The following is a 1,084,111-nucleotide window of genomic DNA, read 5'->3' as shown; positions in this document are numbered from 1 at the left end:
CATTTGGATGGGATCATTGTTTGTGGGGTCTGTCCTGTGCCTTGTAGGATATTTGGCGGCATCCCTGGCTTCTACCCACTAGATGTCAGTAGCACGTATCATCCCTCCTGCCTCCCCATTGTGACAACCCAAAATGTATGCAGACATTGCCAAGTGTCCTCTGGGGGACAAAATCCCTCTCCCGTTGAGAACCACTGCTTTAAGAGAAGATTACCCAAAGTCTGTGCAAGGCTTTTGGAATACTCTTGGAAGGATTTTATCATACTCTTGGAAGAAGGAAGTAGTGCTATCATGCTCAAAGCATGGTCTGAGAGCCTATAAGACGTGCCAGCTAATGAAACTCTCCCCTGGGGTGTTTTCGTAACTCATCCTTAAGGCTCGTATATCTGTTGAGTTTCTTGGTTGCAAGTTACAGAAAACCCAATCCAAAATGGTCTAAGCCAGAAAATGAATTTTTTGGCTGTAGTAACTGAAGAGTCCAACACAGTGCTAACTTTAGGCACAGCTGGATCCAGGTGCTTAAGCAGTGTTATCAAGAAACAAGAATTTTTCCAAATCCTTGCTCTGATTTCCTCATTATTGATATCATTCTCAGACAGGCTCTTCCCAAGTGGCAGTGAGAAAGCTGCCAGCAGCTCCGGCCTACTCCTCACTAGAACAGATCTGGTGGAAAGGGAAAGCTTCTCTTCCCTCATGGTTTGAATGCAAGTCCTGGATCTGATTCCCATTGGCCCGGGATACTACGCTGTTCTCATTAGCTGTGCCGGGTTCACACGCCTGTCCCCGGAGCCTGGGGAGGAGCCAACACCAACGGAACCATTTGGTGGGGAACAGGAGAGGAATGGTTCTTTAGAGGCAAACGGGGCAGTTACTTGAAGAGAGGTCAGCGGATGCTGGTCAGACAAGCACCTCTATTGCCTCATTCAGCAAAATAACTAAACAACAGCCAATAACGGCAGCTCCCACTTGTCGAACATGAACTCTGTACCAGACCCTACCTATACTGCGTGATCGCTAATCACCACCAGCATCCTGAGAGGCAGCTATCGTCAACCTGTTTTACAGATGGGAAAGTGGAGTCTGAGAGGTAGAGGAAATGACTTGGCTGAAGTCACAGAGTGGGGCAGTGGCTGAGCCACAGACCGGAGGCATCCTTTTACCTCCTCTAGGACACCCTCTGTAACCGACTTTCTTCCTGCTGCAATCCAAAAGGTCTCCCAAGGTCGCCTGTTGCTATTTTGGAAAGAGGTGGACAGATACTGGAGGGCCACTCTTCAGGCCACTGCCCAATCTTTTCTTGTCAATTTGATGTCAGCTTGTGCCAATCATCCCTGAAGTACCATTCTGACACAGCAAGTAAGGGAAAGCTTGGCCGGCGTTTTCTGGTTTGGCTCTGTTCTGCCTGCTTGGTCCATTTTCCTCACCTCCGTTTTTGCCCATTGCCACTGTTTTTATCTTCCATTCCCCCAGGGAGCCTGCAGAGGGTGCATTAGTAATAAAGCTAACATTTCCAGAGAGAGAGAGAGAGAGAGAGAGAGAGAGATATCAAGGAATTTCCATGACATGATTTCATGAAGTTTTCTCAAATATCCTATCAAGTAGACACTACTATCATCCCCATTTTACAGATGGAGCAACTGAGGCCTGGAGAGGCTAGAGGACTTGCCCAAGGTTGCCCAGCCAGCAGATGGGAGAACTGGTGTTTGAATCCAGGCAGGACCCATTGCTTTTATTACGGTACCAAAACTTCAGAAAATTGCAAACCAGTGGCCTGTGAGTCAAATCTGGCTAACAGATATATTTTGCTTGGCCCACATAGTATTTCAAAACCCATTTGAACTCATTGCCAATGTTTAAAAATTGAGAACCTGCACATCAAAAAACAAAATTTGTTCTTTTCTGCTTCTCTTGAAAAGAAAAAAAAAATCAGAGAAGATTGGCACCGCTGGGCCTACATTCCTGCCTGGCAGAGACCGGCTGGAGCTGCAGCTCAGTCCCAGGTGCCTGCTTTGGGTGGGGTGTGTTCCTCCAGCTGGATGCAGTCCCCACCACTCCCTAATACCTTCCCAATGCTGAGGCCGGTGTCATTTGCTGTGGCTCACTGTGTGTGCTCTGCGGTGTCCCTTGTGCCCCTCCTGGCTTACCTGCCTGGCTCTGGAGGGCATATGGGCTTGCTGCTCCTCCCCCACATGCAGGAGCTCCCGCCAGCCTCTGACCACAGTGGTTTGGGGTTGCTGTAATCTCTCTCCACACATTCAGTGGAACGGTCTTCTGCTGGTGAAGGTCTGACTTAGGCACTAGAAGAGTTGGACAGAGCCCCAGATTTTCCTTTCCTCCAGTACCCCAATCCCACCCCGTCCCACACTTTGGTTTATTGATCAGCAAAGGCCACTTTCTTGGCAGTGTTTGTCTTGGGTACACAACCACTTTTTCCTGCTCCCCGCAGAGCTCCCCAACGTTTTCTTCCTAATCCTTCTCAGGAGAACCATCACTCGGATTATCATGAAACCCGAGCGTGTGCGCATGAGGTGCGACCCTTTACAACCGGCGGACCATCTCGTTTCTGCCCAGTTCTGTTTGTTTAAACTCTTTGCTGGCAGGACCCCAGCGCAGGGGCAGAGTTCCATGGCGTTCACAGGCAGATGTTCTGGCCTGTTGCAGGGACCAACGTTAAAAGCCGGGGCAGGAGAGCTGGTGGCCAGAATCCAGGCCCTGGGGGTGGAGGGCACTTCACGGGCGTGTTCAGGGAGGAGAGGGATTGGGGATGAAAACAACAGCTCACTATCCTTTTGCAAATGGAATTTACAGGCCCCATTTCATGCATGAGAACACTGAGGCTTAGAGAGGTGGGGTTACTTGAGCAAGGTCACAAGGCTAGTTAAAGTAGGGAAAATAAATGAAATATTTTACAGTTCATGGCATAAGAATATGCCAGTTTCAGGCCTGTAGATGATGATGGTGGTGGTGGTGGAGATAATGATAATGATGATGACAGGAACTGAAGGGCACAATTAAGGCCTTAAAGATCTCCTGGATGTGGTCACTGTAACCTGTCAAGGCATGACCTGGAGTCTTTTACAGCATGGCTTCTCTCCTAGAATCACAGAGTGGCCAAGAGTGAGGACGTTGACACTACACAGACCTGGGGCAGACCCGGCCCTGCTGCTGAGTGGCTGACTGGCCCCAGGTGAGTTCTGTAACTTCCATGAGCCTCAGGGTCCTCATCTGCAAGATGGGAGGAAAGAGGAGATCACAGGAATTTTGTGAGGAATAAATAACAGAATGTATAGAAAGCACAGAGCCTGTGTCCGGCATGCAAGACTTGTTGAACAAATGTTAACTTTTCCTGTTTTACTGTGAAGTGGCAACATGAGGTCCTGCACACAGCCAGGGTTCAGTGAATACGGCTAAGCCCAGAGTCCTTATTGGGAGAAAGTGGCCAGAAACCAGGCTCAAACTCCAGTGCCTCAACTTCCTAAGCATATGCAGCTTGAAAGAACATTACACCCCCTCAAAGGGGGTAAAGTCAGTGTGGGGGATGACACTTCCCTTCAGGTTTGTTGGGGGATGAGATGCTGCCTGTAAAGTGCTCAGCACATAGTAGGTGCACAACAAAGTTATTGTTCGTGTTGAGAACTAGTCTCATGCCCAGACTGGGCTCACCTCGGAGGGGTCACACACATTCCTTTTCTTCTGGGAAATCAAGGTGAACTGGATGAATGGCTCAGCACCTTCTCACATGCAGACCTGCCGGGAGTGGGAGGTGGACCTATGGGGTTCTGCACCATCTGGAGCTCATTTCATGGACAGAAAGGAAACAGAAAGGCAGGCACGCTCTCCTGAGGGCCTACTATGTCCAGATGCTTTGCTTAAATAGAGAATATTTATTTCTCAGTCACAAACTCAGGTGTGCAAAAATGCAACTTTGTATCCAGAATGCAGTTAACTCTGGTTTCCCACCCCCTCCATGTGCCTCACGAAAGGCTGCTTAATCCAGTTCTCTTCTGGCTGGAACTCAGGGATTTAAGCTCTGATTTGGGTTTGTAATTCAGGTTTCCTCCTCCCTCTCTGGGTGGTGGTGGTGGAGGTGCGATGTGGGGGATGGGGGGCTCTCTTCTGGCTCTGCCCCTTCTCTCCAGCCTGGCTCCCTGGGTCTGATGACTGCTCTACCAAACGGTGGCCTTGACCACTGTCTGGTGCTGGCCCTGGAGCCCCGTGAGATGTCAGCCTGGATGTAGTGGGAGGTCTGCGGGAGCCCCGCTCAGGAAATGCGGATCCCTTGAGGCCCTCTGCAGGTTTTCACAGGTGCTGACACCCAGCGCTTTCATCCTGTGTCCCAGGGTGGGAACATCTGCATCCCCATATTTCAGGAGTGCTGTTGCCTGTGCACCCACAAGAGGTCTCATCATATCCCGGCAACAGCCTGTAGGGTTGGGAGCAGCCGCGAGCCATTTGTGCAGGAGTGCCCGGGGAGATGGTTACGTGCTTCATCATTCAAGCTTGCCCTCCCTCTCCTAGGTAGCACTGCCTTGAAACTAGTCCTAGCAAGAAACACAGCTTCTGATCATGGGAGAACCTATTTGCATCACAGTTCACAAACATGCTTTTAGACACTCTCCACTTCAGTGGAGGAAACAGAGCCCCAGCGAGGGGAAGAGACTTACCCAAGTCACGTAGCTAAGAGGCAAAATCAGGATTCAGACTCAGCCTCCCAGCGCTCACTCTGCAGTGCCTTCTTGGCCCGGCCCTAGAAGGCCTCCTGGCTGGAGGCCATTGCCTGAGCCTGGGGATGACACATACGTCCACTGGATGTCATGATTTCTCTACTGAAGCTAGCTAGACCTTCTTGGCAGTGACAGGATTTTCCCCCTTCCTGGGGCAAAGCAGTCTCATATGGGACACTCAGGTGGTGGCTCTCCCTCCTTTTGGCTCAAAGACAGGAGGTAAGGCCTGCATCCTGTTTTCCTAGGGTGGGGAAAGTCTGCACACAGGCGGATCCCCTCTTTCCTGGGGATCTGGGATCATTGCAGCCTTCTCCACCCCACAGGCCCCTCCACAGCCTCTGCCCAAATCCCCTTTCCCGGACTCCAAGTTGTATCACCTTAGTTAACGCTTCATTCCCCAAGTCTCTAAGAAAAAAATGTTCTCCCCACGCAGTTTCTCCACCTGGGAAACAGGCGGCCTTCTCTCTCTCTACGTCATCAAGTCAGTGCAGAGCGCATGGAGCAGCAACGCCCTGCCCAGCTCTGGGCTGCCCGCTGCGTGCTGAGGATCCAGAGACAAACCAGCCATGCTCCCGGCTGAGCGGAAGGTCCTCCCGAGCCTGCACAGTCTGAACTTGCTGAGGTGAGGGCTCTCTGCATTGAGATGACAGGGAAGGAAGCACAGGCATTTCTGGGGGAGTCACGGGGTCGGCCTTCGAGGCCTCTCAAAGTGCTGAGGCTTAAATGATAGGGCATGTGGAGCTGGAGCAGGAAGTGAAAGGCAGGGGCGGGCCTCCTTAAAGAAGAGCCCTGCGGCACTGCCATCCATCACCCACACCACCTTCAGCACCTTCAGCATCACCTCCCCGCTAGGCCCCACCCCACCACCCCAAGGCAGTGGGGAGCCAGGCCAGGGCTCAGTACGAGAGAGCCTGGCCTCTTGTCCTTTGATTCTATTATCAGCAAATGACCTTGGGAAAGTCAGTTGACCTCTCTAAGCTTTCGTTTTCTCATATGCAAAGAGAGAACGACACTTAGGCAGTGCAATCATATATACAGAAAGTACTTTGGAACAAGCAAATAAATAAATAAATAAATAAAAACACTGATTTGGTGTTTGTCAATTGAATGTTTTGATAACATTTATCAAGATAATCTTCATTAAATATTCTAAGAGTGGGCCGGGTGTGGTGGCCGAGACAGGCAGATCACCTGAGGTCAGGAGTTTGAGACCAGCCTGGCCAACATGGTGAAACCCCGTCTCTTCTAAAAATACGAAAATGAGCCGGGCGTGGTGGTGGGCGCCTGTAGTCCCAGCTCTCTGGGAGGCTGAGGCAGGAGAATTGCTTGAACCCAGGGGGCGGAGGTTGCAGTGAGCCGAGATCACACCACTGCACTCCAGCTTGGGTGACAGACCAACACTCCGTCCCCACCACCCCATCCCCCCAAAAGAATATATATTCTAGGAATGAAGCCCAAATGGCCAATGGACATGCAAGGAATGGGGAAAGATCCAAATTAACCAACGGGGCACATTTGGCAATAACTACTGAGTCCTGATTTTATAAGCCGGAGGGAAAGAGCTTTATTCTTTACCAAATTTTAACTAGGGATGGCTCATGCCTGTAATCCCAGTGCTTTGAGAGGCTGAGATGGGAGGGATTGCTTGAAGCCAGGAGTTAGAGACCAGCTGGGGTAACATATCGAGATCTTGTCTCGACAAAAAATTTTAAAAAATAGCCTGGAGTGGTAGTGTGTCCCTGTAGTCTCAGCCACACAGGTGGCTGAGGCGAGAGGATCACTTAAGCCCAGGAATTTGAGGTTACAGTGAGCTGTGATTGTGCCACTGCACTCCAACCTTGGTGACATGGTGGGACCCTGTCTCTAAAAATAAAACAACAAAATAAAAAAAACTTTATCTAGTGCTGGGAAAGTGCAGTGAACAAGACAGGCAGCCAGCCAGACAGAAAGTATGTCCACCCTTTTCACATGCAGTCTCTCCTTCATCTTTCCACGAAGCCAGTGAGGAAATGGGCTTGGAGAGGTAAAAATGAATTTTCAAAAACATATAGCACCAATAGCAGACAGGTGCTTCACAAAGAAAAAAAAAACACGTAGCAAATAAATGTTAGCTACCATTTCATGACCACCATGAAAGGAAGAATTATTTAATTATTTTACCCCAGAGCCTACTTTTTCCCCCTTGCAGTCTCCCTAGGACTGAATTCTCTTACATTGCACGTATACCTGTTGTATTCATTGGGATGCATTCTGCTGTAAGCAAATAGGATTAACCAGCTAACAGAGGCCTATACAATCAAGACATCTTTTTTTTAAAACAGAGTCTTGCTCTGTTGCCAGGCTGGAGTGCAGTGCTGTGATCTCGGCTCACTGCAACCTCCGCCTCCTGGGTTCAAGCGATTCCTCTGCCTCAGCCTCCCGAGTAGCTGGGACTACAGGCCCACGTGACCATGCTTGGCTAATATTTTGTATTTTAGTAGAGACAGGGTTTCACCTTGTTGGCCAGGATGGTCTCAATCTCTTGACCTCGTAATCCACCCGCCTCGGTCTCCCAACCCAAAGTGCTGGGATTACAGGCATGGGCCATGGCACACAGCCAACATCTTATACTAGATATCTGCAGGCCGGCAGTCAATCCCAGGTTGATTCAATGATTTGAAGTTAGCATCAAACTCTCTCTTTCTCTTTATTCCGCTGTCCTCAATGTATTTCCTTGAAGAGTCCAGACATATCCCCTCACAGTCAAGAGGCTACCACAGCTTGGATCATCATGTCTTCGGACACTGTGTTCAAGGCAGAAAGTAGGGGCTCCCCATTTACTAAGAAGAACAGAGGTTCCGCAGAGGCCAGGCGTGTCTTTGACCAGAACTGGATTACGTGACCATCTCTAGCTATAAGGAATGGGAAAGGATCAGTCAATGAAGGGGAATGGGAGTGCCTAGCTTTCTTAGATCAAGCATGCATCCCCTAGGGCACCTGCTAAGGCTTGGGGTTCTGTTAGCAAAGAGGAAGTGGGAGGCTGGCTGCTGGGGGCAGGAGGGGACCTAGGCAGCTCCCGGCCCCCATCTCCTCTCCAGATGGTTACATTCCAGAAATGAGGGAGGAAGTCTAATCCAGCACTTGGGGTAACACTACTGTCATGGTTGCTCCTGATGGGAGGGTGGGTGTGATCAGCTGAGGAGTGGGGGTGTGGGGCTGAAGGGAGAGGGAGAGAATTGGAAACCTTGAGTAGCAGGGACTGTGTCAGGCATTCTCTGTGGCCCCAGGTGAGGCCAGACACAGCATGAGGGTTCAACAGGTGTTGGTTGCTTGAATGAATGAACGAACGAACGCAGGGACAGGGGCAGGACTCATCTGCTCTGTCACCTAGTGCTCTTAACCCCGCAGGGCCCCGATACATTCCTTCTAGAGCCTGGTTCCAGGAAAAATGTTGTCTCTGCCGAGGTCTGAACATGCTTTCTGTTGTTGGAAAATGAAAACTATGCAACCCCATGTGCTTCTCTTTCTGCCTTAGCTGCCAGAAGCCAGAGCCAAATGTGTCGCCCAAGTATGGGGGCTGCGCTGCCTGGTTTCTGAAGCACCACCTTGGCTTCCTTTGGGGAGCACTGTTCAGATTCACCTGCCTTGCGCCAGAATCTCTGGGCACCCCCATGCCTAGCCCAGGGCAGGAGCCAAGTCTGAAAGAAACTCAAGTGCTTGACAAGCTCATCCGGGAAAGCACAAAGCTGTCGGACCTGAGAAGGACGTCTTATCAAAGTCCACACTCTCCGATCTTAGAGGAGACGAAATAGGAGGGCAATGGCTTCCGTCAAGGCTGAAACCAAACATTTTGGCTATATCTGAACGACCACTGAATCACCGAGTCCACCGTATTTTTCCACTTTCAAGTTGTTTCTGGGCTGCTGTGGAGACACGCCCTTCCTGGGTTTAATGGCCCTCGTGTCAGGCTGTGGGGAGGAGGCGTGTTTACTTTTTGCAGGGAAAATAGTGGTTAATGGTGGACGGATGGACCTGATTAGTAATTGGGTGATTTATCCCATGAACGTTCTTTGGGTTTTCCCGGTGGTTTGCACTTGAATTTCGGCTGAATGAAGTAGGAGGAGGGACTAAGAGGAAAATGGTTTCGAGGAGAAAGGGGTGGGGTTGGCTCAGGGTTGAGGGCTGTTTCAGGGACAGGTGGAGGTTTGCGCAGATCAAGGGAGAAGGTTCTTCCATCTGTTGTCCAAGACTCTTCCTCTATGTTCATTCACTCACTCGCTTAATCGCTCACTCACTCATTCACTTATTCATAGCTATGAAACTCTGAGCACCTTCTCTGTGCTGGGGATACAGCACACCTCATACCTCCTAAGTACCATGAAGCCAGTGTGATGAATAAGCTCTCTTTCTGCCATGGACTGAGCCTTGTGTCCCCGGCCAAATTCCTGTGTTGAAATCTAATTCCCAAAGTGATGGTATTTGGAGGTGGGGTCTTTGGGAGGTAAGTAGGTCTTGAAGGTGGATCCCTTGTGAATGGGATTAGTGCCCTTAAAAAAGAGACTGAAAAGAGCTCCCTGGCTCTCTTTCCACCATGTGAGGACACAAGAAGAAGTCAGCCTTAACCCAGAAGAGGGCCCTCACCAGAACCTGATCATGCTGGCACCGTGATTTCAGACTTCCAGCCTCCAGAACTGTGAGAAATACATTTCTATTATTTATAAGCCACCCGGTTTCTGGTATTTTGTTACAGCAGCCTGAGCTGGCGAAGATGCCCTCCTTTAGAGGAGCGTGCAGACTTGATAAGGGAAACAGATGGGCCAACAGATAATTCCCAGCAGAGGTGTGTTCAAACATGAGGTAATAACAGCTAACGCTTACTAGGCATTTTCCATGTACCAGACACGGTTCTAAGTGCTTTTCATGTATTAATCATTTGTTTCTCTCAACAGCCCTGGGGACTAGGTACTAAGCAGATGGAGGAACAGAGATGTAAGTAACTTACCCAAGATCACACAGCCAGCAGATCTGCACCGAGGCAGTGTGTCCAGCTTTTTATCGTCATGGTATCCAGGTCTACTTTGGAAACGAGGCGGCTATGCCTCAAAAGGGAAGGGTTCCCAGAGAGAGTGATGTTGGACGTGGGCCTTGAGGAGGAAGTAGAGAAGTTTTAGAGGTAGAGGAGGCCACAGCAAGATGCCCCAACAGCTGAAAGTGCCTGTCACGTGCCAAGAGTGGCAAGGGGTGGAGGTTTCCTGAGAGGGGAAATGGAGGAGAGGCTGGCAGGGCCAGACTCTGATCCTTTCTTGAAGGAGTGGCTTGGGTAGTCCGATTTTAAATGAAGAAAGAGCTCTCAGCGGGGTGCAGTGGGTCACGCCTGTAATTTCAGCACTTTGGGAGGCCGAGGCTGGTGGATCACCTGAGGTCAGGAGTTCAAGACTAGCCTGGCCAACATGGCGAAACCCCATCTCTACAAAAATACAAGAATTAGTCAGGCATGATTGTGGGTGCCCGTAATGCCAGCTACTTGGGAGGCTAAGGAGGGAGAATCGCTTGATCCCAGGAGGCAGAGGTTGCAGAGAGCCGAGATGGCACCACTGCGCTCCAGCCTGGGTGACAGAGTGAGACTCCATCTCTAAAACAACAACAAAGAAAACGAAAACAAAACAAAAAAAGAAGGAAAAAAAAAGGAAGAGCTCCCAGGCAGCTCAGTAGAGAATGGCTTGAGAGGTGGGGGAAGATTAGAGGCAGGGGAAAGTGGACACCTGCTGTTTCAGCCCCCTAGCACCTGCTCTTCCCCAGGAGAAAACCTCCTTTGCTCTGAGGCCTGGTGTTTTCATTGATGCTGACTGCTTGAGGGGTGGCACATGACTCAGGTCTGGCCAATCAGCCTCTTCCATCCCCCTGGCTGCAGGGACTGGCTCAGGAGTGTGCATGTGACCAGAGGCCGACCAATGAGACTCAGTTCTGAGATTTTTGTTAGACTTGTTGCAGAAAAGAGACTGTCTCCTGAGGTTGCTGAGCTGGGTATCTCCACCAGGAGCTGCAGGGGCCATGCTGTCACCATGTGAAGACAGGTTGCTTGACAACAAAGTTGCATTAGTTTCCTTGGGCAGCCATAGCAAAGTATCACAGACTGGGGAGCTTAAACAACAGAAATTTATTTCCCAATTCTGGAGGCTAAGTCCAAGATCAAAGTGTCAGCAGGGTTGATTTCTTCTGAGGCTTCTCTTCGGCTTGTGGATGGGTGGCTGTCTTCTTCTGGTGTCTTTACATGGTCTTCCCTCTGTATGTGTGTGTGTCTGTGTCCCAATCGCCTCCTTTTCTTCTTCTCCTTTTTTTTTTTTTTTTTCTTTTGGGATGGAGTCTCTCACTCTGTCCCCAGGCTGGAGTGCAGTGACCTGATCTCGGCTCACTGCAACCTTCACCTCCTGGTTCAAGTGATACTCCTGCCTCAGCCCCCCGAGTAGCTGGGACTACAGGCACACGCCACCATGCCCAGCTAATTTTTGTATTTTTAGTAGAGACTGGCTTTCACCTTATTGGCCAGGCTGGTCTCGAACTCCTGACCTTGTGATCCGCCTGCCTTGGCCTCCCAAAGTGCTGGGATTACAGACGTGAGCCACTGTGCCCCGGCCATACACAACTCATAATGGATTAAGGTCCACCTAATGACCTCACTTAACCTTAATTACCTCTTTAAAGACCCTATCAGAAAATATAGTTACATCTGAAGTACCCGGGGTTAGGATTTCAATATACTGGAGGTGGGAGGAGCACAATTCAGCGCATAGCAGAAGCTAACACAGAAAAAAACACAGAGATGGGGTAAGAGACTGAGGCTTGACTTTGTTTGAGCTCCTGGATCCAGCTGTGCCTGAAGTTGAAACTAATACTATCCTGGACTCTTGAGTTTCATGATCCAATAAATAGCTAAATCCCGCCTCTCCTTTTTTTCCCCCTCTTGAACCTAGTTGAGTTGGATTTCTGTCACTTACAGTTAAAATTCCTGAGTAATACACAGGAGAACTAGTTAACAAACTATTAAAATAGCCCACCCCTAATTTAATCACCATGTGCAAGGACAGTGCTTGTATGTACACCCAGGTATGTTTAATTCTAATAGCTAGAGGTAGCAAATACGGTAAAAATTGAGCCAAGTTGGTACTAGCCTCTTCCATTAAGCAGGAATTCCCACCTTAGCTCTGAAGCCATGTAGGACAGGGCTGGAGAAACTACTATTCCTACCAATGTTTCTAATGTGTGCAGTAGGCTGGAGTGCTGGCAGGAGAAAACTAAAAATGTAGTTTGGGTTAAAAAAAAAAAGAAAAAGAGCTTTCTAGGCCAGGCGCAGTGGCTCACGCCTGTAATCCCAGCATGTTGGGAGGCTGGGGCGGGTGGATAGCTTGAATCCAGGAGTTTGAGACCAGCCTGCGCAACGTGGTGAAACCCCGTCTCTACAGAAAATACAAAAATTAGCCAGGAGAGTCGCTGTGTGTCTGCAATCCCAGCTACTTGGGAGGCTGAGGTGGGAGGATTGCTTGAACCCAGGAGGCGATGGTTGCAGTGAGCCGAGATGGCGCCACTGTACTCCAGCCTGGGTGACAGAGTGAGACCCTGTCTCAAAATCAATCAGTCAATCAAACAAACAAACAAACAAACAAACAAAAAACAGCTTTCCAGAAGGGAAAAATCATTTTGGGAAGCTTTGAATAGGGGCTGTGGAGAGTGGGCTCCAGACGTCACTTCATTGGTTGGCAGGTGCTGTTAGGGGGTGCCCAGAGGGGAGCTCGGGGGAGCGGCGGCTTTCTTCCAGCAGATATGGACTCGGGCAGGAGCCACTGAGCAAGTACTCCGATGGGTTGGGCTTCCTGAGGCTTCATGCCTGGGCTGAGCAGGGCGGGGCTGTGGTCCACGTGGTGCCCATCGGCCTCCCAAAAGGAAGGATCAGGGAGAACTAGAAATGTGGCTTGACAAAGTCAGCATCTCCCTCCTGGGCGGGCTCCCTGGTGGTCCCGGGAGCTGGCCATGTCTGGAGGAGGAGGCTCCTCTAAGGTGTGCAGCTGCCTTTCTCAATGCCGCTGAGTTGGATTGGGATCTCTTTCAATGAGAGTGCTTTTGAGGGACCCTCAGCTCCATGCTCTGCTGGCTTCCTCCAGGGATGCTGAGAGGTGGCCCTTCTAGTGGTAAGATGAGGGGCCCATGGCCTTGTGGAGTCAGACACACTGGCATTCACTGAAAGCTCTGTGCCTGACCTACCTGGTGACTTGGGGCAAGTGACTTCACCTGACTGAGCCTCTTTCCTTCATCACTGGTAAAATGGAACCAACTTCACAGCCTTCTCCTGAAGCTTAAGTGAAACCAAGCAGTGATAAAGGGATAGGCTTTGGAGTCCCTGGGTTTGCATCCCAGTTTACTAACTGAGCTGGGTGGCCTTGGGCAAGTCACTCACCCTCTCTGAGCCTCAGTGTCCTACTCTGTAAAATGAACCCACCAATAGTACTTATTTCCTAGGGCAAATGTGAGGATTGACAGATAAAACATGTAAACTTCATGAAAGCAAGGGGTTTTGTTATTGATTTATCCCCTCTGCAGTTCCTGGGACATAAAGACACTAAATAAATGGGATCAGCTTTTATTGTTATTATGATTCACTGTCACCCAGCACTGGTTGAGGCTGCTCTCTGTGGCATCCTGTAGACACACTTGTATGTGAGTTTCTGGTCAGGATGGGGAAGACAAGACCACTGTCTCTGGCACACTTAGCAAACTCTATCTTCAGGGATAGAGTAAGGCTCCTATGGTGCAGGAGGGGGCATGAGGGAAGGCTAGGAGTGCCCTCTGCACTGTTTAAGCACCTCACTTGTGTCATTTCACTACACCCATGCCCACGCCCCATGAACTAGATTCATTTATTACCCCATTTGACGATGAGGAGGCTGAGGTTCATCAAGGTATAGCCATTGAGATCTTACTGCCAGGGAGAGGTAGAGCCAGGGTTCAAACCTGAATTTGTACTGTTCCAAATCCCTTTTTTAAAAATTTTTATTTTTATTTTTTTTTATTTTCCCAGGCTGGAGTGCAGTGGGCAATTACGGCTGACTACAGCCCCCGACTCCTGGGCCCAGGCAATCCTCCCGCTTCAGCCTCCCAAGTAGCTGGGACCACGGACGTGTGCCACAGTGTAGGCCCCTTCTTTTTAAATAGCGTGGTATGCAGGAAACAGTGAAGGAGGGATGGAGGGTCAGAGTCACCGGGTAGAGGGTGCGTTCCTGGGCCGACTGGGGTGGGGCCTCTAGGAATGAGCCACAAGGGCAGGCCCCACCGCCTTCTCTCATATTTGGCAGGTGCTGTGTCCCCTGCTCCGTGCCCCTCAGAATGCTTTAGCAAGTGGCTCCATCGACCCACTCTCAGTTGAGCTGAAAGAGGACTCGAGGGACTCTTTACTGGGAAAAAATGGAGTGCAAAGCCTACTCCTGCCCCTGCCAGCACCAGCCTTCAGAGGCAAATAAAAAGCAGTGGGCACTGGGGCAGCAGCCCCAGAGGTGCACTAAAATCCACCTGACAAATGGCCCCTCTCCCATGAGCCCACGAACAGCAGAGAGGAAGGTGGCCAGGGCCAAGTAGAAAGATTTCTACAGCATGGCCGAGTTCTCCAAGGTCAAGAACAAGCAGAGCTGCCGCCTGTATTCCTGAGAAGTGGCCTCCTGGGGATGTGGCCAGCCCTTTTTAAGGGATTCGGGTCAAGGTGGGGATTCTGACCCTCACCGCTGTGCTGGGACTGGCCTGGGAACTGGGAAAGAGGATACACTTGGGAAAACTGCAGTGAAGAATGCATAATAATGGAAGGAATCTCATGGATGATTATCAGGTAGCTCTCAGGATCAAGAGGAAAGCTGGAGACGGCCTTTCGGCAGAAAGGGGAAACTGAGGCAGAAGGAAGACCCTGCCCAGTGATGGTCCCTTTCACATGTCACTACTGGCACCATCACCGTGGGACATATACTCCCACCATGGGCACTACAGGCTCTGGGTCTTGCTGTGTCCCCTGGACTGTTGACTGCCTGGAAGCCTCTGGGAGTCACCTCTCGCTCTGTAGCTTCAGGTCTCTCCTCCCAGAGTCAAACTCCCCATGGGCAGGGCTGCTGGATAAAATACAGGATGCCCAGTGACATTCTACTTTCAGATAATTGAAAAAAATTTTTTAGTAGAAAAAAGTTTTTTATCTGAAATTCAAATTTAACTGGATAGCCTGTATTTTTATTTGCTAACTTAGCCGCCCCACTCAGAGCGCTGGGCCCTGCTCTGGTGCCTGGTGGGGAGGAACTCTGTCTCTTCCACTTCTGGGGTAAGAATGTCAGTCTTGTTGGATTGGATTGATTACGTTGTTTGGATGGAAAATAGAGGAAAAACAGCACATACAACTGCGACTCCTTAAACCTGTCCCCCTATTTGTTTTTTTTTTTTTTTTTTTTTTTGAGACAGGGTCTCACTCTGTCACCCAGGCTGGAGTGCAGTGTCATGGTCAGGGTTTGCTGCAGCCTTGAAGTCCTGAGCTCAAGTGATCCTCCTGCCTCAGCCTCCAGAGTACCTGGGAGTACAGGTGTGCGCCACCACACCCAGCTAATTTTTGTAATTTTTTTTTTTTTTGTAGAGATGGGGTTTCGCCATGTTGGCCAGGCTGGTCTCAAACTCCTGGGCTCAGGTGATCTGCCCTCCTCGGCCTCCCGAAGTGCTGGGATTACAGGTGTGAGCCACCATGCCTGCCTGTCCCATTTCCCCATTTTAAAAAAGTCACCTGCCTGATTGGTTTTCAAAGCTGCCTTCACTCAAAGAGGGCCTGGAGGGTAGGAATGACTCATACAGTCATTCATTGTCTGTGCCCGCTTTTCATAACACAAAAGATAGGTCCTTCCCATCCCGCCCATCCTCTCCCTGCTGGTCATCTTGTATGCGGAGAATCCAAGGATCTTCTTACCAATGAGTTCTTGCCACTCATGAGCAGGTGAAGGAGTGGAGCTGAAGTGGAAATAATCTATGGGCTGGACTGTCTAGACAGCATTTGCTCCTCTGGATAGGGAGGAGAGCAGACAGAAGCGGGCTTTGGCCAAACTGAAACTCAAGCCATCACTGCCAGCCCTTCCTGAGCCATCTCAGATGAGCCTTGTCTCTGGGCCACAGCCAGAATTGGCCTGGGCTGTTTCTCACTCCTATTTCAAAGGATTTGTGCTCCTAGCAGAGGAAAAGCTTGAACATTTACAGTGAAAAATTTAGTAGAAGGGGGAAGAAACAGAGGGTCTTTCTTTCTTTCTTTCTTTCTTTTTCTTTCTTCTTTTCCTTCTTTTTTCTTATCTTTTTGGTTTTGGGGCAGTGAAAGAAAATTAATTTTTTAGCTATAAAACTTTGTCTTAAGATCAGTTTTGGAAAGAAAAGCATCTACTAATTGAAAACATCACTTTTCGGGCCCTTAAGTCAAGGGAAACAGGTGCAAGTTTGTGGTTTTAGACACAGTATTTCTTTTGGAAAAAAGTAGGAAAAGTACCCCAGATAAGTTCCCTCCAAAGCTGGATAGACTTTTATTTTTCAGCCCTTTATTACATAGAAGGTGACAGATTAGCTGAAAAGTTAAAAGAAAAATCAACTCTCACCCTTGTAGGTAACACTCCAATCTCTCTCTCTCTTTTTTCTTTCCAAGGCTGAAGAGAGGGCAAATGTTTACTGCAATTTTGATAAAATTCCCTTTCAATATGGCCTGTTCCTGGATAGAGTCCCACCTTTCATCTGCTTTTATTCCTAATCCTGTGGCAAAGCCTGGGCCTCCCTTTTCTTCTCATACAAGCTCGACAGAGCTGGCATTTTTCCTTCTCCATTTCAGTGACATGTTTTTCAGTGTTTTGTCTGTTTGTGAAGGGGCAGAAATGTCAAGGTCAAAAAAGTCTTGGAAAAAATGAGTAGTATTTCTGTACCTGCTGAGGGTTAGGTGCTTGGATGTTATATATCTCTGCATTCCCACAGTAAAACCATGTGTGGTTGGGGAGCTTTTCCTTTTTTAACCTCTCTGGGTGGTTGAGGAATTGGAGGCTCAGAGAGGAGAAGTGACACAGCCCAAGGTGACGCCACCAGGAGCTGAACTTGAAAGCCAAGCCAAGTCCGTCTGACCATCAAGCGTTGCTCCTATAGTCATACTACCTTGCCTTCTGCCTTTGTAAACATGAGGTGACACATCAAGCTAGGGCTATTAAAATACCCAGAAGCACTTTTCTTCCAAATAACTCACAATATCTTGTCTTTGGGAACTATTCAATAGGTTTATTTCAGTAAAAGATACACCATTGCCATGGTTTTAGGGAGTGATTCTGAATTTTATGTTACTGATTAAGAAAGATGGTTAATGGAACCTGTTTCCTTAAGAAATTTACATCATATATTAGTAAGCTGTTGCTGTGTAGCAAATCACACCAACACTTAGTGCCTTGAAGTAACAACATGTATTATCTCACAATTTCTGTAGGTGTGAAAACTGGACATCATTTAGCTGGGTCCTGTGCTTCAGGGTATCTCACAGGCAGCACACAAGGCGTCATCTGGGCTATACTCATCAGAAGGCTGGATTGGGGAAGATCTGCTTCCAAGTTTACTTACATGGTTGTTGGTGGGATTCAGTTCCTGGTAGGCTGCCAGCTTTAGCTCCTCATTTCCTGATGGCTGGAGGGTTCCCTCAGTTCCTCTCCATGTGGGCCTCTTCAGCATGGCTGCTTGCTTCATCAAAGTGTACAAGAAGGGAGACAGCAATAGGAACATGTCAGCAAGATGGAATCCACAGTCTTTTTAAAGCTAACCATGGAAGTGATATTCCATCACTTTTGGTGTATTCTGTTAGGAACAAGACACTAGGTCCAGCCCACCACTCAAGGTACGGGATTACACACGGCATGAATACTATGGGGTGGGGATCACTGGAAATTATGTCAGCAGCTATCTATCACACATGAGAGAAGTGGAGGTGGTAGTCATAATAATAGTCATCATCATAATAATAATAAGGCTGGTGAGGATAGCCAGCATTTATTGGGTGTTCTTGATGCATCAGGCACTGGGCTAAATCCCTTCTATGCATTGTCTCCTTTAATCTCCTCATCACTCTCATTAACTTCCCTGAGTTACTACAGCAAAGAGATTAGGACCAGACTCTGTTGTTTCCACTCCGAAGTCCATCCCTTTACATGATGCAGATCATTGATAAGAATCCACTGAGCTGCTGAGGCTCCAGGAAAGACCTGATTGAGAGAGGAGTCTGATAAACGAAGCTGAACTCACTGCTCCTCAGAAAACTGCAAATGAACACAACCAGAAGCCATTTCTTATCCATCAGATTGGAAAAGAAAATGTAAGTTGGTGAGAGTGTGGAGAATTCTCACGCCCTGCAGAGAGGCTATAAATTTGTACTGCCACCTTGTAGGGAAATTTGGCAGGATATATTAAAATTTTAAAAGGACATAAAAATTAAAAATGTGCATAGCCTATGACCTGGAAATTACATTTTTGAGTATCTGCCTTAGAGAAATACTTGCACATGTGCACAAAGAACTGTATACAAGAATTTTCATTGCAGCGCTGTTTCCAAGAGTAAATAATACATAGTAACACTGAGACAGAGTGTAAGTGCTCATCAGTTTTAAAAATGGCTAAATAAATTGTGCAAATTGTTCTACCAAAAAGACACATGCACTTGTATGTTCATCACAGCACTATTCACAATAGCAAAGACATGGAATCAACCTAGGTACCTATCAATGGTGGATTGCATAAAGAAAATGTAGTACATATGCACCATGGAATGCTATGCAGCCATAAAAAAGAACAAAATCATGTCCTTTGCAGCAACATGAATGCAGCTAGAGGCCATTATTCTAAGTGAATTATCTCAGCAACAGAAAACCAAATACTGCATGTTCTCACTTGTAAGTGGAGTTAAACAATGGGACTCATGGACATAAAGGTGTCAACAGTGGACACTAGGGACTACTACAGTGGGAGGAAAGAAGGGAAGGATTGAAAAACTAACTATTGGGTACTATGCTCAGTACCTGGGTGATGGGATCAATTGCACCCCAAACCTCAGCATCACACAATAAACCCAGGTAACAAACCTACTCATGTACCCTTTGAATCTAACATGAAAGTTAAAGTTATTTTTAAAAAAATACATTGTGGAGCATTCATGCTATGGGAAACTATGTAGCTGGTAAAGAGAATGAGGAAGATCTATGTATTAGGTCATTTTCACACTGCTGAAAAAGACATACCTGAGACTGGGCAATTTACAAAAGAAAAAGGTTTATTAAACTTACAGTTCCACATGGCTGGGGAGGCCTCACAATCATGGTGGAAGGCAAGGAGGAGCACGTCATATCTTACATAGACGGCAGCAGGCAAAGAGAGAGCTTGTGCAAAGAAACTGCAGTTGTTAAAACCAACAGATCTCATGAGACCCATTCGCTATCATGAGGACAGCACAGGAAAGACCCGCCCCCATGATTCAGTCATCTCTTACTGGGTCCCTCCCACAACATGTGGGAATTATGGGAGCTACAAGATGAGATTTGGGTGGGACACAGAGCCAAACCATATCAATCTACAAGTATGGTATGGAAATATCTCCAAAACATGTTACTGAGTAAGAAGAGCAAGTTGCAGAGTTATACCCTTAGCATGATACCATTTAGGTAACTCCCAACAATATTACATATCTTCTTTCTCTCTATCTCTCTCTCTCTGTGTGTGTATAGGTATGTATGTATTCAAATGCATGGGAAAAGGTCTGGAAAGGTGCACACTAAACTGATAACAGGAGATGAGGGGAGGGTAAAAGACTAGAGTTGAAGGGTGAAGGAGTCTTCAACTTTGTATGTAATATTTTTGTTATTTTTGAAAGAAAAATGTTAATTGCCTTACTTATGTCATCTGAAACTATTTCTTTTAAAAACCTTCCCTGGAAGCCTTGTCCAGCAATTTTCCTTAGATTGTATTGGCCAGAACTGGGTAATATGGCCACCCTTGGCAGCAGAGGTGTCTGGGAAGGTGAATATTTTAACTTTGCTGCCAAGAAAATTAAGGAAGAAGGTTATGAATGGCTTTTAGGTGGCCGATTAAAAATGTCTGCCATAGTTCACCCTTTTAGTTACCCAACATCCACTTGCCTTTATTTCTATACATATACTTTATGTACAGTCCAAAGTCCAAAGGCAGTTACTGCATCCATCTTGAAACTCAGGATCTCTGAGTAATAATGTTCAGTCCACTCATCAGGACCAGATGTGGGAGGATACTGCCTGCTTATTACCTTAGCTACAGCTGAAAGATATTGGGGTTGATGTCTTTTCTGGGGACTGCACATTTCTTCTTGGTAGAAGTTTGATCCCCAAGGATTATTTTTAGAGTGGAACAGTCACAGGCTATCATAGATTGTTTGGAAATATACATTCCTCAAAAATGTAATAGACATCCAGTCTTTGGTTTCAGAGACTTCCATATGTAAGTAACCACAAAAGATTTTATCTAGACAGAGTAGGTAAGCCTAAATGGTTTTTTTTTTTTTAACCCATTGCCTCTCTCTGTGCCGTATCCAGCCCTTTAGCCCTTGGTTTATTGGCTGATTCTTCAGGGCAATTTAAAATAGCAACCTTGGGTGGAGAAACATCTCCTTTAATTTGATCTTTGTGTGTTGGTGCTCCCTCTTTATTTGGCAGGAAACTCTTAAGGGAAGGTACTAGACAACAGCTTTGGCACTGATATAATTTCCTGCTAACACTGTGGCTTTATGGCTGTTGTTTGTGCTGTTACTTGAGCTTTTTCAACCCACCAGACTTCAAATTATGGGATTCTCAGTCAATTTAGATTAGAGGTTGTAGTCAGATAGTGCCTCCCTTAGCAAAGCTGTATCTTTTCCACTGGCTTGAAGAAGACTGGCTAGCTCTTGTTGGCAATCATCTCTCTTGTAGGACTCTGTTAAAATGGTAAGAAGTGGCCAGCATGGATTAATACTCTGGAATTTTCAATAATTTCTTTGTACTCCATATCCCTAATAGATATAATGTCTTAAGGCAGAGCAGGCAGCACTTTGACCAAATGTTTGCAACTGCATAAGAATGTTCATCAGCTTCTGTCAGTAATAATCAGATCCTTCTTCTGCCATATTTTAGGTTCTGTTACTTTCATTACCCTACTCCTTGTACCAATTAAAAAAATTTTTTTAATCAGAGAAGACTTTTAGTTGTGCATGATAGAAACTGACTCTGACTTAATAAGCAGAAAAAGAGCTTAATGAAAGAATAGCAATAATGTAGAATTGTTGCAAAGGCAGAAGAATCAGGCTCAAGGCTAAGTTTCCAGAAATAGTATTCCTAAAAATGCTGGAGAACTGATCTGGTGAGAAAACTGTGGCCATTGCTACTACCAAGCACTAAATTCTGTATCTCACAATGCTGTCAGGAACTCAACTTCAGTGCAATGAATACTGCTGCCAGCACTGATGTTATTTCTGTTCTAGTAATTTCACTTTTAAACTACTACCAACACCCTCACAACCAGATGTTTCTGGTGCTACCTTCTCTAGCAACTTGGATTTTGAGAATAGCCTCCTTTTCCATGTTCTTACATTATATTCAAAGTCTAAATGAATACATCTTGTTGGTGGCACCTAGAATACAGACTTGTGGCTAGGTGCAAAGGGGGCTAGAGAAATAAGTTTTCTGAATTCTACCTTAGAGAGAAAAGATTCATAAGGCTGAAAATTCCATAAACATATTAAGAATGTTCAGCAAAGAACACGACAAATCTACACATCAGCTTTATTCACAGGCTGTACGTGGTGTCTGCAAAAGTTTCAGGCTCTTCTTTTATGGTGACAAGAGGGCTGAGAAGCTCCAAACTCACATCAAGTTCAATCCCAATGGAAAAAAGTAAGAGTTTCCCCCTTACCTCCACAAAACTTTTGAGATTCACTTTAATTGGACTGGTGAGATCAAGCACTCATCCCTGAACTAGTTCAAATGGCCCAAAGCATGATGTGCCTTATGGGCCAGGATTGGGTTATGTGTTCTACTCCTGAAACAGGGATTTTTATCCAGAACTCATGGCCTGAGAAAGGAGGGGAGAACCACAAACAAATATTGGGAAATGGGGAATGGATTCTGATAAAGAAACAAATAAAGAAGAGTTAATGTCTTCCATTCTATATAGAGAGCAGGTCATTTTGCCCATGTCTTCTAAAACTTCCTCTGAACAATTTTTTCAGTACAAGAAATATCATTGATTGATTGGATTTGTGGGTTCCTATCTTATTCGACAGGTTACAATCAGTTGCTATCCTCATTTATTTGATAATAAAATTGTCCCAGATTTGGGCAGTGAGAGCCCCTTCACCTTGAATTCTGTATCTTTTTAGATGAGTCCCTATCTTTCTCTAAGCACTACTTTATGTTTTGGTAAAAGATAAATCTTAACTTTTTCTGGGCCAGCCCTGGAATCAGTCCTCATTGAGTCTGCGATTTTATTTTACCCTACCTACAAGCTAATGAGAGACTATTAGTATTTCATGGATGTTGGCAGAATACATGAGACTCCTGAGTCCAAGGCAAAGGACTTTATTACTTATGACACAGGAAGTAACATGAGCAATAGCATAATTCATTGGTTTTTCTGCACCCCAGTCTAGGGGAGCAATGTGATATGACCTGGATGGATGTCATGTGTGGAGTGTGTTTGCATGGCAACAAAAGAACACTGAGCTTGAGGAATCCACCACTTTTTTTTTTTTTTTTTTTTTTTGATAAAGGGTCTCACTCTGTTACCTAGGCTGGAGTGCAGTGGCACAATCATGGCTCACTGCAGCCTTGACCTCCAGGGCTCAGGTGATCCTCCCACCTCAGTCTCCTGAGCAGCTGGGGCTACAGAGGTGCACAACCACACCCAGCTAATTTTTGTTTTTTGTAGAGACAGGCTTTCACCGTGTTGTCCAGTCTAGTCTTGAACTCCTGGGCTCAAGCGATTTGCCTGCCTCGGCGTCCCAAAGTGCTGGGATTATAGGCATGAGCCACCACGCCCAGTCCGATCCAGCAATTTTTTTTTTTTGAGATGGAGTCTCACTTTGTCACCCAGGCTGGAGTGCAGTGGCGTGATATTGGCTAACTGCAACATCTGCCTCCCAGGTTCAAGCAATTCTCCTGCCTCAGCCTCCTGAGTAGCTGGGACTACAGGCACGTGCCACTACGCCTGGCTAATTTTTTTGTATTTTTAGGAGAGACAGGGTTTCACTGTGTTAGCCAGGATGGTCTCGATCTCCTGACCTCATGATCCACCCACCTCGGCCTCCCAAAGTGCTGGGATTACAGGCGTGAGCCACCACCCCCAGCCCAGATCCACCACTTTTATAGCAAACAATAAGCAAGCCTAATCTTTATTCTGGAAGGAGACATTACTTGCTCTGCAAAGTTGCTCACTGCAAACACAATCGTGATATGGGCCTGGGAAGGAGTAATCAGGTCTTCCATTCTTGGCACACCAAGCAAGAATGTGCAGGTGTTCTTGGGCCTATAGCAATTTGCCTCTTCAGGAGCCATTTCTCCATTTCTTGGTTTATTTTAGTGGAGGATGGTATTTAGAAACCAAGATCTACTTGCTAAGCTGCTCATTCTATTGAGTCATTGCTTCTAGATGCACTTGGTGGACAGAGCTAGGGAATACATGTATACACACACACGCACACACACGTGCACACGCACACACATGCACACACGCACGTTCTAATCTCTATGCATCTAATCATCTCTCTTTTTCTCTGTCTTCATGAATTCACACTGATTTCTTCAAGCCAATACAACAAGTTCATCCTAGTTTTCTGCCTTTTCGTATTTGTAACACTTCTTGGACAGTAAGAAACCCAGAACATATTTACTAATTTGCTTAATGCTCCTGCAAGTAACCAATCTATTATTACTGCCACTGCTACCTATTCTACGGTCGTGTGAATTACCTTCTGACCCACTCGTGCTCTGACCTGACGTGCTGGGATGCATCTCTCTTCCTCCTATATGGAAGGCCTCCTCCCCTGAGTGTGGCTCCAACACCTTGTGCTGGTCCACTGCAGCTGCCACTACTCATGGAGACACTCTCCTCACCCACTCAGACTCTGAATCCCCATTGCTAGGCTGTCACTAACACTGCCTCCCTTCATGAGTCCCCTTCTTACCCTACCTGGTGAGACACCTTGGACCAGGCTATCCTTGCCACAGCCACCACTCTGGGTAGACACGCTCCTTACCTGTCTCAGGTTCTAGAACTCCCATCTTCACCTTCTGCAGACTCCTACCTTGCTCAGCCACACATGATGGCTTTTAGACTCAATCAGGAAGGGAAAAAAAGGAGAAAGAACACAAATGATCCATTTTAACAGCTGTAAAACACCGCGTGATGTGGATGTAACCACCTAGTTACACCACCTCCATGTTTGCTTAACCGCTTCCCAGCTGTATTAGGTAGAGTTATTTATGTTTTTTCCTTTTCTAGTTACCATTCCAGGAATCAAACTATAAACATAAATCTTTGTGCATCTCTCTGTACACCTCCCTGATGATTTTATTAGGACAGATTCCTAGAAGGGGAATACTTTCTGGCTCAGAGGGTCTGGATGTTTTGAAAGCTCCTGGTCTTTGTAGCACAGCTTCAGTGTTCTTCTTACAATTCATGCAACCTTAAATAAATAAACAAGTGTGACTGTGTCCCAGAGGCTGCTTGGGATTTTCTACAGATGATACTTGTTTCACCGCTGAATGACATCACCTCCCTTTTTACACCAAGATTGATGTGGGAAATTCTGTATAAATACCCTGCATCAACAAGCCATTGTGTCCCCAGGCCTCTTAAAGATGGGCAGCCCACTGCAGTGCGTTGGCCCAGCCTGTGCGGGACAGGTGCCCATGATTTATAAGGTCCAAGCATGAAGTCTTCAGGAAAGTTGGTGAAGTACTTTATAGGTCACCTGTATTTTTCCTACCATAGATGTTTTGACTCACGGGTTTCCTTTATGTCACTCTGTCCATAGTCTAGGTATTATTAAAATGGAATAAAGAAGTTACTGTAGCAGAGGCTGAGTAGCTCGGGGGAGGGAGTTTAAGATTCTAAATAGGAGAAGAAAGAAGTAACAGGAGAGGGTATTAATTAATTAGGACAAATATTGGCACCCAAGCAACCTAGTATTTGCTGCATGAGGACCACTGGCCCAGCTTTGTGCTAGAAGCTGTGGGGGAGTTCACTTGTTCATTCATTGAACAGACTGACTGGTCACCTACTGTATGTCAGGCACTATCCTAGGTGCTGGGGACCCAAGAGAAAATAGACATTGTCCCTTAAGGAGCTCAGAGTCTAGAAGAGGAGAAACCAAGTCTATTGTGGAATATCTGCTGGAGCTCTTGATCCAGCTTACAGAAGTTTCTGGCAAGGTTCTAAGCAGGATGCTTGAAGTAGAAAAATGTGTCTATTAGGTGGCTGTGGTGGGGGAAGGTCTTTTGAGTGAGACAGAACAGCTTGAGCAAAGGCATACGTTTCCCTGAGTTCACCAGGAAGGATTTAGTGTGTCTGTTCCACATGTCCAACACTGTGCCAGGGACTGCAGAGGGGGTGAATTTCATTCCCCAGATTTTAGCTCGGAAGGTTGTGAGACGACTATCTGCAAAAAGTTATTAAATGATTTTCTTCCACTTCCAGGATAAATTCCAAATATCTTACCCAAGCACCCAAGGCTGACTCAGTCAGCATTTTCTGTGTGACAAACAACCACACAACATCAGTGGCATGTCCACCTTGATAAGCGTTCATTGCTCTTGCTCATGCATGCGTGGTTGGTGAGGATGTGGCTGATCTTGGCTGGGCTCGCCTGGGCTGGTCTCTGGGTGTGTGTTGAGTCCCAGGCCTACCCCATGTGTCTCTCAACCTTTCTAGGTCAGTGATGGCCTAAAGGATGTTCTTGTCATGGCAAAAGGCAAGAGTAGAAGAGGTCAGTTCTAACCTTAGAAGCACATTTCAAGCTTTTTGTTCCCCTCCTGTCTGCTAGTGTCCATAGGTCAAAGCAAGTCACACAGTTGTGCCCAAAGTCAAGGTGAAGAGAGTGCACTCTGAGGGTCATGGCAAGGGTCAAGGAGTTGTATAATAGGTCCCCTGCAATCTGGATGCTGCAGAGCTTACCTGCCTCTGAAGGTAAGCCTCACCTCTTTCTTCTTCTCTTTTGGTACTTCTGCTATAGCCATGCGTGTTCCCTGGACATGCTACATATTGTGCACATGCTATTCCACAGACCTAGGATGCTCCTCCCTGTCTCATACATTTGGTCAACCTTATCGCATCATTCCTGACTAAGCAGGGCCTGGCTCAAAAGATCAGGGAGGACATCCTTATTTGTCTTTCTTTTCCTCTCCATAGGTATGGGTGGATCATGGGGATTCAGGGCCCCTCTTGGTACTTGGTTCTCTCTTTGAGTATTCTCTCTTTCTCTCCTCCCATCTCTCTCTTTCTCTCTCTGTCTCTCTCTTGCTCTTATTCTCAGCCTGCATTGGCATGATCATTTAAAGATGAACATCCGGCATAGAGACAGTTGGCCTTACTTTGGCCCTGAACCCTCACTAAGATGCTCTGCAGTATAGAAGGCTCACCTGGGCAGCTGTTCATGGAGCAGCTCCTCTGGTTTCTCTTCCACCCTTGCTCTTCAGGTTCTCTGTGTGGGGAGGGTGGTGGTGACAGTAAAAGGCAGGATCCAGGCATTCCTGGGTCCTTGTGGTGACACCATCAAATAGTTCCCACTCTACCCATCCTCAAACTCAGGTACAGAGCAGGTTGTACAGAGTGGCTGTGAATGAATGAAAGGGTGAGTGAATTATGTATATATTTCCTCCATGCAGCTTTCCGCTCATCTTCAGGACTTTGGGTGAGCCTTGAAGTTGAGCTTCCAAAGGTAGAAGGAATGAAGGAGCAATGACAAGACCCAGACCTGCTCATCTTAATCAACTTTTAAGGTTGCCATCACTAGCAGCAGCAGAAAGCAACTCCGAGAAGCGGGCATGTTGCTTGCAAAGCAGACTTTGGGGTGGAGACTTAGCTTAAAGCATCCTATTTATAGAGGTTCTAGAAAGTTATGGAGCTCTGGGGAGCCAGCCTGGGGCCACTCATAGCCCACTTACTGCCAGTGTTGTCTTTAGGGGCCTCCAATTCCCTTTATAAAGAGCTTTTTTTATATTTTTTAAAAGGAGCCTGGATACTGTTAACGTGAATGTTGAACAGGTCAAGCAGTTCCAGCCATTATTGATAATAAAAAGAGAGATTCTGCAAATGTAACAGTCAACCCAGTGCCCCAGTAGGCAGCATTATTCTTGGTCTAAGTTGTGGGTTGTTCTTGCAATTTAATAAAGAAGAAAACTGAGGTTGGGAGAGGTGAAGTGATCTCTCATGGGTAGAAAGTTGCCACGGCAGGCTAGTTTCAGGTTGGCCTGGGGAGTGCTAATTGTCTTTTGCAGAGGTGTCGTGGTGTTGTAGAAGACCTAGGGGTCAGCTCAGGGCCATGAAGGAAGCAAATTTCAGGTCTGAGGACTGAGGAACCAGCTCTAGAAGGCAGAGGCTGTAAGGATTTGACATTTGCATAGGAGGTGGGGCGGGGTCAAAGTCCAGCATCAAGGCTGCAAAAAACGAGTAGGTATCAGAGACCAGTTTTAAGGTGGGGCCAGGGGCAGGTGTGTGAGCCTAAAGTGGAAAAGGGTGGCCAGTCCCTGACCTGTTTGGCCTCCTCTATCCCCAGGCACCCGCTTTTTGTTGCAATTACAATGCTCCCCTGAGGCTGCTCCACAGAAAAAAAGTGCTCCTTAGAGCAAAGTTTGGCAATCAATGAGTTCAAGGAGTGGGCAGCCCCTGGCCCCTCTCACTAAAACATTAGTTGTCAAGAAGCTGCATCTACCCTGGACTAACCAAAACTGGTCAGATTTACCTGTCTACCTGCACGAGAACAGACAGCGGTGGGCACTTGTGGAAGGATCAGAGCTGATACATGATTAGGGAGGATGCAGCATTGGATGGTGTCATGCACATTTGCTGCTGTAGGTCCAGCAGCTACTCCTTTATCTTGGTATCAGCACCCCAGTTTTCATGTGGGTGCTGTCCCCCATGTAGCCCTTGTGTTTCCAAGGGAAGCAGGCCCAAATCCCAGCTCCAGAAGGTGGCCCTGGTTGGCCTAAGCTTGTGCTTACAGCTCAATGCCCTGGCATCAGCGATTGGCAGGTGTCTCAGGGAAGCATTTGCTGGGAAGTTCTGAAAAGGAAGCTTTTTCGGTTGTTCTTTCACAGAAGCTATCTTCGCAGAGCTGCCCTCTTTTCCACTGGACTAGGAAGCCCTCATGGCTGCTGGCAGCCATCTTGTGGCCAAGAGGGAGGGCAGGCAGATGCAGGAGGCAGAGTGGAGAAATGGAAGGGAATGAAGTTCTTGGAGACTCTGCAGAGCTGCTAACAAAGTTTTGCTGCAGCCTATCCCTCCTCTGGACTTCTCAGTCACAGGAGTTAATACGTTAACACATTCATTTGGTGTGACTGAGGAATGCACTGTTCCTGAGTGATTTAGAGAGCTTCTACCTCCTCTATGTTCTCTTTGGAAGCATTTTCAGGCCATCTTGCAGATGCAGTCTCTGAGTTATGCCCCTGCCCTGGGCTCAGGGGACATATTGAGGAGGTCATGGATCCCTGCATGCCTGCCGAGGACCAGCCCCTCCCCTACACCATTCTTCTCCCCTGCTCTGGTCCATATATCAGACCAGCCTAGCAACCATGATGACAGCAAAATCTCAGAAACTGGGGTGGGGGACATGCTTTTTAATATTTTTCTTTTCAATAAAATATTGTCTTGATTTCCTTTCTTGAGACCTCTCTACCCATGTTGGATGAGGTCAGCCATAAGACGGAAGCCTCAGGGGCTGTAAGAATGGACTCCTCAACTGAAATTTGGACAGAATGCTCTCTCTGGTGCTTCCCAACTCTGACAAGCTCTGGTTCTGTGAAAGTTGATCCAATGATGGTAAAGGGACTCCAGGAGCGTCTGCTGGGTGCCAGGCACCTCCTAGCCACTCTGTCCTTTGCAGAAGTGGAAACTGAGGCTGTGGATAGCTCAAGGCTACAAGGAGGCAGAGTTAGGATTTGAATTTAGCTCCTTTTGACACTAAGACCATTACATGCCATGACTACACGTGCTGTGCCCTTGCTTTGGGACACGTTTTTTTTTTTTTTCTATAAAGATGGTTACTCCGCTTTGGAAAAGGTCAAATGGAGGGACACACTGCAGCCTGGGGAAATTTTCTTTGGAGCTGTTGTCTCACAGGATTTTTTTCTTTTCATGAACTTAGTTCAGCCAAGGGTGCTTTGAGAGGCCAATTTTCAGTCTCGCCCCCCATTGAAACTCAGAAGAACATGAACCAGCGCCAGCGAGCTTGCTGGGTGAACTTGGAAACAGCGACAATTGGTCAGAGTTGGCCTGTCTCTAGCTCCCTGTGTACTAGTGGAGGGATGTTTGTTGTTTCAGTGGCCACCGAGCAGAACTCAGGGAGAGGGCGTGGAGCCCTCAGAGGCCAGGCAGGCTGAGAGGATGGCATGTGTGCACACCACAAACCAGCTTCCAAACATAGCCACAGTTCAGGGGAAAAAACCCCAACCTGACTTCATAAGCTCTCCTGATGGATATATAAATCCTCTTGAGGAAACGCTGGGTTATTATTGAATGTTCACTGTGTTTCCTGGATGGAGTAGACAACTCAACTTTTGTTCGGCAGGAACTTGGAAGACAGGGGATGGGGCTCTGTAACCCACCTACACATACATCTTTCAGCTCTGTTCAATATGCCACCTAGAGCCCGGTCCTGCGTGAATATGCTCATGCACCGAGACCTCGGGCAAACCTGGGGGCTGAGGAGCCTTATCCAGATTGCACAGGTGAGGCCGTGGGTCCCATGCTGGTGAAGAGACTCACATCAGCTCGTACAATCTGATGGTGCTGGAGTCAGGATTTGGATCTCAAACTGGTTCTCTCCAAAAGTCATCTCTTAACCACTCAGTTTAATTGCCTCATCACATAAAATTACCTCACCTGGAAGAAATGCCCTGTTCAGGTATGTATTCAGATGGTGTGGGCCGGGGCCAGGAGGAGGGCAAGCATGCAAGTGAACTTTCGTATTGAGCTGACCTGTTCATGAGCCTTCTCTGCCATGAAGGGAACCACCCCCCTCCCCCACTCCTGGCCCGCCATGAAACTGACGGAGAGGTATGGGTATGACATTGCTGAGAGGGATGGTGGCTGGGCCACCTGTGCGTGGAGCTGCTGTTGTGCAGCAATTGTGCATTCTGGACCTGCTGTTGCTCAATCTGGAATGTGCCACTCCCATCATCTTACGACAGGCTATAGCTGGGCCTGTCCAACTTTGTGACTTGATGGATCATGACGGGCAGTTCTGGTTGCGTGTTCACTTGATATTTTATGGCCAAGTGCTTCGTAATGAGCAGACAAATAGTAAGCCAGGAGCTGTTTGTTGAAAGGTACATAGCTCTCCACCACAGATAGCATGGTCTTGTTCTGGAAGCCCAGGGAACTATGCTGTGATTCTTCTACTGGGGCCTTCAGTAAACTCCTCATGGTGCCTTCTTTCTCTTATGGAAAACTCTGATATCGGAGGCCCAGTGGAGTCATATGGCCCAAGTGGCAGGGCTGCTTGCTCACAGCCCGGACCTGCCGCCCAGCCCTTTCCTGCTCTGGGTCCCATTCGCACCTGGAGAATTCTGTGTCGCTCAGTAAACTGTTTCGGAGAAGTTTCCCCAAATGTGGAATGTGCTGCCTCCAGACCCTAAAAAGGCACACCAGGCTTTGTGCTTCCTTTTGAGTGGTGGGAGGTGGGAGATGCTTTAATTTGTCTTTTATTTTGGAGGGGATGGCTCCTTACATAGTAAGGCCCACTCTTCCGTGCTTAGGACTAAAAATGTCACCAATATAGGGGGTTGTTGATTTTTAATTTTTTAAGAGGCAGAGTCTCACTCTGTTGCCCAGGCTAGAGTGCAGTAGTGCGATCATAGCTCACTGCAGCTTTGAACTCCTAGGCTCAAATGATCCTCTTGCCTCAGCCTCCGGAGTAACTGGGATTATAGGCATGAGCCACCACACCTGGCTGAATTTTTTAAGGCTCATTTTCCAACTTCTAGAGCCCATGTGTCTTGTGAGAGCCTCTTGCCTACTTGGCACTTCTTGCTCATTTAGTTTGACTAATACAACGTCATCGAGATGGTGATATTTGCCATGGCTGTTATTGTTACATGTGATGTTCTGCAGAATGTGCAGATGGGGTCTAGATCCCTTTGGACTATATCACGAAAAAGAATGGGACAACTCATATAGCCCTAGAGTACGACTTCAGTTTACACTGTGGACTGCTCCATGGGAATGCAGACTGCTCTTGGTATTCTTTCTTAACAGGGACAGAAAATAATCCATTGATCACAGCTTGGGTTGCATGCCATGCACCTGAACTGTGTTAGTCTGCTCTTGCAAAGATGCCACATCTGGACCAGCTGCTGTAATTGTTGAGCTCGTGCAGTCTACTGTCATCCTCCAGAATCCATCTGGTTTTTGTAGGGAGCAGATGGGTGAGTTAAATGAGGATATTACGGGGACTACCACTGCTGCTCCTTTAGGTCTTTAAGGATGGCACTAATTACTGTCATTCTCCTTGGGCTGTGATTTTGTTTTGGATTTAACGTCATGGCTGGGGGATGAGGGCAATTTTGAAGGCTTCCACTTTGGCTTCCTTCACCAGAATGGCTCCATCTGCCAAGGAACCAATGTGGGGGTTCTCCTAACTACAGCAAGCATTCATTACACTCACGCATTTGAGAACCAGCGAAAGGACCACTGGTTGCATCCACTGTGAGCCAGACCTGGGCCAGATTTACTGGGGACTATGTTGATGTGGCAACTCAGATCTGGTGTCCAGCAGTCCTTGAAATGTCTGGGTATTTTCCCTGACATCTCACCTGGCACTAGACGCCCTTGGGGAGTGATTGAGGGCATCATGACTGCAAACACTCACTGTGGTGTTCCAGGGCCTTTCCTCATGAGGACCCCTCTACTCCTGCAGTTGGCAGTTTCTAGGTCTAAAATCTGAGCAAGGGACCATGATATTTAATTGAGGTAACCTCTCTTAGTCTCCTGAATCAATCATCCTTGATTTCCTTTAATTGTATACAGTGAGAAATGCCCTTTTGGGGAAGATACCTTTGCTTTGCCCCCAGGGGCACTGCATTCTCTTCACCCTTTCTGTAGGGCTCCGTGGGGTGGGCTCCCTGCTTCCACCCCATCCTACCACTCATCACTATGCCACCACCGACCTTGCCTCTGATGGTTAAGCGCTGCCGCCTGGCCTCTGTTATTCTGTGATCCAGTTGCTATCATGGAGCCTGTTCCAGTAACAGCATCTCCTACCAAGAGCACTGGCCATGAGAACAGCCACCCTGACCTTCAGTTATGCTGCTGTCCCTCCCAGTGCATTATTTATTGCATCAGTAGATGGGGCATCCTCTGGACTCACTTGCAGAGCAGAGTGGGAGGACACAGGAGGAGAACATATCTACTCCAGCACACTCACGTCTCCGAGTCCTCTGATTCCTTCTTTCAATCATCTATGATAACAGCGCTGACATTTCTGTTTGACTCAGTGCCAGCCATTCCAAAAGCCACCAAGGGACGTTTTTAGTGTTGGCGCCTGGGATCCTCGCTAGGGTGTAAGTCCTGTATGGTAAGACAGTGTGCCTGTATGGATAAACCTTCCTTTCAATGACCATATTCTGCCTCTTTATCCAGCATATGATCTCTTTTCCTGCTGGTTCACATGGCTAGGTCTCACAGCTCCTTCAGGGGACAGTGCCTTTCTACCCTTAGCAGGTGCAACTCTTCCCTGATTGGGTTATGTTGTCTTAAACCTAGTTATTGGTGTAGTGGCCAGAAGGGGCAAGGGGGCATATTCTCAGACAGTGTGCTTTCTGGCAAGGCACCTCTGCATCATTTTCAAGTAAGGGAAGAATTCTAGCCTTTAGCAGGGAGCAATGGGCCACTTCTGCAGGCCAGTGGTTTCAGGGATTCATGATTTTCAACTGTATCAACCCCGATGTCTCCATCTCGACTCAAAGTTATCCTCCTCCCCAATCGGGGCCCTGACTTTGGCATAGTAGCCTTGCTGGCACAGAGAATTCCACCTTCTCTGGAGTTCTGCTCTCCCTATGAAGTTCTGAGCCTAATCCACAACTTACTTCTTCTGAGCTCTCCTGCAGAAAATGAGAGTCTCTGTGTACTGCCAAAAAAGACCTTCTGGCTTTCACACTATGCTTTCCATTGGTGATTACTTATCATGCCCAGCCTTTCATTGCCTTCTTCCAGGCATCAATGGTGTGCAGCAACCACTATCCTGTTCCATTGTGCTGATAGTTGCTACTTCCCAAAACCTCTCAGAAGCCTAAGGCAGTGGACCCACTAGTGCCTCCCTTGCCCGGCCATCCCCTCTCACATGACTGGTAAAGGTTGTAACCATGACACTGCAACCTTCACGCCGGGGGCTAACTTTCCTCCATTCGCCATGGTGAGGAGGGTCCTGCCAGCTGGACAGCAGGTAATCCAACTCTAAAATCCCATTTTAGAGTCTACTTCCATCCCATCTATCTTAGGCTGGATTCCCCAGGAAAGAGACCCTGAGACAGATTTGCAAGCAGCTGGCTTACTGGGGTTCTCAGGAACAGAGCCTGTGTAGAGAGAAGCAAGACTGAGCCAATGGAAGGTTGAGCCATGATGCAGTTGCAGCAGGGGATCCAGCTGATCCCCCTGGGAACTCTGAAGCTGAGACGCCTTTCAAAGATGTCCTGATTTGAGGCAAGGAGGCTGGGCCTTGGTGTCCTAGCACTAACAGTCAAGTGATATGGGCTTCTGTGGGGAGGGGAATAGCTGCCGATGAGGCAGTTTCCTTTAGCTGAGGGTGATAAAGAAGAATATTATTCTGACACTTGTGAAAATGGTGAGAAAGGCTATTCAAGACTATTGTAATAGGGGAGAGAGATCTGACTCAACTCTGAATACAGCAAGGATGAGAGGGGATTTATAGGCAAGGAGCAGGGTGAGGGATCAGGGGATGAAAAACGATGAAGAGGAGACACCAAGTTTAGGAGGATTCTCACCAAACTTGCCTAATAGGATTCTTGCTAAAGGCAGGCCAAGAACCTTCACATCAAAGGTGGAGATAAGGAACTTGACCAGATATCATGGGTGGTCAGATATTAAGGGATGAGGGGATTCATACTAAACTGACTTAGCAAGATGCTGGCTAAGACTGGACTCAAAAAACGTGCAGGGATGGACCCAGAAGCCCAAAGTTGAAGCCTGGTCAAGAAGAGGGCTCAGAGGAGCCTAAATAAAGTTTGGTCAAAGAGAGAGTCTTTGTCAACGGCCATGCCTAGGATGTGAGCCATTGACCAGTGTGAGGAATGAGTTGTTCCTTCGTCTCACAAGTGGCCTCAGGTCTACCAGTGTCTGACGTTAAATTTCTCTTTGCCTGTTCACTGGTTGTATGGGTGATCACTTTCTGCCCTTCACATTTCCCTAGTAAACACAATCTGGGTAGAGTCAGACAAAGGACTATTAAGCTGAAGGGAGAAGAAATGGGGTTATTGGAATGATTGGAGCAAGACTAGAAACTTGATTACTGAAGCCAACATCCTTTTACACTGCTTGGGCTGTGAAGGTGTTGAATAAATTGAATTATTGGTGTCTGAGCCTCTCCCCTGCCTGGGAAGCAGAGATCAGTGATCACCTGGAATAGGCAGTGCAGGCTGAGGGGGTCTCTTACCCATTGCTCTCATGTAATGGGTATGTCTGGGAGAGGGCTGAGGGTCAGGTAAAGATACAGGTGGCTCTAAAAGGGTGATTAAAGCAAACGTAATTTGATTTTTCCCAGGAATCCCAGTCTTATGGTGCAAATGCATCAACTTTCACAGACTTTTACTACAATTCACACAATGTAGGAAATATAGGACATTGGGCTCTCTGAGGTCTCCCTGGTTATTTCTGGGAATCTCTAGGGGTGTCTCACGTGAACCCAGCCTTTTAGATGACTCTCCAGTTCCCTTAATAATGTCTGCTGCCCAAAAAACTACCTGAGGGCAGTGCAATGCCAATGTCAATGCCGATGGAGATGTTTGGATGAGGATGCTGCACCCTCGTCGCTCCCAGGGTTACAACCCTTCAGGGGGCAATTCAGTCAGTGTTCCTGGGCCCCATCTGTATAGGGGCCAGGAAGAGTTCCAAGCAGAGCATGACGGGGCCTTCTGGGAAAAGCAGCTTTCTCACTGTCTTGAGAGGGCCCCAGGCAGCCAGGCTCTCCTTCTCTCACACCAAACACATTGAGGACAGACAGTAGCCATACCTGCTGCTGAAAGCATCTCACAGACACAGATAAGCAGCCTCAGGATGAAGGTGACACTGTGGACAGTGGATGGAAGGGCAGAAAGGCCCCAAGTCCTTCTTGACGTTGTTGAGACACTAGATCAAGGACGTTTTGAGTTCCCCACCCCCCACAAAATTTAATCATATATGAACAGATAACTAGACTGTCCAAGCCAGTTTGAATTGGGTTTTCTTTTATTTGCTAGTTGAAGCCTTTTGACCCTATGCAGCTCTCTTTAACTTCTGTCTTTAGCTCCTCTCTTGAAAAGACTCAGATGCAAATCAGGAGACTTAGTTTTTTGCTGTTTGCAAATATCTCCTCTCTCCTCTAACCAAAACTCCCCACAAATCCACCCGTGGTGACCACCCTTGCACACTCAGCCTCAGCTCAATCATAGTTGAGGGTTCCACCTCGGGATACTTAAATAAGGAGAACCTGAGACAGTTAATGGGAGGCAGATTATGGCACCAATGACTAGAGAGTCTAGGAGGGTGAGGATGGGTACTTGGAATGAAACATGGAGTCTCAGTTCTAGAATCAGAATTCTGGTTCCAAATCCCAACTCCACCAGTGTTAAGACCAGGGTTGGGTGAATCATTTACTTCTCCATGCCTCTACTTTAAATTGGGCTTAATAAGAGCATCTAACACAGAGGTTTTTTTTTTGAGAATTAAGTGAGATAATGTAGATAAGATGCTTAAACAGGGCTGATATACAGTAAGTGCATAATAAATGTTTCCCACTCTTGGCTGCTCTGATGGGTTAGCTGGTGTGATCTGGATGTGTGGAAAAGCAGAGCAGGGGTCTGTTTCCCACCTTGGGGTTCTCAGCTCCTCCTGGGTGAGCTGGGCTAGGTATCTGGGCTGAGTCTGCCTAAAAGGCCAGAGAAGGAATGGAAACTGGGTTAGTCCTTGATGTGGAATTCTTTCGCTTTCTACATTGAATCCAAACAACTCAGTGGTGGTGATGGGTGGGGCAGTAGGACAGTAAGTGGCTGTTGTCATGTCTGAGCACACACCCCGTCCTCCTTCTGCAAGAGGAATTAGCCTGGATTTGAGTGTTCGGAAGGCATCGGAAGGTGGCTCACCACAGCTTTAAACTTCTTCTCATCTTGCTTGGGCCCTGTCACATCTTTATTGGGTTTATAAATTCTTTTTTCCCCTTTCTTTTAAAAATCTCTGTTTATTTGTAGAGCCGCTCATTTTAAAACTTGTGCAATATCTTAAATGTCATTTTTGCCCCAGTCTGCTCATAACGCATGAGCAAGTGCCTCTTACATAACTCTTACATGCAGCTCAGAGGGCCTTTGAAAGTCATGATTCCCAGCAAGCATTTAACATGGACAATGATTACATAACATGGAAAATGTGCAACTCTCATCATTAATTTGATCTAGTCTTTTGAAGTCGAGGAGATAGAGGCTACATATAGACCTAGCCAACAGAACTGGTTAATTCTACTAGTTCAGGCTGGTCTACTAAAGGCCTCAAGGAGACCTGATGCAATCAAGTTTACTGCCCAGTGTAGTGAAATAACCAGCCAGACACAGTCCTCAACTGGGTCATCTCTCTCAGACAACTGGCCTTCGTTTATTTTCTCTTTCCACTGTATTGGCCAGTGGAATTGGATTAATTGGCCTGTTGTTTTGGCATTGAGTACAGTCAAGTCATTGGCCAATTCGGTGGGGGAAAAACATCTGTCAAGCTTGTTGTTCCGCTAGCTGATCTGAAGCCCTGTGTAGACACAGCTGTAGTTAAGATCTGTTGAGAAATATAGATCCAATGAACATGGTGGTTGGATGCACTGGCTACCTTTGACACGGCTGCGTTGTGTTTGTGGTCCAACATTCTTCATGCAAGAGGCCTCAATTTGCTTATATATTCTGGATGACTGATTAATTGGAGGCTTTGCTGAGGTGCGTTAAGAGCTCTAGAATCATAGGGACATTGGTTTGTATCTTGGCCACTAATTACTTGTGCGACCTCTGGAAGTCACTTTCCCTTCTGATCCTCAGTTGCTTCACCTGTAAAATGGGAACAATTCCAATACTACCTGCCTCATGCCATTGTTGCCAGGTTTCGTGACCAATCATCTTGGTTTGCCCAGGACTGAAGGAGTTCCTGAGATGTGACTTTTGGTTTTAAAACTGGGACATTCCTGGGAAATGAGCTGGTCACCTGGTGAGTATTAAATGAGACAGAGCCTTCAGAGTATTTAAGACATGTGAAGGACATTTCATAAAGGTTGGGTACATTATTTACCATCTAGTTTTTGATCAAGCACCCATTGACTGGAGCCAGTAAAAAATGAGATGATCCCTCCTTCAAGATAGTGTGAGTTCCTCATAACATAGGACAGGCCACTCTCCTCTCTCATATATGGCATTTACCACCCAAATTCTTCCTCTGTGTCAGATGAGGTTGACAGGCTTCTGGAGTTTCAGGAACAGTTAATCTAAGAAGGGCCTAGCTTTTCATTACAATCTAGAACTTTCTGACCCCAAAGCCAGGAAGCCTGCATTTTGTGTCCTGCTCCGTCACCACCTAGTTATGTGACTGAGATGGTAGCACTTTACTTTGGTGAGACTCAGTTTCCTCAAAGGGAGAGAATGATATTGTTGCCTCATGGGGCTCTCGTGAGCCTAGAAAGAAATCATGCATGTAAAAGGGCTTGCTGAACTGCAAGGCATCATTCAGATGGGAAATATTTTAATAAAGGCCTAATCCAGCAGGTTTTCTTCACTTCAGCAAAGAATGGGAGACTTCCACCATCTTTAGACTTAGATCCCCAAATCCAACCGTTGACCACTCCGCCACCAGGCTCTTGCTACGTGATATTCAGGCTGGCTCCACCCTCAAGGCAGTCAGGGTCTATAGACAGATACATTCGATGTCATGAATTGAGATAAGAGAGGATCCTGGTCCGGGTGCAATGGCAGCTCTGAAGAGAGAGGCATATAGCCCAGCATGGGAGTCAGAGAAGGGCCAGGTATGGGTTAGGCTGAAGAGTGAAGGAAAAAAGTTCCAGGCAGAGGGGAGAGCTTGAGCAGCTGTGGAGGTGAGGAGTGCCTGCAGGAACTGTCAGTGTCCCCGGGCGACACTCATGAAGTGGGAACCTAATGAAGGTAAGATGGGTGGGGACCGGCTCATGAGCGGTCTCATATGCAGTGTTCGTATGGACTCTTTTAGTTAAGAGAGGCAACTAAACTAAGTTGAGTGAAAAGGGGGATTTGTGGGAAGATCCTGGCATAGCTCAGAGAATTGAGGGCAGAAATACAGAAAGCCCAGGCCTGACAGTCCCTCGTCCCTTCTCTCGCTCTCTCCCATCCTCAGTTACAACCTTTCCTACTAGAGGTGGCCAGCACGGCATGGAACATGGTCATCAGCAGCCCAGAGGGGCATCTTCTCCAGTTCATCCTCCAGATTCAAGAATCCTCCCTCCCAGTTCCAGTAGAAAAATCGAGGAAGAGGTTTCTGATTGACTGTGTTAGGGGCAAGTGCCCATCTCCGATGAATCGCTGCAGTGGGCAGGATGGGGCGTTAGGACTGGCTCTGTGGGTCACTCTGCTCCCAGGTGGGAAAAAGAGGTATCGGGTAGCAACGGTGATAAACACAGTTGATCCTCACTATTTGCAGATTTCTTTGTGAACTCACTTACGTGCTAAAATTTACTTGTAGTTCCCAAATTACTCACAGTGCTTTTGTGGTTATTCATGAACATGCAGAGAGCAGTGAGAAATTGGAGTTGCCTGGCTGAGTTGCACACATTCCCAGTGGAAGCCAGCAAGGTGACTCTCTATCTCCTTGTCTCAGCTGTCACACCACAAGCCAGTGTCCTTTTCAAGGTGCATTCAGTGCTGTGTTTCTTACATTTTGTGCTTTTGTTGATGATTTTGCTGTGTATAACACCAGTGCTGAAGTACTGTCTAGTTTTCCCAAGTAAATGCAAGAAGGATGTGATGGGGCTGGGCATGGTGGCTCACACCTGTAATCCCAGCACTTTGGGAGGCCAAGGTGGATGCATCATGAGGTCAGGAGTTCAACACCAGCCTGGCCAACATGGTGAAACCCCGTCTCTACTAAAAATACAAAAATTAACTGGGCATGGTGGCACATGCCTGTAATCCCAGCTACTCGGGAGGCTGAGGCAGGAGAATTGCTTGAAACCTGGAGGCATAGGTTACAGTGAGCCGAGATTGCACAATAGCACTCCAGCCTGAGCGACAAGAGTGAGACTATGTCTTGAAAAAAAAAAAAAGATATGATGTGCCTTACAGAGGAAATATGTGCATTGGAAAAGTTTCATTCGGGCATGAGCTATAGTCCTGTTGGCCGTTCTTAGTTTACTATTAATGGACCAGCAATATATGTGAAATACATGTTAAAATTAAACAGAAGCAGACACACGGGCAAGATTATATATTGATCTGTTAATGAAAATATTGTGACCAGAGGCTTGCAGGAACCTAACCCTGCATGTCCCCTAGGAACAATGGTTTGGTGTTCACTAAATCAGCATTTGTGGTGATTTTATAGAACATGACTGTGGTGAATAAGAAGAGCACACCAGACCATGCAAAAAGAGTTGAGACTTTATCCTGGAAGCAGTAGGGAGCCACTGAAGGGTTTTAAATGAGAGGGAGATGGATATGATTTGTGTTTGAAAAATTCCCTCTGGCTACTGGATGGAGGTTAGAAGGAAGGACCCAGGAATGAATGCAGAACAGTCAGAAGGCGGTTATAGAATCCTCATGAGAGATAATGACATCTGATCCAGGCAAGGGGGCTGGGGATGAGGAGAAGGGGATGCATTTGAGACAGGCATTTAATAGGTAAAGTTGGTAAGAATGGAAATTCACTAGATGATGGGGGTGGGGAAGGAGGACCCCAAATATCTCCGTGCTTTAAAAATGCCCACATCTGATTATTAAAGTAATGTCTCATTGGTCTGTGCCACGTGTTTCCTTCTGTGAGAGGTGGTAGGGACCCTCAGCCTTCGGTGGGGAGCTGAGCAGCTGTAAGAGCTGGTGTTTGGGGACAGGCGCACATTCTTCCAAAGCCCTCCATGTAAGTGGCACGCAGGACCAGCTGTGTTTTCTCTGCCTCCTTACATCATCACCAGTCATAAAAACCCGACCAAGGGGAATTGTGCTGACGATCTGGGCTGTGATGTATGAGACAAAGGAGTCCAGGGACTGGTTTCAGAGTTTGCACAGTTACAATCGCTGCCAGTTGGGAGGGAAGGCAGGCTAGACCTGGCACGTATTGCATTTGACCATCGTCTATGGTTGCTCTTCAGGTCAAGAGTTTCCTGGCTTTCAGCAGACTCTGGTTGTTTAGTTCAACCATGGCCTTTTAAAACAGCTGGCACTCTCTGGCAAGGTGCTGCAGCTGGGGTGGAACACCTCCCTACCTGCCCCCACTCTCCTCCCTGCAAACCTCGAGGTCCCCAGCTCCCTGATCACAGAGGCCCCCCTTTCCTAGGCTTTGGGGTCCTGGTTCAGCACCTTCCTCCAGCTTTGCTGTCTGCTTTTGGCCTCTGGGTGACCCATTGGAACACCTCACCTGAGGCCGACTGGAGGCTTCTCTGTGTCTGTGTATCTTGGATCTTTCCCTTCACAATAAAGAGTTTTCTGACGGTGCAGAGGAACCCAGTCCTGCCCCATTCCCACATGCGCTGTTAGTGTGGCCCTATTCTGCCAGTGGGCAAAATCCACATCTTTATTTTAGGGGCAAATGTTCATTTGCAAAATCCATTGAAATGGACCCTGCCACGTACTTTTTTAGAAGACATAAATGCAGAAAACCCTTATTATGCGTCGTATGTTGATGATAAGTCACATTTTAGAGTGTTCATCACATGCCAGGCACAGTGCTAAGTGCTTTTACTTAATTTACCTTCTTAGGTAGCTTTTTTTGTTTGTCTGTTTGTTTGGGATAGAGTCTCGTTCTGTCGCCCAGGCTGGAGTACAGTAGTGTAATCACAGCTCACTGTAGCCTCTGCCTCCCAGGATCAAGTGATTCTCCTGCCTCAGCCTCCCGAGTAGCTGGGATTACAGGCACCTGCCATCATGCCTGGCTAATTTTTGTATTTTTAGTAGAGATAGGGTCTCACCATGTTGGCCAGGCTTGTCTTGAACTCCTGACCTCTGGTGATCCGCCCGTCTTGGCCTCCCAAAGTGCTGGGATTACAGGCGTGAGCCACCACTCCTGGCCCTTCTTAGGTAGCTTTTACTGTAGGCAAACAGAGGTTAGGGAAGGTGTCTTAAGTCCTGTTTCTTGTGAGTGACCCAGCCAGGATTTGAGTCCAGGCTGGCTGGTTGACCCCAGAGCTTGTACTTGCCACTGCTCCATTAGCAACACCAGTATCATGGCAGGAGAACACTCTCATGGCCTGTGCTCTTGCCAATGGACATTGCTGGCCAGCACTGGATGAATCAGGGTGCATGAAAATCCAGTGACTCAGAGCCCAGTGAGGCCCTAGAGCCATCTATCCCCATCACATAATTGGGGTTGAGGATTCTTCAGTTTTCAGAATTTAGAAACTCAACAGGAATGTACCATCTCCCAACATACACACTTAAAAAAATATTATTTTTTATTTCTAAAAATAGTTTCAACTTTTGTTTTCAATTCGGGGGCACATGTGTAGTTTTTTTTACATGGGTATATCTTGTGATGCTGAGGTTTGGGACACAACTGATCCTGTCACCTAGGGGCTGAGCATGGTACCCAATAGTTTTTTAACTCTTGTCCTTCTTCTTCCCTCCCCTCTCTGGTAGACTCGTGTCTATTATTGCATCTTTATGAGTACCTGATGTTTAGCTTCCACTTATAAGTGAGAACGTGTGGTATTTGGTTTTCTGTTCCTGTGTTAATTCACTTAAAATAATGGCCTCCAGCTCCATCCACGTTCTGCAAAGGACATGATTTCCTTCTTTTTCATGGCTGTGTAGTATTCTATGGTGTATATGTCTCACATTTTCTTTATCCAATCCACCATTGATGGGCACCTAGTTTGATTCCATGTCTATGCTATTAACACACACTTTTAAATATTTTTATGGGTATTTTTCTTTACACAAATAATGCATGACTCCATTTGTATTGTAAATGTTTCGAGCATATTCAAAGGAGAATATAGAAGGCCCTCCTCCTCTCTCTTTCCCCTCATCCCTCTGCAGAGGTGGTCACTACTGAAAGTTGGCCATCGCTTCTCCCGGTCCACTTCCTATGCATTTTGTGACACTCGTATGTATATATGTGTACTCTTTTGCTTCCCACCCCCGTTTTTTATAAATGGGATCATCCTATCTGTATTACTTTGCAACTTGATTATTTTTCCGCTCACTACTTTAGAGGTGTTTCCAGGAGGATCGCTGTTGCTCTTCCTCATTCACTGGAATAGCTACATAGTATTCCGTATTATGGATTACCATGATTTACTTAACCCACTTGACCAGGCAGTTTCCCAGCAACACAGATCATTTGAAAAAGTAAATTATCCATGGTTACTGAATGGTAAGCAAATAAATAATAAAGTCTAAATGGGAGAAGGTTGTCAAGGGCGGAGTGTTAATTGGGTTATAGGAAAAGAAGCAAGGGGATAGGGTGTCTCCCCCAGCTCTAACCCAGCGTCTCCTGCCTACAGGTGTCTGCTCCATTTAGTGTGCTGGTGTCCTGCTCTCCCCACCCTGTGCCCGTCAACTCTGCCCTCTTCCCTATTTTAGCATTTCCATCCATGCCCTTCAAGCCCTCTGACCACATAACCACAACGTCTCTCTCCCCTGCTGTTCCAGGAAGGTTCAGATACAGGTTGCCTGAGTTCCTGGACCCTCGTGGCACCAGGGACAAGAGCTAGTTAAACCTTGCCAGCTAAAAGGTTCCAGAAAGTCAATCCGTAGCAACTCACATTCCACACAGGCATCTCACCGAGTCTTACTCAGTAAAACCCAAACATCCATTTTTGTTGAGACTTTGACGGGCCCCTGAAACCACTGAGGGCCGGGCTTGCCTCGGCACACGTCTGAAATATGTCAGGCAGGTGTTTCCAAAGAACTTATGCTACAGGAAAATATATCCTGATGTAATCTGACTAATTTGGCTTTTGCCTTACTTTCAAGAGAACTGGCTATTTGTAATGGAAACAGTGCTCGGGACACTTCAGACGGGGCTTTGTAATGTGAGCTGGTAAAACCCTGCAGGTGCTACGGGGGCCCCTGTTTTCATTTTACGTCTCACGTTTGTTTATTTAATGTGTTTCTCTGGGAGGAAAAAAAAAGAGACCCAGGAGGGGTTTAACAAGTCATTTTTCATTTCAAAAAAAAGAAAAAGAAATGGTTTTGTATTAAGAAAATTAGCATCGAGCGGGACCGCAGGAGCCCTGCGGGCGACAGGAAGCACACGTGGCCTGGGAGGATATGTTTCTTGAGACTAATTCCCCAAAGACGCGTGTTCAGGATCCGACATACCTGGGGCCCTTGGCAGAGGCATCAATTAGAGAGTGGGAAGCAGTGTTTTCCTTGCTAATTCTTGGCTACCGAATAGGGGTTACTGAAAGCTCCCTTTTCCCCCCTTGGAGTTAGGCAGTTTTGAAAAATTGTAAAATTATGAATTCGACTTTGTTTCCAATCAAGGGAGGGGGAAATGGTTTCCAGGGTGCAAAGCCCGTGTGCTGGGGGAGAGTGCTATGTTTCACCCTCCGATGACAGAGCACCCACGGCCGGCTCAGGGGCACTTGCCCTGCCAAGGTGGGGGCGCCCCCAAACAGGAGGTAGGTGGGGTGAGGGTGGGGGGTGAGGGGTTGTGGAGACGCTGCTGCAGCACCTGTGCTAGTGAGCGGATTCCAGTTAGAAAGGACAGGAGGGAAATGAGACCAGCCCTGACTGTCCCTCAAGATTCATTTCATGCAGGTTGAGGGCAGTGGGTAGCAGTCATCGGCAGAGAAAACATGATGTATTTGTCACCTATGGCTGTCCTGTGCCCTGGAGATTGGGTTCAATGAGATTCAAATCCCGGTTCTCTGCCCTCAATGGTGGTTCAGTGCTTGTACCACCCCGTGCCAGGTCCTGGGCAAGTGTTTTCACTCGTCCCTCTTTCTCTTGGTCCTTGTGTTTCCAAGAGCTGCCTTGGGACTGGCTCATGTCAGTCTGTGCAGGAAGCTCAGCCCGTTCACCACTTTCCACAGGAAAATCTGCCCCCAAGCACATCATGAGTTTAGGACCATTACTGATGATTGGTGAGGGCACAGGAAACTACTGCACCACAAACCATCGTCTTCTGCTACCTTGCAGGTCTATCTGGACCTCCCTGGCCTTCCTTCTCCTTTCTCTGGAAGTTGCTCCTTTTCTTCTATGAGAGCGTGCCATCCTTGCATATTCAGGTCCCCATGGGGACTCACTTCCCCCCAACAAATACATTTGCCTTCCCAAGGAGAGTTCTGGTGAATACAATGTTCTACATATACATAACTGTATCCATTTGTGTTTTGCAGAGCATTGAAATCATATAGCAGCATCATCCAGACCTGCAGAATCATACGTGATCATAGCCAGTTCACACTGAAAAAAGCCTTGTAGGAGATTCGCCAACCTAATCATTCAGCTTACAGGTCAGGAAACAGATGCCCGGACAAGGCAAGGGACTTGCCCAAGGTCACCTTGAAGTTGCGGTGGAGTTGGACTAAGACCAAACCCCCTGACTCCTGCCCCAGCACTCTGCTGCAGGACTCCTTCCCCAAATTCTTTCTTTCTTTCCTTTCTTTTCTTGATTTTCTTTTCTTTCCTTCCTTCCTTCCTTCCATCCTTCCTTCCTTCCTTCCTCCCTCCCTTCCTCCCTTCCTTACTTTCTTCCTTTCTTTTCCTTTTCTTTTCTTTTTTGAGACAGAGTTTTTTGCTCTTGTTGCCCAGGCTGCAGTGCAATGGCACAATCTTGGCTCACTGCAGCCTCCACCTCCCGGGTTCAAGCAATTCTCCTGCCTCAGCCTCCCGAGTAGCTGGAATTACAGGCACCTGACACCATGCCTGGCTAATTTTTTGTATTTTTAGTAGAGACGGGGTTTCACCATGTTGGCCAGTCTGGTCTTGAACTCCTGGCCTCAGGTGATCCGCCTGCCTCTGCCTCCCAAAGTGCTGGGATTACAGACATTAGCCACCGTGCCGGGACCCGAATTCTTTAAAGACTGCTTTCAGGAAGGGACCTGAGTGCTGTACAGGCACATCCATCCGATGCTATGTCCTGCGGGCTCTGCCAACTACATTTCTTCCTCTCCTTTTCCACTGCCTTGGTGCCGGGAGGCGTCCGGGAGAGGAGAGAGAGTGACATAGTTTAATCTGCAGTCATTGCAGCTGGCTTGTTAGAAAAAATTAAGATGAAGTGAAAGAATATCTTTGAAAATGATAACACTCAGTATTTGGGAGGGTTAGTAGGGACACACCTCTTATACACTGCGGGTGAGAATCAGTACAATTTTACTCCAAAGTAATTTGGCAATATGTATGATGAATTTGAATAATATTCATATGCTCTGTTTTGCCAAACTGTTTTTTTTTTTTTGAGATGGAGCTTCGCTATTGTTGTTCAGGCTGGAGTGCAATGGCACAATCTTGGCTCACTGCAACCTCCGTCTCCCAGGTTCAAGTGATTCTTCTACCTTAGCCTCCCGAGTATCTGGGATTACAGGTGCGCCCCACCACACCCAGCTAATTTTTTGTATTTAGTAGAGACAGAGTTTCACCATGTTGGTCAGGCTGGTCTCAAACTCCTGACCGCAGGTGATCCACCTGCCTCGGCCTCCCAAAGTGCTGGGATTTCAGATGTGAGCCACTGCGCCTCTGTTTTGCCAAACTTTTAAACTGAAGTTTAATATGATGCAGCTACATGCACGAGCTTTCACTGAAGTGCATGATGAAGTTTTACAAACTGAGCTATGCACCCATCATACAGATCAAGATATAGGATATTGCCAGCATCCCAAAGCCTCTCTTGCACTCTCTCCTGATCATTACTTCCAAACAGTATCCAACACCCCAGATTTTATGACTATAGATAGACGTTTTTCTGACTTTGAATTTCATATGAATGGAAGCACAGAGAAGGTACTCTTCAGCATCTGACTTCTTGCAGTGAACATCATGTCTGTGAGATTTCTCTGTTTTCACATGTATTTTTTCTTTTTCATCGCCAGATAGTATTCCATTACAGGAATGAATATAATACTATTTATTTATCTATTCTACTATTGAGGACATTTGAATGGTTTCTAGTTCTTAGGTAGTAGGAATAATGCTGCTATGATATTTTTGGTCATGACTTTTCGTACACACATATATATGCATTTCTTTTCTTTTAAATTTTATTTTACTCTAAGTTCTGGGATACATGTGCAGAACATGCAGGTTTGTTACACAGGTATACATGTGCCATGGTGGTTTGCTGCACCCATCAACCCATCATCTAGGTTTGAACCCCTGCATGGATTAGGTATTTGTCCTAATGCTCTACCTCCTTTAGCCCCCCATTCCCCGACAGGCCCCACTGTGTGATGTTCCCCTCCCTGTGTCCATGTGTTCTCATTGTTCAACTCTCACTTATGAGTGAGAACATGCGTGTACATGCATTTCTGGGAGGATACATTTGGAGTGAAATTATGGGTCATGAAGTGCCTGTGTTCAGCTTTAGTAGGTACTGCCAACAGCTTTTCAAAGCAATTGTAGCAATTTATGCTGCCACAGAAATATCTGAGAGTTCTAGTAACTCTGCATCCTTGCAAAATTTGATGTCAGGTTAAAATAGTTAAACATACTCACTGTAGTGCTGATACCTCATTGTGGCTTTAATTAGCCATTCATGGACAGCTAATTGGCCATTTGGATATGCCCTTTTGTGGAGTGCCTGTTCACATTTTGGCCTTTTTGAGAGATGTCTGTCCTTTTCTTAGTGGTTTGTAGGAGTTCTTTATATGGTCACTATTCAGGTTCTTAATTAGGTGCATGGATGGCACATACCTTCTCCCATCCTGTTTGCCTTTTCACTCTCTTAATGATGTCTTGATGAATAACAATTCTTAATTTTTAAATGGTTGAATTCATCAATCTTTTCCTTTATGATTAATGTTCTTTGTGTTTTGTTTAAGAAATCTTTGTCTATCCATGGTCATAACTATACTCCTATGTTTTATTCCAGAAGCTTTATTGTTTTACTTTTTACATTTAGATCTATCATTCACCTGGAATAGAATTTTAAGAGTCAGTGCCCATATTTTCCCTAAGGTTGTACAACTGATCTAGCAACATTTATTGACAAGACTGTTCTCTCCCCAACTGCTTTGTAGTGGTGCCTATGACATAAGGCAGGTGCCTGGATAGGTTTGGGTCTGATCGTATTTGTTATTCATGTCATTCAAATCTCACATCCTTATTATTTGTGTAAGTTTGTTATTCATGTCATTCAAATCTCACATCCTTATTATTTGTGTATTTATTTGTGTTATCAGTTAACTGTGACACATGTGTTGAAACATCCCACTATGGTTATGGAATCCATTATTTCTCCTTTTAGTTCTTACAGTGTTTGAGCCCGTATTATTAAGCTCATTGGCATTTAGGATCCTTATGTATTCCTGTTGAACTGACCCCTCTATAATTATGAATTGTTATTCTTTCTTTTTAAAAGATGGGGTCTTGCTGTGTTGCCCAGGCTGGGCTACAGTGGCATGATCATAGCTCCCTGCAGCCTCAAACTCCTGGGCTCATGTGACCCTCCTGTCTCAGCCTCCCTCAGCCTCCCAAGTAGCTAAGACAACAGGTGCATACCACCATGCCTGGCCTGAATTGTCATTCTTTATGTCTTATAATACTTTTGGTTTTAATGTCAATTTCATCTGATAGGAGAGCTATACCTGCTTTTAAAAGTTTCTACCTACTTATCTACTTTTTTAGTATTTTTCTGAATATATTTTTCCATCCTTTTACTTTCAACCTTTCTAGGTCTTTGTATCTCTTGTAAGCAACATACCTTTAAAAACGCAGATTAACGGCCGGGCACAGTGGCTCATGCCTGTAATCCCAGCACTTTGGGAGGCCGAGGTGGGCAGATCACAAGGTCAGGAGATCGAGACCATCCTGGCTAACACGGTGAAACCCCATCTCTACTAAAAATACAAAAATTAGCCAGGCATGGTGGCAAGCACCTGTAGTCCCAGCTACTTGGGAGGCTGAGGGTGGGAGAATGGCGTGAACCCTGGAGGCAGAGCTTGCAGTGAGCCGAGATCACGCCACTGCAATCCATCCAGCCTGGATGACAGAGCAAGACTCTGTCTCAAAAAAAAAAAAAAAAATGCACATTAACAATCTTTCTGTTTTAATTGGAGTACTTAGTCCATTTTCAGTTTTTGGCTTTTATGAGTATAGTTTCAATGAATAGTCTTATATAAGACTTTCTGTGGGTAAATGGTTTTTTTCTTGGGCAAATTTATGGAAGTGAAATATTTGAATCATAGGGTTGGTGTATTACTTTACTGTGTTAATTTTTTTTTTTGTTTTGAGACAGCATCTCACTCTGTTGCTCAGGCTGGAGTGCAGTGGTGTAATTGTGGTTCACTGCAGCCTCAACTTCCTGGGCTCAAACAATCCTCCTGCCTCAGCCTCTCGAGTAGCTGAGACTACAGGTGCATAGCACTACTCATAGCTAATTTATTTTTCGTAGACAGAGGGTCTACTATGTTGCCCAGGCTGGTCTCAAACTCCTGGGTTCAAGCAATCCTCCCACCTTAGCCCCTAAAGTGTTGGGATTACAGGCAAGAGCGGCTGTGCCTGGCCTATTTTATTGTTTTTAACTAATGTTATTCAGGTATGACTTGCATATAATAAAGAGGAGACTTAAGTTGTACAGTTTGATGAATTTCAATAAATGTATACACTGATGTAACCCACAACCTAAATCAAGAGCTAGAGTATTTCTATTATACCAAAAAGTTTCCTTGTATACCTCCCCCAAGACATTGACTTAATTTCTATCATCATAATTTAGCTTTGCCTGGAATCACACAGCAAATCCTTTTTTTTTTTGAGGCAGAGTCTCACTCTGTCGCCCAGGCTGGAGTGCAATGGTATGATCTCAGCTCACTGCAATTTCCGCTTCCTGGGTTCAAGCGAGTCTCCTGCCTAGGCCTCCCCAGTAGCTGAGATTACAGGCATGCACCACCACACCCAGTTAATTTTTGTATTGTTAGCACAGATGGGGTTTCACCATGTTGGCCAGGCTGGTGTCAAACTCCTGACCTCAGGTGATCTGTCTGCCTCAGCTTCCCAAAGTGTTGGGATTACAGGCCTGAGCCACTGTGCCTTGCCTAAGTACTCTTTAGTCTTGCTTATTTCATGCAACACAATGCTTTTGAGACTCATTCATGCTGTTGCATGTTTCAGTAGTTCATTTAAAAAACGTCTGCATACAGTATTCTATTGTAGGTATATACCACAATTTATTTATGGACATTTGAGTTGTTTCCAGTTATTGTCTTTTATGAATAAAGCTGTTATGACCATTTTTGTGCATTTTTGCTTTGGTGGCCACTAGTTTTCCTTTCTTTTGGGTAAATACTTGGAAGTGGAATCGCTAGGACATAGCATAGGTGTATATTTATAATAAACTGCCAAGCTGATTTCCAAAGTGAGTTGTACAGTTTTATTTTATTTATTTATTTATTTTTTATTTTTTGAGACAGAGTCTCACTTTGTCACCCAGGCTGGAGTGCAGTGGCGCAATCTCGGCTCACTGCAAGCTCTGCCTCCTGGGTTCAAGTGATTCTCCTGCCTCAGCTCCCGAGTAGCTGAGACCACAGGCAAGCACCACCACGCCCAGCTAATTTTTGTATTTTTAGTAGAGATGGGGTTTCACCATGTTGGCCAGGCTGGTCTCGAACTCTTAACCTCAAGTGATCTGCCCACCTTGGCCTCCCGAAGTGAAGTTGCACAATGTTAGGATCCCACCAGCGTGTATGACATTTTCAGTGCTCTGTCTTCCTTGCCAACATGTGATATTGCCATACCATCTCATTGTGATTTTAGCTTGCATGTCCCGGATGAGCAGTGATGTTGAGCACCTTTCTCGTGCTTATTGTCCATTCTTGTGTCTTCTTCTTAAGTGTCTTTTCCAACTTATGGCACATTTAAAAGAACTGAGTGGTCTGTTCTTTTCTTATTGATTTGTAGGAATTCCTTGTACATTCTGGATGTAAGTCTTCTGTCAGATACATGTATGATGAATAGTTTCTCCCAATCAACAGTGTGCCTTTCATGTTCTTAATGTGTTTGCTAATATTAGGGAAGAGTTGTTTAGAAGAAAAGGACCTCCTGAATGCCCAGCAGTGTGATGCAGGACGTGGAGAAAATACTTAGGACATACTGCTGGATTCAAAAAGGAGAAAATACAAAGTTGTACTTGCAATTATGACTTTAACTCTTGCAAAATATGCATTGAAAAAAACTGGAGGAAAATATGTAAAATATTGCTTTGACTGACCGTGGGTAGTGAGGTCATGGTCCCCTGCTACTTAAAAAAATTACAGTAAAATCCACGTAACATAAAATTCACAATTTTTGCCTATTTATTTATTTATTTATTTTTTCTGATGGAGTTTTGCTCTTTTTGCCCAGGCTAGAGTGCAATGGCGTGATCTCGACTCACTGCAACTTCCGCCTCCCTGGTTCAAGCGATTCTCCTGCCTCAGTCTCCTGAATAGCTGGGATTACAGGCACCCGCCACCACGCCCAGCTAATTTTTTGTATTTTCAGTAGAGATGGGGTTTCTCCATGTTGGCCAGGCTGATCTCGAACTCCTGACCTCTGGTGATCCACCTGCCTTGGCCTCCCAACGTGCTGGGATTACAGGCATGAGCCACTGCGCCATTTTAAAGTAGACAATTCGGTGGCATTATCTACATCTCCACCACTGAGCAGCCATCACCGCTATCTAATTACAGAACATTTTCTTCGCCCCAACCAGAAACCCTGTACCCATTAAGCAGTCTCTCCTTTCCCTCCTTCCAGCAGCCCCTGGCAACCACCAATATGATTTCTGTTTCTATTCTCTTGCTATTTGAAAAACATACACTTTTCTGCTTTATTTTTTTCCTGGATTTTTGTTAATAAGTATGTGTTTTGATATGTGAAATAAAGCAGAAACCAAGAGCCACAAAGAATGAACAAGGAAGTTACATGGCATTGAGTGCTGAGCTGTATGTCAGAGCGGGGAGGCGGCGGAACTCATTTTGTGACGACAGCTAACATGTGCTCGGCTCTGACACTGCCTGCACGATTCCTCTAGCGTGTATCTCACAACCACCCTAGCAGGCAGGTTCTGCTATTAGCACCATACTACACATGGTGCAGAATCTCTTCCCAGATCTCAGGGGGTCCTGTTTTGTCTGACTCCCCCACCACTCTGGGAACTCTCATGTGGGCAGAGACCATGTTGGTTCTTCTCTCCAAAATATTGCTACTGTCCAGTACAGCCCCAGTTCATCCTTGTGTTCATCAAGAGTTGCTGAATGGATGTATGCACGCGTGCAAGACAAACTCCCCTCACCAGAGTTCTTAGCCCGCAGCTCATCATCTCCTACTGATCGCTTTGCTGATCCCTCTCTACAGCATGACTGGCCACATCCAAGACACGACTTGGCTGGTGCGCTAGAGCAGAAAGAGCGAGAAGGGGTCTCTAGGTGCAGCCTTGAGTCACAGGCAGGCTGGGAGGAAGTGGGATCTCAAGGACCAGGGACCGTGTCTTGAGCTGTGAGAAAATATCTGAACGGTAGATTCATTAGGTCCCTCCTGGCTTTAATGACCAGGGCGGGAAGAGAGAAGTAATAACGAGTGACATTTATATAGTGTGTTACGGTTTACATAGCTCTTGCATGCACATTACCTCATTTAATCCGGAAGGAGCACAGGGCGGGGTTGAAGCTTGTGGCCCTGGAGTTTGCCTGTCTGGGTTTGCATCTTGGGTCCAGCACTTACTGTGTGACCCTGGACTATTTAGGCATCCTGCATCCCTGTTCCCTTATGTGTATGATGAAGGCACTGACAGTAACTGTCTCATCATCACACATCAAATCATCACAGACTTGCTGTGGTGATTAAATAAGGTAATGCCCCTAAAGCACTTAGAATAGCACCTGGAGCATAGTAAACACTAAATAAAAGTTGGTGCTTATTACACAATCCTCTCAATAGGCCCGGGAGATGTATAGACATATCCCGTTTTATGGGCGAGCAGAATGGGGCTCAGAAGGATAGAGTCCACCTGTCTGAGGTCACATGGTGGAGAAGCAGGGGTGAGGGGCAGGGCTAGCACCAGGTCTGTTTGACCCCCAAAGCCTGGTTCTTTCAACTTCTTCATGCCACCTCCACTGATGTGCACTTTGTCTAGGCTCAAAGGCAGGAGAAGTTGTAGCAGGCTCATGCACCAGGGTATTTAAAAAAAGATCACTTGTCTAGATGAACTAAGGTCTCAATGCACTTTCTACTCCACCAGCCTATGATGAAAATGTAAATAATTATCGTTGATATGTTAACAACGTATTTTAATTTTTTTCCTAGCATTTATTTGTCCCCTTTCCAGGACAGCACTCCAGTATCCCTAGGAAGGCCACAGCTCCTCCACTCTGTCAGTGCTTCCATAGAGCTGACTCTATCCTTGGCTGGAGGGATGGGCAGAGGACACAGGTCTGGCCAATCAGAGCAGCGCATCCCCTCAGCCACAAGGACTAGCTCAGGAATGGGCATGTGACGCAGTCTGACAGACAAGGCCCAATTGCAGAACTTTGGTCACAGCCATTGGGGAAGAGGCATTTCCTTCCTTCTGGCCAGGCTTGGCAGATATGATATCATAGCCTGGCACTTCTGAAGTCACCCTGCCTCACAGTGGGGTTGGCATGCCTGAGAATGGGGCCAGCCCAGAGGCAAGCCGAGTTGAGAGGTGGAGAGATAAAGTCCATGTCCCCGAATTTAACTGAGCCTGGGACTAGATCTATCTTTTTTTCTATTATGCTGTCTTGTCCTAAGCATCTGCTAGGTTTCCACACTTGGCTTTATGGTCAATACACCTTCTTAATATCCCAACAGCTGCTCAGAGGAGGTGGGAGTAGCTCTATAGGACAGAGGAGGAAACAAAGGCTTTGAGGTAGGAAGTGACTTGGCCCAAGCGCACAGGGACTCCAGACCCTTTCTGCAAAGGGCACAGCCCCTGTACTAAGAAGGCGAACTCAGCGTCTGGATGAAGCCCTTGCCTTCTCTCGTCCCCTGCCCTCAGGCAGGGATGCATTCTCTCATGGGAATGTCACAACAGAAAGAATTTGGGTGCCCCAGGAAACGTGTGTTCTTTGGCTCCATCCCTCATCTTCCTCAATTGTCCTCCTGACAGCCAGATTGGAGCCAAACTGGATTTATTGAATTTCACAACTTTGTTGAACCAATTTGTGGATTAAGAAAACAAAAATGAAATCCACATTTTTATTTGACACCATCAAAAATAGGACACACAGACAGGAAAGGGACATTCTGGCCTTGGAATAGATTGAGTGGAGCCCAAATCCTTGCTTCTCAAAGGTTTTTGTTTTTGTTGTTGTTGTTTCCCGTCACCCTGCTTCTCACAGGCCTTTGGGAAGCCTGTCCCCACATCTTCTCTGAGACCTGGAATCTGGACCTTATGTTGAGGCTGGGCACCCACATCTGGGATGTGATTCCTTTCTGCCCTCACCCCATCATTCTCTCTCTCCAGTTTCCCTGCGATTTCCACTTGGCCATAGCCTGGTGTAAGTTCCAGCATTTTTGTATCGCTGTTCTAGCAGATTTTCATTTTAGTGCCAATCCAAGCGCTCTATCCCTTCCTTGAACTCTTAGTTAGGCCAATAAATATTTATGTAGCTCATTGGCAATTAATTAGGTGCCTTTGGCACTGCATCCAATGGCTTGTAAATCGACATAGAGATTTCACTTCCCCCATCTTTGCTTCTTGGCTTTCCAACAGAAAGACAAGCTAAGAGCGGACAGGGAACGTGATTTCTACTTCTCTGTATATGCGTACCCTACACGTAGTAGCATGCAATGAATATTTATGGCCTTATAAATTTAATCGGCATATGATTACTTAACAATAAAGTGAGAACTTTTCCGGAGAGAAAAGACATCATCTTGGCTGGGCTCGATGGAGGGTAGGCTATGAGGAGCATTGATTACACTGATTTAAAGTGAGGGCTCTGAGGCCAGACAGGTTAGAATCCTGGCTTCCCACTTACTGAGCATGTGATGGTAACCATGATGCAATCTCTCTGTGCCTCAGTTTCTACCTCATAATCTAGAAAAAGCAACAGCACTTGACCAAACCCTAAAACAGCGATGAGGGAAGCATCCTCTAAACGTCAGCTATCACGATTTTATTATTTCTTCCAAATAAGCCTTATGTTCTTAAGAAATACACATGCTGACACACAGGTAGTCTTTACCACATCCAGTTTTTGTCTAGAGTATCAGATTCTTATCTTTAAAACGTGAATAACCTGAATGGTTGTGGCTTTTTTCTCCTCATTATACACCTTAAAGGAAGAAAAAAGGAGCTGATCAAAACCAATAAAAAAATACAAACAAAAGAAAAATCTGGAATAAACCAATGTAAGCAAAATAGGAGAACCTGAGGGAGTATGAGGAAGGTTGCCCAATATGCCCATGAAGTAAAAGAGAGATGGGGGAGATGGCCACCAATTAAAATTAATTAAACATTTTTAATGATCTCTGATGCTGACCTCATGCTCCAGGTGCCTGAAACAAAGAAAAGAAATGCAGATAATTGGATCTTCATGACATTTTCCCAACTGGCCACTTTCCCTGTAACAAGACCAAGCCTGTCTCTTCCATTGTACTCTCGTGAGCTACCTGGGTCAGAACCTGAAATCTTGGCGCAGAAGTCCTGAGGCCTGGTGAGTAGCTGTCTAGACCCAACTCCCTGGCTGGGTGGATTAAACTTACTGCACCCTGAGTCTCTGGGTTTCTTGCCAGCTCCAGCCTAGCAGTGTATGCCAAACCTCTGTTTCTCACCTGGAAAACTGCAGTGCTTGCTAAGTGGTCTTGTTTGTTATCCTCTGAAATCACCTTGTCTTGACTTTTCTACTTGTTTTTTATCTGTTTCCCCCATTAGCCTATAAACTTCTCATTCCCGGCAGCTGGCACATGCATGGCCCAATAAATATTTCTTGATTGAATGGAAGGAGCTGTGAATAGTGGCCTCCTCAAGCAAAGGACATTTTATCTCCCAAAGGGAAATCTACTTTGTTGATATGAAAGTGAGCTTCTTAATAGGTCTACGGGGCAACATTTTGCTAACCCCGTTCAAATTATAACAGACTTCAAAGTCATAAAGGCAGTAATATGCTTCCTTTTAAGTGTGTAATTTGTATTTTTTTACACCCAGGAATGGAAAACAGGGAGTGAAATATCCCCCAATTATTATTTTGTGCTTTTGAGGCAGGATGGCCCACTCACCTGTGGGGACTCTGGTGGCCAAGCACCTCCCACCTCATTCTTGGCAATTGTTTTCATCTGCCTCCCTTCACACTGGCCCTAGCTCAGGTCTGGAATCTTCCCAGGGTCTGACCTCTGAGTGTCTGTCTCATGCAATTCTGCTGCCCTGGTATTGACTCTCAGGACACAGAAGTATACTCTCTGCCACATTCATGACCACCCTGGGTGACGTGTCAAGGCATCTTAGTGCAGCCCTGAGTCCCTTGGAGGGAAATGGCCCCAGTCTGCTTCCTGTTTGAGGTAGCTCTGTTCTGGATCACTTGGTCCTCCCCTCTCCCTCCTGCCACTGCTGATTGCATTGTGGTGATCACCCCAAGGTCATCCCAAAGGCAGGCTGCCGTGGAGAGCCTGGCTTGGCACAGGAGGCCCCAGCCAATGATCTCTGATGCTGAACTCATGCTCCAGGTGCCTGAAACAAAGAAAAGAAATGCAGATAATTGGATCTTCATGACATTTTCCCAACTGGCCACTTTCCCTGTAACAAGACCAAGCCTGTCTCTTCCATATGGGTCAGCCATATCCCACCCACTCCTCCTGGGATTTGACTTGGGGAATGTGGACAGAATCACACAGCCAGTCGAAGTTGGAAAGTAGGCGGAAGTGGCCACATGGGGTAGGGACATATCAGAGTTATGATGAATCAGAAGCAGAAGCCCCAAGTTGAAGAAGAGATACAAAGCTTGGAAGCAGGAAGAGATGGAGCAGACACACAAAGGAATCCAACACTGGAGAACGGCAACGTAAAGGTGGCGTGCTAGGGGAAAGCTCCAGAATTCCTGCAGCTGGGCGCTGGAGCCACCCTGAACTTTCAAAGACCTCCCTATTCCAGTCTCCGCAATCCCAGGTCCTGGTATGTCCCTGGATTTGGGGGGAGATTCTGGCTCCTTTGTAGCACCACAATAAACCCTTATTGCCTGAGTTATCCCAAGTGACTCCCTGTTCTTTATGGGCTCACAAGCCAACACACCAAAAGTAGCCACCATCAATGGGCTGGGGGCCCACACCAGCACTGGGGGGGACAGGGGAGTTTCCAAATAGCTAGCTCCTCTCAAAGGTTCTAATACCCGCAGAGGTGGTTTAACTCCTCAAAGGTCTAAGCTCCATTTTCTTTTCTTTTCTTTTTTTTTTTTTTTTTTTTGAGGCAGAGTCTCACTCTGTCACCGAGGCTGGAGTGCAATGGCAAGATCTCAGCTCACTGCAACCTCTGCCTCCCAGGTTCAAGAGAGTCTCCTGCCTCAGCATCCCAAGTAGCTGGGACTATAGGCATGTGCTATGATGCCTGGCTATTTTTTGTATTTTTAGTAGAGATGGGGTTTCACCATGTTGGCCAGGCTGGTCTCAAACTTCTGACCTCAAGTCATCTGCCCACCTTGGCCTCCCAAAGTGTTGGGATTACAGGTGGGAGCCACTGCGCCTGGCCTCATTTTCTTTTTTTTTAAAAACGTATCCCCCAATTTTGTATACATATATAAAATATATATTTTATGAATATATTTATAAATGTATCATATACAATATAAACATATAAGTATATATAATATATAAATATAATATAAACATACATAACTACTCTATGGCAATATGTAACTATAAATGCAAGCAAATATCAATCAGACCTTTCCTGTAGAACTCTTGGTGAAATAGCTGGAAATGTGAAAAAATAGATTCTGGTCCCAACCTCCTGCCAAATATTCAAAGTGGAAAATTGGGATCATAATTTGCAAAGACTTTTTCCATCCCAAATGGCAATTGATTAATCCCTCCTGGCAAACAAATTGCTGTGCCATCCCCTGTAAGTCAGATGTCCTCTGAGATTAGTGTAATTGAAACCCTCATCACTATCCAAAGATTTGAGGTGGTTCTAATAATTGGTACATGTATAATAGCTCCATCAGAATAGAAAACAAAAAAGTCATAGAAAGGGGAAAATAAATAACCCAAAACAATGAGGCTGATAAAATTCCAGTAACAAACAACTATAAGTTTCCTGGAGGTAATAGGAAAAAGGGGAAGTCCTAGATAAAAAATGATCATTGTTTAATCAAAATAAAGTAATCAAAAGAGAAGGGTTTTCTTTTGGGACTATTTTTAAAAATTAATTCACTCATAATTTCATCATAATGATACTGTTATTTTTGCTTATATACATATATTCCAGTCCTTGTCTGCATGCAAAATAGAAATTTGTTTTTTAAAAATATTTGAATAAGCAAAACATTCACATAGTTTGAAAACAAGAAAGTATGAAAAATATATGCTGAAAAGTTTCCTCCCATCCTTGTTACACATCTCCCAGTTTCAAATCCCCTCACTCCCAGGCAGGCTTGTATCCTTCTAGAGTTTTTATGCATATTTAATAACGTCATTATCATCATCAATATCAACAACAAAATATATATTTTTATCTTCTGCTCCCTTTTTGCACCTTAATTTTTTTTTTTTTTATGAGACGGAGTCTCACTCTGTCACCTAGGCTGGAATGCAGTGGCACAATCTCAGCTCACTGCAGCCCCTGCCTCCTGGGTTCAAGCAATTCTCCTGCCTCAGCCTCCCTAGTAACTGGGATTACAGGTGCATGCCACCATGCTGGGCTAATTTTTTGTATTTTTGGTAGAGACGGGGTTTCACCATGTTGGCCAGGCTGGTCTCGAACTCCTGACCTCAAGTGATTCGCCTGTCTTGGACTCCCAAAGTGCTGGGATTACAGGTGTGAGCCACTGTGCCTGGCCTATACCTTAATTTTTTTCACTTAACTACATATCTTTCAGGCTTTCCCATTTTAGCAGAAGGAAAGTATCAGTCCATGTGGGCAGTTATAACAACAAAATACCTTAGACTGCATAATTTGTAAATACAGACATTTATTACTCACAGTTCTGGAGGCTTGGAAGTCCAAGATCAAGGCACCAGCAGATTCAGTGTCTGGTGAGCACTTATTCCTCATAAAAGGGAACTTCTAGCTGTGTCCTCACATGGTGGAAGGGGCAAACAGGCTCCTCAAGCCTCTATTATTAATATAATGGCACTAATCTCACTAATGAGGGGAGAATCCTTGTGACCTAATCACCTCCGAAAGGCTCCAGCTCTTAACACTGTCACATTGAGTATTAGGTTCCAATAGATGCATTTTGGGGGTCACCCATATTCACACCATAGTAGAAAGCTTCCTCATTCTCTTTTATAGCTACATGATTGTTCATTGTCTGGCTGTACCATAACTTATACAACCAGAGCCCTCCTGGTATCATTTGGGTTGCTTCCATTTTTTTGCTACTGCAAATAAAGCTGGGGTGAATAATCTTATACACATGTAATTTCATGTGTGGGCAAATGCAGCTGTGGGATAAATTCCTTGAAGCAGATTGTTGGGTCAAAGAGAAAATGCATTTGTAAATTTGATAGCTATCACCAAATAGAGATTTTAGGAACGTATACTTCCACCAGCAGAGTCAGAGGGTTGAATGCCGCATAATATCCACACACTTAGCCAGAGCTAGTATCCTCTTACCACACTCCAGGGAGGAAGGAAAAGGCATGTGAGAAAGGAAGAGCTATTTATCCGATACCTGCTCTGTGCCAGACGCACCCTGTATACACACCCTACATACATTGTCTTCCTATAAGGCAAAGTGTGTTTCCCCGATTTTTATATGTGAGGAAACTGAGTCTCAGGTTAAGGAAATTTACACAACGTCTCAAGAAAGTAGAAGAGTCCTGAACCTATGGCTGGCTCTGAAGCCCGTGTTTGTTCCAGGGGGCCACGTCATGGTGCCAGGGAGAATATCTCAGCCGGGCTCTGGTGTTCCGCCAACGCTGTTTCTGTCAGCATTCATGAATGTGAACAGCGGACTTCATTTCCCAACTACTTTATTTTCTTGCCTGACTGGAACTTCAAGAGTCAGAGCTCTGCCCTGCTTAGAGAAATCTCTGGCAACCCCTCCCCACCTTTGTGCTCTCTTCCCAGGCCCCAGGCCCACCCCCACAAGTGACTTTTATATGTGGAGCAGTGCTCCTCCTGGTGCGGCTCTCCCAGAAGAGCATCCAGCCACAGTTCCAGGTCCCACGCTAGCTGCTCCAGCTGCTGCACCTCTTCCTCTAACTTCTCCAAGAAGACATGCAACTTCTCCTTCAGCCAGTTCCTGATGGTCTTTATCGGTTCTTCTGAGGGCTCGTCGGTCTGATATTCAAGCCCCTGGAAGGCAGACACAGAAGTGGCATCCTGTGCTTTCTCAGATAGGACCCTCCTCCCCATCCCCACTGGTTTCAAAAAGATCCCTGGGCCTTTGCACATGCTACTCATTGTGCTCGTAGTACCTGTTCCCACCTTCTGCACTTGACAAGCGACTACTTATCTTTCGTAACCCATGTTGCCAATGACTCCTCCTCTGGAAAGCCTTCCCAGATTGCCTCACCTCAGTACCTTGCTGGACATATTACCTGGGGGACTGCAAGATTCTGGTAGTAGTTACATTCTCTGATCCTTTCTGACACCTCCCAACTGCTTCCTGAAACAGGCACAAACATCACCTCTGAAGAGCAAATGAGCACTAATTGAAATAAACATGGTTAGTTATCCCAGTATGATGAAGGGTCAGTGGGAGAAGGTGGGTTATGGAGGTCCCCTTAACATACAACCATCTTTGGAACACTCCACCAAGCTTCATGTGGATTTGGTTCCTTCTTTCTCAGATTCCAGAATGCTCACCCCATATCTCTGTGCTCAAGTACAGCACCAAGATCAGCAATGCCAACAGCGTCTAGGGTGCAAGAAGAGGAAGAGGAGGAAGAACATGAGGATGAATTCTCTCCAGGTCCCCCTGCTTCCATCACAAAGGGCCAGACATGGGAATGCTTATAAGACAGTTTTTTGAGTTTAGCTTTTGTTCTAGTTATCTAAGTCACACTTACTTACTACAAAACTCCCAAACTTTGAAGAAATAGATAACACTGCAACTTACTGATGTTCAATTTGCATTTTCTCTCATGTAAACATTTTTCATTTTAATTGATCTTGAAAAGGAATCAACTTCATTGTGGTATAATTTACATATAATAAAACGCACACATTTAAACTGTATAGTCTGATGAGTCTGATGAGTATTGATGAATGTCTATACCTGTAGACTATCACCCCAATCAAGATGTAGAGCATTTCCGTCATCTTAGAAAGTTTCCTTTTGCAGTCAATTCCATCCTCACTCCTGCCCTGCCTGGAGAGAACCATTAATCTGTTTTCTGTCACTGTGAGTAGTTTTGCCTGTTCCATAACCTTGTATAAGTGGAATTACACAGTGTGTGTGCTTTTGCATTTAGTTTCTTTTGCTTAAGACAATGTTTTCGAAATGCCTCTATTTTTTTGTGCTCAATTTTATTGATGAGTATATTGTGTATTTTATTGATGAGTATTTATTTTATATGAACATAGAATATTGCACAGTCTCTTTACCTGTTGATAGACTTTTGGGTTGTTTCCAGTTTGGGGCTATTATGAATAAAAGTGCTATGAACACTCATATACAATTCCTTATGTGAACATATGTTCACATTTCTCTTGGGTTAATATTCAGAAATGCAAATGCTGGGTTATATGGTAAATGTATGTTTAATTTTATAAGAAACCACCAATGACTTTTCTTTACCCACTGAGCAACTATATGTGTCCCCATTTTTGTGGTAAATTGCATTAATTGTGTTTTAAATATTGAGCCAAATGAGCTTCTTCAGTAAACTCTAGTTGTTCATGATGCATTAGCTAGCCTTTTTATATATCATGTGATTTGATAAGCTACTATTTTGTTGAGATTTCTTACATCTATATTCAGAAGAGATTGGTTTAAAATTTTTTCTAGGCCAGGCGCGGTGGCGCATGCCTGTAATCCTAACACTTTGGGAGGCCGTGGTGATCACCTGAGGTCAAGAGTTCGAAACCAGCCTGGCCAACATGGCGAAACCCCATCTCTACTAAAAATGCAAAAATTAGCTGGCCATGGTGGCCGGCGCCTGTAATTCCAGCTACTCGGGAGGCTGAGGCAGGAGCATCGCTTGAGCCTGGGAGGCGGAGGTTGCAGTGAGCCAAGATTGCGCCACTGCACTCCAGTCTGGGTGACAGAGCAAGAATCTGTCTCAAAAAAAATTTTTTTTTTCTACACGTTTGTCAAGTTTTGGTATCAAGATTTTGTTGCCCCCTTAAAATGAGTTGGTAAGAACTCCCTCCTCCTCTATTTTATGAAATAATTTGTGTAAGATTGGTATTATTTTCATCTCAAAGGATTGATAAAATTTATTGGTGAAAACTTTTGGGCCTGTAGTTATTAAGACTATTTCTTCTTGAGTCAATTTTGTAAGTTGTACTGCCAAGGAAGATTTGTCCATTTCGCCTAAGTTAAATGTATTGGCATCAAATTGTTCCTAATATTACCTTAATATTCTTTTAATGCCTGTAAGAGTCATGATAATAATCCTCTTTCATTCTTTTTAAAAAATATATATAAAGAAAAGAGGTCAAGAGAGGAAACAAGAGACCTCTTTCATTCTTGATATTGGTAACTTGTGTTTTCTTTCTATGTATGTTTTTTGTTGAGTCTATTTAGAAGTTTTCCAATTCTTAATTTAATTTTACCAATTAAAAATGGTTATTAATTTTATTGTTTGCTTTACATTTCATTAATTTCTGATTTTGTCTTTATTATTTATTTCTTTATACTATTGAGTTTAATTCTTCTTTTTCTGCTAATGTGGAAATTTTGACCATGGCTTTTAAAGTTTTCTTGTTTTTCAAATATGTGTGTGTGTGTGTGTGCATATTGACTGACATTGAATTTTCCCCAAACTCACTAGATGTTGGCTGAGTCAGATCTAGTTTGCCTTAAAGAAAGAATAAATTTCTTACACACCCAAGTATGTGAAGTAACATTTAGACCCAGTACTAAACAAGGAAGATGAAAGATTTGTCTAACTTGCCTCTTCCCCAGATAATTTTCTTTATAATACTAGCAACTACATTACTATTAACTTAAAAAAAAAACATGTTACATAGCAACAACTGGTTGAGTTTCACAGACACAATGATAAGAGAAAGAAAGGTATACATGGTATGATTCCATTTACATGAAATTCAAGAACATAGAAAACTCAGCTATGATGACACAAATCAGAATCACTGCTATGAAGGGTGGGATGCCAGGTGGGCGGAGCCCCAAAAGAGCCTCCCTCAGTGCTAGAAATGTTCCATAGTTTGATCTGTGTGTACACCCAATGCAAAATCATCACACTGTACATGTAATATTAGGGTCCTTTTTCTTTTCTTAACAATATTCTTTAGGAATCTTTTCATGGAAGACACACACTAATTGTCACAATCTTTAAAATGGCTGATGAGTTTTCGTGGCCTGGAAGCTCTTCTATGTGTCTAACCAGTCCTCTATCAATGTATTTTACAGGTTGATTTCTTCCCCGGCATTCTTGCTGCTGGTTTCTATACTGTGCTGCATGGAGGCAAAGGGAGGAACATGGACTAGGATTGAGTTTGAGTCCTTTTCCTTGTGTCGTCTTGGGGCCTGAGCCAAATAATTTCTCTGAGCCTCAGTTTCTTCATCTGTAAAATGGATTTTGAAATACACTGCAAAGTCTTTCAAAAAAGAAGAAGTGGCTCACACCTGTAATCCCAGCACTTTGGGAGGCGGAGGTGGGTGGATCATGAGGTCAGGAGTTCGAGACCAGCCTGGCCAATATGGCGAAACCCTGTCTCTACTAAAAATACAAAAATTAACTGGGTGTGGTGGCGGGCGCCTGTAGTCCCAGCTGCTCGGGAGGCTGAGGCAGTAGAATCACTTGAACCCAGGAGGTGGAGGTTGCAGTGAGCCAAGATCGCACTGTTGTACTCCAGCCTGGTGACAGAGCGAGGCTCCATCTCAGAAAAAAAAAAAAAAAAAAAAGAAACAATGGGATTCTGGTAGAATCAAGGTGGGAAATGCTGTGGTAAACAAAGCTATGCAGACTTCTTTGTTGCAGGACTTCTCAGAGCCTTCCTTACCTGAATGAGCAGCGTCAGTCTTCAGGAGGGGATGAGGGTATGCAGCCTTCCCCAAGCCACAGAATTCTGTAAAGAATGTTTCTAAAAGGAGCATTCCTGGGGTATGGTGTCTATGGAACACTTTTTAGGAAAAGCCGCAGCATGATGGGTGCCCATGAAGGCCCCTGTTATATGCTACAAGGTCCAGCATATAGAAGGCGCTCGGTGCATGTATAGTAAATTAATGAGTGAACAAGTCTTTTGAAAACAGAGACAGCAGAGCTCATTCATTCATTGCTCTGCTTAAAACCCGTCAACAGCTTCTTCTTATCCTCAGAATAAACCCTTGCTCAGGGTTCTCATAGCAGATGAACCTGGTTTCAGGGAGTTCTAAAATCAGATGGATGTGTTTTCAAATCCTGATATGTCCCAGTTGTACGGCCCTTTTGCCTTTCTGGGCCTCAGATTACCCTCTGTGAATGAGGTTGATAGCATCTAAGAGATGGGGTGTGGATGCACCAGGCTGTGTGTAGCAAGCATTAATGTTTTCCATTTTGACGAAATCCCACATGAGTTTTGAATTTCAGCCCTGAGAATGAATCCTCCAGGAGCGCTCCAATTCAGGAGTATTATCAGTTCATTCGTTCATTCAGCATCTACTTGGCACCAAGCACCATGCTAGGCACTAGGGATTCAGCAGGGAACTAAACAAAAAGCCCAGTCCTCCTGGAACATACCTTCTGCTGGCAGTGCTGAGAATTTAATAAGACAGTGTCAGTGATGGCCCCGGCAAGAAGTGCCTAGGCCCCTAAGCTGTGCTCCATCAGAGTGGGATCCAGGGACGGTTGGGTCCAAGATTCATTCCGGGCTTCGAGGGACTTCTAGTCTGTCTGGAGTGGCAAAAGGAGCCCAGATGGGAGGAAAGCAGCATGTACCTGGCCTGGCCTCACCTGCTTCTCGTCATCACGGTGGCTGCCCCTTCTCCGTTCAAGCAGCTGGGCTGCCACCTGCTCTGCGGCCCCCTGCCTTCTGCTGTCCACTTGCTGGGTTGCCATGGCCTCAGATCTGGCTGCCTGCGTGGACCACACTCAACAGACAGAAGGGCACCCTTCCCCTCCCCCACCTGTGGTCTCCAGGCATCCTGCAAACACTGAGTTCTGATGTCACAGAAGGTAGGGACAGCAAGGTTCCCACCTTTCCACCACCCTGATTTTTAGTCCCTTCCCTCATTTTTATTTTTCACATGAGTGTAGAAAACAAAGATCAGGAAGAAATGCATCAAAAGATTATGTTTCAGGATGATGATTTTTCTGATTATTTTCTTCTATATTTGCAAGTTTTTAATAAAAATGCTAATTCTAAAATATAAAAACAATAGTTTGGGTGCAGTGGCTCACACCTGTAATCCCTAGCACTTTGGGAGGCTGAGGCTGGAGGATTGCTTGAGTCCAGAAGTTTGAGACTAGCCTGGGCAACATGGTGAGACCATGTCTCTATTTTTAAAAAATTACAAAAAAAAAAAAAAAAAACAATAAAAGCTATTTTTAATTGAAAAATGTATGGACCTAATTGTGGATTCACATGCAGTTGTAAGAAACAATACAGAGAGATCCTGTGTACCCTCTGTGAATTTTCCCCCCAGTGGTACAGTAATATCCTGCCTCACTGCAGTAGGAGATCACAGCCTGGATGTGGACATTGATACACTCTACCAATCTTACGCTTTCCCCAGTGTTACTTGTTCTCATTTGTGTGTGTGTGTGTGTGTGTGTTTAATTCTAAACAATTTTGTGCAGGTTTGCTTACTTAGGACAATAGTCAAGACACAGAAGAGTTTCAAAACTACAAGGGGCTTTGTGCTGCTTCGTGATGGCTGCTGCCTCCCGACCCCACCCACACTGTCCTTAACTCCTGGAAATCACTCATCTGCTCTCTCTCTCTAAAATTTGTTTATTCCAAATGCTACATAAATGGAATGAAACAGTATTTAACCTTTGGGGATTGGCTTTAAAAAAAAACATAGTATAATTCCCTGGAAATTCATCCAATTTGTTGCATGTATCAGTAGTTCATTCTTTTTGACTGCTGAGTAGTATTTTGTGATATGTGTATGCTATACTGAAGGACACGTTCCAAACCTGTTCAAAACCCAGCTGCCTCCAGTTTTTGACTCTTGCGAGTAAAGGTGATATGAACATGCTTGTACATGTTTTTGGGTAAACGTAAGTTTCATTTGTCTGGGATAAATGCCTGAGAGTGCAGTTGCTGGGCCATAGCATCATGGCATGATAGTTTTATAAGAAATTGTCAAACTGTTTTCCAGAATGGCTGTGCCATTGTACATTCTCATTAACAGTGTATGAGTGATTTGGTTTCTCCTCATCCCCACCAATATCTGTTTACACTATTTGTTCTTTTTTTTTTGAGACAGAGTCTCGCTCTGTCGCCCAAGCTGGAGTGCAGTGGCACGATCTCGGCTCACTGCAAGCTCTGCCTCCCGGGTTCACGCCATTCTCCGGCCTCTGCCTCCCGAGTAGCTGGGACTACAGGCACCCGCCACCACACCCGGCTAATTTTTTGTATTTTTAGTAGAGATGGGATTTCACCGTGTTAGCCAGGATGGTCTTGATCTCCTGACCTTGTGATCCGCTTGCCTCGGCCTCCCAAAGTGCTGGGATTACGGGCGTGAGCCACTGCACCCGGCTGTTTTCACTATTTTTTAATTTAACCGTTTTGACAGGTGTTTAGTAACATCTCATTGTGGTTTTAATGTGTATTTCCCCGATAGCTAATGATGTTTAACATCTTTTCGTTTTTTTAAAATTTTATTAAGCAATTTTTTATTTTTTTGCTGGAGACAGTGTCTTGCTATGTTTCCCAGGCTGGTCTTGAACTTCTGGGCTCAAGCAATCCTCCCACCTCGGGCTCCCAAAGTGCCGCGATTACCGGTGTGAGCCACCATGCCCTGCCCGAACGTCTTTTCATATTAGCTTATTTGCCATCTGCACCCCTTCCTCTGTGGAACATTTGTTCCTGTCTTTTGCCCATTTACTAGTTGGATTGGTTTTGCTACAGTTGAGTTTTGAGACAGTTCTTTGCTCATTTTAGATACTAGTCCTTCTTAGGTTATACGGTTGGCAAATTATTTTCTCCCAGTCTGTGGCTTATCTTTTGAACTTCATCACATGGACTTTTGCAGATAAAATGTTTTACGTTTTGATCCAGTCTATCACTTTTTCTTTTATGAATTGTGCTCTTTCATGGCAAGTCTAAGAACTCTTCACCTAGCCCTAGGTTCCGAAGATTTTCCCCTATTTTTGTTTTTTTGGTTGTATAGCTTTACGCTTCACATTTCAGCCCATGATTCATTTGGAATCAATTTTTGTATAAAGTGTGAAGTTTAAGGTTAATTTTTTTGCTTATGGATGTCCAACTGGACATTTGTTCTGTATTCTGTTTCATTGATCTATGTATCCGTCCCTGCATCAATACCACACTGTCTTGACTGCTGTAGCTTTACGGTGAGCCTTAATAGCAAGTAGAGTGATTTTTCCCACTTTGTTTTTCTTTGTCAAGATTGTTTCAGCTCTCATAGGGCTTATGCCTTTCCATATAAACTTCATAACAAAATACTTTGCCAGCTGGGATTGTGATAGGAATTGCATCACACCTATGAATCACTTTGGGGAGAATTATCATATTTACTATGTGGTGTCTTCTATCCCATGGACACAGTATGCTTCTTCATTTATTTAGGTCTTCCGTTTCATTTGTTTTTTAACCAGCACTTTGTAATTTTTGGCATATAGCTTTTGTACATGTTTTGTTAGGTATATACCTAAATATTTCATATTCTTTGGTCTTTCCTTATACTTTAAAAGCCCCCATGTGCCAAACAAATTTCATGTGTTAAGAAATCATCAATGTTCCACATTTTGTGAATTAACTTTACCAAAGTTCCACATACAGAGCTTCTGACTGGCACCCAGATAACTTACACACGGAGGCCGGCTATACGCTAGGCATTTCACTAGATTACTACAGCTTCTCTAGGCTATAATTCTGTGGGTAGTGGGGAATTAAATCTGTCTTACTAAACATTGCATTTCTGATGCCCCTTACGCAGCCCGTTACATAGTAAATGTTCAGTAAAAATACCTGTTGAAAGGATGAATAATGAACGGTCTCAAACTGCAGGCTCTGAGAGGCCAGGAACTCTGTCTGCTGAATACATTTTTGTGTTCATAGTACTTGGCTCAGTAAATATTTGCCGAATGAGTAAAGCAGGTGGTATGATTTTTACGTTTTGAAGAAGCCGAGGTCCGGGGTGGCTAGGGAAGGGTATCGGAATTAGTTGGTGTCATGAACGAAGTACCTACCATGCGCCTGACCCAGGGTAAGTGCCTTCCACACGTTATTTCATCTCATTCTCCTAACTGCCCGGCAAGGCCGGCACTGTTAGTTTCTGTTGGGAACGTTACTCTCCTTACCCAGTGGCACATACCCTGCCTTAGTATGGGTCTATTTAACTCCAAAGTCTTCTTGTTTACCACAAGGAGTTAATGTAGTTTCAGCTAAAAACAAAGAAAGTGGCCATTCTTGTCTTTTGTGGCTTCACTGTCCGTAAGTAGATGTGAGATTTCCATTAGACTTTTTGAATATCCAACATAACCATCTTCCCTCCTGTCCTTCTGTGTCCAGAGTTTGTTCCTTCAGTGGCTTCATGGTCTCGCTGACTTCAAGAATGAAGCTGCGAACCCTCACGGTAAGTGTTACAGCTCTTAAAGGTGGTGGACCGAAAGAGTGAGCAGCAGCAAGATTTACTGTGAAGAGCGAAACAACAAAGCTTCCACAACGTAGAAGGGTACCCAAGCAGGTTGCCACTGCTGGCTGCAGAGGCCAGCTTTTATTCCCTTATTTGTCCCCGCCCACATCCTGCTGATTGGTCCATTTTACAGAGTGCTGATTGGTCCATTTTACAGAGTGCTGATTGGGCCATTTACATCTTTTAACTAGACACAGAGCACAGACTGTGCATTTTTACAGAGTGCTGATTGGTGCATTTACAATCCTTTAGCTAGACACAGAGCACTGATTGGTGCTTTTACAATCCTCTAGCTAGACAGAAAAGTTCTGGAAGTCCCCACTCGACCCAGGAAGTCCAGCTGGCTTCACCTCTCACTTCCAACTCCATGACTATCCCAGGTTGGTGCGCGTGGCATTTCATGCAATCTCCACTCCTTTTTGCCTTTTCTGCATATCTTTATTATTATTACCAAAGCGGCTACGTTGTCTGGGGTAAATATCCAGGGTTCGTGTCCTATACCAGGTAAGTTTAGGACACGGACACACAAAATAGGCAAAAAAGGAGAAAGAAAAACAGCTCTGTGGGTGGGGGGGCACTTCTCAGAGGAAAAGACTAGCCGGTGGTGGATGCACCAGAATTTTACAGTTAGGCTTGTGGAGGTGGTGTCTGATTTACATGGGGCTCACAGATTGGTTGCATGAGGTATGACAGTTACATAGCTGGGGAAGGCTAGCTGCCCCACCCTAATCTTATTATGCAAATGAACTTTCCCCTTAGCCGGGGCTGTCTTGTCTGCTCCTTAGTATACATGTGGCAGACAGAGAGAAGGGAAGACGGAGCCGCCATCTTGAACATGATTGGCACAACTGCAGCATCTATGTCTGCAGCTCGATTTTACAGACTGTTCTTTGTCAGAAAGGAAAATAATTGGGGGCTGCTTTTCATTAAAAGGAAAACCTTACCGAGGACTTCTGCACCCTCACTATCTGACTAATTAGTTTCTTCTTAACTCCTGTATCATTACCATGTGCAACTAAGATATTTTGAGAGTTTTCTAAGTACTGGGCATTGTGCAAAGTGCTTTACATGCATTGGTTCACCATATAAATATTACAACTCTAGGGAGTAAATCATATTTTTGTCTCCATTTTACAGATGGGGAGACTGAAGCTTAGACTGAACACTTTTCCAAAGTTACTCAGCTGGTAAGAGGCAGGGTTGAGATTTGGACTCTACCATTCTTGTGAAAGCACCCTGGCTCTTGGTGGCCGTTGGATACTGCTCCTTCCCTGGGAAGATTCAAGACCAGAGAAAGAAAGAGTCCAACCCAAGAGAGTCCAAGGAAAGGTACCGAACTCAAGTCTCTTGCCTCCCACTTGAGGGCCCTCCAAAGGCCATTTGCATCATCTTGATGGTCTTGCAGGCACCCATGCGGTTGCTGGCTCTTGGGCTTTATCTGGTGGACACATTTGAAATGTCAAATGCAGGTAGGTAAGGACTGCTCATTAAGCTAATTATGGCACATCAAAAGTAATGAATTACTGTCACAAAAAGTAATGAATTACAGTAAAAAAAATTACAGTCACACACAAAAAAAGTAATGAATTACAGTCACATTTTTCTAGGAAACATAATAAATTCTTCCAGGAAACTCCTTCGGAAGGCAGAGCTTCCAGGATTTGGTCTCAGGGCAGGGAGGAGAGGGAGGAAGAGCTTTCCCATCTGGCCCTCAGAGAACTGGCCCAGTAGCTGGTGTGGGCCGGGGACTGGCAGAGGGTCTAGTACAGCACTGGGTGCTTCACACTTCCTAGTAAAGGAAGAGGGAGAGGATGAGAAAGGAGAGAGAGGCCTTTGAAGGAGGGAATTAGGGAGCAAGTCAATGTGAGAATGAGTTGGCGGGGGCAGGGAATGAATGGAAATGTGTGAATGAATAAAGATTTCCAGGGGAATAACTAATCAGTCTTGAAAAATTACACTCTGCCAAGGGAGAAATCTGCCCCAAACCTAATAAGTGGAGACCAAGCAGTGCTTTGTGCTTGAGTCCTGTCTCCCAAACACACCTGGGTTCAAATCCTGGTATCATTGTAACATTCACTTGGGAAAGTGACATCATGTCTCTAAGTCTCAGTTATCTGAAAAGTGAGGCCAATAATAATAATATGTGTCTTACAGGGTTACTGGGAGCGCTAAACGGGATGAACTAACTGGATAGTGCCTGGCTCAAACTGGAACCTCAGGTAGTTTCTCTCTCTTCCCCCCTTCTCCCTCTCTCTCTCCTTCTTTTCCTCCCTCCCTCCCTCTCTCCTTCCTCTCCTCCCTCCCTCTCTCCCTGCCTTCCTCGCTTCATTCCCAGTCCCCCCTCCTTTTCTCCTCCTCACTTCTCCAAGTATTTGTTGGGCTGCCCCCATGCCAATTCAATTTAATTCTCCCAGTAATGTAAGATTGCAAAGAGTTTATATGAAAAGTCTATCCAGAAAACTGATAGAGATGACATAATTGGCAAGCCTGTACAGGAGTGGGTGGGGACTACGGAAGGAAGAGGACCGGATGGCTTCATAAAGGAGGAGGCGTTTTTGGCTAGCTGGAGGGGAGAAGAAAGGATGTCTGGGGAGACTGAGAATTATGGGAAAAGACCTCACAACCTGGGCCTGAAACCAGAACCCAGTCCTAGCCTGGGTCTGGTGCCTGCCTTTAGTCTACAGAATAAAGACTTGTATTTATAACAAACATTGCAAACTCAGATGCATACAGGTACTGAACAGTTAATAAAATGAGAGAAGTAGTCTGGGTGTGAAACGAAAGGGCATGGTGGGGACCATGGCAAAATCATAACACGTGTGTCCAGAAAGGCCAGCCAATTGTTGCATGAGAATGTGGGGTTCAGTGTGGTGAGAACTTCTGATTTATTTTCAAGAGAAGTAAGAAATTCAGTCTTTTGTATGAAACCTCCTGGCTTGTAAATGTTGGCAACAAATTCAACTTAGAAAAAAATTCACTTTGTGAGCCCAACGTACGCCATCAATTTGTGAACTCTCTTATTGTGTGTCTGCTGTGCTCAACCGAGGCTTTCCCTAATCCTCGAAACAGCCCTGCTCTGTGGAGCTTGCTACCTGCTATGGCGAGCCACAGAAGCCCCTATGGCTAACTAAAATTGGAAAAGGCCAGTCTTGGAGAGGAGAGAGGGACCTCCTGAATTTGATGGGAAGGCTGAAACTCCAGGGAGAAGAATAGCCGTTGGGACCACGGGCAGGGGCATACCACAGGCAGACACTGAACCAGAACGGAATACTGGGGTAAATGTATACCCTGCGTGGTGGGATTCCAATGCCATGAAAGAATTCTAAGTTCTCTTGGTGTCTGTGTTAGTTACTATGGCTTCTATAATGAATTATTACAAACTGGATGGTTTGAAACGACAGAAATTAATTTTTTGTAGTTCTGGAAACCATAAGTCCAAAGTCAGTAGCACTGGGCTGAACTCTCAAAGCATGCATCTGGCTGTGCTCCCTCAGGGGGAACCCATTCTTCAACTCTTCCAGCATCTGTGGCTGCCAGCATTCCTTAGCTTGTGGCTACAGCACTCCCATCTCTGCCTCCATGGTTACATTGCCTTGTCCTCTTCTCTCTGTCTCTATCTGTGTGTGTGTGTGTGTGTGTGTGTGTGTGTGTGTGTGTGAAATTTTCCCATCTCCCTTTTATAAGGATTCATAGGATCATGCTGGGGCCCTTTGGATAATCCAGGAAAATCTCCTCATCTTTTTTTTTTTTTTTTTTTGAGGTGGAGTCTCGCTCTGTCACCCAGGCTGGAGTGCAATGGCATGATCTCAGCTCACTTCAACCTCTGCCTCCCGGGTTCAAGCAGTTCTCCTGCCTCAGCCTCCCAAGTAGCTGGGATTACAGGCACTTGCCATCATGCTTGGCAAATTTTTGTATTTTTGTAGACAGGGTTTCACCATGTTGGCCAGGCTGGTCTTGAACTCCGGACCTTGGGTGATCCGCCCGCCTCGGCCTCCCGAAGTGCTAGGATTACAGGCGTGAGCCCCTGTGCCCAGCCAAATCTCCTCGTCTTAAAACCCTGCATTTGATGACATCTGCAAAGTCCTATTTTGCAATATGAGGTAATATTCACAGGTTCAAGGGATTAGGATGTGAGTATCTCTTGGGGGCTTTTCTCAGCCCACTACTGTGTCTTTGGGATGCTCCCTGCAGATTCAAAGCTCTGGGCAAGGACAGCTGCTAGGCTGAGGTAGGGAGGAGGCTGGAGGCTTCTGCTGCTCTTGAAGTGGGAGACAAGGCTGTGTCACCCCCAAGACTCATCTGATGGGTGATTACCTCCAGGAAAGGAGGGATGGGGCAGCTGAGTGTTGCCGCTCTCCCCTCCTCCATTCTGCACTGAGATGGAGACCTAGTTCTGAGAGGCTGGGGGATGTCCAAGCTCTCGGCCCCAGGAGGGCAGGTCTATCTCCCTCTCACAGTCCGTGGCACTCCAGAACTTAGCGCAGCACCTGCCACTGAGTAGAAGCTCAGTGTTTGTTCACAGCCTGCTGCCTCCAGGTTCTGTTCTCTCTCACTGTGGCAAGCAGAGGCTGGGAGGCCAGGCCAGCGGAGGGGCAAATGTACACATGGACACACAGCCTTGGCATAGGCTTGCCTGCTAGGGCCACAGGCCACACCAAAAATACCCTTCTGCATGCCCCATAACCAGAGGGCTAAAGAACTGTGAACAGTGGACCAAAAAGGAAAAAAAATACAGGATTAATTTATGAGGCGTTCTGCTGCCTGGATGGCTCATTGCATACCCGCTCTGGCGATGCTGCTCTGTAATGTGCTTCTAGACTTACTGTACTTCGACATCCAGGGGCCCTTTTGTAACATGCCAAGTATTCCGCTGTTATTGTTCTAGGCACCTCCTGTTGGTCATTGGGCTAATTTATTTCAGTCGGAATTTCAGGACCAGACACAACTCTTATTACTCACTGCTTCAGAGAGGGAATAAAAGAGCAATTGATATTTGGAAAAATGAAAAATATGTCCAGAATACTTTGGGCTCTGAGGCCAAGAAGAAAAAAAAAAAAAAGGAGGGGGAAGCTGGAGGGAAAAATAAGGCGGGCTCACCCTGTCATGCACTCTGTCGTGGCCTGTCTCGGAGACATGGAGTCTAGAATGTCTGCAGACAAATGAATCAACGGCAGGGCTCTGAGAATTCCTCAGGCACCTGGGCCCTTCCGCCCATGACTTCAGCCGCCACCTGCAGGAGCAGGACTGGAAAAGGTTGGAGTGTGAAGCGCCCCTCAATTAGTTGAGTGTGTTAAATTGGGTCTTGGGTTGGAGGGTGAGGGAGAAACCCCAGTGGGGTTGTTGAATTCCTCAGTTCGCTTGCTCCCGAATCCAAGACTCTTATGGAAAATTAACGTAGGAATAGAATTTTGAGACGTGACAGCCCAGATGCTTGATTTCAGGACTGATAGAAGGCTGAGGAGTAAGCATGCTCTGTACGTGGGCATAGAGATGATGATGATGTGCTCCCTGAGACCCTGTCAGTGGTCTTTTGGTGGCTTGAAGGCAAGCATCTCCCGTGCCATTCGAGACCCTTTGCCTGGTACATGTGGGTGTGAAATGTGTGACTTCGCTGTTCCTGGAAGTCCTGGTTGAACGAGGGGTTTTTAGCAGACAGAGTGGCTTCTGCAGATGCAGGAAAGTGGGGGATGGGTTTAGCTCTGCCCTGGCCAACAAAAACTGCCAAGAGTGACGATGTACGTGAAAGTGAAGGGGTGGCTACATGTGCCTCAGGCGCGTTGTGTTGTGGTCTGGGGCTTGGGCTGCAGAGCCTGGCATCCTGAGGACAAATCTCACCCCCTACCCCCCCGCTCACTGTGAGACCGTGGGCTGCACGCTGTACCTTGAGAGGTCTCTGTTCTTCCATCTGTAAGGTAGGGATAAAAATACCTGCCTTAGGCCAGTCGCGGTGGCTCACACCTGTAATCCCAGCACTTTGGGAGGCCAAGGCGGGTGGATCACCTGAGGTCAGGAGTTCAAGACCAGCCTGGCCAACATGGCGAAACCCCGTATCTACTAAAAATACAAAATTAGCCGGGCGTGGTGGCTCATGCCTATAATCCCAGCTACTTGGGAGGCTGAGGCAGGAGAATCGCTTGAACCCGGGAGGTGGAGGTTTCGGTGAGTTGAGATCACACATTGCACTCCAGCCTGGGCAACAAGAGTGAAACTTCGTCTCAAAAAACAAAACAAAACAAAATGAAATACGTGCCTTATAGGGTTGTCGTAAGGGAAAAAAAGATACTGTGTAAAATTCTGACGCATGGCGATGATAACGTGGGCTTCCTTTTCTTGCACATTCATTTACTGTTAAGCATTGAATTAAGCACTTTGCATTCATTCCCTTATGGAATCCTCGCAGCAACTCCATGAGATAGAAACTAAAACCATGTCTGCTTTACAGATAGAAAACTGAGGCTAAGGGACACTGGGGGCCTTACCCACAACTCCAGAGCCTGAGTTCTTAACATCTACTGCCTCCCCTGGAGATCAGGGTCTTCAGGGGAGGCACTTACGGTAAGTCAAACTGGAGGAGACAGACTCAGGCAAAGTCCACCACTGCCTCCTCTTCCCGTGGCGATGGGGAGGACCACTGTGTTTTCATCTGAGCACAAGCTAGAGTGGTTGCAGGACTAACAAGATCCTTTCACACGGTAGAGTTACCCTCAGAGGGGCAAGGTCCGCTCCAGGAGACACGTGACAGCAGGGCCCGAAGGAGGGGGAGGTGGGGGTTGGGGGGAATGCTCAGTTCTTGGTGCTGGAGTGTGAGGCAGCGCCCTCCTGGTCTATTCCAGATGTTTCTTTCTCTCTCCAATTGTGTACATTTGAATTTGAGGAAAGAAGGTGGCCAAGGGCCCACGGGATGGGAAGACCCTGTTAGAGGGGCGGCGGGCACATGGTGCTCCCAGCAGATCTAGTGAGGGCTCAGTGTCTATTTCTCAAATGAACGTGGTGGAGGGCGAGCATCTGGAGTTGGTAACTAGCGCTCTAAGGTTGAAATGGCTTCAAGACAGGATCAAAACATCCATGTCTGGGATGTTTCTGGGCTGAGAATCCTGCCTCAGTTCTGACTTGATTCTCTGACCACCAGAGGCCCGGCATCCCTTTCCCCAGGGGTCTGAAGACAGCTGGGGTCTCCTGAGGGGCCCCCTGGGTCTGCACTTGGGAGACCTGTGGGTCACAATTTCAGGCCACGTTAATAAAAACAGAGTGAGCCTGTAGACACGGCCCAAGACAAGGCTCCCACAGACCTTGAGCCAGTTGCTTTTTGTCTTAAGCTGTTTTGAGTTTCTGGCAGTTGGGAATAGAGGGATTCCTGACACAATAGCTGCATGTCAGGTTGTGCTTTTATAAGGAACACCATGAAACTCTTCTGCATCCAAGACACTTCCTGGGATTTGTGGGCGAGCCTTGAGACCAAGTTCAAAGGAGGCTGTGAAGGAATTGGAGGGTGGGGTGGGGTGGGGCAGGGCAGGGTAGGGACAGTGTGCCATGGGCCTACGCGAGATAAACCCGCAAGGAACTTCAAACCCACAAGGGGCGTGGGACTGCTGAAATCCAGGATCCCCTCGGCCATCCGAGGTGCAAGGCCCATGGGGATTGGGGGAGAGGTCGGACGGTGAGCTGTGCAGCCGAGCAGACCTGGGTTCCCATATTGTTTCTGCTAACTGCTTGTGTAACCCTGCGTGGGCTCCTTCCTGTCTCTCTGCTGGCTCAGTTTCCTCATCTGTAGAACAGGACCAACATTACTGTCTATTTCACAGGCCATTATGTCAAGGTGGAGCAAGCATGGGATCTCTGAATGGGATGGGCCGGGGTGGAGAGTGACAGAGCTGCATGCCATCGATCCCTGCTCTCCATGCCAACAGCAATCGCAACAACCAGGTGTTAGGACAGTAACAGCCAATGTCACCAAAATCTTGATTGTGTTGGATCTAACAAGTTTGATCTCACCCAATCCTTACAAATGCCTTCTGAATAGATGCCATTTTTTTTCTCTTTGTCAGACAAGAAATCAGACATAAAGCCCATAGCCACCAAACCAAACACTGCCTCCTGCGAAGTGCACACACAATAAATGCACAAATGGCGTATGTAAATTCTACTCACCATTCAAGGCCTGGCATGAGCCCCACCTCCTTGGTGTAGTCCTCCAACCACAGGGATGTGTCTTTATCCATCTGGACTGCAGACAGATGTTTAATTTTTTAAAATAAGTTGTCTTAAAAATTAGGAGCTTTCCCATACAATCTAGATTTCTGGCTTTTCTTGAAGAATGAGCAATCTGGCCACAATGACCTATGTTCCTGCATGCCAACACTTGCCTGAGGCTGCGCAGCCTAGCTTCCTTTAGATGGGGCCTGGGTGCTCTTGCTGGCTACTGGACACTATGCCTGCCTGGTCTTGAAGGCATCTGGCTTGAGTCTTACCCTCTATTTGGTTATCTCATCACAATGCCTTGAATCATTGGCAAACATTTTCTATGCATTTTTCAGTCTGCCCCGTGAGGGCACCAGCTCCCATGTGAGGGAAAAGCCTTCCACATCTTCAGAATCCCTCCTGTCTGGGGCTGTGTGGGCCCCAGGGCGCATGCCCTGTAATTATCTGTTAATTGGATTAACCAAAAGCAAGCAGCCCTAGACAGGGGGCTCAGAAGGGATTCAGTGACCTTAAAGGAAGGGATTCAGTGACCTCAGAGGAAGGGATTCAGTGACCTCAAAGAGGTCTTGCATCTCCAGTGCTCTACCATGGTGGACGTAAGACTGGTGTTTATCCAGCCCTTGCTGTGTACCAGTCATGGTGGAAGGAATCATGGGAGTATCATCTCATTGAGCCCCCACCACCTCCCTGAGACTGAGGTCAATGTCCGCATTCTACAGATGAGGAAAGTCGGACTCAAGAGAACCGAAGAGACCCGCCTAAGGTCAGAACCAGCTTGCTGGCAGGAGAGTCAGGATTCGAACCCAGGTCTGTTGACTCCCACATCTGACTCTTTCCACATACTCCCTGGGCCAGCTCTCCATGCCAGGCCCCTCTCTGCCAAAGAGAAGACCTTTGCGATGTTTTGTGTCCTTGAAGGCAAACCAAAAGAATTCCCTACAACTCGCTGCTGGCATTTCAAGTATTGGTTTATGGGTTTCTTGGTGAGAATGCATCCAGGGGCCTATCACCCTTAGTGAAATAGATACTTTTCCAATCAAAGAGTCAAACCAGAACTTGGCTTCTGAGAAAACCACTTGTCTGGAATGCTTGCCAGCGACCAGACGGTCCCACAGTTCAGATTTTTAAAACTGTCTCAAATGTATGGAGAGACCTTTAGGGTGGAGGGTGGGAAAGGCACATACCTTGCTGTGGAAATACATAGACGTTCAAGTCGTCAGGACTCCTTGGCTGGCCAAGGTCAAGTCAGCCCTTTTGTGGTGTTCTCAGGAGTCTCGCTGCCTCGCTGAACCCAAAACGAGCTTTTATTTTATGAGACTTTTCTTTCATGAAACAAAAACAGTAATTAAAGAGAAAAACCTTCTATAAACAAGTGTCTATAGTTCTAGTTTGCTTAACTTTTTCCAACCTTATGAAAAATTGGAACTGAAATCGCCTTCTGAAAGAAGGTTCGGGAAGTATTTTCTTTCAGGTTCATTCAAAATAGTCACACCTCCTTCTCCACCCCTTCCCGAATGCTGGTGTTTCCAATGGTCTTCACCATATCCTGAAACTAATAAAGTGGTGTGTTTTCATTATCTCTCACCACAATAATAAAAATATGCAAATGACTCTGAATATAGTTTGTGACCTAAACCCTCACCCCACATCTGGATGGAATCTGAGACCCTAAATGGTTCAACCATTTGGACTGAAGAGGTTGGTTAATTCCATCCAAGAAGCAGTCATAGGCTGGTTAGGGACTGGTTAATTCATTCCAAACAGTCAACTGAGGATGGTGAGCAGACATAACCTGTGGTTCAGAAAGGTTTCCCTTAACCCTTCCTGAATTTTGATCTGAGGTTTATACAAACAGAAATTATGTGTGGGGTGGAGTGCAGCCAGGAAGTCTCTGAGAAAACTCCATCTTACACATTTTCTTTGAGACGGCCAGACATAAATCTTTGAGGATATCCGTCTTCCTACCAGAGTGGCTGGATTTTTATGGTTACTACACCCTGGTTAGATTTTAATGGATAAAATACTTTTTTGAGTCCAAGGAAAGGGCTAGTATTCCCTGAGTAGCTAATACAGTCTTTCAAGCAGAAAGGAATGACTATTTTTTACAAGTCAGAGACTGTACACTACCAAGGGGTGAAAAGGGTGTGTGTGTGTGTGTGTGTGTGTGTGTGTGTGTGTGTATCTGTTTGAGTGGGTGAATGAAAGAATGGCACTTTTGGGATACATTTGCACTTCTTTTCAGGATAAGCAAGTTAATTTTCTGCCTCTAAAATAATAGATTAAGCTGGGAAATAGGCTGGCTGCCTCTAAGCTAAAGTAAGGTAAATACGTATTTGTCAATTCAAACTACCCTTCCCTGTACCCTTAAAAAATCACTAATAATAACAAAATGTCAGTTTTTTAACCCATGCATTCATTATTGGTCCACATACTCAATCTCACCCCCTGCGTTCTCCTTCACTTCCTTCTCTCAAATATTTTTATGAGTACCCACTGCGCGCCAGGCACTGCCTTAGGTTCTCCCGAAGTTCCATACAAAGACCACTCGGAGAATTTGTTGACCATACCAAGCCAGGTTTGTTGTTTATTGTTTATTTTTTTCTGAGACGGAGTCTCGCTCTTTTGCCCAGGCAGGAGTGAAGTGGCGCAATCTCGGCTCACTGCAACCTCTGCTCCCTGGGTTCAAGTAATTCTCCTGCGTCAGCCTTCCGAGTAGCTGGGATTACAGGCACCTGCCACCACCACGCCTGGCTAATTTTTTTTTTTTTTTTGTATTTTTAGTAGAGGTGGGGTTTCACCATGTTGGCCAGGCTGATCTCGAACTCCTGACCTCAGGCGATCCACCTGCCTCGGCATCCCAAAGTGCTAGGATTACAGGTGTGAGCCACTGCACCTGGCCTAAGCCAGATTTATCAAACTTGTTGGGCAAGGAAGAGCACCACTGTGAGAGAGTCTCATAGTATCTTAAAAGGGGATATTAGCAAAGGGCACTTATAGGGCCTTAGGGAATGGAGATTTGAGGGCGCACTGCTGGGCACTGTGGGCACAGACATAGATGACCCAATTTGACTTCAAGGAGCTCACAGTCTGCAGACTGTAGGCAGACTGTCACACTATAGTCTAAGTGTTATGGCAGATACCAGGGAACATGGAGGAGGGCCCCAGCCTGAGGTCTATGGAGGGGGCCCCCAAAGAGGGCCTCTGAAGGAGTTAAATCTTAATGAAATGCGCTAGTAAGAAAGGCATGGGGTGGGTGTTACAGGCCAGCCTGGGGAATAGCTTATGTGATGTCAGGGAGGCCTCACGGGGCATTTGAGGAACTGCAAATAGTTTAGACTGGCTGCAGGAGGGCAGTGGTGGAAGACAAAGTCACAGAGGGCAGGAGGGGTCTGATCATGCTGGAGCCTGGACGTCCAGTTAGGCAGCTGGGGTTTTATGCAGGAAGGCTGTGGGGATGGCTTTGGAGCTATATGAAAGCAAGCACAGAGGAGAGAGCTCCGGGTGCACTGGTTAATTAGGCAGCACCCTTGGGAAGGTGAGGTGGATGGATTTGGAGAGAAGGAAGGAAGACGTTTTGCATCATCATCGTGGTTAAGTTGTGGAGGGCAGAAAGCATGGGTGTTCAAGTGCGGATGATTTGCTGGGCACTGCTGGTGCTGGAGATGCAGCAATGCACAAAGACAGAGGAGGTCTCTGCTCCTGAGAAACTGACTTATTCATTCCAGTCATTGGATCAGAGTATCAGTCATCCATTGAACCAAGAGAAGTTAACTTTTGAGCCAGACGCAGTGGCTCACGCCTGTAATCCCAGCACTTTGGGAGGCCGAGGCGGGCAGATCACTTGAGGTCAGGAGTTCAAGACCAGACTGGCCAACATGGTGAAACCCCATCTTTACTAAAAAATACAAAAATTATCTGGGCATGGTGGCACATGCCTGTAATCCCAGCTACTCAGGAGGCTGAGGCAGGAGAATCCCTTGAACCTGGATGGTGGAGGTTGCAGTGTGCCGAGATTGTGGCACTGCACTCCATCCTGGGTAACAGAGCGAGACTCTGTCTCCAAAAAAAAAAAAAAAAAAAAAAAAAGAGACAGAAGTTAACTTTCGAGTGCCTACTGTGCAGCAGACACTTTCTTTTCCTTTTTAAAATGTTTTAATTGTAAACTAGAATAAAGATCAAGAAAAAAATCACACAAAACAAATGCATACCCTCTGAATCATTATTAAGTGGACACCCTTGTAACCATCACCCAGTTCAAGACATAGAACTTTGCCAGCCACCCAGAAGCCCCTCCATGTGCCCTGTCCTGAAATCAAACCTCTCCCTCCTCCCAAAGGGAACCAGTATCCTGACTTTTGGAGTAATCTCTTCCACACTTTTCTTCATGGTTTTATCACCCAAATGTGCAATCCTAGATGCTATACTTTAGTTTTATTCATTTGTTAAAAACATATCTCTTTGAAATATCTTTAATTTATAGGTTCCCCCTGTATCTTTTTATTTTTCCTATGATTTTATGTGTTCAAGAACCTGGATTGATTGACCTGTTTGTTTTTCCACACTTGGGATTTTGCTCTTTTTTGCATTCTCTTGGAGCAGTTGGACATGTTCACGTGTCCCTTATATTCCCTGCTAATTGACAGCTGGCAGAGGCTTGATCAGATTCAGTGTGTCAGCAGGACTAGAGGTGGTAGTGTGTACTTATCATCAGGAGGCTTAGAATCTAATTTTTGCTTTTTTTGTGATGTTGGCAGCCATTGCTGCCCAGGACTAGATCTGTTAATTGATTGGGGGTTGTGAAAATGGAGATAACCTAATGCTACCATTTTGTCTTTGTGTAGCGGCTAGAATATTTTTTTAAGAAGTTACTTTCCCTGACTTGCTGTTTGATTTCCTGTTTGAAAGTATATAAAGGGAAAGGCAGGATAAATGTTTGTTTCCTTCCTATGATCCACTAAAAGCAACAAATTAGTTTTAAAAATAGAATTAAAGGCTGGGTGCAGTGGCTCACGCCTGTAATCCCAGCACTTTGGGAGGCCGAGGCGGGTGGATCACAAGGTCAGGAGATCAAGTCCAGCCAGGCTAACGCAGTGAAACCCCGTCTCTACTAAAAATACAAAAAAATTAGCCGGGCGTGGTGGTGGGTGCCTGTAGTCCCAGCTACTCGGGAGGCTGAGAGAGGAGAATGGCGTGAACCCAGGAGGTGGAGCTTGCAGTGAGCCGAGATCGCGCCACTGCACTCCAGCCTGGGGGACAGAGCGAGACTCCGCCTCCAAAAAAAAAAAAATATATATATATATAATTAAAAACTCACAGATTTAAACATAGTTGATAGGTTTCCAATTCATTGCAACTTTCAACCTTACTGAAGCTCCAATTATTCTATATTTGGCAAGTGGAAGCCACTTCACATTGGCTTCTGGTTCCTTTTGATATAACTTAGTAGCCTTTGATAGCTTTGAAGCTGTCTGGTATGCAAGATATTCCATGCTCATCTTGTATATTTCCAGGTCCAGGCTTGGAATCAGCCATTTCTCCCAGGAGCCCTGTTTCTACTGATAGGATGTGGTGTTTAGAGACCACAATCTGAGTGTTCTTATTGTTCATTGTGACAGGGCTGCTCATTGTTCCTAGACCTCTTCCCTGAAACAATACGTGTGTACGTGTGTGCATGCAGACACAAATACCTTGTGAGTTTATACTGATATGTCCAATTCAAATTCAGCACTTCAGAGATATTACTTAGGCTTCTCTATGTTATATTTGTATTTGCTTCCACACTGAGAACCCTGGTTCTTAAGGACACAGCAGTTGGTAAAATCTGAATAAACCATAATTACTCATTTGCTTTGTTCCATTTCATACATACAACCATCGCAAAATAACAATATTAAAGTTACCACCATGGATTAAAATTGCTGAAACAGCTCATTTTCTTTCATATAGTAGCTTCACTCTTCTTCATTAAAAAAGGAAAAGAAAAAAAACTGTTGTACTATATCCACATAGTCAGATCAAAGAACCATTCTCTACTATCATCTTTCCCTTTTAACTCTCATTTAGCCTTAGTTCTATGCATAGTTGTCCCTTCTGTCATTTTTGTTGTCTGAAGATCATTCTCTAGTAGATTCCACAAAAGGCTCATGGGAATAATATTTCTTGAGTTGATAACAGTTTGTACCCTTTATATTTGAAGGTTAGTTTTGCTAGATATAAAATCCTTGGCTCACCTTTTCTTTCCTGTGTCTTCTGGTATAAAATGTTGGTGTCAAAAAGTCTGATGACTATCACATTTTCTTTATCTTATAAGTCACATGTTTTTTTATTTCCCCATATGCCTGAAGGGCTTTCTTTTTTCTTTAATGTTCAGTGATTTTACTAGAATATATCTAGTTTTTGTCACGTTGGGTCAATAAAGTCTCAGGTACATGGTGTCATCATTCAATACATAGTTTCAATTCTTTTTAGTTTAGGAAATTTTTGAATCATGGATTCTAGTATTTGTTCTGTTACTTTAGTTTTCTTCCTCTGGGAATTCTTTTATCCATATGTTGGATCTTCTTGGTCTATGTTCAGTGTTTGCAACTTCCCCTCAAATTATTTTTAGTCTCTTTTTTAACATCTTTATTTTAAAATTATTTCTCTTTTTCATATTGTATTTATCTTAAGGCATTATTTGCTGTGTTGTCTGCACTGTGCTTCTTCCAAGTTTAGTCTTCATTTATAAAATCATTCTTTTCCTTTATTTCTAATTCTGTCTTGAGTTCTGCCATCTCACTTCTGAGATTTTAAATTTTTGATATATGTGCTTCTATCATTGTCTTAAGGTCATTTATTTACTCAAAATAGCATATTAGAATTTTTATTTCTTTTTAAAGGATTTTTCTGGTGTGTTCTTATTAACTGTAGAATTATTTTTCAGTTCTTGAATCTCTTTTTTCTTGCACTAACACTGTACAGCATTTGTCCTTAATGTCTTTAATGTTTATCCTTTTTATGTTAATTTAATTTTCCTGAACTCCTAGAAAGTTAGTTCTTCTTTTATAACTTCTTAGGTTCCTCTTCTGTTATTTTCATGTAAAGTAAAAAATTATAGGATTTTGCTTTTTGAAACTTCTTGTCTATGTTCTCCTCTTTCACTTTACCTGTACTTTTTCAATCCTTTATCTGTTTCCCCTGTCCTATTTAATTTTGATTCTTTTCCCAGAAGTTTCTCCTCAGTGTTGGATCCTGTCCCAGAAAGGAGTTCTGGTGGGTCCATTCTGAGAGTGTGTAGGAATGAGACTGCACCAATCTCTCCCTTGCTTACTGGTTCTACTCATCCCTTTTGGAAGTCAGCAAAGGCCCTCCTAGGTTCAGCTGCTGTGGCCAAGTTGGTCTGTCACACTTTCTCATGAATGCCTCTTGGCTATTTTAGGGTCCTCTTGTTCTTGGGGCCATTAGATGCCTTGTTGCTTCCATTACTTTCTCTCTAATGGAAGCCAATAACATGTAGCTCTTATGGCTATTGGTGCTTTGGGGTTTGTGGGCATTCATTTTTACCTAGTTTGTTTTAAAGACTGTACGTGGGTTTGGGGTTTTCTACCTGGTTGCTCTGTTTTCATACGGGGTTTGGGTACATCCAAAGCTATATTTCCATCATCACTGCCCTCAACCTTTTAGAAACCATATCTACCTTATGTGATAAATGCATCATCATACAACAGTCCAATGAAATAGCTATTATTTTCTCTCTTTTGCAGAGGATGTAAACAAGTCTTCCAAAAGAGGGAAATAATGTATTCCTAAGTGGCAGAGCTATGATTTGAATCTGTGGAACCCTAAAATCGTCTATAGTGTAACGAATTCTTTGACCTTCATTATTCCTGTTTTAAGCCACCCAATAAATATTTAAATGCCTGCTTTGTTCTGGGCACTGTAGAATAAGCAGTGGACTTAAAATAGGAATAATAGTAATTATAACAAACATATATATGGAACAAAAATGTTCCAGGCTGTGTGCTGAGCACGTTACACACTTTATTCCATTCCATCCTCATTACCACCAGGGCTCTAGATAATTACAGTTGAGCAAACTGGGGTTCAAAGAGGTTAATTAATGTAAAGCAGATCGTGTCACATTATCTTGCTTAATAGTTCACAATGACTCCCTATCATACTAGAAGTCAGATTTAAAATCTTTAATCTACTTTAATCATACTAGAAGTCAGATTTAAAACCTACTTGACCTGGCCCCTGTCTACCTTTCTGACCCTATCCTAGACCACTCTCTTCCCCATCCCCATGCGCCAACCACCCCGACCTTCTTCAAGTTTTTTGGCTGTTCCAAGATCATTCTCATCCCGTTCCAAGATCATTCTCATCCTAGGGCTCTCGTCTCAGCTGTTCCAGCTGCCACATGAGCTGTCCCTGAATGTCAGAAGCATGGTGCCTTCCTGTGGCTTCAGAGAGACCTTTTCCGACCACTCAGCATAAAGTAGCCCTTTACTCATCCTCTTTCACCTCATCCGATATTAATTCTCTGTGTACCATTTAATATTATGTGATGACTTTGTTGTTTATTAAGTTACTTACTGTCTCTCTACACTCACCAAATTATAAGCATTATAAGAGCAGAGATTGCCTTATAAGCATTATAAGAGCAGAGATTGGCTTATAAGCATTATAAGAGCAGAGATTGCCTTCTGAAGGCAGAGCCTGAGTCAAGGGTTTAGGTGCAAGTAGATCTGGGAGGTGCTCCCAGAAAGGAGGGGGGAGAGAGCAGGGAGAGTGGAAGCGGGAAAGAGGAAAAGCCAATGCAAGGTGTGCTGCTGAGATTGTGGCTGGAGGCAGCAGGGCCTTGATTCCCCTAGGGTCTCAGAAAAGTGCACGAGATGTCTCCCAGACTTGCCTACATGAAGGATGGGAGGCTGGAGGGTTATCTGCCAGCTTTTGCCCCCATTGATTGAAGGCAGCCCCCAGGAGTGTTAGCCCTACACTTCTGTGCTGCATTTACAGAAGGTTCGAAGAGGCCCCTTTCATGCCAGAAAATTTCTTGGGGCGGGAAGCAGAATGTCCTGCAGTGCACCTGGTAGGTGGGAGGCTGCAAGCCCGAGGCGAGCTTGTACGGAAGTGTCTGCTGTGGCTGTGGCTGAAATAAGAGGGCAGAAGCGGGGATGTCACTGCAGGGCCCACACTTGCTGTGCTCTATGAGGACAGCCCAGGCTGGAAAGAGGAGCCGGTGCACTAAGACGCAGTGGAGGCAGACGCTGGGCCTCTGAAATCTGGTTTTTAACTGCCAGGCTACACAGTGTATGGTCCTTACCATTCTCAATTTCTCCAATTTGGGCAGAGTAGGGAGAGAGACATGAAAAAATGAAAGGGAGACTGCTGTCCTCAGCTGGAAGATGTGGGAAGAGGAGATGAACTCAGGCTGAATGGAGAAGGTGGGAATGGATCTTGGAATCATACGACCAGCTACTACTTTACGGAGCACCTACCATTTGTTCAACAAACACTTTCTCTAGTTTTTACAACTCTAGATTAGAAGTATTTCATTCCAATTTTACAGATACCTGTGGCAGAGGGCGTTAAAGAGGCTGGCCCCGGCCACATGGCTACCAGGGATTTCTGCTCAGGCCTCCCTGACTTCAGGGTTGAGTTGGCCTCCTTGGTACATGGAAGAGCCACAAAGAGGGTTGCGCACGGCCCCAACCTCTCCCCCTATCCTGCTTGGAAATCTGGCTCAAGGGCCATCAGTACTCAAGCTGGGTTGGGCTGGACTGGTTTTCTTGGGTATTCGTGTCTTGGGTATTTCACGATCCTTACTGGAATACCTGTGTTCCCACACCGAAGGGGAGGTCAGCAGTGACTTCCTAGCCACGAGAGGGGTCCAGACAACTCGTGACATTCGTTACCTGTGCAAGTGACATTCGTTACATGTGCAAAAGGCGGGGCCAGGGGCTCACACGATTGAGCCCCAGATTACTTAGTGAGGGAGGAATGGAAGGGTTTCCTTTCTCCTTGCTCTGCTCCCCTGGACCCTAGCAGCTGGTGCAGATTCAGATAAGCATCTGCACTTTAGGAAGCTGATTCCTACTGAATCCAGCCTCTGCACCGTCTGAGGTCCACCCATCCCTAATTTTCATATGAGTTATATTAAAGTGTCTGATGGGAAAGTATGTCTTGGTTTAAAAATAGAATAATACAACAATAAATCAAGAAGAAAAAGCAAACTGAAAGAATGCAGAAAACAGATGAAAAGGAAAGGGAAAAAGTGAACGGTATAAAAATACCCTCCATGCCAGGCACTTCAAATGTGATTTCCTGTGGCCTGCACTTTGAAAAAGCCTCCTGTTATGCCATGTGCCGCCTCTGAAGGCCAACGGGGCAGACCAGAGAGGCGTGTTGAGACTTGGAGGCCAGGGCGACATCTGACCTGCTTCTGCTCCAGACACATACACCGAGGACACGTCAGATGATTTTCCGCTCGGTGGAACTGAGCCCCGTGGGCCTGCCCCACCCACCCCGTGCCCACCCGGCTCTGACACACTTCCTGTTATGGGCGACAGGGCACACAGTGGGGCCGCTCGTTGAGGCCAGGGCGCTGGCTTCCCTGTGGGTTGGTGCAGACGACTTCAAAAGCCGTGTCTGGCACGCGGAGAAATGATTTAAAAGTGAACTTGGGTGTCTCCCAATCCAACCTACTCCAAGTAAGTAGAAAGAAAACATACATTATCTCATGTTAAAGAGCAGGCTTCTTTGAAGGCACTGCCAACTATTTATGAAATCCTAACTTATTGCTGAAAAAAGCCCCCCGACAGTCCTAGCAACCGCTGGCAAGGCCAAAAGGACATAAACATGATGCCGGGGTGCCAAATTCCAAATTGGCTAGGACTGCATGACAAATTTGTAATTCTAATCAACCAGAATCTCAAATGTATGCCCCAAGAATATACTGTCTGCATCAGGGATGCACTTGTCTGATATTAAATTATGCCAAAGAAAAGCAAAATAAACATCTTTTCCAACAGGCTGATTTGGGAGGGGCGAGAGGTGGTGGTATGTGAGTGGAAAAAATAACATTTCAATAACAGGAGAGAAAAAAGAACTAATCAAGACATGACTGATGCAGGCTGTGAAATTGTCCAATTCAGATGTTTGATGCTGAGGAGTTTGCTGTGTATCATGGGACGTGGAAGCCTGGTTGGGGTGGAGTGTGGGTGTGGACGGAAAGGGATTCATAGCCCTGGGGGCACCTGACACAGATGGCTTTGAACCTGAGAAGTGTCCCAAGATGGATTGGGCTCATATTTATAAACCACTAAAATGTTTCTGGTTTGCCAGGCAAGAAATTGGCAGCAGGCATCCTCTAAACATGTGTATGTGTGTGTGAATGCTCGCGTGTGTGTGTGCATGTGTGTGTGCACACGTGTGTCCTGGCTGTCAGCTTGAGGCCAGCTGCACTTGATTAGTAATCTCCAGCATGCCCACAAACACGCATGTGACTGAGGGGATGGGATGCCCTTAAGAAAATGCGATTTGTTAACGCCGTACTGTGGATCTCAGCTACTTTTGCCATCCTTCTGTGCCTGAGAATGGGATCTTGGGAGGGGTGCCACATGGGGCTGCCTATTGAGTGTGGGCAGAGGGAAGATATGTGCTTAGGACTCTGCCCCTTTGTCACTGCACTGATTCCACTCCAGGGATGAATAAAGGACCCACGTGGCCAGCAATTAGAAACTCCCAATTTCAAATCCTGGCTTTGCCTTTGAGGAAAGAAAAAGAAGGGACCAGGCGCTGACTGCTGAACCTAAACAATTTTTTTTAACCTCTTGGAATCATGCACTGGGGGAGGCATTACTTCTGTTCCTTTCTTAATGTCAGGATTAGTAGTGATTAAAAACAAACGAGATATATCAGTTGTAAGTGCTATAGGCATTATTATTATGAGTATTATTTTTATTGAAGGAAATGAAAACTTCCCATTTCAAGCTATCCTCTGAATTAGCTCCGCCCTGATAACGGAAATGTCTGACATTTGTCATTATCTTGGGTTATGCATTGAAAGTTCATGTTCAAATGCAAATCCTACCAGAGAAGGAGAAACATGTTAAGGCATGTCGTATGTCCCTGCTCATCTAGCAATGGCTCTAAGGCAGAATTCCTAAACTTTTGGGGTCATGGAACCCTTTGTGACTCTGATGTGCCCTCACAAAATGCACATCCCTATGTTCACATGAAATTTACCTGTAATTCCATGGTACTAATGGATCCATTGACATAGAAATCCAGAGATCTTATATTAAGATCTTCTTGGTGTAAAAGTTGGAAACAAACTGGATACATTTTGAAGAATGCCGGGAAGGTCAAGGGCAATAGGCACAGCCTTGGAGGGCAGATGAATATGCTCATGCATAGAGAGGTGAAGTGACCATCTCAAGGTTATAAAGCCATAAAATGCGGGAGCTAGGACCAGGATCAAGGGCTACTGGACTTATTGCCCTGTGGAGTCCTGGAAGGCACCAAGGAAGCCTGGGTTCAATACTCCACTCTGCCACTTCTGTGTGACCTTGTGCAAGTAATTTAACTTCCTTGGGCATGTCCTCTAATCTTCAGCTTCTTTATCTATAGCCATGACATAACCACATACTCAGGCTACTCATCTGTTAATGGAGATACTAATATCTACCTTAAGAATTCCATATGACTTTGACTATTGGTAATATATGTGAAGCATTTCATTAATGATAAAGCTCCATATAAATTCCTAGCATTATTGCTATTGATGCTGAAGGACAGGTGCTAGGGTCTAAATATTTGTGTCCCCCATACATTCATAGGTTGAAATCAAATCCCCAGTGTATTGGTGTTAAGAGGTGGGGCCTTTGGGAGATGACTAGGTCATAGGGGTGGAGGCCCTGTGGATGGGATTAGTGCCCTCCTGAAAAAGACCTGAGGAACCTTGTTTGCCCTTCTGCCACATGAGGATGCAGCAAGAAGGTGCTATCTATGAAGCAGAGAGCAGGCCCTCACCAGACGTCGAATCTGTCAATGCCTTAATTTTGGATTTCCCAGCCTCCAGAATCATGAGCAATGCATTTCTGTTGTTTATGTCATCCAGCCTAAGATAATTTGGCAACTTGAATATGGCAACTTGAATAGACTAAGGTAACAGGGAACCTAAATATATGGCAACTTTTGTTATGGAAATTTAATATTGAAAAATTAGGACACTGTCGTCTAAACTATTCTAGTTCAAATCTGGACAAAATATAAAGGAAAATTATGGTACAATTTCTGCCATGGGTGCTGTGATGGCTGATCTGAACAGTGAAGGACTGTGAGTATATTAGTTAGGAATCTTTCTATCATGATGAAAATCCACCTCGAAATGGCCTAAGCCAAAAAAGGGAATTTATTGGCTCACATGTTTGTTTCTTTAGTTTATTACTTCACTTTGTCTTCAATCATATGGTCTTGTTTCTTGGCATATCTAGTAATTTTTGATTAAACACTAGACATTGTATCAAAACATTGTAGAATCTCTAGATAATATTATCTTCTTCCAGAGAAAAACTCTTTCACTCTTTCCTATGTTAGGCAGATAGAGTGGGGGCTGATCACCTTAATCTAATGAAACTGAGGTGAGTCAAGGTTAGGTTGCAGTTTTAGTAAGGTTCCATCTAACTGTTTGTTTCTAGTCCTCCAGGACTGCCAGTTGAGAGACTGATGTGTTCACTGGAACTTCCTTCCCCTAGTAAGGCCTAAAATTCCAATCCTTGTCTCTCTAGCACTGTGAGATTGCTGAAAACTCTATCCTGCTTTTAAAGGGCTTTCTGTTTAGCTTCAGAATTCAAAAGCTCTGTTGGTTTCTCTGTCCCCAAACAGAGTAAACTGTGCCCAGGAAAAGTCTGGATTCTCATTCTCTCTCTCTCTCTTTTTTTTTGCATGCTAAATCAACAAACTTTTTCCCCAAGGAGAAAGTAGCTTCACAATGCCAAATCACTTTTTTACACTTCCTACTCTCTGACTCTTATCTCCTCTAGTTCTGGTTGTTTCAGCAGATTTCCAATACCTTTAAACAGGTTAAAAAGGAAAAAAGGGTTTTTGTCTGGCTTTTTCAGCTTTTCTCAGAGGGAGTATAGCAAAAGTCTCTGGATTATGTATCTCAAAAGCCTAAGGATAGATTTGGAACTACAGGAACAGCTGAATCCAGATGACCAGTGATATTATTAGGCATTTTTTTTTCTTTCTTTCAGCTCCATTTTACTCTGTATAGGCTTCTCAAACAGCATTTCTCCTGATGTTGCAGAGAAGGTCTCTAGAAACTCCAGACTTATAGTAGATTAACAATCCTGGTAGAAAGAGAAATCCTCTTTCTCAATAGTCTCAATAATTGGCCTAGTTTGGTTCATGTGTCCATCCTGATTCAATCACTATGGCAGGAGAATAAAATAAGATTTTTTTAAGGCCTTGTCACATACCTACTATGAAGTCCAGGTGTGATCTGCTTCAAATGATCCACCTAACTAAACATGAGGGCAGGGTGGCTCTCTTGGAAAAAAAAAAAAGGAGGTGTTATTTTTCCAGAGGGAAGGGGAATGGATGCTGGCCAGTCTACAGATATCCTCCACGGTGAATGTTGTGCAGATGAAGGCAAGACTGAGGTGTGGAAAGCATTCATCTGCCTCTTCACCCCAGCTCCCGTCATCATTCTCAGAGATCCCTTTTCCATTTAAACAACTCATCCAAACACCTCAAAATTCCTGGGCCTTTGTAACTCTCTTAACTCTCATAACATTACCTCCACTCCATTTCAACCTCACTCCCTGCACTTGGTCATAACCTGAAAATGCTCATGTCTCATCCTCTGGCCCCCTACACTTCATGCGTGCTCTGTGCCCCCTGAGACTTCTAGGTCCTTGACCTTTCCATTTGTTAGCTACACATCACCCACCTGGCAAGCCCCCAGCCCTGTGATGATGCCACTCTCTACCTTTTCAAGTCCTCAAGTGGCTTGAAGCTAGAACTCATGCAGCTGTGAAGACTGGTGCCATCATGAAAACACTGCAGTTTCTAAAGTAGCTTTGTCTTTTGTCTTGGTTTCTTTTTTGTCTTGTTTTTATTTAATCTTCCATACACTTCAAAGATGCATTCAAACCTTCACCATCTCCTTCACAGCAGCCCGTGGGGCCATTAGGGGAAATCTTTCACAACTTCCTATTTTTTAATCCATACACTTTTTGCATCTGCACTAGAGAGGGCCTCCATAGGTTTTGCTTGCTCAGTATACATGTCCCTTTCTTCCGGTAATAGTGTCTCAGTTTTCCTTTGGGAAAACACTTGCTCTACTCAATTTGTCTGTTTTGAATGGGAGTGATCATATCCTTTGAATTTGGGTGTTCAATAAAAAGAGTCAATCTCCCTGGCCAGGATGACTGTGTTTTGAATAGATACAGGGCCAAAGAGTGTTCAATGAGAAACCACCTCAGGAATGATTCAGAGTGAGAAGTTTACATTCTGCTGGGATGACTAAGCTAGGAAGGTAAAGTTTGTGCATTAATCATGAGTATGCTTATACCATGAGGATAGGTCCTACATGAGACTGGAGCCATCACAACTCTAAGAGATGAAAAAAAAAAGAAAGAGAGGGAGCCAATGACGTCATCTGAATCCCTAGATCAAGCTATTCCTGAAGGTGCTGCTTCTGTACTTTTTAGTTAAAGGGGCCAGGAAATTCCCTTTTTCTGCCTAAGTCAGTTTAAACTCGGTTTCTCTTACTACTAACCAAAAATGTCCTGATCAATGTGCACACATACCCTTATCTTCTTTATTCAGTACCAGGAAACAATACATCCAGGTTCTTTTTCAGATTAACCTCTCCATCAGTGCTGTTCATTTATTCAACAAATATTTCTTGAGAGCCTGCCTCCAGTCAGACATTGTTCCTGACACTGGGGAATACAGTAGGAAACTAGATGAGATCTTTCCTTCATGGAGTTTATTGTCCAGTGGGAAAGAAGAAGAAAATGAAAAAGATTAAAAATATAAAATTCGAGCTGTGATAAATGCTATGATTGGTGCTAAGAAGGAGAATGGCTGGGTGGTGGAGAAGGAGGAGTGGGAACACTTTAGTCATCTTTTTAAAAATTGCTGGTTTAATTTTTCTGTGGTCAGAGGACATACACTTATGATTATATTCCTCTCATATTTGTTGAGACTTTTAAAATGCTTGTTTTATATTCCGTGTGCACTTACGTGTATTCTGAAGTTGTTGTGTATAGTGTTCAAGAAATGTTAATTAGGTCAGTTTTGTTGACAGCATTTTAAAAAGTCTGTTGTATCCTAATTGATTCCACTTCTTATATCAGTTACCCGGCGATGTGTTAAAATCTTGGCTTATGGGTAGATTTGTCTATTTCTGCTTTTATTTGTTTATTTATTTTTAAAATAAGAAACAAGGTCTTTCTCTGTCACCCAGGCTGGAGTGCAGTGGTGCGATTATAAATCATCGTAGCCTCAAACTCTTGGGTTCGAGTGATCCGCCTGCCTCAGTCTCCTGAGTAGTTGGGACTATAGGCATGAGCCACCACGCTCGGCTACTGTTCTTTTAAATTTTTTTGTGTGTGTTTTTTGCAGACTACTTTTGCTATACATATATATTCTGAAACTGTATTATTAAGTGCACACAAATTTTTTTTTGTCTTCTTCTTGTTGAATGGATCCTTTCATCATCATGAAATGTTCCTCTGTATCTCTAAGTCCTACTTTCTGGTGGAAATTTGCTTTGGTGGTATATTACTACATTAGTATAGCCACACATTTTTAAATGTTAGTGTTTGTATAATGTGTATCTAATAGCTGCAAATAACTGGTTTTACAGTGATTACTGAGACCCAAAGTATTCCATGTAAACAAACCATGTCTTAAAAGTTTGTTAATTAGCCCTTTCTAATTAGCTGCACTCCAGTTGCCACAGGCTTGCCTTTACTATTCACTCCAAGGATCCAGGTACATTTCATTGTCCAGCAATAAATATTTATTAATTATGAGACAGAGATTTCAGAAATTATCAGATAATCTTAGAATTAAAAAGAGTTTGGAAAATAACAAAAAGATGAACTCCCAAGGAAGATATATAGTCAGATAAAGAGAATTAGTTCTAGAGGAGGAGAGCCTTGGGGAAACTTCTTGGAGGATATTTGTTTAGGGATGGGAGCTTGAGGATTCACTATGTCAATAGGTGAGGTTAACAGAGATAACGATTTTCATCGAGTAGAAGCTTGAATAAAGAAACAGAAGCAAGGACACAAATAAAAAGTCCATTTTAATGGAAGGTTGAGACAATCAAGATGAGGCTAGAAAGATAGGTCAGCCCTGTGGTGAAGAGGCAAGAATATAAACTTCAGGAAGCTCCATGATGTACGAATTCACTAAGACTCACTAGAGATACTTGAGCACAAAAGAGCCATTATTAAAACTGCTGGAGTTTCGTCTTATTGGTGTGTAATGTTTGGATTAAGAAAAGCCAGTTAGGAAGGTAAGAGGAGATGAGGGTCAGTACTCTGGGGACAGAAGTTCGATGGAGAGGGTAGAGGATAGCCCCAAATAAGAAAGAAAAGCAGCAGATATTAAGCTTTGATTGATAGGCCACATTAACTGAGAGATGTGGTGTGTGGGGATGAATAATACATATTTGTGTGTGAATAGGCATATTTCTGAAATATTTTTGTTGTAGTTAAAAATATATAACATAAAATTTTCCATTTTAATGGTTTTCAAGTGTACAGTTCAATGGTATTGATTACATTCACGATGTTGTGCAACCATCACCATGATTTATTTTCAAAACTTTCCATCACCCCAAACAGAAACTATGTAACCATTATGCAACAACTTCTCACTCCCTGGGGGCATAGAGTCCACTTGTTACAAGTGGACACAATTGCACTCAACAAAAAAGAGGGAAACGAAACTTCCCAGAAGCCCCCAGCTGCTCCTCCTCTGGTCTCATTGGCCAGGATTGGTCACACATCTGTGCTCCAGCTGCAAGGGAGGCTGGGAAAACAGGTGACTGGCATTTTCAGCCTCTTTATAGGGATATGTGCTCTGCCAGAAACGACAAAGGGAAGGGGAATGTGGTTGGGAAGAGGGCCCAGTATGAAGAGCATTGAGGCCTGGCAGGCATGAGTGCTCAGCCTGCTCTGGGCATCAGTTTCACGTTACCCAGAGGGAGAGACTAGAGAGAGTTTCTTAATCCAGGGAAGCTCCCTAAGTAAGAGGGTGGTTAGGTGAGTGCCTAACTGCAACGTGACAGAAACTATGAAAAAAAAGATGCACATAGCTTTATCTTCCTTTTTTCAGCATCAGGAGACAGTACATCTCTGTTCCTATTTAAAATTAGCCTCTTGGCTGGGTGTGGCTCACGCCTGTAATCCCAGTATTTTGGGAGGCTGGGGTGGGTGGATCACTTGAGGTCAGGAGTTTGAGACCAGCCTGGCCAACATGGTAAAACACCGTTTTTACTAAAAATACAGAAGTTATCTGGGCATGGTAGTGCATGCCTGTAATCCCAGCTACTAGTGAGGCTGAGGCAAGAGAATCACTTGAACCCGGGAGGTGGAGGTTGCAGTGAGCTAAGATCATACCACTGCCCTCCAGCCTGGGCAACAGAGCAAGACTCTGTCTCAAAAATAAATTTAAAAAAAATAAAATAAAATTAGCCCCTCTACCTGTGCTAGTGATTAATTAAGTCATTCTTTTATTCCACAACATCTCTTGAGGGCTCATCGTGTATCAAGAATCATTTATAATTAGTATCATCATTACAATCTGTCCTATTCATGGTCCAGCACAGTGCCTTGTACGTAGTAGGCCCTTAATAAATGTTTGTAGATTTGAACTGATTTACTGTAGGATGTACTAGTTACATTTATCAAGTTTTGGCTCTCTGTAAGATTAAAGCCAGACACATTTTAAAAAATCTTTTTATTTAGGTGTGTCTTACATACAGTAAAGCATATGGGTCTTAAGTGGCTCAGTGGTCTTTTAATGTATACCCTGGGTAACCAATACCCAGGTCAAGACATAGAATTTGTCCCATACCCTAGAAGACTTCCTCATGCCTTGACACATTTTTGAGCATATATACAAGAATAAAAAGATTTTACAATTTTATTATATGTTTCCTTTTATAAACAACCATTAATGTCCCAGAATAAAAAAGGGAGGTGCACAAGAAAGGTCAAGCACAAAGCTGAACTGAGGACATAAAAATCTTCAATGCTAGTTGACAGTTGGTATTAAATTGTTTGACTGTTCAGAATCAGGAATCTTCTACTTAACTGAAGAGATGTGACCCAGGAAATTCTGCCGTCAGGTGAATTGCTGTCAAAAATAATCTTTTCCCATCAATTCCTACCATAAAATTGGAAGCATTCTCTGGGGATCCAAATACTGGCCTCTGGCTGTAGACTTACATGCAAAAAAAAGAAAAGTGATTCTCTGATAAAACTTCACCAGTAACACTCAAAATGTTAATTAAACTCACAAAACCCAGAATTCTCTGCAGAATTCCAAAGGAATTTCAAAATCATAGCCCTGGGAGTGAAAATGCAGTAAGGAATCTTTGGTAATGTCATGGCCTCATGTCATAACCTTCTTGCAGCAGAATAATTCCATGAGCTAAGAATTCTGGGGGCTTGGCTTTACGGGTAGTGGGTAGTGGGTGGTGGGTTCTTGGTACTAGTAGTGTGACTGACGTCAGTTTGCTTTTCTGAACCACAACTAATTCCTCTCCAGTTTTAAGATACAAATATAAAACTCCTCTCTATTTGACAAGGTTTTTTAAATTATTATTATACTTTAAGTTCTAGGGTACATGTGCACAATGTGCAGGTTTGTTACATATGTATACATGCGCCATGTTGGTATGCTGCACCCGTTAACTCGTCATTTGCATTAGGTATATCTCCCAATGCTATCCCTCCCCCGTCCCTCTACCCCACGACAGGCCCCGGTGTGTGATGTTCCCCCTCCTGTGTCCAAGTGTTCTTATTGTTCAATTCCCACCTATGAGTGAGAACATGCGATGTTTGGTTTTTTGTCCTTGTGATAGTTTGCTGAGAATGATGGTTTCCAGCTTCATCCATGTCCCTACAAAGGACATGAACTCATCCTTTTTTATGGCTGCATAGTATCCCATGGTGTATATGTGCCACATTTTCTTTTTTTTTTGAAGTTATGCAATCAGATTCGTTTATTATTATTGACATATGTCTATCCTGCTGAATTTACCCTTTTACTATTATGAAATATTTCTCTAGTCTTTTATAATACATGTTTTTTAAAACCTGCTTTGTCTAATATTAATATACCTATTCCAACACTTTTTGCGGTGGGGATTGTATGCTTAATTTTGTGAGTTCTTTTACTTTCTTTTTTTTAATTATTATTATGCTTTCCAGTCTATCATTGGTGGACATTTGGGTTAGTTCCAAGTCTTTGCTATTGTGAATAGTGCCGCAATAAACATACGTGTGCATGTGTGTTTATAGCAGCATGATTTGTAATCCTTTGGGTATATACCCAGTAATGGGATGGCTGGGTCAAATGGTATTTCTAGTTCTAGATCCTTGAGGAATTGCCACACTTGACAAGGCTTTTTTGAGGGTAAAGTGAGGTCATACTTAATGGGTTTTCTTGTTCTTTAGTTAATTATACACTTGAATAATATCTATTAAGAATCTTCTATGTACCCAGTACTGTGCCAGAGTATAAAGTGATGAACAAGATGGTCATGTTTTCTGCTCTTGTGGAGTTTACAATCAATTGTAGAATAGAGACATCATACAATTGTACACAGAGCTCCATGTGAAATATGATATGGAAAGGTAGGCAGTCAATCAAAAAAAAAACTTTGTTACAATAAGAAATTATAAGAACAATACTATATGACTTACACAGTTTATTTTTACTGAAAATATTCACATATACATTCAGTCACCAATATTGTGATGTAGGAAAGAGTCTTTTGTGGCATCTGACTTTGCAGAATAAAGTTCTGTATCTTTTTTCTTTAAAGTGAAACAAAATATGTATGAATTAATACAAGTGCATAATCTTTCTAGAATTTTGTGGCTCTTGTTGCCAGTTGTTTGGAGTTTTCTCCTCACCTCCATCCAACAGATATGTTTTCTGAGACTTGCCTTTATTGATTCTTTCCAAAGTGGTCAACTTAGAAACAGCAATGTTTCTTTAATGCTCGTATTTCATTCGTTGGCATAATATTTAATTAAATTATGTAATGACAGTACTGAATACATCTGCCATAAATGATTTAGACAGCAAATGCAATGGTCTCTTGGTCAGTAAACAACTCACATGGTGAGAGTGGAAGTTTATGGGGTTGCTAAAGGATACCTCTATGGGACATAATGCATTTGTCTGCAAGGAACAGAATCTTTAACTGAAACAAGTTTTAAGCTTTGCTTTCAAAAAACTCTCAGTGCATAGTAAAGAAAACGCATTTTAAATTGTCCCTTAGCACATATGCAAGAGTATAAACTGAAGCAAATTTTCACAAGCAGCACTTACCTTTACTTTATGTGATGCTACCTAATATTTTTGTCTATTCTTTCCTATTTTAATTCTATTAAAAATGCTAATCATGACCCACTAATATAATCTCATGTCTCATTAATGGAGTGCAACCCACAGTGTGAAAAACACTGGCTTAACCCAATAGGACATTTATTATTTTATGTAGGAAGATGTCTAGAGACGGAGAAGCCCTTGAGATGCTGCAGTAGCTCAGCAGCCTCCTCAAGGTCACAGGTATTTTCCATAGACTTCTTTCTGCGATCTTCTGAGAATTAGGAGTGTCTCCGCTCATGGTGCAAAATGGCTTCCACATCTAGCAGTTGTTACAAGTGGACACAATTACACCCAACAAAAAAGAGGGAAAGGAAACTTTTCCCAGAAGCCCCCAGCTGCTCCTCCTCTGGTCTTATTGGCCAGGATTGGTCACACTTCTGTGCTCCAGCTGCAAGGGAGGCTGGGAAAGCAGGTGACTGGCATTTTCAGCCTCTTTATAGGGATATGTGCTCTGCCAGAAAAGACGAAGGGAAGGGGAATGTGGTTGGGAAGGGGGCCCAGTATGAAGAGCACTGAGGCTCAGCAGGCATGAGTGCTCAGCCTGCTCTGGGCATCAGTTTCACGTTACCCAGAGGGAGAGACTAGAGAGAGTTTCTTAATGCAGGGAAACTCCCTAAGTAGAAGGTGGTTAGGTGAGTGCCTAATTGCAATGTGTCAAAAGCTATGAAAAAAAAAAAGATTCACAGCTGTTATTGGTTCATATTGCAGGGCACTTACCTGGGCCAGGGAACTGGGGAGGCCTCTTCAGGGAAGCAACTCTGTTAAGCCAGTAAGGGGAGACGGACCATGGTGGTGGGTGGTGGGAATGGTGTTCCAGGCAGAGGGAAGAGCTTATGAGAAAGCTAAGAGGAAGGAGGGATCATGGCTGAGGTGGCATATTTATTCTACTAGTTGTCCATCTCCTGTGGGCCCAGCCCTGTACTAGGTAGGCATCAATGGCTAAGAGAGTAATGGGACATCTCCTGCCCTTGGGAATGTCATTGTCCATTAGGAAGGGTGATGTATGAACAGTCGTAACTAGAAACCAAGGGGAACGTATGCCTTCAAAATGCTATGATATCTCCTAGTGGAGGGGACTCAGGGGCCTTCCTTGGTGGCACCTAATAGGTAGGATCCGCATGTGTAGAATTAGCAGGGGTCACGCCTTCCAGTGGAAGGGCCTGCTGTGAGCAAAGGCCTGGAGACAGGAAGGCAGAACCAGGGGTCAGCCACTTGGCTGGAGGGCTGGGCGCCTGAAAGGGAACCAGAGCGGGTAGGGCAGGGAAGGTTAGGAGGTGGCTCCAGCCAGCATTGTCCCAGCTCCCTGCATTGAACCCCAGCCATCTGCAGCCCCAACCTTGGCTAACCCTCCTGGCAGTGAGTGTGACACTGGGCCCTAGGAGACAGAAGGAATGACTCAGGCTTTGTTGTTGTTTAGCGTATTTTTTTGCCCAAAGCAGAGTGACTCCCAGGGAGAGGCCCTTGCCTGGCCCTTCTTCTTGGCACCAGCGAAGGCGCCTGTCTCTCCAGTCTCTTTGGAGAAGGACCAGTCTCTGAATGGTCAGAGAGTCACTGGGTCTCGTGTCTCCCAGGATCTGCTGGGAGGGCTGCCAAGGTGGTACAGGCCCTGCTAGGAGGACCTCTAGCGGCAGTGAGGCTGGGGGCTGGGACATCCATGTTCCTGCCTGGAGGGGATGCCCAGGCCTGAAAGTCATGGGCGATGGCACAGGCGGAACACTCAGGGCCCGAGAGAGGGGATGATGGGAGTGCTGGTGGGCAAACCTCTGTGGCGGTCCCTGGGAGGCCTAGGAGGGGCCACCAGGAAGTGAGTTGAACAGTTTCACCTTTATGTGAGGTTTCTCAACTGCTGGCATTTGGGGTGGGATAATGCTTCACTGGCAGGGATTGTGGGATGTTTAACAGCATTCTTGCTCTCTACGCACTAGATGCCAGCAGCATGCTTCTCTAAGTTGTGACAACCAAAAAAACTCTCCAGACATTGCCAAATGTCTCCTGGGTTGGTAAAATTGCCTCAGTCTGGGAATTAAGACCTTAAGGTGAATAGAGAGAAATCTCAGCACTTTCCTGTACAGGAGCATTCTGCTAGGACCACAGGAAAAATTGCCCACCATTCTGGGACCATGGAGATGATCATTTAGAGATGGCAAAACTAGAGGCCACTGAGATCAGCTGCTTGGCCGGAGGTCTGGGCACCGGAAGGGGAGTCACAGGGACTAAGGCAGAGAAGGTTAGGAGGCAGCTCAGGCCAGAGCCTCGTGGGGTCTGTGGGGTTGGTCTGGGCTGGGGTGATGGCAGAGGCAAGGGAGGGCACTAATGGGTCTGAGAGGTGTTTGGGTATTAGGTTTGCGGAAGAGGGAGGAGCTGAGGGTGGCTTCTGGTTTCTGGTTCAGACCACTGTGCAGACTGCTGTTTCAAGAGCAAAGACAGGGCACTGGGACAAGGAGTAGCTGGGGTCAAGTGGCTGCGGGGACGAAAGCCAATACTCTGAACTCAGGCCTCCTTCTCTGGTCATCCCCACCCTCTCCAGCCCTGTCTGATATTTGTCCCTCAGCATCTCTGAGAACCAGCCCCCATGGCTGCTGCCCTCCAAGGCAGGGAGAATGAGCAGAGGCTTGATGGGTCACTGCCCTGGCTGGAGCAGCCTCACGTCTTTCCAGCAGAAAGCTGGGGCTCTGGCTATGCTGTTGCTACCGTCTGACATTAGTTCAATTTGGCTTCTTGTGGACCAGAGCCTGGGGGAGGGTTTCTAGTCAGGTTGTTAATGGCTGGGGGAGGAATGAGGAGCTAGAGAAGATGTCGCTACCCCTTCCCTGAGCATCACATGAGAGAAGGCCTTGGCCTGAGAGGACTGGACTGGAGGCAGCTGGCCCTTTAAGAAGAACTGTTCTCAGCAGGACTTCCGTGTCTTTTGGGAAAGAGTAGGTTTCATGAGCAAGGGTGACCTTCCATGAAGGCTGGGCTCCTTTGGTGAACTTGCTCTTCTTGGGAGTTGGGCCTTGGAAAAAGGGATCTGCATGGTGGCCACGAGCCAGGACTTTGGCTGGAGGAGAGTGATGGCTTTACACTTGAGCTTGCTCTCCGCTTCCTCCTCCTCGCTCCACTGCTGTCCTTCTACCACTCTTACCTCCTCCTTTTTCTCAGCAGCGTTTGACTCTTTCTGGAGCATTTGGCCCCCCTCCAGGCCTTCTGAGGTCTGTCAAGAACAGAGTCTGCCCTTGCAGACAGAAGACGTTGAAATGCAAAGGCAAGCTGTCCAAACGGCAATTCGGGAGGCAGAATTCAGCACTAAATATATACTCTAAGGAGCCCAGTGACCATCTCATCGCTCTGAGCCAAGGCAAGCATATGCTTTCTGTACCGTTGCACGATTTGTTCCCTTTGCCTTCAATGCCCCCTGTAGTAGATGCTTGACATTGTCTTTGGCCACCCAGCAGCTGAATGCCCTTCCTGTGAGTCTTGGTGAGTGCAGAGTCTATTCCCTGGAATAAGAGCTCAGAATTCCAACTCCTACTTTCTCATCCTGTCTTGCAGCTAGGGTGTGGCATGTCACCCAGACTCTGCTAATCAGATATACTTGGCATGGCCTTGACATCAGGAACTGTTGAAGCAGAATAGTAGGGACCCGGGGAACCCCCTGTGGTGATGGAAGCTGTGGTGTCCTGTGCTGGGGGTGAGGTGGCAGTGATATCCTCATTGGATCAGTTCTGTGACATGCTTTAGGGCAATGCTCTCAGCTGTGTTGCCTAGAACGTGGTTATCCATCCCTCCCAGCAGTTTTGAGAGCTCCTGCCATCCTTTTAATGAATTATTTTCCTGTTTAAAAAAGCCAGATTCAGCACCTATACTTGCAACTATGAACTCTGACTAGTATGCCCTTCTCTGTAGAAAATGTTTATGTTCCCTGCAGATTCATATGTTGAAATCTTAATGCCCAGTGTGATGGTATTTGGAGGTGAGGACTCTGGGAGATGATTAGGGCATGAGGGCGTGGCCCTCATGAATGAGGTTAGTGCCCTGTAAAAAAGGCCCCAGAGAGCTTCCTTGTCCCTTCTACCATGTGAAGACACAGTGAGATGTCTATTTATGAACCAGGAAGGGGGTCCTCACCAGACACCGAATCTGCCAGCACCTTGACCTTGGAATTCCCAGCCTCTAGAACTATGAGAATTGATTTCTGGTGTTTATAAGCCACCCAGTCTGTGATATTCTGTTATAGCAGTCCCACTTGACTAAGGCACTCTCTCTCTTTCTTCCAACGTTTGGCAAACTCCGACTCATCTTTACACAATCTACTCAAATAGCACCTCTTTCAGGAAGCCCTCTTGGATTCCTCAGGCAGTGAGTAGCTGCCAGGTGGAGCTATTATGAGGGCCATAGGAGGTCAGGAGATAGTTCAGATGCACTCATTGAAAACATGTAGATAATTTGTCAGTCTACAGGGCAGTACAGAGGGGAGGAGGAATTGGAAGGGGAGGTAGTAAAACAAAGTGGTGACAAGCTTGAGCTCTGGAGTTCAAATGCTGGCTCAGACACATGCTGGCTGTGTGGTTTTAGGCAATTTACTTAAAATCTCTGTGCCTTAGTTTCCTCCTCTGCAAAACGGGAGCTACTACAAGAGCTATTTCATAGGATTGTTGTGAGGATTAAAAATAACACATGAGACGTCCTTTAGAAGAGTTCGTGGTGCTTGGCAAATACTCAATAAATATGAGTTGTAGTTTTGGCAGGTAGCAGGGTGCAGCATCAAGTCAGGAGATGTAAGTTCCACCCTAGCCTGGCCATCAACTCCCTGGGGTCTTGGCAAAGCTGTTAGAGATAAAGAGAATCCTATTTCAAAGCAGCTTAAGCAAAGGAAATGGAAGTCTTTCATGGGACCTGAAAGTGGAAAGTAAACAGATGGAAAGTCGTGAAGGCCCGGAACCAGGAAATGGAAGGTCAAGGTCACCAGGCAACTATGTATGTACTCCATCTTGCTCTTCTTTTCTGAAGCCAATCAGTCTATCTTCTGTGCTGCTTCTTACATGTGCACACCTGAGCTTTCCATGTCTTTCTGTGTACATAGCTCCCAAAGTTATGTGCAGAAACCATCTAATGGTCTCTGAATCTCAATCCTCAATTCCCAGCAGAGAGTCTCAGATGAACTCAGCTTGGATGAGGAGTCCATTCCTGGTCCAATCAGCTGTGGCCGGGAGGTGGGGTCAATGTGGTACAAACCTGAGCTGGGCAGACTGGCCCTCTCTCTGTCTCAGCTCAGACATACATAGAAAGGTTTCATGAACATATTAGTTGGAATGGTTTCAGCTGCAAGTAAAAGAATACTCAACTAAAAGTAGTTTAATTATCAAATACCTTTATTCTCTTCAATAACAAGAAGTCTGGAGTAGGTGTGCTGGGATTGGTTTATGGCTCAACCTTGTCATCAAGAAGCCAGCATCTTTTTGTTCTTCAGCTCTGCCGTCCATAGCCTGTTGCTTTTTGTTTTTAGACTTGTCATGTCATGGCTGCAAAATAGTTGTGGTGGCTCTAGACATCACGCCTTCACTGGACAGTATCCAAACCAGGAAGTACAAGGCCTTTCCTCCTGCATCGATTTCTTTAATTGAGGAGTCTGTAAGGTTAGAGATTTCTTCTTATATTTCCATTGGTCAGTGCTGCATATGCAAAGGAACCTGAGAAAATATCTGCCGTTTCCAACTTCTACTATTGGAGAGAAAATTCACCAGGAAGGAAGAAAGTGTAGGGGAATAGCTGTTGAATAGGCAACTAACCATGTCTGCCGTAGTCAGAGTCATTCTAGTCTAGTCAACTGCCAAAGTAGGGTCATTCTAGAAAATACCATTCATTGCTTAAAATAAAAGCATTAAAAGTAATACTCAGTGTTGTTTTTGCTGATAGAAATTTAGAAATCATTCATGTACAAATACATCATATCCAAAAGGCTGTGTTTAAGTCTGTTTCTTTCTAAGTCTCTGCAGTATACATGTCTGTATAAAGTTGAGTTTCACAAAAGGACCGGTGATGTGCTGGCATTGATTCTGGCTCTACTTGGTGCTTTTCAGCTCTTCAGAAATGTATCCAAAGATGTTTTTACTTTGCCTTTCTTCTTTTCATGGTAAGAAGACACTTCCTTAAACAGCTCATGGGCCAACACTAATGACTAACGTGATGGCCAAGACTAAAATGGATGCGCATGACTGCTGCTCACCATCTGTGGGGAAGCAGGCGGAGCTGGCCTACTTTTCCTTTAGTGCATGGCTTTGTTCTTATCTGTGAATGTTTGTAAGTAGAGGAGTTTCAGTGCAGATGTGAAATTGTTTTTGAAATATTGGTGGCTCTTATAACTTGTGTTCTTTTTTTTTAAGAAGCTTTTCTTTGGTTTGATGCTCACTGAGGGTAGAAAGAAAGCCCAAAGGAAAAGAGGCAAGGGTCCTATAATGCAATGACTTCCTCCGCCAGTGCATGGGTGCAAAGTCACAAAGTCATAGATGGCTCGTTTGGAGACCCTGAGTTCTTCATTCTAGACTGTAGAAGTCATCAACATGCCTCGTGGCAGAAGGCTCTGGTAAAGGGAGCCCAGGCTTTGAAGCTAACTGTCTTGGGTTTCATGGCCATCTCTCCCACTTCTTTGGCTAAAAGACCAGCAATGGGCAAGCTCGTCCTCAGTTTCCTCAACTTGAGCAATGTCAAATCCTATTTTTTAGGGTCTTGGGGTGGATTGTGGAAGTTGGCTGGGTGACTACTTAAGGTCCTTTCCAACCCTGAGCTTCTGATTCTGAAGATTGGAGTCTACCTCCGACATCATGATTGTCTCCTCTTCTTCCTCCTCTATCTTCTTTTCCATTATCATCATCATCATCATCATCATCATCATTATCATCATCATCATCATCATCATCATTATAATCATCATCATCACCATCCCTGAGTGTAATGTTGTCCTAGGCACTGCCCCAAGTCCTCTACCTATTTAAATTAATTGAATCTCTGTGGCGAACATGCAAGGTAGGTACTATTACTGACATCTCACAGATTAGGAGGCTAAGGCTCAGAGAAGTGAGAGGATTTGCCCAAGGTCAACCCAGCTGGTAGGTGGCAGAGTAGAGATCAGAACTTCCAGGCTAGGATTTGTTTTATTTAGAAGCCATTCTGTCCCCTTGTTTCCAGTGCTTCTCAAGAAGCCCATGTTCCTCAAATAAACATGCCCTAGAATAAAGCTGTAGCCCCAAGGACCAGGCCTAGGAAAAGCTTTCGTGCAGACTCAGTGGTTACCAGCCTCCTCTCATAATCAGATAACCCTCCTGGAGAAGGAGCTTACGGGTCTTCTCCCCAAGTGGCCTATGCCTCAAGTGGATTTTACTCCCATAGGGGAACATTTGGGGTTTTTGCCTGCTCATTATCCATCCTCTCTTCTTTTGGTGACAGCACCCCAATTTTTCCTTTGGGGAAATCACCTCAACTCCACTCTTAAAGTGTTTGAGGAGACTGCCTCCTCTCTTCTCTCCCCACTTCCCACCCACATGTTAGGGGTGGTCACATAATCTAGCTTTGACGAATCAGAGTATTCTCATCAGACCAAAGTTCAAGTTGTCTAATGTTCTGCAATCCTAGGACTTTTGTGAATCTGTTGGGGAAGACAGCTTCTTTTCTGCTGGTGGCCTACTGGGTCCACTAAATGTGAAAGGCTTTCTGAGAAGCTGAGGCAGAGGGGTGACGGAAGACACACATGAGCACCTGGATCCATCAGTTCCTGAAGCCAGTGCTGTCTTCTGTAATGGGAAGAGTCATGACTGATATGCCTAAAATATACTGATTGCAGCACAAATTTGCTAGAAAAAAATTGTTTCATATTTTCATGTTCGTAGGAGATTGTCATCCCCAACCTCCCACCACAAGCTCAAACACTTTTTTGGTATGTAACTTTGGTTTGGAGACTGCTTCAGTTTGGCTCTTTTTGATGCAAGTAACTGTTAGTTACCTCCTGGAAAGGGAGACTCACTGAAGGAACTCCCTTGATGGGAACTGGAATTGGGGTTCAGGCAGGAACTGAGACAGCCCTGGAGCCGGAGGCTCTATGTGTCTCTGTGGCAGTTCTGTTTCTCTCTGCTCTTGTGCACTCTGTTCCAGTTTCATTCACCGGGGCCTCTGCCTTCTCATGAGTTCTGCTCCCTCAAATCTCCACGAGCAGATGGTCTACCACAGCCCTGACTCCAGCATGTGATATCCTTTCCATTTCGGTTCTCACTGGAAACTCCCCAAGGAGGAATAGGATTAGCCCAGCTCATCCCTTCCTGACACATCTCGGGTTGCTGGTTGGTCTGTGGATTCCTAGGTCTGCTGTCCATCTCAGGTCCCGACAGCTGTGCCTGGGGTCCTGGGTAGGTCTGATGCCATGCAGTATTGAATCAGCTGTGCTGTCACGTGGCTCACTTAAGGCTTCCCCTTCAGGAGGAGCTGTGAGGGGGCCGTGCTGGGGTTGACATCTCTGTGTGAAAGAAAGGCTCTATTTGGACCATACCTAATTGTCAGTGAGTCATAGTGAGGAACATTTCATGGGGGGCTCAAATTACTCTCATGGAGCTATAGCTGAAGTGGGAAGATGGACAATGGATGAGAGGACACTCCCATTTACACTAACCATGGTCAGTGATGAAAGATGGGTGACTGTCCTAGATAGCTGTGGGAAGGCCCATTGCAGAGTGTGCAGTCAAAGAAGGCTTGTTGGAGGAGACGTCATTTGAGCTAAAGTTTGACCAAAGGATCCAGATGGATCACTCTGGTAGGCAGAGAAACAGCATATCTAAAAGCCCCAAGTTGGAAATGAAACTGTATTTGAGGAACTAAAAATGATTTTGTGACTGGAACATTCTGGGTGAGAGAGAGAGAGTTTTAAGATGTAGACAGAGATGGCCAGGTGCAGTGGCTCACACCTGTAATCCCAGCACTTTGGGAGGCCGAGGCAGGCGAATCATCTGAGGTCGAGAGTTCAAGACCAGACTGGCCAACATGGGGAAACCCCGTCTCTACTAAGAATACAAAAAATTAGCCAGGTGTGGTGGTGGGTGCCTGTAATCCCAGCTACTTGGGAGGCTGAGGCAGGAGAATTGCTTGAACCCGGGAGATGGAGGTTGCAGTGAACCGAGATCACACCATTGCACTCCAACCTGGGCAACAGAGGGAGACTCTGTCTCAAAAAAAAAAAAAATGTCGTCAGAGATGTTAGCAGGACTCGTATCACACTTAGGTCCTGGTCCGACATCGATGTTTTATTCTGATTGCCACAGGAAGGTGTCGATAAGGATGATCCAGTTTGTACTTTCAAGGCCTGTGGCCTTGGGAAAGTCATGTTGTATCTCTGAGCCTTTTTTTTCTCCTCTGTAAAATGTAGATGACAATTGAGCCAATTTTTGAAAGACCCTGTAAAGATTAAATAAGAAAATGGCTAAATAAGATAAACCTGTTTGAAAACAGCTGCGTCTTGGCAGACATCTGTAAAGATTTCCTTTCTTCTTTTTTTTAGAAAAGAAACAGGAAATTGTCATCCATCAGCAAACTCTCTTCTCCCTTGACCAACCTAGGTACATTTTGGACTCATGATTTCACTTTTCTAATCTCTCAGCTTACACCCAGATTTGGCTATTGTATGCTCTCTTCTCATTCTTTTGTGTGTTTTATGTGTGTGTGTGTGTGTGTGTGTGTGTGTGTATGTGTGTGTGTGTGATGGAGTCTCGCTCTGTCGCCCAGGCTGGAGTGCAGTGGCACAATCTCAGCTCACTGTAGCCTCCACCTCCTGGGTTCAAGCAATTCTCCTGCCTCAGCCTCCCGGGTAGCTGGGATTACAGGTGCCTGCCACCATGCCTGACTAATTTTTGTATTCTTAATAGAGACGGGGTTTCACCATGTTGGCCAGGCTGATCTCGAACTCCTGACCTCAAGTGATCTACCCGCCTCAGCCTCCCAAAGTGCTGGGATTACAGGCATGAACCACCATGCCTGGCCCCTCCTCATTCTTTTGTTGAGGACTTTGCACATAGACTGTTTGGGAGTATTGCATCTCATAAATCTTTTGCATTGTTCATCATTCTGAATCCCATTTCCATTACTTCAGCCCTTCTCGGGCAGCGTTCCTTACCCTGTTTAGCATTTATGTCACTTGCCTTAAATAGACCTTCTCTTAATTTCATCTGAACTGTTATGCTTTATGGAGATTTTTAGCTGAATGGGGGAGGTTGTGATTTTATCGTTAACCCCGTAGGGAGACAGATCACACTTGTGAGGATATGTTGGAGAGAACCTTGGAGTCAGAGAGAACAGGGTCCAAGCTCTTGTGTTCCTTTTTTCTGGCTGTCAGGCCCTGGGCAAGGGACCTCACCAGTCTGACTCCCAGTTTCCTCATCTACAAACATGAGGATATAAATAGTGCTGACCTTGCTGGGTTATTGGGCCTGGTCTTCAATGATGTTAGTTCATGTCTCTGTCTACTGCTCCCTCCACCCCCTGCCTCATGCCTTGTTCTTTGACCTTTGCATGGATGATCTTTGGTCTGATTCTTGGCATGCACCTTTTCAGAATCCATGAGCCTCTATAAGCAGCTATTCATGTTCCATGCATTGCGGTCTTTGGGATTAGGCTGACTTGGGTTCCAATCCCAATTCTCCTGCTTAGCACTTGTGTCACTTGAACTCTTGGAGACTCACTTTCCTCATGGGCCAGTGGGAGATATTATGAGTATTGCTATGGCTGGAATGTGTGTCCCCTCCAAAACTCATATTGAAAGTTAATCCCCAATATGGCAGAATTGACAGGTGGGGCCTTTAAGAGGCCATTGGGTCATGAGGGCTGTGCCCTCATAAATGGATTAATGGGTTATCATGGGAGTGGGACTGTGGCTTTATAGGAGGAGGAGAGACCTAAGCTTCCAAGCTCAGCCCCCTTACCATGTGATGCCCTGAGCTGTCTTGGAACTCTGCAGAGAGTCCCCACCTGCAAGAAGGCCCTCACCAGATGTGGCCCCTCTACCTGGGACTTCGCAGCCTCCATAACTGTAAGAAATAGATTCCTTTTCTTTATAGATTGCCCAGTCTCAGATATTCTATTATAAGCAACAGAAAATGGACTAAGACAAGTACCAATCTCTGAAGTTATCACAAACAGTGGCTGAAATAATATTCTGGAAACACTTAGTGTAGAGCCTGGTATATTGTAAGTTGATCAATAACAGGTATTGCTATTACACGTTATAGGAACACTAGACTCTAAACCCCTAGAGGCAAGGACTGTGTTTCTTCATCTTTGTACACCTTTATCCTTGAAAAGGGCCTGAAACACCGTGGGCCCTCTGCTGGTTTCAGATCCTTCCATCTCCTATAACAAAAACAGAGCTGCTTTGCGGCCAACTTGGCCAGAACACTGGCATCTCCATAAAATCCTACCCGTTACACAAATGCCACTTTCTAAGATCCTAGAGACAGGGTGGGATCACGAAGTGAAATGCCTCAGGACTTCATTGAGTGACCCAACTGCCAGTTGCTGTTGGGAGGATGGGGAAGGTGGGCGGAAGCCATGACTCCAACGGGGGCTTCTCTAAAGGGAGGGGCCTTGCTCCAGAGCTGGATATCTTATTTATGTGTTCTCATCTCATTATTTTTCTGAGAACCTTCTTAGAATTTCACTGGGAGTCAAAAAACACATTTTGCCAAATTCAGAGGCCTTGTAACCACAGGGCCTCAGCCTAGTGACCAAACCGAGACCAAACAGTAACCTTCTGGTGCTGTTTACAGCTGGCAAAAGACCACTTTGGGCTTCACAGTAAAAAGAGTTAGAAAATTGTATGAAAAGGCTCAGAAGACTCACGGACATCAAATAGCTCTAACCAAACCAATGAATTAGTTAAGTATAAATGAATCAGAACCATATGGCTTAAACGCTAAAGGAAAAAGAGTTGGAGGAAAAAATGTCCTTTGGGATTTAATCAGACAAAAATTGCTGGAAAAATCATTGATGTCCACCAAGCTCAGACCCCAACTGGGTGCCCTCCAATCCTGCTTTAGCATTTCTCTCCTTCCCAAGGTACTCGCCATGAAGCAAGGGTGACTTCTGGGTCCTGCTCTCTTGATGCTGGGCGTCATAGGGATGGAGTAGGTGTGGAGTGGGCACTAAGGCTCAGGGAATCTGGGGAGCACTGAGAAGGGGTGCCCAAGTCAGCCCTTGGCAGACTGGGAATGGCTTCCCTGTGGAGATGAAACTGAGCCAGGATTACAAGTAGACGAGGGATTGTGGGGCTGGGGTGGAGTGGGCATTTTGGAGGAGGCAGTGGCGTATGCACGTGCACAGAGGTTAGATGAAACCTGGGATGATCATGGAACTGCAAGAAATTTGGAGTGGCTGGTTCTCAACTCATGCCTTCCTTCCCTGGCCACCCAATTAAAGGCACACGGCCTCTTCCATTCACTCTCAATCACATCGCCCTGTGGCATTCTCCTAGCAACACTTTTCACAGAAAGAAAGAAATGCTCTCATCTCTTTCTTTCTCTCATTGTTATTTACATTCCCTGGCATGTAAGCTTCTTAAGAGAAAGGCTCTTGTTTGTCTTGTCCCCCTACTGTGCACTGTGGTTCTAGCAGCTAACACAGCATCTGACTTGGAGTGGCTGCCCAATACGCATTTGAAGAATGAATGAATGGAAAGTGAATGAGTGAATGGCTGGAGAGTAGAAGACGTGAGGGATGGGGAAAGAAGAAAGACTGGAGAAGTGGGCAGGTGCCAGGCCTGGAAGACTGTACGTGGTGCTAAGAGGCCCCTGAAGGTAATGGAAAGCCAATCAAGGGTTTCTAGGAGGATGTGATGAGGATGCGATAAGGTAACACTGTGTTATGTTGTTGGGAATCAGTGAAGGTGGGAAACCTGGAACCCTGGAGAAAATGAGTGACAACCAAATCCTACGTTTGTTTGGTGTTTCCCCATCATCCCTCAAAGGGTGTGTAAGATAGTGAGCCATGTAAAATAAGTAATTAATTAATGCTGTGGGTTAATAAGGGGTAGATGACTCTCAATTGCTCCATGCAAACTGTTATTTTCTCATTTAGAAAAAGGATCTTGTGGCTCACTGTGGAAAATCATCTTCCAGAAAAAAGAAAGAGACGTGTATGTCGGCTCTGTCTAGAATGTTTTCTCTGAACCAGAATCTCTTTCCGTAGGGTGGCTGCCCTTGGCAACTCTCGGGTTACAAGAAGCTGGGCAGGAGATTCCTCCGACATTTCAGCAGAGTCACGAGTGGGTGGGATGGGGAAGCTCCGAGCTGCAAAATAGGTAAGTTGCTCAATGTCCCTGGTAAACCTCCGAGGACAGAACTGAGTGTGATTTGGGGGAGTATTTTAGGTTCAGAGACATCTTTATGTTAGGCGAGAAATTCATGCCCCAGGCTCGTGGAGTTGCTCATAACAGTGTGTTATTGCTGGAAGCCCCAGAGGAGCTTGGACTCAGCTCCCTTGACAGGGGGCTGAGCCTCTCTGAGAAAGCTGTTTACTTCCCCAGACACATCAGTCTCACTTACCCATGTTTATTGCTTCTGCTCCTCTGCTTTACCCCCCCAGGCCTCAGTTGCAGGAGAAGCCAGTCCTCTTCTCTAAACAGAAGACACTGCAATCACCGTAGCTAGTTTTTCCTTAGTGTTTGCCATGTACCTGCTCTCGTTCCAGGCGTGTTCTAGGTGTATCATCTAACTGGGCCTTCAGAGCTCGGAAGCTCAGAGAGCTGAAATCACTTGCTCAAGGTCACACAGTCAGTACAAGTGGAGGCTTGAGCACTGCGCCTCTTAGAGTCCCTCACCTCAGGTGATTTTAACCCTTACATATGGAGTTTGCCAGAAACTCAAGCCCACCCTTTTCCTCCACGCCATGTAACTCTGCCCTGGTTTTATCAAGAAGCATCTGCCTTCTCTTCTGGATTTAAATAGTAACGTTTGCAGTGAGCATTTGTGGGCTTGGGACTGTTCAGTGGCCAGCAGCACTTCCATTCCCTGTGGAGACCCACCCTCCATTGTATGCCATCACGGCACGGTGGGTGATGAACTTGCCCCTTACACAGAAGCACAAACACCCAGTTCTCCCCCTCTCTTCTCCAGCTGCAAACAAACGGTGTGCACATAATCCAGGCTAGGGTAGCCACATGTTCCCTCCAGGACTTGGACCCTTGAGTGAGTGATTTGGGGCCGGGAGGAGCGGCTGGAGGCTCTCCAGGCCAGCGGCAGCGGTGGCGTGCTGGCCACCCATTCTCATGACCTTGCTAAGGCCCCTGTTGCTTAACTGTCTGGCAAGCCCTTGGTTTCTGGCCATTTTCCAGACTTCATCACTCTTCTCTGCCAATTCTATGAGCCCCTGATAGCCTTCCAATAAATTCCACTTGATTACCACATGGCTTGCAATCAAGAACCCAGCATAACACACAACCACTTATTAAATACTAAGTAAGAGCCAGACACTTGACATGTGACATCTTGTCAGATCCTCAAACACCCCGGTGAGGAAAGCGTTATTATCCCTGTTTTCCAAATGAGGACACTGAGGCTCAGGGAGCTGGGTGATGTGTCAAAAGTTGCCCAGCTGCAGAGTGGCAATGCTGGAATTTGAAGCCAGGCTTTTCTGATTCTGAATTCCATGTTTTCTTACTTGCCTTTTTCATCTGCTCCAGCTTGCAGTGCCTCGGAGAGGTGGCGCTGGCTAGCCTGGGACTTCCAACATACAGCCTACATTGCTGGCCTGAGACTTGTGGCAAAAAAGACTTTCAAAATCTAATTTGCTCACATACATGAACACCTGCCAGGAAGGAATTTGAGGCCTTTGGTCTAAACATGGAAAAGCTGAGTTCATTTGCCCCAGAGGGGGCACCTGCAGGGAAAAGGAAAAATGGTTTTAACCCTTTCCTTGAGTCAGAAAATGAGGCCACCAGATTCTCCTTTCATCCTTCAAGTATCAGAAAGGTCTGTGCTGTGAATTCCACAGATGAGATTCATTGCAAGATGTGAGGGCAGAGGAAATCCATGGAAATGGTGAGTTCTTTCATATTTGTGCCTTTCTATTGTCAGTTTGGGGATATTTGAGAGAAGTTTGAGCTGCATATGAAGAACCCATTTACTTTTATGCAGCTTTCTGGGGGAAATTTTGGAATTCCTCAAATCCAAGAATTTTGAGATTTTAGAACCTCCAAGAGGCCTGACCTGTTGAACAATCCCCCAGCCTTCATGCCCCAACCGCCTCTCCAGTGACTCCTCATAGCTATACTTTATTTTTTTTTATTCTCTTTTTTCGAGACAGGGTCTCACTCTGTCATCCAGGCTGGAATGCAGTGGTGTGATCATAGCTCACCGGCCCTGATCTCCTGGGCTCAAGTGATCCTCCCGCCTCCGCCTCCCAAGTAGCTGTGACTATAGGCATGCCACCACGCCCAGCTAATTTTCTTTTTTTTATTTTGTAGAGTTGGGTTTTCACCGTGTTGCCCAGGCTGGCCTCGAACTCCTAGGCTCAAGCAATCCTCCCGCTTTGGCCTCTCAAAGTGCTGGCATTACAAGTGTGAGCCACCACGCCCAGCTTTGTACTTTCTTAATGATGTGAAAAGACATCTGAGTAAATCTGTAGTTGAGAGTGCAGGAAAAAGAAACCCTATCACACACTCTTTTGTCAACCGAATTGCAGAAATCCACATTCAAACTGGATGCATGCGTTCAGCAACTGGAAGCTGAGTTCATATTTCATTGCCCAACTACCCTGACCACTTGGGAATCGCAGGTTTGGAAGGACCCACAGCCATTCTGTGGAAATGGATCTGCTTTCAGGACCGAATCTCAGACTTCTTGGGGAAGGCTTCAGTGGCTGCCTTTGCTGTACAGACCTGGAGATGGGTCTGATGATCGGACACCTGAATTATCTGTGTGGCTGAGTTTCAAGAAGACCTGCTGGGGTGAAATGAAAATGGTGCCTACTGGAAGCCCCAGTGGCTTTGCTGGTGGAGGTGAGCATAGATCCTAGAACTATATCCTGATGTTTGGGCTCCCATGTATATGTGAAATTCATTCTTTTTTTTATAGGGTGGCAAACATTGAGCTCTATCTACCCCATAGTAATAAAGGATGGCTTTAAGGAACAGAAACCCATTTAAAATCACTCATATAAAAGGGTGACTAACTGAGGATTAAGAAGGGGATTCTCATCAGAAGAAAGCACAGAGAGTAAAGCTCAACCTGTGGGAACTAGAAAGCAGGCTGACAGCTCGTCTTCCCATTTCTCCCTTTGTGGTCCCATCTCTGCTCTCTCTGGGAGGCAGCGGGCCAGTCTCCCTGCCTCTTTGTGGTTTCTTTATCTTTTTCCTTTTTCTTTCTTTCTTGCTTTTTTTTTTTTTTTTTTTTTTTGAGATGGAGTTTCACTCTTGTTGCCCAGGCTGGAGTACAATGGTGTGACCTTGGCTCACTGCAACCTCCGCCTCCTGGGTTCAAACAATTCTCCTGCCTCAGCCTCCCGAGTAGCTGGGATTACGGGCGCCCACCACCATGCCCAGCTAATTTTTTGTATTTTTAGTAGAGATGGGGTTTCACCATGTTGGCCAGGTTGCTCTCAAACTCCTGACCTCAGGTGATCCACCTGTCTCAGCCTCCCACAGTGCTGGGATTACAGATGTGAACTACTGTGTCTGGCCTGTGGTTTCTGTGTCTCCACAAGTTTGGCCTCCACCAAGATTTTGGCACCACCTCCTGCCTCATCTCCGTATGACTCTACAAGTTCAGCACCATCCACCAAGGCTGCTGGCTCTGGGGCTCTCTGATGCTTTTGGTGGGGACAGTGTATCGGTTATCTGTTGCCACACTAATGCTGTGTAACAATCATTAACACTTCAGTGTCATACAACAATAAACATTGATTTTCGCACACTAGTCTAAGGGTTGCTAAGTGGTTCAGTTGTGTTGACCTGAGCTTGGTGGGACTCGTTCATGTATCTGTGGTCAGCTTTGGGTTAGCTGGGTGGCTTTGTAAGTCTTGGATAGGTGCTCTCATATGTCTGGACCTCACCTCAGACAAATGGGCTGACTTGGCGCTGCTCTATGTGGCTTATCCTCCAACAGGCTAGCTTGCTCATGTCCTCATACAGAAGCAGAGATGCAAGCAAGTGAGAAGGTGGAAGGACTCAGGTCTTGGGCCTTCCTCTGAGAACTATAACACCATTCCTTCTGCTGCATTCTCTTGTCTAAAGTAAGTTACAAGGCCAATCCAGATTCAAGGGTGGGGGAAACAGGCTTCACCTCTTGATGAGAGAAGCTACAAAGTCACATTACAAAGGGCATGGCTACTGGGAGGCATGAGGACTTGGGGTAATAATTACTTGTGTAATTGTTCTGTCACAGACAGGGAATCTGATTGGCTCTCAGCAGGCCTGTGGATTAGTTCCGTTTGGTTCAGGTGCTATCTGAGGTTTGGAGGTGTGTGTACATGCAGTTGGGGAAAGGTCAGAAGAGATAACAGCAGCCCCAAGAATAGAGTATTTAACTTTGGCACAAGACACCCACTGTGTGTTATATTCCTAATCAGATTAATTGGTTGAGGAGCGGGCTTCAAAGAAAACCGAACTGGGCCAATCACAGACTACCCTAAGGCTATTATTTAAGCCACTCTGGTAGGCATTTACCCTTTCCTTCTGAGTTGGGGCCTTAGATGAGGGAAGTTCATAGTTACAGCAGCCGTTTTGCCATCTTGTAAACTCAAGAGGCCAGAGTGGAACATAGAGACAGAGAAAGACCAGCTCCCAGGGTCTAAGGTGCTGAGTCAAGCCATGCATGAAACCATCTGAGCCTGGACTCTTTATTGACACACATTTTAGCTTAGCCCATTCTAGGTTATGTTTTCTGTCACTTTCTACCTAATGGGTCTTGACCAGGGTCCTGACCAGGGTCCTGACCGATTGCCACCATTTTGGGGACAAGGTCTTGCTCTGTTGCCCAGGCTGGAGTGCAGTTGCACAGTCACAGCTCACTGCAGCCTCAGTCAATATTTCCAGGAAAGTGGCAGACATGTTGATTACATGAGTGTAGACTCAACGTTTTAAGGATTCAACCATCACTAGTTCTGGGCCTATCACTGTATATCACTGCAGAAATAAAGCCGATATACTTGGATTTTTGCATTGCGTTATATAACTGCTAAAGCCTATTTAAAAATATCTCCTCATTATTATTAATGTAAATTATCATATAGCTCACATTTCCCTGGACACTGTGGATATTCCTGATATAGGGTAGAAAACAAACAAAAAACAGAACTTTGCCACTCATCAGGAGCTCCCCATCTCTTGGTCTCATCTATCTTATCCATAAGGAGAGAGCTGGGCAAAAAGCTAGCCGAGTTACCTTCTGTGTGAGTGGGTACACAGCTCCTTCCCATTTCTTCTACCTACAAGAACAATAGCTGCTATTAGGTGCTTACCCTGGGCTAAGTACCTTACATGCATTATCTCTTCATTGCATGTATCAAAATGTGTAATTGCATGCTTTTTGACTTTTAATTTTTTTTTTTCCTGGAGACAGTATCTTACTCTGTCACCCAGGCTGGAGTGCAGTAGTGTGATTTTGGCTCACTGCAGCCTTGACCTCCTGGGCTCAAGTGATGCTCCTGCCTCAGACACCCAAGTAGCTGGGACTACAGGCATGCACCACCATGCCCTGCTAGTGTTTTGTATTTTTTGTAGAGATGTGGCTTCACCGTGTTGCCCAGGCTGGTCTCAAACACCTGGGCTCAAGTGATCTGCCTGCCTCAGCCTCCCAAAGTGCTGGGATTACAGGTGTGAGCCACTGCACCTGACCGACTTTTAAGTCTGATGTAATTTCAAACTTATTGAGAAGTCACAAGAACGATGTAAAGAATCCTTAAATAGATGAGTTCATGTCCTTTGCAGTGACATGGATGAAGCTGGAAGCCATCATTCTCAGCAAACTAACACAAGGACAGAAAACCAAACACCGTGTGTTCTCACTCATAGGTGGGTATTGAACAATGTGAACACTTGGACACAGGGCAGGGGGTGTGGGGCTGAGGGAGGGATAGCATTAGGAGAAGTACCTAATGTCAATGACGAGTTGATGCGTGTAGGAAACCAACATGGCACATGTATACCTATGTATCAAACTTGCACGTTGTGCACATGTACCCTAGAACTTGAAGTATAATAAAATAAATAAATAAATAAAAAATAAAAAAAGAATCCTTGAATATTCTTTACCATGATTCAGCAATTGTTTACATATAGCCCCTTTGCTTTGTCATTCATTTATTTATTCATTCATTCTCCTCTCTCTCTGCATATATATGTATATTATGCCACTTTTTCCCTAAATACTTCAGTGTGTCTTGCTTGTCTAAGAAAAAAGGCGTGCTCTGATATAACAACAATGCAATGATCAAACTCAGGAAAATTAACATGAGTATAATTCTGTCATCTAATCCACAGACTACATTCAAATCTTGTCAGTTGACCCAACAATCTAGTTGTTAATAGCCGTTTTTTCCCAGTCAGGAGCCAATTCAGGACCAGGATTGCATTTATTGTCATGTCTTTCAGCCTTCTTTAATATAGAATAGGCCTTGTCTTCCATGCTTATCACCCTTTTGAAATACAAGGCCAGTTACTTTGCAGAAGGGCTCTAAATTTGAATTTATCTCCTGGTTCCTAACAATTATATTCACATTATGCATTTCTTGGCAAGAATACTACCAAAGTGATGTGTATTTTTCAAGGCCTCAAACTGGGAAGCACATGGGGTTCATTTGTCTCAATGTTGGTGTTGTTACTTCTGCTCACTTGGTTAAAGAGCTGCCTACCAAGTTTCTTCACTATAACATTCCTCGTGAGAGGAATTTATGTTGTTGCATGTGTCAGTAGTTTGTTCCTTTTTTGTGCTAAGCAGTACTCCATTTTATAAATATACCATACTTTGTTTATTTATTCTCCTGTTGAAGGATATTTGGGTTATTGCCAGTTTGGGGCTATAATGATGAAAGCTGCTATGAGGATTCATGTGTAAGTGTTGTTGTGAACATATATATTCATTTTCTTGGATAAATACCTAGAAGTGGAATTGCTGGATTATAGGGTGGATATATATTTAACTTTTTTCATGTTTTTTGTAGTAGCCTTACTGAAGTATAATTCACATATATTTGTTTATAAGAAACAGGCAAATCATTTTCTGAAGTAGTTGTACCATTCTGTATTCCTACCAACAATGTATGAGCATTCCTATTGCTTCACATCCTAGCTTACATTTAAGATTGTCAGTATTTTGAAGTTTAGCCATGCTAGTGGCCATGTAGAGGTATTAATATCTCATTGTTTTAATTTGCTTTTCTCTGGCTGACTAATAATATTGAGTAGTTTTTTCTATGTTCAAAGGTCATTTGTTTATCTTTCTTTGTGAAATGTCTTTTTGAGTCTTTTGGCAATAAAGTAATTAAATATTTTTGTTATGGAGTTGTAGAAGTTCTCTGTATATTCTGGATACTAATCAGTTGTCAGATTTGTTTTTGCAAATATTTTCTTAGTCTTGTGTGTGGTGGGAAATAGGGGTCATTTTTTTTCTAATATAGATAACTAGTTGTTGCAGCACTTGTTAAAAAAATACTTTCTTTTCTCCAGTCTTTAGAACCTTTGTTAAAAAACAAAAACACAACAACCTGTTGATTGTATACATGTAGTTCTATTTCTAAACTCTCAGTTCTTTTCCACGGAATTGTCTATCCTTTTGCCATTTGTTATGGTCAGAATGTTTATTCCTCCCACCCATTCATATGTTGAAATCCTAACCCTCAAGGTGATGCTATTAGGAGATGGGACCTTTGAGAGGTGATTAGGTCCCTCATAACTGGGACTAGTGCCCTTATAAAGGAGACCCCAGAGAGCTAATTTGTCCTCTCCACTATGTAAGGACACAGCAAGAAGACACCAGACACTGAATTAATGCAACCTGAACAAAATCTATTGAGATTATGATTGGGATCACGTTGACTCAGTAGATTTATTCAGGAAGAACTGAAAACTGATTATGAATCCCAAGTCTTCCATTTCATAAGCATGACATATCTATCCATTATTTAGTTAAAAATATTTCTCTTAGCAATATTTTGGTTTTTAGTGTAAGGGTCTTACACACCTTTTGTTAAATTTATCCCTAAGTATTTACTTTTTTGATACTGTTGGAAATGGGCTTTCTAAATTTCATTTTTCAATGTTTGCTGCTAATATATAGACATACAATTGATTTTCGAATGTTGACTTTGTATCCTATGACTTTGCTAAATTCACTCATAGTTCTCAGAGTCATTTTATGTATTTCTTAGGATCTTCTATATTAATAATGATGTCACATTTAAACAGAAGTAATTTTACTTGTTTCCTTCTTCTTATCTTTGTGTTCTTTTCTTGAATTATTACACTGGTGAAGATATTCACTGATACGTTGAATATAAGTGTTGAGAGAGACATTTTTGTCCTGTACCTGATCTTAAGAAAAATATTTAATATTTCACCATTTACTATAATCTTACTTTTATGCTTTCTATAGATAACCTTTATCAGATTGAAAAACTTCTTTTCTTTTCCTAGTTTGCTGAGAGATTTTACAATGAATGGGTGTTTAATTTTGCCAATGCTTTTTATTCATCAATTACCTTCTTTATTCTGTTAATAGAGTTAATTATGTTTATTGACTTTGGAATGTTAAACCAACCTTGCATTCTTGGGATAGACCCCAGTTGGTTATTATGTAATGTACTCTTTATGTATCACTGAATTCAATTTGCTAATATTTTATCCAAAGATTTTTGTGTCTATGTTTATGAGACAGATTGGTCTGTAATATTCTTTTCTTGTAATATTTTTGTCATATTTTGGTGTTAAGGTTATGTTGACTTCTTCAAAGTTTATAAAAGATTGATATTACTTTTCCTTAAATGATTTTTAATATTCACCAGTGAAACTATCTGTGCTTCAAGCTTTCCTTTTGGGAAGGGTTTTGATAATAATTAATTTTCTGTGTATATAGGGATATTTGAATATTCCATTTTATCCTGCAAAGTTATAATGACATTTTTAAAAGGAATTTGATAATTTCATCTCAGTTGTGGAATTTATTGCAATAAAATTTTTCAAAATATCCTTTTATCATTTTGATATATTTAGAGTTTGTACTTATATACTCTCTTTTATTCCTGATATTGGTAATTTGTATTTTCTTTTTTTCTTGGTGAGAATTGCTAAGGATTAATCAACTTATTTAGTCTGTTTAAAAAAGCAACTGTTGGTTTTGTTAATTTCTTCATTGTTTGTTTTCTATCTCACTGAACTCTGTACTTATTTTATCTTCTATGTGTTTTGTATTTAACTTGCCTGCCTTTCCATAACATTTTAAGGTGGAAACTTAATTGATTTTAAACTTTTCTCCTTTTCCATAGAAGCACTTAAATCTACACATTTCCCTATAAGTGATAATTTAGCTAAATGTAATAAATTTTGATATATTGTATTTCTGTTATTACTCAGTTCAAAATACAATTTGATTTGGTTTATTACTTCTTCTTTGAATATAATGTTATAAATGTGTTGCTTAATTTCCAAATATTTGAAGCTTTCTAAATACTGTTATTAATTTCTAATTTAATTCTAGTGTCATCATAAAACATACTGTTAGAGTACAATCTTTTGAAATCCTCTGACATGTGTTTTATGGGCCTGCATTTGGTTATTCAACAGTAGTTGGGTGTAGTGTTCTATAAATGTCAATTAGGTAAGTGTAGTCAATAGTCTTGTTTAGGTCTCCTATATTTTTATGATTTCTGTCTATCACTTACTAAGAAAAAGGTGTTAAAATGTCCAACATGATTTTTGAATTGGTCTGTTTCTCCCCCTAGTTCTGTTAGTTTTACTTCATGTATCTGGAAACACTGTTAATAGGCTCATTCACATTTATCATTGTTACGTCTTCCTGATGAATTGACTCTTTTATCATTTCTAAACACCCTTCTGTATTTCTGGTAATTGTCCTCTCCCTGAAGGCTAGGGTGTCTGAAATTAATATAGCAATCCAGTTTTTTTTGCTTGTGGTTTGCAGATATATCTTTTTCTGTTATTTTTCTTTCAAGCCATCTGTGTGGTTACAGTTAAGAATTCTTTTTTTGTAGACTGCATATAGCTGGGTCTTCATATATTCCACCTTTTAATGGAAGTAGTTTTTTAGTCTATTGAAATTTAATGCAAATATTGATATGGTTGGATTTTGGCCTATTACTTTTTTTACTTGTTCTACATATTTTTGTCTGATTTTGCTCCTCTATTTTTCTTCTCCTATATTATTTGGGTTAGTCAAATACTTCTTAGAATCTCATTTTAATTTTTCTGTTGTATTTTTAGCTATATCTCTTTGTATTTTGTAGAAATTGCTCTAGGGATTACACTATGCATCCTTAAGTTATCAGAGACTATTGAGTTAATATTGTATAAATTCCCATAAGAAACATTATTCCAAGATTATAATTTAATTAACCCTATCCTTTGTGCCATTATTATAATGTATATTGCATATACACATGTGTAAATCCCACAACATATGGGGTTTTTTTCTTTAGACTGCCATTAAAAAAATTAAGAGCAGAAAAAATAATCTTTTACACTCACATATTTATTATTTCTAGTGCTCTTCACTCATTCTTGTAGATCTGGGTTTCCACCTGATGTCCTTTCTTTTCATCCTGAAAAAGTTTAGTTTATCATTTCTTGTATTCTAAGCTGACTGGCAAAAAAAAAAAAAAAAAAAAACCTGTACATTTTTATTTACTTGTAAAATATTTATTTTACTTCCTTTTTGAAGGACATTTTTGCTTAAGATCCTGGGTTGACCATTTTTTTTTTCTTTCAGTATCATAAAGATGCCCTTCCATTGTCTCTGGTCTTTATTGCTTTTGTGAGAAGTTAGTAATCATTTTTATAGTTATTCTTTTGCATAGTGTTATTTTCCTCTGGCTGCTAAAAAGATTTTCTATTTATCACAGCAGTTTCACTGTGATGTGGCTGGGTATAATTGTATTTATCCTGCATGTGTTTTCTGAGCTTTTTGTTTCATTTTCCACAAAATTACTAGGTAAACGTGTTACACAGGTAGATATATTTTTACAGGCTATTGAAGCTCTGTTTATTTTATCTGCTTTTCCCTCTCTTTTCTACAGATTAGATAATGCCTATGATTTATTTTCAAGTTCACTGATTCTTTATATTTTCATCTCTAATCAGCTGTTAAACCCACTCAGTAAATTTTTCATTTATATATTATCGTTCTTAATTCTAGAATTTCTATTTGGTTTTTAAAAATAGTTTTAGTTTCTTGGCTGAGATTCCTCAACTATTCTATCATTATGACAGTGTTTTTCTTTAAATCCTTGAACTTATTTCTAATTCATGCTTTGAAATGCTCTTCTGCTCATTCAAACATTTGAATTGTCTTGGGGTTGGTTTCTATTGCCTGTTTTCTTCTCTTGATTACAACTCACACTTTTCCATTTCTTTGTATATCTAGTAATGCTTCATTTTATACTGGAGGGGTTTTTTTTGTTTTTGTTTTGTTTTGTTTTGTTTTGTTTTTGAGACAGAATCTTGCTCTGTCACCCAGGCTGGAGTACAGTGGCGCGATCTTGGCTCACTGCAAGCTCCGCCTCCTGGGTTCATGCCATTCTCCTGCCTCAGCCTCCCGAGTAGCTGGGACTACAGGCGCCCAAAACCATGCCTGGCTAACTTTTTCTATTTTTAGTAGAGATGGGGTTTCACTGTGTTAGCTCGGATGGTCTCGATCTCCTGACCTCATCATCTGCCTGCCTTGGCCTCCCAAAGTGCTGGGATTACAGGCATAAGCCACCACGCCCGGCCTATACTGGAGGTTTTGAACAATACCTTGTAGAGCCTCTGGATTCAGTTATCTTCCTTTGAAGATTGTTATTTTTGTTTCAGCAAGGCATTACCTTGGTTAAGTTCAAACTCCAAACTCAGTTTTTCTTGTGTTGAATAACAGCTGAACTGCTCAATTTCTCCAACTTCCCAGCTGTTGCTTTTTGCTAAGAACCTTGAAATCTTCCTTACACATGCACAGTGCGTGAGTCAACAAGAATTTGAAGTAGAGTTTTTAATTTAGGTTTTTAGGGGTTCACATTTCATTGCTCCCTCTTTTTCCGCATTTCTTCTTCACTTTCTACCTTTCTGGCAGCTCCAAACTGCATCCTCTGACTCCTCAAGCCAGCTGAGGCTTTTTGCTTGAGTTCTAGCCACTCTGGGATACATAAACTGGAAAGCATTTTAAGGCAAAAATGGGGTCAACCTCCTTCCAGTTTCTGTCTTCTTTTGGTAAAAAGGTAACAATTGCCTTCAAATTGTTGTTTTGTCCAGAGTGTGTATTGTGACTTGCAGGAAGGTTATTATACTACAGGTTACTCTCCTGGAAATGTAACTCCCTGTAATTGTATATCAATATGTTTATTTATTTAATGCCTGTCCTCCTCACTAGAGGAGGCTTCATAAGGGCAAGGACCATTTTAATTTTGTTCACTGTTACACTCCTGTTGCCTGATATTTAGTAGCCACTCAATAAATAACAGCAAGATGAATGAATGTTACTTAATTCTCACAACTCCCACATCATCAAGTATTCATGCTCTTTTTCTCTTTCCCTTATTTTCTCTATAGATTTGCTCCTCCACTGTCTCTTCTTGTAGACACACGACTGCTACAGTATCAAGGGTCTGATGCAGACATGACAATGTCAAGAGGAAGAGGAGAGCCTCGCTCTTCCCAGGCTTTTGCTTTTAAGAGCAGAAAAACTTTCCCCAGAGTTCCACCAGCTCACTTCTCATCTTACTTCTTTGGCCAGAACTGGCCCTTGTGCCCATATTGTCAGTCAAATGCCGACAAAGGAAAGGGGCCACTATGAGTGGTTTAGACTTGGATTGGGTTTGTCCTTATTGGATTGTCCTTAAGTCCTTTGAAAAAGAAGTATACAACAGAATGAAATCTTGACTCAGCTTTCAAGAATAAAGAGGGTGAGATGACTGATGGATGGCTAGCAAAATCAGATGTGGGCTCTGTCCTCATGGAGCATACAGTCAGAAGGGGAAGATTTACCTAATTACACTAACAAACTTATAACTGTGGTCAGTGTTCTGAAGGAAAGGAAATCCAGTTGTATGGTAACATATAACAAAGAAACTGAACTAGGATGGAGATGGGGGTGGTAAGTGTGGTTGGGGAAGCCAGGGACATGATCTGTAGGATGGCTGGCCTGGATTCAAATTCCACTCCACTTACTTGCTGTGTGATTTTAGATAAGTCGCTTCTCCTCTCTGAGCTCAACTTCATCTATAACAATCTTTCCTAGGGTTGTTAAAGGATTGAATGAGCCACTCTATGTAACCACTTGACACATAGTAGGCACTTCAGTGGCTCCTTTTCCAGATTAAAGAAGGAGAAAACGTGTATGTTTGGAGTTAGCACAAGACAGGATGATTCCTCATGTTTGTTTTGGAAAACAAGTCTTAAACTCACAGCCATGACAGAGTCTGACATCATCAGACATCAGGCGTGTTAAGAATTGCACTCTTAATTGAAAATGTCCAGAGTTTGTGATTAATTGCAATCCTTTTCAGATCCTTTCCCTAAGAATTTAATTTTTCTCCCCACCCACCCGGAGGTCAGGCTTTTAATGTAACAAGTACAATCAATCTTCCACTGAAGATGGCCTCTCTCTAGTGCAAGCTGGAGCAGGACTCATCTGGATTAGAAGCCTAGACGGTTTGGAGTCACCTGGTGAGATTTACGTGCACAGCTGGGGCCCAGCCTACCTAATTAGGACCAGAGAGTGGTCGAGAAGGGGACGGGCGCGTATTCTAGGTGCCCTCCTCCAGTGTCTGTTTCTAATAACGGCAGCAAGTAGCAGAGGCGGCGGGGTGAGCGTGGAGCGTGGTGACATCATCCCTCCAGCTGTTTTACACATCTGTGATATGGCTCATTAGGACTCTCTTAACACCTCATCCTTCCCTGCTCCACACAGCTCCAGTTGCATGAGAAAAGGTGCTCTTGCATGTGAGGGGCCCCAAGACTGGGGCTGACTTCAGGGTCAAAGATTCGCTTGGGCACTCTACCAGTCATCAGAATTTTCACAGAGACACCCCCCCACACACACACCCGCAGCATGCGCTCCTTGAAAGTGCTAATAGCTTCAATATGAGGCTGGCACTTCTGCATGACTGTTGGTGTTCAGGGCCAGCCTAGTCTTGGGGAGTAGGCCATCTGTAGCAGCTGCAGAAATGTTTTTGCTTATTTTGAGCATTCTAAGTTTTTCCTAGCCATGAATAACAACAATCGAATAAATCATCCCACAGTGTGTAGGATGGTCGTTTTTTTTTTTTTCAGCAAGAACAACAAAAAATGACATATCATGTACTATGGATAATACACATAAAAAATTCCGCCATATTTATAGGCAGTAGTTAACTATATTTAGATATTTGAAACTGTCTTAAATCAGATGAATGAGAAAAGCTTCCTGGATTTCAGTGGAAAGCCTAAATGACTAAACCAAAAAAAAAAAAAAAGTTTTATTACTATGAAGTATAGTGCATATTCTGAAATAAAAGATATGTGATATTTACAAAATAAAAAGAGAAACTTTGTCAATAGACAGCATCATTTAATAAAGCAGGGTCCCAGATTTAGAGACCTTGGTTTGAGTTCTAAAATTTACTAGGAAGGAGGGTGCAGGGGTGGAAGCCGTTCATTTTAGCTCTTTAAATTTCCTCACTTTTGAATGGGGATGATAAAATGCCCCTCACAGGGTTTTTGAGAGGACTAAAAATATAAAGTATGGAAAGTGTTTAGCATTGTGCCTATCACAAAGTTAGTGCTTGAATATATTAGCTATTATCATTAATACTATTGCTATTCTTATTTCTTCTACAACTGTTATTGTTGAAATGCAAAGTCAAAATGGTACATTTTTATCAACTATTAAGTGCTATCATGTTTCAATTAATACATAATGTTATTGATTAGAAGATGATTATTGTATTGTCTCTAAGGAAGAAAAAAGGCTGCCTGTTAAACCATGGTTTAACAAATTCTGGAGTACGGGCGCAGTGGCTCATGCCTGTAAGCCCAGAACTTTGGGAGGCCGAGGCTGGCGGATCACGAGGTCAGGGGTTGGAGACCAGCCTGACCAACATGGTGAAACCCCATCTCTACTAAAAATACAAAAATTAGCCTGGTGTGGTGGTGCATGTCTGTAATCCCAGGTACTCAGGAGGCTGAGGCAGGAGAATTGCTTAAACCCAGTAGGCGGAGGTTGCAGTGAGCCGAGATTGTGCCACTGCACTCCAGCCTGGGCTACAGAGCAAGACTCTGTCCGCACCTCCCCGCCTAAAAGAAGAATCAAATTCTGGAAAGCATGCTTTCTTATTCTATCAGCTGTGAGAGGCATTCTTTTCAGTTAGGATAGAGTAGGTGAAGCTGCAGTAACAAACAATTACAAAATTCCAGGGCTTAACGCAACTGAAGTTTATTTCTAGTTTGCATTACATATTAAACTTAGGGCTTGGCTCACTGTGGTCACTTAGGAACTGTGAGCTTGCTCGGGCTGCCACCACACAGGACCACAGCCTGGGTGGCTTATGTAAGAAGCATGCTGTCACATTTCTGGAGGCTGGAAGTCTGGCATCAAGGCTTCGGCAGCATTGGTGTCTTCTGAGGCCTCTCTCCCTGTATCTTCTGTCTGTGCCCTCCTGAGTCCTTGTCTTTTCTTCTCATAAGGACACCGTCATATTGGATTAGGACCCATTCCAGTGACCTCATTCGAACTTAACTACCTCTTTAAAGACCTGCTCTCCAAATACAGTCACATCCCAAGGTATAGGGGTTAGACCTTCAATACAGAAATTTCGAAGGACGTAACTCAGCCCATGACAGGAACTCAGACTAGTGGAGGCTCCAGTTCGTCGTAAGCTCCCAGGATCATTTCCAGGGGCACAAGGACATGGCAAACAGCACCGGCTTTCCATGGCTTCCACTCGGAAAGCACACTGTTGGCAAAGCAAGTCACAGGGCATGTTTCACTTCAAAAGGATACGTGACTGTGGAAGTGTAATGCTCCGTTGCGCCGCAAGCAAAGAGAATTGCCGTAGTTTTTGGACAACAACCCTTTTATGCCTAGTGTTCTATTAGTGGAACGCTAAGCTTGTGGGAGTTATTTATACCCTACTGCTCAAGGTCATTGCCAAGGTCTGATTTTTCACACAAAAAATTTTGCAACCTCCAGCATAAATGAGTTAATAACCATCGCACAGCCTAATTTCAGAAACACTAATGTGAAAAAATGTATATCTTAGAACCAATAAAATAGGAGATATGAGAGATCATCATTACTGTATGGTGAGGGTGACAGTTTAAATGAACAGGGCCTGCTTAGTCAAGGCACCCTCTCTCAGCCTCAATATTCTCATCTAGAAAATGGAGTAGGTGATTCTCTAATTATCAATAATTTAAGGATTATAAATTTGAATGGTCATTATAAGTACAAGAATCAAATTCTGGAGTACGGGTGCAGTGGCTCATGCCTGTAAGCCCAGAACTTTGGGAGGCCGAGGCTCACGAGGTCAGGAGTTGGAGACCAGCCTGACCAACATGGTGAAACCCCATCTCTACTAAAAATACAAAAATTAGCCTGGCGTGGTGGCGCACGCCTGTAATCCCAGGTACTCAGGAGGCTGAGGCAGGAGAATTGCTTAAACCCAGTAGGCGGAGGTTGCAGTGAGCCGAGATTGTGCCACTGCACTCCAGCCTGGGCGACAGCGACAGAGCAAGACTCTGTCCGCCCCCCCTCCCGCCCCTACCCCAAAAAAAGAATCAAATTCTGGAAAGCATCAATCATCTCTCAGGCCTTTGAAAATGATCTAATTTTGTAGATCAAACCCTCTGTGCTTGCAGGTAGACTCATGAATGCAGAAAGTGCATGCTGTGAGCCATGCTGTACACCTCCTCATTGTCCATTTCTCTTCTTCTGGTATCTCTCAAGGTGTGTGGTCAGGTTAAGAGATTGAGGCTTAAGCCAGGCAGGTGTTACTTCCTCTCACCATGACAAAACCTGAGACAATGAGAAGAGGATAGATTCTTTCCTCCCGAGGGTGCTGAGGCAGGATCAGAATCTCTCCCTCGGGTCTGAAGCAGATCATATAGAAGGTTCAAAGCTGCAAGAACCATTCTGAAACCATAAGAATCCTGAGAACGAAGCCCATCTCATGCTAATTGTCGAGACCAAGCTTATCTGAGTTTACTTGAGCCCTTGGATCCAGCCGTGCCTGAAGACTTTTTAATAACAGGAATAAAAAATTCTATTTTGGATAAAGCACTTTGAGTTGGGTTTTCTATTAATTGCAGCTTAAAAGCTGAAATGGTCCTATGTGATAAGGGAATGAGACGATGATTTTGAGCATTTAATCTAACAAGAACAACAATACTGTGCCTGAATACCGAAACAGGGAATTAGATGTTGCCTTCTGACAGTATATAGAAGAACTCATTTCTATCAGTTTCCTGTAATACCCATCAGAATTTCTGTCTCAGAATTTAATTTTCTGAGTTGGGCTTTAATGCCATACATGGACAGTCATATGGAATTCCAGAATGTATTTATTATAAAAATATCACTGAAGATATTGTTACATGTATCACTCAGTGGTGCTTTCATAAGTAAACTTCTTTCAGAATTCAGTATTAGGAGAAACCTGAGAGAAGGATATACTCTTCTCCTCTTCTGAAAATATGTGAATAACTAATCTTACATTCCTGAGGCTGGGTGTGGTGGCTTATGCCTGTAATCCCAGCACTTTGGGAGGCTGAGGCAGGTGGATGGCATGAGCTCAGGAGTTCAAGACCAGCCTAGGCAACATGGAGAAACCCTGTCTCTACCAAAAACAAACAAACAAACAAAAAAAAACACCAAAATTAGCCAGGCATGATGGTGCACACCTGTAGTCCCAGCTACTTGGGGGGCTGAGATGGGAGAATGGCTTGAATCCAGGAGGTAGAGGTTGCAGTGGGATGAGATGATGCTACTGCACTCCAGCCTGCGGAACAGAGAGAGTCTCTGTCTCAAAACACCAAACAAAACAAAAAAACAAATAAACACAAAGAACTAATCTTGTATTCCTGTTTGCTCTGGCTGTCTGGAAGCTCAGAACCAGATGAAAAGGTCAATCTCAAGTTATTCACACTACCTTGTGATTGGTTTATTTTCCTTTTCTTTGGTTCTTCTGTGTATCACACACATCACATGTTTTTGTTTTATACCACCCCAAATTCTTAATGGAAGCAGCATGTTATAAACAAACAAATAAAATGTATCCATAATTATTACCATTGTAAAAGTGATTATAGAAGAGAAAGAGCTGGTAACTACGTTAACATTTTTTCTAAGTTGAAATCTGAAAAAGTAGGCAGAGACTCTCAAATCCAGGTATTGCTATGAATTATAGGAGCTTTGCATTTTCATTCTTCTGATCCACACAGCTCTCTGTTTAATCTAACAGTTGGGGTCCCTGAGGAGATGAATGCTTTGCTCCGTGGCCCAGGGGTAAAAAAGTGATATGAATCTGACGGGCTTTGGCTGCTTACTTGCTAGCATGGGACTTTGGACAAGTCACTTAGCTTCTCTTGGTCTGTTTTCTTTGGTGTAAAAGAGGAAATGCTTGCTACAGGAAGCTGTCGTGGAGAGTGAAGGAGATTCTGGATGCATGGTGTCTAGCACAGTGTCTGGCAGATTGAGCCTCCAAAGGCCAGGCTTTGTCTTCCTTATGCAGAGTGCCACCTGCTTTTCTGTACCAGGGGCCTCTGTCTCTTTACAGAGCCACACAGAGTCGGATGTGACTGCTGCATCATATTGGATTGCACTCTGGCCTTGTGTTGGACGATCTTTACCCCTTAGCCTTCATTCAGAGGCAGCCCAAGAAATAGCTCCGCATATCCTGTATTCCGTTCTTGTAGGGCTATTGTGGAGACTTGGTCCTCTATGTGATTTAGGGTACCCAGATGAAGCTCTGCATGAATTTTTATTTCAGAAATAAGTGTTAAAGAGAAGCTTTGCTGGGAGTTATTTTCTCTTTACAATAAATATTAGGCAACTGATGCTCCCCCACCCCTACTTCGGCTGCTGGGAAACCCAAAAGAAAAAACCTTGAGGAGATAAATGACTTAAACTGAGCACCCAATCTCTGGAACCATCAAGGGACAAGTAAGCTTCACCTTCTGGCGTGGAGACACTCGCAGCCGTGGGGGAGGTGGAGGGCCAGCGAAGGGCGGTGTCAGGAGGAAGATCATGCCGTGGGAGAGCCCAGCAACCCTCAACATTATTTTCTTGAAGCCTTGACATCTCCCTGGAATGTAGGATTTTCCTCCTCTAGATTTTGGTGATTGCAGACCATCCTATAGCCAACTAACCCCCAAGTGTGTGAGCCACCCCAGCCAGGATCAGCAGAGCCACCTGGATGGCACACAGCTGACTGCAGAGGCGTGAATGAGCCAAGACCAGCAGAACTCAAGAGTAATAATATATACTTATTGTTTTAAGCCATTGAGTGTAAGGATGATTTGTTGTAAGAACAATAGCTGATATACTCTCCCAGTGTCTGCAGTTATGGGGTATGCAGTAAGTGCTAAATAAATGCCTGTTTGGTGGAATGAGATAGTCTTGTTAAGAACAATAGCTGATACATTCTCCCAGTATATAATGAGTGCTACATAAATGCCTGTTTTGTGGAATGAGATAGCCTCATGGAATGGAATTGAGGATCTCTATTATTATGTGGCTTTAGGGTATTTCCTAGCTGACTTCAAAGTTTAAGGAGGGAATTAGGTCAGAGAAGAGTGTATACATTTGACTGTGGCTCAGGAGACGTGGATGATAGTCCTAAACTGCTGCCTGTCTGTGGTATGTGGGTCACTTCTATTGTAGGCACCTCAGTTATCTGACCTACAAAATGAAGGAGAGAGCCAGGCTGGCATGAAAGTCTCCCAGAACCTTGGCCACCATCAAGCACGGAACCTGCCCTGCAAGGATGTGGCTACCGCCAGAGCCACCCCTCTATAGATGTCACAGTACCTTCCTACTGTCCCACACTGTGCTGGTTGCTCCTACCAAGGCAGTCTCTCCATTGTCCCTCTTCTTGGTGTCACCAGTTCCCCCCTGATAATATGGAGAGATGGCTGGTGGTGCCCTGGCTATGTACCCTGTGAGGGAGGTGGAGAAAGTGAGAGTCTGGCCTTTCTAGCTTCAGTAGAGGGAGGTGGACCCCCCTGTCTTTCACTAAGAATCATGAAATCGGAGTGCCCCAAACACAGGAAGGAGGCTCAGATGCTGGGCAGCTAAACATAGGAAGAAAAATATCCACTACACAAAATCCTTCGTAACATCTTGAGAGTCCGAGAAGGTGCTCTCAACGAGAGTCTGTGAGGCTTGACGTGGGCTCAGCCAACCAGGAGCTCAGCAAACATTGTAACTTTTCAGAAGTTGCATTGACCTTCTTCGGGAACTGAGCGAAGACAGGGGTTTAAGAAAATCCACTGGGCCTCTTATCCCCCAATCCCCGTGGCCACTGGACAGGGTTCCAAGCACATGCTCTGGAAATATGGGGGCTGTGCACCAATCCAGGGTAAACCGCCAATTGAACAGAGCAGCAATAAACCAGGCTGACGAGATGACTTCAAAAGCCAGAGCCTCTCAATTACTGAGAAATCAGCTGGAGACATTAGTCAAGCAGAACTGAAGGCAGGTAACATGCCAAAAAGAGTACCCTTGGTCTTCAAAGCCACACTAGCTGAGAGGCAGGACACCCAGCAGGCCTCAGAAAGCCCCAGCCCAGAGTGCAAATGCAGACCCTCTGCCCTGGCTTCAAACACGAGGAATAGTCCACTTCTTTCCTGGCACCTTTTTCTCCAGACTCATCCATTATTCCTTCTCCCTTCACTTCTCAAGAATCCAGGCCAGGCGCAGTGGCTCATGCCTGTAATCCCAGCACTTTGGGAGGCCGAGGCGGGTGGATCACGAGGTCAGGAGTTCAAGACCAGCCTAGCCAAGATGGTGAAACCCCGTCTCTGCTAAAAATACAAAAAATTAGCCAGGCGTGGTGGCAGGCACCTGTAATCCCGGTTACTCAGGAGGCTGAGGAAGAGAATTGCTTGAACCCGGGAGGCAGAGGTTACTGTGAGCCAAGATTGCGCCACTGTACTCCAGCCTCCATCTCAAAAAAGAAAGAAAGAAAGAAAGAATCCAGCATTTTACAAGGTGCTGAAGTGATCAGAATCTGTTTCCTCAAGTGTAAAAGGGGTCAATTAGGTCTACCAAGTGGCGTTGTCATGTAAGGTTGAAAAAACCTTGGGGAGAGGGCAACAGGTCCCTTTGGGAATCTGATGAAAACTGTTGGTCCTCTTTCTAGGGGAAAATGCACACATGCTCAAACAATTTTGCATCTGATTTCGTGAACCTACTGAAGTTCGTCCATAGAAACCCAGAGGACCAGGGCATGAAGAACTTGTAAGCCATGCCATGGAAGGCAAGACTTCATCCAGAGGACAGTGAGGATACTACAACAGGTAGGAATGACTTTCAGCTCAGTATAAAAGAGGTGCAGATAACTCTGGCTTAAGCAGGTAGAGATTCATTTTTCTCTCTTGTAAAAGAACCCAAAGTAGGCAACTGACAGTTAACTGATCTCCTCAATGTTGTTAACATCCCGGACTCTTTTTTTTTTTTTTTTAAATCTCTCAGCTGCAGCCATCCTTAGTACCTGTTTCTATCCTCAGCATCTCCTTATGGTCCCTTCCTGGTCACTGCTGCTCCAGCCATCACATTAGCATTCCAGTCAGGAAGAAAGAGGAATGGGGATGGAGAAGGGCCAAAAGACCGCACAGCTGAGTCAACCTCTTTGTAACTGTGCTTTTCTAGAAGCTCTTCTCCCCACCAGTGGCTCCCATCTCTATGCCTTTGGGCAAAATTTCAGACTTGGATCTGAAAGGGCTTGGAAATGTAATTTCTCAGTTGGGCCCATTGCCAATCCTATCAAAATCAGGTTATTTTCCTAAAGGAGAAGAGAAGAATGGGTAGGCACTAGAATATCGAAATGTCTCTTCTGACGAACGAGAAGCAGCTGTGGACTGTGAAGAGCAAGGCAAACAGGAGGTGGGGGAGGGGTGTGGAGGAGCCTGATTCCTGTCTGGGTGGGGCTGCGGAGAAGGCAATGTGAAGGGGGAACCAGGAGGACTTGGTGATGGACAGGACGTGAGGGGGGAAAAGAAGGAATTGTCGGGATACATCCGTGTTCCAGCATAGACACCGATTCCACGCCAGAGCCAACGAGGGCCAAGAAATGTTTAGGGGAGTGAGGAGAGGATGGCAACTTTAGGTAGAACTGGATTGGGACTGTGGGACCCTGGTCACTGGAAAGATGATGGGGCACTCTCAGAAAGTCGCTCTTACCAAAAAGTCCTACAGTATTCTTATTTTTCCTATGATAATGGCTTCAATGCTTTTATAAAAACAGGCTTTATTTAGCAATGACTTACATAAAATACATGCCTGTTTCAGGCACGTTTCAGTGAGTTTGAAAAATGTGTACACCTTTTGTGTAACCACCACCCCAGTCAAAATATAGAATATTTCTATCATTACAGAAATTTCCTTCCTGAGCCTTCCCACACAATACCTACATCCCCTACTGATCGGACTTCTATCACTATGCATTAGTTTTACCTGTTTTAGAACTTCAAATCAATGCAGTTACTCTGAAAATATCCTTTTGTGTCTGACTTCTTTTACTCAGCCTCCTACTTCTGGGATTCATCACGTTGCTGTGAATATCAGTAGTGTGTTTATTACTCTGTTGTATGACTATACCACCGTTGGTTTATCCCTTCATCTGTCGGTGGCTATTTGGGTTGTCTTCAGTTTTTGCCTTTTATGAAAAGACTTATGGATATTTGTGTGCAAGCCCTTTGAGAACATATATTTTCATTTCTCTCAGTAAATACCTAGGAATGGAATGGCTTGATCATAAAGTATATGCTTAGTTTTAAAAGAAACTGCCAAATTGCTTTCCAAGGTGATTGTACCATTCTCCTTTACTATCAGTGGCACATGAGCAATTCATTTGCTCTTTGTCCTTACCAACACTTAGTGTAGTCAGACCTTTAACAAAAGTTTTTTAGCCTTTTTCAGTGGATATGAAGTAGTATTTCACTGTGGTTTAAATTTGTATTTCCCTGATGACCAACAATGTCGAACATCTTTATATGTGCTTATTAGAGATTCATATAACCTTTTTTCAGAGGCAAAGTCTTTGCCCATTTAAAACAAATTCGATTATTTGTCTTCTTATTTCCGAGTTATAGAAGTTCTTTTAAATTCTGGATGCAAGTCCCTTGTCAGGTAATTGTTTTGAGAATAACTTCTCCGAGTCTGTGATTTACCTTTTAATTTTCTTAATGTTGTCTTTTGAAGAAGAAAAAATTGAAATTTTGATAAAGTCCATTTATAATTTTTTTCTTATGGCTCATGGTTTTTTTCTTCATCTAAGAGATCTTTGCTTATCCAAAATATATAAAAATTTTCTCCTATATTTTTTTCTAGAAATTAGAATCTTTTAACTTTTATAAGAGTTATATTTTATGCATGGCGTGAATTATATTTTATGCATGCAAAGTTTACTTTTTTCCTTATAGCTCTGTAGTCATTCTGTCACTAATGTACACACTTGCACACTTTAATACTTTTTTATGAAATAACAATATACTTAAGTACTTTTCATTCTTCTTCTTCTTGTTCCCCCTGCTTTGGTGGACACTTGCTTCATCTGCCTGTGTAGTAATCCAGCTCCGAGTTCTGATTTGCACCTGTTGTATTTGCATGTCCTGTGGGAAACCCAGATGGAGATAGTCATCAGACTTTGGAGGGGATGACGCTCTGGAGAAAAGGCTGAGCTTTAGACAGAACTGGGAGGTGCATCAATAATGGCCATAGTCACATGTGTGTAGATCCTCAGGAAAACCACAACTGGGTTCTTTCTGGGTTCTGCATCCTCTCCTTTCTTCCCTTGTCTCTTCTTTCTACCAGCAGTAGCAACTTCCCACTACTACTTTCTTGGGGGCTTCACAATTCCTCGTTGGCTTCCACACCCCTAAAATCAGTCCCTTTATTCAATTCTCTGCTGACACCCCTTTGGACTGTGCCATCTGTTTCCTCCTGAGACCCCAAATGATGCACCCAGTTGCAGGTATTTTTAAAAGTTCAGTTTATTAAAAAGTCAGGTTTCTTGTTATTTTCCCTCATGCCAAACACTCAAGCACACACCTGCTAGGCACCAAATCAGCCCATAACTAGCTAAAGCTGAAGACTTCCATTGCCAAGCCTGGATGCAAAAACACAGATCTAGGTCTGCTGCAGGATATAGTTTTCTACTGGTAATTCCTGAACTCCTTCATGAAGGGAAGTCTGGTGGTTTCCATGGGGCACTAGACTGTGAGCCCCTCGAGGGCAGACATGGTTTCTGCATTTGCTTACCCTTGGCTGTCTGGCACCTGGGAGAGCACCTGATGCATAGTAAACAGTAAGCCCTGAGACACCGGAAACTCTGCAGTGTTATCGAGCACCATCAGGAAACCTCCCGGCACTCCCAGCAGCTGAGGATGGCACCTCCAGCATTCCATGGGCGAATACATAAGGACAATGTGGTGAGGGCAGTCAGCAGTTCCAAAACAGTATAAGAGAGGTGATGTCTTTTTGTTCTTACTTTGCCTACTCTGAACATATAAAGGAATTTCTAGTCATTTGCTCAAGGCCCCATTGGCTGTACATGGATAAGCCTTGGGACTGCCTTGGGGATTCCAGGAGAGGATGAGAAAAGGTAAAACAGCAGGGTAGGTGGATGGCGAGCTGCAGGATAAAGCAGCATCCATCCCTTTCAGGCTGTAGTGTGGCTACTGTCTACCTTTCCTTCTGTCTGTGAACAGGTGCCCCAGACCTCCTTTAGATACCACCTTGGCCCTTTCCTAGATGTGCAGCTCTGGGCTCATGTCCCTGCATAGCCCAGGTAATTCCAGCTCAAGCAGGAGCTAAACAGGATCGGAGAATCCAAGATGTTCTCCCTGTCCCTTCCTAAGTCAATGCTCACTGCCTTCCTTCTTCAGGCCTCACAGATTGGTGGCCTGAGGCCCATCTTCACACACTCTCTTATTCAGTGTCACCTTCCAAGCCACAGCCCTCTTAGTTGGGCCACAAGCCAACTCCTGCACCCATTGGTGTGGCCAGGGGGTGTATTGCACTAACTAGATTAGGCCTGGGCCATGCTTTCCTGGGTTGGCATGGAGCCTCATCCAAACCACATGGGCTGGGGGTGGGAGAGTGCTGGATCCTCCCGTTGCACATACAAGAGGAAAAGGGGAGGGATGCTGGGGAAGACATGAATGAAACCTCCTATGAGTTGCTTCAGGCCCTCTGCTATTGATGTTTTAGGGAACAGGGATGGGTGGTATGAAAAACCTGGGTTCCAATCCTGCCTCTACCACTTACTTGCTATGTGGGCTTAGGCAAGTCCACTTATTGCAGCCTCAGCTGTCTCACTTCTAAAGTGGAGAACACACTTCCTCACTCTGAGTCTGTATGTGCAAATGAGCAAGCATGTGCACCCTCTTTGACACCCAAGCTGCTGGCAAACACTAAACAGTAGCGATTATGATTATAATTATTATCATTCCCCGGCTTGGGCCTCTGGGAGTCCAAGGATGCCCAAGGACCAGCTGCAGACCATTAGGCTTCATGTGGCTGACATCTGGGCTCAGAGAAACAAGTACTGAGGATGTGTCCAAGTCACCCAGACCAGTCCATAGGCTGAGCCCATCAAGCATCTGCATGAGGGGTGGGGCAGGTTTCTGTCCAGCTTGGTGTCTTGTGGCTTGTTGAATGAAAGCCTGTTAACAATCTTGTCTCGATGCACACTGGAGGGGTTACAGTGTCTGAGTGATTAGGGGTGAGAAGGAAGCAGAAGGTGGCCCAGAAAACTGAGGAGTCAGGGGAGTGGTTGGTGGGGTAATTATCAATGCCATCTATCTATCCAGCCATTTCTGCTGGTCAGGCCTTGTGCTAAAGGCTTTACATCTGTGCAGAGACTGCAAGATATTTTCCAGTATCCATTCTCCCTTCTTGGGTGTAGAACCCCTGATTTTAACCTCAGCACATTGTTGTCCAGAATAAAGGCAGAATATCTTACCCTCTTCCTTCTTCCCAGGTAGAACCATGTTCTGCTAATGAGATGTGAGGAGAAGAGATACATGCAATTTCAATATCATGCCTTTAAAAGGAAAGAGCATGCCCCTTTCCTTCTATATGCAGGCTGGAATGCAAACATGACAGCAAGCTACCTTGGGGCACATGGACAGAGCAATGCCTTAGAGATAGCAGAACAAACAAGAGGGAAGGAATCTAGGATCGTGGCACCATGGAGCCACCATAACAGCCCAGAATTGCTTATGCCTGAATTCTCATGTGAGACATAAATGGATCTCCACATTGTCTAACATGAGTTCCGTTGCTGTAAAAGAGACCCTAACCAATACATACGCATTTTTGTAAGAACATGCTTCTATCCTAGGTTAAGATGAGAAAAGCGAGGCTCAGAAAGATGTAGTAACTTGCTTAAGTGTATTAGTTAGTATAACACTAGCTGCTGTAACAAGTAGACCCAATACCAAAGATAATAGGGTCTTAAATACTATGATGTTTATTTCTTGCTCACTTTACAGTAACAAGTGAGTAGGGTAGCCTTTTCTTTTCCACCATCTGGGACTCAGGATAATGGAGGTGCTTCCATCTTCAACATGGAAATTCCAAATTTGCCCTGGGGTCATCTCCATTCAGCCAGACAGAAGGGGGAAAGAGCACAGGGAAGGGTAGGGAGGTTTCATGAACCAATCTGAAACTGGCACACCCCTTTCTCATGTGTCATTGGCTAGAACTCAGTTGCATGGCCAAATCTAACTGCAAGGGATGCTGGGAAAGGTAGCCTTGCTGTGTGCCCAGGAAGAAAAGGAGACAATTTTGCTGAAGAGCCAGCCAGTTTCTGCCACACTGGGCTCACTTAGCTAGAAGTTACAGAAGGTGAACGGTCACCCTGATTCTGAAGCTAAATGTAATTTGCATTCTCTCTGTTGCCTCCCAGTTTTGAAGCAAAGACTTTAGACTTTGTTTGATGTCTGTGATGGTGTTGGGATATGTCAATGTGGCTAGGCTACAGCCTCCAGTTATTCAATCAATGTGTTATCTAGGTGTTGCTGTGAAAGTATTTTATAGATGTGATTAATGTCCATATTCGACTTTAAGTAAGGGAGACTATCCTAGATAATCTGGGTGGGTCTGATTCAACTAGTTAAAAGGCCTTAAGAGGAAAACAGGTTTCCTTGAAGAAGAAATTCCGCCAGTGGGCGACAGCTTTGGCTTGTAGCCGAGAGTTCCAGGCTGCCCCTCTTGAGGGCTTGCTCTGTGAATTTCTGACTTCCCTGGCCAGCCCCCAAGCTGTGTAAGCCAATTCCTTGCCATATATTTCTTAATGTGTATCTGCTAGTGATTCTGCTTCGCTGCTTGAACAATATCATTTATCCTCTTCCTATTTTTTTGTCCCTAAGCTCCCCACCTGTGACAGTCCCTTATATTCCACTTCTGTTTACTAATGTATACTACACATTTTTACTGAGCACTTATTATATACCAGTTACTGTGCAGCAAACAAATAAAAATGGTCTCTGACCTTCTGGAACAAGTGGAAGAGACAGGCTTCAATCAAAGGATCAGAGAAGCAAATGTGGAGTGACATCCTATGATAAGTGCTATGACGGAAAAGCTCACAAGCCTATGAGGAGAGCTGATATCATCTGAAGGGTCAGGGACAGCTTCCCTGATGAGTGACATGGGAACTAAGCTCAGAAGGAAGGAGTGCACTCAACTAAGGAGTGTGGGCATGGCCTAAGAAGGCAGGCATTCCAGGTGGAACAGCATGAGCAAAGGGCTTGACATGGAGGCAGAATGGCAGGTTCGATGATGGAGATTAAGGTAGCAGGATGGGGGAGCTCAGAGCAGTAAGAGGTTGAAGGAAATGAGAGGCAGGCTGAGGGTGGGCCAGGCAGGGCCACACAGGCCATTTGGAAGATTTCAATCCTTATCTTAAAGCTCTGGGAAGCCATCGAAGACTTCTCAGGAGATAGGTGATATGACCAGGTTTCCCCTTGAAAGATGATCTGGGCTGCAGGTGGCAGAGAGGACTGGAGAGTCTCACAGTGGAGGCAGGGAGAGCAAGCAGGGTCTCACAGTGTCCCTGGGTCTTTCCTTTTACAAAGGAAGCAGCTGCTATAACAAGCCTAAGGACATGGACTTTTCCTCCCAAATACCTTTATGCTGTCCTCTCCGTCTCCCTTCTCTTTGCAAACTACCCATTCAGTTATCAAAGTCCTACTCCAAGGCCAGTGAGGTAGGAGGCGGGACTCGGCAACGAAGGTGTCCTCAGACAACAGACCAAATTGATGACCAGCTAGAACGGGGGCAGGGCAGAAACAGCTTTCCATAAGACATGCCCACCAGTGGGCCATGTCAGTTTACCATTGCCATGGCAACACTGGGAAGTTACCATCCCTTTCTATAGCAACCACCCCATGAATCGGAAATTAACACCCTTTTCCTAGAAATTTCTGCATAAACCACTCTTTAATTTGCATGTAAATAAAAGTGGGTATAACTATCACAAACTGCTTCTCAGCTGTGTTTCATTGTGGGTCTGCCCTGGTTAGGAGACCATGAAGGTGGTTTTTTATTTTTGTTTGTGGTGTGTGTGTGTGTGTGTGTGTGTACATGTGTGTGTATATGTTTTACTAATAATTATACAGTTAGATCAACTTTTCCTAAATGGTTTTCTACAGAATTTCAGTGCCAGGGAATTTTAATAGGTGCTGTAGACACACATGATTCCTTGATCAAATAATATATGAAGCAGCTTGATCAAATAATATATGAATAATATATGAAGCACAGATCAAATAATATATAATAAACAAAGTTAAGCAGGTTTTTTTCCTGCAAGGAAAGCTGTATGTGCCGCATTGGATTGTGAAGCTCTAATTGGGAGATATATGGTCTACAGCATTTCCAAACTTATTTATTCATTGAACCAAGAGCATTGGGTCATTGGTACAACATACTTTTTGAAAAACTGGAATTGAGTTATTTCCTTAGACTTGCATCTTTAACAGCAGCTTTCCCTTGTCTCAAGGGCAAACTCAGTGGAAACCCTTGAGTAGGGACCCAGTAAGGACCCTTATTCTTCTCTCTATTGTGCCTGCCTTCCACCCACAGTTCAGGGAGCAGGGCCTACATGCCAGGGTCCTGGGAGTCATGGCTGACTCCTCACTCACACTCGTCACCTACATCTAATCAATCCCAACCCTTGTGGATTGTATCTCTTGTCTCAAGGTCACTGTCCCTCTGAGTCACTGTCATTTCTTGCCTGGATGATAGCTACGGGCCTTATGTAATCTCTTGGCCTCTAACCTTGTCTGTACCAATGTACTCCTCACACGGCATCCAGTCTGGCAAAAGTGAGTCCAACCATGCCATTGCCCAGTTAGCCACTAGTTTCTTCTTGTTCTTAGGGCAAAGCCCAACCCCTTGACAAGGCCTGTGGGGCCAGACCCTGCAAACCCTTCCAGTCTCATCTCAGCCCTCTGCCCTCCCTCTGTGACAAAGCCACCATCTGAGCTCTTCTCAGTTCTTAGAGCATATTGAGCTCTTTCTGCCCTGGGAACTCAACTCGTGCAGTTCCCTCTGCCTGAAACCACCTTTCCACCAGCTCTTCGCCAATCCAACTTGCTTAACGCTTTCAGATTTTGCTCAAAACAAGGCCATTGGGGCCTTAGGTTAAATTAGGCATGCTCCTATTATTTTCCTCCATTACACCAGTCATAATTTACACTTATTTCTATCTCCATTTTTAATATATGTTTATTTCTTTCACCTCTGTTCCCCCCAGCAGCGTGTAAACTCCCAGAGGGAGAGCATGTCTGTTTTGCTCTCAGTCTTGTGACCAGTTCCTGCTGCCATGCAGCACACAGGAGTGCTTTGCATATCTGCTGAAAGAAAAGAAGGTGATTTGGGGTGAATGTCATGCTGCGGGTGTGCTGCTCTCTATTCCCTGCACTTCCAGGAATACTTGTAAAATGTTCGTCACAGGCTCCCAGGGTGCCTGGGCTACCCAGATGCCTGGCCGGTGCCTGAGAGCCTTGGGGATGACCTGGAGTATGATGTCATCCAAAGCGTTTGCTCTAGGCTGGCTGATTCTGGTGTTGCTCATGGGAAAGATATAATTGGGAAAAGAGTATAAATTGGAAAGAGTAAGGCAACACATGTAAAATGTTTTATTTAGATCAGATCCTGTCTTAGTCCACTTGCACTACTGTAACAAAGTATCTGAAACTGGGCAATTTATACATAATAGAAATTTATTTTTCACAATTCTGGAGGCTGGGAAGTCCAAGATCAAGGCTCTCACAGGTTTAGTGTATGATGAGGACCTGGAGTCCATTTCTGAGATGACACCTTGCTGCTGTGCCCTCTGGAGAGGACGAACGCCATGTCTTCACATGGTGGAAGGGACAGAAGGGCAAAAAGGGCCTAAGCAAGTTCCCTCCAGCCCATTTTTTAAGGCAGCAACCCACTCAAATCCATTCATGATGGTAGAAGCCTCATGACTTAATCACATTCCCAAAAGTGCCACCTCTTAATACCACCACAATAGAGATTAAATTTCAACATGAATTCTGGAGACCATATTCAGACCATAACAGATCCCTCGGCCCAGTGAGATGGAAGCTTTTTTACAGAAAGATATTAATTTCAGGGCTCTTTATAAAAGCAACTAATTGAGGGCCGGGAGCGGTGGCTCACACTTGTAATCCCAGCACTTTAGGAGGCCGAGGCAGGCAGATCACAACGTCAGGAGATCGAGACCATCCTTGCTAACATGGTGAAACCCCATCTCTACTAAAAATACAAAAAATTAGCTGGGCGTGGTGGCAGGCGCCTGTAGTCCCAGCTACCCGGGAGGCTGAGGCAGGAGAATGGTGTGAACCTAGGAGGCAGAGCTTGCAGTGAGCTGAGGTCATGCCACTGCACTCCAGCCTGGGTGATAGAGCAAGACTCTGTCTCAAAAAAAAAAAAAAAAAAGAGCAACTAATTGAGAACATCTAAAAATCTAGCAGTAGGGGAAGGATTAGGGAGAGCACAGTGCCTCCATTCTGTAGACTATTAGCATATATGACAGTCACTTCAAATAAGGTTTAAGGAGAGTTTAAGACAATCCAGGGAAATGCTTAGAAATAATAAGATTTTAAAAAGCAGGAAATAAGTAAATAAATAAATATGCATGTATCACACACAAATACATATATGAAGTTTTAAAATACATATAAATATATCAATATATAAATATATCAATATATAAAAGTAAGTATAACATATAATAATGTAAATATACAAATATAAGTATAAAATGTAAATTTATAAAATATAGATAAACATGTAATGATTATCAAAAATGTATCCATAGAAAAAATGCTGGAAAAATACATTGAAACATAAACAGATGTCTGAGTGGTAAGCACCATTTGTGGTATTTTCCCTGTTCTTATTTTTACACATTTTAGTTTGTATTTATTGTATTTTCTCTTAATAAGCATGTGTTATTTGAACGAGTCTGGCAAAATGATTTATGACCATCAGATTTGTATTCGGTGATACAGTCCTGGTACATGACTTAGATGTTGCAAAAAAAAATCAAGGTATATAGCGAAACATGGATTTTTGATGGACATATCCAAAATCTTTCCCTCACTGGCAAAACCATCGCACCTCACTCAGCTGGAAAGGAGACTGGCTGCTTTCCAATTTAAAAAATGACTCTACAAAAAAGAAGAGAGAAACTCACCAATTGAAGGCAGGAATATTTTTAATAAAGCATAAAGAGTATGAACAATATATAAATTTGAAAACGTATTTCATATTCACAGCCAGGTGCAGTGACATGCACCTGTAGTCCCTGTTCCTCAGGGGTCTGAGATGGGAGGATCTCTTGAGCCCAGTTTATATACATTTGAAAATGTATCATTCATATAGTCACTTGTTGGAAATAGAGATATGTTTTTAGACCATAGATTTCTTACTTGAGTCTGTACACCAGGAAGTCTGTGGTCGGTTTGTAGAGATTCTGTAAATAGAATCTTTTTTTGTTTGAGATAGAGTCTTGCTATGTTGCCCAGGCTGGTCTTGAATTCCTGGGTTCAAGGGATCCTCCCACCTCAGCCTCCTGAGTACCTGGGACTACAGGTGCATGTCATTGCACCTGGCTGTGAATATGAAATCTTATCCAATATTTTAAGTTTGGATATATTTTGCTAAGAGGAGTGTTTATCAGATTTGCAGCAGGGCCTGTCACCCCCGAAAAAGGTTAAGAATCACGACTTCAGACAAATATAACAACACAATAGCTAACATTTATTTATTTTACAAAATTCTTTTGGCACCTGTGTGCCAGGCCCTGCTGGATTAGGGGTGACCCCAGTGGATCCTCAGAGCAGCCTGCAAGGTGTGTGCCATCCCCTGATGAGAATCCTGGGGCTTAGCACGATTCATTGACTTCTTCAAGGGCCCCAAGTTATTAATTCACTGGGCACTCACATTGGGCTTGGCCTGCTCTTGCCACACCCAGCCTCTGGCCACATGAGTGAGCACATGAAATGTGGCTGTCCCCTTGCAGACAAATGGGTTGTATATAGAAAATACACAAGGGATTTTGAAGACTTAGCAGTTTAGAATATGTCTCAATTTTTAAAATGTTTGTTGAAATGATTTACTTTAGATCTGTTGGGTTAACTAAAATATGTTATTAAAATTAATTTCACTTGTTTCTTTTTGCTCTTTAAATGTGGCTACTAGAACATTTAGAATTTTGTATGTGGCTTGCATTTGTGGGTCACATTCTATTTCTATTGGGTAATGCTGTGGTAAAGGCTCTCAGGATCTGGTGGTGAGGAAGACAGATATGAAGAATGGCAGTTCTTAGCCTGGGCACAACTCTAAAAAAATTACTTAAAAGGCTAAATATAGACAAAGATAGAAAAATGCACTTAAAAGCATAGAGAATGTGAATCTCAGGTGGGCAAGAAATAACCATTTCCTATTATCTTTTTTGATCAGCTTTAAAATGATCTGAAGGTCCCATTCTGATGGCCTAGCAGGAAACTCAACTTCAGTCATCCCTGGGGCTCCCCTACTCCTGGGTTATGTCAGGGAGAGCCTTTGGTCATCCATCTCCCCCAGTGCACACTGGCTGCCAAGGAGACACTTGTTGCCCGGCCGGCATGATCTCTTCAGATCCACATGGGGATGGAGTCTTTGCTGAGACTGGAAACCCCAGTATGTAGGATAGCACCACATAGCCACTTCTGGGGTTCTGCCATCCCCTAGGATGCTACTGCTGTGGGTGGGGGGCCTGATTCCTTGCCCTCCCAGCAACCAGAGATACCACTTTCCTTACTCTCTGCCTCTTTTTGCATCCACCCTCAACACACATCTACACCTCCCAGACCCTGATCATCATCTCTTTAGCCAGCAGATCCTAGAAGTCTGTGATCTGCAGAATGAAAGCTGAATCTAGCCTAGTGATAGGTTTTATTTGGCAGACGAAGTGTTCGATTTTTAATTTGACTTTGATGACATTTTAAAGTCATGAGCTTCCTTTTTTGTGTGTTTTTTGGTTTATTTACTTATTTATTTTAATTGACATATAAAAGTCGTATATATTTATGGTGTACAGCATGTTTTGATATAGGTATACACTGTGGAATGGCTAAACCAAGCTAATGAACATACCTATTACCTCACATACTTACCATTTTTTTGTGGTGAGAACACTTGAAATCTATTCTGTTAGCAATTTCCAAAGTCATAAGCTTTCACATAAAAATTAACATTTCCAACTTCTCTTGAAACGTTAGAACCTCCAGTAACCCTAGGCCTCTGTTCCTATGGCAACGAGTGGCCAGAGGGAGTAGCTGCATAAAAGCTGTATGAAAGGATCCATTTCATTCCTTTTAGTGACCGCATGGTATCCTTTTTTGTATCCTTTTTGTATCCTTTTTGTGTTAGAAATAAACTAAACTTTGGATTATTTTGAGAAGCAGGGCTATGACTAGGGTAAGGCAAATAGGTGCCTTGGCTGCAGAATTTAAGGAGGCGCTCATTCTTGCACAACTCGGAGAGTGAGCGCCTCCTGAAACTTTGCACCTTGGGTGCCTCACTCACCACACCTTAGTCTCAGCCCTACTGGGGCTGTTTTCTTTCAACACATCCCTCAGTCTTCTGCCAGCTTCCTCTGTATTTGTGCTGCTAAGGTACATACAAGAATAGGCTTTCCCAGGCATCCTTGGTAAATCTGAGGAGAATCTCTGCTGGCCTTGAGTGGGCTTTGAGGTATGAACGGGAAAAAAAGGCGTAGACATTGTCAGGGAAGAAATACTCAAGAAATGTGATTGTAGAAAGGAAGAGGGAGACGGTGGTGGGAGTTGGATGTGGTGTGAGGAGAGGTTTTGGTTTTATTTTAATTTCAGAGCTGAGAAACTAGAATGGATTGATAGGTTGAGGAGGAGGAGTTAATGGGATGGAAGAGGCCACACATCCTGATGGGGTGGGTAGGGAATGAGATGAGCAACAGCAGGCACTGTTCCGTGTGTGCTGCCCGCACACCAGGAGCCTGTGGAGGGCTACATTCCATACCCTCCTCCACGCTTCCCACTGCCCTGGGAGGAGAGGGTCACGTCATTCTCATCCTGCAGATGAGGCAACGAAACTCAGAAAGGTGAAGCAGCTTGCTGGAGATCACACAGTGAAACCTTCTTTGAAATGCTGCATTTGAGGGTTGATGAACACTGGTGGCAGAGTGAGTACCTGGCACACTCACATCTGTGCAATGCTGTCCATGGCAGTGCGCCGAGGGGGCTGGTCGCAGTGAGGAACACCGGGTGATGTTAGGTCAGAGGATGCAGGTGGCATGCCTTCTCAGCTTCTCCCAACTCCCTTTCAAAGGATGCCTTTGGGCGATGGCAGGGGTGGTTTTCTGCCTGTCCAGTCTTGGGTCCTGCCAAGTGGTGGGAAGCTTTGTGTGAGTGCCTTTCAGGCTTTTTGTCTACTGCCCTATTCCCAGCCCCCTCCCCCAGGAACTCCAACACAAATATTTGTACAGTTATAAGAATTGGATTACAGCAATAATATGTTCCCATAACAACAGGACCATATTGCTGCATAATCATATAATAAGGATGTGACTTTTAAAATGAACAGTCACATTGTGATTATGTGACAATGCCCATTCTGGGAATAGGTGCTGTCCTCTGCAATGCCACAAAGCCCAGGAAAGCTTGATCACAGGGAGCCAAGTCATGGTGGCCATAAACCACGTGGCTAGTTTTGTGGCAGAGCTGGGGCTGAACTCAGGTCTGTCTTTTCCCAAAGCCAAAACAGAAGGGAGGAAGATTCAGCCTTGGACAACAGGCAGTCCACCTCTCCCTCCAAGGCAGGAGCCTAGAAGGAAAGGATAGCTGTACCTACAGGTAGAATTTTGTGGGGCTAGTGTGTGAACAGAAAGGGCAGAAGTTGAAGGTGGCCTTAAATGCTTCTTAAGGAAGCAAGAGGTAGGAACACTTGCTGAGAGCAGAAGAGAACTGATGAGTCTGGGGGTTTGAAAGAAGAATTTCATGTGCGGAGAGCTACATTGGGCTGGGGCCAGTGACCCGTAGTATTATAGGGCACCATCGAGGACCGGGTTGAATTTGGAGACCAGGTAGTTGAAATGCAGCCAGTACATCTGCTGTGGTTTTCCCTAGCAGCTCTCTGCAGCCTGGGAGCTGGAGCCAGGAAGGTTGATTGTTGGAGTCATCTAGGGCTGGGGTTTTTCTAGGTTGGGTAGTAGAAGAAGAATGGAACCAAGGAAGTTACATATATTGGCAAAGGACTGGTTCAAGTGAGCAACTGTAGGATTTAAGGCAGTGTACTCTTTCCATTGTAAGTGACAAAACCCCAATTTTACCTGGCTTAAGTAGATTTGCTTACATATTCAACAAGTCTAGGGATGTGATGGTTTCAGGCATGGCTGGATCCAGGGGTTTAAACAATGTCATCAAGACACTGTCTTTGTCTATGGACTCTACTTTCCTGTATTGGCTTCCTTTTCAGGCAGTTTGTCCCTCTGCAGTGTCCATCTTTGCCCCCTGCAGCTCCAGGTCTATAACCAACTAGTTTAGCAACTCCAGCTGAAAGAGTGCTTCATGCTCCAAGAGTTCCAGAAAATGTCATACAAGATCGACTTACTGCATCAACTTAGGTCATGTGCCTATTCCTGAGCCAATGAGCCTGTCCAGAGGGGTGCAGTTCTCCAACTGGCCATGTCTGGGTTGTGTGCTTACCCCTAGAGTCAGCTCTACTTGAGACCCAGAGGGTGTGGGTGTCCTCTACACATGGGGAGCAGAGGAAAAGAGGCCATGAGGGAGGAGGTGACGGACAAGTGTGGAGGTTGTGAGGGAGTGAGAGAGCAGGAAGAGCAGAGGCTGTGGCGAGCATTGAACAAGGATTATCACCAGGGTAGATGTTAGAATGAATGTGTGAGCTGGGCTTAGGGATATGGATTTGTCAGGGTTCTTGGCTGCAAGAAACAAAAGTTTTCTCCATCCTGAGCAATAAGGACTCCCATTGGCAGGACTTCGGAGACTCCCAGAGTTGACAGGAGGCTGGAGAGCTGGGACTGGACTGTGAATGGGACCAAGAATGTCTCGGGATGGAGGAGGCAGGAATACACAGCAGAAACACATTGGCTGCCCAGTGCCACTGCTGCTGCACTGAGTCTGACCCCTGCCGCCCTCATGTGCTGAGGTCACAAGCTCGAAACGCAAACTCACACATGCAGTCCTCCTCTGGCTGGGCCTAAGTCATGGGCCTGCCCTTGACTGGCCTCTTGGGTGAGGGAGAGAGCCCACACTCCCACCCGGAAAACATGTGAGAGAGAGCCACGAGCAGGAGAGAGCAGGCTGAGAGGCTGGAAAGCCAAACAGGTGACCACGTCCGTGTAGACGGAAGTGAGGAAGGCTTGGTGCCGCAGCTGATCCACCTCTGGGCGTGTTTTTCATAACAACTCTGCAGGCTGGCTTTTAGAGCTTGCAGAAAGGGAAACTGAGGCTCTAGTGGGTGAAGTCATGCACCCGAGGTGGTAGGTGGCAGAGCTGGGATCCCAAACCTAAGCCTGCCAGTGTCCAAAGCCCTGGCTGTCTCCTGCCTTTACCTGGTGGTCATGAGGCCCGTCTGGACCTTGTGAGGTATGCGCTGGTCCCTGACAAAAGAGTGATCATTGAGAGATCCTGCAGATGCCCTGGGGAATGGTGTCCGCTGCACCTGGGACTGGTCTATCCCCTGAACCAAGCCCAAGGCAGTCTCCACAGCAGTCCTGAACAAAGGAGGGCAAGTGACGTCCCTGCCCTTCTCTTCAGCCATGGTGCTTGGCTGTTTGTTTTTCTTGAGTGTTATTTTGATGTCCCTTAAAAAGCAGTAAACATGCCAAGGCACGCTGAGTCCACTCTGGAAGGCGGTTCTGAGTCGCAGGGTTGCCGGGCAGGGGACTAATGACCCAGGCGCCAGGGGCAGGCCCAATCCTGGCTCCAAGGCTCCTTACACAAGGCCCCTTCCCTCCCCACCCCGGGGCAGGGTCTGGGGGCCAGACAAGCACATCCTGGCGGCCGGGACTGCCTCCCACTCACTGTCACACATTCTGGGGGAGCCGGCCTCTTGCTTTGTGTACTCCTTGAGAAGGGAAAACTTCCTGTTTGTGAAGAAAAAAGTCCTGCAAATGGCAAGACAGCCCTTGGACATCAAAGTGTTCTTACAACAAAGCATCCTAATGGCTTAAGTATCAATGAATCAGGGACATATGGATCCCATTTGCCATAAAGTACACACGGGCTTAAAAATCCTGAGGAAAAACGCCAGGCAAAATATGTTTCAGGTTTTATTGAACCAAAAAACTCTAAGAAGATAGATTTTCGACGGTCACCAAACCCAGAATACAGGTCTGGCTGCCCAGCTGACAGCAGAGAAGGCTTGGTTCCCTGAAGCCACGGTAGCTTAAGTCATTGCCCCTGATAGGAGAGACAAATTAAGTGAGATTTTGATGTAATTGAGATATAAAAGGGTTTTATGGGATCTTTTCCTCTGTAGGAACATTTTAAGTGTGTCTGAGAAGAGCCTAGCTAATTTTCTAGTGGACCAATAGGTCTGAAATTTAGATGATGTGATCTGGGAGGACAGCAGTGCTTGGATGACCAGATTATCGGGGGTAACACCCAGAAAAGCACACCTCAATAACGCTGCCCAGGGAAGTCTCTTCTTTCCCACTCTGAAAACCTGCCCAACATGACAGGAAACGGGAGGAAAGATGGAAGGAAAGAAAGGCAGGAGCAAAAGGAAGAAAGGAAGACAAAGAAAGAAGGAAGAAAGGGAAGGAAGGAAGGAAAGGGAGAGAAGGAAAAGAATGTTTTAACATTTTCCTGGAACTGAAGTGTCCACATCGGGAAACACGGTGTCACGCGCTAACATGTCTTAGCACCTGGGCTGTTTTTGTGTTCTGCATTCCATTTTTCTAGTCGTATATTTCTCCCTGGTTTGCAACCTTGCTTTGTGAAAAGTGTCATAAAGAAATGCTTTACCGTTAACGCACTCTGACTAGATCATATTTCAGGTTGCTACTCTCCAAGACATTATCCCAACGAGAATCCGTGTACTGTGGAGTGATCTGTCGGAGCCCGTTAGAGGGACAGATGAGAGGATTGGAATGGGGCCCGGGCTTTGTAATGAAACCTTAGCCCAGACAAGGGCCAAAGTGGGGGCTGTGGTTTGTCGGGTGCGGGGAGGAGGGGTCTTGAGGAATTCACGTGGCTTCACTCTGGACGGGTTCGAAGCAGCTCAGTGCTGAAAGATGAACATTCCTGTCTATTGGCTCCTTGACCGTCCTTCACCCTTTGGTAGGTGAACCAGCTCTGACCACTGGTGCCTCATGCATGAGAACACCAGATTGCCACTTGACTTTATTTTTAGTGTTTTGATTGTGTGTGTATGTCTGTGTGTGTATGTGTGTGTGTGTGTGTTCTTGTCACTTTCAAGTGGAATATGGTATGTTATAAATAAAGCCCCACTTTCTCCTATTCTGATCACACACGATATGAGTGTTGGGGGGGTGGGGGTAGAGGAGGAGGGATCGGGGGTGCCTATTCAACACTGGTCCACATGCATCTGCGATTTCCTTTTGAAAATCCCAAGGCCTGGCCCACACTGACATGAAATTATTATGTACTTCTGTTGTACAACAAATTATCATCCTATACTGTTGCAGCAGGCATTTCTACAGCGAATGCAGGTTGTAGTAATTTTGTCATACAGAGTAATATGTCACACAGACCATTCTGGATTTAGACCAATATATACAGTTTCTGGCCTAAGCAGTAACACATGTTTGGAGGAGAGATCTTTTCATTTTACTGGAATGGACAGTAAGTAGAAACACATTCCACATTTCTCTTTTTTCCTTTTATTTCTCCCTGCCCTGAAATTTGGCAGCCAGAGTCCTCCTTGCACTTGATCTCAGGTTTTCAGCTGCTTACAAACCATGATGCCCAGAGTGCTATGATGCCCATGCATTTAGCAACTGGTGGCTAATGAAAAAAAAAAAAAATCACTGCTCAACAGGTTTCCCAGAAACCCTCCAAGAGCTGTTTGCAACAAATGCAAATGACACTCAAAATTTGCCCAATAACATGCTAGCTCAAGTTCAGAAGTTTTCTGCAGCTGATTTTATGCTTTTGAAGACTGGCTTGTGGAAACCTTTTTTTTTTTTCCTGTTTGTTTGATGAGTCTGAAAACTGCCCTGTGTGTGGAACAAAAGATAGGCAGTCGGGGGAGTGATGCCTTTGCTCCAGGCTCTACACATCCCCAACTCAGAGATACTCAGGTATCTATGTGCCTGGACTCCCAAGAGGACACTGTTTTACTCTGCCGTTTGTCCAGAGAGAAGGGGTGAGGCAGGACAGTGAAGTTGCTAGCTGGTGGCATTTGCTGCTGCTGATCCTGGGGTTAGGAAAAGTGGCATTGGAGTTGAAGAAAAAAGGAAGGTAATTCATGTTGATGGGATACCTACTTTGTGCTTTGTACAAATTGGATTTCACTCAAATTCTCACAATAATGCCATTTCCTGGTGAGGAAACAGGTATTCAAACCCCACAGTTCTTCCGTGGGATTGGATGATCCGGCCTTCAGGCCTAGCACCTAGGCCCTCTCCTCTCCAGCGGGCCGTGGCTCAGTGCTCAGCACACCATCCATGGTCATACTTTATCTTCCATGTGTTTAGTTAATGCAGGCACTATAGGATTAGAAGGTCCTCAGGTGCAGGGACCCTGGATTTACCATATGTATCTTATTCCTCACTTTGGACCTTGCCTTAGTGGAGAGAATCCTTTAGAACAGTTGTTCTCAACTGGGCATGGTTTTGTCCCCGAGGACATCTGGCAATACTTGGAGATGTTTCGATGGTCCCAACTTAGGGAGGGGGTGCTTCTAGCATCTAGAGGGTAGGGGTCAGGGATGCCATTAGCACAGGACAGCCCCCAAAACAAAGAATTCTATAGCCCCAAATGTCACTAGTGAGGAGATTAAGAAGTCCTGCTTTAGAAGAAAAGCAGTCAGATCAAGCCTCATGTTCACAAAAACAACCTAAGTCACTTGTCTTAAATACTTTTTTAAAAAACAGAATAATGAATACCAAATATGCAGTATACTTGCTTAGAATGCTAAAGCCATGGCCCACCAAACTTCATCCATGACTAAAACAAAATGAGAACCAGCGAGGGACGTAAGTGAGAGAGAGAGACTTAAGCTAGAACAGGGGCTTCTTGAAGGCATGGATTATGTTATACTAATTTTGCATCTCCTGTGTGCACAGCACGGTTCTCAGCACCCAGCAGGTGCTTAATAAATGCATGTTGTGTGTCTGATGGAATGAATAGAGCCTCTTGGTAGATAATGTCACACTAAATTGCATCAGCCACTGAATTGCTGAATGTTCTATACTGTGTTCAGCTCTACAACCATATCCCAGACTTGCCATTCATGGGAACCTCACTCTCTCACAAAGAAGTCCATTCTATTTTTGGGCCACTGTAAACGTTGGAAAGGGCAATGGCGTCTAATCGTGGTCTGGAGCCCCTTTTCATGGGAAGGGGCTAATAGCTGTTGAATGACCACTGGTCAGGGGAATGGTACGGCCAGGGTTTTACGGTGTTTTAAAGGGTCCCGGTCTGCGTCTTGGTCACCTCTCAACCCCCAGGGCATTTCCTGGGCCTCACAGATAGGAGCTTGCTCCCCGCTTACTCCAAAACAGAGTGTTCCTCATTGGAGGCCACTTCCTGTCTTGGTATCCAAAATATTCTCCCACCAGGGAAGCCCCTGCCCTGTGCTGGGCCTCTCCTTCCCACAGAATCTCAGAGGGCTTCACGGAAGGCTGAGCTCTGCCACCTCCAGGATTTCTGGAGGTCAGAGCCTCAGCAGAAAAGGTGAGGCGGTAGATTTTGAAGCTGGCTGGCCCTGAGGGCCAGCCCCAACTCTGTCACCATGTGGCTGTGAGGCCGTCGGGTTTCAGTTTTCTCATCCCTAAAATGGGGAAATGATGCCTTCCTCCCAGGTCACATCCGGGGAACGCGATTATAATAAGAATACCAGCTGCGACTTCTTGAATGCTTGGCCTACCGTTGATTTGCACACATTCTTTTCCATGTTTCCATGAATGCGATGTTTTCTTAGCCCTACTTTACTTGCAGAAACTGAGGCCTGGGAAAAAGTGACTTGCTCAAGATCTCACTGTCAGGAAGGGGTAGAGATGAGCCCACATTCAGGACTGACTGGTCTGAGTTTAGGTTTCTTTGCCATTCTATGCCAATGCTGTCTATGCCTAATCACTTCATTCCTCTTTCCCCTCTCCAGTACACCCTTCAAAATGGTCTCGGCTTGCTTTTCGATGATGTCCTTAACCTGGTCTCTGTCTCAAAATCTCCTCTAAGCTCTGAGAGGCCACGACCCCACCTTTCCTGAGATCAACACTCTCCCCAGCTCCTCCTCCTTCAGGCACAAGGGAGGTGCTCGGTGACATTTGCTTCCTTGGAAAAGGATGGAAGGGTTGCATCTTGCCCCTCTTTGTCTCTCTTCACACACACACAGCCATGCACACAGTCATACAAGCATGTGTGTATTGTGCACACATTGTACCCATTCACACACACGTACAGACACACTCACATTCCCCACACAGACACACATGCCCTCACACGTGGATACACACACACTCACAGACTAGACATGCAGTGAACACATACTTGCCACACACACACACTCTCACAGGCTGTACACATGCTTACACATATTCACCGTTTACACATTCACGCACAGACACACACACGCCACATGCACTCGCACTGCCATATGCTCATACACTTACACACTCTTATACACTCCCACACACTCTGCCCCGGGGACTGTCTCCTGAGTGAGAGGGGGTCCCAGGTGGGGCCCGACTGCTTGTTCTCAGCCCCTCATAAGCCTGCCTGGGGAGTGAGGCCTCACTTAGAGGCACCATTGTCAACAGGCACGCTTTCTACCAAGATTGTTTTTAAGCATGGACTTTCCAAATGCATTTAATTTCCATCCATGGGTTGAAAGCAAGCCGTTTTGTACACGTCACATATATTTTTGCTCCGGGAAGCCCTGTTTCTGAAGCTGAGGCCACTACATGTGTGTGCCAGGGGGTAGGGCGAGGGACTGGAGCTGCAGAATGGCTTTTCCATGTGGGTAATTGTGGTCATCAGGAAAGCGTCTCGCAGCAGTTTATGCTTTCTCAGTTTACCAAAGCCCCGGCATCTGTTCTGAGACAGAGCTGCTGAGTTTAGGGCAACCCACGGCTCAGCCCATTCGTGTCAGCAAGCTACCTTTACCGACAAGATCTGAATCTGCAGACAAGAAAGGAAGAGAAGAGAAAAGTAAAGAAAGAAAAGACAAGAAAAGGGGCAGAGGGAGAGGAGGGGAAAGAGATGTTGACACATGCTCTGAAGTGGCCAAGGAATTCTGTTTACTTCTTGGTGATATTTCTGCCTTTTGTTGTGGCAAAGACCTGCCTTTTACTGCATTGTTGAAACATCTTCAAAATCTGGAAATCTAAGGGGCATTCCAAAAAAAACCTTTGTTGGGCTGCAGTGGAGAGAACCCCAAATTCAAATCAGGTCTCAGCATTTGGCAGCAGCAGCGAGAACTGGGCAGCCTCAGCAAGAGAAGAGGGAGGAGGCCAGGAACTCCTGTCTCCGTGACAGAAGAGGGTACAGGACACTCGAGGTAGAGGTTCTTGCTAGCTGAAGGGTCCCTGAAAACACCGGGGGGCCACATGGAACCTGGATCAAACCCTAGCTCCACCACTAATTCAATGTGTTATCTTGGAACTGCCACTCTACCTCTCTCTGAGCCTCAGTTTTCACATCTGTAAAATCGGTGTGTGTCTGTGCATGTGTGTGTATGTAAGTAATCATCTATAAAGCTGGTGTATAGCTTAGAGACAAAGTGTGTAAAGTGCTTGGCACATGGGAGGTGTTAACAGATTTTAATTCCCCATCTCCTTGCTAACATAGAAAAATCTGGCTGTGCCTTAGGGCCCACCTTCTCCATTCCAAGCAGTGGTTGTCCCAATATTTCTAGGAATAGGTATCATCTGGCATCTCCTGTTCCCTCCACCTCCTAAGATGAAGGAAGGCAAGTCTGTGGGTCTCTCCGAGATAGGGGGCCAGTCCTGTGCCCATCTGTCTGGGCTAGAAGATGCCCACAGCAGGCTGATGTGGGCTGACACTGTATGGCCCACCCAGATGGGAATCAAGAATGGAAGCAACCAGTCTGCAGGAGCAAGGGATGCCCTAGAAGGGAGGGCATCTCATTTTTGTCAAGTGAGTCTCTGTCATCCATAGGCATTGCTCATCCTTGTCCTGATCAGAGGTAGAGATGGCTCTTATGTGGGCCCCTCCAGTCCATCCAAGCTGAGCAGGGCAGCCTCCATGTCCACAGTAAACCTTGGACATCATTCAGTTTGAGCTGTTCGTTATGATGGCCCATGCTTATTAGGCAACTCATCCATCCATCTATCCGTCCATCCATCCATCCATCCACCCAGACATCCACCCATCCATCCATCCACCATCCATCCATCCGCCCACTCATCCACCCATCCACCCATCATCCATCCATCCATCTACCCTTCCATCCATCCATCCATCCATCCATCCACACACTCATCCACTCATCCACCATCCATCCACCCACCCATCCATCTATCCAGCCACCCTCCCATCCATCCATTTATCCATCTGGCCATGTTCCAGGCTTCATCCATGTGCTGGGCTTCAGAAATGGGGCTCAATAGGACCAGCCTGGTGGGACAGACAGGCATGCAAACCCCAAGAGATGGCTCAGTGCTGGAGGAACCCAAGAAGGGACCTTGACCCAGTTTGACAGAGGCCGAACAGGGTGAGAGTAGGCCTGGCAGTCTTCTCAGAGTAGAACACCCTTAAACTGACCACTGTTGTCCAAGTCTCACGATGACATTATTAACTGCATGGGCCTCAGGATTAAAAATTTCCCTTAAAACTGTGGCCAGGGCCTGGCTCATGAGACAATGTCTGTATGACTGGGGAGTCACTGTCAATGAGGGCAGGAGTGGGCAGTCCAGTGTTTGAGGGAGGCACACAACACTGAATGTCATCTGAGGAAGCCTTGCCACCTCAGAGACCCCATTTAGCTGGATGTCCAGGAACTGCTCCCTGTGCTGGGCACTGAGGGGCCAGGGTGGGCGAGGGCAAGTGCCCTCTCTTTCTCAAAGGAGAAAACAATGAATGATGTTCCAGGGAAGAAGTAGGGTGACTGGGGTCACAGAACTCAGATATCAGGCCCTGTGGTCAAAGAAGGCTTCTGAAGGAAATGATCTTCAAGCTGGAACCTGGGGGTGGAGTGGACATTAGTCAGGTGAGCAGCAGCAGAGAGAAGGCTCGAGCAGAGGGAATAGCAGATTTGAAAAGATGACAGAAGCCCCACAGCAGAGGGGAGCTGAATAATTTTCACATGGCTGAAGCCGGGGAGTAAAGGAGCTGGAAAGAGAAGCAGGGGCCAGGTCGTTGGGGCTGAGGTCCTTGGGGCAGGGCTTGACACCAGGGCTGGTTCTCACTGGGCTCGCTTGATTTTCTGACCTACTCTACTCTGGATCCTTCTTGTCCATTCTCTGCTCTGCCCCAGGGTGAGGCTGCTAATTGCAAATGTGGCCGCATTTTCCTTCTGCTTAAATCCTCTCTAGATCTCCATTACTCTCAGGTAAAATCCAAGCTCCTTACCATGGCTTTTGAGGGTCCCAGGGTGTTAAGAGGTGATGGAGTAAGCAGTCAAGACCTTCAGCTTGGCCGGGAGTGGTGGCGCATGTCTCTAATCCCAGCACTTTGGGAGGCTAAGGTGGGAAGATCGCCTGAGGCTAGGAGTTCAAGACTGGCCAGTGTGGTGAAACCCCATCTCTACTAAAAAATACAAAAATTAGCTGGGCATGGTGGCATACACCGGTAGTCCCAACTACTCAGGAGGCTGAGGCAGGAGAATCGCTTGAACCCAGAAGGCGGTGGTTGCAGTGGGCCAAGATCGCGCCACTGCACACACAAAAAAGACCTTCAGCTGTAGGGCAGGTAGACTTGGGTTCCAGTCTCAGATGCCCTACTATTAGTTGACCTTGGAGAAAGAAACTGCTTTACCTTCCTGAGCCTCAGTTCCCTCGTCTGTAAAGAGGGCACAGGAAATGAGATGATGTCTGTGTTCCCCAAGAAGCTTCCAACAAGTGACAAATCTGTGGCCACTGACAACCTCACGAGCCTCATTGTCCTTCTCTTACCTACTCGTATGTTTCACAGCTAGCACCTGTAGATCCTGGAGTGCTTGGTACTATTTCCTGCCTCCCTGCCTTGGCTTATACAGTACCCTCTGCCTAGAACACCCTCTTTGTGACTGACTGCCTCGACAGCCTACTCACCCTTCAAGACCCAGCTTGGAGGTCATTTCCTCTGAGGAGCCCTCTCTGATTTTCCTCCCCTTTGTTGCCCCAATCATCATAAAGGGCACCACTGAACTTTCCAAAGCCTGTCTCACCTCCATGCCTGAACACCTGCTAGTTCAGGGTCAGGTTCTCTTGCCTCTTGAACCTTAAGGGCCAGGCATGGAGTCAGACACCTGGCCAGTCTGACAGAGGAGAAAGCCCAGACTCACTCCACACATTTATTCTGACTTGATTCTGTTTGTATCTCTCTTTTCCAGGCTAGGAATGGGGATGGGCCACTCCTGAGTCAGGCATTTGCTTATGGGGTCTCTTCAGTTGTTTGGGTCCAGCCCAGGTCCCCCAGCAGGAGGCTGGTTCACTGCAAGACTAATCTGCTGCCTGCTGGTCATCTCCTTTTAAGACACAAAGACAGTGTGCATGCTGCAGCTTCAGGCTTCCTCCTGCTGGAACCTGGGCTGGTCTGTGCCACTCTTGGCCGTGGGAAGCCCTGGTGCATTGTCACTCTTGTTTTGCCCTGCCCTAGTGATGATGGGCAGGCTCCAGCCTTCCATTACCTCATGCCCAGGAAACACCTCCTGGGTCATTGCCAGGCTCATGCACAGGGCAAGGCAGTTGCCTCTCCCACCAGTGCCCCCATACAGGGGCAATGAGGATGGGGGAGTATTCACCCCAGCTGGGCTTCTGCCCCAAGGCTGCAGGGAACAGGGGCCAGGGCTCAGGCCTGTGTTTAGGCTATACGAGGTCCTGGCTGGAAAAGATCTCAACCTGGCTGGAAAAGATCTCAAAACTTTCATTTTCATAAGAATATCCCAAATTCCCCACTGCCTACCATATGCCAGGCTCTGGGCTGAATGCTTTACATTGCTTTAATCTCACTTAACTTTGCAACCCTACGAAGTAGAGACAGTTACTATCCTCATTCCCATTTTACAGATGAGGAAACTGCAGCTCAGAGAGGTTAAGTAACATGCCCGAGGTAACACAGCCAGCAGTGCTGGAATTTGAATGAGACAACTGAACTTAATGGGTTTCATGCTCTGTGTTATACACGGAGAAGCTGAGGCCAGAGAGGGGAAAAGTTCAGGTCTTTTCCTGCTTTACTTCATTGTTGAAGAAAATCCACAAAAATCTTTGCCTTTTGTTTGTTTGACTGTGGGGTCACCCAGACCTGGGTTCAATCCCAGCTGAGTGACCTTAACCAGGCGACTCCAGCTGTCTGAGTGTCAGTTTCCTCCTGTGTGAAATGGGACTACCATGCCCTCCCCTGTGCAGCTGTGAGGGGTTCTAAGTGAAAAGGGGCTGGACACAGGGTCTGGCAGGGATGAGTGAGCAAAGCCTGTAGGGGATCAGTTCCCGTGATTACTATGGCTCCATCAGCTTCTGTAAGGTGTTTATGGCTCCAACAGTAAGAGCCTTAGAGTGACAGAGACTAAGACCCAGCAACGCAGGGCAAAAGATAAAAAAGAATGGGAGGAGAGGAGAGAAGTTACACCACGAGGCCTAGAGAAGATAGTCGCTCTCTCCTTCACCTGCTTCTCCTGCAGTGTGGTTAAGCAGGGGCCTCTGGAGCCAGAATGCTTAGGCTCCGATCTTAGCACTACCACTTACTATTAAGAGTTCTTGGACTTTGAGAACACTATTTGGTCTCTGTGTTCCCATCTGCAAAGTGGGACAAATAGCAGTGACTATCCCATAGGCTCATGGTTGTGAGGGTTAACTGGGCCAAGGCAAGTAGCACAGTGCCTGGCTTAGAATATGGGTATTATTACTGAATCAGCACACACTTGCTGAGCACCTGCTCTGGGTCAGGGCCTGGGGAATCATGTGCCACCTCTGTGATGACGTATGTCCTTAAACACTTCACATTATAGTGCGGAGACAGATAAGGGAGCACCCAGCTGTATGAGGAGTTGTGGAAACTATGAAAATTAAACCTGGAGTGTAGCTCTGAGCTTCCTAATGGCCAGGCCAGAGAGAAACAGATTATGTGGTTTTCATTGTCTAGAAGTACACGAGACAGACAATTATTTTTCTGGGCCCCCAATTCCCTTTGTACTTATGGAGAGAAAGGGGATGCAGATAGGTTAAGCCACTCAAGCAAGGTCACACAGCTAATAAGCTAGCAAACACTAGTTGGGTCTTGATGTGCCCCCTTCCCAAGCCTGAGGCCTCTCTGCTGTTTAAGACGGCTGATCACAGGATACCATGTCACCATGCATGGCTGGCCTACGTGCATCTGCATGGGAGCAACCTTCCATCCCCGGACCCATATGTTGGCAAGTGTGCGGTAGCCAGGGATGTTGGATCTGAACTTTCTGGTGAGCAGACCCTTTGCAGCCACATGAAGGTGAAAACAGACAGTCTGTGAACCATTTCTGCTACATTAGAGAGGAGGCAGTGCGATGAAACACGGAACTTCCCATAGGTTTGAGCCATAGAAAACTGCTGCTATTTGACCATTTTTGCCTACAAAAATGACAATATCACATGGTTCAACCTAATAATATTTACTTAATATCGTGTTTTAAAATCCTAAAATAGATTCACTTGTTCTCTTTGATCTCTTCCTATGAAATAACATCCAAAAATTCATGGGGTCGATGTGCTAGTTATATTGTTTTCCTGAGTGGATACATACCTACTACCATTTCATAGACAGTCCATCCATGTGCCTCTTGAAGTCATCTATTACAGGCAATGGTTTGAGAGGACACCAAGGAGGGCAGTAGGGCATGGGCCTAAGGCTGGACCTCCTGAGTTACAGCTGGGGCCACTGCCTGCTCGGTGTGCTCACCTCACCTGTTGGTTAATTCTATGTATCCACTTGGCTAGGCCATAGTGCCCAGATATTTGGTGAAACATTATTCTGGATGTCTCTGTGGGGGTGTTTTTGGGCAAGATTAACATTTACATGGAAGGACTTTAAGTAAAGTAGATTGACCTTCTTATAGTGGGTGGCCTCATCCACTCGGCTGAAGACCTGAATTGAACAGAAAGCCTGACCTCCCTCAGCAAGAACAAGTTCTGCAGCAGATGGCCTTCTGACTCAAACCGCAACATTCACTCCTCCCTGGGTCTCCAGCCTGCCAGGCCCACCCTGCAGATTTTACTTGCCACGCTCCGAAATTGCACAAGCCAGATCTTTAAAGTAAATCTCTATCTATCTATCTATCTATCTCTCCATCTATCATCACCTATCTATATCTATCTATCATTTCTATCATCTATCTATTGTATCTATCTATGTATCTATCATCTCTCTACTCTATCTATCTATCATCTCTCTCTATCTACTATCTATCTATCATCTATATCTATCATCACCTATATCTATCTATCTATCTATCATCTCTATCTATCATCTATGTCTATCATCTATCTACTGTATCTATCTATGTATCTATCATCTATCTACTATCTATCATCTATATTTATCTATCTGTCATCATCTATCTCTATCTATCTATCATCTCTATCATCTCTACCTATCATATCTATCTATCTATCATCTATCTACTGTATCTATCTATCATCACCTATCTATATCTATCTATCATCTCTATCTATCATCTACTGTATCTATGTATCTATCATCTCTCTATCATCTATATCTATCTATCTATCATCTATATCTATCATCTCTATCTATCATCACCTATCTATATCTATCATCTCTATCATCTATCTACTGTATCTATCTATGTATCTATCATCTATCTACTCTATCTATCATCTATCTACTATCTATCAATCATCTATATCTATCATCATCTCTATCTATCTATCTATCATCTATCTACTGTATCTATCTATCATCTATCTACTCTATCATATCTATCTATCATCACCTATCTATATCTATCATCTCTATCTATCATCTATCCACTGTATCTATGTATCTATCATCTCTATATCTATCATCTATCTCTATCTACTATCTATCATCTCTATCTATCTATCATCACCTATCTATATCTGTCTATCATCTATATCTATCATCTCTATCTATCATCTATCTACTGTTTCTATCTATGTACCTATCATCTATCTACTCTATCTATCATCTATCTACTATCTATCAATCATCTATATTTATCTATCATCATCTACCTCTATCTGTCATCTGTATCTGTCATTTCTATCTACCTATCATCTATCTATATCTATCTATCATCTATCTACTGTATCTATCTATCTGTCTATCATCTATCTACTCTATCATATCTATCTATCTATCTATCATATATAGTACATGTGTATCTATATGGACATTTAGATATATGTAAACATTCTATTGGTTCTGTTTCTCTGGAGAACCCAGACTAGTTCTCCTCTTCTGGGCCATGGCGTTGCTATTAACTTGGCTGTGCTGAGGAATAGATGAGATGACACGCCTAGTGAGTGCTGAGTAAATGTTGTCTATTGATGGTACCATCGTTATTAATGTTACTGATATTAGATGGGGGAGCATCTTCTGATCCCTGCCACGTGCCCTGACCTCCCTCATACACTCATCGTTTCCCCAGAAGGTGCCTGTCCTTAGGGGGCATTTCCTCCCAGGGGCCTGGGCTCTGCCTTCCAGCCCCACATCCCCTATGCACGCACCATATGCCCAGGCTCTGGCTGGTTGGTTTGAGAGTCTGGGAGGCTGAGAGCCTTCATGGAAACGAGTGCTGGCTTGGTGCCAGCAGGGCTGTTGTGGGGATTAAATGCAATGCGGCCTGAGAAGCCTTTGCCGCATGGTACTCGGACACAAGGCTTGTTTCTCCACTTTGTGTCATGTGAAATCTGACTCAGGATATTCAGTCTCAATGCTTTAGGGGTGGGGAGTGGGGAGGCTTCCTTTCCCTAAACTTGTAAAAGAATTCCAGGAACCTCATTCAGACTGAAAATGAGAGCCAGTCATCTGATCTTCTTGGGCCACGGTTTCTTGGAAGGCAAGGAGTCCTCTGCTTGTGGCATCCACTCCTCAGTGCCCATCTGGGCCACGAAGTCTTCACTGGGCTTCTGAGGCCCAAGGGAGGCAAGGCTGACTTCCCAAGTGCCCGGCCTGTGCCACTGCCCCAGGCGCCATGCTCAGAAGGGCCTCACTCTTGGTTTCATTCTCTCTGCCACCATCCTGAAATTCAGAACAACTTTTGAACAAAGGACCCACAGTTGCATTATACGCTGGGCTCTGGAAATTATGAGGCCAGTCCTTCTCCAGGAGTCCAACAATGTGTCATTATCCTCGGAGATTCCACCCTCCCAGGGCCTTCAGGGGGGTGGGAGGCCTGTTGGCTGCAAGTGGGGCCATCTCCCCCAACCACATGCTCATTCTTAGAAATCTCACCCCTTTTCATCCCTTGGAACCAGCTCCTTTTAGGCAAGCCAGTTATTTGTGTCTCTGAACCTAAGATTTTGAAAGTACAGCCCCTTACTCCCCCATGGGACAAGGAAACCTTGGTCCTCCAAGACATAAAGCCTTCCTTTCCTTCTCGAAAAAGAAAAGGGGGAAATCCTCTTACTCTTTCACGGCGAGACCTCTTGATCCTTCACACAGCTCATGCCTCCATCAGAGAATATCTCCCTCAGCGCTAGATAAATGGCAGGTCCCTTCCCTACCTAGCTCTACACCCTGAAGTTGGGCATTATTGCTTCCATTTCAAAGATGAGTAGACTAAGATCCAGAGAGATTCAGAGTCTTGCCAATGATCAGAGAACCTCCCATCTTCCTACTCTTCTCAGAGTTTCTGTAGACCTGGCCAGAGAAGTGAGGAAATGAGAGCATGCGTGGGTAAAGGTACTGTTTATATAATTTTCGCTCCTCTAAACAAAAAGTCCTGGACCAGTTTATAACTCAGAGAAATTGCAACTATTCCCCATTATGGCAGGCATGTCTTAAGAGTTAGCTCTTAAGATATGTCTTAAGAGAATGTTAACTCTCTGTGCTGGGATTACAGGCGTGAGCCACTGTGCCTGGCCGACATGTCTTAGGAGTTAACATTCGTATCTCTTTTATTCCTCACGGCAGCTCTATCAAGTATTGTCTTAAGGCTTCTTTTTACCAGATGGGAAAACTGAGGTTCGAAGAAGTTGAAAACCACGCCCAAGGTCACGGAGAGCTAGAGAATTTGGAGCTGGGCAGGTAGTGTGAGCTGCAGCCCAAGGTGAAAACCTAAACCTACTCTTGTTAGCTGGGAAACTCTGAAATGCTGCCCCATCCAAGCCACGTCATGCTCTGCAGTGGAGAAGGCCTACGTGGGAGACACAGAGGTGCTCAGAGGATGGTTTCAATTTTCAAGCCGTGGTCTGACCACTCATGTTTTTGAAAATTAAAAATTAAATCTTGGCCCTGAACTGAGAGCAAAGAAGCAGTATTCTGCTCTTGGAGCCCTGCCTGCTCACCCTCGTGAATTGGGGGTTCTATATCGTGAGGGAAATGGCTATTTCAGCTGCCAAAGAGTAGATCACACTCCCTGCAGCCCTCGAACCCAAGAGTTATTGCTGTGGGTAGAGAGCTGGGCGGCTTTGCCCCAGCGATGATGAATTGGGAAAGACCTTGACATTTCAGGGTCTTCCAGAAACACTATCCAGGCGCAGGAAGGAGCTGTGTGCTTGAGGAGGGTTTGCCAGGGGACAATGAGTTCAGGATTCTGAGGACAAAGCTTATTCAGATGAGAGCTGTGGGAGTGGTCAGGGTGCCACTGGGAAGTGTGGGTCCCTGAGATAGTCTCCCACGGGAACCTCTGGGTCTTCCTTGCCCTTTCTTCTTCCTCTCCCTGACTGCGTCATGGAAAGGCCAACATTTGTTTCTGAATAGCCCTTACCTCTGTTCTCCCATCAGCACGCTCAGTCCTCGTCCTGCCTGGATGACTGTCATTGCCCCTTTGTGGGACCCCCTGCCTCTGTCTTGCCCGCTCCACACTGGTCAACCCCACCACACTTGGAGGTGCAAACCCCTCAGGGGTCCCTACTGTGTAAGCCTGACACACTGAAGGACTTGACTGTCCTTCACACTGACACACTGAAGGACTCTCCAGCTTTGTTTTCTGCCACCTGTCCTCCTGATCCAGTCATGCCAAGCCACAGAGGCTCCCCAAATACGCCATGATCTTTCCCACCTCTAGGCCTTTGCATCTTCCACTCCTCTGCTGGGGACACCCTGCCTCCTTTTTCTGTCCCCCTCCCACCCTGCCCACTTCACCAAGTTGAAGCTCCCTGAGGGCAGGAACCAGTAGACCTGGATTCCATGTCCCAGCCTTCCATGTTTGTCAAATTAAAATGAAATGAAAATAAATTTGCATGTGCATCTCGGGACTCCAGTCCAGCTGTCATGGAGTTTGAAGCCCAGAAACAGAAGATGAAGAGGAGGAAAATTCTTTTATTAGAGCTCCTCTCTGAAACCAGAATCTGATTGATCTTTTTGTTGTTCAGTAAGTATTTCTTGAGCATGTACTGTGTTCCAGGTTCAGCGTGGGGCTCTGGGCTAGATACTGTGTTGTTGGATACTATTATATAGGTGCATAGAGACACAGCTTCCTGGAGGGCAAAAGCGAAAAGGGAGAATCACAAGTCAGTGAGCAATTAGATGTGCGAATGAATAAATGTTGCAAACTGCCTAGGGGCACCAGTCGGAAAAACCAGGAGCAACAAGTAGAGGGTTGGGGGGTGCCTCGGACGATGTGGTCAGAGGTTTCTGGGAAAGGGAGGCATTTGTTTTTTTTTTGAGATGGAGTCTCACTCTGTCGCCCAGGCTGGAGTGCAATGGCGTGATCTCTGCTCACTGCAACCTCCGCCTCCCAGGTTCAAGCAATTCTCCTGCCTCAGCCTCCTGAGTAGCCGGGATTACAGGCGCGTACCACCATGCCCGGCTAATTTTTGTATTTTTTATTAGAAATGGGGTTTCACCATGTTGTTCAGGCTGGTCTTAAACTCCTGACCTCGTGATCTGCCTGCCTCAGCCTCCCAAAGTGCTGTAAGTAGAAGTCTGGAGGCCTTAGGGAAGAGGTGTCCAGGCAGAGGGGAAAGCATGGGCAAAGGCAGGAGGTAGGAAAGTGCTTGGTGGTTTTGAAGGACAGAAAGGAGGCCAGTGTGGCTGGAGTAACATGAGGGAGGAGGAGTGGGGCCGGTGCAGGAGGCAACCTCAGGCCTGTTCTCTCAGCCTCCTCTGAGCTCAGGGCCCTTCTCACTATGGAAGACTTGGGACGTGGAACAAAAAATAAGGCTCTTTTCTGGAAGTATATACTGCCCACTCCCTCTCAATCTTCCTCCCCGTCTAAGAGGTTTCCACTCTGTCAGCGAAACAGATAGGGCCTGTGCAGGAGGAGGGGGAGGCCAAGCCCAGGGGAGAGCTCATTCTCCAGGGCCCAGAAAGACCAAGAGGGTCCCCAGACTTGGCCTTGGAGAAGCCAAGTTCATGAAATGACATCTTTGGGAGAAACCCAGGCAGACTGCAGTGCTGGGGAACAACTGCAAAGGAATGCCTTAACTCCCCCACGGGTGCTGGGCGGCAAGGAGAGGAGGCTCTCCTGACCTCCACTGTGCCTGGGGTGGCAGTCTAGCCCAGCGGTTAACAACCTGAACTCTGGAGCCCTGCTGCCTGGGTTTGAACATCATTTCAGCGTATAACAACTGGTGATCTTAGATAACATGACCATCTTTAACCTCCCCTTCCTGAACTACACATAGAGGGGAAAACAGTACATAGGGTCATCATCAGATTAAATGAGTTAATGAATGCCAAGCACCTGGAATAGTGCCTGACACTTAGTAACAATGTAGTAGGCTTCCGCTAATATTGCTGTGATTCTTCTTCTTCTTTTTTTTTTTTTTTTTTTTGAGATGGAGTCTCACTCTGTTGCCAAGGCTGGAGTGCAGTGGTGTGATCTCGGCTCACTGCAACTTCCGCCTCCTGGGTTCAAGTGATTCTCCTGTCTCAGCCTCCCGAGTAGCTGGGATTACAGGCGCCCATGACCACGCCTGGCTAATTTTTGTGTTTTTAGTAGATACGGGGTTTCACCATGTTGGCCAGGCTGGTCTTGATCTCCTGACCTCAGGTGTTCCTCTCGCCTCGACCTCCCAAAGTGCTGGGATTACAGGCATGAGCCACCGTGCCCGGCCTGTTATGATTCTTACTAACCACCAGGCCTCAGATGTCTGGAAACTGCCCATCAGCTGTCAGCAGAGAGTAATGTGTATAAAGGCCACCAGCCTCAAAGCCCTTTTTAGAGAAACGTCTACATCATTTTGACATGTGTCCCAGGTGAATCTGGTTTGGTCTACTCAGCAGCTGGTTCCCCAGGGAAAATTCTCCCTGAGACTTTATTGGGTACAGGGACAGGTAGGCATGCCTGTTTATCCCTTCCTTCCCTCGAGTGTTTCCACCCAGGGAAGCATAGGTGCCGTAATGGAAATCGGAGGTTTATATTCTCATTAAACGTGATGAGCAACCCGATCCTATTGGTGTACAACCTCGTTTCATCCAGCTATCAAGCTCCGGGCCTTCACAAAATCAAAACATTAAAATAAATAAATAAAAATCTGTTTAAAAGCACGTTTACTGTTTGTTTTCCAACAGCAGTTTCTCTCCGATTTAAAATCATATGATTTGAGTGAAATATGACCCGTATGTCTCTGATTCATTTGCTGATTAGCTAATTTACGACTGTAAAAATGGCTTTGAAATGACAAAGTTTCACACAAAATCTCAGCACCATGATTATTTACACTTGGACATCAAATAGCTCTTGTGAAATATTCTGTGAAGTGACTGAGGGGCTTTTTGGATTAAAATTTTGTTTTCTTTTGAATTCACCATGGCTGCTGCTGTTTCTTTTTCTTCTCTTCTTCCTACTTCTTTTCTCCCTCATTTCCTTTCTTTTCTTCTTTTATTTTTTTATTTTTATTTTTTTCATAATAAATACTGAATGTATTTTTATTTTGTAGAATTCAGTAGAACCTGGGTCTTGAAAACCTACTTGACGTTTAGACTCAGCATGGTGAATGAAATTGCTCGTAAACCCACCCAAACAAGCGCATGTTCCCATCGTACCGAACACTGGTTTCCTAGAAAACCGGGTACACTTACCCAGTAGGGCAAACAGGAGGAGGTGGGCTTCAGGGGCTGGCAAGGTGGGAAGGACATTCTGAGCATGTTCAGCTTGGCATGTTCAGGCTGAAATTTTTTTAAAAAAAGATACCTAAGATTTCAACACTGGGAATCGCACAGTCTAGGGATGTTTTTTGGGGGGGTATTTGAAGAGAAAAAAAAAAAGCCTAGGGAAATTGGTTGAATGCTTTTAAGAGAAAATGTGTTTGTTCAAAAGTTAAAAGTTAAGGGATCCAAGGTCAAGGGTAGATTTTTGTCTCCATGTTTATTTTTATCCTGGATTTTTCCCTCTCCCCACATTTGATTCTTTGCCAAGTGCCATGGAATTTTCTCTCCCTGAGCCCTCTCTCTGTGTTCTCCATCTCCCCCAAAGCAGTGTTTCTCTACATCTTCTAGGACCTGAACCATCAAACTCACCTCTTCCCACTGGTCTCCTGTCCCCACCCTCCACTGCACCCCCGGGGGAGCTTTCTAGAGTGGAGATTAGAGTATGTTCCTCTGATGCTTAAGATTGGTCCACAATAATGGTCTGTGTCTCTGAACACTTCCTCTATGTTGTCTCTGTGCTTATCATGGCTTTGCCTCAGTTTGCTCTCACCTCCATTCTGTGAAGTTGTCCTCCATCCTTCCTGTTTTGCAGATGGGGAAGCTGAGAATCAGATAGACTGAGTCACTCAGAGAGGCAGGGTCAGGCCAGGGGATCCAGTCCAGAGCCTCTGCCCTGAGCCTGAGGTGCTGCCTCCCTAGGGTACCCGCAGGAGCAAGTCCAAACGCCTGCATGGTCCACAGGTTTGAAGACCCTCACTGGGCCCCTCTCTGCCACACCTCACACTCCTCTCCCACACCCACCATAGCCTCCAGCTATGCCCAACTATGAGTTCACACGTCCACGCCCGGGCACAGGCTGTTCTCTCTGGTAGGAAACACCCTCTCCTCGCAGCCCCAGCTCTGCCCAGCATGCTCTGATCGTTCTCGGGACTAAGCTCCAGGGCTCCTCTTCCGGAAGCCTCCCTCACCTGTGGAATGCCACTGTCTTTGCCCACTTGGCATCCTGCTTCCCCTTCTCCTGGTGACAGTGTCCTGATTTGCATGGGGCTGGCTCCCTTCAATTTCAGGACTGAGCAGAGGAGCCAGACCTGGCCAATAGTCAATCAATGATTCCACCTTTATGGAGACTACAATGAGTGATTGGGAGAGTGGCATGTGACCTGAGCAAATTCACCAACACTCAAAGCTGGGAATTTGGCTGAAATTAAAAGTAAACAGGAGCTCTCCTTTCAGAGGGGTTGCTAACCATGTTGACCTTGGAGGGTGCCTCTGGGGGACAACTTGCCTGTCAGAGAGTGGCGTCATCTTCAAAATAATGTCAGTGTGGCTGAAAGCACAGCTGAAGCAGGGGAGAGACTCCTGTTGACGTTCTTGAGTTCCTGGATAAAGCCATGCTTGAAGCCAGTTGCCCTGAACTTTTCAGAAACATGAGCCAATCAATCTCTGCCCCACCCCTGCCTTTTTCCTTCCTTAAACCAAGTTGAGTTGGAGTCCTGTCACTTGCCATCAGCAGTCATGAAAAACACACCATCCAGGTTCACACCTCCCTGCTCTGTGCCACCTCGGGACCTAGTGTCACTGCTATCATTTCTGGTATTCCCACCTAATTGCAATTTGTTCACTCATGTAACTCTGTTACTGGATCCCAAGCTTCTTGAGAACAAGGACAGTGACTTCTGTATCTCTGTTGTCTCGGTCAGGCTAAGGAGCAGCAAGTTGGTGTTAAAGTCATGGACATTGAAGTCAATCAGACCTGGGTTCAAATCCTGTCTCTGCCTCTTGCTGACTGTGAAGCCTCAGCCAAGTTCCTCACCCTACCTCCTTGAGTCTCAATTTCCTGAACGCTCATTCTAAAGGGGCATTATTAAGAATGAATGAGGTCATTTCCTCTGCCTTAGCTCAGTGCCTGGCTTCTGTGAGGCATTTCATAAGGAGTAACTGTGGTTATTATTACACGTTGGTCCCGTGGAGTCAGTCCTATGAGAATCACAGATCATGGCATGGCAGACCAGGGGTGGGGACGGTTCACACACAAGCATAGCCACAGTTACCCGAAGTGGTAGCAGCGTTGTTCCCAGATACTTGGAGACTCAGGGCTGGGAGGAGTTTAGGAGTGTGGGAGGAAGTGGGCAGCTCCTCTCAGCCCTGCCCCTGAGGCCATGGCAGTTCTCAGGGAGGGAGTGGGCATGGGTGTGTGAGCAGAGAAGGAAAATCCACCCTCCCAAGTTTTCTCCCCATGACCAGCCCCCATGCCCTCACTCCAGACTCAGAGCTGGGGTTCTTTGCTCTGGGGAGAAGTGCATTGTTAGGAGCTCAGGCGTCGGAGTCAGGCAGTCCTGAGTTATGACCTTGGCTTCCCAACTTCCTAGCTGTGTGTCTCTAGGCAAGATACCTACCTTCCCTGAATCTCTCTTTCCTCATATTCAAAATGAGCTTTTTAGAAGAAAAATGAGATCATGTAATTTAAGCTTTTAGACCAGCGCCAACAAATGGGAACTATTATTTTTAAGGATTAAAATAAAATCCATGAGGGATTTCAACTCCCTGCTGCCCTGGCACTGAGCTGGTCATCTGGAGGCAGCAGGGCCTTGGAATCCAGGATGGACACACTCGGCCCTCCCTCCAGGACACTGTGGTGGCTGAGGGTGTGCCCGACGTGGTCTCACTGCCTGCCTTGGAACTCTCACTTACTCTGCAAGTTACACAAATTCCTCATGCCTCAGTTGCCTCACTTACAAAACGGAGATAAAAACAGCTTCTACCTCATTGGGAGTTTTCAGGATTAAATGACCTAATGCATGCAATATACTTAGAACTGTGCCTAACACACGGCAAGTGCTTAATAAACATTAGCTATTAGTCATTTCTAGAGTAATTTAGTGACTGCTCATTGCATTAAGAGACCTCCATCTCAAAAGAAATAGAGGAAAATGTGCTTGTCCTCAGTAAACGTAGAGTCCAAATTGGGGCCATAGTGATAAATAACAATAATGATAGTGATGATAGTTACTGAGTTTTAAAGTGGAAGTGATTGACTTACTTTGATTTGGGGAGGAACAAAAGTCAAGGGAAGGTACCACGAGCTCCTGGAGCGACGGACCATGTGGACCCAGCACTTGGGAGAGTGCCCCCAGTGGGCATGCAGAGGTGGGCCCTCAGGGTACCACCTTCCCAGCCAGCCACAGGGGCGGGGCTGGGCGGGGTGGGGCTGAGGCTCAGTAGTGATTGGTCCAGGGATGGGCACATGACCCACTCAGGTCCCTTTGCTGAGATTTTTTCTTACTGGAGTTGGCGGAAAGAGCTGTCTTTTCCTCTCTTGTCTCAGCACTGTGAGACCACACACAGGCTGGAGTTGCATGGGCCACGCATCCAGCTTCGTGGGGTGAGCTGACCCGATGGGATGAAGCCAAGATAACACACAGATAACACAGTGAGAGGGAAAGAGGGTGTAGAGAAGAGAGAAATGGGAAGTGGGCTAGGGAGGGTGAGAGGAGGAAGACAGAAGGAGACTGGGAGAAAAAACGGACTCCCAGTTCTTGGGTGCTGTGGCCCCTGCTCCTTTCTGTGGTTCCACGAGCTAATGAATTTGCTGAGCTGCTTGAGGTACCATGTTTCATAGCGTCTAACATGCCATCGATTGTAAGATGCACTATTATTGAAGGTGCCAATTAACTCTCAATGGATCGCAGAGCACAATGTTAAAATGTGGAACTCAGGGCAAAGGGGCTGTCCTTGAAGAGATGAATGTGATGGTTCAAACTGGGCATCTGTTTCTCAAAGAAGAAAACTTCCAGTCATTCATGTGCTCTTCCTCCCCACTCTGGAAACACGCCCTGACACAGAAGTCCTGCAGTGTTTTCATCTCTTACAGAAGAGGTCTTTGGAAGGAGACGGGGACAGCAAAGCCCATTCACCTGTGGAAACAGAGGAGTAAGGTACCGTAATGCTCCTTCTTTTAAGCAGCAAAGTTGCAAGCTCTGGGCTGGGGCAGATAGTAGAGAGTCCTCCAGAAGCACCTCCTATGCACCAGGGACACTTATTCTTCACATCAACCTTTGAGAGAGCTTCGGCTGCCACTGTTTTACAGCAGAGGAAAGCAAGGCCTGCTTCAATTAACCTACCTGACCAAGGTCAGGCAATAAAGGCATCACAGAGCCAGGATTCCAACCCTTCCCAACTGGCGACATCCTTCCCTCTGTGGAACTTGGCTGTCTCCTTGCGTTTGGTCCTAATTAGCCCTAAAATTGTCAAACAAGACACACTCCAGTGAGAAGTGAGAGCAAAAGTGTTACAGCTCAACGCTGTCTCTCAGTGACTAAAAATAATGTTCGCCTGCCGTTGTTCTTAGAAATTCAGGAGAAAAACAAAGGGCCACATTCCCAGCTGCTGATCTCGCCCTATGGCCATTCTATTTTCATCTGAACATCTCCAGGTATGAACAGAGGCTTCAATGTGTTGGGGGGCAGGCCTGGGATCCAGGCCTGGACTATCATTGGCTCAAGGTATAACTATGGGCAGGCCACTTCCCTCCTGTGGGCCTCAGTGCCGCCATCTGTAATATGCCAGGAGCCAGGGCTGGACTAGCTCACCTTTAAGGCTCTTCCAAGTCAAATATGAGCTTTAGTTGGTAATTTCGCTTAAGCATTTTATAGCTTGTAAAGATCTCACTTGGTCCTCTGATGAGGCAGTTCTCAACCTATTTTCTGTTGGTATATACATAATGAGGTTGTCGTACCTGGTATTCTCCACAATTCCACTGGCTAGCTGTAGTTTCACAATTTCCATGCCACTTAAGAGAACATATTAGAATGCAAATGAGGAGGGATGACATTGTCATGAGGCTAACCTTGGATATGCTCTAAGTTATATAAATTTAACCCAAATCATTTGAACTATCAGTGCTTTGTTGTAAGCCTATAATTACATTGCCAGGCTTTTCCCAACTGCTTCTGATCCACAAGTTTGTCTAGACACTGGATCAAAGCCACGGCTGTAATGAGCTCAAAAGGAGACAGCACAGGCTTCACATCTGTGTAAGGAGCTATAGTAAATGGCATTTTAATAGCTGGTGTCCAGATTCCTTCTAGGAAAGGAATCGTGTTTTACTGTGAACTGAATTGAGGTAGGGGAGGGTGGGGGGGCAGTGATCCTGAGGGCCCTGGGAGTCAGGGCTTCCAGGAGGAGAGCTAGGTTGCCCCCACACAATAGAGACAGAAGATGTGGAGTCCCCAGACATAACCCAGGAGGGAAGAGGTAAAGGGGAGAGGAGCCAGACAGTGAATGGAAGGCTGTGCTGTGTTGGATGTCTCCCTGCTCTATGATTCTCAAACATTTAGATACTCCCAAGTCCCTGGTGAGGTGCGTGTGTGTGTGTGTGTGTGTGTGTGTGTGTGTGTGTATCCAGTGAATGAGGCCATCAGCCCACATACATATACCCATAGTGCAGGAACCAAGAAGCATGGCTAATGATGGGGCCTCAAACCTCTGCAAATGTGCAGAAGTCTTGGAAGTTCTTGTCTGTTCCAGTCCATGGAATTGGGGGTTTCAGGCCACCCTAGTTAGACCTGAAGTGCTGTCAAAGCCCCATCCAACATCTGGGTTTTCACCCACTTTACAGATGAGGAGCCAAGAGAGTTTGCCAAATTGGACAAAACTGGCTCATTCCTTCCACTGGGCCCTGATTAGGCACTTGTTCTCTGTGGTTCCTGCTCCCAGTTTCTCCTGTTTTAAATTCTAACTTATTCATCAGCTTAGTAAATCCCCTTGATGACCCTAGCTTCTGCCCTTCCCTAACTCTGATTTACTTAGATTTTTTATTTTGAAATAATTTCAGATTTCCAAAAGCATTATTAAGATAGTACTAAGAGTTCCCATATACCCTTTACCCAATTTCCCTAACGTTAACATCTTCCATAACATTTGTCTAAACTAAGAAAACTGATATGATACCATTGACTAAACTACTCACAGACTTTGCCTGAATTTCATCAGCTTTTCCCTAATTTCCTCTGTTTCAGAATGCACTCCAGGGCACCATGTTGGATTTAGTTGTTAAACCTCCTTAGTCTCCTCCTATCTGTGCCAGTTCCTCAGTCATTCCTTGTTTTTCATGACTTTGCATACTATATATGTTGGCTCTCCATGTATGCATTTATCTACTAGTCAAATGGATCCATCAACTCATCCACGAGATGGCCGGCCATGTGTGGGCACTGGGAGCTCAGAAATGGCACTGAGAGCTCAGAAATGAATCAGGTGAGATCCCTGACTTCAAGGATTTAACAGTCAAAGAGACTAGCAAGAAACTAGCATGAAATCAGACTAATAAAAGCTATGACAGAGGAAAGCACAGGGCAGAAGAGCTGACCCCATGAGTACAAATGGAAGGGCTGGAGCCCAGGGCCAAAGCACAGAGCACCTTTTGTCAAACTTTGCACTGAGGTAGAGGAATGATCCTCCCTCAAGGAGCCCCTGCAGTGATATAGGGATCTTGATTCATAGGGCATCATTGCGGAGTGGGCAGACAAAATTGTCCCACGGCACAGCAGCCTGCTTCAACAGAGATGCACGTGCTCCATCTGTGACAGAAAAGATATTGTAGTTGAATTGTGCCTGCTCCCCAAAATATGTTGAAGGCTTAACCCCTGGTACCTGTGAATGTGATCTGATTTGGAAACAGGGTAATAAAATTAAGATGAAGTAATACTGAATTAGGATGGGCCCTGATTCAATGACAGGTGTCCTTATAAGATGAGAGAAATTTGGACCCAGACACGCAGGGAAAATGCCATGTGACCACGGGGGCAGAGATTGAAGTGATGCATCAACAAGCCAAGGAGCGTCAAGGATTGAGGGTAACCACCAGAAGCTGGAAGGAGTAAGAGGGGATCCTTCCCTGGAGTCTTCAGAGAGGGCATGGCCCTGCCGATCCTTTGACTGAAGACTTCCAGCTTCCAGAACTGTGAGAGAATAGATCTTTGTTGTTCCAGGCCACTCTGTTTACAGTAATTAGCTATGGTAGCACTAAGAAACTAATACAGTAGCTTCTAGAATGGCTTCCAGTGGCCCCCACATCTTGGTATCCATGCCCGTGTATAATCCCCTCCCACTGAGCACTGCTGGGGAAGAGAATGTAGTGAAAGTGATGAATGTCACTTTCAAGATTAGGCTGTAAAAGACAGTGACTTCTGGAGTTCTCATTCTCTCTTTGCCTCTCTCTCTTCTCTCTCTCTTTCAGAGGCCTCCTCTCTCTCTCTCTCTGTCTCTCTCTCTCTCTCTGTCTCTGGGTCTTCTTCCTGGCTTGCTCTGATGAAGCAAGTTGTCACACTGTGAACTGCCCTATGGAGAGAACCACGTGATAAAGAACTGCGGTGGCTGCAGTCACCAGCTAGTGATTTGCTGAGACTCTCCGTCCGGTGCCCATGAGGAACTGAATCCTGCCAACACCACATCAGTGAGCTTGGAAGCTGACTCTTCCCCAGCAAATCCTTTAGATGACTGAAGCCTTGGCCAACACCTTGATTACCACCTTGTAGAGACATTGAGCCAGAGAATCCTGCTAAGCAATACCCAGATTCTTGACCTGCAGTAACTGTGAGATAATAAACGTTGTTCTAAGCCACTCAGTTTTGGGGTAATTTGCTATGCAGCAATAGATAACCAATATAGCATATAACAGAAACAGATGGAATTAACAACAGCTGATTGTAGCCAGGTAGAAACATAGGTCCATTGTTTACAAGTCTGTAGATTTTTCAAGGAAGGCTGACTGGAAATCTAATTTTTAATGCAAAATTTCCAATTACAGCAATATTTCTCAATCAAGGGAGATTTTGCACCCCAAGGGACATGTGGCAATATCTAGATACTTTTTTATTGTCATGTCTGGAGGGCACTCCTGGCTTCCAGAGGCCAGAGATGCTGCTAAACATCCTGTATGAGAAAAACATGTGGCCCAAAATGTCAATATAATGTACAAGACAGCCCCCTCCTCCCAGTATCTGGCTCAAAATGTCAATAATGCGACTTTGAGAAACCTTGAATAGAAAAACACTGTTTGAACTAAACAAGTCTGTTGATTACATTTGGTGGGAGTTTCCAGGTTGCAATCCCTACTGTAATGCTTTTTTATCTTATTTCAGGTGTGACTGGTTTCTGATACAGTCAGACCTCACAGGGAAGGAAATGGCTTTATTCTTTGTCACTATTTCCATTTAAACCTGCTCTGTTCCATCTCCCTCCCCTGCCTCTAGGTGATATCTTGGGTTTCCCAATCTCTTTCAGGCATTAGAACATATCATTATCAGCTATTAAAAACTCAGCCACATCTAATATTAAAACTGATTTTCTCATCCAATTGAAAAGTTCTTTCCTCTCCTCAGTCTAGCCTCACCTGAAAATTCTTCAGATCAGCCCTTAAGAAGAGAGATGTATCAATCAGAGTTCAATGAGGAAGACAGAAATCATGCCAGGTATTTCCAACAAAGGGGGCTGAATACAGGAAATTGATTAAATGGGTGTTAGAAGATGGAGGAGCAAAAAGGAGGAAGGCACAGCAACAGAGATCAATAACTGCAGGAAGCAGCTGCCACCCCTAGGGCCATGGAGTCGGGAGAGAGAAGGTGTTGTTATTAAATTCTACAAGCTTGGAAGAATTTTTGTCATCTTCAGAGCTGGGACCACTGGGGAGGAGCTGGTGCTCAGAAGCTGGGGGCTTGGAAGAGATGCAACCACCTGCAGAGACACTGCCAGAAGAAGGAAAGAGAGAGATAGAGAGAGAACAAACAATGGTTTGTTCACTCCTCTGTCCCCTCCTCCTACCTTCTGATCTCGTACTAGGGCCTCTTATTGACAGAATCTGAAAGGAAGTCAACTCGGAAAGCATCTTTTAATGCTAAGAATTTTAGCTTATAGACTCCCAGACCCCATTTTGCAGGGCAAACGCTAGAAGGTAGGTATGGAGCCAAGAGACAATGGTAGATATCACGTGAGCATGGCTGTTCTTTCATGACCCCATGGCCCTTGCCCCTCCATACCTCCTCCACTCCCTATGTTTGTTGTGGCTCCTTCAGCACTGGGTTGCAAGGGGAGAAGCAGTAAAGAGCCCCACAGGCCGAATGCCCTGTAATGTCTGAAGTCCGCTAAGTACATGTTCCAGCCTACTTTGGTGTTGGGCAATAGAGGATTGGTTCTCCATACTCTGGTCAGTCATTGAGCAAATGCTGCATCCCTCTTTTATAGCTTCTTCAGGGACCTCCTGATGGGGACCTTGAAACTCCCATTTTTTCTCTTAAGAGACAGTCCCTGGCTGGCAACATACAATGTCCCCAGCTCCTACGCTTCTGTGATATGCACCCCACAGAGACCTCCTGCTGGGGTCCTTTTGCCCTGGAAGGCCTTTCTTTTAGGAGAGGTCCTTTCCAGAAGGCTCTAGCCTAGCTAGTCTCATGGCGTTCACTTAGCCCATGGGAAAAGTCAACGTTTCTTTGCCCCACAAAACTCTGGATGGGCAAGTTACTCCCACAGCAGCACCCACTCTTTAATTAGTCCTCACAGGCAAACTAACCAGGCTTTTGCCTTTAGACATCTCCAGATGAGAGTCAGGAACCATGTCTAGGTAACTCCAGGAAAATCAGTCAAGTTTCATCAAAGATTCTTCTATCAACTTAACCCTGACAGCACTACTGGATAAACCTACAGCAAAACCCCTGAAAAAAAGCAAATAGTACAGGCATAATTATTTCATATAACAAACTCCCAGGTTGGCTCAGAGGCTTAGTAAGTTTGGATTGGTGTCTCTATGAGTCTCTTTGGCCTTACCCTCATGGTGACAAGATGGTTGCAGCAGCTCCAGGAATCACATCTTCATCCACAAAGTCCAAAGTGAAAAGGAAAGGGGGTTGTGGGAGGAAAGGCCACTTTCCATCTCCCTCTGTCTTTTATCTCTCCCAAAAGGCCCTAGCAAATCTTCCCTAACATCTTGGTGGCCAGAAGTAGATCACACATTCAGTCCTAGACCAATCACTGACAAGGGGGAGTGGAAAGACAAAGACTAGCTGAGAACAATCACAAGTCAATCTTTGAGACCACAATGAAATTGGGATACGTTTTCTAAGGAAGAAGGGGAAATGGCTGTTGGGTAGAGAACCAGCAGTATCTGCCACAGACATTTCGTTTCTTCAGAAGTTTTGCACTGTGTAAATACTGCCCTAAATATTCCTTTGCATGGCCAGAGCAGTTATTTGCATCTCAGTACCCCTGTGAGCTGCAGCCTCCCTGCTCCTAGGCCAGTCATCACAGCCCTCTGTTTTGGCAGATCACCTGGAGTGTGTGAGTTGCTGGCCAGGGTTCAAATTTTCTGGCTGTGTGCCCAGGGACAGACTATTATCAGCTGATACAGACAACCTGATTACTTCCATATTTCCCCTTTCCTACTTTTGTTTTGGTTTATCCTTTGAAAATTTCTTGAGTGCTTGTCTAGTCTAGTCAAAGCATTCTAGTCAATCCCAATCTCAGAGTGTGCAAAACCCAACATTAACAATTTAGAAAGAAACCTGAAATCAACTAACAGAATCTATTTTTCTATTAGCCACTTCTCTGGAAATGTTGCAGTGTGCAGTTTTGATTAGTGACTGGATTAAGAAATCCCACTGCCACCCACCAAGGGCTTCATCAGAAATTACATTTAATGAACCCCAATGATTAGATTCCCAATACGGGAATTTGTTAGTCAAATTGCAGAATAATTACTGGGCACTGTTACTTAGGGTAGGTATTGTTAGCTGTTGTAATAGACAATCTCCAAATCAGTGGCTTCACCCAACAGAAGTTTGTATCTTATCACATAGTCTAATCAGGGTTTCTTGGCCAAGCAGACTTCCAAGTAGGGATTCAGTGACCCAGGCTCCTTCCATCTTGTTGTTCCTCCCTCTTCCATAGTCCTAAATCCTCTCTAATCAACCAATAGATGGAGAAGAGGATATGGAATTATGCATGGGAGGCCTTGCAGGGTGACCCCTGGAAGTGCACCCATCACTTGTCCCCACTCTCCAGTGGCCAGAGTACTCACTCACATCGCCATACCAACACAGGAGAGACCAGGAAGGCTGACCCAGCTGTGCACCCAGGAGGAAAGCCCTCTCTGTCAAAGCAGGTGCCAGGCGCTTTATAGACATTATCTTGTAAGGTAGGCGTTAAAATTCCCATTTTAAGATGAGAAAGCCGAGGCTCAGAGAGGTGAAACGTCCTGCCCAAGGTGACACAGCTCATATGTGTCAGAGGGAGAATATCTCCTATCATTTTCTGCAATGGACTTTTTACTTTTACCTTTCATGTTTAGATGTTTAGTCCCCTTGGAGTCCACCTTTGTACATACTTTAACATAGGGGTCTAGTTTTAGTTTTCTCTAGTTTTCCCCAAACCATATACTAGACAACTTTTTTTCATAACACTTGATGTTATGACTTTTTTTTCCAAAAGGGTCAAACCAATTTACCTTTCTACTACCATGTATGCATATGCCTGTTTCACTTCGCCTTCTTTAACAGCTAACATTATTATTTAAAAAGTCAGTGCTATTTGATGGTAGAAAAGTGGTAACTTATTTCTTTGGTTGCTAATGAGATTGCTTTCTCTCATTTTCTCCCCCAAATATATTCTTCCTTTGTGAATTATCTACTTGAATTCCTTATTCATTTATCTAGTAGGGTCTGAATAACTTTCTTATGGCTTCACATACATATATACATACAGATAGTAAAAGCTCTTTATCTAATAAAGATATGATGCCTTTGCCTGTCATTTTTGCTGCATGCATTTTCCTGTCTTTTCTATGTACAGATGTGCTGAATTTTCCTGCTGCCAATTCTGTCCATCTCTTCCTTTGTGATCTTTTCTGATGCTTGTAGATTTAACCAGACCTTCCCAGAGGTCTGATAAATATTCATGTCTTTTCCCCTCTGTGGTTTGATTTTTTAAAACATTCAATTCTTTAGTGCACCTGGAATGCATTTCAGTGCATAGTATGGCATGGAAGGGTCTAACTGCAGGTTTATAAGTTGCAAGAAGTCATTTACACCCCCGTCTACCCCATCCTGAGCTGCTTTTTCTTCTCCAGGCCCAAAAGAAGCAAAGATATTATAAGTGACAAAAAGTATAAGGCTGTGATCATTTTCCCCCAATTAAAGAGATTATTATTGTTGTTGTGCAGAATAGAACATTTACTATGTAGTAGAGTTCTCTTTGCTTTGCACAAATTGTGTCACTGAAATTAGCCATCAGACATCCTCATGGGATAGAAATCATTACCCCTGTTTTACAGAGAAGGAAAACTAAGGCTTAAGTGACTTGCTCAAGGTCACACACTGGGGTGATTATTATTTTTTTTCTTTGCGCACCTCACTTTCTTTGCTTATTCATGACCTTGCCTTCTAGCTATTAACTTAAACCATGCTTGTTTTCTTGAAATTAAGGTAGAATGACATTAGATGAATTCACTTTTTTTAAAGCAACTTTGAAATGTTCAAGAGCCCCCAAAGTAGAAAAAGATACTGAAGAGGGTCCAGAAACTCCCAAAAGAGGTTGACACCATCCCATTGTGATCTTTTCTGATGCTTCTAGATTTAACCAGATCTCGTCAGCAGTCGTATAAACATTCTAGTCTTTTCCCCTCGTCACCTTGGTAATTACCATTGTCACCTTGGTAAACAAGAAGCTTACACGAACTGACTTTTAGGGGAATTAGCTCCAGGTTCCAGAGTCAGGAGCTCATGTGAATCTAAATACATGGGTGATTGCTAGTGATTTGGGTCAGAAGGGGGATTCTCATTTATTCGCCTTCCTGTTTTAGGAAGATTTTCATTTCTGTGAACTTGGAAGACTACCCAGTGAAGGGAAAAAGAAAAGACTGAGCAGAAAGGAGGTGGGAAAATGTGAGTAAACACTGACTCCCCACCGAGAGACCTGCTGGCATGGTACAGTGCCTCTTTGCACCTCAGTGTCCTGTAAAATGGGACTACTGACTGACCCCTGCTTTGCAGAACCAGCCATGGTGAGGATCACCTAAAACCGAACCCAGGCACGCCAGGCACCTGACCCGGTTAAGAGCCATCTCTGCATTCTGTTAGGCACTTCCCACATTGGTCCTATGAGGAAAGTCCACCACGAGGATTTGGTGACGTGCCGAGATTGGCCAAGGTGCATATTTAGAAGCAGACTAGAAAAAGCTCCTAAATTAGGAAGGAAAGAGGATGCTAGAGAGGGAAGAAGGAAGACAATCTATTTTGTACCCAAAGGCCCATGTTGGTGTTCTACTCCCCTTCTATAGGTGAGGGAAGAATGAAGGCTGAGGGAAGTGCAGAAGTGAGCTCAGGTTCACAGAGGATTCAGTTCCCGGTCTCTGGGCTACAAAGGCTGGGAGGGAGGGGTCTCAGGAAATAAAGGCGGGGGTACATGTAACATGACGACTTGGTCAGGAGTGAAGCACCATCAGGTGGTAAACCCCACAAGGACCCAGGTATCTTGACTCTTAGTAAGGTCACTTGGAGACCTTATGGTTTTCCAAGCCAGAAGAGTGACCAGCTCCATGAAAGGTTGGGTATAGGAAGTGACCATGCGGCTGAGATCATAGCGCCATGTCCGGGAAATAAATGTGCCTTCTAGGCCAGCAAGGCCCTGATTACACGGCCTTGGCTCAATTAATAGGATAAGCAATAGGTACTTTTAGCTTGGCAAAGTGGTCAAAAACAGGTTGCAAGAACAGTCTGGGCCAAGCCATTTCTCCATAAACTACAAAAGAACCCTAATTTCACAGTTCCTTAGCTTTAAACTAATTTAAGTATGTTAAACCCTTCAGCATCTATCATCATGGTAGCTGAGTGGCGGGGGTGGGGGTGGGTACAAGTACAAAGACCAGAGTGAGGATAGAGCAATGTGTGAGAAAAACCTGGATTCTGGTATAGCTCTACTGCCAAGAATATCTCTCTGCCTGGAACAGTTGGAAATGCAAGAGAGTATTTTATGATTTGTCTGTTTGTTTGCCAATTTCAAAGAAATCTTGATGTAGAAAGTTTGAAAAACACATAGAAATATAAAGAAGTAGGAAAAAATCACCCATAATCCAATCATCCAGTAATAACCACTTTACACTGTGGTATTTTTCTCTCTAGAGTTTCTCTCTGGGCTTTTGTTTTTTAAATAAATGTGATACTTGGCTTGAGACCCATCCACTTCCCAAACTGGATGAGATGAGGCCTGTAACATCCTGAAAATATATATATTTCAGATTGTAAAATGTAATATGCTCATTAGAGAAAATCTAAAAAAATTTCAACAAGGATGAAGAAAATTAAATTAAAATTCCACCACGTAGAGAATTAACATTGGGGTGAATTTCCTTCCCATCTTCTTTCTTTACATTTCTTTGATTATCATACACACGTTTACCTAATTTTGCATTCTACTTTTTTTTCCTTAACATTATGTCATGAGCATTTCCTCCCGTTATTGCACATTCTTTCAAGGCTACATAATATTCCTGGGTATGGACATTACCTACCTTATTTAACTCTTCCTTTATAATGAATGTTCGATTTTCTGAGCATTGGTTTTTTTTACAAATCTTTGCCCACGGCTCTTTTATTTCTCTAGGATTGATTCCTTCAAGAGGAATTACTGGGAGAAAGTGGATGAATCTTCTAGAGAATATGAATCTTTTAACACATACTGCTACATCGTCCTTTGGAAGGGCTGTAACTGGAGCAGTGCAGGGGAGTACCTACTCCATTATACCCTTGATTTAACCTTGAGAGCTCTGCCTGTTTTACTTTGCAAAACGCTATTGCTAATTGAATCATTCCTGAGCTAGGACCCAAAATGGCTACTGCCTTCACTGGGCATGGCTTTGTGACATTAAGTCAGCCAGTTAACTCTTGACTCCATTTCCCCATTCTTACCACGATGTGTTCTTTAAATTCAGATGATTTCAGCTTAAAGTTGGAAATACTGGTTGACATTCCAGGTTCAGCTTTTTAAGATTGTATTTCTTAATCTGCAAAATGGGAATAATACCTAGATTACAGAATAATGATGATTAAAAAACAAAACATCACCACAACAAAATACGTAAATTGCTTAACACCACGCGTGGCGCATAGCAGATGCCCAATGAATATTACAATTATCTTCTTTCCTCTCTTTATCCTCAACATAGAAAGCATTTGAAAAGTCAGGAAAAGTAGCATCAATCTATCAGATTTCTAGTTGAAGAGACCAAAGCTCAGAGAAGCGAAGTAACTTGCCTAAAGTCCTGGTAGCTGGTAAAAGACAGCATGAGGTCCACTCCCAAGATCTAAAAGAAGGGACAGCTGCAGGGCTAAATACGGCCTAGGCATCTGTTTTATTTGGCCCACATAACCAAAAATAAGTAAGAAAATAGGATAAAATTAAATAAAGACAACGTTTAAAAAGAGGAGCTTTTACATCCATATATGATTTCTGGTTTTTCTTGAGAAACATTTAATCTGGTGACGGGGCTGGTGGGGTCCACTGGTGCCTGTCCCCTTTGCAGAGGCCATGCATTTCCAGTTCTCCAGGTCTACACTGGGTGTCCGTGAGTTTGAGATACTGCGTGGTTCCTGGGTGCACTGGAGTTTGCGACCCCTACTCTGACCCACTGTGATATTTCCATGTAGGGCTTCTGGCCACCTCCCAGGGTACGCGCTCCCGCTAACCTCAGACAGCGCAGGCCTGGACGCCCGCCCTGAGGCCGGAGAATTGCCCACCGAGCCAGGTCCTGCGGAGGCCCGTTGTAGTCAAAGAATGTGAACGTACATTGTTCTCCGCCCAGCCGCATTCATGCGGGGTGAGCTCACCCTGGCCCGCTGCCTCCTTCCCCCAATCTCTCCAATTAAAAACATATTACCTTCCCGCTCCGCCAGGAGCAGCCCTGGGCCGCAGCTTTATTTTATAAACACATTTAGACAAGTTCAAAAAGGAATGATTCATGCTGGACCTGAGCACTCCTAAAGGCGAGGGCTGCTGAGCATTTTCACAGGGCACGCATCCTGAGCCGGACCAGGCCCGGCCCTCGGGGGGTATCATCTCTCCCGCTCGAAGACCGGGATTACCTGGCCGCAGCTGGAAGGACTTACCCACAAGGCCACCTTTCGGCACCCCCAGCGCAGCCTCAGTCAGGGGTTGCGCCCAGACCAGATCTAGCCACCCGGGGCTCCCGGAGGGGAAGGGCGCAGGCCCTGCCCCTCCCCCGCTGGGAGGCTTCCTCTGATCCCCAATCCTGTCCCCCAACCCCAGTGACCCCTCCTCCTCTCTCCTGAGCGGCTCAGCTCAGAGGCTTCCAGGCCCACCCTACCACCCTGGGTGAATTCCCTCCTTCAACCTACTCCATGCAGCACTCCTGGAGGGTGCACCCTGGAGGGTCTTTTATGCTCTTTCCACAGGGCCAGGCTTAGTGTCTGGCACAAGGAAGGGCACGCGGCAGGTGTCAGATAGAATCACAGTAGCAAGAATGAGGAGCTTGTTGAACAGACAGCATTGAGAGGGTGCCAGGCACATACTTAGTAATTTACACCTATTCTTTCATTTAATCATTACAAGCACCCTGTGAAGTAGGTGCTGTTTGTGACAAGGCCATTTCACAGATGAGGAAATTAAAGAGTGGCGGGATTTGGTTTCAGCTGGACTCTACCCACAGGGTCAGCCTTAGCTGTCAGAAGTGAAAGAGCCCATTGGCCATTTGGTCTTGTCACTTGACTTGACAGGTCTACAAACGGAGGCCTGGACAGGGAAAGACGTCCCTGAGACTGTAAAGGATGGCGCAGCCTCAGCAGGAGACCCAGCTCCCTGCCTCTGTGGGGCACCACGTCGTGCCAGCCCCTGGCATCACGCCTGACACATAGTATGAATTCAGTGGATATTTCTGAAGGAGTGAATTTTTTGTGGCACTCCCCCTCAGACCTCAGTTACCCCGACTGTATCTTACTCATATCTGAATCCCCAGTGTCCAGCATCAGACCTAGAACAAAGTAGGTTCTCTAAGGATATCTGTTGAAGCAATGGATCAGCGTCTGATTGTGCCATTAGCCACTGCACTTTAATCCTTCATTATTAGTTTACAGTTACTGGGTTATTAATTTTCTCTCCTCAACTGAAGAGTAAACATGGGATCTTCTCCCTCCTTTATAGGCACGGCTATGCTTGGCACACAGAGGTGCTAATTCCATGGATGATCACTCACTGGTTCTTGCCCTCATTACTCTCTATTGAGCACCTACTATGTGCCAGGCACTGTGCCAGGTTCTGGCCAAGAGGTGTGATACAAAGGCAAGTCCAACCATGACCCACCCCCAGGAATGACCACGGTAGCATCCTGCAGCAGCTGTCTCTGCTGGTGCTCACTGTGACCATGATGGATGGGACTGTGGGGGCCTCGTCTAACTTCAGAGGAGTCTGGGATGAGGAAGTTGTCTGAAGTCCTTGGTCTTCTCTGCCCATTCTTCACCAGTCTTCCTAACCCCAGTCAGTCCAGTGGTGCCAATCACCAGGAGCAGGAAGTTGCCAACTGTATTCTGCTCATCGATCCAGTCACTCAACAAACCTTTATTAAGTGTCCACTGTGTGCCAAGTCCTGCAGTTGTAAGAAATAGACTGCACTTGGCTGGGCGCGGTGGCTCATGCCTATAATCCCAGCACTTTGGGAGGCTGAGGTGAACGGATTGCTTGAGCTCAGGAGTTCAAGACCAGCCTAGGCAACATGGTGAAACCCCGTCTAAAAATGCAAAAATTAGCTGGGCATGGTGGCGCATGCATGTAGTCCCAGCTACTTCACGGGGCTGAGGCTGGAGGATCTCCTGAGCCTTGGGAGGTGATTGTGCCACTGTACTCCAGCCTGGGAGACAGAGACCCTGTCTCAAAAAAAAAAAAAAAAAAGGAAAAGAAAAAAGAAAGGCAGAAATAGCCCGCAGTCAGGAGCAACCTTGCCAGAAGTGTCTGTATTCATTAGAAGGCTCATGGGGCCAAGTGACAAAACGTAGGTTCAGGCAAAAGGGGAACTGATGAGCACCTATCATCAAACACAGGGATGGCCTCAAGCACTGCAAAGAGTCTTTCTCTATATATCATATCTTTGCCTCTTCTTCTTAGGGCTGGCCTTTTTTCCCTTGTCACAATAAGATCATGGCCACTGTCAATATTAGGGCTCAGGATTCCCAACCTCACCCCGTTATCAGTCTAAATAGAAAATCCCCAGGGAAGCTGAAAACAGAAGAGAAGGTGCTGCTCCAATAACATAACAGAGTGGGTGACAATAAGCCTGTTTCTAGGTCATCCTTTTAGTGTCCTTGGCCTGTTTCATCTTGATTCCTATATCTAAGAGCCTGATTCATAGATGATTTGATGGTGAGGTGAATGAGTTACATGATTTTGGTTGTAAGTAGATTTTCTAAAAATAATTGTTGTTGGGAAGGGTATTCAAGAGCTCTCATAGAATTCAAAGACGCACAGAACAATGAGTCACAGAAAAGAAGGACCCCAGTGGCCACAGGTCTTCCATGCTTGGGGTTCACAGAACCTTTTCCTTATAGCATCACCCTTTATGGGATTCACCTCCAACAACAACCAGGCTCAGTAGTTCCAGCAACTACCAGTTCAGTTCCAAATGTCAGATCCATGGGGAACAATTGGAATTGGCCTGGTGTGGGTCACTTGCTCATTGTATGCCAAAGAGCAGGTTCAAGAGGTCGGGTCACATTGTACTAATATGACAAGTCTTATTGGAGCCCTGGGTGGAGGATGAAGCCCAGGTGATGGTTTCCAGAAGATGGTGATGAGCAACCAAGCCACAGAGCAGAAAGCACTGGCTGGCAGGGGGCACCCTGATTTTGGGTAAAAGCTCTTCCATTGGGAAAATCCAGGTTGTCTGCCTTCCAGGGAAACCACTTGGCTTAGAGGAATCAACAGGGGTTTGGGAGTCGGAATTGGATGTAAATCCTTGTTCCACCACTTCCTAGGTCTGTGACCTTGAAGATATGACTTCCCCTCTCTGAGCCTGTTTCCTCGGATATAGAATGGAAGTAATAATGCCTCCTTTGTGAAGGGCGATGTGGGAATTGAATATATCCAACATATTAGGTGCCTGGAGCCTGGTAAATGCTGAATAAGCAAGTTGACTTATTTTCCCTCTCAAGGATTTTGTGTTTGTGACAATGAATATACTTGACATCTGAAACAAGAAGACATAACACTCAAATTCAAATGCTTCCAGAAGCCTGACAGTGACATAAATGAATTAAGAGGGCCCAGTGTAAGGAAAGGCCAAGCAAGGGAAGTGACACTGAGCTCAATGACTTGAAACAGTAGGGAAAGAGGCACAGCAGAGAGCATGCACCTTATACAGGCTGTAGCCATGACCCTTCCAGCCAAGTGCTGCCATGCAGGAAGGTGCAGCCCGTGTTGTCAGATCTTTGAGGTTTTAAGGAAAAGTCAGAAATCAGATTTTCGTAGGAAATTTTCTAACTTTTAAATATTGGCAACGAATTCAAAACTTTAAAAATTAGTAACATCAAGAGAATGGAAAAACTACAGACTAGGAGGAAATATTTGCAAAAGATATATCTGATAAAGATATCAGATTATTAATCCAAACTATACAGAGAACTCATACAACTCAACAATAAGAAAATGAACAACCAATTAAAAAATGGGGAAAGATCCGAACAGATACCTCACCAGAGAAAATATACAGATGGCAAATAAGCATACGAAAAGATGTTCCACATCATATGTCATTAGGGAATTGCAAGTTAAACAACAATGAGATACCACTAACTGCCTATGCGAATGGCTAAAATCCAAAACACTGACAACAACAAATGTTGGCGAGGATGTGCGGCAGCAGGAAGTCTCATTCATGGCTGGTGGAAATGCAAAATGGTACAGCCCCTTTGGAAGACAGTTTGTCAGCTTCTTACAAACCAAACATACTCTTACCATATGATCCAACAATTGCACTCCTTGGTATTTACTCAAAGCAGATCCAAACTAACGTCCTCACAAAAGCCTGCATGTTTACAGCAGCTTTGTTCATAACTGCCAAAACGTAGAAGCAACCAGATGCCCTTCAATAGGTGAGTGGATACATAAACTGTGGTACATCCAGACAATGAAATATTATTCAGTGCTAAAAAAAAAAAAGAGCTATCAAGCCATGAAAAGATAGGGAGGAAACTTAAATGCATATTACTAAGTGAAAGAAGCCAATTTGAAAAGGCTACATACGGTATGATTCCAAGGGAGTGACATTCAGGAAAAGGCAAAACTCTGGAGACAGTAAAAAGATTACTGGCTGCCAGGGATTAAAGGGAGGGAAGGAGGGATGAATATGTGGAGCACAAAGGACCTTTAGGGAAGTGAAATGCCTCCACATGATAGTGTAATAGGGAATACATGTCACTGTATATCTGTCCAGACCCATACAATGTCCAACACCAAGAGTGAGCCTTAATGTAATCTATGGTCTCTGGGTGATACATCAGTGTCAGGGTAGATTCATCAGTTGTAACTAATGTACCCTCTAGTGGGGACATTGATAACGGGGGAGGATATGCGTGTGTTGGGGCAGCGGAATAAGGAAAATCTCTGTACCTGCCTCTCCATTTTGCAGTTTTAGTGAACCTAAAACTGCTCCAAAAAATCAAATCTATTAATTAAAAAAAAAAAAAAAAAAAGGATAGGCTGGGTGTGGTGGCTCCCACTTGTAATCCCAGCATCTTGGGATGCCAAGGTGGGTGGATCACCTGAGGTCAGGAGTTTGAGACCAGCCTGACCAATATGGTGAAACCCCGTCTCTACTAAAAATACAAAAATTAGCCAGGCATGGTGGTGTGCACCTGTGGTCCCAGCCACTTGGGAGGCTGAGACAGGAGAATCACTTGAACGCAGAAGGCGGAGGTTGCAGTGAGCCGAGATCCCGTCACTGCACTCCCACCTAGAGTACAAAGAGAGACGCTGTCTCAAAAAAAAAAAAAAAAAAGTAACAACCTACCTATGGGCTGAATTTGATCTGAGGACCCTTGGGCTGCCAGTGTATGATTCCTGAGAAACAGAGCCCACCTTCTCAAAGCCAAGCACCACCTGGTTTCAGGACTTCATCTTTCCAACCTGGTACGCATATTAGGTGAAAGTGTCTTCACATTTCTAGGTTGTAGTCACCATCAGAGATGCCTGTACCTGCCCATCAGATGTTTTAATTAGCACAAAATAATAAAAGTGGCCATATGGAGGTAAAGCAGTTCTAGGCCCCAGCCCAGGCAACCTGCCTGGAGTTCAGTGACAGTCCTTAGGTTCTGGAATAAAGAACAGCAGAAGACCTCATCACTGCCTTCTTAACCTGAATGTCTAGCCTGGAATGTCTGTGGTAATTAAGGGAAAAAAAGAGAATCATGAGAGGGGACTCGAGGGTCAGACAGGGAAGATCCTCCTTAATCCCAGTTATGGAGACAGTGGACCTGGTCCTGCTGCTTGGAGCCCTGTGGAGGGAGTGGTGTTGGTGGCCCATGGTGTAGGGGTGGATGCTGCTTAGGGAACCACCATGAAGCTGACTGGAAGGCTTTGTAGGATACTGAGCAAAGACCAACACGCTCTGTCCCCCACTAAGTTACTTCGGCCTGGGTCTCAAAATTACACCAAAGCACTGCTTCAGTCAGGTGACCAAGGTCAATATCAGCATCACCAATCACACTGACAGCATGTACTCTTAATAAGACGTGATGAAAGTGGCACTTTACCTCTGTGATCTTTTTCTCAAAAACCCCAGTCAAATTACCAGAAAAATATCAGGCAAATACCAATAGAGGGGCATCCTACAAAGTGCCTGACCAGAACTTACCAAACTGTCAAGGTCATCAGAAGTAAAGAAAGTCTGGGAAACTATTACAGCCAAGAGGAACCTGAGGAGACATAACGACGAAATGTTGATGATGAAATGCGATATGATGACCTGCATAGGGTCCTGGAACAGAAAAAGAACATTAGGTAAAAACTAAGGAAGTCTGAGTAAACTATGAGCTTTAGTTAATAATATAAACTATGAGCTTTAGTCAATCATATAGTGTCAACATTGGTTCACTAATTGTAACAAATGAACAGCATTAATGTGTGATGTTAAAAGGGGAGGCTGTGCAGGTGTTGGCGGGAGAAGAGGTGATAGACAAGAACTCTCTGTACTATGTACAATTTATCCATAAATCTAAAACTATTCTAAAAAGTAAACATTATTAATTGAAGTTCATTGGTTTAAAAAATCATGCACACAATGAAGACTTTGAAGTCAGATAACCAGATAACCTGGATTTGCATGTTGGCTTTAATACAACTTTTGGGCTGGGCAACCTTGGACAAATTATTTTAACCTCTTTACGCCTCTGTTTCATCATTTGCTGTGTAGGGCTAAGAATAGTTTTAAATTTTTTTTAACTCACTGGGTTGTTTGGAGAATAAAAGAATGTGTTGCCTGTGGAGTGCTTGGCTCAGTGCCTGCTACATATATAGCATTCGTTAAGTGATAAGAATTATTATAGGCATATATTCACATACACATGTACTGGGGTTATTACTGATGCAGGGTTTATTTTTATTGTTCTATTTTACTATTTTTTAAAAGCAAAAACTGTCATTTTTAAAAGTGTCATCCAGTTCTGTTCCTAGCATAAAAGGTCTTTTGTGTTTAAGCCAAAAGCACTTGAATTGTTTTTCTAATTATGTGGGCATCAGACAAGCAGACATTCACTGTCTGGGTTCGAATTTAGAAGCGGGTAGGTATTTGTCTTCATCAGAGCCGAGGGCTTCGGCCTTTTAGTGGACTCCATTTCCCCTGCTACTCCTTCCTACTTCATGGGGCTTGATGGTCACTGGGAGGAAGGTGAGGCTATCTGCATACAGGCCCAGAGGACTTCTGGAAGCAATGGGACTGAGACCCCAACACTCATCTTTGAGGTTCAAAGTTGTGAGAAGGCCTCTGATGACGGACAGCACTTGACCAAACGCTCCCTCACCCTGTCCAGCCGGAAAGGAGGTCTGGCTCAGGAACCCAAGCTCAACACTGTGGGTAGGTGAGGCCGCCAGTGTGCCAATGCTGAACACAGCCTTGTGGGTCCAGCACCTGGCATCGCCTCCTTTGGCACAGAGGCCTATTGAGCACACCACTAGAACCATGGGACTTCCTGTCCCATTCTACACTGAGAAATGCTGGCTCAAGGGGTCTGAGCTGCCGAAGTCACCACTGCGGCAGACAAAACCCCACACACCGCCGGTTTCTCTGCCGCACCCCACATGGGGTGAGAGAAACCTTGCTTCTGAGTGGTAAGCTCTCTGTTTTATCCAGAAACGTCATGTGGCTGCAGCCAAGGACACCATCAGACTTCCCAGTTTTCTCTTCCAGAAGATAGTAACCAGGCCTTATGTCCTGGTCCAAGTAGGCCCTGGACAACTTGATCATCACAGAAGGGCCACTGGGGAGACATGACTTTTTTACAGTAAGCAGGAGATGCTATAATTTGGCTCTTAGCAGAAATGTGACCTCATCTGATGCCTTGAGCTGGAGGACTGTGCACTGGTTACCTGCAGAAGTGTCCATACACACAGACACCTGTAAACACACTTACGCATGTGCGCCGTGCACACACATGTACGTGCAGACATATGCTGCCCGCACTGCTTATTGTCTTGGCAAGAAAAGTTCTTTTTTGCACTCAGCTTTTCTTCCCAAGTCTTGGATTCTTGGAAAGGGACTGCAGCTGGGGATGGGGGGTGGGGAAGGAACAGGGGAGCGGCAGACCATGTGGAGAGAAGCTAATTTGTTTCTGCAGTCGACAGATGGGGTGAGGACAAATTACACAGTGGGTACTAAAACTCCTTTTTAAATTCAACAGTATTTGCAAACTGATCTGAGCCCCCCAGAAGCAATAAGAGCAAGTGTACAATCTGAGAACCAGTTCCAATGTCTCTTAAGGGTGGGGCTGTTCAAAAACCTTTAAAGGATGCCTGGCCTGTAGTGTGTATATCGCCACGTAAATATTAGCCACAGCCTCATAGGGTCACTAGGAAAAAAAATGATACGTACATCTTGGATGTACAGAGAGTTTCCTGCTACAAATAGATGTGAGACCCTTTGGATATTCTAAAATGACTACATTTAAGGTATAAAAGAAAAAACTATTTTTTTTTTGGTCATTTTTTGGTCATTGTAAAACAATGTATGTTAGTTGTAGAAAGCTCAGAAAAGTATGAATAGTAAAATTTCCTCCACCCAGAGAGATTGGGTGTTATTTTAAATAAATATTTATGAATATTATTGACACTTGAGTATATATGCACCCAATCTAGGTAGAGCTATAGCTATAACTATAGCTGTATGACTTGCAAATATTGTTACATGAAACGGAGGTACTGAGCGTTTTCTCATGGTGACTTGAAATGATGTTAATGTTCATCTCTGCAAGTGTAAGCACACAGATCTTTTTAAGCCATGAGAATACTTAGGAAAGAGAACAGAAATGGCTGCCCCACCCCCAACCTCCTCCATCCCTCCTGATCCCCCCGCCCCACTCTCCCCACCCCCACTGCCTAGAAGAGTGGGCTGCTGCGGTGAGCTTGGATATTCAGCATCCTCGGAACATTTGTGCACATCTGGAGGAATGGTTACGAAGATTAATGTCATGCTCAGTGTCAGAACTCCCCCTGACATTTCCTCAGTTTATCCAAACAGTTTAGGGGAGCTCTCTGGGGATTAGGAACCACACTCAGCAGTGCAAGGCCGACACTTAACCTCTTGAATTCTCATCTCCCTGGAGACACGCGTGCAAGTTTTATTCTTTAATTGCTAAAACAATGAGGTCGTGTACAAAACCAATACAGCAAGAGCTTGAGATAGTTTCAGGCAAGTATGCAAAAAAGGAAAATCTGGACCCACTGGGTTTATGGAAATTATATTAATATCTTTAAGCAAGGTTTGAAAGCCAATAGAAATGGAAACTAAATGGTAAATAAATTCATGTTTTTGAAACCATTATGTGTATTAAACAGGATCTTGAAGCAAATGAAGTACTTTAAGTGTGATTCAGAGAATATTTTGTTATCTTTTTTTCCTACTATGGGAAGAGATTTAGCTTCATTTTAAACCAGTTAAAGGCTGTTTAAAAATTATTTCTCTTTATGAATAATGTATGTCATGTAACCAATATGTCTTCCGTATTGCTTTGGCTGCCAGGGGGCTCAGGAACTCATCGATTCAACTTAAATTACTGCATAGGTCTTGCATATCTATGTTGTAATATTCCCTCTGGTTTTGATTCTTTTGATTTTTTTCCCCTGATCCTGGTTTTTATCTAGTTAGAGTTTTGTTTTATTGCATGTAGTTTTTTGTAAGCCACCTCAAATCTTTTGTTAGATAGATTTGTAGATCAAAACAACTTGGATTTGTGGTTTAGTTTAAGAAGAAATGAACATTTTGGTTTGGTTTTGGAGTTCAGCAAATTAGTATGATTAGCTCTGATTTGAGGTTTACAGTTCTATTACGTTAAAGTCCTTGGTATTTAATACATCAAAGGGCCTGAGAGCTTGCACTTAACCTCCTGCGTGTTAACACTACACGGTGCATTGCATGTCTGTTTCCAATGATCACTGAGTAAGAAGCTCTTGGAGATTCTGTCCTGGAATCTTGCTCACCCTTTAGGCATGGTGGGATGGGTATATGAGGCCCAATTTTCAAACACAGAGTCAATGAAGAGTTGAGGAAGGAAAGTGACCATACTTGCTCCAACATTTCCCTGTATTTTTGCTTTTAAAGAGATGAAAGCCCAAATCTTCTGTATGCAAGAGGATACATGTCCTACTTTGTTCAATATTCTACTTCCTATTATAGCAATTCCAGAATCATCCACCAAGGTCACACGGAGAGGTTCTTACATCCTGCACCTGTCCACCTTTCCAGGAGTCAGGGACCTTCCCTTCAGGAAAAGGAGAAGCTCTGGCATGAGAGATAGCAGATAGCACAGTCTCCCCAGGGAGGAGGAAAGATCATAAACAAGGCTTGGGCTTGAATTCCAGAGCTTTGACTCTCCACATTGGCTCTGGTGGATCCCCCAGGGAAGCCCTTGGATTCCGTCAAAGACCACTAATTTATGTTAACACCTAGACAGAGGATGCTTGTTGGGGTGGAATCAGGCACACTGGGTTCTGGTTGCTGCAAGGACACTCGCTCTTAGTCAGACCTCATGCCAACTCCTTAATATCTCTTGTGTCTTTATTGCTCCAAGGCCCAACAGAGGGGTGAGGAGGCTGACAGAAGGGAATCCATTCATCTTGACCTCTGCTGTTTTTCAGAGACCATGTTTTCCACTTAACGGCCTCATCATTTATTAGCTGCATGGCCTTGAGCAAATGATTTCATCTCCCTCAGACTTTGTTTCCTCGTCTGAACGTGGAAATGATGTATTGATCATGAAGCTAACGAAGCTTAGGGCTCAGGGCCCCTCCCTTTGTGCAGGTTTCCTCCAAAGCCCGGGAAGAGGGCGGACAATGTGTTCACTTGGTCACATGTTTTGGCAAAATTTGTAAAAGCAAGATATTTTAGTCCCAATTGGTCAAGACTACTGTCCCTTTCCACATGATTTCCTCTTTAATACTTTGCCATAATCATTTTTGGAATCAGGCCAAGGTGAAGATGAGTTGGGCTACCTCTGATCCGAGTTTAGTTAAATATATCTGGGTAGTTGCCTTTTTCTTTTCTTTTCTTTTTTTTTTTTTTTTGACGATATCTCACTCTGTCACCAGGCTGGAGTGCAGTGGCGCGATCTCAGCTCACTGCAACCTCCACCTCCCAGGTTCAAGCGATCCTCCTGCCTCAGCCTCCCGAGTAGCTGGGACTACAGGTGCATGCCACCACGTCCGGCTAATTTTTGTATTTTTAGTAGAGACGTCGTTGGCCAGGCTGGTCTCAAACTCCTGACCTCAGGTGATCCGGCCACCTCAGTCTCCCAAAGTGCTGGGATTACAGGCGTGAGCCACCATGCCCGGCCTGTGTAGTTGACTTTCCAGGGTAGGAATGGCTTCCAGTAACACTCCCACTTCTGCTTAAATACTCCTGCTTTCCCTTCAATAATCCCACTGTCCAAGACAGGGTATTCCTAGAAGCCGTCTTGCAATATGAAATTTTTCTAGAATGTCTCACATCAGAAATATGTGGGTAGTGGAAGAGGAACAAAGTTTGAAATATATGGAGTCAGAGGCTAGTCTGTGGAAACAAACAAACAAACAAACAAAAACTTCCAATCATCAGACATGTAAAACTGTAAGCAGGCAATTTGGTTTCTGTAGATATATAATTAAAATAGAAGTTCTTTCTTCTCAGAAACATGCCCAGTAATTCAGCCTATGAAATTATAAAGTCGCCATTCTTTTTTTCTTCTTTCAATGGGAACCATGTAAAAAAATCATTTATTAACTTTTTGTTTGTAGAGCACAAACCAATAACAGAACTACAAACAGCTAGTATATTTTTGTGTGAATTTGCCTGTTTTTGCATCTCAACTCTCAATAAAAAAAAAATTCAACCATGCTAAAGAAAAGACTGAATTACCTTTCTATTCTTTCCATAGGAAATAATATCACATCTTTGTCATATGAAAAGATGATCAAAGAGTATGTGGCCAAAAATAGAGGGATAAAAGTATTATAGAGGAATGCTAGGCAATATTTTAATTAAAAATATTATGTAAATTTTATAGCTTTCATGATGTTTGTGGTACCTGTCAGCTTTTTAAAATATGAAATATGTGTGATTTCTTTTTGTACACTAAAATATTCACTTTTGATTTTTATTCGTAATTTTGTAAGCCTCAGGGTATAATCTGGCTACTCTTCTGAAAATGGGCATAGTTATACCTGCTTTGCAGACAGATGAGAGATGTTCTTGTGAGATATGTGTAAAGGCTTCCTGACCCAGGACTGGACTGCTTAGTAGATAGCAGTTATTATTATTATTATTATTATTTTATTATACTTTAAGTTTTAGGGTACATTTGCACAACGTGCAGGTTTGTTACATATATATGCATGTGCCATGTTGGTGTGCTGCACCCATTAACTCATCCTTCAACATTAGGTATATCTCCTAATGCTATCCCTCCCCCCTCCCCCCACCCCACAACAGGCCCCGGTGTGTGATGTTCCCCTTCCTGTGTTCATGTGTTCTTATTGTTCAATTCCCACCTATGAGTGAGAACATGTGGTGTTTGGTTTTTTGTCCTTGTGATAGTTTGCTGAGAATGATGGTTTCCAGTTTCATCCATGTCCCTACAAAGGACATGAACTCATCATTTTTTATGGCTGCATAGCTTTCCATGGTGTATATGTGCCACATTTTCTTAATCCAGTCTATCATTGTTGGACATTCGGGTTGGTTCCAAGTCTTTGCTATTATTATTATGATTATTATCACAGGAGATACAGCAGGAAGTTTCTGTCCGCTAGTAGCTTGGGGAAACCCTTCAGTACTCACAATGTGTTAACTAAAGGGAACACTTTCATTCATTTTAAGAGCAGCAGCACGTTTCTGGGGACTATCAAACCTCAGTGCCCTGCTGCACTAGATAGCTATAGTTTTGCACCCAACTCTATCTATCCTCCTCACTCTTTTGAGAAATGTTCCTTTCTCCACACCAGCCTTGTGGCTATGACTCAGTCATCTGTGTTCCCTGGGGTTCTTCCTACTTGGCTATAGTGATTGACACAAAGTGACCGGATCACTGCTCTGTCTTGAAATTTTTGACCTTGACACTAGAGGGATCAGGTCTTTGTCCTTCTGTGGTAGAGGATCTTAGAAATGTGCTCTTGGTAACTGCTGGTGACCATGTTCCGAGCCACAACTGTCTGAGAAGGTAAAGTCAGAAATCAGAGGAAAAGAGGCATTCCAAATGAGGAGAGAGAGTCCTGGGGTGCTCAGCTCCCTGGTTCTTATGGCTCCTAAGTTCCCAGATACACTCCTATATTCCCACAGTCATGCTGCTTCTCTAATACGTGCCTCTATTTTTTCCTGAAATAGTCGAATTGGCTTTCAGGTAAGACTCATGTCAGCCTACACCCTAGGAATAAAGGTGAGCTGGAAATGGGCCAGACATTACAAAGATTAAAACTCATTATTGAATCAGTTCAGCTCCTGTTTGAGCTGATTCTATGCACTTCTATTATAACAGCCTGTCAGAAGCTAAAGAAAATCCTATCTTTGGAGGAAAATAACATCATCTGGAGCTTCTAAAATTTTTTATACAAAAGTTTTCAATACTCAATAAAAAGTTATTGGCCAGGCACGGTGGCTCATGCCTGTAATCCCAGAACTTTGGGAGGCCAAGGCAGGTGGATCACTTGAGGCCAGGAGTTCAAGACCAGCTTGGACAACATGACAAAACCCCATCTCTACCAAAAATACAAAAATTAGCTGGGCATGGTGGCACATGCCTGTAATCCCAGCTACTTGGGAGGCTGAGGCACAAGAATCGCTTGAAACTGGGAAGAAGAGGTTGCAGTAAGCTGAGATTGCACCACTACACTCCAGCCTGAGTGACAGAGTGAGGCCCTGTCTTAAAAAAAAAAAAAAATTATCAGGCATACCAAGAGAAAAAATATATATAATAGAAACAGGCCCACAGGTGATCTGAGTATTAGAATAATCAGACATAGACTTTAAAAATTGAGATTAATATATTCAAGAAAATAGATGACAAGTTGAACATTTTCACTAGAGAACTCAATCTTTAAAAAAGAATCACATGAAAATATTAGACATTAAAAATATAATAATTGAAATTAAGAATACAGGCAGTGATTTTAATATCAAATTAGATACAGCTAAAGAAAAGTTTAATGACCTGAAAGATGGATTCATAGAAAATATACAAATTGAAGCATAAAGGTTAAAAGAATAGAAATTTAAAAAGCCATAAAATACATATGAAAATGGTGAAAAGATCTTTCTTACATGCAATTGGAGTCCAAGAAGGGTAGAAAAAAGACAACAAGACAGAAGTCACTTTTAAGAAGATAATAGCTAAACATTTTTTAAAAACCTGGTAAAAAGGTCAAACTACAGATTCATGAATCACTAGGAACTCCAAGCTGAATAAATACAGACGAAAAACACACCTTAGCACATGAGAGTAAAATTGCTGAAGGCCAAAGACAAAGAGAATTTTAAAAGTAGTTAGAATGAAAATGACACTTTATCATCAAAGAAACAAACTAAGACAGGAAACTGAAATGATGTAAACCAAAAGACAATGGAATAACATATTGAGAGTGCTGGGATAACATTATTGCCAGCATAGTTTATAGCCAGTGAAAATATCCTTTAAAAATGGGGCCTCAAAGACATTTCCAGACAAACAACAACAGAGAATTTGCTATCAGATGACTTGCACCAAAATTTAAAGGAACTTCCTCATAAACTTCATTTAGAAGTGCTAAAAGAAATACTATCTCAGAAAGATGCACAGAAATGCAGCAAGAATTGACAAGCAATGGAAGGGTAGATATGTAGATAACTCTAGATGAAGTTTGACTGCATAAAATCATGACAATATAGTTGATCTCTGAACATGAGTTTGAACTGCACAGGTCCACTTAAGCATGGATTTTTTTCAATAAAATTACACCAGCCGTGCGTGGTGGCTCACGCCTGTAATCCCAGCACTTTGGGAGACCGAGATGGGTGGACCACAAGGTCGGGAGATCAAGACCATCCTGGCTAACACGGTGAAACCCCGTCTCTACTAAAAATACAAAAAAAGTTAGCTGGGCGTGGTGGTGGGCACCTGTAGTCCCAGCTACTCGGGAGGCTGAGGCAGGAGAATGGCGTGAACCCGGGAGGCGGAGCTTGCAGTGAGTCGAGATTGCACCACTGTACTCCAGCCTGGGTGACAGAACAGAGTGAAAATCCGTCTCAAAAAAAAAAAAATTTACACTGAGTGTACCTGCCTCTCCTGCCTCTCCTTATGATGATTCACTTCTACTTAATAAATAGTAAATATATTTTCTCTTCCTTATGATTTTCTTAATGACATTTTCCTTTCTTTAGCTTACCTTATTGTAAGAATACAGTTATAATACATATAACAGACAAAGCAAGTATTAATTGACTGTTTATGTTATCGGTAAAACTTCCGGTCAACAGTTGGCCATTAATAGTTAAACTTCGGGGGACTCAAAAGTTAAATGCAGATTTTTCAGCTGCACAGGGGATTGGCATCCTGAACCCCTGCATCATTCAAGGGTCAACTGTGATAATATCTTGTGGCATTTTAAATACATGTAGAATAAAAAATATTTGACAGCAATAACATTTAAATTGAAAGAGAGTAAATTAAATTAAAATAACAAAATTAAAATGTCTTAATTTTACTGTTTATGAACGGTAATAGTACTGTCATCTAGTAGGCTTCAATAAGACAAGGATGCTTATTGTCATTGTTAAGAAAAGTCCTAAAAGAATAGTATGAGAATGTAAACTACCAACATAATAGAGGGTAAAATTTAAATAACAAATAAATGATTAATTGAAAAGAAGACAAGAAAATCAAGAGAGAAGAACATAAAACAAATGAGACAGATGGAAAACAGATAATGTGATTGTACATATACACCTATAATTCAATATACGGACACTTACATTAAAGGTGAATAAACTAAATATTCCTATTAAAAGGTAATGATTGCAAAGCTAGGATTAAAAACAAAAACAAAAATAGAATTATGTGCTGCTTGTCAGAGACACATCTTAAATATAACGACCCCGTGAGGTTGAGTGAGTGAAAGGATGAAAAAAAAAATTCCCTGCAAATGGAACTAGGCTACGTTATTGGCAAAGGCAACTTTAAAGCAGAAATAAAGAGGGACTATAATAAAAATGATAAATGATAATAAAAAGCATCACTCCGCTGGAGACACATAATTCTAAACGAGTATGTGTCTCACAACAAAACTTCAAAAATGAAGCAAAAACTGGCCCAGCGTGGTGGCTCATGCCTGTCATCGCAGCACTTTGGGAGGCAGAGGTGGGCAGATCACCTGAGGTCAGGAGTTCGAGACCAGCCTGGCCAACATGGTGAAACCCCCGTCTCTACCAAAAATACAAAAAAAATTAGCCAGGCATGGTGGTGTGTGCCTCTAATCCCAGCTACTTGGGAGGCTGAGGCAAGAGAATTGCTTGAACCCGGGAGGTGGAGGTTTCAGTGAACCGACATCGTGCCACTGCATTCCAGCTTGAGTGACAGAGAGGTACTCTGTCTCAAAAAAAAAAAAAAAAAAAAGAAAAAAAAAAAAAAAAAAAAAAAGCAAAAACTGACAGAACTAAAAGGAGAGAGAGAGAAATCCAAAACTACGGTGGGGCTTTTAACACACATTTCTCAGTGACTGACAGAAAATAGCAGATGGAATCAGTGAAGACAGAGAGGACCTGAATAACACAATTAACAAACTGGGCTGACCTGATATACAGAAAATACGGTACTCAACCGTTACAGAAAATACTGAACTTTCCTGTCTCAGAGTCTCTTGGCTCTGATAGCCTTGGTTGGTTTAATTTGTTTTTTCTTTTTCTGTTTGTATTTCCACCATTGCCTCAAATCTTTTTTGAAAGGAGTAAGAGTATCAATAAATAAATTTAAACAGACAGATAAATGGAAAGGCAAGGTGTGAGTTCAGGAGTCCAAGAACTACCGTTTTCTTTCTGACTTCTACCTGTATAACTTGGACTTAAGGTTCACATGGGAAAATAGAAAAAATAATAGCAACTTTACAGGGTCCTGGTGAAGCTTCTGTAAAATAGTGCAAGTAAAGTGGCGGTCCAGGGGTGCACTGAACAAGCGTGCCAGCCACCCATGGTAGCTGTTATTATGATTATCGTTACCATTACTTTTGAAGAGAGCAGGTCTTTTAAATGATGAGACTCTGAACTTGCCTTCCATCCAAAATCCTCCAGGCAGGCAATCTGCTGAGCCAGCTTTTTTGCCTGCACATGTCTGAAGAACAGGAAAGAAAAATGGATCAAGCTGGCATTTTCTCCCAGCTCAGCTCAGTAAAAAGCTGTAAAAACAGGCTGCACGTGCCTCTGAGCCAGGCAGGGAGGCATTGAGGACAATATCCCTAGGGCAGTGGGTGGAGGGGTTGGTGCTCACCACAGAACCAGTGAGGATGAGGCTTTTCTTCTAACAAGGTCCTTGCAGAATGCCCATAACGAAGATCATCTGGACTGGGGCAAGAGATCTGACTTTCTCTGAATCACACCAGGGAGGGCTCAAAGGCTGTCCCCAAAGATTGGGTGAGCATGGGATCCTACATACTTATAAAAAAACATAATACATCCAACTCTCCTTGGAAAATGTCTACTCATTTTCAAAACCCTAGGTCAATAGGAAGCCTCTGTGAATTCTCTCCTGGTGCTCCAATGCATCATCTCTCCCTGATGTGTCACTTCTGCCTCAGCACCTACTTTTTTTTTTTTTTTTGGTGGGGGAGATGGAGTCTCACTCTGTTACCCAGGTTGGAGTGCAGTGGTGCGATCTCAGCTCACTACAACCTCTGTCTCCCAGGTTCAAGCAATTCTGCCCCAGCCTCCCTAGCAGCTTGGATAACCCACCCCACCACCATGGCCAAGGCACCTACCACCATGGCCAGCTAATTTTTTTTTTTGTATCTTTAGTAGAGATGGGTTTCCCCCGTGTTGGCCAGGCTGGTCTCAAACTCCTGACCTCAAGTGATCTGCCCATCTCTGCCTCCCAAAGTGCTGGGATTACAGGCCTGAGCTACCATGCCTGGCCTCCCAGCACCTACTTTTATTGTGACCTTTTCATGCTGTCCTAGGATCACTAAATGACATATCTATCTCCCTCAGCAGGCTGGAGGTTTATTATATCTGAATTTTCAGACCCAGCCCTGGACTGAGCTCAGAGTAGTGAAGGTATCAGAAAGCACACGTATGAGGGAATGAACAAAAAAATGGAAAAAAAAGACTTTTATTCAGCAAAGATCAGTTTAGTCCATATAATGTGCCATACACTGCTAGCTAAATGTGGGGTACAAAGCAATGAACAGAAATAGACAAAGTCCCTGTCCTCATGAAGCTGATGTTCTAGGGAGGAAACAGGCAATAATCCAGTATACAAATAAACAAACAAACAAACAATAAATAAATAAATAAAATAAACAAAAGGTAAGTATTTGTGATAAGTGCCACCTCTGGGGCCCAGGCCTGTTCAGAGGATTGCCTGTTCAGAGGATTACCTGTTCTATCTTCAGGTAGAGGGCTGGGTTAGTGAGAGGCCTATTTAGTTATTATGTGGGCATTGCATTTAGAGGGTGAGTGAACCTCTTCAATATCCCTGATTTTTCTGTACCCTAAAATTTTCATTGCACTACATTCAAAATAAACAAAACACAGTCCTATTTAAAAAGCAGGTAGCTCAGGGTTTAGCAAATCCTAAAACACTTAGGACAGGGATGGCAATTATGTACCTCCACTGCCTACGACCAGTCCTAGGGCAGACATTGCTAATGGATCATAGCACTCTTTCTAGCTGAGCCTAGGTTCCTTCTCTGCCTAGCATTTCAGGCAGCCACAACCAATCAACCCCAACTTGCACGCAAGTTGAAACCTCTCTGCACCCCTAGCCTGGGGCATTATTATATCTCCTTTCTGGCTGAGAGAGTATAGTGCTGTGGCAACAACTTCAGGGGAAACCAAATCCCTGAACCGATCTTGGCAGTGACACTTAAAAAAAAATCTGAGAAGAAGAATTGCTTTTCAAATATTTGGTTTCCAAACATATTTATTTGCAACTCCAAGTCTACTGACCATATGCATTACATCTGTTCTGGATTGGGATTCAAACAAGGTTTCTGATTTATTAGCTTTAAAAAATACATCTCTAGGTACCTCTGCACAAAGATGCCCATGAAAGAAGTCTCAGTCTCACAAAGATACATTTCCCCCTCACCATAGGAGTCAAGAGTATTTAGGACCCTAAAGTCCGTGAGCAAATCCCATTGCTTAATTTAAAAGAAGGAGAAAAAGGCCTCTGTTAGACAGCTTCCTGTGCCTTAATGTGAATTACCCAGCCCGGCTGATTTCATATAGCCTCGCTGAGGCTTCACAGCTCAGCAGAAGTTGTGCCTCTCTCCTGGGGCTGCCTAGGCTCAGACGAGTTTGCCAGGCTTTCCTGGGTGGCCCCTCTCTGCAGTTTCCTGTGGGGAACATGGCCTTTCCCCTTCAGCCCTTGAATTTGCCCCAGGGGGTCCTCTGGGTCCTTGCCCATGGTTGCACACCGCTCCGCTTCTGCCGTGGCCTCCCTGCTTAGCCCTCTCTTCTCCTGGGGAGGGCAAGAGGAAGTGAACTGGCTCTTACTGTGTCCCAGCCAGTGGTGATCCATCTGGCTGAGACAAGTGTTTGGATCTCTCGCAGTCTCACTTTTCTCATCCATGAAATGGGAATGGGAGTAACTCCATCTCTCTGGTTGCCACGATGATTTGATGAACTGATTGAGATCAACAGTGCAGCTCATAGGGGCTGCCCATAAATGATGGGTCTGCAACCGGCCTACAGCTGTGTGGACGGGTTGATTTCATTTTCACAAGAAGTCAATAGACTGGTCTCTCATGCATTGGGGTGCATTCGAATCACCCCAGAACCTTGTCGGAAGACACATTTTCTGATCCCACCCACGGAGTCTGATTCAGACAATCTGAGACAGACTGAGAATTTGCTTTTTTAACCAGCACTCCAGGAGGTCTGGACTGGAAGTCTCTTGACCACCCCTGAGAAACACTGTACAAATAAAGAGAATCTCACCTCAGCTTTGCAGATAAGGAAGCTGAGGTTCTGAGAGGCATAATGACCTGAGCCAGACCACAGCAGTAAGTAGCTGAGCTGGGATTTGAACCAGGACTGTCTAATTCCCACTGGGGGCTATTTTTGTCTGAGAAAAATCCCTGCCCACGGCAAGCCCCTCCTTCAGCCCGCCTATCCTTTGGCACATCCTCCCATGTCAGCCTCTGCCCAGAGAGAACCTGGCCACTGGAGAACTTGCTGACCAAAGGTGGCTTAAAATCAAAGCACTGTCGCTCGCTAGCTGCATGACTTTGGGCGGCTGTTTAGACTCCCGCAGCTGTGGATCTGGGATTCTGTTTGCCCTCCACTTGCCAGTCCACCCTTCTCCACCTGCCTCAGTGGGCTCCCTTGCCCCCAGCCTCTGCTGGGTCCAGTCAAAGGGGGGCAATAGCAGGAGACTGGATAGCAGGAGGGAAAACAGGTCAGAGCGCTTCCCTCCCAGCCACTCTTGACAGGCTGTGACTCATTACCGAAGGCTACAGCTTCCGCTGGGTGGCCCTCCCTCTCTCCATGCAGCAGGTCTTGTGGGTTCTGATGATCACGCCTCCTGCTGTCCCTCCAATCCTAGGGTTTGCAACAGCTCCCCACTGTTGCTCTCCTGGGAGGACTTCAGCAGCCCTGTCAATTCCTCTTCACCTGCCACCCTTGTAAAAAGCCCTCCAGTGACCCCCTCCTCAATTCCCCACGTGAGTAGCCATCTGTTCCTGGACCCTGCCTGATGCACAGTTTCTACAGCACAAGTAGAATCCTGAGAACTCCATCAGGGTCTGGCAAAGTGTGGCCTGTGGACCAAATTTGGCCCACCACCTGTTTCTGTAAATAAAGTTTTATTGGAATGCAGCCACGTTAATTCATGTATGTTTTGTCTATGGCTGCTTTCACATTACAATGGTGGAATTGAGTAGTTGTAACAGAGACCGTATGGACCTCAAGCCTAAAGTTTTGACTCTCTGACCCTTTACAGGAAGTTTGCTGAACCCTGAACCCCATCCTAGAATAAGCTAGTCAGTGACAAGCCCCTGGGCACAGTGCCCAGCTCATGGTAAACTGTGGTAAGGTCTGGCTCTTCTTGCCTGGGTGCAGTGGCAGCAACTCGTATTCTCTCAGCCAGAGAACTCGGGAGCTGGAAAGGGGGTCGGGGAGGGCTACCATCTGCTTTATAGGATGCTGGGTCAGAAAATCCTTTTAAAAAGCAAGGTTTCTTGGTGGCTTGCCACTTGGTGTGCAGGAATCAGCTCTTCCTCATTCTTCCTCTCAGCACCTAGCTCAGGGCTCCCAGCAGAGTCAGCATCTATAAATGTTTGCTGTTAGATGAATGAATTCAATTAACCACCCATCAATTGGGGTGGAACTTTGCAGAGACCCAGCTTTTATGCAAATCAGCCTCCTTCAGGGATGCTGCAGCTGTCGCCAAGTCTTATCGGATTTTCCGCCAACACTGATTTCTGGAATCCACCGTTTTCACTGTATCCCATTGGCCACCTCCAGGCACCGCTTTCCTTGGTGGCCTTCCTACCTTCAGGCTCACCCCTGCAGGCTGCTTCCGCATAGCCTTCAAAATCATGTTTCTAACACATAAATCTGATCGTGCCATTCCTGTTCTAAAAACCTGTCCATGGCTCCCCACTGCCTGCAGATGATCTCATCTCTGCATGCCTCAGCACAGCAGGCAATGCCCTTCTCCATTGAACCCTGTTCACAGACCCTAGCTCATCTCTCACTTCCCCCTCCCCTCTCCTCCACATTATATTCCAGAACCCTGCAATCTTTCCAGGACCCCAAACATACCTGGATCTTTGTCACCTGCTCCCTGGAGCTCCCATCTGCACCTCTGCTCCATGCCAACTCCTACTCATTATTGGGGCCTGTCTGGGGCTTCATCTCTTCCAGGGAACTAAATTGCTTTCCTCCCAGCTGCACTAGGTGTTTCTCTGGGTCTCCCCAGTATCTTGTGCTGTTCTCTTTGGAAACTTGGAATGTGTCTACTTGTTGTCCTCCCATTCTGTACTATAAGCTCTGAGCAAGGGGGCTATACATGGTGGCCATGCCCCTGGCTGCAGGACACAATGGGTGCTCAACCAATGAGAGGCTCCTTCCTCCCTCAGCCCAGGCCCTTCCCATCTCTTTGTCCTGTTGTATCCTCCTGAGTACATATGCCCAAGTCTCCCAATCCTTGAGAAGCTACAGGATTCATCTTTTGGGGTGGAGGAGTACATGTTTATGCCTAGTTTCTGCCTACATGCTTGAAAATTCTTGCAAAGTCCAAAACAATGGCTGGAATGAAAGCTACATTATTTAAACACTAAATTGAAACATATTATTTCAAAGAGAAGCAGCCACTCATTTGAGTTTCAGAGTTTCTTGGGAAACCCACCTGCAGCCCCAGACAATCCGCATGTCTTTTGTGCGGGTCCAGCCCCTCGTTTTGATGGGCCTGATTGGGGTCTGAACTGGAAATCCAGCTTTGTTCTGAGAATGAGATGACAACTCACCCCTTAGCAATTTTTGCTTTCCTTTCTCCTTGAAAGACCATGTCAACCACAGAAGAAATATAAAAGGGCATAACTTGGGTGGCTGGTGGGGAAAAGGTGGTATTTAGCCACTAAATGAGGGTCAAGTGACTTCAGGGGCCAGGAAGGAAATGTAAATGAGGGCAACGAGATGTGGCGCCACAGGGAGGGGGAGCGCCTATGGCAGAGAGGGGGCCTGCGGCTCACTTCCAGCCTTCGGTACTAGGGTCTTTCACGAGAAACCAGAAATATGGACTTTTTATAAGAAATCTGGGTTTTTGGTGTCAGCAATTAATTCAAAAACCGAAGCCTAGAGGAGGTCGAACAAACCACTTCCGGTGAATTCAGCCTCCTAGGCTTGGGTTTGCAATCTATGGTCTTCTCTTTACCAAACCCTTGATGCTTCTTTCCTTAGGAATCTTCTCACCATCCATTTTCTTACTAGCCCCATCTCACAGATGGGGAAACCAAGGCTCAGAACCACATGCACAGAGCCACTGGGAAGGGATGGGCTGTGTATGATTCAAACCCAGCTCTGTCTGATTCCAAAACCCTGGTCCCTTCTTGGCGGCTGAAGCTGTGGCAGGGCCTGCCCTGGGTTTTCAGGCACGGAGGGTGGACTGGTGCTCTGCAAAGTCCTTCTCATCTCCCCGCCAGCAGCCAGGGCAGAGGACGCCTTTGTGGGAGCTCAGCATCTGGTTGTCACATGCAGGCTGGCTCGGCTCCATCGTCTGGCTCCATGTGAGAAATGGGCACTTTAAACATTGCAGATGCAGCTGGTTGGGTAGGCAGGCCCTGAGAGAGGCGTCAAGGTTGACATACACCAAGGCAGGTTCAAGATGGGAGGGGACAGTGGGTCCTGCTCTCCCAGTCCCGCCCCACCTCCCCATCTCTCGGCCCTTCTCTCGTCTGTCCTAGTGGGCTGTCTGTCTGTCTGCTTGTCTCTTCTGACTCCTCTTTCCTTCTCCTTCTTTGTCTTCTCCCCTGCCTGTCTCCCAGCTCTCAGCTCTGCCCTCTGGCCTCACTCCCTTTCCCTCCCCTTCTTTCTCTGTCTCTCCTCGCCTCCACCTCTTTCACTATTGCTCCTTTTCAAGCCCTCTCTGTACTTTCCTTTCCCCCTCACAGTTTTCTCTCCTTTTCCCACCCATTATTCTTTCTTCTTTGCCCCCTCTCCCTCCATCTCTCAGAATAACACGCAAAAACCTTTCACTCCTGACTTCCTTCCCACATTCTCACACAAAGAATAAATAAAGAGAATGTCACCAACAAGCATCAACCACTGCGTTTCAATAGACCCTTTGCTCTTAGGAGAGGGACAGACGAATTTCTAAAAAAAAATTTTCTCTCTCTCTCCGACATATTCATGACTTGGCATCCTATAGCAAGTTAAGTATTTTTCCAAACACAGCTAAACTGGTGTGCAGAAAGCTAATGAATTCTGCTAAAAGAAGCTTTCATCTGCAAGTCACTAAAATGTTCTGTTGTTTATTCCCCACCATTTCTTTATTTCTCCACAGTCCTCTCCCCCTACACACACACACATACACACACACAAACACACACACACACTCATATGCACCCTCCCTCTCACATGCTCACACACATTTCCTTATTGCCATTCCTTTGAAGGGAAAAAAACTCCGGATCCCAAATCTCTGGCAAGGTTCTCTTACAAGATCCTCGGGAAAAGGGCAACTAGTTTTTGCTTAGTGCCTTCTGAATTCCAGGGGACCCCTCAGCCTTGGCTCGGGCCCTCCCAGCACGCCTGCCAGGAGGATAGGCAACCCGTCATATAGATGGATAGCCTGCAGGTCAGAGAGGTGAAGTGACTTGCCTAAGGCCGCAAAGACAGGCTAGAGTTGAAAGTCGAGTGTCAAAGCACTCCACATGGCAGTCTGGAAATTCTGCGGGTAATTTCTGAGCGCCAGAAATAAGCTTTTGAAGATCTCCTTTGAGTAAAGCTCACGCATTACTGCACCCAAGAGTATTTCCTCACCTCTCGCAGACAATAGAAACATCAGGAATTTTATCCAAGCTTCATTTACCTCATACCTAGTGTTTCATCTCATCCTTAGCTAACTCTTGGAGATCAGGAGGATGGGGTAGTTTCTACCGCCATTTTGCAGGCAGGTAGACTGAGCCTTGGAAAGGTAAAGTGACTTTTCCAGGGTCCTCGGTTGATTGGCACGAGGGCAGAGGCTAGAACCCATGTTTCCGTGCCTTACTATGGATGTGGGTATCATCACCTGAGTGGGAGACTATAGAGAGGAGGGGTTTTCAGAGTGACACTGCAGGTAATTTTTAAAAAGTCTAATCTTGTTTTGTCAGTTGCAGACATCATTTATTTGACCTTTGACCCCAGTTTCCACATCCGTCAAATGGAGATAATAATTGCTGCAGGATTCAACGTCAGAAAAGGAAAGAAGTTGGATTTTAAACAATTCTGATTTTAAAAAACAGCAACCATTCCATAGACCCTGTAAGAGACATTACTAGTGCTCACGAATGGCTTGCTTGCCTCTCTGTCCAGGTGCGGGAAAGTCTGCATCTCCAGCCTGCTTGGCTCAGCAGGGCCAGGGGACTTGCTTTGACCAATGGGTGTGAGCAGAAGTTACAAATGTCACTTCAAAAGCATTTAATTGCTGGCTTGAGAACCCCCTCTTTCTCTCTCTTCGTCTTTGGCATTGACTGAGAAGACTTCCTGTTCCAGATGATGATGTAGAAGATGGTGGAATGTCCTTCCACCGGGATTGTGGAGCTGTTGCATAGAGAACAGTTGCCCTGTTCTCTGGCCTAGACCCAGAACACACTCTGCATGGTGAAAATGCAAGCTTTCTGTGACAGCCACTGAGATTTGGGCATAACCTAACTTACTGCAGTTAATAGTCACTATAATGTGGGCATGTAAGTTAAGGAAGAGCCTCTCAAAATGATTCAAATTAGTTTGCTTCCAGATTACCCATGGCGATGAGGGACACAGCCTACTTACCTGCTAAAAAACCCTTTGCCCCTCCTTTCCTGGCCTTGTTTTCTGGCCTGGTCTTCTCCTCCAAGCCTGGGGCAGACTTTTGCTGAGTCCTTTCTGATTCCTGCTCACAGAAGGGAGACCTTCTGGGGTCTGGGGAGTTTTCATGTCCTACCCATGACCTCCTACCCACCCCATGTACTCCTTCACCTGCTCAGGCCTCAGTACCCCTCACCTGGACCACAAAACTCCTCTCTGGCCCCCTTGTTCCAAGTCCTCCCCTTCCTGTCCATTCTCCACACTGCCCTTTGGTGGTTTGTCCAAAACACTACAGTAATTAGGTCACTCACTGACTAGAACCCTCCATGGCTCCCTTTTGCCCTCAGGATAAAGACCAAATTCCGTAACTGAGCTCTTCTGGATCTCATGCCTTCAAAACTTAGTTGAAATGTTCCCTCTTCCCTGACTGTTTGCACTCTCACACACAGTTTTGTAATTTCATTGTCTGCACATCAATATCCCCCACTAGACTGTAGGTAACTTCAAGGGCAACATGAGTGTTGAGTCCAGAATTTGATCATAGTAGGCAATGAAGGAATGTTTGTTGAGTAGATAAATAAATAAATGATCTAAATTGAGTTCTAGTTCTTCTGTCAACTGAGTGTATGATTCTGGGCAGTTTATGTCTCCCTCTGAGACTCGATTTCCTCATCTGTAGATTAGGGTGAATAAGGTTTTCCGTGCCTGTTACATTATCTATAGTTTTTAAACTCCAGGCCCTTTAGGAGGACAGAATATTTGCAATTCCAGGGGATGTGGGACCACAGCATACCATGTCTGAGGATTTTGGGGGAGAGTAATGAGATAATTGATGCAAAAATGCTTTGGAGCCTGTACAAAGTTAATGGATTATTGTTCAGACCCAGTCCCTGCCTTTGGAGCTTACATTCTAGAAGGGAGATAGAAACACATGGGGTGCCTTCTCTTATCACCCACCCTAGTCCATGGCAGGTATTACAAATCGTTCACTGCACTTTAAGCAGGCATCTCCAATTGATTCATATCGAACTGGGAGATACAATCTATTTGCCATTCTGGCTACAGAAGGAAAAACAATCTTTCCAATCCCAGACAACCATGTTAAGTGCCTCATTGACCCCAGAGAATCAAAACCTCAGCCTCTGTTTATTGAGCACCAGCTTCAAGCCTGGTCCTCTCCCCACATAATCTCTTCCAATCTTCATGATAACCCTGCAAGTCAGAGACTATTTACTCCCGTTCTCCCCTTTCACAGACCAATCTCTGAGACCAATACCTGGGGCTGCTGACCCCAGGCCACCCATTTGAACCTGGGTCTGTCTCCAAAGGACATGCTCTTGCCACCCCTCCACACTACCTCTCTCAAACAGGAGTGTAGCAGGTCAGGCAGGGGCCAAAGATATCAGCGGAGCCGTCCACAGGGCTGTAGAGAGAACTAACACCCAGCTACACCTTTTCCAACAGGAATTTTTTGTTCCTGCTGTATTCAGAGGGCCTGCCAGGACTGGAGTCTGTCTATTGGGAAAGGCGGCTCATGCTATTTTGATATTGAACCCATGTCCACGGGCCCAGTGATGGACAAGCCTTTTACACATCTCAAAAATAAAACTCACAGAGTCATTTTCAGCTTGGCCCGAGCTGTGGGCACAGCCCCAGAGGCCTTGGCTCTGCTAATTCTCTCATCAGCCTAATAGGAGAACAATTATCACAGTCAGGATACAAATTTAGCTCCAGACACTTCTCTGGGAACTCAGAGGGCTTGTGACTTATGGCTTCATTTTAAAGAGGAGCAGATTGTTGACATGAACTCTGGGTAGTTCTCATTTTTCTCGAGGAACTAAGCTGTACTTGCTGTTAATGGTAGAATCATTAGGTCATGGCTGAGGTCCACAATAGGATAGGAAACCCAGCAGCTTGGATGTAGGCTGAGCTCTCTATAATTAACCTAAGAGCCTGTTTATTTGACTATCTCAATTACAGACTCATTTAAATAGCATTAACAATAAAAGATGAGCCCCAGGAGCAGCAGAAGAAACATAAGGATGCTCTTTTGTCCAAGATTTCATAGGACACTATTTGAATGCATAAAAAGCCACTGATAGAGCAGCCACCAGGAAAACTTTCTTTAAAAAACTTTAAATTGAGGCAAAAAAAATGCAAACATGAGCAAGACTGAGCACCCGCAGGCATGTTTTATAGCGAAGTCAAATGATCAGGGTTTGGATGTCAGCTCTGCCATGGGTTGGATGAAACTTGTGCGAGTCATCTAATCTCTGGAAACCTCACTCTCCCCCTTGGAGGATCCATGGAAAGGGGTCAGCTGATTTGGATTACCATCATAGCTAACACGTCTTGAGCATTTATGTGCCAGGCATTGTTATACGCCCTTTATTTACAGTAACTCATTTAGCTCTTACAGTTCCACGATGAAATAAGTGGTATTATCATCTTCCATTTTACAGATGAGGAAGCCAAGGCACAGAATAGTTAAGTGACAAAGCAACACTCAAGGCACCAGTGTGTGGAGTGTGGAAGCTGGGATTTGAAAGCAGGCAACCTGGCCCCAAAGTCTATGTGCATAACCTCTAGTCTACCCTGCCCTGGGAAGAACCTGCACCACCAGAGGCCCTCAAAACATGATTAAGTCGAATCTATTTCTTTTTCTTTGTGTTGCAAGCGTGGCTTTCTGATGGTTGTGCACATTTTTCTATCTGATATAAATAGCTTTTTTATTTTTCTCCCTCTGTCCCCCCTCCAAATATCAGTCAATACTGGAGAGAAAATAACTGTTTCTGGTTCATGGTGACAAGGTCAAGGCTCCTTTGGAGAATGCTTGTCGGTGCTGTCTCCGTCCTGGGCTGAGAAATCACGGCATTTATTTTAAGCTGAAACATTCTTATATTTAAAGCTTGTCATCAGGCTGAAGTTTGTTTATTGCATTCCATAATTATGATGAATATATTTTAAATAGAAAAAGATTTGAAATGTAGGACAGCTGCAAAAAATATGGTGTCAATCACTGAGAATCAGCCCACATCTGGAGTTAGAACTTGGGTGGGAATGGCTTGTTTTGCATTTTTATGACCAGATGCATCCAGATTAGATGTACCTTATAAACTTCACCCAGACAACTGTCAGGGCCAATCAGCCTTAATTGAATGCGACATTTTCTCCACCAATCCGCCCTGAGCCCAGGCCAAGAATCCCCCCTGTATCACGCACAGGCCCTGTGTGAGCTCTGCTCGCTGTGCACATCGGATCTGTCAAACACAGGCCAAATTAAATACTGGACTTCATTCCACAATGACTTCCAATTAGGGCAGAATGAAGTCTGGAGGGCTTTGAATGCCCCCCTTGGCCCTGTTACTTGGAGACACAATCAGTGGAAAAAGGGGAGCCAAGAGGTCTGCTGCACCCCCATGCTGTGCCCTGTGCGTTGTGCACTTAATATGTGCCAGCCTCATGCATTGAGCACTTACTGTATGCCAGTGATCACGCCTGGCCCCTTACATACACCCTCCCTCTTAGTCCTTCCAACAGCCCTGCAAGGTGAACACGACGCTCCCACTTGACAGGCCAGGAAATGGAGGTTCAGAGAGATGAATGGAGGGTCTGGCCCAAGTTTGCAGGCCAGGAAAGCTTGAATATTCTCATCAGCCGCCTTCATTTGGCTAATGGTGGTTGTCAAACTCCCATGGGGACATCCGGACGCATGGGAGGGCATTTTGGTTTGTTCCAATGACTGGAAGGGCATTACTGGCTTCAGTGCCAGGGACCCGGGAATGCTAAACCTCTTGCGACAGGGAACAGAGCCAAGGAGTGAAGAACGGTCGCCTGATCCCCCCACCCTCGCTCATTTATTATCTCTTGATCTGATCCCACACAGGCTGGCACCTACAATTAGGGAGTATATCATTCAGTTTGCAAATCAGGAGGCTTTGAGAATATTTTCTTATTCCAGATTTCCCAAGACATCGTGTGTTGATGCATAACTAACCCTCAAGTGCCAAAGATTGTAACGGAGAAGGGGAAAGAGGACAAGAGGAGAGAAGGGGGAGGATTTCATCTGTTCCAAGGGAATATCCAGTAAATATCACCCCTCAAAATTATTATCAAGGTCATCATTATTACCTCTAAGGTTTGCAAATCAAGGCCGAATTCTACTACAGGTATGTGTGAACAATAAAATCTTCACAATCTAAGATTTCTACTTCCCAAACTAGAACTAGGGCAGTCTCTTAAAGGAGTAATCAATCATAATAAGAAAAATACTGCCTCATGCTCCAGCTCCTATTCCATGAGCTTAACTTATGTCATCTCCAATCCTTACGGGAATCCTGTGATGTGACAGCTATTATTCTGGCCTTTGCAGAGATGAAGAAACTGAGGCTCAGAGAGGTTAAGGGACAGCCCCAAATCACACAGCTAGCAGGAGGCAGAGCCATATTTTGAGTCTGATTCAATGAACTGGACTCATTTTCTGAACCTTGAACTCCAAGGAAATCATAGCTAGTTTTGGTGACAAAATGCAAACCAAAAGTGTTGTTTTTTCTTAAAATCACCTCTTGAACTGGTTTGAATGAAAATCCAAAATGAACATGTACTTAACTATTAAACCAGAGAAGGACTGGAACATCAAAATCTTGGCAAGACCAAGCATAAATGGAGGTCTCTCTCCACCAGCACGCCTGGTTTTAACAAGTACCATCATTTGTGTCTAGTTCTGGGTAACAAAGAGATTTCCACAAGTCAGCAGCCTACGATGAAAGGATGTTGCTGATCTGGTTACAACAAACTCTATTAAGTAAAAAAATTCCATCTGACAGAGGTTTTCATCAGTCCCTCTCCCTACTGGAGACACTCTCCTCAATAAGAATATGAGTTTGGGATTTGTCTTTTTGTGAAATGAAAATGAAATTAACCAAGAATTTACAAAAAGCTTTCACTCACCAAGGTTGCAAACTCAGAGGCCTCCAGGGGCCAGCCAGGTGAGTGGAATAAATGGAGTCTGAGCATGCTGTGCAGTAGGGAGTGGTGAGGACTGTGGCAAACTGAAAAGCCCATGCTGGGGCCAGCTGCAACTCAACTCCAGTCATTTATTTCATAGTGACACTAGATTGGCAGGTTTTTTGACTTTTCAAGGGAATATGGGATTTTGGTATAAAGTTTCCTGGTAGTGGAAGGTTGATAACAAATTTAAAAATAAATTATATAAGACAAACCAAAAATGCCTGTGTCCCAAAGTCACCTGTGGGCTGCCGATTTATGACCCCTGACACCTCACACCTCCTTGATCCTCACAACGGCTATGAGGGTGGGCACCATGAGCATCGTCATGTAACGGTGGAAGAAATGGGTTCAGAGAGAGCAGCCATCACGCCCAAAGCCACACAGTGGACTCTCTCATGGAATGCAGAGGCACTGGGTACCAACGACCTCACTTCAAATTGGTATGTGGGTACTAATGACCTCACTTCAAATTATCTAAAGATTTTGACAAATTAAACAAAACCCATGTTGGTATTTGTTCTTCCAAAAGCCATCCCTCTTCCCACTTCTCCTCTGTGTGTCTTGAGTCTCCCTCTGCCTTTTTCTTATAAGGACACCTGTCATTGGATTTAAGGCCTACCTGGATCACCCAGGATGAATTCATCTCCAGATCTTTAAGGTAGTAACAACTGCAAAGACCCTTTCCCTGATTACAGTCACATTAGCAGGTGCCAGGGGTTAGGACATGGACATATCTTTGGGGGGACAGCCACCATTCAACCTACTACATATTCCTTCTCCATTTATCTGCCTCTTAAATTTAAATTTGTGTTTAAATTCAGGACTCCCAACCTGCTATATGATGGTGGCACCCCAATATAAATAGCCTGCTGGGATGGTGGAGTCCTCAGGAGAGGGAAACCCCTCGCCCAGATGACTAGCTGATGCCCTTCCTGTACTGTTGATTGTCTTAAATGACTAATGGTGTGAAATGATAGTGTCCAGCCAGGCACGGTGGCTCACACCTGTAATCCCAGCACTTTAGGAGGCCAAGGCGGGTGGATTGCTTGAAGTCAGGAGTTTGAGACCAGCCTGGTCAACATGGTGAATCCCCGTCTCTACAAAAATACAAAAATTAGCCGGGTGCGGTGGTGCACGCCTGTAATCCTAGTTGCTCGGGAGGCTGAGGCATGAGAATTGCTTGAACCCGGGAGGCGGAGGTTGTAGTGAGTGGAGATCACGCCATTGCACTCTAGCCTGGATAACAGAGTGAGACTCTGTCTCAAGAAAATAAAAGAAAAAAGAAAAGAAAAGAAAAGAAAGGAAAGGAAAGGAAAAGAAAAGATAGTGTCCTATTTGCATTTTTCTAGGAAAACATCCTTCTAGACTCCCAGAAAGAAAAGCCATGACACTGTGGCACTGGGATGATGGGTCCAGTGCTGGCCAGTGAGCAGCACAGCCTGTCCAAATTAGACTACTTTGCAGAGGGAAGTGCTTCAGAAAGCTAAGGCTCTCTCGCTTGGGTCTACTGGTATCAAAAGTCACCGGCCCAAAGAACAGTATTTGAACAGCTCAAAAGTATTATCTTCAAAAATTGCACATATACAATACTGGACTGATAAGAAAGTTCCCTCCAGTTTCCTTCTGGGAAAAACGCCCTAGTAGCCATGTTTGTTACTGACAGGCAATGACGGGTTTTCCTTTCCCCTTTCTTGCTGCTCATGCACTCTTAACTAATTGAAGGAGCCCATCCAGCAATAGAAAACAGTACGTTACAAGCAACCAGCTGAAAAGAAAGGTTTTATCTTTCAATCAACAGGAGATTTTTTAATAGGGGGAGGACACACAGGAAGCAAGCATTCTGGGAAACAGCTTTGAGGGATTTGGGCTCTGAAAGGAAAGAAACTGGGGTGGAGGTGGGGGCTGAGGTCTGCTTGCTGGCCCCTGCTAAATTTAGGTTGAGGGTGAGGGCAGAGCCAGGTAACTGAGAAGTGAGCATCCTCACTGTCTACAAAGTACTTTCACAACTTTTGTTTAAGCCCAAGGCAGATGCCATGGGAGCCGGTTGGAATGAAGGTAAAAGCACTGGGGTCAGACCCAGGGCTGAAGGTCCGGCAGTTCTACCCACTGAGCTGTGTGACCTTGGGCAAGTGACTGGCCCTCTCTGAGCCTCAGTGTTCTCAGCTATGAAATAGGGACAATAGCAGTACATATGCTGCACCTTCAATAATTATTTCACTTCTAAACTAGAAAATGGACTGTCATTTTGTGGAAGGGTTTTTTACTTTATAAAGGAAATTGCCGCAGCACCCATGAACTTGACCTTCCATTTGTAATAATACCTGCAGTTTCTCAAGAGATTAGTTATTGCATGGACCCACAAAGAGACCTCCCACACCTAGAGAGGGCTTTCATCTGTATCCAACCCCCATCTGCAAATTCGGGATGTCAATAATAATTGCAAGCTCTCTGAGCTGTATGAAGACAAACTGAAAGGATACATGGGGTAGCAGTTAAGATGCTTTTGTTAGTAGAAAGACACAAGTAATGAAAACCTGGTCTCAAATTCAAGGGTGGCTTTAAATTTCCTTAAAATTTATGATCTCATGTAAGAGTTTCAGAGGCACAGTGGCGTCGGGGTCGGTTGGACCCATAGTTCAATGCTGTCATCAGAGTTTCTCCATCTCTCTGCTCTGTCATCTGCAATGATGGCTTCATTCCCAAAATCCAAACAAGATGGCACCAGAAGTCCCAGGCATCACATCCAACTATAGCAATGTCCAGAAGAGGACCAAATGCCTCTTCCAGTAGCTCAGTGGTAGAGGGGAGAAGACTATGTCTAGCAGCAGATATGCTCTTGCCTCTGCTTAGATAGACTTAAGTTATCTGATGATTCCTGACCTGATTATTGTCAAGGTACAGGGGATAGCCTGGAATTGGAGAAGGGTCAACCTCTTCCAAAGTATATGGCTCTGTAGTAGGGGGAATAACTTATGCCAAAAAGAAGAAAAAGAGTATCTTTGTTGGGTTCTTCTAGAAGCAGAACTTACACTTGAACTTCCTTATTTGGAAACACCAGCAGGAGAATGAGGAAGTGGGACAGAGGAGGAAAGACAGCTTTTATCAGGCCAGTTGCTACTGTGGGTAACTGCAGCTGAGGCCACTGAGAAACCTGGGAGATGATGTGGAACACACCTCGGAGGTAACCCGAACTAGGGCCAGGAAGCTAAGGTATTTCTCCACAGCACCCTGTTTATCCTGAGTTCAGGGATACCTCCTTCCAGGACATTTACCAGCACTTTAACGTTGCCCTGAGTTCAGACCTAGCAAGTTTCCACAGATAGAAAAAATCCCTGAGGCAGAGAACTGCAGGTGTTTGCAGATGGAGGTGAGGACCGAGGGGCAATGGGCGGGGCATTGACAGCATCTGAAACAGGAGGATGGAGCCTGGGTTGGCAGCCAGCAGCAGTAACCCTTTTCAGTTAGAGAAAACAGAGTCCATCTTCTTAGCATGACCAAGAGCAGGCGGCCCTTCTTGACACGAGCCACACGATGTCCAGGACATATTTGTCACTTGAACAATAGAATTTTTCATAAACTCCTCAAAGGCCCAAGGTCTCATCTCATCACATGCAGACTGACAAATCCTTCCAGATCTTTCCTCTATGTTCCTAGGTCATCTCTCCTGGGAGTGCCCTTGAAACCACTGGGATTCTAAAGCAAAGAAAATAACACTACTACTACTAATAACAATAATAGCAGAGGCTACCACTTTGAGCACCTACAAAAGTCCAGGAATTATGTTTCCATGTATCTTATTTAAACCTCACAGCAACCCTGTGAGGTGGGTCATGTTATCATCCCCATTCCATAGATGAGAAAATTGAGAAACAGAGAAGGGACTGGCTTAGCTAAAGTCATAAAGGAATGGCGGAGGTGAATCTCAGCACAGGCAGCCAGTGGGCTCATAAGAAGTGCTGAGCAGGGCCTGGTGCAGTGGCTCATGCCTGTAATCCTGGCACTTTGGGAGGCTGAGGTGGGCAGATCACTTGAGGTCAGGAGTTTGAGACCTGCCTGACCAACATGATGAAACCCCATCTCTACCAAAAATACAAAAATTAGTCAGGCATGATGGCAGGTGCCTGTAATCCCAGCTACTCAGGAGACTGAGGCAGGAGAATTGCTTGAACCCGGAGGCCGAGGTTGCAGTGAGCTGAGATTGCACCACTGCACTCCTGCCTGGGCGAGAGAGTGTCTCTGGAGGCAGCAAAGAGGGTCCAATGAGCGCTGGAGCGCCACGTGAGCCTCCTTCTAGGCTGCGAAAGCATGTAGTAGGTTCAGTAACAATTGGTTGAATAAAAAAAAGTCTCCATAAATGTTATGGGGTGAGTTCCCCCATTTTAGGAATAAGGAAATGGAAGGGGATAAAAGTTCAAATCCAAGAACACGCTAAAGGAGCTAGGATTGAAACCAAGGTCTCTCTGACCTCAAGCTCTTTTCCACCACACTGTGGGGTCTGTGGTTGTGTCCTGGCTGTTGAGACCAGAACCACAGGGACCAGCTGACTGTCTTGCGGTGGCTGAGAGCTGAGGCCTTGGCTCTGGCCACCACACTGTCCCTGCCCACCGTGGATCCTAAAGGGCTGTGGGAGGGAGGGTTTGGGCCCTTGCTGCCCAACTGAAACACAGTGTGAACCGCAAGTGCAAGCCACATACATAAGTTTTAATTTTCCAGTAGCTACATTAGAAAAGTAAAGAGAAACTGGTAAAAATAATTTTATTATATATTTTGCTTAACTTAATATATATCCACATATTATAAATTTAGTGTATAGTCGATACAAAACATGACAAATGAGTTTTCTTTCTTTCTAATTTTTTAAGGATTTCAAATCCAGTGTGCATTTTATACTTACAGCACATCTCCATTTGAAGTAGCCATACTTCAAGTGCTGAACAGCCACTAGGCTGGGCAAGTTTGGATGATTCAGAGAAAACTTTGCCCTTCCCACTCTCCTCTCGTTCACCTCCTACACACATGCCACGCACGAAAAATCAAATCAATATACATACATACATAACGTTTTATATATATATATATATATACACATATATATAATATATTTCTCAAAATGACAAGAGTATAGAGCTAGAGAACAGGCTGGCGATTGCCAGTGGTTAGGAAGAAGAGGAGAGATGAGCGGGTGTGATCCTCCAGGGTATCCCGAGGGAAATCATGATGATGATGGAATAGTTCTGTGTCTTGATTGTGGTGGTGGTTACACAGATCTATCAACATGGGATAAAATGACCTAGAACTATACACACAGACTGCACTCACGTCAATATCCTGACTTTGACATTGTACTAGAGTTATGTAAGATGCCACCATTGGGAAAAACCAGATGAAGGGTACATAGGAATTATCTGTATTATCTTTGCAGCTTCCTATGAATTTATATTTATTTCCAAACTAAAGGCTTAAAAAACAAAAAGAACAGAAAAGAAAAAGGAAACAACCTAAATGTCCAAAAATACGAGATTTTGGTTAAATGAACTATGCTGTCAGTCACTTTACATATACATTTTATTGTGTATACATTATATTTTATTTATTTATTTATTTTGAGATGGGGTCTCACTGTGTCATCCAGGCTAGAGTGTAGTGGCACAATCTCGGCTCGCTGCAACCTCTGCCTCTCCGGTTCAAGTGATTCTTGTGCCTCAGCCTCCCAAGTAGCTGGGACTACAGGTGCACACCACCATGTCCAGCTAAATATTGCATTTTTAGTAGAGCCAGGGTTTCACCATGTTGGTGTATATACATTTTATTGTACATTGCCATACAATGAAATGATTCTGAGCCATTTAGAATGATCGAGAAAACCACATAGGCAGACAAAGAAAATCGGAATACACGACAGCATATCCTGTAAGATTTCCTTGTTGTAACTAGGTTTGGGTGTGCACCAGACACACGAAAGTCTGATAGGATAAGACACAATGTTAGCGGTGGTTATCTCTGGGTGACTTTCGTCTTTTGAACTGCCCAATGTTTTATGATGCACGTGTATTACTTTAGTAATCAGGGAGAATATGCTATTTCTATGTTGGGGAAAAAAAGAAAAGTGTAAGAAAGTGGCCGAAGGGCAGCAGATTGTGTGGCCATGCCATCGTTCTATCCCGAACGCAGCTCCATGAAGGTGTGCAAAGGGAGGCCAGCAAAGAAGTTCTCCCAGGGGAAGGGACAGTGAAATATGTGCTTGCTTTCTGGCAGGAATCAAACAAAAGGAGATGGAGTGATTCAGACTAAAGGCCACAGCACGTCAGGAATAAAACAGCACCTGGTATATTACAGTCCCAAAACACGTGTGTGGACTAGGGGTGGGGATGGGTAAAAAAAAAGAAACTGGTTGCTGAATCTGGGTAGGAATTCAGCTATGAGCGCTCTCTGTCTCTCTCTCAAATAGTCTTTGGTACTTTTGCTCTGTCATCATTTCTGTTAAGAGAAGCACCTGGTGTTATATTTGCAACCACAAGCTCAAAATGCCTTTCTGCTGGGTTTGTCTACATCTGGGCCCAGGGAGGCCACAGCCCCTGAGTAAATTACCCTGAAGGCTCAGCCAGGGACCTGGATGAGCAGAAATTTCTGTGAAGGTTGGGGTGGCAATTAGGACTTGCATGAATAATCCAGACAACAATCACCAGGGTAATTAATATTTCTTTTATTTTAAAGAATTTACTGTGCCCCAGACACTGTCTGTCGCTGCTCTGCATTACTTTCTAAAATTGGTATTGCTCCGTTTTACAGATAAACTGAGGACTAGGGGAGGTAACCAGCTGAAGGTCATGCAGCTAGTCCTGGATGGAGCCAGGGGGGCCCCAGTCCCGTCTGTCCCCAAAGCTATGTTCTTTCTACACGGGGCCTTGGGTGGTCCCCTTCATTTTCCTTGGGGACACGAGGATAAACGGAGGAAGGCAGAGTTTGCACAGAACCTTGTGGCTCCCCTCGAGGGTAGACATCTGCTGGTGCCACCCGAATGGCCACTCCTGACGGAGCGGGTCCCAGGATGGCGAGGCTGCGCGGGCTGGGACGGGATCTCCTGCGCACAGGCTCCCCCTTATGGAAATGAGGGAGACGCCGCTGCAACTCCAACCTGCCGCTCCACCCAGACAGAGGCGCTGGGAAGGGCTGCCCACGCCCACCCAGCCCTGCGCCTGGATGACGGCCCGCCCCGGGCTTCGTGCTCGGAGCGCGCTCTGGCCCCTAGAGCAGGCATCTTCTTTGGCGTTCCACTCGAGGACGTGTTCTTGAATCCACACGCTACTGAATGTTGATAAATAAAATAACATAAGCTGACAGAGGCCTGAGAAGAAGCGATGATATTTACAATGGGCTTCTCAGGGAGCTTTTCCTGTTTAGACACCAGAAGGAAAACATCCTTGCTTTAAAATATATATAGCATGTGTAATGTTTTATTTCCTAGGCTGGCTGAGAACTGCTTTCTAACCATAGAGCTTTGGTTGAATTCTGTTCCCTCTGTGAGCCTCAGCGCCCTCATCTGTAAGATGGGTGTGATGACACTGATCTCATAGGATGGTTGTGACCTGTGCCCATAAAGGGCTTTAGGTCCTTCTGGGAATCTTACAATCCCAGTGCTCATTCACTTATTCAGTAATTAAGCCACTCAAAAAAAGCGTTTACCCAGCACCCACTATGTGCCAGGCACAATGAGGAAATCAGACAGGGGCCCTCTGTGTCTTTAAAAACAAGGGTGAGGCCTGGCTGCCAGGAGGCACGCAGGAAATGGAGGAAGCCCTCGGAGAAGGGAGGACAGAGAGAAGGAGCGACCACGTGATTTCCCTGACCTGCAGCCCACTGGGTCAGCTGGACCGGGAGCCAGGACACCTGACTCTAACTTGGTCCCTATTTCTCTGTGAACTTGTCCTCTGCTCCTCCCTCCCTCTCTCTGAGCCTCCATTCACCCACCTGCAAAATGGAGGAGCAGAAGGGAACGCCTGGTGGAGGTGCTGTGATTTGACCAGCCAAGCCTCCTTGGGATTAAAAGACAGCCCTGCTTCAGACTGTCCCCCATCCCTGTCCTCCATGGTCGTCCCCCCATCATGGTGCCCCCATGGGGTCCTCTTGCCTGTTCTCCCTGAGCCCTAGAACACTGTCCCTGCTCTTTAGACGTAGGCAGGGTTGGGCAGGGGGACCTGGCTCTGTAATCTGAACCTCAGTTTCCTCATCTATAAAAGGATTTGTAAAAGGGATCCTTGGTGGTTTGATTCTGAGGATTTAACTATAAGGACTCCAAAGTGTAAGGGTGTGAGAGTGCTTTGTAGCCATCCATGCCCTCCACGGATAGACAGTCCTGTTGATCTTATTATCTCGGGCATCCCTGTGGAAGCGTGTCCTGTGGGGTGGGCTTCGAGGGGATGGGAAATGAAGAGATTCAGCTGTAGGGCTTGCCAAGTAAATACCCCTAGGCTTCCTGAAGGAGGAGATTCCAGAGCAGGCTGTTGGGATGAGAATGAGTTTGCAAATTGAGTGGCAGGGCTGTCAGTGTGGGGAGGGGGATATTCCACGTGGAGGAAACTGAGTATACAGAAGTTCGTGTATTGAAATAGCCTGGAGGCTGGCTTTGATCCTAATAAGGGAAGATCTTCAAGCTAGTATTCTGCGCGGGAGGGCAGCCAACATGGGGGTTTGGGAAGAGGAGGCTGGTAAGGCAGGCAAGACACCCTGGGCATGAAGGGCTTTGGATGCCAAGACCCTTGGGACTTTGGATTTCAGACCAAGGGAAGCCATGCTCGTGTAACTTGGGCAGAGCAGAGAGGGGAATTGAAGCGGGAGAGACCAGGGTGGCAAGAATCCAGTGGGGAGAGAGAGTGAGAGCTGGCTGCGGTCAAGGCTGTGGGGATGTGGAAAAGGGAAAGTATTTGAGAGATGTTCCCAAGATGGCCCCAACGGGGCTGCATGATGGATTGACTGTGGGGCGTGAGGCAGAGGGAAGATCTTACCATCTAGCTGGAGGGCCCAGACAGGCACCCGGGAACAAGAGTGAAGTAGATGAGAGAGAGGATAATTAAGTGCTAAATTGTGCAGCTTAATTTATTGTCTGGATAGTTGCCTTGTACTATAAACCCCGTTGCTCTAATGAGCTCATGACATCAGTCAGCAAGGAAAGTATGCCTAACGCATTGCCCATCACACTGGGGCCATCTGTGGGCACTGCCCAGATGCCTATCTGGACAGACACTCTGGCTGCCAGGCTTCTGGACTCAGTTTGCAATTGAGGGTACCAACAAGTGCCAGGCCAGGGCACCTCTGGCAAAATCCCTTCCTTAGAAGCTTCAGAATCCAAAAGGCCAGGGACTCCCAGGGGTATTAGTTCCAAAGAGGAAGGAAGGAGGCACAGAGTTGGAACTTCACTGTAATGCAAGAGCATGGGTCCTGCCCCAGGGTCCAGGGGAGTTGGATTCATGTCTAGCCCCCTTCCTGCTTATGTGACCTTGGGCTGGCCTCCAACCTTTCTGAGCCATTCATTGTCTTATCTGTGAATTCAAGCAAGCACCCAGAAAGTGTTCTGTGAACCTCAGTTATCATGAAAAGATTCTCCCAGTTGAGGCCGGGCATGGTGGCTCACGCCTGTAATCCCAGCACTTTGGGAGGCCGAGGCGGGTAGATCACAAGGTCAAGAGATTGAGACCATCCTGGCCGACATGGTAAAACACTGTCTCTACTTAAAATACAACAAATTAGCTGGGTGGTGGCATGCGCCTCTTAGTCCCAGCTACTTGGGAGGCTGAGGCAGAAGAATCACTTGAACCTGGGAGGCGGAGTGTGCAGTGAGCCGAGATTGTGCCACTGCACTCCAGCCTGACAACAAAGTGAGACTCTGTCTCAAAAAAAAAAAGATTCTCCCAGTTGAAAAAGATGTTGAAAACAATAGGTATATAAGAGCACCCACCTTACTTACTTCTCATGGACCACATCCCAGGCCTGGAGCTCCTGGGGATGCAGAGAATTTATTCTGTCCACCTACACTGGAGGGGAGAAGACAATTCACCCTTGATTCTATTACTCCGTTTATTGAGTCTTTTAAAGAGATTTTCAGTGTGTGATAAAGAGAGAGGGGTTTGTCTTGGTGAAAACCAGAGGCTTTTTGAAGAAAATGCACCCCAAACAGGCCTTGGATAATAGTCTAGACTTTCTTGCCAGAGAAATAGCCCCTTGCACTTGCTCTTCTTAACAAGGTTGCTGGAAATATCTTTGTTGGAAGTGCTTAGAAGAATATCTGGTTAGAGGGGTAGGGGCGAGGGTGAAATGCAGCTGCATTTACAGAGAATTTTATATGACATTGAGAAGGGTCCATTTTCCATAGCAAGGAAAATCAAATCTGATAGAGATTGTGGAAGAGGCCAAAGCTCCCACTAGCCCATCTCCCCCAGGCCACCATTCCTCATAACACTGACTGCAATCGTAATGGAGAGATTGTTTGATTTTCTGCTTAAAATATGCACCACCACCCTTCCTGCAATAGAGGATGCCTGGCACAAGATAAGCACTCAATACATTTTTGTTGAATTAATGAATGAAGAAAGCAGAGGCAGTAGTCAAAGACATTCACGTGGAAACAAGATTTTCTTTTCACTTATCGGGTCACCGAAGATTAAAAAGTGATCACTCATATCCAGCTTTGAACACAGTGAGAAGGAACAGCACTCTGGATACTTTTTGGGGTGGTAGAGTGACAGATCTTCCCAGGGCACAGTTTGGCCACCAAAAACTTACAAAATGCTCATGCTCTTTAACACAGCAACGCCACTGCTCAGGAGGGAGTCTCAGGAGTAGAAAGACGTCTCACCGTGAGATACTGGAAACAACCTAAATGCTCAACACTAGGGCATTGGTTTAAAAAACTGTGATGATCCTTGGAATGTTATGGACGCATTTAAAATCACGGTAGAGGTGTGTATACACGGAAACGTGCTCACAGTGTGTTAAGCAGGGGAGAAGCAATCGCCGTTCCACAAGGTATATATACACCAAGTGAGCCTGAGGGACAGTGACCTTCTCTGGGCATTTTTATTGTCTCTTTTTCTGCCTACCTGTATTTTGACATTACAAAAAAAACAGGAGAACGTGTTACTGCTCTAAAACAATAAATCTGTCTCCACATTGACATTTTCTAAGAAGAGGAAAGGTGAAGGTAGTGGAAGCAGGAACTGTGCCACAGCTTCTTAGATTTTCCTCTGTCCCGATGGTGCCTCTGCTTCCTGAGGGGCTCTCCGCTCATCCAGGGACACCCCCAATTCTCTCCCCCAAGACAGGGAACAAGTAGGACAGCCACAGACCCTCCCTTCCCAGGGACAGTTGCGGTGTCTGTCTCATGACAGCCCTTTGGGGGCACCTCCTCTCAGCTGGGGTCCTCAGGACCACACTGTTGGCAATGACCACAAGCCCCATTGGAGGCTCATTCTCAGCCGCTTCCTCATTCCCAGGTCCTGGGCTTAGCCTCGTGTCCAAAGTCAGCCCGAGCTGGCTCTGGGTTCCTGCTATGCGGCTCATCCGTGGCACTGCCTCACCTCTCAGAGCCGTCTCGCGTGTAATTAAGGGTTGCCATATCCAGATTGTGGGGTGTTGCCCTCTCTGCTCCCGCTTCCTCTCCCACAGCCTTCCTCACTGGGCTCGCCACCGGCTCGTGTTTATGGAACATCAGGGTCCAGCTATTTCTCTTCTGCTGCTTACTGAGGGACAGCCAGAGAGACAGGTCCTTCTCTTTTCTCCATCCTGGAAGCTTCTCCTGGTGGTTTTTGACACTGGTAGGGGCCGGCAGGAGGGTCCCTATCCAGAGGCCAAAGGTCAGAATGGAACCACAAAGAAGGGGCACCACAGTCTGGAGGAACAACTTGATGGACATCACTACCCCCATTTCCCCAGCTCTCCCTTTCTCCAGGTTCCGGATAGTGGATGTGGTGGGGGAGGGGGTAGGGAATATCTGTGGGGGGTGGGGCGGGGGTGTTGTTGGGGGAAGCAGGTGATGAGGGTGGAAGGGAGGCAGCAGAAGTGTTCCAGGTCCCTGCCACGTCTACAGGGTTCCCCTCTGGGTACCTTTGCAGAGGCTCTGCCTCCCAGCAGGACATCCCATTATTATTCCTGGTGACCAGATGGGGAGATGAAGCTACCAGAAGCTTGTTCAGTTCATTCCTCTGGGGTGGGCTTGGGAGGACCTAGGCTCTGGAGCCAGGCCAGGCAGAAAGCTGCCTCCCCCATTTCCAGGTAGGATGTTCTTGGGCAAGTCATTTGTCTCTCTGAATCTTGGTTTCCCAATCTGTAAAATGAGTTACAAACTCTTTGAGAGTGTCACTGTGAAGTCCAGGAATAATGTAGTCAGATCACCCAGCCCTGTGCCTGATATCATGTATAAACACAATAATTGACTGTAACTTTTTCTTTCAATAATAATAATTGCTCTGACTCTAGAGTCCACAGAGATCTAGAGATCTAGAGAGGAGTATGGAGTGAGCACAGCCCAGGGAAAACAAGATCTTCTTCCTTTGAGATGGAATCCATGTGGGCACAAATATTAAAATTCAAAGGAAACCATCCTCTCCCTGCTCTTTGCCCAAATGAGAATGATCTGACGTTTCCTGACAGGTTTTCCTCTTGCCTGCACACCATGTGGAATGGCCAGTTCCACACACCTGTGTTTTTAGTGAACTGTTTCAAGCATGCAGTTGCCTCAGCAATAGAAGGTCGACAGACAAAAACAGAAGCACCTACTCCGGGTCAGGCATGAGCTCTTGCATCTGCAGAGCGTTCTGGTGCCTGGAAAGTCCAGTGACTTGCCCCAGCAAAGTGTGAGTGGCAAAGCTGAGTCTTGAACCCAAATCTGTCTGGCGCCAGCCTGTCAACGTCTGCTTTTTTTTCTCGTTGCCATTATTCCTCCCACCTCATTGACTCTTTGATTTAAAAAACGTATGCTTTCAAGCATAATACTGTTTACAAACTTGCAGTGGAGTAAGGTGTGTGTGTGTGTGTGTAGTGTGCAGTGTGTAGTGGGTTTCCCATTCTGTCTGTGGCTCTGTGCATGAAGGAAAAATAAAAACACAACAAATGCCCCTGAGTTGTCTCACATCAGGAGAGTGTCTGCCTTTTCCCCCACCCCAGGGTGGCTGTGGCATTGTGAGCAGGCTGCAGACCCCCCAAGCAACCAGAACATTCTGTACCTTGTGGCAATTAGTCCCCACTTGGCTTAAGGACTACGACATCAAAGGAGGTCTCCGCCTGCTGCCCAAGGGAGGCCAGGGGAATGCCTCCAAACGGAGCCCTTTCCCCCTCATTAGGGGGCTCCAGCCACCAGCAAAGCAGACTCCGGACAACAGACCCGGCCCCATCAAAGGCCCCCTTCCCCCGGGAAGGCCTCTGTAATCCGGGGCCTGAGTACGCCCTGCCCCCTCCCCTAGACCAGCTCAAAAGCCGCCGTCTGGGGACACCTGACTACTCTCCAGTTCAAAGCCAAGTGAATCATTAACAAGACAAAACACCATTTTCCTGTCTCAAAACTCCTAGGGTCCTGCTTTGAGCTGCCTGCAGTTCAGGCCTGAAGGATACACAATCCCTCCCCACTTAGCCGTGGGGCCTGAAGTCAGGCCCCCTCCTCTGTCTTCTCCCCAGCCTTTGAAAGCCCAGGAACACAAACAGGGGCTAACTTAAGCCACTCAGCAAGGCCTCTTCAGACCTAATCTCTCCTCAGTAAGGTAGGTGGCCAATCTGGAGCCAGCCCTCCTGAGAGCCAGGGCTGAGCGGGCAGAAAGCAGGCAGGCTCTGAGGTTGCAGCCTTCCTCTGCAAGCAAAGAGACTGTTTCTTCTGTACCAGAGCAAGTGATCCACGAGGAAGGGCTGCAAAGCCTCCCTTCAGAATCCAGGATTCTGGAAGAAAAGCACCAGATTTAGCCATTTACTCATCCATCTACTCGCTTGTTCACCCATCCATCTATCCACACATCTACCAACCAATCCATCTGTCCATCCATCCATCCATCCATCCATCCATCCATCCATCCAACCATCCATCCATCCATCTATCCATCCATCCTTCCTTCCATCTGTTTGTCCATCCATCTGTCATTCATCTATTTCTCCATTCACCCATCCAGCCCATTGTGTGCCAGATCCTGTTTCAATCCCTGGTTTTCCAGAAAGGAATTACATATAGATCCTGCCCTCAAGCAAATCCCAGTCTACAGGAAGAACAAAGAATACCTCATGGCTTAAGAGACGGCTGTCTGAGAGGGAGCAGGGAGCTCAGAGGATAGAGTCTGTGGTACCCAGGAAGATAGCACAGAGGGTATGAAACCTGGACCTGGAAGATGAACAAAAGCTTTACCAAGGAGAAAGGGAAAGTACGGTGTTCCAGGCGGCACAAGCAAAATCACGGAGGCCTGAAACAGCCTAGAGTGTTGGTGTAGCTACTAGTTGTTTGGCTCCTGCAGTTTGTGTGAAAGAGTGAGGTCGAGGGTGGAGGGTGGATCATAAAAGGTGAGGCTGGGTCTGGAGAATGTGAGTCCCATCATTCCATGAACTCCATCCCTCGACAAGCACTCAGATCCACCTGAACATGCACGTGTGCACACGCATACACACACATACACTTACACAAACAAGTTCCCACACATGCAAACAGTAAGTATATGCACCAATACACAGAAGCGAATACCTTTACACACAACATGCTAATGCAAATGCACATATGCTCATGCGTGTGCAAGCACGTGCACAGTAATGTGCTCACATACACATAAGCACATCTACCCACATTCAAACATGCTCTCATATACACACAAGCATGTGGTCACATACAAACTCACACGTATGAAATATCCTAGCGTATATACTCAAACCTTAACACATACACACAGGCAAACAACAGAAACCCACTATGACATCCATGTTCACCCATACAACATATGTGTGTGTGTGAGCATGCACAAGTGTGCAATGCGTACTCACACACAGCACCAGGAAAAGGCCAGGATTAGGAGGCCTGCCTCTAATTATTCCTCTGTCATAAAAATGTGCCCCAGGCAGTGAAACTTGGCAGAGCTGGGCCATCAGCTGTGCTTGGGCTGGAGCCGGGTGTTCCTGGGCTTCTCTTGGCTTTGCCAACATGGCAGGGCTTCCCGTCCTGATGTCAGCCTCCTTTCCTTTCCTAGCCCTCCTGAGCCAGTGCTGTTCCGACTGTGAGAGCTGCCTTCTACAGCCATTGCCTTGCTTGGGTGATGAGGCAAGCCTGAATATGTTCAGCATCCCACCACAGGGCAGAGTGGCCAGAGCCAGCCCTATGATGGTGTCTCCTGGACAAATGCCCAGCCAGCTCTGGGCAGGGCAGCAACATTCCAGGTGGAAGACCCAGTGGGCTTCATCCTACTCTTCCAGTTCCATCTCACAGGCTTCTCCAACAGATGCCCTCTGCTACAGCCACCCTGGATCTTCCCTGGACCCCATTTAATTCCTGATGGGATTGGTCATCAACATTAAGCCACAGCTGAGATGCCTCTGAGTCTTAGAGACTAGCGTTTTCCTGGAGCAGTAAGAGGTGAGGTATGGTGGGGGTGATATTAGCTGAGCTCTCTTCATTCAAGATCACTGTTGAGGCACTGTTTTACTTAGCCATGGCCCTTCTCTGATTCCAAACCTGATCATCCATCCTCCAACCCACTTCCTGCCCATCCTACTTCCTGTATACTTACCTCTCCTCTGTCTACTCATCTTTCTATCCAGCCATCCAGTCACAGATACAATTCTTAAACAATCTACCCATTTACCCATCCCCTAAAATTTTCAGCCATCCATCCATCCATCCTTCCACTGACTTACTCATTCTCCATCTATTTACTCATTCATTTTATATTTGTCCATCCACCTACCCACTCGGACATCCATCCATTCATCCACTGACTTACTCATTCTCCATCTATTTACTCATTCATTTTATATTTGTCCATCCACCTACCCACTCGGACATCCATCCATTCATCCACTGCTCATCCATCTAACCATCTATTTTTTGAACACCTACCTGTCCAATCATCTGCTCGTCCACCTTCCATCTGTTCATATATCTACCCATCTGCCTATCTGTTTGCTCATCCATTCAGCCAGCCAGCCATATGCTGATCTGTTCATAGACACTGAAATAAAAAAGACCAGGATTCAAATCCTTATGTCACCACATACTACCAGTAGCAGATACTTCATTTTTCTTCCCACATCCTCCCAGTCCTTACCATCTCCATGCACATAGGTCTGAGTTCCAACTATCAGAACCTAAATCTTTTTGCCTGAGGGCTTCCTCTGCAGCTGCCCTTGTCTGTCTCTATGTGTAGAAGGCTGGAGGTGATGGGGCATTAATACCCCTTGGAGGCAGCCCCCAAACAATGGCTAACCAGAGTTGGTGTATAAATACCCCAGCTTCGTTGTCCTTGGGTGGGATGACTCTGAGGTGGGTATTCTTTACTGGTGCCTGGAGTTCCCAGCAAGATTAAGCTCCATTTTTCCACAGTTGTCACTTGCTTGATATCATACCACTTTGTTATTTCATCTCCCAAATAAATTACTTGCATTTGCATCCTTGTTTCAAGGTTGCCTTCTGGAGAACCCAGACTAAGGCACTACATGTGTGACTTGGACAGATTTTTTTTTTTACTGAGATGGAGTCTTGCTCTGTTGCCCAGGCCGGAGTGCAATGGCGCAATACCTGCTCACTGCAACCTCCACCACCCAGGCTCAAGCAATTCTGCCTCAGCCTCCCAAGTAGCTGGGATTACAGGTGCCCACCGCCACGGCCAGCTAATTTGTTGTATTTTTAGTAGAGATGGGGTTTCACCATGTTGGCCAGGCTGGTTTTGAACTGACCTCAAATGATCTGCCCACCTCAGCCTCCCAAAATGCTGGGATTACATGCTTGAGCCACCGCGCCTGGCCGGACAGAGTATTTAAGTTAGTATGATGCATATCATTGGGTAAGCATTCAACAGAATTCGTTGTTGCTTTTATTATATACTACTATTGACAATAATAGTAATACATAGGAGATGGCGGAGGTAGTGGTGATAATGCTGGAGGTGGTGATAGTGGTGATGGACGAGATGGTGGCAGCGGTGGTGGTGAGACGTTTTTGTAGGAGCTTGGCCACTTTCTGGGGTCTTCCTATGGATCTTTGCCAACCTTCTCACTTTGATTCTCCCCTGTGCCCACATTTTGAAGCACACTTTCCTGAGCAGGAACTTGAAGAGGAAGATCGTGAGGGAAAGGGCTGGGGCTTGAGAAATGGCTCCCAAGTCACAGAGAGGGACGGAAGCAGAGCAGGAGCAGACGCTAAGCTAACAAGGCCTGGGCTTGTCAATAAGAGGTACTTCCATGCTTGCTTTATTTTCCTCTTTAAATCTCTTTCCATCGAGAGCCAGGAAGTGCTTCTCAAATGTTCCTTGCATGAAGAAAACAGTCAAACATTGTCTTCTGAGCTCTTCACTGCCCTGGGATGGCCTGGGCACCAGGGCCTAAGGGCCCTGAGGGGCTCTAAGCTGTGGCCCAGCAGCTGGAGGCCCAGACAGTGGGAAGAACACCCTAGGGTCACCCAGCATAAGTGAGGCTAAAATGGGATCTCTCGGCTTCCCATTCTTACTTTAGCCAACACATCACAAACTATGACCCCTGAGCCACCCAGAGACAGAGAGGAAAAGAGTGAAAGGACCAGCTGGGCACAAAGACAGAAAAAGACAATAGAATACCAGGCCTCTGAGGTCTTGCAGCGCACGTATCCCCCCCACCCACTGGGGCCCTCGAGGAGCTTCCCAGTCCTTTGAGCCAGTTCTGAGTATTCCCCAAGCCCCACCTACTCCGCCCAGGGATCCCAGAATGGGAAGGACTGCAGTTCTTGGGAGACAGACTCTGGGTCTCCAGGGTGGCGTCGTGGCAGGGCCCAGACTCGTGCAGGGCCCCCCCACCCCACCCCAGGGGGTATCAGCCACCATCACATGCTGGGGAGAGCAGACAGGCAGGGGCAGAGTGGCGCCAGGCCCTGGGCTGGCCACTGCAGGAAGACCTGCAGGCACCTGCGGGCACAGCTCCTCACCCCTGCCTCTCTCCTGTGCAGGCCTCATTAACACCCTCCCTGGAGCTGGGGGTGGAGGACAGAGAGAAATAGCTGAGGCAGTGGAAAGAGTCCCAGCTTAGGCTCTTAACTGGTCGTGTGACTTTCACAAACCATCACTTTTCTGTGTCTCCAATTTTTCATCTGTACAACTAGGGTCACAGCACATACAAAACAGAGCCCATTAAGGGGAGCCCACACGGAGCACCTATCAAGTGCCAAGCATGCAGTAGGTGCTCAATAATGGACAGCTGTAGTTATGTATCTCCAGGGCTTACAAAGGAGCCCCCTTCCTTCCCAAATTCATGGTGCTGCAGGAAACCTTGGTCGCACCTTCAGACTTCTCAATGGGAGTGTTTCCCTCCCCAGGTCACCAAAGCCCCTCCAGAGGAGCAGAGCCTGGTGAGGAGGGGGCCCAGGTCTACACCCTAGGCCATGCCACCTCTCTGAGATCTGGCAAGTGGGCAGTGCTTGTCAGGTGGTGCCCTGGCCCCAGGGGACATTCTTAGCTCTGCCGCGTGCAGAAAGCCTATGCAGCCTGCTGGTGAATCCCTCAGTTTTCTCATCTGCTCAGTGGGACAATAACAGTATCTATCCCCATAGGGCTGTTGTGAGGGTGGAAGGAGAGAAGGGGTATGATACTCAGAGAATGGGCACCTCCCTGTGCCCGCATACCAGCCAACCTTCACCAGGGACTGGCTCTGGGGGAGACCCTGAGCTGCTGCAGATAGGCCTGGGCAGCCCCAGGAAAGGGGAGGAGGAGGGAGGAGAGCAGAGAGCGGAGAGCAGGATGGGGTGGAGGGGGCAGTGGAACAATAGCCAGGCCTGCCTTGTGGTTTGCGCCCTGAGAGAGGTGAGTCGACGCTTTCTTGTCATCAGACTTTCCAGTCACCTGCCTGGGAACCTGAGGAAAAGATTAGGGAGCCAAATACATATTGTTTCTTTTGTTGGAGGTGCCAAGTTTGGTGGGATGAATTGGCCATCTGTTCTCCTAGCTACGATCTGGCAAGCCGGGAACCTCTGCTCTCCGAGTTGCCAGTTTCCATCGGTTGCTAACAAAAGCTGGGGGTCGGGGAGGGAACGCGGACTCCCCTACCTCTCCATGGCCCAGCTGGCTGACCCAATGTCAGCCAGGGCCCCTGCTCTAGGTCCACTGGGTGCTCTGGGCCTCAGACTCTAAAACCTGTGAGTGAGCTGGAAAAAGCCCCCATGACCCGGCCTTGGTTTCCCCACCTGTAGAGCGAGGGTGGACAGGAACCAGCACATCCTCTGGTTCGGAAGTGCAGAATCGATGGTGTCCTCTGAGGTCTGGGGAGGGAAAGGCCTTCTACGTGGGTAGCCCTGGGGAAGGACCAGGTGGTGCTTGCCCTTTTGAGGGGCTAAACATCAAAGTTCCTGAGCCCGCTTTGCCAAGGTCCAACCATGGGGCTGCAAGAGCCTTCCATCTCCCCTTGAGCAAGCTTCAGAGCAGGGATTCTCAGCCCGAGGGCTGGTTTTCTCTGGCAGGTGTGGTGAATGGAGTTTAAAACCCCAAGCAGGGATCTTCTTAATTTAGGAACTCCAAGGGGCCCGTGGCAGAATGTTAGGTGGAAATGCATTTTCCCTGGGACAGGGAGAGTCATGTTCTCCGGGGACCCTATGACCTTACAAAGGCTGAGAGTGGGTGGCTTGGGACCTGGAGTTATCTAGAGTGGCAGCCCCAGATGGAGGGACAAGGAGAATAATTAAGCCCCCACACCTCAAATGCAGGTGGTGTTAGAGGTCAAAGCAAGCAGCCCAGATGCCTCTGAGCAGCTGCTGAGCGACGGGTGGTCAGGAGAGGACAGGTCCAGTGTGGACTTGGCTTCGGGAACAGGGCGGTGGCTGTTGCCTCACATAGATGCCTACCGCCCTCTGTCAAAGAAAACCAGAGCTGGACGGTAAAGCCGTGCAGACAGATTTTATTCAGACTATCGCAATAAGGGAACAGAGACCTCAGCACAGAACTGGGCTCAACTCCGAATACAGCCCGGGCAGGTGGGAGTTTATAGCCGAGGAGCAGGGAGGGGGTCATGGGATGGAAATGGTCAAGAGGAAACATCAGGGGTGAAGGGGATTCTTGCTGAAGGCAGGCCAGGGTGACCAGACATCCCCTGGGGCATGGTAGAGAATGAGGAACCTGATCGGATATGAGGGTGATCCTATGTCAAGGTGCTAAAACTAGATTTTACAAGGAAGTGCACGCATGGGGTTAGGAGAAGGTTCTGGAGCCTGACTGAAGCCTGGCCAAGCAAAGACTCTTTGTCACCCCTCACGGATAGCTGCAGACTGGGACCCACGCAGGAAATGTGACTTGCTATTTAGGTCTCATTTATGCTGTGCTAATGGCCTCAGCAGTCCACGGGTTGACTTTGCAGCCTCCAGTCTCTGTGCAAGGGACCCTGCTTCATCCGTTCCTCCTATTTCTCCAGAGGGCAAAGGAGTCCCTGCCAGATCACCCATCTGTACTAAGCTTTCTGAAGGCTTATTTTATTTAACTTTTAGAGCCATGATAGACATTGAGGCCCCGTTTCACAGATGTGGCCACTGAGGCTCAGAAAAGTAGAACGACACAGCCAAGGCCGCTCAGCCTGCAAGGGCCAGAGCCAGGACAGGAGCCTGAGCTGTCAGATTCCAGTGCCTTCTACATACCTCCAGGACTGGTTCCTCTCCCCCTCAGATCCCCATCAACAGGCCACTGGCCAGCACTTGGGCCAGTCTGGGCATAGCCAGTGTCCAGGACTTCATGTCCCCTGCCTCAGATAGGCCTGCGAGCTGCTGGCAGGTATCAAAATCCTAAAATGATTCTCAGCCCCGACAGCTCCCCACACGCCCCTCCCCCACAGCGTGTCTGCTGTGCTCCATCCAAACTGATTACAGCCTCGGAGCCAGGGGGCGGGGGGGAGGGATGAGAGCAAGCCCGCCTCGAGAAGACTTGAAAGAAAATTTGAAACACACGTGTGCTGCCCTGGCTCTGGTAACCCTAAGCCCTCAGCCCGTGTGGCCCAGCGGTCTCCATCCCCCCACTGCCCCCCCCATCCCCCACCCCCGCCACCTCCTCCCCTGGCCCCACCTGTGTCTCTGAGGGGGCTGCTTTCCAGGCTCAGCCCCTGCCTGGGGCAGCTGGCTGGGTCTCCAAGACCTGAAGAACTTGCAGCTGGGAGAGACCCCCACCACCAGAGCCCCCCTGTCTCAGAAGAGGACACTGACAGCCACAGAGGGAAGAAAGTTTGCCTGGGATAAAGGGTTGAATGGAAGCAAGACCCCAGACTCCGCACTCAGCGGGAGGGAGGAGGGCGCAGGCTGCTTAGAACACAGCCCTTCCCTGAGCTCCGCTGGCCTGGCCAGAACTGCACCTCGTTTCTCTCTTCCCATGCACCCACCCTCATTCCCAGGAAAACTTGTCTCTTCTCTGCCCTTGCACCTGCTGCCTTCTGCTTTAACCCTTTCCCAGTGAGCCTGGGCTCGGGACCCTCAGGGTTCTGGGTCTAGAGTTTGAAGAGGGGGTGGAGTTGGCGGGAGCTGGCTTTAAGAGGTGTAGCCAGGGTTGGGAACCAAAGGTGAGTCCAAGTGACAGGCCCTGCCTCATGCTGTTTATATGAAACGTCCTTCTAGCAATCAGCTTATGGCCTCCAAACATGTGGCTTCAATCTTTCCTTTGAAATATTGGTGGTGGGGGGTGGAGGGCTGCTGCTGCCAACACCCGCTGGATGGCTCTCTGTGCAGCCCAGCTGAGCACTTGCTGTCAACGAATCGCTCCGAGGCCTGTGCCTCTCGCCAATGGCACTCACGCTTGGTTTGCAGGCCGGATTCCTGTGTGGGAGGGTGTGGCCTGGGAACAGGGCTGAGGGGTTGGAGGAGCCGCCGGGCAGCAAAGGGAAGGGTGTCGGGCTTCAGAGGCGAGCAGGGCTGGGTGTGCCTCCTAGCTCAGGCACGTGTGAGCTGGTGGTCACAGCCTGGGCAGCTGGCTTTACACCCCCTAAGGCTTTGTTTCCGCATCTGTCAAATGGACACACACGATCATCATATAATAAAGTGCGGCGATGACATGCGGCCTTTAGCGGTGCTGCACACGAAGCGCTCAGCTTGTGCAAGCCCTCCCCTCTCGTCCCTCCCCTTATCTGCCCACCCCTCCTGAGGCTCTTTGTCTGCTGCCTTTTGGCCTGACTTCTGTGCATGGCTGCTTTCTGCTGGCTTCACACGGTATGTTCTGGAAGTCAGGAGAAAAGGATCTGGAGCAAAGCTTTGTCAGGGGTTGGTCGGGGAGTTTCCGGACAAGACCCTTTCCCTCTAAGGGCCTCAGTTCTCTGAGCCATAAAGTGGCGGTGGTGGGTGGGAGTGGGGTGGGGTGGCTGGATGAGACACCCCATGAGCAATTTCCCCATCTAATATTCAGGGGCTCTAGGAGGCCCAGGAAGACAAACGTCCCAGGGCTTGAGGTCCCAGGATGGGGTAAGGGCAGGGCCGGGGTGGCTGGATGTGAGTTCCGTGAGATGTGGAACAGGTGCGCTGAGCTTCGCTGGGCAGATATGGAGGGTGTGTCCTCCCCACTTGGCCCCAGCCTCCCACCGCTGCCTCTGACTCACCTCTCCACCTCACCCCCACTTCTCCCTCTTTGTGACAAACCATCAAGTGACCTGACTCCTGGGCCCCAGCAGACACACTTCTTTGGGTGACAGGAGTGTGGTAAGAAGCATTTCCCTAACGGCTGCTTCAAAACCTCCAGGGGTGCTGTTAAAATGCAGAGTTCAGGGCCCCAGCCCAGACAAATGGCACGGGCATTTTCAGAGACACAGCCCTGGAATCAGTACCTTCCCTAACTCTCTGGGTAATGATGGAGTGCATCCAGGTTCGAGGATCCATTACTGGTAAGGGGTGCAGGTTTGGGGGTTTGCTGGACCCGGGTTTAAATTGTGGACCTGCTCTCAGCTGGCTGTGGGACCTTCAGCCACAAATTTCCCCCTTTCCAACCTCAGTTTTCTCATTTGTTAAGTAAAAAATAATTGTTCCCATTTCACAAGGTTGTAGCAGGGATTAAATATCATCTGTATTAGGTTCCTGGGGCTGCCATTACAAATTACCACAAAGAGGTGGCTTAAAGCAACAGTTCTGGAGGAGGTCAGAAGTTCAAAATCAAGGTCTCAGCAGGGTTCCCTCCAAAGGCCCTAGGGAAGAATTCTTCCTTGCTCTCCTAGCTTCCTGCGGCTGCTGGCAGTCCTTGGCATTCCTTGGCTTGTAGCTGCATCACTCCAGTTCCCACCTCTGCCTACATATGGCTTCTTCCCTCTGTGTTTGTCTGTCCAAATTTCCCTCTTATAAAGACAGCAGTCACTGGATTAGGGCCCACCCTGATCTCATATGACCTCATCTTAGTTTGATTATATCTGCAGAGACTCTATTTCCAAATGAGGCCACAGTCACAGGTATCAGGAGTTAGGACTCTTCTGGGGGGACACAATTCAACCCAGTGCATCATCCATGCAGTGCCTGGCCATGGAAGATGCTTATGGTGGGTGGATAGATAGATACAGAGTGAGAGCAAGAGAGGAGGAATGCTCTGTGTCCTTGAAGAGACACATGCCCTCTCTGTGCCTCATTCTTCCCATTTGTAACCTGGGGATAAGAGTACCTTCTGGCTGGGTGCGGTGGCTCATGCCTGTAATCCCAGCACTTTGGGAGGCCGACGTAGGTGGATCATTTGAGGTCAGGAGTTCGAGACCAGCCTGGCCAACATGGTGAAACTCTGTTTCTATTAAAAATACAAAAATTAGCCAGGCATGGTGGTGGGCGCCTGTCATCCCAGCCTCTTAGGAGGCTGACGCAGGAAAATTGCTTGAACCCTGGAGGTGGAGGTTGCAGTGAGCCGAGATCGCACCGCTGCACTCCAGCCTGGGCAACAGAGCAAGACTCTGTCTCCAAAAAAAAAAAAAAAAAAGAGTATCTTCTTCCCTAGGTGTTATGAGGAAATGTCCACAGAGGACCTGGTGCACAGAGATGCTCAAGAAATGGCAGTTCCTTCCCCATAAAGAAACAGTGACACCCTGAGGGGCATGTGGTGGCTAGTGTCCACAGTGGCTTTCCCTTGTGACTGGGAAAGGAGCAATGGGGGATACTGGTGGTCAGGAAACGTACAGTGCACAGGTTGGTGCTTTTCAAAAGCCCCGGGGTCATGGAGGGAGAGGGTTTGGTGAGCCATTGACCTTGGAGTCTGCGGTGCATCCACCCCCACAGGTCTGAGCTCACAACTAGGTGCTGGTGACCAAGGGCCAGGCAAGACTGTGTCGGCAGGCTGCATCTGGCAGAATGTTTTGTACTGGAGTGATTGGAAGTGACGGCTGAGCTGGGCGGGGAACGAGCAGGGCAGAGGAGCCAGCAGGCTGGCTGCAGGCTCAAGCTGCAATGCATTAGTCCAGGGTCTGGGCTAGGGGTGGGGGACGGGGAGAGGGAGGTGACACTTGGGGAAGGAGGGGGTGCTTCTAGATGGGAAGCAAGAAACTAGGGACCCCTAGGGAAGACCCTGGAAGCCAGAGGGTGGGCTGACAGAGAGGCAAGAGCCGTGGAGGTCGCTGGGCTGAGAGCCCCAACCATGCATTTCTGTAGAATCATCACAACCTCTGGAATCAGATGCTCGTCTAGCTCCGTTTCACGGAGAAGGAACCCGTTTCCTTTTTCATTTACCTGCCTGGCTCCTCCTTCTCCACCTCCTATTACTCTCCCTTCTTAGCCCTCACCACAAAACCGCACAGCTTTTTGAAATCTGTAAGTTGGGTGCAAATCCCAGCTCCACTGCTTGCTGGCTGTTTGACTGATAAGTCTCCATGTTCTCATCTGTCAGATAGTTCCAGCTTCGTGGGTGCTCTGGGGAATGGGAAGAAAGCGCATGGGCCATGGAAAATGGTACATGGTGGCTGCTCAATAGATGTGTGCTTCTCTGCACGTCTCCTGCTGCCCTGTAATCCAAGGCTCCAGCAGGCTCTGGCCAGTGACAGGGCCCCAACCTGGTGGGATGGGAACTCTACCCCAGACACCAAGAGAGCCAGATGCAGACCTCCCAGCGGCTGCCCAGGCTCTCTGCCGACCTGGGTTAAGTGAAGGGGGCCATCAGCAGCCATACAAAAAGCTGGCTCTGCCTCGCTCTGTCCCTTCTCTGGTTCTTCCTTCTGGGATCCTTTACAAGGCCAGGCAGAGTGTGAGTGGCAGTTTCCCAGGAGCACTTGCTAAAGATACCCTCGCACCTGGGAAAATGACAGTCGGCCTTGGAGCTGCCGGGGCTCTCAGCCCCCAGGTGGGCATGTCCACAGCAGCAATTTGCCCTAAGAGAAGATGAAACATAATTACCCTTTCTTCTCCAAGTCCAGGGGAGACCTCCCTCACCCGCTCGTCCTGGGAAATCAAGCCTTGTCTTCCTGTGGTTCCTATTTCCCAACAGCGTTCCAGTAAATTAGCCAGCAGAAGGCAGGTCTCCTGTGGGTTCATCAAAAGTTTGCCCATGTCTTGGACAAACTGCAAGGAAGAATACTCCTCCAGCTGCTCACCCTCCGAACACGGTCTGCGTGATAAAGATAATAATAATGTTTCTTTTGTCTTTCCGTGATGTGTGATGTGTCAATATGATTCAGGAAAAAATACCATGAATCTCCTCAGATGAGAAAGCTACCACTCAGAAAGGAGAAATGATCCACATAAGGTGAAAAAGCTGTGCGAGTAGCTATTGGAGTGGAGTCAGCTGCCGTGATTCATGGCGTCAGTGCGCTTGGTGTCCTGCCACGTTTCCAGGCTTTGTGGGAAACAATCTTATGGAACCAGTTGCTGAGTGGATGGAAGGGATATGGTGTAAAGGCATCATCCACTTCATCTTTCATTGGGTTTGTTACCTGCCCCAGGTGACAAATAAGAACTCTGTGATTCTCTTGGAAAAAGGGAATGGTTTGTCTTTGTGGACAATAGAGAGTTAGAGAAATACCTGCCAAGAAGCTCAGGAACAAGTTTACAGTAAAAGTGCAGTCATTGTGGCTCTTCAGACTTCATGTCCTGAATACCTTTCACTTTCTCCCACGTTGGCCTCCTGGGCAAATGGCCCTTTTTCTGGTCCTAAATGTCTGCTCATGGTGTTTCTTTAACTCGTGTGCACTGCTCTACCACAGCTCCTTTCCAGAACAAGATGAAGTACACAAACAAGCAGATATTCATTGACCATTGTTATTACTGCTTGGGGATTTTCATAGCTTCAATGAGCTGGGTGTAATCTGATCAGGGCAGGAATCAGTCTGATGACCAAGTGCCTTGGAGAAAAATACACCTGAGACTGTCCACGCAGCCAGACGCAGCACCTGTTAACAAGTATTTACCGAGCACCAACTATATGCCAAGCATTGTTCTAGGTACAGACATGGTAAACAAGATAGACAATGTCTACTTCCTCACAGAGAGACAAACAACAAATATTTAGATAATAGCTTTATTTTAGATGTGACAAGTGCCAAAGGGACAGAGGCAGCGTTTGGAATGAGTGCACTTAGGGCAGGCCAGAGGTTCCCTAGAAGAAGTGACACTGGACCAGGTGTGGTGGCTCATACCTGTAATCCCAGCACTTTGGGAGGCCGAGGAGGTGGATCACCTGAGGTCAGGAGTTCGAGACCAGCCTGGCCAACGTGGCGCAACCTCATCTCTACTAAAATTACAAAAATTAACCGAGCATGGTGGGACACACCTGTAATCTCAGCTATTCAGGAGGCTGAGACAGGGGAGTTGCTTGAACCCAGGAGGCGAAGGTTGTAGTGAGCCGAGATCACGCCACTATACTCCAGCCTGGGCAATAGAACAAGGCTCCATCTCAAAAAAAAAAAAAAAAAAAACGAAGAAGAAGAAGAAGAGACATTGGAGGTAAGAAGACCAAAATGCTAAGGAGCAGCTGTGCAAAGATCTGAAGGAGGAGCACTCTAGGCAGCAAGTGCAAAGGCCCTGGGGCCAGGAGGAGTGAGATGCATTAGAAGGAACTTGTGGCAGGAATGTAGATGAGTTCGGAGAAGCTGGCAGAGGCCATATCACCAAGGTTTAGAGGCCTGTGGCGAAGAGCTGGGCTTTTTACAAGTGTGATGTGAAGACACTGGAAGGTTTTAGCATGGGGTATGATATGACCTTTGCACTTGTCACTCACACAAATGAGCTTTACTTCCACCAAGTGGTAGGTTCATATTTGAGAAGCCAGCTGCTTTTTCAGAGTGATAATAGTGCTTCGAATTCTTCAATTTCCACATTTGCTTTGGAACTCTGCCAAGACCACTCGTGATCATATTTTTTCAAGTATAAGTTTTAGTGTTTCTTCAAAGTGAGGTGTCTAGAACATTACTGGAATATTAATTTTTCCAATTAGTAAAGCATCTATACTACTGGCCAGAGCCTGTGAACCTGTTAATATGGCTGTAACTCTGGATGTCTGATATGGGTTATTTTCTCAAAGAACCTTAATTTTATGCTTATAGTCTTTTAGTTACTTTCTCAAACTACATTTCAGAGATGGCCTTTGCAACAGAACGGGGCTCGTTGGTAATTCCTGAGTAGTAATGGTCATTGTTATCATTTATTGAGCACTAAGTGCTGAGCTTACTGGTAAGCATTTTGCAAATGTGGTTTTATGTAATTCTCACCATAACCCTTTCTCTATTTGTAGATATAGGAACTGAGGCTTAAATAATCAACTTGATTAATGTGAAATGCCTACATGTACTACATGTAGTACATGTAGGCTGAGCACCAGCCACAGTCCTAAATTTATCTTTCAAGGAATCTTTCTTCTGCCTTCGGCGTCAGGCACTGTGCTAAGATCTAGAGACCCAGCAGTGAACAAGAAAGACATGGTTCCCGCTCCAGAAAGCCCCTTTTCTAATGGAGGAAGTTGCCTGGGAGACAGGCAATGACCCTATAGGAGAATAAAAATGAAAATAAAGGATGATCCAGAACACAAAATAGACTCCTGGCTGAGACGTCAAGGGTCCAGGGAAGGCTTCCTGGCTGGCGTGACTTGTAGGATGAAGAATCCTGAAAGATGGGAAGGAGCCATTCTAGAATGGGGGGTGCAGGGGTGCTACTCCTCCCAGACAGTTAACACTCGCACACCTTGGAGGACCCCATGTTCCGCCACCATCACCGAGAAATGACAGCTGAGCAGGCTCTTGATGAATGAGTTGGAAATTGCTAGCTAAGACAAGGGATTGGGTTGAGGAAAGGGTTTTGTAAAGGGTTGAGGCAGGGAGGTTTGAGAGAGCCTGAGGTGATTAAAGAGCTTTGAATGCAGTGTGACAGGAGTGTGACAAGCTGGGGTTGGGAGGAGAGAGACGAGACGTGCTGTTGATGTTAATTACTCCCACTTCCCTTATAACTTTTAGGAGACGCACAGGGTATTTGATCATCCTGTCTGGATAAATCATTTCATAACATAAAGTGACTGTATCATACATGATACTCTATCACCACTCAGACACATCAACTGGATCATGAAAATTTATTAACATTTGTCCATATGAGAGCTGAGCACCAGCCACATTTTGTTATTTGAATAATTGATATCTTTCTATCTTGTAGAGTCAGGAAATTTGTAAATCATATTTATAAATGTGTTATGTGATTTATAAATAACAAAACCAAATAATTTTAAGAAAAGCTCTTGAAGGTAGCGTATAGCCTACAAACAAGGACTTTTGGTGACAAATCATTAACTGAGTTGCCTAATAATCCAGGAAAGAAATTATGAGGATCTAAATGAAGACAGTCGCAGGTAGAGTAGATTCAAGTAGTCTATGTGAATAACAGGGAAATATCCACTCTTCTTAATATGTTGCTTTTCCTTAACTGTCTCTTTTCAGACAATTACCCTTTACATCCACTAGAAACAGAAAGGGCCAACTCTGGCAGCACTGCCTATGAGTTAGCCCTGTTCTGCAAGGAGAAGTGCTATAAAAATAAAGAAAGAAACAAACAGGAATGATTTGCAACACATTTGACATAGGATCTCTATCCTTAATATGTAAAGAGCTCTTACAAACCAATTACAAAAAACAAGATAAACCATATGCTGGCCCATAAAACAAGTGTCAAAAACTCAAGTGGATTTAAACCACATAAAGACTATCCTTTAAGAAAAACAGCAAATTAACAAAATATGCATTGTCATAAATATTATGATACAGTTGAGATCAAACCTGTCAGTTATAACAATAAATGTGAATGGGCTTAGCTCACCTTTAAAAAAAGATTTAGAAGTTGGCTCACAAAACAAAATTAACTATGTGCTGTATAAAAGAGATAAATCTAAATTAAAGGGATTCAGAAAGGCTAAAAATAAAGGGATTTGGAAAGGCTAAAAATAAATTGTATGTGACAAGTGGAAAAAAAAAACCAAAATCAAATGAGTGGAGAAAGTGATCCTGATACTAGGCAAGGTAGAATTCAAGCCAAAGAGCATTAAACATGACAAAGAAGGATACTTCTTAATGCTAAAAGCCACAACCTAGAATAAAAATATAACTTATTAATATTTATGCACCAAATAACACTACAACCATCTCCATGAAGAAACAACTCAACAGATACCAGAAGATAGAAACACACCAATAATCTTTAACACACCAATAATAATAATTTTCACTACAGGACAGATGATGGGGCAGGGAGGGAGAGAAAATCTGAACGTAATAGGATAGCTCTTATAGACATAGATTGATAACAGAGAAGTCTTAAATGTCCACAGCAGATTCACAATAAAGGATCGTGAAGAAAACATCAGTAACTTTCATTAGAAATAAAAATGATTATACAAACAATACTCTCTGGTCACAATGAAATCTTAATAATATCAAAAAAATACAGGTCCTTCTACCTGGAAATTTTAAAGCCGATTAAACAACTCCTAGGTAAAAGGGAAATACAAACTGAAATAACAGAATTTTTAAAAATTAATGACATGGAAACAATCCATATCAGAATCTATGGGATGCATTTAAAACAGTGATCAGAGAAAAACTCATTACCTTAATACTTTACTCAATAAACATGAAAAACAAAATTCAGTTAATTAACTTGCTCACTCAAAAAACTAGAACAACAAAAGCAAAGCAAACCAAAATAAAGCAAAAGAATAGGAATAACATGATAAAAGCAGAGATTAATGAGGAAGACAATAAAGATCTAATTAATAAATTAAAATCTTGGTTTAAAAAATCAACAAATCAACAAAAGGACAAAATACTAGCTAATTTAATCAAGGATAAAAAGAAGAAAGCACAAATATACAAAATGTGAAATGACAAGGAGAAAGATAAACATAGAATCAAATACAAATTTTAAACATATACATGATTACTTTGCAAATTTTTGTGCAAATAAATTAGAGAATAACTGGTTATGAAAATATAAATGTATAAGATTATAAAAAGAACCAGATTTCTTGCCACTTGAGAAAGAAATTATAAATAAAGAATCCTATGGTGTTTAATTTTAATCTGAAACATCAGTATAAAGACATGGTTCTTAAGGCATGGATAGATGGAAGAGAAAGAGAGAAAGTCGTGTGTGTGTGTGTGTGTGTGTTTGGTGTGTACAGGTGTGTTAGTAGCTTTGTCCACTAGAGGGTCTAGAAGCAATAACACCCCAGCATTAATGAGCACAACTATCACCCAGATCTTGGCTTCTAAACATCATTCTCCAATAAAAGGAACCAGGGTTATTTGGATAAGTGGATGATTGAGTCCAGGACTAAGACAGAGAAAATATAAGATGAGCCTGGAACATCTTTTGTTGGCAAAAAATTTAAAAGATGTAGTCTTGTTGAAAGAAAAACAGGAGCCAAACTGAAGAGCTCCTGATGTCCAAAGCTGAGGCAATCTGAGCAATGAAACAATGAAATAATGAAAGTAGTGGATTATAACCTATACAATCAATATTCATTGAGTCCATATTGATATAAGTAAGTACTTGATTCAATAAATAACAGGAGAGAAGGCACAGCTCTTTCATATAGTAGAATTATAATGAATAAATGCAGAAGGTAAGAGGGAAGTAGAAAAGTACCATGAGACAAACACCACAGTAGTAATTGTCACAGACAAAAATCCACTGATGGGTTCTAAAATTAATGATGAAAGTGTAGGAAAAACAAATTTGCATAGTCTCAAACTATTTCGCCCATGACATTTATTATTTATAAAGAAAATATATTCTCTTTATGGTAAAAAACTAGGCAGAGGGGGGTGATCAAGATCATCAGTATGAAGACATGTCAACATCATAAACTCCGTAATATCATGCATGAAGTAGGATCCAACCTCTGTGTATTCCTGTCAAAAAGACAAAAACCTCCAATCAGAAAATATCAGACAAGCCCAGATTTGATAAATCTGGGGAATTTGATAAAATAACCAATCAATAATCTCTCAAAGTAGACAGGTCATGACAAATAAGGAAAGACCGAGGAATTATTAGAGATTAAAGGGAACTCAGAAAAAACAACTAAATGTAACATGGGACCCTGGACTGAGATCCTGAGGTGGAAAAATGATTTAACAAAAAAACTGGCAAAATTAAAATGTGGTATTTACTTAAAAGTATTGTACCAATGTTAGTTTCTTGGTTCTGACAATTGTACTGTAGTTATATAAAATGTTATCCTTAAGGAAAGCTGAATGAGGAATGTATAAAATTTCTCTGTACAAATTTTGCAACTTTTTTGTAAGCCTAAAATTAGTTCAAAATAAAAAGTAAAAATATATTTAAAAATAAAGTATGTTCCCTGGCCACAAAAGAATTAGAATACAAATGTATAACAGAAAAAGATCTAGAAAATTCTTCAATATTTCAAAATTAAACATATTTCTAAATAACCCAGGGGTCAAAGAAGTAATCACCAGAGAAAGAAAATCTTTTGAGCTGATTAAAAAGGAAAATATGACCAGGCACGGTGGCTCACACCTGTAATCCCAGCACTTTGGGAGGCCAAGGTGGGTGGATCACCTGAGGTTGGGAGTTCAAGATCAGCCTGACCAACATGGAGAAACCCCATCTCTACTAAAAATACAAAATTAGCCGGGCATGGTGGGGCATGCCTGTCATCCCAGCTACTCGGGAGGCTGAGGCAGAAGAATCACTGGAACCCGGGGGGCAGAGGTTGCAGTGAGCCGAGATCACACCATTGCACTTCAGCCTGGGCAACAAGAGTGAAACACTGTCTCAGAAAAAAAAAAAAAGGAAAATACAACATATCAAAATTTGTGGATACAGCTAAAGCAGCAATTAGAGGGAAATTTACAGCATTAGCATTATTAGAAAAGAGTAGCTGTTCCAAATCAAGAGTAGCAGTTCCAAATCATGACAGGAGTTTCACCTTAAGAAACGAGAAAAAGAAGAGCAGGAGGCCGGGTGTGGTGGCTCACACCTGCAATCCCAGTACTTTGGGAGACTGTCTCAGGCAGATCACTTGAGCCAAGAAGTTTGAGACCAGCATGGGCAACATGGTGAAATCCTGTCTCTAACAAAAACAAAAAACAAAAACAAAAACAACTGGGCATTGTGGCACACACCTGTAGTCCCAGCTACTTAGGAAGCTGAGGTGGAAGGATTACTTGAGCCCAGGAGGTTGAAGCTGCGCTGAGCTGTGATCATGTCACTGTATTCTAGCCTGGGCAACAGAGTGAGACTCTGTCTCAAAAACAAAACAAAACAAAACAACAAGCACATTAAGCACAAATTATACAGAAGGAATGAAATGAATAAAATGAAAGAAAAAATAAATAGAAAACAAGCAATAGAGAAAAATCAATAGAAGCAAACATAGTTCTTTGAAAAGATCAACAAAATCAATAAACTTCTAGCCAGACAGATGAGGAACAAAAGGGGAGAGGAGAAGACACAATTGTCAATATCATCATCAGAAGAAAGCAAATCACTAGACAAATGGGCAAAAGACAGGAAAAGGTATTTCAAAGAGGAGGAAATATATTTGGTTAATAAAATATGGAGAGATGTTCAATCTCATTAGTTACAGGAAAATGTACATCAAGGCTACCTGGATTTGCCAAACTGAAGAAACTTGACAATACCAGATTCTGTAGATAAGATGGTTCAACAGGATCTCTTACATATTGCTGGTGAGAGTAAGGATTGGTACAATGAATTTGGAAATCAATTTTGCTCCATTTTATAAACTGCACTTTGCATAACCTAAAACCCAGTAATTCCTATCCTAGGTATAGACCCAACAGAAGCTCGTTAGGAGAATCTAAATGCCTATCCATAGGAGAATGGGAAAATACATTGTGGTATATACACAGATGGTTATTTTACAACAGTTAAAATCAATACACTACAGCTACATGCAGCAACATGGATAAATTTTAGAAACATACGTTAAAGGAGAAAAAGCAAGTCTGAGATTTCTGGAACACACTTTTTGTAACAAGAAAAACTAAACAACATATTGTTAAGGCATACATATGGATATGAAAAACTATAAATATATGATTCAAAAGCAAGGAAACTACAAACACAGAAGTCAGGACAGTGCTTCCCTCTGGGGGAAAGCAGGAAGACAAGACAAGAGAGGTCCATATGGAGAAATGTGAGTTGTGATCATGTTCTAGGAGGGCTTGGGTGGGCACTGGCTTCATCATGTTCCTTGTACAATTAAAAATAAAATTGGCTGGGCTCAGTGGCTCATGCCTGTAGTCCTAGCACTTTGGGAGGCTGAGGGAGGTGGGCAGATCACCTGAGGTCAAGAGTTCAAGACCAGCCTGGCCAACATGGCAAAACCCCGTCTCTACTAAAAATACAAAACTTAGCCGGGTGTGGTGGTGCACACCTGTAATCCCAGCTACTTGGGAGGCTGAGGCAGGAGAATCACTTGAACCTGGGAGGCAGAGGTTACAGTGAGCCAAGATTGTGCCACTGCACTCCAGCCTGGGAGACAGAGAGAGACTCCGTCTCAAAAAAAATAAAATAAATGAGGACCATACATCAACCGATAATCATAGTACATGGTGAGCCAAGAAATTATGATGAATCTAATTACAGCTCACCTGTGAACAACACGGGTTTGAACTGTGAGGATCCACTTATACATGGATTTTCTTCCACCTCTGCCACCCCTGAAACAGCAAAGCCAACCCCTCCTCTTCCTCACCCTCCTCAGCCTACTCATTGTGAGGACAGTGAGGATGAAGACCTTTATGATGATCCATTTCCACTAAATGAATGGTAAATATATTTCATATTGTTCTTGCCGTAATTGAAGAGAACCAACAATTAATAGCAGAAACAATGGCCAACACCACAGACATCTCAATTGATTCAGCTTACACAATTCTGACTGTGAAATTAAAGTTGAGCCAACTTTCCACTCGATGGGTGCCAAAACTGTTGTGCCCAGATCAGCTGTAAACAAGAGCAGAACTTTCAATGGAAGCGTTAAACAAGTGGAATGAAGATACTGAAGCATTTCTTCAAAGAACTGTAACAAGAGATGGAACATGGCTTTACCAGTACTGCCCTGAAGATGAAGCACAATCAAAGCAATGGCTACCAAGATGTGGAACTGGGCCAGGCAGAGTAAAAGCAGACTGGCCAAGAGCAAAGGGCATGGCAACTGTTTTTTGGGGATGCTCAAGGCATTTTGCTAGTTGACTTTCTGGAGGGCCAAAGAACAATAACATCTGCTTATTAGAAGAATGATTTGAGAACATTAGCCAAAACTTTAGCATGAAAACACCTGGGAAATCTTCACCAGAGAAGCCTCCTCCACCACAATGACACTCCTGCTCATTTCTCTCATCAAACAAGAGCACCTTAAATCTTAAAAAATCTTGTAAAATCTTTAAAAACTTGTAAAAGGCACCCATTTTCTTCACTTAATCATGTAAAAAAAAATTGCCTTGACATGGTTAAATTCCCAAGACTGTTAGTTCTTTAGGGATGGACTAAATGGCTGGTCTTATTGCTTATAAAAGTGTCTGAACATAGCCAGGTGTGGTGATGCACACTTGTAATCCCAGCTACTTGGAAGACTGAGGCAGGAGGCTCACTTGAGCCCAGGAGTTTGAGGCTACAGTGAGCCATGATCTTGCCACTGCACTCCAGCCTGGGTGAACTTCAGCCTTTGAGACAGAGTGAGACCCCCTCTCAAAAAAAATAAAAAAAGAAAAGAAAAGAAAAAAGAAAAATGGTGTCTGAACTTGATGGAGCTTATGTTGAGAAATAAAGCTCATATTTTTATTTTGATCTTTTAATTCCATTTTTCCATGAACTTTTTGAAGTCCCCTCATAGAAACTGTCCCATCTGGCAGGAGTGACTTTGAGCCAGGTGACCTGCAAGGCCTTGAGGAGTGTGAGAGAAGGTCTGGGGAATGCTCGTTGAGAGACCAGGGAGTCACGGCAGCCCCAGAACCTGCTGCTGCTGGAGCCTGCTGGTGTCTCAGTAGCGACCCATCTCCCACCCACCCTGGAGTGTGGAGAGCCCTGGCTGGACCCCTGCCCTGCCGCTCACCCACTGCTGACTGTCACCAGCTCTGTGCCCCTCCCTGCTGCACCAACATTTTCCTCTTGTGATGGATGGAAATTTCCCTGCTTGGGTCAAGTCAAATTTCTCCTGATTTGTTGTTTTACACACACTGAGGCTGAAGGTGGATCCCGCGTGATTCATAAAAAGAAATGTGCTGTCTGTGAAGGAGAGTAATTTATAGGCAATGTTTCCCCTACTTTCAGAGATGAAAGTCACTGGGTAGGAAGAGGAGGAGAAGGGACCTTCATCCACTCTCGGTAGCCAGCATGGCTTCTAACGCTCCCCAACAGGTCCTCCAACTGTGGCATGAGTTTGTCAGCGTGTTTTGCAGAAGCTGTGGCTTTCTTTGGTAACTGGGCACAGAGCCAGACCTGGGCGAGCAGGAGACAAGAGGGGTTGAGGCCCCCAATATCCTTCCTGGCTCTCCTAGCCCTTCCCGCCCCCTCCTGCCCCCTCCGCCCTGGCTCTGTCTCTCCCTCTCTCTCTCATGTATGAAAATAAATGAAGTCAAGTTTCCCAGCCCTTCTCGTCTGGAGGGGGCGAGGGGAATGGGGCAAACAGCCAAATGACACCCTCCTGACCTAAGCCATACATCACGAAGGTCACAAGGCTGCCGGGGACAGGTCTAACCTGTGGCCACTAAGATTTCAGGGTTGGACAGATCTTTGCTGGGGGTGGTTGGGGAGGGGTGGACTTCACGATCAGAAGAGGAGAAGACCAAATAGAATCTGTGGAAAGAAGGAAGGAACTGAGTGCTTACTCTGTCCCAGGCACTGTGCCAGGTGCTTTGCACACAGAAGCTCAGTTGTGACCCAGTAAGGCAGTGATCACAACTTCCATTTCATAGATAAGAAAACTGAGGCTTAGGGGGTGGAGGGGGTGGCATCCAGAACTGTGGGTTTGACCACATACCCAGAAAGTGCCAGTGAGCAGAACATAGATCCCCTGGGTCCTGAGAAGAGAGAGAAAGGGGGCAGAGGCAGAAGGCTGGAGAGGTTTGGGGTGCATCTGAGGATGGGGGTAGGGCATGAATGGGGCACAAGGTGAGAGTGAGCTGAACCTGCAGGGGCTCATGGCCATATCTGTGGCCAGGTAAGCCTGGATATAGGTAAACTGAGTCGCCTCAGGGGAGTAATTGTCAGCTGTCCCCACGCCACCTCAGCCATGCCCCTTATCCCACCATTAAATCATACCTCCTGAACCCGGCCCCAGATTTTGTGCAAGCCCCACCCCCCAGCCCCAGCAGATTGCTCCTTCAGGCCACTGACCTGTAGAGCCTCAGAGACTCCACTGGGTTTGCTCTGCAACCCACACGCTCTCCCCACAGGCTTGCGCTCTCACTCATGCTCACTCGTTCACTCACTGTGGACCATGCCTGGGTTGGGCTTTCAGATGTCTGTCACCACGGCCCCTGCCCCTAGGTGCTCCTCATCTAGAGGGGGACATACCAGGTGGCGGGTCCCATGATGGATGGGCAGGGAGTCAGCAAGCTCCACGGAGAGGGGGCCAACTCTGCCCAGAACATTCAGGGAAGCCTGAACTGGGCTTTGGAGACTGAGTAGGAGTTTGGTTGCCAGACTGAAAAGCAAGGGAAGGATGTTCTAAGCCCCAGAACCACATGTGCATAGCAGAGATGCAGGCAGCCATCCTATTCACTATCCTTCATTTGCCCCCAAGCCTCCCTCCACTCCTGTGATCCTGATCCACCATCTTCTGTCTGTCACTCTCTAGCCCCCTTGCTGCTGCAGAACCTGAAGCCCCTGCCAAGACACACCAGGGCCACAGGCCCCTCTTGCCTTCCCCGCCATGTCCCCTGGTAAATATGCTCAGGGACACATGCGTGAACCATAAATTCAGCCTTCTGGGGATGGATTCTGCTGAATAAAAAGCACATTCAGTAGCGAGAATATTTGTTTTTGTTTTCCTTCTCCGAGTAAATGGAAACATGCGCTGACCTCACTTTTCTCACAAGTACAGTAGCTTTCCTGAGCGGCCGTCAGGCCTGGGGTGCCAGGAAAAAAGTGGTGGAACATTCAGCATTGGGAACAAGGGCCTCAGTGGCAGCTGTGGCCGGCCAGTGGAATACAGCTGTCAGGCCGCTGACATGAGTTTCCGAGGGGTGGGGAGGATCCAGCCTGGGCCTCCCAGGGGGCCCTGAGCATCGCCAGGATGGGACTTTGAGACCGCTGTCCTCCCAATTCATTTTCTGACACCGCAGACAGAGGGTCCCAGGCAGACTGCAGGCTGGGAGGAGAGCCTACACAAGGGCCTTGGCTCACACCTGCGTTTCCATCCCGGCTGCCATTTCCTGGCTCTGTGGCCCTGACTAGTCATTATACTTTTCTGAGCCTCAGTTTCCTCAACTTCATTCCAACCTCATGGAGTTGTGTGAGTTTTAAATATTTGAAAGTACCAAGAAAGACTAGTCCTCAGTCCCTTCCTGACCACCCCCAACATATCCAATTTAAGCCCCACCTCCTCTGTAGTACCCTCCAGACCCAGTGACCTCTTCCACCAGATTTTTTTCCCATGGCCTTGTGATGATGAGTACCTTTCTATGAGAGCAAGACATTCACCCACCCACCCATCCATCCACCCACCCATCCACTCATCCACCCACCCACCTACTGATCTACCCATCCATTCCCCTACCCATCCACCTATCCATCTACCCACTCACCCATTTATTACTCACTCATTCACCCATCCATCCATCTACCCATCCTCCTCTTATCCACTCACCCACTCACCCGTCCACCTATTCATCTACCCACTCACCCATTTATTACTCACTCATTCACCCATCCATCCATCTACCCATCCTCCTCTTATCCATCACCCACTCACCCGTCCACCTATTCATCTACCCACTCACCCATTTATCATGCACTCATCCACCCGTCCATCCATGTACCCATCCTCTTATCCATTCACCCACTCATCCACCTATCCGTCTCACACTCATCCATCTACCATCCACCTATCCACCTACCCATTTACCCATCCATCCATCCATTCGTCCATCCATCCATCTATCCATCCATCCATCCATCCACCCATCCATCCACCCATTAACCCATTTACTCACCTACCCATTCATCCACCCACTTATCCACCTACCCATCCATACACCTATCTACCCACCTATCCATCCATCCATCCATCCACTCACCTATCTGTCTGTTTATTCATCCACTTACTTATTTACTCAGTGAACATTTTGAGCAACTATGTGCTCTCCCACTGTTGGGAAGATGTGCTGTTCTGTCTGTGATCTGATCTTCATCAGTTATAGACACAGTGCATACTGCCCCCTAGAGACTAGGGGATTGTCCTCAGTTTCCTCTATAGCCATGGATGGCAGAGAACATTCATTTGGTTAAAACAAACAAATAAACAAAAAAAACTAGCTTAAGAAAACGGAAATCTAATGATTCATGTAACTGGAAAGCCCAGGTATAGGTCTGGTTTCAGATGCAGCTTGATTCAGGCCTCAGGTGCTATTTCCAAGACCTCGTGTCTGCATCTCTCAGCTCTTCCCTCCTCCAAGTAGCAGTAATGCTGGCAGCAGCCGCAGCCTCAGCCTCACATCCACCCAGGTTGCAGTCCAGCAAGAAAGATCAAAAATTTTCTCCAGAAACCCTACCCAGACCACATGGGCTGAGAATTAGAGAGAGATAGAACCCCAAGTTAAATGGGGAGGAAGGATTAGAAGATGGGAAGGCAAGCGCCAAATACCTGCTACACATCCTACATGCAGGCACTGGGGATCCCCAGCTGAACGGGAAAGCTCCGCGTAGCATCTAGGGGCTGACATCCAAGGGGAGGCAGCAAACACACAAACCAACAAATGTAGAAATAAAATCACCTTGGATGGTTTGGACGATAATAACTGCTGGAATGACAAACAGAGCAGTGTAGTTATAGCGACTGGGGTAAAGCTATTTTAAAGAAACAGTCAGGGAATCTGACATTGAAGTCAGATCTGAATAATAAGTCATCTGGGTCAAGAACTGAGAGGGAAACATTTCTGGCAGAAGGAACAGCAGGTGCAAAGGCCCTGTGGTGGGAATGTGTTATGCAAGTTCCAGGGACAGTAAAAGGCTGGAGAGGCACAGCGGGGAGCATAACCCAAGAAGAAGGTGAAGAGGTTGGAGGGGCTAGATCTTAGAGACTCTTGCAGGGCTTGGTGAGGAGTTTGAATTATCCTCACCAATGGGCACCCAGGGTACACTTTTAATTGAGTAAGGAGATAATCTCATATAATTCTTTTTAGGATCCTTTTCAAAAAAATTTTTCATCAGGATATAACCTATACATGGTAAAGTACAAAAGCACATTCTTCTTAGGTGTACAGCTCAAGGTCTTTTTCCTTATGCATACATTGGTGTACCCACCACCCTGATCAAAGTGGAGAACATTCCCAGCCCCCAGAAGCCTCCCTCTGCCCCTTCCTACTCAACCCTTCCTCCCACAAGAGGTAGCCTCTATTCTGACTTAGGTCATCATAGATTAATTTTGTCTGCTTTTGAACTGTATGTAAATGGAATCCTACAGTGTATGTTCTTTTGTGTCCCTCACCACTATGTGTAATTGACTGTCATGTTTCTGCATGTGGCAATGATTCTTCCTTTTTTACTGTTGCATAGTATTCCACTTTTTCCACTTTCCCTATGCTGGGAGGTGGGCCGTTTTTTGCTAGGATTGCCCTCAGTTTCTTCTTCAGCCAGCCTCGGGCTTGGGACAGGATGGATCAAACCCCATTTTGGGGATTGAGCTAAGAATTCAACCGGGATAGCACAAGACAGGCCATCTAGACTAGAAATTGCTAGATGCCCTCTCCTCCAGGCCTGACATCTCCCAGGCCCTGGCCGCCCCTCTCACCCACCTCCCTAACAACAAAGTTCAGGTGCTTGCACTTGGCCGGGCAGAAGTTCTAGTAAATGCCAAGCCCCAGAGTCCCTGGTGGCCAGTGTGAGGGACGTCGCGGGAAATGAGAGGAGCTGCGGCTAGCCGCCAGGCAGTGACTCTACCACCAAAGAATGTGCTCTTGGCCAGGGTCTCCTTCCTCTCTCTTCTTGGCTCCTTCAGGCGGCCAGGAGTTGGCAGGCCCGGGTGCAGATAACGTCGAGAGCCCCAGGCCCTCTTCTGTCATCGCCTCCCCAACGTGAAACTCAAGATCTTGTTTATTTATGAGGAAATTCTGTTCTGCTGCTCGACAAATGGTGTATGGGGGCCAGGGCACATGGAGCGTGGAGCCGGCCCAGCCAGGCCCCAGCATGGTGCGCCTCTCTGCTGATGCAAGCTCAGAAGGAGAGCTGGCAGCGACTGGAGGGCCGGCCCAGCACTCCCTGGATGACTCCCCCATCCCTGGATGGGGCCAGGGGGTGGGGGATGAGGGGTCCTTCCTTCTCTCAAGCAGCCAGAAACCCCTTGCCTTCCCTGAGAGGCCACAGGGAGTAACAGCCCGGTGGCTCGTCTGATGAACCTGCTGCAAGGCCAGCGCCAACCCTTCTCTGGGACTTGCTTCTCCCCCTACCTTCCTGGGAAGGAGGAATGAGATGGTGTATGTCAGTAACCAAGGGATGTGAGAGAGAAAATAAAATCTACCAATTTATTTTATGCTAATGTAAACGCACTACATTCCAGGGGTAAGCCTGGCAAGTAGTGGGTTTACATTAGCATAAAATGAATCAATTCAATTGATTCACCAACATTCAATTCAACTTACCAACAATGCTACCAGGTAGATATGAGTGTCCTCACTTTTGGTGAGGGGCTAAAGTTCAGAGTGATGAAATGACTCATCCAGGAACACAGAACTGGTAAGCATAAGAGATGTGACTCAAACCAGAGCTGGCCCACTCCACGTCTGCCATCTGGATGGGGTCGACTTGAGTGATCACTCAGAAACAGCCAGGGTCCAGCTGCAGCAAACCATAGATGAAATTGTTTTATGTCTCACTCTAAATCTCGCTCCATCATGCCTCCCTGCCTCTCAAAGTGACATGTCCTTTCATAATACATTCAACAGAGTCCCAAGTTGCAATGCAACATCCACTTCTGGATGAAGATTACCCGTTGTATTCCATCCCCATTTCAGATTAATCTGATTGAAAGACATGGCACTAGCTGAGCTCTCTTATCCAAACAAGGGTCATTTGCTGAGCCCAAATCTTCTGGTAACATTTCATGTGTGTGGGTGGAATTGGTGACTATTGAGTTGTGGTGCAAGCATGTGTTTGTGAAAGTTGCCCTTTCATCTGTGCTGCCAGAGCCATAGACCTAAAACAATAGGGAAACACTTTAAAATGACAGAAGACCAAATATGTCAGCTATGAAGTAAGTATAAATGGGTTAAATGCTTTTATTAAAAGTAAAGACTTTAGCTTCAAAACAACAAACAAGTCATTCTTTTTTTTTTCTCTCTACATTTTCAAAATATACCCACACTGAGTCTCAAATCTTCAAGGACTTACCTCTGTCCTTCCCAGGCTACATGGACTCTTTTTCTTTTTTTTTTTGAGACAGAGTCTTGCTCTGTCGCCCAGGCTGGAGTGCAGTGGCGCGATCTCGGCTCACTGCAAGCTCCGCCTCCTGGGTTCCCACCATTCTCCTGCCTCAGCCTCCCGAGTAGCTGGGACTACAGGCGCCCGCCACCACGCCTGGCTAATGTTTTTGTATTTTTTAGTAGAGATGGGGTTTCACCGTGGTCTCGATCTCCTGACCTCATGACCCGCCCGCCTTGGCCTCCCAAAGTGCTGGGATTACAGGCGTGAGCCACCACGCCCGGCCCAGCTACACGGACTCTTACATCTCTGATTTCTCCAAAGATTGCTTGCTTTATTTTTATTATAAAATATTTCAAACATACTTAAAAGTAAAGAAAATAGTGTGACATCCATTGATCTACCACTGAGATTTAATCAACGCTGATGTTTATCATCCTTTGTTTCAGTTTTTATAGTGATAAAAAGGTAAATCACTAACTTGAAGATGATTGTGTATAATTTCCCCACACATTTAATAACTTTTCTATGTGTAGATGTAATCACAAACTCTATGTCGAATCATTTTGTGTTTTTAGAACTTATCTAATAATACCATGTTACAGATATGGTATATCCTTCTGCAACTTGCTTTTTTGAGAATTAGATATATTGAGACACATCGATGTATTACATTGATGTGACTTGCCAAACAATGCTCACTGTATACATAAATTACAGATTTTTTGTCCATTTACCCATTGATGGACAACCATTTCTATTTTTTTGCTATCACAAACAGTGCTTTGATGAATGTCTTTATCCTAATCCCTTGCAAACTCAAGCTAGTATTTCTCTGTAATTCTCTGGAAGTGGAATTTCTTAGTTGGGCTGGTTTTAACACATCTGATGCCTATAATCTACTCTATGGATGCAGTTAAAGTGGGCTTCATAAGCAGGATTTGAGTTGAGTCTTGGAACAAGAGAAGTCACAATGCTAGAAAGAAAAGTGAGCAGGATGGCAGGAAGAGGGAGTCACCAAGAGTAAGGGTCACATGGCAATAGGCCCTGTCATGCTCTCTACTGTTAGTTAATCCTGTGGGCTGGAGTGTGTGGGCATCTGTCATTGCAGCTGAGGACATCATATCCTTGGGTTTGTTCTGTTGGCATTATACTCATTCTTGTACCAGCTCCCATTTCAGAGCTGAAAGCCAGTGGTTTCCAATCCCAGCTGTGCATCAGAATCACCTGGGGTTGGGGGAGGGCTTAAAAAATATACAGATTTCTGAGCCCGCACCTGGAGATCCAGGCTCAAGGGTCTGAGACAGGCCCAGAAATCTGTACTTTAAAAAAACCTCCCCAGGGATTCTGAGGCTTCCAGTCTGCGAACCCGGTTTTGGGGGAGGCATTTATCTAAACCACCACGATCCCCATTGGTAAAGCTGGCATTGCCAAGGACATAACCTCTGGTTATGTGCTTGGAGCTAGAACTGACTTTCTCCAATTATCCCACTGCCCATCACTGTGCACTTGTGAGCAATAGTTTGTGGTCATGGACTTCTCTGAGATGTCTCCACAAATCCCGCTGGTGCTCCTTGTATGAAGTCTTGTTTCCTGTATTGAAGAAACATGGCAGAGTCAGGGAGGGACCGGATTGTGACTCCCTGCCGAAATGAGGCAGAACCTTGCCTTGCCCTTCTTATTGTCTCCGCCAGATGCCTGGCTGGGCCACGGGAGAGCCGAAGACTGTACCCTTGCCCGTAAAATATTGGTAAAATGATAACAATGCAAACAGCACTTTCAATAAGGAGGAAACTGTTATGCTCCCCATTTCACAGCCAAGGAAACTGAGGCATAACTGGTAAGTGGAGGAGCTGGGATTTAACAAGGTGAGCTGGCATCAGTACCCATGATCAGAACCATTCTGCCGGACCCTGCCGTCTCCTCACTCTAGAAGGAGGAAGTCTCCCCAAGGCACTGTCTCAAAACGTACCCATGCCTGGTCCCTCCTGTCCTAGGGTAATGTGGGGGTCTCCGGTCTATATGACACCTTTTCTTATCTCAGTCCTTGCATCTAACATACATTGCAGATGTTCATGTGTGAGTCATAAAACTAATATCAACCACAGCTGCCATTGTCTGAGTCCTTACCTTGACTATGTGCCAGACCCGTGAAGAGACAGTTTATATGGGTTATCACGTGCAACACTGACCATCACCACCTGCCAAGCACACATTGCAAGGGGCATCCTAACAGGCCCCCTGTGAGAGGTGAGGTCACTTGGCCCAGGGTCACTTGGCCACTCGGCTGAACTTGGAGAGCCTCTCACTCAGGACCCTGTTCTTTGTTCTTTCCACACTTCTTGTGGCTTCTAGCTCCTTCTTCAGAGTGAGGTCAATGAATCACAATAGCAATAAAAATTCAGCAACAATACAGCTCCTCCCTTGAGAGAAAGGAGCCCTTCCCCAGAACTGGAATGATTACCAGTTCTCTGGACTTTTCTTCCAAGAGCAGAAGGAGCCAGAATGTCTTGACTGTGGCATTTTTTTTTTTTTTTTTTTTTTTTTGAGACGGAGTTTCACTCTTGTTGCCCAGGCTGGAGTGCAATGGCGCGATCTCAGCTCACCACAACCTCCACCTCCCAGGTTCAAGCAATTCTGCTGCCTGAGCCTCCCCAGTAGCTGGGATTACAGGCATGCGCCCCCACACCAGGCTAATTTTTGTATTTTAATAGAGAAGGGGTTTCACCATGTGATCCGCCCACCTCGGCCTCCCAAAGTGCTGGGATTACAGGCGTGAGCCACCATGCCCAGCCTTGACTGTGGCTTTAACCATCTTGTCTGACTCTGAGCTGGTAACTGCAGTGCTTCCTCCCTGCCCACTACCCACCCCAGGAACATACACCCCCTGGTCTGTTACCCAATACCAGAGCCATCTCTTTCTTGTGCAAATCCGCTGTTGTCTCCCCTCCTCAGAAAACTTCAGGGGCTCCGTAGCACCCTTTCCCTCTCTGTGTAAGACAGCTGAATGTGCCAGCTCTCAGTACACCGTAACTTGCTAAGACATCGATGCAGCGGATGCCTCATGCCTTCCTTCACAAATCGAGTGAGCCCTCCTGGGAGCTGGGGATAAAGAGGTAAATAAAACTAGGAATAGCAAATATCAGGCACAGGATAGCCGCTCCCCAATACTGTTGTCACTGGCCATGTGGGGCTATTGAGCACTTGAAATGTAGCTAGTGCTGCTAAGAAACTGTACTTTTAATGTTAAAAATTAATTTAAATGTAATAGCTGGGCCAGGCACAGCGGTTCATGCCTGTAATCCCAGCAGTTTGGAAGGATTGGGAGGTCAGTTGGATCACCTGAGGTCAGGAGTTCAAGACCAGCCTGGCCAACATGTTGAAACCCCATCTCTACTAAAAATACAAAAATTAGCTGGGTGTGGTGGTGAGCGCCTGTAGTCCCAGCTATTCTGGAGGCTGAAGCAGGAGAATCGCCTGAACTCGGGAGGCAGAGGTTGCAGTGAGCAGAGATTGTGCCACTGCACTCCAGCCTGGGCAACAGAGCAAGACTCCATCTCAAAAAATAATAAATAAATAAATAAATAAATAAATGTAACAGCTGATAATTTCATTATTGAAAAATTTTACATAAGTTTGGAATAACTTAGGTATGTGAATCTACTTTTCCAAATATACATTTTATAAAACCTTAATAGACATCAAGCATTTCTGATAAAAAGTTAGCACATGAATTGAGATGTAAGTATAATATACATGTGGAATTTCAAATGCTCTAGACTGAAGAAAATAACGGAAAATATCTCATTGATAACTATATATACATTGTAGGTTAAAATGATAACATTTGAATATATTGTGTTAAAATATATTATTAAAAGTAATTTATCTGTTTATCCATTTTTGAATGCAGCTACTAGAAACTTTTAAATTATATGTGTCTCCCATTAAAATTAGATTGGCCTGTGCTGCTTTAGAGAGATCACTCTGGGTGGCCACTACTAATTGATCAGAGGTGGCACATTGAGGTAAAATCTGTTTGCCATCCTTGTAGTGCCTGCTTAGTGGAACTCGCAGGGCAGTCGGAGAGCTGGCCACTATAACGTGGGAAGAGATGCAGAAGGTTTTGCCAGAGCAGAATGTTGGATCAATTCGCTCTGCCTAGCAGAAAGTTTGGGAAAATGTTTTAGGGGGTGGCATTTGAATGAGGAAGAGCATTCCACGCCAAGAGAACAGCACCAGCAAAGGCAAGAAGGTGAGCACACGCAGAGCAGGTGGCTAGATGGGCAGCTCTTTAATGGGGCTGCAGCCTAGAGCTACGTGGGAGGACGATTTGAAGATGCTTGAACTCTGCTCCTATGTGCTCGTGGCTGAGGGCCTCCACTTCATTTATTCCCCTCCTTGTTCCCCTTTCTAACTTCCCAGCCTTTGATGAAGCTGGATACAGAGACTCAAGTGCAGAGAGGAGCAGATACCAAAGCTCTGAAAAACAGAAAAGCCTTCAAATACTGAAAGCAGACCACCACAGACAGCTAGGGTGGGAACGAGTTCATTGGTAGGAGTCAAGCTGTAGTTGAGGCTCATATTTTGGCTCCATGGGTGGCTCATTATTTTTATTCATTGATCCATTTATTCATTCAATGTTTATTAAGCACCTAGTAGGGACAGTGAGTTATGGGGACTGCAAAGGCAAAGTCCTAATGCTCCGCTGGTTCACAAAGGTTGGGAAGTCAAGACATGCTTATTAAAAATTTAATTAATACTACAAAGGAACATAGGGCAAATCTGGTATAAAGTAGGTGCTCAATAAATACTTTCCAAGTCATGCACAGGGATGTTCATTGCACTATTGTTTATAAAAGCATAAACTAGAAATAACTTAAGCTTCCCTCAATAGGGAAGTGGTTAATAAACTATGACATATCACCACTAAGTGTTTCTCTTTTGCTGAGAGGGTGGATGGGTGGATGGATGGATGGATAGATGGATGAATGGATGGACAGATGAAGGATGGGTATAAATTCAGAAGAGGAGAAGAGAAAAAAGGGAAGTAGGAAGGTTAGAGAAAGTGTCACAGAAAAGGCAATGTGAGAGAAAACGTCTGGCACATTGTACACAGTCAGTAGAAAATGAGTCCCCCCAGGGCATCTAGTAAAATAAACCCTTCCCACCCAAAGATCCCCAGGACTGTCCCTCTGTGCCTGTGAACACGTCTCCTCCACAGCGCCCTGGCTGCACCCCTGTCTCCTATGGCAGCTGCACTGAAACCTTGCGGATGCCAAACTTTCATGGAGATTTGTGGCAACAATGGGGAGAATGGCCCTCTCCCTCTTTGAGTCCTACAGCAGGGCTTCCTGGGCCCAGTGTATTACAGAACTTCCCATTCTACCCACACAGCCTGCTGCTAGCTTGTTGCTGAACCCAGATATGAAGCCACGGACTTGGGCTGGGGACAAATCCAAGGAGTCATACCTGTGCCCTTCTTGGGACCTGCCAGGTCAGCCCTCTATGCCCAAGTCCTTCTTAAGTTCTTATTCTCTCCAGGAAACTCCTCATCGCTCCTGTACGTCATGTCTGGTGGGTCCATGCCCCTAGTTCAGCAGACCTGCTCAAAGGCATGTCTGATTTCCATGCATATTGAGTCAGTCCTACCCCTACATCCACCTTCTGCCCTGCCACATGCACACGTGTGTGTACACGCATGCTCGCTCGTGTGATTTAATCAGCAAACTGACGTTTGGGGATTGGTGAAAGGAATGGTCCTTAAGATGAAACTCTTCTTGCACTGAGAAGACACCCTAAGCAGCTCCCTCCTACCTCTGCTTCTCACAAAGAAAGGACCGTCTCTTCCCTGTGCAAGCACCCTAACCAGATTCCACAGGGAAGGGGGTTCCTCTGCCTTGTGACTGCCCCTACCCCCCTCTCCACTAACAAAGAGGACAAAGCCAGGCACACCTCCCCTTCCTGTCCACTAAGTACAGGCTTGCTGCCTCCTACATGAGCCTCATCCTACTCAACTATTTGCAGCCTCTGAGCTCAGGGGAGCCATGACAATTCTGAGCTTTGACCTGCCGAAAGATTCTCAACAGACATCAAATTGCTATATTCTCACCTTGACACTGAGAGGTGCCAAAGGGAAGATTTTCATGCCTGTTTCATAAGCGAAGACCCCCGAGGCCTTGGCTGTGAAGCTTGTGCCTAAAGACATAGTAGAGACCGTCAGAGTGTGTTCCTGGGGTTACCCGCACCTGCTTATCGCTGAGACTATGAAGACCCACTTCTTAAGGATCGGGGCAGGGCTGGTTTTCTGAAGGCTGAGGATTGTAGTGGAAAGAGCACTGGCTTTGGAGCCAGCTAAGCCTGGGTCCAAATCCTGCCTCTAGCACCAGTTCCTGGGTGGCCTTACCCAGGTCATACCTGGTCCTGTGGGGGTCATACCCTCACCACCACCACACCCGCAAATATAATACCTGAGAGGGGGCAAGGATGTCATCAGAAAATACCTTAGGGAGCAACTCAAACACCAGATTTAAAAAAAAGCCACACACCTAGATATGTGCAAAAAGCTGTTTTTTGTGTTAGCATCAGAGATCACATAGTATCCAGAATTCCAAAGGAGAACCATTGCCAGGAAGGCTGTGGAGCTCCTAGTTTGACCATTAGGACTTGAAAGTTGTAATGAACTATAGGTAACTTGGGGCTACCAAACATTTATTTATCCTCTGTATGAGTACCCTAAATCCCTCAGAGAATCACCACTCCCCCTTTGCATGGAGTCTTGGTGGAAACCCAGGGGCTGGCTAACCATTAAGAAAGCCAACGGACTATATCCTTTATTTTGTAGGCCTGGTATGGTAGGAGGCAAGTATATGACAGCCAGAGGGAACCTCCTTCTAAAACTTTGCATCTTCATACCACAGAAAAGGGAGAATGGCCAGAGGACACTCATCATTGCAGCAGTGGCTGACTTTATAGGACCTGCAGCAAGATGGTTGCTATGGTTCCCGGAGATGCCTGAGATGCCAGACAACCTTCTTTTCTAAGCGTGCTCCTCCTACATCCCACCAATTTTGTGGTTCTTCAGCATCCTCCCAATGGCTACCCAGCCAGCACTGTTATCCAGTCCTGGTTTCTGTTGCTTGCAGTCACCGAGCTCTGAGAGAGTGGCAGACATACAGTAGGCATCCCGTAAGTATTTGTTGAATGAATGCAGGAATGAATGAGAAAATTAATGCAAGTGTAATGCATGTGTGCATGAATGAATGAACATAACAATGAATGAACAAAGGAAGCTCCTGCCTGTCTGTCTATGTGCTTATCTTCCCACACTCTGTCAACAGCTGCAAGGAGCTTTCTTTGGCTGCCTTGATGTTCCAGGCTCCCTCCCTCTATAGGGACTTGGCATGTGCTGTACCCTCTCCTGAGATGATCATTCCTCCACTTACTTTTTTTTTTTGAGACAAGATCTTGCTCTGTTGCCCAGGCTGGAACACAGTGTCTCAATCATGGCTCACTGCAGCCTCGACCTGCTTGGTTCAAGTGATCCTCCCACTTCAGCCTCCTGTGTAGTGGAAACTACAGATGCATACCACCATGCCTGGCTAATTTTTTTATTTTTCATTTTTTGTAGAGACGGGGTCTTGCCATGTTACCCAGGCTGCTATCGAATTCTTGGGCTCAAGCGATCCTCCTGCCTCAGCCTCCTGAAGTGCTGGGATTACAGGCATGAGCCACTGTGCCTGGCTTTCCCTTTACCTTAATAACTGTTCATCTTCATACTCAGTCAATTACCTAGAGAAGCCCCTGACCTCCCAAAGTCCCACCAGATTAAGCCTTGTTACAGTCTTCCTCCTAGACCACTGGTGTTTTCCGTCAAATCATCTATCTCAGTAGATTCAACACCTTTTTGTGCCATTATTTCATTAATGCGTAAATCTGCCAAGACTCTAATCTCCAGGAAGGCAAGGAGAATGCCTGCTTTACTTAACGCTGTATCTTCAGACCTAGCCCAGTGCTTTGAGGCAGCAAGTATTCAATAAATATTTGGTACCTAAATAATGAAAGTGTGTGCCCCTTTGAAGGAGAGGACAGGAGATCCTGACCTGAATAAGCAGCGAGTAAATGCCTGTTAGTGAATTTAACTTGGCAGCTCAATCCCATGCACGGGGTCAGTTCTTGGAGATTAGTTGAGGAGCACTCAGACAGCCTGAGATGGAGATGAGGGAGGGAAGTGGTCATAAGAAACCTGGAAAGAGAGTGGCTCAGTGGGGAGGCAGGCGGTGGTCAAGAGCTAGCTTCTTCCTCTGCTCTTGGCCATGGGCTGGGCTGGAACCCAGGCGTCCTGGCACTCAGGATGCTGCCTGCTCTCTCAGTCATTAGGAAGTCTGCTCTGAAGATTAAACAGACTCTGCCTCCCCCCACCCCCAGAAAGCAAGGAGAGTCCACAGGAAAACAGCTCCTTAACCCTCTTTGCTGGATCCCTGGAGAATCATCTGTCCAGTTCTACTGTGTCTGAGAGGGGCCTCCAAGTGGAAAAGGGCCCCACGGTCTGGTCGACTGCCTTACTTTTGGGGTCACAAACACGTAAGCAGAACCCCAAGGCCCAGGGTCTGGGCACCTGCCTGGCTCCCCATAGCCTCCTCTCCCAGCTGGGTGACTCATCTCTTCATGGACCTTGGCACCTCTGGTTGGCATCAGCAGCAGTTGATGAAGTCACATGCTCCTGAAAACCAATCCCTCAAATGACAGAGGAGGAGGGGGCAGGCCCAGGGAGTGGGAGCGGAGACAAGGAGAAAAACCAGGGTTCTAAATATTTTAAAATTTTAAAAGAAAATGAGCGAATTCAAGTTGGCTGCTAGTAATTTACAATGACGAGGCTGTTTTTACTCTGGTACCTCATAAATAACTTTTGATTTAAAGTTTCCAAAGAATTGACAGAGCACTTCAAACGACCTCATCGGAGAGGAAATGAGCTTCTCCCTCCATGCCCTGCCCGCTCAGGTGAGGACTGAGATCACTAGCTGGAGGGGTTCATCAGGGGTGTAGCCCGACTGGCAACTGACAGGCTTACTGACTGACTGAGGAGCTAACCGGCCAGCAAGCTCATGGAGAGACTGACCCATGGGCTGACAGGTTGGTGAAATAACCAAGGGATGGTTGAGCCAATGGCATGGTTGATACACCAATGAAGGGACTGACTGTCCAATAGATGGACAGTTGGACTAATGGCCAGCCAGCAGACCAACGGATTGACCAATGGATCGGTTTGTCAGTGAGTCAGTGGATCGTAAGGCTAACCTGTCTGCCTCCCCCAAATCTGGTTAGCCAGCTGAGCTACAGACCAACAGGCTGATGAACCAACCTTCCCAGACACTAACAGGAGAATATGGAAAGGAGGGGGTCATCTAGCAGATGGACAGGGCAAGCAACCATTGACCTACACACGTATCAGAAAGAATTCAGGACTACACACAGCGAGGAATGCTCCCAAAAGAAGATTACATGCAGATGCAAAAAAAGATTAAAAACTAAACTAGACTAAAATGCTTACTATATGGTAGGGAATGGAGAGGACCCTGGTGATCATGTTGGAGGTAACCTGACATTGTTGACATCCAGAGTTGCATAAAGAGGCTGGCAGATTCCAACACAATGTCAAGATGTGGTTTTTGCTATTGAGGTCTCCCTTATGGGTTGAATCAAATAAGCAAATGAGCAAGTGAGCTCAGCAATGGCCTCTCTTTAACATTCTTCTGAGCCTTTCTCTATGTTCCCATCATGAACACAGCAGACTCATTCATTCTCCTAAGGTCATAGATTTGGGGTCATAAAATGAAGTCACAGTGGTGTTCTGGTTACAGGATTATGGGTGATTATTTTTTCTTTCATTTTCTAATTATATCTTATAGTGGAGCTATATTATTTTGTAATAAAAAAAATCATACATAATTTTAGAAGGAAAAATAAAAACTAATTTGGACCCTTCTTCTCATTTGCTCCATACCCAAAATGATTTCTTGATTTATGGATCCGAGGAGTCTTCAAGACTCGCCTCACCTTACTTTTCATGTCAAAATGGTTTATTGAATACCTACCAGTCCTTTCTCTCTTTTTCCTGGATTACTAGAACAGGCTTTGCAGCCTCTCCTTGCTCAAGTCTGTCCTTCATGCAGATGCTAAAAGAATTTCCACTATATTTTTCCTTCTTAAGAATTTCCAGGGGCTGCCAGGTATAACTTTTTAAATTCTGAACTAGAATCAGTGGACTTTGGATAACTGTGTCCTCTCCTTGCACACCTCTCCCCATATCCACATGCACACATACACACACAAGCACACGCACACAGACCCGACCGACCTCCCCATTCCAACTTCTTATGATGCCCAGGGCTTACCTGAATTCTTGGTTCAGTTACACATCTCACAGTTTTCTCTCAAGCCAGAATGGAAATCCCACACCCAACGTGTGGCCACCATCACTCTGATAAACTTATCCAACTATCCATCAAAAAGTATTCACTAAACACTCAGTATTTGACCACCATTGTAGGCATTATGGAATCTTCAAAAAGGGCAGAGAGAAGAGTGCTGATATTTATTGAGTGCTTAGTATATCAAACATTGAATTCACATAGGTGATCTTTTGGTGTCCTCAGTAAAGTATTTTCCCCATTTCAAGGATGAGAAAACTGAAACACAGAAAGGTCAAACTAAGGTCACATCGCTAGGAAGCAACAGATGAAGCTAACTCCGGCGCCTTTGCTTTCTCATCTGGTTGGGAAAGCCAGACCATGTTTTCCACACACTCATCCACTCGCATATTCATTCATTCACTCACTCATGAATGCATTCATTTAGCAAGGATTTATTGAGAATCTATTCTATACCAGGACAATACCATATGCTGAGAATATAATGGTGAGTAAGACAGTGATGATCCATATTTTCATGGAGCTTACTGTTTAGTAAAGGAGATAGACCAAAAATAAAAATCAATCAATCTATCTATCTATCTATCTATCTATCTATCTATCTATCATCTATACACCAATTTTCAATGAGGAAGGAACCAACAGGTAGAGAATAACATGGACAAATGATCTTAGATTTTATAACATCTATCATTTATATTGCTTTACAGTTTTAAAAGCCCCTTAGAAACTTTATGTGGAACCAGTTCTTGAAAGGCAAGATTCTATAGGTAAATTGAAGGGCAACATAAATTATGAGTGCAGACACCTGGAACCAAGTCTGGAGTATGCAAAGCTGTTCTTTCTGTAGCATCATAAACAGGGTCACAATTGAACAAAGGAAAAAGCACAGGTTTGAGACTAGCAGGGCAGCCTTCAAAGGCATGATGAGACTTAGAATTGAATGAGGGCTGGAGGTGGACCAACAGGGAAGGAAACAAATGCAGCATAGGTCTCTAGGACTGAATTGAGGCGTACTCATCCAAAACCTTCTTGGAAGATCCCAGGTGTGTGAAGATATAAAGGCTTCTCCAAATAAATAGAACCACCAAGGAGTCTGAAAAAAAAAGTTTGAAAATAGGATTCTCAATAATGCCAAGGTCAAATTATTTCTGACTTGAGACAATCAAAATAAAATTATAAATTGCTTATAAGATTTGCAAACATGACCAACAACATGCTCTGGGATTTTGGAAAGATGAAGAAAAGCAAGCACCTAGTTATGTTGAGACTTGTGCTACTCGGCACAGATGAGGGCAAGAACCACAAACAGTCCTGTATGGGCCCAGAAGCTTCCCCTTGTGGAGCTGGGATTCTGAGTCCATCTGTATCTTTCACGTATCTTCCAGCTGCTAGTTCATGACCTGCTGCGAGGCTCACTTCCTTCTGTAAAGTCCTGGCAAGAACACAGGCTTAGGGATTCCCAGCCTGAATCTGCCACTGACACACTATGTGGTCTTGGGCAGGGTCCCCAGACTCTCTGTGCTTCTGTTTTCTGCAAAATGAGAAGAATCATAACTACCTTTTGGGCTTGTCATGAGAATCAAGTTTGTTGTTTTCCGCTCTGTGGTAGATGTTGGCTGTTCTCATCTACTCAGCGTCTCTCTCCTCTTCTGTCAAGAACCTCCGCCTTGCCCTTGGAGAACTGCTCCTTCCCCGTTCTCAGACCATGTTGATTTAGGTGGGGTTGACTCCACCTCCAGGTTTCCAGGATGGATACATGATATGGCTTGGCATGTGACCCAAGTATTATATAATACGTTATATAATACATTCAATAAAATGCAGTCCTAGGGCTTGTATTTAAGCCGTTGGGCAGGAGTTCTCTTTTTGTTAAGGTGCTAAGCTGGTGAGAGGTAGTCCTGAAGCTGGGCCGCCATCCTACCATCACAAGGGCAGAGCCTGCCTGAAGGTGGATTCAAACTGAAAGAGAATAAATTTAAGAAATGTAAAGAGATTAGCTGGGCAGCTGGATTCAGCCATACCTGAAGCCATTTACTCCTATTAGTAAGTTCCTTTGTTCATTTATTAAGACAGATTGAGTTAGTGTCTGTCCTTGCCATCTAAAGAGTCCTGACTAACGTGCTATCCTAGGAAGAGATCTCCATGCACTGAGATACCGGTTAACATGTTGGGCAGTTTGTAGTCTCCAAGAATCCTGTCTACATGGGTTGGTAGGGACTGGGGAAGAGACGCAAGGACTCAGGATCTTGACACTGCCCAGGAAGGGAAGCTAACAATATGAAAGAAGAAAATGGGCTCCAAAGTCTAAAAGTGCCAGATTGAAATAATTTCTACCATCTAGTAAGACCTATGACATGCCAGATATACTAAAAACATACTCATTTATTCAACGTGTATTTCACAGGGTCTACTGGTGCACCAGGAACTGTTCTAGAGAGCTTCCATTCTACTGGGAGAGCTGAGCCTAACTCTGTCAGGTAAGTACAATGAATCCCATTTTACAGATGAGGAAAGTCACAGCTCTGGACAAGGGTGGATTCAAGATTCTAACTTGGGTCTGTCTGACTTCAAAGCCCATGCCTTTGTCATCACTCCAGGCCACACTTTTTGTAAACTCTGCTCTCTGGAAACATTGCCTGATTCACATCTTTGCCTGAGATGGAAATCGGGGAGTTGGGGCTCCCATACTCAGCCTCTGGTTCAAGAGTCAGGACCCACAGCGTCTCATGAGGCGCTTGGCCATGTTTATGTTGCTCATCAGACAGGCCTGAGTGTGTCTGCCCAAATGGACTGTGAGTTGCGTGATGGAGTTTGGCGGTTTTGTCTGAGGATCCTCCGACAGCCAGAGGAACTGGCAGAGGGCTAAATTTGGCTACCCCGCCCAGCCTGTGGCTTCTCAGTCCTCCCAGAACCCTATGTTTAAATGTACCCCATCTATTCCACCTCACCCCCATTTTGGGGAGACACCATTGCTAAGGTCACTGCAGTGGTAGCTTGAGAAAACAGCTTCACTCTTCTGTGCCTCATTTTCCCCACCTGAAAAGTGGGAAAAACAGGACTCCCCTCATAGGCTTGCTACAGGAACTAGACAGATAAATGGAATGTCTACATGTTCCTAGAACTACATCTAGCTACAGTAGGCTTTTTTTTTTTTTTTTTTTTTTTGAGATGGAATCTGGCTGTGTCGCCCAGGCTGGAGTGCAGTGGTGCAATCTCAGCTCGCTGCAGCCTCCACCTCCCAGGTTCAAGCCATTCTCCTGTCTCAGCCTCCCGAGTAGCTGGGATTACAGGTGCGTGCCACCACGCCCAGCTGATTTTTGTATTTTGAGTAGAAACGGGGTTTCACCATGTTGGCCAGGCTGGTCTCAAACTCCTGGTCTCAAGCCATTCACCCATCTCGGCCTCCCAAAAGGCTGGGATTACAGCTGTGAGCCACTGTGCCTGGCCATACTGTAGGTCTTTGATTAGCCTGAGTTATCTTTCTTGCCCACAGCAGCCCTCTCCCCTGTGGCTGCCTGGCTCACCTGGACATCCCCCTCCACCCACCAGCTCAGCCACCCACCCCCCAGTCTAGCCCTAATGACTTTTGCAGCCCATCCCTGGTGGCAGTAGCTGAGAGGCTGGAGACTCCCAGGGCCCCGGGGCTCTTTCATCAGCCTCTGTGAGGGCTGTAAGTGATTCAGCCTGCAAGTGATTCGGCACCGGGCACAACAACAAACAGGCCTGCGGGGAATCACTTCAGCAGAGAGATCTTGGCACATCTCTATAGCAACTCAGGGAAAATATTTCACGTAAAAGTCCATCTGCTGTAACATAAAGGGAGTCCCAGCCAATAATCCAATTATAACAAGTTATAAATTAATCCTAATTTGCAAGCTTTATTTTACCAAACCACAAAATACACACACACACACACACACACACACACCTCTATATATTTACACACACTGTATATATTCTTATACACGTGCACACACATGTGTGTGCAGTCAGGAGGCAATAGCAATGCAATTGTGGCTTGTTTGTCTCATCTCATGGTGCTGAGTAATCAGCAGGCAGAACATTCATCCGGAGGCTGAATGATTGACCCAAGCAAGTAGACAGCAGTGACCTCCAAGGCCACTGTGAAAAGGAGAGACAAACTCACTATGTTACCTAGAGCTATCCTGCAATCCAGGGCTGAAATCTTTTTGTTAGTTGTGTTGGTTTCTCTTAAGGGAAAAAAATATATATATCTTTTTGTTTCCAATGTCTTTATAAAGAGACATTTGTATTGATTCATCGGTATAAAATGCTTTGTAGAGGCTATCAAAGTGGAAAAAACAACGTGATAATTCGCATTGTGATGCTTTTAATTTTATGTGTTGTCAACACTTCAAAGCGCGCTGGAGTTCTGTGTGGGAGATCTGGGATGTCTCTCTTTGCACGTCGTATCTGGGCTGCAACTGTCTGCAACTCTAGAGCCTCTTGCATGACGCCCATTCTGGCTTCAGATCTCTCCTCTTTTTCTTTTTTTCATTCTCTGCTTTCTACGTCTGCTCTGCAAAACTCATGTGGCTTGGAAAAAGAAAAAGGGTGGTGGTGAGTGGGAGGGAGCAGGGTTAAGCGAGAGCAAGATGTATAGCATCTTCTCCCTCTTAGACAAAGAAACAGTTGGCTTCCCGGCCAAGAACCTCCCATGGCATCTCAGGGAGAGCGGCTGGAAACTGAGCCATCAAAGAAGAGTCATGACTATTTGTCACCATCCCTCGAGCTAAGCACTGTGCCAAGGGCTTGCATTATGCCACTTAATCCTGACCTCAACCCCTTGAGAAAGAGGGCATTCCCTTGAGGAAGAGGGCATTTTACCTGCATTTTCTTTTATATTTTATTCATAACCGGGGCCCAGAGAGGTGGATGAATTGCTCAAGGTTCCCCAGCTGGGAAGCTGTATAACCAGAATTCATAATCAGTTTTGGCTGATTGTACTGCCTGGACTGCTTCTGCATACCTAGAAAGACACAAAAAGGCTGTCCCCAAGAGAGCGATCTCCAACAGTTGACTTCCACCTCCGAAAGTTAAATCTGAAAGCTGCATCGGGTCCCCAGTATGAACCCAAATGTGCACTGGACTGCAAGCACATTCATTGTCCACTCTGAACCTCACAACATTCCAAGGGAGATAGGGTAACCCCCATTTCACAGATGAGCACGTAGAGACTCAGAGAGCTCAAGACACTTTCCCAGGATAACACAGTAGAGAAGCCAGACCTCAAAGCCTGTGACCCACTGAGCCCCCGGTGCCTGTTTCCCTCTGGATAGCTGTCCCCTAGGCTCGATGGTAAGCTTCTGCAGGCCGAGGGGGGCCGGTCACGCAAATCTGCGCCATCCGTGGGGCTGAGTGCAGATTTGGCCTGCTTTCTTAGAGCATGTCGACTTGATGAAACGCAGCAGGGGCGGGGCCCAGGCAGAAGGGTCAGCAAGGGGAAGAGGGCAGGAACACCCTGTTACCAGATCTGGAGAAGAAATGGAAAGTGAAATACTTGGAAAATAACTTCGGCCTGCCTGGAGGAAAGTGTGTCGGGATGTTTCCAAAGGCCTGGATGAGCAAGCCTTTTCCCCACCCACTCCCACACCTCACTAGAGGGGCAGGGGCGTGTGCAAAAGAGGCTGCTTCTGGCCTGAGTCCCTGGAGTTCAGGTCACTTCCAGGGACAGTCTCTGAAGAGCCAGGCGATGTTCCCCCTGAGGAAGGCCCTGAGGCTCCCTGACACTGCCCTGCCCTCCTGGAAGGGCAGGAGCTTCAGCTGCAGCATCTTAGGTCCCCACCGTCCAAATCTTTCCCTGGGGACCCAGAAAGGCCCTCCCAGCCAGGGTGACTCTATTTGGAATCAGCATCCAAGACCTTCCATCAGACCTGTTGAGTTGGGGCCTTGGAATAGGGAGCTTGCAGCTGCACAAGAGGCCACGATCCATCCACTAAGTACATTTGCAAGAACAGCCCCACGGTGGCCTCCATTTCAGGCATCATTAGGGATGAGCCCATCAGGAAATTTGACTCAACAGACCAGACCCCTAGTATGGTCAATTTTTCTCTCCTTTCTTCCTTTCCTTTCCTTTTCCTTTCCTTTTCTTTCTTTCTTTCCTTCCTTCCTTCCTTCCTTCCTTCCTTCCTTCCTTCCTTCCTCTATCTCTCTTTTTCTCACTTATTTTCTCCCCTAAGCACTTGAAGAAAGAGAACTCCCTTTCAAAGACCAGCCTGTGGCAGCCTTTCCCATGGCTGGGTTTCCAGTGCTAAGCTGCTCCCTCTAAGCTGCTCTGTGACACATGAGGGAGGGAGCTGTGTCCGGGGGAACAAATATCCCAGTACTCCCGCCTGTATGCCGAGAGACCATTCCAGGATCTCTCAGACTTGCTGGGAATCCACCCTCTGGGAGGGTGAGCCAAAGGCAGGGCCTCCGCTGACCTCTGCCCTCCCTTAGCCTGGCCAGAAAGAACAGTCCAGAGCACCGCAGGAAGCCCTTTGGTTGAGCAAAGCAAAAACTCGCATGCAAGCCCAGGAAAGCCCAAGCCAGGTCTTTCACATGGGGGATTTGGCTGCAGTTAACAGAGGCGTGGAGAAGCAGTGAAGCTGAACGCCCTTCACTCACCCACCCCCAGCTCCCCCCAGCCTTGGCCTCGGTCATCTCTGAATTCTCAGGCAGGTTCTGTCACCAAAAGTTGCCCTCAAGTGGCAGAAAGACATGCACCCTGGAGTCGGAGGGCACACTCCCGTGGGAGGCCCTGGAGTGTAGCGGCTAAGAGCTTGGAGTCCAGCAGATCTCGCTTTGAATCCCACATCTGCCACTGACCATCTGTGGGAGTATTTATTCCAACTCAGGAGCCTCCATTTCCCTAGCTGTAAAATGGGGAGAATAACATCCCCCGTTTTGTACAGTTTGGGTTGGTGGTAACAACATCACCCGTGTTGTGCAGTTTGAGTAAGAGGAAAATGAAGCAATACACGTGAAGCACTTAGACCTTTGCATCCTGTGCCTGGCACAGAACAAGTGTTCCCAAAATGATAATTATCATATTTTGTGCTTGTTCCTACATCCAGATCCTCCATGTGCTGCGTGTGTGCGCACACTCACATACACACGTGCACAGTCAGTCCAGGAGCACCCTGAGGGTCCAGGCTGCCTCTCTGCATCATCATAGAATGTGAGAGTTGGAGAGGATGCTGGAAAATATCTGAGGCCAGACAGGGGATGTGTCCTGGCCATAGTCACTGACCGGTATGTGGCAGAGTGGGGCTGAAATGCAGTTCTCATTTAGTTAGATTTCCTCTCCTCATTTATTATGTATCCAACAAATATTTATGCTGACCACCCCCTCTGTGTCAGACCCTGGCTGAGCTGGGCTTCAAGGTGAACAAGATGGCGCCTGCACTCCCAGATCCTGCAGCCAGCAGCTTCCGGCCCATTGGGCACCTCTGTGGCTCTCTAAACTCCCGTCCTGTGTATAGTCAGAATCCCAAATACCCCAAATGCTTGGGCAGCTTTGTCTTTGTCTCAGGTCTAAATCTCATTTCCCTTGGTGGTGGTAGGCTCTTTGAGGGCTCTCTCTGCTCGTTCTGGATAGGGGGCTCCCATGTGGCAGCCTGGACTGCACTGAGATGTACCCATCCGCACGGGGATCTGTCTCTCCCCACAGACCAGGAGATCCTGCAGGCAGAGGTCTCCACTTAGCCACGGCAGTGCCTGGCATGGAGCTGACTCTGTAAATGGTGGTTGAATGAATGATGAATGAATGACTGCTCAGGGAAAAGAAGGTCGGTAATTCACTTATTCACTGACAATGCATTTATCATGAATTTATCTGTGCCAGGCTCCTTGAGACCCTGGGATAGAGAAATGAATGGGCCATCATCCCTGCCCTCAAGGAGGCCCAGTAAACAAACATGAGCAGTGATAGCCATGCATGCAGGGACCAATGGGGTAGGAAAAGGTGAGGTCAGTTCTTCTGGGCAGTGGGGAATCAGCAGGAAAGACACGGAGTGACACTAGGACAGGGCTGAGCAGGCAAGGCTGCCAGGTAAGCAGGGAGAGAGCAGGCTTTCTGAGCAGAGGGACAGACATGGGCAAAGGCCCTGAGGGGTGATGTACTCTGGGAAACATCAGCCTTACCATTTGACTCCATTTACCACAACAGTAAGAACAACAATAAGAGCAAATATTTGTGGGATGCTTTGCTCCAAGCACTGTCTTAAAGCTTTGTAAGGGTTAACTCAGTAATACGCCCACCTTAGTGTGTCTCTAGTCTCATTTTTCGAAGAGAAAACTGAGGCACAAAGAAGGGAAGGAATTTGTCCAACGTCTCACAGATTTTTTAGTGGTAGAGCTTGTTGTCAAAGAGACATTAAGGCTAGAGGTGCCAGCACTGACCCGGCCACAGAGGGCCTTAAATATTGAGTAAAGATGCTGGACTCTACCCTCGTGCTGGAGGAGAGCCACTAAAGGATTTTGAGCAGGGGAATGTCGTGATGTGATTTTCATTTTTGATCATTTCTTCTGGGATAGTCAGGGGAATTGACTCAAGGTTTCCAGTAGCTGTGAGGTTAGAGAGGACCAGGAATCTCTTGCACACATTCGATAGAGGACAGGTATAAAAAAAGTTCATGGAGCAATTTTCACAATATCAAAAACACAAATGCCCATCAATAGCAAAGTGGACCAATAAACCATATGTACACTGTGGGATATTACACAGCCATGAAAATGAATGAGCCATAGCAGCATGCAACAAAAGACTGAATCTTGGTATAACAGCTGGTGATTGCTGTGTAACAAACCACTCCAAACTTAATAGCTTAAACAATTACTTATTTGATTCAGAATTCAGTGGGTAGGTATTCTAGGCTGGGCTCAGCTGGACAGTTCTGGTTTTGGCTGGGCTTCCTCATGAGTCCAGGGTCAGCAGAGAGTCAGCTAGGGGGCACTGCTGCTGAGAGTTGACTGGTTGTTGGCTGAGACAATGGTGGCAATTGGGCCACAAGTCAGTCCTCATCCAGCAAGCCAGCCCAGACTTGTTCAAAAGTTTCCAGGAAAATATGGAAGAGCACAGATCCTCCAAAGGCTTAAGCTCAGAACTGGCACAATTCCACTTCCACCGTATTATATTAGTCAAAACATACATCAGGCCAGCCCAGATTTGAGAGGTGGGGAAATAGACTCCACCTCTTGATGGAAGGAACTTTGAAGTCATGTTGCAAAAGGGATGTGGAGGCGGGAAGAGGAATAATTGCAGCCATATTTGGAAATGATCTACTACACTTGCAAAAAGCAAATTCCAAAAGATTACATACAGAATACCCATTTATAAAATTAGACTTTAGGAGTACGGATACATAAAGTAAGATTTTATCAACAGGAAGCAACAGAGCAATAGACACAAGACATAGGATGATGGCTCCCTCAGAAGGCGGGGGGCAAGGAGATGGGGTGGAGAATCATGCATGGTGAATGCAGGTTATTGTCATGGTTCTAGCTTTTGTTTTGTTATTAAAAAATAAGGAAATTTAAAAAGCAAGCCATTTGAAAACTGGATTATAATTAGTTGGATTGTATATACTTCAGGTCCAGAAAAGGAGAGGGAGATTGAGAGAGAGAAACAGCCCAATGGAAGTGCACAAAGAGTCAGGTTGTCAGGATATGGCACATGCCACATCTTAGATGTGGATGGAGAGGGAGAAAGAGGAACAAGGATCACTTCTGAAACACCCGCTTGGAGGACTAGGTGGTAGTACCATCCCTAAGCCAGGAACCCCACAGAGGAAGACAGTTTGGAAGAACAAAGAGTCGTGTTGGGGAATACTGTGTTTACAATGCCTGTGAAGACCCACAGATCAAGGTCCAGTGGCTGCTCTTCTTTCCAGAGCTTTGGGGAATGGTCAGGACTGGAGAAGCAGGAGCCCCAGCAGACCTGAAATGGAGACCATCCCAGAAAATCCTGTTTGATATCAGCATGGAAAGCCTCCCTTCCGCTGAGAGCCACCACCAGCCCCTTCCTGACAGCTCCTTGGGGCATGTCCACAGCCAGGTTTCCCTTCTAAGCAATCAGGCCTCCACCCTGGAGTCCCAGGCCAAGCGAGTAGGCTTGGGGTTGTGGCTGAGGGGGCCCCAATAGCAGCCTCCTCCCTCCAGCAGGGCCAATGGGACCCCAGAGGGGGCTGGATGTTTGTGCAGATGACATGTTTATGGCCCAACCTCTCCTTACTCATGCTTTTGGCTTTCCCTCGCTGATTTTGGTTGGGTGGATCCCAGTTCTGCTGCTGGGTTTGGGAGCCTTGGGGCTGGGGCTGAACAGAGGTTCCTTTAACTGTTCCAACCCACGATGATTCCAGCCCCTTCCCCCTCTCCCCCAAGACCTCATCTTTTCCCACACCCAACCTTATTACCAAATGCTGGCCTCTCAGAGCTGGAAGGGGCCTCCGGCATCCTCTTGTCCAATGCCTCCTCACGAAGATGAAGAAACTGAGGCCCGGAGACAAGAAGGGACTTGCCCAAGGTCATCCAAGCAGGTAGAGACAGAAGAGCCTGCATCCTGACTTCCAGCTTGGAGCCCTGAAGCCATCCTCCCACCACCAACTTCCTTGGTTGCTGTTTTGTTTGGGAAAGGACAGTTCAGCTTTTTCAAGCCTGCAGCAGTAACTCTCTCCCCTCCCAGGGAGGCAGCAGACAGTGACGGACTCTCTGCTTTTACACTTTAATTCCATAGGAAATTGGAAATTGCCTGTCAGAGGTGTCCGGGTGGCCCGGCTGCCGGCCGCCCCACACAGACCCAGGCTGCCCCGCCCCGACCTGGCCGCCAGCGCGCCCGCTTCTCCCTGCTCCCTGGCAAGGGGGCCCTTTTCGGAAGCTCTCCTGAGGGCTCCTGTGGAATCTCTCCCTGCTCTTCCTTCCAGGGCAGGAGGATAGAGCTCGGTATAGGGCAGCCAGGCCTGGCTGGGGCCCGAAACCCTGACATTTAGTCGCACTGTTTTCCATTCCGGGCTCTCGGGAGTCTCTGGCCCATAGTGGCAGCTTGGCTTCAGCATTGCTTCCTGCCCTGAGGTCACAGCGAAATTGGGGGACCCCTCTTCTGGGGGTCTGGGGTATCCAGGTTCCCTAAAAGCCTCTACATTGCCCTCCCAGTGCTTGTCACCATCTCAGGGTTTCTGAGACTGCAGTGGGTCACACTTCTTCCCTTCTCTGGGTATCCCCTGCATTTGGGATCCTATGGTGGCATCTCTATCTTGTCTCAAAAACCAGCCCGGAAGCTTCTGGAGGTCAGTGTTCCTGTTGCATAGTAGTTAGAGGTGAGAATCTCTGGCATCACAGTGCCTGGACTGAACCCCAGAGTCACCACTTTTGAACTTTGTGACTTTGGACAAATTGCCCACCCCTCCATGCCTTTGTTTTCTCATCTCCAAAATGGGAATGCTAATAATAGCACCAAATGTGCAGGGTTGTGTGAAGGTTACATGGGACAGCGCAAGTGAAGCACTTGATAAATGTGAGCACTGTTCATATTCTATTTCAGCAGCCTCTCATCTGACCCTGCATTTCGGCCCAGACCTAGGCTATGAGAGATAGTAAGTACTCATGAGCTGACCTCTTAAACAACTGGCAGAATATATAGCAGAACAAGCAGTCTGTAGCTTCCTGGGTCCTATTCAATGCAATGAGCATTGATGGAGTGCTTGTTATGTGTAGACACTGTGCTTGGTGCTAGAGGCCCAAGGGTGTGCAAGATGGACAATCTCTGCCCTCCCACAGCTTTCATTCTAGTAGGGAAGCAAATGCTGGAGCAATCCCAGCCCAGTGAGCAAGGTGATGAGCTGGAAGCAAGCTCGGGGCCTGCAGGTCCAGAGGAGGCATGGAAAAGAGGTCACTCTGCGGCTTTGACCTTATGGATGAGCAGACATGAGTGAGTGTGAGTGTGTGTGTGTGTGTGTGAACAATGTGGAAAAGCATATAGCAATGCGTATATGCTTGATGGAGCAAGATTCAGTGAAGGAATTGAAGAATGTTTAGTGCGGCTGAAGAAGAAAGTAGGGAGAAGCAGGAGGGGAAAAATGAGACTGGAGAAGTGGAAAGAGGCCAGATCTCAAGAGCTTTGTAGATTTGTTCTGAAGGCACTGGGGAGCCACTGAAGAGTACAGAGCAGGAGGGTTTGGCAAGGGGAAGTTTGCCTTTTAGATTATTCATTCAGTGTGGCGGATGGATGGAGGGGTCAGGCCTGGAGGCAGGGAGGCTTGCAATGAGACCGCTGCAGTGATCTGGATGAAAGGAGGCGAATGGCAGAATATGGACTAAAGTTCAAAGTCTCAAGGATGACATTCAAGACCACTCCCAAACTGGCCCACTGGACTTTCCCAGTCTTCCCTCATACTAAAACTGAGTTTTTGTGAGAATCAAAGGAGACCCATGGGCATGGACATGCCTTGTTAAACACAAAGCACCGTGTGAGTATAAGAAATTGTTATCTTTGGGATTGTTAGTGGTTGGTTTGCTGGACATACTCACATGAGCATCCTGCCAGGTCCAGGAGTAACACCGCCTCCTTGAGAGAGGAGGATTTATTTCAGTTTGCCTCCAGTGGTTCCTAATGGATACCCACAATTGGTGACACAAAACTGAACTTCACGGCACCCATTCCAACCAAATTTCTCTACTGCCTTGATGAACTGATTTCTAGACAGAAACAAACTCATAGCATCTTCCATGCTTGGGAGAAGGCACTTGGGCTAAATGTAAGCAAACCTGCCATAAATACAGAGACTTTTAGAGGACCAGGGAAATCAGCTGGGCCCTAGACAACAGTGTGAGCTGGCAGGAGTTTGGAAGAGCTCCAAATACAAGAACAGATTACTCATCTCAGATATTTTCCTGCCCCACATGCTCCCCTTTCTCACTGCTGAGTAAGCAATAGTGAAGAAAGAGTTAGTAAACAGATTGTAGTTTAATGCATTCTCGTGATGATAGGATTCAAGATCCTGACAGACTTGAATTTAAAAGTGAACCAAAACTATCTGAAACTGTAGGCCGGGTGTGGTGGCTCATGCATGTAATCCCAGCACTTTGGAAGGCTGAGGCGAGTGGATCACCAGAGGGCAGGAGTTCGAGACCAGCCTGACCAACATGGCAAAACCCCGTCTCTACTAAAAATACAAAAAATTAGCCAGGCATATTGGTGTGCACCTGTAATCCCAGCTACTTGGGAGGCTGAGGCAGAAGAATTGCTTGAACCCAGGAAGCAGAGGTTGCAGTGAGCCAAGATTGTGCCATTGCACTCCAGCCTGGGCAACAAGAGTGAAACTCCATCTCAAAAAGTAAGAAAGAGAGAAAGAAAGAGAGAGGGAGGGAGGGAGGGAGGGAGGGAGGGAGGGAGGAAGGAAGGAAGGAACTGTAGCCATTTTCCAGCTCAAATTCTGACACGATTAAAAACAAAACAAAACAAAACAAAAAACAACAGCTTTGGGGTTTGGACATTGAGACAATCACACAGATGAACTCAATCTAATTAAAGCTGTGGCCCAGCCCCATCTCAACTTGATCAAGGAGAAATGTGAATGATCAGACATTTACTTTAACCATCAGTCATAAGAAAGGGTTTTCAGTGTGGGAAATAAACAAAGAAAAGTATCCTTTAGTCTTCACTGCTATTTATATATAGTGTTTGGAATACAATTAAAAAAGTACAAGCCATCTGAAGAATCTCGTGGTGATGGGGGGAATAATGATTATAATCAAGAGAAAGCATAATCAACAGAAACAGACTCCCAAAGGAAATATAATTAGAATTGAAATTCTGTCATTGGAACTGGCAAATAAGAACTTTGGAACAACCATTTTAATATGTTTAGAATTTTAGAGGTAAAGAAAGATATAATCATTGAAGAGATTGATATTTCTGCAGAGAATTGTAAACTATAAAAAACGACAAATGCAAATTCTGGAACTAAAATATATGAAGCAGAAAATTAATAGAATGAGGTCCTCTGGAAAGATGGTAAAGTAGAAAGCACCAGAAATCTGTCTACCCACCTAACACTAGCAGACTCCATCTGATGTAACTATTTTGAAACTCTGGAGTTTATTGAAGGCTTGCAAATTCCAGGGGAAATTTCACTCTCAGCACAGTAGTAGCTATTCATCCCCCACCCCCAGGCCCATGGCAAGCAGCCGTGCACATGTTTCTGGAGCAACCTGCACATAGCTTGAGTGAGCCAGGGTAGACCAAAAGGACCCTATCCTCTACATATCAGGCATCTGTTGTCTGATCCCTGATTTCTGCTTCTGATCACAAAGGTGCAGACAAAGAAAAAGGCAGCCATTGTTGTTGCACCTCCCCCAACTGTTGCAAGCCCCTGCTTCTTGGCTGAAATGACTTCCAGGGGATTTAAAGGGCTAGCACTCTTTTTTATTTTTCCATTTGTCTCTGTTTTTTTCTCTTTTTCGCCTTTTGGGGGCCAAACATTAAAGACTAGAAGAGTCAAAAGCAATCCAGATACAGGGAAATTAGAAAATGACCACTCATGTCCCAGGAAAGATGAAGGCTCAGAAAAGACTTGAGAAGACCTTAAGTTTATACCACAGGCTGATCCTTGGCATGGAGACAGCCTACAACAACCAAAAACAAAACAATAAGAAAACAACAAATCCTGAGGAAGGGAGAGAATCTGACTTCCAGTCACCATATTATTAGATTCAAATGTCCAGTTTTCAACAACAACAACAGAAAAACCACAAGGCATATAAAGAAACAGGAAAGCATAGCCCATTCAAAGAACAAAAATAAACAGAAACTGTCCCTGAAAAAAACCTTATGGCATATCTGCTAGACAAAGACTTTAAAACAACTATTTTAAAGATGGTCAAAGAACTAAAGGAAGATATGGAGAAAGTCAAGGAAACAATTTATGAACATAATGAAAATATTAATAGATAGAAACCTAAAAAAAACCCAAAAAATATGAAGCTAAAAATACAATAACTGAAAAGAAAAATTCACTACAGAAGTCTGAATCAGAGGCAGATCTGGGCAGACAAAATAATGACTGAACTTGAAGGTAAAACAATGGAAATTATCAAGTCTGAGGAACAAAAAGAAAAAAGATTGAAGAAAAGTGAATAGAGCTTAAGAGACCTGTGGGACACCATCAAGCAGATCAACATATGCATTGTGGAAGTCCCAGAAAGAGAAGAGAGAATGTTTGAATAAATCACGGCCAAAAACTTCCCAAATCTGATGAAAAACATGAATATAAACATCCAAGGAGTTCTTCAACAAACTTCAAGGAAGATGAACTCAAGGAACTTACACTAAGATTAGGGTTAGGGTTATAACCTAACCATATAATCAAAACTTTACATTATAATATAAACTTTTGAAAAACAAAGAAAGAATCTTGAAAGCAGCAAGACAGAAGTGACTCATCACATACAAGTGATCCTCAATGAGATTATCAACACATTTCTCATCAGCAACTTTGGAGGCCAGAAGGCAGTGGGCCAATATATTCAGTGCTACCAACAACAACAACAACCTGTCAACCAAGAGTCAAAACTGGCTCAGAACTAACACAAATGTCAGAACTATCAGACAAGGATATTAAACTAGTTATTATAAGTATATTCCAGTTGTTCAACAGTTAAGTAAAGGCATTAAAGATCTAAAAAGGTCACAAGTCAAATCTAGAGAGATTAAATCTACAATGTCTGAGATGAAAAAAAAAAAAAAATACTAGTCTTTAATGTTTGGTTCCCAAAAGGTGGAAAAGAGAGAAAAAAGGGGTGAGGGAAAGGTGCTACCCCTTTAAATTCCCTGGAAATCATTCAGAGGAGAAGGACTTGCAACAATGGGGGAGGTAAAACAATGGCTGCCTTTCTCTGCACCTCTGTGATCAGAGGCAGCAATCAGAGATCAGACAACAGATGCCAATATGTAGAGGATAGGGTCCTTTTTAACTAGGAGATAGTGAAAAACGGCACACTAGTGTTTGAAGAAGCAATTAAAACTATTCAAAATGAGACAAGGGGAGAAAAAATTTTAAAAGTGAAAAGAGCCTCAGTGAGATTTTGGACAATGGTATAATACCCATAATCACATTAAATGTAAATGTGCTAAATATCCCCAATTAAAGAGCAGAGATTTTCAGATTGGATTAAAAAAACAACAAAAAAGAAAGAAAAAGACTCAATTATATCCTGTTTACAGGAAATGAATTATATATATAAAATAATTATATATAATGTTGCACCATTGTCTTTTTGCTTGCATTGCTTTTGCATTGCTTTAAAAAGAAATCTGATGTCATTCTTATATTTGTACCTCTGCATGTAACATGTCTTTTTTTCTCTGACTGCTTTTGAGATATTCTCTTTGTTACCAGTTTTGAACAATTTGATTAGGATATATCTTGGTATAGTTTTCTTCACGTTTGTTGAGCCAGAGATTTGTTGAACTTCTTGGACATTTGGCTTTATAGTTTTCAATAAATTTTAAAAGTTTCTGACCATTATATATGTGTGTGTGTGTGTGTGTATACATATATAAAATGAAAGTAGAAGGATGAGAAAAGATACCATGTTATCCCTAACCAAAAGAAAGCTGGAGCAGTTATATAAATATCACAGTAGATTTCAGAGCAAAGAATATGGCTAAAAATAAAAAAGATCTTTTATTATGATAAAGGGGTTAATTCATCAAATTATAATTTTAAATGTTTATGCATCTAATAACAGAACCTCAAAACACATGAAGCAAAATTAACGGAATTGAACTACAAGGAGGAACAGATAAATCATCATTACAGTCAAAGATTCCAACATCCTGTCAAGAGTTGATAAAATAAGTAGACAAAAAAATCAAAAAGGATATAAAAGATTTGAACACTATGAACCAACTTGACCTAATTGGCATTTATATAGCACTCCACCCAACAACAGCAGAATATACAATCTTTTCAAGAGCACAAGCAACATTTACCAAGATAGACCATATTTTGGGCCATAAAATAAGTTTCAGTAAACTTAAAAGGATTCTAGTCTTACAAAGTATGCTCTCTGACCAAAGTGAAATCAAATTATAAATTAATAACAGAAAGATCTCTGGAAAAATCCACAAGTATTTGAAACTAAATAACACACTTCTAAGTAATTGAAGGGTCAAAGAAAAAAAATCAAAAGGAGAGTTAAAAGTATTTCAAACTAAGTGAAAGTGAAAAAACATCAAAATTTGTAGGTCACCACTAAATCAGTACTTATAAGGAAATTTATAGTACTAAGTGCCCATATTATAAAAGAAAGGAGTTATCAAACTAATGATCTCAGCTTCTACCTTAAGAAACTAGAAAACAAAAGAGCAAATTAAACCCAAAGGAAGCAGAGGAAAGGAAATGATTAAAATTCCACCAGAAATGAATGAATTTTAAAACAGAAAAACAACAGAAAAATCAAATGAAACCAAAAGCTGGTTCCTTCAAAAGATCAATAAAATTTTAAAAACTTCTAGTTCAACTGATCGGGAAAAAATGAAAAGAATATAAAAATTACCAATATCAGAAACAAGAGAAGTTATATCAATACAGACAATATCCCTAAAACTATTAAAGAAAATGAATTTGCAGTTAAACATTGTCACAAAAACAAAGCTCCAGGACCAGAGAGCTTCGATGGTGAAGAATATGTAACATTTATGGGAGAAATAATGTCTGTTAGACAGAAACACAGGCATACCTTGTTTTGTTGTGCTTTGTTTTACAGATTGAAGGTTTGTGGCAATCCTGCGTCAAACATATCAGCACCTTGTCTCCAACAGCATATGCTCACTTCATGTCTCTGTGTCAGCAATTCTTAGCAATAAAGTTTTAAAAAAATTAAGGTATGTACATTGTTTTAAAGACATAAAGCTATTGCACACTTAATAGATTACAGCAGAGTGTAAACATAACTTTTTTTCTTTTATTATTAAACCTTAAGTTCTGGGATAAATGTGCAGAACATGCTTTTATATGCACTGGAAAACAAAAAAAAAATGTGTGATTTGCCTTATTGCAGTGGCCTGGAACTGAACTTGCAATATCTCTGAGGTATGCCTGCACTTCTAAAAAAACTGAACAGAAGGAAACACTTCCCAATTCATCCTATGAGGCCAGTTACCTAACATCAAAACCAGACTAAGAAATTACAAGATGAGAAAATTAAAGACCAATACTTCTCATGAAAACAGATGCAAACATTTTAAATAAGATTTTAATGTATTGAATCTAATGACATATAGAAATGAATAATACCTCATGATGAAATGGTGTTTTAAATCCTTAGGAATTCAAGGTAGGTTTAATATTCAAAAATCAATCATTGTCATTCATCATAGTAAAGACTAAAAAGAAAAACCATATGATCCACTCAATAGATACAGAAAAAACATTTGAAAAAAAAATCAAACATTTGGCTGGGCGTGGTGGCTCATACCTGTAATCCCAGCACTTTGGGAGGCTGAGATGGGTGGATCACTTGAGGTCAGGAGTTCAAGACCAGCCTAGCCAACATGGGGAAACCCTCTCTCTACTAAAATACAAAAATTAGCTGGGCATGGTGGCGGGCACCTGTAATCCTAGCTAGTAGGGAGGCTGAAACAGGAGAATTGCTTGAACCTAGGAGGCAGAGGTTGCAGTGAGCCAAGATCGCACCACAGCACTCCAGCCTGGGTGATAGAGCAAGACTCTGTCTCAAAAAAAAGAAAAAAAATCCAACATTTACTCCAGATAAAAAAAAAATCCAACTATCAGCAAACTACAAGTAGAAGGGAATTATTCAATCTCATAAAGAGTGTCTAGAGAGGCCAGGTGTGGTGGCTTTAATCTGTAATCCTAGCACTTTGGGAGGCCAAGATGGGGAGATCACTTGAACTCAGGAGTTTGAGACCAGTCTGTGTAACATTGCAAGACCTTGTCTCTACAAACACTCAAAAAATTAGCCCAGCATGGTGGCTACTTGATCCCAGCTACTTGGGAGGCTGGGGTGGGAGGACTGCTTGAGCCTAGGAGGCAGAGGTTGCAGTGGGTCAAGATTACACCACTGCACTCCAGTCTGAGTGACAGAGTGAAACCCTGTCTCAAAAAAAAAGAAAAGAAAAGAAAAGAAAAAAAAGTCTACAAAAAAACCCTAAAAACCTACAACTAATATCATATTCAATCGAGAAAGACTAAATGTTTTCTCCCTAAGACCAGGAGCAACAGGATGTTTATTTTCAATATTTCTATTTAGCTTTGTATACAAAGCTAAATAGCAAGTGCAAGAAGGTAATAAGAAGAAAAAAATACATCCAAACTGGAAAGGAAGAAGTAAGAATCTCCTTTTTTACAAACAACATGATGTTTTATGTAGAAAATCCAAATGAATCTCCAAAGAATCCACCTGAACAAATAAGTAAGTTTAGCAAGGCTTCAGGATACAAGATCAATATACAAAAGTAGATTGTGTTTCTGGCTGGGTGCGGTGGCTCATGCCTGTAATCCCAGCATGTTGGGAAGCCGAGGCAGGCCGATCACTTGAGGTCAGGAGTTTGAGACCAGCCTGGCCAACATGGTGAAACCCCCTCTCTACTAAAAATACAAAAAAAATTAGCCAGGGATGGTGGCGCATGCCTGTAGTCCCAGCTACTCAGGAGGCTGAGGCAGGAGAATCATTTAAACTCAGGAGATGGAGGTTGCAGTGAACCATGATCGCGCCACTGCACTCCAGTCTGTACAGTAGAGAGAGAGAGACTGTCTCAAAAAACAAAAAAAGTAAACTGTGTTTCTGTACACTAGTAATGAAAGAATTGGAATTACAACTTAAAGCCAATCCTATTCATAATAGCATAAAAAATATGAAATATTTAAGGATAAACCTGTCAAAAGATACATATGATCTATACACTGGAAACTATAAACATTACTGAGGAAATTAAAGAAAACTTTAATAAATGGAGATATGTGTTCATGAATCAGAGGACTTAATATTATTAAGATCTCAAGTTTCCCAAAACTGACCTTCAGATTCAACAGTTTCAATTGAAATCCCAGTAGGCTTATTGGAGAAATTGACAAGCCAATGCTTACACTCATACAGAAATTCAACCAACCTAGTATGGCCAAAATAAGAATAAAATTGGCAGACCACTATCATCTAACTTTAAGACTTACTATAAAGCTCCAGTGATCAAGATAGTGTGGTATTCATGTGTGTGAGGCCGTTCTTGCATTGCTATAAAGAAATACCTGAGACTGGGTAATTTATAAAGAAAAGAGATTTAATTGGCTCACAGTTCTGTAGGCTTTACAGGAGGCATGGTGCTGGCATCTTCTCTGCTTCTGGGGAGGCCTCGGGAAGCTTACAATCATGGCAGAAACTGAGTGGGGACCGTTATGTCACATAGACAGAGTGGGAGCAAGAGAGGGAGCGACAGTGAAGGTGCCACACACTTTTAAATGACCAGATCTCATAGAACTTACTATCATGAAGACAGCACCAAGCCATGAGGGATCTGCCCCTGTGATCCAAATGCCTCCCACCAGGCCCCACTTCTAGCACTGGGGATTATAATTCAACATGAGATTTGGGTAGGGACAAATATCTAAACTATATCATGATGGAAAAATAGAAAACAAATGAATCAATGAAACACAAGAGGGAGTCTAGAAATAGGCCCAAATATAAACAAACAACTGAGGATTTGGGGGTTTTTTTTGAGACAAGGTCTCACTCTGTCACCCAGGCTGGAGTGAAGTGGTCTGATCACAGATTACTGCAGCCTAAACCTTCCAGGCTCAAGTGATCCTCCCACCTCAGCCTCCCAAGTATCTGGGACTACAGGTGTTCACCACCACACCTTGCTATTTTTTTTTTTTTTAATTTTAGCTAAGACAAGTTCTCACTATGTTGCCCAGGCTTGTCTCAAACTCCTGAGCTCAAGCAATCCTCCCAGCTCAGCCTCCCAAAGTACTGAGATTACAGGCGTGAGCCACCACCCCTCCACCCCGTGCCATTAACAACAGATTTTTGATGAAGATGCAAAGCAATTTGGTGGAGAAAGGATGTTCTTTTTATACAATGGTGCTGGGAAAATTGGACTTCTTTAGGCAAAACAAAAGAACTTTGATTCATAAGTCACATGGCGTAAAAATTAATTCAAAGTGGATCACAAACCTAAAACTAGAAATTCTAGAAAAAAAATAAGAGAAAGAGCTTTGTGACTTTGGATTAGGCAAAAAAATTTTAGATATGATATCAAACAACAAACCATACAAGAGCAAACTCATAAATTGGACTTCATCGAAATCAAAGATTTTTACTCTTTAAATGATACTTCTAACATAATAAAAAGAGAAGGCATACAATAGGAGAAAATATTTGAAAATCATACATATGGTAAAAGGCTTGTGTCCAGAAGATAAAAAGAACTCTTAAAACTCAATAATAAAATAAATAGGCCAGGCACAGTGGCTCACGCCTGTAATCCCAGCACTTTGGGAAGCTGAGGCAGGAAGATCGCTTGAACCCACAATTTTGAGACTAGCCTGGGCAACATGGCTGATATGGTTGGGTTGTGTCCCCATGAAAATCTCATCTTGATTGTAGTTCTCATAATCCCCACAAGTGATGGAAGGGATCTGGTGGGAGGTGATTGAATCATGGAGGTGGTTTCCCCCATGCTATTCTCGTGACAGTGAATAAGCTCTCACAAGATCTGATGGTTTTACAAAGGGCTTCCCCTTTGACTCAGCTCTCATTCTTCTCTCTCCTGCTGCCATATGAAGAAGGATGTGTTTGCTTCCCCTTCCACCATGGTTGTAAGTTTCCTGAGGCCTCCCTAGCTCTGTGAAACTGTGAGTCAATTAAACCTCTTTTCTTTATAAATTACCCAGTTTCAGGTATGTCTTCATTAGCAGCATAAGAATGGACTAATACAATGGCAAAATCCCATTTCTACAAAAAATACAAAAAATAATAATAGCCAGATATGGTGGCAGTGAGTCATAATCACTCCACTGCACTTCAGCCTGGGCTATGAAGCCAGACCATGTCTCAAAAAAAAATATATATATATATATATATATTTATATATATATACTGCTCTTACCATGAGTTTACAAGAATTTAGAAAAACTAGAAGTCTCATAGACTGCTGATAGGAATGTAAAATGGATCAGCTGCTTTGTAAAACTGTTTGACAGTTTCTTAAAAAGTTAAACAAAGGGCTGGGCACAGTGGCTCACACCTGTAATCCCAGCACTTTGGGAGGCCGAGGCTGGCAGATCATGAGGTCAGAAGATCGAGACCATCCTGGCTAATACGGTGAAACCCCATCTCTACTAAAAATACAAAAAATTAGCCGGGCTTGGTGGTGGGCGCCTGTGGTCCCAGCTACTCGGGAGGCTGAGGCAGGAGAATGGCGTGAACCCAGGAGGCGGAGCTTGCAGTGAGCCGAGATCATGCCACTGTACTCCAGCCTGAGCAACAGAGCGAGACTCTGTCTCAAAAAAAAAAAAATGTTAAACAAACACATACCATATGAGCAAGACATCCTAATCCTAGGTATTCACCCAAAGAAAATTAAATATGACCATATAAAGACTTGAACAAAAAAGTTCATACCACCTTTATTTATACTATCCAAAAACTGGAAACAAATGTCCACCAATCAATAGACTGTGGTATATCCACATCGTGGAATACTACTCAGCAATAAAAACCTATGTATTAATACATGAAATAACATGGATGAATCTTAAAATAATTCCGCTACCTGAATAAAGTTGGACAAAAAAAGAGTATACATGCTATGATTTCATTTATACAAAATTCCAGAAAAAATGCAAACTAATCTAGAGTGACAGGAAGCAGAGCAGTGGTTGTCTGGGGAATGATGGGTGGCAGGGAGAGTTAGGAAGGTGAGATTGCAAAGGGCATGAGGAAACTTCTGGAGATAATGGATATGTTTATTATCTTGCTTTGGGTGGTGTCTTCACTTGTCAAATTATATGATTCCAACATGCACACTTCATTATGTGTTAATTATATCTCAATAAAATCATTTGGAAAAGCAGAGATTGTTGATTAGATTGTTAAAGTGGCCCCAGACTGTGCTGTAATAAAGCAACTCATTCTGAATATGAATACACAAACAGGGCAAAATAAATACACTTTCAGACACAAGAGCTGAGAGAGCTTGCCATCAAGACAGTTCCAAAGGAGAGGCTTCTGACAAAATGATAATTATCTCTGAGGAAATTTTTCAAATGTGAGTAGAAATGAAAAACAAAAAGGGAAAAGGTAAAAATAGAGTAACGTCTAGGTTAGGGAAGGAAATGAAATAGAACAAAGATGATCAAAATAACATATTTTAGGAGAAGGTGATTGGAATTACAGCATTGAAGATTATTTTATTACCAGTAGAAAGGCAGAGATATTAACTTTCTTATTTAGTTCAATTTGCATGTAAATTTTCTGGAGGAACCAATTGGAAAATTAAAAACAAATTTATAAATAACTCATTGATCTAAGAAGCACTGATATATTAAACCACTTAAATACATGAAGCTTGGGGCTGGGCACAGTGGCTCACTCCTGTAATTCCAGCACTTTGGGAGGCCGAGGCGGGTGGATCACTTGAGGTCAGGAGTTTGAGACCCGTCTGGCCAACATGGAGAAACCCTGTCTCTAATAAAAATACAAAAGTTAGCCGGGCATGGTGGCGGGTGCCTGTAATCCCAGCTACTTGGGAGGCTAAGGCAGGAGAATCACTTGAACCCAGGAGGCAGAGGTTGCAGTGAGCTGAGATCGCACCACTGCACTCCAGCCTGGGCGTCAGAGCAAGACTCCATCTCAAAAAATAATAATAAAAAAAAAATAAATAAATGCTTAAAGCTTGGGAGGCTGAGGCAGGAGAATCACTTGAACGTGGGAAGCAAATGTTGCAGTGAGCCGAGATCTTGCCACTGCATTCCAGCCTGGGTGACAGAGGGAGACTCCGTCTCAAAACAAAAGAAAAGCTTAAAGCTAAATAATAAAATTTTTATATGTCAAAACTTATACAATGCAGCTATCACTGAACTTTTGGGGAAATATGTAGCCTTAAGTGTTTATATTTAAAAAGAATAAAGCTCAACATTAACAACCTAAGCATTCTACAGCACAAACCCAAAGAAAATAAGAGGGACATAATAAGAGGAAAAATTATTGAAAAATAACACATATAATAAAAAGAATCAGCTGGGCATAGTGACTCATGCCTGTAATCCCAACACTTTGGAAGGCCGAGGCAGGAGGATCACTTGAGCTCAGGAGTTTGAGACCAACCTGGGCAACATAGGAAGACCCCATCTCTACAAAAAAAATTTTTTTAATTAGCCAGGCACCTGTCATGTGCCTGTAGTCCCAGCTACTTGGGAGGCTAAGGTGGGAGGATCACTTGAGCCCAGGAGGTTGAAGCTGCAATGAGCCATGATTGCACCACTGTGCTCCAGTCTGGGTGACAAAATGAGACTGTCTCTAAAAAAATAAAATAAATAAAAAGGATCATCAAGGCCACAAGTTTTCTCTTTGAAAAGCCTAATAAAATAGACAATACAGATGGATAAAGTAGACAAATATCTAGTCAGACTAATCAAAAAAGAAAAAAGACACAATAAACATTAAGGAAAAGGGACATAAAAACAGATGATAGTGATATTAAACAGACAATACAAAAATGTTGCAGAAAAATTTTGACAATTTATTGGAAAACTTAGACACAGGAGCAAACTCCTCAAATAATATAACTCATTAAACTTGATTCAAGAAAAAAAAAGAAATTTAAGAAACCCAATGAAATTGAATCAGTCATTGAAAAGCTCCCCATGAAGAAAACTCAGGTTCAAACATCCTTACATCTTCACAAGTATTCTACCAACCAGGTAACTCAATCTTAAACTTTTTCAAATAATAGAGGGGAAAAAAGAACATTTTATGAGCTTGACCCAGTCTTGATTAGAAAGTCAGGAAATAAAAGCATAATCAAGGAACCTACCTCGTTTTTGGAGATCAACGTAAAAACCCTAAACAAAATTTTATCAAACAGATTTCAACAATGGATATTTAAAAATCCAACTTCATGGCCAGGCACAGTTGCTCATGCCTGTACTCCCAGCACTTTGGGAGGCAGAGGTGGTCGGATCGCTTGAGGTCAGGAGTTTGAGACCAACCTGACCAACATGGTGAAACCTCGTCTCTACTAAAACATTACAAAAATTGGCTGGGCTTGGTAAAGCATGCCTGTAATCCCAGCAACTCGGGAGGCTGAGGCACGAGAATTGCTGGAATCCAGGAGGCAGAGATTGCAGTGAGCTGGGACTGCGCCACTGCACTCCAGCATGGGCAACAGAGCGAGACTCTGTCTCAAAACAAAACAAGACAAGACAAAACAAAACAAAACGAAAAACCCACAAAAATCCAACTTCACCAAATTGGCTTTACCTAGGAATGCAAGTTTGGTTCAATATTAGCAAATCTATTTATGTTGTTCATCACATAAACATAATTACAGAGAAAAACCATCTGATTGGTTCAACATTTATTCATAATAAAAACTCTTAGCAATTGGAACTAAATACTTTCTCCACCTCTTCAAGAGTATCTTCAAAAAATCTATAGCAAACTGCCATATTTAATGGTGAAAAGATTCTCTTTATTAGAAAAAGGAGCTAGGGGAGAATTTGCCTTACCAGATATAAAGGTTTATTATAAAGCTATGACAAGTAAGAAAGTGTGTACAGGTGCAAGAATAGGAAAATATACCAATGTGAAAGAATAGAGAGACCAGAAACAGACCCATGCAAACAAAGAGACTTGGTTTATGCCAAAGTGGAATTGAAGATGAGTGACAAAAGATATTGTCTGGACAATAGTCCATTCATATGGCTGAAGAATGAGACTGGATTCCTATGTCACAGCATAAAAAAAGTCCACTTCAGGTGGATTAAAGCCTTAAATACAAAAGGCAAAACTTTAAAAATTTTGGAAGGCAATGAAGGAAAATACTATTGCTGACTTCAGAAAAAGGAAGGATTCCTCAAACAAGATGCAAAAAGCAGAAATCATTAAAAATTATAATAAACTTAACTGCTTTAAATTTAAGAGCCTCTGTTCATGAAATAACACCATAAAGACAGTAAAAAGAAAAGCTACAAACTGAATGTACTTGCAGCACATATAACTGACTAAGGATTAATATCCAGAATATATAAAGAACACTGATGGATCAACAAGGAAAAGTCAAACCATACAATAGAAAATGGAGAAAAGTCATAACCTCTTCAGAGAAGAGGGAACATCAAGGGCTCATAAAGTAGGAAAATATGCTCAACCTCAATAATCATGGAAATGCCAATTATATTCATGAGATCTCATTATACTCCCATCCAAAATGCTGGTAAGAATGTCGAGTAATGGAAATTCTTATATACTGCTGTTGGGTTTTACTTTTCACATGTAAATGGCATAATCATGAAACACTCAATAGCATTGATCAGTAATGAACCACAGCTTCTACATATGTACATATGAACACAGATGCGTCTCAAAATCATAATGAGAATGATAGAAGAAAGTCATAGAAAAACACACACAGTATGATTCCTTTTATAGGAAGTTTAAACAAAGAAAAAAGAAATGATTAGCACAAACTTCAGGGTGATAATTTCCTGATTGATAGGTAGAGAAATGCAGTTTGAGAACATGCCACACGAAGCTTCAAAGGACCTGGAAATGCTATTTTTCCTAAGGGGAGTGGAGGGTCCCTGGGTATTCATTACATTATCATTTCTTTTTTTATTCTTTTTGTTTTCTTTTGAGACGGAGTCTCGCTCTGTCACCCAGTCTGGAGTGCAGTGGTACTATCTTGGCTCACTGCAACCTCTGCCTCCTGGGGTCAAGCAATTCTCCTGCCCCAGCCTCCCAAGTAAGTGGCTGGGATTACAGATGCCCGCCATCACGTCCAGCTAATTTTTTGTATTTTTGGTAGAGACGGGGTTTCACCATGTTGGTCAGGCTGGTTTCTAACCCCTGACCTCAGGTGATCCACCTGCCTTGGTCTTCCAAAGTGCTGGGATTACAGGCATGAGCCACCATGCCTGGCCCATTATATTATCATTCTTTATACTGGACATATGTGTTGTCTACAATCTTCTCTCTGTGTGACATATTTTATAAAACATTTTACCTAAAATAATTTAAAAGAAAGGATGTAGGTTATTAATACATTAAAAAGTTCTTAAAACTAACAAGAAAAAGATTAAGAGTCTAATAGGAAAGATGAGCAAAGGACTTTAATGGTTCAGGGAAAAATAAATAAAATGGCTTTAAATAGATAAAACGATGCTCGATTTCACTCATAATAAAAGGAATGCAAATTAAATCACAAGATACAAGTTTTCTCCTATCCTAGTGAATATATATGAGAAATATATAAGAAAAATAGGCACTTTTATACAAAGTTGATGAGACAATAAACTGCTACAGTGCCTTAGAAGGGCAATTTGGTAAAAGCTATGAAAATTTAAAATACACTTGTAAGAATTTATTCCATAGACATAATCACTCATGTGTGCAAAGAAGTGGATAGGGTATTTAATCTCTTCATGCCTTGGTTTCTTCATCTATAAAATGATAAGAGTACCTGCAATCTAGCTTTATTTTGAAGATTAAATGATTTAATACAGGGAAACATAAAATAGTTCCTAGTTAGGAGTCCAACAAATGTTAACCATTATCATTATTATCAATAAAATAGCATTTGCTGCATTATTTATAAGCATCAAAAGAGTAGAAATGTCTTAAGTGTCCATCAATTGCAGTCTGATTAAATAAATCATAAGACATCCATACAAGGCCAGGCGCGGTGGCTCACGCCTGTAATCCCAGCACTTTGGGAGGCAGAGGTGGGCGGATCACGAGGTCAGGAGATCAACACCATCCTGGCTAACACGGTGAAACCCCGTCTCTACTAAAAACACAAAAAAAATTAGCCGGGCGTAGTGGCGGGCACCTGTAGTCCCAGCTACTCGGGAGGCTGAGGCAGAAGAATGGCGTGAACCCGGGAGGCAGAGCTTGCAGTGAGCCAAGATTGCGCCACTGCGCTCCAGCCTGGGCGACAGAGCCAGACTCTGTCTCAAAATAAAAAAGACATCCGTACAATGGAACATTCTGCAGCCGTTAAAATGAATAAGGTAGATGTATGTGAAACCGTCTCAAAGATATAGTATTAGGTTAGAAAAGCACAGAAAAATGCATATGCTCTGCTAATATTTCTGTAAAACACATACCCACAAATCTATACCTTTATATACATAAGCTTCTAAATGGTGGCTCCAGACAGGTAAACTGGGGAACTGGGAGTCAGAGCTGAAGGTGAAATTCCTTTAGAGGATCTAGCCTTTGTGCTATTTGAATGCCTTGCTGTGCACATCGGATCTGTGTCTGAAATAGAGGAGGAAGTAAAGGGATGAGGGGATCCAGGAGGAGGGAGAAGGAAAGAGGAGGAGGGAGAGGAGGTAGAGAGGAAGGAAAATGGGAGAAGTAGGGAAAAGGAGATAAAAGAGGAAGGGAAAAAGGAAGGAATGGAGGTAGTCGAGGAGGGGGTGGCGGGAGAGGAGGGAGGGGTCCTCTCACCTGTGGCTCTGAGCCCATGCCCTAGTCTAAGCCACCTTCTGATTGTGCCTTGGCATCCTGTGAAATTCTATCTACCTAGGGTTCATGCTGCTCAGGCCCTGTGAGCATTAGGTGTGAGTGGCAGTGCTGATTCTCACCTTATCTACATGAATCTGTCTGTTCTCACTGAGGATGCAAAATCAAGATTTTGCCACTACAAGGTGGCACGAAGTACCCCGGGCAGTGAATTGACCCTGGACAGTGGCAATGAGCTCGAGGTGAGTGTACCCTGGTGGAGGTCGGGCTAGGCTGGGGGTGGGGGTTGCAAGTGGTCACATGCCGGCCCTTAGTGTCCACCCACAGACCCAAGGACTCTCCCCCACCACCATATCTTGCTTCTCTGACCTCTATCCCAGGGCTCCATGGCGCCAGGGCCCTGCAGGAATTGCCTGCTCTTCCTTCCCCTTGTGTCCACACCCTCTGCCATTCTCTCTCCAGCTCCTAGCCTCTCAGCCCACAGTCCCCACTGATCTTTTTCTAGAATAATCATAGAGACCTATCTTCTCTTTATCAAGGCAAAATAAGGATGGTATGCACCCCTTCCTGGGTACCTACCAAGTGCCAGACCCTGTACTCGGCCACCTCCTGTTCCAGCACTGTTCATCCCCTGGGCAAATTCAGGACACATCTGAGACCCAGAGGGGCCAAATGACTTACCCAAGATCACATTGCAAGGACGCAGTGGACTCGGATTTGAACACAGGTCTGTGTTTCTCCAGAGTTCATGCTCCTAAGTCCCAGGATGGAGTGCTTTCCCCGGCTGCTTCTCAAGAGGCTGGCAGTGGGACCATTCACGGTGGTCACTACTCGAGATGAGTAAGGTGGGGAGACTTTGTGAAATTATAGAGCTGGCTTCTCTTTCCTGCAAAAACAAAAAACCAAAGACTCAAAACCAAAGACTCAAAACCAAAAACCTTGGTCCTATGGTGTGCCTGGCATGCATTTGGCTTTCCGCCTCACTGGTGTTAAAGGGCAGCACAGTCTTCCCAGAGTGGTCTGGGATGGTGAAACACAGAGGGAAGCAACATCCTGTCATTCTAGAGCCAAATCTCCTCCCCACCCATCCCTTCAGCCACCTTTAGAGTAGCATCCCTCATTGTGATTCCTCCCCGGTGAAGTGGGAAGGAGACTGGACTACACGACAGTCATGTGCCTTCTTCAGTGTAATGAGCTTGCCCACCTTCTCCCTGTCACCAAATTTCACATGAATGAAATAGCTCAGTATCTGGGCACAGTCTTAGGCATGGCTCCCCAGTTGGACAAAGGGACACCTTCTGTAATGGAGTGGCAGGAAAAAGAACTGAGCCATGTGTTCAAAGGGAGGAGAGTCTGTATGCACAGTCAGCATCGAAAGTCTCCTCCATTAACCTCATCCCCTTCCTCCATGCCCTGGAGAGTGGAAAGCTCAGGCAGGGTGGGGAGGAGCTGGTTTGCTTGAACACCTTTGATGAGCCTCAAAACAGCTCTGGGTCCTCAGTCTGAAGCTGGGGAGTGACTGGCCAGTGCAGGGAGGTGGGAGGCCTCAAATCTTAATTTTTTTAACACATTCTCTCTCTCTCTCTCTCTCTCTCTCTCTCTCTCTCTCTCTCTATATATATATATATATATATATATATATACTGTACGTTCTGGGATACATATGCAGAACGTGCAGGTTTATTACATAGGTATACACGTGCCATGGTGGTTTGCTGCACCCATCAACCCGTCATCTACATTAGGTATTTCTCCTAATGCTATCTCTCCTAGCCTCCCACCCCCCAAGCAGGCCCCGGTGTGTGATGTTCCCCTCCCTGTGTCCATGTGTTCTCATTGCTCAACTCCTACTTATGAGTGAGAACATGCAGTGTTCGGTTTTCTGTTCCCGTGTTAGTTTGCTGAGAATGATGGTTTCCAGCTTCATCCATGTCCCTGCAAAGGACATGAACTCATCCTTTTTTGTGGCTGCATAGTATTCCACAGTGTGTATGTGCCACATTTTCTTTATCCAGTCTATCATTGATGGGCATTTGGGTTGGTTCCAAGTCTTTGCTATTGTGAATAGTGCTGCAATAAACATATGTGTGCATGTGCCTTTATAGTAGAATTATTTGTAATCCTTTGGGTATATACCCAGTAACAAAATTGCTGGGTCAAATGGTATTTTCGGTTCTAGATCCTTGAGGATTCGCCACACTGTCTTCCACAATGGTTGAACTAATTTACACTCCTACCAACAGTGTAACAGTGATCCTATTTCTCCACATTTTCTCCGGCATCTGTTGTTTCCTGACTCTTTAATGACTGCCATTCTAATTGGCGTGAGATGGTATCTCATTGTGGTTTTGATTTGCATTTCTCTAATGACCAGTGATGCCGAGCTTTTTTTCTTGTTTGTTGGCCACATAAATGTCTTCTTTTGAGAAGTGTCTGTTCATATCCTTCACCCACTTTTTGATAGGGTTGTTTGTTTTTTTCTTGTAAATTTGTTTAAGTTCCTTGTAGATTCTGGATATTAGCCGTTTGTCAGATGGATAGATTGCAAAAATTTTCTCCCATTCTATAGGTTGCCTGTTCACTCTGATTATAGTTTCTTTTGCTGTGCAGAAGCTCTTTAGTTTAACTAAATCCCATTTGTCAATTTTGGCTTTTGTTGCCATTGCTTCTGGTGTTTTAGTCATGAAGTCTTTGCCCATGCCTATGTCCTGAATGGTATTGCCTAAGTTTTCTTTTAGGGTTTTTATGATTTTAGGTTGTACATTTAAGTCTTTAATCCATCTTCAGTTAATTTTTGTATAAGGTGTAAGGGAGGGGTCCAGTTTCAGTTTTCTGCATATGGCTGGCCAGTTTTCCCAACACCATTTATTAAACAGGGAATCCTTTTCCCATTGCTTGTTTTTGTCAGGTTATTCAAAGATCAGATGGTTGTAGATATGTGGCATTATTTCTAAGGCTTCTGTTCTGTTCCATTGGTCTATATATCTGTTTTGGCACCAGTACCATCCTGTTTTGATTACAGTAGCCTTGTAGTATACTTTAAAGTCAGGTAGCATGATGCCTCTAGCTTTGTTCTTTTTGCTTAAGATTGTCTTGGCTATACGGGCTCTTTTTTTGTTCCATATGAAATTTAAAGTAGTTTTTTCTAATTCTGTGAAGAAAGTCAATGGTAGCTTGACGGGGATAGCATTGAATCTATAAATTACTTTGGGCAGTATGGCCATTTTTATGATATTGATTCTTCCTATCCATGAGCATGGAATGTTTTTCTATTTGTTTGTGTCCTCTCTTATTTGAGCAGTGGTTTGTAGTTCTCCTTGAAGAGGCCCTCCACATCCCTTGTAAGTTGTATTCCTAGGTATTTTATTCTCTTTGTAGCAATTGTGAATGGGAGTTCACTCATGATTTGGCTCTCTGTTTGTCTATTATTGGTGTATAGGAATGCTTGTGATTTTTGCACATTGATTTTGTATCCTGAGACTTTGCTGAAGTTGGGCAATCAAGCAAGAGAAAGAAATAAAGAGTATTCAAATAGGAAGAGAGGAAGTCAAATTGTCTCTCTGTTTGCAGATGACATGATTGTATATTTAGGAAACCCCATCATCTAAACACATTCTTAAAAAGCTGGTAAAAGAGACTCTTCTGAGAGCTGACACAGGCTAGACTCGCCTAGGTGACGGTGATGGTGACAGGGAGAAATATGGAACTCAGCCAGAGATTGAGCTAAAAGAATGAGAAGTGGAAAGACTTGTGGAGCCTGGTGGGTGCCAGTTCAGCCCCCACAAAAGCAGCCCTCCCAGCGTGGGCCCCTTCCCTGCTGGAGTGGATGGGAGAGCCTGAGGAATGACCTAGGGCTATCGTGGCTTCACCCCACTGCTCTCCACTGCCACATCCACTTCTGGGCAGACAGCACAGTCAGTTGCCAGATGCCTCTTCTGCACGGAGACCATTTACTTGTGAGCCTGACAGACAGGTAAGGAGACAGTGCTGGCATCCTTAGCTGTGCGACTTACATCCTCAGTCACCTCACCTCTCAGCTGGAAGCAAAGAGACCTTTCTGAGAGTTGCTGGAGGATTCAGTGAGACGGTGTGGTGTGGGCTTGGTGGGGGCCAGTAGCAGTAACCCCCTACCATATGAATTATCAAAACTTTGGATCTGGTAGGTCCTCTTGTTTATTTTGTCATTCTCATGATCTCCACGTGGCCTTCATTTTCTTTTCCTTTGTTCCTTTTTTTAAAAAATATAAGCTCTATTATTCACAGTAGCAAAGACATGGAATCAACTTAGGTGCCATCAGTGGTGGATTGAATAAAGAAAATGTGGTATATATACACCATGGAATACTATGAAGCCATAAAAAAGAACAAAATCACCTTCCAGCGATATGGATGCAGCTGGTGGCCATTATCTCAAGCAAATTAATGCAGAAACAGAAAACCAAATACTGCATGTTCTCACTTATAAATGGGAGCTAAATATTGGGTACACACAGACATAAAGTTGGGAACAATAGACATAGGGGACCTTACAGGGGGAGAGGGATGAAGGAGGACAAGGGTTGAAAACTCCCTATTGGGTACTATGGTCACCATTTGGGTGACAAGTCCAATCAAAGCCCAGACTTCAGCATCACACAGTATATCCATGTAACAAACCTGCACATGTACCCCTGAATCTAACATTTAAAAAGAAAAACTAAATTATATGCTCTATAATACATGCTAAAAGTATTTAAAACATTATGTACTGTATCATTTAAGGTAGGTAAACCTCAAAATTCCAATGGCTTCACTCAAGAGAACTTCTTTCTTTTTTTTTCTTTTTTTTGAAACAGGGTCTCACTTTGTCACCCAGGCTGGAGTGCAGTGGTGCAATCTTGGCTCACTGCAACCTCCACCTCCCAGGTTCAAGTGATTCTCCTGCCTCAGCCTCCCAAGTAACTGGGATTACAGGCACCCACCATCACGCCCGACTAGTGTTTGTATTTTTTGTAGAGGTAGGTTTTCACCATGTTGGCCGGGCTGGTCTCGAACTCCTGACCTCAAATGATCCACCCACCTCAGCCTCCCAAAGTGTTGGGATTATAGGCATGAGCCACCATGCCCGGCCAGAAGTCCAGGGTTTTAACTTGCATGATAGACTACCCTGGGTATTGTGGGCATCTGTTATTCTTACCATCTAGCAATCATTCTCCTTTCTCGCAGTAAATGTGCAATGATTTCTCTCTAAAGAACTACACTGTTGCCCACTGTCAGTCCACATGATTAATATGGAGTTCCATCCTTACTCCAGAAATGCACACATGATGTAGGCCTAGCCAATTCTAATGTTGCATTCTCTTGGCCATGGTAATGGGTCAGAACTGATGAGCTACAACTAGCTCCTTGCTGGGACTTGAACCTTTGCATGAGTGCTGGAATTCCCGGTGGCCATCTTGCTACCACAAGGGAAAGTTCATTCTGAAAACAGAACCAGAACACCAGAAGCAAAGCCAAGAAATGGAGAAAAAGAAACTGAGACCCAATCGTCTTTTTCAATGCCCTGGATCAAGCCATGCCTGAAGTTCTAACTGCCTTAGTTTACAAGAGCCAATAAAATTCTTTTTTAGTTAAGCCAGTTTGAGTTGGGCTTCTGACACTTAAATAGAAATATCCCAAACTTTTACGCAGACTAAATACTGTCCACGAATGTTTGAGAAGATGCACTGCACTGAGGATAAAGTATTCTCAAAATGACTTAACAGTTAAAAGTATGTATTATTTGAAGACTTAGATCATTTCTTCTGTAACATAGCTTTCCATCCTTCCCTCTCCTAATTAGAGAGCACAAAAAGACCCCTGTCCAGCTGCAGAACAGGACCCCTCACCCTACTTACACCCAGTGCAGAAGCAGGAGGAGAGAAAATCTCCCTCCGTAAGGGTGGACCAGTGTGTCATCTGATCTCGGGAGATTTGAGCGTCTCAGTTTAAAGTGATAACAAGCCAAAATTATTCTGAACCAAGATTTTTTAAAAAATCAAATGTACATCAGTAGAATCCCATAAAAAAATAATTACCTATCTGTCACCTAAAATCATTTCAATGCTGTTTTTCAGCTACGACGTTCAGAATACAGGGATCTTGTCTTTCTTCATTTGGGACTACACTGCCCCTTTTCTCTCCCGGAGTTAGGAAAGAAAACATTCTTATTTCCAGTCGCTGGTTACCCGTGTAGCAGCCTCTGTCCACTGGCCCCATCCCACACTCATTTTTACGCTGGGGGCCTCCAGGCCATAAATCTACCCTTCAGCACAAGTGGCCTGTGGCTCACAGGGGCTCCCTGGACTCCCTGAGCCAGGCCTGGCCAGCTCCTCTGCAGAGTGAGCTTCGGCCCAGGATCCAGATTCAGGGAGGGGCAGCTCGGCAGGGACAGAGTCCAGGTCCCAGGCCAGCAGAAGAGCGCAGATGGCAGAGGGTGGAGGCAAATGGCTGTAAACTCAGTCTTCAAATATTTTTTTAAATCGAAATATAATTCGAAAACCATAAAATTTACCCTTTTAACATGTACAATTCAGTTTTTTAGTGCTGTATTCACAAGGCTGTACAACCATCGCCACCATGTAATTCCAGACCTTTTTCATCACTCCAAAAAGAAGCCCCATACCCATTAGCAAGACAATCATAAAGGAGAAAGATGCCACTCCCATGTTCCTAATGTTGGTATTTCCCCCTTTCCCTATATGGAAAGGAAATGCCCTTCTTTTATTCATATTGGAAAGGATTAGATGGAGAAGATGCAATTATTCCCTCTCCCTTGGGCCTTGCCACTCAAACACAAGAACAGAGGCCCAAAGCAGCCAAGGAAACAACACATCTATGAGGAATTCCAGCCCATCATCACTGGGAGAGAAACTGCCTCCTTCAATAAGCTGGTACTGTACCTTGGCATGGTTTTTTTCTTTTGTGTAAGGGAAGCAAGGTGCCTAGGGTGAAAATTGTAAGGAGGTCCCCACTCTTAGAGTCCATTACAAGTTTCAGATCATATAAACCACTGGAGATATTTGGTAATTTAAAGGAGGAGGTGCCCAGGAGGGAGATCTTGGGCTTCCTGTCCATCTATCATTTGAAGACTCGACTTGATTTTAATTTCTGTGAAAAATAAAATACAAACCTCAAGTTTGTGAATTCAGTCATAATCATTATTCCAGGGAAATTTGAATTGTCTTTTGTGTTCCATAATACAAACCTTAAGTGTATTGATGGGGACAAGGTAGATATCAGGATGGAAAGGGGTGACTTAGTGGTATAGGGTGACATTAGCAAAGAAATGTGTCTATGTCTTCCCCCAAAAGACTGCTTTCATTACTGTGGCTCAGCTGTACAAATCATTTGAAGTTTTTCTCTGATGGCATTGTAAAGCTAATTTTCTTTCTTTTCTGACCCTATTTCTTCATTCAATGAATATTGCCAAATGCCTTCTATGATCTAAGCAGAGTGCTATGGATCACAGAAGTGCTAGGCCATGGGAACTCAGAAAAAAAAATAAGATGTCCTTTGTTCTCAAGGAGGTCAGTTTAAAGGAGAAGATAATCTTAGGAACCAACCTTTGTGGTCCAGTTCTATGATGGATACATTTACAAGAACAGACGGATGTAAGGAACCAACTTTAAAAAATTCATCACATCACTGTTTATAGGAACAACAACCTTGAAATAATCTGAATGTCTAATTATAGGGAAATGGCTGGAGATAATGTAAGGAAATAATATTGATTAGTACAATTGTATAGGAAAGCATGTTCTATTTGTAGCTGTAGGAAAAAACTTCACTATCCCTCCAAACACACACACACACACACACATGCATGCACGCACACTTGTTCTTCTTACAAGTTCCAAGCATAAGTCTTAGACTGACACAGCCCAGGTTCAGTTGTGGCAGACATTTCACTCACATAGTGTTTTAAATTTGGCTTTGCCCACATTTTAAAATGAAAGATTTCCCATTTTTTGGAAGATGAAATAGTTTTCTGGCTTCTTTTGAAGCATGAGATGATGGGACCCCAGTGAGCTCCTGTCCTGCACAGCAGTGGTTGCCTGGAGCTCCGTGGTGGGCTCCCCCTTGAAGTGGGTCACACGCCGGCCAAGGCCACTACTCCTACCCACTGGCCTCTTTCAGCACAGGCTGTGGGTCACCATTGATCGTCCTAGAGCTGGCCCTGGTATACTCAGTGATGTGAGCTTCCTGACCACTGCATGCATTTAAAGTTTGACCTCCTTGGGGAAGAAAAAATTGTTTCTGAGAATGAATGTCTGGTAGAAATATACACTGTGTGTGGTGTGCATGTGTCTTGGTATGGGGGGATCAACCCAGCAGTCAGCCTCTGCATGGGCAATCAGAAAAAGAATCATGTTTACAATTCACGGTGGTGAAGAAACCATAAAGAAGCAAGGCTAAATCATTCTTCTATAAAGATACATGCACATGTATGTTGCAGCACTATTTACAATAGCAAACAACCAACAACCCAAATGCACATCAGTGATAGACTGGATAAAGAAAATGTGGCACATATACATCATGGAATACTATGCAGCCACAAAAAAAAATGAGTTCATGTCCTTTGCAGGGACATGGGTGAAGCTGGAAGCCATCATTCTCAGCAAACTAATACAGGAACAGAATACCAATAAGTGGGAATTAAACACTGAGAATACACAGACACAGGGAGGGCAGCATCACACACCAGGGCCTGTCGGCAGGTGAGGAGCAAGGGGAGGGAGAGCATTAGGACAGATACCTAATGCATGCGGGGCTTAAAACCTAGATGATGAGTTGATGGGTGCAGCAAACCACCATGGCACATGTATACCTATGTAACAAACCTGCACGTTCTGCACATGTATCCCAGAACTTAAAGTAAAATTAAAAAAAAAAAAAAAAAAGGAGCGAGGCTTGGTGGGCCCACAGCAGCTTGGATAGTTCTACAGAACACAGGATGTCAAAACCGCATGGTGTCCTGTTCTGTGGGGCTTGGGGGCTACCATGGCGTTACTTCCAGTCTGGGTAAATTAGGCCTGTGGAAATCCTCTGCTGCAGGAAAGAGGGATGAGCGCAGGGGCAAGGTCAATATCTATGGGTCAGGTAGATAATCTTCCAAAATCCAGGCGAGCTTTTGAAAGGAGGACGTGTGACAGAGACCAGGGAGATCATTGCGAGGGGCTTATCCCCTGCACAGCGGGCCTTACCTTTTTTTCTCACACGGGAATCCCCATCGGTCAGTCAAGCCAGGCACACCTCCACAACTGTGGGCCATTATGGGGGGAGTACAGGACACTGGCATCAAAAATTGTGAGGCTCGAGCGCCTGGAATGGGAGACTGCCATCCCAGAGCTCCAGGATGTGGGCCGGACAGCTTGAGCTGTGGCCCTCTGAAGAACAGAGACCCATGTGGGGGACAGTGAAACATGGTGGAGGGCAGTCAGGTTGTCAACTCCAAAGCAGAAAGGAGGCCCTGCCCTTTGCTTTCACACACAGACTTGAGGCCGATGCTGCTAGTGCTTTCCCAAACCCTGGTCTCCTCTTCCAGACTGTATCTCCCAGCCTTGTAGCTGCTTGTGCCATGTGACTGAAGTTTGGCCGATGGGATGAAGGCAGAAGTGATGCAGGTACATGACCTCCAGGCCTTGCCCTTAGCACTTGCAGCTCAGCCGCGCTACCAGGCTCCCCAGGGTGGCCCGGGTAATATTTCCCTTTGCCCCTCTCAGGGTGAACAGCACAGTTCTGGACACACCGCTGCTCAGTAATCCCGAGGATTTAGAACCCTGGGTTTTGGATTGAGACCGGCTGGCTATGTGGCCGTGGGCAAGGAACTGACCTTCTCTGAGCTGCTGGTCCTCAGTGGCAGAAGAGCAATGACGAACTTTCCTCAGAGCCACGCTGCAGCGACAGAGGCAGTATGTTCCCTCCCTTGTCCAGGGCTCCAAGAGAACTGAGCCACCTGGTGCCTCCAGGACGTGGTGAGCCTCATAGAACACCTGAGCACTTTTCCCCAAGGCCACTCAACAAGGGGCCCACCTGGAGGGCCCGTGGTCCCCCAGGCCACTTGGGCCTGAACAAATCCCTGCTCCTCAGTGGGAAATGGGAGGAAGCAGGCCGGACCAGGGCAGGAGTGCATCCCTCTCTGAGACGGGGAGGGGGCCCAGTAGGGGGAGGCGGAGGACATGACTCACTCTGCAGGCCAGGGAAGCTCCCAGGAGGAGATGCTCAGGAAATGGACCCACCCTCCCGCTGTTCCGGCGAGGATGTCTAGCCCAATCCCACTCACATCCCCAAGCCCCCGTACAGGGGTGATGGCAGGAGCTGAGCTAAGAGAACAGGAGCCAATGGAAGGTTAAGTGGGGACATGAAGAGTCCTGGTGGAGTTAGGGTGGGCAACTTATCAGGAATTGATGGACCAGTAGAAAGTCAGCGCTCAGGAATCAGTGAGGCGGTCCTTGGGGTAAGGGGTGGGGTGAACAATGAGAAGGAGTCTTAGGGGAGGTTAGCGGGGCCACTCAGAGGGCAGGGTCACAGCTGCCACAAGCCCCTGTCCATACACCCTCCTCACTCGCCATTACCCTGCATGTTGACCCAGAGGTGACCAAGGGAAGCTCCTATGACCTATCTGAAAGCTAACTACACACAGGACAAGCCAGAGGTATGGGGAGCTAACATCCCCTGCAGGGCCCCTCAAACGATGGCCGTGGGCCTGGCATGGAACACTTTGCTCCCACTTCCTGGCGGGCAGCCTGAAAGGCACACTTTCCACAGCACTCCCAGAGCTGGGCGGGCTGAGCCTCAGTGACCCACACCACTAACAACCCCCATATTGACCTCCTGCCCTTCTCTGTCTCATAGCCCTTCTCTGTCTCATAGCCCTGTTTCCCTTGCCAGCACTTTCTGGAATTACCTTCCAAATAAATATGTGTGCTCACATCCTCCTTTCAGAATCAGCTGTGTGCGGGCTGGAGGGGGTAAGTGGTGGGCCATGGGAAGAGGGGGTCAGCCTTTCTGCCAGGACTGATGATGTTAAGTCATGACCCCAAGGCTGGTGATGTGGCCACCTGGGCCAGCCCCGCTCTTGTCTCTCTCAGCATCAGTCTACAACTCTGCAAGGTGGAGCTCATCCATTTGAGTACCAGTGAGGTGGGGAGGGTGAGGAGCCTCCACTGGGGCCCTAGGACTCAACGTCCCAGGGAGCCTAGGGACAGAGTTCCCTTCCCAAATTCAAAAGCCCAGTTGGAGCAGTCTTGGGGAACAGGGTGGTTAGGACTCCACCCCAGTTTTCCGGATACTTTCAGTCTGGGTAAGGGGCTCAAGCACCGAAGCCTTTGAACTGCATGCTTGTGGCAGCTGTGGTCCTGTCTTCTGAGTGGCCCTGCTAACCTCCCCTAAGACTCCTTCTCATTGTTCACCCCACCCCTCACTGCATGTTGAGAAAAACCCTGTGGCCGAAACAAGATGGCATATTAGGATCTGAAAGGAAAGTGCATTTTGAAGGCTGGTCGGGGAGGGCTTCTCTGGTGATGTCCCTGTGATGTCTGAGCTGAGACCTGAAGGTGCAAAGGAACCAGCTGATGGAATACTACTTGAACAGAAAGGGTGTCTCCACCCAGGGCTGACAGATTCAATGCACGCCCTACCCCCCAGCCAGTGCCAGCCACTACTACAGGCGTGATCTCACTGAATCCTCATAACTCCAGGAGAAGAGTGTTAGGATTCCCATTTGCACATGAGAAAACCGAGGCTCAGAGAGTGCAGTGACCTGCCCAAGGTTGGCACAGCAGGCACGCAGTGCTGCTGGGATTCCTACCCCGCAGTTCTGGATCTTGCCCTGAGGTCTTCGCCTGTGCTGTTCTTTGAACAGCCTTCCCTACCCTTCCTTCTCAGGTCCTGACTAAAGCCAACTCACCCAGCTCAGAGGTTACCTTCCAGGTCTTCCAAGAAGCTTCCCTGACCTGCCAAGCCTGAGTTAAGATCCTTTGCTGTGTTTCCACAGGCCCCTAGCTGAGTAGTGACTGCATGGTGTTCAAATTGCCCCTTCACTTCTTTTCCTCACGCCATTCACACGAGTCCAGCAGAATAGTCATGCTAGTAAATGGCCCCGCCCCTGGCGCTGTCTAGAGGCAGGCACCTGGTAGAAGCTAAGCCCATTAGAAACCTTCCCTGGGGCTTTGGAACTGGAACCCAGGAAGAAGAGTCAAGCTCTGCACAGATGGTTGGAACAGAGCCCATAGGAACAAGATCCCCGTTCTGCTGTGGTGACCGAGGAGCAGAAGGGCCCGCAGACCATGAGAGAAGAGTTAAAACCCAGCTAGGAGAGAAGTAGAGGCAAGAGATAAAGAGAAAACACTTCTGGGGCTTCCCACCATGTTTGGTTTGGGGTTCCAGCCCATCCCTGGCTGGAGTCTGACTCTAGGAGGCCGGGCGCTCCCACAGTGTCCTCATTTCTGTTACACCAAAGGACTTCAAACACAAGAAGCTCAGTCAATGCCTATTACATGAATAAAGCAGCCTGAACACCGTGCTGATTCCCGTCTCAATGAGTCTTTCTTTGATGTTACATTAATTTGGAGAAAAATAATAATAAAGATAAAACAGGCCAGTCTAGCTGGCAGGCTCTCTGAGCCCAGAAGAGAGGACAGCAGGACATGCCCCCACAAGAGGCCCCAGCACATAGCCCCAGGGGTGTCTGGCCCCTCTTCCCTTCGAGGAGGAGCTGCCCTCACACTCCCCTCGACAGAAGGTCACAGGCGTGAAATGGGTCCCTCCCAGTGACCTGGCCAGGCCTTGGGTGTGAGTTGGAAGAGGCGGCATGGTTTGCTCAGGAGCCAGAGGTCACCAGTCAGAGCGGATGCTTTGAATTTAGACCGGGGTTTATGAGCCGCAGCGGCCGCCAGCAAGGACAGGACCCAGCCCTTCCCAGGCCAGGGGCCGTTGGGAGGAAGGCGCACTTTTAATGGGAGTGTTTCTCCCAAATATTACGCTAGGCAGGGAGTTTGGACCAGAATGAAAGCAGAGGGTCTAATTTTAGACAGTACCTATGAATGAAACTTGACCCAGGCTGGGGAGGAAATACCTTCCACCAGCCCGTGCCAGGGCCAGTGTGTGTGCTTTACTGCTAAATTAGGCAGCTCCTGCAAACAGGTTACTGCGGGGACTTGGATTTTTTTCCCTTCTTCTCTCCATTAAATTGGTCAGACTCTTTATTTCTAAATATACATTCCCTCCTCCCCTCATCCCCTTTCTTTTATGAAAGCTCCAGGTCACCCATCCCTGCATGTCCCAGCTAGTTAACCATCTGCCCCTCCTTTTCTATTTGCCCCATCCCTTCCCAATTCAGCCCTGCCTAGGACCAAAAGCCCAAGACATTACCTCAAGTGACACGGGACTCTAGGGCCCGGGGTGCCACACTACCAAGTACCAGCTTGACTGGGGTCAGATGGTAGCCAGGCTTAGACTATGGAGTTGATGAAGGCAAGGCCCACATCTGTCCTATCCATGGCTGTCTCCCAAGTCCCCAGCAGAGTCCAGCAAGGATCCAGGCTCAGTCAATACCTATCAACTCTTAAGGGAAAAAGACATTTGCCCTCTTGGTTGCTGCATCTGAGCCCAGTTTGGGTAGATCAGAGGTCATCTTCTGACCCAAAATATCTACTCTCCTTGTTTTTGCCTTATTTTTTTTTCTTTAAAATGATTTGGCAAACATCACCTGGGAGAAAAAGAAGCGTATGACCTCCACCTCCATAGATACTGACCTACAGCAGAGAGGGAAAAGGCAGCTGAAGAAACCAACAGGCCAGGGCTCCGATTCCAGCCCTGTCTCTTCCTGTCTGTGTGATCTTTGGCGAGTCTCTTGTCCTCCATAAGCCTCAGTTTCCTCATCCATAAAATAGGGTAGCAATCCCAACTTTTCAGAGTGCCCTGCACCTGTGATTCTTTCCCTAGAATGTTCCCCTATCTCTCTTCCCAGCTCCAGCTCCAACCAGGGCCTGGCTAGACTTGGGGGCGAAGGCGGAATCACATCAGCCAAGCAGGACAGAGGCTGGAACGTAGCTCCGTTCTCAGTTTGGGGCGAGGCCCTGGCCAGGCTAAGGATCCGGTTCATCTGTGGCTGGGCTCTGCAGCTTTGGAGCAAAGGCCCAGGGAGCATCCCAGGAGGCCCTTGAGACCGAGCAGCCCTGGGGCAGGGACAGTAGTAAGGACCTCGGTGGTGACAATTGTCATTCCAGCCATGAGACGGGGCCGTGTGGGCTGGCCATGGAGACAACCTGAGTGCTCCCTCCCCGGCCAGCCCTGACCATTTGCTTGTTGCATGTTGAATGACTCAGCCATTTGGGACCCATTTTCCCTTCTCTAGAAACCTTCCCAGCAATGTTCCTGGGGAGGGAAAAGAAACTTCCCTAGAAGATGTGTTTATCTCCAAGCGCTTATTTTCTTTTGGGGATTTGGGCCGAGAGTACTTAGTGGGGAAAAAAAAAAAAAGACACACTCAAAAAGCCTTACACCCAAAAGGACACACTCAAAAAGGCTTCTTAAAAAGTGTACTGTGGCTGTCTCTCCCTCTCTGCCACGCTTCTCACAACAACCCCCAAAGACTCAGCTACCTCTCTCTAATAGGGTTTTTGCTATTCCTTCACCCTTTCTTCCTTCTTTCTTGCCCCTTTCTTTCCTTCTTTTCTTTCTTCATTCTCCTTCCCTTCACTCTCTCTCTTTCTGAATTCTTTCTTCCCTCCCTCCCTCCTTCCTTCCTCTCCCTCTTTCTTTCAATTCATTCCTTCCTCCTTCCTTCCTTCTTTCCTTTCTCCTTTCCTCCCTTTCTTCCTTACTCAAGTTCAGTTCGGCAAACCGGTTTTTTTTTTTTTTAATTTTAGCTTTTATTTTAGGTTCAGGGGTACCTATGCAGGTTTGTTTCCTAGGTATATTACGTGAGGCTGAGGTTTGGGGTATGGTTGATCCCATCGCCCAGGTCAGTGCCCAATAAGTAGTTTTTCAGCCCTTCATCCCTCCCCTCTCTAGTAGTTCCCAGTGTCTAATGTTCTCATCTTCAGCAAACCTTCAAATGCTTACTACGAGTCAGTACTCGGTGAGGTGTGGGTAAAGATGGTTATGGTGGTCACACACGGCAAATGCAGAGCCATCTGACTGGCATTGATTCAGCACCCACGACACTCACCCTGCAGGGGGAGAGGGGCACAGCTGCAAATGAACGCACTGGCAGCAGGCAGAGGCAGCACAGGGGAGTCGGTTCTGGGCTCTAGTGCAGGCTCATGGAAGGGGTCCTTAGGGAAATGATGTCCGAGCAAGGCTTTGAAGGTTGAAGAGGAGTCCATCAGAAACACAAGAAGGGAGTCTTGACTAAGCATCCTAGGAGAGGAGGCAGAGTGCACAGTGACAAAATATGGTCCATATTGGGATGCACAGAGGAACTTGTGAGGTATAAGACACACAAGAGCCAAATACAATGCCGAATTAGTTGAGGGTGCTAAGAACACAGCAGTGGGCAACAGGGCTCTGAGTTACAATAACTTAGAAGAGCTTGGTCAGGGAAGACAGCCTGGAGGAGGGGCCTGTGAGAGGTCCTTTAATAATAAAAGTATTTCCTCAGGGAAGGACAAAGGACGGGGGAAAGAAGAAGACCGTCTAGAGCAGTGTTCCTCAGGAGCACCTGGGGTGCTTTTAAGAACACATACCCCTGGGCCGGGCATGGTGGCTCACGCCTGTAATCCCAGCACTTTGGGAAGCAGGGGGGTGGGCGGATCACTTGAGGTCAGGAGTTCGAGACCAGCCTAGCTAACGTGATGAAACCCTGTCTCTACTATAGACACAAAAATTAGCCAGGTGTGGTGGTGCAGTCCTGTGGTCCCAGCTACTCGGGAGGCTGAGGCACGAGAATCACTAGAACCCAGGAGGCGGAGGTTGGGGTGAACTGAGATCGCGTCACTGCACTCAAGCCTAGGCGACAGAGCGAGACTCCATCTCAAAAAAAAAAACAACAAACACAGAACCCCGCCCTACTCCCAGACAGTGGGATTCAATTGGTCTAGGGTGGGGCCCAGGCATCTGCATTTTTTAAAAGTTCTCTGGGATTCTGATGTGCAACTAGGGTTGAGATGCCCTAGTCTGAGCAAAGCAGACAGTAGGAGGAAGGATTTGGGGGGAAGAGCAATGGAAGCTGCACATGGGAAGATACAAGACAGCATGCCAAGGACCTCAGGGTCAGGCTCAGAGGCCTCATCTCCATTCCATTTTCACATGGAAGTCATCAAAAGCTTTTGAGCAGTGGCACTTGTGGGGGCACAATCAGAGTGAAGGCTGCTGGAAGAAGGAAGGGGTTGGAAGTAGGGCGCCTGTTATGGCTGTCGGACAGGGGAGAAATATACAGCCCTGACCCGGAGTGGTGATAGGGGACAGGTTTCTGGACTTGTGGACGACAGGGGGGGATGTCATCAATCCTGGATCTCTGCTAAGGACACTGACCTAGTGCATCTTTGCACATCCATCTCCTTAGTGCTTGTCAAGTTCACTGTCATCACTATGACAACATTATGGCAAGTGTGATGGTTAATGCTATGTGTCAATTTGGCTGGGCCATGGTGCCCAGATATGTGGTCAAACATTATTCTGGATGTTTCTGAGATTAACATTTAAATCAGTGTCTTTTGAGTAAAGCAGATTGCCCTCTGTAATATGAGCGGGCTTCACCCAGTCAGCTGAAGACCTGAATGGAACAAGAAGTCTGACCACCCTTAAGCAAGAGTAAATTCTGCAGCAGATGGTCTTCAGACTGGAACTGCAACATTGGCTCTCATCTGGGTCTCTAAACGCTGGCCTACCCTGCAGATTTTGAACTTGCCAGCCTTCATAATCAAGTGAGCCAATTCCTTAAAATAAATCTCTCTTCACACACACACATGCACACACACACGTATGTGTATGCACACACACACACGTAGCCTATTGGTTCTGTTTCACTGGAGACTAATACAGTAGAGATACCTCCATTCCTTTACCACCCTGCAGCTTCAACAGAGCCAAGCTCTCTTGTCCAGCTTTGGCACAGGGATGCCTCTTAGCCAATCCATAACAACAAGCATGGTGCCACCTTCCTTACCAAAGCCCTGCCTCATTTCTTGCAAGAGCCTGGTGCCGTAAAACTGGGTATACATCTGGATTTTCTTTGCATAAACTAAAATCTCTTAAGTAAACTCAGAGTATCAGACAGGATGCTTTCAGCAAAAAAACAAAAACCCCAACTCACAAGTAAATATTTAGCTTACGTATTAGAAAGCCCAAGGGTAGGTCAGGCTCCAGGACTGGCACTGCGGTAACTGAGCATTGCCACCAGAGTGGGCTCCTTCCAGCCATCCTCCCTGTCTCAGTGTTAATTTCATCCTCAGCCTGGCAGTAACATGGCCACAGTGGTTCCAGATGTCTCCACCAGACACTGCAACATCAAGGCAAAGTGGCAGATCCTTGCTTCCTGTGGCTGTCTCTTAGGAAAGAGGAAACTCTCCCAAAAGGCCCACAGTAAATTCCCCTCATATCTCATTGGCCAGAACTGGGCCACATGACCACTCCTGAGCCAATCACTACCAAGGTGAGTGAAATCATATTAATTGATTTAGACTAATCTACCTTGGATGGGACAGGTGTCAGAATAAATGAAGACAACCAACTTCATTGTCCCCTCACATGTGGGACAAACTCTGTTGAAAGAATCCCTCTGGACTTACACCCATTTAATAAATGTTCAGTTAATTAGGTGGGTTCTGACTGGTCAGGTGGTTGCACAGTTGACAATTATTCTGAATTATGTTTTACTACAATATGCCCCTCTGAGTATTTCTAGAAGCCACTAACTGTCTTGCAAATGCCACTACCAACATGTCACTCTTTTCTAGTGAGGTGAGGCTTTCTCCAGCCCTGGGTAAGAGGTCACACTATATGCAACAAAGATCAGGGAAGAGGGTGATGATGAAATACCTAGCACAGTGCACACAATGCCATCTAATTCCCCCAGGAGCTGTAGAAAGTAATCATCATTCCTTATGTCAGCTAGGGATGCTTCAGATGTGAGTAACAGAACACCCGAAGACGATCAAAGACTTAATTACTTCCTGTAACAAAGGGTCCCAGTTTGATGCAACAGTTCAGTGTTGTCATCAGGATCTTTCTCTCCTTCCCCTGTGTCATTCCCAGTGCATGGGCTTTAATTTATAAGCTCATCATCTCGTTGCTCTATGATGATTTCTTCAGCTGTGACTACCACATTTTTGCACAAATGAATTCACGGCAGGAAATAAAGGGAGAAAAAATGTTTTTCATAAACCTCCAACCAGATGTCCTGTTGGTCAGAATTTGGTTACATGTCCGCTTTTAAAACAATTACTGGCTTAGCCCAAACATGACACATCCCCAGGGTAAGGACATCATCAACATGGATGAACCCAGGGCTCTGTTAGATGGAGGTAGTAACTATTCAGTGGGCAACGAACAGTGTCTGTCACATGCCTATTCTACAAATGATGAAACAGGCTCCAAGGGGTTCAGCCAAATGCCCAAGGTCACCCAGCCTGCAAAAGGCAAAATTACGGCCAGGCCTGGCGGCTCACACCTGTAATCCTAGCATTTGGGAAGGCCAAGACAGGAGAATTGCTTGAGCCCAGGAGTTTGAGACCAGCCTGGGCAACACGGCATAAAACATACCCGATCACCTCTACAAAAAATGAAAAAATTAGCCAGATATCGTGGCATGTGCCTGTGGTCCTAGATACTCGGGAGGCTGAGGCGAGAGGATTGCCTGAGCTAGGGAGGTAGAGGCTGCAGTGAGTTGTGTTCACGCCACTGTACTCCAGCCTGTGCGACAGAGTGAGACCCTGTCTCAAAACAAAACAAAACAAACAGAAAAAAACACAAAAGCAAAAGCAGGATTCAAATCCAAGTTGAGATATTCCGAATCAAGGGTCTTTCCATAGCGCCGTGATAACAGGTGAAGACGTATGCCTTGAAGCTCATTTTACTCACATTCCTGAATCTTCCGCTGGCCAATTACACACTTCCTGCTGGGCTCCTCCTGGTTACCTCGATATGAATGATACTCCACACTCACTGACTGATGGCCCCATAACAATTGCAACCAACTGGACAAGGGCTTCTGGTTGCTGTTTGGGGGATACCCGGACACAGCTCCACCGCTCTCAGTGTAGTCATTAACACCCAGCTGTTAAAGGGAATGGCTCCCTGTTTGCACTGAGCCAATTTTATGACATCCAGTGAACATGAGAGAACTGCAACCAGAACCATTTATAGACTTCATCTTACGGCCTGCAATGATATAAATGTCTAATGCTTTTTCCAGGTGTGGGCTGGGGGAAGCTGTGTGCATAAACCTTGGGTTGAAAAAGGACTGACGTAGGAGGGTCGGGGTCACAGGAAACATGGCTCGAAACTCTGGTTGGGGAACAGGACACCTTCCTCCAGTCCTATCATGATCCTGGGCGGACCATCTCTTCTCTCTGAGCTGTTCTGCTCACCCTCCTTGTTTTTTCCCCCAAATGCCCTGGAAGAAAAGAACTAATTCTTACTCATCTTCATTTCCTTATTAATGGTTAAGGATTGGCACATAATGGGTATTCAGAAAGTATTTGAATGAATGAACGAATGAGTGAATAAACGAAGCGAATGGATGCCTCTCTTCCTTGAGGGAGGAGTAACATCTGATTTCCTCATTCCTATCTGAAACAGAGGAGGAGCTCAACTGCAAGTCTGTTGGGTGAAGACATGAATGAATAAAATGTTTCAAACCTGGGGTTGCATTTACTGAGTTGACTTAGCTGTTGTACTTGATGGTCCCTCTGCCCAGAACCTTCTTCCCCTGACTCACTCAGGTCTCAGCTCAAATCTCCCCTTCTCAGAGCTGCTGTACCCCATCACCCTATCCAAGATTTACCATCCCCTGTTCCAGTGCCTCCTGAAGCTTCATCACACTCCTTGTTCATTTTCCTTCCTGACACTTTTCTTAATATGCAATTATTGCATTTGTTTATAGTCTGTCTCCCCCCACTATGAAATAAGCTCCTTGAAAGCAGGAGCTGTGTCCATCTCAGTCACTGCAGTACCCCCATTAAAATGTCTGGCCCACAGTAAAAGTTCAATAAATATCTTTTGAATGAATGAATAAGTGAATATGACTTCCAACCTTTTCTCTGGCTGCCAGTGTCCCCCTCTCCAGAGCTGGAGGCTCCTTCCCATTTATTCAAATTTTCCAGGGCCCTTTACAATATAAAGCATCTTAAAAGTCTTTCCAGCCTTGGCTTTAGTAACCCTACACCACCTTGGCCCCCTACCCCTCTGACCACATTCCCCATCCTTCTCCTGCCCCCACAGTCCTGAATCTTCTGAATTACTGGTCACGCTTAATTATGGTACAACCATACAATAGAATAAACACTGAAAATGATGTTAAAGAAGCATGTATATTGACATGGAAAGTCATTCACAATATATTGCTAATTAACAAGGTAATTTTATACAGGTAGTTAGATTCCATTTCTATAAAATCTCTGTGTATAGTTACATGTGAATGTATCACATACAAACAAAAGTTTATGCAAAAAAAATTTAACAGTGATAACATTTGTGTATATTCTTTGTTTATGTCGTCCTTATTTTTTATGATACTCCTGTATCCCTTATACAATTTCTGAAAATATTAAGTTAAACCACATGAAATTGCCATTTTGATAGATCAAAAACAGTAAAATATCTTCTATTTCATATGATTACTTGAAATAAACAAAAAGAACAGAGAAAACATAAAGACTAAAAGAGCCAAGATTGCATGCCAAGGGGAACTGCGTGCAGGGAAGCCAACCCCACTCAGTAGGACCAGGTTTGGGGAAAGAGAAATGGGGCAGGTCTTTGAAAGCCAAAATGCTGAGTCACCGTGTCCAGTATTAGGACACTGAAGGTCCCTGGTCACTGCTGATTGACAGGTGCTGGGGATTATTGATTAAGCACTGAGACAGCTGGGGGCGATGGACACAGCTGGGGGCTGTCTCCGAGGACTTTTTTGTTCCTTACCTTGGCTTCTCACATCAAGTGCCCGATTTGGGGATCATGGCACCCACTTATCATTTGAGCAGAAGTCAACTCCGTGCCACTGTCAGCAGCCTGGGAGGCTAAGTCGAGATTCATCAAAGGAAAAAGAGGAAGAGGGAGAAAAGGAGAAGGGGAGGGAAGAAAGGATATTTCTATTTCCCAAGCCCAAGTGTCAATGGCAGGTGCTTTTCCCTGGGTGCTAAGCCTTTTCACACCATGGCTTCTGAAAGAGGCAGTGACGCCACACATATCTGTGACTCTCATTTGAGAGTACTGAATGCTCAACGTGGAAGGAAGATGACTGATCTGGATGTTCAAAGGAGCCTGTCATGAAGTTTCACAGCAATGACTTTGACATGCTGTGGCATTTGTCAAAAGGTTTTGTTATAGATAAGACACCTCGCTCAGACGTGGGAATCCAAAGGTGGGGAAGAGTGGGGAGAAGGTGGAGTCTCCCAGGCGTTGGTCGCTCAGGGTGTGTGTGTGTGGTCACAACCAGCCTTCAGGCCACATACCAATGCTGTCCCAAACCTTTGAATGGCTAGTGTAGGCTAGCACCCACAGCTTAAAAAGGGGGCTCCATCCGCCACTGAAAGGCAGTGACGGTTTAAGCTTAGATACATCTGAGGAAATGACAAGAGAGAAAGCAGATAAATATATCTGTACATGAAAAAAAAAAGCCAAAATGAACATGACAAGACCCACAGTTTGGGGGGGAGAAAAACAATAAATTCTACCAAAAATGACTAAAGGGCTAAAATCTTTATCAAGGGCAAATTAGTTAAGAAAGACACAAAATCAAAAAAAAAGTGGGCAAAGGATATAAATTATTATGTCACAAAAAAACCTGGATTTAACAATAAGATACCATCTCACACCAGTCAGAATGACTATTATTAATAAAAAGTCAAAAATAACAGATGCTGACGAGATTGTAGAGAGGAAGCAACACTTATACATTGCTGGTAAGAATGTAAATTAGTTCAGCCATTGTAGAAAGCAGTCTGGAGATTTCTCAAAGAATTCAAAATAGAACTACCATTCTTCCCAGCAATCTCATACTGGGTACATACCCAAAGAAATATAAATCATTGTACCACAGATACATTCACACGTATGTTCATCATAGCACTATTGACAGTATCAAAGACATGGAACCAACAACCGACATCAATAGTGAACCAGATAAAGAAAATGTGGTACATATATACCATGAAACACTATGCAGCCATAAAAAAGGAGATCATGTCCTTTGCAGCAACATGGATACAGCTGGAGGCCATTATCCTAATCGAATTAATGCGAGAACAGAAACCCAAATACCACATGCTCTCACATGAATTGTAAGTGGGAGCTAAATATTGAGTCCACATGGACACAAAAAAGGGAACAATAGACACTGAGGCCTACTTGAAGGTGAAGGACGGGAGGATGGTAAGGATTGAAAAACTACCTATCAGAGGCCGGGCACGGTGGCTCACACCTGTAATCCCAGCACTTTGGGAGGTCAAGGTGGGCGAATCTCCTGAGGTCAAGAATTTGAAACCAGCCTGACCAACATGGAGAAACCTCGTCTCTACTAAAAATACAAAATTAGCCAGACTTGGTGGTGCATACCTGTAATCCCAGCAACTTGAGAGGCTGAGGCAGGAGAATCACTTGAACCCGAGAGGCAGAGGTTGTCATGAGCTGAGATAGCGCCATCACACTCCAGCCTGGGCAACAAGAGCGAAACTCCATCTCAAAAAAAAAAAGAAAGAAAGAAAAACTACCTATCAGAGGCTATGCCAATTACCTAGGTGACAAAATTATCTGTACGCCAAACCCCCGTGACGTGCAGTTTACCCATGATATACCCAACCTGCACATGTACACCTTGGCATAAAATAAAAGTTGGAAAGGAAAAAAAATCTGGATTTAACTTATTTTTTAAAAAACAGGGAATTCAACTTCACCAGCAATCAAAGAAATATAAATTAAAACAAGAAGATGTCAATTCTCTGTTGTCAAATTAACAACAGTTTTAAAGTTTAAAAGTATATAACAGCCCACGCTGATGAGGATGGAGTCATACAGGCATTCTCAATATTTACATGTGGACATGTGAATTTATATATATAGGAAATTAACAATGTATAACAGAATTTGTTAAGAGTATTCAAGACCTTTGGCTCAGTAATTCTATTTCTGAGCATCTATCTTAGGAAAGCAATATTTTTTAAAAAAATTAAATTTTATTTAGAATAGTTTAAAAACTGAAACAACTTTAATCTTCAGTAATATTGGGATGATTGGGGAGATGACAACGTATTAATTCACTTAAAATAATATTATAAAGATTTACCGTGATATGTAAAAGATATATTAATAAATTCAAACAAAAACACATAAAATGCTTATCACCTAATATTAAATGAAGAAAAATCAGGAAAAAAAACTGCCTATGTAGTGGAATCCATACTCTGTAATAATCAAAATTAAATAGAGTAAAAAAGACAAGAAAGAAATAACTCAAAATGTAAAAATTAATGTGATTGGAACATCAGTGATTTAAGGGTTTTCTTCATATTCATCTTATTATCCAGTTTCTTTAATTCCTTATAATGAGAAAAAAGTAAGTAAGCTATACTTTTAACAGACAGAAAAGAACAAAGATGTCTGCAATTTCTATATCATAAATAATAAAGTGCAATGAAGCCAAGTACACGCCCGACCTGTCTGCCCCACCCTGTCTTCCTTCCCCTGAAAGCAGTTCTGGCTCACTCTGTTAGCATGGAACAAATTCACACAGTGCACAAATGTCAGCACACCCAAACAGAAGAAAAAGAAGGAAAAAAAAAAAAAGCACAAAGTAGAGAAATCTAATGAAACATACGAAGCACCATCAACTTGATACTTAATAGAAATGGCCAAATAAGATAAAAGCATCTGATCTTCCTGACCTGGGCTTTTTTGTTTAATCTAGAAATATTGAAAAGTGGGCAAAATAGAAAAGGATACTTGAAAAGTGGATTTTAAAATCTCAAGGGTCTCAAGGGGATTGAAATATTCTTATCTCAAAAGAAATATAAATTTGGTACGTAAAAATTTCTCTGTGAATTTGGGGATGGGTCAATGGAGGCCGCTGTCCTCAGGCAAAAGAGAACCAGCCTTGGGAGTTTAAATCTCCACTCCTTCCTTGGCTGGCTGGATGCGCTCTGTAAGGCACGTCATCCTTTCCCACAGGCTCAGTCTCTTCACCTGTAAAATAGGCATGCCACCTTCCTAGGTCATAACCAGGAGTCTCTGCTCATTACGACTTCTCTTTTTATTAATTTGTATTTTATTTTTCTTTAGAGACAGGGTCTCACTCTGTAGCCCAGGCTGGAGTGCAGTGGTGCAATCGTAGCTCACTGCAGCCTTGGACTCCTGGGCTCAAGCTATCCTCTCACCTTGGCCTCTTGAAGCACTGGGATGACAGGTGTGAGCCACCACATCTGACCCCACTTCTCTATTAATTAAGCAGCTCCTCTCTGCTGGAGCTGGGCAAGTGCTTCATTATTATCCTAATGAATCAATAATAAGATAGCAAGTGTTAAAAGTGTAGAGGTTACATGTATTCTTGTCTACTTTCCCTTGATGAATTGCTTTTAGATAAAGTTTGCACACTGAATGCTAGACCCCAAGTAGCAAGGGTCCAACATGGGTTATTTGATCCAACTCTGCACTCAGGCAGGTCTTGAGTTCTCCAGTACATCTAGCATGGCTTCCTTCAATCATCAGGCATTTATTGAGCACCTACTCTGTGCCAAGCACTGTGCTGGGTGCTGGAGATGTACCCACAGACAAGGCAGCACTGGGCCTTGCTGTCCCAGAATTTAGGACAGGGACAGAAACAGACCAGGAAAATAGGTCTTTGCAAGACAGACTGATATGTGAACGATAACAAATCCCAGCTTTACCATTTACTATCCATGTGACCTTGGACACGTGATGCTACCTCTCTGTACCTCACCTGTGAAGGGCAGATAATAATAGTTCCCACCTCAGAGGGCATTGAGAGGCTAAAGGGAACTAATATGTATTGAGTGCTTAGAACAGTGCTTGGCACATGCGGACATTATGGAAGCACTTGCTATGAGCATTAGTGTTCACTAATATTTGTATTAGTGTTAGTTTTGACATTAAACTTAGTACTAGCCTTAAGGACGGGCACTGTGGCTCATGCCTGTAATCCCAGCACTTTAGGAGGCCAAGGCGGGCAGATCACTTAAGGTCAGGAGTTTGAGACCAGGCTGGTCAACATGGTAAAATCCCGTCTCTACTAAAAATACAAAAAAAATTAGCAAGGCGTGGTGGTGCATGCCTGTAAGCCCAGCTACTCAGGAGGCTGAGGTGGGAGCAAAGTTACCTTATCCAGCCTGGAGATGGGGATGAGTAGGGAAGACTTCCTGGAAGAAGTAACATTTAAGCAAAGACCTGAAAAATCAGTAGAATTCACCTGGTGAATGTGATGGTGGGAAAGTATTCTAGGAAGAGAAGACTGTGTGTGCAAAGGCCCAGAGTGGACAGAAAGCAGAATGCATCTGTACAGTTAACTCCGGGAAGGCCCTCTGAAGTACAGAGGGCTCCGGGAAATGGGGGCAGAGATAAAGCTGTCAAAGGCAAGAAGGAGAGGGCAGGTCCTGCAAGGTCTGTGGGCCAATATAGGGAGTTTAGACTCTACCTTGAGGTCGCTGAGGGCTCTTGGTATGGACATTACATGATCAGATTTGGCTTTTAGAAAGACTTTTCAGGGGCCATGGGGAGGGATTGAAGGAGGGTTGGCTGGAGGCAGGGAGTCCAGGGCGGAGGCAGCTGTCATCATTAGGGGAGGGAGGATGACGACCCACCAAAGCCTTGGCAATGAGGTGGAGAGAAATGAGCGGGCCCGAGAGACTTAGAGGATACAGCAGGATGAACCCCGTGTCCGCTGGGATGAGGAGGAAGCCAGAGGAAGGCAGGCTTCTGGCCTGAGTGGCAAGGACGTGGTTTTGAGATGTTTTTAACTTCTCGGATTTCAAGTCTGAATTCATACTGAGATAATGAAGTTCTTGGAGGGCCCAGGACTGTTTTAAGCATCTGTGAATCTCAGGGGCCTGGTACACAGTGGGTGCTCAATGAATACCTCTGACTCGGGCCCTTCCCAGCCACCAGCCGTTCCACTGGGCTGAGCCACTGCCAAGCCCTTTACCACGGAAAACCAAACCGCAGTGGGTTTCCAGAAATGTGGAAAACATCCCCTCAGGAATCCAGACGTCCCCACGGCTCTCCTGTGCTGCAGAGAAGTGGCAGGAGTGGGGAGCCAGGCTGGCGAGGAAGGCTCCGGGCTGGAGGCCTTGCTGCACAGGAGAGCCGTAAGGAGCCCTCAGGGAAGGCTTGGAAGAGGGTGAGCGAGGGAAGGGCTCTCCTAGAGTTCAGGCGTGTGACCGATCCCACACATGGGCTCCATAGCTCTCAGGAGCCATGAGGAAAGGCCGGGACAGGAATGTGAAGGCAATAAAAATCCCCAACCCACCCAAAGCCGTGCACACCACACCCCCCCCCACCCAACACACACACACAGAGACCACCTCCTCACCACCGTTTACCCAGCATCTGTGAGGGGCCCTGTGCCCCGTGGTTCTTGTATAGCTCTGAGGCACAGGATGACTGATAGGGAGGTGAACTCACTTGCCCAAGAACACACAGCCAGTTGGGAGGGACGCAGGATTTGAACCCGGCATGTGTGATCCTTGCTTGCTTTTAAACACCATCCAAAAGGCCAAAGTCTGGAGCTGGTGGCCATGAGGTCAACTCAGCAAGCACATGTGTTTTGTTTGGACCTGACACTGTTTTAAAAAGTGGGAAATTTCACATAAAAATCCAGGTTTCCGGCTTCTCTTTAGAAACCAGATCTGTCAACCCTAGGCCCACATTTCCGCAGGGCCACAATTGGCCGGGCTGAGGAGTGGCTTTCCCTTAGATGAAGCTGTACACTCTGCTCCGCAGCCCACGTGCCTCACTGATGTCCCCTGCCTGGCCTCGGAAGGCATTGACTTTGACTGACAGGCCCAGGAGCTCCCTCCCAGGAGACAACCCTATACCCTAAAGTAAAGATTCTGGCCCGGGTGCAGTGACTCACGCCTGTAATCCCAGAACTTTCGGAGGCCAAGGCAGGCAGATCACCTAGGTCAGGAGTTTGAGACCAGCCTAACCAACATGATGAAACCCCATCTCTACTAAAAATACAAAAAATAACCCGGTGTGGCGGCAGATGCCTGTAGTCCCAGCTACTTGGGAGGCTGAGACAGGAGCATCTCTTGAACCTGGGAGGCAGAGGTTGCAGTGAGCCAAGATCGCGCCACTGGGTGGCAAGTCTGGGTGACAAGAGCAAAACTCCATCTCAAAAAAAAAAAAAAGATTCTGAGTTCCCTTTCTCAGCAACCTTTTGCACCCCCTTTTTTCCCATGTTGAGTGCATGATCTTTAAAGTCAGGCGGGAGACCAGTGGCTTCCCACTTCTAGCCTCAGTTTTCTCATCTCTAAAATGAGGATGTTAACAGTATTGATCTGACAGGGCTATGGAGAGAATGAGATGAGCTCCCAAATTCCGAGTTTGGGCCAAGTGAGTCCTCTCTTCCCCATTCTATGGAACAGAGTAAGTTCAGGGGTTGCTAGCAGCCACTGGGAGCCCCAGGTAGGACAACATCTGTCAGAGTGGAACTGTAACAGGCCACGTTAATGGGTTCCCTGGGCTGGATGAGATGCCACCCTGGGCTCCCACAGTCGTGGGGCTGACCCCTTTCTACAGCTTGTTGGCCTGTTGAACTTGCTGGCTCCTTCCACGTGTTGCCCTTTTTAAAACACACACTCTGTGAAGGCAACAACCACGTTTTCTTCTATCTGTACCCTGAGGGCTCAGTATATATTAGGAAAATCTCTAAGTGATGGAAGGTCCTGGGCTCAGTCCTTGGACCTCTTCTCTTCGCTGTCTACACTCGCTCACTTTGTGATCTCATCCAGTCTGAAGGTTGTAGACGCCATTCCTATACCAGATTGATGCCTCCAGCCCAGACCTGCTCCTGACCCCAGACTGGATATTGAGCTGTCTTCATGGTATCACTGCTTAAAGATCTAATGGGTGCCTTAGGCTCAACATATCCAAAAGGAGCTTCTCATATTTGTTCCCCCCAACAAAACCACCTCCACCCACAGCCTTCCCTCTCAGGTGATGGCAATCTTTCCAGTTGTGCAGGCATAAAAACAAAATCATCCTTGATGTCTCTCTTCCTCCTTCACCTCACATGGAATACTGATGGTTCTTGCCACCTCCACTACTATTACCCTGGTCCAAACCAACATTATCTCTTGCCCGGATGGTTGCAATAGCTTCCTAATGGGTCATCATCCTGCTTGGACACTTACCTCCTGATGGGCTATTTTCTACACAAGACCTGGAGTGATCATTTTGTTTTGTTTGTTTGTTTGTTTTTCAGGCAGAGTCTTGCTCTGTTGCCCAGGCTGGAGTGCAGTGGCGCCATCTCGGCTCACTGCAACATCCACTTCCTGGGTTCAAGCGATTCTCCTGCCTCAGCCTCCCAAGTAGCTGGGATTACAGGTGGGCACAACCACACTCAACTAATTTTTGCATTTTTAATAGAAAGGGGGTTTTACCATGTTGGTCAGGCTGATCTCGAACTCCTGACCTCAGGTGATCTACCTGCCTCGGCCTCCCAAAGTGCTGGGATTACAGGTGTGAGCCACTGCTCCCAGCCTCCGGAGTAATCATTTTAAAACCACAGTTGGATCATGTCTTCTCTGCTCAAAGCCCTGTGATAGCACTGTTTTTACTCAGAGTAGATGCCAGAGCTCTTCACAATGGCCTACAAAGCCCTACATGGCCTTGAGCCCTCTTTGACCTCATGTTTCTCTCCTTCCTTTACAGAGTTTCAGTGACTTGCACAAGTCCCTCAGCTAGGAAGGAAACAAACTGGGCCTAGAAGTCTGTTTGAGCTTCAGGATTCTCAATCTTTCAATTACAAAGCACAACTTCCCAGCAAGTCTCATTGCTTTTCCTGGCCTGCAGTTTCCTCACCTGTAAAATAAGATACTTCCTCCCACCTAGATTACATCTGAGGGGGTGGCATTAGACACTTTCTAATATTACATTCCACCTCCAATATTTGATGAACCTGAATGAGGCCTCAGCAGGAGCTGTGTTCTAGTCATTTCTACACCTCTGATGCCTGGCAGTTAGTAAACATGGGATGGGTGGGTGAATGGATGAGTGGATGGATGAATGGATAGGTGGATGTAGGTAGAAGAATGGATAGATGGATGGATGGATGGGTGGATGGATGGATGGATGGGTGGATGGATGGGTAGGTGGGTGGGTGGATGAATGGATGGATGGACAGATGGACAGATGGATGGATAAATGAATGGTTCAATAAATAAATAAATAAATAAATAAATAAATAAATAAATAAAGTTTAAGGGACATTCTGAAAGCTTAGCAAGGAGAAAAGGGAGAGAAAACATTGCCAAAGGGGTGGTTTTTAGGAGCTCTGATTTAGAGCTGGAGGGTTAAGATGATAGCCAGGACAGAAAAGCTTCCCTTACTTACCAAATTCTCCATAGGAGACCAAACTCTGAGCTAATGGGTCATATGAGGGGCAGGTTGGAATAGAAGACAGAACACAGACTTTAGGGTTGAGGGGCCTGGGTTCAAATCTTGTCAGTGCAGGTTTCTAGTTGTGTGACTCTAAGCCCCGGTTTTCTCAGGGGCATGGGGGAATCATATAATCCTTTTTTCTTGTGGTCGTTGTGAGGAGTAGATGAGATATTAACATATATTTGTAAGTGCCTGGCACATAGTAAGTGTGAGGCAATGGTGCTGCCATCATGGCTAGGAAAGGACTCTACCAGAGACAGGGGCCTCAGCCAGACACCTCAAAGCAACTCCTGTCTTGATGCTGCCTAAGAAGCTTTGATGAGGGGTGCCAGAGGCAGAGGCCAAATGCTCTGTCTATATCTGCTGATCTCTGGCCATTGGCTAAGCGGCCCAGCTGGCTTGAGGCCTTCTAGAGTACACAGGATGGGCCAGCCTCACGCAGAGTGGGCCTGGCCGCGTCCCTCCCTGACAGGTTCAGAGGGCCTTGTGAAAGAGCCAGCCACCTGCCCTGCCCCTCCAGGCTTAGGGGGAGAACTTGGCTTCAAGCTCCAGAGCCCCAACTTCTCAGGAAGCTCTCAGACATGAGGAACTTTCCATCTACATTGCAGGAATTTTTTGCAGAAAGGGAAAAAACTAAAAACCTTCATCCTTTGGCCTCTGGGAGAATATTCCTTTTATGTGAAACTGGCAGGGAGGAAAATTCAAGATTCCTTCTCCTTCGCCTAATTGATATCAACATGAAATATTCTGGTGTTGTTTTAATAAGACTTTGGTTTTCCAGCAAGAGTAGGGGAAAAAAAGAAAAAAAGATCTTCTCCTGGACCAGAATATTTTTAGCGAAAATATTTTGCTTGCATCCTCCCTGCCCCCTCCCTTCCCTGTTCCTGCCTGGCTTCAAAGGCACAGCAGCGCCGTTCTGGGGTGCTAAACAGCGGCCCACACTCGGCAGCCCCCTCCTCCCGTTGCATGGCAGGCCGGCCGGCCAGAGAGTGCCAAGCCAGGAAGATATTTTTTCCAGAAGCGGCATCTGGCTGCTTGGCAGCCGCACAAGCAGTTGTGCTGGCAGCCAGGGCTGGCCGGGGTCTGCCGTGCGTTTAGGCTGCTGCCTCTTCTGACTCTCTCCCACAAACACAGTGTTCTCTCTCCCAGGCTGGGCCTCTCCTGTTCTCACCCCTCACGAGGATAGGGGGACCTTAGAGCACCTGGGGGCTTTGCCCCTGGCCTCCCGACAGGATCTGACATGGGAGGCCCACCTGAGCTTCATCTCTTGCCAACTTGCCCTTGGGCAGGTGGTTTAACTCTTCTGAGCCCTCAGTTTCCTCGACTGCGAAAAGGGAGTCGTCAGCACCCACATGAATGAGGCTGTCTGTCTGCTCTGGCCCCTGCCTGACTCCCCGAGAGAATCTCTTATATGCTTCCCATCACACGTGAAAGTCCCTGAAAGCATGGCCTCTGCTTTCTCAGGGTCTCAAAGCCTTTGCCATCCCAGAGCCTTTGCACTTGCTGTGCCCTGCCCACCTCTGCCCACCTTTCAAACAGCTGACTCCTGGCACTTCAGCTCAGAACTCAAAAGCCACCTCCTTCAAGACGCTCCCTGGATTCCCCATCTCCAGCAGCCCCTCCTGACCTGTGATCCCAGCTCCTGGCGCTCTCCCGCAGAGCAGCTATCACAAACCGCTCCGTGCATCTGGTCTTCACTCCTCTGCCATCCCAGGCACAGGGCTCCATGAGAGCAGGTTTCCCATCTGTCGTGTCAATCATCAATCCCAAGCACCTTGCATAAGACTTTCCCAATGACATGTAGATGAACGAAAGGGCCCCCAGGCCCACTGGACATGTCTCTTGCATCTCCCATTGACAGCCCTTGGGGGTCATGATGTCCCCAGCCCACCCCCTCGGAGAAGGGAAGGAAGGAGGCCAGCTTCCAGTGTGTGCCTCCTCTCTGCAAAAGAGGAATTATTATCACTGATATACAAATGTGGTTTCTGAAAAGTTGAGGGGCTGGCCTGTTGTCACACAGCCAAAGTGTAGCCAGCTCTGCCTAACCCCATTGCCCTCCTTCTTCCACTCCCCACAGCTGGTCCTACCACTGTGCCATGTGAGCTGTAGGCTCGGGTGTGATGCTGTAAGGAACACTGATGACAGTTCCCATGCAAAGTCCTTGTGCCATGCTGGGTGTCCTCCATCCATCATCTCATTAAACTCACAACAGCATTACAAACGGGGATCATTAAATCTCATTGTATAGGTGAGAACACTGAGGCTCACAGGGATGAAATGGTCTCCCTGGGCACACAAAGGAAGTAGGGGAGTTCCTTAAGTGCTAAATGGAATGGACCCACTGCTAAAGTGAGATCCCACGAACATGTGTACCATGCTTTCTGATGCACCTTCAAGATCTGCTATTGACCACACAGCTAGCATGCACCTGCGCTCAACAATTAGTCATTGCATAGATGAATGGATGGATGGATGGATGGATGGATGGATGGATGGATGAATGGTTGGATGGATAAATGAATGAATAGATCCAGAGCTGACATATGAATCTTGATCCATATCAAAAACCAAAGTCCCAACTGAGCATAGTGGCTCACATCTGTAATCCTAACACTTTGACAGGCCAAAGCAGGAGGAATGCTTGAGGCCAGGAGTCCAAGGCCAGCCTGGGCAACATAGCGAGATCTTGTCTCTACAAAATAATCTTTTAAAAAATTAGCCAGGCATAGAGACTCGCAGCTATAGTCCCAGCTACTCCAGAGGCAGAGGCAGGAAGATCGCTTAAGCCCAGGAGTTTGAGAGTTTGAGGCTGCAGTGAGCTACGATCCTGCCACTGCACACTGTCTTGGGTGACAGAGCAAGAACTTATCTCAAAAAAATAAAAAGAACCAAGGTCCCAATTCTGGCTCTACTCACCATCCGAGGCCTAGACCAGGGTCTAAAACCCGTGGATGCCCAGACGCCAGCTTCAAGGAATACAGACTCCCCAGGAGCTGGCCCCACAATGAAACCATTGCAAGCAGCCCTCACAATTCTGTCTCCCATCCTCGTCACCCCATAGAGGGGCCGGGGTCAGAAATGATGATCATGGCTAATCCAGTGAGTTCTCCAGCCACCTTCTAAGTGGTCACCCAATTCTACCTCTCCTTGCGTCATCTGAATGAGAATGTTGGAGAGTAACCTGAGACCGCAGGGAAATGGAGGCACAGAGAGGGGAAAGGACTTGTCAAGGTCAGTCAGCCTTGGTTCCTGGGGTTGAGCTTGATCTGCATGGAAAGAGCCTCAAACACCATTTTGTGCTAGCTCCCTGGGATCCTTTGCCTTGAGTACATTTTTATAGCTCCTTCTTTGCAGACGGAGTGCTCGGGGCCCAGACACAGTCCTTGTGCCTGTGGAGGGGCAAGCTGATCAGCCTCGAGACAGCCTCCAGCTTCACGGGCAGCCCTGACAGCTTATCAGACCCAATCAAACACACATCCAAAATGGTTTTCTAGGCCAGGCAGGAGGGTGGAATATTCATCCGGTCAAGCAAAGTGTCACACTGGTTGTCCATACTCTCAGCCTGGTATTCAGAGCACACCTCTCTGGGTTTCAGTTCATCTCCTAGCTTTACACTGTTGGCCTTCCAGCAGGGCTATAGCCACTGCAAGACCTTTGCAAATGCTATCTGTCCTTTCTGCCTGGGGGCACGTTCCTGCTTTATCCCTTGTAGAATTCTCACTCCTCCTGTAATGCCACCTTGGAGGCCTCACCCTTGAACTTTCCTCCTACCTGGCTCCTCCCACTTCTCCATCCCAGCATTCTGTTCCATCATGGCCTTGTGATGGAGTTGTCTCCTGCCCTGGACTGTGAGTTACGTGCAGAAGAAACCTTGTCCAATAATCTTGTTACCCATCCCCTCACTGGTCAATCCCAGCACCTGGCACATTTAAGGGTCTGTCCCTGATGTCCTGACTCTCTGAAGGCTTGACCTCTCCTGCAATCACCGAGCTCTGTTCTGAGATGTGATTTGTTCTGAAATGTTCTTACTAACTTGGGTGAATCCTCTGTACTGCAGAGGAATGCAGCCCTTTAGCAGCTTTTTCAGATGACTCACTAGGGGCTGAGGATGATTAAGGGAGCATTAATGTTACTCTTTTCTCTCCAGTTCCTAAAACCTCCCTGGCCTGCTCACAGATGTATTCCCAGCACCCGACACCAGGCTGGCACAGGCCTTGTTTCTTGCAAGAGGAAGAAATGAATAAAGGCAGCTCTCAGCCCAGCAGCCCCTAAGCGGTCTACATCTGCAGCTTTCCCTATCTCCTACAGTGACATAACACAAATGTCACAGGTTGCAAGCTGAAGAGGCCTGGGGTTGAATCTTAGTTCTGCCTCCTCCCTCAGTGAGAAGGTGGGCAAGTTCCAGGAGTGACAGTGCAGAATGCTGGAGCTTGCTGGAGACTTAAAGATGCGATGGCACAGAGGCACGGGGCATGACTGCAGCTTGGGAAAGGTCTGTCCCACCCTCCCCCCATTGCCCTCCCTCATACCTCCCCCACATCTCAAGGGCCTTTGTCTGTTCCCATCTGCCTCTGCCCTGGGCAGAGGCTGCCCTGCCTGCCTGCAAGCTCTGCCTGCTGTTGCGGGGCAGGTGGGTCTGGGAGGGCCAGGCCCGGCCATTTCCTCCCTTCCCTTCCCGCCCCGCCCGCCTGCCTGCAGCCAGCTGTGGGGCAGACATTCCTAGGCCTGCTCATTGATATTCAGGAATGGAACTTGAGCTGGCTCCGGGTGCCCAGAGCGGGCAGGCGCTCAGACCCTCTGCTTGGGTTCTTCTGCCCATATTGGGAGGACCTCAACAGCCTCACCAGCCAGAAAGAGCATCCCAGGCCACCGACTCCAGCAGTTGGATGGCAGGGGAAACTGAACCCTGAAGTGGGGACCCCTCAACAGCCCCAGGGCACGCAGGAGTCTGGGGGTGTGGGTGGCTGAGATCTCCCGACTCGCTGCACAGTGCTCATTCTCTGCCAGCCGCCTGAGTTGCAAAGTGTCCCCAGAGCTTCCTGCTCCTCCAGGTGCTTCCGAGTCCTTCCCAGCCCCACACTGCTCTCCGGAGGCCCTGCCCGAGGCCCCACGGAGGGAGGGGGCTGGATCCCAGGCTGGGCTGGCCGGCCTTCCCACACTGTCTCAGCGGGAAGACAGGAGGCTCCTCCCTCCCAGCCGCAGATTGCCAAGCCTCCACCTCACACCTCTGGGTTTTTGCAGATGGGCTTGTTTTTCCTTGGGGTGTGAAAGAGCTGGTTGGTCATCGAAGGGGCCTCCTCCCCTCCAGGCAGCTGCTCAGGCCAGCCACAAACTCCCATCTCCCCAGGAGATGGCCCCTGACCCAGGGGTCACAGGGTGGGGAGGAGGTGGTACCCTCCCAGGACCAGCTGGGACGGGCCTTAGGGGGCCCAGCCCCGAGGACTGAGGCTCCCAACCCAGGAGGTGGCAAAAAGCCCCCTCCATTGCTCCTTGGGAAGCAAGATAAGCACCTTCCCCCCACCCTGTAGGTCCTTCTCACACTTCTCAGCTTCAGCTGAATCCTGTTGGACTCAAGTGTCCACAGGAAGGACACAGGACAAGGCCTCACATCCCTGTAAGGGGGTCCATCCCCTCATACACAGTTCTACAAGCTCCTATCCTCATGCTTTCTGCACAGTCTCTCCCCTGGCCCAGCTTCCAGCCTTCCCTCCTTCCAGAACCTTCTCCCAGGACCCTGAAGAACCCCAGCCCCACAAACTGCACACTCCCTCGTACACAGCTTCCTCCTCTTCCCAGCTCCTCCCTTCCGTGGCCTTGGGGAGCCGCCTCTGCCTTGGGGACATCATTTCCTCCCCTCCCTCCCAAGAGAAGGCTGGCTTTCCTCTCTCACCTCAGGACAGGAGACAGAGGCGGTGTCCCCTTGCTTCCATGGCCACTTTCTGGCCTATGCTGCCCATACCTTCCCAAAAACACCTGCTCTCTCAGGACACAGGCTGTTTGCAACATCTCACCCCCCTCACTTGTCCACAGCCTCTTGGGCACTCTTCACTCCCTGAGGAGCCCCCCAACTGCATCTCTTGCCATTGCCCTGGGTCGCTTTGACACCCTCACAGACATCCCTCTCAATGTCCTGGCCCCTCTGTCTTGGACTTCCTCGTCACCAGTGCCCCTCCTCCACCCCGAATCAGCCATCAGGACTAGTCATCACAGAAACTGCACCACTTCCACCATCAAGGACCCAATCAGTACCTTCTTCACCGGCAGCCCTCTGTCTGTCTCTGGGGCTCGGGAGCTCCTGTACTGCCCGCTCCGTCCCCAGACTGTTCTCAAACACATCTCTCTCTGCCCCTGAGAGTTTCCACCCCACGGCTGCAGCCCAGATTCCACGGCCAGCACGGTCATCCCTGTCTGCCCTCTCTGCCTCCGCCACCCCCACCTGCCTGAGCTGCAAGCCTGGGTGACCCTCCAACCCACACCCCTGCTCCCGTGCCTGAACAGCTGAGCTGGGCCAGAGACACTCACTCTGAGGGGCAGCTGGCCTCTGTGCTCCCAGTCCCTGGCCCGCACTGGGTGATCCGCATCGCTGGCAGCCTCTCCCTGGGCCCCAGCCGGCTTCCTTTCCCTCTCTCCACCACGGCCGCCGCATCGTTCCTTTCCTCTCCTCGACCCACCCTCAACCTCAGCCTCAGCAAACTCCTCCCGACCCTCAGGAAGTGGTCTTGTCTTGTCTTGATCTTCATAAAGAAAATGGAGGCCTTCAGATGGGGGTCCCCGGATCTCCCCAGCTCATCTCCCTGCCCGGTGACTCTCCCCTTGTCTCCCCTCACCATGGAGATGGTGGCCCGGCCACCATCCCCGGCCCTGGGTTCCTGACTCCATCTCTTCGTCCATCTTGCTCTCACCAATGCATTTTCTCCTGAATCTCCATTTCCTCGTTCTCTGCAGGGTGCCTTTTTTTTCAGCATTTTTTTTTTTTTTTCCTGAGGCAGGGTCTCTCTCTGCCACCCAGGCTCAAGTGCAGTGGTGTGATCTCAGCTCATTGCAACCTCCACCTCCTGGGGCTCAAGTCATCCTCCACCTTAGCCTCCTGAGTAGCTGGGACTACAGGCACCCGCCACCACACCCAGCTAATTTTTGTATTTTTAGTAGAGATGGGGTTTCACTATGTTGGCCAGGCTGGTCTTGAACTCCTGGTCTCAAGTGATCCACCTACCCTGGCCTCCCAAAGTGCTAGAATTACAGGCATGAGTCACCTCGACTGGCCATCATCAGCATTTTTTAATGTACCAGTCTCTCCCATCTTAAGACAAGAAAAATGTTCTGGACTTCATTCCGCTTCTCAAGCAAATTTCTCAGAATTGTCACTCTCTCCTCATCTCTCCTCATCTCCCTTCCATTCTTCAACTGACTTCAGTCACACTTGCAGCCGCATACTCCAGGAGGCTGCCAATGACAGCCTCGCCACCAAAACTGGGGCCGCATGTCTGCTCTGGCATCCGTGGCCTCCCAGCAGCATTGGAGGTTACCGCTCCCTCCTTCTTCAAAGCTTCTCCTCCCATTCCCGGTTTTCTCCTGCCTCTGGCTACTCCTCCAGTCTCCCTTGGAGCCAGGGTGACCAAGGTCCCAGCTTGCCCAGGACGGAGAGGCTGCTCGTTATCCTATGTGGGGTGCCACCTTCTCTATCCCTGTTGCTTTCCCAGAGCTTGGTCTTCAGCAACTTTTCTCCCCTCTCTGCTCTCCTGCTCCAAGTGTGATCTCCCGCCCCTGTGCACTTAAATAAAGCCCGTGTGCCAATGACTCCCAAAGGCAGGTCCCAGCCCAGCACCCCCTACCAAACTCTCTATGTCGCCCTGTCCCACTGTGTCCAGAGCCCCTCCAAGGCAGGGCTACATGTTATGCCACTCTGTATCCCCACAGTCTGAAAGCCACACAAGACCCTGTAGTGAGAAAGTCAGTTCTAACAGCAGCTAACAGAAACTGAGAGCGCACCTCTTGCTAGGCTCTGTCAGTGCTTTATATGAGGATATGAGGTCACTCATGCAATTCTGCCAACAATCCCATCGAAGCCCTTTTAGAGGAAGGGAAACTGAGGCTGGAGAGGAGCAGTAACTTGGCCAGCATCACACCACTAGGAAGCATGGAGCCAAGACCTGAGCTCCACAGTCTATGCCCTGACCTCACAGATGAGGCCTCACCTCGTGAGGCAGGAGCCCATGATCCATCTATTGAGTCGAGTTTTACTGGGTTACCTCCCACCCCAGAAGAAGTGGAGGCCCTAGAGACTTCAACCAACCTCCTCCTGTTCTTGGAACTGTAGCCAGAGGTACCATTTGCCAAGAACTAAAGAAACATGTAAGGGAATGGTTAGAAGCTTAATCTGGAGTCAGACTTGCTGGTTTGAAATGCCAGCTCTTTCTCTTACTAACTCTTGGGGCTTGCTTGAGTAAGTCATTTATTTTGTACCTCAATTTTCTCATTTTTAAAATGGAACATGGTGGCTGGGCGCGGTGGCTCACACCTGTAATCCCAGCACTTTGGGAGGCCTAGGTGGGCGGATCACGAGGTCAGGAGATCGAGACCATCCTGGCCAACATGGAAAAACTCCGTCTCTACCAAAAATACAAAAATTAGCTGGGCATGGTGGTGCGTGCCTGTAGTCCCAGCTACTCAGGAGGCTGAGGCAGGAGGATCGCTTGAACCCGGGAGGCGGAGATTGCAGTGAGCTGAGATGGCGCCACTGCACTCCAGCCTGGTGACGGAGCGAGAATCCCTCTCAACAAAAAAAGGAAGATGGTGATAGTAAAGAGTAAAATAAGATAATACAAGAAAGCACATAGCACAGCAGCAGGCACAGAGCAGATGAGCCACAAGTAGTTACTTAGCCTCTGCTATGTATTAGGCACCAAGCTGGATGCTGGGATACAGAATTGAAAACATAGACAGGACGGGGGCTGAGAGGTGTTTACAATCATGGGTGTAGGAAAAGTAACCCTGAGAGAGTTGGTTTCTTTGATAACTGAGCTGCTGAGCTTGTGCTTGGGGTGACAGGGAAGCCACACACCTATTCACTCTCATACCTCTCTGCCTATTCCCTCTCAAGCATGAGCTAGTCCCTGTCCCAGCTCTAACTAGAAAACTCCTACTTAACCTGTAACACCTAGCCTGATTATTAGCCTCTCTATGGAGCTGCCTCTGATTCCCACCGAACAGAACCAGTGTCTCTTTCCTCGGGCTAACCTTCACATCTTACATATCCTCTTACCAGAGCCACTCAGTCATTCACAGTTTCATCAAACAAACAAACATGTGCTGAGTACCTAGGTACCTATTATGGGCACTGAGGTTACAAATAATAGCTAAATGCTAATGTCTATTGAGTACTTATTATGAACCAGGCAGTTTTCAATGCTTCATATATAATCTTCACAACAACCCTGAAAGATAGGAGATGTTATTTTCTCCACTCTATGGATGGGGACACTGAGATGCAGAGAAGTTCAGTTACCCAGGCCTCACAGCTAGGCAGTGGGGAAGCAAGGACTGCTGCCTGGGCCCACACCCACCCTGCCAGATCACCTTGCAGAAGCCTGAAGAAGTCACAGTCCTTGCCTTCTGTCAGGTTCATCCACTGTTTTTCTAGGGCGACCCCCAATCCGGTTTCCCTAGGACTGAGGAGTTTCCCAGGATGTGAGACCTTCCATGCTAAACCTAAGAAAGTCCCAGAAAAAGAGGGACAAGTTGGCCACCCCAGTCTTCCCTTGAATTGTTGTGGAACCAGATTCATACCCACATCTGTCAGACTCCATACTCGCCCTCCCAAGCAACCTCCAAAGGAAAGAAAGAAGCTCCTGGCTGCTGGTTCCAGCCCTCCCAGTCCGCAAGGACCACAGGCTGGTGGAAATGGGGCTGAGGAGGGGCCAGCTGGAGGCCAGCAGGCAGGGAGGGGACCTCAGGGCAGGGGCCAGGCTCACTTCATTCAGGAGTGGCCAAGTCACCACTGACAGGCACCACTCCTGCCTGGCCCCTTCCCCTCTCTCGGGCCTCCTCGCCTCTCTCAGCAGAGGGAGAAGCTGAGATGATGCTTTGCCCCATCAGCCAGGAGCTGAAGAGGACTCAGGCCTCCTTTGTCTAGCCCTTTCCGAGGTGAGGGAGGGTGGGCCACCCAGACAGGTGAAAATGTCTCCCCGGGCATGGTGGCTCACACCTGTAATCCCAGCACTTTGGGAGGCCAAGGCAGGCAGATCACAAGGTCAGGAGTTCAAGACCAGCCTGGCCAACATGGTGAAACCACATCTCTACTAAAAACACAAAAATTAGCCAGGCATGGTGGCAGGCACCTGTAATCCCAGCTACTCGGGAGGCTGAGGCAAGGGAATTGCTTGAACCCAGGAGATAGAGGTTGCAGTGAGTCGAGACCGCGCCACTGCACTCCAGCCTGGGCAACAGAGCGAGACTCGGTCTCAAAAAAAAAAATGAAAATGATGTCTCCCCTTGCCCAGTTCCTCCTCCTTTTTGGCCTAGTCCTAGGGATCCACTCAATATGGATCTCCCTCTAGAGAAAACAGTTTCTGAACAGCAAGGGGAAGGACAAAAGCATTGAAATGGATGAGAAATAAGAATGAATAAAAAGCACCATTCTTGAAAAGAGAAACCTTGAGTAAATGTTGAATCAATCTCATTAGTATGAAAGTATGGCAACTAGCTCCCATGTTAAAACCTCCTTTACCCCCACATCCCGATCACCCCACTTGCCTTCTCCCCTTGCAGTCAAACTCCTCAAAATAGTCTGTGTTCACTCTCTCCACTTCCTCTCTTCCCATTGTCTCGAACCCACTCCAACTACCCACTTCCCATCACTACCACGTTTCTGTAACCCCAAGACCTCTAGCCGTCAGCTCCCCTGGTCAGTTTGTAGCCCTCGTCCTCCTCAATCTACCAGCAGCATCCATTTGACACAGATGACCCCTCCCTCCTTCTTGAAACCTGCTTCATGCGTAGCTCCCAGACCCTACTCTGCCTATTCACCTCCTACCCTCGGGCCACTCTTTCCCAGCTGCCTGGTTGGTTGCTCTCCATCCTGTTGCCCCATAAATGTAGGAGGGCCTCAGGGCTCTGCCCTCAGATGTGGACTTGTCCATACACCAACTCCCTTGGAGACGGATCTCATCAGTCTTTCTTCTTTAAATATACCCTTTGCACACCCACTACTCCCAAATTTACATCTTCGATGCAGACCTCTTCCAGACTTGCTGCTCTTTGAATATCCTCAACACCCACCTACATCAAGATCCTCAACACCTACCTACATCCAGATCTTTGCACTTTCTCTTTCTGTACATTCATCAGCAGAGCTGCTCCAAGACACCCTCTCTCGCCACTTTATATATAAAGTAGCACACTTCCATAAACATCATCCACCCCCAAATCTGCTTTCTCTCACTTCATGTCATTTATCACAACTTGTCATGTATTTACTTGCTTATATCTAATAGAATATAATCTCCTTCCATACTGGAACTTCTTTACTTTGTTTACTGCCTTATCCCCAGCACCTTTAATAAAGATTATATATATATATATATGCATGCTATGGTCCTATACCAAAGCAATATCTGGCATAGAGATGGCACACAGTAAATATTTGTGGAATGGATGAATGAAAGAATGAATAAATGAACACAATTGTAAATCATGAACAAGCAAGTAGCTGAATAATGGGTGAATAAATTAAAAGCTACATGAGTGGGAAATAAAAAGTTGTGTACACGGAATACTAGTCAGCAATACAAAGGAATGGATTACTCATGCATGCAACAACATGGATAAATCCCAAATGATTCAGCCAAGTAAAAAAGGGGCCAGACACAGAAGATGTTATAATATATGATTCCATTGATGTAAAATTCCAGAAAACGCAAACAAATCCATAGTGACAGAAAGCAAGGTGGTTACCCGGGCATGGCACTGGAGGGAGGGATGGACTGTGAAAGGGCACAAAAAATCTTTGGGGAGTTGGGAATGGTCTGTGTCTTGATTGTGGCAATGGTTTCATGGGTAGACACATGCAGCTGTTGAAACTCATCAAATTGTTCATTTTAAGCGGATGCAATTTATGGTATAGAATCATACCTCAGTTAAGCTGATTTTTTAAAAAAGAAATAAGTTGGTGAATAAATAAATCCATCAACTTACTCAACATCCCACTCCTTCTCACTACTCCCACCAGGGCTCCAAATACTTGGGTGGAAACCGAAGTGACACATTTTGGGTCTTTCTTTCCTAGACAAGCTTTTCTTCCAGCGAAAATGGGATTGGTATTTATTTAGTACCTGGTATGTACCAGACACTGTGTCCATAATTATTTCAGTTCTTCCTAACAAAGGCCTTGTGAGGTGGGCCATATTATTCCCATTTCACAGATAGGAGCACTGAGTCTCAGAAAAGGAGAGAGACATCTCCAGAATCATACAGCCCCAAAATGGCAGAACCAGGATTCAAACCCGTTTCTCAGACTCCTAAGCTATGCCACAAACTTCCTCCCCACCAAGGTCCCCTGTACAAACCTCGTGTGTGTGTGTGTGTGTCTGTGTGTGTGTGTGGCCTTGTACATGTCTCTGATCTCTCAGGGAGAAAGTGTTGCTGCCACCAAGGAGTCCAAATGTGTTTCTCATCATGTTTGAGTTGTCATGAGGAGATTCAAGGAGAAGCAGTAGCCAGGCCAGATGTTGTCTCTGATCCATTGAGGACAAAGAAATCATCCCAGCTGAAGCAAGAGGGTCAGGCAGTGGTGTCCCTTTTGGGGTGAGGGTGGTGGAGGGGGCTATTCTATGCCCAAGTGTAGGCCCCAGGAGGTTGTACCAGCCATGTCAGGGATGTGTTTCTATTAAAGCTGGGGTGGGGGACACAGAGGAGACCTCGGTATGATTTCGCTCTATAAAACATAACCTGCCACCTACAGACAAGGAAGAAGGAGAGGAGAGGCAGAGGAATGCAGAAAACTGACATTTTTGAGAACTTAATAATATTTAACGCACTGTGCCAGACACTTGCACACATACCTCACTTGAGCCTCACAGCACGCTGCCAGGTAAATAGTATTTGATTTCCCTTTTATTTTTAGATGAAGAAATGGAGGCTCAGAGAAATGAAGGCACTTGTATCAATCATATAAAGGGTACATGAAATGTTGCTTCTTTTCTACTAACTCTTTCTCCCATAAAACAAACTTGCTGACTTTAGCATTTCCCCATTTAGCATTCTCCCAAAGAGATCTATAGATTCCCAATATATCTATTCACACATCCATCTACTTGTTCACCCACCCTCCCATCCATTCCTGCCTACATCTAACACACTTAGTCTTTCAATTATCCACCGGTCCCCTCATTTACTCATTACTCAGACTCCACCAGTCACACAGCCATCCACTGGTCCATGCATATGTGCGTCCATCAGCACTTCATCCAACCACAGGTCTTACTAGACAACATCCAGCTATCCAACCAACATTCAACCCTTACCATCCCGTGCACCCACACATTTACTACTCAACCAGTCACTCACCAATACATATATTCACCTCTCTACCTATCTGCCCACCCACCTACTCACACCACCAATCATTCTATGATTCATCTACCTATTCATTCACTCATTCATTCATTCATTCATCTGGCCTCTAAACACATAACCAATCACATATCTCCATCATCCCATCCACATATCCAGTTATCCATTTATCCGTTCATCCCTCCATTCAGCTATCCAGCTACCCACATTCCATGTATACAAAGACATACAGGCTGGGATAGATAATTTCATGTGTCAGCTTGATGAAACGGCACTATCCAGATTTTTGGTCAAATGCCAGTCTGGATGCTGCTGTGAAAGTATGTGTTGGAAAAATTTAACATTTAGATCGGTAAACTTAAAGTAAAATAGATGACCCTCCATAATGTGAGTGGGCCAGATCTAATCAGTTTAAGGCCTTAAGGAAAAAATGACTGAGTTTCCCCAAGAAAGAAGAAATTTTCCAGACGGTCTTTAGGCTCCAGTTGTAGCATCAACTCTTCCATGTGTCTCCAGCCTGTCAGTCTGCCCTGCAGATTTTAGACTTGCCAGCCCTGACAATCACATAAGCCAATTCCTTAAAATAAATCTGTCTGCGTCTATATATCTATACCCACATCCTATTGATTCTGTTTTTTTTTTTTTTTTTTTTTTTTTTTTGGTTAAATAAAAATTTAGGTCAGGTGCAGTGGCTTACACCTGTAAATCCCAACACTCTGGGAGGCTGAGGAAGGTAGATCATTTGAGCCCAGGAGTTCGAGACCAGCCTGGGCAACATGGCAAATCCCAATCTCTACAAAAAATACAAATAACAATAATAATAATAATAATAATAATAATAATAACTGGGTGTGGTGGTGTGTACCTGTAGTCCCAGCTACTAGAGGGGCTGAGATGGGAAGACTGATTGAGCCCAGGAGGTCAAGGCTACAGTGAGCCATGATCACACCACTGCACCCCAGCCTGGACAACAGAGCGAGATCCTGTCTCAAAAAAAAAATTGTTTAATTAGGTTACGTAAATGCCCAACATAAACACTTTATGCAAGATTGAAATGCATCTTCAAGTTCAGGTTTTATAAAGATCCTCTGTATATAAAAGCTGCATTTAGTCCCTTGTGCCTAAGAACGTTATACTTACCTGGCAAGGGAGATACCATGATCACCAAGAATGTTCTGTACAAAACTGATGGCAATAGCAATGGTGAATGGTAAGCTAATTTGCAATTCTAAAAACATGAGTTAAAAAACGGCTCAAAGTTGGCCGGGTGCGGTGGCTCACACCTGTAATCCTAGAACTTTGGGAGGCCAAGGCAGGCAGATCACGATGTCAGGAGTTCGAGACCAGCCTAGCCAACATGGTGAAACCCCGTCTGTACTAAAAACAGAAAAATTAACTGGTTATGGTGGCGCGCATCTGTAATCCCAGCTACTCGGGAGGCTGAGGCAGGAGAATTGCTTGAACCTGGGAGGCGGAGGTTGCAGTGAGCCAAGATCGCGCCATTACACTCCAGCCTGGTTGACAAGAGCAAGACTCTGTCTCAAAAAAAAAAAAGTTCAAAGTTTAAATGTTTATCATCATTACAAACCAGAATGTTTAAATTCACAATACAAACTTTATCAATCTTGAGTGTTTTTGTATTATTTACATGATAACTTTTAGAGGACTTTTATATGGCTTCATAGAATATTACATTTGTTTCAATATAAAAATGTTCGCTGGCTCACGCCTTTAATCCCAGCACTTTGGGAGGCCAAGGTGGGCAGATCACCTGAGGTCGGGAGTTCAAGACCATCCTGACCCTGTCTCTACTAAAAATACAAAAAATTAGCCTGGTGTGGTGGCACATGCCTATTATCCCAGTTACTCGGGAGGCTGAGGCAGGAGAATCACCTGAACCCGGGAGACTGCAGTGAGCCGAGATTGCGCCATTGCACTCCAGCCTGGGCAACAAGAGTGAAACTGCATCTCAAAAAAAAAAAAAAAAAAAGTTGGCTTTTCCTCAAAATTCTCAAGTAATATTGGCACTTAGGGAGATTCCTCATATCTACTTGTGACATTGTGTACTCCCTCCGATGCTATCAGGCATCCAGTTTGAGAAGCACAGCTCTGGGCAATGAGGAGAAACTGAAGTGGTTTAACCCAGGGAATGATATGTTCTGATTAATGTTTCTAGAAGTGAAGGCCATTTGGAACAAGGTGGGTGTGATGGAAATGGAAAGAGGTCTATAGATGTGGGTGGCATTGTTAAAGTGGCACTGGCAGGACGTAATGACAGAAAGAAGATGATGGGGTCAAGGAAGACTCCTGTATCTGGCTTGAGAGAATGGATAAGTGGAGATACCATTGCCCGAGAACAAGGGAGGAGAAGGGGAAGCAGTGGGCAGTTCACTGCGCATGCCCCGCAGCAGTGGGCATGCGGGGTTGGCAGTTCCTGTGGGATCCCTAGGGAGACATTCAGCAGGTGGGGGACATGAGCGGCTGGAGTTTAAGGAATAGAGAACTGAGGGTAGAGTCTTCAGTTAGTAGGAAAGCATAGTTGACAATCCTATTGGAATTGAGAGGCCTCAGGGCCATAAACGAGCTTCTGTAGGGGGAGCAGGGAGGGCGCTTTAAGCTGCTCCCTCTTTCTCTGGGGCTCATGGAGGGTTCACAGGAGCAGGCGAGCCCCATAAGTTCCTGTCTTGCACAGATGGGCAAAGGGGTCATCTCAGGCTCCAGCTAAGGGGTGGGCCCCAGAGCTCCAGCTGGAAACCCCATTTGGGGGCTGCAGGGGTGTGTGTTAAACTGCTCCCTGGGTGGCTCAGGCCAGAGCAGGGCAGCTCAGAGAACAAACTGTTGTCTCTGCCATAAATCCCGTCGGCCATAAAGTCCCTTCCCCCGTGACCCCTTGGTTGGTGTGAGAAACTGAGGTCAGGGCAGGGCAGGGTGATGACCTCCTGACTCTGGGGCCACTGGCCTCCCAGCCCACCATACTGTTACTTTCAGGGCCTCGCAAGCCCGTTCAGGGACCCAACACTGAGAGACATGGCTCCGGCCTCGAGTCAGAGCCCTTGTTCCAAACCCAACAATGCCCTGGTTTCCCCTTCCACTGCTAGCCCCCTCTGCCCCGTCTGTATCTTGGTTTCTTCATTAGCAAACTGTGTTGAGAATCCCTGCTTTGCCTCTGGAGGGAACTCTGGGGCTAAAAGGAAAAGCACAATTTAGCATCAGAGACCTGAAGAATGTACTTGAGCATGCCCCACCAACTTCATCTCTCTGCACCTCAGTTTCCTCACCTATACAACTGGGATCATGGGCCAGGTGCGGTGGCTCACGCCTGTAATCTCAGCACTTTGGGAGGCCGAGGCGGGTGGATCTCCTGAGGTCGGGAGTTCGAGACCAGCCTGACCCACATGGAGAAACCCCATCTGTACTAAAAATACAAAATTAGCCGGGCGTGGTGGTGCATGCCTGTAATCCCAGCTATTATGGAGGCTGAGGCAGGAGAATTGCTTGAACCTGGGAGGCGGAGGTTGTGGTGAGCTGAGATCGTGCCATTGCGCTCCAGCCTGGGCAACAAGAGTGAAACAGCATCTCAAAAAAAAATAAAAACTGGGATTGTGATAATCCCAACTGCCTCAAAAGGTTGTGTGAATGAGAGTGAGTACTGAATGAGGTGCAAGTATAGTATCAATGCACTCTAGTAAAGCTGTTTGAAATGAAGCGTATGCATTGCCCTTTGCAAAATGTTTAAGGGATGCTAAGGGTGTCAGATGACACTTAGATGACTAGGGAAAATGTGACCGACAATGATTTTATGAATTGCCTGGGAAATGACATAATTTTTTCAATTGCACTTAATTTTCCTAAGATTTTTCTTCAAGACCAAAGCACTCATTTCCCAGCTGCCTGGAGTATTACCTGATGATGGCACATAGCAGAGTTGTTTCCAGGAATTGCCTTCAGCTAAGGTGAGCTGCCTCCTTCAAGGCTACACCCCTCCGCAGGGGCAGCCCACGTCCAGTGACTGGTCTCCTTGCTTCCATTCAAACAACCTGGAAGTGTCATCCCAGCTCCGGAAACGCTCATGGAATTGGCCAAGGACTTTGTCTCCACTGCATAGCAGTTCAACGTCTCCCTCCACCTCGTCCTGCTTTCCTCACCCCCTCAGAGGACTCCCCTGCCCTGCTGCAGTGGTACAATTCTTAAAACTTTACCAACCAGGAATTATGATGGGATGCAGGTAGAAGGGAATGCCACACAGTTGCAAAGCCTCAGATGTTTCAGAGGTTGGGGAAAATATCTTTACAATGATAATGGAATCAAATGACTGTTGCCAAGTGTCATCAATACAGTGGATACAGACAATAAAGGGCTGCCAGTGTTTAATTACTAATCGAAGGTGAAGTGTGAAAGCCAGATGTTCTCCTTGGTGACATAAGAAGAGATTCCCATCTCCTGAGCATCAGGTCCAGAGTTCATGAAAAATGAGCTTCACAGGTTGAATTCTCAACCCCAACAAGTTGGCTATGCCAGAGTCATGGTCCTGCTTGGATGGAGCGGAACTCAGAAGATGGATGTGGGACCATCTGGATGGAGGCACTGAAAACTCTTGAATTCCTGAATTTCCCTGAACCCTATGAGTGTGCAGACATGGCTCACCTGAACTCCCTGTTCAAGGCTGGCATTTCCCTCTTATCTGAAGATGACACAGAGGCCTCTACTTTGAAAGACAGGATCTACCTCATTCAGAATCTACCCTCATCTTCTTCCTGGCTGCCAGACCAATAACTAGGGTTAATCACAACATGACCCAGCCAGAGAATTGGCAGACCTGCTAAAGACAATGCTAGGGGACCACCACAAACTTAACCACGTAGCTCCAGTTGCAGCTGCCATGTTGGATATGGTCTTTTGGCTAGAGCAAATTAGCACCATGACAGGCACTGGGCATGTGGCCACTGGGTTGGCAGATGCATTCATTTCTATCCCTATTAGGAAACAGGACCAAAAAGAGTTTATATTCACAGAGGATGGATAACAATCTTTCTCCAGGACTATGGTAATTCCCCTAACCTCTGTCATAATGCACTCCCAAAAGATGTGGGCAATGTAGACATCGTGCAAAATACCACAATAGCCCATGATATTGAAAAGCTACAGCATACTTGGGAAGCTGAGGCAGGAGAATCGCTTGAACCCAGGAGGTGAAGGTTGCAGTGAGCCGAAATCTCACCATTGCACTCCAGCCTGGGTGACAGAGTGAGATTCTGTCTAAAAAAAAAAAAGCTATAGCATGTTAATTAGACCAAATAAACAAGAAGTGGCAAGTATGTTGGAGACCTTGGAAAGACACATGCTTCACAGAGAATGAGAGAAAAACTTTATGAAGGTTCAGAGGCCTACCATATCAGTGATGTTTCCAAGAGCCCAGAGGCCAGGTCATGCTGGGTCAAACCCCTCTAAAGTAAAAAACAATTTACGGCATCTTACAGCTCCCACCGTGGAGAAGGAAGCACAAGGCCTGGTAAGGCCCTTTGGGTTCCAGAGGTAGCATATTTTCCACTTGGAAATGTGTTCTTTCTGATCCATTTACCAAGTGACATGGAAACAGCCAACTTTGAGTTGGGCTCAGAGCAGGAAAGGGCTCTGCAAGCGGCCCAGGCTGCAGTGCAAGGAGCTCTGCCTTTTGGGCCATATAACCCAGTCTGTGCTATGCTGTTAGAAAGTGTCCATGGTAGGGGCAGGGTGTGGTGGCTCACGCCTGTAATCCCAGCACTTTGGGAGTTAGAGGCAGGTAGGTCACTTGAGGTCAGGAGTTCAAGACCAGCCTGGCCAACATGGTGAAACCCTGTCTCTAGTAATAAAACAAAAAAAATTAGCCAGGCATGGTGGTGTGTACCTGTTATCTCAGCTGCTCAGGAGGCTGAGGTGGGAGGATTGCTTGAGCCCAGGAAGCAGAGGTTGCAGTGAGCTGAGATCACGCCATTGCACTCCAGCCTGAGCTACAGAGTGAGACTCAGTCTCAAAAAAAAAAAAAAAAAAAAAAAAAAAAAAAATGAAAGTGTCCATGGTAGGAAAAACATGCCACATTATATTTTTTGGGCAAGCTCCAGTAGGACAATTAAAATATGGACTTCTAGAGTTCCAGAGCAAGGGCAAGGACATGCCATCTCCAGCAGGGAATGGCATCTATTTTAAAAAACAGCCCCTGAAGGGCTGCCAGGCCCTGGTAGAGACGGGCACGTGACCAGACGGCAGCAAGTGACTGTGGGAACAGAACTGTCCATCATGAACTGGGTTCTTCAGACCCACCAAGTCACAATGTCAGGAAGCCTGGCAGGAAATGCCGCTCCCAGGATTGGATGTGAGCAGAGCCTGAGGGCAAAAGTGATCTGCATGGGCAAGTGGGCCAGACTGCCCCATCGCCCACCACTGCACAGCTCATAGCCAAGCTCCAGTTGCCTCTGCCCAGGAGCCGACCAGTTCCGCTAGCCTAACCCAGAGGTGGCAGCAATGGCAAGGCCTGGAAAGAACTTGAGGCAGGGCCGATGGGCAGGCAGGAAAATGAGAATGTGGAATCATTACCCTTACCTTACCCTTACCATCAGAGGAGGTGAGGGCAGAAAAAGGCTGGTGTTACTCAGCCATCAGCAGAAAGGGTCTTGGGGCCCTGGGGAGAGCACCCTCACCAACCTCCACTGTTGCTCCTTGCTCTGCTCCCTCCTCTGGAAGACGCCAGCCGCAGCCAGCGCCTCCAGTCCATCCCACACTGCCTGTCCTGGCAGCCTTTTTAAAGCACAGCCCTGAGCCCTGCCTGACCCAAAACTCAGCCATGGCCCTCGCCACATTCAGGAGGAAGCCCAAGTCCTGTGAAAGGCTGCACAATTCACCATGACCTTGAGCCCTATCTTCTGCTTCAACCCATTTTCCACCACTCTCAGCTCCGTTCCACCCCCAACACACACACCACACAATGCTTGTTTGCTGTGCTACAGCCACTCTAAACTTCTTCAGTTTCCAGAACACACCAGGCATCACTTTCCCTCTCTCTCCAGACATCACTTTCTCTCTCACTCTCTCTCCTCTGAGCCTTCACACACGCTGGTCCTTCAGCCTGAAACACTCTTCCTCACCCCTACCTAGCTAACTCCTACTCTTCCTTCAGGGCCCAACCTTAGATTTCATCTCTCTCATGAAGCTTATCCAGGGTCACCAGAGGCTGGGTTAAGTGACCCAACCCCTGCAGCCCTTTGTCCCCCGTCAACTCTCCATACCACTTCTTTCTGAATGAATGGAGTAGTTAATACCATTCTCTATTATAATTTAAACACATAGACATTCAACTTTGCATTAATCAGAGCTCTCTAGAGAAACAGAGCCAATAAGATATTTGTAGATATATAGAAAGATTATTATGAAGGACTGGCTCATGTGACTATAGGGATGGAGAAGTCTCATGATCTACTGTCGCAAGCTGGAGACCCAGGAAAGCTGGTCATGTAGTTCCAGTCCAAGCCCAAAGGCATGGGAAGCAGAGAAGCAGTAGTGTAAGTCCCCATCTGAGGTCAAAGGTTCAAGAAACAGGGGGACCACTGGTGTAAGTCCTGGTCCAAGTTCAAAGACCCAAGTACCAGATGCACTGATGTCCATGGGCAGAAGAGATGGATGTCTCAGCTCAAGCAGAGGAGGCGGTCTTCGCCCTTCTTCACTTTGTTGTTCTATTCAGAACTTCAACAGATTGGATGATGCTCACTCGCATTGGGGAGGGTGATCTTCTTTACTCAGTCTACTGATTCAAATGCCAGTTTTTTCCAGAACACCCTCCAGACACACCCAGAAACAATGCTTCACCAGTTTTCTGGGCAATACTTAGCCCAGTTAAGTTTACACATAAAATTAACCATCCCAAACTTCAGCCTCCAAATTCAGCCAAAATCTGCTATTTTGACTTCAACCTTGGCCTGGGCTTTGGAAAGCGAATAGACAAATGCTAATGTCACTGTCGTTTCTGGCATTCCTAAGCTGTGGGTGATAACTGGTCATGTAATCATATAGGTTTCCCATGGTGTCCAATCATTGTAACAATGTCAGCAATACATAGAAGACATACCATTCAGGCATATTGTTAATTTCTGAATATTTACTTTTAGGGTTTTTAATTTTTTTTTTTTTTTTTTTTTTTTTTAGAGTCACCCAGGCTGGAGGGCAGTGGTGCAATCATAGCTCACTGCAGCCTCAAACTCCTGTGCTCAAGTGATCCTCCCACCTTGGCTTCCCAAAGTGCTAGGATTACAGGCATGAGCCACTGCACCTGGCCCTGAACATTTACTTTTAAACATAGGAAATAATTCTAATTGTAACTTGAAGTGAAAATTGCGTTGTGGGATTTTTTATCTTATCAGGTAGTTAAAGGGTAATGTATCATTGCAAGCATAAAGCCTGCAATAATTAATGACAATTGTGAACACTGTTCATTTTATATACAAAAACAAGCAAAATAGAGTTGTTGGTAGACAACTATCAGTGAGTCTCTTGATTTTCTTTCCTTTTTTTTTTTTTTTTTTTTTTTTTGAGACAGAGTCTTGCTCTGTCACCCAGGCTGGAGTGCAATGGCATGATCTCAGCTCACTGCATCCTCCGCCTCCTGGGTTCAAGTGATTCTCCTGCCTCAGTAGCTGGGATTACAGGCATGAGCCACCACGCCTGGCTGAGTCTCTTGATTTTCTGCACATCTTGGGAACAGAGGCATTGTCTCTTCAAGTTTGTTTGTATGTTATGAACAGCCCTGGAGGATCACCACAGTATCTCCCTTCAGACCAAAGCATAGGTTTGTCTAATGTCCAATATAACAAAGAAAAAGTCTTCCCTAGGGCAAAAGTCAAGTCAGTTTCCTGACCGTTATAAAGGATTCGGTTCCCCTAACTCAGGGTCCCTCCTCTGTAACACAAACCCACAGCCTGTGCAGCCTCCACCTGGACCCCTCCACGTCATCCCCTTCAATGAAGCTCACACTGCCTGCAGTACTGTGAATAAAAATGTCCTTCTCTCGGGTTAATGGGTGCAGCAAACCACCATGGCACGTGTATACCTGTGTAACAAACCTGCACGTTCTGCACATGTATCCCAGAACTTAAACTTTATATATATATATATATATATATACTTTTATATATATACATATATATACTTTTATATATATGTATATATATAAAAGAATGTCCTTGTCTCTGACCCCGGAATATTGTGTCTTCTGCCAGGATCCATGAAACAATGCAGGCTAACTTGTTAACTTGTATACAAGTGGGATAAAAATCTCAGACCTTTTACAGTTCTTGACAACAGTTTATTCGAATCTTAAGAGAGAGTATGTTCTAGGTCAGGTTTCTTGGGAAGCTGGCTCTAAGATTGCAGGACTCCTCTCAGCTATTCAGGCAGAAGAGATGACCCTGGGCCGTCTCCTCGGATCTGGGGAAGAGAGGCAGGTATAAAGCATCAGGCAGTGGGTGAATTCCCAGATGCCGCTGTCTGAACCTGCACTTCTCCTGTTTCCAATCTGCATGCTGACCCTCTCCAAGGAGCGCTGAGATTAAACCCAGCTGAACGCCGAGCCCCAGGGATGGGAACTCCACAAGTTCTGCACCCCAATTAGCAGGCAGACAGGGTTGTCAACTAGAGAGATGGAGGGCTGCCCGGACCAGGGTGCAGACCTCCCCCAACGGCTAAAGACTTTAATCGAAGAATTATACATGTGACTATTTTTAGCCAGGTGAAATCTGTAGAAAGCAGACAGGCTCAAAATGCAGCAAAAACCTGCTTTGAATTTACAGAGCAGACCTCCACGGGAGGGAGGAGGGGTGACTGGGGGACTCTCTTTCCAAGAAAAAAAGGTAGAGAGAATTTGATAAAAACATAAAGGAGGGGTGTGGTGGCTCATGCCTGTAATTCCAACACTTTGGGAGGCCCAGATGGGAGGATCGCTTGAGCCCAGGAGTTCAAGACCAGCCTAGGCAACATAGTGAGACCCTGTCTCAATTTAATTATATAAAATATATCTTTTTTAAAAAAAAAAAAAAAGTAAGGGAGGACGCATTCCCACAGATACCCACTGTGCATCAGGTATGATGCTCAGAGAAATGGCATCTCAGTGTGGCCCAAACTCCAGACCCCATTCCACCACTCCACATGCAAGAACTACCTGTAAATTAGATACCGATTATAAATGCAAGCTCTGGTCAACATGAATAACAACAACAATGAATGGAAACACATCAGAGAAGCTGGCAAACTTCCTATAAAGGGCCAGAAAGTAAGTATTTGGGGCTTGTAGGTAAGACTACTCAACTCTGTCATTGTAATGCAAAAGTAGCCAGAGACAATATGTAAATGAATGAGTACAGCTGTGTTCCAATAAAACTTCTTTTTTTTTTTTTTTTTTTTTTTTTTTGAGACGGAGTCTCACTCTGTTGCCCAGGCTGGAGTGCAATGGCACGATCTCGGCTCACTGCAACCTCTGCCTCCCAGGTTCATGCAATTCTCCTGCCTCAGCCTCCTAAGTAGCTGGGATTGCAGGCGCCCACCACCACGCCTAGCTAATTTTTGTATTTTTTAGTAGAGACGGGGTTTCACCGTGTTGGTCAGGCTGGTCTCGAACTTCTGATCTTGTGATCCACCCTCCTTGGCCTCCCAAAGTGCTGGGATTACAGGCGTGAGCCACCGCACCTGGCCAAAACTTCATTTTTTAAAATGAATATATTTTATTTTGGACTGGATTTGGCCTGTAGGCCCACAGTTTGCCAACCGAAAATGTCAAAGTAAAATTACAAAACACGGTAGCCTGTTTTAAATATTAGCTCTGAACAAATTAAAGGTTTTCAATCCCCATAAAATGTAAGATATCCCCAAGGTAATTTCAGGACTTTTTAAAGATACCAGTCCAGGCTGGGTGGGATGACTCACGCCTGTAATCCCAGCACTTTGGGAGGCAGAGGCGGATGGATCACCTAAGGTCAGGAGCTCAAGACCAGCCTGAGCAACATGGCAAAACCCCGTCTCTACTAAAAATACAAAAAAAATAGCCTGGTGGTGGCAAAAAAAATAGGGCGTAGAGGCAGGCACCAGTAATCCCAGCTACTTGGGAGGCTGATGCAGGAGAATTGCTTGAACCCGGGAGTCAGAGGTTGCAGCGAGCCGAGATCACACCATTGCACTCCAGCCAGGCCGACAGAGTGAGACGCTGTCTCAAAAAAACAAAAAATAAAGAAAGATACCAACCCATAGAGCACTACAGTCCAGACAATTTGATAAGACAACAAATTTCATCAAGGTGAAATCGCCTACTATGAATTCCATCCAGGTGGTTCTGGGACAGGATATAGGGTGGCCAGATGAAATGTAGGATGACCAGTTAAACTTATTTTAAGATAAACAGTGAATAATGCTTTCATATAAATATATCTCATGCAACATTTGGGACATACTTATACTAAAAAATTATTGGGTGCTTATCTGACATTTAAGTTTAACCTGATGTCCCATATTTTGAATCTGGCAATCCTAAGAGCATGTGTAATCTGAATCGAAGAGGCTGTCGAAAGCCTACTCTACAGTTCTTTGTGATTGCAAGGCCGGGGTCAAATGAAGCTGGTATCCCGGGACTCCCTACCACCACCCCACAAAGGCCCTAGATCCAAAGTAGAAAAGTCCCTGTTCAAGCAGATAGATCCAGGTTCATACACAAATTGTCTGGTACCTAGTACGTAGATGAGAAATTGTAGTTGTGGGTTTTATTCATTTGCAGTTTCTTTTGTTGTTGTTGTTTTGTCTTGTTTGTGTTTTGTTTAAGACAGTCTTGCTCTGTCACCCAGGCTGGAGTGCAGTGGCTCGATCTCGACTCACTGCAACCTCCGCCTCCCGGGTTGAAGCGATTCTTCTGCCTCAGCCTCCCGAGTAACTGGGATTACAGGCGCGCACCACTGCACCGGGCTAATTTTTGTATTTTTAGTAGAAACGGGGTTTCACTGTGTTGGCCAGGCTGGTCTCAAATTCCTGACTTCAAGTGATCCACCTGCCTTGGCCTCCCAAAGGGCTGGGATGACAGGCATGAGCCACGACGCCCGGCCCATTTGCAGTTTCTTGATGTGTTTTATTCTCCCTTTGTAAACACTAACACTAGTTGCGTGACCTTGGCCAAGTTTTTGAATTTTTCTTGAGCCTTAGTTTCCCTGTCTGTAACACAGGGATAATGCCAGCACCTTCTTCAGGAACTATTGATATGAATCAAATGAGCCAATGTGTGTCAAGTGCTTGGCACTGTGCCTGACAACTAATGTGCTTTCTGCAGATTTTAACAAAGTCTCTGATAACTAATTCCAGCTTCACATTCAACCTTCTATTAAATCTTCAGAACAACCAGAGAGTAGGTGTTAAGATCCCCTTTGCACAGAGCAGATACACTGAGGCTCTAGAGCTCACTCAGAAGGAAGAAGCAGGAGAGATGGGATTTGAACTGGAAGTCCTGGCCGCTCTTGACTCAACAACTGGCAAGGCTGGGCCGGCTCCACACAGCCGGGATACAAAAGGCAGACTAGGCTGTAGTTCATCCTCCATAGACCACAGACACAAGTCCCCCCATCTGCTGAGCACGCTGCCAGCGTCCCAGCAGATGACACTAGCCTGCAGAACTGGCACATTTTTACCTGGGTCAGGAATATTACCGCGGGCAATCAGTTCCAGGTTGGGCCGCTGGAATCAGACCACCCAGGGGTTTCCCAGCTGCTGCGGGACAGACAGGGAGAGAATTCCTCTGCGCCTTCAAGCATCCAGGGGTCTTCAGCCCTGAGGACCTCTCCCACTGCCCTAGATAGAAGCCCTCCCTTAGGCCATTGGGGTCCAGGGCTTTCTAATCTCCGGTTCCCCCAAGCATCTTCCTTACCCACTTCTAGGCCTTACCTGACCCTGTACTTCTCCCTACCAGCCCAGGGCATGTTTAAAATCATCCAATCAATTATGTGTCATGATTTGCTTAGCGACTGTCTTCCCCATTTGGCCGGAAGCTCCATGGGGGCAAGACTTCATCTATCCCACTAAACGTTTGTTGAATGACTAACAGACTGAGGCAACTCACATTTTTCAGGCATCTCTTCTGTCCTGAGCACTTTACCTGCATTTTTGTTGTTGCGTTGCCAGGCTAGTTTTGTGAGGTTGAAACTAGCAGTCTCATTTTACAGATAAGAAAACTGAGGTTCAGAGCCAGTCATAAAAAGCTGAGTGACATGGTAGTTAGGAGTGTGGCCTCTGCCACTTGCTGGCTGTGCAACTACAGGCAAATCCCTCATCTGTAAGATGGGAACAGTCACCTTACCACCTCACATGGCTGTTGTGAGGTTTCAGTCAGAGAAGGATGAAAGGTACTCAGTGATGTCTCAGAAACACAATTAATGCGCTGCAATTGTTAATATTATTACTTTTGCCGAATCAGACAGCTAGTAAGTGCTGGTGCTGGGATATGATTTCACTGTTCACACCACTACAGCAGAGAGAAGCAAGACAAGAAGGGGATGGAGCTGGGGGCCTTGAGATTGCGGTCCTTGCATGGCTTTAGCCAGGCCTGACTGCACACTGAACCTTTTCCTAGAAAGACAGGCCTGGCCTTGCTACCCCTGATGCCACGGGGCCGACAGGGTTGACAGGTGAGTGGGCTGCAAGCCCTGCCTTTAACTTCATGGCTGAGTTACACCACCACCCAGGCTGGGGTTAGGCACCCTGTGCTAAAGATGGAAATGGGATAAGAGAGAAGAGATAGCCCAAGGCCTGGACTTTTCTGCTTCCAGAATAGCCATTCATCTCTGTTCTTGTCCAAAGCTGGAAAGAGAGCTTTATGGTACCCCTGGGAAAGGGGTAAGATGCAGAGTGGATGAATCCTTACAAGGGAGCCATGGTCGCAGCTGCACCTCCAGCTCAACATGCATCATGAGAGACATTCAGACTCTGGAGCTGGACATGTCTGAGGCCAGGCCCCAGGCTCACCACGCCTGGATGTGCGGCCTCGGGCAGGCAGCTTTACCCTTTGGGCCTCAGTTTTATCCATAAAGTGGGTAGAAAAAAAACACATCATCCTGGATTACTGTGGGGGATAGAATAAAACTAAAACTAACATAAGAAATGCACTTAGGTGAGCGGGGCGGGGGTTAAGGGAGGGATAGCATTAGGAGAAATACCTAATGTAGATGACGGTTTGATGGGTGCAGCAAACCACCATGGCATGTGTATACCTATGTAACAAACCTGCATGTTCTGCACATGTACCCCAGAACTTAAAGTATAATAAATATTTAAAAAGAAGAAAGAAGAAGAAGAAGAAGAAGAAGAAGAAGAAGAAGAAGAAGAAGAAGAAGAAGAAGAGGAGGAAGGAGAAGAAGGCGGCACTTAGGCTGGGTTAGGTGACTCAGGATGCTAAGGAAAGTGGCCATTGCAGTGACCACATGGCCCGCAGATATGATGGGACCTCCCAACACTTTGGGAGGCTAAGACGGGAGGATTGCTTGAGGCTAAAGTTCGAGAACAGCCTGGGCAACACAGTAAGACCCTATCTCTACAAAAAACATTTTTAAATTAGCCAGGTGTGGTGGCATGTGCCTGTGATTCCAGCTACTCCAGAGGATGAGGCTGGAGAGTTGCTTAAGCCTGGGAGATCGAGTTAACAGTACGTTATGATCATGCTACTGCAGTCCAGCCTGGCTGACAAAGTGAGACCCTGTCTTTAAGTAAACAAACAAACATAAGCAGCTAGGCGTGGTGGCTCATGCCTGTAATCCCAGCACTTTAGGAAGCTGAGGTGGGTGGATCACCTGAGGTCAGGAGTTTGAGACCAGCCTGGCCCAACATGGTGAAACCCTGTCTCTACTACAAATACAAAAAATTAGCCGGGCGTGGCGGCAGATGCCTGTAATCGCAACTACTTGGGAAGCTGAGGCAGGAGAATTGCTTGAACCCAGGGGTGGAGGTTTCAGTGAGCCAAGATTGCGCCATTGTACTCCAGCCTGTACAACAGAGCAAGACTCTGTCTCAAATAATAATAATAAAAAAATTAACATAAGAAATGCACTTGGCACACAGGAGGGGCTCTGTAAATGTCAGGTGGAGTTCGCGCTACCTCCCAGTCCCCCTCTCCCTCTGAGTCTCTCTTCCCAGCTTATTTCAGAGCAAGAGTTGGAAGGAACAAGAAGACCATCTTGGAGGCAAGCCTTGGTTAGGCTCTGCAGAAGGGATTCAGGGCCAAACATAACATCAGATTATTAAAAATGTGGACTGTAAACACCGGCACAACAGGCCAGAACACAGTGGCCAACACACCACAGCCCAGCTGCTGCTCATGCCCATGGCCACACCACCTGCTGCCCCTGATTCTGGGATGGACCCAGCTCCACAGGCACCGGGCACAGACTGGTGTGTTTTTCCTGAGCTGAGCCCTGGGGACCTGGCCAAACCCTGTCCTCATAGCTAGAAGTCCTGGCAGGGTTCCTCAGAGAGGAGAGGGCCTCCTACCCTGCCCCCTGCTCTTAGCCTTTAGGCTGGCCCTGTGGAAGTGACCAGAGACCAGGCCCCTCAGGGATTCTATAAGCTTGGGCCTGACAGTATGGAGCCAGGTGCCCCATATAGGACGGGAACCCCAGCACCCCCAGTTGGCAGCTGTGTGAACTTGGGCAAGCCACTTTACTTCTCTGAGCCCCAGGGTCCTCATCCAAAAAATGAGGGTATTGAAAGCCACCCCCTCCCCAGCCCGTGGTGTGAGGGTTAAATGAGATAGTGCATGTAAAGCGCAGTGCTGGCAGAATAAAGGTGGGACCGGGGCTCAGTGCACCCTGGCATCCCACGCCAAGCAGGACAAGACTGATGCTGGGAACCAAGCTCCCATCATATCTGGGGGTCATGTGGTCACTGGAATGGCCACTTCTCTTAGCACCACAAGGTGAAAGGTGAGCAGCCTGGGTGCAGAGCTGAGTGAGCAAGCCTTGGAGACAAAGAATGCTGGATCTTTTTTGTTTTTTTGTGATGAAGTCTTGCTCTGTCGCCCAGGCTGGAGTGCAATGGCGCGATCTCAGCTCACTGCAATCTTCGCCTCCCAGCTTCAAGTGATTCTCATGTCTTGGCCTCCTGAGTAGCTGGGACTACGGGCGCGCACCACCAAACCCAGCTAATTTTTGTATTTTTAGTCGAGATGAGGTTTCACCATGTTACCAGGCTGATCTTGAACTCCTGACCTCAAGTGATCCACTCGCCTCGGCCTCCCAAAGTGCTGGGATTACAGGCGTGAGCCACCAAGCCTGGCCGGAAAGGTGGATTTGAACCCCACCCCCATGATGCCATAGCTGTTACTGCCCTGTCTATAAATAGTGATATTACCTACCTCACTGACATACTTGCTCACTCAAGGAATTACTGAATTTACTGTTGAGGACCTGCCTTGTGTGCAGCTCTAGTCTCCGTGGAACCCTAAGGTTGGGCTCCTGTCCTCAAGATCATTGTGAAGATTCAAGGAGGTACTGTATGGCGGTGCCTGGCATTCCACAAGTGCTCGGTAAGTTGGCTTTCCTACATTAATCACGGCCTGCCTCTCTCCCTCCCCACCTTCCTTCCTCCTTCCCTCTCTCCCTTGGTGGCCCTTGCCTCCTTCCTTCCTTCTACTCCCACCCTCCTTTCTTCCCTCCCTCCCTCCCTCCCTCTGTCCCTCCTTTCCTTCCTTCCTTCCTTCCTCTGTGGAGCATGAATCAGACATGGGCCCTCTGGGAATAATTACATAGAGAATGGGGTGGAGAGTTCAACCCCCTCTTTCCCCAAACAGGTACCAAGCCCTTCTTGGCAGGTGCAGACCAGGGCCTGGAAGGAAAAGACAGAGTTGGTGGCCACAACAGGAGAGAGAATTTAAAAAAACAACCCACTCAGTTACCTTCGAAAGACCAAGACTTTGGCCCCAAGACCTTCCTTCCAGCCCTGAATTCTCTGATCCTCAGTTCTGGGAGGGAAAGGAGAGGAGGGGCTGGATGACTCAGCGGCCCTCTGGGCAGTTTGTTCCAGCCCAGGGGCCCAGGGAAGCCCCTTGTAGGGAGGGGTAGCTGCTGGTCACATAAGCTGCAACTGGCCCTGGGACACCACACTGTCACCCCAGGGTCACGACCCCACAGGAAAAGAGGCTGCGGGACCCTCCCCCGGCCAAGGCCTCGCCAGCCTGCCCCGCCTGTGTCACCACCCAGCCTGGCTGAAACCTGATCCAGAAAGATAGAGCCGGCCGAGCCAGCCAGTTATGTCTTAATGTAATTTAGCTGTAATCGCAGCGTGTTTTCCCTCGCTATAATTAGTAAAATGTGGTTGTTTTCTGTGTTCCTGGAAGATGTCTGAACCAGAGCCAGCTCCCCGTAGCTTCTCTGACAGGCTCTCCCAAATAGGCCCACTAGCAACACAGTGGATTTACCAACACTATTTCCCCCCTTGACCTGAGTTCTCCTAATTCCTGAGTTGAGGCCTCTCTCTCCTGGCCCCTGAGGACACGTCCCAGGGTTTAGCACGGGGCCTGCACGCTGTAGGTGCCCAATAAACGTGAGTGGGTGATTGAGGGATCAAGCCAGCAACAACAAAAAGGCATGTAGGGAAAGAATTCCTCATTTAGGATGTCCACAAGACCCTCAAAGAAATGCATGTGTTGTGTGTGTATGCTCACAGGTGTGTGTGCTGTGTATGGTGTGTGTGTGCTCCCACGTGTGTGTGTTCTCACAGGCATGTGTGTGCTCTGTGTTGTGCATATGTGCTTGCAGGCATGTGTGTATTATATGTGTGTGCTTGCAGGCATGTATGTGTTGTGTATATGTGCTCGCAGGCATGTGTGTGTTGTGTGTTGTGTGTGTGTGCTCACAAGCATGTGTGTGTTTTGTGTTGTGTGTGTGCTCCCTGGCATGTGTGTGTTGTGTTGTGTGTATGTGCTCACAGGCATGTGTGTGTTGTGTGTTGTGTGTGTATGCTCCCTGACGTGTGTGTTGTGTGTTGTGTGTGTGCTCACAGGCATGTGTGTGTTGTGTGTTGTGTGTGTGCTTGCAGGTGCAGCTGTCTGCTTGTGGGTGTATCTGGGATAAGGGGCAGAGCCAGCTATGCGTGGGGCTCTAGCAGCTTGGGACGTTTTGTCTGTGTGTTCCCACCAGACAGCGCTGTGTGCAAGTGTGGGAATTCTGTGTGCTGTGCACGGGGCCACCCAGAGAGCACCAGAACTGGCCCTGAATGCTCTGCTGACTGCAACACAGCAAAGGATGTGGAGCCCCTGACTCTCCCTGTCGGGCGCGCAGTGCTCACAACCTTCTGCCTCGGATCATCCTTCGGCACAGTCCTTTGTCCTTTCACTCAGGCATCAGCAAACATCCCTCAGGTCCTCCTGTACGCTGCCATCTGCCACTCTCGGTGGCTCTCCAGTGGGTCTCTCTGTAGCTTCTTACTCCCCCACGAGTTCATTCATTCAATGAGCGTTTCTTAAATAATTACGTCGGCTAGCTTGCGGTTTTGCGTTGCTGTTTTTTGTTCTTTTTTTTTAATGAAAGATCAAGATTCACGTTTTCTGCCTTTGCCAATTCTCTCCCAATAGGAAACATATTTCAGATCTCTTATTTTTTTATTATCAATCGCTATGTAAAATAAAGTGGTGATAGCACTCACCCTTACCTCAAAGACTTTTTGTGTACAGGTTACAGTCTAAATTCCCTTGCTCAGTATCAGTGATGAGAATGACTATTTCACAGAGGCAGTAGGGCAATCAGGGGCAAGAACCCCCATAACACTTATTTATGTGGCCTCAGGCAGGCTACTTCACCTTTCTGAGGGCAGTTTGAACATGCTTGATGTGTAAGTGCTCAATAAATGTTAATTATTATGTTAGTAATCGTGTGGGCTTTGCATTTTCAATTAATCGGTAATGCTTGGAAAGTACCACCAACAATCATTTCTCCAACCCCGTGCCCAAAGTTGTGTCCTTGGCAGAAATCAAGAGCATCTGCATCAGAGGAATGCCGAGCTCTGGTTGGCTGAATTCGCCTGGACTCTTCTGATTGGCTGGGACACGAGTGGGTGTGGCCCATTTCCCAGAGCCCACTTGGCAGTCATTCTTGGAGACTGACGTCAGACCGAGGATTTGGCATTTTACCTGGGTTATTGTTCTTTTTATCTTTTCTCGGGAAATCTCACCAAATGTCCAGTCCTATGATTTCTGCAGATAAATTCTTCCAAAACACATCTCCCTTTACAAAATGCGTAATTGTAGTATTTGCCCCACGGCGCTTGGGTGGCTGAAGTGGGAACGCGTGCTCCAGTGCGGTGGTGCCGAGTTCCACCTTCTCACGGTGGGCAGGGGGGGTGTTCTGGAGACCTTGGCGCCAGGCCGTTACTCATGTGAGAGCCAGCAGTCCTCCTTGCAAATAGGGCATTTCTCCCGGCCAGGCGCAGGAAGAAATTAGCTTTTTAAAAAATGTTGGTAAAATGCACATTAAAATGTTACCAACTTAACCAATTTTAAGTACAGTTGAGTAATGTTAAATACATTCACACAGTTGTGCGGCCATTCTCCAGAACGCTTTTCATCTTGCAAAACTGAAACTCCTATCTGTTAAACAGCAACTCCCCACTCACCCCTCTCTCCAGCCCCTGGTAACCACCACTCTATTTTCTGTCTTGATAAATTTGACCATTCTAGGCCGGGCACGATGGCTCACGCCTGTAATCCCAGCACTTTGGGAGGCCGAGGCGGGTGGATCACTTGAGGTCAGGAGTTCAAGACCAGCCTAACCAACATGGTGAAACTCCCGTCTCCACTAAAAATACAAAAATTAGCCGGACGTGGTGGTGGGCACCTGTAATCCCAGCTACTACTAGGGAGGCTGAGGCAGGAGAATCACTTGGACCCAGGAGGTGGAGGTAGGTTGCAGTGAGCCCAGATCATGCCACTGCAGTCCAGTCCAGCAACAAGAGTGAAACTCCGCCTCAAAAAAAAAAAAAAAAAAAAAAAAGTGACTATTCTAGGTGCCTCATATACGTGGAATCATGCAATATTTGTCTTTTGGGGACTGGCTTATTTCATTTAGCATAACGTCTTCAAAGTTCACCTGTATTGTGGCATATGTCAGAATTTCTTTTCAAGTCCTGAATAATATTCCATTGTAGGTGTTGGTCACAGTTTGTTTATCTATTCATCCATCAATGGACGCTTGGGTTACTTCCCCCTTTTGGCTATTGTGAATAAAGCTGCCATGAACATGGCTGTACATGTACCTCTTCAAGTCCATGCTTTTCATTCTTTTGGGTACATACACAGAAGACGAATTGCAGAATCATATGAAAAATCATATGAAAATTCTATTTTTAATTCTTTTGAAAAACTCAGCAATTTGTTTTCTGTAGCAGCTGCACCATTTTACATTCCCACCAACACAAGTGTTCCTGTTTTTTTCCATCCTCACCAATATTTCTTATTTTCTGAAAGTTTTTTGTTTGTTTTTTGTTTATTCTTTTGACAGTAGCCATCTTAATGAGTGTGAGGTAGTATCTCATTGTGGTTTTGATTTGCATTTCCCTAGTGATTGGTGATTCTGACTAAGGGATTCTGTTTCCAACAATGAAACCAAATGGGGAATTTCTCCACCCCTAGTACCATCTCTGAGACCAGAAGTGATTGGGGGGCTTTTTCGTTTTTGTTTTTGTTTTGAGACAGAGTCTCGCTCTGTTGCCCAGGCTGGAGTGCAGTAGCTCGATCTCAGCTCACTGCAATCTCTGTTTCCCAGGTTCAAGCAATTCTCCTGCCTCAGCCTCCCAAGTAGCTGGGATTACAGCCAGCAACCACACTGGGCTAATTTTTGTATTTTTAGTAAGAGATGGGGTTTCACCATGTTGGCCAGGCTGGTCTCGAACTCCTGACCTCAAGTGATCTGCCCGCCTTGGTCTCCCAAAGTGTTGGGATTACAGGCATGAGCTGCCATGCCCAGCCGTGACTGTTCTTTTTTATTCATTCATTCATTCATTCATTCATTCATCACTCACTCATTCCTTTGCTATGCCTTAAATGCTGTACTGAGCTCTCCACAGATATTTAAGAGCAATACCAAGGCAATGCTACTGAGAGCAGATGTGTGAAATGACATTCAAATGCAACACGGAGAACTTCAAATGGCCATTGAATACGTGAAAACATTCTTCACCTCACCGATAATCATAAAACTCCATACCTGAACAAGAAGATGAATTTTCTCTCTTTTTTTTTGCCCTACCTTTTAGTAAAGATTTAAAAGATTGATATTACTACTAACAATATGAGAAAACAGGTCTTTACACATATTATTGTGAGAACATAAATTGAATCAACATTTTTGGAAGGTAATTCAGCAAGTTCACATCTAGAATTCATCCTAAAATAAAACTGGGCAAACACACAAAGATAGGAATTTTACAATAATACAAATGACCATCAAGAGAGGATTAACTACATAAATGATGATATGGTATGGGAGAAGACAGTGGAAGTGAAAGATGTCTAAAACAAAAGGCTGCTCCCCAGATCTACGGGTTCCACATCCTTGGTTCAACAAACTGCAGATGCCAAACCTGTGGGCTGATTTCTTTTATCCACAGATTCCCGCGAGGCAGACTGAGACTTGAGAATTCTTGTATTGTGTTATCGTGGGGATCCTGGAACCAAACTCTCATGGATACTGAGGTATGACTATAAGCTAAAGCAAGTTGTAGAAAAGTCTGCAGTGCATATAAGCATACATATATACATAATAGGGAGGTAGACAAATATTTTGCTAAATATTCTGAAAAGATATGTGCTGCTCTTGATAGTGGTTCTTTTGATGTGATGGTTTTAAAGATAGAAGACATAGACATAGAAGACAAAGATATAAGACTAAGACTAATATCAAAGGAAGAGAAGTTTTAAAGATGTCTTCTACCTTTTGCAAGTCTGCATTTTCTTTGGAATGTTTACAATGTGTTTGCATTTTTCTGCTTATAGTCAGAAAAGAATAATAATATTTTAAAAATAAATTCACTTTGGGAGGCCGAGGCAGGAGGAGCGCTTGAGCCCAGGAGTTCAAGACCAGCCTGGGAAACATGGTAAAACCCCATCTCTACCAAAAAATTAGCCAGGCATGGTGGCATGAGCCTGTAATCTCAGCTACTCTGAAGGCTGAGGTGGGAGGATCACTTGAGCCTGGGAGGTCGAGGCTGCAGTGGCCGTGATCACACCACTGCACTCCAGCCCAGGTGACAGAGCAAGATCTTGTCTCAAAAAGAGTTTATCTGGACAGATTATTGTGAGATAAAGGCCATTAAATATATGAGAAAAAAAGAATATACTTTTCCAAGTGGGAGAAAAACAAAAACAAAAAATAGACAAACAAAATTATTCAATTGGGGTGGAGAAAGTTAAGTATTATCTGTGTATTATAAGGTCACAAGTCACAATACTTAAAATTGCAGAGTTGAGTTTAATCTCACAAACAAGTTTTTATAGGAATCGAAGCACAAAAAACAGACGTCATTTTACCTCTACGGCATCTTGCAAGATAGGGGAGGGCAGGCTTTCTTACCACTATCAGCATTTCCCATTGATGGACGTGGATACCGGGTCCCAGAGGAGGAGGATCACAGTCAGACCCTCTAAGAGGAAAACATCTGAAGATTTGGAGGGAGGGACAACCTAGGTCAGGCGAACCTGAGAGCAAGGACAACTTCTGTTCCTTTGGAAGTAGAGTTGTCCACAGGCAGGAATGGACGCTGTCTCCCCGCTCGGCACCTTGGCAGGGTGAATCCATCTCAGGCACTCTTTCTTGCTGAACCCTGTGCAGCCTGAAATTCACATTTATCCAAAACCACAGCCAGTCCGCCCAGAGTGCCTCGTGAGATGGAAAGGCTTGCCATCTCAGTCTGGACCAGTCACCTTCCTTGGCAGAGAAAGAGCCCAGGGCGTGGAGTGGGGTTCTGTGGCACCGCACTGTGTCCAGGGCCCTCCCGGCAGCCCAGCCAAATGCCATCTCATCACATGTGACCCTGAGGCAGCTGGGGCCACCCTTCCCTTCAACCTGCAGATACAGGCACTCGAGCCCTGCCCCACAGGTACCTGTAGGACACGCGGCACCCTCCTCACTGCTTCCCAGGAGATCCCCAGCGGTGCCTACCTTCCCTCAGTGTTCTGTCTCCTGCTCCTGAAGCCCACTGTCAGCTGTTCCCTGGTCACTTCTGCCACCTTGGCCACCTTGGCCACCAGTTGCTGGCTCCGCTCCACTCTGCTTGTCCCAAGCATGAATACAGCCCACTCTTCTTCATTCCCCAAAGCACCTCAAGAACAGGGCTTTTGCCCGTGACAGAGGGATAGTGCTGCAAAGAGCAAAACTCAGCTAAAGCTGGAGAGAAAATAATCTGTCCCTAGAGTTTGTTAGCGCTTTACCTTGACAAAGGATTTCCCTTGTATGTTTCTCAGGAGTCCCTTCTCTCCCTGTCCCTTTACCCCCAAAAACCCAAGACTCCTACTTTGGTGCCCCCTAAGATGGCTTCCATTAGGAGGGTGTAGGTAGTACAGGTGCCATGTTACATCCGGGATACTCAAAAAAGCAAATTGCCTGCAGCTCTGCCCTCCATGCCTTTGCTCAAGCTGTGCCACTGCCCGATTCAGCTTTCCTCTTCTGCCTCTTCTCTTTCCTACTCTCTCCTCACCCTTCATGTCTCAGGTAAGTTTTCCCCTTTCTGTAGACACTCCCAGGATGAGTTAGAGTCCCAGCCTCAAGCATTCCACAGGCCCCTTATAACATATTATCACAGAGGTTGTAAGCCAAAACCCCAGGGGGATTTTGGTTGGGTTTTTTTGTTTGTTTGTTTTTGTTTGTTTTAGAGTTTTACTCTTGTCACCCAGGCCGGAGTGCAATGGCACAATCTCGGCTCACTGCAACCTCCGCCTCCCAGGTTCAAACGATTCTCCTATCTAAGCCTCCCAAGTAGTTGGGATTACAGGTGCCCAGCACCATGCCCAGCTAATTTTTGTATTTTTAGTAGAGACGAGGTTTTGCCATGTTGGCCAGGCTGGTCTCGAACTCCTGACCTCAAGTGATCCGCCTGCCTCGGCCTCCCGAAGTGTTGGGATTACAGGCGTGAGCCACTGCACCCAGCTGGCTTTGTTTTGTTCTGTTTTTGTTTTTTTAATTTTTAACTTTTCTGGCGATGCTTTTTTCTCAGATTTTTAACGTTAGTTTTAAGTTAATTTTCAAGTTTTGAAAAATAGGAGAATTCACATAAGTATCAAAATTTCTGATTTGACTTAAAAGACTAGAGGCTCTGTCCACACAGGGTCCATTTTCCCATGAACCCAGTGTGGGAATATGGACCCATGTGGCAACAAGAGACTGTAGCTGATGGAAGCTGCCACCACCGCCAGGTGTGTCTCTGAAGTTCACCACAATCCCCACCATTCCCTATTGCCTCACACTTGGCCTCCTCACTAATTTATTTACCCTCCCCACCTGCCCTGTATCAGGGGAGCTTATGGCTCCTGAGAGGTTGGCATCACCTGCCCCTGACCTGCCTTTGTCTCCCTAACACACTGTGAGCACTTTGAGAGCAAAGCTTCGCCGTCTCTGCCTCTCCAGGCTGAGACAGACACTGGCTCAGAGCGGGTGCTCAACAAATGATTTGTCAAGAAAACACCTCAAAGCCCTTCTTCCCCCAGGAGGCCAAGACCCAGTATCTACAGCACCCAGGGACAGTGGGGTACATTTCTCTCCCTCTTGATCCAACTTCCCCTTGGACACTGGAAGGCCCACATCCCATGTTCTCAGCAAGACCTCTCCTTACCCTCTGGATTAGTTAGGGAAAACTAAGTCCTGACCAGGTAGTCCCGGCTCCTCAGCGAGTGGCTTTTACACAATGAAATCTCGTTTCTCCTTCACATCACAGTCCGATGCAGGTGCTCCTGGCCAGGCAGCCTCCATGCAGTCATTCAGGGCCCAAGCCTCTTCCATCCTGTGCTTCCATCCTCTTCCAGGCCCTCAGAGTCCTCTCCTCTCAGCCAAGGGGCAAGAAAAGAGAAGGGGGCTCATAGGAGAGTTTTTTGGGCCAGGCCCAAAGTGGCATGAATCACTTCCACCACACTCCACAACCTAGAAATCATGTACATGGCCACACCTAATTGGAAAGAAGAAAGGGAAGAGCAGTGGAGCCACGTGGCCAGGAGGAGCAGAGAACACAGAGATGCATGAATATTGAGCTCTCGCTGCCAAGCCCTCCTTGTCCTTCATTTCTGCTCAGGAGGAATCCTGCAGAGGTGCTCCAAACTCACAGGGACTTGATCTTTCAAGAGCAAGAAGCTAAAAAAGAAAGTTTCCTAATCTCACTCCCAGCCTTGTTCAGTGACTCCTCCCAGGAACTGTTTTAACGATCTATCGCTGCTACGTAACAAGTCACCCCAAAAGGGACTACGCAAGGGTGTGAATAGCAGGCATGCTTCACTGAACCAATCTAACAGTCTACACAGGTGCTCCAGCAGGGCAGAGTAGAACAATGTGGGACCTTTGAGTCCAGCCAACCAGGATTCAAATCCCAGCTGCGACACTTCGCAGCTGGACGACCCTGAACATGCCACTTAGCCTTTCTGAGGCTCTGTTTTATGCATCCTCATAGAGGGGTGAAAGCACTGTGGCCTTGGGGACTCTCGGGCTCCTGTACCCCCCACCTGCTCAGCTTCCACCCACTTTTATCCCTTAAATATTGGGATTCTAGAAACGATTCTTCTAAAGAAAGAGAAGCAGCAGAATGCGGAAGTTAAGTCACAAGCTCCAGAGTGCCTACCTTGCAGGGCTGCTGTATGGATTCAGAGTGATCATGCTGAGCCCTGGGCCTGGTCCCCACTAAGTGCTTCACACACATTATTAGTTCCCATGTCCCCAGCCCCAGCGGGACCCACCTGACAGTGTTCCCCCACTGCAGGATATGTCTTGTACATACTGCAGCTACATTTAATTCCCCCAGCATCACTGCAGAAGTCAGACAATTGCAGAGATTCGACTCCTACAAAAGAACAAGGTGAATCCCAGGTGGGACCTGGGTAGGAATTCACTGCATTACACAGAAACAGGACTTTGCATGGTACGGAGACCATATCCCCCCCTAGTGCTCCCAAGCTAGACACACAGCCAGGGGGTCATTGATTCAACTCACATGACCACAGTCTGCTCCAGGACCCAGGATCCTACCCGGGAGGGGGTTTGGGACTGCACACTACTCAGAGGTGAGAAAAGGGCCTCTTGTTTACTATGGCTTGGGGGAAAGACTGATGGAGATTTAGGGGACCCACATGTCCATCCCCCAAGCCACCCCTCGGCTGCCACTGCCTATGACAGCCCACGTGTCCCAGAGTCTCTAGTCAGGGTGGAAGTCTCTTCATCAGGGATATAAGGTTCTCTGCCCAGTTGCTGAGGCCAAAGATTAAAGCATCTACCCCTGTCACCTGAGGCCTGGACCTTATCTCAAAGTCAAGGTAGCACCCACAGAGGGAGCAAGTAGTGGTCTGGGGGCTCTACCCCTAACCAGCTCTGGGCCCGTGGGCAAGTCCCTGCTCCTCTCTGGGGCTTGGAGAGGGGGGCATTCGATCAGGGCTTTTCAAACTGGCCTGGAAAGCTTCAGGCTCCTGTACCCCCACCTCCGCTGCTTCCACCCACTTTTATCTCTTAAATGTTGGGATTCTGGATAAGATTCTTCTAAAGGAGAAAAGCAGCAGAATGCAGAAGTTAAGTCACAAGCTCCAGAGGCAAACAGACCTGGGTTCAAATGAGCAAGGTTGGGCAAGACACTTCACCTCATTGATCCTCAGTCTCCCCATCTGTAACAGAAATAATACTGGAACATACCCCTGTTTGGGTTGCTCCTAGTATTAGGGGAGATTGTGTATATAGAACTCTTGGTATTGTGTTTGCCACATGGTGAGTGCTCTATGGATGTAACCTACCATTATCATTATTTTGAAAAGCTGCCGAATTTTGTGAAGGTTTACAAACGTTTCCTTTGGTGGTCTCTGATCTCATCAATCCTAGCCTCCACCTTCAGCTCCCATCCCAGCCATCCTCCCCACTGCAATGGCTGACTCTGGGTGCCATGAGGCCTCTGCATTGGGCCTGGGACTCCACTGCTTAGACCTGGTTGCTGGTCCCAGCTCTGTCACTGACCAGCTGGGTGGTCTTGGGTGAGTCATTTTACTTCTCCAGACCTCGGTCTTGTCATCTGTTAAGTGGGAATGATGTCACTGTATACCTTCTAGGGGTGTTGTAGGGATTAGTACAGCACCTGACACATAATAAATGCTCAATAATTGCTGTAATGATTACGTTTAGTTGGGGTAGGCCGTTTGGGTTTTATTTTTTTAATCATGTTGGGGGGGTGGGCGCCCTCTAGTGGTGAAGCCCCACCTGGTGGGGGGTGCCTCAGCCTTTAGCCTGGGTGGGGAGGATAGTGAAGGAAGGACCTGTGGACTCACATATTAGACGGGGACCTTCTTGGAACCAGGGGTGTGTTCCAACCTAGGGCTACCACAGCCGACCCTGGGACCAGTGATCTGTACGCTGGCTTGGCAGGGAGGGCAGAGAAGGAAGCTCTGGCTTAGACCCCTGGGTAAACATCTCTGCAAAGAAGGAAGAGACAGTGGCCACCATAGAGCGAGAAGACAGGCATGACAGGGTGCAGAGGCAGTTCTCATTCTCCCCTCTTCTATTGCTAGACACACCCTCACTACCATCCTCCCAGTCCATTTTACAGATGGAAAAACCGAGGCCCACAGAGGTAAAGGCGCTCTCCTGAGGTCACACAGGACATCCAAGGCAGAACGCAGGCCAGCACCTGAGCTCCAGGTCCAGTGCTCTCTGCTCCACACTACAAGGTCAGCTTGGCCAAGCCAGGCGACGGGAAGCAGAGGACATTTCATTGAATCATACAGTGAAATTTCGAAGAAGGGGAAAAAAGCAGCAGGCGGAGTTCCCAGGGCTGGAGCCCTGCCCAGCTAGTCCCAGAGCTCAGGGAGGGTGGGAATGACGCAGCCTGGGCCCATAGCGGTCTCAGGAGCACCATTCGCCGGGAATCTGCAGGCAACGGCAGCCAGAAGGGCTGCAGAGGCTCTGGGAAGGACGGCTGAGCCGGGGGCGGCCCAGGCTGACTCCACAGGGACGCCAGGATTCCCTCCATCACAGAATCCAAGAGGACCCCCACCTATCCCCAACCCCCCCACATACAAACACAGAGAATAGCCCAGGCCCAGCAGAGTGGACGGGCAACAGAAGCCTCCTCTGCAAGGAAGGGGTCAGCCTGGAGCAGAGAAATCCCCGCAGACCCATGAGAGGGGCGGCCACGAGCAGGAGTCCAGGCCCAGCTGTGGGCCGGGGCTGAGGCCGAGGGTTGGAGGCTGTGGACACGGCCAGCTCCCTTCCCTACTCAGACAGGCTCCCTTCCTGTCCTCCAACCTGGGAGGCCTTGCCTGCTATGTGTCCGAAAAGCTTTCTCACGAGTTATAGCTCAGCTGAGACTCACAATGCCTCTGTCGGATCATCCCAACCTACAGGCAAGGAAGCTGAGGCTCCATGCGAGGAAGGGGCTGCAGGCTTTCAGAGCCATTCCCACCCAGCATGACTGTCTGACATCACCCCCTTTGACATCCTGAGATCTGCAGCATTAGGCCAGGGGAAGGAGGGCATGGATCTGGTCAGCCACTGGCCCCCAGGACCCTAGTAAAATGCTATCCCCTACCCCAGCACTTAGCAGCCCCCGAGCCCCAGTGATCACGCACTCCCAGGGCAAGATGTGGAAGGAGGTGGTGCATGATGACACAAAGAAAGCAGGCTTTGGCTCAGCTGGACCTGAGTTCAAATCCTGGCTCTGCTGTATATTTTCTGGGTGACCTTGGACATGTCATTTGCCTCTCAGCTACCCAGTTTCCTGAGCTGACAGAAAAGCATAGTATCCTCTGCACATGCCGTTCGTAGTAAAAATAAGAGCTACCGTTTATTGCACCCTTTAAGATCAGGTCCTGTTCTCATCACTGTTGCTGCTTTAGATGATCTAAGCCTTTCAACAATGCCCCAATATATTATTACCTATAGCTCCATTTGCAGAGAGGAAACAGAAACATCTAGGAATAGGCAGAGCGGGGATTTGAACTCAGCCTGTCTGGTCCCTAAATACTAAGTTACAGTGTCCATTTATCACATAGGAAAAGCACATCACAGATGTCAGATATGCTATAGGGCTGGAAAGTTTGGGATGAGTGGAGATGGCAAGGTTCAGAAACAGATTGACCAAGGAGTGCCCGTCTCTGCCAGGATCCATTTGGACCAAGCTCATACCCTGGGTTGGGAAGAGCTCCGGTTGTACTCTGGGGTCTCAGCTCACAGCTCCAACCCGGTCCCTTCATCAAATCACCTACTTCTCAGTAGTCACTGAGGCTCTCTTTTGGGCCAGGCCCAGGACTGGACACGCAGGCCAAGGCAGATGAGGGGCCCAACCCCACAGCCCCCTCATGTGGGAGGAGGCCTTTCTAGATGCCAGGATGGTGAGGAGGCAGGAAACCAGGGCATCTCTATGGTAGGTGGACTCACTGCCTGATGGAAAGAAGCTCTGCTCCCAGGGCTGAGAGGCCAAGCTCTCCCGGGGCCCCTCCCTGCCCAGGAGCTGCCACTTTAAGAAGGCTGGCTGGCCCCTTTAAGGAGCAATGGAGTGAGGCTATTTCCCACTGTGTGCCCCCTCCAGCTGCAACTAGAAGACTCCTGGCTTTCACACCCAGGCTGAGCTGGGGATAGGGAGCCCCCTGCTCCTTCCTTGACCTCCTGGCCACCCCTCGACCCACCCCAGCCCAAAGTTCCCATGCCTTCATGCCTTGGTCCCAGAACCTCAGTGGCCCCCATCATCCCATCCGCTCTTGATCTGTTCCCTGGCTGGGACTCCTGGCTGGGGCTGCACAACCCTTCCCTTCCCACTCCGTGCTTGGCAGAGGGGTGAGTGTCTGTTCTTGAGCTGGGCCCAGGGGGCTGGCCGAGGCCAGCGAGTGGAAAGGGAGGTGGAGGGCAGGGCTGTCTAAAAGGAACCCCCTTTTCCAAGGAGCCAGCTCCACCCACCACAGGGATGTGGGATGAGAGCAGTCAGAAAGGGGGACCGGCCCAAAGTGAGTGCTGGAGAGCATCTATCTGCACAGAAGACTGAAGTAAGTGGTTAGGCTTCTGGGAGAACTGATTAACCAAGGAGAATCCAGACTCCTGCAAGAACGGAAAGTCCCCATCTTCCTGGGAGTCTTGGTCTTCAGTCGGAGGAAGGCACGCAACCATACATCCAGAAGAGCACCCACTCTGCACCTGCACCCTGCTAAGCACCTCACGGGTCTGATGCCAGCTCACACCTGGACTTGCAGCCTTCCCACTCAGGTCCTCATCCAACTAGCAGAATGAGTAAGAACCTGGGCTTGGGAGTCTTGAAGGATGCTGCGATTGAATCCTGGCCCCACTATTCACCACCTGTGTGACCTTGGACAAGTCATGTCACCTCTCTGGGCCTTAATTTCATCATCTGTAAGATGGTGATAGGCTGGGCGCGGTGGCTCACACCTGTAATCCCAGCACTTTGGGAGGCCAAGGCAGGTGATCACCTGAGGTCAGGAGTGCGAGACCAGCCTGGCCAACATTGTGAAACACCATCTCTACTAAAAATACAAAAAAATAAAAAATTAGCCAGGCGTAGTGGCACGTGCCTGTAATCCCAGCTACTCAGGAGGCTGAGGCAGGAGAATCACTTGAACCTGGGAGGTGGAGGTTGTGGTGAGCCGAGATGGCGCCACTGCACTCCAGCCTGGGCAACAAGAGGAAAACTCTGTCTCAAAAAAAAAAAAAAAGATGGTGATAATAGTTCCCACCTAGGGGGGCTGTTGCAATGAATGCTCAGGGAGTGCATGCTCCTTTCTATGGTTCTGCCCACCCTGCACCCCGACCCGAGTCTCTTCGGTCCCAGTGGAGCCCCAGGTGGGGCGTCCAACCTTCCTCAGCAGTGGGGAAGTCCCTCCCCTTGGCTCTGCCATCCTCCTGCCTATGTACCGTAGCTGTTCAGCAGAAGATGCACACAGCCATATTGTAGCCTCTTGCAGAAAGACCTGCAGACTCTCACCACCAAGGCTCCAAGGGACCCACCCCAGGGCACCCCTGCACTGTCACCTACTGGAATCAAAGTGAGGTCAAGAGGAGCCACTGAGAAGGGGATGGTTCTCCCCAGATCCACGTCTGAAGGCCCAGGTCAAGTTTGTGTCTCACGCTCCTTGACAGAATGGCCTTGACCCCTCCGAGCCCTGTTTTCCCATCTGTGGAGTAGAGCGGCGAAGACTTCTGCTGCTGAAGGAGGTTGTTAGCCTAGGCTGAGCAGAGCCAAGGGGATGCAAATTCAGCCTCGAGGCTGCCCTTGCCTTTGTTTGCTTTATTGAGTAAAAGAAAATACTTTGAACATTTTATGAGGACTTGGGGAGGGGAGGAGGGGTCAGGGGAAGGCTTCATCCAAGAGAAACAGCCTCCCAGGAGAATCCAGCCAAGAAAACCCTAACCGGGGGCCAGGGGGGTTCTCTGAGCGTGGCCAGGGATGGGAGCCTGAGGGGATACAGGAGCCAGGAGAGGGGCGGAGCACTGCAGATGGGGAAGAGACCCCTCAGGCTGGTCCTTCCCCCGCCAGCTAGTGCCTCCTTTTCTGCTGCCGCTGCTGACCCAGGGACCACCCAGAAGCCCCAGCTCCCCCATCACTCCCACTTGGGCGCGTTCATTCATTCCTTCATGCACTCATTGACTCATTCACTCATTCACATAGGCAGTCACTGTTCCTGCTCATTCTTTCCCTCTTTCATTCATTCCCCCTCTGGTTCATTCATTCACTCACTGAGGCACTGGCTCAAAGGTGAACAGTCAAGGGCCCTGCCTTCAAGGCATTCTTTGGTTAGTACAGGACAGTCCCTGAGGAGGAGCATGCCTGAGGCTGTAAGAGGCCAGGGGACCCTCCCCAGGAAGGGGTGAGTTCAGGTAACATGAGTGTGGGGCACTAGGTGGTAAAGGGAGAGGGGAGGCAGTACAGGAGAACGGCACAGAGGTGGGCAAGTGTGCAGTGTGTTTTAGAAGGGGGCAAGAAGGCCAGGGAAGAGGTGGAGCTCAGCACCCACAGAAGGCCGGCCCTGGGCACGTGGCAGGGGACCCCAGGACTGCTGTGGGCTGTCATCACTGCACCAGGCCAGGATGCCCTAAAATTCCCCAGCACTCCCTGTGGGCCTTTTCCCTAAATTTCCCAGGGGACTGAAGTCAGACTACTGCTGGGACCCCTCCCATCCTGCCTGGGGAAACCCCAGCATGGCCCTACCTCTCCCACCTTGCAGGAAACCCCAGCACTTCCTGCCGTCTGGGTCACAGATCTGAAAACCTTCCTCTGGGCTCCTGTCCTCAAAGGCTGCAGGTCTTGAAATTCAAGCCCAGAGATTGCCAAAGCAGCTCAAAAACTGCTGAGTATTTTTCAGAAGAAGGAGGAGGAGGAGAGGTAGAAGGGGAGAAAAACAGACAGCCTGGAAAAGAGTGAAGCTGGCCCCACATTGGAGCTCCTGGGGCTCTTCAAGCCCAACGGCTGCCCTGGCAACAAGGGCTCTCAGGCGGGGTCCCTGGGAGTTCCAGGAGTGTCCCCAGGGTACAGCCTGGCTCCTCCAGGGTAGGGACACTGGTTCCCAGGCGACATTTCCACCCTGAAAGGTCTTTCAAGCAAGTGTATGATGATCCCCAGGGAAGCAAATCACTGCCCTTTGCCTCAGCTTAGCACCTGAAGGCCACTTAGCACCTGAAGGTGTTAAAAACTCCCAGGTCACCACTCCCACTGGGGTTGCTGGCTGCCACCCAGAGCTCCAGGAAAAAAGACCAAGATGGCTGACAAGCTCCCTCAAGCACAGCAGAAAGAAGAAGAGCTGAATCCAAACACTATCTCTCTCCTTTATTGAGGGATCTTGAATCAGTCAAGTGGCCTCTCTGGATCTCAGTGTAAATGTGGACAATAATAGCTATTGTCCTATTATAACAACAGGAGTCCTATTTATTGAGTGCTTACTGCTTGCTAGATATGGGCTAAACACACAACCTCATTTAAGCCTCATGACAATTCTATGAGGTAGGTACTTCTGTTATCACCACTTTACAGATTAGAAAACTAAGCTCAGAGAGGTTAAGTACCTTGCCCAAGGTGATCCAAGCAACAAGGGAAAAAATAAAGATTCCAACCCACCCACCCCAACTCCAGAGCCTGCAAACTTCACAGTTTTGCTGCATCTCAAGGTGTTTTTGTGCATTCATTGAATAAATGAAGAATGTCTTCTTGTGCTGGACACAGGACATAGATGAATCTCATATCTGCCCTCAAGCAGCTTCCAACCCACTGGGTAAGACAGATAAATAACCAGTTACAATGCAGTGCGGTTGTTGTTTCAGTAGAAATGAATTACAAGATGCTGGGGGTATTTGTCAGGCTATTTAATGCAAGCTGCTTTAACAAATAATCCCAGCATCTCAATGACTTAGGAAGACATCACATGGTACAGTGCATGGGCAGGAGCTTCTGCTCCCTGCAGTCATTATGAGATCCAGGCCTCCTTGGAGTCTTCTGCTAGATTCCCCTACTGGAGGTTGGCCAACACGCAAGAGAAGGACGTCATGGAGGACTGCGTGGAACATTTTATGGGCTGGCCCAGAAGTCACGTACCTCACTTGTCCATATTCCACTGGCTGGAACTAGTCACACTGCCCCACTTAACTGCAAGGGAGGCTGGGGATTAAGGAGATAGTGTTGGTGAGCATCTAGGTGTCTACCACCCTGGGGGAGGGAGACAAAGAGAACACATCCCTATTTGGGTTGAGCAGAGAAATTTCCAAGAAGTAAAGATCAAACTGGGTTTGATCAAAGAGACCAGTGACCCTGAAGTGGGGCTGGGCTTGGCAAATCACAATGTGTAACAAAGACCCTCCCCTTAGGGCCTCTCTAACTGGAGACAGGTGGAATAGGGAAAGAGCTATGGACTCGGAACCTGAGCTCCAATCCTGGCTCTGCTCTGACTGTGGACAGGCATGCAACCATCTGAATTCAGTGTCCTTATCTGTAAAATGGTAATTAGAAGATTAACTTGGAAATTGGTGTTGGAGCCAGGCACACAGAACAGCACTTGATAAATGCCAACTACCCTTGCTGTTGTCTACTGAGGCTTCCTGAATCCACACCACTTAGCCCTTGGGTGTTCTCTAGCAGTATTACCTAGACATATTGTGAAGAAAATATTTAGTCTATTCCCCAGCATATGATTTGATTCCTACCACTTTGCAGCCCCAAAGGCTCCAAGGGAGTGGGACAGAAAACTCCATCTAGAGGCTAAAAACCTGCCCCAGGACATAATTTTCCACCCAATGACTTAAAGACTTTCCTGTCCCAAACTGTCAGAACTGGAAGACACCTTACAGGTCATTTGGGTCATTATTTAACAGATGGAAAAACTGAGGTCCAGAGAAAAGAAGGAATTTTTCCCCAAGGCCCCACAGTCCAAAAACAGAACTCACAAATATGTTTCACCTCATGTGCCAACTCTGATCCATTGGTTGTGGCTGCCTGGAGCACACTGATAAGATTTCTGAGGCTTGATCTGGGCTCAGTGGGGAAGAATACCAGAATCGATTAGTCATGTCTGCTATGGGTGGGTTGGGGAAAGTAGACAGTACGTATTTACATTGCTGCAGTAGATGATGAGAAAATGCATCAATCCTCCTCACCAACTTCTACTTTCTCCTTAAAAGATTTAGCAACATTCATAGAAAATGGTTCCAAAATAAGTCAAAAGGACTTAGGGGACAAAAACCTATTGTCCAAAATGAAGTGAAATCACTTAATAAAAGCTCTAATGTAGACCCTACAGCAACTATAACTCCTTAACCATCATTCAGGCACTATAACCCTGGACTCCAGTAAACGGCTCCAGTATCCTAAATTAAAGTAGACATTTGTTGTTGCTACTTCCCCTTCCTAGAAATGTCCCAATTTCCTTCTGAGGAGTTGCCTGTTCCCCATAGCACACAGTTTATTGCATATATTCCAATCTGCCCCTACCCCACCCAAACCTGGAAGTTGAGTCTTAAAGCAGAGACACAAGGAGACTGGAAATAGTCAAGTCTTGGTGCCCAGCTGTCTAGGCTCAGGATGAAGAGGTGACCCCCTCATCATAGGTGTTTCCACACAACATTGCCACTGTCTGTGTCTCCTGTTAGATAGTAAGTTCCTTAAGGACCGAGACCTTGTCTTGTTCACTGATGAATCAACAAAGTTTAGCAAGCTGTCTGCATGTGGCAAGCATTCAATGATCTTTGCTGTTCTTAAATGAATGAATGATTTAATGAATATTAAGAAAGCATATAAGTTCTGAATCAGAGGACAGGATTTAAGATTAGCTCTGCTTCAACTATGGCAAGGACAGAAAACCAAACACCGCATGTTCTCACTCATAGTTGAGAACTGAACAATGAGAACACTTGGACACAGGGTGGGGAACATCACACACCGAGGCCTGTCGTGGGGTGGGGGGATGGGGGAGGGATAGCATTAGGAGATATATCTAATGTAAATGATGAGTTAATGGGTGCAGCACACCAACATGGCACATGTATACATATGTAAAAAACCTGATAAATAAATAAAAAAGATTAGCTCTGCTTCTCACTAGCCATGTGACCTTGGGCAAGCCTGTTACCTCGCCGAGCCTCAGTTCTCTCATGTATGAAATGGATAAATTCCACACACCTCCCAGGATTGTCGACAGGTTTAAATGAGATAATGGATGTGCAGGGCTTTGTAGACTGTCCAAGTGATGTGCAGAGGGCAATTACTCTCATCACCAAGATAGGAAAGAGGTTGATAATAGGCCTGGATAATACAAATAACAAGCCCACCCCAGCAGATAATTGAGTGAGGATGAAGCAGATGTTGTCTTTGTCCAAAAACAGTTTGTGATTCAATGTCTGTGTTGAAACTTAATTCAAACTAGCTTAGTCAACAAGAAGAATCTGTTGACTCAGGACAGAACATTTTGACACTAGCTTCAGGTAAGGTTTGATCTGATAGCTTAAGTGATGTCACCAAAGACCTAGTTTCTAAGCACCAAAGATTCAGTAGCCAAACATTAATTGGTGGCTCAGTTGCTGAGCACACAGTTAGAACCTAGGACATTTTTGTTCAAAAAAGATAAACAAAATTGCCCTTAATCTGATATGCAGAACCAATAAAAACTTTTGATGATTCAGGAATCAGGAACTTTGGTTGCATGAAACAGAAAGAAACATAAGAAAATGTATTGGAAGAAGTGACTGGGAGGTTGGAGAATAAGGCTTGGAAATGGACAGGAATCAATGATTGGCAGGGTGAGCCAGGTCTGGAAGGACCTTGTAAAGCATCGTAGAGTCCCAGGGTCGATGAAAAAGCATGGGGAGATTTAAGCAGGACAGTGGCATGCTTCCATTCGTGTTTTAAAAAAATCTCCCTGGGGCCGGGTGCAGTGGCTCACGCCTGTAATCCCAGCACTTTGGGAGGCTGAGGCGGGCGGATCACCTGAGGTCGGGAGTTCGAGACCAGCCTGGCCAACATGGTGAAACCCCATCTCTACTAAAAATAAAAAATTAGCCAGGTGTGATGGTGCATGCCTGTAATCCCAGCTACTCGGGAGGCTGAGGCAGGAGAATCTCTTGAACCCAGGAGGCAGAGGTTGCTGTGAGCCAAGATCGCACCACTGCACTCCAGCTCTGGGCAACAAGAGTGAAACTCCATCTCAAAAAAAAAATAATTAATTAAAAAAATAAATAAATAATAAAAATTTTTAAAAATCTCTCTGGCTGCAGCCTGCTGGAAAGATGGAAGGCAAGACAGGGCAAAAGAAGACTAGAGATGAGTTTGCGGTGGTGGTCCAGGTGCGTGATGATGGAGGCACAGATCATGGTCACGTAGAGCTGGAGAGGTCTAGAGAAATGTGAATAAAAAGAGATCAACAGGATATGGAGATGGGATGGGCCAAGAGTCAAGAATGACCCGCAGGGTCCAAGCCTGGCAGCTGGGTGGGCAATGGCACCACTCACTGAAATGGGGGGCACGGAAAAAGGATGGCTTCACCTCACTGGGTCTTGAGCTGGCGCCATTTGTCCTGCAGAAGGCCTAGGCCAGGCAGCCGGCCCAGGGAACTGGCCAGGGAGGGACAGGCTGGAGAAGGACGCCCAGTTTGGTATCAGACGTCAGGGTAATTCCAAACTCTTTTGGGTACAGAGTTGGGCCTCCAGAGCCAAGTTCTGGGATGCTGTTTGCCTCTGGCTTCCCGCCATAGGCATCATCTGCAGAGAATATTCAAAGATGTAAACATGATGATTTCATCAAGGTCCGCGCGTTAGGGGACACATGTGCAGGCGATGGCAGCCCATCAAACCGTGGAAATTCTGACCTAGGAGGTTGAGACACAACAATATGGAGGCTTCCCTCCCCCGCATCCCCTCTGGCCCGCGCCCAGTTCTCAAAAGTGGTTAATTAATGTAATGAATTATGACAAACGTGGATGGCGCCTCTGATTTGCTGACAGCTGATACAAACAGAGGCGGTGGCCAAGAATCCCAATGCGTACATTACACACACACACACCCCACCAGCACCACCACATACAACTCCACCAAAAATAGCTTGCAACTAGGTTTGTAATTCAGTGACTTTTCCATCTGTACTGGAACGTGGCAAGAAATGACTGCTGCTGCAGCTCAGGGTAAATGAAGAGTTGGAAATATGTTGTCTCCCTGTGTTTTTAAATTATAAAGCCTTTCTTCTCCTCACTGCTGCCTCTCCCTGTGACATACAGTCTAGGGTTACCTTTAGCCAACCCTGCATTCAGTGATGAAAGGAAGCGACTCACATTCACTAAGGACCTACTATGTGCCAGGGCTTTGTACGCTAAGTCAGAACTCTTTTGGTTGTAAGCAACAGAACTCCAACTGAATCAGCTTAGGAGAAAACGAAAAAGGGTGGATGTGAGAAGGCCTCTGAAATATTTCATATAATCAAACAAAAATTGAATAGTCAAACTATAAGAAGGACTGGGAGATAGCTAGGGCCAGTGACTCAATCCCCACCAGAGCTGAGGGCCTCTCCACCTCAACATATCTATCTATCTATCTATCTATCTATCTATCTATCTATCTATCTATCTATCTACCTCTCTATCTAATCTATCTATCTATCATCTATCTGCATTTGATTCTTACTAATCACAGATTCTCTATTTGTGAATTCACTTACTTGCCAAAATGTATTTGCAATCCCCAAGTAAATATTCATGGTACTTTCTTTTTTTTTTTTTTTTTTTTTTTTTAAGAGACAGAGTCTCGCTCTTTCACCCAGGCCAGACTGCAGTGGTGCTATCTGGGCTCACCGCAAGCTCCACCTCCCGGGTTCATGCCATTCTCCTGCCTCAGTCTCCCGAGTAGCCGGGATTACAGGAGCCCGTCACCACGCCCGGCTAATTTTTTGTATTTTTGGTAGAGACGGGGTTTCACTGTGTTAGCCAAGATGGTCTCGATCTCCTGACCTCATGATTCGCCCACCTTGGCCTCCCAAAGTGCTGGGATTCCAGGCGTGAGTCACCGTGCCTGGCCTATTCATGGTACTTTCATGGTTGTTCATGGGCATGCATGGAGTGGTGATAATTTTTTTGTTGTTGTTGTTGTTTTTGAGACAGAATCTCACTCTGTTGCCCAGGCTGGAGTACAGTGGCACAATCTTGGCTCACTGCAACCTCTGCCTCCCGGGTTCAAGAAATTGTCCTGCCTCAGACCCCCAAGTAGCTGGGACTACAGATGCCTGCCACCACACCCAGCTAATTTTTGTCTTTTTAATAGAGACGGGGTTCGCCATGTTGGCCAGGCTGGTCTTGAACTCCTGACCTCAAAACAGTGGGATTACAGGTGTGAGCCACTGCACCCGGCTGTGATAATTTTTTGAGTCACATGATGCACATGTTTCCAGCTAAGGTCAAACAAGGCAATGCCCTTCTTCTTGTTCAGCTCTCTTTTTATAAACAAGCATCCTTTTCAAGGTCCATTTAGTGCCACATTTTTATCTGGAGAAGCTTCGTCCGGTAGTTGCGGTGCTGCTGACCATGCGTTGAGTGTCAATGAATCAACAATATATATTAAATAAAGTGTTTAAACAGAAACACACATACAACAAGGTATGTGTTGATCCATGGATGAAAATGCTGTGACCAGAAGCTCACAGGAACCTAACCCTGTGGTTCCTCTGGGAGCAATAGGTTGGTGTTCACTAGTTTCATTTGTGGCAACTTTACAGAACATAACTACCACCAGAAATGAGAATCAACTCTATCTCCTGTTTCTCCTTCTCTTGGCCTGCTTCCCTCTCTCCAACTCAGTGTCCATAGCAGGGCAAGGAACAGGTCACCCACAGCTGTGCCTCATAGCCTCTGCCACCAGAGAGGGGCTTTTCATGTTTGAAAAATCCGGGACCAATCAACTACAGTGGGAGTGGGGAAGCTTGTACATATACAGGGTGTCTCCCAGTGAAACTATATAAAATTCAGGAGCACCAGTTCCTAAAAGAACAGAAGACTGCTCTCATATGCCTGGAAAAAAGACTGAGCAGACAAACATGTCACTCATTCACACATACACACACACATGCACATATTTACTTAATTCTCATTGCACAAGTTTTACTATATCCACATACCACCTGTAACATTACCACCTAGTTTTCCTTAAATTAACTCTTTATTTATTTGCTTAAATGTATTTAAAAAGAAAATTTATATTTCTATCATATATAGAAATTGATCATCAAAATAAACTTGTAACGTTAAAATAAAAAGCAAATGTTAGTCCAGAAGCCATCTGAAATCCTTTCGCCTGAAATGGACCATATGTTTAGAAACATAGGTTTATGTTTTAGTCTCTGTCTCTGAACTGGGAGCTCTGTTCCAAGGAACCAACTCTCATTCACTGCAGCTCAGCACAGCACTGGCACGTATGAGCACTCAATAAACATTTTATGTCTAAGCTCAGGCTTCTGCCACCTGCATCTTCCTCTTAGGTACATTGGAGAGGACACCGGTTGAAGAAGAGGAGCCCCTCAAGAGGAATGAAGGGGCCGGGTGAGATAGCTCATGCCTGTATTCCTAGCACTTTGGGAGGCCTAGGTGGGAGGATCGCTTGAGTCCAGAAGTTTGAGACCGGCTTGGGCAACATAGTGAGACCCTGTTTCTACAAAAATAAAAATTAAGAATTAGCTCAGCTGGTGGTGTTCACCTGTAGTCCCACCTACTTGGGAAGCTGAGGTGGAAGGATTACTTGAGCCCGGGAGGTTGAGGCTGCAGTGAGCCATGATTGTGCCATTGCACTCCAGCCTGGGCAACAAAGACCCTCCTCCAAATAAAGGAGGAATGAATGGATAGAGAGAGGCAGAGGGAATGGAAAGGGGGTGCGCCTAATGGGCTGAGCCCTATCTGGCCTCTTCTTAGAACTACACCTGCCACGGACCTACTGCCCTCCCATGTACTTTTCCTGTTTCCTCAACATCTTTGTCTGGACTGTATCCCCTTCCTAAAAAGCTCTCTCTTTTCTCTTCAAGACTCATTCTTCAAATACTACCTCCTCTTCTGTATCAGTTGGGAAGCTTTTAGCAACACGTAACAAAAAACCCAGCTGCAAGAGACTTAACTACAAAAAAGTTTTGTTATCTGAGACAATGAGAAGACCCCATATGGCTTAATTCGGCAGTGGAACAATATCATCGAGAACTCAAGCTCGTTCCATCACTTTGCTCTGCCATCCTCAGTGCAGCAGCTAGCTTTCCTCATGGTCTCAAGATAGCTACAACAGCTCCAGCCCTCACATCCTCACCAAAATGCAGACTCAAAAAAGGAATCATGACTTCCTTGTGTCTGTTTTTAAGAATCATGAAGCCAGGCATGGTGGCTCGCGCCTGTAATCCCAGCACTTTGAGAGGCTGAGGCAGGTGGATCGTTGAGCTCAGTAGTTAAAGACCAGCCTGGGTAACATGGCAAAACCCCATCTCTACAACAAATATAAAAAAATTAGCCGAGCATGGTGTGCTTGAGCCCAGGAGGTCGAGGATGCAGTGAGCTGAGATCACGCCACTGCACTCCAGCCTGGCTGACAAAGTGAAACCCTTCTCAAAAAAAAAAAAAAAAAAAGAATCATAAAACTTCTCCAGAAACATGCTCCACCTCCAACACCACCCCACGGACCCTAATAGTTCATTGGCCAGAACATGATCACATGCCGTGTCTGAAGCCAGTTATTGGCACAGGGGATGCAGTTAGCGTGATGGGCTATAATGAATCAAGACTCACCCGTTGTTTGGGAGGCCGAGGCAGGAGGATCACATGAGCCCAGGGTTCGAGACTAGCCTGGGCGGCAAAGCGAGACGCCGTATCTACAAAAATGTTTTAAAAGATTAGTCGAGCATGGCGATACACACCTGTAGTCCCAGTTACTCGGGAGGCTGAGGCAAGAGGATCCCTTGAGCCCAGGAGTTCAAGGTTGCAGTGAGCCATGATTGCGCCACTGCACCCCAGCCTAGGTGACAGAGAGAGACCCTGTATCAAAAAAGAAAAATAATTAAAAACAAAAAAAGACACACCCTTTGAGGATGATGAGGGTGGGAGGGCAAAGTTTCTCTGAAGTACATGACCCCATAGGGGAGCACAGAACCTGAGCCAGGTCCAGTTCTGCAGTGAAAAGCCGACCACATTCTTCTCAATACTTCCTCTCTAAATACCTGTCCCTCAGGCCACTTGGATAAAATCCCTCTTTGGTCCATGGGAGCCTCATGTCTAATGGATTAAAATGTCTCCAGTCTTGTCTCCCTTTCTAGACTCCTCTGCACAAAGACCACTCCACGCCATCTATCTCCTTTGTCTAGACTTGTTGAATTACTTTGCACTTATCATAGCACAGTATAATTTATAATTGATCTGCTTACGAGTCTGTCTTTGTCACTAGGCTGTGAGATCCTTCCAGATAGGCCAGAACTGTACTCAGATGTAAGAACCTGGCCCAAGGTAGGTGCCGGGGGTGGGGAGGGGCAGGGGGGGCGGGGAATGCTAGTTCCATTGAATTTGCTGAAGTGAATTGTGAGGGCAAGGTGCGGGGGGGGGGGGGAGGAGGAGGGAGAGAGAAGCCAGGAGGAAAGAGAGAAGAGGACAAAGCAGTCAATAAAATACAGGCTTTGGCTGCAGACAAAACAGGGAATGCCTGGAAGAGCCAATTCACTAACCGGGATGGAGATTCTATTGTGGGAAATAATCATTTGTTAGCTTAAATAAACCCTTTTACCTCAATTACATGTAATAGAATACAGAGGTATTGACTCAGCCTGGGGAGGAAGGCAGAAGTTCAAACCCACTACCACTTCACTTGCAGGCACTAATTGCCCCGGGGCTTAGGTCAAAGGTTATTACAGGATTAAAATTGTCAGTGGAAATAAAAGCAGGGCCTCGACTCCTGAATTAGCTAATTGCTCCTCTCCTCTGCTGGCTTTGCCCTGGCTTCATTTCTAATAGACGTGCTCTGTGGGCTGGCAGTTCCCTCTGCCCGACAAAGCCACTATTTCCACCTCTCTCCTTGCTAACCGGAACCCTCATTACACTTGGGCCCCTCCTCAGACTGTCTGGAGGTTCAGAAAGCAAGTGTCCTAATGCGTTAGAGACTGGCGACAAGAAGGGAGTTGAAGCAACTTGGATGAGTTGACTTCTGTCCTTGAAATAATCACAATATTACAGGAGCACTATGCTCTTTCTTTCTTTTTTTTCTTTTTCTTTTTTTTTTTTTTTGAGATGGAGTCTCGCACTGTCGCCTGGGCTGGAGTGCAGTGGCACAGTCTCGGCTCACTGCAACCTCGGCTCGTTGCAACCTCCACTCACTGCAACCTCCACCTCCCGGGTTCAAGCAATTATCCTGCCTCAGCCTCCCAAGTAGCTGGAATTACAGGCACCCACCATCACACCCAGATAATTTTTGTATTTTTAGTAGAGACGGAGTTTCACTATGTTGGCCAGGCTGATCTCAAACCCCTGACCTCATGAACCTCCCGCCTCGGCCTCCCAAAGTGCTGCGATTACAGGCGTGAGCCACCACGCCCGGCCTACATGAGCACTGTGTTCTAGGCACTGTGCAAAGCTAGGTTCCAGCTTTGTGGGTTTCTTTGAGTCTCTTTTTAACCCTCACTAAGTCTTGACACTCTCCACTAAATTAAACCAGGGCCCTAGAAGAAAGAGCTGATCCCAGGTCAGGGTTGGGAAATGTACAACACATTGAGACAACGTGGGACGTCTTTTCACACCAGAAAGCAAAGAAGCCATCAAAGCACAAAGGCAATGATGACAAAAAGACACAAGAGCCACTGGCAGGAGTCCTCACTGGCCAAAAATTGAAAAATTTGACCTTCAAAAAGAACAGTGACTACTATGGATTGAAACCCATTAAATAAGTTTAAAAATCTGGCCGGACGCGTTCGCTCATGTCTGTAATCCCAGCACTTTGGGAGGCCGGGACAGGTGGATCACTTGAGGTCAGGAGTTCAAGACCAGCCTGGCCAACATGAGGAAACCCCGTCTCTACTAAAAATACAAAAATTAGCTGACTATGGTGGCAGGCACCTGTATCCCAGCTACTCGGGAGGCTGAGGCAGAAGAATCGCTTGAACCTGGGAGGTGGAAGTTTCAGTGAGCGGAGATCATGACAGTGCACTCCAGCCTGGGCGACAGAGCAAGATTCAGTCTCAAAAAAATAAAAATAAGTTTAAAATCCAAAAGTTCATAGTGAGACTTAAACAATGCACTCCTCATCTTTGGAGAGTGCTAGTTAACTAATGTTCTGAAACTGGTAAATAAAGAGAAAGAATCAGGCACTTGTCCTGGCTTTCCTGTATGAATTGTATCTTGGGGTAACTGAATAGTTGATGGAAAGAAAGATCTTGTGTTTTTTTTTTTTTTTTTTTTGAGACGGAATCTCTCTGTCGCCCAGGCTGGAGTGCAGTGGCACAATCTCGGCTCACTGCAAGCTCTTCCTTCTGGGTTCAAGCCATTCTCCTGCCTCAACCTCCTGAGTAGCTGGGACTACAGGTGCCCACCACCACGCCCAGCTAATTTTTTGTATTTTTAGTAGAGATGGGGTTTCACCGTGTGAGCCAGGATGGTCTCGATCTCCTGACCTCGTGATCCGCCCTCCTCGGCCTCCCAAAGTGCTGGGATTACAGGCGTGAGCCACTGCGCCTGGCAGAAAGTTCTTGTTTTTAGGCAAATCCCAGTAAATAGACAGTGAAGAGATAATAGAATTTGAAAATTGCCATTTTGCCATCCTCTTGTAATAATGGATTTAGGCCAAAGTTTTTCAGCTTTGGCACAATTGGTATCTGGGGCCAGACAATTCTTTGTGGTTGAGGCTGCGCTGTGCCCTGCAGGATGTTCGGCAGCGTCCCTGGACTGTCTCCACTAGATGCCAGTGGCAGTCCCCCGGTCCCCAGTTGTGACAACTGGGGAGTTGGAGACAACCAGCGTTGTCTCCACGCACTGCCGAAATGGCCCTGGGGAACAAAAACACCCCAGGTGAGAACCACTGATCCGGGCCACGGTCCTTAGTGGCTGCATAGATCATCAGAACCAAGGTGCTGTGGAACTGAGCCATGCCTGAGTCTGAGGCAGCCCACGAGATGCTCAAGGAAGCTGTGGTACCCACCACCACACATCTCCATCAGCCCTGGCCCGAGCATCCCCAGTAGACCAGAAACCCAAAGCAATTCCCCGGTAACATTTCCCCAACCCTTTATTTTTTTCTAACAAAGTTGCCACTCCTACATCGAAATGATAAGTCCTCCCCAGTTCCTTTTCTGTTTATTTCCCACGGGCTATGTTCTCTCTTAACCACGTATTTGCACACATTGCTGCTGCTCCCTAGAAAGTCTCATCCCCATTTTATTCCTGCCAATTCTGCCTCATTCTTCAGGTCTTCGATGTCTCTTCCTCCAGGAAGCCTTCTCTGACTCCCCCTTTGTACCCTCCTTGCTCATTGTTGCACTTATCCCAAGTTATGGTCATTGTTAACTGTCTCCTCAACAAGACTTGTAGGAGCAGAGATTGTACCAGATTTACTTTTTTACCTCCATGGAACCCAGTATAGAATAGGCACTTAGAAAATGTTCAAGTAGGCCAGGCATGGTGGCTCACGCCTGTAATCCCAGCACTTTGGGAGGCCGAGATGGGTGGATTACCTGAGGTCAGGAGTTCGAGACCAGCCTCACCAACACGGTGAAACCCTGTCTCTACTAAAAATACAAAAATTAGCTGGATGTGGTGGCATGCGCCTGTAAGCCCAGCTACTTGGGAGGCTGAGGCAGGAGAATCGCTTGAACCCAGGAGATGGAGGTTGCAGTGAGCCAAGATGGTGCCACTGCACTCCAGCCTGGGTGACAGAGGAAGACTCCCTCTCAAAAAAAAAAAAAAAAGTAAAGAAAAGAAAGAAAATGTTGTAGCCAGGCGCGGTGGCTCATGCCTGTAATCCCAGCACTTTGGGAGGCCAAGGCGGGTGGATCACCTGAGATCGGGAGTTCGAGACCAGCCTGACCAACATGGAGAAACCCTGTCTCTACTAAAAATATAAAATTAGCCCGGTGTGGTGACGCATGCCTATAATCCCAGCTACTCCAGAGGCTGAGGCAGGAGAATCGCTTGAACCCGGGAGGCAGAGGTTGTGGTGAGCCGAGGTCGCGCCATTGCACTCCAGCCTGGGCGACAAGAGCGAAACTCCAACTCAAAAAACAAAAGAAAATGTTGCAAGTAGGAAGGAAGGAGGGAAGAGAGGGGAGGCCTGAGTTGGTGTAAGCATCTGGATGAGCGTCAGAGTGTGAGTGCACAAATGAGGACTAGGAACACAACAGCCTTGACCATCTGATCTCTTTCCCTTCCTGCCTCCAGCTCCCAAGCTCCACTTGCACCCCCAAGCTCCTGTCATGCCACATTTCTGTAAACCTTCATACAACTTTACTTCTCTCCACCTTTACACGTGCTGTTCCTTTGGCCTGGGCTGCTCTTCCCTCTTTCTCTTTGCAGTTAAAGCTCTATTCAGCCTCCCTAAGTCTCCTGACCCCCAGCTCTCACCCCCTTCCCAGCTAGTCATCACCTCCTCTGTGCATCCAAAACTTTAGGTTCTGCCTCTCCACCTTCCTCTCTTGCTGCCTCAAAGTCCACCTGTTTCCAGCACTCAGCTGTGAGCTCCCCAAGGGCTACCTCTTGACATACCCACGAGGGACTGTGCTGAGGCACCTCTGTGCTCCCAGGGCCCAGGAGAATGTTTTCTAGGTTGATGCTGTGCGTCTATGCGTGCAGGTAGACCATCGAATCACGGATTAGACTAGACTGGGCTCTTCACAATTTTTTACTCATGAACTCCCTTAAATAATTTTGAACATTGTATATTTTTAGTAGAATCCATCTCATACTCAATTAAGTTCATCTAAATCAAATAAATATTCACTGAGAATGAATACATGAGCAGTGATGAGTGAGAGAAAATAAGATTTACACCCAAGTTTTAAAAAAGTGAATGTGGATTTATAGTAGCCAGTAATCTTTTAGCACAAGTTAAGTGAAAATATTCCCCCCACAAGTCAGAATAAATGTTCAAGATAATATAAAACACAAACTTCAGCTGGGCGTGGTGGCTGATGTCTATAATCCCAGCACTTTGGGAGGTCGAGGCCGCAGGTCACCTGAGGTCAGGAGTTTCAGACCAGCCTGACAAACATGGCAAAACCCTGCCTGTACTAAAAATAGAAAAATTAGCCAAGTGCGCTGATGCACGCCTGTAAACCCAGCTACTTGAGAAGCTGAGGAGGGGGAATCGCTTGAACCCGGGAGGCAGAAGATGCATTGAACAGAGATTGCACCACTGCACCACTGCACTCCAGCCTGGGCGATAGAGCAAGGCTCCGTCAAAAAAAAAAAAAAAAAACAAAAAAACACAAACTTCCCACCAAGACAGGATCATATTTACTCAAAAATGACCAGTAGACAGCAAGGTTGGAACATTTTACCTCCTTCTCTTTAGAATTGGGCAAAATACAGAGATGTAAAGCAAGGAAGGATGGATAAGAAAATGCTCCGGGCATTCCTCGTTCTCAGCATGCTGTTCCAAATCTTAAACATTGTGATTCTGAAATGATTTTGTTGGTCAGCAGGTAGGTAGGTAGGTAGGTAGGTAGGTAGGTGGATGGACAGATAGATTGACAGACGGATGGATGAGAGAGTCAGAGAGAGAGAGACAGCATGGAATGTAGCCATGAGTTTGTGTCCCTGAATGAGTTATCCCTACTGCCAATATTTCTCTTGCTATCATAATACCCTCCGTTAGTAGTGAATACTGAATGCATTCCAGGACAATATCTGGGGAATGAAAGACGCGGTAACTCAAGAAAAACTGTCAATATTCCCCCCACCTGACTGTACAATATACCTGAATTCAGAGTAGCTCAACATGGGCCAAAACAGGGGCCGCATTTTGCCCTGAGCCCTTACCACGAATGCATGGCACCAGGATTCAAGGGAGTTCCCCACACTGAGATGGGCCCTGTATTCCATAGTCTGGAGTTTTCTACACACCAGGGAACACACACAATGAAATGCGGGGCCAGTAAGAGGTGTACCTTTCCGTTGTAAAGTGCAGAAGAGTATTGTGCAAAGTGGGTGGGAAGAGGAAACACAGCCAGTCAGAGGGGCGTTCTGCAGCAGATGGGTTAGGAAAGAGCTCTTGGAATATGTACATGGATTCCCTAAGATGACAGTATCCATGTGCCTCTTGGCCTGGGCCTAGAACACATCCTTGTATGGCCACACTGTACAAAGAAGGCGGGAGCATGAGTGTAAAAGAAGGGGGCAGAACAGTGGTTCTCAAACTGTGGCCCCAGACCAGCAACATCAGTATCTCTTGAGAACTTGCCAGAAATGCAAATTCTCGGGTCTACCCTAGATATTTAAGCAGAAGCTGTAGGGGTGGGCCCCAGCAATCTGTGTGTTCACGAGCTCTCCCGGGAACTGAGGCACAGTTGAGTGAGAACCTCTGGTATAGACCTCTCTTTCTTTTGTGATCACCCCTTCTTCTGGTAACAACACTTCCATATTCTTGGGGAAGCCACCCCCTCCCACTTTCAGACCTTATACTTGGGTAGAATTGGCTTATCCCTTCCCCAGCCCAGCTCCAGGGACTGGCCCCTGTCCTAAGCCTGGACAATTAAACAATTCTGTCTCCCTGGTCACAGTGACTGATGTAAGAGTACGCAAGAGAGAGGGTTAAGCCAATCAGAGTCCACCCAGGGACTTTTACTGGAGCCTCTGGGAAAGATATGTTCTTAAGTTACTAGTTCTCTTTCTGCTGAAGTTATTAGTAAGCCTAGAACAGCAGGGAAAGCCTTCCTGAGGATAAAGCCAACACAGCAGAAAGCAGGGAGAGGAGAGTGAGCACCTGGATCCAGCTTTGCCTGAAGCCAGAGGGCTGTGCACTTTTCTGTTACATAAACCAATAAATGTCCTTATTGGTTTAAGTCGGTTTTCATGTGTTTCTGTCACTTGCAGCTAAAAGAATCCTGAATAGCACAGGAACAGGAGTGAAGGTGCAGAAGGGGAGGAGAAGCAGGTTCTAGAACCTGATAGACATGGTTTCAAATCCCGGCTTCACCACTTAATAACTGTGACCTTGAGCAAGTCACCTTGCCTCTCTGGTCTTCCGTCCTTATGTAAGACAGGAGTCACACCAACTCTTGGGCATGGGGGTTGCCGGGGGGGGGGGCGCTGTTCTGTGTCATAATAGTCATGCGCAGGATTTGGGGAGTCACACAGATGGCCTTGAGCAAGTGACCTCCCTTCTGTTGGCCAGTTTCCTCATCGGTAGGAAGCAGATTAAAAATAAGTATCCAGGAGGATTGTGGTGGGAATTAAGTGAGAGAATTGGGGGAAGGGTCCCTTCAAGCTGGTACTGGAAAGAGACTGAGGTCTGTGACAGTCTTTTTAAATCGGCTGCACCTCCAACCCACCCCAGAGGGTGGGTGACACGGGGCCTGCAGCTGCAGGGCGGTCAGCCTGGGAGACTGGAAGAGCAGGGCAGAAATTCTAGCAAGTGCTAATTGGGTCGTGAAGCTGCCCCAGGGAGGGGAGGGAATGCCTGATTAATGGCTGCTTGCTCTGCAGGGGGTCACACACCGGGGCTACCTGCCGCCTTCCCTCCTTGCCAGAGCTGGAAACCTCAGCCAGGAAGCCAGGCCGTCTTGGGACAGCAAGGGCGAGCCTTGCCGCCATCTGGTCCCCAATTCAGCTGCCTAATGTTTGTAACAGACCTGCAAGCTAATTGCATGGTTGGGGAGGAGCCTTCACATCTTTAGCACCTAATTCACTATTGTTCTTTGGAAGCCCCAATCCTGCTGCTGGGGAGGGAGGGTTCTGCCCCATTTATGGGGCTTTCAAGCCCCGGGCCATCCCAGCCTCGCCTTGTTAGGCTCCAGCTGGGCAGGCAGGCAGGAGGGCATCCCCTCAATGTCCTTCAGACAGCCTGGGGCCGTGCCTCCCCACACCTGCGGCTCACCTGGCTGGAGTTGGTGGTACACTCCCCAAACACAGCCTCTCCCACTTGTCATGGGAAAGGCCCTCCCCACCCACCCTGGTAGGGCCACTTGCTTCTCTGGCCCTCAGCTTTGGAGCTTCATTCCCCACTCCACCCCCAGCAAAGGCAGGGATGGAGAGGAATGCTGGGAAGGTGAAGAGTGGAAACAGGGAGATCTGGGTTCAAATCTCAGCTCAGTCACTTTCTACCGTGGAACCTGGGCCAATTACATTCCTCTACAGGCCTCAGTTTTCCCATCTACAAAATGCACATCCTAACATCTATCTTGCCAGGTTCTTGTGTCAATCAAATGAGATCAGAGTAACAGCTAAGAGAGCAAGAGCTGGCCAAGTGCGGTGGCTCACGCCTGTAATCCCAGCACTTTGGGAGGCCGAGGCAGGTGGATCATGAGGTCAAGAGATGGAGGCCATCCTGGCCAACATGATGAAACCCCGTCTGTACTAAAAATACAAAAATTAGCCGGGCGTGATGGCGGCCACCTGTAGTCCCAGCTACTCGGGAGGCTGAGGCAGGAGAATCGCTTGAACCCGGGAGGCAGAGGTTGCAGTGAGCCGAGATGGTGCCACTGCACTCCAGCTTGGCAACAGAGTGAGACCCTGTCTCAGAAAAAAAAAAAAAGAAAGAAAGAAAGAAAAGAAAAGAGAGCAAGAGCTTACTCTGCCCCAGGAACCATGCACTAGAAGCTGGAGGTGTGCACATCAAGGGGGGCATAGAGCAGGAGGGCAAGGGGTGGCCATAGGGAGAGAAGACTCTGGGTCCAAACAATGCACAGGATGGGGGAGGTGGGGAGAGCACCTTTGCAAACAATGCACAGGGTCGGGGAAGTGGGGAGAGCGCCCTTGTCCCCAAATCCACTTCTGTCCCAGATTCAGGGGCCCTTCCTGCCATACTTGCCTGCCTGCCCCTTGAAATGTTAGGGCAAGGCTCAATCTTCACTCACAGCCTGCACCATTATAGGGCTGGTGGGGCGGATAGTGAGGGCCCCTCCCCACTGCCCTGCCCCTCCCCACTGCCCTCCCCTTCCCCACTGCCCTCTGCTGCAAATTTGTGAAGGATGAGAAGAAGGGCCTGGCTGGCCGCTGAAGGGGCCCCCGACTCACCCCACCCACTATCATTCCTATGAATTGGTCATCTAATGGGCTCTGTCATTAACTCACTGGAGAACCTGGAGGAAGTCGCTTCCTCTCTCTGGGTCTCGGCTCCCTCCTCTCTAAAGCAATGAGATGGAGAGAGAAGCATGAGAGCATAAACCCCCCTGCCTGGGTCCTCTCCCCTCTTCTGGGGCAGGAATCATCCCCAGGTGTTTGCTCTGCTCTCTCTGGAGCATTACATTAGCCCCACAAGGTAGAATCGACTGCGATGATGAGAGACGCCACTCACAGAAAAGACGTGCCTTACCCAAGGTCACGCAGCTGGCAAAGTGGCCACGTCAAAGGCAAACTGAAGCGCTCCAGGTCCCATGTCTCTGTGGCCCCCATGACAGAAACATCCTGGGGAGGGTGTGGAGGGTGGGAGAAGGGCTGCCATCGGCACCTGGGAATGTGGTCTATGCCTGCCTCTGCCCTCTGGTGGGTTGGGAAATGATGGATGCCAAGGCAGAATCAGGGGGTCAAGGGAAAAAGACTGGAACCTGGACAGATGCCAAGAGCTCCAAGCATCTGGACTTGGGTCAAGTTATAGCTCTAGAGACAGAAGGGCCTGGGTTCAAACCCCAGCTCCTCTATTTATTAGCTGTGTTGACTTCAAGCAAGTGACTCTACCTATCTGAGCCTGCTCTATAAAGTGGGGTTAAAAATGCCCACCTCAAAGGCTGGTGGGGTGGGCCCAGTAGGACTGTGCTTGGTACACAGTAAGTGTTCCAAAAGTCATAGCTGTTATCCCTGGGGTTCCTACCCAGCTGGACTATGGCAACCCTCGCTAGCCTCCTGCCTCAAGCAAGCGTGCCTAAGGAGACAGCATCTGTGGCTGGGAAAAGTGCCCCCCAGTCCACTGTGCTTATCATCAACATACTCATAGCTCAGGAAATGTCCAGAAAGTTCTGTCTAGAGTAAACAAAAGCTGGGCCCACATCTTCCAACATCAGGGATGCTAAAAGGCAGGACAAGGAAAGAACGCTGGTCCCACTGCCCCCAGGGATGGAGCAAAGGCAAGGTCTTTGGTACAGGAGGTGCAAGCAGCCTGCAGACCCAGGACAGAGGCCTGGGCTGTGCTGGGGCCAGGGGTGCATCAAAGCCAGGGGCAGGAGGCAGCATCGGGTCAGAGTGAGAGCCCAGGCTCTGGCGCTGGGCAGCCGGGCTAGGTGCTGCCCATCCTCCACACGGTAACCAGAGCAATCCCTCTAGGTGTAAGGCACATCACATGTGGCTGCTCATCTCACTCCAAATAAAAGCTCAGGTCGTGATCTGTCCCCTCCAATTCTCCCCCCAACCCCACCCACTCTGTTCCAGCTGTTCTGGCCCCTCTTCATCCCACGACAGCCCTCCAGGCTGTGGTACTCTCTGTGGAACACTCTTCCCTTGCTTTCTTCCTGCTCAAAAATCCCCCATCGAGAAGCCTCCCCTGACTACCCCATCTAAAATAGCATCCTCTATCCCCTCACCATGTTTTATTTTTTTCTTACGATTTGCCACTCCCTGCTGTTATATTTTGTATGTTTTATTACTGACTTTCCCTAATAGAATGGAAGCCCCATGAGGACCAGGGCTCTGTGCAGTTCACTGCTGTATCTCCAGCCCCTGGGACAGTGTCAGGCACAGAGTAAAGTCAATAAATACTTTTTGGATGAAAGAGCAGATGACTGATTGCATTCTGGCTCCACAATTTTCTAGCAACACCCATCTCTTAGGGTTATTGTTTCCATTAAATAAAATAATACAGGAAGAGTGAACGCAGCTGACATGTAACAGGTGCTCCATCGATGACAACCTGAATCACTGTGATTATCAGCCAGAGTCTCAGGCTGTCGCCTGTTCACTGTGAAGCCTAGGGCAAGCTGATACTCTCTTGGAGTCTCTGTCCAGTGTGGAAGCAGGGGTGCCCACCTCCCATGCAGGGATACCCACCTCCCACACAGAGTTGTCTGATGGATACCCAGGCAGCGCCCCTACTGAAGCCCCCAGCAGGGGTTCCGACAATGGTAGGCACTCTCCAAGTGGCAGCCGTCGCCATCCTGGAGAAGCTAAGATTTGGACACAGGTTCAACCACTTTCTTATTCTGTGATCTTGGAGAAGTGGCTTACTGTTATTGAGACTCAGTCTCCTCATCTATAAAATGGGGATAATAAAGGCATCCTGAGAACACCATGAGATGCGCAGCTAAAGAGCTTCACAAAATTCTACAGAAATGTGCTGTGATGGACAGGAGGGCAAGCCACAGACATGCGGGACAGGGCCCAGGGGTGAAGGGATAAGGTTTCATGACGCAGAGAGCGAGGGCAAGACCAAGAGCTGCGCTCGGAAGAAGTGGAACGCCAACTCCAGCCAGGAACCTGCAGAGAAGGCACTCCTACCCCTCCCCACTGCCTCTGCCCCCACCTCTCCTTAGGGTCTCATGGGGACCTCTCCTGGCCAGCCCTGGGGGGTAGTTTTCAAGGCAGGCAGGTGACAGCCACAGGACCCCAGCAGCAGAGGTGCCTTCTGCCTCAGGCTACCTCCTGCCCCACCAGGAATACATGGTTTGCCCCACAAAGACACTTAGGTTGGAGGCCATGGGGAGGGGAAGAAACAGAAACAGTCCCCCACTTGAAGCCTGACTGCTCACACAGCCCAAATCTCAGGGCAGAGGACTCAATAATCTTCAATCTGCCTCAATCCCGAGATTAACCTGGCCTCTCCCTGACATCCTGGGACAGGCCCTGGGAAATAAGACGTTGAAGGATGGGTTCTTGGAAGGTAACATCACCAGATTCCTCAAGCTCCAGCCCATGGGAGTGTGAGGACAGACACGCCAGGTCCCAAACTGATCTAGATCCTCCCACCATATTCCCTTGTTCAACCTGTGCCTGACAAAACACTGGTGTGGAAGACACAAGTGACTCAAGTAATCCCTAGACCGCAAGCTCTGACAGGCATGATTTCTTGTCTGTTTTATTCTTTGATGAATTTCCAGTACCTAGAAGAGTGCCTGGCGCTTAGTAAGTGCCTAAGAAATATATATTGAATGGATAAATCCATCAAGAAATGAGCAAATGAAGCAATGAATCAATGAATTACTAGAAGTGAAGTTCCCTGAGGGCTGGGATTTTCTTCCATGTTCTTGGATAAATCCCCAGGGTCGAGAATCGAGCCTTGGCACATGAGAGGTATGAGTAAATGCATATGAACAAATGACTGAAGAGGCCACTGAATCAATGACCCATTAGAATGGAATATCCCGGAAAGCAAGGATTTCCATCTGTTCTAAGGCTGCCTTCTCAGCGCCTGGTGCATAGTAATGTTGAATTCAAAGAATGAATGAATGAATGAATGAATGTGCAAGGCCCTAGCTCTCAGTGCAAAGACCACAGACCAACCAGAAAGCATGAGACACAGAGGCCACCCTGCCCCCGCCCTGCCACCAGCCACCACTCGCCTCATGGTTTTTTAAATAATTTGTCTGTTGTTTTTAATTGTTGAGGCAGTAATACTTGGTTCATGAAACTGCAATATACAGAGAGGTGAAATAAATAGCTTATATATATATAATATATATAATATAGCTGGTTTTAAAATATTCCCTTATCATTGGTGTACTAGGTCACGTGAGTCACGGAAGGTCGATAGCAGCATCCTCCAGAACTGCGAGCAAGGCAGGGTCACCATGATTGGACGAGGCGTCTGTCGTCGGGAGGTCGAGGCGCGGAGAATTCCCAGGGGCACGCCTTCCCTGCGCGGTGTCTCGGGGCAGCTTGCAGCGGACAATAAATAAATGACTGCAAACCAGAGAGCGATTTTTGTTGGAGTTTGGGGCAGGAATAGAGGATTGGGAAAGTTAGGGGGAGTTTGTTGGTGGGCGGAGTACTACTTTCTCTTTGTTTTTCTTTTTTTTTGTTTTTTTTTTTTTCCTTTCAGAACCTTTGGGAAAAAGGACTTTGGTTTCTCAAAGTGTTGGTTTCCTCATTCAAGTCCTCCTCTGGGGACGAGTTTAGAGTTGTCTGTTCCTAGAGAGAGACAAGCACCTGTGGGTTGACTACAGTCCCTTTGCGTGAGTCTTTTGTCATCGGGGGTTTCAAGTCAACAATAAAATCCTTATCACCCCTCCCCCCAAGAGTTTTGGTTCAGTTTTTGTCTTCTTTTAAACACAATGTACAAAAATAGAGCTTCTTCCTTATTTTTCATGTAAAAATATTCCTCTGATGCAGTTTTCTGGGAGTGTGAGTGTGGCCAGGGCGACCTGAGGGGCCGCGGCGGGGTGGCCTAGGCGGGGTGTGTGGGCCGGATCCGACGGGACCTCTTGGTCACCGTCGTGTACTTGAAGGGCTTCTGAAGCTCCGGCTGCCCCTTGGGGTAGCGCTTCATGAAATGCACGTCCTGCTGGTTCTCCCGGGTCTTGGGGCCCTTCCGCGGCCGCCCCTTCTTGGTGAAGCCCACGTACCAGCCGGAGTACTTAGCCGACATCAGGGCCGTGTAGTTGTTCTCCAGAACCTTCTCGATGAACACACACTCCTTGCTGGTGCCATCGGGCTGCAGGGGAGAGAGGGGGAGTGTTCAAGAAAAAAATGACTCAGTTATGCTTGCCAAAGCACAGCGAGGAAGGTTTTATTCAGGACCATTGCGATTGTTGTAGGGACAACTGTAATGAAGTTTTGCAGTGGGGGAGAGAGATTGAGCTTAACTCTGAATACGGCACAGGCAGGTGGGGGTTTATAGCCAAGGAGCAGAGTGGAAAATGACTAAGAGGAAACATCGAGGGTGTAGGGGATTCTGACTAAAGCCACCTAACAGAGACTTTGCTGAGGACAGGCCAGGGTGACCAGACATCACCTGAGGGATGGAAGAGGATGAGGACCCTGATCATATATCAAGAGTGGGGGGTCCTTGCTAAACTGACTTAGCAGGGCTCTTGCTAAAACTGGATTTTACAAAGTGCACAGATGGGCATAAGAGAAGGTTCAGGAGCCTGACTCTAGTTTGGCCAAGTGAAGACTCTTTGTTAGGAGGAGAGAGAGGAGACAGCAGGTACAAGGGGCATGGGCAGGAGGCTGTGGCTGGGGCAGCACAGGACAGAGAGCCTTCACTTCCTGGATCTGTGGAGTAAACTTTTGTTACTGGCCCCTGCATCTTTCCCCCACCCCACAATTAGGTAACAGACTCCCATTGTCATTCAGAAATCTATTCCTTCCCCACTCTCCACCCAGATAGCCCAAGGGCTCCACTTCATCCCTACCAGAGCAAGACATCCAGACACTATTTTCCCTGTGGCTTCAGTGATTGGCTCACAGGTGAGCAAGTGACCCAAGCCATCCAATCAGTGTTCCTTGAGACCTTTTCTAGGCAACCCCAAACATAGGTGGATTTAAACCAGAGGAGTTTGTAAGGCTGAAGCAGAGGCAGCCACTTTATCACCATGAGGGGAGATCCTGTCTGACAGTGAAGCCAGCACAGATGAAGCAAAGCCAAGGAGGAGAGAAGGACAGAAACTACGTCCTGGTCACATCATTTGGGCTCTAGATCCAGCCACGTCTGAAGCTCACATTACCTCACGGTTATGTCGGCCAATAATGGTTCGTTTCCTTTAAAACAGGTGATACTGTGTTCTATCGCTTACAACAGAAATGAGTCCTGATAGATTTGCATAAAACCTGACATTAAATCAGCTACTCAGCTGTAACTCAACTCCACTGTGATCTAGTTAAATATAAATTACATGTCATGTGGGATGTGGTGCATTTTAATACTTGGTATGAAGTAAGGTGGGGGCCTCCAAAAATAAGAGATTTCGCATGGCCAAACTCCAAACTGTGCCGTCCGTTGTGGGATCTCAGGCTCCTGGGCCGATGTGTGAACTCCTTGGGAGCCTGGGTCTGCTGGGCAAGGAGCACTAGATTTGGAGTCAGAAAACAAACGACCTCTAACACTTCCCTTGTGTAACCTCAGGCCAGTCAGTCCCACTCTGTAAACCTCAAATTCCTCACCTACCTAATGGGAACAATGACTTCTGCATCATAGAGACACTGTAGGAGTGATGCTTATAAATGAATCTGACACACAGTAGGAGCTTGCTAGATGATTCCTGAACGGCAGCTGTTCCCGACAGGGCTGGCGTGCCTTCCTTGGATCTGATCTGGACAGGGGGTGGTGAGGAGGCAGGGTGTTAGTCTCCTCTCTGAGACAGCCGAATTGCTCGATGGGGAAGAGTGGGAAACACAAAGTTGGAAGGCCTGAATTAGCAGCACTCGAGTTTCCAACTAACATCTCCAAATTTAGGCCGGGCCCACTCCTCGTTACGGACAGATGCCCAGCCAAGCTGGAAGCCCAGCGGTCTGGCTGTGTGTGGAGACTGAGGTGCGAGTTCCAGCCTTTTGTTTGAAGTGGAAAACAGGCTGGAGCTTCCAGGAACGTTCACCTTTGAGCAGAGGGCAAGCTTGGGCCCTCCAAACAAAGTGCTGAACTTTGCAGAAAGGGACAGGCAGGGTAAGAAAACACTCTCTGGAAGATGAGATCTTTCGAGGAGGCTGCAGAACAGGCATGGGCAGACCTGGGACACACACGTGGGACCCAGAGGACAGTATGGGTGGCGTGAGCAGCGAAGGTCTACTGTGAGGAAAGCCAGGGTAAGTGTGCAAGGCAGGTGGAGAGGAGTGGTCCCTGGGCTCTGGGTACCCCATGGAAAATTCTGGAAGCTGTGTGTGCAACCTGAATCCAGGTTCTTTGCCTGGTCTCAACCAAATAGTTGGAGCAAACAGAACAAAGGCTACACCATGATGCTCCCCCATCCTAGAATACCTGCCACTGCCTGGAAAATGGCTTTCATCCCTCCAGGCTCAGCTCAAAAACTGCCTCCTCTGGGAAGCCTTCCAGGACTTCCCTTTATCTCCCTGGACAATTCTTCTTCCTCATTCAAGACTCCATTCAAGCGTCAAGCCTTAATGGGCTCACATACTCCATCTTCTGAACCCCATTTCTCCTCCCCATGCCCCAACAGAGAAATTCCATATCTGCCTGCCTCCGCATTAGCCCAAGTGCCTGCTGAGGTCAGGGCTGCTTCTCAGTTCTCTTGTTTCTGAGCACAGGTCTTAGCTCAAGACAGGGGTGCCCCGAGCATTGGGGGTTGAACGCATTTTCATTAGGATGGAAACGGTGGGATGACACATGAAAGGGGTTTCCTCCTGAAGAAAACAGACTCTCCCTCCTGGATGTGTTATAAATGTCCCAGAGACAAGCAGAAGCTATGAGAGGTCCCTCCTGAGACACACTGATTAGGGAGACAAAGCAAGCTGAGCCCTAGAAATTGTCTCGCACACTTGGTCTCCCTACTCAGTCATTAACCATTTATTGATTGCCAACTACAGGCCAAACATTGCTACTTCCATTACTGCATTTCATCCTCTTCTTCAGCTCTGCTTGGTAGAAGAAAGCAGAGCTCGGAAGCAAATTGGCCTTGCCCAAGGTCATGGAGATTGTAAGTGGCAGAGCTGGGATTTGAACCTGCCCTAGCCACTGCAGCTCACTTCTCCTCTGCCCAGTTCCAAAGAGGTCCACAAGGGGGAAAGGTGAGGAGCAGGTGCTGCCCATCAAAACATCTCGCCTCCCCCAGGCCCACATAGCCACCATTGGCACAAAGCGAGGTTTTGGATGTACAAGGAGCTACCCAGTGCCAGTCACGCGGGCTCAATGCACGTCTGGGTTTACTTAAAAGGGCTGAAGAGCTGGGCTTTGGGCTGAAATTCACGAATCTTGGGAACCAGCCCTGGGGCTATGATGATCACAAGTTCCCCTGCGTGACCTCAGGCAAAAATGGATAAGAAGCTAACAGCAGGCTACATCCGGGCTTGACGCTTGCCTCTGCTCCTGGCTACCTCTATGACCCTGCTCACCACAGCAGAGACTCCAAAAACAAAAACACCTGTGCTTGGGCCCGACCCCCGGAAACTCTGACTTCATTGGTTCAGGCAAGGCAGAAGCATCAGTATGTAGAGAGTAAGTGAATATTCCATCCCAGAACCCTGATGATGTAGCAGAATTTGATCTCTTTCCTACTACCACCTCCAACCTCTTGCTTCCCAAACTGGAGCCCTAGTCCTTCCATTTGATCTGAAGATGGAATCCTGATGACCTCATCTGGCCCCTAGATCCAGTCTTACCTGAAACTAGAACTACCCCCTGGACTGTTGGTTTTTGTTGTTGTTGTTTGCTATATAAGCCCCGTATTCCCTTTTTGCTTAAGGCATTTTAGGTTAAGTTTCAGCCATCTGCAACCAAAGCCATCTTAACAAAGATGTGCTGGTGGGCAGAGCACTCCCCTGCCCTGAAAAGGTCTGTGGCTCTATGTTGCCCCAAAAAGGACTCATCAGTGATCGCAATAGGTGGTGGCAGATGAGAAAAATACAATCTGGGTTGCGTCTCCAGAGATGGGGAAAAAAATGCCTAGCACATCATGCTAGACACTCAACAACTGTTTACAAAATGAAAGGAAGCGCCACCTCCTGGGCCAGGTGACATGGGTTCCAGAGGGTAGCAAGGAGAAGGGGGGCCGCCTGAACATGCAGGGGCTGGGGACACAGCTTTGGCATCTGATTGGTACAATGCAGCAGAAAGAGTAACTCCAGCAAGGGCCTGCAACCTCTGGAAAGCTCTGTCAAGGGCTCGATGCAGGTACCCTTGCTGTGGCCACAGATGTGCAGGGTTGGCACACAGATGGCCCAAGGAAGCTGCCCCATTGAGCCACTCCAAAGGAGTCGGCACTGGAGCTGAGACCAGGCGTTCCCACAGGTGAAGAAGTGACCTCGTGACCTGGCTCCAAAGGGGAAAGGGACTAACACTTAGCAAGTGCCTACCTGCCTACTAAGTGCCCAGATTATCATTCCCATTTTACAGATGAGGACGCTGAGGCTCAGCAAGGCCAGGGCGCTTAGACTCCCTTGGGTTGATGTGAATAATTCAGGCTGTAGCTTAAGAGTCAATCCACAGACAGCAGGAACCATGTTTCTATTTCTTTGGTGCCCCCGGAGCCCTTTGGCCAGGTACACAGAACTCAGATGAATGGATGCAGAATCCGCCCTCAGGGAGCTCTCAGTGTGACAGAGGATGCAGGCACAAAGACAAACAGTGACAACCCAGGTTAGCAGACAGGCAACAGAGGGCTGTGCGAGGGACTGTGGGGCTCCGGGGTGGGTGGGCTGACAGAGGAGTCAGGGAATGACCAGCCAGGACTCAGGGCAAGTGGACAGAGGGAAGGGCAGTCCCGGCAGAGGGCACAGCATGGACAGTGCCCGAAGGCCCCGTCCATGGAACAGTGCTCAGTGCCACGCATCTGGAGCATAAGGAATCCATGTGCCCGGGGAGGCTCCCCAGGGCCTTCGGTGTCCCATAGCAAGGTGGGGGGACCCATGGATGGGTTTGGAGCTGGGTGGGGGTGGAGGGCAGGTCATGTGCCGCCCTCCAATGCCGTATGTGCTGTAGAAAGCCGAAGGTGGGCAGCGCGGAAAGGCCTGGAGATGCAGAAGCCACACGCCAGGCGGCTGGGGCAACGATTTCCGGGATGGTAGGAGGCCAGAACAGAGGCGGTGGCAGGGGTTAGGGCAGGAGGGGACTCCCAGGACCTAAGGTCCGACTGGGCAGGGAGGCTGTGGAGAGGACCGCAGCCCAGGAGCCAGATTCCCGCCTCGGGGGCCAGAGAGCGAGGGGGCGCTGGGCGGGGCAGAGGTCAAGCCTGGACAGGTGGATTTGGTGGCGTCCTCGAGTCCCCCGGGTGGGCCCAGAAGACAGGAGGCTGGCAAGGGTTGGGGTCGGGCGTGGAGGCCCGGGCGGGAGCGGGGGAGGCGCCGGGGGCCGGGGCCGGGCCTCCCTCCGCTGCGCCAGGGTGCGCCGCGCCAGCTGAACCGTCACCAATATTAATGACGGGAGAGAGGGCGAGGGGGCAGGAAATCGGAGCCGGCTCCTGTGGAAGCGGTGACTCAGCGGCTAGCCCGCGGGCGGGAGGCGGCCGGCGGCGGGGTGGGGGGGCGGCCCGAGGGGACGGGGCTGCTCTTTTGACCCCCGCGCAGCCCTCCTGGGGTCAGGATGCCGGGAACAGCACGCAGACGGCGAGGGCGGGCCGCGGCGTGGGCACGGGCACTGGCGGGTGCCGCTGGCCCCTGCTGGGGGAGAAAGAAAAACGAGCCGAAAACTCAAAGCAGGTTGGGCCTGGGAGGCGGCCCAGGCGGGCAGGAGAACAAAGCGCCTGACGCGGGGCTGGGCCGCGCCGCCACAGGAAACGACCGGCCAGGCCAGGGGGACCGGCCAGGCCAGGGGGACCCGGCGCCCGCGCCCCAGTCCGTGGCCCCGGCCCCGGCCCCGACCCCCCTCGCCGGCCGGCCAGCCTCGCAACGGCGGAAAGTGAATCACTAATTAAAACCACTCCTCGGCATCCCGGAGCCGCGCTCTGCGGATTACTATTATTTTGCTCTTTGAGAAGCCTCAGTTGGTGTGGGCAGTGCGGCTGGAATCTTTTCCTTCCAAACCGGGCTTTGAATCCCGCCGAGCTGTAGTGTGGGACCTGGGACAAGTGCCCGGGCGTGGCCAAGCCTCGGCTTCCTCATCTGTGGAATGGGGATGGTAGCGGTGGCAGCCTCCTGGGATTCATTGGGAGCGTTTCAGTTCAGTGCCAGGCAGAAAGTCAGTGCTCAATTAGCGGAAGCTATTATGACAGTAATTATTAACAAAATAATGCGACAATGCCCTGGCTGGGATCTCTGGCCTGTTACATCCTCCCCGGCCTCTTGGTATGGGGGAAAGGGAGAGGGATAAGACTTGGGGGATTCAAAAAATCAAAAACATGGCTTCAGCAAGACTGAAGTCATCTCCCCCACCCCCAACAAGATGTAATGAACCGCAAATAATCAGCCAGGGCATTGCCCCCAAGCACAAGCCCATCCCCCTTAGAATCCAGGCCTACCCTCCACCCCACTCCACCTGTCCAGGCAAAACCCCCTCAACCCTGGTTGTACAAACTGCATATGGGAGTCAGTCCCTGCAGAGAGAAGGGGACAGAGAACCTGACCCTACCATAGAGCTCCTGTGGATAACACCTTCCATTGGAACACCCAGAGGAAGCCAGTTCATGACTTTTGCAAACAAGCGCGCCCAGGAAACGAACAGGGGTGCTGAGAAGCAGCATCATTGGAGACTCAGATCCCCACACACGTGGGTCTCCCCAACCCGAGGGTCCCCCCAACCTGCACCCCCACTCCTGCCCCCACCCTAATTTGTTAAATGCAGCTCTCTTGCCAGTTTCAAAGTAATAAAATCTTTCTGAAATGCTAGAACCAAGAGGCCCAGCGCTGACGAGGCGGCCAGGTTCCAGAGGTCACTGCTGCAGGACGGTAAGCCCCTGGCAATTGTTAAAACGATCGATGCAGCCACAGCCCTTGGCCTGCCGGTTCCTTGCTCCCAGACGTCAGGGACATGTAGCCGGGGTGCCCCAGAGCCCCCAAGGATTCTCCCACTACCAAGCAAGCCAGAGCTCCACACCCAACAGGAGAGACACATCCATGGATACCTCGGCCTGGTGAGTTCAAGTGCCCGGGGAAGAGAAGTGGGGGATGGGATGGGGTGAAAGGAAGAGATTACAGTCTCTCTCTCTCTCTCCTGTCTCTCTCTCTCTCTCTCTCTCTCTCTCACACACACACACACACACACACACACACACACACACACGGCCTGTTTTCCATTTGGGACTGACAGTGCCCTGGACACATTGTTCCAGTTCCCAGAGCTGCCAGAGGGGAACCCCAAGTTCCCAGGAATCCCAAACCATCACTCACCTTCCCCACGAGCTTGCCTTTGCGGTTCATGCACAGGTAGAATTCCGTCTCCTTGCCCTTGATCCGGACTTGACTACCGAAGGTGTCTGTCTCCACTAGGAGCTGGGCTTCGAAAGGCAGAAGGAGAACAAGACACATTTTATTACCAGGGGCAATGGCTTGGTCTAAAGGCTCAGTGACATGGTCCCTGGTCCTATCTTTGGTCCCTCACTCCCCCAAAATCAGGCATGGGGAGGCCTAACAAGTCCCACAGGACAGATGCCTAAATAACCACAGAGAAGTCAGAGAAGTAGCTGTCCCCTGCCCCTCAGGCAGGGAGATGGAAGCTGCCTATCACCTGTTCCCTTTCCTCCAGCCTCTCTTGGCTCCACTTGGGATCCAGATGGCTCCAGCCAGAAGGGAGTTCTGCCCCCTGTGGCTGAACACCAGTGTGCCCTTCTCCCCATCGTCACCCACCTTCCCCAGCCCCTCAACTCTATTCCACCAAACAGGACAAAGAACCGTGCAAAAAACCCATTTCCCAAAGCAGGACAGACGGCCATACAAAAAGGCCATTCTCCCAAGCAGGACAGGCGGCCATGCAAATAACCCCATCCCCCAAACCCAAAGCAAGACAGACAATCAGAAAAATAACCCCATTCCCCAAATCAGGACAGATGCCATACAAATAACCACAGAGAAGTAGCTAAGGGGACCAAGGGGACAGATAGACACAGATGCAGGCATGTGCACGCACACCTCCCCTGCCTTTCAGGACGTCAAGCTATTTCCTCCAAAAGTTAGGTCTGTGGCCCCTTCCTGCAGGGCAAACATCTGGAGCCCCTGCTAGTGCCCCCGGCACCTTTAACCTGGCTATTCATAGCAGGAAGGGCACAGGGAGTGAGGTGTGAGCTCCCTAGGAAAGGGTATGCAGGATATTCCACTGCCGTCCATGGAGGCCACCAAAGCTGAAGGGTAACTAACTCCCAGGAGCCCAGAAATCCCAATCAGGACCGGATCCCCACTGGGATTCCCCCCAGGGTGGGAGACCCCATGCTACACCATCCATGCTCCACAGAGCCTCCCTCAGGATGAGGGGTCCAGAGCTGATCCCCCAAAGCCCTGCCTGAACAAGGACATCAAGCAGGCAAAGAGTGACTGTCCCTTGATTAGGTATGCTGTGTCCAAATCTTTTCCTCTCACTCCACCAGCCCACATTTTTCTCCCCAGTACGCTGCTGTGTGACTTTGGGTAGGCCACGCGCCCTCTCTTAGCTCTCTCTCCTCTCTGGTCTTAAACCGCTGTGCCTGACTCCCCAATACCAGCTGCTTTATTTGCCTGTGACCGCCCCACTCCCAATTCGTGCACTCTTTTCCCTGACCCCTTGCTTCCTAGCCCCTGCCCCTCCCTCACCCACAAAAGTTTAATTTCAGTGACAAGGGACTTGCTTCTCCATAACAAAAATCATAGCCCCAAATTCCTGAGTACAGTATCCTTGGAGCCACAAAGAGTATACCTCAGTGCCCCTAAAATACACTAGGTATGATTTTAATTAAAAAATTTACAAATATAGACCCTGGTGCCCTGCTGTGAAAATTAAAACCATCTGGAACTTGAGATTTCCAATAATTAATCTAGCCCTCCTTTGACACCACTACTAATTAAAATACGATACCCACCTTTCCAAGAGGGAAAAAAAGAAGAATTTACATAAAATTTAAAGATCTAACAAGAATTTAGTAACTCTAGAAACAAGGGGAGGCACATTCTTCTCTCCACCTCCCCCGAGCCCTAGTCAACACTGACTCAGGGATATTAACCAACGCTGAGATGGCGGTGGGCGCAAGCCCTTGATCCTCCTTGTTCCCCTTAAGTCAAACTCCGTCATTTCCTCTGTGAGCTCCCTCCCCAGGGCCAAACATCACAGCAGCTCTGAAACTTGCTTTCTCCATCTCTTCGTAAATCTCAGGCCCCACAGGGGGTGAGGAGTTATGGGGGAATCAGGACAATTTCAGGTGCTTCTGATGAGGGGAAAAGGTGAGAGCTTTGGGGTGCACAAATCTGGATATGAATCCCTGGCCCCAACTGTATGACCGTGGCCCTCAGTTTCTTCTCCTGTAAAATGGGGGTATAATCTTCAATAGTTATTGGGAGGATTATACAAAATGATGCTGTGAAGAGCTTAGCACTCTGTTCTCAGGGAGGGAAAACTCAATAAATGTTGTTTAAGTTTCCTACAAACTGCAAAAACCAAACTGTTTTCCCAAAAGAAAAGAAAAATGAAAATATAGTGGAAGGATATCGGATGTGTCTGCAAGGGTGGAGGAGCAGCAAAGCTTCCCTCCCCAGGTCTTGCACTATGACCTGAACTTCCCAGCATCCTTGAGGGCTGCAGACATCCCACACTGCAAAATGGACCAGAAAATGCCTGGGGCTGGGGCTCACCGGGTCTAGTTTCATTCTGGCATTGCCATCCTAGGCTATGTGACCTTGAGTAAGCCATACCCCACTCTGAGCCTCAGTTTCCCTACCTGTGCAAGGGGGAGGGGCTCGACCCTACTCTCCTTCTCCTTGGGATTAGGAAGTGAGGTCTAGCAGAGGGGCAGGGATGGGAGATGCAGGAAGTAGGTAAAGCCACTGAGCTGGGGCCCAGACAACCCCAAGTAGGCCCAAGGGAGAGACTCCCTCTTGGCCCTTCCCAGCACACGCCTGGACCTCTGTCCTTGGAACAGTTCCTGCTATGCTCCCCTTAGAGTGCACTGAAGCCATCCATCCTGAGATTGGGTGTCTTTGTCCCCATTTTACAGTGTAGGAAACTTAGGTTCAGAGCAGCACCCAGTAACAGGGACTGACCTCAGGACTGCCTGCCTCTTTCTACTGGGGCCTGGGCTCCAGGGGAGAGGCCCCCAGGTCTGGAGGGACAGGCCTCCCAGCACAACCCCCACCCCTCACCAGCCAGGGCCACCGCAGGAAGCCCTGGCCTTTGCCTGAGCTGTCCAAAGGGCCTGGGGCAGAGGTTACACCTCCACCCACCACAAACCTAGCCACCCCCACCCCAGCATGGGGAGGGTCTGCGCCTGGCCGTCACGCCAGGGGAGCCAGAAGTCTGTTCTCTCCCCGACCGCAGCATGCGATGGAGTGACCTAGACTCCACTAAGCACATGACATCATGAGGAGGGAGCCGGGCCAGAATTATGTAAAGTCTTTGGGGAGTAATAGCAGCAGCAGTTCTCAGAGAAAGAGAGAGAGGGAGAGAGAAAATGAGACAGAGAGAGAGAGACAGGAGAAGGAGAAGAGAGAGACACCACCCAGGCCAGGTCCTCAGCATCACGCATCCACTCCCATGACCCAAGCCCCCAGGATGCTGCTCTCAAGAGCTGGAAACCTCATCCGGGCTCAGGCACAGCTCCATTTGTGGGGCCTGCACCAGGCCAGGCAGAGGAGTTGATGACATTATCTCACCCTGCTCATCGGACTTCCTCACTGCCCTGGCCGGGCCACCATCCCCTCCAGCCTGCACAACTCAACAGCCCCTTCCCCTTGCCACTCTCACCCTCATCCATCTCTCCTCTACACCACAGCCAGAGAAATCCTTTAAAAATATAAATTTGCCAGGCACTGTGGCTCATGCCTGTAATCCTAGCACTTTGGGAGGCCAAGGCAGGTGGATCACCTGAGGTCAGGAGTTCGACACCAGCCTGGCCAACATGATGAAACCCCATCTCTACTAAAAAAAAAACCACAAAAATTAGCTGGGCATTGTGGCGCACACCTGTAGTCCCAGCTACTCAGAAGGCTGAGGCAGGAGAATCACTTGAACCCAGGAGGCAGAGTTTGCAGTGAGCCGAGATCATGCCACTGCACTCCAGCCCGGGCGAAAGAGTGAGACTCCATCTCAAAACATACAACAAAAAATATATAAATTTAATTGTGTCCCTTCTCTGCTAAAGACCTCCTAGGGATCCCCAACCCACATAGAAGAACATGTAAACTCTTCAATGGGACCCGCAAAGGGCACACAGCCTGGCCCCTGTGGACCAGCCCTGCCTCCCTTCCTTGCCTCTCCCCTCTAGCACACCAAGCACGCTCACCACAGGGCTTTTGCACATGTCGTTCCTCTGCCTGGAGGCTGCTTTGCCCAGAGCTTCCAGAGTGGCTCCTCATCTCCTAGGTTGTGGTGCAAATATTGCCCCTCAGAGAGGCCTTCCCAGACCATGATGTCTAATGCTGGCAGCACCCTCCCCAGTCCAGCCCTACCCCATTCCCCTGCTCCATTTTCCTGAGAGCTCTTCTCCGAAACTCTTATTTTTATTGTCGGTCTCCACCCAGCAGAAAGTAAGCTCCACGAGGACAAGAACCTATCTGTCTTATCACCACTCTGACTTCCAGCGCCTATCCCACACCCGGCTCAGAGTGAGTGACCAGTAAGCCAGTTTTAATAAGCTCATCAACAGCCTTGTGGTGTGGAGATGACTAACACCATTCACTGGCTAATGAAAATGAAATTCAGGGAGGTGAAGTGGCTTGCCTGAGTCACATGGCTGGGAAGAGCAGGGTAAGGTCTGAGTCCAGTGTCTGATTCCACGGTCAGTGCCCTTCACCACTGTGCGCCTTCCTGGTGCGACTCTCGGTGCCACTTGCAAGAACCATGGGCTCCCACCCACCCATCCCCAGCCTCAGTGACACAGCGAAAGACCTTTTCCCTTCTGGGCCAGATCTAGGTAACCTCTGAGGCCTCTTTCAGTTCTGCCCCTATGGAAAGTATCAGTAACTGACATTTCTTTAGAGCTTATGATGTGCTGGGCATTGTCCTAACTACCTTACATGCATTATCTCATTTAATTCTTACCACCATCCCAGGAGGCTAGAACTATTGTTATTATCCCCAATTTACAGGTGAGAAAACCGAGTCCCACAGTCACACAGTGATGGAGCTGAGATCCAAGCCCAGGCAGTCTGACCCAGGTCTTGGGCTTTGCCTGTCTACCCCACCCCTCACTTCTCAGAGGCCCCAGTCCCTTTCCTGGGGAGCGAGTGAGTGAACAGCGAAGGAGGCAGGGGAGGTCTTCTCTTTGACCCCACTTTCTTTGGGCAGAAGTTAGTGGATGGGGATGTCCACCTTCCCTCAGCTCCACTTCCAAATGACTTTGAGGAAGGAGGGAGTCCCCAGGGTCACCCTGAGAAAGATACCTTTGATATTGGGAGATGGGGAAACCCTCAGGACCACCCAGGGCTGGGCTGCGACCACAGCCAGAGAGAGGCAAAGAAGGTTTCAGATCCGATGAAGAGGAGAAAAGGCTGCATGAAACAAGAGGAGGAATACAAAATGGGAAGCTCCAGGCCACAGCTGCCCCAGAAGGAAGGCCCACAGAGCCTGTCTCCCCAGGGCTCCGCACAGAGCAGGAGCCCAGAGGCCACCCAGGGCTGAGGCCAAGGAGAGTGGCAGAAAGAAAAATGGCTCAAAGGATCTGCTCCCTTCTCCGGCATCCAGAAAGGAGAGCAGCAAAGGGGGAAAGAGTGCAGGAAGGGAGCTGGAGACAAAACTCTTTCTACAAAAAACTCATGTTGTCTCTCCCCACTTTAATGCCTGCAGCAAAAATGACTAAAGAATGATGATAACAGGCTGGGCGCGGTGGCTCACGCCTGTAATCCCAGCACTTTGGGAGGCCGAGGCGGGTGGATCACAAGATCAGGAATCGAGACCATCCTGGCTAACACGGTGAAACCCCGTCTCTGCTAAAAAAAAAAAAAAAAAAAAAAAAAAAAATGATGATAACAGTGAATACTTATCTGAGCATATACCATGTGTCAAGCAATGTTAAGATGTTAAGAGTGTGAACGTGGGGCTGGGCACTCATGCCCGTAACCCCAGCACTTTGGGAGGCCAAGGTGGGCACATCACCTGAGGTCAGGAGTTCGAGACCAGCCTGACCAACGTGGTGAAACCCTGTCTCTAATAAAAATTAAAAAAATTAGCTGGGTGTGGTGGCACATGCCTGTAATCCCAGCTACTTGGGAGGCTGAGGCAGGAGAATCACTTGAACCTTGGAGGCAGAGGTTGCAATGAGCCGAGATTGCACCACTGCACTCCAGCCTGGGCTATAGGGCGAGACTCCATCTAAAAAAAAAAAAAGTGTGTGAATGTGGAATATCTCATTTGACCATCACAACAGCCCTATGAGGTAGGAACTATTATGCCATTTTACAGATGAAGAAACTAAATCAGTGTAAGTTAATAGAGCAGTTAAATTGCTTGACCAGAGTCTCACAGTAGGACCAGGATTTGAACACAGGCAGAGCAAGGCCAGAGCCAGTTTGAGACAGATGGAGATTCAGACCAAGGTACGCAGGCAGAGAGAGGACAGACCTTACGCAGGCTGGTGATGACAGAAAAGAGAAGTGGCATTGACTGACTGATTGATTGGTTGACTAATCCCAGTGTGCTTCCCCAGCCGGGTTTCCCAGAGGGTGATCCGGGGCCTCGCTGTGAAGACTTTGGGTTTGAAGGGTGGGAAACGGCAGGGAAAGACTCAGAGAGGCAGCCAGAGGCCTGGAGAGAGACACAGCACAGAGACAGAGTTGAATCCCACAGATGCAGGGGACAAGACCCAAAGAGGCAGAACCCAAGAGAACAAAGCTGGAGAGTGGGTTTGTTTTCCCCAAGCCTGGGGTAAAGTCCCCAAGACCCGCAAGAGCAGCAGGGGAGCTGGGAGCCAGGGAGGGGCTGGGCCTCCGATCTGGGGCCCTGCGAGGGCTGGACGGTAGCTGGCCAGCCGCAAAGATCCCAGTGCTGACAGAGCTGCTGGCTGCTCTCCAGGCGTCTTCCCCCAGTGAAGAACCATCCTCACTACAGACAGCACTGAGAGGTCACACCGAGTCAGCCCTCCCTCCTTCCCCACTGAAGGCAGACCAGATCTTGAGAGAGGGAGAGAGAGGTGGCGATGGAGGAGAAGGTATCCTTTCTGGAGACGCTTCCCTGTCACTGTAACACACACACCCAGGCACACACACACACTCTGCTGTATATGGTCTTTTCTCAAAGGTGCCCACAGTTCCCTTTCTCCATATGGACACACCAGAAAGTTGGGGGGAAAAACCAATAGGGTTCATCGGGAGCTCTGTTTAACCCTAGCTGTAGCTCTAGCATAGCCGTGTCAGTCAAGGGGTTGGTGAGGTGTGGGTGGTCACTCCTCCCTGGGGACAGAAGTTGTGGGACATGAGCTCAGAGGGGCAGGGGTTTAGGTGGAGATAGGAAGTTCCATTCCCAGCTGGGAGACCTGCTGGGGGAAGCTGGGTCTGATGATCACCCTATCCCCACTGCACAGTGCAAGCCTGGCCGGATAGAAAGGAAGGGTGGTGGGAAAGGAGGGAGGGAACACTGATTTGCCAAGTACCCACTGTGCACTGAGATCTGTGCCAAACAGAAGGAAGCCTCTTTGCCTCAATGCGCCAGGGGGAAGGACACCTGCCACATACCCTGACACACACAGGGCATCACCCATACATTCACTTGCTCAAGCATATACTGAGAGCGTCTTCGTGGTTGGCCCTGTGTACTGGGGATGCAACAGTGAGCAAAACAGACAAAACCTCCACCCTCCAGAAGTTTACACTCTAACACGGGAGACAGATAGTGGGTAACTAAATATATAACAGAAGGTCGGATAGCGACAAGTGCTAGGAAGGGTGGACAGAGCTGGGGACTCTCTGATAAGGAGACAATCGTACAGAAGCCTGGGTGGGTGAGGGAGCGGGCCATGGGGATATCTGGGAGAAGAGCATTCTCAGGACAGCAAATGCAAAGGCCCACAGACGGACAGTGCTTGGGTGTTCACGGGATGCCCGGAAGGCTGCTGTGGCTGCGGCCATGTAAGCAAGGAGCAGAGGCAGAGCCTGAGGCTGCAGCAGGATCAGGAGCCAGGCACGCCAGGCCTGCAGGCTGATTCAAGGACACGAGTTTTACTCTAAGTGAGATGAGCACCTCTGAGCTGTGCAGGAACATACATGCTCACATTTTGGGATGCGTGTGGAAAATGGACCGTGGGGGCTCAACTCTGAGACTAGGGGTCCCTGCTACGTCAGCCACTCAACCAGCCCAAAGGACCTCTGGCAACTACCAGAATGAGGGAAATGGGGACGAGAGGACTCCCTCCCAGCTCCACCACCAACTCAGCAATAGCCCTGACGCCCCGACCTTCCTCCCTGTGTGAGCCACTGATGGCAGTCCCCGGTTACACTTTGAGTTGCCCTGTACATATTTTATGCATCCTTCTAGCCACATTTAAAGGGGCCCTGCTCTCTGCCAGGCCTTGTGCTGGACATGGAGACATGGCAAAGAGCAAGACAAAGTCACTCCCTCCAAGGAGCTCACACTCTCGCAGGGGCACCAGCCACGTCAACAGATGGTTCCACCGCAGCAGGACCCTTGTTGGGACAAGGGCAAGCACAGGGGCTCTGGGGCTCTGTACCCAGCCTGGGGGCTCAGAGAAGCATCTGCACTGGGGCGTGCTGACTCCCTGTAAAGCTGGAATCACAGACTAACCCCATGCCTGAGCTGGAGGAAGCTGCAAAGTACCAGCTGCACACCCTTTACCCCACCCACATTACAGGTGGGGAAACCGAGGCTCAGGGAGAGAATGGGTGGGCTCACAGTCACGTGGGAAGTTCACAGCCTAGGTTCTTCCTACTCAAAGTCAGCCTCTAGTAAGGAACGGGGGCCCTAGACTGAAGGCTCTTTGATGGCTGGGACGAGGCATGTCACTCACCACAGTAGCCCCCTCCCCTGGTGCTTGGGCTTGGTAATTTACGTTGAATGAATAAGGGACTGAGGGGAGACACACGCAATCAGGGGAGCCAAAGGCCCTCCTCCCTCATTGGGGCAGAGACCTTGCTGCTGGGAATCACGGGAGGACGCCTCTTCTACCTGCATCTAACCTGCCAGGTCCCACTGACAGCAGACAGGAGTACCGCTTCTTCCCTCAGGTCCTTTCTGGAAGCCTCTGGAGCCAGTACCTGATGGCAGTTCCTCACCTGAGCCCGCGATGGCACCACCCCCCCACACACCCATAGTAAGGAGGTCAGGTGGTGATTATTAGTACTGGTTTAATGATCATATAATCTTTGGGCATAAGATTCTCTCATTTCAATTTCCCTGTTTGTAGAAGAGGAAACAGGATCAGAAAGGCTAACTCAGATCCACGGTCTCCCACTCGAAAATGGTGGAGCCGAGATTCAAATCCCATTAGATTCCTGAGCTGACAAGCTCAATTCTCCAAATACCATCTCCCTGGCTAGCAGGGACACTCTAGCTGGCCTGCCCAGGGTTATTCTGGGCACTGTCAGTCTGGAGGCTGGCCTACGGCAAAATGGGGTTTTTTAATCTTTTTTTTTTTCTCAAACAGAGAAATCTTTTTTTCAAATAAAATCAGGCAGGAATATCCAATCATAAGGTTTCCTAAACTTTAAAAGCAGAGTTGCCCCGGAAACCCCCCGATGCTGGAGTCTCCCTGCGTGTGGGCTCAGCTGGCCCCCTCTCCTTCTGAGGAGTTGGTGCCTTCCCCATCTCGTCACATCCCAGGCTTAGGGACATCCACCTCAAGGGCAGGTGGAGGAGGCCTTCTCCTCCCCACTTGGCAGATAAAGAAGCTAAGCCCAGACATGGAGGCTCTTCCCCAGCCCTGCAAGATGCTCCCTGGTAGAGCTGCAGCTGGAACTCAGTGTCCTGCTTCCTGTTCCAGTGCTGTTCTATGACATGGCAACTTCCTGCAGGACAGAGTGTCCAGCACCAACGGCAAGAAGAGGGGAGGCTGATATTATCCCAGGTGGGCAGGGTGCCCCTCCCCCACAACCTCCCACCTGCCAGGTATTCAACTACCTAAGCCTCCAGCCCTCTGGCCAGCTGTGCTCTCCCTCCAGAACCCAAGGCAAGGCTAAGAAAGTCCCTTATTCCTGGAGCGGCCCACTCTCAGAGCCCCTAAAGCTTTACAGTACTGGGAGAGCTTTAGGGGGCCACCGGGAGACCCTCTTGCAGAATACCAAGGTGCAGAAGCCCCACTGACATCCAAGCAGATTTCACTAAGGGACCACCCACTACTGCGCAGCAGGCCAAGAGCCCAGGGCAGGGCACCCAGCCCCTCGTGCCCACCCACAGAGCCAGCACCTCAGGATTCTGGCCTTTACAGAGGCAAATCTGAGGTTCTGAGTGTCCGTGGGGATTCCAGATTCCAGGTGTTTACGGGGATGTATCCATGGTGTTTGCTGAGACTCTGAGACTGCATGTTATAAAATCATACGATTCTGACAAAGTGTGTGGTACATCTCAGATTGCATCATTCTCAGTGGGAGCAGGTTCCTGAACTGTCCTGGGCGCTCTGGCAGCCCCTCCCTCTGAGACAAGGCAGGCCCCTAATGCAGATCAGCAGAGCAGGCCCATCCTCCTGCCCTGGCTTGGCCACATAAATCACCCTCCCAATAATATTTGTATTGATTATCTAGATTGGAAGCCTCAATTGGCTCCATTGTCTCACTTCCTCTCCCCGGGCTCACAGATGGGGTCCCTTGGCCTCATCTGTGTTTCTAATGTGGCATTTAAATGGAGCAGCAGCAGCCAGCAAGGCCCTGCACTGCCCTGGGTGTCGGGGGGTCGGAGGAGTACAGAAACATATTCCTTGAGAGAGGATCATAAAATCTTAGAAAGCGTGGTGCTGGCAGAGAAGCCAAGAAGGCCTAGTCCCCAGGTACTGGAAGTGCTGCCCACTGGCCCCGCCCAGGCACTTGTCAGATGCAGCAGCTCAGGCCCCGCCCCCGAGACCCACTGAACCAACATGGGCATTTGGACAGGATCCCTCCGTGGTCACACCCATGTTACCCTTAAGAAGCAGGGCCGGGCGCGGCCATGCTCACACGTGTAATCCCAGCACTTTGGGAGGCCAAGGCGGGTGGATCACCTGAGGTCAAGAGTTCAAGACCACCCTGGCCAACATGGCGAAACCCTGTCTCTACTAAAAATACAAAAATTAGCCAGGCGTGGTGGTGGGCGCCTGTAATCCCAGCTTCTCAGGAGGCTGAGGCAGGAGAATCGCTTGAACCCAGGAGGCAGAGGTTGCAGTGAGCCGAGATCATGCCACTGCACCACTCCAGCCTGGGCAACAGAGCAAGACACTGTCTCAAAAAAAAAAAAAAGAAAAGAAAAAGAAGAAGCACTGCGTTAGCCCAACCATTGTGCAGAGGAGAAACCAAGGCCCAGAGAAGGCAAAGTGCTTGTCTGAGGTCACACAGCAGGAAAGATTCCCTGAGTTCCCAGTTCAGGCAGAGGGAATGAGAGGGCAAGTGACTTCTGGGGTGAGGGGCCGGCCATTTCCGGGCTCCCCTCCCTCTCGAGCTCCCGCCTCCTGTCTCAGGGCGTGGACAGATGGTTCAGACCAGAGTCTGACCCCCCTGTACTCTCCCAGCCTGGAGGGGCCAATGAGAGCTCTGGGACTCCCCAGAAGGGCACCTCCTCCTGCCACGGCCAGCCAGCTGCCCCTTCTGGCAGCCACTGGACAGCAGATCCGAGGGAAAACCACCACCTGGGTCAGCCTAGCACAGCCAGGCGTCTGTGGAGGGGGGCACGAGCGATGGGAGGCCCCATAGAGGCGGCCAGCAGAGGGCCTGGGAGAGGTGGGGAGGAGGGAAGCTGTGGTCCGAAGGAGGGAGGCAGAGCTGGTGGGGAGGGGGACAGAGAGGTGGACAAAAACAAAACGGGGAAGGGGGAAAAGCCGGGAAAGGAAGAAGGGGAAAGAGAGTGGGAGGGGAATGGAGGCGGTAAAGAGTGATGCCTGGGAGAAGGGAGGCAGCTGGCCCGGAGGTGCACAAGCCCAGCATGGCTCAGCCCTGCCCAGCCTGGCCTGGCCTGGCCCAGCCCCCAGTGACGGTGCAGCTGCCACGCTTGGGCCCTACCATGAGGTCAGTCCTGCCCCGGGGCTGAGGGAAAATAAATGGTGTCCAAGATAAAAGGTCCAAGAAATTATTTGTCTTGTTGTCACGTCCTGACTGCAACGGGCAGGGCTGGCAGGCAGGCGGGGCATCGTCCCAAAAATGCTCAGGCTGGCAGGTTTGGCCCCACACACAGGACCACGGCCCCAGATCCCCAGGCCCAAGGCTGGGGCCTGGGCCATCTCCTAGAACCTGGGCCTGAGAAGGCAGGAATGGGTGGAGGCAGGTGCTTTCCCAGTGAGTGGCAAGGACCAGGAAGCCTCGCAGCAGTCTCCGCTTTTCCGGCCTGGCAATTTTAAATAAATAATCTGCGTGGTATTTGCTCAGTGTCTGTCTAGGCCAGAGGCCCTCCAAGCTCTGGGAAGGCGGAGCGCTGCCTGTTTCACTCACTGCTGAGCACCTTTGTGGACCAGGGGCTTGGGATGTCTCACTCCTCCCAGCCATTGCAGAGGCAGCATAGGCAGGGGAGCGGGGTGAGTTCCCAAGTACTCCAGGAGGGTTGGGCAGTTCCAGGGTCAAGGGCAGGTCAACAGGACCATGGCCCAAGGTGTTAATGAGTGCCACATATCACAGGTGCACAGGCTCAAGCTCAAAGCACCCATATGCACACGCGCACATAACACACACACTAGGCTGATTTTCACCACCAGCAGCTTCCAAAAAGCATCACCTCGAGGCTCCTGCCCCTTGAAGTGGCTGAACCTGGGGCTGGTGAGTGGTGGCATGGGAACGGCCATCTGCTTTAGGCCATCCCAGGCAAGCCACTGATACCACAGCAAATGCCACTTATGGGGCATTTACCAGCCAAAGAACTTTTCATTCACATCTTCAGTTAGTACTCCTGACAATGCTCTCAAGGATTCACTATTGCATCCCCATTTTATAGATCAGGAAACAGACCCAGAAAGGGTCAGTGCCAGGTCCAAGATCACACAGCCAGGAGCAGCAGAGCTGGCATTTGAACTTGAGGTCTCTGAGGCCAGGAAGGACATGTACACGGGTACACGGGGTAGGAGGAGAGGGTTGGCACATACCATACTTGTCCCCATCCTCGCCGCGGGCACTGATCCTGCGGCCCAGGACCTGGATGTGTTTCCCACTGGTCCGGCTGTAGAGCTGGTACAGCCGCAGCTGCTTACGGCTTACATCGTCCCGAGCCCGCGTCTGGTTCTCCACGTGGATGCGGAAGTCCACGTTCTCCTCGGCAACCAGCACCTGGGCAGGGAAAGGGACACAGTAAGCCACCCCAGATGTCCCAGGCCCACTGCATGCAGGAGCCAGCCACGTCCACCACAAAGACCAAGGGCTTCTCTACACCGGCTCTGAGCCAGGCCGTGGCACACACTGATAACCACCCCCTCACTACCCCCATTCAAAGACAAGGCAGCCGGGGCTCTGAGAGGTGAGGCAAGTTGCCCAAGGTGGCCCAGCCAGAAAGTGGCAAAGCTAAGAATCAGGCCTAGGTCTATGCGACAACAAAGCTTCTCTTTCCACCACAGCCACAAATTAAAGCAAGAACGATTCTCGGTAAAATGGTGGGGCAGAGCTCCTACCCTGATTCCATCCCGGGGTAGCTGTGAGGACTAAGTGAGCAAACAGGAAGAAAAGTACTCCAATCCACGTGGAGATGGGTGAGGAACGAGAGGGGATGGAACGCTGGGTCCATGGGGAAAGAAGGAGGCCTGGAAAGCCTCATCCAGGGAACCAACAGGCCAAGTCCGCTGTGACTTCTCCCCCTGCAGCTGATGCTGGGGTCTCCTCCCCACACCCCAAGTGTCCTCATGCTGGCTCCCACACCAAGCATTTGCCCACATCCTGAGCTCCTCTAGGAGAAGCCTTTGTTTTGCATCTGCCACCAAAACTTCAGTTCCCTTGAGGCTTAGCTTGTGCCTGTCCACATCCTCCAGGAAGCCTTCCCTGGTTATACCAACACATATCGCGCTCATCTTCCTTCCCTTCTCATTGGGACGACTTGCACCTGCCTCCTCACTGGCCTTCTGCTTCCACTCTCGCCCCCTGGTAGTCTCTCTTCTACCAAACCCAATCCCCTCTCCACACTCTCCGGGGCTTCCCATCACACTTCGGTGAAGGACTCCTCCAAGGCCTCAAGGCCCTACAAGGTGAGCCCCTGACTGCTTTCCCACCTTCCTCTCCCACCACTCCCTCCCCATCAGCCACGCTGGCCACTGGCCACCTTGGCATGGCTCTGGGCATTCCAAAATCAAAACACACTCCTGCCCCAGGGCCTTTGCACTTCTTCTTCCCTCTGCTTTGATGCTCTTTCTCAGATCCTTACATTCTAACCCCTTGAGCTCACTCGGGTCTCTGCTCAAATGTCACCTCCTCACGCAGGCCTTCCTGGACCCCTTTCTGAAGCCACCTCCAGCTCTGACACTCTCCCTCCCCCCAACCATGCCTTGTGCTTCTTTCCAGCAGTTATCTGGGTTTTGTCTTTTGGCCCCAGTAGACTGGCAGCACCGTCAAAAAAAAAAAAAAAAAAGGAGAGAAAGCTGGAGCAGTGTCTCTCATTTGCCACTATATCCGCAGCACCTAACATGGTAGAAACTCAAACACTTCTTGAATGGATGCATGAACAAATGTTGAAAAGACCTGGAGTCCTGCTGTGCCATTTAGCGTTGGAGCAGGGTCCCCTACACCCTGCTGGTTGTATGCATGTCCTATCCCATGTCAACTACAAGGCTGAGCCATTCCTGAAGCCCAGACAGCATTCTGGGTTTGTTCCCTGTGTGCCCACAAAGTCTATCACAATGCTAGGCACAAGGGACCCCCATTCCCACGCTGGCACGCCCCCACTCAGCCCATGGCAGAGCTCTTGGGACCCTGGCTGCCCAAACATCTGTCTCACCTCTCAGCTGTGAGCTCCCAAGGGCAGGGATGTGTTTCCTTCATTTGCTACAGCAGGATCTCTGTCCCCAAGCTGACCTGCATGTATCTCCCGATCCTGGACTGGGCCCACAGGTATGTCAGCAGGACCACATTGTTGAACCTTCATGATTGTCCTCAGGGTGGAAGCATCATCCCACATTATGGATGAGGAAACTGTCAGCTCCACTGACAAGGCCCCAGAGCGGTAATGCAGAATTAACCCCAGGTCTTGTGACCCTAAAGACTGTGTTTCCTGTGCCCCACCCCTGCGGGCAGCCCCAGGCCACTGCCTTGCGGGGCCCTGCCTGCCCCACCAGTGCTGTCAGGGGCTGGCCCTGGGTTCAAAACCCAGGATGTGCCACTCTCTAGCTAAGGGACCTTATGCAAGTTATTAAACTCTAGTGCCTGTTTCCTCACCTATAAAATAGGGTGATGATAACAGCACCCTCCTCATGAGTGGCTGCAAAGATTAAACATATAAAGCAATATATTAAGTGCTCAGAGCAGTGCCTGGCTCAGTAGGGGTAACTAGTGATAGAACACAAGGGAACCCTTTATGGGGCCCTACGTGAAGCCCTGCAAACCAGATTTGTATCTGGGAAGATGCTATTGCTTTTGATAGTCCTGACAACCTTGCACCATGAGAACGCTTATCACCCTCATTGAATGGATGGAGACACTAAGGTCCAGAAAAGTTAAGTCCATTGCTCCAAACCACACAGCCCAGTGAGGCAGGGCCTGGCCTGCTGGCCCACCATGTGTGCCTCCTCCTCACCTCCCCCACCCCTCAGCAGCCATACACGTCACCACTCACATCCCGGGTCTGATACCTGGGTCCCGCCTCCTTCCACATCCTGCTGCTCAGGGACAGAAGAACTCCAGTGCTCCTGAGGCCCACACCTGGTGGGCATTTGTCTGGAAGACTCCCCACCCATGGCCTTTGACCTTCCTGGAATGACTTCCGGAGGTGGCTGGCCCTGTCCCCTCCCCCAAGGGCAGGCCTCTGGCGTCCCCTCCCTGTCCTCCTACTCTCCTCCTGCTCACAGGAGACCTTATCGACCAGAGGTCAAACCAATCTCCTTCCCCCAGGTCCCCAAGGGGAGCTGCCCTGCCCCAGAAGCCGGCCTCCCATTAATGATTTTCTCCCTGGCCCACTGGACAGAGGCAGCGTGGGTGACCCCGGGTCAGCAGGGGCTATCGGGTGGCACTTCCCCAGGATGCGGGAGGGAACAATCCATCTTGCCCAGCTCCCACCATTGAAGCCCCATTCTGTGGCCAGATCGGCCCCCAGGGAGGTGGCGGGGGTGGCCTCTGGTGGCCTCTGGCTCGGAAACAAGGTCTGTTCTCCTGGAAAGGCAGGAAGCACCCCGGGCTTCCCAGGCAAGACCTCTGGAGGGTGTGACACCCCCTACCCCGAAGCCTTTCCTAGCCCCACCTCCCGGGCTGGGTGAGGGCCCCCGAACACTCTACGGCAATGGCTTATTGTCCCAAGTCCAGTGTGACTGGTTCATCCCTGAATCTCACCTCTGCCCTCAGAAGGCAACCAGCAAACGCATGCCAAAAGGCGGCGGCCAAAAGTGAGGGAAATCTGGAGGCCAACATCAGCCCTCCCACTTACCAACCAGAGTGCCCCACAGAGGGATGTGTTAAGGCAACTGACTGCTCAGCATTCCCCTGTTCCAGACACTCTGCTAAGAAGACCCCTAGGCCGGTCGCAGTGGCTCAGCACTTTGGAAGGCCGAGGTGGGTGGATCGCTTGAGGCCAGGAGTTCAAGACCAGCTTGAGGCCAGGAGTTCAAGACCATCTTAACATACTGAAACCCTGTCTCTACTGAAAATACAAAAATTAGCCAGGTGTGGTGGTGCACGCCTGTAATCCCAGCTACTCAGGAGGCTGAGGCCGGAGAATCACTTGAAACCGGGAGGCAGAGATTGCCATGAGCCGAGATCGCACCACTGCACTCCAGCCTGGGTGACAGAGTGAGAATCTGTCTGAAATAAATAAATAAATGAATAAATAAATAAATATAATTTTTATAAAAAAGAAGAAGAAGAAGAAAATGACCCCCAGACATGGCACCTCAACGACCCGTGGAGGTGAGCACCAGTTAAAGCCTATTTCAAGGTCTGCTGCCAGAGCACATGCATAGCGGGGCTGCCTCGGGAACATCCACTTCTCCTGTCCTACTAGCTGGGTGGCAGGTCACTTGGCTCGGTGCCCTGCAAGGGGGGCCTATCTTCAAGGTCTTCCCAGAACAGTCAATTTTGCTGTCGGCCTGGCTAACACCCCTCCAGGCATACAATGATCAGGGGTGTTGAAAAGCTGCGGTTTGAAGAAAATCAAATTGCTGCAACTCTTTTTTCTTTTTTGAGACTGAGTCTCACTCTGTCACCCAGACTGGAGTGCAGTGGCGCGATCTCGGCTCACTGCAACCTCCGCCTCCCCGGTTCAAGTGATTCTCGTGCCTCAGCCTCCCCGAGTAGCTGGGATTACAGGTGCCCACCACCACACCGGCTAATTTTTGTATTTTTGGTAGAGACAGGGTTGGCCAGGCTGGTCTTGAACTCCTGACCTCAGGTGATCTGCCCACCTCGGCCTCCCAAAGTGCTGGGATTACAGGTGTGAGCCACCGCGCCCAGTCTGCTGCAACTCTCGAAAGGAGAGAAGGGTTGGTGCATAAAGGAAGTCTTCTATGGAAACAAGGTGCCTTTTGTCACTCCACCTTTCCTGCCACACCATGCACATGGATTATCTTTTGGGTGGAAGCAGCTTTTCTCACAGCATGGTGGCCTAGGGTCCCCTTCAGCCTAAGGTCCCAACTGTCCCCAGCCCCTGCTTCCCCTGCCTTGAGGGCTTCAGTTCTGGTAGAAATCTTCACTCTATCAATGCAGCAACTGCACAGAGGCAACGAGGCCCCAAGAGGCTCAAATCCCTCCCCCAAGCCTTCCAAGGTCCCCCAGCCCTGGGGACAATCATGGGGCTCAGTGGCACAGAGCCCACCCACCTTCTGCCTTCGGTCTCATCCTCTCCCGGTGCAGCTCTTAACACAAAATGTGATGCCATGTCCCTGCCCAGGCTCCCTATTACCCAGGACAACAGCCAAGTGTCATCCTTACAATTGAGCCCTGTCTACCTTGCAAGCCTCCCCTCTTAGGCACCTTGGTAAGAACCTTCCACGTGGTGAAAAGAGGTTGAGGTGAGCCCCCAGCCTAGTACCAGCTTCCAGAGATCAACCAAGGTACCACCTCACACCAGAGCATCCAGCAGCCTCCATCACTCCCTCTGGCTTGAAGATTTTAGCCTCTCCAGCCCACTCATGGCTGAAAAGCATGTTTGGGATTTTCCTCTTTCTTCCTGGCCCCCATTTCCACCTTCCACAAACGTGCGTCACATCACACATCACCTATGTACACACACCACACACGCAACACTCACACAGGAACCAGCACTGGCTGACCTTAGCTGTCACCTGGCTTCACCCCCAGTCAACCCACTTATTCGACTTCTTTAGCTCTCAGTTTTCCTATCAGCAAAATGGGGACTGTTGATAATATTTATCTCAGAAAAAGATTATATTAGTAACAATCATTACTCTTTTTTCTTTAGTTTAGTTTTGTTTCTTAATCAGGCATTGTGTGTTGAGCACTTCCTCTGTGCTAAGAATCTCTTGAGGGATGTCTTCCTATGTAATGCCCAGAACAACCCTATGAGTTGGTACAATTTTTTTTTTTTTTTGAGATACAGTCTTACTCTGTTGCCCAGGCTGGAGTGCAATGGTGTGATCTTGGCTCACTGCAATCTCCGCCACCTGGGTTCATGCGATTCTCCTGCCTCAGCCTCTGGAGTAGCTGGGATTACAGGTGTCTGCCACCGCGCCCAGTGAATTTTTGTAGTTTTTAGTAGAGACGGGGTTTCACCATCTTGGCCAGGCTGGTCTTGAACTCCTGACCTCATGATCCACCCGCCTCGGCCTCCCAAAGTGCTGGGATTACAGGCGTGAGCCACCGCGCTCAGCCTGGTACGATTATTATTCCCATTTTACAGAGAGGGAAACTGAGGCTCAGAGAGGTTACATCACTTGTTCTATGTCACAGAATTGGTGAGAAATCAAGATGCAAATCCAGCCCAGGCTCTCTCCTGCTTTGCCCTCGCCTGCCACTGTTCTCCCTCCTCTTCCTCACCCACCTCCTTTCTACTTCTCCAGGACGACAACTGGTTCAGGCCACAGGCCATAGTTTGGGGGTAAGGAGGTTGGAATATTGTCCACAAAAAGCTGGGGCCCTTGAGCTTTCTGCCCCCAACCCAAGAGACAGGGATGCGGCCCCACGGCCTCTCCCACCCAGGCCTCATCCTCTGATCCTTGAGGCTTCATGAAACCCATGCTCCTATCTCCAGGCAACCTGCCCAGAAAGGGAGGGTCTCCCTGGTCCCAGGAGGGGCAGCCCCCAGACTTCCAGCCACATTCCACACCACCTGGCTCCTCCAGCAGCAGCAGCATCGGGCCAGCCAAGGCTTTCAGAGCTTCTCCAAACTCTGGATTCAAACTGGAGACCTTCACTCCTCTCCAGTGGGGGTTCCCGGTAAAGTCAGCCACTCTCTCCACCTGAAAACGCAGCTCCCCTAACTCTTCCTGGACTCTGGCCCAAGGGACGCTCTCTGGATTACTGTCATTGACAGTGAAGCTCACGTTGGCTCCCACTGGCTGGGCACTTGCCCCCATGCCAGGGCCCATGTCCGCTCCTCACACAACCTGAGCAGCTGAAACTATTACTATCCCTGTGTTCCAGGTGACAAAGGAAGACACAGAAAGGCCATGGGACTGGCCCAAATTGAACAGAAACTGAAAGAGCCACGATCTGAACCCATCTCTGGATCTGAAGCCCATGAGTTTCCCATGGATGGAAAGGGGAGGAGGAAGGCCGGGCCCACCCTGAATCTGAGTGTGGCTCTGATGGGTGCCCCCACCTCTTCAACCCCGGGCTTCTGGCCTCTTTCCTGTGACACTCCGCATACCAACTCAGCCAGGACAGACAGTGACGCCGCAAAGGGCCCTTCCCCACCCCCCAGACTGTCCATTATGCTCCCAGGGCTATCAATGTATTGATTGGCAGGGTTGAGCCATCAGCAGGGAAGGGGGGCACTGCAGGATTGGGGGTTGGGCCCGAGGGCCGGCCTCCCTCTCCCCATACATCAGCCTTCATGGTACAGATCATCAATATGGGCACCGCTGCTGCAGGCAGCCAACCCTGGAGCCGTAAAGACCCATGCCCTGTTCTCTCCCTCCCTTTCCTCTTCCCGCTGATCCCTGTTTCAATTCCAGCTCCCTAAAGCCCCTGGGTAGGGAGAATGGCCATCCATGCCCATGAGGTAACAAGCCCTTTATTCCAGCATTCAAAGCCCACCACAGTCTTTTCCATCATCCCCATTCCTGGGAATGGATGTGCCAGTCACCCCAGTCAGCTTGGAGCTCTGTGAGTCCACCAGGCTGATCCCTGCTTCCAGTAGCACCGTTCCATATGCCTGCAAGGCTCTTCCATATATGCGCATAGACACATACACGCACGCAGAGGCTCACAGTGTCCTCTTCACCCGGTTTGCTCTTATTTCAAGGTCTACATGAAACATCTACCCAGGCCAGACCCTCTTGCCCCAGAGTCTGGTTCAAGGCCTGTCAGCAGAGTACCTGCTGCACCCTTGAGCTCTTGCTCCCCAGCACATACTCCCAGTTTCTCTCAAGTTTCCAATGGCTGGGATAGGTGCTGGCCCTCTCCGTGCCCCAGCCCCTGGCACAGATGAGTGGGTGGGGGGATTCAGTCTGGATCCCGGTCCCCAGAGAACCTCTCCCTCAAACCTCCACTCACTGACCCAACATTCCTCCAGCATGCCAGGTCTGTGCCAGGTGCCATGGTGCCTGCAGCAGGGGTCAGACCTCCCTTTGACTTCCAGGAACCCGTGGGCTGGTGGACAAGCCGGCCTTGAGACACCCCAGAGTTAAATGCAGATACGCAGCTCACATTTACTTAACACTTATCATGAGCCAGGCGCTACGCCAAGTGCCTCCCCCGGGCAGGGGGAACTCACCCTTTCAGCAACCCCAGGAGGGAGGTTCTGTCCTGATGCCTACAGGAATGATAAGCCACAGAGAGGCCAGTCAATCACTCAGTCACACGGCCAACTGAAGCGTGCTGGGCCCAGAACCCACCCATCCCTGTGAGCCCCGCAGAGTGCCCTGGATCAAAGACAGTGGCCAAGTGCTATGCGATTCCAAGGCAGAAGGTGGGATGGGGATCGGGGGAAACAGAGCTTCTCGAAGTACGTGCCATCTCTTCATGGGGAACACTTGGAAGGAAAAGCCTTGGATACCTTCTTCATTCCCCTCAAAACCAGTCCAGGGCCAGGTATGCAGCAAGTGTCCCATAAATGTTTGTGGATTGTTGATGACGAGCAACACTATATTTGAGTGCCTACTACATATCTAGTCATCAATTACTCCTACCAACAGGCCAGGGGAGTGGGATTAGCATCCTTATTTTGCCCATGGGGAGGAAGTGGAGACTCAGAGAGGTTAAGGGCCTCGCCCAAGGCCACACAGTCTTGAGTGGTACAGTGGCAATTAAATCCAGACCTAAGTCCAAAGCCTGTGCTCCCAACTCAGACTGGAAGAGGCCTGATGTCACTGATCCAAGGAACACGTCCTTTCTAGCTTTCTCTAGCACCCCACAGCATGTTATGTACCTAACACAGACAATATAATTGATTGAACAATTACTTTTACTAAATTATTCATCGAGTGTTTTGCCATTGTGCTAGCTACTCTGTGTGCAATATCCCACTTAGTTCTCACAATAACCCTTAAGAAGTAGGTATTTCTCTCTTTTTTTTTTTTTTTTCCAGATGGAGTGTCTCTCTTGCCCAGGCTGGAGGGCAGTGGCGTGATCTTGGCTCACCGCAACCTCCATCTCCCAGGTCAAGCGATTCTCCTGTCTCAGCTTTCTGAGTAGCTGGGATCACAGGCGCCCACTATGCCCGGCTAATTTTTTGTATTTTTAGTAGGGGCGGGGTTTCACCATGTTGGCCAGGCTGGTCTCGAACTCCTGACCTCAAGTGATCCGCCTGTATCGGCCTCCCAAAGTGCTGGGATTATAGGCGTGAGCCACCACGCCCGGCCAGAAGTAGGTATTTCTCATGATCCCATTTTACAGATGGGGAAACTGAGGTGCAGAAAATTGAAGGTTAAGGAATATTTGCTGAGCAGCTGCCAAGAAGCACAGCCAGGATTCAACCTAGGTTTCCCCTACGCCAAAGCCTATGCATTCAAGCATCACAGAAGCCACTGACCTCACCTCACTGATACCCAGGCAGGTAAATCAAAGCTCAGAGAGAGAGGTCAGTGAGCCCAGGACAGAGCCAGGATTGGAACCCAGGTATTCAGGGATTCCACTCTGTGGCCCACAGGGGGCTTGTCTTTGGCCCCATCCTTGGCACAACAGCATTTTGAATGGCCTGAGGCCTTTTGCCACTGAGACCTCAGAGCAAACACACTGCTAGCAAGCCGGACCAAAGCCCACGGGGCCTCCTGACCTGCTGCAGTTTCAGAATAAATCCCTATGCTCAGGCCCACAGTGCTGACAGCAGGCCCAAGCCCCTTCTAAGGCCAGCCCTCCCCTCCATGCACTGCCACGGGGTCTTATGAGTTAGAGAAGAGCCAACACAGCAAAAGCTAGGAGCATACAGAGAGGTTCCTCAGAGCAGCCCTTACCCACAGAAAGGAGAAATCAACACCTCCCCTCCCACAGTGACGACAAGGCAGCAGCCCTGGGGAAGGACTCTATATCTGATGGGGGCGGGCAGGGGGCAAGGGAACCCTCCTAGAGTAAGAGGCATAGGAGCAGGGTCTGGACTACAAACAAGAGTTTGGGTGATGCACTGTCCCTCCACAACTACCTGAGGCAGTAGGGATGATTTCTTTGGTTGTTTTTTCCCATTGTACACATGCAGAAGCTGAGACCCAGGGAAGTTAAGTAACTTGCCCGAGGTCACACAGCAAAGAGAAGGCAGAGCCACACTCCAGAGCCCTCATACAAGTAAGCTTGAGTCCTAGAGCCGGACAGACCCAGAGCTGAATCCAGCTCTGCCTGTCTCTTGCTATGTGACCAAACGCAGGTTACTTTATGCACCGGTGCCTCTCTTGTTCTTCCTCTGTAGAATTCCCTAGTTCCAGGCTGGTTGTGAGGCTTGACCTGGATAATGTGCAAAAGCACATGGCTGGCCAGGCGCAGTGGCTCATGCCAGTAATCCCAGCACTTTGGGAGGCCGAGGCAAGCAGATCACGAGGTCAGGAGACCGAGACCATCCCAGCAAACACAGTGAAACCCCATCTCTACTAAAAATACAAAAAATTAGCCGGGCATGGTGGCTCGCGCCTGTAGTCCCAGCTACTCGGGAGGCTGAGGCAGGAGAATGGCATGAACCTGGCAGGCAGAGCTTACAGTGAACCGAGATCACGCCACTGCACTCCAGCCTGGGCAATAGGGCGAGACTCCATCTCAAAAAAAAAAAAAAAAAAAAAAAGCACATGGCGGCCAGGTGCAGTGGCTCATGCCAGTAATCCCAGCACTTTGGGAGTCCGAGGCGGGTGGATCACCTGAGGTCAGGAGTTCAAGACCAGCCTGGCCAACATGGTGAAACTCCATCTCTACTAAAAATACAAAAATTACCCAGACATGGTGGCATGCAGGCTGAGGCAGGAGGACTGCTTGAACCTGGGAGGCAGAGGTTGCAGTTAGCCGAGATCGCACCATTGCACTCCAGCCTGGGCAACAGAGTGAGACTCCAACTCAACAACGGTAACAAAAAAAGCACTTGGCATGTAGTGAGTGCACTACACCTGGTGGTCACTATGAATATTGTTGTTGTTTTTGATGGCTTGATGTGACTGCACCCCAATTTTCCACACCCACAAGTCTCCTGCTAGAGGACTAGGTCAGAACCAAAAGGCCCTGCAGAAAATGGAAGTCTCTTCCCATTACCCCTCTAGTCTCCCTTTGGGGGTCCAGTGCGTCCTTGGAGCTGCCCAGGGCAGGGTGGAGGCTGCATCTGTGACCGATGGGCTGCCCCAAGCCTGCTGACACTGGCCGTGCCAACCACAAGAAATTCTAAAAATCCACCTCCTTATCTCAGAGCGGGTGACACTCCCGAGCTTCAGGAATGCTGATGGGGAGCCCCGCCCCCTCCCCTCCCCCTCCCCCTTCCCCCTCTGCTGGGGATAGGCTGGAAGAGGAGTGCTGAATCCTCTGGGCCCCAGCCCCCAAGTACCCCCCTCTAACTCTGGGACCCTCTCAGATCAACACATTCCAGGAGGATCAGGACCTGCAGACTCCAAGTCAGACACCCTCAAGCCCAGAGACGCCTACCTGGGCTCTCAACATCCCCCTTATACCAGAATCCAAAGAGAATCTCACTGCAGATCCCTAGCATGTCCCTAAGGACTCCATGGGCCCACCAATATTCTTCTGAATAATTTCAGGATTCTTTGAGAAGAAGGTCCATCTGCTATGGTAGAAAGAATACAAGATCTTGAATCCAGCGTCTTGGGTCTGAACAAATCCCTTCCTCATTCTGTGCCTCGGTTTCTCCATCTGTGAAACAGAATTATTACCCTCTCTTGGCCTCCCTGTAGAATGGTTGAAAGAAGTGAACCAGCTTCCCAATGTAAGGGACACTTTAGAATTTCTACAAGTACCATCTTTTTCCTTCATGCAAATCACTGCTCCTGGGACTCAGTTTCTTCCCCTGCTAAACGGGAGGAAGATGTATGTGCCTGCCTCGCTCCACTTCACAGTGCTGGGAGAGGAGGGGGCAGAATAGACAAGCCTCTGTTCATCTGGCACTTTCTCCCTTTAAACTGGGAGCTCTTGGAGGCCAGGGACTGACCAGACCTTATTCCCAGGGCAGCAAGAAGCAGGCTCCCAGCAAGTATGTGCTGAATGAATACCTGACTGTGGATGGATGGATGATGTTGCTTTAGGAAATTAAAAGGCCAGGTGGGTGGCTCACGCCTGTAATCTCAGCACTTTGGGAGGCCAAGGCAGGCAGATCACCTGAGGTCAGGAGTTCGAGACCAGCCCGGCCAACATGGTGAAACCCTGTCTCTACTAAAAATACAAAAATTAGCCCAGCATGGTGGTGTGTACCTGTAATCCCAGCTACTTGGAAGGCTGAGGAGAGTGACTTGAACCCAGGAGACAGAGGTTGCAGTTAGCCAAGATCACGCCACTGCACTCCAGCCTGGGTGACGGAGCACAAAAAAAAAAAAAAAAAAAAAAAAAGTGCCATCCACTAACAGAGCATCCCATCCTCTTTTTGCACCAAAGGACGCTGTCTCCAGCTTCCCCATCCTAACCAGCTTAAAGAAAGGGTCTAAACCTCACCGAGGAGGCTGGGTGTGGGGGTGGTCAGGCCGAGAGGGGGCGTGGAAGGAAACTTCCAAACTTGAACACTTCTTGTGGTGAGAGAGGAAGTGGCGCTGCAGGAGGGACAAGGGGCTAAGGGGCTGGCAGGAGGGACAAGAGGCCAGGGGACGCCCCCCCACCCCGCCCAGCCTGGCCTGCCTCATGCCCGGTCTGTCTGGGGAAGGCCAGGACCTAGCCGAGCCTGGCGGCAGGAACAATGTCAGGCAGGTGCCGGCCGAGCTGCGTGAAAGGCCCAGCCCGGTGTCATTGTCAGAGCTCAGCCAAGTGCAGAAAAGCAATTTACTGGTCACGCCGCTTGCTCCCCACGGAAATTTTTAAAATTCTTCCAATTTGAGCTATCTACGGTGTCCTGAGTCGTGTGGAGAAGGGATGAAGGGATTTTATTAAATTCCCAGCTTCCCACTTCCCAGGGTGGCCAGTGGGTGAGGGCGGGGCTCACCACTTTGGGGGTGGGCAGGACGGTGTCTGGCATTGAATGTGCTCATGGAAACGTAGCTGGGGGCAGGGACCCATTCTGAGCCCGGTAGCGATGGACAGGAAGAAAGGAGGGGCCCAGAAACTCCACTGCTAAGACTGGACCAGTCCTGGAAAACACTGCGGGGGGAGGGAAGGGCGTAGGCGCATCCATTTCCCAGCAGCCACAATGTGCCTTCCTGGGTGGATGAGAACTGGCAAAACTACCCCACCCCCCCATCATATACCAGTTCAACTCCATGACCAACCATTTCATAAATGATGCAGCTAAGACTCTGGGGATCCACAGAGAGGGAAAGATGGAGCTGGAGCTGGGGTTCAGGCCTAGGCCACTGGATTGCAAAGCCCTGAGCCCTTCCTGCCATGTAGAGAGGCCTCCCTGGCCCCGGCTCACCCTAAAGGAGCTTGAACTGCTACCCGCTAAGTGCAGCCTACCCAAACCTCAGCAGGGAGCAGGCCCCAGATTCCTGGCAGTTAACATCATTTGGCTCCTACCCCTCATTTCAACCATTAAGGCCACCCCACCTTTGTTCCTGTAGTGTGAATGGGGACATAAGCCTGACAACCTTGCCCATAACTCCCAGGGTAACATTTCTTTATCTTTAGGGGTCACAGATGTTTTGAAACTCTGTGGGGAGCAGGCAACCCTCTTCCAGACACAGCACATTTGAGCACCATTTTTGTGCAGTGTTTCAGGGGCCTCCCCCTCCCACAATCCCATCCTTTGACACTCCAAGGGTACATGGACCATGGGTGAAAAACATCAGTCTTATGGCACTTTGGATGCAGAAAGGCCGGTGGGGACAAGGGGGAAGGTGGAGGTGGTGGGGAGAGGAGGATCCCTCACCTGCTTGAAGGCTGCCTCTTGACCTAACCAGGGCAGACCACCCAGCTCTTTCCCAAGATGCTGGCTCTAGCTCTGGCCAGGAGGTGGAGGTGGGATGCAGAGTCCACACTCCCTCCCTCCAGCTCCCACGGAGAACACAAAGACCACACAGCAGCCCCTTCTGGGCCCTACTTCAAGAAGAACCAACAGCAGCAGGCATCCAGAGGCTTGAGCCACACATCCGCAGGCCTCCCTGCTGCTCCTTGCCCATTTCATCCCTCCTGCCCCCAGGCACAGCACTCTGGAAAAGAGCTCTTGCCCAGGTCAGACAAGCAGACCCCCTGGAGTGACCCCGGGGCCTGCCCTCTGCTTGGGGACTCAGCTGCAGACCAGGCAGGCCATGCCTGGCACTGGTCTCCCTCTTTGACACCAGCCATTCCCCACCCCCACCCCCACCCCCATCACCACACAGGTCACATCTGCTTTGGCAAACAGCCAGTCTTAAGTTACTGACTCCAGTTATATTGATTCAAGGAGTCACTGGGGACCCCAGCCTGGCCAACAGGAGGAAAGAACCCATCAGTCCGTCCACCCTTCCATCCCCAAGCCCCACTGGATGCCCCCAGCTCAGTGCCTATCAGGAGGGTAACAACCCTCTCCTGGGCGTGGAAGGAAGATAGCAGGCCCACCACCGCCAAACACTGCGAGTGGCTGTTGAGTCGCGCAGTGCTCAAGGCACACAACACTCCTTGAACCAGAAAACAGGGAGAACCACCAATTTCCTGTGCTCAAGGCTCGCTCTGGGGATCTCCACAATCCAGAAGGCTAAGGTCTAAGAATCTTCTCTAATCCCGGAAAGCCACCTGCCTTCCACCGAGGGGGAAGGGTCAGACAACCCTCTTTTGGCCTGTGTCCAGTTCCTCCTGGCCTGGCCCCTTGCAGCACTAGGTGGGTGGGGGCTTGGGGAGCTGACGCTTCCTATTCCCTTTGCCCGCCGCCCCCCCACCCCCACCATGCAGAGGCAACCCTGGTCTGGTTCTAATCGGGGCTGAAGTCGGCTCCCTTTTTCGCTCTTCTCTCTCCCTCCCCCCAACCCTTTTTCCTTCATTTCTACGGCTTTGGAAGCCAGAGCGTTCCAACTGTCTGCGTGCCAAGACCTTCCCGAGTCTGAAAGCTGCTGAAGTAACAGATCAGATTTTAGCAAGTGCTTTCCAGGCTGAGCGCCAAGCCCTCTTCTGATTCACGGAGAGCGAGCGAACGGGGAGCAGGCGGGGAACCAACGAGGGCTGCACCACCTTAGGCGAGGGAGTGCGGAGCGCGGCCCATCCGGGAGCGGCCTCGCGGGCAGCGGCCACTCGGCCTAGGCGCCCTCGAGCTTCCCCTCGTCCCGGGCATGTGTGTGTGTCTGTGTGTGTGTCTCAGTGCTGCAAGCGCCTTCAAAACCACAGAGTAATTTACAACTGAAGCTTTCTCCCTGGACTCGAAATCCACTCGGCTGAAAGTCTTTTTGTTTGGAAGCGGCGATGTTAAGGGAAGGTTGGCAGAGAAAATCCCTAGGTCCTACCCCTCGCTGGCTGCGGGCAGGGGTCTTAGAGCTGGGTATATTGCTGCGGCTGAGCCCGCCGGCTCTGCGGGATCTCCTCCCAGCCGAGGCCGACAGTGGCCGCGACAGCCAGCGCCTCCTCGGGCCCCGCGACAGAGCCCCTTGCCCTTGGCCGGTTCCCCGCCGGCGCAGGGCGCACGCGGAGCCGCCCTTCCGAGCCCTGGGAACAGGTGCACTGGGCTCGGCGCCCAGGAGGGGTGGGGCACAGGGAGGGGGCGCGGCCGGGGAAGGGGGGTCGGCGTGTACCGCGAGGCAGGGGCGGGAGGAGGTCAAAGTCAGGAGCCCACGTACCTGTACCTGGAAGCACAGCAGCAGGAAGTGTAAACACCTGCGGGAAACAGATGGAGAAGCGGTCAGTGGGACCTGAGGAAGGGGGCGCACGGACAGACAGACACGCAGTCGAAGAGTCAGGCGAACCGACGGGCGGGCAGACAGAGGTACAGGGCACAGGCATACGAACAGACAGCCAGGCAAGGTGGGCAGCCCCGCGCGCGGGCGCTTACAGGCAAGTGCAGGCGGAGGGCGCTGAATACATCGCTGGGCGGGAGGGAGGCGGCGGCTCCTAGCCCAGCCTGCACATGTCCGCTCCGCGCGGCCGGGACCGGGCGCCTCCGCCGCCGCCGCCGCCGCCGCCGCCGCTGCTGCTGCTCCCTCCTCGCCGGCTGCTGCTGCTGCAGACTCTGCTGCTCCGGGGCGCTCCGCGGCGCGCCCTGCGGCATCAGCGCCCCGCGCGGCTCCTCCCGAGCGCTGCGCCCTCCGGGCTGGCGCAGGGGCTGCGGGGCGGCAGCCGCTGTGCAGGAGGCGCCTGGCCGGTGCGGGGAAGCTCGCTCACTGCTGGCCGGCCGGCCGTCCGGGCGTCCGTGGGAGGCTGGCTGCCCGGCTCAGTCCGGGGACAGCATGCGCGGCGGGTCTGGAAGCCGAGTTGCGCTCTCCGGCCCGGGCGCGGAGCTGCGTGGGGCCAGGGGTCAGCGCTCCGGGGTCGGGGCGCGCGGCTGCAGCGCGAAAGCGTCACGGCCGCTCCGTCTGGGCGCCCGCCGGCTCATGTCTCCTCCTCCGCGTCTCTCCGGCCGTGCGCATCGCCGCCTCCCACCACTGGCGGCGGCCGGGGCGTTTTCTACGCGCGGGCGGCGAGGGGGCGGGGGGCCGGGGGCGGGCCCGGGCCCGAGCCGGCACAATGAGGATGCGGGGCCTGGGGGCTCCCCCCTCGGGGCGCGGCCGGACGGGCGCTCAGCTCGCCTGGGTGCGCCCAGCCCACATCAAAGGCGGCCCTGCCTGCTCGCCTGCCTGCCGCGGCCTCTCGCTGCCTCCTCCTCCTTCTGGCGGCTCGGGGTTGGAGGGGAGGCGCTCAGACTCTCGGAGACGGGACCGGCAGCTCCGAAGGGGCAGGACCCGCGAGACTGAAGCTGGTGAGCGCTGGAAGCCGTCGGAGCTCTGCGCCCGAGCGCAGTGACCGCTCCTCCGCGCAAACGTTGCCCAAATTGGGCAGGCGATGCTCCCCAAGAACGCAGTTAGGTACGGAACGTCCTCACCTGCCCACATTCGCTACTCGCACTCACTCACCAGCGCTCTAGTGGAGAGCCGAGAGGGGCGGGTCAAACCCAGCCCCGGGGCGGCTCCACTGAATGGGGGTCGCTTTTACCCGCCCTGTGATCGTGGAGTTTCCCAGCCACCCTCTTGACTGGCTACCCACATAAGTGAGCCCCCTTCCTCTTCTTACGTCCCTGCCGCTGCGAAGGGGGCTCCGGGGCATCTCTCCTTCCCACCCCTCGCCCCCTCCGGGGCTCTGGGGTCGGTTCACGGGATCCCAGCTGGACTGTCCCGTAGGCGAGCCAGCTTTGGAAACACACGGCTACCACCAAGCGGCCCCGAGACGTCACTGCAACCCCAGCACGGACGGCTGCACGCCGGGGAGCAGCCAGCAGGACTCTGGTCAGCGACCACGCTGAGGCCCTCTTCCGGCCTCCTCCCAAAACCGGACTAAGACTTGCCTCCGTTTGCATACCAGGCAGCTTCGTTCCTTTGACCAGGGCCCCATTCAGGACACTGGTTCTTACCGCCTCTGCCCCTTCCAGAGGCATAACTCCTGTCCTTCCCACCAACCCCAAAACGTAGGTGTTCTTGTCACGTACCTGCCTCACTGTCTAGAGCTGGTGTCAGCCAAGCTCTGCTTGGGCCTGATGCTAAGGAAAATAGGTCACAGTGAGAAAGACGCTGGAGTACAGGCTCAAGCAAAACTCAGGAATCTGGACTATTTGGTCAAAGCCTCCTTGCGTTGGCAATGGTTGATGGTCCACTAGAGCATAAACTGAGGTAGGACTGTCGAACAGTGCTATTTCCTGAAGCCATGAATATAAAACATTAGTAATTGTTCCAAATATCAGGCCTCCTTGCAAGCTATTTTAAGTTCCCTTTCAAAGCTGAGGCTATTTTAAACAGATAGCCTCTGTTTCAACATCGGACACAAGTGCAGAAAACCTTTTCAAAACCAGGTGCTGAGGGGGAAAATTCCTGCATGAAGCTTTTAAGCTGAATTTACTTAGACATTCTGATTGCCAGAGCTGGACTTGCAGAGTTACTCGTAACTTCCCAAGTTCTGGAGAAAATGAATCGATCCCAAGATAGGATGCAATGACCAACCATAAATAGAAATGGACAGAAATGCTCCCACCGATGACCTGAGTCATTGCCGCCGTCTTTGATCTTGCTTTATAGGAAGATTGACAAACCCAGTCGAGGAGTTTTTGGCTTACCATCTGCTAGTTTGAAGTATCTCCTGGCTAAGAATCATGCTTCCAATTTTCTATATTGTTACTATTTTTTATTACTTGTGAATGGAATGGGTATATAATTATTTATACCCTATCTAAAATGCTTGCAGTATTTTTCAATGCTCAAAGTATATTTGCCAATCTCACCTACCAAACAAATCAGACTGACCAAAAAGTCCAGCCAAGAGAACAGTTCTGAGTAAGAGCATAAACTCAGGAGTCAGAAGTACTGCATTTGAATACGGCCACCAACATTTACTTATAAATTTCAGCAAGCAACGGTTTGAGACTCTGCTTCCTCCTCTACGAAATATGGCTAAGAACAGTAACAACTCTCACAGAGTTGTGAGTACTCAATGAGTGTCTGGCACACAATGAAAACTCCAAACGTTTTAGCTGCTAATAATCCTAATTATTATTCAGGTTATTTTCAGGTTATTTTCACATTTCTTTCTGAACCATTTCATGAAGTAGGGAGGCAGGATCATTTCCAATTTACAGTTGAAGAGGCATCTAGTCAGAATGTCTTTTGACTCCAAATCCATTTTATACTACACATTCTTTTCCCCACCACTCACACCCTCTAGTTTCATGCACCTATTTACCAACATGACCTATTTACCATATGCCTGAATCTTAAATGGGTTCTATCTGGATTTGGCATGTTCATACAACACTTAATATATACCACTATTTTAGTAGTCACTTCTTACTAATTCAATCACAATTTATTGAGATCCTACAGTGTCGAGCCCTCACTGAAAGACAGGCAAGGTCCCTGCACTAAAAAAGCACTTCGTTTCCACTAGGGAAGATGGGCAATAAGCAAATACACCAAGAGATAAATGCTGGCTTGTTACCAGTGTTTTGAGAGAAAGCAGTGGGATAGAGAAGCCAGAAGACCTCTTGGTAACATTAAGGCCAAGACCCAAAGACAGTAGATAGCCATGCAAATATTCCAGGTAAAAGATGCAAAGTGCCTCCAGTGGAAAAAGGCTAGGCGACTGGCAGGGTTAGCCAGGGAGAGTGTGGCAAGAGATGAGGGTGAAATCAGGCAATGTGCTTGACCAGGCCTTCACAGGAAATTAAGTAGCCATCAATGGCTTAAGGGTACCAGTTTTGCAATGCATCAGTTTTAAGTGTACAGTTCAGTTCTGACAAATGTATCTAGGTACAAACACCACCTCTTCTCAGGCAATCTTCCGGCCCCCAATTGCTGGTCCCAAGCAATCATTTATCTGGCACTGGTTTATTTTCGATTTCACATAAATGGAACCACCTAGTATGTGCTTGTGTCTGGCTGAGCATGTTTGAGATTGATCCATTGTTGCATTTTGCAGTAGTCAATTTTCATCGTGGGATAGTACTTAATAGTATAGATATGCCACAATTTGTCAATTAAGGGCTTTGAAACTGAGTCAAAATTCAGTTTGTTAAAAAAGCTTTACCCTGGCTAAGAATGAAGTGGAATGCTGTTACACCATTCCACTTCATTCTTAGTAGCTGGAGTAAGGAGGATGCTAAGCTAGCTGTTACCAGTCCAGGTAAGGGTACCGTAGCTTGGGCTACGCAGCCATGTGCTATTTTGGGGTTGGAATCAGACACACCTGCATTAAATTCCCAGCTCTAAGCTAATAAACTCAGGCAATTTTCTGAGGAGAGTTAAGAATGTATGTTGACAAGTAACACAATGAAATGTAAGCCCTGCAGAGCATCTCGCTGCCTTGCCTACTAACCCTACGCACCTAGAACTTTCGTCTGAGACAGAGTATATATTTAAATCCCTTTGTTCAAGTGTGCAAGTAAACTGAGTACTGCAGTCTTTCCACTTGTTTCCCACTTCTTCCCAGTCTTGACTGAGAAGACTCCTAAGATTCAGGGAATCTGTGGAATACAAATATTGTGGAGACAAAGATGGAAAACATCCAGCCTAAGAACACAGGACAGGACAGGCGCGGTGGCTCAAGTCTGTAATCCCAGCACTTCGGGAGGCCGAGGTGGGCGGATCACGAGGTCAGGAGTTCGAGACAAGCCTAACCAACACAATGAAACCCTGTCTCTACTAAAAATACAAAAATTAGTCAGGCGTGGTGGCACGTGCCTGTAATCCCAGCTACTCAGGAGGCTGAGACAGGCGAATCGCTTGAACCCGGGAGGCAGAGGTTGCACTGAGCCGAGATCATGCCACTGCACTCCAGCCTAGGGGACAGAGTGAGACTCTGTCTCAAAAAAAAAAAAAAAAAAAAAAAAAAAAAAGGACAAACAGCCTCAAGCAGCACTATCAGGTAATAAGAAAAGTAGACCCTTAGCACAAATGAGGCTCTAAGCTTTCTCAAAGCCAGCTCCTAGAAGGCGCACAGCATTAAAACTTGGACCTCTACTGCCAAGTCCATGAGTCAGGGAGTAACTGGCTTTTCATTAAGGAACTGGCTGGAAAGTAGCCTCAGACTTTCTCAAATAACTTTAACCCTGTATTTCCAGAGTCCAGGCCACCTTTAATAGGCTCAGTATATACTTGTTAACTCTCAACCTTTTTTTTCTTGGACAATTTCCAAGAAAAGACCCACGCCCTATACAATGCTCATCTCTCCTTGCTCATTAAGCTAGTACTACTGTCAAGAGCTACACAGCGGGTCATGGTGGCTTATGCCTGTAATCCCAGCCCTTTGGGAAGCTGAGGTGAATGGATCACCTGACGTCAGGAGTTTGAGACCAGCCTGGCCAATATGGTGAAACCCTATCTCTATAAAAAATACAAAAATTAGCCGAGTGTGGTGGCATGAGCCTGTAGTCCCAGCTACTTGGGAGGCTGAGGTGGGAGAATTGCTGGAACCCGGGAGGCGGAGGTTGCAGTGAGCCAAGATCACACCACTGCACTCCAGCCTGGGCAACAGAGTGAGACCATCTCAAAAAAAAAAAAAAAATTTATCCGTTAAGAAAAAAAAAAAAAAAAGCTGGCCAGGCGCAGTGGCTCACACCTGTAATCCCAGCACTTTGGAAGGCCGAGGCAGGCAGATCACCTGAGGTCAGGAGTTCGAGATCAGCCTGGCCAATGTGGCAAGACCCCATCTCTACTAAAAATATAAAAATTAGCCAGGCGTAGTGGCACGTGCCTGTAATTCCAACTACTTGGGAAGCTGAGGCAGAAGGTTACTCACTGTAACCCGAGAGGCGGAGGTTACAGTGAGCCAAAACTGCACCACTGCACTCCGGCCTGGGCAACAGAGCGAGATTCTGTCTCAAAAAACAAAAATAAGATACATAACAATGGTTCAGTTAGCAAGAGACCACCTGTACAATGGGCCCAGACTATAAGGGAGCTGACCATTGTAGCAATTTTAACAGCAGAGTACAATGCATTACTCATGTTCATGATGCTGGTGTAAAGAAACCTGTACATGCAATTATGTACAGCACATACTTGATATTATGAAAATCAATGTTACTGATTTACATATTTATTGCACTTTTTATCAGTGTGATCCTTTAAAAAAAAGCCTCAGGCAGTTATATGGCAATGTTATAAATGACAGCATTACCTTATTGCCCCTGAAGACCTTCCAGTGAGACAATATATGATGGATAAGTGACATGATGATCCTGACCCTATGGTAGGCCTAGGCTAATAACCCTATGGTAGGCCTAGGCCTAGTTAACAGAAAAGTTGAAAAAAACTTAATAGAAGTTTACAGAATAAGAATGTATTTTTGAGGCCGGGAACGGTGGCTCACGCCTATAATCCCAGCACTACCCAGCAGGTAGATCACATGAGGTCAGGAGTTCAAGACCAGCCTAGCCAACATGATGAAACACCTACAAAAATACAAAAAAAAAAAAAAAAAGAAATAGCCAGGTATGATGGCGGGTGCCTGTAATCCCAGCTACTTGGGAAGCTGAGGCGGGAGAATTGCTTGAACCCAGGAGGCAGAGGTTGCAGTGAGCCAAGATCACACCATTGCACTCCAGCCCGGGCGAAAGAGAGAAAAAATAAGTGTATTTTTGTAGTTTTTTAAGTATTATGAGTCAAAGTTTCAAAAGTTTTATAAAGTTCAGTAAGCTAACATTAATGAAGAAAAACATTTTTATATTTAACGTAATTATAGTGTTTATAGTTTACAGTAGTGTAATGTCCTAGGCTTTTCTCAGCAACTTCCACTTCTGCAAGCTGTATTCATTCCAGTGCCCTACACAGGTATGCCATTTTGTTATCTTATTTTTACTGTACCTTTTCTGTTTAGAGACACAAATACTCACTATTGAGATACAAGTGCCCATAGTATCCAGTACACTATACTGTACAGGTTTGCAGCCTTGGAGGCGTGGGCTGTACCCTTGGCAGCTTAGGTGTATGGTAGGCTATACCACCTAAATTCATGTAAGTACACTCTGATATTCACATGACAAAATCACCTAATGGTGTGTTTCTCAGCATGTATCCCCATCATTAAGTGATCTGTGACTACATATTAAGTCAAAACCACGTATTTTCTGCAGTGATACGCCACTATAAACCTATTATTCTGTATTAGCATATTTTTAAGCTCATCTGCTTTCCCTGCATGGCCTTACTTTTTACTACTGTAACCTATTTTACCTGTTCTCTGGTTGAAACTGAGGGCAGCTCTGTAGTTACACTGACTGTTGACTTATGAAAAGCTTGTCAGCCAACCTGTGCATGGATGCCCTCCTCAGCACTTAGAATTGTTCATTCCCTTGTTTTTCCAAAGGTTCTGGTCTGATCTAATCAACCGGCTAACCTAGAACCCAGTATTAACAAGCAATGTTCCCACCCAGACAGTGGTCTACAAATACCATTATTTCTAAGGGAGCCAAGGTTCTTTGGGGGAAATGGCCCCTCCAGGTCTGAGGAAGAAAATGAGCAAGATGAAACACCCCGTCACACAAGAAATCGAAGAGTGATCAGATTACTGAGACCTGCTATGGTAGGAGCAAGCTTGAAGGGGATTCCCTTGGTCAAAAAGAAAATATCAGCACCAAAAAAACACAGTGGGTTGATATATATACAAATACATGAAAATCTGAATTAAGGATAAATTCACTAATTCCTTTTCACAGGCTGCTAGGTATCAATCCATCACTCTAAAAATTGGCCAAAAAAAAAAATCACAATATCATTTCCAGCCAGATGTGATGGCTCACACCTGTAATCCTAGCACTTTAGGAAGCTGAGGTGGGAGATCACTTGAGCCCAAGAGTCCAAGACCAGTCTGGGCAACATGGCAAAACCACATCTTGACAAAAAAGTTAGTTGGGCATGGTGGCACCAAAAAAAAAAAAAAAAGTACTTTCCAGTGAGGCAATCAACATACCATCCCCTCTTGAGTCTTCATTAAAATAAAGGTATAGAAAAACATGGACAGATATGGATAGAGGATACTGAATTAATGAAGGAAACCACAACCCACAGTAAACAATTAGAACACATATGACACCCAGAAACTGGTTATGAGACAAGATAGTACTGTACCCAAACTTTTCTCCACTCTCCAAAGTGGAGAACTATCCTAGAAGTGAAAAGGGTTAACATCTACAGATCCGATTCAAAATACAACTATCAGCCTAGTTAACAAATGCCAACCTGCTAAATTAAACAGGCTACTAGGAAGTAAAGGCAAAAACACACAGGATGAAAACCTGTCTGGGCACACTGGCTCACACCTAATGCCAGCACTTTGGGAGGCTGAGGCGGGCAGATCACTTGAGGTCAAGAGTTCAAGACTGGCCAACATGGCGACACCGTCTATACTAAAATATATGTATATTTTAGTATATCTATATACTATATATTTATATATTTATTTATTTTATGTATATACAAACTTAGCCAGGTGTGGTGGCACACACTTGTAATCCCAACTATTTTGGAGGCTGAGACAGGAGACTGCAGTGAGCTCAGATCGCACCACTGCACTCCAGCCTAGGTGACAGACGAGAATAGGTCTCAAAACAAGAAAGAAAAAAAATTCACGATCACTTCAAAATGTTGGAATAAATAAAATGTTGAGTAATGTTTTTTAGATTTCAGATACACGCCCAAAGCAGCAAGCAGTTGGTATATTAAAATCAACACAAAAATTTAAAGACAAAATCAAAGTCTCTTTCCCAAGTTTAAACAAAAAGGAATGAGAAAAACCATCCAAGACAATCAAACTAGACTAAGAATGGATAGAAGTGGGAGATGAAAATCTCCCAAGGAAAACGGCACAGAACTGGAGAACATTCCCTCATCTACTCAAACTACCGGAGTATAAAGCACAACAAAACAATAGAAATCAAATCAGTATATCTGACTCAGATCATGTAATCAGCTTAAGGCAGAACATATAAAGGTGCTAATTAGTCTCTGAATATCCTCATTATCTACGTGATAAATTTTCTCCTATACTTAATCTGTAAGAAGTACTAGGCAACTTGAGCAAATAGTCACTGAAATAATTGCTTTGATTCAGATAAGGAATCCAGGTTGAGGTCAGGTGCAGTTGCTCACACCTATAATCCTAGCACTTTAGGAAGCTGAGGTGGGCAGATCACTTGAGGTCAGGAGTTCGAGACCAGCCTGGCCAACATGGTGAAACCCCATCTCTACTAAAAATACAAAAATTAGCCAGGCTGGTGGCTCACACCTGTAATCCCAGCTACTTGGGAGGCTGAGGCAGGAGACTTGCTTGAACCCAAGAAGCAGAAGCTGCAATGAGCTGAGATTGTGCCACTGCACTCCAGCCTAGGGGGGAAAAAAATACAGGTTGAAAGGCTGCTTTTAAGCTGTTTTAACATGCCAGATTTTCTTTGCAAGTGAGGCTAGAATAGGCGGATAGGAGGTCTAATGGAACATTTGGAAACATGTTGCATAGTTATAATAATTGTTAACTATCATCAGGAGGTGGGAACACAGCACTAAATCCTTATGATGAAAAAGTGGTTAGCTCCAGAGAGAATATTGAAGGGGAGGGCAGGGACATTCTCACAGAATTTTACAATACTATTTGCCATTCCTAACTGCATTAATTATTTCTTTGACAAAGTATAAAGCAGTTAAATAAGTCAATAGAAACCGTGCTACTTTATTAAAATACTGAGTTTTATTTCACATGTATATTTTTGTCTCCCCACCATTTCCATGTCTGACCACCGCTATTACTATGTCCTATCATAACATTCCATACATACTTAAAACCAAGCAAAGGGTGGAGTTCCATCTTTAAAAACTAAACAGGCATTTTGGACAACACATTCTTGGCAATAGAACCTGGACAACATTTATCAAACACGGTAGGGAAAGTTCTCACTCTGCATTATAAAAAGGACAGCCAGATATCAACTGTTACAGAAATGAAATAAGACGGAAAATTCTTAACAAATTGTTTAAACTATTTTCTTAAAGAGACTTCCTCCACTGCCAGAGATCTTGAATAGCCTGGAAAAAAAAAAAAAGAAATGTGGTTAAGGAACCACAACACTTCATAGACATCAATAAATTAAATGTCTCTTTGCATAGTTCAACATCTATTTTTCATTCTACCACCAGAGAGTTAACTCTAGATAAAGATATGACTCCAAGAAAATTTATACTCAGATGTAATTTAATTCCAAACACTTTAATCAGTCATAAAAATGTGAACAATATACTAATAATTATTTAATAGTTTAGCATTATTTACTTAAGGAAATCAAGAGAAAGAACAGAGACCCATATGGCTAATGTTACTTCCAACTTCATCTCCCCTGAGATCAGCTTTAGAGTTGGCCAGATTTGGCAAATAAAGTTACATAAACACCAGAAACTTATTCTGAATTGCCTGTGCATGTGTGCCTGGGCATGTGTACATTTAGAAAAAACTATATGCTGAGGGTAGGCATGGTGGCTCACGCCTGTAATCCCTACACTTTGGGAGACTAAGGCGGGCAGATCACTTCAGCTCAGGAATCTGAGACCAGCCTGGGCAACATGGTGAAACCCTGTCTACTAAAAATGCAAAAATTAGCCAGGCTTGGTGGTGTGCAACCATAGGAGGCCCAGCTACTCAGGAGGCTGAGGTGGGAGGACTGCCTGAGCCCAAGAGGCAGAGGTTGCAGTGAGCCAAGATCACACTACAGAAGGGTGACCAAAACAAAAAACAAACAAACAAAAAAAAACAGCTGGCCAGGAATGGTGGCTCACGCCTGTAATCCCAGCACTTTAAGAGGCCAAGGTGTTGGATCACCTGAGAGGTCAGGAGTTCAAGACCAGCCTGGCCAACATGGCAAGGTGGTTCTGAAGAAAAGTCCAGAAGTTCACCAAGAACTAGAAATGAGATGACTCAGGATTCTCTCAGCTGTCACTGTTTCACAGCCAATGGGTTCTCAGGTACAAGGTAACTGAATACTGAATGCCAATATTAAATATCATAGAAATCTTTTTTTCTGAGATAGACTCTCACTCTGCCACCCAGACTGGAGTGCAGTGGCACTCACTGCAACCTCTGCCTCCCAGGTTCAAGCAATCCTCCTGCCTCCGCCTCTTGAGTAGGTGGGATTACAAGTACATGCCACCACGCCCAGCTAAATTTAGTATTTTTAGTAGAGACAGAGTTTTGCCATGTTGCCTCCCAAAGTGCTGGGATTATAGGCATGAACTACCACGCCCAGCCAGAGATCTTATCAGGTTCAAACAAATATACATTGTCATTGCTTGCATCATGCATCTCTATGTCAAAAACAGGAAGCATTTAGTTTTGATAATCTCTGTAATAGCAATTCAAGTTACTAAACATTTACTATTTATTCCAGAAATTTCATTCTGACACTTGAGAACACTTTCACAATTCTAGAGCAAGAAACTACTTCTGGTAGGCTGGGCAAGGTGGCTCGTGCCTGTAATCCTAGCACTTTGGGAGGAAAAGATGGGAGGACTGCTTGAGGCCAGGAGTTCAAGACCAACCTGGCCAAAAATACTTTTTATAAAAAGAAAATACTTCTCGTAGAAGTGCTGGTTCAGTAATTTAATAGCTACAAGACTTTGTAGCTACAAGCCTTTGTTATAAAGTACAGAAGACTACTGCAACTTAATCATTAAATTTATCATCACTTTCCTTGGCAGTAGTTGAAGAATGCATCTCTTATGCTGCTTAGCTGTTAGTACATGCTGGTTATTTATGTCTGACTTTCCACTATTTTCAATATTAAATAAACAGTTGCATAACGCGGAGTTTCAAAATAATTTATGATCAATCAATGTTTAGTATTCCAAATAAACTCCCAAAACTCACACTTTAAACTTTAGGATTCAAATGTAGAGAAAAAACAGAACAGCAACCAAAAGACTGAACCTGATCATCTTATAGCCCATCACTACAACTTTCACAAAGCTAAACTCAAAATTAACCATTATCAGGGTTTTAGGAACCCGAAAACTAAAAATTGAAGTGCAATTAAATAATTGAAGTGCTAAATACTATGGCAGAAAAAAAACCAGCTAATTGCCAAATTTTCCTAATTTTTTGAAAAAAGCTGACCACAGGAAACCTAAAGACCATTAAATGCAGCATCCGTTCTCTACACGATACCTAACATCCCTATTTAACCACTTTTACATTGTCCTTACACTTATGAGTCAACTGTAAATAAGAGCAAAAATAAATGCATAATCTTTATGTTGACTAAGACTTTCACATGTACTAACTGTAAAATCTAACAGCTAACTCAAGCTTATGTATCTGGTAGTAGCCACAATTTAGTGTCTTGCTTCCAGATTTCATGTTAGGATGATTTTGGCATAATGTATTTCCCATAAGATCTAGGAAAAAAAGAAAAAAAAAGATCTCTACCAACTCCCAAAAAAGCCAAGACCAGACTGTCCCAAGCAGTCAAATGGAACAGCAAGGAAAACCATAGCAATTTCCTTAACCAACATAGTACCAAAAAAGTAAAACTGAATTCAATAACCAAGAAATAATTTACCAACTATAGGAAATCTGGGAAAAATATACTAAAGTTATCGTCTCAGACTGCCAACTGTATTCTTCATGTATTTCATTAAATACATGAGTTTTCAGGTATTTCATTAAATGAAATATTATCTGTGGTTATGAACTTTTTAAAAAGAGCCAACACTTAAAAAGGGTAAAGGCAGAATCATAATAAATCACAAAAAAACTTGGATTTAATCATGTCCCCAGAAAATCCAGTTACCTCTTGGTCAGTCATCCGGAAGCAATTCTTCACATAATTGATGAATTTGGCTTCCACTTTGGGAAGAGAACCACCCTATTAAGACAAAAGCATTATTACAGGTAAGTAGAGAAATACACCGAGAGATACCTTTAGAAAATTCCTCAATAATCTGCATGCTACTACATGGATCAGTTTATTCTTTTTCCCTTCAACTTTCCAAGAATACTCCGTATCTTTTTCAGGGCCAGAAAGCCCTAATGGGCAGCATGGCTAGTATCTCTATTCAAACAGATTTGCCAAAGGGTCAAATCTTCCCTGACAACCTCTCTAGGAACATAAAATATAAGCTACACTTGAGATTCTACAGACAAACATGGCAACTCGGTTGCTTATCTATATTATCTAACAAGTCGGTTATCACCCAGAACCAAATACAACGCATAACATCCCTTTGGAGAACCATGTCAAGTGACCCAAACTGTTCTTTAAAAACAAACAAAGAAACAAAACCCCACAAAACACTTGCTGACCACAAACTGGTTCAGAACAACAATGATCTGGTCATCAGTTAAAGATATATAAAGTTGAATGGGGAAAAAATTACAGTAATTACATTTCACTAATCACTCTTACCATTTCCTTCAGATTATGGATATAGGCAAGAAACTACAATAGGGGAAAAAATTACAGTAATTACACTTCTCTAATCACTCTTACCATTTCCTTCAAATTATGGATATAGGCAAGAAACTACAACAGTATTGGCAAGACCTGTGACTTTGTAACCAAAATTTCAAAACATTACTATTGCAAATATCTTGAAATGTTTGTATTTATCACTACTTTGGAATTACTTTAAAGCATTGAATATATTTGTTTTTATTAAATTTAATTAATACCTTTCCCTCTAAGTATCTTTTATGCATTTTTAAAAGATTGAAAAGGTTTTCAAATGTCCAAGGGACTTTGGCAGAATCAGGTATAGCATTAAGAAACTTAACTGCCTCCAATAACCTAGTAAAATAAACCTCACAATTTCCATTTCAAAATTATTGTCACATACATTCTTAATTGATTCATTCAAATATTTATTGAGCAGCTAAGGAGATACAAAGGCGATTTAAAACATTGTCAGGTGAGGCAAATGCACAAGTAATAGAAAGCAAAGGGCAAGGTTCACTGAATCACAGCAGTCAGAAGAAAGTGCTTTAGGGAACCAAGAGATTGTTTCCAGCCTGAAGAGGCATGGGTGGCAAATCAGAAAAGGGGATTGAGATTAAAATAGAAGACTTCAGTCTGGATTGTTGATGACACTCAGTATGGACTATATTTGTCTCTCCTTTTCCTTTCTCCCCATCTTTGGGCTTAATTTACATGTAGTGCCCAGGACTGTTCAATGCGCCTGCAATTAAACCAAGGAGATAGGACCATATTAAAATGGAGGGGAGGGGCATCTAAAAGATGTCATTTTAGCATTGTATCCAAGGGACAAAAATCAGTGCTAACCAGGAAGGCTAAAGGGTTTACAGTGTGACTAAAACAAGAAATATGTTCCAGTTCTAAAATTTTTTCCAGTGGACTTATCACTGTACAAGGAATCTACTGAAGCCACGAAAAATCTATAGATTACAAGAAAAACATGGGGAAATGAGTTGGCAATTTTTCACCACCCCACATTTGCTCTCAATAGTTGGAGTCTAAAAGTATTATTCATAGAATTAAAGCTTCTCTCAAATGTGCTTCCAAGGCATTTAAACCATTTATTCCATATCCTATTCAAATCCCCCAGTCAAGCAGACAAGAGACCTAATCCTCTTCCCACATTTCCATTATTTAAGACAAAAGGAAACTAGATTTAAGCCTATTAGTCATTCACGAAATCTAGCTATTACTACATGTATTAACTGGTGACAACTTGGTGTAAAGGGCAAAGAGAAATGTCTCAATTTGCTGAAAATCACTTCTGACTAGGGTCAATCATGAATATTAACTATAATACCAAGCAACAGCCAGCATCTACTTTTCCAGCTGTTTGTAATTTTAATGAAGTCTCATACGCCCTCTGTTGGTTCTCTAGCATATCTTACAACCAGAATAGGCAAAGGGTTTTCACTGATCTATTTTAACATGGAAGGTCAGAATGTTATCTTGCAACCAGTGCACTACGTTCCTTGCATAATGGAAAATAAGGCATATTTAATTTTGCATATGCAAAAATCACCACAGACGCGATTATAAATGTTTTATAAGAAATTTTTGAAAAAATTCATACCACGAACCGGGCAAGTATATTAAACCAAAACAAACAAAAAAACAAGAAACATTCAAGTCTATGCAAACCAGACACGTGCAATTTGAGGGGGGAGACAAAGTTTTTTTAAGATAACTTTACTCACTTTTTCTATACTTGCTTGCATTTTTGCTTTAATGTCTTCTACAGAACTAGGTCCTTTTGGTGTTTTAGGAGTTTTTTCCTGTTTTTTGAAGGATTCTTGTCCCTGAAAAAGAAATGAATTTCCAAAAGGTCATAAGAATAAATACAATTCCTAATTAAAACCCATTCTATCTGGATTTCCTCAAATATTCTCACAAAACTCCCTTATAAAGCTAATTATACAACTGGAATTACCATCAATAAATTCACGCCATATAATTTTGTTCTTAAAATCTTTCCTTTAAGGAAGGAATAAGATGATTAGCTAGGCATGGTGGTGCATGCCTGTAATCCCAGCTACTCAGGAGGCTGAGGCAGGAGGATTGCTTAAGCCCAGCAGCTGGAGGCTGTAGTGAGCTATGATCATACCACTGTACTTCAACCTGGGCAAGAGTAGGCCACCCATCTCTTTAAATAAAAAAAAAGAGTAACTTGGGAGTTTGCTTTTACGCACAATACTAAGTCAGTTCAAAAAAGGAAATCAGAAAATCCCTAAGAATAAAGCAAGAAAGTCACTGTAGTCTGATGCCTGGGGCCCACCCCAGACTATTTTTATGAGAATCTCCATAAGTAGAGCACAAGTACTGGAGTTCCTTTAAACTTTTTTTCCTTTAAATTCCATTTTCTGCAGGGAAGTGGGTAGGGTCAGGAATGAGATCAACACACCCTGTCTAGGCCCAAATGTTCTACTTCAATCTAACATGCAGCCAAGGTTGAGAACTTCTACTCTATGCAGACATACCTTTCAACAAAGATTCCTTACAGGAAACAACTATTGACTTCACAATCACAAAAAATTCAGGCCAGGCGTGGTGGCTCACACACTTTGAGAGGCCCAGGAGGGTGGATCACCTGCAGTCAGGTGTTTGAGACCAGCCTGGCCAACATATAGAGTGAAACCCCATCTCTACTCAAAAATACAAAAATACGCTGGGCCTGGTGGTGCGCGCATGTAGACCCAGCTACTTGGGAAGCTGAGGCAGGAGAATCGCTTGAACCCGGGAAGTGAAGGTTGCAGTAAGCCGAGATCATGCAACTCTAATCCAGACTGAGTGACAAAGTGAGGGTCCATCTCTTTCAAAAAATTCTATTGGCTCCCCCCACCCCACCACCTTACATTTAGTATGTTTGTGTGTGTGTGTACCTACAACACACAACAAGCTGATTTTTTTTTTGGAGGCGGAGTCTCGCTCTTTCGCCCAAGCTGGAGAGCAGTGGTGCAATCTCACTGCACTCCACCTCCCAGGTTCAAGCAATTCTCCTGTCTCCACCTCCTGAGTAGGTGGAATTACAGGCACATACCACCATGCCTGGCTAATTTTTGTGTTTTTAGTAAAGACGGGGTTTCAAGTCCTGACCTCAGGTGATCCCACCCACCTTGGCCTCCCTCCCAAAGTGCTGGGATTACAGGAGTGAGCCACTGAGCCTGGCTGCAGCAAGCTGATTTTAACTTTTAAACAGCAATTACAGGGGTTCTATAAAGGCCTATCAAATTTCAGACACACTAGATTCTTCCACAGTAGAATCTTTTTTCCCCAACTAGATCAATGAGACCCACGTGTAAATGTAGCCACTTACTTTTGATCTTGGTGTTGATGATGGTTTTGAGTCTTTTCCATTCTGATTTGACTTTTGTGCATTTTTGGCTGGAGTATCTCGTATAGACTGCAATTAGAAATTTATCTTAATCACTGTCCCTGACCCCAACAACAGTGCAAACAAAACTGTCCAAGCCATGTAAGAAAAGCAGCAACCACAGGCTTGGCGTGGTGGCTCATGCCTGTAGTCCCAGGACTTTGGGAGGCTGAGGCAGGTGGATCACGAGGTCAGGAGTTCGAGACCAGCCTGGCCGACATGGTGGTCTACTAAAAATGCAAAAATTAGCTGGGTGTGGTGGCATGAGTCTGTAATTCCAGCTACTCAGGAGGCTGAGGCAGGAGAATCGCTTCAACCCGGGAGGCAGAAGTTGCAGTGAGCTGAGATCGCGCCACTGTACTCCAGCCCGGGTGACACTGAGACTCCGTCTCAAAAAAAAAAAAAAAAAAAAAGGAAGGAAAAAGCAGCAACCACTTGGACAAAAGGTTACACAAGACTAACTGGGTGGAGGGCCACATGGATAAAGAAAACAGACCATTCCCCACTCTAAGTTTTCTGTAATTCTCCTCAGGACTAATTTTCAGTATGAGATGATCTCCCACACCAGCTTCCCTTAACTACAAAACAAGCAAATAGCACTAAAAAAATCACCATTTCTATTGTTAGTTTAACAACCTTGTAGCATTGTATCTACTCACTTTCTTCACTGGCGCTTTTTCTTCAGCTTCCTCATCATCAAAATCATCATCATCATCACTACAAATGAAATGTCAAGACATTAAGCACTTTCAAAATTTGGGAGTAGACACAAGAATTGAAAGCAGGACCTTGAAGTCATTATTTGTGCACCCATGTTTATCGAAGCATTGTTCACAACAGCCAAGAGGTGAAAGCAACCCAAGTGTTAAATGGCTAAATGAAAATGTATATGTACACACAATGAAAATCTTCTTGCATGCTACATGACCGAACCTTGAACAAAGTGAAATAAGCCAGCCACAAAAGAACAAACACTGTATGATTCTATTCACTAAGTATCTAAAAGTAGTCAAACTCAAAGAAATAGAAGGTATAATTGTGATCGCTAGGGGCTGGGAAATGAAGTTGCTCAATGAGTAGTTTTGCATAAATACACACTATACCACTGTATAATGTATGTATATTTAAGTGATGTATAGTTCTATTAAACCGTACACTCAGAGTGAATTTGTGTTAAAAAAAAAAATTAAAGATCTAAATAGAAACATTCCATGTTCAGATATTGCCAAGATGGCAACACTCCCCGAATATACAGGTTAAATACAATCGTTAGAAGACTCCCCAAGCTGGTTTCTCTGTAGAAACAGATCCTAAAATTTATATACAAACCCAAGAACTGGCAAAGTGTCTCACACCTATAATCCTAACACTTTGGGAGGCTGAGGTGGGAGGATCGTTTTAGTTCAAGACCAGCCTAGGCAACATAATGAGAACCCTCTCTACAAAAAAAATGTTTAATTAGCAGGCGTGGTGGTGTGCGCCTGTAGTCCTAGCTACTTGAAAAGCTAAGGCAGGAGGATCTGCTTGAGACAGTGAACTGTTAACTGTGTAATTCTGCCACTGCACTCCAGCCTGGGTGACAGCGCAAGACCCTATCTCAAAAAACAAAAACAAAAAAGACACTTAAGGGACCCAAAGAGGCCAAATGCAATCTGGAAAGGAAGAAAGCTAGAAAACTCACACTTGATTTCAAAAAATCAGCTATAAGACCTACAAAGGGGCCAAGGCACCGTGGCTCACGCTTGTAATCCTGGCACTTTTTAGGAGGCCGAGACGGCCAGATCACCTGAGGTCAGGAGTTTGAGACCAGCCTGGCTAATGGGGAAACCCAGTCTCTACTAAAAATACAAAAATTAGCCGGGCATGGTGGTGGGCGCCTGTAATCCCAGCTACTCAGGAAGCTGAAGCAGGAGGAACCAGGAGGCGGAGGTTGCAGTGAGCCAAGATCACGCCACTGTGCTCCAGCCTGGGCGACAGAGTGAGACTCATTTCAAAAAAGTAAATAAATAAAAACTACAAAGGAACAGTGTTGTACTGTTCTTACATGTTAAGGATAGACACATCAACAGAACAGTCCAGAAATAAATTCGTATATTTATAGTAAGTGATTTTTTTGTTTTTTGAGGCGGAGTCTCGCTCTGTCGCCAGGCTGGAGTGCAGTGGTGCAATCTCAGATCACTGCAACCTCTGCCTCCCAGGTTCAAGCGAATTCTCCAGCCTCAGCCTCCTGAGTAGCTGGGACTACAGGCACACGCTACCATGCCCAGCTAAAATTTGTATTTTTAATAGAGACAGGGTTTCACCAAATTGGCCAGGATAGTCTCAAATCTCCTGGTCATGATCCGCCTGCCTCAGCCTCTCAAAGTGCTGGGATTACAGGTGTGAGCCACCACACCCAGCCATAAGTGACTCTTTTAAAGGTTGCCAAGATCATTCAATGGGGAAAAAATAGTTTTTGAACAAATCATGTTGGGGCAACTGCTAATCTACATCCAAAGTCTATATTTAGACCCCTCCATTCACACCATACACATAAGTTTACTCAAAATGGAACAAAGCCCTAAATATAAAGGACAAAACTCAGAATTAAGGGGGTAAATTTTCACAACTTTGAATTTAGCAATGATTTCTTAGGATTGACACCAAAGGCACAAGCAACAAAAGAAATCGGACGTCATAAAAATTAAAAACTTGTTCAAAGACCACCATCATGAAAGTTAAATAACAATTCACGGGCCGGGCGCGGTGGCTCACGCCTGTAATCCCAGCACTTTGGGAGGCCGAGGCGGGCGGATCACGAGGTCAGGAGATCGAGACCATCCTGGCTAACACGGTGAAACCCCGTCTCTACTAAAAAATACAAAAAAAATTAGCCGGGCGTGGTAGCGGGCGCCTGTAGTCCCAGCTACTCGGGAGGCTGAGGCAGGAGAATGGCGTGAACCCGGGAGGCGGAGCTTGCAGTGAGCCGAGATCGCGCCACTGCACTCCAGCCTGGGGGACAGAGCGAGACTCCGTCTCAAAAAAAAAAAAAAAAAAAAAAATTCACGGAATGGTGGAAGATAATCTGTAAATCTTGCGTCTGATAAGGGACTTGTTTGCAGAATACATAAAGAATTCTTGGGCCCGGTGCAGTGGCTCACGCCTGTAATCCCAGCACTTGTGGGAGGCCGAGGCGGGCCTGACGTCAGGAGTTCAAGACCAGCCTGGCCAACATGGCGAAACCCGGTCTCTATTTAAAATACAGAAAATTAGCCGGGCGTGGTGGGGGGGTGCCTGTAATCCCAACTACTTGGGAGAGGCAGAAGAATTGCTTGAACAAGGGAGGAGGAGGTTGCAGTGAGCCAAGATCACATCACTGCACTCAAGCCTGGGCAACAGAGACTTGTCAAAAAAAAAAAAAAAAGAATTCTTGCCAGGCACAGTGGCTCACAGCTGTAATCTCAGCAGTTTGGGAGGCGGATCACTGAAGACAGGAGTTTAAGAACAGCCTGGCCAACATGGCGAAACCCCTTCTCTACTAAAAATACAAAAATCATATCAAAAAAAAAAAAAAAGAATTCTTACAACTTAGTAAAGACAAAGAGAAGTAAATGGATTTAAGTGGGCAAAAACATTTCTCCAAAGATATATGGCCAATGAATACATGAAAAGATGCTCATTATTAGTCCACAGGGAGACGCAATCAAACCCACAATCAGCACTTCATACCACCAGGATTAGAGTCAGATAATGGCAAGTGAGGGTGTAGTGAAATCAGTAGGTTGGAGTGAAATCAGAAGCCCCATACACTGCTAGTGGGAATACAATGGGTGAGCCACTCTGCTTTAGGTATACATCCAAGTAAAATGACATGTCTACAAGCGTTCATAACAGTCAACAAGTAGAAGCAACCCAAATGCTCACCAACTGATGAATAACCAAACATACCCATACAATGTAATCAACCATATAAATAAATGGAGTACTGATAATGCTATAACATGGATGAAACTTGAAAACACTGTGCTAAGAAAACAGTCACAGAAGTCCATTCATGCAAAATATGAGGGACAGGAAACCTATAGACAAAGTTCATTCGTGGTTGACTAGAGCTGAGGAGCATGAGGGGTAATACCTATAGAGTACGATTTCTCATTGAGGTGATGAAATGTTCTAAAATTGATTATGGTGATGGCTACACAACTATACATGCTAAAACCACTGAACTGCACACTTTATTTTTTTTTGAGTTTTACTCTTGTTGCCCAATCTGGAATGCAATGGTGCGATCTCGGCTCACTGCAACCTCCGCCTCCTGGGTTCAAGCAATTCTCCTGCCTCAGCCTCCCTAGCAGCTGGGATTGCAAGCGCCCACCATCACACCCAGCTGTACATTAGTAGAGACGGGGTTTCGCCATATTGGCCAGGCTGGTCTTCAACTCCTGACCTCAGGCGATCTGCCCGCATCGACCACCCAAAGTGCTGGGATTACAGGTGTGAACTGTTAATAGGTAAACAATGGAGGGGAGTAATCAAATCCAGTCACTGGAGGGCAAGTCAGGCAGAAGTCTCTATTAGCAAATACCAAGTGGTTCACATTTAATTCAACAACTGAACGTACTGGTCTCTAAATCCCAATACAGCAACTTCATGTAAGAAACACCTATCTTTCCAATACCGAAGAAATATTTGCTGTATTTAGAAAAAGTATCATAACTTAAAAAGCTGTCACAAATAGCCCTTCAAGTGGCTTTTTAACAGTGATTTTGTCAGTACAAGTTTCTGGCATTAGAACCCAATCCCTGCAGGTGCCTCCCCTGTGCTAGAAACAAAATGAGAATGCTTTTTTTAAACGTTTTTTCTTATTTGTTAAAACAAGTCTATTAAACTACTATCAAAATAGCTATCAAAACTACTATCAAAACAGCTTTACTGGCAGGGTGTGGTGGCTCACACCTGTAATCTCAGCACTCTGGGAGGCTGGGGTGGGCAGATCACCTGAGGTCAGGAATTCAAGACTAGCCTGACCAACATGGCAAAACCCCATCTCTATTAAAAATACAAAAAATTAGCTTGGCATGCTGGCACATGCCTGTAATCCCAGCTACTTGGGAGGCTGAGGCAGGAGAATCACTTGAACCCGGGAGGCAGAAGTTACAGTGAGCCATGATTGCACTACTGCACTCCAGCCTAGCCAACAATGCACTTCAGCCAGGGCAACAGAGACTGTCTCCAAAAAAAAAAAAATCAGCTTTACTTAAGAAATTCCCCAAAAATTAAAAAAGATATTTAAGGGCCACATACTATCAACGTATTACATACATCTATGTATAGTATACATCAGCACTATGCACATTACAACATTACATAGCCTTTCTTGCTTAAATCAAGAGTCATCTAAGCCCACACCATATACCCTTTCCATCCTCAAAAAGGAACCAATTTCCCCTTTGATCTGTGTTCAAAAGGTTAGATTTCTAAGTAACTATAACAAACCTTCATGCACCTCTTTGCATTTTCATTGCCATCTATCTATGCTGGGCCCTTGCCATCTCACCACTGAAGTTTCTATTAATACTTGTTTCCCTCAAGGCATCCTTTACTACTATGCAGACCTTAGTACACTTTCTTCAACTTATATGAAAACTTGCGGCAGTACATGGTGGCTCACGCCTGTAATCCCAGCACTTTGGAGTTCGAGACCAGCTTGGCCAACATGGTGAAACCCCATCTCTACTAAAAATACAAAACTTAGCCAGGTGTGGTGGCAAGCGCCTGTAATCCAAGCTACTCGGGAGGCCGAGGCAGGAGAATCACTTGAACCTGGAAGGCAGAGGTTGCAGCGAGCAGAGATCATACCATTGCACGCCAGCCTGGGGCACAAGAGCAACACTTGCCAGAAAAAAAAAAATCCCACAAAAAAAACCAGGTACTGATTTGGACCTTGATATCTACACTTTTCATTCCTATCAATGCCCAACTTAAAGACAAACAAAATTACATTGTGGTTACATCATGAATTTATACCCATTTTTCTGAGATGGGAGTCTCCCTCTGTTGCCCAGGATGGAACGCGGTGGCGCATTCTTGGCTTGCTGCAACCTCCACCTCCCAGGTTCAAGCAATTCTCCTGACTCAACCTCCTAAGTAACTGGGACCAATAGGCAGGCACCACCATACCCAGCTAATTTTTGTATTTTTAGTAGATACCGGGTTTCACCATGTTGGCCAGGCTGGTCTTGAACTCCTGACCTCAAGTGATCCACCCACCTCAGCCTCCCAAAGTGCTGGGATTACAGGCGTGAGCCACCATGCCTGGCCTAATTATATCAATTTTTAAAAAAGGAAATCTTCCAAAGCCCCAGCAGGGTCAATATTACAATCAGGTCCTACTCCAAAGCCTTTCTGGAAGGGATTGCTTGTCCCCGAGCCTCGGTGAATGCTATTAAACACTTATTTTATAAACTTGTATAAAGGTAACTCAAAATCAGACTAAACCAATCCGAACCATACCATCCCTATTTCTAATTTGTGTTTTTAGCCCGTTTCCCATTCTTCTCTTGGGATGTATTCGAACCATACCATCCCTATTTCTCATTTGTGTTCTTAGCCTGTTTCCCATTCTTCTCTTGGAATATATTTCAATTCTTACTAATGAGAAATATTCTTAAAAGTGATAACCAAACAAGCTGGGCTTGGTTATGCTCCTGTAACCCCACCTGCTTCATAGTCTGAGAGGGGAGCATAGCTTGTGCCCAGAGATTCAAGTCCAGTCTGAGTAGCATGGTAAAACACCATCTCAAGAAAAAAAGTGGCCAGGCACGGTGGCTCATGCCTGTAATCCCAGCACTTTGGGAGGATGAGGTGACCAGATCGCCCGAGGTTAGGAATTTGAGAACAGCCTAGCCAACATGGTGAAACCCCATGTCTATTAAAAATACAAAAATTTGGCTGGGCACAGTGGTTCACATCTGCAATCCCAGCACTTTGGGAGACCGAGGCAGGTAGATCACGAGGTTAGGAGTTCAAGACCAGCCGGATCAACATACTGAAACCCTGTCTCTACCAAATACAAAAATTAGCAGGGCATGGTGCCCCGCGCCTGCAGTCCCAGCTACCTGGGAGGCTGAGGCAGGACAATCGCTTGAACCCGGGAGGCAGAGGTTGTGGTGAGCCGAGATGGCGCCACCGCACTCCAGCCTGAGCAACTGGAGACTCCATCTCAAAAAAAAAAGAAAGAAAACAAAAACAGCAACAGTCAAATACTACCTTTAAGTTTGCGTTCATTTATAAGTTTGACATGCAAGTACTTTGAATTTTTATTTTTCTTTTGAGATTGGGTCTTGCTATGTTGACCAGGCTGGCCTCAAGAGATCTTCCCATCTTGGCTGGGTGTTAGGATTACGGGTGTGAACCACTGCGCCTGGTCATACTTTGAATTTTTAAGCTTTCAGCTCTTTCGGCCTTTTTCCTGTTTTCTGCCTTCATCGTCATGCTCAAAGATTTTGAAGAACCACCAGCTTAAAACCTAAACTCCCAATTTGATCTTTCATGCAGGTTCTCTTTTAAAGTGCATGTTCTTATATTTTATTTGTTTTCAATAAATGCATATGGACCAACCTCAGAACTGAAGGACAAAGCTGAGAGCCAAATCAAAGTATTCAATGCATTACTGGTACTGGCACACATAAGACCAATTATAAACAGTACTTTATACCAGTGTGCGTATTAACTGTTTGTAACAATAGTTTGATCTAGTTTAATATAAAGTCATCAAATATTGTTTCCAACCATATTTTAAATCCCAAGAAAATCTTAATATCCCTTTTAGAATCTTATTTTTGTCCATAAATATCTACATAAAACCATAAGACAAAATCCTTTTAGGGAATAACAAACCTTGAGTAACAACTTGTAAAATGAATATAGAGCTATTTAATCATATTTTCTTTCAACCCAATCTCATTAACTGTTCACCATAAAACATACCAGGCTTGATGGGTATAACACATCCACTAAATCTTCAGAACAAAGGGACATAATCAAACTTCACAAACACTATAGTCTACCCTTCTGAAGAGTCACAAGTCACAGCATTGTAAAGGCTCACAGACCCAATATCCTTTCAACTCAGCTCATTTAACTTAAACTAACAGATGACCACCTGCCCTTTTATTATAAACTATTACACAGGATGGCTTTTTGTAAATGACTTTTGTAAAACCCTCATGCATATAACTATGTCAAATTCCTTTTTTTGTTAAGATTCCGGAAGTATATCAAGTTTCTAAAATCATACTTACTCTTCATCATCATCCTCTTCATCATCATCGTCATCATCTTCATCAGCAGCAAGTTTTACTTTTTTCTTTGAAAAGAAAAGATACATACTCATGAACAAGAGCTGTTCTATCACCAAACTAAAAGCTATAATACAAAACCTATAATAAACTTGCCATCTCTACCTGTGGAACCTTGCTACCACCTCCAGGGGCAGACCGCTTTCCAGATATACTTAAGAGTTTCACATCCTCCTCCTCTTCATCTTCTGACTCTGCATCTTCCTCCACAGCTAAAATACAATTTATTAGACATTATAAAACTCAAGCAGCAAGAAGTCAGAAAAAAAAAGAACACTGATAGTAAATACTCTAAAAACTGAGATTTCTATTCTATTTAAAAAAAAAAAAAAAGAGCACATGGGAAAAGGAACTTTTTAACAAAAGTATTTTGAGGCCTAATGTTCACTGCCAGGTTTTAAATGCAAGAAGCCTGGGGAGGGTGGCTCATGCCTGTAATCTCACTTTGGGGAGGCCAAGAGACCAATCTGGGCAACATACTGAGACCCCATCTGCACATATACAAAAAAAATTAGCCAGGCGTGGAGTGTGCCTGTAGTTCTAGCTATTCCAGAGGCTGAGGTGAACCCAGTAGCAGTTCAAGGATATAGCAAGCTATGATCACATCACTGCACTCCAGCCGTTATAATGAGACTGTCTTTATTAAAAAATAATTTTTAGGCCCGGCACAGTGGCTGACACGTGTAATACTAGCACTTTGAGAGGCCAGGGCGTGCAGATCACGTTAAGGCCAGGAGTTCAAGATCGGCCTGGCCAACATCACGAAACCCCTTCTCTACTAAAACTATGAAACGCAACTGGACTTGGTGGTGCACGTCTGTGGCCCCAGCTACTGGGGAGGCTGAGACAGGAGGACCGCTTGAATCCCGGAGAGGTTCCAGTGAGCCAAGATCGTGCCACTGTACTCTAGCCTGGGTGACAGAGCAAGATTTCCTACCCCCCCGCCCCAAAAATTTATTTGTCCTCTCCAATTATAAATTTCTAGACTCACATTGGAACCTATTATAAAGACAGTAGTACTATACCCATGCTTTAAGTCCAAACTGGGAACCGAGCAACTGCACTAAAGAGAATAAACTAAGTAGTATAATATATAAAAATAACATACCTACTAAGTGCTGTCCACTAATATGCACTGGCCCTGAACCACACTTCAACCTTAAGACCACTGGTGGTGTTATTTCAAAGCCCCCAAGGGAAACCTAGAAGGGAGAAATTTTTCATCACTAAACATGTGAAGAAAATGAACAATAAACATTACAGGCAAACACATAAGCCAAATCAACAAACCAGTGAACCTGTTTTTCCACCTCTGATAAACTAGCAGCAGAAGCCCCGTGTTCAAGAGTTGACCATTGAACTCCAGTGACAGAAGATAAAGAACCACTTTCTATCTCCTTGGCACAACTAAATGACACCAAACCTACCTTAAAACAGAATTAAACCTTGACACAACATCCGAAGTATGTAAGTGCCCTTACCGTTGGCTGTACAGACATTTTCAAAGTTGCCAGTGTTACTTTAATTGGACTGCCTTCATAATTCATTGCCTCTGCTTCAACAATGTGCAATTCATCCTTTGCACCAGCCCCTAAACTGACCTGTGAACAAAAAAAAAATACTACTTCAACTTTTGAGTTCCACCTATTTTACACCCCCCCACTAAATGTTATATGCAGCCATGCGTCACTTAACCACAGGGCTAGGTTTTGAGAAATGTGTTGTTAGACAATTTCATCTTTGTACAATCATAAGAATGTGCTTATACAAACCTAGATGGTATAGCCTACTACACACACCTAGGCTACAAACCTGTACAGTATGTTACTGTACTGAATACCGTAAGCAACCGAAACACAGTATTTGTGCATCTAAGCATAGGAAAGGGCCGGGCTTGGTGGCTCATGCCTGTAATCCTAGCACTTAGGGAGGCTGAGGCGGGCAGATCATGAGGTCAGGAGTTTGAGACCAGCCTGGACAACATGGTAACAACCTCGTCTCTACTAAAAACACAAAAATTAGCCAGGTGTGGTGGCACATGCCTGTAATCCCAGCTACTCGGGAGGGTGAGGCAGGGAATTACTTGAACTCGGAAATCAGAGGTTGCAGTGAGCGGAGATTACGCCACTGCACTCCAGCCTGGGTGACAGAGCGAGACTGCCTCCAAAGAAAAAAAAACAGGAAAGGTATATTAAAAATAAGGTATAATAATCTTATGGGACCACCATTGTATATGCGATCCATCTGTTGACCCAGCAGTTGCAATGAGGCACATGACTGTGATTTTTTAAAAAACAAGTATAAACCTCTCACTATTACCTTGGAAAACAAATTTGTGCAATGTTGTCCTCAGGTTTTGTGATCTTGGCAAATCAGTTTCTCATAGTCAGAAAATTTAAGAAATGCATAAATATGCATACACACAATATAGACCACCTAACATATTTATTGAGCAACTTCTAAGTTGAGCAGAAGGCTAGTCTCTGGTAGACATGAAAGATTATCGATGCCTTTTACAAGGGCTTTATAATTCAACTGAAGAAAATAAGGCAAGTTAAACAGTGTGACTGGAATTTACGTGGTTACCAAATGAGTGGTATAGATGCCAAGTTCTTCAAAGATGTACAGACAGTGAGGTACACACAATACCCAGGTGTAAGAAATAGTATTTTATAAGCAGTCAGCAAAGGAAAAAAAGTCTCAAGCCACATGAATAGAAACTAAAAGGCTGAAATCAAGTAGGGTTAAGTAGTTTATTTTGAAAGTTTAAGTACCGTTCTTAAAGATAACTGGTGCTCATTTTCATCATTATCCACCTTAAAGTGATAATCTTTGTCGGCCTTTAGTTCACAACCTGTAAATGAAGAAAAAAGCAACTCTAACAAGGAGAAAAATAACACTGAAACTTAAGTGTGGGTAACCAAAAAGGTCAGGTCTAACTTTTGAACTAGTTTTTCACTATTTTAGCTACCAGAGGGCAAAGCAGAATGATCAATTCCTAGATTTCTTGAACAGAAACCTCTACAGACACCCATAAAAGACTATAATTCCATTCTCTCATCATACCATATTTCATCTCTAACTACGCTGATAGGTACTGTTATTCTGCATAAACAAGCTCAATGGTTTAGTAAATCTCAACCTGAAGCAATTATCTGAAACCAAATGTAATGTCCAATGTTAAGTTTCCCACTATTTAAAACAGCTGATTTACCTACCTAAATTCCCAAATGGCAATTTCGAAATGAGAACGGTTACAAACATGAATAGCTTACTATTACAAAAGAAAAATGACAAAACAACCGAAGTTTGCTACAGGGATCAACACTCCACTCTTTAAAGCAACAGAAAGTGACATACGCCTCAAACTATATTCAGAAATTATGTTTAAGACAAGGAGGGTTGTTTCCAATAGTTATCAAAAAGTACTGATATAAATTTACCAGAATTCTCAGCTATCCAAAATAACTAGGAATTAAAGCCTTAATGTTTTAAATACATGTGTCTACTCTCACTCCATGAATGGGCAAAATTCTTCAAAACACTGTCAGAATAAAAATTTTAAATGACTCCATTTAACTATCATCTAACCATTACCAATACATATACATGCTTCAATGTGAACAGACGTTTAATTAACAAATCTCAGCACGGATAATGAACAAGATAAAATTCACGGTAGGATTTGCATTTACTTCAAAGTCTGAATAGTACAAAGATTAGGCTTCTGCAATTAATCCTACCGAGATCAAAAACCCAAGTGGGACTCTCCTTTTTGGGGCAGGACTACTGCAAGTTGAGGGGGGTGGTGCTCCCAAAATTCTGCGAATAGTCTTAGGTCTTGATCTGACTCAAACCGAACACTCTACGTGTTTCTTGTATTTAGAAAAGCGGTTTGGTCAATGCCGCACAAATGGCGGCATGCGAGGACGTCCCCCTAAAACGAAGCCTCATTAATATTCACGAAGCAGCAGCTACGGAGTCAAGTGTCTTGGTTTAGATTTAGTCTCTTATTGCCTGTAAGTACAACCTTCGTTAAGTGAGTTTATCTCTGGGCACCAGTATCCTCATCTGCAAAGCGGGGCTAGCTCCACCTACCGCAGTGAGACAGAAAAGGGGCTCAAAAAAATGAGAGCTGCCATCACAGTACATGCTGTAAGCACTGAACAAAGACCTCCAGAACCCTAGTGCTACCAGCCTCTTAACATTTCCCACTTCAACAGAGCCACAGCATCCCTGGCTCACGAGTGGCAACACGCCGGTGAGTCCCGGATGTAGCGCCCACACCCCCCTCCCTCCCCCAACCACGTGGCAACCACGTGCTCCCAGCGGTTGCGGCCTCCTCACGCCGCGCCGCGCCTCCCCACCCCCAGTAACTGGCCGAAGCACGCGAGGGAAGTCTACGTCCGGCAGCTCCAGACTCTGAGGCCAGAATAACGCCAAGCTGTGCATCTACCCCCTCCAACAAGCAGGCCCATGCTTCCCGGTGAACCCAGCCTCCAGGACCACCAACCCGAGGCCTGGCATCAGAAGCCTAGGAACCACCGCCGTTAGAAAATAAACCAGGCCTGGAACTCCGCCACGTATCCCCGGCAAAGGCCGAACTTCCAGGCGGCCGGTTCCACTTTACCTCAGGCCCTGGGCCTCGGACCGCTCACGCCCCAGACGCTTCAGGCCGCTCGTCTCCACCCCCTTCACGCCACCGGCTCCCCCCGCGGCTCCAATCCCTCCAGGTCCAGGGCTCAGGCAGCTCTTCCCACCCGCTCAGGCCTCCAGTCGGTCTGGCGGTCTCCACCAGACCCGGTTGCAGCCGGATTCCCGCCCCTCACCCCCACCCTCACCGCCACCAGGCCCCGCTCGGCCTCGCTCCAGCTCCCCCCAACAGTTACCGAAAAGATAGTTCTGGGGCCTCAGGGGGCTCATGTCCATGTCCATCGAATCTTCCATCGGGTGGCGGCACGCACTTAGGTAGGAGAGAAGACGGACGGAGATAAAACAACGCTGCTCCAGAAAACAGCCGCGCAGGACGGAATCACACCAGGGAAAGGACGCAGGCTCCCCGCGCTTATATATAGCCCCTGAAGATCTCGCGAGCGCTTCCCAAGTCCCGCCTCCGCGCGCGTGCTCCGAAGCCCTCCCACCCCCGTACCGTAGCCCTCCTGCGCAAGCGCTTTTCAACCCCACTCCTTTCTACCTCGCCCCCACCTCCTTCCAGGTACTTCGCGGGCTCCCACCGAGCACGCGCACTCGTACACTGGCCCCACCCCTCCGCTGCTGTCGCCTGTGCGCACGCGTGCTTTCCAGTCGTAACGCGCGCTCCCCACCTCCAACCCTTCCACGTCCTCTCCCGCTCAAGCGCGCCGGCCTCCCGCCAAGAGTCTGCGCAGCCCACCCTGCAAAATGGCGTCGGCAGCCCTTAGCTGTGTAAGATATGGCGGGTTAGCCGGCTGGGAATGAGCCAGAGAGCACCTCGATTCGCCTTTCCCGTTCCCCTAGTGCCCTGCAAGCCTCCAAACAGGCGTAATCACTTCAGGAATTTTTTACTTGCCTGAAGGCTTCGGATCGCAGTTAATCGTTACCCCAAAGTTCAGGTGCCAGAGAGAGTGAATTGCGGCTTATTCTTTGTTAGGAAGGAAAGATGTAGTTACCGGCCAGACTTACGGAACTTTGTTTTTCAGCTCTGTCCTTCCTGAGAAAACATCTCCAAAGTCCTTATCTTTACGTAACTTGGGGGCCAAAAGGGGACTGAATCAGTCTCCAAATTAGCAAGGACATCGCCCTAAGAGAGCTCGGAGGGTGGGCCGACTCTGACTTCTTGCCGCTCTTAATCTTTAACATTCCTCCTGAAAGAAAGCGGGTGACTTGTAAGAACTACAGAAGCCTTAATTCGAATATTTGGGAGCGAGCATGGGAATTAACGTTTTAAGCTACACCTTGACAAACTCCGAGGCACCCCAGCACCCCGCGGGCATTGGGCCGTTCTGAAGACCCGTAATCTTTTTTTTTTTTTTTTAGCCTCAACCTATCAAACAAATTTAAGAAGTGAGGAATACAAATGATAGCCTCAGAAAGGAAGACCCCCCTCACCCCCACCCCAAGGCATTATTTCTTACAGGAAAATTATAGAGACGATTTCAGTGTCTATCAAGAGAGGAATGAACAGTTAAATTATAACATGTCCATATTATGCGTTAGTTGTGGACACATACTAACGCATAATATGGACATGTTATAATTTAACTGTTCCTTTCTGAGAGCTCCTGTGTCACATAAAGCTTTGAGTCACTTAAATTTGTTATGCCTTTTTTTGTGTGTGTGTGGAGACAAGAGTCTCGCTGTGTTGTCCAGGCTGGAGTGCAGTGGTGTGATCTCCGCTGGATGCAACCTCCGCCTCCCGGGCTCCCGAGTAGCGAGGACTACAGGTGCATGCCACCACGCCCGACTAATTTTTGTATTTTAGGAGAGATGGGGTTTCGCTGTGTTCTCCAGGCTGGGCTCAAACTCCTGACCTCGGGTGATCCGCCTGTCTCTGCCTTCCAAAGTGCTGGGATTTCAGGCGTGAGCCACCGCACCCGGCCAGCTTTTTTTTTTTTTTTTAAACGGGGTCTTGCTCTCTTACCCAGGCTGCAGTGCAGTGGCAAGATCTCTGACTCACGAGTTCTGCCTCTTGAGTTCCAGCAATTCTCGTGCCTCAGCCTCCCAAGTAGCTGGGATTACAGGTGCCTGCCACCGCGTCCAGCTAATTGTTGTATATTTAGTAGAAACAGGGTTTCGCCATGTTGACCTCCCAAAGTGCTGGGATTACAGGCGTGAGTCACCACACCCGGCCACTGTTTTATTTTTTATTTTAATTTTTTTTTTTTTTTTGAAACCGAAGTCCTGCTCTGTCATACAGGCTGGAGTGCAGTATTATGATCTTGGCTCACTGTGACCTTTGCCTCCTGGGTTCAAGTGATTCTCCTGCCTCAGCCTCCCAAGTAGCTGGGATTACAGGCGCCCCCCACCATGCCTAGCTAATTTTTGTATTTTTAGTAGAGATGGGGTTTCACCATGTTGGCCAGGCTGGACTCGAACTCCTGACCTGAAGTGATCCACCCGCCTCAGCCTCTCAAAGTGCTGGACTTACATGCGTGAGCCATGGCGCCCGGCCTTATCTGGGACTTTAAAAAAAAACAATCCAGCAAAAGGGGAGGAGAAAGGAGAGAGGGAAGGTATATATGAAATAAGATTGACTACGTGATGATAATTGTTAAAATTGGGTGATGGGTATATGGTTGTTCATCATAGGATTCCTTCTATTTTTGTTCTTGTTTGAAAATTTCCATGATAAAATGTGTTAAAAAATGAAGATTAAAATAAAACTTGTATTTAAAAAATGGTATATCAGTTTATCCTGTGGAATACTGTGCAACTTCTAAAAGGAATACAGTGGTCCCCTATATATTATATCCTGGAAAGATAGCTATGCCACATGAAGTAAAAAAGCAAAGTTGGAGAACAATATATATATAATACGACCCTGCTTACGTAAACAGTGAATGCCAGGTGCAATGGCTCATGCCTGTAATCCCAGCACTTTGGGAGGCTGAAGCAGGAGGGGTTGGAGTTGAAGACCAGCATGGGCAACATAGTGAGACCCTGTTTCTACAAAAAAACAAAAAATTAGCCGGGTGTGGTAGCACATGCCTGTAGTTCCAGCTACTCGGGAGGCTGAGGTAGGTGGGAAGATCCCTTAAGCCTGGAAAGTCAAGGCTGCTGTGAGTCATGTTCACACCACTACTCTCTAGCCTGGGTGACAGAGTGAGAGCCTGTCTCTAAAAAAACCAAACAACCAACCAAAAAAAAGAAAAAAGAAAAGAAGCATTTATATGTACTGTATATATATTTGTAAGTGCCTGCTCTACTTACTGTGCAAATCCATTTCTTAGAATACAAAACTACTTTCAGACATTAATAATTATATAGGTACAAAGATATTTACTAAGGCTGTCTCTCCCTACTTGGAAAGCTGAGGCAGGAAAATCACTTGAACCCAGGAAATGGAGGTTGCAGTGAGCTGAGATTGAGCCAGTGCACTCCAGCCTGGGTGACAGAGTGAGACTCCATCTCAAAATAGATATATTTATTTCTAATATTATGAATTACCCAGTTCAAATACCCCTGTCTCTTACAGTTGATTTGCTTGAATAAGGATCAAAACAAGGTCTACACATTACCTTGAGTCATGTTTTCATTTAACATGTTCCTGGCCGGGTGTGGTGACTCATGCCTGTAATCCCAGCACTTTGGAAAGCCGAGGAGGGCGCATCACCTGAGGTCGGGAGTTCAAGACCAACCTGACCAACATGGAGAAATCCCGTCTCTACTAAAAATACAAAATTAGCCAGGTGTGGTGGCATGCCTGTAATCTCAGTCTGTAATCTTCTGTAAAGGAGAATGTTTCTTGATCAATTATTTGATTACCCTAAAAAATCATTTTCGGCCAGGTGCAGTGGATCACACCTGTAATCCCAGCATTTTGGGAGGCCAAGGCAGGTGGATCACCTGAGGTCAGGAGTTTGAAAACAGTCTGACCAACATGATGAAACCCTGTTTCTACTAAATTAAAAAAAAAATTAGCTGGGTGTGGTGGCATATGTCTGTAATTCCAGCTACTTGGGAGGCTGAGGCAGGAGAATTGCTTGAACCCGGGAGGCGGAGGTTGCATTGAGCCAAGATTGCACCATTGCCCTCCAGCCTGGGCAACAAAAGTGAAAACTCCGTCTCAAAAAATAATAATAATAATTTTCTTTCTAAGATGGGGTCTCACTCTGTCACCCAGCCTGGAGTGCAGTGGGGTGATCTCGGCTCACTTCCGCCTCCCAGGTTCAAGTGATCCTCCCATCTCAGCCTACTAAGTAGCTGGGACTGCAGGCAAAGGCCACTATGCCCAGCTAATTTTTTGTATTTTTGGTAGAGACGATTTCACCATGTTGCTCAGGCTGGTCTTGAACTCCTGAGCTCAAGCAACCCACCCACCTCGGCCTCCCCAAGTGCTGGGATTACAGGTGTGAGCCACCATGCCTGGCCAAAAATAATTTGTACCACCCTGGGCAACAGGGAGACCCCATCTCTACAAAAAATTTTAAAATTCGTTGAGTGTGGTGGCTCACACATATGGTCCCTGCTACTCAGGAAGCTGAGGTGGGAGGATCACTTGAGACAGGGAGGTCGAGGCTGTGGTAAACCGTGATCAAGCCACTGCACTCCAGCTTGGGCAACAGAGAAAGACACTGTCTCAAAAAATAAATAAATAGAAATAATTTGTATAAGAAAAGCAGGAAAATGATTGAGTCTTTCCCTTTATTTCCTTGTTTTCAGAATAAGGTGGAATCCCAAGTGTCTCCAAAGGTGACTAATTTTTTTTAGTATCTTTACCTGCACATGAGTTTTACTACAGCTAATGTTTCAATTTGTTTTAATAATGATTTTTTGGTACTCAAATGGTTCATTGTGGCAATGAGAACTCTTTCAATTTGGCATTGATGTTTTTGTGAAATAATTCCAGCAATATCTGACAGCTTTCTTACATTCTGGTATGATAAAATATTCCAGCTTCAGACGGAGCTTGGTGGATTGTGCCTATAATCCCAGCTAGGTGACTCAGGAAGGAGGATCCCTTAAGGGCAGGGGTACGAGACCAGCCGGGGCAACATAACAAGACCTCATCTTCCTTTATTTTTTTTTTTGAGACAGAGTCCTGCTCTGTCACCCAAGACTGGAGCGCAGTGGCACAAACTCGGCTCACTGCAACCTCCGACTTCCGGGTTCAAGCGATTCTCTTGCCTCAGCCTCCCAAGTAGCCAGGATTACAGGCGCCTGCCAGCACTCCTAGCTAATTTTTTTGTATTTTTAGTAGAGACGGGGGTTTTGCCACGTTGGCCAGGCTGGTCTCAAACTCCTGACCTCATGATCTGCCTGCCTCGGCCTCCCAAAATGCTAGGATTACAGGCATGAGCCACCGCGCCCGGCCTAACCTCATCTCTAATAAAATAAAATAAAAATTCCAGGTTCAGGCTGCTCAGCCTATGGAATAGCCATTCTTTATTCCTTTACTTTCCTAATAAACTTGCTTTCAATTAAAAAATAATAATTCCAGGTTCACCTTGTACATTTTCTGCCCCAACATAGATTAAGCCATTTCTTTAAGGACTCTGGTTCCTTTCAGTGGAAAGTGGCATTAGAGACCACATTCTGGTTATGAAAAGCACTCATTGCTATTGCATTGGTTGTTTTTCTAGTGTTTTTCAATGGATAGAGCTAGGAAATACTTTCTTAGATAACAAATAATATACAATACTCTATTCATTGCTTTGCATTTTCTTCTTTCTTTTCTCTCACTTAGCAGCATATTCTAGACACCACTCTATGGCAGCATATAAAGTTTTTTCTCACATTCACAGCTGCATTTTCTATTTTACAGCTGCATAGTGTGGATATACTCTATTTAACCAGTTCCTTATTAATGGACATTTGGGTTGTTTCTAGTCTTGTGCTGTTATAAATTATAGAGCAGGCTAGGAGCAGTGGCTCACGCGTGTAATCCCAGCACTTTGGGAGGCTGAGGCAGGAGGATCATCTGAGGTCAGGAGATCGAGACCAGCCTGGCTAACATGGTGAAACCCCATCTCTACTAAACAAAATACAAAAAATTAGCTGGGCGTGGTGGTGGGCGCCTGTAGTCCCAGCTACTTGGGAGGCTAAGGCAGGAGAATGGCGTGAACCCAGGAGGCAGAGCTTGCAGTGAGCCGAGATCGCGCCACTGCATTCCAGCCTGGGTGACAGAGCGAGACTCCGTCTCAAAAAATAAAAATAAAAATAAAAAAATAGGTCAGGCTCAGTGGCTCGTGCCTGTAATCCCAGCACTTTGGGAGGCCGAGGCAGGTGGATCACCTGAGGAGTTCGAGACCAGCCTGGCCAACAATGGTGAAACTCCATCTCTACTAAAAATACAAAATTAGCTGGGTGTGGTGGCAGACGCCTGTAGTCCCAGCTACTCAGGAGGCTGAGATAGGAGAATCGTTTGAACCCAGGAGGCGAAAACTGCAGTGAGCCGAGATTCGCACCACTGTGCTCCAGCCTGGGCCAGACAGAGTGAGACTCTATCTCAAAAAAAAAAAAAAAAATTAGCTGGGCGTGGTGGCAGGCCCCTACTTGGGAGGTTGAGGCATGAGAATCACTTGAACCCAGGAGTCAGAGGTTGCAGTGAGCCAAGATTGCACCACTGCACTCCAGCCTGGGAACGGAGCGAGACTCTGTCTCAAACAAACAAACAAAAAAGACATTATATAAGACACAGATGCCCAGACGCGGTGGCTCACCCCTGTAATCCCAGCACTTTGGGAGGCCGAGGCGGGCAGATCACCTGAGGTCTGGAGTTCGAGACCAGCCTGACCAACATGGAGAAACCCTGTATCTACTAAAAATACAAAATTAGCCAGGCATAGTGGTGCATGCCTGTAACTCCAGCTACTTGGGAGGCTGAGTCAGGAGAATTGCTTGAACCTGGGAGGCAGAGGTTTCGGTGAGCCGAGATTGCGCCATTGCACTCCAGCCTGGGCAACAAGAGCAAAACTCCGTCTCAAAAAAAAAAAAAAAAAAAGACACAGATGGGAGGAAGGGAGTGATGAAGAGAGGTTGATTAATGAGTACAAATATATTTTGATACAAGAAGTAAGACCACTTACTGTTCAATAGATCAGTAGGATGATTATAGTTATCATTAATTGATGGTACATTCCAAATTAGCTAGAAAAAATAATTTGAATATTCCAACATAAAGAAAAGATAAATATTTCAGGTGATGGATATTCCAATTACCCTGATTTGATTATATGAATGTATCAAATTATCACATGTACCGTCCAAAATATGTACATCAAATTTGTATCAACAAAAAATAAATGAATAAATAAATAGGACACAGATGAACCACCAGATGAAGTACGTGGGGGGAGGTCTGAAAGGGTAGGTCATCAACATAGGAGCTTCTGTCTTCATGGAGATGAAGTGTGCCACTCTCCTGGCCATGGATGCTTTTACTCAGCTCATCAAGTCTTTTTTTTTTTTTTTTAGTTTTTTTGCTTGTTTTTGTGAGACGGAGTCTCACTCTGTCGCCCAGGCTGGAGTGCAATGGCACGATCTCCGCTTACTGCAACCTGTACCTCCCAGGTTCAAGCGATTTTCCTGCCTCAGCCTCCAGAGTAGCTGGGATTACAGGCACCCACTACCACGCCCAGCTAATTTTTGTACTTTTAGTAGAGACGGGGTTTCACCATGTTGGTCAGACTGGTCTTGAACTCCTGACCTCAAGCATTCCACCTGCCTCGGCCTCCCAAAGTGCTGGGATTACAGGCATGAGCCACCGTGCCCGGCTTTTTTTTTTTTCTTTGAGATGGAGTCTCACTCTGTTGCCCAGGCTGGAGTGCAATGGTGCAATCTCGGCTCACTGCAACCTCTGCCTCCGGGGTTCAAGCGATTCTCCTGCCTCAGCCTCCCAAGTAGCAGGGATTGCAGAGGTGCACCACCACGACGAGCTAATTTTTGTATTTTTATTAGAGACGGGATTTCACCATGTTGGCCAGGCTGGTCTCTAACTCTTGACCTCAGGTGATCCTCCCGCCTTAACCTCCCATAGTGCTGGAATTACAGGTGTGAGCTGGGATTACAGGTGTGAGCCAACGCACCGGGCCCATCAAGTGTTGTTCAACAGGTTTTATGAGGCTTTGGCCAGGAGCAGTGGCTCATGCCTGTAACCCGAACACTTTGAGAGGCTCATGTAGGAGGATCACTTGAGCACAGGAGTTCAAGACCAGCCTGGGCATATACTGAGACCCCCATCTCTACAAAAAACCCCTTTATTTTAATTTAAAAAAAAAAATTTTTTTTTCTTTTTTGAGATGGAGTCTTGCTCTGTTGCCCAAACTGGAATGCAATGGTGCGATCTCAGCTCACTGCAACTTCTGCCTCCCAGGTTCAAGCAATTCTTCCTCAGCCTCCTTAGTAGCTGGGATGACAGGCAGGCACCACTACGCCTGGGTAATTTTTGTATTTTTAATAGAGACAAAGTTTCACCATGTTGGCCAGGCTGGTCTCAAACTCCTGACCTCAAGTGATCCACCCACCTCATCCTCCCAACTTGCTGGGATTACAGGCGTGAGTCACTGTACTGGGTCCCTAAAATTTTTATTAATTTAAAAACATGGCCGGGCGCGGTGGCTCATGCCTGCAATCCCAGCACTTTGGGAGGCTGAGGCGGGCGAATCACCTGAGTTCAGGAGTTCAAGACCGGCCTGCATAACATGGTGAAACCCTGTCTCTACAAAAACACAAAAATTAGCTGGGTATGATGGCGGATACCTGTAATTCCAGCTACTCGGAAGGTTGAAGCAGGAGAATCGCTTGAACCCAGGAAGCAGAGGTTGCAGTGAGCCGAGATCACGCCATTGCACTCCAACCTGGGCAACAGAGCAAGGCTGTCTCAAAACAACAACAACAAGAAATAAAAATAAGAGTTTTTATAAGGCCTAGTCTCCAACCTCACCCACCTCTTCCCAGACGTCAGTCAGTGGAGCTGAAAGTTACAATCCTCTAATCACTTGGTCTTTCTGGTGGCCAGCCCTATCCTGAGGCTATCTAGGGGCCCCACCCTGACCCACCTCATTATTGTAAACTCAAGTGTGATCAAAAGGGGCTTGGCGGGCAAGGTGGCTCACACCTGTAGTCCCAGCACTTTGAGCTCAGGAGTTAGAGGCCAGCCTAAGGCTGAGGTGGGAGAATCGCTTGAACCCAGAAAGTGGAGGTTGCAGTGAGCCGAGATGGCACCGCTGCACTCCAGCCTGGGCAACAGAGCTAGACTCTGTCTCAAAAGAAAAAAAAAAAAGAGACGGAGCACAGTGGCTCACACCTGTAGTCCCAGCACTTTGGGAGACTGAGGTGAGTGGATCGTCTGAGGTCAGGAGTTCGAGATCAGCCTGGCCAACATGGTGAGACCCCGTCTCTACTAAAAATACAAAAAATTAGCCAGGTGTGGTGGCATGCCCCTGTAGTCCCAGCTACTCAGGAGGCTGAGGCAGGAGAATCACTTGAACCCAGGAGGCGGAGGTTGCAGTGAGCTGAGATCATGCCACTACACTCCAGCCTGGGTGACAGAGCGAGACTCCATCTCAAAACAAAACAAAACAAAATGCGCATCAGTGAGAGACTGGATAAAGAAAACGTGGCATATATATACCATGGAATACTGTGTAGCCATAAAAAAGGATGAGTTCATGTCCTTTGCAGGGACATGGATGAAGCTGGAAACCATCCTTCTCAGCAAACTAACACAGGAGCAGAAAACCAAACACTGCATGTTCTCACTCATAAGTGGGAGTTGAACAGTGAGAACACATGGACACAGGGAGGGGAACAATGGACACAGGGAGGGGAACATCACACACTGGGGCCTGTCAGCGGGTGGGGGGCTAGGGGAGGGATAGCATTAGGAGAAATACCTAATGTAGATGGCTGGTTGATGGGTGCAGCAAACCACCATGGCATGTGTATACCTATGTAACAAACCTGCCCGTTCTAAACATGTATCCCAGAACTTAAAGTATAATAATAATAAAAAAAGATAGCTAACACCACTTGTTTCCCAAAAACCTATTGAAATAAAAAATTAAAATAAAATAATTCACAAAAAAGGCTCATTGTGAATTTCAAAATGCACTCCTATCACTCAGAAAATTACAAGGGTTTTAGGAATTTCTCATGACAGGGTGACAGGAACTGGCACACAGACCAAATATATTTCATATTATACCATATCACCACAAATAAATAATAAGTATGTGAGGCAATGAATTTGTTAATGGTTAATAACCATTCTACAATGTATGAATATTTTATTTATTTATTTATTTATTATTTTTTTGAGACGGAGTCTCGCTGTGTCACCCAGGCTGGAGTGCAGTGGCACGATCTCGGCTCACTGCAAGCTCCGCCTCCCAGGTTCATGCCATTCTCCTACCTCAGCCTCCAGAGTAGCTGGGACTACAGGCGCCCACCACCATGCCTGGCTAATTTTTTATATTTTTAGTAGAGACGGTGTTTCACTGTGTTAGCCAGGATGGTCTTGATCTCCTGACCTCATGATCCGCCCACCTCAGCCTTCCAAAGTGCTGGGATTACAGGCGTGAGCCACCGCGACCGGCCTGTATGCATATTTTAAAACATCCTGTTGTACAGTATAAATATATATATATATGCGTTAATTTGTCAATTTAAAAATAAATAGGAAAAATTAATATTTTCCCCCTAAAAAGCTTCTGTGTATATTTGTGGACAATGTTTATATGTAAGCATCTGCTTTGATTTTTCTTGAATAAACATGTAGTGGTGAAAAAGTGGTTCATCTGGAACATCTATGTTAAGATCTTTTCTTTTTTCTTTTCTTTTTTTTTGAGACAAGATCTCTCTCTGTTGCCCAGGCTGGAGTGCTATGGCATGATCTCTGCTCACTGCAGCCTTGACTTCCCGGGTTTAAGCAAATCCTCCCACCTCAGTCTCCTGAGTAGCCAGGACTACAGGCAGTTGCCACCGCATGCTGCCGATTTTTTGTATTTTTAGTAAAGACAGGGTTTCACTATGTTGCCCAGGCTGGTCTCCAACTCCTGAGCTGAAGCAACCCTACCACCTTGGCCTCCCAAAGTGCTGGGATTATAGGCACCAGCTACCGTGCCTGCCCATATTAAACTCTTTAAGAAATTGCAGAGCCAGGGCCAGGTGTGGTGGCGTGGTGGTGCACACCTGTAAATGCAGCTACTCGGGAGGCTGAGGCTCAAGAATCGCTTGAACCTGTGAGGCAACATAGCAAATCCTGGTCTTTACTAAAAATACAAAAAAAATTAGCCGGGTGTGGTGGCGCATGCCTGTGGTCCCAGCTACTCAGGAGGTTGAGGTGAGAGGATTGTCTGAGCTCTTGCCTGAGCCTGGGAGGTCGAGGCTGCATGAGCTGAGATCGCACCAGTGCACTCCCACCTGGACAACAGAGTGAGACTGTCTCAAAAAAAAAAAAAAAAAAAAAAAAAAGAAGAGGAAGAAGAAGAAAAAGTAAAGAAATGGCCAACCTGTTTTCCAAAGTTATTGAAGTTACTGTACCATTTTACAGTAAATTGCCATGTGTGATTGTTTTAGTCCCTACACATCCTCATCCTCACTAATACAATTTCATTTCAGATGATCTACTATGTGTGCAGAGGCATCTTATTGCGGTTTTAATTTGCATTTCCCTAATGACTAATGATGGTCAATGTGTTTTCATGTGCTTATTTGCTATTCACGTATCATCTTTGGTGAAATGTCTGTTTAAATCTTTTGCCTCCTTTTGTTAAGTATTTTGCCTTCTTCTTCTTCTTCTTTTTTTTTTTTTTTTTTTTTTTTTTTGAGACAGAGTCTTGCTTTGTCGCCCAGGCTGGAGTGCAGTGGCACGATCTCAGCTCACTGCAACCTCTGCCTCCCGAGTTCAAACGATTCTCCTGCCTCAGTCTCCCAAATAGCTGAGATTACAGGCACGCGCCACCATGCCCATCTAATTTTTATATTTTTTTCTATTTTTAGTAGAGATAGAGTCTTACCATGTTGGTCAGGCTGGTCTCGAACTCCTGACCTCAAGTGATCAATGCCTTTGGCTCAGCCTCTCGAGTAGCTGGGGTTACAGGTGCCTGCCGCCGCACCTGGCTAATTTTTGTATTTTTAGTAGAGACAGGGTTTCACCCTGTTGGCTGGGCTGGTCTTGAACTCCTGACCTCAGGTGATCTGCCCTCCTAGATCTCTGAAAGTGCTGGAATTACAGGTGTGAGCCACCACACCTGGCCCTTCATCCCCCATCTTTTTTTTTTTTTAAGAGACGAGGTCTCACTATGTTGCCCAGGTTGGTCTGGAACTCCCGGCTTGAAGTAATCCTCTCATCTCAGCTTCCTGAGTAGCTGGGCTTAGAGGCTTGAGCCATCTTGCCAGGTTTTTATGCCCATTTTTTAAAGTTGGGTTATTGGTTTCTCATTATTGAGTTTTGGGAGGTTTATATATTCCGGATACAAGTTCTTTATCATCTAGGTGATTTGCAAATATTTTCTCCCAGCCTGTGAATTATCTTTTCATTTCCTTAACAGTGTCTTTTGAAGAGTAGAAGATTTTAATTTTGATGAAATCTCATTTATCAGGTTCTTTCTCATATGGAGCATGCTTTTGATGTAGTGTCTAAAATATCTCGAAATATCTTTCCCTAACCAAAGGACAAAAAATATCCTCTGTTTTGTTTGTTTGTTTGTTTTGAGACAGGGTCTCACGGTCATCGAGGCTGGAGTGTGATCACAGCTCACTGCAGCTTCAAACTCCTGGGCTCAAGTGATCATCCCATCTCAGCGTCCCCAGTAGCTAGGACTACAGGTGTGTGCTAGACCACACCTGGCTAATTTTTGTATGTGTTATTGAGACAGGGTTTCTCCATGTTCGCCAGACTGGTCTCCAAATCCTGGGCTCAAGCAATCCTCCTGCCTTGGATTCCCAAAGTGCTGGTATTACAGGCTTGAGCCACCACACTTGGCCTCTCATTTTTTTTTTTTTTAGAAGTTCTCTTTCTTTCTTTCTTTCTTTCTTTCTTTCTTTCTTTCTTTCTTTCTTTCTTTCTTTCTTTCTCAGACAGAGTTTTGCTCTTGTTGCCCAGATTGGAGTGCAATTGCACCATTTCGGCTCACTGCAACCTCCGCCTCCCGGGTTCAAGTGATTCTCCTGCCTCAGCCTCCCGAGTAGCCGGGATTACAGGCATGCGCCACCACGCCTGGCTAATTTTTTATTTTTAGTAGAGATGGGATTTCTCCATGTTGGTCAGGCTGGTCTCGAACCCTTGACCTCAGGTGATCTGCCTCCTCAGCCTCCCAAAGTGCTGGGATTACAGGCATGAGCCACCGCGCCTGACAGAAGTTTTTTTTCTTTTAGTAGTTTAAAGATGTTGCCCCAATGTCTTCTGGCTTGCTTTATTTTTTTCTTCTAACAAGAAGTCAGCTGTCATTTTTATATTTTTTCCTCTCTATGCAATGTCTTATTCTCTGATTACTTTTAAGATTTTCTCTTTATTCCTGATTTTAAGCAATCTGATTATAATAGGTAGTATATATATTATACAGTAAAATATAATATAGTTTCATGTTTCTTTCGTCTGCGGTTCTTTGATTTTCTTGGATCTGTGGACATATGGTTTCCATTAAATATACAACATTTGAAGCCATTATTATTTAAAATATTAAAATATTTTCCTGTTCCCTCTTTTACCTCCTCTCCTAAGAGATTCCAGCTCCACATACATTAGGATATTTGATTTGTCCCATAGCTCACTGATACTCTATTTTTTTTCAGGCTTTTTTTTCCTCAATGTTTCATTTTTGATAACTACTTTTTTTTTTTTTCCCGAGACGGAGTCTCGCTCTGTCGCCCAGGCTGGAGTGCAGTGGCGCGATCTCGGCTCACTGCAAGCTCCGCCTCCCGGGTTCACGCCATTCTCCTGCCGCAGCCTCCCGAGTAGCTGGGACTACAGGCGCCCGCTACCACGCCCGGCTAATTTTTTTTGTATTTTTAGTAGAGACGGAGTTTCACCATGTTAGCCAGGATGGTCTCGATCTACTGACCTCGTAATCCGCCCCCCTCGGCCTCCCAAAGTGCTGTGATTACAGGCGTGAGCCACCGCGCCCGGCTCATTTTTGGTAACTTCTATTACTATATCCCTATTGTTCATGAATCTTCTTTTGTTTATTATGTAATTTGCTGTTAATCCCATTCAGTGTATTTCTCATTATCTTTTTTTTTTTTTTTTTTTTTTTTTTTTTTTTTTTTGAGATGGAGTCTCCCTTCGTCGCCCAGGCTGGAGTGCAGTGGCGCGATCTCGGCTCACTGCAAGCTCCGCCTCCCGGGTTCATGCCATTCTCCTGCCTCAGCCTCCCAAGTAGCTGGGACTACAGGAGCCCGCCACTACGCCCTGCTATTTTTTTGTATTTTTAGTAGAGACGGGGTTTCACCCTGTGAGCCAGGATGGTCTCGATCTCCCGACCTCGTGATCCACCCACCTCGGCCTCCCAAAGTGCTGGGATTACAGGCATGAGCCACCGCACCCGGACTCTCATTATCTTAAACATACTGGTTATCTCTGAAAGTTCCTTTTTTTGAGACAGAGTCTCACTCTGTTGCCCAGGCTGGAGTGCAGTGGCACGATCTCCGCTCATTGTAACCTCCACCTCCTGGGTTCAAGCAATTCTCCCGCCTAGCCTCCCAAGTAGCTGGGACTACAGGCATGCGCCACCCACGCCAGGCTATATCCCTAAAAGTTATATTTGACTTAAAAAAAATTTTTTTTTTACATCATTCATGTTTTCCTTTAATGCCTATGTTTTTTTTCTACCTTCTTGACCATATGTAATGTAATATCTGTTTATTGTCTTTTTCTGCTAATTTTATCATTTGCGTTCTTTCTTTCCTTTTTTTTTTTTTTTTTAATTTTTTTTGAGACAGAGTCTTGCTCTGTTGCCCAGGCTGGAGTGCAGTGGTGCGATCTCAGCTCACTGCAACCTCCACCTCCTGGGTTCAAGCAATTCTCCTGTCTCAGCTTCCCAAGTAGCTGGGACTACAGGTGCGCACCACTACACCCAGCTAATTTTTTATATTTTTAGTAGACACAGGGTTTCACCATATTGGCCAGGCCGGTCTTGAACTCCTGACCTCGTGATCCAACTGCCTTGGCCTCCCAAAGTGCTGGGATTACAGGCAAGAGCCACCGCGCCCAGCCATCATTTGTGTTATAATTTGTGTTATATCTGAGTGTGTGTGTATGTGTGTGTGTTTTACCAGAAACCGATGTTTACTATATGAGAAAATAGATATCAAAAAGTAGCACCAAAAGGAAGCATTCTGAAACGAATACTGTGGAGGTAACTGGAAATTCGCATGGAAAACCGACACAACGATTCAGATAGATTAAGAAAACATGAATACACACACACACACACACAGAGAGAGAGAGAGAGAGAGAGAGAGAGAGAGAGGGAGGGAGGGAGAGAGAGAGAGAATAAGCCAAAGAAAAAGTAGTTGAAAACTAAAGACAACATTTATCCCAAATGTAGAGGATACTTACTAAGGACTGAAGATATTACATAAAAGTAGAAGTTCAGGCCGGGCATGGTGGCTCACGCCTGTAATCCCAGCACTTTAGGAGACCGAGGTGGGCTGATCACCTGAGGTCGGGAGTTCGAGACCAGCCTGACCCACATGGAGAAACCCCATCTCTACTAAAAATATAAAAATTAGCCCGGCGTGGTGGCACATGCCTGTAATCCCAGCTACTCAGGAGGCTGAGACAGGAGAATCGCTTGAACCCAGGAGGCGGAGGTTGCAGTGAGCCAAGATCGTGCCATTGCACTCCAGCCTGGGCAACAGGAGCGAAACTGTCTCAAAAAAAAAAAAAAAAAAAAAAAAAAGTAAAAGTTCAACAACTTTGAGTAGTTGGAAAGTTAAAATTTTGGACAATACAAAATAACAGCCCACAGCAGCTGATGCCTGTAATCCCAAAACTTTGGGAAGCCAGGTTGGGAGGACTGCCTGGGCTCAGGAGTTCAAGACCAACCTGGGCAACATAGCGAGACCCTGTCTCTACAAAAAATAAAAAAATAGGCTGGGCCCAGTGGCTCACGCCTGTAATCCCAGCACTTAGGGAGGCTGAGGTGGGTGAATCACTTGAGGTCAGGGGTTTGAGACCAGGCTGGCCAACATGGCGAAACCCTGTCTCTGCTAAAACAAAAACAAAAACAAAAACAAAAAACCCCACAAAAATTAGGCATGGTAGCAGGCACCTGTAATCCCAGCTGTTTGGGAGGCTGAAGCAGGAGATTCGCTTGAACCCGGGAGGCAGAGTTTGCAATGCCATTGCACTCCAGCCTGGTCAACAGAGTGAGACTCTCTCTCTCAAAAAAAATAAAAATAAAAATAAAAACAAATAAAATTATCCAGGTGTAGTGGCGCCAGCGGTAGTCCTAGCTATTAGGGACCCTGAGCCAGGAGAATCCCTTAAGGCCAAGATTTAGAGGATGCAGTGAGACATGATGGCACCACTGTACTCCAGCCTGGGCGACAGAGCAAAACCCCAACTTAATAATATAACAACAACAGTGGGAAATACTGGACTAGGGACAATGCCACCAACACAAGAAGCCAAGACCACCAGTGTTCACAATACATCCTCTGCTTCGTTTCACACACGTGGGCAGGGTGCATGTGCCATGAGACGATGTAGGCAGTATTCGGACATGCCGAGTGATCAACCTTGCCAGGAACCAGACGCACACAAAAACAGAGAGGTGCCAACACAAGCCGAATCTATGCGGCTGAGGCTGCAGTAACAGGAGCAGCAAGCAGTGCTGCACTAAACCCACACCTGAACATCCAGGGCCCACAAGGTCTGGACAGGCGCAGTGGGGGCTGTGGTGCTGCCGGCTCAGGGGCTGGTGGTCCAGGAGCCCTCTTCAGGACCCGGAAGCATCTTCCCTGGATCATCAACTCCAGTCTGGGTTCGGGAGATGGCACCTCTGCCGAGCACAGATCCCAGGAGAATTCTGGTCATGGTGAGAACAATCCACTCATCCTTGGATTGCTGAATTTGCAGCTGGAGTTTGAGGAGGAAAACAGGAGAAAGCAAACCTCAACGAGGTTCTGGAAGGTGCAGGCTGAAGCACTTTCTGTCTCTTTTGATTGACTGATTTTTATCCTCCTTGTGGGTCATATTTTCCTTCTTTGTGACCAGGTAAGTTTTGATCGGATGCCAGGATGCCAGGTATTGTGAGTTTTACCTTGATGAGTGCTGAATATTTTTTTTTTTTTTTTGGGACAGTGTCGCCCTCTATTGCCCAGACTGGAGCACAGTGGCATAGTCTCGGCTCACTGCAACCTCCACCTCCCAGGTTCAAGCGATTCTTCTGCCTCAAGCTCCTGAGTAGTGGGGACTACAGGCACGTGCCACCACATCTGGCTAATTTTTGTATTTTTAGTAGAGATGGAGTTTCTCCCTGTTGGCCAGGCTGGTCTCAAACTCCTGACCTCAAGTGATCCGCCTACCTCAGCCTCCCAAAGTGCCGGGATTATAGGCGTGAGCCACCGTGCCTGGCCAAATGCTGAATATTCTTGTATTTTAAAAAAATACTGTCCAGCATGGTGGTTCACTCCTGTAATCTCAGCACTTTGGGAGGCCAAGGCAGGGGGATAGCATGAGCCCAGCAGTTCAAGACCAGACTGGGCAATATAGTGAGACCCTGTCTCTACTAAAAAAAAAAAAAAAAAAATAGCTAGGTGGGGTGGCATGCACCTGGAGTTCTAGCTACCCAGCTACTTGGAGGCTCAGGTAGGAGGATCTCTTGAGTCCAGGAGGTCAAGGCTGCAGTAAGCCGAGATCAAGCCACTGCACTCCAGCCTGGGTGACAGAGCGAGACTCTGTCTTTAAAAAATAAATTAAAAATACTATTGAGTTGGCCAGGTGCAGTGGCTCATGCCTGTAATCCCAGCACTTTGGGAGGCCAGGGCAGGTGGATCACCTGAGGTCAGGAGTTCGAGACCAGCCTGACCAACATGGTGAAATACTGTCTCTACCAAAAAATGCAAAAATTAGCCGAGCATATGGTGCATACATGTAATCTCAGCTACTGGGGCGGCTGAGCCAGGAGAATGGCTTGAACCCAGGAGGCGGAGGTTGCAGTGAGCTGCGATCATGCCACCACACTCCAGCCTGGGTGACAGAGCAAGACTCCATCTCAAATAATAATAATAATAATACTATTGAGTTTTGTTTTGGCACACAGTTAAGATTCTCAGAATGAGTTTGATTCATTGTGAATCTTGCTTTTCGGTTTCATTAGGTGGAATTAAAGCAGCCTATTATCTAGAGCCAGTTTTCTCACTATTTCTGAGGCAAAAACTCTTGAGTACTCTACTGGATGCCCTGGGCAGGATGAGGTTTTCCCACTCTGCCTGAATACCAATGATCCACAGCCCTGTGTGAGGTCTAGGGATGGTTCTTTTGAGGGGGTTCTTTCTCCAGCTTCAGGTGGTTTCTTTTCTTTTCTTTTCTTTTTTTGAGACGGAATTTTCACTATTGTTGCCCAGGCTGGAGTGCAATGGCTTGATCTCAACTCATCGCAACCTCCGCCTCCCAGGTTCAAGCGATTCTCCTGCCTCAGCATCCCAAGTAACTGAGATTACAGGTGCCCGCCACCAGCCCTGGCTAATTTTTTTGTATTTTTAGTAGAGACGGGGTTTTACCATGTTGGTCAGGCTGGTCTCGAACTCCTGACCTCAGGTAATCCACCCACCTCAGCCTCCCAAAGTGCTGGGATTACAGGCCTGAGCCACCGCGCCCGGCTTCAAGTGGTTTCTGTCACGCGCGTCTGTGTGAAGAGACCACCAAACAGGCTTTGGGTGAGCAATAAAGCTTTTTAATCACCTGGGCGCAGGCAGGCTGAGTTTGAAAAGAGAGTCAGCAAAGGGTGGTGGGATTATCATTAGTTCTTATAGGTTTGGGATAGGCAGTGGAGTTAGGAGAAATTTTTTTGTGGGCGGGGGTGGATCTTACAAAGTCCATTCTCAAGGGTGGGAAGAATATTACAAAGTACCTTCTTAAGGGCGGGAAATATCACAAAGTACATGATCGCAGGGGCGGGGAGCGTGTATTGTCATAAGGTCTACTGATCAGTGAGGGTGGGGCAGGAACAAAGCACAATGGTGGAAAGGCAAGACCTGGCTGTTTTCACTTCTTTTGTGGATCTTCAGTTGCTTCGGGCCATCTAGATATATACCTGCAGGTCACAGGGGATGTGATGGCTTAGCTTGGGCTCAGAGGCCTGACAGTTTCTATACAAGCCTTTGCTGATTCATCTTCAGTTGAAGACATGAAGGGAGCCTTCTGCAGCTCTCTAGGTCTCTCTGTGTATAACTCTCTCCTCCCCAGTATTCTGCCCTGCAAACGCTAGCCACCTGGGCCTCCCCAAACTCCCAACGCTACCTCAACTCAGGGAGACGACCAGGCTCCACACATCCCGCCTCCCTTTGCTGTGGCCTGGAAACGCTCCTAGAACTCAGCTAGGCAATCATCTGTTTCCTCTCTCAAGCGTGATTGCCCTGTGCTGACTATGTGATGTCTGAAAAGGCTTATTTCATATATTTTGTCAAGTTTTTAGTTGTTTAAAATGGAAGTGTAAATCCAATCGCTGTTATCCATCTTAGTCAAACACATTAGTTTAAGACTGTCGTTCTTTTGTTTTTGTTTTTGAGACGCAGTCTCACTCTGTCGCCCAGGACAGTGATGCAATGTCGGCTCACTGCAACCTCCGCCTCCTGGGTTCAAACGATTCTCCTGCCTCAGCCTCTTAAGTAGCTGGGATTACAGGCGCCCGCCACCACGCCTGGCTAATTTTCGTTGTGTGTTTTTGTTTTTGTTTTTGTTGTTTTGTTTTTTTTGTTTTAGTAGAGGCGGGGTTTCACCATGTTGGCCAGGCTGGTTTCGAACTCTTGACCTCAGATGATCTGCTCCCCCCACCTCCCAAAGTGCTGGGATTACAGATGTGAGTCACTGTGCCCAGTAAGACTGTTGCTTTTTAACCTAAGTTTTGAAGTTGCAGTTTCTTCTACAATTTCCCAGTGGGGAATCATAGCGTTGCATGAATACTATGTTCTGGGCACTGTGAAAAGCTAGGTTCCAGCTTTGGGGGATTTGTCTCTTTTTTTTTTTTTGAGATGGAGTCTCACTCTTTTGCCAGGCTGGAGTACAGTGGCACGATCTTGGCTCACTGCAAACTCTGACTCCCAGGTTCAAGTGACTCTCCTGCCTTGGCCTCCCAAGTAGCTGGGACCACAGGCACGCGCCACCACGCCCAGCTAGTTTTTTGTATTTTTAGTAGAGACAGAGTTTCACCGTGTTGGTCGGGCTGGTTTCAAACTCCTGACCTCAAGTGATCCACCCACCTGGTGAGATCTGCCTGCCTCTGTTGTTATTTTTAGAAACTAAAGTTTATTTTCCATCAATCTTATTTTCATGTTGCTTAAGAGCCTGTGGGGCTGGGTGCAGTGGCTCATGCCTGTAATCCCAGCACTCTGGGAAGCCGAGGCGGGCGGATCACCTTAGGTCAGGAGTTCAAGACCAGTCTGGCCAACATGGTGAAACCCAGTCTCTACTAAAGATGTGGAAAAATTAGCCAGGCGTGGTGACACGCGTCTGTCATCCCAGCTACTTGGGAGGCCGAGACATGAGAATCACTTGAACCTGGGAGGCAGAGGTCTCAGTGAGCCAAGATTGCACCATTGCATTTCAGTCTGGATGACAAAGCAAGACTTCATCTCAAAAAAAAAAAAAAAGCTTGTGGAAGAACAGCTTAAGACCACACATTGGTTGTTCCTACCCATTTAGTGGCCTGAGCAATGAGAGCTGAAGGTCAGTCTTCCATGGCAGGCTGAGTGTTCCACATCTTCAACAGAGAACTGCTGGATAGACACTGGGTACCTGCATGCCTCCGACCAGTCTGCAACCTCAGGCTAAGTAGCAGTGAACTCAGAAGCTGGAGCAGTCCATTCACCCTGAAATCTGAAATTCCTCTGTGGTCTGTGGTCATAGCTTTTTCAGCAGTAGCCTGTTCTTTTTTTTTCTTTTCTTTTCTTTTCTGTTTTTTTTTTTTTTTTTTTTTTTGAGACGGAGTCTCGTTCTGTCACCCAGGCTGGAGTGTGGAGTGCAGTGGTGTGATCTTGGCTCACTGTAACCTCTGCCTCCCGGGTTCAAGTGATTCTCCTGCCTCAGCCTCCTGAGTAGCTAGGACTACAGGCATGTGCCACCACGCCGGGCTAATTTTTTGTATTGTTAATAGATTCGGGGTTTCATTGTGTTAGCCAGGATGGTCTCAATTTACTGACCTCGTGATCTGCTTGCCTCGGCCTCCTCAAGTGCCGGGATTACAGGCATGAGCTTTTCCATCTCTTCGGGATCTCTGTAGAAGCAGAGATCAGGCATGATCTCTAATGGGTGTTCACAGGAGACAGTGCCAGGCATGTGCAGAACTCCCTGAGCCAGCATTCCCCACATCAGACCCCCGAGTGAGCTCCCTTGTTGCATGGGATGGAAATATCCACACAGCGCAGAGGAGAACCTGTGTTCCACAGAGGTATGGTAGGTAGGTTATCGTGAGATGCTGCTGTGAGAGGCCAGTGGCCACCCTGGGATCAGTATCTACCAACAGACGCAGCTCCCAGAAGGCTGCCTGCACCTGGTTAATGAAGGTTCCAGGGGTGAGGTGGCCAGCAATAGGAGTGGCTCCTGTGGCAGCAGCAAAGCTCAGCTCAGCCCGCTAGCCAGGATTCCAGGAGGACATGAGACTGACATCAGAAGGGTTTTAATTTTTTTTTTGGACAGGAAGTAGAATGTATTGGTGAATATTAAGAGGGGGGCAGCACAGTGGAAGCCCTCGTGAGTGCAGGGCCCGCCACTTGTCCAGAAGGCCACGATTGGGGATGTACTTGACCCCACAGCCATCTAGGATGAGCCGCTTCTCAGCCACCATGTCCTCAAATTCAATGGCATTGAACTTGATGAAGCCCCACTTCTTTGAGATGTGGATCTTCTGGCGGCCAGGAAACTTGAACTTGGCCCTGTGCAGGGCTTCTATCACATGCTCCTTGTTCTGCAGCTTGGTACAGATGGACATGATAACTTGGCCAATGTGAACCCTGGCCACAGTGCCCTGGGGCTTTCCAAAGGCACCTCGCATGCCTGTCCGGAGCCTACACTGGGGTAATGCAAAGTCAGAAACATGAACATCCATCTGAAAAGCCTGTCTCCAAGGTCCCGTAGAGCAACCCATACAATAAACAGGCTGCATATACTACCAAGGAAGCTGCTGTTTGCAGCGATTGCACACTGGGCCCCCATGAGGAAAGGAACTCAGTCGGCTTAATTGGCTGCAGAATCAGAAGGGTTTTCAATGGCAACAATCGTATGAGCTGCCAACAGAATTAGATTCTTCAGATTTAGGATGTAAATGCCGCCACTTTTCCTTTTTTTTTTTTTTTTTTTTTGAGACAGAGTTTTGCTCTTGTTGCCCAGGCTGGAGTGCAATGGCGCGGTCTTGGCTCACTGCAACCTCCGCCTCCCGGGTTCAAGTGATTCTCCTGCCTCAGCCTCCCAAGTAGCTTGGATTACAGGCATGCGCCACCATGCCCGGCTAATTTTGTATTTTTAGTAAAGACAGGGTTTCTCCATGTTGGTCAGGGTGGTCTCGAACTCCCAAGCTCAGGTGATCCACCTGCCTCAATCTCCCAAAGTGCTGGGATTACAGGCGTGAGCCACCACGCCCAACACTTTTCCTTTGTAGATATACTGTTCCAACTGGAACCAGGTTGGTGCCACCTAAGTGGGTTCTTGCCGCAAGAAACTAGAGGACATTCCCCTCCTTCATTTGCAGGACATCGAGGCTCTGGACATTGTGGAAATTTCCCTTTAAGTTAAGAAGAGAATCCAGAATGGCGTCGTATGGCCCCCTCTATGGGTAGCATGGAGAACCTACAGAATGTTAAATGGGGTCTTACTGATTATCTCCGGCTCCCAGTTCAGTCTCCAGTCTGAGGAAAATAGCTGACATGTCTCCCTCTTTCTAAAGTGCACCAATCAAGCAGAACCTACTAGAAGTTGCTAACCCATCCTATGACATATAGTTCATTACATATCTCCAGACTATAGAGAAGAGCAACCAGGAGAGTCATTGAGGAGACTGATCAGAGGATACAGAGAATTTCTTTGAAAGGAGTTACTGGCCTAGAGGTCAGGGCTATTCCTACCCTGGACCTGAAATCAAGTCAGAAGTCTCCATTAGCCGCAGTGCTGCCCTGTACTGGAGCAAAATATGCTGAGAGAGATCTGGAAAATGTGACCTGTGTCTCCTGGAGTTAAGGGAGTGCAGAGTCCACTTCCCAACTCTTTTTCTTTTTTCTTTTTTGAGAAGTCTTGCTGTGTTGCCCAGGTTGGAGCGCAGTGTCACGATCTCGGCTCACCTGCAACCTCTGCCTCCCGGGTTCAGGCAATTCTCCTGCCTCAGCCTCCCAAGTAGCTGGGACTACAGGTGCCCGTCACCATGCCCAGCTAATTTTTGTGTTTTTAGTAGAGACAGGGTTTCACCATGTTGGCCAGGCTGGTCTTGAACTCCTGGCCTCAAGTGATCCACCCACCTCGGCCTCCCAGAGTGCTGAGATTACAGGCGTGAGCCACCATGCCTGGTCAATGCTTCCCAACTCTTGCCTGGAAAAGTCTGAAGGCCAGAGGCTGGCTAGAGCTACCTGTACTGGCAAAGAAAAGAGAGGACTATGGTGAGCTTGACTGCACTTCCAGAATTTGGCACATCCAGAAGTAACCAGCTTAGAGAATTCTTAAAAGGACCTTACCAAGAGAACTTTACCTACTCGGTGAGGCAACACTAGGCTACAAAGGCTGATTACTTCCCCCCAGATTTATTTATTTATTTATTTATTTATTTATTTATTTATTTATTTATTATTTTATTTTGTAGAGACAGGATCTCCCTATGTTGCCCAGGCTGGTCTTAAACTTCTGGCCTCAAAATGATCCTTTCTGCCTCATCCTCTCAAAGTGCTGGGATTACAGGCGTGAACCACTGTATTCGGCCTCCAGATTTACATACGTTGCAAAAATAGTACCAGAAGAAATTCCTTATACTTTTTGTCCAGATTCCTCAAATATTAACATTTTACATAGCCATAGGAAATTAACACTGATACAGCACTGTTATCTGATCTATAGACCTAATTCAAATTTTACGAACTGTCCCACTGATCTTCTTTTTCTGGTTCAGGATTCAGTGCAGCATCTCCCCACGCATTAAGTTGCATGTCTCCTTAATCTTCTGTAATCTGGAACTGTTCCTCAGTCCTTTGTCTTCCATGACCGTGACACTTGTAAAGATAACTGGCCACTTATCTTGTACAATAGCCCACATCTGGGGTTTGGCTGAGGTTTCCTCATGACTAATTTCAGTTCTGCATTTTTGTTGTGAATATCAGAGAAGGCATGCAATGTCCTGTGTGTATCATGTCAGGAGGCACATGATGTTTTTCCCATTTCTGGGGATGTTCACTTTGATCACTTGATAGGGTGATGTCTAGAGGTTTCTCCACTACAAAGTTACTCTTTTCCCTTTGTAATTAATAAGTATTTTGTGGGAAGATCTTTAAGACTAAGTAACTATCCCATTTTCTATATTATTTTACCTACTCATCCTAGCTTCTGTTGAAGTGTTTTTACCTAAAAAAGTGATTAGCATAGTATTTGCCAAACAATGCTTTTCAATGTCTATTTGCTAGTTGAAATTCTACTGTAAGGAAGAGCTTTTCCATCTTATCTCTGTATTTATTTATGTCAGGATGGATTCATGATTCTTACTTTATTCTATGTGTCGTAATGTATTACTCTTAGTATTTACTTTCTTTTTTCTTTCTCTCTCTGTCCTTTTTTTTCTTTTGAGACAGGGTCTTGCTCTGTTGCCCAGGCTCAAGTGCAGTGGCACAATCATGGCTCACTGCAGCCTTGACCTCCCAGGCTCAAGCAATCCTCCCACCTCAGCCTCCAGAATAGCTGGGACTACAGGTGCGTACCACCACACTGGGTTAATTTTTAAATTTTTTGTAGAGCTAGGGTGTCAATGTGTTGCCCAGGCTGGTCTCGAACCATGGGTTCAAGAGATCCTTCCACCTTGGCCTCCCAAGGTGCCAGGATTACAGATGTGAGTCACCAGGCCCAGCCTGTTCTCTTGCTTAAACTGTTTAAGGTTTGGCCATTGGAACCCCTTCAAATGGGCTCCTGTGTCCTTTTGACACATCCCATCATTTTGTGTGTGTGCAGTTCCTATTTTCTGTTGCACATTAATTTTGTACTTTCCCTGCCCTAGCACTGAAATCAGCCATTTCTTCACAGAGATGTAATTCCTTTCATTGGCTAATGGTATTTAGAAATCCAGACCCGGGTGCTAGTTGTGTTCATTGGTTGTAGGATGCACACACACACACACACACACACACACACACACTAGTTCATACCTACAATTGCAAACCAAAATAATAGGTTTCATGCAGCCTTTCCCATTTCTTATTTTAACTGCTTTCTCTGACAAAGAGAAATTTAGCTTTCATTGTCCATAATGCATTTATTTTCTCCAATACATGTAAATTAGTTTCAGAGATGCTAATATATATAGCCATGAGAAAAACTACTAAGTATAATACTTATGCTCAATTTATTTATTTATTTTTGGCCTTATAGGACATAGCCAAAAATGCTCTTTTCCAGAGTTACTTAGGGTAGTTATTTTCTTCCTCCATCTCCAGTGTGGTTTGGTATTCATTTTTGCTACAGCTAATTTTTTGTTTTTTTGTTTTTTTTTTTTTGAGATGTAGTCTCGCTCTGTTGCCCAGACTGGACTACAGTGGCAAGATCTCGACTCACTGCAACCTCTGCCTCCCAGATTCAAGCAATTCTCCTGTCTCAGCCTCCCGAGTAGCTGGGGTTACAGGCGCACACCACCATGCCCAGCTAATTTTTTGTTTTTTAGTAGAGACAGGGTTTCACCTTGTTGCCCAGGCTGGTCTCGAACTCCTGAGCTCAGGCATTCCACCCGCCTTGGCCTCCCAAAGTGCTAGGATTACAGGCATGAGCCACTGAGCCTGGCCAGTTTATTGTTTTTGTTTGTATTCCATTTGGGGCCCTATCCCATCTTTGCTGATTACATTTTCATTCATTTTTAAGTATGTGAAATATTTACATGGTTTTAAAAGTCAGAAATATACAAAAAGGATGGCTCAGAGTGATATCACTTCCCCTATCCTTTCTACCCTATTCCTGTCTACTGCCTATAAATTACCAATCTCATTTGTTTCTTTTTTTTTTTTTTTGAGACGGACTCTTGCTCTGTCACCCAGGCTGGAGTGCAGTGGAGCACTCTCGGCTCACTGCAGCCTCCACCTCCCAGGTTCAAGCGATTCTTGTGCCTCAGCCTCCTGCGTAGCTGGGATTACAGGCGCACACCACCACGACCAGCTAATTTTTGTATTTTTAAGATACAGCCATGTTGGCCAGGCTGGTCTCGAACTCCTGACCTCAGGTGATCCACCCGCTTGGGCCTCCCGAAGTGCTGGGATTACAGGCATGAGCGACTGCAGCCGGCCCAATTATTACAGGAAAGGAGTCCCGATCTAGACCCCAGTAGAGGGTTCTTGGATCGTGCGCCAGGAAAAATTCAGGGCGAGTCCGCGGTGCAAAGTGAAGGCAAATTATTAAGAAAGTAAAGGAATAAGAGAATGGCTACTCCATAGACAGGGGAGCCCCGAGGACTGCAGGTTCCCCATTTTTATGGTTATTTCTTGATGATATGCTAAACAAGGAGTGGATTATTCATGCCTCCCCTGTTTAGACCATATAGGGTAATTTCCTGACGGTGCCATGGCATTTGTAAACTGTCATGAGGCTGGTGGGAGTGTAGCAGTGGGGACGACCAGAGGTCACTCTCATGGCCTTCTTGGTTTTGGTGGGTTTTAGCCGGCTCCTTCACTGCAACCTGTTTTATCAGCAAGGTCTTTATGACCTGTATTTTGTGCTGACCTCCTATCTCATCCTGTGACTTAAAATGCCTTAACCGCCTGGGAATGCAGCCCAGTAGGTTTCAGCCTCATTTTACCCAGCCCCTATTCAAGATGGAGTTGTTCTGGGTCACACGCCTCTGACACAATCTCATGTTTCTGGATTATTCTTCTTGTTTTCTTTTTTGTACAGTTGAGCTGCAGAGATGAGATTAGGGTAAGATGTGTAAGGAACTCACCTTGGGCACAAAACTGGGGGGGGGGTCAAAAAATCAGTAGCCAGGATAAATAATATTTTAGTGCAATGTTTTAAAAATCAAAATGAATGCAAAAAAATCCGTGATAACAAAATATCAAAAATTGGAATAAATTTCGGTGCTGTGCTGAGCCCTATCGGAACCAGAAGCGAAAGGAAAAGTCGTGCACCTCCCTGTACCTGTTTTTAAGTAGCTTTTTTTTTTCTAGGTAAATCTCATCTTAATTGCAAAACACTTCAGTTACAGCACATTCAACAATGAACCAACAGGAAAGTTGCTGACTTTTGACGTGTGAATATATAAAAATCTCTTGCAATTCAGGTAGTCAAGATAATAAGCACATACAAGGAAAGCAATTCTCGTTTTTCTGAAAATGGTTCTACATTTTATTTTATTTTATTTTATTTATTTATTTTGAGACAGAGTCTCACCCTGTCACCCAGGCTGGAGTGCAATGACACAATCTCAGCTCACTGCAACCTCCGCTTCCTGGGTTCAAGTGATTCTCCTGCCTCAGCCTCCCGAGTAGCTGAGAATACAGGTGCCCACCACCACGCCCAGCTAATTTTTGTATTGTTAGGAAAGACAGAGATTCACCACGTTGGCTAGGCTGGTCTCAAACTCTGGACCTTGTGATCTGCCCGCCTTGGCCTCCCAAAGTGCTAGAATTACAGGCGTGAGCCACCGCGCCTGGCCTATTTTATTTATTTATTTATTTGAGATGGAGTCTTGCTCTGTTGCCCAGGCTAGAGTGCAATGGCGGGATCATGGCTCACTACAACCCCTGCCTCCTGGATTCAAGTGATTCTCCTGCCTCAGCCTCCCGAGTAGCTGGGATTACAGGTGCCCGCTGTCATGCCTGGCTAATTTTTGTATTTTTGTAGAGATGGGGTTTCACCATGTTAGCCAGGCTGGTCTTGATCTCCTGACCTCAGGTGATCTGCCCACCTCGGTCTCCCAAAATGCTGGGATTACAGGCGTGAGCCTCCACGCCCAGCCTGTTCTACATTTTAAAAGGTGACTAGGCATACTTGGAAGTTCAAAGCAGTAGGATGCACCTTGCCGGAAAAGGAGGAGAAAACCCTTTTTCATGTTGTTAGACAAATATATATCAAATATATTCCAATGCCACTGGATAGAGTAAGTTGGATGACTTCTTTGAACTAGGCTAGGGCAGAACGTTGAGTGAAAGGGGGTCCTGGGTGGGGATGCGAATCCAGGAGAAAAGGAGCACCAGATCCTATGCAACGCCAAACACATCAGTTCCACCCTCTGACACAGACGAGGCATACCGCCCCATGTCCCCAGACACGGGATGCATGAAAACAGTCATCCGATAGTTACTGTTCTCACTGCCTGGTATTTTCTAGTGGTCTTCATTCAGGCCATGGAGAAAACCTTTTACCACCAAATGCAAACTGTCATTGAACTTAGGGTCATAAAGGATGTTACAGGGAAATTCTTGTAACGATACATAAGGACTCCTATTTACCTAATTAGAGCAATGATTACACAATTGACATTTCTGTTTTCATAAGGGTTTGTTCTCTACACTCCAGTGGTTTAAGAAAAACATTGTCAGCCAGGCGCAGTGGCTGACGCCCGTAATCCCAGCACTTTGGGAGGCCGAAGCGGGTGGATCACCTGAGGTCAGGAGTTCAAGACCATCCTGGCCAACATGGTGAAACCCCGTCTCTACTAAAAATACAAAAATTAGCTGGGCATGGTGGTGGGCGCCTATAATCCCAGCTGCTTGGAAGGTTGGGGCAGGATAATCGTTTGAACCCGGGAGGCAGAGTTTTCGGTGAGCCGAGATCGTGCCATTGCATTCCAGCCTGGGCAACAAGAATGAAACTCAGTCTCAAAAAAAAAAAAAAAAATTGTCGATTTTGATTTTATTTTACTTTTTTTTTTTTTTTTTGAGATGGAGTTTCGCTCTTGTTGCCCAAGCTGGAGTGCAATGGTACAATCTCGGCTCACCGCAACCTCTGCCTCCCAGATTCAAGTGATTCTCCTGCCTCAGCCTCCCGAGTAGCTGGGATTACAGGCATGTGCCATCATGCCCGGCTAATTTTGTATTTTTACTAGAGATGGGGTTTCTCCATGTTGGTCAGGCTGGTCTCGAACTCCCGACCTCAGGCGATCAGCCCGCCTTGGCCTCCCAAAGTGCTGGGATTATAGATGTAAGCCACCGCTCCTGGCCCTTTTTTTTTTTTTTTTTTTTTTTTTTTTTTCTGAGATGGAGCCTTGCTCTGTCACCCAGGCTGGAGTGCAGTGGTGTGATCTTGGCTCACTGCAACTTCCGCATCCTGGGTTCAAGTAATTATCCTGCCCCAGCTTCCCGAGTAGCTGGGAGTATAGATGTGCACCACCATGCCTGGCTAATTTTTATTTTTATTTTTTGTATTTTTAGAAGATACAGGGTTTCACCATGTTGGCCAGGCTGGTCTCAAACCCCTGACCTCGGGTGATCTGCCCACCTCAGCCTCCCAAAGTGCTGGGATTACAGGTGTGAGCCACCATGCCTGTCCTTCCTTCCTTATTCAAATCTCTTCTTTTCTATACCTTAAAGTAGCTTTTGATGCCTAGTTTTCCCCCAGAATGTTAAAGCAGTTGAGGGAAAAATATAAAAGTCAATGGATTAAAACTCACATCATTTTAAATGCAAATATTTTATTTATACAAAAAATAGGCCCATCTACGGCGTAGCCCATCTCTGAACCAGCCCATGATTCTTCCTCTGTCATCTGGGCATAGGGAAGCTCCCATGAGGCCATAGGTATAAGCTGAGAGAGAAGGATTAGTGCAATGGAGGCAGGTGACATGGGTCTGGGCCCACCCATTCATATAACTTACTTGTGCCCTTTGGGCCTGTCTGAGCCCAATCCTGGTGTACTGCTTCCACTGTACAGTAGAATGAGGCTGTGCCCACCTAACCTTAGGATTTAGTGGGTCTGACAGTCACTTGATTCCAGCAGTCAGATGCTCGGTCTCTACCAGGACACAGTAGCACTCCAAAAACCCATTTTCTTAAGTGGTTCTCTATTGCAGATAGAATGCCCTTGCTCCAAAACTCTGTTTAGAGGTTTGACAGAAACTTCACGTGATGTGTTTATCACCGATAACCTTATCATGATGGGATCTGTTGGGCCATATGGCCCAGATGGCAGGCCCAGTTATGCTGCAGCCTGGAGCTGCTGCAGAGCCCTTTCTGGCCCTGCCCACTACTCAGACCTGGCATTCTTTCAAGTCACCTGATATCTGATATATGGCTCAGAACAATATTTCTGAGAGCAGAACATCCAAAACTCAAGAGGCTTTTATCAAGCCTTGTGCGTCTTTCTTAGTGTGGGAGTTGCCAGATGCAATAATGCACTTGACCTATCTTCCCACATCCCGCACTGGTACCTGAACAGTTCGCTAGCTTCGCTGGTTTCTGAACCTTTGCGAGGTTTAACTTCTTGCCTTCTGGAGCACATATATCTTGCCAGAGCATCTAAATACTTGCCATTTCCTTGTTGGCTGCCCACTTTCTTGTCCCTAGGAACACCAGGGCCTATTCGTCATTATAAGCGATCCCTGGGAATCAAGTCTCCCAGTGGCCATTCCAGCCTTGCTGCCCATTAGAGTCATTCCACCACCTTGCCTTTGGTAGTTAAGAACTGCCATCTAGCCCCACAGAACAGCCAATACTGAGCTTCTCGGTGATGGCAATGGCTCCCTCACTAACTCATTTCATATCACTTAATAAAAGCGAGAATCTCTCGGCCCTCCTTTGCCTGCTCATCTGGTAGGTTCTCAGGTCTTACACAATGAGTGTTTTGGCCACTTCCTCAGCACTCTGCCCTGGCACCTTTCTAGCACGCCCCACCTTTATTTATGTGCACCATCAGTTTTTCCAAGCTTCCAGGAGCCACCACAACTGGGGCTGGTACCAGGAACCCTCAGTAGGGCGCTGAATCCTGAGCCATGGAAGGATCCTTCATATCAACAAGCTCTTCCTTACTGCGTCTTATATTCTCCCTTCATCCCTTAGTATCCGTTCCCAGTGGGTACTTTTTTCCCTGTTCTGGGCCCTGCAGCTCTGCCATTTTCTTCCCTAGCAGGTCCTATACTTCCTCAGCTAGGCCACGCTGTGACTTGACTTTGATTATTGGTCTCATAGCCATAGGGGAGGTGGTAACCCATCTCAAGGAGGGCAAATATCATTTTGAAAGGCATCCACTTTGGTTGAAACACATAAATTTTTCAAGAAAGGGGATGCTGCTGTATACCAGTAAGGGATAATGGGCCACTCTTGCAGGCCCATGGGTTCAGGGGAATCTGGAGTTTCAATGAGATCACATGAGGTCTATCTAGATATCAGCATTCCGGGTCTAAGGGGCCATTTCTTCCTTCTGGTGGCATAGGAGAGTAGCAAAGGCTACAGATTCAGGCTTCTTTGTAGTTCTGTTGCTATCAAGTCTTGGGTGTGATTTTCAGCATGGTGTGCTCTCTCGATGAAGGTGCCTTAAGTGTTACCATAGAGGCCTTCTGACTCATACCAGGTCCTGAATTGGTAATTGGCCAACCTGAGCTTGTAATTTTCTTCTGCAGTCAAAAAGTGGGTGAAGGACATGAAGAGACACTTCTCAAAAGACGACATTTATGCAGCCAAAAAACACATGAAAAAATGCTCACCATCACTGGCCATCAGAGAAATGCAAATCAAAACCACAATGAGATACCATCTCACTCCAGTTAGAATGGCAATCATTAAAAAGTCAGGAAACAACAGGTGCTGGAGAGGATGTGGAAAAATAGGAACACTTTTACACTGTTGGTGGGACTGTAAACTAGTTCAACCATTGTGGAAGTCAGTGTGGCGATTCCTCAGGGATCTAGAACTAGAAATACCATTTGACCCAGCCATCCCATTACTGGGTATATACCCAAAGGACTATAAATCATGCTGCTATAAAGACACATGCACACGTATGTTTATTGCGGCACTATTCACAATAGCAAAGACTTGGAACCAACCCAAATGTCCAACAATGATAGACTGGATTAAGAAAATGTGGCACATATACACCATGGAATACTATGCAGCCATAAAAAATGATGAGTTCATGTCCTTTGTAGGGACATGGATGAAATTGGAAATCATCATTCTCAGTAAACTATCACAAGAACAAAAAACCAAACACCGCATATTCTCACTCATAGGTGGGAATTGAACAATGAGAACACATGGACACAGGAAGGGGAACATCACACTCTGGGGACTGTTGTGGGGTGGGGGGAGGGGGGAGGGAGAGCATTGGGAGATATACCTAATGCTAGATGACGAGTTAGTGGGTGCAGCACACCAGCATGGCACATGTATACATATGTAACTAACCTGCACATTGTGCACATGTACCCTAAAACTTAAAGTATAATAATAATTTTAAAAAAAATTTTCTTCTTCAGCATGGATCATTGGCATAGATATATTCAGCAAGTGGCAGAATCTCCACATTGGCTCCCTGATGTGTGGAATGAGCACTATTAGGGTAGAAAAGGCCAAGTGGAAACCACCATCACCGCCTCCACCAAATCTGAAACCAAAACCAATACTATCGTGCTGGAGGGATTGCAGAGACTAATGTCGCCATCAAGGACTTGGTAGAATCTGAAGAGGTGGTGATTCCTACCCTATCCTCATTTAACTCACCTTTTCAGTCTGTGCAGAAGACAGGTGAACCCTGGAGAATGACAGTGGATTTTGTAAACTTAATCAGTAGGGACTGCCACTGCATTGCTGTCCTAGATATGGTTTCATTTCTGAAATAAATCACCACATCCCCCAGGCCCTGCTGTTCAGCTATTGGAGAACACTTTTCCCCTCCATATCTGTTAATTTTTTTTTTTTTTTTAAGACAGAGTCTTGCTCTGTCGCCCAGGCTGGAGTGCAGTGGCATGATCTTGGATCACTGCAATCTCCGCCTCCTGGGTTCAAGCAATTCTCCTGCCTCAGCCTCCTGAGTAGCTGGGATTACAGGTAAGCACCACCATGCCTGGCTGATTTTTGTACTTTTAGTAGAGATGGGTTTTCACCATGTTGGCCAGGCTGGTCTTTAATTCATGACCTCAGGTGATCTGCCTGCCTCAGCCTCCCAAAGTCCTGGGATTACAGGCATGAGCCACCACGCTCAGCCCATACGCATTAATTAACGCCATCAGACAGTTTACTTTCAGCCGCCACGGCCACCAATACACCTTCAATGTCCTGACTCAGGGGTAATCACCCCTCAGGCCCTCTGTCCTGCTTCAGTCTGGAAGGAACTGGATTGCATTTCCATTCTATAAGACATTAGGTTGGTTCACTCCTTTTATCATATCATGTTGGTTGGACCTGGTGAGCAGGAAGTAGCAACTACTACAGCTATTTTGGTGAGACACTTACATCCCAAAGCATAGGAAGTAAATCCCACAAAATTGCAAGCATCTGCCACCTCAGTAAACTTTCTGTGGGTTCACTGATCTGGGACATTTTGAGATATTCCTTCCAAGATGAAGGGCAAGTTTCTCTGTCTGGTCCCTTCTGCCACCAAGAAAGTAGCACAATGCTTTGTAAGCCTCTTTGGATTCTGAAGGCAACACGTATCTTACTAGGCCATGCTGTTGCATTGTGTGTACTGAGTAACCCAAAGGCTGCCAGGTTTCGGTAGAGTCTGGAACAAGTGAAAGCTCTGCAGCAAGTCCAGGCTACCATGCTGCTCCCACATTGGGCCATATGACCCAGAAGATCCAGTGGTGTTTGTGATGGTTAATTGACTGGATTAAGGATGCCCAGAGAGCTGGTAAAGCGTTACATCTGTGTGTATCTGTGAGAGTGTTTCCAGAATACATTGGCATTGGAATCGTCGACTGAGTGTGGAAGATCTATTCTCACCAAAGTAGATGAACACCATCCAATCAGCTGAATCCCCACATTGGCTCCCTGACTTGTGGAATGAGCGCTGTTAGGGTAGAAAAGGCCAAGTGGAAACCACTATCACCACCTCCACCAAACCTGAAACCAAAACCAGTACCATCTTGCTGGAGGGTCCCAGATCAGTGAACCCCCAGATTGAATAAACCTAGATTGAATAAAAAAGCAAAAATGAACCCAAGATTGAATAAAAAAACCAAAAAAAAAGTGAATTTGTTCTTTCTCTTCTGGAGCTGAGACATCCAACTTCTCCTGCCCCTGGGCATCAGAACTCCAGGTTCTCTGACCTTTTTTTTTTTTTTTTTTTTTCAGATGGAGTCTTGCTCTGTTGCCCAGGCTGGAGTATAGTAGTGTGATCTTGGCTCACTGCAACCTCCGCCTCCTAGGTTCAAGTGATTCTCTTGCCTCAGCCTCCCAAGTAGCTGGGACTGCAAGTACGCAGCACCATGCCTGGCTAATTTTTGTATTTTTAGTAGAAATGGGGTTTCGCCATGTTGGCCAGGCTTGAACTCCTGATCTCCAGTGATCTGCCTGCCTTGGCCTCCCAAAGTGCTGGGATTACAGGCAGGAGCCACCCTGCCTGGCCCAGGTTCTATAACCTTTGGAATCTGGGACTTGTACCAGCAGCCCCCAGGTTCTCAGGCTTTTGGCCTTGAACACAGAGGTACACCATCCGCTTCCCTGATTCTGAGGCCTTTGCACTTGAACTGAGCCTCACTACTGCCTTCCCTAGTTCTTTAGCTTGCTGATGGCCTATCGTGGGACTTTTCAGCCTCCATAATCATGTGAGCCAATTCCCACAATAAATCCCCTCTGCAAACATCTGCAGTCCCAGCTTCTTGTGGGGCTGAGGTAGGAGGATCACTGAGGAGTGAGGACCAGGTGTTTGAGACCAGCCTGGGCGACATAGCCCAACACTATGGCATCAAGCAATCCTCCTACCTTGGTCTCTAAGGTCTCCGGGTGCCACTGTGACTCACTTGTGCCACCTCTTGCTGGCTTCGCCTCTCTGAATGTTCTCTTTCAGGCCCTCTGGGGCCTGGGCCAGGTGTATGTGCAGCTCTGTGGCAGAGGGCACTGGCTTTTTCTGCAGTAACCCACGGCATCAAGGTTGGAGGTGCTGAAAAAAAGATGTGGGTTCCAATATACCTTCATGGGTTCCAGTTCTAATTTGTCCTCACTCTCCCCTGCTTCACATTCAGCTTTGATTCCCAGCTTCCAGCTCTGTTGACCTACAGCAACTTCAGCCCAGTCACCAGACACAAAGCCTTCTATAGACGTCGTTGGCTTCTCTTCGTGGTCCCTGGTTAACGGCTTCTCTCTGATCCTCTAACTGTCTTCTTCTTGACTTTCACTGGCTCAGCTAACCCTGACCCTGACCCTGACCCTGGCCCTAACCCTGAAAATTTCAAACACATTTATTTATTTATTTATTTATTTGACAGAGTCTTACTCTGCCACCCAGGCTGGAGTGCAGTGGCACGATCTTGGCTCACTGCAATCTCTGCCTCCTGGGTTCAAGCGATTCTCCTGTCTCAGCCTCCTGAGTAGGTGGGACTACAGGCATGTGCCACCACACCCAGCTAATTTTTGTATTTTTAGTAGAGACAGGGTTTCACCATATTGGTCAGGCTGTTCTCGAACTCCTGACCTCAGGTGATCCGCCTGCCTCGGCCTCCCAAAGTGCTGGGATTAGAGGCATGAGCTACCGTGCCTAGCCCACCTACTACATTATATGGAGTAAGTCAGGATATTTAATATAGAGGGGTAGTAAACTTTATCATTGAGTCTATAGATTACAGGGTATGTGATTATACTAGAAGAGGAATGAACATCATGTAGAGATGGATGCAATGAGACTTGGGTCTCCTTTTTGGGATAAGCTCATTTTTAATTGTGTGAGGTATGGCTCCCTTAGGAGAGTATGTTGGGTTTTGCTATTATTTTTGTTTGGGAGATTTACTGGCAGAAGGCTGTATATGAGCCTGGCACAGTGGCTTATGCCTGTAACCCCAGCACTTTGGGAGGCCAAGGCAGGCGGAACACTTGAGGTCAGGGGTTATTGATCAGCCTGCCCAACCTGGTGAAACTTCATCTCTACTAAAAATACAAAAAAATTAGCTGGGCATGGTGGCAGGCACCTGTAATCCCAGCTACTCGGGAGGCTGAGGTAGGAGAATCGCTCAAACCCAGGAGGTGTGGGCTGCAGTGAGCCGAGATCGCACCACTGCACTACAGCCTGAGCGACAGTGAGACTCTGCCTCAAAAAAAAAAAAAAAAAAAAAAAAAAAAAAAAAAAAAAAGACAGCAATGTGTGAATGCTGCCAAAGGAATTGGCTGTGGCAGATACTACAGACTGGCTCATTCAGCTCCATTCCAGCCACTGTGTATCATGTCTTACTGCCTGCTAAAAGCTGGAAAGCAAAATGCTACATTGCTCGGAGTCCCCAATGTGCTCATACGAAATTTGAAAAATAAAAATTGGAATTATGAAGCAGAAGCCATCATTCTGTCAGTTATGCTGTTTTGGCCAGTAACCCAGGTTACGGAGGCATTTGGAGCTGCTGTGGCACTTGTAGTAGAAGACCCAGGATCCAATTCCTAGTTTAACGAGAGTTAAGATGCATCCATTTTGATAGTGTGAATCATGACAGGGGCACTGTGAGCCTAGAGACTGCAGTCATTATGGCAACTTTCTTTTTTTTTTTTTTTTTTTTTTTTTGAGACAGAGTCTCGCTGTGTCACCCAGGCTGGAGTGCAGTGGCCTGATCTCGGCTCACTGCAACCTCTGCCTCTCAGGTTTGAGCAATTCTTCCACCTCAGCATCCCAAGTAGCTGGTATTACAGGCACAGGCACCATGCCCAGCTAATTTTAGTATTTTTAGTAGAGACAGGGTTTTGCCATGTTGGCCAGGCTGGTCTCGAACCCCTGACCACAAGCGATCCACCCGTCGCGGCCTCCAAAGTGCTGCGATTGCAGGCTTGAGCCACTGCCTCCAGCCACAACTTTCTTATTCCCAGGCTTCCAGACAGTGGCAGAGATAGCTCCCTTAGTGAACCAGTTTTGCAATATGGTTCTGGGTTTATTCCTGGGAGCTTGGACCAGCCTCTCCCAATGTCCTAATGATTTCCTAATAACTGGCGATGACTCTGCTTTCAGTTAGAGTGGATTCTGTTATCTGCAGTGCAACTCTGACCAACACAATTGCTAATATGCAGAGTTGGGGAGGGTTCAAGAAAACAGGCCCTTTCACATCTTCCTGATTGGAATATGAATTGGTACAACTTTAAGATGATGTAGCGTGTATCTTTAAAATTCTTACCCTTTGATTCTGTAATTCACTTCTAGAGGTGTATCCTAAGGAAATAGTCAAAGATGCATTGAAAGGTCTGCCATACATTCAGACAATGACAATGTTTGGCAGTGGTTAAAAATAATGTTTCCAGGTGGTGGCTCATGCCTGTAATCCCACTGCTGAGGCAGTGGGATCACAAGGTCAGGAGTTTGAGACCATCCTGGCCAGAATGGTGAAACCCCGTCTCTACTAAAAATGCAAAAATTAGCCAGGCATGGTGGTGCGCACCTGTAATTAAATAACTTAAAACAGAATTACCACTCGACCCAGCAATCCCATTATTAGGTATATATCCAAAAGAAAATAAACTGTTTTACCAAAAAGATAGATGCACTCATATGTTCATCACAGCACTGTTCACAGTAGCAAAGACATGGAATCAACATAGGTGCCCATCAGCAGTGGAGCAGATAAAGAAAACGTGGTACATATACACCCTGGAATACTATGCAGCCATAAAAAGAATGAAATCATGTCCTCTGCAGTAACATGGATGCAGCTCCAGGGCATAATCCTAAGTGAATTAATGCAGGTACACAAAACATACTGCATGTTCTCACTTAATAAGTGAGAGTTAAACATTGGATACTCATGGATATAAAGATGGCAACAATAAATACTGAGGACTACTAGATGGGGGAGGGAGGGAGTTAAAGGTTGAAAAACTAACCATTGAGTACTATGCTCACTATCGGGGTAACAAGATCATTCACATCTCAGTCCTCAGCATCACACAATATACCCATGTAAGAAACCAGCACATGGGCCGGGCATGGTGGCTCATGCCTGTAATCCCAGCACTTTGGGAGGCTGAGGCAGGTGGATCATTTGAGCTCAGGAGTTTGAGGCCAGCCTGGACAACACAGTGAAGCCCCATCTCTACAAAAAATACAGAAAAATTGGTTGGGTATGGTGGCATGCGACTGTAGTCCCAGCTACTTTGGGGGCTAAGGCAGGAGGATTGCTTGAACCTGAGAAGTTGAGGCTGCAGTGAGCCAAGATGGCGCCACTGCACTCCAGCCTGGGTGACAAAGTGAGACAAAAAAAAAATGAAAAACAAAAAAGAAAGAAAGGAAGGAAGGAAGAAAGGAAGGAAGAAAGAGAGAGAGAAGGAACGAAGAAAGGAACCAGCACATGTACCCCTACATCTAAAATAAAAGTTGAAATTATTTTTTAAAAAATAGGTATAGGCCAGGGTGTGGTGGCTTACCCTTGTAATCTCAGCACTTTGGGAGGCTGAGGCAGGAGGACTGCCTGAGTCCAGAAGTTCGAGACCAGCCTAGACAACATGGCAAAACCCCAATCTCTACAAAAAATACAAAACTTAGCTGGGTATAGTGGCATGTGCCTACAGTCCCAGCTACTCAGGAGGCTGAGATAGGAGGATTGCTTGAGCCTGGGAGGTTGAGGCTGCAGTGAACTATAATCATACTACGGCACTCCAGCCTGAGTGACAGAGCAAGACCCTGTCTCAAAAAATAAATAAATAAATAAATAAAAATTTAAAAAAAAATCCAGGAGCGGTGGCTCACGCCTGTAATCCCAGCACTTTGGGAGGCCAAGGCAGGTGGATCACCTGAGGTTAGGAGTTCGAGACCAGCCTGGCCAACATGGTGAAACCCCATCTCTACTAAAAATACACAAATTAGCCAGGCGTGGTGGCACACCTGTAGTCCCAGCTGCTCAGGAGGCTGAGGCAGAATAATCGCTTTAACCTGGGAAACAGAGGTAGCAGTGAGCTGAGGTCACACCACTGCACTCCAGCCTGGGCAACACAGCGAGACTGTCTCAAAAAATTAAAATTAAAAAAGAGGGTATAAAAGGAAGTTACCTTAACACAATAAAGACCTATATATGGGCAGGGTGCGGTGGTTCACACCTGTAATCCCAACACTTTGGGAGGCCAAGGCGGGCGGATCACGAGGTCAGGAGATTGAGACCATCCTAGCTAACACAGTGAAACCCTGTCTCTACTAAAAATACACAAATTAGCCGGGCATGGTGGGACACCTGCAGTCCCAGCTGCTCGGGAGGCTGAGGCGGAATAATCGCTTGAACCTGGGAAGCAGAGGTAGCAGGGAGCTGAGGTCACGCCACTGCACTCCAGCCTGGGTGACAGAGCAAGACTCTGTCTCAAAAAGTAAAAATAAAAATAAAAAAAGAAGGTATAAAAGGAAGTTACCTTAACACAATAAAGACCCATATATAGGCCGGGTGCGGTGGCTCACACCTGTAATCCCAACACTTTGGGAAGCCGAGGTGGGCAGATCACGAGGTCAGGAGATGGAGACCATCCTGGCTAACACGGTGAAACCCATCTCTACTAAAAACACAAAAAATTAGCTGGGCGTGGTGGCACGTGCCTGTAGTTCCAGCTACTCGGGAAGTTGAGGCAGGAGAATCGCTTGAACCCAGGAGGCGGAGGTTGCAGTGAGCGGAGATCGAGATTGCGCCACTGCACTCCAGTCTGGGTGACGGGGGAAACACTGTCTCGAAAAAAAAAAAGAAAAAAGAAAACAATCCCATTTAAAATAGCAACAAAAGGAATAAAATAATTAGGAATAAACTTAAAGAGGTGAATGACTTGTACACTGAAAATTATAAAACATTGATGAAAGAAATTTAAGGCCAGGAGTGGTGGCTCACGCCTGTAATCCCAGCACTTTGGGAGGCCGAGGTAGGGGGATCACCTGAGGTCAGGAGTTGGAGACCAGCCTGGCCAACAAGGCAAAACGTCATCTCTACTAAAAACACAAAAATTAGCCAGGCATGGTGGTGCGTGCCTAGAGTCCCAGCAACTTGGGAAGCTGAGGCAGGAAAATTGCTTGAACCTGGCAGGCAGAGGTTGCAGTGAGCTGAAATCGCACCATTGCACTCCAGCCTGGGTGACAGAGCAAGACTCTGTCTCGAAAAAAAAAAAAAAAAAAAAAAAGAAAAAAGAGAAAGAAAAAGAAATTTAAGAAGACACAGATAAATGGAAAGACATCCATGTTCATGGATTGGAGGAATTAACGTTGTTAAAATGTCTGTACTACCCAAAGTGACCTACAGATTCAGTGCAATTCCTATCAAAATTCCAATGGTCTCCAAAATACATTCACGGATTTATAGCCAACTGATTTTCACTTATTTTGTTTTTGTTGTTGTTTTTACTTTTTTTTCCTTTTTGTGGAGAATGGGGTCTCGCTATATTGCCCAGGCAGGTCTCGAACTCCCAGGCTCAAGCTATCCTCCTGCCTCTGCCTCCCTGAGAGCTGGGATTACAGGCATGAGCCACCGCGCCCGCCCTATAGCCAAATGATTTTCAACAAAGATGCCAAAAACACACAGTGGGGGAAAGGAGAGTCTCTTCAATAAAACTGGCACATGCAGAAGACTGAAACTGGATCTCACACTTGTCACAAAAATGGACTCAAAATGGATTAAAGATGTAAACGTAAGACCTGAAACAGTAAAACTACTAGAAGAAAACACAGAGGAAAAGCTTCTTGACATTAGTCTGGGCAAGGATTTTTTGGATACAACACCAAAGGCACAGGCAACAAAAGCAAAGAAAGACAACTAGGATTGCATCAAGCTGAAAAGCTTCTGCAGAGCAGGAAACAATGAACAGAGTGAAGCCACAACCTATGGAATGGGAGAAAATATTTGCAAACCATATATCCAAGAAGGTGGTTTTTGTTGCTGTGGTTGTTTTGGTTTTTTTGTTTGTTTGTTTTTGTTTTTTGAGATAGAGTCTCACTCTGTTGACCAGGCTGGAGTGCAATGGCACAGTCTCGACTCACTGCAACCTCCGCCTCCCAGGTTCAAGCAATTCTCCTGCCTCAGCCTCCCAAGCAGCTGGGATTACAGGCATGCACTACTACACCTGGCTGATTTTTTGTATTTTTAGTAGAGATGGGGTTTTGTCATGTTGGCCAGGCTGGTCTCGACTTCCTGACCTCAGGTGATCCACCCACCTCAGCCTCCCAAAGTGGCGTGAGCCACCATGCCTGGCCAGAAGGTGTTAATATCCAAAACATATAAGGAGCTCAAACAACTCAGTAGCAAAAAGAACAAAAAAGAAAGAGAAAAAACAATTTATTTACAAATGGGTAAAGGACTTGAATAGACATTTTGCTTTCTTTCTTTTTTTTTTAGAGACAGGGTCTCACTCTGTCAGGCCAGAGTGCAGTGGTGCGATCTCAGCTCACTGCAACCTCTGCCTCCAGGCTCAAGCGATCCTTCATTCTCACCTCCTGAGTAGCTGGGACCACAGGCATGTACCACCACGCCTGGCTAATTGTTGTATTTTTCGTAGAGATGGGGTTTCATCATGTTGCCCAGACTGGTCTCAAACTCATAGGCTCAACTGTTCTGCTTGCCTCGGCCTCCCAAAGTGCTGGGATTACAGGTGTGAGCCACCACGCCTAGCTGAAATCAGTATCTTGAAGAAATGTCTGCACTGCCATGTTTATTGCAGCATTATTCACAATAGCCAAGATGCGAAAACAGCCTAGATGTCCACGGAAGGATGGACAGATAAAATGTGATAGATGTGTGTGTGTGTGTGTGTGTAGATATGTATGTGTATATATGTATGTATATATGTATACATATATACAGTGTACATATGTGTGTGTATTCATATAATGGAATATTATTCACCCTTTAAAAAGAAGAAAATTCTGCCATTTGCAGCAACATGGATGAACCTAGGGGACATTATGCTAAGTGAAATAAGCCAGGCACAAAAAGACAAAGCGCATGGCCTCACTTACATGTGGGCTCTAAAGCAGTGGAATTCATAGAGGCATGGAGTAGAGGTGGTAGAGGTGGTTGCCAGGGTTTGGGGAGATGGTAGTAACCGAGTGACGCTGGTCAAAGGTACAAAGCTTCAGTTCTGCAGGATGAATAATTCTGGAATAAGTCGTGATGTACAGCATGGTGATGATAGTTAACAATGCTGTATGGTATACTTATGCTCTCAATACACACACACACACGGTATGTGAATTAGTTTGACTGTGGTACCATTCACAGTGATACCATTGTGAATATCAAGCATCTGAAACATCAGGTTGCATACCTCAAATACCAACAACTTTTTATTTGTCAGTTATACCTCAATAAAGCTAGAAGAAGATGGTGACAAGAGGGAAGTGGCCAGAGAGAAGGCTGCAGTGTGAGCCAGCCCAGGGCTCTTATGGGAGGAACACACACACAAACAAGTAAAGAATAAAGTCTATGTTTAAGAAAACACCAAAATGTTACTAAAAGTTATCTCTCTCTCCGCTGCTGCGGCTGCAGCCATGAGCATGCTCGGGCTTCAGAAGAGGCCTGCCGCTAGTGTCCTCCGCTATGGCAAGAAGAAGGTCTGGTTGGACCCCAATGAGGCCAATGAAATCGCCAGTGCCAACTCCCGACAGCAGATCCGGAAGCTGATCAAAGATGGGCTGATTATCTGTAAGCCTGTGACTGTCCATTCCCAGGCTCAATGCCGGAAAAACACCTTGGCCCACCGGAAGGGCAGGCACATGGGCACGGGTAAGCGAAAGGGTACAGCCAATGCCCCAATGCCAGAGAAGGTCACGTGGTGAGGAGAATGAGGATTCTGCGCCCGCTGCTCAGAAGATACCGTGAATCTAAGAAGATCAATCGCCACATGTATCACAGCCTGTACCTGAAGGTGAAGGAGAGTGTGTTCAAAGACAAGCAGATTCTCATGGAACACATCCACAAGCTGAAGGCAAGACAAGGCCTGCAAGAAGCTCCTGGCTGACCAGGCTGAGGCCTGCAGGCCTAAGACCAAGGAAGCACGAAAGCAACGTGAAGAGTGCCTCCAGGCCAAGAAGGAGGGGATCATCAACAATTTGTCGAAGGACGAAGAGATGAAGAAACAAAAGCTCCCCCTTTGTCTGTACATACTGGCCTCTGTGATTACATAGATCAGCCATTAAAATAAAACAAGTCTTAAAAAAAAAAAAGGATGGGTGTGATGGCTTATGCCTGTAATCCCAGCACTTTGGGAGGCCGAGGTGGGCGGATCACCTGAGGTCAGGAGTTTGAGACCAGCCTGGCCAACATGGTGAAACCCTGTCTCTACTAAAAATGCAAAAAAATTAGCTGGGCGTGGTAGCGGGCACCTGTAATCCCAGCTACTCAGGAAGCTGAGGCACGAGAATCCCTTGAACCCAGGAGGCAGAGGTTGCAGTGGCGAGACCACACCATTGCACTCCAGCCTGGGCAACAAGAACAAAACTCTGTCTCAAAATAAATAAATCAATAAATAAAAGTTATCTCTGAGTAGTGGGATTAGCCTGTTAATTTTTTGAATTATACATGTCAAAATGTAAAATGTGTATTATTGGTGTATATTTTAAATCAAAGAGTATCTGTTTATGTATTTTTTTTTTTTTTGAGATGGAGTCTCATTCTTGTTGCCCAGGCTGGAGTGTAATGGTGTGATCTCAGCTTGCTACAACCTCTGCCTCCTGGGTTCAAGCGATCCTCCTGCCTGAGCTTCCCAAGTAGCTGGGATTACAAGCATGCACCACCAAGCCCGGATAATTTTGTATTTTTAGTAGAGTCGGGGTTTCACCATGTTCGTCAGGCTGATCTGGAACTCTTGACCTCAAGTGATCCACCCTCCTCGGCCCCCCAAAGTGCTGGGATTACAGACGTGACCCACCGTGCCCAGTCCAAAGAGTGTCTGTTTAAATTAAATTCTTTTTTTTTTTTTTTGAGACAGGGTCTCACTCTGACACCCATGCTGGAGTGCAGTGACATGGCTTATGGCTCACTGCAGCCTCAACCTCCCAAGCTCAGGCAATTCTCCCACCTCAGTCTCTCAAGTAGCTGGGACTACAGTCGTGCACCATGCCCAGCTAATTTTTGTATTTATTGTAGAGACAGGGTTTCCCTTTGTTGCCCAGGCTGGTCTCAAACTCCTGGGCTCAAGCAATCCACCTGCCTCAGCCTCCCAAAGTACTGAGATTACAGTACTGTGAGCCACTGTGCCCAGCCCTAAATTGAACTATTGAACTAGCCAATATAATTTAGAAATTTAGAATTAATTAGAAATTTATTTATTTCATTTTAAATTTTTATTTATTTGTTTTTTTGAGAGAGAGTCTCACTCTGTCACTCAGGCTGGAGTGCAGAGGTGCGATCCCAGCTCACTGCAACCTCCACCTCCTGGGTTCAAGCAATTCTCCTGCCTCAGCCTCCCAAGTAGCTGGGATTACCGGCACCTGCCACCACGCCCGGCTAATTTTTGTATTTTTGGTAGAAACGGGGTTTCGCCATGTTGACCAGGCTGGTCTCAAACTCCTGACCTCAAGTGATCCCCCTGCCTCGGCCTCCCAAAGTGCTGGGATTACAGGCATGAGCTCCCAGCCTTATTTATTTGTTTATTTATTTATTATTTTGACAGGCTCTCTCTCTGTCAACCAGGCTGGAGTGCAGTGGTACAATCATGGCTCATTGCAGCCTCAAACTCCCAGGCTCAAGCTATCCTCCCACTTGGCCTCCCAGAGTGCTGGGATTACAAACGTTAACCACTATGCCTGGCTAGAAATTTAGAATTAATTTAGGATTTTGCTTAAACCAACTATTTTCTCCTAAGCGAATGCAGGACCAACTTTTTTTTTTTTCCCGAGACAGAGTCTCACTCTGTTGCCCAGGCTGGAGTGCAGGGTGCAATCTCGGCTCACTGCAACCTCCACATTCTGGGTTCAAGTGATTCTCATGCCTCAGCCTCCCGAGTAGCTGAGATTACAGGCATGTGCCACCACGCCTGGCTAATTTTGTATTTTTAGCAGAGACGGGGTTTCTCCATGTCTCGAACTCCTGACCTCAGGTGATCCGCCCGCCTCGGCCTCCCAAAGTGCTGGATTACAGGCGTGAGCCACCGCGCCTGGCCCATGCAGTAGATATTTATAAAGGGCCTCCTATGTGCCAGGTGAGGTAAGTCAGAGAACTCCCAGCGCTGGGGCCTGAGCCACTGAGTGAGTGGCGAGCCATAAATGGGTACAGGAAGGCCAGGAGTTAAGTCACACTTGGGCTGAGAGTGGTGGAGTCAAGAGGTCGGGTTGGGAAGTGCTAAATTTAAAATGCCCATTATATATCGTCTCAGGGTCTGAATGCAGGCGCCCAGGAACTCAGGGGAGAGGGTGGGATGGAAAGAAAAATCCTGGCAGTCAGTCAGTGAACACTGGTCCCCAGAGCCTGCTCGGATTTGAGTTACTGTCAGTATTTGGGTTCAAACCCGAAAAGCTGAGGAGCTGATCCTGACCTGGAGATCCGTTTCAGCAGGGATGTGTCTGTCTCCGTGCTGACTCTTAGTGAGCTTTAGAATAGTGTGACAAACTCAGAGTTACAGCAGAGGGCGCTGTCAGTCTAAAGTCCTAAAGCACAGGAAAGGTTTGTGATATGCTGGGTGGATTTCAGCTTAAAACATAGTAAAATAATTGAGAAAGGGTCTACACCATATCTTGGCTTATAACCTGAAATAAAACAGAATCTGTAATATTTTACCTTGAAATATCACTGTGTCCTGAAATGCAAATAAGACAAATAACACATATTAAAGAACAAATTAATGATTTACATGACCACATGATTGTAGTTTATAATCTTATAAGAGTTCTTTAAATTCACAGGAGTCAGCACAGAGCTGATATTTTAGGGAAAACATATTGTATGCCACATTATACACATACACACAGAGTACAATTCTGATTTTTTTTTTTTTTTTTTGAGACAGAGTCTCGCTCTGTAGCCCACGCTGGAGTGCAGTGGCACGATCTCGGCTCACTGCAAGCTCTGCCTCCCGGGTTCATGCCATTCTCCTGCCTCAGCCTCCCGAGTAGCTGGGACTACAGGCGCCCGCCACCATGCCCGGCTAATTTTTGTATTTTCAGTAGAGACGGGGTTTCACCGTGTTAGCCAGGATGGTCTCGATCTCCTGACCTTGTGATCCGCCCGCCTCGGCCTCCCAAAGTGCTGGGATTACAGGCATGAGCCACCACACCCTGCCCAATTCTGATCCTTTTTAAGAGTTAAGAATAGATGAAATATAGACATTGTGATTGCAGTAAACATGTTAATTGACAAGTGATAGCAAGTTTTTCCTCACAATCAGGTGAAGCAAAGTAGTCCTGGTGATACAAGCTACTTGTAGGACTTAAATGGCATGAACCGAAGGAAAACAAAGGACAAATAGTGAATAGGTGCCAATTCAACATTTAAAAATAATTTTTTTTTTTTTTTTATGACCAGGCATGGTGGCTCATGCTTGTAATGCCAGCACTTTGGGAAGCTGGGAGGTAGGAGGATTGCTTGAGCCCTGGAGTTTGAGACCAGCCTGGGCAACACAAGGAGAACCCCATCTCTACAAACGTTAAAAAAAATTAGCCAGGTGTGGTGGCTCATGCATGTGGTCCCAGCTACTTGGGAGACTGAGGTGGGAGGATCACTTGAGCCCAGAGGGTCAAGGCTGTGGTGAGCTGAGATCATGCCACTGTACTCCAGCCTGAATGACAGAGTGATACTCTGTCTAAAAAAAAAAAAAAAAAAAAAAAAAAAGGAAAAGATAGCCTGATAGTACTGATGAAACACTTAGAACAGTGCCTGGTACACAGAAAGCACTCAATAAATGCTAGTTCCTTTCTTCCTTTGCTCCATTTATTTCATTTTCTTTTCAATTTACTTCTTATAAAAATATTATGTTTCCGGCTGGGCACGGTGGCTCATGTCTGTAATCCCAGCACTCTGGGAGGCCAAGGCAGGCGTATCACCTGAGGTCAGGAGCTCGAGACCAGCCTGGCCAACAAACATGGTGAAACCCCGTCTCTACTAAAAATACAAAAATTAGCCGGGCGTGGTGGCCGACACCTGTAATCCCAGCTACTCGGGAGGCTGAGGCAGGAGAATTGCTTGAACCCGGGAGGTGGAGGTTGCAGTGAGCTGAGACCACACCATTGCACTCCAGCCTGGGCGACAAGAGCGAAACTCCGTCTCAAAAAAAAAAAAAAAAGTGTTTGCCACAAAGATTAGTAACATTAAGTATCATTCTCTATTATTGATTTGAGATGCTAGGAATGCAAAAGATAAAAAGTAGGGGCTCTTGGCAGATAGAAAGTAAACTTCCAATTGAGAACTCACTCTGTGGGTTTGCTATCGCTGCTGTTTGTTTTTGATAATGTGCAATTATAGAAATTTACAAAGATCCTCTTAAGAGGGCAATGTCCTGCTTTCAGAGTCAGTTTGCTTAGGCATAGATCAGCTCATAGACTCTCTGTCGCCTTGCTATTGAATTAGGGCTATATTTTTGACAAGTACAGCAGCCGTATCGTCACTTTAATCACCCAATAATCCACTGTGTCTCTTTATGCTAATAAATAAAACATCCTTCGTTAAATATTTCCTAGTAAGCAATCGAAGACCTGTAATCTCCACCCCTATATGTTACAAAGTAAAATGATATAACAGTAATAAAATCAAATCAAATCATGTCTAGGAGTTTTATAGACAACTAATAGCTGCAATTGCAAAGTGCAATCAGATACCAATTGAAGGGTACTTTTTTCTTTAATATAATGTACTATGCATATTTCACTAACTGTCTCATGATGTCAAATGAATTTAACAAGATGATTATGTAGGTCAAATTACTTAGTAAGTTCTTTTAAGAATGGCTTTTAGACCTATTATGACTTTTAATGGTGCAATTTGTTAAATGATTGGAATTTATAAAATCCTGCCTGCAAGTGCCTGTCAGAAATACTTGCTGTGCCCTGGTGATTTATTTTTAAAACTACTTCTTGCTTGTAGCAATTGAAACAAAAATGACCACCATAGAGCAACTTCTTGAAGCTCATTTCTCATTTTTAATTATTTAAAATACTTTCTTATTATCAAATTATAATTTGAATATTCTAATTTCAAAGAGCCTTCTCACCAAATTTTTCTCAGCTCTATATGAAGATGTCCTGGAAGTTCTTTTATTCCCCTCAAATATGAAATATGACCCTGCTTAATTTATGTGGGGAACTATAGACAGAATAGGTATTATTAAACTTTTTAAAGTGGTCTTTAGTTCTTTTATTGTATATCTCTAACAATAAAATTTTAAAGGGAGAAAACAATGAAATATGATTGAAACATTCAGTCTTTGTGCTTGGAAGATTGCCTTTGTATATGTTGCCTTTTGGTATCTGTGGGTACCGTATTTCAGTTTTATGCGGTTTGAGAAGGCTCCCTATTCAAGCTAAGTTTTTAAAAATTGCCCACCAAAAATCGCGTAGCTATCTCTTGTCTTTTTTTTTTTTTTTTTTGAGACAGAGTCTTGCTCTGTCACCCAGGCTGGAGTGCAGTGGCACGATCTGGACTCACTGCAACCTCTGCCTCCCGGGCTCAAGTGATTCTCCTGCCTCGGCCTCCCGAGTAGCTGGGATTACAGGCGCATGCTACCGCACCTGGCTAATTTTTTTTTATTTTTAGTAGAGACGGGGTTTCACCGTGTTAGCCAGGATGGTCTCGATCTCCTGACCTCGTGATTCGCCCACCTTGGCCTCCCAAAGTGCTGGGATTGATTTTCTTTTCTTTCTTTTGGGACAGAGTCTTGCTCTGTGGCCCAGGCTGGAGTGCAGTAGCAGATCTTGGCTCACTGCAACCTTCACCTCCTGGGTTCAAGCTATTCTCCTGCCTCAGCCTCCTGAGTAGCTGGGACTACAAGTGTGTGCCACTGTGCCTGGCTAATTTCTGTATTTTTAGTAGAGATGGGGTTTCCTCATGTTGGCCAGGCCGGTCTCAAACTCCTGGCCTCAAGTGATCCGCCTGCCTTGGCCTCCCAAAGTGCTGGGATTACAGATGTGAGCCACCACACCCAGGCTTGATTTTCTACCTTTAAAAATTATTGTAGCCGGGCGTGGTGGCTCACGTCTGTAATCCCAGTACTTTGGGAGGCCAAGGTGGGCAGATCACTTGCAGCCAAGAGTTCAAGACCAGCCTGGCCAACATGGCGAAACCCCATCTTTATTAAAAATACAAAAAATTAGCTGGGTGTGGTGGTGCGCACCTGTAGTCCCAGCTACTCGGGAGGCTGAGGCAGGAGAATCACTTGAATCCAGGAGGCGGAGGTTGCAGTGAGCTGAGATTGCACCACGGCACTCCAGCCTGGCGACAGAGCGAGACTCCATCTCAAAAAAAAAAAAAAAAAAATTATTGTATAGAGTTACTTGAAAATGCCGTCATGTAATAATTAATCTTAGAAGTCAATATTCTTTTAAAACTATCTTCCATCTCCTGTCACCACATACGTTACATTGAAATTCTCCTAAAACTCCAAAAAGTCTTAAAATGTTGGTGCTCCCTGATAACTCTGGTCAGGAACCGAAGCCTCTACTTCGCCAGTGTGACATTCTTCTTGCTGGGGAGCACAGGGCATGCTGGGACAGAAGTTCCAGATGCAGCAGGAAGGTGGTGGTTCTGTTCTCTCTCCACCCTGACTCACTGGATAACCCCAGATGCAAGTCCCTTGTTCACTGGGAGCCCATGGTTGCTGCTTGGAAATGGGGCTGACAACTCTTGGTCTCTGCTCCTTGGGGTCGTTACAAGCCTTAACGAGATCACTGTGCTCATTCTCATTTTCTCTTTCATGTCTTCAGTGAGCTGTAGGTAGGGCAGAGTAATAGTGGAATATGGAAGTCTGCTTGTATGTCTGGGTGAAAGTCACTATAGAACAGTGTTATTTAATTTTTCTACTTCTTTCAGTTCAATGGATGTAACATTCACAATCCTCTCTAAGCCCATCAACCACAAAAACTTAATTAGATATTATATCTCCTTGGTTTAAAATAGTATTTAATTTTACATAATGTGTTCAGCCAAAATATTAGGATTCCCTAAACAGAAATGTTCCCTCTATTTTTTTCCCTCGGGCTTTTCTTTCAATTTTTTTTGTAGCTTTTAAAAAAATTATTCTCCTTAAAGTATGATTCCGGCAGTTTCCCTCTGTGAAACATCGCTAAGTCCCCCGCCACCACTACTTAATTGAAGATGTAATCCCTACTTAGTGACTGTGCCGCCTTCCAGATATCGAGCACAGCGACCAGTAAATATTAACATTCCTGTTAAATGTGCGCTGCCTCTTATTCCTTTCCCCCCACAAATTGTCTTCCTGCTCCTCCGAGTGTCATCCAAAGTGAGATCATATTAACTGTGTCTTATATGGGGCTTGAGCGCTGGAGTTGAAATTAATGGGCAAATATCCTTTTCACTTACAGAGTAAATGAACATTTGGTCTTTAAGCCATACTGAGGTGTGAAAGAAAGGCACAGACAAACCCAGTGAAGACCTCCACATTTTGGGCCAGATCTAAGCTTTTCATTGCTTGATGGGCAAAAAAACAAAATTCGAGTGAACGTTAAAATGAATAAATAATGCTCAGAACACAACTGCTTGAGGTTGTATAAAATCAGACCCAGATTATACTCTCAGAAGATGTCTCCAAAATATCGTGGCGCTCTATTTCAATCCCGAGAGTCATCGTATTTTGGTCAGTTTCCTTTTTTTGTTCCAAGACGACCCAGTTCCATCTTTGGGGTGAACATTGAGGCTGACTTAACGGGACACTCCAGGCTTTGAGGGAGCCTGGCCCCCAACCCAAATAACTCGAAACAGCAGGAAGGCCAGATTCTGGCGGAAACTTTTGAGAAATAAAGCGTAGTTCATTTTCCTTCCTTGCAGGAGGCATGGCTGGCTCCCTAAAGAAGCGCTGGTTTCCCAAGTTACGGCAGAGGGCACTCGAGACTACGGCACCAAGTTCGCGTCTGTAGGGGCCGGCGGAGCCCTTCGCCACAATGTTTGGCACCCAAAGATCAGGGACACCTCAAATTCTTTTTAATGGAGGAATTCTTCCCCTGAATCATTTTGTTTGCGTAATATGGTGCTGGGAGGGAGTGTTGCTTCGGGGCCACGGTCCCATTCCGTTCCGTATGGAGCCGTCTCGAATGCGCATGTCCAATTAGCATTGACACATTTGCGCTCAGAGATGCGCATGCATCATTTTTTTAATCAAAATGAGAAGGAAAAATTATTACATAACCACAATCTCAGTCCTACTGAGGGACCTGTCACGGTGATCCTCTGGGGCTCTGTGAACATCTGCTCAGCATCAGTCCCCCACGAAGAAATTATTCTTCTGCTCATTTGAAGGACAGGTAAAGGAACGGTCAGACCGGTAAGACAGCTGCGGCAGATGACAAAACCAGCCTCCATCAGCGAGTAACAAAGCTGGGGGGCGCGGCGAACAAAAGGTTTCCGGGTCAGACAGGCACTCATCTGCTATTCCAGACAGCATTAGAGGCTGACATTGATTATGAAGGCCAAAAACCGTGGCTGAAATGCCGCTTCTTTCCTAAAGCACCTGGAAAGCTTCCAGATCATCCGCCTTACCGTGCTCAGTGGCAGATCCAGTTGATTCAGAAAGCATTTGATGGAGGAAGAAGCACCAAGCGTGGCAAAGGCTTCCTGGCCCTTCAGAATGTGGGAGGGAGATGTAGTTGTGTCCCTAGCAGAGAAATCGTATCCTTATCAGAAAAACCGTCCCCGGGATCCTAAGGGGGCAGTCTGTCCTGGGGTTCCCTCTTATAGAAGTCTCTGGAAAAGACTAATGTTTGGACAAGGCACTTTGCTACTTAAAAAATTTTGCTTCTCCATTTCATTCCATTGAGGGGCTCCGAGTATCAACATTTGCAAACTCAGGTTTACAAGATGTATAACGATTTCTCTATAATGAGACTCAGTTTCTTTTAAGAGCAACATACTGACAAATGACAGAAAGTTGACCTTTGGGTTTTCCTGGATTGATCTCCATTCTGCAGGGCTACAAGGCATCAAGGCAAGCCAGACACCTGTCCTTATCATCAGCCACTGTCCATGTATCCCGGCATCTGGGGTGAAGACCAACATCTGGCCTTGATCTGGGTTCCTGAAGGAGGCTGCCACACAGCTTCCTTTCTCAAGCAGAAGGGCCCTCCGGATATGCTCTCCAAGCGCCTCCAGACTCCCCCCTCCCCGGGCATATGGGAGTCATTTTGCATAGTCCCTGTGCCCTCTGGGGTGCAGGAAGCTCTGGGAGGTGGTCTCAGGCCCATCTGTCTAACCACGCAGCCGTTCTGCCACGGGTCTGGTGTTGTCCTTGTGCACTGAGTGGGAAGCAGGGCACAGGCTCCCTCTGGGACAGATGTCTCTCTGCAGTGCTGGTTTTCTGCTGTTCCCTCACTCTCGATTTCCTTTTGCTCCCTTCTCCTCCGGTCTGGGAAGCTTCAGCCTGCTTTTCTCCATCTGACTCCATCCCTCCTCTCCCAAATCTGTTGCTTAGGCCCAAAGTCCCTCAGGGTTTGGGCTTTGAAACTCAAAAGATTTTTTTCATCCTTCTACTGTGACATCCCCTCCCTGAGGCAAAGATGCCACCTGGTCTTGAATGAATGAGGGTAGGGATGGGGAAGGGGGACAAAGAAATGTAGGGAGAGCACAAAACATCAGTTGAACATCCAAATTTTTTTTTTAGCCCATATGCAATAAAATCAATCATAATTTAAATATGAATAGAGAAGCAAATTCAAAGACCATGAAATAGACATAGAAAATCAAATTTTTCTACGGAAATAAAAGCATTTAACATGTAGCCCAGGCAGCTAACATATAATTGAGTTTGGTCTGTGAGCTTCCTGGTAGCCAAAGCAGGGAAAGAAGACACTGTTACTTTATGTTCTTATTTTGTTGTTGTCGTTGTTGTTTCCAAAGTCCCCTTTCCCAATGCATACTTCTTATTTTCAAAACAGAGAAAATATACAAGTTCATCAAGAGAAATAAAGAACTTTTCTTTCACTCTAAATTTCAAAGCATTGGGGCCTTATGATGACAGCCCCAGGGGAGAGAAGACAATGTGACACAATCCAGAAATGAGTTCAAATAGCTCTTTAGTCCTGGCCATTCCAGACCAGAAGCTTGGAGTCAGAGCAGAAGGGCTGCTTGGCATCCTATTAGCTTGCTTGCTTTTTTTTCTTTACATTTTTAAGTATTAAATGCTTAAAGCTGATTTTTTAAATGTTCACAGGAAAAAAAAAAAGAGAGAAATTTCAGACACCCAAAAGGAGAATAAATAGGAAAAAAAAATCTTTTGCCCTCGTATCTTTGTTTCCCATTCCCCAACTCCCCTCCCCTGAACAGTGGGAATACCAGCTTCTCATCCATTCTTCCAGAGCTGATCCATGTGTATGTTAAGGGCTTTTAGCTCTCCTCATCTTTTTATACAAATGTAAGTTACTACGCTCCCATTCTGTACCTTGCTCTTTCATTTTGCAGTATATCTGGAGATAGTTACATATTAGTCTTTTTTTTTTTTTTTTTTTTTTTTGAGATGGAGTCTTGCTCTGTCGCCCAGGCTGGAGTGCAGTGGCGCAATCTCCGCTCACTGCAAGCTCCACCTCCCGGGTTCACGCCATTCTCCTGCCTTAGCCTCCCACGTAGCTGGGACTACAGGCACCCGCCACCATGCCCGGCTATTTTTTTTGTATTTTTAGTAGAGACGGGGTTTCACCGTGGTAGCCAGGATAGTCTCGATCTCCTGACCTCGTGATCCACCCGCCTTGGCCTCCCAAAGTGCTGGGATTGAGCCACCGCGCCTGGCCATTAGTCCATTTTTTAAAGTGGTTGCACAGTATTCCATGACATGGGTATTCTATATGCTATTGAATCAGTTTCCTGTTGACATTCATGTAGGTCATTTTCAATCAACTGCTTTTTAAAATGGTGCTGCAACAAATTGCCTTGTTCTTTCTTTCTTTCCTTTTTCTTTTTTTTTTGGTGGGGGCAGGGGGGACAGGCTCCCACTCTGTCTCCCAGGCTGGAGTGCAATGGCACGGTCTTGGCCCACTGCAACCTCTGCCTCCTAGGCTCAAGTGATCCTCCCACCTCAGCCTCCCGACTAGCTGGGACCACAGTTGTGCACCAGCACACCTGGCTAATTTTTTGTGTTTTTTTTAGAGACAGGGTTTTGCCATGTTGGCCATGGCTGGTCTTGAACTCCTAGGCTCAAGCAATCCACCTGCCTCAGCCTCTCAAAGTGCTGGGATTACAGGCATGAGACACCACACCCAGCCTCATGTACTTCTTTGAACAAACATAGAAGTATATGTGTTCAATAAAAACCTGTTCGTGGAATCATTCAATTAAAGGGAATGGGCATTTTCAGTTAGGAAAAATATTGTCAAATTGTACTACAAAAGGGCTGAACTATTAACACTCCTGACAATAGTGTATGAGAGTGCCTGTTTCCTCCATTCTCACTAACATAGTATATCATCAAAAATTTTTAATCTTGCAATTAGATAATCTTTTTCTCAATGTTGACTGTTGTATTTATAGCAGAGGAAAGATGGGTGAGGGAAATGCTCAAAAGTAAAGGACATCTGAATTATGCAGGCAAGACCATGGACATAACTTGCAGGCCTACTGCAAAGTGAAAATGTGAGGCCAGGGGCGGTGGCTCATGCCTGTAATCCCAGCACTTTGGGAAGCCGAGGTGCGTGGATCACTTGAGGTCAGGAGTTTGAGACCAGCCTGGCCAACATGGTGAAACCCTGTCTCTACTAAAAATACAAAAATTAGCTGGGCATGGTGACGGGCACCTGTAGTCCCAGCTACTTGGGAGGCTGAGGCAGGAGAATCACCTGAACTCAGGAGGCGGAGGTTGCAGTGAGCTGAGACCATGCCACTGCACTCCAGCCTGGGTGATAGAGTGAGACTCCATCTCAAAAAAAAAAAAAAAAAGTGGAGCCCCTTCAGAAATTCTTAAGAATTTCAAGATGTCAACAGGAGAGCATTGAATCAAGCTCTGGACTCTCCTTGAGGCTGGGGCTCTGTAGATTGCACAGGTTGCAAATTCATGAAACTGGCTCTACATAGAAGGTAGAGCAGAACAATTGAATATCAAGTACAGTAAGCATTAAAAATGACAAGCTGGACACTGCCATTAGGACAGGAAAACAGATGAAAAAGCAAATATAGAATTGTTCCTGCACACAGTCTGTAGCTCACAAACACAGATATGTTTGAGTTCACAGAGATCAGACATGTTGCTTTGGCATCTCCATACATACAGCTTATGCACCAAGAATGATTAGTTACACCATATGAACTTGCTGTGGTAATAGGTGGCAATTTCATAGGTTCTATGTAGCTAACTCCATTTTGTTTTGTTTGGGTTTTCCCCAAAAGCAGACTCTAAGATGAGTATTTGGGTGCAAGCAGCTTATTTGGCAGTGATCCCAGCAGTCAATGGCGAGAGAGTAGAGAGGCGAGGCAGGGAAGGGAAGATGATCAATAAAAGGTGTCCTTCCAGCCAGGCACAGTGGCTTACATCTGTAATCCCAGCACTTTGGGAGGCTGAGGTGGGCGGATCACTTGAGCCCAGGAGTTTGAGACCAGCCTAGGCAACATGGCGGCAGAGTGAGACTCCGTCTCAAAAAACAAAAACAAACAAACAAGCAAACAAAAAAAACACCACAACAACAAAAAAACAAAAAAGGGTGTGCTTTCAAGCGAGTTCCCACTGTGGGCAACGGGAGCTCATTCTCACTGGAGATGTCTAGGAGATGTGAGAACATGCCTCTCAATGCAGGGCCAGGTTGCTGGGACATGAATCCATCAACTCCTTGACCATTATTGGTTGAGAGCTGTAAGCAGCAACTTTCTGGCCCTTCCAGTATGCCCTGCTTGTAGGGCAAGAGATCATGTGCTCCATGACCAGGAAAGAAGCCCCGAGGGCCTGAGAGGCACAGGGATGGACCCTAAGGAGGAGTTTGTTGTGTCAGAGCCGTGGCATCCCACTTAAGCCCATGTCCAGCCCTCTTGGAACTCATCTCCCTGAGTCCACACTATGGTCACTTGAAAGGGTCAGCCACGGCCAGGTGTGGTGGCTCACACCTGTAATCACAGCATTTTGGGAGGCTGAGGTGGGCAGATCACGAGATCAGGAGTTCAAGACCAGCCTGGCCAACATAGTGAAACCACGTCTCTACTAAAAAAAGAAAAAATTAGCTGGGCTTGGTGGCGGGCACCTGTAATCCCAACTACTTGGGAGGCTGAAGCAGGAGAATTGCTTGAACCCAGGAGGAGGAGGTTGCAGTGAGTGGAGATCGTGCCACTACACTCCAGCCTGGGCGACAGTTCAAGACTCTCTGTCTCAAAATAAAAAAAAAAGAAAAAGAAAGGGTCAGCCACAACGGGTACAAATAAGCTCACACAGACAGCAGCACCTGCTTTAGCACTGAACAGGGACAGAACTGCAGTATCACAAATCATGGGAATAAATGTCCTGTAGCTTGGTTTGCTCCCAAAGCTGAGTTTTGTGGTAAATGTGGCAGGCACCCCCCCTAAGAATGGAGGACTCATGGAATGTGCACCTGCTGGGCTGACAGCAGACACCCATGCCAGGGGAGCCTGCATTCAGGAGGGATGGAGTGGCTTGAGGACTTGGGAGATCCAGGAGTCCTTGCCAGATTTCTCCTACAATATTTTGCAAGCAGGTCATACAACTTTGGGGGTGCAGCCACCAGGATTTCCCCTCTATTATAGTTTCTCTGATGAGACAAAACACTGCTAGTGTCCTACTACCTCAAAGCACCCATCTCTGAGTTAGCCAATGGGCTTCTCCATGTGTAATCAGTCTGTAATAACGACTTTTTCATCCATCCCCTCCACAGGACCCGCTCTTGTTGCCCAGGCTGGAGTGCAATGGTGTGTGAGCCACCATGCCTGGCCTGATATCAGGCTTCTTCTAATGATTTTTTTTTAATTGGAAACAATGTTCCTGGGAGCTGGGCATGGTGGCTCACGCCTATAATCCCAGCACTCTGGGAGGCCGAGGCGGGTGGATCCCTTGAGACCAGGAGTTTGAGACCAACCTGGCCAACATGGTGAAACCCTTTCTCTACTAAAAATACAAAAAAATTAGCTTGGCATGGTAGCACACTCCTGTAATCCCAGCTGCTCGGGAGGCAGAGGCAGGAGAATCGCTTGAACCTGGGAAGCAGAGGTTACAGTGAGGTCAGATTGCGCCACTGCACTCCAGCCTGGGCAACAGAGTAAGACTCCGTCTTAAGAGAAAAAAAAAGTTCCTGGGGGGTCTTTGAGCATTGAACACTTTAAAAATACTGTAAAGAAAATAAATAAATATGGACCTTTAGCATGTTGGCAAGGCTGCTTTTAAAAAACTGCTAAAAGTCTAGATCAGTGTCGGCGCTGTTTGTTCTTAGGAGCTTAAGGACTTGGTACTATTCGAGAATGGGCACCATTTTCTAAAGTTATCCTCCGGCTCTTTCCCTGATGTCCACCGACTCTGAGCTGCCTGTCCTCTCTCTGGAGTCAGCTGGTGTTATCAAAGCCAAGACCGTATGAAGGAGGCCAGAGGGAGGGAGACAGAGAGAACAGCGGGGGCAGGCGGGAAAATGCATCTGTGGTCTCCGGTATTTCTGCCAGAACTGACACGCTGCCACCTTTTTTTTTTTTCGTTTGACAACAGTCGGCTTGGAAATGCATCTGGACTAGTCTGCAGCTCTCTCTTTCCCTTGTTCAAAGGTTTCCTCATTCAGGAAGCCTTCCGTGATTCGCTCCCCCCGGCCACAGCTGTCGTCAGCTCCCAAGTGCAGGCCTCCGTGTCAGTTCCTCTGTAAGTGTGTTTGTGGAATGGCCAATTCCACCGTGACATCATAATCATCCCTACTATCTATTGAGCAGTTGGGATGTGCTGACAGACACAAGCAAAGCAGGTGTCATTATGCACAAATGACAGGGGAGAAGAGCATACTTCAGAGAGGGAAAGTAATTTGCCCAAGGTCACAGAGCTACCACGTGGTGGCACCGAGATATGAACCTTCCTGTCTCATTCTCATCTCTGCCTCCCTGTCTCAGGTGACTTGAGTGTTCAGGGAGGTCTGGGTTTCAAATCGCCCTCTTCAAGGTCCCTTGTGTCTGTCACTTGGGCCTCAACACCCCCCACTCACTCCATGGAGCTGCCTCACTCTGGAGAAGGTTTCTGGAGCCTGCGCTCTTCTCCCTCACGTTTTTGGGAACTTTCTTTTACAGCCCGAACCCTTTAGTCCTGCTTCCAGTCTCACTTCTAGACCCTGCCCCCTCAAGGCCACCAGAAAGACTTCCCTAGAATTTAACACCTCCCCACCCATATAAAACCCTTGTGTAACCAGCATCATGTGCAAGGTGATGTCCCAGCTCCCAGACATAGAATTCAACTCCCAATGAGTAAGCCCTCCCTCACCCACCAAATTGCTCTGCCATCTCTGTCTTTTGGATGCTATCCCCCCAGCCCCAACCCTGAGTGCCCGTCCCACTCTCTATGCTTGGTGTTACCTGCGCCATTGGCCAGGCAGCTGAGATGACCCTTCTCTGGTTCCTGTTTCCTCTGCACCCAATCACTGCACATAGCGCCCTGATGATAAACATCTCTCTGTCCAACCCCCTACTGTGGGTCCCTCCAGGGTGGGGAGATTTTTTTCTTTTTTTTTTTTTTTTGAGACAGAGTCTCACTCTGTTGCCCAGGGTGGAGTACAGTGGCATGATCTCGGCTTACTGCAACCTCCACCTCCTGGGTTCAAGCGAGTCTCCTGCCTCAGCCTCCCAAGTGGCTGGGATTACAAGCGTGAGCCACTGTACCCAGCTGCTTTTCTTTTAAATTAACAAATAATAATTGTATATAATTATGGTATGGAGTACAATGTGAAGTTTTGATACATGTATACATTACGGAATGATTAAATTAGGCGAATTAACATATCTATCACCTCACTTAACATTTTTTTTTTCTGGTGAGAACATTTAAAATCTACTCCTTTAGCAACTTTAAAATACACAGTACATTATTATTACCTATAGTCACCTATTAACAATGTGCTGGGCAATAGATCACCGAATCTTATTCCTCCGCATAACCAAACTTTGTACCCTTTGCCCAACATCCCCTCTTTCCCTATGTCTCCACACTTGAGCCCTTGGTAACCACCATTGTATTCTCTGCTTCTTTGAGTTGGACATTTTTAGATTCCATATATGGGTGAGATCATGCAGCATTTGTCTTTTCGTGCCTCGCTTATTTGAATTAGCATCATGTCCTCCAGGTTCATCCATGTTGTTGCAAATGATAGGATTTCCTTCTTTTTAAAGGCCAAACAGTATTCCATTGTGTATCTGTACCACATTTTCTTCATCCATTCATCCACCGGTGGACACTTAGGTGGCTTCCGTATCTTGGCTATTGTGAACAGTGTTGTGATGAACATAGGCTTTTTCACTGCAGCGTCTCCAGCACCAGCCACTGAGTAGGGCACATGGTGGAGATGAGGAAGGGTTTGTTGAATCCAGAGATGGGTGAGACAGAGTCTCACTCTGTCACTCAGGCTGGAGTGCAGTGGCATGATCACTGGGAGGCTTCCAACTGATGCCCCTCTCCTTGTAGGGAAAGGTTTAGATAGCAGGTTTCCATGAAGGAAGGGGGCAACCAGGAGCTGTCATTAAGACGTTGACTGGAAAGACATTAGGGGTTGGAAGAAAAGACAAAGAAAACTCAACAGATTCCAAATGGTACCAAGTCCTCAAACCTCCTTCTCCTATACTGCCTTTTTGTGCCTGGCTCACCAGCTAGTCCAAAGTACATCTTGGGACCAGGTGAGTCTTTTCTCCAAGTGATCTCCCAGGCTTATGTCCTTTCTGTTCTCTTGTCATCTCCACTGAAATCAGCCTTGTGTCCCCCCACCCCCAGTCCTCAGCCAGCACATTCTGCATTGCAGCCCATCCAGGGTGAGTAAATATAGCCTGTACTTAACATGGATCTAAATTCACTTATTACCGGAAAAGCTATCGGTGTTGACATGTAGGGACATCCATTTTAATTATGGAAAGGGACCTCCTTATCAATTATTTACAACCCATAGAAAAGAATACACTGGAAATACGAGAGAAAGCTAGCTCTCTCTTCTGCCTGGAATATCTGACATGGGGTTGCCACGGTACATGTACACACGTGCGCATATGCACACACAGAAACACCAAAGTCCACACATCATTTTGATTCAATTCTTGCAGATTTAAAAAATGCTACCTTTTGAAAAGAGATAAGACAGCATACTTTAAAATGTTGGCTGTGTTTGAGAAAAGACACTGAAAAACAAATAAAAATTTTACAACTTGGCATCATGAATCTGAAAGAATATTTAGTTGAGTAACTGATACCCTTCCTGAACTCAAGTCAGTCTGCAGAGCTAGTCAAAACAAAGTCAAAGATTGAGATAATTATCCAAATCATTCTGAGTAAAAATCCCTTCTGAAGCCTTCCAATAACGAAGATAAAAATGTTTCCCTGGGTAGTCGTGTTCTAGAGCTGCTTAGCCAAGTCTTCCTCTTGCACTTTACACACGGAGCACAGCCACTTTGTCTCATAAACATTTTATGTTCAATGTCTTTATTCTGGATCCTGAAAATTGTAGGAAAATGCAATATTTTAAAAATCTTTTAAAAATTGGGGGGGTTGAGGCCCTCATGAGCTCCTATTATTCTTGATGCATGGTGCTTTGAAGCACAATGCAGTCAGGCAGGATAAGGAAGGCCCTGCTTAGTCAAAAGTTTCTTTTGATTCTTTTTTTTTTCTTCTTTTTTGAGATATTGTCTGCTCTGTCGCCCAGGCTGGAGTGCAGCTCACTGCAACCTCCACCTCCTGAGTTCAAGCAATTCTCCTGCCTCTGCCTCCCAAGCAGCTGGGATGACAGGCACAGCCACACATCTGGCTAATTTTTGTATTTTTAATAGAGACAGGGTTTCACCATGTTGGCCAGGCTAGTCAGGCTGGTCTCAAACTCCTGACCTCAGGAGATCCACCTGCCTTGGCCTCCCAAAGTGCTGGGATTACAGGTGTGAGCCAGCTCGCCCAGCCTCTTTTGATATCTTGTAGGGTTTTTTTAGTGATACTGAAAAAAAAAAAAAACTTTGTGTCCTATGTGTTAAAAAAAAAAAAACCCACAAAATGCTGGAGCCATACACACTAAAAAAGTGTTTGGGTGGCTAGATGATGAGCCGTTTTCTTTTTTCCTCACCACGCTTCTGCAGTTGATACATTAGTAAATCCTTTGACTTAATTCAAAATATATTTTTATTTTCAAAAAGTCTTTAATTTTCTGCAAATCACAATGTGATACATTAAAGTAGGAGTCCCCTCTCATTCCCTCCAGCCTTCTCTCCTTAGCAGTAACTTGGGAAATCATTAGTTTTCTGTCTGTCCTTCCAGATTTTGTCCTATGCCTATCTGAGGGACACGTGTGTGTGCGTGTGTGAGTGTGTGTGTATTTTATATACCTAAATAGAAACCAGATCTCACTTTGTGGTCCAGGCTGGTCTTGAACTCATGGCCTCAAGTGATCCTCCCACCTCAGCCTCCCCAAGTTTTGGGATTACCAGTGTGAGCTGCCATGCCTGGCCAGTGTATGCATTTTTGTTGTTGTTGTGTTTGAGACATGGGCTCACTCTGTCACCCAGGCTGGAGTGCAGTGGCATGATCATGGCTCACTTCAGCCTTTACCTCCCCAGGCTCAAGTGAGTCTCCCACCTCAGCCTCCCAAGTAGCTGGGACTACAGGCATGAGCCACCACGCCCAGCTAGTTTTTGTGTATTTTATAGAGATGGGGTTTTGCCATATTGAGTAGGCTGGTCTTGAACTCCTCGGCTCAAGCAATCCACCTGCCTCAGCCTCCCAAAGTGCTTGACTACAGCTGTGAGCCACCACGCCCAGCCCTGTGTATGTGTTTTAAGGTGGTATGATATACATATTATTTTGAAATTAAGTTCTTTCACTTTATAATGCATTGTGGATATTATTTCCATGTTGGTACCTACCAATTCACCCCCACTTCCCACATTTTTTGATGGCTACCTCTTCTTATTCCATAGCACAATTGATTTTATGTGGCTAATTTTTAAATGATGGACGTATGATTATTTCCAAATTCCCCCTCTTACAGCCACTGCTGTGATGAACACCCAGGAAAATGTATCTCTGGACACTTAATGCTAATATTCCTGAAATGACTTTTAAAAATTAGATTAAATTCACATAACATATAATCGTTTTAAGGAGTACAAGTCAGTGACATTTAGTACACTTGCAAAGTTAGGCAATCACCTCTTTTATCTAAGTTTCAAAACTTTTTCATCGCCCCATTAAGTAATCACTCCCAGTTCCCCTGTCATCTGGTAAACACTAATCTCCTTTCTATCTCTATGGATTTACCTGTTCCAGGACAGAACAATTCATATCAATGAAGTCATACAATCTGTGGCTTCTGTATCTGATTTCTTTCTTTTTTTTTTGAGACGGAGTTTCACTCTTGTTGCCCAGGCTGGAGTGCAATGGCACGTTCTCGGCTCACTGCAACCTCAGCCTCTCGGGTTCAAGCAACTCTCCTGCCTCAGACTCCTGAGTAGCTGGGATTACTGGCACCCGTCACCACGCCCAGCTAATTTTGTTGTATTTTTAGTAGAGATGGGGTTTCACCATGTTGGCCAGGTTGGTCTCAAACTCCCGACCTCGAGTAATCCCCCTGCCTCAGCCTCCCAAAGTGCTGGGAGTACAAATATGAGTCTGACTTCTTTCACATAGCAACGTGGTTTTGAGGTTCATCCACATTCATGTTGCGGCATGTATCAATATTTCCTTCCTCTTTATGGCTGAGTAATATTCCACAATTTGTTTATCCCTTCACCCATTGAAGGACTAAGATTCCTCCTCAGAGGGAACAGCTCTGCCGAGCAGTGTGCTCTGACTAGCCTCTCGGGTCCCTCCCAGGGTGGGCCGGGTCTCAGACACTGTGCTTCTTTTTCTAGAAACAGCCCATGCTATTTTACCACATATCCTGGAAAATTTCTGTCCAAGAACTTTCGCTGTTTTTGTTTTTTTTCTCTTTTAATCCAGGGCTGGATAAATGAGCCATCAGCCCTCAAGTGCCTCATGATACGGAGCTTCTCAAATTGGAGAGAATGTTAGGAAAGTAACTGGTTTGGTCAGTTTTTATTACGGGAGCTAAGAAAGAATCAGCTTACTGTAGGAAGGATTCCCGCTGCTCCTAAGACCTGGCCCTTGGGGGCTGGAAAAAATGGCAACAATAATAACCCCTTATACTTGAGCCAGTGTCGCATGGGCTTGGTGGCGGGGAGGCGGGTGAGTTTCTGCAACACAACACAATATATTTATGCAAGGTCAGTATTTCTCCCGTTAACACCGAAAACCGAAGCTGTATTTGATTCTCCTTTTCACTTCCTTTTTTTCCTTGGACTTACTCTTTTTTTTTTTTTTTTAAATGCCTACTATGTACCAGGCACTGAGAACCCCCAGGAGGTAAGAAACAGCCCCTGCTCTTGTGAGCTCATACCACAGTAGGGAAGGTGGACATATAAAGGGGCAAGGACAGTAAGAGGTGGAAATGCGCCAGCCCACCCACGTGAAAATGCAAGCCCCCAATTGCTTGCCTGGATGCGCCCCCTGCAGTCTGGACCCTCATGTGGCTGACATCATGTGGACAAAACACGCGGCGGAAGAATGGGGTCAGCCGCTCCTCACGTTGGGGCTGCCTTGCGGGAGTCAGGGCACTGAGGTTTTCTCACACCTGGGTTCAAATCCTGCTCCATGCACGAGCTATAAAACCTCAGGCCAGGATCTTACCCTCCAGAGCTTTACTTGCTTACCCGCAAAGCGAGGCTAATGCTACCTTTCTGCTGTGAAGATTTAAATACTGTAGATGTGTGTAAGCAAATGACGCAAAAGAGATAATAAATATTACGCGTGTCCTTTTCCTGGGTTCGCTGCATACGGTTTCCCATGGCTTTTGAATTAATAGCAGCCCAGCTTCTCAAAGTCCTGTTCTAGTTCGGACAAAAAACCACTGGTACCCCAGAAAATGTCTCCAGAGGGACTCAGGCTGGCCTGCCTTCCTCTTTGCAGATAACTTGGCTTCGTTCAAGTTAAAATTAGCATTCCTATCCATGCCTCAAATTCCCCTCCTCCAGTGTGAACTCTCTATGTAGCTCTAAGCGAACCTCTTTTAAAGGCAGAGTTCCCCCGTCTGGCCTCCGCACCCCAGCAGCCTCTGAAAATCAGCCAAATCTGGCCTCCCATGAAAGGCAGCCGTGGCTGTGCTGACAAATTGAGCCTGAAGCTGTAAAGATCTCTTCCATTAGAACTTTCTAACGGTGTCATAAATCTTTTATTAACATTTGGTATTATACTAATTAAAACTGTTCTCTGTATGTATTATTAATTTCCCTAGCACTGTTTGCTGGGGTGGCGTTTTTAGCCAGCTAAGCAGAATATAGCACAGTAAATAAGAAGAAAGTCATTTCCAGACAATTAGCCTTGCAGAAAAATAAGTTGGTTAATGGAAGGCTTGATGATTACAAATTTTACCTAAATAAACAGGGTATCTTAATGGTAACTCTTCAAGCTAAGTAAACAGATTGGGGTGGTAATGTCCTAAGCAATACTTAAATGTAACTGTTTAATAAATTGGTAAATTACTCATTTCATCTTAGAACAAAATGGTAATACTGTAGTAATAACCTAGTATATATTCCGTAAATATGAAGCATTATCACTTTAGCTCTGTAGAAATCACCACAGTGATATGTCAGCATTGATCTAAAACTGCAGCATTTTATCTCAAGTTTATTACCCATTTTTGAGAATCGCTGAGATTTTCAGAGCATAATGGCAATAAAAGAAGAATTTAAAAAGCGCTTTAATGTGCGTAAGTTAATCAGAGGTATCCTCGGGGGGAAAAGGAAATTTGGTAAAACATGAATTATAAGCATCATTTAAACTTACTTTGGACACTAGAGATAATAAATGGCACCATAATTTAGAAATAGCTTTTAACATCAATGACGGTAAGTACCACTTTACTGTTCATAAGAATTGCAGAGCAATGGTGCTGAGGCTGATTTTATTAGCCATTTTTTTCTTTATAAAAGCAATCCAGCCCTTTCCACAACTGAGGAGACAGGAACAAGAGTTACGTGCTAATATGCAAAATGCATTTAAGTTTTTTGAAGTAGAGAATAATAAATTGTGCCAAAAGATAGAGTCTGGAGACAAATGAATGATCATTTAAAAAGAATAAGGCACTCTCAGAGTTTACATATTTGGGAAAACTTGATTAAAAAAAAAAAAGCCAACAAATTGTTCATACATTTTCCCATTTGCTAGAGCATGCCGGTATACTTTCAGATCCAGGAGATGAAGCCATAAATCCCAGCTATTGGGAGATACTGCAACAGGAATATATTTTTGTAAATTGTTGCCATTGACAAATTGTTTTTAAAATACATAAAGGGCAGGTTCAATTTTGTCTTCAGGGCACCCAAGCAACCTTCTGGCAGGAAGCCTCAGACCCTGACCTCTTCTCACCAAGCAGAGACAGCCTCGCAGCTCAAGTGCAGAGCTCAGACTGTGGGTCAGGCAGCTGCCTGGACTCAATGAGCCACCTACTAAGCGCTCAGTGCTCTGCTGAGCATCATGAGGCCTCAGGAGAAGCTTGTATAGAACAGTGCATGGCTGTGTTGGCAAAACCTGGCTTATGTGGAAGAAACAGATCCGAGAATTGTCAGTCTGGACCCTGCTCTTCAGGACTTAGTTACTCCAGGTTCAAGGTCTTTTGCTTTCCCCCCGCGTGAATTTAAGGACAAACCAAACAATTCACCTTTCTTGATCTTTAAATCTTAGACGCAATTGAGAGACACAGATGCCCTTCCCTCCTATGCTTTTCAACAGGAACTGTGCAAAAGGCCTGGGGCCTTTGTCCAAGGCAGCTCCTTCTGGAGGCCGTAGGAACAGAGTCAGTGGTGCAGGGAGAGGGAGGCCGGGGGAGGGGAAGAAATCAGCAAGGAGGGGCGGCTCCTAGCAATGCAGCCAGAGAACAGGCCTTCAAGCCCTCTGCCCACCTCGCTGCTGATGGAACACTCTGCGTTCCTCTTGCTTCTGGACACTTCATCATTGTCTGGTCCCTGTCAGTGACATTCCTTCCCTGAGAGCCCAAGGAATATCATTTGCCTCCTCACGGGAGAGGCTGCGTTTTATGTGAGAATGATCCCTCCCATAACAGTGTCTGCTCCACCTGCAGAGAGCACCTCAGCTTTGGTTGAAAACTTCAAGGTCAACTTTTGAAATGGATTGAAGCATCCTGAGCTAGTAGGTAGAGAACTGTTGTATTTAGCTATGGGCAAATACTCTTTCAAGTTGCTGAGCCTTAAGTTTTCTCGTCTGTAAAACAGGGCTTCAAAACTGTTTTCTAAAGTGATTGTGAGGACTGAGTGAGAAAATGCACATCATGACCCAGAATACAGTGCTCGACACATAGTAGACATCCGGCATTTATCAGGTTTCTTCTCTCTCTTGAGTCAGAACGCCTGCATCCCATCTCATACTCTATGGGACATTGATAAGTTACTTAACATCCCCAAATCTCAACTTTCTTATCTTCAAGATGGAATATTACTATCCATAGTTGACCCTTGAACAATGTGGGGGTTAGGAGAACCAACCTCTGTGCAGTCAAAAATCCATGTGCAATTATTATTATTATTATTTGGCGGGGGGAGGAATTCTTGCTCTGTTGCCCAGGCTGGAGTGCAGTGGTGCAATCTCAGCTCACTGCAACTTCCGCCTCCCATGTTCAAGCGATTCTTCTGCCTCAGCCCCCTGAGTAGCTGGGACTACAGGCGTGCACCACCATGTCCGGCTAATTTTTGTATTTTTAGTAGAGACGGGGTTTCACCATATTGGCCAAGCTGGTCTCGAACTCCTGACCTCGTGATCTGCCCACCTTGGCCTCCCGTAGTGCTGGGATTGCAGGTGTGAGCCACTGTGCTCAGCCTATGTGTAATTTTTGACTCCCCCAAACTTAACTACTCATAGCCTACTATTGACTGGAAGCCTTACTGACAAACAGTTGCTGAACATATGTTTAGTATGTTATATGTATTATGTACTGTATTCCTATAATAAAGCTAGGCAAAAGAAAATACTACCAAAAATCATAGAGAGGAGAAAAAATATATTTACTGTACATTAAGTGAAAGTGGATCATCATAATGGTCTTCATCTTCATCGACTTCGTGTTGCGTAGGCTAAGGAGGAGGAAGTGGGCGAGGTGGGGGTTGGTCTTGCTGTCTCAGGGGTGGCAGAGGCACAAGAGAATCTGCATATACATGGACCTATGCAGTTTAAACCCATGTGGTTTAAAAGCAACTGTACTTCCTAGGCTTACTTTAAGGGTAAATGTGTAAGATGCTTGCATAAATGCCCAGTTCACTGCCTGGCCCACAGTAGCGGTTCTAGAATTGCTACTTACCCGTTAGTACGATTATTTTATGAACATGTACTGAGCACCTGCAATGTGCCAAACATCAGCAACCAAAGGAAACTGAAGCCCCAGAAGGCAGCAGAGTCCCTGGTTACTCTTACTTAGAATAATCTGGATTTTCAACAATCAATCAACAACCTTTTCTGAAGGTCTTCTTCAGGGAAGACATGGTGCAGACTGAGGCAAGTCAGGGCTATAAACTCAGGCATAACTAGGTTTGAATTCCAGCTCCGTTACTTAAATGTCTGCCGGTGATCAAGTTACTCACTACTTGAGTTACTAGGTTTGCTTCCTTCTCTCTATGAGGAAAACAAGAACAATATTTACCATGTGGAAATTCACCTACTATTTATAATAACATTGTAGTGTTTACTGTGCACTGGGCTCCAGGTTTAATCTTTCAAACCACCCCATGAGGAAGATCTATTTTTTGCAATATCCAGATGAGCACACTGAGGCACAGAGATGCAAACTGACTTGTCTAGGACCACACAGCTTGTGAGTGACAAAGCTGAGATTTTAACCCAGGCCTGTTAAAGCTTCATATAAGTTGTGGGCATTTTGGTGCAGGAGGCAGAATGCATTAATGTGCCTGTCATCTTCCTTCCCTAGGGCTGAAAGTCCTCAGCCCCAGCAGCTGTGGGCTACACCAGGGCGCCTCACCACCACAGGGGTTCACCAGAGCCTGTTCTTCTGCCTGAGCTGGGAGTCAGAGGTGTGCGGGTGGGCCGTAGAGCCTTCCTGAATCCCTTAGATAAAGCACAAGAGCTATTAGCTTCCAACCATCTTCAGGAGGAACAAAAGAGAAATAACAAGGGATTCTAATGGTAGCAGCAGCAACCACAATGTGAAGAACAAAAACAAAAAACAAGGCTGGGTGCAGTGGCTCATGCCTGTAACCCCAGCACTTTCGGAGGCCGAGACCAGGAGATCATTTGAGGTCTGAGTTTGAGACCAGCCTGGCCAAAATGGTGAAACCCCGTTTCTATCACAAATACAAAAATTAGCCAGGCGTGGTGGCAGGTGCCTGTAATCTCAGCTATTCGGGAGGCTGAGGCAGAAGAATTGCTTGAACCTGGGAAGCGGAGGTGGCAGTGAGCCGAGATTGTGCCACTGCGCTCCAGCCTGGGTGAGAGTGAGACTCCATCTCAAAAACCAAACCAAAACAAAACAAACAAAAACCCACCCAGGACTTTCTGGTTTATACGTGGTGTTGTTTAGGGATGGTAATATTCAACCCGGTCAGAATTCCCTTCGGCAGTCACATAAAGACCTTGGCTTTAGTAACAAGAAGGTTTGAGGTGCCTCACCGGAGAAAACCAATGAGCTGGATTTAGGCGGCTTCCCTTAAAGTCCTGGCACCAGAGGAGCCTTGGGAATGTGGTGTCACTCCTCAGAGCCTCAGTTTACTCATCTCTAAAGTGGAGATTACAATAGTATCTATCTCTTGGGGCCCTTTGAGGATTACATGGGGTGGTGCAGGTGCCCTCACCAAATGGTAGCTGGGTGCTGGAAGCCTGGGCTCAGGAGGATACAGGTGGCCACAGCTCTGAGGGCCTCGGGGAGCTGGGAACTATTAATAAAGGCATGGCCCCATCCCTGCCCAGAGGGGCCCTGCCCGCCCCCTCCAACAGACGAGCTGGAAATGGCAGGCATTAATAAAGTTCACCCCGGCCCAGCACCCTCTCTTGGCGTCTTCTCCGGGGTTGCGTTTCCTCTCTGCTCTCCCCTCCCCTTCTTCTTAGTCTCACTACGTCCTAGGAACAAAAGTGCCCCAGCTGTAGCACCTGAACAGTGGATGCAAATGCAAGGCAGCTTCGCATGCTGGATAATCACCATCGGCCCCTGAGCCCAACACCAACTTCTCCTGCCTCAGGGCGGACCTCGCCCCCTAGGACCAACGGAGGGCTACCTCCCTGACTGGGGGTGGTGGGGGCGAGGGGAAGGGCGGTTCTCGGTTCTTCTCTGGAGTGCTCTGCATTCCTCTTGTTGGCTGAGTCTCTGCTGGCTGGAGGAAGAAGTGGATTTTTCCTGGATGGGGGACAGAGGCAAAGGGTGCTCTGCCATCGCAGGCTCTCAGACCTGGAGAGTTTCAGCACAGCTGGGATAAATCCATCGACCAACAGTGCTTGATAGCAAAGCCAGTACATCCCCGGTAGCAGCCAGCGCATGGGCTGTGCGAGGTCTGGAGGCTTTTAAAGACAATCTAGGACTCTCACTCCACTCAAGGATTTGGCTTCTTAAAATCAGGGAGCCTGGGTCAGCACAAATCTCTCTAATGAACCTGCGGCCAATGGGGCTTTTCCAGGCTGTGATCCGTGGTCCAGTGGGGACGCGGCCTGGCTTGGGCCTCGCAGCCAGCCAGCCAGGCACCCCAGGGCCTTTGAGGCCAGAGGTGGTTAAGGCACCTGGGGGTGAACTTGGGTGGGTCGCCTGCCTTCTCTGCTCCTCAACTTCCTACTTAATGGGAACACAGAACTGTTTTACGGGATCAATGGGATGGTGGAAGGTGTAGGAAAAAACCTGCTCAAATATTCTGTTCGCACATGTTTTTTCTTCTCCCATCCCACCTGTCCTACACAAAGTGAGAGCATAGTAAAGGGGTTGAATAACGAACTCATTAATCAGCAGCGGGTCTGACACAGCAACGACATTCGTTTCAACTGGTGTGATGGCCACTAACCTCAGGGTAATACCAGGACACTGATAAGTCTAGGCAGATGGAGCCAGGCCAAGTTTCCCAGATGACTCTACTACCGGTGACCAGAGGACAATTCATGGCAGTGGAGGACGCTGTTCCATTCCTGTCTTTTCCTCCAAAATAGCAACACCTCTGATTAAACCCCGCACTTAGATTTTGATCCGAAAAATACTTCTAAAATACTTTTGTTTTCATAGAAAACTGATCATCAGCTGTACCATATGCCATGGTTTTTGTTTTTCTGCTTTTTCTGGAAGAGTCTTTAATGACTATTTTTACAGTTTCAGAAACCAAGCTGCAGATAATCGAAACCATTTGCTCAGGGCCACACAGCGAGGGTCCGCACAACTGCGCGGAAGACTCCGTGCCACCGGCGGCTGGGTGGCCCGAGGGAAGGCACCGATCACCAAGGCAATTTCTCGAGGACTTTGCCAGTGTCTGAGCCAAGACAGTGCACAGCCTGGGTCTGGGCGTCGCTGAGAGTAGATGCTCTTAACGGAGCAGGCGCTTGGAACTGGGGGGCTGAATTTCGAATTTCACGGAAGGAAAACCGCCTTCCCTGTGGAGGAACCTTCGCTACTCCAGAACGCAGGCGCCTGCACCACACCAGCTGCTCTGCGGCCTTGGTGCACTTGTTTACACACGGTTTAGCTGGACCGAGGCAGAGGCTGGGATTTTGGCAAAGGTTCCCAGGAACCTTCGGTGAGGTCGCTGCTAGGCCCGGAGCTGCCCGATGGTCTCTGCAGAAAGTTGGAGGCCGTGTCCCCCCATCGCTATTCCAGAGCGCCTGGCCCGGCCGCGGCGGAACAGAGCGCGCACCACTGTCGGCAGCCCAGGCCTTGGCCGTCGAACTGGCTCAGCCGCCTGCTTCGACCGCAGGTCCGCAAGAGCCTCCGCCCTAGCTGCGCGCCACTCTTCGCAAAGCTGCCGAAGCGGACAGGCTAAGGTTACCCTGCCCAGGGGCCCGGTGGGACCTCTGGGTGTCACCGCTGCGCTCGTGGTGGTCGCGGCTAGGTCTCCCCACTTCGGCACGGATGGCAAAGGCGCCAGCGCGCAAGCCTGGGAGGCTAGAGGTGCCGGGCGCCCTTGGAACTCAGAGCCCAAGTCAGAGCGGCAGACTCTTCTGTCCCACTGCGACCCCGGGCCTAGTGTCAGGGTGGCTGCAGACGCCCCCCACCGCCACCCCGAAGCTGCATCTCCACCCTCACTACTCAAAGCTCCTCCACCCAGTACAAAGAGCGCTTGCTTTAGGGGCGAGAGCGCGGGGCCGCCACCGCTGCACGACCCAGAACTATTATCAGAGCTTCTTTGAAGCTTACTTTCTTCTTCTTTTTTTCCTTTTTTGAGACAAGGTCTCACTCTGTCGCCCAGGCTGGAGTGCAGTGGTGCGATCACGGCTCACTGTAGCCTCGACCTCCCGGACTCAAGCGATCCTCCCACCTCAGCCTCCGGAGTAGCTGGAACCACAGGCGCGTGCCACCACGCCCGGATAATTTATTTTATTTTATTTTGTAGAGACGGGGTCGCTATGTTGCTCAGGCTGGTTTTGAATTCTTGGGCTCAAACAATCCTCCCGGCTTGGCCTCCCAAAGGGCTGAGATGATAGGCTTGAGCCACCACGCCCGGCCTAGGCTTAGTACTTCCATCTGCAAATTGCGGGGGCATTCGAACCTCACAAGTGCTGTGCATTGCAAATCAGAGCTCCCTACCCGGGGCTGGACTGGGAACTGATGACCCGAAACCATTCCCACTAGCGGGAAGCGAGCGGCCGGCCCCAGAGTTTTCGGCGTTCTCTGCTGAGGGCTCTGATTCGGCCAGGTCCCCGTTGCGTCCCCCAGTCCCATACCCCACCCGCTGCGCGGCCTCCTAGGGAGAACTGACTGTGGCCTCACTCCCTGCCCGGACCGGGCAGACTCGCCCCTCCTTGCAGACGCCTTCGGCCCAGGCCTCCCCGCCTGCATGTAGGGCCCCGGGCGCAGCCTCGAAATCAGGGCGCCGGGAGAACCCGCGCCATCATTCTACTCGGCCCCCGGAGATGCCTCTTGTCTCCCTGCCCTGCATCTGTAAAATGGGCGCGGCATTAGAGACGCTGGGACCGAGGCTGAGGCGGCGAGGCGGCGAGGCTGCGTCCGCAGCTGTCGCCCAGAGGCAGGCTGCTTCTCGTCCTCCATCCAGTCCTCGGCCGGGCTGGGCGCCAACACTCGGCCGCCTGCCTCCGTAGCCTTGGCCTAAGGCTGGGAGACGATCGCAAAGGAGGCCCCCTCGTGGGGCCCCTCAGGCTACTCCAGATTCCTTTTTTCTTAAGCACAGCCTCAGGGGAGCCTGCCCCATCCAGATATTACCGTTGCCCCGATTCTGCCCATAGCCCGCGTGGCTGGGGGCAGTGGGAGGTGTGTCTCCTACTGAGGACGAGGAGTCGTCGGACTTCAGTCCCGCGCAGCCCCGTTGGAAACGGCGACCTAGGAGGAGGGGGTTAGGCGTTAAACGCCCTCGGCAATCGCTCCCACCCGCTGGGGGCGCCCACATTGCTCTGGGTGGAGGTGGCCGAGAGATAGTCGCCACTTGGCACCACATGAGTGGGCTCAGCTCTGTAACTGGAAAAGACCCGTAGCCCGTCTCTGGCTGGGCAAGGCTGGGTGAGGGCAAAGCGCTGGAAGACGCCAAACGCCGCGAAGGCACTGGGTGCGGGAAAGCCAGGCGCCCCCCGAGGGCCGAAGCCAGACCGGCCCCCCACCCCCGGCCTGCCTGGACGCCTACCCCGGACAGGCCTCCGGGCCAGAGGCCTTCTGCGCAAAGCGAGGCGCCCAACAGAAAGAAAAAAAAACAACGTGCGTGTGTCTCCAAAGAGGCCCAAAGAATTGAGTGTCACCCTGGCAAAACAACAGAAGTAATTTTGAAAAACAAAAATACTAGGCCTTATAAGAATGATACGTTGGGCCGGGGGCGGTGGCTCACGCCTGTAATCCCAGCACTTTGGGAGGCCGAGGCGAGCGGATCACGAGGTCAAGAGATGGAGACCATCTTGGCCAACATGGTGAAACCCCGTCTCTACTAAAAATATAAAAAATTAGCCAGGCGTGGTGACTCGCGCCTGTAGTCCCAGGTACTCCGGAGGCTGAGGCAGGAGAATCGCTTGAACCCGGGAGGCGGAGGTTGCAGTGAGCCGAGATCGCGCCACTGCACTGTAGCCTGGCGACAAAGCGAGACTCCGTCTCAGAAAAAAAGAAAGAAAGAATGATACGTTGGATTTTGGGGCCTGTGGGGGAGGGTGGAGGGGCGAGGGATAAAAGACTACACATTGGGTAGAGTGTACACTGCTCGGGTGATGGACGCCCCAAAATCTCAGAAATCACCACTAAAGAACTTATTCATGTAACCAAACGCCACCGGACCATCTGTTCCCCAAAAGCGCGTTGAAATAAAAACAATTAAGAAAAAAAACCCCGCTAGGCCTTATTATGGAGCAACAGAATAAAACGGAACGGAAGGGAGCTGGACCGCGACACCCGTCTCTGAGGAAAGCGCTTCTCCGCCAGCAAAGTCAAGGGTCCCTCTAGTCCTCAGCCGAAGGGCCAACCTTTCCCAACCCGATGACGGCGTTCATCAGGCTTTTTATTGGAGAAAATAAAAGCATTTCAGGAAAACACTCACGGAAGAGACCCGAAGTTCTGAGTCACCCTAGTCCCTCCCCGGGTGTCTTTATGTTCTGAAAGGCGCAGATCCCAGGCTAGCTGGGCTTGGAGGTGGAGGTGACGGCGGGAGCGCTGGGGGTTCAAGGTGTTTCTCAGGCGCCCTCCCCTTCCTCCAGCCCTGCAGGTGAATACAGTCCCGCAGCCCGCATAGAACGAAGGCTCGGAGCACGGGGACCCGTAGGGTGGCGCACGGCTCCGGCTCCGAGGGAGGCAGTGGGATGAGGCGGGTGGGGGTGCTCGTGGAGTGGGAGGAGGGGTGCTCTGGGACGCGGCCCCGAAAGTGTTTTGCCTTAGGAGCTACTGGGAGCTGGGCCTGGAAGAGGGAGAGAGGGAGTCAGGGAGAAAGGAAAGGAGAGAGAGAGAGAGAGAGAAAGACAGATACATAAAGGCAAAGAGATTCAAGAAACAAGAAAGGGAAGACAAAAGGACAAGAGGACCGTGGAGAGGAGGGAGACAAAGAAAGCCAGAGACACACAGAGGCCAAGAGTCAGAACTGGGGAGACAAGAAGGAGGAGACGACGGAACAAGAAAAGGCTGAGGGCAATGAAAAGCAATAGAGGACGAACTATACTGGGAAACATCATAAAGAAAAGGAGAAAGATACAGTGAAACAGAGACCCAGAGTAACATACAGAGGAGAAAACAGGGAACATTGTAGAGGAAGAAACGGAGAGGCCAGAAAGTAAGTTTTCAGAAGACTGAAAACGAGAATGATAAAAGAGGGGGAAAAATCAAAGAACTAGAGGAAGTGTTCACGGGCTTTGTGTGTTAGATGTGATTGGAAGGGGTCAGCCGCTCCAAACCTTGCAATTCTGAAACTTCCAGCTCTTGAGCCACGGTGGAGCTGGGTGGACCCCGGCCACGACGCTACCACACCAGGGCTTAGAGTTCTGAGTTCCGGGCGCCCCGCCCACTCCAGCCCAGTGACACCGCGGGGGCTGCGGTGACGTCACATGACGTCACGCTCCACCTGGGGTCCCACGCAAACCCGACAAGGAGAGGGCCCCTAGGGTTGTGCGCTGCATTTGCTCCCCAGGCGTTTGGAGACCGAGGATTTGCAGCGGCTCTGCGCGCAAAGCCTGCCCACAGCGCCCGCAGACTGGCCAGAGCCAGGTCCTCTCTGAGGCTCCGCGGGAAAAAGAGGGCGGAAAGCGAGTTGCGGGGTGAAGTGGGGCTCCGAGTTCCGACTTGAGTTCTAAGAAGTTCGAGGCCACCCTGCCTCCCACCCCCCAGGTGGATTTGACCTGGGGACGGCCTAGGCATCTGCCCAGGCCCAGCCTTTCACTCCCCAGCCCGCCCCGGCGCTGGCCCGCGGCCTTCGGGCCTGGAGCACCTTTCCCATGTCCAGTCCCCATCCCGTGCGCACCCAGGCTGCGGGTGGCCGGCACCAACTGACCTGCACCGCGCATCCTCCTCGGGGGCCCGGGCCGGGGTTGCAGCCGAGGCGAATGCAGACGAACGTTGCGGAAGTGGACGCGCCCTGCGCGCCGCCGCTCGGCTTCTACCGCCGCAGGGGTGGGGCGCAGGGCCGGGGGTCGCCGAGCATTATTGGAACGAAAACGAAATAAAAGCGGCGTTAAGTGAAATAGCTAACTTTTTTATTAAATAAAAAGACTTAAATAAAAGGAACGGAAAAGAAGAAGAGTGGACCCAGCCTAAACGCAGGGTGCCCCGGGCCCCTGGCACTTCCCCCAGCGGCCGGGTCGGCTGCCCTTCCTCCAGCGGCCCCGGCGGGGGAAGCAGGTGGCCGATTTCTAAAGAAAAAAGCCAAAACTTTTTTATTATTTACACGTTTGGGCAAAAGTACAAAGTATAATACAGGCGCCCGGCCCGGGGGGTGCGGGCGGGGGGCGGAGAAACGTAAGGCGCTTTCTTGTCAGGCCTGGGCCTGGGGCGGGACGGGGCGCGGGGCGGGGGCTCGGATTGTGCGGCCGCGCGGAGCTCGGGCCCTACCCCCTTCCGCGGCCCCCCAGTCTGTGGCCGCGCCCTGGGGCCTACTCGGGCTAGACGGCCCCTTCCCCTCTCGGCGCCGGTTCCCCCGCAGCCCGCCTGGGGGGTCCGGGGCGCCCGGCTGGGTGGGGGCGGCGATCCGTGGCGACGGTGCGCGCTGGTGGGCTCACACCAGGGAGGTGACAGCGGGAACCTTGGAACTATCCTCCTCCCAGGGCTGCAGATTCTGCAGAGCAAAGAGTGACGAGTTGTGCAGACAGAGCGGGTCAGGCTGGATGGAGTCGTTGAGGCTCTTTTGGAAGGCGTCGTGTTGCAGCTGCAGCATGAGCCGGCTCGCCTGCTGCCGCTCCGCCTCCCGCTCCTCCGCCGTCTGCCGCCTGCACCGGGGGAGGGAGAGGGACAGTACCGTCATGCACCCGGCACCGCGGGGCCGCCGGCGGGGCCGCCGGCGGGGCCCCGGCCCTCCCGGGAGCCGAGGCCATCCGGGAGCCTCGAGGCGCAGAACCCGTCTGCCTCCCAGCCCGCGCTTTACGCCCGAGGCTCTTATATCCAGGGAGCCGGTTAGGATCATTTGTTTTTGTTGTGTGCCAGAGGGTCTCCAGGAGGGGACTCTGCCCGCCGCCCACCTGCACGCCCGGGTATTGTGGCTTCACCAACAATAAAGATTGTTCCTTTCGCCAGATAGCAAGGGCAGGGCCTATGTGTAACTGACTTGGCCCTGCGGGAACCGGGGTCGCTGGGGTCCGCGGGTGAGCAGGCTGGCTCTGCACCACCCGCACGACGCCCGGGGGCTGGGTCAGTCTCATCCAGTTCGCCCAGGGCCTGTCTTGAACCCCTTTCCAGACGCGATCGCTTCGCCGTTTACGGGTTGAATCAAAACAGAGATCGGATAAAAACGCGGCTGGAATGGAGACGCGGAGATGGGGGGAGAGGAAACCGGCGTCCACGAGGATTGTTGAAAATCCGAGAGGGCGGGCTGGAAGAAGGAGGAGAAGGAGAGTGCGAGAGGCCCGTGTGTGTGCGCGTGTGTGTGTGTGTGCGTGTGTGTTTGGGGCGGGGGTGGGTGAGAGGAAATCAAGTGAACGCAGGAGACCGTACAAAACACGGGGAGAGAGTTGGAGGGGCTCACGAAAAATGGGGATGGGGATGGAGGAGAAACCAAGGCGTGGGAGACCACGATGGAGAGAGAAGCACAGGCCAGCGAGAAGGGTGAAAGGAAGAGGTACAATCTGCGAAGGCGGGGTGGAGGTGTGTTTGGGGGAGGCAGAGGGGGGCGGAGGTAGTGGATAGCCTTAAAATAGGGCTAGTGCGAGGCTGCGGCTCGGGGCGGGACAGGTGAAGGGCAGGTGTAAGGTGGGCCGGGTCAGGCCTCTCTCACCGCCACTTGGTCCTCCGGTTTTGGAACCAGGTCTTGACCTGCGCGTCCGTCATTTTGAGGGACTTGGCGAGCGCCGCCCTCTCGGCAGAGGCCAGGTACTTCTGGCGATGGAAGCGCTTTTCCAGCTCGCAGATCTGCACCCGGGAAAAGGACGTGCGCGGCTTCTTACGCTTGGGCGGCGTCCGGTTCTGGTAGGGGTGGCCGATGCGCCGGGTCACGGTGAAGGGCGTGAGTGCGGCCGCCGCTGCGGAGACACAGGAGGGCCCCTGAAGCCCAGCCCGGCTCCGCCACCGTTCAGGCCCCATGTGGACCCCGTGGCGCCCCGTGGGACACGGAGAGCTCCGCTATTTCGCTGGTCGCGCGCGTTTCCAGCGACATCAAGCCGGTCGGGAGACGCCCTCGCCCCCTGTCCCTTCCCCCGGGCACGGGCTTATTTTCCTGCAACTCTCCGATTACCCTCCCCACTACGGCTGCCCGGGGCCCTGGGGCCGAGGCCTCCGCCGCGCTTGGGCCTCTGAAATGGTTTCCGGGAGTGGAGCGCACAGGGCGCGGCGCCTCTGGCCCCGAGAGGGCGGAGGCCTGGAGCCTGGTCGCCAGCTCTGCTCACCTGTGAAGCGGTCTTTCACGAAGCGGCGGCTGCTCTCCATCCAGGGGAAATTGAGACCGCCCAGGCTGGAGACCGTGGGCACGGAGGGCATGGCGGGTAGCGCGCTTGGCAGAGGCGGTGGCACGGCCCCGGGCAGCGGCCTGTGCGCCGGCACCCGGATCACGCCTGCGGGCGCTAGGCTCAGGTTCACACTGTAAGATCCCGCGTCCTCGAAGGGCGCGCCGAGGCCCGCAAAGGAGGCGGGCAGAGACGGGTATGTGGCGCCCGGACGGCCCCCGGGGGGCCCTCCCAGGTAGCTGGCGCCGTCGGGGCCCCGCGGGGCGGGTGCGCTGTCCTGGTCCGGGCTGTTAAGGATCTGGTCGATGCCGAAGCTGATGGGCTCGTGCGGGTGCGGGGTCTGCGCGCTGGCGGGCGCCTCCATCCTGGGCGGGCGGAAGGGCTGGGCTGGGCTGGGCGGGGAGGCGGCTGGGTCCCCGTTACGGCGCGGCCATGGAGCGCCCGGCGCCTCTCGTCGCACTGAAACTTTGCCAAGAGTGCGCGGGCCCAACAGGCTCTGTGTCATCTTTCTTGAACCGAACCTGGAGTTTCCGCTGCTAATTCCTCTCCTGCCGCAGCCATTGGCTGCGATCAACAAGCCTCTCTCCTCTCATTGGCTCCCGGCTTTCAATAAAGGCCTAATTCATGGAAATAGGAGCTTAGGGACTGTTCCAAGGTGACATCATTTTAACAAACGAACAATAGGTCAAATTTATTAGCAGGGATAATGGGCGGTGGATATTAGCGCCCGAACCGCAGCCTCCCAAACCCGAAATCTAACGAAGCTGCAATTAGCAGACGCTCCCCGCTCCTCCGGGCCAGGCCGCTTCCCAGACACCGCGCTGAGTGGGTAGAGCGCTCCGCTTGTGAAATTGTCTTTTGCTGAGTGGGTTTTCGTTTTCTTCCAATTTTTTTTTTTTTTTCATCTGAGCAAAAGCCAAACCAAATGCATCCTTTCAGGTACAATGGAGTTGCAACCCCGGGACGACCCGGCGGAATCCTCAGAAGCCCCTTGGACGCTACCGCCGCCGGAGGAACGAAAGGGGCGCACTACCCGGGGCAGGCTTCGCGCTGCCTGCGCGCGGGGCGAGGGGAGCACTGTAGCGTTCTCCGCGCCCCGGATGACGCCGACCCGCGTGGGGAGAATTCGCCCCCGCCCGGGTTTCGGCCGCGGCCTCGCGGCCACTTTGGAGACACTCCCTGGCTCCGGCCAGGCGTACCGAGGCGTGACTCGCAGGTGCCCACGCGTGCCAGCTGCGGCTGGGCTAGGGACGCGGGGTCGCCCGGTGGGGAGCGGGGACCTGGCTCTCGTAATTCGTTGCAGGATGGAAGGGGGCTGTGGTCGCGCGTGGGAACCCGCTCGCGGCTCGGCGGGTCTAGGGACTTCGGGTTCCCGAATGTCAAAGGCGCGGGCAGCTCCTAGAGCAAATTGCGGGATTTCTTTGGGAAACGCGAGTGGTGAGCCCCTCCCGGCTCCAGTCCAGTTTGGGCGCTGGAACCACTCCCCGTTCTGCTCGCGCCTCAGTGACTGTCTACCCGGCCCAGGGCACCGTGGACAGGACCGCACACGAAGTAGTCACCTTCCGCTGCAGCTTTGGGGAGACAAGCGGAATCATTTTCTTCCAGCGAATTCTAAAATCGTTAGGTGCAAACTCTTTGAGTGTCGCACCCCTGGCCTGGGTTCTTCCTCCCGCTCCTTGTGGTGTGGACAGTGGTGAGAGCTCGGATGTGCTGTTGTTGGCCAGAAGTGTGTTCAAATTTGGACTGGCCACTTCCTCGCTGAGTGACCTTGGGCAATTGACTCCATATATTTAGATTTCGGTTTTCTCGTTTGCAAAAAGGAAAATAATGCATGCATGCGGGTTGTTCGTGAGCCGCAAGTGAGATATTGAGGGAGCGCAGAGCACTGGGCCTGGCACGTAGTAGGCACTGGGCAGCGTGGCTCACCTCCCACTCTATCCCCCCAGAGTAATGGCTGATGTATTATTGCTGTGACTCTTGTTTATTTTGTTGGCAGTTTAATTTTATTTGCAGGGGCTCAGTACGTTGGAGAGAAAGGTGTATTTGTCTACCAGTAGGGTCCGTTTCAGAGGACGGGGAAGGACAGGAGGTGCAGGTTGGGGAGTCTTTCTCTCTTCTCCCAACAATCCAAAGGCGTCAGGATTTGCAGGGCCTCCAGGCCTGGGTCTGGAGTTAGGTCACTTGCCCGCTGTGTGACCTTGGGCAAATTGCTGGCCCTTGCTAAGCCTTCCTGGTGGGTGTGGAGAGGGAGGCCCAACAGTGAGGAGTGAAAGCTGCAGGATGTCTGGGGTCTGGGCAAGTACTCCCTCACTCCCTTCCAGCGACAAGGACCCTCAGATGGGGTAGATGCCATTGCCCTGGCTCCAGGGGGCCTCCTGCTTCTAATTCAGGCTCTGCCACTGGCAGTGTGGGTCCCTAACCGCCCCTCCCAGAACCGCATTTTCCTTATTTGTAAAACAAAAAGGGCACCAGCTACCCCCAGGGTGTCTGTGAGAACAAAATGAGATAACATCTGTGGCAGTGCCTGTGTGAAACTCTGGCGGTTATATCATAATAACTTTAATGACAACTATAAAGCTACTGTAGCTGAGAACCTAGCCTGTGCCAGGCAGGGAGGTGGACACTTATTTATTCTTCACAATGACCCTGTGAGGAAAGGGCTGTTAGTGGCCCCAATTTCTCACTAATGAGGGAATTGAGGCTTTGAGAGTTCAAGGGAAGCACAGCTCCCCACTTGGGGGCTGGAGTTGGCACCTCACCAGCTCCACTTCCCTTCTGGCTTCCAGTGCCCGGGACTCAGGGCTGCCCTTGTCACTTCAGACACTGTTATATCAGGACAACAAGGCCCACCGCACAGAGGTTTGTGGCACAGAATTAAGGCGTGGGTGGCACAGCGCTGCTCCCAGCTTGTGTGCTTAAGAATGGGATTCCCACCTCAGTTTACCAGCTGTGGACTCAGGGAATTATTCATCCTCTTTATGCCTCAGTTTTCTCATCTGGTAAATAAACCTCCTGGGATTAAATAAGCGCTCCAGGTAAAGCCTGGCATGGGTCAGGGCTCTGCTTCACTGCTTGGCTTCCGGCTTCCTGAGATCCACGGTCCCTCATCGTCCAGCCCTGTCATACAGATGAAGGAGCTTTGGGCCACTAATCATAAGCCTCCTTTCACTTCCTATCCAGATAGCTCTTAGGCAGCTCAGGAATGGGGGGAACTTGGTTAGTCCCTAGGACAGTGGTTCTCAGAGTGTGTTCCCAGAGCAGCAGCATCAGCATCACTGGATAATTTGTTAGAAATGCAAATTCTTGGACCCTCGCCAGACCTACGGCATCAGACACTCTGGGGTAGGACTCGGCAATCTGTGTTTAACAAGCCCTCCAGGTGATTCTGATGCCTGCTCAACTCTGGAAGCCAGTGCCCAGAATATGGTCCATTTCATCTGAGTTTTCAAATGTGTTGTTGTAACATTGTGGGAAGATTCTCTCAGAATTTGCAACTCTCATACGAATCTGTACTAATACCTTCCACTTCTCATTCCCCGTGTTGCTCATTCATGCCTTCTCCTGATCATACTTGCCAAAGGTTTGTTATTTTGTTGGTTTTTTAAAAAGCCTTTGATGTCATTATCCCCTTTTAAGATGCCACCTCTTTCATGGATGTTGTGGTTTAAAAAAATATTTACTCCTTCTTTGCTGAGTTGAAAATTTAATTTGTCAATTTTTCTTTCTTTTTAAATAAATGCATTCAAGGGCATACATTTTCCTCTGAGCACTGTTTTGGCCAGGTATGTTCTGATATGTATTTGGTGTTCCTGAGGTTGTAATTTCTTGCTGCCCTTGTAATTTACCTGCTGTCACTTGATCAGTGAGGCATACACACTGAAAGAGATTAGGAAATGAGAATTGTAAGAACTGGGGATGAGGATTCCCAGGGCTAGAGAGACTTTCAGAATGGAGCACATCCTCTCCTCTTCCCCAAGAAGAAGCTGGAAGAAAGGGGTACAGCTGGTGGAGGCTTTGCCGAGAGTCATCTGGAAGAGGGTGGGGCTTCAGGCATGACAGGCAAGATGCTGGGATTTCCAGCTGGCCCATGAGCCCAGCTGTGGGAGGCCAGGTTCCTCCAGGCTCATTCTGCCATTGACTTCTTGAGTGAAATGAGACTCCATTTCCCTGTCTGTGAAATGGGGTAGAGACTGAATCAGGACTTTAAATGTATTTGGGTCAGCTACCCTATTTGAAACACGGATGCAAATATTGTGGTCTGCTTCCATAGAAAAAGACAGAAACACATAATTTGGCACACACACCATGTCACAGGTTGCTGACCTGCCGTGCTGTTCTTGGCTTACACACCCTAGTTAGGAGTCCCTAGGGGCCCTTCCAGTTTTCCTGATGGAAGGCTCTAAAGACACTTGCCAAAATTTATTCACCCATTCATTTATTTATTCAACGAATATTTACTGAGCACCTACTCACATTTCCTGGACCATTCCCCAGTGCAGGGGCTTGCTTTCCCCATCTAACAGTGGGCACAAAGCAGTCTGAGCTCTTCATCACTGCTTCCCCCAGTGGGCAGGACCTAGGGAAGAACCTTCCTGAGGAGGTCTGATCAGTCTCAAGACTCTGCCAGCCAGTGGAAGGAAAAGGCCTTCAGATGTCGGCTGTTGCTTGGGACCCCCCACTGCAGGTCACGAGGCTTCAAGGACAGTTGACTTAGGGAAACAGTCTCTTGTCCAAGGGCATGTAGTGGACAGGGGTGGAGCTGGGATTTGAACCCAGGACTGTTTAGACTACAAAGCCCACATATTCCCCTTTACCTCACACCCCTATTTGGGGGTAGGTGGTAAAGACTCTAAGTCACAGGACTGAGTGGGGAGGGGAATCAGTGCAGGGTCTGGGTGAATGAGCCCAAGAGTGGCGGTGAGGGCTGGCCATAGTGGGGCTCACTTGTCTCCCCTACTGGCTTGGGAGTTCCTTTTGGGCAAAATGGTGTTGGTGGCATTTGATCCCATGTCCCAGGGCTGGGTCCAGGGCGTGGAGGACTGGAGGACATTATCAAGAGTTTGTGGTATTAAACTCAATAGCACAAAGCAAGGTCAGACAAGGGGATAAGAAAAAGGGGTCAGAATTGGGTGCAGGCATTTGCGTGCACTCAGTTCGTCATTCACCTCCCCCAGCCCTGCTTATGGCTGGTTCCTTGCATCCTTTACAACCCAGGCCAGCCCTCACCTCTCTGCCCATCCTCCAGAGCAGCACCCTCACCCCATCATCCTCTCTACCCATTGATTTTCGTCATTCCCCTCGGAACCGATCTTATTTATCCTGCTCACTAGCTTTATCTGTGGCAGGTGAATGAATGAGTGAAAGAATGATTTCCAAGGCGCTTGGGCTGTGTCAGACCCAGGCCCTGGCAGGGAGGCTGGCAGCCCCCTGAGGAAGCTGACCCTAGGGCTGGAGGTTAGAGGAGAGGGAAGCAGGGCGAGATTCCTTTCTCCATGGGGTGGGGGGCTGGTGGAGGTTATAAAGGGCATGTGAACAGGGACTGTGCAGATGGCAGCATGCGCAGGGTGGCAGGAATCGGTCAGTGTGCGCAGACTTGGGGGAGCAAGGGCAGGCAGGGTGGGCAAATACATGGGGTGGCCTTCTCAGGGACCTCCAAACCTGATCTCATGCCCTTGTTTCCTTCCCCTACACCTTAGCCATTTTTCCCATTTGTGCTCCGCAACTTTCCTCCTTTCCTGACAGATTTCTCTACTAAATTTGACTTCGTTTCAACACTTTCGTTGGGCAAATTACATTAAGATGAATGTTGCAGGTACCCTTTATGGTTTATTTATTATGATACTGTTTGTATCTCACGCTTATAAATAACTTATGTTATAGCTTTTGTTTGTGGAAATGTAACTTACATATTTTATTACGCTTTCTGTAAACCTCAAAAAGAATCTTGTCAAGGAAGCACTCTTATCAGCAATCCAAACTATGGGACGTAAAAACTGACACTAACATTATTTTTTAATATGCCAAGGAGGCAGGTTACTCTTGCTGTAGTTTGAAAGGTTTGCTGTCATTGTAAACTTGCACCTCAATAAAACATTTAAAAGTCTCAAGAATGATTTTAGAAAGTTCAGGGAGGAGGATGAATCGGTGGCAGGACCCACAGACACAGCACACAACGGGCCCAGGTCCTGGACTGGCCTTTCTCTGGGAGTGCCTAGTCCCACTGTGGGTGTCAAAGTGGTTCACATCGAGCTTTCCCACCCAACTGTCCCCTAGGCCCAGCTGTGAAGGACCTAGTTCAAGGAATTATAGTGAAAAAGAAACATGAATTTTGAGGTCAGGCAAATCTGACTTTGAATCCTGGCTTGTCCATTTTCTAGCTATGTGGCTTTGGGTCAGTCTTTTAGTCTCAGTTTTCTCATCTCTAAAATGGGGAGAATAATTCTTCACATTCTTCCTGGGAAGCATAAAATGAGATAGCAATTTGCAATGCTTAGTGGGTGCTCAGTAAATGATAGCTGTTCTAATTATTTTATGTTCATCTTAAAACTTTTAAGACCAGGAGTGGTGGCTCACATCTGTAATCGCAGCACTTTGGGAGGCTGTGGCAGGTGGATCGCTTGAGCCCAGAAGTTCAAGACCAGCCTGGCCAACATGGCAAAACCGTCTTTACAAAAAATACAAAAATTAGCTGGGTGCAGTGGCATGGGCCTGTAGTCTCAGCTACTCAGGAGGCAGAGGTGGGAGGACTGTTTGAGCCCAGGAGGTTGAGGCGGCAGTGAGCTGTGAGCATGCTACTGCATTCCATCCTAGACAAGAGTGAGATCCTGTCTTAAAAAAAAAAAAAAAAAAAAAAACATTTACTTTCTCCCTTTTTACTCTGCCCTGCTTTTCTCTTCAGGCACTCCTTTCCCTCCTCATCATAAGGAGCTGAGTTCTCTCAAATATGACTTCCCCAAAACTGCTGAACATCTAGATCGGGTTTCCCATATGCCAGATCTTTCAGTTTCTTCAATTTTTCTCACCAAACCCACTCTGTTTTTGGTTCTCATGTGCAGCTGTTGGTAGTCAGCTAATCTGGTCACTAATCTCGGCTAACAGCTACATGGCAAGCCACTTTTGCATTTTGAAAGGGGCCCCCACTACCATAATCCGTAGGTACTTCTAGGTTGTCAGGGCCAATAGAAGGGAGTCCAGAAGGCTAGGAGGGTTTTTCTGCGCAGTTCGGATAATCACACTCAGTGCAGGGACTCTACACTCCTTTGTCCCCCATCCTAAAGAAGCCTGATTGGAAAACACAGAATAACAGAAACATCCGGAATACAGGCAGAATACATCTTTCTCAGGGGCCAGGTTCTGAAGTCAGTGTGGAAGGCAAAAATTGAGCAAAGTAAAAATCCCTTCAAACTGTTTCTTGCTTGAGCATCCCTGAAGCAGCTGGCTTGACTTGGCGCCCACATTGCATGAACCATCCATCTATCTGTACACTAGAATCCCATCAGAAGGGTGGGTGTGCAAACAGCAGCCCATCTCATCCTCTTGGAGCACATTTGTGAAGTGGTAGGCCCCTTGGAACTGCCAGCACTATTTTTTCCTGCTGTTCACTCTGAGTTAAGTTGGATCCACGTGTGATCTGATTAGACCCAGCAGCCCCATTAGTCGTCTTTCACATGGCCTCCCTAGGTTTGTGTGTCTGTGCATGCTTTCTCCTTGAGACAGGATGTCCCTACCGGGTCCACTCCCACGTGGAACTCCAGGTCTCTTCTCAAGAATCCCACTGTCCCTCACCAAGGCAGACTCCGGCAGTCTTGGAGGCAGAGTCCCAAATCTGGTTCTCGTCCACTGTGGGATGAGTGTGCAGTATGTGTGATCCTTAAACATCCCAGCTTCCCCACTTCCTCTTCCTCCTCAGTAAGGGCTCAGAATGGAACCCGACCCTCTAAAGGAAAAGAAGGGTTCCTTTCCAGGTTCTAAGAAAGAAATTTACAGCTAAAACTCAACCTCTCTAGCAACGGCCAGACAAGAGTTGTGGCAGACAGCTTTGAAAATGGCTCCCAATGGCCGGGCGCAGTGGCTCATGCCGGTAATCCCAGCACTTTGGGAGGCCGAGGCGGGCGGATCACGAGGTGAGGAGATCGAGACCATCCTGGCTAACACGGTGAAACCCCGTCTCTACTAAAAATACAAAAAATTAGCCAGGCGTGGTGGGCGCCTGTAGTCCCAGCTACTCGGGAGGCTGAGGCAGGAGAATGGCTTGAACCCGGGAGGCAGAGCTTGCAGTGAGCGGAGATCGTGCTACTGCACTCCAGCCTGGGCGACAGAGTGAGACTCCGTTTCAAAAAAAAAAAAAAAAAAAAGAAAATGGCTCCCAATGATCCCCGCCTTAGTGATTTACTTCTAATGAACAGAATACAGCAAAAGTGATGGGATGGCTCTTCTGAGTTTAGGTTATAAAAGACAGTGACTTCCAGATTGCTGCAATCTCTCTGGCTCTTCTCTGATGAAACAAGGCTGTCTGTCCTGTGAAGAGGCCCATTTGGGAAGAAACTGAGGTAACAACCAGTGAGAAACTGACTCCTGCTAACCATCACGAGTGAGTCTGGATGCAGAGCCTTACCCAGTCAAGCCTTGAGATGATCACAGCCTGTGAGAGAGAGACAGCCTGAAACCCAGCTGCAAATTCCTGACCTACAGGAATTGTCAGTTAATAAATGTTGCTGTAAGGCACTAAGTTTTGGGGTAATGTGTTATGTAACAATAGAGTTCTGAGAAACAGATGATAATGGACCTATATATTAACTGGTTTCAACTCACCATTCTGAAATACAGGTCTTCCTTACAAGGGGCCAGGAATTCCTTTGAGGTGAAACAGATCCGGGTTCAAATCTTGCCTGTGTGACCCATGTAAGCTATAGACACCATCTTTGGGCCTCGGTTTCCTTATCTGCAAAGTGGAGCTAATGCTGTCTAAACTTTAGAGGGCTGTTGTGAGGACTGGAAGAGATCATGTATGTAAAGGGCACGAGAGATGTTCAGTAACCGTCTGCCGAGTCTTCTCCAGCTGACGCATGCTGCCTGCAGTGTGCTCTGCGAGGCCAGCTTTACTAGCAGGTCCTGTAGACGTCAGCAGTGGGGCAGGCCTGACCGGTCCTCTGAGAACAGCTAGCTCTCCAAGGCCAACTCTGATGGAGCCATTCTTGTCTGCTATGAAACCACCAGGTGACCTCTGGCAGTGTGGCAAGGAGAAGCGAGTGCCCATGGTCATTTTCTGGTGAACATTTTAATGCAAACAATATGGTGCTTTTAGATACTAGACATTTGTAAAGAAAACAGTGCCAGAATGGGACAAACTTGCCTTAACACATTTCTGTGAGGTGAGTGTGCAGTTATAAGCCTTCAAGAAACAGAAATTCATGTCAAACTTCTCTGAACAGCTGATGTTTTTACAGAATTCAGAATTTGCCTTCTCAAGGAAAATTATATTTCCCATTTCTAATGAAACACAGTGTAAGGCCCAAGCTTATTTATCCATTAAATACTAGAAGTAACCCCATAGGTAACGTATTTTCCCGAGTTCCTTCATACACAGAAGACAAGCATTTTGAGATAAGCTTGATGACTCTGCTCTTATATGACAAGCCTATTGCAAAACTCAACTCTCAAGAAAGGTTTCAAGAAACACGAGTCGGAGAAATGAGATTACAACAGGAGCCTGTGGATTTACTTATTGTTCAACAGTAAGGCCAACCTTTCATGTCTTATCAGAAATAAAGGATACAATATTTGTTATAAGCCTGAATCATAAAAACAGCAGTGAGATAGTAAAACACTTGACAGTGGGCGATCTCAAATTAATAGCCTAGTAACAGTAGAGCACAAACTGTAAAGGTCTTCTTCATGTTCTGGGTTTGGGTTAAGTCAGAATCCCAAGTCCCAACAGTAATAAGAGTTTTTGTGGAGAGTTGGAAACCAGCTATTTCTCATCCTCTGAAAATCTGAATTTTAGCACCTAGAACTGTTTTGGGTAGCCCTAAGAAGGCAGAGCTGCTTCAAATATTATATTCTAATAGTTACCTTCACCTTCTCTTAAAAATTAAATGGAGGCAGAGGACTGGGTGCTGGCACCACCCAGAACTTCTGACTGGGGCTACATGACTCCTCCTGAAGAAATATCTCTGCAGGCAGTAATTGCACAGCTTAATTCTTCTAGACTGAACCACTTCAGATTTATGCCAGTGAAAAGCAAACATTGTTTGTAAGTCATTTAATTGTGTTACTGTCTCTCAACTTTATCAGATGCAGCTGAGGCAGGGAGGCCTGCGTGTGGTCCTGTGGGATGCTCTGTAGTGCTTCCAGGCTCGTTCTAAATGCTCACAGCCCAAAGTCCCTAACGCTGCTTCTTCCAGACACATAACAAACTACTCATTTAACAGGTTCCAATGGCATTCGTCTCAATCCAGGATCCATGGTGAAGGCTGCATCTCCAACAAATTGACAACCTTGATTGCAGAACCATAAACTAGTACACACTTAGGTGCAAACCTGGTTTATTACGTTCTTTGGTTAAATATTGTTTCTACATCCTTTCAGAGCATTAGGAGAACAAAGATAATATTTGATAGAAAGACTGAAAACACATCCTTTGCTTTTCAGAGAAAAGACTGAATTTACACTGGTACTGTTAGAAATTCTTATAATTAGGCTAGACGTATAAGAAGTTAGGGCTTTTGCTGTTGCTTGTATGTTTTGAAAAATACATTCCCCTGGGCTAGCCAACATCACTGTCCTGAGACCCAGACCTTCAGGAGTCTCTTGACAAAGGCTGCTCCGCACATGGTCAGAAAAGTCGGGTCAGCTCATCATGTCGAGGCCGCATGGTTCAGTGTTGCCATCACTGCGCAACGCCTCTGCCACATCTCTTCTGAATACAGACAGATTTTGGGTGAACCTGCAGAAAGAGGAAGAAAGGGTCAAGGGTAGTAATGAGGCAAAGCCTCCATGAATTTCTGGACGATAAGGCCATTTTGGAGTTCAGGACTTCGGGGAGCCCCCTCCTGGAGGACGGCTCTAGATTTCAGCTGAGCTCCTTTCTCTCCACTTTCACCGCCATTGCTGTTCTGCCACCAGTACTGCCAACCCCTCATCTCTTCCTGGAAAACAGGGTTGCCACTAAATTCACTCTGACCATCTTGAGGTGTACATTTTGTGGTTCTACTTTTAAAAAACAATTTTAGAAAAGTTAAATTACACATAGATAGTAAGGATTATAAAAAAAAGAACAAAAGTTTATGTGCCAGGCATTGGATTGAGTTTACTGATCAACTCATTTAGTCATCACAAGTCTTCCCTGAGGTAGGTATGAGTATCCTCATTTTACAGAGAGAAAACTGAATTTAGTAGCTGAAAAAGAGGGGGCACTGGCTTAGACTACCTGGGTTCAAATCCTAGCTCTACCACTTATGAGTCAGGTGATATTGGATGAATACTTAACCTCTTGTCTTGGTACCTAATATGAGTAGTTACCTCAAGGGATTGCAGAAAGTGAGAATTTAGGCTGGGTGCGGTGGCTCATGCCTGTAATTCCAGCACGTTGTGAGGCCAAGGCGGGTGGATCACCTGACGTCAGGAGTTTGACACCAGCCTGGCCAACATTGTGAAACCCCGTCTCTACTAAAAATATAAAAAATTAGCCAGGTGTGGTGGTGGGCACCTGTAATCCCAGCCACTCAGGAGGCTGAGGTGGGAAGAATCACTTGAATCTGGGAGGTGGAGGTTGCAGTGAGCTGAGATCACGCCACTGCACTCCAGCCTGGGAAACAGAGCGAGACTCTGTCTCAAAAAAAAAAAGAATTTATTGGGTCAGTTTGAGGCAATGCCTGTATGCCTGTAAGTACTCAACACAGTGCCTGGTACACGGAAAAAAGTCAGTCTTCACTGCCTATTACTCTCATTAAACTACGAGGGCCACCTGCCATCATTTCACAGAGCAGCTCAGGATGCAGTACACAAATTTCCAAGCCTTAGGTGAAGTAATTTCCACTGAGACACCTAGGGCTTCCCCATTCAACTCTCATCTGCTGGCTTCTGAGGTTGTCCCTTTCTGTGTGATAGAGGATCTTGAAGTGAGCAGTCAAGGGAATATGTCTGCATACCCCAACTGACTTGGTCATGTATTACCAAAGCCCAGGCTGGTAACTCCAGAATACACTGTGGCTACTGGGATGACTGATGATTTGCATTTCAAATGGAGCAGCATTTGAATGCTACCACATTTATAAAAGGATGGTGCAGGCCTTTTTTTCCCCCCCCTGAACACATGCTTTTTCTCCATCATTCATTACTGTCTGTCTTTTCTACTAGAATGTAAGATCCATGAGGGGGAGGAACCTTAAGTAATTGGTTTACCACTGGTAACCCCAATGCCTACACAGTAGATTCTGAATAAAGTTTTGTGAACTAAATGAATGAATGAATGAAGTCAGACCTAGCTGATAAGCCTGAACCTATCTCCTTTCATTTAGATCTCATTGGCAACTGAGATACCAGCCATTCTTAAAGAACAGGCAGAGGGAGAAACTAATACTGTAGGTCATAGGTCCCAGGTGCCATGCTTCACTGCGTTCTGTCATTTAAACATCACAACTGATTATCATCATCTCTATTTTACTGGTAAAGAACCTGAGGAGTAGAGAAGTTAACTGCCTATTGCCACACAACCTAAAAAGGCCAGATATAAAATATCTTTAAAAACTTTAATTTTAATTTAATTTTATTATTTTTGAGACAGAGTCTCACTCTGTTGCCCAGGCTGGAGTGTAGTGGTGTGATCTCAGCTCACTGCAATTTCTGCCTCCCAGGTTCAAGTGATTCTCCTAGCTCAGCCTCCTGAGTAGCTGGGACTACAGGCACGTGCCACCATGCCCAGCTAATTTTTGTGTTTTTAGTAGAGACAGGGTTTCACCCTGTTGGCCAGGCTGGTCTCAAACTCCCGACCTCAGGTGATCCACCCACCTCGGCTTCCCAAAGTGCTGAGATTACAGGCGTGAGCCACTGTGCCCAGCCAATTTGTTTTTTAATTGATACATAATCTTTTTACATCATTATGGGGTACATGCAATATTTTGTTATATGCACAGAATGTGTAATGATCAAGTCAGAGGATTTAGGGTATCCATCACCTGGAGTATTTATCATTTCTATATGCTGGGGACATTTCAAGTCCTCTCTTTTAGCTATTTTGAAATATACAATACATTATTGTTAGCTATAGTCAGGATCCTAACTCAGCTGTATCTCGGGTCTGTCTGACTCAAGGCCTACGTTTGTTCAAATGCCAAGAAGTCTTTCTTCATTTTCCATAGTGGATTTGCACTTTCCTTCTTTTGATCTTTCAATTACAGTTATTTTTTCATATCTCTCCTGTTGAATTGTAAATTGCTTAAGGGCAGAGACTACATTTTATTAATCTCTGCATCCCTGTATAATGCCTAGTATGACGCCTGGAGGAAAGCAAATAACCAATAATATTTACTGAATGGAATGGAACTGAGTCTAGGATCACAAGGTGTAACAGAAAAGGGACATCCATGTGTGAGCTGTGTCAAGCACGAGAGAGTTATTTTCAACAAACCTGGAATGTCTACTTCCCCCAGTGACACACTACTGGGCAATGCTCACCTGTCTCTGTTCTTGACGGACAGGTTCTGCTCCACTCCTTCCATTAGGTTTCTGAAGCACTGGGCAAGGACCTCCTGCTTGGGGAGGGGCTGGCTGTTTATCAAACTTGCTCTCAGTTCACTGAAATACTGATGGGAGACAGAATAGTGTCAGAGCTCCGACTCCAAGTCCCGCCTGAAGACAGCTGGCAGGGGATGGATAGAGCAGCTCTCATCTACTCAGGGCTCACTAATGCTCAGAGGAGTTTTTGTCTAGGTCCACTTTGAACTTTAAGCCCTTAGAGAAAATCCATGCCATAGAGACACTCCTAGTTATCAATTCTATGATCCCTTCCATAAAATGTCTGGCTGTAATTGTTCTAGTGTCACTGCTTAGGCTGATGAAGTCCTTGCCTCCTCTGTGGGGGACTGAATGCATGCTTTTCCTGACTCTCATCTCTACTAACCACAGAAAGACTGAAATGGGAGGGGGCCCCAGACTGAAGAAAATAACTAAAAATGCCCAGGGAGCATTTTAAGTGACTGAAGGCAAGGCCAAGGGTCTTTCCTCAGGCCTTATCATCTTTCCTGGCTTCAGTGAGTCACTCCTTAAACGACTTTGGGCTTTTTTCCAAGTCTCTGTCCTTGGGGGTTAGAATGGGTTTACTCCTCTGAGGTGGTGTACTAGAGGGGCGTGCTTTAGTTTGGGGAGAGCTTTGTGGCACTAAGGAAAATGTCTGTCAGGCCTGCTCACAAACACCTGCACAGCCTTTTCTTCTCTGCTGAGGACTGTGGGCTTTTATACACACACAAGTTCTGATACTAAACACAGCTCCTAATCATTGGAAACAGCCTAATTTCAGCACAAAGACAACATTTTGCCAGTCATGCATTTATTCTTCCCAGCCCCAAAAGCATGATATTTAATTTCCATCATACATTAAAACAGCTTACATCAAAAAACACACATAATTAATATGTAGTCAGACTAATACTTAAATACTATATATCAGAGGCATTATACTTAAACCACAATGTCTTACTGAACAAGATTGGGAATGCACAAAACTACTTATTTTTCCCTTTTATAATGATGCAGTGACTCACACCAAATAGAAAATTATTAGTTTTTCATCCTAAACTGTGAAATATTGCCTCCATCAGTAAAGTATAATATTGTGATGTCATAAGCTTTTTCTAAACACTGAATTTGCCCTTATTCCCTCTCAATCATTTTAAAAGAACTGCTCTCTTTTATAGAGCTTGGATTTAAATCACAATAACACCGAGGGAAGATGAATGACAGTGCTACTGAATGTGGCTAAAATTGGATACTTCAGCACAGGTGAATGATGAGACAGCTCTTCTCTTTTTGATATATTTTCTTCTTCTATTAGTTTCCTTCCAAGGCTGGGACTTTAGTTTGAATTTTAATGCATGCAGCTGCCTCTAATCTCACTGTCTTTTTCCCCAGTACTATCTTATTGTATAGACAATTCATTCTCCCAAGCTGTAATGCACTGTTCCTACTACTAGGGAGATGCATGGGTTCAAGAGGAAGCTGGAGAGGCTTGGGAGGTAGCCCAGGTGGTGAGTCCTCCAAAGAAGCTGGAGATGTGTGCTCCCCAGATGAAGGGTGCTGGTTCTGTGAGGAATGCCTGATGGGCTGCTGCTGTCACCACCTAGGGCAGTGGGGATCTCAGATATAAAGGGTGGCCAAGGAAGGCAAAAAGGGTTGTTGCTCAGAATTCTCCTGGAATCAGGGGAGTGGAGTGAGGGCAAGCTGGAAACACTACTGAGCAAACCACCCACCTGGTGAGTGGGGGCTCTGGGCTCCAGAAGCACTCGTTTTGAGGCCTCTGCTTACCTGAAGAAGATCTGAGGCCTTTGGGGAAGGGCCTTGTAGGGGAATACAGCCTCACAGAGTTCGCAAGGTCCCAGTTCAAATTCAATTGGCTCTGCTCCTCTGTCCTTCGTCATCACAGCTCACCCTAGCTTATAGCTGCTCTCTTCTCCCAGGGACCACCTCCCGTGACTTCCTGCAATCACACTCACCTTCTCATTGAGCAGGATGAGCCCCAGGAGAGGCCTGGATACTGACCACTGGTTCCGACAGTCTTCAAAGACAATGGTGTTCATGAGGACAGACATCATCTAGAAGATAGAATCACATAAAGATTGAGATGCCTTGGCTCAGAGTTCCCCCTAATCCCAGGCCTTTCATGTGCTCAAATTCCACCCCTCCATCTTGCTAACAGCTATGAAAGCTCTTTCTCGACAAACGGTCTAGACTCTGGAAGCTTATAAGGCTGCCTGTAGAAACTGTTGGCAAAGACCCCCAGCTAGCTCCCTGTGGAAGAGCTTCTACCTCTGAAAGCCTTGGTGAGAACATTCCAGATGGGCATAAGTCAAGAGGTCACTGGGCCAAGATGATCAGTCCCTGCCTCTCAACCCTGATATGCTTTCCTCTATGCTAGGGCACCAGGCAAAAGCTCAGCTCACCTTCCTGTCTGCCTCCTATTTCACCTAAGAGGTTATGTTATAGAGAGATGAAATCTCTCCATGGCCCCTCTTGGAAAGAGGGAGGGGAATGGGACACATTCCATGTGATCCTGGAACATCATGTTTCCTGCTGGCTTAGGCTGTTCGAGGTTTCTCTTCACTCTTCGTTCACTAATTCACTCACTCACTCATTCATTCCTACATGTACATTACTCATCCATTCTCTTAAATTCAGCCTGTAAGATCCATAGGGGAGACAAGATAATACAGGCATTTACCACAACCTCTGACATTAAGTAGTTTGAAACCTCCTGGGGGAGACTACTTAGGAGAGAAATAACAGGAAATAGGGCTGGGCAAAGTGCAGTGGGCATGCAGAGGAGGCAGGGATGACTCTGGGTCCTTAAGGAGAAGTCAGGGAAGATTGCACGGAGAAGGTAACATTTAAAGAGTTCATTATAAATGTGTTCTAAGCAAAGAAGCCATCAAAAAAGGAGGGTGGGGATGCACACAAAGGGTTCTGCCATGGTAAGAAACTTAGCATGACAGGAGAGAAGAGAGGTGGGCCAGAGGTAAGACGCCAGTGCCAGACTGGAAGACCCTGCTGAGGAATCTGGACTTCATCCTGATGGTAGCGGGGAGCTAGTGATATGTTTGCAGCACAGATGAGACATGCTCTGATTTGCATTTAAGAAAGATCTCTTTGGGGACATGTAGAATGTGTACTGTGCAGGTGAAACTAAAGGAGAAAGACCAGGGATGAGGCTGCTGCGATAGTCCAGGGAAGTGGCTGTGAAACAGGTTTCTGTCATTCATGTGGAGCTGATGATACAGTTTCTGCTTCTTGGACTCTTTATCTCCTACCTCTAAGCTCTTCTGTTCCCACAGCTCCAGAACTCCTTTCCCCAAAAAGGGCAGGGGAAACGGCAATTACGTGGCAAAGACCACTGCACACACCATCCCTTACTGGGCTTTGGTGGCCTGGCTTGTTTGGAACACAGTTGGTTTTGTCCTCTGGTATTTTTTGAAATCCAATTTATCCTGTGATCTCAGGCAAGTTACTGAACTTCTCTCTGTGTCTCAGTTTCATTAACTATAAGGAGGGAAATAATAATCCAGCACAAGGAAGCTCTGAGAATCAAATGAGATAGTGTACATAAAATGCATTGCAAAGAGTAAAAAGTGCTATAAACATTTAAGGGATATAGTAACAGCAATGAGCTTCTTTGCCGTTCTAAACGTCTGCCATTCTATACATTATCATATCAATTAGGCTGGTTGCAAATGAAATCTGCCAATTGCATATTTATGGTATGTCCAGTCTCTCTGGGGAGAGGCTAGGACTTAAGCTTGGGATGTTGAACATCATTTGCAGATCACGAGTTTCCATGTACAATCTAACAAGCCACCCAAAGTCATAGAGCCACAAATTAAACTGACAAGCAAAACTAACAGATCCATCTAGACAGTCTAAAATATTATGGGCTTCACAATCTGAAGGCAGAACGGATATTTTAATGGAAAAGATTAAAGTTAGAGGCATCAAATTCCTCCAGTAACTGAAAAAGCATCTTGAAGTGATGCGCCAATTACTTTATATGGTTCTCCTGTGTATTCATTTGTCTGAATGCATGTATTTATGTCTGTAATAAGTAAGGAGATGTTTGAATAAAACACTTTTCTAAAAATAAACTTTGCTAAAATGGGTGATTTTTTTTTCTTTTTTATTCTTTTGGAAATACGAAAATTAGTGAGCAAATCAGCTTAAATGGTACTGACATGGCAACCCATATCCAGAATTATTTTTTGTAATATCTTACAGTAGGGTATGGGGGAAACAGCCAACCAATGGGGGCAAATTCCTCTGGAGAAGGAGCATGTGGAAGAATACTGGATGAAATGCTTAAGCACAGAATCACTTCCCAGGTCATATGAAATCTCTGGTGGGAGGCTTTCTGTGGTTAACAACACAAATACAGGAATACTAAAAGGAAACAGCTCTTGGCAATTCTGCACCACCCGGCCCACGGTGAGTCACAAGGTACCATCAGTATTTGGTACAAGGAATGGCTGCGTGAGCTGGGGCTCCAATCCTTCAACTTCTGCTCACTTCCAATACTGCTACAGGGATGGCTGGAATGGCTGTTTCAAATCTGCCCAGCTTCTGGAGGTCTATATCTAAATAAAATAAAATTAAACAAATGTGCCCAACCTAGGCTACATTTTCTAGGGCCTATGTCTGAAAACACATACGATATCTACTGCATTACCCTGAGCAGCTATTCTGCCATACCAGGAAAGGGCCCATTTCTGAGGCAGAGTTGTATGACTTGGTCCACTTAGGAAAAGCATGCCCCACACTGCCTCAGCTGCTTCCTCATTCTCCTCCATTCTTCCCACAGGATTTGGCAGGAGTTTTAGGAAATTTCTCTCAATGAAGAGAAACCAACGTGGTATGGTAAAGCCAGGCTTTGGAGCCAATCAGAATGGAGCCCCAATCTGGCCCTGCCACTTAACTTGAGACATTGGGCGAGTCATTTCACTTATTTGAGCCTTTCTTTCTTTACATATAAAATGGAGGACAATAACAGCTACTTCAAAGGGCTGCTGTGAGGAATAACTTCTCTGATATACATCAAGCATTTGATACTGTGCTTGCCACATAGTAGGCATTCAATCTACTGCTCCTTCACTGCTACTGCAGCTACTCTCTCAGGTCTAGCCCAGTGGAATTTCATCGCTCAATGAAGGGCCCCAATTCATGTCCTGATTAGATACAGATAAATGAGATTATAGTCTCTTCACAACTATCTAACTTTGTTGAGGGTTGCAGTAAAACACAGACACATATACAACCAAAATAGGAAACAGTTCAGAAAGCATCCTTATTTGATCTGGCACATGTTATTTGTAAGGATTTTGAATGACAATGTTTCTGTTGTTCTGAAAACCTGTAATTCTAAATAAAACACAAAATTACTCTACAAATATCTGACCTGGAAAAGTAAAACAAAGCAATGTTGTGTGATCTGTATCTCTGTTCATTCCCCAGCTCTTCTCTTATTCTTCTACCCTAACATGGGATGTAAAGCACAAGCATAAAGCAAATTGGACTTTCCTACCCAAATACGCTGTGTCATACTTTGTTTTTCTTTCTTTCTTTTTTTTTTTTTGAGACGGAGTCTTACTCTGTTGCCCAGGCTGGAGTGCAATAGCACAATCTCAGCTCACTGCACCTCCGCCTCCCGGGTTCAAGTGAGTCTCCTGCATCAGCCTCCTGAGTAGCTGGGATTACAGGCACGTGCCACCACGCCCGGCTAATTTTTGTATTTTTTTAGTAGAGACAGGGTTTCACCATGTTGGTCAGGCTGGTCTCGAACTCCTGACCTCGTGATCCACCTGCCTCCGCCTCCCAAAGTGCTGGGATTACAGGCATGAGCCACTGCGTCTGGCCCGAGTCATACTTTCTCTATGGCAAGGCGGTAACTAAATGCTCACTATTTATTGAGACAGGATTTCACTTCTATCACCGAGGCTAGAGTGCAGTGGTACGCTCTCAGCTCACTACAACCTCTGCCTCCTGGGCTCAAGTGATCCTACTCTCTCAGCCTCCCAAGTAACTGGGACTATAGGCATGTGCCACCACACCTGGCTAATTTTTGTATTTTTAGTAGAGATGGGGTTTCACCATGTTGGCCTGGCTGGTCTCAAACTCCTAACCTCAAGTGATCTGCCTGCCTTGGCCTCCCGAGGTGCTGGGATTACAGGCGTGAGCCACCGCACCTAGCCTGTTCATTTTCATTTTTAGAGATAGGGTCTTACTCTGATGCTCACGCTGGAGTGCAGTGGTGTGATCATGGCTCACTGCAGCCTCGAACTCCTGGTCTCAAGCAACTCCACCTCAGCCTCCTGTGTGGGTGGGACTACAGGCAGGTGCCACCATACTTGGCTAATGGTTTGATTTTTTTGTAGAGACCAGATCTCTTTTTGTTGCCCAGGTTGGTCTCCAATTCTTGGCCTCAAGCAATCCTCCCCCCTCAGCCTCCTGAAGTGCTGGGAGTGAGCCACCGTGCCTGGCCGAAATGCCCAATTTAAACCCCGTCTGTTCTGTCTCCTGCTGAAATAGAATAGACAAAGATGTGGTTTGTGTTGGATGCTTTACTGCTAGACAGTGAACTGTATTTTTTTCTAAGAAAGTTGAAGGCTCAGTGGGTCTAGAATCTGATGGCTGGACCTTATCAAAGAGCAGGATGGTTGGAGAAATAGGAGCAGAGGCTGAGAAAATGGAAAAAGCCAACTTGAATGAGTACAGGGTGATGATTGCAATGGCAGTGGGGTGAGGAGACTGGATTGCAAACTCCTGTGGTACTGTATCCCCAGGGCCTAGGGTTAGGCACTGGCACACATCAGAGATTTAGGAAAGAGCAACTGAAAGAGTAAATACATAAATGAATAAATGCAAAAGGATGAATGAAGTATCATAAGGTAAAGTATAAAGAGCTAAAGAGTTGAAAGGGCACTGTACAGAAAACAGGGAAGTTCTTGTCTTAATCTATGACTAAAACTTAAAATGGTTACATACTGGAATTAATACATTGTTCATTTGCAAGGACCTTGTTTTTGTGTGTACAGCCTGAGAACTCTTCCATGCCACTGCTGTCCTATAGCCAGCTCCAGAGAGTGCCTTTGTAGGGGCTTGCAGGTTGCAAAGGTCAAAGGCCAGGGCACCATCATTTCTAATGACAAGAACTTTCACCTAAGAGTAGGCTGTGCCTGACAAGTATTCCCACCATCCAACAACAATAATAGCCCTCATTTATGGAGCATCTTCTGGGTGCTCAGTGCTTTGCTGGGCACTTGCATACATCATCTCTAATTCTCAACTAACCATGGGAAGTAGATATTATTCCCATTTTATAGACTAAGGATCTGAGGTTCTGGGCAAATAAGTAACTTGTTCAAGGTACTGCAGCTACCAGGATGTGAAGCTGAACCGGGATATGTGCATAGGTCTGCCTAAGTCCATCATGCCAGTCTGCTGGCTGCCACTGTCTTGTCTGAGTGAGGACCAAGACCACCAGCATAGTGGCTGAGGCAGTACGACCTACTTTACACATCTGGAGGACTGATGGTGTGACAAAAAAGGCTCACTTCTGGCCATGGCTCATTCTTCCGCCTTCAGTGAATCGCTTAGGTATGTGGTCCATGTGTACCTCCTCCATTCAGACACCCTTGCCGCCTACTGATGAGTGAGGCCACCACTGAAATTCTTGTGGTTAGAATCCAGGGTAGTGATTCCTGGAGAGTTCTCAGCAGACCTTCCTGCCTCCCACCTAAGGCTTTTATAGCAGAGTTGGTCAACATTTTCAGACTCTCATGATGAACAATGGCAGCCTTAACAGGCTGTCTCTGGAAAATGGTCCACTGAACATTTTGATAAAAATAATGACTTTCCTCCCACCAAAAGTAATGTACACAGCAATTTAAATTAACAAAATAGGAAGCATTAGTAAATTAAGCCAATTTCCCTTGAGTAAAATGAACACTTTTTATTGTTAATGTTAAGCATACTGAATAATATAACTAAAAAAAATTCCATAAAGTTCTAAGAAACAGGAGAAAAAAATTCAGACTATTCCCTCCTGCTCCCCATTGGTACCATAAAGACAAAACTGAAGCTAAAGTGATAATATGAACCCTGGTCCAGCCTGGCTGAACCCAGGAGGTGGAGGTTGCAGTGAGCTGAGATCATACCACTGTACTCCAGTCTGCGTGACAGAGTGAGACTCCATCTCAAAAAACAAAAAACAACAGCAACAACAAAAAAGAAGGCTCTGGTTTAGGCGAAGGAAGGACAGACCAAAAAGACAGACCAAAGAAAAGGTGAGAGACCAATGACAAAGCATCCCTGTGTCTGGACCTGGATAGGGGGTGGGGGTTGGGGAGGGCAGAGGACAAAAAAAAAAAAGGATGATCAGAGCTGTGCCCAATAGGGTATGCACCATAGAATAGGATAACTTAATCTGTTAATCTTTTTTTTTTTTTTTTTTTTTGAGATGGAGTTTCACTCCTGTTGCCCAGGCTGGAGTGCAATGTTGTGATCTCGGCTTGCTGCAACCTCCGCCTCCGGGGTTCAAGCAATTCTCCTGCCTCAGCCTCCCAAACAGCTGGGGCTATAGGCACGGGCCACCACACCCAGCTGATTTTGTTTTTTTTTCTATTTTTAGTATACATGGGGTTTCACCATGTTGGCCAGGCTGGTCTTGAATTCCTGACCTCAGGTGACCCACCCACCTTGGCCTCCCAAAGTGCTGGGATTACAGGCGTGAGCCACTGCACCCGGCCAATCTGTTAATCTTAATTTGTCAGCCTTAATGGGAAGAGGAATAGGATACAAAATTATCTGTACTTCTGACCAAGCTAGATTGTCCTTCATTCTGATTCAATAAGTTGGTCATGTTTTGAGGAACAACCAATAATAAATGCACCTAAGTTTCAAGAGCTGCTTCTGAGTCTCAGGAATTTTCTGGCACTTGTCATTGGCCTTTCAGATGGTCAGTAAAAGAGAAGGGGAAGGCTGGCCCCAACAAAAACAATAAAACAAAAACAAACAAACAAAAAACATGATTGCTTACAGTAGAGTAGGATTTGAAAAAGCAGAGAAACCTACCCATCTCCACAGCAATTTCACCTAAGCCCCATGCCCTGGTTGGAGACCCAGGATTAAGCAAAATCTGAGTGCTACTGAAAGAGAAAAAGCTTCCAGATTTTCAGGGTTTGTGGAAGTAAGGGGGTTTCTGTCATTTTGAAATGCTGTTCCTGAGGCCATGTGTACAGCAGATATTGAAATGTGATCCTGCTCAAATTAGATAATAGTTATCTTTAGGGAAAAGAAATCAATTGTTCTCTCTGCTATTCGCCTATGTGATATTAGTGGAATGCTATGAAAAATGAACATAATGGATAAATAAGCATATAATTAGTTATATTTTCCTGCCTGGATTAACTAAGTTCTACCATCTAAGTTACATTAAATTTTAAAATTATCTATATATATAAATAACATTACTAACTGCTTATAGTGTTTTTGTAGCCTTATAATAAAAGTATTTAGCATTTTAAATTAAAAAAAAGTCAAATGAAATGCAGGATGAGGTGCACCTCTCTTTTAAAAAAACAAGACTGCAATCAATTACAGATGACCTGCTCTCCCCTGGAATCACTGGGGATCCCTGCCAACTTGTTCTTTGCACAATGCTAGTCTTGCTCTTAAAAAAGGAAGCTTTTTACCTCAAAAGCACCTCAGGACCAAGAAACTCAGCTGGTTTTGGTCATATATTAGCACTGCATGCTTCCACATCTCAACTCATCCCCCACTCTGCCATCCCCTCCTTACGGAAAGCTAAGGGATGCTTTTGCTCAAAGTGATTAATTGCTTCAAAAATTAAAAAACTCTTCCAATCATTGTTACATCTAAGGAAAAACACAACCTAGTTTTGCTGTTTCAATTTACTCTATTACCAACATTACCCCTAGTTCTCAAAACATCCATTTTAATCACAGTTTACTGGGGAAAGAATTACCTGTCAGTCTCCTAGCTTGTAAGAAAGAAGATAAAGTTAGAATGAAACTTCAGGATTAATTGAGAGTACTGCATGTAATGTGTCTAGTCTGAATGTTACTGCACACATCACAATGAAAGCAGTTTTATTTTCCATGGTTGAAATAAATTATGATAAATAATTCATTTCAATGGCAGAGATGTACTGTGGAGCAACAGCAACAAAATTGACTACACTACACCACTGTGAGTCTCATTCCTGAATCTTCATTATCCATTTGAAACTTTTTACGAGTAGTAAATCATATTTCAAGTGGCTGCAGATCTCATAAAGCAGCTTGCTGCATTAAAATAAAACCAGAAAACCTGGGGCATTGGAAGGCTGCAGAGTTTGCCACTCAGCACTATTTGGGAAACTCTCACTCTTGCCAATATCAAACCGAACACTTTTTGATTTGATGTAAAAATTAAGGATTACTTGTCAAAAATACCATCTAAATTTCCTCTGGGTAGGAATGAGGGAAGATCTGTATTTTTGAGGAATAACTTTCAACTCCAAAGCCACTTTCCCCTAATTTTTATTCAAGTGACACTTATTTTTGGTTCATGGTACTTCCTGAATGACTACCACATACGTTCTAGAACCTTTAATGGCCTATACCAGCCTCTGGGGGTCCCCCAACTAGCAAACAATGTGTGCAAGCTTAAGAGAGACTAACACAGGCGCATGTGCTCTGATTCTATCTAAAAAGACCAGCCTATCTTCATAGGATAGGTGATTTTAAGTTGAATCTTAAAAGATGCATATAGCATTACCTGGGAAGAAGTATATATTTGGAAGAGGAAATAAAATGAGAAAAGACAGTGGAGACAGAGCCTGGCATGTTTGAGGAACGAACAGCCCATGCACAGGAGGTTTTTGAAAAAGACCTTTTGAGTGGCAGGGAGTAGATTTAAGGGGCAAGGAGTAGAAGACTGGGCTTGGTCCAGGCTATAAAAGGGCTTTTATGCCATGCTGAATATAGAAACGAGTTTGGGCTAATACATGAAGGGTAGCCTTCAAAGAATTTTCCAGGAGAAGGTGACATGATGAGGTCTGCCATTTAGAACAATACTGATTAGGTTCTGGAGAACAGCAATTATGGGTAAGTACCAGAGGCAAGGTAAGAAGTTTAGATACTGCAAGAAATTCAAAATGAGGGGAGTTGAGGGGTAGGGTAGCAGAGACAGAGAGAAATGGCCAGAATCCTTGACTGCATACCCCATTTTCTTCCCAGTGAAATATTTCTAAGAAGCATAACCTTAGAAACATACTGAAGCTGTGGATAAATTCAGAGCTTTAGGAACATGGCCTCAGGCTGGGCGCGTGGCTCACGTCTGTAATCCCAGCACTTTGGAGACCAAGGTGGGCAGATTGCTTGAGTTCAGGAGTTCGAGACCAGCCTGGGAAACATGGTGAAACTCCACCTTTACAAAAAAATACAAAAATTAGCCAGGTGTGGTGGTGTGTGCCTGTAGTCCTAGCTACTTAGGAGGCTGAGGTGGGAGGATTGCTTGACCCCTGGAGGCTGAGGCTGCAGTGAGCCATGATCATGCCACTGCACTCCAGCTTGGGTGACTGAGTGAAACTCTGTCTCCAAAATAAATAAACAAAATAAAATAAAATAAAATGAAATAAAAAGAACATGGCCTCAAAGTCAAGACTTCCAATGAAGAGAAGGATGCCAGACTGTTCCAGAAATGCTACAGGTAGTGTAGAGGTGGCTGCTGTTTAGGTGGCTATGGCAATGAATGGAACCCTAAGCAGCGTGCATATGCATCACAGAGATGGCTACAAGCACACATTTATAGTAAATATTCAGTGAGAAAGTAAACTCTAACTGAGGCCATTCAAAATCAAGGAAGGGAGCGGGGAAACAGCACACCACGTTACTGTTTAGTCACCAAACATTTCCCAATTATTATCGTACTTCACAACAGAACAGCATAAGCGTAATGGCACGAGGGCGTCTCATGCAGTCATCAAAGGAGAGTGCAATGAATATTGTAATGTACCAAGAAGAAAGAGACTGTGAGAGAGACCAAGAAACAGAAACTCTCAGAGACAGAGTCAGACACAAAAACAGAGATGCGGAGAAAGAGCTGTGAGTAAGAGACAGTGTTTCCCCAGTCTCTTTCTTTTGAATGGCCTCAGTTAGAGTTTATTACTGAATAATATAAACATGTGCTTATAGTTATCTCTGTCATGGATATGCACACTGCTTAGGGTTCACATATGCACGTGAACACCCAATCATCATGCTCATGAACTACAAAAGGATCCAAAATGTTTTCATTTTTCATATGGGGGAAAATTATTCTTGTGGACAATTCATGGGACCCTTCAGAAATATTTTCCATTAAGTATTAGAGTTTATATTTAAACCATGCAGAATTTTCAGATTTGAGAGTTTTTATTTATAGTTATCTAATGGCACAGAAAGTGCTGGCCAAGAGGCCAGGGAGATGATTCAAAGACGCTACTGAGATTTGGAAGCTCTTTTTCCCTAATAATTACATAGCCCAAGGAATGCTAGTGACTGAAAGCGTTGGGAATAGAACCTCATTCTTCATTTAAACATTTACTGACCACCTAATTTGGGCAAGGCTCTGTGTCAAACCCTGGGAATATACAGATGAACAAGTCACAGTCCCAGCCCTCAAAGAGCTTACAGTTGAGTAGGGGAGGAGATACACAGTATAGAAACAATGGCAGAAGATACAGTTTAAGTGGCCATAAACAGAAGCTTACACAAGGGGCTTTTAGAAACCAGAGGAGGCTAACCCTGCCTAGGGCTGGAAGCAGCCAGGGATGGCTTCATAGAGAAGGTGACATTTGGATCTGTTGTTGAGAATAAGAGAAGTTTGACAGTCAGGTAGGAAGAAGGGCAAGCAGGTGCAAAGGTTTGGAGAGGAGTCTGGGGGAATGATGAGCAGTTCTGTGGGAATGGAAAGGGGATGGGGAGTACTGGTGGCAGATGAGGGTGATTACATAGGTTGGGCGCAGATCTTGTGTGCAGGAAATGGGGTGCCATTAAAGCTGAATAAATCTTTCTGGCGGTGATGTGGTAGTGAACTGCTGGTTTAACCATTCTCCACAGGGTCTGAGCCTTTAGGAGGTCTGGGCCATCTGATTTTTCCCAAGAAGATGCAGCTTTCAGCCAGGTGCGGTGGCTCACGCCTGTAATCCCAGCACTTTGGGAGGCCGAGGCAGGTGGGTCACCTGAGGTCAGGAGTTCAAGACCAGCCTGGCCAACATCGTGAAACCCCGTCTCTACTAAAAATACAAAAAATTAGCCTGGAGTGGTGGTGCGCACCTGTAATCCCAGCTACTTGGGAGGCTGAGACTGGAGAATTGCTTGAACCAGGGAGGCAGAGGCTGCAGTGAGCTGAGATCATGCGACTGCACTCCAGCCTGGGCGACAGAAAACTCCATCTAACAACAACAACAACAACAACAACAACAACAACAACAACAACATGCAGCTTTCTTCCTTTTCTAGGATTGGGAAGCCACAGACACAGAAGGTTTCCTGCTTGGCTCCTGTGCCTTCGTCAAGAGGACACTTCTTGGGTCCTATCTTACTGGCTCTGTTGCCAGTACTCTGAGAAATGGCACTGACATTACTTCCCTTGGCCTATAGCACATAACTTAATAGTGTACCCTGTCAGGAATAGTTCTGTTTGTCAGGAAGCTTTTTATTGATGTTCAACCTTCATTTTCCCTTTCTTAATATTATTCCATTATGCCAATAGTCCATTGTGCCATGCTAAGTAATTCCCTTTCCTTCTTGGCATTTACATCTTCCAAGTATTTATAGACTTATCAAATGCCCCATTTAGTTGTCACTTAGGTAAGCTATACATATTTAGCTTCTTTAATCTGCCCCGATAAGCCAGCCCTTCCATTCTCCTAAATCACTTGAGTTACTTTCCTCCAGATTTCTGTCAATTTGTTTTCAGGCTCTCTGCAATGCAAGGGGCCAAGGAAAAAGATGAAGTTGGGGAGGGAGGGCTTACTCTCTTGAGGGGTAAGTGTACTAAATGGCCTAGCGTGGAACTTCTGCCCTTAAAGTGCAGTCTCCAAAACAGGCTAAGCCTCAGGAGGGACTATGAATGCCTCTTGTTATCTACAAGGTTTCTTTCACCTGTGTTATTTCAAGTCAATAATATTCTATTATTAGCTCTTTTTATGTGCTAGGTGCACACATGTAACTTCATACTTATTGAGGACCTACAGTGTGTCTGGTGCTGTGCTAGGGACTTTTCCTTCTGTCTTTTCCCCTCCCTCTTCATTTCTCACACTTACTCACTGCTCAAGGAATTTCTGACCTCCTACTGTGTGTCAAGCACCCTTGGTACGGAATTGGATCAAGTGTGGTCTCTGCGGCCTTCAGGGCTCATGTAGCCTTAGTACTTATTAATCTTCTACTGCCCAACCATCAAGCTGTTTCCTTCCAGTCTTAAGGGGTTCAGAGAGATCCCTAAATGCACTTATCTCTAATTGATGCTTTTAGTTCCCTGACCTTAGTGGAACTTGTTTGCCCCATGTAAAATAAGAAGCCACATTAAATATGGGCATGCACACTGAGCTATTTTTTAGGGTTTTCTTTCTGGTAGGTTGCCTTGGTGCCTAAGAGATTTCTCTTCAGACCTTGCACTTTCCATCACTGTCTTTCTTGGGAGTTTACTTGACATTTTTTGCTTACAGGATCTCAACGAAGTATATACTCAAATGTTCTCCTTTTCCATGGTACCAATGTTCCAGACTACAGACTAGGCTGAGGGAGTGATGGACTGGGAGAGAATCTAAGACAGTGAGTCTTAACTAAAGTCTGGGAATGACACCACAGGAGGGAGTGGTTCAGTTATCTGATCCTGGAGGCCAGTTCAGGTAAGCTATAGAATTCCCTTGGGTGAGGTGGTGTTATCCTCCAAGAGGTGGAGTAACTATTCCAAGGACATACAGTTAGCAAATAGTATAACTGGTATTCAAAACCAGGTATACCGACTGTAAAACCTGTCTGCCCTGATTGCTGTAAAATAGAAAGTCCCAACAAATATGGAGAATTTGCAATTTAAAAACTTAGAAAGGAGGATGAAATTTCAGTCATTTGAAAGCACTCAGTCTATATTCTTCTAAGCGTGCCAAGGGACAGAGAATAAGCAAGAACTCTTCTAGGTTGCAAAGCATAAGAGGCAGCATTAATTCATGAAAGGCCAGAGGATGAGGGAACCTCTTTTTACCTTGTTCTTCAAATAGTGATAAGATTACAAACAAACAAGGAGTCTTCCTCAACACATTATATAAACTCACAGCTCCATCAGTGGCTACTGCTGGTTAAACTTTCCATGAGTTAAGGCCAGGTGTGGTGGTGCACACCTGTAATTTCAGCACTTTGGGAGGTGGGTGGATCACTTCAGCTCAGGAGTTTGGGACCAGCCTGGGCACTATGGTGAAACCCCGTCTCCACCAAAAATACAAAAAAAATTAGCTGGGTGTGGTGATGCACAACTGTAATCCCAGCTACTTGGGGGGCTGAGGTGAGAGGATCGTTTGAGCCTGGGAGGCAGAGGTCACAGTGAGCTGAGATTGTGCCACTGCACTCCAGCCTGGGCGACAAGGTGATATCCTATTTAAAAACAAAAACAAAAACAAAAACAAAAACCCCCAAAAAGCCCAAAAAACAACTTTCCATGAGTTAAGAGAGAAATGAATGTAAAGGTTGGATTCACATTTCCAGCACACTACAGCACACTACACTTTGGGAATCACATAATTTAACCTGCAAGTATGTGAAAAACCAGTAATAACTGTAAAATAAATAAGTCATGTGATTTATTAAGCCCACTCTTACTTTATACTGTGCCATTCTTTGAAGAAATTCAAAGAGCTTCTCACACCACTCACAATTCCATGCAGAGAAATGAAGGCAGGGGAAACCTTCTCATTTACTCTGCTGTCTCTCTTAGACAGGGATGAAAAGGTAAGAAGAAATGCCACAGAGAAATAGTAGGTTAAGGCCCTGCGAAAACTTAGTGTGGTATTATAAAAACTGTGTGAGATCTAGTGATAAGAAGCCTTAATTATAATCTAGATGCTACTATTTCCTAGCTGTGTGACTTGGGCAAGTTCTTTCACACATCTCTGAATCTCTGCATAGGTCTCTCATACAGTCACTGCAGGATTAAATTTGTTGATGTACCTAGACTCCTCAGTTAGAAAAAAAAAATCCGTGTTGGCCTTATCTCCCTGTTAGGGTTATTGTGAGAATCAGAGACATTAGGTATGAAGACATTATATGAATGGGAAGAATTATGAGGTACTATGGTTTGAATGTGTCCCCCAAAAAGAACATGTTAGAAACTTAATCCCCAATGCAACAGCGTTAAGAGGTGATTAGGCATGAGGGCTCTGCCTTCATGCTTGGATTAATGCCATTATTCTGGGATTGGTTCTTTATAAAAAGGTTGAGTTTGGCCTCCTGGTGCTCTTTCTTGCCCTTCCACCCACCTCCATTAGATGACACAGCAAGAAGGCCCTTGCCAGATGCAGACCCTTGACGTTGGGTTTCCTAGTCTCCAAGACTGTGAGGCAAATACATTTCTGTTCATTACATATTACTCAATCTACGGTATTCTGCTATAATAGCACATAATGGACTAAGAAATTAGATTTATTTCATTTTGGCCACTGCAAGGCAATGCCTGAAGTATGCAGGAAGAACAGGTAAGAAAAAAGTCAGTTTGGGGCCAAGAATTTCAAACTCACACCACACCATGCCCTCACCCAGTCCAGTGAGTGTGATTTTGAGAATGCTTATCACAGAAAGAACATTAAGAAAGGCAAAACACAGGGATGGGACCAGGAAAGATCTCAGTGATATGGCTTCAAAATCAAATTATCTTTGAAAAGACGTCTTGGGCTTGGAATCTCCTGAAAGGGTATTTTTCACATTTATAGTATAAATAGCAGGGATATTTTCCCCTCAAGGACACAAAAAAGTGGTACCTGCATATTGTTTTTCAAAGTGAAGGCGAATTTTACGTGTTTATCGAATACTTTCTTTGTGTTAGGTAAGTCTATACTCATTGGTTCATTTTGTCCTCACAACTCTCCCGAGTCAAGAGTGGTCTCTGATAAAACTTAAGTCTATAAGGGGTAGTTTCACCCCCAGACAAGGCAGTGCAGTTAAGTCTCTCAAGGGCTTGGAACCATGGACAAGGCAGCTGGCAGGGTATTTCTCAGTCTTTTTCTTTCTCTGGGGCTGCTTGGCCTCTCATTTGAGATCCTCGGCATGTCTGCTTTTTTCTCTCCTCTAGGACTGGCTATTTCTCTGAGCATATGGCAGGGAATGGCTGCCTCATGGCTCTTGAGTTTTCACGTCTTCAATTTAGGTGAGGACTAGTGGCTGACCAGCATCTTTATAAATTTTTTTTTTGAGATGGAGTCTCAGGCTGGAGTGCAATGGCGCCTCACTGCAACCTCTGCCTCCTGGGTTCAAGCAATTCTCCTGCCTCAGCCTCCCGAGTAGCTGGGATTACAGGCATGCCCCATCACACCCAGCTAATTTTTGAATATTTTTAGTAGAGACGGGGTTTCACCATGTTGGTCTGGCTGGTCTCGAACTCCTGACCTCATGATCCACCCGCTTCGGCCTCCCAAAGTGCTGAGATTACAGGCGTGAGCCACCACACCCGGCCAATTTAATTTTTTTGTAGAGACAGAGTCTTGCTATGTTGCCCAGGCTCGTCAGGAACCCTTGGCCTCAAGCAATCCTCCTGCTTCAGCTTTTAGTGAAATCCTAAATAGCTTCAGCTTCTCAAATTGCTGAGATTACAGGCATGAGCCACTGTGCCTGGCAACCAGCATCTGTTAAGTGCCAGTTTCTAAATCTAGGGAGGAACGACTCAAACTGAGCCAGCTTGGGTCAAATGTCTACCTCCTGTCCAATCAGTTCTAAAAAATCAAAAAAAAAAAACAAAAAAAAAAACAAAAAAAAAGAAAGAAGTCCTAGGCTCAAGGACTGAAGACTCAATTCAGTTCTTGATTGAAGAATGCTGTATGGCTCTTCCTGCCACTCTTCCATCACTGCCAATCCTGTTTCTAGGCCAGTTAGTTAATAGTACTGTACAGTGGTTAAGAGCACAGGTTCTGCTACTTATTAGCTGTATGATACTGGGTGAGTTATTTAACTTCTCAGAGCTATAATTACAATATTTTGATTACAAAATGGAGATAAAATACCTACCTCACAGAGCTGTAAGACATAAATATATATATATATATACACATATATGTATACGTAAGGCACTCAGCACACAGCCTAGCATATAATTGATTCTAGTGGTTTTTTTTTCATCATAATCATTCTTATTAAAATTCTCTGTTCGAGCCTGAGGTTTTCCTTCTATAGCGACATCTTATGTCCCAGAAACCCTGCAGGAAATAAGGCTTCTGTTACAGAATGAAGGAAACACTTAGGTCTTCAAGAAGGATGTATGAAGGTTCTTTGGAATAGTATGGTAAGAAAACATTACTGAATCATTATTTTCTGGCCAAGGTAGCCATCCTTTTTGTGGTAGTCATACAAATTTAGGATCTGTCTGGTAAGTCTTAGGCTAGCTTTGTGTGATGCAGGGAGACGATCCTAGGTGTCATTTTCTTATGTCATAAAAACACTAAGAGTAGAAAGGCTGCACTTGTATCAAAACTTGGGAGTGCAAGTGAAATCCTAAATAACTTCTATGTGTGAAATAGACATAAATGCTGCTATCTGTGTTATGTTAGCATAAAGACACAGATGTTCTCTGCAGTGCTTCTTTTTCTGAGAATTCTTAAGAAAAAAAAAAAAAGACAAACCAAAAATCACTGAATGTCAACAGATAAAAGCAATTCCTTTTGAATACATATTGTTAAAACGCTTCCCAGAGTTGGGGTTAGTATTTAATCTATGGGTTAGAAATTTTCCTTGCAGAGGTTTTTTTTTTTTTTTTTTTAAGATACATTTAGTGAATTCTTTTTATTCTTGATTTAAAATAATAGCAATTATGCCAACCACTATTAATGAAGAGGTTAAAAACCATTTTGGTTGCCATTTGCCATACTTGTGAGTGACTGTTATAAAGCATGCCTAATTATTATTGGGCTAACCCTGTGTAGCTGTCCTTTCTTCCCTTATGAAATATTCTCTATCTGCTTTACATGAATGTGAGCAAAAAGGTACGGCTGTTGTTTATTTTTTTACCACTCCTTTGCTATCCTGAGAACATTTGTTGCAGACTAATAGCTAAACTGTAGATAAAAGAGAGATGACAGATTACAGTCCCCTTTAATTTATAAGGAAAGCATTTGGAGCCCCTGAGAATACCAAATCAGGCCACTGGCACCCAATGACTTCACACTAAGTTCCAAACCACATCATATTTTTTAGTTTAAAGACAAAGCCAAATGGATACGTGGCTTATGTATTCCAAATTCTTCTTCACAAAGAGCTGGCTTCTTTTTTTCTTTTAGCTCCTTGTAAAACATTATAATTCCCCTATTCTATAAACATACAAATATAATTGTAAAATGACATCATTCTGTTTTCATTTAATTACCCCTGAAATGCTTTCTATTTAATATTCATTACTCAAAAGCTAATTTAAAAGAGAAAGAGATGTGACTTATTCAAAAAGATGTACTGTCATTCACAGCAATAGTTATCTAATATACAGAAGTTAATAAAGCAGATTAATCTACAAGTCCCTTTAAGCCATTCTTGAGTTTTGAACAACTGCCTCTTTGACCTTTCACCTTCATGCTGTGCACCAGTAGCAGGTGCCAGCTGTACAGAAATTACGGCTGCTGTGTTTGGACGCAAAATCTTTTCTTACTTTGCTTCTGACCAGCAGCTGACCCTGTAGGAGTGATTGTTTCTGGTGCCGGCCTAAAGGCTACATAAACCAGTAGCAGATAAACAAAAGGCTACATATACCAGCTGCCTTGCCTAAGGGTACCATCCTAGACTGACACCTCCACTCCTTCTTCAGCGTTCCAAATTGCTCCTTGTTTGTTTCCATACGTGCATTTCATCCATGTTATTTTGTGTGAGGGGTGGGGGTAGGGGAACCCCCCCCCCCCAAAAACAACAACAAAAAAACCCTCTGCTCCCTCGAACTTGACTTTTGAGTATTCCATGTCAAACTGTGCCATTATAATGCTAATCTAGGCCTGATTTAGCAACTTTAATAAGAGGCTAAACCCTCTTGTAATTAGATAATAAAATTTTATTATGTATTTTAATATTAAAAGTCTTAAAATCAAACTCTTCAAATCATACACTGGCACAAAACTAAGGTGCTTAAATATCATAGCCTCAGAAAATGGGAACCTGAAAAAGCACATTGTGGCTAATTTTTCATTCTCCGAAATGTAAACATGGAATTCCTATGTGGTAATAGTGAAAGCTCCAATACTCTTAATTATGTACAAGGAAGAATGAATCTATTCAAGTATGAAGCACACTGTACCATTTCCAGCAACAGCATGAGATGACTTTGACAGTTATTTCTTGGATACAAATTACACAAGTATAAAAACAATCCCCATAATGATTAAATGCAGTTATGTACATAGGAGAATACCAGTGCAAATGGTAACATATTTAAATGGTTTTCCTTCATTAAAAAAATTATATATGATATTAAACCATCAATCACTGCTGAGGCACAGGAGTTTAAATGTATTGTCACTGGCTGAAATAAATGACTTGGAGACTGGATTCTGGCTCACTCAATATGGTGTCTTTGCTGTTGCTTAGTCACCCAACTCTCTGCTGGTTTGGGTACATCTGGTGGATTCCATCCCTTTCAATTAATAAGGCAAGTTATGCTATCAATGGGTTACATCCTTAAACTGTGCTTAGAGGTAGAAAAACACATGTCCTAGTGGGGGTTGGGAAGGGGGTTCCTCTCTGTTCTGTTAACCATTTGGAACAATATTTGAAGTACTTTTTTCTTTCTTCACCCATGTTTAGAATAAAATTTTCTTGTAGAAGTTCAGCAGGGTTATTCTATAGTATATTATGATATAATCTTCTCTTAGCATTTCCATTTGGTTTATTATGTAGCAGTCTATGACTACACTAGGTTTGATACTTAAAATCATTGCCTGCAGATCATACTTCTGAAAACTAATATTTTGGGGGTTTACTTTGCAAACACTTATTGACTATCATGAAGTGTCAGGCTCTGGTAGGTGCTGGGACAAGTATCAGGATGTAGGTGATCTTTGAGGGAGAAAAAAATCACTCTATAAATATGTATTCTTATGGCTACAATGTTAATTTGATGACTTATAAATCAATAACAAATATATTTTTTAATTGTTTTTTGTTTTAAAATACCAATTTTGTTACCATTGAAATAGTCATTCATCAAATATTTCCATAATAAAAATTAAATTAAAATAGCAAAGATATGGTTAATAACAAAGGATCTGGACTAGATCATTCTTGAAAAGATAGATAAGTACTTTCATAACATCATAGGTAAAATGTCATCTTAATATTAAAAAAACTAGTGTTTCTCTATTTTTAAATTATAAGCATTAACTTTCTAAACGGATCTCTTGAGGCAATGGTCACAAATTTTTCATTCTTAAGAGGTTTACTCTCTTTTGGACTTTTATTACCTGGTTGTTACCTAGATACTTTTGTCCAGTCCCAGACCTCTTATTTTATTTTGATCCTCAGTAGTTAGATTTTGCGCACACACACACACACACACACACACACACACACTTGATCAAACTAAACTTTATTTTTATCTCAAACCTGGCTATTTTGAAGAAAAAGAAAGTTTGAAAAGTATTAGGTGAGTTTCACTTCATCGCCTGTTTATTGTATTCCTTGTGTGCAAAGATGTAACCCAAAAGTGATAAAATGGCCCCTTTAAGTTCCAGTAGACAAGTATAGTAAAAGTAAAAGCAAGAGCAAAATAAATTAAGAAATAACCCCCAAAGCCCCAGATTAAGTAAAATCAAAATAACTACATCCTTTTAAAACTAACCAAAAAAGTATGCTTCAGAAGTTTAAAAAAAAAACAGATGGAAATAAAAATATCACTGTAGCGGTGCTGTATGGGTTGGCTGTGAGAAATACAAGGTATCATGCATTGGGAGATCTTAGTTCTGAAATTCCTTAAGATTGTATACTACAGAAGTGGAAAGCTGGTATCCAGGCATACAGTGTTGGCCTGCCAAATGTTTCTATTTTTTTTTTTTTTTAATTTTCAATCAGTGGCTACATTTAAAATCTGAATTTCTGGCTGTTTTTCAAGGGAGAAATTTCAATGTATCTGGCAACACTGGGTCTGACCTTCTTATAAGGCAACAATTAGCTGGAGGTGTGCTGAGGCTGCCCCCTTTAGACAGAGATGTGCACTCAACTTGAGGATTCCTTCATGTCTACCTCATTCAGGTTTTCTGCTTCTTGGCCCTACAGGCATCTTAGTTTGTGACACCTGGTATAGTTATAATGGGTAGGAAAGTGAGAAGGAGGGTCAAAGGAACTCAGGTGTAGATTCAGACCTTAAGAATGACCACTGATAGAGTTAATGGTACTCAACAGCAGAAATTTCCTTTAGAAAACAGAAGCAGTTTACAACCTGAAAGAGGTTAAAAATGGCATTCTATGCTGATGAATCAGTGGTGAAAGTCAGGACAATGAAGAGAGATGTGCTGGATATGGGAGAGAGATGCAAAGCACATGGTGCTTCCCTATCATCATTTCACAGCTGCCATATTGATTCTGTCCTGGAAAAATCAGGTTAAACCTCAAGAGCTACCTCGGAGGCATTAAAGAAAAGTCACAAAGGGCATTATAACACAGCTGTACAACTAGATTCTGACCTTCTCAAGACTACGTGTCCTACTAAATTATATACCTTCAACATCTGGCTATAAAATTAATGAATGGGTGTGGGTGTAGCTAGCGTAAGAAAGTGGAAGCTTGGTTAGGTCTGTCTTGGTGGTGGTGGGAGCCACAGGGCTTTTTCTGCAGCAACTGGCAAAGCCACTTCCTTCTCCCTTGCCCGCTGCCTCTTTGGGTCACTGCCCATCTGTTTTGTCCTGGCTGTAGTATAATGCTGGGGTATAGAATGACTGCTTTAAACCATTCTACCTTAAGGATGGCCCCAGTGGGACTTACTGGAAGCTCAACTTGCCTCATTTTATGTGCTCAAAACATACGTACTTCAGATTAGAAGCCACTAAACAAACGAACAGAGATAGCTTTGTGTTTAAGCATGTGAACCCCACAGTTAAACAGATTTCAGCTAAAATTTTAGTTCTTCCAGTTACTGACTTTGTGACCTTGGGAATGTTTCCTATTTTTTTTTGTGCCTCAGTTTCTATATCTGTAAAATGGTAATGATAATACTACACCTTCACAAAGATACTGTCATGATTAAACCAGATAATGCATATGTAAGTAAGTTAAGCTAGTGCTTGCAGATAGTAAGCACTTACATTTGAAAAATTTTATTTCTTAAATTTCTAAATTTTAAAGCTTTTATTTTAGGTTTGGGGTACATGTACAGGTTTGTTATATAGGTAAACCGCATGTCACAGGGGTCTGGTGTACAGATTACTTTGTCACGCAGGTAATAAGCACAGTACCCCCAATAGGTAGTTGTTTGATCTTCACCCTCCTCCAACTCTCCACTCTCAAGTAGGCCCCGGTATCTGTTGTTCCCTTCATGTCCATGTGTACTCAATGTTTAGCTCCTACTTGTAAGTGAGAACATGCTGTATTTAGTTTTCTGCTTCTGCGTTAGTTCGCTTAGGATAATAGCCTCCAGCTCCATCCATGTTGCTGCAAAGGACATGATCTCTTTCTTTTTGATGGCTGTGTAGTACTCCATGGTGTATATATGTACCACATTTTCTATCCCATCAACCACTGATGGGCATTTAGGTTGATTCCATGTGCTATTGTGAATAGAAGCACTTACATTTTGCCAATATTATTTTTCTTCCCACTATGTATATGCATAATATATGCACTGATTGCTGTTAAAACCAAGATTGTAGCACCATGTGCAAAAATTCTGTTATGAAATTTGAGTTCCTATTTTCCAATTTCAGTGTCTAATGACATATCCCTGGCTTCCTTTAAACTTTTTAAATCCGTTATTACCTGATCCAGTTGTGAATGTTCTTTCAGCTTGTTTTTGATATCAATATACTACTGTATTATTGAGAATAAAGTTGTAAATCAACCAGAGAGAGCTAATGGGTTACATAAAGAGCATATTTTTTATTTAAGGATCACTGGAAATGTCTTTATTAACATTAGAAAATCTGACTATTCTTTTTAAGAGGACAAGAGATATGACTGTATTTCATCTGCTTAAGTGTTTTTGACTGTAAGAGTCTTGCTAAGGTTCCTGTAGGCCAAAATCTCAACATCAGTTAAATATGCGACTGCATTTTCTCCTACTCAGTATTATGGAATGGAATCTTAAGTATGAAAGATGTCTTGGTTAGTATGTCAAAATGTTGAGCAATATCATTTCAGTCTAAACACAGAAATGAAAAAAGAGCAGATGATTTCCCTTTTGCTGTAATTCACTTTGGGATGCATGTCATGAAGAGCACTATACAAAAGCAATTTTCATCGACTGACTGACTGATTGAGGAAAAGGGTGAATGTTCTTTCAGTTTAAGTCCCTACTGAAGTATGATTTTTATAGCTCCTGACAGCTCTTCACAATTTGTAGTTAAATGCCATGTTAGCGAAAAAAAAAAAAAAAAAAAAAAGAAATAACATAAAAAGGAGGGAGAAAAGGGAGAGAAAGAAAATCACAATTAGAATTTCTTTTGGATTTCAGTACAGTTGATTTGAGCAAAATAGATAAATAGACAAGAGTAAGATGAATTCAACCCTAACTGCTCTAATTCCTCTATGCAATATATTAAGGTTTTCAAGACGATAATTGCTAAAAATACACTCTTAACAAATTAATTGCATAATAGTTCTTGCTAATTTCTGTGGAAGGTGTTACTCTTTCTAGAGCAATTAGTTTTAACTGGAATTCTGATTTAGAGAAGCTTTCAGGATCAGTGTCTTATTCTAATAATCTCATAAGGAATTACTCATATCTCTGAGATGCCCCTCTAATTCTATAAAACACACCCTTTCATTACCTAATTTGGGCAAAATCTTTCACTGTGATATAACGAAATGAATGCTATGTATCTATAACTATGTATTATAGATACAAATACTTACTGACCAGTGACGAAACTGAAAAAATTTCACATAGAAATGTTGTCTTCCGAATTATTGTAGCAGATCAGTGTCTTATCTGCTACTAATCAGTAGTAATTAGTAATCTGATCACTGTTACGGTTGGTCTCTCCTTAAATTTTTAGTTTATCCTTCTAATAACATAAAAATGCTTGGAGAATTTTCCACCTTCATTTCTGTAAACTGGGTTTTTCTCAATTGTTAGGTCAAAGCAACGCTGGTGACGCAATCGTTTTTACTTCAAATAGATTCACTTACTTACAATGGATCTTCATACGGACTAAATTTTAATGCTTGCAAAGTTAGAGTTGTTTGCAAAATATGAAAAATGGATTATTTGGAGAACATTTTAAAAAATTTTGAAGCTCTAAAGCCACATAGAAGAGAATAATAAACACAATTCCAGGTGAGAGGCACATAAAATATCTTTCCCAGGCTGCTATACACAAATGGAAAGGCCTGTAAGGATGTTGGAAAACCTTTATGTGGGGGTTCATGCTTCCTTTACTATGGAAGCTTGAGGAGATAACTTTTGCAATTTGGAATTAACATTCCTCATGCAATTATGCTTCCAGCAAAATAGGCCCAGGTTGGGGGGAAAAACAGTTCAAACTAGTAAATAATTGCAGTATCATTGCATCAGTTTAGTTTAAAGAGCTGACAAACCCTCTCTAAACTCCAAGCACAATTAGTCATTAGGGTCTAGTTTTTCAGCACTGTTAAGCAATTTGTAATCCATTCCTTTTAATAGGGTTAGGCATTACTTAACCGACACAGATGCCTTGAAAACTGAAACCTCAAGTTATAAAGCAGCAACCTTGTTCATTACCTTCTGCAATAGGCAAATCATCTATTAAAAACAGCATTTAATGGGCAACCAATGAATAATCAATGGCTCACTTTTCATCTGAGTGTGAAAATGAAAATAATCCAATACAAAATCCCACTGGTAACAGGCTGAATCTTGGGTTCTGCTCCTCTTCAGGGCTGATTTATAAGGTCTTGGAAAGCTGATGTAAACAGATGATCAATGGGACCCATCCCTGCTAATAATAACCCCCAACTGGCCCACTCCCTCTTTTTCAAGTCCATCCCTTCAGGCTATTAGTTCTGTCCAGCTAATTCTTCCCACTACTCTTGCCTGCTGCTTTTACTCTGGCCATCCGTTCAGTCCAGCCGACTCAGAAGTAATTTTATACGCAGCAGAGAGCGGGTGGAATTGATTTTTCACTCAGCACTCTGTTCCCATCTGAATAATTATCAATTTTACTGCCTCATAAAGGGAAGAGTCAAAATTTCAAATCAATTCAAAAGAGCTTTTGAGACGACAGAAACTGTGCATAAGAATAGAGGTCAAAGTTGTCAGTAACCTAAGGAGATGATGTCAGATATTACTATACCTAATAGCTGACATCAGAGGCACTCAAGATGATATAACCTAGTGCTAATGCAAATCATATTTATGCTGACTACCAGAGCCCAGTCATTAATATTTAAAATGCTATCTGAAAGCCTACATTCCAAATAAATAGAAAGTATTCCACTGTTAATAAAGATATATCACTACTTAGTCATATGCTATAAAGTGAAGGATTAACAAGTATTATTAACACACAGAAATTACTTAAACCAACAAATGCACGCTAATTCTGAGTAAAGACAAACTTGATTTGTCTCCTGCCCAACCACATTACTTGCTTTGCAAAACATGATATGGTATTTTGTCTAGGGCCATAGCCTATTGATTTGTGCTAAAATTTTCTACCAACTTAAAAGTTTCTGCCAAAGTTTATGGGACAATACTGTGATTATGGCTGAGTGCTGGAAGGAGTGATTTGGTGGCAGACTTGTCCCTTGCCATGGTGGGGTAAAGGCTGGGTCTGATTCCTAGCCAATTCATGAATTTTTTTTTTTTTTCTTCAGTGTGGACATGCTTTAAGTCAGTGATCCTCAACCTTCTTCATGCAAAACACATGAGGGCTGTGACACACTCCCACCAGTACCAGTGGTTACTGCATTTGGGTGGGGTGGGGAGGGAGGAGAGACGCGCTGACATTTTGATAGCATGTATATTTTGAAAAGCCATTCCAGGTGAAGCTGAGATATTATCCTCACCTTGAATACCAATGGTGTGAGTAGTAAGAACTTGGGCTTTTCAGTCAAACAGACCTTGCTTCAAATTCCAACTCTACCACTTTCCAGTTGATCTCTCTGTACCTCAATTTATTCATCTGTAAAATGGGGATGCTGATATCCATTTTTCAGGGTTGTTGTGGGGTCTAAATGAGGAGAACTCTCTGACAATACTCCCTTCCCTTGTATTTCACTTTCTTTGTCATCACTATATTAATGAAATGATCAAATAACTGGTGAGTTACTTGTCTCTTTGTCCCATGGCAAGAAATTTTGTAAGGAGAGAAATTATATCTCATGAATCTTAATAGCTCTTGCACCTGACACATAATAAGTTCTCACTAAATGTGAGATACCTTCCTTTTTCCTTTATATTACCAACATGTTGTAACAGTTCCAGGGTCACACCAAATAATTATAGGTCTACAGCCCTTTGCCTAGTTACACAAAATATGAATGACATCCATTATCCCTGGAAAATAATTGGTTAACTGAAACATTACCACAAATAAAGTTTACATAATTTCATTTAAATATTAGCAAAATATGGCAGCCAGGAAGGAACCTTCTTTCATAGCTGTCTCATTCTATTTTCATCATTTACTGATATACAGTGACATTTTCTTTTTCTTTTTTTTTTTGAGATGGAGCTCTGTCGCCAAGCTGGAGTGCAGTGGTGTGATCTCGCTCACTGCAACCTCTGCTTCCCAGGTTCAAGCAATTCTCCTGCCTCAGCCTCCCACATAGCTGGGAATACAGGCACACACCACCATGCCCAGCTAATTTTTGTATTTTTAGTAGAGACAGGGTTTCGCCATATTGGCCAGGCTGGTCTCGAACTCCTGACCTCATGATCCACCTGCCTTGGCCTCCCAAAGGTGCTGAGATTACAGGCATGAGTCACTGCGCCCAGCCAACATTTTCTGATGATTGCAGGCAACTTATTTGCTCCCTAACGGTCATATAGCAACACACTATTGATGTGTTTACATTTGCAAGTTACAAACTATTATGGATGTAATTTGGCAAAAGAAAACAACTGAAAACAGGATGAAGATACTTTCCAAATTTAGTGGAATTAGAAAATACAGTGATAGGGCTAGGCGCAGTGGCTCACACCTGTAATCCCAGCACCTTGGGAGGCTGAGGTGGGAGGACTGTTTGTGCTCAGGAGTTCAAAACTAGCCTACTAGCCTGGCAACGTGGCAAAACCCCTTCTCTCCAAAAAAAAAAAAAAAAAATTAGCTGGATGTGGTGGTGTGCACCTGTAGTCCCAGCTACTCAGGAAGAGGCTGAAGTGTGAGGATCGCTTGAGCCCTTGAGAGACAGAGGTTGCAGTGAGCCCAGATTGTGCCACTGCACTACAGCACAGGCAACAGAGTGAGACCCTGTCTCAAAAAAAAAAAAAAAAAAAAAAAAAAAAAAAAAAAAAGAAAAGAAAATACAGTGATGGTATAGCCATAAAAAATGGTATTGTTCTTTTTGAAATATTTTTGACATGTATGTTTTTTTAAAAATTTTTAAATTTTTTTTCTTTTTTTTTGAGATGGAGTCTTGCTCTGTCATCCAGGCTGTAGTGCAGTGGTGTGATCTCAGCTCACTGCAACCTCTGCCTCCCCAGGTTCACATGATTCTTCTGCCCCAGCATCCCGAGTAGCTGGGACTACAGGTGAGCACCACCACGCCTGGCTAATTTTTGTATTTTTAGTAGAGACGGGTTTAACCATATTGGTCAGGCTGGTCTTGAACTCCTGACCTGGTGATCTGCCTGCCTTGGCCTCCCAAAGTGCTGGGATTACAGGCGTGACCACCGTGCCTGGCCTAAATCTTCTTTTTTAGAGATGGGGTCTTGCTATGTTGCCCAGGCTGGTCTTGAACTTCTGGGCTCAAGCAATCCTCCTGCCTCTGCCTCTGGAGCAGCTGGTACTACAGGTACTGCACCTTGCAATATTCATTTCTTATGCATGCTGTTACTATTATTTGCACAAGTGAGTTTTTTAAAAATGGTATTAAACTTGGACCTAACCCATTAGCTAGTTAGAACATACACTAGAAAATAAATAGTGGTTTTATTACTTATTAGTTAGATGTTATTGAACATATTACCTAACCTATCTGAACCAAGATTTCTCATTTTAAAATGGGAAAAATAGCAACTATGATATGATGAATGAGAAATTCCTAGCAAGCTGCCTGGCATACACTAGGAGCCCAGCAAATTGTAGTTTCCCAATATACCGGAGTATTCATAAGGCAAACTTAAGATGACATTATCAGAGTCACCAGGAGAGAAATCAGAGGCTGTTTCCAGTTCCGGTTTTGTCTAATTTTTCTCAGGCCTCTGGAAAAACTATCCTCTTTTTGAATTCTAGCTCCACTGAGGTGAGATGAACAACCCAGGTATTTCTTGAGGGTGGGTAATCCTAAGGCCTGTGTTTTCCCTCCACTTTCAGGGAAAATACTCCCAGACAATATATATATATATATATTTTACCAGTGTAAAAAATCTTGGCAAGACCAGCTGCTCTAAGATAAATTTGGGGCCAGGTATGGCTTCTGGGAACACTTGTTTCTTAAGCCAGGTGATCAACCACCAGTTACCTGCTGCAGGACATCTGGGTTTTGCTGCATAAAATGTAATAGTCTCTGACCAGCCTGGGTAGCCTCTCTGCATCGAAGTGGCTTCTTGCCCTCTTTTGCTATGTGCTTGAAGAGGTAGGTGACGATGTAGTCTAAACTGGTACAGCAGCTGGAGGAGACAACTGTATCTGTACAAATAGTAAATAAGAATTCATTTGCATTACTTAAGTTTTTGCTCCATTTGATTTTCTAACGGCTCCATTAAAAATAATTACTTTCTGGTTTCAAAGTGCTTTTATCAAATTGCAAGTTCTTTGAGGGCAGGAATTTGTTTTTTTGAGACAGAGTTTCATTATTGTCACCCAGGCTAGAGTGCAATGGTGTGATCTTGGCTCACTGCAACCTCTGCCTCCTGGGTTCAAGCGATTCTCCTGCTTCAGCCTCCTGAGTAGCTAACAGGTGCCTGCCACCACACCCGGGTACTTTTTGTATTTCTAGTAGAGATGGGGTTTCTCCATGTTGGTCAGGCTGATCACGAACTCCTGACCTGAGGTGATTCACCCGCCTTGGCCTCCCAAGGTGCTGGGATTATAGGCGTGAGCCACCGTATCCAGCCAGGAATTTGTCTTATATAACTCTTTGAACCCAGTGTCTATTATAGGTCCTGGCCTAGAGACACATAAATAAATAATTCCTGGATAGATTAGGCAGATTTTTCCATCTGCGACCTTAACAACCTCTTTTCAGTTCAAGTGACTGTTTATTAAGTATCTACTTAGTGCAAAGTGCTCTGTTTTACGGGAAACAGTGGTCTAACCTCATCCTGGTGTCAAAGAACTCATGGTTTAGTGTGCAAGTCACTGTAGCATAATGCTGTGTAAAAATGACAAATTGAGGATTTTGAGGGACGGATCACATTTAGATGGGGATCAAGGAGAGTTTGGTGAAGGAGGCAGCACCTGATAGGGTTTCAAAAGATTATTCCAATTAGACATAAGGAAGGACACTTTTCAGGTAGAGGGATTAGCACAAGGCAACAGTGTGGTGGGAAAGATATGGATTTTGGAGCCAGACAGTTCTGGTTTCAAGTCCTATCTTTGCCAATTACTTTCTGAGTTGCTGATCTGAAAGAGCTACTTCACTTTTTTTCACCATTTATAAAAGACCTTGCAGAGTTGAATGAGAAAAAAATGACAAGAAGTTCATTGGTAATAAAAAAGCTGACATTTATTAAGAGCTTACTATGAGTTACTGTGTTAACTGCTTTACATGTTATTATTTTTAATTCTCATACAGCACTATAATAGTTACTGTTATTATCTCCATTTACAGGTGAGGACACTGAGTTTTAGGGAGCTTAGGTGACTTGTCCATTGTCACACAGCTAGAAGACTGCACAGCCAAGGTATGAAAATAAACAAGGAGTTGAACTCTGGATCTGTACTCTTTTTGAAAATTTTATTGTATTTTTTTTTCCAATAATTTTTGGGGAATAGGTGGTTTTTGGTTACATGAATAAGTTCCTTAGTGGCAGTTTCTGAGATTCTGGTGCACCCATCACCCAAGCAGTGTACACTCTACCCATTGTGTAGTCTTTTATCCTTCACCCCACCTACCTTCCTTCTACCTGAGTCCCCAGAGTCCACTGTATCATTCTCACGCCTTTGCGTCCTCATAGCTTAGCTCCCACTTATCAATGGGAACATACGACATTTGTTTTTTCGGGATCTGTATTCTTAACCACTACATTAAAACTAGGTAATAAGCAAAAATATATGTAAGCACCAAACACCTTTTTGTTGTTGTTGAGATAGGTTCTCACTCTGTCACCAAGGCTGAAGTGCAGTGGTGTGATCTTGGCTCACTGCAGCCTTGACCTCCTGAGCTCAAGTGATCCTCCCACCTCAGCCTCCCAAGTAGCTAGGACTGTAGCTGTGCACTACCATGCCTGGCTACTTTTTGTATTTTTTGTAGAGACAGGGTTTTGCATGTTGCTCAGGCTGGCCTTGAACTCCTGAGCTCAAGCGATCTGCCAGCCTCAGCCTCCCAAAGTGCTGGGATTATAGACGTGTGCTACCATGCCCAGGCTAAAACACCTTCTTGAATCACAATGGGCACTCAAAACATGGCAGTAACTACTGGTTTGCCTCATGGTAAAAAGAGAAGGGTATATTCAAGAAGTAGAACTTTTGGTTTCAGAGAGTGAATGTGTAGAGGAGATGTAAGAGAAGGCCAACAGAGCAGGTTGAGGATCTTACTTGAGGGCATCCAATAGTGGAGTGCGACATTTACATTTAATATGAAAGGTTAATGGAGGTGTTACTGACAAGTAAGTGATAGAGCAACCATTTATTATCTCCTTTGTACACTAAAATTATTATCTCATTTACTTCTAACAACTACTTTGTATAGTAAGTATAATTTGCATTTTAAATGAGAAAACTGAAGCTTAGAGATTAAGTTGCTTATCAGAAGTCCATGGTGTTGAATCAGCATGACACCACCCACATTTTTTGGCTAACAACATTTGCACATGATCCCTGGGAGTTTATGATTAGTAAGAGAAACAGTTAACAAGAGCAACAGTTAAAATGGTGAGCAGGTAGACTCAGAAGAGGAGAAGGAGACTAAAAGAGTAGGGTTGGGAAGCAGATTATAAACTTCCTAAGGGAGTAGTTTCTCATTCATCTTATTCATCTCTGAGGTTCTGAGACATATGTATGCCTGACATAGATTACAGGTGAAATATCAGCAGAATTAATTAAAGAATGAGTAGCTAAAGCTAACCCCAGGAAGTTTTCTTAGAAGTCTTAAGTTGTGTTTAGTAGTAATACCCAGCATTGATAAAACACTACAGTTTAAAAGCTCACATTTATCATTTGAGAGAGAAATGTCATGGAAAACAGAAAGAGGGAAGTTTTGGGGCAAGTTTTGAAATACAGTCGTATGCATTTAACACAGAGGAAAATGGTGGCTAATACAGGATCATGAGGGATGAGGGGTTGAATGGAGGTCTAGAAGACAGCCATGGACCATAGTTTTGGAAAACTGTGGAACTACAAAGCTTTTAAGAAAGGAGCTTTTCCAAAGCTTGGTTAATGGATACAAAAGTATAGCCAGATAAGAGGAATAAGTTGTAGTGTTCTGTAGCACTAATAAGGTGACTATAATGAGCAATTTGTTATATATTTTTGAGTAGCTAAAAGAGCAGATTTTGAATGTTCCCAACACAAACAAATGATAAATGTTTGCAGTGATGGATACCCTAAATGGTCATTACACAGTGTATACCTATATCAAATATCACATGGTACTCCATAAATATATAAAATTATCATGTGTCAATTAAAAATAATAAAAGCCAAAAATAGAGTTTTCCCTCCTAAAGACATGGCATTTGATTGATTAATCAATAACTGATTAATTAATTTCTTCTTCATCTCTCCGTATTAACTGGGTTACTTTGTAGAAAAGGGAGCTTTGGTTTTACAACTCTGGGATGTAGCATAGTATAAATGGAAAATGTCTAGGCCTAAAAGTCAAATACAGACTTGTTGAGCCTGGCTGCTTTTCTCTTTTCCTTCATATTTCTACATTTCAAGTCCCAGTCATGAAAGTAAATGGATTATGTAACTCGACATCTACAAAGATAAGCAGGAAGCAGATATGATTCCCCTCACCAGTGAAAAGCAATATGCTATCAATCATATAAAAATTATAAAGACTTCACATAGATTTGGTGACCACATGCCATGCAGGTTGCACTAAAAGGTTCCCATCTACTGAGTCAGCTGTGAAAAAGCCAGGTAAACACTTTAGACACGAAGATTGGAGCATATATCCTTGCAATAAAAGCAAGAAGAGCTTCCATTATGGTTGATTTATGGTTGAGGACTTTGAAAAAGATAAATGTTATTTCAAGGTAGATTTTAAAGTGTGGAATCATAAGGATCACAGGGCATTTGGTCAAAAACAGAATGAATGGTGCTGAAGACTATGTGTTAACTATTGGTTTTCTTTATTTGCAGCTCAAGCTACTATGTGAGATTCAAATCATGATACTTTCCAGACATAAAACACAGGCAGAGGTCATGAATTTTCATATTTTGTCCTAGTTCTTGGTGTTTAAAATATTTTAAAAGGGTTTACATCTGCAATTTTGGAAATAATTTTTAAGCCTAATAGGCATTTTGTCCTCTGTAGCAACTTGTTGTTTGGCATTGAAAACAATCAAGTGCTTCTCTTCTGGAAGCAGTCTCCACAGGAAGCACATGCATCATTAATAGCCTACTGCTCACTAAGACCCATCATTGAAAGCTGTGCTGGAAAGTTAACTGTATAGGAAAGAATTACTTAACTGAGAATCAGGAAGAATGAGGCTGAACTGAAATCTGCCTTAAGCTCATAACTTGTCACCACAACACAAAGGAGAATGAAGGTCTTAGAAAAATATAGTCTGAAGGGCAATTCCAGAGACAAAAGGCCTATTTGGGTGGGGCAGTGGTTTTGGAAATAGGTGAGTCTAGGTTTGAATCTATTATTTCCTAGATGCTTGACTTCTTGAGGTTCAGGTGCACCTCTGTAAAATGTGATTAATATTACCTGCTTTGCAAGGTTTGGCATTAAGATTAAGTGGGCAAAAACTGTAACACAGCACCCAACACATACAAGGTTTTCCCTTCCCATTTGTTTTCCTGGCTGTTTCAATCCATTAAACACCAAAGCACTCTTCTCTCTTTAGGGTTTTTTTTTTTTTTCTTTTGGTCTTTTTTTTGGGGGGGGTGGGGGGTGAAGCTAATGTGTAAAATCTCTAAGTTCTAAATATTTCCTAAATGTGTCACTCGCATATTACATTCATACCACATGACATCCAATTCAATAATGTGTCCAAAATAACAACATATCCTCTTTTGTTCTTTATATACGTTTTATTAATAATGAACTTCATGGGAAATGATCTAGTAGTTCCTAGTTGGTTCAACTTTTTGCTTGCTCTTACCTTTCCTTGTTTAGGCTTTTAGGCTACCCTTCACTTCTGCTTGAAATGCATCCATCCCTGCTATGACTAATCTTAGAGGCCTTCCTCCATCAGTCTACATTTAGACACTCTCTATCCAACACCCCACTTTGTTTTTTAAATTTGTACAAATTTACAGTGTACATGTGAAGTTTTGTTATAAGTATATAATGCTTTCTGATCAATATATGATACTTAGGGTTTCTGTCACCTGACTACAATACCTTTTTGTTAACTATAGTCACCCTACTCTGCTATCAAACATTCAATTTTTTCCTTCCATCTTACCATGTTTGTACCTTTTAACCTACTTCTCTTCATCCTCTCCCTTGCCCCCACTCACCTTTTCATCTCTGTTATCTATCTCTCTTTTTTTTTTTTTTTTTTGAGACGGAGTCTTGCTCTGTTGCCCAGGGTGAAGTGCAGTGATCTCGGCTCACTGCAATCTCCGCCTCCTGGGTTCAAGCTATTCTTACTTCAGCCTCCTGAGTAGCCGCCACCACAGGTGTGTGTGCTACCATGCCCAGATAATTTTTTTTTTTTTTTTTGAGATGGAGTCTCACTCTGTCACCCAGGCTGGAGCGCAGTGGCGTGATCTCGGCTCACTGCAACCTCTACCTCCCGGGTTCAAGCGATTCTCCTGCCTCAGCCTCCCCGAGTAGCTGGGATTACAGGTGCCTGCCACCACGCCCGGCTAATTTTTGTATTTTTAGTAGAGACAGGGTTTCAGTATGTTGGCCAGGCTGGTCTCAAACTCCTGACCTCAAGTGATCTGCCCACTTGGGCCTTCCAAAGTGCTGGGATTACAGGTGTGAGCCACTGCGCCCGACCTAATTTTTATTTTTATATTTATTTATTGATTTTTGAGACAGTCTCGCTCTGTTGCCCAGGCTGCAGTGCAGTGGCGCAATCTCGGTTCGTCGCAACCTCTACCTCCCAGGTTCAAGCCATTCTCCTGCTGCAGCCTCCTGAGTAGCTGGGATTACAGGCGCCTGCCATCACACCCAGTTAATTTCTGTACTTTTAGTAGAGATGGGGTTTCACCATGTTGGCCAGGCTGGTCTCAAACTCCTGACCTCAAGTGATCCACTGACCTCAGCCTCCCAAAGTGCTGGGATTACGGGCGTGAGCCACCATGTCTGACCCTTGTTATCTATCTTTCCATTCTCTACCTCCACGTGATTAAATTTTTGAGCTCCCACATATGAATGAGAACATGTGGTATCTGTCTTTCTTTGCCTGGTTTATTTCACTTCTCCAGTTCCATCCATGTCACTACAGAAGACATTATTTCATTCTTTTTTTATGGCTGAACAGTATTCCATTGTGTATGTATACCACATTTTCTTTATCCATTCATCTGTTGATAAGATACTTAGATTGATTCTATGTCTTTGCTACTGTGAATACTGATGTAATAAACATTTGAGTGAGGCATTCCTGTGATATACTGTCTTATTTTCTTTTGGATATACTCCCAGTAGTAGGACTGCTGGATTGAACAGTAATTCTATTTTTAGTTTTTTGAGAAATCTCCATACTGTTTTCCATAGTGGCTGTATTAGTTTACATTCCCACCAACAGTGTACGAGTTTCCTTTTCTCTGCATCCTTGACAACATCTGTTCTTTTTTGCCTTTTTAATAATAGCCATTCTGACAGGGGTAAGATGGTATCTCACTGTGGTTTTGATTTGCATTTCTCTGATGATTAGTGATGTTGAACATTTTTTCACATACATCTTGGCTGTTTGTATATCTTCTTTTGAGAAATGTCTATTCATGTCATTTGCCCAGTTTTAAAGGGAATTATTTGTTTTTTCCTATTGAATTGAGTTCCTTATATATTCTGGATATTGGTCTCCTGTTAGATGAATAGTTTATAAATATTCTCTCCCATTCAACAGGTTGTCTGTTTACTCTGTTGGTTATTTCTTTTGTGATTCAGTTTTTAGTTTAATTAAGCCCCATTTGTCTAATTTTTGTTTTTGTTGCTGTGTTTTGGAGGTCTTTGTCATAATTTTTTTGCCTAGATCAATGTTCAGAAGAGTTTTCCCTAGGTTTTCTTCTAGTATTTTTTAACAGTTTTGGGCTTTAAGTCTTTAATCCATTTTGAGTTGATTTTTATACATGGTGAGATAGGGGTCCAGTTTCATTCTTCTGCATGTGGCTGCCCAATTTTTCCAGCACCATTTTATTGGAGAGACTGTCCTTTCCCCATTGTGTATTCTTGTCAGCTTTGTTGAAGATCAGTTGGCTGTAAGTATGTGACTTTATTTCTGGGCTCTCTATTCTGTTCCATTGGTTTATGTGTCTATTTTCATACCAATATCATTTTGCTTTGGTTACTATAGCCTTGTAATATATTTTGAAGTCAGGTAATGCAATGCCTACAGCTGAGTTCTGGTTGGTCAAGATTACTTTGGCTATTCAGGCTCTTTTACGGTTCCACATGAATTTTAGGATTTAAAAAAAAATTCTGTGAAGAAGGATGGTATTTTGATAGGGATTACACCGAATCTATACATTACTCTGGTCAATATGGACATTTTAACAATATTCTTCCGATCCATGAGCATAGGATGTTTTTCCATTTATTTGTGTCATCTTCAACTTCTTTCATCAGTGTTTTGCAGTTTTCCTTGTAGAGATCTTTCACCTTCTTGGTTAAATGCATTCCTAGGTGTGTGTGTGTGTGTGTGTGTGTGTGTGTGTGTGTGTGTGTGTATATACATTTTTTTTTTTTTTAGATGGAGTTTTGCTCTTGTTGCCAAGGCTGGAGTGCAATGAAGCGATCTCGGCTCACTGCAACCTCTGTCTCCTGGGTTCAAGCGATTCTCCTGCCTCAGCCTCCTGAGTAGCTGGGATTAACAGGCATGTGCCACCATCTCCAGCTAATTTTGTATTTTTAGTAGAGACGGGGTTTCTCCATGTTGGTCAGGCTGGTCTTGAACTCCCGACCTCAGGTGATCCGCCCACCTCAGCCTCCCAAAATGCTGGGATTACAGGCGTGAGCCACCGTGCCTGGCTTCCTAGGTATTTTATAGCTATTATAAATGGCACTGCCTACTTGATTTCATTCTCGGATAGATCATTATTGGTATATAGAAATACTATTGATTTTTGTACAATGATTTTCTATCCTGCAACTTTAGTGCTTTTATTTATCAAATCTAAGTTTTTTGAAATTTTTAGGTTTTTCTGGATATAAGATCTATCATCAGCAAAGAAGGACAATTCGACTTTCACTTTTCCGATCTGGATGCCTTTTATTTCTTCTCTTGCCTCACTGCTCTGGCTAGGACTTTTCGTACTGTGTAGAATAAGAGTGGTGGAAATGGGAATCCTTGTCTTGTTTTAGTTCTTAGAGGGAATGCTTTCAACTTTTCCCCATTCAGTATGATTTTGGCTGTGGGTTTGTCATACGTGCCTTTATTGCTTTGAGGTATGTTCCTTCTATGCCTAGTTTGTTGAGGGTTTTTGTCAGGAAGGATGCTGAATTTTATCAAATGGTTTTTCTGCATCTATTCAGATGATGATATGGGTTTTTGTCCTTAATTTTGTTGATGTGATGTATCACATTTAATGATTTGTGTACACTGAATTAACACTGCATTCCTGGGATAAATCCCACTTGATCATCGTGTACTATCTTTTGGATATGCTGTTGGATTTGATTTGCTAGCATTTGTTAAGGATTTCTGCACCTATGTTCATAATGGCCTGTAGTTTTCTTTTTTTGTTGCGTCCTTGTCTGATATTGGTACCAGGGTGATAGTGACCTCATAGAATGGGTTAGGGAGAGTTCCCTCCTCCTCAATTTTTTGGAACAGTTTCAGGAGGACTGGTATTAGCTCTTCTTTGTATATTTGGTTTTGTATGTTTGTACGTCTGGATTTGAATCCATCTGGTCTTGAGTTTTTTTGCTGGGATTTTTTTTTTTTTTTAATTACTGATTTGATCTCACTAGTTGTTATTGGTCTGTTCAGGACTTCTATTTCTTCCTGGTTCAATCTCAGAACCTTGTATGTTTCCAGGAACTTATCCATTTTTTTCTAGGCTTTCTAGTTGGTGGGCACATCATTGTTCATAACAGTCTCTGATGATCTTTCATATTTCTGTGATCAGTTGTAACACCTCCTTTTTCATTTCTGGTTTTATTTGGGTCTTTTCTTGGTTAGTCTAGCTAGTGGTTTACCTATTTTGTTTACCTTTTTGAAGAAGAACCAACTTTTTGTTTTGTTGATCCTTTGTATTTTTTATTTCTTAGTCTCTACTTCATTTAGTTCTGCTCTGATCCTTACTATTTCTTTTCTACTGCTAATTTTGGGTTTGGTTTTTCCTTGCTTTTCTAGCTCCCTGAGGTGCACTGTCAGATTGTTAATTTGTAATCTTTCCACTTTTTTGGATATTAGCATTTATTGCTATAAACTTCCTTCTTTTTTTCCACAAATAAACAAACTTTAATAGATATTATTTTGTATCTATATAGCGCCTTCTTCAAGAACCTTAAATGCTTTACGGACATTATCTCTAATTAATCCCCACAACAACCCTGTGAGGTAGGTATTACTCCCATTTTAAAAGACAGTGAGACTGAAGCACAGAGAGGTTAAGTGACTTGCCCAAGGTCACACAGTTAAATTCACTGAAGAGCCAGGACATGAGCGCTTTAGCCTCTCAGCTCCCAGTCAAATACCTCATGATAGAATCTTTGATAAAAAGTGTTTTTAAAGAAAGTATCAAGAGTAGTTATGTTATGAAAATGAGGTCTTTCTACTGCCATCAAGGAAAGAAAAAACCCTATACCGATGGTTAGAGGCCACAAGACCCATATAATACAACATTTCCTTTTTTCCCTATTCCCAAGCCTCCTGGTTCCTGTCTTAAATAATCTTTTAAAGGTAAAATTTCCAAGACAGAAGCCATGTGACTTAAGAAGTGGGATTTAATTTAGAATATTTACTCTTTTAGTTACAATAATTTATAGAAATTTTTATTCCAATATACAAAATATAGGACAGCCATCCTAACAATCATGTACATAGTTACACAGCAATCAGCCACCATTTACAACTTAAACCAGCCCCACATTTTAATCACAGTCAACCAACATATAACCTCACAACGCTTTCTTCATAGGTCACTTCTTACTTACTATACCTGTATTTTCTCCCCCAACCCTGACCCTATATGTTTTAAAAGTATATTGAATTTTTGATAAACTTCAAAACATTTTACTTAGATCCAGCTGCATTAAGAAGAAAAAGTAAATGTAAAACTGTCACCCCACAGTGCCTCCCCTTACAAATCATACTATGAAGTATGGTGTAGATGTGAACAAGGTATGTGACTACCAGGAACTCAATACATATACTAGAACTTGCTTTAATATGAAATTTAACTTGGCTTTTACTGCATGTTTTTTTTTTAATGCAAAAATGTAAAAATAAACACAATGTAGTATTTCAATGCTGTACTTTAATGCAAATGACTTCATCTATCTTTCTTAAACATGTTGTGATATAGCTAATGTTAAAACTGACACAGCTTCACTTTCCTCTTTTTCTCTGTACTGAAAGCTGCAGAAATACAGCTTTAATTTCAAGACAATTTGATTTAAGCCCTCAAAATACAAAGTGTGCACCACTTCCACTGCCCTGACTTTCCCCACATTGTTGACTGTGATTCTCTGTGGCATGTTGGTAGATCAGGCAGGCTATATATAATTTGTACAAAACAGCTCTAGCCAGGGTAAGGCTTTAGAAACTATCTTAAAGAGAAACTTGTCAAAATACTTTTGATATTTAGTACAAATACTAAATATTATAATTTTCTCCCAGCACATCTGTTTAAGCAGCCCAATTACCTAAGTGACCCTGTTAAAGATCTGCTTATGGAAGAAATAGGTGAAGTCATTTACTGAGCCAAAAGATACAGATAATAAATGTTAATAATAGCAGCAGACTAAAAACATTCCTTTTTGTTGTTTGTTTTTCCATAGTCAACAGTTTTAGCAAAAGAATTTTAGAAAATGACAGATTTTAAAAAAAATTTACTGCCTGAAAAGAGTTTAATAAAGAACATCCAACGCCTGATTGCTATTATCCTGAATATAACTTTCAATAATTTTCTGCAAGTTACATTCGGCTACTGTCAGACAACTTACTGATGCATGGAAAAGTGTCCAAAAAAACTGCAATGGTTTACATATATTATGTACATATATTACTTCTTAAAACCCCCAACAGAATAAAGTCTTAGCAAACACAAATTTTAATTTCTGAACACCCTTCCAGTAAGATTTGTAAAGGTGGGTGGAAGGGGAGTAAAGACTTGTTTTTTGTATTCCTAGTCTACTTGATTAAAATGTAATCTTCAAAGGGTTTGTTCAGCTCACTATCCAGGCTGCTAGGGTTATGATGAACATTATTACTTCTTTCCAGGGTAAAAAAATGACATCTGAAAATAACATAAATGCTATGACATGATTTTCCCAAGCATGATCTCAACTTGGAACATTAGAATACTTAAGAATTCTAAAGATTGGTATACCACCACTGCACTAGAATTTTTAATTATTCCAACAACTATAGGAATTTTTTTTTTTTTTTTTTTTTTTGAGACAGAGTCTTGCTCTGTTGCCCAGGCTGGAGTTCAGTGACATAATCTCGTCTCACTGCAACCTCCGCCCCCCAGGTTCCAGTGATTCTCCCGCCTCAGCCTCCCAAGTAGCTGGGACTACAGGCGCATGCCACCACACCCGGCTAATTTTTTGTATTTTTAGTAGAGACTGGGTTTCACCATGTTAGCCAGGATGGTCTCGATCTCCTGACCTCGTGATCCACCCGCCTCGGCCTCCTAAAGTGTTGGGATTATAGGCGTGAGCCACCGCGCCTAGCCAGGAATATTTTTTATAGTTTTTTAATTTTATGAAATTAAAGCTGAAGAAAATAACTGATTTAGAAACCATAATAAAAGGACAAATATTTGGCCAGAGATATCAGTTCCTCCTGAAAAAGGATATTTACCTCCTCTCATTGCAGTTTTTCTCAAGGTATCTTACTGATTTCAGATATAATTTAAAATTCACCTTAAAAATAGAAACAAACAAAAGGACTACTTAAACTGACATTAACTAATAAAAATATGCTCAAATTTACTGACAGAATCATGGGCACTTCATACAATACTTAGACTCTACCAGTTTTAAGTAAAATAAATAAGGAAAAAATTATGATTACAAAGTCAGTCTTTCCCCTTGGGGAAACAAAAAGCCACTTTTGACCAATTGCTCCCTACATGTATTATTATAAGCTTCTTCAGAGAACCAAAACATCTTTGTCTTCCTGACACTGGATTATCTAGCATGTTAGTTTTTACATCAGGAAGGCAACTGCAAGTGTTGGGCCCAAAAGTGTTTCTGGTTTACTCTTGAAAAGACCACTGAATATGCTTCTATACATACTGAACCAGGCAAATTTATGCAGTGTGTTCAACATCATCTCCTTATCAGTACAGCACAGATTCCGATTCTTTCTACCGCACCCCCAAGGAATTCATGGCATTATTAGTGCAATTAATAAAGAGAAAATGCATGTTAATACTGGAAGGCTGTTTTACAAGAGGAACTGGTATCTCTGATTTCACCTCCTTGTTGAATGGAACTGTACAGACAGCATGATACCTGAGCAAATAAATCAACTACTGTGATCGGAAGGGCTTGTCAATCCATCGTCTTTGCTTTATCGTGTGCAAAGTGTGCTAATGCCCCCTGAGCTTCCTGCATTTTCTCTTTTCTTGAAAAATCAGTGCTTGATCCTTTCCAAAATAACCAGAGAAGAAATGCGGCAGAAAGTATCTCTTCATCACAGTTCCCCCTCAATCCCGAGACTGATAGACAAGGTTGTAACCAGACTCAGAGTTCTTTGAGATATCTGATGTCAGCCCGTAGACTTCTTCAATAGCTTGTGCATCTATTTTTTCTACAATGTCGTCATCAAACAACCAAAAATCATGACTCTTAACTATTACAATACAATGGCCTCGACTGGGACCAATGCTGACAATGAGGCTGCACACACCCTCCACACTTTCATATGAAGCAAGTCTACAAATAAGTCTTCCACAGTGAACCACAACAGCAACAAGGCTGTACATTCTGTCTGGATTGGTGGCATCACCTGAAGTGTTAAATAGACTAAGTTTTAAAGGAAAAACTACCTGGTAAGAGAGTTTTGTAAATCGATGAAGTTGATCCTTATATTTAAATCTCTTCAGGTGTGGAGCTAGAATCATGGGCAGTTTTTAAACTTTCCTCCGTTTGTGTGCTTCCTGTTTGCTGCGACACTCTTCACAGTAATACTTGTATTCACTGCATAGAGTTTCTGTGTTGCTGAAAGCCCTCAAGCAGTGAGTAATTGATGTATTTTGTTCCACGTCAACAGACAGGTCTAAGAAATCTTCATCTTTGCTGCTCATAGTTTCACAAGTAAGACATCTGGTTTCATTAGTTAATGTTCCCTGAAAAATCTCATGAACCCGCATTGGGTCTGGGGTGCTGTTATTATTTTCATTATTAATATTACCATTAGGTAAGCGGCCATTTTGTTTTTCTTGCTTTCTCTCTTCTTGTAAAATATCAGCAATTGTATTTAGTAGGTAATTTAAGAATTCATGGGGGATCTTGTTGCATGTAGTTGTCAAAAAGCTCATCTTCTTTCTGTAATCTTGTGATGAACTTCTTGGGAGGTATTACTCCAACTTTTTCTTCTGAGTGGCTATGCTATGGAAGAGATCTGCTAAGCATGTAAGAAGGCTCTCCTTTTTCCTAGGTTGACTCTTCTATGCAAGAACTGTTTCCCGAAATGGACGACAAAAATAAAGTGCTTGAAGAACTGAATTGCAGTAGCAGGTATTCCCAAAACTGACAAATCCAAAATAGTGCTCATTCACTGGAAACTGTTCTGGACCAATCTCCTTCTCTAATGCCGAAGCATTGGCACTCATGGTACAGATGGAAGCGAATTTGGAGACTGTCATTAGGATTTACATCCGGCCAGCACCATCTTCCACCCAATCACAGCGGCGGAGGCGGGCGCGGGAGGAGGGGAACCGGGCCACCTGCTCGCACCGCAGCCCGCGGGCGGACCCCGAGCCGCCACGGACCCACACACCGAGCCCACTGGGCCGCCACTACCTTCGTCGCCAACGGCGCTCAAGCCTATAACCTTCCTTCTTAGCACTGCTTTTGCTATATCCCACAGGTTTTGGTATGTTGTGTTTCCATTCTCATTTGTTTCAAGAAGTTTTTTTTTTTTTTTTTCCACTATAATTTTACATTGACCCAATGATTATCCGGGAGCGTGTTCTTTAATTTCCATTTATTTGTATAGTTTCCAAGTTCCTCTTGGTATTGACTTCTGGTTTCATTCCATTGTGGTCTGAGAAGATACCTGATATGATTTCAATTTTTAAAAATTTGTTGGGCCAGGTGCGGTGGCTCATGCCTGTAGTTTCAGCACTTTAGGAGGCCAAGGTGAGCAGATTGCTTGAGCCCCGGAGTTTGAGACCAGCCTGGACAACATAGCAAAAACCTGTCTCTAAAAAAAAAAGCTGGGCATGGTGGCACATGCCTGTAGTCCCAGCTACTTGGGAGGCTAAGGCAGGAGAATTGCTTGAGCTTGGGAACACAAGGCTGCACTGAGCCATGACCACGCCACTGTGCTCCAGCCTGGGTGACAGAGTGAGACCCTGTCTCTAAAAAAATTTTTTGTTGAGACCTGTTTTGTGGCTTAACGTATGGTCTATCCTAGAGAATGTTCCATGTTCCGATGAAAAGAATGTATATTCTGTAGTTGAGTAGATTCTGTAGCTCTGTTAATTCCATGTGGTCTAAAGTCCAGTTTAAATGCAAAGTGTCTTTGTTGACTTCCTGTCTAGATGATCTGTTTAATGCTGACAGTGGGATGTTGAAGTCCTCCACTATTATTATATTGTAGTGTGTCTCTTCAAATTTAGTCATTTTAGGAATCCAGGTGTTCCAGTGTTGGGTACATACATATTTAGAACTGCTATAGTCTCTTGCTGGATTGATCCCTTTATCGTTATATAATGACCTTCTTTGTCTTTTTTCCCCTTTTCTTGATATAAAGTCTGTTTTATCTGATACAAGGGTAGCTATTCCTGTTCACTTTTGTTTTTTGTTTGTGTGGATTATCTTTTTCCTTCTCTTTACTTTCACTCTATATGTGTTTACTGCCAAGGTGAGTTTCTTGTAAGCAGTATATAGTTGGATCAAATTTTCTTTTTAAATCAGTTCAGCCATTCTATATCTTTTTAACTGGATAATTTAAATCCATTTATGTTCAAGGCTATTACTGATATGTGAAGGTTTGTTCCTGTCATATTGTTAATTGTTTTCTGGTTGTTTTACATATTCTTTTTTCCCGTCTTTTTCTCTTACTAATTGTGGTTTGGTGAATTTCTGTCGTGGTACCATTTTAGTCCTTTCTTCTCTTTGTGTGATTGCTTTACTAGTGAATTTTAAACTCTTGTGTGTTTTCATGATGGTAAATGGCATCCTTTGTTTTCAGGTTTAGGACTCCCTTGAGCATTTCTTGTGGCTGCAGTCTAGTGGTAACAAACAAATTCCCTTAGCATTTGCTTCTCTTGGAAAGACTTTATATCTCCTTCATTTACAAAGGTTAATTTTACTGGATGTGGTATTCTTGGCCAGTTTTTCTTTCTGTACTTTGAATATATCATTCCATTGTCTTCTGGCCTGTAAAGCTTCTGCTGAGAAATCCAGTGTTAGCCTGATGGGGTTCCTTTTATAGGTAACTAGATGCTTTTCTTTTGCAGTTTTAAGGATTTGCTCTTTAAGTTTTACTATAGATATTCTGACTATAAGGTACCATGGAAAAGACCCTTCTGCATTGTATCTTCCTAGGGATCACTGAGTTTCCTGTATGTGAATGTCTACATTTCTTGTAATAAATGGGAAATTTTCATCTATTATTTCTGTAAATGGGCTTTCTAATCCTTTGTCTCTGTTCTCATGGATGCTGGCAGTTTGAATATTCAATCACTTTACGTTGTTTCATATGTCATGAAGGCTTGGTTCATTCTTTTTCTTTCAAATTTTTTTTTGTCTGACTGGATTATTTGAAAAAGTCCTGTCTTCAAGTTCTGAGATTCTTTCTTCTGCCTGATCTAGCCAACTATTGAAGCTTTCAAATATATTTTGTATTTCCCTCAATGAATTCTTCAGTTCCAGAATTTCTATTTATTTATTTTTTAAAATCTCTTTGGTAATGTTCCCATTCATATCCTGAATTGTATTTGTATTGTTTTTCAGATTTCTCTTATAACACACTGAGCTGCTTTAAAATCAGTATTTTGAATTCTTTATCTGGGATTTTGAAAATTTCTTTTTGAGTAAGATCTATTGCTGGAGAATTACTGTGTTCCTTGGGAGGTGTCATATTTTCTTGTTTTCATGTTTCCTGTGGCCTTATGTTGATATCTGTACATCCAGTTTAACAGTCACTTTTTCTTGTTTTTGAATTTACTTTCATAGGGGAGGCATTTTTCCTGAAGAAATATCTGTGGTATTGGTTGGGTAGGGCACTATGGCTTTGATTGTGGATGTATGCAGTAGTATAGTAGTGTAGTATTATTTCTTTGGTTGTAAGTAGCATTAGTGCTTTCTGTAACTTTCTTGGAGGGTTAGGGTGCAGTTATTAGTGGAAGCTGTGGCAAATTTGTGCTGGGAGCTGGGAAACCAGGCAGGTCTCAGTCTTCAGGCCCAGTGGTGGCAATGGTGGGATGAACGTGCCTGTCTTTGTGCCCCAGGGTGGTATAGGCTGGCACTTGTGTTGGCAGTTACGGGAAAGCTGATTCTTGGGCCTCCAGGTGGCTTGCACATATGCTGGTAGTAGCAGCGGTGGGCTGGGTGGGCGAGCAGATTCTAGGGTCCTTGGATGGCCCACGTGGCATGGGTGATGGAAGTAGCAGTGGTAGGATGACCCTTTGGGTCTTGAGTGGTGCAGGCTGGGTGAGTGCAGCTCTCTGGGTGGACACTGGGGAATGTCAGCAGGAATTCTCAGGATGTGGAGATACAAGGGCTGTGGTTTCCAGGGGCAGATGCAGTCCTGTGATGGCTGCACTCTTCAAATGGTACCCTGCTGCAACTTTTCAGGTCTGGAAGGGTGAGTGACCCAGCACCAGTTCCCTGGCTGGTGCAATGCCTTTACAGGGTCTTCAAATCACTGCTCATGCTAATGTTAAGAGTTCGTAAGGGTAGAAAAGCTTTCATGTGGTTTAGATTGCAGTAGTCTGTGGCAGGCACGTGGACTGCCTAAGTTCTCTCATTTACCCTTTTCTCTGCAATACTGAGCCCCTCTGGGCTTTCTGGCCAATCTTGGCCGAGCTGGCTGCTTGCTTCCTTCTCTTTCTGTGCCTTAAATGTTTCCTGTGAGTTCTTTTTTTTTTTTGAGATGGAGTCTCGCTCTGTTGCCCAGGCTGGAGTGCAGTGGCATGATCTCGGCTCACTGCAAGCTCCGCCTCCCGGGTTCACACCATTCTCCTGCCTCAGCCTCTCGAGTAGCTGGGACTACAGGCGCCCGCCACCACGCCCGGCTAATTTTTTTGTATTTTTAGTAGAGACGAGGTTTCACCGTGTTAGCCAGGATGGTCTCAATCTCCTGACCTCGTGATCTGCCCGCCTCTGCCTCCCAAAGTGCTGAGATTACAGGCGTGAGCGAACGCGCCCAGCCTTCCTGTGAGTTCTTTATAGGACTCTAGTCTTCTCTTCTAGATGTTCTATTCGAGGTATAAGATTATCTATTCATAATTTTGGTTCTTCTTTTGGGAGAGGGCAGATGTCTGATGTCTTCAGTCAGCCATCCTGACTTATTCTTTTTCCACCACCCCATTTTAATTCTTTGTTTAGCGCATATAATGACTTGATTTTTTTGGCATGTGTATTTGTTTGTTCAATTATTGCTTATCTCTTCCGACTAGAATGCAAGCTTTCATGTGAGCAGGAATCTTATCTGTCTTGTTCCCTTCAGTACTGCCAAGCTTTAGAAAGGTACTTGGTACATAGTATATGCACAACTGATAATTACTGAATGAAGGAGTTCAGAGCCATTAGTAACAGCAGCTTTTTGAAGACACTGTGCTTGGTGTCTGTGCATAAGAGTTGCGGGTTGGGGTGGGCAGAGAATGGATGGATGATTAAAAAGATAGCATGAAATTAAAAATGCTAATGAATGAAATTAACTAAAATTTTTTGTATCATTTTTGGAATATTCGGCAAGTCATCACTCTATCACTGATTCAACTTTTCTGTACCCCCTTATTTTTTCCATCAAGGCAACAATAGAAATTAAACCTGCCTGTAGTCCAAACAATACCAATAAATTCCTCTTTTTAAAATATATCATTGTTGGGAAAGGAAAAATTCAAGTAGTTACTTTCAACATTCTAAATAGTCCCCTTTCTTGATGACACAGGGCCCAAATTCACCTGCCAGAGTTATCCAGTGGTTACAATGTGAATTTGCAACAATACAAGAGGCTGAAGATAAACCACCAATATGTACAAAGAAAATCATCTCTACCAGGCCTCTAGCTGTCAAAGCTGTGACCTTTATCAGGTAGATCTAGCAGGGTACTGTGGTGAGGAAGAAGGGGTTTTAGAGTTTGAATGATTCCTAGGTCATTCACTTATTAGTTTTATGATCTTAGGCAAATTGTTTCACCTCTCTGAGCCACAGCTTACCTCATCTGTATAATGAAAATAATATCTAATTAATGCATTCAGTAAATATTTATTGAACACTTACTATAATGCTAGGAGCTGGAAATAGTGAGTAAGACACTGTTCCTGCCCTTCAGAAGCTTACAACCAAGTAGAATATAAGAATAAAGAGTGCTCTTAGAGTACCTAACCAGCTTTTGGTATACAAATGGTTCTGAGAATGAAGAGAGTCAAGTATCCACATGAAACACCTATGACAGCAGCAGGCACACCGCATGTGCCCATGGTCACACAAGTAGTAAGTGGTAGTGCTGGGACTTAAATCCAAGTTCAGTATTCCCTTCGTAATGCCACTTTGTCAAGATGCCCTTGAAAGTCTGTTAAAATGCAGATTCTAAGTCTTAACAAGATCACATGTTGAAAATAACATAGCTAACTGAAACTAATTCAAAATCTTCAAGTATTACTATGATGTAAGATAAAAGAATGTCCAGCCAAACTGTAATAATAGAAGACAGAATTTCTTCTTATTCCATGAAGAATTAACTGCTATGAGAATTTGCCCTCCTGCCAAACAACTAGAAAACAGGACAAATTATACGAAACAATGGTTTTCAATTATTGTACAACAAGCAGTACAGGATCATTAAACCAGAGAGGAGGAAAACAATTGCTCAAGTTTACTGCCCAGAGCAGTTTCCAGATTGCAGGCTAGTAAAGGGAAAACCCAAACAAAGCCAAACAGGCTCACTGAGTTGGAGAATAAAAGGTTGAAATCTGGGAAGGCTAAAGCAGCTAAAACTTGTAGTACAGAGTACCAGAGTGTGGGACCTACATAAGAGAGTTCTACAGCTCTCCAAGGGAGTCCTCTCCAGTGTTTGTCTGAACAGTGACTTATAAAAGTATGAGAAAAGGCCGGGCGCGATGGCTCACACCTGTAATCCCAGCACTTTCGGAGGCTGAGGTGGGTGGATCACTTGAGGTCAGGAGTTTGAGACCAGCCTGACCAACAAGGTGAAACCCTGTCTCTACTAAAAATACAAAAAAATTAGCTGGGCGTGGTGGCACATGCCTGTAATCCCAGGTACTTGGGAGGCTGAGGTAGAAGAATTGTTTGAACCCAGGAGGCGGAGGTTGCAGTGAGCCGAGATCATGCCACTGCACTCCAGCCTGGGCGATGGAGCGAGACTCCATCTCAAAAAAAAAAAAAAAGTATGAGAAGAAACTCCCAAGGCTGGGTAAAGAACCACTGAAAAGCAATAGGCCAAATAATTCCTGAAGATTACAAGCTGGAAGTCATTTGTGGAGGAACTTCATAACACACGGAGCACTGGAATGTCATAAGGTTAACACTTTAGTGGTGGGGCCCAGTTACTCCAAAATAAGAGTTGCCATCCAATCTCAAATGAGTCAAACTGATCCAAAAGTTATTCAACTGCAGGATAGAATAAAATCCACATAAAAAAAATCAAAATTGGCTGGGTGCAGTGGCTCATGCCTATAATCTCAGCACTTTGGGAGGCTGAGGCAAGAGGATCATCCAAGGTCGGGAGTTCGAGACTAGCCTGACCAACATGGAGAAACCCCGTCTCTACTAAAAAAACAAAATTAGCTGGGTGTGGTGGTGCATGCCTGTAATCCCAGCTACTCGGGAGGCTGAGGCAGGAGAAACACTTGAACCCGGGAGACAGAGGTTGCAGTGGGCTGAGATTGTGCTGTTGCACTCCAGCCTGGGCAACAAGAGCGAAGCTCTGTCTCCAAAAAATAAAAACCAAAATCTAGCACAGAAATAAAATTCAATATGTAAAATTCATGATGTCTGGCACACATTCAAAAATACCAAGTTATATTAAGAATGAAAAAAACATGACCCATAAGGAGAAAAATCCATAGGAACAGATCCAGAAATCACATCAGTAGACAAGGACCTTAAAACAGCTATTAAAAATCTTTTTTTTTTGGAGACAGAGTCTCGCTCTGTTGCCCAGGCTGGAGTGCAGTGGCATGATCTTGACTCACTGCAAGCTCCGCCTCCCAGGTGCACGCCATTCTCCTGCTTCAGCCTCCTGGGTAGCTGGGACTACAGGTGCCCGCTACCAAGCCCGGCTAATTTTGTTTTTGTATTTTTAGTACAGACGGGGTTTCACTGTGTTAGCCAGGATGGTCTCAATCTCCTGACCTCGTGATCCGCCCAGCTTGGCCTCCCAAAGTGCTGGGATTACAGGCGTGAGCCACCGCGCCTGGCCTATTATAAATCTTATACATATGATCAATGTTAAAAAAACATAAACCTGATGAGGGGAAAATGGAAAATATTTAAAAATTCAATATTAAAATATTGAAGTCCAGGCATGGGGGTTCATGCCTGTAATCCCAGTGATTTGGGAGGCCGAGGTGGGTGTATCGCTTGAGGTCATGAGTTCAAGACCAGCCTGGCCAACATGGCAAAACCCTATCTCTACTAAAAATATAAAAATTAGCTGGGTATGATGGCGCAAGCCTGTAATCTCAGCTACTCGGGAGGCTGAGGCACAATAATTGCTTGAACCTGGGAGGTGGAGGATGCAGTAAGATGAGATTGCATCACTGCACTCCAGCCTGGGCAACAGAGTCAGACTCTGTCTAAAAATAAATAAATAAATAAAAAATAATCTAGAGAATAAAAATATAATGTCTAAAATGAAAACAAATACAGTTCCTTTTTTTTTTTTTTGAGATGGAGTTTCATTCGTTGCCCAGGCTGGAGTGCAGTGGTGCGATCTTGGCTTATTGCATCCTCAGTGATTCTCCTGCCTTGGCCTCCCGAGTAGCTGGGACTACAGGCGCACACCACCACACCTGGCTAATTTTTTGTATTTTCAGTAGAGACAGGGTTTCACCATGTTGGCCAACCTAAACTTGAACTCCTGACCTCAGGTGATCCACCTGCCTTGGCCTCCCCAAATGCTAGAATTACAGGCATGAGCCACCGTGCCCAGCTAAAATCTTTTAATATTTTTTTTGAGACAGAATTTCATTCTTGTTGCCCAGGCTGAGTGCAATGTTGCAGTCTCGGCTCACTGCAACCTCTGCCTCCTGGGTGCATCTGGGTGCATGTGATTCTCCTGCCTCAGCCTCCTGAGTAGTTGGGATTATATGCACCCACCATCATGCCTGGCTAATTTTTTTTGTATTTTTAATAGAGATGGGGCTTCACCATGTTGGCCAGGCTGGTCTTGAACTCCTGATCTCAGGTGATCCACCCACCTCAGCCTCCCAAAGTGCTGGGATTACAGGCTGAGCCACCGCGCCCAGCCCCAAATACAGTATTAATAGAATATTAGGTATCACAGAAGAAAAGATTAGTCAACTTGAAGATTCTACTTCACACCCACTATCATGGCTAAGATGAAAAAGATGTTAATAATGTTAGTGAGTATACAGAGCAACTGGAATCCTCATATACTGTTGGTGACAGCAAAATGCTGTCACTGTCACTCTGGGAAACAGTTTGTTAGTTTCTTATAATGTTAAAAATACACTTAGCATATAACCTAGAAATCCCACTTCTAGGTATGTACCCAAGAGAAATAAAAAAAATTTACCTACATAAATACTTGTATAGGAATGTTCATAATAGCTGTATTCAAAATAGTCAAATAATGAAAGTAACCCAAATGTCCATCAGCTGGTGAATAAACAAACTAATAATACATACAATGGAATAATACTCAGCAATAGAAAGGAATAAACTAATTGATTTTCAAAATAACATGAATGAATCTCAAAGTCACTATGCTAAATGAAAGAAGCCAGACGCAAATAACTTCATATTATACAATTCCACTTGAATGTAATTCTGGAAAAGAAAACTATTGTGAGGAAAGCATTAGTTTCCTGGGGTGAGAGGTAGGGGGAAGGGATTGATTAGAAGGAGGAAAAAAAGGAGCTTTTTGTGGTGATAAAAATGTGCTACATATTGGTCGCGGTGGTTATGTTTGTGTACATGTACACATTTGTACAAGGACTCACTGAACTATCCACTTAAAGTCACTGAATTTTATTGTATGTAAATTATACCTCAGTAAAGCTGATTAAAACATAACTGACTATGTATCAAAATATGAAGAAATACATTTTTCCCACTTGCAAGTAATAATTATAATCTTTCAGTTTGGGTTCCCAATATCTTTTCCCCCTTTGTAGGATGATAGTCTCAATAATCACATACATTAAAAGCCCATAATCAAGTTTTTCCTATGGAAACAATGTCCTCTATGATCCTTACCAAGAGTAGTGAGTCCCTCTGAGATAGATGTGAGAACATACATGAGTACAGGAGGCTCTAAGTTGATGATGAAGCTCATATGGTCCTGAGTGAGACATTCCAGGAGTGGATAATAAGACTGGCTCAGTTTCCGGTATTGCTACAACACAGAGATATACTAAATGTCAAGCCACAGAGAAGAAAAATACATGTTACAGTCCAGTGAAAATTGTCATTTATAATACTGGAAATTGTAAACTTATTTAAACACAAGGTCAATAAATATATAGAGCAAATGACATAATGAGTCCCAATCCAGCATTTAAAGGGGTTCTGATAGGAATCTCTTGATCTCTTTACCTTATATGGTTAGCACTTAAAAGTAAAATCCCTGCAGTACGATATTTAGAAGACTGTGTGAATTATTTTTCTGGATTGGAATACTGTAACACTGAACAGTGCTTAACAGTCGCTAGGAAACCTTTTTTTTGTTGGTTTTTTAAACACAAAGACATTTGCTGTTATAATGGGATTTGGCACCATAGTCTGTTGTATTAATATAATGCTAATCCATCTAACTAAATAATAATTTGGTAAAGGGCTTAATATTTACCATACACTACAGGCAAAAGATAAGTGCATGAGAAAGATACCTGAAAAATCTCAAATGCAATCCAAACCAGTATCAAAGAAACACACTTGTAAGATAAATTAGAGAAGCTGGGCATGGAGGTTCATGCTGGTAATTCCAGCTACTTGGGAGGCTGAGGCAGGAGAATTGCTTAAGCCCAGGAGTCTAAGAACAGGCTGGGAAACACAGCAAGACCCTGCCTCTAAAAAAAAAAAAAAAAAAAAAAAAAGAGAAACCAGAGGAGCATTTCTTAAAGTGATCTTAAGACCAACTCAATAGGAATCACTTGGGGTGCTTGTTAAAAACGCAGTTTCCTGATCCCCACTTCAGACTCACAAAATGACAAGCTCTAGTGTAGGCTCTGAAATGTACATTTTTAACACACGTTAAAGAGAGTCTTATGCACCTTCAAGTTGGAGAATTACTGAGTTGAAGGTTTGTTTGACTATTAGAATAAAAAAATTAGAGAAAAATTCTTGGAACCATACCAGTTGTCTTGGTGGACTTTAACTGTAGTGAAGTAACTCTTTGATGAGGTGATTTTAACATATGGCTGATTTGACTCAAGTTTCTACTCTGTAATTTCTGTCTAACAGACATATCCTTCAATGATCATTCCATTCTACTACAAGGAAGTCCTCTCTTTGGCTTGAGATGCAGCCATTCCAAGATTAGTTTATAAAGGTGGAAGATGATGCACTAGTCCACTAGGAGATCAAGAAGCATTTCTTACACAGGTTGACTAACAAAGGCCTTCCAGATTTTACTTGTAACCTTGAGTGGGAGCAGGTGGGAAAGCCTGAACTAAGCCTAAGCATGATTTGGCTATGTTACTCAAGTAATTAGTGCTACTACATTGGGCACATATTGGTTTCTATATAATCAGGCAGAGATGCTAAAAAAAAAAAGCCACTATAGTTTTCCAAATTCTGTAAGTTAGATCAAGTATGCTGTCTTAAAACATAAAATGTTCTAGGCTAACTCCCTGGGCTTCATTATAACACTTCCAGGCCTGTGGTGGTGTTACTTCACATTTCATACAAACACTCCCATGATGCATGATTGCTTACTAGCAAGTCACTGTGGGACACTGACAGCAGCATTTTGACAAAAGCCTGGAGTACATTGTCAAAATGGTTGTCCCCATACAACTTGAAGACGCCAAAGCTGACATAATTTCCACACAAGGCAGACTTGAGAGCTGAATAGCAGATGGAGATGCCCTTGAGTTTCATTGGATAAATCTGATCTTTTGAGAGGCTCCCAAGGGACAGGATCTGATTACCTGTTTTAGGATAAAAGCAGAAAGTGACATAAGTAGATGTCATTCAAAGCAGTTATGGGACACACTATTTAACATTTTTACTTTACTGCTAATGTTCACTTCCTCCCAGCATATTTTTAAGAATTTTTTTTATTCATTGTAATAAAAAATATAAATACATATGGCAGTTTACCTGGAAGTACAAAAGGCCCAAGGAAAAATCAATATCCTTATATTGGAAAAGCTCTATATTTTTATCTGCATGGTGATTACACAGATGTATACATAGATATGTAAAATTTCATTAAGTTGTACTCTTAAGACTATTCATTTTACTCTATGTGTTATCCTGTCAGTAAAAAATTTTTAAAAAGTAGGATAAAACTAAGTCAAGAGAAAAAGATAACCTGACTGAGATGTAAATTACCCTAAATTCTCGGCAAATTTTTAACCTTTTATACGAATTTGATCTTGAGTTACTTCATTTTTAGGAGCCTCACAGGTTTGGTATATGAATTCAATGAAATAACACACACAGAAGTTCTTGGTGCAGTGTACAGTAAATATTACTTCCTTTTTCTTCTTAGATCCTTCTTCAGAAGATCTCAAGAGATGATTGTTTTAAAAATTGTACTTAAATTCTGTGTTGACCATCAGAAGACAAAGAAATGTTTGTATGATCACCCTAAAATCTTCTGTAGTAGTTAGCATTTACAATCAATAATTTCTGTTTCTGAAATGTGTGCTAGTAAGTATGTTACTAGGCAATACTTGATAATGTTTTAAAAAAATATAAAGTAATATATGTTTCTTACCTCTGCTTTTTCCTGGTCAAATGAGTATTGCTTCTAAAATTGAAACTAAATTCAATTTACAAAATTTAGAAGTATAATATAGTGGCTTACACTGTGTCAACTTAGCTAACAAGAATTAAGTTTCTTAGAATCCACTTCCCTTTATGGTTGTGGGCTAGAATTGGCCAAAAGAGACATTTGTGTGAGATTTGGATGCTGGGAGTGGAGTAGCTGCCATGACTTTCTAAAGGTTGCTGTGGTTAGAGGTGGTAAGAGTAACAGGTAGAAATGCTGCTCGGTTTCACTTTGTCCTTGTTCTTCCTTGTCCTGTTTGTGTCTAGAACTACCAGCCCTGCTGACCAATATCTCCAAGCCCACCACCTAACAGGTGGTAGCACACTTACAGAAGCAATAGCTATGCAGAGGCAACAGCCTTCTACTGACTTCTATACCATAACACCAGCTACCTTCTCACCCCTAATCCTTTCATAGTTCCACTCTAGCACCTAAATGTGCCTGGTTTCTAGATTTCCCTGCAAATTCCAACTTGTCTATGCCATTATTTCAGGAGGGCTGATCAGTGATTTTTTTCCCCTGAACCTCCAACTCCCCACTTTGGCCCTATTTCCCCATCTTTGCCTAAGATTGTATAAGGTCTAATTTCTAAAATAAGTTATCCATTCCAAAAGTATTATCATGCTTGTTTTTCCTGGTTTGAAGCTTGACTGACATATATATATTATGGTAATCACATGTGTACTAAGAGGTTAAGAAGGACCAATACTTCTAGCAGAGCATAAAACAGGACCAGCGCAGGGTAAAGGTTCCCTCTTCTTGATCTGCCTTGATCTGTTCCATGTATGTGGAGCATTTCCATATGCATATTCTCTTCTGTGTAGCCTTAGAAGTCCATATGACTTTGCTTATAATTTATATATCTGAATGACAAAACCACTGTCTAGAAGGCTGAAGCATATCTGGTAATTTACTCAATACCAAATTCTGTACCCTCTTTCATGATATCAATGTAACTTACCTTAGAGAGATAACAATAGTTGCATAAAGATTCAACTCAATATGACAGCATTTATTTAACAGCTACTATGTGTGAGGTGTTAGTATAAACAAATGAATAAAATAAAATCTCTGCCCTGAGGGAGTTCAGTCCGTTGGGGGAAATAGATCTGTAAATAAATAATTCCATACAATGTGACAAATGCCATCAGAGAGGTATGTCAAGATGTTATGTGAACAGAAAAAGAGACTAACTTTCCTTTGGCAGGAGGGCAGGGGGAAAGGCTTCACAGAACAGGCTAAGTTTGAAGGATAACTGAAGTTGCCACATGGACTTGTAAACAGAGGAGTGTACTCTGGGTAGATGAAGTGCAAAGGCATGAAGGTCTAAGAAAGCCAGGTACTTCAGAAAAGAACAGTTCTAAACCACTGTTTTTCTACCTTTGCCTCAAATTCAATTTAAACCAAGGTTAGACATTTTCCCTCCTTCCCTTTCCCAAGAAAGAACAGCACTGTATACCCATGTGATGAAAAGAGCTAGGGTAATTTTGGTAATTTTCACTGGTTTTGTGTTTGTTGGGAAGGCCAGGGTAAAAGTGAGAAAACTTTTGGGGCCTTTTTATGTTGATATCCTTAGAGGGAAAGGAAAGGTCCTATATTCTGTAGCAACAGATGAAATAGGCAGGCCAAGAACTGCCTGATTGGGAAAACAAATCTGTAAAGGACTGCATAATCTATCATCAAGAAATATTATTTAGAATCATAACTGTTATCTCTATGTTAATATTGCAATTTGGCATATATGTCCTGCCTTTTGGACTATGTCAGATACATCTGTATTAACCCATTTATGCCGAAGGTTGCAAATTTTTTTGTGTGAAAAATCAGACCTTGGCGATGACCTTGAGCAGTAGGATACAAATAACTCCCACAAGCTTAGCGTCTTAATAATGAAGACCAGGCATAAATGGGTTAAGACAGTAATTAATATACTATTTTGACCTTGCAACAGTAGAATGATGAATACTTCTGAAATAGGAAACTACCTCATTTTGCTCAAGTGCCTCGGCATTCCATGGTGATAATAAAAGACCATGGAAAAGAAGGCTTGGCCATGTTATCCATTTATTTACTGGAATGCAGCTTTATTCAATATGTATTATTCAGCAATACTTACTGAAATTGTTGATCCTGCCCTCAAAAAGCTGAAAATCTAGGAGTTAGATTCACATTAGTATAAACAAAAGTGACAGGGCTTAGGTTTGCTTTTGATCTTCCTCTCTAGGTATGACATCCCTCCTTGTCCTCCCTGCTCCACTCCACACCTAGAAAGTTCTATTCCTTCCTTGTCAGCATTTCCTTCCTAAGAGGGAGATCTACATTGCACTGATGGACAGCTAGGAGATGATGGCATTGCCAGGTTAGCAGCTACTAAAACCAGTAACAGCTGCTACTTTGGTACTACTGTAGCAGCACACAAATAAATCATACTTTACTGAAATAAAACAGACTTTCAAAGGCTAGAACTAAAAGGAAAAACTCTAATTGTTTCCCACTGAGTACATTTGCCATAATTTGGGGAGGGGAAAAAGATACTGTAACATCCTTAAGCTGGGTAAGATAGATGCTGAGGCTATGTTGGGGCTCAGGGGAAAAGAATACTGTGAATTGAATGGTTAACCTGGCCAAAGGCAATAACGGGGAATGGAGGCACAAGTACTATGGAATTCCCATTCTTACTCTTGTACTTGCTGCAGCAGTATAACAAATCTCATTAAATAATGAGGGAAAACAACTAGGAAATGAGCACAGATAATTCCTGATCTACATAATTTGGCTTATTAGAAATATTTTCCTCATTAATAGCTTAAGAGAACTGCTTGGGGTTCTCCTTCTTCACCTCCACTCTCTGTCCTTCACGGAGAGGACTTTGTTGTTGTTATTAGCTTCCAGCACTCAGAAGTACCCTTCTAGACAACTTTCAAGATGTACTTTTAAAGAGAGATACACATAGGAAGATGTCACATCTCCTGCTCATCTGCGACCGACTCTCAGGTGTATTTTTTTTAAATTATTTTTTCTAAATTATTTTTTCTCCTGAGACCCATCCTTTTTGCTGAGTGACTGACTCCAGGATGTCTTCCTCTTCAGAAGAGACTCCCATTACCCAAAGAAGAATGGCTTTCTTTCACAGGCCTCAGCTGGAGAACTACATAATAAGGTAATATTGTAACAGAAGATAAACATATAGTACAGAAGGTACTGATTTACAGTGTGGGCTTTTGACTCATACTGACCTGGCCTGAATCCTAGATCTTTCCTTACTATCTAAGTATCTGAGCAGATTATTAACTTGTGTACTTCACAGTTTCCTCATCTACAAAATGAGGATAATAACACCTATAATTCACAAGGCTCTTACGTGGAGTAAAGGAGACAGCATATGTAAAGTAGCTGGCACAGTGCTCTATAAATGTAAACTATGACAATACACAGTACTTGGGGCTCAGTTTTTTTTTCCTGTAAGTTCACATTTGGAGGAACTATAGCCCCAAAAAGAGGAGGAGGTGAAGCTGAGTGTGCACGGTATAAAATAATGTCACTTCCCTCTAGTTCTTTTCATTTACACAATTCAAAGTAAGGTCAATACTCTATCATTTGACAGCCTCTTGTGTTTCTTCAATAGAGAATTAGCTGCAGGGGATTACAGTTTTGCTATTTGCTTCCCATTCCACCAATTTGCTACGCCTCAAAATACTTAGAAAAGTGATGCAAGGGATAAGATATACCACCGTAGTATCTTATACCAGGAAAAACTAACAGTATAAACAATGTTATTTCTTGGCTTACAAAGCAATCAATCACATTGATTTACCTTTTCTTTTTCTCTTTTAATCTCTAAAATTTTAAAGTGAATTTGATAGCTAGCTGACAACTGTACAGGCTGAATGTCTTCACTTATCATTGGAAGGAGCAGTTATGCAAAGAGAACTGCAACTTGCTGACATTCCTTTACTTCAGGCCACTCAACCCACTCTTGTCTCTCTGCAAACCAGCAAGGTCTCGGACATAAATGGTGTGGGACAGAATTGAAGCTGCAAAGACTGGAGGGAATATAATATTTCCCTTTCAGATTAAAAAAGATAACACAATGCAGTGTTGATAAGGATTTAGAAAAATAAAAAATTGTTGGGAATATAAAATTAGTATAACCATTCTAGAAGGCAATTTGGTGACACTTATTAAAAATATTTTAAAAAGGCTGGGTGAAATGGCTTGCATCTGTAATCCCAGCACTTTGGGAGGCTGAAGCGGATGGATCACTTGAGTCCAGTAGCTTGAGATCAGCCTGGGCAACATGGCAAAACTCCATCTCTACAAAAAATTAGCCAGGTGTAGTGGCATGCATCATTAGTCCCAGCTACTTGGGAGGCCGAGGTGGGAGGATCACTTGAGCCCAGGAGGCTGAAGCTGCAGTGAGCCATGATCACACCACTGCACTCCAGCCTGGATGACAGTGAGACCCCATCTTGAAAAAATATGTGTGTGTGTGTACATCAATTTCTATATTCTAATACTAATATTCCCTACCATTTATACCTTTCTACTAGCATTTGCACTCACATATACTGTCTTTAGTAAAAGTCAATCCCTCAACATGTCCAACTAGTTCCCATCTCCTCTCTCTTATGTGCTTAAGGACAAGACACCAACAATTTTTGCCCTTCTCTATATGCAATCTTGTTTGTTTGTTTGTTTGCTATTGGCTCATTCTCATCAGAACACAAGTCACACTATTGTCTCTTCCATGAAAAAAAAAAAAAAGACACATGCAAAAACTTCTCTTGGCCTTACTTCCCCTGCTAGATATTGCTCAATTCATTGTCTCCATTTCTTCTCTTCTCATTCTCTTTTATGCCCGCTCCACTCAAAGTGCTCTTTTCAAGGTTACTAGTGACTTCTGGTTGCTAAATGTTAATGGCTGACTCTTAGCCTTCATCTTACTTGACTGACTGGCAGCTTTCGATAGGTCATAGGTGACTACCTCGTCTTCCAAGACACATTCTCTTGATTTTCTTCAGTGTTCGCTCCTTCTCACTCTTCTTTGCCAGTTCCTTCTTCTTTCTTACCTTCCAACATTGGAGTGCACCAGAGCTCAAACCTAAGTCTTCCTCTATATTTACACTCACCCCTAGTTGTAGTAGGTGTGCTGATGAAGCATGCACACTCATTCCTAGTTCTTACCTAGTTCTGCAGCTTTAAATATCTATGAGTCAAAGGACTCCCTAGACCTATTTTCCAAACTCCAGAATCAAAAATCCATATTGGCATTCAACATCTCTACTTGGGTATTAATGGACATCTCAAATTCAACATAACCAAAAGGGAACTTTGGTCCCCCACACCCATCTTAGCCTTCTCCATCTCAGCTGATGGCAACTACTTCTTTCTAGTTGCTTGTGCTCAAATCTCTTGACTACATTTTTTCTGTCCTACCATTCGCCCAATGAATCAAGAAATTTGATTTGTCTTGCTTTCATAATATATCCAGAATCTGACCACTCCCACTGCTATTACTTTGTTCAAAGCCAGTATCAAACTTTGCCTGAATTACTGCAATATTGTCCTATCTGACTTCCCTGCTTATACCTTTAATCCTCTATAGTCTATCCTTAATATAGCAGCCTGAGTAATTTTTTAAAAACTTAGGTCAGGTCATGTCATTCCTGTGCTCAATATGTTCTAGAGGCCCTCTATTTTATTTAGAGTTAAAGTGATGTTAGTGGGCTACAGGCCTTATATGATACTGTTCTTGCTACTACTCTCCCTTTTGTTCAATCTGCTTCAGCTACTGACCTCCTTGCTGCCCTTCAGACAAGCTAGATACGCTCCCGCCCTAAGACTCTACCACTTGCTGTTTCCTCAACCTAGACTGGTCTTCAAGGAATCCACGTGACTAACTCCCTCATTTACTGGAAGTCTTTATTCAAATATCATATTTTCAATGAGACCTACCTTGACCACTCTAATAATGCAACATGTCCCTAAATCCCTGGTACTTAAGATGTGTTTTTTTTTTTTTTTTTTTTTTTTTTTTTTTTTTTACAATAAGGAGTTTAAGGATCACAGCAAAGCTGAGAGAGAGGTACAGCGATTACCATACATCTCCTGCCCCCACACATGCACAGCTTCCCTACTATCAACATCCCCCACTAGAGTGGTGCATTTGTTACAATCTGGACCTATATTGACATATCATTATCAGCCAATGTCATAGTTTACATCAGCGTTCACTGTTGGTGGTGTACCTTTTATGGGTTTGGACAAATGTATAATGAACATGCATCCACCATTATAGTATCACACAGAGTTTCAATGCCCCCAAATCCTCTGCTCTGCCTATTCATCCTTCACTATCCCCTAACCACTGGCAGCCACTGAGCTTTTACTGTCTTCATAGTTTTCCCTTTTCCAGAATGTCACGTAGTTGGGATTATACAGTATGTAAGGCTTTTCAGATTGGCTTCTTTCACTCAGTAAGAGGCATTGCGGTTCCTACATATCTTTTTGTAGTTTTATAGCTTTATTTATTTTTTTTTAGTGCTGAATAACATTCCATTGTCTGGGTGTACTGTTGTTTATTTATCCACTCACCTATTGAAAAAAATCAGTTTTAGCAATTGAGAATAAAGCTGCTATAAGTATCAGTGTGCATGTTTTTGTGTGACCATAAGTTTTCGATGCCTTTGGATAAATACCAAGGGGCATGATTACTGGATCGTACAATGACTGTGTTTAGTTTCATAAGAAGCTGCCAAACTGTCCTCTAAAGTGGCTGCGCCATTCTGCGTTCTACCAGCAGTGAATTAGAGTTTCTGTCGTTTCACTCTCTGGGACTTATATGCCCCCTTATCCTAATCTATTTTCTTTCTTTCTTTCTTTTTTAATAGCACTTATTACCTTCTCTTACTTTTCTAATTTTTTTTATAGAGACGGGGTCTCACAGTGATGCCCAGGTTAGTCTCAAACTCCTGGGCTCAAGCAATCCTGCATCAGCCTCCCAAAGTGCTAGGACTACAGGCATGAGCAGCTGCGCCCAGCCTACCTTCTAATTACTAGTTAATTTCTTTTTTGGTTTGCCCACTGAGGTATCCAAAGAACCTGGAACAGCACCTGCTGTTCTTATTACACATTTGTTGAATGAATGACTGAAACTCACAAAGCTGAATGTACAAAGTTATTGACTGAAGCACCATGTATGATAATGGAAAAGCAGATGTTCAGCTAAAGGCGATTAATAAATTATAGTATGACGATAAAATGGAATATTTTGCAGCTATTTAAAAAGATGAGGTAGATTTATATATGTTAACATAGAACAATGACCATAATATAAATAAAAAACAACAAATTACAGACTAGCAAGTATATTATGATATCGCTTTTGGGAAAATATGTGTATATGTACACATAAAAAGCATAGAAGGGCACATACACTAAACTGTTAATAATGGTTAACTTTGGGTGATGAATGCGGGGGGGGGGGGTTTTCTTTTCCTGTACCAAGTGAAAAATGAAAAATTTAAAGCTTACAGAATTTATTTTGAAATAACATTGCTGGATTTTTTTCCCCCCATGGGTATATTATTTTATAGTTAGAGAAAAGAAAAAAAAAATTATTTTGCCTGAAAAAAGATGAGAAAGAAAGTGATAGGTACAGAAAAACATGATAGAAAAAGACAAGGTAGTACAAGTGGACCCCAGGCTGTATGCTTATGGTGGTTCCATACCTTCCTTAACTTTACAGCATAAGTTGCTGACATAGAAGATGGAATTTCAGCACTGATGTAATTTTGTTTCTGAACTCTCAGAGTAATGTTGTCCAATAATTTAATTACAAATTTAAGTATGATTCACTACCTTTTTTGAATAAAAGATTTTGTATAGGTTATTTTATAAGCATATTAGTAGATATAAAAATCTTAAAAACATTAACTTTTAACCTCAATATTTCAAACTATTTTGAAGTTTCTGTTTTCTTTCAATTGTTGCCACATATATAGAAGTCTAACATTACCTAGAGCATAGGTGAAATTTGAATTCTACCCTTACATGGTATTATTTATATTTCCCATAAGCTAGGTAATCTTAAAAGATAATTTTTAATGGTTGCAATTTATTCCATTGAACTGATATATCCTATGTTATTTCAAGCATTTTGCTATTTGTAGCATTTTGTTTGTATTCCCATTTTTCACTATTATGAATAATGTAACATCAAGGATCTTTAGCTGTAGTTAGCTGTCCTCTATCATTAGATTATTTCCTTTATTAGATCATTTCCAACATTAGAAGAAAAATAGAAATGAGTTTATAAAGGTTATGGACATTTTTATAATTCTAGCTTTTCCATGGAGCCATACCAAGTAACCAAAAAGAAAAAAAAATAAATTCCCAGTATTTAAAGCTTACAGAGTTTATTTTGAAATAATTATGTATTTTTTCTTATTTGTTGAAAGGAATTTCAACTAGACGCACAATTGTTAACTGGTAGCTACCAGCAAAACCTACTTCTAGTCTCTCAGTCAGATGCAACCACTTCTTGAGTGATCTCATGTGCAAACAACAGAATTAGGTATTGGGGAATGTCTTGTCCCAGACTGAATATTAACAAAAAGAAAACTATATTGAAGATGGCAAGGATCCTACGTATAGTCTTAGAGTAGTATTTGGTACAAAACAGTACACAAGATTCTATAAATTCCCAAGAACTGGTATACTTTTCTTTGTGTGATAATATAAATTTTGTAAAATCACATTATCATATAGGAGGGAATCATGTTGAGATAGGAAAGGTAGACATAATTTTATGTCTACTAAGATTGTATGCTAATTTAAATAACAATTCTGGCCAGGCGTGGTGGCTCAAGCCTGTGATCCAAGGACTATGGGAGGCTGAGTGCGGAGGATTGCTTGAGGTAAGGAGTTTTGAGAAAAGCCTGGGCAACATAGTGAGGCCCTATCTCGACTTAAAATTACAAAAAAAAAAAAAAAAAAAAAAAAAAAAAAGCCAGGCATGGTGGTACGTGCCTGTAGTCCCAGCTACTCAGGAAGTTGAGGCAGGAGGATCACCTGAGCCCAGGACTTCGAGGGTTCAGTGAATTATGATCATGACACTGCACTCCAGCCTGGGTGACAGAGTGAGATCTTGTCTCAACAAAAAAACAAAACAAAACCAAAAAAAGCCTAATTCTGTTCCTTTCTCATCTAGCTTTACACCAAATAATTCACCTACCACAACGCTATCAAAGTGGTTTCTCAAAAATGTAAATATGGTCATACCATCCAGTATTTTCCTTAAAGAATGTATATCTTTAAGGATAAAGTTGTAATACTTTTTTTTTTTTTTTTTAACAGAGTCTTGCTCTGTCGCCCAGGCTGGAATGCAAAGGTGCAATTTCAGCTCACTGCAACCTCTGCCTCCCAGGTTCAAGCAATTCTCCTGCCTCAGCCTCCCAGGTAGCTGGGATTACAGGTGCCCGCCACCACACCTGACTAATTTTTTGTATTTTCAGTAGAGATGGGGTTTCGCCATGTTGGCCAGGCTGGTCTCGAACTCCTGACCTCAGGTGATCCACACGCCTCGGCCTTCCAAAGTGCTGGGATTACAGGTGTGAGTCACTGTGCCCAGCCTAAAGTTGTAATTCTTTACTTTGACCCAAAAGTTACTACATAACTAACTGGTCGTCTCTCACTGCCTAAAGCTCCTTAACATTAGCTTTAGTCTTCAGCAATTTTGAAATTCCTTAAGTTTCCTAACCAACCAGGCTGTTCTATATTTATGTGCTTTGTAAAATCTATTCTCTTCTTTAAATGCCCTTCTAAAACTTCTGAGCCTTATTCTTTTCCCTTCAAGAAATATTGCCTTCTCTAAACCCCCAGTTTCAGCTAGAAATCTCTTCTGGGCTCCTATGGCACTCTAAATACTTCTCAAGGATAACACATAGCACAACACATCATAATTCTTTCTTCATTTGTCCGACTCCCCTGCTGGACTTAAGTTCCTTAAGGGAAGAATCTGTAAGATTCTTTTTTTTCTTTTTTTTTGAGACGGAGTTTCGCTGTTGTTGCCCAGGCTGGAGTGCAATGGCACGATCTCTGCTCACTGCAACCTTTGCCTTCAGGGTTCAAGCGATTCTCCTGCCTCAGCCTCCTGAGTAGCTGGGGTTATAGGCATGCACCACCACGCCAGGCTAATTTTGTATTTTTAGTAGAGATGGGGTTTCTCCATGTTGGTCAGGCTGTTCTTGAACTCCCAACCTCAGGTGACCCACTCGCCCTGGCCTCCCAAAGTGCTGGGATTACAGGTGTGAGCCACTGCGCCCAGGTGGATTCTTTTTTTTTTTTTTTCCTTCTGCATCTTATTTATCTTCCTATCTCTCACAGCATCAGAAACGTATTAACAGCAAATGCTCAGCCAGGCGCAGTGGCTCACGCCTGTAATCCTGGCACTTTGGGAGGCCGAGGTGGGCAGATCACTTGAGGTCAGGAGTTTGAGACCAGCCTGGCCAACATGGTGAAACCCCATCTCTACTAAAAATACAAAAATTAGCAAGGCGTGGTGGCGGGCACCTATAATCCCAGTTACTCGGGAGGCTGAGGCAGGAGAATTGCTTGAACCCAGGAGGCAGAGGTTGCAATGAGCTAAGATCGTGCCATTGCACTCCAGCCTGGGCGACAGAGCAAGACTGAAAAAAAAAACAAAACAAAAAAAAACAACAAAAAAGTAAATGCTCAACAAATGTTAGGTGCATGGATGAAGGAATCCACTGAAATCTAAGCATGTGTTCAGCTATCATCCTGAAGGCCTTGCTTTGTAAGCCACCTGATCCTGATTTTGGGATCCCAAGGTGTTGATCATTCCACTGTGTCCACAAGACTTCTGTGAACCTTACTCTGCTACTTTGTTATTATATGCCTTAACCAACTGACAAGATCGAAGACCATATCCATAGTTCCTGGACAATCTATTCTCTCGAGAACTGTTATTTTTTGGTGATATTTTATTAACTCTCTAGTTATTTCAAGACCAATGAATTATTTAGCTATCTTCTTGTAATCATTTATACATAAGTATCATTTATACATAACTATAGGCACACTTTGGAAATATTGTGAGTTCAGTTCCAGACCACTACAATAAAGCAAATATTCCAATACAGTTAGTCACACTTTTTTTTTTTCTGGTTTCTCAGTGCATATAAAAGTTTACACTGTACTGTAGTCTGTTAAGTGTGCAACAACCTTGTTCCTAAAATAATAATGTATATATCATAATTAAAAATGTTTTATTGCTAAAAATTGCTAGCAATCATCTGAGCCTTCAGTGAGTTGTAATCTTTTTCCTGGTGGAAGGCTGGTCTTGATGTTGATAGCTGCTGACTGATCAGGGTAGTGGGCAAAGGTTGAGGTGGCTGTGGCAATTTCTTAAAATAAGACAACAATGAAATCTGCTGCATCAATTGACTTCCTTTCACAAAAGATTTCTCTGTAGCATACAATGCTGTTTGTTAGCATTTGACCCACAGGAGAACTTCTTTAAAAATTGGAGTCAATCCTCTCAAACTCTGCTGCCACTTTATCAACTCAGGTTATGTCATATTTTAAAGCTTTTTGCCACAAGTAGATTCCATCTCAAGACACCACTTTCTTTGGTCATCCAGAAGAAGCAACTCCTCATCCATTCAAGTTTTATCATGAGACTGCAGCAGTTCAGTCACATCTTCAGTCTCCACTTCTAATTATAGGTCTCTTGCTGTTTCAACCACATCTGCAGTTAATTTCTCCCCTGAAGTCTTGAACTCTTCAAAGTCACCCATGAGGGTTGGAATCAACTTCTTCCAAACTCCCGCTAAATATTGATTTTCACCTCCTCCTGTGAATCACAAATGTTCTTGATGGCATCTAGAATAGTGAATCCTTTCTGGAAGGTTTTCAATTTACTTTGCCCAGATCCATCAGAGGAATCACTATCTATGGCAGCTACAGCCTTACAGAATGTATTTCTGATGTAATACGACTTGAAAGTCAAAATTACTCCTTGATCCATGGGCTGCAGAATGCATGTTGTGTTAGCAGACATGAAAACAACATTAATCTCCTTGTACATCTCCATCAGAGCTCCTGGGTGACGAGGTGCACTGTCAGTGAGCGGTAACCTTTTGAAAGGGATCTTTTTCTGAGCAGTAGGCTTCAACAGTGGGCTTAAAGTGGTCAGTAAAGCATGCTGTAAACAGATGTGCCGTCATCCAGTCTTTGTTGCTATATTTCTAGAGCACAGGCAGAGTAGATTTAGCATAATTCTTAAAGGCCCTAGGATTTTCAAAATGGTAAACTGAGCATTGGCTTCAACTTCAAGTCACCGTCAGCATTAACCCCTAACAAGAGAGTCAGTCTGTCCTTTGAAGCCAAGCATTGACTTTACACCTCGCTAGCTGTGAAAGTCCTAGATGGCATCTTCTTCCAATAGCATTTTGTCTCCGTGAAAAATGTTGCTTAGTGTAGCCACCTTCATCAAAATGAATCTTAGCTAGATCTTCATGATAACTCACTGCAGCTTCTCCATCAGCACTTGCTGCTTCACCTTGCACTTTGATGTTATGGAGGTGGCCTTTTTCTGTAAACCTCATGAACCAACCTCTGCTAGCTTCCAACTTTTCTTCTGTAGCCTCCTCACCTCTCTTAGCCTTCATAGAAGTGAACAGAGTTAGAGCCTTGCTCTGGATTAGGCTTTGCCTTAAGGGAATATTATGACTGGTTTGATCTCAGACTACTAAAACCTTCTCCATGTCAGCAATAAGGTTGTTTCACTTTTTTATCATTTGTGTGTTTGCTAGTGTAGAATTTTTAATTTCTTTCAAGAGCTTTTCCTTTGCATTCACCACTTGGCTGTTTGGTGCAAGAGGCCTAGCTTTTGACCTGTCTCAGCATTTGACATGCCTTCTTCGCTAAGCTTAATCATTTCTAGCTTTTGATTTAAAGTGAGACATGTACAACTCTTCCTTTCACTTGAATACTTGTAGGCCATTGTAGGGTTATTCATTGGCCTGATTTCAATATTGCTGTGTCAGAGAATAGGGAGGGGGGAGGAGAAGGGAAGAGATGGGGAATGGCCAAAGCAGAGCAGTCAGAATACACATTTATTAATATGACTCAGAGACACAAAGAAATCATATGCTGGCACTGATATACTTGCTCCATGAAGGGTTGCTGCAAACCTTCAATTTATAAAAAACACAGTATCTGCAAAGTACAACAAAAAGAAGTATGCCTGTATACAATCTTAATCTTCCATTCTTACAACACTTCTAATAGTACATGCAAGTGATTTTCAGCCTCTTTTTAAAAAAAAGTCCTAACAGGTGATAGCTTTTACGAACAAGTCTAGTGTAACTACATAGCTGGGTGGTTCTGGTCAAGGTGGCAAAGTGGTCCTCTTTCCCCCTTTTTCTGGAGGGCTGCTGTGGCACTTTCACAGGCCTCTACAGCTCTGCAAAACCAAGGGTGAAAACCAATGGCCTATTACCTAGGTGGTGACGAATAACAGTGGCTTGTATACCACTTTACAAATTCAATTTATGCATATTAAGTTATACCTTACATACACCCAGAGCATATACTGCTTAAAAGAATCCTGATGTAAATTCTTATGATAGTGAATAATCACAGCTTGTACTATCCATTTTTAAAGTTTAGAATCTTTATATATTGCGTTCTTAAATCAGGTACCTAAGGAAAGAATGAAGGCAGTTCTATTTTGGCCAGTCTTATGAAAACAATCATTATTTCTCCCTTCTGTGCACTCTTCAACCAACAGATGTCACTAAAGATACCAGGACCCAGAGGCAAAGAGAAGGAAAGATTAGACAAATGGAAATTGAACATAAAAATCATCCAGTTCTTAAAACTGAGAAGTAGGTTTCCAAAGTAATAACATTTATTACACTGCATGCAACATTTTAACCAAAAATTTAAGAAAGAAATTTCTTTTATTAAGTTGCTCAGGCTGAACGGATCGTAGCACTAAGTTTTGAAATACATGTTCTTGAAGCAATTTAAAACTCATTAGAAATAATAGGCTTGGGCTAGTAGAAAATGTGGTAAAATTTAATCCTCATCCAAATGTTACCTGGGCTGTACAAACAGGAAATTGTTTTGTGCTACTGTGGCTAACCTCATTGCTGACCCTGAGCTGTAACGGCAAGAGGAGCTGAGAGCTGAAGCAAAATTAAAAACTTACATCAAAGTATATCATGACAGACTGTAGATAAATAAAACAGCATATCAAAAGTATTATTTTCCTGCCAGTCTCACAGAGCAGTGAGGCGGAGGTATTTCACAAAATACATAACAAGTCAGTTGCATTTGGAAATGCTTCCTTCCCTCTCTGCACCGCCCTGATCATAACCAAAAACTGCTCATGAGAGGTGATCAGAGAAGAACCCAGTGAGGATGGAAACAGAAGGGATCATAGAATGTTCTGGCCTCTTTCCTCCACTGGCTTCCCTTTCCTTCACCTCGGCTTACCAAAGAGACAAACAGTGCTGGCTCTTCTGTGCCCTCCCAGTCACTCTTTCCCTCATCTTCTAGACTCCTGAATGGCAACTACATGATCTTCCTCCAATGTGTATATTAGAATTTCCAGAGGTAAAAGCCTGGGTAATAAAACATTACAGAAGGTAAAGACAGACAAATCGGATGGCTGATGTGGACCAGCAAGAGAATTAGTAGAGGTTAAGAAACATTTTTCTATTATTCTATGTAAAGTGCATGTATCAAAGTCACTGTCAAAGTCACTGGTGACCCAGTTGAAGGACATTTTTTTCACTGAAACTTTGATTTCCTTTAAGTTTTGAGATAGAAATCACCATACTTTAAAGAACAGTGCTTCATCATAAATATCCATGGTAAAATCTTACTTTGGCAACTCCCAAGAGGCAGTAAAGAATATGAAAAGACCACTGTCAGTATGACTGAATGAAATTCCAATTCAGCTACTTGCTAGCTATGTAATATTTGGCAATTTTTTTTAACCTCTATGAGCTTCAATTTCTTCACAACAGTAATCACAGTCGTTAACTAGTCTAAGGGCTTTCCATACATTCCCTAACTGAATTCTCACAACCATGTCTTTGAGGCATGAAGTATTTTCTCTAACAAGAAACTGAAGCAAGAGAGGCTTACAACTTAACCAAGGTCATATTAACTAGTGAGTAGCATATAATACCTACCTTGAGGATTCAACAGGGTAATGTATGGTAAATGGTCTAATATAGGACTATAAAAGCTTATAACAAAGTGAAAGCTACCGATACTATTAGTCTAAATTGAGGAGCAGAGCCTTACTCTAATCTCGTCTTTCTTCCGTGTAAGAAAACTCCTTACTGGCTTTTCTTTGCAAGAATGCTCTGAACGTTTTGTCTCTTCCCCCACTCCACTTCACTTCTCCTATCCCTTCATTTCCTTTCTCTTCTGTCTCCTCTTCCTCCTCCTCCGATATACTCCTCACATAGTTATTTTTCTCAACTTTTGCTGCAATGCCTTTTTCTATGTCAGACAACCCAACAGAGAACAGAACAACTTTTGAAGCCCATAGATTTGGCATTATTCTGTGAGAATCCTTTTGGTGTCACTTACTGGACATACATTCTGTCCTAGAAAGTCAGTGACACTGGAAGAGGAAGCTCACTTCCCTTAACAGCCCTAGTGCAACAGTAAATAAACCCTAAAGGAAAAAATATATTTAGTGAAAAGAAAGATCCAGAAAAAGGGGTAGGAATGACACAATTGTGACTGGTAACAGGAATCTAACATATGCGTAGTTAAAGTTCTACTGATTACTAAGAGATTCTTATACATATATGCTGTTTATTTCCTTTAAATAAGAGAGGAAATAAAAACTAATCACTGGCTACAGGCAGAGGAAGCAGGGCAGTGTGGTCCAAACAGGAAACACTGCTGAGCAAAACAATGATGTGGGTTGTTGAACCCCTGTCCAAAGAAGGCTGGCTTGGTGAGTATAAGAGAAAGGCTTTGGAAGGAGAGGCATAAACAGCGAGTAACTATTCCATGTTACCTCCTGTGCCAGGCCTTTTACCAGAATAGCTCAATTAGCCTTCTTAATCCCAACTAGGCAGGTAAGTCAGTAGGTATTTAGTAGTCCTAATTTTATACAAAAGAAAACTAGCCACAAAGAGGTATATATAGTATTTTAGCTGAAGGTCATGAAGTCGATAAGTATTGGTAACAGGATTAGTACTGAGATCTTGTAAATCTGAAAACTGTGCTTTTTCTAATATACCATGCTGTTTTTGAAAAAAGGTCCAGACACATATCTTATATGATAAAACATGGAACGGAATTAGATATACACAAAAAGTATGGCAAATTGTATTTAGAATATTTTTTAAAGGGGTCCATTTTTACCTCTAAGAGGCAAAGCATTTCCACTTTATATGATTTTATTTTTATTTTATTTTTTGAGACGGAGTTTCACTCTTGTTGCCCAGGCTGGAGTGCAATGGTGCGATACTGGCTCACTGCAACCTCTGCCTCCCGGGTTCAAACGATCCTCCTGCCTCAGCCTCCTGAGTAGCTGGGATTACAGGTGCCCGCCACCACGCCTGGCTAATTTTTTGTATTTTTGGTAGAGATGGGGTTTCACCATGTTAGCCAGGATGGTCTCGAACTCCTGGCCGCAAGTGATCCGCCCGCCCTGGCCTCCCAAAGTGCTGGGATTACAGGCATAAACCACTGTGCCCAGCCCACTTTATATGATTTTAATGTGTCTATTTTCAAACAGGATATAAAAGTTGTGGCAATGTAGTTACTGGTACAGATGAAAATAAGAGAGTACAAGTTTACTGTCCTATACAGGTGCTTTCTCTAGTTTTTACACATGAAAAAATCTCAAATTCTACAAATCAGATGTGCAATTAAAATGAAGTATTTTTAATGGAGGCCTACAATGTATACAGCTCAGATCCCCAGAATGTGTTCTGAAATGAGGTAAAAACAACTTAAAACACCCATTTTTTTCTTTTTAAAATAGGCTTTTACTTTAAAAAAAGTGACAAGGCTTCTATTGGTTGTTCTTACATACATACACAAACACATACAGAATTAAAATAAAGAGATTTTACAAAATTTTGTACAATTTGTTTCTGGGTACCCAAATATGAGAATCACGGCTGGGTGCAGCGGCTCATGCCTGTAATCCCATTACTTTGGGAGGCTGAGGTGGGTGGATCACTTGAGGTGAGGAGTTCAAGACCAGCCTGGCCAACAAGGTGAAACCCCATCTCTACTAAAAATACAACAATTAGCCAGGCGTGGTGGCGTGCCTATAACCACAGCTACTCGGGAAGCTGAGGTGGGAGGATCACCTGAGCCTGGGATGTGGATGTTGCAGTGAGCTCTGAGATCGTGCCACTGCACTGTCCAGTCTGGGTGTCAGAGTGAGACTCCGTCTCAAAAAAAAAAGAATAACAGGCAACTTTACAGACTAAATTTACTTAACAGTTTGCTGTAGATTTGGGAAAGAACAGAGAGGGAAAAAAAGGACACAGGGAAACATTCCTCAAGGAGAAGTGCATTGCACAGAGCCCAGCTCAGTTGACATTCAGTCACTGTGTGCCAAATTAGATTACAGAGGATTTTTATCCATCCCATCTCCATTCCTTATCTACATAAAGGTCTCAGAGAGTAGAGAATTTCATTGATGACAGTGTCAGAACTGGCAATTATTAGAGTTTATTGTAGTTTTAAGGCCCAAACTGCTAACCAAATACTATTTTGGACTTTAATTGAATAGGACCATCTTTCCTGTAGAACTCTGCTTCTAGAGGCGCAGTACCCAAAAGTTCTTCAAAATGAAATATTTACTGCTCTTTACAAGGATATTTTCCCACAATTCAGAGACATTCTGCTTTAAGCATTCCTTGGTTCAACATAGCAAACTCCCTGATGTAACTTTGAGCAATTTTGAATATGCTGTAACTTTTCAATATTCTATCTAGTGTATTCCCTCATCTACTGACACTGCAATTTTATCCAAAAGAAATTCATCAAGTTGGTCAGGCATGATTTAGTCAAAGGCATGCTGCTTACTTCTCCTGATGCCAATATGATAGCTACCTGGCTTTTTGCACTTGTATTACCGACTTCACAAATTCATAAAGATATGAAAGTTCAAAAGAACAAAATAACTAACATCTTTCTTTCCTCCAAAGAGATAAAACTATATTGCAAAGGCACATATGGAAAAGGACACTCACCATAAGTGCAAACCATTTTACTAGCTTCTCTGAAGAGAAGAATTCCATTAGGAGATGATACATCAAAATTCAAACGCTGGGATCTAAGAAATATAGAAAAAAATTGCCTATATGTGAAGATAAAGAAACCAAACACAGATTTAAAATGCCTAGCATTTTCATTTATAAGAAGTAGCAGCAGTACAATTGTCTCTTAAAGTTCCACTCCATTTTATAAACAATTGTTGATAAAATACGTATGCTAATTTCTTCACTCTAAAGATAGTAGGACAATTAAGAAGAATTATTTTCATTTATTTGCTAATTCAAAGAGTTCATTTTTTATCTGTCAAAACAATATCCTGACATTCTTTATCACAGATTTCTTGCCCCTTCTTTCATGCCAACTGGATGATGGATAATAATAAAACACCCCAGGTGTCTAAGTTTAGACAAATACTTGGATAATGATATATATTTCCATTTGAGATTTCCTACAGTGCCTGATACACATTTTTAAAACAAATTCTAAAGTGATGAATAGGAAATCTGGTACTTTTAAAATACTGCACATATGTGTAAAGAATTACCTGACACTTCAAGCATATTTCAAACACATTATAGTTTCCACTGCATACAACTTCAGTAAAGAGAAACAAATCTCATAAGTTCACTTATGAGTAGCAATTCTACTTTCCTGGCTCCTACTGGGGTTGGGCAAGTGTGAACAGGGTAAAGAACTAACATGACCTCCTGACATATTTGATTTTTAAACAATTGCTTTGGCTTTTAAGAAGCAGTGGCATTTTGAAAAAAGGATTAGCAAAACAAAAACTACCAAAAAGCAAGACATTGCTAAAGACCTGTTTACCAAGAATAAAACAAATTTTTGCTTTTCCATGCTTTTTAAAAATGCTGGGGAGGAGCCAAGATGGCCGAATAGGAACAGCTCCGGTCTACAGCTCCCAGCGTGAGCGACGCAGAAGACGGTGATTTCTGCATTTCCATCTGAGGTACCGGGTTCATCTCACTAGGGAGTGCCAGACAGTGGGCGCAGGCCAGTGGGTGCGCGCACCGTGCGCGAGCCGAAGCAGGGCGAGGCATTGCCTCACCTGGGAAGCACAAGGGGTCAGGGAGTTCCCTTTCCGAGTCAAAGAAAGGGGTGACGGACGCACCTGGAAAACTCGGGTCACTCCCACCCGAATATTGCGCGTTTCAGACCGGCTTAAAAAACGGCGCACCACGAGACTATATCCCACACCTGGCTCGGAGGGTCCTACGCCCTCGGAATCTCGCTGGTTGCTAGCACAGCAGTCTGAGATCAAACTGCAAGGCGGCACCGAGGCTGGTGGGGGGCGCCCGCCATTGCCCAGGCTTGCTTAGGTAAACAAAGCAGCCGGGAAGCTCGAACTGGGTGGAGCCCACCACAGCTCAAGGAGGCCTGCCTGCCTCTGTAGGCTCCACCTCTGGGGGCAGGGCACAGACAAACAAAAAGACAGCAGTAACCTCTGCAGACTTAAATGTCCCTGTCTGACAGCTTTGAGGAGAGCAGTGGTTCTCCCAGCACGCAGCTGGAGATCTGAGAACGGGCAGACTGCCTCCTCAAGTGGGTCCCTGACCCCCGAGCAGCCTAACTGGGAGGCACCCCCCAGCAGGGGCACACTGACACCTCACACGGCAGGGTATTCCAACAGACCTGCAGCTGAGGGTCCTGTCTGTTAGAAGGAAAACTAACAAACAGAAAGGACATCCACACCGAAAACCCATCTGTACATCACCATCATCAAAGACCAAAAGTAGATAAAACCACAAAGATGGGGAAAAAACAGAACAGAAAAACAGGAAACTCTAAAATGCAGAGCGCCTCTCCTCCTCCAAAGGAACGCAGTTCCTCACCAGCAACGGAACAAAGCTGGATGGAGAATGATTTTGACGAGCTGAGAGAAGAAGGCTTCAGACGATCAAATTACTCTGAGCTACGGGAGGACATTCAAACCAAAGGCAAAGAAGTTGAAAACTTTGAAAAAAATTTAGAAGAATGTATAACTAGAATAACCAATACAGAGAAGTGCTTAAAGGAGCTGATGGAGCTGAAAACCAAGGCTCGAGAACTACGTGAAGAATGCAGAAGCCTCAGGAGCCGATGCGATCAACTGGAAGAAAGGGTATCAGCAATGGAAGATGAAATGAATGAAACTAAGCGAGAAGGGAAGTCTAGAGAAAAAAGAATAAAAAGAAATGAGCAAAGCCTCCAAGAAATATGGGACTATGTGAAAAGACCAAATCTACGTCTGATTGGTGTACCTGAAAGTGATGCGGAGAATGAAACCAAGTTGGAAAACACTCTGCAGGATATTAACCAGGAGAACTTCCCCAATCTAGCAAGGCAGGCCAACGTTCAGATTCAGGAAATACAGAGAACGCCACAAAGATACTCCTCGAGAAGAGCAACTCCAAGACACATAATTGTCAGATTCACCAAAGTTGAAATGAAGGAAAAAATGTTAAGGGCAGCCAGACAGAAAGGTCGGGTTACCCTCAAAGGGAAGCCCATCAGACTAACAGCGGATCTCTCGGCAGAAACCCTACAAGCCAGAAGAGAGTGGGGGCCAATATTCAACATTCTTAAAGAAAAGAATTTTCAACCCAGAATTTCATATCCAGCCAAACTAAGCTTCATAAGTGAAGGAGAAATAAAATACTTTACAGACAAGCAAATGCTGACCGATTTTGTCACCACCAGGCCTGCCCTAAAAGAGCTCCTGAAGGAAGCGCTAAACATGGAAAGGAACAACCGGTACCAGCCGCTGCAAAATCATGCCAACATGTAAAGACCATCAAGACTAGGAAGAAACTGCATCAACTAACGAGCAAAATCACCAGCTAACATCATAATGACAGGATCAAATTCACGCATAACAATATTAACTTTAAATGTAAATGGACTAAATTCTCCAATTAAAAGACACAGACTGGCAAGTTGGATAAAGAGTCAAGACCCATCAGTGTGCTGTATTCAGGAAACCCATCTCACGTGCAGAGACACACATAGGCTCAAAATAAAAGGATGGAGGAAGATCTACCAAGCAAATGGAAAACAAAAAAAGGCAGGGGTTGCAATCCTAGTCTCTGATAAAACAGACTTTAAACCAACAAAGATCAAAAGAGACAAAGAAGGCCATTACATAATGGTAAAGGGATCAATTCAACAAGAGGAGCTAACTATCCTAAATATTTATGCACCCAATACAGGAGCACCCAGATTCATAAAGCAAGTCCTGAGTGACCTACAAAGAGACTTAGACTCCCACACATTAATAATGGGAGACTTTAACACCCCACTGTCAACATTAGACAGATCAACGAGACAGAAAGTCAACAAGGATACCCAGGAATTGAACTCAGCTCTGCACCAAGCGGACCTAATAGACATCTACAGAACTCTCCACCCCAAATCAACAGAATATACATTTTTTTCAGCACCATACCACACCTATTCCAAAATTGACCACATAGTTGGAAGTAAAGCTCTCCTCAGCAAATGTAAAAGAACAGAAATTATAACAAACTATCTCTCAGACCACAGTGCAATCAAACTAGAACTCAGGATTAAGAATCTCACTCAAAGCCGCTCAACTACATGGAAACTGAACAACCTGCTCCTGAATGACTGCTGGGTACATAACGAAATGAAGGCAGAAATAAAGATGTTCTTTGAAACCAACGAGAACAAAGACACAACATACCAGAATCTCTGGGACGCATTCAAAGCAGTGTGCAGAGGGAAATTTATAGCACTAAATGCCCACAAGAGAAAGCAGGAAAGATCCAAAATTGACACCCTAACATCACAATTAAAAGAACTAGAAAAGCAAGAGCAAACACATTCAAAAGCTAGCAGAAGGCAAGAAATAACTAAAATCAGAGCAGAACTGAAGGAAATAGAGACACAAAAAACCCTTCAAAAAATTAATGAATCCAGGAGCTGGTTTTTTGAAAGGATCAACAAAATTGATAGACCGCTAGCAAGACTAATAAAGAAAAAAAGAGAGAAGAATCAAATAGACGCAATAAAAAATGATAAAGGGGATATCACCACCGATCCCACAGAAATACAAACTACCATCAGAGAATACTACAAACACCTCTACGCAAATAAACTAGAAAATCTAGAAGAAATGGATACATTCCTCGACACATACACTCTCCCAAGACTAAACCAGGAAGAAGTTGAATCTCTGAATAGACCAATAACAGGAGCTGAAATTGTGGCAATAATCAATAGTTTACCAACCAAAAAGAGTCCAGGACCAGATGGATTCACAGCCGAATTCTACCAGAGGTACAAGGAGGAACTGGTACCATTCCTTCTGAAACTATTCCAATCAATAGAAAAAGAGGGAATCCTCCCTAACTCATTTTATGAGGCCAGCATCATTCTGATACCAAAGCCTGGCAGAGACACAACCAAAAAAGAGAATTTTAGACCAATATCCTTGATGAACATTGATGCAAAAATCCTCAATAAAATACTGGCAAACCGAATCCAGCAGCACATCAAAAAGCTTATCCACCATGATCAAGTGGGCTTCATCCCTGGGATGCAAGGCTGGTTCAACATACGCAAATCAATAAATGTAATCCAGCATATAAACAGAGCCAAAGACAAAAACCACATGATTATCTCAATAGATGCAGAAAAAGCCTTTGACAAAATTCAACAACCCTTCATGCTAAAAACTCTCAATAAATTAGGTATTGATGGGACATATTTCAAAATAATAAGAGCTATCTATGACAAACCCACAGCCAATATCATACTGAATGGGCAAAAACTGGAAGCATTCCCTTTGAAAACTGGCACAAGACAGGGATGCCCTCTCTCACCGCTCCTATTCAACATAGTGTTGGAAGTTCTGGCCAGGGCAATCAGGCAGGAGAAGGAAATAAAGGGTATTCAATTAGGAAAAGAGGAAGTCAAATTGTCCCTGTTTGCAGACGACATGATTGTTTATCTAGAAAACCCCATTGTCTCAGCCCAAAATCTCCTTAAGCTGATAAGCAACTTCAGCAAAGTCTCAGGATACAAAATCAATGTACAAAAATCACAAGCATTCTTATACACCAACAACAGACAAACAGAGAGCCAAATCATGAGTGAACTCCCATTCACAATTGCTTCAAAGAGAATAAAATACCTAGGAATCCAACTTACAAGGGATGTGAAGCACCTCTTCAAGGAGAACTACAAACCACTGCTCAAGGAAATAAAAGAGGATACAAACAAATGGAAGAACATTCCTTGCTCATGGGTAGGAAGAATCAATATCGTGAAAATGGCCAGACTGCCCAAGGTAATTTACAGATTCAATGCCATCCCCATCAAGCTACCAATGACTTTCTTCACAGAATTGGAAAAAACTACTTTAAAGTTCATATGGAACCAAAAGAGAGCCCGCATCGCCAAGTCAATCCTAAGCCAAAAGAACAAAGCTGGAGGCATCACACTACCTGACTTCAAACTATACTACAAGGCTACAGTAACCAAAACAGCATGGTACTGGTACCAAAACAGAAATATAGATCAATGGAACAGAACAGAGCCCTCAGAAATAACGCCGCTTACCTACAACTATCTGATCTTTGACAAACCTGAGAAAAACAAGCAATGGGGAAAGGATTCCCTATTTAATAAATGGTGCTGGGAAAACTGGCTAGCCATATGTAGAAAGCTGAAACTGGATCCCTTCCTTACACCTTATACAAAAATCAATTCAAGATGGATTAAAGATTTAAACGTTAGACCTAAAACCATAAAAACCCTAGAAGAAAACCTAGGCATTACCATTCAGGACATAGGCGTGGGCAAGGACTTCATGTCCAAAACACCAAAAGCAATGGCAACAAAAGCCAAAATTGACAAATGGGATCTAATTAAACTAAAGAGCTTCTGCACAGCAAAAGAAACTACCATCAGAGTGAATAGGCAACCTACAACATGGGAAAAAATTTTCGCAACCTACTCATCTGACAAAGGGCTAATATCCAGAATCTACAGTGAACTCAAACAAATTTACAAGAAAAAAACAAACAACCCCATCAAAAAGTGGGCGAAGGACATGAACAGGCACTTCTCAAAAGAAGACATTTATGCAGCCAAAAAACACATGAAAAAATGCTCATCATCACTGGCCATCAGAGAAATGCAAATCAAAACCACTATGAGATATCATCTCACACCAGTTAGAATGGCAATCATTCAAAAGTCAGGAAACAACAGGTGCTGGAGAGGATGTGGAGAAATAGGAACACTTTTACACTGTTGGTGGGACTGTAAACTAGTTCAACCATTGTGGAAGTCAGTGTGGCGATTCCTCAGGGATCTAGAACTAGAAATACCATTTGACCCAGCCATCCCATTACTGGGTATATACCCAAATGACTATAAATCATGCTGCTATAAAGACACATGCACACGTATGTTTATTGCGGCATTATTCACAATAGCAAAGACTTGGAACCAACCCAAATGTCCAACAATGATAGACTGGATTAAGAAAATGTGGCACATATACACCATGGAATACTATGCAGCCATAAAAAATGATGAGTTCATATCCTTTGTAGGGACATGGATGAAATTGGAAACCATCATTCTCAGTAAACTATCGCAAGAACAAAAAACCAAACACCGCATATTCTCACTCATAGGTGGGAATTGAACAATGAGATCACATGGACACAGGAAGGGGAATACCATACTCTGGGGACTGTGGTGGGGAGGGGGGAGCGGGGAGGGATAGCATTGGGAGATATACCTAATGCTAGATGACGAGTTAGTGGGTGCAGCGCACCAGCATGGCACATGTATACATATGTAACTAACCTGCACAATGTGCACATGTACCCTAAAACTTAAAGTATAATAAAAATAAAAAAAATAAATAAATAAAAAATGCTTTAGTATTAAGTACAATGATTACCTATTAGAAATATTATTATGAACATGATTGCTGGCATACAAGTTCTGATTAAAGAAATGCATATACATAATTTGCATTAAATTCTAGAGAAATATAGAAAAGATAACATTTTCCAAAATAACAAAATTTCACAAGGTAATTCTTAGGACAATTGTGCTAGATAAGAATCATTTGGGCCAGGCACGGTGGCTCATGCTTGTAATCCCAGCACTTTGGGAAGCCGAGATGGGTGGATCACCTGAGGTCAGGAGTTCAAGACCAGCCTGGCCAATATGGCGAAACCCTGTCTCTCCTGAAAACACAAAAATTAGCCAGGTGTGGTGGCATGTGCCTGTATCCCAGTTATTCAGGAGGCTGAGGCAGGAGAATCACTTGAACCTGGGAGATGGAGGTTGCAATGAGTCGAGATAAGGCCACTGCGCTCCAGCCTGGGCAACAAGGTGAGACTCTGTCTCAAAAAAAAAAAAAAAAAAAAGAATCATCTGGGGAGGGACCAAGATGGCCAAATAGGAACAGCTACGGTCTGCAGCTCCCAGCGAGACCAATGCAGAAGGCGGGTGGGTCCCTGACTCCCGAGTAGCCTAACCGGGAGGCACCTCCCAGTAGGGGGGCGACTGACACCTCATAAGGCCGGGTGCCCCTCTGAGACAAAGCTTCCAGAGGAAAGATTAGGCAGCAACATTTGCTGTTCTGCAGCCTCCACTGGTGATACCCAGGCAAACAGGATCTGGAGTGGACCTCCAGCAAACTGCAGCAGACCTGCAGAAGGGCCTGTTAGAAGAAAAACTTAACAAACAGAAAGCAACAACATCAACATCAACATAAAGGACCCCCATACAAAAACTCCATTTAAAGGTCATCAGCCTCAAAGATTGAAGGTAGATAAATACACGAAGATGAGGAAAAACCAGCACAAAAAACACTGAAAATTCCAAAAACCAGAATGCCTCTTCTCCTCCAAATGATCACAGCTCCTCTCCAGCAAGGGCACAAAACTGGACGGAGAATGAGTTTGATGAATTGACAGAAGTAGGCTTCAGAAGGTGGGTAATAACAAACTCCTCCAAGCTAAAGGAGCATGTTCTAACCCAATGCAAGGAAGCTATGAACACTGATAAAAGGTTAAAGGAGCTGCTAACTAGAATAATCTGTTTAGAGAAGAACATAAATGACCTGATGGAGCTGAAAAACACAGCATGAGAACTTTGTGAAGCATACACAAGTATCAATAGCCAAATCGATCAAGCAGAAGAAAGGATATCAGAGACTGAAGATCAACTTAATGAAATAAAGTATGAAGACAAGATTGGAGAAAAAAGAATGAAAAGGAAAGAACAAAGCCTCCAAGAAAAATGGCACTATGTGAAAAGACCAAACCTGCCACTGACTGGTGTACCTGAAAGTGAAGAGGAGAATGGAATCAAGTTGGAAAACACATTTCAGGATATTATCCAAAAGAACTTCCCCAACCTAGCAAGACAGGCCAACATTCAAATTCAGGAAATACAGAGAACACCACTAACACACTCCTTGAGAAGAGCAACCCAAGACACATAATCGTCAGATTCTCCAAGGTTGAAACGAAGGAAAAAATGTTAAGGGCAGCCAGAGAGAAAGGTCAGGTTACCTACAAAGGGAAGTGCATCAGACTAATGGCAAATCTCTCTGCAGAAACTGTATACGCCAGAAGAGAGTGGGGGCCAATATTCAACATTCTTAAAGAAAGAATTCTCAACCCAGAATTTCATATCCAGCCAAACTAAGCTTCATAAGCAAAGAAGAAATAAAATCTTTTACAGACAAGCAAATGCTGAGGGATTTTGTCACCACCAGGTCTGCCTTACAAGAGCTCCTAAAGTAAGTGCTAAACATGGAAAGGAAAAACCAGCCACTGCAAAAACGCACCAAAATACAAAGACCAATGACACTATGAAGAAACTGCATCAACTAATGTGCAAAATAACCAGCTAGCATCATGATGACATGATCAAATTGAAACATAATATTAACCTTAAATGTAAATGAGCTGAATGCCCCAATTAAAAGACACAGAAGGCAACTTGGATAAAGAGTCAAGACCCATCGGTGTGCTGCATTCAGGAGACCCATCTCACATGCAAAAACACAGACAGGCTCGAAATAAAGGGATGGAGGAATACTTACCAAGCAAATGGAAAGGAAAAAAAAAAAAAAAGGGTGGCAATCTAGTCTCTGATAAAACAGACTTTAAACCCACAAAGATCAAAAAAGACAACGACGGGCGTTATATAATGGTAAAGGGATCAACGCAACGTGAAGAGCTAACGTAAATATACATGCACCCAATACAGGAGCACCCAATACAGGAGCACCTAGATTCATGAAACAAGTTCTTAGAGACATATAAAGAGATTTAGACTCCCACACACTAATAGTGGGAGACTTCAACACCCCATTGTCAATATTAGACAGATTGATGAGACAGAAAATTAGCAAGGATATTTAGGACTTGAACTCAGCTCTGGACCAAGTAAACCTAATAGACATCTACAGAACTCTCCACCCCAAATCGACAGAATATACATTCTTCTCAGTGTCACAAAGCATGTATTCTAAAATCGACCACATAATTGGAAGTAAAACACTCCTCAGCAAATGCAAATGAACAGAAATCATAACAAACTGTCTCTCAGACCACAGTGCAATCAAATTAGAACTCAGGATTAAGGGACTCACTCAAAACCACACAACTACATGGAAACTGAACAACCTGCTCCTGAATGACTACTGGGTAAATAACAAAATTAAGGCAGAAAAAGTTAGTTCCTTAAAACCAATGAGAACAAAGAGACAACGTACTAGAATCTCTGGGACACAGCTAAAGCAGTGTTAGGTGGGAAATTTATAGCACTAAATGCCCACAAGAGAAAGCTGGAAAGCTCTAAAATAGACACCCTAATATCACAATTAAAAGAACTAGAAAAGCAAAAGCAAACAAATTCAAAAGCTAGCTGAAGACAAGAAATAACTAAGATCAGAGCAGAACTGAAGGAGATACATGAAAAACCCTTCGAAAAATCAATGAATCCAGGAGCTGTTTTTTTGAAAAAATTAACAAAATAGATGGACCACTAGCTAGACTAATAAAGAAGGAAAGAAGAATCAAATAGACACAATAAAAATGATAAAGGGGATATCACCACTGATCCCACAGAAATACAAATACCATCAGAGAATACTATAAACACCTCTACACAAATAAACTAGAAAATCTAGAAGAAATGGATAAACTCCTGGATACATACACCTTCCCAAGACTAAACCAGGAGCAAGTCAAATCCTTGAAAAGACCAATAACAAGTTCTGAAATTGAGGCAGTAATTAATAGCCTATCAACCAAAAAAAGCCCAGACAGATTCACAGCCAAATTCTACCAGAGGTACAAAGAGGAGCTGGTACCATTCCTTCTGAAGCTATTCCAAACAATAGAAAAAGACAGACCCCTCCTTAACTCATTTTATGAGGCCAGCATCATCCTGATACCAAAACCTGGCAGAGACACAACAAAAGAAGAAAATTTCAGGCCAATATCCCTGATGAACATCGACATGAAAATCCTCAATAAAATACTGGCAAACCGAATCCAGCAGCACATTAAAAAGCTTATCCACTACGATGAAGTTGGCTTTATCCCTGGGATGCAAAGCTGGTTCAACATATGCAAATCAATAAACATAATCCATCACATAAACAGAACCAATGGCAAAAGTCACATGATTATCTCAACAGACGCATAAAAGGCCTTCGATAAAATTCAACATCCCTCCATGCTAAAAACTCTCAATAAACTAGGTATTGATGGAACATATCTCAAAATAATAAGAGCTATTAATGACAAACACACAGCCAATATCATACTGAATGGGCAAAAACTGGAAGCATTCCCTTTGAAAACCAGCACAAGACAACGATGCCTTCTCTTACTACTCCTATTCAATGAAGTATTGGAAGTTCTGACCAGGGCAATCAGGCAAGAGAAAGAAATAAAGGTTATTCAGATAGGAAGACAGGAAGTCAAATTGTCTCTGTTTGCCGATGACATGATTGTATATTTAGAAAACCTCATCGTCTCAGCCCAAAAACTCCTTAAACTGATAAGCAATTTCAGCAAAGTCTCAGGATACAAAATCAATGTGCAAAAATCACAAGCATTCCTATATACCAACAATAGACAGGCAGAGAGCCAAATCATGAGTGAACTCCCATTTGTAATTGCTACAAAGAGAATACAATACTTAGGAACAGAACTTATAAGGGATGTGAAGGACCTCTTTAAGGAGAACTACAAACCACTACTCAAGGAAATAAGAGAGGACACAAACAAATGGAAAAACATTTGATGTTCATGGATAGGAAGAAATCAGTATCATGAAAATGGCCATCCTGCTCAAAGTAATTTATGGATTATAGATTAAATGCTATTCCCATCAAGCTACCAGTATCTTTCTTCGCAGAACTAGAAAAAACTACTTTAAATTTCATATGGAACCAAAAAAGAGCACGTATAGCCAAGACAATCCTAAGCAAAAAGAACAAAGCTGGAGGGATCATGCTACCTGGCTTCATACTATACTACAAGGCTACAGTAACCAAAATAGCATGATACTGGTACCAAAACAGATATACAGACCAATGGAACAGAATAGAGGCCTCAGAAATAACACCACACATCTACAACCATCTGATCTTTGACAAACCTGACAATAACAACCAATGGAGAAAAGATCTCCTATTTAATAAATGGTGCTGGGAAAACTGGCTAGCCATATGAAGAAAACTGAAACTGGACCCCTTACACCTTATGCAAAAATTAACTCAAGATGGATAAAAGACTTAAATGTAAAAACCAAAACCATAAAAATCCTAGAAGAAAACCTAGGCATTACCATTCAGGACATAGGCATGGGCAAAGACTTCATGATGAAAACACCAAAAGCAATTGCAACAAAAGCCAACATTGACAAACGGGATCTAATCAAACTAAAGAGCTTCTGCACAGCAAAAGAAACTATCATCAGAGTGAACAGGCAACCTACAGAATGGGAGAAAATTTTTGCAAGCTACCCATCTGACAATGGTCTAATATCCAGAATCTACAAGGAACTTAAACAAATTTACAAGAAAAAAACAAACAACTCCATCAAAAAGTGGGCACAGGATATAAACAGACACTTCTCAAAAGAAGATATTTATGTGGCCAACAAGTATGTGAAAAAAAAGCTCATCATCACTAGTCATTAGAGAAATGCAAATCAAAACCACAATGAGATACCATCTCATGCCCATTAGAATGGCGATCATTAAAGAGTCAGGAAACAACAGATGCTGGTCAGGCTGTGGAGAAACAGGAATGCTTTTACACTGTTGGTGGGAGTGTAAACTAGTTCAACCATTGTGGAAGACAGTGTGGTGATTCCTCAAGGATCTAGAACCAGAAATATCATTTGACCCAGTGATCCCATTACTGGGTATATACCAAAGGATTATAAATCATTCTACTGTAAACATACATGCACATGTATGTTTACTGCAGCACTATTTGCAATAGCGAAGATTGGAACCAACCCAAATGCCCATCAATGATAGACTGGATAAAGAAAATGTGGCACATATACACCACGGAACACTATGCAGCCATAAAAAAAGAATGAGTTCATGTCCTTTGCAGGGACATGGATGAAGCTGGAAGCCATCATTCTCAGCAAACTAACACAGGAACAGAAAACCAAACACCACATGTTCTCACTCATAAGTGGGAGTTGAACAATGAGATCACATGGACACAGGTAGGGGAACATCACACACTGGGGCCTGTCGGGGGATGGGGGGCAAGGGGATGGAAAGCATTAGGACAAATACCTAATGCATGTGGGGCTTAAAACCTAGGTGATGGGTTGATAGGTGCAGCAAACCACCATGGCACATGTATACCTATGTAACAAACCTGCATGTTCTGCACATGTATCCCAGAACTTAAAGTAAAATTAAAAAAAAAATCATCTGCCTATGGCTGACATAAAATACTTTATAATATACAATGCAATGATTTTTTCCCTTTAGTATTAAATGTTCTATCAGTAATACACAATATTAATTTTCTGGTTAAGAAAATGGAAATATAATTAAAAAGCAAACTAAATTTTTAATATAAAATACAAAGCCACCCTTCCTTTAAGGCACCTATGAGAGTGGCTTTTAAAAATGAACAGCTTTAAAAAAAATGATACGCACATTTCTTTATTTGCAAGGTCTTTCTTCATCTCTTGTTTTAGGGTAAAAACTTTAAATTATTGCTGTGAAAAACTCAGCACCAGAGATAACATTAGAGCTGCAACCCATACCCTTCCCTGTCTGGATACCTCCCTTCTAAACACATAGTTTACAAAGGGCAACTCATGAAACAGGATGGCTAAGTGACATGTAATTTGGTGCTAAGCCATATCCACAATGACATATTTTAAACCCAATTAGCTTATTGCCAGATTTTCTCTTTTAGCTACATCTTTGTTAATATTTATATGGAGAATATTTGAATTTCTGCCAGTCTATGCAAATTATAAGGTCAACTGGGCAATTTCAGAGAAGTATTATAGTTGCTCTCTCAATGAAAACTGTGAGTGTATAAATCATCCAAATACATGCATCTTGGCATAAAGGAAGAAGCATAGCTTAGAAGTGAAAGCAGGAATAATTCCCAGAGCTTCTGAGGCAAACTATGTTCCCATGAATTGAATTGCTGTGAGAACCAGTTTCCTTATCCATCAAATAAAGCATCTCAACTCAGAGACCTCTAAACTTCTTTCCTGCTTTAAAATTCTATAGAATTGCATTTAAGCACTGAAATAGTTAAAATAGCTGCCCTCCCTTCATTTCGTACCTTTGAATTTTTAAATAATGGTGGCTGCAGTCTTCCAATTTATTTTCCATTTCCCTAGTCCCCATAGACAGCCAAGTATACTGTACTTCTTTCTCTCAAAAGGCCTCAATCGTATGTCTCTAATTCTGTTTTCACTAATCATCTTAAGTCTTGGTTCCTGGGCTCTTGCTAACTACCTTGGAAATACACAAACCAAAAAAGAAAGTCTGACTGTTGGAGATTTCCGCTAATAGTAGACTGTTTTTCTCACTGCCTGTCACACTGCTTACCTGTTTTGCATAAGTTCTGCCATAAGTTTCAAGATGGGAGTTGTACATGCTGGCTCTCCATACCACCGTTCAACAGCATTCTGAAGAAGGGGAAGGTACGTTGGGTACCTTTTATAAAGCCTGTTAAAGAATTTAAGGGTCTAAAGAAATACTGTTCCTGGAAATTAGTGCCACACACATACACACACACACACAAAAGGGAATCCACATTTGTTCTATATTTATACTAATTTGTTCTATGTCTATACTATACAATGGCATTTTATAAATTGCGCTCCCTAACCTGCACAGATATACATACATTTTTGGGGTTGCTGGCAATTTGTTCTTATTTGTAACATGTCCTACACGTTATATTACTTTGTTCTTAGAATACTGTATAAATAAAATACACATTTTTAAAGTATCATATAAGCAGTACATTTAAAGATTTATGCCTAATGTTGTAGGAAAGGAAAATAAATTTAGTGAATGAGGATAAAAATATATTTGAGTTATTATTATCAGTTTCTTGGGTACTATACTACTTAGAAAAATATTTTTATTATGAAATTAATAAATATGTAGAAGTAGAAGGAACTAGTAATAAACCTCACATATCTCTCAGTTTCAAAATTACATTATTCTTTTTAAAAAAATATTGTTGAATTGCTCTTTTTGGTCTCACTGTAGCTCCAAGGAATATCTGGGATGTTGGCTTGAAGAAAAGCTTTGAGTAACTATTAATCTACTCAACATCAGTGTCACTAAAGATAGTCCCATGTACACACAAGGAGACATTCTCTAACATCCTTATTAATGCTAAGGAGTATATGCCTCTGATAAATCTATGCTGAAGGCCATCAGAACCCGGAAAACTGACCCAGCTCCACTGGCCCTTTAATTTACACTGGGTATCTCCTTGCCAAGTAGACATATGAATATAGGATTAAGGTCCCAAACTGTAGCAGAAAAACTCTATGTCACTGCCTTAATTTCTCTTTTCTTTTCCCAATCCTCAAGTCTCTTTCCGATGTTTTCCAACATACTTGCCTTTTGTTTCAGATCAAAATGCTCAACTAAATGACTTAATGGTGTTTCTTTTCAGTGTGGTCCGGGTAGAAATCTCCATGGTGAGGTCATCACAATTTTCTTCCTTGCTCTTAGAATAAATTTCAAACTCCTTAGCACGGTGTTCAAGGTCCTTTAAGATTTGGTTCTTGGCTACCTCCAGCTTCATCTCTTAGCATTTCTGCTCTATGATTTAGCTTTTCATAACTCCCTGCAAAACCACTAATGCCAGCTCTTATCTCCATTCCCTTATAAACCACTTCTTCTCTCTAACATATCCCTGTCTTTCAATACCTAGCTCAAGTTTTACCTCCCATGGGATGTTTTCTCTATTTTATCCAAAGGCATCAGTCTCTTCCTCATCTATGTTCAATAAGCACCCATGACCATATCTCTCTTACAACACAGTATGTTAGGGTTGGTTGCTTGTGTTATTTGTCTGCCCCATTAGATAGTGCATTTCTAAAGAGCAGAGACCCTATCATCTTCCTGCTAATTTCTATTTGAATGTCAGATTTCAATATAGGTGTCAATTATCCCAGGAGGCCTTCTCTGACATCACATGCACTTGCCTCCTACCTCTCCCTAATGGGTTAGGAGTGTCTCCTGTGTATGGTGGTGGAACCCGGTGCTAGCACAATCATAGTACTTGTATATCTCTCCTATTATAAGCTTTTTGAGGGCATATACTAAGTACTTATTGAATGCATGGCCTGACACAAAATAGATTTCAATACATATTTGTTGCTATAAACTTGCAACCTAAAAATGAAGTGTAGCTTATTTGATTAGAACTATTTAATTGTGTTTTTCACTTGGGAGCTTTAGAAAACAGTTCACATGATGTTCAATGAAAATAAGGCATCTATAACTTTAAGAGTGGTATGCTTCCTAAAAGTGCAAAAAGCAACACTTTCTCCTATTAGACAGACATACCATGTTAAGGCTGCATTTGTATGTACTGAAACAGTTTTCTTATCAACTATTTTCTGAAGTCCTATTCTATAACAAGCATTGTTTGACACTTTCCAGAGACACCAGTAAAAAAACAAAAAACAAAAAACAAAAACCCTGCCCTCATGGAATTTATATTCTAGTAAACAAAATAAATATACATTAGAAAGTACTTCAAAGAAAGTCGGGCATGGTGGCTCACACCTATAATCCCAGCACTTTGGGAGGCTGAGGTGGGTGGATCACTTGAGGCCAAGGGTTCGAGACCAGCCTGGGCAACATGGTGAAACCCTGTCTCTACTAAAAACACAAAAATTAGCCAGGCATAGTGGCGCTCGCCTGTAATCCCAGCTACTTGGGAGGCTGAAGCACAAGAATTGCTTGAACCCGGGAAGCGGAGGTTGCAGTGAGCCAAGACTGCACCACTGCACTCCAGCCTGAGTGACAGAGTGAGACTCTGTCTCAAAACAAAAAGTACTACAAAGGAAAATAAGGCAGGGAAGGGGGATAAGAAGCGAGTATATATGTGAGAATTAGGTTTCAGTTGGATGAAAATAACAAAAATAAAGTCAGTCCACTTGATTAACTTTATTTTGACTGTTATCAGACAACTTACTGTTTTGTTTCTATGGATCAGAAAAGCTGTTATTTTTGATAGATGTAGATACCATGTGCTATGTACTATGCTAAGGGCTGGGGATCCAGAGTTAAGAAAGGTATAGCCTTTTTTTTTTTTTTTTTTTTTTTTTTTTTTTTTTTGACAGGGTCTCGTTCTGTTGCCAGGCTGGAGTGCAGTGGCACAATCTTGGCTCATTGCAACTTCTGCCTCCTGGGTTCAAGCGATTCTCCTGCCTCAGCCTCCCAAGTAGCTGAGACTACAGGCGAGCGCCACCATGCCCGGCTAATATTTCTATTTTTAGTAGAGACGGGGTTTCACCATGTTGGCCAGGATGGTCTCGATCTCTTGACCTCATGATCCACCCACCTTGGCCTCCCAAAGTGCTGGGATTACAAGCATGAGCCACCATGCCCGGCCAGGAAGATATAGCTTTTAATCTTGGGGAACACATGCTCAAATCAGGGTGACCAACATATAATAGGGATGCTTTGAGTACAGAAATTCTGAACCAATGCCACAGGGGTACAGGTGAGAAAATATTCCACCAAGGGACCTCCTGAGCACAAACTCATTAGTGGGAATGCATCTGGAAGGCTCATGAGAAAATGGATTCAACCCAAATCTCAGAACCTAAGAATATCAGAGGCACACATAGGCCTCTGCAAGGCATCCTATAATGGCATTAGGACCAGGATATTTTTCAGAGCACACAGTATTCACTACGGGATAAGGCAGGGAGATATAAGGGGATGCTCCTTTTTCTGTGTGGAATGAGAGTGGTGCCAATTCTAACATGCTTCTGACAGAGGTGACTGCCACAGAGAAAATGAGGGATTATTGGAAAGCACAATAGAGAGGTTAAAAGGGCTGCAGAGTGAGAGTGCCAGGCTCAATTACAGGGTGAGAACTAGAACCCACTCTAGGAGTTTACTTTTCCAATGGCCTTGTGAGGACTCTGTACATATGAGTAGGAAGAAGAGAATGGGAGCCCTTAGGTAGAAGCACAGATCTAATTGCTTTCACTGAGATCTTCTCAATGAATTTCTAAGGTCCACATCAGATAAATTAAAAATCAAAGGCATTAATGATATGACACTGCCTTACAGGATACCAAATATGAAAATGTGAAAAGTATCAAGTTTACTTCTTTACAATATCTATCCATCCGTCCGTCCGTCCGTCCGTCCGTCCATCTATTCATCAGTTGTTAATACCAGAAGGCAAAAGAATTTTCATTAAAAGTGTTAGGAGACAAGGGTTTGGGGATGTGGTTCCAGAATAGAAATAGCTTGCCAGTTCAGAGCTTAAAGGTACTCCATGAATATGTAAACATCTGGACCTTTGTTCACAAGGGGACTGCTGCTGGAAGCCTTTCCTCTTATGTCTGGCAAATGCCTATCCATCTTTCAAGGCTTTGCTCAACTTTCACTTCTCTTGAGAAGCTTTCTCTATCTTGCAAAAAGCACTGCTCTTTTTCCCATACATGCTCATATAGCCCTTTGCATGCATCTCTGTTATAACGCACTGACATTTTATTGTTTATTAGTCATGTGTAATCAACTAGAGAGTGGGCTTCTAAAGAGCAATCATTTTATTCATTCTTTCATTCCTTTTGCCTGGCACAGAAATAAAACTAAAAAAAAAATAGCTTGCTGAACAGTGAATTTTCAGCTTTACTTTCTTCTCTATTTCAGTTTGCCCAAAATGATACTGCCAATTACTTTCTTCTTGAAAACAATTCTGATTTTCTTAGTCAATCAAAACCATTAGTTTCTTTATACTACCTATGGAATAAGGGTCTAAATTCCTTAGACTGATATTCAAGAGTCCCAAACAAACTACATTTCCAACCATGAAATGAGTGGTATCTGTAACAAAACATCTTCACTACTGACTCCCTAAACCTGATGCCTAGGCCAACCGAAAACCTGTATTTCTTCCTATTTCCATATGGTCCAATCCTACTTATTTGGTTAAGACCCAAGGAAACACCTTCACCTTTCCAGAGAGCCCTTCCTGATTCCCCAGCTAAATGCACTCACTGTCCTGTTTGTATCTTTGTTATGGTTCTTAGCACTTTCTATATTTGATTATAGTAATTTATGTAAATAAGAAACTGACTTTGTTTGGGGTAGTATCTATATTCCTCATGAACCTAGCACAACCCTTAGCCCACTTTGCTGAATAAGTGAGCAAATGGGATTCCTTTGTCTCATTATGTATCAGGGAACAGAACTAACAACAGCTGTAGAGTATTTACTTTATGTCAGCCACTGTACTGCGCCCTTTACATAATCACAGAATCATGACACTTCTTACAACATACCTGTGAGATAGGTTTTATTAGTCTTGTTTTATGGAAAGCGAAATTGTGATTCTGGGATATTAAGTAGCTTACTCAAGACCCACAGTTTAAGTGGTGAATCCAGGACTGGAATCTAGGACTGTCCTATTCCAAAGTTTGTGCTCCTCTATGTATCTTGTTATCTTGCCTTGCCATTGTATAACAGCACTGACTTCCTGATTAAAAATCAGTGAGTTCAATGATCAGATTTTAACAGTTAAAAGACTGCATATGAGGAAATAATGTCATACAAATTCTTAATTTTTTTCCCAACTTCCCTCCGGATTTTTGATACTTCAGTTTAAGTATGATCTAGGAAAATTTTAAACAAGGAGATCAGATGCACTGCAAGCTAAGGTGTTTTCTTATTGTTGCATTCCCATCATAGGGGCAAAGAAGTATGTCAATGATCTTCCTTCAATTCTCCAGCCCTGGAAACCATTTATCAAGATGGTTGCTGTGTAGTTTCAGGCAATTTAGTTTTGGAAGGACAGAGTGAAAAGCAATGTAGTTTGTGTGGCAGTTAATGCAGTCAGTGTTTATAGAAATGTTTTTGAATTAAATAGCTAACCACTAAAATAGCATTTTATCAAATAATCGCCATAAATAAAATGCATTTTGACTTTAAGATGACATGTGCTCTTACAGGATGTTTCTTCTGCATGCTAAGGATTGTATAACAAATTAAAGAACACACATTTATGTGGATAAAAGGCAAATAAACTTTCCCCAGCAGTAATGTGGAAATCATCACTGACGGTTTGACATATCAATATTTCAGGAAAAATAAATGACTTTCATATCCATGGCATTTTTTTATCATACTTATTCATTTTTGCATTACTTGAATACTTTGAAAAGAATCTGTACTTTATCACCTGAAACTGCTTAAAGTATTTCAAAATATTTTAATAAAGCTTTTTGAATTATCAAATAATATAACTTTTAAACAAATTTTACTATTATTATAAATATTTGCTCTTCATCCCTCGCCCAAAGGAAAACTATAAATCTTGTCTCAACTGAATGAACACCATTTATCATATTCATTTTGTTGTCAATACAATTATGAAAAGCCCTTGGCCTTTTCCCAAGGAAGCTGATTTGCTACTGAAACTCAATTATTATAAGCAACGCCAGTACCAAACCACCCCATTTGGCAATCTAACACAGCTTCTGGCATAACTGACACTTCTCTCCGCCCCGACCCTGATAACTTCAACATCTATGGTCAAATGGAGGAGACAAAGGTTTCTAGTTCACAACAAAACATTAAGTCCCAAGATTTTCCATTTGCTATTTTCTGCCATCTGCTGGACAAAAGTTTCATTTCAGAAAGGTTCCCCCGCTACCCCCAAAGGAGCTAAATAAGGAAATGGAAAACAATACAGTATCTTCTCTAAATTTCAGGCAGTATCAATTACGGCAGATAGTTCTTCTTTGACACTGAGGGGAAGGTTTCTGACCTTGACTCTTGGTTGAAACTGTTGAAGAGAAAAACATGAAATGTTAATCACTAGATAGCCTAGAGTTGTAGACTGGTTTCAAGATCACCATCGATATTACAGTGCCCAAAGTAGACTTTTATTATTTTTCAAATAATGAAAAATTTTGATTTTGAGAGTTGCTCTTTATGTTTAGAGAAATAAAAGAGTCAAGCTGGGTGCAGTGGAGCACACCTGTAGTACCACAGTCCCAGCTAGTCGGGAGGCTGAGGTGGGAGGATCGCTTGAGCCCAGGAGTTTGAGTCCAGCCTGAGCAACATACAAGACCCCGTCTCTTAAAAATTAAAAAAAAGGCAGAAATAAAAGGGTCATATATAATTCCAGTTTAACTGTCATTGTTAAGAGAATTTTAAGACTTTCCATGTTGAAATTTCATAATCTCTGTACATATTATATGTAGATAAAAACCATGTGCATGATTACTCAATGACACAAAAATTTTATCTGTAACCCTTCTCTGGGTACATAAATCTGATGAAGTATATTTTAATAATAATTAAAGATATGTCAGTATCAAATTAATGTTTAAAAATTTTTATAATATGCAGAGTTCTCCCTAAAACATGCCTAGATCCCCTATTAGTTATATTTTTGGCCATAACTGTGGCATAGTAGTTGACAGTTACCTTTAAGAAGTTTCTATTGCAATTTAATTTACAGGAAACTTTGGATAAGGAGGGTTTAAACAAAGTAACTGAGAAATAGTTTAGATTAAAAAGTAAATTAGCTTTCAGATTATATAATTTTTTTTCACATGCTCTGATGGTTTCATGCATAAAAGACACGAAAGCATTATATAACACTTAGATGACTTGCATACAATATCGCTTCCTGCTGGGATCAAACATAAGTCATATAACACTATTAGAACAATATTAATGACCATTTACAACTACCAAAAATGTGCCAGACATTATACAGAGTACACTTTACCTATTTTAATGGTTACAATATACCATGATACTGAATTATATCTGTTTTCAAATGAGAAAACCAAGACTCAGACAGGTGAAATGACTTGCCAAGGTTCACAACACAGTAAATGAAGAGCTGGGATTTTAAGCCGGGTCTGTCTATCACCAAAGTCTATGCTCTTTTAACTCTTTTACATGATAAGGCATTTCTGTGGGGGATTTTTTTTTTTTTTCCTGTCTGTACTAACCCTTGGCAAAGGTCAATTCAAATTTTACACCAAATGACAAATCTTGACTTATTTATTTTTCCCTTTCCATGTCCATTCATTATTTTCACGATAATGAAAAACTGTGGCATGATGAGTTAGGCCTTGAAGAGATAAAATGATCTTCCCAGCCTTGCTAATTGAGATGGAGATTCAAATCCCCCTCAAAAATGTCAAATGGTAGGATTCATTGATCCCTAAAGATGTTAGCCAGATTATCCCTTCAACTCCAACATAAACAATCATTTGGGGGAAGTCATTTTTAAGTTACCAATATTTAACGGCACCAAAAAAGTGACCTCTCTGAGCTGGGTCTCCAAATACTGTGCTCAGTTATCTGCCCTGCTGCCACTGTGCTGTAATTTTTAGCTGATTACACATTAGTTCATTTAGCTTTGTTTCCTCTTCCCTACTGTGCCATACTATTAAACGAAAGCGAGGGGCCTGGCATCCCTCTGTGCACAGAGCTGGTATTGTCACAGTGTAATAAGGATACATCCAGTCAAACAGCATGGTGTAGCTGGTCTTTGTGTTCAGTGCAAAGGCAATCCCTCGAAGATCTCTTGCCAGCCCGATCAACATACGCTGTCAGTGGGAAAGAGACACAGTAATTGATTTTCACGTTAGCGCAGAGCAGATGGAGTAATAATCAGGCAATAATGACCACATATCTGATTTTGATTCATTAGCTAAAATGTCTCGTTCAGACCTCTTTCTACAGAAAAGCACAGACTCTTTAAACAGACCATCAAATCTGCTGATCAACTCCACTTTACTTCTTATAAATTTAGCTAAGTCATAATTCCAGTAGCGTAGCTAAGCATTTAGAGTCTTAATATACTTTGTTTCTGAATAATGCCAAATCTGAAAAAAAAGATGAGGATTGATAATTACACAAAACAGATATGTACAGGGTCTAGACATTATTTAATAACAGCAAATCTTGAACATCGGCTTGCATGCAAGCGGCCCCACAACATAATTTAGAGTCTATCCTAGAAAGGCACTGGCATTTAAAAATTCCTAATGAATATCCTTAATAACTTCAGGACAAAATAAAACTGGCCAAGTGACCTACTGGTACTATGATATACGCAGAATGGCAGTCACATTCCCCAAGTGAGGAAGACGTAAGGAAAAGAGTTCTATATTTGATGTCATAAGACTCGAATTTGAATCCCAGCTTTAAGACTTAAGGCAAGGCAATTTATCAGGCTTACTTTTGTCATCTATAAAAGGGGCTAATAATGCATTTCTCACAGAAGCACTGTGCCAAATAAATGTGATAAATTTATGTGAAAATGCCTAGCAGAGCTTGATACACAGTAAATGTTCCATAAGTATTTAGTTTTAGAGAAAAAAACCAAAAACTTGACTCTTGAATAGAAGAGATCTGACTTGTACTCTGGACTCTTAATTAAGCTGTCCTTAGGTTGATGCTTGGGAAGAGAAAAAGAAAACCCATGAACAGATGCTAGAATGTCGGAACAAAGAGCACAAATAAACATAATTACAAAACAAGGGGGTGCGATAATTGAGATATACAACTGTGACTTCTAAAGATACTGTTTCATTGCAAATACTCAGCTAGAAAATGGTCTCTGAACTTTTTTTTCTACCAGATTTTCTCCTTTCTCACACTTTGGTAATAAATGAAAACCTCTTTAGGAAGGAGTTCAAATTATTATTAAGCAAACAGTGAATCCTGACCCTCCTCTTAATGGCTGATTCAATTAATTTAATTTCAAAGTAGCAAATAATAGTTTAACTCTCAGAAGTATCTAGAATTTCTCATCTTCTCCATTCTTTCTGCCTAAGAGATGACTCAATATAACTGGATGTTATTTATAGGAATATTCAGTTTCTGCACTGTCTAACAGTTCACAGAATGATGGTTATCTGAATTTCTGAATCTTGAAAACTCTGAATTTTTGTTTCTGCTCCTTTAAATTACTTACTCCTTTTTTTCTCATGCTCTCACCAGTTCTTGTTTTTCTATAACCAGCTGGCCTCCTTGTAGTTCCCTCATGTAACCTGCCGCTTGTTTTTAAACATTTTGCCTTTTTATATAGCCTTTTTTCACCACCTGAAGCCTGTTCCTCTCTTTCTCAGCTTTTCACACTCCTGGCAGCCTCCAGAACAAAATACATCTTCTAAGAAGCCTTCTTCAAACTATTCTATTCTGACTCCTTGGCTTTGCAGTGTTTCTATTAAAGTAGGCTTCTTGTTCTATTTTTATTAGGTCCACTTACAAGTTTCAGGCTATGCTTCAAATAATTTTAAGCTTCCACATACACATGAGATATCTACCACTTAAGTCTAAATTAGTCAACAAGAACCATGAGTTTTACTTTCTTTGTGTCTAGTACAAAGGGCTCTAAAAATATTTTAAGACTATCCTCGTTATACAAAAATATTAATTTTTATTTTATCACAATTTTTTCATTCCTTAAACGATATCAAATTAATAGAAGTGGTCTATAGGACTCAAATCTATTGGCTTTTTTTTTTAAAGTGGCAAAATGTGGCTATGAAATTATATCAATGTTTCATTCTAGAAAATGTTACTACAGAGGAAGCATATAATAATGTTTTAAATGAATTCAACTGAACAGAAAAATTCAGTGGTAATGTGAATAAGAAATAGATTTCTTATGCTCAAACAATATCTTTTATCTCAAAGCAGCAGATAATACTGCAATAATCTACATGGATACACAAACAACACTAAAGAGAGTGTTTTCTCAATAGCCAAAACATATCCAGCCCCCATATGAAAAAGGAAAGCTGTTAACTAAGAGCTCAACCAGCCTACTAAGTAATTTGAGCGTAAGAGGTGATCTTATTGAATTTGAGGAAAGGAGGAGCTACAGTTTACCATCTCATTTAAAATAGTGCAAAGAGTTTTATTTTAAAAGTTGCCTCTCTCCTATAGTTGGTCAACACAAGATTGATCTGAAGAGTGACAGGCTCTTGTATTTTTAGTGAGGCTGTTTTGGGGAGTGGGATATGTCTGGGGATCTAACCCTATGGATTCCTTTTTGGGTAGTTAGGGAGAAACTGCTGAGTTCTTCAGTCTGCTGCATGGTGAACAGTTGTCTGTGTGCCAAGTGTGAGACGAATGGGCTGGGAAACAGCTGAAACGAGGCTCCTTCCACCCTGACCCCCAAAACAGGGTTTCTAATGGAAAGTCTCACAGACCCTTTACTGTAGTGGCACTACTGGGGGCAGCTATAATATTATCCTCATAATTCTACTATATAATAACAACAAAGAAAAAGAAGGTGAAGGGTCATTGTGCTTTGTCTTTAGAATTAAGATGGCTGTCTTCATCCTTACAGCATACTCTTAATTCTGAAGACACATCTTAATAACCTCTAAATAGTTCCAACAAAAGAGCCGTGTCAGAGGAATGAGCAGGCCCCAAGGTGTTTCAACTGGAGTGTTTTCATCTGCCTTTATTGCTCTATCCCTCTCCAGAATTAAGGCAATAACCTGTGATAAATTATTCAGGAACTGCTACAGGGATCAAAGCAAAATCATTCTGTTAAAGTGCTGTTTGCAACATTTGGCACTTAGTGCGAAAACTTTTAATGTGCGCATGCTGAAAATCAAGGATTTTAAATAATTTAACATTGTGGAGTTTTTACGAAAGGACTAAAGATAGCAGGTTCCTATTTAACTGCTTCTCTTTCTCTGAGAAGTTTTCATTCATTTTCCTTGAAACTGATGATGTCATGACCAAATCAAAAACGATGCATGAGTCAGGGGAGTACTGGACAATATTTTACCATGGACACAATTATAGGGGGAAACATACGTTTTGAAAGAGTACTCTAAAGCTAGGATTTGTCAGAGTATTTTTTCCTTTTCCCCTTTACTTTGAAGAGAAAAACCCAAGACAAAATTTCAATGTTTTCTTCAATTTTACTAAGAACAAGTAAGAAAATAAAGCTATAAATTTAACACTTTTGCTGCATTTCCTCCTCTCACAACTGTATTTCAATTTGGCAACACAGGTCCTTAATGTTTAAGTTTATCCTGAAATCTGCATTTGAAAATATCTATAAATAGGGAGTTAGAAAATGCTGGTAAGAGGTGCAAATTAAATGAATTTGGCAGTCCTGCGGCATTTTCATAGAGATATTTTAACAGCATCACCTCCTGTGGATTGGAATACTAAATACTTTATTGAAGAACAAAACAGAAATGTTTTTATCTCTAGTACTTGCAAAATGAAGTACCTGAAAGCACTTTTGCATGTATTATTTATTCATCGTCATAGAAAAATAGCCTTAACCTAATAAATTACATTTAAAAGTATTTAGTGCAAAAGTTTTGTTTATGATAAAGCAACAGATTTAGTTTTTTATCGGTAGCTTAAAGCACCAAGTTTTCTTTATACAAATTAGACAGATGGTGCTTACAGTAGAATTTACTAAAGGTCTGTCACAACAAATGCAGCCAAGCTGCATATTTAATCACTGCAGAATCTTGTCTACCTGCAGCTGCCAACTGCTAATCCAATTTCCCTGATAAATGTGGCAAGAGACACGATCAGCAATAAAGAGCATCTAACTCCATTTTCCTGCAGGGCGTCTTTTGATGAACATTTAGGACGGAAGCACGGAGTGCACTGTGTGGCCTTGGTTCGTGGCAGCTGCATGCATTCTGAGGCACAGTTCTCAGGTTACTCACTTAATTCTGCCACTATCATTACGTTGCTATTGATCTCAGTAGCTGTTGCCTACACAGCATTACTCTAGATGAAGCTGAATCAGGCAGTTATAATGCATCAAACTTGCTCAAAAGCCTGGAGATTTCCCCTTAATTACTTGTGATTTTATTTGCAAATACCGTTAAAGTGTAATCAAGCAGTCACTTTCCAGGGTCGTTAAGAACTTGCTGGTTTAGGGATATATCACTGGAACTCCATTAAAAATGACTCTAGGAAGATGGTTTCTATCAAACTAGATGGGATTACAACAAAATGGTCTTGGAATATAATGAAATCTTCAGATGAGACAGACGTAATTTTCATAAAGATGATGTTTTTCAACTTCACTGCTCCTTTTTGATAAAGGGCAGAAATAGCAACCTAAAAGCTGCAAAGATTTTGTTGGTCACTGAAAATATTTGGAAGACATCTAAAAGATACACCTAACCTGAGTGGAAACTCTGGCGAAGAATTTCAGGAAGACTATAAACACAAAGAGAATCTGTAAGATCCTTCTTTTGGTTTTAAAATTCTATAACTATAGCATGCTGATAAACATTAATTTCAAAAATTCTTTTAAATTAAGAGGTATAGCATTTGGCTGATTATTTTTTGGTAGAAGAATTACATAAAGATAATTATCAAAGGGCGTCATTTTTCTATTTGGCTTCTTACTGTTAGTTTTTTTGTTTTTGTTTTCTTTTTTTTTTGGTGAAGAGACACTATGCAAAAGATGGTTAATATTTCCAACATACTTCAAATAACTATGAAATATATGACTCAATTATCACCAACAAAGGTGTCTACATTCTCTGGAGTGCATTTATTAGTCTGTTAAAAATAATAATCAGTGTCAATTTATTTAATATTTCCCTGATACATTATAATTTCAGAAGATACTATTTCTATTTAGCAGTGCTTGTGCTTCCCATCCCCCTCCTTAAAATATGGGGCTGTTTTGTCACAGACAGCTTGCTACACTTAAGGATTTTACTAATAAAACATAATGTTGTCTTAGATATTATGACTGTTGCCACAGCTGAACTGACTTGTCAAATCAATCCTAATATGGCTCCCACAGGCACATAAAAACCTTATTTAGCTATCAGTTATCCTAATCACTTTGTTCCGTTTAAGAATGCAATACTTCAAGACCAGTTCCTATTTATACATATATGCCTAGCCATTTAATAAAGTCTTGATTTATATAAATTCTTGTTTAAAAAATATTTAGAGATGCAGTGTTTTAGTATGTGTATGTTTGTGCATTCCTCCATATAGATCTGTTGTAACATAACAGTGCAGGACAGATGAGGGAATAGGGGTGTTTAAAGTGGTGTACCCACAAGAAATATCCTATTAAAGATAGTAACTGCCAGAGGAAACAAATCTATGTCATCTTATCATGAACTGACTGTCCAAAACTATTTGCTGACCTCAAAGTCCATTTGTCTAAGAAACTAGAAAAATGCTTAAATAAAAGTAAAAATTAAAGACATGCAATTGGGAAAGCAGGTCTGAGGAGGCAAAGAGTACACACAGATATGCAAAGCCCTTTTCTGGATCTAGATATCCTAGAAAAAACAAAACTGTCATTCCTCATATTTGGAAACAAACCCACCTTTACATCTTCTTGTTTAAAGTTGTTGTTGAATATTTGTAATACTGTTTCAAAAGCAACTGTAAGAGGCAGCATGAAATTCTCAAATTCATCCTCATCTTCACCTATCAGAGAAACAAAAGGGTCACTACGGTTTAAAATGCATAGAATTGTACATTGTCCTCAGCAATGAGTGCTTCATTTAGGCTTAGAAATATTCCCGAGAAGGGGTCAGCCTGCATTCACATCCATGTCACATTTTGTACTTTTGCTCACTGAATATTCTGGTGTTTTGCCTTCTCTTTTGCACCAAATGAAATAGCAAAATTACTTACCAGCCATTTTTTTTTTTCCTGGTTCTTTAGTGGATCTAATAGACTCATGCCCCAGGCATCTCAGTCCTTTAGCTCCTAGGGCCCCTAGAGCTTCTCTAATGCCTCAAGGAAGACCACTTTCAAAGCCTCAGAGACGCAGTGTTTTTTTTTCCCCCTTCTCTTTGGGTGCCAAGGCCCTAAAGGGCTCATAGACTCAGGTGCCCAGATAGCTCTAAGTTATTATTCTCTTTTATTTATGTTCATTTTAATTAATTTATCAAATAAATGGCAGGGAAACTTTTATCTGCCAAAAAGGATGGGGTCCCTTATGGGTCATTTGGATTTTAAATACATTCTCCATGGGTACACTTCTTACACTAAGCTTCCTTTTTTTTCTCTTTTTTTTTAAATAGAGAAGAGGGAAAAGAGACATTTCCTATTAACTTTTTACTTTAAAGGTAGACTGCAGTTTCCTCAAGGATTCTGTCAAAGCAGAATCTTCACTTCACACATGGATATGCACAATTGATAATTTATATAGTATTCTTTTTCAAAAGGGGTTTCTTTTAAATGAGAGATTGAATTCACTCATTCATCCTAAGTCACAGGGAGCTACGAGCTGCACTCTACTGAAGAAACAGGCAGAGAAAGGTTAAGTGTCTTGCTTAAGGCGGAATACTTAGTTGGAGGTGGAACGACATGGTTCAGACCTCCTAATTTCTATTCTAACAGTAGAGTTTTTCAACAGAGTATTAGAGAGGAAATGAGCTCAGAGAAGGTCCTCAAAGTTTGGTCCTTGACCTGGGAGCATCAACATCACTTGTGAACTTGTTAGATGTAAATGCCCAGGTTCCATCCCAGATCTATTGAATCAGAAACTCTGGGGGTGGTTCCCAGCAATTTTGTTTTAATAGGCCCTCCAGATGATTCAGATGCCTGTGAATGTTCGAAAAACACTGGCATCTATAGTCATTTTTCAGACAAAGTAACGGAGGTCCTGGCAGGATCAAGATCTTTTGACTCTTAAGGAGTGGCTGATCTGGCTGACTCTAATCTTCTGTGATTTATCTCTTTCCTTCAATTTCACATTGTTTCAGGAGTACAACAGAATTGGGGACTTAGCCTTGTTACAAACAGATGCCAAAGGGCCAACAAATCTTTACTGGTGTGCCGTTCTAAACGAAGGTCAGTATCCTGAGTAAAGAGTAAGGCAGACCAAATTATAATCTCTTCTCTGTCAACTGGCTGTGTGACCAAGTAACTCCTCTTAGATACACTCTTCTCTGTTAACTGGTGATAACATAGACCTACACAGATGTTATTTTTCAAGGCCCAGGTGAAATAATATCTTTCCCAATGTCTAAGCTAAGCTTTCCTAAATCCCAATCAAGTTATCTCCCTTCTCCCTTTGGATTCCCATAGCATTTTGCCTGGCTTTTTTTGAGACGGAGTCTTGCTCTGTCATCCAGGCTGGAGTGCAGTGGCACGATCTCGGCTCACTGCAAGCTCTGCCTCTCAGGTCCACGCCATTCTCCTGCCTCAGCCTCCTGAGTTGCTAGGACTACAGGCGCCTGCCACAACGCCCGGCTAATTTTTTTGTATTTTTAGTAGAGATGGGGTTTCACCGTGTTAGCCAGGATGGTCTTGATCTCCTGACCTCGTGATCCGCCCGCCTCGGCCTCCCAAACTGCTGGGATTACAGATGTGAGCCACAGCGCCCGGCCGCCTGGCTCTTAACTATTGTACCGGTCTGCCTTGAATTGCAGATATTTAAGCATACATCTAATAATAGCAACAATAATACCACTTACATTATACCACAACTACCATCTGATCAGGGTTACTGCGGGAACTAAATGAGATAAAATTTATAAAGTATACATGTAAATTACTAGCTCTACTAGCTTACGCTGATAGTATCTTCAGATTAGCTTCTATGGCACTGAGACTGTGTATCTTTGAGTTTCTCAGTGAAGGAGAATTATGTAGGGCTCGGCAGTAAACAGGTCCAGGTGTCTGACTTTACCGTATATTATTTAACTTTGGATATTTTACTAATTACTCTGAGTCTCAGTTTCCTCATCTATAAAATAAGTATAAAAATACTTATCATTGAGGGTCACTGTGAAGATTAAATGTTATAATACATGGAAAACAGAAGATGCTCAATAAATATTAGTGGTGATACTAGCACTATAGTATTAGCACAGAATAGAGCCTGGCATTATTAGGGAAATACTGTGTTTAGATAAAAAGTAATTTCTCAATTAAGGTGAATTTTAGAACATCTTTATTTTCTTAACACTTGACATAGAATAATACAATAAATAATTGAAATATACATTATCAAATCCTAAATACATAAAATATATGCTCATTATACTTAAGCCATGTAATCTTACTCTTCTAAGATAAAATATTTTCTAAATGTGGAATTATTAATGAGAACAGTGGTAACTACCACTGCAGGCATGTAATGGTGCTAGAAAGAATGGATGCTTTGAAATTACAAAGTTTATCTAAGCTTAGCTGGGAGCAGTGGTGAATGCTTATAATCCTACCTACTTGGAAGCTGGGGTAGGAGGATCCCCTGGGCCCAGGAGTTTGAGACCAACCTGGGCAACATAGTGAGATCTCGTCTCTTAAAAAAAAGAAAAAAAGTTTATCTATGCTTGAATCCTGGCTCTGCCACTGTTAGCTGTCTGGTTTTGGATAAAGTAACTTTAGTCATCAAAGCCTTAGTGTGCTCACCTGTAATTAAGAGACATACTATTTACTTCATAAAGTTAGCCGTGAGAATTAAGTAAATGACAAAACATCTGTAACCACCCCCTCGCCCCATCCCCCCACTCAGTGTCTGGTACTTAATAAATGACAGCCATTAGCACTATTGTTGTCTTGAGTCTAACATGGACTTAGAGAGGTGATTACAGTAATCAAAAAAAGTATAACTGCAAGATTGCCAGCCCAGTGCCCTTCCTTTGGGAACAAAGTTTTCCAAGGTAAGGATGCTTGTTCAGAACAAAGACAAATTCAGACTTTTAACATTTCAACTCCTAACTTAATATTCTGAGCGACAGATAAAAAAACTTCCTGATTCCGTCTCTTTCTCCATTCAAATTTTAAGTCAAACAAGGATAGCAGGAGCACAAGAGACAAGCCACCAAAATGTGCAGGGAGAAGTCAAGGAGCAAATACTATAAATACAGTAATGTGAACAGCAATTCTACTTAACTGTCACTTCCTCAGAGAGGCCTTCCCTGACCACTCTATCTAAAATGGAATCACAGTTCCCCTCCCCCCACATCACTTTCCAACCCCATAACCTGCTTTACTTTTCTTATGGGACTTACTATACTGGCCATTCATTGACATATTTATTCATTTGTTGTTTATCCTATTAGGATGTAAGTTCCTTGGGAAGGAAATTGTTCTATTTCCATCATAGAGTATCCCCAGTGCCTTGAATAGGGTCTGACACTCAAGAAATATTTGTGGATTGACTAAATAACAGCTGTTATTCCTTGAGTGCTTATGCAGGCAATGGATTTGGTACTTTATTTGCTTAAAAAACACTTATGTGGCTCTTACTGTTTTCAAAGTACTGTTGCAAGTCATTACTGTTCAGAACAATCTCATGAAGTTGTACGATTTTCTTCATTTTACATGTGAGCAGAGAGACTCAAAGGAATTAGATAGCCTGCCCAACATCCTCCAGCTGGTAAATGTCAGTGAGCCAGGATTCCCAATCAGGTCTGCTTTACTCCCAAGCTCATGCTTTTCCAGGTCTCTGATAAGGTGGAAGGCATCAGAGATGGGGACTAATGTTATTGTCACAGAATCCTAAATTTGGAGCTGCATGAAGTCAGAAGAGAGTGAAGATCAGCCAGCTTGGTTCTGGTGAGGAAAATGGAATTCCTAGACAATCACTTGGGTTTAAAGTAGGCAAATATAAGACATTGGTGCATTATACTATAGAAATGTTTACGTTTTTAGTCAGCACTGTTCCTGTGATTGCAACGTGAAATGTTGTGCCACCAAAGCTGGAGAACTGGATATTGTTGTTTATATCATGCAAACAACTTTTACAACATTACTATTAGAGATTTTTCTAATCTGTATTACCATACAGGTATCATTTACTATTTCTGGTGCAAAAGGAGAAAACATGAGCTCACTCTCTTACAACTTCATATTCAAGTATGTAGTCATATATTTAGTGTTCCAAATGTATATATGATTATTTTATGAATAATAATTGAAGCTGTTAGTTTTTTTCTTAATAAGACAAAGGTGCAGAAACCAATGATTTGAAGGTAAAGTGCCAATTTATAGACTAATATTTTCATTGCCATCAGGAAAAGTAAATGTGAACATAACATTGTAAGTTCTCAGTCATGTATAGATAAAAATTATAAATTCCTTAGCTTTTAGGTAAAACCCAAAGCTAATCACCTCCACTGTGTCTCTGAGAATATGTTTAAACAGAAAGTTATTCATTTTGTAAGTTCTAAACATTTTTTTTCCTTCAGAGACATCACATTAAAATATAAGAGTAACTGTTTTAGTATGTTGGCTGGCAGATATTTTGTTTGTAGGACATGTCATTTATTATTTTGTACAATTTAAAACCTCCAGGGGTGGAAATGTAAAATGCTACAACCATTGTAATATGGTGTAGTCACTGTGGAAAACAGTTTGGCAGTTGCTTAAAAAATTAGAGTTGCCAGTTGACCCATCAATTTCACTCCTAGGTATCTACCCAAGAAAACTGTAAATATTTGTCCACACAAAAAGTTGTATGCAAATGCTCACAGCTGTATTATTTCATAATAACCAAAGGTAGAAAAAACTCAAATGTTCATCAACTAATGAATGGCTAAACAAAATATGGCACATCCAAACTATGGAATATTATTTAGCCATAAAAAGGAACAAAGTATTAATACATGCCAAAACATGAATGTGCCTTGAAAACATGCTAAGTGGAAGAGGCCAGATACAGAGGCCACAAATTGTATGATTCCATTTATATTAATGTCCAGAATAGACAAATCCATACAGACAGAAAACAGATTAGTGGTTTCCAGGGTTTGGGGGAGGGGAGAAGAGGAGCAATTACTTAATGGTACAGGGTTTTTGAGGGGGGTGATGAAAATGTTATAGAATTAGATAACGGTGATGGCTGCACAATTTTATGAATATTCTGAATATACTAAATACCAATGAATTACGTACTTTACAAAAGTGAATTTTATGGCATGTGAATCTAAAACAATAATACCAACAACAAAAATCTGGGTTTGCTCCCCCTCCAAAATGTACACAAAACAGTGAAACTTCTAATTTCCTTAAATTTGAATGCAAATAGCAGCTGGATTACTGGGGAGTTGGGGGAAGTGGGCAAGGAGAAGCAAGTAATAGAAATGATATGATAACTGTAAATGATGGTAGCCAACAGTTACTGAGGATTTACTGTATAAGTACTGTGTGAAACACTTTGACAATTGTGATAAATCAATATGGCAGGTAGAATACGAATAATTACCCTCTCAAAGATATCCATTCTAATTCTTGGAACCTGTGAGTATATTAGGTTATGTGATAAAGGGAAATTAAAGTTGCTAATCAACTGACTTTAAAACAGAAAAGTATTCTGGATTATCCAGGTGGGTCCAATGTAATCACAAGGATCCTTAAAAGTGCAAGAGGGAAGCAGAAGTCAAAGAACCACAAAGATGGCAGCATGGGAAGGATTTGGCCTGACGCTGCTGGAGAAAGGGAGGCCATGAGCCAAGGAAAGCAGGTGGTCTCTAGAAGCCACAAAAGGCAAACGAACAGATTCTTCCTTAGAGCCCTGCTGACACCTTGATTTTAGCTCGCTGAGACCCATTTGGACATCTGACCTCCAGGATTATAAAATAATACATTAGTATTGTTTAAGCTACTACCTTGTGGTAATTTGTTACAGCAATAATAACAGAAAACCAATATAGTCAGTAAAGGTCAGCTTCATTGCCAACCACCCCCACCCCCCATTTTCATCTGAAATACAACCTGGGGCACATGGCATCTAATTAAATTCATACAAAGTGCAAATCACTGAGTAGAAACCAAAATGCATTTCAAAGTAAATACCAATTAATGTGACACCCAATTTCTTTCCCCCTTTCTAATCACTCCAATGTGCATGGCTTATATACAAGACATATTCAATTTATTTCTGTAGGATTCAATTAGAATGTTTTATATTTCCATCCAAGAATCACATCCAACACCTTTGCAAGAAAGTAGGTGTAATGAAGCTCTGGTCCAAACTAAGGAAAATTAAGAGGAGAGATAAACAAGGAGACATAGGCACTGGGCGAAGAAAATAATCCATTCAAAACCAAGTAACAATGGGCAATCTCAGAAGAGCTGATGACTTCTGCAGGTCTAGGCCCAGATCATCTGCTATTTCCCAATGCTTCATTAAGATACCACTTCTAAGTTATATTACAGTAAAACTTTGAGAAATGTGCTTAACTGGCCCCTGAAACTTGGGCCACAATTTGGTTTTCATTTCAGTTTCCCTCTAAATTGCTTAGGAGTGCTAGCTAGTTTTGAAATGACCTGTGGCTTCAGGCAGGTCAGGATATTTTAGTATGTGTTGGGAAGTGTCATCAGATCTTACTTCCACAGGAAAATAATAGCCCTAAATATTGAAGGCAGAGTAGATGGCATTAAGAGAGCCAAACTTGCCTCATTTTGAGGTCCCAGCAGTAGTCAATGCTTCTTCTAATAGTGCACTCAATAAACGTTTCTTAATATTTTCTAAGATCTTGCTTTGTGATAGGAATTGCTCTAGGCCTTTTTATATATCTTTATCTTATTTAAACCACATGACAACTCTTCTACGTAGTTTTCTCCATTTAACAGAAGAGAAAACTGAGGTGCCCTTTAATTCTTCTCCCTAGGGAACCAGAGTGTTTATTTTAGTTCCCAGAAAAAAAATACACTGCCCACTGCAGACTATAGCTACCCATTTTCAAAGAATCCCACCCTAAAAGTCTCATCCATGAAACATCTCATTCCCTGGGGTGCTCTGGACTGTCTAGCCTCAAAACCAGGTAAGTTATTAAAACTGGATCTGGACTTAATGGGCTGCTTTCTGCCTACAGGGCCAGCTAATTAGTCTTAATTATCTCATTATAGATTTTAAGTATTTCCAGCTGCTTCTTTACCCCTTACTGCCCACTCCCCCATCCCCCCATGTCTATTTTTCAGATAATCTCTGCCAAGTCATGGACACAGTTGATACATTGATGTATTCTTCCTATCTATCAGCTATTTCTGATCAAGCCCCTCACTTGCTAAACCTTCCTGAGACATCCACCTCTGTGTTCCTTTATCCATGAGAAGAAATACGCTTTGGCCAATTATTAGGCATAAGAACAAATTTTAAAAACTACATTTGACTTTCACTCACCATCAAACTATAATATACCTATACAGCACAAACAATAAACATGCATCTATCTGTTTATTTCATAGACGCTTAGAAAGTAATCATTTCTCATTTTCTTTCACTGCCCCCAAGCCCCAAATCAATCATTCGGACCAAATAGTTCAAATAAAAATGAAGGAAAAAAGTTGTATTTCTCCACTGGTTGATAAGGTGAAAGATGAAGTAATAGTTTAGTAAAAGTGGATGAAAATATGTGGTCAGAGGGCTACTACTTACATGGCTGACCTTGGGCAGGTCATTTAATCTCTATGAACCTCAGTTTTCTTTTCTTTTTTTTTTTTTTTGAGACGGAGTCTTGCTCTGTCGCCCAGGCTGGAGTGCAGTGGCGCGATCTCGGCTCACTGCAAGCTCCGCCTCCCGGGTTCACGCCATTCTCCTGCCTCAGCCTCCCGAGTAGCTGGGACTACAGGGACCCGCCATGACGCCTGGCTAATTTTTTGTATTTTTAGTAGAGACAGGGTTTCACCATGTTAGCCAGGATGGTCTCGATCTCCTACCTCGTGATCCGCCTGCCTCGGCCTCCCAAAGTCCTGGGATTACAGGCGTGAGCCACTGCGCCCGGCCTCTGAACCTCAGTTTTCTAACAGATAAACAATGGAATAATACCTATTTAATGTGGGCAGGCAGATCAAAAAGGATCAAAAAGGATAAATGCCTATGAAAGTGGTGTATAAACTATATATTTTTAAACAAATGTTAACTATTATTAATAAAGAAAAGAAAAAAATTCCTTCCTCTGTGTTTTTATTTCTATCTTTAGTAGCTATTTCTAGAATACTCTTCCCTTGTTATTCAAGTCATTCGTCATTCAAAATTTCTTAAATTTAAGCTAGTGATATCTTCAGATGCCAATTACCTCTTATAAGCCAAAGTATATGGATACTGTGCTACCCTCACCCCTAAAGATAGAACTCTTTACATCCATAAACATCATTTTAATATTAGTATCCCCCTAGTAATTAAAAATATGACTGTTTCTTAGAGTTTAAATACCCGAGGAATGCATTGCTCACTCAAATCCTATCCACGTGCTTCTCATCTAAGTAGTACAACATAAGATGCAATTATGAAATGTCCAAGGAAAAATCAACCATTGGTGACACTGAGCACTTCCAAATTTGTGGCTGGTAAAAACTTAATTTGCAAATAATAATTTTGGTTCTTCACCAAATGAAAAGTGTTGTTATAGTGCCTTGCCACACCTACCCCCTTCAGTATTTGTCAACTAAATTCACCTGCATTCAAATGAAACAAAATAGAAGATTTTTATTTATTCAAGTATTTTATACTGAATAGCTCCCTGGAGGGTCTCCATTTACTGGCTCGGGTAATACTATCTTTCCTTTAGTTTATTAGATCGACCAAGTTAATTTTAAATAACCTAGGGAACTTGAAGTGATTCTTGGAAGGGCTAACATGCGTGCACATCTGGTTGGTCATCCATTTTTTTCTGCACGTGAAGGGATTTTCTGCATTCATTTTGATCATTTCTTCGAACACCAAAAAAACCTGCCAACATCTCTCACATGTTTTGAAACACCACTATTCTAATGATGAAATGCTTTCAATTCTGTTCTTTATGCAAGTGAACATTTTGTCTAGTTTAGCTAAAGCAATCCGATAAAATGGTACAACTGTTTATTGCCAACCACCCCCTGCCCCGCCGCCATTTTCATCTGAAATACAACCTGGGGCACATAGCATCTAATTAAATTCATACAAAGTGCAAATCACTGAGTAGAAACCAAAATGCATTTCAAAGTAAATACCAATTAATGTGACACCCAATTTCTTTCCCCCTTTCTAATCACTCTAATGTGCATGGCTTATACACAAGACATTTTCAATTTATTTTTGTAGGATTCAATTAGAATGTTTTGTATTTCCATCCAAGAATCACATCCAACACTTTTGCAAGAAAGTAGGTGTTTTTTTTTTCTGTGATTCTTATCCCCACTCCCACTCTCCAAAATCAGTGATATAAAAAGTTTGTCTTCTTTTTTTTTAATTTGAGGAGGATCCTCATTATCTAATGTTTTTATTTTTTTCATTTAATATATGAATCTATGCTGCTCTTGACAACAGCACTATCTTTTTCTTCCTTGTTTCCATGACAATGAACACACAATAGAAAACTATCAAGCCATATATACAGAAATTCTGACAGCCATGTTCCAGTCAACCTAGTTTGTGAGACAAGGCTTCAAATAATAAAAACTGTGTTCAACAACGCTCAACAAATCATCGTCTATAAAGTAATAACACTCTGAACAGAGAGCAACAAGAGACTAATCGGGCACAAGAGTGGCCAAGTGTAGCTAATCACTTGTGAAAGTAATCAGCCACTTGATTTGTTTTGTCTTGGAGAGGCCAATGATCAGAGCTACTTCCAGAAAGAACCTGGCAGCCAGAGCTGATTCCAGGAGCCACAATGACGGTGTCTTGGTTACTGTATACTTGTTTGTCATTCATTCAACAAGCATTTACTGAGCATCTGCAATGTAAAGACCCTGACTGGTGCTAGAAAAATATAAAAAAGATAGTCCATACCTTGAAGGTGCCCAACATAATTTTGGGAAGAAGAATAACTCCAGTTTTTAACAAAAGAAAGCAGCTCTGGTAGTTTACACAACAAATCATACTTGATGCTTTTAATCATAACTTGATGCTTATCACATACATTTCATTATTTTAAAAAGTAAAAATTACTGATAAATAAGGAAGGAGTTTCTTTTCAAACATGTGGAAGTTCTATGAGGGTAGCTACTATGATTTTAAATTTTATTTATATCCAGATTCAACTGACTTATATTGAGCACCTACCATGCACCAAGCACTTCCACCATAGCCTCTTTCTGTTTCTCTCAAGGTGTCTAAAAAGTGCTTGTAATGCAACAGATATTTACATTTAAAAAAACACTTTGAACTAAAAATGTGAATTTATTCTTTATACTGTTATGGGTTAAGTATTTCAAAGGAATAGAATCCTGGGTAAACTAATAAAATCCAATTATTCAAATTATATGTGTTTATTTCAGTTTCTCATACCTCATAGTTTACATTAAGCAATACTAAATAAGAGCAAATTTGCTTTCCAAAAAGTGTGCAATGTCTTTCTGGGCATCATCATGAATATCAATTATCAATGCAGTAATAAGTACAGTAGTACTGAGAATACAGAGTTGGGGCTGTGTGCAGGCTCCGATAGTGCTATCCTGTTGTTTAACCTACCACAGATACATAGTGGTTTCCCTATCTGTGATGACCATATCAAAAAGGAAATGTTAACCCATTCCATTTCCAGGTTCTGAAAATGTGAGTGACACGGACCTAGTTTTAAAAACTCTCCTCCAGATACTTCTCTTTTTGGTCTCCCCACTTCTTTCACTCTGTGTGACAGTGTTATTAAAAGAGCATTTTTAAGGCCTGGGAAATAAATTAAGTCCGGACAAATGTTTCAAGGTCTCTTTAATGCTTGGACAACTGGGAAAGCAAGAAGACAAGCTCCTTGAGGCCAGGACCCAGTATGCCTGATTCATCTTTGTCTTGCCCTCAGAGTTTAGCACACTGTGCTTTCTAAATGATTGTCAAGGGCAATGACACAGTCTGGGGCTGCGCCTCTTCTCACCAACACAGCAGCCAAGAGGTAAAATAGGCCAGGATGCAGTACGAAAAGCTGTCACTCAGTTACATCTCCCACTTGCCTAAGGTAGCAGATGATAGGGTTTTGCATGCCTGGTTTACGCTCTTCAAATATTTATAGATAGTTCTCTTTGCCTCCAGCCCTAGTTGTCACTTAGCCAAGTTATACATACATGGTTCTTTTAATCTTTCCTTAGAAATCAATCCCACTAAGCTCTTTAATCATTCTAGTTGCATGTCTCTCAACTTTTTGGCAGTTTGTCTTTCTGGTGATTTAGTCTGTGGAAAAGCATGAAAAAAAAGCATGAAACATAGAGGGGTGTAGTCCCCTTTCCATTTAAAAATTCAATGCCTTTTATGGGCAAAAAAATTATTTTTCTTCTGTTTGTATGAACACATTTTAAAAAATTCATATTTAAGTTGATGTAGTAATAGACTTCAAGAGAAACAAAGAAAAAAGTATTATTGGTATTGTCTAAGGATGATATTGTCACTGACTGAACCCTCTCATGTATAACTGGTCTAACCTGCAGTACTCAAATATGAGAAATGGGAGTCTAGAGTAACATGGTCACTACAAAGAAGCTTAAGTACCCATCCTAAGGTACTGCCTATCTGTAAATACTTCTCACTAACTTTAGCTTTTTAGTAACAAATTTTAAAAATAAGTTAATTTTTACCATTATAAACGTAATACACTAAAAAAATTCAAATGATCAGAAATAGAAAAAATTACCTACATGCTATAACCCAAAGTCGACATTTAGCATTTTTAATTATTTTTTAAATTTACAGATAAAATTTTATGTTATTTATTGTATACAACATGTTTTGAAGTATATAGACAGGCATACCTTGTTTTATTGTGCTTCACAGATACCACACTTCTTTTTTTTTTAAACAAATTAAAGATTTGTGGCAAACCTGAGTCGAACAATTCTATTGGCATCATTCTGCCAACATCATGAAACTACTTCATGTTTCTGGGCCACATTTTGATAATTTTCCTAATATTTCAAACTTTTTTCATTATTATTATATCTGTTATGGTAATCTGTGCCCTTTGATGTTATTATTGTAACTGTTGTGGGGCACCACAAATTGTGCCCTTACAGGGTAGCCAACTTAATTGATAAATATTATGTATGCTGACTGCTCCACAAACCGGCCATTCCTTTGTATCTCTCCATCTTCTCAGGCCTCTCTATTTTCTGAGACACAACAATATTGATATTAGGCCAATTAATAACCCTGTGATGGCCTCCAAGTATTCACGTGAAAGGAAGAGTTACACGTCTCTCACTTTAAATCAAAAGCTGGAAATGATTAACCTTAGTGAGAAAGACATGTCAAAAGCTTTAATAGGTCAAACGCTGGGTCTCCTGCACCAGTTAGCCAGGTGATGAATGCAAAGGAAAAATTATTGAAGAAAATTAAAGTGATTAAATTAAAATGCCAGCAAAAACACACAATGAGAAAGTGAAACAACCCTATTGCTGATATAAAGAAAGTTTCACTCGTCTGTATAGAAAATCATACCAGTGATAACATTTCCTAAGCCAAAGCCTAATGTGAAGCAAGGCCCTAACTCTATTCTATGAAAGCTGAGAGGTGAGGAAGTTGCAGAAGAAAAGTTGGAAGCTAGCAGAGGTTGGTTCATGAGGTTTAAGGAAAGATGATGCCTCCATAACCTAAGAGTGCAAGGTGAAGCAGCCAAGTGCTGATGGAGAAGCTGCAGTGAGTTATACTGAAGATCTAGCTAAGACCATTGATGAAAGTGGCTGCACTAAACAGATTTTCAATGTAGATGAAACAGCCTTTCATTGGAAGAAGATACCATCTAGGACTTTCATAGCTACAGAGGAGAGGTCAATGTCTGGCTTCAAAGCTTCAAAGACCAGGCTGACTCTCTCATTAGGGGCTAATGCTGATGGTGACTTGAAGTTGATGCCAGTGCCCATTTGCCATTTTGAAAATCCTAGGGTCCTTAAGAATTATGCTAAAATCTACTCTGCCTGTGCTCTAGAAATAGAGCAACAAAGCCTGGATGACAGCACATCTGTTTACAGCATGGTTTACTGAAAATTTTAAGCCCACTGTTGAAGCCTACTGCTCAGAAAAAAAGATTTTGTAAGGCTCTAAGCTGCCACAGATAGTGATTCCTCTGATGAATCTGAGAAAAGTAAATTGAAAACCTTCTGGAAAGGACTCACCATTCTGGATACCACTAAGAACATTTGTTATTCGGTGGGGAGGTCATAATATCAACATTAACAGGAATTTGGAAGAAGTTGATTCCAACTCTCATGGACGACTCTGAGGGGTTCAAGACTTCAGGGCAGGAAGTAACTGCAGATGTGATTTAAATAGCAAGAGACCTATAATTAGAAGTGGAGCCTGAAGATGTGACTGAATTGCTCCAGTCTCATGAAAAAACTTGAATGGATGAGGAGTTGCTTCTTCTGGATGACCAAAAGTGGTGTCTTCAGATGGAATCTACTTGTGGTAAAGATGCTGTGAACATTGTTGAAGTAACAAAAGATTTAGAATATGACATAACCTTAGTTGATAAAGTGGCAGCAGAGTTTGAGAGGACTGACTCCAGTTTTTAAAGAAGTTCTCCTGTGGGTCAAATGCTAACAAACAGCATTGTATGCTACAGAGAAATCTTTTGTGAAAGGAAGTCAATTGATGCAGCAAATTTCATTGTCGTCTTCTTTTAAGAAATTGCCACAGCCACCTCAACCTTTGGCAACTACTTTGATCAGTCAGCAGCCATCAATATCGAGGCCAGACCTTCCACCAGGAAAAAGATTACAACACATTGAAAGCTCAGATGTTTGCTAGAATTTTTTAGCAATAAAATATTTTATTTATTTTTATTGTTTTTTGAGATGGAGTTCTGTTCTTGTTGCCCAGGCTGGAGTGCAGTGGCACGATGTCGACTCACTGCAACCTCTACCTCCTGGGTTCAAGCAATTCTCCTGCCTTAGCCTCCCAAGTAGCTGGGATTACAAGGTATTTGCCACCATGCCTGGCTAATTTTGTATTTTTCGTAGAGACAGGGTTTCACCATGTTGGTCAGGCTGGTCTCGAACTCCTGACCTCAGGTGATCCACCCGCCTCAGCCTCCCAAAGTGCTGGGATTACAGGTGTGAGCCACCGCACCTGGCCGCAATAAAGTATTTTAAATTAAGATATGTACATTGTATCTACATCATGACATTACACACTTAATAGACTACAGTACAGTAAGTTTAACTTTTATATACACTAGAAAACAAAAATGGTGTGACTTGCTTTATTGTATCACTTTATCATGATGGTCTGGAACTAAACCTGCAATATATTTGAGGTACATATGTATGATGTAGAGTAACTAAATCTAACTAATTGACAAATGCATTACCTCTATAGTTACCATTTTTGTGGTGAGAACCCTTAACATCCATTCTCTTAGCATTTTTCAAGAATACAATATATTATTAACTATAGTCACCATCTACGTACAACAGATCTCTTATTCTTTCTACCTGAAACTTTGTATCTTTTGACCAGCATCACCTCAAAGTCCTCAGCTCTTAGTAACCACCATTCTACTCTCTAGTTCTATGAGATCAACTTTTTTAGATTTCACATATGAGTGATATCATATAGTATTTGTCCTCTGTGCCTGGCTTATTTCACTTAACATAGTACCCTCCAGGTTCATCCACACTGTGGCAAATGGCAGACATTTTTCCTTTTTTATGGCTGAATAGTATCCCACTGTGTATATATACCACATTTTCTTTATCCATTCATCTGTGGATGGACACTTAGGTTGATTCCATATATCCTGGCTATTGTGAATAACGATGCAATAAACATATGGGAATGCAACTATTCCCATATGCAATAAACATATGGGAATGCAATAAACATATGGGAATGCAATAATCTAGCAATAATCTAGATTATTCCTAGATTCATAGCAGTAAAATTAATGTGTCAAAGGATAGGCAGAAAGTAAGCTGTGAGGTAAAAAATCAGTGCAAGTGTTATGTGAAGTGAAAAATGCCACCTTAAGTACAAATATTTGTCTTTTGGCTCTAATGCTAACAAGTGAACACTCAAATCTTAGAAGGTTGTAGAAAACTGTCAGAAGACGCTAATTCTAATAAGTTAAATGTTGTACCCACTAGTACTCCACTTCTTTATTCACACAAGTATATTGCTGATCCCTTATTAATTGAGTTTAAATTCTTAACCTTACCTAGATCTACCATCAGAAGGCGAGTGAGCGCTGTGTAGAAGGTTGTTCGACACCTGAAGTCGCTGAGACTATGATTGTCACTGATGCCAAGAAAAGGGAAGTGTTCACTCTAATGAAAGCAAAAGAGTAATCCAAGTTACTAACACTTTACCTCAACTATTTGTAAAATGCTATTCATTAATTAAAGAAATAAGACTTACCGTGTGGTTTTTTAGCATGAATTTCACAGCATCTATCTTCACAAGTTTTTTTAAAAGGATATAAGTAATAGAAGTTAAGGAATCTAAGGAAATATATTTGTAATATCAGTATGTAATAAATCACAAAGTAACAGTGAACTGTAGTGGCATCAATTTCTACTTATAAAAAAATATAATTTCTAAAGAGCATTCCTATAGAAACGTCTTTCCTTCTGTTAAGAATGATAATCTATTATTAACCAATGCAATTACTTTTTCTATCTTATACATATTCTAGTTATGGAAAGAAAGAATGAATTTTATAATTAAGACAAGAACTCCTTTACTATTAAAGTCTTGATAGTGGAAAATTAAAACTGACCCCTTTTTATATTTTGGGTGTAACTTACGAACTTCTACTTACTTAATGTTATTTCATAATGAAATAATTATAAAAGACCCATAATAGGCTATCAAAAAAGAGAAAATTATTCAATTCTAAGAAATAGTGAGCTCTCTTGGTAGAAACCTAAGATCAGAATATAATTAGGAGGATATAGCAGACTGCCTGTCATCAAGTATAGAAGGACAGCTTAAAGGAACTAATATTTCTCAAGTGCCTAGTACGTAAAAGGCATTTCCATATGTTAATTCACCTAATCTTCACAATTACACTTTTAAGTATTATTTATTATTATTAGTCCATAAATAATGAAACAGGAGCTAAGAGAAATTAAGTTGCTTGCCCAAGATTATACAGCCATGGATTGACAGTGCTGAGATTTGAACTGTAGTTTGGTTCCAAAGGCCATGTTCTTTCTGCTGTACCACATTATCATCTGAACAGTTCAACTTAGAAGGAGCATAAAGTTAAGAAATCGGAAACATGAATACAAGGACTAAATAATTTCAGGTATGATGTGGATTCTAAACACATCTAGTCAGTATGCAAATACCCTCTTCTCTTACTCTACCATAGTCATGTGTTTTCTGCCACAGCTAGAGCATCTCTCGGCCATTCCCTAATACCTACTCATGCCTTTCTTGAAGGCTGTAATAATCTTATGTGGCTCCATTGATGTTACAAGGAAAATACTGGCTTTCTTTTTCCTTCACATCATCTCCAAATACATGCCTCAGTCTATTGCCTCTGCACAGGGGCACTGAAAAGCATAATTCTAAATGTTAGTCACTCAGGCATGGGTATCAAAGAGTGGAAAACACATTGGAACATGAGTCAGGAGACCTAGGCTTGACTATACCAGTCAATGAATCCAAGTAATAAACTTAGCCTGTCTCAGCCTTAGTTTCCCTTTCCAAGAAATGAGGATGAAACCTATGCCCAAGCTACCTTACGGGATTGTTTTGAGGATCAGATAATGCAAATGTCTTTGCCAATTATCAATCACGGAAAAAGAAAGATGCAGAGAATTCACACAACGTGTGCAACTTGCAAGGCTAATTTTCACAATTCCATGAGATAGGTAGCACATCACTTATATTTTTCAGGTAAGGAAATAAACTAAAAAAAATTAAATAATTTTTCAAAAGATAAACAATTAGTATGATTTATACTCAAGTTCCTCTGATTCCAAAGCAACCAGTCCAGTTGCATATGAAGCATGTATGTTTGGCTTAGCCATATACCTGCTTATTTAAAATATACATCTACATTTCAGCATGTATCTGTATTAGACAGTAAACTTTCTAAGGGCAGGGACTACATCCATGGATTTTCCCTATTGCACTGCTCTCAGCAGGTGCTCAGTGCACTGTGTTTTTCTTTTTTTTTTTTTGAGACAGACTCTTCGCTCTGTCGCCCAGGCTGGAGTGCAGTGGCGTGGTCTCAGCTCACTGCAACCTCTTCCTGCCCAGGTTCAAGTGATTCTCCTGCCTCAGCCTCCCGAGTAGCCAGGACTACAGTCATGGGCCACCACGCCCGGCTAATTTTTTGTATTTTTAGTAGGGATGGGGTTTCACTACGTTGGTCATGCTGGTCTTGAACTCCTGACCTCAAGTGATCCACCGTGCCTGGCCACAAAGCACTGGGTTTTTCTGGCAGGCTGCAGGGCAACAAGATCAAGGCTGTCAGGTAGCAAGTTTTTCCTTGCCTCCAAAGATGCAGATTTGATGATTATTCCTAGTGTCAGTCACTGGGCTGAAGACCTGCCACTCAAACTTCACTCAGTTAAACTGGGGTGGGATCAATAGACTTAGAAATATCTTAAGTAATTACCAAATAGAATTCTCTTAAAATTGTGAAGTTAAAAGTGACAGGGTCTATGGGTAATAAGAATGCTGCCATTAATAGGAATCTTCCTGTCAGTGCTGTTAATAAACAGCAAGTCATGTTTTGACAATAGAATATTTATGAAAGCAATAAACAGAACATTCACAGGAAGAATCTCATCTGTCAAAGACACATTTTCTGCAGAACGGCATCTGTGCACTTTGTACCAAGGCCAGCCTCACTGCCTTTTAATTACATTCTAAAGGAAAAAATGATTAAGAATTTTTACATTTTTCAATAAAGAAAAAAATGAGAGTTCATCTGAATATTTATGTTATCTTATAGAAATCCAATTCAAAGCTAGTTCTGGCTCTTAAGTGGGTCTGTAATGTTAAAAAAGGCAAATGAACCCATCATCTTTATGATCTTTACACTCTGATCTTATTCTTCTCTAAGAGACTAGGGTTCTTCTGAGTTGTGCCATTTTGGCTGGGTGGAGCACTAGATAAATTATGGCAACACTAGGTTAGATTTCAGAGGTCTATTCAAAACACCTCTTAGCGTAAATCTGGTAATGGTGGTAACAGTAACAGTAGCAACAGTACTAGAAGTCTTGAGAGTAACATTAATATAGGAAATGTCACACATGGAACATGTCAACAGAAGAGTCACGATTCAAATCCAGATCTGTCTGACTCTAAAACATAGGGTCTTTTCACTAGGCTATATCAGATCCATTTGATTTTAAAGAGGCTAGTTCTCCTCCAGAGATCATTTGCTTCTTGAAATACAATTGAAATTGGAATCAGGTCCCAGAAGGGACAGGGAAACATTTTATTTTAGGAGGGACCAATTCATTAACGAGCCAGCATCACATCCAGGATTGAGCAAACTCTATAGTCTGGCTGGCAGTAACCCATTAAACTAAATTCTCAGAAAATCCCTGTCTCTAGCCATGTGGTTATGAAAACATTGAAGAGGGTGAAGACAGTCTTATTGATAGCTAGGATGACACATGAAGAAAAACAAGAAAAGAATCTCATAGATGGCTGAAAATTCTGAAAATCTATATCTTTTGAAAAGGAGGATACTAAATTGAGAATGAACTGCTTTCTTAGGTTACAGGACTACTACACAATTCAGTAGCTGCTTGACACAGTAACACCAAGTATGACTTCAATTCACAGTACCAGGCCTTTTCTGAGTATTTACCCCATTTCATCAAATCTAAAACACCACTGATTGTAAAACAAAAAAACCACTATAATATGTACTACTAAGAAAAAGTACTTAAAAATACCATCAATTATAAGATATATCCTATTTACAAAAGTGTAAAGACGTGAAAAAATCTCATTTAGAATTATATTAGTGTACTAGATACATGATATTCACTAAGTACAAGAGAGTGGGTAATCATACTGAATCTGGGCAAATATTTAAAAGTCATACATGTTCATAGACACTTTTTGCAGACAGAGTTAGATCCTGATGAAAGAAGAAAGTTCACAGATGACAATATTACATGTCAGAAATTGCTGTACTTAGGTTATATGCACAAAGTATAGTAACTGAAATGTAAGTTTAGTTATCTCAAAAGTGGAATTTTGCTCATGAACCCTACTAGACACACACACAGACACACACATACACACACACAGACAAAATTCCTTTTAAGCAAATATAAAGAAAAGAATAGGAGGAAGAACTACCCATTATACAAGTACTGAGGGAGACTATATAGGCCAAAAACTATACTAATTAGTTATCCTCATATGATACCTGGCCATTTCTGATAAGTTGGGTAATAACATCAATATTTATTCACAAGATGGACTAAAGACTTAAACATAAGACCTAAAACCATAAAAACCCTAGAAGAAAACCTAGGCAATACCATTCAGGACATAGGCATGGGCAAAGACTTCATGACTAAAACATCAAAAGTAATGGCAACAAAAGCCAAAATTGACAAATGGGATCTAACTAAATGAAAGAGCTTCTGCACAGCCAAAGAAACTGTCATCAGAGTGAACAGGCAACCTACAGAATGAGAGAAAAATGTTTGCAATCTATCCATCTGATGAAGGGCTAATATCCAGAATCTACAAGGAACTTAAACAAATTTACAAGAAAAAAACAAACAACCCCATCAAAAAGTGGGCAAAGGATAGGAACAGACACTTCTCAAAAGAAGACATTTATGCAGCCAACAACCATATGAAAAAAAGCTTATCATTACTGGTCATTAGAGAAATGCAAATCAAAACCACAATGAGATACCATCTCATGCCAGTTAGAATGGTGATCATTAAAAAGTCAGGAAACAACAGATGCTGGCAAGGCTGTGGAGAAATAGGAATGCCTTTATACTGTTGGTGGGAGTGTAAACTAGTTCAACCATTGTGGAAGACAGTGTGGCAATTCCTCAAGGATCTAGAACCAGAAATACCATTTGATCCAGCAATCCCATTACTGGGTATAAACCCAAAGGATGATAAATCATTCTACTATAAAGACACATGCACGCGTATGTTTATTGCAGCACTATTCACAATAGCAAAGACTTGGAACCAACCCAAATGCCCATCAATGATAGACCGGATAAAGAAAATGTGCACATATACACCATGGAATACTATGCAGCCATAAAAAAGGATGAGTTCATGTTCTTTGCAGGGACATGGATGAAGCTGGAAACCATCATTCTCTGCGAACTAACACAGGAACAGAAAACCAAACACCACATGTTCTCACTCATAAGTGGGAGGTGAACAATGACAACACATGGACACAGGGAGGGGAACATCACACACCAGGGCCTGTCGGGGGGTGGGGGGCTAGGGGAGGGATAGCATTAGGAGAAATACCTAATGTAGACGATGCATTGACGGGTGCAGCAAACCACCATGGCATGTGTATACCTATGTAACAAACCTCCACATTCTGCACATGTATCCCAGAACTTAAAGTATAACAAAAAAAAAAAAAAAAACACATAAAAAATCCAAATAGGTATAACAAAGATGAAGCATCTTAAGCGATACTAATAATTATTTACAAGGAACAGGAGTTAAGTCATAATCACTCAACAGAAGGGGCAACAGTAAGTTCTAAATGCCCACTGTATGAAGTTTTGAAACTATAAAGGAAGGGAAAAGAAGTCTTAATCTCTAATAATTTACAATCTAATAGGAGACAGGACCAGCAAATACTAAACTATATTACATTCATACCCAGATATGTAGATTGAAAACAAGGTGTTCACAAACATTAAGAAAAATAAACCACGACTTGAAAGAAAATGAAGGGAATTAATATTTAGTATTAAAGGACTAAGGATTAAGCTATTTCATGATGGCTTTACTAAGTCTTTAGCCAAGACTGAAAAATTGAATAAACCTAGTTGAGTTACAGTGTGTCAAATGAGGGAGAGTGGCAAATGTGGTGATTCAGTGAAAGATAATGAAGGTTATCAAGGGGTAGGTAAAATAAATTTCCTTGGCCCAAGTATAAAGTACAAATTGTGGTCTAATGGAGTATCAGGAAGTTAGCTATGGGAACTCAGTAAGTCAAGTACCGTCAAAGGACTCAAATTTAAGTCAATACTTTTGCTTGACCTAAGAAGCAAGTGGAAGAGATTGTGGGCTTTTGGGAAGAGAAATGATCAGATCAAAACAATACTCAAGGTACGTAATTTTGTGAAACAAAAATTTAAAGAACTTGGTGAAGGTCTAAATAAGGGGGCTACAGAAGAGGAATAGGGAGGATTCGACACCTGATTCTAGTATTCAAACAAACAGAGGAGATAAATTATGGGATGACTTTTCTGTGGCTGATAAAGACAGAAAACAATGAAATAAATCAACATTTCCTCTGATAAAAAATGCTAATAGAAGTATGCCTGAGGGATGTAAGCTGAAACTAGTTTTATTTAACATTCTCACAAACCATCTGGAGATGGTGGTATTCAGTAAAATAAAGCAATGCATTTTAATACTGTTTCACAAAAGCAGAAATATTACTGTTTATTGCTAAATAGTTCCTGTAACAGACATAAACAATTTTAATTTCATCCATCACCCTTGTTTCATTCTTGCCCTTTGCTTCATCTCTCGTCCTCTACTCTTTCCTGACACCTACCACATTCAGGATTCACACCCAAATGGTGGGAAGGTCAGAAACAGATGTGAGGATGTCTGGTTTGCACATTACTTGGTAAGTTTAAAAGCTGCATACTTAATGGTTTATCTATAAGCTTATGTCTAAATGACCTCGAATAAAAGGGGCTCCCTCAAATCAGCCATATCACAATGTCACATATCCACATTATTTTTAATGTGTAGATTTTCAGAAAATTCGTATGTAATTTATCTGAGTTAAATTTAAACAGAAGAAATAGAAACTATATTAATAAAACAACTGACTTTAAGCTCTTTGGAGAAATATAGAAAATGAAGTTTGCAATCAGTGTCAATTCTGTTAGAATTTAAAATCCATGAGGGCAGGGTCTGTGTTTTATTTGTTCTTTTGCCGTGTACTTAGCAAATGCTTAATAAATATTTGCTGAATTGAAAGAGGTCAATAAGATTCAAGATGAGTATGGAATTAAATTTAAAAATCACTATTTTAGTCTTACTAAATGTTAACTCTAGGTAAGGATGAAGTTCTAATTATTTTACTTAAAACAAGCAAGCAAAAGAAAGACAAATGGAGCTGGGAAAGGTAGGGGTAAAAAATAAAATTTTCATGGTCATCAAGTGACTTGATAGAAAATAGATTCTTTGGCTTGTAGAAACGAAAATGACTGAAATAAACTAGTAGATAAATAGATTTATCATGCATATGGATGGGACTTACATTCACCAAATTCAGGTGTACAGGAACTTAAGGGGATAATCTTAGAGAGTCAGTCTGAGGCCAAATGGAAGGAATTATTTCTTTATATCAAACCAAACCAGAGCCAGCTCTACAGGCATGCAGGCTGTATACTTGCATAGTGGACCCTGTGCCTAGAAGAGCCTCTTCATGGTTTAATGCTTTGCTGTTGAGGTCTTGAAATTCTTAACATTTTTTGAACAAGTAACTCCACATTCTTCTTTTTGAGGTGGGCCCTGCAAATTATGTAGCTAGCCTTGCAATAACATGGAGAAGTCATTAATCTTGAGAACTGTTGCAGTTAACAGTATCAATAAGGTAAAAAAAAAAAAAGTTTGGATAAACTCAAAAACGAATGTGGAACTCTCTTATAGAGTCTGATTTTAAAAAGCTAGATATTGGTATCTCATTGTGGTTCTGATTTGCATTTCTCTAATGACCAGTGATGATGAGCTTTTTTTCATATGTTTGTTGGCTAGATAAATGTCTTCTTTTGAGAAGTGTCTGTTCCTATCCTTCGCCCACTTTTTGATGGGGTTGTTTGTTTTTTTCTTGTAAATTTGTTTAAGTTCCTTGTAGATTCTGGATATTAGCCTTGTCAGATGGAGAGATTAAAAAAATTTTCTCCCATTCTGTAGGCTGCCTGTTCACTCTGATGATCGGTGATCATTAAAAAGACAGGAAACAACAGATGCTGGAGAGGATGTGGAGAAATAGGAACGCTTTTACACTGTTGGTGGGAGCATAAATTAGTTCAACCACTGTGGCAATTCCTCAAGGATCTAGAACCAGAAATACCATTTGACCCAGCAATCCCATTACTGGGTATATACCCAAAGGATGATAAATCATTCTACTGTAAAGACACATGCACACGTATGTTTATTGCAGCACTATTCACAATAGCAAAGACTTGGAACCAACCCAAATGCCCATCAATGATAGACTGGATAAAGAAAATGTGCCACATATACACCATGGAATACTATGCAGCCATAAAAAAGGATGAGTTCATGTTCTTTGCAGGGACATGGATGAAGCAGGAAACCATCATTCTCAGCAAACTAACACACGACAGAAAACCAAACACCACATGTTCTCACTCATAAGTGGGAGGTGAACAATGACAACACATGGACACAGGGAGGGGAACATCACACACCAGGGCCTGTAGGGGGGTGAAGGGCTAGGGGAGGGATAGCATTAGGAGAAATACCTAATGTAGATGATGCGTTGATGGGTGCAGCAAACCACCACGGCACGCGTGTACCTATGTAACAAACCTCCACGTTCTGCACATGTATCCCAGAACTTAAAGTATATTTAAAAAAAGGACCTCAAAATACACACACACACACACACACACTCTAGATATTTTTAGTTTTCTCATGTTTGATGATTATGTAATAAAGGCCAACCACCAACAGAGGGCCTGATAGAGAATGAAATTTCCTTTCTGAAACCCAAGTGGAGCATGTTAACTGCTACAAATTTGAGTAAAGAATAAATTGCAGTAGAAATACTGATCAATTATCTTTCAAAAGAATAAAAACTTGAAATAATGATTACCGAACAAACAGAATTTTGGATAAAATGTGATACTGTTCTCCGTTTTCAGCATTTAAAATAAGTAAGTTTACTTGATTGCTCTGTATGACCCTTATTCTCTCTCCAGTTTTCCCAGGAGCTTCCTTGTTTCAATCATTTGAACAATCTCTCCTTTTCCCATTTAGACAGAAACTAAAATTTCTGACCAGGAAACATTTCAAAGAAGGGAAAGATCCCCAAGTACTGAACTTGAACACAGCGGGCTGGCTCTGTACAGAGTCATTTCAGCTCTGTGCCTGTTCAAAAAAGCTACCTCAGAAATTCTTGGAATTTGGTCTTGAAAATATAAAGAGTATGTTAAGCAGTTACTCAAATGTACTTGCTAAATTTATTATAAATACCCATGTAATGAATCTGATGGGAAAACATAAACTTTCTGTCAAAAAGGTCACTGGATTTTAAAATAACAATAATCTTACCAATTTGAAAAGTTTCAAATTTGGCAAACAGCAATTCTGGGGTAAAATGCAACAGTCATCCAGTTACAATCTGGGGACTTATGTCCCCACATCATTATTTAGGAACTAGACTATCTCTAAAAATGTAAGTCTAGTGAGTCTTATGAAGTCCTATGAAAAAGTGTCTGTGAGGGAAGTACCAGACTTTTCTGCTCAGGACATACAATGCAGCTCTATTTTCTAACTACCTAAAGACAGAAGTTCTCAAAGTATGGTCCTGGAGCCACCAACTTAACATGAGGCTTGTGAAAACTGCAATTCTCAGGCCTAGGCCTAACACCTCCTGAAAGAGAAACTCTGGGGAGTGGGGCCTAACAATTTGTGTTTTAAAAAGCACTCACATTCCGATGCTCACTAAAGTCTGAGACTACTGCTTTAAGGCAACCAAAGGCTTTTTAATACTTCCTAAAAATGGGGGTCTTGTGTGATTTCAATTTCTAACAAGTGGTCAGATAAAAGACCACCAAAGTTCAGAGACTGGCTTTGAGCACCATAAACACTGAGTAAGGTTCATCTGAAGCAGATAAAATAGAAAAAATAAAACAGAAAGTATCTGAAGACATGTACTATAAATAAAGAACATTTAAAAACTTCATAGTGAGAAACATGCTTTTCATTTACTTCTAATATTTTAAATAAAAATATTTTGAATATTAATATATAAACAGATTTCCAATAACAAGGGCCTATAGGTGATGGTTTTGATCTTGCCTAAGTGTTTCTATTGCTGAAGAATGTCATCTTATTCCTAATATAGAAATAATGTATTGCTTTAAAATCAAGACTGAAAAACACATTATAATAAAGAAATCCATTGGAAAAACAAAACATGCATTAGGTAACCAGTAACTGCACTAAAACAGATACACCACTCACATATTCCATTATGTAAATGAATTCAAAGATATTTCATGACTGATCAGCTAGAAGGGACATAATGATTTATAATTCAAATAACTGAGCACTGAAATCAAATTGAACTAATATATATTTCTAAATATGCAAACCTGAAATAATTGCTAAAAAATACAAATCAATGTACCCATGTTGAAATCATTCCTATCCCCTGGTTTAAAATATTATAGCTTTTAAACTTTTATCTAGTAAGTTTTCTGAAAATATGATTTTTTAATTCACTTTGAGAAGTACTCAAAAGCAATAAAGAGCATGTAAAATAAAAGGCTATAATATTTGAATTAAAGAATATATAATAGGTTTAATAGGATAGAAAAAAGATCTTAAATAGCAGATACAAATAAATTAGGCATTATGCAAATTATACTAAAAGAATACAAATCAAATTAATTTTATACTAAATATCAATTTCAACCTAAAAAAATAGGGTAAATCTAAACAATAGATATATGCTATAAAATAACTGAGGCTTCTTTGCAGATAATATGCTTTCAAAGTAATTCATTGTGAAAAGGCCAGAGTTTGCAATACTAGGAAGTACTTATAAACCACTTCATATGTTAGAAATAAAGAGTATTTCAGCATTATTATTAGAAAAAAATATGGGTTGAGTTTTTTTTTTAATAAGAAAAAATACATATCTTAAAAAGCCAAATGACCATTGGAATTGGGTTGTACATCACTTTCCAGTAAAAAGGAAAAACAGCCTAGACAGGTGTAATTTATCATTTTTCTGATTTAATATCAAAGAAATATATTAAAATAATAAAAAGAATCCTGAAATCCTCAAAATTTGTAGTGATAAATAGCCCTCCCTGTCTTTATTGCATTATACCTACTAACAGAAATATTGCATGGTGGATTTTGCCAGACAAGGACGATTATTTTCCAATAAAAAGTTGCATATTAAATTCCAGCACAAAAGTGGGTGTCTAATACTTTGGAAATCTTTTATGGTTTACCAAGGAATACAATTTTAAACTTAACTAACATAAACATATTCCTGGAATGAACCTACATTAAAGGTTTCCATTCAACGCCACCATTTTCAGAATTTGTCCTCATATTAAAAGATCAGCTAATCTTAGTGATTAATCCAACACTTATCTTTCACAAGTCCTATATATTTGATAGCTAATGTAGAAAAGAAAATCTACATGATTCTCTCTAGTTGTTAGAAATATGACAATACTGTCAACTAGAATTTAGTAAGAAGATTCTTGGTTTTAGAATTTTAAAAATCTGCTAGACAGAGAAATCTAAACATTTAATGTATAATGGGAAATCTTATTTTAGATTAGATTAGATGTTGATTTGGTGGGGGCAATAATCAAACAAATGGTCAAAAAACTTATCGTTTTCTTTGTATTACTCCATTGTGCCTTTCAACTAATGAAAATGATGTTCTTTTCAACTGAAGAATATTAGAGATATATTTACTCACAGGAATGCAGTTTTTATAAGGTAATATTTTTAGAACATTTCGACCTCCTTAAAATTAAGTTACATACTTTCTTTTAGGACATGAATTTCTGACAATCACAGAAAAGCATGAACTAAAATACATGTGGACTTTCTTATATAACCATTTATTAGCCTGGGTGAGTATAAATATAACTGTAACTACTTAGGAATCTATATGTCCATATAAATTCAACAGTGATTCCGACTAAATGCTTCATAGTATACAGCTAATTAAAACCTTTCAAAAACATGCATTTACAGATAAGGCTAAATGAAAGGTCTTTTTATTTTTTTTAAAAATTGCAAAAATTATAAACAAGGAAAATACCTGGTTAATTAAATGCATCTGCTAGGTTGTTTACACATAATGTCAGATATACAGTGAAAAGGATATCCAACAGAAAGGTCATTTAGGAACTGAAGAGTCCTTGAAATTACAGGCTCACATCTTCCCCAGTATTTAAGGTTTGTAACACTAAATATGAAAAAAAGTCTTTAATTATAAGTAAGATATTTGCTTGTCTAAGGAGAACCAGAGAATACACATAAATTTATGTAAGTTTGATGACCTAAATCACAAATATTTTGAAAGTGAAAAACAGGCTCAAAAACATTTTCTATTCTTTCAATAGCATATTCAAAATTATATGCAACCTGCAATGAATATTGCTCTCCAAATGGTGTATAATTCTACATATTTAGTTTTGTAAATTAAAAAGTTGTCTAAGTGTTTCACTGGAAAACATCAAGTTTGTACCCAAAACATATTAGGGAGGAGAAGCAGGAGTTACAAAGAAAGCCAAATAGAGGCTCACTGTTACTGCCAAATAATGAACCATCAATCTGTGGCTCCAAAACTCACTTCTTATGATCACGACTGTTTACCTAACTTTGCTGTCTGCAATCAAGACAGTGTTGTTTGTCTGTTACACAGATAAAGCGGGGTGCCAGGTGGAGGCACACAAGTTTGGCTACGTGTACAAAGTTATGTCTATGACTAGAAACTAGTTTATTCTGCTAATGTTATAAGTCCAATATAAGGACAGTTTCCATGAATATGTCTCTGCCAGCCATAGGTTTCTCTTAGAACTAATGAATGCCCTATCAGACCTCTCTCAATGATTTCAATTTGCAATAATCTCTTCACGTGGTCTTTCAAATCGCGTGCTTTTCTTTTTAAATTAAAAAAAAATGCTGCCCAATTGATCTGAAGAGTCAAGGTCTGTAAATCTTTTAAAATCATCATCTGATGCTGCACGCTGCCGTTGTATGGAAACTTGACAAATTACAATGTCCTTTGGATGGTGACTTTTCAATATGTGAAATTAAGTTTCAATTAAGAACAATGCTAACATTCTAACAAAGCATAATTTTAAGTCTTTTATTTAAAAATTAATATATAAAAAGGTTTAAATACAATAAAAAGATCTATTACATTTAAAACAACAACAAAAGAAAAATTAAAGACCAAAACAAGAACTCACATTTTTGTCATGAATGTTTCTAGAACGTGGTTGTCATCTGTTATTCCTAAGACTTCTGACATACGAGCATATACCTGCATTAAAACATTTCATTGTTAAAAGTTTTACTATTAACATATATTTTCAAAAGACTATTCGAATTGAACAAACATAAGATTTAATGCACTGTGGTATCCACACTGAAGTAGGGAGTGGGTGGGAGAGCAAATGAATTTTTTAAAAAGAATCTTATAATTTTAAAATTTGCTAACTTTTTCCTCCAGATCGCTCCTATTTTGAAATATATAAACGCTTACACACAAACACACTCATATATCCATTTTACTCCCACCACACCACACACATTTTTTTTTTCTCAAAGTGGTAGACCACCCCTTTCTGGAAGACGGGAGTAGGTATGCAAAGGGCTGGAAAGTAGAGTACTTCAACAAAAGGTTCCAACACTTAAAAATTTTCCACCTATTCTAGATTTCAGCAAAATATTAACCATTTCAGGATTATTTAAGGCAGTTATAAAAATAAGGATTTAAAAAAATCAAAGGAAGTTAAAGAACTTATAGAAATTCTCCTCAAATATTACCTAATTAAGCTTCCCCAAATATACAGGTACGTCTTACTTTTCATGTTGACACTGAAATCCCAAGCTCAGGGATTCTCTGTTGAAAACATCAGGGCCTGGGAATCCACTAAGCTTCCAATTAGGGAGTGTTGGTTGCAGAGTTTGGGGTGCAACATTTCAGTCTCAATCCAAGCCACATTAAGCTTATAAACACATATCCCACTTCAAGTGGGAAAATGCCACTTATACCCCTTACTAGCCTGGCAAAGCTGAGAGGTGGGTTGACACCTCCATACTCCCTGATGCTCTGGTGTGATTCCAGGTTATCCCTGCCAGACACCAGCTGTATGGGATTTCTCTTCTGTGATTTGATCCTCTGTGATTGTGTTCTCTCACTTTCTCCTAATATGCCTATTTCTTATGTACAGCAACATAGCTTCTATTCCCTCTGTCTTTTGTTTTTTATATCTGAACACGAGCTTGATACACCACCATAGGTCATGAAGGTATCACAGGGGCAACACAAATCACCCAGAGGTATAGGGTCATAGAGGGGAGGAAAGCTGCCATTGTAGAAATTTCTTTTCTGGATTTTAAATACCATTTGAACCAGCAGGTTGTGTTCCAGGCTTTCAACCTGAGTCCTGTGTCTGGAAGCCTTCTCCTCAGGCTGATGGAGTGAATCAGAGGGAGAGAAAAAGAGGGAGAGGAGGAAGGGTTAGGTGTAGAGGGTGACAGAAGGCAGGAAGGGCTGAATGGTGGAGAGGAAAAGCTGGGGAAGAAAGAGAGAGAGAGAGAGAGAGAAACAGAGAGAGAGAAAGGAAGACTGAGATTCAAATTCCTGCTGCCTTACCTACTAACTTCTGAGCCCTACAGAAAAGCATTTCAGTGATTATATATCTGTGACTTTGCCCATGAGAGTAGGCCTTCATCTCTAACAAGATTAAAGTGACCATTGTTGCTTGTAAGATGTTTGGGGGAAAGAGGGAGCTAAGGAGGAGAGAGAATCTAAAGAAGTCAGTTACCAACAATCCTCAATAATCACAAACCTTTAAGCACAAAGATGGCTCTAATGAAGAATGATATGTAGAACAGAAAGTTTCCCTAAGCTCACCATGATGCCAAACCTCTCTCGTATATAGAAGTATACAAATTGGGTCCCTTGGAAAACCTAGCATCGACATGATTAATGGCACACAAAGCATTTCACAACTTGGCCTCAGCCTACCTCAACTTCCACATTTCCCTCAACCTCAAGCCACAATAAAATGCTGATGGATCACTGAGGCATCTCATGCAATTTCAGATTTTTATGTGTTCATGTGCTGGTCATTTTGCCTCAATCAGTCTTCTTCCTCTTTTTCCCCTCATACTCATTCAAAAGTCATCTCCTCTGAAGGCTTCCTAGGCACAGTGAGTTGAACTCTCCTTTATGTTCCCACAACGTCCAGTCCATTCCTCTATCATGGCGCTTTTCACACTGTAACTGTTTGGATGTGAATCTCCCTCATTACACTGAGTGCTTCTTGAGGGGTGACACTATGCCTTATTCTTTGTGTCCCTACTATTGCACCTAAGGCAATATTTTTCAAGTGAATACTACGTGTTTTTAATGTGCAGTGGAAAGACACGGTCTGGATCTACTAGGACTATATTATAATGTGAATATTACACAAAGAAAGAAAAATGACTTTTCCCATTAAGCATATATTGGATTCTACAGACAAAATACATAGAATCGTAAATTACAACAGAAAAAGAAAAGTAGCTAGAGAGAACAGCTTGAATATTTAGTAACTGATTATAGCAATTGTCTTTAATTTTATTTTAGTGGCACTCCTGTCAAGAGATCCTTAAAATAAGCCCAGTTTTATAAAATCAACTAATAGTAGGGATCAGACACCCTACTGTGTGCCCTGCTTTGCCCACTTGCTCAGTTCCAGGGCCAGAGACTGTGTGCCCTTAACTCTGACTGGAATTTAAAAGGCACGTTTGTTTAACAAAGATGAAAATACGAATGAGTATGTTTAAACTAGCTTTACCACAACTCAAAGCACAAATTCTTTGATGGTACACAGGATCATTTACATAAATAAATGAAATTAATAATAAATTCCATGACATCCTGGTTTTGGAAAGGATGTGTCCATGGCATTATCTCAAATTACTTATTTTCTTCTTATTGTATTTACATCTTTACTGGTTAATTTTCTTGTTTTCGATAACATAACTACAGTGGACTTTTGTAAAATCAAATTTTACATTTTCAAGACATTATAAATGCCTTTTTTATGGCAAGACTCAGACATAACATAATTTTTGTTTTAATCATTTTATTATTCATTTTAAAATGTGATTTTAAACATTTCAAACATTTTAACATTAAAAAATGTGCTTTCTAATTCAATGGGTCCTACAAGGAAGTTTTCCTACCATGTCCCTGGCATTCAAAAGAGGAGGAAGCTAGGCAGGCAGGTCTGTTGTGTTCTGCTGTCAAAACAGTTTCTCAAAGCATCAGATCTGACCCAATAATATACTAGAAAAACAGTCAACATTGACACATGGCAGTGCTTTAATCCACAATTATCCTTGTAACTTGCACCATTCCTTTTATCATCCATTAGCTTTGATTCCCATTATCCCATCTAGAACTGTGTCAACGCTTTTGTCCTTGGGGATTTCTCTCCACTACTAGGATCTGACAGTCAAGCTTGAGTACTAAACAGGATCATTACCTCTTAAATCCACTTATCTGATCTACTGAATAGTAAATTGAAAAGCTCATTAAGAGCAACAATCTGATTTGTTTTCACGTGTGACAGGGTCATTTAAAATCAATGTATGATTACAGTGTTTCTTTTAAAAGACTGTTTCTCATTTTTCAAGGTACCTTATCATTCAGATAACATGCAGAAAACATGAAAATGTCTCCAAACATTTGAAATTTAATTATCCCTTTTAAACATGGATAATTTGGGAGTGAGAAGTAATTTGTTCAGTTAGGAAATACCTACAAAATCGTTTATCATCAAGCACAGGTCAATGAAAGTCTTCTACAGAAAAATCTTCTAACACAGTATTTAGAGTTTTTAACACTTTCTACAACTTGTATTATTTCACCCGAAATAATTTTTATGAAACCAAGAAGAAACCGTATTGCAGTATCTATTTTAAGGAAGTATATAGGAGTTACATAGGAATGCAAGAAAAGGAAAAAAAAAAAAAACTCACTTTCAGTCCACAGATTCCTTGTCTCTTATTTCAGAATCTATTAAGATAATCTCATCACAGTGAAAAATGAGTCAAAATCTAAGAAATAAGAGACTAAATCTATCTGTGTGGTCATCCTTCAGAGAAGGATGGCCAATACAATGACACTGAATATATGGTTACGCCTTTGGTTATGAGTTTTATATAGTCAGAGATGCACATTCTGTAACCAAGGTTTTGCCTGTCTGAGCCCTCCTCCCTTCTTTCCTTCTTCTGCATTTCATAACATGCCTGCATAATAGACTGTAAGCTCCCTGAGAGCAGAAATGATGCTCTGTTTTTTTAAAATCTCACATGCCTACTACTCAATAATGTTTCTTAAATGAATAAAAAGAATATATGGTTAAAATGTACATTTTGGTCAATCCCATTTCATATATGATTCTTTAACAAAGGAAAACAACGCATAAAAGGCATGTATTCTTCCCCCTGTAAAATAATATACCCCAAATCCTACCCATCTGGGATGAACACTGGTAAAATGTTGTCATTTTAAAAGGTGTGGTTTTAATGCTTAAATAATATTTCTGGAAGAAGCTCTCCATATAAATTCAGTAAGAAGAGTCTTAATTTGAAACCTTGCCAGCCTGTTACAGGCACTTCTCAAAACATATAATAGAATATGATATTTTTGTAGTATTAATTTCCACATGAATATGTTTCCTCCACTATTTTCAGCATGTACTCCTGGAATGCAGGGGAAATGTCTATTTCTCTTTACATCTCCAGTGGTATATTGTCTTAGAACACTGTCGTGATAAACTTAGCGAGTAGAAAAAGCACAGACTTTGGTCCCAAAGATACCTGCATTTGAATTCTATATCTGCCACTAACTAGGTGTTTCTTAAGGTCTCTGAATCTTGGTTTCTTACCCATAAAATAGTAATAATAATAATACCTACTTTAGGCTGGGCGCGGCGGCTCATGCCTATGATCCCAGCACTTTGGGAGGCCGAGGTGGGAGGATTGCTTGAGCTCAGGAGTTCGAGACCAGCCTGGGCAACACGGTGAAACCCCAAACTAAAATACAAAAATTAGCCGAGCGTCGTGGCGTGTACCTGTAATCCCAGCTACTTGGGAGGCTGAGACAGGAGAATTGTTTGAACCTAGAAGGCGGAGGTTGCAGTGAGCCAAGATTGTGCCATTGCACTCCAGCCTGGGTGACAGAGCAAGACTCCATCTCAAAAAAAAACAAAAAAACAAAAAAACCTTCTTTATGGGCTTTTGATTAGATTAAATGATGATCCCGAACTCAGAGCTTGACATTTAATAGTTACTCAACAAATGCTGTTTCCCTGTACAACCTTTCATTGACCCTTCTGCACAGTAGGTGCTAAAGTGGTCAGGTAACACCTTTTGAAGAGAAGGCTCTTCACATGAAAAATAACAGAAAAAATCAGAAGGTGCTTTGAAGATTTTCACACAGCATAAAGATGGTTAAAACAAATAAACAAAATCTTATAATCTGTATCCATAACTCTTAAATCTTTACAAATATGTTCAATTAACACCTTCTAGTAACACTCAGAAATTGCATTTGTTAAAGGCATAAAGGAACTGCTTCAAAATTTCATGATACAAAATCAAATTCTTTCTACTTCTCAATGTCTATTGTCTTAGAAACTAGAAAAATTACCCATTTTAACCAGTTACCCATCTCTCTTGCTCCTGAAATATGGAAAGTGATTAGAAATGTAAGGAATTATCATTATTACAGATTTGAGAAGGCACACTCTTAAAAAACAAACAGTTTTCTTAGCCGTATTTATTTTACTGCAAAGGTTCTTACAAATTTAAGAAAAGAGCATTTGGATAGTACATAATGCTTCAATGAGCCAATACATTCTCCAAATTCTCAACTCATCAAATGACAAATATTGCCTGTAGAATTTGCAAGTAGCTTAAAAGATGTTACATATGGTTTTAAACAGGGAACTAGGTAAGAAAAACAGATGCGGGCATAAACTACAAATAGCAACATAATTTTGAGTTGTACATTTAATAAAGAATAAAAAAAGCATGTGCCGTAATAATTTTTAAAATTTCTTTTTCTAATCCTAATCCTTAGTCTTGGGTATCTGGAGCACTGTCTCTAACATTCTGGTTATAACTCTGAGGAAACTAATTATGTCAATCTTTAAATTTGAAGTAGATTACAGAACTGGGAAACCCAGAATATTAGTTCCTAAAGATTGTATGGATATATAATGACAGTCACAGAAATTCAATAACAGCCCTTTATGAAATGTACTCAAAAGCACCACATGAAACAAATTAAAAAGAACAACGAATCTCTCATTCTGTGCAAATAAGAAAATAAGAGAAAACACTGGTTCTATAGGTTTTCAAAAGAGTTTTTATAATGAATTAAGATTTTGGATAATGCATCTTCAGAAAATTATAGTAAGTTAATACCCTTAGGCCTTCTATAAATGTTTAAGATGCTATAACTTCTCAAAGAGCTTTAGTGCATTGTTTAAGCAGGCTCAATGCAGAAAATTAACAGTGCAGTAGAAGTCAACAACAAAGTATTTTGCCATTGGATGACAAACCTTCTCTGAACCAATTTATTCTCAAAAACATATCAGGTAATACAAAAGTGATACCACAAAAGATCCCCCAAATATTACTGTGAATTTTCAAGTATTGTTTCAATCTATTGGAATGACTTATTAATGAAGGTTTTTAACTGGTTGTAAATTGGTAAAACAAAACCTGTCACTGGAAAGGATCCAATATAATGAAAGCATTAGTGTTCCTTAGGAAGAGAATTTAGGAACACAGTATGAAATCACTTACTATGAATAAGAAATCAATTTTCATATTTTTGTTTTAGGCTTCAAGTGCCTTTGAGGTCAATTCAGTGCTTTCTATAAGAAAGACCTCATCAATGTGAAAGGCATTAGTAGAGGAGGGAGGAGGAGAGGTGTAAGAAAGAATAGAGCATTTAATGACTTGGATCTAAACCATTTGGAACTAAAGGTACTTAGCTCTTTCATTAACATTTGAAGCAGGATAAAATATGATAATCACAATTAACTTATCACCATAACAAGAGAATTAATGGTACAAACATCATTGCTGTATATTAAATACACAAACTTAGTGACACTGAATAGATCCATATTAATCCTGGGTGACTAATTTTTCCATATCGTTTCAAATAACATCACTAAATATAAGCCTGAAATTAGACAGAAAAATCTTTTGCCAGAATTTAATTTTAAAACCATAATTTATGTTGGGAATCAAGTGGTAAAAGGTGAATAATCCTGCTTGCCTCATTCAGTTGAATAAGGAACAGCATCTGATAAAGAAAAACTGGTTATGGAAGTATAAAATACATCTGAATGTTAAACATTTATTTCAATTAGAATATCTGAACCCACCATCTGTGGTGGCCATCTTGCTAAGGGCACATGTACCTAACAAATCTCTTAAGAAGCATTCCCAGTCTGCTTGAATAAGCTATTGTATAAGAAAACTTGGAGTGACCACTTTGGCCTCACATTTCCTTCGCTCCACATCCTGTGGCACAAAGCATGAACTCAGCAGGCTGGGGTGCAGGGCTGCCTGCTGCCTTGTGATAATCCCCTCTCCCAGTAGGGGCCTCCACTGATGCATGGCTAAGAACATGCTTCCTCTTTTGCTTGCACCCCAGTGGGGTTTCCATTTCTAACTTGGGCCCAAATCCAGACTGCTAAGGAAGGTGGAAAAGTCAGAAAGCTCCAGACGCTGTCAGAGATATTTCTGAGTCAGTTTCTAAACAATAATTTATTAGAAAGAGTACAGGTATAATGTGAAAACCAGCAAGGCTGGTAATTTTGGAGAGATTCTTTTCCTCCCACCCCCAAGCAGATCTAGGGTCTAACTACCACCTGTTCAACAGAAGCTGGCTGTTTGCCTTACTTTCCTTCAGGGAGCCACTGACTAAGGATCTCCACCAGCATGAACCTAATGCCTCCCGACAGGCCTTCCCTAGCCAAGAGGGACCTGGGTTGAGTGCACCAGTTACTGGTCACAGGATATGCAGTCCACAGAAAGACTCCTGTGGTGCAACCAGCTGAAAGCCAACCAGAGAAAATGGAGAGTGTACATTTGTCCTGACACAGCTTTGCTCCTGCTGGCTGCCAACTCACTCCATGTCTGGGGCCAAGCTTCTGTTAAACTAGTCTTCTATGGATAAAGCCATGGTAAAGCCCTGGGTAAATATATTATCTCCCCAAGCCCATTCAAAAAGAAGCTAACTATGGCTATGGCACCAGATGCTTGGGAAGAAGGCTTAATTTTAGTAGAGGATTTTGGGACCATGGTTTGAAAGAGCATTTCAGACAGTTAAAGGAATATTTATAATTCTTTGCAATAGCAAGTTTATAAGATAACGATTAAATTTTAGGGCAAAGAAGCTGATGCTGGATGAAGTTTGTGAGAGGGTGATAGCAGAGGTGGGGAACTGGGAAGTAAAATATTTTGTTTAATCCCCCGTACCTCCTAAAGGTGTCAGCCAGAAACACATTCTGACACAAGGGATACATGTGCTCCAGACACTGTTCAATAACAGATGCTATTCAATGTAGCCAAATAAAACTTTCTTAAGTATTAATAACTGATTATAATTGGTTACTCAGCAATGTTAGCATCAAGAAATCTAGGATGCTTTTGTACTATGCAACCACATTAAATATAGGCTTTGCAGCTAATACTGCTTATGAGTGGACTACTAAACCTTTGGCTATAAAATATGAACATTGTAGAATTATATAGTGCATAAAAAGGGAATGAAGACAATGCATGCCTACACTAAATCATTGTATGCATATGCCTGTTTTACTAATTAGAATCTGAGGCTGTAGTGAGACAAGCATAAAGATTGCTGGTCCACCATCATAACCAGCAACCCAACTCACCTTAACTATTTTCCAAGCCTTCTCTGGAACTCTGGGTATATCACTCCTCAGGCGTACAACCTAAAAAGCACAAAGTTTAGGGACCTGCCACCTGGCACCAGAAATAAGAGCAAAAGGCCTCCCCAGTCTCAAATAAAAGGAGAAAGTGGCTGACAATTTTTGTGGTTGTTACTTATGATATTCTTGGGACTTTGATTTTATTCTGGAGCCCATGAGCGGAGACATGGTGAAGTCCTGTTCAAATTCTGGATGTGGTTATATGAATGACAATGGGTTTGCTTCAATGAGATAATTCCAGAAACCAGTTACTAAAAGCTAGCCCTAAAAAAGAATAAATCATAAATAATATTTGACAGAATGATTTTTAAGAATCTCAGCTGGGCGCGGTGGCTCACGCCTGTAATCCCAGCACTTTAGGAGGCCGAGATGGGTGGATCACCTGAGTTCCAGACCAGCCTGGCCAACAAGGTGAAACCCTGCTTCTACTTCTACTAAAAATACAAAAAATTAGCAGGGCGTGGTGGCATGCGCCTGTAATCTCAGCAACTTGGGAGGCTGAGGCAGGAGAATCACTTGAACCCAGGAGGCAGAGGTTGTAGTGAGCTGAGATTGCTCCATTGCATTCTAGCCTGGGCGACAAGAGTGAGACTCCATCTCAAAAAAAAAACAAAAAGAATCTCTTAGCACTGTTTCCCATGAAGCACTTTCATTATAGAAGTGTGGCAACTGAGGCTAATGACTTAAGCAGGCAAAGTAACCTTCTGATTGGCAAAAGTACATCTTTTAACTAGGGTTACAAAGTATAATATCACAAAATAGGAGGTAATCTAGTGAAGTGGTTAGGAATAGATTCTGAAGCCCAAGACTAGTGAGATTCTGCCACTTACTAAGTAATTTTGAGCAAGTTGCTTACCCTTTAAACCTTAGTTTCCTCAAATATAAAAAGGATGAGAGTAGTACCTAATCTGTGGAATTTTTGAGATTAAAATGGTTAATTTATGTGAAGGACCTATAACAGTATACAGTAAAATTTTCATAAGTATTACCTATTATTTTTATTGGAATGTCTCTTTTCTTTGTGCTTTATCTGGACTAGATACTAGAAAACAGATATATGTTCTAAGTGGGTATGTGAGTAGCTTTAGTAGTAGTTAGAGGGGAGAGGGTCTTAATGAAAGGTAATAACTTCTAATATTAAATAATGGGTCTATTTCTTTGAGTCTTGCAAAGAAATAAAGTAGTAAGAAAAGTGATAGAAAAAAAGTCAGGAGAAAAACAGAATGATCTGTGGTATTTGGTGTTATTTTATCTCAAGAACTTATCTGCATCACCTATATTGCCAGATTCAAAGCTTTCATCCTCATTTTTTGAGTCAATACAAGTTCCTGCTTCCTATCTCCAAGGTAAGTTTTCAACTCACTGAGTAAGTAGATGATCACTGTGTCCAATAAGTTATCAAAGTTTTCCCCATTCAGATCAATAGGTCCATCCAATTGTCCAAATTTTCTTTTCTTTTTTCTTTTTCTTTTTTTTTTTTTTTGAGATGGAGTCTCACTCTGTCACCCAGGCTGGAGTGGCATGATCCTGGCTCACCGCAAGCTCTGCCTCCTGGGTTCACATCATTCTCCCGCCTCAGCCTCCCGAGTAGCTGGGACCACAGGTGACTGCCACCACGCCCAGCTAAGTTTTTGTATTTTTTTAGTAGAGACGAGGATTCACCGTGTTAGCCAGGATGGTCTTGATCTCCTGACCTCATGATCCACCTGCCTCAGCCTCCCAAAGTGCTGGGATTATAGGCGTGAGCCACCGTGCCTGGCCCAAATTTTCTTTACTAAATTAATGTACACAGACACGGGGGTCCAGAACACCATCATTAGTTTTAAATTATTAAGAGTTTTTAGGTGATGGGCTCCCAAGGGGCATTCTCTCACAGTGGGAACAGAAAGGGGCTACCTTTCAGAAATAAATATAATATTACTGATCTCTGACACTAGACTATTGGTTCTAGGTTGCTTCTATTGTAGGACATAAAATATCAAGGATCTAGCTTAGTTCTTTTGTGACTGATGGCGAGCCAGGACTAGACATCCAATCTTCAGTTAAAGAAATGAGTCTTTTCCTTGGGAAGTAAAACAGCTAGTATGGAGATGAAACTTATGATATTGGCATTATCAGTCAACACACTCTGAAACTGATCATTCCTGGACTCATGCCTAAATACATACATAGCCAATGTGATACAGTGAAAAGCAAACTGGGTTCAGAGTAAGATGATCTGGTTGAAACCAAGGGTCTGCCACTAAACAAGCTTTTATTCTGAAATTGTTTCATATTTCTGCAAAATGATATTCATGTATATTAAACAGAACATTGTTGAGAAGACTAAATGAGAAAATGTAATGAATAATTCAGCAAAGTGGTTAAATGCAAAGTAGAAACCCATTGCAGGTTAGATTAAGGTTGAAGATAAACTGTATTCTCAAGTGATATTTCCTAGATATTTCTCATTCTACATTACCTGAAAATACAGGATTCATAACTTACAACATGGATAATGTTTTAACCCCCAACACCTTAATCTTTAGGAAGGTTAGAGAGTATCATGTGTTAGGCAGCCGCACCTGCTGGAAAGTGTGGTACGACAGCCCATAGCTCATGAATGCAAATGGCCAGATAAAAAGGGCAGGTGAGAACTGGCACCAACAAGCATGAAAACATTTCTAATGAGTCAGAAAAGTGGGCCAAGAGGGAGCAAGGAAGGAAGTGACCATGAAAATTGAGAGACAGAAATGGACAATAAATGGTCAAAGGCTTAAGAAAAAAAAAAAAGGTTACAACAAAACTTGAGAATTGCAATTCCCAGCAAATGGAAAGCCACCAGTACTAAGGTGTTTAGCACATTTCAAAATTTTCTATTATGTTATAATTTTTCTTGTTAAAAGTTTCCAACTAAACTTACTGGGCATAGGAGATTTTCCATGGAAATGCATTTCCAATTTTGTAATGGGTGTCAACCAGAAAATGCAATTCACATAGGAGAAACTTGTTTCAAAACCAACTTGCTTAAACACATCTATTCAGTAAAGCAAGGGATACTGGCGCTGGGGAGCCACGCAAGGCCTAGGGGAAAACAAAATTCCAATAAGTATGCCAAATGTGCTTTTATATTTCAAGACTCCTTCAAAAGAAACATTATGGGGAGATAAAAATTAGGAAAACACTGAACTTAACTAATTTAAAATGTTGAAAAAATATTTTGCATTTATGTTTTATAACCAAGTGCTTTTCTCACATTTGTCCCAAGGCAGCAGATAAAGCGCTATATTCACCATTGCTAATACTAGCAATTGGAACATGCTCTTTGGCAAGGCAGAAATAAGATAATTGTTCAACATAGGCTGGCTTTTCAGAAATACTGGAAGCATTGCCTGTAATTATAGACATCTGTCACTGCTAGCCACTCAGTACTAACCCTGACATCAATATACAACCATAGCACTAAACTGCCTGCAGGCATAGCAATGGAGACCAGATACGCTAGGCAGGCAATCATCTGCTTCATCCAAACTATCTGTCAAAGGTTCCCAACCACAAATAGCTCTTACATTTTGTATCCTTAGGATAATATGTTGATTTATTTTAGATTCTCTAATATTTACAGTCTAGACCATCTACTAAAATAAAGAAACAAAACTTATGGCTAATGGACGCAGTTACTGTTCACAGTCATCATAAAAGGTCATAGCTCAACCCTCAAATGTTAAAAATTGATGGAAGCTTTAACCATGCGCTATCATACAGATGTTTCCTTTTGCAGAGGCAATTATTTTCTAAGGCAATTCAAAATGGTAAATACAATCTTTCATCAGCAAATATGTTGCCACATTGTTTTAGTAGAAATGCTCATATTTTAAAGCCCTTTTTAAGAAGTAAAGACAAGTTTCAATGTTCATCACTGAAGAGTCCAGATCATCAGTGTGGGTTTAGCTTTACATACAGTACCTTATTTGGCAATCCCTATATAAATGATGTAATATCAAAAACTAGGAAATGGTACTGAAGAATAAAATACTTAGTTAATGAATGAGTCAACTGACATAATCTTGCCGGGTGTAAAACTTACTGAAATATACATGCACATGTACATTCATATTTTTATAAGACACACTGTAGCTTTAAACATCACCCTCTGTTTTCTTTTAAACAGCCAGAGAAGCAAGCTGAAAATTATTAGACATTTAGACTAATTAGGAATAAACATTCACAATTATCATAATGTGTTACTAAAAACCCAGATATTTCTTGGTCTGATCACAACAGCCAATGCTGAAGAAAAACTATTAATTACTGACAGACAGTTAGCTTACAAGTGAGCTGCATTTTAAAAACCTCCTTTAAAATACAATTGCTAAATGCCTTACAGTGCTGTAATGTGAGACAGGTTCAAATCTTATTACTTCACTGAAATTAAAACCTAAGTTTTAATACTGTTCAAGTCGAACAATGATTCCACACTTTATTGCTTTTGAAATCCCTTGATGATCATAGGGAAAAATGCCCCGGAGAAAAAAAGACTGTTTTCGATAAACAGAAAATACAGTTTGCACTCTTAGCCTCTTTGTCATCACAAAAAAAGGATTTAATGCCAATTCTTTAAAAAAAGACTTTTTTCCCACAAAATGTGCACCTTGTGTGCCATTTGTAAAATCAGTTCACTTTCTTTTATTTATTACTGCAGTGCGGCAAGGCAATAAAGAAGCTACCGATAGCTAATAAATTACATGCCTTTTAAAACAATTCTCTTGCTACAAAAACAAGTAACTACAAAGGTTTACATTTACATGGTACATCACATGAAATGTCTATATTTGTGTCCTATTAACCATTTTGGCAAATTGTGGACTTTTACCAAATAGCTAATAGGAAAAAAAATATAGTGATCCACACATGTTCACATGACATAAAAGCCGTTCTAGAAAACTACTCATGTATTTGCACTTTACAAAAATACTCCAAAATTTATTTTAAAAACATTTAAATAAATTATTTCACACATCAAAATGGTACTCAAGGATCTTCTAATCAGGATTAAACTTTACTCAATTACTGAGAACTAAGAAAGTACCTTTTTCTTCTAATTTATGTTCCTAGTATCACATAGTCTTTTAAAAATCATAATTTTAGCAGTTACTTAAAATAAATTATATAGAAGGTAAGATCGCTGGAATGTAACCCAGAATGTGCCAATTCTGATTCTTAATGAATATAATATAGTACTTGTAGAAAGATAGAGAAACTAGGTAATTTCAGAAACATTAAGGAACATCTGCTTATAATCTTTCTTTTGAAAGAATATTATCTTCACATATCCATAAGAATTGCTTTTAAAATCTTAATGAAAGTAAGCTATTTTGTGTCTCTGGTTTGTCTATGTACAAATGAGTTCTGCAATAACTATACTCCAATTTACAGGATTAAGTTGTTAAATTAATCAGGGCATTTTCTTAATGCTTTCATGCTCCAATCTTATGATGAGAATATATTTATGAGGTAGTGTATTGCCTTTTATTATTAATTTCCTCCATTTCCTGTAATAGCTATCATAGCTGTGGCTCTTTTGTGCGTGATTCATACTTACAAAATTTCAACTTTGTTAATTATGCATGATGAACAATGCTTCAATGTTCAAAGCACAAACAACTTTGTTTCATTTCATCTTTACTTCAAGATGACAATCCACTATACAAATGAATGAAAATTTTATATTCTGTAGCACTCGATTTCTCCATTCAAATCTACTTTTTCTCTTTTCTTTTAAAATCAGTTTGATTAGGAATTTGTGGGAGTTATCTTTTTTGAAGGGTTCACGGAAATAAGTTTATTTCATTTTCACAGATTATGGAATTAGGGGAATTATTATCATCATAAATCATAATTGTATAACATATATCAATGTATGTGGAGAACTCTGCTATATTTCATAACTTATTTTTGCTTCTTTTTTAATAGTAAATGCTCATTTGCTGAAATCACCTTTTCCCACACTGTAGTTGATATTAAATGATATTATTCTCAAATAGTGATCAAGAAAAATAACTAACAAAATGTCCACTTTCTCTATGGCTACTTTCTCTACCTCCTACATCTCATTCATAAAATTTTATTTTAAATCTTTAATTACTTGGATTATCCTCTTTTTGGCTAGGGGAAGGCTAATTGTATTCTCCCTCTTGCATTGCTAAGAATGTACAATCAAAATAGGCACAGCTAGGTATCATTAACTCCATATATATACATATATGTGTATGTGTGTGTGTGTGTGTGTGTGTGTGTGTGTATATATATATATATATATATATATTTATTTATTTTTTTCTAGATGGAGTCTCACTCTGTCACCCAGGCTGGAGTGCAGTGGCGTGATTTCAGCTCACTGCAACCTCTGCCTCCCGGGTTCAAGCCATTCTCCTGTCTCAGCCTCCCGAGTAGCTGGGATTACAGGTGCCCCGCCACCATGCCCGGCTAATTTTTTGTATTTTTAGTAGAGACAGGGTTTCATTATGTTGGCCAGGCTAGTCTCAAAACTCCTGACCTCAGGTGATCCACGTGCCTCGGCCTCCCAAAGTGTAGGGATTACAGGCGTGAGCCACTGAGCCCAGCCTAACACAATACTTTAGATGGCAAAATCAAATAGTGGTTAGATTTCTTGAGGTTATACAGTTGAATGGTTTCCCCAACTTCCTGCTTTCACTGTTTGACAATGCTGTTTCTTAGCTGCTAGGGAAAAATATGTATTCACTGACATTTGTTCTAGTAAATCCAAAGTAAACACTATATTAAATGCTATTTCATTCAATACACATAAAATAATCTTGGCTGGGCATGGTAGCTCACACCTGTAATCCCAGCATTTTGGGAGGCCAAGGTGGGCAGATCATTTGAGGTCAGGAGTTCAAGACCAGTTTGGCCAACATGAGGAAACCCCGTCTCTACTAAAAATACAAAAAAATTAGCTGGGCATGGTGGCACATGCCTGTAATCTCAGCTACTCAGGAGGCTGAGGCAGGAGAATGGTGTGAACTCGGGAGGCGGAGCTTGCAGTGAGCCGAGATCGTGCCACTGCACTCCAGCCTGGGTGACAAAGCGAGACTCCGTCTCAGAAAAAAAAAATCTTGACTTGCACATAAAATAATCTTGGCACCTATCAGACAGTGGAAATAGCAGGTAGTTCTTGGTGCCATCTGAGAGGAGTAGGTCAAATTCATTTGTTTTACTAATTATCTTCTTTGAAAAGATGGAATATTCACTTTGTCCTCAACCCCCTTAATTTGGTAAAAAAAAAAAAAAAAACTAAAGTGAACTGTTATTTAGATTTCTTGGTCTTGTTTGCAATTTTTATTTATTTATTTATTTATTTATTTATTTGAGATGGAGTTTTGCTCTTGTTGCCCAGGCTGGAGTGCAGTGGTGTGATCTTGGCTCACTGCAACCTCCGCCTCCTTGGTTCAAGAGATTCTCCTGCCTCACCCTCCCGAGTAGCTGGGATTACAGGCATGTGCCACCATGCCTGGCTAATTTTGTATTTTTAGTAGAGATGGGGTTTCTCCAAGTTGGTCAGGCTGGTCTTGAACTCCCGACCTCAGGTGATCTGCCTGAGGATTACAGGCATGAGCCACTGCACTCAGCCTGTTTGCAATCTTGAATGGAAAAGTGGAAAACATGAAGCTGAACACTTCTGTTCTCTTTTTGCACTAATATGCAACTCTTGGTCCTATCTTACTTCCCTGTGTATGTTATATGCAGAAGTGAATGACACTAAAAGAAACCCAAGCACCCCCTGGGTGTCAGTCTTCCCCTGTCTTCCCCAAGATTTCATCAGTTATCTTCCAATATGTTCCCAGTATTCTGCATATCAGTCATGGGCCTCATTACATTGAACAATGATTACCTGTTAACTTTGTGTTCTCCACCAGTCTGTGATGGCAGGAATATCTTTCCCTAGGCAATAGTGTGTCCCACTGTTTAGCATATAATAAACAGATTTGTAATGATAAGTATTTGTATAATAAATGAAACAAAAAAAGAGTGCCACTAATCTAGCCAAAAATAACATTCTTACAGACTCTGTATAAATCTTTTTCTAATGTACAATTCTTGAAAACTAAACACTGGCTGGTTCCAACCCACTGTTTCCTAATAAGATGCTGCTCTAATTAACAACACCTACTTCAGAAATATGACTAGGATCAGAATAAAATTTCTCTCCTTCTGTCACCATAAAGTCTGACCATCTCGCTCTAACCGACATCCAATCAATCAATGAGAAAATAGGTGATAATCTAGCACTGTCCTAGTTGTATGACAGATACAAGATATGTATAGACACTGCCCCTTTCCTCAAGAATCTCAAACCTTGCTAAGAAAATAAGGACACAGAGCATAAAATGCTCTAGGAGCAAGATCAGGAATTACACTTCATCATTTAATGGATTTAGAGTTAGAAGGACCTAAGGTCAAATCTTGTGAATGCCACTTCCTACCTATGTACTCTTAGTTGAGTTACTCTACTATAGAAATGAGGTTAATGACACCTTCGTCATAAGATTATTTTGAGACTTATATGATATAATGCACATAGAAGGTTTATCATCATAGTGACTGGCGTATAATAAACAATAAATGAGTGCGAGCATTGCCATTATTAAGTTTTAACAGCAAATATGATCCAGGTACTAAAAACTGTGTGTATGACTAAATAGAACTTTAAAGGATGGGGATTGTATGAGTGTGGGCAGAAGGAGGAAGAGAACAGTATGATCCAAGTTAAAAATGGGAGTCAGCATGACAGAGGGGAGCTGTGGAAACCAAAAACTGGACAGTAGATGGAGCTAGATTATGGAGAACCTTAAAAGCCAGAGTACTGGCTTGATGTCATGAGCAACAGGGAGATTTCTAAGTGGGAAGAACCCTAGGACAAGAGTGACGTTTAAGATTTGTCTGACTACATTGTGCATGATAGTTCAGAGTCAGAGGGGTAAAGCTTTTATCTTTCTGGGGCCCTTTTTTTTTTTTTTTTTTTTTTTTTTTTGAGATAGAGTCTCGTTCTGTCACCAAGACTGGAGTGCAATAGCGATCTCAGCTCACTGCAACCTCCGCCTCCCGGGTTCAAGCGATTCTCTACCTCAGCCTCCCGAGTAGCTGGGATTGCAGGCATGTGCCACCATGCCTGGTTAATTTTTTACTTTTTTTTTTTAGTAGAGACGAGGTTTCACCATGTTGGCCAGGCTGGTCTCGAACTCCTGACCTCAAGTGATCCTCCTGCCTCGGACTCCCAAAATGCTGGGATTACAGGCGTGAGTGAGCTACCGCGCCCAGCTTCTGGGGCCCTTTATTGCCTCTGTTACCATGTGTTCCTTCTCCTCGATATTCTGAGTTTCATGGACATCTTTCTCTGGTTTCTCACTTTCTAATTATTTATTTTCAGTTAGAAATTTCTATTCTTCACATTCTTGAATTGAGACTGCCCTCCGCCCTCATATACCCAGTTCCCTGGGGGAGTTCATCTGCTCCCAAGAGTTCAATTAAATATATACCAAAATGACCCTAAATCCACAGTTCTGAATGCAGAAAAACCAGCCCTCTCTGGTTGTATTACTTAGTTGTATTACTTAGTTGTACAACTAAGTGTAATACTTAGTTGTATTACTGAAGAAAGGTAGTTAGGTTTGGCAATTGAAAAGAAATGTCAAGGTGGCCAAATGGCAACAATTTTGGCTCTTTTTCCTTGGTTCGAGAAAGGCTAGGAACTTGAAGGAGGCGATTACCACTGCTAGGTTAATTATATAAGAATGCCATGCATCAGCTCAATGGCTCACCTAGTTCATAACTGTCTCTCATTAAGGCTTCAATGAACTACCTTCCACCAATGACCATTAACCTCACAGGGTTAGAAATGTAGCCCAGATATTTATATCTTTTCATAATAACTTGTTGAGAATCTTTAATTCATGAACTTATTAAGCCTATTTATATTTTTAATTTGTGCCATTGCTTGGGAGAAGTTCTGTAAATTTTATTATTGACCAGAGAAAGTGGAATTGCTTATTTTCCCTGAAATTAACATATATTTAAGGAGACTCTTGAATTTAAATATTTCAGAAATTTTCAAGTCCTGCCAATATCCTAACTAAAAAACCAAAAACCTGATCTTGCCTTTCAAGTGTTTAAATTCCTAGGCCAAAGAGGCCTGACTCTTTCATAATATTGATTTCTGTGGTCTTTATGTGAGCTTTGCTCTAGAAAAGTGAAATATAAATATGGATTATATCTATTAACACCGTGCCTTTAAATCATTTGAACTGAACCTCCACTTATAGCATCTTTAAGGTCTATTTTGCACAGATCACATTTCTGGGTAGTGACAAAGGTCAAAAAAATGTTAACATAGCCATTCTATTCTGACTATAATCTTGAAAGGTTACTAGAGGCCCCAGAAGACAGATATAAACTTTAAGGAAAAAGTAAATTCTCTGCTGGAATTTTTTACAGAGACCTCAACTAGTTCATTTTCTTTTTAAAGTAAAAGCATTTTTGAAAAACCTTGCAAAACACAAAAGCAGCGGACCAAGTTCCAACAGTGTTCCTCAATGACAAAAGGAACAAAATCTCTGCAGACAATTAGAAAAGAGCTAGGAATTTAACAAACCAAATGAAGTGTGTTCACTTCTAACTAAACAAAATGCACCACCACCTCTGGCTCCTTATGCAGAAACTTTGGATCACATAATCATCTCTTGGGTATGACAGAATTTTTGAAAAGCAATGTAAAAACCAGAGTTCAAATCTCCAGTCACAAATGTGAGCATGAACAATTTCCTCAACTTCTTAAAGAATCATTTTCTTCATCTATAAAATGAGGACAATAATATCTACCTTGCAAGGCTGTAGAGAAGAGTTGTGATAATGTGGACAAAATGCCTAGCATAGTATCTGGTGCAAAAAGGTATTTATAAATACTATATATTTTTATTGAGAATATCACTTGCATATCATCTAGTAGGTAAGCTTATAAAAAATTAGTACCTTTCATCAAATTGTGTAATGCTTTTTTCTTTCTTTTTTTAATGAGAGGGGACATATAAATTAATATTTACATTCTATCATTACGAATCTGTTATTAGTGTTATCACACTATGGCCAAGTACCTATTTAGACAATTTAAACTTTGATTTCTAAGAATAAGTAATTGGGAAGGGAGAAAAACATTTTAATTATATAACATTTATCACATTGCACCTAAATTAAAAAGTAATTATTCTCTGGAGGATTAAATGGGAATACCCTAAAAACACAAAGTTTTTAAAGAGTGGTATAGATTCCCAGCTTACTGTGAAAAATTCCCAACTACTTTCAAAGATTTTAACAACTCCAAAATGGCTGACGGTAGGTAAACAGAATATAAAAACAGATGGTTCAGACAATCTGAATACAAGAAAAGCAGGTGTTTAGCAAAACAGAAGCATTTGCCAGTTTGCCAATGCTGCTGGTTCCTGCTTCAACACTCTGCTTGCCTCCCCCTACCCCCACATCTGTTCACTAGTACTTACGTGATACATTAAATTGACACAGAGGATGAAAACTAACAACCTGCAAACCAAGAGTCTACAGAGGAGATCGCTGTTATTTTAAAATAGGATTTCCTCTTCTTTGAGGTTTCTCTCACTATTTTAATCTTAGAAAGGTGGAAAAATGTGTCTTTCTTCACAAGTAAGACACGTTCCATAGATTTAAGAGAATTATTTTCAAAAGAGCACAATAAAGAGATATTAAGACCTGGCTTACAAAACACATTAATATAGATAGATGCAAACTAATTCAAAGCTTAAACCATGTCTGCAGAGTATACTCTATATTGCTCAAGTACAGTAAACAAAGAAAGTACCATAAATTAGCTTCTGGACACTGTAAGAAAGCAATCATAGCGTGTCTTTACCAGATGTGGAACGAAACTATGCATTTCTCACAAAATCTTTCACTTTTGTTTTGCCTCTGAACAAACTAATCTAGGGACTTAAAGGAGATTATGATATAATTTAGAAGGAGGCTGATACAGTAAGTGAAATACGGTAAGTGAAAAGAATAAAATTAACAGTCATGTGGTGAGAGAACCCAAGATAGGAAACAGTTCTCCTGTTTAGATATTTTTATTTGTGTGATATGGGATTTTGGGGAGAAAATATATATAACTATGTGGACTTTAGTGGACACATGAAAAATGAGCATAGCTCAGAGCTCAGTAAAAAATGGAACAGTAAAAAAGATCCATGGTATCTCCAAAAGAGGTTAGGGATGCTAACAGTGGATGTTGGTAGATATCAAATGAGGAAAGGGGCCTTTGTACAGTGGCCAGGGAAATTGAGGTGATTTTATAGAATGGGTGAAGACAGTAGGTAAAGTTAGATAGCTTGTACATGGTAGCTACAGAACCTATGGTTAGGTTTACTTTACCAGCAATCAGCCTCTTGGTTGACTATTCTAGTTTTTACCACATCACCTGTACTGAAGTTTCAGGGACAGGGACGATGACGATAATATGAACAGCTATCGTTTACTGAGTGCTCATTATGGGCAAGCACTATGCTAAGCACTTTATATACTTTATCTCATTTAATCAACATGGTAAGTCTATGAAGCAGGTAGACATTAATATCACAATTTTACCACTGAAGAAATCACATTAATATCACACCAATCACATTAACATCACAATTTACCACAAAAGAAATTGAGACCCAGAGAAGTTATGTGTCTATTGAGTCACATAATCTGTACGTGACAGGGCTGGGACTTAAACCCAAGTCAGAATAATGTCAAAGCCCATACTCTTAACCAATTACTTTATATATATGATCATGAAATGTTCTCTCTCTCTCTCTCTCTCTATATATATATATCAATATACATATATAGACAAGTACCTCAATACTAGACAGGATTAAACTATACACTATTTACAAGTATCTGATAGCATCAAATGTGGTTTCATATTCATTTATACTATCAAAAATTCATACTTTAAATGGGGTTTTCCATATAATATTGAGGTTCTATTAATTAAAGTCATTTAATATCTGAGATTAAAAATTTTACCTTTCTTTAGCTGCTTAGAAAAGATGATTATGGCCAGGTGCGGTGGCTCATGCCTGTAATCTCAGTACTTTGGGAGGCTGAAGTGGGTGGATCATGAAGTCAGGAGTTCAAGACTAGCCAGGCCAAAATGGTGAAACCTCATCTCTACTAAAAATACAAAAATTAGCTGGGCGTGGTGGCGGGTGCCTGTAATCCCAGCTACTCGGAAGGCTGAGGCAGGAGAATTGCTTGAACCCGGGAGGCGGAGGTTGCAGTGAGCAGAGATCCCACCACTGCACTCCAGCCTGGGTGACAGAGCAAGACTCTGTCTCAAAACAAAAACAAACAAACAAACAAAAAACACACAAAAAAAACAAACAACCACACACACACACATACACACACACACACACACACACACACAAAACAACCAAGAAAAGATGATTACATAATAATTCTACTTTTTCTTCCATGTTTTTTTTTAGACTTCAGCACAAAATAATAGCAAATGTTTATAAAAATGTATATGCCACTCATTGTGCTAACCAGGGGCTTCTCAACTTCAATACTACTGACATTGAAGGTCAGATAATTCTTTGTTGTGGGGCTGTCTTGTGCACTGCAAAATGCACCTGGATTCTATCACTAGATGACAGTGGCACCCCTCTCCCAAATTGTGACAACCAAAAATATCTTTAAATATCATCAAATGTCCTTTGGAAACTGCTGTCTGCACTAAGTAATTTACACATATTTACCAATTTAACGCTCACATGTACCATAAGATAGTACTATTACTATTCTACTTTTATAAATGAGGAAACTGTGATAGTACGATTTGATGTAAGAGAATAAGTGGTAGAGTTAGAATTTAAATTTAAGCAATTCAACTCTAGCAACTGTACATTCACCTAGCACACTATACCTCTTCTCCAACAAAATAAAAAGTAGACTTCTTAGTCCTAAAGGATTATGAAGGATATATGTATATATTTTCTGGTTTAACGTGCTACTATTACCTGGGTAGAAGTTAAGGGGGATATAAAGACTGAGCTCACATAGCTCCAAGTTCCCTGCTCTGTACCGCTTATCTTAAGATGGCATAATATACAAGTTGTTCTATTTTGGGGGGTTAAGAACTTCTTTGTGAATATGATCAAAGATATTTACCCTCTCCCAGAAAAATATACAACACATTACATACCGTTTTTTTTGGTCTTAGAGGATATTACCTGCAGAACCTGAGTTTAATTTCTGTCCCAACAATTACCAACTGTATGACTTTGAAAAAGTTACTTAACTATGTTGACCCCTAAGGTCTCCTCTGTGAAATGAAGAAAAGTGCATTTACCCTACATGATTGTTGTGAAGCTTAAAATGATTACATGTGTGAAACACCTAGCAGAATACTGGCACGTAGAAGTCACACAATAAACAGCATTCCTCCTCTTGATAATTACATTTTCTTGTTCTGCCCTTTCTACAAAGAAAGCCTTATCCACTTTTCAATATGCTCCGAGATTTTTGGGCACACTGCTTATCATCCATGTCTTCCTTCAACTCTTATACGCATAGAAGATAAATTAGGTCTTTATCCTTATTTGTTACCTTAGAGGATATTATTTGGTCACCTCACCCCAATGCCCAAGGCTTAAGGTAAAAAAGAAGGAAAAGAAGGCATTCCTCCTTGGCTGTGTTTCCTTACCAATGTTAGAAGTAGAATTTTATGCGATTGTTGCAAGGAATAGAAAAAATTTATGTAAAATGTTTGAGATTGCCTATTACAGGTGATTAACAAATGTTTTTTCTTCTTCCTGGGGCCTATTACACACAATATGGGGTTTCCTCTAAGATGTTATCCTTTGAGTATCTAAAAACCCACATTATTAATTAAAGTAATATGTTTTCCCTTACTTTTGGGGGGATTAGTTTTTAAAGAAGAGTTAATCCACTACACGACTTCATAGAAACACTGTTTTTTGGGAATGAAATATGGATCCCATTATGCGGCTTCCAGGAGACGAGACATGACATATACTTTGGGCCTATTTCAATTAACAATTTCATTACTGTCATGAGCAACTTTTGGTATGAGCCTTCTTGAAGATGTGTAATTGGTTCTCGCTTGTTATGCAATCTTTCTCTATTGCGCTGATAAAAATATTTCATTATTTTTGCTAGTATCAAAACATTCAGAAATCTCCAAAACAGCTGTTGATAAAAGTATGGAGGACCAGGGAGCAGAGGAACCTTGGAACGAAGTAAGGGCAAGTCTACTCCTATGGCCTTTAGAATATGCATCGTTTCTAAGAATTTATACTAAAGAAAAGTCTCTGCTTCTCTTCTGTATTTCATTTAAAAAAAAAAGACAAATCTTGCTTAGGAGAAAGTGTAATACAGATTTTATTTTAAAGCACAGGTGATCTAAGGTTTGGAGACAGAGAATGCTAAGATACTAGCTTACCCAGAATTCTGATTGAGTCTGGAGCATAATGTCAAGAAAAATGGCCCCCAAAGACCAACTGTTTGGGGCTTTTGATGAGAAAGAGAGCTTTAGGTTTCTTAGGAACCACTGCTAAGCTTACTTACTAAAGTAATTTAAGATAAGAAATCTGGCTTGACTTTTCTTTATATACAGAAGCCCTGGTATTTAATATCTAGCCTTCATAGTATATGCTAAAGCACTTTTTGATAAAACAATAGCTCTTTCAATTTAATATCATGCAAGCATCACACAAATAATTTAACACTGTATTTAGTCACAAAATAGCCAAGCGAAATATAAAATTCTCTCCCAACAAGCTGCTTCTCCATATATCTTTATGCCTGGAGCCAAAATCCATCACAAGCGAGAATACTCAAGAGAAATAGTAATATAAAAATCTTGTGTCCTTCCCATTCTCAGTTCCTCTGAACCAATGCAGAGCGCTCCATGGTCTATGACATCCAAAGAAGATCATGACAAAAGAAACTACAAATTATCCTGTCTCATAGTAAGTCACAATGTCATTTCAAGTGAAGAAAACACAAAAAGGGATTTCACAGATAGTCAAACACTCAGTTTTAAAAGGTCCTCCAAATCTGATCTATGCTGTTGTGGCAGGCAGAGACCATAAAGGACAAAACACCTTTAACAAAACAAGACATAATGAACACTTATTGCCATTGGGGAAGGCAATGGAGGCACCCTTCGCAGCCATCAATAAGTGAAAGAGGCAAGATGGCTGAAGGGCAACCTGCAGTTTGTATTTTTTTTCCCTCTAGGACTAGGCCACTGCCACCAGAATAATTCTTTTTTTGAAATAAATAAATGATCAATCACATCTCTTACCTAGTTAAAAATATTCAATGGCATCCTATTTCTTACCCTATTTCTTTTTCTTTCTTTCTTTTTTTCTGAGATAGGGTCTTGCTCTGTCACCCAGGCTGTAGGGCAGCGGCATGATTTTGGTTCACTGTAACCTCCACCTCCTGGGCTCAAGCGATCCTCTTACCTCACCTCAGCCTCCTGAGTAACTGGGAGTAGTGCACACCACCATTCCTAGCTAATTTTTTGTATTTTTGGTAGAGACAGGGTTTCATCATGTTGCCCAGGCTGGTCTCAAACACCTGCGCTCAAGTGATTCACCCGCTTTGGCCTCCCGAAGTGTTGAAATTACAGGTATGAGCCACCACGCCCAGACGGCAGCCTATTTCTTACAGGGTAAAACCTTCCTTCCTTAGCTTGCTGTGGAGGATCTTTCCTGTTTTGGCCCTTCCCAACTATAGTAATAACCCTTCCCCTAATTGCTATTTTATCTTCCCAGAATTTTACACCCCCAGTCCCTCTGACAGGGACTAATCATGTCATGCTCTGTAATACTAGCATGGCTTTCTGCCTACTGTTCCCTCAGCTGGGAATAATCATCCTCTCCTTTTCAACCTGGCAAAATCATCTCCATCTTTAAGACCTCGTTCAAATATAATTTCTCTTAGGATGCTTCTCTTGACCTCTTTCATATGGAACTTCATACATTTCCATTGTCATTCTGTGCTGTCAATTATTTGTTCATCCATCTGTCTCTTCCACTCATCTGTGAGCTCTAAGCATAGTGACTGGGATACAGCAGATATTCAATAAATGTTTACCGAAGAAATGAATAAACTACAACACTGAGAGACCTACTCCAGCAAGTGGAATGACCTTGGAAAGGTAATTCGTATCTCTAGGCCTTAAACTGCCATCTGTAAAATTAGGAAATGGTGAAAAAAATTTTTTTAAAGATGTGGAACCATTTCTTTAAATAAGGGCTTACCTGGAAGGCCAATATGAGAAAGTAAGTGATAAAGAAAGTAAGCACTTTAAAGTGCTCTGTTTCACGGAAGGAGAAGATAACTTGCCAAGCTCCTCCTCCTCCCATCCCTGCCCCAAGCACGGAGCAAACAGAAAAACTACTAGACTATATATTATATGATCTCTTCCAGTTCTAGTATTCTGATTCCATGATGTTATTTAATAGTGTTTCATAGCAACACATACAAGAATTATTAAGTGGAAAATTCCTTTGTTCTGTCATCCTTTAGGAACAAAAACTTCCATTTGGAACTCTGTTTTCCCACAGTGGATTATTTTGTGGAGGTATCAAATCTGGACTAGCTGTGCTACACAACAGTGAGTGATCATGGAGCTGTTTATCCCACTAGCTTACCAGATGAGAGCAGGTGATTTGTGACAATCATTAATTTTAGGTACAAAATACTGCAATGGATAAAATAGATTTTAAAAATAAAAAACAAACTGTTTATTAATCTTTTAAGAAACCAGGTCTTTATTACTTATGCCTAGAAAAATAATGTAAATGCCTATAATTCAATTTTCATGTGCCTCTGTACTTAAGAGCTCAAGGTCTGAAACACTGGTCTATAATTCATTAGCTATTATTGACAGTCATTTATTCTGAGGTTTCATTTCCTCATCCCTAAAACTGGTATGATACTTGCTTTATGTAGTTGTTATAATGACCAAAGTAAATAAACTATCCAGCATACTGGTACATGGTAGGCCTTTGAGACAGTCTATACTTCATTCCTTATTGAATGCTAACAAATACAGAGACAGGCTTCTTCTTCTAAGGAAAAAAGTCATGTTTTGGACAGATAGCATTCACAACTAGCCATCTTACTACTGGCAATTTACTAAGATGAGAAGACCATGCTTGAATATATCCCAAACTTGAATTACAACTGAAAAAGCAAATTTGCAATAATTAATATTTGTGATGGGTATAAAATCTTATCTATAAAGGATAGGGCAGAACACTTGGTTCAGACTGTATCACCAACAGCAATAATAGCCTGGGTTCCAAGGCCTCACTATCTAACAAGAGCATTTATTTACTGAACATCCAGTTAGGGATCTAGAGCTGTATAGTTGTACTCTAACAATATTTTTTTCTTCAATTACTGTTTAAATATTTGAAACTACATTTTGGCAGAAAATTCTATGAAAAAGAGACCAGTCTTACTTTTAAGAATCACCTATCATCTTGAGAGAGGGGCTCTACAAACATTCTACTAAAAATATAGAGCACAGAAGACAAAAAAATGGAAGCTCTATTATCATTAAAAACCAAACGTAAACTCATGCCCGTAACAGGTAGAAATTTAACACCTCTATTTCCAATACAGCATATGAAAAAGATTTGAAACTAATGATAGGACCTTGTATATTTCAAGCAATCTGCATCTGCTGGTATTTCACCAATAAGTTTGAATTTCTTAGTCTTGATTTTACTTTGAAGGCATGCAAATTACACATTTTTATATGACATACTAAATAGGTATAAAAGAAAACAAAGAGTTAACCAAAAAATGAAAGTATATAAAACCAAGATGGATATGCCAGGTATTCTGTGCTACAGGTATTATTCAGCGTTAGGTCATCAACCATAATGTTTAAAATGAACTCTTGAATAAGGATGCAAACATAAAAAAATTGAGTGACTTAGTTGAATGTTGGCAGTAGCAAAAGTTAGAATAGACACTCCTGTCAAATAAGCACTGTGATTTCAGCCTCCTCTTAATTAATTTAACCAATTCTCCAGTTTAGGCTTTTTGCTTGATCAAAGTATATAGCTTCACTTTTTTTTTTTTTTTTTGAGATGGAGTCTCACTCCATCTCAGTCTACACTCCATCCCAGGCTGGAGTGTAGTGGTGCGATCTCGGCTCACTGCAAACTCCACCTCCCAGGTTCACGCCATTCTCCTCCCTCAGCCTCCCAAGAAGCTGGCACTACAGGTGCCCACCACCACGCCTGGCTAATTTTTTGTATTTTTTTTTTTTTTTGTAGAGATGAGGTTTCACCATGTTAGCCAGGATGGTCTTGATCTCCTGACCTTGTGATCCGCCCACCTCGGCCTCCCAAAGTGCTGGGATTACAGGTGTGAGGCACTGCGCCCAGCCTATCTTTACATTTCTAACTTCCCATCCTTAATAAACCAACTTTAAATACTAACTCAATTGAACTTGTAAGTCTGAGTATACTTTGTTTCCACTGAGAAAGAGATCTTATCTTGGCCTGGATTTAGGAAATCATGTTATAGTGAAAGGTCCTCTCTGACACATTTATTTTTAGTAAAGAGTAGGGAAAGGAAAAAAGAAACATTTTTAGGGATTCTGCAAATGTTTCTTAAATGAATGTTATGAGGAAGAGTCAGGTAGAGATGAGTAAGTACAGCCTATCATGGGAACAGAATGGCCTCAGAGCTGTCCTGATATGATCAAACAGCCAAAGATAGTTTCTGCTTTTCATTAATTCATTCAATTTTCATAAAACTTGATTAGATTAAAGGGTGGGAGTAAGACACAGGTAGCGTGGAATATTCTGGACTTGGAATAGCTTTTCATGTCTTCATGACACACGGATCTACCCTTCACAGTAATGTAAGAGTAGGATGAAGAGGTCCTTGGATACAAAGCAGATGTCTACCTCAAAATACTCAGGAATTTTTTTTAAGTTGGGTATAATTTATATACAATAAAATTCAACCTTCTCAAAAGCATAGAGGTTCATGAGTTTTGACAAATGCGTATGGATGTGTAACTACCACCACAATAAAAGTTTCCATTACTGCAAAATGCTCCACTGTGCCTTGTACAAACCTCTCAGCTCACTCCCATCCCTGTACTCAGGGATTCTTAAGTTGGGCAGGACCTGTTCTCAAACAGAAAAAGACTGAGCATCAAAAGGACTTGGGGTGAGGTTTTATAAACTGGAGTATGACATGATATCTGCTCTTTATAGCCCAAACTCTGCTAACAGAAGAGGTGGCTAATCTAGTGTTGGGTATATGTACTCAGTTGTAGTTCCAGCTCCATCACTTAGCATAGTATAGCTTATTCTTTTATTCCTTTAATAAACATTGAACTGAATTTGATTAATGTGAGCTTGATAAATATTCCAATATGTGTTGAGTACTGTGCCAGATGCTGGAATGGACAAAATCAAACATGATCCCTATCCTCATGGAAGTTACAGTTCTAGTGAAAGAGACAGATATTAATTTAATAATCACACAAACATTATTACAAACTGTGCGAGTTGCTATAATGGAAAAATAGAAGGTGCTGTGAAAGTATAGAAAAAGATAACATAACCTAGCCTGGGAGATCAGGGAGGGCTTCCATGAGGAGGTGAAATTTAAGCAGAGAGCTGAGGGGTAAGCAGGAAATAACGGTGAAAGGGGAAGGTTGGGAGAAACAGAAAAGAATGTTCCTGACTGAAGAAGTGATGTATGTAAAGTCCTGGAGTTATAAGAGAGTTTATGCTGCTGAGGGTCTTAAAGAAGACCAGTGGGCTGGCTAGACGAGTGGGGTTTACATGAAGTTAAAGGGGAAAATTGAGGCTAGGCCAGTAAGGGCCACATACCTATGTAAAGTTGGGTTTTATCCTAAAAACAATAGAAAGTTATTTAAACAGGCAGAAAGGCAAAATCAGGTTTATATTTTTGAAGACTACCCTGGCTACAATTGTACAATGCACAATAGTAGGCTGAAAGTGGGGGAAGGTGAGAAAAGAGTCAGGATTCAAGTTAGGAGTATAATGTAATATCCCAAGTAAAACAGACGGTCGCTTGGAGTTGGGCTATAGAGGAGACAGAAACAGATAGATTGGTGACATATTTATGAGGCAAAAAATATATAGTAGAACTTGGTAGAGAGTAAGGAAGAAATGAAATAAAAATGATTCCTAGGTTTCTGGTTTATACTAGAATGGTGCCATTCATCAAGACAAGCGACAATTAAAGAAGACCAGGTTTATTACAATAAATACCACTGAATGCCTACCATGGGCCAAGCACTGAGGATTCTGAAAGAAAGATAAGTATGTAGATAAGTCTCATATAATAGGATAAAAACCATAACAAGGTTAAGCACAGAAAGAAAAGATGCTCATGCCAACAATGGGGTAGAGTAGGGAAGAGATGGATGGAGAAGACTTTCAGGATTTTGTAACTATATAAAATTATTTTAATAAGAAAAGAATTCTAATCTGCCAAATGAGGGAACTATCTCTACTTCGAAGGAATGCTACCCGAAAAGTGGGTGGGGCTACAGTTGCTGCCTATTTTTTTAAACTTTGCATTTAAAATAATTTTACTTTTAAATTGTTATTTACCATTTTTTTAAATTTAAAATTTATTATTTTTCTTTTTTCTTTTTTTGTTTTAAAAAGACAGGGTCTCAGTGTGTTGCCCAGGCTGAAGTGCAAGTGGCATGATCACAGCTCATCGTAGCTGTGAACTCTTGGGCTTGAGTGATTCTCCTGTTTCAGTCTCTCAAGTAGCTGGCACTACAGGTGCATGCCACCATTTCTCAGCCAATTTTTCCTTTTTTTGCAGAGATGACGACTCATTATGTTGTCCGGGATAGTCTTGAATTCCTGGCCTCAAGTGATCCTCCTGAGTGCCTCAGCCTTCCGAAGTGTTGGGATTACTAGTGTGAACCATTGCACCTGGCCTGGCATAATTTTAGATATACAGAAAAGTTGCAAATATAGTACAAAGAATTCCTATATACCGTCCATTTAGTTTTCCCTAAGGTTAACATCCTATATAACCATGGCATATTTGTCAAAAATCAAAATATTTCCAGTTGGGGAAATAGGAAGAAGCACTCAGGTGGAGTTTTGTGTCCCTTTCACTGTTGCTTTCGTTCTCTAAGCCTGCAGTATGAAGGATGCCTTCTCAGGACTTTTTTTTTTTTTTTGCAGTAGGGAAGGGTAGGAGAAACTGCCTGGTGGGACTGTGATAAAAGAGCCTGCAAGAGGGTATAAAATCTCCATATATCTAAGGCCATCTGGGGCTTCACTTTCTCTTGCCAGCCCACACTCAGCCTCTACCAACTTATTAACTATCTAGCCCAGTTATTCTTATGGCATTCATGAGTCAACCTTATGTAAGCAAGTGCTCATGTTCCTTTTTTCCTACCAAGCATCTATCTCTGCTTACATTTCTGGCTATTTGGTTGTCTTTCCACTTCAGTTCTCTGGCAGATTCAAGAAAAATCATAAGCTTGCAGTTTTCCCAGCTTTATTGTTGTTTCAGAGGTGAAAGTGATGCTCTTTCCAGCTTTCTAGGCTCCAAATGGAAACTGGAAGTCCTATGTTGTTTTTAATCCTAGAATTTGGGTCTAAAAAGTTCTCAAGGGCAATCTAGTTCATTCTTTATTTTACAAGTGAGAATACTAAAGCTCTAAAAGAAATAACTGACTTTTGAATACTTAGTGATGGAGTCAGGGCAATTCTACTTATTACAAAGTGACTCAGTGTGTGTGTGTGTATATATATATATATCTCATATATCACACTACTTATAGATATAGAGTAGATATATATTTACTTATTTACACAGTGACTCAGTATTTGGGGTGACATATAGGAAATCCCAGACATTAAAAAAGTAGAGATAAAATAAAATGAGACACAAGGACCAGTTATAATATAAAGTTGAATCAGAGTGGGAGGAATACAAGGATAAAAATTCATGAAAGCAGATTATAAATGTTACATGCAATTGTACAGTTGAACCATAAATTGGTGGCAAATTTCCAGATGGCCAAAGTGAAAAGGGAAAGATTATTTTATAGTTTATCAATTAGGGGAATACACACACACACACAGACACACACACACACACACACACACATCTCAAGTCAACAGAAGCATTTCCTAGTGCTAAATTAAGAAGTTTCTCTTATGTGGCTTCATACAGGGACAACTAAGAAATATAATGAGGCAATACTTTCAATGACAACCCTGTAGCAAAAGTATTGTCTAAGTTTATACAAATGCTGGAGTTAGACCCTGGATGGAAGTGTTCAGTCTTCAAATCTAAATCTATTTACCCCACCATGCAGTCTATACTACAGCAATTCCCTAGAATGATGTCTATTATGCAAACTGCTAATGAGCACTGGTGACTCAGTTACTATCAAAATAGGCATGTCTGGAGTTACAAAACTTTCAAATTGTAAGAGACCTCATCAACTTGTCCCATCATCTCATTTTGGAAATGAAACAGAACACAATAAATACTTTCATGTGGAAAAATATATATTAAGTATAGGCAAGTTAAATTCCTATCTAGTTTAAAAAGAAGTCTTAAAACCCAGCCAATATAAGATATTCTCTCTTTAGGATGATACTGATGTCAAAAATAGAACTTTATAAATATTTTAAAATAATTCTCAGGAATCAGAAGCAGAATAAAAGGTAAACAAAAGCCAGCCACAAGTCTTCCTGCACTACTGACAATTTACTGGAGTGAAAAAGGTCAAGATCTAGACAAAAACTGAGAGAAACCATGAAGAAAAAGAAAATGAAGAGTTACTCAAGGGATAAGATTTCCTACAACCACTCAAACGATACAGCTTCACAGTTCCAAGTTTCAAGTCTATGATGAATTTTTATTTAATTGTGTACATCAAGCGGAAAATTAATTTCTAAATCTCTAATTGGCCACCAAAGGCAGAGTGAGCTAGAAAAGACCTAAGCTAGGAAGTAATACATATCTACATATACCAAAAACATTTAAAGAGGCTCCAGTTCATAAGACTATAATTAGAAATAAGAGATTCTCCTAAGACAATAATCTGAGTCTTGCTTTTAAAGAGTCCTGATAGCACAGTGTCTGAAAAGACACAAGATTCATTTTTGATCCTGCTCAAATGTGTTTGCTGCTAAAAGTCCTGAAAGATGACCTCTTTATAATATAATCTTACCTAAAGTGAGTCCTGCATTATGAACCCAGGAGACAGAATTAGAGACTCTAGCTTTCTCTCTTTCAAGAAAACAAAAGAAAAGAAAAGAAAAAAAAAGGTGAGAAAATCCGAGTAAAATGAAAAATTTATATAAAATACGTAGATATAACACACACAGACATATATTATAAACATGAACATCCAGTTGATATTCTTGGATATCTTGAAATGGAGAAAATAATTTCGCTTCCCACTTGGCATTCTCATGTTTGAATAAAAAAATTTGTGATTAATACTCATGTGAAAATACCCTTATACAAATTAAAAGGAAAAAATGTTATTTTGAATCTATAATACTGCAGCCTTGCAGTTGGGATGCTGGTTGATCTTAACGAGAGAAATTATTTGATTCAAGCATCAACTAAATAGTAATTAATATGAACATAAATGCATGAAAAGAAAATTAACTGTATATGACAAGTGCATGCCTCATAGCACCTGTCCTCACATGTAGAAAAGAACATCAGCCTTTGACTGATTATTTCTTTTTGACATGATTTATCACCCAGTATTCTTTAAACTTGATAAAGCAAATTAATCTTTGATTGCAGGCGGCACTGGAGGTTGCCATTAGTCATGTAGTTTGGTGAGGTTCCTTGTGTTTCATTTACCAGGCACACAGAAAGAGAGCCCAGAAGCAATTGCCTCAGCTAGGACTTCTTTCCCAATCCACCCAGGAGAAATGATCAAAGAATTCAATATACGGTATTTTAAATTACTTCTATAGAACTGACCGGTAAAGAGAAAAAAGAATTTTCTCTTTACTCTATTTTTATAATTATTTTTTAACCAAGGACAAAGGAAGACTTGTAACTTGTGATTTCCACATTAACAACTCAAAGTGATTTTTGTTTGTTGTGGGGCAAGGGGTCAGGGTGGAGAGTAATTATAATTTTTAAAACTGCTACCTTAAGAAAGGGTATTTAGGAATTGACTATGCAGGAATACAGAAATAGCAAATAAATATTCCATACTGAAAATATTCCCATAGGTTCAGGTACCAAAATGCTCCAGTTAATTAAAACCATTGTCTCCACCTTTTAAAATACTGAAGAAATATTTTCTAGATTAGTGAATATTCCATCCTAAAGCATTATCCAATTTTTGCTTTTTAAAAAAGTCAGTAAACAATGATAAGAAATCATAACTTTTTAAAATTATTCTTTTTTTTTTTTTTTGAGGCAGAGTCTTACTCTGTTGCCCAGGCTGGAGTGCAGTGGCTTGATCTCAGCTCACTGCAACCTGCACCTCCCGGGTTCAACTGATTCTCCTACCTCAGCCTCCCGGGTAGCTGGGATTACAGGTGTGAACCACCATGCCTGGCTAATTTTTTTTTTTTTTTTTGTATTTTTAGTAGAGACAGATTTCACCAAGTTGGCCAGGCTGGTCTTGAACTCCTCATCTCAAGTTATCCACCCATCTTAGCCTCCCAAAGTGCTGGGATTACAGGCGTGAGCCACCATGCCCAGCCTTAAACTTTTCTCTTTACTTACTTACTTTTCTGTTTCGGGAATTTAATTTATTTTTATTTTATTTGAGACAGGATCTCACCCCGTCACCCTGGCTGGAGTGCAGGGGCACAATCTCAGCTCACTATAACCTCTGCTTCCCAGGGTCAAATGGTTCTCCAGCCTCAGCCTCCCCTGTAGCTGGGACTACAGGCGTGAGCCACCAACGCCCAGTCAATTTTTGTATTTTTTGTAGAGATAGGGTTTTGCCATGTTGCCCAGGCTGGTCTTGAACTCCTGAGCTCAAAGCAATCCATCTGCCTTGACCTGGGCTTATTTTATAATTTAATATTCAAAAGAGTATTACACTGGCCTAATGCTCACTATTACTCACCCTAATACCTCAGTGTGCAAGAGCAAGATTTATTTGACAAAATAACTATTAGGGGAAAATGTTTGGGTTAGAACTTAGGGCTTTCTACTTTTAGTCCCTTACTTAACTGATAATGTCTGTTAGAGACATTTCCCACAATTTCAAAAACAGATTCTTTGACTATGCCAACCATTAACAAATCATCACTTCATATATAATCTGATTATTTCAATGAAAAATTTCTTCAATCTAGCCATAAGTACAGGATAGATATTTGATCCCTCTGAAAGATGATAATCCTTATTAGGCTAAATATTGTATCTTCTAAAATTGCTGGAAAAACAATGTGAACAAACTACTAGCAAACTTAATAAAATCCCAATATTTATGATCATCTCAATTCCCAGTTAGTCTTCATGGAAGGCATTTCTACACCTAAAGGGGAAGAAGAGCCCACTGGGTAATGTATATCCATCTTTTAACAATGGCTTATTTTAGAAAGGAATCCAAAGAATATATGAATAACCATTAAAAACAGCATATTCCATTTAGGACTTTAGGACTTATGCAGTAAGTATTCATTTTCAAAAAATAATATTTCATGAAAATTAACCGAGGTAGGGTTAACATCAATGTTTCAAGTATTTATCTTAGATGGTACCATTTGTTCATAGAACAAAATTCATTAAATGATCCAAATGTGCAAATAAAGGCAGTACATGTATAGATACTTAAAAGACCTTTCTCTTAAATAAAATGTAAAAGCAGCTCCTGATGCATTACAATGCACAGCCACAACCTGAAAGCTCAAGTACAATGTTCTTTTTCAAAATAAGAACTGCTAGTGTTCCTACTCCAATGTTTGGGAAATCACATTCACCAGACTCCTGGTCATACATTTAAGCACAAAGAAATACAGTAACTAAGTTTCTGTCAATTTTCCTACCATCTAAATATGAGCTGAAAATTCCGGGTAGCCTATGCCCACATGGGTTTAGCAATTCTATGATCTTTTCAAGCATTTATGAAAATTCTGCAAAAATGTAATTTCCTAAAAACAATCTTTTATTTTCTCTTAGTATATATGAAAGATTGTTGAAACTATAATTTTATAAATAAATTATAAAGAATTAGGAATAAATCTTTACACATAAAAAATTAGGAAAAAATCTTTACATAATGATACTTGAAATGCATGAAGTTGGCAAATACTGTCTAGTCACTAATTGCAAACAAAATGTATAAAGTTATTTGGCATTTTTTATAGAAACTTTAAAAAGCTAATTAACTATTAACTATAATAGTCACATCAGAGTTCTGAAAACTATGTATCTCCTTACAGCAAATTATGTCAGATATAAGCAAATAATATGTGTAAATGTATTATTTTTCAAAAAACATAACTCCACATTATTTTAACATGTTAGCTTAATTTATTAAAAGACAAACATTCAGCCGGGCGCAGTGGCTCAAGCCTGTAATCCCAGCACTTTGGGAGGCTGAGGTGGGTGGATCACAAGGTCAGGAGTTCGAGACCAGCCTGGCCAAAAAGGTGAAACCCTGTCTCTACTAAAAATACAAAAATTAGCCAAGCGTGATGGCGGGCCCCTGTAGTCCCAGCTACTCGGGAGGCTGAGGCAGAAGAATCACTTGAAACCAGAAGGCGGAGGTTGCAATGAGCTGAGATCGCGCCACTGCACTCCAGCCTGGGCAACAAGAGCGAAACTCCGTCTCAAAAAAAAAAAGACAAACATTCTGACTAATCTCAAAAATTATTTAACAGTTTAGTTGAAACACATTTTCTTCTGGAATAATAAATTACTATAGCTTAGAAAATCAGAGTAAACGAAAAGAGTTGAAAAACTGTCAGTACAGAGTGAATGAAAGGACTTCAAATGAAGTCTTTTTTTTTTTTTCTTGAGATAGGGTCTTGCTCTGTTGCCCAGGCTAGAGTGCAGTGGTGTGATCAGGGTTCACTGTAGCCTCAAACTCTAAGGCTAAAAGAATTCTCCTGCCTCAGCCTCCTGAATAGCTGGGACTGCAGGCATGCATCACCATACCTGGCTAATTTTTAAATTTTTTGTAGAGATGGGGTCCCCCTATGTCCCTAGACTGGTCTTGAACTCCTGGGCTTGAGTGATCCTCCCATCTCGGCCTCCCAAAGTGTTTGGATTACATGCATGAGCTACCCTGCTCAGCCCAAATAAACTATTATCAAAACAAATTTTAGTCTTGTCCCTGCAGACAATTAAAAAAAAAAACAACTAAAGTCAGAAAAACAACTTGCTCCATAATAATAATTTAAGCCAGCCTTCCTTCCTTTGTTCCTTCCCTTACCTCCTTCCTTCTTTTCTCTCCTTTCTTTCCTTCCTTCCCTCCTTCCTTCCCTTGGGTGGGGGGTAGGGCTTGGAAGAGTAAAGAAGCCTATTTCAGGATAGAATAAATTTAGTAGGACAATTAAAAGTGTCTTTCCCTTTATAAAAACTTTAGTTGTAACTTACATGTTTATTTAAAGCAAGTTCACATGTAAGAATCTATTATTTATATATAAATATACATTTACTGCTTGGCTCCATTGAGAAACTATAAATTTCATCTATTGAACATTAGCAAAAAATTACATGTGTTTATCATCTGGATTATTCTCAGATTAATAGAGATAAATGACAAAACATAATCAGTAGCAGCTCTGCCACTTAATCATTGCATCTGAGCTATAGGAAGCACTTAATTACTCTCATTTACTAGGTTCAATCTAATGAGAAAGCATTAGCCAAATGAAAAGAATGCAGTACAAACAAACAAAATAGTTATACCATCATTAAAAAGAAACTCTGACAGTGCAGGTGACAGCATAGGCAGGATAAATTACCATAATGTTCTAAATGCTGAGCTGTCAGCATGCTAATGCCATGATCAGCTACCCTGGGAATCTCTGCACTATAGCTGTCAGAAACAGGTATCATAAATCACCTCTCTCTACTGTACTGCTCATTATCACAGCTATAGTATACATGTTTTTCAGCATACTTCAGTACAAATTTGAAGGCAACACTTATTCTTATGAGTGGGTCTCTTTACACTTGCACTGTAGACAATCCTTGCCTAATAAATGGATATTTTATTTTGCAATAATGAACTACTGGATCTTAGAACATGATGGGCCTCTGCTTTTAATTCATAAGCCATCTGAATGAACAGACTGCAAAAACAGCACATTTTCCCAAGCTGTACAATATACTAGCAGTGAGCTAGGTAAATTAACATTATTCCATCTACAGGAATCCCATTATTTGCAAGCTATTTCTGGATCTGGAAAGCAATAGTAGCAGATATAAATAGGAACCACTTGCAATGCTTAGAAACCTTTATGACATAATCTTAATATTTTTAAGGAAAATTTTATATTTTATATGGAAAAAGAACTAATATTTTGAGAGCTTACTACACGTAATCTCCTTTAATCCTTATAAGAGCCTTGTGAGTTAAATATTACTATTGTAAATTTGTAGACAAGAAAGCTGAGGATCTGAGTTTGAAAAATTAGCCCAAAGGCTACTAAGTGACAGAACCATATGTGAACCCAATTCTGTGTAACTGAAAAGTTCATGCCCTTATTATTGCTAGAGTTAGCAAATGAATTCCGAAGACAAAAGTCTCTGAACATGTGAAACATAACAAATTTCTTTAAATAATCATAAACATGTATACTATAGTTTTATTATAAATAAAATGCCGTAACACTCCTAATTTCTATTCACCAAAAGTAGCTAGAAGGGAAACTAGCTTTTCATCTTCACAACATAACTTGTAATACAATTATACAAAGATAACAGTCAATTTGATGATGTATCTGTATTCTCAAAATACTTCTTAATAAAAAGCACCTGACATATTTTACAAATAAAATGGTGTTTCTACATATATATTAAAAAGTATTTTTTTGGTCGGGTGTGGGGCCGATCACCTGAGGTCGGGATTTCGAGGCCAGTCTGGCCAACATGCAGAAACCCCGTCTCTACTAAAAATACAAAATTAGTCAGGCATGGTGGCGCATGCCTGTAGTCCCAGCTACTTGGGAGGCTGAGGCAGGAGAATCGCCTGAACCCCAGAGGAGGAGGTTGTAGTGAGCCGAGATCAGGTCATTGTACTCCAGCCTGAGCAAGAAGAGCGAAACTCCGTCTCAAAAAAAAAAAAAAAAAAGTATTTTTAAAGTATTCTGATTGAGCATATTTTAAAAATGTTAGAAAAAAGAAAATATTATATTCAGGGAGAAAAGCTAAATTTCCAAAGAAAATGAAAACGATGAATGACATTTTCTAATAATCTGTTTGCAATTTCTTCTCCTGTACTTATTCCAAGAGAGTGATATTTCTTACTATAATTTCTTGTATTTCGGTGGGTGGTTAGTGATGGGGGAGGAGAGTGTTCCAAGAATTGTTTTAATGTTCTTATGCAAAGTACAATTTAGTTGTATGCTGAAGCCTCGGTGAGTTTTACTTCAACAATGATATAGTTCTTCCATGCTGTAACCAGAATACCTATTACTGTGAATTTAAGTCCTTCCCTTAACATGTACACCACAGACCATGATTGATTTTCCTTTTAAAAAGTAGAGCCCTGACACCAAATAGATTTGCAAAATGTCCATTTTCTTTTCTCACGTTGCACAAATTAGTTTCATTATTTTTGTAGAATTTTTATTGTTTTCTGGCTCCATCTAATACTATTCATATGATTGTGAAAGATAACAACAGGACTCACTTCCAGGGGCCTATCCTGTTCTAAGCATTCTGCACATCGTAACGGAGAAACTCTACAAGCCCAGAGGGTGGAATTGGACCTGGGTCAGTCTAGGACAAAGTCAGTATGATAACTATGCATGGTAAGGTGTGACTGTGATTTCTTAGATTGTCATGAAGAGAAAATTCTCTATAAATTTCATACTAATTTATTTCTGTGACATAATTTCGCAGAATTGCTCATTGGAAATGGTAGCTTTGGTGGCCACTGGTTAACAGTCCCATTAGACATGATTTAGAAATGGAGAGAAGAGTTCTGAAGCTGCAATGCCTAGCCAAACGGCTAGGCACAGAATGCCTGTCACCTCCCCTGACCCACAGAAGTTGCTCTGGGCTTGACTACAGTGCCAGATTGAAGCGAGTGGTGGCAATACAGGGATGGGTTGGGTCACGGGTGTTTTCTAAGCTAAAAGTCCACACAGCTTTAATTAATTATAACTTAGCTATCTGAAATATCATCCGAGTCAGGTAGTAGAAACAGATTGCATTTTTGCAACAAATGTGTGGTAAAAGAATTGCTATAAATTGTTTCCTACTGATCTACACTGTAATTTCAGAAACTGATACAATTGTATTTTCATTTTGATTAATTTTCAGAAACAATGACAGCTAGACTTGTTGCTTTATGTCTCTCTACCCATTCTTCCCTCTTTCCCTTTCAACGTTGAGGTTAAGGATTTTAAAAACCTTTAAGACACCAGGCAGGCTCTGTAATAGAGAATGGTGATGGGGGTTGGGGAGAGAGACAGGATACAGTGCCTATCCTTGAGGAGTTCACCAACTAAAGTAGGAACTTAATCTCTTCAACTGTATTATATGCTCATTAAGGGCAGGGCCAGAACTAATTTATTTATACTGGTATTCTTTATATGCACTCATTAATATCTATTGAAAGAATAAATAGGCAAATACATTAGTTGCCATTTATGTAAGTGTAGAGGGCAGAGTTTTCATTATTGCAATTCATGTCCAAATTTTTTTTTTGGGGGGGTCTTGACTATTTTATTTTTTTATTAATAAATAATCATTGTATATATTTATGAGGTACACATGATATTTTGATACATGAATAAAATGTGTAATGATAAAATCAAGATGTTTAGGATATCCAGCACCTCAAACATTTGTCACTTCTTTGTGATGGGAATATTTCAAATCCTCTCTTGTAGCTATCTTGAAATATATGACACATTGTTGGTAGTTATAGTCACCTTATTGTACTATCAAACACTAGAACTTATGCCTTTATATAACTAGGTTTGTACCCATTAACCCCTCTGAGGGTTCATCCCATCCCTTCCCTTTGCAGCCTCTGGTAGCCATCATTCTACTTTAGATCTCCATGAGATCAATTTTTTTAGCTCTCACATATGAGAAAGAACATGAGATAACTGTCTTTCTGTGCCTGCTTGTTTGACTTAATATAATGACCTCCAGTTTCATCTAATGGAATGAATGGATGCTTCGATGACATGATTTCATGCTTTTTTTCATAGCTGAATGGCATTCCATTGTGTATATATACAACATTTTCTTTATCCATTCATTCATTGATGGATACTTAGGTTGATTCCATATCTTGGCTATTGCTAATAGTGCCGCAATAAACATGAATGTACAGATGTCTCTTTGATATACTGATATTCTTTTTTTTTGAGACGGAGTCTCACTCTGTCACCCAGGCTGGAGTGCAGTGGTGTGATCTCGGCTCACTGCAAGCTCTGCCTCCCAGGTTCACACCATTCTCCTGCCTCAGCCTCCCAAGTAGCTGGGACTACAGGCGCCCGCCACCACAACTGGCTAACTTTTTGTATTTTTAGTAGAGACGGGGTTTCACCGTGTTAGCCAGGATGGTCTCGATCTCCTGCTCATGATCTGCCCGCCTTGGCCTCCCAAAGTGCTGGGATTACAGGTGTGAGCCACCGTGCCCGGCCTGATATTCTTTCCTTTAGATAAATTCCCAGTAATGAGATTGCTGAATCATATGGTAGTTCTATTTTTGTTTATCGAGAAACCTCTATACTATTTTTCTACAATGGCTGTACTAATTAACCTCCCCAGAGTGTATGACAGTTCCCTTTTCACCTCGTCTTTTTCAGCATTTGTTATTTATTGTCTTTTTGATAATAACCATTCTAACTGCGATGAGAAGACACTTCATTGTGGTTTTGATTTGCATTTCATGGATGATTAGTAATAGTGAAGATTTTTTTCATATACTTTTTGGCTATTTGTATGTCTTCTTTGAGAAATGTCTATTCAAATCCTTTGCCCATGTTTTAATAAAACTATTTTTTTCCTGTTGTTTACATTCCTTGCATATTCTGGATATAAGTAACTTGTCAGATGAATAGTTTGCAAATATTTTCTCCCATTCTGCAGGTCGTCTCATCTTTGTCTTGTTCCAGTTATTAGAGAAAAGACATTCAACTTTTCCCAGTTCAGTATGTTAGCTGTGGGTTTGTCATACATAGCTTTTCTTATGTTGAGATATATTCCTTCTGTAACAAATTTATTGAGAATTTTTATCATGAAGGCATATTGAATTTTATCAAATGTTTTTCTGCATCTATTGAGAGGATCATATGGCTTTTGCCCTTCATTCTGTTGATGTGATGTATCACGTTCATTTATTTACATATGATGAACCATCCTTGCATCCCTGGGATAAATCCTGCTTGATTATGGTCTATTATCTTTTGATGTGCTATTTGGTTTGCAAGTATTTTGTTGAGGGTTTTTGCATCTATGTTCATCAGAAATATTGGCCTATAGTTTTTATGTTTTCTTGTGTTCTTGTCTGGTTTTGGTATCAAGGTATTGCTGACCTTATAGAATGTCTTAGAAAGAATTCTCTCCATTTCAATTTTCTGAAATAGTCTGAAAAGCATTGGTGTGAGATATTAGATCATCTTTATAAGTCTGGTAAAATTCAGTACTAAAGCCACGCAGTCCTGGGCTCTTCTTTTTTGGGAGACTTTTTATTACTGATTCAGTCTTGTTACTTGTTATTGGTCTGTTCAGGTTTTCTACTTTTTCTTGGGTCAATTTTGGTAAGTTGTATGTGTATAGAAATTTATCCAATTTTGTCTAGGCTTTCCAATTTTGTTAGCGTATTTTTGTTCATAATGGTCTCAAATGATCCTTGGTATTTCTGTGCTATCAGTGTAATGTCTCCTCTTTTGTTTCTGGATTTATTTATTTGGGTTTTCTCTCTTTGGTCCCTGGTTAGTTTAGCTAGCAGCTTATCAATCTTATTTATATTTTCAGAAAACCAACTTTTTATTTCATTGATATTTTGTATTTTTATTTTAGTTTCTATTATGTTTAATTCTGCTCTGATCTTAATTATTTCTGTCCTTCAACTAATTTGGGGTTTGGTTTGTTCTTATTTTTCTAGTTCCTTGATGTGCATCATTTGGTTGTTTACTTGAAATCTTCCTACTTTTTTGATGTAGGAGGTTATTGCTATAAAATTCCTTCTCAGACTGCTGCTATAGTATCACATAGGTTTTGGTATGTTTTGTTTCCATTTTCATTCGTCTCAAGAGTTTTTAAAAATTTCCTTCTTTATTTATCCATTGACCCAGTGATTATTCAGGAGCATAATGTTTACACTGCATGTATCTGTACAGTTTGCAAAGTTCTTCTCATTACTAATTTCTAGTTTTAAACCATTGTGGTCAGATATGATATGTGGCATAATTTCAATTTTTTAAAATTTACGGCTGGGCGTAGTGGCTCACACCTGCAATCCCAGCACTTTGGGAGGCCAAGGCGGGCGGATCACGAGGTCAGGAGTTTGAGACCAGCCTGGCCAACATGGTGAAACTCCATCTCTACTAAAAATGCAAAAAATAGCCAGGCGTGGTGGTGTGCGCCTGTAGCCCCAGCTACTCTGGAGGCTGAGGCAGACTTGCTTGAACCCAGGAGGCAGAGGTTGCAGTGAGCTGAGATTGTGCCATTGCACTCTAGCCTGGGCGACAGAGCAAGACTCCGTTTCAAAAAAAAAAAAAAAATTTACTGAGATTGTTTTTGTGTGTCCTAACATGTGGCAATCCTGGGAGAGTGTTCCAAGTGCTGATAAAAAGAACATATACTTTGCAGGTATTGGGCTAAATGTTCTGTAAATGTCTGTTAGGTTCATTTGGTCTACAGTGCAGATCAAGTCCAATGTTTCTTTGTGGATTTTCTGCCTAAATGATCTGTTGAATGCTGAAAGCACAGCGTTAAACACCAATACAATAATAGCTGGGGACTTCATCATTCTCTTTAGCCTTAATGGTATTTGCTGTATATATCTCAGTGCTCCACTGTTGAGTGCATATATATTTACAACTATTATATCCTTTTGTTGCACTCATCTCTTTATCATTTTATAATGACCTTCTTTGTCTCTCTTTTTTTTTTTTTACCCTTTGTTTGATATACAGTTCCTTCTGGCAGCTTTTGGTTACTGTGTGCGTGGAATATCTTTTTCCATCCCTTCACTTTCATTTTTTTTTTTTTTTTGATACATAGTCTCACTCTGTCACCCACGCTGGAGCGCATTGGTGTGATCTCAGCTCACTGCAACCTCCACCTACTGGGTTCAAGTGATTCTCATGCCTCAGCCTCCCGAGTAGCTGGGACTATAGGCATCTGCCACCACGCCTGGCTAATTTTTGTATTTTTTCAATAGAGATGGGGTTTTGCCATGTTGACCAGGCTGGTTTTGAACTCCTGACCTCAGGTGATCTGCCCGCCTCGGCCTCCCAAAATGTTGGGATTACAGGCGTGAGCCACCGCCCCCAGCCCATCCCTTTTCTTTCAATCTGTGTGTCTACAGGCAAAGTGAGTTACTTGTAGGCAGCATATAGTTGGGTCCTACTTTTTATGTCCATTCAGCCAAACTATATCTTTTAATTGGAGGAATTTAAACAGTTTACACATTCAAGGTTGTAACTGACAGGTGATGACTTCCTCCTGCCACTTTATTAGTTTCTGATTGTTTTGTATATCGTTTGTTCTGGTCTTCCTCTTTTGTTGTTTACATTTATGATTTGGTGGTTTTTTTTGTAGTGATGATGTTTGACTCCCTTCTTTTTTGTGTGTATCTGCTCTACCAGTGAGTTTTATACTTTCATGTGTTTTCATAACAGTAGATACTGTCCCATATAAACATTCCCTTATATGTTAACTGAACACTTTTGTTGTTTTTTGTAATTATCTTTACGTTTTTGACTTTTGACAGTTTGACTATGATGTGATCTGGAGAAGACCTTTTGGGTTGAATATATTAGGGGATCTTTGAGTTTCCTGTATCTGGAAGTCTGTATCTTTTGCAAGACTATATATTTTGCAAGATTAGTTTTCAGCTAGTATTTCGTTAAATAGGTTTTCTATGACTTTTCCATCTCTTCCCCTTCTAAAAATTAACAAAATTAGGATATCTGGTTACTTTATGGCATCTCATATGGTATACTGGGTTTCTTCATTAATTTTTATTCTTTTATCTTTTCTTTCTCTGCCTGTATAATTTCAAGCAACCTGTCTTCAAGTTCAGATATTCTTTCTTCTGCTTGATCTAGTGTATTGCTGAAGCTCTTGACTGCATTTTTTTAAATTTCATTCACTGAATTCTTTGGTTTCATGATGTTGTGCCATCTATCTTTTTGATAAATTTCTCATTGAGATCATGAATTGTTTTCCTGATTTCTTGTTATTGTTTACCTGTGTTTTCTTGTATCTTATCATTATTTTGAACTCTTTTTAAGGCATTTTACAGATTTTCTTTTTTTGGGGATCTGTTACTTTAGAGAATTAATGTGCTCCTTTGGAATTGCCATGTTTCCCTGCTTTTTCATGTTTCTCATGTCCTTATGTTGATATCTCTGCATCTTGGTAAGTTGCTTCTTTTAATTATATAGACTACCTTCCACAGGGAAATAGTTTCTGTAGTGTTGGTTAAGTAGAGTGCTTTGGCTTTTGATTCTGGGGAGGTGCAGTAATGTGCTCCCTGCGTGGGTGCAGTAGCCAATTCCTTTGGCTGTTCCTTACAGTGGTGCCTGTAAGTTCTTCCATGGTTTAGGCCACAGTTGTTAGCGGAGGCTGTGGTGAGGCTTTGCTTAAGATGGGGACACCAGGTGGGTTGGTCCTTAGGCAACCATGCAGTAGCAGGCCATGTTCGCCAGTCCTTGAGCCCCTAGGGAATGCACGTGGGTGCCAATGGTGGGCAGGTACTGACAGGCCAGTCCTTGGGCCTCCAGGTGGTGTGTTTAGAAGTGGCAGTGGCAGTGGGGTGGGCAGTTTATCAACCCTCTAGGCAATGTCTATGACATGAGCAGTGGCAGTAGCAGTGGAAGGGCAACCACCTAACTTAAACCCTTGATCCCCCAAATGACATACATGTGTGCCAGCATTGGCATTGGCAGTTTGGGTGAGCTGGGTCCTGGTAGCTGTGTGTGGGTGCTGGCATCTGGCGTACAAGTGAGGCCAATCCCTGGATGGTACACATAGGAAGCAGTGATGGTGAGCAGGGCAGGTATGTCCTTGGGTCCCTGGATAACATGTGTGGGTACCAGCAGGTGGCATGTGCCTGTATTCAGGTACCTTGGTGGTGCACATGGGTGCTAGCTCTGGTGGGTCAATCTCCAGGGCCTCTGAAGGCACATGCAGGTATGCCAGCAACCCTACCAGTGGAAGGGTCAGGGTTACTGTATATGGCAGCAACACCAGGGAGGCAGTTCTCAGGCTCTGGGGAGTGCATGCTTTGGCTCCCTTTGTCCCAGGGCCACTCTCCTACTCCTGGTGTGCTGCACTGCCTGTTTCATATGGTGCAGAGGACTGCATTAGCTAGAGTTTTGGGAACCTGGCTGCACCACTGGGTCCAGTCAGCATCACAGCACTGAAACCCTCTGAGTGGACATGGGAGGATGCCAGTAGGGCTCCAGGTATGTGGGGATACAAAGGCTGCTGGGCTCCAGGGCAGAATGTAATCTGGCAGTGGCTGGGCTCCCAAAATGGCACTATGCTGCAGCTGTTTGCAGGGAGGGGTGTGAGAAACAGTACAAACTCCCTCTCTAGAACAATGCCACTGCGTGGACTACAAGTAGCTTCCTATACTACTCTCAGGGCCTCCAAAGGCCAAGGGGCACTCCAATGGCTAGGACTGCAGGAGTCTGCAGTGGGAACATGGACTGTTAGGGATCTCTTGCTTGCCTTTTATTTGCAGTGTGGTGCTCCTCCTGGCTCTGAGCCAATCCTGGCCAGGCTGGCTGCTTCACTTCCTCCTGCTGTGCCTCAGAGGTTCCCTGTCACTTCTGTGCTAAATTCCAGTGTTTTTTCCTAGAAGCTCTATTCAATGTGTATTTATACTTTACTATTTTGGTCTCTTATTTGTGGAGGAGGCAAGTGTAGGGCACCTGTAGTCAGCCATCTTGAAGTCACACCCAAAGCACACTTTCAAACTTCCTTGAAATACACAGGCAAGATGTCAGCAAGATAGCTGACTACAGACACCTGATGCTCATTGACTCCAAAAGAAAAAAAACAAGGCAACAAATAAACAGATATGATTTGACTGGAGTGATGAAAGGAGAGCACTAGAGTACAGCAGGGGAGTGCAGACAGACCTGTGGTGACTGGAAGTCCAGGAGGGCAGCATTGAGGCACCAGTGACCTCCGCAGTCTATCTTCCCTGTGTGGACTGGATCTGCGTAGAGCCATGAGGGAGGTTCTATTGCAGGGAAAAAGTAAGCAGAAGAACCCCACCAGCCCCCAATGCCACCAAAAACAACGGCAGTCCTTACTACAGGAGAATGCAACAGTCCTCTCAATCCCTGAGCCCAGTTTAAAGTATTGCTGGAAATTCATGCAGCTGCACTGCCCTGAGTAAGGAATACAACTCTCCCACCCTCTACTCACCCCACGCTGCTGTAGCACAGTGCCATCTTGAGATCAGAGGCACCTCTGGAGTGTGCCCTTCTTGGCAGGGGTGGGGGTGTGGTGGGGGTGAGTAACTATTGCACTTATCCAGCACTGCAGCTCCCATCTTCATTTCAGCAAGCCCACACCGGTGGCTGAACACCACAAACCTAGTTGCATGGAGCCTGGTCCCAGGAGTGGCAGTGACTCTGGTCCTGCGCAGTAGGAAAACCACCTCCCACTGTCCTTACTTCTACCCAGAACAACAGTCTGGCAGTCTCACCCGGTGTGAACCTGCCCTTCAGCCTAACAAACTGCTGCATGTTCTGCCCTGAGTGGGAGATCTCAAGCCTCTGAACAGCCAACATGCTACTGGGCCAGCAGAACAGCGAATCAGCCAACTCAGAACCTGAGAAGGAGCCCTGTAGCACCCCAAGCTCTGCAGATAAGTTCCTGACCTGCGTGACGGCCCTGTGCCTGCAACAGGTCCTGAGAAACAGCTCCGCAGGCGCTCTTGGAAGATACAACCCTGTCTGGCAGAGCAGCCTCGCACTTGCGTTCCAGGCCTGAATAGCAGCCCCACAGGCTGCCCCTGGCACACATGCCCTCAGACTGGTGGAGCAGTTATGCACCCATGTCCCAAGCCTGAGTAATAGCCCCAAGGGCCACCCCTGGCAAGCACACCCCCAGGACAGCTGAGCAACTGCATACACATGCTCCTGGTCAGAGTAACAACCCATAGCCCCAACACCAGCTCCAAGTTGGCAGACCCACTGTGGCACAACATATGCTCCTAACATGAGAAACAGCCTTGTGAGCCCACCCTCAGCAAAGCTGGACCACCGCCACCATAAAGTCTCTCATTCTAGGCCATTGAGACACTTGCATACACGACTAGCGTGGATTACAGCTAAAGAAGCTACACAGAATTCACTGCTGCATCCACATAAAACCAAAGCCACCAAACCATAACAAACCCATTGATATGAATAAATCTTTGTCTATCAATGAAAAACTAATTCATACAAGTAAATCATTGTCTGTCAAACCGACTTAATAAAATTGGAAGAGGCAATTTTGAAACCAGATGTATAGAAATCAACCTAGGGACACACCAAACATGAAAAAGTAAGGAAACATAACATGTCTAAAGGAATATAATAATTCACCAGTAACAGACTCCAATCACAAGGAAATATATGAAATACCAGAAAAATAATTCACAGCAATATTCCTAAGAAAACTCAGTGAGATACAAGAGAATACAGCTAGACAATTCAAGAAAATCAAGAAAACAATTCCCAATTTGAATGAGAAATGCAATTAAGAGACAGAGAGCATAAAAAGAACAGACTACAGCTAAAGAAGTCAATGAGTGAAATGAAAAATACAATTGACAGCTTCACAGTCTAGACCAAGGAGAAGAAAGAATTTCTAAACCTGGAGACAGGCAAAGAGAGTGAAGGACTTTGTATCATGACTTGAGTGCCAGCTTAGCCACAGTAGAATAGAATAGCAGGTAAACTGCTAAGGTTTTTTACTCCAATTCCTGGCTCCCAGACAGCATCTCTGGACATGTGCAGGGAAACTCACTGCCCTGAAAAGAAGGGCCTTGGGCAAGGCACAATGCTGTGCTGGCTTCAAGTCTGACCCAGAGCAGTTCCAGTGGTGATGACCAAGAGGGCCTTGAATCACCACACTCCCAGTTCCAGGTGGCTCAGCACATAGAGAGAGAGACTCCATTTGTTTGGAAGAAAGTAAGGGAAAAGAACAGGAGCCGCTCTGTCTGATAAACAGAAAATTCTTTGGGATCTTATCCAAGACCATCAAGGTGGTACCTCTCTCTCATTTTTTTTTTTTTTTTTTTTTTGAGACTAAGTTTTGCTCTTGTTGCCCAGGCCAGAGTGCAATGGCTTGATCTCGGCTCACTGCAACCTCCGCCTCCTGGGTTCAAGCAATTCTCCTGTCTCAGCCTCCCAAGTAGCTAGGATTACAGGCATGTGTCACCATGCTCGGCTAATTTTCTATTTTTAGTAGAGACGGGGTTTCTCCATGTTGGTCAGGCTGGTCTCGAACTCCTGACCTCAGGTGATCCTCCTGTCTCGGCCTCCCACAGTGCTGGGATTACAGGTGCAAGCCACCATGCCCAGCCAGGTGGCACCTCTTTTTAAGCATCTGCAAAAACCACAGCATTACTGGGCTTGTGCTCCAAGTCTCTTTGAATACCTAGAAAGCCTTACCAAGGAGAACATACCTCAACATAATAAAAGCCATATATGACAGACCCACAGGTAGTATCATCTGGAATGGGGAAAAATCAAAAGACTTTCCTCTAAGATCTGAGCCACAACAAGGATGTTCACTTTCACCACTGTTATTCAAAATAGTACTGAAGTCCCAACAAAGAAAAGTCCAGGAGCAGATGGCTTCACTGCTTAATTCTACCAAATCTTTAAGGAAGAATGAATACCAAGTCTTCTCAAGCTATTAAAAAAATGATGTGAAGGAAATTTTTCCCAACTCATTTTATAAGGTCAGTATAACCCCGATATCAAAATCAGGACAACAAAAAATCAAAGCTACAGCCAATATCCCTCATGGACACAGATGCAAAAACCAACAAATGCTAGCAAACTGAATCAAATAGCACATGAAAAAGATAATACACCATAATCAAGTGGGATTTATCACAGGTATGCAAGGATAGTTCAACATATGTAAATCAACAAATGTGATATATGTCACATCAATAGAATGAAGGATAAAAAAATTCAGCATCCCTTCATGATAAAAATTCTCAATAAATCTGGTATAGAAGGAAACTACCTTAACACAATAAAGGCCATATATGTCAAACTCACAGCTAACATTATACTGAGTGAAGAAAATCTCAAAGCTTTTCCTTTATAAACTGGAACAAGACAAGGGTTTCCACTCTCACTCTTATTCAACACAGCACTGAAGTCGTATCCAGAGCAATTAGACAAGAGAGAGAAATAAAGGGCATATAAATTGGAAAGGAGAAAGCCAAATTATCCCTGTTTGCAGATGACATGATCCTATATACAGATAAACCCAAAGACTCTACCAAAAAACATTTAGAACTGATCAATGAATTCAGTAAAGTTGCAGGATACACCCTCAACATACAAAAATCAGTAGCATTTCTATACACAATGAAATAGCTGAAAAAGAAATCAAGAAGGCAATCCATTTTTTGTAGCTACTATTTATAATATTTACAATGCAAATTTACAATACTAGCTACAAAAAATACCAAGAAATAAATTTAACCAAGGAGTTGAAAATCCTCTACAAGGAAAACTACAAAACACAAATGAAAGAAACTGAAGAGGACACATACAAAGAAAAAAAATCCTATGCTCATGGATCAGAAGACTTAATATTGTAAAACTGACAATACTACCCAAAGCAATTTATAGTCAGTGCACTCTTTATGAAAATGCCAATGACATTCTTCACAGAAATAGAAAAAAAAATCCTAAAATTCGTATAGAAGCACAAAGACCCCAAATATAGCCAAAATGACATTGAGTAAAAAGAATAAAGCTGCAAGCATTAGACTACTAGACTTCAAAATGTAATACAAAGCTGTAGTAAGCTAAACGGTATGGTACTGGCATACAAACAGAAAGATGGACCAATAAAACAGAATAGAGAACTCCCAAATTAATCCAAATTAATGCTGAAGTATGAAACTAGACCTCTAACTCTCACTTTATATGACAATCAACTCAAAATAGATCAAAGACCTAAATGTAAGACCTAAAACAATAAAACTACCAGAAGAAAACACTTCAGGACATTGGTCTGGAAAATATTTTATGCATAAGACCTCAAAATCACAGGCAACAGAAACAAAAGTAAATAAATGGGATTATATCAAATTAAATACCTTCTGCACAGCAAAGGAAACAATCAACAGAGTGAACAGACAACCTACAGGATGGGAGAAAATACTGGCAAACTATTAATTGGCAAGGGATTAATATCTAGAATATACAAGGAACTCTAACATCACAACAGCAAAACAACAACAACAACAACAACAACAACACCCCACAAATAATCCAGTTAGAAAATGGGCAAAGAGGCCAGGTGCAGTGGCTCACGTCTGTAATCCCAGCACTTTGGGAGGCTGAGGCGGGTGGATCACAAGGTCAGGAGTTCGAGACTAGCCTGGCCAACATGGTGAAACCCCATCTCTACTAAAAATACAAAAATTAGCTGGGCATCATGGCGTGCATCTGTAATCCTAGCTACTCGGGAGGCTGAGGCAAGAGAATCGCTTGAACCTGGGAGGCGGAGGCTGCAATAAGCCAAACCATTGCACTCCAGCCTGGGCAACAGAGCAAGACTCCATCCTCCAAAAATAATAATAATAAAAAAAGAAAATGAGCAAATAATCTGAACAGACATTTCTCAAAAGAAGACATAGAAATGGCCAACAAACATATTTAATCACTAATCATCAGGGAAATGCAAATCAAAACCACAATGAAATATCATCATTTCATCCCATTAGGATGGCTATTATCAAAAAGAGCAAAAAAAAAATGCTGGTGGGAATGGGACAAAATACTGTTTATATACTGTTGGTGGGAATGTGACAGTATAGCCACTATGGAGAAAATACGGAGGTTCCTCAAAATACTACAAATAGAACTACCTTATGATTTGACAATCCTATTACTGGTACTTTATCCAAAGGAAAGATATCAGTATATCAAAGGGACATCTGCACCACCACCCCCGCTGCCATGTTGGTTGCAGCATTATTCATAATAGCCAAGATATGGAATCAGCCTATATGTCCATTCGTGGATAAATGGATAAAGAAAATGTGGTACACATACACAAGGGAACACTATTCATCCATAAACCAGAAGGAAATCCTATCATTCACAGAATCATGGATGCAACTGCAGGCATTAGGTTAAGTGAAATAAGCCCAAACAGAAAGTGAAACACTGCATGTTCTCACTCACATGTAGAGGCTAAGAAAGAGTTGGTCTCATAGAAGTAAAAAGTAGAATAGAGAATATTAAAGGCTGGGAAAGGCTAGGGAGAATAGGAAGATAAGGAGAGATTTGTTTAAAAACACACACACGCAAAATTACAGCTAGATAGGAGGAATAAATTCTAACTATAGTAGAATGGCTATAGTTAACAATAATATATTATACAATTTTAAATAGAAGATATTGTATATTACCAAGAAATGATAAATGTTTGAGATGATGGATATGCTAATAATCCCGATCTGATCACTACACATTACATGTATCACAACATCTCTATGTGCCCCATAAATATGCACAATTATTATGTGTCAAATAGAAAATGTTTTAAAACATTAAAATGAGAAAAACAAGAATTTTAAAAAAGAAATCAACAGGCTAGTAAGACAGTGCTCAGGACTCTGGCCATTACACCAGTGTTATTAATATTTTAATTCCCATTCTTGGAATACTTCTCCCCGTCCTTCCACCATCCATCATCATTTTGATAAACATAAAGTTTTCAAATCACCCCAGAGATTCTGAGTCCCTCTTAGCAGAAGATGGGAGGGCAGGGGCAACTTGCCCCTTCCCCAGAAAAAAAAAATCACAGTATCTTTACCAGTCAGCAATATTTCACTGAGTTTTATTTCAGTAATAGCTGGTGTTATAAAAATACATTTTTTATTTTCCAAAAATTAGCAATACATTGTATACTTTTCTAACTACAATTCCCTCCTCCTCTAACAGGAAGTAATCCCAAGCCAAGAAATCTTAAATTTACCTGTCTTTAATTCTCTCTACAAGAAGTTAGTAAAACTGATCATTAATCTATACAACATTTAAAAATTCAAAACAAAGTCACAATTTCATTAAAATGTACCTCTTTATTCATGTCCATTTTTACTGGGCCCTAGAAACTCCACATAATCTAAATGGCTGGGCTAGGACTCAGATACTGTTCTAGGTTAGCATGACACTGTGCATCTCAAAAGATGTTACTAAGTTTTAGGTAATACCAAGTTCATACTTCATTAGAATAAAACTTTTAGTAGTAAAAATTTTGCTAGCAAGTTTTAGATTTTTAACTTTGTTTCTGGACAAACTGTCATCTATGAATTCTAAGCTAACGATATTTACCACACGGGAGTCCCACTTCCCCTTTCCTGTGAAATACCAGTAATGTGATACTTGTTGGAATCCCGTTAGATTGTGCACTAAGTAAGTATATAAGTAAGGCAGACCTACAAAGCATTCCTAGCTGCAAAAATTTAAACTGCGATCAGTTCATTCGGCATAAAAAGCGGTATACATCCACTGTAATATTTGGATATGTAGTCTAGTTATTTAAAATCTACACCGACATGTTTCACAACTTTCTGGGAAATTTAGGATACTGTTCTTTTTGATGATCACATGTACAAACTCATGGCAATTAACTTTGTCTCAGAGTGAACAGTCTCTGTGTCCACTATATACATAGACAATATTATCTTTTATCTTGAGAGAGATTAGAAATAGAATAGTCATTGTTTTATGAAATACTTTATCATTGTATTAGATCTCAATAATTTCCATTTCATAATGGGAGTAGAATTTGCTAATATACTATACTCATATCAAATAGGCTACCTTTTATTCACGTAGAATCAATGATAATCATCATTCATCAAGAACAAAAAAGATGCTATTTTTAAGAAGTTTAGTAGTAGCTTGGCAAAAATCTCTTTCATTTGTTTTCTTTTTTTATCTCCCCTAACATAAAGTTTTTGTTTTTTTTGTTTTAGAGACAGGGTCTTGCTCTGTCACCGAGGTTGGAGTGCAGTGGCATAATCACAGCTAACTGCATTCTTGAACTCCCGGGCTGCAATCATCCTCCCAAGCAGTTGGGCCTATAGGCGCACACCACCATGTCCAACCATTTTTAAAATTTTTTGTAGAGACAGGGTCTCACTAAATTGCCATGGCTGGTTTCAAACTCCTGGCCTCAAGTGATCCTCCTGCCTTGGCTTCCCAAAGCGATAGGATTACAGGCTTGAGCTACCATACCTGGCCACTCATAAGATTTTTAAGAACCAAGACCACATTTAGTCTGTGTCCCTAGTACTTAAGCAAAGGGTCTGGCATATGATTAACAACTCTTTGTTAAATGAAATAAACAGTTCTGTTAGAAACCATCTAGTGTGCCATTCTCTATAATGCTTCTAAAATGCTGGCAAATATATTATTCAATAAACTGTATTAAAACATTCAGCCTTTTCATTATCTAAGAAAGAAAACAGAATATTCCCTCTTTGTGGCTGGATAAACTTTTGGAGATAGTGATATGCCAGTTGTCATACCAGTGATATACTGAAATATAAACATTTATACCCAATCTGCTTTAATTATAAAATCATTCTATGTATTTCATAAAAATTAACTTTCAAAGTGACTCAAGTACACCAGAATCATGATATTCTGGTATGTACTGTAAGCTCCTGGAGCAGGTAAACAGGGTCAAAGAATATACAAAGGTCTCAAGTATTACTGCTAACAATTCTGACAACTTGTAAGGAAGGCTTTTCTTAACAGAATGGCTGGACTGTCTGAAATTGGGAGGTTAACTTAAAAAATACAAAATGTATGCCAAAAGAAAGGTTCTGAAATATGAGGTTCTGAAATATGAGGAAGGTTCAAACACTGTAGAGTAGCAGTTCTCAAACTTTTTGTACATGGACGCTTTGGTAATTTAAAAAAATTCCTGAAGAACACAGGAAGCTTTTATTTATGTAAGTTCTATCAATTGATATTTACCATATTAGAAATTAAAACTGAGAATTAAAAAATATTAATTTATTTAAAAATAATAAATGTATGGCATGTTAATATAAATAATACATTTTTGTGAAAAAGCTGTATTTTCTGAAACAAAGCCTTTTTAAATTAGAGTGGTGCTGTTTTACATTTTATAAGTTTCTTTCATATCTGCTTCTGCATTAAATCTGTTGTGATATAATGGCATAGAGCTTCTAGAAAACTTCACTGTACATTCATGAGAGTGAAAAAGGTAAATATTATTCTGGCATTATTTCAAAAGTAGTTTTGATCTCACTGACTCCCTGAAAGGGTCTTGGGGATCTCTAATAAGTCCCTGAAACTCACTTTGAGACCTCCTGGCACAGAAGTTAAAATCACACATTCTAGACTCAAATTGCCTAGGTCTGAATCCTAGTTCCTTTTTTTATTAGCTATGTGAACTTCAGGATATCACTTAACTTCTCTAGGACTCAATTTCCTTATCTGTAAAATGAGGGTTAATTATAGCACCTACCTTGGAGGAACCACTGTATAAATTAAATAATTTATTTCAAGAGCTTGGCCTGGTATATAATGATATTGGATAATAATACGACAGCTAAGATTAAAATATCTATTACATTATAAGAGTTAATGGTATTTGTCTGGTGCATGTCTGTTCCATGTCTGGAACATAGGAGGTACTAAAATTTTTGTCAGTAAATGAATGAGTGAATGGATGAATGGCTGTTCACACACAATGACTGCATTCCCATCCCAAGAGTAATATAATTTTTCTCTATTTGTAAGTTGTAGTAGCACGAGTAATAATTGCCAAGAATGCTCAAATCTAAACAAATTAACCATTGGTAGTTTAGTAGGCAGGGAAAAGATGTGTGATCACATGAAGGGCAGATGATGTGACAGTGACTATTTCAGCAGGAGACTGTTTAGTGATACATCTTCAGATAGATTTGCAACCTGCAGTTTGGGTGGGTTCCCTGATTACAATTATGCTGTACACATGCTATATGGGGAAGCAGGAAGAAAGAAAGAAAACCAGCTTTTATTAAGTATCTACTCTATGCCAGACATGATTTTGAAGTAGGGATTTTTATCCCCAAGTTTTAAAGGGGAAGCCAAGACTCTGGCAACTTATATAACTTTGCTTGTGGGCATAGAGCTAATACTTGACAAAGCCAAGAAGGCCCTGGATTTTTCCTACTTTGTTTCTTGTACTATCTCTAAAATTTTTTTATAGAGCTTTGTTTAATTCCTCACAAATTATATATCTTAATAAATGTTTACAGGATAAAAATGGCAGATTGTGTCCCAACAAAAAAAGGCAGATACTTGAAAGGAAAGTAAGATTATACCATGGAAACAAAGGATATTATGCTGCAAGCAGGTCATTGTTACCACAGGCAGACAATACTATTTGGTTATAAGAACTCTTTAAGAGAAGTTAAGACAAAATCACCTCTTGTTCTGCTGTTCCTTTACCAGATCCGTCAATCAGTGTTTCCTTTTTCATGAGTCTGGTGACAGTCTATAAACCTCCTTTTAAATAGTTCATATAGCCAAAATAGTATTGTCTGTCTGTGGTGACAATGACCTGCTTGCTGCATAATATCCTTTGTTTCCATGGTATAATCTTACTTTCAAGTATTTACCTTTTTTTTTGTTTGTTTGGATACAATATGCCATTTTTATCCTACAAACATTTATAGAAGATGTAAAATTTTCAAGGAATTAAACAATATTTTACAGATAGTGTAAAATTTTACACTGAAAAAAATTTTACAGATAGTGCAAGAAACAAAGTAGGAAAAATCTAGGCCCTTCTTGGCTTTGTCAAGTATTAACTCTATGCCCACAGGCAAAGTTATATTGAGGACAACTGTTATCCCTGCTCACCAAGCATTAACTAACTCTTCTGACTCCATGTATCCACCATGGCTCACAATCATGAACAGAAGTAAGAACAATAAATAAAAAAACAAGTTATTAGGAGAATAATGATAGTTGTGATGGTGAGGACAAGATGACTTTGCTATGTATAATAAGAACAGAAGAATAACTAGCAATACATATTATTCTATAAAAAAATTACCCATCACCTGTAATTTGCTATTTTTCCATCAAGTTTACTTTTTCATTCAGTGTTTCCTGGGTGTCTGCCATTTTTCTGGGCACTAGATGCACAGAGATAAATAAGGCATGATCCCTAAGTATAAGTGGCTCATAACCTAAAGGGGACCAGAGACAAGGAAATAGACAATTACCATAAAGTGTGATAAATTCTTTGATTGCTTTGTTCTATGTGTTAAGCCAATTTGGAGGAATACCTAATGCAGAGAAGAAATCACAGAAAGTTAGAGAGCATTCCAGAGAAAAGGAAGAGCATGTAGGAGGGCCCAAAAGTAGTGAAGGAGCACATCAAAGAGTTACAAATAATTCAGCGAAGCCAGTGAGAGGTGGAATGAATATAGCTCAGAACCCCTGTTTTGGGCTAGGTCTTGGAGGTATGGGTTTCACTTTGAAAGAAATGGGGCTCACTGAAAGACTGACACTTCAGAGAGACTGCACTAACAGCTCTGTCTAGGATGTCTGGGGAGGGGAAAGCCAAGACTAGAATTAGGGGAACCCATTAAGAGGTAGATGGGAAATAAAGGTCTGAATTGTGGCAGAAGGGAAAGAAAAAAGCAAAGGTTTTCAAAAGAACATAGGAAGATAAAGCATCCAGATGACTTCCACATCTTTCATTTTGTGACTGAGGTAAGAATGACATTCACTTAGCAAAAGGGAGAGAAGTCTGGGGAGAAGCTGAATGGTTATATCTTAGAAATGACTGAGTAAGAAATATGAGTAGCAGAATATGCTACTCCAAAATATGCTACTTTGGCATAAAGAATATTTTGAGTTAAAGGCACTTAAAAAACAGCAGATACAAGAAGAGTACTCTGACCTTTCTTTTTCTTCCTGAAAGCAGATCAAACTCTCAAGTGAAAGGAACTCTCCCTGTACCAGTAGGAAGAAAAGACATTCTTATTACCAGAGAGGGGAGTCCAGGTAGAGAAAAATCTATAAAGAGACTCTGTTAAACTAACCTTTATCTTCCTAGTGACTTTTCCAAAATGAACTTCCCTGTCTCATCACGTTTCTACAATTTAATACTCTATATCTAACCTAGTATATAACCTTTTGGCTCTGTTCTTTTTGATCTTCACTTTTCTTGTCAAGGCTCCTGTATACATGTAAAAGTTACTAAATAAAATTTGTATGCTTTTCCCTTGGTAATCTGTCTTTTGGTAGTATAATGTACAGGGCCACAGTCGGAAAATGTAGAAGGAGTAGAGGAAAAAGTTTTTGCCTCCCCTATAAAGCTCATGAGACATACAGATGGAGACACAGAGAAGGAAGATAGATATGACGGCTAAAGGGCTAGTGAACGGTGAGCAGTAAACCAACAGGCTGTGCACTATGCTACAACACTAGAAGGGCTATGCTCAGAAGAGAGCGGACAAGGTTACAGCACTCACAGCATTATGTGATTATGTGTTTACTTAAACTCCAAATATATTATTATTAATATATAATTAATCTTCATATCAATCCTATAAGATAGGTTCTTGTACCCATTCTACAAATGAGGAAACCGAAGCATAAAGAGTATAAATATTTGTCCAATGTCACAGAGCCACAGAGCCAGGAAGTAACAGAGTTGGAATCTGAACCAGGCAGTCAGGCCTTACACACTATGCTATGATGATACTGATAAACATATCAGAAAAAAAAATTTTATATGATAAAATATATACATAAGAAAAAAGACATAATACTACCACTTCTAAGTGACCACTGTTTACATTTTAGTATACTTCCTTCCAGTCTTTCTCAATAACCCTCATCTCACCCCTAAATATGCAATTTTCTAACCTGCTTTTTAATTTTTAAGGTAACAGTTTCCCAAGTTATTAAAACTCTATCCTATCATCATGTTAATACCTATAATATTTCTTCAAAGTGATGTACACAATATACTCCACCAATGCCTTAGTGTTGGATATTCATGTTCTCAATTTCTCACTATACAGTTGGACCTTCTATAGATTCAACCAATCGCAGATTGAAAATATGGGGAAAAATGGATGGTTGCAACCGTACTGAACATATATGGACTTTCTCTTTGTCATGATTCCCTAAACAATATAGTATAACAAGTATTTACATAGCATTTACATTGAATTAGTTATTATAAATAATTTAGAGATGATTTAAAGTATGTGAGAGGATGTGCACTGGTTAAATGTAAATACTACACCATTCTATATAAGTGACCAAAGCATCCATGGATTTTGGTATCTGTGGGGTGCCTTGGAACCAATCCTACACAGATACTGAGGGACGGCGGTCATTTCAAAACAATATGCATAGTCAAATTACAATTAAAACTTCAATAAATAAAACCTCAGTGCAACTTTTTTCTAGAAATAACTTCTAAGACATATTTGATTTTAATAAAACATTATTTCTAAAACTAATAGGGTAAGTTAACAGAATAAACAACTATAGCTTAAAAACAAACAGCTGCTTAGTTTGGGCAGTTATCTTTAAACTATAATAGATAATTTGAAATTCATAAAAAAGGCAAATTTCCTACTTAACCGCAAATATAATACATTGATGTGTTAATATAAAAATGTGGCCGAGTGGATTAAGGTCTACATATTCCATATTTTAAAAATTTGTATTTTTCCAAGGCATTTTTGACCTGTATACCGTTTTCTGTGTCACACAGCCATGCATTATCACATGGGCTTGTGGTAACCAGACATATTCATTTTTCCTTTTTTTTCTTATAGAGTTACCACTGATGTGTATACCTGTGTGATCAGCTTCAGTAGTTTTGGTTTGGGATAGGGGCTCCTCAAGTGGCAGAGAAAATTCTGTCCATCGGTATATTGTTTTTGTTTTTTAATAAAGTTTGCCAGAACAACAACAAAAAAGGCAAATTTCCCTTCATTTGGACTGGCAATTAATATTTTCAGTTTTACCTGATTAACAAACATTCTAGTAAGTTTTTCCAAAAAAGCAAAATTCAGTCAGCCATTTTTCTGATACTATTTTATTTGAGTGAAATACTGTATAGAAAAAGAAGACACAAAAATTTTAACATCTGGGGGTGGTGGCTCATGCATGTAATTCCAGCATTTTTGGAAGCAGAGGTGGGTGGATCACTTGAGTCCAGGAGTTTGAGACCAGCTGGACATCATATGGAGTCTCCATCTTTACAAAATATAAAAAAATCATCAGGGCGTGGTGATGCACGGCTGTGGTCCCAGCTATTTGGGAGGGTAAGGTAGGAGGACCGCTTGAACCGAGGAGTTTGAGGCTGCAGTGAGCTGTGTTTGTACCACTGCACTCCAGCCTGGGTGACAGAGAGAGACCTCGTCTCAAAATAAATAAATAAATAAAATACATGATTTCACTTGAACTTTAATTTTTTTGACTTATTTTTAAAGTATGTTGATATGCTATGTGTGAGTTTTTTTCTAGTAAAATTTGACATATGTAACTCTAAAAGTCCCCTTATTAGTTGCACTGCTTCATACATAGGAAACTGAAAAACAATACTGAAAATTAAGACCCCCCCCCCCACCTCAAGAAAAAGCTGAACAACAGCTGTTGCTTATAGAACTGTTTGGCAAAGAATCTCTTTCCAAAAGCAAAAAACAAAATTATTTGTTATGACATTTCTATTTGTCAAGCACACAACAGGCAGATGAGTAAATTATAATATCTATCACCAATAAGCCTTCTTTGAATATCAATCGACTCTAACCATAATTGATAACCTAAGCCAATAGTACATTCTGCTACAATTCCAAGTTCAAAAGGTTAATTATGGCCTGGCCACAGGCTCATCCAGAAACCTGAAACTGATTGCTCTGTGCCTTCCTAATGAAGATATACGGCATGTATTATAGGAGCATAGTGGTAAATGATTGGGACCTCCAACATCAATGCAGCAAGCACGCATTAACCTTCACCATATCAATTTAACTGTCATTCTCACAGTTTATATCCTAGAAGGTCTTTTTATTCCATGACAAAGAAAGCATCTGATAACCATATTTCCCTTGTAAGGCAAGATTTCCCTTTTCATTCTAATAAATATAGAAATCAATAATAATAAGTGAATTCAAACTATGTTATGAATTAACAACACCCAGGAAAGTTAAGAAGAGACTGGAGTCATGATGGGTGTTCTCATTTGTCACCAAAATCTTTAATTTGCATGTAGATTTACTGCCCTAGCACAGAGGGCATGAGAAAAGTATCAGCATCTTTTCCTTTTTAGAGGCACTTAACACTGCTTGCTTTCTTACTCACAGGCCAAGAAAAAAAAAAAGGCAGGCTGAACTATAAGCATCCACTCACAAATAAGAGCAATTTAACAAACTTTGTTGCTTGCACTCAATACTCACTGCCAGTCTGAGGAAGAACAGGAACTAGGGATGCTCTAGAACAGAGTCGTAGGGACTAAGATCTTCAATATAGTATAGTTCTGAACATATCATGTGATACTAACTAGCAACAAACTAATTCCTTTGATACCAGGCAACAGAGAAGAAGAGCAGTGTAATAAAACGAGTACTAGAATGTGAGGCTGACCATGTAAAGGCTGTGTTCTTTACTGTCTGTATGGCCTTTTAACAAACCACATAGCCCTTCTGTTTTTCTCCTGTAAAATGAGAATAATAATTCCTGCTTTGTCTATCTTATAAAGTAAAAGCTTTCAACCATGGCTACACACCATAAACATGTTGAACTCCAAAACAACAACAACAACAACAACAACAACAACAAACAAACAAAAGATACCTGGGTCCTAAACCCCAAGAAATTTTGACCTAATTGGTTTAGGATGGGGCCCAAGTATGGGTATCTTTTGATGGCTGTTCAGAAAAAATTCTAATTTTACTTTTTAAACTTTTAGTTATGTAAATGCTCAAACATATATAAACATAATGGAAATATATTACCAAGTGTCAGTGATTAGCAATATTTTGCAAATCTTACATCATCTATTTCCCCACCCCCAAACATTAAAAAAAATTTCCATTGGGACATTTTACAGCAAATCCACAGTGTTATTTTTACAAAACTTCCTCGTGTGATTATATTGTAAAACCAGTATTGAGAACCATGTGAAGATTTTGAAAAAATTTTTCCAAGTTACAAAGTTAACAATAAAGACAAATCGATGCCCAAATGGATTATCAGGCTCCAAGTCTGACTTGATTGACCAAGTCAACAGAATAAAATATTTAGTTTAATGAATACTACTTCAATCATTTTCCTCCTCTGAACTGACTAGTTTCTTCACAAAACAGACCCTCTAACTGGTGGGCTATATAGTGCAAAAAAGTTACATCTAGAAAAATCTCATTCTTCTCTAACACCCAGTATTCTCATTCTATTCCCCTATCTTATAGTTCCTCAAACATGTTGCTCTCACAACCTGGAAAAATTTACCCTCTTCCCCTCCTACCTTCCATCTACCTAGCCAACTCCCACTTCATCTTCAAGGCCCAGAATAGATATCAATATTGTGAAAACTTCTGATTCCTCTCTCCTGTCTGTCCTACCTTCCCCAAGCCTGAGGAAAGTACTCCTCTTAAGGGCTGCTGTAACCTTGTGTTTACCTCAGTCACAGTACTGTTTTTTGTCAGTCTCACCAATGAGTACAGGATTCTTAAACGTAGTGGTTATTTCACAATGGATCTATTCTACCATGGTCATCCAATTTATGAATATTTCCATTTTCAAAATTGTATGTCAGTCATTTTTTCTAGGAAACAAATTAGGTTTGCACAACAATTTGCTTACCCAGCTTACTAATTTGTAGAACAATTTACCCCTTGCAGTGCACATCAATTGATGGCCTAAAGCAACAATCAGGGGTGACTGCCTCACTGACAAAAAAACAAATAAAGGTAAGAATGTATAATAAATCCTAATCATATTTTTTCCAACAATATCCCCACAACCTCAGAATGGTCTGCTGCAGAGAACCTTGGTTTCTGTAACAGACTAATGTCTAAAAAAACTGATTCTAAAAATATAGGCTTTTGCAAGTCAAAGATATAAGACAGAATAATTTTTTTTTTTCTTTTTGAGACAAGTTATCACTCTGTCACCCAGGCTGGAGTACAGTGGTGTGATCACAGTTCACTGGAACTTCAAACTCCTGGGCTCAAGTGATTCTCTTATTTCAGCCTCTTAAGTAGCCAGTACTACAGGGTATGTGCCACCATACCCACTCAGCTAATCTTTTAAAAAATATATATATATATATTTTTGTAGAGACAGGTTTTTGCTATGTTCCCTGGGCTGGTCTTGAACTCTGGGCTTAAGTGATCCTCCTGCCACAGCCTCCCAAAGTGTTGGGGATTACAGGTGTGAGCCACCATGCCAGTCCCAGGAAAATTTTTTAAATAAAGAAAATTGCTTTATCCTCTCCAAAAGTTTTAATTTAAAGGTACTCACAACATGCTAAGAAGCAAAGTTTATCAATGTACAATATGTAATAAAGCCCATCATTTATATAAATACACTCCCTGTGATTATTTCCCAATGAATTTTCCTTGGTGTAAGGGACCACTGGAAAAATTAAATCACTATATTCAAAGATGATAATAATATTTGTAATAGCAATGACAACATCATCAACAGAAACATCCAATTTTAACTAACTCTTAACAAGCATCTTCTATATGCGAGTTATTGAGCTAAGCATATTATCTCTATCCTCACATTAGACCTATAAGGTAAGTATTATTATTCCCATTTTATGGCAAAAGTGAAGCTTAGAGAGGTTCTTTAGACAAAAGAAATTTGCCTAAAGAAAAAGAGCCAGTTAGTAGCATGACTGAGACTAAGTTTGTCTAACTACTTAGTTCAAGCTCTTGACCACTATCATTATTCAAAAGCAAAGATAATGCTCTTAACAGGTCATTTCTGTTCTGTGGAAAATAGTTCAGAGGTATAACTGTTACTCAACCATTGATGTAATGTGGCAATGAAGCAGAAGTAAAAAGGCAACATTCTGGATAGTCTTATATTTCATCCTCTACATGAAAACTATTTTGACTATTGCATTTATGTTCTCTTTCTGAGTGAATGAATTGCAGGGTGCTGAAAAATCAAGTTCATAACTGACATATGTAAGATAATTAAAGAGGACAGGCCAGGCACGGTGGCTCACCCCTGTAATCTCAGCACTTTGGGAAGCTGAGGCGGGCGGATCACCTGAGGTTGGGCGTTCGAGACCAGCCTGACCAACATGGAGAAATCCTGTCTCTACTGAAAATACAAAATTAGCCGGGCCTGGTGGTGCATGCCTGTAACCCCAGCTACTCGAAAGGCTGAGGCAGGAGAATCACTTGAACCCAGGAGGTGGAGGTTTCAGTGAGCCAAGATTGTGCCATTGCACTTCAGCCTGGGCAAAAACAGCGAAACTCCAACTCATTAAAAACAAAACAAACAAACAAACAAACAAAAAGCTCCCAGGGAGGCCAACACAGAATGCAGGTGATTTCTGCATTTCCAGCTGAGGTACCTGGCTCATCTCATTGGGACTGGTTAGACAGTGGGTACAGCCCACAGAGGGCGAGCTGAAGAAGGGTGGGTGGGGCACCCCCTCACCCAGGAAGTGCAAGGGGTTGGGGACCTCCCTTGCCTAGCCAAGGGAAGCCCTGAGGAACTGTGCCTTGAGGAATGGTGCACTCCAGCCCAGATACTACGATTTTCCACAGTCTTTGCAACCCACAGACCAGGAGATTCTCTCGGGTGCCTACACCACCAGGGCCCTGCGTTTCAAGCACAAAACGGGGTGGCCATTTGAGCAGACACCTAGCTAGCTGCAGGGTTTTTTTTTTCATACCCCACTGGCACCTGGAACGCCAGTGAGACAGAATCATTCACTCCCCTGGAAAGGGGGCTGAAGTGAGAGAGCCAAGTAGTCTAGCTTAGCAGATCTCACCCCTACAGAGCCTAGCAAGCTAAGATCCCCTGGCTTGAAATTCTTGCTGCCAGCACAGCAGTCTGAAGTCGACCTGGGATGCTTGAGCTTCGTGGGGGGAGGGGAATCCACCATTACCGAGGCTTGAGTAGGCAGTTTTCCCTTACAGTGTAAACAAAGCTGCCAGGAAGTTTGAACTGGGTGGAATCCACGGCAGCTAGGCAAAGTCGCTGCAGCCGGACTGCCTCTCCAGATTCCTCCTCTCTGGGCAGGGCATCTCTGAAAGAAGGGCAGCAGCCCCAGTCAGGGGCTTATAGATAAAGTTCCCATCTCCCTGGGACAGAGCACCTGGGGGAAGGCGTGGCTGTGGGCGCAGCTTCAACAGACTTAAATGTTCCCGCCTGCTGGCTCGGAAGAGAGCAGCAGATCTCTCAGCACAGCGCTCGAGCTCTGATAAGGGACAGACTGTCTCCTCAAGTGGGTCCCTGACCCCTGAGCCTCCTGACTGGGAGACACCTCCCAGCAGGGGTCGACAGACACCTCATGCAGGAGAGCTCTGGTTCGCATCTGGCCGGTACCCCTCTGGGATGAAGCTTCCAGAGGAACAAACAGGCAGCAATCTTTGCTGTTGTGTAGCCTCTGCTGGTGATACCCAGGCAAACGGGGTCTGGTGTGGGCCCCCAGCAAACTCCAGCAGACCTGCAGCAGAGGGGCCTGACTGTTAGAAGGAAAACTAACAAACAGAAAGCAATAGCATCAACATAAAAAAAAAAGGACGACGAAGCAAAAACTCCATCCGAAGGTCACCAACATCAAAGACCAAAGGTAGATAAATCCACAAAGATGAGGAAAAAAAACAGCACAAAAAGGCTGAAAATGCCAAAAACCTGAATGCCTCTTCTCTTCCAAAGGATCACAACTCCTTGCCAGCAAAGGAACTAAATTGGACAGAGAATTAGTTTGACAAATTGACAGAAGGAGGCTTCAGAAAGTGGGTAATAACAAACTCCTCTGAGCTCAAGAAGCATGTTCTAACCCAATGCAAGGAAGCTAAGAACTTCGATAAAAGGTTAGAGGAATTGCTAACTAGAATAACTAGATTAGAGAAGAACATAAATGACCTGATGGAGCTGAAAAAAACAGCACAAACAGAAGTTTGTGAAGCATACACAAGTATCAATAGCCAAATCAATCAAGCGGAAGAAAGGATATCAGAGACTGAAGATCAACTTAATCAAATAAAGTGTAAAGACAAGATTAGAGAAAACAGAATGAAAAAGAACAAACAAAGCCTCCAAGAAATATGGGACTATGTGAAAAGACCAAACCTACATTTGCTTGGGATACTGAAAAGTGACGGGAAGAATGGAACCAAGTTGGAAAACACACTTCAGGATATTATCCAGGAGAACTTCCCCAACCTAGCAAGACAGGCCAACGTTCAAGTTCAGAAAATACAGAGAAAACCACAAAGATACTCCTTGAGAAGAGCAACCCCAAGACACATAATCATCAGATTCTCCAAGGTTGAAATGAAGGAAAAAATGTTAAGGGCAGACAGAGAGAAAGGTTGGGTTACCCACAAAGGGAAGCCCATCAGGCTAACAGTGGATCTCTGCAGAAACCCTACAAGCAAGAAGAGAGTGGGGGCCAACATTCAACATTCTTAAAGAAAAGAATTTTCAAGCCAGAATTTCATATCCAGCCAAACTAAGCTTCATAAGTAAAGGAGAAATAAAATTCTTTACAGACAAGCAAATATTGAGGGATTCTGTCACCACTAGGCCTGCCTTACAAGAACTCCTGAAGGAAACACTAAATATGGAAAGGAACAACCAGTACCAGCCACTGCAAAAAAAAATCAAAATGTAAAGACCACTGACATTGAAGAAACTGCATCAACTAATGGGCAAAATAACCAGTTAGCATCATAATGACAGGATCATATTCACACATAACAATATTAACCTTAAATGTAAATGAGTTAAATGCCCAAATTAAAAGTCACAGACGGAAAACTGGATAGAGTCAAGACCCATCAGTGTGCTGTATTCAGGAGACCCATCTCACGTGCAAAGACACACATAGGCTCAAAATAAAGGGATGGGAGAAGCTTTACCAAGCAAATGGAAAGCAAAAAAAGAGCAGGGGTTGCAATCCTCGCCCTTGATAAAACAGACTTTAAATCAACAAAGATCAACAAAGACAAAGAAGTGCATCACATAATAATAAAGGCATCAATGCAACAAGGAGAGCTAACTATCTTAAGTATATATGCACCCAATACAGGAGCACCCAGATTCATAAACCAAGTTCTGAGAGACCTCAAAAGAGACTTAGACTCCCACACAATAATGGGAGACTTTAACACTCCACTGTCAATATTAGACAGATTGAGACAGAAAATTAACAAGGATATTCAGGACTTGAACTCAGCTCTGGACCATGCAGACCTAATAGATAGCTACAGAACTCTCCACCCCAAATCAACAGAATATACATTCTTCTCAGCACCGCATCACACTTATTCTAAAATTGATCACATAATTGGAAGTAAAATACTCCTCAGCAAATGCAAAAGAACAGAAATCATAACAAACGGTCTCTCTGAACACAGTGCAATCAAATTAAAACCCAGGATTAAGAAACTCACTCAAAACTGCACAACTACATGGAAACTGAACAACCTGCTCCTGAATGACTACTGGGTAAATAACGAAATTAAAGCAGAAATAAATAAGTTCTTTGAAACCAGTGAGAACAAAGACACAATGTCCCAGAATCTCTGGGACACAGCTAATGCAGTGTTTAGAGGGAAATTTATAGCACTAAATGCCCACAGGAGAAACCTAGAAAGATCTAAAATTGATACCCTAACATCACAATTAAAAGAACTAGAGAAGCAAGAGCAAACAAATTCAAAAGCTAGCAGAAGACAAGAAATAACTAAGATCAGAGCAGAACTGAAGGAGATAGAGACACAAAAAACCCTTCAAAAAAAATCAATGAATCCAGGAGCTGGTTTTTGGAAAAGATTAACAAAATAGATAGACTGCTAGCCAGATTAATGAAGAAAAGAAAGAAGAATCAAATAGACACAATAAAAAATGATAAAGGGGATATCACCACTGATCCCACAGAAATACAATCAACCATCATAGTTTATAATACTATAAACACCTGTACACAAATAAACTAGAAAATCTAGAAGAAATGGATAAATTCCTGGACACATACAACTTCCCAAGACTAAACCAGGAATAAGTCAAATCCCTGAATAGACCAATAACAAGTTCTGAAATTGAGGCAGTAATAGCCTATCAACCAAAAAAAGCCCAGGACCAGACAAATTCACAGCCAAATTCTACCAGAGGTACAAAAAGGAGCTGGTACCATTCCTTCTGAAACGATTCCAAACAATAGAAAAAGAGGGACTGCTCCCTAACTCATTTTATGAGGCCAGCATCATCCTGATACCAAAACCTGGCAGAGACACAACAAAAAAATAAAATTTCAGGCCAATAACCCTGATGAACATCGATGCAAAAATCCTCAATAAAATACTGGCAAACTGAATCCAGCAGCACATTAAAAAGCTTATCTACCACGATCAAGTCAGCTTCATCCATGGGAAGCAAGGCTGGTTCAACATATGCAAATCAGTAAACGTAATCCATCACATAAACAGAACCAATGACAAAAACCACATGATTATCTCGATAGATGCAGAAAAAGCCTTTGATAAAATTCAACACCCCTTCATGCTAAAAACACTCAATAAATTAGGAACTGATGGAACATATCTCAAAATAATAAGAGCTATTTATGACAAACCCACAGCCAATATCATACTGAATGGGCAAAAACTGGAAGCATTCCCTTTGAAAACTGGCACAAGAAAAGGATGCCCTCTCTCACCACTCCTATTCAACACAGTGTTGGAAGTTCTGGCCAGGGCAACCAGGCAAGAGAAAGAAATAAGGGGTATTCAAATAGGAAGAGAGGAAGTTAAATTATCTTTGTTTGCAGATGACATGATTGTATATTTAGAAAACCCCAACATCTCAGCCCAAAATCTCCTTAAGCCAAAAAGCAACGTCAACAAAGTCTCAGGATATAAAATCAACGTGCGAAAATCACGAGCATTCCTATACACCAATAACAGCCAAATCATGAGCAAACTCCCATTCACAATTGTTCCAAAGAGAATAAAATACCTAGGAATACAACTTACAAGGGATGTGAAGGACCTCTTCAAGGAGAACTACAAACCACTGCTCAAGGAAATAAGAGACAACACAAAAAAATGCAAAAACATCCCATGCTCATGGATAGGAAGAATCAATATTGTGAAAATGACCATACTGCCCGAAGTAATTTATAGATTCAATGTTATTCCCATCAAACTACCATTGACTTTCTTCACAGAATTAGGAAACAACTACTTTAAATTTCATATGGAACCAAAAAAGAGCCCGTATAGCCATGACAATCCTAAGCAAAAAGAACAAAGCTGGAGGCATCATGCTACCTGACTTCAAACTATACTGCAAGGCTACTGTAACCAAAACAGGATGGTACTGGTACCAAAACAGAAATATAGACCAAATGGAACAGAACAGAGCCCTCAGAAATAACACATCTACAACCATCTGATTTTTAACAAACCTGCCAAAAACAAGCAATGGGGAAAGAATTCCCTATTTAAGAAATGGGGTTGCAGAAAACTGAAACTGGACCCCTTCCTTACACCTTATACAAAAATTAACTCAAGATGGATTAAAGATTTAAACATAAGACCTAAAACCATAAAAACCCTAGAAGAAAACCTAGGCAATACCATTCAGGACATAGGCATGGGTGATAACTTCATGACTAAAACACCAAAAGCAATTGCAACAAAAGCCAAAATTGACAAATGGGATTTAATTAAACTAAAGAGCTTCTGCACAGCAAAAGAAACTATCATCAGAGTGAAAAGGCAATCTACAGAATGGGAGAAAATTTTTGCAATCTATCCATCTGACAAAGGGCTAATATCCAGAATCTACAAAGAACTTAAACAAATTTACAAGAAAAAAATGAACAACACTATCAAAAAATGGGCAAAGGATATGAACAGACACTTCTCAAAAGAAGACATTTATGTGGCCAACAAATATATGAAAAACAGCTCATCATCACTGGTCATTAGAGAAATGCAAATCAAAACCACAATGAGATACCATCTCATGCCAGTTAGAATGGCCATCATTACAAAGTCATGAAACAACAGATGCTGGAGAGGATGTGGAAAAATAGAAACGCTTTTATAATGTTAGTGGGAGTGTAAATTAATTCAACCATTGTGGAAGACAGTGTGGCAATTCCTCAAGGATCTAGAATCAGAAATACCATTTGACCCAGCAATCCTATTACTGGGTATATACCCAAAGGATTATAAATCATTCTAGTATAAGGACACATGCACATGTATGTTTATTGCAGCACTATTCACAATAGCAGAGACTTGGAACCAACCCAAATGCCCATCAATGATAGACTGGATAAAGAAAATGTGGCACATATACACCATGGAATACTATTCAGCCATAAAAAAGGATGAGTTCATATCCTTTGCAGGGACATGGATGAAGCTGGAAACCATCATTCTCAGCAAACTAACACAGGAACAGAAAATCAAACACCACATGCTCTCACTCATAAGTGGGAGGTGAACAATGAGAACACATGGACACAGGGAGGGGAACATCACACACCAGGGCCTGTCGGGGAGTGTGGGGCAAGGGGAGGGATAGCATTAGAAGAAATACCTAATGTAGATGACTGGTTGATGGGTGCAGCAAACCACCATGGCACATGTATACCTATGTAATAAACCTACACGTTCTGCACATGTATCCCAGAACTTAAAGTATAATAATAATAATAATAATAAAAAGAGTACATACAGGTTAAAGTTTTGCCACTTAGTAGCTATGGGACTATTGATAGACTTAATTTCTTAGACACCCATTTCATTTTCTCTAAAATGAGGACAATAATTTACAGACTTGTTTACTCATTCACTGTCTATCTAACTGTATACACTTATTAAACGTACAGTTAATTAGAGAGATTACATAGATGAAGACCCAAAGCTGGCTCCAAGGAGCTTACGGTCTAACAGCCCTTTCTGAAGATTAAATTACATATTAACATCTAGCATTTGATACATAAGAAGCACTCAGTGACCACTATTTGCTTTCCAACTTCTCCTATGTTTTCTCAATGAGATTATTAGATGAAAAATTATAGGGATATGGTATTCTAAATTTTTATAAATCTAACAGATACCTTGACTAAAGGAAGGGACAAGCTAAAGAGAGACACTAAAAATGGAGGTAACATGACTCAAATTTCTTCCCTCCACTACTTACTCATAGCCTGGAACAATTTCCGCATTAGATTTAGAAAATCGAGGGAAAATTCTTATAACCTCCTTGAAGAAGAAATAAAATCTTTTTGTAAAACATAAGTATAAAAAACACAAATTCAAGAATCACAAACTTTAGTTACATGGTCACAATCAACACTGAATAACTTCAACCAAAACCATTATAATCCTTCTTGTACTAAAGATGATTTTCTTAAAGTTCTACCATATACTTAAAATTTTCTCTAAGATCTTAGAAACATCCCTCCACCCCTTCTTCGCAGAGTTTTGTTGTTGTTGTTGATGAAGTAGGCTTTAAAGTACATACCAGATCTTCAGAAAAGTTAATAAGAACTAGCTCCTTCTTTACATACAGATATAAAAAATTCAGGCCCTATCCTGGTTACATTATTATTTCCCTAAATTTATTCTTTCTCTGTAAGTTTCAACATTTCCCCCAAATTCTCAAAGTCAAGAATTAGGATAATAATTTGTAATTTATTATCCTAATCTTTTTCTCTTACCCTTTGGTAGGCAGTATCTCTTTAGATCTACTGTGTATTACAGTTGTTTTAAAAATCAGTCTTTGCCAACAACCATCAAATTTGCACATTTTATTCCTTCTATGAAGATGTGCTACCTAAATATTTACTGCCTATGTAGCAAATGAATTCAACATTCTTACAAAGCATTTCTCCTCGGATTTCCTCTCACTTCACTTCTATCACCAATAACACATTCAATTCAATGACTTCATTAGCGACTTTTGCTTCAAATCCTTTTTGGAAGACAGACAACAATAAGTTAATAAGTATGATATGGCAACACAGTCTCTTTCCTCAAAGGATTACTTGGTCACTAACACTTTAAAATCATGAAGTATATAATGCTTTGATGATAGACACATTATTTTTATATGCGTTTCACATTACAGTTGACCTTTCAATAATGCAGGTTTGAACTGTGCGGGTCCACTTATATGCAGATATTTGTCAATAAAAGTTACATCAAATGTGCCTGCCACTTCTTCCTCCCCTTCCACCTTGTCGGCTTACTCCTTCTGCCTCTGTCACCTCTGAGACACTAAGACCAGCCCCTCCCCCTCCTCCAGCATCCTTGACATGAAGATGATGAGAATAAAGACCTTTGTGATGACCCACTTCCTCTTAATGAATAGTAAATATATTTTCTCTTCATGATTTTTTCCCTACCTTCCTTTATTTTAAGGGCATACATAGTACAAATACATACAACACTAAAATGTGTGTTAATTGTTCATTTTACTGGTAAGGCTTTCAGTCAACAGTAGGTTATTAGCAGGTAAGTTTTTGAGGAGTCTAAAGTTACGCTCAGATTTTTGACTGTGTGGGTGTGTCGGGGGGGTGTCAGTTCCCCTAACTCCTGTGTTGTTCAAGGGTGAACTATATTTCATCTGATCTTTATACAATCCACGGAAATAGAAAGCTCAGTTAATATGTCCATTTTGTACTGAAGAAAACTAAGGCCCAGAAAGCTTACAACCTTCCAAAGCTCACTGGGCTACTATAACCATTCGAATTTCCATTCATTTGTTTATCAGCATCAACAATGGAGTTCCTTTGGTAGGCTATAAACCTAATACAAGATTGAAAGAACTGTCCTTTCTTTTTATTTGATTTCTTTACCGTAGCCAGTAATGTCCTACATAAGTTCAACTCCAAGATAATAAAATAGAAAAGACTGACAACAGCCATATAAAGTCTATAGCCTATTTCTGTACCTGTTGTGATCCTCTCTTCTCCACAAACCAGTCTAAACATGATTAAAGTTGTCACAACAAGTACATCAAAGGATAGAGAGTAAAGACAAAAATATAGAGTAAAATAATGTAAGATGGCATTACGAACTCTTCAGTGAGAATGTATTTAGAATAAAATCTTAAAATTATCAGGAAAAAGTAAAATTAAATCAAATCATCACAAGTCTCTTAGTCCATTTTCTGTTGCTATAACAGAATATCACAGACTAGTTAAGTTATAAAGAAAAGAAATTTATTTGGCTCACAGTTCTGGAGGCTGGGAAGTCTAAGAATATGGTACCAGCATCTGACAAGGGCCTCTGTGCTATGTTATAACATGTTGGAAAAGCAAGCAAACACAAAGAGAGACCAAGAGAGAGGCACCAGGGATTGGACTTACTTTATTCAACCCAATCACCTCTTATTAGATCCCACCTCCTAACACTATTGCATTGGGATGAAGTTTCAAACACACAAACTTTGGGGGAACAAAGTCAAACCACAGCCAACAGGGAAAAGGAAAAAAGTAGGGACAGAATACTGAAAACTTGCCAATATGAGTACATTAAGACTGGCAATTAGATAGCACAAAATGAACGCATTCCTCTTGGGAAAATTGCAGATACTACCATATAGCAAGATTAGCCAGACAGCAAACTCTTCCATAATTCCCTTACACGAAGAGAACATACTTCTGAAAGATCAGAAGTAATGTTAGAAGACAGGCTTAGGTGGGAATAGTAAAAAGTTAAGAGCATTTCTACTTTCAGATGCATAGAGAGCTTCTATTGTTATTTAAAGGATGTGTTTCTAAGCAACAGGAAAATATTGCGAAGAGGATCCTCAAAGGACAAACCCACCTTAAATACACAGATCATTATATAAAAATAACAATGATAATAATGAGAAAAATTAAGGTTCAATTTATAGAAGCATTTTCAAAATGCCAGGCACTGGGCATTTTTACTGACATAATCATCAATCTTCATAACTTTGCAACACAAATAGTATTGGCCTTATTTTTACTAGAGAAAATGTACTCTTAGAGTTGAGCTCATCTAGTGACTTGCCTAAGGCATTAAACCTCTCATCATGCAACACACACAATTAAAACACACACTAGTTGGCTGCCACCATTAGACCCTACCCCAATCTGATGACTGTTATCTTCCATTAAATAAAAAAGCACAAGGCCTCACAAAAGAGTTAGTTGGTGCTTTCATTCTTGGTCTGTTTCAGAACCTGAGTCTCCTTTTTAGGTAGGCATGTTTCCACAGAGCTAACAAATAACAAGATACACTGCATGCTGGTAAACTGTACTTTCAAGGAAACAAACTTCACTCCTTTACCACAGCTCTTCCTACCTAATGATTATTTTAAAAACTATGCACTCTTTAAAGTAAAATAACATTAGCTACCATTTATGGGGCAACTTACCAGGAGCCAGGCACTGTGTTCAGTATTTTATATTCATTACCTCAATTAATGGGAATCCAGGTCTATCTAATTACAAAGCCAGGGATCTTTCCAACTCATCATCTTGGCTCATATCCAGCTTTGATTTAGTCTGCATTACTCTATTGCCCAAAGCACTAAATTAGACTGATGCAGATAGAGGATTACTGCTATAAGTGAAAAAGTGTGTGATACATACATACTTAATCTGATTACTTTGCCAGACTGCATAAAACTAAACTGAAAATAACCAATAAATTTCTGTAGTCATTAAAAAATACAGAACTGTTTAGAGGTCATGAAAATTATACCAGTGATTGTGACTATATTTGTCTTTTGTCTCTGAAAATATAACAGTGACAATTGGCAGGTGCTTTTCCAGAAGCTTCCCTCTTACATAAGCTACCACATACAACGGGTTCTTGATTGTTTTTCTGCTAGAGAGGAATCATTACAAAGAAACTGATTTTTTTTTCATTAACAACTCAGCTATTATATCGTGTGTGATTCCTTATAATCATCAACTTAGTAAATGTAACTGATTGTCCTATATGTGCTAAGTAGTAGTAAACAGTGGAGGGACATAAATAAATAAAGTAGAGCTTTTAACCTCAAGTAGCTTACAGTCCACAAGAAACAAGATCATATATAAAACCTGTCCGTGATATGTATAAAAATGTCTATTTTTTTTTTTTTTGGGAGACTGAGTTCCACTGCTATTGTCCAGTCTGGAGTGCAACGGTGTGATCCTGGCTCACTGGAACCTCTACCTCCTGCGTTCAAGCAATTCTCCGGCCTTAGCCTCCCAAGTAGCTGGGATTACGGGCTTAATAACAAATTTGGGGCACTAAAGCACAGCTGTGAGGACTTAGATGCTGGTAGAAAATTGGAGTGGCAGGAATTTGACTTTACAATACACTTGTCTTCCCACAAATTCACAGGCAGTGGCATAGACATTAAATATAGATGAGTGCTTTCCATAATATGCAACACAAACCAAATCCATTAAATGCCAACTACAGAGTTTAAGGACTAGAGATCAAAGGTGAATAACAATTCTTCTCAGAACATAAGAAGCTCCTTGTAGTGCACAGGACAGGTTTCTTCATTACTATGGGGTGAATAACAACTGTGTTTCCTAGATTTTATTAGAAGCTGGAAGGACTTCATCAGGATGATCATGTCACTATCATATGAAAAAGATCTCTTAGGAAAAATAAGAATAGGTGACAAATACCATTAAGTTCTCCTGGTTGATAATTTCTCCAGATAGATAGAACCTTAGCAATAATCCAGTGTCAGCCCTCATTTTATAAATAAGACCTTAACAGGGTAAGGTCACCCAGGTAACTGGAGGCATAGTCTTATACCTGGTTTGTCCTAATGGTTGCAAGAGAAGTTTCAGTAGATCCTCTTTGTCTTAGTATATTATGCTGACACTATTATGAAAGGTGACTATATATTAGGGAAGTAAATATAACACAGAGCGTCACTCACAAACTGGGAACATTTTTGTTGTATGAGTCACTGCAACAGAATTTCTTTTTGTAGTCATAGATCAGTTTGGCCAAGTATTCTTAGATCTGTAACATAATTTGAAGTATCATTCAATATATTATTAGGGGTTCACTAAATGCCAAATGGTAACCATAAGAATTAGATATCAAAGGCAAATAAGAATTCTCAGAAAGGAAATTTTTTTCCTTTGTTTTACTGCAATTTCTTAAGTATTAAATCACATTTTCCTATTGACTTCAATAAATTTAAAGCATATCCTTGAGTTACCAGAATGAACCATTAAAGATCACTTCATCAAAATAAAATATTTAAACATAAAAACCTATAGTACAGTTGTCCCTCAGTGTATTCTGGGGATTGGTTCCAGGATCCCTCACATATACCAAAATCCGTGCATATTCCAGTCCTGCAGTTGGCCCTGTGGAACCTGCATATATGAAAAGCTGGTGTATTAGTCTGTTTTCATGCTATTGATAAAGACATACCCAAGACTGGGCGATTTACAAAAGAAAGAAGTTTACTGGACTTACAGTTCCATGTGGCTGAGGAGGCCTCACAATCATGGTGAAAGGTGAAAGGCATGCCTCACATGGTAGCAGGCAAGAGAGGAACTTGTGTAAGGAAACTCCCCTTATAATACCATCAGATCTCATGAGACTTATTCACTATCACGAGAACAGCATGGGAAAGATCTGCCCAATGATTCAGTTACCTCCCACCAGGTCCCTCCCACAACACATGGGAATTCAAGATGAGATTTGGGTGGGGACACAGCCAAACCATATCATTCCACTCCTGGCCCCTCCCAAATCTCATGTCCTTACATTTCAAAACTAATCATGCCTTCCCAACAGTCCCCCAAAGTCTTAACTCATTTCAACATTAACTCAAAAGCCCACAGTCCAAAGTCTCATCCAAGAGGAGACAAGACCCTTCTGCCTATGAGCCTGTAAAATCAAAAGCAAGTTAGTTATTTCCTAGACACAATGGGGGTACAGGCATTGGATAAATACAGCCATTCCAAATGGGGGAAACTGGACAAAACAAACGGGCTAAAGGCCCCATGCAAATCTGAAATCCAGTGAGGAAGTAAAATCTTAGAGCTCCAAAATGATCTCCTTTGACTTCATGTCTCACATCCAGGCCATCATGATGCAAGAAGTGGGTTCCCATGGTCTCGGGCAGCTCCACCTCTGTGGCTTTGCAGGGTACAGACTCACTCCTGGCTGCTTTCATGGGCTGGCATTGAATGTCTGCAGCTTTTCCAGATGCACGGTGCAAGCTGTTGGTGGTTCTACCATTCTAGGGTATGGAGGATGGTGGCCCTCTTCTCACAGCTCCACTAGGCAATGTCCCAGAAGGGACTCTGTGAGGGAGCTCTGACCCCACACTTCCCTTCTGCACTGCCCTAGCAGAGGTTCTCCATGAGGGCCCCACCCCTGCAGCAAAATTTTACCTGGGCGTCCAGATGTTTCCATACATCTTTTGAGGTCTAGGCAGAGGTACTCAAACTTCAATTCTTGACTTCTGTGCACCCGCAGGCTCAACACTATGTGGAAGTCGCCAAGGCTTGGGGCTTCCACCCTCTGAAGCAACAGCCCAAGCTGTACCTTGGGCCCTTTTAGTCACAGCTGGAGTGACTGGGACACAGGGCACCAAGTCCCTAGACTGCACAGAGCAGAGGGACCCTGGGCCCTGCCCATGAAACCATTTTTTTTTTCTCCTAAACCTCTGGGCTTGATGAGAGCAGCTGCTGCAAAGTTCTCTGACATGACCTGGAGACATTTTCCCCATTGTCTTAGTGGTTAACATTCGGCTCCCCCTTACTTCTGCAGCCAGCTTGAATTTCTCCTCAGAATATGGGATATTCTTTTCTAACACATTGTCAGGCTGCAAATTTTCCAAACTTTTATGCTCTGTTTCCCTTTTAAAACTGAATGCCTTTAACAGCACCCAAGTCACCTCTTGAATGCTTTGCTGTTTAGAAATTTATTCTGCCCGATAGCCTAAATCATCTCTCTTGAATTCAAATTCCACAAATCTCTAGGGCAGGGTCAAAATGCTGGCAGTCTCTTTGCTAAAACATAACAAGAGTCACCTTTGCTCCAGTTCCCAACAAGTTCCTCATCTCCATCTGAGACCATCTCAGCCTGGATTTCACTGTCCATATCATTATCAGCATTTTAGTCAAAGCCATTCAACAAGTCTCTAGGGAGTTCCAAACTCTTCCACATTTTCCTATCTTCTTCTGAGCCCTCAAAACTGTTCCAGTCTCTGCCTGTTACCCAGTTGCAAAGTTGCTTCCATATTTTCGGGTCTCTTTTCAGCAGTGCCCCACTCTGCTGGTACCAATTTACTATACTGGTCCATTTTCACATTGCTGGTAAAGACATAACCACAACTGGGCAATTTACAAAAGAATGAGGTTTATTGGACTTACAGTTCCAAGTGGCTGGGGAGGCCTTACGATCATGGCAAAAGGTGAAAGGCACGTCTCACATGGCAGCAGGCAAGAGAGGAGCTTATGTAAGGAAACTCTCCCTTATAATATCATCAGATCTTGTGAGACTTATTTGCTATCATGAGAACAGCATGGGAAAGACCTGCCCCATGATTCACTTACCTCCCACTGGGTTCCTCCCACAACATGTGGGAATTCAAGATGAGATTTGGATGGGGACACAGCCACACCATATCAGCTGGCCCTCCACATATATAGGTTTTGCATTACATTAATAATGTATTTTCCATCCTTGACTGAACAGAAAAAAAATAATGTAGAAGTTGACATGCACAGTTCAAACTTGTGTTGTTCAAGGGTCAACTGTAATTGTCTTAGTTCAGGCTGCTGTAACAGAATACCATAGACCAGGTGGCTTATAAACAACAGAAATTTATTTCTCACAGCTCTGAAGATTGTAAGTCCAATATAAGGGTGCCAGCATAGTCAGGTCTGGTGAGGGCCCTCTTCTGGGTTGCAGACTACCAATTTTTCATTCTCTCCTTACATGGTGGAAGGAGTGGGCTAGCTTTTTGGCATCTTTTTATAAGGGCACTTATGTCTTTCATGAAGGCTCCACTCTCATGTCTTAATTACCTCTTAAAGGTCCCACCTCCAAATACCATCATATTGGGATTAGATTTCAACACATGAATGTTGAGGGCACACAAATATGCAGTCCATGACAGTAACCAATGCAAAATATAAATGCAAAGTAACTAGGGAATTCCTTTGATATTTACCAAGAAGATTAAAAGTTCAAAGTCAAACAAGAAAAGAAAATGAATTAAATTGAATACTTTATTCTGAAAAGCCATCTTTCATTTGTTCAATTTATAATCCCTGTTGGGGAGCTGACTGTCTTTTAAAAATGGATATGTTTACTTGATAGGAGAGGCAAGGAAGAAAACTACGATTTTCTTCCTTGAAACAAGAAGTAAATAAATTCAGCTCTTCCTTTTTTTTCTTTAAAGAGGTTACATCTGATCATACCCAAAATGCTACAGTCTATCTAAGGTTACACACCAAATCCAGGTTACAAAAACTTGTACTAGCAAATAAGATACCTAAATTGTCTGGCAAAGCAGAAGTTATTTAAGAATTCAAATTCTTTCACATATGTTAACTAAAATAATTCCCACAATAACTGTTTAATAGGTTCTATCACCCTCATTTTGCAGACAAGAAAGCTCAGGCCTTAAAAGCTTATATGACCTTCCAATTTATGTGACCAGAAAATTAGGGGCAGAGTCACACTAGAACAGAGGCTTCCTGATTTCTACTACATTCTCTTTTTAGAGGTACTGGGTCAGTGTAAAAATGTTGAGCAAAGGGTAGATGAGACTATAATTTTATCTGAGATGCATACATTGATTATAGCTTCTGCCACACTGAGATTGCCTAAGGATCATCCTCTCATCACAAGTTGAAATGTTTCTTACAAGCTTAGCAGTTAATTACCTATTCGAACTGATCAACTGGCTCTTTTATCAAATATAGAATTAATCCTCATGTACCTGAAAACTTCAGGCTCCCAGAAACACAAGAAAATGGCTGATTAACCATCATTCCTTTACTGACACCTGAAGGTGCCTGGAGTAGCAATGCCACATATATTCTATATGTGTGTGTGTATTTTAATGAAAAACAAAGGTAAGATATTCTATTTGAGATGAGCGCAAGTCAGGTGTGTAACACAGTATTGCCAATTCAAAGAAGGCAACTGGATATTAGAAAAATATCTGCTTTAAGGGCTAGGAAGAAGAACATTTAGAAATGCTGTAACAAAAATTATTTTTAAGGTTTTATTAATTAGAAGTATGTGAAGGAAAAAATGACTTCAAGTCAAAATTCTAAGCCTAAAAAGTTACACAATTTTAGAGTTAGAAGGATTCTCAGGTCATTTCATTTATTTCAGTTTTAATAAGGAAATGAAAAACGACAAACATTAAGTGACTGCTCTAAAACAGATTCATGAAAGAGTAGGCAAAGAACTGTTCATCTGATAATAATTGCATTCGACATTATCTAACATATTACATGTATTACAATAAACTGGTAAGAAGCTATCTTATTTCCTTCATAAAAATTCCAATTAAGTAATGTGCCTTTAAATGTAAAATAACATCAAATCAGGAGGTTTTATGTGAAAATTTTTATTTAGCAGTATATGTTCCATGATATTTATTATAACAAAACTAAGTTGATTTTCTTAGTTTGAATTACAAAGACTATTTCCAAATCACAAAATAAATAAGTTGCTTTCTCAAAGATAACAGTTGTACAATGATATGTACAAATTAAACAGCTGGAAAGTTAACTATTTTGTAAAGTCAAGATTATTATGTTATAAACAAAGGACACTACATGATACATTCAGTTAATACTTCAACACTTGGCATTAGAGTGCAGCTGATTGTGAATACACTGCTAACTACTATACAGCAATCTAATATCTCATAAATCATTCATAATAAATCAAATCTGCAGAGTATACTGGGAAGCAGTTCTTAACCCATATTCTTTTATTCAATGACCATGATGTAGCTCTTATCCTCTTATTAAATGATGTGAAGGCCATCACTTATATTAGTTTTACTGACTAGGGGGAAAAGGAGAAAGAAAATAAGAGATACCACTACCGAAGAAATAGAACCAAGGGCAAGAACACCTATTGAGTGCCTGTCCTCAGAGACACAGCTGGAAAGTAGTAAAAGGATAAGCTTTAAACTCAGATGGACTAGGGTTTTAAATATCAGTTCTATCACTAGTCAGACGAACTTAGAGCCTCTGGGCTCCAATTTCATCATCTATAAAGTGGGGTCAAATAATCTACCTTAAAACATCACACAGTCAATGCCCAGTACAAAGGAGGTTCTCAGTATATAAAAACTGTTATTATTTGGTTGAGGAAAAAGTTTGGCACATAAATTACACTTAAGATGAAAACAAAATTGTAAGATATGGTCCTCTCTTTTCATACAAAAATGCCCCAAAAGGCTCTACATTACCAAGGCCAGTCTTACACAGTTTCTTTCTTATAATAATGATGAAGAGTGTTCTATGCAGAATGTTCTATTTGCAGCAGCGATTCATTGTGTGCATGGAAAAAACTGCTGACACATAGAGAAGATATTTTCCCGTAAAAGATTGAAGTCCTTAAGCAGCAAAAAACACCAACGTCCATCATCTTTAAACCCTATTGATTTCTGGTGAAGATTTAAAAGGCTGTTTACTTATTTCCCATCATTTCTGTCAGAGCTGTAACAGTTCTCTTCCCACTGAATAAACCTCACATGATCCTCTTGGTGATTAAGGTCAGACAAAATGTCAAACTCCTAATGCTAAGTGCTTTCACATTAAAAATTCATATCAAATCACCAAGTAAAATCCAAACAAGAAGTCAGACATGTAAACAATTCACAAAAAAGAGTTGCACTGACTATTATAGAATATAGGTGCACTGTAGCTGTGGAAAAAAAAGGTTTGGCAACAGGTCAGAGCACTTTGTCCTTTATCCTGGCATTTACACTGTCATTTCCTATTTTAAAATCAGTAGGCCATGCTGGACTCAAGCCGTGTGTGTGTGTGTGTGTGTGTGTGTGTGTGTGTGTGTGTGTGTGTGTGTGTGTGTGTGTGTGTGTTTTGTGTGTATGTAAGATAATATATCACTAGTATCGCCCCAAGTAATTAGCAATCATTTGGTTCTACAAGTTCAGCATGGCCTTTTGTTTTAAAGCATAAAGTGTGTGGGCAGAGGGAGTATTTGCTTAAAAAGAAAACAAAACAAAACACTGACAGGTTTTCTTCCAGGCATGAGTGGATCCAAAGGGTAAAAAAAATGTTATCAGCATCAGTTTATCTCCATCTCTCAGTGTTACTTTTGACCTTTTTCATTCACTCTCAAGCTAGCTATTTGAATATGGTAGCCCCTAAATACCAGTCAAGACTTATATTTTCCAAGCTACAAATTCAGTGAAATGAGAACTTCTCTTCCCAAATGCTGACACACCTTAAAGATAATGCAGTTTCTGTTCCACACCACTGCAATCAAGCAAGTCATACAAATGCTTGTGTTTGCAAAAAAAATTGTTGCATTTACATGTTTACATGATACTATAGTCTATTACCTGTGCAATCACACTATGTCTAAAAAATAATGTATACACCTTAATTAAAACATACTTTATTGCTAAAAAAAAGCTAACAATCACCTGAGCCTTCAGTGAACTGTAATTTTTTTGCTGGCAGAGGGTCTGGCCTCGATGTTGGTGCCTTCTGACCGATAAGGGTGGTAGTGGCTGAAGGTTAGTGTGGCTTATGGCAATTTCTTAAAATAAAACAACATTGAAATTTGCTGCACTGATTGACTTCTTTTCACAAAAAATTCCTCTGCAACATACAATGCTGTTTGATAGCATTTGACCCACAGGAGAACGACTTTCAAAACTGGAGTCAATGCTCTCAAACCTTGCCATCACTTTATCAACTAATGTTATGTAATTTTCTAAATCTTTTGTCATTTCAACAACGTTCACGGCATCTTCACCACAAGTAGATTCCATCTCAAGATACCATTTTATTTGTTTATTCATAAGAAGAAACTCATGTGTTTGATTTTTATCATGAGATTAAAGTAATTCAGTCACATCTTCAGGCTCCACTTCTAATCTCATAGGTCTCTTGCTGTTTCAACCACATCTGCAGTTATTTCCGATCCTGAAGTCTTGAACCCCTCAGAGTCATCCGTGAGGGTTAGAATCAACTTCTTTCAGAGTCAATATATTAATGTTAATATACTGACCTACTTCCATGAATCACAAATGTTCTTGGTATCCAGAATGGTGAAACCTTTCCAGAAGGTTTTCAATTTACTTTGCCCAGATCCATCAGAGAAATCACTATCTATGGCAGCTGCAGTCTTATGAAATATATTTATCAAATGTAAGACCTGCAAGTCAAAACCACTCCTTGATCCACAAACTGCAGAACGGATGTTGTTAGCAGACATGAAAACAACAATATTCTTGTACATCTCCACCAGAGCTCTTGCGTGACCAAGTGTGTGGTCAATGAGCACTAATCTTTTGAAAATTAATCTTTTTTTCTTACCAGTAGGTCTCAACAGTGGGCTTAAAACGTTCAATGCTGTAAAAAGATGTCCTGTCATCCAGACTTTGCTGTTCCATTTCTAGAGCACCAATAGATTTAGCATAATTCTTAATGGCTCTAGGATTTTCAGGTGGTAAGTGAGCACTGGCTTCAACTTAAAGCCACCAGCTGGATTAGCCTGTACTAAGAGAATCAGCCTGTCTTTTGAAGCTTTCAAGCCAGGCATTGACTTCTCTTCTCTAGCTAGGAAAGTTCTAGACGGCATTTTCTTCAACAGAATACTGTTTCATCTACATTGAAAATCTGTTGTTTTGAGTCAGGCATGGTGGCTCATGCCCGTAATCCCAGCACTTTGGGAGGCCAAGGCAGGTGGATTACTTGATGTCAGGAGTTTGAGACCAGCCTTGCCAACATGGTGAAACTCCATCTCTACCAAAAAATTAGCTGGGCATGGTGGCAGGTGCCTGTAATCCCAGCTACTCAGGTGGCTGAGGCATGAGAATCACTTGGGAGGCTGAGTGAGACTCAAAAATCACTTGAACCCAGGAGGCAGAGGTTGCAGTGAGCCAGATTGTGTCATTTCACTCTAGCCTGTGCAGTACAGTGAGACTCAGTCTCAAAAAAAAAAAAAAGAAAGAAAGAAAAGAAAAGAAAATCTGTTGTTTAGTGAAGCCACATTTGCCAATTATCTTAGCTAGCTCTTTTGGACAACCTGCTGCAACTTCTCCACCAGCACTTGCTGCTCCACCTTGCACCTTTATGTTACGGAGATGGCTTCTTTCCTTAAACCTCATGAACCAACCTCTGCTAGCTTCCAACTTTTCTTCTGTAGCTTCCTCACCTCTCTCAGTCTTCATAGAAGTGAATAGAGTCAGGATTTTGCTCTGGATTAGGTTTTGTCTTGAGGGAATGTTATGGCTGGTTTGATCTTCTATCCAGACAAGTACAATTTTCTCCATACCAGCAATAAGGCTACTTCACTTATCATTTGTATGTTCACTGAAGTAGCACTTTTAATATCTTGGTGCTTTTCCTGTGACTTAAAAATTCATGTTTTTTAAAAAAGTAATACAGCACAAAATGCAAAATGCAGAGAGAAATGTGTATTAAAAAGCAATTACCCTTTCCTTTCTGCCCATCAGCCTCAAATTCTAACCCTTAGAAACCACAGTTATTAGTTTGTTGTGTTTTTTTATAGAACTGTTCCATGCATGTTCATGTTGTCTCTAACTTAGCTTATGGTGTCTTCTCTTTTAGGGCGATTTTAAATTTATATATAGTGAACAACCTGTCTTGTTCTGTAAATTTAAACACGTTCCTCTGGCACTGTATTTCCTGTATTTTATTAGTAAGACTTAGAGACTTCAGGCTTGCCTTTGTTTTATGGCAAGATTACTTCATAACTTACATTGTACATTTCTTTTTTTTTTGAGATGGAGTCTCGCTCTGTTGCCCAGGCTGGAGTGCAGTGGTGCGATCTCGGCTCACTTCAAGCTCGGCCTACCGGGTTCACGCCATTCTCCTGCCTCAGCTTCCCGAGTAGCTGGGACTACAGGCGCCCGCCACCACACCCGGCTAATTTTTTTGTAGTTTTAGTAGAGACGGGGTTTCACTGTGTTTGCCAGGATGGTCTCTATCTTCTGACCTCATGATCCACCTGCCTCGGCCTCCCAAAGTGCTGGGATTACAGGGGTGAGTCAATGCGCCCGGCATGTTGTACACCTTTTTTAGGAGCCATATAATGGCTGGTTGTCTCTACATTGCCAATGATCATTATTTCATTAAAGATTACAAAAATGGTAATACTCTAATTCTCATTCCTTCCTCCTTCATTTATTTGTTAGATACGTCCATAGACAAAACATTCCTCTACTCAATTACTTGCTTACCTCAAGTTACAACTGGTATAGTCAAATTGGATATAAATGGTGGATTTTTTTCCCTAATATCTTTCAAGGGAGTTTTTCTTTAGTAAGATCATGAACACATGGATTTAAACATGTTTGATATTAGTACTGATACTCTCTAATATCAATAGAGATTTTTCTATATACAAGATGATATCATCTGCATCCCCCTCTTTGGCCTTTGGAAGTCTCTTCAAGTTGGATTCAGCTTATCCTGAATCTTTTTGACCCAAACCGAGTAGTTTTCGACATCTTTCTTGCTATTTGGTATAACAAGGTATTCCAGACTTATCTATTTCCTGCCATAGATCTTGAATCAGCCATTTCTCTCAGGAGCCCTTGTTCATTTAAGTGGAAAATAAATACTTTTGTAGTCACATTTCATTATTGCTGAAGTGGTTCTTATTTCTAGGCCTATTCGGTGGATGGAGCTAGGGTATATGCACTTGTTTTGAAGGCAAAGTCAACATAAGATTATAATGATATTTCCAGTAGAAATTTAGCGCTTCAGGATATTGACTGAAACTCAGATATCTTTCATTGTTTCTTCTTTCTCCAGAACCCAAAATCCCAGTTTTGCTATACCAACAAAATTACTTATTATCTTATCACAAAACACAAATCTTGTAATCTTAGAATAAGTCAGCTTTTTTACTATACACAGTGTCACTACAGAAAGCAGTTTACAGTTTTAAAGGTTGTTTTCATCCTTAGGTTACATATCACACAAGAGTCAAATTAACTTTCAAGTATTTTGTCATTACAAGCAGTGCTGCAGTAAATATAGTCATATGTGCATCTTTTTGTCTTCTGATGCAATTTAATTATTTTTTAACAACTTTATTGAGATATAATCCACATACCATATAATTCCCCATTTAAAGTGTGTTTTTTAAATTTTTTCTTTTTTTTTTCACAAGTCTCACTCTGACGCCCAGGCTGCAGTGCAGTGGCATGATCTCAGCTCACTGCAACCTCCTAGGTTCAAGCGATTCTCATGCCTCAGCCTCCCAAGTAGCTGGGATTACAGGTGTGTGTCAACATGCCCAGCTAATTTTTGTATTTTTAGCAGAGACAGGGTTTCGCCATCTTGGCCAGTCTGGTCTCAAACTCCTGGACTCAAGCAATCCGCCCACCTTGGCCTCCCAAAGTGCTGGGATTACAGGCTTGAGCCACCATGCCTGGCCTAAAGTGTTTATTCAGTGACTTTTAGTATATTCACAGAGTTGTGCAACTGTCACCACAATCAATTTTAGAACAGTTTTCACCCCCAAAAGAAACACCACTCTCCTTAGCCATCATTCTCCAAGCCTCCCTGTATCCAGCCCTTGGCAATCAATAATGTACTTTCTGTTCCTTACAATTGCCTACTCTGGACATTTCATATAAATGAAATCTATATAACACATGGGTTATTGTGACTTATTTCATTTATCATTTTTTGAAGTTTCACCCATGTTGTAGCATGTGCCAATACTTAACTTTTATCATTTCTTTAATCAAGTTGGCACACTTACAAGCAGAAAAGAAGATATGGTCTTTTATTTTACATTTGGTAAATCTATGTCATTTAATTCTAAATCATCTAAAATAATTTCTCTGAGTTTTTCCTATTATATTGCAGGAAAGGCAAATTATCATATTAGAAAGAAAGGAGACTAAAGCAAGAACTGCATTTAAATCCTGTCCCTGCTAAATTTCATTTTTGGCAAGTTATTAACATTTATGCCCAATGTTCCATTATTGGAACGCTAAGCTTGTGGGAGTTATTTATATCCTGCTGCTCAAGGTCATCGCCAAGGTCTGATTTTTCACAAAAAAAAATTTTGCAGCTGCCGGCATAAATGTGTTAACCCCCGAGTTTCAGTTTTCTTATCTGCAAAGTGGGTAAACATCACATACCTAACACGGATTGAGACAGCATGTGCAAAAGCTCCCAGCATCTAAAGCAGAGAAGACAACAACCAACTTTTAAAATAAGCCTTCCTTTTAGAACACAAAGTCTCAAAAATAGTGTGTAAATAATATAAACAAGCTTTTTCAGGTATTGATATAATTTATAAAGAGCCCAAAACAAGCCACAGATAGCAATAACATGTAATAGTGCACCTAACCTAAAAAATGGACAAAGATTATAATAGGCAATTAATAAAAGGATGATCAACGAAGAGATGCTCATTCATTTGCATAAATATTTGTTGACAGAATGTACCTTTATTAAATAAACATTTTGTCTTGAAACAATTTTAAAGTTATGGGAAAGTTGCAAAGAGAGTACAGAGAGTTCCCAGATATCCTCTATTGAGCTTCTCCTAACATTAGCATCTTCCATAATCAAGGTACATTTGTCAAAATTAAATGATGAATACTTGTACAATAATATTATTAACTGAATTACAGACTTTATGTGTATTTCACCAGTTTTCCCACGAATATCTTTTTTTGATTCTAAGATCCAATCTAGGATTCCATTTGCATTTAATCATCGTGTTTCCTTGGTCTCTCCAATCTGATAGCTTTGCAGACTTTTCCTTGTTTTTTATGTCTTTGACACTTGTGAAGAGTAGTAATCAGGTATTTCATATTTTGTAAAATTTCCTTCAATCTGAGTTTTAATGTGTTCTCATGATTAGGCTGGGATTGTGGGTTATGGGACTAATACCACAGATGTGCTACCACATGAGTTATCACTGGTGATTTTAACCCTTAACACTTGACTAAGGTGGAGTCTGACTGATTTCCTAACTATAAAGTTGTTCCTTTTTTCTTTTCCATATTGTCCTCTTTGGAAACAAATCACTGAGGCCAGTCCACAAGGAGAGAGAAAAGCTCACCTCCAGAAGGGGATAGTATATATATAATTATTAAAAATTATTCCTTAAGGAAGATTTGTCTGTTTTCTCCAAAGAATTCATCAATTCATTTGTTTATATCAGTATGGATTGAAGGATGTTTTCTGGGTAAAATATAACATCCCATTTTGTTGCTCAAACTGTTCCATGCTTAAAAAAAAAAAAAAAGTACCTCCTTACTTTCTGACCCCATAAGATACTCCAGGCTCATCTTGTATATTACCTGTCCCAGATGCAGCATTAGCCATTTCTCCAGGAAGCCCTGCTTCCTTTTATTGAAAAATGGTATGCAGAAACCAAGATTAGGGTAGATGCTGAATGAGTCTGTAGCTACTGGGGTGTCACTGCTTCTAGACCTTTACATACATGTACACTAAGCCATGTATCCACTCATATCTGAGGTTAGTTCTATATATATTTATCCATATACATATTAAAATAAACATGAATCTCTGCTCATACATCTCTCCAGAGCCAGAGTTCATTCTAGTTCCCCCGTTGTTTACTTGTAACTTCTTACTCTGACAGAGAGAAACTTGGCTCTAAACACCCACAATATGTTCACTTATTGTTCAATCCTAGAATAGAGGTAGAGTAGTTTTAGGACTGCTAATCTGTACCTGTAAGAAACAAATTTACCAACTAGAGTTCAATGTTTTTGTCTTTAGTCTTACATTATCCAGTCAAAACATTACATTACCTGTTTTCCAAAGTTACTTAGGTCAGTTCCTTTCCCCCCTACCACTTTCATTAAGATATATCATGCATTTATAATATAGTTAGATTCATCAGTTATAGTTTCCATTTCATCCTGGGATCCCCTGACATTTTGGTTGATTTTTTAATTTACACCAGGAAAGTTCATTCTACAAATGAATGGATAGAATCCATCTACCATTCCATTACCACACAGAACAACAGTTCTATCACACCCCTTTTGCAGCTGACCCCTCCCCCACCTCCTGGTAACCACCTATCTGTTTTCTGTTCTTATTAGCTTTGCCTTTTCTGGTATGTCATGTAAATGGAATAATACTATACACTGCCTTTTAGTTCTAGCTTTGCTCAGCAAAATGCATGTGATATTTATTCATGTTGTTGCAGGAATAACCAACTCACTCCACTTTATGGTTGAGTAGTATTCCACTGTACCACTTACTGAAAGACATCTTGGTTGTTCCTAGTTTTTGGCAATTTATAAATAAAGCTTCTATAAACATTTGCATATAGGTTTCTGTGTGAACAAAAGTTTTCAATACATTTAGGTAAATACCCAGAAGTGATATTTAAGAAACTATCAAACTGACTTCCAAAGTGGCTATGCCATTCTGCATTCCCACTGGCAATAAATGAGAATGCCTGCTGCTCCAGATCCTTGCCATTATTTATTTATTGTCTGTTTGTAACAATTCTAACAACTGTGACATAGCATCTAATTGTGATTTTAATTTCCATTCTGTAATGATAAATGATATTAAGTATCTTTTCATATCCTTGTTTGCCATCCATATATCTTCTTTGGAGAAGTAACTATTCAGATCTTTTGTCTTTTTTTTTTTTTCAATTAGCTTTTTTGTTTTCTTCCTATATTAGTTTCTTATTACTGCTGTAACAAATTGTCACAAATACGGGGTCTTAAAACAATACAAATTTACTATCTTACAGTTCTGTATGTTAGAAATTTGTCAGACATCTCCCTGGCCTAAAATTAAGGTGTCAGTAGGACTGTGTTCCTTTCTTGAGGTTCTAGGGGAAAGTCCATTTCCATGCTTTTTCTAGCTTCTAGAAATCACGCATGCCCCTTGGCTCATATTTCTCTTTCTTCATTTTCCAAGCCAACATCATTGGATTGAGTCTTTTTCACATCATATCTCTGACTTCCTCTTCTACATCATCACTCCCTTTTGGATTAGGATGTAGGCATCTTTGGGTGATGGGGGTGTGGGGGCATTATTCTTCCTATCACACTTACTGGCAAGTTCTTCAGAGTCTTTTGTATATTTTGGATAATCCAAGTCACTTGCTGGACTTGGAATTTCCAAATGTCTTCTCCCATTCAGCACTTGACTTTTCATTCTTGTTAACAGCGCCTTTCTTAGAGTGAAAGTTTAAAAGTTTAAACTTTTGATAATAAAGTCCAATTTCTCAAAAAAGTTTTAATGAGTTGTGTTTTTGGTGTCAATTTTAAGTACTCATCACCTAAGTCAAAATTATGGAGATTTTCTTAAATGTTTTCTTCTAGAAGTTTTATAGTTTTATGTTATACATTTTAGTTCTATGATGCATTCTGAGTTAATTTTTGTACAAGTTGTGTGGTACATGTTGATGTATTGAGGGTCTTTTTTTTTTTTTGCATAAAGCTGTTCATTGTTCCAGTACCATTTATTGAAAAAACTACCCTTTTCCTGTGGAATTTCTTTTTAGCTTCTGCCAACAATCAGTTGATAATATTTGCGTGGGTCTATTTCTGAGCTCTCTATTCTGTCTCACTGAATTATATGTTTATCCTTTGGCCAGGACCCCACTGGCTTGACTTATGTAGCCTTATATTAAAATTGGGTAGAGTGAATTCTCAACTTTGTTCCTCTTTTTCCATTTCAAATTTTGGGGGCTCTTCTGGTTCACTTGCCTTTCCACATAAGTTTTAGAATTAGCTTGTCAATATCTACAAAAAATATGCTGGGATTTTGATCATGATTACACTGAATATATATGTCACACTGGGGCAAACTGACATCTTAACAATATTGAGCTCAATTGCACTAATACTTAATGACATACAGATTAAATAAAAGTAAGATACCTCCAGTTACCAGACTTGCAAAGATCACAAAAGAAGGGTTAAAAAATGGCAAGGTTACACAGAAACATGAACTGTATGTTTTGCTGGTTAGGTACAAATTGGTTCAATCTTTTTGGAAGGCGAACAGTAATTCATATAAATTTTTTTTTGTGCTTCCTTTTTCACCCAGCAATTTTATTTCTAGGAATTTCTGGCACATATACTTGCAGAATAGTTATGTACCAGAATGTTTACCATAGTACTGAATGTAACATATATATATATTTTAAATTTAAGCTTCTATATTGGAGACAGGTTAAACAAATGGGACTTTCATAAAATGGAAAACAATGCAGTCATTAAGGCAAAACTAAATGTGTAAATAAGAGTAAAAATCAAGTTCTAACTATGATGAGGATACACTGAAGAAGTCTCCATATAGCAGAGAACATGCAGATTAACTCAGAAAACTGATACTAGTATTGTAAAGTGTAGAGGAGGGGAAGGCAAACAGGAAAGAAAACTATCTCATTATTATAATATGAAGAACTTAACTATTATGGGTAATGCATGAGTAGACCATTCTAATTTCTTCTAACATTAACCTGCTTTTGAATCTTCAAAAAATTACCATCTCCTGGTCTTGGGTTTTTCCATCTATGTCAGAAATTATTACATATCTAAGTCAGTAGACTATGGACAGGGCATAGCAAACACATTTTATCCAATTCTCAAAATGATCTTTGATCCAAAAAAGATGAAGAACAGCTAATTTCTAGGAACTTTTCCAGTGTTAAGATTATATTTATTCAGATTATATACAGAAACAAACAGCAGAAGTAATTCCAAGTAAGAGAATACATTTTGTGCTAAAACTTTCTTTGAGGAAGGGCTAAGTATATTGAAAAAGGAACAAAAATGGCAATCAGATTTTTGTTCTTTATGGTAATTAATTTTGTTGGATCTCAACTTTCTCACCAGTAAAATCAGGAGTCAGAATTAGTCTTATTTCAATTAAAGTGCCCTACAAGTAAGAACATTCTCAGATAATCTGTCCTATTGAAGTTTGGGCTAATTAATAGAACTTGCTTAGTCTGACCTATAGAAAGGTTAGATTTTTTTCTGTCAAGACAGAAAGGAAAAATACAGACACGCTTAGCCTTTAAGACCATGTTTTAGAAATTTTGTGTACTGAGTTACAAGAGTTCCTGTGTGTTTAATTTTATATTCTTGATAATATTATATTACCTTTCACTTCTTTTACAAGGAGGAGCAGATGCAGGTTTGGCAGACCCTTTTTAGAACGTTAGATTTCAACAGCACTACAGCAAACCTACCTATGCTTAATCTCTTTTCTGATCTTGTCATCCTATCACTGTATTTTTTTCTAAAGTACTTTGTCTTTACAGATGCTCTTTGACTTATGATGGGGTTACATCCTGACAAACCCATCATGAGTTGAAAATATCTACCTACTAAACGTCATAGCTTAGCCTAGCCTACCTTAAATGTGATCAGAACACTTAAATTAGTCTAAAGTTGGGCAAAAGCACCTAACACAAATTCTATTTTATAACACAGTGTTGAATACCTCATTAATTTATTGAATACTGTATTGAAAATGAAAAACAGAATGTGGATACTAAGTATGGTTTTAATTTATGATGCAGAAATATTATTTTCAGAAATAATGGCCAAATGATGACACAACAATGGCAGGGTAAGAAGCTCTAGTAATCAATTCCTCCACTGAAACCATTGAGCTAGCAAGAACTCTCAGAATCAATGATTTCAGAACTCTAGACTCTAGCTGAAGACTTGTGGCATCCAGGTGACTGCTTGATGAATAAAGAAGCTGGTAAATTTCAGCATTTTGCACAGCAACTATCACTTCCAGACCTGCAGAAGGCAGTGAGAGGAGAAAGGCCCAAGTTCCTGGTGCAGCTTCCTGCTGCTAGGGCAGAAAATAAGGACCCTGTCTAACAAAAATCAGAGTTGTATATTTGAATCTGCCTAGTGGTTCAATGACTGGCCAGCACTGTTTCAACCCCCTCAAGTAGAAGCAGATTTCCTGGAGGCCTCTGTTGAAATAATTTAAAGAAACAGAACACCTATTTTTTTTCTCCTTTTCTTATTGGTTCCAGGCATTCAGGTAAACTGCTGTCAGGTCACCAGCTGACTGTAGAGAATATGAAATAGAGACCTCAGTGACCACACATGACAAGGATAGTTTTCGCAAAATATCGCAAAAACATGACAAGGACAGTTTTCGCAAAAATAGTTTGGAAAGTTACTAAATAAACGAGTAACTGCAGCCTTTGAGAAGTATCAGCACCAGCTGGGTGTGGTGGCTCACTGCCTATAATCCCAGGAGTTTGGGAGGCCAAGGCAAGTAGATCACTTGAGGTCAAGAGTTTGACCTTGGCCGACATGGTGAAACCCTGTCTCTACTAAAAATACAAACAAAAATTAGCCGGGCGTGGTGGTGTATGCCTGTAATCCCAGCTACTTGGGTGGCTGAGGCAGGACAATCACTTGAATCTGGGAGGCAGAAGCTGCAATGAGCTGAGATCACATCCCTGCACTCCAACCTGGGCAACAGAGTGAGACTCTGTCTCAACAACAACAACAACAACAACAAAAACAACAACAACAGGAAAGTAACAGCAGTATTCCCTGGGGAGGAAAAATATAATTTTCAGAGTTACCACATTATAATACTCAAAATGTCTACTTCTCAACTAGAAATGACAAAGCATACAGAGAAACCAGGAAAGTATAAGCTATGCACAGGAAGAAAATTGACAAAAACAATTTCTGAGGGAAGCCCATACATTGGATTTACTAGACAAAGACTTTAAATATGTTCAAAGAGCTAAAGGAAAGCATGGAACAGGAATGAAAGGAAACCAGGAGAACAATGTGTGAACAAGTAGGTAATATTAACAAAAAATAGAAGTTATAAAATTAACCAAGCAGGAATTCTGGAGTTGAAAAGCACAATAGCTGAAAGAAAATAAAATTATAAGAGCTGAAATAAAAAAAAAATCAATATAGGAGTTCAAGAGCAGATCTCAGCATCCAGAAGAAAGAATCAGTGAACGTGGAAACAGGGAAATTTACTCAGTCTGAGTATCAGAAAGAAAAAGAATGAAGAAAAATAAACAGTTCAGAAGGAACTTGGGAGAAATGATCAAGCATACCAACTTACACATTATGAGAATTAAAGAAGGAAAAGAGAGGGAGAAAGGAGCAGTAAGGAAGAGAAGAAATAATGAAATGAAAAACACACCAAATTTGCTGAAAGATATGACTCTATAAATCCCAGAAGCTCAGTGAATTGAAGCAGAATAAATTAAAAGAGATCCACACAAAGACACATTATAAAGAAACTGCTGAAATAAAAAGAAAATCTTCAAAGTAGTGAGTAAGAATTGAGTTATCACATACAAAGATTCTCAATAAGATTAACAGCAGGTTTCTCATCAGAAAACATGGAGGCCAGAAGGCAGTGGGATCACCTAACTGCTGAAAGAAGAAAAAAACTGTTGACTAAGCATTTGATATCTAGTAACACTCTCCTTCAAAAATAAAGGAAAAATTAAGACATTCCTAGATTTAAAAAAATTTTTAAGCAAGCTAAAGAAGCCCATTACTAGCAGACTAGCCCTATTAAGAAATGCTAAAGGAAGATCTTCAGGTTGAAATGAAAGAAAACATTATACTGTAACTCGAAGGCGTACAGAGAAATAGAGATCTCTGATAAAAGTAAGTACACAGATAAATAAATGCCAATATTATTGTATTTTTGGTTTGTAACCCTTCTTTCTGCTTCCAATATGATTTAAAAGGCAATAACTGTAAATATATGTTAACAAGAACACAATGTATACAGATGTAATTTGTGGCAATAATAATGCAAAGGGGAGGGGACAGAGCTAGATATGAGGAGAGTTAATGTATGCTATTGAAGTAATCTTAATATCAAGTCAAAGTAAATTCAGGATGTTTAGTGTAATCCCCATGGACACCACTAAGAAAATAATTTTAAAATTATACAAAATGAATTGGAGAGGGAATTAAAACTGGCACTAGAAAAAATATCAATCAAAGAAGAAGGCAGTATAGGAGGAACTGAGGAACAAAAGCATATAGAAAAACAGCAAAATAGCACAACTAAGTGGTTCATTATTGATAATAACTTAAAATAAACTTCTATTTTTAATGTAAATAGATTAAACTCACCAATTAAAAGGCAATGGGCAAAACAAAAAACTTTCTTCATATGGCTTTGAATTACAGAGTAGGGTTCTTTCATTTCAGTCTGAAGCACTTCCTTTAGCATTTCTTGTCAGACAGGTCTACTAGTGATGGACACCCTTAACTTCTCTCTTTTGAACTTTTTTTAAAAAAGATCTGGGAACGTTTGCACACTGTTGGTGGGAATGTAACTTAGTACAGCCATTATGGAAAACAATATGGAGGCTCCTCAAAAAGTTAAAAACAGAATTACCATATGATCAAGCAATCTCACTACTGGGTATAAATCCAAAGGAAATGAAATAGGTATGTTGAAGAAATATCTCCACTCCCACGTTCACTGCAGCATTATTTGGAACAGACAAGATATGGAATCAACCTAAGTGTCCAATAACAGATGAATGGATACAGAAAATGTGGTATATACATACAGTGGAATGCTATTCAGCCTTAAAAAAGAAGGATATCCCGTCACTTGCAACAACATGAGTGAACTTGCAAGACATTATGTTAAGTGAAATAAGCTATCCACAGAAAGGTAAATATTGCATAATCTCACTTATATGTGGAATCAAAAAAACCTGAACTCCTCATAAAAGTAGAGAGCAGAACAGTGGTTACCAGGGAATGGAGGAAGGTGAACTTGGGAACAGATTGGTCAAAGGATACAAAATTCCAGTGGGATAGGAGAAATAAGTTCAAGAAGACTATTGTACAATATGGTAACTATGATTAACAACCATGTATTGCATGCTTGGAACAAATTTAGTTTTATTTCAAACTGAAAATAAAAAATAAACACAGCCGGGCGCAGTTGCTCATGACTGTATTCCCAGCACTTTGGGAGGCCGAGGTGGGCAGATCACTTGAGGTCAGGAGTCTGAGACCAGACTGATCAACATGGTGAAATCCTGTCTCTACTAAAAATACAAAAAATTAGCTGGGCATGGTGGTGGGCATCTGTAATCTCAGCTACTTAGGAGGCTGGGGCAGAAGAATCGCTTGAACCCAGGAGGCAGAGGCTGCAGTGCGCCGAGACCATACCACTGCACTCCAATCTGGGTGACAGAGAGAGACTCCGTCTCAAAAAATAATAAAAATAAACACAAGAATAGCTAGGAAATTAATGAATATAAAGATCTGTGAAAGGTGGGAAAGGGGGCAGGGTAGAACTACTCCAAGGTATAAAAACATGCTACAAACTTCTTTCATTAAACAGTATGGTACTGGCACAAGAATAAGCTATCAAATCAATGGAATAAAATATAATTTCTAGAATTAGATCCAATTACATATAAACATCTAGTATATGATAAAAGTGGCATCTCAAATCATTGGGTCAGAGATGCTCTGGTTAATACACAGTGTAGGGCGGGGAAGAATCCCAAAGCCCTGGGCCATGGACTGGTACCAATCCGTAGCCTGTTAGGAACTGGGAGTCACAAAGCAGGAGATGAGCGGAGGGCAAGCCAGCATTATCACCTGACACCTCCATCTCCTCTCAGGTCGGCAGCAGCATTAGATTATCACAGGAGCAGGAAACCTACTGTGAACTGTGCATGGGAGGGATCTAGGTTGTGTGCTCCTTATGAGAATCTAAGTGATGCCTGATGGTCTGAGGTGGAACAGTTTCATCCAAAAACCATCCCCTTCACCCCACCCCCCATTCTGTGGAAAATCTGTCTTCCATGAACCTGGTCCCTGGTGCCAAAAAGGTTGAGGATGGTTGGTGTAGGGAATACCGGATAGCCATTTGAAAAAAGGTAAAAGTAGATTCATTCCTTCCACTACACCCAAGAATAAACTCCAAATGGATCAGAGATATAAATATAAAAAGTAAATCTATATATGCACCAAAAGAAATAATCAGTGAATTCCTCTAAAACCCATCTGTAAGGAAAGGGTTCCTAACTATGACTAAAATCCTAGATGCAATTAAAAACAAAATAAGATGATACATAGGAAAATGTGCATAGCCAAAGAAAACTCATTAACAAAGTCAAAGGTAACTGACAAAACTGGGAAAAACATTCACAGCATATATCGCAGATAAATAGTTACATCCTTAATAAATCAAGGACTTTTTTTTTTTTTAATTGAGGAAAATCAACCTATAGAAATCCTATAGAAAAATGGGCAGGGAGGCTGGGCATGGTGACTCATGTCTGTAATCCCAGTACTTTGGGAGGCAGAAGCAGGCAGATCGTGTGAGCTCAAGAGTTCGACACCAGCCTAGGCAACATGGAGAAACCCCATGTCTATGAAAAAAAAATACAAAAATTAGCCGGGCATGGTGGCATGTGCCTGGGCACAGTGGCATGTGTCTGTAGTCCCAGCTCCTTGGAAGGCTAAAGTGGGAGGATCACTTGAGCCTGGAAGGAGAAGGTTGCAGTGAGCCAACATCATGCCACTGTACTAAAGCGTGGGCAACAGAGTGAAACCCTGTCTCAAAACAAACAAAAAAACAAACAAATGGGCAAAGATTTAAATAAACAACTCAAAGGAGATACAAAAATCCCTGTTAATTATGTAAAAAGATATGTAATTTCATTCATATAAAAGAGAAATGTAAATTAAAATTACAATAAAAGTCAATTTTTTCACCCATCAAATTAGCAACAAATTCAAAAGCTTAAAAATACATTCTAGGACTGGCAGCCAAGATGGCCAAATAGGAACAGCTCCGGTCTAGAGCTCCTAGCATGAGTGACGCAGAAGACGGGTGATTTCTGCATTTCCATCTGAGGTACTGGGTTCATCTCACTAAGGAGTGCCAGACAGTGGGCGCAGGACAGTGGGTGCAGCACACCGTGTGTGAGCTGAAGCAGAGTGAGGCACTGCCTCACTCGGGAAGCACAAGGGGTCAGAGAGTTCCCTTTCCTAGTCAAAGAAAGGGGTGACAAACGGCACCTGGAAAATCGGGTCACTCCCACCCTAATACTGCATTTTTCCGATGGGCTTAACAAATGGCGCACCAGGAGATTATATCCCCCACATGGCTTGGAGGGTCCTATGCCCACGGAGTCTCGCTGACTGCTAGCCCAGCAGTCTGTGATCAAACTGCAAGGCAGCAGTGAGGCTGGGGGAGGGGCGCCCGCCATTGCCCAGGCTCGCTTAGGTAAACAAAGCAGCCGGGAAGCTCGAACAGGGTGGAGCCCATCACAGCTCAAGGAAGCCTGCCTGCCTCTGTAGGCTCCACCTCGGGGGGCAGGGCACAGACAAACCAAAAGACAGCAGTGGGAGGGAGAAGCCAAGATGGCCGAATAGGAACAGCTCTGGTCTACAGCTCCCAGCGTGAGCGACGCAGAAGACGGGTGATTTCTGCATTTCCATCTGAGGTACCGGGTTCATCTCACTAGGGAGTGCCAGACAGTGGGCGCAGGCCAGTGGGTGCGCGCACCGTGCGCGAGCCGAAGCAGGGCGAGGCATTGCCTCACCTGGGAAGCACAGGGGGTCAGGGAGTTCCCTTTCCGAGTCAAAGAAAGGGGTGATGGACACACCTGGAAAATCGGGTCACTCCCACCCGAATATTGCGCGTTTCAGACCGGCTTAAAAAACGGCGGACCACGAGACTATATCCCACACCTGGCTCGGAGGGTCCTACGCCCACGGAATCTCGCTGATCGCTAGCACAGCAGTCTGAGATCAAACTGCAAGGCGGCAGCGAGGCTGGGGGAGGGGCGCCCGCCATTGCCCAGGCTTGCTTAGGTAAACAAAGCAGCCGGGAAGCTCGAACTGGGTGGAGCCCACCACAGCTCAAAGAGGCCTGCCTGCCTCTGTAGGCTCCACCTCTGGGGGCAGGGCACAGACAAACAAAAAGACAGCAGTAACCTCTGCAGACTTAAATGTCCCTGTCTGACAGCTTTGAAGAGAGCAGTGGTTCTCCCAGCACGCAGCTGGAGATCTGAGAATCGGCAGACTGCCTCCTCAAGTGGGTCCCTGACCCCTGACCAGCCTAACTGGGAGGCACCCTCCAGCAGGGGCACACTGACACCTCACACGGCAGGGTATTCCAACAGACCTGCAGCTGAGGGTCCTGTCTGTTAGAAGGAAAACTAACAAACAGAAAGGACATCCACACCGAAAACCCATCTGTACATCACCATCATCAAAGACAAAAAGTAGATAAAACCACAAAGATGGGGAAAAAACAGAACAGAAAAACTGGAAACTCTAAAACGCAGAGCACCTCTCCTCCTCCAAAGGAACACAGTTCCTCACCAGCAATGCAACAAAGCTGGATGGAGAATGATTTTGACGAGCTGAGAGAAGAAGGCTTCAGACGAGCAAATTACTCTGAGCTACGGGAGGATATTCAAACCAAAGGCGAAGAAGTTGAAAACTTTGAAAAAAATTTAGACGAATATATAACTAGAATAACCAATATAGAGAAGTGCTTAAAGGAGCTGATGGAGCTGAAAACCAAGGCTCGAGAACTACGTGAAGAATGCAGAAGCCTCAGGAGCCGATGCGATCAACTGGAAGAAAGGGTATCAGCAATGGAAGATGAAATGAATGAAATGAAGCAAGAAGGGAAGTTTAGAGAAAAAAGAATAAAAAGAAATGAGCAAGGCCTCCAAGAAATATGGGACTATGTGAAAAGACCAAATCTACGTCTGATTGGTGTACCTGAAAGTGATGCGGAGAATGGAACCAAGTTGGAAAACACTCTGCAGGATATTATCCAGGAGAACTTCCCCAATCTAGCAAGGCAGGCCAACGTTCAGATTCAGGAAATACAGAGAACGCCACAAAGATACTCCTCGAGAAGAGCAACTCCAAGACACATAATTGTCAGATTCACCAAAGTTGAAATGAAGGAAAAAATGTTAAGGGCAGCCAGAGAGAAAGGTCGGGTTACCCTCAAAGGGAAGCCCATCAGACTAACAGCAGATCTCTCGGCAGAAACCCTACAAGCCAGAAGAGAGTGGGGGCCAATATTCAACATTCTTAAAGAAAAGAATTTTCAACCCAGAATTTCATATCCAGCCAAACTAAGCTTCATAAGTGAAGGAGAAATAAAATACTTTACAGACAAGCAAATGCTGAGAGATTTTGTCACCACCAGGCCTGCCCTAAAAGAGCTCCTGAAGGAAGCGCTAAACATGGAAAGGAACAACCGGTACCAGCCGCTGCAAAATCGTGCCAAAATGTAAAGACCACCGAGACTAGGAAGAAACTGCATCAACTAACGAGCAAAATCACCAGCTAACATCATAACGACAGGATCAAATTCACACATAACAATATTAACTTTAAATGTAAATGGACTAAATTCTCCAATTAAAAGACACACACTGGCAAGTTGGATAAAGAGCCAAGACCCATTAGTGTGCTGTATTCAGGAAACCCATCTCACGTGCAGAGACACACATAGGCTCAAAATAAAAGGATGGAGGAAGATCTACCAAGCAAATGGAAAACAAAAAAAGGCAGGGGTTGCAATCCTAGTCTCTGATAAAACAGACTTTAAACCAACAAAGATCAAAAGAGACAAAGAAGGCCATTACATAATGGTAAAGGGATCAATTCAACAAGAGGAGCTAACTATCCTAAATATTTATGCACCCAATACAGGAGCACCCAGATTCATAAAGCAAGTCCTGAGTGACCTACAAAGAGACTTAGACTCCCACACATTAATAATGGGAGACTTTAACACCCCACTGTCAACATTAGACAGATCAACGAGACAGAAAGTCAACAAGGATACCCAGGAATTGAACTCAGCTCTGCACCAAGCGGACCTAATAGACATCTACAGAACTCTCCACCCCAAATCAACAGAATATACATTTTTTTCAGCACCACACCACACCTATTCCAAAATTGACCACATACTTGGAAGTAAAGCTCTCCTCAGCAAATGTAAAAGAACAGAAATTATAACAAACTATCTCTCAGACCACAGTGCAATCAAACTAGAACTCAGGATTAAGAATCTCACTCAAAGCCGCTCAACTACATGGAAACTGAACAACCTGCTCCTGAATGACTACTGGGTACATAACGAAATGAAGTCAGAAATAAAGATGTTCTTTGAAACCAACGAGAACAAAGACACAACATATCAGAATCTCTGGGACGCATTCAAAGCAGTGTGTAGAGGGAAATTTATAGCACTAAATGCCCACAAGAGGAAGCAGGAAAGATCCAAAATTGACACCCTAATATCACAATTAAAAGAACTAGAAAAAGCAAGAGCAAACACATTCAAAAGATAGCAGAAGGCAAGAAATAACTAAAATCCGAGCAGAACTGAAGGAAATAGACACACAAAAAACCCTTCAAAAAATCAATGAATCCAGGAGCTGGTTTTTTGAAAGGATCAACAAAATTGATAGACCGCTAGCAAGACTAATAAAGAAAAAAAGAGAGAAGAATCAAATAGACACAATAAAAAATGATAAAGGGGATATCACCACCGATCCCACAGAAATACAAACTACCATCAGAGAATACTACAAACACCTCCACGCAAATAAACTAGAAAATCTAGAAGAAATGGATACATTCCTCGACACATACACTCTCCCAAGACTAAACCAGGAAGAAGGTGAATCTCTGAATAGACCAATAACAGGAGCTGAAATTGTGGCAATAATCAATAGTTTACCAACCAAAAAGAGTCCAGGACCAGATGGATTCACAGCCGAATTCTACCAGAGGTACAAGGAGGAACTGGTACCATTCCTTCTGAAACTATTCCAATCAATAGAAAAAGAGGGAATCCTCCCTAACTCATTTTATGAGGCCAGCATCATTCTGATACCAAAGCCGGGCAGAGACAAAACCAAAAAAGAGAATTTTAGACCAATATCCTTGATGAACATTGATGCAAAAATCCTCAATAAAATACTGGCAAACCGAATCCAGCAGCACATCAAAAAGCTTATCCACCATGATCAAGTGGGCTTCATCCCTGGGATGCAAGGCTGGTTCAATATACTCAAATCAATAAATGTAATACAGCATATAAACAGAACCAAAGACAAAAACCACATGATTATCTCAATAGATGCAGAAAAAGCCTTTGACAAAATTCAACAACCCTTCATGCTAAAAACTCTCAATAAATTAGGTATTGATGGGACGTATTTCAAAATAATAAGAGCTATCTATGACAAACCCACAGCCAATATCATACTGAATGGGCAAAAACTGGAAGCATTCCCTTTGAAAACTGGCACAAGACAGGGATGCCCTCTCTCACCGCTCCTATTCAACATAGTGTTAGAAGTTCTGGCCAGGGCAATCAGGCAGGAGAAGGAAATAAAGGGTATTCAATTAGGAAAAGAGGAAGTCAAATTGTCCCTGTTTGCAGACGACATGATTGTTTATCTAGAAAACCCCATTGTCTCAGCCCAAAATCTCCTTAAGCTGATAAGCAACTTCAGCAAAGTCTCAGGATACAAAATCAATGTACAAAAATCACAAGCATTCCTATACACCAACAATAGACAAACAGAGATCCAAATCATGAGTGAACTCCCATTCACAATTGCTTCAAAGAGAATAAAATACCTAGGAATCCAACTTACAAGGGATGTGAAGCACCTCTTCAAGGAGAACTACAAACCACTGCTCAAGGAAATAAAAGAGGATACAAACAAATGGAAGAACATTCCATGCTCATGGGTAGGAAGAATCAATATCGTGAAAATGGCCATACTGCCCAAGGTAATTTACAGATTCAATGCCATCCCCATCAAGCTACCAATGACTTTCTTCACAGAATTGGAAAAAACTACTTTAAAGTTCATATGGAACCAAAAAAGAGCCCGCATCACCAAGTCAATCCTAAGCCAAAAGAACAAAGCTGGAGGCATCACACTACCTGACTTCAAACTATACTACAAGGCTACAGTAACCAAAACAGCATGGTACTGGTACCAAAACAGAGATATAGATCAATGGAACAGAACAGAGCCCTCAGAAATAAAGCCGCTTACCTACAACTATCTGATCTTTGACAAACCTGAGAAAAACAAGCAATGGGGAAAGGATTCCCTATTTAATAAATGGTGCTGGGAAAACTGGCTAGCCATATGTAGAAAGCTGAAACTGGATCCCTTCCTTACACCTTATACAAAAATCAATTCAAGATGGATTAAAGATTTAAACGTTAGACCTAACACCATAAAAACCCTAGAAGAAAACATAGGCATTACCATTCAGGACATAGGCGTGGGCAAGGACTTCATGTCCAAAACACCAAAAGCAATGGCAACAAAAGCCAAAATTGGCAAATGGGATCTAATTAAACTAAAGAGCTTCTGCACACCAAAATAAACTACCATCAGAGTGAACAGGCAACCTACAACATGGGAGAAAATTTTCGCAACCTACTCATCTGACAAAGGGCTAATATCCAGAATCTACAGTGAACTCAAACAAATTTACAAGAAAAAAGAAACAACCCCATCAAAAAGTGGGCGAAGGACATGAACAGACACTTCTCAAAAGAAGACATTTATGCAGCCAAAAAACACATGAAAAAATGCTCATCATCACTGGCCATCAGAGAAATGCAAATCAAAACCACTATGAGATATCATCTCACACCAGTTAGAATGGCAATCATTCAAAAGTCAGGAAACAACAGGTGCTGGAGAGGATATGGAGAAATAGGAACACTTTTACACTGTTGGTGGGACTGTAAACGAGTTCAAACATTGTGGAGAAATAGGAACACTTTTACACTGTTGGTGGGACTGTAAACCAGTTCAACCATTGTGGAAGTCAGTGTGGCGATTCCTCAGGGATCTAGAACTAGAAATACCATTTGACCCAGCCATCCCATTACTGGGTATATACCCAAAGGAGTATAAATCATGCTGCTATAAAGACACATGCACACGTATGTTTATTGCGGCATTATTCACAATAGCAAAGACTTGGAACCAACCCAAATGTCCAGCAATGATAGACTGGATTAAGAAAATGTGGCACATATACACCATGGAATACTATGCAGCCATAAAAAATGATGAGTTCATGTCCTTTGTAGGGACATGGATGAAACTGGAAACCATCATTCTCAGTAAACTATCGCAAGAACAAAAAACCAAACACCGCATATTCTCACTCATAGGTGGGAATTGAACAATGAGATTACATGGACACAGGAAGGGGAATATCACACTCTGGGGACTGTGGTGGGGAGGGGGGAGGGGGGAGGGATAGCATTGGGAGATATACCTAATGCTAGATGACGAGTTAGTGGGTGCAGTGCACCAGCATGGCACATGTATACATATGTAACTAACCTGCACAATGTGCACATGTACCCTAAAACTTAAAGTATAATAATAAAAAAAAAAAAGACAGCAGTAACCTCTGCAGACTTAAATGTCCCTGTCTGACAGCTTTGAAGAGAGCAGTGGTTCTCCCAGCATGCAGTATGAGATCTGAGAACGGGCAGACTGCCTCCTCAAGTGGGTCCCTGACCCCTGACCCCCGAGCAGCCTAACTGGGAGGCACCCCCCAGTAGGGGCAGACTGACACCTAACACGGCTGGGTACTCCTCTGAGACAAAAATTCCAGAGGAACAATCAGACAGCAGCATTCGCGGTTCACGAAAATCTGCTGTTCTGCAGCCACCGCTGCTGATACCCAGGCAAGCAGGGTCTGGAGTGGACCTCTTGCAAACTCCAACAGACCTGCAGCTGAGGGTCCTGTCTGTTAGAAGGAAAACTAACAAACAGAAAGGACATCCACACCAAAAACCCATCTGTACATCACCATCATCACAGACCAAAAGTAGATAAAACCACAAAGATGGGGAAAAATCAGAGCAGAAAAACTGGAAACTCTAAAAAGCAGAGCGCCTCTCCTCCTCCAAAGGAACGCAGTTCCTCACCAGCAATGGAACAAAGCTGGATGGAGAATGACTTTGATGAGCTGAGAGAAGAAGGCTTCAGACGATCAAATTACTCCGAGCTACGGGAGGAAATTCAAATCAAAGGCAAAGAAGTTGAATACTTTGAAAAAAGTTTAGAAGAATGTATACTTAGAATTACCAATACAGAGAAGTGCTTAAAGGAGCTGATGGAGCTGAAAACCAAGGCTCGAGAACTACATGAAGAATGCAGAAGCCTCAGGAGCCGATGCGATCAACTGGAAGAAAGGGTATCAGCAATGGAAGATGAAGTGAATGAAATGAAGCGAGAAGGGAAGTTCAGAGAAAAAAGAATGAAAAGAAACGAGCAAAGCTTCCAAGAAGTATGGGACTATGTGAAAAGACCAAATCTATGTCTGATTGGTGTACCTGAAAGTGACGGGGAGAATGGAACCAAGTTGGAAAACACTCTGCAGGATATTATCCAGGAGAACTTCCTCAATCTAGCAAGGCCAACATTCAGATTCAGGAAATACAGAGAATGCCACAAAGATACTCCTCGAGAAGAGCAACTCCAAGACACATAATTGTCAGATTCACCAAAGTTGAAATGAAGGAAAAAATGTTAAGGGCAGCCAGAGAGAAAGGTCGGGTTACCCACAAAGGGAAGCCCATCAGACTAACAGCAGATCTCTCGGCAGAAACTCTACAAGCCAGAAGAGAGAGGACGCCAATATTCAACATTACTAAAGAAACAAATTTTCAACCCAGAATTTCATATCCAGCCAAACTAAGCTTCATAAGTGAAGGAGAAATAAAATACTTTACAGACAAGCAAATGCTGAGAGATTTTGTCACCACCAGGCCTGCCCTAAAAGAGCTCCTGAAGGAAACACTAAACATGGAAAGGAACAACCAGCACCAGTCACCGCAAAATCATGCCAAATTGTAAAGACCATCGAGGCTAGGAAGAAACTCCATCAACTAACGAGCAAAATCACCAGCTAACATCATAATGACAGGATCAAATTCACACATAACAATATTAACTTTAAATGTAAATGGACTAAATTCTCCAATTAAAAGACACAGACTGGCAAACTGGATAAAGAGTGAAGACCCATCAGTGTGCTGTATTCAGGAAACCCATCTCACGTGCAGAGACACACATAGGCTCAAAATAAAAGGATGGAGGAAGATCTACCAAGCAAATGGAAAACAAAAAAAGGCAGGGGTTGCAATACTAGTCTCTGATAAAACAGACTTTAAACCAACAAAGATCAAAAGAGACAAAGAAGGCCATTACATAATGGTAAAGGGATCAATTCAAAAAGAAGAGCTATCCTAAATATATATGCACCCAATACAAGAGCACCCAGATTCATAAAGCAAGTCCTGAGTGACCTACAAAGAGACTTAGACTCCCACACAACAATAATGGGAAACTTTAACACCCCACTGTCAACATTAGACAGATCAATGAGACAGAAAGTTAACAAGGATACCCAGGAATTGAACTCAGCTCTGCACCAAGCGGACCTAATAGACACCTACAGAACTCTCCACCCCAAATCAACAGAATATACATTTTTTTTTCAGCACCACACCACACCTATTCCAAAATTCACCACATAGTTGGAAGTAAAGCTCTCCTCAGCAAATGTAAAAGATCAGAAATTATAACAAACTGTCTCTCAGACCACATTGCAATCAAACTAGAACTCAGGATTAAGAAACTCACTCAAAACTGCTCAACTACATGGAAACTGAACAACCTGCTCCTGAATGACTACTGAGTACATAACGAAATGAAGGCAGAAATAAAGATGTTCTTTGAAACCAATGAGAACAAAGACACAACATACGAGAATCTCTGGGACACATTCAAAGCAGTGTGTAGAGGGAAATTTATAGCACTAAACGCACACAAGAGAAAGCAGGAAAGATCCAAAATTGACACCCTAACATCACAATTAAAAAAACTAGAAAAGCAAGAGCAAACACATTCAAAAGCTAGCAGAAGGCAAGAAATAACTAAAATCACAGCAGAACTGAAGGAAATAGACACACAAAAAACCCTTCAAAACATTAATGAATCCAGGAGCTGGTTTTTTGAAAGGATCAACAAAATTGATAGACCGCTAGCAAGACTAATAAAGAAGAAAAGAGAGAAGAATCAAATACACGCAATAAAAAATAATAAAGGGGATATCACCACCGATCCCACAGAAATACAAACTACCATCAGAGAATACTACAAACACCTCTATGCAAATAAACTAAAAAATCTAGAAGAAACGGATAAATTCCTCGACACACACACCCTCCCAAGACTAAACCAAGAAGAAGCTGAATCTCTGAACAGACTAATAACAGGCTCTGAAATTGTGGCAATAATCAATAGCTTACCAACCAAAAAGAGTCCAGGACCAGATGGATTCACAGCCGAACTCTACCAGAGGTACAAGGAGGAACTGGTACCATTCCTTCTGAAACTATTCCAATCAATAGAAAAAGAGGGAATCCTCCCTAACTCATTTTATGAGGCCAGCATCATTCTGATACCAAAGCTGGGCAGAGACACAACCAAAAAAGAGAATTTTAGACCAATATCCTTGATGAACATTGATACAAAAATCCTCAATAAAATACTGACAAACCGAATCCAGCACCACATCAAAAAGCTTATCCACCATGATCAAGTGGGCTTCATCCCTGGGATGCAAGGCTGGTTCAATATACGCAAATCAATAAATGTAATCCAGCATATAAACAGAACCAAAGACAAAAACCACATGATTATCTCAATAGATGCAGAAAAGGCCTTTGACAAAATTCAACAACGCTTCATGCTAAAAACTCTCAATAAATTAGGTATTGATGGGACGTATTTCAAAATAATAAGAGCTATCTATGACAAACCCACAGCCAATATCATACTGAATGGGCAAAAACTGGAAGCATTCCCTTTGAAAACTGGCACAAGACAGGGATGCCCTCTCTCACCACTCCTATTCAACATAGTGTTGGAAGTTCTGGCCAGGGCAATTAGGCAGGAGAAGGAAATAAAGGGTATTCAATTAGGAAAAGAGGAAGTCAAATTGTCCCTGTTTGCAGATGACATGATTGTATATCTAGAAAACCCCATTGTCTCAGCCCAAAATCTCCTTAAGCTGATAAGCAACTTCAGCAAAGTCTCAGGATACAAAATCAATGTATAAAAATCACAAGCATTCTTATACACCAATAACAGACAAACAGAGATCCAAATCATGAGTGAACTCCCATTCACAATTGCTTCAAAGAGAATAAAATACCTAGGAATCCAACTTACAAGGGATGTGAAGGACCTCTTCAAGGAGAACTACAAACCACTGCTCAAGGAAATAAAAGAGGAGACAAACAAATGGAAGAACATTCCATGCTCATGGGTAGGAAGAATCAATATCGTGAAAATGGCCATACTGCCCAAGGTAATTTATAGATTCAATGCCATCCCCATCAAGCTACCAATGACTTTCTTCACAGAATTGGAAAAAACTACTTTAAAGTTCATGTGGAACCAAAAAAGAGCCCGCATGGCCAAGTCAATCCTAAGCCAAAAGAACAAAGCTGGAGGCATCATGCTACCTGACATCAAACTATACTACAAGGCTACAGTAACCAAAACAGCATGGTACTGGTACCAAAAGAGACATATAGAGCCCTTAGAAATAACGCCGCATATCTACAACTATCTGATCTTTGACAAACCTGAGAAAAACAAGAAATGGGGAAAGGATTCCCTATTTAATAAATGGTGCTGGGAAAATTGGCTAGCCATATGTAGAAAGCTGAAACTGGATCCCTTCCTTACACCTTATATAAAAATTAATTCAAGATGGATTAAAGACTTAAACGTTAGACCTAAAACCATAAAAACCCTAGAAGAAAACCTAGGCATTACCATTCAGGACATAGGCATGGGCAAGGACTTCATGTCTAAAACACTGAAAGCAATGGCAACAAAAGCCAAAATTGACAAATGGGATCTAATTAAATCAAAGAGCTTCTGCAAGGTGAAAGAAACTACCATCAGAGTGAACAGGCAACCTACAAAATGGGAGAAAATTTTCGCAACCTACTCATCTGACAAAGGGCTAATATCCAGAATCTACAATGAACTCAAACAAATTTACAAGAAAAAAACAAACAACCCCATCAAAAAGTGGGTGAAGGACATGAACAGATACTTCTCAAAAGAAGACATTTATGCAGCCAAAAGACACATGTAAAAATGCTCACCATCACTGGCCATCAGAGATATGCAAATCAAAACCACAATGAGATACCATCTCACACCAGTTAGAATGGCAATCATTCAAAAGTCAGGAAACATCAGGTGCTGGAGAGGATGTGGAAAAATAGGAACACTTTTACACTGTTGGTGGGACTGTAAACTAGTTCAACCATTGTGGAAGTCAGTGTGGCGATTCCTCAGGGATCTAGAACTAGAAATACCATTTGACCCAGCCATCCCATTACTGGGTATATACCCAAAGGAGTATAAATCATGCTGCTATAAAGACACATGCACACATATGTTTATTGTGGCACTATTGAAAATAGCAAAGACTTGGAACCAAGCCAAATGTCCAACAATGATAGACTGGATTAAGAAAATGTGGCACATATACACTGTGGAATACTATGCAGCCATAAAAAATGATGAGTTCATGTCCTTTGTAGGGACATGGATGAAACTGGAAATCATCATTCTCAGTAAACTATCGCAAGGACAAAAAACCAAACACCGCATGTTCTCACTCATGGGTGGGAATTGAACAATGAGAACACATGGACACAGGAAGAGGAACATCACACTCTGGGGACTGTTGTGGGGTGGGGGGAGGGGGGAGGGATAGCATTAGGAGATATACCTAATGCTAAATGATGAGTTAAATGGGTGCAGCACACCAGCATGGCATATGTATACACATGTAACTAACCTGCAAATTGTGCACATGTACCCTAAAACTTAAAGTATAATAATAATAAAATGAAAAAATACATTCTATTAGTGAGGTAAGAGAGAAATAAGTAATGCCATATATCGTTGATGGATACAGAAAATGTCATAATCCCTATGAAGGGGAATTTGTCAATATCTAACCAACTACATATAACCAAATCTCAAGCTAGAAATCCCTGTATGAATTTATCTAAAATATGTATCTCCAACAATATGAAAACATATGATATGGTTTGGCTCTGTGTCCCCACCCAAATCTCACCTCCAATTGTAATCCCCATAATCTCCATGTGTCAAGGTCAAGACCAGGTGTAGGTAATTGGATCATGGGGGCAGTTTCCCCCATGCTGTTCTCGTGATATTGAGTTCTCCGAAGATCTGATGGTTTTGTAAGCATCTGGCATTACCCCTGCTTGCACTCCCTCCATCATGCTACCCTATGAAGAAGGTGCCTTCTCTTTTCCTTTCTGCTATGACTGTAAGTTTCCTGAGGCCTCCCCAGCAACAGAAAACTGTAAATCAATTAAGCCTCTGTCCTTTATAAATTATCAAGTCTTGGGTACTTCTTCACAGTTGAGAACAGACTAATAAATACATAATCACAAAGTTATTCATACAGTATCATTTGTGATTGTAAAGCAATGGAGATTGGGCGGTAAATACCCTATGATATCCACACAAAATGGAGTACTATGAAGCTATAAGACAGAATGAAGAGGAACTCTATGTATTGAAATGGAATGATTTCCAGGAGATATAATTAAGTGAAAAAAGCAAAATGCAATAAACACATATATAAACATAATTATATAAATATGTATAAAATATGCTAACTTTATTGTACAAAAGGAAAACATTTAAAATATATAAAATGGTTTGTCACTATAAAAAGGAACACAGGAACCACAAACCAGAAAACAATCAAGTTGTGGAGGATTTGTGAAAAAATAATCTTGTAAAAGAAATTCTGTGTGTGAACATATTGGCTAAAGTTAAAGTGGTACTCAGTTTTTCCATAAATTGAACATTAGAATAAAAGCACACCAGAATTTTCTTAGAGCATGGATCTGCTCTTTCACAAAAGCTGTAAAAGCTATAAAAGGTTTATATGAATCTTACCTTAAGGTCATACTGATTGAGACTAGATGGATTTGTCTATAGGGTTTTGTTAAGGTTTGACATCAATAGTGCACTAACGCAAAGGTGAAAGTTAGCTTCCTTTCTTGAAGAAGATTTTCATGTTATACTAAAAAATGAAATATTTTTGTTTGCCTTCTGAATAAACTGTAGGAAAAAGGAGGGAAAGAAAAGAGACCGATTGGTTGGAAAGCTGTCTTCCCCTTAATGAGTAAAGGTTTTTGGCTTTAAAAAATTTTTGAGGTGTAATTTTGGCTAAATCAATGACTTCTGTTGACCTGGGATTTGATTTTACAATATCAAGTGTTTTAAACCTTTAATACATGACAAACTTTCCAAAGTAAAATTATAAATGATGTCTTTTCTAAGCTAATTCATCTTTTAGATATTAGGTCCCCTAAAGTCCAAAAGTGACATATGTGGCTTATTTGGTATAAAAATCACAAGAAACACTGTCAAATATAAAATGGTGTTTGGCTTTCCTGGGGATGTATTTGTTTGAATATGTTATTGATGTTATTGTTATCTGTTCCAAAATTACGGGAAACTCCTGTAATTCTGATATGATTTAGTGCATGTTATCAGTAATAATTATAATTGTTACATAAAATCATTATATGCCACCAAGATAACAAAATTTCTTTGTCAATCATGTTTTTGACTGTGGCTGCCCTAAGACATGTTGTCATTCACAAACGATTGTTATCTTGTTTTGATCCTCTTTAAAAGGTGGTTTATAAGTCAGCTATAGAACTTTGACAGGTGCTCCTGAATGCAGGTTTCTGGTAATTCTGGAGACTGTGGCATTAGAATACAGGAAAAAACTTTCAGGACTCATGGAGAGCTGAAATGTTGGTGATGATAAGTCAGGACAGGAGTTAACTGCATGGACTGAACTAACAGAAAACTGAAGTAATCTTTTTTGGCTTTTTGCTTAAAATGTTACCAATTCTTTGTTTTGGTTTTCAGAGTCAAGAAAATTTTCTTTTGAGCTATTTACAACTTTAAACAATTGAATAAAGTATTTTCCTGTAAACAAAATTTGGAACATATTTGTTTCTCTCTAGCTGATTTCTCCAGAATTTCGAAACTATTTGTGAGTAATCTTAATTTATGGCAACATAGTTACTTGCACAAGTGTAATAAGAATGTTTTTTTTTTTTTTTGCAACAGGACACAACTGGAGAAACTGGTTGTTTTGCCAAGGCTTTGACTGGAATAGCATGCTTTTCTTAAAGGTATCAAACTTGACTTACAGAGCCAATAAAAGCCCCTTGGGAAAACTGGCCTCATACCTTGTCTACACTGTCCCTATAGAGGGTTCCTGATCTGTGCTAAGTACAGAATGTCACTTTCTAACATGTCCAGAAGCCCCAAGTTATCTTGGAACCTCAAGATGAGAAGAATTTGCTCAACTCATAGGTATTTGATGGTACAAACCCATGGTTAGCCTCAGCTTTATGAAAAAAAGTCTTGTTTGAGATTCCTTTTTGGAACAAAGTTCCATCAAAGCCAATTTAAAAAGCATATGTGAAAATTAATTATTCTTGCTGAACTTTATACAAATAATCAGGCCAAGTATAAGAATACATCTTATTTTGAGAACAAATCATTCCTACCATGATTTGTCTTTAGTAAAAATGGAAGACTGGAGAGAGGAAAATTATGTTTCAAGAAATATGGTACACCTGTTAGTACATGCTAGTTTCATCAGTTGTTTCTGATGTTTTTTTCCTGCAATTCAGACTAACCCTGTCTATTCCTGTAAACCAACCAGTGATTTCTAGCTGCTGCTCACAAGAAACAAGAGGGATGAGTAATGTAAAAATCTGGATCAGTATTCTAATTCTGGACACACAGGAATCAGCTAGCAACCCCATATCAGTTTGGTTCCAACAGTGGCCCAGTTCATGGAAAGCTCTCTTTATTTGGGATAATTTTGCTTATTTTTCTTTACTGTTGTGGAATACATTGATATTGTACTCTTTGTGTAGGTATGCAGGATAAACTCATTCAATGTTTTCTTAAGTTGAACACTTATTAGTCTTCCGGATACCACCTTTTGTCAGATCTCAAGAGTTATGAATGGCCCTCAGCATATGGATGCTTTCTAAATGAGCGCCTCTCCACCCTGAATACAAGAGACCCTAATAGTTAGACAGGTATATCATCACCTGTTTTCAGCCTGAAGAAGTTATAGAAGATGCATCATTGTCCCTCTATAACCCTTAAGATTAAGGATTCCCTTGTAAAAGGGAGGGGGGAAATACGTCACAGGTGTCTGAACCAGAGGAATTCCATCTTGAATAGGGGTTGGGTAAAATAAGGTTGAGGCCTACTGGGCTGCATTCCCAGGAGGCTAGGCATTCTAAGTCACAGGATGAGACAGAAGGTCGGCAAAAGGTACAGGTCACAAAGTCCTTGCTGACAAAAGGATGTGGTAAAGAAGCTGGCCAAAACGCACCAAAACCAAGATGGTGATAAAAGTGACCCCTGGTTATCCTCACTGCTCTTTATATGCTAATTATAATGCATTAGCATGCTAAAAAACACTCCCACTAGTGCCATGACAATTTACAAATGCCATGGCAATGTTAGCAAGTTACTCTATATGGTCTAAAATGGGGGAGGAACCCTCAGTTCCAAGAACTGCCCACCCCTTTTCCAGAAAACTAATGAATAATCAATCCCTTGTTTAGCATATAATAAAGAAATAACTGTAAGTGTAATCCCAGTGAGCAGCCCAAGACGCTGGCTCTGCCAATGGAGTAGTCATTCTTTATTCCTTTACTTTCTTAATAAACTTGCTTTCACTTTAAAAATGAACAAGTGAACAAAAAGCCCCCGAAAACAAAACAAAACCACGCCAGTCAACTATATGCTGCTTACAGGAGACTCACTTTAGATCCAAAGACACAAACAAATTGAAAGTGAAAGGATAAAAAAGGATATTCTATGCAAACAGTAACTAAAAGATAGCTAGAATGGCTATTCAAATATCAGAATACATAGATTTTAAGTAGAGAATTATCATGAGACAAAGAAAGACATATTGATAAAATAGTCATTTCAGTAAGAATATATAACAATGATAAGCATATATGCATCAAATACAGCAAATATATATATATATATATATATATATATGAACTAAACACTGACAGGATTTGAAGGAAAAAAAGCTAACATCACACTCAGTGGTGAAAGATTGAAAGCTTTCCCCCAAGATGAGTAACAAGAGGATGACCACTTTCACCACTGCTATTCAACATTGTACTGGAAGTCCTGGCTAGAGCAATTAGGCCAAATAAATAAATGGCTTACAAATTGCAGAGTGGGGAAAAAAAACAAAACTACCTCTTTACAGATGACATAATTCTATATATAGAAAATCTACAAAAGTCTACAAAAAATCTACTACAGCTAATAAATGAATTCAGCAAAGTTGCAGGGAACATGATCAACAAACAAAAATTCTGTTAAGTTCCTATATACTAGCAATCAACAATCCAAAAGGAAAATTTTTAAAATTCCATTTATAATAGCATTCAAAAGGATACAATATCTAGGAATGAATTTAACAAGGGAGGTGAAAGATTTGTACAATGAAAATTCTACATGGGCAGAAAAATGAAAACAAGACACACTGGGGACTATTAGAAGGGAAGTAAGGGAGCAAGAGTTGAAAAGCTATCTCTTAGATTTTATGTTCACTACCTGAGTGATGGGATCATTTGTACACTGAACCTCAGCAACACACAATTTACCCATGTAACGAATCTGCACATGTACTACCTGAACCTAAAATAAAAGCTGAGAAAAAAGAGAACTTGCCTAATTAAAAAAAAAAATTCTAAGGCATTGTTGAAAGAAATTAAAGAAGGCTTAACTAAATAGAAAGACATGGCCGGGCACGGTGGCTCACGCCTGTAATCCCAGCACTTTGGGATGCTGAGGCAGGTGGATCACCTGAGGTTAAGATTTTGAGACCAGCCTGGCCAACAGGATGAAACCCCATCTCTAATAAAAATACAAAAGTAGCCAGGTGTGGTGGCACATGCCTGTAATCCCAGCTACTTGGGAGGCTGAGGCAGGATAATCGCTTGAACCCAGGAGGCAGAGGTTGCTGTGAGCTGAGATCGTGCCATTGTACCCCAGCCTGGGCAACAACAGTGAAACTCCATCTCAAAAAAAGACATTTCATGTTCATGGGTTAGAAGACTTAATATTATTAAGATGGCAATACTTAGGAAAATAATCTACAGATTAAACACAATCCCTGTCAAAATTCAATGGCATTTTTGTAGAAACAGAAAATCTGATGTTCAAATTCATTTGCAATTGGAAAGGGTCCTGAATAGCCAAAACAATACTGAAAAACAAAGTTGGAGATCTCATACTTCCTGATTTTAGAACTTACTGCAAAGCTACAGTAACCAAAACCGTGTGATAATGGTGTAAGAACAGACATACAGAACAAAGGAACAAAATTAAGAATCCAGAAGTAAACCCTATAATCTATGGATAAATGATTTTTTGACTATGGTGCTAAGATATTTTTATGGGGAAAGAATAGTATCTTCAACAAATGGTGCTGGGACAACTGGATGACCACATGCAAAGGAATGAAGTTGGATCCTATAATCTCACACCCTATACAAAATATAAGAGCTAAAAGTATAAAATATTAGAAAAAAACATAGGGATGAATCTTCATGACCTTGTAACTGTCATTAAATTCTTAGATTTGACTCAAAAACCACAAGCAACCAAAGAATAGATAAATTAGACATCCTCAAAATTAAAGGATCTTGCGCTTCAAAGAATATCGTCAAAAAAGTGAAAAGATAACCTACAAAAAGGGAGAACATATTTGCAAATCATGTATTTGATAAGGGATTTCATATTCAGAATGTATAAACAACACTAACAATTCAACAAGAAAAAGTCAAACGACCCAATTTAAAAATAAGCAAAGGATTTAAAAATCCAGATCCTCCTTCAAAGAATATATACAAATAACCAACAAACAAATGATGCTAAACCTCAGCTGACATTAGGAAAATGCAAATCAAAACCACAATAAGCTATAATCTCACACCTACCAAGATGGCTACAATAACATAAAACAACAACAACAAAGCGACCCTAAAAATAACAAATGTTAACAAGGATGTGGAGAAAGATAAATTCTTTTACATTGCCGGTGAGAATGTAAAATGGTGTGGCCATCATGGAAAACAGTTTGACAGCAATTCAGTTAAAGAATTACCATATGATTTAGCAACTCTACTTTTACGTATATACCCAAGAGAAATGAAAATATATGTCCACATGGTAACTTGTAAAAAAACGTTTACAGCAACATTACTCATAAGAGCCAAAAGGTGAAATCATCTCAAATCCAAACCAGCTGATGAAAAGATGATCAAAATGTGTAATAGCTATAAAGTGAAATATTAAATAGTATTCAGCCATAAAAAGAAGTTAAGTGCATGTTACAATTTGGATGAACCTTGAAAACATAATGCTAGGTAAAAACAGCAAGACAGAAAAGCTCAAATATTGTATGATTTATTTAATATAAAATATACAGAATTGGCAAGTCTATACAGACAGAAAGTAGATTAGTATTATCTTCAAGGTGCAGGGGAAATAAAGAATAGAGAGTGATTACTTAATAGGTACAAAGTATTTCTCTGGAGTGGTGAAAAGTTTTAAAACTAGAGAGAGGTGGCGAATGCACTAAAGGTCACTGAATGTGTATATTCAAAAACACTCAATATAGCATGTGAATTTCACAACAATAAAGAAAAAAGGAATAATAACAAATTCTCAAGTTCAGCAAAATATATAAACTTACAGTCTCATGAAAGATAAACACAAAGAAATCCAAACCCAGACAATTTTGACATATTGCTGAAAACTAAGGCCAAGAAAAAAGAAATCCTGAAAGCAGCCCAAGAAAAACAGCACATAACATAGAGGGGAATAACAATCCAAATGAACATGCAATTTTTATCAGAAACCACCCAGTCAGATATAAGTAGAACATTTTTAAAGTGCTGAAAGGGAAAGAACCATCAAATCAAAATTCTATTAGAGAACTACATTCTCTAATTCTAATTCTATTAGAGAATATATCCTTCATGAATAAAGATGAAATAATGACATTCTCAGATAAAAGAAAATGAAGAAAATTCATTGTCTGTGGATCTGCTCTATAAGAAGTAAGGGAATTTCTTCAGACAAAAGGGAAAGTATGTGAGGGGAAAACTTGGAATGTCTGGAGTGAAAGAAAACAGAAAGGGTAGATATTTAAATAAATGTAACAATATTACTTTCCTCTTACATTGTGTAAAAAAATTACTTTTTCTTTTTTTTTTTTTTAAGATAGGGTCTCACTCTGTCACTCAGGCTGAAGTGCAGTGGCACGATCTCACTCCTGCAATCAAGCCATCCTTCTGCCTCAGCCTCCTGAAGAGCTGGGACCACAGGCACACGTCACAATGCCTAGCTAATTTTTGAATTTTTTGTAGAGATGGGGTTTTGCTGGTCTTGAACTCCTGAGCTCAAGCCATCTGCCCGCACTGGTCTCCAAAGTGCTGGGATTAAAGATGTGAGCCACATAACATATGTATTACAGTTAAAAGCAAAAGTTACAACATTATCTGGTAGGTTTTCAATGTATGTAAAAATGTATGTAATATGTTATATACAAAGAGTGAAGAATAAGGGGACTTACATTCTACTTTAAATGGTAAAATATTAATTCTAAGTAGATTGTGAAAAGTTGAATATGTATGTTATAATTTCTAGAACAATCATGAAAAATCCATTTGAAGATACTAATAGTAGTTTATAGTTTATAGTAATAAACTCAATAGATAAAATGGAAAACTAAAATGTTAAGTAATCTAAAGGTAGCAAGAAGGAAAAATCAGAGAGGGAACTGCTCAGAGAAATCAGAGTGACACAAAGGAAAAACATTCCATGTTCACGGATAGGAAGAATTAATATTGTTAAAATGGCCATACTGCCCAAAGCAACTTACAGATTCAATGCTATTCCTATCAACTATCAATGTGATTCTTCACAGAATTAGAAAAAACTATTCTAAAACTCACATGGAACAAAAATGAGCCCAAATACCCAAAGCAATCCTAAGCAAAAGAAACAAAGCTGGAGGCATCACATTACCAGACTTCAAACTATAATACAAGGCTACAGTAACTGAAACAGCATGGTACTGGTACAAAAACAGACACATATACCAATGGAACAAAAAAGAGTGTGCAGAAATAATTCTGCATGCCTACAGCCATGTGCTCTTTGACAAAGTGAACAAAAACAAGCAATGAGGAAAAAACTTCATATTCAATAAATGGTGTTGGGATCACTAGCTAGTCACATGCAGAAGATTGAAACTGGACCCCTAGCATTCACCATATACAAAAATCAATTCAAGATTGATTAAAGCTTAAATGTAAAACCTAAAATTATAAAAACCCTGGAAACTAACCTAGAAAATGCCATTCTGTACATAGGCCTTGGCAAAGATTTCATGACAAAGATATCAAAAGCAAATGCAACAAAACCAAAAATTGTCAAATGGGACCTAATTAAACTAAAGAGCTTCTGCAGAGCAAAAATAAACCATCAACAGAGTAAATAGACAACCTATAGAATGGGAGAACACATATGCAAACTATGCACCCAACAAAGGTCTAATATCCAGCATCTATAAGGAACTTAAACAAATTTACAAGAACCTCATTGAAAAGTGGGCAAATGACATGAACTGACACTTTTCAAAAGAAGACATACATGCAGCCAACAAGCATATAAAAAATATTCAGCATCACTAATCATTAGAGAAATGCAAATCAAAATTACAATGGGATACCTCCTCACACCAGTCAGAGTAACTATTATTAAAAAGTCAAAAAATAATAGATGCTGGTGAAGTTGCAGAGAAAAGGGAATGCTTATCAACTGCTCTTGGGAATGTAAATTAGTTCAGCCATTGTGGAAAGCAGTGTGGCGATTTCTCGAAGAACTTAAAATAGAATTACCATTCCACCCATCAATCCCATTATTGGATACACACCCAAAGGAATATAAAGTGTTCTACCATAAAGACACATGCACAAGTATGTTCACTGCAGCAATATTCACAGTAACAAAGACAAGCATATCAACCTAAATGCCCACCAATGGTAGACTGGATAAAAAAATGTGGCACGTACACACTGTGCACTACTATGCAGCCATTAAAAAAATGAGATTATGCCCTCTGCAGCAACATGAATGGATCTTGAAGCCATTATCCTAAGCAAACTAACACAGGAACAGAAAACCGAATGCCACATGTTCTCACTTATAAGTGGAAGCTAAACATTGAGTACACAGGGACAGAGAGAAGACAACAACAGACAGCGCAGTCTACTGGAGGGTAGAGGATGGGAGAAAGGAGAGGACTGAAAGACTACCTATCGAGTACTATGGTTATTACCTGGGTGACAAAATAATCTGTACACCAAACCCGTGTGACACACAATTTACCTATGTAACAAACCTGCACATGTACCCCTGAACCTAAAAGTTAAAAAAAAAAGAAAAGGGTAGATCTACATCCAAGCATCAGTAATAATTAAATGCAAATGGTATAAACACAGCAGTTGAAAGACAGATTGTGTGAACAGATTAAAAACAAGACCTAAAGATATGCTTTTGGGCTAGGCATCCTGGGTCACACCTATAATTCCAGCACTTTGAAAGACTGAGATAGGAGGATCACTTGAGTCCAGGAGTTTGAGACCAGCCAGGGCAACAGAGAAAGAAGATGTCTCTACAAAAAATAAAAAAGTTAGTTGGGTGTGTAGTGCACCTGTGGTCCCAGCTACGTGGGAAGCTGAGGTGAGAAGATCACTTGAGCCCAAGAGATCAAGGCTGCAGTGAACCATGATTGTGTCATCGCACTCCAGGATGAGACTCTATCTCAATTAAAAAACAAAAAAATCTATCAGAAACTCACATTAAATGTAAAGATGCAGGTCAGTTAAAGCAAAAGGAAAAAAGATAGCCCAAAAGACTTGTATAAAATTCTATCACTTTTAGGACAAAATATTTGTGAACCAGAATTAGTCAAAGATTTCTCAGATATGATATCAAAAGCGTGATCCAGAAAAATGTAATAAATTAGACTCTGCCAAAATAAAAACTTTTGCTATTTAATGGATACTTCAGAATGAAAAAAACAAGCTACATACTTAGAGGAAAAAAATGTGCAAATCACATATCCAACAAAGAACTTGTAGTCAAAATCTATAAAGTATTCTCAAAACTCAATAGCAAGAAAACAAATGAGCTAACTTAAAAAATGGGTAAGACTTGGGAGGCTGAGGCAGGCGGATCACGAGGTCAGGAGTTGAAGACCAGCCTGCCCAACATGGTGAAACCCTGTCTCTACTAAAATTACAAAAATTAGCTGATGTGGTGGCATGCGCCTGTAATCCCAGCTACTCAGAAGGCTGAGGCAGAACAATCTCTTGAACCCGGGAGGCGGAGGGAGGTTGCAGTGAGCTGAGATCATGCCACTGCACTCCAGCCTGGACGACAGAGTGAGACTCCATCTCAAAAAAAAAAAAAAAAAAAAGGGTTAAGACTTGAAAAGACACTTTTCCAAAGAGGATATATGGAGGCAATTAAGTTTGTGGGAAAAAAAAAACGTTCAACATCATTACTCATTAAGAAAATGCAAAATAAGGCCAAGTGCAGTGGCTCACACCTGTAATCCCAACACTTTGGGGTGCCGAGGTGGGTAGATCACATGAGGTCAGGAGTTCAAGAGCAGTCTGGCCAACATGGTGAAACCCCATCTTTACTAAAAATACAAATAATTAGCTGGGTGTGGTGGTGGGCACCTGTAATTTCAGCTACTCGGGAAGTGAAGCAGGAGAATCACCTGAACCCTGGAGGCAGAGGTTGCAGTGAGTTGAGACTGTGCCATTGCACTCCAGCCTGGGCAACAAGAGCAAAACTCCATCTCAAAAAAAAAAAAAAAAAAAAAAGGCAAAATAAAACTACAATGAGATGCCCTACAATCCCATTAAAATGGCAAAAATAAAATGACAAACTTGAGATTTATAAAAATTAAGATTGTGCTGAAACTGCTCAAATTGGACAGAAATAATATATTAATACTGAGTTCAAATGTCCTAATATTTAATGAAATATAAATTAGAGTAAGACAGTTTCTATCTACTAGACTTGCAAAGATTACAAATGACATTGATGGCAAGATAATGGAGTGAGGTTCAAACTGCTTCAATCTTCTTGGAAGGCAAATTGCAATCCATCCAACCATATAATTTTGTGTATTTTTTTTTCATCCAGCAACTGCTTTTCTAGAAATTGAAGGCAGCTATTCTTACATATCATATGCTGTATAAGCATGTTTACTGTAGCACTGAAGATAATTTTAAAAAATATATCTAAGTATCTATGTTGGAGACAGCTTAAACCAAGTATGGTACATTCATAAAATTACAATGCAGCCATTAAAAAGGCAGAACTGGCCGGGCACGGTGGCTCATCCTGTAATCCCAGCACTTTGGGAGGCTGAGGCAGGCAGATCACGAGGTCAAGACATCAAGACCATCCTGCCCAACATGGTGAAACCGTGTCTCTACTAAAAACACAAAAAATTAGCTGGACGTGGTGGAGCGTGCTTGTAGTCCCAGCTACTTGGGAGGCTGAGGCAGGAGAATCGCTTGAACCCAGGAGGCAGAGGTTGCAGTGAGCCGAGATCACGCCACTGCACTCACTCCAGCCTGGTGACAGAGTGAGACTCCAGCTCAAAAAAAAAAAAAAAAAAAGGCAGAACTATAGGCATGAATAGGGTAAAAAATGAAGTTCCAGTTCTTTTAGGGATCCTATGATGGAGAAAATAAGTTTCCATATGGGGCAGATAATTTATATTCACTTCAAAAACTGATATTAGTGTTGCTATAATTTGGGAAGAAGGAGACAGAAAACAAACTGTATTGTAAAAACATGGAGGATTCTCAAAGGAATTGTGCTGAGTGAAAGAAACCAGTTTTAAAAGGTCAAGTTTTATAGGATTCCATTTACATAACATTCTGGAATAAGGCAAAACAGTAGTGAATGGGAACAGATCAGTGGATCCCAAGTGTTAGGGACAGAGGGAAGATGTGACACCATGAGGGAGGCTTTATTTATTTGTTTGTTTATTTATTTATTTATCTCAGGTGACAGAACTACTCTGTATCCTGACTGTGATAGTGGTTACATGAATATATACTTGGGTTAAAACAGAACTGTACACCAGAAAAGATGGAAATGTGAATTTTACTGTATATTAATTTTTAAAAGAAGAATGATTTACATTGCATACTGTTTTAGAGGCTATTTTGCTTTTCCCCTAGAAAGCCTAAAATTGGAATCTGTATTTTTTATTACTAAAGCCTTTGTTCTCATTTATTTCTGATTTAAAGACAATTAGTCCGTTAAGTAAAAGTGATTAAGAAGCATATTGTTTTTGACATCCACAATACATTATTACTATAAATCTTTCTTTTTGAGAATGAGGATCGAGTTTTTCACTCTCTAGATAGGGCATGAAGAAAACTCATCTTTCCAGCTTTAAAATAACAATCAAATCTCTTATGCTATATCATATTTTAAGTTAAACTAATGAGTCACTGGCTTTTCTTCTCCTGAATGAAATCTGTTCATTCTTCTCATTCATATAGTTATATCAAGTACTACCTTGGATATTGAGAGGTTTTTCTTCTCTATTTACACATATATTTCCATGTGAATTTGTATCAAACCTTTATTTTCATGCAAACTAGAAATAATGTTTTCTTTTGCATAAGAGAAGAGAACAATATAAGCATTACAAAACTGCTCAAATTGTTTGTTAAGTTATACATTATAATTAGTTTGGCAGAGCTAATACAAATCACATTTACAGACAAACAATAATAAAATTGAAGTACCAGTTAAATATCCAAAATAATTAAAGGAATCATTTTTAGCCTGGTGTAATTAGCTAATTCACTTTACAAGCATTTATTAAAATGAATTCACATGTTATTATTCCATAGGTAGTTACACAATAGTGTTTATACAGGAAAAAATAATGAACCAAACTCTTTGTATCCAGCACTCCACAATTAAAACAAAGACTCCCCAAGTAATATCAATCTAGGATAGACTAATTAAGTTTGGTTTGATAACCATTCATTTCTTCTATTGCCTCTGAGCAAATTGTTTATTAGAGAAAGTTATTTTACACAAATCAAATCAAACTGGGTAAACCATTATATTTGAGGGAAACTTTAGCCATCAGTCAATTAATCCATCATTTTCTCCAGACACTATTGTTTAACGAGCAGATCATATTATCAACAATTTAGATATCATGTGATTCAATTATAACAGTAAATTTATTGACAGTTTCTCTAATATTTTTATTATGAGTAAATTTGGAATTCTCTTTACTTTTGTGAGCAAAGCAAAACCAATTTGAGTATTATAGTCAAAGATCAAATAAATTAAAATTCTCTACAAAATTTACGATGGTTTGAAAAAATGTTATTATTACAAAAGCAAAAATAAGGCTTAATGAATTAAAATTGCTAATAAGGTAAAATAAGTTTCCAACATAAAAAATTCTTCCTTATTCTTTAATATGCTGAAATATATATGACTTTAATGTTATATTAAAATTCATTTTAAGGAAAGCCTTGTGAAAAAAAATTAATTTGTACTCATAAATGATACGATCTGTTAAAGCTGAAAAATTCAGATTTCTAGTTCTTTAAGAATACAGATTTCACCGGGGGCATTAAAATTAAAATGTAATATATATTAATACTCATAGGCACCAGGGGAAAGAAAGCAACTAATACCTTTCTACACATGTTTAGGAGATCATATTTAAGATCATAATAGTGCAACAGGATTGATTTCTAGTTCTTAGTAGGAAATACATGTGTGTGTAATTTGCCAGTTCACCAAATTAGATGAAATGTCAAACAGACACTTTTATTTTAAATGTAAGGATTTTAAAATAGATCCTATTTGCCTCTTTATAAGTTTAGATCCTATAGTGCAAAACAATTTATTAATACTTTGATAGATTGTCTCTAATAGTTTCATGTTGGCTATTGGTGAGATAGTTTTATCTCACCAATCTGAGTTTAAATCTCTTAGAGTTCCAAACCATGGCTTAAGACTTTTTCTTTATCTCATGGCAGAAAAGTTCTAGACTCTTCATTGAAGGTCAATAAATATTATCAGAACCATAGAATGGCAGGTGCCAGGAGCTTCTGCTTACCCTAGTCCAACTCCCTCTAGTTACATACATATAAAGAAATTGAGAATTGGAAGTGTCTGACCCATCACACATCTAATTATCAGTGTCGATTAGACAAACATGTTCACTAATAATAACTTTTATATGCAATAAATATATTCCTGTTTACTGTTGGCTAGCCTATGTGATCTAACAATGACACTGAGGCAGTGTCATCTAACACCCAAATGAATGGCATATGGCCTATGAATTACAAATTCCTACATATGTCCACAGTTCTCAAAATGCACTCCTTAGAGGCTTAGGATGCCAGAGAGGCACCCCAAGGGCACCACAGAGAGAGTAAGAACTGAACCATTGGAACATCTGGCTTCTTGCAACCCCACATCCTCATTTCAGTCTGAGCCATTTGCTTCTATGTAAAATTTCATTTGAAGAAACAGTTCCACTGACTGTAAACTAGTTTGAAACCACTATTTTATCCTATGTATGTTCCTGGAATCTTCAGAATAAAATATTTTAAGTAAAAATAAAAAGATCCTAGGTTTTCTTAAAGAAGAATACTTCATTTTACATATTTGTCTCAAAAAGAATTACTGATTACAAAAGTAATTCAAGGAACATCTGCATGAAAATACTGTAGTCAGTCACTTGATACAGGTCAATATTTGCACAGTATAAACTGTTTAAGTACAGGAAAGTAGTCATCAATCAATACACACCATCAGCTATATCTCTTTTTTCTGAAGTTATCCCATATTTATCCACTTTTGTGCCCACTAAGTACAATCTTATTTATTTTTAATCAAATTACTTTATATTTTAGAAGATACTGCAGAAAATACTTTATGAAATGATTTATCCAAGTGTCTGTAATATATACTCCCTCTGTACAAAGCACAAATTTAAGAGTAGGAGCCTATCCGTAAACCTGATTGTCCTGACAAAAAGATGATGACCCCCCCTAGAGTGGGTTATTACAATCATTAAATGGGTCTTAGAAAACATTTGGCACACTATAGTTTTACATGTTTTTGATTTATAGTTATAATTAAGAAAAGCAATGCAAAAAGGACACTAGTTAGAACCTTTTAATCCAAAGATGATTCAAACGTGAGTGCTACTGTAATATAAATCTATTCTTGATGTTCCCAATCATCCTCAAAATATAAGCAAAAGGAAAATTTCCTCTTTGATGCAAACAACACACCAGCATTAATTAATCATCTCTTTCACCACATATATTTCCCTAACACTGAAAACAAGCATATTTAAATGTTGCCATGACGTACAAAAGCCATGCACTATATAATGACATGTTGGTCAACAATTGGCTGCATCTAAGATGGTGATCCCTTAGGATTACACGGAGTTGAAAAATTCCTATCATATGGTTAGGATAGGACCTAATTATATTGTTAGTTCCTATATAGTTAACTATATATAACTATATAGTTAGGTCCTATCCTAACTACATGATAGGAATTTTTATAGTTAGTTGTGTCTTGCTGATCCTGACCCTGTATAGGCCTAGGATCTATGAAAAATATAAGTGTATTTTTCAATAGCAAAGACATGGAATCAACCCTAATGCCCATCAATGATAGACTGGATAAAGAAAATGTGGTACATATATATCATAGAATACTATGTAGCCATGAAAAAGAATGAGATCATGTCCTTTGCAGGGACATGGATGGAGCTGGAAGCCATTATCCTCAGCAAACTAACACAGGTACAGAAGACTAAACACCACATATTCTCACTTATAAGTGGGAGCAGAATAATGAGAACACATGGACACAGGGAGGAGAACAATGCATACCAGGGCCTGTCAGGGGTGCAGGGGGAGGGAGAGCATGAGGATAAATAGGTAATGCATGTGGGACTTAATACCTAGGTGATGGGTTGATAGGTGCAGCAAACCACCATCGCACACATTTACCTATGTAAAAAACCTGTACATCTTGCACGTGTATCCCAGAACTTAAAATAATATTAAATTTAAAAAAATAAGTGTATTTTTTACTGTGCCTTTTCTATGATTAGATACATAAGTACTTACCATTGTGTTACAATTGTTTACAGTATTCAGTATAGTAACATGCTGTACAGGTTTGTAGCCTAGGAGCAATAGGCTATACCACGCAGCCTAGGTGTGTAGTAGGCTATACCATCCAGGTTTGTGTAAGAACAGTTCATGACGTTCCCACAACAACAAAATTGCCTAAAAGGACATTTCTTAGAACACACTCTTGTTGTTAAGTGATGTGTGACTGTACTTCAAGAAATGATTTCAACTAGGATATTACAGGACTTCCTTCAAAATACATATATTATGTACATTTTGTATTTTATCACAAGTTGGTGGTGGTAGCTTGGTTTCTTTGTTTTGGGAGGTTGTTATTTTGTGCCCTGAGATGATCAAAAACAATGAGGAATCACAATATAAATGAAGAAAATGAGTGCTATCAATTACTGCTTAATAGTAATAATAAATAAATAACAAATAATTAATAACATGACCCCCAATTTTTACAGTAGCTTTCCCACCCTCTCTCTTGCATCACTCACTTTGGGGAAATTAGCTGCCATATCACGGGGACAATCAAGCAGCCCTATGGAGGGCTTCATGTGGCAAGGAGGTGAGGCCTCCTGTCAACAACAGGCTAGAACTGATGAGGCCTTCTGTTAACAGTTACGTGAGCAAGCCATTCTGCAAGCTGACCTTCCAACCCCAGTCAAGTTTTCAGAATTTTCAGCCCTGGATCAACATTTTGACTGAAACCTCATAAAAGACCTTAAGTGAGAACTACTCAGCTAAGCCATTCCGAAATTTCTGTGCCTCAGGAAGTCTGTGAAATAGAATATGATTTTTCCTAAAACTTCTAAGTTTAGGGGTAATTTGTTCTGCGGCAATAGATAACTAATGCAGAATGCAGCGAGGAAGAATTCCTTCTTCACTAGTTTCCTCTTCTCTGTTTCAAAAGTTAACTTTTTACATTTTTAACTTATTCCCTCTCTTTGAACCTCAAGCTTCTCCTAAGGTCTTCTTTTCTACCTCAGTTTTACCATGTTTGGGACCTCTGCTCCATCTTCTGCCTGGGAAGAAGGCAACTGGTTCTCAAAACTTTTTTTCAATTCAAGGACCCCTTCTACAGGATTAAAATCCCCAAAACTTCGTATCTCACCTATTTCCACTTGTCAGCAACCTAAATAAATAAAAGAACAAGACTTCACAAACTTTAGCAGACTCATATACTACATTGGAAGAGCCAGTAAATTAAATAATATGTTTTTACTGAGTGCTAGAAATAAATGGAAAACCTATTTATGCCAGCAGTAAAAACAAAGACATTTTACAACTAAAAGCTCTAAAATTATTTAAGAAAGTCCTTGGCTCTGACTCTGAGACTTTCTGTCATATCAAGAACAAAAATCAAAAGCTTTTTCCCCATCTATTGAAATGATTATATGGTTTTTCATTCTGTTTAAGTGGTGAATCACATTTATTGATTTGCATTATGTTGAAACAACCTTGTATCCCAGGAATGACGTCTACTTGATTATGGTGAACTAACTTTTTGATATGATGCTAGATGTGGATTGCTAGTATTTTTGGGGGGATTTTTTTTGTCCATGTTCATCAGAGATACTGGCCTGTAGTTTTTTTTGTCGTGTCCTTGCCAGGTTTTGGTGCCAGGCTGATGCTGGCTTCACGGAATGAGTTAGGGAGGAGCACTTCCTCCTCGATTTTTTGGTATAGTTTCGGTAGAGTTTGTACCAGCTCTTCTATGTACATGTGGTAGAATTTGGCTGTGAATCCATCTGATCTGGGGCTTTTATTGGTTGGTAGGTTTTTTTTATTACTGATTCAATTTCAAATGTCAATATTGGTCTGTTCGGGGCTTCAATTTCTTCCTGATTCAAACTTGGAAGGTTTTGTTTCTAGGAATTAGTCCATTTCCTCTAGATTTTCTAAGTTTGTGTGCACAGGGGTGTTCGTAATAGTCTCTGAGAATCCTTTGTATGTTTCTGGGATCAGATGTAATGTCATCTTTGTCATTTCTGATTGTACTTATTTGGATCTTCTCTCTTTTTTCTTTCTTAGTCTAGCTAGCAGTCTATCAAATCAACAAAACAAATATTGACAAATGGGAACTAATTAAAGAGTTTCTACACAGCAAAAGTAACCATCAACAAACAGACAATCTATAAACCGGGAGGAAATATTTGTAAACTATGCATCCAACAAAGGTCTAATATCCAGAATCTATTAGGAACTTAATTCAATAAGCAAAAAAACAAAAACAAAAACAAATACATCTCATTAAAAAAATAGACAAAAGACATGAACAGACACTTTTCAGAAGAAGACATACAGGTAGCAACAAGGATATGAAAAAAATGTTCAACATCACTAATCATCAGAGAGAAGCAAATCAAAACCATGTCACACCAGTCAGAATAGTTATTATTAAAAAGCAAACAAACAAACAAACAAACAAACAAACCAACAACAGATGCTAGCAAGGCTGTAGAGAAAAAGGAACTCTTACACACTGTTGGTAGGAAGATAAATTAGTTCAGGCACTGTCTTCACAGTCTGGAGATTTCTCAAGGAACTTAAATCAGAACTACCATTGGACCTAGCAATCCCATTACTGGGTATATAACCAAAAGAAAAGAAATCATTTTACTAAAAAGACACATACACTTGCATGTTCATCATGGCACTATTCACAAAAGCGAAGACATAGAATTAATCTAGGTGCCCATAAATGGTGGAATGGATAAAGAAAATGTGGTACATCCCGGCAAAGACACAATGAAAAAAGAAAACTACAAGTCAATACCCATGATGAACACAGACACAAAAATCCTCGACAATATACAAGCAAACTGAATCCAGCAGCATATCAACAATTAATTCACCAGGAACAAGTAAGCTTCATTTCTGGGAAGCAAAGTTGGTTCAACATATGCAAATCAATAAATATGATTCACCATGTAAACAAAGCATCTCAATAGATGTGGAAAAAACTTTCAATAAAATCATCTCAATAGATGTGGAAAAAACTTTCAATAAAATCCAACTTACCATTATGATAAAAACCCTCAACAAACTAGGCATCAAAGGATCATACCTCAAAATAATAAAAGCCATCTATGACAAACCCATACCCGACATGATACAGAATGGGCAAAAGCTGGAAGCATTCCCCTTGAGAACTGGAACAAGACAAGGATGCCCACTTTCACCACCCTATTCAACATAGTACTGGAAGCCCTCGCCACAGCATTCAGGCAAGAGAATGAAATAAAAGGCATGCAAATAGGAAAAGAAGTCAAACTATCTCTCTTGGCCAACAATATGATTGTATACCTGAAAAAAACCCTTAAGTCTGTCAAAAGGCTCCTAGAACTGATAAACAACTTCAGTAAAGTTTCAGGATACAAAAATTAATGTACAAAAAGTTACTAGCATTTCTATATACCAATAATATTGAAGCTGAGAGACAAATCAAGAATAAAATCACATTTATAATTGCTGCGCACGTGCACACACACACACACACACACACACACACACAATACCTAAGAATACATCTAAACAAAAAGGTAAAGATTTCTACAAGGAGAATTCCAAAACACTGTTGAAAGAAATCAGATGACACAAACAAATGGAGAAACATTGCATGCTCATGGATTGGAGGAATCAATATTGTTAAAATGGCCACACTGTCCAAAGCAATCTATAGATTCAACACTATTCCTATCAAACTACCATGCCATTTTTTCACAGAAGTAAAAAAAACTATTCTAAAATTCATACAGAACAAAAAGAGCCTGAATAGCCAAAGCAATCCTGAACAAAAAGAACAAATCTGGAGGCATTCATCACATTACCCAACTTCAAACTACACTATAAGGCTACAGTAACCAAAACAGCATGTTAATGGTACAAAAACAGATGCACAGACCAATGGAACAGAATAGAGGAGCCAGAAGTAAAGCTACACACCTACAGACATCTGATCTTCAACAAGGTCAACAAAAATAAGCAATCGGGAAAGGACTTCCTATTGAATAAGTGGTTCTGGGATAGTTGGCTAGCTATATGTAGCTGTATATATCATACACAAAAATTAACTCGACAGATTAACAGATTTTAATATAAGACCTCAAACTATAAGAATCCTAGAAGAAAACCTAGGAAACATCATTCTGGACATCAGTCATGGGAAAGAATTTATGTTTATGTCCTCAAAAGCAATCGTAACAGAAACAACTGACAAATGGAACCTAATGAAACTATAGAGCTTCTGCACAGCAACAGAAACTATCAACAGAATAAATAGACAATCTACAGAATGAGAGAAAAACCTATACATACAACAGAAGTCTAATATCCAAACTTTATGACAAATGTAAACAATTCAGCAAGCAAAAAACAGCTCCATTAAAATGCGGGCAAAGGACATGAATCAACACTTCTCAAAAGAAGACATATAAGCAGCCAACAAACACATGAAACAATACTCCACATCACTAACCATCAGAGAAACGAAAATCAAAATTACAGTAAGATACCATTGCATACCAGTCAGGATGGCTATTATTAAAAAGTCAAAAAAGAAAAGAAACAATAGATGCTGGCAAAGCTGCCGAGATAAGGGAACGCTTATACACTGTTGGGGGGAACGTGTATTAATTCAGCTACTGTGGAAAGTACCTTGGGATTTCTCAAAGAACTTGAAATAGAACTACCATTTGGCCCAGCAATCCTATTACTGGGCATATATCCAAAAGAAAATGAATTGTTCTATCAAAAAAACACATGTACTCATATGTTCACTGCAGCACTATTCACAATAGCAATGACGTGGAATCAATCTAGATGTTCATCAATGGTGGACTGGGTAAAGAAAATATAGTACATATACACCATGGAATACCACACAGCCATAAAAAAGAATGAAATCATGTCCTCTGCAGTAACATGGATGCAGCTGGAGGCCATTATCCTAAACAAATCAACACAGGAACAGAAAAACAAATACCACATGTTATTACTTGCAAGTGGTAGCTAAATAGTGGGTACCCATGGACATACAGATGGCAACAAGAGACACAGCGGACTGCTAGAGGGAGAAAGGGTTGAAAAACTAACTATGAGTACTATGCTCACTTCCAGGGTGATGGGTTCAATCGTACTCCAAACCTCAGCATCATGCAATATACCCATGTAATAAACCTGCATATGTACCCCTGACATCTAAAAATAAATGCTGAAATTATAAAGAAAAAGATAGAAAATTGTAAGAACAAAAGGAAAAGGTAGCATATATACACCATAGACTACTATGCAACCATAAAAAAGAAGGAAATTGTGACCTCTGCAGCAACATGGATGCAGATGGAGGCCATTATCTTAAGGGAATTAACACAGGAAAAGAAAACCAAATATTGCATGTTATCACTTATAAGTGGGAGCTAAAAATTGAGTACTCATGGACATAAAGACAGCAACAAGAGACACTGGGGAGAGGCACAGAGGTGGCTCACACCTGTAATCCTAGCACTTTGGGAGGCCAAGGTGGCTGGATCACTTGAGGCCAGGAGTTCGACACCAGCTTGGCCAATAAAATAGCATGAATACTTTGTTGTATTTTGTATTTTGTAAAAATACAAAAATTAGTTGGGCATGGAAGAACACACCTACAGTCCCAGCTACTCGGGAGGCTGAGGCACAAGAACTGCTTAAGACTGGGAGGTGGAGATTTAGTGAGCTGAGATCACACCACTGCACTTCAGCCTTGGCAAGAGGGCAAGACTCTGTCTCAAAGAAAGAAAGAAAGAAAAGAAAACCTACTGGGTACTATGCCCTCTACCTTAGTAACGGGTTGTAGTGTATCCCAAACCTCAGCATTATACAGTATACCCATGGAACAAACCTGCACACATATCCTGAATCTAAAATAAAAGTTGAAATTACTTAAAAAAAAACAAAAAAAGAAACAAACAGTGCAAACAATGGCTAAAAGTTCAGAATCTGGGCTACACTTTCTGAATTTGATTCCTGGCTTTAGCACCTACCAGCTTATAAGCCACTGGGTAAATGCCTCAGTGTTCTCATCTGCAAAATGGGGAAGATAATAAAGCCTGTATCATAAAAAAAAAACCCTAAAAAACAAAACAAAAAAAACCTCTAGATCTCCACAAAAGATACATGATCAGGTTAACATGTTCAAGCATATTTAAATACTTAAAAAACAAAGTCATTTCCAATATATTAAGAAAGATATTAGAAGCATCATTTGACTTAGAACCACCTCTCTAATAGCAAAAACCTAACCACACAGAAAAACTTTAATGTTATTAAATTCATTTAAAAAATTACTAAGGTATCATGTTTAATTTCTTATGTTTCCCCCTTTATCTGCTGAGCCATAGCAGTCTTGCTGTTCTGCATACACATCAAATATGCTTCTCTCTCAGAACACTTACATTCACTGTTCCTGGGATATTTTTTACCATAGATAAATATCTTGGCTTGTCCTGCACTTTATTTAGATTTTTCCTTAAATGCCATCTTATCAGAAAGGCCTTCTACAAAAAACCATATATATAACAACCCCATCTAGCATTTCTTATAATTTCATTTTATTTTTCTTCTTAGCACTTACTCTTTTTTAATTTTCTTATTTTTTATTTATAGCCATATGTCCAACCTATTAAAAAAAAAAACCAAACCTGTGGTGGCTCATGCCTATGGTCCCAGTTCTCAGGAGGCTGAGGCAGGAGGGTCACTTGAGCCTGGAGGTTGAAGCTGCCAGGAGCCGTGAGCCATGATGGCAACACTGCACTCCAGCCTGGGAAACAGAGTGAGACCTTGTCTCAAAAAAACAAAGAAAGAAAAAAACCTTTAATTTATTCATGTTCTCTCTTTTTCCTCCAAAAGATGCTGGGCAGGAAAAAGTCATAGAGGATTTTAAAAATTTAAAATGCACCTTTCTCTAACTTTGCCTCTCACTATTATTTCTGGCTTTCTGCTTTTGCACTGCATCTGTTTTTAACATGGAAGGTGCTCCCATGAAGTGATGAAATGAACCAAGTCACAAAAACATTCATGTAATTCAAAGTGGCTATATACTCTGGCAAGCATGGAAAGAAGTTGGTTGATAAGGATGTTTTACAGTTTTCTTCATTGAAGAATATACTAGGTAGAGTTGGCTGGGGCATCATTTAGGCATAGTCCCCTCAGCCAATTCTAAGCTTTCCTTTTATGCAGCATGTCTCATTGCAGTTCTTTGGTAAGCAAGCATTCAGGTTTTATACTACTACAACTACAGTATGTGTTATAAATAAAATATATGCTTTACAAAGGGGGTGGTAATTACATATGATAACCCTAAGAGTAATGTGTAAGTGGCTTGTAATTACAACCTGGGACCAAGCTGTCCTCTTTGGAAGAATATGTTGCCGTTTCTAAGTTAACAAGAGGTTACTATTGCTTTGGCAAAGTATTTATATGTAAAGTGTTTCATAATCATGAACATATGCTAATTTCTGGCTTTCATTTTATATTATTATTTGATATTTATTCATTCATTTATTATTATTTTTTAGAGACAGGTCTCACTCTTGCCCAGGCTGGGCTGCAGTGGCCCCATCAGGGTTCACTAGAGCCTCGAACTCCTGGGCTCAAATGATCCTCCTGTTTCAGTCTCCTGAGAAGCTGAGACTACAGGAATGCGCCACCATGCCCAGCTCATATTTTATTTTTATTTTTAGCAGAGATAGAGTCTCACTATGTTGCCCAGATGGGTCATTGTTTGATATTTAAATTGTCGTGGTATCAAATCACAATGAGATTGAGATCAGAAAACCACTCTGCACTGAGAACTTTAAATCCATGCAATCTTATCTCCAAAGTCAGTACCCTGGGCTTACACTGTTCATATTATGCTCTCAATGTTATAACTCATAAACAAGACTCAACAGAGAATGAATGAACATATGCACAATTTAATAAGTTCTAGTTATAGTGCCACTACCCTCCAGCCTGGGCAACAGTGAGATCTGTCTCTCAAAAATAACACTAAATAAATAAATAAAAATAATAATATAAAACAAAACCCAGAAATTAGCATATGTTCATGATTACAAAACACTTTACATATAAATTTTTAGCCAAAGCAACAATAACCTCTAAAGTTAGAAAAGGCAACATAGGCAACATATTCTTCCAAAGAGGACAGCATGGTCCCAGGTTATAAATACAATAAGTTCTACTGTCGTAGGATTTTCTTCTTTAATATGGACGCCGTATATTTTTTCTATTTTCGTCTTTGAAACATCAAAAGTCTTTTACAATCAGGCCCTAGACAGTTCCATATTTTAAACCTGTATTCATTGCTTAGAATATTGCTGCATTAATACATTTATTTCAACTGAAGAGCCTGAAGACCACTGGCCTATCCACACTGCAAATAAAATGTATAGTATGCTGAAAATAGCCTAAAGTTTAAAGCGTTCTACCCACCCTCAGAAATGGTAGGCTTAGTAGCAGTAAAACGTCTCATCTCACAACAGGAAAAATGCAGATTCCAAGTCCAGTCCTAAGCATTCAAAGTGCATCAGGCCACAGACTTTGAAAGGATACAATTGGGGGTGGGGGTGGGGGTGAAAAAAATCTTTAGAAAATATTAAAAGGCTATGATTCATGTAATACATAAACAATAACCTGAGCATAACAAATATATTTGACCTTTAAAGTAATAAAAACAAATGTAAAAAGAGTCTCCAGTTTTCTATTACTGCCAAGTTTATTTTCCTCTTAAGTTTCAACCCATTATGGTACAATAATCCCTCATTACTGTAGCACAATAATGCGCAGTCTCTACTGTACCTATAGTTGTCTTGTGTCTATTTAGTTTTATAGCAAGCAAGCAATTTGAGAATATGGTAATAAAGCCTCAATCACAGTAATGATGTATGATGGGCTGTAATTTCTCTGTGCTAATGGGTTACAAACAGTATTACAGTGATGACGGGAATCTCATTGATTCATTATATGACTGCAATAATATCAAAATGACTTAATATAGATCACTATTAAGTCATGCACATGTTACTAACAACCTCTATATTTCACTATACAGATATATAGGGGAATAAAATTAATATTAGTCTTCCTATATAAAAGTTCACACAGCACAAAACATTTTGTGTTGAGTCCTCTAAATCAATGTTTAAAGTTGGAATTACTGCATTGAACTGGTTCTTTGAAAAGAAAACCATTGATTTTAATCTGCTTGAAGCAATCAATTACTCCCTGTCCTCTTTATTCCAAACTGTAATGAAAACTAAACTGCGTTGTCTTGAAAACTAAATGTGAAGATGATCATAAACAGAATTTAAACTCCATGGATTATTCATATCTACCCATTTAGATTTGCCATTTCCATTATGAGTACATTTGCCATGAGCATTTAATGGACATCTAAAAGGGAATTCATTAAAGCAGGAGCTGTTGGCAGCACTTATGGGCTTCAGACTGCTTTATGCTTGCCTTTAATAGCTCACTATTATAAAAGTGATATATTGTGTTCATCCCATTAGTAGTCTGCAGGAAGGTCTGCAAGAGATAACAAATCCTTCTAAATATTTTCAGAACTGAAAGTAAATCACTATTTGTTTGTTTTAAGTGACATATTCTAAGAATATACAATTTTACTCGGTCAACTAAATTTAGTTGTTTCTAGCCAAATAAGACTTTAGCAATCATAGACACATTTTATAAAGTGGATGCCACCTTTCTGAAATATTCTGTGGCTATTAACTTGAGACATTAGTAGCCATCAGGCAATCTAACCAATGACATAAAGGTATGGTAGAGATAATAGTAGGATATACATTTTTATGAGTTAATGGCAAGACATCACCAAAAGAAAAGCTAGGTGGAATATTTCTTCCTATACCATTGCATGTTGCTACTACTCAGGAGGTATGAAAGGGTTATTTCTGGCATCTTGGATGCATTTAAAGAGCTTCTTAGATGAAATGGCATTCACTGGTCTTTTCTGTGTGTGTCTTACAGAGGCCAGAAAATGAACATGAAGAAATTTAAAACATGATTTCAATGTTAATGTTTATTACAGTAATGCAATCAAATCCTAACTGGAAAGGGAGAATGAAGAAAAGAAACCCCAATTTCAGCATATCATCTCCATAATGCCTGGCTCTAGGCTATGCTATATTCCAAACACAACATATTTTACTTAACAGGTAAAGCTTGTGGTGGGGTCAGCAGTATGCTCTTGTGTAAGAAAAGGCAGATCAATCCAACAACACATAGAATAGTCTGAAAGTCACATTTTTGATTTTGGAAATCATTGATTTCTTATTTTTCATAACAAATCTTTTATAATTTTGTTTTGCTTACAGTAAGGTACAATCAGCTAGCATGTCCCTTAATACACACACCACATGTCTCTGAAATGCATTAACTGGTATAGAATGAAAATGCTATCACAGATAATCTAAATCTACATATTTAAAGCCTGTAAATCTTTGTGTAGATGATTAAGAGCTCATCCTGCTCTAATGTTTTAAAGACTAAAAACTGATCTTTTAAGTTTCCAAATTTTAGTTCATTCATATATTGAAACAGATGTTGTAATAATTACACTAACTATAAATATGGAAATGGTTAAAGTTCACATATGTGTCTACCTAAAAAACTACTGGTTACAAAAACATACAAGAAGGATAAAAGTAGGAAAAAAAAGTAGGAAAGATTATTTAAAAATTCACAGTCTTAGAAATGTAAGCATTTCCAAAGCCAGTCAGATACAACCATCAAGTATCCTTTGTAGTCTGCTAATTTCTACAAAATTACAACCCTTTGAGGATGTAATTGACTTGCCCAGCCCAAGAGCATAATGGAAATCTGTGCTACTTCCTAAGTCTTTGAAACATGCCTACTGAATTCATTACAATACAGATTCAAATATTTAATACACACTTTAATGTGGATGACATTCTTGGTTTAATGTTGAGATTTCTAAATATTTAAATTACTTTATATATCTATAAAATTGGGTTAGGATATGTTTACATACTCATACAATGCACATACAGGAACCTAATCATCTTAAAACACTTATGATCTAGTGGGAAATAATTTTCTACTAGAATCTGAAGCAGAATTAAATAAATGGCTTTTCTGTTCAAGAGAGATACCACTGGAGACATTTTAAAACACCCAATAAATATTTTGATTCTTCTGCACATATTACACAAACATAACGAGATAGAAACACAGGGTTTGTACCCAACAATTTCTAAGTCCATACTAACTTAGTTGTCCTAATATAGACTCAAGTAAATAACTACTTTATTTAGGGTCCAACAGTAACATGGTTCCAAATAATGAATGCTTTAAAAAGTTGCCTTTCCAGCCAAAGAAATGTTCTCTTGCTCAAAACTAGTATAGATGTTTTTGAATAATAAACACAAAACAATGTATCTCAAGAAGCCAACAGTATTCTTACAACCCATTTACCTTCATGGTTGGAAAAATTTCAGAGGAAGACAATCTCTCTTCTTCCTAGTGACCAGGAGTCATTACTGTAGCAAACTCACTGAAGTATATCAACTTCAGTTCATAACTTAAGAGTCACTTGGAAAATTAGCCAATAGGAGAAATAAATGCCCAATTTATTCACATCTGCTATGTGTGGGTGAAAGTCAGAGACAAGGTATATTAAAGTACTACTTCTGTTTTCTTCACAACCAAATGCACACAACATCATTATCATGATGAAACAAATTAATGTTTTGTAAGACTTAAACTAATTTACTTAAAATGGCCACCTATAAAACAAATTTCACATAATGCCCAAGTGCATTTTGAAGGATTATAAATGTCAGAATACATGTAGATTTTTTTCCTCAAATAAAAAAATTTTTTTGAAAAATAAGAGGCTATTTTGTCCAGAAAATAGCCTCATAGCCACAGACCTAATTTACTTCCCAAGTAGTAAGATAGCATCAAGGTACAAAACTGGATTTCAATTAGCTATGACCACTTGCCTGAGGCACAATCAGAAGTTTCTTATTACTAGCATATAGAAGTGGGATACAGAACAGGAAAATTCTTGTCTCTGTCTTAGTCATTTTGACATTAAAGGAAAGAATTCATGGCAAGCCAACAAAGACCTTCGTGATGACCATGAGTGCAAATGTTAGCTCTAATATTCTCAATCAGCTTCTGGTTCTAAGCCATCTACAAACATAATTAAACGTTATTAAAATTACGAAGGTATAAGATCATATATTCTAGGCTGATTTTAACTTGCTCTAAACTCTTACGCATAAAATAAAAATGAAGATAAGTATTAAAATTGCAGCTAGAAATACCTATCTGTTTCAGTATTTTTCTCCCTCTCACCCCACACATATACTCCTTTTAAGAGTTCTGGAATTTAAGATGAACAAGGGTGTTGAAAATGATCACATTATACACAGAATGGAATCATTTAATAAGGTGATTAATCATCAATAGTTTAGGTGCATCCTAGAATAAATGAATAGATAAATTGTATTATCTCTCTGGGGACTAGGAAACTTTTAAAAAACTAAGGCTGACTGATGCTGAGTGAGTTCATGCCTGAGTATGACTTACCTGACCAGAAAAGAACTGGCTTAACATATAGACTGACTTGCCCTCACCTGGACCTTAGACTGTGATCCCTGGTTCAGATGATGATGAATCAGATCGTTCTCAAGGAAGAAGAAACCCGAGTTGGATAGGTTTGCCACAAGCCCTTCACAGGAAGATGTCTGTCTTCTGTGCAAGACAAAAAAGAAAAGAAAAAGAAGGTACAGTGGTAGTGGATGAATTCTCCTTTCTTAGGAGAGGGAAAAAAGGCAGGTTTGCACATTCTTCATTAGCTACTAGCTCTTCTCCGTATGCAAGCAAGGAAAGTCTCTGCAAAAGTTGGAAGAGACAAAGGTATCAAGGTATCAAAAGCCTAAAATTATCTTGGAATGGATATAATAAAGATGCTAACCACAATTGATCATGACACCTTACAAATCAATTCTGTGAAGATCAATAATCAAAAGATTGCTTTTTTGGACAAAATAATTAGTCCTAAAATATTTTTTTAAATGCTTAAGGTTAGATATGGAAGATGTCTACATTCAGCATCAGTCCAAATTAATAAATTATCTTCACATATTACAGCTATGCTAGCAGTGATTTATAAGAATATATATCTTCACAGAGGTTAACTTATCTGGCATTCCAAACAACAGTGCCTAATATGTCTCTAATGTGTTCCAATCAGGTTTTCCACTGGTATAAAAATGTCCTTATTGAAGTTTCCATATAAGATTCCTAAAAATGCGTTTCATCTCCAAAACTGATGATTTTTTTCTTTCAATATTAGAATCTATATTTTTAAATATGTGTCTTTCTTACACATATGAACAACATTAATTAGTATTAGGATTCTACAATGTCTATTCCACCCCCCATCAACACTATTAATTTTGGATTTTTAAATTAAAAATTTATTTAGTGCTTTTTTTTTTGTAGTGCCTTATAAATCTAGCATTAATTTAACTGTTTTCCTTCATGGGAAAGCCTGGAATTTCAATGTTATTGGTATGTATGGGTATCACTTAATTCTTATGTAAAAAATCAGTAAGCAAAAAATTCCATTTTACCTCAGTAAGATAATATGGTGAGATGATATGAAAAGCTAACAGATGACACTTTAATAAAGTACTCAGAATAAAACTGGTTGCAAAAGTTCAATAGCTATTCTAAAAATTTAATAGGCCAACTAATTAATAGCAGAAAAATTTACATGAAATTGAAATCACTTCCTCAATTCCAGTTCCCAATTCCCATTCTACAAAATAACCAGGAAAAACTAGGTCTACTGGTCTCTGTTCTTACATACAGTTCAAGAGGTAAATAAAAAAGTTTATCATTGTGATAAAAATCACTATATTAGGCTACAAAGTTTAGTAGTTAAGTGTAAAGACAATTATTATGAATTGTTATGCAAGCCCTGGTGACATTAATATTATTATTATTATTAATTATAATATGATCCTACTGGGGCTAGTTCAAATGCTTTACAGCCTCTTTTTAAATATACAAATCGATGAGTTTCTTACGAAGGCACGTTGCAAAACAAAAAATTTCAGAAAAAAGCTACAATACTATTTGCAAATCTCACAAATAGAAAAAGTGACAAAGAGTTTAGTTCCACCAAACTATCATAGGTAATTCCACCTATATTAATACTTCAAAAGCATCATAAGGAGATAAGATGTTCCATGACAAAAATGAATCTGCCAATGCTGAAAGGACAAAAATTAATTCTTTAAGACACTGCTTTAAAGTAGCTGAATCTTTAACAACCTGGAACCACACAGTAATAACAGAGTGAAATAAACTGCACTTTTTCAAAGCAATGCCTGATTTTATGTGATAAATTCATTAAAGAAACAAACTGTTACATAATCCATTCAAGTTTTACTGCATGTTCTAAAGCAGAGGTCCCCAATGTTTTTGGCACAAGGGACCAAATTTTTCCCTGGACGGAGAGTGGGGGAGCTTCAGGATAAAACTGTCCCACCTCAGATCATAGGCATTAGACTCTCATGAGGAGTCCGCAACCTAGATCTCTTGTGTGTGTTCCCAATAAGGTCCGTCCTCCTATGAGAATCGAATGCCGTCGCTGACAGGTGGTGGAGCTCAGGCAGTAATGCTTCTCACACACCGCTCACCTCCTGCCATGTAGTCCAGGTCCTAACAGGTCACAAACCAGTACCAACCTGTGGCCTGGGGGTTGGGGACCCCTGTTCTAAAGTAGAGAAAATATGAAGCATGCCAGTATTTAATTGAAATTTGTGAATAATTTCTCATCTCAGGGTCAAAACTTGTTAATGGCAATTAAGAAAAAAATTGTAAACCAGTTGTAACTTTTGGAAAACAATTCTACAGAATATCTTCAAAGATCCAAACCAAATTACTAAATTTCAATACTCCTTCACGATTTCACAGATGTTTGGTAATCTAAGAAACACTCACATTTCTACAATCATTGTCTGAATATAAATTATTAATGAATATATAAGCTGGTATGTCTAGATACTAACTTTAAACTCTTCTGTTAAAGGAATGAAAAGGGGGAAAATATAGTGGGAGCCTTGTGATAAAATTAGAAATTGCAGGAGTTTTCGCAGTAACTATCTGGTTAGAAGGCAGCAACATACAGTGGTAGAGTATAAGAGCATATAGAGAAAGATCAGTTAGGTTTGAATCATGGCTCTGTCACTAACTGTGTACACTGAGCAAGTGAAATACCTTCTCTGAGCCTGTTTCCCCACATAAAAATGGGAATAAAATTAACTACTTTGTGAGGGTGTTGTAAGGGTTAAAATAAGATTGTGTATGTAGCCTAGTGAACAGCAAGCACATGGGAGTTTCTCAATAAATGGCAGCTATTACAATTATTCTTTACCAAATTTCTCCCAAGCAATTTAAAAGCCTCCCAAAGAGAAATAATAAATTACAGGGGTTTTGTGATAATTAAAAGACATAATATACTCCTTTATTATTTCATTTCACAAATATTTAGTATCAGAAAATGTGCTTGGTGCTGTTGATGCAATGGTGAACAACACAGACACAAAGCCTTCTGTTATGGAGTTTACAGTTTTGTGAGGAAGACAAATAATTACATTAATTATAGTTGTGATTAATCACAGATGTAATAGGTGCACTTAAGACTAAGGATAGGCTGGGCACAGTGGCTCATGTCTGCAATCCCAGAACATTGGGAGACCAAGGCAGGAGGATCACTTGAGGCTAGGAGTTCAAGACATGGCTGGACAACATAGCAAGATCTTGTCTTTACAAAAAAATGTACCGAAAACAACAACAACAACAATTACTTGGGCATGTACCTGTAGTCCCAGCTACTTGGGAGGCTTTGGCACGGAGAATTGCTTAAACTCAGGAATTCAGGGCTGCAGTGAGCTACGATCACATCACTGCACTCCAGCCTGGGTAACAGTGATATTCTGTCTCAAAAAAAAAGAAAAAAAGAAAAAAAAAGGACTAAGGACAAAATAATATGAGAACCTAACAGGAGGGAGTGAGGGTGAGAGAAGGCTGCCTAGAGAAAACAGGAATTAAGTAAGCAAAGAAGAAAGAAAACAGCCATTCCATGCAAGAAAGAAACAATACATGCAAAGACCCTAATAAAACATTTGGAGAATTGAGGAAGTAAAAGAATGCCAGATTACCTAGAAAAAGGAAAATGGTATAGCATAAAGCTAGGGAGGACAGTTTCTTCAGTGGACTCTATAAACCATGGAAAAGACTTTGATCTTTATCCTAAAAACACTGGGAAGCCATTGATTTTCATTTACAGTAACTCTGGCTATGGTGTCCAATGAACCACTTTGAGAATGGATATGTGGAGACAAACAGGAAGTTACCACAGAGGTCATGGAAAGGCAGCTTGGACTAGGAATACAGAAGCACAGAAAGAACTATAAACAATCAAATACATAGAAGGGAGAATTTTGAAAGGTCTTAATGACTGATTGGTTACACTGATGAATTCCAGATTACTGACATAAGCAATAGACGCCATTTACTGAAAGAGAGAAATATAAAGGTAAAGCAGCTTTTTCAGAGGATATCATGAATTCTGTTTATAACCTATTGAATTTAGATTGATGAATGTCATGTAGATAGTTGGAGACATAGGTTTAAAATTCAGAAGACAGGCCTAGCTAGAGATATGTATTTGGAAGTCATGAGGAAATAGACAGTAATTGAAGACACAGGAGTGCATGATGCTATTTAAGAAAAAAAAAAGGGAGAAGACAGACATGAAACCTAGCCCTAATATACTGTAACACTAAAGATCAGATTCAGGAAAACTATTAGACTAAAGAAGCTGAGAAGAAGTTGCTACAGAGATTAGAAAATAAAACAAAAGAACATGGTATCAGACAAGCTAAGAAAAAGAAGAAACGATTTCTAGAAGGAGTAAGTGGTTGATTATGTTGAATAAGGATAGAAAGTATATACCAGGTTTATAAGTAATGTAGTCAGTGGTGATCTCAGCTCAGTCAGCAAATGGTGTGCTTCTTTTATGTTAAGGATTGGCAAATTTTTTCTGAAAAGACCAGATAGTAAATATTTTAGGCTTATGGTCCAACTACTCAACTTTGCCATTATTGTTACAAAGCAGCTATAGACAATATGTAAAAGAATGACTGTGGCTGTATTTCCATAAAACCTTATTTACAAAACAGACACTGGCCCTCAGACCACAGTCTGTCAATTCCTGTTTTTTATTACAAGGCTAAAGTCAAATATTACCACCTCAGCAATTTCATGTTTTTCCTATTTAAAGTATACTCTTTCCGCCATTACTCTATCATACCACCCTGCAGTACTGTCTTCACAGATTTTCTATTATCTTAAATTACCTTTTTGATTTGCATAGTTATTAAATGTTTCTGATTCCAATGGAATGCAAATTTCATGACACTAGAGACCAAGCCTATACAGTTAATGTTTTTATAATTCTAGCATCTAAAGAAGGAATGTCGTTCCTAGTGGATTCAATGAATATTTATTTTTTAACTTTCTGAAATAAAGAACATGTTATTCTAGCTATGATACAGTAACAGGGTCCAGATTTACTCTCTTGATTTTTGCAACAACAAAAAACTGGATTAAATATATGAAGTAACACTTTTGATCCAAGAGCAAACAGCCAGTGAAGGACTAGAATGTATGAGACAGAAAATAAGGTGAGCATTCCAAACTACAGAGAAAAAGGCAGGATCCTAAGTAAAGTACGGAAATTTCACTGAGTTGAGAAGACAGAGATAAGAGTTCAGAGTCTAAGGTAACTTGTTCTTTCAGGGTAGAGTTCTGGAATTTTCACAGACTTCTTGTCAGAAACTATGAAAGCCAGACGACAGTGGAATACACTTTTAAATAGCTGAAAGAAAAACAAAATGCCAAACTGGAATTTTATACCCAGTGAAAATGTCTTTCAAAATTAAGGAGAAAATAAATTTTTCACCTAGAAAAAAAGTAGATGAGAGAATCCATTTTCATCAAATCTGTACTATATGTTAAAGAGTTTTTCAAATAGAAAATAAAAAGGATATCACATCAAAATTTAGATCTATACAAAGAAAAGAAGTGTAAATAGCACACATGTGACAAAAATTTTCCTCTCACTGTTCAATTTCTAAACAGGCAATTAAAAAATAATAATGTTTTGACAGGTTTGATGTAGATGTAAAATCTATAAGAACAATAGTACAAAGGACAGAAGTATAAAAGTTATAAAAGTCTTACATTAGAAGTGAAGTACTGTAATACCATTGAGGAAGTAGATAAAGATGCATATTGGGGGCAGGGCCAAGATGGCCAACTAGAAACAGAACAGCGGCGTTCAGAGGGTCCCATCAAAAAGAACTATAATAGGCATGTGAATCCTTCACTGGCAACCAAGGTATCCAGGTTCTCTCATCAGAACTGACTAGGAGGCTGGTGTGTCCAGAGATGAAGGAAGAACAATGTGGTGCAGTGGCCCATCTGAGCCACATGGGGCAGGGAGCCCCCTCCCACCAGTGAAGGGAGGCAGTGAATGAGCATGCTACCCAGCAAGGGAAACTGTGCTTTTTCCACAGAACTGTGCAACCCATGGATTGGATGATCTCACTCACAAAACCACACCACTGGGGCTAGCATCCCAACCCCAGAGCCCTACAGATTCTCAACCGCCTCTCAGCTGGAATCTGCTTAAGCCTACCAAGCTCCCAGGGGGAGGGGCAACCAGCACCATAGCTGTGGTTGCCTACTGTCTAAGCCATTTGAGCTCCTTGTGGGAGGGGTATGAGACAGCACTGGGACTCACAACTGCCTAACACACTAAGTTCCCTGGGCAGGAGAAGGCAGCATCCCTCTGTATAGCTCCAGGCTGCACTTTTCCCCTCCTGGGACCAGGGAGGCTGGAAGGCTTGGTACGAAGACATGTCTCCCACAGCCCAACACACCGGCTGTGGCAGACTGTGGTCAGAGTGCCTTTTCAGGCTTGACTCTGACCCATCCTTCCTCACTGGGTGGGGTTCCCCTGCAGGAACTCTGTAACTCCAGCCAGAGGGTCAGGGACAGAACCTGGATCTCCCTGGGCCTGAGCCCCTAGGGGGAAGGATGGCCGCAGTCTTTGCGGACCAGCAGACTTAGCCTTTCCTCCTCATAGTTCTGAGGAATCCAGGCAGCCCAGATGAGTGGGTTTCCCCCAGTGAAGCACACCCCACCACCAAGGGACAAAGTGCTTCATTAAATGGGTCCACATCCCTGTGCCACCCAACTGGGTGAGACCCTCCAACAGGGGTTGGCAGATACCCAATACAGGAGCAATCCTACGGGCATCAGGTTGGTGCCCCTCAAAGTCAAAGATCCGAGAAGGAGCAGGGACCCATCTTTCCTGTTCTCCAGCCTCGTTGAGTGACATCTCCAGGTGTGGGAGTGAACCAGATGAATAGGGCCTGAAGTGAACCCCCAGCAAACCCAGCAAACCTTACAGAAGCCCCAGCAAACCCTACAGAGGAGGGACCTGAATATTGAAACAAACAAACAAACAATGCAACAACAGGAGCATCAACAACAACAACAAAAAAGCCCACACAAAAACCCCATTCAAGGGTTAGCAGCCTCAAAGATCAAAAGTAGAGAAACTCACGAAGATGAGACAGAATCAATGAAAAAACACTGAAAATCTAAAAGGCCAGAGTGACTCTTCTCCAAATTATCGCAACATCTCACCAGCAAGGGTGCAGAACTGGACGAAGGATGACATGGATGAATTGACAGAAGTAGTCTTCAAAAGATGGGTAACAGAAAACTATGCTGAGCTAAAAGAGCATGTTCCAACTCAATGCAAAGAAGTTAAGAAACATGATAAAAGGTTAGAGGAGCTGCTAACTAGAATAACCAGTTTAGACAGGAACATAAATGACCTGATGGAGCTGAATAACACAGCAGGAGAACTTCGTGAAGCATATACAATCAATAGCTGAATCGATCAGGTGGAAGAAAAGATATCAGAGATTGAAGATCAACTTACTGAAATAAGTCACAAAGACAAGAGTAGAGAAAAAAGAATGAAAAGGAATGAACAAAGCCTCCAAGAAATATGAGACTATGAGAAAAGACCAAACCTACCTTTGATTGGTGTACCTGAAAGTGACAGAGAGAATGGAACCAAGTTGGAAAACACACTTCAGGATATTATCCAGGAGAACTCCCCCAATCTAGCAAGAAAGGCCAATATTCAAATTCAGGAAATACAGAGAACACCACTAACACACTCCTTGAGAAGAAGAGCAGCCCCAAGACACATAATTGTCACATCCTCCAAGGTTGAAATGCAGAAAAAAATGTTAAGGGCAGCCAGAGAGAAAGGTCACGTTACTTACAAAGGGAAGCCCACCAAACCAACAGTGAATCTCTCTGCAGAAACCCTATAAGCCAGAAGAGAGTGGGGGCCAATATTCAACATTCTTCAAGAAAAGAATTTTCAACCCAGAATTTCATATCCAGCCAAACTAAGCTTCATAAGTGAAGGAGAAATAAAATCCATTTCAGACAAGCAAATACTGAGGGATTTTGTCACCACCAGGCCTGCCTTACAAGAGCTCTTGAAGGAAGCACTAAATATGGAAAGGAAAAACTGGTACCAGCCACTGCAAAAACACACCAACATATAAAGACCAATGACACTATGAAGAAACTGCATCAACTAATGTGCAAAATAACCAGCTAGGATTATTATGACAGGATCAAATTCACACATAAAAATATTAACCTTAAATGTAAATGGGCTAAATGCCCCAATTAAAAGACACAGACCGGCAAATTGGATAGAGTCAAGACCCACTGGTGTGCTGTATTCAGGAGACCCGTCTTACGTGCAAAGACACACATAGGCTCAAGATAAAGGGATGGAGGAAAATTTACCAAGCAAATGGAAAGCAAGAAAAAAAAAAAAAGCAGGGGTTACAATCCTAGTCTCAGAAAAAACAGGTTTTAAAACAACAAAGACCAAAAAGAGACAAGGAAGGGCATTACGTAATGGCAAAGGGAACAATTCAACAAGAAGAGCTAACTATTCTAAACATATATGCACCCAAACAGGAGCACCGAGATTCACAAAATGAGTTCTTAGAGACCTACAAAGAGACTTAGACTCCCACACAATAATAATGGGAGACTTTAACACCCCACTGTCAATTTTAGACAGATCAACAAGACAGAAAATTAACAGGGATATTCAGGACTTGAACTCAGCTCAGGATCAAGTGGACCTAATAGACATCCACAGAACTCTCCACCCCAAATCAACAGGATATACATTCTTCTCAGTGCCACATGGCACTTACTCTGAAATCAATCACATAATTGGAAGTGAAACACTCCTCAGCAAATGCAAAAGAATGGAAATCATAACAGTCTCTCAGGCCACAGTGCAATCAAATTAGAATTCAGGATTATGAAATTCCCTCAAAATCACACAATTACATGGAAACTGAACAACCTGCTCCTGAATAACTCCTCAGTAAACAGTGAAATGAAGGCAGAAATCAAGTTCTTTGAAACCAATGAGAACAAAGAGACAACGTACTAGAATCTCTGGGACGCAGCTAAAGCAATGTTGAGAGGGAAATTTATAGCACTAAATGCCCATATCAGAAAGCTAGAAAGATCTCAAATCGGCATCCTAACATCATAATTAAAACAGCTAGAGAGGAAAGAGCAAACTAATCTGAAAGCTAGCAGAAGACAAGAAATAACTAAGACCAGAGAAGAACTGAATTGAAGAACTGAAGGAGATCAAGACACAGAAACCCCTCCAAAAAAATCAATGAATCCAGGACCTGGTTTTAAAAAAAACATTAACAAAATAGATATGCCTCTAGCTAGACTAATAAAGAAGAAAAGAGAGAAGAATCAAATAGACACAATAAAAAATGATAAAGGGGATATCACCACTGACCTCACAGAAATTCAAACTACCATCAGAGAATACTATAAACACCTCTACGCAAATAAACTAGAAAATCTAGAAGAAATGGATAAATTCCTGGACACATACACCCTCCCAAGACTAAACTAGGAATAAGTCGAATCCCTGAATAGACCAATAACAAGCTCCAAAATTTAGGCAGTAATTCATAGCCTACCAACAAAAAAAAAGCCCAGAACCAGATGGATTCACAGTTGAATTCTACCAGAGGTACAAAAAGGAGTTGGCACCATTCCTTCTGAAACTATTCCAAACAATTGAAAAGGAAGGACTCCTTCCTAACTTATTTTATACAGCCAGCACCATCCTGATACCAAAGCCGGGAAGACACATGACATAAAAAGAAAATTTCAGGCCAATATCTCTGATGAACATTGATGTGAAAATTCTCAATTAATTACTGGCAAACTGAATCCAGCAGCACATCAAAAAACTTATCCACCACGATCAAGTCAGCTTCATCCCTCGGATACAAGGCTGGTTCCACATATACAAATCAATAAATGTAATCTACCACATAAACAGAAACAAAGACAAAAACCACAGGATTATCTCAATAGATGCAGAAAAGAACTTTGATAAAATTCAACATCCCTTCATGTTAAAAACTCTCAAACTAGGCACTGATGGAACATATCTCAAAATAATAAGAGCTATTTATGACAAACCCACAGTTGATGTCATACTGAATGGGCAAAAGCTGGAAGCATTCCCTTTGAAAACTGGCACAAGACAAGGATACCCTCTCTCACCACTCCTATTCAATGTAGTATTGGAAGTTCTGGCCAGGGCAACCAGGCAAGGGAAAGAAATAAAGGGTATTCAAATAGGAAGAAAGGAAGTCAAATTGTCTCTGTTTGCAGATGACATGATTTTATATTTAGAAAACCCCATCATCTCAGCCCCGAAACTCCTTAAACTGGTAAGGAACTTCAGCAAAGTCTCACAATACAAAATCAATGTGCAAAAATCACAGGCATTCCTTTACACCTACAATAGACTAGCAGAGAGCCAAATCATGAATGAACTCCCATTCACAACTGCTACAAAGAAAATAAAATACCTACGAATACAGCTAACAAGGGATGTAAGGACCTCTCCAAGGAGAACTACAAACAACTGCTCAAGGAAATAAGAGAGGACACAAACAAATGGAAAAACATTCCATCCTCATGGATAGGAAGAATCAATATTGTGAAAATGGCCATACTGCTCAAAGTAATTCATAGATTCAATGCTATTCCCATCAAACTACCATTGACATTTTTCACAGAATTAGAAAAAAAACTACTTTAAATTTCATATAGAACCAAAAAAAGCCCATATAGCCAAGACAATCTTAAGCAAAAAGAACAAAGCTGGAGGCATCACACGACCTGACTTCAAACTACACTACACGGCTACAGTAACCAAAACAACATGGTACTGGTACCAAAACAGACATACAGACCAATGGAACAGAAAAGAGACCTCAGGAATACCACCATAAATCTACAACCATCTGATCTTCAACAAACCTGAAAAAAAAACAAGCAATGGGGAAAGGATCTCCCATTCAATAAATGGTGCTGGGAAAACTGGCTAGCCATATGCAGAAAACTGAAATCGGACCCCTTCCTTACACCTTATACAAAAATTAACTCAAGATGGATTAAAGACTTAAATGTAAAAACCAAAACCATAAAAGCCCTAGAAGAAAACCTAACCAACACCATTCAGGATATAGGCATGGGCAAAGACTTCACGATGAAAACGCCAAAAGCAATTGCAACAAAAACCAAAACTGACAAATGGGATCTAATTAAACTAAAGAGCTTCTGCACAGCAAAAGAAACTATCATCAGAGTCAACAGGCAACCTATAGATGGGAGAAAATTTTTGCATTCTATCCATCTAACAAAGGTCTAATATTCAGAATTTATAAGGAACTTAAACAAATTTACAAGAAAACAACATACAACCCCATCAAAAAGTAGGCATAGGATATGAACAGACACTTCTCAAAAGAAGACATTTATCCAGCCAGCAAACATATGGAAAAAAACTTAACATCACTGATCATCAGAGAAAGGCACATCAAATCTACAATGAGATACCATAACACACCAGCCAGAATGGTGATTATTAAAAAGTCAAGAAACAATAGATGCTGGCGAGGGTGTGGAGAAACAGGAATGCTTTTACGCTGTTGGTGGGAATGTAAATGAGTTTAACCGTTGTGGAAGACAGTATGGCAATTTCTCAAGGATCTAGAACCAGAAATACCATTTAACCCAGCAATCCCATTACTGGGTATATATCCAAAGGAATATAAATCATTCTACTGTAAAGACACATGCACACATGTTTATTGCAGCACTATTTACAATACCAAAGACACAGAACCAACTTAAATGCCCATCAATGATAGACTGGATAAAGAAAATGTGGTACATATATACCATGGAATCCTATGCAGCCATAATAAGGAATGAGATAATGTCCTTTTCTGGGACATGGGATGAAGCTGGAAGCCATCATCCTCCAGCAAACTAACACAGGAACAGAAAACCAAACACCGAATGTTCTCACACATAAGTGGGAGTTGAACAATGAGAACACATGGACACATAGAGGGGAACAACACATGCCAGGGCCTTTTGGGGGGTGGGGGGCAAGGGGAGGGAACTTAAGAGGACGGGTCAATAGGTGCAGCAAACCACCATGGCACATGTATACCTATGTAACAAAACTGCACGTTCTGCACGTGTATCCCGCTATTTTTTTAAAGAAGACATAAAGAATGCATATTATAAATCACAGGGAAACAAATAACAAATAAAACAGAGGTACAACTAATAAGTCAATAGTGAAGATAAAATGGAATAATAAAAAATACTCAATTAAAAAGAACAAAAAACAATACCTAATGTAAATGACGAGTTAATGGGTGCAGCACACCAACATGGCACACGTATACATAAGTAAAAAACCTGCACGTTGTACACATGTATCCTAGAACTTAAAGTATAACAACAACAACAACAACAAAAATATATATAAAGGAAAAAAAGAACAAAAAACAGATGGGATAAATAGAAAACAAATGGCAAGGTGGTAGCCATATTGATAATCATATTAAAGAAAAATGGTCTAAAGAGAAGTCAGCAAACTACAGATTACAGGCAAAACTCAGCCTCTCACTTATGTCTCTATGGTATGTAAGCTAAGAATAGCTTTTTCACTTATAGAAATTTTGAAAAATTTTCCAAAAAAGTTTAAAACTTGTGCCAATATTGAGTAACAGGGAGTACTGACCCTCTTGCCTAAAACAACTAAAAAAACCTAGACACTTTAAATATATGAAACAACAACCTTCAAGACATTGGAGTCAAGCAAAAAAAAAAAAAAAAAAGCAGTGATCCCTAAGAAACAGGACACAAGGGTGAGCCCTGGGATTGCCCCAGAAAAGCAGAACCTTAGTGGAATCCAGCAGACTCTTTTTAAGTTGAGGAGATGGAAAGGGAAATCCAGAGGTCAAAGTAGCTAGAGTTTGCAAAGAGTCCTGGAGAGGAGAGAACTCCAATGAGAAGTCTAGAGATGTGAAGGGGATCAATCAACACATGCATGTGAGATATCATGCATCCAATGTTACAGAGGGAAAGAAAACCATCAGAAGGATTAGACAGAGTAGTATCTAGGGTTCATACAAGGCCAGAAATAATCTCTATATCAACAGATACAGAAAACCTTCTAATTCATGGTGCATCAAGTACTAAGAAAGATTTTGTTTCAGCATAGGAGAAAAATTAGTCCTAGACTATGTGCTTTTCTAGTTTTGCATAATAAAGTTTAAAAGCAAGATCTGAAAGAAACACACTGTTTCCAAGTAATTTGTTTCCCAGAACAAATCTCAAAAATATTTATAGGAATACAAAAAAATATGTCTGCAATCCAACACAAAAATTACTAGGCATGCAAACAGAAGAAAAATTTACAGATTATTAAATTATTAGACAAAGACATTAAAACCAATATAATATGTATTTCATATGTTCAAAAAGTTAGAAAATATATTTAGAGACATAGAAAATATAAAAACAGCCCAAACCAGACTGCCTGAGAAGAAAACACAATGTCTGAGATTTTAAAAAATAGACTGGATATGATTAATAAGAGATCAGACATTGTGGAGGAAGGTATTAGTAAACTTATCAACAGCAACAGAAATTATCCAAAGTAAAGTACATACAGAAACAAAGACATCAGCAAGCTGTTGGGCAACTTCAAGTGGTCTAATAAATGCATAACTGCAGTCTTCAAGAAAGTGAAGGGGGAGGAACAGAAAAAATATTTGAAGAAATAAAAGCTAAAAGTTTTCCAAATTTTACAAATGAAACTCAAAATTTACAGATTCAAGAAGCTCAACTCCAAGCACAAGAAATATAAGAAAACAACCAAGGCACACAATAATCAAATTGCTTAAATCCAGTAAGAAGGAAAAAATTTTAAAAGCAGAGTAAAAAGGCAAATTACATACAGTGAAATGGAGAAAAGGATTACAGCAGATTTCTCATCATAAAAAATACAAGTGAGAAGACAATGACACAACTTCTTTAATGTATTGAAAGGGGAAAAAAACTATCAACCTAGAATTATATACCATTGTTAACATCTTCCAAAACAGTAGGCAAAAATAAATGTTTTTCCAGACATATGAAAGCTGAAAGAATCTGTCATTAAGATTTCTCTAATACATGAAATTTTACAAGAAACCCTTCAGAAAGAAAGAAAATGATACCACATGAAACTCTGGATCTGCACAAAAGGAATGAAAACTGGAAATGGTAACTATCTGAGTAAAATACTGATTTTCTTATTATTTAAATCTCTTCAGAAGGTAATTAACTTCTTAAAGCAAAAGTAATACCACAGTATTATGAGGCTTATAATGTATATATAAGTAAAATATATGACAACAATAGAACAAGGTCAGCCAGGGAGGAAATGGAAGTACACTGCTGGAAAGTTCTTTTTTGATAAGTAAAATGGTATAATATCATTTTAAAGGGGACAGTGATAATTAAGGATGTATACTATAAACCCTAAAGCATAACTAACAAAATAATAAAATAGTTATAGCTAGTAAGTTCAAAAAGGGAGATAAATGAAATACTAAATGTTCAATCCAAAGAAAGGCAAAAATCCGTTGAATAAAACAGATAAAAAGGGAAGACAGTAGATTAAATCCAAGCATACTAATAATTGCAGTACATGTAAATGGTCTACACAGCTCAATTAAAAGGTAGAGATTTTCACCTAGGATAAAGAAAGAAAGAAGGCTGAATCAATATGCTGCCTACCACCCTATTTATATAAAGACATAAATAGGTTAAAGATAAATGAAAAAAAGATATACCATGCCAACATTAATCAAAAGAAAATAGAAGTTGCTATATTAATATCAAACGAAGTAGATTTTGGAGCAAAGAATATTAGCATGAATAAAGACGATCTTTTCAAAATAATGAAGAGGTCAATTCATCAAGGATATAAAAATTTGTGGACTTAACAACAGAGTTTCAAAATACATAAAGCGAAACTTATAGAAGCGTGAGAAGATAAATCCATAGTAAGAGACACTTTAAGACTTCTCCCTCAACAACTGAGAGAACCAAGTACAAAGAGAATCAGGAAGAATACAAAAACCCTCAATATTCTTAAAATGTCAAATTTTAAGACAAATTGATCTGTAAGTTCAGTGCAATTCCAATAAACACCATACTCTTCTATTTTTTGTAGAAATGCATGTGTTAATTCTAAAATTTGCATGGAGAGGCACAAAACTAAAATAGCCAAAGCCATTTTTAAAAAAGAATATCAAATTTGGAGGTTTAAACACTATCTGACTTCAAGACTTATTAGAAGCTACAGTAATCCAAATATTGGGATAGGATAGGCTTAAAGATCAATGGGACAAAATAGAGAGTTCAGAAAAAGATCTACACATATATAGTTAATTGATTTCCTCAAAAAAGGCCAAGATAATTAAATGGAAGAAAGGATAGCCTTTTCAACTAATAGTGCTGCAACAACCTGATACTAGTATGTTAAAAAAATATCTAGAACAGGCTGAGAAATGAGCAGTTGATGAGGGCATGGAGACAAGTGGTACAGACAACATTTCTAAGAAGACTGGTTATGAACAAGAAAAAAAGATGAGGTAGTAACCAATAAGGGGGCTATGTGGTTTCCCAATAGGAAAGTCGGCTGGATCATAGTTAGAAGTCCAATAGTTGAGAGCTCTGCTTCAGTCTGATGCTCCACGAAGGCTGGGAGTTGGGCTGAAAGCAGCAGTTTGGGCCATATGGTGGGTGATGAATGTTGAGATTATCCTTGAGTTCTGGGAACTCCTCTGAACAAGTTCATAAGGAACTGTAAGCAGTATCAATTAAATGATTGTGCATCAGTATTATTGCAGCAGTGTAAGGCAGTTCTAAGCTGAACGTACACATACACTCAATGGAATATGTCTTCTGAGATTTAACTCTAAAGTCAAAATAGACATTGAAAGCTTCTAAACATCTTTCAAAAACTGACTGTTTCCTCATTTGGGTTAACTGAAAAGCTGACAGATGAACGATGAAGCTATACAGACTATCTTAACACGACACGAGAAATTAAAATGTATGATGGAAGGAATTAAAATGTAACTATTCTATGATTTGATCATATCTGCAAGCAACCATATACATTTGTTTTTAAAAGTATACTTTAAACTTCTCAACTAAAAGAAAATATTCAACTTGTAGAAAAAGTCCAAGTTAGAAAGTAATTATTTCTACCTATTAAAACTGTCATGAAAATTATGAGGTAACTGAAAAAGGAACAGCAAATAATGACTTAAACAAGAAATAATACTGTTATTACTTTCTCTTTGGGTCTGACCACTGAAAATGTTTCAATTGACTATTTAACAATTTCTACTTTAACTTATGAGAAGCAAACTTCTTAAAAGATGAAGAGATACTTTGCCCAATGATTCTTCTCAGTAAAGAGTGGGAATCTTGATCAAAATTAGTTTTCTCAAAAGAATCCTAGGAAATGTACAATAACTATAATATATAGATTCCAGGCAACAGATTTTTCGTTTTCAGCAAGGGTTTATGTAAACCAAAAAGACTGGCAATTCAAAAACAGCTATAAAATTTTACCTTGGATAAATACTAAGTATCAGTTCATTTCCTTCATGTAAGACCAGCTAAATGAAAAGCAAGCAACGACAATGCAATGCAGAATCAGTATCTCCAGGATAACCATATGAACTTAAGGTTGCTGTTTCTGTCATTTTGTCTTTTGCTCCATAGTTCATTGCTCTGAAGTGCTCTTTTTGCAAAACAATTTATTAAGAATTATCTTTCCTCAGCCACACAGTATTCTTGGCAAATATATTTGTTTAAACAAATTATATTATTTGTTTCAACAAATATGTTACTGAGGCAATAACCAGAATAGCTCAAATAGTAAGACTTTCTACAAAACAGTGGCTTGGACTTTTCAAAAATGTTAAAATCATGAAAAAACACAAAAGGTAGCAAAACGATGTTAGATTAAAGAGACATTAAATCCAATGCATGTCCGGTTCAGACATTTTTTTTAAAGTTATATAGGACATTACCGGGACAAACGAGAAACAACTAGGAACTATGTATTAAATAATATTCCTATATCATTACAACATTTGAGTGTAATCATAGTATTGAGTTTGTGTATGAGAATATTCTTGTTCTCAGGAGGTATATAAAAAATACTAGGGGTTAACTCTCATGATGTTATGTAACCTATTTTCAAATGGTTTACCAAAAAAAGGTTATATATCATATGTATGCATAAATGTATATATAGATGTAGAAAGAGAGAGGTAAAACAAATGTGGCAAAATGCACAGTATGAAGGCATTTGTTAAATTATTAAGTTTTCTGTGGGTTTGAAAGTTTCCAAAATATGTCATTGGAAAAAATAATTTTCCATAATTATCATGAAAAATGGGTTAAAATTCCTTTTAAACACATATAAAAAAAAGAACAGAATGAATAACTACCCATTATACAAGTACTAAGGGAGACTATATAGGCCAAAAAACATACTAGTTGGTTATCCTCATATGATACCTGGTCATTTCTGATAATAAATTGGATAATAACATCAATATTTATTCACATTCTTATGTGATGGCAAACTAAGCAAATACAAGCAGTACAATATCTACTGTTAGTTGAATTAATCTTAAAAACTAATGAATTCTTTTTGAAACGTAGTAATTTGGGTAAAGTTTAAAATTATTGGGAATTTTTGTATTTGTGCTCATGAGAGATGTTAGTCTGCAATCTTTTTTGGAAATGCCCTTGTCAGGTTTTTGTATTAGTTAGATTAGACTCATAAAAGAAACTGGGAAGTTCTTCTCTTCCTCTTTTTTCTGAATGTTTATGTAAGAGTGGTATTATTTTTTCCTCCAATGTTTGATAGAATTCGTCAGTGAAATCCTGTGGGCCTGCAATTTCCTTTGTATGAAGATTTTAAATTACATATTACAATTCCTTTTATTAAAATGTAAACCCACTTACAAGTTTCCATTTCTTCTCTTACTAGTTTTGATAAGTTCTGTTTTTAAAAGATTTTGTCATTTTTCTCTAAGTTGTCAAATTTACTGGTATAAACTTATTCATAAGATTCCCTAATAATCCTTTTAACATCTATAGGATCTATACTGATGCACCCTCTTTCATTCCTGATACTGGTTTTTTTGGGGGGATAGGGGAGTTTCCTCATTTTTCCCCCTTAGATTTTTTAGCATATTTATTATAGTTAAGGTCCCTGTCTAGTAATCCAGCATCTGAGTGAACTGCTGGTCTCTTTCTGCAGATTTTTTTCCAGTGAGTTGCCTTTCCTTATTTCCTCACTTGTCTATTAATTTCTGGCTGGGCACTTCATATAATCTTGGAACTCTGTATTGTATTAGCTTCCTCCAGAAAATAATGAATTTTATTCTTGCAGACAACTGAATTAATGGAGGATCACCTTAACCTTGTAAGGGCTTGCTTAAAGGTTAGAACATATTGATAGCTATTTCAGTTTGGCTTTGGTTTTATCTTGAAGATCTTAATCATAGGATAAGATCCATACTGTGTGTGGCCATTTCAGGTTTTCCGTAGCAAGCCTGAGGCATTTACCAAGTTCCTCTATTTTAGCAGGGTGGGAACTCTAAAGTCCATCTCCAGCAACTGCTAAGATCTCTCTTTAATTCTTTAAGCTTTCTGCCTATTGTTCCTTCATTGCCTCTGGGTTTCCTGGAATCTTGTCCCGCATGGTTGTGGGGGAAACCTGCATACAAATTTGGGGGTTCCCTCACTTTGTGGCTCCTTCCTTTCTGGGATCACTCTCAATTTTTCACCTGCTTTCATTGCCCTAAATATCATCCTCTAACTCATCAAAAAGAGGGCTGATTTCTGCTTGAGCTGTATTCCCATATACTGCATAAACTTGTGCATTTATTTAAAGAATAAGTCAGATAAATGTAGACCTCAACCAGTTTGGTTCCTTTCCATAAAGGTGCATCTTACCTCCAATTCCTACCTACTTTTGATCACTCTCCAGTGCCTTCAAACAGTGTTTCTTTTTCTTTAATGTTTTGTCCAGAGGTTATAATTGTTATCAGCAAGATGGTTACTTGATACAAGTGTTTCCATCAGTTACCAAAAGCTAGAAGACTATAATAATTACTTTTAACAGCAACAAACATTTACATTCTGAGGTCCTGATTTTAAAAATTTTTCAAAAATAATTTCCCTAACCTCAGTCACACTGAAGTTGACTATGTAGCCTATAGGTAGAAAATTTTATCATAAGAAAAGAACTTGGAGATCACCTAGTTTAGAATTTACCCTTTTATTCAGGGGATTTACAAATCACTTTATGAATCTGATGAACACTACAAACCTCACAAAAGTGTACAAAATAAAAATATCTGTATATTACCTCAAGGGTCCTAAGACCCATTTATATCAATCCAAATCAATCCTTTCATTTTACATGAAGTACATCTAAGATTTAGATTATAAGCAACTTACCCAAAGTTACAAATAAAGCAATGTTAATAATAGCTATGATTTAGAGAACACCAATCTTGTTTGACACTCTTTATATTTATTATCTCTAACCCTCAAACAGTCCAGCAGTGTTTTATTTAGGGAAACTGACATGCAGAAAAGTTAGGTAAATTGCTTAACTGTCACAAACCTACTAAGTGATAAAGATTGGCACTGAAATCAAGTTCAGATTTCAAAGCCAAAATGATTTCCACTACAAGGTGCAGCCTTAGTGGCAGGGACAAAATGAGGCAGGAAGTCTCTTGACTCTGTCTTCCTCATTAAATGGCTTGGAGATACATGCCCAAGCCATGGCACTGAAATGAACATTTAGCAGTGCCAAATGAATAAGTAATGCCATATAATAACCTGTAAATTATACAAATTGAAAAGGAGCACTATAGAAAATTGGGAAGCATCTAAATTTAATAGTCATCAAAACACGCTTACAAATGTGGTAACAGTAAAGAAAAGTGGTATATTTAATTGAAAATATAAGGCCAGTATGTCAGGCCTCTGAGCCCAATCTAAGCCATCATATCCCCTGTGACCTGCCTGTATACATCCAGATGGCCTGAAGCAACTGAAGATCCACAAAAGAAATGAAAATAGCCTTAACTGATGACATTCCACCCTTGTGATTTGTTTTTGCCCCACCGTAACTGATGAATGTACTTTGTAATCTTCCCCACCCTTAAGAAGGTTCTTTGTAATTCTCCCCACCCTTGAGAATGTACTTAGTGAGATTCACCCCCTACCGGCAAAACATTGCTCCTAACTCCACTGCCTATCCCAAAACCTATAAGAATTAATGATAATCCCACCATGCTTTGCTGACTCTCTTTTTCAGACTCAGCCTGCCTGCACCCAGGTGAAATAAACAGTCTTGTTGCTCACACAAAGCCAGTTTGGTGATCTCTTCACAAGGACGTGCGTGACATTTGGTGCCGAAGACCCGGGTCAGAGGGACTCCTTTGGGAGACCAGTCCCCTGTCCTCACCCTCACTCCGTGAAGAGATCCACCTACGACCTCAGGTCCTCAGACCAACCAGCCCAAGGAACATCTCACCAATTTCAAATCGGGTAAGCGGTCTTTTCACTCTCTTCTCCAGCCTCTCTCACTACCCTTCAATCTCCCTGTCCTACCAATTCCAGATCTTTTCCCTCTCTAGCACAGACAAAGGAGACACATTTTATCTGTGGACCCAAAACTCCGGCACCGGTCACAGATTCAGGAAGACAGTCTTCCCTTGGTGTTTAATCATTGCAGGGATGCCTGCCTGATTATTCACCCACATTCCATTGGTGTCTGATCACCGCAGGGACTCCTGCCTTGGTCATTTACCCATATTCCCTCGGTGGCAAGTCAACTGCAGGGATGCCTGCTTTGGCTGCTCACCCACATTGCAGCCCAGGGTTGCTCCCCACCGGCTTCTCCATATCTACCCTTCTCTTAAACTTGCCTCCTTCACTATGGGCAACCTTCCACCCTCTATTCCTCCTTCTTCTCCCTTAGCCTGTGTTCTCAAGAACTTAAAACCTCTTCAACTCTCGCCTGACCTAAAATCTAAGCATCTTATTTTCTTCTGCAACACTGCTTGGCCCCAATACAAACTCGACAATGGTTCTAAATGGCCAGAAAAACGGCACTTTTGATTTCTCCATCCTACGAGACCTAGATAATTTTTGTCGAAAAATGGGCAAATGGTCTGAGATGCCTTACGTCTAGGCATTTTTCACACTTCGTTCCCTCCCTAGTCTCTGTTCCCAATGCAACTTGTCCCAAATCCTCCTTCTTTCCCTCCCACCTGTCCCTTCAGTCCCAACCCCAAGCATCGCTGAGTCTTGTGAATCTTCCTTTTCTACTGACCCATCTGACCTCTCACTTCCTTCCCAGACTGCTCCTCCTCAAGTCGCTCCCTGCCAGGCTGAATCAGGCTCCAACTCTTCTTCAGCCTCTGCTCCCCTACCCTATAACCCTTCTATTACCTCCCCTCTCCACACCTGGTCTGGTTTACAGTTTCTTTCTGCAACTAGCTCTCCCCCACTGCCCGACAATTTCCTCTTAGAGAGTTGGCTGGAGCTGAAGAACAGTCAGGATACATGTGCCTTTTTCTCTATCAGACCTTTCCCAAATCAGCCAGCGTTTAGGCTCTTTCTCATCAGACCCCACTAAATATACACAGGAATTCTGATATCTAACTCTGTCCTACAATTCAACCTGGAGTGACTTAAATGTCTTCCTAACTTCTACCCTTTCCCCAGATGAACGGGAAAGACTTTTTTCTCTAGCCCAATCTCACGCTGATAACCACCGGCTTCATGAGCCAGACCTCCCGGAAGGCATGAGAGCAGTTCCCCAAGAAGATCCCCAATGGAACTATCAGGCAGATTCCCCAGGTATAGCTAGGCGAGATTACGTGGTTTCCTGCCTAGTTGAAGGGCTTAAAAAGGCAGCTTACAAAGCTGTTAATTATGACAAACTTAAAGAAAACACTCAACGTAAAGATGAAAACCCAGCCCAGTTCATGTCCCACTTAGCAGCAACCCTTAGATGCTTTACCACCCTAGACCCAGAGGGGCCAGAAGACCGACTTATTCTTTTTTTTTTTTTTAAATACTTTAAGTTTTAGGGTACATGTGCACAACGTGCAGATTTGTTACATATGTATACATGTGCCATGCTGGTCTGCTGCACCCATTAACTCGTCATGTAACATTAGGTATATCTCCTAATACTATCCCTCCTGCTTCCCCCACCCCACAATAGGCCCCGGTGTGTGATGTTCCCCTTCCTGTGTCCAAGTGTTCTCATTGTTCAATTCCCACCTATGAGTGAGAACATGCAGTGTTTGGTTTTTTGTCCTTGCGATAGTTTGCTGAGAATGATGGTTTCCAGCTTCATCCATATCCCTACAAAGGACATGAACTCATCATTTTTTACGGCTGCATAGTATTCCATGGTGTATATGTGCCACATTTTCTTAATCCAGTCCATCATTGTTGGACATTTGGCTTGGTTCCAAGTCTTTGCTATTGTGAGTAATGCCACAATGAACATACGTGTGCATGTGTCTTTCTAGCAGCATGTTTTATAATCCTTTGGGTATATACCCAGTAATGGGATGGCTGGGTCAAATGGTATTTCTAGTTCTAGATCCTGAAGGAATCGCCATACTGACTTCCACAATGGTTGAACTAATTTACAGTCCCACCAACAGTGTAAAAGTGTTCCTATTTCTCCACATCCTCTCCAGCACCTGTTGTTTCCTGAATTTTTAATGATTGCCATTCTAACTGGTGTGAGATGGTATCTCATTGTGGTTTTGATTTGCATTTCTCTGATGGCCAGTGATGATGAGCATTTTTTCATGTGTCTTTTGGCTGCATAAATGTCTTCTTCTGACAAGTGTCTGTTCATATCCTTTGCCCACTTTTTGATGGGGTTGTTTGTTTTTTTTCTTGTAAATTTGTTTGAGTTCATTGTAGATTCTGGATATTAGCCCTTTGTCAGATGAGTAGATTGCAAAAATTTTCTGCCATTCTGTAGGTTGCCTGTTCACTCTGATGGTGGTTTCTTTTGCTGTGCAGAGCTCTTTACTTTAATTAGATCCCATTTGTCAATTTTGGCTTTTGTTGACATTGCTTTTGGTGTTTTAGACATGAAGCCCTTGCCCATGCCTATGTCCTGAATGGTATTGCCTAGGTTTTCTTCTAGGGTTTTTATGGTTTTAGGTCTAACATTTAAGTCTTTAATCCATCTTGAATTAATTTTTATATAAGGTGTAAGGAAGGGATCCAGTTTCAGCTTTCTACATATGGCTAGCCAGTTTTCCCAGCACCATTTATTAAATAGAGAATCCTTTTCCCATTTCTTGTTTTTCTCAGGTTTGTCAAAGATCAGATAGTTGTAGATATGCGGCATTATTTCTCAGGGCTCTGTTCTGTTCCATTGGTCTATATCTCTGTTTTGATACCAGTACCATGCTGTTTTCGTTACTGTAGCCTTGTAGTATAGTTTGAAGTCAGGTACCATGATGCCTCCAGCTTTGTTCTTCTGGCTTAGGATTGACTTGGCAATGCAGGCTCTTTTTTGGTTCCATATGAACTTTAAAGTAGTTTTTTCCAATTCTGTGAAGAAAGTCACTGGCAGCTTCATGGGGATGGCGTTGAATCTATAAATTACCTTGGGCAGTATGGCCATTTTCACGATAAAGGCCGCCTTATTCTTAATATGCATTTTATCACCCAGTCAGCTCCTGACATTAGAAAAAAGCTTCAAAAATTGGAATCCGGCCCTCAAACCCCACAATAGGAATTAATCAACCTCGCCTTCAAATTACACAATAATAGAGAGGGGGTAGCCAGACAGCAACTTATTTCTGAGTTACAGCTACTTGCCTCCGCTGTAACAAAACCCACAACCACATCTCTAGCATACAAGAACTTTAGAACATCCAAGCCACAGCTCGCAGGGGCTCCTTCAAAACATCCTCATGGACCTTGCTTCAAATGCCAAAAGCCTGGCCACTGGGCCTCAGAATGTCCTCAGCCTGGGATTCCTCCTAAGCCGTGCCCTGTCTGTGTGGGCCCCTGCTGGAGGTCGGACTGTCCGACTCACATCGCTGCTGCTCCTAAAACCCCTGAAGCCCAAACCCAACATTCCTTGACTGACTCCTTCCCAGATCTCCTTGGCTTAGCAGCTGAAGACTGATGCTGCCCATCACCTTGGAAGCCCCCTGGACTATCATGGATGCTGAGCTTCAGGTAACTCTTACAGAGAAGAGTAAGTCCGTCCCCTGTTTAATCGATACGGGGGCTATCCACTCCACATTACCTTCTTTTCAAGGGCCTGTTTCCCTTGCCCCCATAACTGTTGTGGGTATTGACGGCCAAGCTTCAAAACCCCTTAAAACTCCCCCAGTCTGGTGCCATCTTGGACAACATTCTTTTATGCACTCTTTTTTATCCCCACCTGCCCAGTTCCCTTATTAGACTGAGACATTTTAACCGAATTATCTGCTTCCCTGATTATTCCTGGACTGCAGCCACATCTCATTGCCACCCTTCTTCCCAACCCAAAGCCTCCTTCATGTCTTCCTCTCATATCCCCCTACCTTAACCCGCAAGTATGGGATATCTCCACTCCCTCCCTGGCAACCGATCACATGCCCATTACTATCCCATTGAAACCTAATCACCCTTAGCCCGCCCAACGCCAGTATCCCATCCCACAACAGGCTTTAAGGGGATTAAAGCCTGTTATCACTTGCCTGCTACAGCATGGGCTTCTAAAACCTATAAACTCTTCTTACAATTCTGCCATTTTACCTATTCAAAAACCGGACAACTCTTACAGGTTAGTTCAATATCTGTGCCTTATCAACCAAATTATTTTGCCCATCCACCTTGTGGTGCCCAACCCATACACTCTTTTGTCCTCAATATCTTCCTCCACAACTCACTATTCCGTTCTTGATCTTAAAGATGCTTTTTGCACTATTCCCCTACACCCCTCGTCCCAGCCTCTCTTTGCTTTTACCTGGCCTGACCCCGACACCCATCAGTCCCAGTAGCTTACCTGGGCTGTAGTGCCGTAAGGCTGCAGGGACAGCCCTCATTACTTCAGCCAAGCTCTTTCTCATGATTTACTTTCTTTCCACCCCTCCACTTCTCACCTTATTCAATATACTGATGACCTTCTACTTTGTAGCCCCTCCTTTCAATCTTCTCAACAGGACACCCTCCTGCTCCTTCAACATTTATTCTCCAAGGGATATCGGGTATCCCCCTCCAAAGCTCAAATTTCTTCTCCATCCGTTACCTACCTCGGCATAATTCTTCATAAAAACACACGTGCTCTCCCTGCCGATCGTGTCTGACTGATCTCTCAAACCCCAACCCCTTCTATAAAACAACAACTCCTTTCCTTCCTGGACATGGTTGGATACTTTTGCCTTTGGATACCTGGCTTTGCCATCCTAACAAAACCAATACATAAACTCACAAAAGGAAACCTAGCTGTCCCTATAGATCCTAAATCCTTTCCCCACTCCTCTTTCTGTTCCTTGAAGACAGCTTTAGAGACCGCTCCCACAATAGCTTTCCCTGACTCATCCCAACTGTTTTCATTACATACAGCTGAATTGCAGGGCTGTGCAGTCGGAATTCTTACACAAGGACCAGGACCGCACTCTGTAGCCTTTTTAACCAAACAATTGACCTTACTGTTTTAGGCTGGCCATCATGTCTCCGTGCAGCGGCCGCCATTGCCCTAATACTTTCAGAGGCCCTCAAAATCACAAACTATGCTCAACTCACTCTCTACAGTTCTCATAACTTCCAAAATCTATTTTCTGCCTCACACATGACACATATACTTTCTGCTCCCTGGCTCCTTCAGTTGTACTCACTCTTTGTTGAGTCTCCCACAGTTACCATTGTTCCTGACCCAGACTTCAATCCGGCCTCCCACATTATTCCCAAAACCACACCTGACCCCCATGACTGTATCTCTGATACACCTGACATTCATTCCATTTCCCCATATTTCCTTCTTTCCTGTTCCTCAATCTGATCACACTTGGTTTACTGATGACAGTTCTACCAGGCCTAATCGCCACTCACCAGCAAAGGCAGGCTATGCTATAGTATCTTCCACATCTATCACTGAGGCTACCATTCTGCCCCCTTCCACTACCTCTCAGCAAGCTGAACTCATTGCCTTAACTCAGGCCTTCACTCTTGCAAAGGGACTATGTGTCAATATTTATACTGACTCTAAATATGCCTTCCATATCCTGCACCACCATGCTGTTATATAGGCTGAAAAAGGTTTCCTCACTACACAAGGGTCCTCCAACATTAATGCCTCTTTAATAAAAACTCTTCTCAAGGCTGCTTTACTTCCAAAGGAAGCTGGAGTCATACACTGCAAGGGCCATCAAAAGGCATCAGATCCCATCACTCAGGGCAACACTTATGCTGATAAGGTAGCTAAAGAAGCAGCTAGCATTCCAACTTCTGTCCCTCACGGCCAGTTTTTCTCCTTCTCATCAGTCACTCCCACCTACTCTCCCACGGAAACCTCCACCTATCAATCTCTTCCCACACAAGGCAAATGGTTCTTGGACCAAGGAAAATATCTCCTTCCAGCCTCACAGGCCCATTCTATTCAATCGTCATTTCATAACCTCTTCCATGTAGGTTACAAGCCACTAGCCCGCCTCTTAGAACCTCTCATTTCCTTTCCATTGTGGAAGTCTATCCCTAAGGAAATCACTTCTCAGTGTTCCATCTGCTATTCTACTACTCCTCAGGGATTGTTCAGGCCCCCTCCCTTCCCTATATGTCAAACTCGGGGATTTGCCCCTGCCCAGGACCAGCAAATTGACTTTACTCACATGGCTCGAGTCAGGAAACTAAAATACCTCTTGGTCTCGGTAGATGCTTTCACTGGATGGGTAGAGGCCTTTCCCACAGGGTCTGAGAAGGTCACTGCGGTCATTTCTTCCCTTTTGTCAGACGTAATTCCTCGGTTTTGCCTTCCCACCTCTATACAGTACAATAACGGAGTGGCCATTATTAGTCAAGCAGTTTCTCAGGCTCTTGGTATTCAGTGGAAACTTTGTACCCCTTACCATCCTCAATCTTCAGGAAAGGTAAAATGGGCTAATGGTCTTTTAAAGACACACCTCACCAAGCTCAGCCTCCAACTTAAAAAGGACTGGACAGTACTTTTACCTCTTGCCCTTCTCAGAATTAGATCCTGTCCTCAAGATGCTACAGAGTACAGCCCATTTAAGCTCCTGCATGGACACTCCTTTTTATTAGGCTCCAGTCTCATTCCAGACACCAGCCCAACTTGAAGTGTACCCCAAAAACTTGGATAGAGCCTTGAAAGTCGCCAACCAAGCAAACAGTAACGTTGAACCCCCTTGGACGCTCTCTAATTGGATGTCCTGGGTACTCCCAATTCTTAGTCCTTTAACACCTATTTTTCTCCTTCTTTTATTCGGACGTTGTGTCTTTCGTTTAGTTTCTCAATTCATACAAAACCGCATCCAGGCCAACACCAATAATTCTATATGACAAACGCTCCTTCTAACAACCCCACAATATCACCCCTTACCCCAAAATCTTTCTTCAGTTGAATCTCTCCCATTGCAGGTTCTCGTGCTGCCCCTAATCCCGCTCGAAGCAGCCCATTCTCTCTCCATACCACCCCCAAAATATTTCACTGCTCCAACACTTCACCACTATTTTGCTTTGCTTTTCTTATTAATATAAGAAGACAGGAATGTCAGGCCTCTGAGCCCAAGCTAAGCCATCATATCCCGTGACCTGCACATATACATCCGGATGGCCTGAAGCAACTGAAGATCCACAAAAGAAGTGAAAATAGCCTTAACTGATGACATTCCACCACTGTGATTTGTTTCTGCCCCACCCTAACTGATGAATGTACTTTGTAATCTTCCCCACCCTTAAAAAGGTTCTTTGTAGTTCTCCCCACCCTTGAGAATGTACTTTGTGAGATCCACCCCCTGCCCGTAAAACATTGCTCCTAACTCACTGCCTATCCCAAAACCTATAAGAACTAATGATAATCCCACCACGCTTTGCTGACTCTCTTTTCAGACTCAGCCCGCCTGCACCCAGATGAAATAAACAGCCTTGTTGCTCACACAAAGGCTGTTTGGTGGTCTCTTCACACGGACGCACATGACACGGATGCGCGTGATACAGTAGATTTCAATAGTCAATATATTCAGATTTAAAAGCAATTTTGCATTGATAGGCCCCAAAAGACCTTTCAAGTTAAAAAGCTTGACTATAGCTACATCAGTTTTTTTGTAAACAGAATTTATACATATTTTGTATGAATAAAAGACTTCAGTAAAACAAAGTAGACAATAAGTGTTGGTGAGGATGTGGAGAAACTGGAATCCTTGTGCAATGCTGGTGGAAATATTAAATGGTACAACTGCTGTAGAAAAGAGCATGGAGGTTCCTCAAAAAAATAAACACAAAATTACCCATGATGCAGCAATTCTACTCCAAAAGAATTGAAAGCAGGGTCTCGAAGAGATATTTGTATATCCATATTCATAGCAGCATTATTCATGATAGCTAAAACATGGAAGCAACCCAAGTGTCTACTGATGAATGAATGGATAAGCAAAATGTGATATACATATACAAGGGAATAATAGTCTTAAAATAGAAAAAAATTCTGATGTCTGCTACAATATAAGCTACCCTTAAGGACATTATGTGAAGTAAAATAAGCCAGTCACAAGCACACTAATACCATGTGATTCCACTTACATGAAGTACCTAGGGTTGTCACAATCACTGAGACAATAAGTAGAATGGTAGTTGCCAAGGACTGGTGGGGAGGATGCAAATTATTGTTTAATGGGTATAGTGTTTCAGTTTTGCAGATGAAAAGACTTCTGGAGATGAATGGTGGTGATGGTTGCACAACAATATGAATGTATTTAATATCACTGAACTGCATACTTTAAAATGGTTAAGATAGTAAATTTTATGTTGTATATTTCTTACCACAATAAAAAATATGGAACAAAAGACTTCAGAAAGAATAATAGGTATTAGGTTATAGAAACTATATTAAAAATTCATCTATCTCAGGACACATATTTCAATTATCTTTGAGAATTCCCATATTTTTCTAAGCACATAAAAACAATCAAACTAAATGTATATAGCATTCATTTTTAAGTTTACAAAAAGATTATATCAATTCTGAATTATTTAAATATTAGTTTACAAATATTGTTTATAGTTTAATAGCATTATAGGTACAGCTTCACAAAGATATTGGCTCTAGACAGTAATTATATACTCAGCCTAATGTTTCAGTTAATGGACATGCATTTCAGTGATAATTGCAATGCTTGAACATAATGTGCCTTTATTAGCAGTATAAAATAAAGCCAGCTTATACCAATTGAAAAACTAGGCTATTTATTTTTATAACTGCTTAATTTTTATTATAAAAATATGATGAAAGAAAACCCCATCCTGTAACAAATGTCAGGATTTTATTTACAATTATAGAAATATACTTAAAATTTAATTATTGCAAACACTGATATAGGCTCTACTTGTGAAAAATGAATTAATGCAATGATTTAAGAAAATAAATAATAATTAGCTAAAATCATTACATCAGGAAAATAAAGGCCTAGATTCTAGTTTTCTCTCCAATACTAGCAATATGAGACAGTGGGCAAGTCACACATTTTCAGTGAGCCTCACATTTTTTTTAACTGCCTCACAGTAGCAGATGATTTATCAAGATATTTTCTTGTTCTGAACTATACAATGGTATTATAGTATATAAATATAAAATAAAAACACGCAAGCAAAATATCCTAAAATGTGATCATCTATCTAGGTACATTTTCTGTATCTAGAAAACAACACTCACAAATGAAAAATTACTAGAAAAAATCTGAAATTTCCTTTCCAAAATAAAAAAAGTTACACAAATTAAAAATCACAGCCCTAAGAACTGTATCCCTCTAATATGTATTTTGTAATTAAAACCATAATAGACGATTTGATTTCTCAACAGCAAAAGTATCTGAATGAACATCCAAGACACAGTAAAGCACAGTAAAACAGACTAGTCAGTAGGTCTATTTTTAATTAGTAGTGGTTAAAATGCCTAACAAACTTCAACAAGACTATTACACTGTTTAATGAGAAGGGCTTAACGATGTATTAATATTGCTATCAAAGCCCTCTACTACTTTTAGTACTGATACTATTTCTAAGTGGAATATTGTGCACATTTAAATACTGTGACAATGTAGAGTCTAACCACAATCATTTTGGTAATTTTACATGGATAAGCCTCAGAATGAAATAAATTTTTAAAAAGCAAACAAAGGTTTATAAATGGCTTCTACGTCTTTTACAAAATAGCTCCATGCCAAAGTGACCTGAGTGTTCCTAATGATTTGAAATGGCAATTGCTCCAACGTGACCATTATGTTCAAAATGCTATATTCAAAAATGTACACACATAACAATAAAATATTCCAATGAGAAATGTACATGCATTTCACAGACCTCATAGCATACTGTGCAACTAAGTATAAAAGAAAAGTAATATGAAATTGTTAGACTTTCATCTATATAATCAAGTTAACTGTGAAGACAGAAAAAGGGTTTTTTTTTTTCTCCAGTAGAGATGGGGTTTCTCCATGTTAGCCAGGCTGGTCTCAAATCCCTGGCCTCATGTGATCCGCCCGCCTCAGCCTCCCAAAGTGCTGGGATTACAGGTGTGAGCCACTGCACCAGGCCAAAGAAGGGCATTTTTAAAATTAATATGTTTCTTTTTATAAGAAATAATACTGGAAAATACAGAAAAGCAGAGGAAAATAAGTTCTCTGTGTCATGAGAACTAAAGAAAATGAACATTTTGGTTCATTTCCTTATAGTGCTTTTGTTCCTCCTATTGTCATACAGTTGATATCTTATTATGGTATTTAATACTGTGTATTCTTTTCCATTCACAACATAAAGGAAACTTTTTTCTCAAGTGATTTCAAAATTTCCCTAATGATAGATATGAGTCTGTTCATGCTAAATTTAAACAGAAATACTGGATTAGTATATGCTTTTCTAACAGTTTGGAATTACACAAGAATGGGTATGTAGTATTTAACTAAGCCAAATAGCAAACAGCAACCTATGTCAAGCATGCTAGAAAGACTTTCTGAGAGGACTTATAAAGAAATCTCTCAAACCTTGGTAGTACATTTACTGTGTGGACTGGGAGGAATAACTTTTGGACCAGTTTCTTCAAGAGTAGTTGAGGGATCATCTATCTCGAAATTACCAGAAGTGCTTGTTAAAATACAGATTTCTGGGTCCTACCTCAGATTTACTGCACGTGAATCTCTGAGGGATACAGGACGCTGGATTTAACAAACTCTCCGCCCTCCACTCCGTGTATTAGTCCATTCTTACACTGCTATAAAGAACAGCCAAAGAATGGGTAATTTAGAAAGGAGAGAGGTTTAATTGACTCCCAGTTCTGCATGGCTGGGGAAGCCTCAAGAAACTTACAATCACGGCAGAAGGCGAAGGGGAAACAATGCAACTTCTTCACAAGGCGGCAGGAGGGAGAATGAATGCAGCAGGAACTACCAAACACATAAAACCATCAGATCTCGTGAGAACTCACTCACTATCACGAGAACAGCATGGGGGGAAACTGCCCCCATGATCCAATTACCTCCATCTGGTCTCTCTTTTGACACATGATGATTATGATTCAAAATTAGATTTGGGTGGGGACACAAAGCTTAACCGTATCATTTAGGATTCTTATGTGTTTAATCACCTTTCTAGACACATCACACTGAAGATTTGGAGTCAAAATGCAGTTTTGGGGACTTAACTGTAATTGGGTTCCCCCCCTTTTGCTAGCAATCCACTTCAATTTTATAGAAACTAATGCAAAATGAGTAGGAACACAGAGAAATGTTCGTCCCTTTCATATAGTTGAGAAAGATAAATTATTCTTTTCTAAAAGGAAAAGTAGTAATGATGACAATGTAACCTAAGATACATTTTTTATTTCCAAACTGAAGCAGTACATCTTACCCAGAAAGTAAAATGTTAAACATTATGTACATCTACAGCAAGTGCTTTTGAGTACAACCATCCTAGGTCTGAATGCTGTCTTCATGACTTTTTATCTGCAAAAACTTTTTGGCAGAACTATGAAATCAAAATGCTCCAGAACAGAAAACTTTCTTCATATTCACCTAGTATAGTGGCTGAAAAGCTATTTTACACAGTATGGATAAAACAAATCCCAATTTCAAATGATCAAGACAACCAATCTCATGAAGACTATTTTTGCTTCCTCTGAACTCCATTACAGGTATTATGACAATCACTCCAAGTCAAATTTCCATTAAAAGATTTTCCATTCCTCATTTTATTTCATTGACATTATTGTCTACTACTGTCCTTATCTTTTCATTCATTGCCTCACTTTTTAGGGAAAAAAACAGCTTTAACTAACACTTAATAACCGTGAGGAAGGAGAGGGTCCCTCAAGCATTCTCTTTCTCAGACTTTTAGATTTCTAGCCCTTTTGATGTAGAAAGATTATCCTTTGTCCATGAGCTTTTCTTAAAAATAAAATTATTTGAGGGGCTATGGAGGGTAACTGAAGGTATATAACAGGCCCTGAGATGAGCAATAACTTTTTTTTTTTAAGAGACAATTTCTCCTATGTTGCCAGGCTGAAGTGCAGTGGCTATTCTCAGGTGTGATCATAGCACACTGCAGCCTGAAAATCCTGGCCCCATGGGATCCTCCTGCATCAGTTCCCCAAGTATCTGGAACTAGAAGGCACATGCTACTGTGAACAGCATTAACATTTAAATGTATTTTCTTCCAATCTTTTTAGTGATGTTTAAAAACATTTATATGTTTATAATTTGTTCACCCCCTCCCTTTTAAATGTAAGATTATATGCAAAACATCAATCATGTAAAACATTTTTCATAAAGGAAAATGTCTAGAGTGACACAGTGGTTATGCCTAGAAAGAGGGAGTACAATGGGGTAAAGAACAAAACTTTTTACATTCAGTAAACAAATTTCATTATCTGCCTCATATTTCATCATATGGCTGTACAACCTATTTAATCAATCATCGACTCTATTAAATATCACTGGGATTAATACCTTGGTATACAAAGCTTTGCTTGTGTTTCAAATTATTTATTCAGACTGCACTTCCAGACATGAAACACTGTGTCAACAGATAGGAATATTTTTAAGGACCTTCATACTATAATTTTATTTGGTTTGGTTTCTCTGAAGTCAAAACAGGAAAGAAAAGTAGGTTACAAAATAAAAGTAGGTTACAAAATAAATTGGAGAACAATTTACTTTGAAAGTAAAAACCACACAAACCCATCTTTAACCTAATACATAGAAAATACATGCTAATTGACACCTTGTAAAAGACAACATGGTAAATGCAAAAATGGGTATGTAGCTTGGCCATAAATGTCAAGATCTTAAAGAAAAGATATGCATACAATATGTCTCGGAAATGTTTCAACTGTAACACATAAAATCACCACGTAAGATCATAAAAATCTTAATAATTTAATTAATGCAATATACAGTTTGACTTTCTTCAACTGGCTGATTTAACTATGAATATTTGAAAGCAGACATCTGAATATATACCAGAACTAATTCTCATTTCATAGGGAATTCTTACTGTCTTTATAGGCCTTGAATAGGTATCAGTTATAAAGGCAATGTTATTATTCTAAATATTATCAACATTTACCAGTTACAAATTCTTAGATGTTTTCTGACATAAGATCTAGATTTAAGTTTAAATTATAGGTATACTATCCCTTTAGAATAAATACAACAACGTCATGGTCAAAAAGTAAAAAGTGAATATAATGAGTCATTTATGAAAAGAGAGCTTAAACTCATTGATAATTTGTTAGGCTGATTAAAATGTATGGCTCTAAATGACCTTACAGCTACCTTAATAGACAGATTTCTATAATTGCATTAGGCACTATCTACTAGAGGGTATTGAAAAGAAAGACAACAAATAAGCAAGTAAACCAAATTCTTTAAGATCTAAATGTACATGAAATGAGGTTTATCAGCATTTCTTGGGATAGAATCTGGTCCATATTTAATCATCTTTCTGCCGATACAGAAAGTTAACACCAATTATCTAGTTACTCAGAATCATAAGACACAATTTATAAAGATCAAACTCTGAAAATCTTGGACCTTTTCACGTATGATCCAGCAATGATAATCTTACCTCATCCCTACAAATTAAAATATACAGAAGTCTAAGAATCTGTGTTTTAAACAAGTATCTTGGATTCTCCTACAATCAGGCAAAAATAAGCAGCACTATATTAGAATTATCTCTCATTCCTCTTTCCTTCTACATAATAGAACCACCTCTAATTTTCTACCAATTCAAATAATTTTCCTTTCTATATCTGAACTTGATTAGATAAACAGGTGAAACAAGACTAGGAAAAGCTTTGAGTTCCAAACTGAGTCTACAGCTGTATGACCTAAGGCAAGTCATCAATTTCTATGGAGTGGGGTGGGGGAGATGCTTCTTAATAAAAGAAAGTGCCTGGTCTAGACAGCATTTCCCAGACTGTATTTTGCAAAACATAAGTAGGTATTTCCCACAGAAAAGGTTCCTATGGTTAAGTAATTTTGATAGCTGCTAAGGATCGTTTAAGGTAGGAGCTCCTTAAAGCATTTAACATGCCAATACGTATTATAAATTTCCAAGAGAGATACAATAGACTGGCTTTTCCAAGTTTATTTTGGAAAAAAAATCCTTTTTTAAAATAATTGCTGTTAACTTGTTAAATTCTGTTTGCAAGAGTCTTGTAATATGTAGAAAACAGCTGGGGGAGTGCTCATTTAAACTACATCTGTAGCCTCTTCAGGGCTCTAACATTTTGTAACTCTAAAAACAGTGTATATTGGTTAAATTGAACCAGAAAAGTGACAGCCATGCAATGGTCATCATTATCATCATCATTATAACAGTTAATATTTATTAAGCACTTACATGTCAGGCACTGTGCCATCTATTTCATATACACTCTCATTTAATGTCAAAACTTTCCTAAAACATAGGTACCATTATTCTCACTGTCTAGATGAAGAAAGAATGGCTTAGAGATATTACATATTTGTCTAAGACAGAACTGGCAGTTAGATCCAAACAATCTGATTCTAAAGCCAAAATCCTAGAAACAAAGTGTGACTGCTGACCTAATCTTGGTACAGTGTCTCAAGTACTTTTCTTTAAAAATATGTATTTTAGAAAGTTACAGTCTACAGATAACCAGCAATATAATACATGTAAAATGCCAGGAACAGGGAATAGTTACATTTGAGAACTAAGGCATTGGTCTGATTGCAGTTTTCTGAAAAGTCATTAGGAGAAAATTTAAAACAATTTAAATAAAAACTGTGTATAACCATACAAATTTTAGTTATTGGAACAGGAGAACACAGATCCTATTGACTTATAACTTCCCCTAGAGTATTTTAGCACAACGTTTAACATATAGTGGACAAGTGGCTTTTTCCCCCTTCCCTTCTCTAGATCACAGGTTAAGATAAAAGAAAGGATCTGGTAGTCAGGTTAAAAAGGGGCAGGGGATATTACCAAACAAACAAACCTAGTTCCTTGTGATGATAAAAAAGAAACAAGGCAGAGCATCTGCCTTCAAATAACAGTTCAGTAGTTCTCAAATTTTTGTGAGCATCAGAATTACGTGAAGGGCTTGCTGGGCCTACCTCAGAGCTTCTAATTCAGAAGATGTGGAGCAGGGCTCGAGAATTTGCATTTTTAACGTTTCCAGGTGGACTGACACTGCTAATCTGGGACCTCAGTTTGAGGCCACTACTCTAATTCAACATTTCTAACCTTTTAAAACCCCATCCCCTTTGATATACATAAAAATCTTACCTCCTTTCTTCCTCTCTGACATTCTCTCCCACTCTCCTATACCCTCCACAGAAACAAACCCATTCATTTTCCTTCTCTTCAGAATCACCACTTGAATTTTCTTTTTGGTCAGTTTGTAAGCAGGTGAAAGGTAGTATGCTGATTTGACATGTACCATGGAGATATGCACAGTGCTTTATAGTTTACAACTTACTTTCACATACAGTATATTTATTTAGCATTCATAATTCTGTGAAGTAGACTGGGCAATGCTTATTTTTTAAGGTAGTACAGTATTCATATCTTGATTAATTATGAAATGTCTTTCCTGCTCTCTCCTCTTTCCTATTCAAATTATTTTCTGACAAAAGAGGCAACATAACTAATGAAAGGATGTTGGCATAACACACTGATTACACTGATTCAATTACCAAAAAGAGCAATGAATATTATTATTTTATTTTACTGGCAAGGAAAACAAAAGAGAGAATTAGTGTCAGAGATAGAGTTAATAGCCAGTTTATTTCATGACTACTACCCCTGAAAAGGATAGCAGAGGAGAGCAAAAGAGGAAGAATGGATGGAAACACAAATGCAACACAAGCATCAAAAGCAACTGAGGGGAGAAGCAGAGCTTTTGAACTCATTACAGATTTCATCAGGCCAGAAGTCACACTTTTGTCTTTTTCTAGTCTTGACTTTAGAATCAAACTGTCTGGTTTTAATTCCAAGTTCTGCCTGGCATTAGGAAACAACTTGTATAATCACCATAAATACTTGCCCCAAAGACCAACTGTTTCCAAATTCTTCTCCAAAAATCAATCTGTGATAAATTGGTTGGTTTCCAACACAAATTTAGAATTACATTAGATGTTCTAAAGATTACACATAATTCTTTCAAAGAGAATTTTCCCATTAAATTTAAATAGTGGTAAAATTTTAAAAATAGTTCTTTCTTCTTATTCTTACCAATAACAGCAGCTATTTTTTTTGAACATCTGTACTGTACTAAATTCTGTGCTTGGTATTTGCCATATTTTACTTAATCATCCCAAATTTCTGTAAAAGGTATCACTTCTGTTGACAGGTTAGCAAACTGATATGCAGAAAAAGTAATGAAATTTCCCAGGGGTAGTGAGAGCTAGTTGAAGCCCAGAGCTGGCTGGAGATCTATCTGATGAAAAGGCCAAGCTGCTTCCCGCATCTTTATTCTAAACAGATGAACCCTTTCTTAACTGGATTGTTGATAACTACCTTATTTGAGGAAAGAAAAGGAATCACAAGCCAAGTTTCTAGAATATATAGCCTCTAATTCTCCATCCTGACTACCCGAAATAAATAAGGTGACTACCTTTACAAGCAACAATTGGGTTGCTTTATAAAAATTCAAAATAAATAATCATCATTGTCTTATTATAACAAATAACAGAGACTATATGCAGTTCTCATTATGATGCTTTCTTAAATCCTAACTGATAAACTTAAATGAGAGGCATTTGGTACAATCTGAAAAATATTCAGTTCAATTAAAAATAATTGATGCATGGTGAAATAATTCTTCCCAAAGCTGCTGTAAAATCTTCAAAAAAATAAAGCTACTTAATAATTTTCATCTCCTACAGGCTAGAGAGAAGCATTATTGCATATTAAAAATTGGAGTGTAGTTTTCCCAGAGGTAAAAGAAAGTTATTAAAACAACCTATTTATTGTTGATATAACTATCCATTTGTGCCACACAAAAAGTAACAAATTTCAGTACATTAAAAGAAAAGCTAATTAAGGCATAATTAGTATTTTCTGTATTTTGATAATTAGGGGTTAGTTGGCTATTCCTTTTCAAATTCCTATTTGATGCACCCCGACAATGCCTTTAATGAGCAACTAACGCTATTGAATCCCTCATGGCAGAGGAGTTTAGTGACCACTACTACATTACTTTCATTTATCACTGCCTCTTTACCTATAAATTAATCTAGCCCTGTAGCTATGTTGATCTACTTTATATCAATTTCTTCATCCATATCAGCTGAATATGTATGGCATTAACCTCATTTGCTAGTTGAGAAAAGCAGAATTAAAATGAGATCTAATTTCTCGTGCACAGCACAATTTCAAAACTGCCTGCTAATTTCCACCACCTGTCAGTGTGAAGCGCCTTTACTTTCTTATAATTAAATAAAACAGTATATTTTTTTTACCAGCCCTGAAAAATGCTAATCTTTCAAAAGTGTTCAGTGATCATTAATCATTAGGACACTAAAGAAGCCTTATTCAGAATGCTCATTTATCCTTTGTTTAAACTGAAAAAATTTGTTGGCCTTTTCAGAGGAAGGAAAAAAATAAATGAACCAGATGGAATATAAAAATAAACTATTATATTCCACACTACTAAAGTTTATATTTATCTGGTTTACTGCCACATGCTGGCAAGACGCTTAACATTACATAACCAAGAGGTAGCTACTTTGATAAAATAAGCAGAAATATAGTAAGCCACAACTTTCGCTGAAATCAGTGGGAATCTAATAAATACATATTGCATTCATTTATGTGTAGTAGAATCTAAAGTTATAAGACAATATAGTATAATTGGAGAATAACTATTGATACCATATTTTTAAATTTTTATTCAATAAATTGCAAACTATGCTATGAATTAAATTGTTGCTTAAAAGTATCATCTGAACAATGGCAATACCATTCAAACTTAGACAATTATAGTTAAGCACTTTAACTTGGACTTTGCTGATTTTCCCAAATGTATATAACAAGTAGGGAAAATGTGAAAATATAAAAAACAAGAAAATAAATGCTCATTGTTTTAGTACTAAAGACAATAAATATTTTGTCGTATTTCTTCTGTCCTTTTGCTAATACTTTAGCTTTCATTGTTTGTTTTACATCTTTGTAATCATACTGTATACATGAAAGTTGATAGTCTGCAATTCTGGCTTAACAGTCATATATATTTTTCAATAAGCCTAACTTCTTAACTTTCCTTCCTGGATATTAGATAACAACATGAGTTAGCAAAGACCAGTATACATCTGAGGAAAAAATATAAAAACACACATACTCCAATACATTATTAAGATGTTTAAACTACTTAATACCAAGCTCTCAGGCTAAACGTATCTATTCTCCAAATACTAATTTGCCTTGGGAATAATATCCAATGATTATCTTTTTATACTTATCCTACCAAAACAGTATAACATATTAGTATAGAAGTGATTAATTAATATAGGGAACTTTTAAATAATCATGAAATAAATGATTAAAAATGAAATAATCCACAATATTCCTCATTCAGTTTTGCAGGAAACATTTGACATTAAAGGATCACTATCTTGAAACCTAAAATTCTTTTCGCAATATTTCAATTACAAACTTGTAGCTATTACGACTTATCTTTCCAAATGATACTCAAGCCATCATAATATATGGATGTTAAGCATTCACTGAAGAAGAAGCAAAGATGTGGGATGGATTATTTACACAGACTGAATAGCTTCAGCGTTTCTGCAGCACAAGTAGAATAGATTATATCTCATCCTGATTCCCTTCAAACAAGATACTTAAATCAATTATAAGCATTAGAAAATACTTCCAAGTATGTAGTATGAGATTCTCACTGACAACTATTTTTGACAAATAATAATTTTAGCACCACCATTACAGGTGAACATATTTCTAGTAAAAACTTAGTAGAGGGTTTGCCTATGACTTTATTACTGAAATACCAAAGTTACTGACGTGTATTCACACATGATCTTACTTTAAGCAACTTGAATATTTTTAAGATAGCAAATTCTACCCAAGACTCCGGTAAGGAAGGCTTCCCATCTTCATCTTACTAACTGGTTGTCAGTAGCTAGGACTATAGGTGCATTGCCACCATGCCTGGCTAATTTTTTTTTCTAGTCAAATAATGGCATATTTAATTTGGTACAAAAATAATAAACAGTAAGAGGTATCTGGCAGAGTCTCTGAATGTTCAACAACATCCATCCTTATTCCAGAAGCAAGAACTATCACATAAGTGCAAAGATCATGTATGTATAATACATATATAATGAACTGTAGACATAAAATTTTAATTATGAAAATCTTTTATCAGGGAAAATATGCATATTTGTAGCCCTAGCCTAATCTTCTGGACGAAGATTGCCTTGTTGATGATTTCCACAAGATCCAATGACTATTAAAAAAAATTACAGACTGATGGAGGGACCGGGTTTTCAAGTCATAAAATTTAGTAACTAAAACCTCTTTCAAACTGAAAGTCTTCTTTAGTGCTGACAACTCTTCAAAGTACATCTACTTGGTATTTGGGTATTTAGTCACATACTACATGGTATTTCATTTATTATTCTTATTCCTAGAATCACCAAAAAAAAATCAAACACTAAAAGATAAGTGGAATACAGAAAACTTTTCTCTACCAGATGAAATTATCACCCTCTCCCTTACTTAAAAAAATCAATCATCAAACTATAATTACTCGAGAACAATCCAAAAAGTGCCATTCATATCAGAATGCACGTGGAGTTTTACTTTGTGCATTTATCCACAGATACCGAATTTTATAATGATTGAGAATTTATAATCATTAAAAGTAAGTAGAAAAAAAGAGAGGAAAAAATAGAGTAAAAATATTCTGTGGGTAAGCATATATTTTATTAAGTAATCACAAAAAATCATCATCTTTGAATTCTTCCAGGATCTAGCATAGTGCTTGGCACAAGGGAGAGAGTAAGTGTTTAATGTATATGTAATTACATAACAAAATATAATTCTCACAAGATTTGATGTCAAATAATGGTATATTTGGTGTGATAAATAAATAGTAAAAGTCAGCTTATTAAAAAAAAATCTAAGCCCATATTTTTCCAATTTACTTCCTGTATTTCTCTAACTTATACCATAATTTTAATTACCAGTGGCTGCAAAGATTTTAACTAGATTTTTCTGCCCCAAACATCCTCGTCTAGTGCTTAATGCTCTTGCACCAACACTTAAATGCACTTATGGAATTCATTCTCAAAAGTAGAATTTGGCAAATCTATTTATACAGCAAAGACGTTGTTAAATAAAATAATTAGGCCTTTAGTCTGCTTTGCTCAACTTTCTGTTAAGCAGGTATAAAATGTGTGTTTTTAAAAACAGTTAATATATATTACCATGTAGGATAAAAAAGTGGGAAGGGGTATAGAGAAATTATTTTTTTTAAAAAAGGCCTATCTGAATACTAACATATTATATATATGTTGAGCATATGACATGACTATTAAAATAACAAATCCCTGAAAAATAAAACTATCTAGCAGTATGTACATTAACTTGAAATATAAGCACTAACCACTCACCAAGAAGGAAAACCTAACTAGGTCAAATTGTTGTTATCTATTACAAAAACTGATTATGATATATTTATTCCGTATATGGTAGTCAAAAAGCAGCCCAGAAATAGTCTGAAAAGCTTTAAAACACTTAACAGAAAAAAATCCCTAAAGTCACTAAGCATTATTCTGTAACAATCAAGCTTCAACATATAATCTTAAAGGTCACAGGTGCCTTTCCCCTATAATCTACATGATATATTTGGCATGCTGAAATATTTAAAATGTTTCAATGTTTAGTGTTTAAAAGGTATTAAAGCTGCTACCTTTTTTCACCAAAGCAAAAATTCTATGTATGAAACAATTTGTTTAGGATGAACTTTCTAAACACTTTTGCCCCAAATTGTGTATCAAATACAAACATACGAGTTGCCAGTAATCAGAATATATCCAAGTACCATGAAACAGCAGCTAGTACATTATTTTAACATTGGATTGCACTTAAAGTTGTAGTAGTCCATTGAAGATACTATCATGAAATGTTTTTCTATTTCCTTATTCAAGTGTTTTCCTACTCAATTTAACAGTAACTGTTATTACAGTAACATACCATACAGGAAGACATAACAATTGCAGGGAAAGAATGCCATCTGCTGCTTCATATGTGTACTCAACAGTAGGAAAAAAGGTTGAATAATAAGTAATTACACAAAACAATTTAGAAATCCATATACACAGATAAAGCTTGAAAGTTTAGATAATTCCCCATTTTTATTTTGGACAATTTGAAAATACATCAATGAGAACTTATCTTTTAAAAAATTTCTAGATTTGCAATTATTATGGGTACATCACAGGTATATATATGTTTATGGGGTTCATTTGATGTTTTGATAAAGGCATACAGTGTGTAATAAACATCAGGGTAATTGGGGTATCCATTACCTCAAGCATTTGCCATTTGTGTTAGGAGCATTCCAATTCTACTTGTTTAGTGATTTTAAAATATACAATAAATTATTGTTCACTATAGTTACACTACTGGAGCACTTATCGGCTTAATGCAAATTTCAAGTTATTCCACAAAAAAGATCTAAACATGCTTATATATCACTAGTTCAGACACTTGTAAACAAGGCTTTTACTCAGGTACTGAGAGCCACAGAGTCAAAAGGAAAGGTTCACTTCCTGGCCTTTACAAACTTATTTATGAATTACTATATTATCCTCTTTAGAAACGTGTGGTTTATATGCAAGGAGATCATATAATTTATCATCCAAACAGAGACATTTTTGAGAATGAAAGATGAAGCTATTAACTAACGATCTGCCAAGACAACAAGTGTGAGCTGGGGAAATCTCAGGCAAATCTGGATGTATGGTAACTTTATTTATAAATTACTATTCTGTTTTCACTCCCTCTGGCTTCATAACCTTCCCAATGCCTTGAAAATCTTCCTGAAAAGCAATTTGGAAATTTTTAGGAAATATGTAAATTCAGAAGAATGAAGGCAAAAAATAAAAAGGAGGAAACTAGCATAGGTGTATACTCTCAGACAAGATGGTACCCCTATCCAAGCAGCTACCACAACACATACTGATTTTTTCACTTCACTTTGTTATACCATTTGAATTATTTGGCACTAATAAATATTTTCTTTAGGAAAGGCAATCCTTTCCAGGAGAATTCATTTATACAATAGCATGACGTCCTTCAATTGGAATGTTTTCCAGTTGACATCTGGCAGATGAAAGGTACTGGAAAGAAAGCAGATTTGCACAAGTGCACACACCTGTGTGTTTTCCTGTATACCTAGATGGTGATGAACAAAAGAGATACAGGGGATTTCACCCTTTGGTGATGAAAGATTGAATAGGATATCAAAACAAGGAATGAAGAATGAGAGCAAAGATTTTGAAGATTAACTTGTCTATTTCAAAATTTAAATGGAAGAGAGAAAGGGAATTACTTCTTGCTCAATTTCTGGCATCCTGTTTTGGGAGGACAGAATTCAGGCAAATTCTATTATACTATGCTTGATCAGTATCACTGTTTATGGGTCTATTTTTAAAGGAAAATACATTCCAGGACCTTAACAACACATATTTACTAATTTTTGGAATTTCACTCACTGATAAGGTTTCATAACCAACCAAGACAAAACTGATGGTTATGGTAGGGTAAGCTTGAATAAAGGGATTTAAGAACAAAGTTCAAAACTTCTAACTTTTGGTAGATATTCAGAAGCTAAGATGTGTGTGTGTGTGTCTGTGTGTGCATTTGTGTGTGTCTGTGTTTGTGTATGTGTTTGTGTGTATGTCCATGTGTGGTTCTGCGTGTGTGTGCCTGTGTGTGTGTGTATATGTGTCTGTGTGTGTCTGTGTGTGTCTGTGTGTGTATATGTGTATGTGTCTGTGTGCCTGTGTATATGTGTGTGTCTTTGTGTGTGTGTCTGTGTGTATTTTATAAGGACTCTTCCTTATCCATTTTTAAAACTTAAAAATCACATTTTAATTGGATTAAAAATTAAAATGGACCTTTTCTAATAGACATTTAGTATAAAAATATAATACTTAAAATTGTTATCAATAAAGTAAGATAATTTATAATTAGAGTAAATGGTGACACACCAGGTAACAACTAATGGATACAAAAATAAACAGGAAATACTGTAAAATTCTGATACAGTCTAAGAAATATTCTAAGAGTTTTAACGTTTTAAATTATACCCTAATAAATAGGTGATCATTTACATATGTATTTAACTATTAGCTACACTTTGTTTTGTTTTTGTTTTTTGAGACAGGGTCTTGCTGCCTCATCCAAGCTGGAGTGCACTGGTGTGATCACAGCTCACTGCAGCCTGGAACTCCTGGACTCAAGTGATCTTCCATTTCAGCCTCATGAGTATCTGGGACTACAGGCGTGTGTCACCATGCCCAGCTAATTTTTAGAATTTTTTGTAGAGACAGGGTCTCGCTATATTGCACAGGCTGGTCTCAAACTTCTGGCCTTAAGTGATCCTCCCGCCTTATCTCCCAAAGCACTAGGATTACAGGGGTGAGCCACTGCGCCTGGCCTAAACACACTTTTGGTTAGAATATTTTATTCCATGAACATTCTGGAGTACTTTAATTACATGTTACTAAACTCCTGGGTGGGTTATTTATGTACCTCAGAAAGAAACCATACACCCAGATGACAAACTGGTCAGTCGGTAGAGACCTGAATTTGCTGTACCTTCTTGACTAGAATTCTGGTGCTCTAGACACAAGGTAGGCTGCATGTGACTGCTATGTGTCTGCTTTCCCAGACTTCCTACTCTTAAAAGACTCCTTCCCTTACATCAGTTATTTATTTATTTATGCAGTATTTGCTGAGAATCTAATGTTAGGCTCTGTAATGCTCACTGGGAATACCACAAGCCTTAGCTATACTAACCTATCTGGATTTCTTCCAATGTAGAGCTTTAAGGCTTTGCACATTCCGCTTCTACCTCCTAGAACATGCATCCCATTTTCCTTCCTCTTCAGCAGCTTCAACTAATTCTTCTGGATTTCATTCAGGAATCTTCTCTCCCAGAAGCCTTTCAGATTCCCAAAATCTGGGTTAAATACACTGTCCCCTGTGTTTTCACGGCACCAAATGCTTACGATTATTTTTTCATGCATAAAACTATGTTGTAATTGTCCAAATTTGTATTTCTACTAAAATTATACACATACATAATTTAAAAAGTAAAACAGTAATAAAAAACTGCCATCCTCTGACATACTCCTCTCCATATCTGATTCCAATACTCAAGTCAACCCATTTTCAACTCTTTCGGCTATTTCTTTTACTATTTTCATTCATTCTTCTAAATAAACAGGCAGACAGAGCTATTTCCTGATATAAGAATTTTTCACATTATCTTTTGACTCCCTAACATATTTATGAGAATATATTCATCATTCATAACTAAGTTCCATGGTACTATGATTCAATTCCCTTTTGTGCGCAAATGTTTAGTTTGACTTCCTTTTCATTTACCTAAGTTTTATGTGATTCTATTTATTACTAGTTGACCCTCAAACACTATTCCAGATCTGTAAAACTCAATTCCTCTCAACCTGGTCCAAGACAGCAAGTAATCTATCAGTTCTTTAAAGAAAAATAACAAAACAAAACACCTATGACCTCCCATCTGCTCCAGTTTGAACTGGTTGCTCTCAAGGCCTGAGGCACAGCTGTTATCCTAGAGCTTCCCTTAGCCTCTCTCCTGTGTTTGATCCTCTGATTCTCAGATCCCATCTCTCCCTTCTTCCTCTTTTCTTGGTTTACTTTTTTAATTGAGTAGTATACAGTCTCCAGCAACTTCCTAGTAAAAGATATAAGAGAAGTAAAGTTGAGGCTTTGTCTGAGTGAAAAGGTCTTTATTCTATTTTCATACTTAAGTTTTACTGGATATACAATTTTAAGTTGAAATTCATTTTCTTTCTCAAAATTGGCAAGACAATGTTTCACTGTCTTCTATTTTAGTATTGCAATTGAGAAGACCAATGTAATTTTCATTCTTAGTCCTTTGAATGTAACCCCTCTTCTCTCTGGAAGCTTTAAGGATCTCCTCTTTTTCCAATCCTGATGCTGTGAATTTCCAATACTATACCTTAATATGGATCTTCTTTCACTCACTTTGCTGGACCTCTGCATAGTCCTTTTCAGTATGGAACCTGTTATCTTTCACTACAGGAAAATTTCTAGTATTCTTTCTTTTTCTCTTACTGGAACTCCCATTAATCCAATGTTGGACCTCCTGGATTCTCTATTTTCTCTCCTATTATCCAGTTTTATTTTAACTTTCTGTTCTGCATTCTAGGTGATATTGGCTACTTTATCTTCCAAACCTACTAAGTTTTAATTTCTTCTATCATGTCTTAATTCCAAAGAGCTCTTCTCTGAATCATCTTTTAACAAAATCCTTTTAATGGTTTTAATATTAATTCTGTTTTCCTCCAATTTCCTATTTTCTGTTTTTCTCTTTGGTTTTCATATGAGGTTTTCTTCAAGAGGCTAGCTATTGTCAATTGTATTATCAGAATGAGTTACTCAAAAAAGAATAGGAGCTTTATGTTCACAACAGGGCTTCTCATCCAGTAAACCTCACTGTAGGGTCATAAGCAGTTAGGCTGATTTTAAAATTGAGGATCCTATATATCTATATCTATATCTGTAGGTCTCTCTCTTGAATAAGCTTCTTCATCACAAAAGCATTTCACTAATTTCCTGCTTTGGGGTTTTAACCCTAGCTAACAGTTCATGACAACTAAGAGTTGTAAAGTGTCTAGGAATATTTTTCAGTCCAGTGTCTTATTCTTATCCCCTAGAACCTCCTGTTCAAACTTCCATAAAAAACTTCCTATCTCTTGCAAGAATTTGGGAGAGACAATCTCCAGTTGTGCTGGGACAGGTAAGCGTTCTGGGAATATAATTAATCCTAATTAAATCAGTTATCCTATTTTTAGCCACACCCCGAACTGCAGCATTCAAAGGGATCTAGAGTCTCCAAGTTCTGGGCTTTTCCAGGGTTCTTAGTGCAAATCACCTAACTACTAGCTTTCTTCACTGCAGGAATTTAAGGTTAGAATCTCTCAGGTACATTAAGACAGATACCGCTTATATATCTGGTTGCTAGTTTCAAGTCTCCTAACATACTGTATTAGTCCGTTTTCATGTTGCTGATAAAGACATACCTGAGACTGGGTAATTTATGAAAGAGGTTTATGGACTTACAGTTTCACATGTCTGGGGAGGCTTCACAATCATGGCACAAGGCAAGGAGCAGCAAGTCACGTCTTACATGGATAGTGGCAGGCAAAAAAAAACCGAGAGCCTGTGCAGGAAAACTCCCCCTTTGAATAACCATCAGATCTCATGAGACTTCCTATCACAAGAACAGCAGGGGAAAGACCTGCTCCCCTCCCACAACACGTGAGAATTCAATTACCTCCCACTGGATCCCTCCCACAACACATGAGAATTCAAGATGAGATTTGGGTGGGGACACAGCCAAACCCTATCATTCCACTCCTGGCCCCTTCCAAATCTCATGTCCTTACATTTCAAAACCAATCATGCCTTCCCAACAGTCCCTCAAAGTCTTAACTCATTTCAGCATTAACTCAAAAGTCCACAGTCCATAGTCTCATCTGAGATAAGGCAAGTCCCTTCTGCCTATAAGCCTGTAAAATCAAAAGCAAGTTAGTTATTTCCTAGACAAAATGGGGGTATAGGCATTGGATAAATACAGCCATTCCAAATGGGAGACACTGGCCAAAACAAAGGGGATACAGGCCCCATGCAAGTTCGAAATCCAGCAGGGCAGTCAAATCTTAAAAGCTCCAAAATGATCTCCTTTGCCTCCATGTCTCACATCCAGGTCACGATGATACAAGAGGTGGGTTCCCATGGTCTTGGGTAGCTCCGCTCCTGTGGCTTTGCAGGGTAGACTCCCCTCTACTGCTTTCACAGGCTGGCGTTGGCTTTTCCAGGTGAACAGTGCAAGCTGTCAGTGGATCTACCATTCTGGGGTCTGGAGAACAGTGGCCCTCTTCTCACAGCTCCACTAGACGATGCCCCAGTAGGGACTCTGTGTGGGGGCTCCAACCCCACATTTCCCTTCCGCACTGCCTTAGCAGAGGTTCTCCATGAGGGCCCTGCTCCTGTAGCAAACTTCTGCCTGGACATCCAAGCATTTCTATACATCCTCTGAAATCTGGGTGGAGGTTCCCAACTATAATTCTTGACTTCTGTGCATTTGCAGGCTCAACACCACATGGAAGCTGCCAAGGCTTGGGGCTTGCACCCTCTGAAGCCGTGGCCTGAGCTCTACGTTGGCCCCTTTCAGCCACAGCTGGAGCAGCTGCGACACAGGGCACCAAGTTCCTAGGCTGCACACAGCATGGGGACCCTGGGCGCAGCTCATGAAACCATTTTTTCTTCCTAGGCCTCTGAGCCTGTGATGGAAGGGGCTCCCACAAAGGTCTCTGACATGCCCTGGGGACATTTTCTCCATTGTCTTGGGGATTAATATTCAGCTTCTCATTACTTATACAAATTTCTGCAGCCAGCTTGAATTTCTCCTCAGAAAATGAGATTTTCTTTTCTATCGCATTATCAGGCTACAAATTTTCCAAATTTTTATGCTGTTTCCCTTTTAAAACTGAATGCCTTTAACAGCAACCAAGTCACCTCTTGAATGCTTTGCTGCTTAGAAATGTCTTCCACCAGATACCCTAAATTATCTCCCTCAAGTTCAAAGTTCCACAGATCTCTAGGGTAGGGTCAAAATTCCGCCAGTTTTGTTGTTAAAACAGAGTAAGAGTCACCTTTGCTCCAGTTCCTCATCTCCATCTGAGATCACATCAGCCTGGATTTCACTGTCCATATCATTATCAGCATTTTGGTCAAAGCCAATCAATAAGTCTCTTGGAAGATCCAAACTTTCCCACATTTTCCTGTCTTCTTCTGAGCTCTCCAAACTGTTCCAACCTCTGCCTGTTACCCAGTTCCAAAGTTGCTTCCACATTTTCTGGTATCTTTTCAGCAATGTCCCACTCCCAGTACCAATTTACTTTATTAGTCCATTTTCATGCTGCTGATAAAGACATACCTGAAACTGGGCAATTTACAAAAGAAAGATGTTTACTGGACTTACAGTTCCATATGGTTGGGGAGGCCTCACAATCATGGCAGAAGGCAAGGAGCGGCAAGTCACATCTTACATGGATGGCAGCAGGCAAATTAAGATAGCTTATGCAGGAAAACTCCCCTTTATAGTAACCATCAGATTTTGTGAGAGTTAGTCACTACCATGAGAACAGCATAGGAAAGACCTGTCCCATGATTCAATTACCTCTCACTGGGTCCCTCCCACAACACATGGGAAATCAAGGTGAGATTTGGGTGGGGACACAGCCAGACCATATCATTCTCTAATTTCTTCCTTGCAAATGTATGTTTTATTCCTCTACTCTCATTATGATACAGTTGCAAGGGGATAGGAGGGTAAATGTGAAATTTTAATTTGCTATATTTAACTAGAGTTCTTATAATTATTTCTTTTGCAAATTAAATATTTCAAATACAGAGAAAGGCATAAAATTTAATAAACACCCATGCACACCCACCATGCAGACTAAGAAAATATTACAGATATGGCTGAACTATGCCTTTTGTTCTAATCCATTCCTCTTCTCAACCAGAGATAACCATTATCCTGAATTTAGTGTTTACTAATCCCATGCACATATTATTTTTACCATAGGTAGAATTCATGAGCATACAATTTTCTTAACATATTTGACATAGGAGTGTCATTTGTGTCCTTGTATGACTTTTTTTCATACCATATTGTGGATGGTTTTATAGAGTTACCCAAAAATAAATGTAGTTTTAGATCATTCATTTTCACTGTTATACATAATCCCACTGTGTAACAATACCATAATTCATCCATTCTTCTACTGATAGGCAAGTTTCCACTTTTTTACACAATTACACACCAGGCTTCCATGAATAATCTTTTGTAAAAAAAATTGAGGCATAATATGAAGTGCACAAATCATAATATGAGCTCAGTGTGTCTTTATATATGTATACACTCATTTAAGCCCCATCAAAATAAAACATTTCAAGGTCCCCAGAAGGCTCCCTTAGTTCACTTTCCCAGTCAAAATATTCTCCCTACCCAAAGGTAACCACCATTCTGACTTCCATCACCATAAATTAGTTTTGACTGTTATAGAAATTGGTAAGTGGAATAATAAAATATGTACACTTTTGATCTTTTTCATTCTTCACCATAGCTGAAGTGATTATTGTAAAATCATCATAAATTCATCCAAATTTTTGCATGTAGTTTTTCTTTTTTTAAATCGTTGTATAGTATTACAGTGTATGAGTATACACTAATTTATTTATCCATTTGACTGCTGACAGACACTTGGGTTGTTTCCAGTTCTTGGATATTATAAATAAAGTTGCTATAAATATTCTTGTACACTGCATTTGGCAAACATATAAATTCATTTCTTCTGGGTAAATAAGAGTAGAGCTGATGAGTCATAAGGTAGACTATATCCAGCTTTAGTACATCGCCAAATAGTTTTCCAAAATGATTTTATTAATTTACACTGCCACCAGCAACAAATGTTATCATGTGTTCCACTCCATCATCAAGGTTTGGTTTTATCAGTTTTTAAAATTTTTAGCCATTTTGTCAGATGAGCAGTGCTATTTCACTTAGGTATTATTTAGTATTTCTCTGATGATGACTAATGATACTGAACCCTTTTTATATGCATATTGGCCATTTAGATACCTTTCTTCAGTGCTTGTTGAAATCTTCTGCCCATTTTAAAAGTGGGTTTTTTGGTCTGTTTTTTGGTAACAAGTTGACATATTCACCTACTATATAATTCACACACTTAACGTGCACAATTCAATGTTTTTTTCTATGGATATGTGCAGCCATCACCACAATCAATTTCAGAATATTTCAACACCACAAAGGTATTTCATACCTTTTGTCCATGACTACCCAATCTCCAATAACCCCAGCCCTAGGCACCCAATAATCTACTTTCTATTTCTATAGATTTGCCTATTCCAGACATTTCAAACCACTGGAATCATGTGGTATTTGTTTTTTTTGTGGCTGGCTTATTTGACTTAGCGTAATGTTTTCAATTATCATACTTGTTGCGGCATCTATCAGTACTTCATTCCTTTTTATGGCTGAATAACATTCCACTTGGGGAAATACCAAATTTTATCTATCCATTCATCAGCTAATAGACATGCAAATTTTTTTCCACTTTGTGGCTATTGGAAATAATGCTTCTGTGAACATGTGTGCAAATGTTTATGTAGAGTGTAGTTTCCATTTTCTTGGATATATACATAAGAGTAGAAATACTGAATCATGGTAACTCTATGTTTAACCTTTTGAAGAACTGCCAGACTGTTTTTCAAATTGGTTGCAATATTTTACGTTCCTTGCAACAGTGTATGAAGATTCCTATTTCTCCACATTCTCACTCACAATTGTTATTATCTGTCTTTTTTTTAATCATATTCATCCTAGTGAGTGTAAAGTGGTATCTATTTCTGGCACTGACATGAATTTCTACGATAAATAATGATGCTGAAGATCTTTCCATGTCCTTGTTGGCCATTCATAGATTTTCTTTGGAGAAATGTCTGTTTAGATCTTTTGCCCATTTAAAAAACTGGGTTATTTATCTTTTTATTATTGAGTTATAAGAATTCTTTATAGATTCTAGATGCGAGACCTTTATGAAATATATGATATGCAAATATCTTCTCCCGTTTTTGTAGGTTGCGCTTTCAATTTCTTGATGATGTCCTCTGAAGTACAAAAGTTTTTAAATGATGGAGTCCAATGTATCTTTTTCTTTAGCGGCTTGAGCTTTTGATGTCATAGCTAAGAAACCATTGTCCAAAGTCATAAAGACTTACTTCTATGTTTTAAGCATTTTATATTTTTCTCACATTTAGATCTGATTCATTTTGAGTTAACTTTTGCATATGGTGTGAGAGAGGGACTAACTTCATTCTTTTGAATGTGAATATCCAGTTGTACCAGCATCATTTGTTGAAAACTATTCTTCCACTACTGAGTTATGTTGATGCCCTTGTCAAAAAATCACCTGACTACAAATGTGAAGGTTTTTACCTGGACTCTCCATTCTATTTCATTCGTTTATATGTATATGCTTACCACACTGTCTTACTATAATTACTATAACTTAATATTATTGTAAGTAACAACTTATTGCTGCTTTGTAGCAAGTTTTGAAATTAGAAAGTGTGAGTATTCCAACTTTGTTCTTGGCCAAGATTGTTTTGGCTATTCTGCGTTCTTTTAATTTCACACAAATTTAAGGATAAGCTTGTCAATTCCTGCAAAGACAACAGCTAAGATTTTGGTAGAGATTGTGTTAAACCTGTAGATCAATTTGAAGAGCACTGCTATCTTAACAATATTAAGTCTTGTAATCCATGACCATAAGATATCTTTCCAGTTATTACATCCCCTTTAATTTGTTTCAACAATGTTTTATGATTTTCAGATTATAAGTTTAACACTTCTTTTGTTAAATTTATTCCTATTTAATTCTTTCTGATTCTATTATAATGGAATGTTTTGTTCCTTTTGTTTTTGGGTTGTTTATTGCAAGTGCACAGAAATTCAGTCGAGTTTTTGTATTAAACTTATAATCCTGCAAACTTACTGATGTTATTAGTTCTAACGGTTTTTCAGTGGATCCTTAGGATTTCCTATACATAAGATCATGTCATCTGCAATTAGAGTTGTAATCCCTTTATTCCTAGATTCCTTTTTTTTTTAAATCTGGATGCCTTTTTGTTTTGTTTTGTTTTGTTTTTTGCCTATTTATCTCGCTAGAACCCCTAGCACAATATTTAATAGAAGAGAAGGGAGTAGCCATGCTTGTCTTACTCTCGATCATAAGATAAAGCACTTATAAGGTGCTGGAATCCATTTTGGTGTTTCTGTTTGTTTTTCTGTTTTTTAGCTTTTACATCTATATTAAGACCCTAGTACTATTCAAAGAACAGAGACAAAAAGAATAAAAAACAGAGCTGCAGAAAAAATGCGGGAAATTCGTATGTTAAAACCTAATTTCCAATGTGATGGTTTTAAGAGAGAGGGCCTTTGGGAGAGAATTATAAGGGGGATTAGTGCCCTTATAAAAGGTGCCCTTATAAAAGTGGCAAAGAACCTAGATGAATTACTGTGTCCTACTGTTTTGTAAAAAAGAATTTGTAAGGAATGATATAGAGTATTTGGTTGGATACATTTCTTTCTTTTATTTTTTGAGACGGGAGTCTCACTCTGTCACCCAGGCTGGAGCGCAGTGGCGCAATCTCGGCTCGCTGCAACCTCTGTCTCCCAGGTTCATGCAGTTCTGTCTCAGCCTCCAGAGTAGTTGAGATTACAGGCGCATGCCACCACGCCTGGCTAAATTTTGTATTTTTAGTAGAGACGGGGTTTCACCATATTGGTCAGGCTGGTCTCGAACTCCTGACCTCAGGTGATCTACCCACCTCGGCCTCCCAAAGTGCTGGGATTACAGGTGTGAGCCACCACGCCCAGCTGGCTGAATAAATTTCTAAGCAAAATAATGGCTTGGTTTCCCTTGAATGTTTATAATAATAAAATGTGAGAAGAAAAATGATTTAAAGACAAAATGGTCAATCAAAAGGAAAGAGAACTTAAAGCTTTGAAAAATTATCAGCCTTTCCATATTGTAAAAAATGAGAAAGTGTGTTCAGGAGAGAATACAAAAGGTGTGCCTGGACTGGCAGGGACAAGGAAAAAATGACCCTGAAAGTGTATCACAGATCCTTGGGGCTGTCTCTCATTCTGTCTCCCAGGCCCAGAGCGCAAGGGCCTGGAAGAAAAAATGATTTCAAAGGAAGGGCCATGGGTACTCACAGGACCCTAGCACTTGCTGCCTGGCCCTGCCTTAATACTCCACTCCCCACATTCTCATGCAGTGCTCCTTGGCTGCCCCAGGTGCAGTTCCATAGGCCCAAGTGCAGCCTAGGCTAAAGTGATTACCCCTTCAGAGGGCATAGAGAGTAAACACTGGTGGCATACATGCAGTACCACTTCCTCCAGCTTGCAAAATGCTCAAGCCATGGGGGTGTGGCCACCTCCATTTCCAAAAATAGAGCTGCCTGGAGCTTCAGGTGTACAACTCAGAGGGTTGCTGGAAGGACAGGGCCACCAGAGAAAGTCCCCACTATGACAATGCCTAGTGGAGTCATGGGGGCAGAGTCATTCATCTCTGGAACTCTAGACTAAAACAGCCACTGGCATGTGATTCCATCCTGGGAGAGCAGCAGGCACCCAACTCCAGTATATGAGAACTCTACCACCTAGAGCCTTGGGAGCCTAATCCCTACCCCAGTGTGTTCAGAAGGTAGGACATTAAGTCAAAGAAGATTATTCTGGAGCCTGAAGATTTAATGCTGCCTTATTAAGTTTTGGACCTGTTCAAGACCTGTCATTTCTTCCTTCATTCCTGCTTCTCCCTTGTGGAATGGCAAGGTCTATCCTGTGTCTGTCCCACCATTGTATTCTGGAAGCATATGATGTTATCTGATTTAACAGGCTGACAGCTAGAGCGGTAATTTGGCTCAGAATGAATCACTGTGGAGTCTCAACCACATCTCATTTAGATGATATTTACATGAGACTCTAGGCTTCAGACTTTGGAGCTGATTGTAGGATAAACTAAGACTTTGGGGACTAAACTAGAATGGAATGGCGTGTTTTGCATATGAGAAGGACATGCACTTTGTGGGGCAAATGTGAAATGCTATGGTCTGAATGTTTGTGTCCCTGACAAAATCCTATGTTGAAATCTAATTCCCAGCATGATGATATTAAGAGGTAGGGCCTTTGGAGACAATTAGGTCATGAGGGCAGAGCTCTCATGGATGAGACTAGTGTCCTCATAAGTGGTCTGAGAGAGTTTGTGTGCCCTTTCCACTATGTGAACACACAGAGAGACAGCACCAAGTATGAAAACAGAAAAGGGCTCCTACCACACACAAGATCTGCTAGCCTTGATCTTGAACTTCTCAGGCTCTCAAACTGTGAGAAACAAATGTTTGTTGTTTATGGTATTTGTTAACAGCAGCCCAGAGGACTAAGACCATGTTTACTGGCCATTGTGATTTCTTCTTCTGTGAAGTGTTTATTCATGTATTTTGGCCATTTTACTAGTAGGTAGCTTTTCTCTTATTTATTCACAGAAATTATATAATGGAATGTTGATTCTCTATAAGTTACATGTATTATGAATGTATTCCTACAGCTTTTCTTTATTACTTTGTCTATTGTGTTTTCTGATTCACAGGAGTTTTTACTTTTAATATGGGTAGAAGTTACCAACTTTTGAGTTTAGAGCTTAGCTTTTTTATGTCTTAAAAAATTCTTCCCTATCCCTAAATCATAATATTCTGCTTTTCATATTTAGAGTCTGTCTTCTACTAGAAATTGATTTTTGCATGATATGAAGTCTTAATCCAAATTTTCACATACAGATAACCAAAAATCCCAGCAGTATGTATTTAATAGTCTGTCTGGTCTTCATTTCATCATATGCTGTTTAAATGCATATATGAATCAATTTTATAATTTTTTTTCCTTACTTGTCCATGTTCCCTTTAACTAAAAACTTACAGGGGAGATGGATGATCCTATTCACTTTTGCATCCCTGGCATTAATACATAGTGGTTACTTATCAATAGTCACTGAGTAATGAACAGGAATAAACCAAAGGAAAAAAGACAGCAGCGCATATGAATCATGTCATAAAGTGGAATGAAAAGAAATGATTTCAAAGGTAGGCAAAGTTTCATCATAAGCAAGAATTCATTTTATAAGTAACGAGAAACCAATAAAAAAATTTAAGCAGAAAAATTGCACAGGAAAAATTTTTCTGAAAGACTGGCAAAACTTAAAGTCTGACAAAAGCACATATAATGACAATGGAAACAGACACCTACCCTGGCTGGGGGAGAGGAAATAAGCTGTTATAACACTTAGGAAGGCAACCTAATAATATCTAGTAAAGCTTAAGATATGTACATTTTACAGCCCAGCAATTCTACTATTTATCTTCACAAAACTCTTACATATGCATGAGGATGCAGACATGAGAATATTTACTGCAGTATTGTTTGTAAAAATTGAAAATCTGGAAACAATCTAACATATCAATAATAAAATGAATGTATAATGGCATAGTGATACACTCTAATACCACTCAATAATTAAAATAATTAGAACTATATGTGTCATTATGAATAAATCTCAAAAATGGTAATAAAAAAAGATGAATTCTGGTCAGATGCGGTGGCTCACGCCTGTAATTGCAACACTTAGGGAGGCTAAGGTGGGCGGATCACCTGAGGTCAGGAGTTCGAAACCAGCCTGGCCAACATGGTGAAACCTCGTCTCTACTAAAAATACAAAAAAATTAGCCAGGCGCGGTGGTGCATGCCTGTAATCCCAGCTACTTGGGAGGCTGAGGCAGGAAAATCACTTGAACCTGGGAGGCGGAGGTTGCAGTGAGTCAAGATGGCGCCATTGCACTCCAGCCTGGACAGCAAGAGCGAAACTCCACCTCAAAAAAAAAAAAAAAAAAAAAAAATCCTAAAGATCCAAACTGCATAATACTTTTATATAAAGTTAACAGTGCTGTGTTTTGTTTATATATACACAGAAATGTAGAAAAAGTACAAAATCATGGATGAGAATAATACTAAATTTAGGACAGTGGTTACTGTGGGGCAAGAAGCTAGAGAAGTGAAATCAGAGCAGCAACAGGATTATTGATGTTTAACTCAAAAATATACAGATCTGAAGCAAATATAGCAAAGCATTAAGACTTGACAAAACTGAATGATGGGCATATGAGTGTTCATTACATTATTCTTTGGTTTTCTAATAAAAAATACTCCAGTGGCAGTATGGAAAATAGAGTGGAGTGGGGAGAAGCAAAATGGAAACAAAGAGGGCAAGTAGAATACTTTTGAAATTCCATAGGAAATAACAAGCAGTGAAAGTGAGGCTAGAAAGGGGCAGAAGAAAGGAGTACACCTGAGAGATACTCCAAAAGTAAAATTCACAGGATTAGGTGACAGATTGGATACAAGAGGTACAAAAGGGAAATTCAATGTCATTCTTCTTTAAAATATGGGAAGTAGGAAGAGAGAGTTCTAAAAGATAGTGAGTTCCTTTTTGGAAATAAGTTTCAAGGGCCCATTCAACATCCCAGTGGAAAGATCCAATAGAAAGGAGGCAATATACCAAAGTGGTCAGCAGCTCAGGCTCTGCAGTCAGGTGCCTAGGGTTCAAATCCAGGTTGAACCACTTAAACACATTGGTTAACCCCTCTAAACCTCAATTTCCATGTCTACAGAAAGGAAGGATTTTAACAAAATCGCTATTTTCATAGCATTTTTGTGACAATGAAATTATATAATGCCTTTCAAGTTCTGAGCAAAGTATTTGACACAGACTTGTTGCTCAATAAATGCCTATGGCTACTATTTACAACATTCTTTCTCACATATAGGACTTCTATCACATACATCACTTAGGACACTTTAGTAATTCCACCTTGGTTCCTGAAGAACTTACTTCTCTAAATTATATTCTGTTGTCTATACAGGCTTTTATAAAATGTTCAAGATGCTTAATATTACACCTTATTTATAACTGCTGAATAATTTCACTCAAGTCAGCATCGTTTTCCAACTCAAGAATATATCCTTTATTACCTGAAAGTATTATACATGAGATCTAGGCCGAATTCCTATAGAATTCTATTAAATACACACATTCAACAGTAAGTTGAAAGCATACAAACAATACATACATGCCAGGCTCTTTCAGATAACAATAAACATGGCAGAAATAGTACTAACCAAAATTATAGTCTATTCACTAACAAGTAATTACAAAGCAGTGTAATAAATATTAAAACAGGGAACAAATGGGTGCTACAGAACACAGACAAAACGAACACTCTCAGAATTTGAGAGTTAAAAAGGGGATACTAAAGGATGGGGTCTCTGATGACAATAAGTAGTTGGCAGAATAAGGCAGAGAAGTAAAAGATGGATTTTAAAAAAATAGTGTCTTAACCCATTCATGCCTGAGGTTGGAATTTTTAAAATTTTTGCAATCAGACCTTGACGATGACCTTAAGCAGTAGGATACAAATAACTCCCACATGCGTAGCGTTCCAATAATGGAACACTAGGCATAATTAAGCAGGGGAAACATTTTCTTCTAATACCTGGAATTAACAGAGAGCACAGACTGCTGAAGAACCTGAAATAAGTTTACCACATATAAAGTATGCAGTGCAAGTATGGTGTACTGAAGTATGAAGCTGGTGACATATGCCGAAAAGAGATTGGGAAGAACCTTGAAGTCATACTCTACATGATACAATTAAATGAGACCGCTCAAAAGTGCTTAGCACAGTTCCTGGTACAAAATAAGCACGCATTAATTGTTAAACATTCATTTGCTATTATCTAGTATTCTCCCACTTTTTGCCACAATTTGGAATCGGACAATACACCCACCAAGAAATATGTTCCACTCACTCTTCCTTACATAGTTGGTTGCTAAAAAAAATTGTATATATAGTACTTACGAAATGTCTTAGAGAGTCTGTTCTTTGATTAGTAAAATGAGGACATTAATACCAACCTTGCAAGCCTACTGTAAGGAATAAAGCTAGCATGAAGAGTACCTAGGAGAGTGACGGGACACATAATTAAGGACTTCTGAAAATGATTTCTATTAAGACAGATTGGCAGGTAAGTCAGAGAAACCAAAAAGTAGGAAGATTTAGTTTCACTCTGGGGTTATGCAATAGAAATGCCTTAGAAATTTTGTCACCTTAGGACTAACTTCCTTTAATAGGGTAAGATACACACACCAACAATGTTAAAGTTACAATAAAGGAGCCAATACCATTCTGATGATGTGTTTACTTTTTCCTAAAGTGCAAGCTTTTTCAAAAACGAAAAACTAATCTGTAATTCGCTTTTTTTCACAATTACCTTACATTAAAAGTTTTGAAACAAAATCCGAAATCCCATAGCCCTAAAACAACTAGTCTCATTTTACATATTTCCTTCCAGGTGCCTTCAAAACAATACTTAGAAGGATTTTCTACTCCATATTATACTGTTTTGATTTAAGACCTACACCAAATGGATATTGCATTAGCAATATTTTGAGAGTAACCCTTTTGCAAAAGCAAAGATACTCTCTGGACATATTAAACAAGAAAATTTATCATCATTTGATTTATATTCAATCTTCAAGTATCACATCTGGGATTATTAAAAAGGCACCCTGTTATATAAATTTTACAGTATGTAATTATTGTCTGATTCTAAGTTGTCTTACTGACAACCTAAAACATTTATTTCTAGCTACTCTTTTTCTTCCAAATGGTCTCATTTGGGGGCAGCTAAATTCTAAGAGAATTTTATTGATATTAATCCTAAATGATAATATCATAATATATTTGAGAAAGAAATTATAAAATGGCACCATTTCCTTAAAAAAGTAAAGAATATTTTACCTGAAATAAACTAAAGGATAATCTTAAAATCAAACAAAAAATTTTTTCACACTACTACGCAATTATTATTATCAGAAAATCCTAAGTAAACTGAAGGTTACATTTCCTAAGATAAAACAGCTAAAATGAGTATAAAAAGTTTATTTTAGAATTTTCAAATAAAAAATCCTACAACATCACTAAAACAAACTAAGTTCAAACGAAATGAGAATATCCTTAGAATTTCTTATGGCGAAGATTTTACTCAGTGTCAGTAGCTAATGCTACTAAAAATCTGCTTAGGGTTCACATAAATGCCCTTAATAATCTTTCATTATACTTTAAGATCAAGTCATCTTAACTTGCTGATGCTAAACATTCAATTATCATACTATGAGTATTCCTAACATTAAGGTTATATGCAGTCTCTTAAGGACACATCTAATCTTCCTAGTCCTCATTATTTAATCATGTACAAATGCCAAGAAATTAGTGAAATTTACTAGAAGCCACATAAATAAATAAGTGTCCAAAAAACCCTGGAACTACTAAAAAAGCAAATCTTATGCTTTCAGTCTTGAAATACAATAAGGCAAAATTGATTAGTGTTTAAAATAATCTGAACTGTTTAATGACCATCCACGTAAAACATATTCATTACCTCTCTGCCACTCAATCTTTAAAGAAAATGGTAAACTAGGTATAAAACAAGCAACTTAATTTTACATTGCACTTCAACACCAATTCATCAATTGATTAATCAATTACACATCTTATGTAGAAATTTCCCAAATATATCATTCAGTTATATATGTACATCTTTCTTCATCTCCAATAACATGTTTTAAACTCTCTAGTAGAAACCTACCTTTGAGGTTCTTTGAAGTTGATCACCAACATATGTTTTACGAAACTGATCCAAGAACCACAGAATTGCAAGCTCTATTTTCTCATTAGAACATCGAGGCAATCCGGTATCCATTAAAGATATAAGCTGAAAAACTCTTCATGAAGGGAAAATTTAAAAAAACCTTCAGTACAAAACCTTAGAGAAACAACATTAAAACATTTACCATAAATGTAATATAACATATAATCACTGTAAAAAGTGGGAAAATAAAAAAAAATAAAGAAAATATTTTTTGAATCATCTGAAATCCTACTACTGAGAGATATTACGACTTGGTCTAATTCATTCTAGCCTTTTTTTCCTAAGACATACACATACATGCATATAGATGCAAAACTCTGTATGTATATACAGATATTATTTTACTAAAAACTGATAAAATAAATGCATGGCATACACATAAAAAACCCTATACTATAGTAAAAATTATTATAAATTTTTAGTAAAAGAAGAGTGATATTAAGTATGTAGTCTTGTATTTCACCTTTTTACTTAATCTTGTATTTCTAAATAATTAAATATTTTGAGGTCATGACTCAAAGTTCAAAAAAAATCAAGAGGTACATCTATCAAAAGTTATATCCTGCCCTTAATGAATAATAAAATTTTACCTTAAATAAACTACAAGGTGATCTTTACAAAATCAAATATTCCTAACAGCAGTTAAACTATTATTAAGAGAAAATCACAACTTTTCTATTATTATCGAAAACTATTATTATTAGAAAATTATAAATGAACTGAAGATTATGTTAAATTTCCTACAGAAAAAGCTTAATTCAATATAATGAAAAACTTAGTGCAGAACCTCAAAAAAATCCTTCAATATTATCTATTTTCATTAAAATTTTCTGGTGGATGACCGCCAAGTACCTTGTGCTAACAAAATGAATATAATATAATAATTTTTTGAGACAGAAGTAGAGGTTGTTGAGGAAGCAGTATCCTTTTCTAATTTGCACAAAGGAAGCTCTGTCTAGGCCTGACCCACCCAGTTTCTTCCATATATGCACACATGAACATATATACACACATTATTAATAGTTTATACGTCCTTCCAGAGAATGTTTTATGTATGTACAGGCAAATATGACTACAGATTCTCCTCCCAACCCTTCTGAACACATAGAACATATTACCCACATGGTTCTAAGCTTAGCTTTTTCCATTGAACAATGAATCTTAGAGCTCTTTACACATCAGACATAAGGAGGTTCCTCATTATCTTCTGAAGCTGCTTAACATTCCATTATATGAGCATGGAATGTTCTTCCATTTCTTTGTATCCTCTTTTATTTCATTGAGCAGTGGTTTGTAGTTCTCCTTGAAGAGGTCCTTCACGTCCCTTGTAAGTTGGATTCCTAGGTATTTTATTCTCTTTGAAGCAATTGTGAATGGGAGTTCACTCATGATTTGGATCTCTGTTTGTCTGTTATTGGTGTGTAAGAATGCTTGTGATTTTTGTACATTGATTTTGTATCCTGAGACTTTGCTGAAGTTGCTTATCAGCTTAAGGAGATTTTGGACTGAGACAATGGGGTTTTCTAGATATACAATCATGTCATCTGCAAACAGGGACAATTTGACTTCCTCTTTTCCTAACTGAATACCCTTTATTTCCTTCTCCTGCCTAATTGCCCTGGCCAGAACTTCCAACACTATGTTGAATAGGAGTGGTGAGAGAGGGCATCCCTGTCTTGTGCCAGTTTTCAAAGGGAATGCTTCCAGTTTTTGCCCATTCAGTATGATATTGGCTGTGGGTTTGTCATAGATAGCTCTTATTATTTTGAGACACATCCCATCAATACCTAATTTATTGAGAGTTTTTAGCTTGAAGGGTTGTTGAATCTTGTCAAAGGCCTTTTCTGCATCTATTGAGATAATCATGTGGTTTTTGTCTTTGGTTCTGTTTATATGCTGGATTACATTTATTGATTTGCATATATTGAACCAGTCTTGCATTCCAGGGATGAAGCCCACTTGATCATGGTGGATAAGCTTTTTGATGTGCTGCTGGATTCAGTTTGCCAGTATTTTATTGAGGATTTTTGCATCAATGTTCATCAAGGATATTGGTCTAAAATTCTCTTTTTTGGTTGTGTCTCTGCCCAGCTTTGGTATCAGGATGATGCTGGCCTCATAAAATGAGTTAGAGAGGATTCCCTCTTTTTCTACTGATTGGAATAGTTTCAGAAGGAATGGTACCAGTTCCTCCTTGTACCTCTGGTAGAGTTCAGCTGTGAATCCATCTGGTCCTGGACTCTTTTTGGTTGGTAAGCTATTAATTATTGCCACAATTTCAGAGCCTGTTATTGGTCTATTCAGAGATAAAATGGCCATACTGCCCAAGGTAATTTATAGATTCAATGCCATCCCCATCAAGCTACCAATGACTTTCTTCACAGAATTGGAAAAAACTACTTTAAAGTTCATATGGAACCAAAAAAGAGCCTGCATTGCCAAGTCAATCCTAAGCCAAAAGAACAAAGCTGGAGGCATCATGCTACCTGACTTCAAACTATCCTACAAGGCTACAGTAACCAAAACAGCATGGTACTGGTACCAAAACAGAGATACAGACCAATGGAACAGAACAGAGCCCTCAGAAATAATGCCGCATACCTACAACTATCTGATCTTTGACAAACCTGAGAAAAACAAGAAGTGGGGAAAGGATTCCCTATTTAATAAATGGTGCTGGGAAAACTGGCTAGCCATATGTAGAAAGCTGAAACTGGATCCCTTCCTTACACCTTATACAAAAATTAATTCAAGATGGATTAAAGACTTACATGTTAGACCTAAAACCATAAAAACCCTAGAAGAAAACCTAGGTATTACCATTCAGAACATAGGCATGGGCAAGGACTTCATTTCTAAAACACCAAAAGCAATGGCAACAAAAGCCAAAATTGACAAATGGGATCTAATTAAACTAAAGAGCTTCTGCACAGCAAAAGAAACTACCATCAGAGTGAACAGGCAACCTACAAAATGGGAGAAAATTTTCGCAACCTACTCATCTGACAAAGGGCTAATATCCAGAATCTACAATGAACTCAAACAAATTTACAAGAAAAAAAAACCAACCCCATCAAAAAGTGGGCAAAGGACATGAACAGATACTTCTCAAAAGAAGACATTTATGCAGCCAAAAGACACATGAAAAAATGCTCACTATCACTGGCCATCAGAGAAATGCAAATCAAAACCACAATGAGATGCCATCTCACACCAGTTAGAATGGCAATCATTAAAAAGTCAGGAAACAACAGGTGCTGGAGAGGATGTGGAGAAATAGGAACACTTCTACACTGTTGGTGGGACTGTAAACTATTTCAACCATTGTGGAAGTCAGTGTGGCGATTCCTCAGGGATCTAGAACTAGAAATACCATTTGACCCAGCCATCCCATTACTGGGTATATACCCAAAGGACTATTAATCATGCTGTTATAAAGACACATGCACACGTATGTTTATTCTGGCACTATTCACAATAGCAAAGACTTGGAACCAACCCAAATGTCCAACAATGATAGACTGGATTAAGAAAATGTGGCACATATACACCATGGAATACTAGGCAGCCGTAAAAAATGATGAGTTCATGTCCTTTGTAGGGACATGGATGAAACTGGAAATCATCATTCTCAGTAAACTATCGCAAGGACAAAAAACCAAACACTGCATGTTCTCACTCATAGGTGGGACTTGAACAATGAGAACACATGGACACAGGAAGGGGAACATCACACTCTGGGGACTGTTGGGGGTTGGGGGGAGGGGGAAGGGATAGCAGTAGGAGATACACCTAATGCTAAATGACGAGTTGATGGGTGCAGCACACCAGCATGGCACATGTATACATATGTAACTAACCTGCACATTGTGCACATGTACCCTAAAACTTAAAGTATAATAATAATAAAATTAACAACAACAAAAAAACATTCCATTATATGAATACACCATAATATTTTCAAACATTCCCCTATTGATGGACACTAAGGTTGTTTATAATTTTTTGCTGTTACAAAATGCTGCAATCAACAATCTTGCATATGTCATTTCACACATGTCCATCTATAACACACATTTCAAAAAGTCAAGCTACTCACTCGAACAGCATAAATTATTATAATTTTGATAGCTATTACCAAAGTGCACTCCATAAAAATTGAAATAATTTATACTCTTACCATCACTCCATAAGAGTGTCTATATACACACAGACAAGATAATTCAGGATGACAGAAAATTAGAATTTCTGGAAAGTTGAAAAACGGCATCTCGGTGTATTTTAATTTGTACACCTCTTATTTAGGTGAGGTTAAAAATTTTCCATGTCATTTTCTGTGACCCGTTTGCTCATATCCTTTCCTGATTTTTTTTCTATTTGGCTGTCTTTTAATTACTGAGTTTTACAAATTATTTATATATCAGAGGGTTGGCCCCTTTGTCTATAATTGAACTGTAAACAATTTTGTGTTTCATTTGTCTCTTGACTTTATGACGAGGGTCCCCAAACCCTGGGCTGCAGACCGGTACTAGTCCGTGGCCTGTTAGGAACCAGGCTGCACAGCAGGAGGTGGGCAATGAGCAAGCAAGCATTATCGCCTGAGCTCCGCCTCCTGTCAGATCAGCTGCAGCACTAGATTCTCACAGGAGTGCAAACCCTACTGTGAACTGTGCATGCGAGGGATCTAGGTTGTGTGCTCTTTATGACAATCTAATGCCTGGTGATCTGAGGTGGAACAGTTTCATCCTGAAACCATCCCCTGCCCCGGTCCATGGAAAAACCATCTTCCACTAAACCAGTCCCTGGGGCCTACTGCTTTATAATGTTTAATGCCATGCAGAAGTTTTTGTTATTGTTTTTCTCATGCAGAAAATTTGTTCAATTTTTTCTTTCATGGATTTTGCATAATAGCAAGGTCTTACCTGAATCAGATATTTTTGTGATTCTTGTTTTCTACATTTACCTCTATGATACACTGAGATTCATCTTGATTATACAGTGTGAGACAAGGAGCTAACATTATTTTTTAAAGATGCCTACCCAGTTGCTTCAAAACCATTTATTTCCTGTACAGACTATCTTTTGTTCACCATTATGAAGTATTTATCATATATACTAGGATTCACTTATGCATTCAGAACACTTACTGAACCTTTTATTCTTTTCTACAATCCATCACACTGAATATATCTTGACCAATTATTTTTACCATGTTATTAAATAATTTTCCAAAGCACTGTTTTTAATGGTTGCATAAAATTAAGGCTACATCAAAATTTAATCATCTTATTTTGGATAAAAATTCATATTTCTAAGTAAAACATAACTACTTTCCCCTCCTTTACCTTCAATGACTTCTTGAAACAAAACGTCTAGGTCACAGCATACGAAAATTTTTAAAAACTTGCTATGCATTGCCAACATGTTAAGAAAAAATATTTTGACAAGTGTTTTTATAGTGATTGTTTCTTATATTTATAAATAAAGCTACTTATTTAAAAGTACCCTTTGCATACCAAATATTCTCAGTACTGCTAAGATTTATGGAGAACTTGCTGAGGAATTAGATTTAAGAATTAGATTATTATAAACAGGTTTTGAGGTTTTTTTCCTAATAGGATGTGTGATACGTTTATCTTCTAACTTTGAGATGAGGAGCAAAGCTAAATTTTAAAATCTGTGTACTGGTGAATTAGCAGATTACTGGAGTAAGTTTTAGTTAAATAAACAGATATATACATCAAATTTCATCTCTGGAGCCAAGTGATTTGTCAAGTGACTTAAATAAGGTGTATCTTGTTTTTAAATTCTTCATTGCATAGGATCTCCCTTCTCCTACTCAAGTTCTGTGTTGATTTTATGCACTTTCTCTTGTTTACTTTTATTTCCTTTTTATAGCACACATTCCCAAATTCAAAGAAGATGTGGAACAAAAATTTGTTGGGGTGCCTTTACAACTCATTTTAAGCTGGTGATCTGCATTTTCCTAAGAGGCAATGACATCCCCACCAGCAAGAGAGTAGGAATGAGTTCCCAGCAGGGTACACAATCCATTTGTCAAAGAAGTTTTAGCAGTTGTACAGGTTCAGCTGCAAGTGTAGGAAATCCAAAATAACAATGGCTTAAATAATATAGATGTTTATTTCTCTCTCAAGCAAAAATCCAGGGTAGTTCCCTAAAGCTAGTTGGTGCTCCAAGATGTATCAGGGGCTCAGGTTCCTTCCATCTTGTTACACTTGCCTCCACAAGCACTGTGGTCTGAGGTAGCTTTTTCAGCTCCACCCATTACATCTACATATATTACACATAACACGTTCATTTACACTAAGAACATAATCACTTTGCCATACCTAGCTGCAAAACAACCTAGAAAATCTGGTCTTTATTCAGAGTGGCCATTTGCTCAAGAAAACAATCAAGCACTTTATTATGGGAAGGGAAAGGAAGAAGAGATGAAAGACAATTGACAGTCTCTACCACAGTGCCCTCTGAAGATGTGCTGCCACCTCTAACAAGTGTATAAGACTAATGCCTATACATACCAATATATACAGGTTAAGTATTCCTTTTGTGAAATGCTTCAGACCAGAAGTGTTTCAGATTTTTAATTTTTTTGAAATTTGGAATATCTGCATTATACTTACCATCTGAGCATCTCGAATCCAAAAATCCATAATCTGAAATGCTTCAATGAGCATTTCCTTTAAGCATGACCTTTGAGATTCATGTTGATGCTCAAACTGTTTCAGATTTTGAAGCATTTCAAATTTCAGATTTTTGGATTAGGGATGTTCAATGTGTATATAATATCCATTCCCAGTTTCAATTTATTGTCCTACATGTATTATTCGTTTATCTTAAATTATTTCTGGTAAAAAGCACAGAATAAAAAGATAAACAATTTTTGATCCAAGTATAAGCATGCCATTTCAAACACAATGAAATGAATTTTGGATAACTGTGCTGAATTTTCCTAGGTATCCAACTAAATAAGCATTTATTCAGTCAACAAATTTGAGGGCCCACTATATGTCAGATATGTGTCAGGCATTCAAAATACAACAAAGTACAAGACCTATATATCCCCAGTCCTCTAGAAATCTATAATCTATCAAGAGGAAGATAAAAGAAGCAGCTGGAATAAAGAATGATAAGTCCTATAACAAATGCTATTTCCTAATATTCTAGGACGGAACAAGGCAAAGCCATAGAGTGTTGCGACAAAAAGGAAAGCATGTGTAGCCATCTAAAGGGGCAGGGGGCCGGGTGCAGTGGCTCACGCCTGTAATCCCAGCACTTTGGGAGCCCAAGGCAGGCAGATCCCTTGAGGTCAGGAGTTTGAGATCATCCTGGCCAACATGGTGAAACCCTGTCTTTACTAAAAATAAAAAAATTAGCCAGGTGTGGTGGCAGGAGCCTGTATCCCAGCTACTCAGCTGTATAATGTTCAACATGGCTATAATGTAGTGAATGGCAGAAAATGAGGCTAATGGGACAGGCAGGAGCCAGATAATGAACAGCCTGATAAGCCATGTTGTTCATCTTAAAAACAATGACGTCATTGCATAGTTCAAGCCAAGCATTGACATAATCAGATCTGTACTTTAGAAAGATTACTCTGGCTGCAAAAAGGAAGCAAGAAGTCCATTTAAAAACTGTACTACTAATCCAGGTGAAAGATGATAGTAGCTAAACTGGCGGAGGAGATAGGATAGGTGGACTAACTGAGGTAACTAAAAGGTAGAACTGACAGGACTTGATGACTATATGAATGCTAGAGAGAAAAAGGGGGAAAGTTAAGGATAACTCTCACGATTCAGGCTTGGGAAACTGAGTGTATGATGAAGAGACATGTGAAGAGAGTCAGGGTTAGGTGATGGAAAAGATGAGTTTAATTTTAGTCACTGAATTAGAGGTGCATGTGGGATACAACATCCCAGTGAAACAGCCCAATAGGTGTTTAGAAGTCAGAAGACAAGAATTACTGAAACAAAATAGAATCACTGAGCAATGCTGAGGGCCTAGTTGAGGTTAAAAACAACAAGTGACAATGGGTCCTATCCACAGAAGTGTGCAATTTCTGTTACTATCACTCAACAAATTAGAGAAAACCCTAAATTCCCTCAGGGTTACGGTTTTGCTACACAGAGGAGATAAAATACAGCAGTAAGCAAAACAAAGCTTATTCCCTCCCTTACTCTAGTAGAACAAACAACATCAAGAGGTAATAAGTACTATCAAGAAAAATAAAGTGGGGTAAGGATGCTATTTTGGATAGGGAGGTCAGAGGAGCCGTCTTTGAAAAAGACATCTGAGTACAGACCTGACTGAAGTGAGGGAGAATAGTTTGCCCTTGAACAAGACAGGTTTGAACTGTGCAGGTCCACTTATACGCAAATTTTCTTGCGCCTCTGCCATCCCTGAGAAAGACCAACTTCGCCTTCTCAGCTTTTAAGCCTACCCAATGTTTAAGATGAAGAGGATAAAGACCTTTATGAAGATCCACTTAATGAACAGAAAATTTATTTTCTCTTCCTTATGGTTTTCTTAGTAACATTTTCTTTTCTCTAGCTTCCTTTGTTAGAATACAGCATAGAACACATATAACATACAAAATATGTTTTAATTGACTGTTTATGTTATCAATAAGGTTTACAGTCAGCAGTGGGCTATTAGTAGTTAAATTTGGGGGGAGTCTAAAGTTATAGGCAGATTTTCAACTATGTGGAAGGTTGGTGCCCCTAACTCCCACATTGTTCAAGGGTCAAATGTACTATACAAACATCTGGAAGAAAGTATTCTTAGCAGAAGAAAGAGAAGTGCAAAGTCCCTAAAGTGAAAACACACTGGTAAAACTCAAAGGACAGCAAGGAGGCCAGTGTTAAATGGGAAAGGGTAGGAAATGAGGTCAGAAGTAGCACAGGATACTCTGGGCCATCACAAGGGCATTGAAATTTGTCTCGAGTGTGATAGGAAGCCACTGGAGGCTTATGGGTAGGAAAATGGGAGAAATATTATCTGATCAGAAAGCAGTTGAAGTTATTTATATAATAGCAGGGTTTGGGAGAGAGAGGAAAACTCTGAGCTAGTTATTAAAGTCTTGATAATGAGGGATGACTGGGAGATGGGTAGGTGAGAGCAATGAGAGACACAGGGTGGCACAGCTAAGTAGAATAGGTCTGAAAGAAGCTAGCACTCAATCTACTGGCACTAGTGGATTACATTTATGCCTAGTATTCCATTATTGGAACGCTAAGCATGTGGGAGTTATTTATATCTTACTGCTCAAGGTCATCGCCAAGGTCTGATAGCAAAAATTTTAAAAATTGCAACTGCATACATAAATGAGTTAACAGGATGCATGATGAATAAGACAAAATCCCTGGAGAATCTCTCAAGAGGTTTTCATTTTAGTCATGATGAATGAAACTAAAATGACTATAAATGTCTTTATTTAATTAGAATTATGTGGCCTGAGTGTAAATATATTTATTTGCTATGTTTAAAGTAGCATGTTTCAGTCATAATTATAAATCATCACAATGTTAGAAGCTTTTATGACTCTTCAACTTTTCATGCCAAAATAGCACATAAAGTTTTGGCAGGAGCTTCATGATCTTCTAATTTGGTAGTGTTCTCTGAGGAGTTGGAATGCTATTATATATAACATATAGAAAGTCACAGTACTGTAGTTCCAATTATTTGGAACATCTTCATATGAAAGTGACTTTTTTGTAATTTTACGTAAGACATCATTCTTAGTTTAGAATCTCAATATTCTAAAATGCATATTTATTTCCAGACTGTTGTGTAAGTCCTAGAATATGCCCCACCTTGAATTTGCTTGGCCCTGCTTGCACACCCACCAACCACACTATCACCTCTCACCTCACCCCTGGCTTCAGCCACTTGTCTTGTAGCCCCAGAAAAGACTCTCACAGTTTCTGCAGTTATGTATCTTCCCAGAAAAGAGAGACAAACCACCATTCCTGTTCATAACTCCAACAGGACCAATTAAAGCTCTGTCTTCCCAGCAGCTCCTCAAAGAGGCCAGGAAACATAACTAAGAAGTGTGGAAAAGTGAAATACCCCAGGAGCAGACATTAACCAGTAAGAAACGAGACACAGAAAGAAGCCAATGGATATACTACTTGTCCTTACTCCCCCAATCATGAGTTGTTCTGAGGCACAAGTGGTTTCGTGTGGCCTCCAGGGAAAATTCCTATAAAAGCAAGCAACCAGTTGTATTTTCTCAGTAATACACCACCTTACATAGTTGGTTCTCATTATTCATGGTAGTTATATTCTACAGTCACTGTGAACACTGAATTAGTGAATAATGAACCATTGCTCCTAGGTAAAATACAGAATTAGGTTCCTGCAAGCCTCTGGTGACAACATTTTGGTCAATGGATTGCAATCTTGTTTCATGTGTATTTCTGTTTAGAGAGGCTTTTTCAAATATATTGTTGACTTGTTAACACTGAACTCACAGACTACTGCAGTATTCACAGTACTCCCACTGGTACCCAAACAAAGCTAATCTAACCCATGTATGGCACATGACAGCCTTCTTGTATTTAAGAACACTAAATAGCACTTTAACAATACAGCTGGGCGATTTTAAACACTGAAAGCACCAACAAAAAGCACAACAGTACGACAAATGTGGCTCTAAACAGAATATAAAAAGGACAATTATTTGCAGTACAAGAGCTGAAACAAGGCAGAGTATCACCTTGTTCAACCTCAGTTGGGAAAGTGCAACACAAAACTCAAATTTTTTCATCCCTAAGCACATGTCTGCAAATGACCACAAAAGCACCATGAGTACTGATTTTGGGGTTAGAAACACATTTTATGAAGTAGGCAAATTCACAAAAAATGGAATCCAGGAATAATAAAGATTGACTGTATTTGTTTTCTCTTATTGTCTCACTTACTTTCCCTTTTCCTCTTATTCTTTCTTCTCTAAAAATGTACTCTTCTCCCTAACCTCCAGAAAAATACTGGCCCATGAACTTCACCCAAGGCTCTGTTTTCCAGGGAATGCAGGCCAAAACACAAATCTTAGTTCAACATGTTCAATACGTTTGCTGCTTAAATAAAAAACTAATATTTGTTTCTCATTGGCAAATATATACCTACTTTATTTCCTAATATACGTTTTCTCACGAGATAGTGGCAGTGTGCGTGTGCGTGTGTGTGTGTGTGTGTGTGTTTTGAGACAGTCTCGCTCTGTTGCCCAGGCTGGGGTGCAGTGGCACGATCTCGGCTCACTGCAAGCTCTGCCTCTGGGGTTCACGCCATTCTCCCGCCTCAGCCTCCAGAGTAGCTGGGACTACAGGTGCCCGCCACCACACCTGGCTAATTTTTGTATTTTTAGTAGAGACGGGGTTTCACCGTGTTAGCCAGGATGGTCTCGATCTCCTGACCTCGTGATCCGCCCGCCTTGGCCTCCCAAAGTGCTGGGATTACAGGCATGAGCCACTGCGCCCAGTCGTTTATTTCCCTGCTTGATGATTAAACTTTAAAAAAAAATCAGCTGGGCACAGTTGCTCACGCCTGTAATCCCAGCACTTTGGGAGGCCAAGGCAGGCAGATCACCCGAGGTCAAGAGTTCGAGACCAGCCTGACCAACATGGAGAAACCCCATCTCTGCTAAAAATACAAAATTAGCCAGGCGTGGTGGCATATGCCTATAATCCCAGCTACTCGAGAGATTGAGTAGCAAAATTTTTTGTTTGGTTGAAAAGTAACTAAAGCACTTTAAGGAGGCCCCAAACACCTGTTATTCATATTTTCAAGTAATTCAATTTGATATAGAAAATAATAAATCTTAGAAAAACTAAAAATATTCGTGGTCCATGAAGATTCACATTTTATTGAAGAAATAGTTTAAAGGTTGAAAAGGGAATGGAACAAAATGAAATTTTTTATCCAAAAGTACAATAAATTCATTAAGCACTTAGAAATATATTGAATAATAAAAATGAAGAAGAATATCACAACTAGGTATAACAATTTTAAGGTCTTTAATAGGGTAAAAATATATAACAATATACTTCTAAGATCAATGGAAAAGTATGAAAGGCCTGAAAAAAGATGAAATAATTTTGCGTAAGATATAAGTGCCACTTCAAATCAGTAGAGGGTAGGACTGGCATTAACTGGAAAATGTGGAAAAAACATATGAAACCAAATATCAAGATATATTAAAAATAAATATAAAAAGCTATTAATAATACCAAAGACAGCTGGGAGAAAATACAGGTGGATATTTTTATTAATCAGAAGTGGAAAAAAAAATCTTTCTAAATATAAGCAGCAGAGAAATATGAAGGAAAAAGTCCATAGATCTGAATACATAATATTTAAAGCCAGTAAAGAAGAAATTTCTGAAGTAAAAATACAGAGAAAACATTTTCAAAATGAGGAGCAAAATATTAAGATCTCTGAGATATATATATATACAGGAATTTTAGGTTGTTCCTCAATTTTTTTCTTATTATAAATTACTTTTAGATATAACTAAATTATTTTTAATTATATCTTTATGTAGATTGAAATAATTTCATTAGAGTTTGTTCCTCTACAGAGTTCATTCAGTATATATATATATATATATATATACACTGAGCATATATATATATACACACAGACTGAGCATATATATACATATATATATATACACTGAGCATATATATATATATATATATATATATATATACTGAGCTCTTTCAAATAAGTTAGAAGAGATCATCACAAAAGAAAAGCAGGTAAATAATATAATCAATATAGATATAAAAATCACAAAGAAAAAATGGCAAAGCTGGGAGTGGAAAAGAATGTTTGATTCTACTAGTAACCAAATAAATACCAATTGAAATAATACATTTGTTACCTATAAACTGGCAACAATATGAACCCTACTATCTGGCAGTTCAACCACTAACAAATGTTAACTATCATACAATTTGGGTTCAGCACAGTGGTCCCCAACCTTTTTGGCACCAGGGACCAGTTTCCTGGAAGACATTGTTTCCATGGACGGGGTTTGGGGTGGTGTGGGGTGATGGTCTCAGGATGAAACTGTTCCACCTCAGATCACCAGGCATTAGATTCCCATAAGGAGCATGCAACCTAGATCCCTCACATGTGTAGTTTAGGGTTCACCCTCCTATGAGAATCTACGTCCCTGCTGATCTGACAGGAGGCGGAGCTCAGGCGGTAATCCTTGCTCACCTGCAGCTCACCTCCTGCTATGCAGCCCAGTTCCTAACAGGCTGTGGACCAGTACAGGGGTTGGGGACCCTTGGTTCAGAGGATACATTGGTCCTTTTTCAGAACACCGTGTAGTATTGAGTATTGAAAGTCTTTAAAATGCTGCATAACCTTTGACCAGCTATTCTGCATTTAGGAACGAACTCTAATGAAATTATTTCAATCTACATAAAGATATAACTAAAAATAATTTAGTATATCTAAAAGTAATTTATAATTAAAAAAACTGAGGAACAACCTAAAATTCCAAAAACAAGGAATTTTCTAAATTTAGAAAATTTAATGTCCAGGTAAAATGTTGATATTGCATTTGATTTTAAAAAGTGGTGTTGAGGTGGGTGGGTGGGGTTGGGGGTGTGTGTGTGTGTAAAATATATCACTAATTGCCAGGCACTGTTCTAAGCATTTAAAAAAATAAATTCCTTATAATAGCCCAAAATAAGTTAGGAATTATTATTAGCTCCATCTTATATTGTTTTGTAATGTTTAAGAAAAGTTGAAAAACACACATGCAGTAAACATACACCCATACACGTTAATTAAAAAGACTCAAAGGTACTTTACAAAATAATAGTAGTGGTTATCTCCAAATTAGTATATAATTTTTATTTTCATTTGAATGTTTAAGTCTTCAATAAAAACATGTATGACGCTGTTATAAGGAGATTTGTTATTAAAAATAAATTAAAATATATGGAAAATCAATTCACTTGTATTATTCATATATAGAAATTTTCCTCAGGCTAGAATAGAAACTTGAAGAGAATAATTCAACTGCTTTTTCCTAAGACTGTGGCCAATAGGTGACAAAACCTGCGATGGGTAACTGACTACCTAATACTTTCTGATTGGATGTATGTCACCCAATTTTGCCACCTTTCCAATACACACCAACTGTATGTGCTTGCTCACATCCTAAGTAATAAAAAGCAACCTAAATCTTTATCACATTATTTGCACAAACATGTACAAAATATTTTGAGTCTATCACTTATTAGAGATTTGACTTCTACAAATCATTTAACCTTTGAGCCTTGGTTTTCTCACCAATAAAAAGGGAAATAATACCTTCCTCAAAAGGCCACATACAAAATGTCTTCACTCATAATACTAGTTCAATAACTAATTTTTTTTAACTATTTAGTGAATTTCAGTAAATTACATAGCTCTTACTTACCGACAGGATAATTCTCCATCCATAGCATCATGCTCATCTGTACTGGTATATGTTAATCTTCCTCCTACAACTGTCCCAACTAAGTATACCAGCCATGCAAGACGTCCTAATATAGAATAAGAAAGAAAAAAGTTTAATAAGTATTCATAGAAACGTAGCTTATTTTTGGGGAAATTCCAAAATTAGCACAATGATCTGTTCTTCCAAACGAGTGATAAATTATTGTGAACTCAGTTCTGGATAGAAAGCAGATGGGTTTTAAGTTTATCAAGGCAGTAGAACAGTGAAAATGGCATAGAATTTAGAGCCAAATAAAACTAATTTGAATCCCAGCTCTACTAATTTGCTATGTAATCTTGCATAAGTTACTTATCTCTTTAAGTCTTAGGGTTTTCATTTGTAAAATGGAAAAAACAATGTCTAACATGAAGACATGACTGAAAATAAATTTGAGTACAAAACACTAAACTGTCTAGGACCAGATCTGTTATTCAGTCAGGATGTACTCTCATGATCCAAGGACGAGCATCTTTTCTGAATGGTCAATGTCATGATAGTACCAGTGTGATCATTTTAAATATTTCCCCTGCTTGGAACATAATAGACAGTAATAAATTTGTTCCTTCTGTATTTTTATGCATGATGTATTAAAAAATCCAAGATTTCACATTGTTTGATGGTAGAGTTAACTTCACAGCTGATAGTAGTAGAGGATTAAATAGATTTAAGGCAGTGGCACAAATGGCAACATCTACAGTTTTCATAAATCTTACTTTGGGGGCAGCTGAAATTGACTAATTTAGAAATGGAGGTATTTATTCAATGATTTTTGCTTAAGGTACATTATTTTACATCTCTGGATTCATTGATCTAGGTGATCCTTCAGTACTTTTGAGACCTTTATAGATAATTAACAACATAAAATTATCTTGCTAAAAATAAATTTTATGCTATTCTTGGAGACTGATTTTTCAAAGATGAGAGGGCTATTTCATAATACTGAAATCAATTGTTTCTGATTAAGAAACGCTTTCAAGTAAAAATGTTTTTTTAAAAGGTATGGAACTGAATAATGAAGAAAAGAGGCTATCTGCTTGTTAGAAGACTCAGAAAGGACAAATAAAAGTTAGAAAAAGAACAAATTCTTTCTGTTCTCCCATGGATACTAGCAGTCATTATTATACTACAATTAATCAACAACTCTTTTATAATTTTTGGAGAGACATATCAACCTATTAGGGTGACAAGATTCCTGTAAATTAGAAATCTAACCTGGCAAGTATTCACATCCTTTATTCTCTCACAAAACAACAATAAATCAGAATTGACCAATTATACAGCCTTATACATTAGGAATGTGAAATAGATTAAGTAGGAGAACAAGAACACTAATTTGATCAAGTAATCCATTGAAAAACAGACTCAAGTTTCATGACATACAATTCATGAAAAAGGTAACAGATCAAAAACTTCATGTAGGAAGCTGAAAGTATTCAGAAAGTTACCTTATGAATTTCAGTGTTTTAGGGTCAATATAAAAGTCTATCATAGAAGCTCTACTCTGATGACCCTGCTTTCTCTGTAGGCTCTATCAAGTGGTAGCTGCTTTTTCTTCCACTTCTCGTGTATCTTGGGCCTTGAATATGGAGTAGGTGATCTTCACGTTCCTCATTTCTACTTAATATTTTCTCTTTCTTCATCATGAAAGCATTCACCTTTACATCTTACATCATCAACAACACTAACAAATATCCCTTCTTATTGCAATTATCTACTCTCCTGCAGATTATTTCCCCCTGTTTTTTGAAAGTATTGGTTCTTGGCTGTCACTCTTTCCAACAATATTTATATCATAATCACTAGTGATTTCAATATCTACAAAGATGAATCTCACAACTCCAATAATCCTTTTACTGGGAATCTTCAATCCATGAGCCTATCACTTTTTGAACAGCTTCACTGAAATATAATTCACATACCATACAAGTAACCCACTTAAAGGACATAATTCAATGTTTTTTAGTAAATTAACAGGGTTATGCAAGCATCACCACAATCTAATTTTAGAACATTTTCATACTAGCTGTCATTCTGCATCCTACCCCCATGCCCCTAGCTTCTAAACAACCACTAAGCTACTTTATGTCTCATTAGATTTTTCCCATTCTGGGCAATTCATATAAATGGAATCATACAATAAGTGAGTGTTGTGACTATCTCCTTTCACTCAGCATAATGTTTTCAAGGACCACCCATGTTTTAGCACATATCAATACTTATTTTTCTTTATAGCTGAATAACATTCCATTGTTTGTATAGATCTTATTTATTTTTATTGATACACCATATTTGTTCATACTTGTGGGGTACATGAGATACTTTGTTACATGCAAAGAATGTGTAATGATCATGTCAGGGTATTTGGCATATCTATTGCCTCGAGTATTCACCATTTCTGTGTTGAGAACAATTCAAATCCTGCCTTCTATTTTGAAATATGGAATACACTGTTAACTATAGTTATAGTTACCCTACTCTATCAAACATTAGAACTTATACCTTTTATCTAACTGTATGTTTGTACTCATTAGCCAACCTCTCTTCATCCTGCCCCACTCCCCAGTCCACCCACACACCATTCTCAGCTTCTCCTATCATTCTGTTCTTTACCTCAATGAAATGAATTTTTTAGGTCCCACATATGTATAAGAACACATGGTATTTGTCTTTCTGTGCCAGGCTTATTTCACTTAACCTCCAGTTCCACCTATGTTGCTGCAAATGACACGATTTCATTCTTTCTTATGGCCTAACGGTATTCTACTATGTATATATACCACATTATTTTATCCATCCATCAATGGGAATGTAGGTTGATTCCATATCTTTGCTATTGTGAACAGTGCTGCAATAAACATGGAAGTACAGGTATTCTTTTAACATACTGAACTCTTTCCCTTTGGATAAATGCCCAGTATTGGGATTGCTGGACCATATGGTAGTTCTATTTTTCATTTTTGAGAAATCTCCCTATTTTCCATAATGGCTGTTTTAATTTACATTCCCACCACCAGTGTGTAAGAGTTCCCTTTTATCCACATCTTTGCCAGCTTCTGTTATTTTTTCTGTTTAATAATAATCATTCTGACTGGGGTAAGATGGCGGTTTTGATTTGCATTTCCCTGATGATTAGTGATGTTAAGTATTTCTTCATATACCTATTGGCCATTTGTATGTTCTCCTTTTGAGAAATGTCTATTCATGTCATTTGACTGCCACTTATTTATTTTTTTTGTTGTTTTTGTTTTTTTACTGTTATTTGTGATCCTTGCATATTCTATTCCTCCCTAGTCAGTTTGCAAATATTTTCTCCTATTCAACAGGCTCTCTTCACTCTGTTGACTGTTTCCTTTGCTGTGAAGGGGCTTTTTAGCTTAATATAATCCCATTTGTCTATTTTTATGTTTGTTGCCTGTGCTTTTGAGGTCTTAGCCATAAAATATTTGCGTAGATTAATGTCCTGAAGTGTCTCTCCATGTTTTCTTCTAGTAGTTTTATAGTTTCAGGTCTTAAGTCTAATCCATCTAGATTTCATTTTTGTATACGGTAAAAGGTAGAAGTCCAGTTTTATTCTTCCGCATCTGGATATACAATTTTCCCAGCACCATTTTATTAAAGAGGGTATCCTTTCCCCAATGTATGTTCTTGACACCTTTGTCAAAAACCAATTGGCTGTAAATATACGACTTATGGGTTTTCTATTCTGTTCCATTGGTCTATGTGTCTGTTTTTATACCAATACCATGCTATTTTGGTTACTATGGATATATCACATTTCATTTACCCATTCAGTTGATGGATGCTTGGATTGTTTCCATCTTTTGACTATCATAAATAACGCTGGTATGAACATTTGTGTACAAGATTTTATGTGGATGTATGTTTTCATTTCTCTTGAGTATACTTAGAAGTGGAATTGCTGAGTTACATGGCACCTCTACTTTTCACATTTTGAGAAACTGCCATAATGTTTTCAAAAGTGGCTGCACCATTCTACATTCCCACCAGCAATGTATGAAGATCAAATTTATCCAAATCTTTGCCAACACTTGTAGTTTTCTTTTTTATTATATCCATCCTAGTTGGTGTGAGGAGGTATTTCATTATAATTTTGATATGCCTTTCCTTAATAACTAAGGATGTTGAGCATCCTTTCATATGTTTAGTGGTCATTTGTGTGTCTTCTTTGGAGAAATGTCTATTCAAATCCATTGCCCATTTTTAAGGGTTGTCTTTTTCATTACTGGGTTGTAATAATTATTTATGTATTCTAGATGCTAATCTCTTATCAGTCATATGATATGCAAATATGTTCTCCCATTCTGTGGGCTGTACTTTCTTGATGGCATGCTTTGATGCACAAAATTTGCAACTCTGTTTTATCTAATTTGTCTAATTAATTAGATAAACTCTGGTCTATCTAATTTGTCTTCTGTTGCCTGCTTCAGGTGTCATATCTAAGAAAGCTGCCCAACCCAAAGTCACTTAAGATTTACTTGGTCACCCAGGCTGGAGGGCAGTGACAAAATCATAGCTCACTGCAGCCTCTAAATCCCAGGCAAAAGTGATCCTCCCGAACAGCTGGGATTACAGGCCCACATCAACATAGCTACCTAATTTTAAAATATTTTGTAGAGATGAGGTGTCTCACTAGGTTGACCAGGCTGTTCCTGAACATCCTGGGCTCAAGTGATCCTCCTACCTTGGCCTCCCAAACTGCTGGGATTACAGGCATGAGCCACCGCACCCAGGTCCTATATGTCTGTCTACCTGTATGCTGGTACCAAACAGTCTTGATTACTGTTGTTTTGTAGTAAATTCTGAAATCAAAAAAAAATATGAGTCTTCCAATTTCATTATTTTACAAGATTATCTTGGCTATTTTGGGTCCCATGGATTTCCATATGAACTTTAGGAACAGTTTGTCAATCCCTGCAAAAAACCCATGGGATTTTAAAGTGGATTGCACCGGATTTGGAGATCAAGCTGAAGAGTATTGCCATCTTAACAATATTAAGTCTTCTGATCCACGACGATGAGAAGTCTTTCTGTTTATTTATATCTTTAATTTCTTTCAACACTGTTACAGTGTCGGTATATAATTCTTACACTTCTTTTTAAAATTTATGCCTAAGTATTTTATCCTTTTTGATAATACTATAAATGGACTTCCTTTCTTCCTTTCATATTCAATTGCTGATTGTTAAAAAATAGACATACCATTGATTTTATTTATTGATCCCGTATCCTGCAAGTTTGCTGATCTCTTTTATTAGTTTTTGGGAATCTGCCATTTTTTCACTCTCTCTCATACCCTTCACATATTATCTATCCTAGGTTCCTAGCTTTAATTATATGGTGAATCATTATCATCTCTGCCTTGCACTTACATTTAGCTCCTCTTTTGCTATGATATACTCATCTTACAAAACCATGACTGTTTATGTCCGATACACCACTACTCTTTGCCAGTACTCACACAGTTTAATATAACTGGGGAAAGATACAACTATGCTGACCAGTCTTACTTGATGTCACCTTCTCAGACCTTACCAAGATAGCCTATCAATTTTCAATACTTAGCATGGTAGTCTGTCTTCAAATACTCATCACCAATTCCTTCCATGTATGTATATGCCATCAAGAGGTGGAGTTTATTCTTCCAATCTTTGGAAATTTGTAACTGCTTTGACCAATAGAATTTGGTGAAAGTGACACCATCCTAGTACTGTGCCTAACCTTTACAAGAACTGGCAAATTCCTCCAGTCTCTCAGAGAATGTTCACTCTGGGGAAGCCTGCCACCATTTAGGAAGACCATATACCCTGAGACCGTTATACTATTAGGAGGCCCGAACTAGCCATCTGGAGAGATTGAACAGAGAGAGAAATGCCCAACTGGATAGAGTATACACTCTAAGCATTCCAGCACACACACCAGACAGGTGAGTAAAGAAGCATTCAGGCAACTCCAGCCCCAGCTGTCATCTGATTACAATGACTGAAAGACCCCTGAAGAGAACCATCTGAGACTTATCAACCCCCAGAACACTGAGAGATAATAATGCAATTGTTACCTGATAAGCCATTAAGTTCTGGTAATAGATAATACAACCCCCCCCCCAGCATTTCCTATCTTCTTTCCTTGCTTCATTATTTTAAATCTTAGCACTTAACATTTTCTAACATATTTTACATACTTATCTTGTATGTTACCTGTGTATTCCAACAGAATGTAAACTGCATGAAAACAGGTATTTTTGTCTGTTTTGTTCTCTATTGTATCTCCAGAGCCTAAAACAACGCTGGGTATATTATACATTATCAACAGATATGGGTTACTGAATTAAGAAATCATTATATAGAAAACATGGCATGAAAAAGGAAAGGAAAGGTTAACATTACCAATTTAATAAATGTATTAAAATGTAGACCCATTATTAATAATGAATGGTAATAGTAATTATATTTCTATTGCTTAAATTAAAGCAACTTCTCCAATAATACTCAATATAAGATATGATATAGTTGATCCTCATTATTCACAGATTCCATTATTTGTGAATTTGCCTACTTGATAAAATTTATTTATAATCCCAAAATCAATACTCACAGTCACCTGCTAATGTGCAAAGTAGTGAAAATCTGTAGTTGTCCAGTACACATGTTTCAAGCTCAGAGCAAACAAAGTGAAACTCTACCTTCTTGTTTCACCTTCATAATGTAAACAAGTATGTTTTTAATGGTCTATCTACTGCCACATTTTTGTGTTTTTTGTTAGTGATTTCACTGTTTAAGATGATCTAAGCATAATGCTGAAACGCTATGCAGTGTTCCTAAAGAAAAAAAGCTTGTTATGTGTCTTATATAGAAAACACATGTTAGATAAGCTTTGTTCCAGCATGAAAAATAGTGCTGCTGGCTATGAGTTCAGTGTCAATAAATCGACAATATATACTGAATAAGGTGTCTTTCTACAGAAACATACATTAAAAAAAGGTCATGTGTTGGTTAGCTGATGAAAATGTTGTGGTCAGAGGCCACAGGAGCAATGGTTCGGTATTTGCTAATTTATTGTTCACAGCGACTTTATATAACATAACTACCAAACAATGACAATTAGTAGTATTTCTCAGAATTTTACAGAGGTTGCTATTAACAGACTATGCTCCAATTGTGTGTAGGATATGTTATACACTTCATGTAATGGATGTGAATCTAAAACATTGCAAGCATGACTTTTGGTGAATGCATATGTAATGACTCTCTGTAGGAGTCATTCTTTTTAAAATCTCCTATTGTAAATTATTTCTCAAAATGAAAAACACTTAAATGTAAAAAACTACCTTCCTGTTACGTTTTATCAATTTAGATTTTTAGATACTGGTTTCTTAAAACAAGCCTTTATTACTATTAAAAATAATAGCAAACATTTATATAGTAGTTACTCTGCACTAGGCACTGTTCTAAATACTGTATCTATATTCATTTAATGTTACAAGTCCCTATTTAAAAGTGCAGAGCTGTGACTGAAATCTAGGCAATGAATTTCCAAAAGTTCATTCTCAAACTATTATACTTCCTCTCAAGATTGGTAAAAGGGAATGCTCCAGCAATACAGTTGTCAATTAGCTAGACAGACCTTCATGATCCAACAGTATCTTATAATCCAACAATCTCTTAAGCGTTTAACACATTATGAGTCCTAACCCTGAACTGTTCTTTAGCTGTCTCCTGAGTCTTAATCACAGATGAGACTGCATATGCTTTGGGGATCATTACCAAGGAGACATTTCACACTTTTTTTGATTCCCAAAACAAGACACATAAAATGAATACTTGTTGATATAGCTGAATTTAAAATAAGCAAGCTTAATTTTTTGGGCTTACCAATAATGTAAACATAGAAATACCTGCCTATTAGCCCTTGATAAAACATGCCTACCTGAAAACAGACAAAGACCTCACCGTGCATGTAATTTTTTATATTTCTCTACTGGAAGATAAATATTTGTTTTAAAAAAAGGGAAGCAGTACAATTTAGCTAATAAGAACACAGCCTAGGTTCAAATCCTGTCTCTAGTACTTATTTACACTAGCTACTTAATCTTACAAGGATAATAATACCTGGCCCATAGAGTTGTGACAAGCACCAACTGGTATTTTGCATGTAAAGTATATGAGTAAGTGCTATAAGTGCTCAGTAAATGTTGGCTAGTGTAACTATTATTAAATTGTCATCCCCTTTTTAACATGGTTCTGTATCATACCTACAAAAAAACATAAGACATACCAATATGTAACATCCATGTTCTTTCTGTGCCTTACGTCAGATGCTGCTCAAGAAAATGAAGTCACACAATAAGAATTTTTAAGTTCTTTCCTCTCTACCAAAGAGGCTTATTACAATTAAAGCTAGTTACGACTAGCCATATACACTTTCTAATGCTGTTAGTAAAACAAACACCCTCCAACCAGGAAAAAAAAAAATTCCAAGTAAAAGACATTCCAGAAAAACATCTGCTGTAAGTATCTACTTTGTATCATGTTCTGTGCTAGGGATATAACTAAATACACAAATGTATGGGAAAGGCTGGGGCAGGGGAGAGAGAGACTCCATGCTCAGGGAACTGAGCCTAGTGAGAGACAGATAAGATAGAGGAAAAAATCAATAATTTTTGCAATGCAGTATGATGAGCACCATTGTTTAAAAACAGAATGAGTAAAGTATCTAAATATAAAATGTGAATTTCTCAAAATTTAAATTTGTACTAATTTCTGTGACCTTGGAATTAAACTTATTAGATGAAAGAATGCTGTGCAAAGATAGCATGTGATTAATTATGAGCATTTTCTTCTAAAATTATGATAAATTTTGAAAGGAAGTTTACTTAGAGAAAAATAGAGTACATATTTACTCTGTTTTAGAAAGCAATGGTTTCTATTGTATGAGAAATGAAAAGCAGATATTTCTTAAATCTTAAAAATCGAGCAAGTACTGAATGAGTTAGAATTAATGTTAGAGATGAACAGTGAAATATAAAGACATTATTACTGGGGCTGGTTGCAGTGGCTCACGCCTGTAATCCCAGAACTTTGGGAGGCTGAGGCAGGCACATCACTTCAGGTCATGGGCTCGAGACCAGCCTGGCCAACATGGCAAAACCCTGTCTCTACCAAAAATTATCAAAATTAGCTGGGCATGGTGGCATGAGCCTGTAATCTCAGCAACTCAGGAGGCTGAGGTGGGAGAATAGCTTGAACCTGGGAGGCAAAGGTTGCAGTGAGCCGAGATCGCACCACTGCACTCTAGCCTAGGTGACAGTGAGACCCTGTCTCAAAAAAAGACGTTCTTATTAAGCTGTCAAATACAATTTTGATATTTAGATGACAGAGAAACAGTATTTCTCATAAACGTTAAACTATTTCCTAACCCTGAACAATTTTAGACTCACAGTGTTCAAAACAGTAAATGTTAAGAAGTTACTTTCGGAAATTAGCTACTAACAGAAAGAAAAATACTATACGGTCTCACTCATATGCAGAACCTTAAAAAAAGGTAGAATACATAGGAACAGAGTGTAAAATGGTGGTTACTAGAGGTAAGGAAAGGGAGGAAATTAGAAATTAGGTCAAATGGTACAAACTTGCAGTTGTACAGGAGGAGTAAGTCTACTAATGTACAGCATGAGGACTATAGTTAGTAATACTTTATTTGCTAAAAGATTAGATTTTAAGTGCTCTTACCACAAAAATTTTTAAAATGGTAACTATGGAAGGTGATAGGATAATGTGGCTGACTGTAGTAGTCATTTCACTACGTATTTATCAAAACTTCATGCCGTACACCTTAAATATATACAAAAAATGTTATTTTGGTAACATAATTACATTCACAAAATTTAAAGAACCATGTAAATACACGTATCTAAATTGCATTTAGAGAAAAAAATCTGCTACATAAGTTTCATATCTATAAATTTTTTTAAATCTCATTTTATAATAATACTAAATTTCCATTATAATTTTCCATTTTTCTATTTATCCTGAAATGTTCAGGGTGCTTGTTTTAGCAGCTGTTCAAACATAGAACATTTTTTCCTTAACGAAATAATTATTGCTGTAATAATCTGTAATTATGGTTTATAACTGCAATAATCCCAAAGAAATCAGTCATTACCATAGATCACAAGTAAACGTTAACTACTGTTAATGACCTATTTCTTACGGATTATTGTTTTCGTAAACCATGACCATATCACCACAAATACAGAAGAGCGAGACAATATAATACAAATGAGATCATAATATAATAATAAACTTATTTTGTAACATTAAAAGCCATTAAGCATCTAAATTAAAGCACACATAACAAGAGCATATAATTTTCTTTGTTCAACACTAACTGAAGTGTTCACACATGCAAAAAAACTAATACTACTACACACAGTGTATACAAACTAGGGCCATGTTAGGCATTTTTCATAATATAAAATGATCATTTTGAGCAGACCACAAATATCTCTAAAAGGGCAGACAGATTCTTTCCCACTGACCTTTTGACTAATACTATTAAAAATTTTCTAAGTACTAGGCATTATATTACAGACTCTGAAATGTTATTTTACTAAAACTGTATAGTGTATCCAACTATAAAAACTCCTTCGGTTTATATTAACAAAGAATGAGGTCTGGCATTTTATTCAAGAGATAGTCCTATGTAATACCACTAAATTATTACATTTCAACTAACTGATTCATGTATTTTAAAACATTCATATCTTCATTCAATATCCTTTTGAAGGAAAATAGGTCTTTTCCAACTGAATCTGTTTACATTTTAATGTAATAATTGATATATATGAAAACATATATGTAATGCATATGAAGTGTAACAAAACAAACACCTACCCAGTAGAACAATCAATGCATTAGCAATACTGTCACATCTACCTCCATACCATTCCCGAGCTTGTCCCCTTACCTTCCACCCTAGAAGTAAGCATGAGTCAATATTTAATGCTTATTGTTCTTTTGATTTTTTAAAGTTTCCTCACATATACATATATTCCTAAACAATACACTTCAAGTCTCATTTGTTTGGAGACTTTATTACGTTTCATGCTGTATGTAGCTTCCTGAGAGTTGCTTTTCATTAAACATCTTATCTCTGACACTCATTAGGTATAGTTCATTAATTTTTTTATATAATATTGTATAATTACATTATGATCTATTTATTCATCTTCATATTGATGAGCATCTGAGCTGTTTCCACTTTTTGACAGTATAAACAATAATGCTATGAACATTATTGTACATCTTGTGTACAGATTTTCTAGAACAGCAGTCCCCTACCTTTTTGGTACCAGGGACAGGTTTCATGGAATACAATTTTTCCACGGACTGGGGAGGAAGGGGAGGTGATGGTTTTGGGATGAAACTGTTCCACCTCGGGTCATCAGGCATTACACACATTAGATTCTCAAAAGGAGTGTGCAACTTAGATCCCTCGCATGCGCAGTTCACAATAGGGTTCACGCTTCTATGAGAGAATCTAATGCCGCTGCTGATCTGACAGGAGGTGGAGCTCAGGCAGTAATGCTTGTTCACCTGCCGCTCACCTCCTGCTGTGCAACCCAGTTCCTGGCAAGCCATGAACCAGTACCGCTTCATGGCCTGGGGCTTGGGGACCCCTGTTCTAGAGGACACATGTAAGGGTGCAAGGGTCAGGTCAATGGTTATTCAAATGTTCTGCTTTACAAGACTACACCAAATTCATTTCTATTCCATTTCCAACTGATTCCACTTTATACTCCCACCAGAAGTATATAAGAATTCCTTTTGACTCACATTTTTCTGTAAGATTTCTTACGATTTATTCCCAGTAGACAGGAAAATATATTTCATGTGGTCTATTTCTTTTATTGGTAATGAAGTTGGGTTTTTTGTATATGCACCATTTATGTTTTTCTGCCAGATGCCTATTTGCTATTGATCATTTTCCTAAAGAACTGTTTATTTTACTGATTTGTAAGAATTCTTTCCATATTCTTGTAGATGGTGATTCTTGCTTAGCGTGTGTTGCAAACATCTTCTAAATTCTTGTCTCTTTTTTAAGTCAATTTTAGTATTTTTTCTAGAAATTTATTCATTTCCTCATTTATTGACCTCTGGAAATAGCAAGAATGATTTTACCTTTTAAATCTTTGCTGTATCCATTATTAAATTTCCTCTATTTGTTCCTAATAGTATATATTTGTGAATTCTTTCTTCCTAATCACAAGAGGTTTGTTACTCTTGTCTTTTTAAAGATCTAACTTCTGATTTTTTAATTCTACTGTATCTTTATTTTTTAGTTCATTAATTTCTGCTTCGTTTCCTTCTTTCTCCATTCTCAGGGTTTAATCTGTTCCTCTCATTCTAACTTCTCAAGTTAGATTCTTAGGTCCCAACATTCTGGCCTTTTTTCTTTTCTAAATAAGCTTTTTGGTCAATAAATCTCCTTTGAATTAAGTCTTTCACTATATTCCAAAAATGTTGTATTTCTGTATTATTGTGTTAACTCTATTTCAAAATTTTCCTCAAGATTTCTTTTACCTCATATTTACAAGTATATGTTTTAAATTCCCAAGTGTATGGGGTTTTGTGGGGTTTTTGTTTTGTTTTGCAATTTAGTTTTTTTTTTTTAACCAATCAGCAATTAAAACTACACTGCAAAAAAAAAAAAAAGTGGTCTCTATGACACTGAGTCATTGACATTTGCTGAGACTCACTTCATATGCTAATGCTTGGATAATTTTTTTTAAAACACGCCATGTGTCCTGGAGAAAACTGGTATTTTCAAACTGTTGGTTCCAGTGTTTTATATACGTCAATTCATTAAAGTCTGTTAATCACATTGTTCAAATCCCTCCTAAATTTACTAACTTGCTACTTATTTGATATGCCAACAATTAAGAAGTGTACTGCAGCCTTCCATTATGATGGCAAGTCTGTCCATTTCTCCCTGCACGACAATCAATTTTTGCTTGATATGTTTTGATACTACTTCACTAAGTACTAGGTATCTAAAATTGTTATACAGGTTGAGTACCCCTGATCTGAAATACTTGGGACCAGAAGTGCTCTCAGTTCTGAATTTTTTCAGATTTTGGAATATTTGCATGCCTGGGTGACAATGACAATTCCAAAAATCCGAAATTCTTAATGCTTGAATGAGCATTTCCTCTGAGCATCATGTCAGTGCTCAAAAAGTTTTAAATTTTGGAGCATTTCAGATTCCAGATTTTTGAATTTGGTGTGCTCAACCTGTACCTTCCTGGTACACAAACTATTAGCTCTGGTTTTAATAATGCTTTTTCTCTTCAAGTCATTTTTGTTTGATATTAACAATGATCCTAGCCTCCTATACGTTCATATTTGCATAGCACATTTAAAAAAATCCTTTTACTTTCAACTTTCCATGTTTTAATGTTTTGAGTATGTAACTTATAATTAATTGGCTATTTTTAAAATATTCAAATTTATAATCTGGTTTAACTGTAAATTTAACTCATTTATGTTTATTGGATTAATAACATATCTGGAACACTCCTACCATTTTTTTATTGTCTATTGTCCTATTGTCTCTGGTTATTTTCCTTTCTTGGCTTTTAAAAAAATTGAATTTGCTTATTTTTCTATTTCATTATTTTCTCTTTGCTGGGTTATGGGAGACAATCATACAGTTTCTACTCTTTTAGTTGTTATCCTTGAAGTGCTGCCATTTTAATTCCCTTCCTAAATAAGACAAGGACTTAAAATAATTTTAATTCTCATCACTCCCCCGACTCTCTCTCTGACATGCTTCTGTCTTTTCATGTTTTTATTCTGTTCTTAATTCCACAAATTACACATAATCCTTATTTTGTACAGACTATGAATGTTAAAATGAATGTGTTTACAGCCGGGTGTGGTGGCTCATGCCTGTAATCCTAGCATTTTGGGAGGCCGAGGTGGGCAGATCACTTGAGATCAGAAGTTCGAGACCAACCTGGACAACATGGCGAAACTCCGTCTCTACTAAAACAATACAAAAAATTTAGCCCGGCATGGTGCATGACTGTAGTCCCAGCTACTCTGGAGGCTGAGGCAGGAGAATGGCTTGAATTTGGGAGGCAGAGGTTGCAATGAACCGAGATCACGCCACTGCACTCCAGCCTGGTTGACAGGGCAAGACTGCATCTTAAATAAATAAATAAATAAATAAATAAAATAAAATTTTTGAGTTTACCAGCTTCCATGTACTCCTTTTCTTCCTTCTGGGACCATGCCTCTTCTTCCTCGAAAATAACCTTTAAAATGTTTAATAAAAACCTTTAATGAAAGATCGGCTAGTAGAAAACTTTCTGCTTTCACTTGTCTGAAATCTCTATTGTATATCGTTTTTCTCGAAAGATATTTTTGCTGATATACAATAACAGCCTGGCAGTTATTTTTGCTCAGTTATTTGAGAATAATATTCTAACACCTTCTGGCTTCCATTTTTACTGTTGAGAAGTTGAGTTATCAGTCCAGTTTACTCTACTTTCTAAGTGATCTTTCTTCTCCAGCTGCTTTTAACATTTTGTCTTTGGGGTTATATAGTTTGACTAAAGTTTTGTTTTTTTGTTTCTGATGGGTATATGTTGGGCTTGCTGCATTGATGAACTCATGTCTTCTATTAAGTCAAAAAAATTCTCAGAATTTCTTCAGTTATCACCTCTCCTCCTTCCTCTATTCTATCTTTCTGGGACTCATTTTGACATACCTGACCTCATTCCATCCTTTAACGTCTCTTTTAATATTTTCATTTTCCTTTTTTCCTGCAGTCTTGAAAATTTCTTCAGTTCTAACTGCCAGTTAGCCAACTCTTTCCTCAGTTGGGTCCAATTTACTGTTTAACACATCCATGAAATTTTAGATCACAAAGTTTTCAATAAAAAAAGTTTTTTCAGGTCCTTTTCATATCCTCCTGGTTGTTTTTCACACTCCTGTTATTTGCTCATTTGTGATTCTATTTTTTATTTCTTTAACTATTTCGCACATAATTGCTTTATATTCCTATCCAATTCCAACATCTTAAGAGTCTTTAGGAAATAGGGGTTCTAAATCAAATAGATAACTTATTTTTGTTAGTGCTCATTCATGGCAGCTTACTTCATTGTTTATGTGCTGGCTTTTATTGTTTTTGTTTATTATGAACACTTGTTTAACTTAATCTGCAGGATTTCCAAGGCCCTAAATTATGGTTGATCCTTTGGAAAAGGTTTTCATTCCCTTCTGCTGAAAGCCAGGGTATCTACCAATTTAAAACCATTTTATACCCTTTTGAGGGTTCAACTTAATACAAGAGTCTCAGGTTGGTACACCTATCTTGCTACCGGCCTAAGGCTTTGTCACCAATTTCATCATTGATATTTATTATCTGTCTTTGAGAGCAGCCCTGCTTTTTGCCCTTGTTTGCTCTTTGACCCGTCCCACCCCGATTAAAGTTCACTTTTTGATCTGGATGATGGGAGAGATTGGGAGGGAGGAGGTCAGAGAAAGGAGAGACACAGAATCAGAGAGCAGAGGAGTGGGAAGAAAAATAAAAACCTAAGGAATTTAATGTACTTACTGTAAGCCCAGGATCTGATTATTTTGCAGCTAAAAGGCCTTTCAGAGGATCTAGTTGACCACACTGAAGTTATTACTAACTCTTTACTTTTGAAGAACCAAACACTAATTGTCTGTGTTATATATATTTTTAAATGTAATTTTATAGATAGCTGGCTAAACACAATCCAAATTATAAAATAACATAATCCAAATTAATGTCTGCACACAGAACACAAATCTGAAATGACAAAAGACTGTCATGTGTCATCAGTCAAAACAAAAACAGCACTACAACACAAGCTTACAGGGTCACCTGTAAAGATACTCAACTGAAAGGACAAGTTAGGACTGAAATCCAGCCTATATTCTGCCCACCAATCTATTTACTCTAGCATGTTGTTGCAATGGCCTGGATGAAATGGAACATTTTTCTAATTTGCACAAAGGTACCAAATGTACTACTGAGCTGGTAGAAGAGTAAAATAATCCTCAATGTCCAAAAATAATATGAAGGCTGAAATTTAGAGTTACAGGCACAGAAACAATTAGAGTTTGAGCTTCTCCTCTAATGGCCAAAGGAAAAAGCCTAGGACAGGCCCAATGTGAGAAGTCCAAAAAAGCTGATGCAAAGAGTTACACCCTAAATGAAAATACAAACTGGGTAAAAAAAAATCTGCCCTAAACAGAAAGACAAGACAGAAACCTGTCTGACTTGACCTCAGTGCTAACTGAAGAGGAGGAAAAAACCTTTAAGTCAGACCTCACATGGTTTGTGGACTACATACAGGCTACCAGTGTGATATGAAAATGAGATATGAAACTCTCATTCTAAGGAAATAATTTAAATGGAATTAAGTTGGTGTCCTCCACCTAGCAAATGAACTAAACATTCCAGTAAAAAGAGATGGTCAGAATGGATTTTTTAAAAGGGAACAACTATTTACCACCTACAAAAGACACACTTTAAATATAAAGACACAGGCAGGCAGGAAGTAAATGGATGGAGAAAGATATACTACATAAATAGTAAGCATAAGAAGACAGTGGAGTGGTTACAGTAATATCAGATAAGATAGATTTCAAGAGAAAAGGTCAATAAGGAAGACATAACAATTACAAATGTTTACATGATACAAAAATTTAAGGAATTAGATTATAAATAATTCCACAATCATAATTGGAGATTTAACACCCCTCTCTCTGCAAACAATATAATTACACAGACAAAAGAAATCAATAAAGACAAAGACTATATGAACATTATCTTAATTTATATTTATATTACACCCAAAAATAGCAAAATACGTATTCTTTTCAAGTGTATATGCTACGTTTGCCAGGACAGACCATATTCTGGGTCATATGACAAGTCTTAATAAATTTAGAAAGACTGAAATCACACAAAATGATACTTGACCAAGGTAAAATTTAAAAATCAGTAACAATAACTAGGAAAACTCTAAATATTTGTAACTTAAAAGCACACTTCTAAATAATCCATAAATCACAAAGAACAAAGAAATAATAATTAAATTAGAAATTATCTTTAAATGAAAATAAAAATAAAACAATGGCTTGGTGGCGCCAAGATGGCCGAATAGGAACAGCTCCAGTCTGCAGCTCCCAGAGAGACTGACGCAGAAGACAGGTGATTTCTGCATTTCCAACTGAGGTACCGGATTCATCTCACTAGGGCTTGCCAAACAAGTGGGTGCAGCCCACCTAGCACGGCGGGGCATTGCCTCACCCTGGAAGCGCAAGAGGTCCAGGAATTCCCTTTCCTAGCAAAGGGAAGCTGTGACAGACGGCACCTGGAAAATCGGGACACTCTCACCCTAATACTGCGCTTTTCCAATGGCCTTAGCAAACGGCACACCAGGAGATTATGACCTGCACCTAGCTCGGAGGGTCCCATGCCCACGGAGCCTCACTCACTGCTAGCACAAGAGCCTGAGATGGAACTGCAAGGCGGCAGCAAGGCTGGGGAAGGGGCTTGCGCCATTGCTGCCGCTTGAGTAGGTAAGCAAAGCAGCCAGAAAGCTCGAACTGGGTGGAGCCCACGGCAGCTCAAGGAGGCCTGCCTGCCTCTGTAGACTCCACCTCTAGGGGCAGGGCATAGCTGAACAAAAGGCAGCAGAAACTTCTGCAGACTTAAACGTCCCTGTCTGACAGCTTTGAAGAGAGCAGAAGTTCTCCCAGCATGGAGTGTGAGATCTGAGAACGGACCGACTGCCTCCTCAAGTGGGTCCCTGAGCCCCGAGTAGCCTAACTGGGAGGCACCTCCCAGTAGGGGGGCGATTGACACCTCATAAGGCCCGGTGCCCCTCTGAGACTAAGCTTCCAGAGGAAGGATTAGGCAGCAACATCTGCTGTTCTGCAGCCTCAGCTGGTGATACCCAGGCAAACAGGGTCTGGAGTGGACCTCCAGCAAACTCCAACAGACCTGCAGCTGAGGGTCCTGACTGTTAGAAGGAAAACTAACAAACAGAAAGGACATCCACACCGAAACCCCATCGATACGTCACCATCATCAAAGACCAAAGGTAGATAAAACCACAAAGATGGGGAGAAACCAGAGCAGAAAAGCTGAGAATTCTAAAAATCAGAGGGTCTCTTCTCCTCCAAAGGAATGCAGCTCCTCGCCAGCAACAGAACAAAGCTGGACGGAGAATGACTTTGACGATTCGAGAGAAGAAGTCTTCAGACGATCAGTAATAACAAACTTCTCCAAGCTAAAGGAGGATGTTCGCACCCATTGCAAAGAAGCTAAAAGCCTTGCAAAAAGAGTAGACGAATGGCTAACTAGAATAAACAGTGTAGAGAAGTCCTTAAATGACCTGATGGAGCTGAAAACCATGGCACGAGAACTACATGATGCATGCACAAGCTTCAGTAGATTTGATCAAATGGAAGAAAGGGTATCAGTTATTGAAGATCAAATGAATGAAATGAAGTGAGAAGAGAAGTTTAGAGAAAACAGAGTAAAAAGAAACGAACAAAAGCCTACAAGAAATATGGGACTACGTGAAAAGACCAAATCTACGTCTGACTGGTATACCTGAAAGTGACAGGGAGAATGGAAGCAAGTTGGAAACCACTCTTCAGGATATCATCCAGGAGAACTTCCCCAACCTAGCAAGGCAGGCCAACACTCAAATTCAGGAAATACAGAGAATGCCACAAAGATACTCCTCGAGAAGAGCAACTCCAAGACACATAATTGTCAGATTCACCAAAGTTGAAATGAAGGAAAAAATGTTAAGGGCAGCTAGAGAGAAAGGTCGGGTTACCCACAAAGGGAAGCCCATCAGACTAACAGTGGATCTCCCGGCAGAAACTCTACAAGCCAGAAGAGAGTGGGGGCCAATATTCAACATTCTTCAAGAAAAGAATTTTCAACCCAGAATTTCATACCCAGCCAAACCAAGCTTCATAAGTGATGGAGAAATAAAATCCTTTACAGACAAACAAAAGCTGAGAGATTTTGTCACCACCAGGCCTGCCTTACACTAAACGTGGAAAGGAACAACTGGTACCAGCCACTGCAAAAACATGCCAAATAAGACCAATACTAGGAAGAAACTGCAACAACTAATGAGCAAAATAACCAGCTAACATCATAAAAACAGGATCAAATTCACACATAACAATATTAACCTTAAATGTAAATGGGCTAAATTCTCCAATTAAAAGACACAGCCTGGCAAATTGGATGGAGTCAAGACCCATCAGTGTGCTGTATTCAGGAGACCCATCTCATGTGCAGACACACACATAATAGGCTCAAAATAAAAGGATGGAGGAAGATCTACCAAGCAAATGGAAAACAAAAAAAGCAGGGGTTGCAATCCTAGTCTCTGATAAAACAGACTTTAAACCAACAAAGATCAAAAGAGACAAAGAAGGTCATTACATAATGGTAAAGGGATCAATTCAACAAGAAGAGCTAACTATCCTAAATATATATGCACCCAATACAGGAGCACCCAGATTCATAAAGCACGTCCTGAGAGACCTAAAAAGAGACTTAGACTCCCATACAATAATAATGGGAGATTTTAAAACCCCACTGTCAACATTACACAGATCAACGAGACAGAAAGTTAACAAGGATATCCAGGAATTGAACTCAGCTCTGCACCAAGCAGACCTAATAGACATCTACAGAACTCTCCACCCCAAATCAACAGAATATACATTCTTCTCAGCACCATATCGCACTTATTCCAAAACTGACCACATATTTGGAAGTAAAGCACTCCTCAGCAAATGTAAAAGAACAGAAATTATAACAAACTGTCTCTCAGACCACAGTGCAATCAAACTAGAACTCAGGATTAAGAAACTCACTCAAAACCGCTCAACTACATGGAAACTGAACAACCTGCTCCTGTATGACTACTGGGTACATAACGAAATGAAGGCAGAAATAAAGATGTTCTTTGAAACCAATGAGAACAAAGACACAACATACCAGAATCTCTGGGACACATTTAAAGCATTGTGTAGAGGGAAATTTATAGCACTAACTGCCCACAGGAGAAAGCTAGAAAGATCTAAAATTGACACCCTAACATCACAATTAAAAGAACTAGAGAAGGAAGAGCAAACACATTCAAAGGCTAGCAGAAGGCTAGAAATAACTAAGATCAGAGCAGAACTGAAGGAAATAGAGACACAAAAAACCCTTCAAAAAATCAATGAATCCAGGAGCTGGTTTTTTTGAAAAGATCAACAAAATTGATAGACCGCTAGTAAGACTAATAAAGAAGAAAAGAGAGAGGAATCAAATAGACACAATAAAAAATGATAAAGGGGATATCACAACCGATCCCACAGAAATACAGACTACCATCAGAGAATACTATAAACACCTCTACACAAATAAATTAGAAAATCTAGAAGAAATGGATAAATTCCTCGACACATACACCCTCCCAAGACTAAACCAGGAAGCAGCTGAATCCCTGAAGAGACCAATAACAGGTTCTGAAATTGAGGCAATAATTAATAGCCTACCAACCAAAAAAAGTCCAGGACCAGACGGATTCACAGCCGAATTCTACCAGAGGTACGAAGAGGAGCTGGTTCCATTCCTTCTGAAACTATTCCAATCAACAGAAAAAGAGGGAATCCTCCCTAATTTATTTTACGAGGCCAACATCATCCTGATACCAAAGCCTGGTAGAGACACAACGAAAAAAAAGAGAATTTTAGACCAACATCCCTGATGAATATCGATGCAAAAATCCTCAATAAAATACTGGCAAACCAAATCCAGCAGCACATCAAAAAGCTTATCCACCACGATCAAGTTGGCTTCATCCCTGGGATGCAAGTCTGGTTCAACATATGCAAATCAATAAATGTAATCCAGCATATAAACAGAACCAAAGACAAAAACCACATGATTATCTCAATAGATGCAGAAAAGGCCTTTGACAAGATTCAACAGCCCTTCATGCTTAAAAACTCTCAATAAACTAGGTATTGATGAGACATATCTCAAAATAATAAGAGCTATTTATGACAAACCCACAGCCAGTATCATACTGAATGGACAAAAACTGGAAGCATTCCCTTTGAAAACTGGCACAAGACAGGGATGCCCTCTCTCACCACTCCTATTCAACATAGTGTTGGACGTTCTGACCAGGGCAATCAGGCAGCAGAAAGAAATAAAGGGTATTCAATTAGGAAAAGAGGAAGTCAAATTGTCCCTGTTTGCAGATGACATGACTGTATATTTAGAAAACCCCACTGTCTCAGTCCAAAATCTCCTTAAGCTGATAAGCAACTTCAGCAAAGTCTCAGGATACAAAATCAGTGTGCAAAAATCACAAGCATTCCTATACACCAATAACAGACAAACAGATAGCCAAATCATGAGTGAATTCTCATTCACAATTGCTTCAAAGAGAATAAAATACCTAGGAATCCAACTTACAAGGGATGTGAAGGACCTCTTCAAGGAGAACTACAAACCACTGCTCAGTGAAATAAAAGAGGATACAAACAAATGGAAGAACAGTCCATGCTCACGGATAGGAAGAATCAATATCATGAAAATGGCCATACTGCCCAAGGTAATTTATAGATTCAATGCCATCCCCATCAAGCTACCAATGACTTTCTTCACAGAATTGGAAAAAACTACTTTAAAGTTCATATGGAACCAAAAAAGAGCCCGCATTGCCAAGACAATCCTAAGCAAAAAGAACAAAGCTGGAGGCATCACGCTACCTGACTTCAAACTATACTACAAGGCTACAGTAACCAAAACAGCATGGTACTGGTACCAAAACAGAGATATAGACCAATGGAACAGAATAGAGCCCTCAGAAATAACACCACACATCTACAACCATCTGATCTTTGAATAACCTGACAAAAACAAGAAATGGGGAAAGATTCCCTACTTAATAAACGGTGCTGGGAAAACTGGCTAGCCATATATAGAAAGCTGAAACTGGATCCCTTCCTTACACCTTATACAAAAATCAATTCAAGATGGATTAAAGACTTACATGTTAGACCTAAAACCATAAAAACCCTAGAAGAAAACCTAAGCAATACCATTCAGGACACAGGCATGGGCAAGGACTTCATTTCTAAAACACCAAAAGCAATGGCAACAAAAGACAAAATTGACAAATGGGATCTAATTAAAGAGCTTCTGCACAGCAAAAGAAACTACCATCAGAGTGAACAGGCAACCTACAGAATGGGAGAAAAATTTTTACAATCTACCCATCTGACAAAGGGCTAATATCCAGAATCTACAAAGAACTTAAACAAATTTACAAGAAAAAAATCAAACAACCCCATCAAAAAGTGGGCAAAGGATATGAACAGATACTTCTCAAAAGAAGACATTTATGCAGCCAACAGACATATGAAAAAATGCTCATCATCACTGGCCATCAGAGAAATGCAAATCAAAACCACAATGAGATACCATATCACACCAGTTAGAATGGCAGTCATTAAGAAGTCAGGAAACAACAGGTGCTGTTGAGGATGTGGAGAAACAGGAACGCTTTTACACTGTTGGTGGGACTGTAAACTAGTTCAACCATTGTGGAAGACAGTGTGGCAATTCCTCAAGGATCTAGAACTAGAAATAACATTTGACCCAGTCATCCCATTACTGGGCATATACCCAAATGATTATAAATCACACCGCTATAAGGACACATGCACATGTATATTTATTGTGGCACTATTCACAATAGCAAAGACTTGGAACCAACCCAAATGTCCAATGATGGTAGACTGGATTAAGAAAATGTGACACACATACACCATGGAATACTATGCAGTCATAAAAAAGGAAAAGTTCATGTCCTTTATAGGGACATGGATGAAGCTGGAAACCATCATTCTGAGCAAACTATCCCAAGGACAGAAAACCAAACACCGCATGTTCTCACTCATAGGTGGGAACTGAACAATAAGAACACATGGACACAGGGCGGGGAACATCACACATCAGGGCCTGCCAGGGAGTGGGGGGAGCGGGGAGGGATAGCATTAGGAGATATACCTAATGTAAATGACGAGTTAACAGGTGCAGCACACCAACATGGCACATGTATACATATGTAACAAAACTGAACGTTGTGCCCATGTACCCTAGAACTTAAAGTAAAATAAATAAATAAATAAATAAAATAAAAAATAATAAAAAGATTAGAAAAAAGTAATAATGAAACTACAAAACTCGTGGGATGCAACTAAAGTAATGTTTAAACAACTAAAGTAATGTTTAAAGAAAAATTGATAGCTTTAAATGTTTTTATTAGAAAAGTCCAAAAATCTAAAACTCAAAGATCTGCAGTCTGCACCCAGAATTAGAAAAGGAATATCAAATAACATCCAAAGTAAGTATAAGGCAGAAAATAATAAAGGCGAAAAAAAATCAGTGAAATAGAAAATGAAGAAAGAATAAAGATCAATGAAACTAAAAATAGTTCTCTAAAAAGATCAACAAAAGTGATGAAAATCTAGTTGGGTCACTCAGAACAAAAGAAAAAAATGACAAAATTATCAATCTCAACTTCAGCTTCTGGAGATATTAATAACAATGGAATATTAAGAATAGTTTTATTCCAATACATTGAAACATGGAGTAAATTCCTTGAAAGACACAAATGACTAAATTTGACCCCAAGGGAAACAGAAAATTTGAATAGTTCTATGCTGATTAAAGAAAATGAATTCACAATTATAAACCCTCTTGGCCCACTGGCTTCACAGATGAATTCTATCCCTCTTAAAGAAGAAATAATAGCAATACTACACAAATTCTTTCACAAGATAGAGGAGGAAGAGGAAACACTACCGGACTCATTTTATGAAGCCAGTATTACCATGTTACCCAAACCAGGCAAAGTCACCACAAGAAAACTACAAACCAATATCCTTCATAAACACTGATATAAAATAACAAAAGTGTTGCAAATTGAATTTAACAATTTCTAAAGAAACATTATATTATGACCAAGTAGGATTTATCCTGAGAATGCAAAGCTGGTTTAACATGCAAAAATCAATTAAGATAATTCACTACATTCGTAAAATAAAGGAAAAAAGTCATTTGAATAGATGCATAAAAGGTCTATTTTAAAACCCCAAAATAATACGTTATTCATTATAAACACCCTGAAGAATTGAAGAGAACTTCCTCAAACTCATGAACGTCTTCAAACAGCGTACAGATAACATCATACTCAACAGTAAAATGCTCAATGCTTTCTATTTACAAACAGAAACAAGGCAAGAATGTCCCCTTCTTAACATTTTATTCAACACTGTACTGGAAGCCCTCAGTAGAATAAGGCAAGAAAAATAAACAAAAGGCATGGAGACTGGAAAGATGACGTAAAACTATCTTTATTTGCAGACAACATGATCACATAGACAATCCTAAGAATCTATGAAATAGTTATTAGAACTAATAAATTAAGCAAAGTTATAAGACACAAAGACAAAATTCAATTCTGGTTTAATAGAGTAGCAGAGAATAATCAGGAAATTTACAATAGCATCAAAAATACATAGGAATAAACTCAGTGAACAATTTCACTAACTGTACACTGAAAACAATAAAACATTGCAAAGAAAACTAAATGTTCATGAACTGCAGGCCTCAATGTTGTTAAGCTGGCCCAAACTGATGTATAGATTGAGGCAAACCCTGTCAAAATGCTAGCACCTACTTTGAAGAAACTGAGATGCTGATGCTAAAATTAATTAGTAAAGCCAAAAGACCTAGAATAGCCAAACGGTTTTGAAAAAAAAAAAAGGTTAAATAATTTGTATTACCTGATTTCAAGAATTATTAATGCTACAGTAATCAAGACAATATAGTATTAGCATAAGGATAAACATATATAGATCAGTGGTACAGAACAAAAAGTCCACTAATAGACTCTAGCATTTTATGGTCAACTGATTTTTGACCAAGGTGTCATAGTGATTCAATGGGGGAGAAAGATAGTCTTTTCTACAAATGGTGTTTTAGAACTGGAAAACTGTAAGCCTTGACCCTTAACTCACAACATTCACAAAAATGAACACCAAATGGATCACAGGCCTCAATATAATAGCTGAAACTATTAAACTTACAGAAATCATAGAACTCTTCATAGCATTAGGTTAGAAAAGACTTCATAAATATAAAAACCTCAAGCCATAAAGAAAAAAGTGAAAAAGTAGACCATCAAAATTAAAAATTTTCACCTTTGAAAAACAGTTAAGACAAACCATAGACTGGGAGAAAATATTTGTAAAACATATATGTGAAAAAGAGATTGTATACAGAATACAGAGCATATAAAGCACTCTTGCAATTCCCTAACACATACAAAAGAGCCAACAATCCAATTTAAAAATGGGCAACAGACTTTTCACAAAATAAGAAATACAAGTGGCAAAAAAGAATAGAAAAGATGCTTAACATCATTAATCATTAGGGAATGCAAATTATAACCACAATGAGATAACAATAGACACCCAGTAGAGTGCCTAAATAGATGGCAAATGATGGCAGGGATGCAGAGTAAGTGAAACTCTTATACAATGTTAATGGGAATGAAAAATGATACATCCACTTCATAAAACTGTTTAGTAGTATCTTACAACATTAAACATACATTTACCATATGACCCAGCACTCATCTTAGGTACCTATCCAAAAGAAATGAAAATTTCTTCTACATACAAAGACTTGTCTAAAAATGTTAATAACATCATTATTTGCAATAGCCAAAAACTCTTAAGTGTAATTCAACGTCCATCAGCTGGTGAATGGATAAACTATGGTAAGGCAATACTATGGAATACTATGCAACAACAAAAAGAAACAAAATATGCTCACCATATTTGAATCTCTAAAACATATGCAAAGAAAAAAAGGAAAAAGATATTTGCAACTCTGATCACACCCAAGGAGCTCACTTTCCTAACTGTAAAAAGCTCTTAAAACTCAAGGAGAAAAAAAGGACCAACAACCCAATAGAAAAATGGCAAAGGAAATGAATTGTTCATTTACAAAAAAAAAGGCCAAATGGCTCTTATGTAAATTTAAACAATGCACAACCTCACTGATAAGAAAAATGCAAAGTTAAATTATACTGAGAAACCATTTTTCACACATAGGATTGCCAAGAATTCCAAGAAATACCTAATGTAGATGACGGGCTGATGCGTGCAGCAAACCACCATGGCATGTGTATACCTATGTAACAAACCTGCACGTTCTGCACATGTATCCCAGAATTTAAAGTATAATAAAAATATATATATATTGTCCTGTGAAGGATACATGGAAACAATCTTATACATTTCTAGTGGACAAGTAAATGGTATAGTCCTTACAGAAAACAACTGGGCATCATTTGCAGAATTACAAATACATTAACCTTCCACTCAACGGCAATTTCACTAGGAGAAATTTATAAATTCATATATACATAAAATGACATGAACAAGGTTTATCTGTACAGGAATACTTTTAATAGGAAAAGACTAAATCACTCAATCATTGTCAACAGTGGATGGAATGGTTAAATTATGATATATTCAAAAAGTAAAATATTATGTATGTATCTACAAAAAATAAGAGTTCTCTCTATATTATGAAAATAGCTATAAAACACTAAATGAAAACAAGCAAGAAGTAGAGCAGTGAGTATGGTATGCTGTATTCTATGCAAATGAGGGAAGTAAGAATTTATATATTCATAACTCTTTGTATATGCATATAGAAACTTTGGAAAGACATGCAAAACTAAGAATAACTACTTGCTAGAGTGAAGAAAGGGAGGACAGAGTATAGCACTGGAACAGAACACATTTTAATTTTTTTTAATTTTTGCACAATGAAATACATTACCTCTTCAAAAAAAATTTTGTGAATTAATCAAAATCAAGTTTGATACGAAAATAAGAATAACACACTAAAATGATATGCAGCAGACAGGTCGCAAACTTGGAGTGATATTTACAATTCAAAAACCTAAATGATTAATGTCAAAATACATAAAAGACTCCTACAAATCAGTGAAAGAAAGCAATCCAGTGGTGAGGTGGAAATGAACAAAAGAGATGCACATACATTTCACTGATGATGACACAACAATCAATAAACATGAAATAATACTAAACTTATTAATCAGCAGAGTGAAAAGTAAAATACCTAGGAGGTATATTATTCTCAACTAGATCATCAAAAATGCAGGTATAATAATACGAGCTGCTGGCAAGAATCTAGGTCCAGGTCAGCAAACTACAGCCTATAAGACAGCCTCCTGTTTTTGTAAATAAAACTTTACTGAAACACAGACACGAGTATGGTCTATGGCTGCTTCCTGGCTACAAAGGCAGACTTGAGTAGTTGCGACGGAGACCTGAAACATTTACTATTTGGCACTTTAAGAAAAAGTCTGCCACTTCCTGATAGAGATTGATGGGAACATCTGAACACTATTGGTAGGATGTCAAATAGTACAAACACTTTGTAAAATAGTTTAACAGTACCTACTAAAGCTGAATATATAATGGATATCACAACAATTGTTAAGGAGCACTGATTTTATTAGCAAAAAACAGAAAACAAATACCTATTAACAAGAGAATGCACAAATAAACTGAGGTACATTCAAACAACGTAACAGTGCATGGCACTGAAAATGAAGGAACTATAGCTATATGCATCAGTATGAGCTGTCATAAATAAAATACTGAAAAATGATAATAAAGTTGTCAAAGAATAAATGCAGTATGATTCCATTTGTATAACGTTGAGAAATATGCAATATCATGTATTATTTTCGGAATGCATACACATGTGGTAATACTGAAGAAAAGGCATGAATTGATAAACACAAAATTCAAGATTGTTAAGTATTTTCTGTTGATAGGAAAGAGGACAGATTTGGAAAGAGGAACAAAGATGCTGCAAAGGTATTAGCAATGACCTATTCTTTAAGCAAGGTAATAGTGTTTGTGGTTACTGCTATTCTGTATGTCTCAATATATATAAATATCCTTTTATATGAATGATATTTAATAACCTTCAAAACTCTTCTAGAAGAATAAATCAATAATGAAGAGACTAAATGCTGCAAAAGTGTTAGTTGTCCTCATTTAATTTACAAATAAGATCCCATAAAAGAAAAAAAACACTGAAGTAGAGAAGATTATCTCACACTAGCCCCTCACCGGTACTGTGTGATTTAACGCAAGATGGACAGATAATAAAATGCATTTTTAAAAAACATTATTCAAATGTAAAGGATAATCTTCTAAGAATTTTTTTAAGTTAAAATGGGAAATCACTGGAAGTAAATTTAATGATGATCTCTTACTAAACTCACTTTCCAATACAAGATAAACAAATATGCAAAACAACTTCAGAATTACAAAGTGCTTTCTACTAGAAATTTCCATTCCTGTAGTGCATCTTAACAAGAAAATTGGAAAAATACATTTATTTTTCCTCCCTATGCTCCTGAAAGGACCTAAAAGGATATACAGAAATAAATACCTCCTCCATCAATAAAGGGTTAAAAACAAAATAAAGAAATTGAGGAATAAAAATATAGTAAAGCCATAACGAAGGCTAATACCTAAAAGCAAAATCACAATGATATATTATATACTTTTTATTGGCTGAAATTGGGTTGAGTTTGCAATCAAGTATAGCAAAGAAGAAAACACAACCAGTTAAGATAGTTATGTTCATAAACTATCTGCTCAAGGGCCATTATCAATTTTTCTTCATATTGATTCCAGAGAGAAGTATATCCTATGAATCTTATAGAGGAAAACTGAAAAAAAAAAAAATCAACCAACAAATTACCAATATACCCAGGAGGTTAATAAAATGAATGGTTTATTAGGGGACCAGGAATTGGGGAAAATACATAAAAATAACTTGCAGTAAAACTATTAAAGTGATTAATGATGTTACTTAATATTCAACATAATACTCAGTAGTCATATAAAGTTTACTGACCTTCCTGAATGGTGATGTCCACAGTTACACCAGAAGATGGATGCAGAAGTTTTTGGTAATTCTGTGCATTTTGGTCGAATAACTGCACAAGAAGAGCACATGTCTTTTCATATTCACATCTGCTGACCGTACACAACTGCTCCAACTGCTGAAACACAGTGGCAGTATCATCCAGTGGATCATCTAAGTGATCTCTGCAAACACAGAATAAGTTTGCAGACAACATTAGAATGTGAAGCACTTTTATTCACCACAAATAAACTTTATGTTAAATAAAAATTCTATAATAAAGGAATAAAAGACAGAGGCAGGAGGTTCACTTGGGGCCAGGAGTTTGAGACCAGCCAGGCCAACACAGCGAAATCCTGACTCTAAAAATACAAAAGTTAGCTGGGCATGGTGGCACACACCTGTAATCCCAGTTACGCAAGAGGCTGAGGTATGAGAATTGCTTGAACTTGGGAGGCGGAGGTTGCAGTGAGCTAAGATTGCGCCACTGCACTCCAGCTGGGGTGACAGGGCGAGACTCTGTCTCTAAAAAAAAAAGAAAAAAGAAAAGAAATAAAAAATAAAATAGAAATGCATTAGAAGGTAAAAAATAAAACTGTCTATATCTGAAGATGGCATGATTATGTAAACAGAAAATATTTTTAGAAACACAAAAATGCTACTCAAACTAATAGGTAAGTTTACTAAGGTCATAGCATACGAGGTCAATATACAAAATGACCTGTATTAGTAGATATTGGCAGTCAACGACTAGAAATTCAAATTTAAAAAACAGTATCATACAAAGGCAGTAGGAAACATAAAATATCAATTAAATCTACCTAAATGTAGGCAAGATCTGAAGGCTAAATACCATAAAATGTTTGATTAAAGAAAAATCAGAGAAGAGCTAAATAAACTAAAAGATAGACATGCTCAGAGACTAAGAGACTCAATATTGTTGAGATGTCAATTCTTTCCCCAAGTTAATCTATAGTTTCAATGCAATCCCAGTCAAAATCCCAGCAGAACTTCTTTGTAGAAACTAAGAAACTGATTCAAACATATACATGGAAAAGCAAAGAAAGTAGAATTGCCAAAACAATTTTGAAAGAGAAAAGCCACTTAAAGAACTCATACTATCTGGTTTCAAAGCTTATTATAAACCTAATCAAGACAGGGTACTGGTGAAAGAACAGACACATAGATTAATGAAGACAGAGTCCAGAAATAGAACTACATGTATGCGGTAAATTAATTTTTGACAAAAGTGTAAAAACAATTCAATGGAGAAAGGATAGTCTGTTACACAAATGATGTTGAAATAACTGGTCATCTATATGCCAAAAAAAAAAGAACTCTAGCCTTATGCCAGGTAATATACAAAAATTAGCCTGAAAGAGATCACAGACTAAAATGTAAATTCTAAGACAATAAAACTCTTAGAAGGGAAAATAAAAGAAAAATCTCTGTGACCTTGGATTAGTTTCTATAGGTATAACAACAAAAACATAATACATAAAAGAAAAAATAAAGCATTGGACTTAGTCAAAATTTAAAACTTCTGCTCTTCTAAGGACTCTGTTAAGAAAATGAAAAGGCAGAGGGCTTCCAAGATGGCCAAATAGGAACAGCTCTGGTCTGCAGCCCCCAGTGAGATCAATGTAGAAGATGGGTGATTTCTGCATTTCTAACTGAGGTGCCTGGTTCATCTCATTGGGACTGGTTCGACAGTGGGTGCAGCCCACGGAGGGCAAGCTGAAGCAGGGTAGGGCGTCGCCTCACCCAGGAAGTGCAAGGGGTCAGGGGATTTCCCTTTCCTAGCCAAGGGAAGCCGTGACAGACTGTATCTGGAGAAACAGTACACTTCTGACCAAATGCTGTGCTTTTCCCACAGTCGTAGCAACCTGCAGACCAGGCGATACCCTCCCGTGCCTGGCTCAGTGGGTCCCACGCCCACGGAGCCGTAACTCACTGCTAGTGCAGCAGTCTGAGATCAAACTGCGATGCTGCAGCTTGACAGGGGAAGGGGGGTCCGCCATTGCTGAGGCTTGAATAGCTCACAGTGTAAACAAAGCACAGACTGGGCAGAGCCCACCGCAGCTCAGCCTCTGTAGATTCCACCTCTCGGGGCAGGGCATAGCAGAACAAAAGGCAGCAGACAGCTTCTGCAGACTTAAACGCCCCTGTCTGACAGCTCTGAAGAAAGCAGTGGTTCTCTCAGCACAGCGTTCAAACTCCGAGAACGAACAGACCACCTCCTCAAGCGGGTCCCTGACCCCCATGTAGCCTGACTGGGAAACACCTCCCAGTAGGGGCTGACAGACACCTCAAACAGGCAGGTGACCCTCTGGGATGAAGCTTCCAGAGGAAGGATCAGGCAGCAATATTCGCTGTTATGTAGCCTCTGCTGTTGATACCAAGACAAACAGGGTCTGGAGTGGACCTCCAGCAAACTCCAACAGACCTGCAGCTGAGGGGTCTGTTAGAAGGAAAACTAACAAACAGAAAGGAATAGCATTGACATCAACAAAAAGGACATCTACACAGAAACCCCAACTGTAGGTCACCAACATCAAAGACCAAAGGTAGATAAAACCATAAAGATGGGGAGAAACTAGAGCAGAAAAGCTGAAAATTCCAAAAACCAGAGCACCTCTTTCTTCTCCTCCAAAGGATTGCAGCCCCTCACCAGCAAGGGAACAAAACTGGACGGAGACTGAGTTTGATGAGTTGACAGAAGTAGGCTTCAGAAGGTCGGTAATAACAAACTTCTCCAAGCTAAAGGAGCATATTCTAACCCAATGAAAGAAAGCTACGAACCTTGATAAAACATTCCATGCTCATGGATAGGAAGAATCAATATCATGAAAATGGCCATACTGCCCAAGGTAATTTATAGATTCAATGCCATCCCCATCAAGCTACCACTGACTTTCTTCACAGAATTGGAAAAAGCTACTTTAAAGTTCATATGGAACCAAAAAAGAGCCCATATAGCCAAGACAATCCTAAGCAAAAAGAACAAAGCTGGAGGCATCACACTACCTGACTTCAAACTATACTACAAGGCTACAGTAACCAAAACAGCATGGTACTGGTACCAAAACAGATATATAGACCAATGGAACAGAACAGAGGCCTCAGAAATAACACACATCTATAACCATCTGATCTTTGTCAAACCTGACAAAAACAAGCAATGGGGAAATTATTTCCTATTTAATAAACAGTGCTGGGAAAACTGACTAGCCATATATAGAAAGCTGAAACTGGATTCCTTCCTTACACCTTACACAAAAATTAACTCAAGATACATTAAAGACTTAAATGTAAGACCTAACACCATAAAAACCCTAGCAGAAAACCTAGTCAATACCATTCAGGACATAGGCATGGGCAAGGACTTCATGACTAAAACACCAAAAGCAAGGCCAACCAAAGCCAAAATTGACAAATGGGATCTAATTAAACTAAAGAGCTTCTGCACAGCAAAAGAAACCATCATCAGAGTGAACAGGCAACCTACAGAATGGGAGAAAATCTTTGCAATCTATCCATCTGACAAAACGCTAATACCCAGAATCTACAAAGAACTTAAACAAATTTACAAGAAAAAAACAACCCCATCAAAAAGTGGGCAAAGGATATACGTCTTAAAAGAAGACATTTATGCAGCCAACAGACATATGAAAAAATGCTCATCATCACTGGTCAGAGAAATGCAAATTAAGACCACAATGAGATACCATCTCATGCCAGTTAGAATGGTGATCATTAAAAAGTCAGGAAACAACAGATGCTGGAGAGGATGTGGAGAAACAGGAATGCTTTTACACTGTTGGTGGGAATGTAAATTAGTTCAACCATTGTAGAAGACAACGTGGCAAGACATTGTGCACATGTACCCTAGAACTTAAAGTATAATAAAAAGAAAGAAAATGAAAAGGCAAACAACACAGAAAATATTTGCAAATACATAACAGAAAGACTTGTGAAGAAAATATACAGACTGCTCAAATCTCAATATAAGAAAAAAAAAAAGAAAATATACAACCCAATTAAAAAATGGGAAATGGATTTGACTAGCAGACTAGCAATGAATACATATAGATGGTAAATAAGTGCATGAAAATATGCTCAACATTATGAGTCATTAAGGGAAAACCACAATGAGGTGGTACCACTACATACTTATTAGAATGAGTAAAATTTTTTCAAACTAACAGTATCAAGTGCTAGTGAGAACACAGAGCAATTGAGTCTTTCATACATTGTGAGCGGGAATGCAAAATGGTACAGCCACTTTGGAAAATAGTTTGGCAGCTTTTACGAAGTAAAATATATACTATATTTAACATGCAACCCAGGAATCCCACACCTAGCTATTTACCCAGGAGAAACAAAAACTTATGTTTGTACAAAATCTGTGCAGGAGTATTTGCATCAGTTTTATTTACAATGGCCAAAAACATAAACAACTCAAAAGTCCAGCAACAGGTGAATTGGTAAACAAACTGATATATCCACAAAATGGTATACTACTCAGCAATGAAAGTAAAGTACTAACACAACACAGAGGAATCTCTCAAATGCATTATGCTAAGTGGAAAAAAATCAGACTAAAAAGCTGCATACTGTATAATTTCATTTATACAACATTCTGGAAAAGACAAAAAAAAAATTACAGGTACACAAAACAGATCAGTAACTGCCAGAGATGAGGGTGAGGAGAGGGGCTGACTGAAAAAGGAGCCAAAAGAACTATCTGGATTGACGGAACTATTCTATATCTCAATTGTGATGGTAGTTATACAATTGTGTGCACTTGTCAGAAATCATACAACTGTACGCTAAAAGGGGTGAATTTTAAATTTATACCTTTATCTTAAAAAATTCCAAGTGTCAAAAGGAAATACAACAAAAACATTTAGTTTTTGAATACCTCACAACTATGGCAACAGAGTCCAACCGAGAAGTGATAAAGGCCTTCGTGATTTCTGGTGCATAAGTGTCTAATAGGTGGGGTTCAGTTGATTTCACAAAAGGAACAGATGCTACCATCCTTTGCCACAGAGTTAATAAATAATGAACACTGTTAGGAGCAAATTCCCAATGCTACAAAGAAATAAAGCAGAAGTTATTTAAAATATTACATCTTCCTACAATAAGAATTACAGAATAAAATTACTAAACATACATTTTTAAATTAACTTTTATTCTTACTATAAAACTAATGAACACATAATATAGCAAATTTATAAATGCAAAAAAGTATAAAGAAACCAACATCTCTATTATTTTACCACCCAGAGTAACATTAAAATATTACTCTACTTCCCTCTAATCATTCCATGAATATTTTTCACAGTTGACATCATGTGAAAAACATGGTTTTATAATCTCTCCCTTAAAATTATTTTAAAAACTTTTCTATAATATAATCTGTAAAAATTTTATTTCTTCACATAGATTTTATTATAGTTTCTCAAGCCATTATTCAATTATTAGATATTTAAGTAGCTTCTCAATTTTTGTTATATACATTTCAATGAACTTTTTTACCTAAAACCCTGCAATGAACATTTCCAGCAAAGTAATCAAATTAATAGATATTTTTCAAATACCCCCACCAACCCTTACCAAGAAGCTGTTTTAAAACTGGCTACAGTTTAACATAATTACATATTTTTACCTACCTGTAGGCTAGTAATGGTAAAATTAGCAATCAATCTAATAACTTCAGGATATTCCTTCACCATAACTAATTCTCCCAGCTGATAATTTGTCTTTAAACGAGCCAAAAATCGACAAAATTCATGATAATTACCTGGATCAGACAAACCCTAAATTATGAGACAAAAAGAAAGGCTTAAAAACAAGCCAACCTATGGACAATAAAATCAGTAAAACCCCAAAGCATCTTAAGTCTCCCAATTTTCATGAGTACTTAAAATACTCTGTGTCAACTGGGTAGTTAACAATGTAAAAAAATAGAGGGATTCTTGCTAGGTCTAGTTTTGTCATCAATGATTAATAACAAGGAATCCAAAGTAGAGGCCTTGGAAGAAGATCTGCATCACAATGACTAAATTATAATTTTGGGGAAGCTATTATAGTACACAAAAGTTGTGTGTGTGTGTGTGTGTGTATGTGTGTGTACTGTGGTTTAAACAGAAGTCAACAAAGGACCTGGAAAATACTTAAGATTAAAAGTAAACTCTAGGAAAGAACAATACTCACCAGACTGAAATGGTACATATGAGCACACAAATAACAGAAATTTTCTTAATTAAACAAATGTTTATTGAGTATCTACAGGCACTGTACCCTCAAGCAACTCCGTGTCTCTCCATGTCTCTAGACAGTCATTCAAACAAATTACGCAATGTAAGGAATAAAGTTGAGCAAATAACTAAAGTTGAGCAAAAACAAAATTCACCCAGGTAAATTTTGGAGGAGTATAGATTAAAAGGAAGTAACAAAAAAGGTCTGCCCAGTTGTCTGTAAGCTCCTTGAAAACAGTTTTAGTATGCACCGTAGCTGGGATGAAACAGAATTCAAAAAGTATCTTTGTAAAACTGAAAGTCTCTAAGCAATTTCATTCATAGGAGCTCCATGAAATATATAGAAAACAGTACCTATTAAAGACAAATAACCAAAAAAAGTTTGTAATCATAGATCTTTAAAACATGTTTGTGATTCTAAAACAATCTAATATTCATATCAACTTTTACAGCCATGAAACATTAACGTAAGGATGTTGGAAAATCATTTAAGAGAAATTATCAGGAATTAGCATATTATCTTCCACCTATTGGTTGATGATAGTGAGTTAAACAACTAAACATTTTAAAGTATATTGGTAAAATCCTCTTTATCAGCAAAACAGAAAATTTCACAACTATACTAACATTGAAAAGATAAAATAAATGCATAACCCATAAAATACTTCTGAGAATATGCAAAAACAATTGCTTTTTGTAGAACATTCTTACTGAAGATATTATATGTCACCCCCCAAAATTTATTAATAAACAAGAGAATGAGATAAACCTCCTTAAATCATTTAACCTTTAAAAATCTGTATTTTACAGATATTTTAAACCAAAATCAAAAAGTAAAACAAAATATTTTATGTAAGCACCCAAAATTACTCAATAGCAGCTTTGCAATTCTCTGAAATGAATATTGGCAATGAAGCTCTAAAGTTAATGCAGAAAAAATTTTAAAATCTACAAACTCTTACTTGTCCACAAGAGGGCAAGAAAACATAATTTCATAATTTAAGGCCACTTGCTCCAATATTAACATTCAGATTTATATTATGTCTTCTAGTTCATAGGGTGGACATACTGAATTAATCACTTCAGTAGTTTAAGAGCAAGCAAAGAAATGTAATACAATGGTAAAAGACAGAAGCATAGTAAGATAGATAATCTCTAGTCATATTTGCCTAAAAGAAAAAAATAAAAGAAACACAGAAGTCAGCCATGGAAACATCCATTTTTAAAAACTACCCATCTCCACCACAAATGAGATCTAAGGGCTGAGCATGGTGGCTCATGCCTGTAATCCCAGCACTTTGGGAGGCCGAGGCAGGTGGATCATTTGAGGTCAGGAGTTGGAGACCAGCCTGCCCAACATGGTGAAACCCCATCTCCACTAAAAATACAAAAATTAGCAGAGGTGGTGGGTGCAAGCCTGTAATCCCAGCTACTCAAGAGGCTGAGGCAGAAGAATCACTCGAACCCGGGAGGTAGAGGTTGCAGTGAGCCAAGATTGCACCACTGCACTCCAGCCTGGGCAACAGAGCAAGACTTGATCTCAAAAAAAAAAAAAGCTCTAAGGAAGATAAATATGATACTAAATGTTTTCTTCCAGAATCATAATAAATTCATGATGAGTTTATTATGTGCCTTTAGCTGAAAAACTGTATCTCTATATGCTAAGTATTAAATTACTTCATAAATACCTGAGGGTTTTCAAGTATCCTTTTTACTCCCTTAATTAAATTACCAAGGTACTTGGCACGTTCAGGACTGTTAAATAAGGACCTTCTTGTCGAAGCAAACTGAACTAAACATGAAAGTGCCTAAAAAATACCAAAAAAATTTCATTTCAATTTTCAAAGTAACTGTGGCCACATGTAAGGAATACTAGTCTTTACATTTAAAATGAATTTAATTTTAATGCATTATAGAATATAATGCATTATAATGCAATATGAAAAGCATTATGGAACACAAAATTAATAAAAGCTAAATATCATCAACCACTCCCACCACCCACAATCCTTCTACCCCATCATAAAAATTCCTATTTGTATGTATTCCCCTCTAATGTTTTTTCATTAACAAAATCAGCCAGTTCAAGGCCTGTACATGCTATACATTTAATAGGCTCTCAATTGCTTATGATATCTAGTTCCATTTTCTAATGAATCAGGTTTTCTACCAAAAAGAAAATATGGTTTTGTGGTACAGTATGTTTGGGAAATAGTGCACATTATATACTGTGGTATCCTGTTGAGGGGGGGCAGGGGGAACCTGTAATGTAATCCAGCATATTCCAAATTTAATTGGTCAAGGAATATTTTATACCATCCATTAGCATCTTAAAAATGGTCTGAAAATGGTGCTGGAAAAGGTAGGTACTTTATGGTGAGAAAAGAGACAAAAATCAAATGACGCCCTTTTTAGATGTGCTCCAGTTTGCCACAGCCCCTACCATGGGAACCTAAAACCCAAATTAAAAACAAAAACAAAAACAAAAAACTCCTTAGGAAACTCAGAAGTACAAGTATAGGAACCACTAGCGTACTAAAAACACCTGGGGTTGGGGGCAAAAAAGACCTGTGTTTCAATCTCAATGCCAATATTTTCTTTGTTGCCCTGGGGGAAGTCACTTAGTCAATCTGGGTCTGTTTTCTGTTTTTCTGGGTCTACATAGTAGAGATTTTATCATTTACCTTTCAGGGCCACTTTGAGGATTAAGTGAGATAAGTATCATACAATAAATAGGACACGTCCAATAAATGTTCATTACTATCTCTCAAAGCAGTTGTTTTCTACTTTATTTTTTAAGCACTAGTACCTTTTTTGTTTTATCCCAAAACATAATTACATGAAACCATGGTTTTTACACAATTAAAAGCAAGACTGTTGCGACTGAAAGACAGAAGGCTGTGGCCCCAACTGGAAACATGAGGTACCCTGAGAAACCCAGTTTAAAAAGCACTACCTTAAACTCTAGATTCAAGAAAAGACATGTTTTTTTAAAAAGGACATTTCTGTGAATGCTTTCCTCCCTTTTAGGCAAAAAGATACCTAAACAAACACATCACTGATATATACTTTAAATATGCAATATGTTTTTCAGAAAATGGCAATATTAGAACTCCCCAGCTTTACAAGTTTAAACTTAAACTTACAATTTTTAATAACCTTGACAGATTTGTTTTAGGCTCCGCAAAGATGAAGCTGAGAGTCTCAAAGTTCTATACAACTACAGAGTATCAAGAACTTTTTAAGCATGCAATAGAATTTACACTGATTCAAAAAATAAATAAATAACTGGCTTGATGAACACAATTCAAGTGAGTAGATCCCCTTCATTTCTTATTCAGAGATCTGAAGGGGACAGCCTGTCAAACCTAAGACATGGAGCCAGGCAAGGTTGAGGAAGAGTTAGAGAAGGGTAGTAGAAGGGAAAGTCCTTGTGTGGTGGTCAGCTGCTGGACTTAGGCCCCATGGGAACTGAGTAGGAAAAAAATATGTATTTAGGGATTGGTAGGTTGTCCTGGCTCTGGGCAAGAGCTAAATCAACAGTTACTGGTTCTGGGCTCACCCATGAAATAAAATCTAATGTTGACAAAACAAACAAAATTTGACAAATAGTTTAAGCAGTATACATCCCAGAAAATATAAGAACTTATTGTGAAAAGTAAACTCAATTGAATATATAAACAGAATTTTTGAAGTAAATATATACCACCCCTTAATTACACAGGTATTTTTTAACAAAATAACGAATGACTTTTACTTACTAACTGAGATAGTAGTGGTGGAAGTGAATGATACAAATTGAAGAAAAGATCCAATGTTTCTGGTTCCAGGAAAACTAGGAAAAAAAATTATTTTCTAACACCATTACTTTCAATTCAGTGATCTTAACAAAGTAAGACAATATCACACAAACTGAGAAATCCAAGGCCTCTGCATGTGGCCATTCCTTCCAGTTAGGCCTATTTTTAATTCCTAGCTATTTTCCTTTGAAAGATGAAATAATACAGAGAGAAATTAACTAGCCAGGCTCTTCCTCATGTAGCACTTCCTCTATGTAGCACTACAGTTTGAACTGGGAGAATCTTCTTACTATTTTCATTTGTATTCAAGTAATATAAACATTGAGAATTCAAACAGTATCAAAAAGTAAACAGTACTAAAAAGCTTACAATAAAAAAAAAACTGTACCCTATCCCATTCCAACTGCTTTTCAACTCCTTTAGCTATAGTTACATTCATGTTTCCAAATAATAGCCTATACTATTTCTTCATTTGATTGTTTTACTTTAGACATCAACTGCATTCCTATTACAGTGTGTAACGCTTTAGCTGTCTAATCATGAATGCCACAACCCTACCACCCCTACCACTCTCTCCACAATCAATCCTCTCAAAAACCCATCCACTATTATCACAATTTGTGATTAAATCAATTCTATGTGTTTACATTTATTATGACTACGTAAATAATATTAACGGCTGAGCTGTAATTACATCACATTTCTAATACTCGCTGGACTTAATCATACCATCTTTTCTGTGCTTAGTTGTGTATCTGTCACTAATTCTCTCCAAATGCTCTGAGAGATTGGCACAATGTTCTTCATAACATGTTCCACACCATCAATAGCATCAAATAACCCATCATTTGCATTCACCCACCCCTACCTCCCAGAGCCTTCAACTTGAACTGGTTGCTCCTTAACTTTGTTATACAACTGTAGCCTTTCTATGTCTTTCACTGTCATCTTGTGTTGAAGTGCCCATTTCCCAAATTCCATTATCTTCCACTTTCTTTGCCTGTACATCAAGTAGCTTCCTTAGAGCAAGTACATAAGGGATAAATTTTGGAAGGACTCGCATATCTGAAAATGTCTTTATTCTATCTTAGATTTGATAAGTTTGGTCTAGTTTGGAAACAACTTTCCCTCAGAAGCCTGAAGATACTTCTCTATTGTTTTCTAGCTTTCAGTGCTGCTGTTGAGAAGTCTAATACCTTCTTGACCCCAATCCTTTGTAGGAGGAGACTTACTTTTTTCTTTCTGGTAAGTTTTAGAATTTTTTTCTTTATCCTTACTATTCTAAAATGTCATGATTATAAAGCTTAGTGAATATCTTTTTTCATTCATTATGCTGGGAACTTGGTGGGATCTTTCAATCCAAAAATGCATACCCTTCAGAGCTCAGAACATTTTGGGGTACTATCTGTTTGCAAATTTCCTTCTTTCTCCATCCTCTCTTTCTAGAACTCCTAACCGTCACACCTCCTTAATTTCATCTTTTAGTTTTCTTGGTTTTTTTTCCTCCTATCAAACATCTCCTTGCTTTTTTGTTCTACATTCTAGGAGATTGGGTTAACTTTGTCTTACAACTTTTCCACTGGATGTTTTATTTTGACAACTGTCCTGTAAATTTGGAACATTCTCTGAACAATATCCTGTCCTTGTTTCAGGGATGCATTATCTCATCATCTCTCTGGGCATATTCTTTATATCTTTCTGAAGTTTATTTCTACTTTCACCTTGTCTCTGTTGCTATTAACTACCCTCCATTTTAAAATTAAACTTTCTGAGATAATTGTAGATTCACATGCAGTTGCAAAAAATAATACAGAAAGACCCCGTGAACTCCTACCCATTTTCCTACAATGGTATTTTCATGCAAAACTACAGTATAATATCTCAACGAGGAAACTCACATTGATAAAATCCACAATCTTATTCAGATTTCCCAGTTTTACATGTACTAATGTGTGTGTAGATGTGTGTTTTCAGTCTGTGAAATTTTTTATTACATGTATTGGTTCATGTTTCCATCACCACAGTCAAGACACAGAACACAAAGTCCCCCTTTGTTGTTGTAGTCTCTGATCTCCATATTAGAAGTTTTTCACAGAATTAATACTGTTCCTCTATTATATCTGGTATCCATGAATATGAGGCCTCTCCAATTTTATTTCTTGAGGAAAAAAACTCTGGTCTTGGAAAGTAAAGAAGTAGCACAGGTAGAGAAAAGGGAGGAAAAGGCAGTCACCTAGCTGCACAGGTGGTAGAGAAGATCCTGGAGAGTTTAACTGTTCAGAGTACAGACTTTTTATCAAACCCCATCAGCCCCATTTCCCAATTCTGAGTTCAGAGGTACCTTAGGTGCCACCATTTTTCTGGAACATGGGAGAACAAATTAGCTTCCTTTTTCTTGGTATCCCTTTCTATAAGCAAGTTGCAACTCTCCTCTTCTAGGTCACTTAATCTAATTCATTCTCTTTATAACCCTGAAAAATATGTTGACATCTCTTGCCAACTCTTCATATTAAACTTTTTTCTTTCTCATGATGACCCTTCATACTGAACTTTTTTCTTACTTGATCTCCAAGCTGTTGAAATCTGCACTGTGCAAAGATCATTTGTAGAATCACCTATTGAACTGCCAATGAAGTCAAAGTTAAGGCAGTTAAGGACCAGTTTCAAGACCTTCATTACCAGATTTTGCTAACATTGATCATGAAGATTTAAAGGTTTGACCAGCACCTGAAAATGATCATAAACAGAGTGGGATCCTGTCCCACTCTGTTTATCTGAAAGTTTCAAGTCATAGCTCTTGACTTTCCTCCCAAATCTGCTCTCCATTTAGCTCTAGTGCAGTCCTTGTTTTTTCTTTTTTCCTAAATCAAAATATAGAAGTTACTGTAATATGAACTACAGAAAACATTTCAATATTAGCTATCAGCAGCTACTTCAGGTTACAAATCCATTTGAGCTATTTTTTTAATTCCTAGCAAAAAGATAACTATACATACAGAAACTATATTGCTTAATACTGTGCCTTTATGTTGATGACCCTTCATACCAAAGTTTTTTCTTACTTGTTCTCCAAGTTGTTGGAATCTGCACCATGCAAAGATCATCTGCAGATTCATCTGCTGAACTGCCAATGAAGTCAAAGTTAAGGCAGTTAAGGACCAGTTTCAAGACCTGCATTACCAGATTTTGCTGACATTGATCCTGAAGATTTAAAGGTTTGGCAAACACCTGAAAAAAGTACAAAATCAAAGAAAACACTGCGAAATACATCAATAAATTTACACTTCATGAATTAAAATAATTTTTCAATGTCAAATGAAAACTAATAAAAGAGTTTACAAAGTTATACTGTTCCATATATGAGGAAGTAATGTTACCTTCTTCAAGAAAAACTGGGTTAACTTCATGCATAAAAGAATCACATTCAGCTAATAAAGGCAATCAGAACTCTGAATGTTGGAGGACACTCACAAAGCTTCTGGAGAACAATCCTATTTCCAAGATAATGCCCATTCTCACACAAACCAAAAACAATTATACCTTTTAGATATATTGTGAAATATTTATAGAGGAAATTATATGAAATTTGGGATTCTGCTTGAAGAATAATATAAAAAGAAGTGGGTAGGCAGGAATAGAGAGAAAACAAGATTGGCCGTGAGTTGCTACTGTTTAACTGGCTGACAGGTTAACTGGTTATACTATTCTATCTACTTTTGTGTATGTTAAAATTTTCTGTGTTAAAAGAAAAATTTTAAGATAATAGAAGGTCTTTGGGTCTGACATAGTGTGGCAGTTGTCATGTTACTATACCAAAGAATTGAAATAAATGGAAACTAGTGCTTATTGAAGCATACTTTCAGCAATGCTATATTACACCAATTATCAGGCTTGAATAGCATGATGGAGTCCCTATATTATACAAGAGAATACAGTATCATTATGAATCATGCTATCACTAATATTCAATAGGGCACTAAGTAGCAAATGGGGAAATACTATTTCCCAAAGAAGTTGTTAAAGTCAACGATCTTGGCTAAACTATGAATAAATTTTGATAGTTGATGAATCAGGAAAATATTGTCATTTCATTTTTCATCTGCATCCTATCAAAATATAAGCAAGCAGATAAAGAAACTAATACTCAAGTAGCTTCTATAATTAAAGAATCTACACTGGGAAGGCAATGAAACTACTACCTGAAGATAAGTTATTAGATTCCCTTTGGATTTCACCTTATCATATGCCCAGTGAGTAAAAGTGAATTTTTTGGAACTGCTTACAGACTTATGCAAATTTACTATACTTAAGTCTGTCCACAATAATTCTTTAAAAGGCAAAACTGGGGGGAAAATTCAACTGAAATTCTTTTGAAACTCTTAAAATTTCCCAAATATTCTAACTAGGAAGTTGAATTATTAAATAACTTACCTCTTTTAAAAGAGAGCATGCTAGCACTAAAACGTCTTTGAGAGAAGTATCACGAAATGAGGTAGCTATTTTCCTGTGTTTTGCTGAAGGTCTAGAATAATCAACCTAAAAAGATAAAGATGAAATTAGTTTAACCAGACCTATGAAAAAGCAAAGCAAAATTTACTAAAAAAAAAAAAAAGCAAATAAACTTGAGTAGAACCCAAGTTTCTAGACTGTTTCAATTTAATGTTCTTCCTACAACCCGTACTGATCCCAGTACTAAAAACCAAAGTTCATCACACTTCCAGAGGCAGTATAAACAACACAGATTATAAAATAAAAATAGATACTAAGACTATTAACTCCTAAACCATGTACCATATTTTATATCATGCAGTAACAACTTTCCTGTTCCTCACATTCCACCTGTAAAATGAGAAATCTCCAAGATAATCTCCAAATTCTAACTTTGTCTATGAATAAGAAAACTGAATTAGCCACAGAAAAATTCTTCTAGTTGAAAGTGATATTCCTATATGTACCATATATGTCATTAGTTCATATATCTTTGATACTACGAAAAGAAACCAAGGCAGAAATAATAAATAATCAGAAATCTGATTTCTTATATAAGCAATAGTATATTTCCTCTGAATATTTTATTAGCTAATGACAAATAATTTTTAAGAATAAACTAAGACTAGCTCTTAGGCCTCTAACCTAAAAGGTAGTATATTCAAAATTATACTATTAATACCATTAGTATTTCCATTTATCAATAGGAAACAGGCAAAGCTGAAGTTTGACACTCATACTAACATTAACACTATGGTCTACAGTTGCTATAGCATTACTATTTATTCTTATTGCTATTTGGAAGAAGAAAATAAACCATTTTCCTTGCTAGTGTTTATAGATCTGAAAGAAGCAATGGGCTTAAAATTGATTATGTGATACTTCCTAAGCTCCAACATATAATTTAGATTATACTCGATTGCCATATTTACTTATAAAACATGAAACATAACAGAAGGCCAAATGATTACACAAAGTAGTTATGGAACCTATACCCAATGTGTAAGATTTAAATTAGCATTTTCAGTGTTCCTTTTTTTTTTTTTTCCCAACTTTCATTTTAGCTTGTGGGGGTACATGTGTGTGTTTGTTGCCTGGGGTATATTGCTTGTTGCTGAGGTTTGGGGTATGAATGATCCTGTCACCCAAAAGTCAGTTTTTCAACCTTCACCCCTTTCTATCTCTCCCCTATCTAGTAGTCCCCAGTTTCTACTGTTGCCATCTTTATGTCCACAAGTATCTAGTGTTTAACTCCTACTGGAAGTGAGAACATGTGGTATTTGGTTTTCTGCTCCTGCATTAATTTGCTTCAGATAAGGGCCTCCAGCTGCATCCATGTTGCTGCAAAGGACATGATTTCATTATTTTTTATAGCTACATAATATTCTGTGGTATACGTGTATTTTCTTTATCCAATCCACCGTCAATGGGTACCAAGGCTGATTCCACGTCTTTGCTTTTCTGAATAGCACTGCAGTGAACATATAAGTGCATGTTCCTTTTTGACAGATTTGGATTTGGGGGGATATATACTCAGTAATAGGATTGCTGGGTTGAATAGTAGTTCTGTTTTAAGTTCTTTGAGAAATCTCCAAACTACTTTCCACAGTGGCTGAACTAATTTACATTCCCACCAACGTATATAAGAGTTCCCTTTTCTCCACAGCCTTGCTAGCATCTGTGGTTTTTTCACTATTTAATAATGGCCATTCTGACTGGTGTGAAATGGTATTTCATTGTGGTTTTGATTTGCATTTCTAAGATGATTAGTAATGTGGAACATTTCTTCATGTTTTTTGGCCACTTGCCTTCTTTTGAGAAGTGTCTGTTCATGTCTTTTGCTTATTTTTAATGCCTCTCTTGATTAATTTAAATCAAATCTCAACATTTTCCTCAATATATAAAAATATTTTTTCCTTAATACAAATTAAAAGCAAACAGCATTATAATTGCAATTTATAAAGTATTCTTCATATATTATTTCACTTATTCCTTAAAACTAATCTGTGAGATACATTTTATCTTTTTAAAACACATGAGTTTTGAAATAAAGGATGATTTTAAAAGATGAGAAATTCAAGTTTATATGCACACTATCTTAGACTAACTTCTCACTCTCATCATATCCATAATATGGAAAGAAACTTAGGTGTACTGAGCACTTTCTACACACTAAGTCCTGTGCAAGTTAATATAATCTTATTAAGATCCATGTAAGTAGTTGTCATTCTCACTTTACAGGTAACAATATGTAAGTTTTAAAGAAGCTAAGAAGTTTGTAAAAGGTAAAAATAGAGCGAAAATACAACTCCATGTTTTATTCCAGAGTTATATTAAAGGACTGCATGCTTATTTTACTTGGGTTACTCATTTAGATATCCAATATTTTGAGACGAAGGATTGCACATCCATTTTCTATTGCATATATATGCCTCTACCTTGGAGGCACAGGATATTTTACTTCTTAATGACTGGATAGTGAATATACTCCAGGAACAGAAACTCTAGCTTCTAAAACAGCAGGATAACTTATATAATCCTCCTAACTTTTAGGAAAACTCAAGTGTAGTTCTTTTTCTTAAGAGACACATCCTGTTATGGATACTACATGAATTTATCCGGCTCACATCTGATAACTAGAATATTTAATTACCCTCATGCATTATAGATCTCCCTACTTCCTGGTTCAGAAATGCTTAATAAATGCTAGTTGAAACTGTAAATGTCATAAAATCAGACTGAATGAACTGTCTCCACAGAAGTCATCTATATTTTTCACCATATAAAGCCAAAATCACACTTCAGACCTTAAAGCTTTTCTTAAAAGGTGCTTGGTTCAATGTAAGAAAAGCTTAGACTGTCTTGTGCCAGAAGGTAAGAAAGAACCCAAAGAATGGTGAGGAAATATCAAATGGACACAAAAGTCAGCTTGAAAAAGGTCCTATTGGCCAAATCTTGGAAAATCTGAGCAACAAAACAAATAATGTTAGCAATGAATTATAACCTATTAAATAGAATGAAACAAGGAATCCATAGTAATATAAATTAACAAATCAATAAGCTGAAAGTCTGATAAGGAACAAGATATTTTCAGAGACTTAAGTACCTTTTCACAAAATATGTATTAATTACAACAGGGAAAAGAGTAAGTCTACAATGGGGGAGCCCAGAGGAGTCCATCTTAATTAAGAGATCAAAGTGAACATCATCAGTAATGTGACAAATCATCACATGCTTCCTGATAGGAGGCAATGAGATGGGCACAGTATCATTTCTGTGATATTTCTGACAAATTCACATAAGCCGAATCTAATAATGAGGAAATATCAGACAATCCCAAATTGAGGGACGTTTTACAAAACTGGCCTATAATCTTCATAAACGTCAAGGCCATGAAAGTGAAAAAGATTGAGAAATTTTTCTCCAGATTGAAGGAGACTAATAAAACATAAGAACTAAATGTGATACATAATCCTAAACTGGTTCTTCTGCTAGAAAGAGTGTTTATAACCAGTGAATCTTGAATGGGGTATGAGGATTAGATAGTGGGAATAATTCCAGTGTTCATTTTCTGATTGCAAGGTTGTATTGTGGTTATGTACAAGAACGTCCTTGTGTGTAGGAAATACACTAAATTCCCTGGTGGTGGAGAATTATGTTAGCAACTTAGCGTCAGTTGAGAAAAAACTTCTCTTTACTATACTTACAACTTTTCTGTAAGTTTGCTAATTAAGAAAAAGAAGTTATCCTGTTGCTCTCTAAACTGCACATTTACCAGAACTTCACATTAACTAGTCTTATTTCAGTGATAATCTAAACACAGCACAAACTCTCATTTCCAGGGCAGACTATTTTCCTATTATGCTGAGAAGCACGAAATGAATCAAACTGCTAGTTTCAAAATTAGCAAAAAGTTGTAAAATGAAGATAAGTACATGAGGTTATCATACTATTCTCTTCACTTTTATGAAAATATTTAAATGTACTTTTTTAGAAGGAAGCTACAGTTCTTTAGACATATTTAGAGTTCAATAAGATTATCCCTGTCATAATATCCCTGCTGACACAGTATTATTAACAGATACCTATGTACACACAAACACACAGCATATACTCTGGGGTGGAGGACTCAGGAAGGTGATGGCCGTGATAAGTTAAGAGATCACTTTAAATTTTAGAAATCCATCCTATAAATCTAAAAATATTTTCTAATTCCTGACTGAACACAAGTAGAAAATGGTTCTTTTGTATTTTTTTATGCACATGGCTATATTGTTACTCCAAAGGGAGCTGGCAAGTGATCCTGGGTATGCAAGCTCTTCTACATATATACATCTATATGTGTGCATGGACATGCATGCACACACACAAACACATACCACTCAAGATGACAGTTTTTAAACACTACATTCCTCTTTATTATAAAATTACTCCACATAGAACCCAACTTCTGCTTTCATTCTGTTTAGAACCATGTTATGTGCAAATGGAACAGGTGATAATACGTTCAGATCATAAAAGCACTGTTGGGGAGAAGTATAGCTTCTGAAAACTCCCCTTGTACAGGGTAAAAATCCAAACTAGGAGCCATAAAGTGAAAAAAGGCCTGTTTTGTTTTTTAATATAAACATTTATTATTATAAAATCAACTGGTTTGATAAGAAAGCAATTATTTTAAAAATTTAATACAAATACATGTTAAGTGTACAAATTAGAATTCTTTTGAGAAAACAAGTTCTTATCTAAAGAAGAAACAAAACCTCCTTAACGGCTGGAATAAAACCTATCCCTGAATAGTTAGTGGTATTACACAGAAATATTTATATTATGTTCTTCTATTCCCAGTACCTACTTTTACAGAATGAGGAGAATTTAAATAGAATATCAAAATATAAATGATAAAAATCTGTACAAGATTTTTATTGAAGACATGATTATCAGTGTATAAATGCCTAAATATGAGGTTATAAATACAACATAATACTGAAGAACTCCATTCTCTCAATTTTAGAAAGGGAGACTTTTCTGAAGACAAATGTCTGAAGTTCAGGTACTAGGATTTCACTAATTTCACACACTGGTATTATCGACAAATTGTGATTAAACAGAAATCACTCTTTTAGACAAAAATATTTCCTAATATGAAAAACAAACTGGACTTTCTGAATCTCAAAGAAATACTGAAACAGAAAGGTGAGAAAAAACGTGAAATTAAGAAAATATTTTGGAGGGTTTCTTTTATACACGGCTATGCTTAGGCTTGGTAAATCTCGCACAGGTATGTTTTTTCTGGCATCCACTCATACAGTGGTGGCCACTCCTGTATGAGTGCTGATAAAAACAACACAGCTTCTGTGAAATAGCTTTCTTCCATGCCTTCAACTTGTAGACAGTGATGAAGGTGAGCTTTTTTCTTGTACAGCCTCATGAATCTCTCTTTCATTTCCATGAATGTGGGCTTCACATATGTGTTATTTGCTAAAGCTAATAATGAATAAAAATGGTCCACAGGAGGGACAGGCTGGTCTAGCCTTCTTGATTTCAGGAGACAAATTGTAGAGATGGTTTTAATCTTTCAATATTTCTGCAAAGATGTAAAATCTGTACATTTCCTCTAACCATGAGCACACAGGTGAGGTAAAGACTATGTTTAGGGTCTGCCTGAAGCAGCTGGTGATCTTTACTAAAGGCATTTGAAAACATCTGATCCAATCTTTTAGTAGGAATGTTAACATCCGCCAGTGTATACAGAGGTGTTAGGCTTGATACAAGATAATGAAGCTGAGGAAAAGGAACTAAATTCATGCTGATTTCATTACGGTCCTTATTAAGGGACCCTTCAAATCTTGCGGAGCTTGTTAGGTTGAGCAAATTTGCCACAATGTTGTTGACTGCAACAAAGGGCTTATTCGGCTTTTTAAAGCCACAGCACTTGAAGTCGTCTACAGTTGTACCCAACTTTCCAGAATTCACTATGAGGTCTACTTTGCTAATGATGTCAAATAAAGACTGTCAATGGGCAACACACAGTCTGCATGCTCATTAAGTTCCTTCATTGCCAAGATGCCATTATGAGGTCAAGTTATGACATCCTCCTCACCGGAAGGATAAATGGAGGTCATAAATCTACACACTTCTGGGAATTCATCTTCAAGCACCTTTAAAAGAAATGTGCCGAGTGGCACCTGGAACGCCAGCCAGCAAGACATAAGCGTTCACTCCCCTGGAAAGGGGGCTGAGCCAGGGAGCCAAGTGGTCTAGCGCAGAGGATCCCACCCCCACGGAGCCCAGCAAGCTAAGATCAACTGGCTTTAAACTCTTGCTGCAGTACAGCAGTCTGAAGTCAACCTTGGATGCTCCAGCTTGGTGAGGGGAGGGGCGTCCACCATTACTGAAGCTTGAGTAGGCGGTTTTGCCCTCACAGTGTAAACAAAGACACTTGGAAGTTCAAAATGGGCGGAGCCCACCACGGTAGCCAGACTGCCTCTGTAGATTCCTCCTCTCTGCGCAAGGCATTTCTGAAAGAAAGGCAGCAGACCCAGTCAGGGGCTTATATATAAAACTCCCATCTCCCTGGAACAGAGCACCTGGGGGAAGGGGCGGCTGTGGGCACAGCTTCAGCAGATGTAAATGTTCCTCCCTGCCAGCTCTGAAGAGAGCAGGGGATCTCCCAGCATGGTGCTCAAGCTCTGCTAAGGCACAGATCCCCGTGCCTCCTGACTGGGAGACATCTCCCAGCAGGGGTCAACAGACACCTCATACAGGAGAGCACTGGCTGGCATCTGGCGGGTGCCCCTCTAGAACAAAGCTTCCAGAAGAAGAAACAGGCAGCGATCTTTGCTGTTCTGCAGCCTCCGCTGGTGATACCGAGGCAAACAGGGTCTGGAGTGAACCTCCAGCAAACTCCAGCAGACCTGCAGCAGAGGGGCCTGACTGTTAGAAGGAAAACTAACAAACAGAAAGCAATAGCATCAACACCAACAAAAAGGACATCCACACAAAAACTCCATCTGAAGGTCACCAACATCAAAGACCAAAGGTAAATAAATCCAAGAAGATGAGGAAAAACCAGCGCAAAAAGGCTGAAAATTCCAAAAACTGGAACACCTGTTCTCCTCCAAAGGATCACAACTCCTCGCCAACAAGGGAACAAAACTGGACAGAGAATGAGTTTGACGAACTGACAGAAGGAGGCTTCAGAAGGTGGGTAATAAACTCCTCTGAGCTAAAGGAGCATGTTCTAACCCAATGCAAGGAAGCTAAGAACCTTGAAATAAGGTTAGAGGAATTGCTAACTAGAATAACCAGTTTAGAGAAGAACATAAATGACCTGATGGAGCTGAGAGAACTTTGTGAAGCATACACAAACATCAATAGCCGAATCAATCAAGAGGAAGAAAGGATATCAGAGATTAAAAAACAACTTAATGAAATAAAGTGTGAAGACAAGATTAGAGAAAAAGAAATGAAAAGGAATCAACAAAGCCTCCAAGAAATATGGGACTATGTGAAAAGACCAAACCTATGTTTGATTGGTGTACCTGAAAGTGATGGAGAGAATGGAACCAAGTTGGAAAACACATTTCAGGATATTATCCAGGAGAACTTCCCCAACCTGCCAAGACAGGCTAACGTTCAAATTCAGGAAATACAGAGAACATCACAAAGATACTCCTAGAGAAGAGCAACCCCAAGACACATAATCATCAGATTCACCAAGGTTGAAATGAAGGGAAAAATGTTAAGGGCAGACAGAGAGAAAGGTTGGGTTACCCACAAAGAGAAGCCCATCAGACTAACAGCAGATCTCTCTGCAGAAACCCTACAAGCCAGAAGAGAGTGGGGGCCAATATTCAACATTCGTAAAGAAAAGAATCTTCAACCCAGAATTTCATATCCACCCAAACTAAGCTTCGTAAGTGAAGGAGAAATAAAATCCTTTACGGACAAGCAAATGCTCAGAGATTTTGTCACCACCAGGCCTGCCTTACAAGAGCTCCTGAAGGACGCACGAAATATGGAAAGGAAAAACTGGTACCAGCCACTGCAAAAACATACCAAATTGTAAAGACCATCGACACTATGAAGAAACTGCATCAACTATCAGGCAGAATAACCAGCTACAATCATAATGACAGGATCAAATTCACATATAACAATACTAACCTTAAATGTAAATGGGCTAAATGCCCCAATTAAAAGACACAGACTGGCAAATTGGATAAAGAGTCAAGACCCATCAGTATGCTGTATTCAGGAGACCCATCTCATGTGCCTTTGCACATAGCCTACACACATAGGCTCAAAATAAAGGGATGGAGGAAGATTAACCAAGCAAATGGAAAGCAAAAAAATGCAGGGGTTGCAATTCTAGTCTCTGATAAAACAGACTTTAAACCAACAAAGATCGAAGGAGACAAAGAAGGGCATTACATAACGTTAAAGGGATCAACACAACAAGAAGAGCTAACTATCCTAAATATACATGCATCCAATACAGGAGCACCCAGATTCATAAAGTAAGTTCTTAGAGACCTACAAAGAGACTTAGACTCCCACACAATAATAGTGGGAGACTTTAACACCCCACTGTCAATATCAGAGAGATCAACGAGAAAGAAAATTAACAAGGATATTCAGGACTTGAACTCAGCTCTGGAACATGCAGACCTAATAGACATCTACAGAACTCTCCACCTCAAATCAACAGAATATACATTCTTCTCACAACCACATCACACTTATTCTAAAATTGACACATAATTGGAAGTAAAGCACTCCTCAGCAAATGCAAAAGAACCAAAATCATAACAGTCTCTCAGACCACAGTGCAATCAAATTAAAACTCAGGATTAAGAAACTCACTCAAAACTGCACAACTACATGGAAACTGAACAACCTGCTCCTGAATGACTACTGGGTAAATAACAAAATTAAGGCAGAAATAAATAAGTTATCTAAATCCAATGAGAACAAAGACCCAATGTATCAGAATCTCTGGGACACTGCTAAAGCAGTGTTTAGAGGGAAATTTACAGCACTAAATGCCCACAACCAGAAAGCTGGAAAGACCTCAAATCGATACCCTAGCATCACAATTAAAAGAACTAGAAAAGCAAAAGCAAACAAATTCAAAAGCTAGCTGAAGACAAGAAATAACTATGATCAGAGCAGAACTGAAGGAGATAGAGACACGAACAACCCTTCAAAAAGTCAATGAATCCAGGAGCTGGTTTTTTGAAAAGATTAACAAAACAGATAGACCACTAGCCAGACTAACAAAGAAAAAAAGAGAGAAGAATCAAATAGACACAGTAAAAAACGATAAAGGGGAGATCACCACTGACCCCATAGAAATACAAACTACCATCAGAGAATACTATAAACACCTCTATGCAAATAAACTAGAAAATCTAGAAGAAATGGATAAATTCCTGGACACATATACTTCCCAAGACTAAACCCAAGTTGAATCCCTGAATAGAGCAATAACAGGTTCTGAAATTAAGGCAGTAATTGGTAGCCTACCAACCAAAAAAAAGCCCCGGACCAGACGGATTCACGACTGAATTCTACCAGAGTTACAAAGAGGAGCTGGTACCATTCCTTCTGAAACTATTTCAATCAACAGAAAAAGAGAGACTCCTCCCTAATTCATTTTATGAGGCCAGCATCATCCTGATACCAAATCCTGGCAGAGACACAACAAAAAAAGAAAATTTCAGGCCATTAAACCTGATGAACATCAACTCAAAAATCCCCAATAAAATACTGGCAAGCCAAATCCAGCAGCACATCAAAGAGCTTATCTACCATGATCAAGTCAGCTTTATCTCTGGGATGCAAACCTGGTTCAACATATGCAAATCAATAAACATAATCCATCACATAAACAGAACCAATGACAAAAACCACATGATTATCTCAATAGAGGCAGAAAAGGCCTTCAATAAAATTCAACCCTTCATGCTAAACACTCTCAATATACTAGGTATTGATGGAACATATCTCAAAATAATAAGAGCTATTTATGACAGACCCACAGCCAATATCATACTGGATGGGCAAAAGCTGGAAGCATTCCCTTTGAAAACTGGCACAAGACAAGGATGCCCTCTCTTACCACTCCTATTCAATGTAGTAATGGAAGTTCTGGCCAGGACAATCAGGCAAGAGAAAGAAATAAAGGGTATTCAAATAGGAAGATAGGAAGTCAAACTGTCTCTGTTTGCAGATGACATGATTGTATATTTAGAAAATACCATTATCTCAGCCCCAAATCTCCTTAAAGCTGATAAGCAACTTCAGCAAAGTCTCAGATACAAAATCAATGTGCAAAAATCACAAGCGTTCCTATACACCAATAACAGACGAACAGAGAGCCAAATCATGAGTGAACTCCCATTCACAATTGATACAAAGAGAATAAAATACCTAGGAATCCAACTTACAAGGGATGTAAAGGACCTCTTCAACGAGAACAACAAACCACTGCTCAAGTAAATAAGAGAGGATACAAACAAATGGAAAAACATTCCATGCTCATGGATAGGAAGAATCAATATTGTGAAAATGGCCATATTGCCCAAAGTAATTTATAGATTCAAAGCTATCCTCATCAAGCTACCACTGACTTTCTTCACAGAATTAGAAAAAACTACTTTAAATTTCATATGGAACCAAAACAGAGCCCATATAGCCAAGACAATCCTAAGCAAAAAGAACAAAGCTGGAGGCATCATGCTACCTGACTTCAGAGTATACTACAAGGCTACAGTAACCAAACCAGCATGGTACTGGTACCAAAACAGATGTATAGACTAATGGAACAGAACAGAGGCCTCAGAAATAATGCCCAACATCTACAACCATCTGATTTTTGACAAACCTGACAAAAACAAGAAATGGGGAAAGGATTCCCTATTTAATAAATAGTGTTGGGAAAACTGGCTAGCCATATACAGAAAACTGAAACTGGGCCCCTACCTGACACCTTATACAAAAATTAACTCAAGACGGATTAAAGACTTAAATATAAGACCTAACATCATAAAAACCCTAACCTAGGCAGTACCATTAAGGACATAGGCATAGGCAAAGACTTCATGACTAAAACACCAAAAGCAATGGCAACAAAAGCCAAAACTGACAAATGGGATCTAATTAAACTAAAGAGCTTCTGCATAGCAAAAGAAACTACCATCAGAGTGAACAGGCAACCTACAGAATGGGAGAAAATTTTTGCAATCTATCCATCTGACAAAGGGCTAATACCCAGAATCTACAAGGAACTTAAACAAATTTACAAGAAAAAAAAACCCCATCAAAAAGTGGGCAAAGGATATGAACAGACACCTCTGAAAAGAAGACATTAATGTGGCCAACAACCATATGAAAAAAAGCTCATCATCACTAGTCATTAGAGAAATGCAAATCAAAACTCAATGAGATACCATCAAAGGAGACAAAGAAGGGCATTACATAATGTTAAAAGGTCAATGCAACAAGAAGAGCTAACTATCCTAAATATATATGCACCTAATACAGAGGCACCCAGATTCATAAAGCAAGACTGCAACTCACGCCAGCTAGAATTGCGATCATTAAAAAGTCAGGAAACAACAGATGCTGGAGAGGATGTGGAGAAATAGGAACGCTTTTACATTGTTGATGGGAGTGTAAATTAGTTTAACCATTACGGAAGACAGTGTGGCAATTCCTCAAGGATCTAGAACCAGAAATACCATTTGACCCAACAATCCCATTACTGGGTATATACCCAAAGGATTATAAATAATTCTACTATAAAGACACATGCACACATATGTTTATTGCATCACTATTCACAATAGCAAAGATTTGGAACCAACCCAAATGCCCATCAATGATAGACTGGATAAAGAAGATGTGCCACATATACACCATGGAATACGATGCAGCCATAAAAAAGGACGAGTTCATATCCTTCACAGGGACATGGATGAAACTGGAAACCATCATTCTCAGCAAACTAACACAGGAACAGAAAACCAAACACCGCATGTTCTCACTCATAAGTGAGAGCTGAACGAGATCACATGGACACGGGGAGAGAAACATCACACACCGGGGCCTGTTAGGGGTTGGGGGGCTAGGGGAGGGATAGCATTAGGGGAAATACCTAATGTAGATAGATGGCTGGTTGATGGGTGCAGCAAACCACCATGGCACATGTATACCTATGTAACAAACCTGTACATTCTGCACATGTATCCAAGAACTTAAAGTATAACAATGAAGAAAATATGGTTGTACATACACACACGTGCAATGGAATATTTAAAAAAAAAAAAAGAAGAAGAAGAAGAAGAAATGTGCCAAGCCCAGATCCTGATTATCCTCCCAAGGAATGTATTATAAAGAAACACTGCAAGCAATCACAGTGCTCTGCCAACTTTCTGAGTTTCTCTAAAACCTGGTCTTGATACAGACTGCCAAAAACTTTGTGATCCACAGCCCAGTTATTTCCGGAGCCAGAAGTATCAGTGATGAGCTGTTTGGTATCAAATACATCTCTCAGTGGTCCCTGCAGAATTTCATTCACTATCCCTTCTACCATGTCAATCAAGACAGCTGGTATCCACATTTCTAAGGAAGCTGCTTATTGCCTCATAACAGATTCCTTTCTGGCTGACCGTGGCGTGCTCCCTTAGTGCCAGGTCCCAGAAGCAGCAGCCAATCTGGTTTTCGCACTGGCCAACCAGTATGACCACCAACTGGGTCATTCTGGTGCATAGTCAGCTGGGGGCGCTTGTGAGCCGCGCCGGCCTCTGCATTGGGCCTGCAACCCAAAAGGCCTGTATTGTTTCTTGTTGTTGTTTGAGACAGAGTCTTGCTCTGTCACCCAGGGTGGAGTGCAGTAGCACGATCTCAGCTCACTGCAATCTCTGCCTCCCGGGTTCAAGCAATTCTCCTGCCTCAGCCTCCCCAGTAGCTGGGATTACAAGTGCCCATCACCATGCCCGTCTAATTTTTGTATTTTTAGTAGAGATGGGGTTTCTCCATGTTGGCCAGGCTGGTCTCGAATTCCCGACCTCAGGTGATCCCCGTGCCTCAGTCTCCCAAAGTGCTGGCATTACAGGCGTGAGCCACCTGGCCCAGCCAAAAAAAAAGCCTGTTTTTTAATGAGTCCTGCTGTGTATCCATTGTTGAGAATCAATTCCTCAAACCACCTATATTTTATTTGTAAGTGAATAAAGGTTTGTTTCTCTTTTGCATATATTTCTTATGGTTAGCATATTATGATATATATGAGGTAAAAGAACAATTCTCCAAGTGCCCATGGGAGCAAGAACCATGTCTAATTCTCTGTTCTTTGTAATACTCTGTACTATTGCAGATATCTTCAATAACAATGAAAATATTCCACCACTTAATTAGCCCATCAATAAAACAGACACGCACAAAAAAAACTTGATTATTCAGAGTTTTATGCCACAAAATGAAGGCTGTCTATTTTGCCACAAATAAAAGCAGAAAAGAAACAGCATTACTTAAGCAAACTCAGGCTCCTGTTAGATGGAAAGGCTCGCTTACCAGGTTCATTTCCTGAGTCAATTCAGAAAGGATTATTACTCCTATTATGCAGTGTTCCACAGTACCCTTTGGAGAAAATAACAAAGTTTAGCCTAAGTGGAGACAAGTGATTGGTTCTTAATGTATATACCAGGTAACATTTACAAACAATTAAAGACTGAAACACCACATTTACTCAATAATAAAATGGAAACAAAATTTTAAAATATAAAGAAAAATCGCTATGAGTTCTATAAACAAAAGAATTTCAAACCTATTTTTTGAAAGATAAATTTGGGTACACAGAGCTAAATGGGAAAAAGCTCCTCCCTTATAAATGCATGATACTCAACAAAATGTTTCCAGCACTTATAGGACAAATAATAAACTAAGTTTCAAAATACAAGAATTTAGCTTAATACCTTTTATAAGACCAAGAATAAGAATAAGCAAAAAATGCTTTTAGCTCTATAATTTGCTTAAAGCCTACTGAGATAGAGACACTCAACAATAAATAATAAATAGCTTAGGCACTAATTCAAATCTCTTGTTCTAATATCAGATAGGATCACTTAGGCTCTTTTAACATTAATTGTGCATGTATATGAAATTGTTACATACCTATAATGATGGCATGTAAAGTACACAATGCAATGAGATAAATACATGACTATCTATACAATGTTTTTAATTTAATCAGCTTCCAATTTAATCTCAAATTTTCCATCATTAAAATTCAGACTTTATATGCACATTACTAACAAACTACCCTTGTGTGAAATCATACTGGAATTATGAAAATCATAAATGCAGCATCCAATTACATTGCAATCATTTTTAAAAACTGACACAGAAGATAGATACACTTTTCAAATCTTAATTTTATAGTTGGTCATTCCTTTTAACTATCACAGAATTCCATTATCACTGGATGTAATTAAATTCAAATTATCTCAGAACAAAAAAAGGTCTCACAATTTTTGCATTTTAATTATTTATGGCCTTTCAAGACAGTCTGAGTGTCTGAACTGAGCTCCAGATTTCCTACACACTGAAACATCCATCCTATGTGTACACCAGGTTAATGTTCCCCAAAGTGTGGTACCCTGACCAATTGCTAGAACCAGCTGATTGATGACCTACAAACTCAATTCTAATCTGAAAATAGTTTGTTACTGGTCCATGACAAAATAAAGAGCATGTAACAGATTACAAAACAGCTAAGTCACAAAGTACACTAGGTCAGCTGGCTTTTTTTTCATAGCAAGTCTTTCTCAATGAAGAAGGCACTATGTTCATTTACAGTCTTACATAAGCTCCTTATCTTGCTGAAGACCGGTAATTTGAATAGCACTGCCCTAAATGACAGTAGGATCTCCTGAGTATATCAGTAGAAAGGAGACACATAAGTATGTTTGGAGTGTGGCAGCAAGAGGGCCATAATAATAGAAAAAAGAGAATGCACAGAAGTTCAGGCTGTTAAAGATGTGACAAACTTAAAATAACTTTTAGGACAAAATTCACAAAAGCTGCTAATACTCAAAGGAACCATACGATAATATTCTAGAAAACTAAAACACTAAAGCCAAAATTGACTTTCTCATGATGCAGGGTTAGGTCAAGCCATATATAAATATAAATGTATATATATATAAATATATATATAAATATATATATAAAACACGTACTAACTATTCTATGGTGATACTATTATATAATAAACTTTCAAGCTAAAACATGTTGTTTCTTTTGGTCTTCCAGAACTGGTAAAGGTACATTGAATCCCAACTTAAGTTGAGCTTACTGGCCTCTAAAGAGGGAGCTTGAGAAATGTTAGCCAACAAGAATTTCATTCAATTTCAACCTTGACTTTATTTTTAAAGAACTGCATGGTCACCTCTTGTCTACTCAAATAAATCTTGATGAACAATCTTAGTAAAAGACAAAAGGGGGATGCTACTGTGCTTGCCAAACTTACAAATGCAACTCTGAAGTGTGAAGCTCATACTTGTCCTGAATAAACTATCCTTCTGCCCTAGTATAAACTGATCTCCTCAGAGCTAAGAACACTTATTCCTGTGAAGTTCTAAATGATCAAATATTTGTTAACCAGGTTTTAACAACATAGATAAGACAGAAGCAGCATAACCTAGCATTTCATATTCTGAGGTTTCCAGCACTGCACTATATGATGAAGTTATATCTTAGACAGGGGTTGAATTTTAAAGTTACTGCATAAAAGTAAAATCTCCGAAAGTCAAAATTGCCCATACTCAACCATGAACCAAAACTGAACCACCTATTAATCAAAACTGCCAATTTTTCCTCAAGAATACTAACAGAGCATGGATTTTTTTTTTTTTTTTTGAGACGGAGTCTTGCTCTGTTGCCCAGGCTGGAGTGCAGTGGCGCAATCTCAGCTCACTGCAAGCTCCGTCTACCGGGTTCACGCCATTCTCCTGCCTCAGCCTCCCGAGTAGCTGGGACTACAGGCGCACACCACCACGCCCAGCTAATTTTTTGTGTTTTTAGTAGAGACAGGGTTTCACCATGTTAGCCAGGATGGTCTCGATCTCCTGACCTCATGATCCGCACGCCTCAGCCTCCCAAAGTGCTGGGATTACAGGCATGAGCCACCACGCCCAGTCCAGATCATGTTTCTTTAGCTGAACATCAGATAAAACAGTTCTCTTCTACTTGGGAATTACGTTTGTATGAAAAAAATATATACATATATCTTCAAATATCTGAATCATACTGAGCAAGGCATGACAGTCATCCTGAGTAAGAGTAAACAGGAAACAAGAGCAGATTCAGGTTTCCCTAAATCAGCCCAGGACATGGAATCACTGGCATGATTTAGTTTAATGTTTTCTTGCCTTTGTTTATTTTGTTTTGTTTTGGTTTGGTTTTTTTTTTTGGCTGTCCATATATCTGAATTTATGTAAGTTAAATGTGCATATACTATGACTTTATTTTAATCACTTAGGTTAAAAATATTGTTTTTAAAATAACCATTCTTTATTGATATATAATAGCTGTACCTATTTGATACCTATATACAATGTGTAATGATGAAATTGAAAACATTCTTGAGAAACTGATATAGTCAATGTGGTATAGTGTAAAAATAAAAAAATTAAAAAATTTATCGTAAGTTGGAGGCTTGTTAAATGCTAGCTGTATGCGTTAATCAGTCACTATGCAATCTTACAGAAATTATTTAACCCCTCTAAGCCTGTTTTCTTATCTACAAAATAAAATCTATTTCATTTTAGGTTGTGATGAACATTTAATTACATAATCTATGAAAAGCATTATATACATGTTTTATATATACACAGTACATAGACATATGTGTCATAAATGTACACACATTTTGAAATTAGAAAACATGATTATTTACATTCTTCTGATTTGGAAATTATGTAATAGCACGATCCTCATTTACTAACAATAAATGATAAAGGATCCAGAGGATAAATAATAAATCATAATTAACATGGTACTGGTAGTCACAAAACAAACTATATCGCTTTAAGAAGAGCAGTATTCTAAACCAAAAAAAGCAAGTAGTGATGTTCTAACAATGTAGCAATGACTTCTTACCTGGAGAAACTTCTTCACATCAGCAATAATTTCTCTGAAGACAAATTGGTCTTTCTGAACCTCAAACCACCCCAACTTAGTGATTTTAGCAATGACTTGAATAAGACCTTGGATGACAAAGGGAGCCAGCTTGGGCTGTGATGCCACGTAATTCAGAATGTAGTTTCCTACAAAGAAAACACTCCATGGGTCATCTGGACTTTTCAGAAACAACATAGTGTGAATCACATGAAGAAAGAGGGGGGGGGGGTGGGGGAAGAGGAGGGAGAGCATTAAGACAAATACCTAATGCATGCAGGGCTTAGAACCTAGATGACGGGTTGATAGGTATAGCAAAACACCATGGCACATGTATACCTATGTAACAAACCTCCATGTTCAGCACATGTATCCCAGAACTTAATGTAAAAAAAAAAAAAAAGAATTTTGTGAACTTTAAACAAAAAAGTTGCAGTATTTGTTACAAAAAAAAAAACAGAAAAAGAGGTAGCAATGACATGCTGTGACAAAAAGTTAATAGCTCTCCTCAAGATATATGTTTATTTATACAGTTCTTTTATTAGGCTTCTTTTGAAAAAGCAAATTTGTTCCAATGCATTTGATATATTAGGGAAAAACTTGAATAGAACACTTTTGTTGAATATGTCACTTTCGTTTCTGCATGATTTTATCTACCAAAAAATGCTAGGTGAATGCAGAAAACCGAAACCAGGCTGATATGGTTTGGATTTGTGTCCCTGCCCAAGTCTCATGTCCCCAGTGTTGGAGGAGGGACCTGTTGGGAGGTGATTGGATTATAGGTGCCTTGATGTTCTCACGATAGTAATTTTCACTAGATCTGGTTGTTTAAAGTGTGAAGCACCTCCCCCTTCTCTCTTTCTCCTGCTCCAGCCATGTAAGCCATGCCAGCTTCCCCTTCACCTACTGCCATAATTGGAAGTTTCCTGAGACCTCCCCAGCCATGCTACCCGTACAGCCTGCAAAACCATGAGCCAATTAAACCTCTTTTCTTTATAAATCACCCAGTCTCAGATATTTCTTTATAGCAGTGTGAGAACCGACTAATATACAGGCCAACTGAACAAAATGCATACACCTCAAACATGTACTATGTATTATCAACCCCACCCATCCTTATCTGGTATTATATCTTTCCATACTATTTCAGATCATCTTTCTTTCACCACTTTACAATAACTCACAAGCTGCAACCCTTCTGAGGCCCACTTCTAAGAACAAACTTCAAGTCTTTCCCAAGGTAAAGTGTCATATTTATTGTACTATGCTTTTCTTAACCATTTAACATGTGTAAAACTCTACTAACCTTTGATTTGATTTGTATCTTTTTCTAAATATGTCACTGACAAAACTTTTAAATTTTATTTTCATAATCTGATTTCTCTCATAAGCCCTGTGCTTTTTATTATGTAGCACTGCATAGCACAGTCACTTTTAGGAACATGTCATGTTACAGCAAAAGTGACTATACACTGTCTTCTTGAGGTAGCATTAAAAATACAAATAAACCCCATCTCTACAAAAAATTGTTAAAACATTAGCTGGGTATTGTGACATGCGCCTACAGTCCTACCTACTTGGGACACTGAGAATGACTGTGCCACTGCACTCCAGCCTGGGTGACAGAGTGAGATCCCATCCCACCAAAAACAAACACAAACAGTATAATATGACAAAATAAATATATAAATTCAAGAAAGCATGAGTAGAATAGTAAAGTCAAGCTTGTAATAAAGTTAACACACCAAAACTGTTAAAAGTGAGTAGCAAATTCAGTTACGAGCTTTCTAGTTGACCAATGAAGTCAGATAACAAATACACCAAGAAGTCTCTCGGAAAACTACAAGAAGAATTTTTAAAAGAGAAAAAACTCCATTTCCACTTTGGCCTGAAAGGCCAGCATGCCATTTGGAAAAATAGTAAAGAAAAGGTAAATACCTCAATATTTAATTAAAAACAGCTTTGATGGAAACAATTCCAAAATCCAAGAATGTATGCAACAAGCATTCTTGATAATTGTAGTAAGATTCTTGATATTTAAAAAAGTTCTTGTAACTATTATACTTCAACCTTAATTTTTATTAATATTAAAATAGTTATACAATAAAAAAGATAAAATATATTTTGAAAAAAAGCATAATTTCCTTAGCATTAGGACAAATATCAGAGAAGTTTCTACTACGAATCACAGTAATATGGTTCTAAGCTTTGTTGCATGTAATCTTTTATTTCAATAACAAAACTTAAGAAGATGACACTGCTTCCTGAATATAAAAGAAAATCCAGTGTATTTACTTCAATTACACTTTTATTTTTAATATCCTGAAAATGTTCATCTTGCAGTGGATACAGGCAAACCCTATGTGGGTAGCAGTGACCACTAGGAGGAGGGTAATCTCAAAATAATAATAAAACAAACAAATAGGAGACAACCCAAGTTTCACATTTAAAGCTAGATACCAACAAGGACATGTTCCCAGACTGCCCAAACAAAGGTACCTAGGGCTAATAAATTCATTATCTAAGGCAGGGAAAAAAAAATCACTAGAATATGTTTCTGTTACTTTAGCTGAATGTTTTACACAAAATATTCTCATGTTATGCTTTTTACGCAAACTATAAGAATGTTCCAATTTAGTAAGCACCAATAATTACAATCATTTAAAACATCAGCAATCTCCTCCTCACTGGTACAATTAATAGAGAAAAGCCATACTAAGAAGAAATGGAAATGTTTGGGAAGATACATGGGAGAACAACAACCACAACAAACAGCTGGGAAAAACCCCAGACAAAAGTCAGTAGAAAGTTGGAAAGCTACATACTAGAGGTCCTTTGCGTGTCAAAAGCCTATATAACAGTAACAATAATATTTCATGTTTATGAAGCATGTCAGAAATTGTGAAGTGCTTCCCATCAAATACTTGATGTGGCTCTCATAGCAATGTGAAGATACTGCTATTATGTATTACTATTATTCTGTCTTATAGGCCAAAAATATGAAGGTCAAAAAGGTAAAATGACTGGGACTCTGAATCAGGTTATTGTGGTTCATTCCGATTTTTTGTTTGTTTCCTGTTTCCAAATATTGGACAAATCATATATTTTAGTAATAATTCATAATTCAAAACTCTAAATCCAAACTTGTAGATAGTCTTTTAGAGTGTGCTATCAAAATATAAAAATAATTAAAAGAAAGGGGAAACATTCAATTTCTACCTCTGCCCCAAAAGCCAGTATGTCATTTGGGAAAGGAAAGAGACGATACACAGCTCAAAATTTAACTAAAAATCCTCTGATGGAAACAACCCTAAATTCTAATAGTGAGAAGTATACACTATAATCTATGTCTAGAGAGTTAACTTATGAACTATCTGGAGAGAGAGTGTGAGAGAGAGAAAGAAAGGGCAAGCAAAAGAAAGCAAGGAGAGAAAGAGAACATGGAACAAAAAGAAACTACAAAAAAAAAAGAAAGAAAAAAGATATATGAGGCTAGTTCAATATTCAAAAATTAATTAATGTAATCCATCACATCAATAAGCTAAAGAAAAATCACATAACATAAATAGATGCAGAAAAAGTATTTGACAAAATTCAACATCCATTGATGTTGAATGATGATGAATGAGATGAAAACTCTCAGCAAACTAGGAATAGAGGACAACTTTCTCAATTTGATAAAGTACACCTACAAAAAACCTACAGCTAAAATTATATTTAATGGTGAGAAACTTGAAGCTTTCTCACTAAGATTGGGAAAAAGGCAAGATGTCCCCTCTCACCACTGCTTTGCAACATAATACTATAAGTCCTAGCAAATGCAATAAGAAAAAGAAATAGAATGCATATAGATTAAGAAAGAAGAACTAAAAGTGTCTTTGCTCACAGATGGCATGATATGTAGAAAATACGAAATAACTGACAAAAAATTATGAACTAATAAATGATTACAGCAAGGTTACACAATACAGGTTAATATACCAAAGTCAATCACTCTGCTTTACCAGCAAGTGGAACTTGAAATAAAACACAAAATAACTTACATTAGTACCCTCAAAAATGAAATATTAATACTTAGATTTAAATCTAACAAAATATGTAGGTACAAGACCCATATGAGGAAAATTACAAAACTATAATAAAATAAACCAAAGAAGATCTAAATAAATGAATACATATTACATGTGCCTAGACAGGAAACTCAACACTGTCAAGATATCAGTATTTTCCAACTATATCTAAAGATTCAATGCAATCCCAATGAAAACCCCAGTAATTTATTTTGTGTATATCAATGAACTGATTCTAAAAGTTATATTGAGAGGCAAAAGCCAACACAATACCGAACACAATACCGAACACAATACCAAAATAGCCAACACAATACCGAAGAAGAACAAAGTTGGAAGACTGACACTGCCCTACTTCAAGGCACACCATAAAGCTACAGTAATCAAGACAGTTTGGTATCAGCAAAAGAAATGACACATCAACAGCTACAGTTTGAATGTCTGTCCCCTCCCATACTCATGCTGAAACTTAACTGCCACTGTAACATCTTAAGAGGCAGGATCTTTAAGAGATGATTACACCAAGAGTGCTTTGCCCATATGAATGGTTTAATGTCATTATTTCAGGAGTAGGTTCCTTTAAAAAGGACGATTTTAGCCCCCTTTTGTCACTCTCTTTTCCCTTCTCTTTGCCCTCCCACCATGGGATAATGCACCAAGATGGCCCTCACCAGATGCCAGCCCCTTGATCTTGAACTTTCCATCCTCCAGAACTGTAAGAAATACATTTCTTTTTTGATAAATTACCCAGTCTCAGCTATTCTGTGACAGCAGCACAAAACCAACTAAGATGCCAATCAACAGAACAGAATAAAAAAACCCAGAAATAGACCCATATAAATACAGTCAATTGATCTCTGACAAAGGAGCAAAGGGAGTAACAAAATATGTTATGAATCTTTTAAATATGAAAAAAGTCTTTTCAGCAAATAGTGCTGGAACAACTGGACATCCACATGGAAAAAAGGAATCTTGACATAGACTACATGCCCTTCACAAAAATTAACTTAAAATGGTTCACAGACCTAAGTGTAAAACATAAAGCTATAAAACGCCTAGAAGATAAAATAAGAGAAAATCTAAGTGACCTTGGTTCAGTGATGACTTTTTAGATGCAACACCAAAGGCATGATCCACGAAAGAAAGAATGAATAAGGTAAACTTTGTCACGAAAATGAAAAATTTCTGCTCTGCAAAAGACAATGTCAAGAGAATAAAAAGATAAGCCACAGATCGGGAGAAAATATTTGCACAAGACATATCAAAGGAACCGCTTTCCAAACTGCAAAAAGAACTCTTAAAACTCAAAAATAAGAACACAATCTGATTAAAATATGGGCCGATGACCTTAACAGACACCTTTCCAAAGAAGATAACAGTTCACCCTTGAACAACATGAGTTTGAACTGTAGAGAACCACTTATGCGTGGATTTTTTTCAATAAAGATATTGGAAAAATTTTTGGAGACTTATGACAATTTTTTAAAACTCGGACATAGCCGGGCATGGTGGCTCACACCTATAATCCCAGCATTTTGGGAGGCTGAGGCAGGCGGATCGCTTGAGCTCAGGAGTTCGAGACCAGCCTGAGCAACATGGTGAAACCCCATCTCTACAAAAAAAATTCAAAAACTTAGCCAAGCATGGTAGTCACATCTGTAGTCCTAACTACTTGGGAGGCTGAGGTGGGAGGATCACTACTTGAGCCCGGGAGGCAGAGGGAGGAGTGAGCCAAGATCACACACTGAACTCCAGCCTCAGTGACAAAGTGAGACTCTGTCTCAAAAAAAAAAAAAAAAAAAAAAAAAAAAAGCACCTCAAACGAATGGTGTTGAAATATTTTTAAAAAATAAGAAAGTATAAATGTAGATACTACTCTTTTATCATTTACTATCATAAAATATACACAAATCTATTATAAAAAGTTAAAATTTATCAAAACTTACACACACGCTTAGATTGTACATAGTTCCAACCACAGTCAAGGTTTATGTAGTCAGGTTTATGATCAGGACTGCCCTTATCTACAAAGCTGCTAATCTCCTAGCCTTGAAGGGAAAAAATAAATACCAGCTGCCAGTCTTCTGGCTGTATAACAAGGTCTAGAAGAGAACCTTTTTCTGGATTGGTTTCATAGATGTTTTGTCCCTGAAGTTACTAAGTACCTTGCCGGTAAGGGAATACCTTTTAAAGTTCTTTTCATATTGGACAATGTCCCTGGCCACTCAGAACCCCATGAGTTCAATGAGGACATTAAAGTGGTCTATGTGCCCCTAAACACATCTCTAATTTAGCCTCTGAATTGCGGGTCATACACGGTACACACAGTACTGTATAAAAAGGATTGTCAACACTATGGAAGAGAACCCCCACAGAGAGAACATTCATGAAAGTCTGGAAGGATTTTACCACTGAGGATGCCACTGTTGTTATAGAAAAAGCCATGAAAGCCATCAAGCCTGAAACAATAAATTCCTGCTAGAGGAAGCTCTGTCCAGATGTTGTGCATGACTTCACAGGATATACAACAGCAGAGCCAGTCAAGGAAATCATGAAAGAGACTGTGGATATGGCAAAAAAAAAAAAAAAAGGTGGAGAGTGAAGGGTTTCAAGATATGGATCTTGGAGAAATTCAAGATCTAATAAACCTAATAGGTAGTTTTCAAATGAAACATTTTTTAAAAATCAAATATATGTTCCAATGGGCACTACTGTTTACAAGCAATATTAAAGAGGACAAAACAACACTTATTTAATAGGGACAAATACACCACAAGGTACAGGATCAGTGCAATAAATTCACAAAACTATATTACGCTAGTTAATCAGTTTAAGAATTGTTCCCAAGTCAGTCACATTTTTGGCCCTCAGAAGTGCATTCCTACAGATTTCAACTACTCTAAATTTTTAGCTACAAAGAGGTTAAGAATGATTATAAGAGGCTTTCCAAGGAGTTACAAAATCTTTGTAGACCAGACTCAACTATTATCACTGCAAGCCTGCTCTCACCAACAGCTCTTGCATTTTTCAGGAAGAAATCTCCAGGAAAAGAGTCACACACCAGTGTAGTCACTATCTCCTATGCCAAACCTAGGGAACTGAAATGGACGATATTACCCCAAAATGAGAATTCTGAGGTTTATCTTTAAAGGCTTATTCCAATCTCAAAGATTAGTCAGAGAAGATTATCTTCTACTGAAATAAATCTTGGCTAAATATAGAAAACTTCTGTACTTTACTGCTGTTCTTCGAGTAAAAGTCATAGATATGAGTCTTAACCTACTGTATACTATAGCTAAAGTCAGCTGAAAATCTGAAATTAAAAGTATGCTAAAATTCCTGAATCTTTTGGAAGTCTGCTACTAAAAAGCCTTTAAGGATTTACTAATGTCAACTCTAAGTAAAGGCGACAAAAGGTCTAAGCCTGTCAGACATTACTCACTTGAAAAAAAAGATCAAAGTTTCCTACAAATTGCTAAGTTTTACACAAGGGAGAAACCTACACCTACTAGGGAATCTAACAAAAGAAACACCAGAATTTACAGAAGATGATTTTATGGAGATGAGTGCTTCTGAACCAGTGCCACATGATGAGGGAGAAGATGTAGTAGAAACAGCAGTGCCAGAAAAAAAAATTAACATTGGACAATCTGGCAGAAATGTTTCCATTATTCCAGACTTCTTTCAGGACATGGACCTTTCTATGATACAGGGCACTGAATTTAAAGTGAACACGGAAGGATTGGTACTTTATAAAAACATTTTTAAAGAAATGAAAAAGCAAAAAAGTCAGACAGAAATTACAATGTATTTCCATAAAGTTATACCTAGTGCTCCTGCCTTTCCTGCCTCCTCTGCCTCTGCCACCCCGAGACTGCAAGACCAACCTCTCCTCTTTCTCTTCCTCAGCCTACTCAATGTGAAAATGATGAGGATGAAGATCTTTATGATGATCCACTTCCATTAATGAATAGTAAATACATTTTATCTTTCTTTTAATTTTCTAAATAATATTCTTTTCTCTAGCTTATTCACAGAATATAGTATATAACACATATAACATACAAAATATGGATTAATCAGCCTGTTTTTATGTTATTGGTAAGGCTTCCAGTCAACAGTAGACTATAAGTAGTTAAGTTCTGGGGGAGTCAAAAGTTGTGACTTTTTGATTGCGCAGGGGGTCAATGCCCCTAATATCCGCATTATTCAAGGGTCAACTGTACAGAGGTCAAATAAGCACACAAAAAGGTGCTGTATATCATATGTTCTCAGGGAAATACAAATTAAAACAAGGAGATACCACTACACATCTATCAAACTAGCCAAAATCCAGAAAATGGCAAATGCTGGCAAGGATGTGGTGCAACAGGAACTCTCACTCATGGCTGGTGGGAATGCAAAGTGGTGCAGCCACCTTGAAAGACAGTGTGGTGGTTTCTTATAAAACTGAACACACTCTTAACATATAATCCAGCAATTGTGCTCCAAGGTATTTATCCAAGGGAGCTAAAAATGTTTGGGCACACAAAAACCCACATATGTATGTTGATAGCAGCTTTATTCATAATTGTCAAAACTTGGAAGCAACCAAGATGCCCTTCAGTAAGTGAATGGATAAACTGCGGTATACCCAGACAACAAAGAATTATTCAGTGCTAAAAAGAAATGAGGTATCAAGCCATGAAAAAAACATGGAGGAACCTTAAATGCATATTACTAAGTGAAAGAAGCCAATGTGAAAAGCCTACATGTATGATTGATACCTCAGGCTGTATGATTCCAACTATATCATATTCTGGAAAAGGCAAAGCTATGGAGACAGTAAAAAGATCAGGGTTGGGGGAGGGTGGGATGAACAGGCAGAGAAGAGCGAATTTTTAGTGCAGTAAAACTATTCTGTATAATACTATATTGGTGGATACATGTCATTGTATTAACACATTTGTCAAAATCCATAGAAATACAACACCAAGAGTGAACCCTAATGTAAATTACAGACTTTGGTTAATGATGATGTGTCAATGTAGGTTCATCAATTGTAACAAATGTACGACTCTGGTGCAGGATGTTGATAGATGGGAAGCTGTGCATGTGTGGCAGAAGGAAGTATATGGAAATCCTCTGTACTTTGTGCTCGATTTTGCTGTGAACCCAAAACTGCTCTAAAAAAATTAAGTCTATTTAAAAGATGTGTATTGAAAAATATAATAAACAAAATCACAAGTTTTATGACTTAGCTTTACACTATTTGAACCCTTATTTGTAAAACTATAAACTCCTTTCCTTTGCTTTCTTAAGTACGCAAGTCCAACAGTGGATAAATCCTTCTCAAGGCTTTCTGCAGTACCTAAGACTCAGAGTGCTTATAAAAATAACAGTCAATATAGAGGAAAACAAGGTATCATTGTGAGATTTTGACCAGTCAAATTTAAACTTAAAGATCCATCACATACAATACATTTTAACTTTTCTGATAAATATAAATTATGTTAACCTTGAGGCTGAAGAACAGAAATGAGTCAACAATCTATTTCTAATATGAACAAAGATGACCCAAAAAACCCCATACCTCAATTATTACAATTTTGTCCATATGAAATGCAAGCTACTTACATACACACAAAAACTTAAAATACATTAACTCCAAAAAACATACTGCTACTTTATAGAATCATTTTTTCAAGTAAAGTTCCAAGACTGTTTATCCATATATAAATTATCTTCCTAATAACAACCTGCTTTTATTTTACATATACCCCAAATGATTTTGATATAGCATCCTGAAAAATACCAGAGAGCTGAATTCTGTCCTGTCATTCAGTTGCATACCAAGTTAAGATAATGACTAAAAGCCTGGACTCTAAACAGGTAGAGTAGCTTTGAATCATAACCCTACTACTTTCTAGTTGTGTGATCTCAGGCACGTGACAGAGCCTGTCTGCAAATCTAATTTCCTCATTTGTGAAATGAGGATAACTCAAAAATCTTATTTGGTGGATAAAATGAGATAGTACAAATCTTAACAAATAGTACACAAAATGCTAGTTGTTGTTTATCATTAAATAAATGCTTTTTTGGCCGGGCATGATGGTTCACGTCTGTAATCCCGGCACTTTGGGAGGCCAAGGCGGGCGGATCACAAGGTCAAGAGATCAAGACTATCCTGGCCAACATGGTGAAACCCTGTCTCTACTAAAAATACAAAAATTAGCTGGGTGTGGTAGCGTGCACCTGTAGTCCCAGCTACTCGGGAGGCTGAGGCAGGAGAATTGCTACGCCAAGAGGCGTAGGTTGCAGTGAGCTGAGATCGCGCCACTGCACTCCAGCCTGGTGACAGAGCGAGACTCTGTCTCAAAAAAAGAAAAAAAATGCTTTTTTGATTAGACGTTGCTTTATGTAACACATCACTGTTCATCACAGATGAGTAAATGAGACTTGATACTCGTGTTTTTAAAAATGACAGACATAAAAAATTTGCAATCCTAGTAACAGTTTAGTATATTTAAAAGAAAAAGATTTTTAAAGCGCAGTTGGTTAAAAAGCATAATAAGCCACTTACTGATGTCCATCCTCTGCTCAACAGGTAAAGGACTGACTCGGCTGACAAGTTTTGAAAGACATGTTGCTGCAAGGAGCTGAGCATACGATGTCTGTAAAGCATAATTTTATTTATTATTATCATAAATGAAATTAAAATAAAGCATTGTGATAGAGATGTTCTTCTAAGCAATAACAGAAATTCTTCCGGTTTTCCAAACTGGCAAATTTACAATAGATAAAATATGTCAATTTGAGATACATACATACAGAAAAGGATACACATACACAGGCATACAATCTCTTAAAAGAAATCATTAGTTGAGGGAGATGTAGACAGCCATCTCAAATAACAATAAGCAAACAGGAGAAATAAAGCAAGTTCAAATAAAATACGGTACTTTTACCATGGTCTACAGCCCTACATCATCTGGCCTCTGATCATCTCTTCAAATTCATCTGATTCCATTCTTGACTTTGCTCTGACCATGATAGCCTTTAGGTTCCTTTCCAAATCTTCCCCACCCTGACCTCTGTGTTCCTTGAAACCCATGTCTGACTATATTCTCTCTGGCCCCCAATTATCTTAATACTATATTCAAACTGTCTAAATGCATGCTCACCCTTGAAAATTTGGTTCATGTATTCACTCCACCTCCTAGAAATTCTTGCAAAGATACTCCCTCTTTTTTTCTCTAGACCAGAGGCTGGCAAACTATGGCCCTTGACCAAATCCTGCCTGTTTTTACATGGGTTGTGAACTAAGAATGTTTTTTGCAATTTTAAACAGCTTTTCAGCTGTTCAAAAAAATCAAAACAATAACAATATTTTGTGACAGAAAAATATATGAAATCTGTATTTTGGTGTCCATAAAGTTTATTAAAACACAGCCATGCTCATTCATTTACACACTGCCTATGGCTGCTTTCATGCCACGATGGCAGAATTGAATAGTTAAAACAGAGACCACATGTGGCGCTCAGTGCTTCCTACTGCTGCTCAGAGTATCATAAACCACAGTGAGGTAGCTACAACTCTACAGTGCCTAGAGAGCCATGGGTGTTGTCATGACATGACACATACCTTTTATTATTACCAGCACGTCTATCATATCGAAATAAGAAAAGATAAAAATGGACTTCAAATATCTAATTTTTAAGGCACAATGGAGTATGGACTATTCTTTCATTGATTACATAGCAAAACAATGTGCTTTTTATGTAATGGTACTATGGTTGTCCTAAAAGAATACAATATACGCTGACAATATCAGACCAAGCAATATCCCCAATATTCCCATCACAATATTCCCAACTCAGGAAATCAAAAGTCAGAAAAAATAGAAAATTGGATATCTCATCATAGTAGACTGTCTTTACAAACATAAAAAATGAGACTGCAACCAAAGTTTCCAAGTGGCTCATTTGTTAGCCAATCACACAGCCATTTACTGATGATGAGTTAATTAAATCAACATTGTTTTATTACAGCAGCCAAAGTTATATGTGCAGAGAAAATAAGATTACTAGTTTCTGGTGGGAGCAAATTCTCAAAGAGCTGAAGACACTGGAACAACATCAAAAGTCAATTTGAAAACAAGACAAATGATTTGGAAAGGTTCTCCTTAAGTCTTGATGAGTGGACAGATGTTTCTTATAATGCTCATACCGTTAATGTTACCAATACTTACTATCTGTTTATTCTAGAAGTCAATGCTGAGTGTGAAGCAACTAAAGAACTGGCCTCTATGAAGACTGTGGGAGAACTACAGGACAGAATATTTTCAAGGAAGTTGAGGACACATTAATTCAATATAAACTGAAGTAGAATCTGCTACGATATGTCACACTAGTGGTAAAAACATATGGAGCGGAAAAGGGCTTAGCTGAACAAATTTACAAAGCTTGTGAAAAATGTAAGATGTTTAAAGTCTATGGTTATTCACCATATTATTCATCAGCAGATACTGTGTGGTAAATATATGAATCTATTGTAAGTTAATAAATCAGTAGTGTTAACAGTGGACTTCATTCACTTTTGTGAACTTTAGCTCTGTTAATTTCTGTAAGATAGAGAAGCAGTATCTGAATATTCTGTGTTGGAAACAATATCCTTACTTGTCTCCTCACACAATAGTTTAATAGCTTATCAGTGATAAATTTTTACTGCTTTTTTTTAGCTCAGGGATAACGCTAAAATTTTTCTGAACGTCTCATTCAGAACAACCAAGTCACCATTGTTCAACAAGAAATGGCTTTGGAACTTACTTTTTGTTGCAAAATTGATAATGTTCCTCAATAAATTCAACCTAAAATTACAAAATTGCCTAAAAAGTGCTTAGAACCTATATGCAGAACTTATACTGCAGTAAAGCCATTTTGATAACATCATTTGAATTGCAAGTAATGTGAGGCAGCTTTATATACTTCCCACATTGTCAAAAGTTAAAACAAGTAGTGAGCTCTCTATTCAGAGATATATTTTCTGAGCTTCAACTACAGCTCCAGCTTCAGATCTTGATGCAAATGTAAAGGAAATTTCCATATTATAAAATCCATTTAACTGTGCAATTAAGAGCTCCCACTTAATCTTCAATTGGAAGTGGTCAATCTGCATATTATGACATGCTAAAAGGCAAATATCAACATTTAACAGAATTTTTTAAATGCCTTGTAAATGATGAATGTGCTTAATTATAATCATATGCTCATGGACTGATATTAGTATTTAGCAGTACCTATCTATGTGAAAAGATACTTTCAAATATAAAATATGTAAAATCTCATTATAGATCAGCATTAACATATGAACATCTGCAATCAATGTTGATGATAGAAAACAACTCTGAACTCCAATTATTAATAGAAAAATGTTATCCACCCAAAAACAGTTCTATTCTCTTCATTAACAGACCTGTATTATTAAAAAGTCTGTATTAGATTATTATATTTTGAATCTCATCAATAAAACTTTGTAGAAATTTGTTTTTTCTCTTTCTATAGATGTTCTTACAAAATATCTTCCATTTTGTCTCCTGGCCCACAAGTCTACAATATTTGCTATCTGGCCCTTCACAGAAAAAGTTTGACAACTCTGCTCTAGACCACACAGTCTCTTACCGCAATCGTTTCATCGCTATTTAGGTATCTGTCTCTCCAACTAAACAAAGAGCTACTTTAATTCATGTACATAAATCAAGTAAGCAGTACAGCATCTGATTTGACATTTAAATATTTTACTAAATGAATATGAATGTCTAGACTATGAATATCTAGATGGGAGGCAGGCAAGAGGTAATCAGCATGCTTTCGAATCATCCTTTCATGTTTCTGAGGTAATTACAATCTGCCTCCCCTATCTAGATTTTTTTAAGTTGTTAGTCAACTTCCTAAAAATGTAAATTTGCCCACTAATATGAGACATAAAAAGAGACTAATAGTAATCAAGAAACTATCTCAATTCATTCCTATTTCATTTCCTGGCTCTTCCCTAAGTTTGCTTTCCAGGTTTTCCAATTCTTTTCCTGATTAACCCCTTTGACAGTGAAACTATAGTTTCACAAAAACAAAAAAACCATGTGGCAATATCTATCAGTTACCATTGCTAACACACGAGTTCATTAACAATGACATACATCTACTGATCTTTCATGGTTAATCACTGTTACCAAATACTTACTGTTCCTTGTTCTAATAAAAGTTGACACTTGCTGAGACATTCTGGACTGTCAATAAGTTCCAAGAGTGCTTTCTCAGCCTCTATTCTTTGTGTAAGATCAGTCCCTATGTAGAGATGAGTACATAACACTTCCAATTCAGCCAAACTCTTCAAAGAAAAAAAAATTAACATTTTACTTCAATGAAAAAAATGAGGTAAATATTTAACCACAAAAAACAAGGGATACAAATATCACGTGTATTCATTAATTCAATACATGTTTATCGATATACAACTACTTACCAGGGGATACAGTTGCAAACAAAACACGCCCATCTCCTACTCCCCAAATTATTTACTTACAAATTGATAGTTCTGCAATGGAAAAGTACAAGAAAGGGAGAACTTGTCTACAACAAGGATTTGGAAAGGTAGGCCTCAAGAAATAATATTTATGCTGAGACCTACAACAGTGAATCAGATTTTAAAAAGACTAGAAGGCAGTCCAGGCAAAGAAAGAACATTTACCAGGGTTCTTCAGTAGAATGGAATTTAGTCATCTCAAAGCATTAAAGGTCAGTGCGGCTGATAAACACAGCAAGGAGATACCAGATGAGGTTAGGGAGATGGATGGGGGAAATGATCATGCACAAGTTGCAGATAACCAAATTTATATTCTTTCTCAAATTTTAAGAATTTAAGGCCGGGCATGGTGACTCATACCTATAATCCCAGCACTGTCAGAGGCCAAGGCGGAAGGATCGCTTGAGCCCAGGAGTTCAAGACCACCACAGGCAACATGGCAAAATCCCCTCTACAAATACAACAAAAGTAGCTGGGTATAGTAGGGTACACCTGTAGTCCCAGCTATTAGAGGGCTGAAGTGGGAGAATCGCTTGAGCCCTGGAGGTTGACACTGCAGTGAGCCTTGATACTATCATTGTACTTCAGCGGGTGACAGAGCAAGACCCTGTCTCAAAAATATATATATATTATTTTTATTATATGTTGATTTCGGGCTTCTGAACCAACAACTCAAAGTGCTGCAGGATTTTCAGGAACTTTGACTTCATCCCATGGTATTTCTAGCAATGTAATAACCAGTTATGTTAAAGTCTCCTATTTTACAAGCATGAAGACTAAAGCATTCTGTTCATCATCCTATCTTGATGATATAAATCTAATCTCATGACGATCTGGGACACATGGAAACCATCTAAAAAAAGAATTAAAAAATGAGTTCAGCACTCCTCTCCAGCTTAAAAATTTTTTTGTTAAAGAGGTCTTCTGAAAACAAATTACCTCACTTTGAACTTGAATTAGAGAATCAGTCTCTGAAAGAAAAAATATTGGCACAGATTTCAATGTCAGGTAGGCATATGAAAACAATGGGATATTCCTTTTTAAAAAATGCCATTTTTTTGTCCTTTCTAGCCTGAATTTTATGTGGTAACCTTACAGCTACACTAGCCCACACATTCCCTCATGTGCATATACCTTCTCATTAAAGGAATACACAAGTAACACCAAAATGAGACCTACTCTAGCTTCCATTATTCCTTTTACTTCTCTCTTCCTCTCTCCTTCTTAGCGCTTTTATAGCATTTTCCATTTCCCTAACTACATCAGAGCCCAGCATCCCAGATTTGGAAATTTCCTGCTAGAGTAAACACAGAAGTCCAAAAATAAGATTTCAAATAGGCTGATTAAGATAAAGAACCTCAAATGAACCACATTTTAAACATCTCCCCCACCTAGATTAGCCCAAACAAACCCAGATTACTACTACATACTGTTCACAACAGGAAAATGCATACAATCTTTATAGTTCATGAATACATAAAAATTATATTGTTTTATCCAGGTAAGAAATACAAAAATAGGGGGTCAAGATGGCCAACTAGAAGCAGTGGTGATTGGAGGCTCCCACTGAGAAGAACCAAAACAACATGCAAATCCTGCACTGATAACCAAGGTATCCAGGTTCTGTCACCAGGACTGACTAGGCAGTTGGGGTAACCCACAGGGAGGAGGGAAGAGCAAGGTGGTGCATTGGCCCACCTGAGAGCCACACAGGGCAGGGGATCCCCTACTCCCAGCCAAGGGAAGCGGTTGGTGCCCCTCGAGGACAGAGATCCCAGAGAAAGGAACAGGCACCTGTCTCTGCCGTTCTCCAGCCTCCTCAGGTGACATCTCCAGGTGCAGGAGTGACCCAGACTAACAAGGCCTGAAGTGAACTCTCAGCAAACCACAGCAGCCCCACAGAAGAGGGACCTGACTATTGAAAGAAAAACAAACAGAAAGCAACAACAGCAGCATCAACAAAAAGAGTCCCCACAAAAACCTTATCCAAGGGTGAGCAGCCTCAAAGATCGAAACTAGACAAACTCATGAAGATGAGAAAGAATCAATGAAAGAATGCTGAAAACCCAAAAGGCCAGAGTGCTTCTTCTCCAAATGATCGCAACACCTCTCCAGAGAATTGGACAGAGGATGAGATGGACAAACTGACAGAAGTAGGCTTCAGAAGGTGGGTAATAACAAACTTCACTGAGGTAAAGAAGCATGTTCTAGCCCAATGAAAAGAAGCTCAGAACCATAATAAAAGGCTACAGGAGCTGCTAACTAGAATAACCAGTTGAGAGAGGAACATAAATAACCTGATGGAGCTGAAAAACACAGCACGAGAACTTTGTGAAGCATACACAAGTATCAATAGCCAAATCAATCCAGCAGAAGAAAAAGTATCAGAGCTTGAAGACTACCTTGCTGAAATAAGGCAGGAGAGAAAAAAGAATGAGAAGAAATGAACAAACCTCTGAGAACTATGGGACTACATAAAAAGACCAAACCTATGACTGATTGAAGTACCTGAAAGAGACAAAGAGAGTGGAACCAAGTTGGAAAACACACTTCAGGATATCATCCAGCAAAACTTCCCCAACCTAGCAAGACAGGCCAACATTCAAATTCAGGAAATACAGAGAACCTCAGTAAGACGATCAACCCCAAGACACATAATCATTAGATCCTCCAATGTCAAAATGAAGGAAAAAATATAAAGAGCAGCAGGAGGGAAAGGCCAGGTCACCTACAAAGGGAAGCCCATCAGACTAACAGCAGATCTCTCTGCAGAAACCCTACAAGCCAGAAGAGAGTGGGGGCCAATATTCAACATTCTTAAAGACAAGAATTCTCAACCCAGAATGTCGTATCTGGCCAAACTAAGCTTCGTAAGAGAAGGAGAAATAAAATCCATTTCAGACAAGCAAATGCTGAGGGAATTTGTCACCACCAGGCCTGCCTTCCAAGAGCTCCTGAAGGAAGCACTAAATATGGAAAGGAAAACTGGTACCAGCCACTGCAAAAACACACCAAAATACAAAGACCAAGGACACCATGAAGAAGCTGCACCAACTAACGGGCAAAATAACCAGCTAGCATCATGATGACAGGATCAAATTCACACATAACAATATTAACTTTAAATGTAAATGGGCTAAATGCCCCAATAAAAAGACACAGACTGGCAAACTGGACAAAGAGTCAAGTCCCATCAGTGTACTGTATTCAAGAGACCCATCTCACATGCAAAGACATACATAGGCTCAAAATAAAGGGATGTAGGAAAATTTACCAAGCAAATGGAAAGCAAAAAAAAAAAAAACAGGGGTTAAAATCCTAGTTTCTGACAAAACAGACTTTAAACCAACAAAGATCAAAAAAGACAAAGAAGGGCATTACATAATGATAAAGGGAACAATTCACCATAATGAGCTATCCTAAATATATATGCAACCGATGCAGGAGCATCCAGATTCATAAAATGAGTTCTGAGAGACCTACAAAGGGACTTAGACTCCCACACAATAATAGTGGGAAAATTTAACACCCCACTGTCAAAATTAGGTAGATCAACAAGACAGAAAATTAACAAAGATATTCAGGACTTGAACTCAGCTCTGGATCAAGGGGACCTGATAGATATCTACAGAACTCTCCACCCCAAAACAGAATATACATTCTTCTAGTGCCACATGGTACTTACTCTAAAATCAGACACATAACTGGAAGTAAAGCACTCCTCAGCAAATACAAAAGAACTGAAATCATAACAGTCTCACAGACCACAGTGCAAAGTAGAACTCAAGATTAAGAAACTCACTCAAAACCACACAACTACACAGAAATTAACCTTGCTCCCGAATGACTCCTGGGTAAATAATGAAATTAACGCAGAAATCAAGAAATTCTATGAAACCAATGAGAACAAAGAGCCAATATACCAGAATCTCTGAGATGTACCTATAGCAGCATTAAGAGGGAAATTTATAGCACTAAATGCCCACTTCAGAAAGTTAGAAAGATCTCAAATCAACACCCTAACATCACAACTAAATGTACTAGAGAAGCAAGAGCAAAGAAATCCAAAAGCTAGCACAAGACAAGAAATAACTAAGATCAGAACAGAACTGAAGGAGATAGAGACACGAAAAATCGTTCAAAAAAAGTCAATAAATCCAGGAGCTGGTTTTTATAAGAACTTAATAAAATAGATAGACTGCTAGCTAGACTAATAAAGGAGAAAAGAGAGAAGAATCAAATAGACACAATAAAAATGATAAAGGATTATCACTACTGACCCCACAGAAATACAAACTACCATCAGAGAATACTATAAACACTTTTATGCAAATAAACTAGAAAATCTAGAAGAAATGGAAAAATTCCTGGACATATACACCCTCACAACACTAAACCAGGAAGAAGTAGAATCCTTGATTAGACCAATAGTTCTAAAATTGAAGCAGTAAAAAAATAGCCTACCCACCAAAAAAGTCCAAGATCAGACAGATTCACAGTCGAATTCTACCAGAGGTACAAAGAGGAGCTGATACCATTCTTTCTGAAACTATTCCAAACAACTGAAAAGGAGGGACTCCTCCCTAACTCATTTTATCAGGCCAGCATCAACCTGATACCAAAACCTGGCAAAGACACAACAAGAAAAGAAAACTGCAGGCCAGTATCCCTGATGAACATCGATGTGAAAATCCTCCATAAAATACTGGCAAACCAAAACCAGCAGCACATCAAAAAGCTTATCCAAGCCCAGTGCCATGGCTCACGCCTGTAAACCCAGCCCTTAGAGAGGCCAAGGTGGGTGGATCACCTGAGGTCAATAGTTCAAGACCAGTCTGGCCAACGTGGCAAAACCCCATCTCTACTAAAATACAAAAATCAGCCGGGCATGGTTTCACGTGCCTGTAGTCCCAGCTACTTGGGAAGCTAAGGCAGGAGAATCTCATGAATCCTGGAGGTGGAGGTTGCAGCGAGCCAAGATTGCACCACTGCACTGTCACCAGTCTGGGTGACAGAGTAAGACTCCATCTTAAAAAAAGAAAAAAAGAAAAAAAAAGCTTATCTACTACAATCAAGTCGACTTCATCCCTGGGATGCAAAGCTGGTTCAACATATGCAAATCAGTAAACATAATCCATCACATAAACAGAGCCAATGACAAAAATCACATGATTATCTCAATAGAATGATGCAGAAAAATAGAATGATGCAGAAAATGCCTTCAAGAAAATTCAACAACACTGCATGTTAAAAATTCTTAATAAACTAGGTATTGATGGAATATATCTCAAAATAATAAGAGCTATTTATGACAAACCCACAGCCAATGTCATACTGAATAGGCAAAAGCTAGAAGCATTCCCTTTGAAAACTGGCACAAGACAAGGATACCCTCTCTCACCACTCTTATTCAACATAGTATGGGAAGTTCTGGCCAGGGCAATCAGGCAAAAGAAAGAAATAAAGGGTATTCAAATAGGAAGAGACGAAGTCAAATCATCTCTGCAGACAACATGATCCTACAATCTAGAAAACCCCATCATCTCAGCCCAAAAACTCCTTAAGCTGATAAGCAATTTCAGCAAAGTCTCACAATACAAAATCAACGTGCAAAATCACAAGCATTCCTATACACCAACAATAGACAAGCAGACAGCCAAATCATGAATGAACTCCCATTCACAACTGCTACAAAGAAAATAAAATACTGAGGAATACAGCAAGGGATGTGAGGGACTTCTTCAAGAAGAAGTATAAACCACTGCTCGAGGAAATGAGAGGACACAAAAAAATGGAAAAACATTCCATCCTCATGGATAAGGAGAATCAATATTGTGAAAATGGATATACTGCCCAAAGTTATAGCATTATAGCATTATAGATTATAGATATATAGATATAGCATTATAGATTCAATGCTATTCCCATCAAACTACCATTGACATTCTTCACAGAATTAGAAAAAACTACCTTAAAATTCATATGGAACCAAAAAAGATATAGCCAAGACAATCCTAAGCAAAAAGAACAAAGCTGGAGGCATGACACTACCTGACTTCAGACTACACTGCAAGGCTACAGTAACTAAAACAGTATGGTACTGGTACCAAAACAAACACATAGACCAATAGAACAGAATAGAGACCTCAGAAATAAGACCACACATCTACAACCATCTGATCTTCGACAAACCTGACAAAAACAAGCAATGGGGAGAGAATTCCCTATTTAATAGATGGTGCTGGGAAAACTGGTTAGCTATATGCAGAAAACTGTAACTGGGCCCCTTTCTTACATTTTATACAAAAATTAACTCAAGATGGATTAAAGACTTAATCAAAACCCAAAGCCATAAAAGCTCTAGAAGAAAATCTAGACAATATCATTCAGAACATAGGCATGGGCAAAGATTTTATGACGAAATTGCCAAAAGCAGTTGCAACAAAAGCCAAAATTGACAAATGGGATCTAATTAAAGAGCTTCTACATAGCAAAATAAACTATCATCAGAGGGAACAGGCAATCTACAGAATGGGAGAACATTTTTGCAATCAACCCATGTGACAAAGGTCTAATATCCAGAATTTACATAGAACCTTAAACAAATTTAAAGAAAAAAACAACCCCATCAAAAAGTGGGCAAATGTAGTGGCCAGGTGTGGTGGCTCACACCTGTAATCCCAGAACTTTGGGAGGCGGAGGCAGGCGGATCATGAGGTCAGGAGTTCGAGACCAGCCTGGCCAACATAGTGAAACCCTGTCTCTACTAAAAATACAAAAATTAGCTGGGCGTGGTGGCAGGCGCCTGTAATCCCAGCTACTCAGGAGGCTGAGGCAGGAGAATCGCTTGAACCCGGGAGGCAGAGGTTGCAATGAGCCAAGATTGTGCCATTGCACTCCAGTCTAGACAACAGTGCAAGACTCCATCTCATAACAAAAAAAAGTGGGCAAAGGACATGAACAGACACTTCTCAAAAGAAGACATTTATGTGGCCAAAAAACACATGAAAAAAAGTTCAGCATCACTGATCATTAGAAAAATGCAAATCAAAACCACAACCAGATACCATTTCACACCAGTCAGAATGGTGATTATTAAAAAGTCAAGAATCAACAGATGCTGGCCAAGCTGTGGAGAAATAGAAATGCTTTTATACTGTTGGTGGGAATGTAAATTAGTTCAACCATTGTGGAAGACAGTGTGGTGATTCCTCAAGGACCTAGAACCAGAAATATCATTTGACAAAGCAATCCCATTACTGGGTATATACTCAAAGGAATATAAATCTTTCTATTATAAACATACATGCACATGTATGTTTACTGCAGCACTATTCACAATAGCAAAGACATGAAAACAACCCAAATGCCCATTGATGGTAGACTGGATAAAGAAAATGTGGTATATATAAGCCATGGAATACTATGCAGCCATTAAAAAGGAATGAGATCATGTCCTTTGCTGGGACATGGATGAAGCTGGAAGCCATTATCCTCAGCAAGCTAATGCAGGAACAGAAAACCAAACACCAAATGTTCTCACCCATAAGTGGAAGCCGAACAATGAAGACACATGGACACAGGGAGGGGAACAACACATGCAGGGGGCCTGTTGTGGGGGTGAGGGGAGGGAGAGAGAGCATGAGGACAAATAGCTAATGCATGCGGAGCTTAATACCTAGGTGACAGGTCAACAGGTGCGGCAAACCACCACGGCACATGTATACCTATGTAACAAACCTGCACGTTCTGCACGTGTATCTCAGAACTTAAAGTAAAATTAAATATGTATTTATATATGAAAATAAAAAGGGGTCCCTTTTTCCCTTTCATGATCAACCTAAGAAGTCTTTTCCTTCATCTAATAAATTTGGAGGACTGAATTTTAGAACTGATAATACTTGGTATAATTAATAAACTGATCCTGCTGGCATGCATTCATCTAGGCCTAAGATTCTTTGACTGCAAAAAGAATTAGGCCAAGAAATAGTAATAGACCTGTTTAACAAAAGGCAGCAAAAATGAGACTAGTAACGGTGCCTATCTCATAGGTTTGGAGGATTAAGAGTTAGTGTCATGTAACTTCTGGTACACAGTTGTTTTTAACATTACCTAATCATATTGTAATGATTTTAATTATATCCCCTTAAAATATATGTCCATCTCCCAACTCCAGTACCTATAAATGTGACCTTATTTGGAAATAGGGTCTTCACAAATCCTTAATTAAGAATCTTGGTATGAGATCATGCTGGATTTACAGTGGGTCCTAAATCCACTGACCGGTATTCCTATAAGAGAAAGGTGGGAGATTTGAGATGCAGAGACATAGCAGGGAAGACCATATGAAGATGTAGGCAGAGACTAGAGTGATGTTTCTGCAAGCCAAGAAACAATGAAGATTGCCAGCAGCCATCAGAAGCAGCCGGGCGAAAGGCATGAAATGGTTTCTCCTTCAGGGCCTCCAGAAGGGACCAAACCAGTGTATGTTTCAGATTTCTGGCCACCAGATCTATGAAAATATATTGGTATTAAGGCACGGTGGCACATGCCTGTAATCCCAGCTACTCAGTAGGCTGAGGCAGTGGGCTTGAGCCCAGGAGTTCAAGGCCAGCCTGAGAAACATAGCGAGACTCCCAACTCAAAAAAAAAAAAAAAAAAAAAAAAAAGTGTTGTAAGCCCTAGAAAAGTAATATGAATAGTAATCAATTTAATGGCACCTAAATAAACCTATTTGGAAAGATTATGGAAAAGTCTGGAAATTATCTGTCTGTTTTGTTTTACTGATATAAAGAACCTCAAGACAGAACAGACCTGGGGTGTATTTACATAGTATTTAAATCAACAATGTTACCAATCACTCTTTTTTTCCAAAGATATTTCAAATTATTAACAAATGAAAAAGGCCATCCAAGATAAAAAGGGAAAGGTTTGAATTTTCTTTTACAAAAGACTCAAAGGGAAAATCAAGTTATTCTTTCACTGTAATGGTAACAAACTTATACCTGGTATAGTAAAAACCTTTTTAGAGAAAGGGATACACACACAAAGACCCTTCCCCTGGTAGAAAGGTATTATCTAGACGTATAAAGCAATTAAGCCCACAATATGGTGGTTACTAACCAATCAAGCAATCTTCTGTTTAGCACTTCATTTTCTAAGGAAACTTTATTTTTTATAGTAAACTGATAAATTTTCATCTTAGTTTTATGCATTGATATCTGAGAACATGATTAATATGAGAATGGTCTCAGAAAAATGGATCCCTTCTCAATTTGTTGACAAATCAGGTTTGAGTTCTTAAAGCTTCTACAAGTCTTAATGATAACATTAGAAGCCCATATAAATAACTAAGAGGTAAAACAAAGAGAAGTGGACATCATTCACCTCCCACAGAGTAACTATCAAATACAAACAGACAGGCCAGGCATGGTGGCTCACACCTGTAATCTCAGCACTTTGAGGGGCCAAGGTGGGTGAACCGTTTGAGCTCAGGAGTTTGAGACCAGCCTGGCCAATGTGGCAAAATGCCATCTCTTCAAAAAATACAACAACAACAACAACAACAACAAAATCAGCCAGGTGTGGTAGCACATGCCTGTAGTCCCAGCTACTTGGGAGGCTGAGGTGGGAGGATTTCTTAAGCCCAGGAGGCAGAGGTTGCAGCTAGCCAAGAACCCACCACTGCACTCCAGCCTGGGTGACAGAGCAAGACCCTGTCTAAAAAACCACACACACACACACACACACACACACACACACACACACACAAAAACAGACAGCATCCAACTTTCATACCCTAGGAGACAATGATGTAATCTTGACCATAGTCTAAATAAGGATCTTCCAAATTATTCTGGACTTATTTCTGGCCTTTGAACCTGACACAGAATTGGCCCCTAAATGATGAGTTATTTTTATATAGCAAGTAAAAAGTCACACATGTAACTATCAACAGGTGAATGCTGAGTAAAAGCCACACATGTTGATAGTCATGCATGCAACTATCAACAGGTGAATGCTGGAGAGTGTATATTGTATGGTTCTTAAGAAACAGAAAGCAAATCAGTGATTTCCTGGCTGGGAGGGAAGACAGCAGAGGAGTAGGGGAAAAACAGAGATTACAAAGGGGCACAAGAGCACAAGGAAACTTTTGGGGGGATGGATATGTTCATTTTCTTGATTTTGGTGACAATTTCACAGATGTATACATATGTCAAAACCCATCCAATTGCACAGTTTACACACATTTTATTATCAATTGTACTTCAGTAAAGCTGAAAAAAGAGAATAAATGTTTTTGTTTCAGGAAATAAATGTTCCCTAATAGTAAAACATTAATAAGCCACAAAAATCCTCTTCAATTGAATTTAAAGAACTTTTCAATTACTTTCCTGTATCTTTCCTGCCTTCTGGAATTAAGCTTCTTGATTACAATAAACAGAAACTGCCTTCATTTTGAAGTTACTCATTTCCCACAAACTCTTTTTTTCTTCCTCTTACTACCTTTTCCTGAGTATCCCTGAAGGCTTTTATCTGGATCTCTTGGAATTCTTCCTTCTTAAAATAAAATAGATAATATTTATTTTACTGCTTTATAGTTTACAAAAGTATTTCCACCTTTTTTTCAAACCAATCCTGAAAAATAGGCTCTTGTGAAGTATGTATTTTCAGTATATTTATTCTACAGATTTAAAAAACTAAAGCTGAGATCAAATATACATAAATTCCTCAAGATTAATGATAAATAATCAAATATTGAGTCAAATACAAGTCTACAGACCCCAAATACATGTTGTCTCCCCCAACCTGCCCAAATTGCCACTCTTTATTTCGATCATCATCGACCTGGAGATGATGTCCTAGTCTATACTTCAAGAGACAGGGTCTTGCTATGTTGCCCAGGCTGGTGTGCAATAGCTATGCAAGGGCATGGTCCCACTACAGATCAGCACTAGAGTTTTGACCAGCTCTGTCTCTGACCTGGGCCAGTTCATCGTTCCTTAAGCAACCTGGTGGTCCCCCATTCCCATATTGATGGGAGGTCAATATTACTGATGAACTTAGTGGAGACACTTGATCGGTGGAGCACACTACAATACAGCCCAGAACCCCTAAGCTCAAGTGATCCCCCTACCTCAGCCTCCTAAGTAGCTGGGACTACAGGCACACACCACCATGCCTGGCAGTCCATACTTTCAGCCCTGTCTGTTCACCATCTTTACATTTGTGTACAAATTTGTTTCTCTTGGAAATCTAGAAAGATGTAAAAAAATCACCCAAAAATGTGACAAACAGAATTGAACATGCTTTCCACTTTAAGTGTCCCTTCTTTTTTTTTTTTTTTTGAGATGGAGTCTCGCTCTGTCACCCAGGCAAGAGTGCAGTGGTGCGATCTCGGCTCACTGCAAGCTCCGCCTCCCGGGTTAACGCCATTCTTCTGCCTCAGCTTCCCAATTAGCTGGGAATACAGGCGCCCGCCACCACGCCCAGCTAATTTTGTGTATTTTTAGTAGACACGGGGTTTCACTGTGTTAGCCAGGATGGTCTTGATTTCGTGACCTCGTGACCCCGTGACCCACCCGCCTCAGCCTCCCAAAAGTGCTGGGATTACAGGCGTGAGCCACCATGCCCGGCCTAAGTGTCCCTTCTTCTCAGTAGTTTCAGATTTCTAGACCAGAGTGTAGATTTACAAGCTCAATGTTATCTTTTGCTTCCCCCTCTCCTTAGTCTCCTTTGTACCTCCTGTATAGTAACAGATTTGGTCTTGCCATAAGAGACATCTGGCCTTTGCTTCTGAAAGGTAATGTATATCATACCTGATAGGAATGTTTTTATTTAGGGGAGGGGCTGGCCATACCCAATAGTGGTAGGTTGGGGACTGGCCACACCAGAAACACCAATTACGTGTTTAGGGTCAGGACTTTGGGTCACAAGGTAATAGTCAACCTAGGACTGATTTCAAACACATGGACAATCAATCAATCATACCTAAGAACTGAAGCCCCAGTAAAAACCCTGTATAATGAAGTCTAGGTGAGCTCACCCAGTTTGCAATAATTAGTGCACATTGCCATATATTGATGCAGGGAGCACAACATGTCCTGAGGCCAACAGAAGCTTAGTTTTGAAACCTGCACAGATTTTGCCCTGTGTCACCTTCCTTTGACCAATTTTAATCTGTATCCTGTCCCTGTAACAAACTGCAACTGAGTATGACAACTTTCGGTGAATTCTGTGAGTCAACTACTGAACCTGAGGGTGGTTTTGGGAAACCCCCAAACTTGCACTTGGTCTGAAAAGAAAGGGCAGTCTTGTGGACTCTGCCCTCAAATCTCAGTATGGCTAATTCCAGGGACATACCTAATTTGTCATAAAGTCCTCCCAATTATTCTTCTATAAAGACTCAACTCAACACCTCCCCCTGATATTCACAGACAGTAGATCAAGCAATATTTTCTAACTGTGGCTGCCAGGGCCAGGGATTTCTCAAGCTGCTCTGGGAATGCGAGTAGAGAGTAGTGGGGTCTTAGAAATGTCATGGTTCAATTTGAAAACCACTGGTCCAACAGAGTGGACACAACCTTTGGAATCTGCCACTCACTTATTAAGTGACCTCGGGCAAATAATTTAACCTTTCTAAGCCTTGCTGTTAAAACTGCAAACAGGGCCGGGCGCGGTGGCTCACTCCTGTAATCCTAGCACTTTGGGAGGCCGAAGTGGGCGGATCACCTGAGGTCAGGAATTCGAGGTCAGCCTGGCCAACATGGAGAAACCCTGTCTCTACTAAAAATACAAAAATTAGCAGGGCATGGTGGCTTGCAACTGTAATCCCAGCTACCTAGGAGGCTGAGGCAAGAGAATCACTGGAACCCGGGAGGCAGAGGCTGCAGTTAGCCGAGATTCCACCACTGCACTCCAGACTGGGCGAGCAAGACTCTGTCTCAAAAAACAAACGACAACAACAACAACAAAAAACCTGCAAACAGCAATATCTACCTTCCAAAATAATTGTAGAATGAAGATAGAAAAGATGGGGAAAGCCTAATCCAGTGCCTGCCATACAGAAGATCCACAATAAATCATAAATAATCTCTCCAGTTACTGGTGAATATAAAAGACCATACTGATCTTCCATAGTTTCTCCCATTCAAGTCCACACTGCCAGAATGGTCATTCCCACGTACCTTTTCTCATGTTATAATTGCATTTAAAAATAATAGTTCTCAATCACATCTAGATCAAATCAGGTAGCTTGACTGGAGATTAAGAAGCATGGCTATATTTCCTGCTTCTTAAACAGTCCTGAGCAAAAAAGTTGGCTCAACTGAGTCCCTTAAATTTTTCCTAACATTCTCTCGATTCTTACCAAGGTACCTCTGTTCTACCTAAAGTGCCTACCTCTTACTTGTTCTCAATTCTATCTTTTTCCTCACTCTGCCCCCTTATCTGGATTGCTTGTCAGGGAATCCAGACCCATTAATTCCTTTGGGACAGGGTATCCTAATTCACAGCTTCCTAACCAGAATGCAACTGCTTTGAATGATTCACAGGTATGCCTGAGATATTGATCCCTCTGCTCTCCACGTAGCAGGAGCACAGCTTGAGACACTGGGGAAAGTGCACACTGATGGCCTTTGGCAATGAGCGGTTTATGTTAATGAGACACACAATTAACATTTTTTATGTATGTCATGATGTGAAAAAGATGTTGACCAGTACCCTAACCTCACCCTACACAAATCTGCTTCTTTACTCATCATCTTGATGGCATAATTTTTGCCTAGCTGCCCTTTTGGGTAGGTGACAGTAAGACAGAGGTAATGGGGAACACGGAACTTGTGAGTTATGAGGCCTACTCTTAACTCTGTAACGTTGGGCAAGTCACAACTGTTTTAAGACTCAGTGTCTTCAGAATAAAATGTATATATGCACACTTTTTAAGTTAGTGGCAGGGCTCACCTCTATAATGAGGATACGAAAACTCAAAATGCTAGGTACTGGTTATCACTATTAACAAATGTTCCTTGAGTTAACTGATTAACAATATGATCCTATATGCTAAAAAGAATTCAAACGGAGAAATTTCAGTTTTTTTCTAGTCAACAAAACTGTCTGATCTTTTATTTGTCCAACTCCGCTTTTAAGCTGTCTACAGGAATGTACTGTGAAGTACTTATGTTGGAATGTACTGTGAAGTACATTCCTGCAAAACCAATATGGGTAGTTTTGACATCAGCAGCTAACTTTTCCAACACTGTGCCTAAATATGAAGAAGTCTTCCAGGGCTTGGTGATTTACTGTACATCACCTTTCCATGTATGAAAAAATTCCAAAGTTCCACCATATCTTTTAATTTACTCTCAAGATTTACTCGGGCTCTGTGAACATCTGATTACCTATTTACAATCCATAAATCCTCCTTGTAAGATTCTTCCTGTGAAAATTTCCCAGAGGGCATATTTACTAAAGTGGTAATACATTATTTTGACCTGAGGACCCTTAGAAATGGCACGAAGTCAAAAGGTAATGTGTCGGGCTTACTACATAACATTCCAGAACTGTCGATTATCAGACAGTAACTGGTTTTAAAAAAAAGACCCTTTAGAAGAATCAATAAATCAGCCAAGTTATAAATCAGTGTGATCACAGGGGGTTAAAAAAGTCTACAAGGGGAATGAGATTCTTAGATACACTGTCACCATATTATGAAATTCCCTTCCCTCCCTGGGGTCATCTCCTGCCACCCACTGCCTCCCCTGATCCCATCCCTTTGTCCCAACCAGACTGAACTTTCTGCAGTACACCATGTTCTTCCACAATTCTTTGCCTTGGCTCACACGTCCTTCTACCTCCATATCCTTCCCTTCCTCTTCACCTGGCAAACACCTACGACTCTTTCAAGGACCAGTAGACTGCAAGTTCCCTGAGAGTAGAAACCATAGAGTTTTGTTCAGAGCTGTTGTATCTTCAGCGCCTAGCATAGTAGGCGCTCAATAATTAATAAATGGAAGAATGGAGGCTCAAAGAATCTTAAAGCATCTCTCAGCTAAGAGCATAGCAGCTCTGCTTCACTCCTTCTCAACATACACATTTGGCTGGCTACCCCCTTTTCTGTGCTATGATACTGTGACTATTTCTACCATACATTTTTCACTTGTACTGTAATTCTCTGTTAACTGTATGAGGGCGAGGATAGTAAGATGTCATCCTTTATCCCCAGAACTTTCCACAATGCTTGAGACACAGTGGGGAGATAATAAATGTTTGCTGAATAACTGAACGGGGATGTCAGAGCAGCCCGAGGATATACAAGCACGCGTCCCATCTTCGTAGCCTCTGCAATCCTCGCGTCCGCGCCCGCGCCCGCGCCCGCGCCCGCGCCCGGCCCGGGTTTCCTCCTCCGAAGAGGCGGCCGCGTAGCCCTCCCTCACAACTCCCCCCAGACGCAGCCCCTGTCTCCTCAGTCCAATTAAAGTCCGAACGCTGCCGCCGCTCCTTCGGTGGATCCCAAGTCCCCGCTCCGGCTGGAGCTCAACTGTGTGGAGGGAGGCTGACGACAGAGCCGCGCCGGCGACGCGGCGGGAAGGCGGGAAGGCTGCTCCACCGCTCGGCAGCCGCGCGAGGCGCGCCAAAGCCGGCCCAGGTGGGACTCCCACCTGCCCTGGCAACACTAAAGCCGCGGTCAGCGAGCGTGCTGCCGGCGTCCGCACCTTCCCCGGGACGAGCCCTGGGCCTGTCCCCCGCCCCCTCCACCCGCCGCCTCCAACCCAGGCTCCGCCGCCCCTTTCTCGGGCTCCTGCCCGGGCCTGGGGTGTGCAGCCCAGACCAGTGTCCCGGTCCCCGGCTAGGGGCAGAGGCAGGGGCTGGGACTCCGGGGACACCGGCCCACGGCCCTGCGGCCTCCGCCGCTGTCCTCGGCCCTCGGTCTCCAGACGCGTCCCGCCGGGTTCCCAGGGCGGCGGAGCGCGGGCCCGCGGCGCAGAGCACACTGACCTGGAAGTGCAGCGCCATCTTCCCAGGAGGCGGCGCCGGCCGGCCGGCCGGCCGGTCGGCACCCAGCGCCCGAGGGGAGGGAGCAGAGGCGGGCGCCGCGGAAGCCCCAGCCGCCCGCGGGGTCCCTGCGCCGCTCGTCCTTCGCAGCCTCAGCCAGGCTTGGCGTCCGCATTCGAAGCGCTGGAGGGGCGGGGCTGGGAGGGACGGGGCGGGGCGACGGAGGCGGTGCACGGGGCGGGGCCGATAGGGGCGTGTCCTCCGGGAATCTCAACCGTCCCTTGCGCTCAAGTTTCAACCGGCGTGTGTTGGTGGGTCATGACCTCCAACCTCTGCCCTTTGACACAACTACCACGACCCACCCGTCAGCCGTGGACCCTGACTCATAAGTCTTCCAAAGGCTCTCTTGACCCCTGACCCTCAAAATACAACTATCGCCCATGGCTCCCGACACCTGCATCTCCACAGATTTTCTTGTCTCCTAACAGCCAGGAACCACAGACACACACAGCCATAACCTTTGACTCCCACATGCCAGCCGTTGCCCTTGACCCCTGACTCCCAGGGCCCAAATTCCATTGTTGCTTAACAATGTTTTTAACTTGATTTTGGTTAAAATTAAACCGCCCATGTCTACATGCTGTTAAGTTGTAAAATTCAAGCTTTACCTCATTCTTTGTCTGCATTTTGTTTAATATGAACTTATATTTTACAACAAATGATTCCACTGCAATGAAAATTTATTGGAGCAGAATTGGGTCAAAGTTGCTGCTTTCTGATGTTCTCCGTTTTTTCTTCAAGTTCAGCATTTCCATTTGGGAGCACTGTGCTGTAGTATTTAAGAGGGAAACTCCCTTAAGCACTTCCTGTATTCAGGTCTGCTAACAACAAAGTCTCTCAGCTTTTGTTAACATAAAATCATCTTAATTCACCTTCATTTTTTAAAGGATAGTTTTGCTGGGTATAGAATTTCACATTGGCTTTTTTTTTTAATCTTTCAGCATTTTTAAAATGTCTTTTCATTGTCTTCTGCTTGTCATTGTTTCTATTGAGAAATCAGCCATCAGTCTAATTGTTGCTCCTGTCTTTTGGCCCCCTCCTCAGTTACTTGAACATTTTTCTCTTTTTTTTATTTTTTCTTTTTGTCTTCAGCACTTTGTGCTTGATGTTGCTAAGTGTGTGTGTGTGTGTTGTATTTATCCTGCTTGGGATTCATAAAGCTCTTTAAGTGTGAATGTAATCTTTTTATCAAGTTTTGAAAAATCTTGGTCAGTATTTCTTTAAATATTGCATCTGTCCCCTTCTCTCTCTCTCTTTCTCTTTCTCTCTCTCTACCTTTCCATTCTGGAACTCCAGTTACATGTATGTTATAACTTTTTGCTATATTCCTTATTTCTATTCTGTATTTTTTATTTGCCTGCTGCCCATTCCATAGAAACTCTGTTGTGCTGTGTCTGAGCTGCTATACATCCCCTCTATTGAATTCTTAGTTTTAGTTATAATATTTTCGGTTCTAGAATTTTCATTTAGAAAGTTGAAATTTTCATGGTTCCTCCTCCTCTCCCATTTTAAAAATAGATTCCAAGGCTTTGATGAAATTCTTTGTCTTTATTTTCTTAAACATTTTAACTGTATTATTTAAAGCCCTTATCTGTTAACTCCAATTTCTGGATCATCTGAGTCTTCCTGGGTTTTTGGTGCTTGGCCCTTGGCCCTTTTTTTCTTTCTTTTTTTTTTTTTTTTTTTTTACATATCTCATGATTTCTTGTTGAATTCAAATGATGTAGAAGAAAATTTGTAGAGGCTCTGGATGATAACAGGTTTCTCCAAGGAGGGCTAAGTTTTCTTGTGGTAGGCAGACAAGAGTACTAGTGGATCATTGAGTCTTTTTAATTGTGGTTAACTTCAATTATGACCTTACTCCTAGGCCATGGTCCTTACTAGGTCTTACAACTAAAAGCCTAGAATGTGGCTGGGCATGATGGCTCATGACGATAATCCCAGCACGTTGGAAAGCCAGAGAGGGTGGATCGCTTGAATCCAGGAGTTTGAGACCAGCCTGGGCAACATGGTGAAAGCCCATGTCTACAAGAAATACAAAAAATTAGCTTGGTGTAGTAGCATGTGCCTGTAGTTCCAGCTACTCGGGAGGCTGAGGTGGGAAGACCACTTGGGCCCAGAAGCTATAGGCTGCAGTGGGCCGTGATTGCACCACTGCACTCCAGGCCAGGCAACAGAGCAAGAATCTGTCTCAAAAAAACAAAAGCCTGGAATGTTTACCAAGATCCTTCCACCTTGTGGGGCTTGAACTCTAGTCTCTGTCTCTTCAGCCCTGTGTAGCTGCTGAAATCTTTGTTGAGCTCTTTAGGTGCTGTTGTTCTGCTGGATTTCTTAGAGTCTCTTCAGGTGCATGTATATCTTAGGAACGGACACAAATTTGGGGACTCACATCTCTATAGTTTCTTTCTTTCTAGAATCTTGTCCTTCAAATCTCAGTTGCTCTTGTTCCGAAACTCCAGCCTTTGCTCCTAGCCTATTGAGACTGCTGCTTTCTATTTAGCTGTTATTCCTTGCTGCCACCTGGAAAATGCCTTGGGGTGATGACGGGGAGGAGCAGAAGGGGAATCTAAGGTAAATTGGAATCTTACCTCTTGTGCTTTCCTTCTTTCAAGATTTGTGGCCACTTAAGTTCTGCCTTTTCTATTGCCTTTAGTTGTTAAAGATACTTATCTGTCGTGTGTGTGTGGGTGTGTGCATGCACGATTGCTGATAATTCATATTTACTCATAGTTTTATATATATTTAATATATGTGATAGAATTGTCGTACACACACACGTGTCCTATCTTTATAATAGTTTTCAGTGGGAGGTCTAATCCAACATAAGATACTTTATTATTACAAGCCTGTTTGCAGCTTCCATGCTTCACCCTTGGTTTTCATAGCTCATCCACTGTCCATAAATCTGCATTTCCACAACTGAACTCCTTTAAACCTTAAAATCGTTAATACCCTCCCCCTGCCATTTTTCACTCCTGTGTCCCAAAGTTCCTGATTCCCATAGTCGTGACTTCCATTTCCATGTCTCAATACTTTTGATATCCAATCTCAACTGTGATTCCCACAACCCAACATATCTGATGCCCACATCCCAAACACCCATCCTGATTTCTGACCTCTGTAAGATGTCTGCTGCACAATACCCCGTTATTTTAACTGCCTGCTGCTTTTGCCTAACTTCTAAAACCCAACCACCTTTTAAAGCTATTGTTTTAAAATGGCATTTTTATCACCTCAAATTTTAGGTCCTTGAGGGAGAAACGATTATTTGAGTTTTGAATCATTTATTTTTTTTCCCACTCCAGAATATTGTCACCAGAAATGTAGGGCTGTGAAAACAACAGAGGATGCCAACTACTCTGTGGATTCACCAGGCAATTCTGGAAACAAGAAGACTTTTTTTCCTTTTAAAATTTGAGTGGCTGCTTAAGATTTCTGTTTTCAATCAACACTTTCTTACGTGAGTGTCTATCAACAAAATATGCATACAACTCCATCTCTTTTATGTCAGTTAATAAAATTTAAGATAGAATTATGTCCCTACAACTATTAAAATTAGCACAGAAGATGCTCCAGGACGTCAAATAATTCATTTCTATCACAAAACTCAATTAAAGGAAGGACATTTAGAACCCATAGGAATTATAAAATTATCTTCCTTTATGGAAACTAGCCTTCTAAAAAAGACAGATGGATCTTTGATCTTTGTACTTTTCAGGAGATTCAATTAACATTTGTAATTCTCATACCTTAGGAAATTCATCTAACATCTCTGAGTTTTGATTTGTTATTTCTAAGATCAGGATGACAGTAAGTCTGTAATTCAAATAATTTTCTGAACAATAACATGAGATGAGGCAGGAGAGCACAGTGGTTAGGAAAACAGAGTCTAGATTTTGATGTCAGCTGTATTCCTTACTAGCTGGCAAACTTGAAGTCACTTCATCTCTATGCTTTCATTTCCCCATCTGAGAAATGGACATGTAATAATACTTATCTCATAGGTTGCTGTGGTGATTAAATGAGTTGATACATGTAAAGTATTTAGAAGGTGCTTGGTAAATAATGAGTGCTATATAAATAGTAATTATCAAGTACATTTATATCATCTGAATATAATGTTTAAAATTATATTTTGATAGCATAGGATTATAATTTTAATCAAACAGAGTAAGTTACTCTTTTTTTAATTTGTAAATTGATCAAACTGGATATTTCCTCATTGCCCTGCTCCGACCTCACCCAGCTTTTCTAGCCTGAAAAATTTCGAATGGTTGTGACATTACCTACATTACCTTTCTGGATGAAATGGAAAGGCTGTTAATGTTGATATTTTTGTAAATTGTGAGACTGAAACTGAAACTCTATCAGTACTTAAAAAGTAAAATCTATGATCAATCATTTACTTTAGTAGCACTTTTAAACAAAGTACAGGAAACAGTGTACAATTCCCTTAGCTTATTCTACAATTGCAATTTTGTTAAGTACATTTAGAAAGATTGCTTAATAACTCAGTAAGCTTTGGGAATCCAGCAGAGGGCAGGCAGGTGAGAGAAACAGGAGAAGAATGCATCCTCAAAATTCAAATTTACATTAACTCCTCCCAAAACGCAACAGTTATATATTAATAAAATATTCACCTGTGTGTTTTCTTTCATGCTGGTTAATTTTTGTTTTGTCAATTCATTGACCTTAAACATAATTTATTTAAATATCCAGTGCCTAACCAGAGTACAATAACAAAAAATTCTTCTCCACTGTTGATATGAATTCAAGTTATTTCATAATCTTGATTATTACATATATACTAAAAATTATACACACTTTTCTTTAGATAGTTTTACATTTTTAACATACTGGCAATAGTAAAAGTATACTGCTCTGTATTAATAATGCCAGTGTTGGCTGGGCGCAGTGGCTCATGCCTGTAATCCTGAAACTTTGGGAGGCCGAGGCGGGTGGATCACGAGGTCAGGCATTCGAGACCATCCTGGCAAACAAAGTGAAACCCCGTCTCTACTAAAAATACAAACAGAAATTAGCCAGACATGGTGGCAGCACCTGTAATCCCAGCTACTCGGGAGGCTGAGGCAGGAGAATCGCTTGAATGTAGGAGGCTGAGGTACCTTACAATGGAAGGCCTTTTACAGTTGTGAACAGCCAGAGAGAGGCCAGAAGTACTAGTCACTGTCTACATATTTGCAAAGTTGAATATAAGTACTGGCAGCCTGGCTGGAAAACTACAACCTTTCTGTGTTTCAGTCAACAAACTCTTTTAGGTTCATTTGAGGAAGGAACATTCGTATTGGTTATAGAAACCTTTTTTTGTGCCCTTCTGGTAAGATCAAGAAAGTGCCGTCCTAAGAACTTGCAGAATGAGAGTCAGTGGCTGTGGTGGAGCCTTCTTTTCAAAAAATGCTATGTCCTGAGAGGACATTACTAATTGAAAACACATGGACACCAACAAGTCTGAGTTGAAGTAATTTGGAAGATTCAAATTCTATGTGCGAAGAAGTTTTAGGGATATCTTAAGCAGTTAATTTCACTTCTGTTTTTTTGTTATGTACGTACAAGAATGAATAAAGGTGGCCAGGCGCGGTGGCTTACACCTGTAATCCCAGCACTTTGGGAAGCCTAAGCGAGTGGATCACCTGAGATCAGGAGTTTGAGACCAGCCTGACCAATAAGGTGAAACCAAGTCTCTCCTGAAAATACAAACATGAGCCAGCTACTTGGGAGGCTGAAACGGGAGAATCGCTTGAACCTGGGAGGCGGAGGTTGCAGTAAGCCAAGATTGCACCACTGCATTCCAGCCTGGGAGACACAGCTGAGACTCCATCTCAAAAAAAAAAAAAAAAAAAAAAAAAGTATAAAGGTAAAATCCAGGTCTAAATAAGTCTAAAAGATCTCTTTCAGTAAGTACTTAGTAAGAATTCTAAGTTATGTTGCTACAGTTCAACTGTCAAGAGTTTTTCTTTCTTCATGGTATATAAAATAATTAGGCTTATTACAATTGATATGTGCCTTAGATTGGAAGAAAATCAGTCAGTGGTAATTTTTATTTTCCTTGAAATGGCATCACTTAAATAGTTGCCACACGTAGACAATAATCTGCAAAAACATGCCAAGGTCGGCCGGGCGCGGTGGCTCAGGCCTGTAATCCCAGCAATTTGGGAGGCCGAGGCAGGCAGATCATGAGGTAAGAAGTTCGAGACCAGCCTGACCAACATGGTGAAACCCCGTCTCTACTAAAAATGCAAAAATTAGCCGGGCATGGAGGCATGCACCTGTAATCCCAGCTACTCGGGAGGCTGGGGCAGGAGAATCGCTTGAACCCAGGAGGCGGAGGTTGCAGTGAGCCGAGATTGTGCCACTGCACTCCAGCCTGGGCAACAGGGCAAGACTCCGTCTCAAAAACAAAACAAAACAAAACAAAACAAAACATGCCAAGGTCCCTAGGATTGGTTCCTTATTATGGCAGAATTCCTTTGGATAAAATAGATAACCTCTGAGAGACTGTCTCTACCTGGGATAACTAAAGTGGTGCCCATCGTGTCTGCATCATTAGGAATATACTTGAATTGCTGTTTAATATAGGAAAAAATGAGGATATACTCTAGGCACATATTAGTAACATTCATCATTAATTAGCGAATGGGGTCTCACTGGGTGGTTGTCTGAGAAGTCAAAATATTGGCCTCAGGGGCCCAGGAGAATCTGTGCAAATATGGATGTATTAATATAATCAAATTTTAGAGTGTTAAAGGAGACCATGGCTGGCTAATGCGTTGGCCATGTGATTAAGAAGGGAATTCGTGACATGATAAAAACAACATGGAACCACTCTGTGGACTGATGTATAGCTGGCCACTCTGTCTAGTAATATTGAAACCTCCTCTGGAGGGATCCACTGACAAAGTGATGATAGAATCCATCTGGACAGTGGTTTTTATTTCTGTATGGTTTACCACAACCAGCATATTTGAGACTGGGGAAGAATGTATGGCATTTCCAAAGTCCCTGTTTGAAACCAGATCATTTGAACTTAGGCTAAAGCAGAGGCACTTCGCCAAGGGGTTACCATTGGCCTGACACCTCCAGCAAGGACCCAGCATTGGTCACTTGACATTTGCCTAGCACTGGACATTTCCTGTGCAGGACCTCTTGGACTACCTTACCTGCAAACAATCTGATATTGACTGTTTTACAAAAGAGATACCAGAATTTTGAAAATGGGCCAGGCGAAGGCATATCTTAAATGAGCTATCCTAGCCAAGATTTTCACCCCGCTGTTTCCACTGATCCACACCCCTCCCCACACACAATTTGGACAATCTGTTTAAAAACTGGGTGACTTATGCGATTTTATATCTGTCTCTGCTGCCATGTGGACTGTAGATGAACCTTAGTCATTTCACAAACTGGTTAATCTTCTGATCAGTTGCTGAGGGTGGTCTGTGGGCAACATTTTACAAATATCCAATTGCAAATCATTTTATTGATTCTTAGAGTATTTAAAGATTGCTATGTTAAGCTATTTGTGAAATAGAGGATTAAACTCATTTAAAATGTTAATCTTCTTCAGTGAATGAATCATGCATTCAACCTGTTTTAGTTCTTCCATAATGCTCAACAGAAAGTTTACCATAGAAAAGTACTTACAGTATCACTGAATTATTCTTGTCAACTAAAGTGGTATGTGGTCATCAGGTGAGTAAGACAGGCTTTTAAATTGGGTGAATACTATTAAAAAACTAGATCGTATTTTGTCTGGAAAGAATAATTATATTTAACACTTTGATAGGAAACCTTGACTTTCTAAAAAAACTATCTTAAGTATGTAAGTAAATATACATGATAATTTTATGTGAAATGTCTATACTTGTATAAATTTGTTTCCTTTCTTATAATCAGCAGGTTCATATTCTCCCTCTTGTTCAATATAGTCTTGAAATCTTTTTTTTCCTTTTTTTTTTTTTTTTTTTTTTGCTTTTTGAGATGGAGTCTCACTTTGCTGCCCAGGCTGGAGTGCAGTGACACAATCTCAGCTCACTGCAACCTCCACCTCACCGGTTCAAGCGATTCTCCTGCCTCAGCCTCCCGAGTAGCTGGGATTATAGACACCTGCCACCATGGCCAGCTAATTTTCTGTATTTTTAGTAAAGATGGGGTTTCACCACGTTGGCCAAGCTGGTCTTGAACTCCTGACCTTGGCCTCCCAAAGTGCTGGGGTTACAGGCATGAGCTACCACACCCAGCCTGTTCAGTATAGTCTTCATAATCTTTACTATTCTTTGTGACTCAGTTCCATGCAGGAATTTGATATGTGAATGAAGAGCCTATGCATCCAATAGATTAGAGGTGGCATAAGTGAAAGATACAATGTACTTCATAATGTGCTGCACTTAGAGGTTTACTGTCAGGCCAACAGTTATGAAATGGTGCTACTCCACTCTTTCCTTACCCCTTGCTGTGAATTGAATGTTTGTGTTCCTCCAAAATTCATATGTTGAAGCCCTAACCCTCAAGTGGCTGTGTTTGGAGATAGGACTTCTGAGGAGGTGACAAGGGTTAAATAAAATGGGTCCTAATCCAGTACAGCTGGTGCCCTTATAAAATGAGGAGGAGATAGTAGAGCTCTCTCTTCCCACCATGTGAAGACACAGTGAGATGGTAGCCATCTGCAAGCGAGGAAGAGCACCCTCACCAGGAATCGAACACTGCTGGACCTTGATCTTGAATGTTCCAGCATCCAGAACTGTGAGAAAATAAATTTGTGTGGTTTAAGCCACACAGTCTGTGGTATTTTGTTATGGCAACCCGAGCAGACTAAGGCACTCCTATTTGGCCTTTCCTCCCCCAGTACACACATCCCTATAAATGTACTGGTATTTATCAAGCCCCCCAAATTAAACTAGATCTGTGCCATGCTTGGATTACTTTATATTATTACTGGGTGTCTTAAAGCATTTGAGTTCAATATTCCCCAGACAAATCACATTGTTTACCTTTATTTAATATACAAAGAACCTAAGAGCAAAGAAATTTGTGTTCTTAAGTGGCCAAGTTTTCCTCTGACTTTTCAGTTCTAGAATCTATGAAGACCATTTCAAATTATTCACAAACTGTCTTGGTTAATTCTAAGTTGCCATTCAGTCTTGTATTAGAGTGGCAATATCAATTAGCTAATATTTGAATCTCTATTCTCTGTAAGTCATTCCACTATATATTTGGGCAACATAAAGTTTAAGACCATCTTTGCTTTTAAGAGGCTTCTAATGCAATGAAGAAAAAAAGCATAAATTGTTAGAGGCCCAATTTTGCATTCAGATATGAGGAAAATAATAACAAAAAAAGACATCACAAAGTAAGTCACAATTATGTTGAATGAAAGGTCACAAATGAGGAGTATTAGTATTCCTGAGTGGAAGTGTGAATACATGCTAAGGTAAATATTTCACAGTATTCTTAAAGAAGGGAGAAGACATGGATCACATCATTCAAAGGACAGGGGTGAATCAGTTTGGTTTGCAGAGAGGACTTGGGAAGGTAAATAGTTGATAGAAGCTTGAAGGGGTTTGGCTGGAGCAAGATAATGGAGGAACATCAAAACCAGCCCGGGGTCTTTGGACTGTTCTTCTGCAGGTAATGGGAGAGAACAGGATGGAAATGAAGTCAAAAGATGACTGTGGTTATAACATTCAGGACAAAGTGAAGGGGAAGTCCCAGAAGGTAGGTACCCCAGCTAAGGTGCTTTTGTAAGAACTGAAAGAAAGGATCAGGTGCAAAAGACAGCAGATTGGAAGTTGAAGAAAGATCATACAGAAAGGTGGATGCCATTTGCTCTTTAAATATTAACTTTTAAAAGACAAAAGTAGCATTCCATGGTATATATATACCACAGTTTCTTTATCCACTCATTGATTGATGGGTATTTGTGTTGGTTCCATGTTTTTGCAATTGCAAATTGTGCTGCTATAAACATGCATGTGTATCTTTTTCATATAATGACTTCTTTTCCTCTAGGTAGATACTCAGTAGTGGGATTGCTGGATCACATTGTAGTTGAATGAATTAATGGCATTTGCAGCAAACTGGATGACATTGGAGGCTATTATTCTAAGTGAAGTAATTCAGGAATGGAAAACCAAATATTGTATGTTCTCACTCATATGTGGGAGCTAAGCTATGAGGATGCAAAGGCATAAGAAAAACACATTGGACTTTGGGGACTCGTGGGGAAAAGGGTGGGGAGGGAGTGAGGGATAAAAGACCACAAATTGGGTACAGTGTATGCCGCTCGGGTGATGGGTGCACCAAAACCTCACAAATCACCACCAAAGGACTCACTCATGTAACCAAACACCACCCGTTCCCCAATAATCTGTGGAAATATAAAAATTTAATAAAAAATAAAACTAAAAGACAAAGTAATAAACATTCATTATGCAAGTTTATTTATTAAAAATTAGCATTGAATTAAAAGTGTAAATAACTCTTTTTATCCCTTCTCATGCTGTGTAGGGGTAACTACATTTAAAAGTATAGCGTGATCTTTCCACCATTTTTCCTGTTTTAGCCTTAATTTGGAGTAAAAAGCTACTTAGCAGTCTCATGTATGCATAGGCTATCCCATATTCATCTTTGGTGTGGCAAGCATCAACACATTCATCTGTTTTCCTGATTCCTTGAATTTGCAGTCATCACATCAGATCGTATTTCAGAGGTCCACCTCTAATCTGTTAGAAAAATTTTCTTTCAGCAGTTATTTATTTATTTGTGCATAACTTCCTACAATGGACATTTTAAACATATATAAAAAAAAGAGAGGGCCCGGCACGGTGGCTCATGCCTGTAATCCCAGCACTTTGGGAGGCTGAGGCGGGCAGATCACCTGAGGTCAGGAGTTCAAGACCAGCCTGACCAACAAGGAGAAACCCCGTCTCTACTAAAAATACAAAATTAGCCAGGTGTAGTGGTGCATGCCTGTAATCCCAGCTACTCAGGAGGCTGAGGCAGGAGAATCACTTGAACCTGGGAGGCAGAGATTGCAGTGAGCTGAGATCATGCCATGCACTCCAGCCTGGGCAGCAAGAGTGAAACTCTGTCTCAAAAAAAAAAAAAAAAAAAAAAAGAAGAGAGATTAGCATAATAAACTCTTATATACCATCACCCACAATATACATAGGCCAGCCTTTTTTCATCTCTTATTCTCTCCTTAGGATCTATCCATCTACCCCCTACTAGCTTATTGTAAAGCAGTTCCTAGACATTATACTTTAGGATGGGTCTCTATGAGATAAAGTTCTTTTTTTTAAAAAAAAAAATAAACACAGTTCTAGTATAGCTCTTAACATTTTTTAACAGTTCCTTAATATCATCCAGTGGCCAGTCAGTATTCACAATGATTTAATTAGTTCACATATATTTTTATATATAATTTGTTTGAATCCAGATCCAAAGAAGGGCCACACATTGCATTTGGTTGGTATGATTTTCTTTTCTTTTTCTTTTTTCTATTTTGAGACAGGGTCTGGCTCTGTTGCCGAGGCTGAAGTGCAGCAGCACAATCACGGCTCGGCTCACTGCAACCTCTGCCTCCTGGGCTCAAGTGCTCCTCCCAACTCAGCCTCCTGAGTAGCTGGAACTACAGACGTGTGTCACCATGCTAGCTAATTTTTGTAGTTTTTGTAGAGACAAGGTCTCACCATGTTGCCCAGGCTGGTCTCGAACACCTGAGCTCAAATGATCCTCCTGCCTCAGTCTCCCAGAGTGCTAGGATTATAGGCAAGAGCCACCACACCAGGCTGATATAATTTTCAAGTCCCTTTTAATCTATACTAGTTTGCTTCCTGCTTTTACTTTTCTTACCATTAGTTTATTGAAGAAAGCAACTTATTTGTCCTGTCAAATATCCTGCATTTTGGATTTGGCTGATTACGTCCCTGTGGTATCATTTCACATGTTTCTCTAGCCCTATGTTAGTATTTTTAGGAATACTTAAGTTTTAAATGTATTTGAGGTATTGCAATCCATGCTAGCCATTATGTTTTCTGATGTTTGCATTGTGTTTCTTTGGCCAGTGGGAGTCCCATCGAGTTGGTTCCTGTGTCCTGTTGAGGAGGTGCCAGTGGAATGGTAATGCCCTTATTTTTTGGTATGACAAGATGTTCAGACTCAATCTGTGTATTTGCTGCCTCAGACCTGGAATCTGCCGTTTCTCTAAGAAGCCTTCTTTCCTCTTAGTGGAAAATTATATTGCAAAACCATAATCTGGGTGCTACAGGTGCTCTTGACTACAGGGTTGGCCATAACTTCTAGGCCTTTTCATTGCTCAGAGCTGGGAAATAGTTTGGTTTCGTTTTTTCAAAAATAAAATTACATCTCGGATTTAAACTGATGTTTTCAATTCAAATTTAAGGTTACAGATTTTTCACTTATCTTCTTTCTCTTGTATTTGTACTTCTTTTCTTTGATGCTAAAAATCTTGGTTTCTAATGACACTAACATAATTACTATTTGACTTACCGTACAATATATATTTATTCGTTTCAAAACTGTAATTCTGGTAATTTCACTAACAGATAAATGATCATGCCGTCCCTAAGGTAGACCATAGGCAAATCAGGAGTATGGAGTATTCTGTATGAACAAAGCACCTGGTTTCTGCCATAAGCCAATGATATAAAAAACAAGGATGAGGGAGAGTATTTTTCTAGATTAAAGGGACTTGAGAAACCTAGTGACTAACTGTGATGTGTGAACTGTTTGAAGTCTAATTCAGAAAGCCAACTGTAAAAAGATTTTTCAAAGAAAGTTGGGGTGTGATTATGGACAGGCTGATAGATGATGCCAAGAAAATATCGCTAATTTTTCTGGTATGATAAAGGCATTTTGTTTATGTAAGAAAGTGCAATATATTCCATAGAGGCATACTGAGCCATGCAGGGTGACATAACAGGAAAGCTGGAGATTGCTTTAAGATATTTTGGCAAAGAAAAAAGTAAAACAAAAAAGGATGGATGAATAAATGTGACAAACCATTGATAATTATTGAATCTGGGTGGTGGGTGTAGAGGGCTTCATTATACTCTTCTTTCTACTTTTGAGGATGTTTGCAACTTCTTATAATAAAAATATACAGTCTTTCTATGACTTCATGGCTCACTGTGAAAAATCCAACCTCTGCACCCTATTGGATCTTCTTATCCAATTCAATCCTACTTTTCCAGGTTTACCTGTGAATGCTGTCACTCATGCACACTGCACAGCTGTAGTAAATGACTTGTGTAACATGACTGTCCTTGCTGCTTTGCTTACACTGTTTCCTCTACTTACAGGTCCTCTCCACCCATTATTCCGAGAAGAATGCCCCCAGAGAGATGGTTAAAAACACTGATTATAGTAACTACCATTTATTGAGTGTTTATACTTGGCAATGGAATGCACTGGGTAATGATTCATATTCTTTTTTTTTTTTTTCTTTTGAGACAGAGTCTTGCTCTGTCACCCAAGCTGGAGTGCAGTGGTGCAATCTCAGCTCACTGCAACCTCCGCCTCCCGGGCTCAAGCAATTCTTGTGCCTCAGCCTCCGGAGTAGCTGGAACTACAGGCATGTGCCACCACGCCCAGTTAATTTTTTTTGTATTTTTTATTAGAGATGGGGTTTCGCCATGTTGGCCAGGCTGGTGTCGAACTCCCGGCCTCAAGTGATCTGCCCACCTTGGACTCCCACAGTGCTGGGATTACAGGAGTAAGCCCCCACACCTGGCCAATATTTATTTTTAAACAATCCTGAGGTATACCTGAGAAAAAGAGGAAACCAGATCAAAGAGGTGAATTTGCTCATAGTGCAATTCATTCTGAAGCATATTATGCCGTTTGTTTGTTTGTTTGTTTAACTATATCAGTGTTTGTCAAATTTTAGAGTGGCATGAGGTCATCTGGAACAGTTATTTTCACATGCAGATTCATGAGGCACACCTCCTGAATCTTGACTTTTTTCAGCTGCACTTGAGCCCTGCAGCTGATCGTTTCACCAGGGTGTCAAGAAGGTGCTGTGGCTTGTGGTCTTTAAGCCGCTCTTTGAGAATCACTGCACTACAGCATGCTGTAACCTCCTTTCATCCTTTCTGTCACCACCTGCAGACCCCTAGGTCCTATTAATGAGATCATATATATGAAATGATTTTGTATATCTTCTATCACCTTGAATATGGAGGGCATTATATTGCCTGACATGGTTACAATGGAAACATTTTAATATTTCAAACTTGGATTATAAAATGCAATCTGGGAAAGAGAATTCATTAATGTCATCAACAAATATATTGAGTGCCTGTGTGTGTTGTGCCAAAGATTCATGTACCTGAATTGAAATGCACCTATAATCATTGGGAAGAAATGTTTTATCTGCCTTTGCCTTCCACTCCAGATGTTTTATGGGGTAGGCTGAATTTTCACAAACAAAAATGACATTATGTATTTTCAGGAGGCAAAGAAATAACAAAAATGAAATTATTTCCAGTGAGATTCTCTGGATTTTCAGGAGGCAAAGAAATAACAGAAGCTACAAAAAAAGTGAGAAATTTGTGTCAAAAATGGCTCCCATACAGTTTGGAGGCTCCTCAAAAAACTAAAAATAGAGCTCCCATATGGTCCAGCAATCCCACTGCTGGGTATATACCCAAAAGAAAGGAAATCAGTATACCTAAGAGATATCTGCACTCCCATGTTTATTGCAGAGCTGTTCACAATAGCTAACATTTGGAAGCAACCTAAGTGTCCATCAACAGATGAATGGATAAAGAAAATGTAAGACATACACACAATGGAGTACTATTCAGACATAAAAAGAACAAGATCCTGTCATTTCCAATAACATGGATGGAACTGGAGATCATTGTGTGAAGTGAAATAAGCCAGGCACAGAAAGACAAACATCACATGTTCTCACTTATCTGTGAGATCTAAAAATCAAAACAATTGAACTCATGAACATAGAGAGTAGCAGCGTGGTTACCAGAGTCTGGGAAAGGAAGTTGGGGGTTGGAGGGGGGATGTGAGGATGGTTGATGGGTAGACAAAAATATAATGTTAGAATGAATAAGGCATACTATTTGATTGCACAACAGGGTGACTATAGTCAACAATAACAATTGTACATTTAAAAGTAACTAAAAGAGTGAAATTGGATTATTTGTAACACAAAGGACAAATGCTTGAGGGGATGGATACCCCATTCTCCATGATGTGGTCATTTCATATTGCATGCGTGTATCAAAACGTCTCATGTGCCCCACAAATATGTACACCTATTATATACCCACAAAAATTAAAAATAAAAAAATCTTAAAAAGTGGCTCCAGTGTCTAAGGAAATATTTCTGAAAATAATTTGTGCATATATAAATGCAACTGGGGCCAGGAGTTCAGGACCAGCCTGGCCAGCGTGGTGAAACCCTGTCTTTACTAAAAATATAAAAATTAGCCAGGCATGGTGACATGTGCCTGTAATCCCAGCTACTTGGGAGGCTGAGGCAGGAGAATTGTTTGAACCTGGGAGTTGGAGGCTGCAGTGAGCCAAGACTCCAGCCTGGGCAGCAAAGTGAGACTACATCTCAAAAAAATTAAAAATAAAAATAAATAATGCAATTGGAATAAATAATTGGGGTCTTTTTTCAGTACTCACATAGTCAATAGACTTTTAGCCAAAATTTTTACAAAAATCTGTATAGTATTTATGCAGTATGAAAAAGGAAATCCAACAGCAAAGAAACTTTGCTTAGAAACTCATTCAGAGATGCCTCTCATTTAGTTGAATTTGGACTTTTTTTTTTTTTTTTCAGATGGAGTATCTCTTTGTCACTCAGGCTGGAGTGCAGTGGCGTGATCTCGATTCACTGCAACTTCCACCTCCTGGGTTCAAGCGATTGAACCCAGGCTGCCTCAGCCACCTGAGTAGCCAGGACTACAGGCACAAGCCACCATCCCTAGCTAATTTTTGTATTTTTGGTAGAGACAGGGTTTCACCATGTTGGCCAGGCTGGTCTCGAATTCCTGACCTCAAGTAATCTGCTTGCCTCAGCCTCCCAAAGTGCTGGGATTACAGATGTGAGCCACTGCGTCCAGCCAAATATGGACTATTTACAATGGGAAAAACTTTTATCCAAATTTCCAAAAGTCATGGTGAAAATGGAAGCTATGAAGAGTGTTGTGTTAAGTTGGATGGGGATGTTGAAGAGGAAGAAAAAGTAGGAAAATGGTGTGGAAAAGGGGAACGATGTATCTGTTAAGGAACTTGTATCTAGAATATATAAATAACTATTATAATTCAATAAAAACATGGCCAGGCATGGTGGCTCACGCCTGTAATCCCAGCACTTTGGGAGGCCGAGGTGGACGGATCACAAGGTCAAGAGATCGAGACCATCCTGGCCAACATGGTGAAACCCCGTCTCTACTAAAAATACAAAAATTAGCTGGGCGTGGTGGCGCCCACCTGCAATCCCAGCAACTTTGGAGGCTGAGGCAGGAGAATCACTTGAAACAGGGAGGCGGAGGTTGCAGTAAGCCGAGATCTCACCACTGCACTCCAGCCTGGCGACAGAGTAAGACTCCATCTCAAAACAACAGCAACAACAACAACAACAACAACAAAAACCCTAAGAACCCAATGAAAAATTGACAAAGGATCTGAGTAGACATTCCCCCAGAGATGATATACAAAAGGCCAATAGACACATGAAAAGATGCTCAGCTTCGTAAGCCATCTCGGAAAGGCAAATCAAAACCACAATGAGACAGCCCTTCACACATACACTACCAGGGGTCTAGTCAAAAACACAGATGGTAACAAGAGGTGATGAGCACCTGGAGAAACCAAAACCCTCACATGTTGCTGGAAGGAATGTAAATATTGTGGAAGGAAAACAGTCCAGAAGTAACAAAGAGTTATCATGTGAGGCAGCAATTCTACCTGTAGGTATATACCTAAAAGAAATGAAAACATGTCTGCAGAAAAAGCTTCTCCATGGATTTTCACAACAGCATTATTCCTAGTAGCCAAGAAGTGGAAACAACCCACATGTCATCAAGTGATGGATGGGTAAATAAAATGTGGTGTGTCCATGCAATGCAGCATTCTTCAGCAACAAAAAGGAATGAAGCACTGACCCATGCTACCATGCGGATGAACCTGGAAACCCTTGTGTTAGGTGTAAGAAGTGAGTTACAAAGGACCACGTATTATATGTCCAGAATAGGAAGCCTCTAGAGACGAAAATAGGTTAGTGATTGTCCATGACTTGGCAGGATAGAGTACTGGAGGGTGAGGGCTTATAGGAGTGAGGTTTCTTTGGGGTAATGAAAATATCCTAAAATTGATTGTAGTGATGGATGCAGAAGCCTGTGAATCTACTAGGGTCATTGCATTATACCCTTTAAGTGGGTGAATTGTATGGCATGTGAATTATGTCTCAATAAAGCTGTTAACAAAAAAGGACCATATCAAAAAATACAAAAGATGTTCTTGATACTACAATACATGGGACAAAAATAGCCATTACTCTAAGATCTCATTTTCACTATGAGGAGTGAAAATGAGAGAGAGAAAAAAATATGTTTAATACCTATGCACCAAGCTTTATGTTATTCTTATTTAACACTGCCAGCTGGCAAGGTAGGTATTTTCGGATTTTTACAGATGACTTCAAAGAAGCAGGTCAGTTGTATCCTTAAGTGGCAGAGCACAGATTTAAACAACGTTTGTCTGTCTACAAAGTAAATATTTTTTCGATTACACCATTTGGTCTCTGTATTACAGCTAGTTTTATAATTTTGTTTCAATAATGGAGCTAAATCTAAAACAGAGCCTTTATTCTATTTGTGTTATTTTTACTTCAAAAAATTATATAAAAATGGGCCAGGCTCGGTAGCTCACGCCTGTAATCCCAGCACTTTGGGAGGCCAAGGCAGGCAGATCATTTGAGGTCAGGAGTTCAAGACCAGCCTGGCCAACATGGTGAAATCCCACCTCTACTAAAATTACAAAAATTAGCTGGGCGTGGTGACGTGTGCCTGTAATCCCAGCTACTCAGGAGGCTGAGACAGGAGAATCGCTTGAACCCAGGAGGTGGAGGTCACAGTGAGCTGAGATTGCATCATTGCACTCCACCCTGCCTAGCTGACACAGCAAGACTCAATCTCAAAAAAAAAAAAAAATTATATATATATATATATATATATGGAGAGAGAGAGAGAGAGAGAGACAGAGACAGAGAGAGCGAGAGAGTCAATATTAGGGAGTACATATATATATATGTCCTAAACTTCTACCAGTTGACTCAGAGCACATTTTTTTATCCATTTAGAAGATAAAATTAAAAGTATATGCATATGTGGTCGGGCGCAGTGGCTCATGCCTGTAATCCCAGCACTTTGGGAGGCTGAGGCAGGTGGATCACTTGAAGTCAGGAGTTCGAGACCAGCTGAGCCAACATCGTGAAAACCTGTCTCTACTAAAAATACAAAAATTAACTGGGCAGTGTGACTCATGCCTGTAATCCCAGCTACTTGGGAGGCAGAGGCAGGAGAATCACTTGAACCTGGGAGGTGGAGGTTGCAGTAAGCCGAGATCGCACCACTGCACTCCAGCCTGGGTGACAAGAGGGAGATTCTGTCTCAAAAAAAAAAAAAGTATATGAATATGCATATATCTTATTATATATATAAAATCTTTCTGAAAAATAATGTAATGTCATTGTTACATAGCTCAGTTTTATCTTAAGTGATACAGCATCCTGGAAAATTGACTTTGTTATTATGACCCAGGGTAAAATAATCAAGACATCTTTAAACTAGCTATGTGAATTATCTTGCCCACTTTTTAAATTATTTACTTGTTGTAGTCAACATAGCAATTGATACTAACACTGCATAATTAATTCATGGCTGATGGAGTCCTATAAAGGTTGATAGATTTTATAAATTTTATATTCCATGGCTTCTATTTCTTAATATTAAGTATTTTTTTCATTTGTAGTAATCTCTGGACATAAGAATGTGTTCAGTCAATTTAACATTAAAGTAATTTTTATTTTTGTCCTGAGAAAGCAGAAATGTCAGTGCCAAAGGCACATAATAAAAAAACAGAAATCACATAAATTCCCCCTTTCAAGGGCAAAACTACTGCCTATGGCCCTTGGACATATTAACTTGTCCACATCAAATCAAAAACAAATGGGATAAGAAATAAAAAGTGCGCTAGTGTGAAATTGTTGCTTGTCAACATTAGGGAGTACATTTTATATCAAGAAACTCATAAAGAATAGACAATAGCTTAGCTCTCCTAACCACCAAAAGTTTTGTTCTAGCTGCTGCTAAAAGCTCCCAATATTTGGAAATAGTTTTTCCCTTCTCTTTCAGGGGTATTTTTGATTGCTAACAATAGTAGCTTTTTCTTGGGCTTAAATGAATCAAACCTATTTGTTTTTATCCTGAATTGCCCACAAATAAATTACATATTATTGACTAAGGGGAACTCTGATACTGACTCCATTGTTCCAGCTGATGTCACATATTAATCAGGAAGGCTGGTCCTTTAATTTCCCTGTGTATTACAAACGTAATATACTTACAATAGCCTGTGCCAAAATCACTCGTGATAAATCTACCTGTCTTGTCTACAGAAGGTCTCACAGACTTTCCATATCCCCAGCATGACCAAAGTTCAAATTCAATCCATCATATTATATGTCAAAACCCCAAAGAAAATCGCACCCAATGGACTGTTAAACCATATTAGGTTTGTATTATTTAGCTCAAGAACATTGAATCAGATTTAAGTAAAGTGCAGTCTTGAAAGTATTTTAATGGATTTTGGCTCGTTGCTGCTGATAAGTGTGTGTGTGTATACACATATATATACACATGTATATGTATACGAATATATATGTATATATATACGTATATATGTATACATACATACACACACATATATAAAACAGTGTGTTAAAATACGTGTAAATTATTTCATATGATTGCAGGAAAATCATAATTGTGTTAGTAAATTGGTCATTTTGCAAAGCATGTGAATTCAGACCATTGCAGGAAAGTATTAACATATTATAAATTAACAGAGGAATGGTTAACTGTGTTTTTGCAAATGCGATTTTTTAAAGGCTTGTCAAAAAATTCTGAAGGAATCCTACTCACTGAATTCATTTTCCTCTACGTTAACTTCAAATAATGCTGTAATATCCATGTAGAAATTAGAGTGTAGAGCGGGTAACCAAATCGAGAATGGTAAGATTCCGCACTCCAGAATAATTGATACCATCAGTCCTTTACACCCATATTCTCAGCCCAAGAAACTCACAAATGACACTGAGGAGTTGTGAATAATTAGAAGTGATGTAGAAGATTTGAAAACTAGCTTTGATGACTTCAACTATGATACTAGAAGAGGTACCCTATTAAATTAGTTTTCTTTAAAAACTAAAAAAAAAGTGGACACTGGAAGGAAAACTTAGTCTTATAATCTTAATAATAATTATAATGATAGGCCAGGCAAAGTGGCTCATGCCTGTAATCCCAGCACTTTGGGATCACTTGAGCCAGGAGTTCAAGACAACATGATGAAACCCCGTTTCTACCAAAAACACAAAAAAATTAGCTGGGCATGGTGGTGCACGCCTGTAGTCCCAGCTACTTGGGAGGCTGAGGCAGGAGGATCGCTTGAGCTCAGGAGGTCGAGGCTGCAGTGAGCACTGACTGTGCCACTGCACTCCAGCCTGGACAACAGATAGAGACCTCGTCTCAAAATAATAATAATAATAATTATAATTATTATTATTATTATCATCATATCAGGACCACTGATATGAAGTAAGCTTCAAGTGTCACTATGGTTCTATTATTCTGGAGAAAATGACTCTTGTTTCTCATTTAAAACAGAACACATACATAATAATAGGCTGAAGTGGGTTGGAGAAATTCTTTTGAACACCTAGATCTTAGGCAAATCATTCTCTTTGCTAAACGTGTGTAATCCTCAGGAGTCTTGGATTTCAGCACACCCAGTACTGCAATGCTCTGCACACCTTGTGCATTTGTATTTGTAATTCTAGCACTGTGTTAGAATGGGTTGACATTGTCACAGTGGGGGACATCGCTGGCAAAGCCTTATTTCATTCTGAGAATCTGCCTCTTGAGAGCTCACATTTTTACTTGTCAGAAACAAATGTAATAGGGAAAATTATACCAATGGACTTTTGGAAACTAAATGCAATAGTCATACATGAAATACATGTGTCTAGAGTGTGCCCATGTGATACAGTGGATTCTGGGCACTGAGGAAACGGTTGCACTTACACTGTTTCACTAATGGCTATTTCCAGACGTATGTTTTGAAGTGTTTAATAAGCAATTTAGAACTCCAGAGAGCATGCATCAGGACACTGGAAAATCTATAAGAAATTGGAGCAGCTTGTTTTTGAAGAACGACTTATATTAATATGGAGCCATAAAACTATGTTTGTGAAAGTTGCTGTTGTGATTGCTTTATTTTTCTTCACCTTTCCCAATGAGTATAGTATTTTTATGTCTACAATGGCTTCTTTCTCCTATCAAGAACATTGTAGCCTTGTGAGAACTATGTTTTGTCTTCTTACGGTTCTTTAGTGCACCAAAATAAATGCAAATGAATGCAAATAAATTTTCCATTGACATAGGAAGTCTTTTCTAATTACTTATCAAGTATTGTAGATCTACAATTTATTTTCATGTGATTCTTTCAGAGGATATAAATTTAGACTCTCACACCAAAACAAAATTTCATCCAATTAATTCATCAAATCATATTTTTAAATATGCTTTCAGCAAAGATATAATTCATAGTTATCAAGGCATTTACCCTTCATTGCTTCTTATTACTTTTAATTCCATCTAGATATCACTAAATAAAAATTCTGTTATTGTTATGAAATAAACACAGAAACATTTGCTATTACTCTTAAAGTCTCATAGTTAAACTCTATGCTTGCTAATTTTTTGATCCTTGAGTAGTTTGAATATGGAGCACCAAATCAATCCCTGGACAACTAACTCTGTACGCTTGAGGTTTTTAGATCTGCTGGAGGTCAAATAATCTAGACATTAAATCAGACTGTGACTGTAAAACACATACTAGGCTCTTACATCATTTCAATACATAGAGTCAAGGTCAGAAATAGAAAAGCATGTACAGAGATCTATATCTTTTATTCTTTAATAAGAATTGAATGGTGTGCAGATTCTGTATTACCTGAATCACAAGGTCCTTTATGTTTCATGTCACTGTTGGTGTTCTTCTGAGAGTTTAGCTTCTTGAACTGGCAGACATCCTCATAGTTTTTTTCCTGTTTCACACAGATGCATTGTGGCTCAGTGATTCTCCATCTGTCAGCACCTCTGCATCCAGGACCATGCCAGGTTGTTCACACACTGATCATAGAAATGGCTGTTTTGGCCAGGCACAGTGGCTCACACCTGTAATCTCAGCATTTTGGGAGCCTGAAGTGGGTGGATCACTTGAGGTCAGGAGTTCGAAACCAGCATAGGCCAAAATGGTGAAACTCTGTCTCTACTAAAAATTAAAAAATTAGCTGGGCCTGGTGGTGGGCACCTGCAACCCCAGCTACTCAAGAGGCTGAGGCAGGAGAATCAGTTGAATCCCAGAGGCAGAGGTTGCAGTGAGCTGAGATTGTACCACTGCACTCCATCCTGGGTGGCAGAGCAAGACTCCGTCTCAAAAAAAAAAAAAAAAAAAAAAAAAAAAAAAAAAAAAAAAGAAAGCTGTTTCTCCCCATATTCCATCATTCCAAGTAGAGCTGCATTGATCCAGCATAGTCCTGGACAAGGAGTGTGCAGGGTGGGAGCAGAGTTCTAAATCACATTTTCCACAGCTATCATCTCCCCAGAATAACCTCAGCCAGCACTTATGATGCAAAGTGGGGAGACTGCAAACCATGTAAAGGTTGTAGCAGGGCTGCAAACACCACTATGTTCAGCAGAAGCTTCATTCCAAGCCATTCATTCACACCAGCTTTGAATCTTTGGTTTTAAGCCGAAAGAAAAAATCCCCATTTTTTCATCTTGTTTTTCCCTCTTTCCCTTCCAGAAAAATTATAAATCTGCCACAGATGATTTCAAGCCAATGTTGACATCAGATTCCAAGTTTAGAGAGGATAAATAGGATATTTAAAAATCCAAAAATGCTCTTCTGGGATGCAATTTTTTAAAAGACAGCTTTTGGGTTTAAAGCAAACCATAATCTTGACAGTAGAATTGTAGTTTTTGCCTTCTGATTCGTTCTGGAAGCCAAACCCTGAGAGAGTTATTGTATGAGAATAAAATTGTTTTATAGTGAAGTCCAAGAAGTATTAATAAAGAAAAATTATGCAAAATATAAAGTTTATTATCATGTATGATTTAAAAATTGTTAGGGAGCTATTTTCCATTCCTTTTTTTTTTTTAACCTCCTTCTCTCTCTCTTTCTTCCTGCTTTCTTCCTTCCTTTTTTTCTTCTTAGTCATAAGACTAACATGTCCAATACATTTAGGCTGCTATTTTATGAAATACCAGAAAGTATCTATGGCCCAACCTAATTGGCTTCTGTTTATTTGGGTTTGGGGGTCAAGTGAGGTTCTGGGCATTATTTAACACACCATGACTCTAAAATAACTACTAAGCGACTGGGCATGGTGGCTCATGCCCGTAATCCCAGCACTTCGGGAGGCTGAGGCAGTGGATCACCTGAGGTCAGGAGTTTGAGACCAGCCTGCCCAACATTGTGAAATCCCATCGCTACTAAAAATACAAAAAAATTAGCCTGGCATGGTGGCATGTGCCTGTAATCCCAGCTACTCAGGAGGCTGAGGCAGGAGAATCGCTTGAACCCGGGAAGTGGAAGTTGCAGTGAGCTGAGATCGCACCACTGCACTCCAGCCTGGGCGACAGAGCAAGACTCTGTCTCAAAAAGAAAAAAAATGTAAATAAAAAAAATTTTAATAAAATAAAATAAAATAAAATAAAATAAAATAACTATTACCAATAATAGAGGATAGGACTTCTTTTTAAACATGGTCAAAGAGTTCTCACATGTATTGCGGTTTTCTCCTCAAACTCCACTAAAATGATACCGAAGGAATTTGAAAAATACAAACTAATAAAGGCAAAGAGAACAGGAGAGGGCTCCACGGCAAATGGGGGAACTCAATATAATGTTTGGAAGCTGGAAAGCAAATGAATAGGTGGTAACTGATTTAGTACAGCAGAGACAGGGCAGACCTAGAGATCCATCATGGGGGAAGATGACAAGAGGCCAGCCATGTTGCACTGCAGAACTTCCGAATGTCAAGACGTGAAAGCGATATGAGCCCCTGGAGGCAGGGTTGTGGACTGGGCCTGAAAACGGGATGTTTTGAAAATTGCTATATAGAAAAGTAAGATTCCTTTGCAGGTAGCTCATTCAAAAGAATGAGAAAAAGAAAAAAAAAAAGACAAGGAGTTTAATTTCTTGTAAGATTTGCTCAGTTTGGGCCAGTGATAAGATGCTGGACCAGGAGATTAAGGGGAAGTCAGTGGACTGAACAGGGAGACCTCAGGCCATTTCCCTGGGGGCTCCCAGAATGCTGGCAGCCAGGTCTATATCTTCCAAGTGAGAAACTGGGAGAATCCTTCTGTGGGGAAACTGACCTATTTGGGAGATGTTGACTTCAGATAGTGCACATGTTACTTGGCTAAACCTAATTTTTAAATTAAAAGCAATAGTAACAAAACACAATCAGACAATCGCCTATGGCTTTGTTTGAATCTTGACTTGCCTGTCACTAACTTGTGACCTTAAGTAATTTCACCGACTTGATCTTAAAATTTCCTTAAAATTGAAAAACCTTTCACTGAATTGTAATGAGGATGAAATGAGATACATATGTAAAAGCTTCTAGGGGATACAGAGGCACTTAATAAACAGCAGGGTTTTTTAAAAATTAGTTCATAGTGACCAATAATTATAGTAAAAGTAAGTCCTCTTAGAATAATTAACCCACTCTGGCACAGTAACCTTTGGCCGAATATTACTCTGGGCAGAATATTATATTGGCTTGCTTTAGACTCTTGCTAAGTGGCTTGGCTGTTGCCTGAGAAACGGTGATTGAAACTAGACATACAGATTTCTGTCTAAGTATGATAGATGAGGTAAGATAACAGTGGAAAAAGAGGGGAGCTCAAAGAAGAGGGGGAAAGAGAATTGATTTTGGTTTCCTTCAAAGGGTTGGTGTCATTTTTCTTAGATTTGTCATCATGTCTTGTTCGATCACTTGAAACCTAGGTGTCAAATACCACTGCACGTTTCACAAAAGCGGCGGGTTTTATAGAGGAATTGGAAAGGTCTGCAGATAAATAGGAAAGGAAGCGATGGTGTTAGACTCTAGGTGCTATCCTGGAGAAGGACAGGTACCCCAGAACAGAGTGCATTGAAAAACCCCTGCACAGGAAGTAGAATTAGAGGAACAGGCTGATGTGAGTATCGAGGGGACACACACCAATGGCCCTCTAGGTTCCAAGTATTGGCCATTCAGTTTTCTCTGAAATCTTCCAACTATAACCTTCGTCCAAACAGCTAGCTCATGATGCCACTATTACATACCCTGTTTGACAGATGAGAAAACATACGCAAAGAGGTTAAGTAATTTGCCCAAGATTGACTTCTCAGCAGAGCCAGGATTTGTGAATCTCACTCCAAAGTACATCTACCTTTTTTTAAAACTCCATTATTCCATCTCTTCCCAGACATGAACTTATTTTTATGAAATAAGTGTATGCAAGCCCTTTGTAAGGCATAAAGTTTTACATAAGCTCAAGACATTTTAGATATTATTTAACATTTGAAAGGCAAACGACACCTGAAAATCTGGGGTGCAGTTGTGCTTGTGTAACACTCAATGTATTTAGTTTGCCTTCTGCTTGTGGAGCAGGTTGGAATAGGAGAAGGGAATATGAGGCTGAAATGGAGATAAAGTGGAGATAGAAATGAAAGATGATGGGTTTTGGTATTTCAAGAGAAAAAGAATAATAGAATTATTTTTGTGGTAGTAGAAATTGCTCAGCTTAAACATTTATTTCTCTTGCATTACAAAATTATGTAAGTATAATGTGGATTTTCTTGGTGTAAAATTAAACAGGAATTATTTTGAGGCTGATCCACAAAAAATTTAGGTTCTTGCTACTGAAAGTGTGGACTGGGACCAAGTTTTGGCTCCTCTTGGGAGCTTGCTGGAAATGCAGAATCTGGGCCCCACCTGAGTCAGACCGTGCACAGATCCCCAGGCGACGTGTATGCGCGTCGTGGTCCCTGAAGCACTGTTTTAGACCAAAAGCTAAAGGTTGTGAGTGAAGAGAAAAGGGCACGAATTTGGACAAGGGCTTTTCAGGGTTACATATTTTCGATGAGAATAAGGATTTTCAGGAAGTATTCTGAGTATTTTTTAAATGAATAAACAGACTAGGAACAAATCATCCCAATTGCCACAGAAGTGACTGGACTGTGGCCTGAGAGGGGGGCTGTGGTGGGCATGTGTGTTATAAATGAAGCTCATTAAACAACAGCAAAAGTTTAGGTATTAACAGAGATCAGGACATTCAGTGCAGCCTCCTGTTTACCAGTGACATTTAATTACCCAAAGAAGGTCTGAGTGAAATCTTGAAATTTTAGCTTAAAAATTTCCCTTTAATATGTTAAGTAAGTTATAATAAAACAAATGTGGATTTCTGTCTTGTCAAAGCAATTTAGTATTTTATAACGCTAAGGAGGAAAAGAGATATCCAATATCGAACACCTCGAAGAAACCAGAAGACGGGAAGTCTATGGTGCCCTTAGGTGTCTTGAGTCCCCACGGGGGGCCAGATCCCCTTTCCTGGCAGTCCATTCTCACTATTTGTGACCTTGCACTCTGCAAAGCATGATGCTGGGAGCCATTGGTGGGGGATGTGAGGCAGAAAGACAGTGATTCAAGGCTTCCCAGCAAGAGCTACAGGTCTCTGACCTAAAGAAAATTACAATTCCTCAGGTCCTCAGAGAGTGAATTAAGAATTTACATGCGTTCAGTCAATTTATCAGCATATACTTAGTAAACATATACTTCTTGAACAGCTCTGTACAAGAAGGCTTATACCAGAGCACAAGCCTTAATTCTTTTCTTCCAGGATTTTTAAATCTCCATGCCCAAAATGGCAGAGTGTTTTACAAAGGGGTGGGTGACGTCTGTTTGGATAGGAGAGAGCACTGTAATAATTCACTGCCTGTATTTAGGACTGAACAGTGGACAAAGCACATTCAGAGTCAGAGGGAAGTAATCGGTTTTCCCATTTTAGAGCCATGGAGCAGGTTGGGAGAGGTTTAATAACCCAAGGTCAAGCCTTGCTATAAACCGACAGAACTGGAAATAAAATCTAGGTCTTCCATCATTTAATTCCATGAGGAAAGAATAACCCAGATGATGATCATGATGATGGTGGTGGTGGTGGTGATGGTAATGGTGATGATGGTGGTGGTGATGGTGGTGATGGTGATGATGATGATGGTAGTGGTGGTGGTGATGATGGTGATGGTGGTGGTGGTGATGATGATGGTGGTGGTGGTGGTGGTGGTGGTGATGGTGGTGGTGATGATGGTGGTGGTGGTGGTGGTGGTGATGGTGGTGGTGATGGTGGTGGTGATGATGGTGGTGGTGGTGGTGATGGTGGTGGTGGTGGTGATGGTGATAGTGATGGTGGTGATGATGGTGATGGTGATGGTGGTGGTGGTGGTGGTGGTGGTGATGATGGTCGTGGTGGTGATGGTGATGGTGGTGGTGGTGGTGGTGACGATGATAGTGGTGGTGATGGTGGTAAGGAAGGGTAAAAGACAGGAAAGGCAGTGCTAGGGACTCTCCTCCTTAAATAAAGAACAGTACTGCTAGGCCTTCCACCAGTGTTTGTTCTGGCTGAAGGAGAAAAGTGAGTGGCTTCAACGGACTGAAACTAGGACAAGCAGAGGGACTGCGGCATCCCAACGTGATCTTAGCACATATGGGGATTCCCAGAGCTTCATGAAGTGGATGTAACTGAAGAATCCTCATTGTAACCCACAACTGAGGTTAAAAAAGTCAGGAGCTTCACTAAATGTATCTGGCAAGCATTTTGTCTTCCTTTAAATAAAATAAATTCCCTTAATAAAGCCAATGGAGGCAGGGTTGGTGGCAGGGGTGGGAGGTGGAGAGGGTATGTGTGATTTATTACAGAGCAAGAGGAGGGCCTTGATGGCTCTGAACTATCTATTTACAACTGCTGGCTTGAAAACCAAGTTGTACACTGGTTTCTCTTTTTGTGCCAATCTTACATTTTTTAAAGAATATAACTTTCATGAATATCATCATTAGTGCTATAAGCACAGGGAAGTATAAGTTAATTCTACAGTAAAGTGATTATTAAATCCATTAGTCATATACAGGGAATCCATAATTAACTTATTCTCCAGCATCAAGTAAATGATTCTACTGTGTGCTTTAAGAAAGCAATTGTTCACTAATATGCAAAATACAGCAGAACTATTAGATCATAAAGCCATGCAATCCTATAATTAAATTATAAATTTTACATATTTTAATAATGTGCTTTATATACTTTAATTGTTTTCTATGCAAGATTAAAAGGAGGTGCCATGGTTTTTCTCAGACATATTATATCTTGACCTGAACTATGCAATACTTAATAATAATTGATGAGTATCTACCAGGGATGACAGTAGTCTTTCAGTAGCATCAGATATTTCTTTGGATTATTGCTGAGGACTAAAATGAAGATATGCATTAGTCTTAAGTGGAGTTGCAGCTATACCCTTGGGCTTTCTTTGTTTCCCCCCTTTTTGCTTTTATAACAACCATGGGCATCCACGTTCTCTCTTCCCAGGCCACGAGAAGGGACTGGCCCCATTCACACTGCCTTGGTTGTATATGTGTGGGTAAAGGCAGCACGCACATTAAATTCTCTGCAGGGGACTTATGTGCCCACATGGGCAATCTATTGTGGTTATTGTATTTTGGATTAAATAATGATGCCATTTTTTTTTCCCTGTGCAGAATTAAATGTGTTTGAAAGACCTGGGAAATACTACAGATCTGGGCTGCGGGGATTGCCTCTGTAACCTTCTGTTTCTCCAAATCCTGATTGCTGCAGGGGGAACTGTAGAGCTGGTTTCCTTTTCTTTCCCTCAGAGGGAGCTAACCTTTCTCTTTGATGGTTACGCTATTTCAGCCTGCTTTCCAGTGGTCACCATATGGGGCGAGGATCCTCTCACAAAGTAGCAAAGACAGCTGCCGCAACTCCTGGCTGACATCATCCTCTTGAGGATGCTGTAACTAGCTCTTATTTGATCATCTTGGCCGCATGCTTTTCTGTGAAGCTATCATGGTAGCCAATAGATGGAGCAAGCTGACTGTCCAGACCTGGATCAGCTGCCCTCCTCTGGAGCCCAGTGGGAGCAGGGGCAGGATCAGCCCCATCAAACCACATGGACAGAAGGGGAAGAGCGAGAAACCACCAAGGAAAAGTGGAGGAGCGTGATGGTTAATTTTGTGTGCCAGTTTGACTGCACCACAGGATGCCCAGTTGGATTGCTAAACACTATTGCTGAGTGTGCCTGCGATGATGTTTCGGGGAGAGGTTAGCATTTGAATTGGTGGACTGAGTAAAGCAGATGGCCCTCACCAATGTGGGTGGGCATCATCCATTCTGTTGACGGCCTGAGTAGAAGAAGAAGAAGGTGAATTATCTCTGCCGGATTGCTTGAGCTGGGATATCGATCTTCTCCTGCTCTCAGCACTCCTGGCTCTGAGACCTTCAGATTCAGACTGGAACCTGAACCATAGGGTCTCTGGCTCTCAGACCATTGAACTATACCACGAGCTTTTCTAGGTCTCCAGCTTGCAAATGGCAGCCCCCATAATCATATGAGCCAATACCTTATAATACACCTCTTTCTAGAGAGATACGTATACTTCCTATTGGCCTGTTTCTCTGGATGACACTAATTCAGGTAATATCTGCCCCAAGAGATAGAAACAGAAGCCTGAAGGTTGTAGTAGGCAGCCTTTAAGGTGGCCTCCCCTGACCCCTGCCTCCTGCTGGTCACACCATTGTGTATTCCTCTTCCATGCTAAGCCAAGGTTGATCTCTGTGACTACAGAATATAGCAGAAGTGATCATGTGTCACCTCCAAAATTAGATTATTAAAAAAACACGGTGGCTCCCCCCCCCCCCAAAAAAAGAGGCCGGTTGCAGTGGCTCACGCCTGTAATCCCAGCACTTCGGGAGGCTGAGGTAGGTGGATATCCTGAGGTCAGGAGTTCGAGACTAGCCTGGCCAACATGGTGAAACCCCATCTCTACTAAAAATACAAAAATTAGCTGGGCATGGTGGCGTGTGCCTATAATCCCAGCTACTTGGGAGGTTGAAGCAGGAGAATCCCTTGAGCCTGGGAGGTGGAGGTTGCAGTGAGCCAAGATTGCACCATTGCACTCCAGCTTGGGGGACAAGAGCAAAACTCCATCTCAAAAAAGAAAAAAGAAAAACTCTTACAATAGGGTTCGGTACATCATTACAGTTATGGCAATCTCAACCAATTAGAAACCCATTCCTATACCTGGAATTATTATTCTAATGTGTTCTTCCACTTTAATTAAAGGAGGCAAAATTGGTCCCCTTGACTATGGTCTCTACTCTTTTTTCTCCATTTTCTAACTAAAGCTGTAGAAAGACATAGCAAATTAACATTGTATTTTAATCTGTTTTAGAGAAGTAATGAAGTATGAGTGAAAGTTTTTCTATTTTTAAACATCCTGGCTATTATTTGCTGTCTAAAACCAAAACAATCATGTTACTTCTGTTACCAGAAAGGGGTCCTGATCCAGACCCCAAGAGAGGGTTCTTGGACCTTGTGCAAGAAAGAATTTGGGGTAAGTCCACAGAATAAAGTGAAAGCAAGTTTACTAAGAAAGTAATCGGCTGGGTGTGGTGGCTCACATCTGTAATCCCAGCACTTTGGGAGGCCAAGGTGGGTGGATCACTTGAGGTCAGGGGTTTGAGACCAGCCTGAACAACATGGTGAAACCCTGCCTCTACTAAAAATAAAAAAATTGGCAGGGTGTGGTGGCATGCACCTGTAATTCCAGCTACTCAGGAGGCTGAGGCACCAGAATAGCTTGAACCCTGGAGGCAGGGGTTGCAGTGAGCCGAGACTGTGCCACTGCACTCCAGCCTGGGTGACAGGGCAAAACTTCATCTCAAAAAAAAAAAAAAAAAGGAAAGTAAAGGCATAAAAGAGTGGCTACTCCATAGGCAGAGCAGTGGCATGGACTGCTCAACTGAATACACTTATAGTGACTTCTTGATTACATCCTAAACAAGGGGTGGATTATTCATGAGTTATCTGGGAAAGGGGTAGGCAGTTTCTGGAACTGAAATTTCCTCCCCTTTTTAGACTGTATAGGGTAATTTCTGAACGTTGCCATGGCATTTATAAACGGTCATGGTGCTGATGGGAGTGTCTTTTAGCATGCTGATGTATTATAATTCATATATAATGAACAATGAGGACAACCAGAGGTCACTTTCATTGCCATTTTGTTTTTCGGTGGGTTTTGGATTTTTTTTCCTACTACATCCTGTTTTATTAGCAAGGTCTTTGTGACCCATATCTTGTTCTGACCTCCTATCTCATCCTGTGACTAAGAATGCCTAACCTCCTGGGAATGAAGCCCAGTAGGTCTCAGCCTTATTTTACCCAATCCCTTTTCAGGATGGAATTGCTCTTGTTTGAATGACTCTGACACATTTTTTGTTTTTTGTTTTTTGTTTTTTTGTTTGTTTGTTTTTGTTTTTGTTTTTTTTTGAGATGGAGTCTCACTCTGTCGCCCAGGCTGGAGTGTAGTGGCGCAATCTCAGCTCACTGTAACCTCCACCTCCTATGTTCAAGCGATTCTCCTGCCTCAGCCTCCCGAGTAGCTGGGATTACAGGTGCCCACCACCATGCCTGGCTAGTTTTTGTATTTTCAGTAGAGCCAGGGTTTCACTGTGTTGGCTAGGCTGGTCTCAAATGCCTGACCTCAAGTGATCCACCCACCTTGGCCTCCCAAAGTGCTGGGATTACAGGTGTGAGCCACTGTGCCCGGTTGCCTCTGATACTTCTCTACTTAAAAATCTTAGGCTTGAAAACGATAATCTTGGCTTGAGCTCAGATCATCACACATGTATTAGGTGACTATCATGTTCCAGGCCCTCAAATAAGATGTATGAAAAGGTTAATAATAGGTAATCCCTGCCCTTAAAAGTAAATTCTACTGATGATTTCACACTGTTTACAGCAGTTTCTCAAGATGTGATCCACTGACGTCCCATCCGCATTTCTGGTATGGACTAGAACTACAGTGGACAGGCTGGGCATAGTGACTCACACCTGTAATCCAAGAACTTTGGATTCTAAGGATTGACTCGCTGAGGCTGGGGGGGTCACTTGAGCTCAGGGTTTGAGACCAGCCTGGGCAACATGACAAAACCCCATCTCTACTAAAAATACAAAAATTAGCCGGGTGTGGTGGTGCATGCCTGTAATTCTAGCTACTTGGAAGGCTGAGGTGGGAGGATCATCTGAGCCCGGAGATCAAGGCTGTGAGTAGAGATTGCACCACTGCACTCCAGCCTGGGCAACAGAGTGAGCCCTATCTCAAAAACATCAGCAATTGGGCTGGGCATGGTGGCCCATGCCTGTAATCCCAGCACTTTGGGAAGCTGCAGTGGGCGGATCACCTGAGGTCCGGAATTTGAGACCAGCCCGGCCACATGGCAAAACCCCACTTCTACTAAAAATACAAAAATTATCCAGGTGTGGTGAGGTGTGCCCATAATCCCACCTACTTGGGAGGTTTAGGCACGAGAATTGCTTGAACCCGGGAGACAGAGGTTGTAGTGAGTCAAGATTGCGCCACTGCACTCCAGCCTGGGTGACAGAGTGAGAATCCATCTCAAAAACAAAACAAAACAAAGCAACAACAACAACAAACAAAACAAAAAAGAACTATAGTGAACCAGGTAGGTGTGAGCTCACTTAGAGTAGAGTGAGAGCAACACAGGGAAGCTGCTCAGGGGAGACCAGTTTCCTGTTTGGTGCTGGAAATTGTCGACGAAAAGAGTCAATTCTGTAAAACATTTGGAGATTTACCCTTAGCCAAATGTGAGGACCATGACCCGTGACAAACCCCAGGAAGTCCTGAGAACCTGTGACCAAGGTGTTCAGGCTACAGTTTGGTTTTACATGTTTTAGGGAGACATAAGACAACAATCAATATATGTAAAATGTACATTGGTTAAGTCCGGAAAGGTGGGACATCTCGAAGCAGGTTGTGGGGGGGTTTCCAGGTCATAGATGAATTCCAAGATTTCCCGATTGGCAATTAGTTGAAAGAGTTAAATCTTTAAAGACCTGAAATCAATAGAACAGAGGGTCTGGGTTCAGGGGTTGTGGAAACCAAGGTTCTTATTATGTAGATGAAGCCTCCAGGTAATAGGCTTCAGAGAAAATGCATTGCAAATGTTTCTTATCAGATTTAAAAAGATGCCAGACTCACCGGGTGCTGTGGCTCATGCCTGTAATCCCAGCATGCTGGGAGGCTGAGCCAGGTGGATCACCTGAGGTCAGGAGTTCAAGACCAGCCTGGGCAACATGGTGAAACCTTGTCTCTATTAAAAATACAAAAATTAGCCAGGTATGATGGCAGCTGCCTGTAATCCCAGCTACTCGGGAGGCTGGGACATGAGAATTGCTTGAACCCAGGAGGCAGAAGTTGCAGTGAGCCGAGATTGCGCCACTGCACTCCAGACTGTGCGATAGAGCAAGACTCTGTCTCCAAAAAAAAAAAAAAAAAAAAAAAAAGATGCCAGACTGTTAGTTAATTCTCTCCTGGATCAGGAAAAAGACCTGGAAGACGAAGGGGATTCTCTACAGAATGTAGATTTTCCCCACAAGAGACAGCTTTGCAGGGCCATTTCAAAATGTGTCAAATAAATAAATTTGGGGTTAAAATATTTTGATTTCTTTCAAGGCCTGCTAGCTGTCGTGCTGGTATCTTACTGCTACAGAGTCTGTTGTGTCAGTCTTAAGATCTCTGTTTTAATGTTAATGCTGGTCAGCTGAGCCTGAATCCCCAAGGGAGGAGGGTATAATGAGGCATGCCTGACTCCCGCTTCCCATCGTGGCCTGAATTAGGTTTTCAGGTTTCTTTGGCGTGCCCTTGGCTGAGAGGGTGTCCATTAGTCAGTTGGAGGTCTTAGAATTTTATTTTTGGTTTTCAAAGTCCAGGGCTTGACTCTGACACAAAGGTGTGGAGAAAGCTGTGGAAAAGGGGGTAGGAGGTGGACGCTGGTTGCTCCAGTGTTCTTTCTAAAGAATTGATCACATCTTACACCAGTGAAGAGAACTACTAAGGCTAAGGGAGGTCTAAGCTTTTGGCAAAAGGGAAATGCATGAGGAATTCAGGCCCTACCAGGTCTCCTTACTTGGACCCTCCTACACTGTGGCTGCCCAAATGAAAGTTGGCTTCCCAGAATTGGCCGACAGAGCAAGAGCTTGTTTAATTTGTGAGTACTGGACACCAAATCATTATTTGTGGCAGCTCTGATATTGGCAGATGGGAGATTTAGCTCTGTCCTGTTTATATAACAGCAGTTGATAGATAGTGACTTCATAGTTGGATATTTATGAGAGGTTTCATTTCAAATAATATAGTTTTGGCCCATGGCAATGCTAAGGCTCTTACCCATTATTACTGAGAAGCTAAATCTTTAGGATATTGTAACTATAACTGCAGGGTCCTTTTGATGTACCCGGAAGAGCTACAAAAGTTAATATTTTTCGAAGCGATGAAAGCTTTATTATAAAAAGTCTCATTAGGAAGTTATCTGTCCCTAAAACATATAGCCTATCAGAAGGTCGGGTATATAAAAAGGCAACATTTCATACTTTTCTTTCACTCTGTGACTTCTATGACATAACAAGGTAATTAAAAAGAAAAAAAATGTCTCCTGCTTTCCATTACAGAAACCAAATGCCTTGCCATTGACTGAGTAGCAGCATAACCATCATTGACAAGCACCTCATTTTAAAATTCCCTTAATAAAAAACCGCCTAAATCCAAAGGGCATCAGCCTAATGGCTAAGGTCAGCATGAACATAAACCACAAATAACTTCTCCAATCAGAAACATTCCAAACTCCTCCCTGACCAGAGACATGCTAGCCCCAAGATAACCCCCCACCAGCTGGGAAGATGCCAGCCTTGAGATAACCCCACTCCGGCCGGAAAGATGTCAGCCCCAAGATAACTTCCCCTCCACCCAGAGACATTCCAACCCCACCATAAACTTCTCCTTCACACAGAAACACTCCAAGCTTGTGATAAGCCCCCTCACCCTAAAACCAATACATACTGTTAGTCTGCAAGAGAAAGTGCTCCTGACCGAAATTGGCCAGAAGCCCCTCTCAGGGTTATCTCTCTAAAATAAACCTGTCTTTGACTGTTAAGCTGCGTTTTGTGTTTCCTCTCTCTTTCTTTAACTCTTACAGCCATGCCCTCTAGCCAGTTCCTGGTTCTGAGGGAAGCTTGTGAAGTCCATCCTCACTGTTTTAGGACCATAACCATGGCTGTGTTAGGTGCTGAGGCTGTTCACAGTCCTGTAAGCTGTCATCAGATTGTGAGTGCCCTGTGTTTCCCCAGTTGTGAAAGAAGATTATCCCTATTTTAACACTACTGGAGGAGATCTTTGAGATTCTGTGGGTTTTAAATCTTTATTCTGTGATAGCAGACCCTTGGCAGCAGTGGAAGTGGCAGGATCTGAAAAGGATGATTGGGTTGAGTGGTGCAAAGACTCTTTAAGGATAGGCACTGGGAATCTGTGGAGAAGCATGATGCTGCTCAGCTGTTCCCAAAAGGAAGGTAGAGGCACTGGAGGACCTGAGTCATGGTGGCTCTCTTGGTTTGTGGGAAACAGAGTAAGAGCTAAAATGGTTGGAGGAAAATTGGGCAAGAAACGATGGTGATGGGTAACTTAGCGAGGGCTTAAATTTTTCCTTTTCATGGGCCAGGCAAGGTGGCTCATGCCTGTAATCCCAGCACTTTGGGAGGCTGAAGCAAGTGGATCACAAGGTCAAGAGATTGAGACCATCCTGGCCAACATGGTGAAACCCCATCTCTACTAAAAATACAAAAATTACCTGGGCATGGTGGCACGTGCCTGTAGTCCCAGCTACTTGGGAGGCTGAGGCAGGAGAATCGCTTGAACCCGGGAGGTGGAGGTTGCAGTGAGCTGAGATTGCACCACTGCACTCTGGTCTGGCAACAGAGTGAGACTCCATCTGAAAAAAAAAAATCCTTTTTGTTTTGTAATGCAGGAAATTGAAAAGGACACATAGTAACCCCTCACTCTTTGAGGTGGCCAGTGAGAGGAGTCAGAGCTGGTGTTAAGGGCTGAATTCTGTCATTTCCAACCCTCTTCATCCCTTGCCCAAAAATTCATATGCTGAAGTCCTAACCCCCAGGACCTCAGAATGTAACTGTATTTGGAGATCAGGTCTTTAAAGAGGTAATTAAATTAAAATGAGGTCATTCAGGAAAACCCTAATCCTATATGACTTGTGTTCTTATAAGAAGAGGAAATTTGGACAGGCACAGAGCAAAAGACCGTATGAAGACATCAAGAGAATGGCCACTTATAAGCCAAGGAGAGAAGACTCAGAAGAAACTGGCCCTGCTGACACCTCAGACTTCTGGCCTCCAGAACTGTAAGAAACTTAATATCTGTTGTTTAAACCACCTAGTCTGTGGTACTTTGTTATGGCAGTCCTAGCAAACAAATATACCTGGTTAGATTATTTGTGGGGAGAAGGAGAGAGGCAAACTCTAATTTGTAACTAAGCATATCACCAGGCGCACCTGTGAGTTTGGAGCTCAGCCTTGTCTTGTGCCTGGACCCTTCTGCAAGTTCCCAAGCTTAAGCTGGGACTTTGCTCTCAGGTGCTATAAGGGGTCTGGTACCTCAGCCCAAATAAGACATTGGGCTTTAAAAACTTAATGCTAGGCTGAGCGTGGTGGCTCACGCCTGTAATCCCAGCACTTTGGGAGGCTGAGGTGGGTAATCTCTTGAGGCCAGGAGTTTAAGAGCAGCCTGGCCAAAACAATGAAACCCCATCTCTACTAAAAATACAAAAATTAGCCAGGCATGGTGGTGCACGCCAGTAGTCCCAGGTACTCGGGAAGCTGAAGCATAAGAATCTCTTGAACCTGGGAGGCAAAGGTTGCAGTGAGCCAAGATTGCACCACTGCACTCCAGCCTAGGTGATAGAGTGAAGGAATGTGTCTCCAAAAATAAATAAATAAAAACTTGACCAGGCACAGTAGCTCATGCCTGTAATCCCAGCACTTTGGGAGGCCAAAGCAGGCAGACTGACTGAGGTCATGAGTTCAAGACTAGTCTGGCCAACATGGTGAAACCCTGTCTCTAGTAAAAATACAAAAAAAATTAGCCAGACGTGGTGGCGGGCGCCTGTAATCCTAGCTACTCAGGAGGCTGAGGCAGGGGAATTGTTTGAACTAAGGGAGATGGAGGTTGTAGTGAGCTGAGATCGCGCCACTGCACTCAAGCCTGGGCGACAGAGCGATACTGTCTCAAACAAAACAAAACAAAACAAAACAAAACACTTTAGATTTTCCTTTCATATATTTTGTCTCATTAATTATATTTTAAGAAAGTTACTTTCTTAAATAATATTTCTTCAATCTATAATTTTGAAAAATATTTCCTCCCAAATTTTGTTTCTTGTTATTTTTCTTTTTCTTTTTTATTTTGAGACAGGCCTGTCACTGAGGCTGGAGTGTACTGGCATGATCATGGTTCACTGCAACCTCTGCCTCCATGCTCAAGCAATCCCTCCATCTCAGCCTACCGAGTAGCTAGAATTACAGGCACACGCCACCACGCTAATTTTTATACTTTTTATAGAGACAGGGTTTTGCTATGTTGCCCAGGCTGGTCTGGAACTCCTGGACTCAAGTGATCTGCCCACCTTGGCCTCCCAAAGTGCTAAAATTGCAGGCATGAGCCACTGTACCCGGCATCTTGTTATTTTTCTACTAAAGAATCAAATCCAGCATTTCACAAAATGTGTTCCATAAACTATCCATGAGCTATGCTAGTATAACTTACTCACAAGTAGGATTCTGTCATCAAATACATTTTGGAAACACTGTACATGATGTCCCCCTTAGACATTCATAATGTACATTAGTATTTTGAAAGTTCTGACAAGTCTTGAAACAGGCAGCCCTTTAACTTTATTTAATTCAGTATTTTCCAAAATTATTGGACTAAATATGCCTTTTTATCCCCAGATCATCTAGCCGAAGTGGTGTTTGTAAGAATCATAATAACAGCAGGTTATATGTATGTATATATCCCTGTACATAACAGGGATTGTTATGTACAGGGCATTGCTTTAAGCAATGTACATGTTTTTTTTGGTTTTGTTTTGTTTTGTTTCGAGACAGAGTCTCACTCTGTTGCCCAGGCTGGAGTGCAGTGGCGCGATCTCGGCTCACTGCAACCTCTGCCTCCCGGGTTCAAGCTGTTCTCCTGCCTCAGACTCCTGAGTAGCTGGGACTACAGGTGCGTGCCACCACACCTGGCTAATTGTTTGCATTTTTAGTAGAGACAGGGTTTCACCGTGTTTGCCAGGATGGTCTTGATCTCCTGACCTTGTGATCCACCCGCCTCAGCCTCCCAAAGTGCTGGGATTACAGACGTGAGCCACCACGCCTGGCCTAAGCAACGTATATGTTTTAATTTATTTTATCTATGTAATAACCCAGTGAAGTAAGAACTATTATTATTGCCAGTTGACAGACGAGGCACAGAGAGAGAAATTAATTTGACTAAGACCACACGGCTAGTAAGTATCATAGCCAAGACTCAAACCCAGGCTTTCTCACTCCAAGGACTCTTGGGGAAATACTGCTCTAGTCTCCAGGACAGAATTTGGTTCAATATTTCTGTACTCAATGAATATATTTATTAACTCTACAAATGTTTATTAGATTCTTTTCATGTGGAGTCACTATGTTAGGCACTGTGGGGACTCAGGGAATAAAGGCAGACAGAGTCCTTGCCTGTATGAAGTCCACATCTCAGGGAAAGACAAATAGTTAACAATGAATGATTTGGATACATGTACAATTACAGCTGTGATCACATTGATGGGGCTTTTAATGAAAGGCATGTACTGCTATAGTCTATGAAACACAGGACTTGAGCTTTTTGGAGAGGAAAGAAAGGCTTCTTCGGGAAGTAAATATTAAGCCTAAAAATAATTCTATAAGGACCCAGACCTATGGGTGATAGTTGGTGAAAACTCCCGTAAAGACTTTACTTATTGGAAACTCTGTGTTTTAACCTTTAATGCAAAACTTTATGTTGAGTGCCTGACTTCTAAGTTACTTACGGTGTTAGGCACCCGATGGCTTCATTCTCCTTTCCCACTTCCCTGCCCAAATCTCTTCCATTCTTCATTAATCCCAAGGCAAATGTTTTAATATGCTTTCTTTCTAAGAGGACATCCTCATTTGCTCTTGGATTAAGCCATACACGGAAAGACTGAAGATCCAGTCTAGAGTTTCCTTAAAGGAAACCTACCCAGATGTGGTCCCTATGTCAGCTCTATATGTTGACAGGCTGCTATTTTATTTTCCATAATATTATCTAGAACAATTTTTTTAAAGAAGAGTTTGGGAATGGTGGAAATGACGGCTAAAATTTTATATGTAAAAATAGGAAAGGGAGGAGTGTGTAGTTCAGGGACTGACCTATTCATTATAAATTCTAGAGATTTCACTTCACGCTCTTAGCAGCACTGATTTCCTACTTAAACTTGCAGGAGAAATAAAATGGGTTTTGATTTGGGCTGTCTGACTAGACTTTAGTTTTAGCTGAGCCCAAAAAAGAGCATCTGTCCTTGCAAATGGAAACCCAGTGTTTGATATCCACTCTTTGTTTTTAAGGCTCTCTTAAATCAAGAGGCGTACGGCCATTAGGTGCCAACAAAAACCAGTTAAGCCAGAAACTGTGAATTTTGTTTTGTTTCACCAATAATGTGCCTTTTATTTTTATATAGCGACCTCACAGCCAAAGTTCCAATAAAAAAGAGATAACATTTATGGAGCATGCAACAATCGGCCAGGAACTGTAAGTGTTCTGCACGCTTGGTATCATTGTGTGCACTGCACACATTGCATCATTGGAGGCTATAAGGACATTTTTCCTATTTTACAGAGAAGGAAATAAGGTACAAAGAGGTTAAGTCAGGTCACACAGCTAACTGGTGACAGGCAGAGCCAGGGCAGAAACCTAATCTGACTCAGGTCAAAGCCAGACTCCTAACCTCTCCAGTATCCTCCTTGAATTCTTCACAGGGTCAGTTTGTTTCTTCCCATCACCCTTATGAGTTACTGGCTTTGGAGATGGAAAGTTCAGTGAACATTTCTAAGGTGGGAAAGTGAAAGGGGCATGATCTTATTATTGTTTGCATTTCTTTCATTTCTGTTATTGTCTAGCTTGGATCCAGATTCTGGAGACTTCTAACAACTTGTAAGAATGAGGCTGTGTGGTGTAGTGGATGAAGCACGGGTTTTTTTTGTTTTTGTTTTTGTTTTTTTTTTTGAGACAGAGTTTCACTCTCATTGCCCAGGCTGGAGTGCACTGGCATGATCTCAACTCACTGCAACCTCTGGCTCCCAGGTTCAAGTGATTCTCCTGCCTCAGCCTCCCGAGTAGCTGGGACTACAGGTGTGTGCCACCACGCCCAGCCAATTTTTGTGTTTTTATTAGTGACGGGATTTTACCATGTTGGCCAGGCTGGTCACAAACTACTGACCTCAGGTGATCCCCCCGCCTCAGCCTCCCAAAGTGCTGGTATTACAGGCATGAGCCACCGCACCCAGCCCAGGCAGAAGTCTTGAGGCCAAATAGACCTGGGTTCAAATCGAAGCGCTAACACTTCCCAACTATATAACCTTGAGCCAGCCATTGAATCTCCTTGAATCACTGTTTTCCCCTCTGCAAAATGGATTAATATCATCTACCTTATAGGACTATTGTCAGGATGAGAGATAGGGTAGGTGAGGTGCTTAGTACATAGTTGTCACATAAAAAATTGCAGCTATTAACTAGCATTTATACACCATGGACTTCCGTCCTTTCATGCAACTTGTAACATCAAGTCTCTCTATCTGAGAAAAAGCAAAATAAAAAAATAAAAACACCTCTGATGGACTGCACTATGGTGATTATTCTTAATATTTTCCCCCAGCAAACTGCATAAAAGTTACTTTACTCCTGTGTTCTATTTGGAAAACATTATAAAACTTTGAGCAGACAGTGGTGCTGTGACAACACAGTGCTTACCAAAGCACAGTATGCTTTTCTGATAAAGATGTAACTTTATTGCCCTTTATGTACTCTCTTGGTTAATATAGTAAGCAAATGGGAGATAATTTGAAATACCTTTGCTACCATTTATAGTGTCAGAACATACAACTTGCCTTTAAAAATGTGAAAGATTCATTGCAATGGAAGGCATTGTGTATACATACAAATGCATTTTTAAAACAATCACCAGTGGAGTGCTGAGAGGAATCACGAGCTGAGATCTTTCACCTTTGTAGAGATGAAATAGGATGTTCTTGTTAACTGTGTTCTTGGAGCAGCGAGCCAGGCTGCTCCAATATGCACTGTGGGCAAGATGCCAGCTTTTGTGATCTCCTTTGCAGGAACTTTTAGATGGAAGAGGTGAAAAGCAGGGTCCTCTAGGCTAACAAATGACTTTAAGTCTTTTCTGGGGAAGAATGATCTGATTTGCTAGTAAAGATTCCAGAGATGCCCCTGCCTCAAATTTATGGTGGGTGGGTTGGGGTGTGGAACAGTTCTGGCAGATTGAGAGAGATCATCAAGACACAGGCCACAGATAATGCCATTCAATCTTTATGAGGTCGCGGCTTGCTGTTGTTCTATAGATGTTGTAATCTTGCAGCCCTGCTTCTGCATAAGCTGAGCATGAAGCTGAGTGCACAGAATCCTTTGAGGAGGTCATGGGATCGGTGAAAAGATGCTAGGCCTAGAAGACATGGCTTCTAGTCTTGGCTGTGCCCTGTTTGATTTTGGACGCATCCTGTGTCATCTCCCACCCTAGTTTCTACTAACATGACATATAAGCTGGCTGCACTTCATCAAGTCCCAGCTACTGATTTTCTGGGAGTATGTAATATGTGTATAACCATGTATCAGATTGATTAGGACCCATTTGTGTGACTGATATCACATGTCCAAAATACTTTCACATTTATAATCTTAATTTTTAACCATACTACAAACCTGTGAGATAGAAAGGGTGAATATATTTGTTCCCTTTGACATATTAGAAAACTTAGGCAAATAGAGATTCAGTTAATAGTAGAGTCCAGGTCTCTTGACTCTCATTCTTGGGTTCCCACACTAAATTAAACTGGATAGTCTTTTGGGATAAGTCTGAAATGGAATGCAACTAGATTCTTTGTGGAAAAAATAACTTAATAAATTCTATTAAATTCCTAAATGAGTAGATAAAAAACAAAGTTGTATTTCCCTTGTTGAGAATTTGCCTTTGAATCCCTCTGTGAAATGAATTAGAATGTTTTCTTAGGACGTAAGAAATATACAAACTCAGAAAAAGCACATCTCACATATTTTTAAATGGATAATTTCTCCTGGGACTTCTTTACATTCTGAAAATTCACTTTATTATTGCATTCTAAAGTTTGTGGCTTTAAATGCCATGGCATCTGAGTCTAACTTTTATTGGTGATATTTGTGGTTATCAGTTTCCACTGTCATCCTGTTCCATTTCCTTTGTTTTGTTCCATAGATATGATTTGGTTTATGAATGAGGGCTTTTCGATCCTTCAAGATATATTTTTGTGAATTGGTTCAATAATTTGTTATTGAAAAGCAAAATCCATCAGAGACATGTTTGCCTACTTCCTTTAAAAAGAAATCTTTTCATAGAGACCAACTGTCTATTCATCATTCATGCCTCTTCTTTGTATGTTTTAAGGACATAGCCACAATTCTTGTTCGTTAAATGTGTCCATGAATGTATTCAACCTGAAATCCCAGCTTCAAAACTTCTAAAATTTGGAAATTACACAAGTGTCTTAGTCCAAAAAGAAACTGCAGGCCTCTGCCTTGGGTGCAGACACAGAGTAAGTTGGCAGGCCAGACTCAAAGAGGCCCTGAGGAGGAGAAGGAAGTCTGACTCTCATTCTTGGGTTCCCACACTAAATTAAACTGGATTAGTCTTTTGAGATAAGTCTGAAATGGAATGCAACTAGATTCTTTGTGGAAAAAATTTGGAGTTGCCTTTTTATGTCACAACTCTGATGATCGCATATTTCTCAGCTGAGTGCTCCCTCCTTTCATTACTCTGAGAGTTCTTAGTGAAGCTTTTGACTCAGACCCCTGACCTTGAGGGCTACCTGTGAGGCATCATTCAAGCCAGCTGCCCCCTCCTACCCATTACAGAAAGCAGGTTCTTTGATGGCAGGTAGTCTAACTTTTTGCATTCCTGTGAATGTTTTTAATTGATTTACATAAACTCAAATTAACTTTAACTAAGGTTAAGGTTTAGTGTCTCAAAAACTGGGAGTTGCAACAAAGAACTGCTGTATCCCTGTATGCCTGCATCATTCTTCAACCACAAATTTATCATTGGATGCTTTTTTGTCATGGCCACATCAGAAATAGATGTTGCATTAGTTTATTCTTGCTTTGCTATAAAGAACTACCTGAGACTGGGTAATTTATAAAGAAAAGAGGTTTAACTGGCTCATGGTTCCACAGGCTATACAGGAAGCATGGCTGGGGAGGCCTCAGGAAACTTTCAGTCATGGCAGAAGGTGAAGGGGAAGCAGGCTCGTCTTACATGGCTGGAGCAGAAGGAAGAGAGAAAAGGGGGAGGTGCTACACACTTTTAAACAACCAGATCTCGTGAGAACTCATCATCACGAGAATTGCAAGGGGGAAGTCCTCCCCCATGATCCAATCACCTCCCACCAGTCCCGTCTTCCAACATTGGAGATTACAATTTGATGTGAGATTTGGGTGGAGACACAAATCCAAACCATGTCAGATGTCCTGTTCCTTCTTGGCACTAACATAGGAGATTCAATGAAACAGAAGGAAAAATTTGCTTTCTGTCTGCTCTACATATTATTCATATTCAATAGTCATATCCTGTTGGACGTTTCCATGTGGTGGACACACTGTATTATTTCACCCTCCTGAAAATATAGTTTTCATGAAGTTGTTGTCTTTTCCACCAAGGCACGTGGTATCTGTCTTCCCATCTGGCTTCACATGTGGAGAGCTTGGAAAAATACAGGTCTTGAGTCCATAAGTCTGGTTGAGACTCTGGGGTCAGTTGTCTATAGAGCTCCACCAGTGATTCTTATGATCAGCTGGATTCAGGAACCACTGCTTCAAAGCCTGTGTGTCCAGAGTCCCCATGACCACTGGCTAGGTTTGATGATTCACCAGGAGGATTCACAGGACTCCGCATATAGTTGTACTCATGGCTATAATGTATTACAGCAAAAAGATACACAAAATTGCCCAACTCTACAACTCTTTAACTCTTGGGTCTCGTCTTCACTGAGAGAGGAATAGCTAGCTGGCTTGTAAATGCAGATGTCCTCAAAGATCACAGGGACATTGGACCATCAGGTAGTTATTTACTCACTTTTCATGTTCTATTCTCTTTCCTAGTTTTCAAATGGGATTGCATTTTATCTAATGTCTGGGAAGGCACAGTTATAAGAAATGATATTGAGTGGTTAAGTTTCATATCATAGCCAAGTCACTGAAAGCTATGAAATCACATGATTCCCCTTCAGATCCCCCAAAAGAAATCATAATTTTGAAGTTCAACCTTGTGGGCCACCAGGAATATTCTTAGGCATTTGTTTTATGTTAGCAATAAGTTGACACTTTAATTTTCTGCAGCCAGAGGCATCTCCCTGCATCTACAACCTTCCAAGATTACCTGGTAAAATAGAGCTGTCTGCTTTCAGGCAGCTGTATGGCAAAATCAAAGGGAGAGAGGATTCTTTATTCTCATGGGAAATTTCCAGATGGAGAATCTGAGCATTTCATTATTCAACCTGCACATTTTCTTCCTTCTAAACAATTAGGCTTTCTCTGAAGTGCTTTTATGCCTATTTACTTTTATTCAGTTCACTTATTCAGGTGAATAGTGGAACAGCATGTCCCTTGCACAAAATTTCTCTTGAACCTAATAATGACAGTCGTTCACTCAGCTTACTTTCCAAGGTACAAAAGCTCCTTCTTGTTGGACTTGTTTTCTATTATTTAAATCACTTCTGTCATTCTTCTCTCTTTCCCCATTTCTGTACATCCCTAGAAGTATGGGCCAAAATTGAACTCAGTGTTTTCCACCCAAATATACTGCAGTCTGATATATATTTAAAGTCTTTACAAAACTGTTGAAAATTATATGTAATTTAATATATATTTAATTTTAAAAATAGATTAAACATATTTTCAATTTTTCTTTTAAAAAATATCACACATAACTTACATTGATCATGTATTAGGGTGTAATTCCTTGTCTGTTAAAAGACAATTTTAAAAATGTATACATTTTAAAAAGCAAGGAACTTTGGCAGTAAACTGATAAAAATTCACTATGGGCCAGCAGCTGAGAAGAACTGCTCTCTATGTATAAGAGTAAGGCATAACATTGAAGAAATACCTTATCTCTTTTTTTTTTTTTGAGATGGAGTTTCTGTCACCAGGCTGGAGTGCAGTGGTGCCATCTCGGCTCACTGCAACCTCTGCCTCCTGGGTTCAAGCGATTCTCCTGCCTCAGCCTCATGTGTAGCTGGGACTACAGGCATGTGCCACCACACCTGGCTAATTTTTTGTATTTTTGGTAGAGATGGGGTTTCACCATGTTAGCCAGAATGGTCTCGATCTCCTGACCTCATGACCCACCCACCTTGGCCTCTCAAAGTGCTGGGATTACAGGCGTGAGCCACTGCACCTGGCCGAAAGACCATATCTTGATCTCAAACTCCCACTAACTGCAGATCTTTATGCTTGTCACTATACTTGCCTTGTGTATTAGTTCGTTTTCACACTTCTATAAAGATATTACCTGAGAATGGGTAATTTATAAACAAAAGAGGCTTAATTGACTCACAGTTCTGCATGGCTGGGGAGGCCTCAGAAAACTTACAATCATGGTGGAAGGCAAAGGGGAAGCAAGGCATGTCTTACATGGCAGCAGGAGAGAGAGAGAGCAAGGAAGTGCTATACTTTAAAACCATCACCTCTTGTGAAAACTCCCTCACTATCATGAGAACAGCATAGGGGAAACCACCCCCATGATCAAATCACTTCCCACCAAGTCCCTCCCACGACATGTGGGGATTACAATTCGATATGAAATTTGGGTGGGAACACAGAGCCAAACCATATCACCTGGCACTGAAAGCCATACTGTACTTTTCTTCGACAGGGACTCCCCTGCATTGCCTGCTCATTTCCAGCTTGAGGTTTACTGTAATCTCCAGCCCTTTTCTGCTATGCTCATTTCTCCTTTTTTCTTTTCTTCTTCTTCTTTTTTTTTTTTTTTTTTTTGAGATGGAGTCTCACTCTGTTGCCCAGGCTGGAGTGCAGTGGTGTGATCTTGGCTCACTGCAACCTCTGCCTCTTGGGTTCAAGTGATTCTCCTGCCTCAGCCTCCTGAGTAGCTGTGATTACAGGCACCCACCACCACACCCGGCTAATTTTTTTCTATTTTTAGTAGAGACAGGGTTTCGCCATGTTGCCCAGGCTGGTCTCGAACTCCTGACCTCAAGTGATCCACCCACCTCAGCCTCCCAAAATACTGGGATTACAAGTATGAGCCACTGCGCCCCACCCTCATTTCTCCCTTTCATTTGAAATGAACCATCTGCCATTTAGTTGCTATTGAGTGTCTTCCTATATTTTTATGATTTCTTATATTGAGACTATTGCTAGTCTCAGTAGCAAGTTAACTAATAATTATATTTCTATGATTTAGAATATTCCCAACCCCAGCTAGTTTCATGTCCTTTGGAAATTTGGTGAGGTTGTTCTTGATATTTTCAACCAAGAAGTAAATATTTTGAACAACGTGATCACTGGGACTGCTCTGGGTAGGGGATAAAATGGACAGGTTTCGAATATTAGAAGTTTTTACTGAGAACTCTGATGTAGTAGCTACACTTTAGTGCAGAGTGATACAAAATCCAAGAGTCAATGTTCCCCCCGCAAAGTGTATTCTCAAACTATAAAAATATCATTCAACAACAAAAAAGAGAATTCCAAGTGATAAAGAATGCTTAGAAGAAAATCTGTGACATTTTTTGAGAATTGGCTCTTTTGCTATCACCAGGCTCAACTGTTTAACTGCAAGGCAGGTGTTGTGGTGCAGTGATGTCAAAGAAAACATTGGCTGTGTCACCAGCATTTACTATTTGCCTGGCAGAAGATATTAATGGTAGGGTTTGTATGTGTGTCTTGAGCATATATGTGTACCGTCTGGGGTTGGGGGAACATGAGGATAGAAGGATGTGAGCCCATTGAGTTTGCACTGTGATACATACCTTCTCCAGATTGGATCTTATAACAATCATTGTATAGATGACCACTTGATTTGGTGGGTAGCTAATATGGTATATTTATTTCACAGTTTCACATCTTTATCATTGTTTTTATATAAAAACAATGCTTAAGTGGGGTTTCAGAACAGATATTTCCTTTTAAACTTTTTTTAAAAAATCACAAATATGATTGGCTCATACAACCACATTTCACCTCTTTTCACCAGCACTCCCACCCATTCCCATTAGAAACATTTTGTTAAAAAAATCAGGTGATCAAACTCATAGAAACTGAATTGTGAGAAGTATAATGGGAAAAGGAATGAGAACCTGTGGCTCTAGGGAGTTACAGAAGGGAAATCATCTTTTAGAGCCATGGTTTATTTCTGACAGGAAAGGTAAGGCCGTGCATTTATTAGAACAGGAAGCTAAGAAATTAAAGATGGCAAGATTGTCTAAAATAACTGAGGCTGAACTGGAAGCCTTTACCCTGGCACACTCAAAAATCACTTTTGGTACTGTTGGCTGAGACTGGCCGAGGAATGTGCATCTCTGGCTGGATTTGGAGAGGGCAGCTCACCCGCAAGCTGAACATAGGTTCTGTAACGTATCTCAATGTTACTCAGAAAGTTCAGTACTCAGGGCCAGCACGCTCCTGCTCATGCGGGATAAGCACTCAGAGCAGACCAGCTGGAAGGATCAGGGATCTGAGCAAAGCCAAGTTTACTTAAGCTAAGCCACTTGTTCCTGGGTCAAGCAGTTTGTTTTCTAATAAGCATCATTCCTGATCATTAGAGCAAAGGGATGAATGCTCCTCTTGGAATGATATAGGGGATCTGCCACTGGGAGAGTGTTGCTCAGTGTTAGAGTAGCAGCAATGACAGAATGACAGCGACTCTCTGAGTCAACCCAGTACTTTTAGTACCCCATCACTATGTGAATAAAGGCAGCTAGAAAATGGACTCAATTCTGCAAGCCTTCATGGCAACAGCCCATATTAAGACTTCTAGAACAAGTTAAAAAAACTCTTCCATTTCCATCCATGCATGGGAAAAGGGCTTTAGTATAGTTTAGGATGGATGTGTGTATAATAATAAAATGATAAGATATGTATAGTGGGGGAATAAAGCCTCAGAGTCCTTCCAGTGTGGGGAATCCATTGTATCTTAGAACCAAGGGATTTGTTTAGATTGTTGATCTACTAATTTTTTCTTCACTTATATTTGAATTTTCAATGATAGGACTTATTGGAAATTGGGGATAATTCTGTTGTGGTATTAAATAATATTCATTATTTAAAAACTCATCTTGGTATTGAGTTAGTGCATTGACTTCCAATGAATTGACATAAGCCCACATTTCATTTTAACCAGAAACAAAAACTAGAAAATGTTACTCCCTAAATAGGCAACAATGTATTTTATAAGCACTGCAGAGATTTAGTAAAAAACATGTATGGTTACTTTAGAAACAACTTCTGACACTTGAGGGTTACCCAATGGTCTCCTTCCCATTCTTTATATGAGGTAAATGCAAACCAGGGAGCCACCGAGTAAACAGCCCTGAGTACATTTGTAATCTTGGGCCCCATGGGAATGTCCTTGATTAAGATGTAAGAGGAATGGACTGATGTTTCTATTACAAGATCCTGTAATGCTAGGACTTCTACACAGCTTAGAACAATGGTTGGAGCTTCATTCTTTGAGCAGAAAGACTCAAATATTATTTCAGTCACTTGTAGCACCATTGGATGTGGGTGCACACTTGGCCTAAAATACCATTTACATCATTATCTTGTCCTGTTGAAGACCTATGGCATGCAAGAAATTTAACATTGACTCAAAAATACATGTAGTATGCCCAGTAAAATACATTGGCTAGCATAAAAATCAAAGGAAACAGTAGTTTGGAATAGTGATCAACATTACTGGGGTTTTGAATTGTGAAATAATCAACAATCCTGCCCATCTTTTCTCGGAAGACAAACTTGAACTTGTCGCTGGTTTTCATTGTCAAGTCACTGTAGTCAACGTTGTCACTGGAAATTTCAATGCTGGCAAAGCTGATCTTCCGCTTAAAGCTGGAGATGGAGCTGTTGATGATATTAGTAATACTGACTTCTTCTACTTCCTTTGTTGTCCCCTAGTTCATAGACAATGCAGTTAGCTTAAAAGACTTGACTCAGCAAAATAAATAAGTAGGTAATGAGCTAATAAAAAGTTTAGAGGCCTAAGTGTTGAATAATTAGGCTTAATAGAGAGTGGCATTGAGTGCTTCAGAAATTGGCCAATAAGCCAGGCTTGGGCTCCTGTTGCCCTGTTTGGAGACACCTATTTGTAGGTCACCAGCATATATAACAGGAGGAGTAACCATGGCCCACTGTGGATATCCTGAGCAGTGTGCCAGATGCGAAATGCTCAGGCTTTGAAGTTAGTGGACCTGGGTTCAAATTCCATTCGGCCTCTCACTATTGTGAAACTTTAGTCACCTCAATCCCTCCAAGACTTTATTTCCTCGCCTGCCAAATGGTGATTGGTATTGCCATCTTGAGACTGATGGGAAGATTAAATGGTAAAAAATGGAAAGCATCTGGTAGGTGTTTGATGACTTCAATTCTGTTCCAGGGAGAAAGGAGTAACTGATTACGAGAGATAATAGAAATCAGCTGTGTCTTAAAGGCTTTGCCACCAAAGCAGAAATAGTGATGCCCCCTGCCATTGCAAGGAGTTGCCATTCTCCAACATGGCTGGGGTCAACTCCCAGGAATGTGGGAGTGTAGTGAAGTCAGAGAGAGTGTGGTTTGGTTCCTTGACCAGGCCACTTGCTAGGTGTGGGGTCTTATGGGAGTTACCATATCACTGTATAGGACAATGAAATGAGTACCATTATTATCCCAATTTTACCCTTGAGAAATGTGCCACATCAATTAGTGGCACATTTCTCAAGAGTAAAATTGGGATAATAATGGTACCCATTTCATTGTGTTGTTGGATGAACTAAAGGAGATGTTGACGGATGTTTAGGACACAGTGAGTACTCCATAGTGCAGTGATTATCATATACACAGCAAAATAAGAGCTTTCTGGTGTCTTTAGAGGAGGCTGTCAGTATTTCACCAATGTCCATTTTTCCAATCTAGTAAATCCAGATTCTTGGGCGGGGGGGTGAGGAGGTAACTCAACTTCCTTCCTCCCTCATAAGGAAGCCTAAGGGAGCAAAATAAATAAAAGCCATGTTCCTCTTTGGCTGGCACACGTGGTCATTTGCCTTTGGTGCTTGGATGACATGACTATGAAATATTACTCACTGTAGCCAAACCCAAGGGAAAAAACAACTGGATCTTTGGGTCATTTTGATTCCTCATTCTTCACTATTAGATCCTCTGTGGTCCTAGCACTTTGCTCAAGGTGGGCACCTCTTCTGAACTGGATCCCTATCATTTTCTTGCTTCTTAGCATGAACTTTAGAATGCCACTATCTATCAAATTTGGCTTCCAAATAACACTAGGGGTCCATGAACCTGTAAAGGGTGATAGTTAAGAGCATGGTCTAATGCTCTCTGCAAGTGGGAATAGCGGATAAGTGTCAGGCTTTGGAACCAAGTAGGTTTAGGTTGGAATCCCAGCTCTACCTCTTAGTATGTATATCCCCTGCGGTAAGTCTCTTTCCCTTCTTGTTATCAGATTTCATAAATTTAAAAAAGGAGACAACCTTATTGGGTTGTTATGAGCATTTAAAATAATATAATATTTGCAAAAGGCTTGTTACTGTGTCTGGCACATGTAAATGCTTGATAAATAATGACGATTATTATTATTTAGAGAGCTGGACTATAGTGTTCCATTGCTAAACCAGATAATGACAGTTTTTCTCAATTAGCAGAAAAATATGCTCACCAAGAAATTTGTCACAATCTAATATTTCCATACATTTTTCAGTAAAGCATTACTTGTATAATTTAAGGACAAAATAATGCAACAAAAGAATTAAATAGTAAATATATATTAATCTGAAACTTGCAAGCAGCTGATCATGTTTTTTTCATATTGGATTCTTCATGGATGCTTGCTCCTGTGGTTGTGATTTTATGCTGCATACAGATAACATATTTTCTGCTGGAAAATTAAACATATTAATATCTCATTGTATTTGGTGAAAAGAATGGTCTTTTTCAAGGGGCACCATGACTTCCAGCTGCTCCCACCTGAACAAGGATAAGACTCACTGGAGCACAGGGAATCACTGGGGGTGGGGTGGGGATAGAAGCCAGGTCCAGCCCATGTCTACAGATCAGCACACGGCACCAGTGATGGATCATACACAGGGCCCTCAAGACTCTTACCCTATCTTTGGCTGCCATCTGCTGTAAGGAACTGTAGTGAGCAACTGCGTATTCCAGCAAGGCCCCAAACACAAAGCTAAAGCAGATCCCCAGGTACACATCGATGGCCTTGATGAAGCAGTTGGTGTTGGGAAGAGAAGTGCGGGACCCGATCATCAGTGTGGTCATTGATAACACGGTCGTCACTCCTAGGAAAACAGGCAGGGGATGTTCCTATAAAGTGACTGGTTAGTCCTCCACCATAGCCTGGCAGAGTGTCCCCATTTGAGAATTGGCAGGGTGAGGGCAAGACCCAGAAATGGAATGCATCTCATTTTGAAAAGTCTGCGACCTTCTAGAATAGGGTTGATTTGTCCATTTTGTACAGATATGAGGGATGTGTTTTTTTAAATGTTTCACGTTCTGTCTTCTCCTGGGAGGGGGTGATAAATATGCAAAAGAACTGACAATAGACCATCTAAGCACAATGATCCCTTACTTGTCACTGTAAAACTTAAGTTTAAAAATGCACCACTCCTGGCAGGGCATAGTGGCTCACACCTGTAATCCCAGCACTTTGGGAGGCCAAGGTGGGCAGATCACTTGAGGTCAGGAGTTCAGGACCAGCCTGGGCAACGTGGTGAAACCCCATCTCTACTAAAAACACAAAAATAAGTTGGGCATCATGGCACATGCCTGTAGTCCCAGCTACCTGGGATGATAAGGCAGGAGAGTCACTTGAACCTGGAAGGCAGAGGTTGCAGTGAGCCGAGATCACGCCAGTCCACTCCAACCTGGGCGACAAGAGTGAAATTCTGTCTCCAAAAAAAAAAAAAACAAACAAAAAACCCAAACTCCTAAAGTAGTCTCTTTCTGTCTCTCTCTTTCTTTCTCTGTAAAAGAATCTCCCAAGAAAACAACTCTTGGAACTGCCTTAGGAATATCAATGAAGACAATGGTAAAAGGAAAAAAAAGTAAGTAACCTGATAAGCCAGTTCTTAGAAATCTCCTGTTGGAGCTGCTTACCAATGCAGGTTCTTGCGGGGACTGAATCGAGAGAGATCCAAAATGAAACCCAGGACAACACCACCAGGAAAGTGGAAGGAACGTAGGTTTCCAAAATGAAATACAGAACATTCCTCCGAAGCTCAAACTGTAAGACCAATCTAGTGTAATTTCCTGAAAGGGTAAACAACAGATAGGAAATTGTGTCTGTTCGTGTAGCAAGTGGTTTCTCTATGGGATGCTTAACTATATGTACATTAAGCCCTCTGTCACTGATCTAAATCTGGTTATGTATGAACTGTCATTATGATTTCCACAGGAGACGCTGCTGTTGCATTGAATGGGATTTATAGGGGCGCTGTCCTGCCTTATGTCCAACCTGGGCTTTTCTGAATCACAGTATTCCTACAGCAGTGCCATCAATACTGGTTTTCTTGACGTCTGCCTCACTAGACAGTGAGTTCCTTGGGGGCAAACACTGAATCTTTCAGTTCTGCACTCACAAAGTAGTTGTTCAATAAATACCTATTTAATGAAGATTACCTGTGACCACCTGTTTCTCAAGGAATACTATGGAATAGACCTAATGGACCTATTAAATATAAGTGAATTTTTGATGATTTCAGAGGCACCCCAGATTTTATACTACTTCAGGGCCATCCTTAGGAAACTAGCAGTGTATTCTAGATGTGGGAAAGGCATGTGTTAGAGAGCTATCAGTAACAGAATTCTCTGTGGTAAATAGGCTACTGTAGCACAAAACATATATGTCCATGGGTTAGAGTCCCAAGCTCTGCTCCTGCTGTGCTTCTATTATGGGGAGGTGAGCAGTAGTGGCCAGCACTGGTGTGGATGGATGAATGAAGAGGTTATCCCCGGGGAACAGGAAAAGTCTGGCTTAGACTGTTGTTGGGGAAAAACAGGATGGTGAATGGGAGCTGCTCCAACCCTCTCTCACCCCCAAATTAAAGCCTGAAATGAGAAATTATACCATTAAATAAACAACAGACATATGCCTGGATAAATATAGTATAGAATAAAAATATGTACTTTTCGAGCTTGGTGAGACCCTAGAGATTACTTATTATTTTACTTTATTGATGGGTAAATTGAGACACAGGAAGTTTTAGTGATTTGAAAAGGACCTGGAGTTGATGTTAGAAGAAAGAATAAAAACCAGGTCTTTTGCCCATTGGTCCAGGGATGTTTTATCAGTCTACACTGCCTGCTTTATTTTCTTGATTTTGAAAGCCAATGTTTTAAAAACAAACAAGCAAACCTTAGAATCAACATTTGACTAAATAACGACCCTCTTTTTTACCTAAAGAGGGTGGTTATGTGCTACATGAGATTACATAATTTTGAAAACTGAAGCCATTTTTTATATGAACCCAACTTGAGAATCCAGATTTGGTAAACTATGACTGCATGGCCCTAATTTACAAAGTTGTCTTTAAAAATAAAGTGTATTTATTTGCCCATTGTAAAAATAATTCATGATAATTACTTAAAATTTGGAAAATAAGGCCAGGCTTGGTGGCTCATGTCTGTAATCCCAGCATTTTGGGAGGCCAAGGCAGGTGGTTTGCTGGAGCTCAGGAGTTCGAGACCAGCTGGGAAACATGATGTAACCTCATCTCTACAATAATACAAAAAATTACCCAGGCATGATGGCACACACCTATAGTCCCAGCTACCAGTGAGACTGAGGTGGGAGGATCACCCAAGCCCAGGAGGTGAAGTTTGCCTTGAGCTGAGACTGCGCCACTGCACTCCAGCCTAGGTGACACTAGAGTGAGACACTGTCTCAAATAAATAAAATAAAATAAAGTAAAATAATAAGTAAATAGATAAAAGAAAAAAGAAAAGAAAAATTTGGAAAATAAGAAAAGTAGAGAGAAAAAATCACCTTTCCTTCTATTCCAGTCTTTTCTCTATACATACCCTTTAATTTCTAATTTTCATGTAGCCATGATCTTGGTGTGACATATGATTTTTAATGTCACCTAGGCTCAACTTAAATACACAGTAGGCCGGGCGCGGTGGCTCATGCCTGTAATCCCAGCACTTTGGGAGGCCAAGGTGGGTGGATCACTTGAGGTCAGGAGTTCGAGACCAGCCTGGCCAACATGGCGAAACCCCTCTCTACCAAAAATACAAAAATTAGCCGGGTGTGCTGGAGGATGCCTGTAATCCCAGCTACTCAGGAGGCTGAGGCACAAGAATCGCTTGAACCTGGGAGGAGAAGGTTGCAGTGAGCTGAGATCGTGCCACTGCACTCCAGCCTGTGTGAAAGACTTTGTCTCAATTAAATAAAATAAAATATGTAGTAATTTTTTAGGGTGCAAATATTGATGAGAATAAGCATTCTTAATATTATCATAAGGAAGTGAGAGGAAAATGCCAGCTGCTTTTATATAACATCACATCTTTCAAAACATGTCTATGTAAAATCGCCAAAGACCAAGAGATGCATTTCTGGTAAATGAAATGAATAAGTAATACTTCCTGCCACGTTTGCAATAATTAGAGTGTTCATGCTCTTGTTGGGCATTGCTGCTGTCTTCTTCATCTTTGAGCTGTATTCTTATTTTTATTCTTCAGTGTCAGAGAACTAGTGTTCCAGTGAGAAATATGAATAAATTTTATGCATGATGGAGGCACGGAATTTGAGCATTCATTAGCAAATATCTGGAGGTACATGGTGCAAGGCTTCAGAGCTGGTCCAGAGGTCTGTTCCTCAGTGGACCATTTTAATACTGGGTGTGGAGGAGGTGGAATTGCTCAGCACAAATCCTACTGTCCCCCTCCACTGCATCCCAAGGAGGTAAAGTGAGAAGACGATATTTCTGACTCAGAGAGCAACCCTACACCTCAGTTCACTTATTTTTATTTCATACAGTTTGTCACATGAGTTACCTGTCTCCTGCTGCGATCTGGTGACTAAGGTGAAATACCGCTCTATGGTGTACTGAGCAAGCCGCAGGTGTTCCAGTCCACGCACAGAGTCATTCCCTCTCAGCCAGGTGAACTCCACATCATTTCCATCATATCCCCCTGGCAAATAAAGTGTAGTCCTGGTCAGTGCAAGGGTGTTCCAGATTGAACTGGTCTGGTCTGGAAAATGCTATAATATGGAGACAGCATGAGTTCTTTCTTCATGGTGATAAGTCCGAGGACAATCCCATGCAGAACTTGGCATGATTTCCCAAGTGCAATTGCAATGTCTGCTCTGAATGAAGTGACCTGCCAGGACGATTTGCCGTCAATGGAGAGCTGGTCTTTTGTTAGGTACTGCATAGATCTGGTGGATGATAAGTCATTAGAAGTGGCCTCCCTCATTATTTAAATTACATTTATTAAGCACATATCTGTGAACACGCAAAGATACTGCCTTTCAAGATTGTATAATAGCTCTGATGATATTTTCAGGGACTTAACTGATCATATTTCTATATTGGCATAAATGCAAAAACAAAAACAAAAAACCTGCTTTATTAAAGCCTGTAAAAATGCACGTTAGATAAGTCTCAAAGCAGTTTAATTAATATACTTGATAATAGTAACAATAGTTACCTTTTGAACATTTATAAGTACTTTATACATTATGTCACTAATGTTCTTGTAAACTTGCAAGGTAGCCATTTCTATATTTCTTCAATTCTAAGATGGACATTTCTTTACATTTTCTGAAATTGAACTGGATCTTGTAGTTGATTTATATCTATATAATATATAAATATTATTATATATATAATATATAATATATAATATAATATATATTATATATAATATATAAATGTATATATGTATTTTAATATACAGTAAAGCTTATATTTTTTCCTGAAATGTTATTATTCAATAAATGCTGTTCCACAGAACTCAGTCACTATAATGATTTTCCCACATTATTCTTGAAAACTCTCAGATTCAGAGGGGTTGCATAACTTTCTCAGGATAACAAGGCAAGCAAGAAACAAAGTTACCTTAGGAAAATTTAATCCCAAAGTCTATGAGTGACAATGATAATAATACCTATCATTTAATAAGCAATTGCATTTCCAAGTGCTTTACAACATTATCATCTCATTTAACCCTCAATGTATCTCTTTGAGAAGATACATGAATGGTTCATAAGCAAACAAAAAGATACTCAACATCACTAGTCATTAGGGAAATGCAAATCAAAACCACAATAAAATGCCTCACACCCATTAGAATGGCTGTAATAAAAAAGATAGACAATAACGAAGGCCAGCACATGCAGAAGCTGGAACATTAGCTAGTGGGAATGTGAAATGGTACAACCACTTTGGGAAACAGTAACAAGGTAGCAATTTCTTTAAAACTTAAATATATATTTACCATTTGACCCAGCATTCCACTCCTAGGTATCTGTCCAAGAGAAATGAAATCCTGTCCACAGAAAGACTCACATGCCAGTGTTCATAGCAGCACTACTCATAATAGCCAAAAGGTGGAAACCAAATGTTCATCAACTGATGAATCAATAAATAAAATTTGATATATATATCTATCTCAGCTATCTCACATGAATATATATATATGCATACAAAGAACTACTACTCAGTAATAAAAAGGAGTAAAGTACTGATGCAAGCCATAACATGTGTGAACCTCAAAAACATGCTAAGTGAAAGAAACCAGATACAAAAGACCACATAGGGCTGGGCATGGTGGCTCATGCCTGCAATCCCAGCACTTTGGGAGGCCGAGGCAGGTGGATCACCTGTGGTCGGGAGTTTGAGACCAGTCTGGCCAACATGGTGAAACCCTGTCTCTACTAAAAATACAAAAATTAGCCAGGTGTGGCAGCGCATGCCAGCTACTTGGGAGGCTGAGATAGGAGAATCACTTGCACCCGGGAGGCGGAGTTTGCAGTGAGCCTAGATTGCGCCATTGCACTCCAGCCTGGACAACCAGAGCAAAACTCTGTCTCAAAACCAACCAACCAACCAATCAACCAACCACATAGTGCATGATTCCATTTATAAGAAATATCCAGAAAAGGCAAATTCATACAGACAGCGAGTAGGTTAGTCATTGCCTGGGAGCTGGTGATGGGAAAGAGGTGTGACTGCAGAGGGGTACAGGAGTCTCTTTGGGGTGATGGAAATATTCTAACAATGACATGTGGTGATGGTTGCACTACTCGGAAATGTACTAAAAATCTTTGAACTGTACAATTAAAATGGGTGAATTTTATCGTATATAAGTTATACCTCAATAAAGCTGTTAAAAAACAACTCTGAGTCAGACACTATTATTCTTCCCGCTTCACTGATAGGAAACTGAGGTCCAGAGACATTAGTTACTCACCCAGAGTCACAGAGCTAGTGATGGCAAAACTCAGTGATTTCGGTACCTGTGATCTTATACATAAAGCTATATTGCCTTTGTTTTCAAAGACAACTGGGAAATGTGATGCCGGTGTTGGAACTAACATTTTGTTAAGTCTCACAGTATGGTATCCACTGTCTAGCAAGGGTTATCTCGCCCTCCCCAGGGAAGAGAAATATAGCCATGAACTCTTAGGGGATTTCCAGGTAAAAACTGTCTGTGGACTTTCCCTTGGAAGCATCCAAACATGTACTAAAGCCAGCTGTCTAAATACGGCTACCATCCCACATTAAAAAAAAATCTATGAAAGTGGGTAGTACAAGTTTCTACCTGGACACTCTGACTTTACAACTAGCAAATGCTCACAATCATTACATTATGGTCTCTCTGTCCCTGGGTGAATAAGGAAAACTGTGGGATGGTATCAGTTCTTTTCTAGAGACGGTACTTAGAAAAAAACCCATAGTGAGGTTTCTGTACCCAAACACTGCTAATAAACATTCAGAGAAAGCTCCCTCTGCTCACTGGGGATGGTATATGTGAAACAGAGGCTGAACAGAGAAAGCTCCCTCCACTCACTGGGGATGGTATATGTGAAACAGAGGCTGAACAGAGAAAGCTCCCTCCACTCACTGGGGATGGTATTTGTGAAACAGAGGCTGAGGTTTCCAGGAGAATCTGTCTCCTGGGATTTGAGATGAGCCCAGCCACGATACATGGAAGGTAATTGCTTTTTCCATGTGGGACTGAAAATGAGTTCTCTTTTTGATAACCTCAAGTTTTATTCCGCCACCAAACAGCTGTATTGCTTCAAGAAGTTTCTGCATGCATTTAATCAATAAGATAATTAATCTATTTGTCTGGGTCTTTAATTAAATGTCTGCTTCTGAAAAATGGCTTCTGCTTCATAATGGCTGTGCTTCTCAGATGTTGCCCACCTGTGACCTTACGTAAGGAGTGCCCACTGCTCTCCAGAGCTTGACTATAGTTTCTCCCTCCACACACAAGCCCTACCTTGATGCCTTAATAAATCATATCTGCAATGTTGTTTGCCTATCACAGGTGCCCCAGTTTGGTGGGCATTTCGGAGTGGTTTACTAAGGAACAATGGAGATTACTTAACAATGCTAGGGAGTTCATTCATCACACATCAACCTAGAGTTAAATCCTCAGGCAAATCCCCAGATTACAGTTTAGATGCCCATTTACTGGCATGACTGTGTGAGCTTTATATCTATCAAGCAATTTTTTTTAAAAGTTGGAAGCACGAGTGATAAATGTCAAGGATGGCTTTGCATATTTGCCATCCTTTCTGCTTTGTTCCTTCTTGTACATAATCCGCATCTTAGCAGATTCTGAGTCCCACTCCTTGTCTCTTGGTCCATTCCAGCTGATGCCCTATGTCTCATTCCAAGTGACACTTTCCCTAGGAAAACTCTGACCCCCCCTATTACTTTTCATTGTTGTAACTCATTCTGTTATAATTATTTAAAGTCCTGCACCCTCTATTAGACTGCAGAGTTCTCGAAGACTGCAGCATTACTTGTATCTGTGTATTGCAAACATCTACCACAGTACCTCACGTAGAATAGTCATTTAATGGTTGAATGGATGAATTGAATGTATTTAAATGAGGATAGACAGATGGAACCCAACCAGCCATCCAGACTGGCTGGAGACTTTAGTGGGACAATATATAAAACTAAAGTATTAGAATGAGAAAAAAGACTTTCCTTAGCAGACACAGGAAAGGACAAACACTGGTCTTGGTCCTAGGTAATGCAAGGGAACTGGCACAGGGATATGTCTGGGACCGGTAATCAGGTTGCAATTCAGTTGAACATTCTGGCAGGATTTTGGGAATCCAACAAAAGCATCACATGGTTACTCAATTTGGGGAACAATGATGATAATAAATGGACACTGGAGAAATTGGGAAGGAGGTATTAAAAGATTTTCATTATCCCCATATTACTGTTTAAAAGCACTTTATGGTATACTCAGGAAAAATAAGCAGCTCAGATCACAAACAAGCCACTGGAACAAACTCCCTATGTGACTCTCCAGCCCAGTGGAAGGGCTATTAGAGTTCAGGGAACTTGGGACCTTGGGGCCATTCCACCTGGGTTCAAGTCCCTGTGTGGCTACTTCACTTTCCCTTGGGGAAATTGCCAAATCCTAATGAACCTCAATTTCTCTATCTGCAAGATGGGAAAAACAATATACATATCTCTCAGGATTGTTTGCAAGGTGTCTAGTATAGTGCCAGACATGGATTAAGTAATTGTTAAATGGATGCTACAGTATTTATTGGGAAAAGAATATTTATTACTACATATTTTTTTTGTTTGAGATGGAGTCTTGTTCTTGTTGCCCAGGCTGGAGTGCAATGGCACAATCTTTGCTCACTGCAACCTCCACCTCCTGGGTTCAAGCGATTCTCCTGCCTCAGCCTCCCAAGTAGCTGGGATTACAGTCACCCACCATCACACCTGGCTAATTTTTGTATTTTTAGTAGAGATGGGGTTTCACCATCTTGGCCAGGCTGGTCTTGAACTCCAGACCTCAAGTAATCTGTCCACCTTGGCCTCCCAAAGTGCTGGGATTATAGGCGTGAGCCACTGTGCCCTGCCCATTTATTACTATTATTATTACTATTATTGTTAACAAAAAAGTTGTTCAGTCAAGGAGATTGGGGCAACAGCAGATTGAGGCCATAAAACACATTTTGTTACCTCCTCCAAGAAGTCTTTCCCCACTAGCCTCTCTACTTCCTTTGCAATGGGGAGTGAGGTTTTTCTTATTATCACAGTGCTTTGCATAGAAAAAATAAATAAAATAGTGTTTTAGACATGAAGTCCTTGCCCATGCCTATGTTCTGAATGGTATTGCTTAGGTTTTCTTCTAGGGTTTTTATGGTTTTAGGTCTAACATTTAAGTCTTTAATCCATCTTGAATTAATTTTCGTATAAGGTGTAAGGAAGGGATCCAGTTTCAGCTTTCTACATATGGCTAGCCAGTTTTCCCAGCACCATTTGTTAAATAGGGAATCCTTTCCCCATTTCTTGTTTTTGTCAGGTTTGTCAAAGATCAGATAGTTGTAGATGTGTGGTATTATTTCTGAGGGCTCTCTTTGATTCCATTGGTCTATATTTCTGTTTTGGTACCAGTACCATGCTGTTTTGGTTACTGTAGCCTTGTAGTATTGTTTGAAGTCAGGTAGCATGATGCCTCCAGCTTTGTTCTTTTGGCTTAGGAGTGACTTGGCAATGTGGGCTCTTTTTTGGTTCCATATGAACTTTAAAGTAGTTTTTTCCAATTCTGTGAAGAAAGTCATTGGTAGCTTGATGGGGATGGCATTGAATCTATAAATTTCCTTGGGTAGTATGGCCATTTTCACGATATTGATTCTTCCTATCCATGAGCATGGACTGTTCTTCCATTTGTTTGTGTCCTGTTTTATTTCATTGAGCAGTGGCAACAAAAGCCAAAATTGACAAATGGGATCTAATTAAACTAAAGAGCTTCTGCACAGCAAAAGAAACTACCATCAGAGCGAACAGGCAACCTACAGAATGGGGGAAAATTTTTGCAAGCTACTCATCTGACAAAGGGCTAATATCCAGAATCTACAAAGAACTTAAACAAATTTAAGAGAAAAAGACAAACAACCCCATCAAAAAGTGGGCAAAGGATATGAACAGACACTTCTCAAAAGAAGACATCTGTGCAGCCAAAAGACACATGAAAAAATGCTCATCATCACTGGCCATCAGAGAAATGCAAATCAAAACCACAATGAGATATCATCTCACAGCAGTTAGAATGGCAATCATTAAAAAGTCAGGAAACTACAGATGCTGGAGAGGATGTGGAGAAATAGGAACACTTTTACACTGTTGGTGGGACTGTAAACTAGTTCAACCATTGTGGAAGACAGTGTGGCGATTCCTCAGGGATCTAGAACTAGAAATACCATTTGACCCAGCCATCCCATTACTGGGTATATACCCAAAGGAATATAAATCATGCTGCTATAAAGACACATGCACACGTATATTTATTGCGGCACTACTCACAATAGCAAAGGCTTGGAACCAAGCCAAATGTCCAACAATGATAGACTGGATTAAGAAAATATGGCACATATACACCATGGAATACTATGCAGCCATAAAAAATGATGAGTTCATGTCCTTTGTAGGGACATGGATGAAGCTGGAAACCATCATTCTCAGCAAACTATCACAAGGACAAAAAAACCAAACACCACATGTTCTCACTCATAGGTGGGAATTGAACAATGAGAACACTTGGACACAGGAAGGGGAACACAGGAAGGGTGGGGGGAGGGGGGAGGGATAGCATTAGGAGATATACCTAATGTAAATGACGAGTTAATGGGTGCAGTACACCAACACGGCACATGTATACATATGTAACAAACCTGCATGTTGTGCACATGTACCCTAGAACTTAAAGTATAATAAAAATATATATATAAAACAAAAAAACGAAAAAAGAAATAAAATAAAGCCTTTGTGATTTTTTAGACTTAAAAATGTAGCCCTGGACATATTTGCTGACAAATGATGAGTACATTGATGAAAAGTCCATGACCTTTTTCATGTCTTCTACTGGGACCTGTGGCTGATATGATCTTGGGAGAGTAAGGGTGGGTGGGTGGCAAAGAACATGGTCATAGAACTCATCTGGAACCACAGACCCTTTGAGAGTTAGCAATCAGATAGATGGCATAAATTAAATATTAAAAGTTTAGGTCTCAGGGGCTAGTCTATATTTGTTGTCACCGAAATGTTTTTTATGAAATGATTGTCCCACAAAACGCTTATGAAAGAAGATTCCATGGTTTAAAACGTTTGGGAAGTGCTACCACTCCTTCTTGGAATTTCACGTGGAAGTAACTTATTAGAGCCCGTTAAAAACTCTGCAGCAGGCCAGGCACGGTGGCTCACGCCTGTAATCCTAGCACTTTGGGAGACTGAGGCAGGCAGATCATGAGGTCAGGAGATCGAGACCATCCTGGCTAACATGGTGAATCCCTGTCTCTACTAAAAATACAAAAAATTAGCCGGGCATGGTGGCGGGCGCCTGTGGTCCCAGCTACTCGGGAGGCTGAGGCAGGAGAATGGCGTGAACCCGGGAGGCAGAGCTTGCAGTGAGCCGAGATCATGCCACCGCAGTCCAGCTTGGGCGACAGAGCGAGACTCCGTCTCAAAACAAAACAAAACAAAACGAAACTCTGCAGCAAAGAAGAATGTTAATACTTAAGGCTTTATGAGTCATCTGGTCTCTATCACAAATACTCAACTCTGCCACTGCAGTACAGAAGTAGCCACAGACGGTATGTAAGTACATGGGCATGACTGTGTGTCAGTAAAACTTCCTTAGCAGAAACAGGTGATGGGGCTGGATTGGGCACACCAGCCGTTGTTTGCTGACCCCTGGCCTAGACCACCAACTACATTAAAGCATTTCCTTTGGTTCTCTTGTCCACTCATAGGTGGAGATATCTGATACTAATGCATAATGGTTCTCCCCAAAAGATATTAGGCATGTCTTTGAGAAGTCTCTAAATCTGTCTGGAAGTACAGTCAGAAGGGCTGAATCCACGATGAATCAACATTAAGAAAAGAAAGGTCACTGTGTATGAGATACTTTTCATGAATACACACACCTAAGTCACCCAGGAAAATCATCTCAGGAGCTTGTAGGATGTATACTTACAGCTTTCCAGCTGCAACTTGCATGTCTGTGTGTCCATGGGGTATTTAGACAGATCCATGTTACATGCAACAGTTGTTGTAATTCTAAGAAGGAAAAACGGGTTCAAAAACAGTATTGTGAGGAAGTTATAGAAAGTTCACATTCCCTTCGAAGGCCCACTCGAAGACTTTCACTTGAACTCTTAAATGAACATGTAGCTTGGAGTCTGCATGTAAAGCGTCCTTGAGGTTCTGGGTGCTAAAGAATGTGTGCATGAGGCTTGGTTAATCCTGGGTCCAGAGTGGAGGAAGTTGGAATGCTGGCCATTCAAGGGGCAAAACTTCTGGCAGTATCACAGAACAGACAGATGCATTGGCTCGAGATGCTTTAGCATTCAGTTTTTAAATTTAATCTTCCTGACAGACCTGGGTGGGCCTAGAACAGTGTTCACCATCACTATCGTCACCACTTGACAGCAGGCATAGGGACTTGCATAGGCTCATGTGGCTCTGAGTGGCAGAACTGAGGCTGCAGCCTAGGTCTCCTGGCTGTGCTCTTCTCATGAGGCCCTGCCTCCTCATGGGAACCAGGATGCAGAGGCAGTGGGGGCCCCAGGCACTGTGGCTTTGGGGGCTTAACCCCAGAGATATTCAATTAAAGGTCAGTTACACCCTCACAGTGGAGATTGCATTCACCAGGCCTCTATCTTCCTTTTTCTTCAGTGTCATACATTTTTATTCAGCATCCTTATTTATTAAGCACTGTGCTAGGTACTTGGGGGAAATGGAGGTGATTACAGAATGGTGCTCACCTCCAGGATGCTCACTCACACTCCCTTTAGGGAGACAGAGACTAACAATAGCTATGGTTTACTGAGTGCTTACTGTGAGCTAGTCCCTGGGCTGAGTGCTTTGCATGCATTACCCCTTTGAACAGTTCTACTAGGTAGGAAATATTTTAATTCTCATTTTACTGCTGATGAAGCTGAGGCTCTGAGAGTCAAGTAACTTGCCTAAGGTCACAGAGCTGCTGAGGGACAGAGCAGGGACGTGTACCAAAATCTTTATGATTCTAGAGCCAGGCTATTAAAACATCACTCATTATTTGTAATCCTTACACAATATTGATTGTGTTGTGTGCCATAATACAGACAGACACACATGTACACACAAATGCATGCACACACTCACACATACACATTCACACATTGCTGTGGGAACATAGGGAAGGGGAACATTAACGATGATTGGAATTGAGGTCAAAAGAGAAGTCTAATTATGTTTCATGAGACAACAATTGGGCTTTGAGATGGTCTTTGCAAAACTCAGTACAGTTGAGGCATGTCCAGAAATTCGGTTTATTGGTTAGCTCAACCCTTGTTTTATAACTTTAGACTCTTACTTAAGATTAAACATCAGCCCCATGAATATTTGGCTCCTGGCCTCCTCCCCAAGGCCTCTGGGAGCTTTAGGTTTGCACAGTCCTTGCACAGGCAGGGATGAGTCCTGTTCCATCCAACCCGGCTCCATTAACAATTGGGTGAAAGGAACTTCAGCTTCAGGAATTTGGGGAGATGGCAAAGGGGAGCCCATGGCTGCAGGTGGCAGAGACTTTGGGGCACTGCACCTTGGTTTTCTCTACAAACATGACTCAGACAAGTAGAGTGGTGTTCTGGAGCTGCTGCAGCTCCACTGGGCCCCATGAAAGGAAAGTTCCTTGCATGCACCTCTCTGTCGTCTCTGCCATTGCCCTTACTTCTTCCCTTGCTAACTTCCTTTTACCCTTTAAGACATAGCTCAGAATCCTGTGAAAGCATCCTGTAACATCACCCCCAAACCACTCACCTACTCCCTAACTTGGGCCCCAGCACCAGGGACCTCCTTTGTTTCCATGTCCGTGTCTTGAGGACAGGGCAATGTCTTACTCAGCTCTATCCTGTGGCCAGCATGGGGCTTGGCACAGAGCAGGCATTTGGTAGATGATGGACTGAGAGAGGGACCTTCTATTATGGGGGCAAGGATCTAAGAAGCCATGGGACCTCACAGTGGCTATTTGAGTTCTGGTCACAACTACCCAAGACACATCTGCATGTTTTCTCCCAGCTGCCGTCCTCCACCCCTGAGGTCACAGGTGTCCACGTACCTGAGGGCATACAGGACCGTGCCATTGGAGAAGAGGCGGATGAGCCTGTTTCCCACAGTGACTTCATGGAGGAAGGACTTCTTGGACTCCACAATGTAAGTGTCTGGCACCCAGAGGAACTCCACGAGGCGGGCATCCAGAGTGAAGCTCTTGTTGCCTTCAAACACCAGCCGCTGGTCCATCCAGCGCTGTCGGAGGTATATGGTGGCTGTGTAGTCCTGGGAGGGGGAGGCAGGGTATGGAAATGGATGGGGGTAGTGGGTGAGAAAACCCCACCAAATGGAGTAAAGTGGTCAAAGTTTACTCCCCTCCCCACCTCCACTTAGAGCAAGAATACACAGACTTTGGCGAATAAAGTTACCATTCTAATTGCAATATGCCACTACCCCAAGACTGGGGTAACTGATAAGTCACTCCAGTTATCCTAGTCTTGGGTTAGTGGCATATTGCAATAAGAGAACAAATCGCCTTATTTATTCTAGATAATAGCTCCCATTGCCAAAAGGGAACCCCATGTTCAAGACTTTAACTTACTTGGTGTGACAGCTCACATTGCACTGATCACTAAGGTCCCACCAAATTGTTGAATTTTTTGGTGGGCTAAGTGCTTAGGTTGTCCACGATTTATCTGGAATGCACAGCATACCCTCTTGGCAAACTGCCTTTAGTTTGCCCTTGTCTCGAATATGTTCTCTTAAGGGAGAGGGTCGTTGTCAGCATCAGCTGTCAGTTTTCCTCGGGTTGTCTCCCCCATTATAAAAGACCATGTAATGGCCAGGATTGCCTACTACACTTTCATTCCTTTCCCCAAATTTTATCCATCACCAAGTGTACCCACTTCATTGCCTGGTTTCTCTCCTTCTGGCTCTTGAACCGATTTTCTTCCTGCTACTCAGAAAATCTGCTCTACAAGAATCTTCCATTGTCTTACTCAGAAAATCTGCTCTACAAGAATCTCCCACTGTCTTGAGTTTGGAGATAGCACTTCAGCTTCTGCCATTCCAAATGGAGGAGGGCCATGAGCCATTCTTTTTTTTTTTTGAGCGGCTAGAAAGCATATCCCCTTTAAACACACAGAGAGGGACTACTTGGGTAGAGTACAAAGGAACAGCGCTTACCATGTTACTCTCTGAAATGCTAGAGATACTTGCAATGTCCAGAGTCAGTGCTATCTGTACGGGTTCTCCTAAGATGAAAAAAAACAAGAAAGAATGGAAACACAACCATGAGCTGTCCTAATACTATATTAGTGCATTCTAAAAAAGATTAAAATTACAAAAGTTGTGCTTGGTTGTTAGAAAAATTTAAATATTCTATAAATATAAAAAGAAAATTTTTCTTATCCCCTCTCAAGAGTAACCATTGTGTATGGTGTGCCTCTCTTTTGTGTGAAAAATATGCACACATACATAGGTATCTTAATATGTAAGAGAGACTACCTGCATAATTAATGCTTTTTAATTATTATTATTATTATTTTTGAGACAGTTTCACTCTTCTTGCCCAGGCTGGAGTGCAATAATAGCACGATCTCGGCTCGCCGCAAACTCCGCCTCCCAGGTTCAAGCGATTCTCCTGCCTCAGCCTCCCAAGTAACTGGGATTACAGGCATGTGCCACCACACCCGGCTAATTTTGTATTTTTTTCTCCATGTTGGTCACGCTGGTCAATTAACGCATAAGGAACATAGTGCTAAGACATTTGCCACTTCTTACATGGAGGGTTTTTCCTATGGCATTTGTAAGGAACTAATTGTTTGGAAAGGTAACAGATTTGGTAATCTGATTGTGCACAGATGTTGTTTTATCCCCCCTTGGCTAAGTAAATTTACCACAAGAGGCATTCAAGACTCATGGCTGAGCTTTTGCTAACCTCCTGATACTTTGCTTCTCTTCCTTTACTCTCCTGGAACCCTAAACAATTTAGAATTTCAGAACCTCCACACTTGGTCCAGTGTGCAGACTGTTGGGCCTCAATCCTGGAGTCTCAGCAGACAGATTGAACTTCAGAGAGAGACAGTTCTATCTCTAGAGACTGAGGTGTCAGAGCCACCTTCAAGAAGCCAGGCCAGGTCAGGGAAGTTTACTTCTCTTTATATGGAGAAGTGGAATAATGGACCTAGATCCCAGCTCTGTCACCTCCCAGTTCTTTATTTGGGAAAAGTTATTAAATCTTTCAGAGCTGCAGTTCTCTTACCTGCAAGTGGAGATCATACTGACATCACAGGGTCATGGGAAGGGCTAAATGAGATTAGACGTGTGACATTGTCTTTGTGGAGTGGCGGCAATAGGGAGTGTAAGAGAAGTGCCTGCCTAGCCGGACATCCTGAAGGTGTTCATCATTGGTTATCTGTACAAAGCTCCCAGCGTCATGTCCATCAGTCACGTAATAATAGGCACTCAATAATGGCATTTCCCTTCCCTTCCCCCTCTCTTCCGTAATCCTAGCTAATTTTGGAAAAGGGACAACTTTATTCACCAGGCTAATAGATGCAATAGCATTCACTTGCAATAAATAACCCCCGGGGGTACCTCAGGGGACTGTGATAATGCATTAACCAGGAAGAGGCCAGGCGGATTTCAAAAGAAGCTTAAAAACATCTCATCAGTAGGAATACGGCAAGGCAAACTACTTATTAATCTAAGGAAACTAAGCCATAGGATATAGGTAGGAATTTGAAAATGAAGTGTTAGAGCCAATGCAATTAAACAATAATTGAATGTTAATATCTGGTGGAAAAGGGCGAGATCTTTGAGGGCACACCCTGGAAGGTGCTGAAGTGGTGTGGTGCTAAGTGGCTTTCTGCCCCTCTGGGCAGCAAGGTGCAGCTCTGAGACTAGACGCCTGGAGTCAGAGACAGGTGTTTGAATTCCACTCAGGCCACCTAACAGCTTTGTGATCTTCAGCAAATTTCAAATTTCTCTGTGCTGCAGTTTCTCTTCTTTTTCTTCCTTTCTTTCTTTTTTTTTTGAGATGCAGTCTCCCTCTTGTCGCCCAGGCTGGAGGTGCAGTGGTGCAATATGGCTCACTGCAACCTCTGCCTCCTGGATTCAAGTGATTCTCCTGCCTTGGCCTTCAGAATAGCTGGGATTACAGCACCCACCACCATGCCCAGCTAATGTTTGTATTTTTAGTAAAGATGGGGTTTCACCATGTTGACCAGGCTGGTCTCTAACTCCTGACCTCAGGTGATCTGCCCACCTCAGCCTCCCAAAGTGCTGGGATTATAGGCATGAGCCACTGCGCTTGGCCTATGCTACAGTTTCACACCTGCAAAACAGAGCTACTAGAGCCACTGTGGTTTGAATGTTTGTCCCCTCCAAACTCTTGTTGACATTTAATTGCCATTGTAAGAGTGTTAAGAGGTAGGACCCTTAAGAGGTGATTAAGCCTCATGGTGGAATTGGTGCCATGATAAAAGGGCAAGTTCAGCCCTCTCCTGTCCTCTCTCTCACCCTCTCACCTTCCACCATCTGATGACACAGCAAGAAGGCCCTTGCCAAATTCCAGCACCTTGATATTGGACTCCTCAGCCTCTAAAACTGTGAGTCAATAAACTTCTGCTCATTATAAATACTCAGCCTCAGGTATTTTGTTATAGAAGCACAAAACAGACTAAGACAAGTGCCAACCATTGAGAGTTGGGTTGGCACGGTTACGGCATCTACTTTAAGTGCCATAGATCCGTGTTAGTTGCCCTCCCTGAAGAATGCAGAGAATGGAAAAGACACGAGAGCTCCAATCCCACTGTGCTTTCTGTCCAGTTTATATTCTACAATGTCTAATCTAGGCTTTGCCTCAATTGGCTTTTCTACTGGACCAGAGCTTGCTCTTTCTTCCCCTTGAGTTATAAAAGCAAGCTGTGCCACCAGAGGGCAGCTTTCTCCCAGGAACGAGGTCAAAGCCAGCTCCTGGGTAGTGTTCACTAGCGCCTGCTTACAAACCTTTGCTTTGTCCAGCTCAATCCCTGAGAAATCCTATGAAGGTCTTGTCTCTTTCGGACTTGGGGTCCTGAAAACTGGGTGCACAGACATTACAGAGAGCAATGGCCCTCCGTGGGCCTCCAGCCTGCCATGCAAGTATAGGGATTTTCAGGAGTGAAGTGCCAAGGGGCACAAAACAAGGGATATGGGGTTGTGCTCTTCCCTTTTTTAAACTGAAGACTCCATGCCCCATTTTCACCCCAGGTGGGATGAGGCATCACATCCCTTTAGGCCTACCCCAGCCTCCCTGTTCTCAGAATGAGCTCCTTGCCCAAGGACCCTGCACCTTGTTGGCCAGTGAGTAGGCAAACAAGAAGGAGTGTATTCTGACTTAATTGTTTGGGGTTTGGGAGGCAAGAGAAATTGTTGAGTGGCACTAACCAAGGCATGCAGACTCACGTGCTTGTCATACGTGTTCAGTAGGGCCTGGGAAAACCAGGGGATATTGAAGCCTCTTTAGGTTCCTTAATGTCAGGATCTCACATCTTAATTGTGTCTCAAATCTGAATGAAAATGCATCTCTCCCATCTCCAACTGAGCAGGTGTGGTTGACTGAGGGCCTCGGCTGCTGTGCTTTGGAATCTACCACCACACTTGCTCCGAGGCCACACTTCTCATGGGCCACAGCCAACCACAGACTGAACACAGTGGGGATATCAAAGTGGCCTGTTCCTGGGAGGCACAGAGATGGGAGACTCCTCTGAATGCACCTGTAGCTCAAGGACTCCCTGGTGGTCATTCCAAACACTGAGGACTGCCCTTCCATCTAAGATGCTTCCACCCAACCTCCCTTCCTTCCCTCTCTCCTTCCCTGAGGCCAGACCTGCAGGTCTGACAGCTCTCCTAGCTTGCCTCTCCCGCTGCCTCATTCTCCCTTCTAGACATAGTCCCCCTAAATAGCTTGAAGAAGTCATCAGCTCTTGGCATCTGCTGCCCAGAGGATCTGGACTACCACATGAATCTTAGATCAGACCAGAGGGTTTTATTATCTGAGGGGAGGAGCAAGGAGGAGAAGGGATGAAAATAACCCACACTCTGTTGATGGGGCAGGCACTGTGCCTCAGGCTTGCACACTTCATTCAGTCTTCCCTGTGAGATAGATGGATGTCCCCATTTTACAGAAAGGGAAAGTGAGGCACAGAAGGCTAAACCACTTGCCAAGCAGGAGAGCTAGGAGCCAAACTCAGGTTTGTTAAATGCCAAGGCTCTTTCTGTTGCTTTCTGCTATGAAGAGCTGTGCAGTTGGCCTCACTCCCTCCCTCCTTGCTTTATTCTTTCAACAGATATTAATCAGCAATTTGTTATATGTCACGCACTGAGCTTCTATGGGGGATAGTGAGGGAAATGAAGTCAGACTCCTTCTAGGGCTGCGGCCTGGAGCTGGGACAGACATGAAACCAGTTATAGCATAATGGGAATGGCTATGATTTTGAGGCATGTTCACAAGGAAGTGTGAAGAAAGGGGATGGGGCCTGGAGGAATCAGGGGAGGCTTCTCAGAGAAGGCAGCGTTTGCTCTGAGACATGATGGAAAATTGATATTTTCTAGGGAGTCAAGTTTAAAGAAGCAATTCCAGGAAGATAGCCTCTGTAAAGGCATAGAGGCAGGAGAGGCCAGGGATGTCAGGGAGCATTCTGAGTACACTGGGGAGCATTGTAGGAGGGGAAGGAGCGGGGACTTGGGTGGATGAGAATGGCAGACACTGGGCTGGGAAGGGCCTAGTGTGCCTGGACTCTACGCGAGGATGCTGGGACACATACAGGTGTTCCAACAGGGCAATGACCCAGGAGGCATCCAGATGGCAGTTTGGGGAGTCAGCTGAAAGGGCTCAGGCTGGAGGGGGAAGACCAGGTGGGGTAGCCTGGTGGCGCATGGTGAATTCATTGAATAATGACCCTGGAAGTGGGGGCAGGAGGAGGACAGTGTGTGAGTGTTAGGAGGCTCTTGCAGCCTCCACAGTGAGAAAGAGCATTCCTTTATCTTGCAGGTGGAGAGGCTGGGTGCCTTTTTCCAGGCAGTGTGAAAAATCATTGGTAGCCATCCTCATCCATCATTGCCAATCCTTAACAGGCTGCAGATCAGAAAATGGAGTCAACTAAAACCTCCCGAAACCCTCCACTGCTTATTGTCTCTGTTTTCGTCCCTTTGAATGATGTCCTGGACACAGAGGATGACCTACCACCAAAATTGGGCCTGAGAAATTTGTTATATCCTGCTGTGAGGTTCTCAAAGCCAGGCAGGGAAAGCTTGTCACTTCTGCCGACCTCGACGTTGAACTGATTCCCCTGGATGCACATCCTGGAAAAGAAATGGGCTTTGTTGTGTTTGCTTGTTTATGTGTGAATCAACATGTGTACACACCCTTGAGCTTGTGTTTGCCCACGTGTGTGTGGGTGTATGTGCCTTGCCCATGTACCAGCAGTGACATTCCTACAGAAAAATCTCTTAGTTTTCAGCTATTGAGTTAGTATCTCCATTTTTTACCCATTTGCCATAGATCAAAATATCATGGTAATTTGGAAACCCTCCAAGTCTCTTCTTTAAAAACATAAGGGTTCATTCATCTATGACCATATTGGAAGCTTGTGTTCTGTAAATAGAGTAAATGGCAGGAAGTTTCATTGTTCGGTGCTCCAGGGAAGTGAGTGGACCGGGTTTTGCCTTGCTGTGGGTGAATAAGAGGAGCTGCCCCCTCCCACCACATGCCCGAATGCAAAGCAACGCAGATGGAGGCCATTCTGGGGGTGGCAAAGCTCACCTTTCAGTGAAGAGACTCAGACACACGAAGGCCAAGTGGAGGCTGTAGTTCATGTTGAGAAGCTGCTCACACCAAGGGGCTGAAGTAGGAATCACCTGGGAAACAGGGGGCAAGGTAAGTGGAAGGCTGTGCAACAGGCTCACCTGCTCCTGGCCAGTCTCTCTCTCTGGTGGGTGGTCGGTGCAGCATTTTCTCAGCATGCATAGGAAGCAGCCTCTTTCCATACCTTTCGGTTACAGCTCCTTCTCCCTGTGTTCCCTCCAGGAATGACTTCATTTTGGAGGATTATGTTTTTTTTTTTTTTAATTTTTAATTTTTTTTAAACAGGGCCTCACTCTGTCATCCAGGCTGAAGTGCAGGGGCATGATCTCGGTTCACTGCAGGTCAACTTCCCAGGCTCCAGCGATGCTCCCAACCTTAGCCTCCTGAGTAGCTGGGACTACAGGCATGTACCACCACACCTGGGTAATTTTTTTGTATTTTTGGTAGAGATGGAGTTTCATCATGTTGCCCAGGCTGGTCTCGAACCAGCTCAAGCGATCCATCTGCCTTGGCCTCCCAAAGTGCTGGGATTACAGGCATGGGTCACTACGCCCGGACCAGGATTATGTTTTAAATCTATCCCAAATTAAGACTGGGACCTTGTTTGGAGAGTGGTTCATCAGCACCAGAAATGCAGCCAGTTTACCCTCTGGGCCATATCTGCTGGGAGCCAAGGCTATCCTTGCCCTGTCCTTGTCCCAGCTTTACAGGAAGGACACACTCAACTCTACACTCACCTTGACCAAGCAAGACATTCTTTTATTTATCCCCAGGTCTAGGCTTGTGGGGTCAGTCATGTAGACAGGAAACAAAAACCTGAGAGCCTCCAGTGTCAGGAGGTCATGAGTTAGGTGCTGTCCCACAGAGCTCACTCCATCCTCACAGTGGCCTTGTGTGGTGGGCGGTTAATCCCTATATTATTACGACAAGGAAACAGGTGCATGGGAAGGACACCATGCTAGTGAGTGCCAGGGGAGACTTTGAGTCCAGGGCTGGCTGCCTCCCCCCGGTACTCTCTTCCTTCAGAGCAGGCTGGGGCCTGGACCTTAGCTGACCCGAGGATCCTTGCTGCTGTCGTGACCTCCTAGACCTTGTCCCTGTTTCCTGAAGCCTTCCAGCTGGTGTGTACGTGAGGACCATCCGTGGGGCATGGCCCAGGGGCCCGGCCTCCTCAGCTTCAGGAGCTGCTGTCAGGCGTCCCTCTGAGGGAGCAGGGGGCAGCCAGGCAGGCCAACCTGTGACCTGTCATGCTGGTGACAGCAGAATGGGGGTGCTCAGGCTCAGGCCCCATTCTCAGGCAGCCCTGGGTTGATTACCTTCTCTGTGGCAACTTCTGTGAAACAAGCCACTTTCTAGAATCTGGCCATTCTGGAGCTTAGGGCGTGATTCAGCCACTCATTAATGTTATTTTACTTTCAAAACCAATACTCGCTCACTGTTGAAATGGCAACAAGTCAGAAGTTAAAAGTATAAGTCCCAATGATGTGTCAATATGGATTCATCGATGAAAACAAATGTGTCCCTCTGATGCGGGATGTTGACAGTAAAGAAGGTTTTATGTGTAGGGAAGGCTCAATTTTGCTATGACCCAAAATTGCTCTAAAAAAGAAGTCTATTTAAAAAAACAAAAAAGTCCCCCCCCATTTCTTCTCTTTTGTCTCATACTTCAGAAATAACTACTGATAACAGTTGTTTTATCCACAGATACACATATATATTTACATACATATATATCTCTATATCAAAAAATTAAAAAGCAAAATTGGGGCAATAGCATGCTTTTTGCGGCTTACTTTTTTAACTTAATTATAGCAAATATTTATTGAACACTTAATGCATGCTTACAACTGTGCCACGCATATCTAGAATCCTCACAACTCTTTGAAGTAGGGACTACCATTCTCCCCATTTTACAGGTGAGAATACTGAGGATTAGAGAGGATAAGGAATATTTCCAAGGCTAAGTAGTACATGAGGGGCAGAAAAGTACATCTAAGCAAGCTGACCCAACTCCTCTTAATGAGTGCACCATGAAACATGCTGTTTTGCAGTATCAGTGACACCTTCCATGTCAGTTCCTATAATCCGCCTTATTCTCTCTAATGGCTGCAAGGTGTCTCATGGTCTGAATGTACCAACATTTCTAGAACACATCTTCTACTGTGAATGCTGTTATTTCCAAAGTTTTTACTGTTACAAAATCAGTGAAGAACAGTTTTGCACACAGGTAAATTCTTATTATTCTGCTCTCTGTTATGTTAGCTTTTTTGTTCTCACTCATTGAAAATACCAGCTATAAAATCAACATTATAAACCTACCAACGATCATATTCACATTCTCTTCCTTTAGCCCATCTCCCCAATCCCTGTCCTTTCCCTGTCCAAGCATCGAGTTTAAGGGGGTCCATGGAGCAGCTCCCATGCCCTCCATTGCCTCATTCAATTTTCCACAGGTTTATTGAGCTTCTCCTGTGAACCAGGCATGTGAAAAGCACCACCAGAGCACCCACCCATCTAGTGAGGAAGAGACATGTGTGACTGGTGAATGAACATTCCCTACAGCATCCTCTAATAGGAGCAGAGGACAGGGGATACTTGGTATGCAAAAGAGCAGGGAGGATGGGGCAATGTCAAAAGGGAAGTCACAGAAAAGGTCATTTGATTCTTGAAGAGTGAGTTGCATTTGCCAGGTGGACAAAGGAGAGTGGGGGCCCTCCAAATGTTGGACAGAGATGTGGAGGCTTGCCCACGGTCTCTCTCCCACATGCTTATCAGCCTCTTCCCACCAGCCCTTGGCTGTCTGTGTCTTTCTCCTGGTCTGGCCTGAATGAACATGGTTCCACTTTGGCATATTCCTCATTTCCTCCTCCTCCTATAGGAAACGGCCCTCGATCAAGTGATTTGGGGAACCATCCAGTCTTCAGTTCCAAGACTCCTCTTGAACAGTGCTTTCCCAGTGGCCAAACTTCTGTTAGGAAGATGTAACATTTGGCCCTGGGCCTCTCAGCCTCCTCTAAGGAGTCTCATGATCTGAGAAGCTTCACCCAGGCTAGAGCCAGAAATGTAATCCCATCCTACCCTGTTTGCTTGGTTAAGTTGCTAAACACGTCTCATTTTATAAGGGAAGAAAAGAGAGGAAGAAAAAGGCTTCTAAATGCCCATGAATTGTTAGAAGCCATGTCTGGTGCTTAATTTCATTTAATTCTCATGGCTGCTGGCCCAGAAGGTGTTAATTTTTAGAGTCAAACCTTAGATTTGCAAGGGGATTTGGCTGAGGTCACACAGTTAAGTGGCATGATTTAAATCTGTTTTCCAAGTCCCTTTTCTTTGCCCTGCATTTAGGAGGAGGGCCTTCAGCACCCCCAAGCTGAACTGGATTCCACTTGAATCTTGTCCTTTTTATACCAAACCCACCTGGGGGATGGAGTGTTGCATCCGCAGCACATCCCAAGTGACAAGTGCAGCTGATGCCATCACTCCCTGTGGTAGAAGAGCCAATCGTTAAGTGGCTATTTATGTGTCGGCCAGCCTCAATGGAGGCTCAGGCCACCAGTTCTGGTACAGGTGCTGGGGGATGGAATTTAGTGGAGAGGTACTGAGCCACCAGAGGGCAGTGTCCTAAGGGTTGTCCCCAAAGCTGCAACACAGATGTTGACTGGAACCACCTAGCCTTCTGCATCTGCAGGGACATGGTGCTCAGGAGGCCCTAGGAGGCTCCTGAGTAGGGGCAGCCTATGCATTATCCTGCCCCGAGGGCATCTCTGGCCAAGCTCCTACCTCCACTTGTAGAGGAGACCTTGAGCTCTGGATTCCGAAACACCCGAGTCATTTAACCTCTCAGAGTCTCAGTTTTCCCATCTGACAAATGGGAATAGAAAGCATTCAATAAACATTAGTTTTCATTCTCCTCTGCCTTCCGTGTCTTCCATGGGAATTCAGTGATTCCACTATGACTAATAGAACCCAAATCTCAAGCTCTTTCTATTTCTATATACACCCCAGGTGCCACTCAGAGTGTTACTTAACTGCCACCACCTCAGGAAGGACAGGGTCAGGCACAGGGCATTAGGGTCACGTAGGGAGCTGATGGCACCTTTTTCTAAACCAGAAATCCAGCCTAATGTCTCCCAGTCTCCCCCGCCTCTTCCTGGCTTGGCCTACTGGGCCTCTATACTCCGTGCTCTTGGCCTCTATGTCTCTTTTGAAAACTTCCCAGGCTGGAAGCAGAAATAATTCCAATATGTGCAAGTTTCTACTCCCGTTTCTACTCTATTCCCAGAATTTCTACCATGTAAATACAGTGACCCCCGACCCCAACTTGTCACCTCCAGCTTCCTTCCTATGCAGGCACAGTTTTCCTATCCTTGTCACTTCAGCATAGACAGAATCATTTGTTGGAAAGCAGGAGTAGAGCCCGAATTAGGTTAAGGTGAGGAAAGGCATTATTGCCATGGGTCCTCCTTAAGAAAATCCCAGAAGATAAAGTGGTGCGGCGTGTGCCCTGTGTCTGCTGGTCTTGGCCAGCTGGTGCACAGGGGTGAACGACTGTGGCTGTAGTGAGGACAGCAGGGGCTCTAATCTCGGCTCTGCAGCTCGTCCTGCAGTGGCGCTCCCTGATGCACATTAGGTGTTCAGCAGAGTCCAGGCCTGCCCCCTCCCTCGGTCCCAGCAGGGCTTGTATTTGGATCTCCCTCCCTCCCCTCTCTCCAGGCACCTGGAGGGGCCAGCAGTTTCCTTACCAGGCAGTTGTTGAGGCTCCGTTAGGGCAAGTCCTTCAGGCCTACGGGCAGGACTTCCGGGCAAGGCACGGTCTTCTGGGTCCCCAGGGTTCTCCTCATCCTCAGCCCTGTCCCCTCGTATGTGGACACGCAGCCACCCTCAGATGGAGTGGCTCTCTGGGGAAGAATGGAGCTGCTAAACCTGCTGTGCAGAAACAGAGGTGGGCGGAGCCTCTCAAAGCCCCATCCTTGGTGGGGACACTGACTGGTCCTGAGTGTCTGGAGATCATCTGGTCCTGAGTTTCTGGAGATTGTCAGCTCCTGCTATAGCTACTGTCTCCAGGGGTTTGATTCTGAGATCATGTCTCAGCCATGCTCCCAGACCTCTGCCAGAAAAGACCCCTGAGATCAAGGACCCATGAGAGTCAGATAAAGTGGGTGACCTCCACCCAGTATGCCAGGCTCTGAATTTGGTGGACAGCCCTCCATCCTGGTGCAATGGAATGGCTATAGTGGCCACTTCACCTCCTTAGGCCTCGGCTTCCCATCTATAAAATGAGAAGCTGACTGTGTGTAAAACTCCGATTTCTTGTTATGTATTTTAAGAGCATCTTTGGGATGAACAGAAGGTCTATTCTATGTTAAAAGAGACTTTCACATCCCAGGACCTAGTGCTTTCCAGCCTGGGAAGTTTCAAAAAGACTCATAGAGGCCAAGAGCACAGAGGATAGGGGCCCAGGAGGAGGAGGCGGGGAGACACGGAGACACTGGGCTGGATTTCTACAACTCTCCACCTTCCCCCATCCCGCCCTCACACAGAGGATTCTTTAACTTCCCACAAAGTCCTTTCAGGAGCATCCCAGAGAGGGAGGCCTTCTTCCTCCCTGGCCAACCAAACCTCCTAACAGAAGTGCTTGGACAGTGCTCACTGAGCTCTGGGTCATCCCCTCATCATAGCCAGTGGCCCCAAACTCACTCTTGGCTCCAGCCATGCAGGTAAGGGGAGGGATTCCTTGGAGGCTTGGCCTTGCACCCTGAGGGAGCTGGGAGCCAGGAGGGACTCAGATGGAGGGGCAGGGAGAGAGCTGAGGCTGTGGTGCGAGGCCCAGAGGCATCTCCTTCCCTCCTGACATCATGGCGGAGCTCCTGCCTAGACCCAGTCTAGGAGCCGGGAAGGGAGAGAGAGAAAGGAAGGGGAGCAAATGGAGGGGCAGGAAGGGGAGGGCCACAGTGTACAATGAACCATAGATGCCTTTGGCCCCAAACCAACTTCCTTAGTGAGCTTCTGGAGCCTGGCCAGCCTGGAAAACATTGCTCCGCTGGTGGGTAAGGAGTGGGCACCTAAAGAGACAGCGCTTTCATTTCTCCTGAGAAGACTCACTTTCACTTGGGAACCTTGCTGGTGGCTAGAGCAGGAATGGCTGAGGAGCCGGTTTCAGGTTCTCAATGAATAGACAGTGATCTGGGGCTTTTCTCAAAAAGCCTAAGATATTCTCACACAGAACAAAGGCTCCAGAGTAACAAAGACAATTCAGAGCTGGGAGGTGGGGGTGGGAGGGTTCCCTCTGGCCCAGGAACAGTGAGACTTAGATGAAGGAACATGGGCTGGCTAGCTGCATGGCCCTGGACAAGTTGCTTAACCTCTTTGGGTCTCCATTTCTTATCTGACCAACGGGGCTGATGCTTCCTTACAGGATTGCTGTAAGGAGTCAGCAATGACAGATGTGGTAACACATCTGAAAGCACCTGGCACCTTGACCTGGCACATTGTAGACACTCAACAAATTGTTCTTTTTCTCCTGATAGTGTAGTGTCTTGTCAAGTTTGTGCTTATCTATCCAAACCTCCATCCAGATATCTATCTATTATCTACCTTCATCACCATTATCTGTCAATCTGTCTATCTATCCTGTGTTTAATCTTCCCAATCATATTGTTAGTATTTTCATTGCAAGGGGCTTGAATTGTACTTCTATGTAGACATACAGTAAATATGTTAAGAGACTGATTACCCCTGGTGGCCAGGGAAAGCCAGATCTTAAGTTAAAGTAGGTATGATAAGGCATCTTATCTCCCACTTTCAAACAATGCTTCATTCTAGTGTTGGCTTCTTCTTAGATTTTCTTCAGATCAAGTGAAGAAATGCCTGGGAGGGGAATTTCCAGGAAAACTAAGTTCTTCTCCAGTATTCCCAGGCATTCTTGCTCTGTGGATCCAGAAACCCCAGCAACCTCTGCACCACACCTCATTTCCAAGTGTGACCTCTGGTCTCAGGAGGCCTAAGGTCAGTGTTAGGATGTTCAGGATGTTCAGATGTACTGCCCACAGGATACTGATCTCAGTGTCCACCTCTTACTCCACATGGTCATACTCTCTCCTAAGTGTCCCGGAAAAACAAAGGCAAGAGTACATAGATATGTCTTGCCTTACACCTCAATCATAATGCATGCAGGATACTAAGTCATAATAACACCATACATTTGTATAGTGCTTTGCAGTTTTCAGAGCCTTTCGCTGTGCATATGCTTTATATCTGAGCCATATAATAATCCTGTGAAGCAGGCAGGGCTTTTTAAAAAATTGTTATTTTACAGATGAGGAAGCTGTGCTAGTCAGCCAGCTATTAAGGGGTGGAGTCGGCATGGACTGGAATCCAGGTCTTTGAATTTCAAATCGGCCGCTTACCCCAAGTCCATTCAATAATGGTGGGGAGTACAGTGAAACAGAGTTCTACTAAAGCAGAGGACAGAGAAAACCTGTGGATCTTCCCCTTGCCTGGGACACTGTAGTGGGAAAAGATTACTTTTTGCACCTGTGCTTCCCAGGAAATACTGCCTGTCAGAACTGAATACCCTTCTCACCTGCAATCCCAGCTGGAACTTCTAGGACAATCTCAACCCTCTCATCTTCCTTCTTCCCCCACCCTCAACACCTGATGGACCCTCACTCTTGATACCTTGTTCTGTCTTATCTCCCAACGCCTGGCTCAGCAACTCCTCATCTTAGAAATGGGCATCTCCAAAAAGAGGCCTGAATGGCTCTGTGCAAGATGAGCCTTTGAATTATAGGAGAAAATATTAGAACTTCTATGGCTTCAAACAATGGGAGAGATATTGTACTTTACTAATATTTACTATGTGCATGGATACTGGCTGCTCACCAGTGTGATGGGAAGACTGTCCAAGGTCATGTATAGCTGGGCCAAGCCACGTGAACCTGAGGATGGAGTGGGGGCTTTACAACATGGAGGGCTTGGTCTTGCAATCCTTTGCTTTGGGACCAGGTTAAATGGGTTGATGATTTGTTTTCACCAAATTAACCCTAAATGGATGTGTGGCTTAAAAAAAGATTATTGCAAAAATGAACTACTGAAAGGAGATAACACTAGTAATGGAAACAGCAAGAAAATGGTAGCACTGACACTTCACTCATCGTCACCTAATTAAACATCTTCCAAATGAAGAGTTTTCAAACTCTTGTTAAAAATATAAAAGTGCCAATGACAAATGTGGAAGAACAATTGATCAACATCAGAGAAGATGACATTTCCTAACTGAATTTAGACACAATTTGCATAATTGGTAAGATAGAAAAATTATTATTATAGCAAGCACAGCCAATGTAGTTAGTGCCTTTTCCATTTGGATTTCTGCACTTTAGTGAAGTATCATTTTTTTCAATTCTGAAAGTGATTAGAACTAAATATCAAAATAATTTGAACTTAAAACTAGTCTTCTAAATATCATAATGCAAAAGCTTAATATGAAAATAATACAAACATGATAAAACATAACAACCTCGATACAAATATTAGTTTTCATAAAAATTTGTTCCAGTGAAAAGGGTTTTCCTGGGTATGGTTAACAAAATAAAAGCTTAAAAAGTAGTGTTATGTCAACTTTTGTCTTTATCTCACCCATTTAAATGCTTTTTTTTTTTTTGTATATCTTATCACACATACCATATATTAGGACATAAGACAGTCTCTAAATAAATTAATGTACACAGGTTGAGGACATAGGATCAAAGTGTGGAGACAGTTGGGCCAGGCTATTGAGGAAGTTCCTGACTGTTTTTTCAACTTCCAAATATATTCCCCTCTTGACAATCACCAGGCCGATCTTCGTAAAAACCCAGAGTGGATCAGGTCACTTCTCTGATTTCAGCTCTGTGTTGAGGTGAGTGGGTAGCAAAGGGTGGCAGCCCTAGTTGCTGGGCAACTTCAGGGACTGGGCAGGCAATGTGATGCATGAAGGCTGAGTGTAATGACTGGTGGGAACCGTGGTGAACAGGAGAGTTCTTTGCCTAAAAACATTCCAATCTGAAAAAATGTAAACCTGGACAGGCGATAAAAAATACCGCTGTGGCCTGGATCCTATGTGGGGGCTGGCAATGGTAAGTTCGGAGCAGGTCAAGACCAACCTTGTTTCTCTGGAAAACGCTATGCATCTCTCCAGGTAGGTCCCTTGCGGCTTCCTCCCGAACACTCTGTGCATTGTGGTCATTCCTAGTTTGTGCTAACTTTGCTCTGTGATACCTTCTTCCTGGCCAACGAAGCTTTAGCTAAACTAAAACTGGCCCTGATGTTCTCTCCTCCATGGAGTGCCTTGACTTCCCTTGGTAACTTTCTCTCCTTGTGCTGCCCTTGTACAGTGCTCTTGCTGGGCCTTACTGGGCTCAACAGTCACGGACCTACCTGTCTCTACCACTAAGCTAGGGCTTAGCTAGGGCCCCTTGAGGTCAGGTACTTTGTTCTGTTAATTGTTTCATCCCCAATATTGAAGTCAGTGCCTTGATCACATCGTGGGTCTTCAAAAAGTCTACTGAGCCAATGAACAAATGCGATCAATGGTATCTGCACATTTGGGCAACAGCAGTGTATTACGAGCTTCTTATATTTGCTTCTAATTTCTTTATTTTTTATTTATTGAGATAGAATCTCGCTCTGTCGCCCAGGCTGGAGTGCAGCGGCATGATCTCGTCTCCCTGCAACCTCCGCTTCCTGGGTTCAAGCAATTCTCCTGCCTCAGGCTCCAGAGTACCTGGGATTATAGGCATGTGCCACTGTGCCCTGCTAAGTTTTGTATTTTTAGAAGGGATGGGGTTTCACCACATTGGCCAGGCTGGTCTTGAACTCCTGACCTCAGGTGATCCGCCTGCCTTGGCCTCTCAAAGTGCTGGGATTACAGGTGTGAGCCACCGCTCCCGGCCTGCTTCTAATTTCTAATAATAATAAATACATACCTTCCTCTTGCTACACTGCACAACCCACACCCCCCGCCATTGCCCCAGCTCCAAGGCATAAACCTCCAGATTCTAGAGATGCTTAAAGGACTGGAGAAAAAGGCAATGGCAGGTGGTGAAAACTCATTTCTCAGCGATGTCACTGCAGTGGAGACAAACCATGCAGGTAAGGCAGTGTTTGCCAAGATGTGGCCTGTCCAGAGGTGCTTCTGTCAGAAAGAATCACCAGGGGTACTTGTTAAAATGCACATTCCTGGGCATCTCCCCAGACCTACCGAATCAGAAGATCAAGAAATGAGGCCTAGGAATCTGAATGTCAATCAGCTCCCCAGATAATTCTTATTGACTCTAAAATTTGAGGACTATGGCTATAAGGTAGAGCTCTCATTTCATTCATCGTTGATTCAGTTAATAAATATTACCGAATACCTACTCATTCCATACCAGGCACTGTGCTAAGTGCTGGTGGAATAATGCTGCTTCAGTTGCACCTGGCCTTTCCTTTGAAGCTTACAGTTTAGAGGTGGAGGCAGACAATACCTAAGAAACACATTTAGGCCGGGCACAGTGGCTCACACCTGTAATCCCAGCAATTTGGGAGGCTGAAGCTGGAGGATCACTTGAAGTCAGGAGTTTGAGACCAGCCTGACCAACATGGTAAAACCCCATCTCTACTAAGAATACAAAAATAAGCCAGATATGGTGGTGCATGCCTGTAATCCCAGCTACTCATGAGGCTGAGGCACGAGAATAGCTTGAACCTGGGAGGCGAAGGCTGCAGTGAGCAGAGATTGTGTCACTGCACTTCAGCCTGGGTGTCAGAGTGAGACTCTATTTCAAAAAGACAAAGAAAGAAAAGAAAAGAAAGAAAGAAAGAAAGAAAAAGGAAAGAAAGAAAGAAAGAAAAATTTAACTACAGTGTGTGATAAGAGCTCTGAAATACAAAAAATGGAGCAGGGCTGGCCAGGTTAGATGGAACGACCTAGCAATATCTCTTCGAGAGGTGACATTTAAGCTGATTCCTAGAGGGTGGGAAGGAGTCAGCCATGTGTTGAGGAGGGCAGGGGAGGCAGGGCAGGGCCTGGGGACAGAGCTCTCTCAGGGGTTGCAGGAAGGCTGGGCAGGGGCTGGGGGCAGAGCTCTCTCAGGGATTCAGGGAACACCCTGTGGGAACCCCTAGCCCAGACAAATGGGTCCTGACTGGAGGAGAAGCAGAGGGCTGGCCTTCCAACTCGTCAGCAGCCTCCCCATCTCAAATCCTGGGAAACTGGAATAGCTACGGTAACATAAACCTCAGGTTAGACTTGGAATCTTTCATAGCTCTTGGGGTTCAGCCAGACTCCCACAGTCTGAGAACCCCCAAAGCCAAGGGAAGGTCTCCACCCACTCTCTCCAACCCTTGGTGCTTTGTTCTTTTTCTCTCAATCAGCCTTTTCTTCTGAGCTGCTAAGTCACTGGCACCTTTAGAAGACTGTCAGAAGCTGAGGTTATTAAAGACCTCAAGTCACAAACACAATCACTGGCACTGTGGGCCACAGGGCAATTGAGGGAAAGTGGGTTGGATCTACCGAAAGCAGGCTGAGTCCCTGCTGAGGACAGACCGTCCACACCCCTTACTGTGCACCGTGGGAAGCTGCTTCCAGGGAGGGGTGGCCTGGACGGAAGATCTGTGGCCGACACTGTAATCCCAGCCGTGGAGACTGAGGACCATTACAGGAAACAACCTCACCAAGTCCCCAGCATCACTTTATCCACTGTAAAGAGCTCAGGCTCAGCATGCCCAGCCTTACCACATTCCCTCAACTCAAATAAATAATACATTAAAAAAATGAGAAAGCATTAATGCCATTGCCAGAGGGTCAGGCAATACATACATTAGTTTCATTTATCAAAATGCTTCCCTGGTCAGTTTCCAGGGGTTCTTGATTCCAAATATACTTCTGCATCTTCTACAGCATGTTTTAGAGCTGAATGGGGCTTCTTATTTCTCCATTTCATTCACCAAGTTGACCCTGCCCACCCTGGCTTGGCATTTTCCCCGGGAGCTAATGGGTGCTGCTAGATGAGGGGGTCTGAGGGTCTGTGTATCACAGAAGATGGAAAGTCTTGGTGGTGAGGCCAGCCGAGCTTGGGGCTCTGGGATGGTGGGTCTTGTTTGGCATTGGACATTTCAGTCTACGTGGCTGAGTGAAACAGAACACAGGCGTTGGAGTCAAACCTGGGTTCTGGTTTCTTGGCTCTGTGATCTTGGCAAATCACCAAGTTTCAGTTCTCAGTTTCAGTTTTTCTTCTGTAAAATGGGGATAACATACCTACTTTGTAGTATAAGTAGGCTATCTTACATTTTGCCTGGTACAGGGTGTGCTCAATATGTATTTTTTTTTTTTTTTAGATGGTGTCTCGCTCTGTCATTCAGGCTGGAGTGCAGTGGCACGATGTTGGCTCACTGCAACCTCTGCCTCCCAGGTTCAAGTGATTCTCATGCCTCAGCTTCCCGAGTAGCTGGGATTATAGGTGCCTCTCACCATGCCTGGCTACTTTTTGTATTTTTAGTAGAGATGGGGTTTACCATGTTTCCCAGGCAGGTCTTGAACTCCTAACCTCAAGTGATCTGCCCACCTCTGCCTCCCAAAGTGCTGGGATTACAGGCTTGAGTCACCACACCCTGCTCACAGTGTATTTTTTAATCTGTAATTTCAGACCCAGGGCCTTGAGTAGCCAGTTGCACCCTCCCTGGAACCATTTGGTGGTGTAAGATGCTGGCATGGCACCCAGCGTCAGAAGCCTTCCAGCCCCAAAGGGCTAGAGTCAGCACACGTGGAGAGGATCTTTGCAGCACTGGGTTCTCAGGGTTCTGCAGCAGCATCAGCCTGCTTGGTTGGCTCCAGAGCCTTGGGATACAGATCTCATGGGCTGGGGCTCACTTTGCTGGCCTTCACAGCAGCTCAACACCATCCTCAGAGCAAACCCAAGTCCCAGCTGCCAACCACTTCTGATAAAAACAGGCCCACAGCAAAGTTTTCCATTTCTTAATGGAATTTTATTATTCCATTAATTTTATTATTTTTTCCTTTCAAAAAAATTTGAGAGCCAACTGTGTGTCAGGTGCTCTTCTAGGTGTTAGTGACACAGCTGTGAGTAGAGTCCCTGCTTAAGTGAAATGTATATCCTATAGGTAAGAGACCAGAAAATAAAGAAATGTATACAGACGTGGATGCAATGTTGCGTAGGAATAAGCACTATAAAGAAATGTAAAGCTGGCTAACGATGATGGGGCATGATGAGGGTTCTATTCAGATGGGCCTAAAATAGAATGTCTCTTTGAAGAGGTGACATTAAAAGGAGGCCCAAAAGAAGGAATGCTGTCCTATTCCTGTTCCCCTCCTCCACCCTCATTGTGCTCTGGTCAGCATTATTCCTGGAATTCTACTACAATCAGATCATTTCCCAGCTTAAAGATCCTTCAGTGGTTATTTTTCTGAAAAAGCCAGAACACCTTTGGCATGGCATTCAAAAGATTTCAGGACACGGTCCCAAAGATCACTACTCTGTGACTCCCCAGTTTCAACCCACCCTGAACTACTCACACTTCTCCAAATGCCGCCAGGTGGCTCACTCGGTTTCTTTTTTTTCAACCCCTACCTTCCCCTAGTCTTTGCACATGCTGTTCCCCTGCCTGGAACGCCCTTTGTCTTCTCCCTCTTTTCCATCAGGCCAACCCCAGTAGGTCCCTCAGAGGCCCTCCTGTCCCAACCAGGTTTTCTCCTCATCTTCTAGGCTGACCCCTTGGATAGCACCCACCATACCATGAACCACAGGATCCTTAGTTTGTATCCTTGCCTGTCCTCCATACCAGACTATGAGCCCCTACAGAAATTATTTGCATCCATCCTTAATTCTTAGTATAGAACCAAACGCGTAGCAGGTGTTGACTGGATTAATAAGGGAAAATAATTCATTCTGTTTGTCACTTGATTGAGCCCTTTTCAGCATGGCTTATTTAAAAAATTATGGCACATAGTTGGTATATATATATTTATGGGATACATGAGATATTTTGATACAGACATGCAATGTGTAATAATTATGTTAGGGTAAATGGGGTCTCCATAACCTCAGGCATTCATCATTTCCTTGTGGTACAAACATTCCAATTGTACTCCCTCAGTTATGTGAAAATGTACAACAAATTATTGCTGTCTGTAGTCACCTTGTTCTGCTATCAATAGCAGATCGTATTCTTTGTATTGCTTTCATTGCATATTTTGTACCTGTTAATCATCCCTACATCCCCCCAATCCCACTACCCTTCCCGGCCTCTGTTAACCATCATTCTACTTTTCTATCCCCGTGAATTAAATTGTTTTAATTTTTAGCTCCCACAAATGAATGAGAACCTGGGAAGCGTGCTTTTCTGTGCCTGGGTTATTTCATTTAACATGTCCCCCAATTCCATCCATGTTGGAAATGACAGGCTCTCATTTGCAAAATCAGCATTTCCCTAATTGCCTCTACAGGTCAGTCACAATTTATATTCCAATATTTGCCATCGCAGCCATTCTGTTCCCCATACCCTGCTCTTTTCATTTTTCCCTGCCTCATCTGCTTCTAGCAGCCTCCACAGTCGAGTCATTTGTTATGTTTATTATTGACTGGTCTCCTCCCTGTAGTGCACAAGCTTCACATGGGCAGGGTCTTTATCTCTTTTCTCCCTGCTGTATTCCAGTGCCTGGCACACAGTAGGGGGACACATTTGTTGAATGAATCACAGCAACTCAATGCTGCTGGCATTTCAGGATTCCTGCTTGGGAACAGAGAGCCAGAGAGGTAGCCTTGCCCAAGGAGGCACAACCAGTGAGGCTGACGGCAGGTTCGAGTCCCCTCCCAGCCTGAACTCTTGCAGCTCTGTGGGCTGCTTCTCAGTGTCCTGCTTGAACCAGATTGAAAAGTGAGCCCGCTGGCTCAGGAGCTGTGCCCTGGTTACAGCTGGTGCTCTACCTGCTGGTGGTGGTGGGGTTGTGCTGGATTTCCTCATGCTCAGGAGTAGAGATTAGAGACACCTGGCTTAGGGTGGGGATTGGAGGGGTGGGTGGGAAGCCGACAGGTGATTTGGTGGAGAGGCTTGATTTGCACAGACCCTCCCACTTCGGACTCCCAAAGTGCAGAGATTACAGGTGTGACCCACCTCAGCTGGCCAAGAACTCAGGTTGCTAATCCCTCCAGTATGCATTTGCTTTGTAAACATTCCTGCAGCCAGCTCAGGTGTGGCCCTGACTTGGCCTAGCCAGGCCTCTTCCCGGGACTTCCCAGAGGTGCTGCCCTGCTGCTGCTACCATCTCCCCAAAACTCTGGCAAGCCCACCTCAAATTCTAAAGGGGTGCTGAGGGCTCCAGTGAGGCACACTTTGTGTGCCCCCGCAAACTGAGTCCTCACCTTCTCCCATCCATGCCCCCATCTCCTCGCCACCCCCTCACCCCCCTGCCACCATGCCCCACACATGCCAGTCTCAGTCACACCTCTGCCTGTACACACCCTGCCTGCCTGTCCCTCTTCCTGGAAGGCCTCTCCCTTCTTTTTCCACTTACTGAACTGTTCCTCCTCCTCCAAAAGCCAGACCAAGGATTGTCCTCTCTGGGAGGCCTTCTTGCTGCCTGGCCCTCTACACACACATGTGCACAAAGATACTCTGTATACACACATACCTTGTATACACACACACAGACACATGCACATACAAGGGCACAGACACACACCACCCAGATTCTTCACACACAGACATGCAGTTGTACACACAGACAAGACACACGTACCATATACACTATTCAGTCACACGCATATAACATATGCATGTACACCCATAAACCCCTTCCCCTCCACATGCACACACCCCTGTATTCCCTCCCAAATACCACCACTCACATACACAGACGTGTCCCACCACCCCTCCTTCCCCACACCCATCACACACCTGCCTCAGCCCCGTACTTCCTCCCCTTGACAGCAGCTGCTCACCGCTTCTCTATGCTGCTGGGCCTGTCTGTCTTTTAGCAGGTCCTGCACTGTGCCATGGCATGTTTATTCCCTGTCCCTCACTCCTTGACTGAGAGCCCTGTCTGAGCCCCGGTCCTTAACACTGGCATCTGGCACACGGAGGGATAATTGGGAGGTGAATGAATGAATCCAAGGGAGCTCAGGAGTGAAGGGTGGGGCTGAAATGAGCCCTGGAAATAATTCGGGCCAGGTGTAACAACCAGGAGAGTGCAACCCTGGGCATGAGGAGGACTGGGACAGGACAAGTGTATCTTTGCTTTGAATATCAAAAATAAACAAAGAAGAAACAAAACAATAAAACAGCTCCCCGGGTGACTCTCATGTGCATCCTTGGTTGAGAACTGCTGGTCAGAACCACCAGCCCCCCTTTTTTTTACACAAAGGAGAAGCAGATGGTTCCACCCCACACAGCAGGGTCAGGACCTGAGCCTGGGCATGGTGGCATTGACTGAGCTTGCCTTGCAGAACTCATGAAGTGTGCAGGCTGTGGGATGATCACTTTACAGGCAGAAAGAGCACAGGAGGGCTGATCTGCACCAGCTCTGGACTGCTGGGGGTGGGAATCCTAAATGCCTTTGTTTGGGGAGTAGCAGGTGCACAGCAGTGGCCTTAGGTCAGGGGTGGTTTTTCCCCCAGCGGACATGTAGCAATTAATGTCTGGAGACATTTTTGATGGTCCCAATTTTAGGGGGCAGGTGCTATTCACACCTGGGGGTAGATACCAAGGTTGTTGCTAGACATCTTGTGAGGCACCGACAGCCTCCTAACAAAGAACTATCCAGCCAGAAGAGTTAGCAGAGCCACAGTTGAGAACTCCTGGTGTAGACAGAGGAACATGGGCTTTTGAAAGACATCCCAGCTCTCATACTTACCTGGCAGGGGAGATACCATGATTACGAAAGATATCCCAGCTCTGCGTGTGACCCTGGACAAATCACTTCCCTGATGCCTCTGAACTTTGGTTTTCTCGTTCGCAAAAGGCGATAATCATGCCTATTTCACAGGGTTATTGTCAGCAACAGCTTTCACTGCAAAGCACCTAGCCCAACACAGGGCACATGGAAGGTGCTTAATAAACCGCGGCCTTCCGGAGCATCCTCTGCATCCACGGCGAACGTCCACCTTCCTTTTCTACCTAAAGACTTCCACATTCACCTATGCCAAAATTTTTCAGGATCTACCTCCTAGCGTCTCCCTGATCTCTTGGCTTTGGAGGTAACCCTGCTCTGCCCAGGCCTTCCTCCCTTTGAACTTCATGTGCATGTAAGGGGGGGTTCTGAGTCCATCATCTTCTTCAATCCTCCCACCCTGAATATTCAAACATATCTGCGTCGGACACAGGGCACGTGGAGTGTGTGTGTGTGTGTGTGTGTGTGTGTGTTTCTGTGTGTATCCACTCGTGAGCATTTTTACACTTTCCTCTCCGGTCTGGTTTTCAGCAAGATGATGATGGGGCATCGCTGATTTGGAGACACAGCGTTTCATCTGTAAACGTGTCTGAACGCACATCCTTAGGTGTACTCACCATCTGAAAATTAGAAAGGCCTACAACCACAAGTGAAACTTTCCTTTTCTCCAGTATTGCTCCGCCTTGCTCTAGGTTTTTGAGGAATCTGCCACCCTTGTTTGGACAGAACAATGTCAAGGAACTTCAGAAGGAGATGGTGAAGGATGATGCTTCCCAGTCCCAAGCATCTCTGGGTCTTGATGCTTTCCTGCCTGCCTCAGGAGTTCAATACACCCGTGAGAGGTCCCCAGATAGCCCACTGAAGAGCCAGGTCCAGAAGAGAAGTTCCATGGGGAGTGCTCAGCCCAGCCTTTCTCTCTTCACTGGATGAGCTGATCTCTTCTCTGCAGGTGCAACCCACAGTAGGGGCCACTGCCCCAGGCTGCTCCGAGCACGCTTTCCTTCAAAGTTGCCAGAGTCTCAGAGGCTGGATGATCAGGTGACTGTGCCCTGCCTTGCTGTCCTGCTCTGGAGCAGCACTCTTTGCCCTCAGTTGGCAGCCAGTTCTAGGGGCTGAGCTGACATGCTCATTCCCCTGTCCCCCAGCCCTTAGCCGCTGAACAGGGCTGGGCTGCAGCAGCCTCTGTGCTCACCCCACCCACCCATTACCTGCTGTCTCCCCACCTGAGCAGGCCCTCCACCTGCCCACAATGAATTTTTCCACACTCACCCTGAGAGGCCTCCAGGCCAAACAACCCTGCCTGCTACCTGCCCTGGCAAGTGGGCAGCCTGCTCCAGAAGACACCCTAAGGAAGACACAGAAATGCCCAGCCAGAACAATTGGCCAGAAATCTGGCTCGAGCTGTCTTCACGAAAAAGAGACACTAAATGAATCTTCACGAAAAAGAGACACTAAATGAACTTGAATGGGTGGATGAAAGCTTCTCTCATCTTAAAAGGTCACCTCCTTTTACGAGGTCACCAACACGTCCACTAATTGCAATTCCCACTTCTTCCTGTTGGGGTTTTAATGTAAGAGCTCCTCGTGAAGCTCGGTCCTCTTGCCTCCCTCCATTTGCTCCCCTCTATTACACCCCACCCCACCCTCTTTCTAAAATGCAGATCCCATCATGTCACTCCCTTCCTCAAAAGCCATCAATGGCTCCCCATTGCCTCTAATAGAAGTTCTGAATTCCAAATCATGCTCGTTCAGGCCCTTCATGGTCTCTTCCAGCTGCCTTCCCTAGTCCTTACTCCCATTACAGGCTCACTTTCAGCATGCTTTAACCTACGTCCCAGACACAGCAAGCAAGTTCTGCCTTCTTTACCATTATGCTTTTGTTTCTTTTACCTGGAGTAATGCCCGCCCTTTCCCATTTCCCTGCTCTTGAAACCGTACTCATCCTTCAAGACACACTTCAAATGGCTCTTCCTTTTCAGAACCCCTAGCTCAAGTGGCTCTCTTTTGTCCCACAGCATTTTGTCCCCATAATACAGCCAAGTGCTGGAGTTGATTGAATGCACATTTGTCTTCCCCAGTAATAAAATCTCCTTGAAGTCAGGGACTACGTGTTATTGATCACTGTGGTCGACACCCCCCACGTCCTGCATCCCATTGCTTGGCATAGACTAGGGACTAGATAAATTGTGGAATTGAAGAGTGTTCTGCAAGCTGTTTTAGGAACCATGAAGGCTGACAGATGGGGGTGGGGGCTCAGCGACTGCCAGAAATCCAGGCAAATAGGAGTGGGGGCAGAGCAGTCAGCCTGGAGTACAACCAGGAAAGATGCAGAGATTTCCTGGAGGCATGGTCCAGTGGTCGGGAAGCCCGCCGCCCATGATGACATGCTATTTTCCCATCTGTCAGAGCTAGGCGGCCTCTTTCCTTCCTCAGCCTCTTTCTCTTCTCTCCAGCTCCCATCTCTGGCTGTTCTCCAGGGGAAATTTATATCTGTAATGGTGGAATAATTAGCTCCCAAACCTGGTGTGCATTAACCTTGAATTGATGGTGTCAGCTAATGAGAGAGGGAGCAGGAGGGCTCAGGAATTATAGTGCCTCTAACTACACTACTTTCTGCAGGGCCTGAATTGAGCTGATTGGTTTCTAAACCCCAAGAGACTCCTTGCACATGTTTTCACTCCCAGGTAAGAGACATCATTGCAGGGGTTCCCACGTTCTATGTCCAACATCAGTCATCATTTTAGTCAAATATTCCCCAAACCCCAAGTAAATGAAACAATATATTTCTTCCCACAATGACATTCTTATCTGTGGACCTCCAGTTGCTCTGGCAACAGGGAGATACCCTGTTAGTATGTTACCCTTATTTACCAACTGTGTACACCTGGACTAGCTACTTGGTTTGAGTCTCTGTTTTCTTAACTGTAAGATGAAGATAATTATAGTATCTACTTTATAGGGTTATTGTATGAATCAAATAACCTCATATATACAGATGTTCAGTCCATAATGTGAGCTGTTATGATTATTACTTAATCCAGGTGAGCACCATGACACTGCATGTTTTCCAGGCTTCAGTTTCCCTCACTGTAAAATAGGGAGTGGGACTCGGCCATCAGTAAGTCTCATCTGGAATGCTAAGATGGGACCATTCTTAAGTTTTCCCACCACGCTGTGTGCCCAATCCTCCTGCTATTTCTTATCACCTGAAATCTTGCTTGATTTGTTCCATTCAGTGATGTAAAAAATTTTAAAAATGTCTTCAATAATAGTTGTAATAGTCCTACTAATTTGATGATGGAGAGAAGAGATTTCCCTTAAGAGCTCCAATTAAAGCTGCTTCTTGCAGTCCAGGAAAGTTACTACACCATCACCAGCTGATTCCTTGATGATTTTTATCCCTGGCAATCAACTGTATCCATTCACATTATAATCCTTACATCTGCATAGTATTTTACAGTTTAGAGGGCTTTTCCATCTCTATCGTCTCAATTCACCCTACCAATAATCCCCTGGCAGAGCTGGAGTAAATAATATCACTCCCATTTGATAGACAGAAATGTTCATTCATTCGTCTGCTCATTCATTCCACGAATGTTTATGGAACGCATTTTGTACTAGCTGCCACAGTTCAGATGCTCGGCATATGTGGCTGAGGTGTCACTG

General features: G+C 42.5%; 6 protein-coding genes, 2 long non-coding RNA genes, 1 other non-coding gene and 5 pseudogenes across 25 annotated transcripts; 3 read left to right on the top strand and 11 right to left on the bottom strand.

Moving 5' to 3' along the window:
- Positions 1–59,666: 59,666 nt before the first annotated feature.
- On the bottom strand, positions 59,667–64,994 carry SMIM23 (small integral membrane protein 23). Of its 4 annotated transcripts, none has more exons than XM_009450122.5 (4): positions 64,778–64,994; positions 60,522–60,573; positions 60,254–60,321; positions 59,667–60,008 (listed from the first exon to the last, which is right to left on the bottom strand). In XM_009450122.5, exons 1-4 carry the CDS (start codon positions 64,880–64,882, stop codon positions 59,715–59,717), a joined length of 519 nt encoding a protein of 172 aa, XP_009448397.3. In that variant the 5' UTR covers positions 64,883–64,994; the 3' UTR covers positions 59,667–59,714. The 4 variants fall into 4 exon arrangements, with proteins under 4 accessions (XP_009448397.3, XP_016809682.2, XP_016809684.2 ...); XM_016954193.4 differs by having other exon boundaries at positions 60,254–60,345; positions 64,763–64,967; XM_016954195.4 differs by having other exon boundaries at positions 64,763–64,967.
- An 11,119-nt stretch (positions 64,995–76,113) lies between these two features.
- LOC129144179 (uncharacterized) lies at positions 76,114–86,158 on the bottom strand (annotated as a pseudogene).
- A 25,607-nt stretch (positions 86,159–111,765) lies between these two features.
- Positions 111,766–124,601, top strand: LOC129144043 (uncharacterized). The gene is made up of 5 exons (XR_008548135.2): positions 111,766–111,793; positions 113,174–113,531; positions 113,957–114,490; positions 117,419–117,502; positions 124,241–124,601. It is a non-coding gene; the product is annotated as an uncharacterized LOC129144043 (long non-coding RNA).
- A 269,400-nt stretch (positions 124,602–394,001) lies between these two features.
- FGF18 (fibroblast growth factor 18) lies at positions 394,002–431,236 on the bottom strand. Its single transcript, XM_016954191.4, has 5 exons — positions 430,652–431,236; positions 430,440–430,476; positions 414,921–415,101; positions 401,935–402,041; positions 394,002–394,654 (listed from the first exon to the last, which is right to left on the bottom strand). The coding sequence occupies exons 1-5, from the start codon at positions 430,681–430,683 to the stop codon at positions 394,388–394,390; spliced, it is 624 nt and encodes a 207-aa protein (XP_016809680.1). The 5' UTR covers positions 430,684–431,236; the 3' UTR covers positions 394,002–394,387.
- Positions 431,237–439,974: 8,738 nt separating this feature from the next.
- NPM1 (nucleophosmin 1) lies at positions 439,975–460,731 on the bottom strand. 6 transcript variants are annotated; one of them, XR_010156810.1, is made up of 11 exons: positions 460,384–460,731; positions 458,269–458,348; positions 456,976–457,095; positions 456,603–456,696; positions 455,600–455,706; positions 455,438–455,502; positions 447,815–447,872; positions 447,099–447,185; positions 445,483–445,584; positions 443,105–444,488; positions 439,975–440,351 (listed from the first exon to the last, which is right to left on the bottom strand). XR_010156810.1 is itself a non-coding variant. In NM_001251976.2 (11 exon segments), coding segments are annotated over 11 exon segments (885 nt in total). In that variant the 5' UTR covers positions 460,442–460,537; the 3' UTR covers positions 439,995–440,312.
- Positions 460,732–482,413: 21,682 nt separating this feature from the next.
- On the bottom strand, positions 482,414–482,548 carry LOC112209337 (small nucleolar RNA SNORA70). The gene has a single exon (XR_002944078.3). It is a non-coding gene; the product is annotated as a small nucleolar RNA SNORA70 (small nucleolar RNA).
- Positions 482,549–503,084: 20,536 nt separating this feature from the next.
- Positions 503,085–531,397, top strand: LOC100612940 (large ribosomal subunit protein eL19-like; annotated as a pseudogene).
- A 4,831-nt stretch (positions 531,398–536,228) lies between these two features.
- On the bottom strand, positions 536,229–539,158 carry TLX3 (T cell leukemia homeobox 3). Its single transcript, XM_016953342.4, has 3 exons — positions 538,583–539,158; positions 537,976–538,219; positions 536,229–536,974 (listed from the first exon to the last, which is right to left on the bottom strand). Exons 1-3 carry the CDS (start codon positions 539,142–539,144, stop codon positions 536,764–536,766), a joined length of 1,017 nt encoding a protein of 338 aa, XP_016808831.3. The 5' UTR covers positions 539,145–539,158; the 3' UTR covers positions 536,229–536,763.
- A 9,177-nt stretch (positions 539,159–548,335) lies between these two features.
- On the bottom strand, positions 548,336–990,451 carry RANBP17 (RAN binding protein 17). Of its 9 annotated transcripts, XM_054684768.2 has the most exons (29): positions 990,276–990,451; positions 973,938–974,084; positions 970,281–970,371; positions 959,631–959,797; positions 956,043–956,108; positions 942,411–942,515; positions 941,042–941,207; positions 937,941–938,014; positions 935,868–935,987; positions 933,592–933,738; positions 932,838–933,010; positions 927,905–928,098; positions 898,703–898,808; positions 823,697–823,814; positions 692,256–692,315; positions 683,520–683,593; positions 682,430–682,510; positions 670,504–670,567; positions 670,304–670,412; positions 654,607–654,710; positions 648,765–648,853; positions 640,617–640,724; positions 626,470–626,552; positions 607,132–607,346; positions 605,452–605,590; positions 582,424–582,590; positions 554,347–554,445; positions 552,314–552,441; positions 548,336–549,584 (listed from the first exon to the last, which is right to left on the bottom strand). In XM_054684768.2, exons 1-29 carry the CDS (start codon positions 990,291–990,293, stop codon positions 549,488–549,490), a joined length of 3,309 nt encoding a protein of 1,102 aa, XP_054540743.2. In that variant the 5' UTR covers positions 990,294–990,451; the 3' UTR covers positions 548,336–549,487. The 9 variants fall into 9 exon arrangements, 8 of the variants coding, with proteins under 8 accessions (XP_054540743.2, XP_001152068.2, XP_016809676.2 ...); XM_001152068.6 differs by lacking the exons at positions 692,256–692,315; positions 823,697–823,814 and adding an exon at positions 884,179–884,314; XM_016954187.4 differs by lacking the exon at positions 692,256–692,315.
- On the bottom strand, positions 564,622–564,675 carry LOC112209376 (small nucleolar RNA U13; annotated as a pseudogene).
- LOC134810130 (ubiquitin carboxyl-terminal hydrolase 12-like) lies at positions 595,202–596,539 on the bottom strand (annotated as a pseudogene).
- LOC107974929 (uncharacterized) lies at positions 709,451–716,707 on the top strand. Its single transcript, XR_001718038.3, has 3 exons — positions 709,451–709,575; positions 709,947–710,084; positions 713,634–716,707. It is a non-coding gene; the product is annotated as an uncharacterized LOC107974929 (long non-coding RNA).
- On the bottom strand, positions 947,480–955,303 carry LOC104006648 (tubulin epsilon chain-like; annotated as a pseudogene).
- A 47,814-nt stretch (positions 990,452–1,038,265) lies between the features above and the next one.
- Positions 1,038,266–1,068,423, bottom strand: GABRP (gamma-aminobutyric acid type A receptor subunit pi). The gene is made up of 10 exons (XM_016954186.2): positions 1,068,264–1,068,423; positions 1,063,483–1,063,577; positions 1,062,904–1,063,022; positions 1,057,860–1,057,927; positions 1,056,742–1,056,959; positions 1,054,621–1,054,703; positions 1,046,431–1,046,568; positions 1,043,533–1,043,685; positions 1,042,528–1,042,715; positions 1,038,266–1,040,327 (listed from the first exon to the last, which is right to left on the bottom strand). The coding sequence occupies exons 2-10, from the start codon at positions 1,063,533–1,063,535 to the stop codon at positions 1,040,025–1,040,027; spliced, it is 1,323 nt and encodes a 440-aa protein (XP_016809675.1). The 5' UTR covers positions 1,063,536–1,063,577; positions 1,068,264–1,068,423; the 3' UTR covers positions 1,038,266–1,040,024.
- Between the last annotated feature and the right edge of the window lie 15,688 nt (positions 1,068,424–1,084,111).

Source organism: Pan troglodytes, chromosome 4, assembly GCF_028858775.2.
Source record: "Pan troglodytes isolate AG18354 chromosome 4, NHGRI_mPanTro3-v2.0_pri, whole genome shotgun sequence".
NCBI classification, from domain to species: domain Eukaryota; kingdom Metazoa; phylum Chordata; class Mammalia; order Primates; family Hominidae; genus Pan; species Pan troglodytes.
This window is presented reverse-complemented; position numbering and strand designations above follow the sequence as displayed.

Bases quoted from the DNA above. Each gene is read 5' to 3' on its own strand.
- FGF18 (XM_016954191.4), bottom strand. From the start codon at position 430,683: ATGTATTCAGCGCCCTCCGCCTGCACTTGCCT. The intron at 430,477-430,651 runs GTAAGCGCCCGC...TGTTTCCCGCAG, and splicing joins CCCTCCGCCTGCACTTGCCT to GTGTTTACACTTCCTGCTGC. The intron at 415,102-430,439 runs GTACGTGGGCTC...TTCCCTGCCCAG, and splicing joins TGCTGTGCTTCCAGGTACAG to GTGCTGGTTGCCGAGGAGAA.
- RANBP17 (XM_054684768.2), bottom strand. The intron at 959,798-970,280 runs GTAAGTGGCTTA...TTTTCTTTGTAG, and splicing joins TGAGCAGAGGATGGACATCA to GAAACTACATTCTGAATTAC. The intron at 554,446-582,423 runs GTAACTGGTGGT...TCTATCTTCTAG, and splicing joins ACCCAGATGTCCTGCAGCAG to ATGATGTCTGTCCTCATGAA.
- NPM1 (XM_063810183.1), bottom strand. From the start codon at position 460,441: ATGGAAGATTCGATGGACATGGACATGAGCCCCCTGAGGCCCCAGAAC. The intron at 457,096-458,268 runs GTACTTAAACTT...TTTTGTTCACAG, and splicing joins ACCAGTTATCTTTAAGAACG to GTCAGTTTAGGGGCTGGTGC. The intron at 447,873-455,437 runs GTAAGTATGATT...TTTCATTTGTAG, and splicing joins GAAGAGGATGATGATGAAGA to TGATGATGATGATGATTTTG.
- TLX3 (XM_016953342.4), bottom strand. From the start codon at position 539,144: ATGACACAGAGCCTGTTGGGCCCGCGCACTCTTGGCAAAGTTTCAGTG. The intron at 538,220-538,582 runs GTGAGCAGAGCT...GTGTCTCCGCAG, and splicing joins CGTGAAAGACCGCTTCACAG to CGGCGGCCGCACTCACGCCC. The intron at 536,975-537,975 runs GTGAGAGAGGCC...CCCCCGGTGCAG, and splicing joins AACCGGAGGACCAAGTGGCG to GCGGCAGACGGCGGAGGAGC.
- GABRP (XM_016954186.2), bottom strand. From the start codon at position 1,063,535: ATGAACTACAGCCTCCACTTGGCCTTCGTGTGTCTGAGTCTCTTCACT. The intron at 1,057,928-1,062,903 runs GTAGGTCATCCT...TTTTCATCTTAG, and splicing joins TCTCAGGCCCAATTTTGGTG to GAGAACCCGTACAGATAGCA. The intron at 1,054,704-1,056,741 runs GTACGTGGACAC...TTTCCTTCTTAG, and splicing joins ACGGTCCTGTATGCCCTCAG to AATTACAACAACTGTTGCAT.
- SMIM23 (XM_016954193.4), bottom strand. From the start codon at position 64,882: ATGGCAACCCAGCAAGTGGACAGCAGAAGGCAGGGGGCCGCAGAGCAG. The intron at 60,574-64,762 runs GTACATGCTGCT...CTTGCACCCTAG, and splicing joins AGCAGGTGAGGCCAGGCCAG to ACGCTGTTGGCATTGCTGAT. The intron at 60,346-60,521 runs GTGAGCATTCTG...TTTGCTCTTCAG, and splicing joins CTTGAGCACAGAGATATGGG to AGGTGATGTTTGTGCCTGTT.